This window comes from Pan troglodytes, chromosome 1 (genome assembly GCF_028858775.2).
Source record: "Pan troglodytes isolate AG18354 chromosome 1, NHGRI_mPanTro3-v2.0_pri, whole genome shotgun sequence".
In the NCBI taxonomy this organism is placed as follows: Eukaryota; Metazoa; Chordata; class Mammalia; order Primates; family Hominidae; genus Pan; species Pan troglodytes.
This window is the reverse complement of record NC_072398.2, coordinates 127555445-128708877: the sequence shown is the minus strand read 5'-3', so window position 1 is coordinate 128708877 and position 1153433 is coordinate 127555445. Positions and strand designations below refer to the sequence as shown.

The following is a 1153433-nucleotide window of genomic DNA, read 5'->3' as shown; positions in this document are numbered from 1 at the left end:
TGCCCTGAATTGTACAAGGTATATGACTTCTCCTAATCCTGCAGACTGAAGTCAGCTTTCTTTGGGCATATGATTTGCAGAGGCTCATGTATGCCATCTTCTTCTAAAAGGCATGGGGTACATACAGTGATGAGGGCATGCGTGGACTAACTGGGGGGGGGGGGATTCACAGCCGATGCATCCTGAAAGGTTTATGATGGAGTCCATAAGACGATTAGTAGAAACTGTGGCCCTTTAAAGTGGAGTGAGGAAAACATGCAGCTCCTGTGCAGTATCTCACATGGTTGGGTGTTCAATACACTCTTACTTTTCCTTGTAGGAGTTATTATGGGCTGAAGGGCTCTCTCTTGGCATTCAGCTGTGCCACCTTTGGGGAGAGTGGTGATGTGTATAATTTTTTTTCTTTTTTTGAGATGGAGTTTCACTTTTGTCTCCCAGGCTGTAGTGCAATGGCACAATCTTAGCTCACTGCAATCTCCATCCCGCCGGGTTCAAGCGATTCTCCAGCCTTGCCTCCTGAGTATCTGGGATTACAGGCATGCACCACCAGGCTTAGCTAATTTTTTTTAATTATACTTTAAGTTTTAGGGTACATGTGCACAACGTGCAGGTTAGTTACATATGTGTACATGTGCCATGTTGGTGTGCTGAACCCAGTAACTCGTCATTTGACATTAGGTTTATCTCCAAATGCTATCTCTCCTCCCACCCCACAACAGGCCCTGGTGTGTGATGTTCCCCTTCCTGTGTCCAGGTGTTCTCATTGTTCAATTCCCATCTATGAGTGAGAACATGCAGTGTTTGGTTTTTTGTCCTTGTGATAGTTTGCTGAGAATGATGGTTTCCAGCTTCATCCATGTCCCTACAAAGGACATGAACTCATCATTTTTTATGGATGCATTGTATTCCATGGTGTATATGTGCCATATTTTCTTAATCCAGTCTATCATTGTTGCACATTTGGGTTGGTTCCAAGTCTTTGCTATTGGGAATAGTGCCGCAAGAAACATACGTGTGCATGTGTCTTTATAGCAGCATGATTTATAGTCCTTTGGGTATATACCCAGTAATGGGATGGCTGGGTCAAATGGTATTTCTAGTTCTAGATCCCTGAGGAATTGCCACCTGACTTCCACAATGGTTGAACTAGTTTACAGTCCCACCAACAGTGTAAAAGTGTTCCCATTTCTTCACATCCTCTCCAGCACCTGTTGTTTCCTGACTTTTTAATGATTGCCATTCTAACTGGTGTGAGATGGTATCTCATTGTGGTTTTGATTTGCATTTCTCTGATGGCCAGTGATGATGAGTATTTTTTCATGTGTCTGTTGGCTGCATAAATGTCTTCTTTTGAGAAGTGTCTGTTCATATCCTTCACCCACTTGTTGATGGGGTTGTTTTTTTCTTGTAAATTTGTTGGAGTTCATTGTAGATTCTGGATATTAGCCTTTTGTCAGATGAGTAGATTGCAAAAATTTTCTCCCATTCTGTAGGCTGCCTGTTCACTCTGATGGTAGTTTCTTTGGCTGTGCAGAAGCTCTTTAGTTTAATTAGATCCCATTTGTCAATTTTGGCTTTTGTTGCCATTGCTTTTCGTGTTTTAGACATGAAGTCCTTGTCCATGCCTATGTCCTGAATGGTATTGCCTAGGTTTTCTTCTAGGGTTTTTATGGTTTTAGGTATAACATTTAAGTCTTTAATCCAGCTTGAATTAATTTTTGTATAAGGTGTAAAGAAGGGATCCAGTTTCAGCTTTCTACATATGGCTAGCCAGTTTTCCCAGCACCGTTTATTAAATAAGGAATGGTTCCCCCATTTCTTGTTTTTGTCAGGTTTGTCAAAGATCAGATGGTTGTAGATATGCAGCATTATTTCTGAGGGCTCTGTTCTGTTCCATTGGTCTATTTTTTTTTTTTAAGTAGAGACAGGGTCTCATCATATTAGCCAGGTTGGTCTCAATCTCCTGACCTCAGGTGATCCACCTGCCTCAGCCTCTCAAAGTGCTGAGATTACAGGCCTGAGCCACCATGCCCAGCTTGTTTTTCTTTCTTTTTAATCTATCTGTTTTTAGATATTTTTGTTCCAACCAAGTGCTGGGATCTATCTGGTGGATTCCCCAAATGCACTCTCATCCATGCTAGGTTCTGTGGACAAATGAGAGTTGAAAACTCCTGTTTTACTATCTTGTTAATGTCACTCTGAGTATAGTGATAAATAACTTTGTGGCAAGGACCAATATGAAAGTCATTTTTCTCATTTTGGTAAAAAATTAATTGCTTTATTTTTTTTCAAATGAAATATTTTTAAAATAGTGTTCACTATAGGTACCGTTTTTCTCTTTTAAGTACATAACATTGATAGTAGAGTCTGTGAGGAAGGGATATTTGCATTAAATTAAAGATAAGTCAGTTGCAATATCTAGACATAAGGTGAGTAGATTACATTGGCATTTCCTTGCCAAACTGTAACTTTCAGGCTAGCAGGAAAAACATTTGTTCTCCATTATATATGCTAAATTTCTGTCACACAGTAGGTCCTCAATAAATCTTTGTTGAATGCTTTTATCCCTAGTCGAATTCCTTGATGCTTTGTCAGACCCCATTTTAAGCTAAATCTACTTGATATGCAGAACTTTGCTCGTGAAAGTTCTCATGATTCTGGAACCCATCTAAAGTGACAGCCCCTTGCAATTTATTTGAGTCTCGTAATTTGTGTCCAAAAGAGTAATAAGCCTTAGCCCAAAGGTAACTGAATAGGAAAATGTCATTCTCTATAATAGCACTATTATTCAAATTATAAGCTATTTGTTCTATTAATCCTGTTTATACTCATCCCATTCTGTAGAGTTAATTAAATTGGATGATCAATTAACTTAGGATTTCCTCTAATGAATCAGAGGGCAAGAATTCCTGGGAAAGACTTCTATAAGCCTAATTTTTGCTATCAGTAATATGGACTTCTACCATACAAGAATACAAGATAATTGGGAGTATTCACTGTCCATAGTGTCCATGTTGTTAAAATGTATTGAAATTACAATTACAATGTGTTAGATAAATGTATGTTATTACGCTAAAACTGGTGGGGTCTTTCTGTACAATGTTAATAATTTGACAATATTATACCTCTGGTACAGCTTTCTGGGATTTTGTCCAAGAATATGAATTAGCCCTAATTCTATACATATTAAATCCTTATGTGTCTTGTATTAAATAGATGGTTTTTTGAATTTAATAACATCAAAACTTCTTTATTATATGTGCTACATATTTTAGGTAATTACATTTTGAAATTGGCATTAGATCTATTTCATGTTCAATATTTGTGGAATTAAGAAGATTTATGTAATGTGATCCACTTGTCTAAAGATATTTCCTGAATTTAAAAGGGCAACTCTTCAATATCATTTATTATTACATTTTTATAAGATTAAACTTTATTCCATTGGAGAGGCAGAGGACACAATTCATCTTCCATCTTAAACAACAATATTAACTTTTAATCAACAGTCACACTTCAGTAGCCTATGCTAAAAGAGATTAAAAATTATGATTTTCATCCTCAGTGAAATTTTTATCCTTCAAATAACTGTTCTCCCATTCAGTTGCAAAATTATACTAGTTAAATGACTGTCCCAATTATAATAGCAATAATAATGTGCTAGATACTGTTCAGAGTACTTTATAGTAATGTTTGTTTATAACAACATATAAGGTAGGTACAGTCATTATTGCCACTTTCTGGTGTAGAAACATAGATAAAGAGATATTAAGAAACACATTCAAGGTCACAGAGCTAGGAAGGTTAAAACTCTAATTCAAACTTTGTGTCCAGTTTCTAGTTGTATTATATCATTGTGCTACCTTTTGAGATTCCCAAAATCTGGAATGAAGAATTGATGAGAATGGATAAGTCAGAGACAGTAATAAATTTTGCTTGCCCCCAATTGGAATAGAGAATTTATAGACCACAAATCACACTGCATTTGGAAGAGGATCTCACTCAGAATACATGTATTGGTTTCCTAAGGTTGCAGCAAGAAGTTACCATAAACTTGGTAGACTAAAACAACAGAAATTTTTCTCTTGTAATTCCTGAGGCCAGAAGTTCAAAATCATAATGTTAGCAGGGTTACCTTTTAAAGCCACAAGGGGAGATTGCTTTGGGGACTCCTCCAGTTCCTGGTATTTTCAGGTATTCCTTGGCTGTGGCAGCAAAACTCCCATCTCTCCCTTTTTCTTCACATGGCTTTCTTTCCTGTGTCTCCTCTGTTTACATGTCATCTTCCCTTTTCTTTCTTATAATCTCAATTCTAGTCGCTTAACTTAATTATATCAGCAAGGTAACTTTTCCCAATAAAGTCACCTTCGTAGGTTCCAGGGATGAGGTATTAGACATATCTTTTTGAGGCCATTATTCAAAAAGACACAGTACATATTTCTAGATCATAGATTAAAGAAGACTTGCCTTACTTGACCAATCTTTGGGCAATTGGAGGATAGTATTTATTTAATATAAAACAAAATAAATCCGGGTTAAATCATCAAAAATAATTTTTCAAAGAAAATTTAGTTGAAATCAGAAGCTATTTAAGTATGTTTACAAAATAGTAGAATTACCTATGTTTAAAATAAAATTTAGACAGATGAAGGCTTAACACAAAGCCTCCTAGAAATAAAATAATCTTAGGGTTTTTTTAACAAAAATATAAAAGGGGGTTGGTAAGATACCGCTTTTAACAAACCATTTTTCATTTAACGAATAAGTCCTTTCTTCCCAGAAGCTACACTTTAGAAAGAAGTTGGGCTGACAAAACCTGAAAAAAAAATCTTCCTAATATTCACAAAGGAATCTCACTGTTGAGTATATATCCATGCTTCTATGCCTATTGCAGCACTATTCAGAATAGCCAATATATGGAGCTAAGCATTCATCAGTGGATGAATGGATAAAGCAAATGTGGAACGTATACACAATGAAATATTTTTTAGCCACACAAGGAATAAAATTCTATCATTTGCAATAAACTAGACAGGACTGTAGAACCTTATGTTAAGTGAAATAAACCGGGTACAGAAAGACAAATATTGCATGTTCTTGCTCATATGTGGAAGCTAAAACACACTGATCTCATGGATACAGAGAGAAGAATAATGGTTACCAGAAGGTGTGAAGGGTTGATAGGGATAAAGAAGAATAGTGAATGGGTATAAAAAGCACAGTTAGATAAAAGAAGTAAGATCTAGGGTTCAGTGACACAACAGGGTGACTATACTTAATGATAATTTATTTTATATATAATATGTATATTATATATAATATTTATATATAGTATATAATATGTATATTATATAATATTTTAAATAGCATATAATATGTATATTATATATAATCTTTTATATATAGTATATCATATGTGTATTATATATTATATAATTATATAATAATTATATAATAATATAAAATATATAATAGATAATATAAATTATATATTTTTGAAATATAGATTATATATAATATATATTGCAGCGAGCTGAGATATAATATATAATATATTATCTATACTATATAATATATATTATATATACTCTATATTATATATGTATATATTATATAATATATACATATATAATGTGTATGTATTATATATAATAAATTATCTGATATAATATAATATACAATGTATATTATATATACATATACAATATATTTCAAAATAGCAAAACGAATGGATCTTCCTCCTACCTCCCTCCTGATCTTTAGAGCTGGTGGAGCACTGTCTCCCAACTAACCAAGGGAGCAGGCTGGGGCACCCAGCAATGACACATGCAGGCCAGTTCCAGCTTGCACAACTGTCTTTAGCTGCAAGTCTTGCCACTGAGAGAAAGCCTGTGTTTGGCAACTCTCCTCCTACTCCAGCCCTGCAATGGGAGAGAGCCTCATTTCAGAGCCTACTGCTAGGGCACTCTCCACACTGCTTAAATCTGGCTGTGGGCTCATCCTTCATTTCAGAGCAAGTGCTCCAATCTCTGGCCTGAGATTAAAATGCCTGTTATGGCAGCCACTGCCAGGCCATCAAATAATGTGTCTAAACTTTCAAAATGGTGTCAGCTATGGGCTTGTGACCAGAAAGGCTGGGGCCCTCTGAACCAGCATGGGCAAGAAGCTGTGAGGAGTGTGTTCCACTCATGTCTTGGTCTCACCACGGTCCATAGCATGGCAGTGGGCATTATTCTAGGTATGTCCATTAGAGCCTGGCTTCTCCTTCTCTCCTTGGCTAGGTGGCAGTTGCAGCTGCATTAGGACAAACTCAGATGGAAGATGGGGCACAGCTCAGCATTAAACTCTGTAGCTTTTACCTCACCTACTCCTCCCATCCTCTTCAAGTATTTGGTCTTTCAATTATACTCTCTCTTTTATTTTTTAACCATTTGTCCTACTGATGTTGTTTTCAATGAAGTAGCCTGAAAAAAGGGAAAAGGGCAATGGAAGACAATGCAGTACTATAATAATTATTTTCAAATGAGAAAGTCATGGACATGTATGCCTATGTATGTGTGTATATACACAAACATAACCAGCATGTATGAATGTATCCATTATATTTATATATATAATTGTGTATGATATATACATAGGTAGGTATAAATATATATGTATAAATCCACATACTTATCCATGACTTCCCCATTTGAAAATAAATACTACATTTTCTTCCAGTTGTCTTTTCCCTTTGTTCAGGCTACTTCTAGGAAAAAATAACACACAGGCAAATACACACACACTCACACAGAAACACAGTAAATGTTAAAATAATGAAAATGAAAAATTTGAGATCACTACATATATTCTAACATATTTATGTGTGTGAGTATATATATACACAATCATCTTTAATTTTTTATTTTCACCATTTTTACATGTTACAGTTTCAATTTCTTTGCTTCCTCTCTGTTATCCAATCCAACTTCTTCATATTCCTCTGCATATTGCTTCTTAATTGTTTTGTTGTCTGTAGTCTCTTTTTCTGCAACTCCAATGCACATTTCTTAGACCACTTAATTTTGTCTCACAGGTCTCTAAGACTGTATTCCTTTATTTGTTATTACTGTAGGTCTATTTTTTCTTGTTCTTCATATTGAGTGACTTCTATAGTTTTATCAACAACTCTTCATATGTTTTTTATTTCTAAAATGTTTTTTAGCCAATCTAGTAAATTTTGTATTTTCAGCACTAGAAGTTTTAGCATTATAAATTTCAGGTCAGTTATTATGTATTATCTATGCTATTTTTTTATCTGTCCCTATACTACATAGTTCAGAGGTCGGTCTGAGGACCAAGAAGAGTTTGTATTTAGAATGTTGGAGAAAGTCAGGGAGAGGGAGAGAAAGAAGATAAACCAGGAAGCTCTCCAGGTGTATTTTCCTACATGCAATTTTCTATTGCAGCTTCTGCCTGCTTTTCTACATTCTCTAGTGCTTTTAGATATTTGAATGTTATAATGTTTTAGAGTATTATATTAAAATTGTACTGAATTTTATAACAATTGCATTAAATTGTATTAAATGTTAATACACATTAAAAAGTACAACAGAATATACAGCTTGATGAATTCTTCAAATTAAAAACAACATTGAATTAAGAAACAAAATATAAACTTCCCAAAATTCCCATGTGTCTTCTTACAGACTCACCACAATCTGTTAATGAGTCTTCTAAAACTTTTTAAAAATCCAATATATTTTACTCCTTTTATACTTTATATAAATAAAATTGTATAGTATATTGTTTCATTTCTGACCACTTTGGCATATGTTTATGTTTGTGAGATTCATCTATAATGTTGCATATGATTGTAGATTATTCATTCTTGCCATAATATTTCATTTCCTTATATGAATATCCCAAAATGTGGATTTTTCTGGTATTTTTTTTTATTTTAGGATATTATGAAACATTCTGCTTGAAATATTCCTATACAAATTATTTCGTAAATGTACATCAGAATTTGGGGATAATGTATATCTGGATGTGGAATTGCTGATCCAAGGTTATGTATACAACTTTATGTGATAATATAAAGCAGTTTTTAAAAGTAGTTTTACCACTTAGTACGCCCATTAGCAATATGTTAGTTGTTCTACATTCACCACAACTTGGTGCTAATAGTCTTTTAAAACCCAGCTGGAAGTAGGTTATTATTGGCTTTTGGTGTAATTTGCATTTCTCTGATGACTAATAAAATTGAATACTTTTTAATATGTATATTGGTCATATGGATATTTTTTCTTGTCAAACTCCATTCAAGCTTTTTGATAATTATTTTGTGAAGATACTATCTGGTTGGCTTCTATGATGTGGGAGGAAGAACTTTGAAGATGTCCTCTAATGATTCTTGCTTACTGATTGTTCAATCAAACAAATATTGGTGCTTAAGTGAAGGGGCTATGAGGTTGTAATTGATACTAGTGGTGGCCTTTAAATTACTGAGACTACCCTGGATTATCCAGGTGGGCCCAATTAAATATTTAAGAGCAGAAGAGGAAGGCAGATGGGTCAGAAATATGTTATGGAAGAAGAAAGACAGAAGAGAGTTGGCACAAAGGAAGTTCAGAGAGATTACAAACATAGAATTTGATGCACCATTACTGACTCTGATGTGTCAGGGCCCACATGCAAGGATGAGAGAGAGGCTCCTAGCAAATAAGGGCACCCCTAAGCTTTCAGAGTGACATGAATTTAAGACCTCAGTCCTACAACCGAAAGGAACTTGATTCTGCCACAACTTGAATGAACTTGATTCTTCCCAGACTCTACTAATACCAGTACAGCATTTGACACTGATTTCAGTTTTGGGAAACACTTGACAAAGAAACCAGATGAACCAACCTGGACTTCTTACCTTTGGAACTGTGATATAATACATTTGTGTTGCTTTAAAGCACTAGGAATATGATAATTTACTATGGTAACAAGAGAAAACTAATACACATGGTTTCTGTTTGGAAATTAGCTGTCAATTTTATTGATGCTCAATTGAGGGTACTTTATCATTTTATCTAACTGGGTCTAAGATTTTCTTTTCATTTTTTTCAACCACTTTACTGTAGTGGACCTGGATGTGTTTTTTTTTATTTATCTGGTTTACTATTTGCAATATTTTGTTGAAAAATAAACATTGTTTATCATAGGATGCTGTTAGGAAAATAAAAAATATATATATGGCATAGATTGGGAGAAGTAGTTGAAAAATATATTTGTCAAAAAATTATATCCAAAGTAGGTTAACTAATTCTCACATTTGAATGAATTGCTCACAAAAGAAAATATACTAATTGCTAACAACACATTGACAGTTAACTAACTTTATTGATCATGAAATCAAAACCATAATGAGATATTACTTCACACCCACTTGAATGGCTAAAATAAAAAAGATTTAAACATGATAAGTGTTAGCAAGGCTGTGCAGCAACTACAACTCTTACATATTGCTTCTGGTAATGTACAATAGTATAGCCACTTTGCAAAGACTCTGGCTAGTTCTCATAAAATTAAACATGGAATTGACATATGAACCAGCAATCTCTCTCATGTATTTCCCCAAGAGAAGTGAAAATCATATGTCCATAAAAAGTGGCATATAAATATTTATAACAACTTTATAGATAATAGTCCTAAAAAAAAGCAACCCAAAGGCCCATTAACTGTTGAACAGATAACAAATCACCATCTATTCTTATAAAGGAATATTATTTAAAAATAAATATATACAAATGACTGAAGGATGCAACAATATGCATAAATCTGAAAGCATAATACTAGGTTTATTAGTCTGTTCTCATGCTACTATGAAGAAACACCTGAGACTAGTTAATTTATAAAGAAAAGAAGTTTAATTGACTTACAGTTCCGCAGGGCTGGGGAAGCCTCTGGAAACTTACAATTATAGTGGAAGGCACCTCTTCACAGGGCAGCAGGAGAGACAGTAAGTGCAAGCTGGGGAAACACCAGATGCTCACAAAACCATCAGGTATCATGAGACTCACTCACTATCACAGGAACAGCATGGGAGAAACCAACTCCATGATCCAGTCACTTCTCACTGGCTCCCTCCCTTGACACGTTGGAATTACGGGAACTACAATTTGTGTGAGGGCACAGCCAAACCGTATCACTATGTGACAGAAGTCAAGCAAAGATAATTAAAATGTGTGAGTATATTTAGATGATATTTTGGAAAAGGCAGAAGTATAGTGACAGAAACCATATATATGATTGAGTTGGAGGAGGAGAACAGCTCAGAGGAGAGCAGCTCAAAGGAGTTAAAAGGTATTTTGGGGTTGTATCTGTCCTATATTTTGATTATGGTGCTGGTTATATTCTTGTACTTAATACATTTTATACTTACAAAGGGTGATTTTTATCATATATAAAGTGTACCTCAGTAAAATTATTTTCAATTATGCAACAATCTATAATGCTTAAAAGAATGAGATGTTGATTAACAAGTGAAATAGATGAGTCAAAAAATATATAAAATACAAGTCAGCAAAAGTTGCTAGTATATATTAAGTCTTTGGTATAAGGGCAATGTAAGCATTCACAGAACAAGGATTCAATGACTTGATTTAGGCAAACTGATTGCTAGTAACCAGAAAAATACTCAATTCATATAATCACCAAACATAATACCTAAAAGCAAATTAAATGTGGATTAAGTAAATGTAAATGGAATCAAAATGTGAAAATTAAAAAAAGTAGTAAACATATATTTAATTTTTTGATTTGATTTATTTGAAATGAAAATATTTTATGCAAAGAATATTAGAACAGGCTGGGCATGATGGCTCACGCCTATAATCCCAGTACTTTGGGAGGCCAAGGTGGGAGGATTAGTTGAGTCCAGGAGTTTGAGACCAGGCTGGGCAACACCATGAAAATGTATCTCTACAAAAATACAAAAAATATTAGCTGGTGTGGTGGCACGCACCTGTAGGCCCAACTACATGGGAGGCTGAAGTGGAAGGATCACTTGAGTCTGAGAGGCAGAGGCTGCAGTGAGCTGGGATCATGCCACTGCACTCCAGCCTGGGTGACAGAGGACAGAATGAGACTATGTCTCAAATATATATATATATATATATATATATATATATGAACAAATATATATATGAACAAATGTTACAATATGTAATTAATGCTGTACATATTTACTGAGTTAAGACAGAATTCCTGGGAATATATTTTCACAAAACTTAACAGGATTCTTAATCACAATAGTTAAAGGCTATTGCAAACTGAATAGCAGCATGAAACTATTGCTAAGAAATCTAAGGAGAGAAAATTGATTAAAAATTTACAAAGAACAAATGTTTAAACCATGGAAATAATTAAGAATTGCAAATAAACATAGGGAATCCAACTTTACTTCAACAAAATTATTAATATGATCAAATATTGAATGAAAAAGTTGTGTCATCAATATTATGTCTGCTATGTAAAACAATAATTATTCATAAATTTAACATTCAATTTGATTTGTTACCTTTTTATTATATTTTAAAAATATCTGTGTTGAAGTTTACTGCAATAATAATGTACTGTTTTTTATCAGTAAATCTATATATTTAGCTAAATGTTATAACTTTTTCATTTTATTCCTGGGTTAAACGAAATTTAAAAAAATCTATTTAAAAAGTTACAGGCTTTTCTATAACTTTCAGTGAGTAAATAAATTAATATATTATTTAGTGAGAATGAGATCAGATGAGCAGACTTTCTGTTCTTGGCTGAGCTCACTCATTTATTTGTGATCATCTGTGAGTGAATTAGGCGGGCAAATGTGATGATTTTGGCTGGGCTGTCTCATATGTTGAGGATCCTGTTGTTTTGGGGCTGATTTAGAATGACTTCAGCTTGGACAGTTGGGTTTGCCTCCATCTGTTTTCTCATTCTCCAACTGGCTTGTGCAGGCTTGTTTTTTGGTGATAGCAAGATTTTGAAAGAGAAAACAAGAGCATGAAAAGACTCTTAAGGCATAGTCTATCATATTATGACTTCTACCACATAGATAGAAAAGAGAGTCCACATAAAATTCTTTAATTTGAGGATTACATTAAGATCCTATAGGCATAATTGAATTCCGAGTAGAATCTGAAATTAATCAACTTACCCTTAATCTATATTTGTATTCTGTTTCAATAGCAATATTCTATTTATATTGTACTGGCCAGAGTAAATCACATGGATCTCATAGTTTCAAGGGAGGGGTAATATATGTCACAACTTGATATAAGGAGCTAAGCTACAAACTTAGCTCACAAAGTGAAGCAGGTGTGGATATAGGTAGAAAGTTAGAAACAGATTTTAAAATCTAGCTAACAAAAATTTTAGTGTCTCCAGGAAAGTTGCTACTAGGTCTTTGGGAGGGTAATATATGCACTAAGCCCAATATGTGTACTAGGCAAACATAATAACTTTTGAAGTGGAATAACGTAGTGAGTTCTAGTGTTAAACTGTTTAGATCCCAGTCCTGGTTCTACTACTTACTAAGTAAGCACTTTTGACAAAGTTATGTATTCTATCTATCCTGCATTGGTCAATCTTTTAAATGGGGCTAATTTTAAAACATACCACAGAACTTCACCTTGTTCAAACAAGCAAAGCACGTAGGACACTACTGGGAACATAATAGCCTTCTAGTATATTTTAGCTATTATTGATCAATAAACAGGATCATAAATATTAGGTCAATGGTAATTTGATTAAATTCAGATAATGCATGGAATTTATCGTGCCAATAAGGCTCTTAATGTAACATATCAAATTAAAGAATGGTATCTGGACCTTATTTTCTCCCTTTATTAATATACTCTTTCTTGAGGATCTCAACCAGTGCTGTGGCTTTATACCGAATGATGCCAGTGACTCAAATATTGTGCATCCAACCTCGACAATGGCAGTGTATATAACAAGTGTATTAATGTTAATGGCTGCAAGATTAATTCTCCAACCACCTCCACCTTTCAGCCCATCATGTTTCCTTTTTAATCTCTTTCAAAAGCATTGAATTATTCAAGTTAAAACCCTAGCAATTATATTTGTTTCTTCTTTTTACTCTCACTTTCTAAGTCCAATCCTAGGTAAGTCTTATTTACTTGAACACCAGAGTGTAGTCCTTGATTTTCCTTCCTCTCTCTATCCCCATTGAAATAATTTTATAATAAACCAATATTTTACCTAAAGTCTTTACTTCTGTAATAGTTTCTCTTGCGTGTATGCATTCACTCTTGCACTTCTATACTTTCTTTTCCTGCAGCTAAAATAATCTTTTATAATATGAACCAGATCATCTTACTTCCCTACACATAATCTTCCAGTAACTTCTCATAGAGCTTGGAATTAAATTCAAATACTTACCATGGCCTCTGAATATGTGTCCCAAAAAGAAAAGACTTTAGTACACAAAAATCTCCAGCCTCACCTGTTGCCTTCTTTCCCTGGCCCACTGAGCTTCACCTAGCCTCCTCCTCTATGAACTCCCACTCTTCCAAGCTACCCCTAATTAAGTGTTTTCAAATATTATTCCCTTTATCTGGAATAATTTTTGCCCAGATTATTTAATGGATAGTTTCTTCCTGTTATTCTGTTCTCTCCTCAATGTTATTTTTTCAGAAGATTTTTTACCTAACTGTCCATCTAAAGCAACCTTACCTCATCCCAAACTACTTTCTATCATATCACCATTTTATGTGTGGCTTTTATTTCCATCTGAATTTACTTTATGCACATAATTGCTTATTTTCTGCCTACTCCCCACATTTTTGAGGTATTTTGTTTAACAACTGTACTTCCAGAATTTTGGTAGTGTCTAGAACGTAGATGTTTTACAAATGATGCCTGAGCCAGATCTATCAGAAAACAATGTCAAATCTTTCAGACACTGAATCTAAAATGTCTCCAAAGTGTAAAAATCACAGTTCAAAAAAATCTATAATTATTTGCATTTGGAAAATAATATCCTAATAAACTGATATAAACTGATTTAATTAGTTGTTTAAACATATCTCATAATTGTAACATATACAAAATAATATCTAAAGTCCATTAACATAGCATTACCAAAACAAGTACTGTTTTGACAGTGTGAAAAATAAATAGAAAATGGTTAAGTATGATATATTTACACATTTGATTGATGCTGTATTTCCTAAAACGTCTAATCTTTAAAGGCCATAGAGAAATGACAAAAAATGCCCTAATAACAAATTTATATTAAGTGATTTCAATAGATGTGTTTGCAGCTGTAATAACTGATCACAGAAGACAATTCGATTTCAACATTTTTTTCAGATAAATCAGCAGTAAATCTGCATTAAAATGAGCATATTTCTTTCAAAATGACCTGGTAAATATTTTCTTCAGGTGTTTCAACAAACATTATGAATTAATCTTTTCAAACTAATTAATATTGAGAGAAATTTTAAAATGTTGACTGGTAGAAAATGAAAATTTGATCTTTCAAAGGGGCTATTTTATTTCTTCCATGAGAAAATTATGTTTTAAAAATAAGCTTTCAAACTTTTATTCATTTAACATTATACATAAACTTAATAAGTTTAAGATAAAAAGCATGTATTGAAGTATTAATAATTGGAATATATGACTAAAATTGATTAATATTTTCAATCTATGTCACCCAAATGAATTTTGTTTAATTAAAGTTTCTTGACATTCTTATTTCTATTTATACAAATATATTTCTTTATACAGTTAAAATAAGAGCGAGCCTATAAATAAATGAACACATGATTAATTGCTTTTTAATAAAAGTGCTAAAACAATTTAATGGGGAAATATTTTTTTTTACAAGAAATGGACCTGAAACAACTGGATATCCACCTGTCGAATAAATGAATTTGAACCCTGCCTCACATTACACACACACACACACACACACACACACTTCTGTTAAAATGAGATAGACCTAAAAGCAAGCTGAAACTATAAACATATTTAATGGAAATGGCATAAGATACATATTCACCATCTTGTGCTAAGGAAAAGACTTTTAGTATATAAAAATCAGTAGTCATAAAAGTAAAAGTGAAATAAAAGTTAATAATAATTCTTGGCAGCTTGTATAAATTATAAAGGATTTATTTAAAGGCATTGACTTGATATCTCAGACCTCATTTTGTGTAAGGAAAAACTTCTCAGTCAATGGCTTTTCTAATTTGGTATTTAAATTTTGCTCTGCGGTATTAAAGAAAAACTGTGATTAAGGTATCTTTGTAGAATAATTTTTGTAAAACTGTATCTTTTGTGCTGTATAAAAATTATGTAATACTTTTGAACATATAAATTCTAGAAACTGTGGGTAGATTATATAAATTTGAGATATATAATTGGTATCAGGAATTTTGGGAACTCATGTGCATTTGGAAATTTAACTGTATAAATTGATAGCTTCATAAACCTAAGAAAAAAGAATCCTCTGCAAAATGATTATTGAATATATGTCAGATCATGTTACTCTTTGCACAAAACCTACCAATGGCTTTCTCTTTTACTCAGGGTAAAAGTCGAAGTCCTTACAATGATCTATATACAGCCTGTCTGATTGCTCCCTGCCTCACTCACCACTCTCATCTTGCTCCCTCTTCTCTCTCTTTCTCACTACTTCTCATGTTTATTAAACTTGCTGAGCTCGGACAAGTGAGCTTATACTCAGGTTTATATTCAAGTGTCACTTTTTTAAAGAAGATTTCCTTGCCTATCCTAAAATTGAAGCAAATACAGTGAAATATTTCAGCAACTACCTGTGATTTTTTTATGATACACATGTGAACATATCCTTCAAATAACTTTCATAAGTCTGCAATTTTTCAAGATTATTTGCCAGACTTTAGGAATGTGTTGATTTTATTTAAAAATTCCAATAATTTTTAATGTTCTACCTTGTTTGCCATAAAATAAATGCTTTTAAATTCAAATTATATCACCATAATTCACTTTCCACGTAATGCTTTGCCAATGCAGTTTTCAGGATAAAATTTATTTATCTGTGGAATTGTTTTCATTCAACATTCATTCATATGCCCATTTCTCCTTAAAATGGCACACTAGTGAAATATAGAGTTGTCCTGATATACCCAACCATGTCTCCTGTCCTATGACATTGTGCACAATTCCATATTAATTCATTATTCATTACTTTAGAGAATCAGATAAATCTATGCTGCAGGTGACTGTCTCAATTATTTCTTAATTTTATGTTAAAGCAGTACAATTTTTTAATATTTCTCAGTAACTGACACATATTGAAGACATTTTATAAGATAATTTGTTATAATTATTTGACATCTTTGAAATTACAATAAAGACAGATTTTCTTGGAAAAAAATCATCTCATTCCACTTGGAATTAAAAAGGTGACATATTGATTTCATCTGCAAAGGCTTCATTGCTATTAGTGAAGCAAGTGATGTTTAAAGTAAAAGTCACAGAGAATGCCACTGGAGTGCTAACAGGTTAGTATTAAAAATAAATCACCTTACACCTGAAAGCAATGAGCTGTTAAAATGATAAAGAATATTAAACAACATAGTCTAATTATAACTTTCAGATGGCAAAATCTTAATTAAAGTTTTAGAATACATAAATGAATCAGTTAAATGACAATGAACAATATTGTACACATTAAGGGACAGTGCCAAAATTAATAATGAAAATCACATTATCTCTATATATTCAGCACTCGTTACTTTGTTCCATATATATACCATACATTTTGATGAAATTAATTAATCAATTAAGCATCTGTGCTTCATAATCCCTACAGCAATCATCCTCATCAGAAAAATCACTATTTTTTTTCTTCTTTTAAAGCCCTATGTTTATTTTCTGACTTTTTATAAATATAAGTAAAATAGATATGGCCATTCTTTTTTATAGTAGTATTTGTTCCTGGTTTCTCTTTTAACATCAAATCAAAACAAAATAAGCTGTATGAAGGAAGGTTTACTAAGATTTAGTTATTTTAAGTTATATAATTCTATATTAGTATTTCTATTTATACCTGCAGATTTACCTTCTAGCACTTGGAGCTTCATCTAGAGTAGAAAATGAAGAATGACAATGTGCCAAAAACTTTTAGACATTCTTTTTTATTTTAATTTTTTATTTATGTTATTATTATTATTATTATTATTATTATTATTATTATTTTTTGAGACAGAGTTTCCCTCTTGTTGTCCAGGCTGGAGTGCAATGGTGTTATCTTGGCTCACTGCAACCTCTGCCTCCCTGGTTCAAGCAATTCCCCTGCCTCAGCCTTCCGAGTAGCTGAGATTACAGGCATGTGCCACCACGCCCAGCTATTTTGTATTTTTAGTAGAGACAGGGTTTCTCCATGTTGGTCAGGCTGGTCTCGAACTCCTGACCTCAGGTGATCCATCTGCCTTAGCATCCCAAAGTGTTGGGATTACAGGCATGAGCCACCTCGCCCGGCCTAGACATTCTTATAACATGCTGTCCAAATGTAACTAAATTACTAAGCAATCACTTGACAAAGGAAAACTGACTGCAAATTTAGACAATATTTCCCCCCATATAAACAGTTTTTCAACCACTACCACTACCAAAAGCATAGACTCAGAAAAAAAATAGATGAGACTAATGTCAAAATAAGGGGCATTCAATAAGTGGTAAAGCGAATGCCATCGATACCTGCCTCATTGCTTGCACACTCTGCAAATGCCTGCTGACACAATCCCATTCTCTCTATTCTTCATTCATACAGCATGCCAGAAGTAATCAGGGATGTGTCACCAAAGATTATAAATTTGAGATAGCTCTTTCTAAAGAAATATTATGTAATCTTTAAGAGAATCTATTTCAATAATTAATATTAAATACATTAAATACATAGATACAGAAGAAAGCAGTAATTTTAAAAATTGATTCAATAGAATTTTATTGACAAAGCATAGAGAGGTAAAAAAAAGATGTGCAAAAAGATAAAATATACAAAGAAGAAAGCCAGCAAAACAGCTATTTATAAGAATGATTAAATGAAAAAAACATGAAAGCCTACAAGAAGTAATTACTTAAAGAATTGGAGAAGAAAATTTTTCTAACCTAAAAACTGTCCAAAATTACCACATATTGTCAACCAACATTTATAAACACAGCTATATTACAGTTTATTTTTTCAGATTGAAAGTGAAACTTCTATAACCAGACAATAGAAGCCAAAAATAACATGCAATTTTCCCTCCCTGCACACACCAAAACTTTAGGTTGGCATCCAATTTCTCCTACATAAGCAAAAGTAACAGAATAAATAACCTATGACTATTACTTTTCTTGTCCCCAAACACCAAAGAGGGGTCATATGTAAAAATTCTGGGAAAGTTTACTAGTCTCAACCCTCTGGTGATTTCTAATGAATTTCCCTTTATTTACAAATGCTAACATTACAACACCATCGTCGCTTTGTATCATTGTTACTATTGCAAAGTAAATATATCCTTCAGGAGAGCAGAAAATCAGTATAACAGATGACGATTAGGGCCTATCCCAGAACTATATATCTGCAGTAATTGCAAAAAATATATATATGTATAATATATATTAGTATATATATAATAACTGGATAACTGTATATATATACAGTTATGCTACTATAAATTTGTGAAAGAAACAGACACAATGGTCTAGAAAGTATTATATTTCTGGAAAATAAAAATGTCAAATATTCTAGCATTCTGATAAATAAATCACATAAAGAACTCAGGTATGAGGAATGCTAAGTATAAAAGAAATGGTGGTGAATATCAAAACCAGCAAAATGTAGAGTTAATATTTAAACCCTTCATTGTAGTGTGATAATTAATGCATATGTTAAGTTACACAGTTTATTTAAAGTAATGTACATAACTTTTAAAAGCAAATTAATTATGGAAATATGCATCTAAAATTACACAGCTTTCCAAAAATATGTATGGTGTTAAAGACAGAAAGTAACATATGCTTTTATATTATTATTTTATTCTAGACAATGAAGAAAACATTTGGTTTCAAAGACACACTTAATACTAGAATGAAGAAATTATAAAATATCCAAATCACAATTAAAAGAACAAGTAGAAAAATGAAAATCTAAACAATATAGCAAAATATATAACAAATCTAGTAAGAAAGTAGCAAAAATAGTATGAAATGAGATGAGCAAATTAAAATCAAAGTATGTCCTCCAGCTCTAAAACTCACTACCATGGTCAAATAGAGCAATTTTCATAAAGACATAAATATTTTAATATTAAAATTTTAACATAATTTCATATTAAGTCAAAGGAAAAGTTCATACACTCTACTGGATACCAAAATACGCATTTATAACAATTTTTCAATTAGCAAAAAAAAAATATTTAAATATGATGTATTATTTCATTTTCACACTGCTATAAAGAACTGCCGAAGACCCTTCCTTTATAAAAGAAAAAGGTTTAATTGACTCACAGTTCAGCATGGCTGGGAAGGCCTCAGGAAACTTGTAATCATGGCAGAAGGTGAAGGAAAAGCAGGCAGTTTCTTCAAAGGCGACAGGAAGGAGAAGTGCTGAGCAAAGGGAGAAGAATCTCTTAAAATAATATCAGATTTTGTTCACTCTGATGGTAGTTTCTTTTGCTGTGCAGAAGTTGTTTAGTTTAATTAGATCCCATTTGTCAATTTTGGCTTTTGTTGCCATTGCTTTTGGTGTTTTAGACATGAAGTCCTTGCCCATGCCTATGTCTTGAATGGTATTGCCTAGGTTTTCTTCTAGGGATTTTATGGTTTTAGGTATAACATTTAAGTCTTTAATCCATCTTGAATTAATTTTTGTATAAGGTGTTAGGAAGGGATCCAGTTTCAGCTTTCTACATATGGCTAGCGAGTTTTCCCAGCACCATTTGTTAAATAGGGAATCATTTCCCCATTTCTTTTTGTTGTCAGGTTTGTCAAAGATCAGATAGTTGTAGATACGTGGTATTATTTCTGAGGGCTCTGTTCTGTTCCATTAGTCTATATCTCTGTTTTGGTACCAGTACCATGCTGTTTTGGTTACTGTAGCCTTGTAGTATAGTTTGAATTCAGGTAACGTGATGCCTCCAACTTTGTTCTTTTGGCTTAGGATTGTCTTGGCAATGTGGGCTCTTTTTTGGTTCCATATGAACTTTAAAGTAGGTTTTTCCAATTCTGTGAAGAAAGTCATTGGTAGCTTGATGGGGATGGCATTGAATCTATAAATTACCTTGGGCAGTATGGCCATTTTCACGATATTGATTCTTCCTATCCATGAGCATGGAAAGTTCTTCCATTTGTTCGTGTCCTCTTTTATTTCATTGAGCAGTGGTTTGTAGTTGTCCTTGAAGAGGTCCTTCACATCCCTTGTAAGTTGGATTCCTAGGTATTTTATTCTCTTTGAAGCAATTGTGAATGGGAGTTCACTCATGATTTGGCTCTCTGTTTGTCTGTTATTGGTGTATAAGAATGCTTGAATGAGAGAAAATCTTTGCAATCTACTCATCTGACAAAGGGCTAATATCCAGAATCTACAAAGAACTCAAACAAATTTACAAGAAAAAAACAACCCCATCAAAAAGTGGGTGAAGGATATGAACAGACACTTCTCAAAAGAAGACATTTATGCAGGCAACAGACACATGAAAAAATACTCATCATCACTGGCCATCAGAGAAATGCAAATCAAAACCACAATGAGATACCATCTCACACCAGTTAGAATGGCAGTCATTAAAAAGTCAGGAAACAACAGGTGCTGGAGAGGATGTGGAGAAATAGGAACACTTTTACACTGTTGGTGGGACTGTAAACTAGTTCAACCATTGTGGAAGACAGTGTGGTGATTCCTCAAGGATCTAGAACTAGAAATACCATTTGACCCAGCCATCCCATTACTGGGTATATACCCAAAGGAATATAAATCATGCTGCTATAAAGACACATGCACACATATGTTTGTTGTGGCACTACTCAAAATAGCAAAGACTTGGAACCAACTCAAATTTCCAACAATGATAGACTGGATTAAGAAAATGTGGCACATATACACCATGGAATACCATGCAGCCATGAAAAAGGATGAGTTCATGTCCTCTGTAGGGACATGGATGAAGCTGGAAACCATCATTCTGAGCAAACTATCTCAAGGACAAAAACCTAAACACCGCATGTTCTCACTCATAGGTGGGAATTGAACAATGAGAACATTTGGACACAGGAAGGGGAACATCACACACCAGGGCCTGTTGTGGGGTAGGGGGAGTGGGGAGGGATAGCATTAGGAGATATACCTAATGTAAATGACAAGTTAATGGGTGCAGCACACCAACATGGCACATGTATACATATGTAACAAACCTGCATGTTGTGCACATGTACCCTAGAACTTAAAGTATAATAAAAATATATATATATATATTAAAAAATCAGATTTTGTGACAACTCACTCACCATCATGAGAAATGCATGTGGTAAGCTGCTCCCATGATCCAATTACCTCTGGTCTCTCCCTTGACAGGTGAGGATTACCAGGATTATAATTCATGATGAAATTTGGGGTGGGGACACAAAGCCTAACCATATTATATGATTAAAACAACTATTTTGAAATCATTAGCATTGATATGTTTGAATAAATCAAATTGAAACTAGATCCCATCTATAGCTATATAATATAGGAAGAAGTAGTCCTTTCTACACATCAAAAAATAATCATTGATTGGCTTAAACCAATCCAAATACACTTATATTACTGTTGAAAAATTGTGGAATTAGAGACCATGCAAAGGACCAAAGGTTAAAATGCAGTAAATCAAATAAATGGCTATGTTTTTCTTTCTACACATATAAGGGGATCTTACAGTTTTATTGGCTAGTTTGATTTTGTTAAATATTAATAATATCTACTTTTACTCTCAAAGCATTACAATTTAAAAAATAAAATACACGAATTCCCTTTTTAACTATACCAAATTATCATAAATCAATATTTGAAAGGTATAAATTCATACAGGCAAGGAAAATGGAGAGAAGAAAACAGATGACAAGTTTAGAAAGACGGAAAGTAAAAATAGCAAGTAAATTACTTAGCAGAACAGAAAATGCAAATATGTAAATGCCCTCAGACAGAAATATGAGTGAAAACTAGGTAAGTTTCCCTATAGGACACAAAAGCCCAAGGGATGTAAAGTACCAGGTACCAGGGAAACAGAAGGGAATTGGGGTTGACAAATGGTATAGAATTTGTCATAACATAGACAAATTAGAATTTGGTATAACGTAAAGTTAGACCAACAAATTCCCTCCTCCCTTTCACTTGGGAAGTGACTATTTCTACTCCTTACAAAATACAGGAGTGTTATTCTCTGGAAAACTTCAGAGCCTCTGGACCAGCACACCTGAAAAACAGGAGGAAACACCTAAGGTATCTGGCCAAAAATGTTGGGATTAAGAAAAATTATTGAACAGCTACACACCTCTTTCTATCTTACTTCTCCCATCTTACTCCCTGTATAATGCATTGAGACTAGGTTTGAAGGATTCTTCTCTGAAGAAATTGAGAAAACTTAATATGGGGAACAAAGAAAACCGCTAAACATGCTATTATTTATATGCTTATAGAAATAGGATAAGAAATAATGGAACACAAGCAGTAATAATCAAGAACAAATGTTTTTGAAAATATATGTATAAATACATATACATACATAAATTAAATATAATTATATGAATTAATGTATATGAGTAACATGAGATTTGAAATATTAGTTGCAGACAATTAGAAAAGAGAATAAATTAAAAAGACAATAATGAGAGAAAAAAGATAACTTTATAAAAGAAAAGAAATAATCCAAGAGTTAATAATAAGGTAATAGAGAATATTAAGAGAGCCTCCTTTAAGAAATAATCCAAAAACAAAAATTTGTAACTGAATTTTATAAAAATTAAGAAGAAATAAAAAATGTTTACATTAAAAAATATAAATAGAAAGGAAAGAACACAAAAAGTCATTATGATGAAATATATAAGACCAGAAATAATAACAAATTACATATTGAAGAGTTTGAGGGAAGTCTCCAGAACCACTCTCACTTCTGACACCAATTACAAATCTGGGAGTCCGCAAGATGAGCCTTGGGTTTGCTTAATCTATGGAGGTACTCATATAACTCACAGAATGCTGATATAGTAATGGTTAGTTTACAACGTGGAATGAATACAGATAAAAATTAGACAAGTGAAGCAGATACATGGAGCAGAGTCCAAAGTGTTCACAAATAGCCTTTGCCTCTCAGTGGAGTTGTGGACAGCGCTAACTCCTTTAAGGCAACAATGTGGGAATATATCCATGAAGTATTGTTAACCAGGGAAGCTCACCCAACTTTTGGTATGCAGAACTTTTGTAGGGATTTGGTTATGAAGAAATGGTTCAGTTCACCTGCCTGGCTGACATTAGTGTCCAACCCTTCTGGACGTCGAGTTAATATTGCATGAGGGTAAGATCTCACTGAAAATCACAATGCTAGGATAGACCATCTGATGTGGCCCAAGTCCCCAGGCCTACAATGACATCTTGTCAGGCAGAACATTCCAAGGGCTTAGAGATTACTTCCCAGAAGCTGATGGCAAAGGCCAGACCTCTCTTTGGTCAAAGTTAATTCTGTATTGTACATATATCAACAGCTTTTTAAGAAAATAACAGGCCATATAGAAAGAAGCAAAAATAAAAAAAGACATTTGAATATTAAATTCAGTACAACAATGTCTTCAAAATAAGAGAAAATAATTATTTTTTAGACAACAATTTCAGCATAATACCAACAATTTGTGAGGATAGATTAAAGATGTGTAGAGTTATAAAACTTCAAATATTTTTTATCATGCAGTTTTTGTTGGGAAGCTACTCAAAATTGTTACAAGAATAAGACAGATAATTAAATGAAGGAAGAGGAACAGTATAATTTCCAGGAATTAGGATATGGGACATGGGAGAGCACCAAAGATAAATGCTAAGGAGGTAGAACAAGATGGCAGAATAGAAGGCTCCACTGACAGTCCCCCAACCCCCATGAGGACACCAATTTAACAACTACCAACACAGAAAAAAAAAAAAAAAAACCTTCACAAGAACCAAAAATCAGGTGAGCACCATAGTATCTAGTGTTAACTTTGTATCACTGAAAAAGGCACAGAAAAGATGGAAAAAACAGTCTTGAATCACCTATGCCATCCTTCTCCCACCACCTGGCAGGGGCAATATGGTACAGAGAGAATCTCTGAGCAATGGGTGAGAACAGAAACGATGTGAAGCAATGATGTCAGCACTGTCCTGACAGAGCCATCAGACCAAACTCAGCTGGCACTTAGACACAGAGGAAGTGTTTAAACCAGCGTTAGCCAGAGGGTAATTGCCAGTCCCAGCACTTGGAACTTGAGTTTCTGCAAAACTTATCGCCGAAGGTAATGGGTAATGGAGCCCTGGGTCTCTAAGAAAACATGAAAGGCAGCCTAGGTCATTAGGATCGCAACTCTTAGGTGAGTCCTAGTGCTAAACTGGGCCAGAGACAGTGGACTTGTGGGGCACATGACCTACTGAGAAACCAGCTGGGTGGCTAAGGGAGTACTTGCATCAACCCTCCCGTAACCTCAGGCTGCACAACTCCTGGATACAAATAGAGACCACTTTATTCTGCTTGAGAAGAAGAAAGGAAAGAGTGGGGAGGACTTTATCTGGCATCTTGATTATCAGCTCAGCCACAGCAGGATAGGGTACTAGTCAGAGCCATAAGGCCTCCATTCCAGGCCCTATCTCCCAGATGACATTTCTAGATGCACCCTCTGCCAGAAGGGAACCAGCTTTCTAGAATGGAAGGACCTAGTCTGGAAACATTCATGACCTGCTAACTGAGGAGACCTTGGTCCTTGAATAACTAGCAGTGATGCCCAAGTACTACATTGAGGGCCTTGGATAAGCCTCTGAAACTTGCTGGCATCAAGTGAGACTCAGCACATTACTGGCTGTGCTGGCTATGGGGTGAAACTTCTGCTTGAGAAAAGAAGAGGGAAAAGTAAAGGGGCTTTGTCTTTCACCTTAGGTACCAGGACATCTACAGGGGGGTAGAACACCAAGTGGGCTCTTGGGGTCCCTGATTCCAGGACTTGACACTTGGATATCTTCTCTGGACCAGCACTGGGCCAGAAGAAAGCCTGCTTCCCTGGATGGTGAGTCCTGGCCAGGCAGTATTCACCACAAGCTGACTTAAGAGCCCTTGGACACTAAGATAACAGTAGTGGTACTCTGGCAGTACTCCTCATGGCCTGTATGGTGGTTGCTATGGGATGAGGCTCCTCTGCCTTTGTAAAGGGTAGGAGAGAGTGGGAAAGACTGCATCTTGCGGTTTGAGTGCCAGCTCAGTCACACTACAATAGAACACCAGGTAGACAGACTTATAAGATCTTGACCCTAGTCTCTGACTCCTAGAAAGCATCTTTGGACCCACTTAGGGGTAGGGAAAGTCACTGCCCTGAAGGGAAGGATACAGGCCTGGCTAGCTTTGCTACCTTCTGATAAATGACCAGGGACCAATCCTGTAGAAACAGAAATATGTGACTTTTCAAACAGAGAATTCAAAATAGCTGTGTTAAGGAAACTCAAAGAAACTCAAGGTAACACATAAAAGGAATTCAGAATTCTATCAGATAAATTTAACAAAAAGACTAATATCATTAAAAAGCATCAAGCAGAAATTCTGGAGATAAAAAATGCAATTGGCATGCTGAAGAATACATCAGCATGTTTTAATAACAGAACTGACCAATCAGAAGAAATAATTAGAGAGCTTGAAGACAGGCTATTTGAAAATACAAAGCCAGAGAAGAGAAAAGAAAAAAAGAATAAGAAACTAAAGAAAGCCTATAGGATCTAGGCTCTACCCTCGAAAGGACAAATCTAAGAATTATTGACCTTAAAAAGGAGGTAAAGAAAAAGATATAAAAAGTTTATTCAAAGGGAAAAATAACAGAAAACTTCCCAAACCTAGAGAAAGATATCAATATTAAAGTACAAGATAGTTATAGATCACCAAGCATATTTAACCAGAAGAATACTACATCAAGGCATCTAAAAATTAAACTCTCAAAGATCAAGGATTTAAAAAAAGGATCCTAGAAGCAGTAAGAGGGGAAAAAAAAATCTCTGGCAGCAGACTTTTCAGTGGAAACCGTACAGACCAGAAGAGACTGCCATGACATATTTAAAGTGCTAAAAAACAAAACAAAATGAAACAAAGGAACACTTTTACCCTTGAATAGTATATCCAGCAATAATAATCTTCAAACATAAAAGAGAAATGAAGACTTTCCCAGACAAAAAACAAACAAACAAAAAATACTGAGGGACTTCGTCAACACCAGACCTGCCTTACAAGATATTCTAAAGGGAGTACTTCAATCATAAAGAATATAATATTAATGAATAAAAAGCAATCACATGAAGGTACAAAACTCATTGCATGCCTGTATCAAAATATCTCATATATTTTATAAACATATAGACCTACTATGTACCCACAAAAATTAAAAATTTTTAAAAAGATAAATATCAGTATATTGTCAGTGTGTCTTAGTAATTTATGCAGATGACATTTATAGGATAAATTGCTTTGTAATTTTTTTCAGGAATATAAATAATAAAGCTAGGCAAGGCTGAAGACATACTTAAATGTTTTGTAAGACAATCTGTAAGCATCCACAAACTTGTTAAAGAATCTCTAAATAACAATAAAAGGTATCATTTTAATGCCTTTATTAAAAGTGCATCGGCATTAAAGAAAGCACTAAAGTCCAAAAGCATTAAAGAAAATAATCTTTCCAAACATTGATGCTTACAAAAACTATTTATTTATTTATCTGTCACTTGTGTTAGAAAATGAAAATAAATGCAGAAGGGATTTTGCTTTTAGGCAAGTGGAAGTAGCTTACAGGAGGCCAATGAACCTACTGAGAAAACTACAAAAAGATAAGGAAATATAGAAATTATCTCTTCAAAGGCATTGCCGAGATTATATGACATAAAAAATAGATGGGCCATGAATCTGAAGAGGGAAGAGCCATGCAGAGGTGAACTGACAGTAGACAATTTCCCCTGGGGAACTTTTTTTCTCTAGGTACAAAACAGGAGAATGAGAACCCAGGTATCTTCAATGCAGAATTTACCAAAACAAAGGTTATTCCCAGAATTACAAAGAAAACAGCAAAGGCTTTAATAGTCTCCAGCAGAGTTTGGACATACAAAACTGTAAACTTGGGAGAACTAAAACCTATGTGTTTTTTTTTCTATTGGTATGTTTTCTGATTTTGATGTTAAATAGAGTAGATGCCTAACACGGAGCAGAAAACATCTTAAAGCAGAATGGATTTCCCAGTTGGCTTGTGGTGCTAAAACGATAAAAATTGATGTTAAAGTCCTCACAGGGGAAGGACTTTGGGTGACCACTGAGACCATAATTCTTTCTAAAGCCATGGAGAGCCAAATCTTGGGAGTAGAATCTTCTAAAAGGTAGAATGGGTTTACTACTATTCTGAGCTTGACTCAGCTCAGACCATGTTTAAATTAAAGTAATTCACTCCCGTGTCTCTCTCTGCTTAGTAGAAAAATGATTAACTCTGTCTGGGAAAGAATAAAATCATCTGGAGCCTATGCAATGGGAATAATATTTCATGTTTTAAAAGAGATTAGTCCACATTCCAAGATACTGGACTATATGACGTAAAATCCAAGAAAAGAGTAAATGTAAAAAGATTAGAAACAACCCAGATATGAGATTTATCCAACAATAACTTTTAAATAATTGTGACTAATGTGTTCAAAAAACAGAAAAAACGATACATAAAATAAGCCAAAAATAAATAATTATGGCAATTTAGCTTTTGTTTCAGGCTGCTTGGTTATCAGAGGTTGTTGACAAAATTCATGTCCTTGCAGTTGCTGGACTGAGGGCTTCTGCTTTGCTTTTTCTCAAGTCATCATAAGGTCCTAGAGGCTGCTTTCTGTTCTTACCACATGAACACTTAAAGATGGAAACTTTATTACATCTCACCTCTTTAAAGCCAACAAAAAACCAACTCCTGGATTCATCGATCTTTTGAGTGGTTTGTTATGTCTTGATTTCCTTCAATTCAGCTCTTTTTTTGGTTATTTCTTGTCTCCTACTACCTTTGGGACTTGTTTGCTCTTGGTTCTCTAGTTCTTTTAGTTGTGATTTTAGGTTGTTAAATAAATTAAATGAGTTCTACAAAGGAACAAAGGAGTGTTTCAAAACAAAATTTTGATAAATGTATTTTAAAGGTCAAATTGACATTTGTTTTTGATTTATGAATTGGTCAGCATCCCATTTATAAAAGTTTTGGGGGGCCATGGTAGTGCAGTAGAGTTTTTAAGGTTGTTTGAGCAGAAACAAGAAAACAGCACAATGCAAATAGACAGATTGGTTAATATCAGCTTACTTCAGGTCACTTTCTTTATAAAGGTTATAACAGGTGGGACTTTCTTATGCTACTAGCTCAGGTTTACTGGGCCCTGTTTGGTTGCTGTGAAGCTTCTGGTTTTTGAAAAAACTGGCGTGTTTTGGGTTTTTTTCTATAATTTTAAATTCCAGTTTGATTACATGGCACTTAACATGTATGACTCAATTTTGGTTTGGTCTGTTATGCCTAATGCAGAAGCTCAGTCCAAAACAACGGCCTCTTATAAATTTTAGATCACAGAAGAGAATGGGAGTTGCCAGGAAGAGGGATTACACATACAGAAATGTGATACTGAGAGTGACAACCCATTGCCTTTGCCATATGCCATATTCTAGTTAAGAGCAAGACACTGGTTTAGCCAACACACAAGGGGGGATTACACACACATCAGGAGACAAAAATTAGACTTTAGAGTCTATCTTCCACACATAGAAGTAACGTAATTATACATAATGTACCTTTAATAATGTCTTTTTGTAAAAAATAACACTATCATATAAATACACACACACGCATACACACGCAAACCTTATGGGTGATCTATCTTTCTTTTTTACAACATAAAAAGGTGGCATACATAAATAGTACATTGTATGAGAGAGATAGACTTGATGGGTTGTCAAAAGTCAGCAAATGCAGCAATAATAATTTCTGCAAAAATCTTGATAATTTACACTGCTCCAACAAACTTTTCAGCATATTTCTATTTAATAACAGGAAACACACTGATGCTTCACTCATTGCTTTATGTGAATTTCTATGTTATGACCCTTGAAATGAAAGAAATACTTCACAACTTAAAACTACAATGTAGAAACATAAGAGCCTGCTTGATTTTTCCACTTGTTGCTCACTCTAAATCAGGAATTTAGAAAATTTTAAAGAAACCTTGTTCACTGAACCAAATGTTCACTTTCACATCAAGAAAAGTGAGAGTTTCTTATGAGTTAGCGTATTTATTCATGTACAATGTTCTCAGATGCCAGTTTTAAATAGATGTCTTGCCATGTAACATAGTATTTTTGAATAAGTACTTTAGAGTGTACTTAAACAAATTCCACTAAAGGAAGCTCATCATTTAGTTATTTATTTTATCTAAGCTCAACTACTTCACAAAGAAGCTCTGACCTGAAATAAACAGTGTTCTAATTGTTAAAATGTATATACACATTTGGCCTTCAAAAGATCAATATTACTTTCTGGCTTTCTTACTCTCATTACTCTATTTAGAAAAATTTGACAATGTTGATATTAATCTCACAAACTTTCTATTCATTTAAGATCATGGATCACCAGCTTTACTTGTTTTATTTTACAAATGTATTTGCAGCTTCAAACAAGCAGAAACATCCTTGAACGTTCTATTGCTTCTAACCCTAAACTATAATTCTAGCAAAAGTTCTAATTGTAGTTAAGTAAGAGTAAATAATGAACGCTTGAAGGTATTAAGTTTGTGGTCACTTTTCTTGTTTCATCAAGTAGCAAAGCTTTGGTTATGACCTGCATTTAATAGAGATTTATTCTGGATTTCTTAGAGTCAAAGCTAGAAGAAAGGGCCTATAGCTCAGGATAAAGAAAATCAACATTTGACCTAAGATATTGATATTTTGAGTGTACAAAATCAGTCTTGTTTTGAAAGAGAATAACTCTCAGTTTTCTAGAAAACTAACCAAATAGGAATAAAAATAAATATTTTCTATACTTGATAAGATAATTATGGCAATGTTTATTCATGCAATGAATAAACATTTCTACTTTAAAACCTATGCATTTTGCAATTCTGAGTTATATATTGTTCTTCGAAGATTTGAGAAAATTTTTAGGGGGCTAAGAAACCTAAGTATGATGATTTCTTTGTGGAGCGAGATTGGGAGGTCCCAAGATTCTATTACAAGTTTGAACAGTAGGTAAATTACCTTTCTGCTGTACATTGTTACTGCATACTTTTGTGTTTATAGAAATACCTGTTTCTATTATTCATCTTTCCACTTTTGCTTGTGTATCTGACTCTTGAAATATATCATTGTGTCTGCTTTATTACCTTCAGAAGCGATACAAATAGTCATTCATCAAATACCATTTAGCAAGTGATATGCTTTTGTGCTCTGCTTAACCTGAATTGACTTTAAAGGTTAATTTTTAATTCCAGTCAGAATAGATGGCATAGACTTATTCCTCTTTGATTCTCTTCACTAGACACAACTATAAACCTCAGAAATAACTCAAGAGAAAACTAATAAAGAATGCTGAAATGCTATAAAAGCACTTCAGCGATAGATCTGGAAGACAAGATGCCTAGAGCTTACCAGGCAAAACCACAGAGAGAAGAATATTTTACATTCAGAGGACTCAGTTTAGTACTAACTATCACATGCTACTGACCCATTGAGTACTAATCAGGGGGAAATAGTTAAAATACTTTGAAAGTGCTGCTTATCTCAACAGAGTAAACAGACAGCTTACAGAATGAGAGAAAATACTTACAAACTATGCATCCAACAAAGGTCTAATATCCAGAATCTATAAGAAACTTTAAAAAACATCAGAAAACCCCAAAAAATCCTATTAATAAGTAGGCAAAATATATAAACAGATGCTCCTCAAATAAGACATACAAGCATCCAACAAACATATGAAAAATGTTCCATATTGATATTATCAGAGATACATAAATCAAAACACAATGAGATATTTCCTATCAGCCAAAATGGCAATTATTAAAAAGTCAATAAACTATGTATGCTTGTAAAGCTGTGGAAAAAAAGGAACACTTATATAATGTAATGTGGTAGGAATGTAAATTTGTTTTCATTGTGGAAAGCAGTTTGGAGATTCCTCAAATAAGTTAGAACTACCATTCCACCCAGCATCCCATTACTGAGTATATATCCAAAGGAAAGCAAATCATTCTACCAAGAAGATACATGCACTTGCATATTAATTGCAGCACTATTCACAATAGCAAAGACATGGAATCAACTAGGTGCCCATCAACAGGGGATTGGAGAAAGAAAATGTGATACATATATACCAATGAATACTATGCAGCCATATAAAAGAATAAAATGATGTCCCTTGCAACAACATGGAAGCAGCTGGAGGCCATTATCCTAAGATAATTAACACAGGAACAGAAAACCAAATACCACATGTTCTAACTTATAAGTGGGAGCTGAACATTGGATAGTCATGGACATAAAGATATCAACAATAGAAACTGCAGACTACTAGAGGGGGATGAGAAGGAGAGGTCAGGGGTTCAAAACTAACCATTGGGTACTATACTCAGTACCTGGGTGATAGGATTATTTGTACCCCAAAATTCAGCATCACACAATATATCCAGATAACAAACTTGCATATGTAACCCCTGAGTCTAAAATAAAAGTTGAAAATTAGAAAGAAAGAAAGAAAGGAAGAAGGAAGGAAGGAAGGAAATAAGGAATGCTGTTTAGTTGTAAGGGAAAAAACCCTAGAGTAAATACAATTCAATTTTGCTCAACAAAAGAAAGAAATAAATGAATTAAACTTGTTTCCAAATAACCATATCTCAGAACAAATGTAAAAAACCTAAAAATATCCAGCATTCTGGTGGTAAAATTCACGATGTCTAGTAGTCAATCAAAAACTAACTAGGCATGAAAATAAGTGGAAAAATGCAACCTATAATGATGGGGGGAAGGAATAATAATTCAATCAAAACTTACCCAGAAATTGGGTAGATGATAACAAGGATATTAATTAAAACTATGATTATAACTGTGTCTTATAACTATGACTGCTTAGGCCATCATAATAAAATTCCATAGACTGGGTGGCTTAAATAGCAAAAAAATATTTTCTCACAGTTCTTGAAGCTGGTACTTCAATAACAGGGTGACAGCACACTTGTTTTCTGGTGAAGGCTCTCTTTCTGGGTTGCAGATGGCTGCCTTCTTGCTATGTCCTCATATGTCATTTCCTCATTGTGTGTGTGTGTGTGTGTGTGTGTGTGTGTGTGTGTTTGTAGAAAGAGCTCTCGTCTTTTTTCCTCCTCCTAAAAGGACAAAAATCCTGTGAAATCATGACCGTGTCCTTGAAACCTTATTTAATCTTAATTACTTCCAAAATAACTCTATTTTCAAATATAGTCACATTAGGGGTTAGGCCTATAAAATATGCATTTTGGAGTGACACATTTCAGTTCTTAGCTGATTATCTTTCAAATATCCAAGAAGCTATAATAAAGAGTTAACCTGTTACATTAAGACATGAAAGATATCAAAAAAGAACCTAAATTAAACTTTAAGAGAGAAAAACACATAATGCCTAAGATGAAAAATATACCAGACAGGATTGACATCAGATTAGGTATTGCAGAAGGAAAACTTAGCAACTTCAAGACATCAGAATAGAAATTGTAAAATGAAACACAGAAAGAAAATGATAGAAAAAAATAAACAGGGTATCAATGGACTGTTAATAGTAACCAAATACACACACACGTACACGTGTGTGTGTATATATATATCATACATAAGATATATTATATATGTGTATATATGATATGTGTGTATATATGTATATATACACACACATTATACATATCATATATCATATATACACACTTTATATATATCATCTATTATATACACACACGTGTGTATATATATACATATATTGTGTGTGTATATACATATGCACATATATACATATATATCGTGTGTGTATGTATATATATATCATGTGTGTTTGTGTATATATATATACACACACAGACACACACACAAATATATAGTCCGTGAAAGTAAAGGGAGGTACAAAAACATTTGAAGAAATATGCTGAAAGTTTTCACCATTTGATAAAAATTACAAATTCACAGACCTAAGAAGGTCAATTAAATTGAAATACAAAAAACATAAGGGCAACTACAATAAGGCACATTCTACTTAAACTGCTCAAAGTTAATGATTTAAAAAGAAAATATATAGATGAGACAGATAAAATGTAAATTAATTACAGGTAAATAGAGATAAGGATAACAGCAGATTTCTCATAGAAAACAATGTCATCTAACAGAGAGTAGAACAAAATCTTTAAGGCACTGTGAGAAGAAAATAAAGTGGAATAAAAAAACTTTTCAGATGTGCAGGCTTAAAGAGTTCATGACCATCAGACCTACAGTATAAGAAATGTTAACTAAAACTTTTCAATATGAAGAAAATTATACCAGATCAAACTGAGAGAGAAGAAAATAAAAAACTTGTCAGGCAGGTGGTTAGGGTAGGTCCTTGGCAAAATTCCTCCAAACAAAGAACAGGCTGAAAATCAAAATGCAGGCCCCAGATAAGAAAGAGCCCATGTCCTTGAATGGAAACACTTAGTATTTGAACTCAGATGAACAAATTCCACCCTTTCTTGGATACATTTATCTCTCCTTGGCACACCTTAACCTTTTACCTTTCACCTACTGATCTTTTACTTTTCACATTTTACATATGCCTATCTTTCTATAATCGGTGCTGGCTAAGGCTTCATTTACATATGGTGAATTATTACTTCAGCCCCTGATTGGTCCTGGGCCAAGTTCCCAGGCCTAGCATTCACCTCGGCCTCCAATTGGTTCTTCACATTCTCATACCTCTTTCTTAGTGGTGGTTTTTCCAAAATGGCCTGCAGACCAGTCAGCACATTCCTCCTTTTTTCAGTCCATAAAAACCCCTGACTCAGCCTCATAGTTGACACCCTTCTTTTGGGCCCCCTTTCCGCTGTGGAGAGATTTCCTCTTTTGCTTATTAAACTTTTGCTCCAAACTCACCCTTGGTGTCATTCTCCTTATTTTCCTTGATCGTGAGACAATGAACTCTAGGTAATACTTCAGACAATGAGGCTGCTTCAAAACTGTATCTACACGAACTAATAAAGAGGACTGAAAATGTCTAATGACTTGGTTATATATGAGAGTATGATTTTTTTTTAAATAGTGGCATCTCTTCAATATGATTTTAAAGCAAAAATAAATAGGGTGATGTATATGTTCATTATCTTGACAATGGTGATGGTTTCACAGGTTTATACATAACTCTAAATTTATCAAATTATACAATTTAATAATGTGCCATGTACTCTATGTTAATTATTGATCAATAAATTTATTTAAAATGGCAAAACTATATTTTCAGCAAATGAATAGATATTATTTCCTTTATCATTAAATGTTTAAAAATTATAGCATAACATATTAATTACTCATAGTATGGCTCTAGTTATTGCTAACAAAAAGCTGTTAATTGACATTTTTAAGTTTAAGTGATTTGTTTAGAAGAAAATATATGACATAAATATTTTAAATTCACTTTTAGCAAGTGAATTAAATCTTCAGAATAAAATACCATCAGACACAGAACAGATGAGTTCTATTACTTTCTTTGGTACTAATACAAAACAAATATGATTTTTCTCAAGCAATGCTATTTAATTAAGTTCTGTAACCATAGTTCCCTTTTGTTATTAAATTCACTCCTTTGCTCATTAGTTCTGAACTTCATTTTTTAAATGATTTTAATAAAGAAGTCAGTACATCTTAAAATTACATAGAATTCTCTGTAAGATTAACATGTCTAACCTAATCATACTTTAAAAACTTACATTTAGGCCAGTCACGGTGGCTCACACCTGTAATTCCAGCACTTTGGGAGGCCGAGGCAGGTAGATCACCTGAGGTCAGCAGTTTGAGACCAGCCTGACCAACATGGTGAAACCCCATCTTTACTAAAAATACAAAAACTAGCTGAGCATGGCGGCAGGTGCCTGTAATCCCAGCTACTCAGAAGGCTGAGGGAGGAGAATTGCTTGAACCCGGGAGGCAGAGGTTTCAGTGAGCTGAGACTGCACCGTTGCACTCCAGCCTGGGCAACAAGAGTGAAACTCCTTCTCAAAACAAGCAAACAAACAAACAAACAAATCCTTACATTTACTATTGTTTAAAATTTATACTATAAATTAATCAACCAGCCATTAAATATATTGAAGATAAGCTATGCTGTTTGAAATATTACTGGGACTAATATTTGATGGATATCAAATATCAGTGCTATAATATAAATAATATTTAGGAAATGCTCACAATTTACAACATTTATATGTATGCACTTGGATTTCTAAAGATAAAATTTCATTAAAATTCCAAATTTTTGAAATAGATATGTAAATATGTAACTAAAGTCACTATACTTTAATTTAAAATGTATTTTTTGTAAATAAACTCTATAAAGACCAAAAAGCTTTAGAAACAAAGTACTAGATCAAACTATACTAAAGACTTTTGAGAAGTTCAATAAACTAACAAAATATAAAAAAAGCTAAGACAAAAAAGAGGTACAAATAAAACAAAACATTAAATAATACATTATTATAAATGAGAAAGACCATAGTCTTACTCATAATTTATATATATAATTATATATAAAATAATTAAAAATAAATTTTCAGTATTTTACTTTTAATTATTTTAATTAAAAATGTACAATAATATATTTCTAATTAAAATAATGTATACATATATGTTGTGGGAAGTCAGGGACCCCAAACTAAGGGACCGGCTGAAGCCGCAGCAGAAGAACATAAATTGTGAAGATTTCATGGACATGTATTAGTTCCCCAAATTAATACTTTTATAATTTCTTACGCCTGTCTTTACTGCAATCTCTCACAATAAATTGTGAAGATTTCATGGATATTTATCACTTCCCCAATCAATACTCTTATAATTTCCTATGCGTCTTTACTTTAATCTCTTAATCCCATCATCTTCGTAAGCTGAGGATGTATGTTGCCTCAGAACCTTGTAATGATTGCGTTAACTGCACAAATTGTAAAACAGGTGTGTTTGAACAATATGAAATCTGGGCATCCTAAAAAGGAACAGGGTAACAGCAATTTGCAGGGAACAAGGGAGATAACCATAAAGTCTGACTGCCTGCGGGGCTGGGCAGAACAGAGTCATATTTCTCTTCTTGCAGAAAGCAAGTAGGAGAAATATCGCTGAATTCTTTTCCCAGCAAGGAATAACCCTGGGAAAGGAATGCATTCCCAGGGGGAGGTCTCCAAATGGCCACTCTGGAAGTGTCTGTCTTATGCAGTTGAAAATAAGGGATGAAATATTCCCTGGTCTCCTGCAGCACCCTCAGGCTTGCTAGGATTAGGAAATTCCAGCCTGGCCAATTCTAGTCAAACCGGTTGTCTACTCTCAAACCCTGTTTCCTATTAAGATGTTTATCAATGACAATGCATGCGTGCCCAGTGGGACATGGAACCTCCTCAGTAATTCTAATTTCACCCTGGCCTTGTGATCTTGCTCTGCCTCTCTGCCCTTGTAATCTTTTATTGCCCTTTCAAGCATGTGATCTTTGTGACTTACTCCCTGTTTGTACCCTCCCCACCTTTTCAAATCCCTAATAAAAACTTGCTTGTTTTGCAGCTCAAGGGGCATCACGGAACCTGCCAATATGTGATGTCACACCTGGAGGCCCAGCTGTAAAATTTCTCTCTTTGTACTCTTTCTCTTTATTTCTCAGACCAGCCAACACTTAGGGAAAACAGAAAGGAACCTACATTGACATATTGGGGGCTGGTTCCCCCGATACATATATGTATGTATTATATATGTATTATTTTAATTTAAAAATTATCTAAAATTCTTCCTAAAATATATTAATGTCTTTGCTAATTTTATAATGTTCTGAGAAAACTGTTTGAAGAGGATGTGAAAAAAGCAAATAGACTAATAAAATACTAGCAATTTGACCCCATCTTCACATTAGAAGACATTGCTCTGCAACTAAGATTTAGTAAATAGATGGCAAATCTGGATTAGTTTGCTGGGACTGCTGTAACAAAGTAACAGAAACCAGATGGTTTAACCCAACAGAAATTTATTATCTCACAGTTTTGGAAGCTTAGAAGTCCAAACTCAAGGTGTTGGCAAGGCCAAGCTCCTTCTAAATCCTCTAGGTTAGGATCACTCTTTTCTTCATTTAGCTTCCGGTAGTGAAAACATCCTCATAAAGTTAATATAATCCATTGCCAGGTGTTTTTGACAAAAGTATAAGTGTAGAATAGAGTTATGGCTTGGCATTAACTTTTAACCAGCCTGCCCTTTGGTTCACTTCCTTACAGTTGCTTTTTGCCCATAAGTCAAGTAGACCAGGTCACAAGGCACTAACTTCCCTTAATTGTTCCCACAGAAAACATCTTTTACGTTGAGAAACCTCAAGCTTTCCATTTAAGATGCTTCTCAGATCTCACATTCCAGCAAAACTACCATTGCCAACTAGTCTGAGAGCTCCCACTGAGGAAATGACTCAAGTGAAGAATGCAGTTTCCACATGACCCCAATAAGAGTGTAACTTTACCCCCTTATTCTGAGCAATCAGTGAACCCAGTCTTCCAGCCCTTTGCCTGCCACAATTCCCTTATAGGCTCTAGCCTAGAACCCCTCAGGGAGACGGGTTTAAGAGTACTTCTTACCTCTTCGTCCATTAGGCTGCCTGATGATTATTAAACTCTTTTCCTGTTGTAACTCCTGCTGTTTCAGTACCTTGGTCTGTTACCACACAGCAGGTAAATGAGACTGGTGATCCAGTAATAGTAGCTCCAGGCTGGGCGCGGTGGCTCACGCCTGTAATCCCAGCACTTTGGGAGGCGGAGGAGGGTGGATCACAATGTCAGGAGATCGAGACCATCCTGGCTAACATGGTGAAACCCCATCTCTACTAAAAATACAAAAAAAAAAAAAATTAGCCGTGCACAGTTGTGAGTGCCTGTAGTCCCAGCTCCTAGGGAGGCTGAGGCAGGAGAATGCCATGAACCCGGGAGGTGGAGCTTGCCATGAGCCAGTGAGCCGAGATCACGACACTGCACTCTAGCCTGGGCAACAGAGCCAGACTCCATCTCAAAAAAAAAAAAATAGTAGCTCCAGACATTTCTTGGGTAGTAGCAACACAACTTTAGTTTCAGCTTCATCTTCATATTCCTATCTTTCCTATGTGTCTCTTCTCTTCTTGTAAGAACACCAGTCATATTGACTTAAGGGCCACCCTACTCCTATATGACCTCATCTTAATTAATAACATCTAAAAATATCCTATTTCCAAATATGGTTAAATTCTGAGATACTAGGGTTTAGGACTTCAACATATTCTGTTGGGGGAAAACTCAACCCAAAACACCTTCCCATACACAAAATGCATGGGTCTGTTGATCAGCAGTGGAAAATGATTGGTTACTACTATCACATGAAATAACCCACTGAAGTTACTTTTGCTTCCCATTTGTTATGTTTGATGGATTGTGTATGTTTTATGGCAAAGAAAGAAAACAATTTAATACTGTCAATAGCTCCATGATGTAGGCGCAGATATTATTCCTAGTTTAAAGAGGGTAAAACAGAGGCACAGAAAACTTCAGTAAATTGTTCAAGGCCACATAGTTAGAAGGTGCTAGGACCAGGATTGTAACAAAATAGGTTCTTTATAAATCAATGTACAGGTCCCAGAAATTAATTCTCAGACCTCTGTGTAAAACTTATGCTAGTTAAAAGTATTTCAAACTGGATTTACTGACAACCTTATTCAGGATATCAGTAAACAGACTGTTATAGAACAGAAGGTCACCATGACCTGGGCTGGAATAACAATATATATTTTCTTTGCATCCCCTAGGGATGGTGTTCTGTGTTGCATGCACACCTTAGGCGCCTGTATCTTTTGAACTATTATTACTAAGTCTGTGAGACCATTTTCCTTGTTTGTATATAAACTTAGAAATTAGCTCAGTGATCACAGGTGAATAGCAACGTGCTAAGCAAAAGAAGAATAAAATATGATATAAGGAATTAGCTTTGTTGGTAAACGTTGTTACTTAAATATTCACCTCTGCTTGAAGCTATTTTTTAGACAGTCTGTGATTTTTTTTTTCTGCAAGTGTGAATTTTAAATCTCGGTTTGACACATATTTGCATACACACACATGCACATACCTCACACACTTTATAGCTCTGATCTGGTAACCAAACTGAGGCTTCTTTGAAAACCATATTTCTTTCTGAATCACACTGAGACAGGTTAATGCCTCTGTTCCATGACTGCGGCTGTGCCAGGATGATGGATGATATAATGTGCAGGCGTCCAACTGCAAAGAGCCACTGAGCCTTGGTGTGAATTTAGGTGTTGATGAAAGATGAGCTCTTGCTTAAAAGAACATATGTTGTTCATGAAACCTCCAGAGAAACTATTAAAAATGCACTATTCATTTTAAGAGAGGTTTAATTACTGGTTAGACAGCATAAAGCAGTATTCCTGTAATCTTCCTGTTGCAGTAATGCTGTGAATGATTGGAGTGTGAAATATTCTGTATATGACTTCAGAAAACTGGGAGTTAGTAGGAATAACGATAACAGCCTCATCAATGTGTCATTAGAAAAAACTCAATTGGGAGGCCTGGCATAATGTGAAGGCTACTTTATTTAATATTGCTATTTGACGTTTAAGAAAGTCACAAATATCATGTTGGGCACCTAACATTATTTTTTAGAATGCAAAGACTGTGTAAATACATAGTAATTGGGAACAGTGAAACATTTTAACTTCTTATTGCTACCTTGAGATTAAACGTGAGGTGAGCAGTATAGGTAAGATTTGCTGGTGCTAGTTATAGAATTAGCTTTTGTGTTCAATCGAATGCCAGTCAGCTGGAAAAAAATGTACTAGGTTCCATTGAAATAGAGTAGTCCAATTGGTGGAAATTATGCTGGAGGAGTTATTTAACTTTAGTGAAACAACCCAAGAATTGACAGACATTACCAAAAAAGGAGAATTCCCATGTTTCTTTTCCTCTATATCATAATCTGATTTGAGAAATATCATTAATTTAATTACAAATTGCAAAGAAAATTAATTCAACATATTCATATTTACAAAGTTTTTGTGATTAACAATGACATACATTTATCTTTGCATTATCATGTTTTTATTGCTTTAGGGCTTGAATCTAACCATTCTGTGAATTTAGATGATAAAGATTATCTTACATCACCAATAGCCATTTGAACTTGGGTGTAGTATCACACTGTCATGTTGCTTTGTATTATCCATGCTTACAATTTTGACCTCCACATCTTTAGACTTTATAGAATAAGTTTTAAAATATTTAACATTCTTAAAGTTTAGTTTGCATTTGGTATTGAAATGGACTACTTTAGTCACTATTTTTTGTTATGTTTCCTTACATAAATCTGGTAGAATTGTGTATTGTATTATATTGTATTGTTAATAGAAAGACAATTTCAGATAGTTACCAGTATTAAAATTGGATTCCTTAATGAACATAAAAATGAAAAAAAAAACCCTATTAATATATTCCTTGAGTATTCAGTTTAGTTATCATTTTGGTGATGTTATTTCACATTTATTTTTGAATTAGCTACATGTTTTGGATTTGACATACTTTCAGTCTAGCTGACATGTTTTTATCAGAATGTTGATGTACCCGAAGGAGTAACCCAGTTTTAATTGTTGTTTTAATTTAGACAGAAAATCTGATTACTTTTTTGAATTGTGTCAGTTCTGGACTGTCTGAGGGGACGGCTGTTACTCAACCTGAAGCATTTTTCCTATTCAAAGCTTGATGAGTGATTCCCCTACAAAGTCATTGTCTTGTGGCTTCGAAGTTTTTTTTAAATGTAAATATTTCCTGCAAATTTAAGACTACAAGCTTATATCACTCATTTGTATTGTCTGATATTGATTTTCAGCTCTTGATTTGAGGATATGGTTGGGCAAAAAAAGAAGAGTAAAAATTAAACCACAGTGCTTGGGGTAGAGCAAGTATCAGTTATGGATAGGTAAGGGGGGAGTAAATAAGGAGCTAGGGACTTATAAAAAACTTTTAATTAATTAATTTGCCAGTTTAGATTCTGTAAAGCTGGCTCATAGGAACACCTGAAGCAGAATCACAGATTCTTAAGTAAAGAAAACAAAGGTAAATTGCATTGCTTTTGGTATTACGGAGATTTACTAGTACATCCTAAGCTGCTCTTATATAAAAAATAGAAAGTGGATTTGGAAATGAGTTTTAAATTTAATTTTTGTCATTTTTTTGTGACTGAATGAGTAATTTAAGCTTTGATTTTCATCTCTATAAAATGAAGAGGATAATATTAGCTGTATAATAGAATGGTTTTGAGGGTTTAATGATAGAATCTATTATAAAGAGACTAGAATGTTGCCTTGCAGAGAACAAGCCTAGAGGAAAGTGGAAGCAAGTGGAAAGAAAAAGTATAGATGCTGTATTCCAACCTTGAAGTTTCATATAGTAAAGATCAAGTGCAGGTAAGGAGCATGGTTGGGTGAGTGACTGCATCATGTTGCTTATTCATATAGCAGAGAACCTACTACGTGTGTCACCAGCTTGAGGGAATAGATTCTTCTGCCATATACCGGTTTAAGAACAAGATTCCTGCCTCTTCTCCTTACTTTATTCTCAGATGTAGACTCATTAGATGTAGACTCCAGACTTGCTTTTATATCAACATTTTTTCTCATTTAATTTCTTTTTTATGTTTGTATTTTTAAGAGTGTTTAGAACATCAACTTTGCTGCTCAAAATATCAATTAATAAATTCAAGTGTTTCCTGCAGATGTAAAAAACAAGCTTAAAACACTACATAAAATTCTATTAGCATCATTTTCAAAATCTAAGTTGGATTCACTTGCAACTTTTATTTAAGATATATATATATGACACATTTAAAGTTTTAACATAAAAATATACACTGTAATAATTATTTAAGTATGATTCTAGAACTCAATTTACAAAATAACTTCAATCTTGAAAAATAACTACTTTTCAAAATCTTTTCCCTACTGTTTACTTATGTAATTGGTTTTAGTTCTGTCTATCACTAATCTCCATTAGGATAATATTCAAGTTCTCTGTTTATCATTTTTGAATTCCAAGTGTTATAAATATGCATGCATGCACACAGAACTACTACATAATATTAAAAATAACTAGGTGTAATCCAAGGACATGTTACCAAAATCCTTAAGTAAACACATTTTCAGAAAGTTTAAAAGAGTGTTTTTTTTTGTAAATTAACAGTATTGATAATACTCATGCTTTTTCTTTACTAGTTTTTTTTTATTTTTATTTTGTAAATATGTGGTCTAAACCCAAAAGAAAACAGCATGGTTTCAGCTCACATGTTTCTACAGTAGGGTAACTCACTTTGCTAGCCCTAAATTCTGCTGATTCACTCTAATTACAAAACTACCAATAAACCAGAAAATCCACTTTTTTATTATAATTTAAGTTTTAGGGAACATGTACACAACGTGCAGGTTTGTTACATATATAGATGTGCCATGTTGATGGGCTGCATCTGTTAACTCGACATTTACATTAGCTGTATTTCCTAATGCTATCCATCCCCCCTACCCCCTACCCCCATCCCATGACAGGGCCTGGTGTGGGATGTTCCCCACCCTGTGTCCAAGTGTTCTCATTGTTCAATTCCCACCTATGAGTGAGAACACACGGTATTTGGTTTTCTGTCCTTGTGATAGTTTGCTGAGAACGATGGTTGCCAGCTTCATCCATGTCCCTACAAAGGACATGAACTCATCATTTTTTATGGCTGCATAGTATTCCATGGTGTATATGTGCCACATTTTCTTAATCCAGTCTATCACTGATGGACATTTGGGTTGCTTCCAAGTCTTTGCTATTGTGAATAGTGCCACAACAAACATACGTGTGCATGTGTCTTTATAGCAGCATGATTTATATTCCTTTGGGTATATACCCAGTAATGGGATAGCTGGGTCAAATGGTATTTCTAGTTCTAGATCCTTGAGGATCTAGAGTGCCACACTGACTTTCACAATGGTTGAACTAGTTTACAGTCCCACCAACAGTGTAAAAGTGTTCCTATTTCTCCACATCCTCTCCAGCACCTGTTGTTTCCTGACTTTTTAATGACTGCCATTCTAACTAGTGTGAGATGGTATGTCATTGTGGTTTTGATTTGCATTTCTCTGATGGCCAGTGATGATGAGCATTTTTTCATGTGTCTGTTGGCTGCACAAATGTCTTCTTTTGAGAAGTGTCTGTTCATATACTTCACCCACTTTTTGATGGGGTGGTTTGATTTTTTCTTGTAAATTTGTTTAAGTTCATTGTAGATTCTGGATATTAGCCCTTTGTCAGATGGGTAGATTGTAAAAATTTCCTCCCATTCTATAGGTTGCCTGTTCACTCTGATAGTAGTTCCTTTTGCTGTGCAGAAGCTCTTTAGTTTAATTAGATCCCATTTGTCAATTTTGGCTTTTGTTGCCGTCCTTTTGGTGTTTTAGTCATGAAGTCCTTGCCCATGCCTATGTCCTGGATGGTATTGCCTAGGTTTTCTTCTAGGGTTTTTATGGTTTTAGGTCCAACATGTAAGTCTTTAATCCATCTTGAATTAATTTTTGTATAAGGTTTAAGGAAGGGAATCCAGTTTCAGCTTTCTATATATGGCTAGCCAGTTTTCCCAGCACCATTTATTAAATAGGGAATCCTTTCCCCATTTATTGTTTTTGTCAGGTTTGTCAAAGATCAGATGGTCGTAGATATGTGGTATTATTTCTGAGGGCTCTGTTCTGTTCCATTGGTCTATATCTCTGTTTTGGCATCAGTACCAAGTGCTTTGGTTACTGTAGCCTTGTAGTATAGTTTGAAGTCAGGTAGTGTGATGCCTCCAGCTTTGTTCTTTTGGCTTAGGATTGACTTGGCGATGCAGGCTCTTTTTTGGTTCCATATGAACTTTAAAGTAGGTTTTTCCAATTCTGTGAAGAAAGTCATTGGTAGCTTGATGGGGATGGCATTGAATCTATAAATTACCTTGGGCAGTATGGCCATTTTCATGATGTTGATTCTTCCTACCCATGAGCATGGAATGTTCTTCCATTTGTTTGTGTCCTCTTATTTCGTTGAGCAGTGGTTTGTAGTTGTCCTTGAAGAGGTCCTTCACATCCCTTGTAAGTTGGATTCCTAGGTGTTTTATTCTCTCTGAAGCAATTGTGAGTGGGAGTTCACTCCTGATTTGGCTCTCTGTTTGTCTGTTATTGGTGTATAGGAATTCTTGTGATTTTTGCACATTGATTTTGTATCCTGAGACTTTGCTGAAGTTGCCTATCAGCTTAAGGAGATTTTGGGCTGAGACAATGGGGTTTTCTAAATATGCAATCATGTCATCTGCAAACAGGGACAATTTGACTTCCTCTTTTCATAACTGAATACCCTTTATTTCTTTCTCCTACCTGATTGTCCTGGCCAGAACTTCCAACACTATGTTGAATAGGAGTGGTGAGAGAAGGCATCCCTGTCTTGTGCCAGTTTTCCAAGGTAATGCTTCCAGTTTTTGCCCATTCAGTATGATATTGGCTGTGGGTTTGTCATAAATAGCTCTTATTATTTTGAGATACATCCCATCAATACCTAGTTTATTGAGTTTTCGGGATGAAGGGCTGTTGAATTTTGTTGAAGGCCTTTTCTGTGTCTACTGAGATAATCATGTGGTTTTTGTCTATGGTTCTGTTTATATGATGGATTACATTTATTTATTTGCATATGTTTAACCAGCCTTGCATCCCAGGGATGAAGCCAACTTGAACACGGTGGATAAGCTTTTTTTTGATGTGCTGCTGGATTCAGTTTGCCAGTATTTTATTGAGGATTTTTGCATCAATGTTCATTAGGGATATTGGCCTAAAATTCTCTTTTTTTGTTGTGTCTCTGCCAGGCTATGGTATCAGGATGATTCTGGCCTCATAAAGTGAGTTAGGGTGGATTCCCTCTTTTTCTATTGAGTGGAATAGTTTCAGAAGGAATGGTACCAGCTCCTCTTTGTACCTCTGGTAGAAGTCGGCTGTGAATCCGTCTGGTCCTGGACTTTTTTTGGTTGGTAGGCTATTAATTATTGCCCCAATTTCAGAGCCTGTTATTGGTCTATTCAGAGATTCAACTTCTTCCTGGTTTAGTCTTGGGAGGGTGTATGTGTCCAGGAATGTATCCATTTCTTCTACATTTTCTAGTTTATTTGCAGAGAGGTATTTATAGTATTCTCTGATGGTAGTTTGTATTTCTGTGGGATCCGTGGTGATATCCCCTTTATCATTTTCTTTTGCGTCTATTTGATTCTTCTCTGTTTTCTTCTTTATTAGTCTTGCTAGCAGTCTATCAATTTTGTTGATCTTTTCAAAAAACCAGCTCCTGGATTCATTTATTTTTTGAAGGGTTTTTTATGTCTCTATCTCCTTCAGTTCTGCTCTGATCTAAGTTATTTCCTGCCTTCTGCTAGCTTTTGAATGTGTTTGCTCTTGTTTCTCTAGTTCTTTTAATTGTGATGTTAGGGTGTCGATTTTAGATCCTTCCTGCTTTCTCTTTTGGGCATTTAAAGAGTCAAGACCCATCAGTGTGCTGTATTCAGGAGACCCATATCACATGCAGAGACACACATAGGCTCAAAATAAAGGGATGGAGGAAGATCTACCAACCAAATGGAAAACAAAAAAAAGCAGGGGTTGCAATCCTAGTCTCTGATAAAACAGACTTTAAACCAACAAAGATCAAACGAGACAAAGAAGGCCATTACATAATGATAAAGGGATCAATTTAACAAGAAGAGCTAACTATCCTAAATATACATGCACCCAATACAGGAGCACCCAGATTCATAAAGCAAGTCCTTAGAGACCTAGAAAGAGACTTAGACTCCCAAACAATAATAATGGGAGACTTTAACACCCCACTGTCTATATTAGACAGATCAACAAAACAGAAAGTTAACAAGGATATCCAGGAATTGAACTCAGCTCTGCACCAAGCGGATCTAATACACATCTACAGAACTCTCCACCCCAAATCAACAGCATATACATTCTTCTCAGCACCACATCACACTTATTCTAAAATTGACCACATAGTTGGAAGTAAAGCACTCCTCAGCAAATGTAAAAAATGGAAATTATAACAAACTGTCTCTCAGACTACAGTGCAATCAAACTAGAACTCAAGATTAAGAAACTCACTCAAAACCACTCAACTACATGGAAACTGAACAACTTGCTCCTGAATGACAACTGGGTACATAACGAAATGAAGGCAGAAATAAGGATGTTCTTTGAAACCAATCAGAAAAAAGACACCACATACCAGAATCTCTGGGACACATTTAAAGCAGTGTGTAGAGGAAAATTTATGGAAAATCCACTTTTAAACATGTGGAAATTAATTGGCATGTTGCACTTGGTAAGAGTCAACTTTATTCAAAGCTTGTTCTCTTCAACTTGCCTCTTCCACCAATTTGTTTTGCTTTAGAAAATTTCCTATGCTTCTCTTCCAGATAGGGCAGAAGGTAAAGTCCATGCCATTATACAAGAAGGTTTTAAATTTATGGGAGTTTCAATTTACTTCTACATAAAATGTAAACATAATTCTGATTTCTCAAGATTACTGTAAAATTGTTTAAATAAAATCATTTATGAGAAAGCATAATATAAAATATTATATTAGTTTGCTCAGGCTGCCAAAAAAAAAAATACTGCAGACTAGGTGATAAAACAACAGAAATTTATTTTCTCCCAGTTCTAGAGGGTAGAAAACCATGACTCAGCTTCTGGCCAATTTGGTTTCTGGAAAAGGCTCTTCTCCTGGCTTGCAAATGGCTGTCTTCCTGTGTCCTCACATGGTCTTTCCTTGGTGTATGTTTGTGGAGAGAGAGAAAAACAGGCTTTTTTTTTCTCTTATAGGGATGAATCAGATTGGGTCAGGGGCCCTATCCTTCTACCCCATTTACTTTCTTAGAGATCTCATTTCCAACTATGGCCACACTGGAGGTCAGGGCTTCAATACATGATTTTGGAGGTAATAAAGAGTCAGTTCTTAACATTTTACCCTACCCTCACAAATTTATGTTCTTCTGACTTGCAAGATATATATATTCTATCTTAACAGTCCAAACATCTTATCTCATGATAGCATCAACTCTAAAGTTCAAAGTCTAATCTGACTAGTATGGAAATCAGATATGAGTGAGACTAAAGGTAAGATTTATCCTGAGGTAAAATTACTCTCCAGATGTGAACCTGTAAAACCAGAAAAGTTGTGTGCTTCAAAAATATAATGGTGGGACAAGCATAGGATAGATATTTCTATCCTCAAAAGAAGAAGTTAGAAGAAAGGACTGACAGATTCCAAGAAGTTCAAAAAATAGCAAGGCAAATATCATTAGAATTTAAAGCTTGAGAATAGCCTTTGGTTCAATGATCTGCCCACGTGGCCCTCTGGGGTGGCAGAGAACTACAGTTCTGTGGGGTAAGCCCTGCCCTAACAGCTCTCTGTGGTGGTCCCACTCCTGCAGCACTCTTCAGTGGCCTTCAGGCCTGTGGAAGCCAAAGAGATGGCTTCATCCTCCAAAGGTAAAGAGGAAGAAGTTTTGCTTCTTGGGCCTGTAGTGGGAGTGGTAACCCTGATGGCCTCTGCATCACCTTTAGGGGTAGTTCCTCTTGTCTTTAATGATAATGCATATCTGCAGCCTGTCTTCATTCTATCTCATTTTCTCTGTTTTATTTAGTCCCAGCTGGCAGTGTTTCTGCTGGTATAATCACATATTTATTCCTGGCTTTTGTTGAGATGGGAGTAGTACGTACATGGTTAAATAACATACTGATCTTTTTATCAATGATTATTTAGCTACATTCTTAGCAATCAGGCTGGTTCTCTTTATGCTGCCTACAAGAGACTCACTTCACCTGTAAAAAACACAAAGACTAAAAATGAAAGGGTTGAAAAGGGTATTGTATGAAAACAAACCAAAAGCAAACAGGAGTGCCTATACTTATGTGAAAACAAACCAAAAGAAAACAGGAGTACCTATGCTTATGTTAGATAACATAGACATTAAGTCAAAAACTGTAAAGAATGTCATTATGTAATGATAAAAGGATCTGTTCATTACGAAGATACAGCAACTGTAAATATATATGCATCCAATGCCAAAGCACTCAAATATATAAAACAAGTATTATTAGGTCTAAAATACAAGATACTGCAATATGATAGTATCTTATAATACTTAATAATAGAAGGAGACTTTAGTACTTCACTTTCAAAAATGGACAGATCATCCAGACAGAAAATCAACAACAAAAAATGCAGAAATACACTACACTCTAGACCAAGTGGACCTAAATGATATACAATAACTTTTCATCCAACAACTACAGAATACACATTTTTCTCAACTACAAATGAAACATTCTCCAGGTCATATCATCTGTAGGGCACACAAAAATTTAACAAATTTATGAAGATTAAGATTATATCAAGTTTATAATTTTTACCACAATAGTACAAAACCAGAAATCAATGACAGCAGAAACTTCAGAAACTTTAAAAATAAATGGAAATTAAAAAACATGCTCCCAAATAACCAATGGGTCAAAGACAAAATTTAAAAAATCAATAATTTTGTTCAGACAAATGAAAATTTAAAATAAAACATGAAAACTTAAAAGATACAGCAAAAATGTTTCCAATAGAAGTTTATACCAACAAATACTTACATCAAAAAAGTAGAAAAATCTCAAATAAACAAACTAACATTGCACTTCAGGAACTAGAATAACAAAAACAAATTAATCCAAAATTAGTGGAAGAAAAAAATAATAAATATCAGAGAAAAAGTAAACAAAATAGAGAATAAAAATATCCAAATCATCAACAATGCAGAGTTGGTTTTTTGAAAAGTTAAACAAATTCGACAATCTTTTAGCTAAACTTTAAAAAATTAACTCAAATAAATAAAGCCAAGGATGATAAAAGAGATGTTATCACTGACACTAAAGAAACAGAATCACAAGACACTATTATGAACAATTATATGCTGAGAAATTAGATAATCTAGAAGGAATGGAAGGATTCCTAGACATATACAAGTTACAGAGATTGACCTATGAAGAAATAGATAATCTAAACAGATCATTAATCAATTATGACATTGCATCAGTAATAAAAAAATTTCCCATGAAAGAAAGATCCAGGAACTGATGGTTTCACAACTGAATTCTACCAATCATTTAAAGAATAACTAACACAAATTCTTTTGAAACTATTCCAGAAAGTCAAAGAAAAAATAATTCCAATCTTATTTTATGAAGATAGCATTATCCTGATATCAAAACCCTACAAAGACACACACACACACGCGCACAAACACACATATACACACGACTGTTATTCTTAATAAACACAGATGCAAAATTCCTCAACAAAATACAAGCAAACCAAATTCAAAAGTACATTAAAAAAATCATTCACCATAATCAAGTGAGATTGATGCCAAGGATACAAGGATGGTTTAGCATAAGCAAATCAATAAATATGGTACATGCCATTGGCAGAAAGAAAATTAAAAAACATATAATCATTTCAATAGACATGGAAAAGTTATTTGACAGTATTCATCATCTTTTCATGATAAAAAAAAGTCTCATCAAAATAGGTATAGAAAGTATGTTCAACACACAAAAAAGATTACAAATGATAAATCGACAGCTAACATCATTCTAAATGGGGTAAAGTTAAAAGTTTTTTCTCTATGATCTGAAACAAAACAGGAATGTTTACTTTTACCACTTCCATTCATCACAGTACTGGAAGTCCTAGCTACAGCAATGAGTCAAGAGAAGGAAATAAAAAGCAGTCAAATTGAAAAAGAGAAAATCGAATTGTCCCTGTTTGCAAATGACATGAATTTATATACAGCCAAGTCTATAGACCTACCAAAAAACTATTCAAACTAGTAAAAAAACTTAGTAAAGTTGCAGGATACAAAATGAATATACAAAAATCAGTAGCGTTTCCATATGTCAATAATGTACTCTCTGGATAGGCATGGTGTCTCACACCTGTAATCCAAGCACTTTGGGATGCCAAGACAGGCAGATCACCTGAGGTCAGGAGTTCGAGACCAGCCTGGCCACCATAGTGAAACCATGTCCCTACTAAAAATACATAAATCAGCTGGGCATGGTGGCAGGCACCTGTAATTCCAGCTACTTGGGAGGCTGAAGCAGGAGAATTGCTTGAACTCAGGAGGTGAAGGTTGCAGTGAGTCAAAACCATGCCACTGCACTCCAGCCTGGGCAACAGAGAGAAACGCTGTCTCAAAAAAAAAAAAAAAAAGTACTATCTGAAAAAGAAATCTAGAAATCAATTCCATTTACAAAGGATAGAATAATAAAACACCCAGGAATACATTTAACCAAGGAAGTAAAAGATCTCTAAAATAAAATCTATGAAAGAAAGGGATGAAGACTCAAATAAATGGAAAGATATTTTATTTTTATGGATTGGAGGAAATAATATTGTTAAAATATCCATACTAGCCAAAGCAATCCAGTCAAAGATATTCTTCACAGACATTTAAAAAATCCTGAAATTTATATGTAACCACAAAATATCCTAATATCCAAAGCAATCATAAGACAAAAAAAAAAAAAAAAAAAAGAAAGAAAGGCTGGAGGCCTCAAACTAACTCACTTTGAAATATACTACAAAGATATAATAACCAAAAATAGCTTGGTACTGGCATGAAAACAAACACATAGACAAATAAAAGAAAATAGAGAGTGCAGAAATAAATCTACACATCTACAGTATACTGATTTTTGACAAAGATGCCAGAAACACATATTGGGGAAAGGGCAGTCTCTTTAATAAATGGTGCTAGAAAAATTGAATATTCACATGTAGAAGAAGAAAGCTAGGCCCCTATTACTCATCACATACAAAAGTAAAGTCAAAATAGATTAAAGAAAGTAAATTAAAGTAAGAGAAGAAACTATGAAACTACTAGAAGAAAACATAGTGGAAATGCTTCATGACATTGGACTGGGGAAAAAAGGCCTTGAAAGCACAGGCAATGTAAGCAAAAATAGACAAATGTGATGACATCAAACTAAAAAGCTTCTGCATAGAAAGGGCAACAGTCAACACAGTGAAGAGACAACATACAGGATGGGAGAAAATATTTGCAAACTATATGTTTAACAAGGAGTTAATATCTAGAATATATAAGAAATGTAAACAACTCAATAACAAATAACAAATTGTACCATTAAAAATCGAGCAAAAGACCTGAATAGACATTTATCAAAAGAAGACATATAAAAGGACAACAGTTATATGGAAAAATGCTCAATATTTCTAATCATGATAGAAATGCACATAGAAACAACGAGATATTACTTTACTCCAGTTAGAATGGCTATTATCAAAAAGACAAATGATAACAAGTGTTGGCAAGGATGCAGAGAAAAGGAAACCCTTATACACTGTTGGTAGGAATACAAATTATTATATCCACTATAAAAAACATTATGGAGGATCCTCATAAACTAAGAATAGAACTATCATACAATCCAGTAATTCCAATACTGTTTCCAGAGGAAATAATATTGGTATGTCCCCTCCCTGTGTCCATGTGTTCTCATTGTTCAATTCCCACTAACGAGTGAGAACATGCGGTGTTTGGTTTTCTGTTCCTGTGCTATTTTGCTGAGGATGATGGTTTCCAGCTTCATCCATGTCCCTGCAAAGGGGGCCTGTCGGAGGGGTGTAGGGGGAAAGGGAAGGGAGAGCATTAGGACAAATGCCTAATGCATATGGGGCTTAAAACCGAGTTGATGGGTTGATAGGTGCAGCAAACCACCATGGCCCGTGTATGTCTATTTAACAAACCTGCACATACAGCACATGTATCCCAGAACTTAAAGTAAATTAAAAAAAAAAATTGGTACGCCAAAGAGATATCTTCACTCCCATATTCATCACAGCATATTCACAATATCCAAGATATTGAATTAACCCAGGTGTTTAACAACTAATGAATAAAGAAAATGTGACATATATACAAAATGAAATATTATACAGCCATAAAAGGGAATAAAATCCTGCCATTTGTGACAACATGGATGAGCCTAGAGGACATTTTTTTAAAGGAAATAAGTCAGACACAGAAAGACAAATACTGCATATTCTCATTCATATTCAGAATATAAAAAATTTGATCTCGTAGGAAGAGAGATTACAATAGTGGTTACTAAGGACTGGGGAAGAGGAGATGCGGTGACTATGGGAAATGGGTACAAAGTTACAATTAAAAAGGAAGATTCAGTTCTGGTTCCCTACTGTACAGTAAGGTAACTGTAATCAACAATAACATTGTATATCTCAGAATAGCTAGAAAAGAGGGTTTTGTTTGTTTCTACCATAAAGAAGTAATGGATATCCAAAGTACTTTGACTGGATAATTACACAGTGTATACATATATCACAACATCACATTATCTTCATAAATATGCACGAATGTCTCAATTAAAAATAAACATAATAAAATATACAACAAAATAACACATGCGTTGATTAACACATCATAGAGTACAATAAAAACACAAAGGAATCATTGGTCATTTCTTTTTATTGGGAAAAGTTTTTAGGGAAATCTGAATAGATATAGTGATTGGGGAAGGAAAGGGAAGAGATTCCATGCACAAGGAGCAGATTAGCAATTCATTCAGGTATGAAACAACAGTCTGCTTTTAATAGAATCCTGTGTAGTTTATTTTGACTTGGGGGATTCGAGTGCAGTTGCGCTAAGAAATAAATGTAGTCAGATAGTACAGGCTTTTGTCAGAAAGATTCCTTGAGCAAAACTATTTTAACTTGGATTATTACAATTATCTTCTAAAGAAATCTTTGTATACCTACACACTGTAAATAACTAAAGCATGAAAAAAAAACTAAACTAGTACTTTCAAGGGAAAATAATTCCTTACAAATGAAAATAAACATATATATTTAGGTATCTAGACTTTAAAGAAAGTCAGGATCTAGTCTTGTACCACAAAATTGTATTTTTGATCTGATGTAAGCTAATTTACAAACTTCATTTTCATTCTTAGGATGCAAATAAATAAAAGTTGAATTGTCTTAATCATCACATTAGTGGCCTTATTTTGATTCCTTTACTTGCTCATATGTGAACGTGACAATCTTTGCTTTTGCCAGACCCATCCAATTGCTAGGGTTTAGACCTATTAAATTATTATTTTCTTCCCATTTCCTCTACGTTAGAAGCACACTTGCATATGGCTAATTCTCCAAGTATGAAACATTCAAAGCAGGGATTGATCTGTTAACTATTATTTACTGTTAAAACACTATTGAAGGTTTAGAAAAATATTAGAAAAGTTAAGAGATTAAAGCATTCTCCTCACAAGCTATGTTGACCAATACAAAGTTCTTTTGATTCATGACCCTGAGCAAAAAGAGTATCGTTATATAAACCCTAAATGTTAATATGGGTCAGTTTTGAATATCCTATCAAAAAACTGATTTCACCAATAACAGATATGTTCAAGCAAGTTCAAGCTTTCTGGTCTTTAATGTGAGAATAATTTAATATACTTATTTAATAAAGGACTCTTATCCAGAATACATAAACAACTGGTATAGTGATAAGAAGAAGACGGTTAACCCAGTACAAACATAAATCAAAAATTAAACAAACACATCACAAGAAAGGATGATAAAATTAAACCAGTTTGCCATAGAGATATCTATATGCCCTTGTTCATTGCACCATTATTCACAATATCTAAGAAATGAAAGCAATATAGGTGTCCATCATCAGATGAATGGAAACAAAAAAATGTTTATACACAATGAAATACATTCAGCCTTAAAAAGAGAAATCCTGACAATTGCAACAACATGGATGAACGTGTAGGACATTATGCTAAGTGAAATAAACTAGGTAGAGAAAGAAAGCACAGCATGATCTCACTTATATGTGGAATCTAAAAAACTAGAATTCATAAAAGTAGGGAGTAGATGGTGGTTACCAGAAGCTCTGGTATGGGAGAACAGGAGACATTGGTCAAAGGATGCAGTTTCAGTTAGATAGCAGAAATAAGTTCTGGAGAGCTATTGTACAGCATGTTAACTATTGTTAATAATAATACATTGTATATTCGAAAATTGCTAAAAGAGTAGATTTTAAAGTTTACGCCATGTAGAAAATAATAAGTATGTAAGGTGATAAGCAGCTTGATAGAATCATTCTACAATGTATGTAGCTACATATTTCAATACATCATATTATATACCATAAATATGTACAAAAATATAATTTAAAAATTAAGACAAATTATTTTATTTTATTATTTATTTTATTTCATTTTGAGACGGAGTCTTGCTCTTGTTGCCCAGGCTGGAGTGCAATATCGCGACCTCAGCTCACTGCAACATTTGCCTCCTGAGTTCAAGAGATTCTCCTGACTCAGCCTCCCAAGTAGCTGGGATTACAGGCACCCACCACCAGGCCTGGCTACTTTTTGCATTTTCAGTAGAGACGGGGTTTCACCATGTTAGCCAGTCTGGTCTTGAACTCCGACCTCAGGTGATTCACCCATCTCGGCCTCCCAAAATGCTGGGATTAGAAGCATGAGCCACTGCACACATCCTAATACAAATAATTTAAAAGATTATTTGATATTTCAAAACTGATTTAATATTAAAAGTAAGTTGATATATCTAATAGGTCCTTGATATGAAATTATATCCCCTCTAAATAAAAGACTATTTTTCTGTGCCTCAATAATTACATGAGCTTTGCATGCTTTTATATGAAATATCTTCTGTCATTATTGTGTCATCCTGGTGGTGGACTAGCATGTTGAATTCTAAAGTGGTGAAAAAATTAGAGTCCCTGTAGACCCAATTTTTTTACAGGACCAGCACATTGGCTCAATTATGTGAAAAGACTGTAACGGTATATTGTTGTTGCTTAGTGGAACAAAGTACTAGCCTTCTCTGTTTATTGATTTTCAGAAAAATAGCACGTACCAATTCAATAGTTGCATTCCTAATGCCAGGAGATGTGCTGATTTTCTTTTCCAAAGAAAACTAAACCTAGAATAGCAGCTGTAATGTGAGTCATCACCTGATTAAGGCTTTAATAATTCATTGTCATTGTGCTGAATCAATCAATCTTCAGTAATTGTAAAACTGGCAAGTAAATGAAGATTTGATAAGACTCACCCACTGTTAATATTTCATCTTTGATGATGGTATTTAACTTTATAATTACTTCAGGTATGTTGTATTGTTTTGTTTTTTTCTTTGACAGAGAAAGATAATTTCGTGAGCTTTTCTTGAACAGTATAGCCCTTCCTTTGGGAGTCAAGTTACCAATGTAATTGATTTTCCTGCCATTAAACTCTGGAACTGAGGAAAGTTCTGTTCTCACCGACCTACCATGAAGCAAATTTGATAAAAATAAATACTGCATTTATGTCTTGGCACTCTACTTCTCATTTTGATGCGTAGAAGTGATGTTATGTTTCTCCAGGAAAATATATAAACCTAGATCCAGAGCATAATAACTTCCAGATTGTCTGAGACTCTCCGTTTTCTATCGCATAGTTACTTTGGTGAATGATACAAAGGAGACACATTTAGGAAGAGCTAGAACAGCAATTTACATGATGAACTTATAATGTTTGCAGGGGTTTTCCTCAAGAGAAAAGCCTCTATTTCTTTGAAGGATCTTTGATGTGAATTGACTATGGCCTGGTTGTATGACTGACATTGGCTCTGTATCCTGGGGCTCAGATCTTGCTTCTATTTGCCTTGAGAACCTCTTTTTTTTTTTTTTTTTTTAACTTTGCTGGCCTCCTTATCTATTTTGGTCCTTAAAAATGTCGTGAATACATAGCTACTATCAGGATTCCTGTTGGTGAACCCATTTTGATTGTCATTTCCTTCCAATATAGTAATACAAAACTTGCCTTTAAAATTGTGCTGCTCCTTTCCCTCTGCAACAAACTACATGTGGATATATGCTTCGGAATCTTGGGATCCATTTCAATTGCAACACCCTATTAAACATTTTCAGACTTCCAAAAACATCCAAACTACATAGCATTTTAAAGACACAGGTCCTCACTTTAGTGTTTATTTCTTAGTGCCTTAATAAAAGAAGTATCTCCTGTTTTTTTTTTTAATTCTGGGATAATATTTAAGGGGTATGAATGATATCTCATAATATCAATCTATGTTTCTATCTCCCTACTTTTGATTTATTCTCATACATTATAAGAAATTATTTCGTATATCTCACTTTCATTTATCACAGGACACAATTGACTATGGATTTCAGCTAACCAACTAAGCAAACAATTACAAATACCCCAGCTGCTCAACCTGGTAAATTGAATCCGGAAACTCTAGTAACTAGCATCTATATTATAACTTCAACCGAGTTAAACTTCTGTTCTTCTCTTATTAATCTAGAAAATATATGTGTTTCCCATGTATATTCACAACATTTTTGTGAATATAAATTGCCCCTTACATAACTTTAAGAAAGTTTTTGCTCCTAGCATTTACATTGTAATTTCACAATTGGTCAGGTTTGTACTGGAGAAAAGGAAAAGTGTTTGAAGTTGGGAAGTAGGGTGGCATAGTTTTTCTTGCAAAGTAACTCTCACCAATAAGTAATTATGGAGTCTTCAAGCAATTTGAAATAGGCTTATCACACATAATAGGGGAATCTGCTTCGATCTTCAAGAGAGGTCCAGTGATTGGGAATTCAGTAAAAAGTGACTCACCTTTCACATTTTCTCATAAGTAACCAAGTTTTCAGGTTTCAACTTTTCCAATTGTTGTCTTTAACATTCACATTAAAGACATGGCAGGGGAATGAATTCAACAGACTTCATAATTTAGCCACTTAAAAGAATACAGTTTCACTTCATTTTGTAAGCAATGAGGGACTGTTGTACCTTAGTAACCAAAAGACACTGGATTTCAGTCCATCCTTTGAATGTATCAAGCCATTCACCTTCTGCACTTCATGCTTTCTAGAGTACTTGTTATTTATTTCTTTCATTCTCTCCCATAGCAATGACTAGTTCACACATCAACCACTTAGCTTCAACAGATACTTCACTCCAGTGAGCCAGGTAATAATTTGAATACTAATATATTAATAACTTTTATATAGCATTATTTCTGTGTTTGATATTGTTCTAAGTTCTTGACATATATTAACTCATATGAGCTTTACAATTTCCATTGAATTGGTTATTCTTCCCATTTTACAGTGAAGAAATTGAAGTGCTGATCAGTAAATTAACTTGTTCATGGTGCACAGCTAGTAAGTGGATCCAAAATCTGTGTTTTTAATCCACAGAATCTGTCACCCAAGCCTTGAGTAATGCTTTATATTGATTTCAAATTTCTGGGTTAGGTGTATCTTAGGTTGTGTGTATTTATCCCATTGCAAGTGAGGGAGGATAAATAAATACCTGGGGATCTCAGCTTCTCTAGTGTCTCTATCTTCCACTAAGACTCATAAAGTGAGTTAATTTCTCAATATGGTACAGGAATTCAGATGCTAGGTAGCTCCCCAAATCGCTAATTATTTCCATGATGACTGACATTAACATCCATAATGTATTCAAATATTATTATTTGAGAAAGGTACCTTAGAACAATTTTTGACAAAAAATTTTAAACAAGTATTTTGGATGCAGACTAATTAAACATAGCCAAATCTTTGACATTATATCTAAGAAATTCATGATTACCAGAACACTTACACTAAATATTCAGATTCATTCAAATACTTGATCACATTTGCATAAAATTATGTGAAAAATTGGCAAACATTAATGTTTAATTAGAACATCTCTTAAATTATTGTATATCATATAATTTCCTCATAGACAAATATTCATTTTCTGTTTTTAATATAGCCATGATATTGTTAAATTGCTAATGGTTAGAATATAAAGTTCTTAGGAAGTTAGAAAACATGAGTGTAAAGTTTTGAATAACTTTAAGGTCAATCCTAGAAAATAATGCATTGAGATAATTATTTTGTTATTGTCAGATATGCAAAACAATTTTATGTGTAATTTCTTTTGGGGACTACTATACTTCTGTGCATTAAAAATATGACTGTATTTTGGAAATTGTATTGAATAATCTTTCTATACCTCTATCTGTCTGAAGAATATATTATTTCAATTTTATAAAGTAATCATGTATTTTTAGTCATCATTATCTAAAGTAAGGTATGAATAAGCATTTATTTTGAGGCATATACTTTAACATTTTCAAAAATAGAGACATGTACAAGTTAGTTTTATTCAAAGTTTTCAGCTTTGAAACACCACAGCTTATTTCCAGGAATATTGCATATGGCATGCTAATATCATTCTTCACCCACGTTATACATAAGAGACCAGAATGTGATATTGTCATCTCACATGGAAAAATCTGCTGTGATCAGTTCCTGAAGCTTGCTGTGATCCTCCCTTAGGAAAGTAGAAAAATCTTTTTGAAACACTTTATTCTACAATCAATGAAAATTAGGTGAAGCTACAGAAGCCAGAAATTACTCTAAGATTAGACAATTATTTAAGAGGACCAATTGTCTTTGGTCTTCTTCTGAAGGGTCTGACTACCCTCCTCCAAAGAATTCATCTACTAATTTGTGGAGCCCTGAAACAAACTTACATTAATGCAAAACCTACTACTCCAAATGGTGTTATCACTTAATCATCATGTATATGGAGTAGATAGTATTGATCAGAGCGAATACATGATATAGAAAAATGGTAAATGAATAAGATCTAATAGAAACCAGAGGTTAAAATTAGTACATTTCAGAAATATTGTGAAAGAATAAGAGAGAGGTCTTTCAGATAGAAAGAAGCAAAACAAGATTAAGCATACCTGTGGATTTGTTTGAATAACATAAACCTCAAGAGCAATAATAGCCAAGATTACAGAAGGTCAAAGCCAGTTACTCAAGTAATCTTCTCCAATTTGGCTTAGTAATAATGCACTTATATTGAGATAACATTATAATAACAAATATTACATGCAAACAAACTATAGTAATTATGTAGTCTAATTAGGTCTATTATGGAAGTGTCTGTGGAGGTGTTTGACAGATTTATGCTACAGACAGAAAACGAGGTCACGACAAGAAATATGATACGTACAAAGGGCTGAAGAGGTTTTAAGAACTTCTGGTTTGTGTATCTCTCAAACGTTTGGTTGAATTCAGTATTAAACAACAAGGTAGGTATCACAATAGCTATATTGAATTGCCTGTTCTTACAATATTACTGCTGTTAGGAACAAAACACCACACACTGAGATAACTGATTTAGGAGGGAAAAATGTTAATCTTCCTAATGTCCTGTAAAGAATGTAGAATTTATAATAATCTAGGCACCCTGCTGTTAACATTACATTCAAAATGCCTTTTCCACAGGCAGTTTGAAAGAATAGAAGAGAAAGTCAGTATTACGTTATAAATAGCAATAATTTTATAGTGGCACAACTTCGTATCTACCTGACATTGGATTCATAAAGTTTTCCATTCTGTAGGAGGATAAAATGCCTATATTCAGATTTTTTAAAAATAAAGAGGGTACTCTAGAAGGATGCTGTGGAAACAGCATTATTTAAGTCTCTCCAAATTCTCAAATGAAAATGGACAGAACAACTAGAAAAAAAAAACCATGAAACACATTTACAACAAAACTAAGAAACAATGTTGTAAGGCAGATACACCTGACAGCGATAACTGAAGTATACCCCGTGAATGACTCTCTATGGTAGATGCACTTGAGTGTATGTTTGGAGTTAGCAGCTAAGGAATCTGATAGTAGCCACCTTGGAGATTCATTCCTCAACTATGAGGAACATCTAAACCCCTGTCCCTTCTGGTGTAATGTGTACCATACAGGCTATCTAAGTTCTTTGGGGGTAGATGAAGGTTGCCAGGTGTAGGTTGTTAGGGTGAGGGTGCTAAGTGAACATACCAAATAAACTGTATGTATTTTGAAAGCAGTTGCTGTTCTCCTACCCAGCCCACCACCACTGGGCTATAAGTTTCTCCTGTCCATCCTGCCACTCCTGGACCATCTCTGTATGTAATGTTCTGGCTAATAAAATCCTATGTCTTGTTTGCTGGCTCCAGACCTCCTCTTTAGCCTCTTGAACCTAGTACCATCCCTGTTGAGGTTAATAGGGGTCAAGCACAACAAATGTATCCATACAAACCTTCCAAAATAAGCAGATGGATATAAATCTCCAACAGCCACATAATTACATGATATCAGTATAATGTGGGAGGAAGAAAGAAGCAAATGGCAGCAAGTGTTGGATCTGAAGAAAGAAAGTTTTCAAAGTAGCCAACAGGGGTTCACTGGAAAGCACAGAAGGCTAATTTGAAAATGGAAGCTAAAATTGGGAGCAGTTCCCTCCTTAATATGGACAAGGTAAGAGGACTGCAACAAGAAGGATTAGAACTTCATGTTCTCAAGGAAATAGCTTGATTGCCATTTAAATATATGATACAGGCATGAAGCAATGGTCTCTATCATTAATTTAATTAACTATTCATGAGAATAGATCAAATAATTTCCATTATCCTAATTGGGTTGGTTGAATTATATAGGTAGAGTACAGATAGTGAACATTATGTTAGATAGTTACTTAAAAGTACTAGTCTGTCAAGATGGGTTCTAATTTAATTCTAGACTAAAAACCAGTAAGAAAATCCTTAAATGGTATCTTCAAGTTAACACATCCAAAATATTGTCAAATATGTCATCAAAATAAGTTGTATGAATAAATCATGCTATATTGTTAGAACATAATTTAGCTGTATATCAGCAGAGTTAAGAAATGCCAATTCTATAACATTCCAAGATACAGCAACAATTCAGTGACCAATTTGCTATTTTTCTGTTTATATTTGGCCTAAATGGATCAGCCAAGCATCAGAATGTATTAAGCAGCATGCCAAAAGAAAAAACCCACAAAAACAAAAAACAAACAAAAAACAGACTTACACACGCACTTGGAAATCACAGAACTGAATATGTTCTCATGTTTTGATAATTTTTATGGAAGATTATAACAACAAAAAATAGTCATACTAGCACATAATGTGCCTCTATTTATTTATTCTCACATACCAACCTACACAATTTTTGGACTGATGCGAGTACTAAAGAAGTCATGATCTGGATACAACAAAACATTTGTCGTATCTTCCACACTTTTCTAAAAAATGTAATACAAATTTTGGCCGGGCACAGTGGCTCACGCCTGTAATCCCAGCACTTTGAAAGGCTGAGGTTGGTGGATGACTTGAAGTCAGAATTTGGAGACTAGCCTGACCAACAAGGGGAAACCCCTTCTCTACCTAAAATACAAAAATTAGCTGGGCATGGTGGCACATGCCTGTAGTCCTAGCTACTCGGAAGGCTGAGGCAGGAGGATTGCTTGAGCTAGGAAGTCGGAGGTTGTAGTAAGCCAGGAGCATGCCACTGAACTCCAGTCTAGGCAACAGGAGAGAAACCCTACCAAAAAAATAAATAAATAAAAAAGTTATGAAAATTTTGACTTAATTTTGGCCAAGAGTAGCCATTATTATATTACCTCCTGAAATGGTTTTCCTCAAGTCATATGCATTAAAGCATCTATAATCTTTATAAGTTATAAAGAACTTTGCTGAATAAATAAAAGTATTAGGTAGATGTTACTGTTGATAAGAAATTGGAACATATTCAATAAAATAGCTAATGCAATGGTCAATCAGGAATATATATTAAATGTAAACCAGATAGATATTAAAAAGGAAATACTGCAAGTACAGTGGTAAACAAAGAAATCTTTACCTTTTTGAGCTTACATTTAGCTGGATGAGATAGAGAAAATAAAAATATACACGTTGGCCAGAGAAGATTACCCTGAAAGGTGACATTTGACCGGAGTTCTGAGTAAAGCAGTCTCACAAAAATAGTCGATGGAAGAGAATATAAGGCAAAAGAATCATAAGAACAAATTACCAAAGTCAGGTTCATGACTGGGATTTTCCAGGTTTTGGAAAGAGGCCAGTGTGGCTGCAGCATGATGAGCAAAGGAAAACTGATTGGTAGCCGAAGCCAAATCACATAGGGCTTGGTAAGCTTTAGTAAATACTTTGGATTATACTCTTCAAAGCCATTAAACAGGGAACACTGAACATTTCAGCAGGAAATAATACAACTTGGTTTATATTTTTTAATGTCTCTTTGTTTTGTAAAAATTAATTTCAAGAGAAGGGCCAAGTTTAGAAACAAAGGGACAGATTAACAAACTACTGCAGGGGTGTCCTATCTTTTGGCTTCCCTGGGCCACATTAGAAGAGGAAGAATTGTGTTTGGCCACACATAAAATACACTAACACTAACAATGGATGATGAGCTAAAAAATTGCAAAAAAAATCTCATAATGTTTTTAAAAACTTTACATATTTGTGTTGGGCCGCATTTAAAGCCATCCTGGGCTGCATGCAGCCCGCAGGCCACAGGTTCGACAAGCTTGAACTACTGAAATGGTCCGGATGAGAGGATATGATGGCTTAAACTAGGCTGATAAGACAGAGGTAATAAAAGGTGGCTGAATTCTGGGTTTATTTTGAAAGTATAGTCTAAAGCATTTGCTGTTTAAGTGGCAGTTCAGTGTGAGAAAAAAAACTGAAGATCATTCTAAAGACTTTTGCCCTGAGTAACTCTGTAAATGAGAGTATTATTGATTGAGTTGAAAAACATTAGGGTAAGATCATGGTTTGGGGGAAGAAAGAAAAAATTCAGCTTAGGACAGATATTCTTTGAGGTGTCTATTTGACATTCAAGTAGCATATGTAAAGGGATTATTTCGGTTTTTAACACTGAGGTTCAGAAATAAATGATTGCTGAAGATATACTTGGAGGAGGCATCAGTATATATTGGTGCTCAAAACCATGAGACAAGATTATGCTATCCAAGTATTTAGAGAAGTAGAAATTATGGAGGGAACTGGTGGAAATATGCATGTCCAGAGGAAGAATGGCCAGGAAAAGAGACTGAACACATTTTTAAGAATGAAAGATACTGGAAATGTGTACTATCCAGAAAGTGTATCAAGAAAAAAATGATTTATGGTTTCAAGTATAGTTAGGAAACCAGCAAGATAATGATTAAGAACTAGTCATTGGGTTTTGAAGCCTGGAGGTTTTCAGTGGAGGTTATCAGTTTTATTTTGGTGGAGTATTAGGAATGAAAGATGAATTGGCATAGGTTGGAAAGACAGTGGGAGATGAGGAATAGAGTGGTATAAAAGTTCTCTTTAAGAAGGTATCTGAAAGGTGTAAGCAATGACAAAGGATACTTTTTGAAGAAGCAAGATCATATAACATGATTTACGCTAATGTGAAAGATCCCACAGAAAGGAGAAAAATTGTGTGTCTAGAGTGAAAGCAATTGCATGGGCAAAGCCCTTTATTAGGTGATAGTAGATGGCTTGTTATAGCTATTTTGTTACATCTCTAAAAGGTCGTTTATCTACTCAGACAAATAACCTCATTTTTCTCCTTTTTCTTTATATCATTTAAGTGCCTTTACTGCTCCTTTCCATTTCTTTGATCTCTAAATATTAGAAGGCTTCAGAATTGTGTCTCTTGATGTCTCTAATTCACACCCTTAATGAATTTATGTAATCTCATAAGCCAAACAAGAGATTTATATATTTAAGTAGCTATACAACATTTACACTTCTATATTTAATATGCATCTATAAAGTTAACGTCTTAATACTAACTTATGATCTGCTCATAAGCCTGTTGTTTCACAAAATTTCCCACCTCAGAGTAGGACGAGTCCATCCTTCCAGAATCTCCTACATAAAGAATTTACACTTTTCTTTCGTTCACACTTAGATTCTGTTTCTTCTACACATTTTATTGATTTTGACATTAAAATATTTTCAGAATCTATGTATGGGCAATTTTACTGCAGTTAATTCTCAATATTTGCAATCCTTATGTTTATGAAGTCACTGTGAAACTGAATCACCAAGAACACTGAACCATTGCTCCTAGAAGGAGGAGAGGGTGAGGTTCCTGCAAATTTCTAGTCATGAAATTTTCATCATCTGATCAATACATAATTTTGTTTTATGTGTGTTTCTGTTAGAAGAAAACTCACCTAACGGATAATATTGATCATTCACCCTGAACTCACAGCCAGCAGTATTACAAGTCATGTTTTCTCTGTGAGGCACATCTCAGTCTACTTGTGCTTAGCAACACCAGACAGCACATCAGCACTATTTCTGGGACCATTTTTAATAGTGAAATCACTACCAAAAAAAGCATAACAAAGTAAAAACCATGGCACAAAATAGATTGTGAAAAAACATTTGTGTGCTGTATGTTAGCTGTCAAGCAGTGCCTTATTTGACTTTGTCTGAGAAAGTGTGTGTGTCAGATGACCCAAGATTTTTGTCACTCTGCACCTGCCATGAATGACTGACAACACACTGTATTGATTTTGGAGTTACAAATAAATTTTAGGAAGTAGGCAAATTTGTAAACACAGAATCTACAAATAATGACGATCAATTGTACTAATATTTTCTATAATTTTTTTCTACTTTGTTTTTCCTTGTAGCAATCACTACTAGGTATACTATATGGTTTCCTTATTTTTTTCTTTTTGTTTATAATTTGTTTCAACATGAGAACACAGAGTTTTAAAGGTTTGCATATGCTGAATCCTCATCCTCTAGAGTAGAAACTGGCACATGAGAAGAACCTAATAAATGTTTATAAAATAAAAGGGAATTTGAGACATATATCTATAAATAAATGGTTATACAAATGAGTCAATGATATAAAAATTATTGAAAATTATCTTTTAAGAGTTTGTTTATATGGTTTAAAATTCAAGAAGTACAAAGTAATATACCACGAAAAGCCTCCCTGTGCTATGAATGAAATGCCAACTTTATCATATTTTACAATTTCACATAAAAGTGAGTCTAAACAAAGCAAATTAAGAAAATATTCCAGAAAGGAAGAGATTCAATGAAATTATAGGCATTTGAACATAATAAAGTTCTTTGTGAAAAAAATGACCCCAACAAAAGATGAAAATACCGAAAAGATTAGAACTAAGAGTGTCTTTGCAGTACTCAGGAGAGGCGTGAAAAAGTAAAATAGAATAATTACATAAAATAAAAGCAGTGCTCTTCTGGTAGCAGCTTGTATTGTCTAGGGAGAACTAATGGTTAGATTTTTAGTAATTATGTGAGCTGGTTTTCAAACACAGTCATTATTGCAAATTAAACTATGTATTTGCAATTGAATAAACTGTGTTAAAATTACATTAAAACAGATTTTATTGTTTCTTTCTGGTGAGAAGATGATTTGTGTACTGTACAATGAAGCTTGTTAAGGCAAAAAGACTCAATCAGATAATCCAGCTATTACCTCTTTACTCTTCTTCCTTCACCTGCCTCACATCAGAGTTTCCTACCAGGAAAAAGCATGCTATATAAAAAAAGAGTATATGATTTATTAAACTCCTGAGAAGGGAAGGGCTAACTCAGCAGGTCTTGGTTGCTCAAACTTTGCACATTCCAAAGAAATGTTTGTCTTCAGTGTTGTCCCTTGGATAATCTCCAGGACAAGTATCAGAACTTTTGATATATTTTGCCTGATATGACTGTTTTTGTATGCCTGAAGTCTTGAACTGCTGAGTTATATTTCTTCAAACCAAGGAACCCATTTAACAGCCTATAGTGTCTAACAATGAGCAAAAAGACATTACATTAAATGGACATATCATGATTCATATTAGCCTCACAGTAACATGTTTTGTGTAAAATGGGGGAAGATAAAAGAATGAAGGACTGGCTTACACACTTTCATGAGTGTGAGGGGCAGCAGGGGGGAGTTCCTCTCTAGATAGATCCCTCTGCTTTTGTTGGGGAGGTAACTGGCTAAGAAGGTGTGATAGATAAATAGATGTGTCAGCTTGGCTAGGCCATAGTACCCACATCTTAATCTGTTCAGGCTCCTCTAACAAAATACTGTAGACTAGGTAGCTTGCAACAGAAATGAATTTATCACTGTTCTGGGGGCTGGGAAGTCGAAGATCAACGCACCAGCAGACTCAGTGCCTGGTGGAGGATCATTTCCTGATTCATAGAGAGTGCCTTTTCCCTGTGTCATCACATAGCAGAAGGAGCAAATGAGCTCCCCTGGGCTTATTTTATAAAGGCATTAATCCCACTATTGAGGGCTCTATCTTCATAACCTAATCACCTCCCCAAAGACCATACCTTCTAATATCATCACCTTGGAGGTTAAGGTTTTGACCTATAAATTTAGGGGAAACACAAGTCTTCTCACCATAGCAGCAGATATTTTGTCAAACATTATTCTATATATTTCTGTGAAAATATTTTTTTGGATGAGATTGTCATTCAAATCAGTAGACAGTGAGTAAAGCAGATTGAGCTCCATAATGTGGGTGGGCTTCATCCAATTCACTGAATACTTTATTTTAAAAAAAGACTGACCTTCCCCTAGGAAGAGGGGATTCTGCCAGCAGATGACCTTCAGTTCAAGCACAAACTGAATCTCTTCCCTGGGCCTCCATCCTGCTGCCCTCCCTGACAGATTTGGAACTTGCCAGTGTTCACAATCATGAACCAGTTTCTTACTAATAAATCTCTCCTTTCGTAAAAAAATATATATGTATAGATGTGTGTGCACACATATATAAATATATACAGATGTATATGTATATCCGTGTGTGTGTGTGTGTGTGTGTGTGTGTGTATCCTATTGGTTCTGTTTCTTTGGAGTACTCTGAACAGTACACCAGGGATAAGAGATAATACAGGTATAAATATACAATTCTTCCCTACATCATGTTTATTTTTTCCAATATGATGCCATAGGCCTACGACCAGGGCTACAGCTGTGGGTGTCAGAAGTAGGGATAATTTCGAAATAAGTAACTGTATCATTTTAATTCTTTGTACCAGAATTACAAAGAGCCTGGTTTTATGGAATATGCCTTCATCTGTCTGGCAAAATTTAGGTTGACAGTGAATAGTGAATGCAGCTGTATTGCCTGGTGGTTGGGATAAACCACTAGTTTTATGCCTATATAACATGACTCTACATGAATGGGAATATATTGTAGAAGAAACTTTGGGTAGACTGGTATTGCTGCCAGCATTTTGAACCAGCTTAGTGACTTACCATAACATCCTTTCCAAATTTGGAAAACGTGGAGTTAAAATCAATGACAAATTGTGAAAAAGAGAGATAATAGCTGAGGGTAAAGGAAGAAATATATCAGTTATAAAACAAGGGAGACTGATGCACCAAGAGAGAGTCAGAATAAAAGAATGATGTTATCTTTTAATACAATTATACCATATAACCTAAAGGATGAAGCCATATGTTTACTAAGAACAATCCTGCTTTTGGAACCTGACAAAGTCAAACAGAAGCCTATAAACCTGATTTACCTTGAACTCTGAGATACTTTAGTCACATAATATGATCATGAGTTGCACCAATTATTAATAACTGAGTGTAACTCTAGAAATGTTCTAGTATCTTTTCTCTCTTACTTTTCAGATTGTATCTACTAAAAAAGGCATCATTTGGGAAGAAATTTCCAGGAACTACTCTCTACTGGTCTGTTGAATCATGAAGTGCACAGCTCTCATCAGAATGATTACCGTGTAGCTATAAACCTCAATGACCAAATGCTTAGAAACATCCCTGGTCATAATGAATGAAATATGCCAGTGGCATTCCCAACATGCCACAATGTGCTATGCACACATATACATCACTCTTATTTTTAGTCTTAAACAGAATAGAAAAAAAAACACAATGAATTTCTCATGGGAATAAAGCAATAGGTATCGCATAGTGAATTCAAATTTTCCTGGAGAATATCCCTAGCCTGAGAGGTAAAAGGCTGTGTAGAGTAGTATAGCATACTCAGACTATATTAAATGTAGGTGTGACACATCTAACTCTATTATATGGAACCCAACATTTTTGGATACAAAATATGTCTTTTAACTGCATTCAAGCCACTAGGACATAATGGCAACAGTACTCATGGTGGATTAAACATTATCCCACAAGACAGAAAACAGTTTCAGGGGAAATAAATACTAGTCTAGATATTATGGCACAAGCTCAATTTGCTTTTAGTTAGAAATGACATTCAGAGGGAATAAAAATATTTATTAACTGGAATTAACAGATTAGACTAAATTATCTTCTAGAAGGAAGGCAAGGCACAAAGATGGGAATTGGCCTGGAAAGATGATGGGACTTCAGTGAAGTGGATCAGGCTGATTCAACCAATACTGATGGATGATGCTAGGTTGTACCTTTGGGAAAGGGCTTGTACCCTAAGCCCCTAAGCAGGGCTTCTTGACTACTGTGATACCAAAAAAGCCATGGGGCAATGGCTCTTCATCTTAGCTGCTGAGAATCAAAGGTCATATTTTTTAGGAATCATGCATCTCCAAATTTATGGAAGTTCTCTGAAGACACTTGTTATTCACATTAATGCACTATGACTGTCATTGCCTGGAGAATAGGTCAAAATAAGATGTATTCTATAACTATAATATGGTAAACAAGGATAGCAACTGTTCTGAACACCCATGTTCTCTCATAAGTGGGAGATGGGCCCTGCTATATAGCAGTGCACAATGGAAACTAGTTTCAGTACAAGCCTTTGAACTAAGACAGGGAGGGTGGCTTTATCCCCAACTGACTTGGAATCTAGAAATAACCAAATCAGGGTTAACTGTAATAACTACTACTCATAAAAATATATGGTATTTGGACAAAGGCTCATTCTGTGGGAAGGCATAGCAAAAATTTATATGATCCTTACTGATTTGTTCTATAATAAAATTAAATTGTGCTATGATCATACTACAGTATGGTATAACACTGGCATTGTTGATAAGATTCAACTACCTATGTAAATAAGATATGCTACTACTGATACTATTGATCAAATGGTGTTGAGAAGCATGTTCCCTTGCAACTCCTCTGGAAGGGGACACCTGAAAGCATGAGCCTGGTTTCTCCTGGATTTCATTCACACAATGTGCTGTTTCATTTTACTAATTTTAATCTGTAACAAGAAACTATAATAAATTTCAAGTTTGAGTATAACAGCTCTTTTGAGCCCTGTGAGTTCTAGCAAACTATTGAGCCTCAGCGTGATCTTAGGGATCCCAGACACAGATCCCTTTCCTGCCTTTTTAACCTCTGCAAGTGGGTTTCTCAAATGCTGGTTTAACAATGCTTTCCAGGTGTGGTCCTACTCTCTAGATATCTGCAATTAAAAGGTAGTCCTTGAGGACTATTAAAACTACCTGTATAGAAGTCCTTATCCTCTAGTTTTGAAGTGATAGCTCTATGTCTATGTCTATCTCTATCTCTATGTCTATCTCTATCTCTATGTCTATCTCTATCTCATCTCTATCTATCTCTATCTCAAATCTATTATCTCTAACTCTATCCCTAGCTCTACCTCTACCTCTATCTCTAGCTGTAACTCTAACCCCTTTATCTGTATCTCTATCTATTTCTGTCTCTATCATATCTCTCTGAATACATCCATCTACACTCTTATAAAGGGAAAAAATGAATGTATACAGATAGATATATTAAGTAGATATAGATATATAATTATAGACAAAGATCTATTGCAGTTTCTCCCTCTTTGGCCCAGATTTTGCTTTACTTTTTTTTAAGTGATGGCTAACTTCTGTTTTCTGATTTTAGCCCTTGTTTTGTTGAAAACTAATTTTTTTCCTGTTTTCTATTTCATCTATTTTTTATTTTTGTTATGTTCATTGTACATCAAAGGGTAGATACCTTTATTTCTTGATTTTTACTAGATATTCCTAATTTTTTCTAACATACAAGAGTATAAAATGCTTTAGATTGAACCATTTTCAAGGAACAATACCAGACACCAGTCTTTAGTAAATTTCTGCTATTACTACTTTTTCATTTATTTTATTCAGCTACACACACATATATATAACTTTATATGAAATAATTCTCAATTCTTTTGAAAAGATAATGAATAGATCCAGTTTCAGCTTTCTACATAGGGCTAGCCAGTTTTCCCAGCACCATTGATTAAATAGGGAATCCTTTCCCCATTGCTTGTTTTTCTCAGGTTTGTCAAAGATCAGACAGTTGTAGATATGCGGCATTATTTCTGAGGGCTCTGTTCTGTTCCATTAGTCTATATCTCTGTTTTGGTACCAGTACCATGCTGTTTGGGTTACTGTAGCCTTGTAGTATAGTTTGAAGTCAGGTAGCGTGATGCCTCCAGCTTTGTTCTTTTGGCTTAGGATTGACTTGGCAATGGAGGCTCTTTCTCAGTTCCATATGAAATTTAAAGTAGTTTTTTCCAATTCTGTGAAGAAAGACATTGGTAGCTTGATGGGGATGGCATTGAATCTATAAATTACCTTGGGCAGTATGGCCATTTTCACAATATTGATTCTTCCTACCCATAAGCATGCAAAGCTGAAACTGGATCCCTTTCTTACACCTTACACAAAAATTAATTCAAGATGGATTAAAGACTTAACATGTTAGACCTAAAACCATAAAAACCCTAGAAGAAAACCTAGGCAATACCATTCAGGACATAGGCATGGGCAAGGACTTCATGTCTAAAACACCAAAAGCAATGGCAACAGAAGCCAAAATTGACAAATGGGATCTAATTAAACTAAACAGCTTCTGCACAGCAAAAGAAACTACCATCAGAGTGAACAAGCAACCTACAGAATGGGAGAAAATTTTTGCAACCTACTCATCTGACAAAGGGCTAATATCCAGAATCTACAAAGAACTCAAACAAATTTACAAGAGAAAAACAAACAACCCCATCAAAAAGTCGGCAAAGGATATGAACAGACACTTCTCAAAAGAAGACATTTATGCAGCCAAAAGACACATGAAAAAATGCTCACCATTTTTTGGCCATCAGAGAAATGCAAATCAAAACCACAATGAGATACCATCTCACACCAGTTAGAATGGCGATCATTAAAAAGTCAGGAAACAACAGGTGCTGGAGAGGATGTGAAGAAATAGGAACACTTTTACACTGTTCGTGGGACTGTAAACTAGTTCAACCATTGTGAAAGTCAATGTGGCGATTCCTCAGGGATCTAGAACTAGAAATACCATTTGACCCAGCCATCCCATTACTGGGTATATACCCAAAGGACTGTAAATCATGCTGCTATAAAGACACATGCACATGTATGTTTATTGAGGCACTATTCACAATAGCAAAGACTTGGAACCAACCCAAATGTCCAACAATGATAGACTGGATTAAGAAAATGTGGCACATATACACCATGGAATACTATGCAGCCATAAAAATGATGAGTTCATGTCCTCTGTAGGGACATGGATGAAGCTGGAAACCATCATTCTGAGCAAACTATCACAAGGAGAAAAAACCAAATACTGCATGTTCTCACTCATAGGTGGGAATTGAACAATGAGAACACATGGACACAGGAAGGGGACCATCACACACTGGGGCCTGTTGTGGGGTGGGGGGAGGGGGGAGAGATAGCATTGGGAGATATACCTAATGCTAAATGAGGAGTTGATGGGTGCAGCACACCAACATGGCACATGTATACATATGCAACAAACCTGCATGTTGTACACATGTACCCTAAAACTTAAAATATAATAATAAAAAAATAAATAAAAAAAGAAAAGATAATGAATAATTTACATAAAAAGAACGTGAATAATTATTTGCATGATTTCATAAAAGACATCTTACAGCAGTTACTGTACTAGTCTGCTCTCATTCTGCTATGAAGACATATCTGAGACTGGGTAATTTATAAAGAAAAGAGATTTATTGAGAGGTCAAGGTGGGCAGATCACGAGGTCAAGAGATCGAGACCATCCTGGCCAACATGGTGAAACCCCGTCTCTACTAAAAATACAAAAATCAGCCAGGCATGGTGGTGGGTGCTTGTAATACCAGCTACTCAGGAGCCTGAGGCAGGAGAATCACTTGAACCTAGGAGGCAGAAGTTGCAGTGAACTGAGATCGCGCCACTGTACTTCAGCCTGGTCAACAGAGCGAGACTCCCTCTCAAAAAGAAAAAAAAAAGAGGTTTAATTGACCCACAGTTCCACATGGCTGGGGAGGCCTTAGGAAACTTACAATCATAATGGAAGGCACCTTTTCACAGGGTGGCAGGACAGAGAAAGAAAGCTGAGTGAAGTGGGAAACTCCTTATAAAATCATCAGGTCTCATGAGAACTTACTATCATGAGAACTGTATAGGGGAAACCTCCCCCATGATTATATTATCTCCACCTGGTCCCACCTTTGACATGGGATTATTACAATTAAAGGTGAGATTTGGGTGGGGACACAGAGCCAAACCATATCAGTTACTAAAAAGCACATCATGAAATGGTGTTCTATAATAAATTATTAAATTGATTAGTAAGCATAATCATTATATATTTTATAGTGTTGCAAGCTTTAAAACATGTTTGTCATATTTCATACAATTTTAGGATAATGATAAAATAGTGACACTATCTGACATATGCTGGTTGTATTAGTCCATTCTCACACTGCTATAAAGAACTACGTGAGACTGGGTAATTTATGAAGAAAAGTGGTTTAATTGACTCACAGTTCCACATGGCTGGAAGGCCTCAGGAAACGTATAATCCTGGCAGAAGGTGAAAGGAAAGTGTGTATGTCATCACATGTCACAGCAGGAGGAAGACAGAGAGAACGGTAAAGTGCCACATACTTATCAAACAACCAGATATCTGAAAACTTACTCACTATCATGAGAACAGAGGGAAGGGGGAAGTCCACCTCCACGATTCAATCGCCTTCCACCGGGCCCCTCCTCCAACACATGGGGATTGCAATTTGAGATGAGATTTGAGTGAGGACAAAGAATTAAACCATATCACTCCATGTCTGGTTCCTCCCATATCTCATGTCCTTTTCACATTTTGAGACAAATCATGCCTTCCCAACAGTCCCCCAAAGTCTTAACTTATTCTAGCATTAACTCAAAAGTCTGCATTCAATATCTCATTATAGACAAGGCTAGTCCCTTCTGCCTATCAGTCTGCAAATTAAAAATAAGTTATTTCCAAGATACAATGGAGGAACAGGAATGAGGGAAATGCTTTTATTCCAAAAGAGATAAATTGACAAAAACTAAGGGGCTCCAGGACAAATACAAGTACAAAATCCAGAAGGGCGGTCGTTAAATCTTAAAGCTACAAAATAATATCTTTTGACTCCAAGTCTCACATCCAGGGAATGCTGATGCAAAGGGTGGGCCCCCAAGGCCTTGGGCAGCTCCTCCCCTGTGGCTCTTCAGGGTACAGCTCCTGTGGCTACTTTCATGGGCTGGTTGAATGCCTGTGGCTTTTCCAGGTGCATGGTACAATCTGTTGGTGGATCTACCATGCTGGTGTCTGCAGGATGGTGGCCCTCTTCTCACAGCTCCACTAGGCAGTGCCCCAGTGGGAACTCTGTGTAGAAGCTCCAACCTCATATTTCCCCTTTGCACTGCCCCAGTAGAGGTTCTCCATGAGGGCTCTACCCCTGCAGCAGACTTTTGCCTGGGCATCCAGGTGTTTTCCATATATCCTCTGAAATTTAGGCAGAGGCTCCCAAATTCTTGCCTTCTGCACACCAACAGGCTCAACACCATGTGGAAGCCACTAAGGCTTGGGTCTTGAACCCTCTGAAGCAATGGCCCAAGATATACTTCAACCCCTTTTACCCATGGCTAGAGCTAGAGGTGCTGGGACATAGGATGCCACGTCCCAAGGCCACACAGAACATTTTTCCCCTCTAGGCCTCTGGGCTTGTGATGAGTGGGGCTGCTTTGAAGATCTCTGAAATGCCCTGGAGACATTTTCACCATTGTCTTGAATATTAACATTTGCTCCTCTTCACTTAAGCAAATTTACACAACAGGCTTGAATTCCTCCCCAGCTAATGGGATATTCTTTTCTACCACATGGTCAGGCTGCAAATTTTCCAAAATTTTATGCTCTCTCTTTGAAACATAAATTTTGATTTCAGACCATCTTTTTCTTCACATATATGAGCATACACTATTAGAAAAAGCCAGGTTACATCTTGAATGATTTGCTTCTTAGACATTTCTTTCACAAAATACTCTAAATCATATCTCTCAAGTTCAAAGTTTCATAGATCTCTAGAGCAGGGGCAAAATGCTGTCAGTCTCTTTGCTAAAGTATAGCAAAAGTAATCATTACTCCAGTTCCCAGTAAGTTCCTCATCTCCACTTGAGACCACCTCAGCCTGGACTTTATTGTTCATATCACTATCAGTACTTTGGTCACAAGCATTCAACAAGTTCTAGAAAGTTTCAAACTTTCACTAGTCTTCCTGTATTCTTCTGAACTTCCAAACTGTTCTGACCTCTGACCATTACCCAGTTTCAAGGTCACTTCCACATTTTCAGGTATCTTTATAGCAATGCCCCACTTTCTCAATACTAATTTTCTGTATTACTCCATTCTCACATTGCTGTAAAGAACTAACTGAGACTGGATAACTTATGAAGAAAAGAAGTTTAATTGACTCACAGTTGTGCATGGTTGGTCAGGCTTCAGGAAACTTATAGTCAACGGTGGGAGGTGAAAGGAAAGCAAGCATATCTTCACATGTCAAAGCAGGAGGAAGAGAGAGAAGAAGGAAGCACCACATACTTATCAAACAACCAGACCTTGTGGGAACTCACTCACTATCACAAGAACAGCAAGAGGAAAGTCTATCTTCATGATTCAATACCTCCCACAAGGCCCCTCCTCTGACATATGGAGATTAAAATTTGAGATGAGATTTGGGTGGGGACACAGAGCCAAACCATATGATTATTTGTTCAAAAAGTATTATTGAATTCAGATATTTTAAATGATAACTCACAAAAGTACTGAAGAACTGATGAATACTGAATTATTAGATTTCATGTCAATTTGAAGCAAATCAATTTTATTTTGAACAGATGTAATATACATTAAACACAAAAATGTACAGATTATCTTAAATATATTAAGGAAATCAGAAATGTTATGTGCAAGTTTCTTAGGTAAAATTATTAGGTAAAAAGTCATTTCCCCTAAAGATAAAATGAAAATTCAAATAACTAATTCTCAGCCATGTTTGCTGAAATGTATTTAATGCAAGTACAAAGCATAAAAGTGCGTAATTTTCTTTCTAAATATTTTGATTCAAATTAGAGCAAGTTTCAGTCAGTTGAACAACTGGTAACTTTGTTTGGTCCTCCTGCTCTAAACTGCTAATGTCCCTATTCTCTGCATATTAGGAGTTAAAAAAGTAAATAAGATAAACATAAGTCATATTTCTAGGGACTGAAATATAGCAATAAAAATTTCTCTATTAAAATTCATGCAAATATGTTATGAAATGGAAATTTTAAAATGGTTTGAGAAAACTCATTATATATAATTAATTAGCTTGAGGAAAACAGCATGTTTTCTCACTGCCCTATTAAGTTGGATTCCCCAGCAAGCAGACTCCGAGTTAGAGATTAGTATGTAAGAAATTAATTAGTGAGTGCCTTGCAGATCAACACCTATGAGAAAAAAAAGGAGGGATTAACATGTGTGCTACTGGAAAGGAAGGAAATAGAATAGGACATTGGAAAAATTAAACTGTGATGCAGCTTCAATGGTTGTTCCAGTCAACCCTACAGGGGTTCTGAAGTTAGGATAACTTGGGTAAAGAGACTAGGCTTTTAAATCCCCTTATCAATGAGTCATTGGATTTGAGCTATGAAAAATTATTTAAAGAACTGGCATCTTACAAAAATTAGCCAGGCATGGTGGTACATGCCTGTAATCCCAGCTACCTGGGAGACCGAGGCATGAGAATCACTTGAACCTGAAAGATGGAGGTTTCAGTGAGCTGCAATCACATTACTGCACTCCAGCCTGGGTGACAGAGCAAGACTCTTGTCTCAAAACAAACAAGCAAATTTACAAACAAAATGACTGGCTTCTCATTGATACCCCGACAATGCTGAACTTCACCTGAGGCCTGTGCGCCTGTCAAATAGCTACAGTTAAGAAATCTTCACACACCTTGTGTTCCCAGAAGGGGCTTAATGCAATAAAACAGTCTTTCACATGTGACTTGGGTAAGACTTGTAGATGTTATTCTTGTTTACTATGATTAGCCTAGACACAGTCCTTCTAAATTTATATTTCTTGTCTTATAAATGATCAACTGAGCTTTTTCTCTCCACCAATCAATCTGAATAAAATATGTGCTAACTTGACCTATCCAAATTTTAGTCAGGGTCTTCTCCTTTCCCAAGTCTCCTGAAATTGAAACCACCCTTTAGCATGCAGAACCATCCTTCCTTAATGCTCTCCCAAGAAATGGCCAACCTCACAGAAATAAAACATTCTCTGATTTATTGTCTGATCATATGATCACTCCACATACCCAGTTCTTTTTAGCTTTGTTTACTCTTCCTACAATAGAAAGGTCATTTCTGCCTTACTTTCGAGACATTTACAGATCTTATGCTTGAAGCATTCTCTTTTGTGAAGTAGTTCTAGTTTCCCTATTCCAACAGGGTTCTTCTATACCTCTCTTTTTTTGGAAATAGTCTTTTAGAACAAAGTCTACCTTTACTTATGTCTGAGTTTATTATCTGACTTCTGTTAGCAGCACCAAAACTCACAACAACTGGGAAAATCTTTTGCTTCTGAAAAGAATCTGAGTGGCATATCTTAGCATCCACCATATCTACTCAATTATATTACTTTCAAAGGAAATAAAATTATTTTTTAAAGTAGATGTTTTGAAAAGTCAAGTGAAGTTTTGTGTTGGCCAAATCATTATGAATTCCCTTTAAAATTGGAGAAAATGTGCATTGAAAAAAAAGAAAATGAGAAAAGTTATTGACAGTGGACAAAAAATTGAGAAAATTATAAATAAGAGAAAAAGAATTTTCAGTTAAGCATCAGAGATTAACCACAGTTGATTGTCTCTACCTTTTACAAAATTTAAAATAAAAATATTTTCAAACAGAAAATTTATAAAGAAAAATTTTTTTCTTCACTTCAAATTTTCTGTGTCTAGGCTGAGGAATGAGAGATAACACTAAATCAATTAAATTAAAAATTTGATTAATATTTTGGACTTGATGGTCTAATTACTGATGCAAGTTTGGGTTTGAAAAATCATGTGGGCATGCAAAAGTAGATTGAAAAAGCATGTTCCTAGTAGAGTGAATCCAGGAATAAAGGGAGTTTGCTTATGTTACACAAAGTTTAAAGGAATTGTTTAGAGGAACATAAAGTTACATTTTGAGGATGAGTTTTGAGGCTTTTTTACATTTTTTATTTGTAATTGAAAAAAATTAAAAATTGCAAACAAGTCAAATGTATGATGAATAAGTTGCAGCACATTGATGCAATTGTAATACTATTGTCTTAGTCCATTTTTTGTTGCTATAACATATATAAGTCCATTCTTGCATTGCTATAAGAAAATACCTGAGACTGGGTAATTTATATTTTTATATATATATATATATATATATATATATATATATATATATATATATACATACATAAAGAGGTTTAATTGGCTCATGGTTCTGCAGCCTGTACAGAAAACATAGCAGCTTCTGCTTCTAGGGAGGCCTCAGGAAACGTATAATCATGGCAGAAGGGGAAGCAGGCATGTCTTACAGGGCAGGAGCAGGAGGAAGTTAGGAGGAGGTGCCACACACTTTTAAACAACCAGGTATCATGAAAACTCTATTATGAAAACTGCACCAAAGCAGGGAAATCTGTCCCCATGAACAAGTCACCTCCCACAAGCCCCAACTCCAACATCGTGGATTACAGCTGAACATTACATTTGGGTGGGGATACACAAATCCAAACCATATCAACATAATACTTGAAATTAGGTGATTTGTAAAGAACAGAAATTTATTTCTTATAGTTCTGTGGGCTAAGTCCCATAGAACCCACATCTGGTGAGCACCTTCTTGCAGCATCATCCAATGGAAAAAGAAGAAGGGCAAGGGAGAATGCACATGAGAGAATAAATGGAATTGAACTCATCCTTTTACCAGAAACCCACTCCTGTGATAACTAACAAACTCCTGTGATAATAATATTAATTAACTTATGAGGGCAGAGCCCTCATTATCTAATTACCTCTTAGCAGTCTCACTTCTCCACACTGTTGCATTGGAGATTAAGTTACCATCACATGAAGTCTGGGGAACATATTCAAACTATAGCAATTATATAGCAATGAATATAAATGAATCATAAATACACATATAAACATCATAGCATTTAGGAGAAAACTGTAATAGCAGAAGAATACATTCATATTGTACAATTTATAAAATATTTAATTCTATGTAAAATTAAACAATATGATGTTTGGAAGTATATAATATACATACAGTAAACCTATAAAAGAATTAGGTGAAATTTCTAGATAGTGGTTACATATGAATTGACTAATGGTTGATACAAAGACGAAATGCAGGGTTTTCAAGTGTTGGTAATAGACTCTTAAACTGGTGATTTGTATATTTGTGTTCATTAGTTTTTAACCTATTAAAATTATTTATATTTTATAATATATAAATATTCCACTAAAAAAATAGAAAGAAGTAAAATAAAGAATTTAGCTGTGAAGTCAATGTACTGGTTTTGCTCAGGTCCAACACATTTACTTATACAAATAAAATGGGTAAAGAAGAATCTCATTTGTTCCTGACTGTAACTGTCATTCATTTGATGACATAATATAATTAATACTTAATAGCACATTTAATGCTTTTTAAATTTAAGAATATATTTACTTTGCATGGAAAAGCTTACATATATATTTAAAAAATGAATTCGGTTAAAAAATCTTATTCTTTAAAAGATAACATTTTATGATTGAAAACTCATATTACACTAATCTTCTGTTAATATAAGTTGTAGAATACTTAGTTATGTTGCATTTCATTGTATCCTAAAGTGTTGCTATTTTCTTCTTCCATTGCTCACTTAATTATTCCCAGGAAGATGTGGAAAAGAAGATAAAACTCAGAATTCATTAAATTTAAAAAGTAATAATAAATCTATCATTACTGTTTAATCCCAAACCAGAAAATAATTTGGACACTTCTCTTATTTGGAAAGGGAAAAATATATTTCTGAATTGTTACCAGGCTTCTATTTGGAACTACATAACACTTGCAATGATTTCTATGTCACTGCAGTTTTGAAAATCATTCCCACAGATGTTGATCCCTACTTTTACAGTCATTTAAACCAAACTATATCTTTCTAATTTGCATATGCTGTCAACAAGCTGTGCTTTAGTGTAAATCCTTGCCAGAGATTTTCCACCAGTAAATGGGGCAATTGGGATGGGGTTTTATTTTGAATGACAGTGTAACCCAAGAGCTTCACTAATTACACTGTAATATAAAATAAATCTTTAATATACTATCTTAAAGAATTAATACAGTATAAAGGAAAATGACTTTAAGGAAGACAACTTCATTTCATTCTGTGAGGCTCTGAAATCTGATGTGCAATAAGCAGGCAGACAAACCATTAGAGAGCAAGTAGGAATGACATTCAAGCAAGCACTTCCACAGCCTCATCAAAAATGTGCTGAAATGACAATAGTGAATGTGTATCAGAAGTTTAATTTAGTCTCCTAAGTGACCTTGATTATTTGATTGTGTGGTATTTGACAGAGTGTTTTTAAGTATATTTATGAATGCCTAAAGCAGAATATAGAAAAAGGAATACTCTTCAAACAGCTACCCTGAAGATTTCTTGGATTAGAAAGGAAAAAAAAGATCAGTTCAGATCATTAATAATTCAACATCGTTATGATTTTAAAATCCCCTACAGTGAAAATCTTGACTTATTTTTTTTTAGAAAATTATTATTAGGGAAAGCCCTAAGGCATTAGTGAAATGTTTATAAGGACTGTTTATTTCATTTGTATTAAAATTGTACCCTTCCAGTATGCTCCACCTAATTTGCCTGGCAAATCCAGACTGTCCAGTACCTGCATGTAGTAGATACATCTGTTACCGGTTTTTTTCTTATTTGCTGCCACACTGCTGGTTTTCTGATGCACACTAAGTGATGAGATAAAAACTAACTGTATATAACTTATACAAAAATCTTTTAATTTTTGAAATATTTTTTCTATTAATAAAACCATATCACCTAAATATTTTAATAATTTATTTTCAACATTTTTAATAAGAATAAACCTCATGTAAAAAACTCACAATACCACAGATTTTTCATATTAAAAATTATGAGTACATCTCTTTCATTTATACCTCGAGTCTCTGAAAACAGGTGTTATCCTTTTTAATATACATATAATGGATATCATATAATAGAGTCTGCACCAATGTTTGAATATTCAGTTGTTTGTGTGCATTCTATATATGTGCATATAGAAAATTGGAAAAATATCCTTAAATTGATATCCATGAACTTAGCTATGGATTAAAGCATCTTTGATGAACAGAAAAGATTCTATACCTAGATGAAGCACACTATCTAGTGACAGCTCAGACAAATAAATTTAAAACTATGAATAGAGTGTGTTAAGTATTGTAATATGAACAAACATAGGGTGTTATGTGAAATAAGTGGGAATTTAACCCAGTCTTGAGGAATGAGTATAGATATCCCACAAGATAAACTGTTTACACTGAGCTCTGCAAAGATAATTATAATTAAATCCAGCAGTATTATATGACTGTGGGCTTGACAGCAGGATATGTTTATTATGGGAATGAACTTCTGGAAAGAGAGAATGTGTATGTTTAAGCATGCTAAAGTCATAAGAAATAATTTTGTATGTGAGAACCCTACTAACATTTAATAATATGTAATTTTATTTATGGGTAAATTTATAAATTGTCTTAGTCTTCTCTGTGCAGCTATAACAGAATATCTGAGACTGGGTAATTTATAATGAATATAAATTTTTTGGCTCATTTTGGAGAATGGGAAGTACAAGATCAAGAAGGGCCTTCTTGTTATATCATCCCATGTGAAATGGCAAACAGAGGGCAAGAGACAGCAAGAGATCCAAATTGCAGCCTCAGGCCCTTTTACAATAGCCATTAATACATTCATGAGAGTTCCACCCTTATGAGCTAAACACTTCCCATCAGGGTCCACCTCCCAACATTGTTGCATTGGGGATTTAGTTTCCAACACATGCTTTTTGGGAGACACATCCAAACTATGGCATTCTGTCTCTGGCCTCAAAATTCATGTAGTTCTCAAATGTAAAATGCATTCATTTCATCTCGAGACACTGAAAGTCTTAACTGTGATGGTTCCAGCACTACCTCAAAAGTCAGAAGTTTGAAGTCTCATCTTATATCAGATATGGGTGAAACTCAAGGCTCACATCACAGTGAAGAAAATTCCTCTCCAGCTGTAAGCCTATGAAATTAAACAAGTTAGCTATTTAGAAAATAACTATGTTGGACCAGGTGTAGAATAGACATTTTCATTCCAAAAGGGAAAAAAAGAAAGAAGTAAGAGTTTCCCCGTAACTACAAAACCCAACAGGAAAAGCAAAACTAACTCTTAAAGCTCCAGAATAATCTTCCTTGACTCCATGTCTGGCCTTCTGGGCATACTGGGGTTGGGGCTAGGCCCCCAAAGACTCAGGCAGCCCCACCCCTACGCTTTGCTGAAGTCAGTCCATGCAGCTCTGAAAGGTTGAAATATTGTTCCTGCAACTTTCTTTGGTTAGAGTTACACACTGGTAGCTCTACAATTCTGAGGTCTTGGAGGTGGCCTCACTCCCATAGCTTCACTAGTATAACCCTAGTGAGGAGTCACTGACATGGCTCTGCCACTGTGATAATTCTCTCTCTGAGACAACCTTGAAAATCTAGGTGGGGAAATATATGCCTCCACAGCTCTTACATTCTTCCATCTTTCAGAATTAGCCCCATGTCAACACTGTTAAGGTTTACTGCTTAAATCTTCTGGAATGGTGGCCCCAGCCATATTGGGCTGGCTTGAGTCATCGCTGTGGTGGCCAAAGAGCACAAAATGCTCAAAGCATTGACTTGAGGCAGCACAGAGCAGCCAATGCTGGGGTGCTGTGGGCACCTCTCTGGAAAACTTTGTCAAGATCCTAGCTTGCCTTAAACATCTCTGAAATGCTTTTGACGTAATTCTCCCTTTGTTTGGTTGAATAGAACATAGCTTTCATCATATTATCCATATTAATCTCTTTAACAAATGGTGTCTTAGAAACACATTTTGCATTTTCTCCTGAGTATGTATTTTTAATCTTTACTTGACCAGTCTGAGAGTTTTCCCAACATTTTCACTTTGTTTTCTTTTTACTTATAAAGTCTGTCTTTAAGTAATTTCTCTCCTCTTGAATGTTACTAAACATGCCTAAACAAAGCCGCACAGTACCCTGAGCACTTTACTGATTAGAAATTTCTTTCTCCAGAAATCCTAGTTTATTACTCCTAAAATCTGTCTTTCATAAAGTCCTGGAGCATTTACACAATTCAGCCAAGCCCTCTGCAACAAAAAAGGCCTTTATTATAGGTTCCAGAAATATATTTCTGTTTTCCATCTGAGGTCTCATTTTCTACCAGCATTCTGATTATGACAACTTACGTAATTTATAAGTTTCAGACTGCCTAAAGCTCTTCTTCTGAGCTCTCACCAGAATTGCCCTTAATGCTTTGTTTACAACAATTTAGACATTTTTCTAGCCTGCTCCTCCAATTATTCCAGGCACTACCCATTACCCACTTCCAAAGCCACTTCTACATTTTCAGGTATTTGTTGTAAAAATAGCCCAACTTTTTGGTACCAATTTTCTGTCTTTGTCCATTTTTTGTTGCTATAACAGAATATCTAAGATTGTATAATTTACAATAAACAGAAATTTATTGGCTCATGATTTTGGTGGCTTGTGAGTTCAAGATCAAAAGGCTGGCATCTGGTAAGGGCCTTCTTGATATGTCATTCTATGGTGGAAGGTCAAAAGGAGAGTGAAATAAAGCAAGAGATCAAACTGGAAGCCTCAGGTTATTTTATAATTGACATTAATCCATTCATGAGGACTCCACTCTCATGATTTAAATATGTCCCATTAGGTTTCTCCTCCCAACAATATTGCATTAAGAGTTGTTTCCAACACATGTTTTATGGAGAGTACAGTCAAATGACAGCACACACCTAAAAAAAGTATAGTGCATTACTCAAATTCAGTAATTAAATATGGATGTAAATTAGTATACAGTAAGGGAGGACAGGCTAAGGAGGTGACTTTTAACCTGAAGCTCATACAGATATAAAAGACTTTAGGTCGTGTTTCTTCATCTAAAACTTGCTGGTAGCTCTTTTCACTTTTATCCTCTGCTGTGCTACTTTGTATAACTGTAGTTTTTCCTCCCAGATGATAAGCCTTCTGAGGGTACAACCTGTATTTACATTTTTTTTTCTGGCCTTTCTGCCCAGCTCAATGCAGCATAAGGATACATGTGAATAAGTAGGTGATTGCTTATAGGCAAGTGCTTAGGGCATGTTTTTAATGAGATATTTCATATATTAAAATAAAGCTTATAAAATACATTTTCAAATAAAGCAGTTCCATTTTAAATTTCTAAATGTTTTGATAATAAATATTAGAAAGCTACTATTCTATGTTTTTTCATTGTTTTTGTCATTTAATCCCAAGTTCTGCCTAATTTTAAAGGATGAAGCATATAGCAACAGCACATCAGTGATAAATATTTCCAATACAATTTGCTTCCACATTAGATATTAGAATCTCTTTTACAGACACTTAATTTGGTACAATCCTCAGGCAAGTCTGGGCTCACAGCAATGACAGAGGTTCCGATTTGTTTTCCTGAGTCATCTACCCTTCCATCTCTGTATATTTTAGGACATAGGGCTTATAGCTGTGAGGAAGTAATCTAAATCTTTTGAAATACTCCTCTTATCTGTCAACATTCAGGGTATACACACAAATGGAAAACCACAAATAATCACATATATCACAAAGTAATGCATAAACTGACAGTTTTGTAAAAATTGGTATTTAAGCAACCTTCAAATGAGGATCATGATGATTTCATTATATCCCTAGATCAGTATACACTCTTGACCTCCATGAGTAGGTGATACATTTTTTATTTGCCTTATAAACACTTCATTATGCAAAATAAAATTAGAATTCTTAAGTGTAAGCTATATGAATCCTTTAAAAATATATTAATGTATTTTGAAAATTTTTAATAAATAATTGGAATTTTCCAAATTAAAAGCTATTGAAAAACAATTTAAAAGCTTTTGAAAGCAAAAGCAATTCTGGATTGTCTTTAAAAACACAGAAGTGGTGTTTTTAAAGTTAGAATATCTTCAAATGCTTTTATTGTATACAACTAACTGCAATTTTAAGTTACCTCAAGTTTTTCCACATTTTACTTAGCTTTTTAAATCACAAATAAAATATAAAAAAGCTGGCAGTAGAATGTTATAGAAAACAAACTTCCAGGAATTGCCCAGGAAATAGTAAAGAGTCAGTCTAATTTCTCACAACTCAGTATAATAAATATTGATGTTATGGATGCTAACATGAGATTACCAAACTTCAGTCAATAAATATCTATTGCTCGAGTGCACTGTACATACTAAAGAGAATATTTTTATTTCCAGCAGTAAGCAACTCCTGAACTTAACTGGCTTAGGGACCTCTTCTATGAGCATTGCAGAAACCTGCAAACATGTCTATCATAATACCTACTATACTGCATTTGATTATGTTTTTCTTTATTCATTTCCTTCTTGTCTGAAAGCTCCTTGAAGTGATAATAGAGTTTTATTACGTTTTTTTTAATCTATAGTGCCCAGATAGTTTTAATCTATAGTGCCTAGACAATGAGAGCTCAGGAAATGTTTGCTGCAGACATAGAGGAATGAATTTTAAAAATCACATTTAGATATATACACTAAGAAAATTTGATTTATAGAATATTCCTGTGTTTCATAGAAAAAGGTATTTTATTAGTCTCTTATTTATCTGGCAATGTAATGTCATACTTTATTTCCCATCTTTGTATTAAGACTTTATCAACATAAAACCCTTAACAAAGATTTTGTTGCAACTGGAAATTTACTTGGTATTTTCTAAAATTTAAGTCAATGTATCACACCTTGAAGTCATACAATATCATAAGAAAATTTTAATGATAGATAATGCTTTTAATTACTATAGTCACTTTCAACATGACATTGATGATATTTTTATTTGCTTGTCTTCTGAATCTAAAGTATGACCTAATAGTATGCCTCTGGATAGTTAAAAATACAACAAAGAGGAAATAAATGACTAAAAGTGATGATAATATTTTTAGTCATGTATTATTATTTTAAGGAATGCATTTGATATTTATATATACCTGTTCATTACTGAATAAATAAATAAACTATAATTTATTATTTATTATTACCAAGGTAATACACCTTTGTTATAAAAAATGCTGAGCAATAATAAGAAGAAAAAGTTTACTTACAGTCCCCTGAAAAAAAGATACCCAGTGGCAAACATGGTAATTTTTCTTTCCCTCCTTTATCCATGTAAAGTTTTACATGGTTAAAGTCATAAGACATATATTTTAAAATAAAGCAAATATGTTCTGGTAATAATTTGTTCCTTCAGCAAATATTTTTTGGCACCTACTATGTGCTATGTACTCTTCTGGGTACTTGGGAAATATCAACGAACAAAATAGAAAATATTATTGCCCATGTGCATCTAAAGCTCTGGGACCTACAAATATAAATAAAAATAAATAAGGAAATTGCATAGTATGTTAGAATATTCTATCAAAAACGAAAGCAGGGAAAGAGAATAGGAGATCAAGGAAGGAGTCTAAGATATAAATATAGTCAGATAAAACATGACTGAGAAGGCTAGTTTTGAAAATGGCTCTGAAGTAAGTAATAGAATGAATCCCAGAGAAATTTAGAGTAGAAGACCAATGACTGTGATGAAACAAAAACAGAAAGTTATTGTGGTTGAAGCAGAGGAAACATGGGAGATTATACTGAAAATAAAATACAGTGAGACTGTATTAATCCACTCTCATGCTGCTAATGAAGACATACCTGAGAACGCCTAATTTATAAAGAGGAGGAGGTTTAATAGACTCACAGTTTCACATGGCTGGGAAAGCCTCACAATCACAGGGGAAGGTGAAGGAGGAGCAAAGGCATATTTGACAAGGCAGCAAGCAAGAGAGCATGAGCAAAAGGGAAAAAGTCCCTTATAAAACCATCAGATCTTGTGAGAACTCACTCACTATCATGAGAACAGTGTGATGGTAACTGCCTCCATGATGAAATTACTTCCCACTGGATCCCTCCCATGACACATGGAGATCATGGGAACTACAGATAAAGATGAGATTTGGGTGGGGACATAACCAAATTATATCCTTCTACCTCTGGCCCCTCCCAAATCTTATGTCCTCACATATTAAAACACAATCATGCCCTTCCAACAGGCCCCCAAAGTTTTACCTCATTTTAGCATTACCTCATAAGTACAAGTCCAAAGTCTCACCTGAGACAAGGCGAGTCCTTTTTGCCAATGAGCCTGTAAAATTAAAAAAAAAAAAGTTAGTTACTTCCTAGATACAATGGAGGTACAACCATTGGGTAAATACACCCATTAACAATGGGAGAAATTGGCCAAAACAAAGGGTCTTCAGGCCCCATGCAAATTCGAAATCTAACAAGGCAGTAATTAAATTTTAAAGCTCCAAAACAATCTCCTTTGACTCCCTGTCTCACATCCAGGTCATGTGATACAAGAAGTGGGCTCTCACAGGCTTGAGCAGCTCTGCCCCTGTGGCTTTGCAAGGCACAGCCCCTCTCCCAGCTGCTTTCACAGGCTAGCATTGAGTGTCTGCGGCTTTTTGAGGCACATGGGGCAAGCTGTTGGTGGATCTACCATTCTGGGATCTGGAGGATGGTGGCCCTCTTATAGCTCCACTAGGTGGCACCCCAGTAGGGACTCTGTGTGAGGGCTCCAACCAAGTCCACAAACTGCAAAAAGCAGCAAGTCTCTGGGCACAGGCCATGAAACCATATTTTTCCTCCTGGGCCTCCTGGCTTGTGATGGGAGAGTTGAAGACCTATGAGATGCTCTGGAGACATTTTCCCCATTGTCTTAATAATTAACATTTGGATCCTCATTACTTATGCAAATGTTTGCAGCCAGCTTGAATTTCTCATCAGAAAAAAGACTGTTCTTTTCTATCATATCATCAGGCTGCAAATGTTCTGAACTTTTATGCTTTGCTTCCTTTGTTTTTAAATTATACTTTATGTTCTGGGACACATGTGCAGAACATGCAGGTTTGTTACATAGGTATACATGTGCCATGGTGGTTTGCTTCACCCATCAACCCATCATCTACGTTAGGTATTTCTTCTAATGCTATCCCTCTACATGCTCCCTACCCCCAGACAGGCCCCAGTATGTGATGTTCCCATCCCTGTGTCCATATGTTCTTATTGTTCAACTCCCATTTATGACTGAGAACATGTGGTGTTTGTTTTTCTGTTCCTGTGTTAGTTTGCTGAGAATGATGGTTTCCAGCTTCATCCATGTTCCTGAAAAGGACATGAACTCATTCTTTTTTTATGGCTGCATACTATTCCACGGTGTATATGGGCCACATTTTCTGTATCCAGTCTAACATTGATGGGCATTTGGGTTGGTTCCAAGTCTTTGCTATTGTGAATAGTGCAGCAATAAACATATGTGTTCATGTGTCTTTATAGTAGAATTATTTATAATCCTTTGGGTATATACCCAGTAATGGGATTGCTGGGTCAAATTGTATTTTTGTTTCTAAATCCTTGAGGTATTGCCACACTGTCCTCCACAATGGTTGAACTAATTTATGCTTTCACCAACAGTGTAAAAGCATTCCTATTTCTCCACATCCTCTCCAGCATCTGTGGTTTCCTTTTTAATGATCACCATTCTAACTGGTGTGAAACGGTATCTCATTGTGGTTTTTATTTCCATTTCTCTAATGACTAGTGATGATGAGCTTTTTTCATATGTTTCTTGGCTGCATAAATGTCTTCTTTTGAAAAGTATCTGTTCATATCCATTGCCCACTTTCTGATGGGGTTGTTTTTTTCTTGCAAATTTGTTTAAGTTCCTTGTAGATTCTAGATATTAGCCCTTCGTCAGATGGATAGATGGCAAAAATTTTCTCCCATTCTCTAAGTTGCCTGTTCACTCTGTTGATAGTTTTTTTTTCTGTGCAGAAACTCTTTAGTTTCATTAGATCCCATTTGTCAATTTTGGCTTTTGTTGCCATTGCTTTTGGTGTTTTAGTCATGAAGTCTTTGCCCATGCCTACCTGACTTTAAACTATACTACAAGGCTACAGTAACCAAAACAGCATGGTACTGGAACCAAAACAGAGATATAGACCAATGGAACAGAACAGAGGCCTCAGAAATAACACCACACATCTATAGCCATTTGATCTTTGACAAACCTGACAAAAACAAGCACTGGGGAAAGTATTCCCTATTTAATAAATGGTGTTGGGAAAACTGCTTAGCCATATGCAGAAAACTGAAACTAGACCCCTTCCTTACACCTTATACAAAAATTAACTCAAAATGGATTAAAGATTTAAACATAAGTCCTAAAACCATAAAAGCCATAGAAGAAAACCTAGGCAATACCATTCTGCTTCCCTTTTAAAGATAAGTTCCAATTTCAAACCATATATTTGTGAATGAATAAAACTGAATGTTTTTAGGAGCACCTAAGTCACCTCTTGAAGGTTTTGCTGCTTAGAATTTTTTTCTGCCAGATACCCTAAATCATCTCTCCCAAGTTCAAATTTCCACAGATCTCTAGGGCAGGGGAAAAATACTGCCAGTCTCTTTGCTAAGCCATAGCAAGAATCACCTATACTCCAGTTTCCAATAACTTCCATATTTGCAAGACCACCTCAGTCTGAACTTCACTGTCCATATCACCATCAGCATTTTGGTCAAAGCCATTCAACAAGTTTCTAGGAATTTCCAAACTTTCCCAGATCTTCCTATCTTCCTGTCTTCTTCTGAGCTCCCCAAATTGTTTCAATCTCTGCCTGTTACCCAGTTCCAAAGTTGCTTTCACATTTGCGAGGTGTCTTTACAGCCGTTCTTCACTACCTGGTACCAAGTATCTGTATTAGTCTGTTGTCATGCTGCTAACAAAAAACATACTCAAGACTGGCTAATTTATAATGAAAAAGAGGTCTGATGGACCTACAGTTGCACATGGCTGGGGAGGCCTCACAATCATGGTGGAAGGCAAATGAGGAGCAAAGGCAGTTCTTACATAACAGCAGGCAAGAAAGCATGATAAAATAGAAAAAGTCTATTTTCTAAAATAGAAAAAGTTATAAAACCATCAGATCTTGTGAGAACTCACACACTATCATGAGAACAGCATGAGGATAGCTGCCCCCATGATGAAATTACCTTCCACTGGGTCCCTCCCATAACATGTGGGGATTATGGGAACTACAATTCAAGATGAGATTTGTGTGGGGATACAACCAAATCATATCAGACAAGAATGGTAGCAAAAAGTTCAGGTAGGTGGCCATAAAAATAATCCAGGTGAGAAATTATTGATGGGGACAGGAGGCAGAAAAATTCTGGGCAGAATAATGCAGGTACCCAGCAAGGGTCCCACCCTCAAGCCTAGAACCATGGCCCAAAGTGAGAACATGCATTCCTGTTTTCCTGTTCAAATGTTGCCTTTTCCAAAACCACCCTTAACCCACCCCACAGTTGCAGGAAGTCAGGGACCCCAAACGGAGGGCCCGGCTGGAGCTGCAGCAGAGGAATATAAATTATGAAGATTTCATTTTAATATGGACACATATCCATTCCCAAAATTAATACTTTTATAATTTCTTACACCTGTCTTTACTGCAATCTCTGAACATAAATTGTGAAGATCTCATGGACATTTATCACTTCTCTAATAATACTCTTACTATTATGGACGTGCAAGTAGGAGAGAGATCGCTGAATTCTTTTCCCAGCAGGGAATATTAATAATTAATACCCTGGGGAAGGAATGCATTCCTCAGGGGAAGTCTATAAATGGCTGCTCTGGGAGTGTCTGCCTTATATGGTTGAGATAAGGACTGAAATAAGCCCTGGTCTCCTGCAGTACCCTCAGGCTTCTTAGGGTGGGGAAAAGATCCCACCCTGGTAAATCTGAGGTCAGACCGGTTCTCTGCTCTCGAACCCTGTTTTCTGTTGTTTAAGATGTTTATCAATACAATACATTCACAGCTGAACATAGACCCTCATCAGTAATTCTAATTTTGCCCTTTGCCTTGTGATCTTTATTGCCCTTTAAAGCATGTGATCTTTGTGACCTACTCCCTGTTCATACACCCCCTCCCCTTTTAAAGTCCTTCATAAAAATCTGCTGGTTTTGCGGCTCAGGTGGACATCACGGACCTACTGATATGTGATGTCCCCCCGGAGGCCCAGCTGTAAAATTCCTTTCTTTGTACCCTTTCTCTTTATTTCTCAGATGGGCCAACACTTTGGGAAAATAAAAAGAACCTATGTTGAAATATTGGGGGTGGGTTCCCCCAATACCCCACCCCCATTCTGTGCTCACACAAACCCCAAGCTCTGCCAGCAGAGCAGGAGAGGAGGAGAAGAGGAGAAGCAGCTAGACATTGGAGACTATGATTTGACATTGGAGAGAAGCAGCTTGATGTTAGAGGAATGGTTTGATGGTATTGCTTCAGAGAGGAGTTCGTCCAGACCCCCGGGGAAGATCACCTGCGTATTCCACATCTTTTCCAGCACCGCTTCTGGCTGAGAGCCACCTTTATCAGCAATAAAATCCTCTGCATTCATTAACTTTTCCTGGATGCCAAACAAGAGCTCAGGTGCCATGGGTACAGATCCTAAAGGCTGCCACACTAACCCTCTGCTCCTGCTGATGGCAAGCAACCACCTCATGCAAAAAGGCAGAGGGCCCAATGAACTGTTTAATACTTAAGCTGTCCACAGATGGGAAAGTTAAAGAGCACTGTAAAACATTCTTTGGGGCTTCAAGGGTCATGGGTACTCCCTGCTTGATGCTGCCATGGGGCCCGCACAGAGTTTTGCTTCTGTCAGCATCCAAAAGCACTTGCCCTGGCTCCTGCACCCATGCACCTGTGTACTCTCTCTCGTGAGAGGTTGAGGGCAATGGGTTGTAATCGGTGGAGTTTTGCTCTTTTGCAGGTGCCTAAGCAACCAGCTAGCTCCATCACCCACACTCCAGTTCCCCACTCACCAAGGGGTCGGATAAATTTCCCACTTTATTATGTTTGTTTAAGTCAGAGGGGAAGCTGTGACAGTGGAAAGAACTAGTTGAATTCTGGATATATTTTGAAGATATAACTAGTAGAAAGCATTCACATTAAAAATAAGGTATGATCATGATAACCATATAGGATCACACTAAGATTTTGTCCCAAGTAACTAGAAAGATGAATTTGTCCTCACTGTAATGGGAATGATAAGAGGGTTCATCAATTTGGGAAAAAAGTTCAGGTCACCAGTTCAAATATATTAATATAAGTTGTTTAATAGGAATTCACACATATCTTTATGTACTCAGGTGAACATATAAATTGGGAACTGTGGAGAGAGGTTAAGACTTCAGACTGAAATGTAGGAGTCCTTCACATGGGTGAGACTGGCAGAATTCTCCCAAGGAAGTAGTGCAGATAGGGAAGAGCTGTCCAGAGACTGAGCATAAAAGCTCACCCATGTTAGGAGATGGTAGTATACAAAAAAGAAGGCTAAACAAAAGTGTCAAGGAAAAGTGGAATAAAATCTAGCTCTTTTGAAAGCCAAGTGAAGAAAGAGAACAGAGTGATCAACTATATCAAGCACTACTGAAGGGTCAGATTAGATGAGGCCTGAGAAGTGAGCCTAGGTTTTAGAAACATGGATGTATCGGTTAGCAATAATAATTGTGGTTATGTTTAAGTAATAGGGATTAAAACCTAATTATAAGAAGTTTAAGGGAATATATAGGAAAAATAATAGGAGATAATATGAGATATTTATTTAATTTTAGTAGATAAAGTTTTGTTGTCAAGGGAAGCAAAGGAATGAATGAAAGGTGGTGAAAAATGTGAGTGTAAGCCTTTCTCTTTGTATATTTAAATAAAACTGTTGAATAGAAAAAAGTCAGCTTCTATTTTTTTTTTGATATGGAGTCTCACACTGTCACCCAGGCTGGAGTGCAGTGGCATAATCTCAGCTCACTGCATCTTCCACCTCCTGGGTTCAAGCAATTCTCCTGCCTCAGCCTCCCCAGTAGCTGGGACTACAGGCACATGCCACCATGCCCTGCTAATGTTTTGTATTTTTAGCGGAGATGGGGTTTCATTGTGTTAGCCATGACGGTCTCGATCTCCTGACCTCATGATCTACCTCCATCTCCGAAAGTGCTGGGATTAAAGGCATTAGCCACCGCGCCAGGCCAAAAGTTAGCCTCTTAGATCCTGATGGAAATGATCCAGTAGAGGGAAAAGTTATGATCCAGGAAAGTAAAGTGATAATGACAGAGGAACTGACCTTGAATAAATAAGTAAGCACTTAGTACACAAGGAGAGAGCTTGGCCTTTAACGACAGCAAAGACAGTTCATCTTTGCTAACAGAAGTGAATACAGAAGGATACAACCATTGGTAAGTGTGCTGATATGGTGAGTGGAGCTTGAGATTTTCTCCTGATTGCTATTTCTTTTTTAGATGAAGTTGATATAATATAAAAGAAATCATCTTAAACAATTCAGTGGCATTTAGTAAATTTAATTTGGTGCAATAATCACCTCTACTTGGGAACCCTAACTAATACAACACCTAATACTATGGATATGATAAAAAAAAAAAAAGAATAACAAATGTTGGCACAGTAGGCTGTCTACAAGCTTGAGGAGCAAGGAGAGCCAGTCCAAGTCTCAAACATCGGACTTGAAGTCTGATGTTTGAGGGGAGGAAGTATCCAGCACGGGAGAAAGATGTAGGCTGAGAGGCTAGGCCAGTCTTGCATTTTCATGTTTTTCTGCCTGCTTTATATTTGTTGGCAGCTGATTAGATTGTGCTCACCAGATTAAGGGTGAGTCTGCTTTCCCAAGCTCATTGATTCAAATGTTAATTTCCTTTGGCAACACTCTCACAGACACACCCAGGAACAATACTTTGCATCCTTCAATCCAATCAAGTTGACACTCAGTATTAACCATCACAAGTCCAGCCCTTGCCAACTTGAACCCATGCACATCTCCTGAGATCATACATGATGTTCAAGTAAAGACAATAATGAGGTCATAATTATGCATAACATAATACAACTATCCTTTGTACAACCGGAAACATACCAATCCCCAACCCAAATACTATTACATAAAGTTAACAATGCTTAAATGCTGATATGAAGTCAATAAATCTATGTCACATGATAAAGGAAAATAGAAGATATTTTCTTAGTACAAGGGTATACATGCATAAACATGTTTTTAACAAAAGAAGGAGGAAATACCCATTACAGTTACAGTCCTCTTTCTACAGCTGGTCATGTAGTCGTAGCTGGTATCGATGACTACCTTCTTCTACTACCCATTCTGTATTCCCTTCACCTTCAGCAAGCATCTCAGCAGGTCCTGCTGGCGGAGCGACCCAAGCCTTCATTCGTGAGGGGTCTGGGCCATTTGTAGTCCTGCCTGGATGGGGCTGTTGTACTTTCCCATTGACCTTAATAACAGAGCATGGTAATACTAAGAAATGCCCTAATGGATCTCCTGTATTCCATGCATACTCTTCCTTAACTCCATATGGAGTAATAGACTGATTTCATCTTGATAGTCTGGGTCAATCACCCCAGACAACACTGTAACTCTCTCCGTGGCTTGTTGACTTAAAGGTAGGGGGAGCCCAAAGTGTCCAGGTGGCAATCTGGTGGCAATTGCTGGCCATTAATCTACTTTGAATTAACTTTTGTATATAGTGTGAGGTAGAGGTCAAAGTACATTGTTTTGCCTTTGGACATCCAATATTCCCAGAACCATATGTTGAAGATACAATTATTTCCTCATTGAATGGTCTTGCAACCTTTGTTCAAAATCAGTTGGCAACAGATGTATAGTTTTACTTCTGACTCTTAATTTCTTTCTACTCTTCTAATATATTTATTCTTATGCCAGTATCACATTGTTTTGATAACTACAGTTTTGTAGTAAGTTTTAAGATCGAGAAATTTGAGTCCTTCAGATTTACTATTTTTTGAAGTAATTTTGACTATTTGGATTCCAACTGGAATTACAGATTACCTTTTCCATTTCTGCACAAAATGTCATGGATATGTTAATTAAGATTACACTGAATGTGTAGATCATTTTGGACAATATTGCTACTTAACATTAAGTCTTCCAATTTATGAACAAGAGATGCCTTTCAATTTATTTAAATCTTCTCCAATTTCTGTCAGCAATGTTTTATAATTTCTAGTCTACAACTTTTTCAATTTCTTTATTAAATTTATTCTTTTGTATGTTATTACTTGGAATTGTTGGACTTGAATTTATTTTCTTAATTGCCTTTTTAGATAGCTCATTGTTGGTATATGAAAATATAACTGATTTTTGAGTTGTCTGCAATTTTGCTAAATTTCTTTAACTCGTAATATTTTTGTGGATTGTTTGAGGTTTTCTATGTACAAGATCATGTCTTCTGTGAATATAGCTTGAATTCTATTTATCCAATCTGGATGTCTTTTATTTCTTATTCTTGCCTAATTAGGCTCACAGAATTTCCAGTACAATAAATAACAGTGAGAAAATAGTGTTTTTGTCTTATTCGTGATTCCATGGGGAAAAATGTTGTCTTTTACCCATGAGTATGATGCTACCTGTGAGTTTTTCATAAATATTCTTTATTATATTGCAAAAGTTTCCTTCTACAGGGTTTCTATACATCTTATATACATACACTTGTATGTAACTACATATATACACATATATAGAAACATACATACATGTTTCTACATACTTCTATACATACACAGAGTATATAAGTATATATACATGTATACATATAGATACACACATATATATACATACATATGTATGTATATGGGTGTATATATGTACATACGTAGGGTTGTGTGTGTATATATATACCCCTGTACTTATATTAATGTCTCTGTCTATATCTATACAGTATTCTATATAATTTTGCTTACCATAGAATTCTTGGTTGACAGCTGATATTTTTCCCCCATCACTTTAAAAAATGTTTTTCTACTTCCTCTAACCTCTGTCATTTCTGATAAGAAATTTGTTGTTAATCTTACTGTGCATCTTTTGTATATTGTAAGTTGCCTCTCTCACTACTTTCAAGATTTTTTGTCCTTGGCTTTTGAACATTATATTACAATGTATCTTGGTGCAGGTCTCCTTTTGTTTATCCTCCTGAGTTTCACTGAACTCTTGAATTTGCGGATTTGTGTGTTTTATTAAATTTGGAAGCTTTTGATTATTATTGATTTAAACATTCTCTCTTCTTCTTTCTTTTTTTTTTCTTTGGGGATTCTTACTGGTACATTGATAATATTACACAGGTCTCAGGCTCTGTTAATTTTTTCTTCCTTCTTTTTTTTCCCTGTTCCTCTGACTGGATCATTTTAATTGGTATATCTTCAAGTTTACTGATTCTTTCTTCTACCTGCTTAAAAATACTATTAAAACTCTGCAGTTGGTTTTTCATTTCAGTTACTGTACTTCTCAGCTCTCAATTTTTTGCCTGGTTAGTTTTATAATTTCAATCTCTTTATTGATATTCTCTATTGGATTCATATGTCAATCTCCTGGCTTCTTTTAGCTGTTTGACAATCATTTCTCTTTAGTTCTTTGAGCATATTTAAGATAGTTCATTTGAAGTCTTTGTCTAGGAAGTACAAAAGTTGTGCTTTCTCAGGGACAGTTTTTCTTCTGAAAATAGCCCGCACTCTCTTTTCCCTTTGCATGCTTCATAATTTTCTTGTTCTTGTTGAAAACGAACTATTTTGAATGTCATAATTGGTAACTCTGGAAATCTAATGCTTGCCTCTCCTCAGATTTGTCTTCATCAATTGCTAATAGGCTGTAGTTGTTTGTTTAGTCAGACTTGTAAACTATTTCTTGTAATAAAGTCTGAGTTCTTTATAATTTGTGTTATCTGAAGTCTCTGGTTCTGTAGTTACGTTCAGCTAGTGTTTTGACAGACATTTTCTTGAATGCCTGAAGCCAAAAGAGAAGAGAGAAAGGAAACAGAAAAAGAGAGAAGCCTCCTTATGCATAGCTTTGCCTTAGTCTTCTTTTTCCCTTACACTGAGCCTAGAGATCAGCCAGAGGTAAAAGCTAGGAAGTTCTTAGGTCTTTTCTGCATATGTCCTGTCCTGGGTACATGTGTGGTTTTTTAAATTCCCCAGTATACATGAGTGCTTTCTAATGCCCTAATTTTTCCAAGAAACTGTATCCTTGGCCTGTCTTCTTAGGCTTTTGATGCTCTGTTTTATTATTTGATGACAATCCTTTGTTCCTGGTTACTGAATTTTTTTTTTTCACTTTAAGTTTTTGAGTAATGTTCTCTGCTTTTCTCTGCCATAATTGAGTTCTGAGTTAGATGAAACAAAGACAAGTATGTGTCAGAACTTCAGGGAGCCCACAGACAAATACTCTTCTTTGCAAATAAGATCTGTTCTTATTCCTCCAGACTAGGATCGAGGGTGTCCTACTTGGAACACAAGCTGCTCTCTTTAACACCACTGATGAGTGGGGAAAGAGCAAGTCAAAATGCCACAAAGCTTTCTTACTCTTTCTTAGGTTGTCTTTTCCTTGATACAACATACGCTTGATTTTTCCCTATTTCTGTGGAGAGATGGGCCCATGGAGATGCCTACTTGCCATTTCCTCAGCCATTCACCTGTTTCTATATTTTCAGAGTAAGATGAAGTGATGAAGATTTAAAGCTAGGATCTGAAATGTGTAAAATGGAAACCTGGAAGAATTAAAGAGTCAATATATGGGAAAACAGTATAATTGTCTGAAGCCATTGAAAAGTTCTTAGGCTTATTGTCACACTTTTAGAGTAAAATCAGTCAGTATGATAGTATTATACTGTGCTGTTTTACAGTCACATGCATTATGCATGGGGTGGGCAGAGAGAGATTTGAAAAGGGCCTGGGGTTCTGATAAAATGAGTACAATTAAGCAAGTGAGAGTTAAGGAGTTTAATGTTGCATCCAACATCCACAGTTTAATGGTGACTGTAATGAATGAAGTTTCACTAACTTTAAGTTAGGTGAAGAAGGGAGTACATGAGAGGTCAGTGACAGAGTAAAACCATTCAGGACAGTCAATACTATGACCCACAGGACGTCCAGTGGGGTCATAGTATTGTTGGATTCAGGCTTCAAGTCAGAGAAACCTGGAAAGATTGAGGGCGACTGGTGGGTGTGATGTTTGAAACAGAGATTATGGAGGGGGTAAAGTCATTAATAACATCATTTTGTTACTTGAACAATAGGCTACAGACTCTAAACTGCCTATACACATATTTTTAACGTCATAATAATACCACCTTTCCTCCCATCTGTTTCCAATGATTCAGTCTTATGGCTATTTTTTACTTCCTTGAATACATCAAATTTATTTTAGTTTCATACACCCTTACCCTTACCTTATCTTCAACATAGAGCACCCTGCGGTCAAATCATTAAATGGTTAGCTCAAAGGTGATCACAAACAAGTTTTCTCTGACCATCCAATTTAAAGGTGTCTCTGCCACTTAATTATTCTTCTTACACAGATAAACACATACATACACACACACACATCTCTATGTCTCTCTGATTTACAGACATAACCTGATTTGATTGTTTTTCACTTTATTTCAATTTGAGGATACAGTATTCTTTAAATTGAAAGATTATGGCAACTCTGTGTCCAGCAATTCTATTAGATCATTATTCCAAAAGCATGTCCTCATTTTATTTTTCTGTGTCACATTTTGGTAATTATCACAATATTTCAACCTTTTTAGTTATTATTATTATCTGTCATAGTGATCTATGATCAGTGATCATTGATGTTACTGTTATGATTGTTTTGGAGAAACACAAACTGTGCCATATAAGATGGTGAACTTAATTGATAAATGTTGTGTGTGTTCTGACTCTTCCACTAACTGGCTATTTCCCCATTTCTCTCTCTCACATCAGATCTCTCTATACCCTGAGACAAAACAATTTTGAAATTAGGTCACCTAATCACCTTACGATGGTCTCTAAGTGCTTAAGAGAAAGAAATAGTCATACATAATTCACTTTAAATAAAAAGTTAGAAATGATTAAGCTTACTGAGGAAGATATGTTGAAAGTCAAAGTAGGCTGAAATCTAGGTCTACTGTGCCTAAGACACAGCCAAGCTATTAATGCAAAGGAAACATAAGAAATATTCTTGAAGGAAAGTGAAGTGCTACTTCAGTGAAAACACAAATGATAATATATCAAAACAGCTTTGTTGCTGATATGGACATTTTTCATGATCTGGATAGAAGATCAAACTAACACAACATTATCTTAAACCAAAATCAAATCTAGAGGAAGATCCTAACTCTCTTCAATTCTATAAAGGCCAAAAGAAGTCATGAAGCTACAGAAGAAAAGTCTGAAGCTTCCAGGGGTTGGTTCATGTGTTTTGGGGAAAGAAGCCATCTCCATCATGTAAAAGTGCAAGGTGGAGCAGCAAGTCCTCAACCAGAGAAAAGATGATGTCTCATCAAAGGCTCAGGTGAGTATTAGTATTTTTTAACAATACAAAATAGCTAGTGGGGAAAAGTCAATGCCAGGTTTAAAACTTCCAGGGACAAGCTGATTCTCTTCTGAGGGGCTAATTCAACTGGTGACTTTAAGGTGAAGCCAATGCTCATGTACTATTATGAAAATCTTAAGGCCCTTGTGAATTACTAAAACTACTCTGCCTGTGTTCTGTAAATGCAACAGGAAATCTGAAAGACAGCATGTCTGTTTACAGTGTGCTTTATGTTCTCACTCATAGGTGGGAATTGAACAATGGAAACACATGGACACAGGAAGGGGAACATCACACACCGGGGCCTGTTGTGGGGTTGGGGGAGGGGGGAGGGATAGCATTAGGAGATATACCTAATGTTAAATGATGAGTTAATGGGTGCAGCACAACAACATAGCACATGTATACATATGTAACTAACCTGCACGTTGTGCACATGTACCCTAAAACTTAAAGTATAATAATAAAAAATAATAAATATGTTAAGCCCACTGTTCAGAACTACTAGCCAGAAAAAAAAAAAGATTTCTTTCATTTCATTCTTTGATCATTGACATTGCACCTGGTCACTTGAAAGCTCTGAGGAAGATGTACAAAGAGATTGATACTGTTTTCATGCCTGCTAACATAACAGCCATTCTTCAGCCCATGGTTAAAAAAATATAAATTTTATGCTTTTTATTTAGGAAATACATTTTGTAAGTCTGTAGCTGCCATAGATAGCAATTCCTTTGATGGATATAGGCAAAGTAAATTGAAAATCTCTTTAAAAGATTTACCACTGTAGATGCCTTTAACAGTATCTGTGACTTGGCCAGGCATGGTGGCTCATGCCTGTAATCCCAGCACTTATGTGGGTGGATCATCTGAGGCCAGGAGTTTGTGAGCAGCCTGACCAATATATAGTGAAACACAGTCTCTACTAAAAATACAAAAATTATCTGGTTGTAGTGGCACACACCTGTAGTCCTAGCTACTTCGGAAGCTGAGGAGGAGAATCGTTTGAACCCAGGAGGCAGAGGTTGTAGTGAGCCGAGATCATTCCACTGAACTTCAGCCTGGGTGACAGAGCTAGACTCTGTCAAAAAATAAAAAAATAAAAAGCGACTTATGGGAGAATGTCAAAATAGTAACATTAACAGGAGTTGGGAGGAAGTTGATACCAACCCTCATGGACGACTTCAAGGGGTTTAAGACTTCAGTAAACACAATAACTGCAGATATGGAGGAAATAGCAAGAGAACTAGAATTAGAAGTGGAGGTGAAGATGTGAGATGTGACTGAATTGCTGAAATCTCATGGTAAAACTTGAACAGATGAGGAGTTGCTTTTTATGGATAAGGAAAGACAGTGTATTCTTGAAATCTGCACTTGGTGAAGATGCTATGAAAATTGTTGAAGTGAAAGTAAAGGATTTAGAATATTTCATAACTTATTTGATGAAGCAGCCACAGGTTTTAAAAAGATGAACTTCAATTTTAAAAGTTCTACTGTGAGTAAAATCTTATCAAACAGCATCATGTGCTACAGAAAAACCTTTCGTGAAAGGAAGTGTCAGACAATGTAGCAAACTTCATTACTGTCTTATCCTAAGAAATCTCCACAGCCACCTCAACTTTCAGCAAACACCTCCCTGATCAGTCAGCAGCCATCGGCACTGAGGTATGAGCCTCCACCAGCCAAAAGATTGTCTCTCCCTGAAGGCTCAGATGATTGTTAGCACTTTTTAGCAAAAATGTACTTTCAATTAAAGTATGTAAGTTTTTTTAAGACATAATGCTATTGCATATTTAATAAACTACTAGTAAAGTGTAAACATAACTTTTATATGCACTGGGAAATTTAAAAAATTGTTGTGACTCACTTTATTGTAATATTTGTTTTACTGTGGTGGTCTGGAACTGAACCTACATTATCTTTGAGTTATGTGTATACTTTCTTTGAAGCACTTACAATGATCAAACTTTATCTAGAACATTTGTTTATTAACAATTTTCTGTATTTCTTTCTATATACTTTCCTAAAATAATGTTCATTTCAATTAGCAAAAGTCCTGAGTTCTCTATGCATAGCAAATAAAGCAGTAAGAATAAATGGAAAAATAAAAGAATGCAAATGTTTGAATACATTTATAATTATTTTGTACTGCTTGTAGAATTGCTGCCTTTTAAATGCGCTCAAGTTTTCGTAATTGAGCTGATAGCTAGGATAAATTTGTAGCTTTTTTTAAATAAAAGTGTTTAAGTACTTTTAGAATTCATATACTTATTTTTTAGAATCTTTTAGAATTCATATACTTATTTTTCCTTCTAAAAAGAAAACATTTATTATTTTAAAATATTACCCTGATCATTGCCTTTTGATATGTTTGTTTTAGGAAAAAAAGAGAAAGTCTTTTATAGACATTATTCACAGAGATAGATGAGTTTGAAAGTACATTTTTATTGCCCACTTTAACTTAATGGGTTCTAGCACACAGAATAAAATAGAGTTTACACTGTGTCATTTACATTAGCATTAAATTGGTAAGGCTCACAGGACTCTCATCTGATGAGTTTGCTTGCCAATATAAAAAATGATCTTTGGATTATGTTTGACCCCTTACTGATCGTGCCTAGATGAAAATTCACCCTTTCAAACTAATAAAATCTCATGGTATTGACATTAATGTCTGATCTGAAATGATAATGAGGGCTACAAAATATCTTCTAAAAAATCTTTAGTTTTCATTCAAACTTGGTAAATGTTGGATCACATTGCCCACTACTCAATTTATTATAGTTGCTTTCTAATGCAGATTCTTATTTTGTCTGAATTCAAGCCACGTTTGCATTAACTATGGCTGTATGACAAACCCCCTTATTAAAAAATTTCTAGTTTATTATTCTATATCTCATTTAAAAATATTACAATTATCAATACCAGTCTATAACTACAATCCATATAAATATGTAAAAAAGTTTAGCCAATAAAACTTACAGAATCATAAAATCTTAGAATTAGAAGAATATTTTGGTTAAGATTTTTAAAATTATATCAAGTGAGTGAAGTGATAAAACACTGTAGAGCAAACCAATTCAATTTATGACCATAAACTTCTTTTGCAAATTTGTTGAATACATTTGAAATGTGATCCTTGCATTATTGCTTTTATGTTAGATCTTTGTGTTATGATTATTTTATTACATATTGACTTATATAAATAGACTATTTCAAGAGGAAATGTTATATGTAGTCCATGAGAGCTTTTTAAAAAACTATGAATTCATGTGAAAAATGATAACGATAGGTTCTGACTGCATTTAAGAAGCTATAAGAGACTGAGTGGAAGAAGCCATGTCTGTCAAATGAATGGGTTGAAAAAAGGGGCTAGTGCACAGTACATTAAATAAAATAATCAGAATTCAATAAAGTCATAGGTGTTGAGCAGGCACTGTTAATACAAAGACAGATATGTTGTTTTTCATAATTCAGTCTAGTTGGAGAGAAAGGAATATGAATAGAAAATTAAAATGCAGTGTTAGTCTTCTGGTACAAGATGGCAGACTGGTTACATGAAAGTACTTATTCTAGCTCCTGAGACCATATTCAAATGAGAGCAAATGTACTGTGTTTTAAAATACAAAGTCTTTATTCTGAGACAATGAGGGGGCAGCATCACAGGATAAAATGTTTCTATGCAATTTGACAGAATTAAAAAGAAAACACTGTAACTCTATTACAAAGATTTTCTTGAATTTAACATATACATTCCTGTTATTATTATGAAAATATTAGTCACATCTGATTCACATACTTTTTATATTCATTGAGAGTAATTTAATTGCTCCAAAAGATCTGTCTATGAAGAACAACTATCTTTTTAAATACCCAAAACTAATTTAGCAATTCTCTTTTAGATTTTTCTCATGATGAGCCTCCAGCTCCCATTGCCTGATCTACCCACTTCCAGTTGGGAAAAGCAGTTCCCAAGGCTTAGCCTAAACATAAAAATAGTATAACTGTAAGCCTGAAAAAGTCACTATAAGAAGCTAAGGTAAATATATGAATGCTATAATTAATATCCTAGATAAATGAGTATGTTGCATCTATGTAAAAGAATGGGATACCTTGGGGAAAAATAAAGTATAATAAAGAACTTTCATATATATATACACATATATATATATAATATATATACACACACATATATATGTGTGTGTGTATATATATATATATATCCCAAAGCAGATAGTATACAAGTTAGAAAAAAGTTAAAGTTGTCATTCAGAAAGTTGAACAAAACACAAAGATATGAAAATGTGATAGGAAGAAAAGGTTAAACATCAATCCCCAAAGTAAAATACTAAATAGAGTTATACATAAAAGAGGGATAGAGATAAAAGAGGGAATGGGTAGGGAAAAGTTAGCAGAGGTATTACAAAAAAAATCCAGAAATGAAAATGCTCATCATGCATTCACTTTGTGAAAAATAATGCATATTTAGACACATTATTGTAAAATTTCAAAATATCAAAAATAAGAGAACATCCTAAAAACTTTCAGAGGAGAAACAAAACAGATCAGCTACAACCAAGAATCAGATCACCATCAGACTTATTAACAATAATAATTAGTAGTAGGAAGCAAAGATGAAAGGCCATCAAATGACATGGAAAAAATTATTTCATAGTTTTATTCTGAGCCGAGCTAGAAAATTGAATGAGTCTTTTATGAGAACAAAATAAATATATTTCAGATAATCTAAACTCGAAAATTTTAATTCTTCTCTATCCTTTTTTTTTAAGTCACTTAAACATACACACTAGCAAAAAATGTAAATAAAATGAACAGAAAGAAGTGACATCTGGAAAACATCCAGATTCATCCATGAATCTATCTAGTTGAGGAATAACATTCTGTACAAGCATGACATTTTTGTAGAGGCTCAAGATCCAATCAATTAGGATTGTAAAACAGAAGGAAAGGACACTCAGAAAGGAAATCTCTTGTAAGTATTAAGTATAAATGGTAAAATTCCTTCAAAAAATGAGGACACGGTAAAGAAAAGTGGTGAAATAAATAAAAAGAATATGTTCTGCTATGATTATAGTAACATTCTGTTTGAGATATACAGGGTTCTGATATTTTCTCTATAAAGAAGGAAATATAAAAATTGTATACTACTTTTTTATTGAAAAATACGTAGACTAAAACAATTTATATATGAATTATAAGAATTTACGAATAGGTAAATAATGAAATATAAATGTAACCACCATTGACAAAATCAAGTTGCAGATAACTAAAGCGGCTGAGAGACACATTGATTAAGGAGATGGCGAGGACATTTGAGTGACTAATGGTCTCATCTTATAAAATTAGAAGATTAGAGGTATGGTCTATGGTTGATGGATGAAAGAACAATTCCAGCATGCCATGTGAAACTTCAGGGGAAATCAGCGGAGTTATCAAGAGTAATGTTACAAATTGGTTTTCCCAAAACAGTACCATCCAGTTAGCACACTCTTTTACTCTCAGATGTATACAAGTTTAGAAAACAAATAATGTGATACTTTAGTTATAAATAAACTGAGAAAAATAGGAAAGTAAATGGCATGATTTGGTATAAAAATTATTAGTCATAAAAGAAATTTAAGTAGACACTAGGAAACAGAAAACAGAGAGTTATATATGGAGAATAACAGTGTGGCTAATTTGTTGGAAAGGGGTGCTTTTTATTTCATTATAAACCTTTTTTTCCTATTTTATTTTTAACTGGTGTAATTTTTACTTAAAAAAATAAAAATATATTATGGTAATTGTCAAGGATATATAACAAATGGAACTCTTAAACACTATCAGTAGAAGTGTGAAATGGTAAAACCACTTTGGAAAATGCTTGTTTAATTTCTACTAAAGCTGAATAAAAATATATCTTATTTCCCAGAAATTTCACCCTTAAATATGGAACACAGCAAAAATCATTACGGAAAAATGAGAAGTATATTTATAGGAGCATTTTTGCAATGTCCCAAAACTCAGGACAACCAAAATCCATTAATTTCAGATTAGAAAATATATTAAGACTTATTCATTTTATCAAACAGTATACAGCAAGAGAAGGACCATTCTAGAACTACAGGTAATAGCATCGATTAATATCAAAAAAATATTGAGTAAAAAATATGTAAAAACAAAAGATTAGGTAATCTATTATGCCCTTTCATAGTTCAAACAGGCAAAACAAATCTATAGTGTTAGGCATCAGAATACTGTTACTTTCATAGAGAATGCAATAGTGATCAGAAAGAGAAAAAAGGCATGTTTTTGCAGTGCTATTAATATTTTATTTGTATAAGATTTACCTAAATGTTTTCATGATGTGATGATCATGTAATGATTTGCATATTTTTTGTACATATGTTAAATGCCAATAAAATATGTCTAAAATATAGTAATTTTTACATAAAAGGATGAACAAAGTTTCTGAGTCAGATAATAACTATCTGCCTAGAATAATGTTTGGTGAATAACAAGTAAAATTGTTACAAGAGGAAAATAAAGGAAAGAATGCGAATCTAAATAGTGAATCATATTCAATGACAGATCATTGAGAATAAACTACCCTTAAGGCTTCAGTAGCTAAATTCTGATTATAAGACAGATGACTTGAAAAAAAAAGTAAAAGCACTTTAACTGGGAGTTTGTCCAGAAAATATTTAATTTGATATATTTATTATTTACTTACTTTTATTAATTTTGGGGATATGGAGTAAAACCAGAGATTTGGGACTTCAAACTCTTTGGAAGTGTATCATATCTAGCCTGGAATGTATTACTGTCAATTCAGAGTGAGTGTTCGCTATTAGCCCTTCAATGGGTCAGAAGTCTGTGGGGAATGAAGTTCAGACAGTCTTTGCTCCATTTTCCACTAGCCTAATGAAGTGAGTGATAGGCTCTGAAAAGGAGATCAGTTGATTGATTTCTTGGCAAGTAGCCACAATGAACTCCTCATTAAAGAGTCTTGATCTTTCCTAAAGTGAAGTGATCTGAATTTTTAGACTGACCACTTACAAGTACTCTGATCATGGGTTTCCCACAACTGATGTGTCTCTGTTTTCTCCCTTGGTGGCTTATAATTACAAGATGCATATGTTTGAGTTTCCTAAAAGGGGCAGTTTTCTCCCAAATAAGTTTAACATGCAATATTGTATTAGCATAGTAATCACTCCAGAATATTCTATGCACAGATCATTCATGAATTTTAGGATGTTAGAAAGAAAATCCAGTGATGAACCATGTGAATTTAAAAAAAATAGCAAAGGTTAATTCTTAACTTTTCTTAACCAATTCTTAAACAATTAGTGGTGTTTTGATTATTTATCCCCTACACTGTACTACAGTCAAATTCCATCTAAGTGACATCTGAAGGAACACAAAGGACTGTAAATGAGCATTTCTTAAGACTTTTATAAGCCATATGGCCAATGCCTTCTTATGTGTGGTTTAATCTGGTAACCATAAATACTTTCAATCTCATGTTCTAACAATAGTAAAATTATTTTTCTATAATGTCTTATTTTCTGATAGTATAGTCCCCTTTTCCCAACTCCTCTCCTTCTGCTAATAGATAACACTTGTGAAGGAGAAGAGAGGTCAAGATGCATTTATATAAGTTGTAGGTGTTTGCATTTTACTGATTCCTACATATCTACTTCCTTGTCACTGAGAGAATTGAATGATTTATTCTTTTTCAACACAATCTCCTCTACCAAATAATGCAGTTTCACTGTGGTTGGAACCAATTCTTCCCCAAGATTCACTAGCCCTATGGAAACTTCTCCTATAAGTTTTAATGAAGCTTGACCTTCTCTTTTATCTTCTGTACTAAACTATTTTGTAGTACTGCCAGAGTCAGTTTAATAACAGGTGAGTTTCACCCCTAGGCTGATTGTATTTCAGCAGAGGTTGAAGTGATTTCTGTATGTCAGGTTGTTAAGTCTGTAAAAAGCTATGTGATCTTTCAAAATGAAAGTCAGTACATCAAGGCAATATAGTTCTCTTTTGTCTTTTTATGAACCCCTTTACATCTTTTTCTGGACAGCTCTGAAATACAAAAATGACTGCTTTCCCTATCCCCACACACTCATGAATGGCCAACAAATATGCAAATACAAAAATTGTCAAAATAAAATACTCTTGTCTTAAGCTTTGCAACCTTTCCAAGGAACTTCATAGTTTAGTGCTTCCATATGAACTTATGGGGGATTATTAAACTGCTATTTCAATGCTTTAAAATAAATTCACAGTTAGCAATGTTCTTGAGGTCTCATTCTAACTTGTTTCTACAACATCCACCAAAATTCAAGATACTTTTATTATGTTAGCAGATATATAAATTTTATTTAGAATATTTTCTTATATCTGAAGAATTTATAATTCCTATTTCCAGAAATCTACTTAATATAAAGTAGCACTTCAAAAATGTTTGTAGTGCTATTTAAAAAAACCCTTTTTCTATAATATTTTATATTTAAATTTATAATACAGTTTCACTCATTTATTTTATATTTATTAAATACAAGCTATGTGCCTACTATATAATATGTTAAAGGGTTGAAAAAATAAACTATTAAGGTACCTTGGAGTGATAATACTTTCTGGTTTTGTTTAATTATTTTTTCAGATTGCACTATTCTTAAAATGAATAAGAGATCGATGTGCAATATATGTGTATGTGATAAAATATTTCAATCTTTAAAGCCAAATCTATGAATATTGATTGATTGTCAGACTTTCTAGGTTATGAATCTGTACTTCAGAATAGCTTAATAACCTTCCATATTATTAAAAGTTACATTTGGTTTCCAGAATGCATTGCTCTTCTTTCCTATGAAAGTTGAGTTGTTTGTCATCTTTATAACTGAATTATTGCAGTAGTTCCCTAAAATATTTTCCTAACTCTTTTCTTTGAACCCCGGTCTAATGGACAGCATTAGAGTTGGTAAACCAGATGTTTTTCTCAAACATCTACCTTTCTTGCTCACAGTGCTGAACTCAAAGTGGCCAAACTTCTGCTAAATAGTCCTTTCCATAGTTGATCTTGTGAACAAATAGCAAAAAGTTGGCCTACCAGATTCTCTTTTCCCAGTATATTGAATTTTGAATGTAAAGACTTGGAAGCTAAATTACTTGAATGACAGTGTTAATATAGAAAGTAATATCTATTAACTCTCACAGTTGAGTTCTTCACAAATATCCTTAATGTCTTACTTCTCAAGGCTTAGTTTTTCAGATCACCCTTGGATACTCCAATATTTAGCCAGTGTATCATTTTGCTTGATTTAGAGGGAGTTGATTTAGTAGATCAAAAAAAAAATAAAAAATAAAACCCATTTACTCAGATGTAGTCTCCTAATACTGCCATTAGAGTGATCTGATGCTAGTATTTCTCAACCAAGTATTTCTCATATACTTCAAATATGCTTGGATGACTGTTTTCAAAATACACATTTCTTGATTCTATCTTCGGAGATTCTGGTTCAGTAAATGAGGAGAGAGACATTATTCTAATGTGCACACTCTAAAATATAATTTTGATCATGTCACTCATTGCTTGTGGTTTTCAATAATAGCCACAAATCTTTGCAGCCCCTCTCTTTAAGAGGTAGATCTTTCTCCCCCTAAGCTATATCTTGCCTGGCATTGGAACTTGCTTTGACCAATAGATGACAATGTGACAATTCTGAACCTAGGTTTCAAGAAGTCTTGTAATATCAAATCTCTCTGTTCTGGGAAACTTACCAGCACCATGAGAATCAATCAGGCTAGTGTGCTAGGTAATTGGCTCCCTGACCTGATTATCCCAGACAACCAACACCACAAACAGAGCGACTTGGTGGACCAGCAGTCAATGCAGACATAAATAAGCTCTTCTGAGACTAGATGAAGAATCCACAAAACTGAACTCAGATCAAACTGCTGACTCATAGAATCTAGGCTAACAGAAAACAAATAAAAATGGTTGTGGTTTTAAGACATTATGGTTTGGGATATTTTATTACACAGTAGTTATTAAATAGCAATTGTTAAACTACTTAAATAATTTTTTATCATTATATACAGTGATAAAAATTAAGCTCTTTAACACAAAGTCTCCTCATTTTTTTCTTTAATTCCTTTTTATTTTTTCTAACTCCATTTCCCCAAATATTGACTGGTGCTTCCTTTATTCTCTAGTAATATCAGGTTGCTCATAATATGGAATGACATTTATACCTGATGTTTTTCATTTCCAACATTAAGTGGCTGAATTTTAAACATTATTTAGGCTCATTGTTTTTTCATCCAGAATGCCTTCCTTAAAATATGAAGTTAAATTGCATGGCCATGATCAATTCTCTCTTATCATCTTTTCATGTGACCACTTACTGCATTAAATTATAATTACTTTTATGGATTAGAATCACCAATTAGACTGTAGCTACTTAAGGACAGTAGTCATATTTATTAATCTTTGTGCTTGGAACAAAATGAATCATGATAAATATTTGTTAAGTAAAACTGTTAATGAATTTGGTAATCTATAATCTAAGATCGGTAATTTAGGGGAACTAAAGGAATACATTTTGTACTTTTTGCGCCACTACCGTAGTCTAGGAAGTGTCATAGTAAATTTGCATGACACTTTTAGTGATGCGCTACAAGTCCAACTACATAAAAATACAAAAAAATTGTGAAAAAATATAGCATACAGCTGACGGAAAGGGATCGAGGGAAGCAGTATGAAAGAATAGGAAAAGAAGAGATGATAAATAGAATGAGAAAGAAAATATGTAAACTATTGAAATATTTGTAAAATGTATATAAATGCAAAAAAAATTATATTTATAGAATAAACTCCACTTTCTCCAAGTTATTCCTTATTGCAACCTATTTGCATCCTGAGAACCAGTGAGGCTACAATGGACATGACAAATAAATGAACTATATTTTAGTTTATTCTATGAATTAGGTGAAAAAAAATACAAACCATTATTGGAATTACTGATTTCCTATTCTCATCACTTGAAAGCCCTAATATAAAACTGGCCTAGTTTAATTGATGGCTTTTTTCAACTACAAATGGAGCAAATCTATTAACAACTAATGCTTTACTTTTATACATGCACCATAAGGTTTGTGACTAAATATTGTTGAAATAATGAAAAACAGCCACTTGATGTAAACAAAAAATAGTAGTTCACAGAGTGATACGTAAATTCACCTTCTAGTGTTCTACCTAGTAATCATTATATTTTGGCAGAGTCTCTTAAAATCAGTACTGTTTTCAAGTTGATGCTGCTTCATCCTCAGTAGTTTCGCGTCTTTTGTTCTTTATGTGGTGGGAGACATGACCATGGCTCTGATTGTAAATATTGCTATACATTTAGATAAGGTACAGATTCATCAAAATCTTCTGGGAAATGTAAACGTATTGCCTAGAGTTTTTTTTAGCTCATTGTTGAAAGGACTTACTGAAAAATAAAAGTGTTATCAATACAAAATTTGAGTATATACCTACACAACGTAACAAGCAGCAAAGCCATGTTACATAAAATACTCAAGCAGTTCTCCGCATATTGTATGGCAGGACTACTTATTTTCTTTTTCTCCTACGTGTTTCACATGCATGTATACTGTTATTTCTGACAACCGTGACATATCAGCTTAATGCATCTCATGGGTCAAGGTGTGTTAAAGTATCACCAATTAATGTACCAAGAGGCTAGCAGGAGCAGCAACATTGAATATTTCTCCACCGTAGTAGAGTCCTGAAGGACTTAGCTCTTCCTAGCTAGGTAAGTCCCAGGAAACTTCCCAGGGAGCCTACATGCTAACCTTAAGAGTGATGTAAGTTAACTTGAATCTGGAAAGGGTGAATAAAAGACAGTTTATTGATTATCAATGTTCAGCCATGTTAAAGTGAGAATTATATTTTCTTCATATTTATCATACACACAGATAGATAAGATCATGGTAAAAGCTGAAAGCACCAAATAGAAGTCTACTCAGCCCTTTTTGGCTAATTTTATTGCTGTTCCTATTACTATGACTACCACCACTATTACTCATAATTAATGATAAAGCTAGAATAGAAGCTGAATTGAAAGACATGTTGGGCCAATATCTCTATTCTAAGGCTACTTCCGAAATATTGTTATATATGGTCATAGTGTACATAGGTTAAACCATTTTTAAGCATCAATTTCTAACAATAATATTGGTAAAATATAGGAATGAAGTATAACATTTATTGATTTATTTTTTAAATCTATTTCCTGTATACTCTATTATGAATTCTGAAAGTATAAAAATTCCCTAGAAAAGGCAATTCAAATAAACATATTGGCACTAAATTACTTTAAATATTCATTCATTCTCTGGCGCTGAGGTATGAACAAGACATCAGACCAGTTGAACTGCTGATTTTAAGACTAATTTCATATATATGTTCTACTATAAATTGTAATTATATAAAATTATAATAAATTTTCATCCTTAAATTAATATTTTTCCAATAGTTCACAAATTATTTTTTCACTCAGTGACTAAGAGTTACAATGAGAAAAGTAAGTTACAGAATCTTATGTTTTTCAAGGGATGAGAATTTAAGAATATTTTTCCTAAGGTATAGAATGTGAATTTGCCATTTAAACAATACATAATTTCGGAATGGTTATTTTACTTATAATCATTGAAGTTTTTAATAGTCTTTTCTCTTGAATTAAATGCTGTTATTGTATGTTTGGCATCTAAATGTTCCAGATTTTTTTAGCTCATATAAACCAGTTTTCCCTACAAGCAGTGTCTTCAAACCGACATCATCATTTTGTTCCTGGCCAGTCACTGAGTATATAATACTGTATATTTTATTGAATCTTGTTTTATTAATCTCTGAAATTAAAATAGAAATGAATGGAAGTACTTTTTAATCCTGCTGTTATGTAGATTAGGCATATTTCTCCAGTAATTTAACACCTAAAGTGCACATTTAATGACAATTCAAATATATGTATTTACCAAACTATAGCTGATAGTGTGAACTCTGTTTACACACATCAATAAATATTTAAATTGAGATATATATAACCTTTGGTGTTTTGAATTGGAATACCACTAATTCTAACAATGATTTAAAGTAAGTTTAAATTTTTTCTTATGAGGATAATCTTTTAATGTAGTGTTTATGGAAAAGTTTCAATTATGTGAGGAGTGCAGTATGTTACAGTAGGACCATTAGTATATTAATTTGCACCATACACAGATAATTTGTTTTCAAATGCAAATCTTTTCAATGCTTTTATAAGTCATAAAGCCCTAACTAAATATGCATCCATCCTTTGGAGACGGCCTACGTGAGAATGCATGAACTATCTTTGTCAATTGATCTCCCTACCTCTCTTCCCGCTCTTCTTGAGGACAGAATGTCATGGGTTGTGTTTTTTAAACTGAAAAGCAATAATGATAAAAGTAACTATCTAATGATCACTAAGTTTGGAAATATATAACCCTTTTTAAAAATGATTTATTTATTTATTATTTTATTTTTTTGAGACAGAGTCTCACTCCCGTGGCCCAGGCTGGAGAGCAGTGGTGTGATCATGGCTCACTGCAGCCTCAATTTCCTGGGCTCAGGTGATCCTTCCACCACCCTCAGCCTCCCAAGTAGTTGAGACTATAGGCGCGTACTACACAACAGTTTAATTTTTTGTATTTTTTGTAGAGGCGGGTTTTCACGTCCTGGCCTCAAACACCGGGGCTCAAGTAATCTGCTCTCCCAGCCTCCCAAAGTGCTGGGATTACCGGCATGAGCCACCTTACTCTGACAGCCATTTCTTCTTAAAAGAAAATATTTACAACATGCCTGCAAATAATACTACTACTTAAATTGCCTTTAAAATCTGTATATGAAATTTAACTAATCAGCTTCGTGTTCTACAGCATGAACTTGCTCATAAATGTATTTACAAGGCACTAGAAAAGGGTCCTACAAAAGTTTAAACAATTTCCAAAAAACCTGGATGGGAAGCTTATTATTAGTCAGGAAACTAAATTCTAGGTAGATTTTGGGGGCAAAGTGAGGAGAGGGACTGGGGAATATATTTTGAAGAGGATAAGAAAGAATGTTGAATTAGTCGCAGTATTTTCTAATAAAAATAGACCTATGTGGGAAAATGCAAGCAAATGATAAAGGAGATAAGATTCAAATAATGCCTCTACAACTAATTGGCTGTGTGACTTTAAATATGAATTTCATGGCTCCAGAAGTCAGTTCCCTAGTATTTTCTCTGTAAAGAAATGGCACTTGATTTACATCTAAACTCCTTGCTAGCCCAATATTCTCAGATTCTGTGAAGCAAACAACTGTTCTTACTGCATAATCTTTAACACTTCTACATTTTGAGATTTATCAACTGCTCTTTTTGTTAATTTTTCTGAATAAATTCATAATGTTACCAAATATCTAAGGCTTAGATTAGATCTATAGCCCCAAAAACAATATGAGAAAATTTTAATTCTCTGCCTGGAGTTTTATAATGAAGATACCATCAAATTATCATACCAATAAGTCTTTTGTTAAATAAAAAATGTTTTGACATCTCTGTAAAAAGCCTTCTCATGTTTTAGGTTTTCTAGTACGGCAATCTCTCTTTAGATTTCGGACCCAAGACTGCTTGTTCGTGTTGTGGTCTCAGCAATGCATCAAGATGTAACAGTTTCTTGTCTGAGATAAAACCTGGAGTTCTTTGTCCCACCTCTAAGAGGATTAAGGAGTGCAGATACCAAGTTGAGGTTAGAGCGAAAGTTTAATAAGCGAAAGAAGAAAGCTCTCTGCCAACAGAGCGGGGTGCCCAAATGGGGTGCCCCCTATGAGTCTGGGGTCCAGGGTTTTTGTGGACTGCAAAGGGGAAGGAATGGGCTTAGTCCACGAGCTGTCTTGGAGAACGTGTGACTCAGCTTGGCCTCGGACCAATCAAAGGCTGAAGTGATGCTTCCTAGAGGCCCGACTTACAGTCCAAAACAAGGAAAGTAGACTGCCCACCAGAACCCACCAGAGCCCTCTGTGCCCATGCCCACCAAAGGAGAAGAAACTTTTTCCTGGGAGCCCGCTGATTATTCAAAGGACAAAAGCATTTCTATGCAAGGTCTTGTTCCTTTATCTGAGTGAGCTGGAGGTTTGTGCAAGTTTTTATCCAAATAGGCTGAAGGTTTTTCTATCTGTGCAACCCTGGGCATGTCTCCGGGCACAAAACCCTGTGCTAGCTCCCTTTGACATTTTCAAAAATAAATTGACTCGTGAAAACTTTAATGTAGTTGATTGAGCACAGATCTGAAGACTAAAATAAAATTGCCTAGTTTTATAGTGTCGACTACTCTTTTTCTCTATTTCTTCATATGAAAAACAGGAAGAATAGTGAGACCTACTTTGTATTGTCGGTAATGTTGCTATGGAGTAGCAATAATGTTTATAAAATTTTACACACAACTACTAATGAAGAAAGTAATAAATAAGTTATCTTTGTAAGTCATCTTTGTAATCCAAGAATAATCTTGGATATAAAAATTAGGTTACAGAGCTCAAATTTTTTGATATTACAATTCTGGGTAAGCAGTGAAAAAATGGTCAGAAATTAAAATCAAGAAGTCTAGTATATTTATTTTATTTTATTGTTTCTTTTTTTTCAAGATGGAGTCTCACTCTGTCACCCAGGCTGGAGTGAAGTGGTGTGACCTCAGCTCACTGCAACCTTCACCTCCCAGGTTCTAGTGATTCTCCTGCCTCAGCCTCCCGAGTAGCTGGGACTACAGGCGTGGGCCACCATGCCTGGTTCATTTTTGTATTTTTAATAGAGGCGGGGTTTCACTATGTTAGCATATTTTATTTTTTTTATAGTATATACTAAGATGTTATGTCCAAGAACCTCAAATCTATAGTGCCTCAAACAAAAGAAAATTTTACATCTCTTAAATATCAAATTTTAATAGTGAGCGACCTGGGGCTGGTAGACATCTCATGAGGACATCCAGGGAATGCTGCTTTCTATGTTGAAAATGATTCCTCATCTCTGAGGGCTTATCCTCCTCCACATGGTTGAAGCTGACTCACCAGCACTACATCTGCATTTCTTCCTACTTAGTGGAGAAATTAAGGCATGAGAGGGCAAATTCATTCCTCTTTAAGATTGTAATCTAGCAGCTGAAGCTATTATTTCCACTAATATAGCAATGGCTAGAGTTTAGGGAAAGCTTGGATAGATTACTTCTAGCCAGGAAATCCAATAGCAGAGTAATAGATTCTGCTGCTAAAATGAGCAAGGGGAAATCAGATATAGAAGGACAATTAGAAATATCTGTTAAAATGATTATTTCTCAGTAATGTTCACCCTAATGGTAAATGATATAAGCAGGATCCGAGACCTGTTTGTTCTTAGGATATTTTTGGAGAAAAGGGCATATGTTGATTCACAGTTCCTACTAATGGCTAAGGCATGTTTTCACATTAGTTCACTCTAAATATATATATATATATATATATATATATACACATATATATATACATATATATATATATATATATATAATTAAACAGGCTGCTGACCAAGCCTTGTGCCAAGTTATTGATACTCAAGAATAATCACATGTAATCAATGTTTTTGAGTATGGTGACTTTGCGTAGCTAAACTTATTTTGTGGGAGACATGAATAGAAACAAATACTGCAATTATAATACAAAATTATAAGTGCTCTAAGGGGTGTGAGTGAGAAGAGGGTGGGAGAAGAAAAGCCTTCACCATAGGGTAGTTATTTGAACTAAATGTCAAATCATGGTATTATAATGTGTTCATTAGAAGAAAACATACCAAAAAAAAAAAAGGAAATGGAAATAGAAATACTAAAGTCATAGTGGTATCAAAGAGTGTGATGCTTTTTAGGACACTGTTGCTTTAGCTATGTTTGAAACAGTGAATATACAAAACCAAGTGATAAATATAGCTGGGATAAGAATATGAACGGACTAAATTATCACTGTAAATAATTTGGACTTGATGCAGACATTTTAAAACTATTGGATATCTTTAAGCAGAGTTTCCTCATAATTCAGGCTTCACTTTAGAAATAAAACTCTGATAGAATTGAAGATAGACTGATAATAAAAGATAAGAGAAGAATCTGGCCAACTAAAATGTGGCGGCAACAATACCAGGTCAGACATGGTGATCATCTCAGTGGAGTGAAGAGGAGAAAAATAAAAAAGGACATTCTAAGAACTAGAATTTAGGGACTAATTCAATTCAGTGCTGGGAAGTTGGGGGTTTTCATCATTTACTATTACCTAAAATGTTGAGCTTTGCTATATGATAAAGGGATGCCATTGCATAGGATCAAAAAAAGAAAAAAAAAAAAACAAGGGGACAGTCAACACTCTACTCAAGGTTTTTACATAGTATATCCATAATGAAGGTAAAAAGGTGTTATTTAAGCTAGCAAATAATTCTATTTTTATTATTGAACTGTAGCTGTAGCTTTAATTCATTTACTAATGTATAGTGATTTTTTTTCTGTTCTGCAATATAACCTATCCTTATAGTCACACATATAATAAATAAGATCAGCATGCTAGCCTATGTCAAGTGGTAGGGAAGGAGGAGATAGGCTTCTATGTTTTATTATGGTGAGTTTAGGTAAGTTAAGACTTGTATTCTTTATCCTTAATATCTCAGAGTAGCAGTTACATAAAAAGCATTTGTCTAGTCCTATTAAGCATTATTAGAGAATAAAAACTATTTATATATTTGAGGAAAAAGTGTTTTCTTTGTTTATCATAATGTTATTTGAATGTCACAACGCATTAACGGAAGCTCTAAATGTCTGGAATGGGAGAAACTTGGTTTATATTTTTTAGCTATGTGCTCTGCTAAGCACCCAGATAATTTTCAGAAATGTTCCCCAAAGCCAAGAAAAGTCAGGGAAAAAAAAATAGAAAAGAGTGAGGGAGGGCAGGAGAAAAGAAACGAAGAATTGCTGGGGGTGAGAGGAAATAGAAGGGACTCGTAATTTGGACAAGTTAGCCCACGGTAATGAAGAGTAATTGCTGAACAGGGTACTTTCTCTGTAATTTGATTTGCTCGTACCTTATTATAAGCTATACTTTTGTGTCTGGCTGCATTTGAGTATTTACTTTAACTCAGTAATTTTTTTAGGAGTAAGCTTAATTCAATAGATTTTGAGAGCATTCACTTATTAATGTCTTCAAATCTTATTAAAGAGTTTTACTTCATGCCAATTTCAAATTTAAATCCTTTTATAGGAAGAGATTCAAAAAGTAATTATCTATTTCAATTATTTCCTTGGGATATAATTGTTAAAATAGTGAAATATAACAAATTTTCTTATGGGAGTTGGTTAAGCTGTATTGAAACAAAGCTAAATGGTCATTATGATTTTTCAATTCTGGTTAATTCTCATTGTTAAGAAAATGCACGGTTTTCATTGACTTCAGGGAGGAAATTTTGACTAAATTTTCTCTGTACTAAATTGAAGACTCCTGAAAGGCAATCTGGCAGAGTAAGTGTATTAGTCTGTTCTCACTCTGTTATGAAGAAATACCCGAGAATGGGTAATTTATAAAGGAAAGAAGTTTAATTGACTCACAGTTCCGCATTGCTAGGGTGGCCTCGGGAAACTTATAATCATGGTGGAAGGCAAAGCAGAAGCAGGCACTTCCTTCACAGGGCGGCAAGACGGAGAGAGTTCCGGTAGGGGAAATGCCAGACACTTATAAAACCATCAGATCTCGTGAGAACTCACTCAACGTCACGAGAACATAAAGGGGGAAACCGTTCCCATGATCCAATTGCTTCCACCTGGTCCCACCCTTGACACCTGGAGATTATTTCAATTCAAGGTGGGATTTTGATGGTGAAACTGAGCCAAACCACGTCTGTGAGCCAAGATATCTACATTCATCATCAAAATGGGACCTTCGGAATTTCCTCAGTGAGGTTACTAACCCTAGCCATGCATATCCACGCCATACCACACTGACAAGATTCACTAAGGTCTGTCATAAGGAAGGCATCCAAATTGAATAGCATTTTATAACTGAGGAGCACTAGAGAGAAAAGGTGTGATCATAGCATAAGATTTGTTCTGCTTCACCCCAGAAGTCCACAAATGGGAAAAATGAGGGCAGCTTTAATTTGCTAGAAAAAAGCAACACCTGTATTTTGAGTATATATCAAACCCTGAGGATTAAAGTTCTTGTTTCAGCTCTCCATCTAATGGATTATAGTATACAAAGTTCAGCTTTTTCGGTTACTGCTTTTAAAGTTTTCTAATATGATTAATAGCTTTAACAAAAAGGTATCTCTTAAGTGTGCAATATAGTTGCTTTCTCTCACATAGACAGTCTTGTTTGGAAACAATTTCTTTTGATGTAGTTCTAAAGAAATATTTACCTTTAACAGGAACACTAGATATTTTTTCAATGCAGAAGCTATTTTTCTGTTATAAAGAGAGCAATAATCTGTAGTATAAAGAATTAAAATTTAAAACTAACTACTGTATTGAATGAAGACTTTGATTTATACCTAATAAATTTTAGAAAGTTTTAAAAGCTAATTTTATAAATTATTTTAGTCAATTTAAGGGATATTCATTATGATAGAATGGTTTCTATGCACCTTCCCTGGTCTTGTATAAATACTAGAAGTGTTTGCAAGATAGAAAAATTATTTATCCCTTACAGACATATACATAATATAACTGTGTGTGTATATGTATGTCTCTCTATATCTATATCTATACATAGATATAGAGATTTTTGTATCTATTTTATATATTATATATATTTTATATCTACATAGATTTCATATAGATATTTATATAGATATTTTATATAGATATATATAGAGAGAGAAAGAAATAATTGCTGAGGGGATTATTATGTTTAACATTTAAGCATAATACACTTAGTAATACTCCCTTATCTGCAGTTTTGCTTTCTGCAGTTTTCATTACTTACAGTCAACTGTGGTCTGAAAATACATGTAATATGATATTTTGATAAAGAAAGAGTGATCACATTCACATTATACTATATTATTATATTGTTCTATTTTATTATTAGTTACTGTTTTTATCTCTTACTGTACCTAATTTATAAGTTTAACTTTATCATAGGTATGTATGTATATATATGTATATATACACATATATATACACATATATGTATATATACACATATATATGTATATATGTATATACACATATATGTATATATACACATATATATGTATATATGTATATACACATATATGTATATATACACATATGTGTATATGTATATATACACATATGTGTATATATGTACATATACACATATGTGTATATATGTACATATATACATATGTGTACATATGTACATATATACATATGTGTACATATGTACATATACACATATGTGTACATATGTACATATATGTACATATGTACATATACACATATGTGTACATATGTACATATATACATATGTGTACATATGTACATATATACATATGTGTACATATGTACATATATACATATGTGTATATATGTATATGTGTGTATATGTATATATGTACATATGTGCATATATGTATATATACACATATATGTATATATACACATATATGTGTATATACACATATATGTGTATATATTCATATATGTATATACACATATACATATGTGTATATACATACACATATATACATATATGTGTATATATATGTATATATATACACATATATATACACATATATATGTGTATATATATGTGTATATATATATACACACATATATATACACATATATATGTGTATATATAAGATTTGGTACTACCTGTGGTTTCTGCCATCCACTGCAGTTCTTGGAATGTATCCCCCATGGATATATATATATATATATATATATGGCAACATTGTATACATATGTGTATCTGTGTGTGTGTGTGTGTGTGTGTGTGTGTAGAACTACATAATGTATACAGCTAAGACCCCATTTCCATAATACTTTCTGGATATTCTTTTGCTGAGCTGAGGATCTCTCATATTCACTATCCTTGTATCTCTTGAATGTGGCTTTTAACGTCGTGCAGTATCTTTTCCTAATATTGTGTGGGCTAGCTTTAAGAACTAAGTCCTGGTCTTCTTTACCTTTGCAGCCCCAGAGCCCCCTCACAATGCTTGCTACTTACTAAGTCCTAAATTACAGCTACTTTAATATATGAATATATAAAGAATGCATGAATAGGTATATAAATGCCATTTGAATCGTTTTATTTTGTGTGTGCATCTAATGAAACATTTTTGTACCACCTAGGCTAAAATACATAGATATATATGAATAAAGGAGAAATAAACATAAGTATACAAATAGTTTAATTTTGTTTTTATTTTTTAGAGATGGGGTCTCGCTTCATCACCTAGACTTGAGTTCGGTGGCACAATCATAGCTCACTGCAGCCTCAAACTCCTGGGCTCAAGGGATCTTTTTGCCTCAGCATCCCAAGTAGCTGGGACTACAGGAATGCACAACCATGCCTATTTTAAAACTTTGTAGAGTTAGAGTCATGCAATATTGCCCAGGCTGGTCTGGAACTCAATGGCTTCAAGCAATCCTCCCCACTCTGCCTTCAGAGTCTCTGGAATTACAGGTGCGACCACTCTACCCAGCCCTTACATTGGCTTATAAAATGTCTATAACCAGAAAGTAGACTTTTTTTTTCTTTTTCTTTTTTTTTTTTTTTTTGGCAGAGACACACTCTGTCACCCAGGTTGGAGTTCAGTGGCGCAATCTCAGCTCACTGCAACCTCTGCTTCTCGGGTTCAAGCAATTCTCTGCCTCAGCCTCTCGAGTAGCTGGGATTACAGGTGCCCGTCACCATGCCCGGCTAATTTTTGTATTTTTAGTAGAGATAGGGTTTCACCACCTTGGCCAGGCTTGTCTTGAACTCCTGACTTTGTGATCCACCCACCTCGCTTCACAAAGTGCTGGGATTACAGGCGTGAGCACCACGCCAAGACAGTAAAATATTTTATTAAGTTATTTTTTAGTTATCAAGTTTTTAAGAATGCATTAAGAGTTATAAGAAAATCTTTTTATATTTAATCTTACATATACCGATCACTCTATTCTGCGTTAATATTTCAGCTTTCTAAAAAGGCTATCCTGTGGTAGAATAATTTTAGGTAAGCGTGCCAAGACCATTCAATAAGGAAAGGACAGTCTTTTCATCAAACGGTCTCAAAAGAAATATGAGTCTCAAAAATATATATATATATTTATGTTCATAGAAACTTCATTTGTAATAGCTAAAAGGTGGAAGCAACCCAGTGTCCATAGGCAGATGAATAGATAAGCAAAATATGATTTATACATGCAATGGAATAGTATTAAGTCTTAAAACATAAGATTACAACATAGGTGACCTTTGAGAACATTATACTAAGTGAAATAAACCAGTCACAAAAGGCAAATTCTGTACGATTCCACTTATATCAGACACCTAAAATAGACAAATTCATAAAGACAAAAAATGTAATGGTAGTTGTCAGGGGCTGGAGGGAGGGAAAAATCAGGGTTTATTATTTAATAAGTCTAGAGTTTCAGTTTTGCAAGTTTAAAGGAGATCTGGAGAAGGATGTTGGTGAAGGTCACACAATATGAATATATTTCATACCACTAAGCTCCATACATAAAATGGCAATTTTATTTATTTATTTATTTATTTTTTTGAGATAGAGTCTCCCTCTGTCACCCAGGCTGGAGTGCAGTGGCGCGATCTCGGCTCACTGCAAGCTCCGCCTCCCGGGTTCACACCATTCTCCTGCCTCAGCCTCCCAAGCAGCTGTGACTGCAGGCGCCAGCCACCACGACTGGCTAATTTTTTGTATTTTTAGTAGAGACGTGGTTTCACCATGTTAGCCAGGATGGTCTCAATCTCCTGACCTCGTGATCCGCCTGCCTCAGCCTCCCAAAGGTAATTTTTATATTATGAGTATTTTATCACAATAAAAATTGGAGAGAAAGGACTACACTATGTTTTTGGAAAATATTGTTAGAGGTTTGAGATCTACTTTTTGTTTTTGGAATAAATTTGCTTGTTAGTCAAATTTTGGCATGATACTGTCCAATCCTTTTCTTCATTGATATATAATGAAGAATATAGCATGCTGAGAATAGCATTGCATGATAAAAATGTACTGGCTTAGAAGGCAGAAAATGTGTGTGTTCTTTCTGAATGACTCAAGCAGGTCATTTAGGATCTCTGACTCTACTAGTTGAATAGTGATAGATTTGAACTTGAATTAACTTTAGCACTTCCTTTCTGATGTATGTTACTAGATTGTTTCTAAATAGTTGACTAGAATGCTAAATCTGAGATAGTTAAGAGATATATTCAGAAAAGAATAAATTAACAGGAAGCAGTGAGTAGACCTGTCACTTCCTTATGCAAATTTGCAACTCAATTTATTTCCAGCTTACACAGAAACCAATACACAGGAAATGTTCTCATGTGTGAAAGGCTAGATCCAATAAAAGGAAAAGAGGAGACATGAATTCTCTCTGTACTTTTTAGCCTAGTCCTTTTTGCCCTTAACTGTAATGCCTGTACATCTTAAATGTTATTCTGCCCCAGGGCTTATACCACTGAGTTGAAATTCACTGGACAGAGAAAGTTGTTACGTTGAGTTCTAACTAAAACAAGATTTTACTGGTTTACTTGGCAGATCTATTCATCCTTTGCTTACTTTAAAATTTGAGGAAAAAAAGGAAAGATTGCTTAGTTTAACAATGTAATATGTTAATCTGTGATTCAGTGTACACCCAATCATTGTGCATTTTCTTTCATTTATTTAAACATTACATTATCTTTTCAGTAAATTAGCTTTTAATTTCTCAAATTCACACATGAATACTCCTTAAAGAAGGTTTGTTATGTTGGCTCATTGACTCTTTGATTCTGGTAATCACTGCAAATGAAGGCTTTGCAACATCTCTCTTTCTGACACTACCTTTCTTCCTGCAGCTAAAGACAGAAACATGGTATAATCCACATGCATTTTTGGGCCTTTATATTTTTTTAGAATATTAACCATTTTCCCAGTTCCTTCTCTAGCTTAAACTTTTGTAACTGGGCATTTATCTAGAATTTGAAAGTAAGTAATGTGTACGTACAAACACATGTATGTACAATATATCTAGATATATTATAAAACACACACGTGTAGAGATTCTTTACGTATACACATACCATCCATACGTATGATAAATGATGGCTTGTAATTTGATAGTGAGAGATAAAAGATTTTTATTTTATTTTATTTTATAGTATTTTAATCAATTGATTGTACAAGACATTCGCCAAAGCTCTTGACTCCATCCATTCTGCCCCATCTTAGTTTTCCTATTTTCCATATACATCTATATGATTTTACGTGGTACACCGTTGTGTGTTTACTTTATACATTTAATATTCAGTAGAAGTTTGTCAGAATATGGTATGGTACCATCAAGAGCTGTATTTATTTTATCAAATCCATTTTTTCTTTAATCTTTGAACAGTATTTAATTCAGTAAGAGCTCACTAACGCTATGAACAGAGCTAAGAACTGAGACAATTACATTGAAAAGGGAAGTCAATTATGTAAATACAATAGTCCACCCTTATCTACAGGGAATACATTCCCAGTGGAAGCCTGAAACTGTGGATACTGAATGCTATTTACACTATGTATTTTCCTATACAAACATACCTATGATAACATTTAATTTATAAATTAGGCACAGTAAGAGATTAATAATAAGTAATAAAAGTAAACAATTACAGCAATGTAGTGTAATAAAATTTATGTGAATATGGTCTCTCTTTCTCCCTCTCTCAGAATATTCTGTACTGTATTCAACTATTTTCAGACTTCTGTTGATGACAGGTAATTGAAATCACAAAAAGCAAATGCAAATAAGGGGGCCTACCATATTTTCAGAATGGGTCTAATGGTACAGAAGTAATTATCTGAGGTATTCATAGAAAAGATACAATGTCAAACTCTGTTCAGCCAAATAAAAAAAACTGTTTTACTTTGAAAAATTTTAGAAAATGTAACACATAAAATATTTCACTAAAACAAAACAATGAATTCCTTGAGGTATTTCTCAGGAGGCAGAGAGAGAGAATGAACAGAAGAAAAATTGTACAGTCTCTAATACACCAACAGTTGTATACATTGTTTTATACAAAGTTAGTAATTACATAAAATTAAAATTTTTATTTATAGAGTCTTCGTTATCAATAAAGATAAAATTAATGAAAATAATCCATATATTGTGCCTATTGTGATGCTATCATATATAGGTTTATCTCTGACATATTTAATAAGAATAAATTATTTCAGTTAATATTGTTTATTAAAAGTTTGAGCAATGTACATTGCATTTTTCTTATATAATAGTAAATAAAATTTACCATTTTTAGTGCTAAACTATTCCTTTATAGTTGATTATTTTAATGCTGTACTTCAGACTCGATATTTAAGAATAAAGAATCTAAACTCATTTTATGTTATATTCTGTCAGGTGGAATGCTTTTGGATAGCATTTTTGTATTTCTAAAATACAGTAATAGTAATTCATCCTAATAATAATAATTTGAGATATTGCAGTGTCTAAAATTTCTTCTAAACCATCACAAACAGATTAATGTTTGGTATGACTTTAGTATTAAACACATTGTATTATCTTGTAATTCTTGAGAACTTGTGATTACATATATAAAAAATTATTATTAGTGCATTTGTTTAGTAGGACTGCCAAAACAAAATACGGCAGACTGAGTGGGTTAAGCAACATAAATTTATTTCTTAGAGTTCTAAAAGCATAAATTCCAAGACCAAGGTGTCAGGAAGTTGCTTTACTTCTGAGATCTGTCTCTCTTTTGGCTAGCAGATGGCAGCCTTCCAGCTGCATTGCCACATGGTCTCTGCTCTGGGTGTTTATACTACTAGTGTCTCTGTTTCTTCGTCTGTCCTCTTCCTCTAAGAAAACCAGTCAGTCTGGATTAGAGCCTATGCTAAAGGTCTCATTCTAATATATTTACCTTGGAGATATCAAAAGTTCATTTCAGACTACCACAGTAAAGTGAATATCACAATAAAGTGAGTCACAAAAATTTTGGTTCTTACATGCATACAAAAGTTATGTCTACACAATACTGTAGTCGATTGTGTGCAATAGCATTATGTCTTTAAAAAGTATATACCTTAATTTAAAAATATGTTATCATTTAAAAAATGCTAACAATTATCTGAGCTTCCAGAGAGCTGTAATCTTTTTGCTGGTGGAGGGTCTTACTGCATGTTGATCAGGGGGATAGTTGCTGAAGGGTAAGGTGGCTATGACAATTTCTTAAAAAAAGACAACAATGAAATTGGCTGCATCAATTTTGTTCTTCTTTTGCAAGATTTTTCTGTAACATGTCATGCTGTTTGATAGCATTTTACACACAGCAGAGCTTCTTTCAAAATTAGGGTTGATCCTCTCAAACCCTGCTGCTACTTTATCAACTAAGTTTATGTAATACTATACATTTTTGTTGTCCTTTCAACAGTGTACTCACCATCTTTATCACGAGGAGATTCCATCTCAGAAATCACTTTATTTGCTCACACATAAGAAGCAACTCCTCACCCATTAAAATTTTATCATGAAATTGCAGCAACTCAGTCACAGTTCAGGCTCCACTATTAATTCTGGTTTTCTTGCTGTTTTGACAACATCTGCAGTTACTTCTTCCACTGAAATTTTGAACCCCTCAAAGTCATCAATGACAGTTGGAATCAACTTCCTCCAAATTTCTGTTAATATTGATATTTTGACTTCTTCCTATGAATCAAAAATATTCTTAATTTCATCTATAATGGTGAATCTTTTCCAGAAGGTTTTCAGTTTACTGTGCACAGATACAGCAGAGGAATGATTATGGCAGCTTTAGCTTTAAAATATGTATTTAAATAATCAGACTTGAAAGTGAAAATGATTCTTGATCTGCTGAATGCAGATCTGCTGAATGCATGTTGTGCTGGTAAGCATGAAAACAACATTAATCTCCTTGCACAATTCCACCAGAGCCTTTGGGTGACTAGCTGCAGTGTCAATAAGCAGTAATATTTTGAAGTGAATCTTTTTTTATGAGCAATAGGTCTCAACACTGGGCTTAAAATCTTCGGTAAGCCTTAAAATGTTCAGTAAACCTTGCTGTAAAAAGATGTGCTGTCATCCAGGCTTTGTTGTGCCATCTTTAGAGGACAGGCAGAATAGGTTTTGCATAGTTTTTTTTTTTTTTTTGGAGACGGAGTCTCACTCTGTCACCCAGGCTAGAGTGCAGTGGCACGATCTTGGCTTACTGCAAGCTCCGCCTCCTGGGTTCACGCCATTCTCCTGCCTCAGCCTCCCAAGTAGCCTCCCAAGTAGCTGGAACTACAGGCCCCTGCCATCACGGCTAATTTTTTTCTATTTTTTAGTAGAGACGGGGTTTCACTGTGTTAGCCAGGATGGTCTGGATCTCCTGATCTCGTGATCTGCCCACCTGGGCCTCCCAAAGTGCTGGGATTACAGGTGTGAGCCACTACGCCCGGTAACTGGTCTAATTTTAATACTGTTGTGCTTCAGGGAATAGAAAAGAGAGACCCATGGAGAGAGATCTTAGGAAAGCCTGATCAGTAGAGCAATCAGAACACACACAACAATTATGGATTAAGTTGGTGTTTTATACGGGTATGGATTATGGTACCCCAAGACAATTACTATAGTAACACCAAAGATCACTGATCACACATCACTATAACAAATATAATAAGCATGAAAAAAACTTAAACTATTACAAGAATTACCGAAATGTCACACAGAGACATGCAGTGAGCACATGTTATTGGAAAAATGGCACCAATAGACGTACTTGACTTATGTTTGCTACAAACCTTCAATTTGTAAAAAAATGCAATTATCTGTGAAATGCAATAAAGTGAAATGCAATAAAACAAAACAAAGTATGCCTAAATCTCCTTAAAGGCCCTATTCTGAAGACAGTCACATTCTGAGGTACTGTGGATTAGGGCTTCAACGAAATATAACTTCAGAAAAACATAATTCAGCTCATAACATGTAGGTAGAATATTTTACATTATATAATTTATATGTATTTATATTATATATTATATATAAATTTATATATACTATGCAGATATATATATTTATATTATATATTTTATACAAATTTATATATACTATGCAGATATATACTTATATATTATATATAAATTTATATATACTATGCAGATATATAAATTTATATTATTTATTTATATAATGATAAATTTATAAAAAATACATTTATAAATGTTATATATATGAATCATTTAATATATATGAACTTATAGGTAGTTAGAATAAAATATATGACCTACCTATAGATGACCTATATACTAGGTCATTTCATTTTATTATTAAGATAAATAAAATTATTTTCTTGTTGTATATTTCCATAATTTAAGGAATTTAAGAGATATGTTACTATCATTAGACACTACGCCTATATTTTTATGATTCAAAATAGCAGAACTACCTGATTTCGAGTATGCTTGCTTAAATCTTAATTTCATTTCTAAAAATTATATGGACACAGAATAAAATACAAAGAAAATCTGATTATATCATATTGTTGCTTTTTCTAATGTCAATATTTATATATCATCTCAGAAGCTTAAGGTGTAACAGTTTTAAGCCAAATAAAAGACATTTTTAGTGACTATTTTTGAATATTGTTGCATGACTGCACATACCGTCCACACAATGCTGAGGGTAAACATGTTTTCTCTGGTCTTGCTGATACTAGCAATTACGTACTACCTTGAACAAGTTCCAAATAAGATGTTTGGCTTAACGAACTCCATACTTCAGCAAATCTTTTTATTATTAGGTATCACCATACACTTGAATATTCTATTTAATCTTTCCATGGACTTTAAGATGAGAAAAAATAATTCGGCAGTACTTAAGGACCTACTTTTTAAAAACTATATCTAAGAACAAGAGATTTAGAACAGCTTATTCCTATAGTCTGCCAAAGTAATATTTTAAATGGAAAAACTTACTTTAAAAAAAGCATTTCATTTTTAGTTTTAGTCCATTTGTCCAGTCTTTTCTGTTTATTGAGTACTAGTGAATAAAGTGGAAATTTATCATACTGAAAAATATAAACATTACTAATATTTATATTTGTATCACAAAACAATGGAGATCCCATAGCCACCACATACCAGGACTTTTTTCCACATTTGTTTTGTTATGATAAAAAATAACAGTTGAAATTCCTAATTTCCTGGACCAGGCAATGAAACAATGGAGATATACATAAAACCTACAGAGAAACATAACATTCTGAGTATTCTATAAATATGTATTTGTGGTTTGGGATAACATTTTTAGTTATAAAATTATAAATATGCAAAAATTACTGGGACTGAATCAACCTGAGAAAAAATAAAGATGATGGGTTTTTTCATGTCACTTCACCACATAGACGTTGAGTGTTTTAGGGGCTTTTTCACTCCTTTATTTTCTCACTCCTTTGATGATATCTGTAAACCTCATGTTTATAAAGATTACCTGTATTTTGATGACTCCATACTTATATCTCCATCCTGGACCTTCATTTCAAACTCTGTTTACCTATATACAGTTGCCCACCTAACATCCATGCCTAATAGATAGATTAAATTTGACTTACTTAACTTGTCTCCTTATCTTTTATCCCAAACCTTTCTTTCCCCTATTCTTTCTTAACTCAGAAAATTTCACTGCCATTCACCCAATGACTCATATCCAAAATCTAACCACATCTTCCAAAAAGATCAATGAATAAAGCCAAATAGTAAACTATTTTAAGCAACACTATCATTGTATGTTTAGCTTTATTAAATAATTTTGTGGATTAATAAAAAAGAATAATTCATTACTTTTTGTCTGTAAACTACCTTATATTGTTAATTTCAAGACATACAAATCTGAACTGTTTTGTCTCCTACAGCATGGCAACCATATTGATTTTCAATAATTTAGTGATACAATGCAGAAATGAAATCGATGTCATATTTTGTGGGTTTAGTTGTGCCCTCAAGAAAGACATACTGAAGTCTTACTCACTAGTACCCATGAATATGAACTTATCTGGAAATAGGATCTTTGTAGATGTAGTCAAGATGAGGTCATACTGGATTAAAATGGATCTTACTCAAATAACTGGTATTCTTATAAGAAAATAAGAACGGTCATTTATAAAATTTAGAGTGGAAAGAACTGAAGCATATGAAAACATAGACAGAGATGGGAATTATATGTCTACAATGCCAAGAACTGTTGGAAGAACTATATGGGAATTACATGTCTACAATGCCAGGAACTGTCCCCTAGAAGGAACCAACATTGCAAAGACCTTGATTTTGGACTTGCAGCTTCTAGAACTTTGAGACAATACATTATCATTATATAAAACCACTCAGTCTATGGTACTTTGTTACAACAGCTCCAGGACACTAATACAGATTTTGATATTGGATAATAACATGTTGCTGTAACAAATATCTAAAAATGTTCAGGTGGCTTTGGAAGTTGGTACTGAGTAGAGGTTGGAGGAGTTTTGAGACATATAATAGAAAAAGCCTGCCTGCCTTGAAGATATTATTGGTAGAAAATGGATATTAAAGGTGCTCTAAAGTGAGGTATCAGATGGAAATAAGGAACATGATACTGAACACTAGAGGAAAGGTGATCCTTGTTATAAAGTGCAGAAAACTTGGGCTAATTATGTTCTACCATTGAGTAAAAAGTAGAACTTGGAGCAATGAACTTGGATATTTAGCTAAATAGATTTTGAGGCAATATATAGAAGTTGCAATCTTGTTCCTTCTTGCACCTTATAGTAGAATACTTAAAAAGGAGGTAAGCTTGGAAAAAAACTGCCAAACAAAAATGAATCAGCACTTGATGATTTGGAAAATTCTGAGCATGTCTAGAGCCAAGAGTGTGGCTAGACAACCTTTTGGTGAAAAGGTCAGGTGTGTGACTCATCTATCCAATCAACCATGTCATCTAAAGCAAGGATTAGAGATAGGGTTATCCAGGTAGGCTTCATGGAAAATGTTCATATCTAATGTTCATATCTAATTGGGTGCCCCCTTAGCATCCAGGGAAAACCAACAAAGTTTTTAGTACTTTTATTCCAACAGAAATTCTAACAGCCTGGACCAAAACAGACAGAGTTAGGAAGAAATGAAGGAAGAGTGATTCCAAGAGCAGCACCAAAGGGTTAGAGGTCAAAGAAGCTGGGGGGCTACTGTTGCCACAGAGGGTAGAAAGGGCAGGTCACTGAGCAACAGAGGATTGCTCTCAGGCCTTAAAACCTTGTTGAACTGCTCTGCTTTATTAAAAACTTGCTTTTGACTATCAATCAATTTATTCTTTATTTTTTCTCTTTTTCTTAATTGAAATGTGCTATGGTCTAATGTTTGTGTTTCCCCAAAATTCATATGTTGAAATCCTAATCCTCAAGATGATGGGAATAGGAGGCAGGGTCTTGGGAAGTGATTAGATTATGATAACAGAGCCATGAATGGAATTAGTGACCCCAAAGAGCTCTTCCATCATTTGAGAACACAGTGAGAAGGTAGCAACTATACACCAGAAAATGGGCCCTCACTAGACTCTGAATCTGTTATCACCTTGATCTTAACCTTTCCAGCCCCCACAACTGTGAGAATAAACTTAGAAACTATTGTTTATAAGTTACCCAGGTTATAGCATTTTATTACAGCAGCCCAAAGAGACTGAAACAGAATATCTATCCTATGTTAGCCCCACCATTTTATTTTGGAAGGAGAAACTGTGTTGTTTGGTTTCATAGGTCTATAGATGGAGGAGAATTTTGATCCAAAATTGTCTATACTTAGAATCTTATTTATATTTGATTTAGATTATTTAGATCATGAGATTGAGACTTTCTGAACTGACAGCTAGATAAGATTTGGGACTTAAGAGTTAGTGGTAGAATAAACTGATACTTTTGAGGATGTTCTGATGGGGTGAATGAATTTTTCACATATGATAGACAAGAGTTATTATAAGGCAGACAATGGACTGTTGTGGATTAAATATTATTGCTCTACATATAGACTTGGAATGTAACAGTTATGGGTTAAATTGCATCCCCCAAAATGATATGTTCAAGTCCTAACCCTGGGTATTTATGAATGTGACCTTATTTGGAAATAAGATCATTGGAGAACTAACCAAATTAAGATGAGGTCATACTTGATAAGCATGGGGATTAATCTAATGACTGGTGCCCTTATAAGAAGAGGTAAAGAGATACAGAGAGAAAGACCCAGGGAAGTCACCATATGATGACAGAGGCAGAGATTGGAGTGGTGTATTGACAAGCCAAGGAACAGAAAGAATTGCCAGCAACACCAGAAGCTAAGAGACATGGAAGAGATTCTTTTCAAGAGTCGTTTGAAAGAGCATGGACCTATTGACACCTTGATTTTGCACCTCTATCTTCCAGAACTGTGACAGAATAAATTTCTGTTGCATTAAGACACCCAGTTTGTGGTCATTTGTTAAAACAGGCCTAGGAAATTAATACAATGAGTTTATTTGGAAATAGGATCTTTGCAGATATAAATAGTTAAGAGGTTATACTGGATTAGGGTGGGCACTAATCTAATGATTGGTGCTCTTATAAGCAGAGAAAACCGATACAGAGATATAGACAAAGGGAAGACAGTCACATGAAAATAGAGGCTGAGGGTGGAGTTATGCTGCTGTTAACCAAGGAATGCCAAAAATTGCCCACAAATACCACAAGATAGGAGGAGGATCAGAGAAAGCAAGGCCTCGATAACACCTCAAGTTGAGATTTTTTAGACTCCAGAACTGTGAAACAATCAATTTTTTTTGTCTTATTTTAAGGCTCGCTGATTGTGGTAGTTTGTGATGGAAGCCCTAGGAAACTGTTACACCATATTACTTACCTGAATTTACCTCACATTGTCCTCCATATCATTTGTATTGCTACAACTACACTGGTCTCCTTGCTGCTCCAAGGACAGATAAATCATGTTTCTGCCTTAGAGTGTTTGCATTTGCTATGCCTTCCTCTGTACCATTCCTTCCAAAGATATATAAATGCTCACTTCCTCACTATTCCAGGTCTTTCTCAAATAGCCCATTCTTAATGAGTTCTTACCTGAGCACCCAAAAGCAAGCTGTTTCTAAACTTTTATCTCCCTTTCAACATTTTCTAAACTATTTATAACTATCTAATATACTATGTATTTTACCACTTTATCTTGTAATGCCATTTTCTACAACTACAGTGTAATCTGCTTCCACGCAAGGAATTTTTTCTCCTGTTTTGTTAAAATCCTTACTATATAATGTTTTCTAAATGGAGATTTATTGAATAAATAAATAAATTGTTCAATAAAACTGTATTAGATGACTTAAAATATGGCTTTTCTGATACAAAGACACTAATATTGAAGATGTATGTAAGAAGTTTTAACTATCTCATTGAGTTATTGAGCAGGCTAAATGACATAGTATGTGTAAATTCTATAATAATCACTCAAAATATGATGGCTATTTTCATTAGAATACAAGCTTGAAGATAGTAAGTTTTATAAATGTGTGGGCCACTCAGCAATGCTTAGAACTTGACCTGCTTTATAGCAGATTCTTCATAAATATTTGTTGAATTAATATTGGCTCTTACATAAATGAAAACAAGTATTAACATGCCAAAGTGAACAGCTTTTAGAAGTATTTCAAAATCATTGAAAACTTTTAAGAAGAGAAATGGCATAATACACCCCAAGTGTTGGCAATAAGTTTTTATGATCATTGTGTGACTGTGGATTGTAGGAGCCATGAATGAAACAGGAAGATCCATTAGGAAATTGATAGAGTAGTCCAAGTGAAAATTATGGGATTCAATTGAGGAAGCATATATGGAGAGAAATGGAAAAAAAAAGTTTTAATATTTAGGGATAATAGACAAAGAATTATATGTGGGGTAAAAGAGAGAAATATTTCTCCATAAAAAGAAATCCAATTTTTATGGCTTGAGAAACTGGGGTCATTATTTGCAAAAGACTGGGATATGGAGAAATTAGATGTGGCAAACCGATTTGAATTTTTGATATCTCAAGTTTGAGATACGTGTGGGGCATCTCATTGAACATATCAAGAAAGAAGCTGGATAGGAAGGCCTAGATCTCATGCCTGTAATCCCAGCACTTTGGGAGGCTGAGGTGGGCAGATCATTTGAGGTCAGGAGTTCCAGACCAGCCTGGCCAACATGGTAAAACCCCATCTCTACTAAAAATACAAAAATTAGCCAGGCATGGTGGCACGTGCCTGTAATTCCAGCTACTCTGGAAATTGAGGTGAGAGAATTGCTTGAACCTGTGAGGTGGAGGTTGCAGTGAGCCGAGATCACACCACTACACTCCAGACTGTATGACAGAGTGAGATTTCATCTCAAGAAAAGGGAAGGAAGGAAGGAAGGGAAGGAGGGAGGGAGGGAGGGAGTGGAGGGGAGGGGAGGGAGGAAGGAAGGAAGGAGATAGGAAGGTCTAGAGCTCAGAAGCGAGTCTTGAAGTGGGGATCAAATTTGTGAGACTGTGACATATATATAATTTCTAAAGCCAAGACAATGAAGAAAGAGTAGTGAAAGTTTAGGAACTCAAGGTGTCAGAAAGGCATGGAATTAGAGTCAAAAGTAATGCACAAGAGAAAGCTAGAATTGTGGGGGAAACCAGAAGCATACTCTTGTGGAAGTCAGAAGTCTGAAAAGAACAGTGTCAGGAGCCAACTAACTTTTTAACTCCTCTTTTATTATGAGAATGAGCAATGGGAATCACCATAAAGCCACACCTAATTGCTCGTTGCATATTTGTTACCTGCTTGTCATTTTTTTTCCCAGAAATAATGTCTTTCCTGGGCCATCAACCTTGAGTCCACATTCTCAATGCAGCCATGACAATTCAAGAGCCCTGCCTGGTCTTAACAACACATTCTGTCTAATTTAATTTTCTGTCTCCCACTACAATTCCTTCAAACTTTTCAGTTGTCCCCTACAAAGTCTTTAATTTATATTCTAATTCTCCTGATGTTTCTTTGTGCTGTATACATTTGAACTTAAAAAAAAAAAAAGAGGAAATGAGTACAAAAAAGAGAGAAGATCGGTTCAAATGATAAAATAAAGCTGTTTGATTTATCTCATGAGGCATTTAATTGTGTTTTTGGTCATTGTACATGGCGATTCACATCCTAATACACAGCTTGAAACAACTATATTAGATGTGTTATTTTAAGTGTTTTTATAGAAAGTAAAGAATAGCTTTTGATTCACATGATAAATTGTGCACATAAATGCCTTCCAGTTGTTAATATGTAGACCATTGGTTTTGTAGAAGAACTGCAAATAAATTAATAAACATATTTTGAAAACTTTTTACAGAAGTAAACTGCAGCATAATGGTTTTTATTTATGGGACATTGGCTAATTTAGTTGATTGACTGATGGAAACTCTGTAAGGAATAACAAAGTTCTGCCTTACAGACAGCCCTAGAGATTTTTTTTTTTTGTAATATATTTCAGAGAAACATTGTGTTTTAACCAGTTTTGAACTCTGCTTTTTCTCTTGTAAGCAATGAATGTGCTAAAGGATGAATTTCCTTAGAAATTATTTGCAATGAAATGTTTTGTGACTTCAGGTAAAGGCCAATTCTAACAATGATTTAACTCCTCTGGCAGAGTTTATCAAAACTCTCTCTTCAAGTGCCCAAGGGCAAAGAAATAAGAATTCACATGCCTAGAAATTCTGGAAACACTGACATTCACAAAAATTCTTTGGAGGTTGTGTTTTATCAGAAAATGTAAGCAGTTTAAAATTTTTATTATATAATGTATGTTTGCTTTATTATGGTGTGGTATTTTTCTTTTTCTACACAATTTCAGTAAAATCTGTGCTTAAAAATGTGCAGTATTTGTAACAGAGGGCCCTCTGTACTCCTGGAACATCCTCATATAGGCCCTGAAACATCCATTTGTGAAAATTAAAGAAACATTTGATAAAGAATAATTAACAAAGTAGAGAAAAAACAGAAAATCAGAAAGAAGATTATTCCAAAAGATATTACAACAGGAAAACTGGACACTGTCATCTGATTTAAGACCTCTTGAATTTTTGGGTATATTCCTATGATTTCCTTTAAGCCTCTATTCCTCAGTTTTTTACTGTCTTTTACATTTATGTATGATGTAAAAGTGCCCTTGTGTTTGACTTTTATTGGATTAAAATATACATATATCCAATATAAGGTTAAGTTTTTTGAATGCATGTCCCATGGAATTCCATTCAAATTAAAGGATTTTTTTTTAATGTTATAAGATTCCATGATGCAGAACACAACAGAGGACCAAAATGTGTGTGGGGAAGATCAAAGCTAAGTGCATGTGGAGGGAGATGTTGAGAAGAAAACCAATTTCGTTGCAGAATCCTTTCTTGCATTCTAGGAACCGATGAGGAACAAATGCTCAAAGTCTCACTCCTGAGAAGGTAGAATTTCTCATTTCCCAGACATTTAAATAGGCCCTATGTAAAAAAAAAAAAAAAAAAGAAAAAAAAAAGAAAAAAATTCTAGAGCCTTCCTGGCTTCATTTCTTCAGAGAATAAAACCTCCATCTTCTAATATTGTGAGAATATTTTGTCTTCTGTTATGCTCTGCATCATATAATCTTATACCATTAAAAAAATTTCTTTAATAAGATTTCAAGGGACAAGTACTCAAAAACCTTAAGCTTATATTGGACATTTGTGTATTTTAAGCCAATAAAAGTCAAACGCAAGGTCACTTTTACATTATACATAAATTTAAAATAGAGTGAAAAACTGAGGAATTACCAATATGCATCAGAGGGTGTTGGTAACCTGCTGGAGAGGTCTAAGATGTATTTTATTGTTGTTGTTGTTTTGTTTTTATTTTTTTTTTGATTTGTTGGTTTTGGTTTTGGGATAAACTCTCTCTCTTTCTCTCTCTCTCTCTTTTCTATTATTCACTCTCAGTCTAATTTCAGTGACTTTCCAAGATTTTTCAGGAGTAAACTGATAAACTAAAATTTTGCAGGAGGTTTTACATCTGATTAGTAGGAATTTTAAAAAGAGAGAGAAAATAATACACGAGAGACAAAATTGCCAAAAAAAATTTAACAAAATCTCCCAGTGTTGCAGGACATGAAATAGTCCAAACCACTGGAAAAAAAATTCCACATCAGGGTACACCATGAGAAAATTTTAAAATATCAGGGTTAAAGAAAATAAACTAAAAGCTTTCACAGAAGGAAAACAATAGATAATACAAATAACCTAGAAAAAAGATGGAACTAGAGTTGACAAAAGTAACATGAGAAACAATAGAAACATTTAACACTGTCATAACAAATTTCTGAGAAAAAAACTATTTATAACAATCATGCAATCAGCCAAATTTTCAAACAAGTATGAGGATAAAACAGACATTTCACAGACACAATCTCTCAAGATTTACCTCCCATGTATTTCTTTGCAGAAATATATTGAAACATGGGTCCTAGAAATAAAGAATGAAGTAAGCCACTGAAGAAGAGGACACAGGATTGAGAAAACATATTCTACAAAGAACATCAATAGAAAGACATCCTGGATGCTATTAACTAAGATTTCCAGAGTGAGAGACAATCAGCAGCCTTGATAACAGGATGTTCAGATTGAAGGAGAACAGAGGGACAATGGGGAAAGTCTTCAAAGGAGTAGAGAAATGGAAAATTCCTTAATATCTTTGCCCATGGGGGAAATCAAGTAAAAAGGGGTTCTATGAGTCTTGCAGATCATGTATCTTTTAATTAGATACATGTATTACTTTGATAAAAGTAAATATTATTTTCAGTATGATATTACTTTTAAAAAGTCAGATATAAAGTGAGAAAATTACATTTGCCTTTTTAAATGAAATTTTTGTTTTAGAATAGTTTTAGATTTATAGAATAAATCATCAGATAGTACAGAGAGTTCACATAAACTCCTCACTCAGATTCTCCTGTTAACTTCTTACAATAATATGGTGCCTTTATCACAATTAAGGAAACCATGTGAATACATAAGTTCCATACTTTATTCAGATTTCTTTAGTTTTTACCTATCTTCTTTTCTGTACTAGGATTTCATCTAGGATACCTCATTAAGTTGATTCACAATGTCTCCTTAGGCTTCTCTTGGCTGTGACAGTTTTCTCAGACTTTCCTTGCTTTAAATGATTTTGACAATTTTGAGGAATAGATTGTAGAATGCCCCTTAATTTGGATTTGTCTCATGTTTTTTATGATGATGCTGGGGTTATCCAGAGGAAGGCTGCAGAGGTAAAGTACCATTCTCATCAAGTGGTATCAAGGTTACATACTATCAACGTGACTTATCACTGTTACTGTTTATCTTGATCACCTGACTGAGGTAATGTTTTTCACGTTTCTCCAATGTAAAATTACTCATCTGTCCCCTTTTGCATTCTCTGTAAGGAAGTCACTATATGCATCACATACATCAAGCACATAAACTTATGCTCCATTTCCTTGACGGCAAAGCAACTCCATGAATTATTTGGAAATCTTCTGCACAGGAAATTTGTCTATTCTCTCCCATTTATTTATTTATTTATTTAATCATGTATTTATATCATATGGAATCATGGATATTTGTATTTTGGCTAAGACACAAATTGTTCCAGTTTTATATTTTGGCTCAAATTGTTCCACCTTTGGCCACTGAAAGATCTTTTAGTTTACTCCTGTGTCTCTTTGGTATACTCCCATCAATGTGTTTTGTTTTGAGTTTTCTGAAGCACTTTTTTTTATCACCTGGCATGAAAAAAATGTTCCAATCTCATGGTATGCATTTCTTGCCCCAGCCCTAAAATCAAGCATTTCTTTAAGAAGGTCTGGAGAATGGTATTAGAAGCCAGGCCAGGATGCCAGGTACATGTTTGCATTTTCATTGTACTTTCCCGTCAAATGGAAATGAAGAAAGATAACGTTAAAAAAAATCGAGAAAAAAACGTCAGTACAAATAAGACTTTATAGAATCTTAAAATTATTATATCTGACTTTCTGAAATGTTGCAGAGAGGAATATTTGTTAAGTTTTAATTATTAAACATTAATTCACTGAAAGTTAGGTTGTGCTCTGTAGCAGCACCTCCCCACTATCTTGCATGTTTTTGGATCTTAAAACAATTATTTTAATGTTGCAGTTTTGAAAATATATGTAATTAATCAATAGGACATTGCTAGTTTTTCTCCTTTACAGGTTTACAGTTGAGTCATTAAATTAATTACTTTATAACTGTTTTCTTCTTCTGCCTTTCCAGAAATATAATGAAGTAACTCCCATTGGAGTTAGAACTTGCCTGGATATTTGTCTTTGCTGAGCTAATTGACCACCCACCACAAATGCTCTGTAGAAGATCTCTCTTTTCTTGTCCATCAGTCTTTCTAGAAATATATTTGGTTCTTAGAGTACAGAAGTTTTATTCATAGAGGATATTTTGAGAAAATAAAACTCTCTTGATTTAAGATCCCAAAATCATGTTTACTTGTACACAAAGCCACATAATAAATAACTGTAAAAATAGGTAGAGAATACTATTGCTTTTAATTACACATTATGATTTTTTACCCTTTCTAACATTCACATTACTTCAATTGCATCTTTACTCTAGTCCATGCTTCTTTTAAATATTCTTTAGTTCATTCCTCTCCATTCCTCAAGTAATGGATCTCTAATACTTCACTTTTTTCAATTTCACTCTTTCATCTTGCCTGTTTCTTAGAAAAGTCAGACACTAAATAGGATATGATATTCTTAAAAGTTCTTCTTCCCTTCCAAATTTTTCTAAGTACAAGTCTATTCTCACTCAGGAATGTGTATTATAAGCCGAGTACTGTGCCAAGCTCTTGCAATATGAGATAAATAAGACAAACCCCGCCTTCTAGGAGATCACCATCTAAAGTGTTCATGAATCTAAATCTTTCAGGATATTATTAATGCAAAAGCACCTTATATTTTTGAGGATTATTCCTCATTAATAATTTCTCTCTCTGTTACATATTCAAAAATCTCTCTCCACTGGACTCTTCTCCTTGGCTTATGACCATAGTAAGGACCGTTTAAGGACTTAAGGATAAAGTGCCTAGTAAAAGAGCACAGTTTTTTAAGAGAACGTTAGATAGTTTAAATGACTGAAAGCTACAGTGCTTATAGGAAGATAGTAGAAATTAATTTTGGAAATATAGGTGGAATTAGAACATAAAAAGTCATCCATGCCTTGTAAGATATCCAGGAATGGACAGGAGGAAGAAATTGAAACACATGACTAGCTTAATGTTTTTCAGTGATTAGGCACTGAGTTTTCCTACTGGCTTTTTTTCTCGAAACTCTGTCAGGTACAACTAAGAATAGATTCTGACTTTATATTTACAGCTGAAACACGGTTCATTAATAATAGGTAAAGCTGAAGAACTGCAAAATTATTTGAGTAGGGAAGCATGTGAGTTATTTTTTGCCTCTAATGTCCTTGTACATTGCTTAAAATCTGGTGATTATGGATAAAGACAAGTTGGTTTTAATGCAGAGACTGAGTCAATATGAAAGAAGCTTCAAGTACTAGTTTTAACTAGAAGGGCTTGTCCTGTTCCAGTGCCATTTGATATTACCATGTGCTTTTTGTTCTTCTCTACAAATTAGAGTCTGTAATACTCATTTCCAATTTTAGTTGCTGTTAACAGACGGGTCTTTCCACACTATCTGTTGATTTTCTGTTGAGAATGTAGAGGCTTCTCTCATTCATAAAACTTCCAGAAGCCCTGTTGCCTTGCTTTTACACAGGTTTGATCCTTCATGGTCTGGTAAAGGAGGTGATTTTGTCCACTTGCTCATATTTTGGAGTTTATGAAACAGCCTGTCATTTGCTTTGTTTGTCTGTGCTATCGGTTTATTTTTAATTTTTCTATTATAGTTATTCTGCTTCTGTGCATAGACTTGGCTACCATAAAATCTATCTACTGCTACTGTTGTTTTCCCAAATTTTTGTAATTTTATTTAACAATAATTATAATACTAAATCATTTTAACTTGTGGTCACAAAATATAAAACATTTTCAACTGATATTAAAGAAACTGGATTTTTTGCTTGAATATTTGTAATGACATGCACTTGTTATTGTACTAAAGAGATAGGTAAACAGATAATAATATTCCAAATTTTTATTATAAAATTTTTATAATAGCATTAAAATGTTACCTCAGTCTACTCTGAAGTAGAATGAATCAGTATCACTCTGAATGTTTTAATTTTGGAAGACTTAATCTTAACTCTATCATTAATATTCCTGCTAGGAAGTGTAATACATAGTAGTGGGTTGAACGGTGTCCCTCCCCCGACAAAAGGAACTTTCATTCAGAAACCGTGACTATGGCATTGTGTTGGAATAGTTTATTTGCAGACGTAAGTAAGAATCTGAAAATGACATTAACCTGAATTAGTTTGGACCTTAAATCCAGTGATAAGAGGTCTTATAAGAGAAGAAAAGAGGAAATCTCACAGAAGGAAAGTCAATGAAAAGATAAAGGCAGTGATTAGAGTAATGCATCTGTGAATTAAGAAAGGCCAAGGGCTATGGGAAGCTACTGAAAGCTAGGAGACAGGCATAAAATGCACTGTCCCTCAGAGAAATAACCACCCTTATCTACACTGTGATCTTATATTTCTAGCCTACAGAACTATATGATAATAAATTTTGTTGTTTTAAGCCACTTCATTTATGGTAATTTATTATGGTAGCCCTAGAAAATTAATACATGCCCTATCAAATGTCAGATATTTTTGTTTCTAAATATATTTAAATTAATTAAAATATACTTTTAGCAAATGAATTGAACAAGGATACTCTTCATGAGACATCTATATATATATATTTTTTTGTTATACTTTAAGTTATTTTCCTCTTTAAATTTCTACTCATTTTCTTTCTTTCTTCTCAAAATTCTTTAGCCCTTAAGTTTTTATTTGGAGTGCTGTATTTTCCAAGTAGATATACATCTAGCATTTATATCTTTTAACTTAATATGTGCACAACGTGCAGGTTTTTTACATATGTATACATGTGCCATGTTGGTTTGCTGCACCCATTACACTTGGACACAGGGCGGGGAACATCACACACCGGGGACATCCATATACATTTTTTTTAAATATACCCTAGAAACATATCTCATTTCTTAGATAACATTTTATTCATTATAACGTTATAGCTAATGTTATAATGTTGTCATATTTATGAATAGACAAGTAATATTAATGAAGAAGAAAGACCAATGCAATTATTTTTTAAAAATTAATGCCTATATGTCAATGTTCTTCTCTATCCCAAATACTGCCCACATGCCAAATAGAAAGAATACTAAGCAAAAACAGAATATATAGGAAAAGTCAATTTTAGATTCTATTTATACATAAAAATACCGGCTAGGTAAATAATCTAGGTGGGCTGGGCACGGTGGCTCATGCCTGTAATCCCAGCTCTTTGAGAGGCTGAGGCAGGCAGATCACCTGAGGTTGGGAGTTCGAGACCAGCCTGACCAACATGGAGAAACCCTGTCTCTACTAAAAATACAAAATTAGCTCAACATGGTGGCGCATGCCTGTAATCCCAGCTACTCAAGAAGGCTGAGGCAGGAGAATTGCTTGAACCTGGGAGGCAGAGGTTGTGGTGAGCCAAGATCATGCCATTGCACTCCAGCCTGGGCAGCAAGAGAGAAACTCTGTCCCAAAATGAACAAATAAATAAATAAATAAATAAATAAAATCTAGGTAATCATCTAGGTAAAGCTATTTACCTCTCTTAACGTTAGTTTATTTGTCTATAAAATTAGAATAAAAATTATTTCCAAACTACCTGAAATTATTTATTTATACAAAAGTGTTTGGTCACTTTTTTGGGGGGGTCATAAATTCTAGATAATTTACTTAAAATTGGACATTTCAAATAATATAAATTTGTTACTACTAAGTAGATTTTGTCATTTCTGTACTAAAATAGTCAGTACTTTGTGGAATATTACCCACAAGTTTTTTTCTAATTAACTATATACACATAATACATAGATACTAGAGGAATACAAAATGTGCAAGCATGTATTCTAGTAGTTTAGAGTGTTTGAACAGTCATAAGTAAAGTTACATGAAAATTACATATCAAGGCAAAGTATGTAGTTTCTGAAAAATATAGGTACTTGTGACTTAAAGAACTCTTGAAGGTGGCATAAGATAATGTGTATGAAATTCCAACAGTTATATCTATGTCTTTGCAGAATATCAGGGTATTGGTTCTCTACTTTCATGCTAAAAATGCAAATTACCTACAACTAGTTGGGACTCATCGTGCGCCTTCTAACTACATAAATTATTAGGTGCTTGATAGACTTTCATGAGAGAAGAAAGGTGAAATCTAAAAATAAATTGCTATATAAAAAAGCCTAGGTATAGCAAAAGCAAAGACTTGGAATTTCTGATTTAGATTTTCACTGCTGAATGATACTGTTCTTTGGAACAATGATCTCAGCACATCCACTGGCATTGTCTTGGAATAGTTTATTTGCAGATGTAATTAAGAATCTGAAAATGACATTAACCTGAATTAGTTTGGACCTTACATCCAATGACAAGATTTCTCATAAGAGAAGAAAAGAGGAATTCTCACAGAAGGAAAGGCAATGAGAAGATAAAGCTTGCAGCTGGAGCAGCGTTTGCCGCATTTATTTTCCTTCTTTAAATTTCTACTCATTTTCTTTCTTTCTTTCTTCTCAAAATTCTCTAGCCCTTAAGTTTTTATTTGGAATGTTGTATTTTCCAAGTAGATATACATCTAACATTTATTTCTTTTAACTTAATATTTTTCCCAGCTTTATTGTAATTCATTTATTTCAGTATCTCCTTGAAAACATCCACTTGTATACATTACTGAGTATTTGACAGCACCTGTTTCTCTGTTTGTAAATGTCAAATCTTTGTTTCTTTTATACATAAGTTAAATCAAATTTTAAAGTCACAGATACAGCTTAGTTTTAGCAGAACAGTATGCTGTAATGTAATTATTTCTTTAGTATTTATCAATTATCTATTGGTATTGAATTGTCAGTCTCTATTGTCTCCTAATTCTTAATTTATTTGTAATGAAATAAGGCTTTAGTTTGTTCTTTTTGAAATAATTTAATAATTGGTCCAATTAAAGATTATATATATGTGGTAGTAAGGAGAAAGAGAGAGTAAAAGAGAGACAGGAGAGACATATTAAACACAAACCAAACGTAATGGCATTTTCATTTCTCTTACCCTAAATATTAGCAGTGCTTTATCTGAGCACAAAAAGCATTTGCGATTCAGATGAAAACATATGCTTTGTGAGCAAAATATATACATTGATTATATAAACATAATTTGCTAAAATTATAAAAACACACAGATATGCTTCTCTTTGAAGCATATCTCTGGTTTTTGCCTTCATGCTGAAAAAGATCATGATTTAATGACACATGAAATGCGCAACAATGTTATGTCATTAAGAAGGCAACAACACAATTTTGTTGTTAAGAAAGAGGCTTGCTAATAGTGGGAATGCAGCCATATAATTCTAATGAAAAAACAGTGTAAGAAGGAAAAGCTTCTACTGCCTAAGAAGTTTTGGGAAAGTACAAAACAGAATACAACTACTTTAAATGGAAATGGAAATAAAATCTTTCAGAGACTTAAAGAATAGACTTTGGATTGACTGTGTGATCTGGTAAGTTAGCATTGAAGATGGTTCTTAGAAATTGGGTAAGGCTCTGCTGAATAGAGAAATGGAGAAAAATTCTTCATGGTAGTTTCACCAAGAAAGACAGAAAAGTTGCAGATATATTGTATGAATAGTAATTACAACAAATATTTAAGCTGTACTTAGTGTGTTCTAAGTACTGCTTTTACACATATTAACTAATTTAATTCTTACAACAACCTTCTCCAATTGATACAAGTATTACCGTCATTTTTCAGATGATGACCATGAGGCAGAGAGCTTGAATAACTGAGACTAAATTCAATAAAACTAGCAAGGGATGGATCTAGAATTTGGACTTAGAAAGCCTGGCTCCAAATCCTAACCATTATGCTATCCCACCTCCTTAAGGCAGAACTGTAATGTGACTAGATTCTAGGGTAAGAATGGAAACATGTATTTTGAATGCTGTCATTGTGTCACTGTGCACTGGATAATATTGGCAAACTTTGGCAATAAATATTAACATACCTTCCCACTCAACCATTGTTTGCTTAACACAGCATACTACAAAACCACTCCCAATAAATCAGAACTGTCTGGAGGTGGAAAATTATGTTATATGCCTGCTAGAACACTAATTATCTCTCAGTATAAGAATAAAATGGAAGGATTAAGAGCTGCAGAGTGAAAGAATAACAATATATTTTTGTGATAATCTAAACTAAGAAGAACAAAACAAAACAAAATGGGACCAAATTAAGGCAATTTCTGTGAATTAGAAAAATAAATAATGGAGGAATTTCACAGTTAGATTAGAACCTCTTAGTAGGCAGGAACTGAACCTTGCACCTGCACTATATGCCTTTCTCACAGATAAATATCTGTATTGTTATTGGAATCTAAATATTCCACTGAGATTAATTTGGTCCAAGCATGATAGTCTATCCCAAGAAAAAAAAGGAGCCTTAGTATTTTATACAGATGGAAAACATGATATGGAATATGTGAGAAAGGGTGGAAATTGACGAGGAGAAAAATGACTCTGTCTTTTAAAAACAGTTGGTTTAAATAGTCTGCCCTGCACATAACCTATCCAGTATTTTCAGAGAAGAACAGAGATAAGGAAACTCAAACTCTATATAGAGTTAGAGCAACAGTTTTACCAGCTAAACCATCTGTTCTATTTCATTTATCCACAAATGCTGTGACTGGAGATGCTTGGGGTAGATGAATTAGGAGGGTGTAAGCTAGGAACTTTGGATCAGGGGAGAAAACATTTTTGCCTTGTCCCTTCTAGTTCTTCACATTACACAGAATCTTTGCACAGAAGCTGTACAATTCTCTCAGTGCTATAATTTCAAGTCCTCTAATAAGTACATAATAGATGTTTTTAACAATATGGCTAAATTTTGAAACCGCTTTGTATATTTCTAGTTGCTTCATTTGATTTCACAATTTGAGTCTTAAATGTTTGGTGAAGACATATTCTAGATGCTTTTTTAGTTGAATGTGATATGATTTTCTATACCCATACACATATCTTTAATTTTTTTTTACATTTGAATTAGTGTCTAATGAACTCTGTGAGTCAATAGTGCAAGATAAAGTAATGTAGTTCAGTGTTTAAGAATTTGAAAAAAAAAGAAAAAAGAATTTGGATTATGGAGTAAGAAAAAGCAAGAATTGTATCAAGATTTACCTCCTTATGAGGGAAGCCTCATTGGGAAACAAAATTCAACATAGTTGTTTCACATAAAAGGACGTGAAAAAAGATATCACTTGTAAAGTGTGGGCAGGTTTAAAGAGCACAAACAGTAAGGGATGTCGAAGCATCCAAGACTGGCAACTGCAGTAAGCCATTCATTTCTATGGGAGCTGGAGAACAGAAGGAGGAGGAAAAAGAGAAGAAGCTCTAGAAGGAGAAGGAGGATGTGGAGGAGAGGCCAATTGGAAAAAAACTGTAGAATCTGGAGGAGAGTCCAACTGGTAAAAACTCTAATTTACCAGTTGCTTCCACTGATGAAACTTAACCAAAGGGAAGCAGTAAGTGAGATGCATTCCACAGGAGTCAATTCTTAAGGCAAAGAACAGACTAGAAAAAGTTTCGAACTGGTATGGGTAGAGAAAAGCAAACTGATAATAATCATTCCACAATCCTGTACTCCCTGAATGAGCCTCAGATACCACATCTACAAAACAGGTGCAATATAATTCCTATATACCAGACTTGTGATGATTAAATACAATTAACATAACGGATACAGAGACTATTCATGTTAACCATACAATAGAGCTGATCGGAAGCTTCTAACTGAAGATAGCAACTTGATTTTCCTATTTTTTCTTTCTCATACCTAGGATCCTACTAAAATTATTGCAAGAAATAAAAATGCTATTAAGTCATAAGCACAAAGAGAAAAGGTCAGGGTTCATTACTTGACTACAGATTTTAACAAATTTTTGCAACATAGGTTGACAAGTGGTAACTGATTTAGCTGAGACAAATCTTTAATGAGTTGATAGAGTCATATGTTAAGTATAGGTCTCAAAATAGGGGGGTCTTTTGAAAGACTGGAACCATCAAACCAGAACATTCTTGCTCTCAAAATGACACTGAGTACATGCATGTCTCTGAGACAAGACAAGGAACAAGAGGTTTATTCTCAGGAGAATTGAATGAGATACACTTAGAACTAACAATAGCAGATAAGATAATTTGAGTGATTGGGAAGAAGGAAATCTTTTTTTAAATGCCAGCAGTTCACATGACTCTATCCTGTAGTTTGGATGTTGAATTAGGAACTAAGCAAGAGAGAGGAGTACTCATCTCAAAACCAAATAAAACAAAAAACAAAACAAACAAAAAACATGCCAGAGAAAATAACTATAAACTGATACTTAACTTCCTTTAATGATTTACTTCCATACTGAAACTTTAATGAAATGATTTTCTCCCAATCATCCAATCATCCTAACATGTAGTTTAAGAAACAACAAAGAGATATATGAACACTTTGTAATATGTTTTTCCCTACCCAAAAGTGGCCAGACGGTTGAAAGGAAAATAAATAAATAAATAAATACATCCAAAAGTTAGCAACTCTTGTGAAATCAACACAAGAATGTTGAAAACTCAAAATCCCAGAGTACCTGTTTTCTGTCAAATTGAGAGGTGAAGCTGGCTGGGCTTCTGGTTCGGGTGGGGAATTGGACAACTTTTCTGTCTAGTAAAGGGTTGTAAATGCACCAATCAGTGCTTTGTGTCTAGCTAAAAGTTTGTAAATGCACCAATCAGCACTCTGTAAAAATGGACCAATCAGCACTCTGTAAAATGGACCAATCAGTGCTCTGTAAAATGGACCACTCCGCTGGATGTGGGAGGGGCAAATAAGGGAATAAAAGCAGGCTACTCAAGCCAGCAGCAGCAACTATCTAAGGTCCCCTTGCCCTGTGTGGAAGCATTGTTCTTTTGGTCTTCCCAATAAATCTTGCTGCTGGTCACTCTTTGGATCTGCAATACGTTTATGAGCTGTAACACTCATGGTGAGGGTCTGCAGCTTCATTCCTGAAGTCAGCAAGACCACGAACCCACTGAGAGGAACAAACAACTCCGGATGTGCCACCTTTAAGAGCTGTAACACTCACTGTGAAGGTCTGTGGCTTCACTTCTGAAGTCAGCAAGACCATGACTCCACCGGAAGGAGTAAACTCTGGACACATCTGAACTTCTGAAGGAACAAACTCCGGACACACCATTTTAAGAACTGTAACACTCACCGTGAGAGTCCGCAGCTTCGTTCTTGAAGTCAGCTAGGTCAAGAACCCACCGGAAGGAACCAATTCCAGACATAAAATGACCACATCACCTTTCCAGCCATGGTCCAAAACCAGGCTTAGCCAAAGATAGCTTAAATGACAGAAGTAGATTTCAGTGTGTGGAAACGAACTTCACTGTGTAAAAGGAGTGTGTTGTAACCCAATGCAAGGAAGCTAAAATTTATGATAAAACATTTCAAGTGCTGACAGACAAAAGAGCCAGTATAGAGAAAAACGTTATCAACCTGATAGAGATAAAACACACTACAAGAATTTCATAATTCAGTCACAAGTATTAATAGCAGAATAGACTAAGGGGATTAGATAATTTCAGAGCTTCAAGGCTGGTTTTCTGAAATAAAAAAGGCAGACAAGAATAGAGAAAAAAGGTATGAACAAAACCTCTGAGAAATATAAAATTATGTAAAGAGATGGAATCTATGATTAGGGTACCTGAAAGAGATGGGAAGAATGGAGCCAATTTGAAAACCATATTTCGGGATATCATCCAGGAGAATTTCCATAACCTAGCTACAGGGGCCAACCTTCAAATTCGGGAAATGCAGAGAACCCCCGTAAGATACCCCATGAAAAGATCATTCCTAGCACATAATCATCAGATTCCCCAAGGTCAAAATGAAATAAAATTCTCTTCAAGGCAGCTTGAGAGAAAGACCAGGTTACCTACAAAGGAAAGCCCATCAGACTAACAGCATTCTCAGTGGAAATTCTATGAGCCAAAAGAGATTGGGGGCCAATATTCAACATTTAAAGAAAAGAAATTCCAGCCCAGAATTTGATATCCATCCATACAAAGCTTCATAATAGACAAAGAAATAAGATCCTATTCAGAGAAGCAAATGCTGAGGGAATTCATTAACACCAGATGTGCCTTACAAGAGTTCCCAAAGAAAGCACTAAATATGGAAAGAAAAAACTAACAGCCACTATAAAACACACTGAAGTACACAGACCTGTGACACTATAGAATTGTGACACTATAGAGCAACCACATAAACAAGTCTACAAAATAACTAGCTAACATCATGATGACAGAAAAAAAATATACATACTGCTACTAATCTTAAATGTAAACAGGCTAAATGCCCTGAGTAAAAGACACAGAGTGGCAAGTTGGATGAAAAAACAAGACCCACTGGTATGCTGTATTCAAGTCAGCCATCTCACATGCAATGACACACATAGGCTCAAAATAAAGGAATGTAGAAAAATTTACCAAGCAAACAGAAAAGAAAAAAAGCAGGGGTTGCAATCCTAGTTTCTGACAAAACAGAATTTAAATAAACAAAGGTCAAAAAAGACAAAGAAGGGCCTTACCTAACGGTAAAGGGTTCAATTCAACAAGAAGAGCTAACTATCCTAAATATATATGCACCCAATATAGGAGCACCCAGATTTATAAAGCAAGTTCTTGAAGACTTTCAAAGAGACATAGACTCACACACAATAGTGGGAGACTTTAACACCCACTGACAATATTAAACAGATCTAAACTAAGCCCTAGATCAAGTGGCCCTGATAGAAATCTGTAGATCTCTCCACCCAAAACCAACAGAATATACATTCTTCTGATAGCCACGTGGCACTTATTCTAAAACTAATCATATAATTGAAAGTAAAACACTGCTCATCAAATGCAAAATAACTGAATCATAATAGTCTCTTGGACCACAGCACAATCAAATTAGAAATCAGGATTAAGAAACTCACTCAAAACCATAAAATTACATGAAAATTGAATAATCTGGTTCTAAATGACTTTTGGATAAATAATGAAATTAAAGCATAAATCAACAAGTTATTTGACACTAATGAGAACAAAAATACACCATACCAGAATCTCTGGGATATACCTAAGGCAGTGTTAAGAGGGAAATTTATAGTTCTAAATACCCACCTAAAAAATTAGAAAAATCTCAAGTTAACAACTTAACATCAAAACTAAAAGAACAAGAGAACCAAGAGCAAACAAATACCAAAGCTAGCAGAAGACAAGAAATAACCAAAATCAGAGCTGAACTGAAAAAGATAGAGATACAAAAAAACCATTCAAAATATCAATGAATTCAGGAGCTTTTTTTTTTGAAAAAAATAATAAAATAGGCTGCCAGCTAAACTAATAAAGAAGAAAAGAGATAAGATTCAAATAAACACAATCAGAAATGATAAGGTGGATATCACCACTGATCCACAGAAATCTAAACAAGCATTAGATTATTTTATGAACACCTTTATACATATAAACTAGACAAACATTCTATGCAGAAAAATTCCAAGTAATTTATGTAGACAAATGTATATAAATATTTATATGTATCTCATCACTCCTTAAGTAATCCTTCTGTGTTTTTTTTTCATAACATGAATCAACCCCTTTCATATTATACATTTGTTTGCTACCTGTTTCTCTGTTTAAAATGCAAGCTCAATGTCTGGCATGTAGAAAAAGACTGACAAGTATTAATTTAATTTATGAATTATTTATCTTGTAACAATGCCCAAATTTTTTTCAAAAGAGTTTATAGTAGAGTTTACCATTCAGTAAAAGTATGTACAGTCATAAATGGCTCTATATATAGAAAACTTATGCAGAGAGAGTATGGATAGATGTTTTATGTTTATTTACTTTTTTATGAGAAGGCACTGAAATCCTCAGATTGGGCCAAAGTTTGAGCTGGTTTTTTTTTTTTTTTTTCCAGTATGTTAAAAAAGTGCTATTGGCAGTAAAAGTAGTCTGGTTAGGTAATGTATTAACAGTATCCTAGAGTCCCAAGATGGGTCTAAAAGAAATTGCAAAATTATATTCTCTTGCAATTGAAGAAGTAAAGAGCGTTTCTAAAATTATTTGAGGAGAGGAAGAGCCAAGATGGCTTTATAGACGCAGCCAAAAAGAGTTTTTCCTACCAAGAGAGGCCACACCATCAAGCAGACTGGCAAATTCCAAACAGATTTTCAGAAAAAAAGGCATTGAGTAAACACAGGGAGAACACAGACCCTGAGGCTGAAAGGGGAGAAAGCTGGGAACCCTGTGCAGGATTGCCAAGCAGCAGGATTTGTTTCTGGCCCTGAGTGGCCCCTAGGGAAAGGGTTAGTGAAATAAGCATACATCAGCCCATTCTCACCCCATACTTCTGGGATCCTAGCTATGGGAGACCCTACAAAGCCTATGGATGTTTGACTTTACAGAGAGAAGTACCTGGAGAATTGGTAGAAAGATAACTCCAGTCTTTGTGGATTTCAGAGGGTATGTCATGGGAATGGCTGCAGTGGAACACGGCCATGGGTGCCCATTCCCCAAAGTTCTCCATGCCTTTCTAAATGGCTTTAGACTTTGTTAGCTGCCAAACCTGGAGAGAGAAGGGTTGTCTTGCTGAGAGAAAGGTACAGTTTGATTTGAATGTCTTCCTGTCCACCAGCTTCTTCCAGGGTGCCAGCTGAATGCACGCACTTGCTGCACAACTTCAGCTGCCCCAGAGAAATGCTTGCCAGTGGCCACCACAATGGCTGTTTTTCTGGTAGCCATCATTTTCCCATTGAAGCTCTTCTGCCGATGGACACCCACTGGTGTGCACTCACCTATAGCTTACCCATGTTGCCCCATTGGTGTGCATGCATGCAGGTACTCACTGGTGTGTATGCATGCAGGAACCCATTGGTGTGCATCCATGCAGGAACCCACCACCACTCAACTGGTACACACTTGCCAATGAACCTCTCACCATTTCACCAGTGTGCACTAACCTGCAGCAACTATTCAAGAATATAAAAGCAAAAAGCCCCATTAAAAGGACAGTAACTTCAAAGATTAAAGGAACATCAGCCCACACAGATCAGAAAGAATCAGCACAATAATTCTGGCAACTCTAAAAGCCAGAGTATCTTCTTAATTCCAAATGACAACACAAGCCCAGCAATGTTTATTCACAAGATTAAAATGGCCAAAATGATAGACATAAAATTCATAATTTTGATGGCAAGGAAGCTCAATGAGATATAGGAGAATTGCTTGGATTGAAACCCAATCCAAGAAAAGCAATAAAACAACCCAAGAGTTGAAAGATTAAATAGCCATTGTAAGAAAGAACCAAATTGAACTTGTAGAAATGAAAAATTCACTACAAGATTTTTATAATGCAATTGGAAGCATTATTAACAGAATAGACAAAGTTGAGAAAAAAATCTCAGAACTTGATGAATTCACCTTCAAATCAACAGAGAAAAACAAGAAAAGAATTTTTAAGAATGAACAAAACAACCATGAAATAGGGGACTATGTAAAGAAATTAAACCTATGATGCATTTGCATACCTGAAAGAGATGGAGAGACAACGAGCAACTTGGAAGACATATTTGAGGATATGTTGTTCACAAACATTTTCCCAACCTACCTAAAGAGGTCAACATGCAAATTCAGAAAATTCAGACAACATCTGCAAGATATTATACAAAACAATCATTCCCAAGACACACAGTCATCAGACTTGCCAAAGTCAACATAAAAAAAAAATCTTAAAGGCAGCTAGATAGAAAGGGCAGGTTATGTACATAGGGAACCCCATCAGGCTAATAGCAGACTTTCAACAGAAACCTTACCAGCCAGAAGAGATTGGGAGCTTATCTAGAGCATCTTTAAAGAAAGAAAATTCCAAGCAAGAGTTTCATATCCAAGCCAACTAAGCTTTATAAACAAAGGAGAAATAAAATCTTTTTCAGACAACCAAATGCTAAGGGAATTCATTACCACCAGATCTATTCTACAGGAGATCCTTAAGGAAGTGCTAAACATGAAAATGAAAGACTGATACCTGCCACCACAGTACACAGCCCACTGTCAATATAAAGCAACTATCTAATCAAGTCTACATAACAACCAGCTAACAACATGATGAAAGGATCAAATCTTCACCTATCAATATTGACTCTGAATGTAAACAGGCTAAAAGCCCCACTTAAAGGACACTGAGTGGCAAGTTGGATAAAGAAAGATTCGATTGTATGCTGTCTTCAAGAGACCCATTTCACATGCAATGACAACTATAAGCTCAAAGTAAAGGGATGGAGAAAGATCTGTTCAGAAAAAAAAAAAAAATTTAAAGGAAAAATGGGCCGGGCATGGTGGCTCACGCCTATAATCCCAGCACTTTTGGAGGCCAAGGTGGGCAGATCATGAGATCAGGAGATCGAGACCATCCTGGCTAACACGGTGAAACCCCATCTCTACTAAAAAAATACAAAAAAAAAAATTAGCCTGCCGTGGTGGCAGGTGCCTGTAGTCCCAGCTACTCAGGAGGCTGAGGCAGGAGAACGGCATGAACCCAGAAGGCGGAGCTTGCAGTGAGCAGAGATGGTGCCACTACACTCCAGCCTTGGCGACAGAGTGAGACTCCGTCTCAAAAAAAAAAAAAAAAAAAAAAAAGGAAGTTGCTATTCTTATTCCAGACAAAACCGATTTTAAACCAACAATGGTTAAAAAGTTCAAAGAAGGGCATTACATAATGATAATGGGTTCAATTCAACAAGAAGACTTAACTATTCTAAATATATATACACCCTTGTGGAGCAACCAGAATCATAAAACAAGTTCTTAGAGACCTACCTACAAAGAGACTTAGATAACCACATAATAATACTGGGAGACTTCAACACCTTACTCATAATGTTAGATCATTGAGGCAGAAAACCAACAAAGATATTCAGGACCTAAATTTGACACTTGACCAAACAGAACTAACAGATATCTAAAGAATACTCTACCCAGCAAAAACAGGATATGCATTCTTCTCATCTGCACAAGGCACATGCTCTAAGATCGACCACATGCTCAGCCATAAAGCAATTCTCAACCAATTTTAAAAAGCCCAAATCATACCAACCACACTCTTTGACCACATAACATTGAAAATAAAAATCAATACCAAGAAGAGCACTCAAAGCCACATGATAGAATGGAAATTAAACATCTTGCTTGGGAATGACTTTTGGGTAAAGAACGAAATTAAGGCAGAAATAAAAAAAAATATTTGAAACTGATGAAAACAAAGAAACAACATCCCAGTATCTATGGGATACAGGTAAAGTAGGCTTGTATTAAAAAAAGCAACTTTTAAGTTCAGGGGTACATGTGCAAGAATGCACAGCTGTTACATAGGTAAACATGTGGCATGGGGGTTTGTTGTAAAGATTATTTTATTACCCAGGTAGTAAGCCTCTTAGTATCCACTAGTTATTTTTCCTGATCTTCTTTCTCCTCCAACCCTCGGCTCTCCAGTAGACCTCAGTGTGGGTTGTTCCCCTCTATGTATCCATGTGTTGTTATCATCATTTACCTCCCACTTATAACAGAGAAAATGCTGTATTCAATTTTCTGTTTTGGTATTAGTTTGATGAGGATAATTGTCTCCAGCTTCATCCATGTCACTGCAAAGAACATAATCTTATTCTTTTATATTACTGCATACTATTTCATGGTGTATATGTACAACTTTTTTTTTTTTTTTTTTGAAACAGTCTCGCTCTGTCACCCAGGCTGGCGTGCAGTGGCATGATTTCGGCTCACTGCAACCTCCGCCTCCTGGGTTCACACCATTCTCCTCCCTCAGCCTCTCGAGTAGCTGGGACTACAGGCACCCACCATCAAACCTGGCTATTTTTTTTTTTGTATTTTTAATAGAGACGGGGTTTCACCATGTTAGCCAGATGTTCTCGATCTCCTGACCTCATGATCCATCCACCTCGGCCTCCCAAAGTGCTGGGATTACAGGCGTGAGCCACCATGCCCGGCTGTACCACATTTTTTAAATCAAGTCTATCTTTGATGAGCAAATAGGTTGATTCCATGTCTTTGCTATAATGAATAGTGCTGCAATGAACATATTCATGTGTGTTTCTTTATAATAGAATGATTTCTATTCCTTTGGGTGTATACCCAGTAAAGGGATTGCTGGGTTGAATTGTACTTCTGTCTCTAGATCTTTGAGAAATCACCACACTGTCTTCTAACATGGCTGAACTAATTTGCACTCCCATTAACTGTGTCAAAATGTTCCTTTTTTTTTTTTTTTTTTTGTTCACAACCTTGCTTGCATCTGGTATTTTTTGACTTTTTAATAATACCCATTCTGACTGGTGTGGGATGGTACCCAATTGTGGTTTTGATTTGCTTTTTTAACAGTAATATTGAGAGTTTATTTTTATATGATTACTAGCCACATGTATGTCCTCTTTAAAAAGTGTTTGTTTGTGTCCTTTGCCCACTTTTTAATGGAGTTGTTTGTCTTGTTCTTGTAAATTTGTTTAAATCCCATATAGATGCTGGGCATTAGACCTTTGTCAGATTCACAGTTTGCAAAATTTTTCACCCATTCTGTAGGTTGTGTGTTTACTCAGTTGATAGTTTATTTTGCTGTGCAGAAGCTGTTTAGTTTAATTACATCTGATTCATCAATTTTTACTTTCATTGCAATTGCTTCTGACATCTTTGTCATGAAATCTTTGCCTTTGCCTATGTCCTGAATGGTATTGCCTAGATTTTCTTCTAGCATTTTTAAAGTTTTGGGTTTTATATTTAAGTCTTTAATTTCATCTTGAGTAGATTTTTGTATGTAATGTAAGGAAGGGGTACAGTTTCAATTTTCTGATTATGGTTAGCCTGTTATCCCAGCACAATTTATTGAGTAGAGAATCCTTTCCCTATTGCTTATTTTTGTCAGATTTGTTGGAGATTCGATAGTTGTAGGTGTGTGTTCTTATTTCAGGTTCTCCATTCTGGTTCATTGGTTTATGTGTCAGTTCTTCTACCAGTGATCATGCTGTTTTGGTTACTGCAGACCTGTAGCATAGTTTGAAGTTAGGTAGCATGATGCCTCCAAATTTGTTCTTTTTGCTTAGGATTGCCTAGGCTATTCAGGTTCTCTTTTGATTCCATATGAATTTCAAAATAGTTTTTCTAGTTCTGTGAAGAATGTCAGTGGTAGTTTAATGGGAATAGGATTGAATCTGTAAATTGCTTTGGGCAGTATGGCCATTTTCACAATATTGATTTTTCCTGCCCACGAGCATGAAATTTCTTTGAGCAGGGGTTTGTAGTTCTCCTTGTAGAGGTGCTTCACTTCCCTTGTTAGTTGTATTCCTTAATATTTTATTCTTTTTGTGGCAATTGTGAATGGATGTTCATTTGTAATTTGACTCTCAGCTGGACTGCTGTTTGTGTACAGGAATGCTAGCATTTTTGCACTTTGATTTTTCATCCTAAGACTTTACTGAAGTTGCGTTTGCTTATCAGCTTAAGAAGCTTTTGGGCTGAGATGATGAGGTTTTCTAGACATAGGCTTATGTCATCTGCAAACAGGGATAATTTGACTTCCTCTCTTTCTATTTGAGTGCCCTTTGTTTCCTTCTCTTGCCTGATTGACATGGCCACAACTTCCAATACTATGTTGAATAGTTGAGAAAGGGCATCCTTGCCTTGTGCCAGTTATCAAGGGAAATGCTTCCAACTTTTGCCTATTTAATAGGGATATTGACTGTGTGTTTGTCATAGATGGCTCATTATTTTCAGGTATGTTTCTTCAATACCTAGTTGAGAGTTTTTAACATGAAGTGATGTTGAATTTTATCGAAAGCCTTTTCTGCATCTACTAAGATAATCATGTGTTTTTTGCCTTTTTGCCTTTAGTTCTGTTTATGTGATGAATCACATTTATTGATTTGTGTATGTTGAACCAACCTTGCATCTCAGGGATGAAGCCTACTTGGTCATGGTGGATAAGCTTTTTGATGTGCTGCTGAATTTGGTTTTCCAGTATTTTGTTGCAGATTTTTGCATTGATTATGAAAGATATTGGCCTGAAATTTTTGTTACCTCTTACAGGTTTTGGTATGATAATGATGCTGGCTTGATAGAATGAGTTAAGTAAGAGTCCCTCTTTTTTAATTTTTTGAAATAGTTTCAGTGGGAATGGTACCAGCTCTTCTTTGTGCATGTGGTAGAATTTAGCTGTGCATCTGTCTGGTCCTGGGCATTTTGGTTGGTAGGATATTTATTACTGCCTCAATTTCAGAACTCATTATTGATCTGTTCAGGTATTCAATTACTTCCTGTTTTTGTGTTGGGAGGATGTGTGTCCAGGAATTTATGCGTTTCTTATAGAGTTACCAGTTTACATCTATAGAAGTGTTTATAATATTCTGTGATTGTTATTTGTATTTCTATGGGGTCAGTGGTAATAGCCACCTTTTCATTTTTTATTGTGTTTATTAGAATCAACAGTTTTTAAAATTAGTCTGGCTAGTGTTCTATTTTATTATTATTTTTAAAAAAACAGCTTCTGGATTCAATGATCTTTTGAATGGCTTTTCATGTCCCTATCTTCTTTAGTTCCATTTTGATCTTGGCTATTTCTTGTCTTCTACTGCCTTTGAGGTTTGTTTGTTCTTGGTTCTCTAGTTCTTTTAGTGGGACTGTTAGGTTGTTAACTTGATTTCTTCCAAGATTTTTGATGTGGGCATTTAGTGTTATAAATTTCCCTCTTAACACTGCCTTAGATATGTGCCAGAGATTCTGATATATTGTATCTGTTCTCATTAGTTTCAAAAAACTTCTGGATTTCTGCTTTAATTTCATTATTCACCCAAAAGTCATTCAAGAGCAGGGTATTCAATTTCCATGTAGTTTTATGGTTTTCAGTGAGTTTCTTCATCTTGAGTTTTAATTTGATTGTGCTGTGGTCTGAGACTGCTATTATTTCAGTTCTTTTGCATTTGTTGAGGAGCATTTTACTCTCAATTATGCAATCAATTTTAGAGTAAGTGCCTTGTGGTTATATGAAGAACATACAGTCTTTTGTTTTGAGGTGGAGAGCTCTGTAGATACTTAACAGGTTCATTTGATCCAAGGCTTAGTTCAGGTCCTGAATATTTTTGTTAAATTTCTTTCTTGATGATCTGTTTAATATTGTCAGTGGGGTGTTAAAGTCTCCCACTATTAATATGTGGCAGGCAAAGTCTCTATTAAGGTCTCTAAAAACTTGCTTTATGAACCTGGGTGCTTCTATATTGGGTGCATATATTTATTTAGGATAGTTATTCTTGTTGAATTGAATCCCTTACTGTTATGTAATTCCCTTCTTTGTCTTTTTTGATCTTTATTGGTTTAATATCTGTTTTGTCAGAAGTTAGGATTGCAACCCCTGCTTTTTTCTGTTTTATGTTTTCTCAGTAAATTTTCCTTCATCTGTCTATTTTGAATCTATGTGTATCTTTGTAGTTAGATGGGTCTCATGAAGAGAGCATACCAATGAGTCTTGGTTCTTGGTTCTTTGTCCAGCTTGCCACTTTGTGTCTTTTAGTTGGGGCATTTACCTCATTCACATTTACAGTTAGTATTGTTATGTGTGGATTTGATCCTGTCATCATGATGCTAGTTGGTTATTTTGCAGACTTGTTTACGTGGTTGCTTTATAGTGTCATTGGTCTGTGTAGTTTCGTGTGTTTTTGTAGTGACTGGTAACAGCTTTTCCTTTTCATAGTTAGTTTTTCCTTCAAGAGCTCTTGTAAGGCACATCTGGTGGTCATGAATTTCCTTAACATTTGCTTTCCTAAAAAGGATTTTACTTCTCCTTTGCTTATGAAGCTTAGTATGACCAGATAAGAAATTCTGGATTGGATTTGTTTTTTCTTTAATAATATTGAATATTGGCCCCCAATATATTCTGCTATACAGGGTTTCCCGAGAGGTCTGCTGTTAGTCTAATGGGTTTCCTTAGGTAGGTGAGCTGGCCTTTCTCTCTGGCTGCCCTTAACATTTTTCTGCCTTGGAAAATCTGATGTTTATGTGTCTTGGGGAAGATCTTCTCATGGAGTATCTTGTGGGGGTTTTCTGCATTTCTGAATTTGAATGTTGGCATCTCTAGCTCGGCTGGGAAAGTTTTCCTGCGTCGTATACTGAAATATGTTTCCCAAATTGGTTCCATTCTCCGTATCTTTTTCAGGTACCCCAATCAGCTGTAGATTCAGTCTTTTTACATAATCCCATATTTCTCAGAGGTTTTGTTCCTATTTTATTCTTTTTTCTCTGTTCTTGTTTGTCTGTCTTACTTCAGAAAGCTGGTCTTCAAGCTCTGAAATTCCTTTCTCCACCTAGTCTATTCTACTATGAATACTTGCGATTCACTGTGAAGTTCTTGTGTGTTTTTCGGCTCTATAAGGTCAGCTATGCTCTTCTCTATACTGGCTATTTTATCTTCAGCTCCTGCATTGTTTTATCATGATTTTTAGCTTCCTTGCATTGGGTTCCAACATGCTTATTTAGCTCTGCAAAATTTGTTTTATACACATTATAAAGTTTACTTCTGTCATTTCAGCCATCTCAACCTAAGCCTAGTTCTAAACCTTTGCTGGTAGGTGTTGTCATTTGGAGGAAAGAGCACACTCTGCCTTTTGAGTTTTCAGAATTTTTGTGCTGATCCTTTCTCATCTTTGTGGGCTTATCTACTTTTGGTCTTTGAGGTTGCTGACCTTTGGATGTGATTTGGGTTTTTTATTTTCCCTATTAATAGTCTGGTCACTGTTCCATAGTGCTGCTTCAATTTGCCAGGGGTCCATTCCAGACCCTAGTCACCTCAGATTTTCCAGTACACAGAATTATCACCAGTGAAGGCTGTGAGACAGCACAGATGGCAGACTACCCCTTCCTCTGGGAACTTCATCCCAGGGGGATACAAACCTGTTGTCAGCCTGAATACACCTGTAGGAGGTAGCTGGGGCCCCCACGTGGGAGGTCTCACCCAGTGAGAAGGAATTGATCAGGGTCCCACTTAAAGAAGCAGTCTGGTCACGTTTTGCTAGAGCAGCTGTGCTGTGCTGGTGGATCCCTTCCACGCCTGGTTTGTTGAAACTCTCCTAAGCCTGCAGGCTTATAAGTGAGAACATTGAGTGCCAAACCACTTCTTACAATTACTACACGTGCATCTCTTCAACTAAAGTATTGTGGAAAGCATATACATAAGATTCCCAGAAGTAAGGGAAAGAAACAAAAACTATTAATATTCTTTCTTCTTTACTCTTCTTCTCTGTAGAAAACTGTTTCCTCATAAAACTGAATTACTTATCTTTTGGGAAAGACACAATAAAGTTACCTCTCAGAAGTCTTAAATATTCATGGAGTAATTCATATGACTAATGTAATAATTTATAATTATTTTTAGCAATGATTTTTTCTGAATAGTAAATTTATTCAACAATCTCAAGCCCTGTTTATATACATATGAAGTGAAATTGTCTTCTAAATATTCCCAAAGGAATGGTTTGGACAGATGCATGAAAATAAGAAAGACATATGGGAGATGTGTGGAGAGGAGGGAGGGTAAGCCTTTCTATATGAGTAACCTGTTACCTATACATTTAACCTCAGGGCTGCATGTGTAGGTTTTAAAATCACATAAAAACTTGTCAATTCAATTAGATTATACAAATATTCATTGTGGTAAAACAATGTCCTAGTAATATGTTTAAATAAATATGATATAGCTCTTATATTCAATTAGCTTATGATTTTAATTGGGACCGCTATGAATGTACCAGTGGTATATTATTAGGAAAAATAAGTTAAGCACCATTAAATATGATGGATGTATCATGGTGGTTCAAAGTAGTGTGAGATCATATATGGCTGATTATATATGGTTGATGGTTAGAAAGTTTTAAGATATTTTATATGTTGCCATTCTGAAGATCAATTCCATCTCTGTTGGGACTAACTATATATATTGAAGTACAGTTGACTCTTGAACAACATGGGTTCGAATGACACTGGTCCACTTGTATGTGAATTTTATTCTGTCTCTACCACTCCTGAAAGAGCAAAGCAACTGCTCTTCTTCCTCTTCCTCTTCAGCTTACTCAATGTGAAGACAAGGATAAAAACCTTTATGATGATCCACTTCCACTTAATGAATAGTAAATATATTTACTCTTCCTTGTGATTTTCTTAATAACCTTTTTTCTTTATTGTAAAAATACTGTATACTGTAAGAATACTGTATATGATACATAATACATATACAAAATATGTGTTAATCAACTCTTTTTGTTATTGGTAAGGCTTCATGTCAACCGTATGCTATTAGTAGTGAAGTTTTGGGGGAGTCAAAAATAATACTTAGATTTTTCTTTTTTTAATTTATTATTATTATACTTTAAGTTTTAGGGTACATGTGCACAATGTGCAGGTTAGTTACATATGTATACATGTGCCATGCTCGTCATCTAGCATTAGGTATATCTCCCAATGCTATCCCTCCCCCCTCCCCCCACCCCACAACAGTCCCCAGAGTGTGATGTTCCCCTTCCTGTGTCCATGTGTTCTCACTGTTCAATTCCCAACTATGAATGAGAATATGCGGTGTTTGGTTTTTTGTTCTTGCGATAGTTTACTGAGAATGATGATTTCCAATTTCATCCATGTCCCTACAAAGGACATGAACTCATCATTTTTTATGGCTGCATAGTATTCCATGGTGTATATGTGCCACATTTTCTTAATCCAGTCTATCATTGTTGGACATTTGGGTTGGTTCCAAGTCTTTGCTATTTAAAGTTTTTTTTTTTTTTTTTTTAATCAATGTTGACCAGGTTGGCCTTGAACATGTAGCCTTGCCTCCCTGAGTGCCAGGGCAACCAGTTTGAGCCGCGGAGGCTCCCAATACTTAGATTTTTCAACTCCACAGGAGGTTGGCATTTCTAAGCTTCACGTTGTTTAAAGGTCATGTGCTGCCAAAAACAACAAATGTTATGGAAATTGGTAAGTTTTAATATGTAAATTTATTCATATTTTTCTAAATATTGTTTCTTACAGTGATCAGTGCATTGGTTGCCCTTGCCTTAGTCTTTCCTTCTTCTGGCTTGATCCCATGAAAGCCAGATGTACATCTCTGTGCTTACACCTCTGCATCACAGGAGAGGAAGCCCAAAATATGAATACGGCAGCTGATATATGTTGCCCCTTTCCTCTCCTGAGAGAGGGACATATCTCCATACTACAAATTCTCCCTGGAAGGAGAAGAGAAAAACCCCTGGCTTCCTACCATTGAAATGTAAACAGATAAATGTCTAAAAGAGGATGATAAGTGTCTCTGGCTTTACATATTCTGGACCGTCTTCAAGGTTCCTAGTTTTATTCTCCTTTTAGAGACAAACTCATAATTCCAGATACACAAATCTCTTCAGAGTTGTCAATACCTCTTCAGTCATCTTTTAATTTCCAGGGTTTGTCCATTAACCAAAGTTCCAGTGAAATTTACTAATAAAGACTTAACCATGCAGAGACATAAAAAAGATTTCCTGTAAAATCATCAAGCTCTGAGATGAAAGAAAACAGCATAAATTTTTTCCTTAGTGATTAAATGATAGTTGAGTAGTATCAGATATCTTCAGGCCACTCATTTTATAAATAAATCTGGGACAAAAGAGAAAAAAATAATCCCATCACATTCTCCCAGTCTTTATCATGGGATCATTCAGTCTTCTCTACTTACCATTAATAGTTGGAAATTCTTAAAGTGAATTTTAGTTTCTTTTTTGAACAATTATTTTTACTTTATAATTAATAAATAATAATTTTATATATTCATAGGGTGCAGTGTGATGTTTTGATATAATGCTTGCAATGTAGAATGATTAAATCAGGCTAATCAACAAATTCATCACTTCACATATTTATTATTTTTTGTTGTGGTGAAATAAATGTAAAATCTACTCTTTTAGAAATTTTGAAACATACAAGGCATTATTATTTATTGCAGTCACCATTTTGTACCATAGATTACTGAAGCTTATTCCTCTTTGACATTTTTTTTTTTTTGACAGTATCACTCTGTTGCCCAGGCTGGAGTACAGTGGCACAATCATGGCTCACCGCCGCCTGGACCTCCTGAGCTCAAGTCATCTTCCCACCTCAGCATCCCACATAGCTAGGACTACAGGTGTGCACCACCAGACCCAAACAATGTATTTTTGTTTTTGCAGAGATGGGGTCTCATTATATTGCCCAGGCTAGTCTCAAACTCCTGGGTTCCCAGCTCAGCCTCCCAAAGTGCTGGGATTACAAGTCTGAGCCACTGTGCCTGGTCTTATTCCTCTTTGTCTAATTGAAACTTTGTATGCTTTGATTAACATTTTCTTCCCCTTTCCTCCAGGATCTTGTTACCATCATTCTACTCTTGACTTCTATGCGTTCAATTGCTTTAGATTGCACATATAAGTGAGAACATGCAGTATTTGCCTTCCTGTGTCCGGCTTATTTCACATAGCAGAATGTACTCTAGGTTTATCCATTTTGTCCTAAATGACAGAATTTCCTTCCTTTTGAAGGCTGAACAGTATTCCACTGTATATAAGTATAACATGTTTTTTAAATCCATTAATCTGAAGATGGACACCTAGGCTCTATTCATTTCTTAGCTATTGTAAATAATGCTGCAATGAAAGTGAGAGTACAGGCTCTCTGCATACTACATACAGTCTCTTCTGCATACTAGTTTCAATTCCTTTGGATATACATCCAGAAATAAGATTACTGGATCATACAGCAATCCTATGTTTAGTTCTCTGAAGAATATTCATACTGTTTTCCATAGTGGCTGTATTAATTACATTGCCACCAATAGCACACAAGGGTTCTCTTTCCTATATATCCTGGCCAGCACTTGCTATCTTAGCCTCTTTTGTTTTCTCATTCAAAATTATTTCCCTAGGCTGCCTCACACACACTTATTTCTTAAATTAGACCCATACAATTGATAAAATTGTATCTTCAAACTAGAGCTCTTTTTGACAACCAGATTAATAAATACAACTACTTATTTGATAAACTTGGAATACCTATAAGATCCTGAAACTCAACAAGCCCATTACTAAAACAATGATCATTAACCAAAAAGTGGTGTTTTCCATGACTGTTCTTTCAGTGATTAACATCACTACGAACAAACAAGTTCATACTTCTGTGTTCAGTTGAATTCAGATGACTTGCTACCCTAGGTAAGCCAGAAACAAACAAGCGATCTGAATATGTCCCTCCTCTTTATCTTCACATCTAAGCCAGAACCAAATTCTCTAAATGCTTTTCTTCTAAATTTATCTCAAATCTTTCTGTTTCTTTCTAATGCCAAAAGAATTAGGTTGGTGCAAAAGTAATTCCAGTTTTTGCCATGACTTTCAATGTATAACTTGAGCTGCTATCAATTCTTGCCTGAATTAGAGGAAAGTGATTACTTTGGCCAAAATATCTTGCACCAAATCCACTGGCTCCTGAATACAGTGCACACTTATTTCTCTAGTCTCACTCTGTAAATCACTATGATCTGTAGACAGTGCCCTGTCAATGGAGTACCATTATCTTGCCTTCTTTTGGCTAATGATAGAACCATTAGATTTCCACTCAGTTGTCAAAATCTCAGAAAGGCCTGCCCTCACATCCTTGATCAGGTCAAATCTTCCTGCTTTAAGTAATCATGTATAATGTGCCTCTTCTTCTAAAGAGTTATTATAGCTGTAATTTTACATTTATATGTATGATATTTGATTAAAGAAGGCAGAGATGATATCTGTTTTTGCTCAATTATGGTGATTGGCTCAGAGAAGCTGCTTATATATTTTGGTTGAATGAATTAAAGCCTCCTTCTGACTTCACTCTAGTAGCTGTTTTATAATGAGTGATTTGACTACCATCAAAGCCTTATGCAAGTTAAGGTCCTTGGTTGTGTCAAAACTAAAATCAGATCAAAGTTAGAAAAATGTTATAGTTTATTATGCATGCAAAAGAACAGTTCACAAACTGGAAGATTTCAAACCAGAAATGCGAAACAGCTCTTCTCTCAGCAGTTTTAGTGCAGCTTATAAAGCATAAATGAAGAAGTACATGGATCTTCACTGTGACTGGCTATTATAAACATATATTCCTTTTAGGGAAAGTACAGCTGTCTATGCTGATTTGTCTGTAGCTGACTGGTTTAATTTCACTGAATTATGCTGACAAAGACAAAAAGCTTACATTTCATGTTTTGTTTATTGTAAAAGCTAGTGTTTCAGGGAAATCAGGATAACAATTTTTGGCTACAAGGCTATGGACCATTGGACTCGAGGTAGCTAAAGTGTAGCCTCAATTTTTATGTGCTTATTTGCTTGTTTGTATGTTAACATTTGGAGAAAATGAAACTGATTCCATCTGAAAGACAGGAAAGGGAGCTGCAACCAGCTAATAAAACAATCAGTGTCTTGTCTTGTCATGCACACAGTGCTGCCATCAGCCCTGCTAACATTGAACTACCGCTACTGCGGGCACCACTGGACTCTTAACTGCACTGCCTGCTGAGTAAATAATCTTCAAATGTATGGCTTTTTATTCCTGGTGAGAGCATCATACTGAGAGAAACAGTGCTTCAGCTGCCAGAGAGGAGAAAGGAGGAATATATAGAAACATCCAAACTTCATAGTAGGTCTCCTGCAAAGACCCACACACTGGGCACCCCTCTCAAGAGGAAAAAAGTCTGGGGGCTGAGCAGCTCAACGTGTCAGCAAAAGTCTATGATGAGGCTTTAACTCGAAATTCTCCTGTATTTTCTCAAACCTCCCAAATGCTCCAAAATACAACTATTTTGAAACAGTACGTGAAGGTAGTTTTGTGTTTCTGTTGTTTGTTTCATCAGTTTGTTCACTACCATATTGTGAGAACTTAAAACGGTACCTAAAAGATATGCACTCAATAAATATTTGTTGAATGGATATTACTTATTAAATATTTTTAAGTGACCTTTTTACCAGTGATTACTATATGTAAGACACAGTTATAAATCTATTTTATAAGACATATTATAAATGTCTTAAATATATTAAATCAATTAATTGTCACCATTGTCATAAGAGGCAGGTGTAATAACTATCCCCATCTTAAAAATGATAAAACCTGAGAGCAGGGAGATAAAGTAACTTTCCCGAGGTCACACAATAGTGATCAGCGGAGCCTGAATTTTAATTCAGACAGATTGTCAAAATTTCTATGTAACTACCATGCCAGGTAGAGTAAAACAATGATTCTAAATTTGGCAAGACTTTTTTTATTCCTGTTAAAAATGGATTGGTTGGTTGATTGATTGGAGATCCAAATATAGTATGCCAACACAGCAACATAATGTTTCTAAAACTCACTTCTCAGAACATTTCAATAGCTCAACATTTCCTAGTAATATCTTAAACCCTTAGTCTAGCTTGCAGGACTTTCAATGATCTTATACTAGTTTCCAGTGTCTGGCACACTATTTACCATGGATGGTAACTTCTCCTTTCATCCCTGTTATTACTTTTATTGTGCACTCCACCTTCATATGCACCCTTATATTCAGTCATTCTTTGAACTTACGTATTTCTAGGAAATCCCAAGAAGTTTGAATGCCACATACTGTGTTTGGCAGCAGAAACAGCAAATACATTTTATAGGGTCCTAGTGATTCAGCTGCTTTTAGGAATGTGGCTCTCACACTGACCACATGGTGACACTTTTCCCATATATAAGTGAGCACCTGATGAACCCACATGTTGCATAGTACATCATTCTTTCTCCTGAGTGCTGTACAGAATAGAGTCCAATAACTGGTTTAGATACGCATCTAATACTCACAGAATAAACATCATTCATTGAGGCTAGTGTCAGGTATTCCTTATGCTGGAATGAGAACACACAATTCAATGTGAAACATAAAGATAAGTAGAGGCAGATACAGACAACACAGGAACACTTTAAGAAGGGCCCAAATCACATATCCCTATCCCTACACACCAATTATTGAAACTCCTGACTTTGATCAGTTAAATCTGTAACAGAGAATTGTTAAGACTCAGCATACGCAGCACAAAGCAGCACAAGGGAATAGTGCTCAAAGTGCAAGCCCAACATGAGCTGATGAGCATCGTAGCCAGCCAGCAGCAGTTCAAGGTGTGTGCTCTCAAGAAGGCAGCAGAACCAGTTAGCAGGCCAAAGCAAGAGAAGAAAGTAGTAGTCATCACCTAGACATCTTGCTGACAGCAACAATTGCTAGGGTTCATCCCATTTTTGTGGCAGATTGCACACCATGCTTTTTTTCTTGAAGTTCCCTACTATCCCTCATATATGCCCATCAAAATCCAAGTTTCAATTAGCATTTCATGGAATCTTTGCTGGTTCCAATGGGTGAATAATGTTCATTTCACTGGAGTAGCACAATACTTTGTTTATGGCACTAATAGAACAGTAATAATGTTTTATAAAAAGGTAGTTATTGCCCTGATTGTGCTGGATGTTCCTTTTAAGTAGACTAGGCAGCTATACATATTTTATAAATATCATTATGACTCTTGATGGATATCCCGCTCTTATTAAATAGGTCTCAATAACATTTGCAAAATTAAACTCATGGCCATTTTACAGATTGGATTAGCAAGTTTGTTTGTTTTGGTATTTTTAAATGAATAATGACTAGGGTAATGCCATGTAGACTCTATTAAAAATATTGACATTGATTATTAGAAATAAAAAGAATAGTCTAGATCCATGATTTGCCAAGACTTTCTTATAGTTTCTGGATTCATTTTAAAAAAAGAAAAAAATATTAAAGCCTATTTTTTGAACCACGAGAAAGCTAACCTTTGTAAAGGTAGCAAGATTTTGACATAGGCAATCTTTTATTTTTAGCTTTCTGCCTCTGGGAATGACAAAAAGCACACACTTCTTCCAGTGAAGCAAGGTTTTGAAACTTGCTCCTTGGAAAAAGTCAGAAGGCTGAGCTCTATTCTCAGCTCTGCTACTAAGTGGTTGACTTACCTGAGGCAATGAGGCTAACCTGACTGTGCCTTACTTTTAGTCTCTGGGAGAAAAGAGATTGGTTAGCAGTCTCTTAAATTTTCATTAAAGTTGTATGAACAAATGAGAAAGATCTATGAAGGACTTTGAATTGCTAAGAGAATGATTATTTATAAACATAAACCACTGTCATTATGTTCGAGCATGGCTTCAAGCTGGTAATGTTCAACTTCTATACTGCATCGTGTGATGATGACAAATCATGGGACCCTTGAGCGGATGACCTACTATACATAAACACTAAGTTCTTACTCTAACTTCATAACAAAAGAAAACAGTTTGATGTATACTCGTCACACATAGTTAGGACCACTTTATTATACAATTTTTCATTTCATTGAACAAATAAGGAATTAAATATGCTACATTTCAATCCTGTAGCTTTACACAGTAATCCCTCTATAAGAACCCTGGTGCTTTACAGCTTTCACATATCTTTCTAAAACACGTTAAGTGGATATTCATGAGTCTGGAGTATTTTATCACTTGAACATGGAATCAGACTGGAATCAAGGGGAACTTTGAAAGCATTTAAGCTATGATTATAATTAAACCGCCTCCACTAAACCTATAACATAGCAGGCAATAATGCATAAAACAGAAATAAAGCAGCTTCTAACATAAGCAGGCAACATTTTAAGTCAGTATCTTCAAATTTCCACACAAATTCATCTTTACAGAAAATCTTCACTTAATTATCTTATTAAAAATAGTAACAGCTTCATCTTCTCCATCTCTCTATACCTGTTTTACCTCACTTCATTTTTCCTTTGTCACCCTGACTACCCCTGATATCATGTGTGTTGTGCTTGTTTTCTCCTCCAAAATGCAAAATCCCTGAGAATAAAGACTGGGACATTTTGTTCTCTTTACTGCTGTATTCCAGAGCCTATAAAGCATGTAGAAGGTGCTTAATAAATGTTGGTAGGATTGATGATTTTCTGTTTCTAATCCCCCTAATTGTCCAAAACATATCTTAAAGTATAGTTGAAATACAGTTGTTATGCATTATAAGTGGTAAATCATAAACACTAATCATAGGAAATACTTTATATGGTTATTTCAATTCTAAAATACTTAATAAGCCATTATATGAATTTAATAAGACTACATATTATAGAAAAAACATTTTGAAACTCAATACACATCTCAGGCCAGCTGACTGAAAGCAAGAGACATTTGTATGATTTTGCTACCCTTAACCCATTTCAACTGGAGCAGTTATGCTTATAATTATCCTGTTTAAAGGTAAGTTTCATTTGATCAAAGGGTTTTCTGGCTTTAGAAAGTTTGAAACTACACATATGAAGCTAGTATAAGATAGAAAATTATTTTTTATGACTGTAATTAAGTTAAACATAAAAATGCTTATTTTTCAAAAGATACATTCAGTATTGTTCCAAGATTTAAAAATAGAGTACCTATTAAATAATGAAAGATATTACTTTTGCCTTTAAGAGTTTATTATGTGGTTGTATGTTGAAAAGTCAAAATTAATATACATAAAATATCAAAAGCAATGCAAAACATAATTGTATTGAATACAAAATTTAATGAGCTGCATATATTATATGACTTTGAGGATGAGAAATATTAAAGATGGTAGACAAAGAAAAATGAACAAGGAAAATTATACATGATGTTTTAGTCATTTATGGTCTGAATTAAATGATGACAATGAGGTTAAAGGTGATGGAAAAATAGATGTTTCAAATGAAGAAAACCTGAAAAGCTTAAACTATGTTTGAAATACTTTCTTTAATAAATGTTAAAAAATCAACTAATTTTTAAGATAATAATTGATATGGATGTGTTAAGATTATTTTGTACTGAAAATAAATTATATTGTCTGGAAAAATATGTAAAATTCATAATTTTTTCTATGATACTGAACAAGTAAGATCCCTTTATATTTTCTGATCCATTAGACTGCCAAATTTGACATTTTACAGTTATGCACTATAATAGTTTTTTATTTTTCATTTGTAAATTATAAATAAAATTATGACCAAAAATGTGTGACCAAGATTAATTTCTGGACTTTAAATGTGCTTCAGTATGATGAACATAATCAAAGTATCATGAAGGAGAAAAAATGCAATGCTAATTATATATATGATTTTAAGCTGACAAAACCTTTACTAGATCTAACATAAATGCATGCAAACAATATTTAAAATAGATTATTACGTAGACTAAAGACTGCAGGTGAACATGCCTAAAGAAATATAAACACAGTACACATTTTTAAAAGTTAGGAAAATGTCTATCACTCTCAATTTCCTATTCCTAAATTAAAATTTTATGTATTGGATCAGATTTCTTATACATTTCTAGGGGCATAAATTCTTCTGATTTTATTTTTAAACCTTTTCCTCTAAACCAGTAGCTAAAAGCTTTGTGTGTGTGTGTGTGTGTGCGTGTGTGTGTGCAAGAGAGACAGAGAGAACAAGTACACATACATATACACATACCTATATAAAAATATATGTGCACATATACACATACCTTTAATTAATAAATAATATTTGAATCACCAAATAAATGTTAAGCTTAAGACACTAAAAACATAAATTGTTAGTTTTCTCTATGTTCATTCAACTGGTGGCTTGGCAAAATGTTATCGTATTAGGGTGTTACCTTGTCTGTAAGAGTAGAAACTAAGAACAGGGCTCCTTTTCAAAAAGTTTCCTTGAGAAGATAACTCAGGGAATAGGAATGAAGAACAGAGGGAATGAAGCAGAGAAAGTAAAGCCAATAGAGAAATGAGTTACTGAGTTTGCCACCCATACTTAATTGGGTATTTTATCTCCAGGAACTTCTGAGAAGCCTTAGTGTGTGTGTGCGTGTGTGTGTGTGTGTGTGTGTATATATATATATATAATAACTCTCTGCCAATGGGAAGAAAGGAGAAAGCACTTGTCCCTCAGCTTCCGTAGTTATTGGTCAAGGGTTGCCCTATAGGAGTAACCATTCCACACAAGCTACACATGAAGGAATGGCGAAATGGTTCCCATGGGTAACTCAAAGGTTAGCCCCAAGGTAAGAAGCCAGACATCGTTGAAGCTATATTTAGCAAAGCACATTGATTGCACCTGAGCAAAAGTGGCAGAAGTCTGTTTAAAATTATTTGTTATAGCAGTGACTAAAATAACAACAAAGGAAAAGAATCTGAAGAAAGCAGCACACACACAACAGGTATCCAATACAGTTTACTTTTTGCATCATTCAGATTTACTCATGCCTTCTGTGAAATCCAATATATCACCAGGGGTGGCAAGGCACATTATTTGTTTACAAAGATACAAGACAGTTTGCAAAACAAGCAACAATCTATGCTCCAGTCACCCACCTTGAGGACATAACTGCTATTCATCACCTCTCTCCTTTATCACTAATTCTAGATTTCATTTGTGCTTTGTTAGAATTTTGGCTAGTCAAGGCTGACTGCTTTGTGACATGACCCATGTCACTCTCCCCAAAGAGTTTGAGACTTTGGTTAACTTGCTCTTGTTGCAATGTGGTTGCTAAAATTGTCCGGTTGCCGCTATCATCAGTCAGGGAAGTACTCCAGGGAACAGGCCAAGTGAACTCCACACACATACCCAGTCTCATTTTATAGTCACAAGAGTAACTTTTCATGCTTATCACGACAATTATCAATTACTTATACACATAAAATAATTGTTTTGGTTTGGTTTTATTTTTGCACTGAGCCACTGGACCAAGATTTTTAATCAAATGGAGCCTATAGTTTTGAAGCAAAAATCTGCACATGGGTTAGCAGGAATGATAGAGAAAAGGCCTAATCATACATTCCCCTTTGGCTCTTGGCTCAATGTCCTATAGATTTTGGTAATATATGACCATATATTAGCTATTGATTCAGCTCATATATCTCCATCCTAGAGGTCAGCACCCCTGCCTATAGGTTATTAAGTTTTAGCTGAACATTACCAGTCTATACCACCATGTTTTTAAGTCCAGTTCCTGATTCTTCTGGATTCCATCATCATTCATCTATATTGAACCTTCTTTGCTGAAATATGAAGTTCAACCTGAGGCAATTTTATATGGTATATCACAGCAATACACAGGGCATGTGTAAGCCCTTAAATAAAAGTGCCAACACCAGTACTGTGGCAATGGAGGGCAAACTCACAACTGTATTAGCTATAAAGGAAAAATCTCTAGAAGGAGTCAGATATAATCTCCTTACCTTAAAGAAGCAGGATAGTCATTCTGAATGATGGTGCTTCTCAGAATCAGTCTCTGCTGCTCAGTGGTTGGACACTGAGTAGTTGGAGTAGTTTGACAGTCTAGATGAGACTACTGGGCCCATGTAAAGCCTCCATCACTGCGGCCACGGCCACAACTTTCATAGGCCCATCATGCAATCACCGGTGTGACCAAAGAAGGAGGGTGCATCACCCTTTCCACTTTTCTCTTGAGTGCTGCCTTTGTGGTTTGATGGATGCAATTTTATGGGTAAAAATATTGAAACTCTGCAATACCTATAGATGCCTCTTTCCAGATGTCTCTTTCCCAGAATTTGCTTGCCCTCATTCATGGGTTTTTTTTTTTTTTTGCCCCTGAAAAACCCAGTCAATGTATTCAGCATTAGCCATACTCCAGAGCAGTTCTTAATCCCTATGAATTTAGTAATAAATATATTGTTCACAGTTGTGCTGGCAGCAGTTTCTTTTCACACTGTCCTTTAGGACCACTCCTAACTAAAGTTCAGCAGACATCTGTTTTTAGCTAGCCATAGAATATGGCCATCTAGGAAGCTGGCCAGGTGGAGAAAAGTTCCAATAAATCATAGGTATGAGTTGGAGAGATGTTAATACAGCATGAATAAACGTCACAAAAGTTCAGGCCACCTAATCATGTAATTTTACACACAGCGTCTTGAACTACTCAAGTCCAATTCTCATCATGCCATTTCCACTGAACAACGAATTCCTTCTTTGTTCTTGTGGCTTTTTGCAGTAGATAAAGTAATACCCTACTCAACATGGTAAATGCAGGTCCCACGTTTAGGAACTCAGTCTACTAATACCCACTAGCACACCAGGGGTCTGTCACAGATGGCATTGCCTTTCTCTATAACCTTCCTGGAACTCTGCTATTGGGATTACCAGAGACATATGTACACAGCATCTTTTACAATTGTGATATCTCTGACACCATCAGTTTCCTGGAAGGTATGGCACAGAGAGAAGACATCTTGTACTGAAACCTAAACTTTCTACAGAGGCCTCTTTTACTCTGGGTCCCACTTTTTAGTTACATGATAAGTAGGTTGAAAGAGTATCCCTTAGTTTGGCGTAACCTATCTCCAAAATCTAAGGCTCACCAAAAGCTTTCTTATGATAGAGAGTGCAACACATGGCGACTTTGTTCTTACCACATGCCCCAGACTGTTTTACTTCAAACAATCCACACTTTGGTCCATATATAGGCATCTAATCTGTCTACTAATTTCTGTTTACCAAGTCCAATTAACATGTTTTCATTACTTGAATGTACCAAAGTGATGAAGAATCCTGTGAGAGCTGAACATATATATCTCCAGGGCAATAAAGTGAATTTACATTCCTGTTCTTCCCATATCAAAAGCAAAACATTTTTTGATCATCTTTAACAGTTAGTAACATGTTTAAGTAAGTTGATTTTTAGTAAAGTACCCTATGAAAGCTCTCCCCTTCAAGAATGTGTTAGCTATTTTGAGGTCTTTTCTACATATATAAATATTACAATAAACTTGAAAAGTGTCTCACAAAATACTTTGGATTTTTGTTTGGAAATGCTTTCATCTTGTACTATATTTGAATAGAATTGATATATTTTTAGTATTTCCTCTTCACATTCGTGAATATTTAGGTTTCCATAAACGTCTTTCAAAAATTTTTCTAATTATGTGCAGTAGGTCTGGAAAATATGTTAGGCTTATTCCTGCACACCTTAAATTTTATTATTTATTATAAATAATATTTTAAGATGTATTTAAATTTATAACTGCATATATTGATACATATATTTGGAGTTGAATATGTAATACTGACTTTAAATCTGTATCACCTGCAAATCAGTTTGTTTCTTTGCAATCCTTATGCACCTTTAATTTTTTTTTTGTCTTACTCTACTGGCTAGTATCTATTGTACAATGTTGAATAAAAGCAGTGGCACCCTATACTGTTGACTCGTTTATTTTAAAGAATCGCATATATTTTTCTTTTTCTCAAATAACTCTGAGCCATGAAAATTTAGGGTAGAATTTGTAGCTTCAAGCCACATGACAAAAGACAGTTACCAAGGAAAATAATTCTATACTGTTAATTATATGCCAAGAAGTGTAAAAGTGCCTTTTACATATATTTTCATTAATCTTTATTAAAATATAAGGTAGAAATATTTATTAGGTTCATTTTATAGAATGGTAAAGAGAATATTGTCTAAATTATATAGCTAGTAAGTAGTTGAGCAGGGCTTAATAATTGGGTAGTTTGTCTTTCGAATTCATATTTTTAACTTCATTATGTTGCACTAGAAATTTATCAGGAGGCCTGGTGTGGTGGCTCACGCCTGTAATCCCAGCACTTCGGGAGGCCGAGGTAGGCGGATCACGAGGTCAGGAGATCAAGACCATCCTGGCTAACACGGTGAAACCCCGTCTCTACTAAAAATACAAAAAAAATTAGCCGGGCAGGGTGGCGGGTGCCTGTAGTCCCAGCTACCAGGGAGGCTGAGGCAAGAGAATGGCGTGAACCTGGGAGGCGGAGCTTGCAGTGAGCCGAGATCACGCCACTGCCCTCCAGCCTGGGCGACAGAGCGAGACTCCGTCTCAAAAAAAAAGAAAGAAAGTAATCAGGAATTCAGTTCTTCTTTATCTGTGAAAATCCAAATTATAAATATTTTCCCTGACTTTATTTTTCAGACATCTAGCTATGACTTCTCTTTCGATCTCTCTTTTTTTTTCCTTCCTTCCTTCATTTGTCGCTCCCTCTCTCCCTCTCTCTCTTTTTCTCTTTCTCTCTTTTTCTCTCTTTCTCTCTTTTTCTATTTCTTCTTATTTTAATAAAGTGAAACAGCACAGTATTTTCAGAAGAAAATTAGCACATATATAAATGCACATATTTCACTTGTACAAATTTCATATATATCAAGGCATTTGCTTAAGATTTTAAAGAACCAGATGTTTTATGACCTGTAAATAGTGAGTTTTGCCTCTAAAGCTATTTTTTAATGTGTTTGGTTCCAACTTGGCCTCTAATATATCTACATGTGCTTTTTGGAAAAAAAATCAATCTACTAGCACTAAATTTTTCAAACTTCAATCTGATAAGCACAAATTCAATCATCAAATGTTCTCTGGGAGCTCTTACCCAAGAGTCATAGTTGCACATGGTTGCACACTGTGATGGAAGAATGCACCACTGGCTAGAACTGGCTCAAACTGATATTTAATCATTCTTTTTATGCTCTGAGTGGCATATAATTTTACAAATAAATAAATAAAACACCAAGTTGGAAGCAAATTCTAAAATGTTCAAGATTCAAATACTTAGCACAAAAGTGTTCATAATAAAAAACACATTATCAACAACTTCTCAAGGACTTCCTTTAGGTAGAGATTGGTTCTCACTACTAAACACGTAATATGATATCTGCACCTGCAGAATGCATCAGCATTACCTTAAAGTGAAATTGGAATAAAGGTGAGGAAATATAGCATAATTTTTAAATTGCTATGTATGTAATACATTCTGGACCACATCTTTATGGTGGAGGGAAGAGAGAGGATGATATAAAGGAGATGATTATTCCTGGAATTTATATTTGATTATTACAGTTATGTTTTTCCTTGAGCAAGTTCTGAGAGCACTGATGAACAATGAAAATCTTTAATGGAGTATCTTTTAAAAAGGATAAAAACTTGGATAATTTTGAGATACAGTGCAAAGACTGAAACCAGTTTCACAAATACTCAGTTCAAATCTCAGCAATCCCACTTAATATATTGTCTGCATGATTTCAGAAAATGTTCTAAGCACTCTGAGACTCAGGCTTCTTATTTATAAAGTGGGGAAAATTCTATTTGCCTTCAGAATATTCTGAATATGGTTTATAATATTGCAAATACCTCAAATATCTGCAAGGTTGTATGGCTATTAGCCGTAGATTTTAATACTCTGGAGCAACAGCACATTAAGTAGCAATAGTAGACATTCAAAATCACATTATTATTTTAGAGTGAATAAAGCAATGTAGTAGTAAGAATTAAAAGATGTCATTTATATGAAATTATTGTATAAATTTCTAAATAATAATAGAAATGTTTGCAATCGAAATGTTTGTTATAGGGAGATAGTTTGGAAGAGTGGATTAAAACCATACATTCTCAAATTTGGCTCCTAAGACATAACTAGTGTTCAGTAACTGCATGACTGAGCAAGTTATTCTAATTCTCTAAGCCTCCATTTACTCCATTTAATCATCTGTGTAGCAGGGAAAAAATAGTGTCTACATCACAAGGTTGTTGTAAATATTAAATACTTATAATGGCTCCTGGTACAAAGCAAGTATGGTATAAAGTTTTACTAACTTTGGTTGAAGACTCACATTTGCAAAGGATTTATTAAATTCAAGAGAACTTGTATATAATTTACTTTACTTACCCTTTTAAGTAAAAGTACATTCTTTGGGGATAATACTCAAATAATACATAATATATGATATATATATGTGTGTGTGTGTGTGTGTGTGTGTGTGTGTCTGTATTTGACTTTATTTTTAATGGATATATCATAGTTGTACATATTTGGGTGTTACACGTACTATTTTGATATGTGTATACAATGTATAATGATGAAATAAGGGTAATTAGGATATGCATCACCTCAAACATTTATCTTTTCTTTGTGTTGGGAACATTACAATTCTTCTAGCTGCTTTTAAATATACAATAAATTTTTACTAACTTTAATTTTCCTACTGTAGTGTTGAATACTAGAACATATTTATGCCATCTAAGTATATTTTTGTACCCAGTAACCAACTTCTCTTTATCCTCCCTTCCTCTCACAGACTCTGGTAGCCACCATTCTACTCTCTGCCTCCATGATATCTACTTTTTTTAGCTCCCACATATGAGTGACAGCATGAGATATTTGTCTTTCTGAGCTTATCTCATTTCACTTAACATGATGTCCTCCAGTTCCATCAATGTTGCTGCAAAGGACAGAATTTTATTTTTTTTATAGCTGAATAAAATTAAATTTTGTATATATACTGTGGGTTCTTTATCCATTCATTTATTGATGGACACTTAGTTCAATTCCATATTTTGACTATTGTGAATAGTGCTGCAATACACATGGGAGAGCAACTGTCTATAATATATTGATTTCCTTTCTTTTGGATATATACCCAGGAATGGGATTTCTGGATCACATGGTAGTTCTACTTTTAGTCTTTTGAGAAAACTCTACACTGTTTTCCATAGTAGCTCTTTTACTTACATTCCCACCAAAAGTATAAGAGCATTGCTATTTCTTCTTCACATCCTTGCCAGCATTTATCATTTAAAAAAAAATCTTTTTGACAATAGCCATTCTAACTGAGATAAGATGATATCACATTGTGGTTTAGATTTGCATTTCCCTGATGATAAATAATGTTGAGCATTTTTCCATTTACTTGTTGGCTATTCGTATGCATTCATTTGAGAAATGTCTGTTTATGTCCCTTGCCTGTTTTTTAACTGGGTTATTTGGTTGTTTTGCTATTGAGTTGCCTGAGTTCCTTTTATATTCTGTTTATTAATCTCTTTTCAAATAGGTAGTTTCTAATATTTTCTCCTATCCTCTAGGTTGTCTCTTCACTTTGCTAATTGTTTCGTTTTTGTTCAGAAGCTTTTCAACTTGATGAAACCCTATTTGTCTATTTTCGCTTTTTTCGTTTGTGCTTTTGAGAACTTACCCCAAAAATCTTTGCCAAGATCAATGTCCTGTAGTGTTTTCTCAATGTTTACTTCTAGTAGTTTTCTAGGAGTATGCCTTTTTTTGGGGGGTGGGGGGGACGGAGTCTCGGTCTGTCGCCCTGGCTGGAGTGCAGTGGCGCCATCTCGGCTCACTGCAAGCTCTGCCTCCCGGGTTCACGCATTCTCCTGCCTCAGCCTCCCTAATAGCTGGGACTACAGGCGCCCACCACCACGCCCAGCTAATTTTTTTTTTTTGTATTTTTAGTAGAGACGGGGTTTCACCGTGTTAGCCAGGATGGTCTTAATCGCCTGACCTCGTGATCCGCCTACCTCGGCCTCCCAAAGTGCTGGGATTACAGGCGTGAGCCACCGCACCCGGCCTAGGATTATGTCTTACATTAAAATCTTTAATTGATTTTAGTTGATTTTTAATACAGTGAAAAATATGGATCTAGTTTCATTCTTTTCCATAGGAGTATCCAGTTGTCCTATCACCATTTATTAAAGAGGCTGTCCTTTCTCCAAGGTATGTTGTTGGCACCTTTGTCAAAAATAAGTTTACTGTAAGTGCATAGATATATTTCTGGGTTCTCTATTCTATTTCATTAGTTTATTCTTTTTTTCTTATTCCAGTACCATGTGATTTTAACTACTATAGCTTTGTAGTGTAATTTCAAATCAGATGGTGTGATACCTCCAGCTTTGTTCTTTTTGCTCAGGATTACTTTAGCTGTGTGAGATCTTATGTGGTTCTTTACAAATTTTAAGATTTTATTTTAAATTTCTGTGAAGAATGTCATTGGTATTTTGATAGGGATTGCATTGAATCTGGAGGTAGCTTTGGGGAGTATAAACATTTTAACAGTATTAATTCTTTAAATCTTTGAACAAAGGATATTTTTCCATTTTGTGTGTGTGTCCCCTTAAATTATTTTCATCAGTGTTTTCTAGTATTTTCTTATAAATATATTTTACTTCTTTAGCCATACTTATTTCTAAGTATTTTTGTAATTATTGTAATTGGGATTTCTTTCTTGATTCTTTTTCATATAGATTGCTGTTAGTATATAGGACTGGTACTTATTTTTGTTTGTTGATTTTGTATCCTGTAACTTTACTGAATTTATCAGTTTTAATTTTTTGTGTATTAGTTTTTTATATATGGTATATTTTTAAGTTAATAAGGTGTGATTACTTCAAATTTTGTATCTCTCTGAATTTTTCAATCGTAAAAGAAACGTTTGTTTATTATAAAATGAAACAGAGAGCCAAATCATGAGTGGACTCCCATTCACAATTGCTTCAAAGAGAATAAAATACCTAGGAATCCAACTTATAAGGGACGTCAAGGACCTCTTCAAGGAGAACTACAAACCACTGCTCAATGAAATAAAAGAGGATACAAACAAATGGAAGAACAGTCCATGCTCATGGGTAGGAAGAATCAATATCATGAAAATGGCCATACTGCCCAAGGTAATTTATAGATTCAATGCCATCCCCATCAAGCTACCAATGACTTTCTTCACAGAATTGGAAAAAACTACTTTAAAGTTCATATGGAACCAAAAAAGAGCCCGCATTGCCAAGTCAATCCTAAGCCAAAAGAACAAACCTGGAGGCATCATGCTACCTGACTTCAAACTGTACTACAAGGCTACAGTAAACAAAACAGCATGCTACTGGTACCAAAACAGAGATATAGATCAATGGAACAGAACAGAGCCCTCAGAAATAACGCTGCATATCTACAACTATCTGATCTTTGACAAACCTGACAAAAACAAGCAATGGGAAAAGGATTCCCTATTTCATAAATGGTGCTGGGAAAACTGGCTAACCATATGTAGAAAGCTGAAACTGGATCCCTTCCTTACACCTTATACAAAAATTAATTCAAGATGGATTAAAGACTTAAACGTTAGACCTAAAACCATAAAAACCCTAGAAGAAAACCTAGGCATTACCATTCAGGACATAGGCATGGGCAAGGACTTCATGTCTAAAACACCAAAAGCAATGGCAACAAAAGCCAAAATTGACAAATGGGATCTAATTAAACTAAAGAGCTTCTCCACAGCAAAAGAAACTACCATCAGAGTGAACAGGCAACCTACAAAATGGAAGAAAATTTTTGCAACCTACTCATCTGACAAAGGGCTAATATCCAGAATCTACAATGAACACAAACAAATTTACAAGAAAAAAACAAACAACCCTATCAAAAAGTGGGCAAAGGATATGAACAGACACTTCTCAAAAGAAGACATTTATGCAGCCAAAAGACACATAAAAAATGCTCATCATCACTGGCCACCAGAGAAACGCAAATCAAAACCACAATGAGATACCATCTCACACCAGTTAGAATGGCAATCATTAAAAAGTCAGGAAACAGCAGGTGCTGGAGAGGATGTGGAGAAATAGAAACACTTTTACACTGTTGGTGGGAATGTAAACTAGTTCAACCCTTGTGGAAGTCAGTGTGGTGATTCCTCAGGGATCTAGAACTAGAAATAACATTTGACCCAGCCATCCCATTACTGGGTATATACCCAAGGGACTCTAAATCATGCTGCTATAAAGACACATGCACACGTATGTTTCTTGCGGCACTATTCACAATAGCAAAGACTTGGAACCAACCCAAATGTCCAACAATGAGAGACTGGATTAAGAAAATGTGGCACATATACACCGTGGAATACTATGCAGCCATAAAAAAGGATGAGTTCATGTCCTTTGTAGGGACATGGATGAAATTGGAAATCATCATTCACAGTAAACTATCGCAAGGACAAAAAACCAAACACCACGTGTTCTCACTCATAGATGGGAATTGAACAATGAGAACACATGGACACAGGAAGGGGTACATCACACTCTGGGGACTGTTGTCGGGTGGGGGGAGGGGGAGGGATAGCATTAGGATATATATCTAATGCTAAATGACCAGTTAATGGGTGCAGCACACCAGCATGGCACATGTATACATGTGTAACTAACCTGCACATTGTGCACATGTACCCTAAAACTTAAAGTATAATAATTATAAAAACATAAAATAAAATAAAATGATAAGGTAGTATAAACATAAGAAGAAAAGGCCAAAGAAAGCACTATAGTGCCAACATTTTAAGGAAATCAATAAATTGGAGATAATAATCACATTCTTTTTCAGTGTGTGTTATTTACAATTGCTTATTTTTTAATTATTAACTAATGACATAATTCAAAGTTTGATATAAATTGTTCGCAAATTGCTAGAGTCACTGTTGTAGGGAATTTTTAAGGTAATTTGATTAAACTACTATAAAAAAATTAATCTTTCTACAATTTCCTGACAAACTTCCTACAAGGAAATCTTATTATTATATGTTAATCACTATTGTTACTGGAATGTTATTTCATATATTTATCCAATTTCATCAACATTTCATTTTCTTGTGTTCTTACCTCTGCTTTTTGTAGTAATTCAAACTGCCCACTGTGTATTTTGTTTCACGGGTTCCTAAATTGGCAGGCAACAGGCACTTATGAGCCTGAATAGAAAAGGAGGAATACACGCCTCTGGACAAAGGGTGGGACATCTTAGACACAGTAACAAGGTACGTCAGGAGGTGCTCCTTTGGCTATGCTGGCAATTTGCTGAATTTGGCTGAAATGAGAGGAGTCCTTTCCTTGGGGACTACAATGGCAGGTAAATGAACCTACAAGACATAGATGACAGACAAGGGTTGGCTTCTTAAGTGCAGCTGGAGTGGCACACATTTGTAAGCAGATAGCATGCAGATGCTGCTGTCTTACTTGGATATACTACTGGAGATGGTGTCATTCTAGTTGCTTTCTGGGGAGTATATTGAGACCCAAAGCCTTGGACTGAGCTGAGAAATGCATTATTTAAAAGATGAAATTAAGGAAGTTTATATTCCTCCTTTTCTCAATACTTCAAAGGAAGTGGCTATCCTACTGAAGGAATGCTACAAACCAAGAGACGTGTGCTGGGCCCTGCTCACAGAAGCTTTTCACCAGGATGCCAATCAGAGAGAAGAAAAGAACCCAAACTCCTAGAGAAGATGAACTGGAGGGGAGGACCCTGGAGAAGAGGACTGTTGCCCTCTAGAGAAAAGAGCAACATGGTGTCACCACAATTGGGACTGGGAAAATTTACCCTCTTTTTGCCTGGCGTCCACCACAAGGCAATAAGAACAAAACAGACAAAATGATTAAGAAGGAGAAACCAACTCTCCCTTGGAGGAGAAAACATGCATCTTCTCTCTCACCCTGAGACCCAGTCTGTCCTTAAGGATCTAGCCCAAGAACAAAATGAGAAAAGATCTGGGTACTTGTTAACACATCTTGCTGCATGTGAGTACAACAACAATCACCAAGTTTTATAGGTAGCTAATGACATGCACCAGAACTATCATATCAGTCTGCTGACTAAAGAGATGGAACAAATCAAAAAGTCATTTCTGTTTCTAATCTATTCTACCTCCATTAGGTGAATAGACTGGCTGTGAATACTTTTGAAATCCTAGTTTGTGCCCCATCTTATATGGAATTCTGGGTTATGAAAATGCTTTGTCACTGGCTCCATCTAAGCCCTACAAAACAAAATACAGTTTAGATTATAAAGCAACATAGAACCATGGATGGATTGTTATATAAATGTGGCAAAATAATGGCCTCTGAACATTGGCCACTAGGTTGTTTATTTCTTCACTGCAGGCTGCAACCCATTAGCTCAAGAGCCTGCCAGTGCCAAACACAAATATTTACACATCCAGTTATTTTTAAAACAGCCCAAACAAGCTAATTTTTAGCTAGTTAGAGCCTGCTTATTTTGAATACTTTGTAAAACGTCATGCCACATCTGCCAGCAATAGATAAGCCATATGCCATAAAGACCCCCAAACCACTGCTGCCCTCTGGATGTGGCTGAGTCACATCATCTGGATACATAAGTCCCATCTTTGATACCCCTTCCCCCTAGGAAAATTCCCAGCCCTCCTCCCTTTCTGTAGCAACCCCACTTAAGCCTCTGAATAGACTTATGTTCTGTCATAAGAGATCCCCCCTCCCATCCCACATAAAATACAAACCTGTCAAAGAGTGATGAAATAAACTGCCATGTCATGGTCATATCTTTTCCTTGATCAAGCCCCAAATTTCTCAAACCTCTCATGAATGTGCCATGCACATACTAATTTAAAGAAAGCTAGAGTGCCCCTATTAATATAAGATGATGTAGACTTCAGAATATGGAATTTTATTAATAATATAGAGGGACATTACATTATAAAAAAAGTAGTTTTCCAAGAATAACTTAAAAATCCTAAAAACATATGTACTTACATGCTGAGCTTCAAAAATATATGAAGCAAATCTAATAGAATACAAAGGAAAAAGGAAATCTCCATAATCAAGTTGAGACTTCAACCTTCATCTTTCAGTAATTGATCAAATGAATAGACAGAAAATTGGTAAGATATGAAAAGTCTGTCTACCTATCTAACTACCAGACCTGAAAAACCTATCTATAAACTTGACTCTAATTCGTACATCACTCCACTTAACAACAGAATAAGATTTCTTATCAAGTATACATGAAATATGCACTAAAATTGACCATATTCTGGGCCACAAAACAAATCTTAAACAATTTAAAGGAATAGATATCATACAAAGGGCATCCTCAGATAACTATAGATTAAACCAAAATCAGCGACATAAAGGCATCTGTCATATCCCCTTAGACATTTAGCAATTAATCAACAAATCCCTATGTAGTGCCTACACCTAAGAAAAAGTCTCAAAGGATACTGCTTTTGTGATTATGCTAAATGAAAAAAAAACATATCAAGGTTTATGGGATGCAACTAAAGTGGAGTTCAGAAAGAAAATTATAACATTAAGTGCTTATATTAGAATACCATAATGGTCTTTAAATTGTTCATGCACCTGCCTACATTTAATTATCAACATAGGACTCATGATTTTCTAAATAGGATTAGATTGTATTATATCTCTGCCTTTCTGTCTTATGCAGAATAAAATCCTAAAAGTTTATCACAGCCTTCAAGGCTCAATATGATATGGCCACACGGTACTTTTCTGACCTCACTTTCTCCCACCTGTGTCTACTGTTCCAGTAATGTTAGCCTCCTTGTGCTTTCTCAAAAATACTCCTGCCTCCACTTCTTTGCAATAATTTCTTCCTCTGACAGTTAACACTCTGCTTTTTATAGACACATAAGTGAGTCTCTCCCTTCATTAAGTTCTCTCAGCCTCTCTTTATTAGAGAGACTTCTTCAACTACCCTGTATAAAATACCACTCCCTCTACCTTGGGTAACTGCAATGATACATCAAACATACTTGATATGTAAGTGCCTCAAACACAACAGACATTTATATTTTGTTCACTCTATGATGACCATGCCAGTTTAACACTCCTCCACATCTTTGCTCAGAGTATTAGGCTGAGTGGAACCATGACACCATTTTCAATATGTGGTTTCTAAGCTTACTGGGGTCCTCTCCATCCTTGCTAGTGAAAAGATAAAAAGAGGATGAAAACAACAAGAGTATGGTAGGCTTTAGTTTTGTTCACTTTTTTAAGGGCTAGAAGATTGCATACATAATTTCTGCTCACTCTTTAGCGAATGTAACCGAGCCACATGATTATATTTTACTTCATAAGAGGTTGACTTTGACAGCCTCAAATCTATGTTCCCAAGCAAAAGATTATAATGTAATTTTGGAGAGAATTTAAGTCTTTGAGCTCCCATTAAATTGTGCCTTAAATTTTTTAGTCTGGAGCTTACTAGATCCTTCTGTTAGTAAGTGCATTTTTTTCTTTCTTGTTTCTCTAGCCTGAATAGAGTGCAAGCATCATGAGAACAGGTACTCTGGGGTATTTTTCTCTTCTGTTGAACAAATAGTCGTAAATGCCTTGTAGTTTTACATTTAGATACTGAAATAGACTTATAAATGGAATCTTTCACAATAAAATTATGAATATATTGAATGGAAGTGAAGATAATTTGTAACATTAAAGATTTATTAAAATCGTCTTGAAAACATAAGGTAGATAAAGAAATTATTTTTAATTCTGGGCAATTTACCACCCCCCACACACATATATATGCATATAATTTTTATTGATTATTACTAAGCATTTAAAACAAGAGTCATAGCTCTTTATCCAACATTAGGATTCTACACATACTTGCTGCTATTTACTCTGAAATACCCACAACCATTAGAAATAATTCTAAAGTATATAAACCACAATTAAAGTCATTACAATGCCTTCTGTAGTAAAATTTGGCTTTTGAAAAGTGAAAATCGTTCTGCAAAACTCTCCATATTGCAGTAGAAAAACTAAGTATCATTTACATTTGACAGCAACTAAATGTAACACAGGCATGAAAAAAATGGAGAAATATAAATTATAAGAAGTCAATTGCATAGAGAATTTTTAAAAATATATTTGGTATTATTTGTATCATAGGGAATATGGTAGTTGCCTTCACAAGTCTAACCAGATAGAAAAATAAAATTCCAAGTTTCAGAAAGCCTAGCCATTGGCAGGTAGCCAAAATATGTAACATCAAGAGGTTGGTATGGAATGGACACCATGAATAAAGGACAGTAGGGCCCCACACTGAGAAACTTCAGTAATGTCTAGCTGCTGTCTTTCCTAGTGGCATTAAAAATAAATATATTTCTTGATGGAAAGTGTCCTGCTTGTGTAGGAAAGTAATGATTACATATTTATTTTACTGCTGTTACCACTAAAATCATATCCTCTCTTATATAATAATATTTATCTGATTTAGGAAATAGGCTCCAAAGAAAATTGAGGTCTCCTTAACAGGAAAAGAGAACATAGAGTTGAAATAGAATTGCATTTAAAATGTGCATATTGGCCAGGCGCGGTGGCTCACGCCTGTAATCTCAGCACTTTGGGAGACCGAGGCGGGCAGATCACGAGGTCAAGAGATTGAGACCATCCTGGCTAACATGCTGAAAACCCGTCTACTAAAAATACAGAAAAATGAGCCGGGCGTGGTGGCGGGCGCCTGTGGTCCCAGCTACTCGGGAGGCTGAGGCAGGAGAATGGCGTGAACCCAGGAGGCGGAGCTTGCAGTGAGCCGAGATCGCGCCATGGCACTCCAGCCTGGGCAACAAGAGCAAGACTTCGTCTCAAAACAAACAAACAAACAAACAAAAAAAAAAAGTGCATATAATGTTTTTTCTTGTCAAAAGAAGGAACTTACAGGAACATATATAATTATCAAACTTTTGTATATGTTCAAAATTATTAAACTTTAAATTATTAAACATGTACAATTATTAAACTTTAAATTTTAAAGTTTAAATTTTATATTTATATTTTATTTAATAAGATCCTAACAACAAAACATTTTTCCTCAAATTTATGTCATGTATTTAGACTCAAAATGGATCTGTATTCATATCACCTGTTTTTTATGATTACAGACTTAGTCTTCCTGTTCCAGTTGATTACACACGGAAATCTACTGTTTTAGGCACTTTTTAAAATATATCTATTTAATTTCTGGGATACATGTGCAGAATGTGCAGGTTTGTTACATAAGTATACACATGCCATGGTGGTTTGCTGCACCCATCATCCCGTCATCTACATTAGGCATTTCTCCTAATGCTATCCCTCCCCTAGCCCCCCCAACCCCCTGACAGACCCGTGTGTGATGTTCCCCTTCCTGTGTCCATGTGTTCTCATTGTCAGTTCCCACCTATGAGTGAGAACATGCAGTGTTTGGTTTTCTGTTCTTATGATAGTTTACTGAGAATAATGGTTTCCAGCTTCATCCATGTTCCTGCAAAGGACATGAACTCATCCTTTTTTATGGCTGCCTAGTATTCCACGATATATATGTGCCACATTTTCTCTATCCAGCTTATCATTGGTGGACATTTGGACTGGTTCCAAGACTGCTATTGTGAACAGTGCAGCAAAAAAAATATGTGTGCATGTGTCTTTATAGTAGAATGATTTATAATCCTTTGTGTATATACCCAGTAATGGGATTGCTGTGTCAAATGGTATTTCTGGTTTAGATCCTTGAGGACTTGCCACGCTGTCTTCCACAATGGTTGAACTAATTTATACTCCAACCAACAGCGTAAAAGCATTTCTATTTCTCCGCATCTGTTGTTTCCTGACTTTTTAATGATCACCATTCTAACTGGCATGAGATGGTATCTCATTGTGGTTTTGATCTGCATTTCTCTAATGACCAGTGATGATGAGCATTTTTTCATATGTTTGTTGACTGCATGAATGTCTTCTTTTGAGAAGTGTCTGTTCACATCCTTCGCCCACTTCTTGATGGGGTGGTTTGTTTTTCTCTTGTAAATTTGTTTAAGTTATTTGTAGATTCTGGATATTAGCCCTTTGTCAAATGGATAGACGGCAAAATTTTTCTCCCATTCTGTAGGTTGCCTGTTCACTCTGATGATAGTTTCTTTTGCCGTGCAGAAGCTCTTTAGTTTAATTAGATCCCATTTGTCAAGTTTGGCTTTTGTTGCCATTGCTTTTGGTGTTTTAGTCATGAAGTCTTTGCCAATACCTATGTCCTGAATGGTATTGCCTAGGTTTTCTTCTAGGGATTTTATGGTTTTAGGTCTTACACTTAAGTTTTTAATACATCTTGAGTTAATTTTTGTATAAGGTGTAAGGAAGGGGTCCAGTTTCAGTTTTCTGTATATGGCTAGCCACTTTTCCCAACACCATTTATTAAATAGGGAGTCCTTTCCTCATTGCTTGCTTTTGTCAGGTTTTTCAAAGATCAGATGGTTGTAGATGTGTGGTATTATTTATGAGGCCTCCGTTCTGTTCCATTGGCCTGTATATCCATTTTGATACTAGTACCATGTGGTTTTGGTTACTGTAGCCTTGTAGTATAGTTTGAAGTCAGGTAGCGTGATGCCTCCAGCTTTGTCCTTTTTGTTTAGGATTCTCTTGGCTATGTGGGCTCCTTTTTGGTTCCATATGAAATTTAAAGTAGTTTTGTCTAATTCTGTGAAGAAACTCAATGGTAGCTTGATGAGCATAGCATTGAATCTATAAATTACTTTGGGCAGTATGGCCATTTTTATGATATTGATTCTTCCTATCCATGAGCATGGAATGTTTTTCCATTTATTTGTGTCCTCTCTTATTTCCTTGAGCAGTGGTTTGTAGTTCTTCTTGAAGAGGTCCTTCACATCCCTTGTAAGTTGTATTCCTAGGTATTTTATTCTCTTTGTGAAATTATGAATGGGAGTTCACTTATGATTTGGCTCTCTGTTTATCTATTATTGGTGTATGTGAATGCTCGTGATTTTTGCACATTGATTTTGTGTCCTGAGACTTTGCTGAAGTCGCCTATCAGCTTAAGAATTTTTTGGGCTGAGAAGATGGGGTTTTCTAAATATACAATCATGTCATCTGCAAATAGAGACAATTTGACTTCCTCTCTTCCTATTTGAATGCCTTTTATATCTTTCTCTTGTGTTTCAGGCACTTTTTTTTGCATTAGTTACCTAAGGGGTTCTGTAACAAATCACCACAAATGTGGTGGCTTAAAACTACACACATTTGTTCTCTTATACTCTAGAGATAAGAAACCTGAAATCAGTTGCATTGAGCTAAAATCAAAATGTCAGCAGGACCACACTCTCTCCAGAGGCTCTCGGGAAGTATGCTTCCTTCTCATTTTCAGATTCTGAAGTTGCATCACTTGCATTCCTTGGCTCATGACTTCTCGCACCTAGCCAGCAGAGTCTCACCTCTCTCTGACTCTGCTCCCCTCTGCCTCATCTGCTTCTGTCTACTTCAGCCATGTGACCTTCTTATCTGTTTCAAATCTGTCTTTGCCTTTGTCTTATAAGGACATCTGTGATTGCATTCAATGTCTACCTGAATGATACAGAAAAATCGACCCATCTCAAGATCCTTAGCTTAATCATATCTGGTTAAGTCTCTCTTTGCCATTTAAGGTAACATTCACAGGTTCCAGAGACTAGGACCTGGAGACCTTTGAGCGTTATTATTTAGCCTTCCACATGGTTAAGGATACTTTAAGAATTATTAGTCAATGATCAACAGAACTGTAAGTTAAATTTGACCCAATTCTTCAATTCTTGTAGCAATATTAATTTATTTAGTCTGAGATTACCAAAATTAAATTTTTCTTGAAACTCAGAGAAAATTATAAATTTGATTTGTCTATTTTCCAAAGATGTCTATTTATCTCAAATGATACTTAAGTATCCTGAACTTTATGTCTTGAAATTTTAATACCTAGAACTAATCCATCCTTATGGGGAAAAAGTGTGTTAATATTTTGCTTTTACAGTACAGAAATCAATTTGGCATCTTAGCTACATTTAGTAACCAAGGAGTAAAATGAGACTTGATAAAAACACTACCAGCTTTCCCTTCTATATGATTAAGAGAACTTTTTTTTTGGAGTCTGTTTATATTGCCTTTTAAAATTAAATAGCATTTTCAATTTGTGCAGGAAGAAACTGCTGCCAGAAAGATGAACATCTGCAAAAGTTTTAGAAACTGTATATGATTTTTTTCACATTCTATAAAGGTTTTTAGGACTGATAAGAAAATAATAAATATGGTGGTACCTGAGTCACCTAGGTTAGCACAAATGTATATTTTGAGTTTCCAAAGAAATATTTGATCACCTCATGCTGACTTAATATCTTTCAGGGTAATCACTGGCATGTTTTAATTAGCAATCAGGAGAGAAATTTACAAAATTAATATGAAATTATGTTAAACCTAAATCAAAACACTACCAGCTATATAATTACACATAGATACACCACATAATAGGTGAAAATATGAAGCAGAAATTGACATGCATGGGATCAAAAACATTAAACCTCCTGGTTTACTGTGCCTTGTATCATCTGGGTATTATATCTGTAATAGTGGTTTGTATTGTGGTGAGCATTGTGTAACAAAGTGAATTGCTGCAGCAGAGTACCTTGCTGTAGAACATAGACAAATAGCACTCTTTTTAATTTAAAAACAAACTTTCTTACCTTCCAAGAGCTTATTAAAATCTCAATAGGGCAATAATAGCAAATCATATTACCTAGAAAAGAACATACATAAATTTTATTTCACAAAATTATCTCCGCTTTTCTAAAGTAATCTGAGAATACATGGTATTATTTCATCTCATTATCCATTCCTTTTATAGAAAATTGGAGATCTGGAGTCACAAGTTTTCTTGTTCAGTCTCTCTACTCTATTTATAAGAAATGTGTATGTGGTAATAACATTTTGATAAAAGTCCAACATACAGAAAATTCTGGAGAAAATACATTTTCACAGTTAATCATCAAATGAAATAAAATCGTTCCTAAGGCAAAATAGTAGGGAAAAAATATAGATTTTACACATATTATTGGGATTTTAGTACAAACTTTTTCATTTAGGAGTTATTTCAACCTTGGAAAACAGAAAGGCACAATTGTGTTCGTGTTATGGCTACCTGTGCCACAAGCAACAGTTATTGGAGACAATTTGTTTTTGTTCATTCATTCATTTAATACATTTTTAAAATATTCATTAAGTTACTTCTATGAACCAAGAATTGTTCTAGAAACTGAAAATACCTCAGTGGAAAAAAAAAATATATATATATATATATACACACACACACACACACACAAGGGGACCTAGAACTCATATTCTATCCTGTGTGTGAGAGTGTAGAAAACAAAAAATAACTAATAAAGAAAATAAATATGTAAGATATGTAGCATTTTAGAAAGTAATAACTTTTATTTTGTTATTAACTTTTATGGAGGAAAATACAGCAGAACAAGGAGACGGAGATAATAGAAAACTCGAGAAGGAAGGAGTACTGCCTTATTTAAACAGCGGAATAAGAAGATCTTATGGAAATAAAATTTTACAAAGTCTTATAGAAACAAAAGAGCAATGCTTATAGATATCCAATGGAAGAGCATTCTAAGACTCTCAGGCAGAGGATGAATAAAATTTGCAAGGCGAGAATAAAATTTAATCAGGTTGAAGTTACAAGAAAGTGAGAAAGGTGAGAAAGAATTGAAGATACGTGTTAGGGAGTGGTTACAATGTTGGACTATGGAACTTTTCTCAATAAGGAGGGAGTTAAGTCAATGATGAGGCTTTAAGATTATTGGATTGGAAGTCCATTGTGGTTGAAAGACTGCTGGAGTCTTGTACCTGACAGGGTTAGCTATAAGAAAGAATGTGCTGAACTGGTAAGGGGATCATTGAAATTGAGTACATGGAAGGGTTAAAGATATTGATAACAGCAGGATCTAGGGATATGTTCAGTGGGTAACTGGCTAAAATAGGTATGAAGACAAGAATAAGGACAAGAATAGGACGAGAATATTGGAGGAAAGAAGTTCAAAGAAACATGAGCCAAGATGTTGGTGTGGCCCTCAATATGAATACAGGAATCTCAGAAATGAAGATTGTTGTAATGTTATAGAATATGATACTAAGACAGGAGATAAAACTGTGGATAGAAAAGAGAGATGACCTGGATGTGCACAGATCACTAAAAAGAATTGGCAGTAGTTACATAGTTGTATGAGCAAAATTTCAGTGCTTGGAGTATTTGCGGAAGAGGAAGAGAGGACAGTTTGGAAGTGGAAATGTAAGAGACGTTTGAACCAGAGCTACTCCATCTTGAATAGGTGGTGATTAAAATAAGGCCGAGATATACTGGGCTGCATTCCCAGAAGGATAGGCATTCTAAATCACAGGATAAGGTAGGAGATCAGCACAAGACATAGGTCACAAAGACCTTGCTGATAAAACAGCATGTGGTAAATAAGTGGCCAAATCGCACTAAAACTAAGAGGGCGACGGAAGTGACTTGTCGTGGTCTTCGCTACTCATTATACATGAATTATAATACATTAGCATGTGAAAAGACACTCTGACCAGAGCCATGACAGTTTACAGATGCCATGACAACATCTGGAAGTTACCCTATTTGGTCTAAAAAAGGGGAGGAACCCTCAGTTCCTTGAATTGTCCACCCGTTTCCTGGAAAACTCACAAATAATCCACCCCTTGTTTAGCATATAATCCAGAAATAACCATAAAAATAGCCAACAAGCAGCCCTTGGGTCTGCTCTGCCTATGGAGTAGCCATTCTTTATTTCTTTCCTTTCTTAATAAACTTACTTTCACTTTACTCTATGGACTCGCCCTGAATTCCTTCTTGTGCAAGAGCCAAGAGTCCTCTCTTGGGGTCTGGATCACCCTTTCTGGTATCAGAACTGTGAAGCAAGAAAGACCCCTTGCTTGCATCTAGGTTCATGATTACAGGATAAAAAATTACCCACTCTTTAAAAAGGACAAGAAAATTAGTATCTCAGAAGATATTAAAGTTTTGGCTGGTTCAAGAGAGTAAATGCTTAGAGAAGGGGATGAGGATATGGGGCTTTCTGCTGTTGTCCAATTGTTTTTTTCTTAAAATAATTGTTTTTCAACGGGGGAAGGGAAATTTCCATAAATGAGGAGTAGGTAAGATGGGGACAGAAGAAAGGATGGAAGGAGACAAGTGGAAATTGAAAGGCAAGATATGAGACAGTACCCTAGGAATGTGTGGATTCTTCTGGTGAGTGATAGAATTAGGAATGAAGGAGATCATAAGATCATTGATGCTAGTTTTTAAAACAGATAGTATTGGCCTGGCTCTGAGTGTTATAGGTAGAAAGGGATAGGTGTCTAAGGCTTTTTACTTCTTTTAGAAGGGCTGTGAGAATAACACTGTAACAGTATATGTGGGGCTCCATCTAGTCCACTAGAGATAGATGTTTGTAGATCTGAAAAAAAAAATTATAGTCTACTATGAGTACACAGACACTCTCTCATTGGTAAATACTTCTTATTGGTGGAGGCACTTCCTAAAGTAGTAAACAATCACAGCAATGAGACAGACATGTGCATAATAACATGAATAAGTACTAAAATTAGAGAAGCTCATGAAAATAGTAATAGAATAAATAAATAATACATTTCTATAAATTAAAAATATATACCTACAAAACAACAATAGAGAGAAATAAATATAGGAGAAATTTGTTCATGACTTTGAGGTGAAGGAGTGCAAGAAATGCTACACCAAACTGTGCCCCTTTGGTATGCTGATTAATTCAAACTGAAAGCACTCCGAGAACAGCAAATTTGGGAAAAGGGAGGGAGGCTTCTCTGAATTTTCCTTATTTACCTAAAGATAGATTCTCGAAAAGGACCACAATTGTCATAAGTCCCCTCCCTGGGAGTCTCATCAACCAGGGAAGATTAACTCCTATCACAGAAGCAGAGTCTGGAGGTCAGCAGCAGGACCAGAAAGACTGTCATAGATCATTACTTGATCTTCTGAGGGCTCATTCATCTTTCCAAAAAATCTTTTTCTCTCCTCTAAGTTGCCTGCTTCTACTATCCCTTTCCTATGAAGTGGGTGTACAGGTTTCAAGATCTTACTGGGTTTTGGGGGTATTTGCCTTTCTTTCCTGAGATTCCTTCATGCACATAATATATTTTTATACTTTTTCTCCTGTTAATTTGCCTGATGACTGTTTATTTCAGCCTCAGTTATCAAACCCTCAGAAAGAGTCTTCCCTTTCCTATAGAAGTCAACAAAGAGAGGTTAAACATGACATAAAAGGCAAAAAACATAAAAGAAAACAATAAAGTAGACTTTATCAAAATGGAAATCTCTACTTTTAAAACAATATTGACAGGAAAATAAAAAATCAAGCCAATTTATTGGCAATACACACACGTGAAATAGGACTTGCATACAGGAAAAATAAAGAGCTACTACATCTCGATAAGAAGTAATTAATTTAAAAATGGACAAAAAACTTGAATGAAAATGTTACATAAGAAGATATATGAATAACCAATAAGTACATAAAAGATGAGCAACATTAAAGTCACTGTGTAAATGCAAATTAAAAACAAGTAAGATATCACTACATACCTACTTAAATGTCTAAAATTAACCTCCCAAAGAGTCTGACATATCAATGTGTAATATGGTTCAACTATTTTAGAAACTGTTGATATTTTCCTAGAAAGTTAAAATATACTTACTATATGACACATGAATAATACCCTTAGATACTTACCTGGAAGAAATGAAAACAAATGCCCACATTACAACTTTACATAAATGTTCATGTAAAGAGCTTTATTCATATTACTTATAATCTGGGGAACACTCAGCATGTGAATGGATAAACACACTTGGCATACACAGAACGAAACACTACTTGGTAGTAAAAAGTGAAAACAAAAATAAAAATAAAAACAAAAGTCTCCTAATATATACAAGGCAAATGAATCTTAAAAGCATTGTTGATCAAAAGGAGCCATACATAAAAATGTATATACAATATTATTCCATTTATAGGATATTCTAGAACAGGTAAAACTAATATATAGTGAGTGAAAACAGATCCATGTTGCCCCGAATAAGAGGCAGAAATATTTTCTGGAAAGGGCAGAAGGAACTTTCTGTATTAAATAAAATATTCTATATCTTGATTATTGTGGCAATTATACATTTTATAAAAATTCATTTAACTGTACACTTAGTTACTTCATTTTTACTGTAACTAAATTACACCATGATGTAGTTTATTTTTAAAACCTGAAAACCTCAGAATAGAAAAAACAAACATAAACAAAATATACTTAAAAATGAGAAAAATGTAACATCGAAAATGACTAATATTTGTTAATGTATAAAATCTCACTAAAAATTGTAAAGAGAAAATCTAACAAGGAGAAAATGTGAGTCAAGGACAGCGAATGGATAATTCACACACACACACGTGTGGGGGTAAATTAGGATGATATTTACACATTTTAAAATCGTTCATCTTCACTCATAATTAGAAAAATGTATGCTGAGTACTTTTTCTTAGAGATATACCTACATACAGGCAAAATAATATGTACAACATGATTATTCTTAAAATTAATCACAATACAGCCAGGCGCAGTGCCTCACACCTGTAATCCCAGCACTTTGGGAGGCTGAAGCAGGCGGCTCACTTGAGGCCAGGAGTTCGAGACCAGCCTGGCCAACATGGTAAAACCCTGTCTCTACTAAAAACAGAAAAATTAGCCTGGTGTGGTGGTGTGCACCTCTAGTCCCACCTACCTGGGAGGCCTAGGCATGAGAATCACTTAAACCCAGGAGGTGGCGGTTGCAGTGAGCTGAGATTGTGCCACTGCACTCCAGCCTGAGCAACAGAGTGAGACTCTGTCTCAAAAAAAAAAAAACCAAATAAATAAAATAAATCAGAATACAATATAGGAAATTAAAACTCATCAATAAAGCATTAGCTATATAAATTTTGGAACACCCACAAAACATTCAAACAAAATCAGGAACCCCCATGCTAAACTGAAAAGATTTCTAAAAGGTACAAGACATGAATAAAAGAAAGGTGATAGTGTGTCCGGAATTGGTGGGTTCTTGGTCTCACTGACTTCAAGAATGAAGCCGCAGACCCTCCCTGTGAGTGTTACAGCTCCTAAGGTGGCGCCTCTGGAGTTTGTTCCTTATGATGTTAAGATGTGCTCGGAGTTTCTTCCTTCTGGTGGGTTCATGGTCTCGCTGGCTCAGGAGTGAAGCTGCAGACCTTGGCGGTGAGTGTTACAGCTCTTAGGGCGGCGCGTCTGGAGTTGTTCGTTCCTGCCGGTGGGTTCGTGGTCTCGCTAGCTTCAGCAGTGAAGCTGCAGACCTTCGGGGTGAGTGTTACAGCTCATAAAGACAGTGTGGACCCAAAGAGTGAGCAGCAGCAGGATTTATTGCAAAGAACGAAAGAACAAAGCTTCCACAGTGTGGAAGGGGACCCTAGCGGGTTGCCACTGCTAGCTCGGCAGCCTGCTTTTATTCTCTTATCTGGCCCCACCCACATCCTGCTGATTGGTAGAGCCCAGTGGTCTGTTTTGACAGGGCGCTGACTGGTGCGTTTACAATCCCTGAGCTAGACACAAAGGTTCTCCACGTCCCCACCAGATTAGCTAGATAGAGAGTGTGGACACAAAGGTTCTCCAAGGCCCCACCAGAGTAGCTAGATACAGTGTCGATTGGTGCATTCACAAACCCTGAGCTAGACACAGGGTGCTGATTGGTGTGTTTACAAACCTTGAGCTAGATACAGAGTGCCAATTGGTGTATTTACAATCCTTGAGCTAGACATAAAGTTTCTCCAAGGCCCCACCAGAGTAGCTAGATACAGAGTGTCGACTGGTGCATTCACAAACCCAGAGCTAGACACAGGGTAGTGACTGCTATGTTTACAAACCTTGAGCTAGATACAGAATGCCGATTGGTGTATTTACAATCCCTGAGCTAGACATAAAGGTTCTCCACATCCTCACCAGACTCAGGAGCCCAGCTGGCTTCACCCAGTGGGTTCTGCGCCCGGGCTGCAGGTGGAGCTACCTGCCAGTCCCGCGCCATGTGCCGGCACTCCTCAGCCCTTTGGATGGTCGATGGGACTGGGCGCCGTGGAGCAGGGGGCGGCGCTCGTCGGGGAGGCTCGGGCCGCACAGGAGCCCACGGACGGGGTGGGAGGCTCAGGCATGGCGGGCTGCAGATCCCAAGCCGTGCCCCGCGGGAAGGCAGCTAAGGCCCGGCGAGAAATTGAGCGCAGCGCCGGTGGGCCGGCACTGCTGGGGCACCCAGTACACCCTCCGCAGCCGCTGGCCCGGGTGCTAAGCCCCTCATTGCCTGGGGCTGGCAGGGCCGGCCGGCTGCTCCGAGTGCAGGACCCGCCAAGCCCACGCCCAACCCGGAACTACAGCTGGCTCGCAAGCGCCGCATGCAGCCCCGGTTCCCGCTGGCGCCTCTCCCTCCACACCTCCCCGCAAGCTGAGGGAGCCGGCTCCGGCCTTGGCCAGCCCATAAAGGGGCTCCCACAGTGCAGCGGTGGGCTGAAGGGCTCCTCAAGTGCCGCTAAAGTGGGAGCCCAGGCAGAGGAGGCGCCGAGAGCGAGCGAGGGCTCTGAGGACTGCCAGCACGCTGTCACCTCTCAATAGCAAGAGGGGACAGATAAATTCCTTGGTAGAACGGGACAGTGCCGGGTAAAACCCAAACTTCAAGCCACAGACAGTCTGAAACCTGAAAACTGACCTACCAGTTTTGGGTGGAGCCCGTCACCGGAGTAAGAGCTTCTTTACTTCCTGGATGCCTTTTAGCCAATCAAATGGTGCTTTTTCCAGACCTGCCCAAGGACCAATCAGCATGCACGCCTCCATTCTGAGCACGTATAAACCCTGGACTCAGCCTCACAGATGGCTGCTACCTGCTTTCCGGCCTCCTCTCCCACGGAGGGCTGCCCACTTTGGGTCCCCTCTTCTTGTCCAGAGCTTTTCTGTTACTCAGTAGAATTCTTCTCCGCCGGGCGCGGTGGCTCACGACTGTAATCTCAGTATTTTGGGAGGCCGAGGTGGGTGGATCACTTCAGGTCAGGAGTTCGAGACCAGCCTGACCAACATGGTGAAACCCCGCCTCTACTAAAAATAATAATAATAAAAAAAACAAACAAACAAAAACTAGCAGGTCGTGATGGTGGCAGCCTGTAATCCCAGCTATTCGGGAGGTTGAGGAAGGAGAATGACTTGAACCTGGAAGGCGGAGGTTGCAGTGAGCCGAGATAGCACCACCGCACTCCAGCCTGGGCGACAGAGTGGGACTCCGTCTCAAAAAAAAAAAAAAAAAAAAAATCCTCTTGGTCGCAGGACAAGAACCTGGCACCTGGAACTGCGGATATGAAAAGAACTGTAACCTGTGTTCCTCCTCGCAGAGCTATGGGAGAAAAGATCACTGGGCACCACACACCCCTATTCACGGAGAAGGCGGCAAGACCTGAGCTGTGGCATGCCCTTTTCACCAAGTTGCAGGCGAGAGAACGAACGAGACCTGTAACATTTTACAGGGGCTCAGACCTCCAGACTCCCTGAACGAAAACTGTAACACTCCTTGGGGCTCCGCAGTTTCTGCCATCTCCAAGTTTTCAGGCATTGCAGGCTCCCTATAGTCCAGACACTGACGCCGGAGGTGGAAGCTTATCTCGGCATATCCCGTACCAGCCATGGGATGAGCACAGAGCCTTGGCGGGTGCAGGATCCCGGTGAGTAGCATGAGCCCAGAGCAGCCTGCTGGGCCCAGTGGGAGAAGCGAGCCCAGCAGGCCCAAGTGAAGCTCAGACAGAGTCACTGCCAGCCATGGAGATTTCTGGCTGGCAAAGCGGCACCGAAAGACTCCTATGTCAATGATACACTATAGTGTGCATATAGCCCTATCGTGTTCAGATGAAAAGACTGGGGACATGATAAATACAGATAAACTGTTCACAGTGTAGCTGTTTTACACTTTTCATTTTTGAGTTACGTCTTTGTTTAACCACTTTTTAGAATTATATATATATATATAAATTTAAGTTTTTAATTGTCACTATGACAAAATTTTTCTATTTGAATTTATTTACTTGTACAAGTAGACACAATTACTTGTACTGCATCTCACATCTTATTTTACTAAAGGATTTACACTATATATTTGACATTTAACAAAGATTTTCTCACCTCCTCCATTTAACTAAGATGTTGCATTCATGAATCTAATTTATATATGTATTTTGGTTTTTCATAGACTGCAGGAGTATTTTTAACACAGATTGTTGGTAATGTGTGCAGCCAATTTAACAACAATATCATAAGAGTCAGTATAACACATAGTTGTGAAAAATCATAATTTTATTCCATTATTAAGTAATTGAAAAATAAAAACAAGATCAACAAATATTGGGTACAAATACAATCCAAGACAATAAAATATGTTAAATAAACACTATTTTATTAATAGTATGAAGACTTCTCTGCCTATATTGTTACTGATCGTTTCCTCTGTTTACAAATGATCTTATTATTCTAAAATATTGTGGAAACCACATGCTAAGACTCCAATAATCAACTAAAAATATAAATGGGTATTTTCTCATTGGTATCAATCTACATTTGGAAGCCAGTGTTCTTTATTCATAGCAAATACTTCCCTTTCAGTCCAGCATTTTAGTATTTGGGGTTTTAAATCCATCTTATGTGGTACATTTTGGACAGGCCATTTGTAACAATTAAAGATTATTGAGGAGTTGTCAACAAGCATGACTATATTTATATGTGTATTTTTTTAAAAAAAATTATATATATGTATCTCCTTAAAAATATTAACCAAGTTAGTGTTCATCAATCATCTTTGCTAAAGATATGTTTGTGTCACATAAGAAAAGTCATTAAAATTTACAAATTAATTACCCATAACATAAATTTACATTGTGTCCCAGCTGGCATGATAAACAGCATTTTCAACTAATCTCTTACTAATTTTTTTTTTTTAGTATCTGTAATGGTAAGATTTACTAAGTGTTACTGACTTAAAACAGGTCAGTGTTGCCTGCTACTGTATATTTTCTATCACAGTGAGGAAGAATGATCTACAACATAGCAGTCTCCAGAAATCAACGCAGAAGCCTATAAATTTCTTCATTGGCTTCTAAAACACAATTAATTTGTTCATATTTTCCTAGCAGCAATTAGCAGCAGGCAAGAGTTTTAATGAAATAAAGTTGTGATTCCCACAGGGACTATTTATAATGCACATTACAAACCAACAAGAGCTTCAAACTATTTACATTAAGAATTGATTAATAACAAAGCCATTAAGCTACGTATGAGATTACATATTGTGCCTATTTAAGGGATACTGCTAATTAAGTAATCATAATCATTTGCATGTGCCATATCTAATTAACTTTTTATAACTCTTTAAGTTTTTCCTTTAGGACCAATAGCATTCAAGTAGCATTAGCAAAAGGAACATTTAAGCCATTTCTTAGAATATTGTTTTCCAATAAAGTTGATTTCTTTGAAAACACTTAAGGAGTATAATCAGAGTAAGAGGCTTTTCATGCCAATTACCATGAGCTGCACCGCGTTTGCTATTGGGGGAATGAAGTAACATTACATTAGGGTTAAGTAGGACTTTAAAATGTTTTTATGTAAATTAAGTTTAGAAAGTAGCCTTAAAACTTCTGAAAAAGTTTGACACTAGAGTTTCAGTGCCCAAAAATATTATAGTGATCTGTTTTTTTTTAATCTGTATAATTTAGAGGATGCTTTATTTGCATCCAGGAAGATACCTAAAAATTTTTTTATCTTGGATGTAAGTGAAGGCTTAATGAACTTATCTTCTTCAATATCCGCCTCATAAAAAATAGCTTCAAAATAGTTCCAGCTTTACAAATTAATTTGAAAGAATTATTTCATCACCAAAGAATAGCTTCTAAAATTCACTTAGTTTTTAGCAGCTTTAAAATTTCATAAGTTATTAGTTCTTAAATGTATTAATAATATAATATTTTACACTGAATTACATAATCAGCATAATTTTCACCATAAATTAGTGTTTTGTTCTCTTCTAACTGCACTCCTGGATTGAATTGCCTGTAATTTTACTAACAATATACCAAAAATTCAATTATAATACCTGTGACAAGCCATTAAATGTTAACTATGCTCCAAGTACTACGTTATGCCTTATCACAGATCATTATGACTAATGCAAATATTATGTAAAATAAGTTTTGCTGCCATAATTTTGCAGACAAAAAAATCGAGAGTAAAATGTAAGATAATCAAGTCAAAGTACTAGCAAATGGCAAAGCCAGGATACCAACCGAGATTTGTATAGATCCAAAGGAAATCTTACCATCTACATCAAACGTGGTTAATCAGAGGCTTCTTAGCAGCCATCATTTTCCTATTTATTGAAAGACTGAAGATTCCTTTGAATACCTTCCTATTAATACCAGATCTTATTATATGAATGTTGTGGCCTACTAAAAATGTCCATAAAACTGTTTGGCACTCATTTCAAACCTGACTGGGCTTTATTTTGACCAAGAGAAATAGCAGAAGTCATGCTGTACTAGTTCCCAGCACCATATCTTATCTTTTGGAATATATCTTTGGAAGTTGAGGGCTGATATACAACAATTCTGGGTACCTCAAGACCAGCATACTGGAAAGGTCATAAGCAGATATGCCATCTGATAGAAGAAAAACAAGCCCATTTACATTTTTAAAAGTTTTGTTGAGCATTCAGTGATTTATTAAGTGATTGGATCAGCATCTGACCAAAAGGGGCTAACACTCTGCTGAGACAGGCAAGAGAGGAAACATTGATACAGTATTTTCAGAAGCAAGACAGAAAACAATTTTTATTGGTTAGAGTGGAAAGTGTCTAGTTAGAGGTTCGTTGGTCTCTGATTGGTGCAGTTTCTAGTTTCAATTCCGTTTTACATTGGGCTTTGTCTTGTTCATGTAGGAATTTTTTTTTTTTTTTTGAGACGGAGTCTCTCTCTGTCGCCCAGGCTGGAGTGCAGTGGCGCGATCTCAGCTCACTGCAAGCTCTGCCTCCCAGGTTCACGCCATTCTCCTGCCTCAGCCTCCCAAGTAGCTTGGACTACAGGCGCCCGCCGCCACGCCCGGCTAATTTTTTCGTATTTTTTAGTACAGACGGGGTGTCACCGTGTTAGCCAGGGTGGTCTCGATCTCCTGACCTCGTGATGTGCCCGCCTCGGCCTCCCAAGGTGCTGGGATTACAGGGGTGAGCCACCGCGCCCGGCGTCATGTAGGAATTTAATGTGCCATTGCCACTCTAGTCTAATGGCCTCACAGTTAGAATTTTGTTTTAACATGTATAAAAGTTCCAAATGAGCCCAGGCTTTCCACTAGTAATGCTTCAGAAAATGATTGAAGCTATTTTGGATCCTCTAGACTAGCTCATCTGCATGTTGAATTCCAGCGATTAGTTTCGATCCGAATCAAATGGAGATGAAAAACCACCTTGGCTAAGCTCTGTCCAAATTCTTGACTTACACAATTGTGAGATATGAACTGCACTTGATTTAGCTAAGGAAGGAGATCCTGGACCTGAAGTTTGAGCTGACGCCATGGTAGCATGATACTTTTGAAGGAATCTGACTGGAGTGAGTTTACTTTGTGGGGGAGAGGAGAGCTGATTACTCAAAAAATCTAATAAAGGATCTTATTAGGAATTCTTGTTTTTGTCATTCCAGAATGACTCAGCTTTGATATTAGAGCTGTCACCATAGTCCCACAACAACAAAGGGTAATAAAGATCCACTAGGAAACTTATTTTTATTTTTCATTTCTGTCGATGTGTGTTTGTAATACATCCAAACTCACGGCAAATGCTCACATTTGTAGACTTCAATTGCAAAATACTCTTGAGTTTTGCTGGAGGGTGTAGTAAGACAAAAAGAATACAGAGGAAGAAAAATTAAACAAAAATATTTTATCTCATATACAGAGATATATTTTCCACATTTTGTGATGAGCTTCTGCATTTATTTTTAATAATAAGGCAATTTTCATTAAATTATGTCATTCATGCCCAAAATATAGTCACAGGCACGGTTTTGAGAAGTAAGTATCTAGAAATAGCTTGCTCTTCATAATTTTGTAGTTCTATTTACATAAGACCTTCAACAAAGAAAATTAATATTTATCATTTGATTTTAATTTCTATATGGAAAACACATTCAGTAATATGCAAGTCCTATTCATTTTAGAACAAAATTAATATTGAATACTTGATATAAAAATATTTTCAGCATTGGAAGTATTTATTCATTTTTAAACAATATAAAATTTTTTATTGGCATTGCTTTTGCAGACTTTAAATTTTATAAGTATAAAATGTGCAAAAAATTTAAAATAAATCTGGGGAAGCTATGAATATTAGAATTTCTATGTGTACTAAAATATATAGAATATCAGTTGTAATGAGTCAAAGTCAAAGTGATTAAGTACAAATGGTACAAACCATAAAACTGCTCATTATCACTATGCTACTTCCAACCCAAACTTTTCATATCTTTTGATCTGCTTTGAATTTTCTATTTCTATGTAATTTGTGAAATTGTGATTTCTGATTGCTGAATTTCCATTAGATACATATTCAGCACATAATTATTTAATTTTGAAATAATTCTACAAAATATACTAAAATAAGTGGAGACATAATTATGTATGTGTTGAGGGTTGAAAGTCATATTTTCATCAAGTCAAAAGTAAACTGCCTTTGGTAAAACACCTACAGTTACAATAGGTTAGGTGAGTAGGTTTGGCAATTAATTTTTTAAACTTTCTCCTGATATGATGACAGACCATGTTCCTATACAAACTCCAGAAAGAAGAGCTAAACTTAGGGGAAAAAATCTGTTAGAAAATATGATTCTGTAGAAAACAGTAACTGATGAGATTATGTAGATTATCTATGGCAAGCTTTAAGAATTTGTTTTACTACATTTTCTAGAAATACCCAATAATAATTCCCTAGTAGAGAAGCAGATTCGAGGAGACCTATGTTGTCTGTCATTGTTGAAAAATATTTCAGAGGTCATATTGCTATTGTGATGGTGGTTGGTTTTGTTTTGTATAGCATACAATAATTTAAAGTTATGTACTTTACACAGGCATTTTGTTTTTAAATAAATTACAAGTGTGTCTTATTTATGGAATAAGTACACTTCTTGAAATTTTCATACTAAACAATTGGATTTTTTCATTTAAAACTTATTTTGGATATTCCAGAAAATATTACTGTTTACATAAATTCTGTTTTATAGATTGGTAATATTTATACACTTATTTTTTACTGAATGTTGTGCTAATGATTCCATCATTTCCTCTATGCCTTAAATTTCTAGTTTCAGGAACATTTTTAGAGTATTAATCTCCATCTCATTTTATGTCATTCTTTTGATGTGCCTTAAGCTCTGGAAGCTAAAGCAATACATTTTTAGTGAGTTGATCCATAGCCTAGTTATCAACTTGTGAATAATAAGTTAGGCACTTGTATCACTCTCCATTATTTTCCTTAGCTATTTCAATCAGCCCTACATGCTGATGACTCCCAAATCAGATTTCCAACTCCTATTTCCCTCCTGATATTCAGACTTTTATTTACAACTGGCTCCTATACATCTTCACTGGAATGTCTTAAAGCAACCTCGAATTTAACATACTCAATATCAAACTCATTTTGTCACCCACATACTACGTCTTGCTCTACTTTTACATGTTCTCTTTCTCTCCATGCCCACCAAGAGTGATTATTTTATAAGCATTTCTTCCCGACTAGCTGACAGCCTTTTATCTTACTGCCCCAGTTGATTCTTAATTGCCATTAAAGTTGTATACTTGTACACCACACCCTTTAGTCACCATTGAATAACTGTTCCTAAGCAAGCTTGTGTCTCTAAGGATACATAACTCTTTGGAATGTCTAGTCATTTTTCCTTCCAGGGAATGCCTAAGCATCATTTAATATTCAACTTATGTTTAATATCAGTGCAGCATCCCTAAAAGAGGGCAAAATTACTTACTTATTCCATGGTATTCTTAGAAGATTTAATAAATGTCATCTGTAAAATGCATTTCACATTTAGACAGTTTCAAAAGCAAAGCTTATTTTCACTATAGCTATTACAAATATGGACTTTCAAATCAAACAAATTTGGGTGTAAATCATGACTGTCTCATGTGCTTGCCCTTTGGAAAGGTATTTAACATTTCTGAACACTTTAGTTTTCTGCTGTTCTATACTAATGGTATCTATCTAAAAGACTATTTTTAGAATTAAATAAGATAAAATGTACAAACAGTAAAGATAGTGTCCATCAGCAAGTAAGGGCTCAAAATTGATTCCATGAATTGTATTATAATTATTTTTGTTTTATATAAACCTTCTAAAGAAATACACTATTTTCTGCTATTGACTATGTCACAATTTGAAGCACATTGCTTGACATGTAATATGAGACACTATAAATCTATGTTCAATGAGTAACCATCATGGAGCTTGGACTATAAAGTTAAAAGTGTTAGTTACAACTCATCGATAGAAACACACTTTTTCATAATAACTTGAAAACATTGAGTGGTGTGTTTTAATGTTATTCCCACTACAAATAGGAAAAATGAAATTTTGAAAGCCTTCTTAAGTCATGATTGAATGTATGAATTTTATATTTATACAGAGTGCTATTAATAAAAATATTTTGGAAGACAAGAATTCTCACGTAAAGTAGAAGAAAAATTCCCCATCTCTGAGTTGAATATGATAAAATATTTTTCAAGAATTAGTTATTTTTCTTCTAGAAATGCCTACAATATTATATTTTGGCATCTCAACAAATTTGCTTTCCACAAAATACACCTATAACTTCTGTAGAAGAAATAGAACAAAACATTTTTAGAAGATTGTTATTGCATTGACTTTGGTTACATGTTTTATCTAAAATAGCTGTTTTTAAACTGCAGCACTGCGGCTGAACTGTAAATTACCTTGTTCTCCTGTGAGAAAATCCCACCATTTTATTCATAATTCATTTCTTTATGCAAACTAAAGAGAAACCTTGGGATATAATAGAATTGCCTTAGAGAAAATTTATAGTATAGGTGTGTAGTTGATCAATATCCTACAGGTACAGCACTGTGAAAGACATCATTTTACTCCTTCAGGTGTGAATAGTGTCCCATGGGTGGGGCAATACACATAAAAATGAGAGATATTTTTATTAATGGTATGTTTTTTTACACTTTGAAGTGGTAACAATATAAAATAGTATTTGTTTAGATGCTGGCATATGTTGGACAGAACAACTTACTGTGAAAGTATAGGGAATCATAAAGTACCAGTTTCAAGAAACAGTTTAAATTCTATTATTTCAGATGATCCACTCTACAGTTTGTCTGAGTCAACAGGGGATGGCTTTTATAACACTGTGGAGTGAAGGAGAAGTTTTAAGGTGGCCTTTTTGCATTATATGAGGATGTCATACCTATTATTAAAGAACATATCAATTCATTGTTAGAAAATTATAATCATTGTCACCATAGTCATCATCATCATCATCATAATGGGAGCACTTATATTCCACTTTACTCCTCTGGGCATTGTATAATTAGGTTAAAAGTTAAACATTATTGGCGAATGTACTATCTAGACTTTAATCTCTACATTGAAAGATATTCAATGGTGATCTACTTATCTATCCATCTATCTGTATTTTTATTTTTTAATTAAGCAATCTATGTTCAGGTATTTTATGATAAAAAGAATTATATCAATCTAAGGGACCCACACATAAAAAATTTTAATCAGATGTTCTGGAGGTAATACAATGAACTTATTACTATGTAAGTAATAAGATTTACAATCCCACTTTTATGATGTCTATGTCTGATTTACATAATAGACTATTAAAGAAGTTTGGGCCACACTGAACAATACGAAAGCCATTAGTCCACAAGTGGCTATTGAGCATTTCAAATTGCATGGTCTGATTTATAATGTGCAGAAAGTGTATGCACACTGGATTTTGTAACCTAGTGCAAAAAATAGAATGTAAATATGCTCCTAATAATTGCATATTGATTACTTATTAAAATGATAAGACTTGGCTAAATGATTAAAATAAACATATTAAAAGTAATTAGGCTGAAGTGGGTGGATCACGAGGCCAGGAGATCGAGACCATTCTGACTAACAGATGAAACCCCGTCTCTACTAAAAATACAAAAAATTAGCCGGGTGTGATGGTGGGCTCCGGTAGTCCCAGCTACTCGGGAGGCTAAGGCAGGAGAATGGCGTGAACCTGGGAGGCGGAGCTTGCAGTGAGCCTAGATCGCGCCACTGCACTCCGGCCTGGGCGACAGAGCGAGACTCTGTCTCAAAAAAAAAAAAAGTAATTTTACATTTTTTAAAACTTAGTTTGACTGCTAGAAAATTTAGGTCTGTACGTTACTCACATTACGGTTATACTGAACAACTTTGAGTTAAAGTGTTTGAAATTCACGTAGATAGGGGCAGGTGAATTTCAAAGAAAAATGGAGGAGAATTGGTAAAAGACATATTAAATTAAATCTATGCCTTTAAATGATATCCACTGTGTGAAAGCTACCTTAAGATTAGACCTAATGGAGTTATTTGATACTGTTATTTGCGATAAAATAGAAATGACAGGCACATTTAAAAGGGGAAACTGTTTCAAATAAAGCCATGTATCCAGGCTGTGGAATTCTCCCTTGTGCTAACATACTGCTTTTGTGTACAAGTTTCCAAACTTATTTGGAAAACCGAGCTTCTAAAATAAATAAGCGTTCTTTATGGCCAAATTATGTTGATAAATTGATTGTAGAATTCATTAATATTCTGCCTCTAAAAAGTGTCAGGAAATGAGATACAGATTAAGAACAGATGAATAGTGAGAACTGTTATCTTTGTTTTTCACAAATTCTTTATTTCCAGGCTATTTTCCCATATCTGTTTATATATGTGGTTGTAATGAGAATTTATGACATATTGAGTGTTCTGTTTCTAATTTTCAAGCTATATCACATATTTTCATATGCAGACTTAAGACACATATTGCATATTGCATTGTCAGTTGTTTGTAGCAGGATGAAATTAGCCATATTAATTCATTTTCTTGGCCCCAAGTAAAATTGTATATGTTCTTATTTCTGTACTTTTCATTTCTTACTTAAAAATTTTAAACTAAATAATAAAAACCTAAAATTTTTCATAATACAGAATTCTAAAAATACTTCTTTAAATATTATTGTATTTTATTGGATTGAACACAATAGCATTTACAATGTAACATAATATACAGTCATTAAAGATTATAAACTGTGCAAATATTTATTATTCAATTATCAAGAATATGATTGTTATCAGTAGAACAACAAGTTATGAATTAAGAGTTTTAAAAAATAATTTGTTGGCATATCTAGAATTTATCAAATTAGCTACTTCAACTATGAGAGCATATCACATGCCTGTCTTTTTTTTTTTTCTTCTTTTGAGACAGGGTCTGACTCTGTCACTCAGGCTGAGGTGCAGTGGCATGATCTCGGCTCATTGCAACCTCTACCTCCCAGGCTAAAGTGATGCTCCCACCTCAGCCTCTCAAGTAGCTGGGACTACAGGTGTGCACCACCACATGGGGCTAATTTTTGTATTTTTTGTAGAGACCGGGTTTTGTCATTTTGCCGAGGCTGATCTTTAACTGCTGAGCTCAAATAATTGGCCCACCTTGGCCTCCCAAATTGCTGGGATTACAGGCGTGAGCCACCACACTTGGTCCCACATGCCAATCTTAAGTCACACAATCACTGTTTTATCCAGCTAAGTAGGTGAAAAAAAGAAACATTGTAAGGCATTTTAAGGGAAACAAATTGCAGTGAACTTTCTCATCTAAGGCATATCCTAGATAAAAATTGTAAAATAAACAAACGTGTTTTCTTTAAACCTCTTTTGATCTCTTGTAGAAAATCTTCATCTAAAAGGATTCTCAGCTTTGGTTGCACATTGCAACCTACTGGGAAGGACTAACACAGAAAGCCCCCTTGAGATGAGGCTTTACCTGAGATGAATTCAGTTAACATCTGATAAGGAAGGGGAGCAAACATCTGTATTGTTCAAAAGTCCCGTAGGTGGTTTTAATGAGGAACCAGCTAGAGAATCCCTAATAAAGTCAACCAGAAGTCTCATATGCCCTCTCATTTTCTCACTATCCTGTTACTGAAACCTAAATTCTCTTCATTTGGAACACGACATAATCTGCACTTTGCCTTACTGATTTCTCACTGCTAAATGTCACTCCTAATTTGTTCTATATTTTCAAAGCCTCATTAAATTATTGGCCTGCTAATTACATATCTCAATTCATGATAAAGCACTAATGGTTGAAAGTGATTTAATGTGTGCTATCATTCTAATTAATGAATTTGCTTTATAACCTACTATTTAACACACCTAAAGCATGAATGGTGAATAAAATAGGAATTTTAGTTCTAATAGACCTATATAGAAATACCTTAACTCTGCTGGGGCATTGAGCATTCCTTAAGTAGTTCTACATAAGAATGGTTTTAATAGGAGCTAGCTATCCTGTTTCCATTATTAACACAAAACCATGAAGAAATGGAAGGAGATTGTAGGATAAAAATGAGGTGAGAATAGTTAAGTGGAATATCATAAGGAGGTAAGTAACTGAGAATTAAGGTAATGTAATAATGAATCTATACTTGTGACTATGGATATTTTCAAACTATACTACTGCTTTATTTTAAACCCTTTTTGATTGCCTGTTCCACGAATAGCACTGTGGTGGATAAAGTTACACAAAATACGTAGTCTCCTTTCTCTTTTCTACTTTTTGTGGAAAAATAAGAAATTTTAAAATAATCATATAAATTTATAAGATGGCAATGCTAGAAAAGTCAGACATACTACATGATAATAGATTAAATAAATGCTATTCAGTTCATTAAGTTGATAGAATTATGCATTCACAAAAAAAATCACCCCTGAATTTGGATAAATGCATAGAAAGTATCACTCCCATGAAAGAAAAATTAATTATAAAAATAAATGAAATGAATGTTTTTACAGAATTTTCTTAAAGCTATTCCATTACACAAAGTAGAATTTTATGATGCCAATTTAACTGTCATTAGAAAGACTATATTTTAAAAGTTAACTAATACATGTCAGGAAGAATGATTGTCTCTTTTAAGGGGAATTGTTGATAAATGATATAATGACAGAGGTTTTTGCTCACAGCTAAGAATGATTAGAAAAGGAGGTATGAATATAATTAACTTAATAGTATGTTTCTCTTAGTGCTAAGGATAGGTTGGCCATTAACTGTATTCTAATATATATTAGAAATTACATACTTGAAATAGAGAAGGATACAGCAGGGTTTTATATATTTAAGGCAATTTTATGTAAGATAAGACCATTTTTTTTTCTGGCAATTCCTAATTCATCAAATTGCTTTCACCAAGAAAAATGTTCTGTTGTATAAAACAATACGTCTCCAATATCTGTTAGGTATCACACATTTTGCATTCTTTTATGTATCACATAACTGTGGATACTGTTTTTTTCATATATACAAATAATGAGACTTGATCAGACTAACAAGTACACTTATATTGTTCAGCTTATGTAGAACTTTACCTTGTTTTTTTCTTTTCCCCTAATAGACAGCTATTCATTGAAATAAAATAGACAAAGTTAATCTCTTTCAGACCACACATTTAGTACCAAGATATATTATAAGGAATAACTAGATTTAAGTCCACATATTAAAAACAATATTTTATCAGTCTTCTTAATATAGAACCTAACAACAAAAGTAACTGCATGAGAATAAAGTTAATATGAACTGAGTTTAGAGATACTGATATGCAAAATTTTCTTGAGAAGTGAAATAGTGATTTAATCAAGAAAGTGGGCCCAAGGTTAAAGTTGCTAGTTTCAAATACTGGCTCAGTCAACTTATCTGTGCCTCGATTTCTTTCTTTTTTTTTTTTTTTTGAGACAGAGTCTTCCCCTGTCGCTTGGGTTGGAATGCAATGGCACTATCTCTGCTCACTGCAACCTCCACCTCCCAGGTTCAAGCGATTCTCCTGCCTCAGCATCCCGAGTTGCTGGGATTACAGGCACACGCCACCACGCCCGGCTAATTTTTTGTATCTTTGGTAGAGATGAGGTTTCACCATGTTGGCCAGGCTGCTCTTGATCTGTCCGCCTCAACCTCCCAAAGTGTTGGGATTACAGGTGTTAGCCACCACACCTGGCCCTGTGCCTCAATTTCTTCAGCCATAAAATGGGAATTTTATCATATTTACCTCACTAGTTTGTTAGAAGGGAAGGAGTTGATTAGATAAGCCAATGTAAATATAATCCTCAAGAACTGCCTAGGGTGCAGTAAGCAAAAAATAGATACTAACAATTATTATTACCTAATGAATATGTGAAGCTACATATGTTTTTATTTTATCTGGAGCTATATATAAACACATGCAGTTATAGTTTCAATTGACAATCTTCTTTTCACAAGGATTTACAAAGAGTTTAACGTTTAGAATTCCCAGGATTTTTGTCATGGCCTATAATAAGACAGTCACACAATTTTGTTAGCTCAATTTGAATCACTTTACCTTAACCTACTCTATTGATCTGATATTGTCTGTTGCTTTGTGTCATAATGTCTCTGTCTCTCTAGATAAACTGGCTGTTAGCCTTTGACAGTCATGTTACTACAACTTATGTGATGTCTAATTCATGAACCTAAATGTTTATTGGCTGATATTATCACATCTACTCTGTGCTAATCCTTACACATACCCAGTTGGATATGAATATGCTCATTTTGTAGATGGGAGAACTGGACCTTTAATGTTAAATGACTCCATATCACACAGTTTTTTACATGTCTAAGGAAGTCAGAATTCAAACTTAGACAGACATATACAACCCCAAAGGCTTTGCCCTGTTGCCTTCATTGTCCCAGGATTTCTCTTGATGCCTTAATTCCCAACCTCACTGTTCTTAGTTTGTTCTCTCTCCCAATAGATGGTGACTGGCAAAAAGAGAGCTTGTGCAGGGCAACTCCCATTTTTAAAACCCCCAAATTTTGTGAGACCTATTCACTATCATGAGAACAGCACTGGAAAGACCCACCCCATAATTCAATAATCTCCCACCAGGTCCCTCCCACAACACGTGTTAATTATGGAAGCTACAAGAGGAGATTTGGGTGGGGACACAGAGCCAAACCATATCATTCTGCCCCTGGCCCCTCCCAAATCTCGTATCTTCACATTTCAAAACCAGTCATGCCTTCCCAACAGTCCACCAAAGTCTCAACTCATTTCAGAATTAACCCGAAAGTCCACAGTCCAAAGTCTCATCTGAGACAAGGCAAGTCCCTTCTGCCTATGACCATGTAAAATCAAAAGCAGGTTAGTTACTTCCTAGATATATTGTGGGTACAGGCATTGGGTAAATACAGCCATTCCAAATGGGAGAAATTCGCCAAAACAAAGGGGCTACAGACCCTATGCAAGTCCAAAATCCAGCAGGGCCGTCAAATCTTAAAGTTCCAAAATGATCTCCTTTGACACCATGTCTTGCATCTGGATCACATCGATGCAAGGATTGGGTTGCCATGGTCTTGGGCAGCTCCACCCCTGTGGCTTTGCAGGGTAAACCCTCCCTCTTGGCTGTTTTCACGGGTTGACATTGAGTGTCTGTGGCTTTCCCAGGCTCACGGTGCAAGCTGTTGGTGGATCTACCATTCTGGGTTCTGGAGTACAGTGGCCTTCTTCTCACAGCTCCACTAGGTGGTGCCCCAGTAGGGACTGTGTGGGGGGGCTCTGACCCCACATTTCCATTCTGCACTGCCCTAGCAGAGGTTCTCCATGAGGGCCTTGCCCTTGCAGCAAATGCGTGGGCATCCAGGCATATCCATATATCTTCTGAAATCTAGGGGGAGGCTCCCAAACCTCGATTATTGACTTCTGTGTGCCTGCAAGTTCAACACCATGTGGAAGCTGCCAAGTCTTGGGGCTTCTACCCTCTGAAGCAACAGCTCGGGCTATACCTTGGCCCCTTTTGGTCATGGGTGGAGCAGTTGGGATACAGGGCACTAAGTCCCTAGACTGCACACAAGACAGGGACACAGGGCCTGGCCCACAAAACCGTTTTTCTTCCTTAGCCTCTGGGTCTGTGATGGGAGGGGTGGCTCTGAAGCCTCTGATATGTCCTGGATACATGTTCCCCATTGGGGAAAATGGGGCTTACAAATGGTAATCCCCAAAATGGGGATTTAGCATTTGGGTCCTGATTACCTATGCAAATTTCTGGAAATTTTCTGAACGTTTATGCACTGCTTCGCTTTTAAAACTGAATGTTTGTAACAGCACCGAAGTCACATCTTGAATGCTTTGCTGGTTAGAAATTTCTTCCACCAGATACCCTTAATCATCTCTCTCAAATTCAAAGTTCCATAAATATCTAGGTCAAGGGCAAAATGTTGCCATTCAACAAGTCTCTAGGGAGTTCCAAACTTTCCCACATTTTCTTGTCTTCTTCTGAGCCCTGTAAACTGTTCCAACCTCTGCCTGTTATCCAGTTCCAAAGTAGCTTCCACAATTTCTGGTATCTTTTCAGCAGCACCCCACTACCAGTACCAATTTACTGTATTAGTCCATTTTAACGATGCTGACAAAGACATACCCAAGACCGGGCAATTTACAAAAAAAAAATGATAAGTTTAATTGGATTTACAGTTCTATGTGGCTGGGGAAGCCTCAGGATCATGGTGGAATGCAAAGAGGAGCAAGTCACATCATACAAGGATGGCAGCAGGCAAAAAGAGAGCTTATGCAGGGCAGCTTCTGTTTTTAAAATCATCAGATCCCCGAGATCCATTCACTGTCATGAGAAAAGCATGGGAAAGACTTGCCCCCATAATTCAGTAATCTCTCACCAGGTCCATCCCACAACACTTGGGAATTGTGAGAGCTATAAGAGATTTGGTGGGGGACAAAGAACCAAACCATATCAAGGAGTGAGTATAATTTTTAATGTGAATATAACAATGTTATAAAGTCCAAGTAACTTAATTTAAAATAAACTGTTGAGTTCAGGGGAACAAATGCTTCATCATGTCTATTAAATGTTTACCTTAATGTAACCTCCAGATATGGCATGTTCATAGTTGTATTCCCCCTCAACAACTAAGACATTGTCTTTCTCAATAAATGAAACTTCAGTAAAAATTGTCAGAGCAGGTCTGCCCCTCCCACAGTAAAAGAATGCTACTGCGCATACTTGCACTCAAATTATTTTTTTATCTATTGGTATCACTTAAGACTAGTGACTTTCACAATAGCTGCTTCTCTCGTTAGGGAAAATATTGGCAATTGTGAAGCCATATCCTTAGCCCACAGTAACGAGATGTCAAGCCTGAAAGAACTGCAACTCATTTACTTGTCTAGACCTTCTAAATTTTAAATTTCAGTTGAGCAAGATCACTAAATATTTAAAATTGAGATGTTTTATTTCTTTGTGAAATTGATTTTACAGAACCATTTATAAATCTTTAGGCTACACAGAAATTATTTAAAATATTTTTATATTTATTCTAATTAATTAAGTAAATAACATGTAAATAAATGTGTATTCATTGAATAACTTCTTTTGGACAGATAATAATGCTACTCACCACCTTATATAATTCCATATTGTAAGAAGCTTCAGGGACATGGATTTTTCTGTTTTCAGGACCTGAAATATATTCCTACATAGAGTAAATGGTAAGTTTAATCAGAAGATTATGTGATTAATATAGCTAATTTTGTTTTATCTTTTGGATGATGTAACCTGTCCCTGGCAAGTGTGAAAAATGACAGTATATATTGTACAGTGGTATTGCCCTGAAGCTTTATCTTTTTCTACTCATTTTTCTTTAATCATAATTTTCTTCATGGAGTCAGAGCCTAAGGCAGCAGTAAATTCTCCAGTAATTGTGCTATTCTACCACTTCAAAGCCATGAGAGTAAAGCTCTGAGATGTCAATATAGAATTTATCAAACATTTGATAAATAGCAAAAGTTGCATCAGGAGTCTAAAGAGTAAATAAATAGGGGGATTGGCAAACACTATGATGCCGACTCTCACGAGCATGCAGAAACACTCAGGCTACTTTTAGCCAGAGAGTACGGGAAATGCTGGCCCTGCATTCTGCTGGCATAGCTGAAGACAAATTTACCATCTTTTTACCATTTTTCTGTCAATGTTTTAATACAAGCTGGTATGGCCTGAGGAAAGGGTCTCCCACAGAAAGTGTGTACTTCTAACCTAAAAATCGAATGACTTTATTTATTATACCGTCAAACATAAACTCTTTAGAAAACCTCTTAGTACGCTTAACAATGTAATTAGATGTTTCTTAAGTATTTGTTCACCTTTATTTTTAGCTACCTTGTAAATACATCTTGCTCTTTTAATCCATAAATCAGTATTTTATCTATTCATGTATTTATTTAATCAATAATTATTAAATTTATAAGATAATGAGTATAAAGAGTGTGCCCATATCTATATATAAAGGTATGTTCTGCTAACATTATATATAGCATCCAGCTATATGTAATATATAGCATCTATATATAAAGGTTTGCAGCAGCATTCCTCTTCTCAGTTGTTATTTAGAAAGAAACAGAGGACTGATTGATAGTAATCTCAAAGCCCAAATTAAATTAATTTTACTTTTGTGCTAATGAGCTGTAATAAAGGAAGAGTCTAGGAAATGCCAATGTGTTTAATTCATAAATTTTATAGTGTTGTGACTAACAATGCATTTTAGTGTAAACAACTTAAGAAAAATTGAAGTGAAAAGTCATTAAAATGTTATTCTGGGAAGACACTAATAACAAAATATTATCTATGTTACATTGAACTACAGTGTTAACCAGAACTCACCTTTCCACCAAGTTAGGCAATACTGTTCCATTATATGAAGATGCAAAAATCTTCATGTTGAGATATTTACAACAAATTCAGAAAAATGGAAAACATCAATTGGCCTCAAGGTAATAGGCCAGATTAGTTCAAAGTAAGAAAGGACCAACTGAGTGGAGTAATCACTCATAGGAACAGCTAGGAAATTTTAAAAAACAGCATAGTGCTTTGCAACTCATGATGAGCTGCATTACAATGACATCATTTGGAAGCACGCAAAATATTAACACTTCTCCCCACTAAATCAGAACGAATTTTTATCAGGATTAACAAGCAACTTGCATGCACATTACAGTTTGAGAAACACTGTTATTAAGACAGAGATTGTTAGTCAACATCCCAGCAAGAACAGGTGGAACACTCACAAAACGTAATTGGGGAAACATTATTAAAGGGACTTGTTACAAGCTGAATTGTGTGACATCCCTCTTCCAGATTCAGATTAGTCAATGCTAGAGCATCAGATTAGTTGATGCTCTAATTCCCAGGATCTCAGAATGTAGCTGTATTTGCAATAGGGTCTTTAAAAGGTAATTAAATTAAAATGAGGTTATCAGGGTGGGTCTTATTCCAATATGACTGGAAACCATACAGGAAGAGGAAATCTGAACACCAGTGGTTACAGAGGGAAGATCATGTAAAGACAAAGACATAGGGAGAAGACAGCCATCTGCAAGCCAAGGAGAGGCTTCAGAATAAACCAACCAACACTGCTACCACCTTAATCTCAGACTTCTAGCCTCTCAAATTGTGAGAAAATAAATTTCTCTTCTTTGAGCCACTCAGTCTGTGGTGCAGAGAGCTATGATCAATTCTAGGCCTGAAGGCAGTTGTAACTATAGGAAAAGTGCCCCTCTAGAAGCTGTCATCTTAAAAAGTTGAATGCAGTTACCAATAAATAGCAGGCTGGCAGGAAGGGAGCATGGAGAATAAATACCCAGACCACTTACTACTTTCTACTTCCGTCTTTCAATTTTCTAGTTTCTCCTGCTGGCTAAATCTAATTGGCAACCAGAGGGTAAGTGTGTGCTCATGATGCAGTTTGTGTAAGTCAGTCTTCCAGGGGGACACAAAAAATAGAATGAATGCTGATGGGGAGTAGATTGGAATGACAAATAGAAATTGTTCAGCAGAGTTACTTATCTTTCTTTCCTTCTTTTCCCTTTTGGTAACTGTTCCTCATTTTTAGAGTAGCAATACCTGCAGCTACAAGACTGTTTTCCTAATACCTCTTGCATCTTTATCTATCTGTAAGTGACAGCACGTTAACTTCTTTTTTTCAATATGAATTGAAATTGTTAAGTGAGACTTCAAGACATGCTCCCTAAAAGAGGTATAGCTAGCTGAAAAGTGTCTTTTGCTCACTCTCCCTCCCTTCTTGCTGATGACTGTAATGCAGGTGTGAAGTTTGACATTCTTAGAGCCATCTTGGATCCTGGAGTGCCCTTGCAGTTGGAAGTCAGTGCTAAGGGCAGATGCATGGAAAGGATTGGGTCTTTGAAATGTGAAACACCATAAAATCCAAGCAGTAACTATATAATGAATTTTATGTATTTAAGTCACTGTGACTTTGTTTTATATTATATTGAAGAAGTCCATAGTATGCCACCTCCAAATATGTTACCTTAGCAGAAAGATTATTTTGAGCTGAAAGCAACTGAGAACCAACAGATGCAAAAAGAACTGCCTGCCTTCTTCTTCTCTGCATAAAGGCAGAGCATAATTTGCTGTTGAGGAAGGTGCTTTCTCAATACCAGGAAGAGAAGAATAACTCTAATCATCAAAAACAAGGAATCAACATCACAATGAGTTTGCATGAAACCATCAGGTTGGTACAAAAGTAACTGTGGGTTTTGCCATTAAAAATAATGGCTATTATTAAAAGTAGTGGTGAAAACTGCAATTACTTTTGCTCCAACCTAAGATAAACCAGCCCTTATCTTCCATTAGTTCCCTCATATGTTTCCTTATCAATTCCTCAAAATTTACTGTACCTTCTTTCCTTTGTTGTAAAGGTAGATAAGGCCCCCCAGTGTAACCACTTCTTTGAGTTTTACTTCTTTTCTGTGAACTCCCATGCATGCAAATATTAATAAAAATTGTGTGGCTTTTCTTCTGTTAACCTGTCTTTTGTCAGTTTAGTTCCCTGGAAGCCTAGGAGGGGAAAGGAAGAGTTTTCCTTCTTTAGCAAATTAAAGATGGACCTAATTCAAACTGATACAGAAAGATGAGGTACAAGTACTGAAGAAGCCTCAGCAAAAATAAATATGTTAATTTATTTATTTATTTATTTATTTTTAGAGATAGGGTCTCACTCTGTTGCCCAGGCTGGAGTGCAGTGGCATGATTATAGCTCACTGCAGCCTTAAACTCCTGGGCTTGAGCAATCCTCCTGCCTCTGCCTCTTGAATACCTGGCACACACCACCATGCCTGGCTAATTTTTAGTATCAACAAGGTCTCGCTGTGTCACCCAGGTTAGTCTCAAACTTCTGACCTCAAGCAATCCTCCCACTTCAGTCTCTCAAAGGGAGCCACTGAACTCAGCCTGAATATGTTAAGTTTCATGAAACAGATATGTCTTAGAAGATTTTCTGAGGTAAATCCCCATAATCAGTGCCTTCTGTGTGATCCTGCTGAAATCACAGGGTTGTTCTAAGTCTCAAGTTTCCCTTGGTAAAATTAGTTTAATAATAACATACTGGTACACTCAGAGAATTATCCTGAAAATATATATGAAAGCACTTGACAAGTAAAATTTAAAGAATATGAGACTAAGAATCAGAATTTAGGGATCTAGACCTATCTCCTCAACTAACTGGAATTAGTCTTTTGTTTTGTTTTGTTTTTAATTTTTGTTGTGGGAATATTCAAATATATACAAATGTAAAGAGAATAGTATAAAGAACTCCCATATACTCATCAATCAGCTCCAAAAATTGTCAGTATTTTAGGGTACTTTTCTCCCCTACACTTCATTACAAGAATTTCAAGCATCAGAAAACTTGGAAGATTGTACAGTAGAAACCCATATACTATACACACCTCCTATATTCTCACATTAATGTTTACTCTGCCTGACTTAATCTGTATCTGACCATCCATTCATCCCTCTCTCCATCCATCAATTTGCTTTGTATTAATATATCCATTTCAAAGTAAATTGCAGACAGCAGTACACTTCCCCTTAAGTACTCCTGCATGCATATGAATGACTAGAGTTCCATATTTGTTTACAGTTCTCTTTGTGTTTTTGAGGTGAAATTTATATACAATGAAATGCACAAATTTAAAGTATATGTTCTATGAATTCTGACAAATGTATAGGTTTGCATGACTCAAAGCCATTATTCTAACATCTTTAAAAATATTTTTAATTGGTTGGAGACCTTCAAAACAAATTCTTTTCATGGATTTATTGTATTTTAGAGTTGGAGTTTTTTGGTAAGGTTTTCTCTTTTTCAATTTGTATCTCTGAAGGGCAGAAATACCAATTATATATTATAGGCTACCCATCTATACACATCCTCAGCCTTCTTAGTCTTTTGAAGGAAAGCTAATTTTTTTTTTTTTTTTTTTTGAGTCGCAGTTTCACTCTGTCACCCAGGCTGGAATGCAGTGGCGTGATCTCTGCTCACTGCAACCTCTGCCTCCTGGGTTCAAGCGATTCTCTCATCTCAGCCTCCCAAGTATCTGAGATTACAGGCACGAGCCACGATGCCCAGATAATTTTTGTATTTTTTGGTAGAGATGGGGTTTGAGCATGTTGGCCAGGCTGGTCTCGAACCCCTGACCTCAAGTGATTCACTCGCCTTGGCCTCCCAAAGTATTGGGATTACAGGCATGCACCACTGTACCTGGCCATCTTTTTGGTTGGTGGTGTTCTCTATCATAGCCTAAGCTAGATTACTTTAAATTAATAAATAATTTAAAAATATTTTGGGTCTTACGAAATTTTGGAAATTATATGTTATTATTTTTCCATCATTAAAGATAATGGCAAAGATTTAAATTCAATCTATAAACTTTAATATCCATATATTAATAAAATCTAGCTACATTAAAGAATAGTGAATATTTTGTGATGTTAAATTTACATTAAATAGGCTGTTTTGAAATTGGTTTCTACTATATCTGCATCTGGTTCTCAATGCCTACTAAAAACAAGTTTCTTTTTATATATTATTGATATCCCTTATAGGCCACTAAGTTTTTGGGAGTTGTAACATGATTCTGAGGAGGTATAGATGGAAGTTAGAGAGTACTGACCATGTGAGAATAGAACAACAACCTCCTCTTTGAGGGTAACTTTTTTTTTTTCACGAGCTGTCATTCAGAATATTTTTTGTCATGATAAAAAATCATTATTAAAATGGCATTTTATTCTATGTTATGCACTGTGCTAGATACATGAAATATATTTTGATTGACTATAAAAACTCAAGTGTGTTATCTCCTTAAAATGTGTGTTGGGAGGGTTGTATAGTATTAAAAATAGAGAAGGAAGTACTGAGAACACAGTTCAGTGAACTATAATGAAAGGATGGGGCAGCAAATTAACACTGATTTCTAGAAGAGAAAATTCCCAATTATGCCTCAGTGGAAGAAATAGTTGTCAGGAATAATATGATGCCTCTAATTATAAAAAGTCATTAAGAAGGGAGATTACATCAATATCTGTGTACATTAAAAAGTGTTGGTATGATACAAAAACAATCACAAGATTAGATGATAAGTGATAATTCATCATTGTGTTTAGGAATCATAAGAGTGAAGCTTCTGATAATGCTCTACTGAATTATATTTTGTTCACAATTGAGTTAAATATTTTAAACTCAATTTATAAATCAAATTCACTTATCAAATATTTCTTATTCAGATAATTGGTTAACTTGTTGAGGATAAAAATGTCAAACCTAAATTGGTTATTCTAATAATTTCATTGATATTTTACCGTGTATTACCATGTATTCATAGCTTTTTGTTTATTATAACATTGAAAATAAGATAAGTGAATCAAACGATAAGCAGTAACTCCAGGGTAAAAGAAATGTGTTATTGTTATACTCTTCTCCCAGTAAAAAGGTGGTTTTTGCAAACTTCTCCCAGGAAATAGGGCACTAAAATGCTTAAATTTTGTTTCTCCTTTCTTCTTTCCTAGTTCACATAATATTTTTGAACCAAAATAAAAGGAAGGATTCTCAAAAAATTAACAAATTGAATTACCATATGATCTGGCAATCTTACTTCTGGGTATTTAAAATAATTAAAATCAGTATCTCAAGGAGATAGTAGCACTCCCATGTACATTGCAACACTATTAACCATAGCTAAAATGTGGAAACAACCTGAATGTTCATTGACAGGTAAATGAATAAAGAAAATGTGGTACCATGCAGTGGAATATTATCTGAGCTTATTTTTATTCTCTGTTCTCTTCCGTGATTTTCTATCTGCTGTGTTTCCTCTCCACTGGAGAGGATTTGATAAACCAGCAGCATGTATTCATTTCTTTACTTCGATTGAAAGATTTTAAAATCTTGAAACTTGAGTGTGGAAGAGATTCACATTATCCAGTACAATTTCCAGGAGCATTTTCAAATCCCCTCTTACAATATATATGATAATTTGTCGTCCAACCATTAGTTATACTCTATTTACATGGTACTTTAATTTTCAATATTTTTTGTTCTTTCAAGATTAATTTTTAAAGCAGTTTTAGATTTAAAGTAAAATTGAGCAAAAGGTACAAATATTTCCCATTTAGTCCCTCTTCCTACACATGCATAGCTTCCTGCAATCTACTGAATCTTTATGTCTAACCCCTGAACTCATATGTTAAAATGGTAACCCCCAAGGGGATGGTATTAGGAGGCTGGGCCTTTGGAAGATGGTTAGGTTGCGAGAGCCAAGCTCTCATTAATGAAATTAGTGCCCTTATAAAAGAAACCACAGAGAGGTCCCCTGCTTCTTCCACCATGTGAGCAAAATGATAGTCATCTATGAATCAAGAAGTGAGAAATACATTTCTGTTTGTAAGTCACCTAGTATATGACACTGTCTTTCAGCAATTGAAATGGACTAAGACACCCACTTCATTAGAAACATTCCCCACAAGAGTGGTCCATTTTTTGCAATTGCTAAACCTACATTGGTACACTGGAATCACCCAAAGTTCATAGTTTACATAAGGGCTCATTGTTAATGTTGTACATTTCATGGATTTGAACAAATGTGTAATGACATGTATCCATAAGTACAGTGTTATACAAAGTATTTTCACTGCCCCCAAAATCCTCTGTGCTCTGCCTACTCAACACTCTTCCATCTCAAAATCCTTGGCAACCACTGTACTTTTTACTGTTTATATAGCTTTGTCTTTTCCAGAATGCCATATAGCTGGACTCATACAAAATTTAACTGCTTTGGTTAGAATGTCCCCTCCAAAGCTCATCTAAAAATGTAATTGCCATTGTGACTATTATGAGGTGATAATTTTAAAAGGTGAGAAGGTCATTCGAATTCTGCCTGCATGCCTTCATTAATGCCTTCATGGAAAGAGTGGGTTAGTTATCACAGGAGTGAGTTTTGGATGAAAAAAAAGTTTGTCCATTATACTCTCTTGTTCTCACACATGCTCTCTTGCTCTTTTCACCATGGGGTAATACAGCATGAAGGCCCTTGCCAAATGCTAGCACCTTGATATTGGACTTCCCAACCTTTAGAACCAGAAGAAATACATTTATTTATACATTACCCTGCCTGTAGTATTCTGTTAGAAGAAAGTGGAATATGATAAAAAATTGGTAACAAGGAGTGGGGCTGTTGCTATAACAAATACCTGAAAATGTGGAAGCAGCTTTGGAACTGGGTAGTGGGTAGAGACTGGAAGAATTTGGAGGAGCAGGCTAGAGAAAGCCTAGATTGCCATGAATGGAGCATTAGGGCCACTTCTGGTGAGGGTTCAGAAAAAGAGAAGAAATACAGGAAAAGTCTAGAACTTCTTAGAGATTACTTAAGTAGTGACCAGAATGTTGGTAGAAATATGGATGGTAAAGATCATCCTGATTAGTTCTCAGACAGAAATGAAGAACAAGACATTGGAAACTGGAATAAAGGCCATCCTTGTTATAAAGTGGCAAAGAACTTGGCTGAATTGTGTTCTTGCCCAAGGACTTTATGGACTGCAGAACATAAGAGCAATGAACTATGATATCTAGCAGAAGAAATGTCTAAGGAACAAAGCATTTAGGCAGTTGTATGGCTACTTTTAACTACATATGGTAATATATTAGAAGGAATAAATGACTTAACAGTGGAATTTATGGTTAAAAAAGAAATAGTAGAGGTTTGGAAAATTTACATCATGACCATGTAAAATGTAAAACAGTGAGATTTGGAGAGCAAACCAAGGGTGTGGCCAAGCGCCCATTTGCTAAGGAGATTAGTAGAGACAGAAAGGATCAAAACAATAGTAGAATAATCCTAGAGGTGTTTCAGAGATCTTTAAGGCTACCTCTCCATCACAGGCCCTTAGCTCTAGCAGGGCAGAATGGTTTCCGGGGCCAGGCCCAGGGCATGGATTCACTGTCCACAGCTGGCTCAGGACTCTCCTCACCACATTACAGCACAGGGCTGTTTGGCCACCTCACTACATTTCAAGCAGACTCAAGTGCAACTGGACATGTTACTCTGGAAGACATAAGCTGTAAGTCTTGGTGGCATTCATGTGGAGATAATTCTGCAGGATTACAGAATGCAAAATGTTTGGATGCATAGCTTCCTCCTAAATCCTGTGGAATTTCCTTGGTGATTGGAACATCTTATGTTTTAATGGAAGGACTCTTAACAGGCTTCTGGATGGAAGCTGGTCACCAAAAAACAATTAGACGCTTAGACTTTATATTTCCACACCCTATCCTTTGGGGACGGGAGAAGAGCTGGAGATTGTGCTATGAATCAATTATTTCTATGTTATAAAGCCTACAAAAATTTCCAAAGTATGGGATTCAGAGGGCTTCTGGGTCAGTGAACAGATCCACATGGTGGAAGGTTAAAGCACCCCAACTCCACATAACAGAAATTCCTGTGCTGGGAACTCTTCAGGCCAAATTCTATGTGTCCTTTCCCCTCGTTGTTTATTTGCATTCCTTATATTCTTTAATATGTTGGTAAGCGTTAAGTAAATATTTCTCTGAGTTTTGTGAACTATTATAGCAAATTGTGAACCTAAGGAGTGAATTATGGGAATTCCTGATTTGTAGCCAAGTTGGACAGAATATTAGTAACTTGAAGACCCACTATTTACAACTGACACCTGAAGGTGTGCTGGGAGGCAATCTTGATGAACTGAGTTCTTAACCTGTGGGATCTCTGCTAACTCCAGGAGGTTAGTGTTAGAATTGCATAAAATTGGAGAACAGCCAGTTGGTGTTTTCAGAGACTTGGAGAATTGCTTGGTGTGTAAAATACACACATTTGGTATCAGAAACGTGTAAGTGTAGGAAAAATGTTCGTTTTCCTTTTTTAGCAAGAATCTTGCTAAGTCATTTTTAGAAAAAAGCCTCTTGCCCTTTACATTGGATCAACCTGCATTGCCTTCCACATGAGTACTGGTAAGTCATTTTAAAATAATTTCTCTACCTTTGATGTCTTTTTAAAGTAATTTTCCACTGACAACCCTCCCCCACCAATCACCACTGTCAATCTGCTCCTTGTCTATAAATATCCCCTTTTCCTTTCTGTTTTTGGAGTTGAGCCGTGTCACTCTCCCTCACTGCGATAGTCTTGACACCTGTTGCAATAATCCCAAATAGTCTTTCTTACCATTTAACAAACATTGAATTTTTTTAACTGTAAGCACTGATAATTTATTTCTATAGTTTTGCCTGTTACAGAGAGTTCTATAAATTGAATTCTACAATATTCAGTCTTTTAAATCTGGGTATTTTAACTAGCAAATGCAATAGAGATTTATTCATGTTATTGCTTGTATGAACAGTTCATTACTTGTATTGCTGAGTACTATTCCATTGAACAGATATACTAGTTATTGTTTGTTCATTCTCCAGTAGAAGGACATATGACTTAATTGTTGGTTTTGGTAGTTATTAGCAAAGCTGCTATAAATATTGGCATTCTAGGTTTTATCCATCTAAAATAGCCTTTGCAAAATGCTTGGTAATGAGAGAAATCTAACACGATTGACTCCATCTTGCTTCCCACCTCACAGGCTACATTATTGTTTGTTTTGTTTTGTTTTATTTTGTTTTGTTTCTTATTCTAGTCCAGAGACCAAGATAACTATGAAAGGAGTTTATAGTTAAAATTTGAGGCAAAGAAAACTGACTCCCGTCCTTGCTTGGAGATTGGAGCCTCATTCATAAAACAAGGTTAGAATTATGACAGGGATCTGGACTTTGCTGAAAACAGGCATAAACAATAAACTGTCTTTACTTGCTTAGCTTGCTTTTCTCTAGTGCCTACTACTTGAGCGTCATGTGATGAAAGATCACAAGATTTATAACTTCCCCAACCGCTCCTATAGATAACATCACTATAGTGAAATGTAAAGAACTGGTCTTTAAGATTTTTTCAGATTTAGCATTTCAGCAGACCAAGAGATACCACTTGGACTTGTGACTTCCCTCCCCTAGGAAGTGACTCAGTTGTGTGAAGACAGTTCTGATACCCCCGTGATTTTATCCCTGACCCAACCAACCTGCATTTCTCATTCCCTAGCCCCTTGCCCACCAAATCACTCTTAAAAAACCTAGCCTTCAAATTCTTGGAGAGGAGGATTTGAGAACCATCTCCTGTTCTTCTTGCTTACCTGACCCTGTAAACTCTTTCCCTGCTGCAACACCTGCTATTCTCAGTGTATAGGATTTTTTCAGGGTAGCAGGCAAGAGGAGCCTGGTTGAACAATTACACATCTTGGGTAAATACCTAGGGGCACAATGTTTTGTCATATAGTAACTGTATATCTAACTTTTTAGAAAATTACCAAAATGTCTTCAGAGTAGTTGTACCATGTTATATTCCCACCAGAAATCTATGGTAGGCTTAGTTGCTTCACATCCTCCCCTGAATCTGGTGTTCACAGTTTACTATTCCAATAGATGTGGAATAAAGCTTATTGTGTTTTTAATTTCCATTTTCCTAGCAACAAATAGTGCTGAGTACCTTTTTCTGTGCTTACTTATGACCAGCATATATTCTTTGATAAAGTGTCTGTTTAAAATTTTTCTGTATTTTTTAAACTGGTGTTTTAATTTTAAAAAATTTCATTTTTAAGATGTCTTTATATATTCTAGATAAAAATTCACACAAAATATTTTTTTTGCCAATATTTTACCCGTCTGTTGCATGTATTTTTATTCTTTTAACCAACTTTTTTGATGACAGGATTTCTTTTAATATTGGGAAAATTTGATTTAACTTTTATAATGAACAATGTTTTTGATGTAATATATGTAGGAATCCTTTCCTAACCTAAGGTCATAAGGATTTTCTTCTATGTTTTCTGCTAGAAATTTTCAAGTTCTCTGTTTTACATGGAGATCTATGGCACATCTTTTTTGTTTTTTTGATTTTTTTTGAGATGGAGTCTTGCTCTGTCACAGCCTGGAGTGCAGTGGCATGATCTTGGCTCACTGCAACCTCCACCTCCCAAGTTTAAGCAATTCTCCTGTCTCAGCCTCCCGAGTAGCTGGGACTACAGGCACCCACCACCATGCTCGGCTAATTTTTGTATTTTTACCAGAGATGGGGTTTCACCATATTGGTCAGGCTGCTCTCTAACTCCTGACCTCAGGCCCACCTTGGCCTACCAAAGTGCTGGGATTACAGGCGTGAGCCACTGCGCCCCGTTTATGGCATATCTTAAGTGAATTTTTGTATATAGTGCAAGTTATGGATTAAGATTCATTTCTGAAAGCACTTGTAGGGGAGGGGAAAACTTTTTCTCTACCCTCTTAGATTCTGTAGCTCAGTCCTACTAATTAAACTGATAAAACATAGATTAACAGTAGAAAAAGCATACAAATTTTATTTGATTTAATATTTTTACATGCATGGGGAGTTCATAGAAAAGAAGTGAAAACCCAAAAGGGGGATAAATTGGTGATCAATGAAAAGAGCTATCAAAGGAAGAGCAGTTGTATATGGAGACATGACTAGACAATGAAAAGGGCCTTGGCTCCTCAGGTTAGTAAACTGTGTAAAGGTGACTAGGAAACATATGATACATAAAGGTTGTTTAACAAGGTTGCTGCTTTCCTATTAACGAAGAGGGTAACACATTTACAAATGGAAATTCAACTCAACTTCACCAAGAGAAAATTATTCCACATTTTTAAGCAAAAAGAGGAAGGGCAGTGAGTTCTTCCTGTGTCTAATGCTTCTCAATTGCCTTTGGCTCAAAATAATCCTTAAGCCAAAGTGGCATATTTTAGGGTGGGCATTTTCTAATCTTCTTCACGTCCTTAAACACAACCTTGGAACTGTTTTTCTTTAGTGCTGAATGTATGAGTCTACTTTTTTTTAAATATGGGATTTATGAATTTTTTAATAAAGTTATATATACATATACACAAATAAAAATATACATTCTAGGCAATTACAAATACACATAACAAGAAATAAGATAACAATAATCTATTATTTGATTAGAGAATAACCATTGTGAGCATTTGGTTTTGGGCTCTCATTAAATTTTTTTTTAAATACTGAGTCATATATTAATTCTTTATAAATATTATGTTCTGCATCCCATACACTGTTTTAACCTGCCTTTTCACCCAACAATATATTATGAATGTGTTTCAATAACTAATGTTCTTACTACCTTCATTATTAATTATTTACAAAATACCTAGCAAAAGTATTCACTCTTTTATGATTCCATATCATATGGAATATACTTATTTTTCTTACTTAATTTCATTTTAGCCAGTAATATAATTATTCACATATTTGATTCTAAGATTATATCTAAGCTCTTTGAAAACAAAGACTGCAAATTTTCAACTTTATATCTCACAATGCTCAGCTGAAAAAATTAATTGTGACTTCAACTTAAAGGTGGAATTAAAGATAATCTTCTTTTAACCCTGTACTAAAGTCTCACTAGAACCTTATTCTTAAAGAATAAAGATCACAAGGAAGTTTGTTATTAAAACACCAAAGAAAAGTGGGTTTTTGTCCTGCATTCCAAATTAGACTTTCTTAATCTAGTCCAGTGTTTATAGAAAACTGAACTAACCTCAGAAAATTTAAATAATTTATCCAGGCTATTTGAGTGGTTATTAATCTAACATTCATTGGAATTAATGAAGAATAGCAATAATTGTGTGCAAATTCTTTTCTTAATATACATATTTTTCTAATGAAGTTCTACACACACACACACAGACACATACACAAACACACAATCTAAAAACTCAAAATGCTTACAGAACCACTAATCAGTGTTATCCTTAAAATTTTTTAATTAAGAGGTTAGACTATTGATTAAGATATTCTGTGCTGTAGAGATATTTGTTGTTTTTGTTTCCTTGTTTATTTTTTTTCCTCAAATGTTTCATGTTGATAAAGAATGTCTCTGGATAGAAGCAAATAATATCAAATCTTGCCATTTTTATTTTAAGTTTGATAATATTGTCTGAACTGCTTATTCCGCGGAACTGTTTGTTTAATGTACAAATTGTGTGTATATACTTATATTTCTTAATTTTATTTTACCCAGTAATTTAATTATTTATTCACAAATTTGATTAGAAGATTAAATTGTAAGCTCTTTGAAAACAAAGACTATACTTACTTTTAGTTTGTGGTGGAATAAGCAGTTTAGATAATTTTAAGTAATTGGGTTAAAAACATACTTAAGGGTTAAATGTTACATGCAAATATCTAATTATGTCTCTATGCTCCTCTGAAAAGAAATATGTCTTCCTGTGCTTGCACGAGTTCTCAAATTATTCCTGTATCCTACTGATGCAAAAGAATTTGTCTGGCATCTCTTGTGACTAAGATTACATCAGGTTATCTGTGGCACAAAGGACTGGATCCTGCAAAAATTCCTTTATGTCTTATCATTTTAAAGCACTTTGGTCTGTGCAGAAATATATATTATGTAACAATGATTTCATTAAAGGTAGAATATAAATATAAATTTTAAAATTCAATGTTTCCAGAGACTTTGAACTAGGCTACCTGAATACTTAAATTTTGAATTACTTAAAGTTATCTTGTTACTTCACTTATATAATAGAGAAATATAGCACTTGTGGTTAATCATGTTATTATGAAAGTCCTCAGAAATTATCTAGGTCAATATTCCTTAACCACCAGAAGAGTCATAAATTTCTTTGAGTATCTGAAGAATGATGAAACCTAATATTTATATTAAGTAACCATAAAAATTTTTTATTATATGCCAACAAGCTAGTTACTTAGGTAAAGGCTTGATCTCTGCACCTCAAATTCCTCATCAATAAAATGAGATAATTGAATTAAATAAAATTTAGTGTCCTATTCCTTTGAATAATTCATGCTTATAAATAATATAGTTTATAAATTGATAAAATATCAGAAAATCTAAAAATGTAATACAAATGAAGCAAATTTTCAAAAAATAAATATGTAAGCACCAGAAAATAAATACGTTCCCAATTTACAATTGTCAAATCACTATATTGACCTTTGAAAAAGAGTTAAAAAGAAACCCTTGTATTCAAGGAATTTCAAACCTAATAAGCAAAGCATTGCACAAACATATAAAAATTAATATAAAGATGCAAGAATTAAAGATATTTAAGAACAATTACACAACTAACAACAAGCATTCCTTACCTGATAATGAACTAAAATTTTGTTGGTGCTATGGTTTGGGATAAAGACAGTTTTACCATGTGTTAAAGACAAAGAAGAATGTTTAGGGGAATGCTAAGTGGTATGAAAGACATAAATAGAAATAATATTTTATGGAAATTTAAGCATTTGAAGATGTATGCTGTCAGAAGTGATCTTAAAGGCTCCACCTCGCGTTATAATTCAGTTTTCCTATCCCTATCAGGTCCCATAGCTGCTTTTAAGGTAGAGGAAAATTTGAAAATTGTTTGGAATTCAGAGCCTCACTTAAACTAGATCAATGCAATTCCACCTCCAAATGTTCTAGGACTTAGACATGTTTAGGTTCCAATACAGGTATTGTTCTTTGGAAGGAGTCCTAATATTCAAAGGGTTCACATCATTAGATCATTAGACCATTTTTTTTTAGTTTCTCCAAGGTTGTAGTATTAGAAGTAGGAATTATATTTATTGGTTTATTTACTTTTAACATGTATGGAAGTGGGATAATTTTTTATAGATTTAATTTTCTTGATTAATTTGTGAATTCAAATACCAAATGGCAAATTTTATTATATTCTTATGGCTTAGGACTTTAATATTAAAATGCTGAAATTTATCTGAGCCTGTGCCCCTGGAAAACAACTATGGTTGAGAAACCTTGTGACATGGTTTGGCTGTGTCCCCACCCAAATCTCATCTTGAATTGTAGTTCCCATAATCCCCGTGTGTTATGGGAGGGGCCTGGTGGCAGATAATTGAATCATGGGGCAGGTTTCCCCCGTGGTATTCTCCTGATAGTAAGTTCTCCTGAGGTCTGATGGTTTTATCAGGGGCTTCCCCTTTTGCTTGACTCACATTCTTCTCCTTCCCGTTGCCATGTGACGAAGGACATGTTTGCTTCCCCTTCTGCCATAATTGTAAGTTTCCTGAGGCCTCCCCACTCCTGTGAGACTGTGAGTCAGTTAAACCTTTCCTTTATAAGGTATTTCTTCATACCAGCATGAGAATGGACTAATGCACCTTGCCACCATTTTGTGTCCTAATAAATAAGTTATTGCAAAGAACCAATTTTCCCTATTTGATTTAGATAATACTTGCAAATGACTGGCTTATTTACCTATAAAAATCCATACATAGACACTTGATATTCTTGTTCTGTGTCATATGTTATTGGCTGAATTCTTTGTTCATCCTGATAAATCTGGACAAAATGTCCTCTAACTGTAACTAGCCCAAGTTTCATGCAGATTTCTCTCCTTCCTCCACACTGAACTTTAGCTACTTTGGTTATTGTTGTTGTTTTTAATTGCATATATTTAAGGCTTACAGTATGACATTTTGATATACATATACATAAAAGAATCCAAGTAGCTTAAATAATCTTGAGAAAGAAAAAAATTGGAGGCATCACACTTCCTGACTTCAAATTATATTACAAAGCTACATTAATCAAAACAATACCGAATTAGGATAAAAATAGACACACAGACAAGTGGAACAGGATACAGAGCCCAGAAATACATCCAAGCACATATGGTCAACTAATATTCAACAGAGCCACTAACAACACACAATAGAGTAAAGATAATCTCTTCAATAAATGGTGTTGGAAAAACTGAATGTCCACATTTAAAGAATGAAATGTGTCCACTCTTAATTTTAAGGAGGCATCGGGAGCTTCAGTAGCCTTTGGAGTGTAGAACAAACCCCATTTTTTGCTGGCCATCCTATTACACCATCTCCTCATCCTATTCCCCTATACCCTGTTTTTCCAGCATTACTTTCTTTACCTTTTCTGTCTACCCCTTGAGATACTTGTAAATCTTGCTATCAGAGCATTCTCGCCATTATAATTGTTCATCTTTATTGTAATCATCTTTTGGAATAAATTTATCCTGACCTAAATCCAGACTCATTTTAAAAAATGCATATAAGGTTTTCTGTCCATTTTACTAGATTTTCTAAATCAAATGAATTTTATGTTTAACAGGTAAAGATATTTATTATGGCTTTTACATTTTGAAGAAGAAACATCATAATAGTATTTTGGTGTCATGAACAAGGTGACTTAATCTGAACTTAGAAGCAAGGATAAGATTGAGGTGACCAAAATAGATTTAATGTTAACTCAGCTTGACTAAACTTTAGATAGGTTCCTTTCTGACTCTACACCCTGACCTCCCTTTTTATAGAGCATTTTCTTTAGAAAACTTGGTTTGTAAATTCTGTTTCTGCCCCTTTGAAATAATATAAATTTATTTTAAAAGTCTTTTGCCCATATTAAAACCCAGGAATGTCTTCCTCAAGGACCCAGAGGCCATCTCTTATATATTTCTTCCCTCTTAGGGGACATACCAGTATGTTATTGAATAGCTCAGTTTCAGATATGTGACTTTTTCTTTCTTTCTTTTTTTTTTTTTTAAAATGGATTCTCACACTTTTGCCCAGGCTAGAATGCGGTGGCACAATCTCGGCTCACTGCAAGCTCTGCCTCCCGGGTTCACGCCATTCTCCTGCCTCAGCCTCTCCGAGTAGCTGGGACTACAGGCACCCGCCACCAGGCCCAGCTAAACTTTTGTATTTTTAGTAGAGACGAGGGTGAATTTTTAAGACTGTATGTCTGCTTTGTTGTGAAATAAAATGTGCTCCACTAACCATCTTCAATACCAAATAAGGCTACTTTCGAATTATTCTCAACCATTATAATATCACAAAGGGTATAACAAAAAGCAGGTCTAGATTATCTATTTCAGTGATACAATGACCCTTTTGCCCCAAATTTATATTCCTACCATTTATTTTATAAGTGCTCTCAGATTCAGTGCATTCAAATATTTATATTTTCCCTGACAATACAGGTGACCCCAAATGACTCTATCTGTATTTCTGAGAGGGTTTTTCAATCTTCACTAGCTTTTATATTATCTTCAGGGAGACTTTTTATTGATATGTGCAGCTACAGTAATACAAATGGGATTGCTCTTTTCTAAACCTTTGAAACTTGTAGCCAACAAATATACATAATAGCAAAATTGCAGGCATGGCTGCATCTTACAGAAACACACATTTTTTCAAATAAACTACACTGCTATATACGGTTGCTCCTATGGGTTATAGTCTCCTTGAATGATCATCATTTATACATTGAAATATTTGCTCTGAGCTTATATTTGTTGAAGAATGAATTTCTGCAGTTACTTTTGTCTCTTTAAGAAGTAGTAGAGTTGTCCAGACAAATAGAAATGTTGAGTTACATCTGTTAAAAATCAGTGTGATATAATTGAAAGAACATCGTGGGTTGTACAATTCTAGGTACAAAATTCAACTCTGACAATAGCTATGTGACTTTCAGCAAAACAGCCTGATGTTCAGTTTCTTTATCTTTAAAATAGCTTTTATTTTATTTGAGTTACTGAGGAATATCTCAGAGTTTCTACAAGAGGTAAGTGATATGACCTTTAGAGAACTAACTACAGAGTCTGCTCCCAAAGAACCTCTTTTCTTCTCCCTCCATATTTCTTTAAAAGAAACTTTTAACTCTGATGCTAAGGAATCCTGATTTGCAAACAGAATTAGACTGGTGTTTTCTCAATGACTGGGTCTGAGGATATCTTTAATACAAGACTGAACTTAAGGGCCTAAGCTAGGTACAGACTGTGGTTCAGAATGCTCTGTTGTATTATGTAAGTTAAAATAGCCAAATAGCTTCTCTAACAAGTTGATCATGAAATGTCAGTAGTTAAAGAAAATGGAAATTTATTTATCACCCTGGAAAAGTAAATGGAAGCTCTGCTCTGTGCAGCCATCCATGACTCAGGCTAATAGAGTCTCTCGTCATATTCAATCTGTGGCTTCTAAACTCACCCAAGTGATCAATATCCAGCCAGTAGATGGGAAAGATAAAGTGGTGAATGACAGAATTAAAGGTTTATTCAGCCTGGAAGTGTTCATCATAACATATGCCCATACACCTCTGCCCCACTCAGAAGCAAAAGTGGATGGGAAATGTAGTCACATCATGGAAGCCATTGCCAACCAACAACTTTACTCCATGGAAAAGGAACATAAATCATGGCTAGAGCACTACATACTTATTACCCACCTAAAACTATTGAAAATTGTTGCAGAAAACCTGAGTGTACCCTATTATGTAGGAGTGACTGAATAGTATCTTTGATTGAAACTCATCCTAGTCTAAGAGAACAGTGAGGAGCATTGTATTGGTCAAGGAGGAATTATTATTATTAAAAGAAAGAGTGATTTTGAGTCTAGCTTGTTACAAACTGTTTGTTAAATTTTACCTCCATCATTCAAACCTGAAAAAATTAAAACCCATGGACGGGTTCATTTAAAAGAGAGCCATAATTGCAGCAGTAAATGAATAAATCAAATACACAGATGTATAAATACATGCAACATCATGAAATATTCATGTGAGTCCAAGAGCACCAAACAAACCTACTTTGTAAAACAAAATTGCCAATTAAATGGATGTTTGCTAATCTAATTTATAAGTAGGTACTTTTGTCCCTTTCATAATTTTGATTTATTTAATATGAAACTAAATAGCTTAAGTAACTGAATTGCCCAAGGCAAATGGCTATTTGTAGGTATGCTTTTATAATATACTGTCCTTATATTTACAATTTTTATTGTTTATATTTTGTCTGTAGAAAACAGCAATTCCTTGATCTCAACAAGAGAGCTAGAAGCCATATGTTAATTATTGGTCCTTCTAAAATCCTAGCTCTGATCTCTGACTTGACCTTGAACACATATATCTGTCTCTTTACTCGATATCTTCATTAGACGTTTTACTGGTATCCCAAACTCAACATATGCTATATCCAGCACAGTGAAACTCCAAACTGTGCCATGCTGCACTCCACACAGTCTCTCAACCCTCAATCCCAATAATCCATTCATCTTCTTTAAGGTCTTAGCAAACTGTGGAAGGATAGAATATGTACCTTAAAGTCTGCCACTTTGGCATAAGAATTATTTTGAGTTAAAGGCAGCTGACAAACAGCAGACTCAAGAAAGGTGCTCTGACTACACCCTTTCTTCCTGAAAGCAAGAAATAAAACTCCCCTTTGAAAGACGCCCTCCCTCTCCCAAGAGGAAAATAATATTACCAACAGAATGGGAAAATCAAGGCTGAGAGAAATCTGTACAAACAAATATTGTTAAAATAACCTTTATCTTCCTTTAGCCTCCCTGTATATTTTAGGTACTTTTACAATTATTCCTCTTTGTTCATCCTAGTACATAAGCACATAGGCCAAAGTGCTTTTTAGATCTTCTTTTTTTCCTGTGAAGGCTCTCATTTACATGTAAATATTAAAATTGTGTGTTATTTCCTGTTAGCTTGTTTTATGTTGATTTAATTCTCAAGCCCAGCCAGAGACCCTAAGAGGCTAGAAGAAAAGTTTTGCCTTTCCAACACTGTTTCTCCCTCTTTACTCATACTGTTGTTATCCCATATCAAAATATTATTATCTTTAAAATTAACTAGTATGTATGGTGTTTTTTTCTGCTTTCCACTCTCGCCCTCTCTAAATCAGTGTTCATCTTTGCCCAAATCGTGTCAAAGATATCTGAACCAATTGGATTAATACAACTGTATTAATCTGATTATGTCATATTCTGCTGTTTTCGTTAAACCTGTTCATTGATCTTCAGTGTTTATAGTATGAGGTTCAACCTTTTTAGCAAGCCAAACAATGATTTACATTTTCAAGCCTCTGTTTATCTTTTCAAACTTATCTTCAGGTAATTAGCAATATGAACAATTATAATAGGTATTGTCTACCAAAATCACATTTTCCTCAGTCCGTATTTCAAGCAGTGAACTTGGAAATGTTACATGATCTTTTATGGGAGAAAATTTTATAGTGTAATTATTCATATCAGTAAAATTGAGAAGATGATATTTATTCAAGAAAGTATATCACATAGGCCATCATAGTCTAAGAGAATGGTTCAATGAAAGAATAGACACTAGTGAAAATTATGGATATAATTTGATTTCATTTATATTTTGAACAGAGGATAGGAAAAAAATAAGAGAAAAACATTATGAGTAAGCAAATTTGATGTACAAAAGAGTGTATATTAATGAATAGCACCCAAAATGGCAAACTCTGAAATTCAGGAATTAATAACTGTGTGCCTATTTCTCCACATCCTCTCCAGCACCTGTTGTTTCCTGACTTTTTAATGATTGCCATTCTAACTGGGGTGAGATGATATCTCATAGTGGTTTTGATTTGCATTTCTCTGATGGCCAGTGATGATGAGCATTTTTTCATGTGTTTTTTGGCTGCATAAATGTCTTCTTTTGAGAAGTGCCTGTTCATGTCCTTCGCCCACTTTTTGATGGGGTTGTTTGTTTTTTTCTTGTAAATTTGTTTGAGTTCACTGTAGATTCTGGATATTAGCCCTTTGTCAGATGAGTAGGTTGCGAAAATTTTCTCCCATGTTGTAGGTTGCCTATTCACTCTGATGGTAGTTTCTTTTGCTGTGCAGAAGCTCTTTAGTTTAATTAGATCCCATTTGTCAATTTTGTCTTTTGTTGCCATTGCTTTTGGTGTTTTGGACATGAAGTCCTTGCCCACGCCTATGTCCTGAATGGTAATGCCTAGGTTTTCTTCTAGGGTTTTTATGGTTTTAGGTCTAACGTTTAAATCTTTAATCCATCTTGAATTGATTTTTGTATAAGGTGTAAGGAAGGGATCCAGTTTCAGCTTTCTACATATGGCTAGCCAGTTTTCCCAGCACCATTTATGAAATAGGGAATCCTTTCCCCATTGCTTGTTTTTCTCAGGTTTGTCAAAGATCAGATAGTTGTAGGTAAGCGGAACACTTTTACACTGTTGGTGGGACTGTAAACTAGTTCAACCATTGTGGAAGTCAGTGTGGCGATTCCTCAGGGATCTAGAACTAGAAATACCATTTGACCCAGCCATCCCATTACTGGGTATATACCCAAATGACTATAAATCATGCTGCTATAAAGACACATGCACACGTATGTTTATTGCGGCATTATTCACAATAGCAAAGACTTGGAACCAACCCAAATGTCCAACAATGATAGACTGGATTAAGAAAATGTGGCACATATACACCATGGAATACTATGCAGCCATAAAAAATGATGAGTTCATATCCTTTGTAGGGACATGGATGAAATTGGAAACCATCATTCTCAGTAAACTATCGCAAGAACAAAAAACCAAACACCGCATATTCTCACTCATAGGTGGGAATTGAACAATGAGATCACATGGACACAGGAAGGGGAATATCATACTCTGGGGACTGTGGTGGGGAGGGGGGAGGGGGAGGGATAGCATTGGGAGATATACCTAATGCTAGATGACGAGTTAGTGGGTGCAGCGCACCAGCATGGCACATGTATACATATGTAACTAACCTGCACAATGTGCACATGTACCCTAAAACTTAAAGTATAATAAAAAAAATTAAAAAAAAAAAAAAAAAAAAAAAAAAAAAAGAAGCCACGGCCATGACCACTAATTAAAAAAAAAAAAAAAAAAAAAAAAAAAAAAAAAAAAAAAAAAATAACTGTGTGCCTTCATTAATTTAAATGATGCCCCTATTTCCAATAGAAACATAAGCAGTGGTCTTCCTGCATTTGTAGGAAAAAAGTGGCCTTAGTTTCTTATGAATTTTCTCCCTGAAATGACGTCATTGCTACATCTGCATGCAAGCAAGTGAAGCCAGGTGTTATCAAATTGACTTTTAATAGATATGCAATGATCTGAGCTTCTTCACCAGTCATTGGCCATATACATCTATATTTGTGATGCTGAACTTCCATGTGTGTATCTTTAATTTTAAAGATGAGATTTACAAAAAAAAAATTTGGCAAGATTGCTGGACAAACCTAGTAAAATAATATTTGTCAAAACTTTGAAATGTTTTACAGCATGGTAGATGTTAGCATCATCAGTATGATGAAGTCATTATTCCTATCACAAAAGTATTTAATTGCCTCTCAAAGTAGAGAAATACAATATGTTATGTTTTGACATTATGGAAAAATTTAAAATAATGTTACTGCCAGTCTTTTCTCACTGTGGCATGGCAGCCATTTGCCATGGTAGACATTGCAGTATAAAAAGTAGAGTCATTTCTTTGAGTACACTAGCATAGTGATTTTTCCAAAATATTTCCAGATAGACTTTGCCATCTATAGATAACATATTTTAAGAGAAAAATAGTAAAACAAATATAGAGATATAATTTTAATTGAGAAATAAAGAGTAGGACATCTTGGCTATCTGTAACAATTGGCAGGTTGTTATTGCTTGACTTGGAAATTATTGAATCAATTTACAACTCAGGTTGTATTTCCAAGGACAGTAGAAATCTGTAGGGATTTAAAAAAAAAAACTGCAATAAATTATGCTTATTCTACGAAAACTTAGTTAGAGGTTTTTATCTAAAATCTATTGTTTTGCCAGTTTGTCATTAGGTTTTATCTCGATTTAAAAGCTAAATGAAATTACATTTTAGCATCCTAAAATGTAATTCTACCATCCCCTGTAAGATACAGAGTAGCACCCTAAATCTAGAAAATTAAGGCAAATAACAAAGATTTCAAGACTATTTTTCAGATTTTATCAACTTTGTAAATTTCTTTAAATAGTTAACAAACTGGTATTGAAAACACTATTCATTAGTTCATTTTTTATTACAACCCACTCTCGAGATTCATCCTACTCCAAACAAAATATCATTATACATTGCTGATACATGTCTCATCTATATTTTGCATTTTGCATGTAACTCTTTGTATGACTGCCATTACAGGATGAACTTGTGATGGTGTGCAATACATCCTAGGTACCAGGCCATCTATTTCTTGTCTAAGAAAACAGGAAACTTTTTCTAAGTTTGTTGCAATAATTATGAAACCCCAGCATGGAACATCACAATACTTCACGATGGGCCCAAGAATCTGCAGTTCAGCTAGTTTTCTCTGAACGTTTCTACATCCGCATGGAGATTTAATCTTTCTTTATTCCATATTTCCCCTACCTTTATGTATGCAGTGTCAACTGTACTGCACTTATCTATATGAATATGGCTTCTCTAATGGACTATGAGATATTTGAGGGAAAAAGCCATTTTATTCATATGGACTATTTGAAGAATAGCCAACACAGACTATGATACAAAGAATATTTGGTGAAAGGTAGAATAAACTTACACAAATATAAATGTGTAAAGAATGACTAGAAATTTGAGGGTAACAGTACCAAAATATTGCAGAAATTGTAATGAGAATAGTATATTTATGATATTATAAGCAAAACACACTATATTCTATTAGAAAATCTACATTGGGAAAATAGTGGAAAATATGCTTGGAATGATAAGCAGTATTAGATAAGATTGGGAAGAGCTTTGAATGCAAATCTGAAGAATTTTAACTTCAACCTATGCAGAAAGAACCTATTAATATTTATTGAAGGGAAAATAATAGCTGGAAAATAATATTATAAAAATATCTAATATGGCAAAATATATGTAGCATGGTAGTGGGGGTTTAATTGAATAGTAAAGAAAACTGTTAGAAGCCATTGTCATACCCAGGAATAAAGGGAAGACAGAATAGTGATATCATCAACTCTGGTGTTGTTTATTCCATATGTACAGTTATATTTAGAGATAAAGTATGTCTGTAAACTTTACATGTACATTTGGAAGAGGTAAATCAGTTGCAGAAACAATTTAAAATTATTTTTCTCAGGTTTTTATGGTTGTAGGTCTAACGTTTAAGTCTTTAATCCATCTTGAATTAATTTTTGTATAAGGTGTAAGGAAGGGATCCAGTTTCAGCTTTCTACATATTGCTAGCCAGTTTTCCCAGCACCATTTATTAAATAGGGAATCCTTTCCCCATTGCTTATTTTTCTCAGGTTTGTCAAATATCAGATAGTTGTAGATATGTGGCGTTATTTCTGAGGGCTCTGCTCTGTTCCATTGATCTATATGTCTGTTTTGGTACCAGTACCATGCTGTTTTGGTTACTGTAGCCTTGTAGTATAGTTTGAAGTCAGGTAGTGTGATGCCTCCAGCTTTGTTACTTTGGCTTAGGATTGACTTGGCGATGCAGGCTTTTTTGGTTCCATATGAACTTTAAAGTAGTTTTTTCCAATTCTGTGAAGAAAGTCATTGGTAGCTTGATGGGGATGGCATTGAATCTGTAAATTACCTTGGGCAGTATGGCCATTTTCACAATATCGATTCTTCCTACCCATGAGCATGGAATGTTCTTCCATTTGTTTGTATACTCTTTCATTTCATTGAGCAGTGGTTTGTAGTTCTCCTTGAAAAGGTCCTTCACGTCACTTGTAAGTTGGATTCCTAGGTATTTTATTCTCTTTGAAGCAATTGTGAATGGGAGTTCACTCATGATTTGGCTATTTGTCTGTTATTGGTGTATAAGAATGCTTGTGATTTTTGTACATTGATTTTGTATCCTGAGACTTTGATGAAGTTGCTTATCAGCTTAAGGAGATTTGGGGCTGGGACAATGGGGTTTTCTAGATATACAGTCATGTTGTCTGCAAATAGGGACAATTTAACATCCTCTTTTCCTAATTGAATACCTTTATTTCCTTCTCTTCCCTAATTACCCTGCATTACCATTCAGGACATAGGCATGGGCAAGGACTTCATTTCTAAAACACCAAAAGCAATGGCAACAAAAGACAAAATTGACAAATGGGATCTAATTAAACTAAAGAGCTTCTGCACAGCAAAAGAAACTACCATCAGAGTGAACAGGCAACCTACAAAATGGGAGAAAATTTTCACAACCTACTCATCTGACAAAGGGCTAATATCCAGAATCTACAATGAACTCAAACAAATTTACAAGAAAAAAAAAAAAGAACCCCATCAAAAAGTGGGCGAAGGACATGAGCAGACACTTCTCAGAAGAAGACATTTATGCAGCCAAAAAACACATGAAAAAATGCTCACCATCATTGGCCATCAGAGAAATGCAAATCAAAACCACAATGAGATACCATCTCACACCAGTTAGAATGGCGATCATTAAAGAGTCAGGAAACAACAGGTGCTGGAGAGGATGTGGAGAAATAGGAACACTTTTACACTGTTGGTGGGACTGTAAACTAGTTCAACCATTGTGGAAGTCAGCGTGGTGATTCCTCAGGGATCTAGAACTGGAAATACCATTTGACCCAGCCATCCCATTACTGGGTATATACCCAAAGGACTATAAATGCTGCTGCTATAAAGAAACATGCACACATATGTTTATTGCGGCACTATTCACAATAGCAAAGACTTGGAACCAACCCACATGTCCATCAGTGATAGACTGGATTAAGAAAATGTGGCACATATACACCATGGAATACTATGCAGCCATAAAAAATGATGAGTTCATGTCCTTTGTGGGGACATGGATGAAATTGGAAATCATCATTCTCAGTAAACTATCACAAGAACAAAAAACCAAACACTGCATATTCTCACTCATAGGTGGGAACTGAACAGTGAGAACAGATGGGCACAGGAAGGGTAACATCACATTCTGGGAACTGTTGTGGGGTGCGGGGAGGGGGGAGGGATAGCATTAGGAGATACACCTAATGCTAAATGACGAGTTAATGGGTGCAGCACACCAGCATGGCACATGTATACATATGTAACTAACCTGCACATTGTGCACATGTACCTTAAAACATAAAGTATAATAATAATAAAATAAAAATAAAAAAATAAAATAAAATAAAATTATTTTTAAATTAATCATCTTTTCTGTTTGAAAACTTACTTTAACATAAGATAGTGACATTTAGATCATGGCTACAAAATTTTATTCTAATATATTTTCTAAACTTTTGGGGCCAAAAGTATATATATCATAAGAGCACATGAAATAAAATACTATCAACTTTTAAAGAATGAAAAGATGAAAAATTCTGGTTAATTTGCAAATTTAAAAAACTTGAAGGCTCTTGAAGGATTGGAAATATTAAACAGTAACATTAGGATTATTTTCACTATTTACCTTATGTACAATAATTATGAAAACATGAAAAAAACTTGTTAAAGTATGTTATTTAAGGAGAAAAAAGATAATAATCACTCATAGATTTGGGAAGTTGACAGTAAAGTAAAAAATAAAGTTTTCATTTATTTTTTTAAGTTGATGGATTTGAATATCATGCAATTGTTTATTTTAGAAAGAATGTGAATACTTTCAGAGTGGTTAGAGGGGCTGTCTGCTTTGTTCATATCCCAAAAGTTATAAAGTTTATAGATAAATGTGTGAAAGAACTTACAGTTCACAAAGAGACTAAAGATGTCAATCAAAAATAAGGTAGATAAGTTCTATGACACCCCTCCACTCTAGAGGAGATGAGAGCAGATAGTTGCAGAAACAAATGAATGAGTTTTAATAAGGGAAATAAATTTTTCTTTTATATAAAAGGAATTGAGGCTTTTATTTATTTTTTATTTTTATTTTTTGTCAGAGTTTCACTGTTGCCGTCCAGGCTGTATTGGAATGGTGAGATCTCAGCTCACTGCAACCTCCGCCTCCTGGGTTCAAGCGATTCTCCTGCCTCACTTCCGGAGTAGCTGGGATTACAGGCGACCGCTACCATGCCCAGCTAATTTTTGTATTTTTAGTAGGGACAGGGTTTCACCATGTTGGCCAGGCCGTTCTCAAACTCCTGACCTCAGGTGATCCACCAGCCTCAGGCTCCCAAAGTGCTAGGATTACAGGTGTGCGCCACTGCAACCAGCCTAAGGCACTCTTAATAGCATTGGGTGTGTTATGTTGAGATAATTAAATAAGTAATTGTACTCATGCATTGCTTAATGATGATCACTATATTCAGAGAAATACGTTTTTATGCAATTTTGTCACTGTGCAAACATCATGGATTGTACTTAACATCTAGATAGTGTAGCCTACTACACACCTGGGCTGTATGGTATTACTGTTCCTAGGCTACAAACTTGTATAGCATGTTACTGTACTAAATAATGTAGGCAATTGCAATACAATGGCAAGTGTTTGTGTATCTAAACATATCTAAACATTAAAAAAGCTACATCTCAAGGTATCCAGAGAGATGCAACCAATAGAATATATGTATATATAAAAGTGCATTTATTAGGGAGAATTGGCTCATAAAATTACAAGTCAAATTCCTGTGATAGGTCATCTGCAAGCTAGGGAAAGAGAAAAGCCTGGAGTGGCTCAGTCTGAGTCCAAAAGCCTCCAAACCAAGGAAGCAAACGATGTAGCCCTCAGTCTGAAGCTGAAGGCCTGAGAGCCCTCGGGAGGCTGCTGGTGCAAGTCCCAGAGTCCAAAGGCCGAAGAACCTGGTGTCTGATGTTCAAGGGCAGGAGAAACAGAAGCAAAGTGTCCAGCAAGAGAAGAGAGAGAATGAGTGGGAAGACTCAGTAAGCTGCTTCTCCCACTTCTGCCTGCTTTTTTCTACCCATGCTGGCAACTGATTGGATGGTGCCCACCAATCTTGGGGGTGAGTCTTCTTCCTGTCCCAGTCCGCTGAATCAAATGCCAATCTCCTCGGGCAGCACCCTCATAGACAATCTCAGAAACAATGTTTCACCAGCTACCTAGGTATCCCTCAATCCAGTCAAGTTGACACCGAATATTAACCATGACAATCAGGAATTGAGTGGGGAATGAATGCAATGGCCTGGGACATCACTTTGCACTACTATAGACTTTATAAACACTGTACATTTAGGCTTCACTAAATTTATTAAAAAATTAAATAATTTTGCTGCATCTTATAATGGCTACAGTGTCACTAAACAATGGAAAGTTTTCAGTTCCATTACAATATAGGACCACTGTCAATAATGTATGGCGTCTGACTGTATATGACAACAAAATATGTGACAGACCAAGAGAAAAGATAAGAGTTACACAGAAGTACTTGTTTGAAAACATTTCAGACATGGAGAAAGTATCCTGATTTGAAACGTTGGGTGTGGAACAGATTCATATGTGTTGTAATATTAACTGACTTAATTGGAAGGAATCTGGAATTGAGGTCAAAGAGTTAAGAGGCCAAGAAATTAATGGTATGGCATCATATATCAAATTACAGAAAATTATAATTCCTGTGAGCAACTATTCTTTTACCTTTTTAAGCTATTTTGGTAAATAAGATATTTTATCAGAGCTAAAAATTACTTTAAATATTACTTGGCCATACATACGAATCAGATTGGCCTCTTATAGACTTTTTCGGAGGTCAGGGGTACAAATTTCCTGCCAAGATGGGCATAACTCATGGATCTAAGGATATAGAATTCCCTGACTGAAGAAGGACAGAGACAACCTCCTAAGAGTTTAAGTCTTTAATGGTAGAACAGATATGCAGATTGAGTGGTATACAACACTAAAAAATCTGACAACATACTCGAGAGAGAAAGGCTTTGAATACCTGCTGATAAAGTCAGTTTTGTCATCCAGATTTGGCCTCTTCGTTGGGATTTTTATCCCAACTGGAATAATTATTATTCATTGAACCAGAATATCCATAATTAATATTTAATAAATATTTATAGTAAAAATTTTATATTACCATTCCTTTTACCAAATGAATTGAGATTATAATACTTAAATAATCAAATAGAAACTGAAGAAAGAGAAAACATGCAAAGGTTTATTTAGAAGAAAACTAGCATTTATTAGTACATTTTAACAGTATCTGATTTTAAGGCTCTTCATTTTTTGCACATTACTTAAAAAGATTCTGGAAGTTTATTTATCATCATTTAAAAAAGATTTTTATTGGTTTTAAAATGACAGATATCATTCATTGAAAGCAATGTGTGTCCTTAGGTTGCACTGTACGATGGTTACCTTTAAAATAATGTATTTCTTGAAAAGTATGTATATATGAGAAACGTAGATAGAGATGTACGTGTACATATATTTGTTAGTTTTTCTGTTTATCTATCTAGAAATTCATGCCGTAATATTTCACTACAATAAGAAGAGTAGAAATAAAATCAATTTTTGAAGCTTTCAACATGGAAGTGGGTTCATTAGGTGGAAGCATACCATACTGAATGAGAGACTATTGACACACAGATTCCTGGTTCATAATGACACACGAGGACATTTATGAATGGTTGGAACAGAAGTTCCTTCAGGTGAACACACTGAACTAAATTTTCAACTAGAAAAGTATTTACCTGTGCAGAAGCTCTTTAATTTAATTAGATCTCACTTGTCAATTTTTGCTTTTGTTGCAATTGCTTTTGGCACCTTTGCCATGAAATTTTTACCAGTGCCTTTGTCCTAAATAGTATTGCCTAGGTTGTCTTTGAGGGTTCTTATAGTTGTGAGTTTTACATTTAACTCTTTAATCCATCGTGAATTAATTTTTGGACATAGTGTAAGGAGGGGGTCCAAGTTGTAATCTTCTGCATATGGCTAGCCAGTTATCCCACATCATTTATTGAATAGGGAGTCCTTTCCCTGTTGCTTTTTTTTTTTTTTTTGTCAATTTTGTCAAAGACCAGATAATTGTAGATGTGTGATCTTATTTCTGCATTCTCTCTTCTGTCCGTTGGCCTATGTGTCTGTTTTTGTACCACTACTGTGCTGTTTTGGTTACTTTAGCCCTGTAGTATAGTTTGAAGTTGGGTAGTGTAATGCCTCCAGCTTTGTTCTGTTTGCTTAGGATTGCCTTGGCTATTTGGGCTCTTTTTTGGGTCCTCATGAATTTTAAAATAGGATTTTCTAGTTCTGTGAAGAATCTCAGTGGTAGTTTAATAGGAACAGCAATAAATCTATACGTTGCTTTGGGCATTATGGCCATTTTAATAATATTGAATCTTCCTATCCATGAGCGTGGAATGTGTTCTCATTTGTTTTGTAGTTCTCTTTGTATAGGTCATTTACCTCCCTAACTGTATTCCTAGATATTTTATTCTTCGTGAAGCAAGTGTGAATTGTATTTCATTCCTGATGTGACTCTGAGCTTGCTTGTTCTTGGTTTATAGGAATGTCAGCTAGCTATTTTTGCACATTGATTTCATATCCTGAGACTGCTTAAGTTGTTTATCAGCTTAAGAAGCTTTTGGACTAAACCTATGGGGTTTTCTATATACAAGATCATGTCATCTGCAAACAGGGATATTTTGACTTTCTCTCTTCCTAGTTGGATGCCCTTTATTTGTTCAGAGTAAACAACATGCAGAATGGGAGAAATTTTCTGCAAACTATGTATCAAACAAAGGTATAAGGTCCAGCATCTATAAAGAACTTAAACAAAGTTACAGGAGTAAAAGCAAACGACCTTGTTAAAAAGTGGGCAAAGGAGATGAAGAGACACTTTTTAAAAAAGACATACATGAGGCCAACAATCATATGAAAAAAAGCTCAACAACATCACTGATCATTAAAGAAACACAAGTCAAAACCACAATGAGACACCATCTCACACCAGTCACAATGGCTACTTCTAAAATATCAAAAAATAACAGATGCTGGTGAGGTCGTAGAGAAAAGGGAACACTTCTTTTGGTGAGAATGTAGATCAGCTCAGCTATTGTGGAAGACAGTGTGGTGATTCCTCAAAGACCTAGAGACAGAAATACCATTTGACCCAGCAATCCCATTACTGGCTATATACTCAAAGGAATAGAAATCATTCTATTATTAAGATACATGCACACGTATGTTCATTGCAGTATTATTCACAATAGTAAAGACATGGAATCAACCTAAATGCTCACCAATGATAGATTGTATAAAGAAAATGTGGTATATATACACCATAGAATACTATGGATCCATGAAAAGAATGAGATCAAGTTCTTTGCAGGGACATAGAGGGAGGTGGAGGCCATTATTCTTAACAAACAAACACAGGAACAGAAAACCAAATACATGTTCTCACTTATAAGTGGGAGCTAAATGATGAGAACACATAGACACATAGAGGGGAACAATACACACTGGGGCCTACTGGAGGGTCAAAGGTCGGGGGAGGGAGAGAATCCGGAAAAATAACTAATGGGTACTAAGCATAATACTTGGGTAATGAAATAATCTGTACAATAAATCCCCATTGTACAAGTTTATCTATGTAACAAACTGCACATGTAACCCTTAACTTAAAATAAAAGTAAAAAAAAGAAGGAAAATATTGAGCCTGGGTCATGCAATCTGGAGAATACAAGTTATGAGTGAAAGATCTGCAACTATAAGAGACAGAATTATCCAGGAGTCAGAATTTGGGGCATACAAAATGAGTACTAAATGAAACTCTCCAAGACATAGAGGAGTGGTTAAATGATAGGATAAAGAAAATAAAAGCCCCAAATCAGGAAGTCAAATAGATGAAGAAAATGTTAGTTATTTAGAGACATGATGTAAGTTTTGGTCTTTGAGACAAGGGCCAAGAGCATCTCTATCTGAAGTATGGATTAGTGATTGAAATAATAGGTTCTGAAGTGAGACATTCAGAGTTTGAATTCTGACTCCTGGGTGACTTAATTAACTTCTCTGTCATGCCTCAAGGGGTTGCTGAGAGAATTAAATAAAATAATTTGTGCATATTAAATATTTTTAAATATCTATTATTACTATTATTGTTAACTGCCTCATCTTGTTTTTAATAGGAAATCTCTTGGTGGAGCTCAGATAAAGAGTAAGACTTTTAATTGTAACCTTTCTCAAAGTAACTGACTTCATAATATTTCTCCCTATTTCTTTTCACACAATTTTCTTCCTGAAGAAATGGAAGGAGCACTGGACTAGAAAACTAAATGAAAGCTTGCCCTCTAAACTATCTGAATGACTAACCTTGAACTTGAAGGCTGTGATTCTTTGATTACATTTAAGACAGACAAAATTGACCCAAGTCTCAGATTCTTATAGGTTAACCTCTTCTGGAAAGTTTCTCAAATAAGACAGAGAATTGCTTTTCAAAGATCTCTGCTAGATTTTTCCTGCCAGTAACATTTAAAATACATATCGCTGGCAGCAGCTAAATGAGAAAAACATTGAAAATATATGGTATTAAGATAGTCATTATTCTAAGAACCTCATTTATCTGAAACCACATTATCTGAAAACCTCTGCAAAAATGAATTATGCATTTATCTTAAAACAACAACAGAAAAGGTTTTTGTCACACTACGGCGTACAATTTTTAAGATAATCTTCCATAGTATTTTTTTCTGTGTGACTATGGAGATCAATAACATCAGAAAATAGAAGAGTTTGGCATGCAAATTAATTTTTAAAACTAATATGGATGAAATAATTATATGAGTATAATTATATGATGTTGCATTCTTTCTTCATGGAGTGACATTTGATGAAATGAGTGCTACAGTAATTAAATTTGTCAGCACTGTCAAAAACAAGAGTAAATAACTCTGAATTTGGCAGTGTTTGGCTGTATTTTTTTGGATAGCCACCTTTAAGCTTACTTTATTTTTTTCTTTTTCCTTTCTTCTTCTCTCTCCTTCCTCTCTCTTTCTTTTTATTGATTTTCAACTATAAATCTCACTTTCAATTTCTAGTTAAATTAGATCTAATGTACAATTACATTAATTGTCCTAGTTTACATGGATTGGATTGGAGTCTTTTGGAAATAATATGTTATGCTCAAAAGAAGCTATAAAAATTTAAATTCCTGTGAAGAAAAATCAAATCAGGTTTTCTTTATTAACACCCTTCAATATGCAACATATTGATAGCTGTCTATCTTTGTATCTCTGTAGCATTGTTTGTACCTATCATTTTGGAATATATTGTAAAGCCTTCTAAAATGACCACAGATGCCACAAGTTGTAAGACGATTATTTTACTTGGATCTATAAGTTCTAAACACTGAGTATGTAATCTCATAATTTTTGCTTATTTAATGAAAATATAGTCAGCTAACAGATTTGTGAATTTCCAGTACAACTCAAAATTTGGGAAAAGCTATTTCAAACTGTTCAGTAAAATACGTAATTAATAGTAGTTCTTATTTATTGGCAAATTATATGAGCAAGAAATAGCAGAATAATGAATACAAAAGCATATTTGATAAGCTAACCACAGCTACTGACCTCCCAGCTGGCGCTGATTTTTATAGCGCCTATTCCTGGGAAAATGAAATGAGATTTGGGTCAATAAGCTTCCTGAATTCTTTGGAGGCATATATGATAAAGGGACACATGTGCCTTCTCTTTAAAATAGTTTTTTAATTTAATTTAATTTTATTTTATTATTATTATACTTTAAGTTTTAGGGTACATGTGCACAATGTGCAGGTTAGTTACATATGTATACATGTGCCATGCTGGTGTGCTGCACCCATTAACTCGTCATTTAGCATTAGGTATATCTCCTAAAGCTATCACTCCCCCCTCCCCGCACCCCACAACAGTCCCCAGAGTGTGATGTTTCCCTTCCTGTGTCCATGTGTTCTCATTGTTCAATTCCCACCTATGAGTGAGAATATGCGGTGTTTGGTTTTTTGTTCTTGCGATAGTTTACTGAGAATGATGATTTCCAATTTCATCCATGTCCCTACAAAGCATTTATTACAAAATATTTTCCAATGTGTGAGTTTTAGAAATGAAGTAATGAGATGCTAGTATGGGATCATAATTTTGCCTGCTGAAATAGAGATGGAAATTACTGCTAAGAGCAAGGAAAAGCAAGGAAATTGCTACTTCTGAAGTTACCTTTTGCCTTATGTTTTTCTAGAAGCAAAATTAATGTAAAGGTGAAGAAGAAAATAGATATGACTTAAAAAGCCATTGTCCTCGCTCTGAGCAAGCTTAACCTGTTCATCGCAGTTCTTCCAATCTCCAGTCTTTTACCAGAAGGGATGCTACAATTTGAAATATTACAGTTGCCACTGAGAAAGGATTCTATATAAAAAAGTCATTGATTAAATCCACAAATTGGCTGGGCGTGGTGGCTCATGCCTGTAATTCCAGCATTTTGGGAGGCCAAGGCGGATGGATCATATTAAGTCAGAAGTCTGAGACTAGTCTGGCTAACATGGTGAAACTCATCTCTACTAAAAATACAAAAATTAGCCAGGCGTCATGGTGCACACCTGTAGTTCCAGCCACTTGGGAGGCTGAGGCACAAGAATCACTTGAACTCATGAGGCAGAGGTTGCAGATAGCTGAGATTGTGCCACTGCACTCCAGCTTGGGGGAGAGTGAGATCCTGTCTCAAAAAAAAAAAAAAAAAAAAATCCACAAATCTACTTATATAGCCAAGGATCTCTCTCACACACGCCATTGGTAAGTCATGCCTCCTGAGGTTCACACTCATTTGGCCTTTCTCTTTTAAACAATTTTATCCCTTCCCTTGTGGGTTCAATGATACCCTCTGGAGCCCAGATGTCCCTATTTCTCAGTGGTTTTTACATAAGAATCAATGAATTGAGATAGGTTGATTCTCTATTGCAATAGCATCATTGTTGTTCCTTTGCATCTATCAGGATCACCACAGAAAATAACAGACACAATAGAGGAAAAGTAGTCCTGTAGTAAAGCTAACCAAGATTTGCCATAATATAGCTTTAAAATACTAAAAGAGGCCAGGAGCAGTGGCTCACAATTGTAATCCCAGCACTTTGGTAGGCCTAGGCATGAGGATCGCTTGATTCCAGGAGTTTGAGACCAGCCTGGGCAACACTGTGAAATCCCACTTCCCCAAAAATGAAAAAAATTAGCTGGGCATAGTGGTGCACACCTGTTGTCCCAGTGACTAGAGAGGCTGAGGTAGGAGGATTACTTGAGCCTGGGAAATCGAGGCTGCAATGAGCCGTAATTGCACCACTACACTTCAGTCTGGGTGACAAAGTGAGGCTATCACAAATAAATAAATAAATACTAAAAGATCCAGCTGATGCACAAGCAACTGAATTGCCTTCTGAAACTAATTCTGCACTTTTTAAAAGGAAGAATTGACATTTAGATCATCAGCAATTTAAGATATATAAAGTCCAGTATTCAATAAAAGTACTAGATATCCAAAGAAGTAAAATAATGTAAATCATAACTGCAAGAAAAATCAGTCAATAAAAATTGGCACATAAATGATTATGATGAAATCAGTAGAAATTGCTTATGCTAGAGAATGTAAAAGTAAACATAGACAAAATGAGCCGAGTTAAAAATAGGGTAAAAAGAATAAATGAAATTCCAAGAGCTGAAAGGAACCGTATCATAACAACAAACTAAAGATGAGTGAAAATGAAGACATAGCGATAGAAACTATCCAAAATAGAGATAAAAATAATCTTAAAACAACAAATGCGCTCTCATTGACCTGTAAAACTATATCAAGTGCAGTAATATATATGTAATGGAACAGCAAAATAAGAGTATTATAGAAATATTTGAGGAAATAATTATCAAATGTTTTCCAGTTTTTTTATCAGAATTACACATTCACAGTTCCAAGAAACAAACCAAAAAAAAGAAAAAGAAAAGGAAAAAAAACTTTGAGCAAGAGAAACAAAATCAAAGCCCTAACAAGTATATCAAAATCAAATTATTCAAAACCAATAATAGACAACATTTAAAATAATAAGAATTTTTAAAGAGAAGAAATGTAAGGCATAATGTAATACAGATACAGACTTCTTCTTAGAAACAATACAAACAAGACAACAATAGAATGAAATTTTAAAATTGAGGAAAGAAAAAAAACATCAGCCTATATATAGATAAAATATTTTTTTTTAAAAAAAAGAAAGTTTTTTTTTGGAAAAGCAAAAGTTTTGGGAATTTACCCCACTGCAAACTATAAAAAAATTAAAGCAATTTTGAAAAAACTGAAACAAAGAATAAATCAAATGGAAACATGAATTTACATTTAAAAAGGACAACAAATGATAAAAATGAAAAATATATATTATTCAAATTATTTAAACAATTGAATGTTTAAAACAAAAGTAATAATGAAGTATTGTGAAGAATATAGCACAAATAGTAGTAAAGTGTATGACAACAACAAGACAAAAGATGAGAGAAGGTAAGTGAATGTGTACTTTTGTATATTTTTCACAGTATAGATAAAGTGCTATATCACTGTGAAAAAGTCAATTTTGATAGGCTAGACATAAATATTTTAAACCTAGGTTAAATACACTCACACACACACACACACACAAATAAGGTCTAACTAATAATTAAATAGAGGACATGAAATGTAATTAGATTCAATTAAAAATGTTTAATTTATCTAAATATAGAAGGTAGTAAATGGGAATAAAACAGGAGAAATAAAATATGGGAGAAAGGGAAAATAAATAGCAATATTGTAGATGTATCCAAAATACATTGATAATAGAGTAAATACACATGATTACTCCAAATAAAACACATATCGTCAGAATGAATAAAAGCGTAAGACAAAACCAAATGCTTCCTATAAGAAATACTCTTTAAATAAAAAGACTCAGGTAGATGGAAAGTGAAAGGATGAAAAATATGTATTAGTCAAATACTAATCATAAGAAAGCTGGAGTGGTAATTATGATAGCAGACAGAATAGATTTCAGAACAAAAAATATTATCAGAAATAAAGATGGACTTTTTAATGAAAAAATAGCCTATGTATAAATAAAACATAAAAATACTAAATGTTTATGTACCAACAAATTCAAAATACATGAAACAAAAAGTGATAGAACTCACAAATGACAGTTTGGTTTGAATTTCAACACTCTTCTCAGAAAATGAGATCATGGGTAGACAAAAAATCAGTATGATACAGAAGAATCTAACGCTGCAGTCAACAAACAACCTATTCGACATATATATAAGACTCGACTCCACAGTGACACTTCTGTGTCATTTTCAAGTCCATGTGGCACATTCACAAAGATGGGACATAAAACGACTCTCAATAAAGTTTAAAACATTAACATCATATAGAATATATGTTCTAACTGAAATGGAACTAAATTATAAATAAGCAAAATAAAACAATTGGAAAATCCCCAAATATTTGAAAATTAGCAATACATTAATGGGACATTATCTCTATTCTCTCTAAATTGATTTAGACATTCAACACAAGCCCAATCAAAAGCTGATTGGAATTTTGTTTTTGGTAGAAATTGGCAAGTCGATTTTAAAATTTATTTGGAAATGGAAATGATCTAGAACAGCCAAAAACAATTTTAAACACTATTTAATAGTTAATTTTCAGCTACTTTAAATTGTACAGTGTGGTACTGGTGTAAAGGTAAACATGTAAAGAAATGTACAAATCAATGAAATAAACTAGAGCATCAAAAAATAATGTGTGTTTGTGCGTGTGTGTGTGTGTGTGTGTGTGTGTGTGTGTGTGGTTTTCACAGTGCCAAATAAATTCAAATAAAATCATGATATTTTCTTTAAATGATGATGACAAAACTGAATATCCATATGAGAAAAATGAACCTCAAAATGATCGACTTCACACCATATACAAAGATTATTTTTAAAAGAATATTATACCTAAATAAAAAGTTCAAGCTGTAGGCTTTCTAGAAGAAAATATAAAGGCAAATTATTGCCATATTGGTTTTATCAGGAATTTTTCAGATCAGAATTAAGCAAAATTCAAAATAAAAAATGAATAAGAATATCAATATTGAAAAATTTCTAATCACCAAAGATAACATTAAAATGTGTAGACAATCACAGACTGGAAGAAAATGTTTTCCGTTTTAATATTTTCATTTTCATTTTCTATTTGACGAATACTTAGTATCCAAAATATGCAAAGACCGTATAATTTCATAATAAGAGAAATTGACCATTAAAAGTTTGGCAAAAGGTTTGAACAGACATTTAAAAAAAGAAGATAGCCAAAAGTAGGTGAAAAACAGTCAGCATCATGAGTTTTCATGAAAACAAAACTGAAAATCGCAATTAGATACTGTTAAACATCCACAATACTGAGTGCTGGGAAGTATGTGTAGGAACTGAAACTCGCATACATTGTTGATGAAACCGCAAAATGGTAAACCATTTGGGAATACAATTTGGCAGTTCTTATAAGGTTAAAAATACATTTAATATATGACTCAGGAGACATTTACTGCATACATTTACTATATTTATTTAATAAAAAAAATCAGACAAAATATTTGTGTAAGTCTTATAGTAGCTATATTCATAAAAACCCTAGGCTAGAAACAATTTGGATATTCATCAACAAATGAATGCATAAACAGATTGTGTCTTATCTGTGAAATAAAATACTAAAAGGAGCCAATTATATACACACAGAAAAATAGATGAATTTCTGATATATTCTGCTGAACAAAAGAAAGCCAGACCCAAAAGAGTCCTGTGTCTGTTAAAACATGCCTGCAAAAGCTTTGACACTCCTATCACAAGGTTAGAGTCAAATTTTAGCCATCTGCCAGCCTCAACTACCAGACAAGAGAGGAAGAGAACATTCTGATGATTCCAGATTCCAGAGGATCTTCAAGTCTTCCCAGATGTGGTCAAATAGAGCTCTGCCCAAATTCGTTAGTGATATAAATAATTGTTATTGTTGTATGTTATTGACATTTGAGATGGCTTGTTATGCAAAAATAGATATCAGAATGTATGTTTTCACTTACATGAATTCTAGAAAAGTTTGCAAGGACTGTTGTGAGCAAACTTAAGGAATTATCTTGAGATGTTAGAAATATTCTATATCTTGATTATGATTGTGGTTATATAGTTCTACAGATTTGTCCAAATACTAATTTTAAAAATATCTCTGATCTTAAATTCAGATATATATTTTTTACTAGTTTCTGGCTTTTCAATCTGGCGTCTCACTCAGTTTTTTCTCACTTGCTTACCCTTCTCTTGAATGTTATTGAGACATTCATTCCTATGCCTTCTTAATCTTTGGAATATAAATGAATGAATGAACAAGTAAATAAACTCTTGCACAAACAAGTACTTCTATTCACAACTGGAATCAATTTCAGTCCCAATTTCTGGCATAATTTCTTTTACAGAGGAAATGTTTCTATCACTGGCACTTTTGTACCAGATGTTCTTTGGCTTTGGCCAGGGCATGCCTTTGTCTTTATGCTACCATACATGTTTCTGTATTGTCTATTAGTCATAATTTTAGGATGACCAATCAACATAGTTTGTTTGAGCCTGAAGGCTTTTCCTGGACATAGGACTTCTAATTCTAAAACCTGAAATTTCTAGGAAGACCGGGGCATTTGTTCACCTTAATTTGTTCAAATTGGAAGTTGACCATTCATAGCCGTGGTTCTGGATTCCTTGCCTCAGGTCTTTCCAGAAATTGTATCTGATTATATTTTATTTCCTATTCCTGACTAATGATTGTAGTTCTCATTCTTAAAGTTACACTTTCTCCCACATAGTTTGTAGTTACCATTTTATGCTACTAACTATTTTCTAAGCACTTGTCTTGCCCCCCCTACTCACTCATTCATTTCCAATTCTGACTTAGGAAACATCACATCCTGTTCAAATTGACTATGAGACTCTTAAACCTTGTACCACCATTGAAGCTGGTCATCCTATATTGAATGAAAACTGAGCCATTTCAAACTCTGGATCCATTTGTCTGCCTCTATGTCAGTTCCTGCTATCACAAATATCAATATTCTGTCCACACCCTGTTACTTGGTCCTGTTCTGCCTTCCCAACCACCTTCACCCTAATATCTCTCAGATCTGCTTGCCAACTCTATGACTGGTTTCACTTGGCTCTCATCTTCCCTACCACATTTTTTTTTTAGCGTACCTTAAATGTAATAAAACAATGTTACCCTTGTTCTTTCCACTCCAGTACACATCCTTCAAGAGCATATGTTTCTGGACTGTACTGCCCAGTGTATCTGGACTCTTTTGGGGGTGAGATGCTGCTTTTTTTTTCTTCAAATATTTCTGTTGTTCCTGATGCTACTGACACACAGACTGCTACCCAGAATGTATGTCCTCCTTTGCTTCCCTCCCTCAATGCAGCTTATCATATGCATATCAAATCAGTACATAAATATGTTTCAATGTAAAAATGACATCTTTCAGAATAGCTTCTGAATTTAAAAGTTAGCTATTTTATAGCAAAGTCAATTTATAAATCAGGGTATAATTAAAATTTAAAGATATATCAGTAGTTATTTATTGAATACTTATTATGTGGCAGGCATAGTTGTTAATGTATACACATATATATGTGTATGCATACACACATATATATACACATATATACATACATATATACATATATATACACACATATATACATATATATACACATATATATATGAGGCCACTTGAGTCCTACAAATGTTAAGTACATTTCTAATGTTACACAGCAGTTAGTGAAATAAAGTAAATTTAAAATCAATGCAATCTAACTCTAAAGTCCCTGCTATCAAATATTTTTAAATATTACACTTTTCCACCTCATAGATAATTTACACAAATGGAGATTTCGAGTAAAGAAAACTGGCACAGGTTTTGACTAAAGTAACTTACTGAAAGGAAGGAAAAAGTAAATTTTATCCAAAGTTTAAGTTTTCCACAAGCTGGTAGTGGAGCCAGAATGCAAACTCAAATTCCATGTCCTTTTCATGCTTTATTTACCTCAAATATAAAAAGGAGATTATACTAGAATTTTCCTAATAAGGTAATGTTGAAATCTATGAGAGAAAAATGTGTGTATGTGCCTATATATATACACATACATATACATACACATATATATGTATGTATATATACATATATGAGAGATAATGTGCGTATGTGCATACATATACACATACGTATGTATACACATATATGTATGTGTATATATGTATATATGTATGTGTATATATGTATATATGCATGTGTATATGTGTGTGTGTGTGTATATATATGTATGAGTTAAATAAAGTATAAGGATCGAATAGAAAAGACATGGAATTTGAGTTTGCGTTCTGGCTCTACTACCAACTTGTGAAAATTAAACTTGGGTAAGATTTACTTTTTCCTTCCTTTCAGTAACTTACTTTAGTCAAAACCTGTGCCAGTTTTCTTTGCTCGAAACCTCCATTTGTGTAAATTATCTATGAGGTGGAAAGTGTAATATTTAAAAATATTTGATAGCAGGGACTTTAGAGTTAGATTGCATTGATTTTAAATTCACGTTATTTCACTAACTGCTATGAAATATTAGGAAATTACTTAACATTTGTAGGGTTCAAATGGTCTCATCAATTAAACAGAATTGAATTGAGAAATTCTTGTGAGGACTAAATAAATATTTACACACACACACATATATATATATACACACACATAATATATGTATATATGCATGTGGTGTGTGTCTGTGTGTGTGTGTGTATGTGAATACCACTATTCTTCCAGACTCTCAACCAGTGCATAAGAACTAGTAGAATTTTAATAATAAGCTATATGTAGCTTGGTCAATTGACTGTACACTACTTATTTTGAAGTATTTTTGAAAAGCATTTAAATTGCTCACTATAAACAAAAAATCTTACAAGTAAACCAAATTATTAATTTTAGAAAATATTTCTTACAGAACTCATTTTAATTTTTGTTTTGAAATTATATTAAACTTATTATGTGTAAGAAACAGTAAGCGACATGACAACTGTACAAATGATTCATATATAATCCCTAAATTCTATTAACCTAAATAATAGAACATTCCTTATCATCTTACTTTTTACCAGGTATAGACCTTAAAATTAACAGTACTTTAAATTGAAATACAGAGAGATTAAGTAATTTTCACAAGTTCACATGACAATTAGGGATAAAATGACTTCAAATTCAGGCAATTTAATTTCAGAGTTCACTGCTTCCCAGCCCACCTTCAAGTATCTCAAGGTCTAATTTTGATTTGCACTGTTCTATATATAATATTTTATAATATTCATTTTTAAAATGGACACAGTCTCATGGCATTGACAATCCAAGGTCATGGGATTTATTCACGTTGTGTTCTAATTGAACAAACAACTGATATTCTAAAATGAAAGGCCTTTATCTTGTTGTTGTTAAAGAAAATTCAGAAATCATTTCAGAGTCTTAATTTGCCAGCTTTGATATAATCCACTAAGGGTGATTCAATGTGTTGGATCTAAGGGATATCCCAATAACCATGGAGACATGGTTAAAATCTCACATTGGGATTTCCCACTGATGAAAGGGGACAGTCTTTTCTGACCTAAATCTCTTGTGTCTTGGCAGCCTAGAGGCTTGTCCTTGGGAATTTAAAAATATAACATTAAATTAATTTTCTATCTCTTCCCCAGTAGTCACTCATACATGTTTAATGTTTTCTTGTATACTTAAGACATTTTATTAAAATTAAATTTAGTAGAAGTAAATTTATTTTATAATTCACCTGACTTTCTCCTATAATACCACTGACAGTGTTTTCAATTATAAGCATCATCTTTGTTAGCAGAGAATTTATTGAAACTTCAAAAAAAATGAAAATTAAGATTATTACAAAGATTTAAAATTCTAAGTATTGTTTCTTCATTGTCTATTTCTCTAATTCTGAAATTTAGTCACATTTTAATGATACTATAGAATCATTTAAGGTGGCAGAAATAATTTACTCGTAACCTAGAATCTACAGGACACATGTAGACATAACCTTAGTCCTGAAATCAAAATCTTATGTGGCTTCAATCACAAGAATGTAAATAAATCTGCCTGTATTGTAGATTGGAAGGAAGGAATAATATTCACAATTAGGTGAGTAAAGAAGCAACTTTTCAAATGATGCTTTTGAGCTTTGAAAAAATAAATCTCAAAGCATCACACTGTAACAAGAAGAATATGGCCAGGCGTGGTGGCTCATGCCTGTAATCCCAGCACTCTGGGAGGCCGAGGTGGGTGGATCACCTGAGGTCAAGAGTTTGAGACCAGCCTGGCCAACATGGCGAAACTCCGTCTCTACTAAAAAATACAAAAATTAGCTGGGCATGGTGGCAGGTGCCTGTAATCCCACTACTCCGGAGGCTGAGGCAGGAGAATCGCTTGAACCCTGGAGGTGGAGGTTGCAGTGAGCCGAGATTGTGCCATTGCACTCTAGCCTGGGAGACAGAGCAAGACTCCACCTCAAAAAAAAAAAAAAAGGTATCTATTTCAATGTGCTGCATTTTATCTGTTAATAATGAAAAAGAATGCTGAGGTTCCTTAGTGTATTATTTCCATAGTATAGTTACAGGTTTGGGACAAAGAAGACTTTATTTATATATAAGAAAGGTAGCATGAACTCATTTAGATACTCTGTTTAGAGGAAAGGTTAAGTTATTTTAGCAAAGGTCGTGGTAATATTGAGAGCCTTAAAAAGAAAAATGTGCTGAATTTGTGAAATTATTAAGTATGGTATTTTATATTCTGACTTAAAGCCAGGTAAAAAGATGTGGCTGTGGTAGTACAGGAGTATATTTTAAAACCAGTCAGGAGTCTAGGGAATGATAAAATTTGCTTTGCTAAGAGATCTGACTTAAGAGAAATAGAGGTCACTGTCAAGCAGATGTTTTAATTAATTAACAACCATTTTATATAAGAAAGGACTCCAGACTTTAGAATATATGTGCTTAGACTTCTTTCGGGAATTCCACACTTTCCCTATTGCACAGCAAATTAGTCACAAAATTCTAATAACACTATCTTTGCAATATAGTTTGAGTTTTATCTTTAAATCCTATTAGCTTCTTTAAATCCTTCTAAAATATTCTGAACCACAGAAAGTAATATGAGGAATATTAAATACTTAAGACAGGTGAGTAACTTTATTAGAGACTATTTACCTTGTCATATCAGTACACAATGCTTCAACAATCTTCTTATAATGAAATCTAACCTCCCTACAGTAGGAGTTTAACCCAATTTCAACAGTTTTTTTCCAATCAAGGGCTTGTACAGTTTCTTTTCAAGAAAAAAGTGAAGTAATATGATCCACTAGCTCTTTCTCATAATATAATTCTGGAGATGTCATAGAAAGTTTGGCGATATTTGGGGAAGAATTTTATACTGGTGATTCATTTATCTTTCTTGCACTGCCATTGGCAGATCATTACCTAACCACCTACCAATAAAAGGTGGTGGGGGGAAGGGGGGAGAGAGAGAGAGACAGAGAGACAGAGAGACAGAGAGAGAGAGAGAGAGAGAGAGAGAGAGAGAGAGAGAGAGAGACTGTTCTGGGCAAGCAGGACAGCAGCACTAATCAGCTGGAATCAGAGATCAGACAACAAGTAGATTCCACAACAAGTCTCTCCCTTAGCTCTCCATTCACAGTTTGTCTGCTTGGTGATTACAAGCACACATTATCATTCTTACATAAAAGCAATATCCAGTGAGGAGGAATATGAAGATTTCTAAACTCGATGTGAAAGATACAATCCAATCGTGACCTAAGGTTTACCACCAGCCCTTCCTCTTCCCCTACAAATTGCAAACACCATCCTAGAAGACTATGGGTTCACAGAAAACATAAGTAAATATCCAAGGAGCACATAAAAGGCTATATTATGAATCTGACAAAAATTCTGTAACAGATAAAGTAGAATGCATAGTCCATATACTAAGTAGTAAAGTTATATCAAGTTGCTCAATTTTTTTAACTTTTTTCTAATTTTTTTTATTGTCAGGTTTTATTAAGAAATAACTTATATAAGTTAAAATTTATCAATTTTATATTTACAAATTGATAAGTTTTGGCAAATGTACACAGTGAGGAGCCACCAACATAATCAAGATAGAAAACATCTCCATCAACCTGAAAATATTCCTTCTTGTTACTTTGTAGTGAATCTCCTTTCCTCACCCAGCCCTTGTCAGCCACTGATCTGATTCTGTCCCTGTAGTTTTGCTTTTCTAGATATCATATTTTAAAATAAACTGTATTTATTTTCTTCTGACCTCTATCATCACGTAGCATAATGCTATTATTATATTCATTGATATTGTTGCATAAATCAGTTGCATGGCTTGCTGAATACTATCTGACCATATGAATATACCACAATTTATCTGTTCATCATTTGATATACATTTAGTTCTAACTTAAATTTCTAACTGTTCATTGCTAGCCTATAACAAAACATTTAATTTTAATATATTCACCTTTTATTCTGAGACCTCGCTAAACTCATATAATTGTTCTGGTGACTTTTTGGGTTAGTATTTTAGGATTTCCTACAGACAATTCATGTAGTCAATGCATGAAGACAACTTTGTTTCTTTTTTTCCTTTCAATTCTATAAACAATCTATTGTTCTTTTCTTTGCTATATTGCACTTTCTAGTATAATAGTGTCATATAAACTATGTATTGGCCCTATTACACTGCCATATCATACTTGTTTAGTAAAAGTTGAATGAAAGTGGCAAGTTGTATACGTTCTTGAATTGTTTGTGATTTTATAAAGAAATCATTATCATTTACAGTAAAGAATAATGTTAAATGCAGGTTTCCGATATTCCCTTTACCAGTTTCAAGTTCCTTTCTATTCCCAGTGTAATGAGGATTATCCACAATGAATGTTAATTTAGTCAAATGGCTTTTTTCATCTGTTGAGGTACTCATTGATTTTTTTTTTTTTTTAGTCTGTGACTATGGTGAATTACATTAATTGTTTTCTGAAGTTTGAACCATTCTAATCCCTTTACTATGCAGCACTTAGTTATGAAGTAGCACCCATTTTATACATACATGTGATTAATTTCCTAATATTTTATTAAACAGTTTTGGTCTGTGTTTATGAAGGCTACTGGTCTGCAATTTTCTTTTAATATAGCAGATTGCTGCTTTGCTTTGTTTTGTTTCTTTTTTTTTTCAAAAATGTGATCTCACTATGTTGTCCAGCCTGGCCTCAAGAGATTCCCCTGCCTCAGCCTCCCCAGTAGCTAGGAGTAGAGGCATAAGCCACTGTGTGCCCAGCTCAGATCTTGTTAGTAAGGCAATGCTGTCCTCATAAGTATAGGTTGAGATGTATTTCTTCCTTAGAGATCTCTCTCTCTCTCTCTCTCTCTCTCTCTCTATATATATATATACACACACACACATATATATGTATGAGGAGTTATATATATCTATGTAGGAGGAGATATATATATGTATGAGTTATATATATATATAGTATGAAGATTATATATATATCTATCTATCTCCTGATATATATATATATCTCCTGATATATATATATATCTCCTGATATATATATATCTCCTGATATATATATATATCTCCTGATATATATATATATATCTCCTGATATATATATATATCTCCTGAGATATATATATATATCTCCTGATATATATATATATATATATATATATCTCAGGAGGCTTTATGTAACCCTTTTCTAAAGATTGATAGATATTGAGCTGCTTACCCAACAAGATTTACTAAGAGTGTTTTTAAGCTGCTTTATCTGCGAAAAACTGTCAAGTTGAATGATTTCCTTGCTGTCAGTGAATCTCTTCTTCTTTACATTGATCATTAAGCTTTTATTCTTTACTGTCTCTGTAAAGTACTTCATGGTCAACTGCATGTCTTTTGTCAACCCATAGCAAAAGCATTGGTTATGGTTTTGGGTCTCTGTCTCCAAGACATATATTGACATACATAAATATTAGGTTGAAAGAATTTTCTTTATATTTATAATTTCATATTTTTATATGAGATTTTTTCATCATTCAGAATAATGACAAAGAATTGATTGACAAATACTGCATGAATTACAAAAATTTGTTTCACAGCATTTCTATGTCATTAATTTTAATGTTTTGCCACTATAGATTAGCATAGCACAGTATCTTAAAATATCCAAACTTGGTTAATTACAAGCATGTTCAAAGAATATTATGTAGTGAAAAATTCCTTCTACATTTTTATTCTTTTTCCCAAGGGTAAGCCCTGAAGCCTTTGCTGTAAACTTTTCCAGCTTTGGGTAAGGTAATTTTTTTTTATGAGTCATGTGGCATCTTAATGTGTGGAACAATTTTCTCCAGAAAGTAGGATTTCTACAGAATAGTGCTAAGAAAAAACAAATAGAACATTTAAAAATATGTTGAAACTGCTATAAGTCTACATTTTAAGAAAGGTAGAAATCTAGTTCAATTCTCAAGTTAATGTTTTAAACAACTAACAAAGATTAATTTAGGATAGTAATCAAGAATCTGTCATCATGACTAAAAGTAGAAATAAACTGGCAAAGTAAAAAACCTATTATTGCACCTTTAATAATTCGGATATCCATTTCCATATACCTTGGTTCTTTCCATAATTCTAATACCCCAAAAGAATTTTGTAGAGTGCCTTATATTTTATCAGACTAGCAAATATCCTTAGCAAAAATCACAGATAAATAGCAATGTCCGTTCTTATTCAACAAAGACAATTTACTTCCATAAAATTACTTGAGATGTATTGTTCAGTAAGTCAACTACATTCACAGCATGCAAAAAAGGTAGACTTTAATACTGATAAATTAGCAGAATGTATTGCTCTTAATCCTAATAAACCAAGGTAAAAGTAAGAGTGATCGTCCTATATTCTATTTCATTGCCAGGCAGCAGTTAAAGCTTTAGCACTCCAGAATCCTCATAAACAGGCTGGGACATTTGAAAAAAAAAAAAAAAAGCAAACAAACAGCCAAACAATGTAAAGATGTAAAGATATGAACAATATGTACATTCATATGTATTTACTCAATGACAGGCAAAGTCAAGCCAACAAAGTAACAAAATGTATCATAGTTACCTTTACAGATAATAATACAATATGTAGAATTTATTTTTAAAACTTCACAAGGATTGAGGAAAGTGTCTGTTTTTCATTAACTATAGAAATAATGGATACAATTCTCCATTTGAACTACCTAAAACTACCAACCAACTGAATATATGAGCTTTCCTCTACATTAATATTACATAGCTGTGAAGGCATTCCTCTCTCTATATATTTAAGCAATATAGTACCTCTTTTAACAATATAGCATACTTGAATCATTGGAGTTCTTGAAAGAAGTATATTCATTTTTAATGGATATGATATATAAAATACATAGATCATTGCATTATTTCCACTTTAAAGAGAGTTCACCATTGTAAGTGGTTTCTCTACCATATTATAGAGAGTGACAGTGATACAGTGTGGATTTGACTCTAGTTTTTTTAACTCTCAGTCTAATATTTTTACCATTATACCTCCATTTTGAGAGGAAAATAAGTCATGAAAACATTTCCATGAGCCATTTGCCAAAATGCACACACTGAGTAAAAAGTTCATAGTGTGACATAAACTTACTTTAGGAATCCATGCTCTCACATCCAAATGAGTTGCTTAATATTTAACTGTGGCAGAAATAAACTTTAAATACAGCTAAATGCTTCTTCTTAAATGATGTATTGACTCAGAACACTCGCAACATATCCTCAAGGCTCTCCAGTGTATGGTAAAGGGACTTCAAAAATTATGTAGCAAGGCCAGTCTTGGTGGCTCATGCCTTTAATATCAGCACTTTGAGAAGCCAAGGTGGGATGATTGCTTGAGACCAAGAGTTAGAGATTAGCCTGAGCAACATAGCAAGTCCTCCTCTCTACAAAAAGTTAAAAAGATTAGCCAGGTGTGGTGGCACGTGCCTGTGGTCCTGGCTACTTGTGAGGCTGAGCTGGGAGGATCTCCTGAGCCCAGGAGGTGGAGAATGAAGTGAGCTGTGACTGTGCCACTGCACTCCAGCCTGGATGACAGAGGGAGGCCTTGTCTCTAAAAAAATAAGTGAATGAATGAAAGAATAAGTAAATATCTTTAAAAATTATTTAACAGGGGAAAAATCACAATTCAAGGAAATAATTCTTGTAGGTTACATGCTCTATGAGTTTGCTTTCAAATACATTAATAGACTTTGTAAACTAAGTAGAACTTTCTTTATTTAAAATTATTTTTCAAGTATTATTTAGGATAGACATAAAGGTTCTTTTAAACTTAACACAGTTTCAAGATGGCTTATTTTATACATTCTTTCTAAATTCTGAATTAAATTCAAAAATGACACCATGGAAATATGAATATGTCTATTGGATTATGCCTTACTGTAGAATCATATAATTAATTATCTGGGATGGACTTGAGTATGTTTGTTCATGCCCTCTGTATTTGTGCAAAAGTATAGATTCTTTAATTGCATTATTCTCTCCTATTTTTTTCTCTACCATTACATCCTCTGTTTCCTTTTCTGATTCTTCCTTCTCTATCTTTCCCACATTTTTGCAAGGCTCCTCCTCAACTCCCTTTATCATACCTTGGCATTCTCATCCAGTGACATAATTTTCACTACTATTTATTTGTTGGTTATTGCAAAACTATGTATTCCAGCCTAGAACTTTATCCCTGAATGTTAGACTCACATCCCCTGTAAAACATATTTGCCAGATGCCTCACAAATATCTCAAACTTTATTTGTCTCAAATTATTTTATTTCCTTTCTAACCAAACCACTTCTTTGTATTTTCTTTCAAGCTTGAAGTCCAACTTCCAAATCAATTCCTCCCTTATACGTTCACAAACAACATACATGCTGCTGATTTTATCACCTTAATACCTCAAGTCATTTTACCTTTCTCTCTGAAAAATCTTTATTTTTCTGTTTTCATTATTTTCTCTTCTTTTTTGGTCATTTATTTAGTTTAAGCCTGCTTTGCAAATTCTGATTGCTTTCAGAAATTGAGAATTAACAAACATAACTCCGGTGGATATTGTATTCCTCCTAAGGGATAAAGAGAAGAGAGAGGACAGTCATGTTACATTAATTGAATTCTCTTCATACGGAAGGGATATCAAAAAATGAAAAGAATTGTTCTTTCATAAGTTCTGAATTGTAAGTTTCAGAACTTATCATTATGATACAGGAGGAGTAATGTTATGATGTATATATAAATCTTCATTTTAGTGATTTTAGTGTGAACTGCATTCTTTTTACAGCACTGTCAGATGTTCATCAACCTTATACCACTAAGAGTGGCCTAAATGTCAAAATTAAACATTTTTTATCAGAATTATTAACTTGGAAAATAAAGATTTTTTTTCAAAATTTGTTATGTTTCAAAGAAAGCTTGCATTATAAACAAAAAGTGTGCTTTTGATACAATTGGGAGAGTAATAGAACATTTTATTTTATTCAGTCCATGAGTCGCTGAAATAAAGAAAAGGGAAATGTTTGCCAAGTACATTTGCTTTGTGAAAACTACAGTAACGTTACTTTTCCTGAGTAATTTGATATTATAAAGAATGTATCATCAGAAATGATATAAAAATCAATAATTTAGTGGTAACTGTGGATGTGTTACACTCAGCAAGAGAGCAATTTCCATTGTCAAAAATAAATATAAAAATAAAGTTGTTTTGTGAGAATAAAAAATTATCTGAATAACTGCTTAAAATTGGTTTTTTTTTTTGTTCATTCAATCAATGTTTATTGAGCCTATCTTTTATGACAGGTACTAAGACTGATGCTTGGGATTGTAAAATAAGTAATCATTGTTTCTTATCTGTGAAAAATTCTGTTTATATTATGTAGTCTATTAAGTATATTGTGACATTTTAATTAATTTAGGAAAAGTTAAAATGCAATTGCATTAGAATTTGTAATTGTGATAATGGTAAGAGTAAATTAAAGACATAAGTATTTTATGGAAGTAGAAATAATTATCAATAATATTGTGTAAAGGCAAAAAGTTGAGATAATATGAAGGGTAAATGTTCAGACATTCATCAGAAGACAAATCTACCTAGAAAAATAACTACTGGACTGTCAACATTATTCTAAAGTCAGATTTCATGTCTATGTATCCACTAGAATATGGAATTTCTAACCAAAGACATATTGGAGTCTAACTAATAGATATATTTTATAAAGATCAGATAAAGAGATTGCCATGTTTTTGAATGTCTGTGTCCCCTACCAAATTCATATTGAAACTGAATCTCCAGTGCAATAGTAATAAGAGTTAGGGCCTTGAGGAGGTCGTAAGGGCTCCTTCCTCATCAATGAGATTAAGGTCCTTATAAAAGAGACTTCATACAGTGACTCTTTTCTCCCTTTTGCACTTCTACCATGTGAAGACACAGTGTTCTCCCCTCAAATCCCCTGCAGATGACACAGCAACAAGGTGCCACATTGGAAGCACAGACCAGGCCTTCACCAGACACTGAACCTGATAGTACATTGACCTTGAACTTTTCAGCCTCCAGAACTGCGAGAAATAAACTTTTCTTTTTTATAAACTACCCAGTCCATGGTATTTTTTATTATAGCAGCACAAACAAAACTAAGACAGATATAAGAGGACATAGAACAGAAAACCAACCAAAGATAATAATTGAGAAGCTGTTTTTTAAAATCCCATTTTCATGGCTTTTACTTGTATAATGATAATAAGTGCAAAATATTTAAGGCATCCTTGAGCTCTATTATAATCCTCAGCTGTTTCAGATTGAGGACGTTGTATCGTATTCCTATTTTACTCCATGGTGGGGAGAGTCATCTTGAGCTTAGACACCAAACATAAATAATTTTATTGCCTTCTGTATTTCCATAGTGTCTTGAAATGCACAGAACATAGCACTCAGATGAACGAGACGTGATTAGTAAGTAAAATGACAGAAAGCATTTTATAGAATAAATAGAAGGTAAAAAATCTCTGTAGAAATGAGTTGACAAAGATTTGTTGCAATTACATAGAGCTTGATGCTTAAAGCAGTTATTGACAAACATCAAATTCAAACACTTAGCATCATGTAAATATAGTCATTAAAATGTCCTATTATTCAAAAATGTAGTCTTAGAGGGAGCAATCAATAATAAGACACAGACAAGAGGATTGGTAAAACCAAGGAGAAATAGCAAACGAAGTTTTGTGATAAAGAAAACTATGGGAGTGCATAGTTGAATAGTGTATTTTAGTTTTGTCCTTGTAATTTGTTTTACTTGTTAATTCAAAAAATATTTATTAATGACAATTATGTTGAAATTGGAAACTAAGCAAAATACCATCTTGAAGAAAATGTCAGTAGAGTAGAAACCAAATATAATCACATTCAAAGACTTGTAAATAAATCAAATAATTATACAAATACATAATAACAAACTATGATTGAACTATGAAACAAAAGTACAGGTATTATGAGAGAAGATTATAGAGGATCTAATTTTTGGAGGGTCCTCAAAAAATGCCAATAAGAGGAAACAATGAGGCAAAGATAAGTATTATTTGGTGGGAGTTTATAGGGGATTATATTGAAACTTGGGAAATAGAGTGCCAGTTTAAAAAAAATCTTAATAGTCATTTAAATTATTGGATACTTCTGTTTCTCAAATATAATAAGTATCCCCTTAGACATTTTTAGCAGAAAACTGCCATGTTCAAATTCATGTCTTACATTAGTTATTACTTCTAGTTGGAGAATGAATTAGATGGAAGCAAGAGTGAAAGTAGATAGAGCAATTCAAGACTGCACATATATGAGATGATGGTAACTTTTAAAATTTAATGGCAGTGGTGTAGAACCAAAGTGGATGAAGTAAGATTTTTCTCTAGTAGAGTAACAAGGATTTGTGATGGATTTGTGAGGGAAGAGAAGAAAAACTTGAGAATGACTCCTGGCTCTCTAGATTGAGCAAGCAATGATGTTTTTGACAGTTATTGCAGTTAGGAACAAAGAAAAAGCATTTTGGAGTAGGGAGAGTTGTTGAAGATTGATCACAATGGTCTGACACTTTATTTAAATTACAAGAAAAACAATCAATATAGTAATATTCAGTAGGTGGTAAGGTGCACATGCTTGGCAAGATGTGCCAAGGTATAAAGAATTGCAGGAATTGATGATGTATAGTAAGGAGACTCAAGACTAAACACAGAGAAAGTTCCATAAACTTGGGTAAGAAAGAGACCAAAGAAGATTTCAGTAAGGCCCAATATAAGAATCAGGATGAAAACTAGGAAAGTATGATTTCACAGAAAGAAACATTTCTTATATATTTTCTTAAATGTATCAGCAACATTTGACGCAGTTACCTATTCTTTCCTGAAAGGACCTTTACAAAGGTAGGAGGAGATAGGATTAAGCCTACATGTTGGAGGTGCTGGTCTTTAAGAGAATGAAGCACTAATTGATTGATAGTAGGCAAAATGAATGTGTGCTAATGGATGTGTCAGTGTAGACTCAGAAGTGAGAAGATAAATCATGGAATAGCATCTATTTTGCCTGTCAGACATCAATCCAGCAATGAAACTTCTTTGAGGAGTGACTTGTTTCCCAAGGGGAAATAAAATAGGGCTGTACACCTTCTCTCTGACATCAGGGACATGTAACTATATTTTGTATGGTAATTTCATTACCATACACCCCTGGCTATATTCATGATCCACATCTATAAAAGCCATGATATTTTGCTGGTTTTAAAGAAAAATGTACAATTTACCCACCAAGTTTGGCAGCAATCCATGGCCAGTCAAACTTTCTGTTCCAATATCCAGTCACTGTTACTTCCCATTTGCTTTCTTGCCTTCCCTTCTGATTTGCTAAAGTAGCTACAGTAGTTCCTTCATGCTACAGTAGCTCAAAGTCTGGACACAATGTCCTTTTGTCTTGGGCATCTCTAATCTTCTTCCATGGGGAAGGAGATCAGGATTTGACAAATCTCACCTATCACCCTAGACTATGAGGTCTCAGGAGGCCAGCATCTTCAAAAATCTAACAATAAATCAATCCAGAGGAAAATAACTGTAGACCTATTCATCAAAGTTTTAACTATGTTAATTGCAGTTTTCAAAAGCCATTAATCAGAGTCTAAGATTCAAGGTCTGTGACTGTTCATTAGTGGAGAAATGCATTAAACATGTATCTGATATAAACAACCTAGAATTACTTTCTCTTCTATTCACTTGCTACTTAATACAAACAAGCATGGTGATTTGAATTCAGTGCTGTCAATATATAGAAATTAATAAATACGTCCTTTTCTATAAATCCATCATTTAATTTCCACAAAAATCTATGAGAAAAGTTTTGCTTATCATCCTCTTTTATAGATTAGCAAATTGAGGAACTGAAGAGTTAAGTCAGTTGGCCAAAGAGTGGTTTTAAACTTGATGCACCCCAAGGCAGCAACCTGATACATCAACATATGTTCAGATACTAGAATACTAGCAGTAAGTTCTTGTATGTTGAGGATAAAATAATGAGGTAGCTGAATTTAGTAAATCATCAGTTTTTACCAGATAATAGTCCTTCACCAGGTGCAATTTGAAAAAAAAGACCTTTATCTCTGCATCATCAATTATTGATGGCCACCAGGAGGGTGCTTATATTTGAATTATAGCATGTCAGATTTATTTTCTAAGTGGTAGAAAACTGTACATTTTAATTAAGTTTAAAGTGCCCACCAGGAACTATAATATTATATGAGACATGACCAATAGCGTGTTAAGAAATATGGCATTCGGCCACAGTGGCCACTTTTATAGCTACTTGAGAAAAAAAGGTTGAACAGCATTATGTTGTAATATATTTCTCATTGGGTTATAGATTAATCTCATTTTTGCATATGCCTTTTAAAAATTATAACGGGCAATAGGATGGATGTGTCTACTACAAACATATTTAGATTAAGTGAATAAGAATATTACATAATTAGTGATAATGAATCTCACTAATGATGATTTTATTTGAAGCTAATATTTTAACAGAACAAATTTTGCATAATTTTATTTGTTTGCTTAGTTCAATTTTCTAACTCAAATATGTGTATGTTCTGAGTTCCATTCACACGTTAAGGAAATAAATGTTGAAAATGTATTATGCACACGTTATAATATCAAGGTTTAAGAATTTAGGTTCACCTGACTCCAGAAGATCAAAATACTTTCCTTTTCTAAGTAAATTTTGTGGGACATTTGAAACACTCTTAGTATTTTGGACAGAGAAATCAGACCATTTGAAACAATGAATTTTGAATTATTCAGTTATCACTTAGTGGCCTTTTCATTTAATCATTTGTTTCTGGTTATTTGTTTATTGATTCAATCCATAAATCATCACTGAAACAAACAGAAACTAGGTACGCTGCCTTTGCCCTGAATAAAGTTAGCTGTTTTTTTGTTTTGTTTTGTTTTGTTTTGAGAGGGTGGTGTAAACCAGATATCTAAATTAAATATTTTCAATCAAATAAGATAAGTACTTATATATGTAAATACGAAAAAAGGGATGCTTCAAAGAAAGAAAAATCAACTCCATCTTGAACCTTGGAAGTTCAAAGGAGGTATCATAGAGTCAATACTTGATCTGAGTATTAAATAATGAACAGGAGTTCAGCATTCAGTCAAGTATGAGTGTACAATAACATGCAAATGATTGTAGGAAATCTCACAAATAGTTCAATTTAGTTTAAAAAATATGTATTGAATGATTTAATTTATACATGTTTATTGAATTATAATTATCAGAGAATTCAGAGAAAAAAAGTTCTTACCTTTAACAAATTCAATCTAGAAAGTTGACCAAATAAGTAAACACATAATTTAAAATAATGTGGAAAATTTACAGCCTTAGGAGTATGCATAACATAAAGATATAATACTGAGGAAAGAATAATAAATTATTCATATGGCAGGGGCAACAGAAGGTTACTGAAGGATGAAGACGGATCTCCCCTATAGCAAGGAGAGAGTGTTCCAGAAAAGTAAGTAGGAAAATTACCCAGAATAGAAACAGATGGGCATGTACAGACCATGAATCATCCCAAATTGCTGGAACACAATGTTTAAGGGAAAGGTAGAGAAAGACAAAGAGAATATGGTATAAAGATGTAAGTGCTTACTAAGGAACTTTGAATCACTAGCAATCAGGAGTCTCTAAATTTGAATGTGACCAACAAGGATTATACAAGATTATTCACTGGAATGCCCGTAGAAAAATGGATTCTGATTATTTGTATCTCATCTTATTTTCTATTTTGTATATGTTTTATAACTTCTACAACATAGTAAGCCATGTATATAATTTATAAAGAAGTGAATACGAATATCTTGAGAGGAGGTGAAGACCATGGTTATAGATGGTGGAGAGCCACACAAAAGCAGAAGGTGATAAAGTCAGATATTTGCTTCAGAAAGATGATAAACAATTAAGGACAGCGAAAGATAGATTGGTTAGCAAACTAGTAGAATAATGCAGGAGATCTAGTAAGGGCTTAAAATAATTTGTTTTTAATAGAGTTAGAAACAAAGCATCAGAACCAAGACACAAATAAAAGAAAAATGTAACACTCCTTGGTTGATTGGATAACTAGCTCATTTGTTGACCAAATATTAGGGGTTAGATATCATGCTGCATGCTTCAAATGCCTTACTTAATCCTCATAGCAATGATTGGGTTGTCATTCTTATTTTACTTATGAGAGAAAAACAAAGCTTAGGGAAGTTAAAAAATTAATAAAAAGGTACATGTGGGAAGAAAGTAAAGTTAGTAAGCCTCAGGAAGACACTGATAACCACTTGCCTCTGAAGAAAAAATTAGGATGGGGGATGGGGTGGAGAAGCAGAAAATTGGTTGAGAGGACAGGAGTTAGAAATGATGATTTATCCAAAGATTTTAATTTGATATTTCAAAGGTGACATTTGTAGTAATGAAGTACATTCTCCAATTGATAAAAATTTTCACCTATGACGTAGTGATTTCAAATGCACTGAACAATCCAGAATGCTTTAAAAATTCTATTAAGTGTACCTTACCAACAATTATAAATTCTATACTGATTATGTCATATAGAACTGTAAAAGAATCAAGATCTTCATCAGACATCAATAATTTTTCAGCAACAGTTGAAGAGTCTGAATGAAAAATCTACATTGTGAAGCGCAATACCAATTCAAGCAAATATTTAGAACACAAAACTGCAATAATATAATAAATTCAAATTTGAGGGGAGCTTTAAGAATTCATTATAAATTTAAATTAATGAAAATATAACATAGTCTTCCAAACTAATCCGATGTTATTTTCCAGAAGAATGCTTCAGTTTTTCTAATTGTTGAACAAGATTTGGCAGAATAATGGAGTTATTTCTATTTACTCATTATCCTAGATTTGTTCCTTTAGCATTCATGAAAAATTATTTGAAAGTATTCTGAGGTTAGGAAGACCACCCTAATAAATTCAGCAATCACTGTCTTTTTTTCTTCCTCAAGTAGGTATAATTTTTAAGTTAGGTAAGACTCTAGAGATGCTACCCGTGGCATTTCTTAGAGAAGTGAGTTAATGCTATTCAGAGACCTAAAAATCACCTTCCTCCTGATTATTTTGGAGCTTTTGGGCTCTTTGATGTTTCTATCTTCTTTGAAGGGGATGGCTGCTGCCGGACAGAGATATGCAGATGTGGCAAGCCTGAAGGACTCAAATCACACTCAAGGGAAGCTGAACAAGATAGCTTTCCTTCAAAATGTTTTGTGGTTTTTAATGAGATTTTAGGAAACACCCACAGTATTGATTGAGGCAAAGGTATAGAACTGCAGAATCCTGTAGTTGCTGTATATGTGCTCTGAAAAAGAAAAAAAGAAGCCTATTTAGTTTTCTAGAGATCACTAGCAGTTAGGGTAAACTCTGACAAATAAATGCAACCACAAATACACACACACACACACACAAACACACACACACACACACTTCCTACATGTGTATGCACCTCACTGCTCAGTCATTCTATACCTAAGGGCAGAAGAAATTTAATGAACCCTATATTTCACCCAATGATATGTTTATCCCAGAGGATGAAGATTACAGAGGATAAGAAAGGTCACTATCTTTTTGTTTCATATATATTAAAGGTAAAATTGAATTCCATTAAGCATAGTGTGGGCATATTTATCATAACAGCAACAATGTTCATATTTATAATTCTCTATTTGTTCTCAGTTAATGCTTCCTAGTTAGAATGACATAGTACAGGCCAGGCGTGGAGCCTCACACTTGTAATGCCAGCATTTTAGGAGGCAAAGGCCGGCTGATACCTGAGGTCAGGAGTTCGAGACCAGCCTAGCCAATATGGTCAAAAACTGTCTGTGCTAAAAATATAAAAATTAGCCAGGTGGGGTGGTGTGCTCCTACAGTCCCAGCTGCTAGGTAGGCTGACGCAGGAGAATTGCTTGAACCTGGAAGGTGGAGGTTACAATGAGCCGAGATCTTGCCACTGCACTCTAGCCTGGGTGACAGAGCAAAACTCTGTCTCAAAAAAACAAACAAACAAAAAACAAAACAAAACAAAACAAAAATATAGTCCAATTTTTTTCTTTAAACTAATAGGTTATGCTTATTCCCAGAATATTATCAATTTGCATTCTTCTTTACACTTTTTTAGAATATTATTTTACTTGATTAAATATTCAGTAATTTGAAAATTGTCCTGAACTCACCAATAGTAAATAATTCCTATTAGTGTAGTAAAATTATAAATAATAAACATTTGCTTTTTAACCCATATATAAAAAAGTTTGTTATTTGTAAATTAGAATTATCTTTAAAGTTTTGTTGTTTGTTGTATTATGATTAGTGGTTGAAATATTGTTAATACTGAGAATAAATAGGTCAAAATGGTCCAATTCAATTAGTTCAGATATATTTCTAAATGTTTATTTTCTTATAATAATAAAACACAGTTTCTTGTTTATCTTATTATAGGTAAACATTCATTGTATAAATCACATCAACTGTGATTAGACAGATTTTTTCCAATTTTTTCTTGGGATAATTTCTAAATACAGTAAATCATTTCAGTTATTTACTAAGTCAGGATAAATAAATGAAGAGAACTATTCCCCAGTAATGAAATGCCTGTAAACAAGACAATTTTCTTTCACTTCTATGTTCAATCGCAACTGTAAATAATATATTGTGTTGACTGTGGTTAAGTTTAAAACAGAAACTTGTAAAATTCACTGCATAGAATGTACATAAAAGGCTATGAAGTGCACCAATCTGGATCTGTATGCTATTCTTAGTTTTTCTACACAATCCTATTCACTTATTCACTTTTCACCTCTCTGTCTTTTCTAACCATCTACGAAATTCTAAATGACTAATTAGGTATTAACACTTTGCCTTAAACCAGAGCCTACAAAGTTGAATGTAGAAGGGTACATAGTAGATTTTTGGGCATATTTTAGCCTTATCTTTTGCTTTGCTTTCTTTTAAAGGAGTCTCTGGTGAGAACTGCATGAAACAAATATTCACAAGTCTTATAAACCGCTTTAATATATGTCTTCTTCTGCATTTGTAAAAACATTTGTAAGGAAAACAAGACACTGTCATATTTCTGTGTTTGTGCACAAACATTGTGACTGTATCCTTTAGTCCTCCTGTTAGCAGCATTAGATTTAAACAATTTTATTGAATCAAATTCAAAAGACACTTTCTGGGGCTGATAAAAAGAACAGTAGAGAAGTTGTAAAATAAGCAAGATAAGGCAAAAATTTTTATGGGATGGTGATCATAATGTTGTGCAAGCCTGCATCACAGGCATTATACCCATTTCTCCTCTGGCACATTCAGTGAGCTGTGATCTGCCTTGTTGCTTCTAAATGCTATTTTCTTAGTGAGGCTATAGCACTAGATTGGCCACTAAATTTGACAGAAAACAGTCCTCAATAGGCCCTGTCTCTCACACTTGTTTTTTCCGAATATATTCTGTAGCATATCCAGTCAGAAATTATGCAAAATCTTGCAAAGTATAGAGTGGTTGGTTTGGTTTTTGATGCCTTAGACAGAAAAATATTGATTGAAATAGTAGTAGCATCAACCCAATCCAGAAATCTACCTCCACCAGTATTTATGAGGATTTCTCAAGTTTTTATGAAAAGATCAGAGTCATTGTTGTGAATTATCAAATCAATATAACAGTAGGAAGGGGTTTTATATGTAAAGGATGTTTTCAGTGCAACTTTATACACTTGTCTAAGAATAACTGTAAGATGTACACAGCACAATTCTAATTTAAATATTTAGTTTCTTCTCTCAGAACGGCTTCTAATCTGATCTGTTCTGGATGTCTCTCATCCTATGCTCTCTTTCTTATTCCACTTCGGTTTGAACTGGCAAAACCCTGATAACGTTTTATTTAAGTCTTGATGATTTTTGAGAGATTTTAACATGTTTCTGTGGAGGCATTTCCCCCTCAAACAATCTCTAAAAAGCTGGCTACCTCCCTCTTTTATTGTTACATGCTATCAGTCTAGGGTTCTTGGGATAAAAGACACAGAAAACAGCTTTAGCAAGCTTAAGGAGTTGCTCCCAGAGACAATAGAAACTGTGAAAGGCATTTTATTGCTCTCATTTTCTGACTTGGCTTGAAGAAAAACCAGATCCCGATTAGACTCAAAGAAACAAACAAAAAACATAAACCAGAATTTTTGTGGAGACGATTATACTCTGACCTACCTATGAATGAAAGTGTCATCTTAACTATTTAGCCTACTAGATGCAGGACTGTTTCTAGCTTGCCTGGATTGTGGATGCTCTTGAGATTTTCACTGCCCCATCCAGTGGCAATAGAAGTAAGAAAGACAAACATGAATTTCACGTCAGGCCTTGCAGAGAAGAAAGTTGATTGTTTAAATATACATTTTGCATTTTAAAACTTCAGTTTTGTGGGTGTTTTGCTGAGTAACTGTGGAGAAGCTGTGCTCATTTAAACAGTGTCATGGCTGTCTATGCAATAGGCTGTATATAAGACCCCTTTTCCTCCAAGTATAACTTTGTTTGTTCAAATGCTCTCAGATGTAAAGCTGTCTTCATCAACTTTAACCCCTGTGAAATGATTTCAGCTAGCTTCCTTTCTCCATTTCCAATCATACATATCTTTATTTACTGAATGTGTCTGGCAACCTGTTAATGCCACAAGCATGAAAAAAAAATACGTGATGATACCTAGCTACAATGAAATCAGAATTTAATTATGTAAATAAACATAAAAATAATTTCATGTCACTGTGGCTATCTCAGTGATAAGGGTCTCATCTTATTTATGTTTAGCCAATTCACAGAAGCGCTTTGTATTCCATTCGTTATTAAATAAATATATTTAATTAAAAATACAGCTTCATGACTACTGAAATAGAAATACATATTCAGCATTATTGGAGCATTGAAGAGGAACCAATGAGTTGCCTATGAGTTTCAGGATAGTTTTCACATTTAAATTGAGAGATGAAGAGACATGTAAAATAATAATTCTACACATGGGGAAATAATGAAACACTGGGTTGAGAGCACAGTTGTGTCCTAAGTTACTAGATCAAATGACACTTCAAGGCAGCAATTTTGACATTATGCCATAAATATGTTACCTGTCAGAAAACATGAGAAGAATCTTGGCCAGCTGGTAAGCCAATTCTTAATTAATGAAAGACGACCTAGTGATCTCTGATACTCAACAATTGATTAGATTTTTGATATGATACTGCAGTGGGTGAGAGAAAATTGAGTGGAGATGCTTAGAATAAAACACTATAGTTGTTATTTTGTAGCAAGTTGAGTAGAAAATTAACCACTTTATCTGTGATTTCACATTTTTAAAAGTTTAGATTTTGAAAATATTTAATATGTACTTGTTCTTATCCACAGTTTATAATAATACACATAAACCCTTAATAAATTCATGTTAGTTTATAATGTTTCAGCCCCTTTCTTGAATACGACTTCTAAAAGTTAAGGAGAATGTTAAGGAAAAATGATGATTTTTTTAAAAAATTAAGCCTTATAAACATGGATTATGGTTTGGAGGTCACAATTTTTTATTAATAAGCGAAGAAAGGTTTCTATTTATCTAAGTCATACATCCTAAATCTCAGGGTAAAAATTTGCCTTAGTAACAAAAAATACTACTAACAAAATGTTATTAATTTATAATAGTTAATATATAATTAATAACAATAATAATAATTTGAAGGTTTATAAAATCCTTAAAATACCTGATTTTTAGGGTTTAGTTTACCAGCTCTAGCTAGCAAAAGGAGATTGCATAAAAAAAGGCATTATTATCCATAAGGGAAAACATTAAACGGAAGAGGACAGTAGAAAAATAAGGATTTAACCAATTTGTGTCTAAAATTGTTTAGAGGTGCCCATTACATTCAATTTTAACTACAAGTAAAATTTACAGTAGCTATTTCTTGAATAGATAAACATCCCACTCAAAACAATATAAGACTAGGTGTGTATCAAAAACCAATGAGAAGTCAGGCCTCACTCGTCTTACTGGATGTAATTTTAATTCAATCACCTTGTTGGAATGACAGTTATATAGCTCACAATAGGTTTGAAATTATGTAAATTATGTAACTGGTAGGCACATTTATGAGATTCTCACTTCCTTAGCAATTTTAGAATTATGCAGACTGATTCGTGGTAATTGTTATATTCCACAGGGTTGCACAAAATCCCCTGGTTAATTTGTAGGACAACACTGGGAGTGCATGGGATGAACAGTGGGCCTGGCAGCACTAATACCTGCTTATGATGGGAGAGCACAGGCAGTTGCTGGGGAAATGCTAGATGAAACAATACTCTTTTACATTTATTTTATTTGTTTAATGCCATTCTACTTTTTTTTTTTCAGAAAACACTTAAAATAGTGTAAACACATGCATTTACATCAGAAGGCTTTTTAAAAATAAATGAATAATCCTAGAAGTTAGGATCAGGAAAATTAATATGTTAGTCCATGGCCATGTTATGGCATAAATTTGGCTCTGAGTTTTTGGCATTCAGTGCAAAAAAGACTATGTTTACTTATGTGTTGCAACATTTTCATAATATTTTAATGCTATTTTTATCAGGAGTAGTAAAAACATTCCTTACACTAGTACTTGATATGCATATTTCTTGTACGAGAAAAACACTGTGAAATGTTGTGAAGATTCTCAAAATCCTTACAGTTTCAACAAAAGAGGTTAATCAATAAAGGTATACCAGTAGATTGCTTACATAGGTGGTCTGATACTAGTGTTTAAGAAAGCACCATCTAAAATAGTAGACAATTCAATAGCACGTAGTTTAGAGAATATGCCCAATTCACTACAAAGTTTTACTAGGCATATAGTCACTAAAGGGAAATATGCTTTGTCACTCTATTTTTGCCTTAATTTTAAAAATAGCAGCTATGGAAAATAAATTGAGTTATGATTCGATTTCCATCATAAAAATATTGTATGGGACTCAAATAAATGCATATGCAAATATTGTTGATCTTACTCTAATAGATTAGCAACATTAATTTTTCTATGCACTGTGCAAACCCACATATCTTCCAGCCAAGAGGCCAAAATTTTTCCATGTAAGTGTTTAGATCATTATTTGTGCATTCATTCATTCATTCATTTTATAAATATTTCTGAGTGTTTGCTAAGTGACAGTCATTGTTCTTAGTGCTTGGAATATAACCATGGACAAAACAGATAAATTTCTCGACCCCCATGGATCTTACATTCTAGCAAGGGGAAATAGTCAATAAACAATAAGTAAAATTATAAGCATGAGAACATTTTTTATGAATACTATGAGAAAAAAACAGAAAAAGTATGTCAGGCCATTCTTGCATTGCTCTAAAGAAATACCTGAAACTGAGTAATTTACAAAGAAAAGTTTAATTGGCTCATGGTTCTGCAGGCTTTATAGGAAGGATGTTGCTTGCATTTATTGGGCTTCTAGCGAGATCTCAGGAAGCTTGCAATTATGGCAGAAGGCGAAAGAGGAGCCGGCACGTCACATGGCTGAGAGTTGGGGAGGAGTTACCACACACTTTTAAAGGACCAGATATTGCAAGAACTCACTATCTCAAAGACAGCATGAAACCATGAGGGATTAGCCCCCATGATTCAAACAACTCCCACCACGCCCCACATCCAACTTTGGGGATTACAATTCAACATGTTATTTGGGCATGGACAAATACTCAAATTATGTCATAGAGCAAGGTCAGAGGGGAGTTGCAATTTCAAATAGAGTGGTCAGAGCGGGTCTCACACTGAGGACTAGAAGGTAAAGGAGTGCATTCTGGTGAAGAACATTCAATGTAGAGAAAACAGAAAGTGACAAGGCCCTAATGTAAATATGCCTGTGGTATTTAAAGAACAGCTATAGGACTGTGCGTGGAATTGAGAAGATCTCAGAGTAGTATGTCTCAACACTGCACAGGACATACTTATGCTTCAAAAAGTTTATCTGATATTCAAACTTTATTGAAACTAAGCATATGTCTTTAAATTTACTGGGGTGTAAAACCTCTATCTAGGGTATGTCAAGGGGAATTAAAGTTTAAAGAATACTACTCTAGGCCGGTCGCGGTGGCTCATGCCTGTAATCCCAGCACTTTGGGAGGCCGAGGCAGCTGGATCACGAGGTCAAGAGATCAAGACCATCCTGGCCAACATGGTGAGACTCCGCCTCTACTACAAATACAAAAATTAGATGGGCGCGGTGGCAGGCAACTGTAGTCCCAGCTACTTGGGAGGCTGAGGCAAGAGAATCGCTTGAACCCAGGAGGTGGAAGTTGCAGTGAGCGAGATAGCACCACTGCACTTCAGCCTGGCAACAGAGCGAGACTCTGTCTCGAAAACAAACAAACAAAAAAAGAATATTACTCTAAATATATGAGTACCTACTTTTATTTAGGTAAATATCTTATAAATTATGTTATTAATTGTAGCATACAACATGACAGTACATACAGAAATAAAAATATACAACCTCTCAGGTTGCATATTTCCTTTAAACTAATAGGTTATGTTTATTCCTGGAAAATTATCAATTTGCATTCTTCTTTACACTCTTTTAGAATATTAGAATCAGAATTAGAATATTATTTTACTTGACTAAATATTCAGTAATTTGAAAATTGAATATCTGGCTTTTAATACTTCTGTAAGATGCCTTGCCTAGTTTTATTTTTCTGAAATAGCTAATTAGTCCGTAGGAAAAAATACATTTTAGCCAGAATGTGTAAGCTAGGTGGCAAAAAAATTCTTGCATGATTTAGTCATAACATTAAATAAAATAAGCAATACAAATTAATTTTAAAATTTCTGTTGCAAAGGAAAAATACCCTAAATTACAATAAAAACCTATCAAGGTTTAAAAAAGGGAAAGTGATTTTATAAGAAGTGTAATTAGTATTGAAAGGAATTGTAATTTTGAAGTAGGCTTATATTTATATAAAATAGTAAAATATAATATTTAAAGTATCATATTTTTAACATGAGTCACTAGGTCATTAAGTTGAGCATTTGACCACAAGTACATTTTTAACACGTGTCATAAGACATGGGTTTATATAACAGTATATAAATTTCTATTTATGAAAAATGGTATCAATCCAAATGCCATTACTCCCTGAAGTTGTAACTATAACTGGGTCAAATTTCCATTAATTAGTTCGTAGTTTAAAAACGCAAAACTTTCTTGTTAATATGCTTTTTCATTCTGCCTTCTTTGTTCCTGTTACCAGGCATACTTTCCTTCCATTTTATCCTGCAATTTGATTTGTAAAACTCCATTTATTCAAGAGCATTTAAAATAAAAAGAAAACAAAAAAAATTATCCCCAAATGCATTTCAGAGCAAAGCACATTCAAGAGGAATTTACAGCATCATAAACTTTGTAAGGGTTACCTTTCTAGAAATAGCCATTTGCCACTAGGTACATTTTAGAGTTGCTCACTGTATAATTGCACCTCATGAATGGAGTTAAACAGAGGATAAAATTCACCCCACATTCAATAACTGACCTGTGAACTAGTAGTTACAAAGTATATATCTGTTAAAAAAAACTTATACCCAGAATATATAAAGAACTCTTACAACTCAACAATAAAACTGAAAACAACTCAATAAATCATCAAAGTGTCTTTGATGTGTTACTTTATCGAAGAAGAGACATAGATGGCAAATAAGCACAAGAAGCAATGTTCAACATCCTGTTTACGGAAAAGAAAATCAAAATTACAACTAGGTATCCTACGCCCTTGTAAAAATGGTTAAAAATTATAAACAAAACAACTAAAAGACTACAACATTCTGGCAAGGAAGCAGAGCAACTGAAAGAGTACCTTATACATGCTGATGAAATGCAAAATAGTACAGCCACTTCAAACAATTTCTTGGCAGTTTCTCATAAATTTAAACATATGCTTTACCATATGACCTACTATCTCAAGGCAAAAGGAACTGTATGTCCACACAAATGTTTATATAGCAGCTTTACATAGAAGAGCCAAAAACTGAAAATAAGTCAAATGTTTATTAACTGATAAATGGCAAATTGTTATATTTTAGCACAATAAAATACTATTCAGCAATAAAAGGGAACGAATTTCTAATACAAGCATCATGCTTGGTGAACGAATCCAGACACAAAAGATTACATCCTGTATGAGCACCTTATATGACATTCTGGAAAAGGCAAATCTATAAAAATAGGAATCAGCTGAATAATTATTGTGGACTGGGAGTGGGGAGAGAGATTTTGTGTCCGGAAGTTATTCATTCTGGTGAGTTCTTGGTCTTGCTGACTTCAAGAATGAAGCCGCGGACCTTTGTGGTGAGTGTTACAACTATTAAAGATGGTGTGTCTGGAGTTGCTTCCTTCACATATTCAGATATGTCCAGAGCTTCTTCCTTCTGTTGGGTTCGTGGTCTCGCTGACTTCAGGAGTGAAGCTGCAGACCCTCACGGTGAGTGTTACAGCTCAAAAAGGTAGTGCGGACCCAAAGAGTGAGCAGCAGCAAGATTTATTGTGAAGAGCAAAAGAACAAAGCTTCCACAGCATGGAAGGGGAACCAAGTGGGTTGCTGCTGCTGGCTTGGGTAGCCAGCTTTTATTCCCTTATTTGTCCCCACCCATGTCCTGCTGATTGGTCCATTTTACAGAGTGCTGATTGCTGCGTTTACAACCCTTTAGCTAGACACAGAGCACTGATTGGTGCATTTTTACAGAATGCTGATTGATGTATTTACAATCCTTTAGCTAGACACAGAGTGCTGATTAGTGGGTTTTTACAGAGTGCTGATTGGTGCATTTACAATCCTTTAGCTAGACACAGAGCACTGATTGGTGCATTTACAATCCTTTAGCTAGAAACAGAGCACTGATTGGTGCATTTACAGTCCTCTATCTAGACAGAAAAGTTCTCCAAGTCCTTGCTCAACCCAGTAAGTCCAGCTGGCTTCATCTCTCAATCTCCCCTCTAAACAGGACACCACAACTGCTGTTGGGAATTGGGTGATGAGCACTCTAGCTACTTCCTGCTGAATAGGGGTGAAAAGGGGGCCCTGCAGTTGTAGTGTCCTCCAGATGGGAATTCTTCAGGCCAGTCAAAGAGCCAGCAGGTCAGTCCAGGGGTCCTCGGTAGAATTGTTAGTTGAGCTCATTTAGGGTTCCATTTGTAAGACCATCTGTAGCTTGATGGCCTCGATCCTAGAGGAAACAAATTTTACAAGGGGGTTAAAAATACAGGGCCCGAAGGCGAGTAATAGCAAAATGGCTATCACAGGACCTAGAAAGGGGAGAAGCCATGTTGGCCAACTCCAGAGGTTGGTATAAGAATTTGAAAGGCATTGTCTGATTTCAGAAGACTTTTCCTGTAAATGCTGGGCAGTGTCTCGTACTATCCTTTACTGGTTAGCGTAAAAGCAACACTCTTCCCCTAAGAAAATGCAAAGTCCTCCTTTCTCAGCAGTGAGGATATCTAGGCCTTGGCGGTTTTGGAGAGTCACCGCTGCAAAAGAATCTATTTGGGATTGTAGAGCAAGGACAGATTTCGTTATTTCTTGCAAACTGTCTGAGAGGCAGATATAGGTTGAAGTTCCACATAAGAAGAATAAGCCTTGGCTGGGTAGACAGAAATTTACCCTGGCTTTTAAAGGAATAGGGTACATTGTTTTTTCTTTATTACTTCTATCGCTCTCTTTTTTCCTCTCTGACTCCCTCTTTGTCTCTTCCTCTCTTTCCTTCTCTCTTTGACTTTCTGTCTCTCTGTCACTTCCTCAGTCTCTCTCTGACTCCTTTGTCTGTCTCTTTCTCTCTGACTTTTTGTCTCTTTCTCTCTTTCTGTCTCTCTCTTTTACTTTGTCTTTTTGTCTCTTTCTCTCTGACTCCCTCTTTGTCTCTATCTCTTCCTCTCTCTCTCTCTCTGACTTCCTGTCTCTTTCTCTCTTTCCTTTCTGCTGATCTTTCCCTGCTTCTGCCAGCTGCTTATGCTGCTGTTCTCCCCTCTCCTTCTCCTTTTGATGGCTTTGGTAGTGTAAGACTGTCACCTCTTTGGGTTTTTGCACTGCATGCAATAACTTCATGGTTTCCTTGTAACATATCATGGGGGTTTCCCCAGAGGTTAGGAACTCCCTTTCTTTTCATATTGCAGCATGGGCATGTAGGATTAGATAAGCATACTTGCTATCTGTATACACATTTATTCTTCTTCTCTTTCCCGGTTCTAAGGCTCAGGTAAGTGCTACTAGTTCTGCTAACTGGGAGCTGGTCCCTGGGGAAGAGGCTTGCTTCCAAGTACTGTTACTAACTATGGCATAACCTGCCCTTCGTATCCCATTCTCCACAAATGAACTTTCATCAGTATATAGGTTAAGGTCAGGATTAGCTAAGGGGACTTCTAAGAGATCCTCTCAGGCCGCATAAGTCTGGACTATAATTTGTCGGCAGTCATGCTCGATTGGTTCCCCATCCTCTGGGAGAAAAATGGCAGGGTTGAGGGCCACACATGTGCGTATTTGAAGTACTGGTCCCTCAAGGAGTAGCACCTGGTATCTAAGCAGGTGGCTGTCTGATAGCCATAAACTTCCTTTGGTGCCTAGTATGCCATTTACGTCATGAGTAGTTCAGACGGTGAGATCCTTTCCTTGTATTATTTTGATAGCCTCTGACACTAAGAAAGCCACTGCTGCAACTACCTGTAAACAGTGAGGCCAGCCTTTTGCTACTATATCAATTTCCTTACTTAGGTATGCCACTGGTTGTGGGGTTATCCCATGAATCTGAGTAAGGACCCCAAGAGCTATTCCTGCTCTCTCTGTGATATATAAAGAGAAATTTTGTCCTGTGGGAAGGCTTAAGGCTGGAGCTTGAGTCTGTTCCCTTCAATGTCCAGACTTCAGGGTTGATTCCCTCCTCAAGCATGGGACAACGAATGGGTAATTTGTTCCCCATATTCATGTAGTTAATAGCTCCAGCTTTGGCTAATATGTCCCTCCCTAATAACGGTATGGGACTTTCAGTCATAACAAGAAAGGCATGTGAAAAGAGCAAAGTCTCCCAATTACAACTGAGGAGGTGGGAGAAATACCTGGTTACAGGCTGTCCCAGGATTCCTCTGATGGTAACAGACCTTGAGGACAGCTGTCAGGGACAGGAGATTAACACTGAGAAAGCCACACCAGTGTCCAGGAGGAAGTCAATTTCCTGGCCTTCAATGGTTAAACGTACCCAGGGCTCAGTGAGGGTGATGACATGAGCTGGTGCTTGCCCTGGGCACCCTCAATCCTATTGTTGGATAATCTGCTTGGGGGCTTCTGGCCCAGAGAAGCTTTGTCCTCTGGGGCAATGCATCTTCCGGTGATTGCCTTGGCATAGTGGACATGGGCAAGGGAGCAGCTTGTTTCTCATTGGACAATCTTTTTTAAAGTGTCCTTGCAAACCACACTGATAACAAGCCCTACCGGGTGATTGGCCTCCTCCGTTTTCTGTCCTTTCTGACCTACCAAGGTTTGTTTGTCTGAGGGCCATGACTAAGGCTGCAGCCTTTCTCTGCTCTCATTTTTCCTTTCCAGCCTGTTACTCTTGGTCCCTATTATAGAACACTGAGGTTGCCAGGTTTAATAATGCCTCCAGATTTTTTTCAGGGCCCAGGGCTCACTTTTGGAGCTTTTTCCTGATATCTGCGGCTGATTGGGTAATAAACTTATCTTTTAGCATCAATTGACCCTCCAGGGAGTCAGGTGACAGGGGAGTATATTTTCTTAAGGTCTCCTATAGCCATTCTAGGAAGGCAGAAGGAGTTTCTTCCTTTCCCTGGGTTATGGTGGACATCATTGAATAATTCATGGGCTTTTTCCTAATTCTCCTTAGTCTTTCTAGAACACACGTCAACAGATGTTTGTGACTCCAGTCCCCATGATCTGAGTTGAGGTCCCAGTGGGGATCCCTAGTGGGGATGGCTTGCTGACCAGTAGGGAATTTGTCCCTTTCTTTGGGGACAAGTGAATTCTGTCATTCACTTGACTAAGATACCAGGCTCTCTCCAAACTCCTGGGCTGCAGCTAAAGCTGCATTCTTTTCATTAAAGGCCAGGGTTTGATCTAACAATAGCATGACATCTCTCCAAGTGAGATAGAAGGTTTACCCTAGATCCTGTAGGGCATCTATATACCTATCAGGATCATCAGAAAGCTTCCCCAGGTCTGCCTTGATCTGCTTTAAATCAGAGAGGGAGAAGGGGACATGTACCCAGGTTGGGCCAAATTCTCCTCCCCCTAGAGCTTGAAGTGGACATAACTGATAGCCTGGGGGGTAGGGAGGGTTGTGGTCCTTTGGAGATTTCTTTGTTTCCTTCTGGGCAGGGGAGAGTAGAGGAGGCTTATCATTAATAGGAAGGGGAGCTATAGGGAGGCTAGGATATGGGGGTAAGCTGAGACGTCCTCCTGTGGGATGTAAATTGCAAGCTTTGCATAGTTGTGGGTTCTCCTTCAATGAAAAGAAAACTTGGACATAAGGTATTTCACTCCATTTGCCTTCCTTCTTACAGAAAAGGTCAAGCTGCAGGATAGTATTGTAATTTATACTTCCCTCAGGTGACCATTTTTCCCCATCAGAGAGAGATTATTGGGGCCAAGCCATAGTGCAGAAAAAAAATAAGCCACTTCTTTTTCAGGGTTTGTGGGTCAAATTGGTCCCAATGGCTTAGGATGCATTTCAAGGGTGAGTCTGTTGATGCCTGAGTGTTTGCCATCTGAAAGACAAAACCACCCACGATTTTGGTTTGCTTGTCCCCCCACCACCACCCAAGAACTCGCAACAGTCCTTGGACCCTGCTGGTCTGAATAGTTGTGCTCTCTGATGTAGCAGCATAAACACCTCTTGCCCAAGAACCTGCAGCATTCCCTGGACCCTGTTGATCGGAATAGTTGCACTCACTGATGCAGCAGCAGAAACTCTAGTTTTCCTCCTAGACCACAAGGAGGACCAAGGAAGGTCAGATTTAGTAGCCCTTACTGATGCATTCTTGAAAACCTGCACCCTTGCCTGTCCTCCTAGATCACAAAGAGGACTGAGAAAAATCAGATTTAGTAGCCCTTACCGACGCATTCTCGATAACCTGTTAGAGTCCTAAGCATTCTCCTGTTAGTATTGGGACTTTACCCCTGTCCTATAAAGATGTTATGCCCCAAATATGAAGTGGAATGCCATATCCTGAGGGAGGGAAGGGATCTCCAGGGTCGGAAGAGTGACACCTTTTGTCCTCACTTGAATAGGAAGGATAACATTTCTGAAGCTCCCCATATCCTAGCTTCAGGAATAGCCTTTGTTAGGCCTGCTTGTCTGAGGAGGGATACTAAAAGGATAGTTGGTCTGCCCACCCGACAGGGCTTTGGGCAAAAATTAAGTCTTTCTGATGAGGGAGGCAAGGTGCCTAAAGAAGGGAATAAAGTCCTGAAGTTTATACTAGGAATCATTCCTATTGGATAAACTAAAAAAGCACCAGAGGCAGGGAATGGTTTTTAGAAGCGGGACTAGCCTCAGAGAAGAGAGGCAAGAGGAAGTTTGTCTGACAGGCATTAGGACCCAGGAAGCAAGGGTCAGGATAGATAGGATAGATGGGTGAGTCTCGCTTGGGTGACATGACTTTGAGAGCTCCGATCATGGCCTCAGGGACAACCAACTTGTTGTCAGGACCCCGGAGCTGAATGGCTTTCCTCTCTGTTGATCCTCGGCTCAGCCTAGAAGTACAGGAAAAGCGGAAGCTGGTTCTAGGCAAACCAACGGTCCCAACTCCAAAGAGTCGGGGGTTGTTAGAGAGCCCTTTCCCAGTAAGCCTGACACCCGTGTCTTTAGTCCGGTGGCCGTACTAGTCGCTTTTAACTGGCTGACAGGTGCTGGTATTTAGCCCCCAAATTCTAAGGAAAAGTAGGACAGAATAGCAAGCGAAAGGGGTCTGATGGTACTCACCGCTTGGCCATAGGTGATAGTCCCTTAGTGGTCACCAAGAGGTGCCCAGTTCTTGGTCTCGATGACTTCAAAAGGAAGCCATGGACCTTCACGGTGAGTGTTACAGCTCTTAAAGATGGTGTGTCAGGAGTTTGTTCCTTCAGATGTTCAGATGTGTCCAGAGTTTCTTCCTTCTGGTGGGTTCGTGGTCTCGCTGACTTCAGGCGTGAAGCCGCAGACCTTCGTGGTGAGTGTTACAGCTCATAAAGGTAGTGCAAACCCTAAAAGATGTGACAGAAAGGAAATTAAGGAAAACCTAATGAAAATTTCCATGGTTTACAGGTAATAAATTGTTAATTCTTCTCAAACTGATCTCGATCCAGTATAATCCCTGTTAAAATCCCAGCAAGTTGTTTTTTGTTTTGTTTTTCTGTGTGTGTGGGAAAATGGTAGGTGGATTCACAAGGTGATTCTAAAATTTATAAGAAAATGAGAAATTTAAGAAGTGTAGAAATTTCTGAAGACAATAAAGGACAACTCAGGGGAAACTGCATTTGCAAATATTAAGAATTATTATATATCTGCAGTAAATCACAGTATTCTCTTCAAGCTAGTACAGAATACTTTTTAAAAAATTGGGAATCAAGGAAATGTCCATACATATATGGTCAACTGACTATAAAATAGATGTAAGTATAATGTATTTGGGAAATTATGGTTCTGTCAGCAAACAAATACTGGCTCAATGGGTATGTGTATGTATGTATGAAAAAAAATCCATCTTGACCACTACCTCACACAATACAACAAATAATTTCAAGATGGTTTATAGATCTAATGAGAAAGTTAAAACCAAGTGCCTACATAAGAAAACACTGGAAAATATCTTTATATATATACAGATTCTTCAACATGCTGTAATAAGCACAAACAGCGAACACATTGACAAATGACACAAAAAGTATGATGCTCTATTCATTAAAAGGCATCATTAAGAAAGTAAAAAGGCAAGACACTGAAGATTTGTATGGATAAATTCCATAAATAAATGAGAAAAATAAAAACAAATCAACTGATAATGGAAAATCCAAATAAGGGTGAAAATGATACAACATATTGCTGAGCATGATTAATGGCTTACAAAATGCAAATTATAATCCAAAAGTGATGAAAGAAATTTACCAACCTGGATTAAATTAGAAACACTGCACCAAGCATTAGCAATAATATAGAGCAACTAGAATTCTTATAACTTGCTGGTGGGTGTGTAAATTGGTGCACACAATTTGTATCTCTTGTTGCTATTAACAACAAGAAGACTCAAATACCAAAGGAAGTCAAAGATGGGACAACTCTATTTTAATTTAGCAGAAAAAGACCTTAGGGTAAGTATTCCTTAAAGTGTCTAATACCTTTATCTGACTACAACAACTCATGTAAGTAAGAGTAACTAAAATATATATCTAGAAGTTATATACACACTGATTTGGCCAAAAACCCTAAAAAGTATTAAATATACGTATATTTAGTTAGTAAAAACAAACCCCTGTGTATTGCTAACTACTTCTGTAAAATTTACTCTTTAGTAGAAATTCATGTTCAAGAGTCTTCAATCATGTAACGAAACTGAAAGCTATTAAAATTATTCTGCCAACGGCTCTTCTGGCAATAACTTAAAATACCTTGGCTGACACTGCAGAGTTAGAGACAGCCATGTGTTATCCATATATAAAACGAAGAAATTGTCTCAACAGTTTGTGAATCATATGGAGGTTTTACTAGGCTCTTTCCTAAGGCCACAAATAGTAATCAGTTTGGCTTTGTGTAATATATTCTCCAAGCATGCCTAGAGGCAAGTTAGTACTTTATTTTTATGAGGCTCCAAAGGTTATACATCAAATGATTGGTAGGCAGGTTCTTCAATTCTGATAAACAGATCTCAGGAGAAAACCAAAAACATGATTAGAGAAAATACCAGGCTAGGTGGGCATAATCATGACAACTAGGAAATGATCCTTCATCACAATGACCTTCACTTCATTGAAGTAAAGGCAAAAAAAATGTATTTGCTATGATTTCATTAACTTTCTTTTATAAAGTGTATCTCTAAAATTATGATCGTATAGTCGAGGATTTGCATGCTGGCGGAGGAAAAAAATCTTTGAACTGAGTACCTAAAAATAATAAAAATTTCACTCTTTATACACCTCATGTAGCAACCAATAGATATCTTTTACTATTTAAAGAAGTCTATTAAATACAATAGTGGTAAACTCATCTCATCCTATTTACCCTCACTAAAATAGAAGGCAAGAAATCAACATTATATATAAATCACTGTGAAGCAAGCCCCTGGGACCATTTCTAAAATATTTTTCTAAATTGGATGGAGTTATAAATTATTAACTTTATTCTGCTGCATCTTGGTGGAGGCAGATAGAGGATAACATTGTACTTAAGAAATCATATTTAACACAAAATGCAAAATAATACATGGATATTATCTGTGGTTAGAGACCAATGAAAGATAAATTTGTGTATTCAGCATTTCTGTTGTGAAATCATCTATGAAGTAATAGCAGAAGTGACCAGAAAATTGAGAATAATAAAAGGACTAAATTGAAGCATTTCATGACAGAAGGACAAGACTGACTATTGTAAATGATGTAAACAATTCATTATTATTAATAGAAATTCAAAGAATACATCACTCAAAAGTCTTTCATATAAAATCTTAAAAGTACTCCGTAACAAGTAAGAGACTATACCTTCAGGTATTTTGGGATTTGACATGTGTATATTAAACATAATTTTATGATGTAATTCTATTTGCAGGTAAGTTAAGATGGAAAAGCAATTTTGCTTATGTAATTTACATATTATATAATTGTTTACAAAAAAAATTATTCATTATTTGGAATTATACTGAAAGTATTTGGTGCTTAGAAGCTTTTTATAGTGAGGTCATCACCCCTCCTAGGTTAAGACAATAAGCTGTTCTATCTCCTATTTTATTGATATATTACTTTCATAAACCAAGCTTTAATATTAATAGACCTGGGAATAATAGTTGTATATCTATATTTTTTCCAATTAAAAAGTCTATTGTAAAATAAAAATTAAAATGAGATACCAATTTCATATAGCAGGCTGAAACAGTATTTTTAAATGCAATAACTAGTGAAAGGGAGAAAAAATAGGTGCTGTCAGACACTTCTGGTTGAAAGGTAAGTGATATAGTTTAGATGCTTGTCCCCTCCAAATCCCACATTGAAAAGTGATCCTTGGTGTTGAAGGTGGGGCCTGTTGGGAGTTGTTTGGGTGATGGGGAAGGATACCTCATGAATGGCTTGGTATCATCCCTAGAGTAAAGAGTTCTCACTCTATTAGTTCACATGAGAACTGGTTGTTAAAAAGAGTGTGGCACCTCCCATTTCTCTCTTGCTACCCCTCTTACCATGTGACATGCTGGCTCCCCTTGCCTCCCACCAGGAGTAAGTGCTTCCTGAGGCCCTCCCCAGGGGCAGATGCTGGCACCATGCTTCTTGTACAGCCTGCAGAACTGAGAGTAAAATAAACCTCTTTTCTTTATAAATTACGCAGTCTCAAATATTTATTTATAGTAACGTAGACTAATACATTAAGCTCATATAATTATTATAAAGAAAAATTTGGTAATACGTACCTAAAGAATTAAGAATAAATATGTTAAGACTGAATATATCAAAAAATTATTTGAAGAGAAACTTTAAGTTGAACAAAACTATATAAGACAGGATACTGATAGAGGTGTTTTCTTGTGTGTGTTATTTAAAAAAAAGAAGTCAATCTAAACTTCAAAAAGCTAAACAAGAAATGCCATATTTATATACTAGGATAAAAAATGACATATAATATTGTAAGATAATATTTAGCGTTGTGAAAGTCTTTTGAAAATAAAAGATAAGTAAGAGTGTGCAATTAGAATAAAGAAGAAAAATTGATTTATCTTCAAGAGATTCTCATTAAAAAATTAATAAAACTTAATAGCTGTGACCATTGTCATCATCATCATCAATGTAATAAAACTCAGCAACCTAGGAAAAAAAACATTGTTCTTAACCTGATGAAGGGTATTTAAAAAATAACAGCTACAGGAAAAATCATAATTAATGGTGAAATGTTGGAAGCTTTCCTCTGTCTTAAGGAAATAATACAATAATGACAACTTTTGCACTTCTTTTTATTATTACATTGATCATTCTAGCCAGGAAAAGAAGAAAAAAAAGTGGGTAATTTGAGGAAGAACATCAAAAGGACCTAAATTAAGTGAGAGATATACAATATTAATGAATTGAAGTGATTGGTATTTTAAAGACAACACTCTCTAAATTGACCAATAGATTTGTTTCACTACCGCTCAAAATTCCAACTTTTTTTTCAGGGAAAATTACTATATATATATATGTATATATGTGTGTATATATATATGTGTATATATGTATATATGTGTATGTATGTGTGTATATATATGTGTATATATGTATATACGTGTGTGTGTGTGTGTGTGTGTATATATATAGTGTCAAAAGTAGGAAAAATAATCCGGAATAAGGGCAAATTAGGAATTTTTTTCAACCACATATCAAGACTATCATAATATAGTAATTAATACAGCATGATATTATTTAAAATAGTGGCAAATAGAACACACTAGAGAGTCCAGAAAAGGGTCCCGCATACATGGATAATTGCTTATACCTAAGGTACAACTCTAGAATTAGAAAGGACATACTTTTAAAACATGAGGAAACAATTGAATAAAATGGGGAAAAGGCATCTTAATCCCTCCCTCACATCTGTTTAAATGATTACCAAAATAAGCTTCTAAACAAGAATATGAAATAATATGTTTATGATATGGTAAAAAAGGTTTCCTCTTCAAGTAATTAAAAACATGCATTATAAAGTAAATAAAGGTTAAACTACATTATATTAAAACTATAGACTTCCCACCAATAATAGAAACAATTAAGAGAATAAAAGAGAAAGGAGGAGATATTGGTAATGCATATAACTACCAAGCTCTCAAATCTAGAACATAAAGCAAACTCTAAGACATAATAAGCAACCAAATAGAAAAATGCACAGTGGACTTTAAGAAGCACTCTACACAAAAGAGGATAACCTAGTATGTTTTAAGAATGCACGAAGACTTTTAAAAATTTATTTGCATATTTAAAGTTTACACACGTCATGATTTCAATGTAATAAAAAATAATAATAAGCCATTCACAGCTCTGAGACACATGGTCTCTTCTATATCCCAAGCAAGTCCCTAAATGGAGGTAGAGCATGTGTTCCTATTTTACACACTCTCATATGAGAGATAAGTGGTTAAGGAGGATTAGAAACCCAACCAGGCCTACCGGGGTGCTGGATAGACACAGAACATTTCTAAGGGAATGCCACGAGAGAAAAATTACAAGTCTATACAAAAATTTTTATTTTAACACTTAGAATCAATATTCATTCCAACAGCTTTACCAGCCTTGGCCAACCCAATAAGTTACACACTCAGGTACTTGGAAGGTTGTTGCACAGCTCCTTAACTGAGCAAGTCAGGGCAAAGTTGTCCAGCAAGGAGTAAATTAAAATAAAAATGTGATCAACTCTACTCACCAAAGAATTGCTAAAATTCAAAAGAATAAAAACACCAAGTGTCAAGGATACCATTAAGCAACTGGAAATCTCATTGCTACTGTTGTGAATTTAAAATTGTAAAAGCACTTTCAAATAATATTTGGCATTATTTCATAAAGTAAATAAATGCAAATCGTATGACCTAGAAATGCTAATTCTAAAAACATACTCGATAGAAATTTAAATATATATGGTGATATGGTTTGGCTATGTCCCCACCCAAATCTCATATTAAATTCCACGTGTTGTGGGAGGGACCCAGTGGGAGGTAATTGAATCATAGGGGCAGGTTTTCTCAGCTGTTCTCGTGATTGTGAATAAGTCTCACAAGATCTGATGGTTTTACAAAGAAGAGTTACCCTGCACAGGTTCTCTCTCTGTGCCTGCCGCCATCCACATAAGATGTGACTTGTTCTTCCTTGCCTTCTGCCATGATTGTGAGGCTTCCCCAGCCATGTGGAACTCTAAGTCCAATTAAACCTCTTTATTTTGTAAATTGCCCAGTCTTGACTATGTCTTTATCAGCAGTGTGAAAACAGACTAATACTTATGGACCAAGATATATGTATAGAATCCTCATAGCAGCTTTAGCTTAATTGCTAAAAATCTACAAACAACCAAATAATTCATGTATGCTATAACATATAAACAGTTTTATTTATATAATGAAATATTCTGAAGCAATGAAAATATACAAACTTCTGCTGCATGAAACAATGTGGATGAATCTTACAAACATAATGTTAAGCAAAAGACAGAAACACAAAATACTACATGCCATGCGATTCTATTTATGTAAAGTTTAAAAATAGGCAAAATTAATCTGATATATTAGCAATTTGAATGGGTTAGGTTTCAGGAAAGGGAGAGAAGTGATTAGGACAGCTCCTAGGGGAGTTTTCTGGCATTAATTTCATGTTTATTGCTCTGGATGCAGATGAACAGTTGTGTTAATTTAGTAATAATTAATCAAACTTTTATATTTTAATTTGTATGATTTTCTGTAAGTATTAATACTTTAATAAAAATATTTATTTATAAAACAAAATTCAAAGTTGTTTTCCATGTCTCAGACTACATTCATGCTTAAGATCACAAGGTATGAAAATTTGCAGAAAACAAATATTCAGCAACAGGTGAAATGTTTTGTTTGCCTGTTAACTTACTTGAAATGCTGGTAGACAGTTGTTTTTATTTAAATAGCAACAGCAAAAAAAAAATGAAAAAAAGTGTTTTTAACCATTAAACCCTAACAAAGCGTTTACAGATACAATATGCTCTCCTTCACGTAGATCTTGCCCTGATTTAAGATAAACAGGGAATACCAATAGTTGATAAAACCTATTTGTTTTTCATGAGGGGGAACATCCTTTTATCTACCTATGAAAACATATGTATTATTAAAATTACATTTATATATTCAGAGAATTGGGGAAATAATCTTAAAATGTATTCTTAAAGGCATCTTTGTACTGGATTTATGGTCTGTTTGCAGACATGGCCACTATGCATGGTAGGGGGATAACGACTGGCCAATAGAAAAGTAAGACTTTTTTACATTCCACGTGTAATTGAGGTCATGCAGTATTTTTCTTTCTGTGTTTGGCTTATTGCACTTAGCTAACGTTCTCTAAGTTCATTCATATTGTTGCAAATGGCAATATATTCTTTTAAGACTGAATAATATTCCAATGTGTATATGTACCACATTTTTAAAAATTCATTTATCCTTTGGTGGACACCTAATGTTTCTATATCTTGACTACTGTGAATAATGCTGCAATAAACATTGGAGTGCACATACCTCTCAAAGGTGCTGATTATATTTTCTTTGGGTATAGACTCATTAGAGAGATTCCTGGGTCATATGGTAGTTCTATTTATAATTTTTTGTTAAACCTTCATATTGTTTTCCATGATGGCTGCAACATTCGCATATACGTATACGCACACACACACACATTATATACACATATACATATACATCAGAATATCATATTGTACAACTTAAATACAATTAAAATGAATAAATATGTTTAAAAATAAAAGTAAGGCAACCAAGAACTGTGTCTGAAGCTAGAAATAAAATTAGCTTTCAGAGGAGTGAACTAAATTTAGATTTTACTGAGGCAGTCTTAGGTCTTTGAGAATCAGCTCCTGTGGGAATTCGTGACAAGAACCAGACAATGATCAGTATCTCTACCCTTGATGTGTATCACCGTGAGCCTTTTACAAGAACAGAGTATGCCAGAGAATCAGGAAAACAATGCAAAAAGACAGTAGGGAAATTAAGAAGCTGCAGTTCTGTAGATAATGAGGATAGACATTTTGCGTAAATCATATCCATCTACAGATTTAAGAAAGTATGTCTACTGTTGCTGCTTTCTTTAGTCAAGTGAATCAAGGATTGGGAGTATCTGAAATATTAGGTTAAAGGCTTTCAAATCCTGGAGACAAGTTGGGCATTTAGTCAAGTATTAATCTAATCTTTGTGATTAAGGCCTTAAACATATTAATTTTTAGAAAAATTATTTATTTTATTTTACTTTTCTTAAGTTCTTGAAGCATAAATAAATTGAGAGTAAGAACATGTTCTTTGCAATTCTTGCAATGTTTCTTTGGTTAAATAAATAGTTCCCAGAATATGAAAAAAGGGGTTTTATTTTTCTAATAGAACTTGAAGTGAGAATATAATCATCCAACTTTTACAAAATCTATGGTTGTGGTAGTTCCCATTGGGACATTGAGTTTTAAAAATACGGATTATATTAGCTTTTCTAATTGATTATTAATGATAAAAGCAAGCTGACTGAAAAGTAAATGCCACAGTGCCTTCATTTAAATTCTCCTAGAGTTAGAAATTTATCACTGATAATTTGGATTCTTTTTTATTACAGGTGAAAATAGAATTATATCCACAAATTATGGGTTTCTACCACTTATATGTTTTTCCAACACAGTAAAATGTATTTGGATATATTGGCTTGCTTTATTTTGTGTCTCATTAAACAAGTCACTTTTTTCTTAGCAAAGATTTATCATTTCTGAAAGTCACCCAGGTACTTAAGTCATAAGCTCAAAGCAGTTTTAAAAATGTAGCTAAACATAGACTATGACCTTTTAGATGGTGAAAAGACTTATTTTTGAGCCATATGGTCAGCCTCAGGCTTAAGACATTAAAATTGAGGCTGGAGGGAGTTCAAACGATGACACTGATTAGTGCATATGTCCCCACACTGGATGCACCGAAGACATCAGGAAAATCTTTTATGACAACTTGTCAGTTGTCATTAATACAATCCACGGAAAAGAAAAGGAATCATTCTTGGAGATGTCAATGCCTGAGTTTGTTAGAACTACATTAATTTGCATGAAGTTATTTGAGATACAATTTTCAACAAGATTTAGAGAACTGAAGAACTGAACAATCCATAGTTTTAGGGGTGTTTCTGAATGGTTTATCACAAATATACCTGAATTATTGCATTGCTCTCCCTTGATATTAAGTTTCAATTTCTGGGATGTTTTCATAAGGCAAAAATGAACGGAACTACTCAATCCTTGTCATTGTATACATAATAAATTTCTAGATAGTAATTTACCAAACTTATTCAATTGATCAATTTTTAGAAAGGTACATTTTCCCCAGATGTAAGACCATTTAATAATAGTCATTTTACCCTCTGATTCTCATATCGTAAGGCAGAGTTCATCAAATTTTTCCTCAAAATACTGTTTGCTTTTTTCAAGTGAAAAGCATGCTTATATGGATAGAGAATGGCCAATCGATGTGACAGCTTGTAAAATGTAGTATTCACCATTTATTTTTCCATGATTTAGAGTTAGAATCATGATGCAAATTTCCTAACACTATTGCTTCCTGTATTACCCCCCAGGCTTGAAGCACCAGAACAGTCTCGAAGACAAACTGGCAGGAAGAAGAATATCAAATATACATCATATTTTCTGTTTGTAGTATGAAAACAAATATCCTTAGGAAGTCTTCTATAGTTTCCTTATTTTAAAGATCATATCACAGTAATAAAATATTTTTCAGGATACCATGTACTTTTTGTTTTATCCATTATTATGTTTGTCAACATCCATCTTCAAAAGCAAGATAACATGATTTTTTCCAGATTATAAAAGAATTTTTGAAATGCACTTTGAAAACCTACTTTGTACAGGATGATTGCTTAATGTTAGGGAAGGCCTAGCCTTCCTCTTTACTGGTACATGCCTGCTCTACAGGCAATGCAGTTGGGTATGCTAACAATATCATGTCCAAAAGGGTATTATGACACTACAAATTAGCATTGATAATGTAATATTATGTTACATTGACGATGAATACCAATTAAGAAAATGGAATATAAAAAATATACAGAGTAGGCTTTTTTAAAGGGAAGAAATAAATCATAAAAGATACACATTAACTTTTCAGAAGCATTGAATAATAGAAGGAAATGGATTAATTTTGGTAGATGAGAAGTAAAGTACATTAGATCAGTGATCTCGGGCAACATTGTAAAAATGCAAATGAGATAATGAGTACTGCTCAAAATTTGTCTTCTTCCAATGACAATGGTTGGGTGAGCCAAGGCACAGTTTGAAGCTAGCTATGAGTTAGCTGAGAACATGTACTACTGCTGGTTTCTCAATTTAGGAGCTACTTATACAATTTTAAAGTGAAAAGCTATATATAAATAGTAATTAGAGGCAGAGCTAAAGATAGTATAGCTAGTTTTATCTTGGGTAAAAGACCTAAGGAACTTTTGAAAGGGCATATGTAGCAGACAAAGAGTGAGATCTTGGTTTTTACAGAAAAAGATTTAACTGAGCCTGCATATCAAGATAGTTTTGAATATTTTACAGCTTTCATGTTTTCCAATGAGTTAGTGATTGTCATTGTAAAATGATAAATTTATGGTAATCCATATTGCCTCACTTCTATCTCAGACCCACACAACATACAAGGAAATCTTAAGGGTACAGTATTAAGTTGATATACACTAATGCTAATCTGCCCTCACTTTTTCCTAATATCCAAATCTATTTACTGATCTCCCTCAGGTTATTCCAACCTCATAGAGTTCCTTTTGAGCTCACAATAAATTAGCCTTAAATCTAGTCATGCTAAATTAATCAATATTTTTATAATAACCCAGAGTAGATATAGTTGTACTAAGTGACTCTGCCTTCCGAACTAGAGAAAGACACTTAACCTAAATGATACATCAAGAGATGCCTGTGACTTTGCAGTTTAAATTTTCAGGTCTCAGGTTAAACTAGTCTCTTGAATGGAGGAGGTATAAAACCCAGAAGCCATGGCATAGGAATCATCTGTATTTCCAGAAGGCCAGTGAATAATCCCCCTGCTTCCTCTGCTCAGCTTCTAACCAGTTGAGAGATGGATAAAAGAGACAGTTAAGTGGAAATCAAAATATAAATTGTTATACTTATAAAACTCTAGATTAGAGAACAAGACCTTGTCTTGGCACAACTATAGTATTTTCAATATGACACACTGCTGCAAGAGGTTTTCTAATGCTTAACAGTACAGCACTGAAAACCAAAGGTCTCTCCATGAAAACACAGTCCTTTTACTTTACATAGGCATATCCTCATGCCTCTGACCAAAACTTTCAAACTCATCAAGGAGTTGTTGTCCCACACTTCTGTACCTACTACGGGTAAGTAATAAGAAAAAGTGCAAGAATATTACTCTAATCATGCGTACTTCACAAGGAGGTATATGTCAGGAGTAGAGTACAGGCTGGTTCATAGAAAAGAATGAATAAAGAGAATATTCATAAAATTAGTTGGTACCCAGATTCCTCAATGAAAACTGAATTAGTCTCCTTTTCCACCTGCCTCATCTAATCAAGCAGCCATCATTTTTTAAAGTTCATTTCCTCTTTATTTAAATTCAAAATTGTGGATCTATTTTTAATATTGTTTTATCTTGTCCTTTCTAAACAAATCGGTAATCCTACCATACCTACTTTTACCAAAAGAAACATTTCTAATTTCTTTTCTCTCCCCATTGCTACTTTCTCCATCACTTATAATCAAGTCAGCATTTTCAGAAGTATTCTGAGGAACACTGCACTTTTAGAGTCTCTTCAAAGAAATGAGGGCTTCCTATGATTAAATATATTTTAGAAATGCCACATGCCTTGCCCCATTTTAGAGATTTAACATACTCATTAGCAGAGATATCTTCCAATAAAGAAACCTCTTTGACTTGTTTAATCCAAAATTCCCAGTCTTATCTCAACATAGCAACTTAAAAAAAAACCTCTTATAACCTCTAGAAACTAGTGTTTTGTGAAATACACTTTGAGAAACGCTTTTCCAAGATATTTTAATCAGTTTTTAACTATCCTGGCCTCAAAGGCAGTCATGCCAAATTAATCAATACCTTTTGTGACATAAGTGCTATGTTTAAAAACATTCCATGCATCTTCACTGCCTCTTGGACAAAAATCAGTTCAAACTACTCAGGGCAATATTTAAAGTCAAGTGCTATCTTCACCAGTCTTTTTTTCTAGAGAAAAAATTCTACTCTTTCCCCAAAGAAAGTCTTCTTCATATTAAACTAAAGTTAAATATGTTCTCTCACTCCTACAAAGGACAATTAATCTAAGTTCTCTAAGCCTCAGTTTCCTTAAATCCTACTTCATAACTGAAATGACATAGCAAGCATTTCCTGACTCATACTCGCTTATCTGAGCTCTGAAGTGCATTAACTGCTGTGAATTTATTCTACCCTGTCTTTATGTTTTGTTTTGTTCATTAGGCTCAGAGTAAATATAATGTAGTGATTAAGAACCTGGGGTCCATATCTAAGCCAAGATCACTTAATAGACATGTGATTTAAAGCTAATTACTTATTCTCTATGTTCCTCTTTCCCTCATATGTAAAATTCAAATAAATAACTGGTTGGCAGGATTTTTACAAGTACTAAGTGAGAGTATATATGGTAATAGAGGTTTTTAATATGTAGCTATTATGATTAATATTAGAGTGCAAATTCCTTTATATCAGTATCCAGTTATTATGCTTATTTGTAGTGTCCCCATTTTACATACAAGAATTTTGCCTATGGGAAGTATTGATGAAATAATTTATGAAATCAAAATAGACTTTCAAGGGGCCATAGGGGCCATAGAATTTAGAATGTTTATTTTATAAATTGAACATGTAATTTACTTACCTAGTATCACATAACTGGTCGGTAGTACATCCAGGAGTATGCATCGGGGTCAAGACCTATAAGATCCAGCTTTTAATTGATTTTACACAGAAAAAAAAAAACTGGCAAGCTACAGCTGCCTGAATAGTTTATTTCAAAGAAAGCACCATTCATGAAGTATATGATGAAATGCAACAATGGTCCCCAAATTTTTCTCCTTCTGGTGTCCACATTCCTTTACTGTATAACATTGTGTGGTCTCCCATACTCACCTATGCCTTGACCATATGACTTGCTTTTAACACTTGTGAATGGCGTTTTTCCTCTTTTCAAGCTCTTGCAACTCCCTGAGAAACATGTAAAAATGTTCAGACTAGGCTTTTGAGATATGAGAGACTGCAAAAAGCAGACATGAGATGCCTCAGACCCTCAGACCAACCAGCCCCAAGCCAACATGTCAACTGACCACAGGCTGGTGAGTGAGTCAAGTCAAGTTTAGCAGAAGTCTTCATCATCTGAGTCCAACCCAAATTTCAGAACCACAGAATCGTGAGGTAAATAAAAGGTGCTTTTAAGCTACTAAGTTTTTGGGTGGTGTATTACACAGAAAAAAAAATGAACCAACAAAATTAATTTGTAGATTCATTATTAATTAAATGTTATATGAAAAAAGGCAGATATTAAGCCCCCTCACTTCATGTGTCCCCTCATGCACAAGAAGACAGTACTTACTTTCCTCTAAACAAAACAATTATTCAATTAATAAGAAGTATCATAGACTCTGAAAGCATAAAAATTTTAATATGTTTGTCCTTAACACTTGTCAGTTCTGTAGCTGTTATGTCAGAATGACTTTTCTCTTTTGGAGGCTGAGTTTCTTTGTTGGTGTTCTTTGGTCACTGCTAGCTTTTCAGCTTAGCAATTGATCCTGGCACATCCTATTCTTCGAAGGATGTATTCTGTGACATAAAATACACTTTTGACAATGCTCATGAACAAATAAAAGTGGTAATCAAAAGGCAACTAGAATATTTAAATAAGATGATTATATGTTGTAACACTGTAGCTAGATGTCAAAGAAAAAAGTTAGCATTTTTCCCTCCCTATAAGTGATGTAAAATTTCTTACACCCACGTTATTGCCTAAAGTAATAGGTTGGTGCAAAAGTAAATGTGGTTTTTGTCACTACTTTCAATGGCAAAACACAATTACTTTTGCATCAACAGAATAGCAGAAAACCATCACTAGTTTACACAGACATTAGATAGACTTTCATAGTGTTCTTGGTAGCAGAGGCAAAGCAATTTGGTATGGAACATATGGGTGATTATTTGATTTTTCCATTTTACTAAGATGTCCATGAAATGCTGAGAAACACTTCATTGGAATTGGTGTGGTGTTGATAAATGTTTACCAGTATTTCTTAATTTCAGTATTTAAATTATTCTTAAAGTACATATGTCACAAGTGGTGTGTAATCCATATTTTGTATGTTGTTACAAACGCATATATATTTGGAAGATAAATATTTCTTTTTTTATTAATTTTAGACATTTTATTCTTTCTCCATAATATTCGTTAAACTATACATAAACATGTACAGTGATACTTTTCTAAGTAAACTTTTGTCTTATTATACTATGGATCCAATGAAAGTACATCATTTATCTTTGATGGTGGGTGGAGTTTGTGAAGCCATGCTAAGAAGCTCTGTCAGCCCCGCAGCAGCTATAGCATTGGATAATAGAGATTGATGCACCAAGATAGACAGAAAAATAAATAGGCAAAAATTTAAAGACGGAGTAATTTTTAGCTTATAAGTAAGCAGTTGAAAACAAAATATATGCATATACCAGAGATAAACTATACAACAGATTTCAATTATACAAGCAGTCATGATGTAGAAAGGTACAGTAACCAAAGCAAATGGGTAAACAAACTTCAGAGAAGCATGGTGGGACCAGGCAATTCTCCAGTGAAGAACACTCAGGCCAGGTCAACAAATGAATATGTATGACATACTAGTGGCAAGATGGTGTTGATTCAGAGGCAACTGTTTGTCTATTTTAAAACTTGTATTTGATATTGCTTTAAATTATACGTTTCTTCAGGAATAGAACCTAATCTTCAAGTTGCAGCTATTATAGAATAATTATTGGATATGATCCTGTAAATTTGAGCTATATTTGGGCTTATGGAACAGAATATGAAATAGAAATAGAGAAGTAAATTAACAAGAATATTTTGTCAGCCAGTCAATACTTCTTTGTGAAGAGCCTATTACGTACAGGGTCATAACCTCATTGACTGTGGCAGAAGTCTATTGTAGACAATCTATAACAGGACATGAATAAGTTAGACATAGTAATAAACTTTTAAACTTTTTTTAAGCTTTCACAGCTTATGTAGTTATTTTACATACTTAGCTCATTATTTCCCCATATATAATTATACACATTATATTGCTATTAATAAATTAATTTTTCTAGTTTTGTAGACCTATTCAATATTGACCACTAAACATTTTAATTAGTATTTCTTTGTTCATAAATTGCATATGAACAACTATTAACCTTGTAACATTTTTTCACCATTTGTGGAAACCAAGAACCTAAATGCCAATAGATTCATTCTACTCTCACAAGCTGAGAAAGGATTCTGAATGTAAAGTTGAGTATTTAAATTATTTTTGAAGTACATACATCAGAAGTGGTACATAATCCATAATGGACTAAGCATGTAAAATAGCTACTATGCAACATTATTTTACACCTCCCCTCTCAATCTCTCTCTCTGTTTCTATATATAAGCAATAAGGGTTCTTGGATAAACTTTAAAAAAATATATTTAGTCTTTGACCCTCGTTCTTGACACAGAGCTTCTAAGAACTTGTAATTTCCTAAATGATAGGAACATCTGACACAGAGCTGCTAAATCTACTGGAATTTATTGGGCAATAGAAGCATCCTTTGTTCTAATGAAACAACTCATAGTGGGCTCCTGGATGGGGACTGGTCATCAGAAAGACCAACCCAGGATTAGAAGCTTGGAAATTTTAGCCCCATTCCCCATTCTCTGAAGAGGGCAGAGGGGCTAGAAATGGAGTCAATTAATTATGTTTATGCAATTAAGCCTCTATACAAATTCCTGAACTGTAAGGTTTGGGGAGCTTCCAGGTTGGCAAATGCCAGGAGAGTGACATGCTCCAACTCCATGAAGACAGAAGCTCCTACACTCAGGCTCCTTCCGGACCTCCTCCTATGCCTCTATTCATTTGGCTGTTCAACTATAGCATTTATCATACCCTGTTAACACAATAAACATTAACATATGTGTTTTCTGAATTCTGTGAGCCATTCTGCCAAATTAATAGAACCTGAGGAGAGGGTCATGGGAACCGTGATTTATAGCTGGCAGTTAGAAGAGTAGATAGCCACCTACTACTTATGATTGGCATCTGAAGTGGGGGGCAATCTTGTAGAACTGAGCTTAACCTGTGGGATCGATCTGAATCTAATTTCAAGTAGTAGTGTCAGAATTGATTTGAATTATAGGATAGCCAGTTAGCATCTTCTGAAGAATTGCTTAGTGTGTGGCAAAAACTCCCTACCCATCTGCTATGAGAAGTGAAATGTTCTTTCTTGTACTGAATGTTGAGTGGTGTGTGAAAGCAAAAATATAAAAGTAAAAAATAAATCTCATACAGTTATAAAGCCAAAAGAAGACAAGGGAAAGAAATTAAATCAAATTGATTCAATATTTGCTTCCCTATATTGACTGTAAGTCTTAAATAAAGATATTTGGTTATGTCATCAGGATAGTACACCGGCAAACACAAAGTTAAATAAAACCATATCAGATGGTAGAGAATGTAGTCAGCATGGCGATTGGTTAACCAGAACACTCTAATTCAAGGAAAATAATGAAACCCCACCTAGTATAAAAATTAATTTGAGGGGTACAGAATACATCAGAGCTATTTTAGTTTAGACTCATCTAAGTTCACTCACCTGAAATTTGAATGTCCTTATTTTTCCACTACAAAACTGAAGAGTTCTAATTGTAGGTCAAGGTTGATTGGTGGAAGACACTTGGCAGCTGTTGATGTAACTATAAAATGGAATTAAGCTTAGTTTTTTTCATCTTGCTAATGATGTATGTATGTGATGCCAACTATTTAGCAATATTAGTTAATCAGGGAATCCATTGTGAATGATTAGAGATACATTACAAATGTAATTGTAATGCACGCTCAAGGCTACCATTCCTTTTTTTTTCTAATGAGTTAATGTGTTTAAAGGGATGATGATGTTAAGCTACAGTTGTTTTAACTTTCAAAGAAAAGAGCTTTCAATTAATATAATCACAGACTCTCCTTGAAAATCTCATTATCTTTTATGGGGAACGAAGGAACTATGTTTTGCCCTGCAATTAAATTTTCAATATAGTAATGACAAATGTGTTATAAGAAATTACCAGGTGGTCATGGAAAAAGGCTTTGTTTTATTATAGCTGATTCAAAATTTGTTCACATGGGAGGAACAGGAGATGCAGTAGAAAAACAAACTTCCTTATACATTATGGATAAGCTAGAATATGACATTCAAAAGAGTGATAATTTGACTGTTTTACCCAAATAAACTACCATGAATGCCTAGAGAAAAAAAGAGAATATTTTAGCTTCTTGCGCTCAATTCAAATAGATAAAGACTGCATTACTCTGTAAATTGAATTGCATCTGAGATATAAAGCTGGGGTTTTGGTTTTGTTTCATTTTGTTTGTTTGTTTTAGAGGCAGAGTCTTACTCTGTCACCCAGGCTGGAAGGCGGTGGTGCCATCATTAGTTCACTGCAGCCTTGAACTCCTGGGCTTAAGTGATCCTTCCTACCTCAGCCTCCTGAGTAGCTGGGACTACAGGTGTGTGCCACCATGACCAGCTGACTTTTCATTTATTTTTTTGTGGAGACGAGATCTCACCTTGTTGCCTAGGCTGGTCACCAACTCCCAGGGTCAAGCGATCCTCCTGCTTTGGCCTCCCAGAGTGCTGGTATTACAGGCATAAGCCACAGTGCCTGGCCTATAAAACTGTTTTAGCGAAATACCTAAGCTTTTTAAAATTTTCTATATCATCAGTAAATCAGGTCATAGATATCTGTCAAGGCCTGACTTGCATTTAGTCTAGTCTGCTAATGTCAAACTTGTGAGTTTTTTTTCATCTTTGGGATTACCTTTCAACGATCCTTTGCTGTAGAAAAGCTACCTGAAAAAAATAGAAATAAACATTATCTATCTTGTCTGAACAAGTGATTATTAATTAAGCAAAATGATATTTAAGCTGCTTTATAAATGATACGTCAAAGCCTTTGTATGGAAGGTAGATCTTATTTTCACAATGACCTTCCATTGAATTTTGATGCTACTTTTGTCAGAAAAGGACACACCAGGAGAATATTTTATCTTCATTATTTGTCTTCATTACCATCATCATGACAATCATCTAAAGCATTTGTCATCATCATGGTCTAAAAGCATTTATACTCATTGCTCATCAGTATATACTGCTTAAGCATTGTTATAAAAACATAATAAAGTTGTTATTTCACTATCATCCATTCTAAGAGTTGAAATTCACATTTGGCTTCAAAGCGTAGTAAATTCGGATAATAATCTTGAAAGGAAACTGGAGAACAAAATATTAGATATTAATATATACAAAATATGTTTTCACTCAGGCAATTTACCTGTTCATATAGGTATGAATAAAATCAGTATTTCTACATTTTAATAATAACAGTCAGAGGAAACAATGTATTCTATCAAACTTTTAACATTTCTGGAAGTATGATTCATGTAATTGATAATTGTATCTAATCTAATTTCTGCCTGAAAAGTTATGTGGAAAATCATTGGTGATTTTATTTTTATAATTGTTTTGTATTTTACAAGGTATACAATAATTATATATATTGCATAATATATGTAAAATGTATTTTCCATTATCTATATATATGTATATATTTTTTAAAATAGTGTCTCCTCTGACAACTAGTCTAGAGCACAGTGGCACAATCAAAACTCACTGCAGCCTCAACCTCCCAGGTTCAAGCTATCCTCCCACCTCGGCCTCTCAAGTACCTGGAACCATAGACATGTGTCACCAAGCCTGGCTAAATTTTTATTTTTTGCAGAGACAGGGGTCTCACTATGTTGCCCAGGCTGATTTATTATAGTTTAACTGAAAATTCCAATAAAGTGATAAAATTCAGGACTTCTATACCTGAGAAAGAAATATATTTGGCTTAATATGGTAATTATAGATGTATTACTCATATGCCTGAATGACATAAACAAGCCAGGCAAATATGGGTTATATAGGGTTACCAAGTTCTTTTTCTTTTTCTGTAAAGGCAATGATGCCAAAGGATAGCAAACATTATTCACTGTATCTATTAACTGGAGCCCAGAGTGGACTTAGAAAACCATGAATTCCCAGGGATGCAAAAAAGCAGAATGGTCATTCACTGTCATATTGAGCTCACTTCCTGGGAAGTATTTACATGATTGGAGGGATTTTTCATCATTCCTATAAGTGATAAAATCCTGCCTCACAATAGGAAGCCAGGATCTCAGAAACTATGGAAATTTGAAAGGTTAAGATCCACTCAGTTAATAAGCAAACAGAATGCCTCAATTATTTTTACTTTAGAAATTCAAATTGGACAAGTTTTATAACAGCAACAAATTGTTAAATATTACTATATAGTTTGAAATAAAGAAGAAAAATTGTGAGCTGAATAAGAGTTCTCAGAGGCATGAAGAGCCGACTCAGTGAAGCATTGAACAATGAGATAATAATTAACATAGCTAGATAAACATTTAAAATTAAAAATTTTAAATTGTTTTCTGATACAATATTTAATAAAATACATTATTCTTATAGCATTAGTCATCTTGAAAGGCACTTGGGTATTCTTATTTTTTATTCTAACATGAATATATTAGACAGCTAGACATGAGCAGGAGGGAAAGCACCTGAAAAAAGGAGGTCTGTAAATCTCACACCCCACAGACCATCCAAAACGTGCATGCTAGATATGACCAGAGAAAGGGGGACGTACCTATGCAGAAAGAAACGCCCCGTAAGATGCGCTAGTAACTATTCACTTGGTAGTTAAACTAACAGAATGTAGCCAGCTCACGCTGATAAGAAGAGAAGAGGACAAAGGAGAAATTCCTAAGAGATACACAGGTGCAGTAAGTATAGATTTGAGCACTATTCAACCTTCCTGTGGTGGCAGTAATTAGCAATGTAGCCATTAGACAGAATTCATATCCATTAGACAGAATTCATATCCAGTTTCATTCTCCTACATGTGGCTAGCCAATTACCTCAGCAACATTTGTTGAAAAGGGTGTCCTTTCCCCATTTTATGTTTTTGTTTGCTTTGTCGAAGATCAGCTGGGTGTAAGCACTTGGGTTTATTTCTGGGTTCTCTATTACATTACATTGGTCTATGTGCCTATTCTCATACCAGTACCATGCTACTTTGGTGACTATGGCCTTATAGTATAGTTTGAAATCAAGTAATGTGATACCTCCAGATTTGTTATTTTTGCTTAGTCTTGCTTTGGCTATATGGGCTCTTTTTTGGTTCCATATGAATTTTAGAAAAATTTTTTTTAATTCTGTGAAGAATGATGGTGGTATTTTGATGGGTATTGCATTGAATTTGTAGATTGCTTTTGGCAGTACGGTCATTTTCACAATATTGATTTTACCCATCTATGAGTATGGGATGTGTTTCCACTTGTTTGTGTCGTCTATGATTTCTTTCAGCAGTCTTTTGTGAAGCTGAATCCTCATCTCTCACCTTATGCAACAGACAACTCAATGGATCAAGGATTTAAATCTAAGACCTGAAACTATAAATATTCTGGAAGATAACATTGGAAAAACCCTTCTAAACATTGGCATAGGCAAGGATTTCATGACCAAGAACCCAAAAGCAAATGCAATTAAAACAAAGATAAATAGCCGGGACTTAATTCAGCTAAACAGCTTTTGCATGGCAAAAGGAACAGTCAGCAGAGTAAATAGATAATCAACAGAGTGGGAGAAAATCTTCACAATCTATACATCCAACAAAGGACTAATATCTAGAATATACAAGGAACTCAAGCAAATCAGTAAGAAGGAAACAATTCCATCAAAAAGTGGGCTAAGGACATGAATAGACGATTCTCAAAAGAAGATACACAAATGGCCAACAAACATATGAAAAAATGCTCAACATCACTGATGTCAGGGAAATGCAAATCAAAACCACAATGGGATACCACCTTACTCCTGCCAGAATGGCTATAATCAAAAAAATAAAAAAATAATAGATGTTGGCATGGATGTGGTGATCAGGGAACACTTCTACACTACTGATGAGAATGTAAATTAGTACAGACACTATGGAAAACAGTGTGGTTATTCTGCACAACAGTGTGGAGATTCCTTAAAGATCTAAAAGTAAAACTACCATTTGACCCAGCAATCCCACTACTGGGTATCTTCCCAGAGGAAAAGAAGTCATTATACAGAAAAACATATTTACACTTGCATGTTTATAGCAGCACAGTTTGCAAAAGCAAAATCATGGAACCAACCCAAATGCTCATCAATCAACGAGTGGATAAGAAACCTGCGATATATGTATATATATCGCAGGTTTCTTATATATCATATATATCACATACATATGATATATATGATATATCATATATGTCACATATATGGTATATATATCATATATATGATATATATGTGTATCATATACACACACACACACAATGGAATATTATTCAGCCTTAAAAAGGAATGAATTAACAGCATTTGCAGCGACCTGGATTAGATTGGAGACTATTATTCTTAGTGAAGCAACTCAGGAATGGAAAGCCAAACACTGTATGTTCTCACTGATATGTGGGAGCTAAGCTATGAGGATGCAAAGGCCTAAGAATGATACAGTGGAATTCGGGGACTTGGGGGAAAGGTCGGGGGGATAAAAGACTACAAGTAGTGTGCAGTGTATACTGCTCGGGTGATGAGTGCACCAAATCTCACAAAGCACCACTAAAGAACTTACTCATATAACCAATACCACCTGTACCCCAATAGCCTATGGAAAAAAAGATAGAATTCATATTCAACACTGTACCCACACGTGTTTTTGATGTTTGCTCTGTTTTCAAACTGTTTTTTATTTTGATTTTGCTTTTTAGTATTGCTTGTAAATTTTTTTAACAGTTTGACATGATTTATTGGGTTAAAGGAATTGCTATCAGTAGATCTTTAATAACGTGGTAGTAAGATGTGATAGTTAGATGTGGAGAGAGAAGCATTTTACAATTCTATGAATAGTTCTCAGTTTTATTGAGCCTATACCACCGGACTGTGAACTTCACATGTAAATCTCATTTTTTTCTCCCTTCAATGGGACAAGATAGCTAGAGTGGGCTGGATTTGGATATTTCCTTTTCTCCACATGCTAGAGACGAGTGGAGTTGAGTATTTTCTTTCCCTTCATGTTAGACTTTGATAAAACCTCAGCAGTTTAGGGTCTGGTTAAATAGCTTCTACTGAGGTCAGACCTTGTTAAGAAAAACAGAATGCTCTGGCATGTTTCAAAATGATTTTTTTTCTTCTCCCCTTCTAGAAGCAGCAGGGGATATTTTTTCAATATGAATTGTGAGAATCTGGTCTGTTGATAAGACTCACAAAAGTGTGGAGCTTCAAAATATCTGGGTCACCTTTGAATTTTTAATCTCTCAGGTTTGTTTTTGCTAAGCCTCCAGCAATTAATCCATCATAGTTCAGGTTTTCTTACCTCAATGTTGGTTCCCCGTGTTGCTTTTGCTTGTGGGTTTCCGCTCCAGCAAGCTGCAGTTCTCTGCATTCACCTGTTGGGCTCTCCAATATTAGGAGCAGCAGATAGCTCTGTGACTCCACCTTTTTGTTGGATCTAAGAAGAGTTTTATTTTATTTCATTTCATTTATTTTATTTTATTTTATTTTTATTTTATTTTACTTTATTGTTTTAGACGGAGTTTCTCTCTTGTTGCCCAGGCTGGAGTGCAATGGCGGGCTCTCCGCACGTCGCAACCTCTGCCCCCCGGTTTCAAGCGATTCTCCTGCCTCTGCTTCCCAAGTAACTGGGATTACAGGCATGCACCACCAAGCCCGGCTAATTTTTTGTATTTTTAGTAGAGACAGGGTTTCTCCATGTTGGTCAGGCTGGTCTAGAACTCCCCACCTCAGGTGATCCACCCGCCTCAGCCTCCCAAAGTGCTGAAATTACAGGCGTGAGGCACCACTCCTGGCCAACATTTTTTGTTTGTTTTGTTTTAGACGGAGTTTCATTCTTGTTGCCCAGGCTGGAGTGCAATGGCGCGACCTCGGCTCACTGCAACCTCCGCCTACCAGGTTCAAGCGATTCTCCTGCCTCAGCCTCCCAAGTAGCTGGAATTACAGGCACCCGCCACCAGGCCCAGCTAATTTTTTGTGTTTTTAGTAGACACGGGGTTTCACTATGTTGGCCATGCTGCTCTCGAACCCCTGACCTCGTGATCCACCTGCCTCGGCCTCCCAAAGTGCTGGAATTACAGGCGTGAGCCACTGCGCCCGACCTGAGTTGTTAATTTTTAAGTGGTTTGTCATTTTACTTGATGTAAAGATGGAGCGGTGACTTCTAGCTTTTTACATGCCAGACAGGAAATTGGAAGAGCACCATGCAAAAATTTTAAAACTTGAATTAGTGATACACTGGTAGCCTACCTCCTCTGTTTTATACACTACCCTTTTCTTGATTAGCTTAATCATGGAGCCATTATGATCAGATGTACAATCTCCATCACATATACTCAACACCAACTATAATATTTGCAGTTAATATTTATCTGTCCACTGAATAATTCAAATAATTTTACATAAAAGAAATCTAATGAAAATACAACTAAATGTTGGGAAACTACATAGATATGTGAGTAAATTTTGCTAAATCATGATGCCAATAATGTCAAGTCATAGATTTCACCTAGGAAGTGTATATATATATATATATATATATACACACACACACACACATATATATACACATATATACACACATATATACATGTATATATACACGTATATATACACGTATATATACATATATACGTGTATATATACGTGTATATATACGTGTATATATACGTGTATATATACATATATACATGTATATATACACGTATATATACATGTATATATATACATATATACACATATATATACACATATACACATATACACATATATACATATATACACACATATATACATGTATATATATGTATATATATACACGTATATATATACATATATACACATATATATACACACACACATATATATATGCCTATGGAGATATTTCCATTTTAAAAACATTACAGAGAGATACAAAAATATATTTTATTTTGCTATATAACTATACAAGAAAAAGAGAAGAAATCTAAAATATCTACTTTTTGCCGGTTGTTATTTTAGGTAATTCTTATACTACTCTCTTTAAATTTTGACATATAATAGATTTCCATTTTGTATGTATTTATGATACACTACAGTTTATTTACTTTTCTAAATTAGTTTCATGAAAAATATATATGAGGTAGTGAGGAAATGAAGCACTATTTTCTCCATCTCATATACTTAATTTCTGACAGTTTTTTATTATGCCAGAACTGTTACAGGAAACAGGTCCTGATCCAGACCCCAAGAGAGGGTTCTTGGATCTGGTACAAGAAGGCATTCAGGGTGAGTCCGCAGTGCAAAGTGAAAGCAAGTTTATTAACAAAGTAAAGGAATAAAAGAATGGCTACTTCATAGTCAGAGCAGCCCTGAGGGCTGCTGGTTGCCCCTTTTAATGGTTATTTCTCGGTGATATGCTAAACAAGCGGTGGATTTTTCATGCCTCCCCTTTTTATAGACCATATATGTTAACTTCCTGAGGTTGCCACGGCATTTGTAAACTCACGGCGCTGGTGAGAGTGTAGCAGTGAGGACGACCAGAAGTCACTCTCGTCGCCATTTTGGTTTTGGTGGAGTTTGGCAGGCTCCTTCACTTCAACCTGTTTTATCAGAAAGGTCTTTATGACCTGTATTTTGTGCTGACCTCCTATCTTATCCTGTGACTTAGAATGCCTTAACCATCTGGGAATGCAGCTCAGTAGGTTTCGGCTTCATTTTACCCAGCTCCTATTTAAAATGGAGTTGCTCTGGTTCACGTGCCTCTGACAGATCCTTAATCTAATACTATTCCTGTCATGGCCAAATTGGGGATGAACGAAACGGTAAATAATAAGCAAAGAGAAATAACAATTATTTGGATATACTATAGGAGAAAAAATAAATTCACGAATGTTAATTGCCTCTTTTATTCTTTTTGCTGAGATTACCAATGTTGTGTTTGTTGTATATATTTTCAACATTTTATTTAATGTTTTTGCATTACTTTTATAATATTTTATTTTTTGATTTTTAAAAATTTGAAATCTTGCAAAATAAAAGATTTTAAAAAATACACCTCAAAATGTATAAATCACATACCTTCTTTCGAGGTAAATACTTGTTTGCAGAATAAAAAGCAATATAATAACATTAAAAGGTTTTGGAAAATGGAGAAAAAATGGTTCAGAATTTTACCAATTTCACAATCATAGTTTTCATTTGGGTAAAGTCCAGGCTGATCATATATTTTTGCACTCGCGCATGCGTGTTTGTCTTTGTGTGTGGGGGGTGTGTAGTTATTATTTCCATTATAACTTTATAAGCTATTATTTTCATATAACATCATAGTATCAGTTTTTGTTTTCATTTTTACCCTATATTCTCTTATTTTCCTAAAATCTATCTTCTTTTAAAAAATAGTGACCATTTAGGTCAAATGTTTCTTTTTTAAAACCCAAAGTAGTATCATTTTATTATATAACCAATAAACTATTGCATATAAAAAGATGGGATATACTTTTGCAAAAGTTCCCAAACCACTTGCTTTTGATCAAACAGTGCAAAGTTCTATCAAAGCTGCATATTTGATTCAGAAATGTACTATGAAGTCTTCAGTAGACATGGGCCTCAGGTAAATTTTAGCTCTCCTGAACCATGGGCCAAAAAAGAGCTCATGCCCTTCTGCCAGCCACTAGCTCTCAGTTGTCTGGAACACAAGGTAAGAGCAGGTGCCAGAGCCCATCAGTCACTGCAGGGGTGCTGTGCAGCATGCATTTGCCTTTCAAAGTGTCTTTCTTTGATCTGTCAGAGCACCAGAGGAGATCTCAGCAGGAGCTAGGCATCTGGTCAACCTTGTCAGCTTTCTCCCAAACTCTTGATTACAAATGCCAGAGAGGGAAAAACGGATTCAAAAAGAAAGTCTTCAGTGAAATAGTTAAATATCCTTTTATTTCCAGTTTCTGTGGGGCAGGTGGAGGCAGGTGAAGTAACTAGGTGTTGACTAAATAAAAAGAACAAGAGACAAGGGCTTTAAAAAGTTGAGATGGGCTGGGCCTGGTGGCTCATGTCTGTAATCCCAGCACTTTGGGAGGCTGAGGCAGGTGGATCACGAGGTCAGAAGATCGAGACCATCCTGGCCAACATGGTGAAACCTTCTCTCTACTAAAAATACAAAAATCAGCTGGGCGTGGTGGTGCATGTTTGTAAGTCCAGATACTCAGGAGGCTGAGGGAGGAGAGTCACTTGAACTACGGAGTCGAAGCTTCCAGTGAGCCGAGATCGTGCCACTGCACTCCAGCCTGGCAAGAAAGCTTAAATAAATAAATAAATAAACAAATAGTTGAGATGCATGTAGACGCAAATTTCACCCTCCTTATTGATCCAGTCACTGATTTAAAACTCCTGTTGGACCATCATCCAAGGATGCTGGCCTAAAGATAGCTATTCCCGAATGTTCCAGATAAATATGAGATAATGCCAACATAGACCCCAAAATCCACTATGTGTAATTAGTGTCAAGTTGTCATCCGGGAGTAGCCAACACAGCTGTTTTCCAGCTAAAGGAATTCATGCTCCAGGAATTCCAGAACAAACGCAAAGGGTCTGGACTGGATGAAATACTCAATCTTAGGCAACTGAAAGTGATTGCTTATGGCTGTTGGATTTAGTGAATGAAATCCATGATCACAGTCTTCATTGTGTCAGGAGCTCTCTATGCACTGATCATCCTTTAGCCACAGAACTTAGAATATTACCTGACATTATCTGATAGGTACTAAGATGAGTAAAGGAATGATTGATACTGACCCTGAGTTTTTTCCACAACCTGTCCCTCAGCCCTCTGTTGTTTTTTGTTTATAATTACTATTAAACACTATTATAATTATTATAAGTTGTTTATTTTCTATTTGTATTTCATCTTGTTTAAGTATTTAATGGCCTTTATTTGCTTAACTTCATTTCTTTTATTTTATTTTATTTTATTTTTTTCTGAGACGGAGTTTCCCTCTTGTTGCCCAGGCTGGAGTGCAATGGTGTGATCTTGGCTCACTGCACCCTCCGCCTTCTGGGTTCAAGCCATTCTCCTGCCTCAGCCTCTGGAGTAGCTGGGATTACAGGCACACACCACCATGCCTGGCTAATTTTTGTATTTTTAGTAGGGATGGGGTTTAATCATGTTGGCCAGGCTGCTCTCAAACTCCTGACCTCAGGTGATCCACCCACCTTGGCCTCTCAAAGTGCTGGGGTTAAAGGCATGAGCCACTGCGCCTGGTCTGCTGAACCTCATTTCTTAGGGAAAAACAATGCAAACTCTTTATTTAATTTTAACTCAATATTCACATCATTTATTTTAAAATTAATTGTAATAAGGGTAATGTTCTTTATTTTTTTATGTGATGCACATTTGATTGCCTTTCTATCATTTCATAAATACATGCTGACTACTTAGGGAGAGATTGAGTCACCTCTTAAAGATGTTACCAGGTACATTAATCACTACTTGCTTTTTAACCTTCATTTTACTTCTTGTTTGTAACTGATTTTCATTACTTAAAATTCCAGTAGTGTTTTCTTCCAAGGTGCTTTTCTCTAAGGACATATAAAAATTGCCTACGTGAAATATTTTGACAAGTTATTTTGAAAATACAATTAAGAGCCAAGAAATGGATTAATATTTATGGAATCATTCAGTTATATAAATTATGTTTAGTGTAGTCTATTGTCAAAATAGATTTTTCTGCAATAAAAAAGATAAAAGTTGACTCGTTAAAGAAGATTTTCCAGAAAATTCTACTTCACAGGATTTTAATGTTCACAAAATTTTAATGTTCAAATTGAACCTGATTTGGAGCACTTAGGGTGATATAACACATTTAAAAAACAAAATATTTGTCTTAGTAAATAAGGGTTTTTATAATTTTCTCTAGATATAGGTCAATGTACTATATAGAAATGGAGTGTAGTCTTTCATGCATTGTTTCTAAATTTCATTATCTTAAAATTTTAAAATTTGACTTTTTCCCTTAATTTAGTGAGTTGCCAACAGTTCTAACTTGCATCTATCTTCCCTCATCCTGGAGCTCTTGATCCTCTTATACTGCTCTATGTTTTCTTTTTTCAGTCACACTTATCACTTCCTAATATTTAACAAAACTTATTTTATATTTTATTCATTACTGTCTTATTCTTCCTTTTAGAGTTGGTTATTTGAAGCCAGTGATGTGTGTATGTGTGCATGCATGCGTGTGTGTATATTTGTGTTTTCACTAATTACTGTATCCAGAGCACTTGGAGATCCTTCTGGCACTCAGAAACATATATTTGACAAATAAGTATTTGTTAAAAGAATGATTTTTAGACAGTGACTAAAGTAAAACTAATAATCTTATCTGTTTTTATAGGATGAAATGTTTCAGTGTGAAGGAAGGATCATTATAAATTTGCCACGTACAAAGCACAACTTAAGTTATATATCAAAACACCTTAGCTTTTTATTTATTTTTTTGTTGCCATTTCAACAATTGCATTTTAAATCTCATTCAAGTTTGCAATACAATTCCACCTATGGACCATGTTTCCAAATATGTGTGTTTATGTATGAATAGAAAGGAAACTGGTAGTTGTGTTATATAACAAAATCAATACCTTAGGTAACTCATCAGTCTCATTACTGGATATATACCCAAAAGAAAATAAACTGTTCTACTAAAAAGACACATGCACTTGTGTGTTCATTGCAGCACTATTTATAATAGCAAGGAAACGGAATAAACCTAGGTGCCATATACACCATGGAATACCACAAAGCCATAAAAACTGAAATCATGTCCATTGCAGGAACATGGATGCAGCTAGAGGCCACAATCCTTAGCATATAGTCTTATCTCATCCCTATTACTTTTGTAAAACTGAGTTATTTCATTGAGCAGTGGTTTGTAGTTCTCCTTGAAGAGGTCCTTCACGTCCCTTGTAAGTTGGATTCCTAGGTATTTTATTTTCTTTGAAGCAATTGTGAATGGGAGTTCACTCATGATTTGGCTCTCTGTTTGTCTGTTATTGGTGTATAAGAATGCTATCCTGAGACTTTGCTGAAGTTGCTTATCAGCTTAAGGAGATTTTGGGCTGAGACAATGGGGTTTTCTAAATATACAATCATGTCATCTGCAAACAGGGACAATTTGACTTCCTCTTTTCCTAATTGAATAACCTTTATTTCCTTCTCCTGCCTAATTGCCCTGGCCAGAACTTCCAACACTATGTTGAATAGGAGTGGTGAGAGAGGGCATCCCTGTCTTGTGCCAGTTTTCAAAGGGAATGCTTCCAGTTTTTGGCCATTCAGTATGATATTGGCTGTGGGTTTGTCATAGATAGCTCTTATTATTTTGAGATACGAACAAATGGAAGAACATTCCATGCTCATGGGTAGGAAGAATCAATATCATGAAAATGGCCATACTGCCCAAGGTAATTTATAGATTCAATGCCATCCCCATCAAGCTACCAATGACTTTCTTCACAGAATTGGAAAAAACTACTTTAAAGTTCATATGGAACCAAAAAAGAGCCCACATCACCAAGTCAATCCTAAGCCAAAAGAACAAAGCTGGAGGCATCATGCTACCTGACTTAAAAGCTATACTACAAGGCTACAGTAACCAAAACATCATGGTACTGATACCAAAACAGAGATATAGATCAATGGGACAGAACAGAGCCCTCAGAAATAACACCACATATCTACAACTATCTGACCTTTGACAAACCTGAGAAAAACAAGCAACGGGGAAAGGATTCCCTATTTAATAAATGGTGCCGGGAAAACAGGCTAGCCATATGTAGAAAGCTGAAAATGGATCCCTTCCTTACACCTAATACAAAAATTAATTCAAGATGGATTAAAGACTTAAATGTTGGACCTAAAGTCATAAAAACCCTAGAAGAAAACCTAGGCATTACCATTCAGGACATAGGCATGGGCAAGGACTTCATGTCTAAAACACCAAAAGCAATGGCAACAAAAGCCAAAATTGACAAATGGGATCTAATTAAACTAAACAGCTTCTGCACAGCAAAAGAAACTACCATCAGAGTGAACAGGCAACCTACAAAATGGAAGAAAATTTTTGCAACCTACTTATCTGACAAAAGGCTAATATCCAGAATCTACAATGAACACAAACAGATTTACAAGAAAAAAACAAACAACCCCATCAAAAAGTCGGCCAAGGATATGAACAGACACTTCTCAAAAGAAGACATTTATGCAGCCAAAAGACACATAAAAAATGCTCATCATCACTGGCCACCAGAGAAATGCAAATGAAAACCACAATGAGATACCATCTCACACCAGTTAGAATGGCAATCATTAAAAAGTCAGGAAACAACAGGTGCTGGAGAGGATGTGGAGAAATAGAAACACTTTTACACTGTTGGTGGGACTGCAAACTAGTTCAACCCTTGTGGAAGTCAGTGTGGCGATTCCTCAGGGATCTAGAACTAGAAATACCATTTGACCCAGCAATCCCATTACTGGGTATATATCCAAAGGAGTATAAATCATGCTGCTAAAAAGACACATGCACACGTATGTTTATTGCGGCACTATTCACAGTAGCAAAGACTTGGAACCAACCCAAATGTCCAACAATGATAGACTGGATTAAGAAAATGTGGCACATATACACCATGGAATACTATGCAGCCATAAAAAATGATGAGTTCATGTCCTTTGTAGGGACATGGATGAAATTGGAAATCATCATTCTCAGTAAACTATCGCAAGGACAAAAACCAAACACCGCATGTTCTCACTCACAGATGGGAATTGAAAATGAGAACACATGGACACAGGAAGGGGAACATCACACTCTGGGGACTGTTGTGGGGTAGGGGGAGCGGGGAGGGATAGCATTAGGAGATATACCTAATGCTAAATGATGACTTAATGGGTGCAGCACACCAGCATGGCACATGTATACATATGTAACTAACCTGCACATTGTGCACATGTACCCTAAAACTTAAAGTAGAATAATAATAAAATAAAATTTAAAAAAAGAAAAAAAAAACTGAGTCATGTAGTAAATAAGGACAGACAAAAATAAATAAAATTTACATATTTTGTGTATAAAACATTCATTTAGTTTTATTGTTTCACTATGAATACAGATTTCTGTGTTTTGGGTGGCATATGTATCATTTATGTCATAGAAATAAATTATGATTTACAGATTTTACAAGGTCATTCTGCAATTCAAAACTGAAATTTGTTATTTCTTATAGAATTTTTTCAATACTTTGAATTTATACATATTTACAAATGATAGATACAGCTTACTAATAACTCCATATCAGAAATTAGTAGAGAACAAATGGCTTTTTAATAGATTTTTTTCTTAAAAGTTGCATCATCTTTTTGTTAAGATAATTGTAAGAGTGTTTTGGCATTATTTATTCCATCTATGTAAATCCATAGAAAAACATTAATGTGCAGCGAGTGTTAAGAAAAACAAAGTAACTCTTGTCTTTAATCATATAGTCAATTTTATCCAATTAAAAGTCATAAAAGGTGCCTAATGAATATCTAAAAAAATGAAATAAAAATTACTTTCACAAATAAAAAAGTCTACCTAGACTATATATTTAGTTTATTTGTCAATAAATAAATAAATAAAAACCAACTTGCCCTGGGCTTTTCTGCCTTTTTGATAAGGAGGTGGTTTAGCTGTCTTAATGATATGCATTCATTTTTATTACAAATTTATAGACAGAATAATGATGAGAATAGACTGTGAGTCATCATTTAACATCCCAGAATTGTTTATTCTTAACAAGAGAAAAAGAATATGTAATTGAGAGGCGGGAGTCTGCACTTATGGTTATTTGTGAATCATTTCTGCTTGAACTTTCATCTGAAAAATTGTGCATTCTCTGAAAAATAAGCCAAAACCAAGACAAGAAATAAGAGGGCCCTAGTTTAGGAAATCAGGAAAAGGTCAAGAGAGGCAGATAATGAAGGAATGATAGAGACAGAATTTTTAAAAAGTGCTGTAGAAAAAAGTAGAAAATATATCACTCAGATGTACCAATGACATTAAGTTATACATCTCAGTATTGAATCTCCATGTGACTGATTCTTGTTCAGCCTACTTTGTCACTGACATTATGAAGCATTATATAAGAAATAACCACTATATAGCCTGGAACGTCCATTAAACATTTGTATTTTATAAAAATTTTGCCTGATCATAATTAAATCTTGCATAAACTCAAAACAAATGAAAAGAATGCTTGCTTGAGAATTTGTTTTAGTCCATTCTTATGCTGCTAATAGACATACCTAAGACTTGGTAACTTAAAGGAAAGAGATTTAATTGACTCGCAATTCCACAGGGCTTGGGAGGTCTCAAGAAACTTACAATCGTGACAGAAGGGGAGGAATATGTCCTTCTTCACATGATGGCTGCAAGGAGAGATAAATGGGAGCTGAGTGAAGAGGTAAGCCCCTTATAAAACCATCAGATCTCATAAGAACTTACTGTCATGAGAATAGCATGGGGGAAACTGCCCCCATGATTCAATCACCACCCACTGGGTTCCTCCCAGGACAAATAGGGATTATGGGAACTAGAATTTGAGATGAGATTTGGGTGGGGACACAACCAAACCATATCATTCGACCTTGGCCCCTCCCAAATCTCATGTCCTCACATTTCAAACCACAATCATGCCCTTCCAACAGTCCTTCAATGTCTTAACTCATTCTAGCATTAACTCAAAAGTCCAGAGTCCAAAGTCTCATCTGAGACAAGAAAAGTTCCTTCCACCTATGAGCCTGTAAAATCAAAAGCAAATTAGTTAATTCCTAGATACAATGGGGGTAAAGGCATTGGGTAAAGACACCCATTTCAAGTGGGAGAAACTAGCAAAAACAAAGGGGCTACCGGCCTGATGCAAATCTGAAATCCAAGGAGGCAGTACTTAAATATTAAAGCTCCAAAACAATGTCCTTTGCCTCCATGTCTCACCTTCAGTTCATGCTGATACAAGAGGTGGGCTACCTCAGCCTTGGACAGCTCCACCCTTGTGGCTTTGCAGGGTACAGCCGCCCTCCCGGCTGCTTTCACAGGCTGGCATTGAGTGTCTGTGGCTTTTGCAGGTACACAATGCAAGCTGTTGGTGGATCTACCATTCTGGGGTCTGGAAGGTGGTGGCCCTCTTCTCACAGTTCCACAAGGCAGTGTCCTAGTAGGGAATCTGTGTGGGGACTTCAACCTCACATTTTTCTTCCACACTTTCCTAGCAGAGGTTCCCCATGAGGGCTCTGCTCCTGCAGCAAACTTCTGCCTGGACATCCAGGTGTTTCCATACATCCTGTTAAACCAAGGCAGAGGTTCCCAAACCTCAATTCTTGACTTCTGTGCACCCTCAGGCCTAACACCACATGTAAGACACCAAGGCTTGGGGCTTACACCCTCTGAAACAATGGCCTGAGCTGTACATTGGCCCCTTCAAGCCACAGCTGGTGTTGAAGCAGCTAGGATGCAAGGCCTCATGTCCCAAAGGTTGCATGGAGCAAGGGGACCTAGGCCTGGCTCAGGAAATTATTTTTCTCTCCTAGGCCTCCAGGCCTGTGATGGGAGGGGCTACTGTGAAGGTCTCTGATATGCCCTGGAAACATGTCAGATATATTTTTCCCATTTTATTGGTGATTAACATTTGGCTCCTTGTTACTTAAACAAATGTCTGCAGCCTGCTTGAATTTCTCCCCAGGAAATGAAGTTTTTTTTCTATGGCATCGTCAGGCTGCAAATTTTCCAAACTTTTATGCTCTCCTTCCTCTTGAATGCTTTGCCACTTAGAAATTTCTTCCACCAGATACTCTCAGTTATCTCTCTCAAGTTCAAAGATCCATGGATCTCTGGGGCAAAATCTTGTCAGTCTCTTTGGATAGCAAGAGTAACCTTTACTCCAGTTTCCAAATTTCTCATCTCCATCTGAAACCACCTCAGCCTTGATTTCATTATCAGCAATTTGGTAAAAACCATTCAACAGATCTCTAAGAATTTCCAAACTTTCCCACATCCTCCCATCTTCTGAGCCCTCCAAGTCTCTAAAGAGTTCCAAACTTTCCCATATTTTTCTTCCTTCTTCTAAGCCCTCCAAAGTGTTCCAACCTCTGCCTGTTACCCAGTTCTAAAGTCACTTCCACATTTTCAGGTATCTTTACAGAAGCGCCCCACTCTCTGTGGTATCAGATTACTGTATTAGTCCATTCCATGCTGCTAATAAAGACATATCCAAGACTGGGTAACTTATAAAGGAGAAATGTTTGATTGGCTCACAGTTCCACAGGGCTGGGGAGGTCTCAGGAAACTTCCAATCATGGCAGATGGGGAAGCAAACATGTTCTTCTTCACATGGTGGCAGCAAGGAGAGAAAAATGAAAGCCAAGTGAAAGGGGAAGCCCCTTATATAGAACCATCAGATCTCATGAAAACTTACTCACTATCTCGAGAATAGCATGGGGGAAATCCCTCCTATGATTCAATTACCTCTCACTGGGTCCCTCCCACAACACATGGGGATTACGGGAATTACAATTCCAGATGAGATTTGGGTGGGGACACAGCCAAACCATATCAGTATTTCTCCTGATTTGAAGACATTTTGATCATTCATTATCTCATCAAAAATTTTTTGTATCTTTAAAATGTTTTTGTAGCTTTTGCAGTAAACTATTTTAAATGTATTTTGGATTTCTTCTGAGTAGCATTACTTCTAGCTCATTTGCTGTGTACTATTTTATCTGTAAATTATCTGCTAGAAAGTACACAAATTAAATTGTGGAGCCTTTTAGGATTGTCAGATCATTTCCTTTCCCACATATTACTTCTGGCTAAATGTAATGGTCTGCCACAATCCAAAGATAATGTTGAACACTTTACTAGAGAGGAAATTGAAATGTATGGCTCAATTTCAACAGACCTAAATAGTGTAATTATTCAATCACGTATTCGAATGCTAGCTGCCTCTCAGGTCCCTTTTCTCTTCTTGCTTTAGAAAAATAGTTCATTTTGACAAACAATGCACTCAACTTACAGACAAAACTTTCCAGACTCTCTTGCAATGAAAAATGGCCACATTACTAAGCTTTGGATAAAGAAATATAATTAGGAGTGTTGTATCAGGCTTCAGGAAAAATGTTTAATGGGAGGAGCATGAAGCTCTTGAGTAATGTCAAACCTTCTTAGACTATGAGTTTATCCTGAGGATAGGAGCTAGCCCTAGGTATCTGATAACTTTCTTGAGTTGCCACATCAGCGAGGGAATGATTACATTCAGGATTATTTTAAAAGAATAAAATCTTGTATGTGTAAGCCATTGCAAAACAATGTATATTTAAGTCACTGTTAATACAGTTCTGAGATTGCTACTCAGAGAACTTGAATTGATTGCCTCCAGGAATACCTTACGTATAAGGTATTTACTAGTAGAACTAGTAGCTACTAATGTAGACCATAATTCACTTTCCCAATTATATATGCAAAAATGTATTCAATTTGTGAGTATAAGGAAGTCAGCTGACATTTTTAAGAACCTTGAAACATGATGTGTATAACCTTTGATTCAAAGACCTCTCAACTCTATGTGCTATTTAAAAAGCACAAATCTATCTTTATTATACAACATGTGAAAAAGGAATAAAGACTTAAGACATTTCACTATATATATATATTTTTTTAATTGATATAGAGTCTCACTCTGTCGCCCATGCTGGAGTGTGGTGGCACAATCTCTGCTCAATGCAATCTCCGACTCCCACGTTCAAGTGATTCTCCTGCCTCAGCCTCCTGAGTAGATGGGATTACAGGAACGCACAATGATGATCAGCTAATGTTTGTAATATTTTTAGTATAGATGGGGTTTCATCATGTTGGCCAGGCTGGTCTCAAACTCCTGACCTCAAGTGATCTGCTCGCCTTGGTCTCCCAAACTGCTGGGATTACAGGTGTGGGCCACCATGCCCAGCTTCTTCTTTATTTATCTAATGGAAAATTCACTGGGGAATGTCAATCATCAAGTCTTATTAAAAAACTATTTATACAAAGCCTGTTATCTCATTTGAACCTCAAAGACAATAGGGGAATCATTTATTAATTTAGCTATTAATATGAAATTAAGACCAGATTTCAAACAGATATAAATGAGCTCTTATGTTAAATTTAATTTCCTGAACTTTAAAAACAGTTCTGAATACATTGAGGGATGTGTCATTAAGTGGATACTTTCTCTGTAGTTTGGTCCAAATTTATATTCCAATAATTAATTTTGTAGTGTAGAAAAAGGAGATTCGAGTGGGAAAAAATATGAGTTTAGTCCTATACATTCTGAGTTCTATGTGACTACAGGATTTTGAAGGTGATAAGGAGGCAATTGACTAAACAGATCTAAAGCCTGGAGTGAGGACAAAGACTACCACAGAGATTTGCTAGTCATTAGCATATAGATGAGAATGGTTGCTTCTACACCAGCTAGCTGCAAAGTTGAAAAAGCAATTGGCCAAGAAAGACATCATGGAGTTGTAAGATGAGGATATGTCCATAAAGGAATATCTGAATGGGTAAGAGAGAACAAGGAGAGTTGGGTCACCCAAGGCAAGAGAGAAGAACCTTTCTAGAAAGGTGTAGTTGGCAGTTTTAAACATGCCAGGAAAATCAAGTAGCCCAAGGCCCAAGAAAAATCTACTGGATCTGAGAAAATAGAAGCTATAGGGAAAACATTTTGTTTGAAAAAAGATGAAGATTCAAAAGGGTTGACGATTGAATGGAAGACAAAAAAGTAGAGATATGTGGTTGATTCTGTCTCTTTGGAGTAATGTCACTTTTAAGTTTTTATTTCTAACTCTAATAATTAATATTTCTTGTTCTACTAACTACTATCTTCAGGGTAATAAAGTAGTTATATCCACATATTTTCACCTCTCCTTTACTATGAAATGACTACTTGTACATTTTCATCATTTAGCTGGAAATTGTCTTTGAATTTTTGATAGAAATGTGCATTATCCTATCATACTCTATTTAGATTCCCCTTTAGAAGTGACTTATTTCCTCCAGCTGCTAGAAGTGTTGCAAGTAGACAGTTTTTAGCTGCTGAACTCCTATCTGGATTGCCTGGCTGAAGAGAGCCACCTGATCTAAAGCTATTTCTTCCTGGGACATCCAGCATTAAATGACTAATCATCAAAGGATATAGAGTCTAGGCTTGTTCACCTGAGTTAGGGCAACTTTGAAAGATGATCCCCATTTCTGATCTCCTCATATAATCAGTGGAGGCTTCTTTTCAGATGGTGTTACAGGTCAACCTTTCTCTCTGCCTTAATCCTGCTTCCCCCACCCCCAACACCCTTCCACAAGAGTTGACTCTAGGTATCTTCCCCAATAAACCAAAAATATGCTACTCATGACAGAGACTGCTTCCTAAAAAATAAGTCAAACTGCAAAAATATTCTTTATCAGATTATTTGCTTCTCATTTATTTATAGTTTCTTAAATAAATCTCCTCTTACTTTTTTATTTTTTCATATAAGCTCCTTGATGATTCTTGAACTATACTAGCAGACTGAAGCTAGACTCAGCTTTCTGTCAAGGAGAAGTTCTGAGGTTGTGAGTTTTCACATGAAATCAATAGGAATTGATGGAAGGGACTCAATATTTGCCTCCTGCCACTCATAGGCTTAACATATACATATTTCTGACACATGGGAATTTTCTATTTCCTTTTTCATGACAAGTATATATTTAATTTATTTCAATAACATTTCATTCTGTATTTTTATATTAGGACACAAGATTCTTCATTATTTCAGTCAACCCTGTTTCTCAAACCAGAAGTCCCAAATACTAGTACAGTCCTCCTCAGTCTATTTTCTATGCAAGAACACACACACACACACACACACACACACACACACACACACCCCAACCACTCAATAGATTATCTATATGAAAATATTTTTCTGTATGATTGTAATTTTTATTAATACTATTTTGAATAGCTATAGAACATCTCTTTGTCTCAGGACAAATTCCCTAGAAGCAGATCCTGTGGCAGGATATGTGTGCAAGTGATTTATTAAAGCGTGCTCCCAAAGGAAATTGGTGAAAAGTGAAATACGTAATATTGTTTGACCTGCCCAAAGCAAGAGAGTTGGGTTTTCAAATTCACTCACAAGTCAGTCACTGATTAAGGCCACCCAGAGGGACATAAGCTCTCAAACTCCTAAATACTGCCAGCTCTCAGTAGTACAAGAACATTCCCCTAAAGAAAGTTACAGATGCAAGCCTACAAAGAAAGCACACAGAAGTAGGTAGTATGGCTTATAGAAGCAATGAAAGGATCTGAGTGCATCTGGCACCAATAATGTCTGCTCTGCTTATTTTATTATCATATAAATCTCTATATAAAGTACATTATCAAATATATACAGATATACTAAGATAGAGCTCATGTTTTCTAACTAAAGAGACTTTTAGAGCTCTTCAGATGAACATGAGAATTAAGGATTCTTACCTGAAGGATACAAATTACAAAACTGTAATGGTAAATTTAACAACATTAACATGTTCTATAAATATGATTCCTTGTCTCTCCTAAAAGATGGAAGTAAGGGGGAGGTAAGATGAAATACAGAATATTCTGAGAATGAGATTACAGCAGTTATATATACATAGATACATAAGAATTTCAGGTCTTGTATGTAAACAGTGCTGAAGGAGGAGGATAAGATGAGCACTGTGGTTGCTTTGACTTCTCTGGAGGTTTGTAGAAAAGTGAAGGTAGAGATATCAGAAAGAAAATGGTAGGTTGATCGATCTATGACTGATCAGTGGTATGCAGGCTTTGCTCAGAGTTCAAAAGCAAAGGTGAGTAGTTACTTTGATATCCCTGCTGAGGTAACTAAAGTCCATATCCAACTGCCCAAGTAATTGAAATTGCAGAATGAGATTCTTGATTTCTCATCACTTAAAGAAACCAACAGTTATTTATGTTGCCACATAGTACTTTTTATTTATTCAGAATTTTAAACTAATATGGTTATCATTACACACACACACACACACACACACACATATACACACTAACTTGATACTTTAATGAAGTTTAAAATAACATATAATATTGGAACATTACCCCTGGAATTTGTGATTTATGCTTGTTCTGGGAAAATGTTTTAAATAATTATTTCTTTATTTATTTTGTCTTGAAAAAGATGACTGGTTAGATTTTTATTCAATGTCTTCTAATATGGACTAATGAAAGATCTGGCGTGGGATCTGGCCAGCAGCCTGCAATGCAACTGGGCTCTCTCTTTGTTCCCAGGCAGATCAGCAGGTCGAGAAATAATAGACAAACACAAGATAGTGAAAGCTGGGTCCAGGGGGGTCACCGCCTTCTGGTCCTGTGGTGCCGCCAGTGCACTGGATATACCAGCATTTATTATTAAGTTTAGTGAGGGTGGGGGTAGGTTAGTGAGGGATTTACGGTCATTTGATTATGAGGTGAGATGGTCACAAGGGGATGAAGTAATTCTTTAACATAACATCTGTATGCAGTAGTACAGTACACAGAGATAAGAATTTACAATATAGTGTGTGCATCAGTAATTTCTAACAGAGCCTTAAAACAGAAACACAGTCTTTCCATAATCTATGATTAGCAAGATATTAATCAGCAGTAACAGTTGCAGCAAAAGCTGGTTACAAACAATCCATAGAAACAGGACGTGAAGCTAGACAACCAGTTAGACCAGAAATTCTCAGAAGGGAGTATGCTTTAATGCTAAAGAGGCCTAGAAGAGCCATGGCAAGATGAGGGCGTTTATAGCCCTATCTTATCCATATGGACAGGCGCCCTCATGTGTCCGTTTATAGGCTCTCCACAAGGGTCACATTCCATTCCCAGAACAATGAACATCTGCTTTTCTGGGATAGGAATCTTGGTGATGTGAAACCTCCCTGACTGCATGTCCATTTATAGGCTCTCTGCAGGAGGAAGCACATCATGAGCTGTTGGCTCATTCTGGCATTCCAACCTGGCATTGTCTTTACACAATCCTGCATGCAATTTTGTATTTACAATAATCAGGAGCATTTCATCTTTTATTCTGTAGCAATAGTTTCAGGGGGTCTCCTTACAAAATATAAAATATTTTCCTATACAATTCAACATAATGATGTAATCTAAATTGAGTTGAACATATTAAATGTCCTAAATAGCACATGTTTCAAAGAAAAATTTTAACTTTATACTTTAGTCTTTTCTTTCATAGAAATATGTGTTTTTGCAAATAGGTTAAATACAATAGAACATGAAAATTCTAATCTTATTTGCCAATCCCTAGGTTCCTGAGAATCAGCTCCTAAATAGTAAGAAATAAAAGATCATTCCTTTTAAAATTATGTGAGCATTTAAAATAATATTCATGTTTTAAAACTATATAATTAAGAAAAGTCTGACTTGATTTTTAAGATAAACTCCTACCAAAACCTTCTTTCCAAGGTCTCTCAAAATTACATTATAGTAAACTGTAAATCATATTTAAACTCTTAAGAAATCTCAAAACAGATTTTATCTGAATCTTTGAGGTAATTTCATAAAGCTGCAGTGCCCCCTGGTTGCTATTTTATCCACCATTTCTGGTCAGCCTCTGTCTGATACCACTCTATGAAATATTCTTAAGCCTGCATATCAAAGAGGCTTCTAGAAATCAAACATGTTCCATTGAAATGAACCAATCTGGGATATAAATATTTTAAAACTTGGCAATAGTCTAACCATTGTAACATTATAGCTGGAAACTGGTAATTTATTGCATTCTTATTTTTACTTTTTGTTTTTTGTTTTTGTATTTAAGTTAGTTGGCTTTAAGTTTTGGGTTTCATCTGAAAAGTAGTGTTTCCCCATTAGTTATAATTTCCATACTGAATAATATGGATTATCATAAATTTTAGACACAATGAAAATGCTAATAATTTTCAGAATAATTAAAGTTTTTTTGTTTTGTTTTGTTTTGTTTTTTACTTTGAACATCTGTCTATATCCCTAGAAGACAAGAAAGATAAATATCACAAGTAAGGACTGATGATATGAGAAAATTTACCACTTTTTTAAAGTTGTGCATTAACAGTTGTATTGCTAACACAAATAATAAAATAATATAACTGATTAAGTAATATTATTAATTAAACAAATAAAAAGCACACCCTTAATATGAATAAATTAATTAACTGATTTTAAAATTAATAGGGTTAACTATAAAGGTTATTGGAAAATGTGTTAATAAATCAATATTTTCCACAAAGATAGAATAAAAATATCAGATAAGTTATAACATTCAGTTTTCATATTAAACAAAGTAGTCCATTTATTAACATCTCAAATATGAAACATAGGGTAAGAATAATTTCAGTAAACCTTAAGAAAACAAAAAAATGAAGGATCCAGTCAATGTTAAAACTATTTTCCCTATTATCTCAAAAATAGATTAGTTTCAAAAACAGAATTCAATCAATGACAGACAAAAATGGACTGTGGATCACTGTGTCAGGGACACCTACTTGAAACTTGAAATGTTCCTTTAGGAAAGTATGCACCTAATTAAATCAATATTAATGATATATTTTATTTTTTATTATAAATCATAACAAAAAATGTGCCAAGGTTATGAAAACAACTCACTATTCAACACCATTTTTTAGGTCCTTAGTAACTTTAATATTAGTTTCAACAACAAATTCTACAAAGAATATTTACCGCTAAAAAAATCACCACACTTTCATTTAAAAAACCAGCAAACCAAAATCCTAGTTAATAGGCTATTTTCTAATTTAATAATTTATACTACTGGGGCTGGTAAATCCTTTATTGAAAAACCTAAAACTAATCAAAACTCACCTTGAAGACATTGATTAGGAATATTAATGATAACACCAAACTTATGTTATAGTTTAGCAGATACAAAGTAAAAAATTCTGAAGTGAAATTATTAAATACAAATGAAATGCTTTACTAAAAATCTACACACTGTGTATAGTTTAAAGAAGGTTAAATTAAATTTTATAAACAAATTTCACTATGTGCATTTAGAAGATTAAAAAAGAAATCTTCCTACTTGAAGCATCAATTAATTAATATTCAAACCCTATTCCTGAATGTTGTATTTTCCTCCAGGGTTTCCTTAGGATGAAAAGGCAGTTGTTATACAAAAATGCTAACAAAGTGTTATGATAAACCCATCTGTGGGAATTCCTCAGTTGCTAGTACAAGAACAATTAGAAGAACTCATGTGAGCAGCTCTGCATCATTTCTTGGCTTCGACAAGCAGCAATGCGTACAACATTTCAACAATATCCTCAGAGGGAGTAATTTCAGAAACAACTGGGAAATACTCACCAAAGATGAAAGTCTGGCAGGAAAGTATTCCAACTCAGGAACTTGCTGCTCATAATTTGAGGCATGAAACATTTTTAGGAATTGTTTAACACTATAGCATCAATAAGCCTTTAAAAAAGGGGAATGAGTAATGCCTTCATCATGACATTTATTGTTTCCAATTAATGTATTATTCTTGTTTAAATCATGTTATTTATTTTGAAATACACACATAGAATAAGAGAAGAAAAAATGTAAGTTTTTTTTTTCCCGTAAAAATCCAACTCAAGTCGTGAAACAAGACTGTAAAGCATAGTGGTATGGTTAGAAACAAAGGATGATGGAAGTATAAAGGAAAAAATGAAGTGAAAAAGAATGCTTTTTATTAATCTGAATTATTCTGCTGATTTTTTAAACTATCAATAGATTTGCTCATAAAGTCCTGCCCCAAATGTCTCTGCTCCAGAATTTGCAACTTAACTAACATCAGGAAAATCATCATCATGATCATAAGGTGAAAATAATTTCATTTCACAGTGTGCAGTAATATATTTCATAGAAGATGAAATACAGGGTCAGCTTTATATTTTATCATGAAGAGAAAGATTCATAGACTCATAGAATTTTAGATTGAAGGTCAAAGTCAGCATTAATGAGTAAGACTGGAGGTGTTAAAATGAGCTCTGAAGTGACCAAGAATATTATGCTTGCCAATTTTTTCATCTCAGTTTTTAAAAACAATCTGATAATAAAGCCAACCTGTCAACTAATATCCCATAAACGTCAAGCTCAGTAGATAATACTAATTCACCTGAGCCCATCTATTTAGGCCAAGAGCATGCTCGACTCTCTTGATGCATAATAACTCAGACCTCTTAGTCAATAACCAATATTCTAGATAAGGAAATAGAAAAATTAAAAAAAGTTATTATCTTTCCGTGTCATGTTTTGTGTGACTGGCTTCCTGAAATGTTCTATTTGAAATGGTATATTTGTTTTTCATTTGAAAGTTCATTTACACAAAATTGCATCCACTATTTGTAATTTTCATTTTAATGATAACCTCTTCTATATTTATGCATTTCTCTTTGTCCTCTGTACCATCTCTCTCTGATCTTTTTTGACAGTGGATTAAGGTAGCCCACATTCTTGTTAACAGCAATAAGTGCTAAAGACACCTGAGGGCAGCTTCCTCCGTAAAGAGGAAAACTGTCCTAACGCTTCAAATTGAAGTGAGAGAAAACTTAGATAATTCCTCTGCAATCCAACCAAGGTAGAACTGACTGACTCATCTTAGTGTTTGCTTAGAGTACTATATTATTATCATTTCAGTTAAGATAGCATTCTTAAAGATTCGCTGAATCCAATATCTCTAAATGGCACTCATGCCTGTAAAATGTAATTTTATCTCTGGATATTAACTTAGTTTAATTTATTTCCCATAGCTTGTGGTCAGTAAAGGAAATATGTGTATTGCAATTTAGGTTTATAAGTACTTTGAATCAAATTCAATCTCACAAAACTATTATAAGAACATACCAGTCAGATGGTGAATAGTTCACACAATTATTTTCAGTATCATCTGATATTTCAGTATCTTCATTAAATCAAATGGAATTTTAGTTTATCGTATATTCATCAGTTTTACTATTTAAACAACAAAAATTCAAACCTTTAATTAAAGAGCACAGAAGAAAAAACAACATGACTTTGGCTTAGGTTAGGGGTTCTGTTTTTGTGTTCAGAAGTTCATTCTGGGGCTCCACTGTAAAATGCAAGAGCTAGGCAGTGGTCTTTTCAATCTGTGGGGCAAAAAATTAAGAGCATTTAGCAACTGTTTAGCTGATATCTGGGCAGAGGAGTGGGAAGAATTTGCTATGGAGATTATCACCTTTCCAAATACTTAATATATAGCACAACACTACAGAAAAAGGAAAATCATGACACTAAAAATACTGATGTTTTGCTTTATTTTATAGTGAGCTTTGCTGTGACTTAACACTGCCAACTCAAAGGTAGAATAATGTATCAATATACGTTAACCAGTTTTGGAAATATGTAATGTCACACATTATTATAATAGCTAATGCTAATAATTTTTAAAAGCTTGTTTTTGGAGAGATGTCATTATATTCTAGGAAGATATGAATAATTAATTTTGCCCACTTATGTTTCAAAGTTTATTTTAGAAGATTACTTGGTTACAGGTAAATATTGTTTTATATCTCATTTTACTTGTTAAATGATGGCTTTTTCAATGGTGAAGAAAATAGTCAACAGTCAATTGTGCTTCTTAGGGAAGAATAAGTTTAGATGAATCAGATTGCTCTACAGGTAGAAAAACAAGGTGTACTCATACAGTTAAGATGCAAAGGTGTATATAAAAAGTTTAAAGAAAATTAGGAAAGGAGATAACACTAGTTAGAAGTTATTAAGGATATTTTTGAGGAGGGTGAGAGGGACTAAATTTTACCCAAAGTTTTAAAATAATTTTTCAGAGTGCAATTTCTAAATGTGAGTTAAATGGACTAGCCTGCATTATATACAGTTCATCTGTCAATGGGCTAAAAATTCTGAAGCTATTTTATGTATATTCTAAAATTAAGAAAGTAAATAAGTACTTTTTGGATATGAGAGCCAGGATTCTCAAAATTATAGAACAGAATTGCAAATGTGGAAAGGAAAAACAGGTCAGAATTAATATGATCCAGTTCGATATAAATTAGAGGGATCATATGAACATATGGTTAGATATATAATATCCCATGCTAATAAAAGAGAAGATGATAAATGGTTGAAAGATGATCCTAGAATATTGTGGTGGCAAAAAATTAAAAAGTACTCAAAAAGTGATGAAAACATGTCAAAAGGACAGGAAAGCCAGACTGAAGAGGATCCCATTGCACCCACAAAATTATTTTTGTTGGTCAAATCTGGTGAATATGAGCAACAATAATAATTATAGTGACATATTATAATCCATAGAATAGGATTAGTGTGTATTAATTTGTAATCAATCTACAAATAAATGGATATGGAGAATGTTTTGCAGAAAACATGATAAAAATAAAACAAAATATTATTTGGAGGCCACAAAAGCAGTAATTGTTCAGACAACAATCATCAATGGATGCCACTATTAATGATATAATGATAAAAGAATGATAAAAATAGAATATTTGCGTAGTTTTTAAGTATCTTTCCGCAAGATGCTTATTAGTAATTTTACATTGGAGACAGAAGACAGACACCAAATTAAGGAAGTCATCACATTTAATATTACCAGTAATGGAGCAACATAGTGCACCTTCTGACATGTTGTGGTTGAAAGAACACTGCAACATTCTGTGGCCCTCCTGGCAAATATGCCTAACCTGAATCTCATTACAAAGAAAATCAGACAACTCGGAATTATGGGGAAATCTACAAAATAATTGCCCTGAACTCTTCAAAAGTGTAAGGTCACAAAGAAATGTAGGGGGAATATTCTAGATTAAATGAGACTAAAGAGACAAGACAACTAAAGCAATATGTGGTACTGGATTGGATCACAGAATAACTGGTGGCATTTTAATGAGGCTTATAGGTTATATAATATTAATAAGTCACTGTTAATTTTCTGAAATTTTATAATTTTGCTGAGATTATGTACTACAATGTTCTGGGATTTTTTTTAGGAAATTACACCGAAGTATGTAGTGTTAAATGTCTTTGCAACTTACTCCTGAAATTAAAAAAAATTGATGTCCGCAGAGTTAGAGAATGAGTGATGAAACCAGTGTGGTGCCCTTAGCAAATCTAGGTGAACAGAATTTGTGCATGATTTCTGTTATTTTTATAAGTTGAAATTAGTTTCTAAAATAAATTCCAATCTTGGAAGAGTGGACTGGATTGGGTCATATTCTCTTGGCAGGGTCAGGGAGTGGCAGGAAAGGCCTGGATTGACAGGCTCTCCAGTGCTACAGAAACGGGGAAGGAGTAATCTCTGATGGAACACACGAGGGCATTTATCAAGGAGTCAGGCAAGTGATATCTGTCAGGTCAAAGAGCAGATGTCCCCCACAGAGAGAGTTTCTTCATTTTAGTTATTCGATAAACATTTGCAAGATAAACTTGTAGACAAGATAAATAAATAAATAAATGTATGGACCACATATATATAGTTATAGTTTATTAAAAAAAGAGTTGTAAAGAGTACTGATTTTTAGAGTTTTTATGTAAATTTAGCTTAAATTAAGGTGAAGATTTTTTTGCTGTGACAGAAAACTCTGAGTTTGACATAGGGCTGTTCAAACATTTTTATTGTGATTTTTGTGTCAAGAATAATGGTGTGGCTACTGCAGTTCTTGCTGACAAAGTTTCGGTTGAGATAGCTAATATCTTTGATGACATAAACTTAAAAGGATTAGAAGACTGAACTATCGGACAAAAATATAAAGGCTATGATAATAGAGATAAATATAATTATTGTTTTTAGGTTCAAAATAAATATTAAATAAGTACAGAAACAAGGATACCCACAAGGTCCTGATAAAAAGAGACTGAGAGAAGGAGAAGAGGTTTGAAGAGGCTAAATATCCACACAGCTTCCTTTAAAATCCCTGCCCAAGATACAATCCATTTCTCTTTCTCTTATGTATATTCACGCCCTCCTGCATGACGGAAATAGCTCAGGAGAAGACTAAGGCCCATCTGATTTACAGACAAGAGAGTACTTTATTCACCTTAGCCTTTCTACCCACATCATGGAAACAGGGTGTTTCAGAATAGCTCTGTTTGCAACTGAGCTCAGTAGGGGCAAACATATCTTGCAGGTCTACTTTCTCTTCACCTTTCATGGACTGATGATTTAAGAGCTTCTATCGCACCGGCTATCAAAGCAGGGGTATATATATTTGGATGAACATAACAAAATAGAAAAAAAGTTTATATAATTTCTTCTCTTCCCATATTATTCCTTTACCTTAGCCCAGCATCTCCAAGGCCCACGAATATTTCTGAAGCAAGCAAGGGTGAATGTGTGGCAAACATCAGAGTAAGTACCCTCCAGACATTAGTTTTTAGAAATTATTGATGAGCAGATTCAGCTCTCAGCAGGAATATTGGGATGATTAAGAAACACCCCTCTCCACAACCCAATCAGATGGACTGAGGTGTCTCTCAGAAGAGTGAAAGAGTAAGCCTATGAATGTGACCTTCAAACTAAAATCAGAAACAAATGTCTTTGTGAAACTCATCTCTAAACTCATCTTTTGGTTCTGAACTCTACTGCTTAGCATTAAAAGAGTTAATGGGTGCAGCACACCAACATGGCACATGTATACATATGTAACAAACCTGCATGTTGTGCACATGTACCCTAGAACTTAAAGTATAATAATAAAAAATAAATAAAATAAAATAGTGCCTGAATAAATCTGACAACATACTGATTAGAACTATGTATACTCATCCTTGTAACTAAAGACTCACATTTCTTAAAGTCACATAATTCTAAAGAAAACAATCAGATTATGTATTTTTCATCTAGGAGGTGTAATAGCATCTTCATGGGAGAGTCCAAACTAACATGACACTCCACAAGTTTCTTAAAATAAAAGATGAGGTAAATAAAAGATTATGTGGCTTGAAAATAAGCAATGATTGCAGAACTTTTGAGCTGAAACTGGATATTCAATAAAATTCAATGTAACTGAATTTCCATATTTCTCTGGTTGGATCTTCACATAGGCACCCAATGATGTGATGAAAATGTTATGCACACACTCACACACACAGTGTTAGTATCAGATAATTCCATACAAAGGAAATCTTTGCCTTATCACACTAAAAGCAGACATCTAACCTGCTGCACCAGGCCTCTTTAAAGGCAGAAAATTCTGCTCCAGGCTACAGCTACTGGAAATAGTCCCAAGGTTCCTGCTAATAGCAGATTTTAGCAGAAAGCCTCTATTGGCATATTGTAACCATTTGGGAATTATGTTAGTATTTCTTCTTATCATATTTTTTCTTCAATGTCGATTTTAACAGATGAAACTTATATTAATACACACACACATATATGTGCGTATATCTATACGTGTGTGTGTGTTATAGGTGTGTATGTATGTGGATGCGTATGTATATGTGTATGTGTATATATATGTGTGTGTATATATATATACACACACACACACACACACACACGCACACGCACACGCACAAAGTCTCATCCTGCCAGGCAGTGCCTTTTTCCAACCTAGTGTTTATTTGATATTCAAATTAGATGAAAAGAAGGGGAGAAGTCTCTCTAACGCCCTAGCCCATATGGACCAGAGTATGTATTTCTAATTTGTGGAAGTGGAGATCTGTTAGACCCCAAGCATTCTGGCAAACATTCGCTGATCTCCAAACCTGCAAGCATCCTGGTAAATGATTATTAGTTGTTATTTCAAACTTTTTCTCTGCTAAATCATAGGCCATATTGTTTTATATTTCCTTAAATGTTGATATAATTCATCCTCATCTTTTCTTAGTTCTCCTTGTTTCCAAATTTAGTCAGAACCACAGATTCTCACAGCCTCCTTCTCCCTCTCTCACTAGTGAAATGTCAAAAGTGGGAGAATATGAGTCACTAAAAGTAAACATTTAAGAGCTTGGCAAATCAATTTTCTATTTTTTTTTTTTGCAAAGTTATGTTTCAACTGGAGTATTACTTACAGATAATAGCACTGTGGAGCTCTTCTGTTGAAAATCAATAGTGCAACATATTTGGTGACCATCTACATGACTCCAACCAAACATCAACAGAGATGGAACATGGGGCATTGTAGGAAGATATTTTCCTAAATGAAAAAAATGGGACAGAAGATAATTAATGCCAATGCAATCATTCTGTTTTCTGCTGTAAGCTTGTCAGGTTCCTAAAAGTTTATTTCTCTAAATATTCAGATACTCTGATTCAGTTTAAAGGTACAAAGGTAATTGATACTGCAGATTGCTATTCAATAAGTAAGTTGAAAATCTATCACCTGACCACTTAAAGGCATTAACATTTTCTAAAAATTTAAGAAATAAATGCCTAATTTTGACCAAAGAGAGCTCATATTTATAAGCATAATTTTTACACATCTCAATCTTTGAAACTCATTTTTGTACCTTGGAGCTAATTATTGGAAATAAAATGAATGCGTATAAGAAGGCAGACAACATTTTAACCAGATTCAATACAAAAGTCTGCTCAAATACATTAAAAATTGTTCCAACCCAAGAAAATACATCTAGAAAATGAGGTAAGCAAAATTATGGTGAGAAAGAGTTATTTCTGGAATTATGTAACAATATGCTCTTGTTTTGCTTGTAAATAAAAGATAACATAGTACAGTTGACGCTTGTTTAAACTTTGCACACAAATATGCAAGATGCCAACTGGATTCAATTTATCCTGTCCTAATTTGAATTAACTTGACGGGTCTTTTGACACATGCTGAACAGACTAATTGTTGCTTATTTGGGTGCACTGAATCAGTGAACAGTGCAATCAGAATCCAGGCAGATGTTCATAGTTTCTTTGATTGCCTGGAGCCTAAGGTTGGAAAAGAAGAAGGAGAATCAGTTTGCTGATTTACTTTTGTTAGTATCTGTCAAGGCACAGTCTGCATTACAAATACAACAGTTAAAATAGGCAGACTCTGCTAAAGAGTTGTGAAGAATCGATAGGAATACTAATTATAATTTTTTATCTTTTGACACATTTGAACTTGTATAGTTCCTGTAATCAGGTTTTGGCAGGGGTAAAATTGCCGCAACACATTTGTCTTGTTCTTCCCTTATTTTTTTCAATATTATAATCTGTTTTAATGTTGGTATTAATTTATTATGATCTGTTTCAAGAATACAGAAAGCTGTAGGGTAATAAAAAGGCAATAAAAAGCTACCACCCTTACTGTCCACTTTGTCAAATTTTGTATTATGCATTATTTACTCTGTTTTTTTTAAAAAAAAAACTGGAATATTACAATTCCATTGAATCCTCCAGTGAATGAGTGGGAGAGATAAATAGAGGTTAATAAATTCCATAAATTCTTTAAATTATTGTTACATAATTACATGTGTTCTCAAGAGTAGAATTGGGTACATCAATTAGAAAAATTTAACAACCGATCATATCAAAAGAGTAAAAGAAATCTAGAGTTAAGTAGCTCAGAGGTCGTAAAGTTACTTCTTAAAATTGTCGGGGATCCATTTTCTCACATATTTCTGGTTTGTTTATGTTTTCTATTCTATGATTTTGTGTTCTGCATGTCTTGTGTATTTTTGTATTGGATAGTCCATTACTTTATTTCAAATTGGCATGCAAAAATTCTTTACACATTTAGGATACCAAACTTTTGTTGGTTTAATCTGTTGAAAATATCTTTTTACAGCCAATCACTGTTTTTCACATGTAAGTCCTTGCTGAAGAGACATTTTTTACTTTTAATGTCGTAGATTTTAATAATCATTTTCTTTTACTGCTGTGTTTTTCAGTCTTTCTTTAAACAAAAATATTTTTGGCCAAAAAATATTTCCAAATCAGAGGTCTTATATATTTTCTTCTAAATGTTTCAAAGTTTGTTTTTCATCATTATAGTTTTTCGTACACTGAGAATTGATACTATGTATGAGATGTGATTTCAATTTTTCTTTGAATAGAAATAATAAATTATCTCATCACAATTTTGTCACTATTTCTCTTAACATAGTCTTTTTGCCTTCCTTTCTATCCTTCTCTCCTCAATTTCTTATTAGATATATGTGAGGTCTTCTCATTATTTTTCTACATATCTATTACTTTTATAAATTTTTCTACTCATTTTGCCTGTCTCTTCTTTAGTCAGTGTAATATTATTCTATGAAAATACCCAAGAAACCAACAATCAGATTAACATATAGAACAGTACTAGCACCCAGGAAGCTCCCTACTTCCCATTCTCCGTTCACCCCCATCTCCCACTGAGTAATCACTATGCTTAGTTCTATCACCAATGGTGAACTTTATATCAGTTGATATGCACTCTTTTATGTTTGACATATTAGAGATGAGTGAGATTCATCGATGTTTCTGCATGTAGCAACAAGTTGTTTACTTGTTTTCAAATATTCCATTAATGAGTGTACCGAATTTATTTATTAATTCTACAACATATGCCCTCCCTACAAGTTTGAAAATATTACATTGTTGCTATGAACATTCTTGTACATACATTTTAGTGTACATAGGTATGTGTTTCTGGTAGTTATATATCTAGGATGGGAATTGTGAAATGTTAGCATATCAATTAAAACCATCTTCCAAAGTAGTTTTACTAATTTACAATTCTATCAACAGTATATTACTCTTAACTAACAACTGATATTGTGGAATTTTTAAGATTATATAAGCTATTGTAGGGAGTATTCAAAAGTATCTTATCATACTTTTCATTTTCATTTCATTAATAGTAAATAAAATTGGTCACCTTTTCATATAATGGGTTATCTGCATATCTATTAAAATGCCTGTTTAAAATCTATAAAGAGGGCCAGGCGTGGTGAATCATGCCTGTAATCTCAGCACTTTGGGAGGCCGAGGCAGGTGGATCACCTAAGGCCAGGCATTTGAAACCAGCCTGGCCAACTTGGTGAAACCTCGTCTCTACTCAAAAATACAAAAGTTAGCCGGATGTGGTGGCGGGTGCCTGTAATCCCAGCTACTCGGGAGGCTGAGTCAGGAGAATCGCTTGAACCCGGGAGGTGGAGGTTGCAGTGAGCTGACATTGCTCCATTGCGCTCCAGCCTGGAGCCTGGACAACAAGAGTGAAACTCCGCCTCAAAAAAAAGAAAAAAATCTATAAAGAAATCAAATTTGAGCTTCTGTTTTTTCCTTATTAGTTTAGAAGAGACATGTATATCTTCTGAATGAGTAGTGTGTCAGATATTGCACATATCTTCTCCCCACTCTGAGATGTGCCTTTCAATTTCTTAATAATATCTTTATTAGGCAAACTTTCCTATTTCTTAATAAAGTCCAATTTATCAATATTTTTGCTAATGGTTTGAGCCTTTTACCATGTTTAAGAAATTTTTGCTTGCTCCAAGCCTATGGAGATATTCTCTAATGTTATATTTTAAGAGCCGGAGTTCATTTTTATTTAAAATTTGAGGCAAGGACCAAGATTCAATTTTTCCAATACAGTCATTCCTCAGCACTAGTAGGGGATTGGTTCCAGGAATCCCCACAGATACTAAAAACCAAAGATGCTCAAGTCCTTATATAAAATGGGTTAGTGTTTACATATAACCTGCGCACATCCTCCCATATACTTTAAATTATCTCTAGATTATTTATGATAATCTCATATTAGATTATAATATCAAATACAATGTCAATGCTATATAAATAGTTGTTATACTATACTGTTTTTTAATTTGTATTGTTTTTATTGTTTTATTTCTATTTTTATTGTTTTTATCCCAAATATTTTTTATTAGCTGTTAGATGAATTCTCAGGTTCAAAACCTCCAGATATGGAGGGTAGACTACACTGCAGTCAGTTGATCTGAAAAAGTATAAAAAGACTATACTTTTTCCCCTGAATTGTAGTGACTTCTTTCATAACTCAAGTAATTGTATATGTGTGAATCTGTTCCTGTACTCTGTACGCTATTCTATTAATCTATTTGCCTACCCTTGTACAGCACCACAGGATGTTTACAGGCTCATCATGGGAAAAACACTCAACTGACTCTCATCAAATTACTGAATGTTTCCAGCTTTAACAATACAATCCATTAGGGTTCACTGGACCACCCTGGTTGGGGCAGTGAGCACTTGGGGAAGGGGATTGCCAAGGGTGTTAACTAGTGGCTGGCAGGAGGAGAAAGCTGGCAGTCAGTGGGCTGTGTGTGTGTGTGCATTTCAAGTTACAGAGTAGGTCCATGTGGGGGCATCTGAGGATCTGCACGTGCCCCAGCAGTATTCTCATGATAAAGATGGCACAGACTTCAACAGCAAATTAAAAGCCATCAGTGACAAGTAGAAAAGGTATGATATTTTAGTACCTATAATGACAATTTTTCCTTCTTTTTGAACATGGAATCTTGCATTTTCATTTTGAACTGGACTCCATGAATTATATACACTGCCCTGGTCTTTGACAGACATACAATTCATTTGTATCAATTTCAATGAAATCAAATTGTCAATCTATTTTTTAAAATATTGACATATTATTAACAATTGCCAATATGCCAATTATGTTTTTAATATCTTTAGGGCATATAGTGGTGTCATATTTTATTTCTTTTTTTTTATACTTTAAGTTTTAGGGTACATGTGCACAACATGCAGGTTAGTTACATATGTATACCTGTGCCATGTTGGTGTGCTGCACCCATTAACCTATCATTTAACATTAGGTATATCTCCTAATGCTATCCCTCCCCACTTCCCCCACTCCACAACAGGCCCCAGAGTGTGATGTTCCCCTTCCTGTGTCCATGTGTTCAATTCCCACCTATGAGTGAGAACATGCGGTGTTTGGTTTTTTGTCCTTGTGATAGTTTGCTGAGAATGATGGTTGCCAGCTTCATCCATGTCCCTACAAAGGACATGAACTCATCAATTTTTATGGCTGCATAGTATTCCATGGTGTATATGTGCCACATTTTCTTAATCCAGTCTATCATTGTTGGACATTTGGGTTGGTTCCAAGTCTTTGCTATTGTGAATAGTGCCACAATAAACATACATGTGCATGTGTCTTTATACCAGCATGATTTATAACCCTTTGGGTATATACCCAGTAATGGGATTGCTGGGTCAAACGGTATTTTTAGTTCTAGATCCCTCAGATATTGCCACACTGACGTCCACAATGGTTGAACTAGTTTACATTCCCACCAACAGTGTAAAATTGTTCCTATTTCTCCACATCCTCTCCAGCACCAGTTGTTTCCTGACTTTTTAATGATCGCCATTCTAATTGGTGTGAGATGGTATCTCATTGTGGTTTTGATTTGCATTTCTCTGATGGCCAGTGATGGTGAGCATTTTTTCATGTGTCTTTTGGCTGCATAAATGTCTTCTTTTGAGAAGTGTCTGTTCATATCCTTCACTCACTTTTTGATGGGGTTGTTTGTTTTTTTCTTGTACATTTGTTTGAGTTCATTGTAGATTCTGGATATTAGCCCTTTGTCAGATGAGTAGGTTGCAAAAATTTTCTCCCATTCTGTAGGTTGCTTGTTCACTCTGATGGTAGTTTCTTTTGCTGTGCAGAAGCTCTTTAGTTCAATTAGATCCCATTTGTCAATTTTGGCTTTTGTTGCCATTGCTTTTGGTGTTTTAGATATGAAGTCCTTGCCCATGCCTATGTCCTGAATGGTATTGCCTAGGTTTTTTTCTGTGGTTTTTATGGTTTTAGGTCTAACATTTAGGTCTTTAATCCATCTTGAATTAATCTTTGTATAAGGTGTAAGGAAGGGGTCCAGTTTCAGCTTTCTACATATGGCTAGCCAGTTTTCCCAGCACCGTTTATTAAACAGGGAATCCTTTCCCCGTTGCTTGTTTTTATCAGGTTTGTCAAAGATCAGATGGTTGTAGATATGCGGCATTATTTCTGAGGGCTCTGTTGGGTTCCATTGATCTATATCTCTGTTTTGGTACCAGTACCATGCTGTTTTGGTTATGGTAGTCTTATAGTATAGTTTGAAGTCAGGTAGTGTGATGCCTCCAGGTTTGTTCTTTTGGCTTAGGATTGACTTGGCGATGCAGGCCCTTTTTTGGTTCCATATGAACTTTAAAGTAGCTTTTTCCAATTCTGTGAAGAAAGGCATTGGTAGCTTGATGGGGATGGCATTGAATCTATAAATTACCTTGTGCAGTATGGCCATTTTCATGATATAAATTCTTCCTACCCATGAGTATAGAATGTTCTACCATTTGTTTGTATCCTCTTTTATTTCATTGAGCAGTGGTTTGTAGTTCTCCTTGAAGAGGTCCTTCACATCCCTTGTAAGTTGGATTCCTAGGTATTTTATTCTCTTTGAAGCAATTGTGAATGGGAGTTCACTCATGATTTGGCTCTCTGTTTGTCTGTTATTGGTGTATAAGAATGCTTGTGATTTTTGCACATTGATTTTGTATCCTGAGACTTTGCTGAAGTTGCCTATCAGCTTAAGGAGATTTTGGGCTGAGACGATGGGGTTTTCTAGATATACGATCATGTCATCTGCAAACAGGGACAATTTGACTTCCTCTTTTCCTAATTGAATACCTTTTAGTTCCTTCTCCTGCCTGACTGCCCTGGCCAGAACTTCCAACACTATGTTGAATAGGAGTGGTGAGAGAGGGCATCCCTGTCTTGTGCCAGTTTTTAAAGGGAATGCTTCCAGTTTTCACCCAGGCAGTATGATATTGGCTGTGGGTTTGTCATAGATAGCTCTTATTATTTTGATATACGTCCCATCCATAGGTAATTTATTGAGAGTTTTTAGCATGAAGAGTTGTTGAATTTTGTCAAAGGCCTTTTCTTCATCAATTGAGATAATCATATGGTTTTTGTCATTGGTTCTGTTTATATGCTGGATTACGTTTATTGTTTTGCATATGTTCAACCAGCCTTCCATCCCAGGGATGAAGTCCACTTGATCATGGTGGATAAGCTTTTTGATGTGCTGCTGGATTCGGTTTGCCAGTATTTTATTGAGGATTTTTGCATAGATGTTCATCAGGGATATTGGTCTAAAATTCTCTTTTTTGTTGTGTCTCTTCCAGGCTTTGGTATCAGGATGATGCTGGCCTCATAAAATGAGTTAGGGAGGATTCCCTCTTTTTCAATTGATTGGAATAGTTTCAGAAGGAATGGTACCAGATCCTTCTTGTACCTCTGGTAGAATTCTGCAGTGAATCCATCTGGTCCTGGACTTTTTTTGGTTGGTATGCTATTAATTATTGCCTCAATTTCAGAGCCTTTTATTGGTGTATTCAGAGATTCAACTTCTTCCTGGTTTAGTCTTGGGAGGGTGTATGTGTCGAGGAATTTATCCATTTCTTCTAGGTTTTCTAGTTTATTTGCATAGAGGTATTTATAGTATTCTCTGATGGTAGTTTGTATTTCTGTGGGATCGGTGGTGATATCCCCTTTATCATTTTTATTGCATCTATTTTCTTCTTTATTAGTCTTGCTAGCATTCTATCAATTTTGTTGATCTGTTCAAAAAAACAGCTCCTGGATTCAGGTTTTTTGTGAAGGGTTTTTTGTGTCTCTATTTCCTTCAGTTCTTCTCTGATCTTAGTTATTTCTTCTCTTCTGCTAGCCTTTGAATGTGTTTGCTCTTGCTTCTCTAATTCTTTTAATTGTGATATTAGGGTGTCAATTTTAGATCTTTCCTGCTTTCTCTTGTGGGCATTTAGTGCTATAAATTTCCCTCTACACACTGCTTTGAATGTATCCCAGAGATTCTGGTATGTTGTGTCTTTGTTCTCGTTGGTTTCAAAGAACATCTTTATTTCTGCCTTCATTTCGTTATGTACCCAGTTGTTATTCAGGAGCAGTTTGTTCAGTTTCCATGTAGTTGAGCGGTTTTGAGTGAGTTTCTTAATCCTGAGTTGTAGTTTGATTGCACTGTGGTCTGAGAGACACTTTGTTATAATTTCTGTTCTTTTACATTTGTTGAGGAGTGCTTTACTTCCAACTATGTGGTCAATTTTGGAATAAGTGCCATGTGGTGCTGAGAAGAATGTATATTCTGTTGATTTGGGGTGGAGAGTTCTGTAGATGTCTCTTAGGTCAAGACCCATCAGTGTGCTGTATTCAGGAAACCCATCTCACATGCAGAGACACACATAGGCTCAATATAAAGGGATGGAGGAAGATTTACCAAGCAAATGGAAAACAGAAAATGGCAGGGGTTGCAATCCTAGGCTCTGATAAAACAGACTTTAAACCAACAAAGATGAAAAGAGACAAAGAAGGCCATTACACAATGGTAAAAATATCAATTCAACAAGAGGAGCTAACTATCCTAAATATATATGCACCCAATACAGGAGCACCCAGATTCATAAAGCAAGTCCTTAGAGACGTAGAAAGACAGTTAGACTCCCACACAATAATAATGGGAGACTTTAACACCCCACTGTGAACATTAGACATATCAACAAGACAGAAAGTTAACAAAGGTATCCAGGAATTGAACTCAGCTCTGCACCAAGCAGACCTAATATTTTATTTCTTATATTTTTTTCTCATCCGATCTTCAAGGCTTATTTGAATTTTTATTGTTCCTTTCAAAGTACAATTATAGTGATTCCAAATTATTGAGATGATTCTGAGACATGATATCATAGCTACTACTTATTAAAAATTTACTCATGGTACTTGGTCATGTTTATAAACACAAATCATTTTAAGTGTTTTAGTAACAAAGGAAAAGATAGTTTTAGAACCACCCCATTATACACTTAGACCAATAATTTAGATTTTATCACATGATGATAATGAATTGATGTAAGTATGATTTTGCCTGGAACTTGACAGATCTTTTAGTTACCACTTGGCATGTCTCTCAATCAGCATTTTTATTCCAACACTTTTTCATATTGGTAAATCTCAGCAACTAATCTCGTTATCTCTCTGCTTCTGCTTCTTATTTCAATCTCATTCTTTTATATTCCAATTTCAAAATTATGTGAGTAAAGATCATTTGGGCCTTGTAAAAACAGACTAATATTGTTCAGAATCCTCGGCTTTAGGGCACATAGACTGCCTCTTATGTATTAGCTGGCTTGAGTCAAATGCCCACTTCTAATCCAATCAGTTGTGATTGCGACGGTCATCATAAGGAATGCATCAGCCATCTGAAGAATTAACTGACACTAGAACATTGCATGTAAATGAATTTCTTTATGAGGATATGAGTGCTACTCAATGTTATCAATTTGGTAAGATATATCCTTAAATCTGGATATAAGCAACAGGAAGATGTATAAAAAATACATAAATAGAAGGTACCATGGTATAGATAGCATCTAGGAAACTCATCAGTGCTTATCCATTAACAATTCCCAATAAGATGTTGCAATTGGTAGGCACAAATAATCCTGTCTATAACTTAACAAGATTTTATGGTGATTTTTTCCCCACAACCAAAGCCTATTCCATTTTTTCCTTTCATTCTTGGGAATCAACACCCTGATTACAGTTTACTTCTCAGCCATCTGACAGTCAGAAGATAATATCCTTGATAGCAGACACAGCTAATACAGTCTTTGAAAATGTATGTTCATCTACCCAATTAAATTATTTTTTGAGATAGATCATACACACAAAAACACATAAAATCACGTATAACTTATACAAGTAATTATCAAGCAAATACCTGTGTAACAGTCATGCACAATAAGAAACAGATATTGCCAACACCTCAAGACACTCCTTTCTGCCCATCCCTAATCAGTGTTTCCTCTTATTTCTCTAGAAGTAAATGCTCTCCTGACTTCTGAATAAACATCGTATAGTTTTTTATTATTGTTTTACTGTTTAACTGCATCTTTAAACAATATCCCTTACGTCTCTTTGTAGATATGTCTATATACATAAATATAGTTCATATATACGTCAAAAATATATAAAGTTATAGTGTATTTACTCCTTTAATTTTTTTTACTATGGTAAATTACTTATGTTTAGGATAAATCCACAATGTGTGAAGGTGTTGTTAGTTCACTTTATTAATTTATATTATTTTCTAGCATTTTTATTCATTATATTAATGTTCAAATTAGCTATACCAATTTTATATTACCACCAGCAGAGTATGAATGTTTCACATCTTTGCCAATACTTGGGACGATCAGAGACTCAAATGTTTATTTTATAAAATTATTAATCAAGTTACTGTATTGTATTGTTGCTTCAATTTCATGTTCCTGAAAATATTTCTCCTATTATCAGTCCTATACAAGTCGGTATGAGGTTTCTCTCCATATGTTGATTAAGAGGTTCAAGTGGCTAAGTTATCCTCTCTAGGGTCTTGTCATTTTTTGTACCTGGTCTGCAAAAAAAAAAAAAAAAAAAAAGACAAAGAATATGTGCTGAAACTAACATATTTTCTGAAATTTAGGTCATAAGTGACATGCATTAATTTTGCTCATATTCCTTAGCTTAGACATGTTCAGAGCCACACCTAAATGTAGAAAAGTTGGAGAATATAACCTGTGTTCCAGAAGGAAGACTAAATAGATTTTATGTGACCGGATAGCAATTTTGCTATAATTATCTCAAAACTATTTATTGTAAAAAGTTTGTTCTTTACCAGTGGTTAGCACTGCCTCTTCAGACTTATATAAAGTATTCATAGATGCACAGGTCTGTCTCCGCATTCTTTCTTATGTTCAATTTGTATTTTTCTCTATGCCTTGAGCCAAATTACATTATGCTATATATTATACTACAATTATGGTGTGATAGCTACTAGGAGAAATTCTCCTATTAATAATTATGAATATATTCAGTAAGTTTTCCTATTCATAAATACAGTGCTGCATAAACTTACATAATTTATATAATTTTGGGTAGATATTGCTAATATATATGTACAAAATAGGTTGAGATTTACTACAAAATCAATATCAGAAAATATCAAGATAATAAAAATAATAAGGTTGTTGGTGTGGTGTTTCATTAACATTTAGGTAAAATATCTAACCATATTCAAATCTCTGTCTCTTTGTTCTTTGAGAGGGCTCTTCACACTATTAATTGTCTTTTTAAAAAAAATCTGTTAAGTCTCTGCTGTTACAAGACCAACAGTCCAATAACAGAACAATACACTGAGACAGCAGGATGTATTTGTCTATTAGTCTTTTCCTACATTGCTATAAACATATTACTGGAGACTGGGTAATTTATAAAGGAATAAGGTTTATTGAAGATGAGATTTGGGTGGGGACACAGACAAACCACATCAACAGGGTTTGAGGCAGAGTAAGAATTTAACCATCCCAGGATGGCCATGCAAGGAGATGGGAGGAAACCCTCAAATTCATCTCCCCAAGGAGTTCTGGGCTGGGGCTTTTAAGGGGTTCCTGGATGGTGAGGAGCTGGAAAATTGGGCTTTTTGTTGTTGATTGGTCAGTTTAAGGAGGATGAAATCATCAGGATGTGGAAACTAGTTTTGTTTTGTTTTTTGTTTTTTGGTGAGTCAGTTCACGGGGTTTTTATTTGTTTGATTTTTGTTTTGTTTTTGTTTGTTTGAGATGGAGTCTCACTCTGTCGCACAGACTGGAGTGCAGTGGAACCATCTTAGCTCACTGCAACCTCTGCCTCCTGCATTCAAGCGATTCTTCTGCCTCAGCCTCCAGAGTAGCTGGGATTACAGGTGCACGCCACCACACCCAGCTACTTTTTGTATTTTTAATAGAGAGGGGTTTCATTTTGTTGGTCAGGCTGGTCTCGAACTCCTAACCTCAAGTGATCTGTCTGCCTCGGCCTTCCAAAGTGTTGGGATTACAGGCTTGAGCCACCGCGCTAGCCCCCAAGAGCAGGTGATATCAGTACTTTCCCTGATATGCAAGACCTTAAAGAATATCTCAAATGGAAGACTTAATGTGTCATAATGTTCAAGTTGTTATCTCTAAGAGCAGTTAAGGGGAACTATAATCTTCTGACAGTGTGTATGTGATTCAGGGGCAATAGGTAGCAAACAGCTATGAGGAAGCAGGTCAGAGAGCAAGATGACCCAACGATTAACGCTGAATGTGCTGAAAGCTTGGTTTATTTTTGTTTCTCCCACTCTCCTTTTTCCTGATTAATTTTATACAGTTTACAAGAATGGTTTTACTTCTTTTATATTTTAAGATCATTGCATTAAGTGAAATTTCATAGAAATATATAGTATGCCTTGGATTTTTCATTCATTTTGATTTGCTTTTTTTTAAATGCAACATTTAATTAATTTACTTTTGCTATAATGAGAAATGTATTTATATTCTGTGTTATTTCTGTTATTTCTTCTGATCTATTTTACATTTGTTTTTCTCCCTTCTCTTGGGCTATTTTTCCTCAATTCTGTCTTTTTTCCTCTCTACTAACATGGAAGTTACATATTATATTTTTATTTCTTAGGATTATCCAAGAAATTAACAAATCTCACTCATCTAACAATAAAAATTGTTCTATTCTTTTTTTAAATGTTTTTGTCAGGTTTTGATATCAAGGTTATTCTGGCCTCAATAAGCATGTTGGCACATATAATGTTTCCTATGTTTTCTTAAAGCCTCAGTGTAATAGTTTCTTAAATGTTTAAGAGTATTCAGCACCTAAAAATATCTGATTCTTGAGGTTTTGTTTGTTTTTATTTTTAAGGTAAGTTTTAATAAAATTTTTAAAATAAGTAACTAGATATGGGGCTATTCGGGTTTTTATTTATGTCTGCATTTGTAAAATGTTTTTTGAAAAATTTCTTGTTTTCATAAGTTGGTAAATTCATAGTACAAAATTGCTCATTGTATTCCCTTGAAGTCTTTTGAATTTCTGCAAAATATTTAATAATAATTCCATTAATTTTTAATATTGATAATTTCTCTTTTTATTTTGCTAGTGTTTTAAAATTTGTATTAACCTATTCAAAGAAACAAATTTTGAAATTGTTAATTTCTCTCACTTTTTGCCTATTTTCTGTTTAGTTGATTCACACCATTATCTTTATTGTGTCCTTCCTTCTACTTATTTTGGGTTAAATTATCTCTTCTTTTCTTAAAGTAGAAACTTAGATAATTAATTTCAATGAATTTTCTTTTCTAATCTAGGTATTTAAAACTACAAATTTCCTTACATATCATGTATTCCTGGAATAAACTCTACTTGGTAATAATATGTTATCTATTTTAAATATCATTAGATTTATTCTGTTAATATATTTTAGTACTAATCTATTTTCATGATAGATATAGACCCCTAGTGTTTTTTCCTTGTAATATCTTGTTGTTTTTTTTTTACTTAAAGCTTCAACAATTCTGAGAGGATATTATGAACAAATTTGTGCTACTAAATTTGATAATTCAAAAAAACTAAATTTATTGATAAATGCATTCTACAAAAACTGGCATAAGAAAATAATCAAAATCTCAGCAAGCTTAATCCTATTAGAGGAAATAAATAGAAAATTACAATCCTTCCAACAAATGAGATATGTAAGTAATGTATTCTAAACATTTAGAAAAAAATCATAACAATGTTATACTTTAGTTGCTATTCATGGAACTTCATGTGATCCCTTAAGTTTATTGTTGACTAGAAAAGGTTGTGCAAAAGTAAAAATAACATAGTTTTTTCCATAGCACTAAATCAAAATTTGTTCATTTCTCTCTTTTAAAAAAATATTTCCATAGGTTTTTAGGTAACAGGTGGTATTCGGTTACATGAGTTAGATTTTGGTGCACCCAAAACCCGAGCAGTATACACTGAACCCAATTTGTAGTCTTTTATTCCTCACCCTCTTCCCACTTTTGCCCCTGGATCTCCAAAGTCCGTTGTATCATTCTTATGCTTTTATATCCTCATAGCTTAGCTCCCACATATGACTGAGAACATATAATGTTTGGTTTTCCATTCCTGAATCACTTCACTTAGAATAATAGACTCCAACCCTATCCAGATTGCTGTGAATGCCGTTAAGTCATTTCTTTTTATGGCTGAGTAGTATTCCGTCATATACATATACCACAGTTTCTTTATCCACTCATTGATTCATGGGCATTTGGGCTGGTTCCACATTTTTGCAATTTCGAATTGTGCTACTATAAAAATGTATTTGCAAGTACCTTTTTCATATAATGACTTATTTTCCCCTGGGTAGATACCCAGTAGTGGGACTGCTGGATCAAATGTTAGTTCTTCTTTTAGTTCTTTAAGGAATCTCTACACTCTTTTCCACAGTGGTTGTACTAGTTTACATTTCCACAAGCAGTGTAGAAGTGTTCCCTTTTCACCACATCCATGCCAATATCTATTTTTTTTTATTTTTTGATTATGGCCATTCTTGTGAGAGTAAGGTGGTATTACATTGTGGTTTTGATTTGCATTTCCCTGATCATTAGTGAAGTTGAACATTTTTTCATATGTTTGTTGGCCATTTGTATACATTCTTTTGAGAATCATCTATTCATGTCCTTAGCCCACTTTTTGATGAGATTGCTTCTTTTTTTCTTGTTAATTTGTTTTAGTTTATTGTAGATTCTGGATATTAGTTCTTTGTTGGATGTATAGATTGTGAAAATTTTCTCCCACTCTGTGGATTGTCTGTTTACTCTTGTGACTGTTCTTTTTGCCAGGCAAAAGCATTTTAGTTTAATGAAGTACCACATATTTATTTTTGTTTTTATTGCATTTGCTTTTGGGTTTTTGGTCATGAAATCTTTGCCTTAGCCAATGTCGAGAAGTGTTTTTCCAATGTCATCTTCTAGAATTGTTGTAGTTTCAGGTCTTAGATGTAAGTCCTTGATCCATCTTGAGTTGATTTTTGTATAAGATTAGAGATGAGAATCCAGTTCCTTTCTCCTACATATGGTCTGCCAATTATCCCAGCACCATTTGTTGAATATGGTCTCCTTTCCCCATTTTATGTTTTTGTTTGCTTTGTTGAAGATCAGTTGGTGGTAAATATTTGGGTTTATTTCTAGGTTCTCTACTCTGTTCCATTGGTCTATGTGCCTATTTTTATACCAGTACCACGCTGTTTTGGTGACTATAGCCTTACAGTATAGTTTGAAATCAGCTAATGTCATGCCTCCAAATTTGTTCTTTTTACTTAGCCTTACATTGGCTATCGGATTCTTTTTTTGTTCCATGTGAATTTTAGGATTGTTTTCTCTAGTTCAGTGAAGAATAATGGTGCTCTTTTGATGGGAATTGCATTGAAATTGTAGATTGCTCTTGGCACTATAATCATTTTTCACAATATTGATTCTACCAATCTGTGAGCATGGGATGTGTTTCTATTTGTTTGTGTCATCTATGATTTCTTTCAGAAGTGTTATGTAGTTTTCCTTGTAGAGGTCTTTCACCTCCTTGGTTAGGTATATTCCTAAGTGTTTTATTTTATTTTATTTTTTACAGCTACTGTAAAAGGGGTTTTGTTCTTGATTTGATTAACAGGTTGGTCACTGTTGGTGTATAGCAGATCTACTGATCTGTGTACATTCATTTTCTATCTGGAAACTTTGCTGAATTTGTTTATCAGTCCTAGGAGCTTTTTGGAGGAGTCTTTAGGATTTTCTAGGTGCACGATCATATCATCAGCAAACAGTGACAGTTTGACTTCCTTTTTATTGATTCACCTTTATTTCTTTCTATTTTGTTTTGTATTTTTCTGAGAGTCACCCTTATGACTTAGACTTCACTTAAAGGGTATTTTTAGTCCTGTGTAGAACTGGAACCTAGAATGCACTAGCAATCTAGAAGTTTCGTATATCATTGTTTATGTACCTCAAAAACTGAGAAGAGGGGTAAAAGGAAGACGTCCTCCCCTCCAATAGTCCAGCAGTGTATGTAGGGTTGTTCTTTCCAACATAGGAAATATTAAGTGATAAAGTATTTTTTAAAGATGTGATTACACCAATTATCCATACATATGCTGGAATCCTTAGCATATGATTTCAAGAAAGACTTATGCCTCTATAACTCTTTTTGTAGCTACTTTTACCATAATAATTATAACTAATGTGCAACATCAAATCTCAGCTGCTTCTACAAAGTATACTTGTGTACACAGTAATTACAAATTAAACTAAACCTACCAAATGAGCACATGAAAAACTCATTATGTACTTAATTTTGCAAATGCTAGTTAATCATTTTTCCATAAAATTAGGCAATATCTGTTGCTAAAAAACAAAACGGGGAAATTAAAATATGAAGTTATATACTTTCCAACAAGTAGAATTTCTAACTGTGATTGCCTAACGTTTAGAAAAAGGTTATAGTCATTCGAAATAATTGTTTTCTGTCTCTTCATATCTTGGATGTCATCAGAAGATTTTAACTCTGTTTGCACTATTATCACTGTATTGCAAATACAGTTTTATGCCACATAATAACAGTTCAGCCAATGACAGACTCCATATGTGACATTTGTCCCATAAGATCATAATACTGTATTTTTACTGTACTTTTGTGTTTAGATACACAAATACTTACCATTGTTTTACAATTGTCTACAGGATTCAGTAAAATAACATACTGTACAGGTTTGCAGCTTAAAGGAATAGGCCATATTATATAGTTTTGGTGTGTAGTCTATACCATCTAAGATTTTATAAGTATATACAATGGTGAAATTAATGCTTTTTTTCAAAAAGTAACTATGTTGTTAAGCCACACATGACTATACTAGATTACCTAATTATCACCTCAATAAACTGTATCAAACTCCATTAAATTAGAGACCACTTTTTTGCTCACGATTAGGCCACCCTATCTTCCACAATTGTTTTGTTCAGCACTGACAAAAAGTGTTATGGAATGAACTGCATCCCTTTAAAACATACATGTTTAAGCTCTAATCTCTAACACCTCAAAGTGTGACTGTCTTTTACAATAGGGCCTTCAAAGAGGTGATTAATTCAAAATGAGGTTATTAAAGTGGGCCCAAATCCAATCTACTTGATGTCCTTATAAAAAAAAAAAAGAAATTTGAGTACACAGAGAGATAACAGGGATGTGGACAGAGGAAAGACTATGTAAGGACGCAGAGAGAAGGTGGTCATCTACAAGCCAACAGAAGAGGTCTCAGAAGAAACCAAACCTGTGGACACTGATTTCAGATACTGAGACCTTGAGTTAAGCCTCCAGAACTATGAGAAAATAAGTTTATGTTGTTTAAGCCACCTAGTCTGTGGTATTTTATTATGACAACCCTAGCAAACTAATACAGTGAGTTCTAAGTAAGAGTGTTGTATGCATGGGCAGTTGCAGACACAAAAGGAGCTAGTGAATAGTGTCTTGAAAGCTTAGGAACCCTTGTCCAGCCAGTGAAATGGACCGAAGGCATTGGAGAGAGAGAAAACTGCTTCCAAAGGCAGTTAGATTTTATTCACTTATTCAACAAATACTTAATTAACCTATTGTACAGTCTAGGCTGTTGTGATACAATGAGGCGCAAAAACATATATGGCTCCAGCTCTCATACAACTTATAATTTATGGAGAAAGGCATTTAGGAAAACATTAGGAAATAAATCATTGCAAAACTGTGTTCCTATAAGTTGAAATAAATGTAGAAAGCAAAATAAATAAATGCATATAACAGAGAATTAATGCCTTCTCCTCAGCTGAGTTCTTAAAAAATTCTATTTTGTCTCTACTACTGACATTATTTCTTACTTTAAAAAATTTATTGGTTGTCCTAGGATTTAAAATATACATCTTTAATAAGTCACTCTTTACTTATAAATAACATTATACTCTTGATTTGTAGAGTAAACTGCTCAGAACTGAATATAGCAATTATTCCCTTCCATCCTTGTGGCACCGTGGTCATATATTTTACTTTAACAGATGCTTTAAATATATATTACACTGTGGGCTGGGCATGGTGGCTCATGCCTGTAATTCCAGCACTTTGTGAGGCTGAGGAGAGCAGATCACCTGAGGTCAGGAGTTCAAGAACAGCCTGGACAACATGGTAAAACACTGTCTCTGCTAAAAATACAAAAATTAGTCAGGCGTGGTGACATTTGCCTATAATCTTAGCTACTCTGGAGGCTGAGGCAGGAGAATTGCTTGAACCTGGGAGGCAGAGGTTGCAGTGAGCTGAGATCATGTCACTGCACTCAAGCCTGGGCAACAGAATGAGACTTCACCTCAAAAAAATTTATATATATAACATTATGTTTATATATTATATCATATATGTTACAAAATCTCAATATTTTGCTTTATAAAGGGTTACTTTATACCCTGGAGTTGTAGCGTGCCTAGTCTCAGTTACTCAGGAGGCAGAGCCCAGGAATTTGAAGCTCTAGTGAGCTGATTACACTGCTGTATTCCAGCCTAGGCAACAGAGCTATAGCCTATCTCATAAAGTACAATAAAATAAAATAGGTATTTTAGAGCAATTAAATTTTAAAAGAAACTGGATTTTATGCTTGTCTTTATTTACTTTATATCCATCAATTTTTCTTATTTCTTGTATATCCAAGTTTCTGTCTGGCATCATCTTCTTTCTGCCTGAAGAAATTCCCTAATGCCTCTGTAGTGCAGGACTACTGGCTAGTAAATCATCACAGGTTATGTGTGTGTGTAAGTAGCTATTTCTCCTTCACTTTGAAAACTAAGGGATATAGAATGTTTTCTGCAGGTTTGTTTTTGTTTTGTTTCAGTGCTTCAAAGACACCAAACTACTGTGTCCTGGTTTGCATAATTTCAGATGAGATTTCTGTTGCAATTCTTCTCTTTGATCATCTCAATGATTTGTATCTTTTTTTTGTAGCTGCCTGTACATTTTTATCATTTTCATTTATTTTCAACAGTTTGAATATGATAGGCCTATGTGTATGTCTAATATCTTTCACTAGTTTTGGAAAAATTGCAGCCATTATTCTCTTAAATATTTGTTCTCCCCATTCTTCCTCTCTTTATTTTCTTGAATTCTAAGAATACATTTATTAGACCATTTGATATTGTCCCGCTGCCTTTGGATCCTCTGTTCTATTTTCTCACTTTTTAAAAAAAACCTATCTTCAAGCTCACTGAATCTTTAAATTGTTCTGTTGAGTTTACAAAAGAGCCTGTTGAAGTCATTTCTGATATTTGTCACTACTTTTTATTTGTTTCTAGCATTCTCATTTGTTTCTTTCTTATATATTCCATTTCCCTGCTAAAATTACTCATCTAAAATTGCACAGTCCACTTTTTCTATTAGGACCTTTATTATATGTATTATATGTATTTTAACGTTCTACTTAGAGCTTTCCAACATCAGTGTCATATACCTGCTTGGTTCTGTTGATTATTTTTGTGTCTTGGCACAAACAGCTGGCAGTGTTTTTGTATTTCTTGTTTTTTATGAATCTTGTAATATTTTACTGAAGGAAGCCCGACATCTCATATATGACAGTAGAAACAGAACTAAATAACTTGCTTGTGGGACTTGTAGGGGGTGAGTTAGAAATAATCGCCATGCCTCTACTTCTGATAGATCTTCTGCTAGTATGAGGCCAGGAGTTGCACTTGGTTAGGATTATTTTGTTGCTACTGTTACCCTCAGCACAGCAGAGCTATCAAATTCCAATAGTGATAACATATATACGTTAAGGGATGGTTTTATCATCTCTGCATCACTCTTAGCTTTAGATCCTTGCTGTGTGCCTTAGAAAGGTTTATTCTCCAGGGTTTTGTTCTTATGCTGGTCTTCTTCTAAGAGTTTTATTCTGATACCTGATACTCATTAATTTTTAATCTGGTGGCAGAGTGTAGAAGGGACATTCTCTGCTGTTCCTATTAAGCCCTAGTCATAAGTAGACACTGTGTCCCTAGGTCTCACTAGTTTGGCCTGCTCAGTGTCTTTACCTGCACTCCAACTGTAGCACTGTTCCACCTCATATTCCTCCTTCACCCATAGGGGTTCCTTCACCGGTTTTCACCAATGCCATAAATTTCACAATGTTCATTGTGTTCTCCCAAAGTTAATTCTGTAGAGCAAGCAGTGAAGAAGTATCTGAATGCCTCCTCTCACACTGTTAAAGCTTTGGTCTTTGGATTTGGAAACATCTCTTGTTGCACATTCATGTTGTGTTGTGGGCCATTCTTGTTTCTGTTGCTCTTTTCAGATCCTCCCTTCAATAAACTGCTATCCTGCTGCCCGTCCTTTCTTTGCTCCTTCTCTGGTATTGAATTCCACCTACTGTTTTTCCAACTCAAGTAGAAGATTCCTTTTCTAATGATATTATCTCAGATGGAAAAAAATCCAATTATTAGAACATGAATTATTGTTAATAAATGTGATTTATATTTTATTTATATTTATCACATCAGACATCAGGCTCTGTTTTATTCTACTCTCATGTGCACAGTTACAAACCTCAATTTTGTCAATAATTTTAACACCTGCAGCTACCTGTATGTTTTAAAAATAAGTATTTTTAAATTACGACTTTGACTCTCAAGATATTGACGTCTGCGGTTGCCCCCCCCCCTTTTTTTTAATTTGAAGTCTAACCCATCTGTTCTTCAACTGGCTCCAGAGTTTGCAGAACATGATGATACCCTAGTACTTTGAAAATGAAGGAAAAGAAATCTTACTCTTCCTCCCACCAAAATCATTTTTCTCTACTAATTAAAACATCTGGTGTAATAGAGTCATCAAATACTTAATAAACAAATTGCAAATTTTGTCTAAAACTCTCCTCTACCTGCCTCTGTTTGAAGTACACTCTATTTTAATTCATACCTATTTTCTACATTGCAATAGTTTTTCCTTAAAGTCATTGCTCATTGTTGTATCACTAGCCATTTTACTGTTTTACAGTATCCTTATGTTTAATGATATTACCTCAATTTTTCCAAATCAGAGTATTAGAAAACTTTAAAAGGAAAAATTTAGAATAACAAAAATTATGTCGTATAAAATTTTAAATTCATTCCAAAAGTTTGTATAAAACAACCTTTATGTGACTTACAAGTGGTCCTGTTCCTTATACAAACTCATATAAAAGCCCAATCAGATTTAGCACATTACAATTCTGCAAGCACTTCATTTGGTGCAAAACGTCAAAATTTGAATGAAATGAAATACGGTTGGCTGACAACCTTCAATTTTGCGTCTTTGTAATGGAAGGATCACCATATAGATAAAAGACTATGATCATTCATAAAAAGATTAGTTATTAGAAAACAACCACACTTAACAAAATTGTTTTTCCCTACTTCATTTTAAAAGATTTTTTGTATACTATAATTTTCTTAGTTATGCAACATATCTGCATCATCTTACTAAAAATATTGACATATATACAGTTTCTCAAACAGTAAATATAGCAAATTTCAATTGTAAATCCATAAAGTCATCTTTTTGTTAGAAAATGTGGAAGGTAGTCTATTTGGATCTCAGTAATTCAGAAGCCTCAGGAGCTGTGATCTTGTGATGAAAATATGAATGAAAAATTGATTTCAATGCTTTTAACATTTTTTTGGTTTTTAATTGATATACCGTAGTTGTACATATTTTTGGATATATGTGACATTTTGATACATGTGTAAAATGTATAATGAGAAAACTGAGGGTTGGGATATCCATCATCTCAAATATTTATCTTTCCTTTGTGTTGGGAATATTACAATTTTTCTCTTCTAGCTATTTTGAAATGTGCAGTAAATTATTTTTAACTATAATTTTATTACTATACTATCAAATACTAAAATTCATTTTTTCTATTAAACATTTTTTTATATCCAGTAATCATCTTTTCTTTCAGAATTAAGGGAAAACTGCTTGATAATCACTGTTCAGATATTGTTCACATTATATTGACCTGCCAATATTTTCTTCTCCTCTTTAGTGGATCACTACTCTTTCTTAACAAATCATCTATTGCTATTTTATGCTATAAAAGAAAAGTGATTTAAAATAAGCCATTTAATGCAAATACTTTAATTTTATCAGCCTGAATTCTCAGCAATTGAATTTCTAAGTTGACTCACCCTAGATATATGGCTTATCTCATTATCACAAACTGAGCAGCTTAAATTAACATACGTTTACTACCTCACAATGCCAGTGGTTCAGAAGTCTAAGCATAACTTAACTAGATCTTCCGCTTAGGGTCTCATGTGCTGCAATTAAGGTGATAAGTAGACTGCATCCTTATCTGGAGGACTGACTAGGAAGACTCTACTTTCAAGTTCATTCAAATTGGAAGAATTCATTTCCTTGCAGTTCTGTGAGTGTAGTCCTGTCTCATAAGCAGTTTGCTACATACTTGTTTGCTTCTTAAAGAGCAGCAGAAGAATCTCTTGCTTGCCAGTCTGCTAAAATGAAATTTTATATAATATAAGGTAATCATGGGAGACACATCTTACCATCTTTGCCATATAAAGTGTCCAATCAAGTGAGTGATATCCTATTACTTTTGCCATATTGTAACATTTACAAGCAAAACAGAGGCTACTGCCACACACACAAAGGATGGGATTATACTTACATAACACCAGGGGTGAAGGTAAAGGGGACTCAGAATTCTCACTGCCATATTTCTCTATTGTTCCATAAATTTATTCTATATAGGTCAGATCCACCTACCAATTTTTAGGATGAATATAAAAAATATATTATCTTATATTGCACTAGTAGAAAAGCTATGCTTCCAGCTTAAATAACCCATGAAATTTCTAAATTCATATTTTGCCCCATTTTATCTCAGTACAGGTTCATAAACTATGAAGCCTAAAGGCCAAAGCCTTTCTCTACAAGAAAATCAGTTTAGCAAGGCTATTTTTTTTTTTAAGTTCTAACTTTTAAACTTTAACTTATAGCAAGTCTCTTTCTTGTCCAATTTTCCATAAGAGTTTAATGAAGAAAAAACTTTTACAATAGAATCCCCTCCATTACTGAAAAGGGCATTTATTTGATTCCCCTTGGTTTAAAGTACCTAGAGAGGAATTCTTTCCAGTGATTTATGTTATCTTGGAAGGCAGAACTACTTTGGTAGAAGCGTCATTTTGCTTTCCTAATTTCTCCTTTATCCTCTTTACTCTATCCACACTGAATCTCTCAACTGAGGAAGAGAAGCAGGATCCAGGTCATCTTCCAGGGATTTTTTACCTTAATGATTGTACATTCTTGGCTAATATATTTAACTATCAGCATTTTCTTATGTCATAATATGTAAGATTGGTTGTGGTAATCAAGAGAGGGGTCTGCCTCCAGTCTCTGTCACCCCAGTAAGACTTACAATTACTCTGTCCATTAACAGCAGAGCAAAACAAGGCCTTTTGTTTGTTTTTTGTTTTGATTTGTTTTGTTTTTTTGAGATGGAATCTCGCTCTGTAGCCAGGGCTGGAGTGCAGTGGCGCCATCAGAGCTCACTGCAAGCTCCGCCTCCAGGGTTCACGCCATTCTCCTGTCTCAGCCTCCCCAGTAGCTAGGACTACAGGCGCCCGCCACCACACCTGGCTAATTTTTTATATTTTTAGTAGAGACGGGGTTTCACCGTGTTAGCCAGGATGGTCTCGATTTCCTGACCTCATGATCTGCCTGCCTCGGCATCCCAAAGTGCTGGGATCACAGGCATGAGTCACTGCACCTGGCCAAATAAGGCCTTTCTTTTCCCTCCCTTTGTAGGATTCCTATGGGTTTGGCAAAGATCTCACTCTATTTACTATATTATCTTCACTTTCATTCTGCTGCCAGAATGCCCTGGGCAACAATGACCCAGTGACAGACAGGTAAAAGTGGAGCTCCTTGGTTTGTTCTAATTATCTCAATATTTTTACCATAAATTTGACAACATGCTCTCTCAACACTGTTTCATCCCAGATTTCCAGCTCCAGGCCTTTAAACAAGATCTTACAGAAAGACTCTGCTCTCCTAGTATCCCAACTTGTGAGCTGTTTTCTCTTTTCCACAGATAAACATTTTCTGCACTTCTAATTAAAATGCTTGTGTTAAAATTCCTTCAAGAAAAAGTGAAATCTTTTCCTCCAATGTCAGGAAGCTTTTCAGGAAGTCACAAGTACACAGCCATATTGAAAAAGTGAGAAAGAGATTGAGCGACATCAGACACGAAGAGAAAAGTGGTAGTTCTGGTGTTAGCTGAGTTTCAAAAATATATTGTATGGTAAGTTTATGTAAATATTTATGATACTCAAAATTACACAGGATTTGTGGAGCCAGAGTTAAAGAACATGGTTTGCAAAGGGGCAAAAAAAAATTGTTTTGAGATGATAGACATGTTCTATATCTTGATTGGGGTGGAGATTACATAGGTTTATTTATCTCAAGCTCATGAAGCTTTACATTTAAATTGAATAATTTTATTGTTTGCATATTGTACCTAATCAAAATTGATTAAGCAATGTTATTTATAGTTTGTAGTTATTATCTATGCTTGTAAACAAATGTACACCCATATGTACAAGGAACTTAGGAAGAGACATAGGAAGATGGGATATGAATATTTCTGTATAGCTTATCATTTCTCTGTTGTATGAAGTGATAGTAATATGTGTTAAATTTGGAGTACATAAGTATCTTATTTTCAGTATTATGCTTTTTATCAAAAATTTGAAATTTTAATTTTAAAATTTTTTATTGTACTAAAAATGTAGATACATATACAGCTGTAGGAAAAAATAAAGTGAAAGCCTGCATACCCTTTAACTAGTTTTCGCAAATAGTATCAGTTTGGAAAATCATAGCTCAACATTACAAGCAGGATATTAACATTAAAGCAGTCTAGATACATAACATTGCCATCACCAGGGTCAGTCATGTTTCTCTTTCATAGGCACATAAAATTTCTTCCCACTCTCATTCCTTACTTAATTCCTGGCAATCACTGACCTATATTATATTATTACAAGTCTGATATATAAATGGAGACATATAGTGTATAAACTCTGAAACTGATTTTTTTTCACTCAGCATAATTATCTGAATATTTATCCAGGTTGTTTTGTTTATCATAATAGTATTCCAGGGTGTGTAAGTATTACAGTTTGTTTAAACATTTACCCATTGAAGGACATCTGAGTTGTTTGCAGTGTTTGCCTATCATGAAAACATCTTCTATAAACATTAGTCTTCAGGTTTTTGTGTGAAAACAAGTCTTAAGTATTCTGGAATAAACACCTAGGTATGCAGTTTCTGGGTTTTATGGTAGTTGCATGTTTAATTTTTGTTTGAGAAACTGACAAACTGTTTTCCAGAGTGACTGTGAAATTTTACCTTCACACCAATAATGTATGAGTCATTCAGTTACTGTGATTTCTTACCAGTATTTGGTGCCGTTATTTTATTTTATTTTTCATTTTGATGAGTATGTAGTAATAGCTCATTATGGTGTGTATTTGCATTTCACCAATGGCTAACAGTGTTGACACAGTATAAGTGCTCATTTTCACATGCATAACATCTGCAGTGAAATATCTCTTCATGTATTTTGCCATTTTTGAATTGGATTGTTCATTTTATCACTATTGAGTTTTGAGAGTGCTTTATGTATCCTAGATACTAGTCTTTGTTGAACATATGACTTGTCTCTTTATTCTCCCACTTTGTGACTTGTCTTTTCATTCTTTTTATGAGATTTTTCACAGATCAAAGGTTTTTAACTTTTATAAAATATACTTGTTCTTTTTTTATTTTTAAAAATTGTTTAATTATGGCTACATAATAGTTGTATATATTTATGGGACACATGTACAATTTTGATAGGATATGTAATGATCAATGCAAAGTAATTGGGGCCAGGTGTGGTGCTCATGCCTATAATCTTAGCACTTTGGGAGACTGAGGCAGGCAGTTCACTTGAGCCAAGGAATTTGAGACCAGCCTGGGCAATATGGCGAGAGCCCATCTCTACAAAAAATGTAAAAATTAACCAGGTGTCATGGTGTTCATCTATAGTCCCAGCTACTTGGGAGGCTGAGAGATGGGAGGATCACTTAAAACTTGAAGGTCAAGGCTGTAGTGAGCCAAGTCTCACCACTGTACTCCAGCCCGGGCAACAGAGTGAGACTCTGTCTCAAAAAACAAACAAAAAAATCAGAGCAATGGGGATATACACATTTCAAGCATTTATCTTTTTTGTATTAGAATATTCCAATTTCACCATTTTAGTTATTTTGAAATATACAAAATTATTTTTAATGATAGTCACCTTATTGTGCTACCAATATTGTTAGCTAGTAAATTATTGTTACTGTTGGATACAATGAGTTCTAGACTTCTCTTCAAAGAATCAGTATGTCAGTATGTTCAGTTCTTTGTCCTCTATTTTAAAGTTTAACTTCCTCGAAGTTTCAGTAAACAGCCAGTTTTAATCAGTAGTTCGCATCTGTTCCCCTGGGCATCTCCTCCGTCCTGACTCATCCCAGTCATCTGTTTTGAACTGAGCCACCCCTGGTCACCTGCTCTGACCTAAGTCACCTTTAGTTACCTGTTCCTAACTGTCTTTCCCGCCAAACTATTCACCCCACCACTCTGGCTCATACCCCTGTCCTCTTTAAAATATCCAATTGGAATTAGCTTAGACTGTGTGGTCCAACCCTAGCCAATAAGGAAATGACCCTATGATGCAGGAATATGAACCCCTTCCCCTCCTTTGCTCAGGTGTGCTCTCACCATTACTCCATTCATGAGTCACACCCTTCTATAGAAGTAAAAATTGATGGGAGGGGGTTCCAAGATGGCTGAATAGGAACAGCTCCAGTCTAAAGTTCCCAGCGTGAGCGGTGCAGAAGACGGGTGATTTCTGCATTTCCAACTGAGGTACCGGGTTCATTTCACTGGGTCTTGTCGGACAGTGGGTGCAGGATGGTGGGTGCAGTGCACCGAGCGTGAGCCAAAGCAGGGCGAGGCATTGCCTCACCTGGGAAGTGCAAGGGGTCAGGGAATTCCCTTTCATAGCCAAGCAAATCTGTGACAGACAGCACCTGGAAAATCAGGTCACTCGCACCCTAATATTGTGCTTTTCCAGTGGTCTTAGCAAATGGCAAACCAGATTATATCCTGCACTTGGCTTGGATGGTCCCACGCCCATGAAGCCTTGCTCATTGCTAGAACTGCAGTCTGAGATCGAACTGCAAGGCTGCAGGGAGGCTGGGGGAGGGGCGCCCGCCATTGCTGAGGCTTGAGTAGGTAAACAAAGTGGCCAGGAAGCTCGAACTCGGTGGAGCCCAACGCAGCTCAAGGAGGCCTGCCTGCCTCTGTAGACTCCACCTCTGGAGGCAGGGCATAGCCAAACAAAAGGCAGCAGAAACCTCTGCAGACTTAAAGGTCACTGTCTGACAGCTTTGAAGAGACTAGTGGTTCTCCCAGCATGGAGTTTGAGATCTGAGAACGGAAAGACTGCCTCCTCAAGTGGGTCCCTGATCCCTGAGTAGCCTAACTGGGAGGCACCCCCCAGTAGGTGCAGACCGACACCTCACATGGCCAGGTACCCCTCTGACATGAAACCTCCAGAGGAATGATCAGACAGCAACATTTGCTGTTCAGCAATATTCACTGTTCTGCAGCCTCCGCTGCTGATACCCAGGCAAACAGGGTCTGGAGTGCACCTCCAGCAAACTCCAACAGACTTGCAGCTGAGGGTCCTGACTGATAGAAGGAAAACTAACATACAGAAAGGACATCCACATCAAAAACCCATCTGTGCGTCACCATCATCAAAGACCAAAGGTAGATAAAACCACAAAGATGGGGGAAAAACAGAACAGAAAAACTGAAAATTCTAAAAATCAGAGCATCTCTCCTCCTCCAAAGGAATGAAACTCCTCACCAGCAATGGAAGAAAGCTGGATGGAGAATGACTTTGACAAGTTGAGAGAAGAAGGCTTCAGATGACCAAACTTCTCCGAGCTAAAGGAGGAAGTTCGAACCCATGGCAAAGAAGTTAAAAACCTTGAAAAAAGAATAGACAAATGGCTAACTAAAATAACCAATGCAGAGAAGTCCTTAAAGGACCTGATGGAGCTGAAAAACATGGAACAAGAACTATGTGATGAATGCACAAGCTTCAGTAGCCTATTCGATCAACTAGAAGAAAGAGTTTCAGTGATTGAAGATCAAATGAATGAAATGAAGTGAGAAGAGAAGTTTAGAGAAAAAAGAATGAAAAGAAACAAACGAAGCCTCCAAGAAATATGGGACTAAGTGAAAAGACCAAATCTATGTCTGATTGGTGTACCTGAAAGTGATGGGGAGAATGGAACCAAGTAGGAAAACACTCTGCAGGATATTACCCAGGAGAACTTCCCCAACCTAGCAAGGGAGGCAAACATTCAAATTCAGGAAACACAGAGAACACCACAAAAATACTCCTTGAGAAGAGCAACTCCAAGACACATAATTGTCAGATTCACCAAAGTTGAAATGAAGGAAAAAATGTTAAGGGCAGCCAGAGAGAAAGATCAGGTTACCCACAAAGGGAAGCCCATCAGACTAACAGCTGATCTCTCAGCAGAAGCTCCACAAACGGGGAGAGAATGGGGGCCAATATTCAACATTCTTAAAGAAAAGAATTTTCAACCCAGAATTTCATATCCAGCCAAAATAAGCTTCATAAGTGAAGGAGAAATAAAATACTTTACAGACAGGCAAATGCTGAGACATTTTTGACACCACCACACCTGCCCTACAAGAGCTCCTGAAGGAAGCACTAAACATGGAAAGGAACAACTGGTATAAGCCACTGCAAAAACATGCCAAATTGTAAAGACCATCGATGCTAGGAAGAAACTGCATCAACTAATGAGCAAAATAACCAGTTAACATCATAATGACAGGATCAAATTCACACATAACAATATTAACCTTAAATGTAAATGGGCTAAATGCTCCAATTAAAAGACACACACTGGCAAATTGCATAAAGAGTCAAGACCCATCAGTGTGCTGTATTGAGGAAACCCATCTCACGTGCAGAGACACACATAGGCTCAAAATAAAGGGATGGAGGAAGATCTACCAACCAAATGGAAATCAAAAAAAGGCAGGGGTTGCAATCCTAGTCTCTGATAAAACAGACTTTAAACCAACAAAGATCAAAAGAGACAAAGAAGGCCATTACATAATGGTAAAGGGATCAATTCAACAAGAAGAGCTAAGTATCCTAAATATATATGCACCCAATACAGGAGCAGCCACATTCATAAAGCAAGTCCTTAGAGACCTAGACAGAGACTTAGACTCCCACACAATAATAATGGGAGACTTTAACACCCCACTGTCAACATTAGACAAATCAATGGGACAGAAAGTTAACAAGGATATCCAGGAATTGAATTCAGCTCTGCATCAAGCACACCTAATAGACATTTATAGAACTCTCCACCCCAAATCAACAGAATATACATTCTTCTCAGCACCACACTGCACTTATTCCAAAATTGACCACATAGTTGGAAGTAAAGCACTCCTCAGCAAATGTAAAAGAACAGAAATGATAACAAACTGTCCTTCAGACCACAGTGCAATCGTGCAATCAAACTACAACTCAGGATTAAGAAACTCACTCAAAACCACTCAACAACATGGAAGCTGAACAACCTGCTCCTGACTGAATATTGGGTAAATAACAAAATGAAGGCAGAAATAAAGATGTTCTTTGAAACCAATGAGAACAAAGACACAACATACCAGAATCTCTGGGACACATTTAAAGCAGCGTGTAGACGGAAATTTATAGCACTAAATGCCACAAGAGAAAGCAGGAAAGAGATAAAATTGACACCCTAACATCACAATTAAAAGAACTAGAGAAGCAAGAGCAAACACATTCAAAAGCTAGCAGAAGGCAAGAAATAACTAAGATCAGAGCTGAACTGAAGGAGATAGAGACACAAAAAAAAACCTTCAAAAAAATCAAGGAATCCAGGAGCTGGTTTTTTGAAAAGATCAACAAAATTCATAGACTGCTAGCAAGAGTAATAAAGAAGAAAAGAGAGAAGAATCAAAAAGATGCAATAAAACATGATAAAGGGCATACCACCACCGATCCCACAGAAATACAAACTAACATCAGAAAATACGATAAACACCTCTATGCAAATAAACTAGAAAATCTAGAAGAAATGGATAAATTCCTCGACACATACACCCTCCCAAGACTAAACCAGGAAGAAGTTGAATCTCTGAATACACCAATAACAGGCTCTGAAATTGAGGCAATAATTAATAGCTTACCAACCAAAAAAAGTCCAGGACCAGATGGATTCACAGCCGAATTCTACCAGAGGTAAAAGGAGAAGCTGGTACCATTCCTTCTGAAACTATTCCAATCAATAGAAAAAGAGGGAATCCTCCCTAACTCATTTTATGAGGCCAGCATCATCCTGATACCAAAGCCTGGCAGAGACACAACCAAAAAAGAGAATTTCAGACCAATATCCCTGATGAACATCAATGCGAAAATTCTCAATAAAATACTGGCAAACTGAATCCAGCAGCACATCAAAAAGCTTATCCACCATGATCAAGTGGGCTTCATCCCTGGGATGCAAGGCTGGTTCAACATATGCAAATAAATAAACATAATCCAGCATATAAACAGAACCAAAGACAAAAACCATATGATTATCTCAATAGATGCAGAAAAGGCCTTTGATAGAATGCAACAGCCCTTCATGCTAAAAACTCTCAATAAATTAGGTATTGATGGGACATATCTCAAAATAATAAAAGCAATCTATGACAAACCCACAGCCAATATCATACTGAATGGGCGAAAACTGGAAGCATTCCCTTTAAAAACTGGCACAAGACAGGGATGCCCTCTCTCACCACTCCTATTCAACATAGTGTTGGAAGTTCTGGCGAGGGCAATCAGGCAGGAGAAGGAAATAAAGGGTATTCAATTAGGAAAAGAGGAATTCAAATTGTCCCTGTTTGCAGATGACATGATTGTATTCTAGAAAACCACATCGTTTCAGCCCAAAATCTCCTTAAGCTGATAGGCAACTTCAGCAAAGTCTCAGGATACAAAATCAATGTGCAAAAATCACAAACATTCTTATACACCAATAACAGACATACAGAGAGCCAAATCATGAGTGAACTCCCATTCACAATTGCTTCAAAGAGAATAAAATACCTAGGAATCCAACTTACAAGGGACGTGAAGGACCTCTTCAAGGAGAACTACAAACCACTGCTCAACGAAATAAAAGAGGATACAAACAAATGGAAGAACATTTCATACTCATGGATACTTAGAATCAATATCATGAAAATGGCCATACTGCCCAAGGTAATTTATAGATTCAATGCCATCCCCATCAAGTTACCAAGGGCTTTCTTCACAGAATTGGAAAAAATTACTTTAAAGTTCATATGGAACCAAAAAAGAGCCCGCATTGCCAAGTCAATCTTAAGCCAAAAGAACAAAGATGGAGGCATCACGCTACCTGACATCAAACTACACTACAAGGCTACAGTAACCAAAACAGCATGGTACTGATACTAAAACACAGATATAGACCAATGGAACAGAACAGAGCCCTCAGAATTAATACCACACATCTACAACTATCTGATCTTTGAGAAACCTGACAAAAACAAGAAATGGGGAAAGGATTCCCTATTCAACAAATGTTGCTGGGAAAACAGACTAGCCGTACGTGAAAAGCTGAAACTGGATGCCTTCCTTACACCTTATACAAAAATTAACTCAAGATGGATTAAAGAGTTAAATATTAGACCTAAAACCATAAAAACCCTAGAAGAAAACCTAGGCAATACCATTCAGGACATAGGCATGGGCAAGGATTTCATATCTAAAACACCAAAAGCAATGACAACAAAAGCCAAAATTGACAAATGGGATCTAATTAAACTAAAGAGATTCTGCACAGCAAAACAAACTACTATCAGAGTGAACAGGCAACCTACAGAATGGGAGAAAATTTTTGCAACCTACTCATCTGACAAAGGGCTAATATTTAGAATCTACAAAGAACTCAAACAAATTTACAAAGAAAAAAACAAACAACGCCATCAAAAAGTGAGTGAAGGATATGAACAGACACTTCTCAAAAGAAGACATTTATGCAGCCAAAAGACACATGAAAAAATGCTCACCATCACTGGCCATCATAGAAATGCAAATCAAAACCATAATGAGATATCATCTCACACCAGTTAGAATGGCAATCATTAAAAAGTCAGGAAACAACAGGTGCTGGAGAGAATGTGGAGAAATAGGAACACTTTTACATGGTTGGTGGGACTGTGAACTAGTTCAACCATTGTGGAAGACAGTGTGGAAATTCGTCAGGGATCTAGAACTAGAAATACCATTTGACCCAGCAATCCCATTACTGGGTATATACCCAAAGGATTATAAATCCTGCTGCTATAAAGACACATGCACACGTGTATTTATTGCAGCACTACTCACAATAGCAAAGACTTGCAATCAACCCAAATGTCCAACAATGATAGACTGGATTAAGAAAATGTGGCACATGTACACCATGGAATACTATGCAGCCATAAAAAATGATGAGTTCATGTCCTTTGTAGGGACATGGATGAAACTGGAAGCCATCATTCTCAGCAAACTATCGCAAGGACAAAAAACCAAACACCACATGTTCTCACTCATAGGTGGGAATTGAACAATGAGAACACTTGGACACAGGAAGGGGAACATCACACACCAGGGCTTGTGGTGGGGTGGGGTGAGGGAGGAGGAATAGCATTAGGAGATATACCTAATGTAAATGACAAGTTAATTGGTGCAGCACACCAACATGGCACATGTATACATATGTAGCAAACCTGCATGTTGTGCACATGTACCCTAGAACTTAAAGTATAATAAAAAATATATATATATAAAAATTTAAAAAGAAAATAAATACTAATTAAAAAAAGAAGTAAAAATTGCCTTGCTGAAAAATTTTGTGTTTGAGTGCTATTTCTTTGCAGCACTGAGGAACAAGCATTTTACTTCTAACAATCGAGGAGCAAGCATTTTGTTTCTAACATTACCAGTAATGACTAATTGTAGCCAGTAAATTTTTGTTAACTACAGTAACCTTATTGTCCTACCAAACCCTAGGTCTTATTTCTTCTATCTAATTGTATTTCTGTAGCCATTAAACATCCCATTTGAATCCTTTCTTCCTCATTAAACTTCCCAGCCTCTCGTAACCATCATTCTATTTCCATGAGTTTATTTATTTAGCTTCCATATATGAGTGAGTGCAGGCAATATTTGTTTTTATGTCTGGCTTACTCCACTTAACATAATGTCCTCCAGTACCATCTACGTTGTTGCACATGACATGACAGGATTTAATTATTTTTAAAGCTAAATAATATTCCATTGTGTATATATGTATCACCATTTATTTATCCATTCACCTGTTAATAGGCTTTAGGTTGATTCAATATTTTGGGTATTGTGAACAGTGTAGCAATAAACATGGGAGTGCAGGTATCTCTGTAGGGGGCCAAAGGCCTGTGGGTCATGACCAACTCAGCATTCTGCTGGAGGCTATATGATCAAACAGCAAACTGTTTATCATGAATGCAGGATGTGGGAAAATTCACGACTGCTCCTGCCGCCAGAAGGTATGCTGAGTGCAATCACTCCCTGGTGCCATGTTCCTTGATGTTATCTACTGGAACATCTGGAGACTACTGTTCAGAGAATGCAGTCATGCAAGCCTGCACCAAATCAAGCAGCTGACTGACAACCACTCCCTTCTCCCTATCTCCTTTACTCAATAAATACAAAGGGAGCTAAAATCTCAGGGCCCATGTTCACTAGAAACAAGGAACCCCCTGACCCCTTCTTCCAAACATATTCTTTTGTCTTTATGTTTATTCCTGCACTCGTCCCCCTTTGTTCAGTCCAACAGGGATTGGGGCTGCATCAAAGTGGTGCCTGAACAGGGACTTCAAGGACGCGAATGAAGAAGGTCCGCTGGAGCAGAGGAAGTGAAACTGACAAGATGAACGGGGACCTCGGGAGGAGTCTGCCAACAGCAGATATAAGGACAGTGCCCTAAAGAAGTACTGTTCAGTGCCCTAAAGAGGTACTGGGAATGATATAAGGTCAGTGCTGGAAAGAAGTACTGGGAACGAGAAGTTTTCTGAATCAGGGTAACATGGGGCATAATTAGTCTGTTGAAGAAAAACATTATGTGCAGTTGCTTAAAGTTCTGTTGAGACAGTCTGGAACTCAGGTTAATTTGCAGACACTAACCAAGCTTCTGCAGGAGGTTATTATGCATAACCCATGGTTTCCACAGACAGGAAGTTTTGATGTGGAAAATTAGGACAGAGCAAGAGAAGGATTAAAATGGCCTCATCAAAAAGGTCTTAAAGTTGATCCTTCTGTTTCCTCCACTTGGAGTTTAGTTTGTACTGTCCTTCTGCCATTGTCTCCTTCTTATTCTGCTGGACAGCAGGAGTCATGTTCTGAGCCTAAAAATCTGAAAGAATCTGCTGTTAAACAGCACCAATTGAAAATAAAAATAAAAAAAAACAGAAAAGGGAGAATAAAAATTGGCCTATACCTCCCCCTCCAATAGCAGAAACATCTGTACCGCCTCCTTTGGTAGCAAAAATAGGGACACCAATACAAAGAATTTTAGGCTCTGCTGCCATAGCTGGAGAGCCCTTAGGATGTTGTGCTTTTCCTATTTCCGTAAGGCCTGATCCAAATAATCCACAGCAGTATACTTATAAACACACCTCATTAGAGTTTAAGTTATTGAAGAGATTAAAAGCTAGTATAGTTAATAGTGGAGTAAAGAGTCCATTCACTTTAGAATTGCTAGAATCTGTGTTTGGTGATATGTGCCTTCTACCCTTTGATGTAAAACATTTGCTCAAACTTGTTTGTCTGCTAGTGCATATCTGACATGGAATTTAAATTGACAAGAAATGTGTGCAGACCAGGCTGGACAGAATTGTGCTGCCAGACAGGAAGACATTACAGAGGATATGCTGTTAGGTAATGGCCCTTATTCAGACCTAGAACATCAAATGACAATCCCAAATGCTGCTTATCAGCATTGTGCACAGGCTGCTAAATGTGCCCGGGCCACAATTCCAGAAGAGGGAGTTCCAGGACAATCCTTTGTATGTATCATGCAAGGGTCATAGGAGCCCTATGCATATTTTCTCACAAGATTACAAGAGGCAGTGAAGCTTCAGATTCCTCATACCATTCATGCAGAAATGCTAACCTTAACTTTAGCTTTTGAGAATGCAAACGTGGATTGTAAATGTGCACTGGCACCAATGAGGTGTACAAAAAACTTAGAAAATTTTCTCAGAGCTTGTCAGGATGTAGGAACTGAGCTTCATCACTCTGCAATGTTAGTGCAAGCAATGACTAATTTAGCAGTTGACAAATCTAAAAAGAGCCAAGGGTCAAATTCTAAAATGGGAAAATGTTATAACTGGGGAAAAACTGGACATTTAAAAAGGAATGCCACCAGATCTGAGGACAGCAAGGATTTTATAATGTAGTTCCTCCACCCCGCAGCAGAAAAAAATGCCAGGACTCTGTCCTCGCTGTAACAAACGAAATCACTGGGCTAATCAATGCTGCTCAAAATTTCATCAAAATAGCACCCCCCTGTCGGGAAATGAGAAGGGGGCCTGGACTCAGGCCCCACAAACAATGAGGGCATTCCCAGTCCAGGCCACAACCCTGTTTCAGGATTGGGTCCCAGGAGAAACATTGATTCCCTCACCCCAGGAACACCAGGAAGTGCAAGACTAGATCTCCTAATCAGAGAAAGAATTACATTAGTTGGAGGAGACAAACCTACCAAAGTTCCCACTGGCATTTGCGGACCTTTACCAGCAGGACTAATTTCAGGCAAAAGCCCCTTAACTTGCAAGACATTACTGTAGTCCCAGTAGTAGCTGACTCTGATTATGAAGGAGAAATTCATGTAGCTTTAATGTCACAAAATCTTTAGGTTTTTGGACTGGAAGAATATATTGCTCAACTATTGCTTATTCCCTGCAAATTACACCCTTCTCCATGAAAGGAGAAATGAGGAAATAAAGAGTTTGGAGCACAACTACATGAGAAATCTATATATCCCAACTCATAGCCTCTAATAGACCCATCTGTGTAGTATGAATTAAAGGATGTGAAGAAATAGGAATGCTTTTACACTGTTGGTGGGACTGTAAACTAGTTCAACCATTGTGGAAGTTAGTGTGGTGATTCCTCAGGGATCTTGAACTAGAAATACCATTTGACCCAGCAATCCCATTACTGGGTATATACCCAAAGGATTATAAACCATGCTGCTATAAAGACACATGCACACGTATGTTTATTGCGGCACTATTCATGATAGCAAAGACTTGGAACCAAGCCAAATGTCCAGCAATGATAGACTGGATTAAGAAAATGTGGAACATATACATCATGGAATACTATGCAGCCATAAAAAAGGATGAGTTCATGTCCTTTGTAGGGATATGGATGAAGCTGGAAACCATCATTCTCAGAAAACTGTCACAAGGACAGAAAACCAAACACTGCATGTTCTCACTCATAGGTGGGAATTGAACAATGAGAACACATGGACAGAGGAAGGGGAACATCACACACCGGGGCTTGTGGTGGGGTGGGGGGAGGGGGGAGGGATAGCATTAGGAGATATACCTGATGTTAAATGATGAGTTGATGGGTGCAGCACACCAACATGGCACATGTATATATATGTAACTAACCTGCATGTTGTGCACATGTACCCTAAAACTTAAAGTATAATAAAAAAAAATCTGTAGTTTAATAGCATTGTGCCTATGGTAGTTTCTCAGAGGTAAGTGCATTGGTTATGTAAGATGTTAACATAGGGGAAACTGAATGAAGGGTATATGGAAACTCTCTGTACGATTTTTTTCAAATCTTCCTAACACGATCTTAAAATAAAAATTAAAAAAAGAATTAAAGGAAAGAAATTTTATGGGCTTATGGACACAGGAGCTGATGTGTCAGTAATATCCTGTAAGGACTGGTCCCCCAGCATGGTCTCTCAGACTAACCTCCACATCCTTAGTGGGAGTAGGAGCAGTTCAAAGTGTTCAATAGAGTGCTGAGATTTTACCTTGTCTTGGTCCGGATGGATAATCATGTACTTTCTAGCCTTATGTTGCAAATATAAGTACAGCATGGGATATGAGACTTACAAATAAAAACTTTGATAACCCAGGATTTAAAATGTTGAAGACATGGGATATTAGAGTGGAAAAGGTTTAGGGAAATTCCTACAAGGAAACTCTAACCTGGTATCAATACCTGGAAAGACAGGTTAAACCATGCAAGGAGATTCTTCATTAAATTCCCCATGGCAATTAAGCAAAGAGGCCAAAGCAGAGTTACAGCTTATAGAGCAGATGTTTCAATAACGACATTCCTCATGGCTACAGCCACACCAACCTTTGCTTTAGTTTGTTCTTCCTATCCCCCGCTCTCCAACAGGACTTCTAGGCCAATGCTTAGACAAATCTGTAACAGTAATAGAGTGGCTCTTTCTACCTAATCAAACAGTCAAAACCTTGCAAGTCTATCTTTCTTTAATTACACAAATTGTGACAATAGATAAGCATAGGTCAAAGATGCTTATGGGATAGGATCCAGACAAAATTATTGTTCCCTTAGACACTTAGCAACAGGCCACAGCTTGGGAAATGTCAATTGCATGGCAAATCACTTTTGCAAACTTCTTGGGAATAATAGACAACCACTAACCCTCAGACAAAATTTTGCAGTTTTATAAAGTCCATTCTTTAATTCTTCCTGTGATTACTCATCACAAGCCTATTTCAGGTGGCCAGACTTATTTTACTGATGGCTCTTCCAAAGGTCATGCAGTTATTTATGGACCTAAACATACTCAAACAATAATGACTTCTGGGGTTTCAGCTCAGAGTTAATTGTAGTCATTCAGGTTTTATAGCTCATAGCTTTAGATCCTATCAACATTGTCTGTGATTCAGATGATTTTTTTTAAATGTAGCCAGTCGCATAGAAACTGCTACAATTAAATGTACCCTAGAAACAGAACTGTTTGTTTCTAAGACTTCAACAAGCTATTCCCTCTTACATAGCTCCTTTTCATATTTCTCATATTCACTCTCACACACAACTTCCTGGACCACTATCTCTAGGTAATAGAGCAGATAAATTGATTGGATCTGTGTTTCAGCAAGCTCAAGCCTCTCATGCGCTACTGCACCAAAATATTTCTGCTCTTACTCGCATGTTACACTTGTTTTGCAGCCAAGCTAGGTCTATAATACAAGCCTCTCCTACTTGCCAGCAAGTCCCTGGAGCCACACCTGTAGAAGGCTGTAACCCACAAGATTTGGCTCCAAATGAAATCTGGAAAATGGATATTACACATATCGCAGCCTTTGGCAAGCTTAGCTATGTTCATGTGACTATGGACAGTTATTCTCATATGCTGCATGATACATGCCAAACAGCTGAGACAGCTGGTCATGTACAGCAACATCGTCTGTCATCATTTGCTCACATGGGGATTCCTAAACAATTAAAAACTGACAATGGACCTGCTTATACTAGTTAGTTTTTTCAAAATTTCTTACAGCTTTGGGCTATAACCCATAAAACAGGAATTCCTTATAATCCTAGAGGACAAGGCATTATAGAGCGGGCACATCAAACATTAAAACGTATGTTGAATAAACAGAAAGGAGGAATAGGAGACCATTTACCACCTCAAACAAAACTATATTTAGCCTTATTTACTTTAATTTTTTTGACTCCTGATACGGATGGTAAGACTCCAGCAGAAAGACATTGGAAAGTGTTAGAGGAAAAGAAAAATGTTTATCCAAAAATGTATGGAAATCCCCAGAAGAAGGATAATGGAAAGGTCTGGTGGATTTATTAACGTGGGGATGAGGGTATGCTTGTTTTTACAGGAGATGGACAAACTGTGTGGGTGCCCTCAAGGTTCATGCGACCATGGGAGACTGGAGGAACCCTGGGTGGCCAACCATGGGCCTAGTCCCTCTTGTACAAGCCATGAGCCAGCTGAGCCTAAGTGCAAAGACAGAGAGAAGGCCAATTGGAGTCACGATGACATCAATCACCATAAGCTGGGGGCAACTCAAGAAAACCAACAGAAAGCTGAGAAACTACTGGAGCAACAAGGCCAAACAAAAACCCCTGATTCCATGTTCTTGGCCATGTTAGCCACAATGTCCTGTGCAGTATGTTTTCCCTGTGCAGAGGCAAAAGCATATTGGGCATATGTTCTCAATCCCCCAGTAGTATGAACTGTACTTTGGAGTGACACTCCCCCGAGATCTATCATGATCAGGGAGCGTGGACTCCAGGACCCCTAACTCCCCCTGACACAGAACAGTTAGACTCTCAGAACAATGTCATTAATTATACCGCCCCACAAGAAGGACTTCCCTTGACACTACAAAGATGTCACTCAACCATAGCTGTCTTTATAATTCAAGCTCAAGAATGGTTGAGTCGCTATGGAAAAGTCATGTACCTATTAAGTCTTGGTTGTATTAATGTGATTGGTATGCTAACCAACCATTCCCAGTCCAATCGCCCCAATTGTGCTGACTACATGGAATGGATTCCCTTCGATAGTTTCTACCCTGCTCCATGGAACCAGTGTCTTGGCCCACTGGCTAGAAAACAATCTATGTTAACTGGAGACATTGTGGATTGGCGACCTAAAGGTCAACTATATGGAAAAGATGAAAATCAGAAATCATGGCACAAACTTCACTGGCATTAGTGGCAAACTTTTAATGCTGCTTCTTTATACTACACCGGGATCCAATCCCAGTCTGCTGCCCAGATTGCTTGGCAAAAGCAGGCTTTAGCCCACCTCTTCCTCAGTGGCATTATCTAGGGAGGAAAGGACCAGTCCAAGAGACACTATGGAAGGCAGCACTCCCATTTATGAATGGCAGCATCTAGGTTGGGATACTATGCAATAATAGCAATAGTAAGCAACACAGTCTTAACCTTACATTTGTAAAGAATATCACCACTCAATTTATGATTTTTGTTTTTAATCCTTATGTCTTTTTGGCAGATAAGAAGGACCAGCTCCAGGTAAACAATACCCAATTGAACTGTAAATCTTGCCAGTTATATCACTGCATTAATCATAGCACATTGCAGACACATAATATCTCTACTTAATAATTTTGGGTTGCATCCCTGGGCTATGGATTCCAATTAATCTGTCCAAGCCTTAGGCTGCCACCCCTGCTTTGCACTTCGTGAAACTACTTCTAACTCAGCCTTCTCATCATGCCCGTAGAGCCTTAGGCATGATAATATTTGCTGTTGTTTCCTTGGTCACACTAATAACTTCTGTTGTGATGTCCTCTGTAGCTTTGCATAGTTCTGTTCAAACGGCTCAGTACATAGAGAACTGGACACATACAGCCAACCAAGTGTGGCTACTTCAGAATAAAATTAACACTGAGTTACAAACTGAAGTGGCTGTGTTGAAATCCACAGTTCTAGGGTTAGAAGAACAAGTATAAATCTTACAATTGCAACAGCAATTGTGCTGTTATTTTAATCACACTCATATTTGTGTAACCAACTTAGAATATAACCAAAGTGAGTATCCATGGGACCTTGTGAAAGCCCATTTGCAGGGAGCTTTCACACCCAACATCACCTTTGATACTGGCAAATTACAAAACAGAATTCCTTATTTAAGTAAGCAAACTCAAGAGTTTCAGCCTTCTTTAGAAGACTGGATAGAATTCCAGCAAGGCCTGAAGAACCTTAATCCTTGGACCTACATAAAGCACCACATTAACATCTCATATGCAGTTCTTGGAATAATGTTATTTTGTCTCTGTTTTCTGTTTGTAGTCTGTAAAATCAGATGGACTGCCAATCAGAAAATGAGAGCTGTCCAGCCTGGCCTTACATTCATTCAATTAATACATAAACAGAAAGGGGGAAATGTAAGGATCCAAAGGCATATGGGTCATGACTAACTCATCATTCCACTGGAGGCAATATGATCAAACAGCAAAATGTTTATCATTAATGCAGGGTGTAGGCAAACTCATGACTATTCCTGCCGCCAGAACGTATGCTGAGTGCAATCACTCCCTGGAGCCATGTTCCTTGAGGTTATCTACTGGAACATCTGGAGACTACTGTTCAGAAAATGCAGCCATGCAAGCCCGCACTGAATCAAGCAGCTGTCTGACAACCACCCCCTTCTCCCCTTCTCCTTTACTCAATAAACACGAAGGGAGCAAAAAGCTCAGGGCCCTTGTTCACTAGAAGCAAGGAGCCCCCTGACCTCTTCTTCCAAATATACTATTTTATCTTTATCTTTATTCCCACATTCGTCCCTCTTTGTTCAGTGCAACAGGGATTGGGGCTGCATCATATCTCTTTAATATACTGATTGCTTTTCTTTTGGATATATACCAGCAGTGGGATTGGTGGATTATAAGGTAATTCTATTTTTAGCTTTTTGAGGAATCTCTTTACTGTTCTCTATAGTAAGATACATTCCTACCAACAGTATATAAGGGTTCCTCATTCTCCACATCTTCACCAGCATCTGTTATTACCTGTCCCTCAGATAAAATCCAGTTTAACTGGGGTGAGATGATATCTTACTGTAGTTTTGATTTGCATTTCTCTGATGATTAGTAATGTTGAGGACTTTTTAATATACTGGTTGGTCACTTGTATATCTTCCCTTAATAAATGTTTATTCAAACCCACTTCAAATTATACTACAAAGCTATATGAGTCATAACAGCATGGTAGCATAAAAATAGACACATGAACAGAATAGAGAACCCAGAATTATATGCATTTACAGTTAACTTATTTTGTGACAAAAGTGCCAAGAAGGCCAGGTGCAGTGGCTGACACCTGTAATCACAGCACTTTGGAAGGCCAACGTGGGCAGATCACAAGTTTAGGAGTTTGAGGCCAGCCTGACCAACATGGTGAAACCCTGTTTCTACTAAAAAAATACAAAAATGCTGGGCATTGTGGTACGTGCCTATAATCCCAGCTACTCAGGAGGCTGAGGCAGGAGAATAGCTTGAACCCGGGAGGTGAAGGTTGCAGTGAGCTGAGATTGGACCATTGCACTCCAGTCTGGGTGACAGAGTGAGACGCTGTCAAAAAAAAAAAAAAGTCCAAGAAAATACACTGGGGAAAGGACAGTCTCTTCAAATTTTTCTGGGATTGCTGACTATCCATATGCATAAGAATGAAACTAGAATCCTATCTCATGCCATATACAAAGGTCAAAGCAAAAGGAATTAAAGAGTTAAATCCAAGGATTGAAACTAAGAAAACACTAGATGAAAACTTTGTAGAAACACTACAGGACATTGGTCTTTGTGAAGATTTCTTGAATAAGATCTCAAAAGCTCATGCAACCAAAGCAAAAATGGACAAATGAAATTACATTAAGTGAAAAAGCTTCTACATAGCATAGGAAAAAAAAAAGCAAAGAGACAGCTCACAAAATGGAAGAAAATATTTGCAAACCATCCATCTTATAAAGGATTAATAATCAGAATATATAAGAAGTTCAAACAACTGAATGGGAAAAAAAATCCCAATTTAAAAATGGGCAAAATTTTTCTTTTATGGATCATGCTGCTTTTGGAATCATGTTTAATAACTTGATGTCCAGCCTCAGATTTCAAAGATAATCTTCCATCACATTGTTTCTAGACCTGCTGTGGGCCTGAAGGGAACCCAGTGGTCTGAAAGGTGAGTCCCAGGCCAAGTACAATTCACCACAAGCTGACTGAAGAGTCCTTGGGCCTTAGGGGAATATTGGCAGTAGTCTCACAGTACTCTCTGTGGGTCTGTGGCAGCAGTGGCTAAGGGGTTAGGCTCCTCTGCCTTTCAAAAGGGGAGGAAAGTGTGGGAAGGACTCTGTCTTGTGGTTTTAGTGCCAGCTCAGCCATAGTATAATAGAACATCAAGGACCTCTTCAGTACCTTGGGGAGCTCACTGCCCTAAAGGGAAGGACACCGTCTTGGCTGGCTTTACCACCTGGGAAGATTGTAGAGCCCTAGGGCCTTAAATAAACGTAGGCAGTAACCAGAAAGTGGTTACAGCAGGCCTTGGCCAAGGCCTTGGCCAAGACCTTGGCCAAGACCCAGTGCTGTGCTGGCTTTAGATCTAACGAAGTGAAATTCTAGTGCTGGTGGCCACATGGATGCTTGTGTTACTCTAGCCCCAGCTTCAGGTGGCTCAGAACACAGAGAGAGAGGCTCTGTTTGGGGAAAAGTAAGAGAAGAGAACAAAGGTCTTTGCCTGGTAATCCACATAATTCTTCTGGGTCTTTTTCAAGGCCATCAAGGCAGGACTTCTATGAGTTTGCAAGAACCACAGCATTACTAAGCATAAGGTAAACCCTAAAACAGATATAGCTTAGGTTACAACTCTCAAGTCAATCTGAATATCTGAAAAGCCTTCCCAAGAATGACAAATACAGAGAAACCCAGACAGAGAAGAATACAATAAATGTCTAACTCTTCAATGGTAACACAGAGACAAACATCTGTAAGTATCAAGACCATCAAGGGAAACAGGGCTTCACCAAATGGACTAAATGAGGCACCAGGGGGAGAAGCTGAGATATGTAACCTTTCATACAGAGATTTCAAAATAGCTCTTTTGAGGAAATTCAGAGAAATTCAAAATAACACACAGAAAGAATGTAGAATTAAATCAGACAAATTTAACAAGAAATTGAAGTAATTAAAAATAATCAAGTAGATATTCTGTGGCTGAAAAATGCAATTGGGATACTAAAGAATGTATCAGTCTTTTAATAGCAGAACTGATCAAGCAGAAGAAAGAATTAGTGAGTTTGATGACAGGCTATTTGAAAATACAGTATCAGAGGAGATAAAATAAAAAGATTAAAAATGAAGCACATCTACAGCATAGAAAATGCCTTAAAACAGCAAATCTTAGAGTTATTGGTGTTAAAGAGGTGGTAGACAGATAGGGGTAGAAAGTTTATTCAAAGGGATAATAAGAGAGAACTTCCCAAACCTAGAAAAAGATATCAATATTTAAGTACAAATAGGTTGTAGAACACCAAGCAGATTTACCCCAAAGAAGACAACCTCAAGGCATTTGATAATCAAACTCCCAAAGGTCAAAGATTAAAAAAGGATCCAAGAAGCAGCAAGAGAATGGAGATCCAATATTTCTGGCACCAGTTTCTCCATAGAAGAAAACCTAACAGGCCACGAAAGAGTGGCATGACATATTTAAAGTGCTAAAGGAAAAAAAATAAAAGCTTACCCTTGAATAATATATCAGGCAAAAGTATGCTTCAAACATGAAGGAGAAACAAAAGGTGAGAAACATGAAGGAAAAACAAAAGGTGAGAGATTTAATTAACACCAGACCTATTCTACAAGATATTCTCAAGAGAGTACTTCAATCAGAAAGAAAAGGACATTAATGAGCTATAAAGAAATCATCTGAAGCTACAAAACTCACTGCTAATAGTAAGCATGCAGAAAAATACAGAATATTATAACACTGTAATTGTAGTGTGTAAACTACTCTTATCTTAAAAAGAAAGTCTAAAAGATGAACCATTCTAAAATAATAACTACAACAACTTTTCAAGACATAGACCATAAAATAAGATATAAATAGAAACAACAAAAAGTGAAAAAAATGAAGGATAAAATTAAGGCGTAGAGCCTATTAGTTTTCTTCTTGCTTGTTTGTATGTTTGTTAGTATATGCAAAATATTTTCAGTTGTAATCAACTTAAAATATGTGTTATAAGATAGTATTTGCAATCCTCGTTTTAACCTCTAACCAAAAAACATATAGCAGGTACATAAAAAAATAAAAAGCATGAAACTAAATCATATCACCAGAGAAAATCACCTTTACTAAAAGACAGAAAGAAAAGAAAGGAGGAAGAGAAGATCAGAAAATGAATAATAAAATGACAGGAATAAGTTCTTACTTATCAATAAAATGGCGGGAATAAGTTCTTACTTATCAATAATAAAAGTTCTTACTTATTAAGTTTATTATTAATACACTTAATAATAATTTAATAACTTAAATGTAAATGGACTAAACTCACCAATCAAAAGACATAGTGTGACTGAATGGATTAAAAAAAAGACCCAATAATCTGTTGCCTACAATAAATATACTTCATCTATTAAGGCACACATAGACTGAAAATAAGATGAAAAAAGATATTCCATACCAATGTAAACCATAAAAGAGCAGTAATAGTTACACTTATGTCAGAGAAAGTGGATTTCAAGGCAAAAAGTAAAAGAAAAGGAAAAGAAGGTCACTGTATGATGTAGTTTGGATGTGTGTCCCCACTCAAATCTCATATTGAAATGTAATGCCTAATATTGGAGGTGGGGCCTGGTGGGAGGTGAGTGGATCACGGGGGCAGATTTCTCATGAATGGTTTAGCACCATTTCTCTCGGTACTCTCTTGGCAATAGAGAGTGAGTTCTCTTGAGATCTGGTCATTTCGAAGTGTGTAGCATGAGACGTCTCCCCTTGCTCTCTTGCACCTGCTCTGGCCATGTGACATGCCTGCTTCCTCTTTGCATTTGCCATGATTGTAAGTTTCTTAAGGCCTCTCCAGAAGCCAAGCAGATGTCAGTATCATGCTTCCTATACAGCTTGCAAAGTCGTTAGCCCACTAACCCTCCATTCTGTATAAATTACCCAGTCTCAGGTATTTCTCTATAGCAATGCAAGAATGGCCTAATACAGTATATAATGATAAAGAGGTTAATTAAGCAATAAGATAACAACAATTATAAATATATATGCACCCAACACTGGAGCACCCAGATATATAAAGCAAATATTATCAGAGCTGAAGAGAGAGATAGGCCCCAATATCATGATAGCTGGAGACTTCAACACCCCACTTTCTACAACGGACATACTTTCCAACAGAAAATCAACAAAAAAAAATCGGATTTAATCTTCACTATAGACCAAATAAACCTGATATTTACAAAACATTTCATCCAATGGCTGCAGAATACACATTCTTTTCCTCAACATATGGATCATTCTCAAGGATAGACCATATGTTAGGTCACAAAGCAAGTCATAAAACATTCAAAAAATTAAATAATAGCGAACATCTACACTGACCACATTGAAAATCAATAACAAGAAGAATTTTGGAAACTATACAAATACTTAGAAGTTATACAACATGGTTCTGGATGACCAGTGGGTCATTGAAGAAATTAAGAAAGAAATTGAAAAGTTTCTTGAAACAAATGATTATGAAAATGCAACAAACCAAAACCTATGAGATACAGCAAAAATAGTACTAAGAGGAGTTTATACCCACAAGTGCCTACATCAAAAAAGAAAAAAAAAAAACTTCAAAGAAACAATCGACTTATGTGTCTAAAAGAACTAGAAAAGCAAGAGGAAACCAAACCAGAATTAGTAGAAGAAAAGGCATAATTAAGATCAGAGCAAAAATAAACAAAATTGAAGAAAAACAATACAAAAGGTAAATGAAACAAAAAGTTCGTTTATTTGAAAATTTAAACAAAATAGACAAACCTTTAGCCAGACTAAGGAAAAAAATAGAGAAGATTCAAATAAATAAAACCTGAGATGAAAAAGGAGACATTAGACATTACAACCGATACTGCAGAAGTTCAAAGGATCATTAGTGAATACTATGAACAACTATATGCCAATAAATTGGGAAAAAAATTAGAAGAAATGGACAAATTGCTATACACATACAACCTACTAAGATAGAACCAGGAAGAAATCTAAATTCTGAACAGATCGATAACAAGTAACAAGATCAAAGCCATAATACAAAATTTCCCACTAAAGAAAAGCCTGGGTCCCAGTGACTTCACTTCTGAATTCCACCAAATACCTAACTAATAACATCCTACTCAAACTATTCCAAAAAACAAAGGAGAATAGAATACTTTCAAACTCATTCTGTGAGGCCCTGACACCAAAACCAAAAACACATGAAAAAAAAAAAGAAAAGAAAACTACAGGCCAATATCCATGATGAATATTGATGCAAAAATCTTCAACAAAATACTAGCAAACCAAATCAAATTAAACAATATATTAAAAATACTATTCATTATGACCAAGTAGAATTTATTTCTGGGATGCAAGGATTCTTCACCATATGCAAATCATCAGTGTGATACATCATATCAACAGAATGAAGGACAAAAACAATATGATCACTTCAATTGATGTTGAAAGAGCATTTAATAAAATTCAACATATTTTTATGATTAAAAACTCTCAAAAAACTGGATATAGAAAAAATATATCTCAGCATAATAAAAGCCACGTATGACAGACCCACAACTAGTATTAAACTGAATGGGGAAAAACTGGAACCCCTTTCTCTAAAATCTGGAACATGACAAGGATTCCAACTTTCACCACTGTTACTTGACATACACTGGAAATACTAGCTAGAGAAATCAGATGAGAGAAATTAATAGAAAGCATTCAAATTGGAAAGGAAGAAGTCAAATTATCCTTGCTTGCAGGGATATATTTGGAAAAACCTTGACTCCATAAAAGAACTGTTAGAACTAATAAACAAGTTGAGTAGTTGTGGGATACAAAATCAACATTCCAAAAATCAGTTGCATTTCTATAAGCCAATAGTGAACAATCTTGAAAAGAAATAAAAAAAGCAATCCCATTCACAATAGCCACATATAAAATTAAATACTTAGTAATTAACCAAAAAAGTAAAAGATCCCTATAATAAAAACTATAAAACATTGATGAAAGAAATTGAAAAGGACACCAAAAAATAAAAAGATATTCCATGTTTATGGATTTCAAGAATCAATATTATTAAAATGTTCATGCTATCCAAAGCATTCTACAGATTCAGTGCAGTCCCTCTCAAAATGCCAGTGATATTCTTCACAGAAACAGAAAAAAAAATTCTAAAATTTATATGGAAACACTAAAGACCCAAAATAGACAAAAGTCTTCTAAGCACACAGAAAAAGAAAACTATAGGTATCACATTACCTGACTTCAAATTATACTACAGAGCTATAGTAACCAAAACAGTATGGTACTGGCATAAAAACAGACACATAAACCAAAAGAATAGAGAATCCAGAAACAAATCCACATGCCTACAGTTAACTCATCTTCAACAAAGTTTCCAACAATGTACATACAATGGAAAAAATACAGTCTCTTTAATAAATGGTACTGGGAAAACTGAATATTTCTATGTAGAAGAATGAAACTAGAACTCTACCTCTTTCTGTATGCAAAAATCAAATTAAAATGGATAAAAGGCTTAAATCTAAGAACCCAAACTGTATAACTACTATCAGAATACATGGGGGAAACTCTCCAGGACATTGTCCTGGGCAAACATTTCTTGCCCAGTACCTCACAAGCACAGGTAACCAAAGCAAAAATGGACAAATGGGATCACATCAAGTTAAAGAAGACTCTGTACAGCAAGGAGAAACAGTCAACAAAGTGATGAGACAACCCACGGAAGGAGATAAAATATTTGCAAACTACCCATCTCACAAGGGATTAATAAACCAAATATATAAGGAGCTCAAACTCCATACAGAAAATTTAATAGATTTTAAAAATCAGTAAAATATTTAAATATGTATTTCTCAAAAGAAGACATACAAATGACAAACAAGCATATGAAAAGACATACAACATCACTGATCATCAGAGAAATGTAAATCAAAACAATGAGATATCATCTTATTCCAGTTAAAATGGCTTATATCCAAAAGACAGGCAACAAATGCTGGCAAAGATGTGGGGAAAAAGGAACCCTCAAACACTGTTGGTGGGAATGTAAATTAGTACTACCACTATGGAGAACAGTTTGGAGGTTCCTCAAAAAAAAATCTAAAAATAGGACTACCATAGGATCCAGCAATTTCACTGCTTTGCTTACACCAAAAAGAAAGGAAACCAGTATCTTGAACAGACATCTGCACTTCCATGTTTGTTGTAGCACTGTTCACAATAGCTAAGATTTGGAAGCAACCTAGGTGTCCATCACAGATAAAGGGATAAAGAAATTGTAGTACTTATACACAATGGAATACTGTTCAGCCATAAAAATGATTGAAATCCCGTCATTTGCAACAAGATGATTGGAACTGGAGGTCATTATGCTAAGTAAAATAAGCCAGGCACAGAAAGACAAACATTGCATGTTATCACTTATTTGTGGGATCTAAAATTCAAAACAATTGAACTTATAGAGAGTATAAAGATGGTTATCAGAGACTAGGAAGAATAGTGAGGTGATGATGGGGTGGTGGAGATGGTAACAGATAGAAAAAAAAATAGTTAAAAAGAATGAATAAGACCTAGTATTTAATATCACATTAGGGTGACCATAGTCAACAATAATTTAATTATTGGTTTTAAAATAAGTAAAAGAGTATAATTGGATTATTTGTAACACAAAAGATAAATGCTTGGAGGGGATGGATACCCCCTTTTTACATGATGTGATTATTATGCATTGTATGCTTGTAATCAAAGCTTTCAGGTATTTCATAGATATAGAAGCCTACTATATACCCACCAAAATTAAAATTTTAAAAAATGAAAACATAAATATAAAGATAAGTTCCTTTCTTTTTTCTTAAGTTTTACAGTTTTACATTTCATATTTTAGTCAATCATCCAGGAGGAGTTAATTTTGTATAAGATATGAGATGTAGCACAAGTTTTATTTATTTATTTGCAATTGTTTCAGCATCATATGCTGAAAAGGCTATCTTCCTCCATTGGATTACTTTTGTGCCTTTATCAGAAATTTATTGGGCAAATTTGTGTCTATTTCTGAGTTCTCTATTCTTTTCCATTGATCTATTTGTCTAGTCTCCCAATACCACACACAGTGTTGATTACTATAGTGAAAAATGTCTTGCAATCAGAAAGAGCAGTTGTCCCACTTTATTCTTATTTTTTTCAAAATTATTTTAGCTATTCTAGTGGCTTTGGCTTTCAATACACATTTTAGAGTGATCTTGTACACACCTGCAAAAAATCTTGCTTGGATTTTTACAGGAACTCAATTAAACTTATATATCAATTTTTGAGAATTGAGAACTTTATTGATACTTCAATACATGACTACAGTATTTCTCTTCATTTTTATAAATAACCTTTGATTTTTTTTCATCAGTGTTGTGTAGTTTTCAGCTTACAAGTCCTGTACAGGTTTTGTTATGTTTACACATGAATATTTTATTTTTAGCAGTTATAAATGGTACTGTATTTTCAATTCTGATGTCTATGTGTTTATTGCTAGTATACAGCAATAGATTGCTGTTATGTTAATCTTGCATCCTTCAACCATGTTGAATGCATTTATTAGTTTGACATTTTTTACTTTTTATTTTTGTAGATGCCTTTGGAATTTCTACACAGACAACCATCTTATCTGCAAATAGGAATGGTTTTATTTCTCCCTTTACAATCTCTGTATTTTTGTACCTCTGTATTCTCTCTTCTTGTAAGGACTCCAGCCATATTGGATAAGAGTCCACCTTAATCATGTATAAACTCAACTTAACTTGAATTCATCTGCAAAGACAATATTTCCAAATAAAAGCACATTCTGAGGTTCCAAGTGGACATAACTATTTGGGAGACACTATTTGTTCTGTAACACTTGGGTTTTCTTTCTGCCTCATATATTCCAAATTTGGAGTTGAAGAAGCTGGCAACCCAGAAATGCCAACAGACATGGACATAAAAAGTCCAAAGAAAAGTTTATTCGCTCTACGTACAGGGCCAGAAAAGGAGGAGCCTAGCAAGGCCAAAAATTTTTACATAGTAACTGCACTACTCCAACTGAAAACAGGTGGTGTCACCTTATTGACATCAAGAAAGACTCAGTGAGGATCACACACTTCCATCCTTGTGAGGCTGTAACAAAGCTCCCTACATCCCTGCAAGGATGATAGCAGACATAGCCACTGAAGATGCTGGGACTTTCATTTCCACTGTTGGCAGTGAGCTCTTCCCTGTGTTATCAATAGAAACCAATGGGAAGCCTAAACTTCTGCCCCTAATTGGCAGGAAAGTAACAAGGCATCCCCTTGTCTCTACTGGAGTGGTGGCAGAGGCCCATTAGGAAGTCAGGACTTTTACCCTTGCCCAGGAGTAATCAGGTCACTCCCACTGTGGTATTAATGGAGACTTGGTGGGGGAAGCCAAACCCCATCCCTGTAGTAAGGCCCCACACTTGACTGATCTGCCTTTTTCTTTTGACTTTTCAGAAGAGTTTTAAAAGACTTTCTTGTTTATCTAACTTCCTCTCCAACACGTTCAATAAATCTTTAAAGGGGATTTAGTAAAAAATAAAATGTAGTGAATTGAATGTAACATCCTTTCTAGATCAGCACAGGTGGTTGTGTGGGGCATGGTTCCAGTCCAAGGGCACAATCCTCAGAGCCCTTGAAGCTCAGTGTTTCAGAGTCTAGGAGCAGTCAGTTTATATACTATGCTGTTGTCTGTGTTCTTATGTTCTTGGACAGCCCAGCCCTCCAGGATGATGGTAAGGACAGAGAGAGTAGTCTGAGAAGTTGTCTCTACATTCTTCAAACCCTTACACAGGAACCCAGGAGAGTGAGCATCTCTCTGCTTTATTTCAGGGCTGAGCTCCAGATTTCAGAGGTTTCTTTATAAACATCAGTAATTTTTTGAGTTTGACAAGATCACAGCGGTGCCATGAAGCCATCTGAAGCATCGAGGCTCAGGTTACCTCTTTGGCATGTAAGTCAGATGTTCTTCATGATGTTGTTCTTTGCCTCTGACACAAATTCTTTCCACATTCCTCTTCAGATATTCAATGTGGAGCTATCTCAACCAGGGATGAGCCATCCTCAAATTATTAATGACTTCATTTGCAAAATATGTTTTCTTTATGATGCCATTGTATAAGATCAAACCAGAGAGGAGATCCTAAATACAGGCGAGCTTTGATAAAGATTTTACTTTGACAGCATCTTCACTTGGTTCGTGACTGCCTTCGCTATTCTGGTTGAAAGAGTGTAAGCCATCCCATAATATAGCCTGTTTTACCTTTTTTGTTATTTCAATTACTTCTCATGAGATCTGACTCCGTTTCCACAATAACTGGCTGATCTGCCCAATTTCTACTGGATTTATTAATATATCATAATTTCTGCTTTTCTCTTGGAAAACAAATTTCTTCTCTGATCAATATTTCTTAATATTTATCCTCTTTTGCTGCTTTTGTTAAAAATATTTGTCCTCTGTTTTAGGGCTCAAATGCCTACAAGGACCAATGAAACTGGAGCAAACCAAATATAAGCAAAACAACAGCGAGTGCAAGAGGACACAGCAAATTAGAGAATGCATGCCCCTATCTAACAGATGCGGTGGGCACTTTTCATTTTATCAGATTCTCCAAATTTTCAAGAGAAGCCAGAAATTCAGGCTTTTAGAGGTTAGCATCTAATTAAAAAGTTAAAAAAATAAAAGGTGTATGTGACCACACAACATAGGTCTGAGTGCCAGATTTGGCTCTTTGGTCACCAATTAAAGACTTCTATTACACTACAATCTCTTTAATGATTTCTACAAAGGGTTCTAGGGGTTTTCATGCAAATAATTCTCCCGTGGCTCATAGTAATATCCCTTAGCGGCTTTGGAAATCAGAACAATTTAGGCCAACTTATGGTGGAATCATGTCTCATGTAGTTTTTCAGCTCCATCTGGCAAACAGCTCCCCCTGGCTCAAATAATCATTGTCCAGCTGACTGCTGGAAGTAGGGCAGGACTCCCTCAAAGAGTAGGACATGGGATATCTGCCCAAATCACTCTGTCTTGGGAATGAGTCTGTCTATACTGAATAGTTTATTATGCCTCAAGTTGGTATATTGCTGTGCAGCTGCCTCTGCAGTGGCAGCTGAATGCATCTGTCACACAGAATCTGCAGACATTAATACTATTGTTATATTAGGCACTGGGATTTTATTTCCCTCAATACTTTATTTCATTGAACAATATTGAATTTTCTTCTGCCAAAGTTGAGTTGTGAGACTAAATCGTCAGCAGATGTTTTAAATTGTTCTGTTGATGATAGCTTGTTTCTCTTTCTGGTATTGTTTTATCTCTGAAGTACTGCTTTGGGTTTTCAATTTTAGTGGACAGATCTGTGCTTCTCACTGCAGAACTTTAAGCAAGTCTCTAAGGCATGTCTTACTATTTTATATCTTGTTCTTAATGTGTCAGGCCAGGTTGGGCAGCAGCCTGCAGGAGCTGCAGTCTGTTTAACAGAATGTTTCAGAACTACACTACAGAACTTTTTGGTGTGGTGAGAGGAAGAGGAAAACATTCTCACAGCAATACTCCAAAAAAAAAAAAAAAGGAAATTCTACTCAGACTTTTTGTCTGCCAAGATTTTTTCCACTAGATTCATAATGTAATCATTATGTTCCCTTTCTTCATGCACTTTCTCTCTCTCACTGCCATTCAGATGGAAATTTTCTACATAACTTGGGGGTCTCAAAGATCATTTACCCACAGACACCCTCCTGGGCTACTAATGAACGTTAGAGCCACTGAGATAAATTACCTCATGTCCTTCTGAGAGGTGACAACGTGCTAGCAGCCCTCCCTCGCTCTCAGCGCCTCCTCGGCATGGGCGTTCACTCTGGCCATGCTCAAGGAGCTCTTCAGCCCGCCACTGCGCTGAGGGGGCCACTCTCTGGGCAGGCCTAGGTCGGAACCTGCTCCCTCTGCTTGCGGGGAGGTGTGGCGGGAGAGACGCAGGCAGGAACCGGGGCTGCGCGCAGCGCTCGGGCCAGCGCCAGTTCCGGGTGGTCACGGGCTCAGCGGGCCCCGCACTCGGAGCAGCCGGCTGACGCCAACGGCCCCGGGCAGTGACCGGCTTAGCACCTGGGCCAGCAGCTGTAGAGGGTGCGCCGGGTCACTCAGCACTGCCGGCCCGCCCGCGCAGCGCTGGAATTCTCGCGGGGCCTCAGCCACCCCTCCATGGGGCAGGGCTCAGGACCTGCAGCCCGCCATGCTCGAGCTCCCCCCACCCTTCATGGGCTCCGGCGCTGACCGAGCCTCCCCCATGGGCGCCGCCCCCTGCTCCAGGGCGCCCGGTCCCATGAACTGCCCAAGGCTGAGGAGTGTGGACGCGCGGTGCGGGACTGGCGGGCAGCTCAGCCCCCCCCACAGCATGCAGGATCTACTAGGTGAAGCCAGCTGGGCTCCTGAGTGATGTGGGGACATGGAGAACTTTTATGTCTAGCTAGAGGTTTGTAAACACACCAATCAGTGCTCTGTGTCTAGCTCAGGGATTGCACCAATCAGTACTCTGTGACTAGCTAAAGGTTTGTATACCCACCAATCAGTGCTCTGTGTCTAGCTAATCTAGTGGGGACTTGGAGAACTTTTACGTCTAGCTGGAGGATTGTAAATACACCAATCAGCACTCTGCGTCTAGCTCAGGGATTGTAAACACACCAATCAGCACCCTGTCAAAATGGACCAATCAGCTCTCTGTAAAATGGACCCATCAGCAGGATGTGGGTGGGGCCAGATAAGGGAAAAAAAGGAGGCTGCCCCAGCCAGCAGTGGAGACCTGCTCGGGTACTCTTACACTCTGTGGAAGCTTTGTTCTTTCACTCTTCACAGTAAATCTGCTGCTGTTCACTCTTTTGGTCTGCACCGCCTTTATGAGCTGTAACACTCACCACGAAGGTCTGCAGCTTCACTCCTGAAGCCAGCAAGACCGCAAGCCCACCGGGAGGGACGAACAACTCCGGATGGGAGGAATGAACATCTTCCGACGTGCCGCCTTAAGAGCTAAAACACTCACCATGAAGTTCTGCAGCTTCACTCCTGAAGCCAGCAAGACCACAAGCCCACCGGGACGGATGAACAACTCCTAATGGGAGGAATGAACAGCTTCCGACATGCCGCCTTAAGAGCTATAACACTCACCATGAAGGTCTGCACCTTCACTCCTGAAGGCAGTGAGACCACGAACCCACTGGAAGGAAGAAACTCTGAACACATCCGAACATCAGAAGGAACACACTCTGGACACACCATCTTTAAGAACTGTAACACTCACTGCAAGGGTCCGCTGCTTCATTCTTGAAGTCAGTGAGACCAAGAACCCACCAATTCCAGACACAGAATTCAACTGTAAATCTGTCTTATCTTATCCTGGGACTTTTTTGCTTGGTAGACTATTTATTACTGCCACAATCTCAGAACTTGTATTGGTATATTCAGGGATTCAACCTCTTCTTGGTTCAGCTGTGGGAGGGAGGGTACGTGTCCAGAAATTTATCCATTTCTTCTAGATTTTCTAGTTTGTGTTGATAGAGGTGTTTATAGTATTCTCTGATGGTTGTTTGTATTTCTGTGGGGTCGATGGTGATATCCCTCTTATTTCTGATTGTGTTTACTTGACTCTTCTTTCTTTTCTTCATTAGTCTAGCTATCAATCTATCAATTTTATTATTTTTTTCAAAAAAACTACTTCTATATTCATTGATTTTTTTTAATGATTTTCCATGTCTCTATCTGCTTCAGTTCAGCTCTGATTTTGGTTATTTCTTGTCTTCTGCTAGCTTTGGGATTTGTTTGTTCTTGGTTCTCTAGTTCTTTTAGTTGTGATGTTAGGTTGTTAACTTGAGATCTTTCTAGCTTTTTGATGTGGGCATTTAGTTCTATAGATTTCCTCCTTAACACTGTCTTTGCTGCGTCCCAGAGGTTCTGTTACATTGTATCTTTATTCTCATTAGTTTCAAAGAACTTCTTGATTTCTGCCTTAATTTTATTGTTTATCCAAAAGTCATTCAGGAGCAGGTTGCTCGATTTCCAGATAATTGTGTGGTTTTGAGTGAATTTCTTAATCTTGAGTTCTAATTTGATTGCTCTGTGGTCTGAGAGACTGCTTGTTATTATTTCAGTTCTTTTGCATTTGCTCAGGGTGTTTTACTTATAGTTATGTGATCAATTTTACAGTAAGTTACATGTGTCAATGAGAAGAATGTATATTTTGCTGTTTTGGGGGTAGAGAGTTCTGCAGATATCTGTCAGGTCCACTTGATCCAGAGCTGAGTTCAAGTCCTAAATATCTTTGTTAATTTTCTGTCTTAATTATCTAATATTGACAGTGGGGTGTTAAAATCTCCCACTATTCTTGTGTGGGGGTCTAAGTCTCTTTGTAGGTCTCTAAGAACTTCCTTCATGCATCTGGGTGCTTCTCTGTTGGGTGTATTTAAGTTTAGGATATTTAGGTCGTCTTGTGGAATTAAACCCTTTACCATTATTTAACGCCCTTGTTTGTCTTTATTTTCATCTTTGGTGGTTTAAAGTCTGTTATTTCAGAAACTAGGATTGCAATCCTTGCATTTTTCTGTTTTTCAATTGCTTGGAAAATTTTCCTCTATTCCCTTATTTTCAGCCTATGTGTGTCTTTGCATGTGTGATTGGTTTCTTGAAGACAGCACATCGATGGGTCTTGGTGCTCTATTCAGCTTGCCATTCTCTGTCTTTTAATTGGGGGATTTAGCCCATTTACACTTAAGGTTAGTATTGTTATGTGTGAATTTGATCCTGTCATCATGAGGTTAGCTTGTTACTTTGTAACAGAGTGGGGTCACACTATCACTCACCACTTCCCTTGGCTTGGGGTGGCAGTTCCTTGGGCTCTGTGCCACTCCTGGGTGGTTTGTCACCCCCCTCCTTTTCTTTATTCTCCATGGGTCAAGTTGTTCACCTAGTTATTCCAAATGCAAGAACATAGATATTTCCATTGAAGGTGCTGAATTCACTCACCCCTTTTCATTTCTCTTTGTGAGTGCTGTGCACTGCAGCTGCTTCTAATCAGCCGTTTTGTTCCTACATCTGGCTTATCTTTGAAGTCTCAAAGGTGAGGAATAGGTCTGTCTCATTCACCACTGGATATCCAAAAAAAGAAGTAAAAGAACATATGTCTTAGCTGCATCCATACACTTTTGTACACTCTTACTCTTATTTTTAATCTCATATACTTCACTAACATTTAGCACCTGTTCGTCAATCACCATTTTATAGTTGCACAGAGCAAAACAATCCACTTTACTCTCGAAATTCAGTAATTGTTAGTCACCTTTTTCTTTCCTGCTGCATGTGTTTCCTCTCCTCATATCCAAGAAATAACAATAGGGAACATAACTAGTTTACCTGTTACTAGCTTAATTTTGAGTGATACACACTGAAAGCAAAATCTCGTGTTATGCATTTGGAATGTGAGATCCAAAAATTCTAAGTTCCTAGCAATTTAATAAAATTCTCTCTTTTCTAAGAATGTAGGGTTATTGCTTAATACTAATGTGTCTTTTATCTACTCAAACAATATTTACTTAATACCTAGTTTTCTAGGCCTGCTGTAACAAAGTACCACAAACTGAGGCACTTATACAACAGAAACTTGTGTTCTCACACTTCTAGAAGGTGGAAGTTGACAATCAAGATATAGACAGGCTTAGTTAATTCTGAGAGCTGTGGGAGGAGGATCTGTTCCAGGCCTCTCTCCTGGTTTGTAAATGAATGTCTTCTTCCTGTGTCTCTTCACATAGTTTTCCCTCTATGTGTATCTGCCTCTGTGTCCAAAGTTCGTTTTCATAAGGACTTCAGTCATAATGGATTAGGGCTCACAATTATTACTTTGTTTTAACTTGATTATCTCTTTAAAGACCTTGTGTCCAAATAAAATACATATGAGATACTGGGATTAAGACTTGGATGTGTGAATTTTTGTAGGATACAACTCAACCCATAACATACCTATTATATAATTAGAAGTGATTTTTAAGCTGTGAGGGATACACATTTGTACTCTTTTTGGGTAGACTAAACTAACACTCATTAAAGAGCAGTATATGACATAAACAACTATGCAACCAAGGGCTGAAATTAAGTAGACCTCATGTTTGTCTGTAGGAGTTCAAAAATAAAAATAGCAATATGCATTGGAGTAATCAGAAAACATTTGAGGCTTTAATAAAAATAAAAGTTTAATAGAAATAAAGTTGAATAATAAAAATAGAATTTGGGTAAGTATAAAAAAGAAAAAAAGCATTTAAGTTAGAGGATATGGGTAAGAGCACAGAACCAAAATGGAAGGCATATTCATGTCAGAGTGAATAGATGCTCTGACTCAGGGAGGAGAAACACATTGAGGAGAAACAGAAAAGATTTAAAAAAATAAAGCTTAGGCCAGATAGAAGCAGTTTTTGGATATTAAATATGTAAAAATTTTTTGAGTATGAGATTGACAAAGATTATGATAGAATCCAGATATCATCACAATCTTTCAGTCCTTCCAATATTCGTGCATTTTGCAATGGAACTTTTCAGCTCCTCCCATTCAGAGGTAGAGACTATTATTTCTTTTCTTCTAGTGAATATGATGGCCTGTGACTTGTCTTTCCAATAGAAAGTCTGCTAATTAACAGTGAAGCAGTTTTGACCCTTATCCTCAAATGAATGGCTGTGTACATGTCTCATCATCTTTCTCTCTCTCCCTTTCTCTCTTTTCCCATTGTGATACCATTTGAAGAGATGTGGTCTAGCCTGCTGCCATGTGAAGGAAACCCACACAGGCAAGGGCATTCTTTATTTTTGGCCTCTAGTTGATCAACCAATTGCCAGCAAACACATGAACAAGCTGAACCAAGGTCAGCTAGCCTGGTTCAGGCCAGAACAGTCTCCCATCCAGCACAAAGACTTCATATTTAAACCACAAAGTTTTTCAATTGTTTGTTAGGCAGCATTATTGTGGTAGAAGAGAAAACAAACTAACATTTTGTTACAATAGGTAGATAGGCATGAGAAGAGAGCAAGAGAAGGCTCCTCCCAAAACCACCCCTCCACCTCACCAGCCACACACACACCAGGAATGTCAGTGGACCATTTGGTGATGGTCAGGAAGTTGTTAAACTGTCTCTCTAAAGTAATAATTAGTCCCAGCTGGTGCCAGGGAAAGGCAGTCTCCCAATAGATTAAAAAAAGCTGAAACTTTATCAGCAGTTTCCCAGTAAGAGCTCAGGAATTGGGCAAGTTGGCTCAAGCATGTGCACTAAGAGGCAAAAGGTTGAAGTTTAACTGGTCTATGATCTTCCTCTAGGAATGGTAACTGATAAGGGAAGAACGCTTCAAGTGAGTATGCACAGAACTCCAGTAAACAAATTGTGCATGTGGCCCCTCCCAAGTGCTAATAGGCCACTGTGTATGTGGATAGCCCACCTCAAGGGAAGAATCAGGCAAGAAGGGACACAAGACCTCAGAAGCATACCAACATATAAAACCCTAAGTCAAGGGTCAAACTGTGCACAAGTCACCCACTTGTCCTTCTTCCAAGTGTACTTTACTTCTTTTCAGTCCTACTCTAAAGTTTGTTTTTAAACTTTCACTCATGCTCTAAAAGTTGCCTTGATCTCTCCTTCTGCTTTCTGCCCCTCAGTCAAATTATTTTTTTCTGAGGAGACAAGAATTGAAGTTGCTGCAGACCCCTATGGATTTGCTGCCAGTGACAATCTGAATAATTGAAGGAAAATAGATCGGACAGCAATAGTGGTGTTCATTGAAATATTTGTGAGCCTATTTGGAAGTGAAGGTAGATGATTACAATAAGGAAGAATATATAGGAAATTGATTTAAGAATGAACTCAGAGTAGAATACTAATAATTTAGTTTTACAATGAAAGAGTCATAAAAATATGAAGAGAAAACTGAAAAACCTTGCAAATAAAGGATTATAAATCATGCTGGTATAAAGACACAGGCACACATATGTTTATTGTGGCACTATTCACAATAGCAAAGACTTGGAACCAACCCAAACGTCCATCAATGATAGACTGGATTAAGAAAATGTGGCACATATACACCATGGAATACTATGCAGCCACAAAAAAGGATGAGTTCATGTCCTTTGTAGGGACATGGATGAAGCTGGAAACCATCATTCTCAGCAAACTATCGCAAGGACAAAAAACCAAACACCACATGTTCTCACTCATAGGTGGGAATTGAACAATGAGAACACCTGGACACAGGAAGGGGAACATCACACACCAGAGCCTGTCGTGGGGTGGGGGGAGGGGGGAGAGACGGCATTAGGAGATATACCTAATGTAAATGACGAGTTAATGGGTGCAGCACACCAACATGGCACATGTATACATATGTAACGAACTTGCATGTTGTGCACATGTACCCTAGAACTTAGAGTATAAAAAAACAAACAAACAAAAAACAAAAACAAAACAAAACAAAGAAACTAGGGGAACATACAATCATCTGAGCAGTGATCAGCATACCAACACATCTTTTCTTTCTCTTGTGCTATTGATCGTCTCATTATCTACCTCTGCCTCCTTCCTGTCCTTTTCACTCATTCTTCCCTCCATATGTCTCTCTGTTCCCTTTTGTGCATATTTGTGTGTGTGTGTGTGTGTGTGTGTGTGTGTGTGTACATTTTTTGGCTCCCTCCTCCATTTCTATCTCTTCTTTTACATCTCTCTCTTTATTCCTCAAAGTCTTCATGTTCATTATTTTTGTTGTCCTCTTCTCTATTTCTCCATTTCCCATCATGCTTTCCTCCAACTCCCATCTCTCACCTACTATGTCCTCCATATGTGGATCTTTGTAAATGCCCCTCTCCTTAAATGGTCAATAGCCTTAGCTATATTAATTAATAAAAAACAGACATGTGAGCCAAGCTACAATGATAATACCCCAATATACAGGTCCTAGTCTACATGCATGCATACACTCCCATGACCATAGATTTTGGCTCAAGGTAACTGATTGGCATTCCAGGAAGGTCTGAACTGATCACAATCTTATAGGCCATAGGATGACGACTTTGCTGTTTGCTGGAGAGAAGCTCATAGTGCTCTGTCAGCACCATCGTGGCATACGTTATATCATTGTAGCACTCATATTTTCTTCAACTGAGTCTGATGCGGCAACCTGTCCCCATATTGCTCAGAGTCCAGTCAGATAGTCTCATGACTATCATTGCACACCTCATTTATGCCATCCATTCCATGCTTACTTACTACTAAGGTTCAAGACATCATATGACCTTCTCAGAACCCATGATATAGCCCACCTTATCAGATTAATGACATTTTCAGCTTCCAGCCAGCAAATAAATAGTGCCACTGGCCAGATTTTCCTCGCTGACTCACTGTGCAGTTTACAGCATGTGTGATGAATGCTGCTGCTACTCTTGCACTGATCCAGCTTTTCCAGGAGCTGCCTTCAGAGGCCAGGGAATAAAACCTGGAAAAGTGGGGAGAGTTAATATTCAACGGGGTAAATGTTGACTTATGAGAGATAGGAGATGGAAAGGAGCTGGTGAATAAATTCTCTTCCACTTCTAGTAATTATTCTGAGGTCCTAGGTTTTCATAAAGTCTTGTTTGAGAAATGCTGCTTGACAAGAAATCAGCTGTACTTTATGATGATGCTCTGGCCAATTTGGCCATTTGCTTTTCTTTCTTTCCTCCCATGCTACCTTTTCCTTCACTATTACTTTTCTGGGTTTGCAAGCACCCTAAAATATTTGCTTCAGACTTGGTCTTCCAGGGAAATAATACTAAAACTTTTTTCCAAAGTTGCAATTACTAACATCTATGGTGGTCATAAAACCAAGTCAGGCCACTTGAAGTGTAGCCACACTATTTTTTATTGATATATAACATTTATACATACATAGTTGATACATGTGATTTTTTTTGTTATATGCATAGAATGTGTAATGGTTCAAGGCGGGGCATTTAGGGTATCCATCACCTTGAGTATTTACCATGTATATGTGTTGAACACATTTCAAGTCTTTGAAATATACAACACTTTCTTGTTTACTATAGTCTCCCTACTCTGCTATTTAACTTTAAAATGTACTTCTTCTATCTAACTTTATGTTTCTACCCATTATCCAACCTCTCTTAATTCCCTCCTACCTCTCATAATTCCCTCCCAACCCACATTCTTCCCTGTCTCTGGTATCTTTTACTCTGCCCTCTATCTTCATGAGATGAACTTTCTTCACTCTCACATATAATAAGAATATTAAATATTTGTCTTTCTGTTTCTGCTGATTTCACTTAACACAATAACCTCCAGTTCTATACATGTTGCTGAAAATGACAGAATTTCATTGTTTTATTGTGGATAGATAGCATTCCATTGTGTATATATACCACATTTTCCTATATTCCATTGTGTATATATTCCATTGTGTATATATACCACATTTTCATTTATCTATTGAAGGGCACTTAGGTTCATTTTATATCTTTGTTATTGTGAACAGTGCTGCAATAAACATAGAATTGCAAGTAAAAAAAAAGATGGGGAAAATTAAGAAATTATTTGGCTTTTTGTCAAGTATTATAGCTAACTTCTTGCAACTTTCTTTTAAAATAATTCTAAAGTGATTTTTATGGCACAAATAAGCAATTTTTTTAACCCATTCTTTTCATCAGTTTGTTAAAATATACTTAGTCATTTGTGGTGCAAAGAATGGGAAGTTTGAAAAACATTTCTATAAAATGTGTGGTCACTTTTGAAACTTTCAGAAAAAATAAAAAGGCTTTGCTTTGAATGATTAAAATATGAACAACAAAGCAGCTTGGATTTTTGATAAGAACTTGCATTAAGATGACTTTGGTCTTTCAGTTAGTAACATTTTCTACATGCTCCAGTTCCATGGCATATCAAGGACAAAGTCAAATTGAACATTTTCCTGTCTTGCTCCTTGGCTTTCTGCCAGACTCATAGTGCTTCATTATACCTATCCTCTATTTTAAACTAAATCCTTCCCACAGTTGTTTTACAGGATGTGCCATCTGAGCAGGGAAGGATCTTATAAAATGAGTGTAAGAGGCACACCCATATATATAAAAACTATGAAAATATGGATAAATATTCCAAGGATAATTTTTGTTTTACTTTGTTAGGGGACCAAGAATAAGATAAATTTTGAATATTTGAGTAAGTTAATGGTCATGGGTATATGTTTGTTAATAATAGGAGAATAGGCCGGGTGCAGTAGCTCATGCCTGTAATCCCAGCACTTTGGGAGGCTGAGGTAGGTGTATCACTAGGTCAAGAGATCTAGACCCTCCTGGCCAACATAGTGAAACCCCGTCTCTACTAAAAATACAAAAATTAGCTGGGTGTGGCGGTGCGTTCCTGTAGACCCAGCTACTCCGGAGGCTGAGGCAGGAGAATCGCTTGAACCTGGAGACAGAGGTTGCAGTGATCCGAGATTGTGCCACTGCACTCCAGCCTGGCAACAAGAGTGAAACTCGGTCTCAAAAAAAAAAAAAAGGAGAATAGTAATCTTAGGTCGTTTTAATACAATTCTCATCAGTAATCAAGTAATTTTCTTTTAGGTCTATATTAACCATTAAAACAGAATACATTAATTTTAGGTAGAAATTAGTGAGTGAAGAAGAAAAGAGAAAATATAAATGGTATCTGCCTTTTCTCCCTTGGGCTCTTTAGTTGTGATTCTTCAAAGATCTGTACATCTGCACATCCGTTTTCCTTTTGTTACACAAATGTGTTACTTAAAGACAACGTGGAGACTTCAGTAATACTAATGCTTCTGATTACAAGGCATATAATTTTGATACAGATCTGCATTACTGTGAATGATACTTGCTGGGAAGGCTTGCACAGTAACTGATGCAGTATATGATACTAACCTACCACTGAGCCTGCCTCCAGCTACTCTATTTGAATGAAGTTAACTACAATTAGCCTAAAGAGCCTCTGCTTTTAGTTTTTTATTTAATGATTCATCTCTTCTTTTGTGTTACAAATGAAAATTTAATATAGAAATAACTAATTTCCATGACAAGGCTTGGGTATTTGTGTAGCTTGTTCCTAGTGACTTCAAATGATTAAAATAACCAAATACAAAAAGAAGCAACATTTGTCTTCATTATATGCAAAATTACTTATGAAACTAATGTTTCCTAGACTTAGATTTTTTTCACTTAGAAGTACATTACTAATAGCATCCCATGTCATTAAATTTACTAAACTTGATTTTTTAACAACTTTATTATTCAAGCTGCAGATGTACCTAACCTTTTCATAAACCAATTTATTAATAGCAAATATGTATATTCTTTTCATTTTTAACTGATATTGGATAGAACATTGCAATGAACATATTTTAGGTAAAATCTATCTACATGCAATAGGGTCATACAATTCAACTAGCATCACAATGCCAACTTACATTGTACTTAGACATAGGAGACCAGAGTGAACCAACTTGGACAGAGGCAGAATAGGAAGGAATGTAACTCAGGTGGCCTTATTCAACAATATAATGTGTTTGACATCTATTCCATTGACCAGTGTTTTCTAGATTAAATAACTGATCACTTTAATGAGTACAACTAATATTTTCTGAAATAAAATACAATACCATAAAATGGAATATTACATACCAGGATGAATCACAATTAATATATTTTCAAAATGTTATTTCAGTTTTGGGTGGAGTGCCTATAGATAAGAGAACAAGAGAGAAGGAGTGGTTGTGAAATGAATGTTTTACACATGGTAAAATAGAATAAGTGAAAGTCAGTGTGGTAGGTGATAGGAAGCCAATGAGGAATTTTCTATATGGGAGAGAACTGTGTATGGAGCTTAGATTTGGAAATAAAGAAAGTAAAAAATCACATAGCAAGGCTTTTAAAATTGTGTAGTGAATAATCATTACTACCCAAACTTGGGCAGTGGTGTAACTGCCGAATGGATTCTTCTCACCAGCTGCCTGGATAGAGCTGATTTAACAAGACAGGGGAATTGGCAATAAAGAAAGTTTAATACATGTAGAGCTGGCTAAAAGGGAGACCAGAGTTTTATTATTACTCAGATCAGCCTTTCCAAAAATTTGGAGGCTAGAGTTTTTCTAAGATAGTTTGGCAGGCAGAGGGCTAGGGTATGAGTCCTGCTGATTGGTTGAAAATGCAATCATAGTGGTGTGGAAATGGTCGTTGAGTGCTGAGTCCCTTCAGGGTGAGTGTCACAGAGATGTCACTGGCCCTCTTGGGACCATCTGGTCAGAAACGCAAAAGCCTGAAAACACATCACAAAAGGTCAGTCTTAGGTTCTACAGTAGTAATGTTATTTACAGAAGGAATTAGAGAATTTGCAAATCTTGTGACCTCCAGAATAATGGCTGGTAATCATTTTATTATGCCTGTATCTTGGGCAGATATCAGGCCCTTCTCACCCTCCTAATCTGGTGATCTTTCATTAGTTTTACAAAGGTGGTTTAGTTTTGGAAAGAGCTATTATTTAGACTAACTTCCTTCCAAAGTTTGCTTGGCTATTGCCCAGGAATGGCCAAAGGCAATTTGGAGGCTAAAGGCAAGATGGAGTTGGCTAGGTCAGATTTCTTTCACTGTTATAATTTTCTCACTCTTATTTTCGCAAAGGTGATTTCAGTGGTAATGAAGATAAAGAGGAAGGAAGAGGTCTGAAAGATACGTAAGAATAATTGACAGAAATGGATGACTGGTTTGAAAGAACAGCAAGCAACCGATAATTACTCCAGATGTCTTTGGCCCAGGCAAAAGAGTGGATGGTGGTGCCATTAAGTGAGATAAGGAGCACAGGAAGGGGGAGCAGATTTTGACATGATAAATTGTCATCTCTGAAAATATGCATATTGGATTAGGTAAATATTTTATTTGTGATGTCAAAAACTTTCAAAAGAGTTCAGAAGATAATTTAAATTGCAGTAGATTGAAAAGTAAATCTTGTGTAAAAAAGGTAGAGGCTAGGTGCAGTGACTCACACCTATAATCCCAGTACTTTGGGAGGCCAAGGCAGGAAGATTACTTGAGGACAGAATTTCAAGACCAGTCATTGTCAACATGGCAAGACTCCCATCTCTACTAAAAACAAAAAAAATGTTATTGGCTATAATGCTCTGATCTTTTTCGAACTAGATATTATTATTCCTATAAATAATTCATAATTATGTCCAAGGCTTACAGTTTATTTAGCTATTCCTTGTGTGCCAATATTTACTTAGGAAAATTTTAACATTAGCAGACAAAAGTATATAACTAAATTTTAGCAATTAATAACTCTATAAATGCACCTCTTCTACGGTTGATAATGTACACAAACTTTTATTTATATGAGGCAATCAACTGGCCCAAAACATTGTAAGTATCTATTGTTTAAGTAATTGGAAGTTATTTTCATATGTAATTTCTACAATAGTATATGACTTACAATAGAAGATACAAAGTCAAGCAATAGAGTTATGCCAGATATCATTTATTTCATTGCGACTTGTTGACTTTTCAGATTTTAGTAAAAATAAGATTTCTATATTGTTATAAGTTCTTAAAGGCTGGGCAACTATTTTAAGATGTGTCTGGTGAATGACCCTGAAATATTTGTAAATTATTTAAAAAGTATTTAAAAAAATTGATTTATGGCCAGGCACGGTGGCTCATGCCTGTAATCCCGGCACTTTGGGAGGCCGAGGCAGATGGAACAACTGAAGTCGGGAGTTTGAGACCAGCCTGACCAACGTGGAGACACCCTGTCTCCACTAAAAATACAAAATTAACCATGTGTGCTGGCACATGCCTGTAATCCCATCTTCTTAGGAGGCTGAGGCAGGAGAATCGCTCGAACCTGGGAGACTGGGGTTGCAGTGAGCCGAGATCACACCATTGCACAACAGCCTGGGCAACTAGAGATAAACTCCATCTCAAAAAAAAAAAAAGATTTATACTTGTTTCTTCGTTTTAAATAATCCATGTCTTATTACCATAATACAAATCTGCTTTATCATCCACTGAAACATCTTCAACAATCTCTTGGCACTTAGTCTTCATTATCTGACTTATCTCACAGATTCATTCAACATGGATAGAATGTCTACTAGGTAGATCCTGAAAAATCTGCCAACATTGTCATTCTCAACACGACTTCCATTGTGACTTTGTCCTACGTAAGAACTAACATTCATTCTTCATTGTATGTTGCATAATATGCAGACTCTTTTGTGTGAATTTAAGCCATTATAACCCAACCCTAAATACAGACCTTGGCAATCCATCACCTGTGTTGTTTCACTGACTGCTGTTTCATCAAAGTTCTTGTCCTTTTCATATGCTATCCCTGCTTATGCTTCTGGAATACTTTCATGGATTTTCTATTTAAAGTGATCTTCTTTTTCTCCTTCACACACACTCATCTAAACCCTACAAACACTTGGGGACCTACCATCATCTTTACGATGTACACCTATAAACTGGCTGTTATTCCTTTCCCAGGTCTGTGAATCTCTGTATAGTCAGAAACTTGATAATAAACTTTTCTTTTAGATGGGATGGATGCATCTCTTCCATTAGGCTATTAATAAGGATATAGTATAGACAACTTATAACATAATTCCTTTGTGAACTTGACTTCTTTTTATTAGAAACCTGGACACATCACAATGCTAAATCATATAATTGATCATTGATTAATTGATGAATAAATGACGACCATATTTTCTGGCATTGACATTCCATTATTCCATGATTCAAAACCCACTGAATATATTTTTAGAAAATATTTACTTAAAAATTGTGAGAGACTTTCAAGAATTTAATCCAAAATCTACAATGAAACCTCAATTTGCCCTAGTCATATCCCTTTTTTACTTTTAGTTAAACAGATAATACTTTAAGAGTTGGTGTTTTTTTTTTTATTCTTATTTATTTCACTAGTGTATTAGTCCATTTTCATACTGCTATGAAGAAACACAAAAGACTCGGTAATTTATTTAAAAAAAAAAAACAAGTTTAAAGGACTCACAGTTCCATATGGCTGTGGAGGCCTCACAATGATGGTGGAAAGCAAAGGAGGAGCAAAGGCACATCTTACATGATGGCAGACAAAAAAATGTGTGCAGGGGAACTGTCTTTTATAAAACCATCAGATCTCATGAGGCTTATTTACTATTATGCGAATAGCAGGGGAAAAACCCTCCCGCATGATTCAATACCTCTCACCAGGTTCCTCTCACAACATGTGAGGATTATGGGAACTATAATTTAAGATGAGATTTGGGTGGGGACATAGCCAAACAATACCATTCTGTCCTTTCCCGTTCCCAAATCTCATGTTCTCACATTTCAAAACCAATCATGTCTTCCCAAATGTCCTCCAAAATCTTAGCTTGTTTCAGCACTAACTCAAAAGTCTATAATCCAAAATCTCATCTGAGAATAAGCAAGTCAGTTCCACCTATGAGCCTGTAAAATCAAACACAAGTGAGTTACTTCCTAGATTCACTGGAGTACAAGAATTGAGTAAATATACTAATTCCAAATGGGAGAAATAAGCCAAAACGAAGGGGACATAGGCCCCATGCAACTCTGAATTCTAGCAGGGCAGCCAAATCTTAAAGCTCCAAAATTATCTCCTTTGACGCTATGTCTCACATCCAGGTCACGGTGATGCAAGTGGTGGGTTCTCATGTTCTTGGGAAGCTCCACCCCCTGACTTTGCAGGGTACAGCTCCTCTCCTGGCTTCTTTCACGGGCTGGTGTTGAGTTGCTGTGGCTTTTCTAGGCACACAGTGTAAGCCGTCAGTGGATCTATCATGCTGGGGTCTGGGGATGGTGGCCATCTTCTCAGCTCCACTAGGAAGTTCCCCAGTGGTGACTCTGAGTGGGAGCTCCTACCCCATATTTCCCTTCTGCAGTGCCCTAGCAGAAGTTCTCCGTGAGGGCTTTGACCTTGCAACACACCTTTGCCTAGATATCCAGACATTTCCAAACGTCCTCTCAAATCTGGGCAAAGGTTCCCAAACCTTAATTCTTGACTTCTGTGCAGCCACAGGCCCAACACCACATGTAAGCTGCCGAGGCTTGGGGCTTGCACCCTCTGAAGTAATGGCGTGAGGTATACAATGACCCCTTTTAGCCATGGCTGGGATGCAAGGCACCAAGTCCCAAGACTGCACAAAGAAGCAAGGCCAACGGCCCTGCCCACGAAACCATTCTTTCCTTCTACACCTCCAAGCCTGTGATAGGAGGGGCTCTTGTGAAAACCTCTGACATTCCCTGGAGACATTTTTCCCATTGTCTTGGTGATTGATTGATATTTGGCTCCTTGTTACTTATGTGGATTTCTGGAGCAAATTTGAATTTCTCCTGAGATAAATAGGTTTTTCTTTTTTATCATATTATCAGGTGTAAAATTTTCTGGACTTTTATGCTGTGCTTCCCTTTTAAATATAAGTTTCAAATCCATACCATATATTTGTGAATGAATAAAACTGAATGCTTTTAAAAACACCCAAGTCACCTCTTGAACACTTTGCTGCTTAGAAATTTTTTCCACCAGATATCCTAAATCATCTCTCTCAAGTTCAAAGTCCCACAGATCTCTAGGGCAGGGGCAAAAGGCAGCCAGTCTCTGCTAAAGCAAAGCAAGAATCACCTTTGCTTCAGTTCCCAATAAGTTCCTCATCTCCATCTGAGACCACCTGTCTGGACTTCATTGTTCATATCACTATCAGCATTTTGGTCAAAACCATTCAACAAGTCTCTATGAAGCTTCAAACTTTCACACATCTTCCGGTCTTCTTCTGAGCCCTCCAAACTGTTCCAATCTCTGACTGTTACCCAGTTCTAAAGTCACTTCCACATTTTTGGGCATCTTAATAGCAAGCAGTACCCCACTCTACTAGTACCAATTTACTATATTAGTCCTTTCTTACACTGCTAATAAAGACATACCTGACACTGGGTAATTTATAAAGGAAATAGGCTTAATTTACTCACAGTTCAGCATGGCTGGAGAGGCCTCAGGAAACTTACAATCATGGTGGAATGGGAAGCAATGACATCCTTCTTTATGTGGTGACAGGAGAGACAAGTGCAAGGCAACTGCTCTTTATAAAACCATCAGATCTCATGAGACTTATTCACTACACAAGAACAGCTCTGGAAAACCCACCACCATGATTCAGTTACCTCCAACCAGGTCCCTCCCGCAACATGTTGGGATTATGGGAACTACAATTCAAGATAAGATTTGGGTGGAGACACAGCCAAACCATGTCAAGTATTGATGTTAAAACATCAAAACTGTGAAGACAACTAGATAGTAATGTTATCTAACAAATGAGCTTAGTTTCTTTCTACATAGATAAGAAACATCAAAGTTACATAAAAATTACATGAAAACTTTCAGAGTCTTGAAAATACTTTTACCTATTGAATGGTAGCTATGGGAACAATTTTTTATTTAGTGGCTTAAACTATTTATTTACTATGTCTTATTTTTATTTTGTTTTATTTTATTTCCCAGAAATAGGTAAGATACAAAAACCTGTGTTGTTAAGGAATTGGTTGCACAGACCTTTGAACCACAGTGACTGGAGGGATCTGTAAGTAGTGGATTTGTTTTATTTAATTCAAAGTCTGGACATCCCACATAGGGTTGAGCAAAGAAGTTTTCATCATTTCATGTGAATCTTCCTTTGGGCCCCAGAAATAATCATTTCAGTCTATGAGCAGAAAAACAGCCAAATATTTTAGTTACACCATGCACCCTAATATGGGGGTGAATTAAGTCAGTCAACTCAATAGCTTATACTGTGTTATCACTGGAATGAGACCTGCTACTGAGATGTAAGGTTTGCTTTTTAGATTCCACAAAAAGGAAATCATCACATTGTGGGAAGAAAGGCTACTTAATTATTTCTGCATAGACATATAGAGGTAATTTTAGAATAGGAATCAGGGTGTATTAGTTCATCTTCCTGGTGCTGACGAAAACCTACTCGAGACTGAGCAATGTAAGAAAAAGGTGTAATTGGACTTACAGTTCCATGTGATTGGGAAAGCCTCACAATCATGGAAGAGGGCAAGGAGGAGCAAGTCATATTTTACGTAGATGGTGGCAGGCAAAAAATAAGAGAGCTTGTGCAGGGGAATGCCTCTTTTTAAAATTATCAACTCTCATGAGACTTATTCACTGTCACAAGAACAGCATGGAAATGACTTGCCTCATGATTCAATTACCTCCCACCAGGTCCCTCCCGCAACATGTGGGAAGTCAAAATGAGATTTGGGTTGGGACACAGCCATACCTCATCATTCCACCACTGGCCCCTCCCAAATCTCATGGCCTCTCATTTCAAAACCAATCATGCCTTCCCAACAGTCTCCCAAAGTCTTAACTCATTCCAGCATTAACCCAAAAGTCCACAGTCCAAAGTTCCATCTGAGAATAGGCAAGTCCCTCCTTGCTAAGAGTCCGTAAAATCAAAAGCAAGTTAGTTACTTCCTAGATACAGTAAGAGTACAGGCATTTGGTAAATGCAGCCATTCCGGCCAGGTGTGGGGGCTTACGCACTCTGGGAGGCTGAGATGGGCGGATCACAAGGTCAGGAGTTCGAGAATAGACTGGCCAATATGGTAAAACCCAGTCTCTACTAAAAATACAAAAATTAGCCAGGCGTAGTGGTGGGCACCTGTAGTTCCAGCTACTTGGGAGGCTGAGGCAGGAGAATCACTTGAACCCAGGAGGTGGAGGTTGCAGTGAGCTGAGATCACACCACTGCACTCCAGCCTGGGTGATGGAGCAAGACTCCATCTCAAAAAAATAAATAAAATAAATAAATACAAAATACAGCCATTTCAAATGGGAAAAATTGGCCAAACAAAGGGGCTATAGGCCCCATGCAAGTCTGAAATCCAGCAGGGCAGTCAAATCTTAAAGATCCAAAATGATCTCCTTTGACTCCATGTCTCACATCCAGGTCACACTGATGCAAGAGGTGGGCTCCCATGGTCTTGAGAAGCTCCGACTCTATGGCTTTGTAGAGTATAGCCCTCCTCCTGACTTCTTTCACAGGCTGGCATCGAGTGTCTGCAGTTTTTCCAAGCACACAGTGCAAGTTGTCGGTGGATCTACCATTCTGGGGTTTGGAGGACAGTGGCCCTTTTCTCATAGCTCCACTAGGTGGTTCCCCAGTAGGGACTCTGTGTGGGGGACTCTGACCCCATATTCCCTTTCTGCACTTCCCTAGCAAAGGTTCTCCATGAAGGTCCCACCCCTGCAGCAAACTTCTGCCTGAGCATCCAGGAGTTCCCATACGTCTTCTGAAATCTAGGCAGACATTCCCAAACCTCAATTCTTGACTTCTGTGCACTCACAGGCTCAACACCACATAGAAGCTGTCAAGGCTTGGGGCGTGCACCCTCTGAAGCCAAGGCCCAATCTCTACATTGACCCCTTTCAGCCACAGCTGGAGCTGCTGGTTCACAGAGCACCAAGTCCCTAAGCTGCACACAGCATGGCAACCCTGGGCCTGGCCCACAAAACCATTTCTCCTGCTCTGCCTCTGGGCCTGTGATGGGAGTGGCTGCCATGAAGATCTTTGACATGGCCTGGATACATGGAGACATTTCCCCATTGTTTTGGGGATTGACATTCCTCTCCTTGTTACTTATGCAAATTTCTGCAGCTGGAATTTCTCCTCAGAAAAAGGGATTTTATTTTTTATCACATTGTCAGGCTGCAAATTTCCTGAATTTTTATGCTATGCTTCCCTTATAAAACGGAATGCTTTTAACAGCACCCAGGTTACATCCTGAATGCTAGTTGCTTAGAAATTTCTTCTGCCACATACCCTGAATCATCTCTCTCAAGTTCAAAGTTCCATAAATCTCTAGGGTAGGGGCAAAATGCCACCAGTCTATTTGCTAAAACATAACAAGAGTCACCTTTGCTTCAGTTCCCAACAAGTTCCTCATTTCCATCTGAGACCATATCAGCATTTTGGTCAAAGCCATTCAACAAGTCTCTAGGAAATTTCAAACTTTCCCACAATTTCCTGTCTTCTGAGCCCCTCAAACTGTTCCAACTTCTGCCTTTACCTAGTTCCAAAGCTGCTTCCACATTTTCAGGTATCATTTCATCCCACTTCACTGGTATCAAGGTATTGTATTAGTCTGTTTTCATGATGCTGATAGAGACCTACCCTAGACTGACCAATTTACAAAAGAAAGAGGTTTAATTGGACTTACAGTTCAATTAAAATGGGCTTTAATTGGCTTGGAAAGCCTCACAATCATGGTGGAAGGCAGGAGGAACAAGTCACATCTTACATGGATGGTGGCAGGCAAAAAATGAGAGAGCTTGTTCAGGGGAATGCCTCTTTTTAAAACCATCAGATCTCACGAGACTTACTCACTGTCACAAGAACAGCATTTGAATGACTTGCCCCCATCATTCAATTGTCTCCCACCGGGTTCTCACACAACAAGGGGGAATTCAAGATGAGATTTGGATGGGGACACAGCCAAACCATATCCCCATGGTTTTGTTTATCTCATACCTATAGTATTATAGACAGAACTACCATTATAATGTTATTGTAAAATAAGTCACAGTTACTATAGCATGAAACATTTCTGAAATTATTTCACGTTGTGGTTTTAGGAAAGAGTTAACCATGGATTTGTAAATTTTTTTAATATTGTTTCTTTTTTAACCCTGAACCATCTCCTTCTAAATATTGGCAGTTGGATTTATTAGATGAATACTGAATGAGGATTCTGCATGGGTTGCTATGTACAGCTTACTGAACTTGGAATGGTTTAAGTGAGATATGTTTCTTTAAAAAAATTTTCTGTAAATAATTCTGCAATCTATGGATCTCCTGGCTGCAGCTGTACTGAGCAATGGTTAATCATACAGCCAGTACAGGGATATGAAACTAGCAAAGTACCAAAGTTGAGAGACCCCCAAGACCTATTAAAATCATCCTCTGGCAAGTAAAACACATTTTGGTATATATAGAAAAAGAAGATTTGATAAGCTATGTCCGGTGAATTCAGACTTGCTGGATTTAAAATGCCTTAGGCTGCTGCTCTTTTTTGGTATCTTTTGCAAATCATTTGTAAAGCTTGCATGTAACTCTCTTTGATGATTTGGGTCTCTGTGATCATGCAATTTGTATAGTATTTACTTTGTTAAAATGAAATCTTTATAAAAATTATATGATATTGGGTAGCACAGGTGTTAATAGCTACATATCAGAAAGGGACTTATACTATGGTGATAATAGCAGCACAAAGAAATCTAGAGCAGCAGCAATTTCTTTATAGCTGATATATGCCAGATATTGTGTTAGGTAACTCATATGTTTTACAGTTATCCAGTATGAAGCCATCTATTTAACATGAAAATCATAAAGCTTAAGCTCCAGGACACTTCTTTTGCATGAGCTCCATTTAAGACCCTGAGAGGTCTCCTAGAAATATGTTTACATGGTCATATTATTAGTAAAATTTGCCAGAGTAACATTGACCATGATTAGTTAAGAACATTGTTTTACCACTGCAACTACTCTTTGTGATTTTGCCTTTTGTTAGGTAGAGTGGAAGGGGCCAGCAAGGAGAAAATTCAAATATAGATTCATTTATTTGGGGTTTGTATACTATATTTACATGATGGGGTATAATTATACAACCTGTCATTATTTTAAGTATATTAATGCCAGCAATCCTAGTGTAAATGGCTTTCTGGAATAACCCTGTCATCCACTGATATAGTTGGGATATGTGTCCACACTCAAATCTTATATTGAATTGTAATCCGCAGTGTTGGAGCTGGGACCTAGTGTGATGTAATTGGACCTGGGGGTGGATCCTTCATGAAGAGTTTACCAGCATCCTCTTGGGCTGTTTTTGTGATAGTAAATTCTCATGAGATATAGTTATTTAAAAGTGTATAGCACCTCCCCTCTCACTCTCTTTTGCACCTATTCCAGCCATGTGAGACGCCTCACTCTCACTTTGCTTTCTGCCATGATTGGAAGCTTCCTGAGGCTTCCCCAGAAGTAGAAACTGCTATTCTTCCTGTACAGCCTGCAGAACCATGAGCCAATTAAACCTATTTTCTTTATAAATTACTCAGTTTCATGTATTTCTTTATAGCAATGGAAGAATGAACTAATGATATGTTATGATGACCACAAAGAAGACTGAGTTTGTACCATGGCATACATGTGTTTTATGGTGCCCAGAACATAAAATCTATAGGCAGTGGAGGAGAAACAAGATTTGAAATAAACAGAATCAGAAGCTAGTCTGTGGAAATTTCTCACAAATTTTGTAGTGCATATGAAATATATGTAATAGAGATTTTCCTAAATTTTTAAATAATCTAAAAATTTTATAATACTTACCAATAACAAGACATGAAACAGAAATATTTCTAAGGTATCAATAAGAAACATTTTTTCACCTTGCATATTAGAGTATCTTACTCTATAGGAAGTTAAATTATGAAATCTCTTATAAAGAGGCACTCAAAGAGACTGCAGCCAAAAATATATTAAAAAATCACAGAAGTGTTTCAGAAAGAAAAAAACATTGTTTTCCCAGATTTCCTGTTTTTTTGTGTGTTAACTTTTTAATAAAAATAATAATTTGTTGTAATATCTTTACTCATTATAGTCACTTCTGTACCTTGTGTTTGTAGTTTTATTTCTTAAAGAAAGTTAGATCAAATTTCATGTGCACTAAGTCCATGATTTACCCTGCCTTCAAGGTCAATACTATTCTTTGTATTTTTCATATGAATAACATACCTGCTGGGGCCAGGATTAAAATGTCATCTAACAGGTTTTTTTCTATTCTGGTGAGCTTTATTTTGTCTAGATTACATCAATCATAAGGGAGAGAAAAAAGTCTGATGTCCTGAAGAAGACTATATCCATACATGGAAAGAATATAAAAGCATAGACATTCCATTATCTATTCATTCTATTGAGTGCCAAATTAAAGTTTATTTGGTTTAAATGGATAACACTGCATCCCTGATGCAGGCTAATATGCAAAATATTCTGTTATTGCTATACTTTCATTATGTAAAATATTTAATTACAAAAATATCTCTGAAATTTTGAGTATAAACTACCTTTATTTTATAAATTTAGTATTACCATGTTCTTTTCACTATCTTATGCATGTGGGGGATTTAGACAACTTATCTCTGAATGGTAATATGTTTGTTCAGAAGTGTAAAACTATTCTAATCTGGATGGTCAAGAAGGAATCAAAAGCTTTATCTGAAATTGAGAATAATTTGGAACCTATTTAAGAAAGAAAATGACCAATCCAGGTAGCCAAGACTTGAGTTTATTTATTGGATTCATATCTCCCTTCTTTAAAGGACATTTACAAACTCGATTTCAAAAATAAAAGAAATTCTTTATGACAAATTTCACTTTTTAATTTCAATATTACAGGTATGTTCTTTTGTGATAAATTATCAGTTGAAACTGTTCCAGTGAAATCTGGTATCAATTAATTTAACACTTTATATAAGAAATAATAAAACATTTATTTTCAAGTCTTACATATATTACTTAAAATAGATACAAAATTCAGTTTTTAATTTTTAAATTGTATTGCTATTTCAAGCTACCTTAAAGTAAATACCTTAGTGGAAAAAAAAGTTTAGATTTTCCTGAATGACTTAAAACAAATACTCTTAATAACAGTCCACCATATGTTATTTATTTAGCAATTAGGTAGGTCAAATGATTTATAAAATTATCTTGAAAGGAAAAAAGTAATATTTGTTGGGCAAGTAAAATAATTTTTGAGACTGTTATAATATGCAACTTAGAATCAAATTCAAGAACTTGATTGATAAGAAAATCTAACATTGCACAAATTCATAAATAATTGCTTAATTTCCATCTTTAATATTAACCTGCATTATTGAAGCACACTGAAAACAATGAGATGATAAGGTAGAAAAAAAATTATACATATGATTGCTTGACGGAAGCATTGATTTGTTAATATACTTTCTTACACACATTTCCCTGTCCAAAAATATAAACTTGCTTGTTTTCCATATATACAAGTATCCTGTGAAATCCTGGATTCTGAGAAGAAAAAGTTTGAGGTATAGCCTTGAATAAAGCATCAAAATGCATAATATTTTTGGCTGAAATTCAGCAAAATGACTGTCGGCAGAGAAGAGTTGATCAGAGTGTGCTTCCAAAAGTCTTCCAGATTTTTGCCCTCTGAGAATTTTGTTGGCGACATCAAATAATTGAACTCTTCAACATCAATATATACAAAGGCATTTTATTATTAACCAAAGAAAGGGACTTAGAGTCATCAGAAATTACAACTTTATTTTTTCATAATACATATATTTATTGCCATCAGAGTTCTGCAATTCTCATAAAATTAGAGTCAGATGGAATTTAGGGACACGTGCAAGTTTTGGAAATGGACACAGATAACAGTATAGAACTGTACACAAAATAATTACAATTTATTAAACACACTGTTTTAGTACATCCTGGATGGATGAGAATGAGCACCATATTTTTTATGAATATATATTTTTCTTTTTTTTGTTTTCTACAGCACCAAAGAAATTCAAACAGGAAAAGGAGAGTTGAGAATTGGGAATCAAGAATCAGCCCTGTTTCCATCTTAGCCACACCAACTTATATCTTTATGATTTTCAAAGCTTTTGCCATGTGATTCTGCCCCCACAAGGGCATTGGTATTTCCTAAATGGCACCTGTATATGCAGCGTTGTTTTCTATACCATCCTTATTCAAAACTTGCATGTGGCACAAAATGGGTTGGTGGCACCAAGGTATATTTTCTGTTGATTTGATATGTTCTTTGTCTTAATCTTAGCCAAGAAAACAAACAGGACCAACTTCAAATCCAAACTTCTGATTCTGATCACCAAAGTCATTGATCATGACATCAACAATAGGTACTTGGTCAATTTTTGGTGTATTGATTTCAATGACAGTCTTTTCATAGCCTTTTCTGGACTGTAAAATAAAGCAGAAATAAAAAGTTATACAATATTTTAATATTTTTAAATGCATCTTATTTTTTCTTGGGCTTCTGAGTGGAGGTAAGAAGCTGAGAGAGAAGAGAATAGAAAAACAAATTTTCTATTATCTATGTAATAATTCTTATCACTGATACAGTTCTAAATTTTGAATAGTGATTAGTACATCTAATATTTAGCTGTAATTACTTAACTATGATAGTGCTATATATTTTGTAATTAAAAAGAGTCTTGCGTTAATAAATACAATTTAATATGAAAATTGATGTTGGTATTGAATCCTCATATATATATATATATATATATATATATATATATTCTTTTTCTTTTCTTTCTTTTTTTTTTTTTTGTTGAGATGAAGTCTTGCTCTGTTGCTCAGGCTGGAGAGCAGTGATCTCACTGCAACTTCTGCCTCCTGGTTTCAAGCCATTCTCCTGCCTCAGTCTCCTGAGTAGCTGGACCTACTGGCATGTGCCACCATGCCTGGCTAATTTTTGTATTTTTAGTAGATGAGGTTTCACTTTGTTGGCCAGGCTGGTCTTGAACTCCTGACCTCAGGTGATCTGCCCACCACGGCCGCCCAAAGTTCTGGGATTACAGGGGTAAGACACCACACCCAACCCCTCCAGTATAAATAATACATCTTTACCATTATAATTAAGATATACATAGTCAAATTCTCTTACAGAAAAAGTTGAATACAGGTTCAGAACTATAACACACAAGGTCAAATGTCAAAAAAATTTCTTCTGCTATATGTTAATTTTATGAATATTTAACAATAAACTATATTGGAAAAGCTTTTCCCAACTCTTGCTCCATTCATTTGCTTTATTCTCTCTTCTTCATTTTACTTGCACTCCACTCATTTTGATGAAAACATGAACTTACTTATTTACAATTGTGACTTCTCTTCAGTCATCAATACTCAGCTAAAGCAATGAACTTTTTAGGGCACCTATTTATTATTTTCTTATATAAAATCTTATGTGTGTGAACAAGGTAGTTCTATAAGATAGAGATAACAATAATGATACTGGATCTCAAACTGATATAGTACAAATTAACAAGCTTCTTATAAACAAAATATAGGGATAAAAATTATTGATATTATAAATGGTATAATGGTGATTCCTTTATCTGTCATTTTAAAATCACCAATAAGGAGGCAAATGAAATAAGTTTTTTTATTTTCTTTTTCATTTTAGGAATAACTAGCTGTGATATGATTCAAATGTCAGAATAAAATAACATATAATCCAAGATTACCTTCTGTTATGCCTTTAAAAATGTTTCAGAGTGTCTATGTGCATAACTGTGTGTGTGTGTTAACATTACTGGTTTCTCACATACCATAGTTTAACATGTCAAGATTAAGCATCAAATGTTAATAACAACTGACGTCCATTTCATGAGAAAAATCTGGCTAAGGACCAACTGAAACGGTGACATGCTGCCTATCATCTCTGTGAAGGGAGACAAGCAGAACTTATACTCACCGCACAGCCATCATACAGTGCTTTGATGAAAGGGTTATTGTCATAGGACATCTCCTCATCATTTGATCCCAGGAACCGAAGTGCTTTGTCATAACTTCCTGATGACACATCATACCAGGCTGCTGACTGATGACAGTGGTAGGTGAAATTTTGCCGAGCAGAGGCAGTCAGAAGTTTCAGGAATGTCATTTGCACCATATTGATGGAATTTCCTTCAACATCTAAGTATGAAAGCTAGGAATAAAGGAATAAAAAGACACCTAATGACTCTTTTCCTCTTTTATGCTACAAAGAATTAAATCACTGCAGACAGTGAACTGTGATGCCAGAAGAATGTAGATGAATCAAAAGACCCACCTTAACCTAATGAAAAAAAGTGTACATTGAGGGTCAGAAGACCCAGAGACAAGATTTTATGAATTGTATCCCACTTAAGTTACTGTAGCCACTGCTTATCTTTGAAAAAACCACTTTATCTCTAAGTCTTAGTTTCCTAAACAGTAAACACTATAAAAAATGCTTTAGTTTCCAAGAAATGTTTCAATATATTTCTGTATCTTTTTGAAAAAAAATTGGTAAAATAATGGAACAATGAAAACCAAGGAATCTCAGAATAATGCAAAGATTAGCTGGTTTTATGTTGTTTGATTTTGACTATTCCTTTCAAACATTTCAAAATGTATCAACTTTACCCAAATCTGTAAACATGTTCCTACACTTTTCATTTTGGGGCTATAGTCCTCAAAGGTTATTAATATTTTCAGAAATGCCTGTTTATCTATTTTTAGATGATGTGTGTATTCAACATTGTATTGCCAGCAGCAGGCATAATGTGCAAGACAAGACAAGTTAATATTTGTTGAGTCAATACTTATTCTGAAATTATAGCAGGAAAATAGTCTCAGTTGTAATTTATTAGCAACTGTCTCATATCATCTTTATAAATTGTCTTATTTTTGGTAATAAAAATATCTGAGTTCAGCTGTAACATATACACTTAAATTTGAAAAAAAAAAGGTTAAGATGTTCACCTAGATTATAGATTAGGTCAATGTAAAGGCAGTTATTTGTTACTTTCTTCCTTAAAACAGATTTTACTTAGTTCTTACTGAATAGTAGGTCAGATCATGAGTATTCTTGGGGGTTGAAGAAAAAAGTCTACTGGGAAAATTCAATCCACACACATAGAGTTCTATCTGTACATATTTTTAAACTTATACAAAGATAATAATGTACTATGGATATTTAATATGCAACTTGAAGACTGTAATAGAGAATTATAACTCCAGTGGAGAGTGTCAATAAAAGTGGTTAATATGCATGAGTTTGTATAGAAATAATAACTGTATAAATAATCATAAATGGAAAATAATAGCTTTTCAAAGAAAATTAAACAACTGAATAATTATCTGGATAACTGGAAAACACTTTAAATTCAATAACTTCTAAATAAAATACTTTAAACACATATATGATTAAACACCTTTTAAAGATTAATTTAATTCTGACATCTAATCTTAAAATATCTTTAGAAAATTATTGAAATGAACTGGTAATTGTATGGAAATCTTTAAATTTGTGCCAGAACAATCAGAAAAAGTTGCACATTCCAACTTATTGATATGAAGAATAAAGAAGGAATTAGGTTTCAAGCAGACAGAAAGTGAAATAATAGGAAGATATTAAGTAGATATTATATTCTTTATACCTGATATTTCTAACATAATCAATTTTTATGATGTCTATCTCAGGTACTTAATAAATTGTATGCATGATTTGATCCTTGTTTTCCATAAATTTAGCATATTTCCATTTACTTTTATACAAAAATGTTAGGTTGCTTTAAGATACCACAATGGTCTAAGAGATATTAAGTGGAACAAACTAGAGACCACAGGGAATCCTCATTTAGCATAATTTAGACTTTCACTGTTAAAGTCCAGAAATACATAATCAGAATGTCACTTCTTGAGTTCGTGAAAAATCGTTTCATGTTGAGGTAATAACATACCAGTTTTCCCCTTTTAAATTCACTAAACCAACTTCCTGGTTTCTCCTTTGGCCATGATGAAATTCTTACCTGTTGCAAAGGAACAGAAAAGTTAGTGAGTAGGTGAAAATTTACAATATAAACAGTATTTTTATATACATATAATTCATTTTCAGTAAGACTAAGAAAATAAAGAGGCTTAAAATCGTTTTAAAATGACACAAATTAGATTATACAAAATGAGACAAAGAGAAAAATTTGAGATAGATCCTGTACATTCTATGTAGTGAAGATTGAGTCATTTCCTTTTTGTTGTCTTTATCAGCTCTAAAGGAAAAGGGGAAAGACAACCTGGTATAGGCATACTAAGGGTTATAGGGGACATTGGTGGAACACTCAGAAACCCTTTGCAAAGAAAATCCTCAAAATGTCAGTCAGCTTCATCAAGCAAGGCAGGTACCATCTTCACTCCATAGCCAAGGAACATGTTTGAAAGTATTTAGCCAGTAGCTAAGGAGAGATACTGTGTGAAAGGCACTGATTGGAAACAACCTGAATTACTCCCTGCTGGTTAGAATATTTAGAATCTTATAGATCTGCATTTATTGTTCTGCTTTGTGAAGAACAGCAAAGGGTATATAAGTCTTCACAATAGGGAACTCGAGTTATCTGTGTAAGAAACATTTTCTGTTTTTCCACATTTCTCTGGAGGCTAGGGGAGCTTTACTGTGCTTCATTACATGCCAAGTAGGGTTGGAAGATGGAAGTTGTTTTTTCTCCTGCCCTTACTACCCACTCTTTACTCAGAAACTTAACTTTTCTCCCAAAACCATTAGTCACACATAAAGCTACTTGTTTTGCCTTAAGGAGTTTCTGTGCCTCTACTGTCCACACCATTTACTAGGAAGAATGAGATTTATTACATGAATATCAATAAAGACAAAATGTCCACTTATAAAATGTTTGGAGAATATAGTTATGCTCGTGAACAAACTTTCTTTACATTAATGATTTGCATTTAGCTTTGAAGACAGAACTCAGTATACTGGTAGTAATGTTAGGTAAAAATTAAAGAATTTGTTTAAAGAAACTAAATATTTAAAAATATGTAAGTGCAGAAAAGACTTGTATATACAAGTTTAATTCTTTATAAAATTAGATATTTTGGGTGTAATATGCAGCTGTGAGGTCTCTGATGTGGTAATTGGGCAGAAGAACACTTTAGTGGCACTAAAATTCAGCTGTGCTGTGTCATGGAAATCCATAGAATTTTAGCGAGCAAGCAGGTGCAGAAAGAATACATCTGGGTAAAAAATAAAGAAGAGAAGTATTTGTTAACTCTGTGCATCAATTTGGTGCTTATTCATGTTTATGCAAATGAAGTACTCTAATTATTTTGTAAGAAAAGCAGATAAATGAAAATATGACAGTATAATTTTCCTGTTTAGTTCAATATTGCAAAACATGGCAGGAACTGTCAACATTCACCACCAAAACAGATTGGTACTTACTCCCTCAGATTTTTTGTCTGGATAAATGCAAGTCTCACCACCAGATGTGAAATTACAGTAAACTTTGAAGGAATCTCCTGAGCAACCTTGGTTAGGATCAATCCAATATTCACCTAGAAGGTAGCAAAAAATATGTCATAAAAAATTCATTGACATCATTGTTGAATGCATTAGATATCAAATTTTGTTAGAAAGAGAAATAAGGAAAATATATATTAATAGATCTTTTGCCTTTTAAGCTTTTGGGCATATTGGGGTACGTTTCTTAATAAAGAGTGATACTTTCTCTTGTCTGCCTCAAAGCTTTGCAAATGCCCCATATATTCTACCTGGAATACCTTTTTAAAATTCTTTTCATGCCTATCACTTTTTGGTTTCAACTTAAATATCATCTCCTCAAATATTAACATTCCATTTATCCCTGTGTAATAAATTGCATGCATATTGAAATAAGATATACTTGACTCCAAATCTCATAAGTATTATTTACTACTTAAGTAATCTGAGTAGTGTAATCAATATATTTTCTTCCTAGTTTCTTCATTTGTAACAATGGAGGTGATATCGTATCTACTTAGCCTCAGAGACCATACCTCTGCCTTATTTTATAAAAAAAAAAAACTTCTTGCAATAAATGTACTCTGTCTTTGAAGGGGGGTCCTAAGAAGGACTACTTTATATATTTTAATGCAGCCTGCTATTAATGCCATTGCTGAAATATTGCAGAACACACTTTATTATGTGAATAATCATCACCATTCATTTGGTGTTATGTGAGTAAGCATGGAAAATAGTGGGAGTAACAAAGTTATTCTTTAGATAACAGACAATATGGCTTTAGTTAACAAGAGTTACTAGGAGCCAAAAGTGATATACATATAAACATTACTTTGCTTCCTTCTATTGGGGCTCAAAAAATGATACCCCAACGTGAAAGCTTCTGAATCAGTTTTTCTGTGACCTCTGCCCTCCTGTCTCTCATCCCTCATTCTCCCTTGAGGCAAGTCATGGAAATTAGAATCCCTCCTCCCCAAAGTGGATCATAGAAACCAGAACCCCTTTTTTGCAAAGCCAGCTATAAAACCTAAACATATTACTCTAACTGTTATAGTAGGTAGTCAGTCAGACATAAACAGGGCAGGAGAGCCCCGCCAACCCCACCAGGAATGTCAGGCGACCATCAGATGAAGGTCAGGCAGTTGTTAAACTGTCTCGCTAAAACAATTGGTTGCAGCTGGTGCCAGGGAATGGCCGTCTCCCTTTCCCTCAGAGAAAACACCTGAAACTGGTGACCAGCAGCTTCTTTATACGATCTCAGGAGGTGGGCTACTGGGCTCAAGCATGTGCACTAAGATGCAAATGGTTGGAGTTTAACTGGTAAACAATCTTCCTCTGGGAACACTAAACTGGTAAGGGTAAAACGCCTCAAGTGAGCATGAGCACAACTCCAGGAAACAAAATGTGTGTGTGGCCCCTCCCAAGTGCTGGCAGCCCACTGCCCTTGTGGACAGCCCACCCCAAGGGAAGAATCAGGCGAGAAGAGATGCAAACCTCAGAAGCATGCCAATGTAGAAAACCCCAAGTCAAAGGTCAAACCATGCACTTGAAGCCCTCCAGTCGCCCGCTTCACCCTCTTCCAAGTGTACTTTACTTTCTTTCATTTCTGTTCTAAAACTTTTTAATAAACTGTCACTCCTACAACCCTTAGTATACCATATGGATTTGCCACTGCTAACATAACCTTCACCCACCTTTCTGTGTAACAGCTGGCCATAAAGAAATTAAAACTCTTATTCCAGAGGGGTTCTACCCCGTACCTGGGAGGATGGAATACTACAACACAGGCCAGGGAGTATCTGAACAGAAGGCCTTACTAGGTTTCCCTACTCAGATTAGTATCATTAGCTCATACCCTTTTTTTGTCCAATATTATATTGCATTTCTACACAGCTGTCCCTGCCTTATCGAACCTAAGCATAAAATCAGACAGCTTCCTCTGTATCTTTTGAGCTTGAATCTGAAGGCTCCTATGTTATGTTGAACTATAATCAAATACATTTTTAATACTTTTCTCTTGTTAACCTTTTTTTTTTTTATAGGGGTGGCAGCTTTGACCTTTATACTGAGAAGGAAAGGAATCGAATTCTTTCTACCTTTATACTTCCAACTGTTTTTCATGCTGCCACTTCATTTCAAATATTTGAATTATATAAGTCCACTGGTTATGAACTTTTAATATTTTAAAAGCTCAAATTGCTTATCTTGGTGCTGGAACTCTAAACAATGCAATATCAACCTGCTTTATCTTCTGCTACTACTTGTATATAAACAGGAAAAGTATTCTAATAGTCGCATAACTTTTATATCTTTAACAAAAACATCTATATTTTTTCAGATTATACCATTAATATAATCATGTCTGAAACAAATTAGAATTCCCAGGAAAAAAATACAAGGAAATAAAAAAAAAAATCATCTAAGATTTTACCAAGTAGAGATAACCACTGTGAACCTTTGATGTATCTTACATGGTTTTTAGGAGTATATAACATTGAATTATCTAAATCATCTAAATCCTTTGCTTAAATAATACCAGTTAAAAGTAAATCTCCTTATAAATCACTAAATTAAATGTATATTTTTCAGATAAACATATTATAAACATAAAGATGTTAGATACCAGTTTGTATAGGAACGCTAATAATTACCTGTGTTTTACCTTTAACAGGCTATGCTTGTTTAAGATAAGAAGATCTTTGTGACATCCTTTTTTTTATGCTGGCTGTTTCTGAACTACATTGAACTTTTCTATCTGCATTGAGTTACTTAGATCACAGTTATAACTGACATTATATGACTGGTAGTGCAAAACAGTATTTTCTACAGAGTAAAGGGGAGACAAAATAGTTCAACATGCAGTGGGAAATTTAAAAATCAGATGAAGATCTGCCCCTTGCTACTTTAATAATTGTAAGAGTTTAGTCAACTAACTTAGCAACCTGAAACTTTCTTTCTCTGACCAATAGGTATATAAAGGTTTTGTCAAAGAGTTGGTATGATGAATTATCCTAATTGTTATTAGTAAGTAAGCTATTCACAGCTGTTTGGAATATCTGTGGATCAATTAAAGATACATTTTTGCCCCAAGCTATCCCAGTTCTTAATATTCTGTTCACCAAATCATTGCCAAACTGATAGATCAAATATACATCAGTTATGCTATTTACACATATCCATATTATTCATATTAATCTAAAATAATAATCATATTAATGTAAGTATTCACATTAACATGAAGTTAGTAATCATACTACAATATACACATGTGTGTATACACAGTATCCATTCTGTGATAGTTATTACAAGCAAAGTACATTTGTGTTAGCTGTAATCATCCAAAAATGATCTTGTCATAATTTAATAAAATCCCATTTAACAGACAAGGATTTTCCAAAGCAAATCTTGATTTATGCAGTATAAATGATTTTTTCTGTCTAGAAGATAATTAATAACTGTTTCATTTTATTTAGAGACTGTATTAAACATTTAACTAGAATGAATGAGCTGCCAATGCACCTCAGAAACTCAGGGGCTCGGTACATTTGCTTTGTCATGTATTATTTACATACCATCTGGGAAGTCAGGATGGCTGAGTTGCAGGTCTTTACAAGTTCGGGCTGGATTGGTCTGAGTACCCATTGGAAATTTCATATGCTCGATGTCTTGTTTCAGGGAATTGAGGGAACCAAATATTTCTTCCATTCCATCCGAGTAATCAAGAATATTATCATCTGCATCTGCTTGCATGCCTTCAGTATGTCTTCTCGTTTTTTTGGAGGACAAGATTGGTAAAGGCTGAATGACTTCACCAGGTGGACCCTGTAAAGAAGATAATGTGAGAGCAATTGTTTCATAAAGTGGAATATTCTGCAGATATTAATTATTACTGGTTATGTTTTTGTTATAAGAAATTAGTTGGTTTAGCTTTTCATTAGCTACAAAATTTATGCTATAGGATAAGTTTATAAATATATAAACATCATAGATTCTTCTATGATGAACTTGGTGGAGATATTGAGGTAGGTGAATAAGTTAGATGATTTCTCACCCTTTATCTATATAATAATATAGCACAGATTTGTGTAGATATGTTACATATGTTAGTCTCTTGTTTATTAATTAGTCATCATTTATATGCCCTAACTCCACAAGTAGATTGTAAAGTCTCTGAGGATTAGAACAGCACTTTAAAGCTATTGCGCTATCTAATCAACTGTCTATTATATTTGATGATAATTTATATTATAAAACATTAAACTTTAAGAAATATGTACACATTAGTTTGCTTCAGATATGTGTGACTTAAATCATTATAAATTAACAAACTTAAAATCAATGCAACCAGACTTGAATTTACATTACGAGCAGAGCTATATCAAATAGTTATCATATTGTCATGGGTTGAATTGTATCCCACAAAAATTTGTAATGTTGAAGTCCTAATTCTCAGTATCTCAGAATGTAATCCCATTTGGAAATATAGTCACTGAAAATATAATTAAGATAACATCACTAGAGTGGGCCCTAATCCAATATAAGTGATATTCTTATAAAAAGGAGAAATTTAAACACAGATACACCCAAAGAGGGAAGATAATGTGAAGAGACACAGGGGAAAGACAGCCACCACAAGCCAAGAAGAGAAGTGCAGAGCAGACCCTTCCGCCATGGACCTCAGAAGGAACCAACACTGTCGACACCTTGTTCTAGGACTTCTAGCCTCCAACACTGGGAGACAATACATTTTTGTGGTTTGAGCCACCGACTCTGTGGTACTTTGCTATGGTAGCCCTAGAAAACTAGTATACATATAGTTGGAAAGATTTTAGCTCAAGAAAGAAGAATAACATTTCTTTCCCATGGACCTATATTTTAATTCTACCATTTAATTAGTTATGTGAAGCCTAGAACATTTTAGTATTAATAAAGTGGTAGCTATTACTATTGTTTTTATTAGTATCTTTATAATGCACTAGGAAAAAATGTAAAGCATCTGAATTTTTGTCATTATTCCTAGAGTCAAGTAAAAATGTATCTTTATGGCATAAAATAAGTTGGTTTCATTAATGTGACAAAATAGTATATGATTCTCCTGAAAAATTAATAAAAACAAGACTATAATATACAATTAAGGTATTTATATTTGAAGAGTGAAATCAATTAAAATTTAAGTCTTGGCATGTAGACTTGATTACTTAAATGATATAATGTTTCCTATAAAATCAGCACTTTTGACAGAATGTGCTTCTTGTCTGTCTTATAAATTCAGAGAAATCATTGGCAGCTTCCAGATGCGAACTGTCAGAACATCACTCTTGTTAACATGTACTTACTGGAGGCCCAGGAGGCCCTGGAAGACCACTGTCACCTTTCTGGCCAGCGGGTCCCTGTTAGAAAGAAGAGAGAGGACATAAATAAAGAAGAGGCAATTAAATAGGTTTCAATGCAAAATTAAATTGTCAAAGGGAAAACTACTTACAGTAGAGCCTTTGTTACCCTTTGGGCCTTGAGGACCCTACAAAATGCAAATGCAAAAGCACAGATAAAAATCTGGAGCATTTGTATCTCTTTGTTATATTTGTAACTTAACCCTACCTTATAAGGTTATTTTGTCTTGTACTTACTGGTAAGCCTGGAGGACCAGGTGGACCTAAGGGACCAGCAGGACCAGGAATTCCCTAGAGAGAGAATCAGCCAATTTAAATGGATTTTCTCAGCTATTTCATTTTCATGTTTTCATAACTTTTCAATATTTCCATAACAGCATACACTGTAAAATTTAGAGAATGCAAAAATATTTATGAATGGCTTAAACATTTTTCCATGGTGAATCTAAAAAATAACTTGTGCAAAATAATCAGAATTTTTCCTATGTTGCTACAATATCAATGAGGTTTTTGTTCTCAATCTATATGTGTTTATGTGTATATTCCTTTATCCCTCAGAATATGATTTACAGGTGATGGGAATTTAGTACATGTTTGTTTAAATAATACTCAACTGTAATTTTTATGGTTTCTAACTTAAATATTTTAAAATTTATTTACTCTAGGGTTGAACAAAAATATCTTTTTAAGAACATTACTGACTTAAACAAATTAGAATTAAGACACTCTCAATTGTTTCTTTGATCATACTTAAAGGACTGTGTGTGTGTGTGTGTGTGTGTGTGTGTATTATTGGAAATGAGTAGAAAAAATAACCTATATTTTTACTCACCCCGTCCCCTTTTGCTCCTGGAGATCCTTGAGTTCCAGGGAGCCCTCGGTCACCTTTTTCCCCTTGTTCTCCTGGAGGACCAATCAGGCCAATTAAACCAGGATGTCCCTTTGAAAGGCAGAGAAAAAAAATAATAACATGTACATTACTATCTTCATAAAATTTTAGTTATAAAATATTTGCACATTAAATTTCTAAAGCATAAAAATGAACAATGCTGATAAAACAACATTAAAATACCCTTCTGAATGAAATAAACAGTTAAGAATCTCCTTCTCATCACCTAACTGGATCTTTTACTGCTTATTTTAAGTGAGGGCTTTATTAAGCATTGGAAATATTACAAAACAAAATGCTTTCTAAAAATATCATTTTAAGTGTTCCATTTGAGGAATCTCTAAACCAATAATGATCTCCTATAATATAAGTTGAATAAATAACAGAAAACTCATTATTTTAATAGGCATCTCATTTAATATGAAATAATTTCTATTCTTCAGAGACTCTGCAGTCTTTAAAAGGCATTTGAAGATTTAAAAGTAATCCAAACAATAATAATACCATTTTTAAAAAGGCTAATTTCTCTAAGTACTTGGTGCAACTCAGCATAAATTCTAGTACATCAAATTAGTATTTGAAAGATATTTCTAGTTTAAAATTTTTATTTTCACATTTAAAAACATAAAAATAGATATTTTGTTATTCAGTCTGTTTATTTTCTGAATAGTTATTTTAGTATAACCATATGCTTTGTACATATGGTTGCTATAATGGAACCTTGAGAAGATATAGCACTGAATTCCAGCACATTTTTCACTATTTGCATATTTTCTCCCCTCTACATACATCTGGGAAGCTAAGGATTGAAGCTTTTTTCAGGGTTAGAATGAAGATATTGTTTGAAATTTTCTTTTGAATTATTTTAATCTGCAAAAGCAGGGCTATTAGTATATAAAAGCATATTCTTTTATTAATAACACATTCTTTTATTCTCACCTTTTCACCCTTGGAGCCAGGGTCACCTTTGAGACCAGGTAAGCCAGGAGGTCCCTAAATAATAACAAAAAAAAAACCCAAAAACTAAAACAGAGTAGGTATGAATTAGAGAATCCTATAACTAGTCACAGACCTAGTTTGGTTTTGAAAATATGGAGTTGAAAATAGTAATGATTAATGTTGCTTTATTTTTAAGGCTTCTAAGTAAATTTATATATTTAAAACACTATGGTTTAATTTGTAACCATAATATTGATGATTTTGATTAAATGAATGTAAAGTTAGAAATAGAATATGGTTATATGGCTTTTCAATTAAGAATAATGTGTCAATTTTTAAGTACACTAGTTTTAGAAGGGATTTCCAAATTATATATCCAGTTCTCAAACATTTTTATGTTACACGAATTTAAAAGTTTATGATATTTTTAGTAACATTTTTGAAAAAACTCAATAAACTTTTGAACAGTCAATAGATCTTTGATAACCACAGGAAAAAAATAGACAAAATTTTAATACACTGTTTGGTTTGTATTTAAATAACAACCTCTATTTGTATATGTTAGAATGGTTGCCTAATAATATTCTATAGAATAAGAAGATAATTCCTATATTACTAAATTAAAACATGGAACTCTGTAATTCTTCTAGGCCATGGCCAATTTTCTGAATTCTGATTTCAATTCTTATTCTTTGTTCTCTTGAAATCAGATGTCCTTCACTATGATTACTGGAGAGAGACATATACTAAGAATACTTAATAATCCCAATAAAATATTGCATGTATATTATTCATGAAGAAATTAGAGATCATGACTATTAATTTCTCTAAGCTAAAGTATAAGACGTTACAAACTACATCAAGATGGTACTTTCAGCTGTAATTTCTAAATTGCACCTCATATCTAAATGATTTATGAAATTAATAAAGAAATTTATTTTTATATAAATATACTTCTATTTCAATAATTTAACATTTTTAATAGTCCCAGACTAAGACATTTATCCTTTTAACTTATATTCTATTATGGCATGACTTTAGCAACCAACTCTGTCCTGCCCCCCGCCCAAGGAAATTTTCATACCGATGACTTTCGAACAAACTGTTTTATCTATAAATTGTTATACTCTAGGCCAGGTACAATGGCTCACACCTGTAATCCTAGCAATTTGAGAGCCTGAGGTGGGAGGACCGCTTGAACCTAGGAATTTGCAACCAGCCTGGGTAACACAGTGAGACATTTTGTCTACAAAAAAAAAAAAAAAAAGCAAAAACTAGAATAATTGGTGGTGTGCACCTGCTGTCCCAGCTACTTGAGAGGCTAAGGCAGGAGGGTCACTTGAACCCATGAGTTTGAGGCTTTGGTGAGCTAAGATCACACCACTGCACTCCTGCATGGGTGACAGAGGAACACCCTGTCGCTAGAAAAAGTAAAAAAAACAAAACACAAAAACACACCACACTAACAAGCCAAATTGTTGTACTACAATTTTGAAGACAACACAAAATACAGTCCTTGTGAAATTATACAAGTGAAACTACGCAGGCAACAGATGCTGTTGGAAATGAAACTGATGCTAAAAAAGTGATTTATATGTGACTCATGAAATTAGGGCCACGATAACCTAGATATGTCACTATGTCACTACTGCTTGCCGCAAGTCCTAAGGCACCAAGCAACAAAAGCAAACTGTTCATATGGTTTCTCTATGAATTAGAATTATTTTGAGAGAATTCAATTAGCTCAATTATAATTTCAGTAATAATTTTCATCATGGCTCTATGACAGCAAATTGTTTTAACTTTTTACCAAAGTACATCATGAGTCACCACTATTGTATCTTCTACAAGGCTACCATGAGTAATATTTTCCTCTATCTGGAAACACTATTTCTTCAGTGTAAAAAAAGCACATTATATCCTGGTCCATAATTTTTGTGAATTTAAAGCCTTAAGAACTATGGATCTGATCCAAGCAGTATGATGTACTAGGAAAAGTAGGGGTTCAGAATAGATAAGGTCTGGCATAGATACCAAACTCTCTTCCTAGCTATTTAAATTAATTGGACAAATAGAGCTTCAGTTTTCTCATCTACAAGCTGGGGACTACAATTCCTATCTCATAGAGCTGCTGCATGAATGAGGATGGGCCCTCCCTGTTCTTTAGTTTCTGAAGCCTGCTTCTCAAACCAAAACTGTGAATATCAGGAAAGAGCAAGAATAGTGTTAATATAAATTAGCCCTTGTGTAACAATGGTATTTTAGACTATTATTAGGTATATTTATGTTTTTTAATTCATAACTGAATTTGGAATTCTCTAAGTATTAAAGTGGACAATTTCCCTATATTATTCAATTAACAACAGACAAAAGTTATTTTCATACAAGCACATGCAGTTTTAAGTGTAGATATGCTTAATAATAATCTTCTAATAAGGAGAAAATTACTAATCCTCAGAGTCAAATTTATATGAATTTAGTTACATTCTCTTTTGTATAAGAATAAACAATCATCCCGCCCTGTTAAATCTCAGACAAAAAGACCACAGTGAAATTGTCAAATTCACTTTCAAGTATATAGTTATCTCCCCATTACTGGGGCTTCGCTCTCCATAGTAAAAATTGTATAAACAGTGAAGCATAATATAAATTTGAATTATTATCACTAGTTTTAGATATGCTGCAGATAAATACCTGTCAACTTTCTCATCCCATTCTAATAGAAAAAGCTAAAATGGCAAGAAAAGAACTACTAGTGATTCTAATTGCTCAAGCTTAGTGAAAAATATATTAGACATTATTTGTGTTTTAAATGCATTAAAAATCCTTTCCATAAATATTATTCATGAAGTTGAAGATAATGAATATTAATTTATCTAAGCTAATAATCTCTCGTAACATTATAAACTACATCTAAAGATGAATTTGACAAAATCAGTTTTTATTTTCATCAGCTGGAAATAGAAATTGGTATGATATTGAGAGCAGTTATAAATAACCCTCTGAACCTGAAACAGATCAAAAACATCAACTCTGCATATAAAAATGTTATTCTAACTATACATATTTTCTATTTTTCTCTTTCGGATATTGTAAATTGAAAACCCCCAGGGAAATACATAATTCATAAGTAATAAAGTAAAAAGGAAAACAGGGATGATACATTCTTAAGTGTCTAGAATACACAAGCAAACATTTTCCCCTGCAGTATTATGCTTTCTGGAATATTTGCTTTGATCTGCATTTCAAAACTCTAGTTCATTGAAATTTAAAGAAACTGCAGATCCTACACTTTATTTAAAATATAAAATTGTGGAATAATATTTAATCTGGTGAAAAGCAAATGCTTTTTTATTTAAACCTTTTTAATCATTGTGGAATGTTACCAATATCACCCTTGTCTACAGATAACTTAAATGTAGCATTAAAGAAATAAACTCTAATTCAGTATCCCATCCTATCTTTTAAGTTTTTATTGTTTAAAAACTAATGCGATCAGATATTTTATTTAACATTTTGTTATCAAAAGCAGAAATGTGTGATAATACTAAATAATCTTGTTTGAACATAAATGCTAAATAATTTTTCAGCTGCATTAAAACAAATAGAGTTTTAAAAGAATACGAAACAAAACAAAATAAAACCTTAAAGCTAAGACAGATGTTAATTCTGACTTCAAAAAATCAAATACATTTTAGTTTTAAAAGTGACTAAATCATTTTAATTTTGACTTTGTATCAGAGGGTAGAATTTAGACATCTTCATTCTTCTCTTTAAAACACTCAATTGGCCAGGTTTGGTGGCTCACGCCTGTAATCCCAGCACTTTGGGAGACAGAGGTGGATGGATCGCTTGAGCCCTGGAGTCCAAGAGCAGCCTGGGCAACTGTCAAAAACCTATCTGTACTAAAAATGCCAAAAATTAGCCTGGTGCAGTGGCACAAACCTGTAGCCCCAGCTAACCGAGAGGCTGAGGCGGGAGGATCGCCTAAGCCTAGAAGGACAAGGTTGTAGTGACTCGTGATTGTGCCACTGCACTCCAGCCCCGGTGATAGAGTGAGACTCTGTCTCAATAAATAAATAAATACTGAAACATTCAGTCTTATTCCCATTTAATGTTGGTTGACTACTAAAATAGTAGTATAATTCAACCAATACAAAATTCTAATGAAAATTTTAAAAATCCTTTAAGAAACCCTAATAAAATTATATTATACCGACTGTAGCAGAGTCCCACTTAAAAAAACAAACTCCAATAGAGTTATTTATATAGGCTGATCATCATCCTTAGCTTTTGATTAGCTTCCATATGTGCTATTTATCTTTTTTATTTTTGAAACAGAGTCTCACTCAGTCATCCAGGCTGGAGTGCAATGGTGTGATCTTGGCTCACTGCAACCTCCGCTTCCCAGGTTCAAGCTATTCTCCCACCTCAGCCTCCCGAGTAGCTGGGATTACAGGCATGAACCACCATGCCCAACCCTTATGTGCTATTTGTCAATCTTCAGTTCCATACGGTGATCTAAGTATACATTTGTAGTGTGTGTGTGTGTGTGTGTGTACACCTATACACATATACAAATGTAAATATAAGTTGAATTCATGTTTACAAACAAGTTTTTTACCATGTGAAATATGTACTTTTTCAAGTAAAAAATAAATACTATATCACATCTGACTCTAGCAGAGCTGATAACATAGTGTGGGCAGACACCAAGCAGAAATCATTTTAAGAGTTTAAAAAATCAGTTTGTTTTACTCTACCCCAAAGAATTTCATATCCAGAAACTTCCTATAAAATTGTTAAACTTATCTATGTGTGTAATGGATGCTCTGTTAGATATTTCAATTGTCTAAGTAGGTAGCTGCCAATCTGGAGAGATGAAAGTAGGTAAGTTGTACTTACTGTACAGCTAGGTTGTATTTAAAAGGTGGGGAAAAGGGGAATGTCTTGGTAGCTTTATCTCACCAGTAGAAACAATACAGTAGGTAGTTACAGGCAGCTTCTAGAAGGGGAAAAGAGACCCAATAGGTACTTGTGGAACTCCAGTGATAAGCAAATTGAAGCCTGTGTAGATGTGGATATGGATGTGAATATATGTTATAATGAGGAAAAAATTCATCATGGATAAAGTATTATTATTATAGCTTTCACACAGATTAATTTCAGAGATTAATAGAAACCTCTATGAATTTCCAAATCTTGTTAATCTCACAGCCACTGTGTTATCCACACTTACACCTCTCTGTTCCTTCTTTAATAATCATATCATATTTCTAAACAGGGAAGGGTCCCTAGAGGAAATTACATTTAAATGGTCCAACTCTGTGTATATCTAGTATCCTCTGCTTGAGTCTATCACAGTACTTAACATGTTAACACTCTAACTTTTGTAAATATAATTGTACTTGTTGATCTCTTCCATTTGCTTTAATAGTCAACAACTTGCATAAGGTTTATTGATGACACACATGCATGAATGAGGTCAAATTTAGTTACTTTCCACTAAGAATATAAAAATTGATTGGTTTTCAACATATTTATCATTTCATTCATTTAATGATTCTTGATTTGGTGCTACTAGTGCTAATTGGTGATATACAAGTGATTTACAAGCAATTCATTTAATTAACTTAAGAACCCCATGGGGTAGAAGATATCCATATCCCAATTTAACTCATTTAAACTTTAGAAATATCACTGGATAGAGGCTAGCAATATTCCCATTTTATAAATGAAGAACTTAAAGCCAAAAAAAAAAAAAAGATAATGTTCCTAAAGTCATCCACCAAGTAAGTGGTAGTGATTGTTTCTGAACCCAGGAGTTTGGCTCTAGAGTCGATAACCTTAACTAGTAACCATAATAAGTTACTTCTCATTCTGATTTAAAAATTACCTACTAAAATAGATCTTTCTTAGTTGAGTTGAAAGGCTCATTAAATTGCCATAAATGGCATTTTGAAGATGATTTATCTGCCCATCCTCACCTCATGAAGACCAAGTAGCATTTTCATTGAGATTACATATCACAAGTCAAGACTAATTAAAGCTATGAAAAAAACTACACATTATATTCACATCATAAGTACTCGCCATAAAACAAGCAGTCAGAATGGAATGTGCCCATGCAGCCCAATTCTGATGTTTATCATTCCACTTTACCTAAAGGATTTGGAAATTATTCTGTCCTCTTGCACTGTAAACTCACATTTATTTAAAAGACAAAAATACAAAAGTTTGTATGCCAAATCAGGTGGTATGTCAGAAGGTTTTATTTTTAATATTAGCTGAAGGAAATCTCCAGCATGGCGCTTTTTATTTCATCTGCAGAAAGGTCAAAATATTTACTGGAAAATCTGAAATAACAAGAAAAAATCTCTGGCAAATTTTAGAGTGACATTAAGGCAAGGTATTTTTTCCTTCCAGGCTCTGACTCTGGGCAGTTATGAGTTTATCATATCTAAGGAGAATATTCATAAGTAATGGTACAGATGTGGAGCTGCTCCTGCTTCAGCCGGGGCCCTTTTCCTAAGCTGATGAGATAATAGGCAGAACTGATCATCTCCTGTTTGAAATCTGCCAAAATTTGATAACTTTTATCTAGTTACTAAATAAGTGATCTTTAAATTCTTCAGTGAAAGTTTAAATAATCTCTTTAAAACTTATGAAATATTTGGTAGGTATGCTTTGCATACCAAAGATGCTGTGGCATCTTTGTTAAAAGGAATAACCAAAATTTTTCCTGAGTGAATTGTGAATCCCAGTTGTGATGGCTTTGTGCGTATGTTTCTATCTCTGAGATAATTAATATCTTTATGATAAAAGGCATTTGAATAAATTTTAAAATATCATATAGAAGGACTTAACTAATACCACACATACGTGTGCTATATGTATGATTTGCCATTTTGATTAATCACTCCACACTTAACTATTACTGCATAATGACACTCAAAAATCTCTACCATATCTCCCAATGCTATCCCTCCCCCCTCCCCCCACCCCACAACAGTCCCCAGAGTGTGATATTCCCCTTCCTGTGTCCATGTGATCTCATTGTTCAATTCCCACCTATGAGTGAGAATATGCGGTGTTTGGTTTTTTGTTCTTGCGATAGTTTACTGAGAATGATGTTTTCCAATTTCATCCATGCACATGTACCCTAAAACTTAAAGTATAATTTAAAAATACAATAAAATAAAATTAAAAAATAATAAAAGAAAGAAAGAAAGAAAGAAAAATCTCTACCATAAGAAATACATATTATATATATATATAGCAACTAAGTTACCTAGTAAGGAATTATTTTAAAGGGCAAGTCTTTTATTCTCACTTTTTGCCCAAATTTGTATCAAGTATAGCCTCGGATCCTATAATAAACTCCACCTATGAATAGTATCCCAGTCAACAAAATACTTTATTGCATTTCTCAAGCATGTTGTTTGCACACAGACTTAATGATAGTGACCAAGCTTCAGTGTTACAGTAGCCATATCTTTTTTCACTGAGTTTTATTGTTTTATGTTTCAGCCTGTATGACTCATGAAGAGAACAATTTGTTTGGTCAAAGAATCACTCTATGCCGGTGCCAGCATACTTTTTAAAGTGAAATGCCAGGAAAATAAGTGTAACTGCAAGCGTTTTAGGGAACTATACAGACTAGGAAAAACACTGGCTGGATCATTAGTGGCATTTCATTCAGAGTGGAAATATTTTTTTTCATCCAAAGTGCATAAGAAAGAAACAAATCTTCTGATCAAGTGGTTTATTTTCCATATACCTATCAGTTAGGATTACTTTCCTCTAAGACAAAATAATATACTTCTTGGACTATTAGAAAAAATACAAACCTATTTATAAACTAAAATGTCAAAAATTCTAGCTAATAAACAATTTTGTTTTAGAAATTCTCACTTTTTAAATGACTGAAAAGATCTTACTCACCATAGGACCAGGTGGTCCATCTTGGCCTGCAGCTCCAGGGAGACCTTGTTCTCCCTAGAGAAAATAAAAATGATTGATTTTTAAAATTAATAAAATAATACATATTTATTTATTTATTTTAAATTTTAGAAAAACAATAAGAAAACAAAGGAAATATCACCCTTCAGTTCCGCCATACGGAGGACATCTACAAATATTGTAAATAATTTTGTGTCTTTACTATGTGTATATGTCTATATTCAAATACACACCTATATATATATATATATATATACATAGGTATATATATAAACATTTCACATAACTGAAATTTTAAAATTTGGTTTCTATTTTCTTTTTATAAGTTAGTGTTTCACCATGAACTTATTAAATAAATGATATACTTAAATATATGAAGAGTATCTTTTTTACATTATATTTACAGAATTCCCACAAAATTATCCACATGATAACTTATGAAATAATGCTAACATAGGCACCTTCATTCAAAATTTTTTTAAAATAAAAATGTTATTTTCAAAATGGCATCTTTTTAACACAGATGCTCACCACAGGACCAGGGATGCCCCGAAGACCTTCTGGACCAGGCTTTCCTGCAGGTCCCTGAGGACCGACTGGGCCGGTTTTTCCAGGAGGACCTTCTGCACCTGCTTCCCCCTGTTAGAAAGTAAAATATGGGAGCACATTAGTGATGAGAAAATACTTTTATTATTTTATTAAATGTACTGAAAAAAGTTGATCAGTTTATGCATGAAATTTTCAAATATAATACCTTATATATATAATATATATTATATATATAATGTATATATTATTTTTTTTTACCTTAGCACCTTTTTCACCTTGTCTTCCCTCTGCACCTGCAGCTCCAGGAGGACCCTATAGACATAAGATTTATTGTAAAATATGTATCACATATAAAAGTAATGTTAATGAGCACTTGTTTACAAACACTAAACTTTAGTTTGTAACAGATGAATAAATTGTAGTTTTCTATCACTATTTGGTTTAAAACATAATAACGAAAATCAAAACCCATTTTATGTACAAACTTCCTCTTAGAATACTGAAAAACAGCACAAATTAAGTATACTACAATCACTTCACATCAATATAAGAAAGCAGTAAAAATAAAGTTTTTAAAGAAATGCTGATGAATTAAAATCGCCACCCTGAGAGTGTTAAATACTGATATATCATTTATGTTTATTATTAGAAATTAATTTAATATATCTACTTGTATTCTACTTTTATTCTCATATGTGTTTTAAGAATGGCCCCTTCCTTAATCTTAGAACATGTATATGTTCATGCATTCTTACAGGATCACATAACAACTAAAGAAACACAATATTTTAAATTATGATGGTCAACAGACACAGTATTTTCATTTTTGAGAACTATGCAATTCACATAAATAGGTAAAATGAAAGCAAATATCACTTTTTAAATCCTAATATTAGAAGTAAAATTGAAAAAAAATTACACTTTAGATGCCATCCAAAAGCATAAGTACAGAATGACAGAAAAAGAAACTTAATGATCTCTAAGAAACTGCTTTTCATTTTTTTCCCTCAGACTGTCTTGTTTTTCCATTCATTTACTTTAATTTTCATAATAAATTGTGCTCAAAATCATTAACTGAGATTGGGGTTGGTGGTTGCAGAGAGTAGTCATGGTGGTGTTAATTGGTGAGAATAAGGTGAGGCAGGAGGGTGACTGCTCCTTTTCAGATGCCATATTAATATTTTAATGGTGAATATATCCCAGCCTTTTATATCGTATTTTAAACTGAGTATCAATAGTGGTGGATGATGAGAGGTTGCTTGGAGGGTACAACGTGCATTGCTTCAGTGATGGATGCACTGAAGGCCCAGACTTCATCACAATGTAATATCAGTATAGCAAAATTGCACGTGTACCCCATGAATTTACACACAAAGTAAAGATGAATAAAATGAGTATCAAGCACTTCAATTCCATGAACTCATTTTATCTCAGAAAGAGTCAATGATGACATCATTAGTAATGATTTTCTCAATATCATTCCTATAACTATCTATTATTAGACATTCATTGTACCTCAACCCAAAGATAAAAAATGTATAAATTCTATGGGTAATCTCTTGAGGTGGAATCAATATGCTAATAATAATATATACATTACAACTTCAAAGGACATCTTTCAAATTTCATATTTAAGCAAAAGGAATTCTGTGTTGAGCCATGAATTTCAAATTTGTTCTATTGTTAAAATGTTGAGCCAGAAATTATTTTGGTGTGATCTTTAAATTAAATAATAACATATGCAAAGTAGATACAACAATAATAATGATTATTATTTGGGAAATAGAAATAATGACATTCAATGAAATAATAGCTTTTCCTTATTCAATGACAGTTTTTCCTTAAACTAGTAACATAATGATATGTGGGCTTAACCTGAAAAGATTGCATTTACAAACATAAAGTTTATAGTAGAAAAGATATATCAATACATGGCTTTTAAAAAAGCAAGCCATCTATTGTCTAAAATCGGAAGGAAAATATCACCTTTACTTCAAAGGAGAAAGAAAATCAGTATTAGAAGAGCCCAGAGAATTTTAACATAACTAAATGACAATACAGCAACTAAATTGTGATTAAAATAAAGGGCTTCTTGTCCCTAAATAATTTCTTCCTTCTGTGAACAAATATCTGTCATAGTAAAAATTTTATTAAATGACTTTGTTCTGTTCTTTTTCTCGTTTTTCCCAATTTTATTTATTCCTCATATGTTTTCCAGATGACAAAAAAATAAGAAAAATGACGACAAAAGCAGATATACTTTTCCTGAGAGAGTAGTAAGCCAAGTGGGACTTAATAGAAGGTGTTAAGGTCATGAGGGCTCATGAATTGATTAATAATAAATATAAAAGGGCTGAGGCAGCCAGGCACAGCAGCTCATTCCTGTAATCCCAGCATTTTGGGAGACCAAGGCAGGCGGATCGCCTCAGGTCAGGTGTTCGAGACCAGCTGGGCCAACACAGTGAAACCCGTCTCTACTAAAAATACAAAAAATTAGCTGGGCGTGGTGGTGGGCACCTGTAATCCCAGCTACTCGGGAGGCTGAGGCAGGAGAATCGCTTGAACCCGGGAGGCAGAAGTTGCAGTGAGCCGAGATTGCACCATTGTGCTCCAGCCTGGGAAATAAAAGCAAAACTCCGTCTAAAAAAAAAAAGAACTGAGGCTGTGAATTTGATGTCTTGCTCTTTCAAGTCTGCTCCTTGTCCTTCCACCATGGTATGACACTGCAACAAGGCCCATGCAAAATGTGGCCACTCAATCTTGGATGTCCCATCCTTCAGCCAATAAATCTGTGCTTATTATACATTACAGAGTCTGTGTTATTCTGTTATAGTAGTACAAAACAAAGACAATGCCTACGGACAAATTGTTGTCCCAATAATTTATTCCTCATATGTTTGCATAAACGAAGGGGCAGAAACTTAATCTGGTGAGCTCTTGCTGCACTTTCATGAAGTAATGAGTGTTCTTATTGAAAAATACCTCATAAAAACATAACACACTAAAATAGGGCCTAGTTAATTCTCCACCAGTAGTTATTGTGATAACAGATTTTTCTACTCAAGAGAACTATTCTTCATATAAAGCATCAAATATAATCTTCTTTCCACTATTCAAGTTTTACAGTATGATTCTGTAATTTAATCATTTTTCCACTCATGTCACAAACATTTAAATATCCCTTATATTCCAGAATGTGTTATACATATAAATAACATGTAAAATCAAATCCCTAAGAAATTCACAGAATTTAGTCACAAACACAGATACAAAAATTAACAAATAGAACACTAAAATAAACAAAGATGAGATCAGTGTACAAAATAGGTACAATGATCCAGTTTGGCAGTATAGAGGATTTTCCTAAAAACCTAGACTCTGATCTGAATCTTACAGTGTGAGTTGATGAGAGAGGGATGGCTTCTTCTAACACTTTACCTTCTGATCACTCACGTGCATGCTTAAAGGAATAAGAATGGAAAGTACATGATAGTCTTTATGGACCTGCTAAGAGTTCACTTAGGCCAGTAGCTAAGCATCTATGCATTTGTCTTGCTATGAGGCAGAATATTAGGGTGCATGAGTATGTGGTGACTTGAGAGTTAGGGAGGAAAAAAGAGAATTGGAAAAAGGCAGAGACTTGGCATATGGAGATCTTGATTTTTTAATATTAGCAAAATAAACTGCCAAATTTAGTATACAATTAGCTATTTGGATAAACAGACATTTTTGAACATGTTAAATGAACAAGAATTTTTGTTTCCTCACTTTAAAAAATTAGAACAATTTTCCCAAAAGTATTAAAAACATTAATATTTAAAATAGTTTAAAAATAAATAAATTTGATTCAAAATTTTTAGAACCTTTAATACTCCTCTTGAACTATGAATCTCCTAGAAAGGTATATAATCTCTGCAGTGGTTCTCAAATTAAATGCAGACCTTGTTTTCATAATGACCTTACTTGGAAGGCACAGTTTTGTACCACACAGAAATTTTAAGTGGATTTATAATTTATTTTATTATTACAATGTACTTTCTATCTATACATTTATATTAGAATTTTTCAAAGGATTTTGTAAAAGAAAATGTCTGAATTTGAAATTTGAATTAATACTATATATATTATAATACTTTATATGTGTGTGCATATATATATACACACACATAGTACATGCATATACAAGGTACACACACATATATATACTATATTATATATGATGTGTGTGTGCATAATAAGTTAAAACTTCATCTGTCATTATAACCAGTTAATAACAACAGTTACCATTTTAATTTTTTATTGTGAACTTCCCTTTGGCAATATGAGCCGAATTCAAATTTCCATTTAATATGTGCATTTTCAGGTTATAATGCTTAAATTATTTTGGTCAGCTCTAGATTTTTTTTTCAGTAAAAGGACATGGAACTAGCTAAAATGATAACTTTAGTATTAAAAGTCCATGGCTTATTGAAACAAGCTGTACAAATCTTCCAGTCCCTTAAGGAAATATACATTCATTCTCAAGTATTACAAATGCATGACAGAAAGTACATGTACTATGAATGATAATGTAATTCTCCTACTTGATTAATAACCATTAGAATTTTCTTTCTCAGTATCACTGCCACTTACAACATTGTGATCAATATTCTGTTAGGAAGTTTTATTATCATTCATGCGTAAGATTCAATCACAGAAAAAAAGTGGTAATACTTTTGAACACATTTCTTGTCATTGCTACTTCCGCCATAAGATATTATAGAAAAAAATTGTGACTTTTTTATTGTTTCCACAGTGGGAAAGTAAGGATCTGAGAAATGCCAATTTCCACAAAATATATACAAACTTAATTTAAGATTAACATTTCTAGATGGACTAAAGGGAAACAGACTGTAAGGCAAATCTGCATTTAACCAAAGCACGAGCCTGTAGAACAGATATTACCTTACTGCATAGAAATATGCTCTTGCTATTTTCACAAAAGTGGTATTAAATTGATTGCTGCATCAGATATTGAACTCAAAGGTTTGTGGTGACAGTATTCTCAAATCAGTTTCAATTCATAGAATTCACTCTGCATTATACCCTTCTATGATTAGATGTTTGTGTTCACCTGTGGTATAGACAAAGTGACCTCACATATGTACAGTGTATAAACAGAGTGATCTCACTTATGTACAGTACTTTCTTCTTTTCGACACAGGGTCTCACTCAGTTGCTCAGGCTGGACAGCAGTGGCACTATCTTGGCCCACTGCAGCCTCGAACTCCTGGGCTCAAGCTATTCTCCCACCTCAGCCTCAGAGTACCTAGGACTACAGGCTCATGTCATCATACCTGACTAATTTTTGTATTTTTTTGTAGAGACAGGGTTTCACCATGTTGCCCAGGCTGATCTCCTACTCCTGAGCTCAAGTGATCCTCTTGCTTCAGCCTCTCAAAGTGCTGGGATCTTGAATTAAATTTTGTATAAGGTGTAAGGAAGGGATCCAGTTTTAGCTTTCTATATATGGCTAGCCAGTTTTACCAAAAATTAATTCAAGATGGATTAAAGACTTAAATGTTAGACCTAAAACCATAAAAACCCTAGAAGAAAACCTAGGCAATACCATTCAGGACACAGGCATGGGCAAGGACTTCATGTCTAAAACACCAAAAGCAATGGCAACAAAAGCCAAAATTGACAAATGGGATCTAATTAAACTAAACAGCTTCTGCACAGCAAAAGAAACTACCATCAGAGTGAACAGGCAACCTACAGAATGGGAGAAAATTTTTGCAACCTACTCATCTGACAAAGGGCTAATATCCAGAATCTACAATGAACTCAAACAAATTTACAAGAAAAAAACAAACAACCCCATCAAAAAGTGGGTGAAGGATATGAACAGACACTTCTCAAAAGAAGACATTTATGCAGCCAAAAGACACATGAAAAAATGCTCATCATCACTGGCCATCAGAGAAATGCAAATCAAAACCACAATGAGATACCATCTCACACCAGTTAGAATGGTGATCATTAAAAAGTCAGGAAACAACAGGTGCTGGAGAGGATGTGGAGAAATAGGAACATTTTTACACTGTTGGTGGGACTGTAAACTAGTTCAACCATTGTGGAAGTCAGTGTGGCAATTCCTCAGGGATCTAGAACTAGAAATACCATTTGACCCAGCCATCCCATTACTGGGTATATACCCAAAGGATTATAAATCATGCTGCTATAGACACATGCACACGTATGTTTATAGCAGCACTATTCACAATAGCAAAGACTTGGAACCAACCTAAATGTCTGACAATGATAGACTGGATTAAGAAAATGTGGTACATATACACCATGGAATACTATGCAGCCATAAAAAATGATGAGTTCGTGTCCTTTGTAGGGACATGGATGAAACTGGAAACCATCATTCTCAGCAAACTGTCACAAGGACAAAAAACCAAACACCGCATGTTCTCACTCATAGGTGGGAATTGAACAATGAGAACACATGGATACAGGAAGGGGAACATCACACACCAGGGACTGTTGTGGGGTGGGGGGAGGGGGGAGGGATGGCATTAGGAGATATACCTAATGCTAAATGATGACTTACTGGGTGCAGCACACCAACATGGCACATGTATACATATGTAACAAACCTACAGGTTGTGCACATGTACCCTAAAACTTAAAGTTTAATAATAATAAAATAAAAATTTTAAAAAAAGGAAAGAGAGAGAAAGGAAGAAAGGAAGAAAAGAAGGAGGGAGGGAGGAAGGAAAATTAGTGGTGCCTTTATTTGTACCCTGAGTTGCTAAAGCACCCATATAAGTTAAAAAAAAAAAAAGGGCTGGGATCGTGGGTGTGACCAAATACCTCTTTCTGAGTTGACTCATAGTTTAATAACTTTATTATTTCTTAAACTGGTCTTAAATATCTACTGTTTGACAAATCCATTTTATTAAAATATACATGAAGTTGTCATGAGTTTAAATGCTTCTATTTTTGGTAATTGTTCTCATAGGAAATTCTTTACCATATATGTCACATGAATTTGCACCAAGGGATAACCAATTTATATTAGTATTACAAATATAAATTTCCTTAAAATCACAATATACTATACTCTGAAAGTGCAGTTAATTAATATTCTATATCCTTTTTGTATGTGTATCACCCAGTTAGTTCAGTATTGGTCACCGCTGAACTCAAACAACAAAGCAAAATCAACAATAAACAAAACTAACTTTACCATGAATTTATTGCTAACGAGCTATCATTTCATGTATACAGCTAGGATATTAGAAGAAAATATTTTACTCCTTATTTTATATTTTATTTAATAATAGGTTTATTTAGTTTATAAATGATACTACAATTTGAAACCCTTATTCAATGCTTAATAATAACATCCATTGTTTGAGATTCTGATAGATTCAGGCATTAGGCTTTGTGCTTTAAATATACATTTTCTTAATTTAGTCCTCACTTCAGTATTGTAAATTAGTTATTATGACCGCTTTTTAAATGAGAAAACTGAGACTCAAATAAATTAACTTATCCCAAGTCACATTTTTAGGTAGCAAGGATTTGAAACAAGTTCTGTCTGATTCTGATGCAACAGCATTCTGGTCTCTACTTTTTAGTGAAATTAAGATAAAAGGAGTGTCAGTTTATAGGTTGCAAATAATGTTAGTAAGTAATTTGGGCTTCAGTTTTTGGGTTTACTTTTGGTTTTCTTGAGAGAGGGTCTCCCTCTGTTGTTCAGATTGGAGTACAGTAGAACAATCATGACTCACTGCAGCCTGGACCTCTCGGGCTCATGCAATCCTCCCACCTCAGCCTCCCAAGTAGCTGGGACTACAGGCATGCGCCACCACACCTCGGTAATTTTTAAAAGTTTTTGTGAAGATGAGGGTCTCACTATGTTGTCTCAAAGTCCTGGGCTTAAGCAATACTCCTGCCTAAGTCTCTGAAAGTGCTGGGATTACAGGTGTCAGCCACTGCACTTGACCTGTGTTTCCATTTTTTTTCTTTTTTTTCTTTTTTTTCAAGCTAAGCCACCTATTTGTTTATGTTGAGGTAGAGTTATTGACTAAATTAACTAGTGCTGTAGGCTGTAAATTAATGGTGCAAACATTAATTGCTAGTGTTAAATCAGAACAAATCATAGTTTTGGTAATAAGATTGTTGACATAAGAGTAATTTTTCACACCATTAAAATATATTTTACTCTGGTGAAGAAAATAGATTATTATGTAAAACAGAAAGAAGCAATTAAGCATGCCAGTTTATCCAAACCTAATATAGAAAACAATTTAACATATCGTGTTAAATGGTTTTCAGTTTCAATTTATTGTTGCCATATTTTAAAAGAGAAAACCCTGCATATTATGCTCAATCGGGCTGACCTAAGGTTGATTTTTCTATTATATGAAAATGAATGTGAATAGCTTTGTAAGCAATGCATAGTCACCACCGTTCTCATGTTATTATTAATTCATGAATACAAAGCCTTCTAATTTTGTTTACAAAGTGACTAGAATGGATTAAAATAGCTCATCATCTTTCTATAAATTGTAATTTAAAAAGAGAGGATAGAACAGTGCTAAAATTTTTATGAGGTTATTTAAAAATAATTTATCAAAAATCAAAGGGAACTCAACTAATGTACTATCTCATAATGTTAAAGAACATATGCTAGAATGACTCAATATTATATTATTGTAGGCTTTCAACCTAAATGCACTACATAATACAGTATCATTAATTTAGAAGTTTCCTACATACCACTCGTAACAATTGCAATCCACTTTTTTTCCACAGAAGTAACTACCATCCTAAATTTTTGTTAATCATTGGCTTATGTTTCTTTATCATGTTTACCACTTATGTTAAAATGCTAAACATATCTGTAACAGTTCTGCATATTATATAAATGAAATAATGTAATATATATTTTCCAGTTCAACATTATATACACATACACACACAACACATACATATACACATACACATATTTATTCTGCTTAATGTTTAATATTAGATTTTGAGATTCATCTATGTTATGCATGCATCTGTAGTGCATTTATTTTATTACCATACAAAATTTTAGTTTATTAATATACTTCAATTAACTTATATTGTCTACAGTTATTATTAACAAGGATAACAAAACATTATTCCTTGAGTCTTTTGGTGGATATGTGCAAAATGTCATCTAGGATATGTGCTAAGAAATGGAATTACCAGATGACAGAAAAAGTTCATGTTAGATTCTATTAGGTAACATAGAACTATTTCCCTAAAGTGGCAGTACCCAGTAACTCAAAACAGCCGTGCATAATAATCTTCACTGTTTTTTGAAAACATTCTTCCCAATACTTGGTTTGTCAGAGTACATTTTTGTTAATTGGTGTATGTGATATAGTATCTCAATGTAATTTCTGGTACACACTTTCCTGATTTCTACAAATATTTTTTCTTGTTTCATGGGGTATTTGTGTCAAATACTTTTTAATGCCTTTGGCATATTTTTTTCTATTGTTTTTTCTTGCTATTATAATTTGTAAGAAATACTTAGATATTCTAACAAATTATTCTATGCATGTTTCCTGTATGTTACAAATATTTTCTCCTAATCGGATCTTTTTGTTCCAATGTCTTCTAAGTGTTTTTGGATAAATAGGAAATTTTAATGGTCATATATTTGATACATCAATCTATTCCTTTCTGATTACACCTGTGTGATCAGAATTTATGACTGGAGGTCAAAAAATTACCCTCAAATAATTTTTGGTAAAATATTTCAAAGTTTACCTTTGACATTTATGATTATAAATCAATTAGAACTGAATTCTGTTAAATGAGCTAGATGAGGTATATTTAATCTTTTTCCGTATAGAAAATCATTTCTCCCAGCAGAATTTTTTCAATAGTCTATCCACTTTCCATTGATGTGTAATGTCCAATTTGTTACAAATAAGGTTTACATATGCCCTTAGGTATTTTCTGGTCTTTTTCTTCAACGAGACCATTGCCTATATATCTATATAAAAAATCAAGTATAACTTTGCAAGTAAATTATCTTAATTTCTTATTTTTTACCCACCTCATAAATCCACTTAACCATAATTTTATTTTTTTTAAGGATTTTTAAATACATTTTAATCAGGGGAGTTAACAATGTTGTCTAGTTAGAAATATTGGCAGGAATGAGAGTAACATAATTTTTCTATTTTCTAATTGTATTTGGCATTTATATCTAAAGAAAAATTTACCCATTGCTTACAATTTCACAATATCATGTAATCTTTAATTTTGGATGAAAAATAATTATTGATTATTGCTATAATATGGATATTTCTCCCCTCCAAACCTCATGTTGAAATTTGATTCCAAATCTTGGCGGTAGAGCCCAATAGGAGGTGTCTGAGTCATGGGGATGGATTTCTTATGAATAGATTAATACCTTTCCAGGATGGGTGTCAGTGGCTTCTCACTTTGTTAGTTCCTGAGAGAGCTGGTTGTTAAAAAGTGCCTGGCACCTCTGCTGCCCCTTCTTGCTTCCTCTGTCACCTTGTTATCGCTGCACACACCCCCTCTGCTTCTCCTTCCAGCATGAGTGGGAGCAGCCTGAGGCCCTCACCAGAAGCAGATGTTGACATCATGCTTCCTGTAGAGCCTGCAGAACTGTGAGCTAGATAAACCTCTTTTCTTTATAAATTACCCAGCCTCAGGTATTCGTTTATAGCAACACTAAATGTACTAAAAAAGGATGCTTCATGTTCTTGAAGGAACAAATAACAAAATTTTTTGTACATTATATTTTCATTAATATACTACTATATTTTATTATAACTGATTATTTCTAATATATGAAAATGCATCCTTCATTATAAGAGACAGGAATTAAGAATCAGCAATTAACTCATGTTTTAAAATTATATCTCCTTTAACTAGAAATTGCAGAGGTCCAACTCAGATGTAAATGAATAAGAATGTAAATACATGGACTTTCTCTTACTCAAAACTACTTCGGTGTTGTAGAGCAAATATATAATATAAATCTGAATATGTATTGACTTTTCTATGATATTTTCTCAATTCCAGAATTGGGGGGAGGTCTTCCTAGAAGTCTGAGTTACTCACTAAAATTATAATTGTCGATCATTATCCATTCCAAAGTAATAAACACAAATATATTTTTAAAATGTTATAATAAAGAATAAAAATTTGCTGCATTATATTATCATGATTTTAAAATTAGTAAATATGACTGAAAATATTTTGAAAGTTTATATCAATAGCGTCAACATTATTATGTCAAAATAGCTTCATACAACAGTTTAATAGTTTTAACATATAATATTTTTATGTGATAGTTATAGGTTTATATATAAGTTTTGGGTCATATTATTATACTAAAAGGCTCATGAGATTTACTGGTTCACACATATATGTCTCTTTTTTATGTTTGCATTAATACTCTTTAATAGGTTATTTTATTCTATTACTTAAAAAAATTTTCAAAAATATTCAGTTGTTTTCAAAATGAATAATTCATGTGACCCACCACTGAATGGCTAAAGAAACAAATACATTCTATAACTCTGTTACCATGTTAAGATAATTCATCTCAAATATCGAACGATAATTACTTAAATTTATTGAAAAATATAAATATGTACTTTTTTGACATATTTTAAAATGAAACTAGACTAGATAGCACTTGCTGAGAGTTTGACTTGAGTAATGAAATGAGCTGAGAAGCTGCCAATATATAATAGAATATTTAAAATCAATTTTGATATAGTCTCTCTTTTTCTAGCTGCTACCACATTTTGAAGCAAGGTTTAATTTCCTTGCTTATATTAAAAGCATCATACTTTATACTTGTATGATGATTATCCCTGTGCTCAGAAGTGTTTAATAACTATGCCATAACTCAGTGCTAACACAGCAACAGTTATGAGGTGATTTTTTTGTGTGTGTGTTACATGATTTATCTTATGTTCAACCCAACCCTAGGGTAGGTGTTAGGTCCTCTGAGAAACAGAAAATACACAATTTGCCCAACGTAATACAGGTAATAACTGGTGAAGCTGGGTTGAAAGCCAGCTATTGTGACTGCATTGTTCTACTAACCACATTATATAGCATCCCACCATCTGAGGCCAGAAAAAAGAAAAAAAATGATTTCCTGTTGTTCCAAGAAGTATTTCAACTCATTCTCAAGGATGTTTTTTATAGTTATTCTTCCAAAAGGTCTGAAATAGTATAATAGACAGCTGCACATCACAGTTTTATGAGCAGCTGGACTTAAAGCAGAAAGAGGCAATGGATATCAAAAATCATGTACACTTTCCAATTACTTTCTAAGAATAATAGCCCCATGGTTGTTTGGGGATAAATCTATTGACACTGAGACCATGCTTTGGGGTTGTAGACACAATAATAATAATAAAAGAAAATGTAAGAAAATGTACTTGGCCAATGAAGAGCAAATTGTTTTCAGAGACAAGTTTTATTATAAATTAAATATATTTTTGGCAAAGAGAAATGTTTGTAAATATTGATTCAAATTTGTATTGCTGAGAGACAAAAGTAAAACCCATTCACATTCTATGTTTAATGTGAAGATATTCAGTGTGAAAAATTCCCCTGAAATAAAGATACCATTAGAAAACAGCAGTGGCCCTAATTGCCCTGTGACTTTGGATTACTGAAGAGGGAGTCAGCCTCATAAATATATTTTGATGTTTATCACATATTTTACTCATGTGCCGGTTTGAAAATAGACTGCAGGTGGTACAGAAGAACACGCTAAAGTGAGATAGCTGCTGTAAGAGGCAGGTCTGCAGAGATTGCTTTATTATGAAAAGAATGCATCAATGAGAAAAGGACAGGAAAGTAAATCTCCTAGGGTCTACTGTGGCCAATATTGTCAGCAATATCTATTTATTTATATTTTGCTATAGCACATCATTAAAATACTGTTTCCGAGTCAGAGAAGTTTGACAGTGTAAAGCAATTTAACATTATATACTGATTCCTGAGCTCATTTCAGCTCATTTCTTTGATGCATTCAGGTTTTTACAATGTTTTAAGCTAGCACTGGACTTTTGACAGCTCATCCCCATGTATTACAATAGGAGTTAATGTTCAGGATACCACCAAAGTCTTTTATAATAATCTACTACATTTGTACAAAGGGGAGCTCTAAGCACAGAGGAGTGGAAAGCTCTTTAAGTAGAAGTTGTTTTTCTCATTTTTATTGTGACAGTGAAATAGTTAGAATATGTTCTATTTTAGTTATTATTTGGCATATTTAAAAATTGTTTTTAGGATTTATGATATTTCTCATTATTCTTATAACATGCTGCCTGCAGCTTACACACATTATATAAATTTATCCATGGTGACTAATGAGCATATGTTTCAAATAAAGAATTAAAGAAACTTACTCGTTTTCCAGGAGGACCTGGTGGGCCAGCCTCACCAGATGGGCCAGGAGGACCCTATAAAATGTGAAAAAATACCTTTAACAAAATTGGATATTATTTTGTGGCCCACATAAATTTTCAAAATCTGGATGGAAACCAACCCTCTTTCTTCATTTCCACATGTCAATATTTCCTGGAAAATCTCAGCCCTATTTCAGATACCTAAACTCCCTCTAGATATTTATAGTTAGAGCTGGTAAATTTATATGATAAAATTATTTATAGTTAGAACAAAGTGAATCAAATTCTCTTTATTTAAAACTGTGTCCTATTAAAAAGTGCTAATTTATATCTGGCAAGCATTAAACAGGCATGCTAATTAATATAATCATATGGTTAATAATTCTGCTCATATCACATAAATATGTGAAAACATAATACTATTACTTTTAAATTTATTTTTGTACAACACTAACATTCTATGCCAAGTTGTATATAACATACTGATATGGTTTGGCTGTGTCCCTACCCAAATCTCATCTTGAATTGTAGTTCCTATAATCCCCATGTATCCTGAAAGGGACCCAGTGGGAGGTAATTGAGTGATGGGGGTGGTTACTCACATTCTGTTCTTGTGATAGTGAATGAGTTCTCACAAGATCTGATGGTTTAATAAGTGGCTTTTCACCCTTCACTTTGCATTCCTCTCTCCTACTGCCTTGTGAAGAAGGACATGCTTGCTTCGCCTTCCACCATATTGTAAGTTTCCTGAGGCCTTCCCAGCCATGCAGAGTTGTGAGTCAATTAAACCTCTTTCCATTATAAATTACCCATTCTTGTGTACCTCACAGCAGTATGAGAATGGACTAATACGCATGCTGAGATATGATCCACAGGTCTGTCTATGCAGAATAAGCCTGTATCTGTGATAGCAAAGCATCTAGTGGGAATGGCCCCAGAGACAAAATTGTGTTGAGGGACCATTGTCTTTGGCTCCTAAAGTGAGTTCCCTCCCTTACTTTCTCCCTAAATAACTAAATGTGGTCAAAGTACACTCCTGTATCATTCACAAGTTTTTTTAAAAAGGCCTATACTATGTTGAGAGTTCATTTAGGTTCACAGTTAAAATAATTCATGCTAATGATGGGATAATAACTTTTGCTAATGATTGGAAATAACTTTGCTTTTAGTATTATTAGTGATTTTAATTTTTTAACACAATGGATAGATAACTGAATTTGATATATTGTGACAACCTTATTAGTATGATATGATTACACTTTTTATTATAAATACTGTTTATTAATTTACATCAAATAAGAAGCACTCCATGTAAGATTGACTTTTAATGGGAATTCAAAAATTTTTTTGATAATTCTTTCAAAAAAGTGCATATACATAGAGCTATGTTTTTCAAAGGCTGATTACTTCTAATTATCTCATTAAAATGCCTTGAGACTATGTAAAAACTTAAAAATAAATTAGTGCATTTACTCACCGGTTGACCAGGATCTCCATCTTCACCCTTGTCACCACCAACACCATCTTGACCCTGTAAGAGGCAATAAAATATGAAGCAAGATATATCTCAGTATCAATAAATCACACTACTTATCAGGAAAAAAGTATGTTAGGCCATCTCTTGAGAAAAATTATCAGATGGACAAGTAAAATCATTATATTCTTTTAACCTTTTTTTAAAAATATTGTGGTACCTCTCACTCTCCGCACAAAATTTTGTAAAACTGCTACTATTAATATATCAGACTTAAAATCCAGCATGCTCTTTATATAAGGAAGAAAGAAGATGTCATTAGTATACAATGTCAGTGAATCCTTTCACCATGAACAAATACGGTACAGTTTGAAATAGGATTTGCATTATAGAAGAGAAACAGAAAAGCAAAGATCCTGTAACTTTGAAATAACAATAATGATGCTACTCAGATAACTTGTTTTTACAACCCATCAAAGTCTAGGAATCTAATCCAACTGTTGTACCTATGTTGCATGAAGAGCTTAATCACTTAATGTTGGTGCAATAGTCTCCAACTATATGGATTTTCCTGCATTTGCAATTACTTTTTATGTTTTCTTTTTCTTTCTGTTTTTGGGAGTTCACTTAGGTTATTAGATTTTTTCTTTATTAACAATACAGAAATTGGAAACATTCCTACCAAAATAATTTCTTAATTTTTCCCTGATACTTACTGCAGGGCCAGGTTCCCCAGGAGGACCAGGATCTCCAGGAAAACCAACAGGACCCTAGAATGACGTTTTGAAAGAAAAAGAAATAAATGAAAAATAAATTTTTATAAAGTTATGACATTCTGGAGGTGAAGAGGTTAAAGTCATGACAAAATCTGCTGAGAATATTTCTCTTCTCCTGCCAAAAAATTTCTAAAGAATTAATTCAATTGAGAATGCTTATGAATATATGAAATGATGAAAAGTCAGATTTACCAACTATGTTCCAGAGTCTCAGGATTTCAAATCTTTCTAAGAAAAGCTCCAAGGTGAGTTTGGCATAAATGCCACATTAGAGGGGACCAAACTCACTTACCGGGTTACCCTTAGGGCCATCATCACCTGGTGGCCCCTTGGCACCAGGAGGTCCAGCAGCTCCAGGTGGACCAGCTTCCCCTTTCTCTCCTCTTTCTCCTTTGGGACCCTAAACAATGTTAAAAAAAAAAAAAAAAGAAGAAGGAAAGAAGAGTTATCTTACAAGTTTTGCATAAAAGTTTATTAACCTTGGCACACTGGGCCAGACAATATTTTTTTTTAGACGGAGTCTCACTTTGTCGCCAAGTTGGAGTGTAGTGGCACAATCTCAGCTCACTGCAACCTCTGCCTCCCAGGTTCAAGCGATTCTCCTGCCTCAGCCTCCCAAGTAGCTGGGACTACAGGCACACGCCACCAGGCCCAGCTAATTTTTGTACTTTTTAGTAGAGACGGGGTTTTACCACGTTGGGCCGGACAATTTTTGCTGTAGGGAGCTGTTCTCTGCCCTTTAAGAAGTCCAATGGTATCCCTGGCCTTTACTAACTGGATACCAACCCTCCACGTTTGAAGACCAAAAGTGTCTCCAGATATTGTCAAATATTTCCTGGTGGGCAAATTTAATCGCGGTTTAAACTAATTAGAATAATATAGTCCTAAAACAATTGATACATGTTTATTTAAGGCAGCAGGACTTCTTTGTTTGTTCCTTTTATGGACAGTTCATCAAAGGGAATGTATACAGTAAACAGCCCATAGTTTTAATGTTCTAACTTCAGCAAATATGATATTTTTTCAATTTGTTTATGAATCCACATATGTAGAGATATCCAAAGTTATTAAACAAGGCTTTGTATTTGTGATTTTCCTTAATGAGTTGGGAAGGGAAAGTAAAATTCGAACCACAGCTAAGAGTTAAGTTACATGTTTGTAATGCTGTAAAAGAAATTCCCAAACCAATAATACACTATGTTAACAATAACACAGTACTTACGCCTACACCTGCTTCCCCAGGAGGCCCTGGGTTCCCTGCTTCTCCAGGTTCACCCTATATAGAGAAGATCAAATTAGTATTAGAATACAGAGATGATCTTTTACATTTGTAAAATTCAAATGTTATCATATCATTTTAGATTAGCCCCTTTTAAATATTATTTAAAAGGCATTGAAAAGCTTTAATAACAAAAATAAATTTTTCTATCAGTGACTCCAGTGCTTTTATTTCTCAGGTGAGTAGACAGAAATATGCAGGCTTGATGCTGTAGTTGTCACTGGTTGGTTAATAGTTGGCATATTAATCCAGATTACCACAAAACCATCATAACAGATATATGCATGTTTCCTAAAATATTATGTATTTGCACTGTGTCAATATTCATATTACAATAAAGTTTATTGAGTGAACACTTTCAAATTGTTGTTTGCTAAAATGTAAATTTATTTATCTTAACTACAACAAATCAACAGATGACTTGCTGGTACATATGTTGATATTTTAGAGGATTTGTTTAGTAGGAATCTAAAGAACTTAGAGGAAAGACAATAATTATAATATATGTAAAGGTACTTAGACATTAATTAAAATTGCTCCATTTGAGTATACACATAAATGTGATAGCCTTTATTATCTCCCTGTTTAGATATGAATGGCTTTTTTTCTAGCCCAGTGGACTAATAAATCAATCTCTGTAACTAGTAGGGTTTAGCTATGAAAGTCTGTTGCTAATGCCCCACAATTCAAAATGCACAAAAATAGAACATCTTGTTCAAGTAATCATTTAAGTAACACAGTACATTCATTTACCATGTTTCCACTCAAAATCAGTCACACTAGTGGTCTCAGCAATTGTGAGGTGGCAATTGTTCTTTTAAATTGAAAAAGAAGTGAGGCCTAAATTTCCCTTACTTTTTAACTCTAATATTTCCGATATTCCTGACACAAATCCACTGCTCTTAAATAAATGTGTCATATTCCATACAAACATAATTTCAGGGCAGAGACTATTTTGTGTACATAGTTTCTTACTCTGAGAATATACAAATATTTTAAATTCTTAAATTACCCACTTAATGGTGGAGACATCAAGTACTTTTCAAGAGTTTATTATAAGTAGTGTGATGTGTAAATTATTTCATCTCTCAAGATGAACAGCAAATACTTCCAGAATTTTTGCATAACTCTTACAAAAAAAATTGCATTTATATTATTTATAAAGAGAGGTATCATTCATCTATCTCAGTATAATGTAATGATATGTTAGTGATATTTCCAAGAGCTGATATTCATATCTTAAAAATGAAACAAGTAGTTTGGCATTGAAATCAATTGTAAAATGTCCATATTAAAATATTTATTTAGAAATATGATAAGTCTATTGAGCATGTACATTGAACATGTCATTTTTCATATAATTAGAAAAAAAACCTAAAATTCACATGAAACCAAAAAAAGAGTCTTATTGCCAAAGCAATCTTAAGCAAAAAGAACAAAACTGGAGGCATCACACTATCTGACTTCAAATTCAACTACAAGGCTGTAGTAAGTAAAAAAGCATATTTACAGCAAACTAATCTTTGACAAAGTTGACAAAAACAAAAAGGAGAAGATCCTCTTTTCAATAAATGGTGCTGAGAAATCTGATTTGCCTTAAGCAGAAGAATTAAACTAGACTCCTATCTCTTACCATATACAAAAATCAACTCAAGAAGGATTCAATAATTTAAACATAAGACCTGAAACTATAAAAATACTAAAAGAAAACATAGGGAAAACTCTTCTGGACATTGGTCTAGGCAAATAATTCATGACTAAGACCTCAAAAGCACAGGCAAAAGAAACCCCCAACTAGACAAATGAGATTTAATTAAACTAAAAAGCTTCTGCACAGCAAAAGAAATAACCAAAATGTTTTCTTATGTACCACATTAATTCATGGTAACATCACAGAAAGTTAGAACTGCAGAAGAAATAGTTGAAATACTTCGTAGTAACCCTCTATATGTTTTGTTGTTCTCTTTTCGTTCTTATCAACTATAAAGTTAAATTTATGGATATTGTGAAAAGATTATTTTCTTTTTATTAAATGAGTGAAATGATATGTAGTAAAAAGATAGGTTTAAATAATCTTAGAATTTATGTATGTGCTTTCTAATGATAAATGCTTGAGGTGATAAAAAATTTAAAATATCTTCTGCTTCAAAAAAACTATGAGCTTTTTACTACAAAGTTTCTTCATTTTTAGAATAATATATTAATATTCATTTGTCCAAAATATATGAAAACTACCATTTAGTATGTTAGATCCAAGTGTGCACAATGTAAAATGACAATTAGTTAAAATGAAATGTAAAATTTATCTAAAATGTTTCATTTAAAAGGAAGGTGGGACAAAATCACAAATCAATAAATCATTGCAACAAGACTAATGTTATATAAATTAAGTCTATATTCCTAATACCACAATGCTACAAACTATTCATTCTGAAGAATAATAATTAATATAAGTTTTATGATAGAGCACTGATATATGAAGGAGATGTTAGATTATGAAGTCATCATTACTTATCGTGTAACTATTTACCTCATTATATAAAGCACTTGTTTAGGTACATCTCTTTTCAGAAAGAACAACAAATTACTCTGTATGTACAAAGTTATAAAATATGTATAAACCTTAAGAAAATATCCTGACATATTTCCAAGTATTGATAAAATTAGTGAAGTGCTAAAGTTATTTATAGCAATTTTACAGTACATGAAGAACAGGTTAAATATATTTAGACAAAATGCAACGTGACTAAAAGATACTGGTTTTTTAATTCTTCATTGTCAGTGACTGGAAATAAATTTTCCAATATAGAAATGGGTATACATTCAGCCAGAATCAAAGCTGATGTTAGAAATTTGTAATCTATTAGAAATTATACTATCCTTGATTAAAAAACAACATCAACAACAACAAACAAACAAAAAAACAAACAAACAAAAAAACGAAGGTTAGAATTCTGCTTCTATCATGCTGTCACATAAAAAAAATCAAAAGAAAGGAGCAAAATTAAAACTGTTTTTTAGTGTAACTCATTTTGACTGGGATTGATTCAAAATGATTCAGATTGACTGAATTATTCTCATAAGAGTCAAAGTTGGCAAAGTGTTACTATAATATACATAGGCTTTAAATTAAATGGAAACAATGTGGAAGGAAGTTTCTCAGAACTAAACATCTGGCATTCATGCCTATTTTCAAGAGTAGCACTGAAATAATGACAACTTTCCCTCTGCATTCAAACTCTTTAGGAAACAAGATAAGCCGATAAAAGCTAATAATCCTAGAGACTAGCTCCCACAACAATTGAGTCAGCATTAGAGCCAAAAGGAGATGATGCAAAGAGAAGAGGAAAAGGTGTGTGCCTTGGTGCCTTTTGTCTAACGTGATGATATCCTCAGAGACAAGTGCTCTCCCATAGGAGACTAAGCAAGATGAAAAATGTTTTCTAGGACAACTGAATGGAATGAAAAATGTGTTTTCAGTTTCAACACCAACTACTGGAACAGTTTCAACACACAACTTTAAATTTAAGAATATATTAAAGAAGGCAGTCAATCAAAGAATGCAGTAAGAATTATCTAATGAGTTAAAAATTATCTTAATCAAATAACGATTATAATCAAAATACTAGAATACAGGTGTCAAGCTGAAGTAGATACCAAAATATAATAACATAATCTAATCTTACTACATTTTCCTGAGAATTAAATGCTTTAATTAAAAGAAATAAATTTAAATATAATATAAAATACACAAAAAAACTTGAGACCAAGAAAGGAAATCATTTTTAAGAATAGAGTAAGTCTACACTGCAGATATCTTTTAACAAGTAGCATATTAAGGAATTTTTTAGTGTTTTCACTGCATAATATATGATGTTATAAATATAATTCTTCCCTTTCTGAAAATTGGTAGTTATTTTTTAAAGCAAGCAAATATCAATGATAATTTTCTTGAAAATTCTATTAAGAAGTGAGCATGAATGCATAAATAAGAAATCAATGAATCATTTTGACATTTTTATAAAAGGAAGAGCAGACTTTTAAATGAAATCATGTTCACAAGAAAAAAAAAAAGCTATTCTGATCCCAGATATTGTGGTTCATGCCAAATATTTTGACAAGTGACAAGGATAGGTCAGAGTATTAGTAATGAAAATATAACTCAAAATATAACAAAATGAATGATTCATTCCTTTGTGGCTTGCAGGATTCCTTTTTCCCTTTAAGTCAGTTACATCAACCAATCTCTTCTATTTTGAGTACTATTACTAGACATTCATGGACTGCAGTGTATCCTAGCTTAGTTACTTTCTAAGGAAAATCTTTGATGAAATTACAGGAATCCTCTAGGGCTCAGCTTTCTCAGCTTATAAATGTGGATATTAACGACACCGTAATTGTGAGGTTCCTGCTTAAAGAAAATAATACCTGCACTCATTCAATAAAATAATTGGCAACCAAAACATAATATTGCAAAATCATTTTAACTTTAATTTTTGCAACTACTAGATGACATGTGAATCATATAACTATGTAAAAGGCTTAGAAACACACATACTAGAAGCACTTAAACTACTACCCAATATTATTACAGTTCTTAATTCATGCAGTTTCAAACTGTGTGTCACTAACATATTTACCTTTTCTCCAACACCACCAACTGAACCAACAGACCCTGGGGGTCCTTGTGGTCCCTGCAGTGTAGAAAAAGGAATGTAATTATCCATATTCTTATTAAAATAATGCATTCGTAAACATATGTCTAGTTGTTCTCAAAGAAGAGAAGTAGATGCATGAGTATTCTTAGTCATTTAAAGAATGAGACTAAATGATGCTTAATAGAATTGTCAAATGTGTTGGAAAGCAAATAATTGAATGTATTACACTGATTTTCAAATTCACTATAATTTTGAAGATAAAGCAGGAGACTTTCAAGCTCTGGTTGATTCCTGAAACATAATTTCAATCTCTTTGCCAATAGAATAGTCAGATTGGTTTTAGGCGGTGATTTTGTAGTGAATCAAAATTATGACCCTGGTTAAGAATTACATAATCCAGGCAAGAAACAAACCCCTTATAACATCTTTTAGCTTTTAAATTACCTAAGAAGAATGAAAATCTAAAAACTCTTTTAATTCCTCTCTTTCTAGTCTATTTTTACTCAGTTCTGGCCTGCCAGAATTAAAGCAGATATTAAATAATGAAGAAAATGAAGACCAGAGACATGAAGGAAACATAGACTTCTTCATTGTGAAAAGTTGGCCAGAAGGAAAAATATCATCAAAGCCATGGATCCATTAATGGTAACAGTAAGATAAATATGGCATTATATTTCAAAATCTTATAACATTAAAATAATTTTTAAGCTTGGAGAATATCATCTTTATACAATTAAGAGAAAACATTTTACATGATAAAGGCTGCACCTATCACGCACATATTGCTGTAACATTATATAGTCTGAAAATACAAAATGCAAAGCTTTTACATGAAAGCCACTGTTAACAAGTGCATAAGAGTTATCATATGCAAGGCACAGTCTAAGTATGTTGGTTTGAACAATGTAGTAATTTTAATATATACAACATTATAACATTTCTCAGTCACCAGTAAATATCTATTGAATGGAAAATGTGTACCTTTGTTACATTTTCCATGATTTGTTCACTATAAATTCCATTTATTTCATTGTATAATAAAGTGGAGTGAACAGGTGACCCTTGAGTTCTTAACCACTTAATATTAAACAATAGTTTAATATTGTTATAACTCACAAAGAGCATCTGCCATAAAATAACAATACCTATATAACTTCAAAATAATTAACATATATTTCAGAGTTCTTACATCAGCTCCATTGGGACCTTGAGGGCCTCTTGGGCCTGGAGGACCAGGTGGCCCCTGTAAGAGAGAAATATTGAGGTTTACAAAGACCAAATTCAAATGTGTTTCCAACATTTTCATTTTATGACTGAAAAATCTAAAAGAAGTTTAAGCTTGCAAAAACTATAGTTAGTGAAGCATATCAGGGTTATAAGTCATCCTTCATGGATACAACATCATGTTAGCAAATGAGCCTTTACACATAGCTATGAGGAAATTAGGATTTCAAGATAAACAATTTGATTAGAAAATGGGCCAAGAAAGCCTATTGCTACTGTCTGGTATAATGTGTTCACAATATAACTAGATATATTTCATGCTAGAATATGTTACAACATAAAGAGAATGTAAAGTTGGAAAAATAAATGGTGCTTGAATAGATTTAGAATTCATTAACTCAATAGAAGTATTTTTTGTTGATAGGTATTTTTAGCTTTTTCTATGTCAACTCTTAGGTTCTATATGCTAGAATTAGAAATAAGAATAATTATTTAATTTCATCATAAAACAAAGATTTTCTCTCCTGACAGTGCAGTAAAATTAACTTGGAAAACTTTTTATAAAATACTGATTCCAGAAACTCCTATCTCAAAGTTGTGATTAAAATAGTCTACAGCGAATTTGTTTTTCACTGTACATTAGTACATTTCACTGGACATTAGTATTTTTAAAAGATCTCAGTTTATTCTAATGCCATGGTTGAAAAGCTTTTCTGTTATTATCTACTACCGTGTAATCAGGAAGAATATATCAATGATTCATGGAACGATGGTAACCATATCTGGAAAGGAACTTGCTATGTATCTGTTACTGCTTGGAAGTATTAACCAGTTATTTGAATCAGAAAAGTGGTTTTTTTTTTGAGACGGAGTCTTGCTCTGTCGCCCAGGCTGGAGTGCAGTGGCGCGATCTCGGCTCACTGCAAGCTCCGCCTCCTGGGTTCACGCCATTCTCCTGTCTCAGCCTCCCGAGTAGCTGGGACTACAGGCACACGCCACCATGCCTGGCTAATTTTGTTTTGTATTTTTAGTAGAGACGGGGTTTCACCGTGTTAGCCAGGATGGTCTCGATCTCCTGACATCGTGATCCGCCCGCCTCGGCCTCCCAAAGTGCTGGGATTACAGGCGTGAGCCACCGCGCCCGGCCAGCAAAGTTTTTTATGCATTTCTTATATCTAGGTTTATTAATGATGATACGGATCATTTCAAAGAATATAATAGATTTGAGTGTAATTCCTAAGGAGAATAAAACCTAACAGACAAGTGTTAAAATTTCAAAATGTGTATTTTGAAGGAAGTGAAAATTGGGGGCAATGTTGAAGGAAAGGGCCACTTAAGACATGCAGTCATCACATTTCATTATGGATTTCAATGACCTTTGCTAATTATTTTCTTATCTAAGGTAGTGCTTCATAAACAATTATATGCATTTCAAATTTTCAGTTCAGGTCTTAGAGAGCCAGAATCAATAAATGCAAATAATTATAAGTCATAGCATTCTAATTAAGACAGAATTATTAAATTAAGAATTTGTTTCAAAGTAGTTAATTTTTGATTCTGTATAAATTGCTAATTATCTAAATCTTGAGTCAATATTACCTATTCTCTACCTGCTCCAAATCAAAATCCAGAGCTAAAGACTAATATATAACTAAATCATGTCAGTTGCTTATATACACCTCAATAATATATACATAGTAATGAAAGAACACATAATACTTTACAAACCAGTGACTGCCATGCATATGACACATACCCATCAAACACCAAAAATAAAAACTTACCATGGGACCAACATCCCCATTTTCACCTTTTTCACCAGGTGGGCCTGGCAGACCCTAAGAAAATATAATAGAAAAATAATAAAAGTCACTCATGTCTTTAAAAAAAAAGTTTGGTCAATTTCTAAGATAAAATCAAGTATAAAGTTCAATAAGTACATGGAAATTAAGATTCAGATACTAACATTTGTTAAAATACCTACTATGCAAATGTTGACCACATGTGATAAAATCTTACACCTACATTTACAAATAAAATTTATGTTTTGCATAATATTATATTGTTTATTTTTAGTTATAATAACTAAATATTAATTTGATCTGGGAATTTATGAACACCCAACCATTTGCTCAGTCCTGTACAAATAATATATAGAACTTCCCTGGTACAGATTTCTGGAATCTTTTGACCCAAAATATTTTAGTATATGAGGTTTTTATAGTTAGGTACCAGTCTGGTAAAATAAATATTCCAATACATTTCAAAGGTTATAAATATCTTCTGAATTTTTGACCTGTTAATTCAATTTCTGAATCTTACAAATCAATGAGCCCATGAAACCTACTATATTATACTTTTAAAAATTCTTTCAGGCCGGGCGCAGTGGCTCACGGCTGTAATCCCAGCACTTTGGGAGGCTGAGGCGGGCGGATCACGAGGTCAGGAGATCGAGACCATCCTGGCTAACACCGGTGAAACCCCGTCTCTACTAAAAATACAAAAAAAAAAAAAAAAAAAATTAGCCGGGCGTGGTGGCAGGCGACTGTAGTCACAGCTACTCGGGAGGCTGAGGCAGGAGAATGGTGTGAACTCCGGAGGTGGAGCTTGCAGTGAACCAAGATCGTGCCACTGCACTCCAACCTGGGTGACAGAGCAAGACTCCGTCTCCAAAAAACAAAAAAATTCTTTCAAATCTATTTCCATTGTATTCAATTGCACTGTAACTGCTATTTAGGAAAAGCTCTGTGTTACAGTATAAAGGAAGACAGAAAGATTGCACTCAAATTTCATCTGTCTATGTCTTCACCGAAAAATTATTTTAGTTCTTGACTACTTATTTAATCTTCCCAAAAATTATTCCATGAAGATTATTATTTCCTCTTTCATGTCACAACAATACTTTGTACATACTTCAATTGTACATTTATAAATTTTCTTATGTCACTTTTGTGTATATTTACAGTCATGAACTACTCTGGGGCATGCATTCATCAGTGATCTTTTAGGTGTTAACTGTTTAGGAACTAGCAGAGGAGCAATCAAAAATTAAAATGTTTGTTGAATGAATGAACTCTAAGAAAATAAACTAATAAGGATAGCTACATTCAATAAAATGTTTCTTGCTAACAGTAGCTATGATACTGAAAATCCTGTCAGTCCAAAAGTTTAATCTTAGAAAAAAGAACTAAAGAAATTCAGTTACATAAAGTAGTGGAATGTTATGTGACTATTAATGTGATACTAATACTCTAAACATGAATAATATATACAACAAATAAAAAATACAAATGAATATGCATAAGTTTAACTGTAAAATATGTAGGTAGAATAGGTATGCTAATTATCAGACAAATAGCAAACATAGTAATCGTTTCTAATATTGTAGGATTATGGATTTTTTTCATTTTTTCGTGTTTTTAGTGTATAATTATTTATATATTAATACATCTTATATATGCTATACATAATTAATTTTTAATGTTTGCATAATATTTTAGATGTAATCTATTTTAGACATAAAAATACAATGTAAAAGCTCTAAATAACTGCTAGTACTTTCGTGACATTACTGACTTCTTGACACTGCATTGTAATTGCTGAATATTATTTGACTGTGAGCCACTGTGAAAAATGTATTTTACTTAATGCTCCCTAACCATGCGCATGTAAAGTAGCTGAAACATGAGTTTCAAAAAAGCAGTACTTAGCCTTTTGCATAGATGATAGCTTTTGATATTTTCATTCTATTTTACCTTATCCTGTTCTATTTCATTTTTTCAATGCTGGTAATGATCCACAAAATTTTTTTTATAACCTACTATATCCACATGACTTTCAGTTTGTAAAGAAGGAACTTTACTGAATATATTTATATATTTGTTTAATTGTGGCATATATTCATTTTTATGAGGAAATCTTAGTTACTAATTTGTAACAAAAAATATGTACCAGAATTTCATTTTTTTCTCAAATGTCAGTAAGATGTCTAAGAAAAGAGACTGCTATATATACTTCCCAAACTGTTACCATCATCTGATGACTGTTTCTAGAATTATAAGTGAAGTTTCTGGAAGAAAAAGACAGGTAGTATTTCTCAGATCTTATGGACCTAAAAATTACTTGTAGGTGACTGCAAAAAATTTTAGGTTCTAAATCAGTCAATTTCAGAAATTCAAAATCTGAATTTGATGAAACACATAAACTTAAATTCTTAAACATGCATGTATATTTTAACACAGTTTAAATAAATATTTCACTTTAACACCATTTTCTTAAATAGCATACACTGCAACTTAAACATAATTAAGTTTCCAAAAACACCATAAATTTAAAATTACATTCCTTATTTTTTGTCCAGGTTTTCACACCCTTTTAGGATAGAGTGCATCTAATTTAGTATCCCCAAATTAAAAGGTATGTCAATATTAATTCACAGTTTTTTTATTACAAACCCAGTTGTGCATTTTCATCTTTTTAATGCATATAATTATTCCAATTAGTTCAATAAAAATATCCCGATAGAAAAAAATTTATTTATTTTTAATTCAGTTAGATCATAGTTTGTATTGATTAAGACAAAAAATTATTATTATTACAATTAGTGGAGACACAATGAGTCAAAATCTCTTGTTGCATGGAACTAAACACTCTGAAAAGCACTCTAGGGTTAATCCGTTCTCATGAAATGTCCTACCTTTCTCCAAAGAGGTAATTTGCATGGAGAGATTCTGTTTTAAGGTCTGTCAATTTTAAATCATTGCCACTTAAATGATGAGTTGAAAAATGAAGTTAGGCCAAGAATGCACACTCTCTCTCACTCCATATATGTGTGTGTGTGTATATCCTTCATATGCAGATGACAGTAAACATCAAATTGAAAAATCAAGACATGTAACCTGAATATTAGATTATTTTATTTATGTCTATTATAATTGCTAATATCTATTCTGCCATGAAGACTCAATTAAAGGAGGCAGATGCAATTGTGAACATGTTAATTACATTAGCATCATTCAGTTTCCTGATTTACAGAAGTAGCTGTGGGAAAATGCAATCACTTTTTTTAATGAATTGATTTCTTGAGTCACCCTCATCAAAGAGCACATTTCTTACTTCGTGGAAATGAAGATGATGTTTATTGAATATTTTATAAATATAATCTACAAGACACCTACTTTAATCATGAGAACTGTTTCTAAATTACAGTTTTATAGGATTCAGAGTAGTCAAATAAAAAAAAGAAAATGAATATTAATGTACCCATTGACAATCTAATTTTAATGCCTTGTTTTCAAATATGTATGCTTCTCACACATATTGATATGTGGTACTTATGACTGTTTATGTATAATTGTCTAACAAGTATAACCTAAACATGACAAATATGAAAGTGAAGTTTTTGCACTCTCCAAGTTTAAAAAGAATTATTTTGACCTTAAAAGGAGATAAATAAAAAATCTTGTTATCTGATAAATATTTATTAAGTGTTTTAACAGTAATAATTCATTATATTGTGTTCATGATGCAATTTGTGTAATTATGCACATAAGCTATTTAATATCAAAACAGTAATTTTATAATCATATTTATAAAAATATACAAATTTTTTATATAAATTCAATTTACATAGGCTTTTCTACAAGTTCACAAATTTCTAGGTTCAGTGAACTAGATGACTTAATTTACCATTTCTAATACAAATAATATACCATAAGTTACCCTCATGTGGGACCTCAATATCATTTAAGACAAAATGCTATAATCTTTCTGTGGATCACTAGGAAGAGACAGAAAAAGCAAGTGGAAGAAAAAAGCTCAACGTTTCCAAGGTTTGTAGGAAGCAGTGAACATCAAGTGGAAGGTAAAAAAACAACCCAGAATACGGCCAGGCGCAGTGGCTCACGCCTGTAATCCCAGCACTTTGGGAGGCTGAGGTGGGCGGATGACGAGGTCAGGAGATCGAGACCATCCTGGCTAACACGGTGAAACCCCGTCTCCGGAGAATGGCATGAACCTGGGAAGCGGAGCTTGCAGTGAGCCGAGAGCATGCCACTGCACTCCAGCCTGGGTGACAGCGTAAGACTCCGTCTCAAAAAAACAAAAAAAAACAAAAACCCAGAATAGAAGGTATCTGTTCTGGAACATGTTGTTTAAGAGTCCAATTTTAAGATATATTTGAACAGAGGCTGTAGTGTTCTACAATTTAATATTTATTTTCCTGGATATGTTTCATAAAATTCAAATTACAATTTTAAAATGATAATAATCGATCTTAAATGATCGACTGTTAATTTATTTTACCTATTAGTTGTTTAACATATGCTGTTGGCAGTTGCTTTTGGCAGGATCCCATTTCTCAAAATGCTTTCAATTTTTTTAGCCATCTTGAAAGTAAAGAGTCATAGGTCGAGTTTCTCCAGGGAAAGGAAGCGAAAGTGTCTCCAGATCCGCCGCTGTCTGCCTGGGACTTCATGTTCCTCCTATTGCTATCAATCTGAAGTACTAACTTATCTTGTTATGAGTCCTATGAAAGGACCCTTCTAATATCTTACTTTTTTAAAATTATACTTTAAGTTTTAGGGTACATGTGCACATTGTGCAGGTTAGTTACATATGTATACATGTGCCATGCTGGTGTGCTGCACCCACTAACTCCTCATCTAGCATTAGGTATATCTCCCAATGCTATCCCTCCCCCCTCCCCCCACCCCACCACAGTCCCCAGAGTGTGATATTCCCCTTCCTGTGTCCATGTGATCTCATTGTTCAATTCCCACCTATGAGTGAGAATATGCGGTGTTTGGTTTTTTGTTCTTGCGATAGTTTACTGAGAATGATGATTTCCAATTTCATCCATGTCCCTACAAAGGACATGAACTCATCATTTTTTATGGCTGCATAGCATTCCATGGTGTATATGTGCCACATTTTATTAATCTAGTCTATCATTGTTGGACATTTGGGTTGGTTCCAAGTCATTGCTGTTGTCAATAGTGCTACAATAAACATACGTGTGCATGTACAGCAGCATGATATATAATCCTTTGCATATATACCCAGTAATGGGATGGCTGGGTCAAATGGTATTTCTTGTTCTAGATCCCTGAGGAATTGCCACACTGACTTCCACAATGGTTGAACTAGTTTACAGTCCCACCAACAGTGTAAAAGTGTTCCTATTTCTCCACATCCTCTCCAGCACCTGTTGTTTCCTGACTTTTTAATGACTGCCATTCTAACTGGTGTGAGATGGTGTCTCATTGTGGTTTTGATTTGCATTTCTCTGACGGCCAGTGATGATGAGCATTTTTTCATGTGTTTTTTGGCTGCATAGATGTCTTCTTTTGAGAAGTGTCTGTTCATGTCCTTCGCCCACTTTTTGATGGGGTTGTTTTTTTTTTCTTGTAAATTTGTTTGACTTCATTGTAGATTCTGGATATTAGCCCTTTGTCAGATGAGTAGGTGGTGAAAATTTTCTCCCATTTTGTAGGTTGCCTGTTCACTCTGATGGTAGTTTCTTTTGCTGTGCAGAAGCTCTTTAGTTTAATTAGATCCCATTTGTCAATTTTGGCTTTTGTTGCCATTGCTTTTGGTGTTTTAGACATGAAGTCCTTGCCCATGCCTATGTCCTGAATGGTAATGCCTAGGTTTTCTTCTAGGGTTTTTATGGTTTTAGGTCTAACGTTTAAGTCTTTAATCCATCTTGAATTGATTTTTGTATAAGGTGTAAGGAAGGGATCCAGTTTCAGCTTTCTACATATGGCTAGCCAGTTCTCCCAGCACCATTTATTAAATAGGGCATCCTTTCCCCATTGCTTGTTTTTCTCAGGTTTGTCAAAGAACAGATAGTTGTAGATATGCAGCATTATTTCTGAGGGCTCTGTTCTGTTCCATTGATCTATATCTCTGTTTTGGTACCAGTACCATGCTGTTTTGGTTACTGTAGCCTTGTAGTATAGTTTGAAGTCAGGTAGTGTAATGCCTCCAGCTTTGTTTTTTTGGCTTAGGATTGACTTGGCGATGTGGGCTCTTTTTTGGTTCCATATGAACTTTAAAGTAGTTTTCTCCAATTCTGTGAAGAAAGGCATTGGTAGCTTGATGGGGATGGCATTGAATCTGTAAATTACCTTGGGCAGTATGGCCATTTTCACGATACTGATTCTTCCTACCCATGAGCATGGAATGTTCTTCCATTTGTTTGTATCCTCTTTTATTTCATTGAGCAGTGGTTTGTGTTTCTCCTTGAAGAGGTCCTTCACATCCCTTGTAAGTTGGATTCCTAGGTATTTTATTCTCTTTGAAGCAATTGTGAATGGGAGTTCACTCATGATTTGGCTCTCTGTTTGTCTGTTGTTGGTGTATAAGAATGCTTGTGATTTTAGTACATTGATTTTGTATCCTGAGACTTTGCTAAAGTTGCTTATCAGCTTAAGGAGATTTTGGGCTGAGACAATGGGGTTTTCTAGATATACAATCATGTCATCTGCAAACAGGGACAATTTGACTTCATCTTTCCTAATTGAATACCCTTTATTTCCTTCTCCTGCCTAATTGCCCTGGCCAGAACTTTCAACACTATGTTGAATAGGAGTGGTGAGAGAGGGCATCCCTGTCTTGTGCCCGTTTCAAAGTATTTCAAAGAGAATACTTCCAGTTTTTGCCCATTCAGTATGATATTGGCTGTGGGTTTGTCATAGATAGCTCTTATTATTTTGAAATACGTCCCATCAATACCTAATTTATTGAGAGTTTTTAGCATGAAGCGTTGTTGAATTTTGTCAAAGGCTTTTTCTGCATCTATTGAGATAATCATGTGGTTTTTGTCTTTGGCTCTGTTTATATGCTGGATTACATTTATTGATTTGTGTATATTGAACCAGCCTTGCATCCCAGGGACGAAACCCACTTCATCATGGTGGATAAGCTTTTTGATGTGCTGCTGGATTCGGTTTGCCAGTATTTTATTGAGGATTTTTGCATCAATGTTCATCAAGGATATTGGTCTAAAATTCTCTTTTTTGGTTGTGTCTCTGCCCGGCTTTAGTATCAGAATGATGCTGGCCTCATAAAATGAGTTAGGGAGGATTCCCTCTTTTTCTGTTGATTGGAATAGTTTCAGAAGGAATGGTACCAGTTCCTCCTTGTACCTCTGGTAGAATTCGGCTGTGAATCCATCTGGTCCTGGACTATTTTTGGTTGGTAAGCTATTGATTATTGCCACAATTTCAGCTCCTGTTATTGGTCTATTAAGAGATTCAACTTCTTCCTGGTTTAGTCTTGGGAGAGTGTATGTGTCAAGGAATTTATCCATTTCTTCTAGATTTTCTAGTTTATTTCCGTAGAGGTGTTTGCAGTATTCTCTGATGGTAGTTTGTATTTCTGTGGGATCGGTGGTGGTATGCCCTTTATCATTCTTTATTGCATCTATTTGATTCTTCTCTTTTTTTTCTTTATTAGTCTTGCTAAGGGTCTATCAATTTTGTTGATCCTTTCAAAAAACCAGCTCCTGGATTCATTAATTTTTTGAAGGGTTTTTTGTGTCTCTATTTCCTTCAGTTCTGCTCTGATTTTAGTTATTTCTTGCCTTCTGCTAGCTTTTGGATGTGTTTGCTCTTGCTTTTCTAGTTCTTTTAATTGTGATGTTAGGGTGTCAATTTTGGATCTTTCCTGCTTTCTCTTGTGGGCATTTAGTGCTATAAATTTCCCTCTACCCACTGCTTTGAATGCGTCCCAGAGATTCTGGTATATTGTGTCTTTGTTCTCATTGGTTTCAAAGAACATCTTTATTTCTGCCTTCATTTCGTTATGTACCCAGTAGTCATTCAGGAGCAGGTTGTTCAGTTTCCATGTAGTTGAGCGGTCTTGAGTGAGATTCTTAATCCTGAGTTCTAGTTTGATTGCACTGTGGTCTGAGAGATAGTTTGTTATAATCTCTGTTCTTATACATTTGCTGAGGAGAGCTTTACTTCCAACTATGTGGTCAATTTTGGAATAGGTGTGTTGTGGGGCTGAAAAAAATGTATATTCTGTTGATTTGGGGTAGAGAGTTCTGTAGATGTCTATTAGGTCCACTTGGTGCAGAGCTGAGTTCAATTCCTGGGTATCCTTGTTGACTTTCTGTCTCATTGATCTGTCTAATGTTGACAGTGGGGTGTTAAAGTCTCCCATTATTAATGTGTGGGAGTCTAAGTCTCTTTGTAGGTCACTCAGGACTTGCTTTATGAATCTTGGTGCTCCTGTATTGGGTGCATATATATTTAGGATAGTTAGCTCTTGTTGTTGAATTGATCCCTTTACCATTATGTAATGGCCTTCTTTGTCTCTTTTGATCTTTGTTGGTTTAAAGTCTGTTTTATCAGAGACTAGGATTGCAACCCCTGCCCTTTTTTGTTTTCCATTTGCTTGGTAGATCTTCCTCCATCCTTTTATTTTGAGCCTATGTGTGTGTCTGCATGTGAGATGGGTTTCCTGAATACAGCACACTGATAGGTCTTGACTCTTTATCCAATTTGCCAGTCTGTGTCTTTTAATTGGAGCATTTAGCCCATTTACATTTAAAGTTAATATTGTTATGTGTGAATTTGATCCTGTCATTACGATGTTAGCTGGTTATTTTGCTAGTTAGTTGATGCAGTTTCTTCCTAGTCTCGATGATCTTTACATTTTGGCATGATTTTGCAGTGGCTGGTACCGGTTGTTCCTTTCCATGTTTAGCACTGCCTTCAGGAGCTCTTTTAGGGCAGGCCTGGTGGTGACAAAATCTTTCAGCATTTGCTTTTCTGTAAAGTGTTTTATTTCTCCTTCACTTATGAAGCTTAGTTTGGCTGGATATGAAATTCTGGGTTGAAAATTCTTTCCTTTAAGAATGTTGAATATTGGCCCCCACTCTCTTCTGGCTTGTAGGGTTTCTGCTGAGAGATCGGCTGTTATTCTGATGGGCTTCCCTTTGAGGGTAACCCGACCTTTCTCTCTGGCTGCCCTTAAAATTTTTTCCTTCATTTCAACTTTGGTGAATCTGACAATTATGTGTCTTGGAGTTGCTCTTCTCGAGGAGTATTTTTGTGGCATTCTCTGTATTTCCTGAATCTGAACATTGGCCTGCCTTGCTAGATTGGGGAAGTTCTCCTGGATAATATCCTGCAGAGTGTTTTCCAACTTGGTTCCATTCTCCCTATCACTTTCAGGTACACCAATCGGACGTAGATTTGGTCTTTTCACATAGTCCCATATTTCTTGGAGGCTTTGCTCATTTCTTTTTATTCTTTTTTCTCTAAACTTCCCTTCTCGCTTCATTTCATTCATTTCATCTTCCCTCGCTGATACCCTTTCTTCCAGTTGATCGCATCGGCTCCTGAGGCTTCTGCATTCTTCACGTAGTTCTCGAGCCTTGGTTTTCAGCTCCATCAGCTCCTTTAAGCACTTCCCTGTATTGGTTATTCTAGTTATACATTCTTCTAAATTTTTTCAAAGTTTTCAACTTCTTTGCCTTTGGTTTGAATGTCCTCCCTTAGCTCAGAGTAATTTGATCGTCTGAAGCCTTCTTCTCTCAGCTCATCAAAGTCATTCTCCATCCAGCTTTGTTCCGTTGGTGGTGAGGAACTGCGTTCCTTTGGAGGAGGACAGCCACTCTGCTTTTTAGAGTTTCCAGTTTTTCTGTTCTGTTTTTCCCCCATCTTTGTGGTTTTATCTACTTTTGGTCTTTGATGATGGTGATGTACAGATGGGTTTTTGGTGTGGATGTCCTTTCTGTTTGTTAGTTTTCCTTCTAACAGACAGGACCCTCAGCTGCAGGTCTGTTGGAATACCCTGCCGTGTGAGGTGTCAGTGTGCCCCTGCTGGGGGGTGCCTCCCAGTTAGGCTGCTCGGGGGTCAGGGGTCAGGGACCCACTTGAGGAGGCAGTCTGCCTGTTCTCAGATCTCCAGCTGCGTGCTGGGAGAACCACTGCTCTCTTCAAAGCTTTCAGACAGGGACATTTAAGTCTGCAGAGGTTACTGTTGTCTTGTTTGTCTGTGCTCTGCCCCCCAGAGGTGGAGCCTACAGAGGCAGGCAGGCCTCCTTGAGCTGTGGTGAGCTCCACCCAGCTGGAGCTTCCTGGCTGCTTTGTTTACCTAAGCAAGCCTGGGCAATGGCGGGCGCCCCTCCCCCAGCCTCGCTGCCGCCTTGCAGTTTGATCTCAGACTGCTGTGCTAGCAATCAGCGAGACTCCGTGGGCGTAGGACCCTCTGAGCCAGGTGCTGGATATAATCTCGTGGTTCGCCGTTTTTTAAGCCGGTCGGAAAAGTGCAGTATTCCGGTGGGAGTGACCCGATTTTCCAGGTGAGTCCGTCACCCCTTTTCTTTGACTCAGAAAGGGAACTCCCTGACCCCTTGTGCTTCCCAAGTGAGGCAATGCCTGGCCCTGCTTCGGCTCGCACACGGTGCGCGCACCCACTGACCTGCGCCCACTGTCTGGCCCTCCCTAGTGAGATGAACCCGGTACCTCAGATGGAAATGCAGAAATCACCCGTATTCTGCGTCGCTCATGCTGGGAGCTGTAGACCGGAGCTGTTCCTATTCGGCCATCTTGGCTCCTCCTATCTTACTTTTAAGTATCAGACTTAGGCAAGGTTGTAATTCATTTTCCAAACAAAATGGGAGTGAAGAAAGGAAGTGTAATAATTAAGGTGGGTTTAAAAATACTCCAGAATCAGGAGCGAGGGCTGATACATGTTCAGGAGAATTAATCATACATGATAAAATGATTTCAAGTTCAGCTGCTCATTTAAAAATAAAATGATCTTTATGGATAAACATTGTACCCAAGTTCTTATGTAGAAAAAAAGAAAAAAATACTTTGTTTTACATCCACCAGAAAACCTGGTGAGAAGTAGGTAGAAATGATGGAGTAAACAATGACAGGATCATCTTACCTGAAGACCTATTGGACCAGGAGGTCCAGGGAAGCCTCTGGCACCCTCATCACCTTTTTGCCCAAACATCCCCTGCTGTCCTCTAGGACCTGGTTCACCATCACCTCCCTAGAGAAGAGAAAGAAACATTATCACAAACTGGAAAAAATCATTACGATATGAGTCATTAAAAAATGTGGCCATTTCTAATTTAATCAAAGCAGATGTATTTAAGAATAGCCAAGTAAAAAGTAGACTAAATGCCCATTATCTGCTCCAATATACTATTGTTTGTTTTGCTTATTTTCTTTGCTTCTGGATCATAACTGATTTTGATTTGATCCTGTATACCAAGTGAAGTAAAAGCTGTCTAATAACGGAAATAATTTTCTGAATTATTATCTATTAAGGAATTCTCAACAAATTACTTACTTTCAAATGAAGTTACAATATGTTTTGTTTCTAAGAATCAGCACGGCTAGCTATATTTGATAATTTAAATTTTATTTAATGTCAAACATACAAACAAAACTTATTACCCCACAAAATTGACTGGTTATGGGACAGTATACAAATTTAATCAGGGAGCTGTAAGGATTTAGATTTGCTGAACAATGTGGAATACTCACAGCAATTCCAGGGGCACCAACTGGTCCTTGAAGACCTGGGGGACCGGGAGGGCCCTGCAGTGAGATAAAAATAAGTAATTTTTAAAGTGAAGCCAGAAGAGCCTCAGCCATACGAAACAGAACATTTAGCCTACCAAGATCAAACACTTCTGCACTCCTTTGGAAAAAAAGAAGCATCACATAGAATTATTTTGCATTTACTGCAATCATTATTTATTTTACTCCTTGAGACTCAAGCTTTCACATTTGAAATCAATTTTAAGTTGACATTTGTTGAAAACACTCTCATTTGTAATGTTGTGAATCTTCAAGATAGATTTCTATGCTATCAGACATCAAGTTGTAAGATTCGCATTTGAAAATTTTCAAAGTATCAGATTTCTTTAATGAGATAAATATGATTAGGAAAGGGCCCATGAAAAATTGTCTATATACTGTCTTCTGAGTGAATATCAGAATTCTGAGGGTTCTATACAGATAGAATGTAGTAATATATGAAAATTTGGAATTTTCACATATGCGTACACATGTAAACTAATTGTTATATATTAAGTACACCAGGACCTCTTATTTTGAGCAATAGTTTTCAAAAGACATTATGAGTCTTACATGAATAGATATTTCTTCATTGTCTCATTTTCTTACATTAGTAACGGGTCAGGCAATATAAAAGGTTCAGGCATTAAAGAAATAAAACTGTCATTGAACTGTATTGTTCTGTATTGTAACTACTACTTGTGGGGGAACTGTTAAAGCAAGATTTTGAAAAGCTGGTTCATGGGCCATTGGGAGTTCTTGATATGCTTTTAGGATTCTTCTGCTAGTTCATAACTCTTCTCATAACAACAGTAAGGCATTTTTTGTCCTTTAACTATATAGACTTTTGCACTAATGATGTAAAATCCGTGGTGAATAAAGTTGCTGGTAACTTAGCGCTTATCATGTTGGTAGCTACCATTTGTAATAGCATTTATTGTATTTTACCACGATATACTTTCAATCAACACAAAAATGGCTGTTCCATCTAAGAATGTCATGGATGTAATTGTATTGATGAGGCTTTGAAAGTTATTAATATTATTAAATATTGACCTTGAATATGTGTCTTTTCATATTCATTTGACAAATTGAAGACATACGTAAAGTATGTTTGCCTCATACTGAAGTACAGTGCTTGTCTCAAAAAAAAAAAAAAGCCCTACAAACATTTGGATTATAGTTTGAAATGCTGGCTGAACTTTTACATGGAACACTAACTTTTAAATGGAACGCTATTTTTACTTGAAAGAGCGGCTGACAGAAAAACTATGATTTTTTAGTTATAAATAATAAATGTGATTATAAATAATCGGTTATAAATAATAACTGTGATTATAAATAATAAGTATGATTTTGGCAGATGTTATTCAATATAAAGGAAGCCTTGGATTTCAAAGAAAACAACTGACAGTATTTACTGTCAATAACATTCAAACTTTAAAGCAAAAATTAGAATTTTGGAAATGTCTTATCTGCCATTGCAGGCTTTATATCTTCCCAATCTGAAAGTATTTTCCTATGATATTAATATTGCATAAAGAATTGTGTCAACACTTTGAGGACCTTACCCAGGAAATCAATAATTTCCAAATTATCAATGAAGGATGTTACAAAATTATGTATGAAACATAGTCATCAACGTGCAAGATAGAGCAGTGGAATATAATGTAATAGCACAAAAAGCTCACTGTTTTTGTTTCAAATTCTGTTGTGCAATTGACCCTTAAGAAAAACTACCACTTATAAAATTTCTATGTAAAATCAAAGAATATTCAAAATTATCTGAAAAGGTACTGAAAATGCTCCTCCCTTTTATAACTACATAATTTATGTGAGCCTAGATTTTCTTCATGCTTTCAACCAAAAAAACATGTCACCACAGGCTGAACTAGATATGAGAATATAGCTTCTTCTATTAAGCTAGACAAAACAAATGTAACAATGCTACTCTTGGGACTATATATTTTTATTTGCAAAAATATAGCTAGTTTTTATTAAAAGTGCTTTGGGCTTATTATTCTTAATTATAAATAAATCAATACATAAATATTTTAAATATATCAGCTTTCATTCATATGATAGTAACCCACATAGACAAAAGCTTTTTGGGCTCCTAAAAACCTTTCCGAGTATGCAAGGGTCCTAAGGCAAAAATATTTGAGATTTGCTGGCCCATATAATGGCCATGCAGTCATTTTAGCATTGCTTTTAAGGAGTAAATAAAACTTTTAAAAATGTGGCTTCTGTCGAGTGTATAAGGTAGTCTAATTAAATCAATAGTATTTATTTATAATTACGAAATCTAAATGGAATCTAAAGTAATTTACTGCTGTCGTCTGGATATGGTTTGTCCCCACTAAAACTCATGTTAAAATTTAATTCCCAGTGTTGGGGGTGGGGCCTAAATGGAGGTGTTTGGGTTCTTAAGGTGGATCCATCAGGAATAGCTGCATAGTGATTGAGTTCTTGCTCTGGGGAGATTGAATTGTTTCTTGAAGGAATGAATGAGTTCCCGTGAAAGAGGGTTGTTTTAAAGTCAGCACTCCTGTAGGGTTTGGTCCCTCTTTGTTCAGGCCCGGTTCCCCTTTGACCTTCTCTGTCATGTTTTGACACCGTACAAAAGCCCTCACCATAAGCCAAGCAGATGCCAGCCCCAGGCTTCTTTGTACAACCTGCTGAACTGTAAGCCAAGTAACCCTATTTTCCTTGTAAATTATCCAGCCTCGGGTATTCATTTATAGCAACACAAAACAGACTAAGGCAGATACCAAAATACATTTTGTAAATGTATAGTCAATACTAACTGCATCAAACATATGCAGCTGGTTTTCTGTACACAATTTCTTGTCATAATTTTACAGCATGGATCCGGAGTATCAGTGCTATCACCTGTTTGTTGGTGTTTTGTTTTACTGCATATAAAAATGAATTATGCATTAAATACTACAATTATTACTGCAAGCTTTTTCTCTTTTCATTCTAGAGTTTTCTTTTTAGTTAGAAAAAGTCATCTCATAGGACTATGGTAACTCTTCAGTTTGGGATTCCATCAATTCTAATAAAAATCTTCTTTCAGTTATGTGTTAATGTAGGCAGTAAGTCCAACCCTAAAAGCATCAGACTGATGGATCACAAAATAGAACCAGACTGGTCTGTTAGAATCAAATTGCTGGGGATAATGTATAAACTTCCATACTAGGTGAAAAAAAAAACTTGAAGGACATATCTCTGTACTCCCCCAATTTATGTTTCTATCAGAGAGCAAATATATGAACACTTAAAGGGAAAAAAAAGTGAAAATAAAGAACTTAGAAAATAATGTCCACAGATATTCTTTAGAGAGTATAAATTAGTAAGGAAGTGCTGAAGCATGTGACAGTATCATCATCTAATATATTTTATTTAAGAAGTAGGAACATGTTTAAATACATAATTTAAAGAGAATATATACTGGTAGTGACCAAAGAAAAACATCATAAAGACAAGAGTGAACACACCATTTGAATGAACAACCAAAATTATATTGAAGTTTTATGATTTAAATGAAAAATTTTAAAATAAGTATTTATAACATATGGGAATGAGTGACCAATTTGTATACATGTAGAACATAGTAATACTGTTAATTTTGGTAAATATATGTATACAAAATTTCTCATAATCATACAAAAAAGACTATTTCATTATGTTACTCTTTCATGTGCTATAGCAGAGTTATAAATAATGGCCTTACAATCATCATACTTTACTTAATCACAGAAATAGAAAACTTCACAAATATATAAAATTATAGAATTATATAACTGCAGAGGTAATGTAGTATTGGTATTATAAGTATTGGCTAGGAAAGTAAGTAGTACTATATAAAAATATCAATGGTAAACAGTAAAAGTTGTTAAATAAATAATGTTCTCTCAATAAGAAGTAGGAAACTCACATTTTCTCCCTTGTCACCCTTGCTGCCTTTTTGTCCTGGCTCACCAATTTCACCCTGAAATTGAAAGATTTGACTTAGAGTTTATCTCTAACATGCTATTGCATTGTCTTAATTATCATCAAACGGTTAAATTTTATCTTTAATATAATTACATGCTAGTGTGTAATGTCACTGTTTAAAATGGAAAATCTTGGGTTCCCACTGCTTCTAGCTTTCTAATATTGACTAACATGTTAACAGACAAGTCTATTTAACTTCAAAGTATACTACAACTGAATTTATAATTCAAAAATCAATTTTGTCTCAAATATTACCTGTATAAACTGATAATGGAAATACACTGATTTATAAAATCTATAATTACACATTAATCAAAAATTACTTTACCAGCTAGGTTCTGGGTCGTGCACCTGTAATCCCAGGTTTTGGGAGGTTGAGGTGAAAGGTTGGGCCCAGGAGTTTAAGATCAGCCTAGGAAGCATAGTGAGACCCTGTCCTACAAATAAATGTTTTAAAAAAGTTAGCTGCACATGGTGAGGCATGCTTGTGGTCTCAGCTACTTGGGAAGCTGAGGTGGGAGGATCGCTCAAGTCCAGGAGTTTGAGGCTGCAGTGAGCCCTGTTGCACCACTGCACTCCAGCCTGGGCGACAAAGCAAGACTCTATCTCTCAAAAAAGTAACAAATAAAAATAAAAACAAAATAACGGAAAAAATTCTTTTCTGCTAATTTTACAAATGCTAAAATGATGCACATTATCAGAGTGCTGGTTTAAAATTTTTTAAATAATATTTTATAATGATATATTCAATTGAAACATTTAACACACAGCCATACATTTGGAATTAGGAGCTTAGAGTCTGTACTCACATGTTGGTAAATGATAACAGGATTATGAAGTAAATATGTAGCTCATTCTTAAGTCTTATTGTACAATATCCAAGACATGAGGACTAACCATATACATGTAATTAATTTTTTTATTTTATATTCATTTCAGAAGGATATTCTTAAAAATAAATAAATTTTGGCATCTACTAGTTTTTCTCACTACCACTGTTCTTTTAATTGAGTTTTCTGTTTATGTATCACATACTATTTTATGGAACAGATACTAATTCTGAACCTCTTAAATAAAACTTTTGAGCATATGAAAATGTGTGTGAAACTTTGAAAAAGGTAACCTTTCACCTGGCGCCTAATCATAAAGATTAGAATTATCTAGAATTCTTGACAAAAATTAAGCTTTTTCACAGGATCTACTAACACGAACAATGAATACCAACCTTGTCTCCGTCTTCCCCAGGGGAGCCGGCAGGACCAGCTGGCCCTGGGAGACCAACAGGACCTTGAACTCCATCTCTCCCTGCAGGCCCTTGGGGACCTTTTTCTCCCTGTATTGAATATCCAAAGATCATTAATTTTACAGTTTTGAAGTGCAGCTACAAGAGTAATAATCTAGCTTCTATATTTGACAAGGATATTGTTTAATGTTTTTTAGAAAAACATTTTAAAGAATAAATGATACATGTTCCCTACCTTCATCTGTGACTAAGAATACTATTTTTTTAAATCACTTATAAATCTTAGGCTATGATACACAAAAATAATTAGGACCCAACTTAGAATTTTTCTTTCAAACATGCAATTATTGTATATTGACAAATCAGATTCCTTACATTTGCAAAACTTTGCTGAGCCTCTACTCCCCTTCCTTAGTGCCACTGGCATAGCTGTGCAATGGGTATTAGGCTTTAGAAATCAAAAAATGCAGTTGCTCATATGTCCAACTTTGCCATATGCTTTATATGTTTCATATATAACTTTCTTATTTTTAAGTGTTTGTTTTGGTTCTCCTGGTTTTTGAAAATGGCATTATTTTCATGTTTAAATTTACCTATACTGTGTAATTTTTTAAAAAGTGCCTTGATAATGAACTCAACTTCTGTTTCCGATAAAATATATTTTCGTAGTTTAAAATAAATTATTTTCTAAAAGTCAAAATTTCATCAGTTTTGCACAAGATAATATTCTTGATTGCATTCAGAGGTCCTTTCTGTCCTTCTGTTATACAAGCTGGGAATCTACAAGACATTAGGTTTTGCCTTTTCATTACCCCACTTTCCCTCACTTCCCTTAAAATCTCCTGCTCCTTTAAAATGACTTAGTTTTAGACATTTTATCTCCTAATTATCTCTTGAATATATTGACTTTATCTCCATCACTGACATCTTATTCTATAATACTGGTATCCTTGTTCTGAGCTACTGAAAAAAACCTCCTGCCTTTCCCCATATGTATTCTTACTTCCTTCCAATCTATTCATCACACTGCATCCAGAAAGCCAATCAGATCATGTTACCTACATTCTTAGGTCAATTTACTTGTTTACTTTTCCTCAGATAAAGACTTCATGGCTTAGGGCAGCCTACCATGATCTAGCTCCTGCTACCTGCCCAAACACATCTAGCCTCACCTAACCTTTGCTCTCTGCATTCCAACCCTTCTAGACATTTTTCTCAGTCCCTTAAATCTGATGCCATGTCCATTCCTGTGACATTGCCTGAGCACATTTTGTTCCTCTGGCCTGGAATGCCCCTATGAGAACTCTTTGCACAGTTAATTCCTTCTCATCTTTTACATCTCACCATCAATGCCTTGTCCAAGGAAAGTCCCCAATTCTAGCAGGTCTCTCTACTATAATCTGACATACACTATTACATTCCATTCATATGAGTAACCTGAGTTTGCCATTATATATGTATTTAGTGATTCTTTGCATATTATCAAATTGCCCTATCAGATAATAAACTATGTGAGGGTAGGAATTGCATCTGATTTTGCATTCTATTTTATATCTCTGGCCTGTGGACCAGAGTAGTCACTTAAGGAACTGTTGCTACATTACTTAATTAATGACAACAAAAGTAACAACATTAATAAGGCAAAATTAAATTGTTAACTAATTTATTACTTGCCTGGGTTTCATATGTTCTTGTTTTTCAAAAGGATGCCATAATTATTATAAGAAGGATGCCCCTGATGTCACTCTGGAGACCTTTTATCTTCTTCAAATAAATATGATATTTCAAATCTATCAATACTCATAGGATGTGCTGTGCTATTCACAGCAAACTTCACTATATTAAATACAATAGTTGATTCAGATAGTTCCCCTTAATTTGAATTCCCTTGCTAGCCTTAAACTCTAAAAGTCAATCCTTTTGTATAAGGTTTCCTGTAAATAAGGCAGATATATTCTCTTCTGCCTTCATTATATACACATAATCTCTAGCCAGGAATCACTTGCCATTCATTTCTTCTGACCCTGGTCTGTGTGATGTTGGGAGAAATTCAACAGATCTACAGCACTCTAAATTTATATTAGCCATTTATAATTCCTCAAGGATGACATAACTCTTCCTCCATTATGTATCTCTTGGCCCACAATCTGCACAACTACTGGAAACATTCATCTCTCCTTGTAACCGTTCTTTATTTCACCACTTCTAACATTCCATTTACGTTAATAACTAAATCTTTCCTTAAAAAATGATAGAATTAGCTAAACATCCCCATGTCTTTCGTTTGATTTGGCATGGTCTTATATTTAACCTATACTCACACCCACAACTTTTATTACAATTCACAAAATCCATCACTCCTTCCTCAAAAGCTCATTTGTGTATTCATTCTCAGTTTATTATTTCATCCTTTTTTATGGCACTCTGGTTCACACACTGATGGTAATGATAATACTACTACTAATAGTAATGATTATTCTGAACACTTCTCACAACTTATCACAATTCTGAAAAATGATTTAGAACTATAATTTTATCTAGTCCTCACAAAATACTGTGATTATCTTCTTTTCAGAGATGGCCATCTTCTTTTCAGAGTTGAGAAAACAGAGGTTTTGATTTTAAATAACTTAACCAAAATCATGAACTAAATAAATGATAGGGGTAGCTCCCAACCCACTTCTGGTTGTCTTCAAGCAGGCAACTTGAGTCTACTCTCATTTCCTTAACTCCTTAACTTTTCCACTGACTATTTTCTTATTATTGATAAAGTAGATAAATATATGCACCACATAATAATAATAATGAGGCAACGCATTCAATCTTATTAGTACTTCCACCTATGGCTCATTTTTCTATGGGTTCCATGCCCTGCTTGAGGTGATTTACATGTCCCTACTCCACTCCTCTATAGTCCATTTTTTTTTCTTTTTGAATCAATTTAGAATTAATCTAAAGGTATAAATACCCAGCAGGTAAAATCCCAGTCTCTTTATTTCTTTGTCTTTCGGATTTCAGTATTCTCGATCTTTTACAACATCCCACAAAAGGGAACTCGTTTATGTCTTGTTCTGTTTGATGGCATGCCTCTGGAGATACACACACACACACACACACACACACACACACACACACACAAACAAAAAACCTCATGGACTATTTTTCTCTCTTATTAGATGCTTTCAGAACTTATACCCATTATAATTCTCCATTAAGACTTGAGTCCAGGCTTCTGTTTTCTCTCAACACTACATCACGTGGTAATCCAAAAATATGCTTTTAAACGTCACTCTTATTTTAAATGACTCCCAGACTTACAATTCTGGCACTGATTATTTTCTCTGCAATTATACACACATACATGCTAGAAATTGTAAATAAGTATTTGAAGAGTATTTTTCCTAAAATTTCAAACTGCTATTGCCTAATTCAGTTATAGTTAGTGCATTGACTTCACTGTGTTTTAGATCTAGCTCTTCCCCCCAATTTCGACAACTGTCCCCAAATAGATGCATAGTTAAAATCACTTCTTCTCTGTAATCTTTGCATCCAGTAACTAATAGTTTTCATTAGAATCAGTTTCCCTATCAAAACTTTCTATCAATGAAATTAAGTTGGAGAAGGTTTTAGCCCCTTTCTTCTTACCTGCTTTCCAGACCCACCTCCTAGAGTTTCTAATCTAACTGATTAATATAGGGATGCTAATTAGGACATTTCTCCATTCTAGGAAGCAGTGTTGATGGGTAGGTAGACCAACGGCTTGTCTTCCACAGGTCACATCTTGTCTTTCTTTTAATGCAAGTGTAAACCTGCTGATAACTGCATAACATTTTTATAAGATAAGCTGCTCAGCAGAGGTAAGATCTAAAATTTATATTTGAAAAGAGGAAGAAGTAAAGGCTAGATATAACATTTTGCCCAATATTTTCATCAGTTTTTATTAAACCTCTGAGTGGATATCTATAACTCCTTTCACTGAACACTCTTATTACCCACTTTATGTTACTGTCCCTAAGCAGACAGCTCCTTCAAAAGTATAATGCTAACAATACAGTGCCTACCCCTTAGTTATTCTAAATAGCTAATTTTGGCTAATAGAAAATGGAATGAACATGCTGGAGTTGTTGTCCTTGGCTGGGATAACTGAAAGAGAATGGGGAAGCAAGGCATTCCCTTTTCCCTTCTCTAGTTATGATATCACTAATTACCAACAAAACTCAGGCCTGAATCCTGGCTCTTACAAAGGCTAATGTCAATAATTTTTCATCTGTCTCACCTAATTAATTTCTTATCGGTTTCAATGTTTTTTGATATTCTGATCTTTATTTCAATAACTTACTTATTCTTCATAAATCTAAGGTTTTTATCCACTTTAAAATCTACCATTCAATATATTATCTTCACAGAAATATTAACTTATCTAATTAGTATATTCTCAATTTGTATACAAAGCAATTTATGTCTATTTTCTCTGTATGCATTATTTAGTGTATTGTGCAAAATATGTGTTCCCTATATTTTTTAATTAATTTGTATTAAAGGAACTGAATCTATTTTCTATCTTCTCCTAGTAGACAGTACACTATAAAATATATTTTCTCAGCATATTACAAGTGCTTTTTCTGTCACCTAAAAGTTCTATCCACAGGTGGCATGGCCCATTCCAACATTCTAACTCTTTCTGAAAGGTAATGGATTACAGAAAACATTTTTTTTTTTTTTTTGCTACAGTTTGAATGTGTCACCAAAAAAACATCTTTTGGAAACTTAATTCCCAATGCCACAGTGTGGGGGAGTAGGGCCTAATGAAAGCCGATTAGGCCATGAGGGCAAAATGAAATTAATTAATGCCGTTATTGCATTAGTGGGTTCATTAAAACAAAGGGAATTTGTTTTCTTTTTACTCTCTCTCTCTCTCTCTCTCTCTCTAGCCCTGTCTTTCTCCATCTACCATGGGATGATGTGCCAAGAAGTTATTTACCAGATGTGGCCCCACTATCTTGGACTTTCCATCCACCAGCACCATGAGCCAATATATTTTTGTTCATTATAAATTACCCAGTCTGTGGTATTCTGTTATAACTGCACAAAATGGTCTCAAACAGAAATATTGGAATAATATCACAGAATAATTAGAGAAAATGCATAGACAATGAAAGCAAATCAACTTGATAAAACTGAAGTCTTAGTGATAGAGGAGTATTTTTGAATATAAGCTTAAGCTTAATTTTATATATCAATACTTACCAGTATACAAAAATATTCAACTTATATTTTTGTGTATCAGAGCCAATACTTTTTATCTACATTTACTGAAACAGTTTGTGTTTTAATCTTGTAGGAAGAGAGAATCATTTTTCAAAAATACAATCATATCAAAAGCAGGAAAAAAAATAGAGAAGAAATCTTAACAAAGAAACCTAAACATAATGAGTGGAATAGTCCATAGTCATGTAAATATAAACTGAGTATATACCCAAAGGACTATAAATCATGCTGCCATAAAGACACATGCACACGTATGTTTATTGCGGCACTATTCACAATAGCAAAGACTTGGAACCAACCCAAATGTCCAACAATGATAGACTGGATTAAGAAAATGTGGCACATATACACCATGGAATACTATGCAGCCATAAAAAATGATGAGTTCATGTTCTTTGCAGGGACATGGATGAAACTGGAAATCATCATTCTCAGTAAACTATCGCAAGGACAAAAAACCAAACACCACATGTTCTCACTCATAGATGGGAACTGAACAATGAGAACACATGGACACAGGAAGGGGAACATGACACTCTGGGGACTGTTGTGGGGTGGGGGGAGGGGGGAGGGATAGCATTAGGAGATATACCTAATGCTAAATGACGAGTTAATGGGTGCAGCACACCAGCATGGCACATGTATACATATGTAACTAACGTGCACATTGTGGACATGTACCCTAAAACTTAAAGTATAATAAACCCCCCCAAAAAATGTTAAAATCCAATAGATATTAGATGAAATAATTAGTGAGATGTTCCCCGTCTCACTCACTGGCGATCGGAGCTCAGATTACATGAGAAGGGCAGCTACTTTCTATGAGTCTTATTTACAGACTATGGAAATGCTTGAAATTGAATTTGTATTACAAGAGGTGTAAAAAGTTCACACTTTTCTAATGTAAAGCAGCAAGGTATAGCTTCAATAAAAAACTCACAACTTTTTTTTTTTTAAAAAAGCAAAATGAAAAGCCTTTTACATTAATAATATCCAACTCCCTCACAGGTATTACGGTTTCATAAAGTGTGGGAAAATGTCATCTCATTTAATTGAATTTGAAATTTTCTCTATTATACATATACGAGCCAGGGTATTTACATGTCAGACACATATGCAGAGAGAATACGGTGGTGTATGAAAAGCTAATATTATTGAATAAAAAGTTATAACGTGTACAGGGTAGCAGCATAATATATTTTCTCCTAGACATTACTTACAGGAGCGCCTTTCTCTCCAGCTGGACCAGGAGGACCCTGAGGTCCCGGGCGCCCTGGTAAACCAATTGGGCCAGCTGTACCTGCTGACCCACGTTCTCCTGGTGAGCCCTAGTACACAGGAAAAGAAGTATTTTGTTATTAAAGAAAGTAATACTGGCTTAAGAATCACTTATTTAACAATAGCTTCTTACAGTCTAGTAAATTATGTTAAAGAAACATTTAGAGTTTAGATAATTTTAAGATCCCAAAGAGAAACAGTTGAATCCACTATTTGAGAGACTAATTTCCAGCCCCAATATTAAGCATAGATGTTGATGTTAGAAAATATTGATGAGATGAAAAAATACTTCAAAATTAGATGTATTTAATATTTATTTAATGTTATCTGTTTCCATTTAAGTGTTCATAATTGTGCACAATGCTTTATAAAAAATATATCTAATAACCTCCTACATAAATTTCTCCCTGTATTATAATGAATTGGCAGAATACAATCCCTAAACTAGTGTTTCTTGAAGTTATTTCTAGGCTTTTTTTCAAATGTGCTGAACCAAGGTTTCAAAATAAAAAAAATGGGTTCAGAAATTCTTTGCATTAGGATACACACAAAATTTTTTACAAAATAACATTTGATAATCACTATCCTAAAGTTTGGATGTTTTCCCAAAGGATAAGCTATTAAATTCAACTTAGAGTTCTATAGGACCACTGGGTCTTATGAACACTGATGAGATCATTTGAATCTGATTAGGTTTTTAAATTTTTTTTAACTGAGTTTCAAAAAAGATGTAATGCTTTTAACTAGTTTGCTTTTTTAAAAAACCTCATATATATAGATTTTAGAAAATAATCACACAGATACTGCTTTTATAGTAATTATCTGTACCAACAATTTAAGAAAACATTATTAAAACAAGAATAAAAGAAATGCAAACATACATACTAAGTATTGTAAAGCTCAAGTATAATCTATTTCTACTTCCAATTTTAGTTACTAAAAGATAACAAAAAATTGTCTTTGGATTCTCAGAGGGGTGATTAAATTACAATTTATCTTTTTATTTTATGTTTAAACTAAATGTAAAATATTAGAAAATATAATTGTTAGTATTTTTTCTTAATAATTAACATACTTAGATAATAACATCATCATTTCAAAACTCAGAGAGAAAATTATTTATAAAAGCTGGAAAATATATTACTTTATGTTTTCTACTATTATACTACAATATATTAGAAATCATTTTATTACACAAATTTACATTATTGACTTTGTTCTAATTTGTATTTTTATTAACCAAGAAACTAATTACATGTGATAAAAATGGTAACTATACCAACAACTTGTATTAACATAATGCGTTACAATTCACAAATCAGTTTAACTTTCATCTTATTTTATTCTCACAACAATTCCAGGTAGTTTATAGAGCTGTTGTAGCATCTGTTTTAAAAATGAAGAATCTCTGGTTCAAAGAAGTTAACCGTCCTTCCTGTAATCATATAACTAGTTAAGAGAACCCTGAGCTTGGACTCTACTCTGATTTCTTGACAAAGCCACCCATTGGTTCTTTCTAATGAGGACATCGATGTTTGTAATTATTGGGTATCTTAAAGTTAGGTGATAGAAATAATTTGGAGAGACATTGCCAAAAATATAGTTAAGGAAATTGTGAAATTTGAGCGTTATATAAACAAAAGTGGCATTTTTGAGCTGTGAGTAAGTATATATTCAAAAACTAATCTAGGGAATATTCTTATATTGCATAATAAATGAGTTGTATGTAAACTCTATTTTTACCAATGAAGTATTCCAAATACTAAAGAGGAGGCTATAGTTATAAGAGAAAGTTGCAGTTAGTACTTTTTAGATAATAAATATATACTCTTTCATCAATGTATTTTTTAATTTAATAATATTAAAATATTTTATGAATAAAATAGTCAACCACAAGTTGTATTACTGTTAACCAGGTAACAGACTCCTGTTGAATGATTATAGAAGTCAATGCAGTAGAAAAAATAATAGAATCCTCCTACTGTTGCACATTCAAAATGAGCAACCCTAAGAGTAAAAAGAACACAAATATTTGCCTCTAATTCTTTGAGAGGGAGGTCAGGAAGGAAGAAAAAAGTATAGGAGATGGATAAGAAGAAGAGCAAGAAGAGCAAGGTCTATGAATTGAGAGGAATGCAAAGGTGTCCCTTGAATTACTAAAAAGAGAGGAAAGAAAAAAGTCAGCAATAAAAGTGCTCCTTTTTTGGTAACAGAAACACATCAACAGAAGACAACACATGATGCAACTAGGGTTATTCTATTCAAGTTAAAATTAATACCACTAAACATAAATCTCCACTAATCTGAAACACTGATTTATTGAGGATCAATGTACATATAAGGTGACTATATTACAATTTTGTTTAGTATTTCACTTCTAACCCTCACAAAATGATTGCTATCCATTAGTTTTATCAAATCTAGAATAAGCATTCAATTTAACTTCTTCAGTATTTTATTTGTAATTGGCTATACAAAAACAGGTGCGATTTTAATTTGTCGGGCCATAAAATTTTTCTCTCTTTAATCCTGTTTAAACCCTAACTGTTCAAATAATACCCTAGGAAGATATCACATTAGGCTATGGCGAAGTTGATGGGTACTAGACTAGAATGAAAAAAGGGGAGAATCAACAAAAGTTTGAAGTCCATTTTAAGAGAATTAACTGACTTACAATTATTATACCTACTAATTAACAATTATTGTGCTAAGTGCTTTGCATATGCAATATAATTTTATTGCCGTATGACTTGTATATTTTTAAGTTAAAAACCATGGACTCAAGTTCTGTGTGCCCTAATTCACTACCAAGTATTTTCTACAATGCTTAGCAGTTTATAAATGGTGAAAACAAAATTTCCTTGACTCATTGTACCCATACAACTCATGGGTACAATGAATTGTGCTAAATTTTAATAAATGGAAGAAATATAGCCACTTAAGAGCCACTTCTACCAGAACAAGCTCATTTTGGTTGAACATTGTGTAAAACAAACAAAGAAAAAACTTAAAGGAATTGATGAAAATGCTTGTTTCCTTTATCCAAATAATCATTCTCCATCATTCATTTAGTTCATTTGACCTTTGCTACACAATTCATTAGAATCTCTGCTCTTGGCCGGGCACTGTGTCTCACGCCTGTAATCTCAGCACTTTGGGAGGCCAAGGTGCGCAGATTGCTTGAGGCCAGGAGTTCAAGACCTGGACAACATGGTGAAACCCCCTCTCTAATAAAAATACAAAAATTATCTGGGTGTAGTGGCATGCACCTGTAGTCAGCTACTCAGGACAGGAGGGTCACCTGAGCCCAGGGAGGTCAAGGCTGCAGTGAGCTGTGATTATACTGCTGCACTCCAGCCTAGGTGACAGAGCAGGACTCTGTCTCGAAAGAAAAAAAAAAATCTCTGCTCTTTGTCATATTGTTTATAAGTTTATTTGAAATTTTCAACAACAAAGGACTGTTTTCAGTTTTGGTATTTTTTCAACACATTTCACTGGAGACACCATGGTACTTTTTCATCTGCCTTCACTCCTTATTTCAGAGTTCACCTATGCTGAACTCTGAAATAGTGTGGGTTAATGCATCTTTTTGAGAATATATTTATCCTCAGTCATACTAGAAAATATTCAACTCACATTCTTAGACTTTTTTTTTTTTACTTTATATCTTAGCATTCTACTTTGAGCATTATTTTCTCCTAAAATATTACATCTCTCACTGTCTCTCTAACACAATATGTCCAATTTTCACTTCTGAATATTTGGTCACACTTATCTTCTGACATGGAAAGTCTTTGGTCTTTTCCTATACTACTAAAATTCCAGCCTCTTTTTTTTGACCCAGGTCAATAACCATCTGATATGGTTAGGCTTTGTGTCCCCACCCAAATCTCATCTTGCTTTATAACCTCCATAATCCTCATTATCCCCACCTGTCAAGGGAGAGATTAAGTGAAGACAATGGAATCATGAGGTCAGTTTCCCCCATGCTGTTCTCCTGACAATGAGTGAGTTCTTATGCGATCTGATGGTTTATAAGGGGCTCTTCCCCCTTTGCTCGGCACTTCTTCCTGCTTACTTGTGAGGAAGGTGCCTTGCTTCCCCTTTGCCTTCCACCATGATTGTAAGTTTCCCGAGGCTTCCCCAGCCATGCTGTACTGTGAGTCAATTAAACCTCTTTCCTTTATAAATTATCTAGTCTCGGGCAGTTCTTTATAGCAGCACGAAAATGGACTGATATACCATCTTACCAAAAAATTGTATTTTCCTGAGAATTAGAAGCATGAAATCCTTCAAAGTATTTCTTATACACTTTCTTATAGAACCTTGGTTTTCTACCATTATTTTTGGAGTGAATTAATGCAGCACTTGGCACTACATTCTGAGTAGTAAATATCTCCATGTCTCTTAATTCATATTAACAAACAATAATATATTGACTGTATGCATTAAATAACTATAATGCATTTGTGTTTTTATTATGTATGCAAACATGTTGAACATGTTAAAAATTTAGGCGTCACGCCGGGCGTGGTGGCTCACACCTGTAATCCCAGCACTTTGGGAGGCCAAGGCGGGCGGATCACGAGGTCAGGAGATTGAGACCATCCTGGCTAACACAGTGAAACCCTGTCTCTACTAAATACAATAAATTAGCTGGGCGTGGTGGCGTCTCTACTAAAAACACAAAAAATTAGCCGGGTGTGGTGGCAGGTGGTAGGTGGTAGTCCCAGCTACTCGGGAGGCTGAGGCAGGAGAATAGCATGAACCCCGGAGGTGGAGCTTGCAGTGAGCCGATATCGCGCCACTGCACTCCAGAGCCTGGGCAACGGAGCCAGACTCTGTCTTAAAAAAATAAAATAAAATAAAATAAAATAAAAATTAGGCTTCAAATGTACACACATGTAATCAAGAGAAATTTTTCAAATTTGCAGGAAAATTGCAATTGAATGTATATTTTCCCGGTAAGAAATGGTTTCAAAATGAAAGAAAATAAATATTACCTTAACTGGATGCATTATGATTGACATGTTATATGAAAATAAGCCATGGCTTTTACTTATGAAAATAATGCTTATTAAATTTATACCGAAGTATGTTTATTATTTAAAATTAATTGAAATATTTTAATAATTATTTTAACGTATATCAAGAAGAGACAGAATGCTGATTTGACTCTATGGCAATATGTGTAGTTTGTAGGTACTGTATACTATTTTTTTTTGAGATGGAGTCTTGCTCTGTCACCAGGCTGAAGTACAGTGGTGCGATCTTGGCTCACTGCAACCTCCACCTCCCAGGTTCAAACGATTCTCTTGCCTTAGCCTTCTGAGTAGCAGAGACTACAGGCACCCGCCACCACGTCCAGGTAATTTTTGTATTTTTAGTAGAGACAGGGTTTCACCATGTTGGCCAGGATGGTCTCGATCTCTTGACCTCGTGATCCACCTGTCTTGGCCTCCCAAAGTGCTAGTATTACAGGCGTGAGCCACCGTGCCCAGCCAGATACTGTATACTATTTTTTATTTAAAAGCTTAACTGTTTTAATTTCTCCCTTGGAGCATTCATAAGCTTAAATTTCAGATTGTCATCTTGCTTGTGGAAGCTGCATTAAAATTAGTGTCGAGAATATATTACTTTTCTGTAGTTAAAATATTGCTCATGATCTTGTCACAGCTCATAAACTTTGAAACAACAGATGAAAACAAGAGGAGACTTTTGGAATGTATATCCATGCCCTAAAGTACAACTGCAATTTCTTTTTCTATTAGTTACTTCAAACACTCTCAAAGCCTAGATGTTTGTAATAACAGCATGCTCTGCTATAATTTTATTTTATATATCTATAAATGAAAAGTGAAAATCTCTGATGGTACCTACCCATTAAGCAAATGACATAGCAAACTTGCAAATCTTATTTAAATATTCTCATGCCAACTTTAAAAGAATAAGCCTATGAATCCTTTAATCTCAACAGAATCACTGGAGAAGTTATGTTTTTTAAGCAAAAATCTAAGCCCAATATGAAAAGAAGGTCCCATTTAGACATTCAACTAAAAACTCCATGTTCAACACTAATGAGAATCTATTCTCTTGGGACACTTGATTGTGAATATGAAATGTATTATGGCAGGAAGCAGCCCTTGAGAAACTCACATTGTGTATATACTTTTTTTGTTTGCATAAAGAGTAGGCATATATAGTGAGACATTTTTGTATTGCTGTATAGCTGGCTAAAGAACAAGGGACTTTATAATTGTCAGATAAATAAACTATTATATCTAAACTGAATGATTGTCTTTAAGCATAGGTAAAATAGATAATGATCAACTTCACAAAGGTAGAGGTTTTTGATTTTTCTTTTTTTTTTCTTTTTTCATTGATCTCCAGCAGTTTGAGTAGTTACTGGCACATAGTATGCCATAAATAAGTGTGTCAATTAAGTGTATGATCTTTCCCTCTCTAGCACTGGAACCACGAGCTTTCTGATCTGGAGCAAACTCTCTATGGGCCACTTTTGTTGCCATAGATGGAGAGAAATAGTTTGTCATCAGGTTTTTGTGATGTTTACTATGATACATCTAAAGTTATTTGAACAATGCCTGTCATAATAGAGACAGAAATAGTTTGTCATCAGGTTTTTGTCATGTTTAATATAAATAAAGTTCTTTGAACAATGCCTGTCAAAAAGTATAAATGTAATAGATGTTAGAGGACTGTAAGTGAACAGTTATATATTCCAAAAATAGATATAAAATCTCAAATAATTGTAGAAGTAAAATTTTACAGAAAAGTAAACTAAGATCCAGAAAATTGTATGGCATATTTAATACATTAATAGATGAATATCAAAACAACAGGTATAAAATACCCTGTTAAAAGAAGGGTAGGGCTTTTTCCTCATAATATGGCATTGTTAATCCTAACTTTTAACTATTTGTATACTTGTCTCTCTGCAAGAAGGATAGATATTTTATACATTGAAAGTGCTTAGCTAGAAAGAACTCAAAGGAGGGACTAAAAATTATAGCAATATTATTTGCTTAATATGTGATTTAAATGACAATAAAAACATGTTTCCCAAAGGCAATCATATCTGTTTAATTTCATGAATTACAATGACCATAATATCATAAGTGTTCTGTTATTTCGGTACTAAATATTAACAACTATGGAAAACATGCCATTTTTCTCTTGTTTTGAACTGAAAAGTGAACATTTACATGTTTTTAAAAAGGAAGAATTTACCTTTCTCTACTTAGTTACCTTTCTTTACTTGTGTATTAGCTTTATCCCCTTCTGCAGCCCTTCCCCTAAATCCTGCTGCACCTTCATCTAAAACTTACAATGATAATGAAACAAGAAGCAATAGCATTGGTCTATATTCCTGGAGCAATGGGAATAGAAAGTATTTCCCTAATCCCTCACACAGATGAGAACACCAAAATAAATGTTTTATCAGTTATTTTCACTGGATGTTTCATATTCTGAGGAGCATTTGTAAAGTAAATGAAAGTGATAGACAAATCACCTCATCAGCATTCAGTTAAGATGCAGCCCACTAGAGAGAAAAATAGAAGCATAAACACATAAAGCGCTTACGAACCAGAGCTATACAACTAGAGGGCAAAAGCACGTCTGCTCTGTCTTTTTAAAAAGTTGACCTTCAGCCAGGCACCTTGGCTCACGCCTGTAATCCCAACACTTTGGGAGGCTGAAGCGGGTGGATCACCTGAGGTCAGAAGCCTGAGACCAGACTGGCCAACATAGTGAAACCCCATTTCTACTAAAAATACAAAAATTATCCGGGTTGGTGGTGGGTGCCTGCAATCCCAGCTACTCAGGAGGCTGAGACAGGAGAATCACTTGAACCTAGGAGGCGGAGGTTGCAGTGAGGCGAGATTGCGTCACTGCATTCCAGCCTGGGCGACAAGAGCGAAACTTCCTCTTGAAATAAAAAAAAAAAAAAAAGAAGTTGACCTTCATGTCAAAACTATGAAGTACTTTCACTCTCTACATGACATACATTTTAGATTACGTGAACTAAAAATTCAGATGAACTATCAAGAATTATCAGAATTTAAAGCATAGACTCTGATGATCAAAGTCAAATCAAATACCTCAGATTTTGATCACTGGTCCCCATCACTATTGCTACATTTATCTCATCCCTAGTTGGATGTAATCATAGTCCACTAAGGTCTACCGGGGTCACAATGGAGAAAATGGGCTTTATCTTAAAATGTATAGAATCTGACTTGGCATGTCGGTACATGACATCCTTTTAAACCTTGGTTATTCCCTTGCTTGAAGAATAAGTAAAAGCCAAGGAAAAGAAGGTTCTCAGAAATAGGATGAAGAAAAAAAAATAAGAGGAATAGGAATTATGATAGGAAGAGAATGTGAACTCTTAGAGAAGCAATGAGAAGAAGAAGACGAAATAATAAATAAAGAGGAAAATAAAGTCAGAATCATGGGGGGATGGTCACATAATAGGAGTCACAGGAAAACAGTAAAGACCGCTATACCGCACAATTTTAAATACTGGACATATATCCTGTACCAGCTATCTGGCTCCTCTCATATACTTTCTGCATGTTAACTTCCACAACTCCTAGGGATAAAATATACATGTGATTGTAAAGATAGAAGGCTTTTACAAAACATACTACTATATTTGTTTTAATCTCATTTTTAGATAAATAACTGTTGTTAATGAGATTGTTCTCTACCATAAAGAATATCTGGAGGAGAGATTATTTAGGGAAAATATATTTTCCCTAAATATTATTTTCCTTGATTTTGTTTTATAAAAATATATGCAGTAGGTGAAAGCTGAGAATTTGTTGCATGATATATTTACATATATCTGTTTACATACATAGAAAACATTTACCCAGTTTATGTTCATCATGCAGAAAAATGCTGCACTGCCTTTCTCTCTTGATGTTCAGTCTCTTGCTACTTTCTGTCTTGTGTGTGCATCAAGACATCCATTTAGTAACTACATCCCCTGAGATCAGAAGACATGCCCTGGATTTGATTGGCATCTGTTACCAGTTCTTGGATACAACATCACGTATACAGGGAACACTTGGTTTTCCTAGACTTTAAAATCCCAACGTCACAGCACCCTATTGGTATAATTTTGTCATAAGTGATAGCACGACAGAACGTTCCTCAGTATACAATAACTCCCAGGACCAAAACCTTTAGATAACCCTAACCTTGAAATACTAGTTCTTTACTAAGAGGACAAAAAGTGATGAGCAGTTCAAGACTAAATTTAGCACACAAAAAGGCTGCTTTTCATAGATCAAACTGGTTTTTATTTACAGCTTCAATTCAAACATAATTTCCTTAGGCAAAAAACATTGTTCTCACCTTTGTGTTTTCTGTTCTTTTAGTATATTCTTATTATTTACTATGTTATTTTATCTGCTCTTTGTCCTCCTCAGTAAACCATAAGCTCTTTGCAGGAAGGTCCATTTTATGAATCAATATAACTTCAGTTTAATAGATTGTCTGATATTTTCTGGTATTTATTTCTTTATGGTACTTTCACAGAAAAAGACTTATAGCAGCTTAAATAGTATGCATAAAATATTAGACAATATAAATTTTAAAATAGGTAAGCAAGGAAAACAGGTAAGCAAATAACTTTTTATTGAAGTAAAATGGAGCCAGTAGTAGTAGTAAACTAAAAATGCATACCAAGACCAAGGATTTTTCTAACTGTAGGTTATGCTCCATGAGTAGGTTATGAGGTAAATTTCATAGGTCTTGCCCAGTATTTAAAAATATGAACTATAACAAAATATAATAGAAAATATTAAAGTATATCATAGGTACTTTTGATAGTAAGTTGTGTTCAAAAAGTTTTTACAATAGTTATCAAACATTATCTTCTGTACCGTCTCTATTTTGACTCCATTATTTCTGTAAGCCAAAGTGAAAAGAATTCTAAGTTTTGTAATTCAAATTGACTAAAAAAAAAACCAAGTCAGTTAATATTTAAAAAAATTTTTAATATTCTATAAAAAGCATACTTGAAAAAAAGAAATTGCAAATATTTTTAAAGCTATGGTTAGCAAGAGATTTCTTCCAAGGATATTCATAAAGATGACCCTGTATAAAGCAATATCCCATATCTTCAAACAGATTTTTTTAGTTTATTTGTTTTACAAATAAAGTTTCTCTAAATATAAGTCAATGACATACACCTAGACCTACCTGAGTACAGTAAATCCACTTCTATGGAGTGTCATAATAACGACCTATGCTTCAGACTAAATGGATTATAAATAAAGAGAATAGATACTAAATATACTTATAAATGAATAGATAGAACACTTGAATGGATACATTAGAATTAAATATTATATTTGTTCTTTTTGCAGATTAGAGTCATATAGTAAGGATATAGTGCATAAGCTACATAATTGGGACACATACAAACTTTGCAAATATCACTGTGAGCAATAAGGTTAGCTGATTAAAGCTCTGCTTAGGACTTTTAATTTTAGTTCATCAGTATCCTGTGCAATGAGGGAATTTATTATTTCCCTAGCAATCCAGAAATACACAGCACAACTACATTCCTTATGAATTGCATTATAGGTGAAAGAAACTAAGAGTTCAATGGCATTCTGACAAACATCTTGTCATTAAAAAATCAACCTGTATATTAGTTTAATCAGTTTCATCTTCGATTCATTCAAAATAAGCAATAGTTATAGAGAATATGTAGTAATATTAAAGCCTAGGTAGTTGAAATACTAACTCTTCTCACTCTCTTTTGACAAAATTGTTCACAGAGATTTAGAAGGGTCAAGATGACTTGAAAATGAGTTTATGTAAAGTGCTATCATGGATATTTGCCCAGATAATTTGGGCAAGCTCTATACTTCTTCAAGCCTCAGATCTTTTGTCTTTAAATATGGAATGGTAAAATAGAAAAAAAAATCTACCATTCCAAGTTGCAAGAATAAGAATAACAGATATAAAATACCTAGCATAAGAGTTGAAAGAATAAACTCTCAATATTACTTCATTTCCCTTTTCTATTTCCTTTAGACTTCACATTCTCTTCCTCAGAACTCATCACTTTGCTTTGCTTTTTCCTTAATACAAATAACCGCTGAATACTCATCACTCTGTTTCTGTGAATTCCTGTCTTGCACTTACCATTATTTGGTCAATATTCTAAAGGTAAAGTTAACATAAGATTGATATAAACTCAGACATATACATTATAAAATGAATTTTTAGAAGATGTTCTTATGCCTTTATTCCTTATGACTCAGAATTTTATCATTTCTCACCAACTGATCAAATACTTCCCCTTTAATATTTTGCCATCACCTTTTCTATTAACATTGCAAAGCAGAACTTGTTACCTTTTAAAGAAATCCCTACTCCTGATTCTTTTTTTTTCAATATTAATTGCAAGGGAAACTCATAGTAAGTTTTGAACCTCAAAAAATAAGAATTGACATTATTAATTTTCTAGATAAATTATACTTCACATCTAGAAAACCATCCAGTTTTTGTTTTATCTGTCATTTGGAATAAAAAAATTCAAAATCAAATTTTATGTGATGTAATCACTTTAAATGGAGTAAACTAAGGCTCGCTCAGCACTTGTTATGAACTGAGTCATCATCATGCACTGCTTCACTAGATTCTGCAGCAATTAAAATAATAGTGTTAGGAACTAATAAATGTGTATGGTGTCTTCCTTTTAGTGAATCCTTTTCCAACAACTTTAAGGAATAATTTTAATTGGTTGATGTTTGCATATTTGATTTGTGAATATAAGAATGGTTATTAATTTCAAATAAACACAGTGAGCATCTATCAAGCATAACTATTAGCAAAGTATAAAATCCTTTGTAATTTTTTGTTACTGCCAAGAGGTTTTAAAAGTTTTTGTGTGTGCATATTTCTGGTTTTTGTTTGTTGTTGCTCTTGATGAGGTAAAATTGCTCTAGGCATGGAAGGCATCACCAAACTGTCATTCTCTCAAGGACATAAGCTTGAGGTCATTGTTCAGTTTTCATTTGTCCTCACTGCCCACATCAAATCTTAGTCATAAATCCTACTACCTCGCCCCCTCCGTGTTTGCTACATCTGCAATGTCCTTGGATTCCACATTGCCCAAGTCATCGGCTCACTCCAATGTTGACATTGGTCACTGGACTTTTGTGATCTATTCTCTCCTATCTCTGTTATATATTAAACATTAATGACAGATTTGTTTTCTTAAAACTTCAATTTGTTTACTCCACTTGTTCTGTACATTTCAAATATTCAAATGACTACATCTTGCAATTTCAGAGCTTCAGTAATTATATGTTGTATTAGTGATTTAGTTTTTTATTATGTAAAATAGCAGAGTGCTTAGATGCTAGCAAGAATTCAACAAATGTTAGTCCATCTCCCAAATTTTGTCCCACTTGGGCAAAAACAGATACTAATTAAACATCACATCTCTTTCCTAATATTTTCTTGCTCTTCAACGATTTTGTAATCTTCTGCACTCTGTGAAGCCAAGTTCAAGGGTCACCTTTTCCACATGGCCCTTCCCCTTATTTATATTCTCTTTCTACCTCCCTCATAGAATTAACATTTATTGTTTGTATGTCATTAGGCATTTAATCACCAACCAACTTACAGTGCTATTTAGTCTTTGGTGTATTTCTTTTCAAAATTGTTTATCCTATTTTATCTCAAAGAATATCTACTGTGATGTTCAGTTGCATAAAACAAAGTAAGTAATAATTGTCAAATACACAGTTGAAGCCAAATAAATAAAAGTACATTTAATGTTATTCTACATGTAACTATACATATTTCAATTAACATTTTGAAAATTGTATCCCCTGGACATAGTATGCAGCCTACAAATACACTGGTTTCAACTGTTCCCAACCCCTGAGAGAGCTTCAGTGCTTGGTTCCTAAAAAATAACTTAAAACAATTTAATCCTTGTAGTCACAGCTCAGATGATTAGTTCAGTGTGCATTTTTCTTAAAACATCATTTATTCCTAGAAGATATCTTTAGAATCTGAAGGTCTGGTTAAATGGATTGCATTTTACTGAAATTTTAGAAGATTCTATATCTAAATAAGAACTTTTGTCTTATTAAGTTGTTGTTGCTGCTAATGCTACTGTCACTAACTTTTGAGGACATTAGAAAATGTTCATAATTTTATGAACTCCAGTGGAAGTCTAATACAGTTATCAAAATATATTTTCTTTAAAAAATATCTTTGCCACATTTCCATAATTATGTCAATGGTTGTTATATGATGTGAGTGAAGTAAAGAGTAAGTATCATGTGAATCAATCTGAAAAATGATATACTTGTTGTATTCCCAGTATTAAGTAATGCTATATAAAATTTATTCCAATATTAGGTATTCATAATAATTCAAATGGGTAAGTGTGAGATGATTACTGTGCTTCAGGCACCGTATTGTGAGTAACCAAAATAATACTGGTAACTCACAGCCTAATGCGAGAGACAGCCAACTATATTCCAATGTAATTTCTAAAAATGGAGACATAATAAAGGTCACTGGGTGTGTGTGTGGGGGGGAATTTTTACAAATACATGAAATGGAGGCAAATTATCCAAAGATGACTTTATAGAGATTTAACATTTAAGAGTTATCTTTATGGTTGGGTAGGATCTTTGTCAAGTAGAGAAAGAAAAACTGGAGTTTCCTGGAGGAAGGGGAAAGGTGTACAGTATACTCTTCTCAAAATAGAAAAGGTCATGGTTTTGAGAAGCAAGACAACATTCAATGCATTAAGTTGGGTAGAATTAAAAGGGAGGCATGAAGGGAAAAAAAAAGGACTATAGCAATTGGGGTTGAACTATGAAGATGACTTGCTGGCTAGGATAAGGAGCTTGGTTTCCAAAGGCAGTGTGGTACTATAGGATGGGTATGATAGAGGAATGCCATAGTTAAGGATGTATGTTAAACTAGTATTCTATAGGTGAAACTGACTGAAGAGGATAAGAAAATGAATCAAAAGATAAGATGTTATTAGTCAAAGAGAAAGGAAGAGGAAAGAGTCTGAACAAAATGGTGGTGGTAGAAATGAAGAAAGCGGAAAAATTAGTAAAATATTTTGGAAGCAGAACTAATGAATATTGTGTGAAAGGAAGTTGAGAGGGCCTTTAAGGCAACTTTCAGCTTTTTAGATTGGTGAAATAAGAAAATGAGAAGACACTAAATATGGCAGTTTGGCTGTTATAGTGAAATTTCAGTGTACAGATAAGAATAAAGGTGAATTTATTAAAAAATGAAGCATACATTCAATTGTTTTCTGAGGGATTGATATGTATCTCAAGAAAAAAAATGAGGTAAAAATCTGATATTTACTAATTTGCCAATTATTTCATAATGTTTTGATTAAATAAAGCAATATGCATAATATATAAGATTGTGCTTATGGGTTTTATGCTTTTATGCTTATGTTTTTTGTATCATTGACAAATTCAAGTCTCATCAAGTACTTATAAACAAATTAAATGTTTTATAATAAATGAATGATAGAATATAATTTATAAGAAATCAAATCTTATTTTATAACTACTTTTAAAATAATAGATGTAAATGAAGTAAAAATTACAAACTACAGCCTCTCCAGGCATTCCGTGACTATGAGCTTCTATTACTCATAATGAGGATTTATTTCCTTGGGAACCGTAAGAAGCAAGATATCTCCTTTTACCTCCTGACAGAAGCAGAAGCAAATATTTCCAATCATCCAAACCCTTCTGTTTCTGCATTCATTAGTGCATGCAATTAGTGGGAACTAGGCATTGACTGATTTGATTGACATGTGTTTATTTTCTCTCCCACACACTGTGGAATCACAGCATGAGAGTAATGAAAGAAGAGCTGTAATTCGCAACCATGATTGTCTGGCTATTTATTATCATCATACTTACAACTGGACCTGGTGGGCCCTGGGGACCTTCCCCTCCTTTCAGTCCAGGTGCACCCTGGGAAAAGTGAAAAAATAAAGAAAATGAATCTATATGAATTGAATACCAATAGGAGGAGATATCTGATTAGTAAAATAAGGATGTCAGGTAATGTTTATAGACATAACTACATATATACACATATGTAATGATAATCAAATACATATGTTTACATATCTTCCCTTAATTATTCATCACTTTTTAAGTTCTGAGAAAAAATGCTTCTAATAAACAATTGGAATCACTTGCTTTATCTATATAGATATTGATTATACCTGAGCTCCAGGAAGACCTCTTTCCCCTGGGAAACCACGTAATCCTGCTGGTCCATCTTTCCCTGAGATACCTTGAGGACCTGGATCACCCTAAAGAATATAATAAACATCGTCAAGACAGATTAATTTCTACACATCTTTCTACAAACAAAATTGTGATTACCTCTAAACTACTGTAAGTAAAATTTGAATATTATTTAATGATGAGAATATTGGGTGGAATGCCATATGCATTAAAATGAACTACCCACTACCTACATTTAACGTTACATGTATATTAAAGATTTTATGGTCAATGGAGCTAACAGTCTTATGAAAATGTTGAGCAATATCTTGGAGTACAATAAACGCACATTAAATATTTTCCTAACACATCTTCTGACATTCATTTAAATGGAATCTGTAGACAAGTGGTGAGTATAGTTAAACATAAATTAAAGTTTTGGGCCAAAAAAAGTTTTCTGAAGCATGTTGTACCTTTGCACCTTCTTTTCCTGCAGCACCAGGAAGACCTTGCTCACCAGGAGGGCCAGGAGGGCCAGGATGCCCACGTTCCCCTATTGGACCAGTCTCACCGGTTGGTCCCTAAATTAGATAAGCAAAATCACTTTAGATTGTTCTTTTATTTTTGGCAAAGATAACACAAACTCAAAAACAATATTATTACATTTACAAAAGTTTATCCTCCTCACTTATTCTCATGATGTCCTACAAAACACTTCACATAAAGCACTGAAAGTAGCATATCAAGTAAGAGTCTAAAAAGATTTTATATAATCTTGGTTAGAATCTGAGTGTAAAAGGAAAGTACACAAATAAAGTCCAAAAAGATGTTTTCTTTGCTTAATACAATAATTTCTGCAGAGTGTGGCCAGTCCAAGTATTATTAAAACTATGATTTTTAATTACAGTTTTATCCCATTCCTTCTTTTCATATGAGGTGTCAAATCAGCTTAGTAGTAAAGAGGCATAGAAACCACATTGGTAGCCACTCAATGAATCACTGCTTGAAAATAAACTTAGGGCCTTGAGAACCCAAAAAGCCAGTGGTTCTCCCTGGAATTTCCATGGACTGAAAATTTCTCTACTATTAATCTATATTCATTTGACAAAGTCTAGGGAATGTGGCATGGGATCCTGAAGGCAGTGAGTATGGGTCAGCAGTTCCTCTCGGCCAAAGGCTGTAACAAATGGTCAGCTGCCTTAAATTGCAGCAAATGCCAAAGTGAACAATATCAGGTCATTTACGTGTCCCCTGAGTGGTGCTGTTTTGTGGTGCTTGAGTATAGCAGGCTTTCATGTATAAATAGAGGATGGTGATCAGTTGCTCTCTATCTTCATAAAAAGCAAAATGAAGGGTTTAAGTTAAACAAAGAGAAAATTTTTAGATGCTAAGGTTGTTAAACAGGAGAATGTGTTCCTGCACTTGCTTATGAAGTATAAATATTTTTTTCCTAAAAATGCAAAGTATTCTTAACTATTTATCTTGGATAAGGTATATACCTGTCCCAATTTGGGTATACATTTCTAGGTTTAAATTTCTTTAATTATATAATTGCTGTAATTTCTCAACTTAACATTAATGTGTAAACATTTATCCAAAACATGATGTTTTCTTAACTATCTGAACACCAGAATTTGAACAGTAAGCAATACAGAATTAACCATAATTGAACAGCTATCACCGAGACAAAAATGATCAGAGATTCACATAACTGTTTAAAGAAAAGGGTGCATATTCAGTATTGCAATCTATATTATTCCCATTAAACCAAATCTTTTGCCTTCACATGAAAGTATGGCTACATTTAAAATAGGCTGTTGGATTTTTTTCTCTTAAAAAGGACCAATAAAAAATGTAATTCAATGAAGGTGCATCTTCAGTAAAACACCAGTATTTTTATGCCTTCATGTAAAGAGGGGAACGAAAAAAGAACACAAGTCTCAGAAGTTTTAGATGACCACATTGAACAGAATTGTATTTTTGAAAGATGTGAGGTCTTAAAATATTTAGTTACATTCCATGATGTTTATATTTTAGTTAAGAGTCTAATTCCATTTCTGTTTATGGATATTAAGTATAATAGGAATAATTTTTCTAGTTAAATTTTCTCACAGAAAATAGTTATAAAGTTGTTTTAAACAGGAAAAATGAAAGTATTTTTGGAGGAAGCTTTCTAATTACTGAGAAAGTATATATAATGTTTTAACTAAAACTGATAAGCAGTTAAAAAGAAGCCTTCAGCACAAGTAAGTAGTCATGTTTACACACTCTATAAAATAACACCGCATTTCCCTTGCCTCAGGGTTAACCTCTGAAATAAAATAATCAATAAATCCAATGAGTCTTCATTTTTGCTTCTGTTATACATATTCCTAAAAACAAGATGCAGTTTTGTTGTTTCTCTAGGGGTGTGTGTGTGTGTGTGTGTGTGTGTATGTGTTTGGATGTGCATGTGTGTGTCCGTGTGCGCATGTGTGTGTGTATGTGTGTGAGTTACAGTGTTGAGAACTATTTAGAGACAGAGAAAAGACTAAACCAATTAAATAATTAAAATACGTATTCACCTGCTTTTGCTCCTTTGTTATAATTTGGTATTAGCAGGGGCTAAATTCCAGTCCAGAAACTAAATGTGTTCTGCCCATTCAATATGCTTTGCCAGGGAAGAAAAACATTATTTTCTATTACCATGAATTACTCTTTGTAGTTATTTTATACTATAACTCAGGATACTGCACCAATTTTTGAGACTTCTTCTGCCACCTATCTTGAAATAAATACTTGTCTTTTCCACTATTTTGTATATCCTCAAAGATAATTAATATTTTATTTCTGATATTCATTATTATTAAGGCAAAAATCTTAAGAAACACCTAATATGTTACAAATATTAAAATTTTAGAATGTATATTTCTAAATCTAATTTATACTCAAAACCATGAAGTCATTTTATAATTCTAGAAAAAGATAATGGCCCACCTATTTACAAAGAACTTTGTATTTTTATTAGTAGATGGTGTCATAGTCAGGCTTTAGTGTTAAATTCAGTGTGAACTTTCTGATTTACTTTCATTTATTTTATTCTTCTCTTTTATTCTTACAGGCAATTGAAAAGTTGCTTTAGTTAGGTAATAGTTTGTTGGTTTCATTTGATGTACGAAAGCTGCATATATTTAAATACAATCTGAAATAAAAAATACATCATTTTGAATCATAATAAATTTAGAAGATTTTACACAACTTAAGAAGGTTAAAATGTAAACAAAAAATAAATCTTGCTTGGGAAATAAAGCAAAGGAACATACCTGTGGTCCAACCACTCCCCCTGGCCCAGGAGGGCCGGTCTTGCCTTGAAATCCCTAAGGAGGCAAAGTATTATTTGTAAAAGCTACATATAACACAAAGCATAAATCAAAATTCTATGAGATAGCTGAATAAGTCACATTAAAAGAAAGTCACCTATTGACTAAAAATATTTATTTTCAAATGCTTAAATATGTTTAATATGTTAAACTTATTTCAGTTTTCATTAAAATTCAAAATTTGCCATTTCAATATTTCACATGGTAGGGCAATAATTACCTTTAATAAATGAAGCTAGAGTAAAAATATGTTCTTAGCCCCATTCCACTAGGTCAAACAACATACAGAATTTTAACCCAGTAATGTTTATGGATGAAGTAAATGATGATTTAGACATTCTTTGAAACAGTTTACTGATTGTTTATACAAAGGTAAATTCACAGCCTGTGATATTAATACATTTCTCTCTATTGTATTCCAAAAATCTCATAAAACAAGATGTAAAAATAGATCTACTAAAATAATGCTTTGCATAGTTAGTAATTATTTTAGCATTTATCAATATTCTTTCTTGTAAGAAACTCAGGAGATATAGTCATAAATGCATTTTGAAAATAATTCAGTCATTAAAATATCATCTGGTTGATTTGAGCAGAATATACTCACTAAATAAAACTTCTGGGCATATATTCTGGTATTTATTTTTCTCTAGGCTGTGGGTTATTCATTCCACATAATTGTGTTAAGATAGGTAAATTTCTTACTCATGAGAGTTAAGTTACTTTTAACAGCTGGAGAAGTAGATAGAAAATATTGGGAGAAGTTTCGAAAGAACTGAATATTTTATTCCCTACAACATCTGGTCAGACTGAAAATAATAAGATTAGAAAAAAAATGGGTAGGAACTAGCAGTCTCACGTTAGTATCACAATGTTCCCAATAACTATGAATGAATTATTTACAATAATAAAATTGTATAAGTAGGTAAAGAAAAGAGTCTGTAATTATTGCAATTGATGCTACAGGGAAAGAAAATAGAGTTCTTCTATTTTAAAAATCTATTAATTCAGACTTTCAGGGTTCTGTTTGAGCTATCATTATGAATAGCAAAAGCAATCATTTCTGGGGGGAAATGTCATAAAATTTATTTAGCATTTTATAAGCATATTAGTCGCTTAATTTTTTCATCAACTAGTTGGTTTGGAAATCTGTTATCAGATTTACATACACACATACACAGATACCTAAACACATATATACATGTGTGCACATATGTATGTGTGTCCCTGGATTATCTCAACAACCTCCATCACCACAATTGCCATCTCTATGCTGATGAACTCCTCCACTCCCAACTATTTATAAACCTCTAATCAGTATGAGCCCTAAAACTCTCTCAGTAAGTGCCTACTAGAAATTTCCAATTGTATATCATGCTCTCTCTTCAACATTCCTAACATGGAACTTGCTGAATGTATCTTCTCCTTTGATTTTCCTTCTATGTTCTTCCCCTTTTTAATGGCGCGTCTTCAGATTCCAGACTTTTCTTCAGTGCCCATGCTTAATCAGTTATTTTATCTGAATGTGTCACCTGAGAAGGTCCCTCAAATACAGCTTCTTCTCTCTTATCCTAGTAGACCTGTCTTATTCAAACTATAATCACCTCTTTCCTTCACCATTGTTGAGTTTTTCAAATAAGGTTTACTAACTTGTTTACATTAGGCAGAATCATCACCCACAAAACCAAACATAACAAATTCTTCTTCTTCTTCTTTTTTTTTTTTTTTGACACGGAGTCTCACTCTGTCGCCCAGGCTAGAGTGCAGTGGCGCGATCTCGGCTCACTGCAAGCTCCGCCTCCCAGGTTCACGCCATTCTCCTGCTTCAGCCTCCAGAGTAGCTGGGACTACAGGCGCCCGCCACCATGCCCAGCTAATTTTTTGTAGTTTTAGTAGAGACGGGGTTTCACCGTGTTAGACAGGATGGTCTCGATCTCCTGAATTCGTGATCCGCCCGCCTCGACCTCCCAAAGTGCTGGGATTACAGGCGTGAGCCACCACGCCCAGCCAATAAATTCATTTTTAAACATATAGATGACAAAGTTCTAGCCAATAGGGGCCCAGTATGCAAATTCAGTTACTTCCTTTGCTTTGATAATGTATCCTAAATTCTAGCCATGCTGATCTTCCTACCTTTTTCTGAATAGCCACACACCATATATTTGTATGACCTGTTTCCTCTGTTTGGGTTATTCTTCCTCCAATTTTTAATCATTAAATTCAACAGGAAGATATAAAGGCAATTCCAAACTTTTTAAAAAAGTCTTATAAAGCATTTTGTCTTACTAACTGTGAGAGCAAGAATCACACACAAAATATTGCAATAATAATTAAATGTAATAGATTAAAAATCAATACTTAACTGCAGAAAGTCTTGACAACATTACAACATAGACTTGCACTCATACATCCTAAGGGGAGAGAGGAAGTCTTGGCTGCTAGCGCATTTGTGTGAGTGATGGATTTGGGAAAGCTGGAAGACAGCATTGCCCATATGTCTGCTCATTCAATCCATTCAGAGTGTTTGCAAGTATCTAATACATTTGATCGTGGGGATCTTACAAACAAACTACACAGGAAAACTTTTACAGCTCACAACAAGTTGTGCTTGTTCAATATTGTCATGTAATAAGACTACACTTGCCACTTAAATTCAGAATAGCTAGTCAAATTATGTTTTTCAAAGTTGCTGAAAATGGAAATTAATTGGACATATTCATGGGTAGTTTGAAAAATATGCTGTTACAATCCAACAGAAATGTGATTCCTATTCTGATAATCTTTAAAAGACTAAGCCAATTTTAGGACCAATACAGCATTTGGCACTATGTTTCTGAGACAAATTTGGGTCATTTCAATATAATAGAAACCATTTCTGAAGCCGTTTAAGGCCACCAGGAAAAACTGGGAATAGTTTCTATTATACTGAAACAACCCAAATGAATGTAAGATGTCAGAACAAACATTTAATTAATGGATTTCTGACTGGAGACAAATCTCAAATATAATTCAAAAATTTCTCCATTTAAATAAGATAATAAATATATGGCAAAGAATGCCCACTCTAGATTGTGACTCCTGTACAAGGTAATCCTTTGAATCTGGGTCAGCAGAGAACAAAGTGAGAAAGAAAGCTTTGAGGCTATAGGATGATTCACTATTCCCTTAAAGTGGATGTGAAATCGGGAATATAATTTTTTCAGAAGTAATCCTGGTTTTTATCTGTGAAAAGCTACAAAACAGAAACATTCATTCTAGAAACATTATGCTATTTTTCTTCTATGTTTAAATCTCAATGTTATATGTGATATAATTATTTTCGTTAGAAGTGGAAGCTCCAGATTAAATCATAGACATAAAGGACTTTATAACAGTAATTCTCTAGGTATCCTTTCCCCACAAGACATTTTGGAATATTCTATAGTTATTCCCAGAAAGTTATACAATGACTTCATTAAAAATGATTTGGCTGAAAGATTTGAATGATAATGCATTTGCAAATTGAGTGTTGACTCTCCTTTAGAAAGTTTATTTCTGCTCCTCATACAGATATCCTTCCCAAGAGGATATCCAAACAGTTTTTTCTTTGGTCTCACTAAATCATATTTCAATTATGCTTTTGAAATCCAAGACTCCAAAGTTTCTCATCTGGCTAAAACTAAGAAATGGTGAAACTAAGAATTGCCACATGGTAAGCAAGGCAAAATTGGGTGGCTGCTGACAGATTGTTTCCTCCATAGCAGAAAAATCATATTTTTTTCAGATTTCAGATTTATTATAGTACATTGCTATGCAACTCCAATATGTATTCAGGGTGCCCCCTACCCTAACATGATTTTCAACCACATAGTCAAAGGTAGTCTGCATTTGTGGTTTCCTTGAGAAGTCTGGATAAAAGTAATCATTGGTGAGAAGCAAGAATTGATTCCATGGAAATATGCCAATCCATGATGATTTCTGATTAGAATGACAATCCACTGGGATAGCCAGATGTCTGATTTTGAAAGGGGCAAAATAAATAAACTCACCAGGATTCTTAAACCATCATTGAGCTGCCAGTTTCCTCTCTGCCCAAATTGTTATACACATGGTAAGTTGTTCAGTCAATTTGTTTACTGTTATATTCTTTATAGGTTTTAAGTAAAATTTAGTGACCGTTTTTGATTTACTTTTTCCTATTTCACATGGAAAGATGCTTTTAACATAGTTCCCAACCAGTTATAGCCGATGGGTCCAATATCAGCAAGTATTTAATCCCTTAGTTCTAGATAAAAGAATGTGGTATTATGATCATGGCTATTCGTAATCTGTTGCCTTTAGAGTGGAGAGATGATGGGTTTGAGTGGAATGTATCTATAAACAGTCTTCAGTGAAAAGAGTGAGAGGGAAAATCTTGAGGAGATGTCCAAAAAATAATGGTGTCTTCTCCATCAGCTCATCCTTAAAATGCTGCTATTGACAATAAGAACAATCATATCAACTAACATCCTATTTCCTGAAGTATATTTCTTGTATCTATTTTTGTATTTATATATATATATATATTTCAATAAAAGGCTTAATGGAATTAATTTTTCCATTTTTCTCAACCTAGTAATTGAAATGTTCATAGTAAAGTAGCTTTCTATGTATGAACTGATGAGGTGCTAGAGATGGAAATTTTTAATAAGAGTAACAAGGTCACTTACAGTCTCCCCACGTTGCCCAGGGTGTCCTGGCAGCCCGTCCTTCCCAGGTGGTCCCTGAAATTACAAATATTAAATACCACATGTCATAAATATTTAATTATTTTATAGTCTAAATGTGACATGTTAGAAAATTTTCTTTTCTTTTTATATTTCCATTAGCTATTTTACTTTGCTCTTCTGTTGATTTTATATATGATAATATGCACATATATCTCTTCAATATAATTCTGTAGCTATAGCTGAAACCAAAATAAAATAGTTGAACTCTTTTCTGAATATTTTACATTTAAATATATTTCATTTGCATTAATCATTTGTAAAATAATATTTTCAAAGGTTTGTATTTTCGTTTTTGTGAAAAATATTACTTCTTTAGCACTTCACAAATGAGTATTTCCCCCTTTTTGGTGATTTGTTCCTAATTCAATTCCCGGTGCATCAAAACTTGGATAACAGAGAGAAATAGTGCCCTCTAGTGGTAATCCGAGCTTCTAACTGACAAGAAGGCAAAAGAAGGCCGGGCAGGGTGGCTGACACCTGTAATCCCAGCACTTTGGGAGGTCGAGGCGGGAGGATCAAGAGGTCAGAGGATCAAGACCATTCTGACCAACATGCTGAAACCCCGTCTCTACTAAAAAACAAAAAAGTAGCCGGGCGTGGTGGCACACGCCTGTAGTCGCACCTACTCGGGAGGCTGAGGCAGGGGAATCCCTTGAACCTGGGAGGCGGAGGTTGCAGTGAGCTGAGATGGCGCCACTGCACTCCGAGCGAGACCGTCTCAAAAAACAAAAAACAAAACAAAACAAACGAACGAAAAAACCAAGAATGCAAAATAAATACAAACTCATAAAAAATGGCATTTTATCTCTCAAATTTTTTCAAGTAAAGGAAACAATATGTTATACTCAATTCTAGAAGTCATCAGGACAAATTTTTCCCAGTAGATTTTCTTAAATGTCCTCTTGGAAGCATAATGTTTGTGAAGTACCACAGAGCAAATCTGCTGCTATCACTTTGTATAAAGGATGCTGTCTTTGTCATGGCTTAAGAAGTAAATGAAGCAATTAACTACAAACTAAGTGAACAACTCTGTGAGGGTCCTGTATTTTAAATACTTAGTAGAAAGAAACTGCTTCTTTAGACTGCCTTATGGATTATTCATTCTACTCAGTAACCATTACGTATCAAGTTCAAATTTCAAAACATGGTCAACGGGTAGAGATAAAAATACCATCACCCTTCTAGATGAATGAAGAGAAATGATTCTTTTAATAATGATATTTTAAATTATAACAGGTACACCTCTCATTGTATGTTAATTATTTAAATAAAATTGTTTTTGAACATCTATTTTTAATATATGTTCTTATAGAGTGCGTATGAAAAACAGGCTTTGTTCCAAAATATCATTTTCTCAAATAGCTTTCTTCCAACTGAGGGAGACTTTTTCCAGGTTGGCTAGCTACTTCAGGAGAAAGGTTCTTGGTGGTGCCAGGACCATCTTTGCTCCCTTAAGTCATCTGTATTGACATCCTGGGTGCCCTGTAAATTAACAACTCTAATTAAAATCTGTTATGCTACTTCGCAACATCATGGCTTGCTCAGTGACTTATTCAGGTTTTCCAGGGCTACTACTGCCATCCTCTTCTTCAAAAAACAAAACTGGAGTGTTTTTAACCAAGGACCCAAAACATTCTTGGATGTCATTTAACCATGGCTTCTTTAAAAAACATATATTACATACCCATGTATCAGTTACTAGGTGTATACTAATGCTAAGACTTAGTTTTGCCCTCAGTTTGGAGGTGACATACAGAAATAAGCATTTAGTTGATTGGTAGTAGACTTCATTGAGGTCCAGTTTTACAAAATAGCAAATAAAACAATTTCTGTGCCTTATCACTGGTTTGATAAATTTGGCAATAAACTTGCTTTCAATTCTGGGCAATAATAAAAGTTTTATAGAGAGGATGACAGCTGAAGGATATCAATTATGTCTGGCTTTTTTTTCCACCATACTAAAGTGCTTCTTAAATGATGTACTTTGCCACTAATACAAGACTTACTTTTTTTTAACAAAGCTGTAAATATAAGATTAAATATCTCATATTTGCTGACATAGATAACACATTCATTGCAAAATATTATAATACTTTAAAATAGCGATCTTAGATGTAAGCGATCACATCCTGGGAAGAATGCAACATAATATTTAATGGCTTTCCTAGATAGACTGAGGGAGTAGTGTTAATATACTGCATTAAGAATTGGTGTCATTATCATTTTTCTTGATTTAAGTATGTACTTCTAATATCAAGCAATTAGCCCTAAATAAATATAAAGGCCACAAACTATTAACCAATGAAATAAGCAGACTAATTACCAAATAATTTCACGGTATCTATGTAAAAGTAATAATTTTTTCATCAAAATAGGCTTCCCAGGCTTCCCCTTTGATCCAGCTGGTACAGGACAGAGAGAACAAATTCATCTAAATGAGGGTATGCAGATTTGCCGAGAAAATCTGTGAAAGCTTGTAGGTAATTGTTTAAGGATGTTTTCTCACTTCTCATTGGCACTGAGTTTTGACTTTTTCTATTCTAAATAGAATGTTTCTCATACTAGTCATGCTATAATTCTTAATCATTTCAAGTTAATGGGTTTTTTAAATGGATGGCTGCATATTCCCAAAATATGCCGATATGGGCATTATATTAACAGAATCTGAAGGGAATATTTAGATCCATATATATATATATATGTCTGTGTGAATATACATCATATATATATATAAAATTTTTTCCTGCTATGATGAAGGAGATGAACCAATTAATTTACAGGAAGAGGTTTTTTCTATCTCTCTACCCCAACTTCTTCTTTCTATATCAAACAGATGAAGTCAATTCTGTCCCAAACTGCATAAAACTGCATACTAGAGAAATGGGGTATTTTTATTTCATGCTCTAATGTTTCACTTGTTAGAGAAACATAGTATAAAAATCACTTTGTTTATCAGTGAAAGAAATACTCCTTCTTGTCTCTCCTACTAGAATGCATGCTTCTCAAGTGTAGGCATTTATTATGCTTCTGATACCTCTTAAAGACAAAATGCATGCACGATCAATGGCTCAAAACATGTTGAAAGATACATAACACAATGGGCTGAAAAAGTCTGATAAAAAATGAGTCAAATGGGTTTCTTTGACAATGAAACAATATTACATGAGCCAAGCAGTTCTCAACAATACATACAAACATAAATGGTACAATACTGAGGTTATATATGTCACTAAACTTTATGTTCCTAAACAATAATCTAACATACAGCTTAAAATAATTATAAGAATGTTTATAAAAATATACATACAGTGACTTTTGAAACTGTTTTCATTTCTCTGTGAAACTTTGCAGAGTCTTCATGTTACATTTGGAGCAAAACTGACATAGTAGGTAAGCATTATATGCAGGTAGTACCAAAGTTACTTTATATTTAACACTAGCCATACGTATCGATTTTTCTATAACCTTGTAATACAGATAACAATACTTTCCTAATATCTTTGCAGTAATAATGCAAAACTCTTCAGTGGTAAAATAATAATTTAAGCAGGGTCTAAAATTATTGTAAAAAGTTAAGGATTGTCTTAATATTTGATGTTTAATTATTTCAAAATAAATAATTCACCAATATGATTTGTGTGCACATTAAAGTATGGGTAGTATTGTTCATATGGACTAGCACAGAAGTTCACACACTTTAACATGCATCAGAACTGTCTAGAGGGTGTTTTAAAATATAGACTTAACCCCTGCCCCTCTCCAGAATTGTGATTTGGTCAGTGAAACATTTCTAACAATATCCCAAGAGCTGTGGATGCTGCTGGGCCAGGGACTACATTTGAGAACCACTGTCCTAGACAGGTGGGTAAGCTGACTCCCACTCTCTTAAAGAAACTGAGGAGGTTGCAAAACAAACAAACAAACAAAAACAAAAAAGACCCCAGTATGTTCTATGTCCCCACAAATATTTAAATATGAAAACAAAGTATTTCAATTAACTTTATGAAGATGCTTGATGAACATTCAAGTGTTGCTCTAAACACATTTCATAAAAGGGATAAGATTTAATGAGAATTCTCATTACATTTTCTAAAAAGAAGGGATTATAGAGACAGATATAATATTAATATAAATAAATTTTAGCATGACTTAAGTAATATCACAATGTTGGAGGGATTTAGGAAGTGATATTTGAAGAAGGTTATTTTGATGATGGAAGATAAAGATAAATTCTAATATACCAAATATTTAAGAGTTGATAACAACTTGTAATGTCATCAATTATATTCATTGCAGTAAAGGAGCAGCTGAGAGAATGATATTCATGTTTTTCTAGTCTTCGGTATACTGTCAAAAAATACTTAATGAGAGATGTTGAAATTATATTCAGAAATGATCTATGAACCTTATAAATTAAAAATGTCTACTTTCTTTGACATCAATTGTAATTTTACAGAGATTTTATCAATATTATATCTAACAAATATATAAATGTAAGCTGTGACTCTCAAAAATGTAAAAATATCAAAAGAAGAAAGAGAAAGAGAAGCTCTGACACTTACAGGAGGGCCTTTTGGTCCAGGGAATCCAACTGGACCCTGAGGTCCTTGAGGACCCTGGAAATAAAAAGCAGTGGGGAGAAGTTAACAATATGCCTTAGAAGATGCGTCTTTATACTTTGAGGTTTATTTACATAGATAAAATACAATGTATCATACAGCTTCTTCATCACAGTGACAGAACTATGGTAATACAACACGATAGTAAGTGCTAATCTAAAAGTAAAATGGATACATTTTCACACTATTTCTACTCAAAACTACACATCACATCAATGTTACCTCAGGAACACTAAATATTTAGAATTCATATCAATTAAAAGTGAATAGAACATGTAAGTATTGAGAAGTTCTGCAGTGTCTTTACTTTTAACATTGGCTAGAAACATTCATACAAGGAAGATATTTTGATTCAATTCAATTCCACAGCCCCGCTAAAAAAAAAAAAAAACTGTTTTAAAACTTATTCTATCACTGTTCTGTATCTAGCCGTATATACTAAAACTAAAAGAGAAAGTATGTGACTATCTCAAAAAGACCATAGAAGATGCCTTTATTCTCCATATCTAAAATATATTTATTTTGGATGATGTCAATATATTTTTTACTCATGTATAAATTTCTTTTGTAGATAAGGTAAAAATAACTTTATTGTGTAGATATTAACGTTCAGTCCAAATAAAAATTATAATATCATTCTTGGCTTGATTTTTAATTAACTATATTATTCATCTCTCAAATTTACCTATTTTTAAAAAGTGCATAAAGTCCCATTACAGTGACTCCATTGTTGGCAGAAAAAGTAATTGGTAAGAGATAATCCTTTATATACCCAGAACGTAATAGTTACATTTATTTAAGAAGATTTATGAAATATAACATAAATAAAATGTCTTAAGTAATACATTTAGGGTAGGATTTATGTATTTTTCTAATCAAAAATAGAGTTTACTGAAGTTGGCCTTCAATAGAATTTACTCTTTCTATTTATCAATCTAGCCTTCCCAAGAAAAATCTCATTACCATTCATAAGCCAATGTTAGTTCAGAAATCATCACAAGTTTTTACTATTAACCAGCATCTTATATTAAAAAAGTAACTTCAAAGTTATATATAAAGTTAACAAAAATAGATTTCACATGAAACTACCAAAACTACTGGGCAAATCTTAGGAACTTACAAAATTTTAAACTCTTATTAAACTATGAAACTATGATTCCTAAATAAAAATCCATTTTAAGTACAAATTTTTAAAAATAGTATTCTTTTGGTTATGTAGCAAACTATTTTCTTGATTTCTTAAAATGTCATGTTTTTGCTTCCTAAAATTTTGCTGCCTTTCAAATGCAATTTTAATTTAAAATCTTTTAAGAAAGAAACATTCCAAAAATCATTACTTTAAAATAAAAATGAAAAATTTAGTCTTTATAAGATTTCACAGAAAACGTTGGCTTTTTTCTTTTTTTTTTTGAGACAGAGTCTTGCTCTGTTGCCCAGGCTGGAGTGCAGTGGTGCGATCTCGGCTCACTGCAACCTCCGCCTCCTGGGTTCAAGCAATTCTCCTGCTTCAGCCTCCTGAGTAGCTGGGATTACAGGCACCCACCACCATGCCCAGCTAATTTTTGTGCTTTTAGTAGAGGCAGGGTTTCACCATGTTGGCCAGGCTGGTCTCGAACTCCTGACCTCAGGTAATCTGCCCGCCTCCGCCTCCCAAAGTGCTGGGATTACAGGTGTGAGCCATCGCACCTGGCTGGCATATTCTTTTCCTAATAATCAAAATAGTTTCCAGGTGGGATTTTAAGAAATCCATAATGACTCAGTGTACAGATGGTGTTGAAACCAGATGACTAGATAAAATATCCAGTGCCTAAATTTGAGCTTTAAATAATGAATAATTTTAATATGTCCTAAATATCATGAGACATAGTTGTGACAAAAATGACTTATTCTTTATATAAAATTCAAATTTATCTAGGTGTCTTGGTTCTGTTGTTCCATTTTTGTTTTGTTTTCACTTAATTTGGTAACCTTAGACCTAACTAAAAGATATATTTAACCTTTAATAACCAGCATCCATGATCTGCAAATTATGATTATGAGGGATTACATTTAATTTGTAGAATACTTTAATAAAAGTTTATGTATACATATATATGCATGCCATGTATAACTATATAGTTAAATATAAATATAATGATCATGAGAGAGTCCTTTGAAATGGGCAAAAATAGTTATTTCATTTTCCAATCCAATGGTACTACAGAACTAATTCCCTGAACTTTCCCCAACTCATATATTTTGAAGAAAATATTTTATGGCATTACTTTTGCCATTTTTCAACTGTGTGCTCAAGACGTGAACTAAATAGTTTAAGATAATTAAAAATTCTTGGCAGAAAATGAAGGCATACTTGGGATGAAATGTCTCATCAACCACAAGGAACATAGGAAATATGTTCTTCCTGTATAGACATTGAAAACATATATGAATATTTATTGAAAATGAAGCCACCTAGATTACTAAAACAACAAAACAAAACAAAAATTCCCAAGAGGTACTTGTCTCACTCTCAAAGTGTTCTGAAAAGTAATCATACTGTTGGATGACAGTATTGTTGTTTTTCAAATTAAAATGCAGTATCAGCAAAAGCATATTCACTTGTAAGGAAATATTATTGATCATAACAATTTTGGAAGACAAAACCAAATGCATGAGAGAATCAGTGGTGCTCTAAAAACAAAACTCACAGTTGTGCTAATTTTTGTTAAATTGTTCTACTCCATTTAATTATTTAGCCATTTTAATTAATTTAAATGTCCCTTATTAAAATGACTGACCATAAAATACTTCAAATGAATGTATTATTTATGAGCTCAAAATTTACAGGATAGACTTAATTTGGGAACAGTTCATCAAGAGTGAGAAACATTTAGCGGAAAATTAATTAAATATGAGCAAAAGACTTAACACAACTCTAATTAATAATGTTTATTCTTGTGTGTTATCTACTCCCATTTTCGTCACAAATAAAAACTCAAGTTTTGCTCATTGCTCCTACTCAAATAAAAAATTATTCATTTTCAATTTTAGGTTATGCACTGCAAGGTATTTCTGTCTTGTGTAAAATGCCTATTTATACATTTCAAATAATAATATACAAAAATATATTAACCTGACTCCATAATACTGAAAATTATTATAGAATATGAAGAAATGATTCTAATTTTTTAAAGGAATACAGATTATAATACTTAAACTTATATCAGGAGGATTGCTTTTTTAAAAATCTGGCTACAAAAATGTTATATTTTGCCAAAAAATCCAAACAAAGGGCATGCTTGTTCATATGTATTTGGCTACATCTTACATCAATTAAAAATCAATTTACTAAATAGCTATTCTATTTACTGGAATAGATGTTTTATCTTGAGTTGAATGTATATTGATTCTGGCTTAATGGCTACTAGTAGCTTGTTTTTTACCAGCATAATTTTGCTGCCAGCTCTGTGAACAAAATGAGTATCAATATGGAAAGCAAGCTGAGTGGAGAAGAGGGCAAAGATGTTTCAAGCGTATTGAAAATTTTAAAAATATCTATTTTTGTCTTGACTATAAGAGTGATATCTTAGTCCAGTTACACACATTTTTCTCATTTCTATAACAAAATTAGTAGAACATATTGATTAAGCTTTTTTATTGGTGAAGAGGAATAAATTAAAAAATAAGCATTTTTAAATTCAGACTAGATTTTGCGGATAAACATGCACATGTATTAGCAGACATACATCTTTTCTCTGAAATCTAAATACCTGCAGAAATACTAATTTTCATTTTATATTATGTGGCTGTATCATACGTACTCTTTCACCTGGAGGGCCAGGAGGGCCATCGCCACCTGAAGTGCCCTGGCACCAAGAAAAGAAAAGAAAAATCAGTTTGAATTCTTTCTCATAGCATCTGCCTGGAAAAAAAATCTACAGTAACATCCAAACAGAAAAAGTGCAGGTGATACCTTTGGCCCAGGTTTCCCAGTGGGACCTCTTGCACCTCTTGAACCTCGAGGACCCTGCGGATGAGAACAAAAGATGAACCCGAACTAATGCCAGGCAAATCCAAAGACACTAAATCAATTTTTATTTTTGAAAAATAAATTATCTTGATACACTAAATTCAATATGAAAAATGTACATCATTTTAAATCAAGGCACCTACCGTTGGACCACGCTGACCCCGAGGGCCTGGTTTGCCAGCTACTCCCTAGCAAAGACAGTTCAATTTCAATATGCAGTATATCACAGTAAATTATGAGTCTGGTGCTGAGACTGAGTAGTCATGCAAGAACATCATTCATTCATTCATTCATTCATTCATTTGTATTCATTTAGAGACAGACTTGCTATGCTGCCCAGGCTGGCCTGGAACTCCAGGATTCAAGCAATCCTCCACCTGAGCCTCACAAATATCTGGGAATACAGGCACACACCACTATGTCCAGCTAAGAACACTTATATACATAGTTCAAAACATATTTATATATCATACCCGTGCACCTTTCTCTCCATTGGCACCTGGAAACCCAGGGAATCCAGTGGAACCCTACAATAATAAAAGTAAATAATGAATAAACATGGCAATTAACATTTTCAGTTACAAGATGTAATTTATTTTGGAACAGAGTGATTTTCACACAGCTGTTAATATTTAAATCAAATATATAAATTTTAAGATATCATCGAAGTAATTGAAAATGAACTTACAATGACATCTGAAATCCTGGAAGCATTGAAAGCACAAATTGATAAAACATTTTAGTTTTTAACCTTCTGAGTAAATGAATTAATCAAGTATTATTTCATCTCTTGTTATAAAACAGTAATTATAGGACATTTTATAGAAAATGTATTGCAATGTAAAATTCTTTGTATTTGCTTCAACTCTAAAGAAAAATCCTATTTTCACAAACAGGAATAGTCAAATATTTAAATAGGAATTTTAGAAAATGTTTTTCCTGAATTAATATTATCATATGTCTATAGTTACCACTTTTGAGTTGAGTATTTTTACACTTTTAAAACTGGATCAATTCATAGACTAAAAACCTTCCTCCACTTTTTCGATTTGGTATTTGAATACAACTATATCTAGCTGAAAGTCTATTTCAGGCACCCAAGCATTAAAATTCTGTTTTTTAGAATTCTGAAGACATAATTTTGAGATTTATGTTACTTATGCATCAGCTAAATGCATCAGCTAAGTAAGTTTGGTACATTACTTATGCTCATCAAGTATAGATTTTTCTTCTGCAAAGTGAGGGCAGTAATACACAGCTTACAGGTAATTTGAAATTTGTGGGACTGAAAAAAAGAATGCTTGGTATAAAAATAATAATAATGTATAATTAATAATTATTTTAAAATGAAATAAGTTTATAAAAACACTATTTCATTTACAAGTGGCCACATTTTACAGATGGAATACAATATAATCCCCAATAACCAAATTTCCCATATGATCTTGCACATATATCTAAATTTTTATCTTCTCATTTAGTTGATCATGATTGTGATTAGCTTCCCTCATCACTGTATCATAAAATAGAGAAGATTAGTGTTCACATCCTTGCTGCTCAACTTGTTAATTATGAGACCCTGAAAAGGAAGGAGTGGAGAGTTTTCCTGTTTAGATCACTGTATGGATTAAGTGCAATAATACGTAAAATGTCTAGCCTCTGTGAGAATACTAGACATCAAATTTTACAAACTTCCCCATATATTAAGGGAAATATAACAAAGCCTTGTTTGACTTGAATACACTCCTTTCTTTTTTTAATCCACTCACTTGCATTGAAATACCCCTAAAAATAATGTTTCTCCAAGTGATACATGGCTCCTCTGTATCAGAATAATCTAGAGTAGTTGCTAAAAATATGGATTGCTAAGGCACACTCCACATCTACTGAAACTGAAACAGACTCTCTGGCAGTGAGGTCCAGGAATCTGCATTTTTACCAACCTCTCAGGGTCACATGTACTGTGAAATCTTAGAAGTCTTGAAGCTGTATTCTCAGGCATGTACAGTTGGAATAGCCAGGTGTAGAGTATTACCTACTCACAGGAGGTAACTATTTGGCCCTATTCCCAATTTGAAAGTAGTGAATATTACACACTTATCAGGAAGGTAAGATGCTAGCAATTTGTATTTCCTACATGATGCTATTAAAGCAGGTCAATAAAATTGTATGTGATGCCCTATGGCAGCTGACAGTCAAAATAATAACCTGAAGGATGCACTGCTAAGCTGTTTTTTATAACGTGTTTTCCTGTATGTTTCAATACATGCCTATACAGCTAACTTGTGATCAACCTGAGAACAATTATTAGGATGTGTAATATTTACGTACTGGGGAAAAAAATCTCTGCTCATTACATTTTGAAGAGCTTTCAAAATCTCTTTTGTTTCTCTACACAGAATCAGTTAGCTACGTCTAGCACAGTATTACTATCTGACTATTACAGGAATTGGACAAATGATTATAATACAGTATGAAAATAAAAATTTTGAGGGGGGGAAAAATATTCAGTTCTGTCCTGACTAGAAGAGATAACTAAGCATATTTATAGATACTTCATTTAAGCAAAGAGATATTATGCACCAATTTTGTTTTTCATAAATGTATATACTTACATAGAGTTTCTACTCTAGGAAATTGATAGAAAACACAGAAAAATGACCAACTCACCAATTAATCAGTTGAATATATGGAAATGTTATTTTTTGCTTCCCATATAAGGAATTATCACCAAAATATATAATTTCTATGAAACAGTATTACCCGTTTTTATATGGAAACACACAAAGGCCATAAAGTCAAAGATTAATTGTGAAATTGGCTCGGTCAATAAATGTGAAACTAAAAATGTGAAATTTTTAAAATGCTGTCTGAAATATAAAGGTATCCTACCTTAAAATAGATTTTATTTTAGAAACAGCTATCATTTTATAGCACATGTGGTGCTACATCTTTTTAATACCTTTATGGTTTATATTGCTACTAAGAAATTAATAAGATGTCAAATTACAGGCCTTAATCTGCTTGAAAGAGACTGGTAAAGGCATTTCATTTTAGTGAAAAAAAAAATTAAATTTATTCAAAATTTATCAGCTTACACATAGGAAAAAATATGAAGCTATCTTTCATCTTTGATGTCCCAGTCAGTTTTTCATTTTAGAACAGAGAAACTTAAAAGCTTTTTGATCATAGAAATAATAAATGAGTTATGAAGAGAAGCAATATGAAGAAATAAAGAATAAAATTCCAGACATTTCGGTAAAAGGATTAAAAAATGTTGGATACCCCTAGGAGGAAACATTTCTGTTTAGTTATTCTGTTGCATCTTGTTAATAAAAACAATTCAAAGATTATTGATCAGAGAACTTAGGAAAAAAACAGGATTTTAAATAAATTCATAAAATAAAATTCTACTCATTCATGTAATATTGTGACAGATTCCTATGTTTTTAAATCAAAACAAAACAATTGCAATTTAACTTAATAAATAGATCAAGAATGCGTGAAGTGATGTAAGGATAGCTTGAGGTCCTGGATTATGCAGTGAATGGCTTCTTTTACTGATAATATTTGTGAAAATGCTTGACATTTGAAAGGAAGCTAACTGGGAGACAGAGCAGTATATTAGAGATAATATTTAAATGATAAAAAGTATTAATCAGTGTCCTGAGTACAGCCAGAAAATATTTAAATTATGCCTGTATTATTTTTAAATCACAGATGCCATAAATCTTATTTTAGAAGGGTTCAAAAGCATTATATTTATCCCCTGCTACTCAAGGAAGTATTTTTGGGGAAACTCAATGAAAAAATTGTAAGACAAAGCTGTATAGCAAGCCTAAGACAGTGTTATCACGTGGCAATGAGGGAACACAATGACATGCAGTTTACATATTCAGGGAAAAGGATATTTTTGTCTCCCATAATTACATGTGAAACTTATGAATAGACACACATTTAAGAATGTTACAGAAACAGGATTTGCCATACCTATTGTTTCTGTTATGCCTGAATGGGTCAAACTCAATAAACTGATAGATTGATATAATCTCATGTACATATAACTAAAAGAATGATATAACTGAAACTATCCCGCACTTCTCTGTCTCCCTCCTGTATCATAACCATTCTGTAATTAATAATCAACATTTATATATTAATTCACTTAACAAGCTTAATTTAACTACTGAATGCATCAAGTGCATCCTTAACAAAGTTTTATGATAGGTTTGAGAAAAATTAGTACACCGAGGTAAATATGCATTTTGAAAACCATATTTTTTATGCTTAAAATATGTATACGTCAAATAGCCAAAAATGAGATTTGAGTGATACAGCAAATTGAATGGTGGCTCCTGAAAATTTATATCCATATACAAATCTATGGAATCTGTGAATGTTACCTTACTTGGAAAAGAAAAAAAAGTCTTGCCAAATGCTATTAAATTAAGGAAATGGGATCCTCCTGGATTGCCTAGGTGGTCCCTAAATCCAATGGCGAGTGTTCTTACAAGAGACAGAAGAGAATAAGACACACAGAAAAAAGGCCAGTTAAGAAGGGAACAGAGATTGGAGTCATGAAGTCACAAGCCAAGGAATGCCTGGGGCCACCAGAAGCTGGGAGAGGCAAGGACAGATTATTTACTAGAAACTCTAGGAGGGAGCACGGCCCTATGACACCATGATTTCATACTTCTGTCCTCCAGAACTGTGAGGCAGTGAATTTCTGTTGTTTTAAGTTAATAAGTTTGTGGAGATTTGTCATAGCAACCCTGGAAAAAAAATACTCATGGAAATGAGGGTAATAGACAGTGTGAAAGGTGTATTAATTAAAAAAAATCAAGTGGTAATTTAAACCCTTAGGATAATAGAAAGGAAATCAAAAGCCATTATGCATCAAATGTCTTCCATGTTAAAACTTCCAGATATACTAGGATAGTTCTTGTTCCAATTACAAAGAATTACCGATTATGCCTTCGTTTCATGATTTCTTCTCCTAAAATACTGCAATCCATAATCACCTAAGCTCTTTGAGCTCCCTGCACTCCAGGCGTCCACACACTCTATGATTTTCCTTGTGAAATTATTTTTAAGTACTCATCATAATATAGAGATGTTACAAATTGTAAGGTAATCATAAGTGATTAATATTATCTTCATGAAATGTTAATAAACTATAAATATCAAGCTGTTTTACCTTTGGACCTTGTCTTCCTGGATATCCTGGTAATCCTGGAACTCCAAGTTTTCCCTACAGTTAAAATATATAATAATCAAAGTAATATTTTAAGTTGAATTAAGTTTATATAATGATTTCAATATTTTTAAAATATTAGAATCACATATTGTACACTCAAAAGGAAGATCTGCAGATTTTTGTCATTATTTACCTTCATTATGTTTCTTCATGTGAATAAGAAAATTGTTGCTTTGAACATATTTCTAATGTTATGATGTTGCCTAACTTAACCTTTATTATATAAGTGATAGTGCCTTCTTTAGGTACATGAACCCTGAGGTTTTAAAGAGAACTCTACAATTCTTTGTGAATTCTAAAGCCTGGTTAAAAATACTCCTAAGGTTTTTCAACATTAAATACTGTTTTAAATTAGTTGATGTAACTGGCACAATATTTAGATTTTATCACTCCAACTAGAGTAAATCTTTTTGATAAAGTTATTTCATTTACCCCAGTCTAAATATAAAACAAGGGATCATGAGTTACTTAACTTTTCTCAATGAGTAAGTAAACCTAGATATGCCAAGAAATTCAGAATTAAATTTTAAGACAAATTTCTTCTTTCACTCTAACATGTTGAAATATCTGGACTAATAAATGTAATATGTGTTGACAGCTTTAGCTAATAATGATGGTTTTTGTGGAGTGTTTATTCCTCCAAGCAGGTAACTGAATATACTATTTTGTTCCAGTGCAATAAGGTTACCTTTCAATCTGAAAGTGCTAAAACAAAATTTAAGTTATAATGAAGTCCAACAATGTGTAACAAATACAAGATGGTTTCAAATATTACCCTAAACAATTTACTTCCCTATGATTTCTATCTGAACAAAACATTAATTAAAAAAAACACAGGTAAAAAGATAAAAAAAGAATTGAATAAAATATGTATGTGGAATTTTACTGTGCATCCATTTCCCTAATAAGATACTTACAAAAGCACACTTCATTTATAAAATATTATTTACTAATGTCTTAAACATTAGAAAGCATAATGTATCATTATTTTCAATGTACATTGAACAACTAAAAATGGAAAATAAACACAAGTTCAAATTTGTATGTGCATTGATAAAAGATGAACAGAAGCTTATAAATAAAAATAAGTATTTTACTGGATGAAATAAGGCAAAAAATTAAGAACATGGTTTATGACCTTGTTAGTACAGATTGAACTAAAAAGTTGTCCAGGTCATGATCAGCATTGCATAGATAAGTAGTCTTCAGATGGAAAATATCAAACAAACCCTAAGAAGCATACTTATAATGATGTCCCCTTGGATACATTAAGTTTTCACAGCTTGTTTTATACCATCAATTTCAGGATAAGTAAAATTATCTAATTCTGATCACAAGTATTTGTTTTCTTTGGTAATTACCACATTAGAATGTACGTATATACTCTAATTCATTTTAGAGTCATTTTAAAATAAATTCTGGCGGAAAGTTTGTATTTTCAATAGGATGATAGGCAACTTCAATAAACTAACATATACTAATGAAATGTTAAAGAAGAAAAGAACTGTGGGGTAGTTTAAGCTCCTGATTTATCACAATAGCTTGTGTGACTGTTTACACATGATAGAGCCTAAGAAGACAGGAAGGTCCCAGGATACCCTCTTAACCACTGGCATTGAGCATTTTAAAGGAAAGGGTTTAAACGCCCCATAAGGCCTTGTTTTCCCCTGATCTTTTTCTTTTGCTGCCAAATCACTATAACATTGTTCATTAATTTACAATTAGCAATGTTTTTTCAAAGTGTGAAACTGTAGAAGTTTCAAAGTATGAAACCCAATAAGAACTGTCACATTAGATGATTCATAAGGACATGAGGAATTTTCTTTTTGACTATTCACACTCTCTATCTAATACCTATATCATATATTTTCTTTCTGAGATAGAATGGTGGGGGCTTCTATTTGTAATTTTCTTAAATAGCATTATTGCGGCACTATTCACAATAGCAAAGACTTGGAACCAACCCAAATGTCCATCAATGATAGACTGGATTAAGAAAATGTAGCACATATATGCCATGGAATACTATGCAGCCATAAAAAATGATGAGTTCATGTCCTTTGTAGGGACATGGATGAAGCTGGAAACCATCATTCTCAGCAAACTATCGCAAGGACAAAAAACCAAACACTGCATGTTCTCACTCACAGGTGGGAATTGAACAATGAGAACACATGGACACAGGAAGGGGAACGTCACACACCAGGGCCTGTTGTGGGGTGGGGGGATGGGGGAGGGATAGCATTAGGAGATATACCTAATGTAAATGAAGAGTTAATGGGTGCAGCACACCAACATGGCACATGTATACATATGTAACTAACCTGCACGTTGTGCATTGAAGTATAGTAAAAAATAAAATAAAATAAATTATGGAATGTTTGTTGTAGAAAATATAGACATATACATATAGAAAAGGAAACATTTGAATTATACCAGCAAGAGATTACTGATGTTTTGCTTTAGTGTATATAATGTAATAACACTTGTCATAGACAGTTCTTGCTTGTCATCATAGACAAATGTTATTACATTATAACATGAAGTCACATTTCAATGTTGCCTAATATTATATTGAAATATAAATGTAATGGTTGCAAATCTTTTTGACATAACACATAATGCCCCGTGTCTCTCAAACAATGAATATGATAATTATCTGGGGATGTTTTAAAACATATTGATATTGTGTCAAGCCCAGATTAAAATTAAAATCTCTTGAAGTTGGGCCTGAATACCAGTATTTTTTAATAGACTTATTATGTGAAATGCATGTTTAAGTGGAAAAAATAAAAGATGATTCTACTTGGTCTAAAACCTTAAGTAGACCCTCGTTCATTGATTCTTTCATCCTTTAATCACACATCCTTTAATTCTCAACATCTAATGTGGAAGAACTCTAAGAGTAGCTGATTCCACATGGCCGAGGAGGGCATAGAAGACTAGAAAATAAGGAGAAGTGACAAAAGAAGTGTTCATCTCATAATGATACCTCTTAGGAGTATTTAATAGGAATTTAACAGAATTCCCTATTTAATATAGACATATACATGTAGGATATATATATATATATATATATATATATATGTATATGTATATATATGAAAGAAAAGGAATCATTTTAATTCTATCCATAAGAGATTATATTTTGCTTTAGTGTATATAATGTGATAACACTTGTCATAGACATTTCTTGCTTTTTTTTTAAAATTTAACTTCATAGTACATTATAGAAAATTTAAGGTATCACTAAATACTTTCTGGAGGCAAATTTTAATGTTGCCTAATATTACACTGAAACATAAATGTAATGGTTGCAAATTTAAAATGATAATGAAACATTTTATCTTTAATGTAGTAAGAACTCAATTTCTGACACCAGTTATTGAAAGAAATTTAAATGATAATGAAACATCAGCTGCAAGAGTACCAGTGAATTTAAAGTCATTTACCAACCTTTTCTCCTGCTTGACCTGAAGGACCTGGGTCTCCAGTTGGGCCTGCTCGACCTTTGGGTCCTTCAGGGCCATCTTCCCCTCTTGGGCCAATTTGACCAACTTCTCCCTGAGGCACAGAATAACAACATTCTTATGAGTGAAACGTCCTTTACAAAAATTGTAACAGGGAAAAAATTATGACAGTGAAAGAGATCTGATATAATAAACTCCATCTTGCCTTTTACCTTCAAACTGCCCTTGATCGTTCCTGGGCATGGAGAAAGCTAACATTGGGAGAAATGTACTTTATAGTTTAAATGATGATAGTCCTTCCCCAAAAAAATCTGCCTTTATAAAAACTAATACAAAGCCACAAGGTTAGAATTATGAGAGGGGTGTGAATTCCACTAAAATGTAGTCATAGTAAAAAATTACCAGCCGTTGTTCCGAAAGTTACAATGTTTATAACTTCCCCAATTGCTCCTGTAAATAACATCACTACGTAGAACATAAGATTGGCCTTTTGAGATGTCTTTTCACACTTTTGCATTTCTGACAACCAGCTGACTCCACTCAGACCCATGATTCGTGATTTAACTGGCCTCATGGTCCCCAGCCAGAAGCTGAATCAGCACACAAGGACCATTTTCCATACCCCTATGATTGCATCCTCAACCAAGCAGCAGTTCTCATTTCCTAGCCTCCTGCTCACCAAACTATCTTTAAAAAACCCTATCCTCCAAATTTTTGTGGAGGCTAATTTGAGTAATAATAAAACTCTAGTCTCCTATTCAGCTAACTGTATGCATAGAGAAAGAGTTTGCAATTCCCCTGCCTGGATAAATAGGCCCTGTCTGGGCAGCAGGCAAGATAAACCCATCAGGCAGTTACAAAAATATATTTGGAGATTGAAAGGCATAAATTACAGTCTATTGAAAGTCAGAGTTTTCAACTTTGGTGTGTTTACTCATGTTTTTGTTCATGAAAAAGAGGCTTGAAAGTGTTTGACTTAATCAATCTTTTCATATTTAATAAACAACTGAATACAGTCTGATATTTGAAAATCTACAAAAGCTGAATCATATCATATATGACATTAAATTGCTTTTAATGCATCTGTGTTATAGAGAGAGGGAAAAATAATAATAAAGATTGGTCAGCAGCTTTGGAAATTACTGTTTGGAACACAAGAAAAATATCTCTCTTTTGTACTTGGCTTTTATCTTTAACGTTTAAGAACTTGTGTATGGATGTTATTGCCCCCAATCCTGCATGCAGACTTCATTTGAATTTTAGGAAAAGAAATATTTTCTATAGAATGCTTCTTTATTCAGATGTATTAGGTACTAGCATATTACTTAAAAATAAATCTTCCCAATAAAGCATTTAATTTGCTTTAGATAACTAATATTTCTGTTTGTTTTCTATAATGTATTACTAGAAAAAACTACTATTTTTACATTCAAAAATTGAACACCACCATATAATGAAAATTTATGAAAGTTACAGACGTATGCTTTCCAGGCAGCATAGCTCATTATATATGAACAAAATTTAGAGCAAACTTTTCAAATTACTTCTAGTAATTTGATCATAACTTTCTAATGTCCTGTGGATAAATACTAACACGTGTGTGTGCATGTGTGTGTGTGTGTGTGCACATGCATGCTCATGTTTATTATGGAACCTATGGAAATATAACATCTAACAGACAATTGATACTACACTATCTCCACAAAAATTAAAATCCCTAAATCTTAGTATAAAAACTTAAATGAGTAAAGAGTTAGGTAGTACAAACATTTTATTTATCATATGCTTACTATATTTAAAGATAAGCAAAGGAAAAAATATATATATATTAAATTTCGTGTACTGTTGTACATTTTCTCTGTACTTACTCTGTCACCTTTTAGACCCATGTCACCTTTGAATCCTGGAAAACCATCTTCACCCTAAAACATTACAAAAGGAATTAAATAGGAGTTTAATCAGTCCTTTGGAGTAACCTAAAATATTGCTATAAAAATTTATGTGCTGATAACGAGGGAAAATTATTTTTGAGAAATGTGCATGGTAGTTGTGAAACTTCCTCCTCCCTTTTCCAACTCCAGCCACAGATTCTGATCCCCAATATCATCTCATATTTTCACATTTATTGGCTATAAATTACCCTAGGACATTTTTCACAAATATGTTCATTAAATCTTATTTTATGAGGGAAATAACCATTCTCCCATAACAACATGTATTCTATACTGGTTAAACAAATAAAAAGTAAATATTTAGCCAGGTGTGGTGGTTCACACCTGTAATCCCCACACTTTGGTAGGCGGAGGCGGGCAGATTATTCGAGCCCAGGAGTTTGAGGCCAACCTGGGCCACATGGCAAAACCCATCTCTACAAAAAATACAAAAATTAGCCAGGTGTGTGGGTGCATGACTGTAATCTCAGCCACTAAAAAAGCTGAGGTGGGAGGATCGCTTAAGCCCAGGAGGTCAAGGCTGCAGTGAGCCGTGATTTTGCTACTGTACTCAAGCCTGGTGACAGAGCAAGAACTTCTCCCCCCAACAACAACAACAAGAACAACAACAAAAGGAAACACTTAATTATCATTTTAACTTTGTATTACAAGAGCTCTGGAGTAGCAAACAGAATGAATAAAATGATTTTCCCTTAATTTACTAATTTATGCCTATAAATTTTATATTGTTTTTTTTTTAAATCATGTCCATTAGATAAATGCCTTCTAGCTCAATGGGTTCTGTATCTTACAATCTTCTTTCAGGTAAAATTAATTATATAAAATAGGAATTAATAATATCCTTTACAGGTAGAATTGCTAATTGTAGCACTATACACACAGAGCAACAATGGTGAAAACGAAGTCATTTAATGAAGAGAGGAACGATTTGGGCTATGGAAATATTTTCTATCATTCTTATTGAAACCTAGATTTTTAAGTAAGTTGCATAAACAACCTTACTATCTCTTAAGTTCAAGAAAAAAATTAAATTACTAAGAAATAGTCATTCATGTATTCAATAAAATTAATTGAGCAATTACTCATTCAAAGTGCTGTGGAGTATTTTGAGGTTTTTGTTTTACCAGTAAAATCTAAAAGTGGGCCAGGCACAGTGGCTCATGCCTGTAATCCCAGCAGTTTGGGAGGCGGAGGCAGGTGGATCATCTGAGGTAAGGAGTTCGAGACCAGCCTGTACAACATGGTGAAACCCTGTCTCTACTAAAAATAGAAAAAATAGCCAGGCATGGTTGTGGGTGCCTATCATCCCAGCTACTCGGGAGGCTGAGGCAGGAGAATTGCTTGAACCTAGGAGGTAGAGGTTGCAGCGAACCAAGATCACTCCGCTGCACTCCAGGCTTGGCAACAGAGGGAGACTCCATCTCAAAAACAAAACAAAACAAAACAAACAAACAACTGAAAGTGGGACATTTGCAGTTATTTTGGTACAGATGAAGTAGAAAGGGTGTCTGGAGAAGAATACCAAAATAATGATAATGATGATGATGTATGGTGCTTGTGGAGGGGGTGGTGAGGCAGGAGGTTAATAGGGAGGGTTTGATGGAGGGGTTTTTATTTCAGTTGGTAGAAATGAATTTGATTTGATAATTTCAGAAAAGAACATTTTGGGCTGTGTATGAAAACAAAGCTAGGAAGGATAGGCACAAATGCTTCCACATCTCGCTGCCAAAATGATCTCTTTAAAATACAAAACTGGTCACATCAATTTTTACTTTAAAATATCCTAATGTTATCAAATTGCTAATAATATAAGGCACTTCCCTTCACCACGTGATCTAGCCCTTCTTCACTTCTTCAGTCTTTTGTCTTGAACTCCTCCTAAAATTAACCTCTCCATCTTGCGGCCTTCACTGAATAATTATTATTGCAACAGTATGCCGTCCTGCATTTTCTAGATCATAGGTTGTTTTCCTTCCGCTAAATGGCCGAAAACAAGAATCCTGCCTAATTAACCTGTGAGTCTCCAGTGTCAAACATGTTTTGGACCTTCAGTAACCACAGTGTTCAATAAACATTTACTAAATGCCTCAGTGTGAGTTTAGCAAGGTATATTAAAGTCCAGAAAATACCAAATACTGGGTACTTGTGAATATGAGACCTAACCCTGGAAAGAGATTCAAACTGTTATCTTGCATACTCAAAGAACTCTAGCATGCCAGGGATTTTTTTTTTTCAAGAGAAAGTCATGCCATTTTCACCATCCTGCCCAGGATGCTCTCTGTACTGAATGTGACTGGGCAATGGCAGAGGCTTAAGAGCTGAAAATGACCACTGAACTTGCTATTGACAACTGTCTTCATTACTCCTCCCTAGAGAAAAACATAATTACACAGCTGCCATGCTTAGTTTAAAGAACACTGTACTCTATGTCTAAAAATCACTTATAGACTCTGACTATAGACAGAGTTTTATTTTTAAATTATTTTTAAAGTGAGAATTCAGTCTACAGGGAGGCTATTTTTCTCATGTTTTAGTTTTCAGCATATTCACATTTAAAAAACAATTAGATGATTTAATTAGGTATTTCCTTATAACAAATGTCATTTTTTAGCAAGTGACATATCAAGTTATTAAGATTTCTAGTATTAAAATTATCAGATGAAGAAAAAAAGAAGAAAACATAGTTTTAGAAGATGTATAAAAGTGGAATTCATCTATGCCACCTAATTTATTGAGCTGTGTTTCTCCAGACTTAAGAGACAAATCTAAGGCTAAAAAAGAGAGAATTTTAATCATAATTAGAGTACTAACTTGCTATATCACCTTTGGTTAACAATTAACATTATTATATATAAAATATTTTCCATTTTCTTCTATCTCTTATGAGATAAATGATTAATTATCTTGCATACTCAGAAAAATGAAATAAATAAGGTATATTAAAAACTCATCAGGGCTTAATCTTTCACAGAGTTTGAAAATATGGAGACTTCTTACCATTAAAAATTCTACAAACATTTATACAAAGTTTCTCTAAATCTATAATTTAGAAAACTAAATTGTAATCTATAATAAAACATAATTTACTACTTGATTGGTATATTAGATAGAATAAAAGGCATAGCTGAAAAATATCTTTAAATTTTTTTAGGGAATTTTCTTTATTTTACAGACTTCAAATGAGGCTCAGAAAAAGTAACTAGAAAAACTAAAATAATAACCCAAAAGTTTTGGTTCCCAATTTAAAATTTTACTTATTTTCCTCTATATATACTTGCATCTTCTGAGACCATACACCCTAAAAACAATGAGCAATTGTTAATAAGCTTTCCTATATACAAAAAAAATGTATGTTATTTTTTTTTCCTGTATGGCTTTGTCCTCATATATATCTAGTCATTTATAATTTTATTTGCCTCTGTCACTTTACAACTCTCCTAGCAAGTTTCAGCAGTTAACAACATCCCCACCCCAGTCAGGCAATTTTCTTTTAAACACTGCCTAGCCCCTCTAAAAATCCTTGATGGATACTAATTCCAGAGAAAAACATTTGCATTGTTACTTACATTTCTTAACAAGAAAAATTCTAAACAGAGACATTATTTTTCATATAGGCAACCTACAAATTACATGTTAAACCCTACCTGACTCACCACTGTGCTCTTTTGTCAACTCAGTGAGACACTATACAGTCTTCTCTTGGTATCTAGGGGTGATTGGTTCCAGGACCCTAACCCAACTTCCTATATCGAAATCTGTGGATGCTCCAGTTCTTGATATAAAAGGCTATAGAATTTATTTATAGCCTATCCACATCCTCCTCCTTTATACTTTAAATCACCTCTAGAATACTGATAATACCTAACAAAATCTAAATGCTATATAAATAGTTGTTATTTTTTTATTTGTATTATTGTATATTGTTGTACTATAATTTTTTTGACAGGGTCTCAGTCTGTCACCCTGGCTGGAGTACAGTAGCTTAATCATGGCTTATTGCAGCCTTGACCTCCTGAGCTCAAGCAACTCTCCCTCCTTAGCCTCCCAAGTAGCTGGGACCACAGGTGCGCATCACAGTACCTGGCTAATTTTAAAAGTATTTTGTAGAGATGAGGTCTCACTACTTTGCCCAGGCTGGTCTTGAACTACTGGGCTCAAACAATTCTACTGCCTTAGCCACCCAAAGTGTTGGGATTGTAGGCATGTGCCACTGTGCCCAGTCATATTATAATTTTTTAATTTAATTTTTTGTTTTTCTAGTATCTTTGATCTATGGTTTATTGAATCCATGGATGCAGAACCCATAGGGAGAGCCAACTGGTACTCCAAAGTTCATCTAGGTGATCAGGATGAACTGAGATTACTGTTAAGTAGGTGAGCTAATGCGAAATGCATGGCCTTTTTCATGCAATAAATCTGACAACATAGTTGTTTACTTTTAGTATATAACAGTAGCTTTTTTCAGATAAAGTATAATGGATATAATAAATTCATCCCTTTTTGTTATCCATTCCCTATTGGTATCAAATCCACACATAAGTCTTTTGATAATATTGTAACTATAAAAATAAATGACTGTCCTTGAAAAAATATTAGCATGTGATATAATTTGGATATTTACCCACCCAAATCTCATGTTGAAACGTAATCCCCAATGTTGAAAGTGGAACCTGGTGGGGGGTGATATGATCATGGGGGTGGATTTCTCATGAATGGTTTAGCACCATCTCCTTGATGCTGTCCTCCTGATAGTGAGTGCGTTCTCAGGAGATTTGATTGTTTAAAAGCATGTGGCACCTTCTTCACCCCCTCCTGCTCCTGCTCCCAGCACATAGGATGCCCATGCCCTCTTTGCCTTCCACTGGAAGCTTCCTGAGGCCTTCCAAGAAGCAGATGCCACTATGCTTCCTGTACAGCCTGCACAACCATAAGCCAATTAAACTTCTTTTTTATAAATTACCCAGTCTCAGGTATTTCTTATAGCAGTGCAAGGACAGTCTAATAGAGTATGTTCTTATGAGTATGATATTAACAATAGTTAATATCCATGTATATCTTACCAAACCTACCAATATTTATGCTATGCAACTATGTGTTGTTTTAACTTTGTATGAAATTTTGTAGTAAGAATTAATTCAATACTGATTCTGAGTGTATTAGTCCGCTTTTACATTGCTATAAAGATACTACCTGAGACTGCGTAATTTATAAGGGAAAGAGGTTTAATTGACTCACAGTTCTGCATGGCTGGGGAATCCTCAAGAAACTTACAATCATGGTAGAAGGCAAAGGAGAAACAAGTACCTTCTTTACAAGGTGGAGGAGAAAAAGAAAGAGAGAAAGGGGAAGTACCAGGCACTTATCAAACAACCAGATCTTGTTAAGAACACACTCACTATCAGGAGAACATCATGAGGGAAACCGCCCCCATGATCTCATCACCTCCTACCATGTGCCTCCCTGGACAGGTGGGAATTACAATTTGGATTAGAATTCAAGATGAGATTTGGGTGGGCATACAGCTAAACTCTATCACTGAGTAATGTCATTCCCTTTGCATTTCATCATAATCTTTGAAGGATTTGGGGCTCTGCAGGCCTGCTAAATGTATCCTTGAAAAAAATCTGAATGTCATGTTCTTCAGCAAAAGCCAATTACCTATAAATGCCCTATAAAAGATGCCATATGCATTCATAGTTTTAGGTACATTTTTTCATTCACTTCTGTCTGGTTGTAATTTTTATCTCTCTCATTAACACTATTGATTTGTGTGTAATACTATATAGAAAGACTTCCTCTTTCCCCAATTGATTTAGTGTACTTCTAACTTTCCTGTTTTGTGCTGAATTTGTTTAAACATTTTGGGGATTTCAGTAGGGAAAAAAGGAATAAATATTCATATGTTATGCATCTAACTAGATAACATGTAAATCCTGCAGCAAATCCATTCGTAAGGCCAACCCTATGATTAACAAAACTTAAGCACATGTAAAAAAAAAAAAAAGAAAAAGGATGCAGAATTAATTCTCTTAGGTAACATAATTTAGTTTCTGTTCTGGTATTTAACCCTTATCACAAGATATAAGACATTGTTTTTAAGTTGTGAGGATAAAGAATACAAAATTATACTAGCATTGTGTAGTATGTAGTAATCACTCATATATTCAAGAAATAAAATGTCTGTTGAATAAATTTAAATGCTAACATAATACACAGAAATTAATACCACCTAAACAATTAAATTTTACCTTTTCACCTTTAGATCCCTTGAGACCTCTGACACCATCTGCTCCCTGTGGAATAAATTAGAAGTATTAAGTGAATATAATATTTCACATTGAAAGTAAATAATGTGAAAACGATTTAACGTTACCTTTACTCCCCGGGGGCCCGGGTAGCCAATAGGACCTTGTGGACCAGGAGGACCCTGAAATAGATGAATTACCACTTATACGTGTAATAAATTGAAAGTGCTACTCATTTACATACTATAATTTTACCAACTAATCTACAAGGATATGGTTTTTTTCTACTGCTAATATTTGATAAAGACTTTTTGGTAGTTTACTCTTTATTTCTAGAAACAGATATGATGAGAAAAACATGTAACTAGCACTACTCACTCCAAATTTATTATGTCATATATTCATACTAAAAATACAATATTGAAATGGACTAATAAGGCAAATCTTACAAGCATGTAAAATAATGTAAACAATTCAAAAATTAATAACTAGATTTTTAACCTAAAATATGCTATACTAATGTCTATAAAAGACAGTTATTGAAAAACTAACAAGATTGATAATTTCAAATAGAAAATTATAAATTAGTAGCATTCACTTCATCAAGAATATAATCAAAATTATATATCTTCCAAAAGCTGTTTTTTTCTCTAGTCTACCTAGATAAAATGTTCTATCAATCACAATTTATAATTTCCTCAGTAATGCTGAAATTTTAATGCTGTTTTAAAATAATTAAAAACAACTGTAAACAAAATGATCCTACCCCTGCTACTGTAATCTAAAGTACTAACATTGAATATGCACATATTACATTTCACTTTGATATTTTAATAGCCATTGGTCTTAATTTAACATTTAATTAGATAATGGTTACCAGAAAGTAATAAGTAATAATAAAATTGGGGTTACATAAGCAGTTCAGTAATATTGAGTAATTCTTGCCCAATTTCATTGTTTATATTATTACCATTTACTCCATATATAATACACATGAAAAATATGCACGTATTCCTAGCCATAGGAATATTTTTTAAAAAGAGAGAACATAGTCTAATTTCTAAAATTACTGATATAAAATTAAAAGTAGCCTAAGATATCTTTTTTATACCCAAAATAACTATATGAACGTGATTTATATATATGAGATGACCAAATTAAGGCATTTTCTCTTGGAAATTTATTAATAGGACATTTAAATGGATACTTTGGAACCTACCAGAGCCCCCTTTTCTCCAGACTGGCCTTCTTTCCCAGGATGACCCTATATTTAGCAAAAACATACACTGATAAGATGTAATATAAACATAGTTGATAATACTACGAAAGTATTTCTTTTGTTATTAAATCTACTAAGATCTTACTCTTTTAAGTTTCAAAAACATTGAACACTTTTGCATCAGTGTGTATGGCTTTAAATAAATTGGAAACTATGGCATTTGGAAGTAAACATGACAAGCTTATATTTGATGGATGTAAGTTTCTTCAAATACATAATGCATTTGAGAGAGCTTAGAAAAAGCACATAAAATAATACATATCATTCATTAACAATTCAACCCCAGCCTCATTTAAAGCCTTACATAAAGGTATTTAAATCTGCCTTATATTTAGCAAATTAATCAAATGATCATACATGCACCTTCAAAGGGGCACTAAGACATGTGGATGAGACATCTGAAAATACAGCGAGATCATAAATGCTAACAGTGTTAATAATCAACTTATTGAGATTCAGTAAATAAAAATGTATAGCCACATCACAATTATACTCAATAACAAGGAAAGGTAGGATGAGAAATCTTATATCCTAGTACTACAAAATCTGCATATGTAGTTTAAAGAGGAAAAGAATCTGTAAATAACAAATGTTTTAATATAATAACTGTAGAGATTACATAATTTCATTGTTTATTACTATTTAAAGGGAAATAATAAATATTACTATATTTCTAGAAAAGAAAGAAATCTGTGAAGGCTGAGATATTTTCATGAAAGATGTCTGAGAAAATTTATGAATGGTGAGGAACTTCACCTGGACTCATAGAAACAGATACTTTGAAAAGGAGGAGAAGATGGAAGGGCTTTCTAGGAGAGGAAACAGCTTGGGAAAGGTAAGGTGATAGAAAATTTAGATCATGCAAGAAAATGTGAGTGGACCTGCTTACCTGGAGCTAATGGTAAAGGAGGAAATGAAAAACAGTATGAGATTCTGGGGAGGTTCTGGCTTAGAGTGCCAAATGAGTTTCTACAAAAGCCACCGTGAGCTCATTAAAGATTTTGCAATATGGAAGTGATACGATAAAAGGTATTTTAGAGAGATCAATGTTTAATTACTGGCTCAATTTATTTTTATTACTAACCTCATATAATCATTTCTAAAACACATGTAAAATCTATTTTTAAAGATAATGTAAAGAAATTTTAATGACCAGGTAGCTGTTACTTACAGGAGGCCCATCAGCACCAGGAAGTCCAGCAAGTCCTGGTTTTCCTTGTGGTCCCTTATAGAGAAAAAAAAATATTAAAAAGATAAAAATAATTTTAAGAAGCTTTAACTTGTACATATACTATGAATGAAATTCTTATCCTGAGTCACTGGCTTCAATTCATAAGTAATAACCATTTAAATAACTTTTAAATATATTATTTGGAGGAAATGCCATGTAAAGATAAATTAAAACTAAATTTAACATGTCAAAGGTATGCTAGGTTTTAGCCTGCTTATAATCTTAGATAGGTCTTTTTTTAAATTAGCAAATTAGTTTTTGAATACCACAATAAACTGAAGTTTAGAGAACAAAAAGGAAAGCAATATAGGCCAGAAATATATTGATTCATATCATTAAAGAGGTAAAGATTGTATTATTTCCCTCAATAATATTAGTAAGTACTAATTCAAAAAATTACATAGTAACATTGATGAAACACCATTATTAAAATATTTTGTGCAATGTTATGGTATGATAGTTATTCATAGGAAATGAAGGAAAGTAAATCGATTTTAATGTAAAAAGAACATATCCTAATAGGTACCCAATAAGATAATAATAAAGTAATAATTCAACAGATTAATCCCTGTTTAACCACACAGAGTTTCAAATCACATTGAACATGACCATTTCTAAATTTGGAACATGGTAAGAATCACTACTACAAGAATCGGACCTTTTCTTGGGAGAAAAGTAGACATTCTTCTAAGAATATTAAATTTATCAAGTTCCCAGAGCCCAGGTCATCGTTACTGACACATCAAGTTATTGTCCAGGATTCAGAATCAATGAGAAGGTCAAGGACATATCAGCAAGCCTAAATGCTGGACATATTTTTGGGCTTTTTCCATTCTCAGGGAGTAAAGTACAATCATTGTATTCATATTGCCTGCCATTGCAGTTTACAAGAAAATTTCAACCAAATCAGCATAGAACAAAAATGAATTAAAAGTAACCTTTAAATTGAAAAGTTAAGATTTTTTAACCAAATGTGGCAGCGTTGCAATCTGGATGAACTTAGGTTCCTATCCACGTCTTCAAAGTTCCTCCCTTTAACTAATATTTATTTTGTGTCTTGTTATTTTATACTGGACTCAGAGAGTTATGTAACATCAATTGCTACTAAGCAATTAATATATGAGTGAACTCAGAAATTAAATCACAGGAAATATTTAGGAGATATCACAATTTATCATAGGATGTATTTGGTATATTTATCAAAAATGTCAGAAAAAATATAATATATTATCTATTTTAGTTAATTAACTTAAATTTTATGAAATATTTTTACCAAAAATAAAAGCACAGGCTATGATAAGTTAGTACAAAAAATTGCTCTTGGATGGTAAAAACATATGACATTAGTTAAATTGTATTAAAATGTTAAATTATACCATGATACAATTAAACATTACTATTTACCAAATTTTCGAAGCGAAGGCTCTTGAGCCAGAATAAATAAATCATAGTTATCATTAAAAGCAAAAGTAATAGCTTCTACTTTTTAATATAGATGTAATACAACATTTATATTGTAAATACATTATCATTAAAAAGTGTTTTCCTCATATTTTTGAGTACCTTTCTCCTTTTGATGGTAAGAGATTGATTTTGAACCTACAGGCTGGATATATTCAGATCAGAGGCAGAAGCAGTATTACATAAAACAGCTCTCTTCTTACCACCAGAAATGCAGTAAACTAGATTATACATTTTATCTGGCTTGGCACAGGTAATTCAGATATAACAACTTTTCCTAAGAGCAAATTCCTCTTAATAATCTAGTACATACATGATAAAATCATGGTAGAAAATTTAATAGGTGCATGTGTCAAGTGCAATACAAAATAAATATAGTATATTTTTAATGCACTAATCTAAAATATGAGTGACCCAGATTAAACTCCCTGATCTAAATATTAAAAATAACCTTTAGAACCTAACATAACTAATAGGACATTTTCCAATAGTGCTGTGCAGCTATGTCTAAAACATCCACAGAAAAAAGTACTTTCAAAACCACTTAAATCTGATATGTCTTCTCTTACAACTCAATATTAAGATAAATAATCCAATTAGAATATTAACCAAAAGAGTTTAACAGCTATTTTATCAAAGAAGTTATAGAAATGGCCAATAAGCACGTGAAAAGATGTTCAACAAAAGTAGTGATTAGGAAAATGCAAATTACAACCACAATGAGATAACATTTCACACCAACGAGAATGATCGTAATCAAGAAGACAGACAATAACAAGCATTAGTGAGAATGTGCAGAAATGACTATCCTCATACATGGTTACTTGGAAGGGAAAATGGTACAATCGATATGGAAAAGAGTGGAATTCACAACATATTGAATATAAGTTTACCATAACACAAGAATTCTGCTTCTAAGTATATACCAAAAAGAAATGATAACACATCTATACAAAGACTTGTATGCAATTATTCACTACATCACCGGTATGGAGAATAGCGAAAAAGTATAAACTACACCTATTCTATCAACTGCCAAGTAAAAGTAAACAGAACCTGGTATACCCAATCAATGGAATACTATGAGAACAAAATAAGGAGCAAAGTACTAATATATGTATGCTACAGCATGGATGAACCTAAAATGAAAGAAGTCAGACATAAAGGTCACCTACACATTCATATGATTAAATCATAAATTTATTCATAAGTTTCATTCATATGAAATATTCAGAAAACTCAAATCTACAGAGACAGAAAGCAAATTAATTGTTAGCTAGGTCTGAGGGGGTGGAAACATGGACTGAATATTAACACGAGGATTATTTCCGGAGTGGTATAAGTATTTCGAAACTTAGATTGCAGCACATCTGTAAATTTAGTAAACAATAATTCACTTGTACACTTAAAACAAGGGAATATTTATAGTATTTAAATTACACTTCAATAAAGCTATTAGTTTTTTTAAATTAATATGTTTGTAGAAATCAACAAAAATAATGGAAGAAAAAAGGTGTTGGAAAGAGCCAGCTAGAAATGTGCTATGACTACAGGGGACAAAATATTACTCAAGGAATCTCATAGTGGAGATCAGGGAAAAAGACGTGTTTAATTATAGATTTATTCTTGTTTGGATCCAGACATTGAGTTATTAACAAGAACATCATTTGCCATTCATATATGAGATATGATGGCAATGACAACTTCACAACTTTCCTTTCATCATGTCTTCCTACAAATCTTTTGTCACAAGCAAACTTAATTACTTTTTTTGTAAAATAATGAGAAAGAAAAGGAGACCTAAAATAAAGAGAAAATATTCACTCATACCGGTATGTTCCTGAAATTAATATAGCTGAGAATGCCACATTTGGAAGCTGTTTAAATGGTAACTGAAGTTTTATCATTCTCAGTTTAAGAACACATGAATGAAATCTCCCCACACTATATTTCCATGTCAACTCCAGATTAATTCCTTATGTGCTGAGCTATCTAGATATCTTAACAAAAACAGAAGGCAGACCTTATACCTGCCTAAGATTGCTAAAACAAACATGTTCACCAGGCTTTACGAGAACAACAGAGTAACTTACTTTTTCACCAGGAGGACCAATTGGGCCTTGTGGACCAGGAAGACCCTATTTTAAAAGAATTTATTTCATATATCAGATATCAAATCACAGTAATATGCTTTTAAAACAGCAAATTATTAGCTCACTATAGTACATAGTGAGTTATAAGAATCTGTATATATTCCCATACACCCCAAGGAATTTTAGAACACGATGAGGAGTTTTACACAAGCTGCTCTTTTTTTGCAAAGGGACTATAATGCGATCCTATTCAGAACCCTCCTGCAGGTGGCTATTAGTCCTGGCATTCCCTAAACATTGAATGAGTCATTTTTCCCTGGGAAGAGAGGGGCTTCTGCAAGTTTGCTCAAATTTTTTTAAAAAAAGAAAAGTATGTATTTTCCTACATTTACATTTTAAATATTGCTAGGACTACATAGAAAATTGTGAGACTGTTGATTTTCTTATAGAAAGATAGCATCTTCCCCCCATTATTTCAAAGGAGCTGCAGTGGCTTAGACTTACCTGAGGTCCTGGATTCCCTTGTTGACCTGGAGGCCCAGGCTCCCCTTGGGGACCCTGCCAGAGGAAAATATAAAAACTTTTTAATGGGCTATATTACACAATAGATTTTTCTTCTTCTCAATTGGAAAATACCTCTACCCACCCTCAAACAGTTTTCCCTCATGAGATTCTGGAAAATATTTCAAAATATTAATGCAAGCTGTATCTAATATACTTAGCAAAATGTAATAAATCATTATATTTTAGATTTAACAACAAAAAATGGTTTCTTAGGGCTTATATTTAAATATGAGTTATTTTATCACTATTTGCTACATACCATGTTCCCTTTTGGTCCTGGGGGGCCATCTACACCTGCCATACCCTGCAATGAAGAAAAAGTATTTATGGTTGTTTATATGTTTTGATGCTAAAATAGAAAATCAAAAAGACTAATCTAATAGCATGATACTCACTACCCTAAGCGACTAAAAATCATTTTAGGATTTAATGGAAACGAAGAAGAGACAAGACCTATACTTTCTTTTCCATGTCCACATTGGAGACAATCTAGCAACATTTTCCTCTGCATGCTGGGGATGTATCATGAAAACACTAAGATAGATAATCAAAAGGAAGATAGAAGGAAAGGAGGGAATGATGAGTTAAAGTGAAAGGCAGCAACAATAGATCTTCAAATATAACAAGGCAATAAACTCTTGGCTCTCTACTGAGGGCTTTTATGGCCTCTAAAAGGTTGGCAACAAGCTTTCCCTAGAAAATCTTCAATGTTTCCAGCAATACATACAGGCTGCCCTGGAGCTCCTGGAGTTCCCCTTGGACCCAGCAAACCTCGTGGGCCCTAGGAGAAAAAGAAAAAGCACGCCTTTATAAAAAAAAAAAAAATGTCCTAATAACATGCCTCTTTCAATGAAGAAATCCTAAGGTTATTTTTAGAATAAAAATATTTGGACATCTTTTATTAACACACTGAAAGTGATGTCCATAACATAAATATCTAGTGTTTATACTGATCCAAAAGCCAGAATAAATAACAGTTTTTAGTACAGAAACTGTGTTTCTTTGATTCTATAATATTACATATGAATCACTTGGGGAATTTTTAAAATAGGAAACAGTTTAATATTTTCAATAAGACACTTTTGTGTCATTTTTTGATTTCAATGACAGCATTGAACATTATTATTCAATCAGATATACTACATAAATAGAAGAGTCCTGATTCTCATTTATTGTACATTTAGGTAAATTTCATCTTAAGACAGCATTCACTGAGGAAGGAAAACGATCATCTGTGTAACTATATATGCAGATTACAGAAATCATTTTTTGAGGTTTCTTAAATTATTATTATTCACACTTGATTTCTCCTCTTCTTTTTCCCCCTCCTGCACCTGCTCACCTTCTTTTCCTTCTTTAGAAAAGCCAATAAAATAATCTAATTTCTCTCCCATTTGCTTGAACTTACTTGACAAGGATCTAAAATGTGGCACAAGGTAGAATGCAGCAATTTAAAACCAAAATTAGGAGGCCTATTTCCAGTTTAGTTATTTTGTTAGCTAGCTTCAAGTAAACCTTCCCAGATCAGTTTCCTCATTTGTAATATTTGGTGGAGAAAAGTGATATAATCCATATGTCTGGTATATTCCAAGTGACATATTATTTTTTTTCTTCTGGTAATAGGATTCATTTCTTCTCAGTACATAAATTTCGGAGCTATTGATGACAGCACAAAAAACAAAACAAAGAAACAGCAACAAAAACTAGGTAAGGTAACTTTTTTGGCTGGAAATGTTACATTCCACAGATTTTTCCCTCAATTGTCTAAGATTTTCTCTGTAACAAAAGGAGCTCTATATATCCTTTTTAATTTTTTTCGCATGGCAATTATCTGGTTAGCTTAGCTAAGACTGCAATGTTTACCTGGGTTTATCATTGTTTTTGTATGTGTAACACCAGTCACTAGTCATAAAAACTAGAAATATTACTTAAAAATAAAAAGTAAGTTGCTTACAGCTTCACCTGGAAGACCTCTTGGTCCAATTTCTCCATCTTCTCCCTGTCATTGACAAAATGAATGAGAGTATAGAACATTTGGACAATGTATCATTTCAACATGATTTTGTTTTATTATGTTTTAATTTTAAATATTTCTTAAAGAAAAGAAAAGAAGTATTAACATACCCTCATTCCATCATCACCAGGAGGACCTGGAGGACCTTGAGGTCCTCGTTCACCCTGTTAAATCAATACAAATAAGATTAGCATATGGAAAGAAGTAGAATGTTTACAAGTCTATCAGGTAGCTATCCAAACCAAATAAAACAGGACATTTGGCAGGGAAAATATATGCTTTATTTACCCTCCTCAAAAAATTTTGCAGATAAATCATAATTTAACAACTTTAACTGGCTTTACATGTTAGTATGCTAATAATATTTTATAATTATAATATTTTCTCTCAATTTTCAATACAAAAGTTATGTAAAATAAGTATCTTAAATCGTTTTCAGACATTTAATTATTTTAAGCTAAATTATTCAGAAACTTATTTTGCTGATGATTGTATTAAATATGGATATATTTTGGTGATTTTGACTTAAATATTTTCTACTTCTAAGTAATTTATATTAAATCAGCATAACTCAGGTGACTAAAGAAATCTGGTATTTTTTAAATGGATACAATTATGTCTTGATCTTAACATGTTAGACACATATTATATGTTCTGTCAGACATTCATAGGGTTTTCTTTCCTTTTACTATTTTTTTCTTCTCCAATTTACTTAAAGCTTATCTTATTCTCATTATTAATGCTGTTAAAGAAAGATGTGAAGATCTAAAGCTGATCTTTTTCTGAGAGATTGTCTGCATAGTTTCCTACTAAAATTATCTACTGGAATACTGTTCAGAATCATGGTTTCTTTAGCCTTCACAAATTACAAGTTCTTGCCTTGTACTGAAAGTTTTTACCATCACCAAAAATAATATAGTGCCTAGTATATTACTGTATTAATGACAAACCACCTACAGATGTCTTCTTTTGAGTATATGTCCACAGGCAAAAAGCAATGAAAAGGTTGAAGGAATTATTAAAAAATTAGAGGTAAAATTAAATGTCCACATTGCTCTTCTGTTTATGTGATATTTTCCAGGTACATGTATATAAAGATTCTGATTCAATTTATGTTTGCATAAAAGGAATATTATAATTTCTAAAAATATTCAAAGAACTTACACTGATACCACATGTGTAATTTTACCTATTTTCCTTCTAGTATCTATTAGATTATTAAGTGGATTCACAAACGTTAAAATTAATTTTTCTTCTTTTTCTGATTTTGCAAATTGTTATCAATTCTAAAATATTTTATAACATTCCCTGAAAAAAAAGGAATAGATGTATCTTACCCTGTGACCTTTGTCACCTGGCAGACCCGGAAGTCCATCAAACCCTCGATCTCCCTGTAAAACCATCATCATCATCATCATCATCATCATCATCATCATCATCATCACAATTCCAGTCTAGATATGTACTGCAATTTAAATGCGAAATATTCTCTCAGATTCAGAAAATGGATTTTTAAATATAAAATTTTCCAGAGTGAACTGACACACAGGATGTGAATATAAAAGTATGTGAGCTCCTGACCTTTGCCCCAGGTTCTCCTGGCATTCCTCTTCCTCCATCTGCACCTGGACGACCCTAATAATGCCAACAGCATGATTAAGCAAAGTGACTTTTATTACTAGCAAGGAAGTAAAATAAATAAATAAATAAATAAATAAAACTAATGATCATGGCAGATGCCTTCAAAATGCACAATGAAAATAAGCCATACCCTTTTTCCAGGTTTTCCCGTTGGACCAGGGGGACCCTGGACGCCTCGAGGGCCCTATATCAAGACATCATAATTAAACCATATTATAGAATTCTTGATCAATAAACTCAATAGCATCAAGAGAGATGGTTTCAGAAACTAATATCCTCTTAGCGTTACCTTAATCATTCAAACACAAGAAAATTATTTCCATGTAAAAGTTCAGATAAAGCAGAAGACAAAAGGTTCATATCAAATAAATACCTATTTTTTCTAAATGGCTCCATTTTTTTTTTTTTTTTTTTTTGAGACGGAGTCTAGCTCTGTCGCCTAGGCTAGAGCCCAGTGGTGCGATCCCGGCTCACTGCAAGCTCTGCCTCCCAGGTTCACGCCATTCTCCTGCCTCAGCCTCCCAAGTAGCTGGGACTACAGGTGCCCGCCACCACGCCCCGCTAATTTTTTGTATTTTTAGTAGAGACGGGGTTTCACCAGCATGGTCTTGGTCTCCTGACCTTGTGATCCACCCATCTCGGCCTCCCAAAATGCTGGGATTACAGGCGTGGGCCACCGCGCCCGGCCCTTATCACTTATTAATTATATATGTAGACATGAGGTTACATTTAAATAAAAGAAATAATTACACATTTTATTCCCCAAACCTTGGGGTTTTACATTTCCCTTGATGGAACACACTCTTAACTATCCATTCCATTTCTCTTCTCTTTCCAATCCCCTTTCTTTCACTTTCTCTCATTTGTTGGATGTTCTTTACTAGATATTTCTCCTTTCATTGCGCTTATAATGTTGGATTGTAATGGTCTTTTCTCATGTTTGAATCTCCCATTTAGATTGTGAACTGCTAAAGTTTTTAACCTATTTTTCCCCACTATACTCCTAAAATTTAGCACAGTGCCTGGTACACATCTCTTTTAATCAGCTGCAAAATTTTGGAGGACAATTTGGCAATCCCTGAAGCAAATTATTGACTGGCACCATACTATGTCAGATTAAAGGTTTAAAATTCTCATTATCTTTTTCTTCAGTAGCAGTACACCATAATGTGTCAATATATACTTTTCGTGGGGATCGATATACATGTTTTAAAATAAAAGTATACAGCTAAAAATAGGTCAAATGTAGTTTCACTATAAATATTACATAGGCCTTCATATTTAACTAACTACATATACTATTTAAAGTTAATTGAAACAATATGCATATAATAAACATGGTAGAAAAAAATGAAACCCAAATTTGAAAATATAAATAATTTTTATAATCACTGTGAAATGTTCATTCTAGAAATATAAAATTAAGACTGTCTAAAGACCCAGCGCGGTGAATCATTCCTATAATCCTAGCACTTTCGGAGGCCCAGGAGGGCAGACTGCTTGAGCTCAGGAGTTTGAGACCAGACTGGGCAACATGGTGAAACCCCAACTCTAGAAAAAATGCAAAAAAATTTGCCGGGCATGCTGGCACATGCCTGTAGTCCCAGCTACTTGGGAGGCTAAAGTAGGAGGATCCTTTGAACCCAGGAGGCAGAGGTTGCAGTGAGCCAAGATCATGCCACTGCACACTCCAGCCTGGGCAACAGAGCAGAGCGAGACTCTGTCTCAAAAAAAAAAAAAACAAAAAAGATTGTCTACAGGTTAAAGAGTATGTAGCTTTGTAATGAGAAGACTGTACTCTGAACTCCAGTCCGAAGGCATGGGCCAACAATAACAGTACAATTTTTTTTTTTTTTTTAGTTTTTAATGAAAATAATCCTTCCTTTGATAACACATTTCTCTTTTTGGATTAAAGGAGTCAAGGAAAACTAAAATCCAAAATAATTACTGCAATATGTTTTCAGCTTCATCTATTTTATAAAAAGAAAGTGTTGAGCAAAAAGTTCACAAACTTTGGGAAAAAATAAACTCCCTACATTTTCATATAGTCTAGTATCAGTATTTTTACATGATTCCCAGTTAAGCTGCATTTTCCATCCTTTTAATGGCAAAGTTAACCCAACATAAAAAAGAAGGCTACTATATCTTGAATCACCCAAATATCGTAATCAGTTTTCTCTGAATTTTTAATTTCAAAATAAACCCTCATATATCAATGGAATACTACTCAGGAACAAAAAAAATTAACTATTGATGCATTCTCGAAGGAATTATGCTGTATCAAAGAAGCCAGTCAAGAATAAAAAGTCAAATTTTTATTTTTTACCTGAGGACCTGGATCACCACTCTCACCTTTGGCCCCAGATGAACCAGGCCCCCCCTATAGAGAAAAAGTGAAGATATTTCACTTAATTTAGCAATTTCATAACTACTTTTATCCTGCCAATTGCACCTGAAATAATTAAACATTATTCAAAATATATTTAATCATATTAGCCTTAACTTATTAATTAACACAGTAAAATTTTCCAGCACTTGCATTGAAATATATCTCTTCTCAATATACTGATTACATTCCAATTTGTGAGCAATAAAGGTCTATATTTTATGTAGCAGTACACAGAAGCTAACCTCATGAAATCACATTGAAATTGTCTTTTGTGTGTGCACTATCAGAACTCATATGATGACACACAAAGCATTATTTATGACTACACTGTGATGTAGTAGTAGAGTAACCCATTATTACCAAATCAGATATACATGTAATCCATTTATACTGTAAGGATTTGACAAAGTCAAGTCCTTGACAAAATGTTACTGCTTTTATATTCAGATTTTTTTAGACTCTGAATTGTATAATAATAAAATGGCAAGAACCTGGTGTTATTGATACTATTATAATTGCCGTGAAATAGTGTTAACACATTTTTCCCAGGTTGGTTTGTTTTTTCCCATGAGAATAAGTCTGTATAACAAACATCTCTTAAATACATTTACATAATTAAGAAGGTGACCAGGCATGGTGGCTCACGCCTGTAATCCCAGCACTTTGGGAGGCCAAGGCAGTTAGATCACCTGAGGTCAGGAGTTCGAGACCAGCCTGGCCAATATAGTGAAACTCCGTCTCTACTAAAAATACAAAAATTGGCCGGGCATGGCATCGGGTGCCTGTAATCCCAGCTACTCAGGAGGCTGAGACAGAAGAATTGCTTGAAACGGAGAGGCAGAGCTTGCAGAGAGCCAAGATAGCACCACTGCATTCCAGCCTGGGTGACAAGAGCAAAACTCCATCTCAAAAAATAAATAAATAAAAATAACTAAAATGTAAACGGTGTAACAACAACCTGGCATGTGTACTAAAATAAATAAACAAAACATAAAATTGTTTTATAAACAAGTTGTGAGATTTAAAATTAAACACTAGGCAACACATATCCCCAAAAAACTTCAGAACATTAAAAATAAACATGGTGATTATAGCTACTTCATGCTGAAATACTGTGTGTTCTAAAAGATTCTAATTTATTTAAATCCATACACATTCCATTAAATACTACATCGTATAAAGTATGACAGAGATTTAAATTATGCTAAATCTGAAAAATGGTAGCAATTTATAGTCTCCTGGTGACTCCAAAGTAAAAGAAATATTAACGATGCCCACAAAATACAAAAAGTCAAGTAACATGAATTTTCTAATCTTTAAAATTAAGAGAATAATGACTTTGAAACTTCCAATGAAGAATTATTGCAAATAAACTTCTACAAGAGAAAAACTGGGGTTCTACATTAAATCAGATTATTAATCACTGAATTGAATGCAATTATGCAATTATAGAACGGACTATTTTTAATTAATCGACTGTATTACATTCTCTGTATATAAGCACTACCTACTCAACAGATTATAATTATTTTGCTCCAACATTTATTCTAAAAAATGTCACACAGTCATTGACTATAAAATAATAGGGAAAAAACAGATTTTCTACACTTCCTGCATGTTTTATGATACAGTCCTCCATTTGTCTATAAAGATAACTAGATGTAAACAATTGGTTAAAATAATTTTTCATAGGAAAAATGTACAGATGTCAAAATATCGATGTAGACTTTCTTTTCTAAATCTTAATCTAGTGAATACTTTTTTAGACTATAGAATTAAGAGATATTTGGAAGACTAATAATGTTTTGATGCAAACATCAAATTTGCATGTTTTGAAATGGCAAAAAGAAACAATATGATTTTTTTCTCTCAATACCTACCTTCAATAATTAAGGAAGCTAAAACTTTCATATCAAAGTGATAAGTAGATAAAATTAATTAATTTTGCCTATGACTTTGAGAATGTGTTTATGGTTGTCAATATTTTCTCTTTGTCCAACAGTCTCTGGAAAATTGGCTGGCTCTTAATGGTTGTTTAATGAAAATAAGAACTGCTAATATAATGTGCCTCACTTGTTTTTGCTCATTGCTGCCGTTAGCCACTATGAATCCATTTCCTTGTGTTTTTCAAGATAATAAATGAAATTTATTTGAATAATAGAGTTTTAGATATCCTAGGACTGATATTTGTAATTTCTTTTTTTTTTTGAGACGGAGTCTAGCTCTTTCGCCAAGGCTGGAGTGCAGTGGCGCAATCTCAGCTCACAGCAACCTCCACATCCCGGGTTCAAGCTATTCTCCTGCCTCAGCCTCCCGAGTAGCTGGGATTACAGGCATGTGCCACCACACCTGGCAAATTTTCTATTTTTAGTAGAAACGGGGTTTCTCCATGTTGGTCAGGCTGCTCTCGAACTCCCAACCTTAGGTGATCCGCCCGCCTTGGCCTCCCAAAGTGCTGGGATTACAGGTGCGAGCCATCGCGCCCAGCCTGGTATTTGTAAATTAAATCAAATATGGCACTGTTTCTCAAATATCTTTGGCCATAGGAATCAACCTGGTGCACGTATTAAAATTACAGTCGCTGGTTCCAATCCTGAATCTACAACATTAGAGTCTTAAGTTCAGAGTCCCAGAAAGTTTTATTTTTAATAAAATACCTAGGTTAATTCTTCTGATTCGAAATTTTATAATACACTAACATACTACTTACTTTCCTGTTATGTAAATTTGAGTCATTAACAAATAATTAAAAATTAACTCTATTTCATTGGTTAAGTGATATAGAATCTGCCATATTACTGTATTTTGGAAAAGCAAAGCATGATAAAATACATGATAAACATTTAATAATGTGTTAAATTATATAATTTAAATTCTATGAAACATATTATCAGAATATGTGTTCCCCGTGAGCTTATATGATTGAATGTATATTCCTGCAAAATATATATAAAATTTTATGACTAAATTATGGTAAATATAAATATAAGAAATCTACATAATAAAATCTTCGATAAAATACATGAAGAAAAACTATTATCCTAATATAGTCAGTAAAACAGACTAAATAATTAGAAGACAAAGTACTTGATTTAAATTTGAATACAATAGTTTTGCTGCAAGTGTCTACTATGTACAATACAGACAAGATTTTAACTTTCAGAATAATACATTCTGTAAATAGATTTATTTTCATAAAATATTTTGAAAGTCTATGAGAGCATATGAAAGCATAGCAGAAAAAAATTTATACAAAAAAAATTTAAAATATAAATTATTTATCCATCTATTCTAAAATTAATGAGAATCCTGGTTTAAATCCTGTGAACTGCTACACCGCTTAACATTAGTATATTCTAGTGTATTTGAAGATTCTTTAGACAAAAATATTTGAAATATCTTAGCTTGCTATCACGCTAGTGAGAAAAAAATAACACTTTGTTATTTCCAAGAATTTCTACAAGAGAAAATACTCTCTCTAATAGTTGAAGCACCTTGTGGAATACTGAGGCAACCTGCAGTTTAAAAAGTATCTTGCTTGCCCTAAGATTGTGTCATAATTTTCATTGGCCTCAAATAAATTTTTCTTTTTTAACAAACATTTTGTTTAATATAAAATTAAGTCTCAAGGATTTAATGTAAAACATAATTTTGGAAGCTGAATATTAGGCAAATGAATGATACTTATAGTTTAAGAAATTAATAGTTGGATATGACTCAATTACATTTGTAATTTTATTTATTCAATTTAAAATTTTTTTACTGAGACCTTTTGATCAAAATGTACTGAAAACTGAATTGAGAAGGGTTTTTTTTAATGGAAACAACAGCAAGCATGAAAACATACCCTATTGTCACCAACCATAGATATGCACAATCCCTGGAAGAAGTTGCACAGGGAACTGCTAATTTGAAAATTTTAACATATATTATCTTTGTTGGGGTAACCTACCACAGGACCTGGTCTTCCAGTTAGACCCATTGGGCCAGGTGGGCCTCTCAGAGCAATCTAGAAAACAAAATATATCAAATTCAGTAATATTCTCCTGGAAGAGCACATTAAAGTACAATATGAATTTGCACAAGCTGCCCTTAAGTAATACATGATCAACACAGATTTAATAGCTACATGCTAGAAAGAGTGTCAGGTTACTGAAGAACTGCAAATTTCTAGAATGACAAAAGAGGTAAATATCAGACATTTTAAAAACTTTTTAACATATAAAATCTTGTAATATATATTGCTATGACTTAATCAAAAATAAAAGTTAAACTAGATTTTAGAACAACTAATATCTGCTAATTTACTATTCTGAATTTACTCAAGAATAATGCATAGCCTTTTTCTCTTAAATGTGTAGGCACAATTTGAGAGGCTTTAAATAAAATTCTTTTAGCAATATTTTAGGAAAAATTATGATAACCAAAGCCAGACACCATAAAACAAAACTGGTCAGGAAGTGTTATGATAATATGTGCCTTTTAACAAATCTCAGATATAATGCTAGAGAGAAGAATGTTTTATTTTGTATAATCATACGCATAATAAACTGATTACATGCACTATTGTTACACTGAATATTAGAAATGTGAAATTAGCATACTTGAAAAGCGGAAACACATACAGTACAACAGATAAAAATTTGATAGATGTTAAATTAGTATTGTGTGCTACTTTTGAATATTAGAGAGCTCAACAGATGAACACTTAGATTTATCACAAAGATATCAAAAATAATACCACAACAGAAATAAATGCAAAATCATATTAGAAAAGTGCACAAGATGAAAACAGTAGGATCTCCAAAGTCACTACTGACTCACCATGAGATTTTTGACAATATACTTCTTAATCCTTGAGATTAAATATCTGAAAAATTGAATTATAATGCTTGCTACCTATTTTTCAAGTAGGTTAAGAGGACTAATAAAATGAGGAATTCAATGACCTCATAAAATATTTAAGTTCAAATAATTACCTTAAAATCGTTCAAAAGAATATATTTTATAAAATAAGTTATAGAAATCTTTAGTAAATTATTTTAAATAATTTTAGATTTGCATTATGCCAAAATCTAATAAACAAATATTTTAATTTTTCATTATCTTTAAACATGATACAATCAAATAATGATATATTTTCAGATTAATAGACTTAGGAAAGACATAAACAAATATTGAGGATGAATTACAATTTTTACTCATGTTTTCAGATATTTTTATACATGCTGCATAAATTCATCATGATGCATAAAAATTTTATCACAGAAGTGATTTATATTGGTTAGAAAGTGGGTAACCATATCCATACCAACCAAAAATCCTTTATTTCCTTCTTCCTTAAAAAGAAAACCAATACTATGAAGAAAAATGTTATATGAATTCCAGTTCCTTCCTGGTCTATCCTTTTGATTTTCTTGTGTATATTCTAATTTCAATGAAACTAATTTAAAAACATAAATGTAATTCTATATTTTATAAGTCTACAAGTAGTGGAAGCTTTAAACTAAAAAACATAAATTGAAATTTTAAAAATACAACAGATTATAAAGATTAGGGTTGGTAAGAAATTTGAAGGTTTCTTTGTTATATATGATGTCCAAAAAATTTAATTTTCTGTGTTATCCATGATACGTTAAATAATCCAGAAAATTAAGAACAAATGTATTTCAAATTTTATTCTCTTAATTATAACCAATCATTGACTTATAAGTTAGCAGAGTAAAACTGGATGTGAAAGATAAGGTGCACTAGGTGTAAATATATCAATACTCTTGGGAAAAAAAATAGAAATCTTGCGTGTTATGGTGGGAGACTGCTAGAATTATATAATGGCAACATTGCATTGGTCAACTACCTAACTATAATTTTCAATTAATAAACATTACTACTAGAAAAACAAATATAATTTTAGCAGTTTTCCAAGTAAGTTTAATACACTATTCAGAAGTAAATATTCTATTAATAATGGTAGCGTCTTCCGTATGTACACACATATATACTTGACACAGAGTGAGTCATCTTGTGGGAATGCAAGTTTATCCTTTCTTACCCGAGCCTGCTGAAGAATAGCTTGAGCCTGAGCTTCCTGAGCAGAGATGGTTGGTCCTTTGGAACCATCACCACCATAACGGAACTTGGAAGAGATAACATTAAGAAATTCAAAATTAGCTTTGTCAAACATGTTGAATTATGTGCTTTGATCATTAGATAAAAACCACCTATTAAAATGGTGGGATTTTACAAAATTACACAGTAACTCCATAATGAATCATGAGATCTAGTTTGTTTTGGTTTTGCTCTTTCCATTTCTTCTGGAAGTTCTTTACACTACGGTTACCATTTGTAGAAGAAGAAACTAGAAACTCTGTTTCAATTTTAAATGCTATAATTTCTTTACCTCTGGAATAAACCATTGTGACTTTTTTTTAAGCACAAATGCTACCCATTTTATTGATTCATTTGTATAAAATTCCAAATATACCAAGTTCAGTGACAGTTACAGCTCAATCTCTATTTTGTTTGTCAAAATTTTTGGAATATCCATTAATACACAGGAAATTTTCCTTGTGATTTATTTATTTTGTTCACCCATTCTTAAGTACTTATGTTATAAAACAGATCTTCTGTAATATTCCTCTATAAAATTTGCTCCATTTTAACTCAAAATGCAGTAGGAGTCAATTTTTCATTCTAAGTAATTATTTCTTGAAACTTTGTTCATTACATTGAAATTGATAAATAAAATATGCATTTTTTTCCCAAAACACCAGGGCAACAAAAACTTTACAAAGGAATCTTACAGTAAAGCAAGTAATTTTTGAGCAATGAATAATAACACTACAAATAAATACTATTTATGACTATATAGATAATAGATGGTAAATAGTATATTAATGTTATGTTAAATAACATATGAAAAACATGTTAATAATGTGACTCAGGATAAACCACAATTGGAAATATTCTTAAAAACTCTGTTGCTAAGAGTGTAATCAAATAATGAATTCTTAGTTTTAATGCAGAGATTGATACTTACCATAATTTTGTTTTGTAAAATTTCCCTGAATTTCCAAATGCTGCTTAATTTCAAGTATTTCTACCTTGTACAATGGTTTTTAGTTGATTGCTCTTCAATATGGTTCAACAATACACTTCAGAAAAAAGATGACAAGATATCAAGTCATCTCTATAACATAAAAAAGAACATACCGGTAACATCAACATAGTACCAGGAGGACCAGGTAAACCATCAGCCCCTGGTAAGCCAGGACGTCCTGGGGGGCCCTAGAAAAATAAATGAAATAACCAAAATAAATAAATATCAAAATAATATTTACTAGAACTAGAATAACTTATAACAGAAGTCTACTTTATCTAATTTGCATTTGCCCTTTCCACCTTATTTAGTCTGTTTTTAGTAAGTATACCTAGACAGAATTCTATTCTGTTGCACTGGTTTTAGATGATTTTAATAATGTTCGGTTATTAATATATAATCCAATTAAGCTATAAATTTTGCTCAAACTTTGTTCACAGCCTAAAACTGTGTAAGATGAAGAGTTCACATATATTTTAAGGGAAAGTAATGTGAGAAAAACAAGTGGTACAAGCCTGGTTCTTACAGTTAGATAAAAACAGATTTAAGTAAATAATGAAAGTTTTATTTAAAAATTACTAGGTTTAAGGTATATTTTAGTATTCTTTAACAGATACATAAATAGTATTTATTTAGTAGAATACTTAACTACATACTATATTTTAATAGACAATAGATACTATCTTCAAGAGAGATACTTTTTAACATAGATAATGACTAATTTTAGCATGTTAATGTTAATCATAGATAATCACTAATTTATTTTAAATGTTTACTGATTAAATATACTCAGTGTATGTATGTGTGCATGCATACATACATGTACATTTAGAAGTTTAGATGTGACTATGCTGTCCAGAAATCCAAGATATGGATATGAATATAGAAAATATTAAATATGTAATATATACATCTGTTCATAAGTATGTGACTCATAGATATAAGGTATATGTCCATAAGCTTTCAATATAAGGAGACATTTCTACATAGCCATGTCATACTTGGCAGGGAAGCAAGTAAATTCAAAAATTAATAAATAACTAGATACAAAATGCTATAACTCAAAGCGCCCAACCAATATATAAAAAAATGCAGCAGCACTTTTCAAATGTGAATTTCTCATAAAAAGTTAACTCCTAGGAAAGTGTTAACATTGATTCTAGATTGGCAAAATTATATTTTATTTATAATATTATTTCAATAGATTCTCTACAAGTTTCAAGGAACTGTTAAAGTAAGTTCAAATAATGGCTTCTATAAAGAAATATTTTTTTAAAATCCTAACAAATCTAGCTTGAATGGTATAATTTCCTATTACTAAAATATTTCCTACATTTTTAGATCATTTATATGTCTCTATTTATAAGGCACAGTGTAAAGAGATGAATTTGTCACCTGATATAGAGTTTAAGGTGAGTAAATTACAGAATATAAAAAGGTCTTATGAAAATATGGTGGGATTTAAAAATATTAACTAAAATGACTATTACAAATAAATGTCTCCAAGAAACTGGACATATCAAATTAAGTAAGCAGAGCATGTAAGAACTAACTTTATGAACTTTATTTTAAATAAAAAGTTTCATAATGTTTGCATAATACACTTCTTATGTCCTCTGACCTTAAATAGCTGTCACTCAGTCCAGAATTTCTGAAATAGTTAAAAATCTTCCTTCATTAAATTTAAATTAAAAAGTTTTTACATTATTTAAATTGTAATTATATGAAAAGTAGAAGTTATTTGCATCTCTGATCCTCTAAAGAACAAAAGAAAAAAAGTAGAAAGTTATTGGCTACTCAAGGATGTGGGGAAAAAAGGGAAGGTTATTTTATGAGAAGAGTTTGGAGAGACTTAACACAAAGGAGATATTTCAGTATGTAACCCAGGGTTTGATCTTCAAAGTAGAATTTAGATTTATTAACTTATTCTGTCAGCATCCAAATAAATATAAATGGAAATATCTGGAAAATATGACTGGAATTCAAATTTGAAGACCAGAATCCCGAATGTAATGAGTTCATATCAATATGGATATTGGGTGAAATAAAAGTTTGCTTACTAATTATGCCATAGATAAATGCACATTGTTTTCCTCACTTCAAAATAATATTTAAAATGTTAACTAAAATGTTGTGCAGCACTGAATTCATGCTGCCTTTACCCCTCCCACACGCAGTAAGATAACATGTTATACTTGTAGAATACATTTTAATTATTTAAGTCTGTATGACATGCATTTGTAATGAGATATCATGTCCATTCACTTACCCTATCGCCAGGGTCACCAGGGGGTCCAGTGGGGCCTTGTAGACCTGGAGGACCCATAATACCCTATAGAGAAACACACCATATCTTAATCAGATTCCTAATCTCATTCATATTTAGATGAATTCACTCTAGTCCTATCGAAGAGTTCGTTTATATTTTATAAATATACACTAGAGTTCTAAACAGTTGCCCTATTTATCTTCCTGTGAAAAGACAACATATAGAAACCAATTTGTAGCTAGTTCAGCTGCTCTCAGGGTGGAGGCAAACATTTCAAGGAAAAACAGGAAAGAAGAATATGCGAATGTAAAGTCTCTAAGGTCATATTTGGTCCCAGTTCTAACTGAAGAAATGGAACACTCATAAAATTAGATCTCAAAAATTTGATAGCCAAGTTGAACATGTAGAAATCATTTAGGTTGGAGGCAATTATGTTTCCTTTTATGGGTAAACATATTTAAATGCATCAGTATCATATATTATTTTAGATGACAAGAGTTTAATTAATTCCACAAAAGACAGAGGATTTTTTACAAGGTCTTATCAGTGCAATCACCTGAGAATAAACACACTGAGTAACATCAGCCTTATCAGGATACCACAATGGAATCTGATAATTACTCTACACAGAGGTATAGATAAGGCAGCTGCAGTCTACCTAGAAGTTGAGATTCCATTTGTTGAGATGTAATTATACCTCTGCAATGAAAATAAGAATGACTTTTTTTACTTTCATATATTTCAGTAGAAAGACGAAAATGAGTTTAGAAGGTGCAGAGGTATCTAAGCCACAAAAATATTTAAAACAAAATTTAAAGAGTATTACTTGGATAGACAAATCAGAAGGCAGTTCAAAGGCACCAGCTCCCCTGAACAAATGTTTTTCTCTATAATTCAATATTCTAATTAGTCTAAAATGTTCTCATTAATTAATAGAAATCTTATATATGATTACTTTAAATAGACAAAAATAATCTTAAAACATTTACATACTGCAGGTCCTGCTGGTCCTGGTGGTCCTTCGACAAGCATACCCTATAACAAGACAAGAGAACATCTCTACCAGGGAAATATGACCCCCAACCTCTTAATTACATGAATATAAGAGAACACTATATCATTGCATATTAAATAGTGAATTATCTATTCTTGCCACTTAAATTAATTACAAATGTTTTTGCACAGGGAAGGAAAGAAATTCAAAATTATAGAAGATATAGACTGTGCCCTCAGAGAATGTGTGAATTGAGTGGAGTGGAAATGAATATTTAGATGAATAATATTATAAAGGAGAATATGCTAAGTGCTCCCAGGAAGAGTACAGACAAAACAATCTACCAAGGTTTTTTATTTTTTGTTTTTCGTTTGTTTGTAGCCCACAGAATAATACCTGGCATAAAACAGAAACTTAGTAAATATTTGCTGTGTAAATGAAAGAATGGAAAATAAGCACTTTAATTCAGGGAAATTACAGAAAAATCCAGGCAAAAGGAAAATGAATAAATATGATATAAGCTCTTTATAAGCAAAGGAATAAAGAGCTATTCAGAATAAGAACTCAGTTCTAAAACATTTATGATTCCACTCCATCTTTGGACTGCTGAAAAGCTATAATGTCATTTAAAAAGGGGGTTAAAACTTTTTATAATAAGGACTGATTCTCTGAAAAAAATATTTTCAACATTTTTTGTGAGCATGTTGCATGATTTTGGAGTAATGAGTAGATGGCCAACAAGGTCCTTAAAATTGTCTCTTTTTATTCTTTATCATTTTTCTTTCTCTGTTTTTTTTTTTGAAATTTTTATGTCCTTACAATTTCTGAAATGATTTTCGTGTTGTTCTACCTTCAGTTCTAATACATTAGTTTTTCTGAATTGTTTATTAGCAGGAAACGATGGCAAAACTGCTTCCAAGTAAGAATCTGTTTCTTAGCAATATTATTAGTAATAATATTGATATGAATTTTAAAGGATTAATTTGGAGTGAATTAGAGGTTCTTCTGTAGATGAAAAGGAAGTAAAAAATATCATATGACACAATTTGGATATGTAACAAATATATATGTTATATATTTCAAATAATGTGAAGTCATAGAGATTAGAGAAAAATATCATTGGATTGGAAAGTAGGAAAGCTAAAAGTCCTATTATATCGCATTGATCAAACATTTGATACCTCAGGAAAATTACTTAAGTCCTTTAGATCTCTGGTTCTTTAGTTTTAAAATGAGAGAATTAGACAAGACAAATTTCAGCTACTTTCAAATTCTGAATTTCTGCAGCTCTATAATGTTTTGTTTTATTGAAATTCTCCTTTCTAGACAAGACCTTATTAACTTACTTATTTGTGGTGAATTGCAAACATCTGGACATCAAGATTATCATTGGTAAAACACGAACATACATAACAATTTAACGTAATCGTGGCTCATAAGCAATTTTACCAATCTTTAAAGTGCATTCACACCACTACTTACAGGCTCAACCACTGCTGGTTCTCCTTTCTGTCCTTTCTCTCCATATGCACCATGGCCATTTATCTGTTGAATGAAATATTCAAAACAGCCTAAATGTCTGTAAGACTATTTCTTTCTTTCTTTCTTTTCTTCTTCTTTTTTTCTTCTTTCTTTTTTGGAGACAGAGTCTCCCTCTGTTGCCCAGGTTAGAGTGCAGTGGCTCGATCTCCGCTCACTGCAAGCTCGCCTGCCGGGTTCACGCCATTCTCCTGCCTCAGCCTCCCGAGTAGCTGAGACTACAGGCGCCCGCCACCACACCTAGCTAATTTTTTTTTTTTTTTTTTTTTTTTTTTTTTTGTATTTTTAGTAGAGATGGGTTTTCGCCGTGTTGCCCAAGCTGGTTTAGAACGCCTGAGCTCAGGTAATCCGCCCGCCTCTGCCTCCCAAAGTGCTAGGATGACAGGTGTGAACCAAAGCACCCGGCCAGCCATTTGTTTTTAAAAAGATAATTTAGTAAACTAAACACATTTAAAACAACCTATTAAAATATATTTTTAAATATGAAGACCTATTGAAGGCTTAAATATGGCAAAAATTAAAAGAGAGGCATAAGAAGCATTAATACTGAATCTTAAAATGAGATTAAACGATCGCCTCTTATAAACATGTTTTATAATGACATCTATAGATGTCAGTTATTATTCCCAGGCATTAAGAAATGTCATCAAATTAAATTTAAAAAATAGTCTAAAAATCAGAAATAAAAAATCAGACTTGCTACTTGGAATAAAAACAACTACGGTTTAATTTTATCAATGACAAAATTTCTGATGCAATTCTATTCAAGATTTTACTTTCAAATAATGACTCCAAAAGTACGGCCAAAGATACAACTGCTGAAGATTCCCATGTGAAAGAATCTAACAAGGTGTCCTAGTGGTAATAGGCATTCATAATTTACATAAAAATTCAACCTGCATTTTAAACCTGAAAAGACATTAAGATGGACATGGACATAAAAATATCTCATAAATAAGACATACAATGACACAGTGCGTAGTATCAACTTACGCTTGTTTCTGTAATATCAGTTTCTGCTGGTACACCTGGACCAAATTCTTCATTGGGGGGGCTTGTTGGTTTATCTTCATATTCTTTATATTCATAAAAATCATATTCGCCTAAATCTCCATCTACCAGAAGATCAGAGTCCCTGCCGTCTATTTCTTTGTTTTCATATAGTGTATCCTCAGAATTTTTCCTCTGGGAATCATAATCCTCTCCCGTTAGATATTCTTCAGTAAATATTTCTTCAACTGGATTTGGCTATTAATTTAAATTGCAAGGAATTGAGGAACATGAAGTTTATTGTTAGTAAAGCAAGGTAAGCATTTAAATTACAATTTGATGGCGTGTGATGGGATGCGATTTTGTTACTACTCAAGCAACTCTAAACACCTGGAAAGTAGGCTTTCAGTATCATTGAAAGAAATATATTTGTACATTGCTATGTACAAAGAGATATTGCTTTCAAAGCACTTTCTCCAATAAACTGCAAATATTCACATGGAATTAACATGTGTATTTGCTTGTTCCATTGGAAAAAACATGTTAGTCAATTTCATATTTACTTCACAGTTTAAGATTTGAACAATAAAAAAGGTATGGAGTTAAAGCTTTGCTTAATGTTTTTTTCTTTCTTTCTTTCTTTTTTTTTTTTTGAGAGGGATGGAGTTTCACTCTTGTTGTGCAAGGGTGCAATCTTGGTTCACAGCAATCTCCACCTCCTGGGTTCAAGAGATTCTCCTGCCTCAGCCTCCCGAGTAGCTAGGATTACAGGCATGCACCACCATGCCTGGGTAATTTTGTATATTTGGTAGAGATGGGTTTTCTCCATGTTGATCAGGCTGGTCTCGAACTCCCGACCTGAGGTGATCCACCCACCTTGGTCTCCCAAAGTGTTGGGATTACAGGCGTGAGCCACCACACCCTGGCAGCTTTGCCTAATTTTTAAATCTTACAGAACATCATTATGAAATACATTTGCTAAAAGGATAAGCCATATAAGTTTGAGTCTCATCCCATAAATAAAATAATAATATACCAATATCAGTATAAATAGAGATGTATCATTACAATGATTATGCAGAGTATCTCATATGTAGGGAAGTAGTATTACACCAAAGAGTTCTTTAAAGCAAATAAAATAAATGATAGCTAGCAACATTTAAGACAATGAAATATAAAATATCACTGTACAATTCTCAAGAAGAGTAAGGAATAAATATTAATTAATACTTAAAAGTAAGAATTATGTCAATAATACTTCCTCAGAGACATAGATAAAAACTGATACCTTTTTTTCTCATAATTCCTTACTAGTAGAATAAACCTGAATCCGACTTATCATGTGAATATTTGGTTTTATTATGATCATGATGAGGCTCAAATTAAATAACTTATCTTGTTACTTTTTATTTTTTGAGATGGGGTCTCAATCTGTCACCCGGGCTGGAGTCGAGTGGTACAATCATACCTCACTGCAGCCTGGGACTCCTGGGCTTACATGATCGTCCTGCCTCAGCCTCCTGGGTAGCTGGGACTACAGGCATGCACCAGCATGCCCAGCTTATTCATTGATTGATTTATTTGTAAACACAGGATCTTATTGTATTGCCTAGGCTTATCTTGCCAATTTGTAAATTTCATTTTTAAGTAACTCATTTTCTATTCCATAGTAAATCTAGATGATAGAGTAATATTAGATAATAGTATTACACAATCTTGTGAATGAAAATATGTAGATAAATGATGAGTAATTTTTCACTAAAATTAAATGTCCAATAACCATAATTTTTTTTGGATTCTTAGATAAGGAGTATATGCTCTCTACAGAGACTGCATAATATCTATGGTGAGAATATTGCTATAATCATAGCTCTGAACTAAAATGCTGGATGAATTTGGTTAGGTAAATGGACATCTTGAATCAAAATACTCATTTTTTTGAAAATTATTAATTTCATCTAAAAGAAAGTTAAAATCCATTCTCACCCTAAACATTTATTATTCTCAATTTTGTGTTTTCACATAAATCTATTTGCCTAATTGAGAGACATTTTACATAAATTTTCCTAAAACTAAATTACATTTCTTATATTCATTTCCTGATAAAATTATACCAAAATGTATATCAGATATTTAACAAAGTTAAACTGAATTGTATGTTGTATTCTTCATGATCAGAATGCATGTGAAATATGAATTTCAGGAAGATTAATTTTTACCTACATGTACTTAAATATTTTCATAGAAAATAATGGAAAGATTAAAATATATTAGTTTAATAAGAATTAATATCACATTCCTAACAACTTTGAAAATGTAAATAGTTATTTAAGTCCACTAAGACTACATTTTCTCAAAATGCTTGCTGTCATAAAATGCATGATTATTCATCAGAGGGAGTAAAATTCTAATTGTATCCTTTGATGATACAATTTTCACTTTAGAGGATTCTTCTCACAGAAGAAACATGTTGTGAATACCCTTAGTCACAACATGTTGAAAAGCTTGCTCAATTCCAGGAGCAATTAAGAAAATAATAGCGGCCAATTCAGTTTGATCAATTTAGCATCTGCATGAAGCAAAGAGTCATGCAAAACCTGAATTGGCATTGATTTCAGATGAACTGCTTTTAGTAACAGTGAACCATTGCTATTGTTTCTCTTACTTTAGTAAAAGAATAAAAACATCAGATGTTTGAGAAATTATAGATTCTTCCAGAGTGAAGTATATCAAAATAAATTACATATTTAAAAAGTGGGACTGTGATTTAATACTGTCTATACGTATTACCTCATTTGTCCCAGAAACACGCCTAGGAGCTTCTGTCTGGTAACTTTCCATTGTTCCATAGTTGTATTCTTGAAAATCATCAACGATATTTGCCTAATGGTAAATTCAGAAGAGAATTAGTAAACATGTAAGGTGATCCCAAATGTATGGAAATCGTGATTTAATTGGGCTACAGTATTAGCCAAGTGAGTATTTATCTAGTTGGGTTAAGACTATGACTCATGATCAGAGATCTTCCAGCTTATCTAGGATAGATCTTGATTGCTTTTTCTTTGCTACCTTTACCCCTAGTTTGGCTTTTGCTGATGCTTGATAACTTTTCTTCTTCTTGGATGAAAATTTTTCAGATTTGGGGGGTGTAAACTTTTTGGATTTTTCCTTTGAGTTAGTAGCCACTGTCCTCGTCTTCTTTTTGAAATTGGATTTCTTTTTCTGTAAAATGTGGTGAAAGATGGAATGGAAAACATAAATAAACGAGGAGGGAAATATAGAGCATAGATGAAAGGAAGGCTAAGCAAAAGTGAAATGGACATCATTCTTCAAAACGGCTACTGTCAAATAAAAATCACAGTTATTGGTTCAGAGAAATAAGATGAATGAAAGGTTTATGGTAAGTTTGAGGAACAGTCAACATAAGGAACCACAGGATGACGAACAGCAGGACACCACATACACAGGCACTGCTTTGTTTTTACCTCCGTCTGTGCTATTGTCTCCTCAGTTACAGTGGGTCCCTCTGTTATACTTTCAGCCTCTTTATACTCTGCTTCCCCATACTCATAGTCATATTCGATTATATCCTCTGGTGCATACTACATTGCAAAGGAAAAAATATCAGGCAATTGTGTTAGTGGCAAAATACTATTCACAAAGTGAGAACCATCTTAACTTTTACATAGTGTAAATGTTAAGAGATAAGAAATTAATGTTATTGATGAGTTATTTTTGTATTACATAGAAGTATTATACTGTCTTATACAGAGTATAATAACATAGGAGTGACAAAGCACATTTCCTAGGAGCAGAATAGTGGTTAGTATCACGAGAAAACAAAAAATTTGGAATAATAATTCAAACTCTTAATTATGGAATGTTAATTGAAACACAGTAATTATGTACTTGGACATAGATGTCAAATATTCATTAATTTTGATTTGTAAAAATTGCTATGCAATGTTTCTCTATAAGAGCTCTACAGTAATTTCAATGAGAATTTTAAATTAAGCTACATATCTAAAAATAAAAATGTAGAGAGTAGTCTTCCTAAGTATGAAAGGATTTTCATATCTATTGAGAGATGGGAAAGAGGGGAGGAGGGAAAGGGAATACAAAGAATATGAAATAAGTATATACTGTATTTGAAATACTGTAACCAATGGGAAAATAAAATCTAAAATGTATTAAGAAATTCCTAATTTCCTTTAGACTTTCCTAAGATCAAAAAGAGCACAAAATCCTTGTGAGACATTAAAAGATTCAAAATTAGATGTGCTGATAATTAATACATAATTTTAAAATTTAAAATTACTGCCTTTTTCTCTATTGAAAAAAGGCATAACACTTAGCTTTCTTAAAATACTTATAATAAATTCACACTGGAAATAGTATTTTATACTAATTTCTTCTGTATTAAAAGCTTTTAAGGAGAGATATGTTTCTTAATAGAGGGAGTTAAAAGACAATTGTACATATTAAATAATGAGCAAAATAATGTGCTCAAATCCAAAGCTCAATATCTTTATAAAAATTTTAATTTTCAATCAAGAATATAGATATTATTAAACATAAGTTAAATTCAGTTTTTAATAAAAATAAATACACTAAGTCATATGTAGCATAAAAAGCAGTAAACTCAACAAGTTAAAACTCTAAAATATATATATATATATATGCATGCATGCCAGGGGCAATTTATATATAATTGCCTAGGGCAAACATATATGATAATACATATAATATGTATACTTAATATATATTTTCCAGGGGCAATCTACACATAATTCCTTAAGTAGTGTATTTGATACAATTCCAATTATGTCTCAACTGGATCTCTCTTTGCATTTTAACCATTCCCTTTTAATCTTCCAGCAAAAGAACTGTTGACCACAAATGTTTTAGAAAATTGTGATCACAGTGCCTTCTAATAATAAGCTCTAGTAGCTTAAGAAGAGTTATGAATTACAAAAACAATAAGTAAACGCATAAAGGGCCAATTTTAAACCTGGACAACTTAAATGTATTTTAATTGAAATCTGCTATTCAAGGATATATACAGACCTGTACCAAAGTAGTCAATTTTATATCATGTTTTTCTCTTATAGGACAAATTATCTTCTAACTTTCATAATTCTGTCCTTTATTTAAACTCTCCAAATGTTGACTAACCAGGCTGGTTATGAAATAATGGAGGAAATAACATGTTAACTGCCCTAGACACTAAAGCATATCTTTCTGTTTTTTGTTTGTTTGTTTTTTGTTTTGTTTTGTTTTTGAGATGGAGTCTCGCTCTGTCGCCCAGGCTGGAGTGCAAGTGGCATGATCTCGGCTCACTGCAACATCCACCTCCCGGGTTCAAGCGATTCTCTTGCCTCAGCCTCCCGAGTAGCTAGGATTACAGGCGCCTGACACCATGCCCGGCTAACTTTTTTTAACATTTTTAGTAGAGAGAGGGTTTCACCAAGTTGGCCAGGCTGCTCTTGAACTCCTGACCTCAGGTGATCCGCCCGCTTCGGCCTCCCAAATTGTTGGGATTACAGGCGTGAGTCACTGCGCCCAGCCGGCACATCTTTCTTTTAGAGCTTATTCACTCCTGGTTCTCCTTTATCTGCACAGCTTCCTCCGTGTGGTGGTCATGAATATACTCAAGACATTGCTTAGTATATATCGCAATATATATATACATTGCTACGTAAAGCCTCATAACATATTTTTGGAGATAATTCTCTCCCCTCATTATGGAATTCTAAGGATGGCTTGAGACAAGTAGAGAAAAAAGAACTAGTTATAATCAATCAGACAAATATATGCAAAAAGACAGGCAGTAATGGAATAATTTCAACTTTGTCGGTATTCTAACAGAAATTAGAGTAGGTTAGGAGAAAGGATCTTCCAGAGATGTCATAATGTTTGTTCTTACATAATTTGTAAGAAAACTGGTGACATCAGTAAAAACCTGTGCATCTAATGAATGTATGATACATATTAAGTGAAAAGATAATATATTTTGAAAAGCTAATGGTTTTGTAAATTCCTTTATAAAAGATTGTCACTTCATTTTCTGTTTTCATCCTTTTTTAAGAAAGAATATCAAAAGGAATCATATAGATTTAACATCTAATTTTTTATAAGATAGGAAGATAATTTCACTTGATAAGAAAATCCCAACTCCATCATAATTTTAATATTAGCTTGTCACCTATTTAAATGGCACTGTGTAGGTTCAAATAAAATTAAAATGTGATGATATTATGATTAAATTAAAATCTGTCTACATTATAGATCTCTTTCTCCATGGTGATGGTTGTAAAGTTATGTCAAGCATATAACAATATGAATCTTAAGAATAGATTAGGATATGCTACTTAGAGGATACTAAGTAGACAAAATTATAAGCTGAAAAAAGCATATAGGTTGACTTATAAAATAAATTGACATATTTATTGATCCAAATTAGAATAATAAACATGCAATGCCAGAAGTTTATTAGTGAACAATTAAGTAATATAAAGTACATGTATGGCTGATGCTCCATATTGCACTTTATGTTCTTTATTCATTGGCAACCAACATTGCATTATTAATTTATATAGGTAGAACTTCTGAAGATGAATTATTAATATGCGTTTTTATCATATAATGACATATTAATGGATATAGTTTAAAATTAATATAAGCACTACTTACTAATTCAATTAAATAGTTTTTGATGCTGGTATAGATGTTTATCTTATTATTGAAGGATCAACATAATTTAGAGTTAGAGAAAAAAGGGAAAGCTAATTCTTTCTTAAAGAAAAAACTTTTTCATTATGACTTACTCAATCTAAAAAAAGGTAAAAATGCTATATATTATTGCATTACCCAACCAGATTGTCATGCAGTTTCTACTGTAACAATGTGCTGTTTTTCTCATCAAATGCTTCTAGTAAAACCAAGTTTGACATCTCAACAGAATGTTAAATATACATGTCAACAACTAAAATAGTAAATGGCAAGTTCATTTTTAAATGAACTTAAGAAGATGGATACAAATTACCCTGATAAAATAACAGCTTACCTGACATAATAGCATTACAACATGGGAACAAAACACCTCAAAGTGATATATTAAGAATGCAAACCTCCCTTCTTCCAAAACTCAGAGCCATATCTGTTGCTAAAAAGAATAAAATGCCTTATCTTTCTTTATAAAGGAGCAAAACAGATCTCATCAACCTTGAAAATATACAGTAAATGCTATAAATTTTAATATTAAGTCAGCACATAACCTCTAACATATAAAAACACTAAACCTGATAATTATTTTATCTATCACTTCAGAATTCACAGAAAACATATTTGGTGAATCATGAGAGAATAAAAAGAATGAAGTACATGATAACTGTGAAACAGGTAAATAAAATATCCCAGTAATTTATCTTTACACTCTCATATTTGCCTTCCTGTTAGGTTCTTAAAATTTTTACCCTGTTTTTTAAACAAAAACTAACATTAAGTCATGGAAAATATCAGTGCAACAGAATTCATTATTAAACTTTAAAAAGTAAAGTAGTGTCAAAAACATACTTCTAGCATTGAAAGTGAAAAATCCAACCTGAATTCACATGCAGAGCTAACAATAAGATAAAAGATTTTGACCCATTGTAAACAGTAAAACTCAAATGGTGGCACCTAATAGTACATTTAAAAGGGAAGAAAAATACTACCTGATTCATTTTTAGAACAGTTTTGATATTTTCAAATTTCTACTTCCTTTTTAAAACTCTAAGTCTTAAAAATTCAAAATCCAAAAAAAAAAAATCCAAAAATATAGTTTTGCTCCCAACTGAGGCTTAAATTCCTTCCATTTCACATGCTTTTAAATTTTCCTATGAGAAAATTTTTTTTTAAAAACCCTCTAATTGTTCAACACAGCCTGAAAACTTTAAGATAGTTCTAATGTCACTTTCTCATTTGTATGCATTGCCAAAGGCCTAGGGAGATGGCATGTACACCAGAAAATATGTTACTCTATCTTGAGGCTGTTAATTATTTAAATGCTAATGGTCGAAATATCGCTATTAGATATTATCTTCTTCTCACCCCCTCCAAAATGGAATATGTGCATATACACAGTATACAAGTGAAGCACCACTATTGCTAATAAATTTATGTAATAAAATGCTTAAACAGCAAGAAAACAAGTAGCAAATATATTCAAGTCACTTTTTCCTGGAAATACTACAACACAATTAAAATACAAAGCATAGTTTAATTAAAATGGAATAAATAAGTGTAAGTTCAAAAACTGCACTGCTATGTCCATATCACTGAAATACGAAGACCTTCTCTGGTCTTGTGCTCCTCACCTCATCTATCTGAGGTTCCTGAGCTTGAGCAGCCTTGGGTGCTGAAGAGTCACAGTCTGGACTATAATGCTCACAGTAGTCATATGCTGCCTTGGGATCACCTGTGATCAAAAACTGCTGGATGTCCCCCTGGGAAAAAAAACAAAAACAAAAACAAACAGACACAGATTCAGTTAGCATATTAAAGTACACATATACCAAAGCGAGATGTGGTTTATTTTTAAATATTTGAAGAAGAAAAATGACCTACTTATATTTCAATGTTAAGAAGAGTCTTACAGGATTGAAAGAGAAACACCTATTTTACAAATCGGCTGCAAATATTAGGCTGTTATTCTATGTTATCTTCTGGCTCAGGAAATCTATACTACATTCATTCATTTTTCAAAACTCAATTTTACTCCATTGGTAATTTATACTGCATGGTAAAGAACAAATAAAATGTGAGCAAAAGGCTAATATTAAAAGTACACATTTTAAAAACTGTGCATATATAAAGACAGTAACGTAATAGTAATACTAAATAAGTAAAAAGCTCAATAGGCTTAAAAGGAATTATTGTTAGGAAATTTATATGAAATTTTTAGAGTAAATATATAGATCCAACTATTATGTTCTGTTAGAAAAATTAGTATCAAAAGAAATCCCTACCTACAAAGATGAATGAGAAATGAAGACACTAGAAAAATCCAAATTAAAAATAAAAAAAGCATGAGTTTGATGCATTTATATTAAGAAAAAAAGGAGTTCCTAAGGATACATTAAACATCACCTATCAATAAATTTGTATGATTTCAATAAAATCAAAACATTAGTAATATTTAATAATAGAATTACCTAAAGAGTTTTAATTTCAAGAGCTTTTGGAAACTGTGCTAACAGGAGAAAAATCCAAATATTCTGCTCTTGACGTAATGTGACTACTTCCATCTGGACTTTATTTCATCATGAAACTAATTTAATATAAATCTGTGTGTCATGACCATATTAATTCAGAATTACACTCAGGCCTAGAGTAATATCTGGGCTGATAGCCATTTAACTTGAGCATTCAATTCCCTGTAAGTTTGAGCACATAAATCTGATTCATAAAACTCCCAACTCCATATTTAATAACTTAAAAGTCATTCTAGCTTTCTTTGCATCTTATCAACAGGGATTATTTAGAACTTGATAAAAATATGGAAATTAAATTACAAAAATCTTTAAAAATTAAAGAATGTGGAAATAATTCATTCTACATTTATACCACAATATTTATTTTTTTATTAACAGATACTTACTGAGAAAGTATTATACACAAAATATTGAACCTGTGGGTGTAGAAACACATATTTGATATAATCTTTGCACTTTGGAGAGTGTAAGTTAGTGGTTAAGAATATTTAAACTATAGCATAAGGTGGAATAAAATTAATAACTTGAAAAGATATAACCAAATAGTGTGAGAAGTGCCAAGAAAGGAATAAGTTAATTAGTTAATTAGAATTGAGTATAAGTTATTTAATCAGAATTAAGATGTTTAATCCTAGCAGGCAATTTCTTAGTAAATACTGTGGTTACTACCTGTGGTGTGGTTGGCACTTATTTTTATTTGTATCATTCTTTCTTCTGTCTAAAACTGTGTTCATTCTCACCCTTAGAATTAGGATTTATTTTTAAGGTTCAAAAATTTATATTTCTATGCTTACATTTCTCTTCTTTAAAAATAAGTTATTGAGCTGTTCACACTATTCACATATAAAATCAGTTATAATGGATTTAATTAATTCAAATATAAAATCCATTCTTTTAAAATTTACAATACAGTGGGCTTAGTACAGTCACAGCCTTGTCCAACCATCACTACTAATTGCAGAAAAATTTCATGACACCTAAAAGTTACCCTGCAACCAGTGTCAGTCACTCTCTATCCTTCCCTTTTCCCGGCCCCTTGTAAAATTTGGGCATTTCACCTAAATTCAACCATACAACATGTGGCCTTTTTCAATTGGCTTCTTTCATTTATCATAATGTCTTCAAGATTGATCCACGTTGTACCATGTGTTAGTACTTCATTCTTCTTTTCAAGTAACATTCCCTTTTATGGACATGCCGCAGTTTATCTATTTATCAGTTTCTGGAAATTTGAGTTGTTTTCATTTATTATTTTGCTATTTGTTTTCTACGTTTTCTGCCTTTGTATTAATATTACGTTATTCTTCCATTACTGCCTTTTTTTGCGTTGAATAGATATTTACTATTTTAAAATTTTACTTCTCTTATGTTTTTACTATAGCCTCATAGGTTTTGTTAGTGGTTACTCGTAGAATTATTATTACTTTATTACAACCTTTTTCAAATTAATACTAACTTCATGTCAATCCTACACAAAAATGTGATCTTATGTAGCTCTAATCCCTCCTCCCACCTTGTAGCTATTATTGTTGTATAAATTACATCTTTATATACTATGAGCCTATCAACACAGTTTTATAATTATTGTTTTATGCAATTTTGTTTTTAATCTAAAAAGAGAAGTATTAGAAACAAGAACAATCTTTTATATTTACCTTTCCCAGATAACTGTACCAGTGTTCTTTATTTGAGTTAGTGTCCAGTAATCTTCCATTTCAATCTAAGAGACTTTATATTTCTTGAAAGGGAACTTTATTAGTGAACATTCTTTTAAATATGGGAATGTCTTAATTTTTCTTTGTTTTAAGAGATGGTGTCTTATTATGTTGCCCAAAGCTGGTATTGAAATCCTGGACTCCAGCTATCTTCCGACTTCAGCCTCCTAATTAGCTGGGTCTATAAGAGCATGCCACTGCACCTGGCTGTTTCCTTTGCGTTTGAGAGTCAGTTTTGCTGGCTATAAAATTTTTTGATGAAGTCTTTCCCCCTTCCCCCCAGAACTATGAATATGTTACCCTACTACTTCATGCCCTCCACAGTATATGGTAGGGAATCAGCTATTAATCTAAATGAGAATCGTTTATATGTTATCAGTCACTTCACTCTTGAAGTTTTGAAGATTCTCTCACAGTCTTTGTTTTTTGATGTTTGATTATGATGTATCTGGATGTAGATTTTACAAGTTTATCAGATTAAGTTGTTGAGAGTCTTGACCGTGTAGATTAAGGTGTTTCATCAACTTTGAGAAGTGTTCAGTCATTACTTTGTTAAATATGTTTTCTGCCCTTACTCTTTCTGGGACTCCTACTATGCCTATTTTGGAATGTTCGGTGGTGTCCCGCACTGAGGCTGTCAACTTTTTTTAAAGTGTTTTTTTTCCCTTTATTCTCATTGTAGATAATATCAACTGATTTATCTTCAAGTACACTGATTCTTTATTTTGTCAGCTCAAATTCTTTGTTGAACTTCTCTAGTCAATTTTTCATTGTATATTATACTTTTCAACTACAGTACTACAATTTAGTATTTTTAGTAGTATATATCTTTATTGCTACTTTCTATTTGGTAAGACAACATTATCATACTTGCTGTTAGTTATTTAGTCATCTTTTTAATGTTTTTTTTAACATATCCATAATTGTTCATTTAATGTCTTTGTTGGGGAAGTCCAGTGTCTGTGCTTCTTCAAGGACAGATCCTCTTAACTGTTTTGCTTTGCTTTTTACTTTGTATGGCACATAATTTTCATTTTTTTTTTCTGTCTCATGATGTTGAAGTATTTTTGTTGAAAGTTGAACATATTAAATAACAACCCTGAAATCAGATACTATCCTCCCCTTCCGCCAGGCCTACTGTTATTTTTCTTTGTAGTTGTTGGTGCTTGTTCATTTAGTGATTTCCTTGAAGTAATTCTGTAAGTAAGTAGTCTTTGCTGCCTGTGGCCAACGAGGTCTCTGTTTGGTTAGGTTAATGATGAGTAAATGATTAGAGTGAGATTTCCTTAAATCTTGGAATTGAATGGAACCAATTAGTATCCCAAGAGCCTTTCTGTGTTCCTTGGCAAACACTTTCAACACTCCTACAGTTTACAACACTGTCTTAGCTCTCACTTTTTGCTAGGTAGATCCTCAAAGTCAACCATATTTGAAATAGCAGGGCCTTCTCCTCAGGTCTTTCCTGGACAGTCACACAGGTATCCTACATGATCAGATTAATGTTTGAGCCTTTCAAGTCTCCTTATGGGCATCTCATTTTAAATCTTCTTTTTAGTGTTTTAACCTGATCCCCTTTTGATCCATATTTTGACATTTAAATTCTTATTGCCAACTACCTGTTAATCTTCATCTAGAATGTCTCATTATCAACACAAAAATGAGCAACATTACATCACAAAAATGACTCAAAAACACACATCCACTAATAAAAATTGTGCTGACATAAATGAAATATTATGTTTATTCATCTTCATGATAAATTTTGTGGACTTCAGAAATATCTCCACTGATATCTCAGATTGTGCTATATTTATGCAAGTTTTTTACTCATTTTATTTAATCGTTTTTAATTCATTCACTCTCTCAAATAGTGCTTTAAAAATACATGTAATATGCTATTATGTCCTAGTAACACCCAAATAAGGAAACATCTTCTTTAATTTATGATGAAGCATAACATAAAGCAAAAGTAGAAAATATTCATCTAGACAACCATATTTAAAATCATCATAAGTATTATTCGTACTTCTAAACTTGAAAATATTTATTTTTACATGTCATGAGATAATATAAATAACTAATAAAATTAGTTTCTGAGTTTTTTTGTAAATTATTTTTAAGTAGGAGCATCTCTAATATTGTCTAATACCTACTAATTTTAAATAGACGCATAGCAAATAAATACAAGTTCTTAAAATATACTGATAGTATTTCTCAAATTCCAACTGAACAATTCAGAACACTGAGTAACCATACCTGAATTGTTATAAATGAAAAATAGCAAAGAGAAATTTGAATACAAAATTATTAATATTTAAAACAAATAAGGAGGCACTATTGAGTACATGACAATATGACTGAGTAATGGAATCACTGAGGGTTTTGATTAGAAACTCTGCTTCCTAAATTTTCTCCTAGCTTTGCCATTAACTACTTGGAATTGTGCATCACTTAATTTATCATTTGTAAAATGAATGCACTGAGAGATAATAGCTAAGTTCCTTTCCAGGGATAGAAATTCTAGAATGCCATACTTAATCATATACAAATTATAATGAATCAAGTGAATCTCTTGCTGAAAAACAAAAAAGTTGCTATCGTATATATATATATGATACTTATGTATATAAATATATATTATATATAATATAAATATATATCTATATATGCATCATGTATGTTTATAGTACTTTTAAATAATATATATTTTTAAGTAATGCTGGTTTAAGTAATTACTATTCTATTTACAGTCCTAACTTGACTAAATGGAATCCTGCCAACTTTTCCAATACAAATTCCTATTTCAGGTGTTTAATAGTCATAAAATATACTAGAAAGAAACTGGAAAAATTCAATAAAAAACTTACAGTCCTATTTTTCCCAGAAGGCATTTTACAGTGTTTTATGTTAATCATATGACATGTTTTAAGACACTCTGTAAACAAGTGCATTGTTACAGATTGAATGAACTATAAATATTTAGATTCAATAGTGCCATAAAAATTTTCACAGCTAAAAAAGGTAAAGTTATTAAGTAAAACTGGCATCTTTAGCATACAAGGCATCCTCCTCCTTTAATGGTCCACAAAACCAAGATTAAGGTACAGTTGATGCAATTACTTTGTGATCTCCAGCTGTGTCAACTGGGTTTATACTATAGTGTTTGCCTATAGACAGTATGGGTGTAGAGTGAAAGCAAATAAAATGTAAGAAAACTATATAGAAACTGTCTACACGGATGATGTTCTTGTGAATGTCACATGCATTGCAAAAGGATCTCACTATTTTTTAATCAAAATCAAATTATATAAGTAATAGCATACTTTTAAAACCAAACAAATAATGCACATATGCTAACTTTTTTTGTTCATTTTTTACTTTGGTTTGCATATATATAATTTTATTTATATATATATATATAAAGTCTATATAAGGCATAGCTGTTTCAATTTTCTGTGCTATGAATGTAATTACATAATGGTCTATGAAATACACACGTAAAGATACATTTAGATTTTGTGTGTGTGTGTGTGTGTGTGTGTGTAAAGAATCACATTTATTGGAAAAGTATGGTAAATAATATTGGTCTAATGTCTTAAGGTCACATGTCAATGTGTTAGTGTTAAGGATCTGAATTTCAGATTGAACTCCTTGTCTTATGTGAAGCCAACCAGTGATTGGTTTATGTTAGTTCTCAGCCTGAGCATCCACTGAATTGCACAGCAAAGCAGCTGCCTCTAGAGAATGAGCAATGAAAAACCAGCCTGTGATACTGTCTTGTTCAATTCCATCTGATTGAATAATGTGACTTGTAGATGGATTACGTGTTTGGAACTTAATAGGATCACAAAAAAGGCAGAAGAAATTTAGATATAACTAAAATAGTTAACGCAGATGTTGAATCAGTGCTCAATTATAACTGAAAAATGATCTTCTCTCTTAAATTTTAATCTAACAACTGGTGACTGCACAATTCCACAAGGCTTTCAATTCTACTCTGAATCTCGCAAGATCTAAACTTTTAATATTAACATTTAAAGTTTTTTATTCTAAGAGAGCAATTTTTTGTAAGATCTGGAAAATAACACTGTAACCATTGACTATATACCTTATTAAACTACAGAAATATCTAAGATTAGATATTTCATCTCCCTAAATGCAAGAGTAAATCACACAGCTATAATTTTGTTCCATAAACTAGATTCCAAATTTCCTATAGTTCATTCTTGTCTCCATTAACTTGCAACATACAGGTATCTCAATGAGAATGAACATTTTTATGAAACGGTTCTTGGAAAAATCTTGATTTGTTACAAGCAAATGGGAATTAGCCTAATGAAGGGGATGGAGGTAAAATAGCATTAAACATAAAAAGCATCTTAAACAAAACTTTTGAGGGATGAAACTGTATGACGAATTCAGAGACGTAGGTCAGGTGTAGTGGCTCACACCAGTAATACTAGCACTTTGGGAGGCTGAGGTGGGTGGATCACCTGAGGTCAGGACTTCAAAGCCAGCCTGACCAACATGGTGAAACCCTTTCTCCACCAAAAAAAAATACGAAAGTTAGCCGGGCATGGTGGCGCATGCTTGTAGTCCTAGCTACTTGGGAGGCTGAGTCAGGAAAATTGCTTGAACCCGGGAGGTGGAGGTTACAGTGAGCCAAGATCGCGCCACTGCCACTGCACTCAGCCTGCCCGACAAAGCCAGACTCTTTCTCCAAAAAGAGAGAGAGTGAGAGAGAGAGAGAAGTATATATAATGCAGCACATTAGAGGGAAGGACTTATATGGTGATGATAAACAGTGAGGGTAAAGAGTAGATATTTATTTTTAAGTTAGGAACCAATTTAAGAAAAGCCTTACATGTGAACTGAAACTCAAAAGATGTCATTTGAGTGTCATTTGAGGACTCTGATCAATGAAATAGATTGATCAATGTTGTATTTTTAAAAAATCACTTTGACAGCAAAAGGGAGGATAATTTGGAAGCAGCCAGTTTGGAGTCAGATAAATCAATTAGGAGTTGATTTCAATAAAAGTGTTGAGAATTGAAGCCAAGTCAGCCATACTAGGCATGGAGTAGATGGAACAGACAGTACATATATTAGTAAAAAATATATGTGTGAGATTTGGAAACTGACTGGATGCTGATGATGGAGTGAGACGAGAATGATAAGGAAAGATGGAGCAAAGTGTTACAGAGGAACGTAGAGCAATTCTGCAGTTTCTCAAGTAAGCAATGGTAGGATGGCAAAGCCATTTACTCAAATAGAACTACAATAAAAGGAAAAAATTGGAGGATCAATCTCTTAAGTCTAAGAAGTAGAACAATAACTAACAGTCATTTCTGGAGTAAGTTCAGTTTATCACTTAAGAAAGTAACTTTTATTTACTTTTGAACTGTATCTCTCCTATACCTGCAGACTATCAGATTGCATCATTGAAACCAAACCAAGTTTCAAGAATCAGTAATAATTGGCAGAAAATTTCCCTTTGATATGACAGTCCGTACTTCTTTCTGTAGCAATCTTATACCTATTTTTTTCATTGTTTATCAAGAACAGGATGAGCTTGCCCAGACTGAGTGCTAAGGGTTAAATTGTGTCCCCTCGAATTTGTATGTTGAAATCCTAATTCCCAGTACCTCACATTGTGACTGTATTTGGAGACAGGGTCTTTAAGAAGGTAATTAAGGTTAAACGAAGCCACTAGTATGGTCCTGATTCAATCTGACTGGTCTCCTTTAAGAAAGGAGTAAGACACAAACACACACAGAGGAAAGACCATGTAAAGACACAGGGAGAAGACAACCATTTCCAAGCCAAGGCAAGAACCCTCGGACAGAAGAAAACGACTCTGTCAACACCTGGATCTTGGACTGGTAGCCTCCAGAACTTTGAAGAAATAAGTTTCTGTTATTTAAGCCACTGAGGCTGTGGCAATTTATTATGGCAGCCCTAAAAAACTAATATAAATCAGTTAATACTAGGGTTTTTTTTTTAATTCATCTGAAGTTCTGTCTTTGTAACAGAGCAAAGGTCATTTCAATTGAAAAAAAATACAAAATGGATATTTGTTTATTTATAACAAAAGTAATAACTGACTATATCCAGGGTCCGGTATTAAGTAGATGCTGTAGAAATATTGGCTGATTTAATTTGGCAAGTAGCTAGAATACAGGGTAATCAGAAGTTAAACACTTGACAGTATCATCATCATAGACACCCCTCAGCCCACTGGAGAAAATAGAAAATAAGAAATGTAAAAAAGCATCATTCCAACTACAAATAAAGAATTTAAAGAGGACAAATTTTTAAGAAATATCCATAAAATAGTCTTATTTTTAAAATACATTTTATTGTGCTAGTAAAAGATTAAAATAATTTTGTTTGTATCATTAATTCCATCTTAATAAAGTTATATTGTAATCCTACTTCATGTCAACAATAGAAAACAAAAAATGCTAGAAAAACATACCCCTAATATTTGAACTATGTGTGTATACATTTATATATATTCCAATTATATATATTATATATAGACAGAGTTCAAATATATAGTTCAAAAAGTACCTATTCTGATATTAATCTCAAAATATATATTAAAGTATATGTTCTGATAATCTCAGATTATATACTTTTTTGTATTCTTTGTTTCATTTTATCAGTTTATGTTAACGTGAATCAAGACTAAACATGTTTAGTTCCTTGTTGATTTAAGGAAACTCTTATGTAAAAATTTAAATTACAATTCTAAAAAATACTTAGAGATGATTCTCAGATTACAAAAGGATTCTTCATATCAATGTTTCTTTAAATAATTAACATTTAAAATGTTACCACAGTTTGATCCCCCTCCCAAAATAAATTCATCTGATACATTTAAAAACATTTGTTGTCCAAAATAATATGATTGAAATTAACATTTAAAATACTAAAGAGGATTTTAAAACAAAACGAAAATCATTTTGAGACCTCTTTTTAAAAAATCAATTTGAGAAAAATTATTCATATGTAAGGAAACAAGTATGTAATATTTTTATTTTTCTTTAACTTTTATCATACATTTTACATAATATATTCAAAACATATAATTTCAATTTGTATTTAACATAAAAGCTATTAATTATTATTCCTACCATGTTTTTGAAAGATTATGTATATTTTACATTTAGAGCACATCTCAATTTGAATGCTAATTATTAATGATAAATTCTTAATCAGTATTTATTTTTAATGTGCTTTTTAATTTTTATATTTTTATTTTGAATTGACACATAATGATTAACTTTTATTTTAACACTTAGACTCAAAAGACAAGTTCATATAATTAATATCATTGTGAAGGTCAAATATGGCCTTTGCATTAGGTAGTACTTTCACTGCCTGTTTCACAAAGTTAGCATTAGAATTTGACATTTACATTTTATTTCATAGTATTTAACTTGGCAGTAAATTTTAGATTTATTTTTAAAGTAATTGTTATTTTTGGAATATGAAAGAAATTATAGACTATTTTCACTATTTCATAAAGAGTTAACAGTTGAACTGACACGTTTATTCCTCCAACACAATACCAGATATTTGGGTATCAGCTTTTTACATATCAATTTTTAGCATCATCCTTTTTTTTTTTGGTGCCTGTTCTAAGTCCCTCAGAGAAAATACCTGTCAGAGAATAAAAATAAATAATTGGTAATTGCATTTCTATATATTTATTATTTTAATTTTATATAAAGTGGTACTATCCCAGAAATAACAGGTCTTTTTAAAATAGTCCCTTATTTTTGCTCTGTTGCAATCCTCTATAACAATGAATGATACATTCATTCTTTAGAGAATTGAAGTCTCTTTAAACCTAAATCAGCTACTTTATAAAGTACGTAATTCGGAGAGGACTTTTAAAGTATGCATATGTATAATATAATCAGCACACCTTTTATTTTTTTTAAATTCTGAAAACAAAAATTATGTTTTAGTGTCAAATGTGAAAACCTGTTTCCTCTACAAAATATAGTCAGTTTGTGCCTTGAACATGCAATATCCGTTGAACAGTAAACGATGGATGGCTTGCTCAAAATTGAAAGCTAGAATTCCCTACTGATATGGGTATATTTTGGAAAAACTGTATTTTGGTTGAAGGCAAAAACAATCTGTTATACAACATTGTTGTATAACAATATAGGTTTGTTATTTTAGGAAAAGCTATATTTTTTCCCAAAACAAAATGTTTTCTTTTGTATGTATTATAACAAGTTAATAGGCTAAGATATATTATAAATAAGATAGTACTTATATTTCTCCTATAACTTTTAATTCTAACTTGTACAAGGATTTTAACAGCCAGGTTACTTTGAGAATATTTGTCTTTGACTGTTTACCAATCATTCATCTATCAATTAATTCAATAAATATTTATGGAGGCAAAGTATCATGCCGACACTATGAATAGGAGGAAAGTAAACCTCTTTTCAAATACTTATAGTCTGGTTATTCAGATTATTATACACAAATAAATAAGATATGAGACACATATTTCTTTACTACCTGCTATATTCCAATTATGAAGATATAAGAAATTTGAAATAACTTTCACCTGAGAAAATTAGAGGATTTATCTAGAATTTCCTGGCATAATTTATGTGAAAGTGGTCAGTTTTTCTTTTAAATAAAGGAATACCTGTTATTCTCTGTTGGCACCCCAATTCCTATTACTAACATTTCTGTCTCTTACTCTGTGCCTGCAAGAATCTGACCCCTAAAGTCTGCATCACCAGACTCTCCCACAGGTTGGTTTCCGGGACAGACATGGAAGCTACAACCAGGAGTTTGGAAGTTGGGAAGGGAAAAAGGTTGGCATCGTTTACCCCCATACTTTCCTAGCTTGTCACAGTAGTCTGGGACCCTTATCACTACTGACACTGCTAGAAAGTACTTCTACAGAACTACAGCTCCTCACTGAGCACTGTACCAGTATTTATGCCCCTTGCCCCTTTAGTCCTCAGGAAGGTAATGCTAATTACTAGATTTCCCAGCCTCGCTGCTCAAACTTCTGAAACTACCTGAGGAGAGTTCTGTTTTATGTGGGAACTCAGAGTGAACCCAAAAGAATATGAGAAGTTGGGGAAACACCATCTACTTGAAGACCTAAAATAGAAATTGGTATCATGTATATAAATATATATATATGAAATACATCATATATATGAAATAGATCATATATGTGAAATATATATGATCTATATGAAATAGATCATATATATGAAATATATATGATGTATATGAAATAGATCATATATATGAAATATATATGATGTATATGAAATAGATCATATATATGAAATATATATGATGTATATGAAATAGATCATATATATGAAATATATATGATGTATATGAAATAGATCATATATGTGAAATATATATGATGTATATGAAATAGATCATATATGTGAAATATATATGATGTATATGAAATAGATCATATATGTGAAATATATATGATGTATATGAAATAGATCATATATGTGAAATATATATGATGTATATGAAATAGATCATATATGTGAAATATATATGATGTATATGAAATAGATCATATATGTGAAATATATATGATGTATATGAAATAGATCATATATGTGAAATATATATGATGTATATGAAATACATCATATATGTGAAATATATATGATGTATATGAAATACATCATATATGTGAAATATATATGATGTATATGAAATACATCATATATGTGAAATATATATGATGTATATGAAATACATCATATATGTGAAATATATATGATGTATATGAAATACATCATATATGTGAAATATATATGATGTATATGAAATACATCATATATGTGAAATATATATGATATATTAAATACATCATATATGTGAAATATATATGATATATATTAAATACATCATATATGTGAAATATATATGATATATATTAAATACATCATATATGTGAAATATATATGATATATATTAAATACATCATATATGTGAAATATATATGATATATATTAAATACATCATATATGTGAAATATATATGATATATATTAAATACATCATATATGTGAAATATATATGATATATATTAAATACATCATATATGTGAAATATATATGATATATATTAAATACATCATATATGTGAAATATATATGATATATCTTAAATACATCATATATGTGAAATATATATGATATATCTTAAATACATCATATATGTGAAATATATATGATATATCTTAAATACATCATATATGTGAAATATATATGATATATCTTAAATACATCATATATGTGAAATATATATGATATATCTTAAATACATCATATATGTGAAATATATATGATATATATTAAATACATCATATATGTGAAATATATATGATATATATTAAATACATCATATATAGGAAATATATATGATATATATTAAATACATCATATATAGGAAATATATATGATATATATTAAATACATCATATATAGGAAATATATATGATATATATTAAATACATCATATATAGGAAATATATATGATATATATTAAATACATCATATATAGGAAATATATATGATATATATTAAATACATCATATATATGAAATATATATAATACATGAAATACATCATATATATGAAATATATAATGAATACATGAAATACATCATATATATGAAATATATATAATGTATATATGAAATACATCATATATATGAAATATATATTTTATATGTATATCTGGATGACCAACCAGTAAGTTTAAGGATTTGAATAACCAGTATGTGTGTCACATGTCAGGAAGGTATAGCATCTCTACAAGACAATAAAAGGTATAGTTTACAGCCTGGGCTCCTTACTTAACCAGTCAATCTATTTTGTTCAATTAAATTCACTGAAATATAAACTTCATGAGAGCAGGAACTTTTCAGTTTTGTTGTCAGAGATTTTCACAATTCCTGGACTAGGCCTTCTCATAGTGAGTACTCAATAAATGATCAATAAATGGATCTCCTGGCCAATAATTTATTCACCATTGAAAGACTTTATTTCAACACCTGTAAATGAAGAATACTATTACTTGTATTTCCTCAGAAATTCTAAACACAACTAATATAGATTTAAGCTGTTTATAAACTGTAAAGTATATACAAATATAAGATATTTTATTCCAGTATTTGGAGTCAATTAAAGGAAAACAAACCTTTAAGTGGCAGACTTCTAGTTATAATTTTTCTAAAAATAAGTTCCAGTTTCAGGAGTCTTAAAGTCATTATTCTATAAATCAAACACATGAGGAAAAATGTAATAGAAAGAAAATAAAAATACATTTAGGTAAGTAGCCTAGTATGTGCCAGTGTAAAATAAATAGCCTAACAACATTCTATAATATTTTCATAAGATAGCCCCTAGACCCTAAAACTTCTGCTCACATTTGATATTAGAGCTTTCAGGAAAAGCCTGGTGGCTCTGGGCAGAGTTTTTGATTGCATATACAAGGCTGAAATTAAATCTTAAATGTGGCATAAAATTCTTAAGAAGTAACTACCATAATCAGAAGATTAATTGAAAACCTATGCTTCCTGTCTACTTAGAATTCTGAATTTGCCAAGGCATTAACTCTTACCAGTTTTTTTTTTTTCCAAACACCCCATACAGTTAATGATTTTTTTTTTCTCAACTGTTTTCTGTGGTAAAGGAAAGTTGCCAAAATGCTTAGAATTTTAGTGTAATTGAAAAATGCATCAGAGATTGCATTTGAACCATAATTCAAAGGAAAAAATGAGGGAAACCATATAATCACAGACATAACTACTTCCCACACAGCCCTTATATTGCGCTGAATCCCAAAACTAACTTAAGAAACCAGCTTTAAGAAAATTAGCAGTGTCTTATATTACTTGAATGTACTTCTAATTCAACATCTGCTTACCAAGTACTACAGAAAATGCCAAAAGTTGGATAAAACACTACGAAAAAACTGTACATTTATCTTATACTTTCTATGTTATCAATGTTAAACAAGGATTCTTACTAAAGCATAACTACCAATATGGCTCTATTGCATCAAATAAATTTAATTAATTAAAAGGTTACAAAAAGGTAACAGATCTTGCTTCCCACTTCCTTGTCTGCTATAGATGACCTATACCCTTTGAATTAATAAGTGCTAGAAAATATATTTATTCATTCACTAAAAAATACTAGTATTACATGTCAGGTACTATTTTAGATTTTGTGGACACAGCAAAAAGCTCCTGCATTCTAGGAGCTTATATTCCAGAGGGAGAAACAAAATAAGAATAATGTAGTATGCCAGAAAGGAATAAATGCTGTAAAGAACATAAAGTAATAAAGGATAGGGAATATATGTCAGAAAGTAGGATACTCTATTATAAAGTGCAATCATGGAAAGTTTCACTGATTAAGAGACACTGAGACAGAGACACTTGAGGAACTGAGGAAATAAAAAATGCTATATCTAAGAGAGAGCTTTCCAGGCAGAAGGACTAATGAATGTCCAGGCCCCATGGCACAAGCAGCCCCAAGGCAAGAGATTAATTAATATATTCAAGTGAGGGACACCTTGTGAACCAACAATCCACAGGTAGCAACATGGAGAGGAGACACTGATAAACTCTAACAGGAGAGGCAGAGGGTGTGGTATGGGTCACATAAGGTCCTGCAGACTATTGGAATAACTTTACAAATGAAATAAAATGCTACTGGAAGATTATGAGCAAAGAGGTGGCACACTTCATTCATTCATTTGTTCTTTTGGCCAGGTGCTACTTGAAAGAAATAGACTTGCTTTTGGCCGGGCGCGGTGGCTCACGCCTGTAATCCCAGCACTTTGGGAGGCCGAGGCGGGCGGATCACGAGGTCAGGAGATCGAGACCATCCTGGCTAACACGGTGAAACCCCGTCTCTACTAAAAATACAAAAAATTAGCCGGGCGTGGTAGCGGGCGCCTGTAGTCCCAGCTACCCGGGAGGCTGAGGCAGGAGAATGGCGTGAACCCGGGAGGCGGAGCTTGCAGTGAGCCGAGATTGCGCCACTGCACTCCAGCCTGGGCGACAGAGCGAGACTCCGTCTCAAAAAAAAAAAAAAAAGAAAAGAAATAGACTTGCTTTTCTAGTTATGCTGCTTAGAGAACAGATGAAATGGCAAAAGCAGAAAGATCAATTAAAAGGCTCTTGCAATTATCCAAGGAACAAGTAATAATGATAGTTATAATAATAGACAATACTTAGTTGGCACTCACTATATACCTGCCACTCTTCTAAGAACTATATACAGTCAAACCATAAACAGAAATAGAGTAGTTTATGCTTTAAAAACATCAAGGTCTTAAAAAACTTACTTAAAAAATAATTTAAATAATATATCAATATTCTTTTTTAAATTTTATTATTATTATACTTTCAGTTTTAGGGTACCTGTGCACAACGTGCAGGTTTGTTACGTATGTAGACGTGTGCCATATTGGTGTGCTGCACCCACTAACTCCTCATTTAGCATTAGGTATATCTCCTAATGCTATCCCTTCCCCCTCCCCCCACCCCACAACAGTCCCCGGTGTGTGACGTTCCCCTTCCAGTGTGCATGTGTTCTTATTGTTCAATTCCCACCTGAGTGAGAAAATGCAGTGTTTGGTTTTTTGTCCTTGTGACAGTTTGCTGAGAACGATGGTTTCCAGCTTCATCCATGTCCCTACAAAGGACATGAACTCATCATTTTTTATGGCTGCATAGTATTCCACGGTGTATATGTGCCACATTTTCTTAATCCAGTCTATCGTTGTTGGACATTTGGGTTGGTTCCAAGTCTTTGCTATTGTGAATAGTGCTGCAATAAACATACGTGTGCATGTGTCTTTATAGCAGCATGATTTATAATCCTTTAGGTATACACCCAGTAATGGGATGGCTGGGTCAAATGGTATTTCTAGTTCTAGATCCCTGAGGAACTGCCACACTGACTTCCACAATGGTTGAACTAGTTTACAGTCCCACCAACAGTGTAAAAGTGTTCCTATTTCTCCACATCCTCTCCAGCACCTGTTGTTTCCTGACTTTTTAATGATTGCCATTCTAACTGGTGTGAGATGGTATCTCATTGTGGTTTTGATTTGCATTTCTCTGATGGCCAGTGATGATGAGCATTTTTTCATGTGTTTTTTGGCTGCATAAATGCTTGTTTTGAAAAGTGTCTGTTCATATCCTTTGCCCACTTTTTGATGGGGTTGTTAGTTTTTTTCTTGTAAATTTGTTTGAGTTCATTGGAGATTCTGGATATTAGCCCTTTCTCAGATGAGTAGGTTGCGAAAATTTTCTCCCATTCTGTAGGTTGCCTGTTCACTCTGATGGTAGTTTCTTTTGCTGTGCAGAAGCTCTTTAGTTTAATTAGATCCCATTTGTCAATTTTGGCTTTTGTTGCCATTGCTTTTGGTGTTTTAGACATGAAGTCCTTGCCCGTGCCTATGTCCTGAATGGTAATGCCTAGGTTTTCTTCTAGGGTTTTTACGGTTTTAGGTCGAACGTTTAAGTCTTTAATCCATCTTGAATTGATTTTTGTATAAGGTGTAAGGAAGGGATCCAGTTTCAGCTTTCTACATATGGCTAGCCAGTTTTCCCAGCACCATTTATTAAATAGGGAATCCTTTCCCCATTGCTTGTTTTTGTCAGGTTTGTCAAAGATCAGATAGCTGTAGATATGCAGCATTATTTCTGAGGGCTTTGTTCTGTTCCATTGGTCTATATCTCTGTTTTGGTACAAGTACCATGTTGTTTTGGTTACTGTAGCCTTGTAGTATAGTTTGAAGTCAGGTAGTGTGATGCCTCCAGCTTTGTTCTTTTGGCTTAGGATTGACTTGGCGATGCGGGCTCTTTTTTGGTTCCATATGAACTTTAAAGTAGTTTTCTTCCAATTCTGTGAAGAAAGTCATTGGTAGCCTGATGGGGACGGCATTGAATCTGTAAATTACCTTGGGCAGTATGGCCAATTTCACGATATTGATTCTTCCTACCCATGAGCATGGAATGTTCTTCCATTTGTTTGTATCCTCTTTTATTTCACTGAGCAGTGGTTTGTAGTTGTCCTTGAAGAGGTCCTTCACATCCCTTGTAAGTTGGATTCCTAGGTATTTCATTCTCTTTGTAAAAATTGTGAATGGGAATTCACTCATGATTTGGCTCTCTGTTTGTCTGTTATTGGTGTATAAGAATGTTTGTGATTTTTGCACATTGATTTTGTATCCTGAGACTTTGCTGAGGTTGCTTATCAGCTTAAGGAGATTTTGGGCTGAGACGATGGGGTTTTCTGGATATACAATCATGTCATCTGCAAACAGGGACAATTTGACTTCCTCTTTTCCTAATTGAATACCCTTTATTTCCTTCTCCTGCCTGATTGCCCTAGGCATCACTTCCAATGCTATGTTGAATAGGAGTGGTGAGAGAGGGCATCCCTGTCTTGTGCCAGTTCTCAAAGGGAATGCTTCCAGTTTTTGCCCATTCAGTATGATATTGGCTGTGGGTTTGTCATAGATAGCTCTTATTATTTTGAGATATGACCCATCAATACCTAATTTATTGAGAGTATTTAGCATGAAGGGTTGTTGAATTTTGTCAAAGGCCTTTTCTGCATCTATTGAGATAATCATGTAGTTTTTGTCTTTGGTTCTGTTTATATGCTGGATTACTTTTATTGATTTGCATATGTTGAACCAGCCTTGCATCCCAGGGATGAAGCCCACTTGATCATGGTGGATAAGCTTTTTGATGTGCTGCTGGATTCGGTTTGCCAGTATTTTATTGAGGATTTTTGCATCAGTGTTCATCAAGGATATTGGTCTAAAATTCTCATTTTTGATTGTGTCTCTGCCAGGCTTTGGTATCAGGATGATGCTGGCCTCATAAAATGAGTTAGGGAGGATTCCCTCTTTTTCTATTGATTGGAATAGTTTCAGAAGGAATGGTACCAGCTCCTCCTTGTACCTCTGGTAGAATTTGGCTGTGAATCCATCTGGTCCTGGACTTTTTTTGGTTGTTAAGCTATTGATTATTGCCTTAATTTCAGAGCCTTTATTGGTCTATTCAGAGATTCAACTTCTTCCTGGTTAATTCTTGGGAGGATGTATGTGTCGAGGAATTTATCCGTTTCTTCTAGATTTTCTAGTTTATTCGCATAGAGGTGTTTATAGTATTTTCTGATGGTAGTTTGTATTTCTGTGGGATCAGTGGTGATATCCCCTTTATCATTTTTTATTGCGTCTATTTGATTCTTCTCTCTTTTCTTCTTTATTAGTCTTGCTAGCAGTCTATCTATTTTGTTGATCTTTTCAGAAAACCAGCTCCTGGACTCACTGATTTTTTGAAGGGTTTTGTGTGTCTCTATTTCCTTCAGTTCTGCTCTAATCTTAGTTATTTCTTGCTTTATGCTAGCTTTTGAATGTGTTTGCTCTTGCTTCTCTAGTTCTTTTAATTGTGATGTTAGGGTGTCAATTTTGGATCTTTCCTGCTTTCTCTTGTGGGCATTTAGTGCTATAAATTTCCCTCTACACACTGCTTTGAATGTGTCCTAGAGATTCTGGTATGTTGTGTCTTTTTTCTTGTTGGTTTCTAAGAATATCTTTATTTCTGCCTTCATTTCGTTATGTACCCAGTAGTCATTCAGGAGCAGGTTGTTCAGTTTCCATGTAGTTGAGCGGTTTTGAGTGAGTTTCTTAATCCTGAGTTCTAGTTTGATTGCACTGTGGTCTGAGAGACAGTTTGTTATAATTTCTGTTCTTTTACATTTGCTGAGGAGTGCTTTACTTCCAAATATGTGGTCAATTTTGGAATAGGTGTGGTGTGGTGCTGAGAAGAATGTATATGCTGTTGATTTGGGGTGGAGAGTTCTGCAGATGTCTATTAGGTCCACTTGGTGCAGAGCTGAGTTCAATTCCTGGGTATCCTTGTTAACTTTCTGTCTCGTTGATCTGTCTAATGTTGACAGTGGGGTGTTAAAGTCTCCCATTATTATTGTGTGGGAGTCTAAGTCTCTTTGTAGTCACTAAGGACTTCCTTTATGAATCTGGGTGCTCCTGTATTGGGTGCATATGTACTTAGGATAGTTAGCTCTTCTTGTTGAATTGATCCCTTTACCATTATGTAATGGCCTTCTTTGTCTCTTTTGATCTTTGTTGGCTTAAAGTCTGTTTTATCAGAGACTAGCATTGCAACCCCTGCCTTTTTCTGTTTTCGATTTGCTTGGTAGATCTTCCTCCATCCCTTTATTTTGAGCCTATGTGTATCTCTGCAGGTGAGATGGGTTTCCTGAATACAGCACACTGATGGGTCATGACTCTTTATCCAATTTTCCAGTTTGTGTCTTTTAATTGGAGCATTTAGCCCATTTACATTCAAAGGTAATATCGTTAAGTGTTAATTTGATCCTGCCATTATGATGTCAGCTGGCTATTTTGCTCATTAGTTGATGCAGTTTCTTCCTAGCCTTGATGGTCTTTACAATTTGGCATGTTTTTGCAGTGGCTGATACCGATTTTTCCTTTACATGTTTAGTGCTTCCTTCAGGAGCTCTTGTAGGGCAGGCCTGGTGGTGACAAAATCTCTCAGCATTTGCTTGTCTGTAAAGTATTTTATTTCTCCTTCACTTATGAAGCTTTGTTTCACTGGAAATGAAATTCTGGGTTGAAAATTCTTTTCTTTAAGAATGTTGAATATTGGCCCCCACTCTCTTCTGGCTTGTAGAGTTTCTGCTGAGAGATCAGCTGTTAATCTGATGGGCTTCCCTTTGTGGGTAACCCGACCTTTCTCTCTGGCTGCCTTTAACATTTTTTCCTTCATTTCAACTTTGGTGAAGCTGACAATTATGTTTCTTGGAGTTGCTCTTCTCAAGGACTATCTTTGTCGGGTTCTCTGTATTTCCTAAATTTGAATGTTGGCCCTGCCTTGCTAGATTGGGGAAGTTCTCCTGGATAATATCCTGCAGAGTGTTTTCCAACTTGGTTCCATTCTCCCCGTCACTTTCAGGTACACCAGTCAGACGTAGATTTGGTCTTTTCACATAGTCCCATATTTCTTGGAGGCTTTGTTCATTTCTTTTTATTCTTTTTTCTCTAAACTTCTCTTCTCATTTCATTTCATTCATTTCATCTTCCATCACTGATACCCTTTCTTCCAGTTGATCGCATCAGCTACTGAGGATTCTGCATTCATCACGTAGTTCTCGTGCCTTGGTTTTCAGTTCCATCAGGTCCTTTAAGGACTTCTCTGCATTGGTTATTCTAGTTATCCATTCGTCTAATTTTTTTTCAAAGTTTTTAACTTCTTTGCCATTGGTTCGAACTTCCTCCTGTGGCTCGGAGTAGTTTGATCGTCTGAAGCCTTCTTCTCTCAACTCGTCAAAGTCATTCTGCATCCAGCTTTTTTCCATTGCTGGTGAGGAGCTGTGTTCCTTTGGAGGAGGAGAGGTCCTCTGATTTTTAGAGTTTCCAGTTTTTCTGCTCTGTTTTTTCCCCATCTTTGTGGTTTCATCTACCTTTGGTCTTTGATGATGGTGACGTACAGATGGGTTTTTGGTGTGGATGTCCTTCCTGTTTGTTAGTTTTCCTTCCAACAGACAGGTCCGTCAGCTGCAGGTCTGTTGGAGTTTGCTAGAGGTCCACTCCAGACCCTGTTTGCCTGGGTATCAGCAGCAGTGGCTGCAGAACAGTGGATATTGGTGAACCACAAATGCTGCGGCCTGATTGTTCCTCTGGAAGTTTTGTCTCAGAGGAGTACCTGGCCCTGTGAGGTGTCATTCCGCCCCTACTGGGGGATGCCTCTCAGTTAGGCTACTCGGGGGTCAGGGACCCACTTGAGGAGGCAGTCTGCCCATTCTCAGATCTCAAGCTGCGTGCTGGATGAACCATTACTCTCTTCAAAGCTGTCAGACAGGGACATTTAAGTCTGCAGAGGTTACTGCTGTCTTTTTGTTTGTCTGTGCCCTGCCCCCAGAGGTGGAGCCTACAGAGGCAGGCAGGCCTCCTTGAGCTGTGGTGGTCTACACCCAGTTTGAGCTTCCTGGCCGCTTTGTTTACCTAATCACGTCTTGGCAGTGGCGGGTGCCCCTCCCCCAGCCTGGCTGCCACCTTGCAGTTTGATCTCAGACTGCTGTGCTAGCAATCAGTGAGACTCCGTGGGCACGTAGGACCCTCTGAGCCATGTGCGGGATATAATCTCCTGGTGTGCCATTTTTTAAGCCCATTGGGAAAGCACAGTATTAGGGTGGGAGTGACCCGATTTTCCAGGTGCCATCTGTCACCCCTTTCTTTGACTAGGAAAGGGAATTCCCTGACCCCTTGTGCTTCCCGGGTAAGGTGATGCCTCGCCCTGCTTCGGCTCATGCATGGTGCACTGCACCCACTGTCCTGCACCCACTGTCTGGCACACCCCAGTGAGATGAACCCGGTACCTCAGTTGGAAATGCAGAAATCACCTGTCTTCTGCGTCGCTCACGCTGGGAGCTGTAGACTGGAGCTGTTCCCATTCGGCCATCTTGGCTCCTCCCTATATCAATATTCTTATTACACTTCTTTTAGCTAATAACAATCTCACATTAACTGTGTGTTTACTATAAAACTCAAGAAGTATAGAAAAGATGGTGAAATGATTCTTTGGCTCAGGATAGTCCCACAGCCTTTTACTAGTTTAAAGCATGGTTTAAAACACATAGTTCATAAGTAATATGAAAGATAGTTAAAGTCCTCTACATTCAGCTCAAATTTAAACAGTTTGTATATGTAAAAAGTAAATATCACCTATTTGTTACCTATGTGCTAAAGGCCAAAAATATTAAGTTCCTCCCTCCCATTACCTCTCATATCCTAACAGTCCCCAAGACCTACCAGTTCTATTCCATATTGAAAATAAGACCCTTTTCTCCATTTATTCTGCTATGGCCTTGTCTCTACTCTAAGTACCTTTTATTTGAACCAATATTCAACAATTCATGTTTTCTTTTTTTTAAGTCAGATTCTTCCAATTCTAAACTAGCTCCTTCACTGTCACAAAAAGAATTCTAAAAAAACCTTAATGTTTAATTCCTCTACTTAAGGAATGTTCTCATAGCCTATAGTTTAAAGTTCAACCACCTTAGTATGGTATAAAAGACAAATGGGCTTTTACACACTTACCCAGGTCTCCTCCCAAATACCCCCAAACCACATTACATTTCTCAGAACTGCTGGGCTTATTACAAATGTTCATCTTTTACATGTGTTCTCACCTTTAAATGTCCTTTTATTTTTATTACTCTGGGTTTAGTTATTATTCCCCCCTTGAATATTTTTATGTCTTTATTATGTAACACAAGTCTTTTATTACAACTATGTTTCTATATCCCTTACTTAAGCACAACAATTGACACATAATGTTTATTTTATTTCAACAGAGAATAATCAACTTAAGTGAACACCTAGCTTTTGAATAACATATGCTATCGTACAGCTTTCCCAATCCTTTATTCTCCCTGATACTTCTAACAAAGCCTTAGCCATTTCTGGGTAAAGCATTCATTCATGCATTTACTAATCTTTATTAACTATAAACACCATGACAAACTTTGGGATTGATGTTGCTCCTGGCATGGTAAAGTAATGGAATATAAAAATCCAGCACTCAAGAAATACGTAGTCCAATAAGGAAGCTGTATATTAATAGGTAATTCTAAAACAACCTGGTAATTACAGACAAACAAGAATGCAAATGTAAGATGATTTCTTCTTTGAAAAGTTAATAAAGTACTGCAGGCTAATAATAGACCTTAAAAGGGGGAAATAAAACTAAGGTCATCAATACAGAGACAATATTTGTAAAATAGGAAACATAAAATGTATGAAACACTATCGTGCATTGCCGGCAGTAGCTAATCCAATGATGCACTAATCAGCAAAACAGAAATCCAAATTAAACAGGGCAATGTCCCTTTTAGAGGACAAGTAGCATCCTATATAAACAGTGGTACTTTGGATCTCTATAGAGCTCAGAAATCTAAATTTGCCTTAAATGCGTCATTGAGTTTCTTGAAACAGTTTTAGCCACAAATCCTACTAAATATAAAATTATAACAAAAGGCCAATAAAGTCCCAAATTATGGGACTTTATTTGCATATCACAATACAATGGTGCTGATCTGATTCCAGATGGTGTGACTGGCAACAGGATACCTTGAGGCTGTTGTATAGTAAAGTACAGTAGCATCTAGAAAGGAGAACTGAGAAAATCCGTTTCAAATTCAGCCCTACAGAATCACTGAAGCTTGGTCATACATAATGTGGCACATTTTTGTTTGTTGTTTTTCACTACACTTGACAGACAAATTCAGTGTGCAGCAATAAAGAATGTAATTATACACCAAACAGCCAAAAACAGATGTGCTTTTGAGTCTTAGCTAAGGATAACTCTCAAAAAAGAATTACATCAAAGTCGTGGCTCTGTCTACTCTTATACAAGTGGTCAGTAGTGGAACTTAAATATCTCCTAAAAAGAAAAATCAAAAGAGAAAAATTTTTATGTGGAATCTCAATTTGGTAAATAATTGATTATTAACACAGTCTAATAAAATCTAACAAATGCTAAACTTATTGCCATAAAAACATCTTACGTTTTAAATACTGCTAAAAGATACTATCATGTAAATACATTTGACTATTTCTTCACGAAAACTATAAAACCTCCTTTTAGAAAGAACAACTGCACATATTGTTCTATATTAAAAAAATTCAACATGTTTGTGAATGCAGTGAGGCTTTATATTAGTTTTGTTACAAAACTCTAATTTACCTGGGTGTGTGGTATCCCCTGAGATTTTCACACTAATGTGCATTGAATTTGTGTGTCACACTGAATTTGGACTTGGATTGTTTTTGAATATCAAGTCTACCACATTTTTACCTAATGTTTGTTGTCCACAGTTTATTTCTGTTAAAATTGTACATTAATTTCTGATTTCAGAAAGTAATTTTGTTGTTTTAATACATTATACAAAAAATGAATCATGAAACAGATTCCAGACAATATTTTCAATAATTAAAAAGCCACAGCTACACTGCGAAATGCACATGCAAACCAAAGATCTACAGACAAGAATTAAACTTAACACCCATAAGTAAACTCAAAGTTTCCTTGCTTTTCTCTTTTGCTGACTCTGTGCTACTCTAACAAGAGTAAGTGATAAAGTACCACGTTCGAATGGCATTTTGCTTTTGCCTTCAGGTATTGAAGACTTCTTTAAAATAATAAACTATAAACCTGAGTCTTTTACAAAGCCAAATGTGGCTCCTATGTTAACCATATCTGTGTTTTTCACTTAAATTCAGCAATAATAAATGAAAAAAGGGTGTTTTGTTGTTGTTGTTGTTTTTTCTAAAAAAAAGAAGAAAAAAAAAAGCCCACAGGTCAGGCACGGTGGCTCATGCCTGTAATCTCAGCACTTTGGGAGGCCGAGGTGGATGGATTGCCTGAGGTCGGGAGTTCGAGACCAGCCTGGCCAACATGGTAAAACCTTGTCTCTACTAAAATTACAAAATTAGCCAGGCATGGTGGTGCATGCCTGTAATCCCAGATACTCTGGACTATGAGGCAGGAGAATCACTTGAACATGGGAGGCAGAGGTTGCAGTGAGCCAAGATCATGCCATTGCACTCCGGCCTGGGCAACAAAAGTGAAACTCTGTCTCAAAAAAAATTAAAAAGAAAAAAAGCAAACACTCATAAAACACTCAATACTGCAACACACAGATTAAAGTATTTAACAAACATTAATTTAATTTCCAAACGGCTCTATGGGATGCATAGCACTGTTATTCCATTTTACAGATGAGGAAGAAAACAGGGAGACTGGATATCTTGTCTGTAATCTCAGAGCTGGTTAATTTCCAAAACTAAAATTCAAGCCAGGGCTGTCTGACTCCAGAGTCAACATTGTTAATTACCATGTGTGTGATTGTAAAATGCAAATACTTAAATTATCATCATTTCATCATTATTATAATCTTTTTCATTCAACCATACCTGTACTTGTTAGATACTGTATGATACCTTTACCTTCATCTTTTATTTCTCAATTAAACAATAAATATTATGTTATCATCTGTGCCTACTCACATCCAACATTCTGCTTGTTAAGTTCATATTTTATGGAAGACCTTCTACACATTTACAAAGATAGTATTTAGAGAAATAATTAGTGAACACACCTTTATATTTTAAAATCCAGATAGAAAACATAGGTTAATTTTTTTAAATAGTGATAGCTTATTTTGTTTTCTTTCTTAATTAAAGAAGTTCCACAGAGAAGACAGAGCAAGGAGGATTCAGACTTAACTGTGAGATAATAGAATTGTACCAATTTTAGGGATTTGGAAGATGAGGCAAGAACAAGTACCATGCTTATCTCTTTAATGGTATACATTAAGCTTGTCCAACCCATGAACCACGTCCACATGAGGCCCAGGAGGCTTTGAATGTGGCCCAAAACAAATTCATAAACTTTCTTAAAATACTAGCTTTCATTAGTCTTAGTGTATTTTATGTGTGCCCCAAGACAATTCTTCTCTTCCAATGTGGCCCAGGAAAGCCAAAAGATTGGACACCTCTGGTATATATTTTTCATAAGAAATGAACACTTTTCAAACGTTCGTATCTTGGGAAAGCCAATACTCCTATGACTGTGTAAGCCCGCTACAGCCCAACTCTCTTGCTGTTGAAAACTATAAACTCTGAACAAAATGCAATAAACAACTAGCTGACAATTCTGTAAATTATGCAGATTATAGGAGAGAGTCAAAATTTGGGGAAATTAGCCTACAGGTATAACTTACTTGTGTTTTATTTTGTTTTGTTTTTGTTTTTGTTTCATATTTTATCAAGGTTTTGTCCCAAGGGTGGAATCCAGTAGCTGAGCAGAACAACTGTTGTCTGCCTAAAACTTTGAAAGAAACCCTGTGTTTTTGGACATAGGAACTAGGGGAAAAATGCAGGTTAGAAAGTGTACGGGAATCTGAGATGAGAAAAATGAAGAGGGGAATTGCCTAATTTTTGTATGAACCATAAAAACCTCAGGCTATCTCCAGAACTAAGCATGTGTAACAGACCCAAACCAATTGAGGAAAAACTTAAGGAATTGAACTGAAATTAAAACTACCTATATGAGTCTCCTAATAGCTTCTGAATTTATGTTATGTGAGAGAGAAAATACCAATATTCTGACAGTTAAAACTTCCAAGAGGTAAAAACACCAAGGAGACTCAGTCATGGGGGAATCCTGCACTTTTGTGAGTTTTACTTGGAAGAGCTCTATAAGGCCTGTAAGTGAATATCATAAAGACTTCCTCTCATGCTTCTGGAAGTGGGAGGAGAAAAGGAATCATGTTGAAAACACCAGAACATTCTGTTCTTATTAAAAAAAGCATGCCCTCAGAGTAACCTGCTGGGATTTCATCATAGTTTAACCTAACTTGAGAAAGGGAAATACAAGCATAACTTGAAGATATCGCATGTTCAGTTCCAGACCACCACAATAAAGAAAATATTGCCAAGATTTTTTTCAGTTTCTCAGTACATATAAAAGTTATGTTTACACTATTCTGTTGTCTATTAAATGTACAAAAGCATTCAGTGTAAAATAAATGTATGTACCTTAATATAAAAATACCTTATTGCTAAAAAATACTAACGATTATTTGAACCGTCAGCAAACTGTAATATTTTTGCTGGTGGAGGGTCTCACCTCTGTGTCTATAACTGCTTAGGGTGGTGGTTGCTGAGGTTTGAGGTGGCTGTATCAATTTCTTAAAATAAGGCAATGATGAAGTTTGCCACATCAATTGACTCTTCCTTTCATAAAAGATTTCTCTGTAGCATGTGATGCTTTTTGATAGCATTTTACCCACAGTAGAACTTCTTCCAAAACTGGAGTATTTTCAAACTCTGTTGCTGCTTTATCAACTAACTTTATATAATATTCTAAATCCTTTGATGTCATTTAACAATATTCACAACCTCTTCACCAGAAGCAGATTCCATCTCAGAAAAAAACACTTCATTTCCTTATCCATAAGAAGCAACTCATCTGTTCAAGTTTTATCATGAGGTTACAGCAGTTCAGTTACATCCTTGAGCTCCACTTCCAATTCTAGTTCTCTTGCTATTTCTGCCGCATCGGCAGTGACTTCCCTACTGACATCCTGAATGCTTCAAACTCATTTTGAAACAAACTTCTCCTCCCATGAATCACAAATGTTCTTATTGACATCTGGAATGGTGAATCTTTTCTAGAAAGTTTCTAATTTACTGTGTCCAGATTCATCATAGGAATCACTATCTATGGCAGCCATAGCATTATGAAAAGTATTTCTTAAATAGGAAGGCTTGAAAGTTTAAATTACTATTGATCCATGGGCTATTGATGTTGTGTTAGCAAGCATAAAAACAACATTAATCTCCTTATACATCTACATCAGAGATCTTGGGTGACCAGGTTTGTTGTCAATGAGCAGTAATATTTTGAAAAGAATCTTTTTTTTTTTCTCAGCAGTAGGTCACAACAGTAGGCTTAAAATATTCAGTAAACCATGATGCAAATGAATGTGCTGTCATTCAGACTTTATGGTTCCATTTATAGAGTACAGCAGGATTGATTTAGTATAATTCTTAAGGGTCCCAGGATTTTTAAAATGGTAAGTGAGCACTGGCTTCAACTTAAAGTAGCCAGCTGCATTATACCCTAACAAGAGAGTTTGAAGCTGTCCTTTGAAGCTTTAAAGCCAGGCATTGATTTCTGTTCTCTAGGAACATCTTAGATGGTATCTTCTTCCAACAGAAGGCTGTTTTGTTTACATTGGAAATCTGTTGTTTAGTGTAGCAGCTTCCAACAATTTACCTTAGCTAGATCTTCTGGATAATTGTCTACAGCTTCTATATCAGCACTTGCTGTTTCACATTGCACTTTATGTTGTGAAGACAACTTATTTCCTTAAACATCATGAACTGGCTTCTGCTAGATTTGATCTTTTCTTCTGAAGCTTCCTCACTTCTCTGAGCTTTCACAGAATTGAAGAGAGTTAAGGCCTTGTTCTGGATTAAGCTGCGGCATAAGAGAATGTTGTGGCTGGTTTGATCTTCTATCAGACTACTCAAACTTTCTCCATATCAGCAATAAGACTGTTTTGCTTCCTTACCATTCATATGTTCACTAGAGTAGTACTTTTAATTTTTTAAAAAATATTTTCCTTTGCATTCATAACTCTTGCATTCACAGGGCACAAAAGGCCTGGCCTTTGGCTTATCTCAGCTTTCAACATTCCTTCCTCACTAAGCTTAATCATTTCTAGCTTTTGATCTCAAGTGACTCTTGAACACTTGAACCTGTGACTCTTCCTTTCCCTTGAACACACATAGGTCATTGTGGGGTTACTAAATGACCTAAGTTCAATATTGCTGTGTCTCAGGCAATAGAGAGCCTCAAGGAGGAGAGAATTTGAGAATAGCTGGTCAGTTGAGCCAGTTGAGCAGTCAGAACACACAAAACATTTATCACTTAAGTTTACCATCTTATTGTGTACATTATTATTATATATAAGATGGTATATGCTCATTTCATGTCTCTGTAACTTATTTTGGTAATTCTCATGACATTTCAAATCTTTTCATTGTTATAACTGCTATGGTGATCTGTGATCAGGGATCTTTAATGTTACAGTTGTAATTGTTTTGGGGTCTCATAAACCATACTTATAATAATAATAAAAAGTTTAAAATATTGTGAGAATTATTGAAATGTGACACAGTCATGATGTGAGCACATGCTGCTGGAAAAAATGATGCCAAGAGACTTGCTTGATTCAAGGTTGCCACAAACTTTCAATTTGTAACAAGAGCAATATCCACAAAGCATAAAGAAAAGCATGATATAACAATGTATGTTGTGCCTAACTGCAGTGCAGCATTATCCTTCAGTGTGAAAGAAAGGAAATTCCCTACTACTGCTCCCTCTGGTCTTCCATGTGGAAGAAGGAAAATAACCCCAGCCACCTTCAGCCATCCTGTTCCACCTAAGGTCATGGGGTGAGGGACTGTGAAGCACTGATAAAATTCACAGTCCAGGGCTCAGGCTCACCAAAATCTGAGACCTAATCATAGAATGAGTCCTTGCCGTTTCACCTTACCAACACATAGCTAAGGGCTTATTAAAAAAAAAAAAAAACAACATAGTTTCTTTTACCCAGTGCATCATGTTCACCTTTCAACACAAAATTAAAAGGCATACTGCAAGGAAAAGAAACTACAGTTTAAAGAGACTGAATAAGCATCAAACCAGAGTCAGATATGGCAGAAAGGTTGGAATTATCATTCTAGGAATTTTTCAAACTATGATTCCCGTGCTAAGAACTTTAATAAAAAAGTAGACAACAGGCAGGAACAGAATGGCTAATGTAAGCAGAAAGATGATAACTGTAACAAAGAATCAAAAATAAATGCTGTAGATAAAAAACACCATAATTGAAATGAAGCATACATTTGATGGGCTCATTAGTAAATTAGACACTGCTAAGGAAAGAATCTGAGTTTGAGGAGGTGATAATCAAAACTTCCAAAACTAAAAGCAAAGAGAAAAAAAGCTGGGAAATACAAAACTAAACAGGATATCTAAAAGCTTTGGGACAACAACAAAATATGTAATTACACACAATAGGAATACAAGAAGAAAGAGAGAAAAGAATAGAACCAACATTTGAAGCAATAGTGACTGAGAATTTGCCCAAATTAATGTCAGACATCAAACCAAAATTCCAGAAGTATAATATTCAAATATCAGACCAAAAATCTGGGAATATCATTTTCAAATATCAGAAAATCTAAGATAAATTTAAAAATATTAAAAGAACCCAGAGGGGGAAAAAACCAACTTACCTATATAAGCGAAGATAAGAATTACATCTGACTTCTCAGAAATCATACAAGAAAGAGAGACTAAAGTGAAATATATAGTGTTGAGAGAAAAATACCACCAAACTAGAATTCTGTACGCTGAGAAATCATTCTTCAAAAGTGAAGGAGAAATATAGACTTTCTCAGACAAACAAAAATTGAGGAATTTGTTGCCAGTAGGCCTGCCTTGCAAGCAATGTTAAAATAAGCTTTTCAGAAATAATAAAAATTATATAAGTGAGAAGCTTAAATCTACATAAACTATTCAGAGAATGAATAAATGAAGGTAAAATATTTTTATTATTATTAATTGATCTAAGGTATAAGAGTTTTTTCAAAATAATAATAGCAATAATGGATTTCACTGCATATATGCTTATGTATAAGTAAAATGAATGATTGCAATGACAGAAAAGGCAGGAGAGAGGAATTTGAAATATTTTATAAGATACTTGCTTGCATTACTCATAAATCAGTATAGTGTTATTTAAAAGTTGACTTGGAATAGGTGTAAGTTCATATTTAAAAACCTAGCTAGGTGAGGCAGCACATGCATTTAATCCCAGCATTTTGGGAGGCCAAGGCTGGTGGATTTATTGAACCCAGGAGTTTGAGACAAGCCTGGGCAACACAGTGAGACCCTATCTCTACAAAAAAATAGAAAAGAATCAGCCAGGCATGGTGGTACTGGAAGGATCACCTGAGCCCAGGGCAATAAAAGGAACATAATAACATATATGGTGAATATTATTCTAACTATATATATAATTGCCTTAAATATGAATGATTTAAATACACTCATTAAAGACAGGTTGTCAGAGTGGATCAAAAAAAAAAACCAAGGCTCAATTACATGTTGTCTACAAGAGACACACTTTAAATATAAAAACACATACAAAGTAAAAGGAAGGGTATAAAGGTATAACATTCTAAAACTAATAAAAAGAAAACAGGAGTAGCTAAATTAATTTCACACAGTGCAAACTTTGGAGCAGGGAAAATTATTAGAGATAAAGTGAGGCATTACATGATAATAAGGGTAAAAAGGTCAGTACACCAAAAAGACATAAATCTTTAACGCATATGCACCTAACAAAATACATGAAGCAAAATCTAATAGATATGGAAGGAAAAATAGATGAATCCACTATTACATTTAAATGGTAAACACCATTCTAACAGAAATAAAAAGATACAGCAGGCAGAAATTAGTAAGGACAAAGTTGAACTAAAAACACTATTAATCAAAAAAGATAATTTTCATATATATACTCCTATAACCAATAACAGCAGATTACTTATCATTCTAAAGTTCACATGGACATTCCCCAAGACATACTACATTCATGGCCAAAAAGAAAACTCTTAAAAATTTGAACAAATATACATAATCCAATAACTGCTCTCAAACCGTAACAGAAAGATAACTGGGAAATCCCAAAATAATTGGAAATGTGAAAACATACTTCTAACTAATACATGGATTGAAGACAAAATCTCAGGAATAATTTAAAAATATTATAAACAAAATAAAAATCAAAATATAACTTTTCTTTGAGGGAAATCTATAGCATTGAATGAATATATTAGAAAAGAGGAAAGATCTAAAATCAACTGTCTAAGCTTCTATCCTAAGAATCTAAACAAAAAAGAGGAAAATAAATCTGAAATAAACAGAACAAAAGAAAATTAAATTACACCAGAAGTAATAAAACAGACAGCAGAAAGTCACCATAGAATTAGCATCCAAACCAAAACCTGATTCTTTCAGAATGTTAATAAAATTTATAAGCCTCTAGCTAAGCCAACTAAGTAAGAGATAAGTTACAAATTATTATTGGCAGGAAAAAGAGGAGATATCACCACAGATCCCATGGACATTAAAAGGATGATAAAAGAATATTATGAAAAACTCTGTGCCCACAAATTTGATAAATTAGATGAAATAAATCAATTCCTTGGTAGATCCAATCTGTAAAAACTCATAAATAAAGAATTAGAAAATCTGAAAAGGTATATGTCCAATAAGAAGATTGAATCAAAAATTAATAAACTTTCTAAAGAGAAAGCATCAGAACAAGATGGGTTCACTGTTGAAGTCTATCAAACATTTAAGGAAAAAGATATACCAATTCTCTGCAACCTTTTTCAGAATATAGAAGCGAAAGGAATATTACTAACTGATCTTATGAGGTCACATCACCCTAATATCAAAACCAGGTGAAAACATTAAAAGAAAATAATACTACAGACCAATATCTCTCATGAACATAAATGCAAAAATCCTTAACAAAATATTATCAAATTGAATCCCAAGGTATATAAAATAAGTAAATGCCATAGTCAAGTGGAATTTATCCCAGGTATGCCAGGCTGTTTCAATATTTGAAAATAAATTACTATCACCATCAACAAGCTAAAGAAAAAATAAATTATCATATCATAGATGCAGGAAAGCATTTGACAAAATACAGCATTCATTCATGATTTTAAAACATGTTCTGAAAACTAGGAACAGAAGGAAATTTTCTCAAACTGATCAGAAAGAAGGCAAGGATGTCCTCTGTTAATATTGCGTTTCTACCTCAGACTGGGAGTCCTAGTTGATGCAGTAAGACAAGAAAAGGAAATAAAATGTATTCAGATGGGGAAGAGAAAAATTAAACTTTTCCACAGATTACATAATTGTCTAGGTAAAAAATCCAAAATAATTGACAAAAAAATTGGAAATAATAAATGATTGTTACAAGGTTGTGTATACAAGGTATATAAAACATCAATCATTTTCTTAAGAAGAATTTGAAATTTATCACTCAACACTATTTACATGAGCACTCAAAAAAGAAATACATAGGTATAAATGTAACAAAATAAATATAAGATCTATATGAAGAAAACTACAAAACTCTGATGAAGGATATCGAACAACTTTAAAAATAAAAATATTCTATGTTCATGGATAGAATGACTCAATACTGTCAAGATGTCAGTTCTCCTCAACTTGATCTATAGATTCAATACACTCACAATTAATTTCCCAGCATGTTATTTTGTGGATCTTTCCAAACATATTCCAAATTCATAAGAAGAAAAACATCCAGAATAGTCAATTAACTCAATATTAAAGGTAAAGAACAAAGACAGAGAACTGACATTATCTGACTTTAAGACTTAATATAATATTACAATAATGAATACAAGGTAGTATTGGAGGAACTGATAAGTAGATCAATGGAATAGAATAAAGATCCTAGAAAAAGATCCATATAAATATACTAAACTGATCTTTGACAAAAGGAGCAAATGAAATACAATGGAGCAATGATAATCTTTTCAACTAATAGTGCTGGAACAACTGGACAGCCACATGCAAAAAAATATCTAAATACAAACCTTAAATTGTTCAGAAAAATTAAGTCATAATGGTTCATAAATGTAAAACACAAAACCATGAAACTCCTAGAAGACAATATAGGAGAAAACCTAAATAATCTTGGGTATGGTGATGACTCTTCAGACACAACACCAAAGATATATTCCATGAAAGAATTTATTGATAATCTGGGCTTTATTAAAATTTAAAACTTCTATTCTGAAAAGACAATATCAAGAGAATCAGAAAATACACCACACAGCAGGTGCATGTGTTTGCAAAAGACATACCTGATAAAGGACTGTTATCCAAACATACAAAAAGTTCAATATTCAACAATAAAAAAGCTAACAATCTGACTTAAAAATGCACAAATATGTTGAACACCTCAACAAGGAAGATATACAGATGGAAAGTAAGCCTATGAAAATATGTTCAACATCATATGTCATTAGAGAATTGCAAATTAAAACAACAATGAGAAACCACAACATACCAAAAGAAAATAGGGCTGTTTTGGGGCAAATTCAAAACAGTGATGACAAAAACTCCTGGAAAAGTTGTGAAGCAAAAAAACTCTCGTTCCTTGCTGGCGGGAATCCAAAAGGGTTTATTTAGCAAGACAGTTTGGCAATTTCTCATAAAACAAAGCATATTCATACAACAATCACACTTCTTGGTATTTATCCAAATGATTTGAAAATTTATGCCTACATGAAAACTGCACATAATTATCTAGTAGCTTTATTCATAGTTTCCAAAATTTAGAAGCAACCAAGATGTCTTTTAGTAGGTAAACTGATAAATATGTACCACATCCGGCTGGTAGAATGTTATTCAGCAGTAAGAAGAAATGAGCCTACCAGTCATGAAAATACATAGAAGAGGGCCAGGCGCGGTGGCTCATGCCTGTAATCCCAGCACTTTGGGGGCTGAGGCGGGTGGATCACGAGGTCAGGAGATCAAGACCATCGTGGCTAACACGGTGAAAACCCGTCTTTACTAAAAACACAAAAAAATTTAGCCGGGCGTGGTGGTGGGTGCCTGTAGTCCCAGCTATTCGGGAGGCTGAGGCAGGAGAATGGTGTGAACCCGGGAGGCGGAGCTTGCAGTGAGCCTAGGTTGCGCCACTGCACTCAGCCTGGGAGACAGAGCCAGACTCCATCTCAAAAAAAAAGAAAAAAAGAAAAAAAAAAAAAGAGAATATATAGAAGAACCTTAAATGCATATTACTTGGCGAAAGGGGCTAATCTGAAAAGGCTGCATACTGTATGACTGCAACTATATACATCCTGGAAAAGTCAAAATTATAGAGGCAGTAAAAAAAAAAAAATTGCAACTTCCAGGGGTTAATCAGGGAGAGAAGGATGAATAGGTAGAGAAAGGAAGATTAGGTAGAGAAAGAAAGATTTTTAGTGCAGTAAAATTATTCTTTTAGGTACTAATATGGTGAGTACATGTCATTACATATTTGTCTACACTCTTAGAATGTACAACACCAAGAGTGAACATGTAAACTATAGACTTTGGGTGATAATGATGAGTCAATGTAGTTTCATCTGTTGTAATAAATTCCTACTCTCATATGGGATATTGATAATAGGGAAGGTTATATGTTGGGGTGGGGCAAAGAGTATATGGGAACTCCCCGTCCTTTCTGCTCAACTTTGCTGTGAACCTACACCTACTCTAAAATAAAGATTGTTTATTAACAACAACAGCAATTGGCCGGGCACGGTGGCTCACGCCTGTAATCCCAGCACTTTGGGAGGCCGAGGCAGGAGGATCACGAGGTCAGGAGACCAAGACCATCCCGGCTAACACGGTGAAACCCCGTCTCTACTAAAAATACAAAAAATTAGCCGGGCGTGTTGGCAGGCGCCTGTAGTCCCAGCTACTCAGGAGGCTGAGGCAGGAGAATGGCATGAACCCGGGAGACGGAGCTTGCAATGAGCCCAGATCGCGCCACTACACTCCAGCCTGGGCGACAGAAGAGCGAGACTCCGTCTCAAAAAAAAAAAAAAAAAAAAAAAAAAGAAGCAAACAAACGAACAAACAAACAAAAAAAAACAGCAACAAAGGCAATAAACAGATGCCAACCCTGAGATAGGGTGGACATTGAAACTCTCAGGAAGAGTTTTTAAAACAGCTATTATAACTCTCCTCCAAGAAGCAAGTGATACACTATTGAAAAGAATGAAAATATAAGAATATTTAGCAGCAAAGTAGCAACTTTAAAGAGTGAAGGCTTCCTAAATTTGTTGAAAAATATTCATTTACAGATGTAAGATGCTTAATAAACCCGAAACAGAATAAATTAAAACAAAATTATGACAATCTACTGAAGTCAATCTACTGAAAAGCAAACACGGAGGAAAAAAAATCTTAATAGCAGCTAAAGTGGTACATCAAGTACATGATAACAACAATGTGAATGTGAGTTGTGCATCAGAAAACACAGGGACCAGAGACAAAACATTTTTACAGTCCTAAAATAATAAAACTGTCAACCCAGAATTCTATGGTCAGTGAAAATATCCTTCTGTAATGAAGGCAAAAGAACAACATTCTCACATATAAGAAAACTAAGAGATACATCAGTAGCATATCTGTTGTATAAGAAATGTTAAAGAAAACTTTTTAGACTGATGGAAAAGTGTATCCTAGAAAAATATGGAGCTTCAGAAATAAAAGATAAACAGAAATAACAAATATTTACTTAGATATAAAATTGTATTTTTTTCTTAAAAGCTTTAAAATATTCGATTATTTAAAGCAAAAATAACATTTGGTGGTATGTTCAATATATACAGGTCTAATAAGTATGACAACTGTACCACAAAGATCAGTATGACAAGGAGATTGAAATGTTTCTGCATTACATACATACAATGATACAATATTAGCAAGAAATATATCATAACATTTTGGTACAAATTTTACAATTCTTATAAAAAGTATTTCTTAAATAAAAAAATAGCAAAAATCCAATAAGTAAAACAAAATGGAATACTACAAAATATTCAAATAAACCCTCAGCACCAAAAAAAAAAAAAAAGACTGGAGGCAGGAAAGGAAGAACAAAGAATCAGAAAACAGAGAGTACAAAGAAAATACAAATAATAAGATGCAGACTTAAATCCAGCCACATCAATAATAAATCAATGACATTTAGCATAACATTTAATGTAAATTATGTTATTAGTTTCATGACACCAATTAAAAGGCAGAAATTTATAGAGGGGATAAAAAAAGGCCCCCCAGTAACCTGACTCTAACAGGCACACTTTAACTATGCAGACACATAATTTGAAAATAAATGGACATAAAAATATATATAGCATTCAAATTGTAGGTTAACAAGAAAAGGAGTGGCCATTCTAATATCACATAAAGTAGACGTCAAGGCAAAAAATACTAGTGGAGATAGAGAGCTATTTCACAGTAAAAAGTGACAAGCAGAAAGATCTAACAATGATAAATGTGCACATGCCTGAGAATGCAATACATGCCGCAAAAAATGGCAAAATGAAAAGGAAGATACCCAATTACACAATTATGGTAGAAAATTTTAACACTCCTCAACAACTGATAGAACAAGTAGACAAAAAAATAAGAAATATAAGGAAAGATCTAAGTGACATTTATAAAAGTCTGCATCGAACAATTTCACAATGCACTTTCTTTTTAAGAGCATTATTACATTAACTGAGATAGACTATATGTTAGACCATATATCAAACCTCAATAAATCTAAATGGATTGAGATCATACCAAATTTATTCTCAGAAGACAACAGAATTAGACACCAATACCAATAAGCTCTCTAAGAAAAACTCAAGTATCTAGACATTAAACATCACTGTATAATTAGTGGGCTGGAAATAAAATAAAAAAAGAAATTGAAAATTATTTTAACTAAATAACCATCAAAAATGACATAGTAAAATTGTGTTACGCAGCTAAAACTGTGTTTAGAGAGAAATGTGTAATTTAAAATTTTTATACTGGGAAAAAAACAAATCTCGAAGTAATAACCCTATACTTTGAGAGGCTAGAGAAACAATTTTTCTTTTTCAAATCTATGATAGGAAAAAATAATTATGAAATAGAAAAGAGTCTGTTAAGAGTGACAATTAACAGAGCCTGAAACTGGTTTGTTGAGAATATCAACAAAAGTTTCAAGTACCTGTTCAAATTATTGATCTGGGGGGAAAATACAAATTATTAATATAAAGAATAAAAAGTAGTTTTCAGTAGAAATTTTAAAGATATTAAAATTTAAAATAATGAAATGCTACAAACAGCTTTATATGAACAAATCCAACAACTTAGTTGAACTAGAAAAATTTCTTGAAAAATAAAACTTAACATGATCAACACAAGAAGAAACAGAAAAACTGAATTAACCTGTATCGAGTAAAGAAATTGAATATGTTAAAACAATTCTAAAAAGAAAACTCAGGGCCCTGAAATTTTCACTGGTTAATTCTATCCAGTATTCAAGAAGGAAATAACATCAGTAATATAAGAAAGTTTTCAGAAAATAGATAAGGAGAGATCACTGCACAGATGAGTTTATGAAGCCAGTATAACCCTATCAAAACCTGACAAAGACATTATAAATACAGAGATTCATAGACTAGTATTCCTCATTAATATAGACTAAAACTTTTTAAAGATATTTTACAAAATGGAATTATATGTTACATTAATAAGATAACATACTACATGACTACAGTGGAATCTATACACCTTTAAGGAATGAAAAGTTATTTCTAAATATTTGAAAAATCAACCAATGTAATTCAACATACTAACAGGAAAAAAAACCCACATGATCATTTCAATAGGTGTAGAAAAAGCGTTTTATAAAATTTAGTACATGTTCTTGATAACAAATATTTAGGAAACTAAGACTAACAGTAAATTTCAAACTGATAAACAGCATCCAATGAAAACTTTCAGCCAACATCATACTTAATGCTGAAAGACTGAATTATTTTCCACATGAGGTCAGAAAAAAAAGTAAGAATACCTGCTTACACAAGATATATTCAATATATATAAAAGTTATATTCGATGTATATCCCATTCATTGCCGTAAGAAAAATAAGTAAAAAGCATAAAGATAGAAAACTTGCAAAATGGTCCCTACTTTCAGATTATATAACTTTTTACACTAAAAAAAAAACCCTGAACTAATAAATGAATTTAACAAGGCTATAGGATACAAGGTTAATATAAAAAATCGTGTTTTCTATATTAGGAAGAAAATATTCAAATATGACATTAGAAACAAATTCATTTACTCTAGCACTAAAAAAAAAAATACTTAGGAAAAAATTAAATAAAAGATGTCCAAGACATTTACCCTGAAAACTAGAAAACATTGTAAAAAAAAATTAAACAAGACCAAAATAAATGGAGTTATATTATGTACAGGAAATAGAAAACTCCATGATTTTTAAAAATTTCAATTGTCTTCATTATGATCTGTAGCTTAAATGAAATCCCCATTAAAACCACAACTTCTTGTAGAAGTTAATAAGCTTATTCTAACATGTGTGTAGAAATGAAAATGACCCAAAATTGCTACAGCAATGTTTTACAAAGAATAAAAAGTAGGAGTATTTACCCACCTGATTTAAAAATGTTTTCTAAAACTACAGTAATCAAGATATTATGGTAGTAGTAAAAAAAATGAATAAATAATAAGGTAGAGAGTTCAGTAATAGGTGCACTAATTGGTAGTCAATTAATTTCTGATTTAAAGACCAAGGCAATATAAATCATGAAAAGAAAGTCATTTCAGAAAAATATGCTGAATGAACTGGATATGATTATGTAGAAAACAGTGAACATTGACCTTTACCTTACATCATACACAAATATTAACTCAAAATGGGACATGACCCATGTGCAAATCCTGAAACAACAACATTCTGATACTAAAAATAGAAGAAAATCTTTGTGATCTTGGAGTAAAAGTTTCTTAGAACACAAAGAGTGTCAAACATAACAACAAAATTGATAAATTAAACTTTATCAAAATTAAAAGCATTTACACTTGGAAAGACACCAATAAGAAAACAACAAAAAAGGCAAGTCACATACTGGAAAAAAATATTTGCAAACATCTATCAGACAAAAAATCTTTATGCAGGATATAAACTCTTAAAACTCCTTAAACGAAAACAAACAGCTCAATTTTTTAAATGGGCAAAAAATTTGAAAAGACACCTCACAAAACAATATGCATAAATGGCCCACAAGAACCTGGCAAAATGCAGACATCATCAGTCAAGAGAGAAGTGCAAATTAAAACCACAATGTAACACTACAATGCGTCTAGTTAGAATGCCTAAAATGAAAAAGACTGAGCATATCAGAGGTTGGCAAGGATACATAATGACTGGAACTCTCATACACTGCTGAAGGGAGTATAAAATGGTTAATGCCACTTTGAAAAATAGTTTGATAATTTTCTTTTTTTTTATGTTAAGCATGAACCTACCAAATAACCCATGCATTCCACATCTAGGTATTCAACCAAACAAACCAAAATGTAGACATGAATGTTTATAGTGGCTTTATAGATGCCATAACCTGGAAGCAACACAAATGCCCACTAATAGGGAGAATGGATGAAAAAATTTTGGTGTAGCTATGTGTTAAAATCCTACTCAGCAAAATAATAATAATAATATTAAATATAATAAACATGGGTAAATCTTAAGATCATTATACTAAGTAAGAACTGAATTGTATGTAATATAAATAAGACAACATACTACATCACCAGTACAGTCTATAGACCTCTAAAGATTGAAAAGTTGTTTTTAAATATTTGAAAAACCAATCAACGTAATTCGACATACTATTAATAACAAGGGGAAAAAAACGAGTTAAAACAAGTTAAGTTAAAATGAGTGCACCCAGTATAATTCCATTTGTAAAAGTCCCAGAAAAGCTACAGTGATAAAAAGCTAATTCATGATTATCCGGGGTTAGGATGGAAGAAGGAATGAATTAAAAAAGATGATAAGGAATCTCTTGGGTGAGATGGCAATGTTTATTTTCTTGATTATGATGATGGTTTCACAGCTGTATACATACGTCACAACTGATCCAATGGTATACTTTTAATATTTGCAGTTTATTGTGATTCAATTGTAACTCAATAAATTTAGAAAAAAAATCACAAGGACCAAGAACTAAATGCATCCAGACTGGGTAAAGTGGATAAATGGAAAGGTTATCTCCATCTTATAACATTGTTCTATAGGAAAACCATGTCTACTAAAATTCAACTTTTAAGTGTGTATATTGGATAATATATGCATTAAAAAGATATATGGACACCATAAAGCAATAATCAAGCTCTTAATGGCTTTTGAGATGGCTTTAGTATTGGCCATCTCAAACGCCATCTCAAAAAAGTTTGCTAATCTTACTTTTTCAGGCCTTGTACAGTTATCAAATAGCATAGTTGTTATAAATTATTATTCATTGATTTCTCCACAGAAAATTGAATTCAAAATATTTTCTGAGGAGTTTGAAAAAATGCAAAATGTCCATCACAAAGCTTTTCTACTCAAATAGCCATCATATGTCATATTCTACTCATTGCTTCCACGAAATAAATAATCTCCCCAAAGATGGCTATTTGTTAAAAAATATGAAAGACCTGCAATAATCTGTTTTGATTATTTTAAAAAATTAGAAAACAGAAATAATGATGTTTTGAAAACTTGAGCAATGGCTATAACTTGCTATTTAATAAGGAAATTTTCCTGTTTAAAAGACTCCAAAAATAATTGTATTGACAATAAATACAAGCAATACAACTTTTCTAATTTAGTTTTCCTCACATCTTTGAATCTTATTTAGCAGGAAAAAAAAAATCAAGGCTGTTGATTTGTGTTGGTAGGACTTTTTTTTTTTTTTTTTTTTTTTTTTTTGCCTGCATGGAAATATTCATTCAATCAGACCACACTCCATTTATTAAGGTCTGTACTCAGGTGTTAACCTCTGTCTAGAGGGGACAAATGTATCTAATCTCTACAAGGTAATTTGTAAAATTGCAGTAGCCCAGAAAAGAAGTACTTCATTTAGAACACAGACAGACGGACCCATGAGGACTTTTAGCAGACAGACAGAGGGACCCACGAGGACTTCTGACTGACAGATGGGTCACTGTTAGTTGCCCATATCAAAAGTACTTGAAATGTCATGGTTGTAAAATCATAAGAAAAAGAAGTAATAATAATGTTTGTAAAACTACACATTAATGGATAATTAAGTTAACAACATACAACCACATTTATATTACATATGTGTGTTTGTATATATATATATTTATACTAGTATCTTAAAGACTGTACATATATCAGCTCATTTTTTTCTATAAATCCTTATGAGGAAGATTCTGTTATATTTCCCATTTGAAACTGATATAGAGTAATTATATAGAGAAGGTTGAATATTAAGCTATATGCTGGGATTCAAAATAGGATTTTTGTCATCCCCAAATCAATTCATATACTCACTCTGCTATGCTGAAATTATAAAATCTGAATTATGCTCTATATGCTCTTCTTGTGGTGAGCATATGATGAGCATAATATGTAAACTATAATTGTTCAAACTTTAAAATCATCTTCAGTTTTGCATTTATCTGTATAAAGTTGAATTCTAAAAAGTCATTAGATTGAAATTCAAATATGACCATGTTTAATAGTTTTACCATAGTAGTACCATTCTATTAATGTAGGGCAGTGTATACATGAAATTACATACACCAAACAAATCTGCAACTAAATCTGACTTATGCTATGTCTGAAAAAGTGACATTTCTAGTTTTCAGACTAATGAATCACTGGTATTATCATATTATCTTCATCGTCACAACTATTTATAAAACACTAACATAATATATAGACAGTACAATTTCTATCTCCTGTCATTTTTAGTTTAAATTCTATGTGTTTACTTGCAAAGATTCATAAGTATATAGGTATAATATAAACCAAAAATAAAAGGAAAAACATACTCGAATAAGTTTTTAAGAAAATAGATATTAACATCAGGTAGAATGAACTAATTTTACAAAATGGTGGAAATTTCTAAATTCGGACTAAACACCCATATATTTGAATTACTTATTTTCTTCATGCGCTATTTTCAAGTGGAAAGAGACCAAATTGTTTTTGAAATTTCATATATACATACAATAATATAATTTAGAAAGTAAGACCTGAATCTTATATCTGATGGCTGTTTGAGTATATGAATTAGATAAATACTAAATTTCATCCAATTCAAAGATTCCTACTCTACAGACTTCTAAATATTTTATTAAGTAAAAATTGTTTCCCCTTTAACTGGTCAAAGATTGTAAAAGATAAACTGAGAGAGTAAGTTCTTTATTCATTAACATTTTAAAAACTAACTACACTTAATAGTAAATAAATGTTTTATTTAAAACTTCATAGGGTTTCATGAAACTCTAGGATGCGAAGTAGCTTAATAAACTTATTTTTCACTACTCACTGTCATATTCACTAAGGGTTTCATTAAAGAATCCTTTCAACATTACTTTTCTTAATGTTTTAATAGCTTCTCCAACTAAAGAGCTGAAGTTACTCCAGGATTCAGAATGTGGGATATAGTTTTACAAAGTTAAGCATCAATTTTTAAAAAAGGAAAGAAATTCCACTGATACTGTGCTTTTGTCTTACACATTTATGTTCCTGGAAAATAAGGTGTGGGTTACAAAAATAAATTATAATTTATTCATAATTCACATGCAACTTACGTTTATGAATAGTTTTATTTTTAAAATAACGCTTTTCAAGATTAGAAATTATATTAATATTTATTTGCCTAATGAATAAATAATTGTTTATCATCATGTGCATGCAATCAGTGTTGGATATTGGGATATCTGAGAGTATATTACCATTATAAACTACCTGAATCAGTTTATTATTTACATAATCTAGCATGATATGATAGTTTAAAATATTTTATGTAGAATTAAAGGCTTTGGTACACACTAGTGGATAAAAGTCAGAAACGATAGCATCTCAAATAAATAACATGGAACTTTCACAAATGTTTATTATAATAATAATTTTAAATAAAACTACACTGTAGGATATATTTATAAGTACAGGAATGAAATAGTCTAGCTGATGCTCTGAATGAACATTGTTCTGTTTATAAAAATACATACTGTCTGTATGTTTGTATATATATATGTGTGTGTACACATCTGTGTATGTATAGTCACACATCAAAAAATACAGCAAATCTCCAGGTGAAACTATTAATTTGTAATATATTACACAGCTTTACTTTGTTACACCTTGACAAAGAAACGACTCAAATTGTTTAAAAACAATGACAAAAATAATAAATAATGTCTCGAGAGTGCATCCTTTAATGGTGTCAGAATTCAGGTCATTTGTTCTTTTAAAAAGTGACTAAATGAAAGTTAAAGCATAAGTTGTCATATCCAATGATTGGAGGACTAAAAGAATGTGATTATCATAATTAGTGAAATATAATTTGATGGAAATATCTTACCATGATCTTTACATTATTTTTTAAAGTGATTTAAACACTTAAAATTTATATTTTGCAATATGATCTCTATTTTACCTTAAAAAACATTCACAAAGAACAGAGGAAGGCAAAACATATGACTTGCGCATCTCTCTAAATTAACCTCCCATAGAATGAAATGAAGAAAATGTTCTTTTCTACAAAGAAAATAATACAAACTACTAAGAGTTAAGCCGTTTGTCCTTTCCAGGAGAATAGCATGTCTGTGTTCAAATCAACCAATCCCTGTAAATGTTTCCCAGGCGTTACGGTCACCATTGTCTGGTCATTCTCTTACTGAACAATAGAAAACATCACCACTATACTCACAGAGGAAGAAACTAGGTCACCCTTTAGAGTTTTCAACTTTGCTTTATAATGTATTGCTATAAAGCGATATTTTTACTGTTGTTAACCCAGTTCATCTGATTTGTCAATATTCAGCTTAGAGTTGGATTTATTTTTACCTCAAAAACTTCTTCATCCAAAATCCTTGTTCCAAAAACCGTGATTCCATTGGTATCAACAATTGCTCTCTCACTTCTATCAAGTGGTTTCGTGGTTTTCTTCTTACAATCAACAATCATTGTCACAGTTTTCTTCTCCACGCTGATTGCCACCCGATGCCACCTAAAAAAGACAAGTAATTCTTTTGTAAGCTTCAAAGAAACAGTGGTTGCCAAAGCAGTATTCACATAAAAATGCTGTGTATTTTAAATTATAAAAATGAGCTAAAATCATACAAAAAATGTAGGCTCATTTATTAAGCAGCCAGTTAACAGGTGACTACTTACTCGTTACCCAACAGTACTAGGTACCCAAAAGGACACAAGCAGCATAAAATGCACAGTAGAATTAGCTGTCTGTGCTGATAAGGAAGTGCCCATCCTTTGCTTCACTTTGTGTTGTAGTAACAAAAGCTTAATCTCACTGTGTCCTGATGAAGGTATTTGATAGAGATTAGGGTGGGATATGGGGTAAGTAATAGTTTCCAAGTACGTAAATGCTTTCTTCCAAAGTGGAATTCCATTTAAAAAAAATCCGCTCTAGTGATCCCCTGAGATTGACTGTAACAGGGTATGTCTACTAATTGAATGAGCGCTCCATCTAGAGCAAGTCAACGTCCTAATTGTAAAACACAATGTGCTTCTCTGTCTTTATTCACATTTATTTCAAGTGCTTTCATTATTTTTCCACTTTAATTTCAAGACAGTTATAGATCACTACTGTAGGCAGGATCCAAGACTGAGACACAGTATCTTTCCTTCTTTTCAGGGTTGGCAGATGTGGAAAACTGAAAGAAAACATAGTCAACGCATGTGTGGAATGAGACTCTCAATTCACTCTGCAGCTACTGCTCCAACTAATTCAGAGCAGTGATGACAGGCTTGGCTGGGGAGACATGGCCAGCCCTTTGGAAACGCACATTCCCTAACCATACTGTAAAATGGTGGGTTTTATTAACAATGTATGGTGCTAACATAAACCATTAAATGAAGCCCACTCAATTCTGCAAGCCAGACTGGTTTATATTTTATTTTTTTTCCCAATGAAAAGTGCTAGATTAATATTCCAGAAGTGTCTAGGACTAGATCCACAAAATAAAATACCCAAAAAGTTGCAGGAGCCTTCCTAAAATGTCTGTTTCATGTGACTTGGCATGGTGACCAAGTGTATTTCCATATACACTTAATCTTTGGTCTTTCCACTAGAACATTCAACTGGCATAGGTGTCTGCTTGGTTTGAATTGAGCAAAGATTTATATAAGGAGCTACTTAATATAGTGAGAGTAAAATTTACACATACTTCATGCCAAGAAATCTGGGTCTTCACTTAAGCCATTCCCAGTATTATAGGTATGTTCTTTTCATTAACAGAAAATAAAAACAATTTCAATAATTAAAACTGATTAGAACTCTAAACTTGCTATTTTTGTTTAATTAATGTAGGCTTTGATAATGATATGTCATAATCATGGTGTCATATATAATATTCAAAATACCAAATTAACATTTAGCCTTAGAGGCATTCTTAATTATTCTCTTTTTCTCATACTACACACTCCTATAGTCAGAAAATTCTATCAGTTCATATATTCAAAAGTATAAACAGAATCCAATATCTCTCAATTTAGTACAAGCTGCCATCTCTCACAGCTAGACTCCTAACTGGCCTCTGCTTCTACTCTTATGCATCCAGAGCCACCTTTTAAAAATCTAAGTCAGATCAAGGATCTGCATTCTTAAAAACTATCAAATACAATACTCACAGTAAAAGCTGAAGCCATTATTCTGCTTCACAGGAGGGTCCCCTATCCTTCTACGACCTCATGAGCTCAGACGCCCCCTGGACTCCCGGGATCCCAGCCACAAGGCTGCCTCTTTTTTGCCCCTTGCACATGTTCTTCACCCCGGCAGGATTGTTCTTTCTCCACATCCCTACATGGCTATTCTCTCACTTCCTTTGTGATTTTGCTCAATGCAACCTCACTCAAAAAAACATGAGTGAAACCTCATGTTTTACTTTGAGGATTCATTCATATTAAACTGTCCTATCTAAAATAGTACACTCTACATCTCTTACCTTGATTTATTTTCATTCAAAGAACTATCAGCACTTCGCATATTTAAGCTCCAGGAGTGGAGGAACTTCACCTGGGTTGTTCATTGCTACAACTGCTGTGCTCTACAGACTGCCAGCCAAGCGGTGGCTAATAGATAAATACTTATGGAATGAATGTTCACTCATGATGAATGTCATGATTGTTCTTTAAAAACATCAGAGTGTGCTTAAATACCAATATTTTTGCATCTAAATTATTATGTCAGTTGAGCTCAACAAGTATGTCACGTTTTAACTGTCTCAAGTAAAAGTATAGGACCTACGTAGCACACAGTAAGCATTTAATAAATTGTTATTGAAGGAATATACAAATGAAAAAAATTAATACTACTAGGTATTAATTGTATTCAACATATTATCAAGATAATATTTTACTACTGTGATATATGTAAATATAACTTCTGTTTGATAATTAAAAATATTTATTGAACATTCTCCATTTTTTATTTTTATTTTTTCATGTTTTACTTTAAGGATTCATTCATAGTAAACACTACCTGCTAGTTTTGAATAGGATGTGGGCTGGGCTGTAATAAATTGATGTTTTTGTTTTTGTTTTTTTTTCAGTTAGGAAAGCAGGATTAAGGAAAAATAAGGTGTGAATAATAAGATGAGTTCAAAATATTTTCTACATTTACCAAATATAGATTAAAATCTTAGCGTGGAGTTTGCTAACAGTCAAAAAAAGAAACACAATGTGCTATTATATCTAATTTGTTTATAGGATAATAATGTAAATTAGTTGTAAAAGCCTAAAGTTGTAAAGTCTCAGTAAAACTGAGACTTGAGAGTTTCTCTGTGGTCCTGACAAAAATATAATGAGTGTCAATGATCACTGCTACTTCCTTCTTATAGCTATAACCAAATGTGCTATTTTGGATAAAGCTGTTTTTAGAGGTCTGGATTCAGTGATAAAATACTGAGTAAATTTAATAAGCATTAATTTCTATTTAGCTGCTCCATAAGTGAAAGGAAACAACCACAATACATAATTCAGAATTCGACATGATTTGCAAAAGAGCGCAGTGCAAGCCTGACTTCCTGAGTTCAAACCCCATCTCTATCACTTTCCAACTATATGAACTTAGGCAAGTTACTTAAACTCTCTGAGCCTCAGTTCCCTTACCAGGAAAATTAGTTTGTTAACATTACTTTCTTAAAGGAATCAATAAAACTAAATGAGTTAACAATGTATAAAGACCTTAGTACATGGCACATATCAGCACTCTATAATGCTTCCTCTGATCTCCAATATTAATATTATTAGTAAAACGTAAGTCAAATTAGATCATTCTTCTGCTCAAAAAGCCTCCAGTAACTTCCTGTTTCTCTCAGAGTAGAATCCAAAGTGCTTACGACCTCCTACAATGTGTTATACCATCTGGCCTCCCTCTGCTTCTCCATCCTCATCATCCCACTCTTCTCCTGCCATGCTGGTGTCCTTGATGTTGCTTGGAACAAACTGGCCACACCCTGGAATCAGAGACTGTATTTGCTTCCTGCTTCTCCTGGAACACTAGGCTTTTAATGAACAGCATGGCATGCACTTCACCTTCTTTACATATCACTTTCTTAGTGGGATTTGGCTTGATCTCACTTCTTAAAACTACCCACCCCACTGCCACACCCTATCCTCTTTACTGCTCTCTTTTTCTTTCACACTTATTACCACCTGCTATACTACTTCTTAGTAATTTATTTTGAAAACATTGTTTATTGTTTCCCTGTACACACTATAAATTATGTCTTTATGTATTTTTTGCTCATTTATTTATCACCAGCCTCTAGAAAAACCTTATCACACTTCATAAATATTTGTTAAGTGACTGAATAAAAAAATGATTTTAGCATAGCTAAAACATTGTATTATTTTGTTACTTACTTCCCATCAGCGATGTTAACAGTTCTGAAGAGGGGATAGTCTTCTGGGGCAGGTTTTCCAGTGTGGTCTTCAAACAGAAAAACAGGTGATCTCCCAACCTCAACACCAATTTGCTGAATACCATGCTCATTATATATAGATAAAAGGAAAGACTGAATTCCTTTTTTTGGTTTTACTGTAAATAATATTGAAAAGTCTTCTGGGAAAGTTCCACCTGAGAAGAAAAGGCCAAAGAGTTAGAAATTTCCAATTTCCAATTTCTACTTTATTCCTAGATCACTGTAGTATTTTTGAAATTTCTACATGGCCTTTATAAATCAACTAACTTTGAATAGTAAACAGATTAATAAATAAATAGGGGTCCTCCATTAAGGTTTCTCTTCAATTTTTATCCAAGCTATAGTCAAACTTTAAAGCCACTCACTTGAAGTACTTAAAGCACAATGTTTATGTGAAATTAAATTTGGTTTAGGCAACAGGATTATGATACCAGTAAATATCAAACACATAACCACCACTCTTAAAACACTTATTTAAGTGCTAATTTTGGTGTAAAGTTTGTATTTTTTGTCTTTGTCTAGTCTGTAGCCATACATTCCCACTTTAAAGAGGCATTGTAATGACCCAATTTACAAACGTATTCTTTCTGTTGTTTCTTTAAAAGCTTAAGAGTTTTCGATTCGTTCTTAATATCAAACAATGCAGTTTCACTGCATATTGTTTCTTATTAAAGAAGCATATGTCATTATGAGCCAGAACAATTAGGTAATTGGCTAACTTGATTTTAAATTCAAGAAGGCAGACTCTTTTTCTTTCCTTCTCTCTCTCAATCATATGCCAAATATCTAGCATGCAGTCTGATCTACATTGGTCCTTACTAAGCATTTGTTATATAAATATATCGGTTAAACAATTACCCTAAGTATATCTCAAATAATTAAGTAATGAGTACTTATATTTTTATAAAACAGCATATATTAAGTTGTGGGTTTTATTTTTCAAAATAGTTTTACAAATATATCTTATTTGAGCCTCTTACTACTCTGGCATATAAATAAAGCAAGCATTATTATTTGAGAAATGAGATGCCTTTAGTTGAAAAGTTGTCTTTTTGCAAAACCATTGTGTATGTGCATGTGTAATCAACAATATCTAGCCTAATATCAAGGCCTTCCTTTTTCAATCCATTCATTCCAAATTCTATTACAGGCAGTAGTATATATCTATAAAAGAAATATGATTATGTCTGGCTTGGATTCAAGTTCAAACAATTGTAGGAGATCAGCAATTCTACCTCTAAGAATGTATGGGGAGAGGATGCTTATGTGTAAATGTATTGTACTTTCAAATCACCAAAGTACTATTTATAATAATAAAATTTTATAATAAGCTGCAATGATTGAAACTGATTAAATATAAATATGTATGTAATAGAATCGTATGCAGCCTCTTAATGTAGCAGAAAGATGTTTTATGAAGTGGAAATTGTTAAAACATATTACAAAAGAAAAAACAGCAAGAGGCATGAATACATTTTTATGCTATAAATGTAGGCATAGACTAGTTAAGTGGAAGACAGTACAGTATCTCAATTGAAAGTTCTGAATCTTGTCAGATCATTTGGCTCAAATCCCAGCCCTACCACATCCAAATAGGATTACATTTAACTAAAAAGCATTTACAAAGCAAAAGAAAAAATTAACAAAGTGAAGAGACAACCTTTAGAACAGGAGAAAATATTTGCAAACTATACATCTGATAAGGGGTTAATATTAAAAACATGTAAGGAACTCAAACAACTCAATAGAAAAAAACAAGTAATCCAATTAAAAATGGACAAGATGTCTGAATAAACATATCTCAAAGAAGACATACAAATGGCTAACGGGTATATGAAAAAAATGCTCAACATCGTTAATCATTAAGAATATGTAAATCAAAACTGCAATGAGCTATTACCCCACTCCAGTATGAATGGCAACTATCAAAAAGTCAAAAGATAAGTGTTGGTGCAGATGTAGAGAAAAAAGGAACTGTTTCATACTATTGGTGAAAATGTAAATTAATACAGCCATATAGAAAATAGTAAAAAATTTCCTCAAAAAATTAGAGCTAGTGCCATCAATCGCACTACTGAGTATACATACAAAGGAAATGAAATCAGTATGTCAAAGAGATAACTGCACTCCTATGTTATATTATCCATCAACCCTACTACTGGGTATATGTCCCAAGTAAATGACATCAGTATGTTGAAGGGATATCTGCAGTCCAATATTTATTGCAATATTATTCATAATAGCCAATATATGGAATCAACCCACCATCTCCTAGCTATGTGTTCTTGGCAAATAAAATCCTACTTGCCCTTCCCATCCACTGACTGGGCTAATAATTTAATCTGTCCCATGGAACTATTGTGGAAATTATATGAGACTGTATCATAAAGAAAGCAGTCAGATAATGTTGATTATATGGCTCTTATCACTTAAATATATAGTATTTAAAATTAATTATATAAAATTAATGATTTTAAGTAACTACCACAATGGAATGCAGAACACACTGACCCTGAGATAATGAGCCAAAGTATAAAAATTGTAACCTGTAATCTGAGTAGTTCTAAAGGTTTTTAATTGGTATATTTTTCTTTGTTTTCCTCTCTTCAAAATTCCCATCCCTTTTTCTATTAAGGATGCTTTAGGAAATGCAGCAGAGTGCACATAAATAGAAAAAGCAGCTTATCTTTTTACCTTTAATTTTGTTAATTCTATTTTTTAAATGTTTTATGGATTTAATAATCATTTTAACTTTTTTATTTTCAAAGTCAGAAAAAAAGTTCATTTTATTCTTTATATTTTCAGTTTGTTCTTGTTCACCACAAAGTATTGCAAAACAGAAAATATATTGGAAGAATCAGTGAACAATCAAAATAAATGTATTTCGATATATTTTAAAATGTCCTTCTATGAAAAGTGTACTGTGCTGTTTTGTAATGTTTTAACCCCTTGATTTATATTTGTTTTCTCTTGTTAGAAAACAGTTTCATATGAAGATAGGAAACTCAAATTTTCTCAAGCAGAGATAATATAGGATAATATGAAGAATTTAAATGATAAATTGCTGCTGAGAAGATCCCAAAGTGCCAGAAAGGACCATTTGATGACATATAAAATATATAGAGCAGAACAGACCTAGATTAAATATTGACTGCACATAACTTGGTCAAGTCAGAGAGCCTTTGTGAAATTCAGTTTCCTCCTCTGTTAAATAAGGATGAGAACACCCATCAATTGACCAATCAATAGATAACTGGTATGTATCAAATGGAGGCAAGCATAGTTAACAAGTTACCTGCTTTGAAAATATGAGGCTCGAAAATTGTCATTTCACCACTCAATTCCCTTTCTCCACATTATCATGATTTCTAGATAATTAGTGTTATTAGGTCAATTAGTGCTCTCATGGAAGGAAAAACAAATATTCAGCAAGTACTTTTCAGTACCATTATGAAAAACTGCCAGCTGATATTTTTAAAAAATCTCTAGTTTCAGGAGGGATAACTGTGAGATGTGACTAACTTTTCTTATATTTTAGATAAGAACGGCATGAAAAAATAATGCAAAATTATTTGCAAAGAAAAAGTATCTCTTTCAACAGAAACATTTACCTTAATGTTAGGAAAACATGCACTAAGCATGTTTAAATTCAAATGCCCATTAAATTAACTTATTAATTAGGGGGAAAGATTCCCTCCTATACCCCAGTCACGATGAATAAGCTCTACCTAATTACAAGTAGAAATAGGCTAGATATAAAATGTTGTCTCCATATATTATGTACAAATAAAGTAATGAAGTACTAAATGTTCAAATAAGAATATTTTCACAGAAATGTGATTGTGTTGAATTAAGACTGGCAATTATCAATTTTTTTGTTATTTTCATTACATTACTTTGGTGACCACAATGTATTTGGTGTCTGATATATGAAAGAATTGCATTTTACCATATAATTGGGCATTATCTAACCTGATAAAAATACAAATTAGTAAAGAAATACTAAAAGTAGTTTTAGTAGTAACAAAAGTGTAATAATTTTTAGTAATAATAACAATAATAATAATAAAGTGAACATACCTGGAAATAACTGTTTTGTTGGGGCACTGAGTTGTGCTTGCTTTGAAACTCTGTAAGCAGTATCTGAGCCTTTAGAATTCTTTCTGTTTGTGCAAAATCCCGTTGTTTTTGATATTCCCTCTGGAGAATTGTGAAAATCTAGTGCTTTTAGTACATCAACTGGAGCAGCTGAAAAATAAGCAAACAATAAAAAACCAGAGTTGAACAATGATCTGATATAACAATGAGTATTTTTAACACAGGATAGTATGTCATTTCATACTTTGAATCTCTTTATCACTTGCCATGCTTCCCTAACATTTAGGTGGGAGTTTGGGGAGTGGGGCAGCAGGTAGTAATATAAACCATAACAACATTCTCAAATTCAAAATATCTCAAATCTGGAATCAAATTATGGTTAAGCAACACAGAAGGGGTGTCTGTGTGTGTGTGTGTGTGTGTCTGTGTGTGTGTGTGTACATAGGCATATGTGCATCTGGAATTTAAAGTTTCCTATATATGATTTATAAACATTCATATGTATCTCAATTACAATTTATAAAATATTTAATAATTCCAAGTAATAACATTATGTAGAATTAAAGTGAAAGCCAGCATTTGTAAATATTTCATTTTCCAACAGTTACTAATAAACTACTCATAATCTAAACAGAGGTGATTTTGAAGATTCAAATGTACAATGGATGTTATATGTAAACTCTGTAAAATGTGCACCTACTTAGTCATTTTGTATACACAAGAGAAGTTGAAAGAAAGGTGTTAAAAAAGTAGGTAGCACAATACAATGCCTTTTCCAGTGCTTTCCTGAGTTAGTTATTTACAAATTATATACAGGTACTTATATATGCACACAAAGGTGTATGTATGTATCTATCTATATGTAATTTATCGATTTTTATTATCTCAACTTACCAGTCACTTCATGGATATTACTCCATACTTCATTATTTAGACTGAAAGTCCCTGGAGATGAGTAATTTAGTAATTGTGCCCCTCCACATTTTTTTTTGTAGGCTTAGGGTATGTAAAACTAGGCTACTTTTTAGTGGAAGCATAAATTTCCCAAATCTAATTCATTCCAGGTACTTGGTAGCTACTGTGACGTGGTCAATATAAAATATGTTTGGAACCTTAAACTTTCCTTTTGTAAGTATGACCCATTTGTATAAACAGCTTTATCAGGTTATAATTCACATACCATACAAAACACCCACTTAAAAGCAAACAGTGGTTTTTGGTACATTGTACTATTATTATTTTTAATTGTGATCAATACATATAACATTAAATTTGCCATTTTAGATTTTTTAAGTGTACAATTCAGTAGCATTAATTACACTCACAATATTGTACAACTATCATTATCTATTTCTGAACATTTTTCATCAACTCAAACTTCGTCACCATTATGCAATAACTCTTCACTCCTTCCACCTCCTACCCCCTGACAACCTCTTATATACTTTCTGTCTCTAGTTACTCATTCGATAATTTTCATTTAAGTAGACTCATACAGAAGTGCCATATGACCCAGCAATTCCACTCCCACATATATGCCTAAAATAATTGAAAGCTGGGACTCAATCAAATATTTGAACACCAATGTTCACTGCAGCATTATTCACAATAGCCAAAAGGTGGAAACAATCGAAGTTTCTTTCAACAGATGAATGGATTAACCAAAAGTATCCAGCCATAAAAAGGAAAGAAGTCTTGATACATGCTACAACACGGATCAACCTTCAAAACAGTACACTACATGAAATATGCCATTTAGAAAAAAAAAAAACACTTTATCTTTTTTAGATCTTCAAGTTGTCTGGTCCATAATTACATATATATTTAAGTCACTAAGCAAGTCAGGACATGAATAATGCAGTTCAAGTATTATCTTAAAAACAGACTTTAGAACCCATATTACTCAATGTACAGTAAGTCCTCACTTAATATCCTCGATAGGCTCTTGGAAACTTCGACATTGAGCAAATCAACTTTAATGAAACCAATTTGACCGTAGGCTCATTGATATAAACTAGAGTTAAGTTCCTACAGTCCATTTCTGATCACAAAAAACACCACCAAACTTCTAAATAAAGACTGAAAACACGTTTCATACTGAACATTGAACTAAATGTGAGCTACACATACATTTAAGAAAGATTAATGAAAAATGAAATAATTATTTATCCAATTTTTGGTGAATCAGTGAATGACGGTAGTCATAGCAGTGCTGGGTTAAATTAAGGTATAAACGTTTGAAAAGTGAAAATTGTAACAAGCATGTCCTCCCACCATGCAGTTCAGAATCAATCACAAATATGATGAGCTCTGAGTGCTTTTGTACTGCATTATTTATTATGTGCATTTGGATAATTATGGTAGAGTTTACAGATTTTTATTTGATAACAATTTGTATTCATTCATTCATTTGTTCATTCATTTCCAACCTGCTTATCCCAGTTCAGGGATCCAGATGGCCGGAGCCCAACCCAAACATTCAGGACCCAGGGCAGGAACCAGTCCTGGACAGGACACCATCTCATGGTAGGGCACATATACCCACTCAACCAGACTGGGACCATTTAGAGACAGCAATTCTCTGTACACAGTTTGGGGATGTGGAAGGAAACCAGAGTGCCCAGTGAAATCCCACGGAGGCATAGGGAGAACATGTAATCGCCACATAGTGGCCCTGACTGGGAACGGACTTTTTTTTTTTTCCTTATCAACATTATCACTGAACGAGTTGAACAAAACAACAGTATTTGAGGACCTGCTTGACTTATATTCTATTGGCTTCATACCTATATTCAAAAACAAGCAAAACATTCAGAGTAGACCATATGCTGGCCAAATATCATTCAGCATGCCTGAGATATAAAAATTATAATGATGTTCGAGAACATTTTTTTGCACTAGTCCTGCTTGCAATGGCTATGTTTTTAAGCCAGTAGGATATCTGTTTTATATGTGTTCTTTTCTCTTACCTCATAACTAAGAAAATGCTAATCATAATAACTGCCAGTGAGAGCCTAATATGTGCCAGTCTCTGGACTAAGTTCTTTACAGGGATTAACCCTCACAAACCATATGTTCTTATCCCTCCTGTGCAGATTGAGATTTGAGAACCAGAGAACAAACTAAGATTACTCTTAAGATCTGTGTAAATACCAACTCTATGCTCCTTCCACTTCACCACTCACCCTGCTATACCCCAAAATAAAAACTCTGCAAAAATAAACTTAAAACATACATATAATATGTTTATGTTATTTGGGCCAGCTAATTGATTCCTGATATTCATATTTATTTTAAACTAAACTCATTACTTGTTCTAGTATATAAATGACTCTGAAGAAGAATGTTCCTGAAAACCACAGCATTTTATCTGCTTAAATTATCTTATATTTTTGCTCTGAAGCCATTCTCCAAAGTAGAACTGAATAAAGACTTGAGGATAGACATGAACACATCTATGAAGGCTGTAATTTTTCTGAAAAGGAAAAAAAAATGCATCCCCACTGTCATAATCACAATTGGGCAGAGGTAAATAATACATAAAATGGACTGCAAAGTCTACAACGTATCTATTTTGTTTGATTGTTTGTTTGTTTGTTTTTGAGACGGAGTCTTGCTCTGTTGCCCAAGCTGGAGTGCAGTGGCGCGATCATGGCTCGCTGCAAGCCCCGCCTCCCAGGTTCATGCCACTCTCCTGCCTCAGCCTCCTGAGTAGCTGGGACTCCAGGCGCCCGCCACCACGCCCGGCTAATTTTTTGTCTTTTTAGTAGAGACGGGGTTTCACAGTGTTAGCCAGGATGGTCTCGATCTCCTGACTTCCTGATCCGCCCGCCTCGGCCTCCCAAAGTGCTGGGATTACAGGCGTGAGCCACCGCGCCCGGCAACAACGTTATCTTTTAACACCATGACCTTATCCAAGTGTTCACTCCTCAAAAAACAATACAAGTAGAGACATATAATAAAGGTATCAACCAAGCCTTTTTTTTTTCCCCAAAAAGGCATTTCAAGTTACAAAAAAGTAAAACTCCATTAATTAAGTCCTTAAGTTTATTTTATTTCAAGTGAACTAAATAATGAATTAAGCTACTTTGAAATTCTGCCTGTTATTTGATCTCATAATCCTCATAGATATTGCGTTTAATAAATTGTCATTAAATGGATTCTACTGTTTTATACGCATACATACATATATGTGGGAAAGCTATTCTTTATATTTTGCTAACTGCAACTGTTCAAAGATTAAAAGAAGTAATTTTATGGCTAAATATGATATATGAAAAAAGTAAAATGTCCATATTCAAAGCAATTCTTAAATGACCTTAATACTTTAATTATCTCTATGTTGCCAACTGCTGGCACAAACCATGTGTATGCAATTCAGATGTATCCAATTCAGCACAATGTTTTGTTCAATTATATTTTCCTGTCCTTTATTGCATACCTATAGGTTTATTAAACGGGAGAATAGAATATCAGAGCCCAATGTGCTACTAAAATAGCCACTTAACTGGGTTCCATACTTTTCCCCATCAATCTTCATTCCACCAGCTTGATTAAGCTTCCAAAAATCCATGTCTCATGTCACTCTGATGTTTAAATTCCTTCAAAGAACCCCACTGACTCTCAGATGATTTCCACATTCCTTGAATATACAACTTGGATATCTGGACACTCCCACTTATCCTACCACTCTAAGCTCACTGAATGTACAGTCTTAGCTCTCATGAGTCCCTCATTCTGTCCTCATTCAGTGTTCTACCATACTAAACTCAGTCTTTCCAGAATCCACCATGTTCTCTGGCTTGCTTCTGGGCCTTTATAAACCCTACTCTCTGTTTCAAACACTTAGCTCCACCTCACCTGAAGGATAAGAATATACCTGATAATGCATCTTCTGCAGAAAACATTCTCTGTCTCCCTAAGCTGGGTTAGATCTGCTAACCTCTATTATAGCACCTTTCATACTTTTTAAAAATTATTTGCCTTGTCTTTGCCAATTTTTGCAAACTAGTAAGGAACAGGTATACACACACAAACACACAGAGATTATGAAAATGTTGGTTGAATGTGAAACACGATAATGTGAAAATATATGGAAGGAACTTCCTCTGAAATCCTCAGGCTATCTAGTGTCGAAATTAAATTTTTTTAGGTCCTAATATGTACTTTTTATTGTATTCTATTGACCTCTTAAACACCACCACCCTTTCACTGATCAGTTTGATCCCAAGTCTTTGATCCTTTCTCCCTTGTTGCCTTCACCACCCATATAGATTACTGATGAAACATATCATAATACTTTGATTGTTTCATCTCTAATTCCTTCTCTAAGCTTCTTTGCACATTCCCATGACCAGTAGTGAACCGCATCATTACAGTGTTAAAGAGCAAGACTGCTTCTTAAGTCCACCTCTGCCTCTTAGCATCTGTGTGACTTGGACAGATTACTTAATTACTCTGGGCCTCCGTTCCTATATCAGTACAATGAGAATAACAAAAATATTTACTTCAAAGAGTTTTTTTGTCAGAACTAAACTGGTTTTTGTAACAATGCCTTCGAATGATGGTGGGGAAATCTGTGCCTGTGGGTATAGACCTCCCATAGACCTCCTTGCTGCCTATTTTTATATGGTACATGATATAAGAATAATTGTACATTTTAAATGTTGAAAAATAAAAGGACAATATTTTGTGACACAGGAAAACTATATGAAATTTCAGCTTTCATAAATAAAGTTTTTATTGGAACATAGTCACACCCATTCATTTATATATTGTCCATAGCTGCTTTTGTACTGCAACAGAGTTGCGTAGCTGCAACAGAGACTGTGTGCTTACAACAACTAAAATATCTACTACCTAGCCCTCTTAAGCTGAGTCCCTAGGGATAAATAGGAGTTCCTCAGTGAAGAAGAGAAGGAAAGAAACAGCAGATATGGTAGCACAGGTACAAAGAGAGTAAAGAGTTCAAGGAAACCAGCCATGCTTGCCCAAGGAGACATCAACACTGAGAAAATTTAGCTCTCCAGATTATCCCTGGATGCACCATGGCTGCTGAGGACCACTGGAGAAAAATCATATCTTCATCATGCATTCACTGCCACAAACTCCAAGAGCCATCTCCAATAAAAACTATCGACTCGCCCATCCTGACATTTATTACTAGAACTGGAATAATTTTCAGTTTCTAAAATGTACCTTGCTGTCTTTATCTGTAGATTTTTTCCAGTCCTTCCTCAATTGGTTAAGGACAGTTGACTTATTTTTCAATCCTGTCAATAGAATCATCTGAAGAGTTTATAAAACCTATGAATGCCTGGAACCCACCCCAGAACTAATAAACTAGAATGATTGGGTACAGACATCCATATTTTTTAAGTTTTCCAGATGAGTCTAATGTGCAGCCAGGGTTGAAACTTGGTGGCTTCAGACCTAGTCAAACTTTTAGTGTAAACCTAAGCATGCCTTATTCTAGGAGATTTATTCTTAGCTCATCCAAGAGGATGATGTGACCTCTTTATATGATCCCAGTGTCTTGTATTTCCCCTTAGATCACCCTACACTATTTTGTTTGCTTGCTTAATTATGTCTTTGGCTCTAGGCTGTATGCTCTCAGGCACAGCATCTGTCTAAATTATGGTCATGATTTTCTTGTTACATACTCACATCAGCTAATATTTCTCTCTCTCTGTTAAGCATGTAATTTATTGTTTAACATCTGCCTCCCTTGATACACTGTAAACCCTCTGACAGTGAACATCAGTGCTATTGATATTCACTATCAAATTGCAAAGACATAGCAGCTGAAGCACAGTAAATAATCAATGGAGAAATATTTAATGGATGAATAAATGAGTAGCCACAACCTGTCTCATAGTTGAAGCATTTTTCCTACCAGTTTGAGATGGGAAAGGAAGAGGATTGCAAGTGACCTTTACCAAGAACTTGAAGAGGTTTCCAAGTTTGTTTGTTGCCATTGTTTGATTCAGGTGTGGGAAGAATATAGGTGTGAAGCAGCGCGGTGGCCCACGCCTGTAATCTCAGCACTTTGGGAGGCCGAGGTGGGTGGATCACGAGGTCAGGAGTTCAAGTCCAGCCTGGCCAACATGGCGAAACCCTGTCTCTACTAAAAATACAAAAATTAGCCTGGCATGGTGGCATGCACCTGTAATCCCACCTACTCCAAAGGCTGAGGCAGGAGAATCTCTTGAACCTTGGAGGCAGAGGTTGCAGCGAGCCGAGATCACACCACTGCACTCCAGCCTGGGACAGAGCGAGGCTTTGTCTCAAAAATAAATAAATAAATAAATAAATAAATAAATAAATAAATAAATAAATAATAAAATAAAATAAAATAAGTAACAATAATAAAGTAGCCTTCCTAATGTAGATACTTTCCCAACTTCTTGAGAGTCACTTATTCTCAACCCGTACCTCACATCACAGACTATATGTGAGGCATACCATTATGGAACTAATAAAAATAAAATAATACAGAAGAAAGTTCTCAGCCATCTTCCACTCAGTCAAAAAACCAGTATTGCTACTATGAGCATGTGGTAGTGAGATGTAGGACTGACAAAAGAGAAAAGGATAGAAAATTGATTATTTCTTATAATTTTCCTACTACTAATATTCTGCTATATTTCAAAATCATGATGGCTCTTAAGAAAGAGTCTAAAAACTGGGACATGCCAAGCCTATAAACAACAATTGATAACTAGTTTCTACAGTAAGAACTGCCCAACAACTAATCCAAATTCAGTAGTTATTATTTCTATGACTTTGGATAAGCTATTTACCTCTCCAAGACTTAGTTTTCTCAATTTAGCCTCATTTTGAGAATTAAATGCTGTAAGGAATTTTAAACATAGAATGGTGTCTAATGCATAATACATATTCAATAAAAATATTATCTAAAATTATTATTCCATGAAAATGTCTACCTTTCTGAACATCTTTAATACCATCCACATTTCCCTAGAGCTATAATTAAATTGATTCCTGTTATCTGCTTCCTCAGACTACCTTGGGAAAGTTCTCTGCAGTTGAGTAGAATACTAAACAGTTTTGATCTCTAAATGTCCATTCAAAATCATCCATAAAAATTATGTACTGCTTAGCAATCTCTTCAGCATGTTCATATTGTATTCCAGATGCAAACAACTTCAGGAGGTTTCCTGGAATTTAGCTTAAGCAACCAAATAGATCTTAAATCTATATTTTCATGCTCAGCACTTCATTACCCCCTAGTAGTACAAACGGACATTAATACACTGATATCATTAGCATTTTTCTCTTTTCATTATTTTTTCTTTGCATTGCATAGAAATTGATATAACTATAGCTTAAACACAGCGGGCCTCATCTAAGCTATTTATTAAAGATTTAAAAATGTAATATTGTAGACCCTTTCCTCTGACACTGTTCTTTCATTTATTGTAAATACATATATTCCACATACCAACCATGAATTACATATGAATATAAAATATTAGAAAATTAAGCACATTGACTTAAATACTCCCATATTTGAAAAGATACAGAAGTTCACATTTAAATGATGATGCGACACAAATAATGCCAATAAAAATTACATAAACTTCCTACCCTCAGTAGAACCCTTTTTGGATGAAAATACCAGATGTTTGACTTGTATGCTACAATCTAATCTTTGTAGTCAACACAATTGCAAAATTAAAGAAATAAACTACTAAAATACATTAGTAAATTGTAAGATTATATATGAAGCCCTTACAGTTGTATAGTTTACATTAATTACTACAGGACATGGTAAGTGTTCCATAATACTATTTAGAGTTCAATTTTCCCCGAAGGGTTTTATAATCAACTAAGATGTATTGTCATTAATAATGCTCTGTTTACTTAATATATTTCTCCACATATACACTAATATACACACAAATACTATAAATAAACAAATGTTGGCATAAAATGGCTTAAGATTTTGATAGGCACCTTGAAAAAAACTGCGTATTTCATATTCAAACAGTGAAGAGCACCAAACTGAGAACGACATAAGAAAGACAATATATATCAGTAACCTGGAGTTTTAGGAATTTTAGAGTTAATTTCATCAAACCAAACACATAACAAGCCCATTAGTACTATCTTTTCAGAAAATAGAAATCCAGTGAACAAATGTAAATGTATTTTCTTACAATTCCAGGAAAATTCCAGTTTAAAACAAAATGAACTGCATAGTGAAATTCATAATTAGAAAGGTCAATAAAAATACATAGTAAAATATTCTGAAGTGTAATTAATGAAAAAGTGTGACTTCCAGCAAAATCAATTGTATCAGCATCCCATTGTTGCCTATTTATAATTCTAACCTATTTAGGGATTGAGAGAAATAGTTGACCCTTGAACAATACTAGTTTGAAATGTATAGGTCCAGTTATGTATGAATATGGTTCAATACATAAATTTAAAACACATTTTTGGAGATTTGTGACAATTTGAGAAACCTTCCAGAAGAACAAAGTAGGCTAAAAATATCAAAAACATCAAGAAAAAGTTAAGTATGTCATGAATGCACAAAATATATGTAGATACAAGTCTTTTATGGTTTACTACCATAAAATAGACACAAATAAAGTATAAAAAGTCAAAATTTGTCAAATCTTATGCACACAAACACAGATCATACATGGCACCATTACACATGGCACCATTCATAGTGGAGAGAAATGTAAACAAACGTAAAGATTCAGCAATAAATGAAAACTGCATAAGATTAAGTGTAGTGCATTCTGTACTACTGTAATCATTTGTTAGCCACCTCCTGTTGCTATTGTGGTGAACCCAAATGTGGCAAGTATCTGCTTAAATATCATTTCCACATGAGCAGTGGATCTCTCTAGTAAATTGCCTATCTCTGTAAAAAGTGATCTCTCACGTTTCTTGTGTGCTTTTCATCACATTTAGTGCGATATTGTAAACCTTGAAAAGCACCAGGGAACCTATCTGAAGTACCATTAATGTTTCACATACTCCCAAGAAGCAGAGAAAAGTCATGACACACACATACATACACACACAAAGTTGAATTGCTTGATATGTACTGTAGATTGAGATCTGCTGTGGTTGCCTGCCATTTCAAGATAAATGAGTCCAGCATAAGGATCATTGTTCCAAAAACAAACAAACAAACAAAACAGAAAAAGACAAAAGAAAAGAAAGGAAATCCATGAATCCATCACTGCATCTATGCCTGTAAGTGCAAAAGCCTTGAACTTTTGCAAAACATCTTTTTTAAAATCTTATATTGAAAATGCAGCTTTATGTGGGTGAGGGTGGCTATGAGAAAGCCATTATATAACTATGAAGTTCAATATGATTCAAGAAAAAGTGAAGTCATTATATGACAACTTAAAGCAAAAGCAAGGTGAAGAATCTAAAGCTGAAGAATTTAATGCCAAAAACGGTGGTTCAATAATTTTAGAAAGAGGTCTGCTTTAAAAATGTCAAGATAACAGGAGAAGCACCTTTCGTTGATGAACAGGCAGCAAACCATTTCCCAGATACCATTGGAAAAACCACTGAGGAGAAAGAATAGCTGCCTGAACATGTTTTTTCATGCCCGTGAAACAGCCCTATTTTGGAAAAAAAATCCACAAAGGATATTTATTAGTAAGAAAGAAAAGTGAGCACCAGGATTTAAGGTAAGAAGAAATAGGCAAATTCTACAGTTGTACAAATTCAGTCAGGTTTATGAGGAGGGCAGCCCGTATCTATAAAGTTGCTAACCCCAAGCCTTGAAGGGAAAAGATAAACAGGAATGCCTGTCTTTCGGTAGTACAACAAGAAGGCTTGGACAAGAACCCTTTTTCTGGAGTGGTTCTGTCAATATTTTGTCCTTGAAGTTGGAAAATACATTGCCAGTAATAAACTGCCTTTTAAAGTTCTTTTGATATTGGACAATGCCCCTGGCCACCCATAACCCCATGAATTCAATGACAAAGGTGTTCAAGTGGTCTACTTGTCCAAAGTACATCTCTAATTCAACCTCTGTGTCATGGGGTCATAAGGATCTTTAAGGCTCACTCACATGGTACTGTATGGAAAGCACTGTCAATGCTATGGAAGAGAACGCTGATGGAAAGAACATCATGAAAGTCTGGAAGGGTTACACCACTGAAGATGTCATCATTGTTACAGAGAAAGCCTTGAAAGCCATCAAGCCTGAAGCAATAAATTCCTCCTGAAGAAAACTGTGGCCATATGTTATCCATGGCTTCACAGGATTTGCAGCAGAGCCAATAAAGGAAATCAGGAAAGAGATTGTGGATATGGAAAAAAAAATGTGGAGGTGTGGGGGCAAAGGGTTTCAAGATATGGATCTTGGAAAAATTCAAGAGCTAATAGACACCACACAAGAGTAATTAGCAGAAGACAACTTGATGAGGATGAATGCTTCCAAACCAGTGTCAGAAGATGGGGAAGAAGAAATAGAAGAGGCAGTGTCAGAAAACAAATTGACATTAGACAATCTGGCAGAAGTGGTCTGATTATTCAAGACTGCGTTTGCCTTCTTTTATCACATAGACCCTTCTATGATATGGTAACTAAAATTAAAGCAAACAGTGGAGGAAGGATTGGTACCATATGAAAACATTTTTTAGAGATATGAAAAAGCAAAAAGTCAGACACCAATTACAATGTATATCCCTAAAGTTGCACAGGTGTGTCTGCGGCTCCTGCCTCCCCTTCCACTTCTTCTGCCTCTGCCATCCCTGAGAAAAGATCAGCCCCTTGTCTTCCTCCTCCTCCTCAACATGATGATGATGACGATAAGGAAAATCTTTATGATGATTCACTTACATTTAATGAATACTAAATATATTTTCTCATCCTTATGTTTCTTAAGAACATTTTCTGTTCTCTATTGTAAGAATACAGCATAAAATATATATAACATACAAAATATGTATTAATCAACTGTTTATTTTGTCAATAAGGCTTCCCATGAATGGTAGGCATTAGTAATTAAGTCTTGGGGGAGCCAAAAGTTATACATGGATTTTCAATGCACAGGGAGTTGGCTCCTCTTACCCTTATGTTGGTCAAAAGTCAACTCTACATAAAATACATGATTCTGAATTTATCTTCGATCAAGGGCAATACTACTTTCTAGGTAGCCATCACCATGGCTCTCTTAAACCAACAAAACAAAGTACAAAATGCCGTTACCATTTCTACACAGCTGTCATTTCTCAGAACACCTGAATTAACATGCATAGTGTCCATCAAATAAGAAAAAATGCTTTACTGTGTAGAATTTGGCTCTTATATTGACTATACTATGTATGTATGTTAATACTGCATAAAATGGAGTAACAAACTATGGGAATTATTGGATATAGATGACCTAGATGCTGCTAACATCTAAAAGCTTGAATAATTTAAGGCAACATTTATACTCTAAAATTATCTAATTTTACATTTTACATAGAAAATTAACACAAACTCAGTATCTTTAAATGCACCACCATTTTCTATATGAAAAATATTTGATTAGTACTAAGGAAAAAATGAATCAGAAAAAAGATTATGGGGAGGGTTGCAAAGGCCTGGAAAATAATATCAAATAAAAAGAAAGGCCTCAATAAGAAAATGATATTTGGGCAAAGTCTAGAAAGTCATAGGAAGCTCCTCTATCCTGCTATTCTTGCAGAACAGAATTCTAAGCAAAAGGAAAAACAAGTGCAAAGAACCCGAGACAATAGTTGGCCCAGAATGTTGAAGGAAATGCAAGGAGACAAATATGTCTCAACAAAGGGATCTTTTTTCAAAAAATTATCCCCCATACCCACTTCCTAATATTTTGGCTCTCTTTCCTGCTCAAGTCCCTTCATTTGTACATTGGATATTTTCTCATGTAAATTTGTGTAACAGAAAATATTGTTCAGTTTGGATAGAGAGCATGGAAAGTTAACAACAAAAAAAAGATAGCTGAACTTCAGATTGAAGAAATTTAGTTCTCTGTAAAGTTAAACTCTGTATTATATAAAAGCCAAAATCTTTCTATGTACTCTATGTGAACATGTGAATACTGCTATAAAAAAGATTGACTGCATGGACAAAACAAGAGTGAAAGAGTTGTGGTCAGAGAAGTAAAAGTGAGGATACACTGATAACAGGCTGTATAGGTCCTGTGGAATGTTCAGGAGACTGGATTTTATTCTAAATGAGATTTAAAAACCATTGGAAGGTTAGGGGAGAAGGATGACTTGAATCAACTTTTTTTTTTTTAGACCAGTTTTAGGTTTACAGAAAAATTCAGAGGAAGGTGCAGATAGTTTCCATTCATTTTATGCTTTCAGACCACTGGGTCTGCTGTGTTGAGAAGAAACTCTAGGCGCACTGGAGTGGAATCAGGAGGCAGTGAGGAAGTAACTGCAATTTTCCAGATATAAAATGTTGCTTTCTTAGACTGAGACAGAAAGTAAGGGTCAGATTCTACATATATTCTGAAAGCGGAGCAGATAGGAGTTGCTGATAGGTAGAAAAGGAGATAAGAGAGAAAATGAGTAAAGCTTAGTTCAAGATTTGTAGCTGGAACATCATGATTGATTGTGTTGCCATTAAGTGAGATGGAGAAGGCTGTGAGAAGAACAGGTTTCAGGAGAGGAGTTCTGCAATTCAGTTTTGGGTATACTAAATGTGAGATGACTTAATAAATACTGTTAGAAATCATTGAATAGGCAGTCAAGTATGCAAGTCTTAAGTTCAGGGTAAAGCAGGATAGAAATAAAACTTTAGGAGTTGACAGCCTACCAATGCTATCCAGAGCCACAATTAATCAATCAATGACATGATTACTTTAAAATTCTATTTGAATAATTTCCACTGAAAGAGAACTTTAAGACTTAAAAAAATGCTGACAATAAACAATTGGTCATCTCAAATAATCAAAATAGAGATCATGACCTCATATATTAATCCTAAGAAACAAAAATCATTGTTTGCAATTTTTGTTCTAAAAGCTGATATACTTTGGGTAATAACAAGAACAGTCACATAAGGTTTAGAAATGCTAAGTTATGTTTTTGTCTTATAGCAGATTTTATTTTAACATTTTTCTCATACTCCCTTATAAAGTGGAAGTTTACTTGTATATTTTGCAAGACTACATGACCATAGCTCCATATAAAGTGTGACTTAAATGTACTAATTACTGTTGAGAACCCCAGGTGACTTGACAGTAGGGTTGGCTATTCCAGAAAAAACAGCATGGCCCCAGTTCACTGACTGTCAGAGGATCCAATGGTAGGAATCAACTGGGACAACCTAGTTATGTGTTGATATCGAAGTATGCACTGACCCTGCTAACTTGGCAGTTTCCTTGTACTTTTTAATTAGTGACACGTTTCCATGCTATGCAGAAAAATCTATCTTTATGATCTTGTGTTATGTGTCCCCCGCCTTCTTCCCCAGCACCATCTCACGTTTTACCCCCACTGCTGCTTCTCCAGACATACTGCCATTTTCCAAGTCCTATCTTCAAGTCTCTTATGGTGTCATCCTCCCTTCATAAAGGCCTTCACATCACTTCCTGGAATGCTCTTTCCTCTTCACTTTAGTTAATTATTCAATGCTCGATTGGTACTTTCTCAGGGAAGTTTTCTTTGACTTTACTAAACTTCTGTTTTGTATTCTCCAGGAACCACACACCTCTCCTTCAAAGCATCTAGCATAGCTGTAGTTTTATATTTACTTGTACCACTATTTTATTAACTACTGTCTCCTCAAGTAGACCATAATCACTACGAGGCAGGATTGTAACTATCTTTGCCCACCAACTACCTTTAGCATATAATGAGCTTTTAACCTGTACTTGTCGAACGTGGCAATGAAATGAATGAATTAGTTTAGAATTCAGGAAGAGCATTTAATAGGGATTTAATAGATATTTGTTGAATAAGTAAATGAATGATTGCAGGTATTAATTAGCTTTTCACTCCATGAGAATAGAGATCGTCATATTGTCTGTGTAGCCACAGCACTTAACGCAGTGATTAACATAGAAGATAGTCATTTAACTTTTACAGTTATTGAACAGACTCAATCCTGAACTTTTTTATATCATAAAAGCTTGACCTGAAAGTGGAAAGCAAAAATGGCATCACAACTCTGAGTATGGTGAAGAAAAGAACAAAAACTAGTTGAGAGTATGACATTTTAAAAGTACAGCATTTCTAATTTACGAATAGCCAAGGCTGTTAAAAAAAAAGATGTGTTATAAAACTAAAATTATACTTCCAATATAACCATTTGACTTTAATACTGAGAAGAGCAATATTTATTGGCATTTAGTTTATTACATGCTCTGGAGAGAAGGATTAAAAGAAAGCATTTTCTATATTGTAATTAGTTGATCTCCTCAACTCAGTTATTGCAGAGCCACTACTGCTTAGCAATAGCATATTTATCAAATAATTTGTACATTATGATGAATAGCCTTTCACTCGACTTCCAGTGCCTAGTTATACAAGCCAGATACATTTCTATTTATTTATATATTGGTTTCCTGTTACAGAAGGTTTGTAAACCCCTGCTTCTGCATCAACATTATCTATGAAACTTTATAAAGCATCTATGCTTTGATGTCATACAAAATCTATTTCATCAAAATTTCCAGCGTTAGGATTGGAAATAATTATGATACTAAGCCACGGACCCCAGTCCTCTTGACTTTATTGAAAATATCTTGCTTATGAGTTCATTCATTCAAAAAATATTTACTGGCTATCTATTTTCCTCTAGATATGGTGACAGATGCCAGAAAGTTTTGCATCGGTGAAAAAGATGTATTTCCTGCTTTCATTATACCATCAAAAATATTTTGAGATAAGTATTTGAGTTTTGGATAAGTACAGTGTGCTTTATGTTATGCCAGGCTAACTACCCCAATCTTCAATGCTTGAAGAAAGTTATTTCTAGAGGGAGACAATATCTAAATCTCAAGCAAAGAGGATTTTTACTTTCAGAAATAACAAAGTGGGAGAGTGCTTAGGGTAGAGGTCATAGGTTGGCTTAGAACCAAAACAGAGACTGATAGTCTCAGGAAATCACAATAATATCAGCAGAAATTGGTTCAAGATACTTCCATAGACATTGAGAGTAGGTGATACACATAGCTATATATCACATCTCAGGCGGTTAGGTTATGGACAATCAAGTCATTAGCAATGTCAACAACGCCCTCACTTCATTCAGCAAAGTTTTACCAAATGCCTACTATGTGGTGGATTCTGTTCTAGATGCTTTCTGTTCTAGATGGATTCTGTTCTAGATGAAATAAAGCAGATAAACATACCTATACCAGTGATTTTAGTGTAACTAAAATATACCATGGATAGCAATATAGTATAAAAACTATGTAACTATATTCCAAAAGAATTTTACAACTATTGTCTATTAATCTTATTAAGCATTTTGAAGCTCTATATATTTCTTGTTTGGAGATGGTACTTCATAATATAATAATTCCAATATACATAAAACATATAATTTACTTTCTAACTTGAAGAATGAGTTTATTGAAATAAACATAAAGCACTTTATTTATACACACATGCACATGTACCCACACACATCCATACATTATATATATATGGATATATATATATATATATAATATATGGATAAACTGCTATTTCTAATAGCTAATAAGCAAAGTCAGACAACTAATCCCCAATAGCATACCAATCTGAGATGAAAGGTTCAATAATGAATATATGAGAGGACTATTTCCAATGATCGATTTTACAGATTGATATTATTCTCAGATTAAACTTTCTTGTTCACTAGTAGAAAAGTAAAATGATGATTTATGCTACTGTCAATACCACTACATATCTTAAGGTATTAACAAAACAAAGTTTTGGAGGTAATATAGTCACTCTGTAGCTACAAATATTCAGCGGCACCTTTGGAGAGAATGCAAAACTGTTTTCCATATGAAAAAGCTAGAGGTAAATTGAAATTTATTTACTTTTAGCAAATGAATTTAAAAAAGAGGAGTCACTACTCATGTCACTACCAACAGCATAATCTGAGGAGGTCCTCAAACTTTCAGTTCACACCATTCCAAGCTAACTCAATTTTAATCTTGTTCCAGTCTTCTGGGTAAAAAAAGAATATAATTAACCTAAATAGTTACTATATCAATGCTGTGTATTTTGTCACCATGGTAGACACTGGGGACACAAATAAAACTAGATCACAGTCACTACCCACCCAGGAACTCCTAGAAGAAGACTGACATAAGTGAGTAATTTTTAAAATAATGATGTTACATTCTCTCAGTTGATTACACTCTAAAAAAGCTTTTGGATAATCAAGTCTGACATTTTTTATGCTGAAGACAGTTAAGAGAACTTCCATACACCAATCCCCAAAAGTAGAATAAGTCCTGATGACCTTTGCAATGGATCCTGATTAGGACAAGCAATGATCTATAAGAGTTCTTTTACTTAATGAAACCAAGCCAACCACAACTGGAACTTTGAATACTAACAGATACATCTGTCAGCTTCTCCTTAAGTGAATCAAAGGAACAAAAGTAATATTTGATGGCTCCCAGAAACTCCCCTTTCAATCCTCCACTACCACTGAGGCTGAGGTTTGTCCATAAAATGGTAAGAGTAATATGGTCTCTACCACTGAACTTAAGTGCAGGCTGAAGAGTTATCTGGATTCTAACATCACCTTTTACCAGAACCTCTTTTTATTTCTCCTTGAAGGCAGTCAAGTTATTCACCCAATGACCTGGTATTTTCTGTGGTTTAGCTGCATGATGTGTACATTAATATTAGGCCCCAGGGCACCATAATCATAAGATAAGCCTAGGAGGCTGTGTAGAAGCATTAGAACACCCAGCAAAGTGAACATGGACAAATGGCCAAAAGCAAGGGCCTTGGAGAAAGCTTGGCAGCATTCAAATTCTGGGTCTACTACTTACTAGCTGTGTGACTTTAGGCAAAATCTTTCACTTCTCTGTTTTTCAGTTATCTCATGGGTAAAATCAGTATTTTGATATCAGCTTACTTCCAGGAAAACTGTCACAATTAAATAAGATTCTCTATGAAAGTGCATATGACAGAACCTTATACATACTGAGCATGTATTTGGTATTAGGGCTCACCTGGAGATATAAGGGAAAGTTTTCTGGAGCTATGATATTTTACTTAAATTTCGAAGTATAAAGTAGGAGAAGGTGTTTGCTGATGGAAGAGAATGAGATAGACATTCCAGGGAGAGTGTTCAAAGATAGGGGAGAACACAGGCAAGAGGTTTAACATCACTAAAGTGCAAGGTAAATGGAAATGGGCTTGGGGAGGTGGGAAATGGCTGGTCATGAGCCTGGACATAAAGTTATGCCACATCCTGAAGGGCACTCTAAGCCATTTAGACAACAAACTTATCCTAAAAGCCAGTGAAGTAATTGAAGATTCATTTGCATGCAAAAGGAAGAGTAACAGTCAGCAGTAGGTTGAGCTCCACTCTTAGACTCTAAAGACAGAAGTAAAGGAAAGACAGACACCACTTCAATATTTACATTTTTTCTTTCTGTGCAGAGCTATCTAAGAGCACCAAGTATGAAAATGCACTAGAGTTCTTATTAGCCAGCTACTGCTCTTTCTGGCAGTCATCCTTTCAGGAAGTCTATGTGAAAATCTGAGTGAGGAAGGAAAGCCAACTACCTCACACAGTCTAAGGTTCACTCCTTTAAGCCCGGATGTCAGTTTACCAGTCAAACAGAGGAAGGAAGCTTCCCTTGATACTCTGTGCGCTCAAGTTCTATGAATAGGGACCTTCATTTGCCTGTACAGTACAGAGCCATTCAAGAGCAATTAAATTTGGTTAAAATAAGAAAGAAATGCTTTTTAAGAAAAAAAAAAAGAAGGTTTGAGGGGACTGCAAAAGTTAATTGTGCTAAAGCACTTTTACACAGGTTTGTTTTAGTTCTCAATTGTCAAGTCGTATTTAAGCTGGTCTCTTACTCTGAAATATGATAACCTTTCCTTTCTCTAAGTTCTTTCTCCTAAATTAATAGCACTGTCTCTAATTCCATGCGCAGCAAGCAAAGAGTTTATTTTACCAGATAACAGTAGGTCTGGTGATCAGCCAATGTCTAAAGAACCACTAGCCAAGTCAGTAGTAGGCCAAAGACTGCAACTGATAAATAGATATGACTCACTAAATCACTTTAAAATTGTCTTTCATCTTTGCTACAAGCTAGTATTATTCATGTTGAGTTCTGACACAAGTGAACATATAAAAGAATACACTTACCTATATCAATAAAACCATATTAGGGTTTTGAAGGAAGGAGAAAGAAATACATTAGATGCATTCTCAAACTGAAAGTATTTTAAAATGGAAAAAAAAATACCTTTAGGTTTTGAATTAAATTGCAAGAGAATTTAGAAGGAATATGTCCTCATGTAGAAAGTGCATTAGTGTATACTGAAAGCTACACTGAAAACTGCATTGAAAGTTGACTCTTTAGTGAAAGAACTTAGGGAACATTGCAACTTTTTATAACATCAGCGTTTATCTCTCTTCTTTGCTAAGGAACAAAACTTGAATGGTCAAAAAAGAAAAAGTTTGGTTTCCTCTCACCACTCCCAACTCAGGTCACATTTCCCCAGTATTACATGAGGGAAGTGAAGGAGTAAAAGCAGAAATGCTGACCAACGCTCAGTCCCCACTTGCAGTTGCCTTGAATTCCTAATGATTACGCCAACCACGCTTGATTACTTCTCCAAAAATAAGGAGAAAATAAAAGTGTATCTAATAAAATTCTGGCTTTTAAATACCTAAACATAATCTTTAAAAATTGTATACAATGATGGAGATATCTCAGCATTTTTTAAACTCCATATTTACATAAATTGGTACAGTTAATTGTGAGTATAAAAACTCATGATAAATGCTTTCACAGTATAATCTTTAGGACCCTATGGTCATGTATTGCTTTTCCCTAAAAACAGAAAGACTCTTAATTTGGTGGGAATACTAGTTGAAGACTGGACTTCTAGAAATAAATTTTGAGATAGAAAATCAAAATTTTCCTCCCTTACATCCCTGCAATTTCACATGTGGTAATTAAATTTGTAATAGTTGTTGACAACACAACAGATATCATGGTAGCCTACTAAGAGTGACTACTTCCTATACATTAACTGCCCATTTATGCCTAAGCTAACAGATACTTATGTAATTTCAGATACTTTGACAATCCAAAATAAAAACCTTTATTAGAATTTGCACTACTACCTTCTCTCCTATTTTTTTCTTCAGTTTGCCACTTGTTTTAAAAAAAAAAACTGTTAAACAAACAACACACAAGTGTGTCATAATGATTATCTGACATTAATAAAAGTCATACTATATGTATACATAAAATATATGTCATCCAATCAATTGAAATTAACCTGAAAATATCAGAAATTTGCCATTTTTTATTTGAAATAAATATATAATTTTCTAAGCTTCTTAGAAATTCAAAGTTGGACCTAGTCTTCTATTAACAACTTTAGAGAGCATACAAAACTATGTTCTTAATCCAGCAATGAATAGAGTATTACGCCTTCTACTTTGATGTAATCTTATAAAATGACATAATTAAGAATACAAATGATCAAAAATTACCTTTCTTCAAAGGTAGTAAATACAGTATTTTAAAAATTCATTCTGTAACTATTTTCTATTTAAATTTCTTTATATAAGACATTTTCACTATATCTACCTTCTCACTAATCTAAACTCTAGCAAATATATGGTCTAATAATTTCAGACTTCGGAAATAAATATAGCGATAGTATATCGAATTCTTTCTCTTTTACTTCCTTGTAATTTCACATATGGTAATTAAATTTGTAATAGTTGTTGATTGCACAACAGATACCATGGTAGTCCATTGAGAGTGAGTACTTCCCATAAATTAAATGTCAATTTTTTCCTGAGCTAAAAGGTACTTACATTAGTTTCAGGTGTTTTGACAATCCAAAATAAAACTTTAATTCGAACTTGCACTACTAAGTTCTCTCCTTTCATTCCATTGTCTCAGACTTCTATTATTTAAAATTCTTTTGATCACCATTACAGATCTTCACTCTACTCAGAAAAACCTTGATTATTACAAGAATATTTTTATGAGGAAGAGTATTCAGCTGACAACTTTTTGTGTCTTAGTTTCCTCATTTATTGAGAAGGTAAGATTGATTAGCAATTTCTATAATTTCTAGTGCTAGCATTCTCTTTTAAAAATCTTATATAAACACCTTTTTTTAACCTTTTAAAAATTCAGCTTGTATTACACAGAGACTCTCAACCAAACTTGATTTAAATCCTTGTTATCATGAAATAGGCAGCATCTCACTAAATTAATCAGAGTGAAGAGAATTTATCCTAGGAAAAAGCAAATTTTTAGAAAAGAAAGGTGACTATTTATACAATTTTCTTAGCTAGAAAGCCAACCCATAAATTTGAAAAGAGATGTTTGCTTTGCTGTATTTTAAGGATAACTTAACATGAACAACCATGTGGTTCTATTTTAGTCACAAATTGAAGAAAATAAAAAACCGAAAAAATATTAATTTTTTACCAATTATGTTATGCAAATACATTTCTCACTTTGCTACTGCATAACTTTGTTTAAAACTATACAAATACCTTTTAGAGAATAACTTCTATAAAGTATCCCCTCAGTTAAGTATTAATTATGAAGCAAATTGTCACTTTAAGATATTAAGAAACTTAATTTCAAAACGAATGGACAACTAGGTAAAAGAATCTGTGCCACCTAAACTGAAGCTATGTGTGTAAAGCATGCAGAAAGGTGTTTCTCTTTAGTCTATATTCTTTCTCTATTATAGTCCTGATCAATTTTGAATTTAAAAAACAAATGGAAAGACATAATATTAATGAGTTTAGCAAACACTGCATTTCTTATCAGAAGCATATCTGAGTTTCTGATTTCTGATTAAGGAATCAAATGGACAAATTCGATCTCTTTGCATTGTTGGACTAGCACATACTCTGGAAGCCAGGACCATTTCACCTGCTGATCCTGGGCACTCAAAACTACACTTTTTCAGGGCTCACTATCGATTCCTGACAAGCTTCCAAAGTTCCAAGTTTGATCAGCCTTTTACAAGATACAGTATTGGCTTAACTGCCAAAGGTTAAATGTAATTTTAATTAGTAAAAAGTGATTCAATTAGATTTTTTTTTTTTTAGTGGTTGATTATAGCTAAGTCTAACTCTTACTTAAAACCCTTACATAAACTCATCTATCTTAAGATAATCATAGTGTGGTCACTATGAATTCCAGGTAAACCCCACCTCCTGTGAATAGTAAGTAATGGACTAACTGCCAAAGAATATCAATAAATCGCTGAGATACATCATTTACTTTAAAAATAAACATATATATGAAACATAAAATTGAAGTTAATGTAAATAAATACTTATAAAAATCACACTTAACCTTGTTATTCTAAATCACAGCAAGGATTGATTTTTAATGAGTATAATAAATATTTCCAAGTTATAGTTTGATTTTTCAAAGTAAAATAATATGACTAGGTATGAAGTCATAAATTTTCTTTAATCCATTCACTTTCAAGAAATTTCCCTATATTATTTTCTTTAGAGTCTAACTTTGTTTTGAACCCAGATGTTTAAAGGTTTTAATGTTTTAATTTTATATAAAAGTAGTATCTGTTTTAAATTATCTTTGTGCTTAATATCCAAATCTTATCACTGTACCTCAATGAAATCAATGTCATAGTATGATGCTGGGATATAATATCTTTATTTAGAAATTGGTATAAAATCTTACTTCAACCACAAATCTAAAGGTTATTATCAGAAGTGGACACTGGGTTTATTTTTCCCTTGTGTGGTGATTCAGGATTTGTAGCCAATGTTTTCTTTTTAAGCATTAATATACTATTATTCCCTTTTTGAAGTTAATTAAGGGATAAGAATGCCTACAAAAGTGGATTTATGTTAATATGTGGCCTCCCAGGAAAAATGAGCACTAAACAGCTTGATAAAACACATAACAAAATCTTAAAATATAAATATCTAAACTACCACTTAACTTTCAGGGCATTTCATCAAGAAGAAACCCAACAAAATCTAATCCTTATACTTTGCTATTTCTATCATTACTTGGCTTCATAAAAATAGGGAAAGTTGTTTTCCCACCATTTATTTGATGTGGTACTGGGATGCTGTTTAAAAGTGTTTCAGGTATGTTGCTAGACTGAAAATAGAAAATTTATGCATGAAAAGTACAGAAATTTGATATTAAAAAATATTCACATATCGCCACAGAAAGGCTCAATGTGGAAAATAAAAATAAATAGCTTCAGTAAAATAATCCCTGAATCCATGCAAAAGTGTCTCTCGGAGCTTGTATTTCATCCATCACCGAAGAAATTCTCAGTTCCTATAATTTTCAATAAATAGCTGCCATTACAATATTCTCATTTACATGCGTGTGTGACATGCTGAAAAAGAAATGGCATATCCATTTTTCCTTAATCAAGGGTCCTTTTCCAGTACCACTGTAGTTAAGAGGGACTTACAGAGGCCTCATGTCCCACGATAGACGCAGGAATTCTAAATAATAAACAAAACCAGCAGAGGGCAGAACTGCTGACAGAATTGACCAATCCAACCGGTGACCAGGTACCAAAAGTAAAATACAAACTTTTTGATGGATTTCACTTTCAAAGACACTCTTATCTATCCTTGAAAATGTGGAAATGAATGAATCAACATAATTAATCAACATAATAACTCCTTTCAAAATTCAAATATAGTCCTAATAGGACTTTCGCTGTATTTAGCAGGAAAAGTCACCCGAGGGAATAATCTAGCGCTGCCTGCTACTCGGGAAGCTGAAAGCCACTAAGCGTGTGGAAGGAATAACCTGGTCGCAGAGATCGGCCTCCGGGAGGGCTGACTCTCATTAGGGAGAGCTCAGATCTTGGCATCTAGACCCAGGGCCACACTCAAGTTTCTGCTAAAGCCTACGCATTTGGGCTTGACCATTTTTATCTCCCTTGACCCAACCTCGTCAGTCACCCTCCTTCCTATCCCCCAGCTTCTTTCTGCACTCCTCACAAAGCTTGCTTTCTACTCTAAGCTGTCTGGGCTCCCTGACCTCCAAAGGCTTTCGCCTGCCAGTCGATTCTAAGGCACCTAACGGACCGCTCCAGCCAGATGCCTCTTCGGGAAAGGGCGGGGGAAAGAGGGAGGGAGAAGGCGGAGGGGAGGAGTGAAGTCGCTCTCCCTCCGTGGGTACTGACAGGGTTGCAGACTTCCGAGCAGGTCTGGCCATTGAATATTTGGTGGTGCCACGTAGGAACTGTTCCTTACCTCTCCCCTCCCACCCTACCCACACCGCCTCCCCTTCCCTCCCAATCCCTAGTCCTCCGCCCCCACCCCATTTGCTTGGCGACTTTCATCATTCTCCAAGAGAACTGCACGTCCAACCTGCAAGAAGAAGCGGAGGGGTGGGGTGGGGGGAGTCACTGAAATTCAGGGGAAAGTGTTCTCCCTATCTTGAACCTATTCCTAATAATCTGCCAATTTTTGTCCACTTAAAATAGATTGACCCTCCCCCGCCCCCCAAACACACAGAGTGTTCCTAATCTTCTAGATTCAGCCCCCTGGTTTCTCTTATATCCCCAAAACTAAAACAGCCTGCTTCTCACTTGGTTGCAGACAAAGAACTTTATCAAGGTTCATTTTATACCCTTTATATTTTCTCCTCAGCTCACCCTTAAAAAGATATTCCCATTAGTTAGAATCTGAAGAAACCAGATGTGTTCCAAGGGCAGTCTAAAGACTGTGCCTCAAACAAAAGCTTTGTATAACTGCCCTTGTGTTCAAGGTAATATTTTTCCTCTTTTCAAAGAGGCTGGAAAGTGGTGAAGGGCATTTTCAGCAGGCTCTCCTCCTGACAGATCTTTTTTTCCTGCTACCTACCTCCTCTCCCTTTATTGTCCCGCCTACATTCATCTCTTTCTCCAGTTTCCAATTCCAACCTGGTAGCAGCTACAATCTGGATTGTATTTAAGGGAATTGCTTTTTTTTTTTTTTTTTCCTTGAAGAGCGGGGAGGAAGGGTAAAGTGGGGGGAGGGGCGCAGAAGCAGTAGGACCGACGGCAATCTCCCACCTCCCCAAATCCATTTTTTCTTACCTCCTCTGACCTCTCTAGCTTGGAAGAGGAAGGTCAATGCGAGGGTTGTTACGGTGAAATCCCAGAGCCACCGTTTCGTTTTCCACCTAGAGGACCACGGCTCCATCTCCGAACCCCGCACTCACAACTGTGAACTCAACCCACGAAATTGCGACTGCAGACCAACTTCGTCCTTTCCAAGGTATCGCCGGGGATGTTTGCTACACAGCCATTGGGGAGGGAGAGGGGGAAAAAGTCAAAGGGCTTTTTCTTCTAAATTTGGTGGTTTGCGTTCTTCGCGTTTCTAGCCCTTTCCTCTCCCTCTGAGTTGGCCCCACCGGCCGGGACCCTCCAGCCGCGACCCTCTGATCCTTCCTCTGCCGGGCCCTGCCTTCAGAATGAAGGCAGATGAGGGGCTTCCACCAACAAGCTGAGAGTACTGTGTGCCCCTAAAGGCTTCATGCCGTCAGTGGGCTGGACGAGTGGCTCCGGGCAGCCCCCTCCTCCGCCCACTCCCCTCCCTGCTCCCAGCTCCCCCACCCAGGGCGAAACTGACAAGCAGGCTGAGGGTCAGACCCAATCACACGCCTCTGGGGCGGCCCCAAGCCCGCCCCCGCCTCCCTCGGCCCAAGAATGAGGACTCCGAGCAGGCCCAGCCCACCAACCACCCCCCATCTCCCCACTCCTCTCCTGCCTCCTCGCCTACCAAATCCCCGAGAAAAAATGGGAGGGAGTTACGGGGGACGCGTGCTTGGCTCCAGCACTTTGGGAATGAAAGGAATTGCAGGAGAGCCCCAGAGCACACGGAGTTTTCAAGGAGCTTCTGTATTCAATAAAAACAGCTACTTGTCTACTTGCACCCGTCTGTTAGCCTCTCGCTGGTCGGCGGGAGAGGGGAGGGGTCCAGCGCCTGATCGGCCACACCGCTGGAGTCCTGGGCTGGCAGCGGTAACCTTATCCTTGTGCAAAAATCTGCTTCGTATGGCAGACGTGGAACCAGTGGACTCCTTGCGCTGCCTACTCTGAAAAGTGTTTTTATTTTTATTTTTTTAACCCAATAATTAGAAGAAAGGAATGAAGATGGAATGGAGGGACCCTAGAAGTTAAAACCTAGAGCATGTAGGGAAGTCCTCTTTGGAGATCTGAAACTGACAGGTTTATCTCTTAAACGTTTAAATTCAGCACTAGGTTCATTCAGTGGCTTTCCTCTTAAAAGAGTTGAACTGTACTCTGAGGGAGAAGGAGGAAAAAATTTATGGGAGCTGACATTAAGAGGGTGAGTAATTTAATTTTCCAGCTGATTCTGTTCTGATCCTGGATGAGGGGGTACTGAGGAGTGTGTAGAAAAGGCGAGGAAAGCAACTAGCAGAAATCTCCAAGAGGCTCGGCCCACAGCTCCTCATTAAGGGCCTGGCCCTGGCCCTCAGCCTCAGGAGCCAAAAACGTGGTCACTCCACAGTGAGAGTAATGAAGAGGGCAGGTTTCTAAATTCCCTCTCTACTTAACCCATCCTCAAAGTAATCCTCTTACACCTGGAATATAGATTCCCAAGTCACTTTTTCCACGTTAAAATCATTCCATTCTATTGACTCCTTTTTGTTCGTTAATAATTCCTAAGATGTTTCTCTCAAAGATTTTCTGGAACAGTGCCCATCAGGGTGCCAGCATACATTAGCCACTCAATAGAGATGGGTTGGATGAATGAACACATTTTTCTGTTGACAAAGACTAGAAGCATTGGCCAGGGCCTACTTTGAGTATTTAAGTCATTTAAATGCTTAAAGGCCCTCAACTAAGTTTACTGGGTACATATGTTCAATTCTACAGCTGCCACTAATCTTTAGGAACTCAGTTTTCTATTAGTCATCAAAATATGCCTCATGATCTATCAGATTATATCAAATCTCTTCATGCAGTTTAAAATTGGAAGAAAGGTGATCAAAGACTAGATCGAGCCCTTATAGGGGTATAACAGCATGAACAGAGACACATAAACTGAAGAAAGCAACTAGAAAATACCTTCAATATAAATATCACTCTCCATAACAAAGAACTACTCCCTTATCAAGAAGCTATCTCTTAGATCACAGGTAAAAAAATACTTGACATTTGTAATGCTGTTGGCAAAATGTTTGGGATGCCTCATATCAGCTGCAGAGAAATATCATCAACTAGTTCTTCAGATTACAACCTTAAACTGTTGGTTAAAATAATTTAATATCATATTGCATTTGAACCTGAAATGCACAATTACAAATTAAGACCCTTACAGTAAAAATATATGTATTTACCATCTTCATTATCCCTCATCGTCTCACAGATGGAAAATTTGTATATATTGGCTGTGTCCAAACTTGTGTACAAACTGATTTTTCTGTCGAATCTTCGGATATTTTAAAAATTACTTTTTACATCTTCTCTCAAATGTAAAATAGTGAAATGAATGCAAATTTAGAAATACGTATTTGTGAAGCTGCCAGAATTCTAAATCAATTCAATAGCCAGAGAGAGTTACGGTGCTTGTAGCAACATGTACAAATGGTGTTCCAAATTGTCTCTTAATAGCTCTCAAATTTATTGAGAGTTCTGGGGCCTGATACTGTTCTAGAAGGTGAGAAATGATGCAGTCAATCTAGCAGTCCCTACTTTCTGGTCACAACTCAGACCTTCTCACTGCTGTGAAAGGGTCCTTTCAGGCAAAGCATCTTGGGTGAATAGAGTTATTACCACCTTATGCTCTCTGTACTTTGTGGTCTGAATTCCTCTGGCCACTGCCCAGCTAGGCATAATCTGGGTCTCAATGAATGCCTCTAGAAGGAAACATAGCAAATTCATGGTGAGGAATAATTATATCTAAGCCCTGTAGCCTGTTGCTAGATGCCAGATCTAGAGCCTCCCTAGGAACCAGCCCATGGATTTACAGGAGATTAACTCAGTGAAAGAAAGGATAATACTACACAACAATGGGAGCAGGGGAAGGCCAGAAGAGAGGCACCTTAGCTAACTTCAACTTCACACAGGGGAACTTCCAATGGCATCATTTCCTGGGCCATCTTTCAACCAGTCCTTGCTAATTGTTTATGTGTAGATTCAAAATATAATAAAACAGGCAGTTTTCCTGACATAAGTCTTTAGTTTGAAGCACAATCGGTGATATTTTCCTATTTTGTCACATTTACAAATAATGATGTTTAAAGTAATTTTTTCAGCTTTGTAGAATTAGTTGTTATTGGCAAGATTTTCAAAAACAGGATTTGAAAAGTAGAGAAAAAATAGTAATTTTTCTGTAGCAGCATTTTAAATTAACCATTCGTCCATATTGGCTTGTCAGAGAAACTGAGATAATAATTTGACAATGGATTGGGAGGTCAAAGTAAGGAAACTTAAAGTTCTAAACAATCTTCAGAGCCCACAGAACTTTATGAAACATTGTAAAAAGCTCATAAACCATCCTTCACATCTTCACAAATCTCTAGGAATCAGGGGAGCTGGACTCAGAACCAGTGTTTGAAACATTAAGACCTCTACAACCAAAGGGAGACTGAAGACACCTTGACAATAGCTGGATGCCCCTAATACGAATAGTATTAAAATATTGACAGAACTCTATAACAATCCTTAAATTACTACAGCTAGAATTAGGGGAAAGAAGAAGTATATTAGGTAACATGATTTTATAAACAGTGCATCATCTTTTAAGTCACTTGGCATGTATTCCCTTTTTCTCATACTGATGTTTCATCCCCCTATTTTTGATATAGATAGATAGATAGATAGATATAAATTAGGTATTTTCTCTAAACGTTTTACTTTAATTAAAATTACATCATGAAATGTGATTTGTTGAATGAGAAATTATGGGGTGAGGGCTCTTGCACACACCAGAAATACTTAAAATGTTTAAAACAAAATTGCTTTTGCATGTAATCCCTCTCTTAATGTGCCTAAAGGTTTGCCTTTCTTGCCCTTTTCTGAACTTTAGGTCAATTATTTTGAGAAGGAAATGACTAAGCAGTCTGACATTCATTTTATAGTTTTTCTAATACATGAGTGGCTAGAAATTAGTCTCTGTTTAAAAGTAAAGTTAGTCTCTCTGACCTCACAGATGGGCCATTGTATTGTAGCGTGGTAGTGGAAGAGGGACAGAGAAATTTATTTCCATAGTCTAGCCTAGCTCACAAAAACCTTACAGTAAGGGTTGGGTAATTTTTGGCAACATTACTCTGAAATAACTTATAGAACATTAGGGGAATCCAAATTTAGCCCAATTTCCATTATACAACAATATCTTCAGATGAAGAAGATTTTTACCTTCTTCTGTTGGAGTGTTGAAAGAGACATCTCAGAGATGACAGATGTATCCTGTTTAAAAGGACCTAAAATAAAATTGGATCTAAATGAACACCAAACAAACAAGGAATATGGCCTTGTATGTTCATGTTATTTCTGTTAAAAATATATTTTAGTTAGCTATATTCACAGGAAGCTATTAGAGTTCCTTTTCATAATTGTCCAATCAAAGATAGAAGGGAGAAATAGAGAATGGAATAATTCAAGGTAAAAACTTAGATATATTTTGGACTTTTGTCAACATACCTTTACTCTCTGTATCTCTTTTTTTCTCAAATGAATGCATTTGGCATTTACTAAGCTCTTAGGGCATCCTGGGAATGTGTGTCAGCAAAAAATGTAACATGGCTTTTTACCAAGTTGTATAGGGCAGCAGGAATACCTCTATTATTAGAGGTAGAAGAATGGATTTTACATGTTTTAGTAAACTATTTTCTAAATGGTTAACTAAAGGAAGTACCACAACACTACTAATGTATAACCAAGATATTTTACTTTCTATAGTGTTCCAACTATCACTTGAGTAGTATTGACTTGATTCACATTGGTTATTCCTAACAAAATAAGTTTGCTGAAGGTAGAGATGTTAGCATCTTTAAAGGGATAATTTAAGAATTTATTCATAACAATTTCATAATTTTTTAAATTTAATTTTCATAGTTGAATGAGAATGTACCACTAATTTTCCTTTGACATTACTTTATAAATAACAAAAGGCAACAAGATACCAAATACATCATTACATTATTTCTAAAATAGGTAGGATCCTCTTTCTCACCTCTATCATTTCTTCACAGATTGATCCACCCCGATACCATTTGACAGTATTCTTGACTTGAAGTGAATATTATTTCTAGACATCGTACGTAATTGTTTTATGCCTCCACCATTCGCACCTAATCATTTAAGTCTGAAACCAAATGCATGTGCATCAAAAATCTGAAGACTCACACCAGATAGTTTTCTGAAACATATGCAATATTTCTGTTATTTTTATATGAGTCTTATACATTCCACAACAAATGCCAAATACAAGATTTAAGGCCGGCAAATATGGTTAAATATTGAAATAGATCTGATTTTTAAAACATCTGTATTAAATAACTTCAACTTAATTTGTTTTGCAGATTTTCAGTGTTTAATAACCCTCCCAATATTATGCTTTTTGCCAGTAGTGGTATGGTGAAATTATTGCACTTTCAAATGCTGGACAAACAATAGATACTATTTCAAAAGCTTTCACAGTCTAATTTACAAAGACTGGAAAATTACATATGAATATAAATGGTTGGGTTCCAAAAAAAAAAACATTTAGTATAAGAGTATTTTGTTAAAAACAAAATGCATTTTCCAGCATAGGAAAATTCCTTTTATTTAAAATACTTAATGGTTTTTTGTTAGTCTTCATAACATCTTCATGAGATAGGAATGTAGCAATTTTAATGATTTCATTTTAATGTTGAGGTCTGGGATACTTAAAGTTCAAACTAGGAATACCAAAACAGATTTTATATGTGAAAACATTTATATTTTTACACATCTGCTCTCATTATTAATTCTGCTCTTATAAATTATGCATTTTAGAATTTGATTTATATTTTTATAAGTTAAATATTAAAATGAATGAAATCTCTTTAAATCTCTTAAATAAATCTTAAAATTAAAAGATAATGCCATCGATTGTACCTAAAGCTTTCAAAATGTCGAGTTATATCTGTGGATGAATTTTTATGAATAAAAAAGATAAATAATAATGAGCAATTTTTATCCTGATGCCAAACCTCAGGTTTCTCTTTCTCTTAGGATTTTAAAATCATTTTATAGCTTTATATGCATTTCCAAAGATAAAATACTGCTGGAATTAACCCAAAGTCATGTTTTATTTTCCAAGAAGAAAAAGAAAAAAAAAGGAATTCAATGTGTTAAAGAGGTGAAATAAAATCATAATTATATCAATATTTTGTAAATACATGAACATCTTGAAAGCCGTAAGTACTAAGCAAGGACTTCTATTGCAAAGCATAACCCTCTAAATTGGAAAACATATCCAGTATTACATAACTGTTTTTGTATAACATAAATTCTTTGAGAGCAGAAATCCTCATTCTATACTATATTTTCAATGTCTTGGTTTCCCCTTCTTATTGTGCTCCATATGAATTTGGTAACATTTATCTTAGTTGCTCACTTTAATTTTCATTTAGATTTAAAACACAAAAGTGCCAATTAAAATGATTTTGTCCATCATTTTAAAGCATTAGATCTTCAGATATGAATTACTATGTACCTAAGACCCAAGCTTGGATTGAAACTCCAGGATGTTACTGATAATACCATGGGGCTTCTACCAATTTAGAAGGAAGACTAAACATCTATACCACCTGTGAAACTATCAAGACAAAGTTTGACATATTTCATGGGGTGGAGTTCATTGCAATATTTTACTAAGTCACAGTTGAAAACTTCAGGACCAATTCTGTTGATAGGATGTATTAAATTTAGGTCTCCTCCTCATCTCCACCATCTCATGAAAATAAGGATCCTGTATAGTTTGTGTGTAAACTTACATGAGCTCTGATATTGACAACCAAAAAGCACTACTTCCCGTGTTCTCCATTGTCTTTCCTTGTTATTTCTACACAATAATTCCGCAACAGGATATCTGAATACATTTTGATAAGTGGATAACAACAGAAAAAATATCAAGAAATTCAGTTTAGAATTTCAAATTTTGGAGTTACAAATAATAACTCAAAAGTGTATATTTTATATGTAAACATATTTATGTTGTAGTAAGAGTAAAAATAGTTATACTAAAAAGTCATATATATGCACGGATAGTGATTTCATAAATATTTGAATAGGACATTGTCCTAAATTCTAGAACCTTATATTCTAGCACAGGAAGAAAATATATTAATAAATCAATTACCTAAGAAATGTATTAATAAGTGAATTAATTACATAGGAAAAATCACTTTCTGTAAGAAATCGCTTGCAAATTGTGATTTCTTACAGAAGACGACTTTTAAAATAAAATCTACATTCTTCAGTACTGTCTTCAACAGATCTTTGAGATTATAACTTAAATAAAATTTAATTGGCCAGGCGTGGTGGCTCACCCCTGTAATCCCAGCATTTTGGGAGGCCAAGGCGGGTGGATCACAAAATCAGGAGATCAAGATCATCCTGGCTAACACGGTGAAACAGCATCTCTACTAAAAAATAAAAAAAACTAGCCAGGTGTGGTGGCGGGTGCTTGTAGTCCCAGCTACTTGGGAGGCTGAGGCAGGAGAATGGCATGAACCCAGGAGGTGGAGCTTGCAGTGAGCCGAGATCGCGCCACCACACTCCAGCCTGGGCGACAGAGTGAGACTCTGTCTCAAAAGAAAAAAAAATTAATCATGTGATGATAGAAAATATTTTAAACACACACACAGAAACACTTAACTAGATAACATAGATAAACACTTTACTGAAATGTAAACATTATCCAAAAATTTAATGATATATATTATAGTGTTGGGAACAAATGTATAGCACTTTTTTATTGTTTTTAAATAACATTTTAGTCTCTAACCACAGAACAGAAATGATACTTGTTATTTTTTAAAACCTGGTTCAGTCTTTACTCCAACCTACTTTGTAGCAATATTTCTGAGGAATATTCAGTATAAATGCCTTTGCTACTTTCTATTCTCATCATTTATAGATATTTTTATTCTATTTTTATTCCAAATCTATTGCCAAGACATTTTCCTGAATATTGTTGCCAGACAACATTATTGTTCAAAATCTTAGAGGTTAAAACGGGGATAAAAATATCAATGTTTTTTCAAGAAAACTAATCAACATGGGAGAAAATTGCACCTCTCAAGGGAAAATGCTAGGCATTGGTAGAAGAAAAAGATGAGCAGAAGGTATATGGAAACAGGAAAGAAAACACTCTTAGCAGTCTTTATAAGTGAGAAATATTGAAGGAAGGGAGTGCTGCTCTATGATTTGTTTTCTTAAGTATATCTATTTTCTTGCTTCAAGTAGAACCATTTAATTGCTTAGTAGTTTGGCCACTACAGAACTTGGGGTCTTCCTGCTGGAGACAGGTAACCTTGACTAAAACTATCTGGAGATGTACCATAAAATACAAAAACTCAGTTGGGGAGTGGGGGTCTATAAACAGCCAATGGATAACTATCACCCATCACAAAGGAATTACAGGTGAGAAATTGCCAGCATCTCAGTGTGTGTGTGTGTGTGTAACCAATAAAATTCTGTGTCATTTATCTAAGAAGCATGACACTCAGCACGTATGTTCTGGGTTTCTAACATTTAAAAAAATTCTCATAATTCTGTGGATTTTTTAGGCTGAGCTAAGTTGTCCTGCTGTTCACTGTGTGTCAGCCAGGATCATACAAGCACTTGAGCAATTGCATTGAACTTGGGGGAGATTGGCTAGTCCTGATACATAAAAGACAGGTACATTCACATGTCTAGTGGCTCAGCCGAGGTGGCTGGAAATGCTGGAAGTGCTGAACTCTGACTGAACCCATCTCTCTATTAGGCTAGTTTGGCTTGCTAAATGTTAGTTCAGGGCTGCAAGACAGTATAATCAGAAGCAGAAGCAGGAGACCTCTTTAATGCTAAGCTCAGAAGTAGTATAATCTCACTTCTGCAGCATTTCATAGGTCAAAACCAATAATGATGAAAACCCAGATTTAGTAGGAGGAAAAGAGTAATATACAATTACAGGCATGGCAAGAATTATCAGCAGCCTTTTTTTGGATATAATTTAACACAGCCTATGCAAAGTATACTTACCTCCTCATAATTCCCCCAAACTTCATTCAATTATGTCATCAGCCTCAAAGTACAGTGTCTCATGATTGAATAAGATCCAGATGTAGATGAGATGTGGAGGTACATCTCCTCTTAATCTAGAAATCTGTGAACTAAAATGACAAGTTATCTGTCATCCACAAAGGACAATCTCATTCGAAAAGGGAGGAACTGGAAGGCACAGAAATCACAGTCCATATAAGTTACGAAATTCAGCCTGATACTTTTGCCAGTTCTCTATGGGAGCTGGAGATTTTTTTTTGTTACAACCAAATTATGCTATCTTAGAGTTGTTTGATAATTTGTTATTCTTTACAGTTATTGGTTCAACCTTCTGGGTTCTGTATATGCCCTGTGAGATGAACTTCTTCCATAAGAAAAGGTCTGTGTTTATAGCTCAGTAGCTTTCAGAGCTTTCCTCCTATTCATAAATAGTTGAGACTTTTAATGGCCTTTTTTCATTTTGACCTATATTTGTGCCTTTTAATCAACTGATGTTACATTTGTTAATAAAATGTTCTTAAAACCTTTGTGGATTTCCTATAAATCTTATTGGAGTTCATTTGATTCACTCAAAGCCATATCCACAATTCTTCTAAGACAAACATTTACCTAATTTTGGCAATTCTACTTTCTGAAACCATGCCCTTAGGAAGTGTTTTGTTTAGCTGAGGGGTTATATAAAACATATCCTAAATGTTTATGAGATTTTCAGAAAGTTTTTTTACAGGTATAGCCTTGACTTTTTCTTGATTCACTCTGAGGTCCATGCAATTGGCTGAATTATTGATTTGATTTTTTCCTTGAGATCCTCTCTTATCTTGAAAATCTTTTTGCTGAAGCCATCTATGTTTCCTAGGCCATCTATATTTCCTCTGAATTCTGTTTGAAATAAAATAGTGTTTTAGTTAGTTTATGTCTCTCTTAAAATATACTGTTAAACAGAAAACAATGGAATCAAATGCCAGTATCAATATTCTAATGAAAATCTCATTAACCAATTTTGATATTGTGAAATACATATTTGTTCTTCATCTCCATTTCTTGGCACACACCTTCTAAAACCCTTGAAATCTCTTAAGTGATAAGTTCCTTTATATATGCTAATGAGATAACTGGTTGTGGGGACTAGGCTTCTTGATAGCCTCACAATGGGGGATAGTCAGCCAGGGAAAACATCCATGTCAGTAGAGGATTGGAACTTTTACTCTCATTCCCCAACCTCTGGAGAGGAAAGAAGAGTTGAAGATTGTGTTGATTGCCAGTGGACAATGACATAATCAATTATGACTTCTTCATTAAGCCTCCTTCATTTAGCCTCCATAAAAATTCAAAAGGACTGAGTTTGGGGAGCAGTGGAGCTTTCAGATAACCTCATTTAACTCAGGTGCCTAGAGAGTAGCACCCCAGATAGGAAATGGAAGCTCCATGCCTCTTGATGCATACCTTGCCTTGTGCATTTCTTCCTTCTGGCTGTTTATCTGTATCCTTTATAATATCCTTTATAATAAGTGGGTAAATTAAAGTGTTTTCCTGAGTTCTGTTGAGCCACTCTTGCAAATTAATCAAAACTGAGGAAGGGGCCATGGGAACCCCAATTTTTAGCTGTTTAACCAGAAGCATGGGTCATAGTTTTATGCTTGTGGTCAGCATCTACAGGTGAGGGGTACTCTTGTGGGACTGAGCCCTGAAGACTGGCTTCTTGGTTCATAGTTCAAAAATAATAATAAATAATAATAATTACATCTGAGTATGTCTACCTCATTCAAGAGGGTTAAACTCATCACTGACAGTGTCCAATTGTAGCTAAATATAAGGCTAAAAATCAACAAAAACTTAAAATTTGTTATGCCTCCCTATTAACTATTTTCAATTTCATTTCTCTCAACACTATGGCAATCTCCCACTTGAAACAAAACCAATTTTTTGGTGATTCTGGTTACATTTTAAACTTTTAATCTATTCAACTGCTCTGGAAGCTCTTTCAAACAGATTTAGTATTCTCTTTCTACATACTACCCAAAATATTTGCTTTTAAAAAAAGACTGAATTATAACCAATATTTGTTAAATGATGCAAAAAAAGAATTAAAGAGCCCATGTAGAGAAATCAATATTTATATAACAAATATTAGAATCATGAGCTGGGCACAGTGGCTGGTTCCGGTAATCCCAGCATTATAGGAGGCCGCGGTAGGGGGATCACTTGAGGCCAGCAGTTTGAGATAAGCCTGGCCAACATGGTGGAACCCAGGAAGCAGAGGTTGCAGTGAGCCGAGATCATCCCACTGCACTCCAGCCTGGGCAATGGAGCAAAACTCTGTCAAAAAAAAAATTCATGAAATTATTAATCTTCCACATATAATTAAACTATGATGACAATAAAACACAAAGAAAATTTTACGTTGGCCAATTTAGTACAACAAACAGATACTCTACTCTCTAACGTAGTTTTTGTTTTGTTTTGTTTTGTTTTTGAGATGGAGTTTCATTCTTGTTGCCCATGATGGAGTGCAATGGTGTAATCTCGGCTCACTGCAACCTCTGCCTCCCAGGTCCAAGTGATTCTTGTGCCTCAGCCTCCCAAGTAGCTGGCATTACCGGCATGCACCACCATGCCCAGCTAATTTTTGTATTTTTAGTAGAGACAGTTTTCACCATGTTGGTCAGCCTGGTCTCAAACTCCTGACCTCAAGTGATCCACCCGCCTTGGCCTCCCAAAGTGCTGGGTTTACAGACATCAGCCACTGTGCCCGGCTTCTAACGTGGCATTTTAAGAGTGATGCATAGCTGTATGATATAGATGTAACAATAGATCCATGTGATAGATCTATTCTAACATTAATAAGAAAAGTAGCGACAAGCTAAGCTTAGGAATGAGAACACTTTTTATTTGCAAATACAAGAGTCATGCATATGTATACAACTCCAAGTAGAACAGCAATAATATGGTTTAGAGAAAACTTTTTTTTTTTTTTTTTTTGAGTCGGAGTCTCACTCTGTCACCCAGGCTGGAGTGTAGTGGCATAATCTCAGCTCACTGCACCTCCGCCTCCCGGATTCAAGTGATTCTCCTGCCTCAGCCTCCTGAGTAGCTGGGGTTACAGGCACCTGCCACTACATCTGGCTAATTGTTGTATTTTTAGTAGAGATGGGGTTTCACTATGTTGGCTAGGCTGGTCTTGAATTCCTGACCTCAAGTGATCCACCCTCCTAAGCCTCCCAAAGTGCTGGGATTACAGGCGTGAGCCACCTTGCCCTGCCAGAAAACTGTTATTTTTTTACACCTATTAGATAGCAAAGTAAACCAAGTCACATTTTGGTTCTCTTGTAAAATATCCTGTAGACTATGTATCATTCAAATAAATTGAAGCCTGTGTCTCCTGCTTTTAAATAATGATCCTTGCAAACTAAAATCTTAAGTTATTGCAATTTTCAAAGCATGGTAAGTTAAGCATCTGTAGTGGGAAGAAAAACCTCCAATTTTGTCAAAGATGTTTAATTTCTAGTGATAATTATGTAATTACCAAAAGTTCAAGAAACCTCATATTTAAAAACTACGTTTGACATTTCAAATTTAATAGCTCAAGACAAAAACCCATAGAAGAATTAGAAGATGATAGCAAATAAGGCAGAGTAAACAGATCTAATGGCCTATCTCTCTAGAGAGAGATCAAAAAACCAAGCAGAACTGTTGGAATCAACTTTGTTAAAACTGAAAAATAAAGGTTTACAGAAACAGGAGAATGCTGAATCAAGAGAAAGGGAACATAAAAATTAAAAGAAGGATGTGTAGCATTTTTATTTGCATTTGCTTCATCTCCCACTGGCACAGCCTCTATTCCCAATGTGCCTGGCAGAGGGAGCAAAGCAGATCTCATTCTCAAAGAATGTTATCCTGTATGGGAGCTACTTGAAGGATTAATGAGAAGTGTTTGTCTTTATTTTATCTAACTCAGAACTCGCACAGCAGGCATTCCTCAAGCATATTGTAAGGTAAACAAATAAACAAACAAAGAAAATGAACAATAAAAAACTGCAGCTGCCTAGGGCAAAAAATTAAGGTTGAAGAAAATAAGAGTGCCCAAAGTCTGGAAGGAAAAGCTAAGGAAAGTGTTTCTTTGAATAATTATAACAATTTTAAGCAGCTCTATATTGTGGGGGAAATTTAGAAAGCAACAGCGTATAATTTGGGCAAAACATTTACTCAGAAAAAGACCAGAGAAGACCCAAATCATTTATCCCTGGCTGACATCTAGTCTTAGTGTTTGAAGGAAGGGAAGGCTAAGGTAGAGTTTTAAATGGGCTGGCTAAGCAATAAAAGAGTATCCCAGCACAGAAGAAATCTGCAAAGACTGGGATGACAATCTCTCTGGCTCCCTTTCCTTCTTCCTCTCTTTATTTCTCTCTGTCTCCTCTTGGTTTATCAGAAAGTCTTTGACAAAACACTAGCTGTACACAAACTAAAGAAACAGGGATTTAAGAGGCAAAACATAAAGAAGTTACAGACCTTTAAAAATAGTTTAGAAAAGACACTAAACAAATATCCCTGTCCAAATTCCAATGGCCTCTTTTGCAGAAATGGAAAGGTTGGTACTCAGATTTCACACAGAACTGCAAGGGGTTTTAAATAGCCAAAACAATATGGAGAAAGCAGTGTTGGAGGGCTCAAAATCTTCCCAACTTCAAAACTTGCTAATCAAAGCAGTGTGATATTAGACATATTGATCAATGGAATAAAATTGATCATCCAGAAATTGATCCATATATTTTATAAACAGTTAATTTTGACAAGGATGCCAAGATCATTCATTAGGGAAAAAGTACTATCTTCAACAAATGGTGCTGAAATGATTGGATACCCATGTGCAAAAGAATGAAATTGGATTCTTACCTCACATCATATGCTAACATTAACTTGAAATGGATCAAGTAAATATAACAGCTAAAATAATAAAAATTCTTAGAAGAAAACATAAGGGTAGGCTTCAGGATCTTGAATTTGCCAAGGCATTCTTAGGTATGGCACCAAAACCAGGAACAGCAAAACAAAAAATAAATAAATATGACTTTGTCAAAATAAAAAATTTTGTTTATCAAAAGATACATTATCAAGAAAGTGAAAAGACGACCTACAAAATGAGCAAAAATATCTGCAAATCATATATCTGATTGTCATCTAATATAGAATATATAAAGAGCTCTTACATTCAACAACAAAGATAAACAACCCAGTTTTCACCCATTTTGAATGGGCAACCCATTTTAAAACAACCAATTTAAAAATGGGCAAATAACTTGAGTATACAGTTCTCTTAAGAATAGGTACAAATGGCCAAGAAGAACAAACAAGTATGTCCAACATTATTGGCGTTCAGGGAAATGCAAATCAAAACTCTGATGAGGTGCCACTTCACAACCATTAGAATGGTGATAATTTTTATTTTTATTTTTATTTTTATTTTATTTTGAGACAGGATCTTGCTGTGTCAATCACACTGCAGTGGCACAATCATAACTCACTGCAGCTTCAACCTCCTGGGCTCAAGTTATCTTCCCACCTCAGCCTCCCAAGTAGCTGGGACTACAGGTGTGCCACCACACCTGGCTTTTTTTTTTTTTTAGTAGAGATAAGGTCTTGCTATGTTGCCCAGGCTGTCTCTATCTCCTGAACTCAAGCAATTCTTCCTCTTCAGCTTCCCAAAGTGTATGCCTGTCCAGATAATTTTTTTTAATGAAAACAACTAATATTGGCAGCAGTGTGAAGAAATGGGGAGCTTCTTTCTTAACTGGGGAGAATGTAAAATTTTTTAGCTGCTGTGGAGCTGGTTTCTAAAATAGTTGAACATAGAATTCACATATGAGCCAGTAATTTCACCCTCAAGGATATGCACAAAAGAATTGAAAGAAGTACTAAAAAAAACATGTATACATATATTCATAGCAGCAATATTCACAATAGCCAAAAGGTGAAAATAATCCAAATGTCTATCAACAGAGGAATGGATAAACAAATTGTGACACATACATAAAATAGAACATTATTCAACCATAAAATGGAATTAAATCCCAATATATTACGGTATGGATGAATATTGAATATATTATGCTAAGTTGAAAGAATCCAAACACAAAAGATTGCATGCTATGTGATTCATTTATATGAAGTATCTATAATAGTTAGGTCCATGGAGACAAAAAGCAAATGTGTTGGCAAGGGCTGGAGAGAGAGAGGAGTAAGAAGTAACTGCTTAATGAGTATGGGATGTTCTTTTGTGGCAAGGAAAATGTTTTATAGCTAGATAGATATGGTGATTGCACAACACTGTGATTGTACTAAATGCCACTGAATTGTTCATTTTAAAATAAATGATTGAATGTTATATGAATCTTCAATTTTTTAAAAGACTCTTACTATTGGGTACAACTTTTTTCTCACTTTGTAAAAATGGCTCAAATTTTTCTAGGAAAACATATGGCACAAAGACTAACATGTACTTATTTAACAGAAACTACTTTAAAAAAAACATAAAATATTGCCATAGATTTGGAGAAAAAAATAGACAAATTGCATAGTACCAGAGGTTTTCTGTTGAAAGAAAGAACAGATGTTTCTAACATGTCTCAGGTTATGATTTTGGTAGATGAACTGCCTCAATAATAAAACAGCAAGGATGAATTTTGTGGGTGTGGTCAATAAAAGCAAGATGTACTGGAAACAATTTAAAATACTCTTTAATAAAATAATGTTTATTAACAAAACAGTTTAACTGTTTTAGTGTGCCTGTTATGAAATCAATAAAGGAAAAGAAAGATTCTGAAGTTACAATCAGAAATATTATTATATGAAACATTCGTTTGCCAAATTATTCACAAAGAAACCATTGCAGTTAAGCAGTAGTAAATGAAAGGCACAAGGATGTCATCAATGAGAATAATGTTACTTTTTAAATATGTTTAAATATAGTGAACTATAATATACCATCTCTTCCTGTCCTTTGATTGCAATGTGTGCAAAACAAACATGTTGAATCATCCAAATATGGAGGGATAATAAAACAATAGGCCACCTGTTTTTATAAAGTTTTATTTGAACATACAAAAAATACACCTGATATGATATTTCATAAGATTGGAGGTATTAAAGTATTTAAGAGATTGATGAGCACAATTAAAATTATAATTTTCTGTTATCACGCACCCCAAATCATCTCAAATTTACTGAACTTTTTTGATGATAAGTAGTTTGTCATTACTGTTTAATCTAAGAAAATTTTTAATCAATTTTTACATATTGAAATATCCCTTCAAGGTAAAAAGGACATTTTAATAATGACTAAGAAAGCAATAGCTTTTTAATAGAAAGAAAGTTATACTATGGAGAGAGCATTTTGAAAACAGAATTTTGGAAATGTTTCTGCTATTATGCAATCTTAATGGCCCAAACTACATGTTACTTACAAAATTCTCATATTGCTATTCCCCTAAAAATGGAAAGCGATTTTTTAGCTATCTAAAATCTTCCAAATAAATATTTTTAGTGGATTGGAAATCATTTTTTAAAAAATACCAATCAAAACTTCCTAAAATTTTCAAGATCATTTCCAACTTTAAGAAAAACAATTAGGTCATGAAAGACTAAGAAATGACAATCGTGATTGATTATGGAGAGTAGATCTTGTCCACTTACAACAACTGAAATCAAGATAAATTAAATGTGGAGCAGTATCTTTGATGTTTCATATATCAATAAGTAAAGTCAAGATTTTCAAAAATAATGAACCAATTTCTACCACATATTTCTCACTGACAATATTGTCCATTTTTTATATTTTAGAGAACAAATGTCAATACCATAGGAAAGAAATTTACCATTAAGAAATAATAATAAGGTTTAATTTTATTATTTAGTCTATGTTTATCCATTTTTCCAGGTTTATTTTTGTATATATTTTAATATATTTAATGTAAAATACATGAATATATAGCATTAAGATTTATGTATTAATATTCGTGTGTATGTGTATACATACACACATTACTAGGTTTTTTTTTTGTATATATGCTACTATGACTCAGTAAATGTCAATTCCAAGTTGGTACCTTAGTTTAAAAGGGTATTCCATCACTCTCTTAGGCCAGCAACTTTTAGTGATGCAATATTTAGTAGAACTGGTGGATTCCACTGCCATATGTTTATTGCTAAGCCTCCTTTGTTGCTGAAAAGTGGATTTCTGTGTCTGATGTAATGTTATGCATACTGTGTTGGTAAATTAAATACTCTGTAATCTAGCTGAATCCATGTAGACAGGAAAGAATAACTTATACCTATGGATGTGATTTAATACAGTCAAGATGAATTGCTGCCACTCTGATGGTTTGTTATCAACTTACCACCAAGTGGCTGGTTGGTTTCTTTCAAAGATGGTTCTATATGAGAGACTCAGTGCTGGTCATGCTTTTGATTGAATACCATCAGTGGAAGTAATTTATCTGCTTTTTTTTTAGTGGGAGTCCACTGTTGGGCCCATACATAGCCTCAATTTCTGTCATCATGGTACTTCTATTATTAGGCTCATTGTGCCAGCACTGGGGTAGCCAATTATAGATGCTGGCTTTTGTCAACTGGCCAAATCATTTTGTCTAATTAGGTTAGTGTCTCTCTCACTGTGAATGTTCTCTTGAACATATTAACATGTAATACAAAGATCTTTAAACTGCATTCCTACACAAATGGCTCCAGATTCTTCAACTAAAGCTTTCTATGTAAGTCATACATTTTTTTTGCCACTACTGATATTCTAATACCATAAGGACTTCTGGTTACTATAGCTGAAACATCAGAGCTGCTTACTCCACAGCCTAGATGTACTGAAGAGCCCTATCCTGCTCTGAGCCCTATCCAAAGCTAGCAGCTTTTTTTTTTTTTTATCACCCAGTGAATAGACCAGGACAGCATTCATAAGTGTGGAATATACTGCCTCTAAAATTTGAAGAGACCTACCAAGTGTTATCTTTTCTTCTTAGTGGTGGAAGATATGACATGAAATGATTTTTCTTTTACTTTGGAGGAAATGTCCAGGCATGAAACAGGCAACTAGACCCATAAAATCTTTACTGATACAGCAGGCCCTGAATCTCCATATTTTTATCCCTCACCCTCTGTAGCACATATGACTTGTCAAGATCTCCAACATAGTTAACACTATGGTTACTCAGTTTAATATGGTGTTATCAATATAGTGGACAAATGCATAATTCTGCAGAATGGTCAGATTTTACAGCATCATCTGGCTGGCTATATTATGACAGAAGTTATGAGAGTTCATAAAGCCCTAGGTCTAGGCTGTAAATATATATTACTTTCTGTCCCAAATGAATTTGAAGGGTTCCTAATCCTCTTCCTGATAGGGATGGAAAAAATGAATTCACAAAATCAATGACTGCATACCGTGTATCTGAGGTTCACACTAATCTACTGTAACAAAAATGCCTATCTGAAACAGCAGTTGCAGCCTGAGTTTGTATCCTTCTCCAAGATCTAACTGCATGCTTTGGGACATCTACAACCACCTCAGCCCCACCACCAAGAGGCAATATTGCTTTTGTTTTATAATCTTGACTGTGAGGGTATTAGTTTCCTAGTCTTGGGCTTGACTTTTCCTACTATAATAGCTCTTGTACCACAGAATAAGGAACCTATATGGACGTTGTGCCAAGGATCAAGTATATCCATTACAATTACATGTTCAAGGATAGAGTAACTGGCTACCAGAGTGCTTTCAGGGGGATTCAGACCTGGGCCACATATCCATATACCACCTAGCTCCTATATACTCCCACTCTTAAAGGGGGGCAGGAGGAATCCACGACTTTGGTTTCCAAGGTATAAATATTTTAAATATTTTTGATATTTTATTTTCTCCATATGGTGCTGCATGGTTCTCCTCCTGGAGTCCTGATCTATTCATGAATTAATGAGATTTTAAGTCTGTGGATTGGTTTTATTCTGTAACCCAGCCAAGGAATTATTGAGAGGGCTGTTGTTAGTCTCGAGGTCATCATTCATCCGTCCTTGATTTTTGTTGTTGTTATAGATTGGGTAATAAACTTGTTGGAAACCCTTCTGTCTCGACTCTAGGGATGCTATATTTTATTAATCATCTCCATAGCTTTCTGCAGGCCAGACCTCTACTAGAAACTCCAACTATGCCACTTGTCACAAAATTGTACTCACCTTGCTTTTCATAGTTAGATACAACTACCTCCCCTCTATTATCTTCACATCTTACCAAACTGGTATTAAGGAACTCAGCTCAAAAACTATCTGTAATAGCATCTTTTGCTATCAGTACTGGACTATAGAAGACTGCCATCATTCAGTTACCATTCAGGACAAAGGCATGGGCAAATACTGCAATGATAAAGACACCAAAAGCAATTGCAACAAAAGCAAAAATTGGCATATGGGATCTAATTAAACTGAAGAGCTTCCGCACAGTAAAATAAACTATCAACAGAGTAAACAGAAAACCTACAGAATGGAAGAAAATTTTTGCAAACCATGCATCTGACAGAGTCTAATATAGAGCAGTTACGAGGCACTTAAGACAAAGTTACAATAAAACAACCAAACAGCCGCATTAAAAAGTGAGCAAAGGACATGAACAGACACTCCCAAAAGAAGACATACATGCAGCCAACAATCATTAAAAAAACTTAAAATCACTGATTAGAGAAATGCAAATAAAAATCACAATGAGATACCATCTCACACCAGTCAGAATGACTATTATTAAAAAGTCAAAAAATAACAGAAGGCTGGCAAGATTGTGGAGAAAAACAAATGCTTATACACTGTTGAAGAGGGCGAATTTGTTCAACTGTTGTGGAAGACAGTGTGGCAATTCCTCAAATACCAAAAGGCAGAAATACCATTTGACTCAGCAATCTCATTACTAGGTATATGCCCTCAAATAATATAAATCATTCTATTATAAAGACACATGCACACACGTATGTTCATTGCAGCACTATTCACAATAGCAAAGACATGGAATAAACCTAAACGCCCATCAATGATAGATTAGATAAAGAAAATATGGCACATATACACCAAAGCTATAAAAAAATGAGATTATGTCCTTTGAGAGAAGCTGCACATGGATGGAGCTGGAGGCCATTATCCTTAGCAAACTAACACAGGAACAGAAAACTGAATATTGCATGTTCTCACTTATAAGTGGAAGCTAGATGATAAGAACACCTGAACACATAGAGGGGCACAAAAATTCAAAGAAATGGTGTTGTTATGGGTCCTGGAAGCATGAAGAATGTAGTATTTTCCATATTAAGAAATTATGCTTTTCACTGGGGCCTGTTGAAGGGTGGAGGGTGGAAGGAGGAAGGGGATCAGGAAAAATAACTATTGGGTACTAGGCTTAATACCTGGCTGATTAAATAATCTGTACAACAACCCCCCATGACACAAGTTTACCTAGGTAGAAAATCTACACATGTACCCCTCAACTTAAAAGTTAAAAAAATAAATAAATTTTTGAAAGGAAGACTGCTATTGTTGAGCTTTTCAGCAATACCGATGCCCTTCTTAGCAGTATATTTCTTACTGCTTTGGTAAATGGAATGTCCCTTGTGTCTTTACATAGAACATGATTATCTGGTGTGTATTCCAGTCTCAGGCAGTATATCTATTTCAGTATTCCATTTCTCTGAGCCTTTTGGTACATTCTTGTACCGTCTTCCACAAAGACTAGATGTTCTAGCACTTCTATTTCACTTAATGTGGATGATATTTCTTCATGCTTCCAGGATCCACCCAGCACCATTTCTTTTAGTTTTTGCCAGGATTTGCAGGAATCTGAGGATTCACAATTATCTGGTATATTGAGTCAGTCATACCCATCCCATGTCTCATCACTTCTCGTTTTCTCAATCAGGGCCCTGTCTGGCATAACAGACTTTCCCAGATTGAGTATTCAACCTCCTCTGGAACTCTGCTGCTCTTGCAATTGTGGTTTTGATGCTCAGTTTTTTCTGCCATAAACTTGAAAGAGATAGTAGTATTTTATTTATTACTAAGGAGGCCTTCTGGCTTTTGTGCCTAATTGGTTAATGTGTGATTAATCATTTCACACTTAGACTTACTTTTGTTCCTAATACATCAATTATATCAGCAATAACCATCCAATTTCACAGTTCTTACATATCTTGAATATCTGATATACCTGAGATATTGCACCTGCCTGTGTATTTGCTTCCATCAGTTTCAAATTTCAGTTTATCACAAGTGAAAGTTTTAACAATTATATCTCTCATGCCAGAGATTGATCATGCCTTCCATACCACTAGTAATAAAGTACTCATTTCCAGATGACTATCTGATGATTCAACTCCAAAATCCCTTTTTAGTTTCCACTTCCTTGAACCACTTCTGATTTCAGCCTTCTTAAAGTTCCTAGGCAACAGATCGAAACAAATTTGCTTATACCATGTTTTTTGGAGACTACCTTCAGGATAGACACCTGTGGGAGAATGAAGGCCACGAGATTGGGCTGACAAAGTTGTTAAACTACTCTGCAACTGCAGTAAAGAACTCAGATGATTCTCCAGGGAGCTCTGGAGCTGGCTCAGACTTTGTGAACTGCCCAGAATTGACATAGTATGACATTTGCATCCCTTCGGTATCAATGTTATTGGATTCAGGTTGCCCACAGGAAGAAGAAATTCTTTTCTGGGTGTCAGAGAAATCATGCCAGCAAAGACCCTCAGAAATTGGCAGAAATCTTGCAAAGGGCATGCCATAAAGCCTCATTCTGGACCTGGGGTCTTAAAAATCCCTAATGATATATGAATTGTGTGTATATTACTTTTGGTGTTTGATTTCTCAGTTGTAATTAAGAGGATATATAATATTATTATTTTCCTTTAATTATTATTATTTTAGCAACTTCAAAGAAAAAAAATCTCAAAATAATGTCTCAAATAATACCAGCATTCCTTGAAACATGGTGACATTTGTTTTTTGACCTCCCATTAAAATAACCTATTCTAGTTTCTCCAAGTGTATATATCATAATACTTTTTGGCAAACCATAAAAAAACTTTATTAACAAATCAGATACTAATTCAGACTTGAGGTATGCAAAATAATTTAAAACTGAGAAATGTTACAAGTTTCTAAATATTGTCTTCCAGCATATTTTTTTTCTGCAGATAAAATAATGAATGCTTCAATGAATTTCAAGGTGATAGGCAGAGAAATTCAGTGTTAAGGATCATAATAGACCCCAGATACCTGCTTCCAATCTGTTATGTTCCAAAAACTGGATTTCTCTGGTTTCCAACATGCCTTCATAAAAACTGAATTCTTTTACAAAATATCAATTGCTCCAAAATTTGAGATAATCCCATTCAATTATTCTGACAACATTTGAAACTAAATACTTAATGGCTTAATGAGAATAAATTGTATATAAAGTATAATTTTTAATTCCTTCTTTTTGGTATATTTTCATATATGTCTTCATTTTTAGTGGAATTTCAGAGATTTTCTTATCAAATCTTGCTAATAATTTTTGAATATTCAATGTGTTTATTTTGATGCTTTATGTGCCCCACATATCATAATGCGTTTTCCTAAGATTTCTAAGAGGTAGTTACTATCCTATAGCATCCTCACTTTCTAGATGGTGAATAACACAGAGAGATTGAGAAATTTGTCTGAGACTATGTAGCTAAAACTAAGAAAATGCTGTTCCCTTGGTTATGCAAACGGCTGGCTAATTCTCAATTCTCATCTTGATGTCTCTGTTCAAATGTCACTTACTTCAAAAGAAATGTCCTGATCATTCTATCTACAGTAGAGTCCTACAATCTACTCCATAGAAATTATCATAATCTGTAATTATACTATTCACTTTTTCTTGACTTGCCTATTTTCTATCTTGTCAGATTGCAAGATTCATGAAAAGAAGAAACTTCCTGTCTTTTGCTATGTCATGACTGCCCATCATATAATAAGAGGCTCATTGAATATTTTATAAATGAATGAATAAATATTCCATTTTAGTCTCATTTGGAATAAGTCCCTAATATACTTAGTCAATTAAAACAAATTGTGTCTTTATATGAAAAAAAAAAATCCATAGGTTTTTGGGGAACGTGGTATTTGGTTACATGAGTAAGTTCTTTAGTGGTGATTTGTGAGATTTTGGTGCACCCATCACTCGAGCAGTATACACCGCACTCTATTTGTAGTCTTTTACCCCTCACACCCTTCCCACCCTTTTCCTCTGAGTCCCCCAAGTCCATTATGTCATTCTTACGCCTTTTCTTCTTCATAGCTTAGCTCCCACTTATGAGTGAGAACACATGATGTTTGGTTTTCCATTCCAGATTTACTTCACTTAGAATAATACTCTCCAATTTCATCCAGGTCACTGTGAATGCCATTAATTAATTCCTTTTTATGGCTGATTAGTATTCCATCATATATATACATATATATATGCATATATATATGTCTCTCTCACAGTTTGTTCATCCACTCATTGATTGATGGACATTTGGGTTGGTTCCATATTTTTGCAATTGCGAATTGTGCTGCTGTAAACAAGCATGCGAATCTTTTTCATATGATGACTTCTTTTCCTCTGGGTAAATACCCAGCAGTGGAATTGCTGGATTGAAGTTAGTTCTACTTTTATTTCTTTAAGGAATATCCACACTGTTTTCCATAGCGGCTGTATTAGTTTACATACCCACCAGCAGTGTAGAAGTGTCCCCTGTTCACTGCATCCATGCCAACATCTATGTTGTTGTTTTCTTTTGTTTTGTTTTCTTTTTTTTATTTTTTTTATTAGTTTTAGGGTATATGTGCACAACGTGCAGGTTAGTTACATATGTATACATGTGCCATGCTGGTGTGCTGCACCCAGTAACTCCTCATTTAACATTAGGTATATCTCCTAATGCTATCCCTCCCTCCTCCCCCCACCCCACAACAGGCCCTGGTGTGTGATGTTCCCCTTCCTGTGTCCACGTGTTCTCATTGTTCAATTCCCACCTATGAGTGAGAACATGCGGTGTTTGTTTTTTTGTCCTTGCAATAGTTTGCTGAGAATGATGGTTTCCAGCTTCAGACATGCCCCTACAAAGGACATGAACTCATCATTTTTTATGGCTGCATAGTATTCCATGGTGCATATGTGCCACATTTTCTTATCCAGTCTATCATTGTTGGACATTTGGGTTGGTTCCAGGTCTTTGCTATTGTGAATAGTGCTGCAAGAAACATACGTGTGCATGTGTCTTTACAGCAGCATGATTTATAATCCTTTAGGTATACACCCAGTAATGGGATGGCTGGGTCAAATGGTATTTCTAGTTCTAGATCCCTGAGGAACTACCACACTGACTTCCACAATGGTTGAACTAGTTTACAGTCCCACCAACAGTGTAAAAGTGTTCCTATTTCTCCACATCCTCTCCAGCACCTGTTGTTTCCTGACTTTTTAATGATTGCCATTCTAACTGGTGTGAGATGGTATCTCATTGTGGTTTTGATTTGCATTTCTCTGATGGCCAGTGATGATGAGCATTTTTTCATGTGTTTTTTGGCTGCATAAATGTCTTCTTTTGAGAATTGAACAACGCTTCATGCTAAAAACTCTCAATAAATTAGGTATTGATGGGACGTATCTCAAAATAATAAGAGCTATCTATGACAAACCCACAGCCAATATCATACTGAATGGGCAAAAACTGGAAGCATTCCCTTTGAAAACTGGCACAAGACAGGGATGCCCTCTCTCACTACTCCTATTCAACATAGTGTTGAAAGTTCTGGCCAGGGAAATCAGGCAGGAGAAGGAAATATAGGGTATTCAATTAGGAAAAGAGGAAGTCAAATTGTCCCTGTTTGCAGATGACATGATTGTATATCTAGAAAACCTTGTCCTCTCAGCCCAAAATCTCCTTAAGCTGATAAGCAACTTCAGCAAAGTCTCAGGATACAAAATCAATGTGCAAACATCACAAGCGTTCTTATACACCAATAACAGACAAACAGAGAGCCAAATCATGAGTGAACTCCCATTCACAATTGCTTCAAAGAGAATAAAATACCTAGGAATCCAACTTACAAGGGACATGAAGGACCTCTTCAAGGAGAACTACAACCACTGCTCAATGAAATAAAAGAGGATACAAACAAATGGAAGAACATTCCATGCTCATGGGTAGGAAGAATCAATATCATGAAAATGGCCATACTGCCCAAGGTAATTCATAGATTCAATGCCATCCCCACCAAGCTACCAATGACTTTCTTCATAGAATTGGAAAAAAATACTTTAAAGTTCATATGGAACCAAAAAAGGGCCCGCATTGCCAAGTCAATCCTAAGCCAAAAGAACAAAACTGGAGGCATCATGCTACCTGAATTCAAACTATACTACAAGGCTACAGTAACCAAAACAGCATGGTACTGGTACCAAAACAGAAATATAGACCAATGGAACAGAACAGAACCCTCAGAAATAATGCCGCATATATACAACTATCTGATCTTTGACAAACCTGACAAAAACAAGAAATGGGGAAAGGATTCCCTATTTAATAAATGGTGCTGGGAAAACTGGCTAGCCATATGTAGAAAGCTGAAACTGGATGCCTTCCTTACACCTTAGACAAAAATTAATTCAAGATGGATTAAAGACTTAAATGTTAGACCTAAAACCATAAAAACCACAGAAGAAAACCTAGGCAATACCATTCAGGACACAGGCATGGGCAAGGACTTCATGTCTAAAACACCAAAAGCAATGGCAACAAAAGCCAAAATTGACAAATGGGATCTAATTAAACTAAAGAGCTTCTGCACAGCAAAAGAAACTACCATCAGAGTGAACAGGCAACCTACAAAATGGGAGAAAATTTTTGCAACCTACTCATCTGACAAAGGGCTAATATCCAGAACCTACAATGAACTCCAACAAGTTTACAAGAAAAAAACAAACAACCCCATCAAAAAGTGGGTGAAGGATGTGAACAGATATCTCTCAAAAGAAGACATTTATGTTTTTTTTTTTTCATTATGGTCGTTCTTGCAGGAGTAAGTTGACATCACATATTGGTTTTTACTTGCATTTCCCTGATCATTAGTGATGTTGAGCATTTTTTCCTAAGTTTGTTGGCCATTTGTATATTCTTTTGAGAATTGTCTATTCATTTTCATAGCTCACTTTTTGATGGAATTGATTGTTTTCTTCTTACTGATTTGTTTGAGTTCGTTGTAGATTCTGGAAATTAGTTATTTGTCAAGTGTATAGATTGTGAAGATTTTCTCCCACTCTGTGGGTTGTCTGTTTACTCTGCCGACTGTTCCTTTTGCTGTGGAAAATCTCTATAGTTTAATTATGTCCCACCTGTTTATCTTTGTTTTTATTGCATTTGCTTTTGTGTTCTTGGTCATGAAATCCTTGCCTAAGCCAATGTCTAAAAGGGTTTTTCAAATGTTATCTTCTAGAATTTTATCTATTTCACGTCTTAGATTTAAGTCCTTAATCCAACTTGAGTTGGTTTTTGTATAAGGTGAGAGATGAGGATCCAGTTTCATTCTCCTACATGTGGCTAGCCACTTATCACAGCAACATTTAAAACAAATGTGTCTTGAATTTTTACTCCTTTATTCTTCCAGATAAATTTTGGTATCATTTTGCTCAAGTTTGCTTGAAATTATAGTAAATAAAACTAATTTAGTTTAAATTTTTGTTTTGCAAAATTTAGTTTTTAAAATCCAAGAACATGATATGTTTTTAATGTATTTTATTTTTTTCTAATTTTTAGGTGATTTTCTGTTTTTTTCATTGAGGCTTTTTTCATTCATCACCCCTTGCTCTTTATTGCCATCATTGACTAGTGGTAAGAGAAGCAGTAGTCGCACTCATGTGGTAGTATTAAAAGAAGAAGTAAGAGTAAAGTTGGATTAGGAATAAAAGTCATAAGTGCTGGAATTAGCATGGAAGCAGTAGGAGTTATTGCCATGTAATGGAATTTCCTCTTCCAATTTTTTTTCTTTTTTTGGAGGTTTATTTTATTTTATTTATTATACTTTATGTTCTAGGGTACATGTGCACAATGTACAGTTTTGTTACATAGGTATACATGTGCCATGTTAGTTTGCTGCACCCATTAACTTGTCATTTACATTAGGTTTTTCTCCTAATGCTATCACTTCCCCTACCCCCCACCCCATTACAGGCCCCGGGGTGTGATGTTCCCCACCCTGTGTCCAAGTGTTCTCATTGTTCAATTCCCACCTATGAGTGAGAGCATGCAGTGTTTGGTTTTCTGTCCTTGTTATAGTTTGTTCAGAATTATGGTTTCTAGCAGCATCCATGACCCTGCAAAGGACATGAACTCATCATTCTTTCTGGCTGCTTAGTATTCCATAGTGTATATGTGCCACATTTTCTTAATCCAGTCTACCATTGATGGACATTTGGGTTGGTTCCAAGTCTTTGCTATTGTGAATAGTGCCACAATAAACATACGTGTGCATGTGTCTTTATAGTAGCATGATTTATAATCCTTTGGGTATATACCCAGTAATGAGATGGCTGGGTCAAATGGCATTTCTAGTTATAGATCCTTGAGGAATTGCCACACTGTCTTCCACAATGGTTGAACAAGTTTACACTTCCACCAACCATGTAAAAGTGTTCCTATTTCTCCACATCCTCCCCAGCACCTGTTGTTTCCTGAGTTTTTAATGATCGTCATTCTAACTGGTGTGAGATGGTATCTAATTGTGGTTTTGATTTGCATTTCTCTGATGGCCAGTGATGATGAGCATTTTTTCATGTGTCTTTTGGCTGCATAAATGTCTTCTTTTGAGAAGTGTCTGTTCATATACTTCACCCACTTGTTGATGGGGTTGTTTTTTTCTTGTAAATTTGTTTAAGTTCTTTGTACATTCTGGATATTAGCCCTTTGTCAGATGGGTAGTTTGCAAAAATTTTCTCCCATTCTGTAGGTTGCCTGCTCACTCTGATGGTAGTTTCTTTTGCTGTGCAGAAGCTCTTTAGTTTAATTAGATCCTATTTGTCTATTTTGGCTTTTGTTGCCATTGCTTTTGGTGTTTTAGTTATGAAGTCCTTGCCCATGCCTATGTCCTGAATGGTATTGCCTAGGTTTTATTCTAGGGTTTTTATGGTTTTACATCTAACATTTAAGTTTTTAATCCATCTTGAATTAATTTTTGTCTAAGGTGTAAGGAAGGCATCCAGTTTCAGCTTTCTACATATGGCTAGCCAGTTTTCCCAGCACCATTTATTAAATAGGGAATCTTTTCACCATTTCTTGTTTTTGTCAGGTTTGTCAAAGATCAGATGGTTGTAGATGTGTGGTGTTATTTTTGAGGCCTCTGTTCTGTTCCATTGGTCTATATATCTGTTTTGGTACCAGTGCCATGCTATTTTGGTTACTGTAGCCTTGTAGTATAGTTTGAAGTCAGGTAGCATGATGCTTCCAGCTTTGTTCTTTTTGCGTAGGATTGTCTTGGCAATATAGGCTCTTTTTTGGTTCCATATGAACTTTAAGGTAGTTTTTTTTTTTTCCAATTCTATGGAGAAAGTCATTGGTAACTTGATGGGGATGGCAGTGAGTGTGTAAATTACCTTGGGCAGATAGCATTGAATGTTTAAATTACCTTGGGCAGTATGGCCATTTTCATGATATTGATTCTTCCTATCCATGAGCATGGAATGTTCTTCCATTTGTTTGCATCGCTTTTATTTCATTGAGCAGTGGTTTGTAGTTCTCCTTGAAGAGGTCCTTCACATCCCTTGTAAGTTAGATTCATACGTATTTTATTCTCTTTGTAGCAATTGTGAATGGGAGTTCACTCATGATTTGGCTCTCTGTTTGTCTGTTATTGGTGTATAGGAATGCTTGTGATTTTTGCACATTCTTTTGTCTCCTGAGACTTTGCCGAAGTTGCTTATCAGCTTAAGGAGATTTGGGGCTGAGACGATGGAGTTTCCTAAATATACAATCATGTCATCTGCAAACAGGGACAATTTGACTTCCTCTTTTCCTGATTGAATATCCTTTATTTCTTTCTCTTGCCTGATTGCCCTGATTAGTATTCATTAACAAAACAACAGTTGTTAACCTTCATCAATATAGAACTGTTTTATAAGTTTTAATGGGTTTTCAACTGATATCTTGGGTTTTATGAAGGTATGACATTGTTTCATCCTTTCCAAATCTGTAATTCTTCTTTCTGTTTGTGCTGGTTCTGGCATGTTTGCTTACAGATCCATTTCTTTGGCTGCTCTTTCTTTCATGTGGTAAATGACCCCTGTAGGCATCATTTTTCAAGCTCCTGTATTAAACAGCTTTTGGCTGGTATAGCCAATGATAGGTATTAGTAGAGCTTGAGAGATAAACTATAGGGAGACTCCAGTGTATCTTTTCTCCCCTCTCTGCTGGTACCCCTGGCATTAGAGACAGTACCATGAATGGCTGCCAATCTCTGGGATGCCTATTGAGCTTCACAGATCTTCCACCCTTACAAATTTAAAATTATACTGATTTTAATGTCAATATTGATATTGACAAATGAAGTTCCACCCATGCTAAGTTTACAAAAAAATTAAGTGAAATATGTAAATACTTAGGCGTGCATTGGGTGCCTCCGGTCCTGTTTAAAAACAGCCAAAATATAAAGCAAAACACTGCTTTAAGCGTCATAGGTGGTTCCTGTCAAATCACTCATGAATTGATTAAATTTTACTCAATATAAAGTTATTCAATCATGTCATAAATGCCTCAGAAATTATTAATACATGATTTAGACATTAAAGTTGAAGATTTTTATTCAAATTCTAAATATAAGTGACTAAACACCTTCTATAAGTAGAGAGTAAAGAGCTTATTGATGAATCCTAAGGCTTATTCTTATCTGGAAAGTAGAAAATCCACCAGCCAGGTTAGACAAAAAATACAGTGATAGCAAATGTAGGCAATTTTGTGATGTAGACAGTAAACAACACATGAGATACATCCTAGGAAAAAATGCATGCAAATTGTATATCTCTCATGCAATAAACATGTTAGATTTTCAGTTGAAAACTAAATATAGAAAACAAAAAAGCAAATGAAATGTTATAATAAAGAACTAAATGAAGATAAAGTTTAAGCGTCAAAAAAAAAAAAAAAAAATTCCAACTCCAAACTAACAGAATGTAAGAAATAACCAAAATCAGAGCTGAACTAATGGAGCTAGAGATATGAAAACTATATAAAAGATCAATGAATCCAGAAGCTTGTTTTTTGAAAAAATTAATAAGTGATAGACCACTAGCTAGACTAATAAAGAAGAAAGAGAAGATCCAAGTAAACACAATTAGAAATGACAAAGGGGACGTTACCCTTGACCCCAAAGAGATGCAAATAAATACCAGAGACTACTATGAAAATCTCTATGCCCACAAACTAGAAAATCAAGGAGAAATGGATAAATTCCTGGACACATACATCCTCCCAAGACTGAACCAGGAAGAAATTGAATCCCTGAAGAGGCCAATAATGAGCTCTGAAGTTGAATTAGTAATAAATAGACTACCAACCAAAAAACAAACAAACAAAAAAAGCCGACGACCAGGTGGATACACACCCAAATTCTACCAGATGAACAAAGAAGAGCTGGTACTATTCCTACTGAAGCTATTCAAAAAAATTGAAAAGGAGGGACTCCTCCCCATTTAATTCTATCTATGAGGCCAGCATCATCCTTAAAGCAAAACCTGGCAGAGACACAACAACAACAGAAAAAGAAAACTTCAGGCCAATAACCTCGAATGTAGATGCAAAAATCCTCAGCAAAATACTGAGAATGATGAAGTAGGATTTATCACTGGGATGCAAGTTTGGGTCAACATACACAAATCACTAAATGTGATTCGTCACTTACACAGAACTAAAGACAAAACCTACATGATTATCTCAGTAGATGCAGAAAAGGCTTTCAATAAAATTCAGCATTCCTTCATGTTAAAACTCCCAATAAACCAGGCATTGAAGGAGCATACTTCAAAATAATAACAACCTTTTATGACAAATCCACAGCCAACATCTTGCTGAATGGGCAAAAGCTGAAAGCATTCCCCTTGAAAACTGGAACAAGACAAGGATACCCACTCCCATCACTTCTATTCAATATAGTATTGAAAGTCCTGGCCAGAGCAATCAGGCAAAAGTAAGAAAATGAAAGGCATCCAAATAGGAAGAGAGAAAGTAAAACTATCTCTGCTTGCAGACAACATGATTTTATATTTAGAAAACCTCATAGTCTCAGCCCAAAAGCAACTTGAGCAAAATTTTGGGATACAGAATCTGTGTACAAAAATCAGTAGCATTCCTATACACTAACAGCACCCAAGTCTAGAGCCAAATCAGGGATGCAATCTCATTCACAATTGCCACAAAAAGAATAATGTACCTAGGAATACAGAAAACCAGGGAGGTGAAAGATCTCTATAATGAAAATTGCAAAAAACTGATCAAACAAATCAGTGATGACACAAACGAGTGAAAGAAGATTTCATGCTCATGGATAGGAAGAATTAATATCCTTAAAATGTCCATACTGCCTAAAGTAATCTATAGATTCAAAGCTCTTCCTATCAAACTACCAATGACATTCTTCACAGAACTACAAAAAAAAAAAAAAAAAACTATTCTAAAATTCATATGGAACCAAAAAAAGAGCACAAATAGCCAAGTCAATCCTAAGCAATGGTGTCACAGCTGTAGGAATCACATTGCCTGACTTCAAACTGAACTACAAGGCAACAGTAACCAAAACAGCATGGTACTGGTACAAAAACAGACACATAGACCAATGGAACAGAATGGAGAACCTTAAAATTAATCCACACACCTACAACCATCTGATCTTTGACAAAACTGATAAAAATAAGCAACAGGGAAAGAAGTTCTTATTCAATAAATGATGTGGGGATAACTGGCTAGCTATATGCAGGAGATTGAACCTGGTCCCTTTCTTTAAAACTTATGCAAAAATCAACTCCATATGGATCAACGGCTTAATTATAAAATATAATCCTATAAAAAATTGGAAGATAACCTAGGAAATACCATTTTGGACATAGGAACTGGCAAAGATTTCATGATGAAAATGCCAAAAGCAATTGCAACACAAATGAAAATGGACAAATGCAACCGAATTAAACTAAAGAGCTTCTGCACAGCAAAAGAAACTATCAGCAGAGTAAAATAGGCAACTTGAAGAATGGGAGAAAATATTTGCAAATTATGTATCTGACCAAGGTGTAATATCCTGAATCTACAAGGAACTTAAACAAACATACAAGCGATAAATAAACAACCCATTCAAAAGTAGACAAAGGGCATGAACAGAAACTTTTCCAAAGAAGACATACATGTGGTAAAGAAACATATGAAAAATGCTCAATATCACGAATCATTAGAGAAATGCAAATGGAAATCACAATTAGATGCCATCTTTCATGAGTCAGAATGACTATTAATAAAAAAGTCAAAAAATAACAGATGCTGATAAGGTTGTGGCAAAAAGGGAACACTTATACACTGCTGGCAGGAGTGCAAATGAATTCACTGCTTTACTCAATGGTAGACTTGATAAAGAAAATGTGGTACTTATACACCATGAAATACTATGCAGCCATACAAATCAATGAGATCATGTCCTTTACAGGAACATGGATGGAACTGTAGGCCATTATCCTTACCAAACTAACACAGGAAAAGAAGATCAAATACTGCATGTTCTTACTTATAAGTGAGAGCTAAATTGTGAGAAAGCATGGAGAAAGAAGTGAACAACAGACACTGGGGTATACTTGAGGGAGGAAGTTGAGAGGAGGGTGAGGCTGAGAAAGAAAAGAAAGCAACTGTCAGGTAAGATGCATAGTACCCAGGTAATAAAACAATCTGTACACCAAACCCCTGAGTCATGAGTTTACCTATATAACAAACCTGCAATATACCCTTGAACGTGAAATTAGTCAAAATATTTTAAAAAGTCATCTATTTCCTCTTGGGACTGTATATATCAAATAAATACATTAAATTTGTATTGTCAGTTATTAATATTTCCTCACAAATTTGGCAATACTTCTAGTGTACAGAGTAATGTTTGATTCCAAGTCTATTTCCCTATGCCAGAAACTACTTTGGCAATTATCAGAGTGATTTTCTGGGTTGCTGTAAGATATAGACACTGAAAAACTGAGTCTATTTTACTCAGTAAAATGCAGTTTTCTGAGGATGAAGTGGTTTATGGAATGATTTTATCAATGTTAATGATCCATTGTTCTCCACATTCACAAATTACAAAATAAGAAACTTCAATTTTGATATGATTTTACATAAACGTTGTAAAATACTGGAATACATCAAAATACATAAAATGTTTAATGACAATCATTAAACATTGGTTTAATAAATATATTTCAGAAATTATTTGGACATAGTATGGAAAGGAAGCAAATTAATACACAACATAGTCTTTCAGTGTATTTAAGTTATAATTTTACTTACTTTGTTTCCGTTTATTTTGTGCCATTATCTCAAAAAAGTATTGTTGAATGTTATAAATTCTTCATAACTATCTACCTGGCATTCAACAAACCATATCTATAATAAGAAATATTTCTCTTGAGAAGTTTACAGTTTTGCTGGTAAGATTGTTTCTTTTCTTAAGGAAAACAATAAAGATAAATTGTAATTTTGAAAACCAAGGTTTCTGGACACAATTTAGACTAAAGAAAAACAGAGTTAATTTGGTCTTCTTAATAAATCTACAGAGATGTGGTAGTAGGTTTTCCTCAGATATTTATCAAGTAAAGAATTGGGGTTATGATTTATACCTGAAAGAAGAAGAAGTGGTGGAGGCTTCAGCAACATAATGATAGGCAAAGAATGAGGTGATGTCAGGCAACATGATATTTCTTTGTGGTGGAACTGGTTAGGACCTTTAAAAAGACAAGGATGTCAGCTAGGCGTGGTGGTGCATGCCTATAGTCCCAACTACTTGGGAGGCTGAGGCAGGAAGATCCCTTGAGCCCAGGAGATGGAATCCAGCATGGGCAACACAGTGAGAACTTTTTCTCTTAAAAAAAAAAAAAAAAAAAAAAAAGAGAGAGATTTGCATTTCTCTGATGACAGTGATAATGAGCATTTTTTCACGTGTCTGTTGGCTGCACAAATGTCTTCCTTTGAAAAGTGTCTGTTCATATCCTTTGCCCATTTTTTGATGGGGTTGTTTGATTTGCACTTGTAGCCTAGAACTTAAAGTATAATGAGGGAGAGAGATAGAGAGAGAGAGAGCGAGGGAGAGAGAGAGAAAGAAGAAAAAGATGCCTAATAATTAATTTTTTAAAAAAGGAAGAAATATTACATTAAAAATTGCTGATCATAGCAGGCAATGAGGTGGTATGTGTTCTTGGAAAGAAAGCTGGAGAAAAGGAAAAAGCCACACAACTCGGAGTACTGATGAGAATATAGAGAACTTTAGAAAAGAGTTTGAGAGTGGGCTGCTTAGATACAAGAGGTATCCCATGTACACTCCCTCTCTGTCCAATAAAATATTTGCAGAGGGATATCCATATACATATTTGGAGGCCCTTCTCCATATGCAAGGAAGATGGCAGTACTTGTTTATGTTTTTGAATATTTAAATATAGGGTCACTCCTGGAAGACATGAGGACTTTGGATCATCAAGGCATCTTGATTAAGTTTGTTGAATACTAAGCTACAGATATGGTAATACAAGATAATTATATTATATATATATTTTATATATATGACATAAAGACTATTTTATAAAAGCTTTTTTCAACTACCTTGGGGAGGACACATGACTTGCAATTTGAATGAGGAGATAATAATGTGAGTATGCATGAAGGAATTCTGTCTCATCTAGATATACCAAGCGTATCAAACACGCTTTAAAATAATAAGTGACGTTAAAATCTACGTACAATTATATGTTAAATAAATAATACATTTCAGCTGAAAAGCTTAACATTTTATAAGAATATGAATACTTGGAATGGTTAAAACTCATCTAATCTTCCAGGAAAGAAGCAGAATGACATTTAATTTATAGGCTAGACAAATAACTCATTCAAAATCAAGCCTTTGAGAATCAGGCTGAGAAGCATAGCTTCTTGGATAATATTACCAAATGTGTGGAAAATTTAACTATATTTTTCAGAACAGTATCACTACTCCTTTTAAATGAAGAGATTTTAGAATATTTCCTTCATTCTTTTGGTGTAATTTGGGATCATCTTTTCCCTTTTGATCAGAGTACATCTCTAGGTTAATAACTGAAGTACTTCCTAACTGTACTTATACAGTGATATTATGTATTTTTCCCATATCTTTTGCCAGTGTTTGAAGGAGAAATGAAAAACAAGCTGTAAACTATGTTGGAGACATGTAGGATGGACATGGAGTTGATTACACGTGTACAATATGTTTTAGCTGAAGCTACCAATACCACAGTTGTCTTTTAATGAGATTGAGGAATAAAATTGTCCTCTCACATTTGCCTTGGAAAGTTCATACATGGATCTTGGAGTGAAAAGATTGAAAGATACTGATTTACAGGAATGGAGATAATAAAATTTAACTAAAAATAAGTATATTTTACTTTAAAATATATTTTACTTTAAAAAACCATAGATTTTTTTTTACTATTAATTCAGGCATTGAACAAATATTCATTGCAGACATACAACTATGTGCCACACATTACATTACCTCCTAGACTTAAAAAAGAAAAGAGGAAAACAAAATCTCTGTCAATAAATGTTCAGTTTTTTGATATCTAGTTTGGCAAATTAACTTTACCATATTCAGAAAAACTCTTGTCAAAATATGACACAGTGGAAAATATTATAAAGGCATAAACTGCAATGGAAAAATTATGTTATCTTAAAATTAAATGTATCCTGATGAATGGGCAAGCCTTAAAATTAATAAAGTAGAGTTGTTACAAAAACTATTGAATCTAAGCAGGCAAAAGGATATGGAAAATTCCACCTAGGATGAAGTGGGTCTAGAAATTCAGTTCCATTGCTTCAAGGATGAGTTATTATAGGACAGTCTAAATATGGCGGAAAAATTCTGATCATGAAACCAAACTAACTTCTTTCTTTGTGACAAATACTCTATTTCTGGAAAATATGCATTTCAAAGCACCATGAAAGGCTGAAATTATGAAAGAGGAATTCAAAAGTTTGAAAGCTCAGCTGGTCTGAGGTGAGGAAAAGAATGTGAGGTTTGAAACACCAAAGTCAAATACTCTAGGCATGAACTCTGGGAAATCAAAGACCATACCCTAGAACGACCCTTTTCAGGTTTAGGATGTACTAAATATTACTACTTATGATTGTTCAACTTAAATTTCATATCTGTTACTTTTTATTCACATCTTTTTCTACTATACAAAATCCATTTGGGTGAAAATATTTAGTTTGAAAAGACTTCATTATTTTTCAGTAAGGAAATGCATTACAACTGACTACTAACACTTGATCCTACTAAATATTAGCATAAGTATACTTACAAGAACATGATATACATTTTACAAATAAAAGCAACGATGGGCGCTAAACAGCATTTTAAAATATCATAGTCTTTTTGAACACTAAAACAAAATTATTCGTTGTTGGTATTTTGTTGAAATTTAAAAATATATATTTAATCACTTGTTTTCTACTAAGGTTTTAAAATGTGATAAATATATAAATGATCATAGAGAATTTTATTTGGAATTCTTAGCCTTGAGTTAGACAAATATTTTCAATTAACACAAGGGAGTCAAATCTTTTGCTTAACTTAAGTCAGTGTCATTAAAGCTATCATCTCTGTTAGAAAAAGAAATTAAAGTTAGCACATCTACAAGGCAATGAAGCTCGCCAAGTCCCTGTGTCTGCAGGCAGGCTGCCCAAACAAACAAAAAGTAAATAAATAAAATAATTAATGTCACTTTTAGCTATTTGTGCCGAAGCACAGTATTACTCTTTGGTTGAATGGTGCTAGTGGAAGGAGTTTGAAAACAGGAAATGGAAAGGGAAAAAAGAGGCTCTTTCATGAATTACTGAATCTCTAGACACCAAACTGCCTTAACCTCTGAATTCTCTGCTTGGAAAAATGCTTATTTACCTTTACTCTTGAAAACTAAAAACTATGCTACACATTAATAGTATGAGATAACTTAAAATGTAAAAGTTAGTTGTATATTTTTTAATAATTTTACCCTGTCACTGTTTGTCTCACCAGAGAATCTGAAGAAAATAAGCTCCTTATGAACAGTACCTCTAAAAGACGCTATTTTTCAAAGAGATGAAAAATAGTCTAATTTCATGTACAGATAATAGGTCTCCATTAGTAGAAAACTACATTTTTGGTTTCTAATGTCCATGAAATTTCTTAAATTATTATTTTTTTTTTAGTTTCAAAGTCCTTAAAGGGAAGGAAAAGTGCATTTTTTAAGTGTGTGAGCTGTTTTTAATTTTTCCAGCCTACTTTAGTTGACTGCAAGCATGAAAGAAAACCAAAAAACTATTTCACACTAAATGTACTTTAGGAAGGGAGTGGTGTTAGTGGTTAGAGTGTGGGCCTCATAGCTCAATTTCTTGAGTTCTATTTTGGGTTTCATGCCTGGCAAATCCTGTGGTTTTGTGATAGTTGCTTATATGGTCATATATGGGCTTGCCTATCTGAGGATTGGGTGTTGGGAGTTCTCTCCACTTCTAAGAAGTGGTGTTAAGTAGAGTCTTGCATTAAATTCCTTACCCAACTAGAACTAAGATTGTATTTCAAACTTGTCACCTGACCCCACTTCTTGAGATACAATTCTTAAAATATTTTATTTCCAGATGTCTACTCACAATGTTCTCTTGTACTTAATATGTGCAATAATGACTAGATATTGAAATTATACATGTTCTCCCATATTCAGACTGTACCTCATTTTATCCTAATTACTAAATTTCATTTGGTTGTGAAGAATAGGAATGTCTTCTGGCCAACTTAGACCACAAATACATTTGCTTGAAAGGGTCATCAGTATTTCACCGAATCCCAAGACATATTAATCAGCCAAGCACTAGGAAACATGGGAATTAGGCTAGTTTCTGGTCCTTAGCAGAAAGAATTCACAAATTGTTCCACTGGGTTAACGTCAGTAGTATGATTGTGCATCTACGATTCCACATGCTCTTTTGTCTCAATTTCATGCTATAAATTCCCAGGTAAGTACTATGATAGGTCTGAAACTATGAAGAGTCTCATCTCTGGATTAGTTATTTGAGGTGTAGGATTGAGATTATTTTCTTTAGCAGAATAACTGATATAGTAGCCATATATGGGTAACAGGAAAGACAATTCTCAAAAGTGAGTCTTGGAGACCAACCTATAGGTCTCCATTATACTCACCATTTATCTACTCATTCAACAAATCTACAGGCTTCTTATAACCTACTAGATACTATGATAAGGACTTAGAAAAATGCCTGGTCTATTTGTGCAAGAAGGTAAATAGCTATACATTGTACAACTACTCTAAGACAAGTATGAAAAAATAATTATATGAGATGAAAAAGTATAAAAGGGGGAACAATTAACTCCCTAAAAAGAGCATGGAAATTATACTGGATAAAAAGTATTATACTGGAAATTATACTGGATACAATTATGTAGGTTGCAAGTTTGTTTCTGTTTTTTTCTACTGGAAAGAATTACCTCAGGTTGCAAGTTACAAAAAACCAAACTAAACAAAGGAAGGTAGCTTTTTTTTCTTAATAACATAGTAAGAATTCCAAAGGTATTTGGCTATTCACATTAGGTCTGCAGTTCTGTGAATGATGTCAAGATCTTTTCCTTATAATCACAAGAAGTCTGAAGGAACTCGCTCTATAAAAGAGCTAAATCTATTTTTGTTGTTGTTGTTATTTTGTTTTATGTTTTTTCTTTTGTATTTTTAAATAAAGAAGGCAAAACCTGGAAATTGTTTATTTCTCACGTCCACGGATCAATTATAAATGTAAAGGAGGCTTTAATAAGAAAAGGTGTGTATTTGGTTTCCTTGAGACTTTAGAAGCCATATCACTGATAACCCATACACTAAGGGACTACGGAAACCCTTCTACAACCTTGCAGGGAGTTTGGCTGTTCTTCCTGCATCCTCTGCTAACTTTCCAAGTTGTATTCACATAGTGTTATGCTAACATTACACATTTCTTTGCAGAACCTCCTCTCCTTCATATTCTTTACATTGTGCTCTTATGAAGTCTATTTTATGATATAAGAACTCCCCTTCATCCTCAACCTCTTCATAGAATGTCCTCTTCTTTTTCCCTGACTGAAAATAAGTTTCCATACCTTAGGACCAAAAGGTGAGGTTAACTTCCTATTTGTTTCTCAACCACTGCTTAGGGATTATTACTTCTCCATCCTTACATAAAACTCATACACATTTCAGGCATTAGACTTTTTAGCAACTTGGTTTTCTAACTCTCCTCCTTGTTTTACTGCTACACACCCTGAATACCAAATATTTCACAATTAATTTAGGATTTCTCTCTCCACTTTACTCTCTGCCTTCATCTTAGAGGATTGTAATATCCAAATAAACAGCTGATCTAAAATACTGCTCTCAGTTTTCAGTTTTTCCTCTTCTTTGGTAGTATAATAACTATCATAATTAATATATAGTGTTATATAATAATATATAGCATATGTTATCATGTTATTTTAATGAAGTATAAATATTATATTAGCCTTGGCACAGTGGCTCATGGCTGTAATCACAACACTTTGAGAGGCAGAGGCAGGAGGAAACTTAAGCCCAGGAGTTCAAGAACAGCCTATACAATACAGCAAGACCCTGTGTGTACAAAAACTAAAAAAATTTAGCTGAGTATGGTGACATGCTCCTATAGTCCAAGCTACTTAGGAGGCTGAGGCAGGAGCATCACTGGAGCCCAGGAGATCAAGACTACAGTGGGCCATGCTTGTGCCACTGCAGTCCAACCTGGACAACAGAGTGAGAACCTGCCTCAAAATAAATTTTTAAAAATATTATAGTAATACTAAACTCACAAATTTGTCATGAATAGAAAAAAATATAATAAATATATCCAGCACTGCACCTGCTACATAGGCAAAAATAAATCTTATTACTTTTTTTCAATCTCTAGAGACTAAATTCATGGCTAGATCCTTGATCTTCTCAATGTTCAAACTGCTCACTTTTTGAAATGTTAACTTTAAACATCTCAACTACTAGCTTCTATTTTTTGTCTCTTCCTTAAAGCTATTCTTCCTATAGTTTATTTTACTTCACACCAACCTTGATTCCCTAGATCATCTTATTTTGTGTCCATTAATCCTTTCTTGTTCAATGCAATACTCCCTTTTCTAGCTTAAATTTCATAGTTCTTTATCTGAACCACCGTCTCACCACTATTCTCAACACTATCACTCAATTAGCTTTTTTTGTAACATTCTAGAAAAGACCCAACCACAGATTAATACAAGAGTCTAGCCTCTTCCATTTCTATAACAACTTTAATTCTGAAATTAATAAAGCTACCCAGCTTTCTTCTGAATTGCATTACCTCATATCTTGGTCCATTACTTTCCTTTTTATCATTGTGTGTATCTATATTTAAAATGGGTTTCTTTTAGACGACATATAGTTGGGCATTATTTTTTTTCACTCCAAAAATCTCTGTCTTTTAACTGGTAAAGCTCATCGACATTCAAAATGGTGATTAATGTAGGTGGAATAATATCTTCTGTATATGTTATGGTTTTCTTTGTTGCCCTTCTTTGTTTCTATTTTTTACACTCATTTCCTGCCTTTTGTGGTTTTAATAGAGCATTTTATAACATTCCATTATCTCTCCAGTCTCAGCATATCAATTAAACTTTATTTTTTACTTTTTAAAGTGAAAAACAAAAAAATGAAAAATATTACCCTGGAGTTTACAATAGACATTTACAGCTAAAGAGAATCTACTTTCAAAAAACACCATACGGTTTCATATGTAGTGCAAGTACAAATATTCCAAATTCCTCCTTTTCAACCCTTGTGTCATTGCTGTCATTTGTATACATTGACATTGTATAATCATTGAAAACATTGTTGCTATTAATATTATTATTGTGAACACTGTTATCTATTAGATCAATTAAGAATTTTAAAAAGTTTCATTTTACCTTCACTTATTCCTTCTCTAATTCTCTTCCTCTCTTTATGTAGAAATATTTCTTCCCTATTATTCTTATCCCTGAAGAACTTTTTAAAATTTTCTGGCAAGATAAGTCTACTCATAACAAATTCCCTCAATGTTTGTCTCAGAAAGATTTCATCTCTCCTTAACTTTTGAAGGATAATTCCACAGAATACAGAATTCTAGGTGGATTTTTTTGTTGTTTGTTTTTGTCTCTCAACATTTTAAATATTTTGCTCTCTTCTCTTCTTGCTTACATGATTAGCAGAAGTCAGATGTTATTCTCATTGTTGACTCCCTATACCTAATGCTTTGTTTTCTCTTTCTTCTTTCAAGACTTATTTACTTTAGATTTTCTGTGCTTTGCATATGATATGCCTAGGTGTAGTCTTACTTTTGCTGTTGTCGTTGTTTCTGTTTTTGTTGGTTTGTTTTTATCCTGCTCAGTGTTCTCTGAGCATTCTCAACCTGCAGTTTGGTATCTAACATTGTTTTGGGGACAATTATTTGGGGACAATCAGTTATTATTGCTTCCAATTACTAATTTTATAAATTTTATGTTGTCAGATATAGGATTTCCATATATATTTATTCTTGAGATTTGATTTGTGACACAGTGATTTTGAAACAGTGTAACCATTTGGGGTTGTGTTTAAAATGTATTAAGCAATAAGATATTATCATTAGTTGGGGGCAAATTATTCCCTCACAGCTGTAGTGACTAAGTGTCCCGGTTTGTCTGTGACTGTCCTGTTTTTAGTATTAAACATCTCATATCCCTGAAACTCTTCCAGTCACAATACAATAGTTGATCACTGTACCACTTCCAAGATAAGGCACTCTTGGGGATGCTCTACCCAATGTCCCATGGATCTACGTTTCCCTAGTAGGAACAGACACTTTCTCTCTAAATATCTCTCATCTCCAGTACTGTCCTGTAAACTCTAATGTCACGTTCTCTGTGGGCTGTCAGCTTTTTCTTCTCAACTTAGTGGGTCTTCCTCATTCTACCTGGCTTTACACTTTCATGGCATTGCTCAGAAAAACTCTCCCAGCAATTATAAGAAACAATAATAACTCATATTTCATTTGTTTTTCACTTTTCGGCGATCACTATCCTTTCTTGCCTGATGCTTTATGTCTTAAAACTTTTGCCTCATGTATTTTTTTAAGTTTTTAATTGTTTCAGGTAGTAGAGTAGATTGAATCATTGTTACACTATCTATATTGGAAGCAGAAATCACTCTATTGACTTTTAAAACTATCTATCTTTAAAAGGCTTGTTCACATTGACTTTCACCATCAAACATAGTAAAATTATATCTTCAAGAATAATTTCAAATGTAAATATTCCTATTTGTACTAATTCTATCAATTAGCTTTTATAAACTCCTCAAAATACCATTCGATGATGCCATTCAGGCAGCATCAGCACTAGTGTGAAGCAAGGCAATCATCTAGAGTGCAAAATTTAATGAGGCATTCATTCTCCGGGTCATTTAAGTGCACAACCTTGAGGATTCATGCCTTTTTAAGACTGAGTCTGTGAGAAACAGATTCTCTCATTATTTCTTAATATATAAATACAAGTCAAATGCTTATTCATTGGAAGTCCTGAAAGTCTTATGGAGCCACATTCAGATTCCATGTAGTTTTATGTTATTAAAGTGCACATTGGTTATATATTTATTTTTCCAAAATTGTGACCTGGAAAAGTGGAGAAATGTGTTTTATGTACTTTCCACAAGTCTGAATTAAGATACTTTTTGTCCAGAGTCTGAAGATTGTTGATTCTTGTTGTCATTATTGTTTTTGGTACTGGATATTTATTTAAGCATGTGATCAGAGAATGAAGAGAATAGATTTAATAGTTGGTATAGGCAGGTTTATCTCCTACTTTATTCAAAGTGTAGGGATGCTTGGTGTGATGTAACTTGAAATGAACTGTACATTTTCTATACACTGAGTATGGTAGATAATGGTAATTGTACATTTAGACCACAGTCTAGTACAATAAATAGCTCTGAAACTTTGGGTAAGAGCCTCTAAAAGAAGCTACTTCTGGGAGAAATCCCCTGTATTGGAAGTCTTGAATTTTTTTCCTGTTATTTCAAAGGCTTCAGAGATAACTGGTGAAATGTCAAAACTCAAAAACTTGTGCTATACAGGATTAGAGAGGACCTTCCAAATATTCTGAAGCAAGAGCCATATAATTAGTGTCACTTTCATGAGATCGGAATTGGTGTGTCAACATGGAATATTAATACTTTTTGGCAATCAAATAATTTCTACTCTAAGCAATATATTCACCTGGGCACTGGGTACTTTCAAATGTTCAAAAGACACTACTGATGTCTTTATGGGGCTTACAGTCTGTTAGAGAAAACAGATCTCTTGAAAATATGACATAATAAATGTAAGTGCTACACAAGAGATGTAGCTATTGTGACAGCTAAAAATGGAAACATTTCCACTTGCCAGGGTAAGTGTCCCTAGGAAGTGATACTCAAATGAATGGAATTCAGAGTCTGAATCATCAACGCAAAAAGAACAAGGAAGAATATTTCTGAAAGGGAGATCAACACACAGATGGAGGGAGAAAAAAAGTAGAAAAGACTGAAAGAAGACTGGTGTATCTTGACTGAGAGAGAATGAGGAGGCACAAGGGCAATAAGACTTTGGAGATAACTTAGGGATAAATTATGTGAAAGCCTCTTGGTCAAGTTATTACACCAGCAATGAGAACCCAACAAAATATTTTAGACAGAATATAACAATTATCATACTTATATTTCAAAATCTTTGCCTTGGATATAGTATGGAGAACAGTTTGGAGTTGCATCAGAGTGGTGTTTGGAGACCATTTAAGGAGCAATTGAAGTATCCATTGCAGAGATAATGTGACCCTAAAGATAAAGGGTGGTAAAAATGGAAATAAATGAATAGATTCAAGAGATGTTTTGAAGGCAAAATTGACAGTTTTAACTCTGTAAGTTAGTGAAGCTGTTGATAGAAGAATCACACATATAATTTAAACTCTGTGCAGTGAATCTTTGTGGGAATACGTATTTACCAGAATATCTTAATTTCAGTACTTCATGGAGAATGGAAGATTTTAGATATATAACCTGGGACCAATATGGAGTGTAGCCCAGACAGAATTCACATGTAATTTGAGAGATACGTCAAAAAATACATGGAAAGAGGTAGAGGTAGATAAAAAGATGAGGTAAGGAGATTTTGTGATATAGGTTTTTTTTAATAACATAAAAAGCAGGAAATTTAAATTAAAAAGATTCAGAATCAAGTTCTTACTGTTATCACATTCTGGCTCTAAGATTTGGGCAGACCACCTAATACCTGGATCTTAACTCAGAGATACTGTGGGCAGAGACTCAGAACAAGATAATGTAATTAAAAATAAATTTAACCAAGGAGGTGTAAGATCTGTACTCTGGAAACTATAAGATATTGATTAAAGACATTGAAGAAAATACAAATAAATAGAATGATAGCTTGTGTTCATTATTAACATTGTAATATAATTAATATTATAAAAATGGCCATTCCACTCAAAAAGAACTATAGACTCCATGCAATCCTTATCAAAATCCCAATGGCATTCTTCAGAGAAATAAGAAAAAAATTCCAAAATTTGTATTGAATCAGGAAAGATTCAAGGTAGCCAAAGCAATCTTGAGAAAGAAGAACAAATCTGGAGTAATCACACTTTCTAATTTCAAAGTGCATTACAATGCTACAGTAATCAAGCTAGTGTGGTACTTGCATAAAAACAGACACATAGACCATTGCAATAGAATGAACAACTCAGAAATAAACTCAGGCATATATGGTCAACTAATATTTGACAAGAGTGTCAACAATACAGAAAATGGGGACATGATAATCTCTTCAATAAATGGTGTTGGGAAATTGGCTATCTTCATTAAAATAAATAAAATTAGATGGCTATTGTACATCACTCATAAAAATTAACTTGAAATAGATTAAACTTAAATGCAAGCTCTGAAACTATAAAAGCAGGGGAAAAGAACATAAGGTAAAAGGTTTTGGCAATGCTCTTTGCAATGACCTTTTGGATACAACACCAAAAGCACAAGAAACAAAAGCAAAAATAAGTAAGTGGGACTATATCAAGTTAAAGCTTCTGCAAGGCAAAGAAACAATCAACTAAATGAAAAGAAAATAAATTTTACCTCACTGTTATAGAGTAAATAAAATATCTGTGATATGGTTTGGCTTTGTGTCCCCATCTAAATCTCATCTCAAACTGTAGTCCTTTCTCAACACCTCGATTACAATTAGAGATGAGATTTGGGAGGGACACAAAGCCAAACCACATCACAGATATTTTGAGAGATGGGAGGTGATTGGGTCATGGGGGCTGTTTCCCCCATGCAGTTCTCATGATGGTTAGAGAGTTATCGTGAGATCTGATGGTTTTATAAGTGTTTGGCAAGTTCCTCCTTCACTCACACTTCTCCCTTCTGCTGGCTTGTGAAGAAGGCACCTGCTTCCCTTTCACCTTCCAACATGATTGTAAATTTCCTGAAGCCTCCCCAGCCATGTGGAACTGTGAGTCAATTAAACCTCTTTCATTTATAAATTACCTAATCTCAGGTATTTCTTCATAGCAGTGTGAGAACAGACTAATACAATCTGCAAGCCATATGTCCAATAAGGTTTTAATATCCAGAATATGTAAGAAACTCATACAACTCAATAGCAAAAATTAGTCAAACAAACAAATATCAAAAACAAATAATTCAACTAAAAATGGGAGAAAGCGCTTGAATAGACATTTATCCAAAATAAGTATACAAACGACCAACATGTACATGAAAAAGATGCTCAACTAATCACCAGGAAATGTTATTCAAACCCAGAATGAATTATTACTTCACACCTGTTAGGATGACTGCTATGAAAAAGTTAAGATATAACAAATTTGGCAAAGAGATAGAGAAAAGGGAACGCTTGTATACTATGAACAAGGTGGTGATGCAAATTGATACAGTTGTTATGGAAAACAGTATGGAGTTTCCTCAAAAAATTATAAATAGAACTACCGTATAACCCAACAATCTCACTTCTGGATATATATCTGAAGGAACAAAATCAATAGTTTGAAGAGATATGTGCACTCCCATGTTCGTTGCAGCATTACTCACAATAGACAAGACATGGAAACTACTTAAGTGTTCACTGACAGATGAATGAAAAAATTGTGGTGTGCATATATGTGTGTGTATGTATGTGTGTGTATACATATGTGTGTGGGTGTGCATATATAGATCAATTAAATATTTTAATATTGTAATTATGGCCCTTTAAAAATTTTAGAAAAAAAGACATTTGTGTCACCAGTTCTCCACAGCAAAAGAAACAAGTTTTTTTGTTGTTATTATCTCTAGAAAAGAAAGAACAAGTTAAGATAAAATAATTAAATACCACAGAGCCATTTGTGTTAGGTTTGTAGTTACAAACATACCTTGGAACTTGAGAGGGTAGAAAAATGCTAATAATGTCTCAGAACATAGACCTCATGCTTGTAGAAACTTTTTATTATTCCGTGCATTCTTTTTTTTTTTAGACGGACTTTCGCTTTTGTGGCCCAGGCTGGAGTGCAGTGGCGCAATCTCGGCTCACGGCAACCTCCGCCACCCGGGGTTCAGCGATTCTCCTGCCTCAGCGTCCCGAGTAGCTGGGATTACAGGCATGCACTACCAAGCCCAGCTAATTTTGTATTTTTTGTAGAGATGGGGTTTCTCCATGTTGGTCAGGATGGTCTGGAACTCCGCACCTCAGGTGATCCGCCTGCCTCGGCCTCCCAAAGTGCTGGAATTACAGGCATGAGCCACCGCGCCGGGCCTAATCTGTGCATTCTATTGAAAATTTATTTAAATTAGAGTGAAGGAATAAAATAGACATCCACCTACAAAGAAAAAAACAAACAGAGTAGATATAACAAACATTTCATATCAATAAAATTCTAGAAGCCAGAAAATGGTTGGAAAGTGATACTTTCATTTAGAAGATGGTAAAAAAATAAAATCTAAGTGTTCAGAGAGCAAGCCAACAAGTAAGACCTTCATGTCAAAGAATCCACTAAGTCTTAGTACTTAGAGACACCAGGTACCTCTGGAAAATAAACATTAATAAATTTTGAAGTTTATAAGAAATATGTAGATCCTCTAAGCCTTTCCTCTGAAAAAACAGACACATTTTCTGGCGACCTCTGGCAAAAGAATATGGAAAGACTGAATAAGACAAATGGTATTTAGGGATAAAAAAGAATGGGCATGAAACACGGTTCTTAAGAAAAATAGTGGAAAATAGTAAATTTTAATATTAAAGTCCCTTATACCTCTGGATTCTCAATATTTCTAATTGCATTGCTTTGTGCCAAATGAGGCACAAGAAAATGAAGATCTTCTGTCTACTGTTATTGCTATGAGCAATAAAATGTCCTTTTTTCTTGGATCCTCTAGTCTTGTGTTTTCTGCCAACATTCATGAAAATGAGGCATGTTAACGTGTTAGCTTGCAATTAGGGCAAAATATCAGCCCCTTCATAATTCTTAATGGTCACATATTTACAAATCAGAAAACAAGGCTCACAAGGTTAGGTGATATGTTCAAGGTCACATAACTAACAGAGCATAAGGTCAGATATGAACCTGCCTATATGACTCCAACTTCACCAACAGATATGTTATTTGAGTTAACTATTTGATAAGCGAGACATCTTAGTAAAAAGGATTTAGTGATGGGGGAAGTTATCTGTGTAACACATTCACATAGGATATATCAGGCCTTCATTGGCATGGTTATTAAGAATTATCTATAAATACTTCGGAAGAAGAAGATTTACCTTCCCTTAAAGCAAGCAAAACTCTAAGGATGGTCTTCTTAAAAATCTGCAATGGACCCTGGAACAGTAAACTTTTCCTGAGTGTTATTATAATATATTCCTTCTTTTGAAAGATTTCTGGATGACATTAATTATAACAATGAGGTATTAAAGTAATGTGATGTCCAAGAACGCTACTCTTTATTATCCTTAACTTCAAAACAAGAGTGGCAAGTGTTTAGTCCAACAGAAAATAAAAATCAAACTGGAAAAACCACAAAGTGATTTCAAACACATGAAGCTGCTGCTACTGCTGAATAATGGTTAGCCCTGACCAACATCTCTCTTTCCCACTTCTTCTGATTGCCTTCCAACTACAGGAACCTCAGGAATTAACTCTAGGCAAACAAAGCCCTGGACGTGTGATAATAATCTTTGCCACAAAATACATGAGCTAGTCTGGAAAACCTCACCTTCAGAAGAGGACTTTCATTTTTGTTAATGCATTGCAAACTTTTTCTGAGATGCCTGAGCTGAGTAGAACTCAATGAAGTTGTATGGTGGGTAACAATAAGAAGAGATACATAATAGTTCCTGGAAAATCTAGAAAAACACTTTCTTCCCAATAGTCTTTTCATTCTTTAAAGCTCCTATTACAGTGCTAAAAAAAAAAAAGGATGTTCCACTATTAAAAAAAAGTTATTGTTAAAAATTCAAATTTGTCTTGGTACCCAAAGATTCCCTAATGTCTTTGGACTTCTCAAGGGAGTCCAGCAGCCTCCAGAGGCTGGGAGGAGCAGAGTAACATACTCTTATGCTTATTTCTCCTCAACAATGGTCTCAGCTTCCAAATCTATTTCTCTAGGCATTTAAGTATCAAGGTATGTTATTAGTGACAGACTCAAGATTCAAATCCAATACACCTTAACCCCAAAATTGCAATATTTCTATTTCTTATTTTTAAATTAAATAAGCAGTAATTGGGCTGAGGCTGTCTCTATACTTTGAGTTCCCATAGGGAAAATAACAACAACAACAAACCAACAATAAAAGCTCTGTAACTAACTTATTATGTAAACACATCAAAACCTAACTTAGGAGGATATATATATATATATTATATATATATAAATTATATATATAAATTATATATATATATAAATTATATATATATGTATAAATTAGCTAGGTTTTCAATCACAGACAGGTAAGCTTCATCCAATCATAGACAACAAACTGATCAGATCATAACCAAATAAGGTAAATGCCTCATCACACCACACCCAAATAAGGCAAATGCCCAGCTTTAGCCAATCAGGTGATTGCTCTACTCTGCCTGATGTCTGGCTTGTAAAAGTTCTCTGCTCATGCTTCTGGGTAGAGCTCACTAAACTTCTGGTTCTGAGTGCTGCTAGATTTATGAATTGTTCTTTGCTAAAATAAACTGTGTTAAATTTAATTTGTGTAAGGTTTTTAACATTATGCTGTCTTCCCACTGGAAAATGCCTCAATGGAAGATAGAGACAAGGATCCACTAAAATGGCAATAAACAGCACCAAAACTCAAATTTGCCTTATTTTAGAATTTTCCATAGTGATTTCATATAGCCCTCAAAACTCAAAAGAATAATAAAAAATAAACAGAAGTCACAGATTATTCAGGAGCAAACTAAGGCCATATCAAAAACTTCAATATGATATTTTTAGCTAAAGTCTTCTTCAATTAATTTTTCTTACAGGAAAAGCACTGTGGAAGTGAATGTAAGAATTATGCTTATCAATATGCATAAGCATGTAAGCGTCAAAGTATTTGATGCTGAAGTTTAGTGCCCAGAAAAGTGCTGGTCATTTAGCAAATTACTGATTGATAAAAGTTAAATATGTGAATAAATGAATGAGTGATTAAACTAATTTTTGTTTCTGTCTTCAACTTCAGCTAATCCTATGTCTAAACTCATTCACACCACATTTTCTGAACTAACCCAGATCATATCTGGAAGTTTATTAGAAGCTTCATCTTCATTAGTAGGTAGAGTCTAGAATTAATCTTGAGCCCCTGTCTAGGTGCTCTACAAGCCTGTGATTTGCTTTTAAGCTCTCCTGAACCATCTAAGCAGCACATTTCTACTTTAGCCTCCATTGCATAAATCAGGTCCATATGAGTAAGTTCCTTCTAGGATCAGAGATCCACCTTAATGAGTGAACTTTTGATCTTCATTCTAACCCCATCTTCTTGCCACAGAGGCTCATACTCATACTTTGTTCTAGCAACTGATTGGCTTGTTATCTTGCTAGGGATATCAACTACCACACCTTACTCATCATACGAAACCTATTAGATATTATGCAGTGTTTTATATTACTTAATGTATTTAAAGTTTTCCCTAGATAATACCTTCTTCAAAAGCAATGATTTTCTTGTTTTGTTTAATCCATTTGTTGAATACTACGCTAGGGCTATAATATATATTCAATAAATGCTTGTTCATCGACTAAACATTTTTTGTTCTAGCAATTTTTCTCTGACATGCAATATGATAGAGCATTAATTTTTCTGTTCAGTAATGATTCAGATTAATCATTATTATTTTGAATTATTTTATTCTACTGACACATAATAAATGCACATATTTTCAAGACAAAGGTGATAATTTAATACATTCATGTATTAGTAAAGATCAAATCAGTGTAATTGTGACATCTGTGGCCTTAAATGTTTGTCCTTTCTTTACATTAGAAAACTTCAAGTTATTCTCTTCCAGCTAATTGAAATTAGTATTTCTAATTTTAAGCTATGTTTTCTAAAAGCTATTATAATTTTATTTAGTCCTATATCCACTGCTCATAATATTATTTTCTCAGCATTCCCATCAATGACACTCATTTTAAACTTTCAACAGGCAATTTTAGTTTACATTAAGTAGTCTTAATAAAGTTTTGAATAAAGCAATCAATATTATCAATGTGCTCAGCAAAAAAGAATAAAGAATATAATTTTAGAAGTACTTATCTGAATTAATAAATTTTAGATAGCTATCATTTAGAAGACAAAATCAACAAATACTTATTCAACATCTTTGCCTTGTACATTGTTAGATCCTGGGAAGGAGATAAATAAGTTAAAGGAAATTATTTCTGCCTCTGCGGAGCTAAGGAACCATGTGAGTAACATGTATATCTAAGTTTAAAATAACAATTATCTGTACACCAATTCGAGGTTCAGATAAACAAGAGATCAGTGTAGGTTAGAGGGTATAAAAGAACCTCCTCTGGACATGAGAATTAACCCTAAGCCTTTTGAGGTGGATATAAATAGAGTGGAGGAAATTAACCATGTGGAGCAAGAACACTAGCACATATATAAGGAATAGAAAGATGGCTATTTTCTTAAGACAAAAAAGATATAAAGCTGAAAAGGAATCTTGGTACAGACTGCAGTGCAGTAAAAATGATGTTAAAGCACTATTTTCTCTATTGAATGTGCATTTTAAAAGAGAGAGAGAGAAAGAAATCTGAAATTAGCAATAAGAGGATACTGTACTTACTGGACATATAAGGCACCTCCTAAAAGGTCTATTTTATTAGTTGAGAATTCAGCAGGAAATAGGTGGCTCATTCACAGGATGTAGTTGAAGAGCATTTAATGAAGGAACTATTTACAGGATTGTGGGGGTTTAAGGAATCCACAAGGGCTGGTGAATCACCCAGAGAGTAGCAACAGTGGGAAGCTGCTACCATCTTAGGCTTGATGTGGTAAGGGGAGAGAATGCTATTAACAGGAACCCAGAGAGAAACAGAGCATTGGAAGAGGATCTCCAGATGGAAGCCACAAATGGACCTACTGAAAAGCTATTGCCTAGCAAGGGCTAGGGTATGGTCAATAGACCACTTCTCCTTTTCATTGCGTCTATTTGTTAACCCAGTGGTTCATAATGGGGATATCTTTGGGAGTGTCTGGAGACATTTCTAATTGCTACAACTGGAGGAATGAGAGCATTGGCATCTGGTGGATTGAGGACAGAGGTGCTGATAAATATCCTGCAATGCACAGAATAAACCACCTCTCACCCCCCACCACTCGACAAATAATTATTCAGCTGAAAATGTCAATAGTGTCCAGGTTGAGAGATTTGGTTGAATTAACCAAATCTAATTGGAAGCCAAAGGAAAAGGGGACTAAATGATATAGCCCATTGGCATCAGCCTTTTGGGAAAAAATTAGTGGACAGAAGGGCAGAATAAAGCTCTGAAAGTTGATGTCAAAATAAAAAATAACAAGGACAGGATCAGTTTTTTCTATATATTTTCAAAATGATCAACTAGTTTGATGATAATTTAGTAAAAATATACAATTAAAAATATTTGCTATTGAAAGTAATATGCCATTTGTTGCAACATCTTATAAGTTAGCAGGTCAATTTGAAAAGAGGAGAATTAAGTTAAACAGTCTTAATGCCATAATCAGGGCAAAGTAAGAGGAAAACATCATTAAATATAATTGTTCCTTTAGTAAATGGGTCAATAGTTTATGGAATTGTTTCAATTTAGAAAATACATTTAAGGCCGGGCGTAGTGGGTCATGCCTGTAATCCCAGCACTTTGGGAGGCCGAGGCAGGCAGATCACCTGAGGTCGGGAGTTCGAGACCAGCCTGACCAACGTGACCAACATTGAGAAACCCTGTCTCTGCTAAAAATAAAAAATTAGCTGGGCATGGTGGTGCATGCCTGTAATCCCAACTACTCCGGAGGCTAAGGCAGAAGAATTGCTTGAACCTGGGAGGCGGAGGTTGCGGTGAGCCAAGATTGCACCATTGCACTCCAGCCAGAGCAACAACAGCAAAACTCTTCCTCAAAAAAAAAAAAAAGAAAAAAGAAAAAAAATTAACTTATTTAAATAATAAATTTTAAAAAGCCAATATTTAAATATTTGTTTTTACATTTCAACATTTAAACATTGATTTTAAATATTTAATTTTACATTGAGAATAAATGTACACTTGATTTTTTTCTTCAAATACAATATTTGTTTAAATACAAAGGAAAAAATATATGTAGGAATATGAAATTCGATTTCCCACCAAATGAGAATGGCTTATAGCAGCACCAGAAGAGGGCCTTTACTTTCTAGTTTTTAATAACAATATGGTCCTGAAATCCTTTCTTACCAATCACTTAACTAAAAATTGTATCATGGTCTTTTTTTATGAAGTTTTATTTTTTTTAGATTGTGTTCAAGTGACCCAAAAATGAAATAAAATATCATCAATTATCTTTATTTTTACAACAAATATTTGGAAATTGAGTGGCTGCATGAATCATTAATCAAGAGCTTTCATTTATTTGTAGATATTAGAATTATGTGGATACAGTCATTGTGTCATTGAAATGTTGCTGGAGTTAGTTTTAACTAGTATACACAGAAGTAATAACATCATTTCCAAGATTGCATTTTAAAATTTAGGACAGAAGCTCAGTTCTCCGCTGGAAGATGATTGTAGCAAAATGCAACTTTTCCAACAAGAGAACTGTCGTGTCACTAAAAAAAAGAGTTTCACTAGTCTACACCAATAACTATATAACACATACACAGTTCAGACTGCTTTGTGGTCAGTAATTTTTCACATATATTTAAGTTTCAGAAGGTTGATTGTATTTGACTGTGCCTTCACCTCGACTCCTCTGATAACTGAAGCAGGTGGTGCTGAGCCCAGCAATTCAATCATTACAGCCCTGAAATGATTCATCTTATACCCTCAAAACAAGTCCTTCTAGCTTCTCAATTATGGTTTGCCATGTGTGAATGCAGACTCTATGAATGACTAGTGACTACATAATTTAGGTGCAAAAGAATAACCATTACGGCATTTAGATCCTTATCATTATGTTGCATTTCCTGTGCTTATTTCACAGTAGCTGAGAGGCCTGCTCTTATAACAGCTCATCCAAATAAAACCTTGAAAGATATCAATCACAAAACCTAAATGTTTGGTTTTGTGTATGTGGAGATTTTGTTTTTGTTTTTTTTTTTAGTTCTGGGATACGTGCAGAATGTGCAGGTTTATTACGTAGGTATACATGTGTCATAGTGGTTTGCAGCACCTATCAACCTGTCATCTAGGTTTTAAGCCCCATATATATTAGGTATTTGTCCTAATGCTATCCCTCTGCTTGCCCCCTACACGCCAACAGTCCCCGGTGTGTGATGTTTCCCTCCCTGTGTCCATGCGTTCAACTCCAATTTATGAGTGAGAACATGCAATGTTTAGCTTTCTGTTCCTGAGTTAGCTTCCTGAGAATGATGGTTTCCAGCTTCATCCATGTCCCTGTAAATGACACTAACTTATTTATTTATTTATTTATTTATTTATTTATTTATTTATTTGAGATGGAGTTTCGCTCTTGTTGCACAGGCTAGAGTGCAATGGCAAGATCTCGGCTCACCACAATCTCTGCCTCCTGGGTTCAAGGGATTCTCCTGCCTCAGTCTCCCAAGTAGCTGGGATTACAGGCATGCACCACCACACACGGGTAATTTTGTATTTTTAGTAGAGACACAATTTCTCCATGTTGGTCAGACTGGTCTCAAACTCCCGACCTCAGGTGATCTGCCCGCCTCAGGCTCCCAAAGTGCTGGGATTATAGGCGGGCTACATAGTATTCCATGGTGTATATGTGCCACATTTCCTTTATCCAGTCTATCATTGATGGGCATTTGGGTTGATTCCAAATCTTTGCTATTGTAAATAGTGCTGCAATAAACATATGTGTGCATCTGTCTTTATAGTAGAAAGATTTATAATCCTTTGTGTATATACCAAGTAATGGGATTGCTGGGTCAAACGGTATTTCTGGTTCTAGATCCTTGAAGAATCACCATACTGCCTTTCACAATGGTTAAACTAATTTAAACTCCCACCAACAGTGTAAAAGTGTTTCTATTTCTCCACACCCTAGCCAGCATCTGTTGTTTCCTGACTTTTAATGATGGCCATTCTAATTGGCGTGAGATGGTATCTCATTGTGGTTTTGATATGCATTTCTCTAATGACCAGTGATGATGAGCCTTTTTTTTTTTTTCATATGTTTGTTGGCCACGTAAATGTCTTCTTTTGAGAAATGTCTGTTCATATCCTTTGCCCACTTTTTGAATGGGTTGTTTTTTTCTTGTAAATTTGTTTAAATTCCTTGTAGATTCTGGATATTAGCCCTTTGTCAGATGGATAGATTGCAAACATTTTCTCCCATTCTGTAGGTTACCTGTTCATTTTGATGATAATTTCTTTTGCTATGCAGAAGCTTTTTAGTTTAATTAGATCCCATTTGTCAATTTTTGGTTTTTTTGCAATTGCTTTTGGTGTTTTAGTCATGGAGTCTTTGCCCATACCTATGTCCTGAATGGTATAGCCTAGGTTTTCTTCTAGAGTTTTTATGGTTTTAGGTTTTATGTGTAAATCTTTAATCCATCTTGAATTAATTTTTTTATATGGTGTAAGGAAGGGGTCCAGTTTCTGTTTTCTGCATATGGGTAGCCAGTTTTCCCAACACCATTTATTAAATAAGGAATCTTTTCCCCATTGCTTATTTTTGTCAGGTTTGTTGAAGATCAGATGGTTGTAGATGTGTGGTGTTCTGAGGCCTCTGTTCTTTTCCATTTATCTATATAACTGTTTTGGTACTAGTACCATGCTATTTTGGTTACTGTAGCCTTGTAGTATAGTTTGAAGTCAGGTAGTGTGATGCCTCCAGCTTTGTTCTTTTTGCTTAGGATTGTCTTGGCTATACAGGCTGTTTTTTGGTTCCATATGAAATTTAAGTAGTTTTTTTCTCATTCTGTGAAGAAAGTCAATGGTAGTTTGATGGGAATAGCATTGAATCTATAAATTATTTTGGTTAGTATAGGCATTTTCACTATATTGATTCTTCCTATCCATGCGAATGCAATTTTTTTTCCATTTGTTTGTGTCCTTTCTTATTTCCTTAAGCAGTGGTTTGTAGTTCTCCTTGAAGATGCCCTTCATGTTCCTTGTAACTTGTATTCCTAGGTATTTTATACTATTTGTAGCTATTGTGAATGGGATTTCACTCATAATTTGGCCCTCTGCTTGTCTATTATTGGTGTATAAGAACCCTTATGAGTTTTGCACATTGATTTTGTATCCTGAGACTTTGATGAAGTTGCTTATCAGCTTCAGGAGTTTTTGGGCTGAGATGATGGGGTTTTCTAAATATACAATCATTTCATCTGTAAACAGAGACAATTTGACTTCCCCTCTTCCTATTTGAATACGCTGTATTTATTTCTCTCGACTGATTGCCCTGGCCAGAACTTCCAATACTATGTTGAATAGGAGTGGTGAGACAGGCCATCCTTGTCTTGTTCCAGTTTTCAAAGAAAATGCTTCCAGCTTCTGCCTATTCAATATGATATTGGCTATGGGTTTGTCATGAATAGCTCTTACTATTTTGAGATATGTTCCTTCAATAATTAGTTTACTGAGAGTTTTTAGCATGAAGGGGTGTTGAATTTTATCAAAGGCCTTTTCTGCTTGCATTAGGTAATCATGTGGTTTTTTCAAATTGGTTCTGTTTATGTGATGGATTACATTTATTGCTTTATATATATGAACCAGTGTTGCATCCCAGGGATGAAGCTGGGTTGATAGTAGTGGATAAGCTTTTTGATATGGATTCGGTTTGCTCATATTTTATTGAGGGTTTTCGCATCGATGTTCATCAGGGATATTGACCAGAAATTTTCTTTTCTTGCTGTGTCTCTGACAGGTTTTGGTATCAGGATGAGGCTGGTCTCAGAACATGAGTCAGGAAGGAGTCCCTCTTTTTCTATATTTTGGAATAGTTGCAGAAGGAATGGTACCAGCTCCTCTTTGTACCTCTGGTAGAATTCAGCTGTGAATCCATCTGGTCCTGGGCTTTTTTTTAGTTAGTAGACTATTAATTGCTGCCTCAATTTCAGAACTTGTTATTGGTCTATTCAGGGATTCGACTTCTCCCTGGTTTAATTTTGGAAGGGTATATGTGTCCAGGAATGTATCCGTTTCTTCTAGATTGTCTAGTTTATTTTCATAGAATTTCTGTGGGATCAGTGGTGATATCCCGTTTATCGTTTTTATACTGTGTCTATTTGATTCTTCTCCCTTTTCTTCTTTATTAGTCTGGCTAGCAGTCTATATATTTTGTTGATTTTTTTTAAAAAAACAGCTCCTGGATTCATTGATTTTTTGAACGCTTTTTCATGTCTCTATCTCCTTCAGTTTTGCTCTGATTTAGTTATTTCTTGTCTTCTGCTAGCTTTTGAATTTGTTTGCTCTTGCTTCACTAGTTCTTTTATTTGTGATTTTAGGATGTCAATATTTAGATCTTTCCTGCTTTCTGATGTGGGCATTTAGTGCTATAAATTTCCCTCTTAACACTGCTTTAGCTGTGTCTCAGATATTCTGGTATGTTGTCTCTTTGTTCTCATTGGTTTCGAAGAACTTCTTTATTTCTGCCTTAATTTCATTATTTACCCAGTGGTCATTCAAGAGCCTATTGTTCAGTTTCCATGTAGTTGTGCAGTTTTGAGTGAGTTTCTTAATCCTGAGTTCTAATTAGATTGTACTGTGGTCTGAGAGACTTATGATTTCCGTTCTTTCGCAATTGCCGAGGAATGTTTTACTTCCGATTTTAGAATAAGTGATATGTGGTGCTGTGAATAATGTATATTCTGTTGATTTGGGGTGTAGAGTTCTGTAGATGTCTATTAGGTCTGCTTGGTCCAGAGCTGAGTTCAAGTACTGAATATCCTTGTTAATTTTCTGTCTCGTTGATCTGTCTAGTATTGAAAGTGGGGTGTTAAAATCTCCCATTATTATTATGTGGGAGTTTAAGTCTGTTCATAGGTCTCTAAGAACCTGTTTTATAAATCTTGGTGCTCCTGTATTGGGTGCATATATATTTAGGATAGTTAGCTCTTCTTGTTGCATTGATCCCTTTACCATTATGTAATGCCCTGTTTTGTCTTTTTAAATCTTTGTCAGTTTAAAATCTGTTTTAGCAGAGACTAGAATTGCAACCTCTGCTTTTTTTTGCTTTCCATTTGCTTGGTAAATATTCCTCCATCCCTTTATTTTGAGCCTATGTGCATCTTTGCACATGAGATGGGTCTCCTGAAGTGTGTGGAGATTTTTTTAAAGTTTATTAGAAATCCTTAGCTTTCTGCAAGTTACATATAGATACATATTACCTATTGTATATATTACAATATATATTGCTTTTATTGAGAAATATATTTTTGTGTTAAGTATGGTTTAAATATGTACACAATTGTGTTAAATTGTGTTAAATATGTGTTAAATATTCTGGCCATGTGCTCTGCTTTTACAAAAAGCACATCCCCAAAAGTACATGGAATATATTGTAATATATACAATCATGAATTAGACAAAATGGGTTTTTAATGTCTTCACACTACACTGGCAGGCTGCTCATTTCCCCTCTGCCCCATATGCCCCTATATGCCAGATGAAATCTTTTTGCTTGTATACCACATAAAAACATTCCCACAGGGCCTTTCTCCTCCTAAAATCACAAATATCAATGGGTTTTAAGTATTTCATATAGTTTCCTTTTGATTATATATTTTCCTTTTTTGCAGCAGTTGTTTGAAGTTAATGCCTAAGCCAATACAAGAAATTAAGGAATAATTCATTCAAAAGGAATGCTACTATGTGTTTGGTGCTGACATAAGCACTGGTAATACAGGAGAAAAAAAAAAGTAAGAAGAGCCCTTGACCTTATACTGCTTACATTCTAAAAGTTTAGCAGTAAGACAATGAATAAATGAAATAGGTAATTTAAACAATTATACCCACATACACATAATAATGAGTTGAAGTTTTAGTTGGATTGATCAGTGAAGGCCTTGCTGAGAAGGTAATAATGGAGTAAGTGCTCAAAGCAGATGAGGTAGCAAACCTTTGAAACATCTATGGAAAGCAAATATTGAGCAGAGGAAAACAGCATGTGTAAAAGCCCTAAAGTGTGAGCACTACTGGCAGCATAGAAAGAAGGCCGGTGCAAATAAAAAGGAATGAGCCAAGAAAAGAGCAAATGACTCTGAGAGAGAACAGGATCTATATTGGGTGCAATTACATGTTGGGTCTTAAAACGTTTTTAAATATTATTGATAACTCTTCTACCATCCTGCTATTAGAAAGCAGCATGGTGTCTGTGTGTGGGGGGGGGGGGTTGGGGATTATGTGTGTGCTAAGAATGATAACATAGCAGGTGTAGTTGTGTGCTCCTGTAATGCCAGCTACTTGGGAAGCTGAGCTGGGAGGATTGCTAGAGCCCAGAAGATTGAAGCTGCATTGATCTGTGATCACACCACTGCACTCTAGCCTCAGCGACAGAGCAAGATCTTGCTTCAAAAAAAAAAAGAAATAAAAAACTATATATATGTGTGTGTGTGTATATATATATACACACACACATATATATACACATATATATACATATATGTGTATATATATATACATATATATATATATAGCCTGAACATACTGATGGCTCTAAAATTTCCTATATCCCAGTCTCCTCCCAGCTGAAAACATAATCCTTAACTACTTTTTCTCCTTCCCAATGCTTTTCTTTGTATTTTTAATAACACATATATGTGTCCCATAATAATATGTAGCTTAATTTACTTGTGTTGTAATTTTATTTAAATCACATCTGAAAGTTTGCATTCTCTGCATCTTTTTTTACTTTACATTTTATAAGATGCAGTTCTTGACATGTGTAGATGAGGCTCATTTATTTTCATTGCTGTTTTGTATCATAATGCGTAACTCTACCACATTGTATTTATTATTTCCCAGGTTGACATACATTTGGGTTGTTTCCAATGCCTTAGTATTATAAACAATTCTATATTCTTGTACATGTCTCCTGGAACATATTGCAAGAGGATTTCTATGGTTTATATCTGGAACTGATATCGTTTGAATGTATGATATGTACATGTTCGATTTTACAAAATCATGACACATTGTTTTTTAAGTCAGTGTTATGAATTACACTCCACCAATAATGTACATGAATTCTTGTTGGTCACATATTTGTGAATATATAATATTAGCTCATCTTTCAATTTGATCCCATGCTAGTAAGTGTAAAATGATATCTGTTGTGGTTTAATTTTGGAATTCTATGGTTATGTTTATTGGACCTGTGTGGTCTCTTCTATGTAAGCACCATTTCTATTTTCTCTTTTTGGGAGTTTCCTGTATTTTGTCATATTGATTTGTACGTTTCCTTTATAAATTCTGAATATTAAGCCCTTGTTGGTTATATGTTTTGATGTTGTCTCCTCCTAGGTTACGTTATGTCTGTCTTTTTCCCTTAATATTTAAAAGTTTCTGAAAAAAACGTGATTATAGTCCTTTTTAGTTGCCCAAGAATATTTATATTTGATACAATAATACTAGAGGGATGTTATTATTGTAACATTTTATGGCATTTTTAAGGGAGAAAAAGAATCACTCACAAGGCAAAAGACACAAAGTCAGTCAGCTTTGTTTGTAAAATCCAAATTACCTTCTAGGAAATGCTTTTTATTTATTTATTTTTTATGTTATTTATTTATTTATTTATTTTTGACAGGGTCTTACTCTGTTGCCCAGGCTGGAGTACAGTGGTGTGATCACAGCTCACTGCACCCTTGACTTCCCAGGCTGAAGCAATCCTCTCATCTCAGCCTCTTGAGTAGCTGGACTACAGGCACACACCACCACCACCACCACACTTGGCTAACATTTTAAATTTTGTTGTAGCAACGGGTTCTCCCTATATTGTCCAGGCTGGTGTTGAACTCCTGGGCTCAAGCAATCCTCCCACCTCAGCCGTCCAAAATGCTGGGATTATAGGCGTGAGCCACCATGCCTGGCTCAGACATGCTTTTGATAGTGGTTTAGAACGCACCATTTTTAGAGCACTTGCTTTTAGTATAAATATATCTTCTTGTTTGAAGGCTGGATCCAACTAGTTTATTTCTTGGAATATTCAACACATTAACTGAATCTGTTGACTAGATTTTGAATTAAGGTGTCCTTTTGGCACTTCCACAAGTAAAATCAATAATTTTGCATGGAACCAAAATACCTTACAAATCAGTGAAATCTATAGTTACAGGTATAATACAAAACTCAAACAGCATAATTTTAATGATCACTTTATCTATGTCAGAACTATGAAAGTAAGCCCCAAGCTTTATTTTTTGTTTTATAAAATATGGTGAAAACTGGATCATTGTTCATTCCAAGTAACCTCTAAAAGTTCATTATTTAATGTAGGATTTCAGTGCAAAATGAATAAAGACTACGTATAAACTAGGTTGACTGATGCAATACAAGGAATCACTTTTTCTTCCAACTTCTGATTTTAATAAAAAATGGATAAAAGGAGCAATGAAACATCTTTGCATTATGAAAATATTATTTTAAACTGAAAATGTGGAATTGTACATTATAACTTAGCACTCGATGCCAAAGTTTATTATGTATTCTGAATCAAACAAAAAAGTTTGAGAATTCACACAATAGAACAATCTCAGAGTTCACATTTTGTAATAAAACTCTCTATTTTGTGTTTGCAATTGTTTATGTGGCTCCTTCATATGGTCAGCAGCTGGAAGTTATGCAACATCACAACCATGAAATGTTCTACATAATTTCCAATGCTCTCCTTATGCAAAATTGTAACAGTAGCCGAGTTATGAATTTAAGCTGTAGATAAATAGCACATTTTAATGCATTCTGAGAGAAATGCCCTAAGGTTTCTACAACAATACTAAAAGAACTGAGGTATTCCCATGGGCTCTAAAACTTAATGATGGAAAGTCCACCGGTTGGTGCAAAAACACGTGGAGTGGAAAGAGGTTGTAGAGAAAAATATGTATTTTTTGCAATAGACCTGAGGTTGTCTCAGTTCTTCCTCTTACTAGCTGTGGAATTTATTTTTGTCTTCAAAGTGGAACAGTTAATGCCAGTCTAGTTTAGATTGCAGTAATAAACAACCCATAAACCTTACAGGCTTAAAAAAAGAAAGTTTGTTTTTCCCTCAGGGTACTTGTTTGTCATGAGTTGGCTGGGGCTTTCCATACTATCTTCTCACTCTGTGACATAGCTTGATAGAGAAATCATTTTATCAAAAGTTGTAATGAGCTGCAGCAGAGGGGAAGATGTCCCATAAGTAAATACTTCAGTCCAGAAGTGAAACACGTCATTTCCACTTACAGAGCATTCACCAGCACTCATCATGTGACACCACCTCAACCTTGGTGGCATGTAAAAAAGCATTCTTACCATGCTTCTGGAAACCAGAGATTCAAAAATCCTGGATGTAGCATGAAAGACTATCAAAGGGTTTTTGAGAATTTACTAGTAATCTACATAAGTTTTTAGCATAGTGTTTATAAAATATGGTAAATATCTGGAAACATTCTTCATTAAGTGTTTTATTGAGCATACAATATTGATATTAGCAAACAAGAGAGATAAACATCACTATGAGGTGAATTTTTTAATGCTTACTTTATAGTTCATGTTATGTTAATTGTCTTTGGTGAATTTTTTTTTTTAATGTAGAAGTCCTTTTTCATTTTTACATATTCAAAATGGCATTACCATGACTTGTTCTAATTATCCGACTGGCATGAGTTAGAAAGTTAGTTAGAAATTCAAAAGACTTATGAGTTTACAGACACTCTGGATATTTCTCAGATTTATTAAATCTGTCAGGAAAACAATGTCATATAACAGTTTTAATAAATTATTTGATTGAAGAGTATCAAACAATAAATTTTATCCAATCTTTTAAAATTTTTTGAAATAACTAGACCCTAAAATTAATTTTCTTTCTCCAGGATATGCAATTGTTTGCTGGTGGAAGGGGAGAGTGGCCTCCTCCAGATCCTCTTACTTTATTGTTGGTGGGAGAAACAGAATGACCACAAACATTTTTTGGTTCTAAAAAGTTCTAAGCCTTCTAGAATGTTCCACACAGCAATAGTATATGTAGTATTGGATTGGTGCAAAAGTAATTGTGGTTTTTGCCATTATTTTCAATAGTAAAACCTGCAATTACCTTTGCACCAACCTAATATTATAGTTTTTATAATGATCATATAATATTTTCTGCTATATTTCGAAATTTTTACAAGATTATTAAAAGCATTGTTTAATTCCATTCATATTCACTGATTATTTGCCTTGAGGAAAAAAAATCATATGTGCATATCAGAAAATAAAAGTCTTGCAAGAAGACCTGACAGATTGTGTGTTCTACTGTTGACCTCTAGCCAAATGAATGGCTCATAATTGACAAAAGGCAATCAATCATATACTATCTAGAAGGTATTTTGGATATAGGTCTGTATTATCATAAATCAAATATTATATGCCAATTGGAAGTTAGTAACTTTTCTCATGAGTATAATTAATTGGCTTCCTAAAATTACATCCTAAAACTATTAAAAAAAAACAGAACAAGAGAAAAGTTAACATAACTTTCTAAGACACTTTATTTAGAGCCAAATAATAGCAGTAGCTTCTTGCTAAGAAAAAGGGATTCTACAACCATAACCATATTTGATACTTACATAAATTAGATTTTCTTACCACTCACCTAAACCATACATATCTTTGTAATCTTAAATAAAAACTGTAAACAAAAAATACTAAAATATTTTACTGAATTTCTTACTTTATAATTCTATACTTTATAGATTAAGAAGCTAATAGCAAAAATCCTAGTGAATTTTAAGATATATATATATAATATATGTATACACAGATATATGTAGAATATGTATACACACAGATACATACATATAGTATATCTATACTATATGGTATATATAGTATATATAGTATATCTATACTATATAGTATATATAGTATATTATATAATATACTATATTATATAATATACTATATTATATATAATATATAGTATATATACTATATTATATATACTATATTATATATAATATACTATATACTATATTATATATACTATAGTATATATAATATATATTATATATACTATAGTATATATACTATATAGCATATATCTAGTATATAGATATACTATATATAGTATATACAGTATAGTATATATACTATATATAGTATATACAGTATATTATATATACTATATATAGTATATATAGTATATCTATATACTAGATATATGCTATATATTATATATATAATATATAATATATATATAATATATAATATATATATATATATTTCCCAGGATCACAGACTGATTCTTAATCCCTCTTGAGAGATGAAGCTGGGTGATATGAGCTGAGAATAAGTACGGACAGATTGACTCTATGATGGAAACTCTTAACCACCTACTTTATCGTGCTTCTTTAGAAACTAGGAAATCAACATGTATCAGGAAGTGAATGAATTTTTGTCATGAAGCAAGTGACTCTCTACTATCCTGAATTTGAAACTTAAGATTTCTTAGCATCTTCTTGTTATAAAACAGATTCATACAGTATAGTAATAATAATCTAAACTAAGTTTAAAAAGAAAGCCAATAACCCATAGCTAACATCATACTTAATAGTGAAAGAGTGAATGCATCACCTCCAAAACCAAGAGTGAGGCAAGGATGTCAGCTCGCATCACTCTTATTTAACCTAGTTCTAGAATTCCTAGGCAGTTAATGAAGAAAAAAATAAAAAGGAAATAAAAGGTATTCCAATAAGAAAGGAAATAATAAAACGTTCCCTATTTGCAGAAGATATTGTAGTCTACATAGAAAATTCCAAGAAATCTTCAAATAAACAAAACACAAACAAAAATCTCTTAGAACTAATAATGAGTTTAGTAAGGCCACATGAAACAAGATTAATATTAAAAAATCAATCATATTTCTATATAATAAAAATAAACACAGGGAAAACAAAATCGAAAGCAATTTATTTTATAATTACTCAAAAAATGAAATAGATATTACATCTAACAAAACACGTGCAGTATTGGTATGCTGAAAATTACAAAACACTGACAAAAGAAAACAAAGAAGATATAACTATATAAAGAGATATATGGTTTTATGATTTAGAAAAGACAATACAATAAAGATGTTGATACTTACCCCAAATTAACTTATATGTATAATGCAGCTTCTTTCAAAATCTGAACGATGTGTTTTGTAGATATTAATAAGCTTATTCTAATATTTCTATGCAAAGACAAGAGAACTAGAATAGCTAAAGCAATTTTGAAAAAAAAACAAAAACGAACAAAGTAGTATGGATCTCTACTCAACTTTAAAGTTTACTATATGGCTACAGAAATCAGACAGAGTGGCACTAAAAAAATAATATATACATAGACCAATAGAGCTGAATACAGGAAATAGAAATAGACACACAGAAATACAAATTTTAAGAGTTCTTAAACATTATACCAGAAGCACAAGTCATAAAAGAAAATGATTGATAAATTAAACTTAAAATGAAAAGATCACATTAAAAAGATAAAAAATACAAGCTAGCATTAGAGAACATATTTTCAAACCATATATCTGAAAAACAGCTTCATATCAGGTATAAGGACCTTTTAAAACGTCACACACACACATACACACACACACACACACATACACTTCAATTAGAAAATGGGCAAAAGATATTTAACTAACATTTCACCAAAGAGAACATATAGATAGCAATAAGCACATAAAAAACGTTCAACAACATGTACCGTTAGGTGAAAGCAAATTAAAACCACAATGAGAATGATGGGGGGGAGGGGGGAGGGATAGCATTAGGAGATATACCTAATGCTAAACGATGAGTTAATGGGTGCAGCACACCAACATGGCACATGTATACATACGTAACAAACCTGCACATTGTGCACATGTACCCTAAAACTTAAAGTATAATAATAAAAAAAATCCAAAAAAAAGAGTTAAAAAAACCCCACCACAATGAGATATTACAACACAAATATTAGATTAGTTAAGAAAAAAACTTGTGACAATACCGAATCTGGTGAGAATATGGAAAAACCGAATTACTCAGAAATTGCTGGTGGGAATATAAATGGCACAGCCACACTGGAAAATAACTTGGGAATTTTCATTTCCTTTTTTTTTTCTCTTTCTTTCTTTTTTTAAGAGGTAGGGTCTTGCTATGTTTTCTATGCTAAACTCAAACTATTGGGCTCAAGTGATCTTCTCACATTTCCAATGGCTGACCATACAGGTTCATTCCAGAGCCTAGCTTTGGAAATTTTCTTGAAAAACTATATACTGATGATGCATCCCAACAGTCCCATTCCTAGACATTTGTCCCAGAGCAATGAAACTTATATCTGCACCAAAATGTACACACAAGCACTTATAGCAGTTTTAGTTGAAATAACCCAAAATTGCAAATAACCCTAATATCTTTCAAACTGTGGTGCACCCATGCCATGAAATACTACTCAGTAATAAAAATAAAAATGAATGAACGATTAACATACTCAGAAAACACAGATGAATCTTAAGGAAATTATTTTGAGGAAAAGTGTCAACTTCAACACATTATATACTGTATGATTTAACTTATATAGCATTTTCAAAATAATAAAACTGTAAGGAGGACAATCAGATTAGTGTCGAAAGAGGGGAGAAGGGCTGTAATTCTGAAAAGGTAGTTTGAGGGAAATTTTTGTGGCAACTAAATAGCTTCATATTTTAATATTAGTGGTAGTTACATAATTCTACATATTTAATTGACATGTATAAAACTATACATACGAAAAAAATAGAGTGCATGTAAAACTGATAAAATCTGAATAAGGTCTGAGTATTGTACCAATGAAAATTTTTTCTGGTTTTAGTACTCTATTGCAGTTAGGTTAGATATTACCATTTGGGGAAATGTGAAGGGTACGTGGGACTTCTATTTTTGGATCTTCCATTGAATTTATAATTATTTTAAAAGAAAAACAAAAAAAAAAAACCACTAATGAGAAAAAAATTTACAAGTACCAGTACCAAGACAAACTCAATAAGGCCAAGATAGAAGTATACAAGACTCATGCCAGACAGTGTAGGCTGGCTAGAGGTGAATAGGGAATGTGACTCCAGGATACTTTGATACCAATGCAAAGAGAATAATATGAATAAGTATAATGCTTATAGCATCATAAGGTTAAATAAGCTATGTAAAACAAAATAACAATTCTGAGGCTAGACATAAATTTGTTCTCTTGAAAAAGAAGTCAGATCTACAGCGTACATTCAGTAATAAACGTAATATCAACTCAGCAAATATAAGAAACTTCAAATAAGTATTCATTTGGAGTGTCATTCTTAATAATGATACTTACTATACAAAAAGCATATATTTAATTTCCTTTAGATGTTCTTATATTTCACAAAGGGTTTATGAATAAATTGTCTCATTAATCCTATTAAAATTTGCAAGATGCCTTTAGAATGCACACTGCAGAGGAAATCCGGGTTCCTACATTTAGTAAATGGAAAAAATAGTAACCCATATTTTCTGGCCCTAACTTCACTACCCTTCTATTATATCTGGCTCCTAAAGGCATTCCATAGCTTTGCAATGAATATTTTCATTGTAATAAAAGTGAAATTATTCACAGTAAATACTTGCAATGAATAATTTGCAATTCTTTACAATGAATATTTTTACTTTTACACATTCTTTGGGTTTGACCTGTAATGTTTAGTTTGCAAAAATATTAACTCTACACAGAAAAAGCGTTATCTTTAATTCTTTAATGGAACCTAGAGTGAATTACTTTGTAACCAAAGAATGCTCACATATGAGAAACTTTATACATTTGTACATCTGCATCTGCATTTTTAAATCCCCAATAGTCCCAGGGTATAGTGTAACATTTTATTTTATGCAAGTAAAACAATTTCTATAAAGCATAAAATTGAGCAACTTATGTTATTCTGCTTAAATGAATGCATATGAGGGAACAACAGGTGTGATCATAGCCAGTCACACCAAGGCAGAGAAAAAACATGAGTAAAATATTTAGAAAAATGTTATCAATTCTAAAGCTATTCTTGTCACATGTTGTATCAAATTAATGTAGATAATAGAATATATTATTATATGAAGCCAATTAATTATTCATTAAAATATGGAATGAGTTAAATCGATGAGACATATTTTTGCATGAATAACAGAAAGGAAAATACAGTGGCCAAGAAAATGCTCTTCCTTAGATTAGTTACTTCCCCTCGGTTGCTCTGTTTGAGTTCCTGCATGACAGTTGACATTTTTTATCTTCACACATTACAGTCTTAAACCTATCCCCTTTGAGAGGGTTTAGCAGAGTCAAACGTCACTGTTACAAAATAAGGAGATAATTGTTCTTCAACTATGGTTTGGATAAATGTCAAGGCAACCTATCACCAACCTTAAAAACTCGAATGCAGGACGTCTTCAAAAAGGTCCACTCACATGGTATAAAAGACGATCTGCAGCATTTGATGAGTAAAAGAATATTTCAGCCTGAAGAATTTTTTTTTCTATTTATACATTCCACAGTATGAATTTAATTAAGATGTAAAAATGCAATGACTCTTAAAATTTCAAGATTCACTAAGCCCAAAGAATTGTAAATGTATCACTATGTGAATGTTTTATTTGTTTTAATCCCCAGGCCATTCTGCTGCTCTCCAAATGACTAGTTAATGAATGTCACCAAACATATGCATTCACAGTTTATCTGTATATAACAATGATCTAGTTCATAACAGAACCAAGTACTGAAAATGATTCAAACATTTAAAATAAATAATAAAGGAGAATTACAAAGTAGAGCTGGTGGATAAAGATTACTAGCCGAGATTCAGGCCACAGAAGTTAAGGTCACTCATACATTCTTCAGTTTATGGAAAGCAGGATTAGTAGCTTGAGAACATGGAGAAAAAAATATCCGGGTTTGTGTCACTGACATTTTCTTGCCATAAACATGGATTGGTCATCTTGCATCTCCAATTCTCAATTTCCTCAGCTATAAAAGCAGATAGTAAATAAGATTACTTTCGTAGTCGTGCCATGAGATTTATTGGCGCTATATATATATATATATACACACACACACATATATACATATATACACATATATACATATACACACATATATACACATATACACATATATACATATATACACATATACATATATACACATATATACATATATATACACATATATACACAGAGTTTTATAAAATACCTACCACAAAATAATTAACTACTCAGTAAATCTTAGCTATTTTGAATCCTGCATACTTCCCAGGAAAATAGGGAAATATGATTCCCTATAGAAAATGAATACCCTCTGGTTAGTCTACCCCTGTTGACAAGCACTTAATCAGATGACTTTTGGGAAAAAATAATTGAGGAGGAGAAAGCATTGATGATTTTATTCAGCAACTAACCTGTTCATATGCAAACGCAAGTTTATTCTTTCCAAAATGTATGTTTATGGTTATACAGCTACAGCATCAATTTTTTTTTCCTGTAAATTTGTGGTCAGTGGGTGGAACTGAACATAGTATAAGGAGTTAATGTTGACTTTGCTAGACAATAACATGGATGAAATTGGAAATCATCATTCTCAGTAAACTATCGCAAGAACAAAAAAACAAACACCGCATATTCTCAGTCATAGGTGGGAAATGAACAATGAGATCACATAGACACAGGAAGGGGAATATCACACTCTGGGGACTGTGGTGGGGTGGGAGGAGGGGGGAGGGATAGCATTGGGAGATATACCTAATGCTAGATGATGAGTTAGTGGGTGCAGCGCACCAGCATGGCACATGTATACATATGTAACTAACCTGCACAATGTGCACATGTACCCTAAAACTTAAAGTATAAGAAAAAATAAATAAATAAATAAATTAATTAATTAATTTAAAAAAAAATCATTTGAGGCCTAGTCATATTGTGAAAATTGGTGCATGCTTTTTGAAGAAAATTTGAAGTGCATAAGGAAGGTAACTGGATTCATTCAATGTAGTTTGTGGCCTGCTATTTTTTCTTAACTTGACATTTTTTTTCAATGAGTATTTGCCCATGTCATTAAATTATCAACCAAATTTTGATTTTTATGGCTGCATAATTAATATAATGAATTCTAAAACTATTTACAAGTTGCTTAGCCTCTTTGAATCTTAGTTTCCTTGTCTGCAGCATAGTGATGATAAAAATAGCTACCCCAAAGACTTATTGTGAAGAATAAATGAAGCAATCCTTGTGAAAAAGCAGTTGGTGAGCTGGAATGCACTATACAAATGTTAGTTATTAATTCTAGTAAACCAGTAAGAAGAAGGGGGAAAAAAGTGACACGTTGGATGGCAAAAAATAAATTTAAAAAACTTTGCCATTTGCTATTTTATATCTTTATGACACATTTATACTTCAAAAGAACTGAGCTGCATAATTTTTTTTCCTCATGAGTTGATTTTATTTCCATAGAATTAGAGCAAACCCTCCAAAAAAGATGGAAGTTAAGAGAAAAGTCACAGGATACAAATATGCAAAGAATAAGAAAGAAATTGAAATATTTACTTCAAAGTGTGTCTCTTTTATGAGAATTAAAACAATATTAAATTAGATTTATTGAAAAATTTAAAAATATTTAGACTTATAGTTAATTTCTTTAATGCTTTTGAGTTGTATTTTGCTTTAGAGAGCATAAAAAAGCAGGAGCTAGCTTTCTTCCTACTCTTACTCCTGAATTTCTTTGTCTTTTTTTAAATTCAGTGTTGAAAAATATTTATATTTATTTGGGGGGAATTATTTTCTAAATATTCTTCTAAAAAGAGTCTGTTATTCAAAAAAAACTCTTCATATTTCCTGTTATAGTAAATTATAGAAAGAAAACACAAGGATGCTTTTTGGCCTACTACTTCTTGGGGGGTTATGCTTCAAAATGTTTATTGATGTGTATCACTATCTGCTTTATCCTGGTAACTTACTATATGATTAAAAACAATCCTTTCTACCAAAAGCTAATCATATGTATGTACTGAACTGAATAATAGAAGGCCCGAGTTTTAGGCACAATTCTGCTACTAATCTGGGCAATAATTAATATGGCAAGCTACTTAATCTTCTCAGCATCGGTTTCTACTTTTTTTTTTGATAAATTAGATAATGGTTCACTCTGACATTTTTCTAAATATCATAAAAATACTTTTTCTAATTGTACAATATATATATCCTATATTATATTATTTAAGTATAGCAGGTATTTGCTTATAAAGCAAGTCAGATTCCTTCCCATGTATACAAGGCTGTTTTGCCGTACTCTAATTTAAAACAGATTTTATAACAAGGTCTTTCTTCCCTCTCTCTCTTTCTCCACCTCAAGTATACATCATTTTTTTTGTTGTTGTGATTTATGTCATCCTCTTGAACTGTTCTAAATCTTGCCTGTGTTTCTTTCATCACCCTTCTTTCTTTTTTCAATAATTCTTTTTTAAAAATAGAAAATATATTAAAATTATAAGCTAGAATTAGCTTCATTGACTAAAATTGCATTTTTTCTTATGATGACTACTTTTATAAACCCTACATTTCTCTGTAGATCTCAAAAGAGATCTCAAGATATTCCTATAAATTTTATCATGGTGAAAAATAAAAAAATAAAGTTTTTCCCACTTTTCTGAATATTTTAGAAGAGAAAATTAAAGGATAACATACCAACAGAGAAAACGATGTTCTGAACATCACATCATTTACATTTCATTAGGGGAAATACGACTTACAGAAGGCAAATGCTTAGCAAACAATAAAATCCCACACACAGTTGATGAGTCAATAAATATTTATAGAGTGGCTAATAGGTAGCTAACCAACGGCTCAACTGTGTGGTCCAGATGAGGACTGTAGGAGTTTAGAGCAGATAAAACCCATGTGATCCACTATGCTTCCAAAGATTTTTGTTTTAAACATTATGAGCTCCTGTGAAGAATGTTTGGTATGTTGGCCAGGGATCAAATCAGTCAACTGCTTTGAAGAGAGCTATGCCTCCAAAATGCATTCTGTAATAAAGACAGTGAACCCAGGATGGAGCAAAAATAGAGATAATGAGGCTAATTAAATGAGACCTCACTTACTGTCGGAATGAGTACTTGCACACCAAGAACTTTCCTAAGGAGAAAAATGCGAGCCTGTTTGATTTAAAAAGCATCGGAAGAAGCATAGCATTTGAGCATTTGAGCTCAGCTTTAATAACTTCTTCAGAGATACAAATCACTATGATAATTTAGTTTTACAACATTCTTTTGTATCTATTTCAAAATATTTTAATTAATATGTTTATTATATATATTTAAATTAAATGTGTTGTAGTTATTTTTTGGACAATGACACCCTTAAAATAACTATGAGAGTTGAGATTTGGCCCACCCATTGTTTTATTTGTAGCTCTTGGCAATTGGTGGGCGCGCGCACACACACACACACACACACACACACACACACACAAAGCTACTTCTGGGGTGGTAATAGAATTAATTAATCTTGGAGTGCTTTAGAATTCATTTTAGCCGTAACAGATTTGTTGAGTGTTGTTGAAGAAGCAATCGCTGATTTTCTATTTCAATCACTGAGTGGAAAATTGCTCCCATTGTTCTTATTCCTTATCCTTCAAGGTTATTTGTGCTGTACAAAAAACAGCAGTAGCAACATTTATACAGACCAAGAGATTCCTTAAGGATCCATCTTCTACCCTCTGATTCAAAACTTCCTCCCCCTACCTGTATCTTCTTGTTTCTATCCAGGGTCCTTATGCATGAATTCTTCTCTTTCTTTCTCTTGAAGTTGAAAAATAACTTTGATATTCATTTCAGATGTTGGTTTTGGTTTTACTTCTGAATATTGTACCTTGGATCAACCATTTTGTTGACCTGTATTATGGCACCAGGCAAAACCAGTTAAGCACCTCTTCCCCACCCGCACTTCCTCCACAGCCCAAGAAAAGACAGCTCAGGACTTCAGCTTGTGTAAAATAACAGAGAGAATCTGACAGGTGTGTTCCAGGACTGCGATTTACCTAGGAATGCCCCATAGACCCTGAAGGGGAGAAGAAAAAACTCTTTCCCTTTTATTCCTGTGATCTAACAGCTATATGTAGTCTCCAAAGAAGTGTTCGCAAATAGTAATGTTGTAGCACGTCCCCATTTAAATATATATATAAAATATACATATTTATACAAATATGTATTTATATATAATTATATACACTATATAATATGTATTTACATATAATTATATACGCTATATAATGTGTATTTACATATAATTATATACGCTATATAATGTGTATTTACATATAATTATATACGCTATATAATGTGTATTTACATATAATTATATACGCTATATAATGTGTATTTACATATAATTATATACGCTATATAATGTGTATTTACATATAATTATATACGCTATATAATGTATATTTACATATAATTATATACGCTATATAATGTATATTTACATATAATTATATGTACTATATAATGTATATTTACATATAATTATATGTGCTATATAATGTATATTTACATATAATTATATGTGCTATATAATGTATATTTACATATAATTATATGTGCTATATAATGTATATTTACATATAATTATATGTGCTATATAATGTATATTTACATATAATTATATGTGCTATATAATGTATATTTACATATAATTATATGTGCTATATAATGTATATTTACATATAATTATATATACTACATAATGTATATTTACATATAATTATGTATACTATATAATGTATATTTACATATAATTATGTATGCTATATAATGTATATTTACATATAATTATGTATGCTATATAATGTATATTTACATACAATTATGTATACTATATAATGTATATTTACATACAATTATATATACTATATAATGTATATTTATATACAATTATATATACTATATAATGTATATTTATATACAATTATATATACTATACAATGTATATTTATATATAATTATATATACTATACAATGTATATTTATATATAATTATATATACTATACAATGTATATTTATATATAATTATATATACTATACAATGTATATTTATATATAATTATATATACTATACAATGTATATTTATATATAATTATATATACTATACAATGTATATTTATATATAATTATATATACTATATAATATATAATATATACTATACAATATATATTTATATATAATTATATATACTATACAATATATATTTATATATAATTATATATACTATACAATATATATTTATATATAATTATATATACTATACAATATATATTTATTTATAATTATATGTACTATGTAAGATATATTTATATATAATTATATGTACTATGTAAGATATATTTATATATTATATGTACTATATAAGATATATTTATATATTATATGTACTATATAAGATATATTTATATATTATATGTACTATATAAGATATATTTATATATTATATGTACTATATAAGATATATTTATATATTATATGTACTATATAATATATATTTATATATTATATGTACTATATAATATATATTTATATATTATATGTACTATATAATATATATTTATATATTATATGTACTATATAATATATATTTATATATTATATGTACTATATTATATATTTGTATATTATATGTACTATATAATATATGTTTATATATTATATGTACTATATAATATATGTTTATATATTATATGTACTATATAATATATGTTTATATATTATATGTACTATATAATATATGTTTATATATTATATGTACTATATAATATATATTTATATATTATATGTACTATATAATATATATTTATATATTATATGTACTATATAATATATATTTATATATTATATGTACTATATAATATATATTTATATATTATATGTACTATATAATATATATTTATATATTATATGTACTATATAATATATATTTATATATTATATGTACTATGTAATATATATTTATATATTATATGTACTATGTAATATATATTTATATATTATATGTACTATGTAATATATATTTATATATTATATGTACTATGTAATATATATTTATATATAATTATATATACTATGTAATATATATTTATATATGATCGTATATACTATATAATATATATTTATATATGATCGTATATACTATATAATATATATTTATATATGATCGTATATACTATATAATATATATTTATATATGATCGTATATACTATATAATATATATTTATATATAATTGTATATACTATATAATATATATTTATATAATTATATATACTATATTATATATTTATATATAATTATATATACTATATAATATATATTTATATATAATTATATATACTATATAATATATATTTATATATAATTATATATACTATATAATATATATTTATATATTATATAAACTATATAATATATATTTATATATTATATAAACTATATAATATATATTTATATATTATATAAACTATATAATATATATTTATATATTATATAAACTATATAATTTATATATTATATAAACTATATAATATATATTTATATATTATATAAACTATATAATTTATATTTATATATTATATAAACTATATAATATATATTATATATATATATTTATATGTAATTATATATACTATATAATATATATTTATATGTAATTATATATACTATCTAATATATATTTATATGTAATCATATATACTATCTAATATATATTTATATGTAATCATATATACTATCTAATATATATTTATATGTAATTATGTATACTATCTAATATATATTTATATATAATTATAGGTACTATATAATATATATTTATATATAATTATAGGTACTATATAATATATATTTATATGTAATTATATGTACTATATAATATATGTTTATATATAATTATATATACTATATAATATATGTTTATATATAATTATATATACTATATATGTTTATATATAATTACATATACTATATAATATGTTTATATATAATTATATATACTATATAATATATGTTTATATATAATTATATATACTATATAATATATATTAAATTATGTATATTGTATATTTATATATTATATATATTATTTTATATATTATATAAAATTGACAAATAATCCCTATCAAATATTTGTAAAAGTTTCTGGTTTGTATTAATTTAAAAATTCACTTATAATAATTTTAATATATTTTATTACATATTTTGCTGAAATCTTGAGGCTAGTTTAGAGAAAAACTATTTTTAATTAATTGCATTTACCTTTACACCTCTGCATTTCCTCGCAACAAATATTTGGTGCTTGCTTGCTATGTTGTTTACAAGCCATATCTTTTCTTGCCTCTTGATTTCTGGACAATACACCTCAGTAAAACAGCAAAATGTATAAAAATCCTATTATATCCTATTAGTGTCTTGTTTCCTTTATAAGAAAATTATGCAAAACTATAATTCAAACAATAATTCAAATTTTTAGCTTGGTTTATTCCTCCTGGTTTCAAAATTCATCAAATACTTGTTTTCCATTCTTTTCACAATAAAAAAGCAAGATTTAAAATACTCGTAATTATAATTATTGATAGATTTTTTATTCTGGTATTTTGAAAACATTTTCATTTTCTAATATCCTTTAATTATAAATTTAGATCAATGAAAGAAGAGAAATTCTTACTAAAATCATCGTTTGCCTTAGAAAAGGCTACATGAAACTGTCTGCTATTCTCAACTCTTATCTCCCTAGCATCCTCATGGGTAGGGATACCATAAGAAAGGCTCCTAGCTGAAAATCAATGGCTGATTCACTCTTTTCTGAGTTCTAGAAAATATATTTCTGAGAGGCTACTGAGACGTCAAACTTAATAGATCCCAAATTGCACTCATTATCTTTCAACTCTGAGCATCTGTTTCCTCAAGTTTTGCTTATTCTATAACCCTTCTCTTTTAAAACTACTGTATACTATCTATTAGAAAGCCCTTGATTATCTTTGACTCCCATCATAATTGTTTTTTTCTTCAACATCAAATCAATACTAAAAGCTGTCAATTCAATCTCAAAGTTATTCCTTAAAACTGACTTTTCCTATCACTCTGTACCGGTGTCGTCTTACTGAAACTTACCTATGTCTCACTTAGATTATTATAATGCTTTAGCCATGAGACTTTCCTTCAACCTTCTATCTTTCATGCAACTATTAGAATAATCTTCTTATAAAGTAGATCTTCATTTAATTATTTAGTCACTTGGCTACTCTTTCATTTTTATTCAACAAATATTTGTATAACAACTTCTATGAGCTTAAATTTAATATTGCTTTCCTTTTAAGGATGCCTATTAGCAAATGTGAGTCATATTCATAGTTGACCTACTGCAAATGTGTAAATTCACTCACAAATGCAATTGTGGGCTAACTTCATTTATATACGGTTCCTTATTTTCTTTTTCTATTTGCTCTCATTATTGTCTTGTATTATGCATAATTTATATAATCATGATTAAGTTATGCCATAAGATGAACCCTATATAAAGTCATCCATGCACATATCCAAACCTCATCCTACTGGCTTCAAAAATCTTCATGGGATCTTCATCAACTTTAAGATAAGTTATAAGCACCTTGGTATTGATACATTATCTGGCCCCTACAATTCTTCAGCCTTAAATCTCAAGTTCTTGAGTGAAATCAAGAACACTGATATCACCTGTAATCCCAGCACTTTGGGAGGCTGAGGCAGGCAGATCACTGGAGGTCAGGAGTTTGAGACCAGCCTGGCCAACATGGCAAAACCATGTCTCTACTAAAAATACAAAAATTAGCCAGGTGTGGTGGCTGGTGTTGTAATCCTAGCTGCTAGGGAGGCTGAGGCAGGAGAATCACTTGAACCCGGAAGGTGGAGGTTGCAGTGAGCCAAGATCACCATCACATCACTGCACTCAAGCCTGGGTGACACACACACACACACACACACACACACACACACACACACACACACACACAAATATCCAAGGATTTATAAAATAAATCATAGCTTTTCAACTTGGCACATCTTTATATTTATGTTGATATTTTCAAACACGCTCCACTCTGACAACCACAATAATTTTATAACATGCAAGCAAGAATTCTTTATATAAAAGTTATAGGGTAAGTTTGAAAATATGTTCTATGCCACATTTTTTTTCTGAATATCTCGACTCTGCAATTACTTCACATCAAGAATACCTCACTAACATATCCCCCTGTAAAACCAAAAACAAGAAGTCAGCTACAAACGAAGACCCTGCACAAAGCCCTGGCCCTGTGAAAACACCCAGAAAAGAAGTCAAATGACTGCACTCAACACACATTGCAGTTAAAGGAACACCTACATGCAGAGATGAGAAAGAACCACCACACGAACTCTAGCAACTCAAATAGCTAGAGTGTCTTATGTCCTCCAAATGATTGTATTGTGTCTTCAACAAGGGTTCTTAACCAGGCTGAGTTGGCCAAAATGACAAAAATATTATTCAGAATATGGATAAAAATGAAGATAATGAAATTCATGGGAATGGCAAAACTCATTTCATGGAAATTAAGAATCACAATAAAAAAATACAGGAGCTGACAGATGAAATAGCCAGTATAAAAAAAGAACCTAACTGACCTAATAGAGCTGAAAAACACACTACAAGACTTTCACAGTGCAATTGCAGGTATTAACAACAGAATAGAGGAAGTTGAGAAAAGAACCTCAGAACTTGAAGACTGGCTACCTGAAATAAGACAATCAGACAAAAATAAAGGAAAAAGAAAAAAACGAATGAAGAAAAACTCTGAGAAACATGTGTTCATGTAAAGAGGCCAAACTTACAAACCATTTGCATCTCTAAAAGGGACAGGGAGAAAGCAAACAACTTGGAAAACATATTTCAGGATATCATCTGTGAAAACTTCTCCAACTTTGCTAGAAAGGCCAGCAGTCAAAATCAGGAAATTTGGGAAGCCCCTAGAAGATTCTACACAAGAAGATCATCTCCAAGACATAATCATCAGCTAGAGGGAAAGGGCAGGTCATTTACAATGAGAACCCCATCAGGTTAACAGCAGACCTCTCAGCAGAAACCCTGCAAACCAGAAGAGATTGAGGTCCTATACTCAACACTCTTAAAGAAAATGAAAAAAAAATTTCTTCAACCAAGAGTTTCATATCCATAAGTGCCAAAGGAAAGGTTAAAAAAATAGAAATAATTTTATATCCAGCCAAACTAAGCTTCCTAAGCAAAGGAGAAATAAGATGCTTTTCATATAAGCAACATTGAGGGAGTTCATTATCACCAGACCCAACTGACAAGAGATCTTGTAAGAATATGGAAAGAAAAGACCGTTATCAGACAATACAAAAACACACTTAACTACACAGACCAGTGACACTATAAAACAACTACACAAATAAGCTGGCATAATAGCAAGATACCAACACAGTGACATGATCAGATACACACATATTGATACTAGCCTTGAAGGTAAATGGGCTAACTGCCCCATTTAAAAGGCTCAGAGTGGCAAGCTGAAGAAAAAAGCAAGACCCAAAGGTATGCTCTCTTTAAGAGACCTATCTCACATGCAATGACACCCATAGGCACAGAATAAAAGGATAGAGAAAAATCTACCAAGCAAATGGAAATCAGAAAAAAGAAATAGTTGCAACCCTAATTTCAAACAAAACATACTTTAAACCAACAAAGATCAAAAAAGGCAAAGAAGGGCATTGCAAAATGGTTAAATTCAATAAGACTTCATTATTCTAACTATATAATGCTCTCAACACATGAGCACCCAGATTCATAAAGCAAGTTCTGAGAGACCTATAAAGAGACTTAGTCTCCCACACAATAAGAGTGGGAAACTTCAACACTCTACTGATAGTATTAGACAGATCATTGAAACAGAAAATTAATAAAGATGTTCAGGACCTGAACTCAACATGAACCAAAGGGATCTGATAGATCTCTACAGAACTCTCCACCCAAAACCAACAGCATATACATTCTTCTAATCCTCACATGGCACATATTCTAAAATTGACCACACAATCGGACATAAAACAATCACCAGCAAACGCAAAAGAACTGAAGTCATACCAAACACAATTGCTTAAGTGAGAGTATTTCTCAACCATGCAGATTGTAAGAATCACCTAGGGCATTTGTTAACATCATGTTGGGAGGCAGAGACAAGAGAATTACTTGAGCCCAGAAGTTTGACACCAGCCTGGGCAATATAGTGAGACTCCATTTTTATAAATAATAATAACAATAATAATAAATTATCTGCATGTGGTAGCATGAGCCTGCATGGGAGCATAAGGTGGGAAGATCACTTGAGCTCGGGATGTAGAGGCTGCAGTGAGCCGTGATCACACCCCTGCACTCCAGCCTGGGTAACAAAGACCTTGTTTCAGAAAACAAAACAAAACAAAACACAAACAAAAGTTATGGATTCTCAGGACTATTTAAAGAAAGATACTGATTCATATATCTGAGGTGAGTTCATGAAATCTGTATTTTGCGAAGTGACATAGATTATTTTTATAATCAAGAAAACTTGAGAAACACTTGTTAAAGTTTCTGAGAATTCTGCAGTAAAGAAACCTTTTTACTTTTATTTAACTCAACCTTTGTCAAACATATTTAGTTATGTATATCCTTTTTATCTGACATCTAATTCTTCTTAAAAAACACTTTAATAAATGCTGGTTTATATTATTTCCCTGACATGATTTTTTCCCAATCTAGAAAAATTCCTGGACATCCTTCACCACCCAGCTTAAAGCAGCTTTCTCCATTATATCTCCAACAGAGTCCTAGTGTCATCATTATAGCATTTATCTAATCAAAATTATATTATTATTTTAGCAAGTTGATTTCTTTCCCCTAGTTTCTGACTTGAAGGAAAGGAACATGCCTGAGTCATCAATTTTTCATATAGACACATACTTTACATAATGAATGCATAAGAATGAATAAATTTATGAATAACTCCATAAATGGCTGGCAAGATATCATTAGGCCTTCTAGAATAATTGTGGACTAATTATTGCAATATAATCAGAATCGCTGGAATAGTCAGATTCCAATTTTGTTCTTTTTTTTGTGTGTGAGATGGAGATTCACTCTTGCCACCCAGGCTGGAGTGCAAAGGCATGATCTTGACTCACTGCAACCTCTGCCTCCTGGGTTCAAGCAATTCTCCCACGTCAGCCTCTTGAGTAACTAGGATTACAGGCGGGCACCACCACACCCTGCTAATTTTTGTGTTTTTAGCAGAGATGAGGTTTCACCGTGTTGGCCAGGCTGGTCTTGAACTCCTGAACTAAGGTGATCCACCCTCCATAGCCTCCCAAATTGCTGTCATTACAGGTGTGAGCCACCACGATAGGCCCCCAATTTTGTTCTTTATACCAACATCATGTATGACTACAGCATATGTTAATTAAAAATAATCTTCACATGTAATCTTAGAAAAAATATTCTCATGTTTATGAACCATCACCACTAACCATATCGAATATTTTTTCTATTTTTTTCACTTTGATCAACTTTTTCTGTAATGCTTTATCACTGGGAAGCAGCAACAGAATCAACACTTTCTTCCATTCTTTTTTAGGAAATTGACCACATTCCTTTTGAATTTATACCTTAAGTATACTTATAGCTTTCATAACAGAGAAGGAAACACCTATGAAGTATTTGCTTAGACAGATGTTTTATATAAAGTACAGAAAACTGAGTTCAATATATAATCACTCTAATAGTTTCTTAAGGATCTTATATGAACTTGAATATGGGCCCAGTACTTTTAAAAATTTTAATCTTCAGTTTGTTTTCATATTCTTATATACACATTTACTGAATACCTCTTAGCACAACTGAAGAAAAAAAAGACCACTGAATACCTCTTAGCACAACTGAAGAAAAAACAGACCTAAAAATGAACATTAATTAAAATGCTGTGAAAATTCTTAGCAAAAGAAGAAAACTACAATGTGTCATGAAATCAAATATTTATTCTTGTGGGGTCTGTTTTTCCATTATAATTTCCGCAAAGTTAACCCCCAAAATATGCAAGTATAATTTTGTCTTTTCTAGTCTGCAGACATTTACTTTAATAACCTATTGTTAAATTTTCAATTTAAAAGATATTTCTAGAAAAAAATGCAGTCTGATCAGTGAATGTGGTCAACTGTACTGATGTTCATGAAAATAATTCTGTTGAAGTTTGAAGACTTTTTAAAATTAATTCCAGAATTTTCTTTTGAGAAATTAATACTTAACTCTGCCACATGGATTCTTAAAAATGCCACATTATCCTTTAACCCAATGTGTGAATATGTTATCAATAGTACATGCATTAATAACTTCGTGAAACATAATGCTATTTCTCAAAATTACTATATTATCTGATTTTGAGTGAAAAGGCAGTCTTATCTGTTTTTATCTTGAAGAATTCAGATTACAACAGAGCTTTCCATGTAGAAAACAACAAACCATTTGATTTAGCTATCTGTATGCCTCATTTAACTTTTCACTAAGTCACCTATATGAAACATATGGTATTCAACAGAAGAGTTATTCTGATTATGATGAAGAAAATAAATAATGAGTTGAAAGGTTTAAATGGTTAAAAAAGGCAAGAGTTAAGACGCTAAATCTAGAGGATAAACAGCAAAGATCTCTGGATTATTTTCAAATAGCCCAAGGGATTCTTCCGACTAGAAATTCAGAGTATTGGTTCAAACAAAATGAGACTTATTTGTATAGCTTTTTTTTTTTTTTTTTTTTTTTTTTTTTTTAAGACAGAGTCTCGCTCTGTTGCCAGGCTGGAGGGCAGTGGCACGATCTTGCCTCATTGCCACCTCCGACTCCCTGGTTCAAGCTATTATCCTGCCTCAGCCTCCCGAACAGCTGGAATTGCAGGCAAGCGCCACCACCTCCAGCTAATTTTTGTATTTTTAGTAGAGACGGGGTTTCACCCTTTTGGCCAGGGTGGTCTCGATCTCCTGACTTCGTGATCCGCTCGCCTAGACCTCCCGAAGTGCTGGGAATACAGGCATGAGCCACTGCGCCCAGTCTTGTATATCTTTAATACTATTGCATTTGTGATATGCCGCTTATGAGCAATGGAAGTCAACACCTACACAAAGAAGCCACAGACAAAGAAAGAAAAAAGTCGCATTCCATTATACAAATACATGTCTTATTGGTATGGTTCCTATAGCAGTGTGAGTACACACTGAAGGAAGCTTGCAGAGATCTGTGCCCCCACATCCTCTCCTGTTATTTTTTAACTGGTGCAGGGAGCCACCTGCCAGTGGCTGCAAGGTTATGGGAAGTCACTGGTGGTATTTACATCAGCATACTTTAGGTGGCTAAATCTCTGATTCCAGCTCCTATTCCTCTATTACCCAAGACAGGTGTGGTCAGTTTCCTTTGGTTTTGATTCATTGGTTCTTATTTATGAAAAACTCCCTGGTGTTTTCTCCAAAGAAAGGATAGAAATTCAGTGACATTTTAGCTATTTAATTTGTTAAGTGGCATGCGATGTCACAGCAAATTATATTATTGGATTCCTGAACTCCCTAGTTCCTTTTCTTCAGATTATTTTACTTTAACCCTAGACTCTGTGGAATAAAATTATTATGTATTTTACACTAGTACCTGGATACACTCATACAAACACATATTACATGCTCTGTTAAGCATACTATAAATTGTCTCCTGAGAAACCATAAGAAACATTTTCTTGATATTTACTATTCAAGAATAATTCACATAAATTAAATGTAACTTTGAGTTTCAACTTATTTTTGAGTGAGCTTTTAAAAAACACCCTGAGATTTACTAATTTCTGCAAACATTTTATTAATGGTGGTTAGAAACTTAAGGTATTGTCCTTTTTTACTAATTGTTTTTCTATTTCCATGTCTTTATACTTTGCCTCTGTGCTTTTTCTATGGTCTTTGTTAATACTCTAAGTGCGTCATCTAATTTGAAACAGACTTGCTGCTGTTTTCAACTATATTCAGTTTGTGGGTTAAATATATGAGATAGAAATAACTGTTCAAAATGTGAATTTCTAAGGCTAGACATTCCAATTAGGCCTTTGCACTCAGGAATTTGAGTGAATCTGGGCAGAATTATAAGCCTGAGTTATTTTAAAGTAATAATAAATGGGTGGGAATCCCAAATTTAGAAATTCATCTATTTTATTTACGCGAAAGGTTGTGTTTGAAGAAGAGTGGACTTGGAGGCTTTGTGATTAAATGAACCCATGCACAAATAGTTTCCGTGTATGACGTGAAGGCCAGACACACTAAAAGTTAGTGATGCAGAAGGAAATGTGGCTCAACTTCCTCCTTCCTTAACCAGCTGCTAGTCTCTGGTGTTAGACACTTTATTTTAATTGGGAAGGAAATTGGAAATTAAAGTGAATGAACACACATGTTTGTTGAAATAAGACTCTGAAACAGAACGTATATGCTGTGGTTAATAATAGCAAAACACTAATAGGTTTATAATTCCTGACCAGACAAACTCATATTTCTTATCTGAAAAGCCTAGTTGGAATGACTCATACCAGTGACCCTGAAGGCACAGTGATGGACGTAGACAGAAGAATGTCTTCCACATGCTTTCACTATGGTGGAGGTTTCAGGTGACAGATTAATACAGTTGGCCACCTTCATAATTTGGGTGTAGCACCACAAGAGATAGGCTCTTCACAAGTCTAAGTCTATCACTTAAGGTGAAACAATGGTCAAATAACAAAATTGAATTCGTGTGGTAACAAGAAGTCAAGGAAGCACATTCAGTAGCATATGTATACATTCTAAACAGTAGCAAAGACAAGAATATACAGTGGAATAACCAAATAAGCTACAGTGTAAAAAATGATCTAAAGCCATTTCTTCCACTGCTGCAAAGAACAAATTAGTTTTTAGGAAACATGAAATAAATGGCAATGCTATAGTTACATGTTCTCTAACATCAGGACAAACAAATATCTAAATGATGCTTCTCAAATCTAATTTATGTGATAATACCCGGAATAATAATACACTGCAGTATGAAGCAAATCTGGGCCACTCAGGCTTATGTTATTCTACTTCAGAGAAACAAGAGAGTTTAAGGTCAAATGTTTGGCCTAATAAATCAGTCTATATTTCAAACTATATGCTGTGTGTGTTTTCAACCAAAGAAGTTAGCCTTACTAAATTTAGATTCCTGGGGTAAGAAAGGGTAGACTGGCTAACCCTGTCTCAGCTCTTCTCTTTTCCTCAGATGTAGAGACATTAAGTAATATGCCCAAGCTTACACAGAGATGTGAGGATCTAGCAGGAGAATTCAGGATACTTACTCCAAAATCTATATTCTTCTCCCATCACACTTTTTCTTAAAGTTGTGATTCAATTCCAATTCAGCACTGACTAAACTAATGTAAGTCGCATCCTCTTTAGGGCTCCCCCATTAGTCCCTCAACCATCACTAGACCATGGATGGGCCAAATTATTAAATTTACTTATGATTGGCCTCAAAAGCCCTATGTTGGCATGTTGGCAGTCTGAAGTCTGGTTTTAAATTCTATGAATTTACTTATTCCCACAATTATAGCCTATTAAATCTACTATGATCCATAAAATCAAAGTGAACAAGCCATCATATCTACTCTCAAAGAGTTCACAGACTAAGACTTTAAAATAAACTATTAAAATTAGTTACCTTAATATAAAAACTATTTACAGAAATGGTAAGATAATATCCCAAATAAAACTAATGCTTAATGTAAAGCAGAAAAAGAGTAGTCAGTGAAGACCAATGCAAAGACGTCTTCAGAAGAGTGTGGAGACGAAGACTGGGTCAGCTGCCACTCTCCGTGTTTCCCTTTCTCTATCTATAAAATAGAAGTCTGTGAAAACTTAGTGGATATGTCACATCCATGTGTTAATATAGACCCAATGCCTTACAAAGAGATCAATACTATATTTTTAGTTATTCCTGTTCTATAAAATAATGTCCACATGATAACAGATTATTATACAATATTATTATTACACAATAATTGGGAAATTGTATTTAGAAAAATACCTAGACCCTTGCCATAAATTTTATGTTAGCAAACGGAACAACCACCCTGTCAATATATTATTTTAAAAATTACTTGTGTGTATAAATATAAAATCAAGACTATTCCTAAATGGCTATCTGTATTTTTTTTCTTAAATAGACCACTATTAAGAGATCCTGAATTTTCAAGGAATTTTGTCCTATAGCTCTGAATTCCCCTTCCTAGTGTTGTAGAAACTCGAATACTGTACATGTTACTGGGATGTATATCTGGTCATAGTACCTGGTATTCTCCTCATTTATCTTTCCACTGTTTCTAGATAGCCAATGGCTCTGTGCAATGAAAGAGGGATATTGTAGATTTGGATTCTATTCCCATTTCTGTTAATAACTTGGCTAAAATCCTGGACAATCCCTGATTCAGGTCTAATATTTATACAATAAGCAATAGCTGAAAGTGAGGTGCCATGTTGGACAGTAAGAGTTTAAAAACTGATAAGCTGTGTTATTGTCACTTAATAAGTTGGCAGTATAGCAGGAGAGAAAATATTAGCGTAACAATAATATGATCTATATATTAAATGTGATAAAAGCTATATACATAAAATGTTATGATAACTTTTTAGGGGAAATATGACTTTAAGTGGCAGATACCTTAAAAAGTAGAAAATAGGAATACTTCTCTTCATTGCCAAAATACATTACTGAATTCTTTTAGTGATGATAGAGTTGTAGGTAGTGCTATAGAAAGTAGAATACGATTGTTATTTTTAATTGCAATAACTCTATAGAACTGTAGAGATTGCTATAAAATTTATTGTTCTTTAAGCTTTTAGGAAGTACTGAGCAATGAATGTTAGATATCATGAAATAGTGTTGATTTCATAGGCATTTAAATATGTACTCTCCTGTATACCTTAGTATTTCACATTTACCAACCTATAATTTTTGACCAAAGTATACATATTTTCAAATTACAGCTTATAAAATAACACTTCACCTATTTATGACAAAATTATGATACTCCAACTAACTATAACCTAGACCAAATTTCTATGCCATTTTTGCCCCTTGAAAATAAGGCAGCTACCTTTTCAGCCCTGAATGCATACTTTCTTTTAAAGCTATAAAGCTTCTGTATTAATAGAATCCCAAACATTCCATAGTGCTGGCTCAACATGCTTAAATATGAGTTCAGAAAGCCCAATTTGATCTAAACTGTTTACTCTGATTTTCAGCAGGGGATACTGAACAAGGGGCCACAGTTCAGTTCTTGAAACTGTGGTCCAGTTAAGGAACCACAGTGAGGTTAACTGGCAACTTTCAGAATGCCAGAGAGACAGGGCAAAGGGTTGTTCCTGACATTTTTCACATGACTTTCTAAACAAAATGCTTCTATTAGAGTTTTTGAAAGGGGGTTTTAGCAGTTACAGAGTAAGATTCATGGGTGAGGAGTTTGCTATTAACATGGTGGAGAAATGCATTTGGGGAGAGGATCATGAATGAGAAGGAAAAAGAAGAAAGTGGGACAGAGATAAGAAGGGGATAGACTAGTGAAAAATGACGAATAACATTTTTTAATCAAAGTTTCTTGCTTGAGAGTTTGTACAAAAATCCAGAAGCACCCTGTTAATAAAATAGGCTTTTTAAGATAGAAAAGAAAAAATACGTCATTAACCAAAATATTGAATTTTACCTAAGAAAGTAACAATCTTTTATTTCAATATGAAAAGCTGCCACATTTAAAAAATAGGACAAGAGAACATTTGGTTAGCACAACACTAGTCTCTGGAAAAACTGCTCTCTTAATTATCCTTCAATAATACTTACTTTTCATAGATTAGCAAATACTTTGAGTTGAAAATTTCGTAAGAATTTAATTGTGTTTTCTGGGTTCCTCCCTTATGGAAACTGTGTATCTGTCTCACTCACCACAAGGGAAGTTTCATTAGAAAAGATCCTGTACTTAATACACTTTGGATACCCTGACATTTAGCACAATATCCAGTACATATCATGGATATATGTCATTAAGTTGGATGCATGAAATTGAAATGTCCATACTGGAACAGATGTTTTTTTCTATGCAAAAGCCACCAATAATGAACATGAAAATCAACACCTTGTCTGAAACGCAGAGGAGTCACAGCTTAAACATAGCCCTCTGAGGCGTTTTCTGAACAATGTCTTTCTTTGCATTTATATTACCAGTCATGATATTCAGCTTGAAAAAAATCACAATGGAAACGTTCCTTGCTAATTCAACCGTGGAAAGAAAACTTGGCAATTGAGCTTTGGAAAGCAGAGGCTCTTTTATCTACCTGATCAATATAGTATCATCAGTTGACAGACTTATTCCCACATGGTTATTAACTTACTCAAGCAAATGAAAATTTCATGAATATCTAGCAGTCATGGCAAGATGTTAACAGAGTTTGACAAAGAGATTTAAAATGTATTATGTACAAGTTTCTTATTTCTTATTACAAACTGTTTTTGCTTTACTGACATGAACTGCAGAAATTGTCATGGTTTTTTTCTCTTGTCTGTTTAAATCAGTAACCACTACAAAATAGCTTATTGCTTCCAGGTTTGCCAACTTTGATAAGGTGAAAATATTTACTTGGCATAAACAGGGTGAAGAAGAATGAGCATCTTTATACTGTATTTGTCTAGAAATAGAATTGCTCAAACAGGCCAAAAATGAATTTAGAATCATATCATAAACTGTTCTATACTAAATTATTAATAGTTAAAGTTTATCTTTTGATGTCTCTGGTATAGGAAGGAAGTGGATATTTGTCATTTTAAAGTAAATATAAGATACATGTTTAGTCAAGTCTAATCAAGACAAAGAAGTATTATTTCCTACATTATTTTGCTTTTCTTTCCCTTGGTTTCTTTCTTTCTCTTTTCTTTCTTTCTTTCTTTCTTTTTTTTCTCTTTCTTCCTTCCTTCCTTCCTTATTTCCTTCCTTCCTTTTTCTTTCTTTTTTCTTTCTTTCTTTTTTTTTTTTTTTTTTTTGAGACAGGGTCTTACCCCGTCACCCAGAGTGGAGTGCAGTGGCACAATCTCGGCTCACTGCTGCAGCCTCCACCTCTCAGGCTCAAGAGATTTTCCTGCCTCCACCTCCCAAGTAGCTGGGATTACAGACATGTGCCATGTAATGCCATACTGCCAGGCTAATTTTATTTTGTGTTTTGTGTAGAGACGGGGTTTCACCATGTTTGTCAGGCTGGTCTCGAACGCCTGATCTCAAATGACCCATCTGCTTCGGCCTCCCAAAATGCTGGGGTTACAGGTGTGAGCCACCACACCCGGCTCCCTTGGTTTCTTATGTTTGTGCACAGTCTTCGAGACAGGCAAGGTTGAAGGGTTGAGGATAGAGCAAAGGAATCAGGGTTTGAATACATTTAAACAAACATGCAGTGAAAGCATCCAATGTGGATAAGCACAGGAGACATAGCTTTGAATAAAAATCAACCCCATTGTCTACCGTTTAAAATGAAAACAAATATTTTCTGTCAAATGTTCTAGCTTCAGATTTTCATATTATCTCTTATAGACCAATGTAATTAAGATCAAGGAGATAATGAGCCTTCAACATGGATATAGCATCTCTGCAATTGATAGCTTCTAGTTACTAGCAATCCTTGTCCAATAGAAGAGCTTTACAAACTAAAACTAAGGTTGTGGCATTGGGTTCCTGAATCTAATAGAGATTCTACAAACAAATAATAGCAACATCTTTTATAAGAAACTGAGATTTGAGTTAAATTTCTAGAAGTACATACCTCTATTTATTGAATGGAAAACAAACTAAACTAATAAAGTGTGTCCATTATTGTTTTTAGAAGAGCAAGTAATCATGTACTCCTAAAGGTAGCTCTGCTATAATTGGTATTTACAACATTTTTACATGTTTACTTCTAATGTTATAGCCATTTATTGTGTAATTAGATACAATCTATAATGATTTTTTAATATTTCCTAAGCGAACAAGCTCTTTATTATTCTCCTCATGATCTTTGCTTCCTGTGTTTACACCTTTGTATGATCTCCTCTCCTGTAGTGTGCACAAAACCTGGCTGCTTCTAATCCACTGAATCAGCAAAGTTTATGGACTGCCACTCTTGTGATTACCTCACTATATGGAAGACTCTGTCTTGATAGTAGACTCACCCTGGAGACTCTCTTGCTTCCTTGATGAAATATGGGACTATGCAGGAAACGCTTATGTGGCCAGGAACTTAGGTGGTTTCTAGGAACTGCGGGAGGCCTCCAGTTGCTGAGGAGGAGGTTCTAGCTGACAATCAGAAAAAAGCCTAAGATTGCAGACCCACAACCACAAGGAAATGAATTCTGCAAGCAACATGAATAAGCCTGGAAGTAGATTCTTCCCTTGAAACCTCCAAATGAAATTCCAGATTGCAGTCTTGTGAAATCCTCTGAAGACTCAGCTAAGCTGTGTCTGGACTATTGACTCACAGAAATGTTGAGATAATAAATGTGTGTTGTTTTAAGCTGCCAAATTTGTAGTAATTTGATATGTATCTATAGATAACTAATTAACCAACTATTCTGCAATAACTTTCTTAAAGTCTAAGTAAGTAATTTCTATAGATGAGGCAATAATTTATTTTTATATTCAACAGATATTTATTTAGTGACAATACTGTTCCAGTTACTAGGGACATGAGCACAAAAGACAAAAATTCATAAGCTCTAATGGGGGACATATTAATGATATTTAAAATTGTCATAGAATAATTACATAAGTACAAGTGTAAATAATTACATAATTACAAGTATTAAGTGAACAACAAATGATCAGCCCGCTTCAGGGTAATGAGAAGAAAGCTCTCTCACTGGTGTGCCAGTGGGTGTTTAACAATGGGCTCTTGGCAGCAGGGAGGGAAGTGAGTCCCCATGTGTTGCATTTGCTTTTTTCTCTGGCATAACTACCCAACAATGGTCAATTTTAAGATACTAATATGATATTACTAATGTAATATCATTGAACACAGAGTTGGGAAGAAATGAACACAATCAACTTTTACAACTTGGTGCAGACAGGCCCGCACACCACTAGGTTTCTCCAAATATGCAACAGTGAAACTGAGTGCAGACAGATGACTCTAACTCAACTAACAACAATGGGAATGAAAAGCTTTCCAGAAGAGCAGCCAAAATATCAAAGGTCTTGAACCCAGAAGAGTTTGCTTGTTTGAAGAACCAAAAGAAGAAAAATGTGACTGAAACTTAAAGGCTAAAGGAACAGAAATTCCAAAGGGGAAAATAGCAAATCAGGAAGGTGGTCAGACCGTATTCTAAGCTCTGGGAATACAAGAATAAACCAAAGATACAAAGTTCCTTCCTCAAGGTGCTCCCAGGCTCCTTATGTAATGTTAATAATTTTAGAGTTTGGTCTAATAGCAAAGGGAAACCATTGAATTATTACTGTCAAGAAAATAGTTTATATTTTTTAAAAATGACTCTGGATAAATTGATTTTTAAAAGTATATGACTGTGGGGGAAAACAGTTCAGAGAATATTATTCATCTATCAATTCCTTTATCTATGAAATAAAAATAATAACACTACCTTCATCATGATTGTTTTGAGAATAATTTAAAAAATACAAACTGTCTAGAAAGGTGGTTAGAACACAGTAAGTACTCAAGAAATTTTAAGAACTTTTTTTTCTCCTTCTATATTCCCTTCTTTTTAATTATTGCTACAATTAAAAGAAGTATAGGGAGGGATTTTGTTGCAGAGATGCAAATCTGAAAGTGGTCATCATATGTCTACTATGATTTCAAACATCATATGGTGTTTGAACACACAGCAGACAATAGTGCTAGGGAGTTGATGGTAAAAAAAAAAAAAAAAAAAAAAAAAAAAAAAAAGAAGAGAAAGAGGACCCAGATCAAAGCCATGTGGAGCCCCAAAATTTAAAGTTTGACTATAAGTGAAAAAACCTCTTCCTTTGGCAGAAAACTCATGTCATAAAGTCTGGGAATGAAAGGTTCTGTCTGCAGAACTATGTTGAGCTCACACCTGGATTACAGAACTCATTTCTAAGGTCATCATTATTAGAAGTATGTAGAAAAACTGGATAGAGTTCAGGGAAAAGTAATGAGAATGCTTAAAGACTTGAGGTTGATGGATTTATGAGAAAAGATTAAAAACCAGAACGTGTTTCAACATAGGCTATGGGGAGATGGGTATAATTAACCTTCTACAGTTTTAAAAGGATGGTAAACATTGAGGGCAAAATATCTTCCTAAGATTGAAAAAAGAAAAAGAAAAAATTATTAGTCTATTAACCCAAATAGTAGAAGAGGAGACCCTGAGATTGAGAACATTTATTTTGTGGAGTTTTATAGAATGTTTCCATGACTAAATATCACACACATATATAATGAAAAAAATCTCTGGAAGTCTTTAACTTCTAGATAAAATAAAATCTTCACCAGTGCAGAGATTAGGATCTTTTTAGTTGATGTATCACCAATATCTGGAGCAATGCCTGACATAGAGAAATTGCTTAATGAATATACACAAAGTTTTTAAAAAAGAAAACAATATCCTTAAGCTTTAAATCTAAAGGCTGCTACTAGCGTCAGGAATAAGTCTATGATTGATCTATGGATAATAAATGCAACCAAATGGAGGTAAGTTCAACTGTGGATCATAATATTCTCAAGCTCCAACTCACTTATTTTAGCAGACATTCTGTAGAGAAAAAATTAGATTAGATTTTTTTTTTTTTTTTTTTTTTTTGTGACAGAGTCTTGCTCTGTTGCCCAGGCTGGAGTGCGGTGGCGCGATCTCCGCTAACTGCAACCTCCGCCTCCCGGGTTCAAGTGATTCTCCTGCCTCAGCCTCCCGAGTAGCTGGAACTACAGGCACGTGCCACCACGCCTGGCTATTAGCGTTATTTTTGTATTTTTTAGTAGAGATGGGGTTTCACTATTTTAGCCAGGATGGTCTCGATCTCCTGACCTTGTGATCCACCCGCGTCGGCCTCCCAAAGTGCTGGGATTAAAGAATTTTAAGTTCATATCCTAATCGCTTAATATTATCAAATATTAACTTTCCAAATATTAATAAAATATTATAATATCTCACAGACATTTAGGGTCAAAACAAAGAGAAAAATTCAATAAAATAATTAAAAGCAATTTCTTCCTTTAAAATAGCAGCCACTTGAACTAATGTTCAAGTGTTATAATGTTGGTTTTTGATGGAAGAAACTATAAGAAAAAACAAATATCAAATATTTGCTTCCAGCTTTAAGAAATTAGCTTTTTTTAAGTTAATATCTTAATTTACCTTTCTTGCTATTGTCATTTCAATAAAATATAAATTCTGTTAAATTAACAAAATTTTCAAAGTTGTCATAGGTTCTATATACTTGAAACCATTTGATTTTAGAGAATGGACTTCATAGGATTACAGATCATTTTACAATAAAAAAATTCTATAGATGGTAAAGATTATGGGCATTCTGATAATACCAGTAATAAATAAAAGCTTAAAAGCCATACTCATAGCAGTGATAATAGCACAAATTTTGTAGAAATAGATAGGTTAGCCTGTGCGGTTTCTTTCTAATAACCAGAAATAACAAGGACAGCATCTTTTGTGAATTTGTCACTGAAAATGCCTTATAAATGTGAAAGTATGAGTCATCTTGTATTAATGCACTGAATTATGTGCTAATGTCAAAAATGCCAGAATCACAATTAGTAAGTCAGTGATAAAATAGAAAAAGCAATAATGCTGATTTTAGGAAAATGCTGTCAAAAATTAGATGTACCACTTTGGACTAATTTGCACAATAGGACATCAGACAAGAGAGAACTCTTCAGAGGAGTAGCCCCAGAAGTCTGCATTGGAGATCCAGACAAGATTGCCAATGTACAGGGCGAGGATATGTGTTTAGCAGAGATCTGATCCAGGGCTAAGAATTAGGTGGTAATACCAAAGATTATGTGGCACCAGGAGACATTGAAGATCTTGCCCTCCCAGAGTGGAGAGATGTTGCTGAGCATCATGGGCATTCAGTCAGGAACCTAGAAATAGTCTTCATCTTTGGACTAAGGAAACACTCTAGAGTAGGATACACATTTTAATACTAAGCGCAAAAGTGAAATAACAATAACCTACCAAAGACGAAAATAAAGCTTGTTACAGTCAGGAAATCCACAGTAACTTAATTGCCAACCAGCATAAAAATGAACACCCATTAAAAGAAAACAACATAATCTAGTTGTCCAACAATGTATAATCTACAATGGCCAACCTGCAATAAAATAATTAGTAGACATACAATGAGGCAGAAAGATATTTTTTCTTAATGAAGAAAAAAAAGTCAATAGCATTAGACTAGGAGATGAGAAAGGTGTTGGAATTAGCAGACCAAAATGCCAAAAAATTATCTTATAAATATGTACTTAAATATGTTTATATATGATATATCAGTATCATTCTTAATAGTAAGAACCTGAAACTTCATGTGCAACAACAAGAAAATGTATAAATAAACTGTTATGTGTCCACAAAATGCAATATCACTCAGCAATACAATAAAATAACAATGTAACACACAGAAAAATAAAATCATTTTTGAAACCTTATATTGAGTGAAAGAAACTAGATTTTAAAAGAGTACATACTAGAGCATTCCATTTATATGAAATTCAAAAACAAACAAAACTAATCTTTAGTTATATAAATTGAAATCTTTTCTTTTTTTTTTAAGTAAGGGATCAGAATTGACTAAAAGGGGACATAAAGGAACTTTTTGTGGTCATACAAATATTCTGAATCTTACCTGGGGTATTGCTAAAAGAGTAACAGTGGTGTGGTTGAGTTATCTCATGTTGGCTTATGAAAGCTGATTATTAAAGATTCAGAAATTTTGTGAGCTGCTTGTTAAGCCATTGATAACTTGAAATCAGATATAGTGAGAGTTGTACCTGAAAGCAGGTAAACACTACAAATCAAGGGTTTACTTCCTTCTTTATTCAGTTTTATTTCTTTTAGAGAGCTTATTTACAAGCATACCACTTGATTAGTGTATGAATTTATAAAATTTATTGGATACTTAAAACCTGTTTTCCTCATTGTAGATTTTATTATTGAAGGTTTGATATGCATATTTTCAGAACTCTACTTTCATCTAAGAAAATTTGGCTCAGTTTCTGTTTCTTTAAAATATATCTATATGCTTAAATACTTTGGTTCGGTATACATTTTATTTTGTGTGTATATTGTGTTTGTTTTGTTTTAACAAAAATGGATTCTACTATACGGTGGTATTATACTACATGTACTCTGAAATCACACCAGTTGGACTTGAATCTCAGCATCATATCTTACTAGCTTTAATATCTCATGTAATTTATCTTACTTCTCTAAGTTTTAGTTCTCTCTTCTGTAACTTATAGATAAAAATACCATCTACTTCAGGTTGTTATGGAAACCAAATAGCATAATAAATGTACAGGGTTTAAATCAGGTTCCATAACACGTTTATCATCCCAAAATTTTAGTTCATGTACATATACCACCTGATAACTTTCTTTTAACAATTATTAATATATCCTAGGTATTAATCATACTGTTATATATTTTATGTGCATAGAACAAAGCCTAATTATAGAAATTCAATAAATATTTATGAAATAAATAAATTATTGCTAAAATTAGAGCTCCTAAAATTCAATAGAAAACCTGTATTTTAATTATATAATTTATAGATATTTTAGCAATATAAGCTCTTTCACTTTTCACTTATTCATGCATCCTTTGTTTTTCTCCTATTATATTTGCTTGCAGTCATTCTGATAAGTAAACATTAAAATAAATTTAGACCTCGTATCATATATATATATAACTGCTAAGCAGAAAAGAATAGTATCATGATTTTTAAAATATATATTATGACTATAATCCCCATATGCATATGGTATAATGCAGTTAATATAAGTTGCCTAGATATACAAGTTGTCTCATAAGACAGTAATTTTTTTTTTATTAATCAAGAAAGATTCTTTTGGTAGTACTAAACTAGAAAATGGCTTCTGTCTTTCCACAAATCAAAGTTTTAAAAAAATCTCTCTCACCCTTATCCTAAAAAAGGCACTGCTGCATAATATGAATGCAAGCCCACCTGCAAATCATATGCAGGTGGGAAAAGAGTTGATATAACTGATATGTGTTACGATGTAGCACATAACTCACTTTGTAGCATCCAAATGAAAGGAAAGCTGTATCAACTATTTTCCCACCTGCATATTATTTCTTTCCTTACAGATTAAGTATTATAACAGCCCAAGGAGACTTGCCTAGAGTTTGAAAATGCAATTGAGGGAGACAGACTCTTTAGAAACTTTAATTTTTATGCCAGATATTTTAAATTTTCTCTTCCAGATCTGTAGTTTACCTTTTCCTACCCTCCTCTGTGCTTTGGGAGACTGATTATGGAACTAGCTGGATAAATTTTCTTGCATTCTTGCAGCTTTAAATTAAACCAGGGGATGAACTAACAAAAAATTGGAGGGTATAAGGAAAGTGCTGGGTTCCTGTGGGTCAGCTGCATGTGTCTACTAAGGTTATAGTCTTGTAAATCATTCCTTTCTTACAGCTACAGTTACTGCTTCTTACTGTTACAGTTGCTGCTTCTCCTTATGTCTTCGTGACTAGGAATAGCAAAAGTTCTTCACTGTCAATATTGCAGGGTGCTTTAACATCCTGGCTGATAATCCCTTAACACTGCCTCCTATTTGAAAATGGTCCCTTAATTAAACTCTCTTTAGTTACCTCTTCTAAGAATACTATTTCTTTTCTGTGGGAATCCTGACTGATACAATTGCAGACGGGAAGACAATTTGTGGCAGTTTATTAATCATCTTTGTTGCAAATATATACACAGGACAAATCAGAGAAAAATACATGTAGGCGTGGTTAGTAGAAGGCAAACTAATAAGTGAAATAAAATTATGGTAAAATTAGTATACACACTGTAGCTGGTACAGAAAGTGCTCACGTAGTCTTACAAAAATGCTTAAGTAGGCCAGGCACGGTAGCTCACGCCTGTAATCCCAGCACTTTGGGAGGCCAAGGCAGGAGGATCACGAGGTCAGGAGATCGAGACCATCCTGGCTAATATAGTGAAACCCCATATCTACTAAAAATACAAAAAATTAGCCGGGCATGGTGGTGGGCACCTGTAGTCTCAGCTACTGGGGAGGCTGAGGCAGGAGAATGGCATGAATCCAGGAGGCAGAGCTTGCAGTGAGCCGAGATCTCGCCACTGCACTCCAGCCTGGGCGACAGAGCGAGACTCCATCTCAAAAAAAAAAAAAAAAGCTTAAGTAAATAACGTTAGATTCATATCATTATTATATCAATTTTTTAAATAAAAACATTAAATCATATGATTTATGCACATGTAATACCTACATACTAGGTAAACAATATACAGCACACCATTCATGCTGTAATGTATGTTCAATTTCTTTATCTGATGTGAGGTTCTTTAAAATTTCATAGTCTGTTATTCTCAATAGAGCAGCCAAAGAGTTATCCTTTTATAAGTAAGCCAGATCATATCACTTACCTACTCTAAACCTTATGTCCTCACATCTAATTAGCAGTAATAGTCAAAGACCAGAGAACCAAAGTCCTAATTTCTCTGATTCTTGTTATTGCTCTTACTTCATCTCCTACTATCACCCTCCCTCATTCTGCTCCATCCACAAGTAACCAACATGCTAGCCAATACAACAGAAATGCTTCATCCACAGGATTTGGAGTTTTGCTCCCTACCTGGGATAGTCTTCCTCCAAAGAGCTGTATAGCTCTCACCCTCACATCTACTTCAAGTCTTATGCGAAATGTTAACTTTTAGTTGAGGCTTTCCCAGACTACCCTGTTTAAATTTTCAAAACCTCTTCTCATGGTAGTCACCTCTAATACCCTCTCCTGGTTTTCTCCTGAGCACCCACCATCATTGAATATACTATGCATTTTACTTTAAACAGCTGTTGCTTGGTGCTTCCCCTCTACCAGAACATAGGTTCTACAAAGATTAATATTTTCATTTATTTTATTTACTAGTGCATTTTCAGCACTCAGCACAGTCAGTGCCTGTCACATTCATTCATTGTTAATGAACAGGTATTTCTGTAAGATCAACTGATTTTTAAGTCAAAATTGTGGTACTCATTATAGATTGGTACCTAAGTAGCACTTTTCTTATTCAAAAGTGCTACTAATTATAAAAGAGCCTATTTTCAGTAATTTGACTTTTTGATTATTACTTATTATGCAAATGATCCTAGGTTCCAGACAATAATATTAATATATGCCTGCTGAAGAAAATTTGTAAATGTCAAAAGTATAAAGATAAATTTTTATTACATAAGTATATAAATATTATAAATATTTTAATGGCTTCAAAACATCCAATCTAATATACAATCATTTCCAAGTGATCCTCTTGTTCTACTTTCTTATTATTATGATAAATAATGTGATTTATTTAGATTAAAATGAGGTTAGGTTTAAAAATCCTGTAATTATGTTGTCATGGAGTAAGAGAATGAAATAATTATATGATACTTCAAAATAATATATTGAAATAAAAATTGTGTTTTTCTAAATGGACACGAAGCACCACAAACAAAAAATGGCCCTTTGTTGTGCCAAAACACATTATATGGTCACTGTATTTTTATAACCATGAAACATCCCAGAAAAACAATTTAGACAGGTGAGCCTAACAGCAGTTTAGCCAAGTGGAGACTAACTTTAAGAGTGATTGAATGTGAAAGGAGGGAGATAGACTTCTGGAATGTTAAAAATATGAGAAACACTAACAAAGCCTGAATGGATATAAGAGAAAATAATCAAAAAGTAAATGATATTAGGAAGTCTATAACTGATTATAGTCTGTGGTGAAAAAATAACATGTTAGTTAAAAGAAAGATGTTACACAAAAGCATTCCTGTATATAGTCCTGCATTTTCTCATTACAAACAATTTTTCAAAGAAGTACAATACTTGTTCACTGCTGTGTCCTCAGAATCTTGGAAGAGTCATGGTGTATTAGAATAAACAATAATTAATTTTGAAATGACCGATTCTATGTATGTAATAAATATATAAACACTGGTTTATAAATAATTTCTATTAATGCTCTACTCACCTCCCAGACAAAACATTTACAGCTATGCCAGATGGAGAAATATGAAATATTAGAGAAAACTAATTTTATTTTCTTGCAATTAAGCTTTATAAACAAAATGGTAAATATCCACATAGAAACGGACAATGAAAATCAAGAATCAGATTGTTGATTTCTACAATTTGAGTTAAATGAAGACTTGTTCAGCTTTCATGTTATGTACTTGTATAAATGCAGCCATGGCTGATAATAAAATAATTTTAAATTGCTTTGAGAAATATGTCAGTGATTTCTATAAAACTGATTGTAGATTTGGTCTCTGCTTTACTGTCAAAGAGTTATTTATTATGAATGCAGTTTGCATAGCAGTACTTTACATTTTTCTCCTAAATTTTTTAATAAATTGAAATGTATTTATCATGTTGAACAATCCCTAAAGTTTCTTACTTTGACACTTGTAAATTCATTGTTATTTGTTTAGTGATTCAAAAGGTTATTTTTTTCTCACTGGACCATTACAGTTAAAATATTTATTAAATATCAAATATATTTATATAAAATGCTTTAAATATTTTCAAACAAGTTGAGTATAAAAAAATCTATATTTATTTAATAAATTTTGTTTTAGACTTGCTTGGTATAAGACACATAGGTGGTTTTAGAAATAACAAATGTCATAAAATGAGTTTACAATTAATTACTTTATCAAGCCAACTAGAATAACTCCAAGCCACCAGGCAATTATAAAATTAGTTCCTGTAAATTATCATCATTCTGACATTAATTAAATAACCATGAGTGGTATCACTTTAATTCAGATCTCAGTGATTTACATAAGGAGGCAACTTACAATGAAGATACTCATGTTAAAACCACTGAAAGATAACTTTTAAAAAAGAAACCAAGACCAAAATCTACACTTATGTAGTTACCGTAACTGAGTATGAAATTTAGGTTTTATCTTTCAGAAATTATGGGAAAAATGTAAAAATTAAGGATGTGGGAGGCCAAAGAAAGGAAAATGAGGCTAGTTGGTTTAAGACAGGAAAACAGGATCAAAGGATAGTAATACATTAATATTTAGAATTATTAAAATTATTTTTAAAATTATTTTAACCCACTTTACTACACTTACTATTCAAACCAAGGTATATATTATTGTTCCTATTTTATATGAGGGAACAGAGGCTTAGAGAAGTTAAGAGATCACAACATTGCCTAATTGTAAGTAGCATGACTGAGACCAAGAAACAGATTCATTTTTTTAAACTTCAAGCCCAGTTCTCTCTTTTTTTTATTCTACAATGTAGGATCTGATATTAGTTTCAATTCAATATTATTTAAAACATAGAAAACTTAGTTACAGTCTATAATTTTTCCTAGTGAGGTTATATTATTTTATTTTTTAAATTATTATACTTTAGGCTTAGAATAGCACAATGAAAGAGAAACCAAAAAATGACTCTCTTATCCTAGAACTATTGAATTTAGACTCAAGCAAGGACCAGTTACAGAGCAAGACACCAGTCAGCTGGTAAAATCTGCAGTTTCCAGAAAAGATAACAACAATTTCTTCCCAACCTTGAAACACTTTGTTCTGGCAAGACTGAATTGCTCTTGAAGGATTCTTTTCTGCCTGAGACTGTGTCTCTGAGAAGTCCACTTCTATTCCTCCTTATTTATTCTAACAGAAAGCTGTTGCACCAGTTTCACAGAAAATGGAAGACAGAAGAGTCACTCAGGACTGCTAGAAGGCCCTTTCTATTAAAAACTTTGAAGTGACTTTTTTTTTTTTTTTTTTTTGAGACGGAATCTCGCTCTGTCGCCCACGCTGGAGTGCAGCGGCACAGTGGCGTGATCTCGGCTCACTGCAAGCCCCGCCTCCCGGGTTCACGCCATTCTCCTGCCTCAGCCTCCCAAGCAGCTGGGACTACAGGCGCCCACCACCACGCCTGGCTAATTTATTTATTTATTTATTTATTTTTAGTAGAGATGGGGTTTCACCATGTTAGCCAGGATGGTCTCCATCTCTTGAACTCCTGATCCGCCTGCCTCGGCCTCCCAAAGTGTTGGGATTACAGGCATGAGCCACGGCGCCCGGCTTGAACTGACATCTCTTAAAGATTACCTTGTGGGCCTAGGGACTGTATAAGTAGTTTGCTATACATGTGGTAAGTGAGTGAAGAGAAGTGAAACATATGCTCGTCTTTCTAAATATATGCGTGTGTGTGTGTGTGTGTGTGCATTCTCATTGGACCATTATAGTTCAAACATTTCTTACATATTTTATTTATTTATATGAAATGCTGTAAATATTTTGAAACATTACATATGTCATATTTATATGCACACATATAATATACATATATATGATGAAACAAATAATAAATTTCTTGAAGCCAAATTTGTATCTTGGCATCCTGGAATTTTCCTGGCTTTCCCTCTGAGATGACAGAGCCACACTAAGTCCTCTTCCCAACATTTGCACTGTGTTCAATGCTTCATTGTGTGGTCTAAGGAGAACCGGGGTAGAGATGTCTCAAGGGTATATATCTTTAATGTTAGTTGACACTAAAGCCTCATCACAGATGGTTAAAAGGGAAATTGTTTAAAAATAAATCCTTGGGCTAGCAGAAGATGATTCCATTGCAAATAGTAAAATTTAGATGACCCGATCCTATTACTAGCTAGGAGTAGTAGGCCCAGCTGCAGCTACAAGGATGATAGACCACAAATATGGGAGGCAGAGAGCAACAGAGCCAGTTTAGGCTGAGCACACATTGTTAAAGTGAACATTTTTGCTTACCTTGGCTGAGTGCAATGTAAGTACTTATGAAAACCCAAAATAAAGCTTTCTGCTCTTATGAGCCTTTGTCTATGCCTATACCATGGACTTGGCAGGGTGTTTCTGTGACCATAAGAGTTTGCTGTTAGGCCTAAGAACCGCCTCCTCCCGCACCCCCCACAACCACGTAAAAATTAAAGCAACATCTCATCATGTAATACTGTTCTTTAGATTGTACTTAATAGGGCCTTTGTGTTGACCTAAAAATGTCCACTTTAAATTCCCACCCATTAAAGCTTTTTGGCATCATACTAAATTTGGTTACGATTTAAACAAATAGTGAAACAATAAACACTAAAAAGCTTTAAAGTTTCCATTCTAAATCAGGTGGACCTTTAATTTTCATTAGCTAATTGCTGTTTTTTAATGATTATTCAACGTTAGGTTTGTATTTCTATTTTCTTAGAAATTTTGACATGTCTCAAGAAACAAAAACTATATTGTTCTAAGGCAATTGTAGAAATCAACATAATTTCATAAGATAATTTTATTCTCCTACTCCAAGTAAGATGAGAAAATAGCAACAATATTAGAGACACTGTGAATGCTCCAGTTTCAATATAATTTTAATATAAAAAGATTTTATCTTGTATATATTTACTGCTTGCAAACTGTTAATTAACTTAGGAATAAATACATTTGATTTAAATGTTTCTTTACAGACTTTTCCATGTTTGTGAGATTTTAATCCATTTTTAATGACTTATTTTTACATTAATGGCAATTATCGGTCGATTAACTCAATAGACATGATTCATAAAACATTTTTGAAAACTAGTTTACAGATGGTGATGCTTAACTTAAATATTAGATTACTTAGCAAAAACAGTTTTTAAAAACATAATGGATTATTTCTCCCAACAATTTAAACAAACGTGATTTTAGTCTATCAAATAATTTTCTATGATTTTTTTTCATATTCCATAAAACTTACCATTTTGAAGTGTACAATTTAGTGGTTTTAGTACATTCACAAGATTGTGCAACCATTGCTGCTATCTAATAAAGAATATTTTTATCACTTGAAAAATAAACCTCATATCCAACAACAGTCACCCCAGTCTCCCCACACTCCAGCTCCTGGCACCCACTAATCTACTTCTTGTCTTTATGGATTTGGCTACTCTGGATATTTCATGTAAATGAAATTCTACAATATGTTGCCTTTTGTGTTTGGTTTCTTCCAATTAATATAATGTGCTATCACTTCATTCCTTTTTATGGATGAATATTTTCTTGCATGGATACATCACACTTTTGTTTATCCATTCATTCATTGATAAATATTTGGGTTGTTTCTGTTTTTATAAATATTTACTTACACATTTTTGTTTGGACTTGTGTTTTTAATTCTCTTGTGTATATACTTAACAGTCAAAGTTCTGTGTCATATGGAAACTCCACGTTTTAAATTTTCAAAGAACTGCCAATCTATTTTCTAAAGGGGCTGTAGATGCTATATTACCACCAGCATCAGTGTTTCAGTTTCTTCAGCTCTTTGTCAACACTTGTTATTTTCCATTTTTTGATGCTAGCCATTTGATTACATTTTTACCTTCATTACTTTTGATGAAGAAATGGTAAAATTTGCATATGGCAAGAAGGGAGAAGTCAAAAATGACTCTAATGTAAGTGACTGGAAGAAAGAGTGGTCTTGTTATTATTAAAAGAAGAGTCAAATGGTATTTCTAGTTCTAGATCCCTGAGGAATCGCCACACTGACTTCCACAATGGTTGAACTAGTTTACAGTCCCACCAACAGTGTAAAAGTGTTCCTATTTCTCCACATCCTCTCCAGCACCTGTTTCCTGACTTTTTAATGATTGCCATTCTAACTGGTGTGAGATGATATCTCATAGTGGTTTTGATTTGCATTTCTCTGATGGCCAGTGATGATGAGCATTTTTTCATGTGTTTTTTGGCTGCATAAATGTCTTCTTTTGAGAAGTGTCTGTTCATGTCCTTCGCCCACTTTTTGATGGGGTTGTTTGTTTTTTTCTTGTAAATTTGTTTGAGTTCATTGTAGATTCTGGATATTAGCCCTTTGTCAGATGAGTAGGTTGCGAAAATTTTCTCCCATGTTGTAGGTTGCCTGTTCACTCTGATGGTAGTTTCTTTTGCTGTGCAGAAGCTCTTTAGTTTAATTAGATCCCATTTGTCAATTTTGGCTTTTGTTGCCATTGCTTTTGGTATTTTGGACATGAAGTCCTTGCCCACGCCTATGTCCTGAGTGGTAATGCCTAGGTTTTCTTCTAGGGTTTTTATGGTTTTAGGTCTAACGTTTAAATCTTTAATCCATCTTGAATTGATTTTTGTCTAAGGTGTAAGGAAGGGATCCAATTTCAGCTTTCTACATATGGCTAGCCAGTTTTCCCAGCACCATTTATTAAATAGGGAATACCATTTGACCCAGCCATCCCATTACTGGGTATATACCCAAATGACTATAAATCATGCTGCTATAAAGACACATGCACACGTATGTTTATTGCGGCATTATTCACAATAGCAAAGACTTGGAACCAACCCAAATGTCCAACAATGATAGACTGGATTAAGAAAATGTGGCACATATACACCATGGAATACTATGCAGCCATAAAAAATGATGAGTTCATGTCCTTTGTAGGGACATGGATGAAATTGGAAACCATCATTCTCAGTAAACTATCGCAAGAACAAAAAACCAAACACCGCATATTCTCACTTATAGGTGGGAACTGAACAATGAGATCACATGGACACAGGAAGGGGAATATCACACTCTGGGGACTGTGGTGGGGAGGGGGGAGGGGGGAGGGATAGCATTGGGAGATATACCTAATGCTAGATGACGAGTTAGTGGGTGCAGCGCACCAGCATGGCACATGTATACATATGTAACTAACCTGCACAATGTGCACATGTACCCTAAAACTTAAAGTATAATTTAAAAAAAAAAAAAAAGAAGAGCAGCCAGCAAATACGATTTGGGAGAGGAAACTCATTATGAGACTACAGAAGACAGTTCATCATTTACAAGAGCAGGATGAGAGCTTAGAAATGAAATCAGAGTTTATCATGAGTGGCTTTCAGTAGTGGTAGAATTAAAGCAGGGATTTCTGGAGTCATTGGTCTGGGTTTGTACCCAGTCTCCAACATTTACTGTCTGTATGACCTTCAGCATCTGACATAACCTCTTTGGTCTACAGCTTCACCATTGCTAAAATGAGTATGATAATGGTGTGTGTGTCAAAAGATTGCTGTGATAATTAAGTTAGAATAATACATGTAAAGTGATTTATAATGTGTCTGTTGCATAATAAATGTTAGCTATTATTAAAGTGATCACATAATTTATTCTCTAAAGCAGAGCACTTTCACTCTCAAGTATGTCCTGTTTTAGACATCAAATAAGCATTCTCTCAGCCAACTGGGATGTGTGGTCTCTTTTTCTATTATTATTGTGAACTTTTGATGCTTTCATTCAGCCTGAAACAACCTTGGCAGAATGCTAAGAGAAATTAAATGAAGAATACTATGGTATTCCTCTTGCTTCAGCCAAAGTCTTGAAACAGATAAAGAAAATTACTAAAATAGGAACGTTTTTCTTATTTATTAGGTTGTTAATAAACTACTATAATGATAGAAATCATCATGATTAGAAATTATTTGTCTTGAATCTTAATTCTACAATCTTACTATGTCTATGTTTTGCTACATTTTTCTCTGCAACTTAGTTTTTTCATCATGAGTCTTATCACTGTTGTAAGGATTAAATGAGACAGCATATGCAAAAGATTATTTAAACTTAAAAAATCCCTGTAGAATATGTAGGTTGTTATTATAATAAACTGGATATAATTTTTGCTAATAAAAACTCTAAGGCTCTAAAACTACCAAAAATATTACTTTGTTTATTTAATCTATAATTTATGAATACCTTCTCTAGAAGTATAGGAGTAAGTTTATAGAGAGGTAGTGAACAAGACAGCATGGCTACTACAAAAAATGAGAAACTGATTAGTGTTGATGAGGATGTGGAGAAACTGGAATACTTCTGCACTGTCGGTGGTGATGCAAACGGTGCAGCAGGTGTGGAAAATAGTGTGGCACTTCCTCGAAAAATTAAGAATAGAATGAAATTACCATATCCAGCAATTCCACTTCTGAGTGTATGTCCAAAAAAATGAAGGCAGGATCTCAAAGAGGTATTTGCACATTCATGTTCATAGCAGTATTATTCACAATAGCTAAAAGGTGGAAACAGCCCATGTCCATTGATGGATAAAGGAACAAGCCAAATTTGATATATAACTACAATGGAATATTTGTTAAGCTTAAAAGGAAAGGAAATTCTGATACATGCTACAACATGGATGAACATTGAGGATATTAATCTAAGTGAAATAAGTCTGTCACAAAAGACAAATATTGTATAATTCAATTTACAGGAGTTATCAAAAGTAATCCAATTATTAGACACAAAGGTAGAATGGTAGTTGCCAGGGACTGAAGGAAGGGGACAATGGGGAATTATTGTTATGTGTGTAGAGTTTCAGTTTTGCAAGATATAAAGAGTTCTGAAGATGGATGGTGATGATGCAAATAATATGAATGTACTTAATACCCCTGAAATACACTTAATAATAGCTAAGATGTTACATTGTTATCTACGGTTTATCACAATTTTTTAAGTTGGAAAAAAAGTGAACAATAAATTAGAAGCTTTGATGTTTCTTTCCAACTCTGTAACTTACCTACTTAATTACAGCAACAAAAATAAATGTTGGTTAATTTTCAGAAAAGTTGATCAGTTGCTAGATAGTGCTGACCAGGAGGGATTAAGACTGGGAACTGGTCTAGGACAGATGGTTAGAACCATGTTAGCAGTATGTAATCTCATTTACAGACAGGAGGCTGGTTTTTATAGAAAAGACATGGGTAGTTGTGACTGTGAGAGCAAAGGAAAAAATATCAATGTTGAAGATTAGATAAGACTAGACAGTTATATACATATATACATATATATATATACATATACATATATATATATAAAACCTATGAAGAATACATCAAAGATAATCATCCCTAATTAGCTGTGCCCAACAAAGTATTTGCTGCTGTAATTCTGAACAGCTATTTTTAAAATATTGTTTTTTCATTCATTATCTTACTTATTATACATATAATTAACAATTCACTTTTGTCAAATATAACACGTATTGAGTTCAGTGATCAAACTCTTGAGAAGCCAGTGTGTGTCCATTGCAAGTTTCGCAGGAGCAGATTTTGCTCATTTGTCCTTGTAACAGAGTCAAAACAAACAGATTTATTTAACCATTAAACAAATACAAAAATAGGTGACATTTGTTTAACATTTCTCATAATAAGAGCTGTAAGAATTTTTAAATTTTTCAACATAAAACAAATTTTAACATGAATGAAACAGATTGATGTATGCTCAGAAATTCAAACAAAATGTTATAACTATGATTTTTAAACACACTTTCCACCCACCAATATTACAATTTAGCCATCATATGCTTATTGGTTGTTGTCATATTTCATTGACTATGGTGATTATTTAAAAATCATTCTCAGTCAGCTAAACTTGGGAGAAAAGCATCTAATCATTTCATGTTACGAAAAAACCCACAAAGATGATCCCATGAGATTTCCAAGAAATGTCAACAACCTTTCTCCCTATCATTTTTATCAGGAAGGTGGTGTCGTTAGGGGCCTCCTGAGTCTGAAGGTGGGAAAGGAAGGAACTAATGTGTCCACTATAGTCTGTATCTCCAGATAAGTGAGAATATACCTACAACAACCGTGATTTTTTGAGTTTCTCTTATACTTCATAGGCCCAAGGGAAGCCCTGCTCTTCATAAATGTTTACATTATCATAGAAAATTCTACATTGCCTGTATAATAGCTGCCTTTACTGAAAGGCTGAAAATTATTTAAAATCATGCATAATCTTTAATATAAGTAGTAACTAATGTTAATCAGAGAAACTAGGAGTATTCACTCATAGAAGAGGCCAATCTGTTGGCACATCGTAACAACCAAACAAACTAAAAGAAAACAAACAACCACAACATCAACAGAAAACATGACATATACTGGAACTAGTACAGTGAAATTCTTCTTAGTTGATCCAAATAAAGATGTCACCAAGTGTCTTTTAGCATGTGAGCTTGCTGAGCATGTTTCTCTGATGTTTCACCTCAGTCATGCTCCAGCTGTGATGCAGTACTGTCAAATCGCCCTTTCCCCATTGCCCTTACACACCATTTACTGCATAGTTCTCTCTCTTCTGAATTCTCCCTCCACAAAATCTTTCATTCCTTCTCAAAGATATTAATCTGAGCCTACAACATTTATTCCTTAATTTCGTATGTATTAGTTGAACTGAAGTTGAGCTTTTCTCATTCATGCTTTGGCAATTTCTAGGACATATTTGGCCACATTCAGCTACAGTGATGGCTACCCAAACAACAAGATACATTCTGAGAAATATTGCTTTAGGTGATTTCATTGTTATGTGAACATCAAAGAGTGCCCTTACACAAATCTGGATGGCATAGCCTACTACAAACCTAGGTACATGGCCTATTGTTTCCAGACTACAAACCTGTGCAGCATGTTACAATACTGAATACTGTAGGCAACAGTAACACGATGGTAAGTATTTGTATATCGAAATATATCTAAATATATAAAAGATACAGTTGCCTATGTTTGTACCTAAACATAGAAAAGGTATTATAATCTTATGGGATCTCCATCATATATATAGCCTATTGTGGACTAAATAAAGGTTATACTGTGCATTACTGTATTTTTTCAATTCATTAATATACTATCAAATTGTAATAAGATAATTAGAAGTTTTTTTCAAAAATTAGTGCCGTTTGTTATAGAGAATGAAACTATCAAGAGATATATTTTAATAATAATATGCTCACCTGTGTTTGTGAAGAGTCTCAGCAGAAATTAGTAATAGTTACATGGTGCACTATATTGCCTAATAGATCTGTAAATGTGTAATAGATGCAAATAGGAAGAAACTTTAATAAAGCAGTATTTGGTATTGCTTATCTATTCTACCCACATTGAATGCCAGAACTTTAACTTCTAGTGCTCTGTTCTAAAATAATTTTTTATTTTATATTTCTCTAAAAACAAAATGAATAAAAATGCATTATGGAATAAACTGTATACACATTGCTTAACAGTTAAATATAATTCTCAGTTTTCTTGACTGCAATTGCAAAATATTTAAACATAAATCTTAATTGAACTTAGTTACATATTCTGTGATCTTAGAGGCTTTAACTTTTATAGAGATGTAGGAAATATAAAAACCAGAAGAGTTTCTCTTTCTTCCCATTTGCAGTGTCTGCAAAATGCAGATGTTATTTTTCTCTGTTCTTCCTAAACTTGCCTCATTTTTACACCTCTCAAGTATATGTCTCTTTCTCCATTTCTCTCTCTGGAGCATTAGAAAGGGATTTAATGATCTTGGCCTTTTAGAGGGAAAAGAACAGCTACCATTTTAACACATACTCGAGAAACTGTGTTTATGTGACATCATTTGAGTGATGGTAGTAATATCTGGGGTGGAATCAAAGAGACAAATACAAATACTTGGGACATGGCCTACTGCATGTTAAGCACTACAAAGTATTTATCACATTAAATAAATACAGTCGGGCTAGCCTTGTTGCATGCTGAGCCATGTAATTAGTTACAGCTTGCTGCTACCTTGAAGGTCTTCTAAGACAGTGAAAGAGATAAATATTGAGTAGAAATATATAGGAAAAAAGAAATCTTTGACAGTACAAGTCAAGATGAAGTGAGTCTCAAAATAAATTAGTTCACAGGACTAAATACAACTTGTAGGTAAAGGCCTGACACTGAGAACAGGTACCTATGTCGGGATTGGTAATTAGCAGATCATTGGTACCCTCTGGAGAATAGATCTATCGGATGGATAGAAGCAGATGCCAGAAACCAAGTCATTTGCTGCATGAGTTGATAGTGGACAAACAGAGGCAGCGAATATGGATTACTTTCCTCAAAAGTCAGCTCACAAAAGACAGATTAAAAGTTTATTACATTTAACAATGTTTGTCAGATTGAGATGACCTGAGCACAGTCAATGGTACAGGGAAAGTAGTCAAGGAAGAAAGATTGAAAATATAAGAGAAAGATTAGGTAATTGCTAGAACCAGGTTCTAATTAATGTAGAAAAGAAGAAGACTCATGCAGAAACTTTCACCTTGGAAATTAAATGAAGAAGGTCAAACATTTCTGAAGCTGGGAGCTAAAAGGAGAAAGAAATGAAGATAAATATTGTGATCAAATTAAAAAGAATATTTGGAGGGCCTAAGGTAGAAGATCTCCATCTCCCAGAACTGTGGGAGGAGAGAGTTCCACAAAGATAAAGGAGTGAGGAGAAAATAAAAGCCTTAGGATGAGCGAGAAACATTTTTATTAATTGCCATAGGGAATACAGCAAGCATATAATTAGGGATGAATATAAGTATTTCCAAGTAGCTATGAGACCTAGCTGAGACTGAGCTGAAGAAGATAGTTAGATATCATCCTGAGCGTCTCTTCCCCAGGTAAGTCCTCCTCGATCAAACTTCTGGTAGTTGTTTAATTATCCCTGCTGTATCTTCTCATTGTGTCCTGCCTTTGTATAATTTTTTTGGATTTGTTACTTCCTCTCTACAATGCAAGCCTCTGAAGCCTCCTTTTTATTCATTTGTATACATATATTCAAGATCTGCAACATAGAGGTTATCTAATATTTTTTGTTTTAATAAATGTATTTTATTTCCTGAAAGCACTATGTGTTTGAGTAGAGTCTACCCTAGTTGAATTTAATTGTAGTTAAAGCATCCTATTTCAACTCTAGCAAAGTCAGTTTGGTTATGACCAAACTAATAAACTATTTTTCCTCCTTCTGTCTTACATTTCCTCAAATGTTCCTCCTTCATCTGTCCTGCTCTTTACATATCATTTGTTTCTTTTCTGGGGGCTGTAATTACCTTTCCTTGAACATTGCAGCACTTCTTTTTTACTGATCCTTTGCAATCATCCTTAGATGCAATTCTGTTCTTGATGGGCATCCTATTCTGATTCCTTTCCTGCCCCATGTGATTTAAATTGCCCTGGAAGCTCTGCTCCAGGAATGGCATCCTGCTTGATTAGCTCTTCTACTGGATCAACACTGGGTCTGGCAACAAGGATAACAAATGAGTAAGGAACAAAACAATTAAATTATGCAGCTTATTAAAAGCCAAGAATTACCTGCTTTGGCACAGGAGAAAGCTTAGAAGGTGAAGTGGTCAAAGAGGTATATAAAGTTGGCTAGAAATTCAACAGATGTCAAAAGATAAGTGATCTTTTATAAGAATATAAGTGGAGGACCTAATTGTTACTCCCTTTGAACATTTACTGAACAACTACTATAATCAATGAGGAAATCGAATTTCAGATCAATGGAGAAGCTTCCAGTCTAGATTTGAAATTTTTACACTATTAAAAAAAGTTCAGTTCAATGTAGATTTATTGAAGATAAATTAAAATTTTACAACATTTGTTATTTTTGCATGATAGAAAACCTAGTATGTGTCAAGTAAGATGCTTTCTTTATTTTATCATTTTTAATTATGTACACAGAATCTATACAGATTACCTCTTCTGTGATCATTCAGAGATCCTTCTGTGATCAATTTTATTTTACAAGCTCTCGTCTAGTACTTGCTGTGTGTCAGCCACTCTTCTAAATGTTCTACCTAGATCAACTTGTTAAATCTTATGACAGCATTTGAATTTACCCTTTTTGGTAATTTATATGAGAATATTAAATAGTGACTCTCCTGGCACACATTGGTTAATAATTTGAGTTAAACTAAACATGTTATGAAAAAACACATTTAAGTGGTAATCAAATGCTACCAGGGTGGATACATCAATATTTACCTTAAGTAGAGTTTTTGAATCGCTCTTGGCACAAAATCTAGACATCTAAATAGATTCACTCATTCATTTCTTCATGCATACATATATACCTTTACTCATTCAATAAACTTCTACTGAGTGCTGTATAAAAGCAATATTTGATTATAAAAGAAGATTGGATATTGTATTCATATTCAAGGATTTTATAAACTAGAGAGGTATGTTGTGCAAACAATTCAAATAAGAAAGCAAATATTGACATACAATACATGAAAGCTTAAAAAAAATAAGCTTCATAATAAACATAAAAACAAAGCCCAGGGTAGATTGTGTAAGACTATGGAGAAGACAGCCTTTAAGCCGAATATGTGTTTTTTTGGTGATGGAAGTCCTTACTAACAAACAAGCCAAAGGTGTAGAAATATGGATGGACTTCAGCTGGATCAAGCTTTACCTGGGCTAAAGTGATATGTTAACAATTGTTAGGGAAAAACCATTTACAAAACTATCGAGAAAATGCAGCTTCTCCAGTAAAAGGAAATTTTGTCTACTGGTTTCCAGAGCAAAATAATCTACTGGTCCTACATTTTTTGTTTGTTTTACTGTTTCTGAACTTTGATTGCTGTAAGAACTAGAAATATCTTTCATCTCCAGCTGGCAGTAAAGCTATACCCCATTTTCCAAGTTGGATTTCTATAATCCTTCTTAATGAGTCTACCATAGCTCACTCTCTGGGGCCTCCAACTGGACCAGAAAATAATCCTTAGCCAAAGGAGCAGCAGAACACCATGGTCTCTTCATCCTGATGCAATGCTCCTTTCAATTGTTGCTTCTTGATTTTTTTCCCAAGTAAGAGCTATTTTGAAAGAATAAAAGATGAGCCTTGAAAACTCATGAACCTTGTTTTCTTCTGTCAGAATAAAAATAATACTTTGTTCCCAGGGTTGTAAAAAAATGAGAGGTCCCACAATATTTGTCTGTTATAATCAGGAAACAGCAATCATAGTTTTACAGATGATATCATATAATCTCTTCTTAGACTAAAGGAATATTTGTGGGTCTCAATTATGAGAACTACTAATGAATGAATTATTGAATGAGGAAGTGGTAAATGATCAGCTGGATTGCAAGTTCTGAAACTTTGTAACATCTGCTGCTTTTATAACAGTAACATATGAACCAGAACTTTCTTCTCTGCTTTCAGGAATGTTGTTAATCTTGCATTCCATACAGGCAAGTCTGGTATTAACAAAATTACAAAATAGACTGAAAGTGTCATCTAAATAAATATCTCATGAAAATCTAGTTAAAATAGATAACCATCACTTAATTTTAAGAAAAGACAGTTGTTGAATATGTTTGAATTTACCATAATTGAATGAACTTCCATATAGTTAATGGCAGTAGAAGAAGTGAATTCACATGTTCATTGAGTATAATTATATTTTTTCTTATTGAGGCCTTCAATAAATGCCTGTTGTCAAATTATGCCATTGGTAGTGCCTATAGTAGCTAAATGGGTGCAGAAAAAAGGTTAGAAATATTAGATAAAAGCTGGACATTGGTGTGTACGTGAAATTTTGTCCTGGAGTAGTAGAATGTCTGGCTTCTGATTTTTCAAGCACTTTGTGTTGCTTTTACATCTGTGTTAATACTGAAATTATGTAGAAACCATGGGTGTTCATGGTGATTTGAAACAATAAAAAAGCAAGTTATAAAGGAGAGGTTTTGACATTTTTATGCATTAGACAAAATGTAAAAGATAAATGTTCCAAAGCTCACTTCAGCAATGTCACAAACTCAGGCAATCTCACACTTTAAATCAAGCCTGGGAAAGTTCAAGTTATTTACTAAAGCGTAACAAAACAAGCAAAATAAACCAAATAATGCTGAATTTCACAGGAAATCCCCAAGACCAAAATGACACTAATTAAATTAAAGGTGGTGCATGAATGGTCAACTGACAAGGAATCTTTCGGTGGACACAAAATTACAGTTTTAAGTCACACCCTTCATAGTTTTTGAAATTTCAAACATACTCATACAGACACAGCATATTAGCTGGAGCCAAACTGAATAGGCACATCTTGGGTGTTTTAAATCAATATCTAAAACAATTTCAAAGTTTTATTATGACAATTCCCTCTTAACAAAAAAAGTGTTCCCCTGATTGGTTTTGTTTTGTATGTGTTAAATTTGATGAGCTTATATTCTTCAAATTTATTATCAGCAATTACACAGTAGTCCATTAAATATGTAAGAGTCAGACCAAATTAAATTTTTAAAGGCTACTTAGTTACTAATCAATACAATATTTTATACATCATTCTTATACCATTTGGGTAAAAATGATGGAGAAGAGAATAATTCAAAAAGAAAGAAAGGAAGGAAAAAAGAGATGGATGGGGGAAGGAAGGAAGAAGAAAGGGAGGAAAACAAAAAACAGGAGTGTACCAGAGCATTCTGAGATCTTTATGACAAGTGTCACATTAGTCCTGTATTATAAGGCCTGGTAATGATTTTTCAGGTACTCTGTATGTGGTAAAGCAATAAACCAGGGGTAGAATTGAGATTCAGAAGGAATATTACATTTTTATTAGACAATTACAATATTTTGGTGACCGTCAACTGAGCTCCCGTTTTAATGTTTGGTAATTCTTTACCTTATAAATCTTGGTAGAGGTAAAAGATCATCTCCCTTTAGAAAAGCTAAAAATTCTGGCTTTCCTAGCTAGGGAATAGCCATGTGACCCAAGCTTCACGAATCAGAAGCACTCAATTTAGGCTTAACTTTGGACCATGGAACAGTCTCTCTCTCTCTCTCTCTGTCTTTCTAGTGGTTGCAGTAGCAATTTCTGCAAAACCAAGTTCTCCATGCAGAAGGTTTTGTGATTTATTTTTTAGTTGGGAGCTCACATTCCTTGGATCTTTGTGGGAATTCTTTGAGGCCTGGGTAAAGGATGTGTTTCTCTGAAAGGTTATAACACAGAGTGTTTCCAGAGGCACAGTCTCGGTCATAATAATGTGGGAACTGCCAAGAAATCAGTTTGACTAATCTGTTAAATAGTGCCTTAAATAGACTTGTATTTAAAGAGCCATTAGCATGTTTTATTGGCATTTGTCCTGCTGGTCAGTGATCCTTATTAAAGGTCTAGGATTAGGCTTGTTTAATAGCACTTCAGAGGTGGGAATGAAAAATATTAGGCAAGGGGGAACTATAGTTGCCATTATGCACTTTCTGATCTTTAATGGCATTTGTTGCCTAGCTGAAGCCCTTTCTCCCTTTGCTATACTTACAGATTTTTTTTCTAATTCAGCATGACTTTTCAAAATAAATTAATATGTAATTTCTAATGGACAATATTTTCACATTGATTATGTATCAGAAACCACAAATTTATGTTTCATCCACATTTGAGAAACACATTTTTTTTGTGAATATATGTAAGAATTTTGGGTATATACTTATGAATGAATTGCTGAGTCATATGCTATCTTACTGGAAAATGTTTCCAAAATGGTGGGTGTAACGATTTACACCCTGAGTACTGTATGATGTCCAGGACATGCCGCATCTTTGGCAACCTTAGACTTTTCAATCTTTTTCATTTTAATGATTGTGATTTTCATTTGCATTTCCTTGATGACTTATGAGGTTGATCACTCATATATTTATTGGCCTTTTGGGTAGCTTCATTTATAAAGTGCTTGTTCAGTTATTTGCCTAATTTTAATTGGATTCATTATATGTATGTTTCTATTTGGGGGTAGCTCTTTAGGTAATGGATACAAGTTCTCTGCTGATCATATATACTGCAGAAAATTTATATCTTGTGGTGAGCTGTTGATTAACAAAACTTTATCATTTTATTTTGCCAAAATGTTTGAAATATATTTTAAGGTTAGAGCTTTTGTATTTTTATCGAAGAAATCTTTGCTTACTGAAATATTAAAGATATTCTCTCACAATCTACCAACAATTGATTCTGTGTATAGGAGAGGTAAAGATTCATTTTATTCTGTATATACATTTAGTTAACTCAGGATCACTTTTTGAATAAAAACCCAACATGTCTACATTGCTTTTCAGTGCCACTCTTATCTTAAATCAAATACTGTTGTATGTGTGTTTCTATCCTTTCTGTTCTATTCTATTTGTATATTAATATATACTACAATGTCTTAATTTTTAGAGTATTGTACTAAATCTTGTATCTGTAACTATAAGAATTCTAATTTTGTTCTGTAAGATTTTCTTTGCATTTGAATATTCATTTTAGAATCACCTCAATTTTTGACAAACAGCTTGGTGGAATTTTGATGTGTATCGTATTGAATCTTTAGATCGATTTTTGTAGGATTTACATTATCATAAAACTAGGCTATTGGCATGTTAAATGTTGATTTTGTTGAGTTTTTAAATTTATCTCAAAAATGTTATAAAGTTTTTTGGTATAGAAGTCTTACATATCTTTTCTTAGAGTTATTTTTGTGTATTTTTTTCCTGAATCTATTGTAAATTAATTATATTTTAAAAATTTGTTTTCCAAATGGCTTGTCTCACTAAATAGAAATATGATTAATTTTCTATAGAGTTCTACAATTTAGTGATTTTGGTAGTTTCAGATATTAATTCTAATACTTTATCTAAATAACTTTTTGAATTTTAAATAACACAATCAAGTCATTTGCTAAAAACCAATATTAGAGTTTTTTGTCCTATACTTATACTTTTTATTTCTTTATCCTGCCTAAGTGCACTTTTTAGGACCTCCATTTCAAGGTTGATTAAAAGTGGTAGCAGCCAATATTTCTATATATTTTCTGATTTTAAAGATATGATTCAATGTCTAAACATTAAATATAATTTTGGTAAATTCTGTTTTCAGAATAAGATATTCCTTTCTAGTCCTAAATTATTAAGAGTTGTTAGAACAAAAAAGTGAATTGTGTTCAAATGTTTTTTCTACGTCTGTTAAGATACTCATATATTTTTCTTTATTAATGTGATAAAGTGATTGACTTTTAAAATGTTAATCCAACATTACATTATTATAATAAGCTGTACATTTTTATAATACATTATCATTTTATCAATATTGAATTCCATTTGTTAACATTTTGCTTAAGATTTTTGTGTCTGTATCAGAGAGATGAATTACTCAGTTTTGTAATATTTATATGAAGTTTAGTACCAAGATAATGTTGACTTATTAAAATTTGTTAGAAAGTGTTTGGTGTTTCTTCTTCTTCTTCTTCTTCTTCTTCTTCTTCTTCTTCTCCTTCCTTCCTTCCTAGGAGATTTTAGGTAAATTAAGTTACATAATATTTCAGTGTTTGAAAAATTTACCAGTGACGCCATCTGAGACTGAAGATTTTTGTTAGGTAGGTTTTTAGTTAGAATTATATTGCTTTGATGGATTTAATAGACACAATATTTTACTCATGTCCCTTACAGTAAAGTTTGCAGTTTGTAGACAATTGTTAACTTCATATAAATTTTCAAAATCATTCCATTCATTCAAATATGCTTCATAATATGCTTTCATTATCTATGTAATGCTAACAAGATTTGCAATGATGATAATTTCTCATTTATTTTGATTATTTATGTCTTTGTTTTGTCAGGGGTTTCTAATATGTATTAAGTGCTATAGTCTGGATATTTGTCCCAAAAAATCTCATGTTAAAATATGGTCCCAATGTTGGAGATGGGGACCTAATGCAAGGTATTTTGGTTTGGGGGTAGACACCTCATGAATAGATTAATTTCCTTCTTGAGAGGCAGATGGGGATGGGTGAGTGAGTGAGTCCTCTATTTATTCCCACAACAGCTGATTGTTAAAAAGAGTCTGGCACCTTCCTTCTCTCTCTTACTACTTCTCTCACTATGTGATCTCTGCACATGATTGTTCCACTTCGTCTTCTTCCATGAGTGGAAGCAGCCTGAAGCTCTCATCAGAAGCAGATGCTGGCTCCATGCTTCTTGTACAATCTGCAGAACCATGAGCAAAATAAATCTCTTTTCTTTATAATTTACTCAGACTCAGTTATTCCTTTATAGCAATACAAAATAGACTTAAACAATTGTTACTGAAGAGTGTGGTGTCACTACAAGGATATCTGAAAATGTGGAAGCAGTTCTGGAACTGGATAATGGGCAGAGGTTGGAAGAGTTTGGAGAGCTCAAAAGAAGTCAAATACACTAGGAAAAGTTTAGAACTTCTTAGATATTTGTTAAGTGGTTGTAACCAACATGCTGATAGAAAATTAGACATTAAGGGCCATGCTAACAAGGTTTCAGATGGAAAAGAGGATCTTATTGGGAATGGAGGCAAAGATCACCTATGTTATGCTTTAGCAAAGAATTTGGCTCCATTGTGTCCATTCCCTAAGGCTTGGTAGAAAGCCAAACCTAGGAGTGATGACCTAAGGGAATCTGGGCAGAAGAAATTTCTAATTAGTAAAGCATTAAGAAGTGGTGTGTCTGCTTTTAATAACTTATGATCAGATACAGCAGCAAAAGAGTGACCTAAAGATGGAAATTACAATTAAAGGGAAGCCCAGCATAAAAATTTGGAAAATTCACAGCCTGGCTGGTAGACAAGGAAAGAGTGTTTCCAGGAGGGGAATCTAAGGGTGCTATAGAACCACCACTTGCTAAAGAGATTTCTGTGACTCAAAGGGAGCCATATGCAAATACTCATAACAATGGGAAATAGGCACCAAAGGCATTTCAGAAATCTTAAATGCAAACCCTCCCTTCACAGTCCCAGAGGCCTAAGAGGACAATCGGTGCCCCTTTCTACCTCAGGATGCTGTTCACCACATCTTAGCCACCCTGGCTCCAGCAGGGGCTCATCAAGTTCCATGTACTGCTTGGACCACCAATCTGGAGAGAGCAAGTGGCAAATCTTTGCAGCTTCCATGTGGTGTTAAGTTTGTAGGCATTTAGAATGGAAGAGTGGAGTGGACTTATTGGCTTTCAACTAAATTTTAGAGGATGTATCAGAAATCCTGGGAGCCCATGGAGAAGTGTACAGCAAAGGCAGAGCTACAAGCGGAGAGCTTCTAGTAGGGCAGTGCCTCATAGAATTGTGGTAGCAGGGGCATTGACCTCCAGATTCAGAATGATACAGTCACTGGCAACATGCATCTTCAGGCTAGAGAAGCCACAAGCATTCAGCTTCAACCTATGAGAGCAATAAGTGGTCTGCACCCAGCAAAGCCATGAGGCCATGACACCCCTAGGCCTTAGGAGCCTACCCCTCCAACCAGTGTGACTAGGATGTGGGACATGAAGTCAAAGGGAATCATTCTAAAACTTTAAGAGTGAATGTCTGCCCTGCTGGTTTTTAGACTTGTGTGGGGCCTGTTACCCCTTTCTTTTGGAAAAGTTCTCCCTTTTAGGAAAGGAATGTGTACCCAATGATTATACAACCATGGTATCTTAGAAGTAAAAAATATCTAAGATTTTGATTTTACAGAGTCATAGCTAGAAGAAATGTATTATACCTTGAGTTTCAGATGAGACTTTGGACTTTGGACTTTTGAGACGATGCTGGAACAAGTTTAGACGTTTGAGATCTATAAGGATGGAATGATTATGTTTTGTATGTGAGAAAGACATAAGCTTTGGAGGGCCAGGGGAAGAATGCTACGGTTTGGATATTTGTTCCCCAAAATCTTCTTTTGAAATTGGATCCCCAATATTGGAGATAGAGGCCTGAGGGAGGTGTTTGAGTCATGGGAACAAACTCTTTATGAATAGACTAATGCCCTCCCTGGGCAGTGAATTCTTGCTCTATTAGTGCAAGAGCTGGTTGTTCAAAACCAAAAAAAAAAAAAAAAAAAAAAAAAAGGCCTGGCACCTCCCCCACCTTTTTGCTTCTTCTTTTGTCATGTAATCTCTGCAAATGGCAGTTCTGCTTTGCCTTCCTCCATGACTGGAAGCAGCCAGAGGCCCTCACCAGAAGCAGATGACAGGATAATGCTTCTTATACAGCCTGCAGAACAATGAGCCAAAGAAACCTCTTTTCTTTATAAATTTCTCAGACTCAGCTATTCCTTTATAGAAACAAAAAATAGACTAAGATGTTAGGTTAATTGAACACTTGTTAAAGAAGGTATTCTCTATAATATTAGTGCTTTGATATGTATTGCTACTTACTTTATGGTGCAGCATATCATTGACTTCAATACATATATATTCTATGTATACTCAAAAAGAATGCAAGCAATTATAATATATTTGAAACAGTCTAAAATATAGTCCAATTGTTATCTCAGTGTTATTTAAATCCTCAATATCCTTACTGATTTTGTGCCCACATGATTTACCAGTTACATAAAAATGTTTAAAATTTCTAATACTAATTGTATATTTATCTATTTCTCCTTTTAGCCCTATTTTTTTCACATATACTGAAGCCATAATTAGGTGTATGAGTGTTTATATTGTTATGCCATTATAGAAAATTGATATTTTCATTATTATGAACTGCTCCATTACTGCCAATGGTCACATTGAGCTTTCTATAAAATTAGAGCAACTTTATTTTGGTCAGTGTGCATGGCATATTTTTTCCTATCTTTTTATTTTCAATATTTTAAAGTTAATTAATATCTGTTTTGTAAGTCCAATTTAGGGAGTAGTACATACTCAGGGACTACTCTTACCTCCTTGTTTTCCAAGATGAGTTTGTTGCTTTTAAATAAAATGCCTCATTAAAAATAATTTTAAACAAGTACACATATGTACTAAAATGTTCAGTTAGGAATGGTGGCCCAACTAGAAGGAAGTAACCATACCCTTATAGATAATTGTGATAAGGACATACAGGACACATAGAAGAGAATCTGAAAAACAAAACAAAACACAGTGATACAAGAAGAGAGGCAATTGTATTGCAATATTTGACTAAAGATTTTGAAAACTTTCTTAGGTAGGAAGATTAAAAAATGGGAAATCAGTATCAGAACCTTACTATATATAGAACATTTTAAATTAGGTAGTTGTTTTCTTAATAACAAACTACATATAAATTTCATTCCATAGTGTTGGCATAGTCATTTACAAATAATCATTTCACTATCTTCATAAGTTAAATATTAATAAACCAAAGCAAATTGATGACGGCATGAGAGAAAAAAATCTAATGTAAGTAAGATTGAAAAACATTTTGACTGCATTCTGTAAGTTAAAGACAAAAAAAAAAGCTATACACAACTGCTATAAAACAATGTAATATGCACTTGCATTTATAAACTATGCAATGTTCTCACCATGTCTTGCACAGATGGAGAAAGCACAGCTTAGTTTTAGAGTGTGAGAAGCAGACTAAACTCTGGGAAAGTGAAGAAATTGCTTCAGAAAACTCAATTCGAAATTAAATGAGGAAAAAACGTATATACTGAATTTGGCAAATGCGACAAATGGTATCTGCAGACATTGTTTCAATAGAGGAGTGGGAAAAGCACACCTACAGTTGAGGAAGAGTATGTGAAAGTTGCAGAAGTGGAACCAATGAGATGAATCAAGAAGCTCAAGAAGCGTGACAATGAGATTAAAGAGAAAGGTGGTATAGAACTAGAGAGCAGCACAGAATCAAGGGAAATCTTTGGGTATTTTTCTTTCAATTGGGGGCTCAATTATATATATAAATATATGACATATATTTATATTATATATATTTGAATATATGATGTATATTTATATATAGATGTATTTATATATGGCATATATTTACATTAATATATATTTATTATGTATGCATGAAATATTTAACATATTTATATTATATATAATTTATAAATATAATTGTATAATGAGAAGAGTAAATTAATAGAATGATTAAGGGGAAGAAAGAAATAAACTGATGAAGCCAAGTAAAAACAAGGAGATAAGACACTGCTTTAGGCAGAAGGAGGAGGCAATTAAGAAAGGATGGATGTGGGGACTGTTTCTAAATCTTGAGGACAAATAAGGGAGGAAGTAGGAGGTAAGAAATTTCTCTCTGGATTGCCTCAATTTTCTTGGTGAGATAAGGGAAAAGGTCATCCACTGAAAGCAAAAATATAACAGAAATGAAGAATCCTGAAGGATGATGACAAAGGTTGGAAATACCTTTTGAGAAAATGGAAGTTTAAGCTGAATAAGGCCAAAGGCAAGAATTACTTTGCAATGTTAGAAGTCCAAGTGAAGTTGAAAATTAAAATTCTAAGGAAAGTAGCATTCTTCAAGATCATATGATTTCCCTCTCAGAATGTGAGAGTACCAAAAAGATAGACATTCGATAAAATGGATGTGGAAGAGAAAGAACAATGATATTGTTTATACATAAAAATTCATTGAAATATAGGCTTAGATTTGTTTACTTAGCAGTTAGTAAATATTATCTCAATATGCAAGGAAATAAGACAAAGTAAACAGTGAATAAATCACTTCAGGTTGATTACAGTCTGGATTGGGTGGATGCTGTTGACTATTGCAGTCTAGATTCTTGTACCCATAGTAACTATCAGATTCTTGAGCTCAGTATTTCTCAAACTTTGAGGAGCATACAGTACACCTGAGCATCATGTTAAAACACAAACCTGAATCTCAGTAGATCTGAGATAGGATCCAAGATTCTGAATTGCTATGAAACTTCCAGATACTGCTGCTGGTCTGTGGGCCATATTGCTTACAGAACTTCATGCTCCACAAGAATATATGGGTGAAAAGTAACACTTTTTTTTCAGTTAAATTACTGTTTTTCCCACCTATTAAATTATGTGATCTTTTTAACTCAAATTTCTTTCAATTATTAAGGACACATTATTTTCCTGTGGATATTTGTAATTAAGATATATGGCTCCTTATCAAAGGCAGCACTGACACAATCATATAGCCCACATGCTGTGTATAATCCCTGGTGGGTGGAGTACTTTTTCAGTATTCCTGGCAGAGAAGTTAGCTTCTGTCTCTTCCACCCTACCCTCTCCCAGGATACTAAATGGAATTAGGTTAAACAATTGCTCAGGGCCAAACCAATACAAAACTCATCATAGATTTATTCTGGCATACAAAAGATCAGTTTAATTTAAAAATTATTTGTATGACACTTTTTTTTCACACACTTGTGAAATGATAGAACAAATTTGGAAACTTCCTTAACACAGCAGCTCTGCAGCCATGGCCCCCATGCCTAACTAAACTAAGGCACAAAGATGCTGAAGTCCTTTCTATTTTATGTAGTACCTCTTAGGTCAATTGGAAAAGTTCCGATTGAATTGGTGGAGGTACTTCAGTTATATGCAATGTTCTGAAAGATTTCAAATTTCAGTGATTAGAGAGTGGGATAATCTACAACTTGCATTTTATCCTTACTTGGGTTAGGAAATTAAATTTCCAGCTGATTATGGTTTGTGAATATTAATATTTCACATAAAATGCACACCAACACATAGAGATAAAGGAAAGTGAGTTAAAATTTTTTTGTACTTCTTGATGAAAATAATCTTAGTGGAGAATTTGTTACAAAACAAATGGCAATTTCAGGAGGCATTCACATGCTTAACAAACATTTAATATCTTTTTAAAAAAAGAAATTTCAAATGAATAATTGTTTTATTGATTAGTTTATTTTACTCATTTTAAAATACAAAAGGAGGTAGACAGGCATTTAAAATAGAGGAACACCATTTTCGAAATTATTTACCTACAAATATTGCTTCAGATCTTAATAACAGTGGTTTATAGATCTGGTCTTATCAAATAACTACAACAAACAACTAAATAAGAATGCTTATTATTGTGTGTCTAGAACATATCAGGCACTTTACATATATTATTTTGTTGACTTATCTCAATAAAATTAAGTATATACTTAGAGTCAAGAAATGATGCCAATGTGTAGCAGCGTCAGAATTAAAACTTAGGTTTCCCTCAACCTAAAACTGATAAATATTTCACCTTATGACACCCCCATACAATAGAAATTATGTTCTAAACCCAAGTATTTAAATTCTGGTGTTTAAAGGGACCTTAAAATATGAGCTACTTAGAATATTTCTCCATTTTTGATACTGTAAAACTAGTATTTATTTATTAACTCATCATCATTAATCACTGCCTGAACATGCTGAGTTTTTCTACTATAACACATTCAACTTCTACCATTATATTTAAATAATGAGGGTTATGTTTTAAATTTTTTATCAATGTGGTCATTGTGATGTAGTTAACCAAAACGTAAGACCAAGTTATTGATGGCTCAATACTCTGATGACAGGGTAAAGTTTGCCGCAAAACTGTAGTTGGGGCAATAGAACACAGGATATGATGCATATACACATGAAATTCTGTCAACCACACTTTTCAGAAAAAAGATCCATAGAAAGTTGTCATAAAAGGAACATCCGGTGGTTTATTTGTAAGTTTCTGTCAAGCTATCCATTGAACTTATACTCTATAGTGAGAATAGTAAATCTAACAGATTTCTCATTCACTTGGGTTTAATATATATGTACATATGTCTGTACATATATGTACAGACATATGTACATACACATGTACATATATGTACATACATATGTACTTACACATGTACATATATGTACATACATATGTACACACATGTACATATATGTACATACATATGTACACACATATATGTACATATGTATGTACATATATGTATATATGTACATACATGCATATATATGTATATATACACATACATACATATATATGTATATATACACATACATACATATATATGTATATATACACACTATATATATGTATTTTTTGCAAAAGTGTTTAATTGTATTTTATACAAATTAGAAAAATGTATTTCCCTTTTAGGAGAGTATATTTTTTGGGGTAAAATAGTAAAGTACAGAAATGAATATTCTAAGGTACTTAATGCTTTGAGATACTTAAATTAGCGGTCCCATAAAACAAGCAACTTAATCAGCCAGAATCAATTTGAATAAACTTGCCTAAAACAAAAATTATTTTTGCCATACAATGCAAGAAACTATTTTTAATCATTTATAAATATAATATTAAGTATTATGAATTTTATTTTTATTTAAAGTCTTTTATATATTTTTTCATTCACACATAATTTTAGTAACATTCATTTATAGAAGCAAAATTATTGACAAAGTTATTTAATTAAAATTCTTGTATTCTTGTATTCCAAAATTATATTTGTCAAACCATAACTTTTACTTTCCTTTTGAAAAGCAATATCCAATATGTATCTATTTAGTTACTTTGGTCACCTTAAATTCCAATTATACCATGGTGCTTCATAGAACTATCTGTGTACAACTCTGGATTGTCGAAGTATTATATCAATTCATCATTGTTCTTTTTCTAATTTAGCTTTTTGTTTAGTGAACATGTCTTTAAAGCTTTGTTAAATATTAGGGTAGCCCCATAAATTATATGTTCGTGATTATTAAACAAACTCAGATCTTGATTACTGATAAAGAATATTAATTGCTCAGCTACCTATCTGCATCAGTTTTGGATATCCATGCTGATTTTGTGTAGGGAAAATAGAAAGTAGCAAATAATCTACTTTATTGGAATTGGGAAACCTTCTGAGACAAGAAGAGCATGAGGATCTACCCCTGAGCCAAACAGGAATCTATATCTGGAAAGTCCAGTTCATATAGTCTGCAAAAATAAACATAGGAGAAAAATAAGTAAATAAAAACAAATCAAAAGAGAATCAAGCAACAAAACAACAACCACAGTAAAAAAAAAAACACCTAAAGATTCTGTGTCCAAAAAATGTAACCAGACTTGCTAGCGAATTAGCATCTGCAATAATAGGAATAGAAATTCTTGATGAAAGAATGTCCTAAGAGCCATGGGATTAAGGTCTTTTGAGATAGGATCCAGCTTCTTAGACCTACCTTACTGGCAAACCACTCAAAGAAAGCCCTTATGCTGCAAACAGAGGCATCAACTTCAGACAGGAAACAAGCATATATTTCTTTTTTCATACCTGGTAAAACATATAAACAAAAAGATAAATCAAAGACAGGAAGTAGACATGCACATCTTACTCTCCAGACTTAGTATAAGCCTCTAAGACAGTATTCCAGTTGGGTTCCTCACAACAAGATCTGTGCACACCCTCCCTCATAGGCCAGCCAGCACAGAATTGCTTCTGATGTCTTAGGGCCCTGTCTTCTTTCAGCTAGCACATTTCCTACCTTGGCTGAATATAACAGCTATAGGTTTGGATTGCTGCCCACAGGATACCAATAGCCCTTGTATACAAGAATGAGAAGAAAGATTATTTCTCTTGCACTGCTGACAGATGGAGAAGAAAAGGGTTAGTAAAAACATAACAATTTGAAAATGATTTTAAGCTGAAATTTTTGCTTTTCTATTCTTAACTTAATATAAGACTTCAGACAAAAATTTATTGAATGTATAACTGTGCTAGTTATAGATTTTAGGTACAGAGAATTCAGCAGTAAAAAACAGAGGCAAATCTCTGTTTTCATAATACTTACATTCTGCTCATCTTGTCTTGCTGTAGGCTTGCTTTATACAAGGATGTCGCTATCTTTTTTTTAAAGATTAACTGAGATATATTTTACATACCATACAATTTGCCCATGTAAAGTGGTCAATTTAATAGTGTTTAGTATATTCACAGTGGTGGGGATCATCAGAACCTCATTTTAGAGCATTTTTGTCACCCTCAAAAGCAAACTGGCCAGGCACAGTGGCTCATGCCTGTAAATCCCAGCACTTTGGGAGTCCAAGATGGGAGGATCACCTGAGGTCAGGAGTTCGAAACCAGCCTGGCCAGCATGGTGAAACCCCCTCTCTACTAAAAATACAAAAATTAGCTGGGCATGGTGGTGGGCTCCTGTAATCCCAGCTACTTGGGACGCTGAGGCAGGAGAATCACTTGAACCTGGGAGGCGGAGGTTGCAGTGAGCCGAGATTACATCACTGCACTCCAGCCTGGGCAACAGAGTGAGACTCGGTCTCAAACAAAACAAAACAAAACAAAAAAACAAAAGAAAACTCACACCCAATACAGGTACTCCTCTCTCCATCCTCCTAGTTCAAGGCAACCAGTAATATAATTTTTGTAATGTATGTATATATAGGTATGCTAATTTTGTACTTTTTATATAAATGGAATCATCTAATATGTAATCCTTTTGTTCTTTAACTAACCATAATGTTTTTAAGATGTATCCATATTGTAGCATGAATCAGTACTTCATTCCTCTTTGAGGATATCTGCTTGCTTGTACAGTTAATTTAAAGTGAGATCTGTCCTAGTTTATGCCTTTTTTAGACTTTCCCATACTCTGTAGAAAATTTCACTTTTAATTGAGAATAAACTTTGAATGAGATGGTTTAATTATAGAACTAGAAAATACTGGGAGAGCATCTAGTCAACTTACAGGCTATATAAAGCAAACAAATAAGAATTATTGTGATCACAACATAATGCCTGTTTAATATTATTTTTATAAAAGTATTGCAAAAAAATTACCCATAAAATTATATACCCTATAATTTTCACTAGTGTCTTCTCTATCTCTCAATTTAATGTACCATCCATTATATAAAATTTTAAAAAGATATCAGCCAGTAAAATCATATCTATCATAAATATCTATCCAACTATTTTTCTAGACTGCCTGAAGTCTTACAGAATATATCTTTTTTAAAAAATCACAATGAAGAGTGCTTGAGATTTTAATGTTGGAAAACAAGATGAAAATTTTGCAGTCTTTTCAGAATTTACAAATAAGCTCTTTGGCTTCTAGATGAAATAAATATAGCAGAGTACATGTCATCTAAACAGCACCCACCACAGTTTTTTTGAAAGTATTCAGTCTCCACTTAAGCTTACATTCCTCAAGTAAAAAGATCCATTTAAACAATTATATATCAAATGACTTGGAAGTTTCTAACGAAATGCCGTTACATTTTCTTGAACTTTATTTAACTCTTATCCTGAGGTTTTCTTATGGTACTCATATTTATTTTATATTTTAATTTCTGTATGACTTCTGGTGTTGTAGCATTTTACTTTCAATTAATGTTTCCGGACTAAAACCTCTCTTCTCTTTTTCCCAACAATATCAACAAGTAGACTCCTTAGGTATTATGAGTTATGTTTAAATGTTCCTTTCTGTAATTACTGTAATATAAGTGCAGGTGCCATGCTCAGAGTTTGTATTTCAAAATTATACCTACCTTTCCAGAGTAGGTGTCTGCCTCAACGTGTACTCAGAATTATTTACGTAGTATTCATTTTAACTGACTTCCTATTTCATCACTGATGGTAGAACTTGAGGAGTTTTAGGAATTCCATTTAAACATTTAGTCCCATTTGACATATGTAAATAGTGCAGGAATCTCTTACCGATTTACAAAACTTGAATATAGCTATTATTTAGCTTGGTTCTTTTCCTATATTTAATACACTTTTCCTATATTTAATACACTCTTAAATCCTAATTTATATTTTATTAAAATATAATTTATATTAACTTATATTTTAAGATCTATTTTCATCAGTCCTTAAGGTCCATATTAAGGTATATATTAAGAACAAGAAAAGTTGATGTGGTAGAGAGAGGTAAACAGTAAAATATTATCTCAGAGAGCCACTTGAGAAAAATGTCTCAGGAAGAAACTTGAATGCATGTTTCAAAAGAAGTAAGTGCCTCTTAATTGCAGCAAGGATTCCCAATCTCTATGACCTTACCTCCAGTTTTTCTCTAGCCTTCTAATCAAGGCTGCAAGATCCTGCACAACTGCTCAGGCTTAAGCCATAATGGAGAAAGAACACAAATGCCTAGACCAAGTAAGATTTCTGGTGCTGAAAGTTTGGACAGGCTCTGATCTATAGAAAATGTGTATTTTATGCCAGAAACATTTTCATATTGAGTCCAGCTAAAAGCAGCACATAACAATTAAATAACTTTTGGTTGGCAAGCTGGGGATAAATCTAGGATTGTTTGTTAGGATTCTAAAGTTATCTTTTAAGCTTTCCTTGAGTGTCACCTCCTTGCCTCCAGGAGTGCAATGTGAACATTTGGGACTTACTTGTGGTTCTCAGTTTAATGACATTCTTAGTGTTCTCTCTCCATAGTTCTCAAACCTAAGTCCTTCCTCAGCTTCTTTAGAAGTTTCTACAAAGACCCCATAGGCTCTGTGACCTCATAACTACAAGTTATAATTTTATAATACATAGATTGGATTTCCATGGTTCTTATTTTATCTTTTTTAAATCACAGGACAATAATTATATTTATATTGGTTTCTTTCAGTAACTGTGTATTAATCTTTTAGACACCTATGATTTTATAGGACTATATTTATAGGAATATTTATAGAAATATGTAGAAATAGGAAATATAGAACTAAAAGGAACAACTCTGAAGCATCAGATGCTAAACAAGATGGGTGATATAGTTTGACTGTGTCCCCGTTCATATATCCACTTGAATTGTATCTCCCAGAATTCCCACATGTTGTGGGAGGAACCCAGGGGGACGTAATTGAATCATGGGGGCTGGTCTTTCCAATGCTATTCTTGTGATAGTGAGTAAGTCTCACGAGATCTGACGATTTTATAAGGCGGAGTTTCCCTGCACAAGTGCTCTCTTTGCCTGCTGCAATCCATGTAAGATGTGATTTGCTCCTCCTTGCCTTCCACCATGATTGTGAGGCTTCCCTGGCCAAGTGAAAGAGGTTCATTACACCTCTTTCTTGTATAAATTGTCCAGCCTCTGGTATGTCTTTGTCAGCAGCATGAAAACAGACTAATTCAGTAAATTGCTACTAGTAGAGTCAGACATTGCTGAGAAGATACCCAAAAATATGGAAGTGACTTTGGAACTGGGTAACAGGCAGAGGTTGGAGCAGTTTGGAGGGCTCAAAAGGAGACAGGAAAATGTGGAAAAGTTTGGAACTTCCTAGAGGCTTGTTGAATGTCTTTCACAAAAATGCTGATAGTGATATGAACAATAAGGTCCAGGCTGAGGTGGTCTCAGATGGAGATGAGGAACTTGGGAAGTGGAGGAAAGGTGACTCTCGTTATGTTTTAGCAAAGAGACTGGGAACATTTCACCCCTGGTGTAGAGATCTGTGGAACTTTGAACTTGAGAGAGATGATTTAGGATATCTGGCAGAAGAAATTTCTAAGCAGCAAAGTAATCTATATGACTTGGGTGCTGTTAAAGGCATTCAGTTTCATAAGGGAAACGGAGCAGCATAAAAGTTCAAAAAAATTTACAGCCTGACAATGCGATAGAAAAGAAAATCTCATTTTCTCAGGAGAAATTCAAGCCAGTTGCAGAAATGTGTGTAAGTAATGAGGAGCTAAATGTTAATCCCCAAGACGATGGGGAAAATGTCTCCAGGGCATGGCAGAGGTCTTCATGGCAACCCCTGCAATAACAGGCCCAGAGCCTAGGAGGAAAAAATGGTTTCATGGGCCAGGCCTAGGGTCCCTGTGCTGTGTTCAGGCCTTCGGGTGCACAGAAGTCAAGAATAATTGAGGGGAATATTCACCTAGATTTCAGAGGATGTATGGAAAATGCCTGGATGCACGCAGAAGTTTGCTGCAGGGGCGGAGCTTCCAGGGAGAACTTGTGCTAGGGCAGTGCAGAAGGGAAATGTGGGGTCAGTGCACCCACACAGAGTTCCTACTGGGGCACCACCTAGTGGAGCTGTGAGAAGAGGGCCACCAACCTCCAGACCCCAGAATGTTAGATCCACTGACAGCTTGCACTGTGTGCCTGGAAAAGCTGCATTCAACACCAGCCCATGAAAGCAGCTGGGAGGGAGGCTGTACCCTGCAATGCCACAGAGGCAGAGCTACCCAGGGCCATGGGAACCCACCTCTGGCATCAGCATGACCCAGATGCAAGACATAGAGTCAAAGGAGATCATTTTGGAGCTTTAAGATTTGACTGTCCTGCTGGATTTCAGACTTGCATGGGGCCAGTAGCCCCTTTGTTTTGGCCAGTTTCTCTCATTTGGAATGGCTGTATTTACCCAAAGCCTGTACCCGCATTGTTTCTAGGAAGTAATTAACTTGCTTTTTATTTCACAGGCTCATAGGTAGAAGGGACTTGCCTTGCCTCAGATAAGACTTTGGACTGTGGACTTTTGTGTTAATGCTGAAATGAGTTAAGAGTTTGGGGGACTGTTGGGAAGGCATGATTGGTTTTGAAATGTGAGGACAAGAGATTTGGAGGGGACAGAGGCAGAGTGATATGGTTTGGCTGTGTCTCCATACTTGAATACTTGAATTGTATCTCCCAGAATTCCCACGTTATGGGAGGGACCCCGGGGGAGGTAATTGAATCATGGGGGCCAGTCTTTCCCATGCTATTCTCATGATAGTGAATAAGTCTCATGAGATCGGATGGGTTTATCAAGGGTTACTGCTTTTGCTTCTTCCTCATTTTTCTCTTGCTGCCACCATGTAAGATGTGCCTTTCACCTCCTGCCATGATTCTGAGGCCTCCCCAGCCACATACAACTGTAAGTCCAATTAAACTTTTTTTGTTCCCAGTTTCAGATGTGTCTTTATCAGTAGCGTGAAAATGAAATAATAAAATGGGTGATACGTAAGGTGGTCACACATCTTGGTTTGCATGTTTTCCTACAGTGATTATCAATAGCATAACCTTTCTGTCTTAGTCTATTTTTGTGTTGCTATAAAGGAACACTTGAGGATGGATAATTTATAAAGAAAAAAAGTTTATTTGACTCACAGTTCTGCAGGTTGTACAAGAAGTGTGGTGCTGCCATCTGCCTCTGGTGAGGCCCTCAGCTGTTCTTCCTCATAGCTGAAGGTGAATCACATGGAGTGAGAGAGAGAAGGGGGAAAGGTATCAGGCTCTATTTAACAATTAGTTCTTGTGGGAACTAATAGAGTAAGAAATCACTCATTACTTTGAGCACTACACAAAGCCATTCATGAGGGATTTGCCTCCATGACTCAAACACCTCTCATTAGGCTGTCAACTCCAACATGGAGAATCAAATTTCAACAAGATTTGGAGGGATCAAACAAGTCATATCCAAACTATAGCACTTTTATACCCAAAAACGTTCTGATCTGAACAAGTTATATGGTTAACCATATGTATTTATGCATTTGTCTCCCCCAACATTCTATAGCTTAGCTGTGCATAGGCACTTTTTTGTTGTTTTTCCTTTTGTGGGACTTCATTGATTTGAGCTGTAGGCACCATACAATGTCATTGAGTGCTGATGGGTAATGATCTTCATTTACAAGCATTCAAAATCACAGAGTATATTAACTCCCTCTCTACCACTATCCCTAGGCTTTCCCTAGAAAGTACCTCTTTTTAAAACAACTGTATTGATATATAATTGAAATATAAAATGTGTATATGTTTAACTTGTACGATGTGATGCTTTGATATCATATACATTATGAAGTAATTACCATAATCAAGTTAATTGACGTATCCATTACCTCTACATAGTTGCTATTTTGTGTGTGTCTGTATATGTGTTGTATGTGTCTGTTGAGAAGATTTAAAGATCTATCTTCTTAACAAATTTCAAATATACACTACAGTATTTTAACTATCATCACCATGGCAAGGTACTCTTAAACACTATACAAATAGATCTCCATGTCAGGTCAATAGTGAAAAGTATTTTGTTTGCTTTCATAAAATCCATTACTTCCTTTTCCTGACAGTTCTACTCTAAGTTTCCTTTGGAATAAAAAATGCAACCTTTCCCTTCTCTCAGTCAAATGGTCCCAGCTCCAAGAGCCCCCTGATTGGAATAAACCAATACGAGATTGTCTTAGGAGTGACCCAGAGCCAATCAGAGCCAATGAGATGTGGTAAGTCATCTGTGGGATTTTTGGGAAAGAGAAGTCTTCTGTATTTTTTTGTATTGGTCATTGTGATAATGTAAGCCCAGAGCAACTGGAAGTCTGACAATGGAGACACAACAGAGGATGGAGTCCAAAGAGATGCATCAAAAAACAGCATTTGAGCCCTGTAGCCAACCAACATTTTAAATAATATGAAGTAATAGATTAATTTTGGTTTAATCTAGTAGATCTCAATTGCAGGTAATTTTGTCCTCCAGGGAATATTGGGACATCCTTGGAGACATTTTTTACTTTCACAACTGAGGATGTGAGTGGGGGTCAGTGAAGGAGGTTGTTATTTGTATCTAGTGGGTAATGATCAGGGATGCTGGTAAAATTCCTGCAGTGCCCAGGACAGGCCCACACAACAAAGAATTACTTGGCCTAAAATGAATGTCAATAGTGCTGAGGCTGAGAAATTCCAGTTTAGACCACTTTGAGCTAAATTATCTGTCATTTACAAAATTAAAGATCCTACATAATACAAAGGCTCTCTGTGGAGAAAAGTCCCATCTGCAAATCATTGACTCCATTAACTTTTTAGATTAAAAAATAGTAAGTCAAATCACATCAATCCTGTGCTCTAAAACACCCAGTGGCTTCCCATCCCCTCAGTATAAAATCTAAAATACTTGTTATTGCCTATATCAGGAATTGGCAAACTTGTTCTGTAAAAGGCTTGATATTAAATATGTTCTACAGCAACAAACAAACTTTGTTCTTGTAGCGTGAAAACAGCTGTAAATAATGCAAAAACGAGGGAACAGGCTGTATTCTGATACAACTTTATAAATGTTGAAATTTGAATTTCATGCAGTTTCCATATGTCACAAAGTATTGTTTTACTTTTTATATTTTATCCCAAACATTTAAAATTGAAAAAGCTCTTTGAACTCAGAAGCCATATAGAAACAGCTGGTGGGTCAAACGTGGGCCACAGACTGTAGTTTGGTAACTCCTGATTTGCATGATCTGCACTTTCCTCCATAGATTTCATTCACTTTACCACATTTGCTCTCTTCAAGGACCACCATTTACTCTGCCCTCTTTGCTGTTCCTTGCACATACCATCACAATGCCTTTGAACAAGCTATGCTTTTCACCTAGAATGTGCTTTCTCCTAATCTTTGAATAGCTAGCTCCCTTCACCTTTTAAAGTAAGTCTTCTCTTATTATCACATCTGAAACCATGACCCCTATCCTCATACAGTGCTTTCTTTCTCCTTTAGTGCTCATCACCAGTGGAGCCACGGGACCACATACTATGTTTCATTGGTTTCTTTCCTACCTCCTCTCAATAGAACGTAAGCTTCATGAGAGAAGATACTTTCTATTTCTTTCACTGCTGCATCCAGAACAATGCCTGGCATAAAATATGTACTCCATAAGAATTTTTTTTTGCAAAAATTCCTATTGATTTTGGCCTTCATCTCAAATAACATTTTGAGGCTCTACATGATTGGGAGCTGGTTGTTGATTTTGCTCCCTTCAGTTTCTTTAACCGCTAATATTTTGTACATTGTTCCATAACATGACTGTTGCATAAATCTCCTCTCTGCTAATGGTGAGACTCTTCAATCTAGCTGAGCTGCATTCAGTATCATTTTAACCATTAATAAACTTCCATAACTCTGAAGCTAAGGTGATCCTCCTTGTGTATTATAAGAGAACGGTGGTGCCCCAGCCTGCTCCCCTTACTGTGTCTGCTGGGTTAGCTTTTAGATGCTCACAGCTGCACTACATTTTTCAGAAACTTTCCCTCAGCCAATGGGAATCATCTTGGTAAGAAAATTATGCCTAAGAAAGTTGCCCACAGCCAATAATTATTATTAGTAACTAGTAGGAAATAAATAGAATAGGTTAGGCCTTTTGCCTCAGGGAGATGATTCTAAGGTGCAGTTTAAGCTTTATAGCCCTTCTTCTCTGGCTCAGGCCAGGAAGTCTTTTTCTAAGATCATATCTTTGTTAATCCCCTTTGCTTTCCTATACTGCTTCACTCTCTCTACTCAGATTTTTTTCTGATGAGTACCCCCTAGTAAACCATATACACCCAAATTTTCATCTCCAGTTCTGCTTCCAGGAAATTTTTCCTAATTTACTAAATATATCAACTCTTACACAATGTCCAGAATAAATAGGTGCACCCAAATCTATTCTAACCAACTCAAAATCATAGCATTATTATACGATTGGATATAAAAACCTCAGTTTTAGAGCACAAAGTAAGATGCATTCCATCTACTGATAACTTTCTTCTGGAATGTAGCAGCAGCAAAGGTTGATTAAATTATCAAATGAATTATTTTCTGTTTATCAATATGCAGCCTGTGCTCCCATTAACAGATTTGACTGCTCAAATGAATGCATATTTAAAATTCAGTTTAATAATATAGATGCAGATGTTTATATACAAAAAATATTTTTATATATGAGTATGTAATATACACACTTTGTTTTCTGAAAGGCTGCAAAAGCAATAACACCCCTGGAGTCATAAGCACACCTATTCACTAGACCTTAGTTTCTAATATCATTCTCTGATTAAATGAATGAGGGCTTCTAATGAAGCCCTTAGAAATGACTGATTCTAAGACTGAAGACAAGATGAGCCTGAACCATTTTGTAGTGCAGGAGGTAAAATTACAACAATAAAAACAAAAACCCACGAACAATGGTGGGGGTATATCTAATTTGTGCATAAGCCAACTGAAGGACTGCCAAAGGGCCAAAGATGGAACAACTTGAACAATGAAGTAAATAATATTATATTGGATTAGAACCCAAAGAATATAAATCTTTGAACTCATACTGATATAAAATGAGAGAGAATAGACAAATATCCTCTGCAGAAGAATTTCAAATATATTATATAGATACTTCATACTCAAGGTGGTGGAGCATAACTTCTACCTCTTAAGTGTCGGATACGCATAGTGACTTCCTTCCAAATGCACAATACGGTAAAAGAGAAAAAATAAGTTTGCATGGAGAAAGCTGGCAAATTCCACCTCAGCCAGATGATCAAGGCTAACACCAACATTGATGCCATGTTGATAGTATGTTAACTTCATGTGATACCATGAGAATGATGCTTATTCTCTGTGGTCTTCCTCCCCAAAAGCCCTTAACTCCAGTCACATGAGAAAAACATCAGAAAAATCCCAATTAAGGGAGAGTCTACAAAGTATCTGACTCTTCAAAGCTGTCAAAGACATGAAAATGAAGAAAGTCTGATAGACTGTCACAGCCAATAGGAGTCTAAGACATAACAACCAAATGTAATGTATCCTGATTAAATTGTAAAACAGAAAAAGACCATTAGGTCAAGCCTAAAGATAGATGAGTAAAATGTAGATTATAATTAATAATCACGTATCAATTTTGATTTATTAATTGTGACATACAGACAATGTTAAAATCAAGTTATTTATAGAAGAAACTTGGTGTGGGGCACACAGAAATCCTCTGTACTATCTTCACCACCTTTATATAAGTCTAAAATTATATAAATAAAAATTATTTAAAACCTAAAATTTTTTTTTTTTTTGAAACGGAGTCTCGCTGTGTCTCCCAGGTTGGAGTGCAGTGGCGCGATCTCGGCTCACTGCAAGCTCCGCCTCCCAGGTTCATGCCATTCTCCTGCCTCAGCCTCCCAAGTAGCTGGGACTACAGGCGCCCGCCAACACGCCCGGCTAATTTTTTGTATTTTTAGTAGAAACGGGGTTTCACCGTGTTAGCCAAGATGGTCTCGATCTCCTGACCTCGTGATCCGCCCGTCTCGGCCTCCCAAAGTGCTAGGATTACAGGCGTGAGCCACCGCGCCCGGCCAATTTTTAATTTAGAATTACAACCTTACGATTTTAATGTTCAAGGATTTTTAAGTTCAAGAGAATGCTTAATTCACATTAGAATATTATGAATATCATTTTGATTATTACTGAAGGAAACCACTTTGAAACTTCCAAAAGAATATTAATATTTTATATGCCCAAAGACTTTAAAGTTAGAATACTTTGGCATTAGCAATATTCAAAGAATTTTCATCAAAATGAAATTATTACTGTTTTCAACAATGCTTTGGCAGTATTTTTTATAATATGTATCATGTTTGGTTAAGAACTGCAATATTTATAATGACATTACAACAAATTCATAACATTCTATGACTGTAGAAGCTTTTCATTGATTTTTAACTTACTTAACCTAAGAATTTTATGTATTTTATAGGGAATAGAATTTGGTGGAATGAGCACTAATGTTTCTTTGGCATTTGTGCTCCACTGTGCATTAACTACTTAGGGTCTCATATTTGTCATCCAGTTCCTTCCCACCACACTCTAAGAAACCCATAGTTTAACTAATTTGAGAGACAGAGAGACTCACTGACTGTAATGCAGCCCCACTGAAACATCAGTAACTGAGAAAAAGCAGAGCCTTCATCTATGATACTCACTCTTTTATCCCCAGAACCCAGAACAATGACTGGAGAATAGAGGATCCTCATCAAATAAGTATTGAATAAATGTGTGAGAATATATAACTTTATCTAATATAACACAATTACTCAGAATAAAATCCAACGTTATTACTGCTGCTTACCAGGCCCTATCATGAACTCATCTCATGGCAGGTGGACAGTACGCTTCCCTGAAGGAGAAGCCTTAAAGGAAAGATATCTGCCAAGAGTCCATAACCACCAAATGCAGGGTACTGAACATAGTGGGTATCAAATCCTTGAATTTTCAATGAGTTTATCAATGGGCCACAAATAAAAGAGAAATTTAGGCAAATTGGGAAAAGGGTTTAGATTTTCTTCAATTTCACTTTCATGAGTAAATTACTTTGCTCAGAGGAATTATGTAAATGAAAGCTCTGATTAGATAATATATGCAAACTTCTATTTTTCAGGAGTTGATCTGATTCATTTATTGCATCCTTTTCCTATTTACCAGATTGTATAGTTTTTATGCTGTCTGTAACACAGGAAAAAAATAGTAAAGCACCATGCTATCAAGTGACTACATTTATAAATAGCTTAAAGGGAAACATAAAAATAGAAACCCTAATGCAGACATATGTTGAAGCAATGCTATGTAATTACCAATGGATACAAAGAAGAGACAGCTTCTCTGACATACATTAAGCCATAAAAACTGCGTTGTCTCTGGAAATTCCATTTTATTATGCAATATATTTCTAGGGAAAGTGGGAAGTAGATAAATATAGAGTCTACATATGAGTGCTGTATAAATGGAATTTGCATTACGGTGAAATCATTGCTTTAGCACTTTTCTACTTTAAAAAAATCATAAAACAAATATATAGCATCTAAAGTTATTTTTAAAACTTCTGAAATTTATTTTTATCTTTGAGTTTAATCTCTTCTAAAGGCCATTTAAATAAGTACATGAGAATATAATTCATTGCTCTACAAATGCTAAGCTAATTTATTGTCAATGACAGTGGTATTTTTAATTTTTTTAGAAGTAATAATATTTATAAATTATTCAGATAATAACTTATTTTTCAACTCACATCAAGGTTGAGTGTGTAAGCTAGACATCCAACTGAAAGGATTAATCTAAGCCAAAATAGATATTTTAATGCTTAAACCTTTCATGATTTTTTTTGAGGAAGGCAGGGGGTATATCCTTCTTTACAATTGTTTGCACCTGCCAAAGGAAATTTTCTTCACTGATCTTTCTGGATTAAAAGCCAATATGGTCAGTCCCTAGATTCCTATATTTTTGCCTCCTTTTATTAAAGTTAATCCAAGGACTAGAATTAATGAAGATGGTTCTACATGCTGCTATCCTGCCCAGCTAACTTCACATTGTTGGTGACAGAAAGCGCAGAATGCAAGAAGCAAAATCTTCAAGACTGTCATGCCCATGGATATTAAACAGACATTTGTTTCATGCCTGTTATTTTGTCCCCATCAACTCACAAATAAATTCTAGTGGCATCCAAAGGAAAACTTTTTTGCTTTTGGTTGGCTGAAAATGGAGAAGGCATTTTTGGACAAATAATATAACCCACAATCTTGAAAAGAAAAATAGTTGATAGACCAGATGGCTGAACTTGCATCCGCAAAACTCAAAAGAATAGAGAGGTGTACTGAATTCAGCTAAAAGGCATCTCATAGTGCTAAACATTGCAGGAAGAGGCAGAGAGGGATGTGCTTAGCAGCCATCTATTTACACACATACTGAGAAGCTCTTCTTCTGTACCAGGCACTGCATTAGGGCTGGAGACATCGGAGATTCCATAATCTTATAGAGTTCATATTCTAGTGGGGAAAATGTAGGAAAATGACTAACAACAGTTAGTTAACAGCACTTGAGAATAACAGTAAGAGAGGCAATAGTAATGTCAGAAATAATAACTGCCATTTTACAATGTCTGCCTTGTCAAGCATTGTGTCATATTTTCAATCTTATTGATCTCACATCAAACATTGGACATAATTATGTACGAATGAGACAGGGACATAAAAAAGGTTAAATAGTTTACCAAATATGTGGAAAGTAGTCAGTGGTGGTGTCAGGGTTTGTATCTTGGTCTGTTTGTCTAAAACCCAGGCCTTTTTACTTTCTTACGTTGCCTTTCAAAAATAGCCAACAATTTAAGGTGGAAGATAAACCCCTTCCTAAAAAAGAAAAACATAATTTTCTCTTCTAGAAATACAATATCTAGAGGCAGGATGACATTTATACACTATGAGACTTAATAGCATTGTGGTTAATAGCAAAAATTCTGTAGTCAGACATTCTGAGCTCTAGCTCCACCACTAACTAGCTGTTCCATCATAGGCCAATTACTTACCCCTTCTTTGCCTCTTTTTTTCTCATCTGTAAAAGGGACTATAACAGTACTTCCTTCTTTGGCTCCTTATGAACATTAATTGATACATGTATAGTGCTGATAGCAGTGCCTAACTACAAGCAATGAACTAAGGTTAACTATTATTGTTATATCTGTACTTTCTGGACTGAAAGGAACAGACTGAAGTGGACACCTAACTTTTAAGAAAGTCTGTTAATAATCCCATCTCTCTCCAAAAATTTTAGTTTCCCATATTCCTATGTTTCTTCCACTCCCAATAAATATTGGTTATTCATCTATATGTCCCTTTCTCCTTCATTTCAGTGGCTTCTGTATACTTTTTAATCTTCCATTCTTATTCTCCTCCCATTATATTCTTTAATATAATATAAATCTTATATTTTCACTCTTTCTTTTTCTTATGTCTCCATTTCAAACTTGAAGTGAAATTCCATTTCAAAGTTGAGTTATAATTTATACTATAATTTTTACATAATTTTTTCTTACATTGACCCTACTCTACAACTCCTGCTGATCAATAAGTATTTTATAATGTTACTTTTCCCCCTTTTCTGAGATTCTAGTGCAGTATTTAATGCGGCATTTTGCACACAGGCAAACGATGCACATTTGTTGATTAGGTGAATGAGACTTTTCTGCCAACATTTTGCAAATTTACATCCCCTATTGAAAGTGAAGAAGACTAGGATTGTCCTTGTTTCCTACCTTATTTTTCTGTGTGTCTTTCAATTTACTTTTGGATTCAGCCTTTTTCTGTAAGAGCCTTAGTGTATTGTATTATGTTATGTCATATCATACTGTATGTTCTCTCTTTTCAGAAAACATTTACTTTGATTTGTATGAACCATTTCCACCTGCAAATATCTCCTTTTTAACTGCCCTTTGGATGCATTACAAATGAACATGAACATTTTCCAAACTTTACGCCAGTGCCAAGGTGGAGTGGGTTCTTCTGACCACTACATTGTTATAAACAAAACTCACACCGTAATTTTCCCTGAAATTACATCACAGGATTTTACATCCAAAGCATGAACATCTTTGGATAAAAGAGGCCACCAGAAGTGAAAATAGATGTAGGAAAATTATATATTTTACTTTGTAAGGTTTATATTCAGCACATTTTGAGCCAACGTCTACCCCTTAGATGTAGTCACACATTTCTATGGATCTTTAATGGTTGGGTATCCAAGCACAAAACACTTTGAAACAATTAATTTATAATGAAAACCCTTTGAAATTCCATAGAAATGAACAATTCTTAATTCAAATGCAATCAGCCTATGATAATTTTACTTTCAAGGTGGAATAAAAGTATATTTAATATACCATCTAGGTGATTTACACTACTACAAGGAAAATATCTTCCTCCAAAATCAACATCAAAATCTTCTATATAAATAAAGCCATTCTTAAGTGTCAGCTTAAATATGCCACTCTATGAGTATTAACTATCATCTCAATGCTATCCCAGGAAAGCCATGAGGTGAAAACAAACAAACAAACAAAAAACCAGCAGAATCTCCCGAATTTGTCTCCTGGTTTGATACTTGAAGCATGGCTCTCAGAACAGAAGCAGAAGCATCTGTTTTGGACAAGCACTTCTCAAACTTGAGTATGCTTACGATTTAACCTTGAATCAAAAGGGGTGGGGTGAGGCTGAAATTTTATTTTTCTAATAAGCTTCCAGGTGGTACTAAGGCTGCTACCCCGTGGTCCGCACTTTGATTAGCAAAGGTTCTAGAAATCAAGAGTACCTACTGGTTATGTTGTACCTTAACATCCTACCCATAATTATATTATTTCATGACAGTACAAACTTCAATAAGTATATCTACCAAGTACTTTGAAAATAGCAAATATTTATTGAACACACATTTATGAAATAAAATTTGAAAGTAAAAACTTTTTATAAAAGGAAAGAGTTAAATAACTGATAAAACTTTCTGAAGCGTAAAAGTCTCTGTGGAAAAAGTCAGAGAAATGTTATGAGACTATTGAAAGGAAATATATGTATTCACTGAAAAATAACACTCATGTTGAGGCCATGATTTAATTTAGTGTTTCACTTGATAGCCACATCCTGCTGATGATTAAATTTTTTAAATAAATTTTGAAGAGTTTGAAAAGAAACACTTGCTTTTAATTGTGTATGAGCAGTCTAAGTTCTCTTTTTCATAAGGGAAAAATAGGAAAATCAAGATTCTGGCAGTTATTAAATTGTCATAAATTTTGAAATGTCTATCTTAGTACATTAAGAAAGTGCAATTGTTTTGACAGTTCTATTCCCTACTCTGAATAAAATAGTTGTTTTTACTACCTGATTGATTTAATATCTGGGAGGTGTGACATATCCTGCTGGGCAACATTTTAGAAAATGAGATGTCATTGTGTCAATAAAATATCTGTAGCACATGCATAAGAATGACATTTTAGTGCTTTTAGAGCTGCAAGAGTCCCTGGAAATCGTGTGGTACATTTTCTTCATTTTAGGAAGGAAAACAATAAAAGATCCAATAAAGCAAGGTGGTTTATTCAGAGTCCCACCCAGCTAGTTAGTAGCAGAGCTAAGACTAAATTCCCAATCTCTTGATTCCTAGGGTGTTTGTTTTTTCTTTTTGCCATAACAGTTTGGATTTTCAAATTGTTTACTTGTGCTCAGCTTTTCAAAAGCCCAGAAAATAATAACGATGATAATAATAAATGCGTGCAACTTAGTAAAAACCCACAGCAGAATAATTAATTTGCTCAATTTTTGTTGTTTCTGTTTAAATGAGATTAAAAATATTTATGAAAATAATACATTGACTGTAAAAAGAAATAATTCTGATGGCAAGTTATCAAATAAAGAATGATATATTCATTTGAAGGAACTTTTCTTTAAAAATTAGACACATAGGACTCAAGTTGAAAGATGAAATCTGAAATTCAGTACATATATTTGAAATATAATAATTATTTTCCTTGTTTTGAGTGTCATAGTTAAAATAATGTTCACATTATGACCAATCTGGACCCTCATCTCCCTCTCATAGCAAGAAATTCAGTCTTTCCTCAATATCTCAAGCTGTTCATAAGGACCCCAACCTTACTTGCCCTAGCTTGTTGAATTTGTCCTATTCTTTAATGGCCTGCTAGCATGGTCAGAAACTGCGAACTCAGGTGGACTTCATTAAGTCAAGTTTATGCAATGGTTGGCGTTCTCACAGCCTTTCTTTGTGGGTCAACGTTCTCCGGTTCAGAAATCACTCCCTTGGCTAAAGTTTAGAGCCATTCAGATATCTGGTGCAAGGCCATAAGCAACAGAAATTGCCACAAAGCTGAACTTCTGTGTTAGACAGAAATAAATGAAAGCCCAGAAGTCAAGTTGGCCATAAGACCAACTTTTTTAATGCAGATGCTCATTCTTTGGAGAAGGATTCCTCCCTGTATTAGGTTCATTTACGAGGTCCCACAACAAAAAGAAATGCCTCGAGCCTTAACTATGATAGCTTTTAAAGAACAGATTTTTAAATTTGCTTGCTTTGCAGTTTTTCAAGCTCACCTACAATCACAGGTCTGAGTATTTTTCAGCATAAATCATTTATTGTGCTCAAATGCAACCCTCCCTAAGACAATGTCAGGTGCAAGTGACCAGTCCAGAATGTTTCTTTCATACTAGACAGTGTCTTATGGACATGGGGCCTGATGATCTTGCCTGCTGGCAAACCTCAATGGGCCCCATCCTGGTATTCAAGGTATTTTAATAATTCTCAGTCTCAGGAAGAAAGGCTATGGTTCTACTTTGCATAAAATGGGAAGTTTTTTTGGCTCTTTGGCAAAATTTTGGCTGCAAATACTCTTGACAGAGGGGTACTGCCTAAAACCATACACTACCAGCATGTGAACTCTAGGCTCCTGATGTTCCCAAGCATCCTGACATACCCTTTTCAAAAAAGGATAAATATATTTTCTTTACATCTGTCTTTATAACTGAAGGAATGGGAAAATCTGTTTCAATAGTGAAAAGATGTATATTTGAACAAATTGCATTATTACTAGCTTTTACATATCAGTACCAAATCTCAAAAAAAATAATTTAACATTTCATGCTCACTGAAAATAGATGCAGACAAGAATATGGCTATAGATAATTCCTTAGAATGCTAAAAATACATTTGAATGATCCATAAGCCGAAGGAGTCCAATATATAGCAAAGATGAATATATGACTGTTATAAAGTAGATTTTTTGTGTCCTTAAATGATGATTGACTGATTCATACATTTAAAAAAGGTTTTTAAGCATGTACCCTATAATATAAAATTTTTAAATTAAACTTCTCTATGTGTATATTTTAAGCTATTTATAATTATTTAAGTTTTTCTAAATATTTTAAATTCTTATTATTTTCTTTATGCAATTTAGGAAAGCCAGGCTCATTGACTTTGTGTAATAAAGCAGAATATTTTATCCAATGATTATATGCAAAAAAAAATATATCTGGCATCAGGCTAGTAACACCTTTAACCAAAGACTTCAGACCTTAGAAAACTGGGCTGTTATTCATGATATTACTCATAAAGTAAGTATTTATTGAGTATCAATTATTGATGAGCTCTGATTGAATTGCTGCTATACAACATTGAGTAGACACATGCAGGTATTTAAACTGAAGTTCAGATACTCAGGAACGGCTCTAGACCTCATTGAATTATATATCTCAGTGTTCTGTAGGACTTGCAGTATGTCTTATGCAATTTTAAAACTAATCATAAATATTCAACAACTTTGTATGGATTTTTATTTGTTCATTTTTCTCCAAAAATGCTATTATAGTTATATCTGGCAGGAGCATAATTAAGTAGGCAAATATTAGAGATAATTTAAAAGAAATTTTGAACAATATTTAGGGAACCAAAACATCATTTTAATAAGTTTAAACTTTACCATCTATCAAATAAGGAAACTCATTTCTTTACATGAGTTAAGCAAATGGCCTTATATTCACAATGGCTAAGAGGAAGTTCCAACTAGAGTTAGAAAAAATTGTTAGAAGTTTATAACATACAAGAGGAATGCTGATTAGGGCCTGATCTGGGTGATAATGGAAGAGATAAACAAAAAGTAATGGATATGAAAGATCTTCTCGCTTAGATCCACATTCCTTTTAGCTCCCCTGCTCAGCTCTGGAAGGCAGAGGACTGACCCTTACAGGCACCAATTCCTGAACTCCTATGTCACTGGACTCCCAACTGTGCTAAATCAACAGAGGCTAAACGTCTTTCCTCTTGCACTGGCGTCTCCAACAGGAGCCGCTTGTCTTTTATGGCTCCAGCCTCCACTGAACAATCCTGTTGTGATGCCAGCTTCTGCCTGGGAACTCAGTCCTGAGCTACCATAACTCTGCCTTCTCCCTTTGTCCTCTGGTCTAGAAATGAAAGTAACTTCCTGTTGCTCTTAATCTCTAGGTTCCCTCACTCTCTGGTTGGCTTCTCTGCATTTTCCATTAGCTATATGATGAATTTCCTGCTTTGAATGCCCTCTATTTTTAAGACTATGAATGACGAATGATGTTTTTCTTTGTTTCCTGAATGAATTCTGACTGATAACATATACAATATACTTAGTGTTTCTGGATTAATAAGTTGCTGGTTTAAGGAGGTATACATTTAAATCAAGAATTCAAATATTTAAATATTGCAGCTGTTTTTAACAGAATGTATCTGTGTTCTTGATTTAAATGTATACTTCCATAAACCAGCAAACTATCGCAAGGACAAAAAACCAAACACCGCATGTTCTCACTCATAGGTGGGAATTGAACAGTGAGAACATATTGACACAGGAAGGGGATCATCACACACCAGGGCCTGTTGTGGGGTGGAGGGAGGGGGGAGGGATAGCATTAGGAGATATACCTGATGTTAAATGGTGAGTTAATGGGTGCAGCACACCAACATGGCACATGTATACATATGTAACAAACCTGCATTCTGTGCACATGTACCCTAAAACTTAAAGTATAATAAAAAAAAAAACAGCTGCAAGTGTATTATTCCAGGGTTTGTACATCGGATTCTCTTGCCCCTGGCTCTTCTGGCCAAGAAACAAAAACCCATTCCTGGTAGCTTGATCCACAAAATTTGTGGGAGGCAGGATGGTTAATTTAAAAGAAAAATAGGAAGTTCAGAAATAAAGCTAACAACTTGAAACTGTAACATCATGTATTCATTTCTTAGGGCTGCTGTAACACAGTGCCACAAACCGATTGGCTTGGAACAACAGAAAAGTATTCTCATAGTTCTAGATGCAAGAAGTCTGAAGTCAAGGTGTTGGCAGGGCCACACTTCCTCTGGATTCTTCGAAGGAGAATCTACTCCACTGCTGTCTCCCAGCTTCTGATGGTGGCTGGCAGTTGTCGGTGTTCCTTCACTTGTAGAGGCATCACTCCAATCTCTGCCTCTTTCTTTCAGTGGTAGTCGCTCTGGGTATCTCAGTGTGCAAATTTCCTTCTTCTTATAGAGGTATCAGTTATTGGACTAGAACCCACCCAAAACCAGTATGACCTCATCTTAACCTGATTACATCTGCAAAAACCTTATTTCCAAATAAGGTCACATTCTGGGATCCAGTGGAATGAATGTGGGGGAGGACACAATTCGCCCAATACACACTAGAAACTAAGGTGTGTATTAAACTAAACTACATTTGCATTGCAACGAATCCCAGTAATTGAAGGTAATCTGAGACAGTCTTTTCCATGAAGCCTAATATGACAAATACAATTGATGTAGTTTGGCTCTGTGTCCCCACCCAAATCTCATGTTGAATTGTAATCCCCACGTGCTGATGGTGGGGCCCGGTGGGAGGTGATTGGATCATGGGGGTGGTTTCTAATGGTTTAGCACCATCCCCCTAATGCTGTCTCATGAAAAAAGCTCTCAGGAGATCTGGTTGTTTCAAAGTGTGTGGCACTTTCCCCCACATGCTCTCTGTCCCTCCTGTCACCATGTGAAGAATGTCCTTGTTTCCCCTTCACTTTCCACCATGATGGTAAATTTCCTGAGACCTCCAAGCTGTGCTTTCTGTTAAGCCTATGGAGCTGTGAGTTAACTAAATCTCCTTTCTTCATAAATTACCCAGCCTCAGGTAGTTCTTTATAGCAGTGTGCAAATGGACTAATACAACAATTGTAAATAGTACACTTAGTCAATCAGCTGAAAGTTATTTGTTGAAAATTTCAATAGTGTAATCAGGTACTAGGTATTAAAGTGCATTTTGGATATTGAACGTGGTCCCTATATTTAAAAATAAAAGGTATCAATGAAGCGTTCAGAGAACAAAAAGTGTTTATCTTAGATATAATATTTATCTTATACTTATCTACTGTGAAGCTTGGGGTTATAAATATTAAATGAAATTTTTAAATTTCCACTTAATCTAGTTTCAAATTCCTTATATCAAATAGTCTATAAGTACCTCTGAAACGGACAACAGAGTAAAATTCTCTTAATGTTTGTCTTTCTGAAGAGTATCTGTTCTCACTTTAAAGTAACACTGATTTCTTCCCAAAGTTGCCTTTGGTTTTCAAAAATGGCTTAGATAACTGTACTAAATATTGTAAGTGTGCTTAGCCTCTTAATCTCTGAACAGTATTTCATTCTTGATGTTATTATTTTAAACAAAATGAAGAAAATATTTTAAAATACATTAAAATGTTTCAAGTAATCTAGAATTAAATCTTCATGTTAATATCTTAAAGTAACTTAAAGCTGTTAAAATTGTGTAGTTTCTAAGTTTTTTGCTCAAATTTTCCTTTTAACATAAGTATGCTCATTTATAATTACAAACATTTTTGACATTATCTATCCATCCTTACATGATAAGAGTTGTAAAAAGTGCAATAGTAAAACTATACTGGTCTGTCCTCAACCTCTGTTATTTTATTTATCGCTTTAAAAATACATATTCCAATAATTAGTTTGAAAAAGCAGTGATTACTCTGAACATCTGTATTTGGATTTATACATCCAGAGATAAACACTTTTTGTTTTTCTGAGCACTTTTTTTCTGGGCAACCTCAAGGTTACTTTAAGAGAGGGAAATTTGGACACAGAAAAAAAGACACACAGGAGTGAAATCTATGTGAAGACAGAGGCAGAGATTGGAGTGATTTATCTACAAGACAAGAAATGCCAGAACATAGAAAAGGCAAGGAAGGATTTTTCCCTAAAGCCTTTGGAGGAAGCATGACCCTGCCAACACCTTGATTTTGGACTTCTAGCTTCCAAAACTGTTGAAAAAAATAAATTTCTATTGTTTTAAAGTCATCCACTGTACTGCAGTCTTAGCACACTAATGCACACTCCCAGGTATTTACACAGGAGGAAAAAAGCCATATGTGCACACAAAGCCTGGAGCACAAATGTGCTTAGCAGCTTTATTTGTAATATCCAAAAACTGGAAACAAGAGCAATGTCTACTAATATGCAAATAGATAACAATTTTTGTTATAACCACACAATAGAATACTACTCAGAAATAAAAGAATAAATAAACTATTGAGACATCCAATATCAATGATCTTAAAATAATTATGCTGAGTGTAAAAAGCTAGAAATTAAAGAGTACATACTATATGGTCCCATTTACATAAAATTCTGTACGATCCAAAATCATCTATCATGATAGAAAGCAGATCAATTGTAGCCTAGGGATGCACGGGGAGTGTGGGGAGGGATAGGAGGAAATAATACAAAGGGACATGAATAAATTTTTGTGAGTGATGAAAAAAGTTCATTATCTTGATTTGTGGTGATGGTTTCATGGCTGTATACATATGTCAGAACTCATTAAATTATACACTTTAAAATGTGCTGTTTATTGTATATCAATTATATTTCAATAAAGCTGAAAAAATTGAATTCACTGGGATGAATGCCATGAGAAAGAAAAACCCTGAGATATTTTGGGGATGTGCTGGGCAGGCACCTAATCCAGGCTAATGCTTGGAGGCATAAAAACGATACTTAAAGAAGACACTGCAATTTAACATTAAAGGAAGAACAAAAGTTTTCTGGAAAAGTGGAACTTGTTAGTTGAGAGGGCATCGTACTATGAGGAAGCAAAATGTACATAGACACAGGGGCAGATAACTTTGGAAGCCTTCCACAATATAAAATACTTCATGAAGGCTGAAGACGCCTGACAGGAGAGAGGTGGGGGGAGATGAAATTAAAGGGGGAAGCAAGAAGGATCTGCAACTGAGACCTACATTCCATTTTAATAAGCTTAAATTTTCTCTTGAAAACTATGGGGAGCTTCTGAGTGCACTTAAACATGACATACCCTCTCTATACTACTTCTTTAAAACAGTTCTGAATAGAGAACTTCAAAGAACTGGCTTACTAGTCAGACATAATACAGGCATTTCTGAGAAATAAATTTCAAAAAATTCTGTCACCAATTATAATTCAATTTCATTTATTCTTACCACAGTTCTTTGAAATAATTGCCTTTGTTTATAGAACATTCCACTGTAGACTTGGAGTCATTCTTTCAGTAATATAAACATTAGCTGCTATCACATTACAAAGAATGATTTTTTTGTAATTTAGAAGAATTCTCTGTAGTCCGGTTTTTAAAGTAAAGACACTATTCCTTTTTATTTTAAATCTTAAATGCCTCTTGCAATATTACAAACCTCCTACCTTTTAGTCTCAACCAGAAGAAAACACTAGAATAGTATAGAAGAATAATGGTTTTTATAACCCATTATATTCACAATCATGCTAATCTCTCCCTCTACCTGTCCCACCCTATTATATTTAATGCTAATAACTGTTGTATGTCCTTCCTTATCCACAAAAATATGCAAACAAATATACTTGTACCTAGAGGATTCTGGTACTGTTCCCAGTTATAAAAAATATGTTATACATATATATGCAACTTGTATTTCTCACTTAGCAATACATCATGGACATTGCTCTGGGATATGTTTCTGCTTTTAAAATTTAAAAATACATAAAATATCCATATCCTGTTTTATGTAAGAATTATATGCAGTCCTGGCTTTTAAATAGTTAAATCTGAAGACTCTCCCCAGATGTGGCACTTTTTTATTACATGCAACGCCAGCTAACTTCATATGGGAAAGTCCAAACTAAATCTCTATTTCGGATATTCTGAAAACAATGTCCCTTCCATCTTGCAAATATTCTATTGAAAATAATGTTTCCATAAACCAGATGAGCTAATTCTTGGTGGTGCTTCCTCAAACTCTTAAGCTCTTCCAGACCACCCCTTCCTAATTTCAAGAAAGAAAATTCCTTTAGTTTATATTCTTATAAATGGCAGGGCCTGAATTTCCTTTGTATTAGCTTTAGCTCCCTGTAAAGTGACAGAAAGATAGAGAATTTTATGAAGAAATCTTACTGGGGAACTGTATTAGAATATATACATATAAATAGGTCTTGAGGGAGAGACTCTAGGAGATGTTCCATAGTGTCTACTACTTGACCAATTATAGAATAATAAATCACAAATTAAGGTTTATTTTGCTCTTTAGCCAATCATGTTAGACTGCTGAAAAGAAGCTTCTGTTTAGTCTTTGGACAAAAATATAAATGAGTGGGCACATGCATGTGTGTAAATATGTGTTATAATGCATCTACTGAAATGTCCTTCTTAAAACAGATAGGTCATCCAAGCCAGTCCAGATTTAGAGATCATTTAGTATCATTAGAAATGAAACTGCCAAAGTATGAGTAATGGTAATGGAACATCACTGCTGAATTGGAATAAATAAAATTCACACAATTATAAATCCTTTATTTTATGAGGCATTTTTACTTTGAGATTCTTCATGAATCTGAAAAACAAGAGGAATAGTTTCCAGTTGAGAATAGATTTGACCACATTTCTTTCCTTACTAGAGCTAAGAATCTGTGTTAGCCATGCTGTTACGGTTTGAAGGAACAATGAAGCACTTCAGGTAACTCAAATAATGGAAGTTATAGTACAGGGATATATGTAGAAATATGACAAACAAATATTTCAGCCATGGGTAGAGGCTTCACAGAACCCAAGAAAAGCTCAACAACTAGGCCTGTTGAGAAAAGTAATTACAGTATAGTAACGATATACGATATATGGTAAATATAGTGTAATTAGTCCTACCACGAAAAAAAAAAAAAAAGAAAGAAAGAAAGAAAAGAAAAATCATTCAGGTTGAAGGTCAAGATTCATTACAGTTTTTGCACAACCTCTTGAAATTCCTTCAAGCACAGGAGTTGGCTTTATATCTAACATAGTATCACATGTTGGTGACTCAGCTTCTCTCTCCTTCTTTCTGATTTTTTTAAAATCTGTGCTTTGACTCTGTTCTTATGACCAATTTGATGACTTTCCCCTATCTCACTCTAAGCTCCATTTTGCATTCTAAAGATTGGTTGGGTGATCACCATTATTTTTCTTTGAACACACAGTCTTGGAATCATGCAGCCTCATGTATTAGTGAACAGATTAGATTCTACTGTACGGGTGGCCATATCTGCTCCAAATTGCTAGGGTCAGAATTATAATAGCATAATTAAGACATGGTCACATATGTCAACAGAACTACCTAAAGATATTTTATCAGCAGGGGCATATGGTGAGAGCAATTTTAGTTAAGGGGGACAAGAAGTAATAGATGCCTAGTGTCATGTGTATAGGGAAATGCGTAATTACATTTTTGTATTTGAAAATGAGATTCTCATGTATAAGCTACTACTTAAAGGCATGGATCTGTTAGCACACACACGGGAACACATGCCCACATGCATGCTGCAATACATCTGAATAGGCTTTACAATTCATTTACCATCTTCAATTATTTTGATTTCAAGATGAGAAGCCTATAGGGAATGAATAACAAGTATTAGAGGAAAATAATCAGAATATTATTGAATGAAACTAGTAGCAAATTTTAACTAGAAGAAAGCAGTTATTAGCAGTGACATAATAGATACGTTGCCAAGATAAATAATTCTAGTTTGGACTTAAGAAAAAATTAGTTCTAAGCACCCATCTTAATAGAGACAAACAATATGTAGACCAGTTCTTATTATAGGCAAATTTTTAAAGTTTAGAAAATAATTATCTACACATTTGTTAATTATGCGATCTTTAGGAAGCTTATACAGCAAACTTTTAATGGCACATTTTTATGTTTAATCGATACAATCTCAGCAAATAATAAACTGTTTATATTGATGTGTCTCTACAGTTCACGGAGCTCTTTCATTTGTCTTTCATGAAAACACTGAGATAAAGTCAGGGCAGAGCATGCACAGAGACTTTGTAGTTTCATCTTTAAGTCCACTATTCTTGAAACTAATGAAGTGTTCAATAAATGTTTGGTAAATTGATGATAATAAAGAAAGAATTTAGTAAAGTCATATGAGTGGTAAAACCAGAAATGAAGCTTGTGTTTTCAAACATATGCTTTCTACCTTATTACTTTTCCCTATTCTAAATGCTCATAATAATCCCTAATTATAATTCGTAATGGATTTTATAGTAAAATGTTAGAGCAGAATTTAAGCAAATTAGATATTATAGTATTAAAAAAGATGTTTTACATGAATCAGTTTATGAATATGATATTTAAATGTACCTAAATGTAGTTCAATTGAAACTCCCTATTAGTAGTAAATTATCAAGTGGGATTAAAATGACAGATACAGACACTAGCTGCATTTTTTAATATGGCCATAATCGCATTCTATTTCACATGAGCCTCCAATTCAGGTGGTAGCTCTGCAGTGGAAAAACTGATTTTATTATAGGAAGGCCTCAGGGTAGAAAAGCAATGTGCATTCAAAAACTGACGTCTTTTTAAGTAAAAGAAACATTAAAAACACCATCATATTAAACAATGTTTCTAAAGGTAAATAATGCATTTGAAGGAACAGTTTGTTTATGTTTTTTACTCTCGGATTTGTATTATTTTAAAAAAAGAGGATCACATATTATTGTTTCATAGTTAAAAATTGTAAAGAACTCATGAAAAGTCCATAGGTGGTTTAAATACAAATGCCTTGTCAGTGTTTCTTAAAGTGTGGCCCAGGTATTTCCACCAGAATCACAGCAATATCTTGCTAATATGAATATTCTTGGGCCCCACCACAACCCTATTAGTTTAGAATGTCTGGGAATGGGGTGAAGAAATCTGAATTATAGACAAATTATCCAGAGGATCCTTATATATGCCAAATTTAAGCCTGGTTGATTTTTCAGACACCTGTTTTACCTTCTCCAAATGTGAGATTGAAGATATTTCCTCTGCTAGAGCCAACCTCTTAGGGGACAAAATCAATGAGGCTAGAGAAAATCTTATAACATCACCTGTACACAAGTACTTATATGCTACCACAAAAATCATTGACCAATGTGTTTTACATATACAACAGTGCATCCCTACTTCTCTCAACTGGAAATTTCTTAGCAGTTAATAAGCTATTTTTGGAGAAACAAATTTTAGAAGAGTCAACTTCTTTTTATTTTTAAAATATCTAAAACAAATTGAAATATATTGGACATTTTTGAAAAGTGGCTGTCTCACCAAATTGTTCATTACTTCTAAGTCTATCTATATCAGAAGAAGTAAACACATAAGTATTATTGACTATAAAACAAAAAAGGTAAATCACAGTTACATATATTACAAAATAACTTTCAATGTAATGATAAAGATATGCAGAAAGCAATTTAGAAAATAGTATATAATTTTCTGAATTGTGTAAATATAAAGTAGATGATGGATTTTCAAAAATGTTATTGTTATGTGATATAGTGATGAGGGAATATAACTTTAAGCATTATATCTGTATTTTATTTACCAAATTTTCCACAATAAGCATGTAATGCCTTTGAGATAAAATATGTTATTTTTATAAGTTATTTTGTATGCAATAGTAATAAAAGTCTAATTCCCTAATTAATTTTGCATTATAGATCCACTCAGTCATTATTTTTTAAAAATGTACTGAGCCCCAGTTTTTATGATTAGTTCTTGAATGGAGCAGTGAATAAGATAGCCATAGCTTACAGTCTAGTGGGAGAATATGGCAATTAAAAAAGCAACTAAGATTGTCTCTGATAGATGACATAAGAGAAGATGTCCAGGAACATAAAAATACTGAACCTAGGCAGAAAGAATTAAGGAATGCCTAATTCCCGATTGTGTGTGTCTGTGTTATTTAAGAGGGATTGAATGTGTATGAATAAGTACGAGGGGGCAGGATATAAAAGCCAGTAATGTAATCAAGGCCTAGATAATGAAGAATCTTTCAAACCATGCTGATATACTTGAATTCTTTCTAAGTACAATAAGAATCAATTAAAAAGTATTAATTCTTAAAAAAAAAGGCAAGACCAGATTTGTATTTTTAAAAAGGAGTGCAACTCTGATATAAAAATTAACTGGAGAAGGCAAGACAACAGTTAATGAGACTAGGGTTAGGAAACTGTTGTACTGTAGTATTCAGGTGAAAGGCCATGGTAGCTGAGACTAACATCCCAGCAAAGAAAATTATGAATGAGAGTGGCACGATTTGCTAATTATTTCCATTTGAGAATAAAGGAAAGTGAATAGTTAGAATTATGTCTTTATTTCTGACTTTGGAAACTGAATAGATGCTAATGTTATTTAGAGAGGTGGACAACAAAGAAGAAAGAGTCATTTGGTCGGTAGAGGAGTGAGGGGAAGGTGAAAAGTTCAGTTTGGAACATTTTAACTATGAGATATTCAAGTGGAAATGCCCAGAAGGCATTGGGACATATGTGTCTGGGCTAGAGCTTTGATAGTAGAGGCATCATGATATCAGATGATGATTGAAACCACATAAATTGATTCAATCTTCTACGAAAGTACATACAGGGCAATGGAGAAAGCCTAAAAGACAACTCTGAGATGCCTAATAACCCACTCAGAGAAATCTTTAAAGGAAACTGAGACAGAAAATCATAGACATAGGAAATAAATGTGACAAGCATGTTGATGTAAAATAAATTAATTGAATAAAGAAATGGTTAAATTGTTAGATATTGCTGTAAGGTAAATACAAATAAGAAAGTAAAGTATGCATTACTTTCATCTATAATAAAGTCATTTCTTAAGTTCATGAAAACATTTTTAGTCATAAAATAAGTTACATGATGTAGTCACTTGCTAAGAAATAGAAGATTGTTCTGGGTCAAGGAATAAGTAAAACATTATGGAAAAGGAGTTTAAATTATACTTTCAAAAAGCATAGCTGTGTAGGAGAAGAGAACTATAAGGCATCAAAGTGTGTATGTGTGTGTGCATGTGTGTGCATGATTTTTTTTTAATAGGAGATTCTTCAGTTGCTTGAATGCCTAAAGAACCTGTGCAAAGCGAGATTTAAAACACAGATATGAAAAAGAATAGCCGAATTATAAATTATTTTCCTGTAGTGTTGAAATGTAACTTAAAAGATTAAAATTAAGCTAGGGAAAGTAATTGTTATTACAGAATATATAAGAGGAGGCTAAATTCAGAGTGACAGTGTTTGTACAATCAGAAGCGGAAAAAACTCTATTGTCAGAATTAATGCCTATGCACAAGTAGTTGTATCTGTCACAGAAACCTTGAGGAATTGGGGGCAGGGAGGTAGATGATTGATTTAGGCAACCAAAATTATATAAAAAAAAAGAAAGAAAAAAAACTCGCCCATCCTCCCACAGGCAATATAGTTTACTTCCAATCAATGACTGATCTACAGAAATAGCAAAACTAATACAATGGTTTCCATAAATTTTTAAATCCCTTTCTCTCACCTTCTTATTGGTCATTATAATCACAGGTAATGTTAAAACAAAAATATGTGTCCTTAACCTCCCTTCATTTTTCACCTCTTTTCCTGATAAAACCTCCTTGGCTAACGTCCCTTAGAATTTTTTCTAATTTCCTTTAGGCTTGTTCATACTGTGGTTTTGCTAATAAATAGTGCATTCACCAACCTACAACACAGCAGCAAATTCAGAAAAATGTGGACTTCTTCTTGAATGTAAAAAAATATACATACGACTTTCACTATGAAGTGAACAATAAAAGAAACTTGGCAAGCCTGTTATTGCTAAAACAGTAGTTGTAAATATAAAAGACAAAATTTAATCAACTCTAATCCTTGAAATTTGTATTTGGTTCATTAATTAGTATGCATACATGAAAAATTACACTTATTATCAAGGTGTGTTTATTTGATTTTAAGAAGATAAAAGCTATAAATATGTTATCTTTGTAAAAACTACAAATACATTATCATCGTATCAGTGAAAGAAAGAAAAGAAGTTACAATATGGCCAATTAAAATGTCTTTTTTTTTTTTTCTACAACAATCTCAAGCACTGCAATTAGACCTGGAGAAAGAAAGAAAACAAGAAACAAACAAACAAACTTTCTAAACCTGCTTCAGAAAACTTAAATAAATAAAAATAATTAATCCTTTTGAGGTTTAGAGTCATATTTTCCCAGAGTGATTTCTTTTTGGAAGCAATCGGCATGCTGAAACTACCAAAATAGTCCCAACAAGTTAAATTTATTTTATGTATTTTTAATATTGTATAATTTATTTTGTCTTTTCCCATTACTTCTTTAAAAAACTTTTTTTGTAAAATATGCAATCCTGTTTCATAGCTTAAGACAAGCCTTGGAACTAGAAAAAAGATCCTTTTGGATCTTTCTCTTTTTAATATCGTTCTTTTAGAGAGTAAATTAACAGAGCCATAATTCTATCTTTGGGTAGTTTTGATCTTTATTCATAAATTACTTCTGCATGCAAAGCTTTGGTCAGACTACTAGAGTCTCAGCTTCATTAGGGCAAGAACTGTTGTCTGTTGGGTCCCCTGTTTTATCCCAAGAGCATAAAAGAGGGCTTGGCAAAGAGTAGAGAACAATAACATTTGTTTAAATGAATGAATTTGCTTTATTAACTAATGGTTAAAGTAACTGAAGCCTTAAGTTTAATTTTACAAATTGAAAAAAAATTAAAATGAAGGTAAATAAACTTTTAAAATGCCCCCCAAAATGGGGAGTTAATACTTGAACCCATGTCTCCCGAAACTAACTTGTGAGCTCTGACCTTATAAAATAGGCATTTTAGCTAAGATGGCACAATCTACCTACATTATCTTATTTAACCCCAATAATATTCTGTGAGGTAGGTCTTCTTATTCTTATTTTTTTAAGATGAGAAAATTAACATCTAGAGATGACACACCTCAGAAAATGATTATCTTGGAAATCACATTCAGGTCTATCAAACTCCAAAACCTGCAGTTTGTTATTGGTGTATAAGAATGCTTGTGATTTTTGCACATTGATTTTGTATCCTGAGACTTTGCTGAAGTTGCTTATCAGCATAAGGAGATTTTGGGCTGAGACGATGGGGTTTTCTAAATATACAATCATGGCATCTGCAAACAGGGACAATTTAACTTCCTCTTTTCCTAACTGAATACCCTTTATTTCTTTCTCCTGCCTGATTGCCCTGGCCAGAACTTCCAACACTATGTTGAATAGGAGTGGTGAGAGAGGGCATCCCTGTCTTGTGCCAGTTTTCAAAGGGAATGCTTCCAGTTTTTGCCCATTCAGTATGATATTGGCTGTGGGTTTGTCATAAATAGTTCTTATTATTTTGAGAACGTCCCATCAATACATATTTATTGAGAGTTTTTAGCATGAAGGGCTGTTGAATTTTGTCAAAGGCCTTTTCTGCATCTATTGAGATAATCATGTGGTTTTTGTCTTTGGTTCTGTTTATATGATGGATTACGTTTATTGATTTCCATATGTTGAACCAGCCTTGCATCCCAGGGATGAAGCCCACTTGATCATGGTGTATAAGCTTTTTGATGTGCTGCTGGATTCGGTTTGCCAGTATTTTATGGAGGATCTTTGCATCAATGACAGCCAAATCATGAATTAAATCCCATTCACAATTGTTTCAAAGAGAATAAAATACCTAGGAATCCAACTTACAAGGGATGTGAAGGACGTCTTCATGGAGAACTACAAACCACTGCTCAATGAAATAAAAGAGGACACAAACAAATGGAAGAACATTCCATGCTCATGGATAGGAGAATCAATATCGTGAAAATGGCCATACTGCCCAAGGTAATTTATAGATTCACTGCCATCCCCATCAAGCTACCAATGACTTTCTTCACAGAATTGAAAAAAACTACTTTAAAGTTCATATAGAACCAAAAATAGCCCACATTGTCAAGACAATCCTAAGACAAAAGATCAAAGCTGGAGGCATCATGCTACCTGACTTCGAACTATACTACAAGGCTACAGTAACCAAAACAGCATAGTACTAGTACCAAAACAGAGATTAAGACCAATGGAACAGAACAGAGCCATCAGAAATAATACCACACATCTACAACCATTTGATCTTTGACAAACCTGACAAAAACAAGAAATGGGGAAAGGATTCCCTATTTAACAAATGGTGCTGGGAAAACTGGCTAGCCATATGTAGAAAGCTGAAATTGGATCCCTTCCTTACACCTTATACAAAAATTAATTCAAGATGGATTAAAGACCTAAATGTTAGACCTAAAACCACAAAAACCCTAGAAGAAAACCTAGGCAATACCATTCAGGACATAGGCATGGGCAAGGACTTCATGTCTAAAACACCAAAAGCAATGGCAACAAAAGCCAAAATTGACAAATAGGATCTAATTAAACTAAAGAGCTACTGCACAGCAAAAGAAACTACCATCAGAGTGAACAGGAAACCTACAGAATGGGAGAAAATTTTTGCAATCTACTCGTCTGAAAAAGGGCTAATATCCAGAATCTACAAAGAACTCAGACAAATTTATAAGAAAAAAACAAACAACCCCATCAACATGTGGGCAAAGGATATGAAGCCCACAGACACATGAAAAAATGCTCACCATCACTGACCATCAGAGAAATGCAAATCAAAACCACAGTGAGATACCATCTCATACCAGTTAGAATGGCGATCATTAAAAAGTCAGGAAACAACAGGTGCTGTAGAGGATGTGGAGAAATAGGAACACTTCTACAGGGTTAGTGGGACTCTAAACTAGTTCAACCATTGTGGAAGATAGTGTGGCGATTCCTCAAGGATCTAGAACTAGAAATACCATTTGAACCAGCCATCCCATTACTGGGTATATATCCAAAGGATTATAAATCATGCTGCTGTAAAGACACATGCACACGTATGTTTATTGTGGCACTATTCACAATAGCAAAGACTTGGATCCAACCCAAATGTCCAACAATGATAGACTGGATTAAGAAAGTGTGGCACATATACACCATGGAATACTATGCAGCAATAAAAAATGATGAGTTCATGTCCTTTGTAGGGACATGGATGAAGTTGGAAACCATCATTCTCAGTAAACTATGGCAAGAACAGAAAACCAAACACCGCATGTTCTCACTCATAGGTGGGAATTGAACAATGAGAACACTTGGACACAGAAAGGGGAACATCACACACCGGGGCCTGTTGTGGGGTGGGGGCAGGGGGGAGGGATAGCATTAGGAGATATACCTAATGTTTAATGACGAGTTAATGGGTGCAGCACACCAACATGGCATGTGTATACATATGTAACAAACCTGCACGTTGTGCACATGTACCCTAAAACTTAAAGTATAGAAAAAAAAACCCCTGCAATTTGAGGTGTGTTTGAATGATTTGGTCTTTTGGTTTCAGAGTGAAAATATCTTGCTCTTGGGGGCACTCATCCCATTTACCTTCTATCTTCCTAATTTGGTGAACGGTATTACACTGCCCACTATTTAGTTCTAATCCATCTAGTCCAGCTTATGTCTGACATTAGTTTTGGGTTGAAGGTTCTTAAGTTCTGGTGATGTAATAAAAATATGTCAACTTTTTTAATAACATGTAGTCCTCTATGCTATTTCTTATCTTCTTTTTGAATTATGAAGATAGTATTGAAGAAGACTAAAAACAGACATTTTGCTGCTTATTGTGACATTTTGCTGCTTATTGCCAGTAAGAATTATGTGACTGACTTTCCAGCTGTTACCTCCTGACATCTTAAATGTTGATGTCTTTCCAGCTTTATTTTTTCCTAGGAGGAAAATAAAATTATAAGGCAGAAAAGAGACTTTTAAAAGGAGCCTATCACAGAACATATCAACTGAACACCACCTACATTTGAGCAGAAGCCAAAAAATAAGGCGAATGCCACATTACTCATCATCCACCCACAAGGGTTGTGTCATTTGAAACCCACCCCCAGGGGAGTGGGTCCTATTGTATGGTGGACTTGAAAAGTGGCTACACTCTTCTGTCCCTTTATTGGAAGGAAGGCTTTGGCATGTGGGCACTCCTTTATCTAAGATAATCACTGGAATTTTTGTTTGTTGGTACTTTGTCTTTCCACACTTGCACTTAGCCTGACTTCCTCAATGACTGCAGCATTCCAGTGGAGAGAAGAAAGCTTTACCAGAAATAGAAGTAAACAAAGGGGATTTGAACAATTTAGTCCACTTAATGTTGAACTATTAAATTTGTAGGATTAATTACATCATTAAAGAAAGGAAAATAGCATTTTTCAACATGGAGTAGATGAGACAAAATATACTGTTTCCCTCTGCTTGATAGAATGGTTCATAATTTTTTCACATTTATGACTGCAGAGAAGTTTCCTAGGCTTTATGGATGGGGTATATAAAGAACTTTGGAAGGTTTTTATACCTCAGAAATGTGCTTGTTGGGGTTTGGCTTACTGGGGAGAGGCAGAATTCTGGAGATGTTTAAGAGCTCTGAGTACTGCTTGCTTTCATTCTCCTTTGGCTGAATGTTGCCTTTTTTATACAAGATACAATTTCATTTTTGAGGTTAACTTGCATTTTTCCTGCATTCCATGTTTTGGTAACCTTATATGGGAAGAATTGAAAAAATAATACATAAAGTAAAGAAATCTCAATAATGCTATTAATTTAGTACTCTGAAATAGTATGGATTATTCATAGGAAAAATTATATTAAAATAAGTTCTCAAGAATCTCCGCATTGAATTATTATTTCAAGAACAAGATGGTATAATTGACATTAATATTTTTCCCTCCCTCCCCAAAGCCCTTTAAAATGCTAATACATCTACACTGAAACAACAGTTATTGAGAATCATTCTTTTTATTATACTATTTTTTTTCTCAAAGCATAGCCAGGAGAAGGCTGCATGGGAATCCCTCTCTCTTGAAGATCAGGAGGGGAATTCACAGAGCTGGCTGGTGTGGATAACAGAAAGGAGTATTGTTTCCTTATTTAGGATAATTAACTAAAGGGTTGTGATGGTTAATAATGGGTGTCAACTTGATTGGATTGAAAGATACAAAGTATTGATGCTGGGTGTGTCTGTCAGGGTTTTGGCAAACATTAACATTTGAGTCAGTGGGGCTGGGAAAGGCAGACCCACTCTTACTATGTGTGGGCACAATAATCAGCTTCCAGCACAGCTAGAATATAAGCAGACAGAAAAATGCGAAAAGAGAGACTGGCCTAGCCTCCCAGCCTACATCTTTCTCCTGTGCTGGATGTTTCCTGCCTTCAAATGTTTGACTCTAAATTCTTCAGTTTTTGGAACTCAAACTGGTTCTCCTTGCTCCTCGGTCTGCAGAAAACCTATTGTGGAACCTTGTGATTGATCGTGTGAGTTAATACTTAATAAACTTAATATAAAAAAATATATATATATATTCCATTAGTTCTTTCCCTCTAGAGAACCCTGACTAATACAGATATTTTGGTACTGGGAGTGGTTTCAGAGGAACGGAATATTAAGGATGAAGTTCTTTAGTTTGTTTTGGGGTTTCTGGAGTTGGCTGTTTAATATGATTAGACTGAAAAATGCTAAGGATTCTACTTCTAATAGTATGGAGAACACTGATAGTCCTTGGTGTGAACTGTTTAAAGCATTATGGAAAATAAATGCATTTGACTCCTGAGTCATTGCTCATGAGAAGCAAGGAGATCAGTGAGTCTACACATAATACCTTTGACCATATGTGGAGAAACAAGGAACATAATGAAGCTGGTTGTTTGCTCCTAAGTTCAGTGGACAAAGTGATGAAAGAAAATGATGAACTCAGGGATTTTTTTCTCCCGGCTGCAGAAGAAGATACTGAGCCTCAAATCTGCTCAGATTGCTCTGAGTGAGAATCTTATCTCCTGTAGAGAAAGAGCTGAATTGTGGAAAAACAGACACAAGCTCTTATCATGTGAGTGGCTGACCTGCAACAAAAGGTACATGCACAACCTTACCAGGTATCTACTGTTAAAGTGAGGGCATTGATTGGAAAAGAATGGGACCCTGCAACTTGGACTGGGGAAGTGTGGGAGGACCCTGATGAAGCTGGGGACACTGAATTTGTAAACTCTGATAAACCTTTTTTGCCAGAAGAAACAGCTTCCCCATCCCCAGTAGTGGCAACATTCCCTCCCTGACCCACACTGCCATCAGCCTTTCCACCTTTGCCAGAGGAGTTAGACCCTGCACTACCTGAGATAACAGTGATGGCTTCTGCTGAGGCAGTTGCCAGGCAAGATAATGTTGATTCTCCTCAGGAGCCACCCCCAACACCCCTATTTGCTTCTAGACCTATAACTAGGCTAAAGTCCCAGTGAGCTCCTAGTGGTGAGGTTGAGAGTGTGACCCATGAGGAGGTGTTCTGCACTCAAAAGGAACTGCTTGAATTTCCTAATTCACATAAACAGAAATCTGGAGAACAAGCATGGGAATGGATATTAAGGGTGTGGGATAATGGTGGAAGGAACGTAGAGTTGGATCAGTCTGAATTTATTGATTTGGGCCCACTAAGTAGGGACTCTGCATTTAATGTTGAAGCTCGGGGAGTTAAAAAAAGGTTCTAATAGTTTATTTGCTTGGTTACCTGAAATACGGATTAAAAGATGGCTCACTGTGAGTGAGCCGGAAATGCGTGATCTCCCTTGGTTTAATGTAGAGGAAGAGATTCAGAGGCTTACGGAGATTGGGAGGGTGGAGTGGATTAGTCACTTTAGACCTACTCATCCCAGCTGGGAGGGTCCAGAAGGTATATCCTTGACCAGTGCCTTGCAAAATAGATTTGTGGGGGCAGCACCTGCATCTCTGAAGAGCCCTGTAATTGCTCTTTTCTGTATGTCAGATACAACAATAGTCACTCAACTACAAAATTTAAATACAATGGGAATAATTGGATCCTTTCCTGGCAAGTGCCAAGTGGCAGCAATCAACCATCAAAGGCAAGGTGGTATAGCTACTGTAATGGACAGCAGAGGCAAAGCAGCAATCAGAATAGTCTGACTCTTGTAGCGCTCTGGCATTGGCTAATCATGGTGTTCCTAGAAGTGAAATTTATAAGAAGTCTACTGCATTCCTAATTAATTTATATAAGCAGAAAACTTCTAGGTTGTATGGACAAAAGACTAATTTGAATTATAAAACCAGAGAGTCACAGCCCCTCAATCAATTTCCAGACTTGAGCCAGTTTACAGACCCAGAACCCCTTGAATGAAGGGGAGCCCAGGTCTCCTTGAGGAAGGACCTCACTATATTACAGACAATTTATGCAGTGAATCTTTCTCCCAACCTTCCCCAAGAAGCTCTCGGCCTTTTACCGGGGTTAACTATGCAATGGGGAAAGGGAAATGATCAGACATATTGGGGATACTGGACACTGGCTCTGAGCTGACGTTGATTCCAGAAGACCCAAAACATCATTGTGGTTAAAGTAGGGGCTTATGGAGATCAGGTAATTAATGGAGTTTTAGCTCAGGTCTGACTTACAGTGGGTCCAGTGGGTCCCAGGACTCATCCTGTGATCATTTCCTCAGTGCCAGAATGCATAATTGGCGTAGATAAAATTAGTAGCTGGCAGAATACCTACATTGGCTCCCCAACTGGAATGGTGAGGGCTATTACGGTTGAAAAGGCCAAATGGAAGCCCATAGGGCTGCCTCTACCTAAAAAAATAGTAAACCAAAAACAATATCACATCCCTGGAGGGATTGCAGAGATTAATGTCACCATCAAGGACTTGAAAGACTGGGGTGGTGATTCCAGCCACTTCCCTGTTCAACTCTCCCATTTGGCCTGTGCAGAAGACAGATAGATCTTGGAGAATGACAATGGATTATCATAAGCTTAACCAAGTGGTTACTCCAATTGCAGCTGCTATACCAGATGTGGCCTCATTGCTTGAGCAAATTAACACATCTCCTGGTACCTGGTGTGCAGCCATATACTTGGCAAATGATTTTTTCTCCATTCCTGTCCATAAGGCCCACCAGAAGCAATTTGCCTTCAGCTCACAAGGCCAGCAATATACCTTTACTGTCCTACCTCAGGGGTATATCAACTCTCTGGCTTTGTGTCATAACCTTATTTGGAGAGACCTCGATCACTTTTCACTTCCGCAAGATATCACACTGGTCCATTACATTGATGACATTATGCTGATTGGATCCAGTGAGCAAGAAGTAGCAAACACATTGGACTTATTGGTGAGACATTTGCATACCAGAGGATGGGAAATAAATCTGACTAAAATTCAGGGACCTTCTACCTCAGTAAAATTTCTAGGGGTCCAGTGGTGTAGGAACTGTTGAGATATTCCTTCTAAGGTTAAGAATAAGTTGCTGCATTTGGCCCCTCCTACAACCAAGAAAGAGGAACACCTAGTGGGCCTATTTGGATTTTGGAAGCAACTCATTCCTCATTTGTGTGTGTTACTCCAGTCCATTTATTAAGTGACCCGAAAGGTTCCCAGTTTTGAGTGGGGTCCAGAATAGGAGAAGGCTGTGCAACAGATCCAGGCTGCTGTTGAAGCTGCTCTGCCACTTGGGCCACATGAACCAGCAGATCCAATGGTGTTTGAGGTGTCAGGTGATAGATAGGGATGCTGTTTGGAGCCTTTTGCAGGCCCCCACAGGATTTTGACCTCTAGGATTTTGGAACAGGGCCCTGCCATCTTCTGCCTATAACTACTCCCCTTTTGAGAGACAGCTCTTGGCCTTCTACTCAGCTTTGGTGGAAACTGAACGTTTGACTATGCTATGGGTCATCCAGTCACCATGCAACCTGAATTGCCTATCATGAACTGGGAGCTTTCTCACCTATCTAGCCATAAAGTGGGTCATGCACAGCAGCATTCCATCATCAAATGGAAGTGGTATATACGTGATCAGGTTCGAGTAGGTCCTGAAGGAACAAGTAAGTTACATGAGGAAGTGGTTCAAATGTCCATGGTCTCCTTTCCTGCCAACCTGCCTTCTCTCCCCAACCCCAGCCTGCACCAGTGGCCTCATGGGGTGTTCCCTATGATCAATTGACAGGGAAAGAGAAAACTAGGGCCTGGTTCACAGATGATTCTGCATGATATTCAGACACCACCTGGTAGTGGACAGCTGCAGCACTACAGCCCCTTTCTAAGATAGGCCTGAATGACAGTGATGAAGGGAAATCTTTCCAGTGGGCAGAACTTCAAGCAGTGCACCTGGTTGTGCACTTTGCCTGGAAGGAGAAATGGCCAGATGTGTGATTATATACTGATTAATGGGCTATAGCCAATGGTTTGGCTGGATGTTCTGGGACTTGGAAGAAGCATGATTGGAAAATTGGTGGCAAAGAAATTTGGGGAAGAGGCATGTGGATGGACCTCTCTGAGTGGTCAAAAACTGTGAAGATATTTGTATCCCATGTGAGTGCTCATGAATGGGTGACCTCAGCAGAAGAGGATTTTAATAATCAAGTGGATGGAATGACCTGTTCTGTGGACACCACTCAGCTCTTTCCCCAGCCACCCCTGTCATCGCCCAATAGACCCCTGAACACAGTGGCCATGGTGGCAGGGATGGAGGTTATGCATGGGCTCAGCAACGTGGACTTCCACTCACCAAGGCTGACCAAATATGGCCGCTGCTGAGTGCCTAATTTGTCAGCAGCAAAGACCAACACTGAGCCCTTGATATGGCACCATTCCTCGGGGAGACCAGCCAACTACCTGGTGGCAGATTTATCATATTGGACCTCTTCCATCACGGAAAGAGCAGAGGTTTGTCCTCACTGGAATAGACACTTACAACTTATATGGGTTTGCCTATCCTGCATGCAATGCTTCTGCCAAGACTGCTATCCAAGGATTCACAGAATGCCTTATTCACTGTCATGGTATTCCACACAGCATTGGCTCTGACAAAGGCACTCACTTTGTGTCTAAAGAAGTGGAGCAATGGGCTCATGCTCATGGAATCCATTGGTCTTACCATGTTTCCCAGCATCCTGAAGCAGCTGGATTGATAGAATGGTGGAATGGCCTTTTGAAGTCACAATTACAACACCAACCAGATGGCAATACTTTGCAGGGCCGGGGCAAATTTCTCCAGAAGGCCATGTATGTTCTGAATCAGCGTCCACTATATGATGCTGTTTCTCCTATAGCCAGGGTTCATGGGTCCAAGAATCAAGGGGTGAAAGTGAAAGTGGCACCACTCACCATCATCCCTAGTGATCAAGTAGCAAAATTTTTGCTTCCTGTTCCCGCGACATTACATTCTGTTGGCCTAAATGTCTTAGTTCCAGAGGGAGGAACGCTGCCACCAACAGACACAACAAGGATTCCATTAAACTAGAAGGTAAGATTGTCACCTGGACACTTTAGGCTCCTCCTACCTTTAAGTCAACAGGCTAAGAAGGGAGTTACAGTGTTGGCTGGGGCGATTGACCTGGACAATCAAGATGAAATCAGTCTGCTACTCCAGAATGGAGGTAAGAAAGAGTATGCATGGAGTACAGGAGATCCATTAGGGTGTCCCTTAGTATTACCATGCCCTGTGATTAAGGTCAATGGGAAATTACAACCCCCCAATCCAGGCAGAACTACAAATGGCCCAGACCCTTCAGTAATGAAGGTTTGGGTTACCCCACCAGGAAAAAAACCCACGACCTACTGAGGTGCTTGCCAAAGGAAAAGGGAATACAGAATGGGTAGTAGAAAGTAATCATCAATATCGGCTATGATCACATGACCAGCTGCAGAAATGAGGACTGTAATGGTCATGAATATTTCCTCCTTCTTTTGTTAAAAACATGCTTGCGCATGTATACACTTGTACTGAGAAAATATCTTCATTTTATATCCTTTCTCCTTTTTCATGTGATGTAAGATTTATTGAGTTCATATCAGCGTTTAAGTATTGTTAACTTTATGTAACAGTATTTGGGTTGGGGATTGACACGTTCCCAGTTGTAGGAAGGATAGTTGTATTATGTTAGACGTAATTATCACCTTATTATTGTCTTTATTTAAAGATTATGTATGATCTCAGGAGATGTGTATGGGTTCAAGTTGACAAGGTTGGATTTGTGATGGTTAATACTGAGTGTCAACTTGATTGTATTAAATGATACAAAGTATTGATCCTGGGTGTGTCTGTGAGGGTGTTGCCAAAGGAGATTAACATTTGAGTCAGTGGGCTGGAAAAGGCAGATGCACCCTTAATATGGGTGGGCACAATCTAATCAGCTGCCAACCTGGCTAGAATGTAAGCAGGCAGAAAAATGTGAAAACAGAGACTGGCCTAGCCTCCCAGCCTACATCTTTCTTCCACGCTGGATCCTTCCTGCCCTTGAACATCAGACTCCAAGTTCTTCAGCTTTGGAACTCAAACTGACTCTCCTTCTTCCTCAGCCTGCATATGGCCTGTTGTGGGACCTTGTGATCTGTGAGTTAAAACTTAATAAACTCCCCTTTATATATGTGTGTGTGTGTGTGTGTGTGTGTGTGTGTGTGTGTGTGTATTCCGTTAGTTCTGTCCCTGTGAACCCTGACTAATACAGTTGTTTACAAAACAAATAAGACAATCCCTTTCTTTCGAAGATTTTCCTGTCTCTAGGGAAAGGGACAGATACAAGGAAATGCAGATTTTGAGGTAATTCAAACTACCACAAAGGGTCCTGAAAGAAGGAAAGAGATAGGAGAATTCTAACAATGCCCTCCTTAATCCTTACTTTCAAATAAGTGTGACCTTGAGCTAGTATGCCCTTTCCCTAAACAAGGCCGGAAAGAAAGTCTTGCCTATTAATAATACTCATACTTACAAAAAGCTCAGAGTTCAGTGTTCTCATTCAGTGTGTGTGTGTGTGTGTGTGTGTGTATGTGTTTGGCGAGGGACATGTATTTGTAACTTATTCAATAAACAAATATTTGTTAAGTGTCTACCATATCAGATTTCTAGATACTTGAAATATGGTAGTGGATAATGCAATGTTTCTGCCCTCAGGGACCTTAACTTTTACATCCTAGTAGGGAAATTGCCTTGAACGAATATAGCCAATGATATATTCTAATTACATATAGCCAAGTGAAAGAAATAAAAATAAAGCAGGAGAGAGGGCCTACAGATGAAATAGTGTTGTAGTGACAAATAGTGAGGTCAGGAAAAGCCTCTTGAGGAGGTGACATTGAACAGAAACCTAAAGGAAAGAGGAGAGCCATGCAGAGGAATTACTTTCTAGTCAAAGGGAACTGCTAGAGCAACATCTCTGGAGCAAGAATGGGATCAATGCATACAAGAAGTGGGAAGAAAGCCAATAAGCAAGAAGTCAGTGAAAGGTACAACTACACAGGAAACATAAAAATGTCCTATTCTGAGCAACATCATTCATTCATTAGGTAAAAATGTGAATAATCAACTAAGGATTAAGAGAATCTCGACAAAACTAAAATCATGAAATTGAAAGGCCAGGATAGAGCACATTTAAACCCTGATGGAAAAAGGAGTATTATAAGGAATATTTGGAAAAACTATTTTTTTAAGTTTCACATTTGAGATACATATTACTATCTCAAAAAATAAGAATACGCAACTAAAAATAGAGAGATGAAGATATTAGAAATGACACTGTTAAAATATTGGTTTTAACTTTTATACATATAATTGTAGTATCCTTTTTAATAAAATACAAATTCAAGGATTTCCAGAAGCTAATTAGAGTGCACTGATCTGAGCAAAAAACATTAGGTTTCAAAGCAATGGGTTTCAAAGGAAGATGAGAGCATCAGACATTGTTTTTCTTCTCTGTTGAGTTGATAGGTTTTCAGGTACATGACCATCACACACTCAATTAAGAACATGATCAGCAATTTGTTTTCCATATTTAAAATCCTAGTTCTTAGTTTTATTCCAGTGAATCAAATGCTGTATTTGGAAATGAAAGTGACAGTGTTCAAATGTGAGTATTCAGATTCACTCTGAGCACACACCTTGAGCAGGGAGTAGACTTTAACAAAGTTACCAGAAAGAAGTATCTCCTTTTTAAGTAAAAAGTTATGATAATTCTGGGAGAAAACCAGGTATGACCATTCTAGGGAAAAACCAGGTATGACAACAGGTATTGCTGAAATTAATATTTCTTATTAAAATTATTCTTGAAGACTACCCGCAGACTTTTCTTGCTCATTCATTCTTGGGTGCCTTTGATTTCTTTTATTTTTTTCTCTGATTAGCCTTATTTTACCACACCTTCAAAAACTAGGGCAAATTTTATGTCTTGTGTCTCTCCCAGACCACTTTCTTTTTTAAAAAAATAATGCCAAGAATTGTGATTGAGGTCATGAATTTGTTCATTTTGTAATATGTTATTGGGTTAGGACTTACACACATATGGGGTAGGCAGGAACTACTTACTGGCCACATTGTTGAAATTCTGCAATAAAAATGTATGCTATTGGAGTAAACATTACTTCTTTCAGGCAGGTCAAATAAAGTGCAAATAACACTGTATAATCTAATGTGTTAAATCTTTCACAACTTCCTGCCACTATCTGATCAGATTGTTTTCCTTAATAATGGTAAAGACAATTAAAATACCCACACAAGTTTTTTTGTCTTTTTTGTTTTATTTTGTTTTTGTTCTTGTTTTTTTGACCGGGTCTCACTCTGTTGCCCAGGCAGGAGTGCAGCGACGCCGTCATGATTCACTGCACACTTGACCTGCTAGGCTCAAGCAATTCTCCCATCTTAACCTCCCGAGTAGCTAGAACTACAGGAGCAAGCCACCACACCCAGCTAATTTGTTTTAACCTTTTGTAGAGATCAGGTCTCACTATGTTGCCCAGGCTAGTCTTGAACTGCTAGGCTCAAGTGATCCTCTAGCCTCAGCCTGGCTGGGATTGTGGCATGAGCCACTGGGCCCAGCAGAAATATCCATACAATCCTAAGGTATGTTTTAGCCTGGGACAATTTAAGGATGAGGACTAGAAAGAAAAAACTGTTAACTAATAGATAAAGTACAGAAAGAGTTTATACAAGTACAACCACCTGCAATAACATTTTTCAAGTGTGAATCTTTGTGTATGATAGACAACCTTACAGTTGCCTATAATTTTCCTGGCTTACAAATAGCCATCTTCTGGTTGTCCTCACAAAGCCTTTCCTCTGTGCTCACAAAGAGAGAGAGAGAGAGAGAGGACAAGCTCTCTGGTGTCTCTTTTTACGACACTAATACTATTGGGTCAGTGACCCACTGTCATGACCTCACTTAATCTTAATTACTTCTGTAAAGGCCCAGTCTCCAATTATAGTTACATTGAGGTTTAGGGTTTCAACATGTGAATTTTGGGGGAAACAAATCTTTCAGCCTGCAATACTATGTAAGTGTTGAGCAAGACTCTGGAAATCCTAATATTCATTGAACAAAGTGTTCATTTAACAAATGTTTAATTCTGCCCAAGGCTTTTAGTTTATTTTACCGTTATGGAAAAAAGTGAGGTAGAGAAGATTTTATGGTTACGTCTCTCACACTTACTAGCATTTAAAATAATTTAGAGCATTTGGAGAATACAATGACTAATCCTAAAGTAATAAACCTGAAAAAAAGGATGTGGACTAATAATGAAACTAAATGTAGATTCAATAGGCTGTGTCTTGTTATTTTTATATCAATCTATTTTGGCTACAGATTCAATCAATTTCAACTATTTCTTAAACTTGGTTTCTAATGAAAAATATCAAGTAGAGAGCTTTCTTCACTTCGTCATGATGGTTAAATTAATTACTAGCTGCCAAGCATATATATATAATTAGCTGCCATGCACACACACATCTATATAAATTACATCCTAAATATATATGTAATATATGATATAATTTATACATGATGTAATATATATATACACAATGTATATTTATATATAAATACATATTTTATATATAATATTTAACTTACTGTTCATATACAGTAAATATACTGTTATTGTACATTTATATATTATGTATGTATAAAATATTTCACTTACCTTTCTTCATTGAGTTTTTTCTAGGGCATGAGAAAGACGATATTCCAAACCTTAGTTCTCCACTAATTGTGCATGACATAGCAGCAATCCAGAATTCCTCATGAGTCCCACTGTAAAACACAGAGATGTCTGAGAGTTGAGAGACAATTGGTCCACCATGGAGCCTCTATATTGACAGACAAGATTACCTTATAATAGAAACAGCTAAGCCAATAGAAAATAAAACTGAATTCAGAGTGCCTGCCACACTAGCAAAACCCAAGGTAAGGCCAAGTTTACTGCTAAGTGTTTCTTCTTCACAGAACATAATTTCACCAACTCAGATTTCAACATCAGATGCTAGAAAGACAGTCAGTAACCACTAAGCCAATGAGAATGCAGAAGATAGAACAAGAACTAACAAAAACTAGGAGAATAGCCCCTGATTCTGAGGCCCCTCTCCTTTTACCTCCAAAACTCATAAGCTTCTCTCGATACTCAAATACATCTTGACTAGGAAAAATGTTAGAATTAATTCATTTAATCTTCACAAGAACCCTAGGGAGTAACTATAGTTGTATTTCCTATATCAAGATGGGAAAATAGAAGTTCAAAGGGATTAACTTGACTATCTTCATGCAGCAAATAAATGTTAAAAGGTTTCAGCTTGTTCAAAAATAGCACTGAATTTTCTTATTTCATTTCTATATTTGCTCCACCTTTCAGAAGAGATTACTATGTATCTCTAGCATATGAAATTACTGGATTAATTTTAATCCAGAAATTTATAAAACTATGTTTAATTATTCTTAAAGAAGAATATTTCCAGAGGCATTAAGTTCAAAGTACATGTTAAGGAATAAGTTGTTAAGGCTTACACTAAAATAAAAACATTCTAGGACATGTGAAAATGTTGTGCTGTTTAATGTCCTTCCACTGGAAAATAATTTAATTTTTAAAAACTTAAAAAAAATTAGGGAGTGGATACATAGCAAAATGTCAGATAGAAGCCTAGAAAAAATAATTTTAGTATTTAACATTTTCAAAGCAGTCTCTCTCTTTTTTGTCTTTAAAGGGAGAGAATATGTGAATTATTCATAATAGATTATTTATTATCTATTTATTACTTGTTTTAACTTTTATTTTTTAATTAATTTTATCCACTAGCCATGTTGTCAACATATCTTGGAAAAATTGCTTAAAACTAATTCCTTTTATGTGACGATAATAAAAATTCCTCAGATTCTTTCTTTTCTTTCTTTCTCTCTCTCTTTTTTTTTTTTTTTTTTTTGAGACCAAGTCTCGCTCTGTCCCCCAGACTGGCATGATCTTGGCTCACTGCAACCTCTCCCTCCCGGATTCCCCTGCCTCAGCCTCCAGAGTAGCTGGGACTACAAGCAAGCGCCACCACACCCGGCTAATTTTTATTTTTTATTTTTTATTTTTATTTTTTTTTATTTTTAGTAGAGACGGGTTTCCCCATATTGGCTAAGCTGATCTCAATCTCCTGACCTCCCAAAGTGCCGGGATTACAGGCATGAGCCATTGCGCCAGGCCAAATTCATCAGTTTCATGGCACCCCTGCTGAAATTTCCATGGTATTTTAAAATATATCCTGTTTTGTTCCTGGAGAAAAATATAATCAAGCTTGTTTTTCATGGATTTTATTTAGTAATAATCAGTTACTAATTTCCCCAAATTATATATAAGTCTAACTGCTCTAATTTACTATTAATGCCTTACTTAAGTATCACCAACTGCTATGGCATTTTACATATGTCCAATAGGTCAACCTCTTAAATAGCTCAATGTTCTTCTACAAATATAGTTGCTTTTAGCTGCATTTGCTTTCTTTAAGGTTTAGACTTGCAGAACTTAAGGCAACATCAGGAAAATGAGTTTTCAGAAAAATTTTGAGTAAAGTGTCAGGCCAAACAAAAATCCTTAAAGACAAGCTCTTCTAGCTTCCATATATACAAAGGTGTTTGGAAAACTGGAAAAGATTTCTTTGGAACCAAGGTAAGGAAGTAGAACCTTAAGAACAATAACATTTTCCAAACCTTAAATAATGTAATTTAATTCCATTCAAAGGAGAGTGGTAGCTGCAGGATAATTAATGATAGTAAATGAAAATATCTGGTAATATTTTAATATAAACTAAGAAATTTACCTAGAAAAATAACAAAACTAAAAAGTAAAGTTTAAGCAGAATGCAATAAAAGCAATGCTTTACAACTAGAGTCAACATCAAAGAAAAGAAAAATAACATCTTTTCCTATTTCAAATATAATGTAAAGGTTTATCAGATATTAACTGGTAGCATGACTTCTGCTAATTCAAAGTAATGGGTGACTTGTTTTAACCGAAGAGAGATACATTATGTATATATAAAATAGTAGAGTTGAAATATACCTTTTTTATTTTATTATTTTTTAATTATACTTTAAGTTCTGGGGTACATGTGCAGAACATGCAGTTTTGCTGCATAGGTATACACGTGCCATAGTGGTTTGCTGCACCCATCAACCCATCACCTACATTAGGTATTTCTCTTAATGTTATCCCTCCCCTAACCCCCACCCCCCGACGGGCCCCAGTGCGTGATGTTCCCCTCCCTATGTCCACATGTTCTCATTGTGCAACTCCCACTTATAAGTGAGAACATGCGGTGGTCAGTTTTCTGTTCTTGTGGTGGTTTGCTGAGAATGATGGTTTTCAGATTCATCCATGTCCCTGCAAAGGACATGAACGCATCCTTTATTATGGCTGCATAATATTCCATGGTGCATATGTGCCACATTTTCTTTATCCAGTCTATTATTGATGGATATTTGAGTTGATTCCAAGTCTTTGCTCTTGTGAATAGTGCTGCAATAAACATATGCATGCATGTGTCTTTATAGTAGAATGATTTATAATCCTTTGAGTATATACCCAGTAATGGGATGGCTGGGTCAAATGGTATTTCTAGTTCTAGATCCTTGAGGAATCACCACACTGTCTTCCACAATGGTTGAACTAATTTTCACTCCCACTAACAGTGAAAAAACATCCCTATTTCTCCACATCCTCTCCAGCATCTGTTGTTTCCTGACTCTTTAATGATCGTCATTCTAACTGGTGTGAGATGGTATCACATTGTGATTTTGATTTGCATTTCTCTAGTGACCAGTGATGATGAGCATTTTTTCATATGGCTGTTGGCTGCATAAATGTCTTCTTTTGAGGAGAGTCTGTTCATATCCTTTGCCCACTTTTTGATTTTTTTTCTTGTAAATTTGTTTAAGTTCTTTGTAGATTCTGGATATTAGCCCTTTGTCAGATGGATAGATTGCAAAAATTGTCTCCCATTCTTTATGTTGCCTGTTCATGCTGATGATAGTTTCTTTTGCTGTGCAGAAGTTATTTGGTTTAATTAGATTCCATTTGTGAATTTGGGCTCTTGTTGTCATTGCTTTTAGTGTTTTAGACATGAAGTCTTTGCCCATGCCTATGTCTTGAATGGTATTGCCCAGGTTTTCTTCTAGGATTTTTATGATCCTACGTCTTAAGTTTAAGTCTTTGATCCATCTTGAGTTGATATTTGTATAAGGTGTAAGGAAGGGGTCCAGTTTCAGTTTTCTGCATATGGCTAGCCAGTTTTCCCAACACCATTTATTAAATAGGGAATCCTTTCCCCATTTCTTGTTTTTGTCAGCTTTGTCAAAGATCAGATGGTTGTAGATGTGTGGTGTTATTTCTGAGGCCTCTGTTCTGCTCCATTGGTCTATATATCTGTTTTGGTACCAGTACCATGCTGTTTTGGTTACTGTAGCCTTGTAGTATAGTTTAAAGTCAGGGAGCATGATGCCTCCAGCTTTGCTCTTCTTGCCCAGGATATGAGCAAATTGAAGTCTAGAGTTATTAACATATCAATACATATTCAAAACATCACATTTTAGGCTTGCAGGCTGTTGGACTATCTTCATTCAGTGACTTTCTATAGGTATTTGTTCTTGCAGAACCTGTGCTCCAACTAGGGCATCAGACAAATAATTATAACAAAATGACAAAAATATTATGATAGAGGTACCTTTTAGAACATGAAATAGGGAATTATTTCTAGATGGGAGACAAGGAAGTCTTTAAAAAATTGTTATTTTGGCCTGGCACGGTGGCTTACACCTGTAATCCCAGCACTCTGGGAGGCTGAGGCAGGTGGATTATCTGAGGTCAGAAGTTTGAGACAAGCCTGGCCAACATGGTGAAACCCCATCTCTACTAAAAATACAAAAATTAGCTGAAAATTCTGATCCCCAGAATTTTCCCTCAGGTAAGTATTCTAGTCACCCAGCATTCTGTTTAACTGATAACTTAATTCTTTGTTATCCTAAATCCTTATGAAAATTTGTGGTCCTTTTAATAGCAACATGAAGGGGACTCAGGAAAGAAAAGGACAGCCACTGTGCAAAGGCAGCAGCCTTTTAGAAGAATGGGCAGACCACCTGGAATCATCATTCATTTGGCTACCCTGCTTTTCTGGGAATTTGGGGGAAGACTTACAAATAGAATCCTACACAATATACTAAGCTTGGAGCCAGTCAGAAAGATACCAGTCTATTTAAACACACTTTTACTTACTTTCTGTTCCTTCACTCATATAAGTTCCTGTATTTGTAGTATCATTATATTTAAACCTTTATAATGTATGTCCTCTATGCAATACTGAAAGACAGATAGAAGTCAAAACCCCAGAGGTTGAATGTCTGAAATGGCTTATTTGAAAAGAGACTGATTTTTTTCATACTGAATCAGCATATATTTATTAAATATTTTTGCACCAGGACTTGTTCAAGGTTCTTAATAGCCATTATTGCTCTCCTAAATATTATATTTTACTAATAGATGGTAAATTAGGAAAATGCCCCAAAGTTCATAGTCCTACAGGATCATCGGTGCCACCCAGTGTCATAGACTAAATGCCTCGCAGTACAACCTCACTTCTCCAGCATAGCTCTTTTTTTGAAGAAACTCCTTCAAAAATTTTGACGAATACTTCCAAGAATCTGTGAGCCTCTGCCTATTTACACTAACCCAACTTATTCTTGGATAATAGAAAAAGCACGGTCTTACACTAGGGTAAAATTTGTCTTATAATAAGTGAACACCAAGATGCAGACCTCTTCCCTGGTGCAAAATTCTTTATAAAGGCAGCTCTAGTTGTACAGTAGTCTGAGTTTCTTGACACCATGAATGCCTTAGCTCACTAACGTGTCAGTCTTTCAAAATCTTACATAAACTACCTGTTTATTTTGGAGTTTCCTCCACTGCTTTACGCTTCTTAAGGCAGGAATTGTGTCTTATTTACCTGTGTGTTACTGTGTCCCAGCAGTGTGATTAGCACAAAACAGCTGTTCAGCAGTATTTGTTTCAGTAATTTGTGGCAACTATTACAAATAATGTGCCACTATTATAAAACAATCATCAATATTACTTATAATAACGAAAGATTATAATCAATCTCGATATTCACTCAACAGACTGTTACATAGTCATTCAAAAGAGATGTGTGTATATATATGCATACATAGGTATATACATATATATATCTTTTAAAATATATATCTCTCTGTACATAAAATTTAATATATTTTTTATAAAAATACTGTGATACACATTGCATTTTAAATATTACTCTAAAAGTATAAATTTTTTAAAGACTGGTCATCAAGTTACAGGCCAGAAAAAGTAATATTTTTGTTGGTTATCTTTAGGTAGTGAGATAATGGAAGATTTTTTTTTACTTTTCATTATCTGATTCTTCATTTTGCATTTTTTCTTTAATATCTATACTTTTTAAACAATGAGAATATGAAGAAATGATTTACAGATGCTTTCCTTTTAATGCCAAAATGTATTGCATAAGTTTTTATTTATTTATTTATTTTACAGCCTGGTGTCATTGATTTATTAATGCCAGTTTATTTAACCTATCTTTAACTTAAGCTATAAAAATAGAGATACAAGGGAAAGGGGAAAATAGAAGTGGTAGAAAAGGCATTTACAATGTATAAGTACTAGTGCCTCACTTAAACAAAATCAAGTGCTCTTCAAATATTTAGCTAATTAACTAATTTGAATAGTGTTCTCAGAAACATAAAAATAAAGAAAAGAATTTTAATTCTTTGTAAAAATGTACTCTGCCATTATATATTAGAGCCTCACACTTACAATATTTTAAATGTTTTTACTTTCTCCCATTTTTTTTTTGCTTGAGCTTTTGTAGATTTGATATTATGCCAAGAGGAACATCTCCCAGCTGAAAAAATAGGATTCTTCTTAGTTCGTTGGAGCATTGAAGTGTCTGCTGAAAATAATTTGAAAATAATTTACAGTTTTGGCCCAAACACTAAATAAGATTTTTTTTTTTTGAGCACTTGCCAATTCCTCTGTACCTGGTTAATCACTTTTTGGAAGACATAGCATTTCATTAATGGTTTCCCATTGCCCTTGGAATACATAAATCAGAGAAAGATTAATTCAATTCTTAAATTTTTTGGCATGCATATAAAGAAATTAAGCTATGGGTGGGATCATTATTATTATTGCACTCTATATCATTCTGGAATGGGAAATCACTCTAAATATGTAATCACTAGAATCTCCTATTTTGACTTTCAGCCTTAAAAATGGTTCTATTCTATAATATATAATCAGTCACATGGTTTCAAAAGCAGGTTTAGCTAAAAAAATTTAAAGTTTGCCAGAAGTACATCTGGAAATAATGTTAGAGGCATGAATTTCTATGTGCAGAATCTTATAAGAGAGGTATATTTTCAAATGAAAAAGCATACCTTTAATCTATTGCTGTTCAATTTAAGAATCAATTCTAAGTTTTCAATGTTCAGTAACAATTTAATATCCATTGTAACTTTGGGGGAGGAAAGTATTGCCATTGCATAATCAAGTTAATTACAGTGATGGATCTTGGATTTCATTTCTTGGTACTATCCAGTTAAGAAAGAGCTAAATGCAGAATGTCAGTTTATGGAAATCATGTACATAACAGTCTGAGGTTTCCTGGTATGTTCCTACTGTAGCCAGTTGAAATGCTTCCATTCCTCCCTTGAGTGTAATGAGAGAACACTTTTTGAGCTTTGAGGCTTCAAATGAAAACCTCTTCAGTTGTATCTTTAAAAACAACTATCAAATAACTCTTTGGTATGTTCCATTTTTTATTTTCTACTCAGAATTTTTCCTTTCCTTATATCTTTTTTATTTAGTTTGGCATTCTGCCCAATATCTCTCTCCTCAGCTGGTACCAATTTGACTCCTGGGTTCTCCAGAACATTATGTGCTTCTATAAGCCAGCTGGCCACAAGTCTGATTTTTGACAATTTACTGACCTAATCAGCTGCTATTTGTGCTGCTCAAAATATGCAGGCTCTCCCTCATCTAGACATTACATATTGAGGATACTTTTATTTTTTTTCTGGTGGGCATATTTTTTCTGATTATTGAGAGAAATCCCTGATATTCTCACTCATTGATGATTCAAAGCATAACATTCTGTTCTGGTTGCTGAACAAAATAAATACAGTAAAGAGTTGGGGACAGAACTGAATAAGAGCCATGAACTCTACCTATCACTTAAACATTACGTTCATCCACCTTTGCCAAATTGCCTCCTATCAGAAAGGAAGAGGTCTTCTTTCTCCAAAGCTTTCTCCTAATCAATCAACTCCATATTCTCTTGCCTATAACCTTAACATTTCTCTCTCAATTATAGTTTCCTCTCTAATGTTAGTGTTCATTCTTCTGAATAATAATTATTATTAACTTGATATTGTTAAGTGTCTTCCAGTTAAAAAAAGAACCTTTCCTTGATGCCACATCTCCATCCAAATAATAGCTAATTTTCTCTTCCTCACAGTACAGCATTTTAGAAGAGTCACCTAAAATCACTCCACTGAGTTATGTTTATTTTTTTTTAAGGTGGCACATGCATTTTATTTTAAGTTTTCTGAGATAGGAAATATTGAATTGGAGATTATTCATATTTTAGGAAAGTAGTGAATGGAGCCAATTGAAAATAAAAATCTTTTTTTAGCATAAATTCAGGTTAGTGATTAGAAACTCGAGATTTTGCAGCCCATTACCTAATCATAGACTATTACTACTTACAAAAAAATTCTCACGTGTAAATCGTCCCTTTTCCTTTGTAAAAGCTTGATCAGGTATTTTGCTTATGTCTCAGACTGTCATGGGGCCAAGAGGGGCTGGAAGCAGTGGATGCTTTTATTTCAATTGATTGCTTTTTGACCCTTTCCTAAGCGACAGGAGGAGTTTCATTCTTTCCGCCTCAATTATCTTCTCACTGATTCTTTAAACAAGTGGACCATCTCTTGGTTAGGTAAATCTACAGAAAATAAATGAAGAGTATGTGCTGACCTTAAACAAATTAAGTATTTTTTAAAAAAACTTTTTATTATAGAGATCCAAATTTATCCGAAGATAATTACCTACCCTAATAGTAATCAATACCTGGTCAATCAGACCCTATTCACATCTACATCCACTTAGCACCTCCCTCCACCCCATATATTTAAATCCCGGGTATCATATCAGTTTATCTATAAACATTTCAGTATGTATTTCAGAAAATGACTCTTTGTATAAAAAACAAGGCTACAATAGCATTATCATACCTAAAAATTAATTCTTGATTAATAAACCTTTGTTAGCATCAAATGTCCGATCGGTGTAAAAAAATTTACTGGAACATTTTCATGCTGATTAAATGTAGATTAATACTAGGCCCTGAAACTTACATAGTTTTATGATATGCCATAAATAATTACCTTTGCATTTTTTTAGTGTAAGCATACTTTATTTTAGCCAGAGATATATTTGTGCTAAAATTATAAAATTATTATACATATTGATAATACTACACTTATAAAAACTCTCAATAGACTTAAAAAAACTTTTAATTTGCTATCTCTAATTTTTCTTTTTTTCCTTTTATATATATATTTATTATACTTTAAGTTCTATCTAGGGTACATGTGCACAATGTGCAGATTTGTTACATATGTATACATGTGCGATGTTGGTGTGCTGCACCCATTAACTCGTCATTTACATTAGATATATCTCCTAATGCTATCCCTCTCCCCTTCCCCTACCCCACAACAGGCCCTGGTGTGTGATGTTCCCCTTCCTGTGTCCAAGTGTTCTCATTGTTCGATTCCCACCTATGAGTGAGAACATACGGTGTTTGGCTTTTTGTCCTTCTGATAGTTTGCTGAGAATGATGGTTTCCAGCTTCATCCATGTCCCTACAAAGGACATGAACTCATCATTTTTTATGGCTGCATAGTATTCCATGGTATATATGTGCCACATTTTCTTAATCCAGTCTATCATTGTTGGACATTTGGGTTGGTTCCAAGTCTTTGCTGTTGTCAATAGTGCCACAATAAACATACGTGTGCATGTATAGCAGCATGATTTATAATCCTTTGCATATATACCCAGTAATGGGATGGCTGGGTCAAATGGTATTTCTAGTTCTAGATCCCTGAGGAATCACCACACTGTCTTCCACAATGGTTGAACTAGTTGACAGTCCCACCAACTGTGTAAAAGTGTTCCTATTTCTCCACATCCTCTACAGCACCTGTTGTTTCCTGACTTTTTAATGATCGCCATTCTAACTGGTGTGAGATGGTATCTCATTGTGGTTTTGATTTGCATTTCTCTGATGGCCAGTGATGATGAGCATTTTTTCATTTGTCTGTTGGCTGCATAAATGTCCTCTTTTGAGAAGTGTCTGTTCATATCCTTTGCCCACTTGATGAGGTTGTTTTTTTTCTTGTAAATTTGTTTGAGTTCTTTGTAGATTCTGGATACTAGCTCTTTGTCAGATGAGTAGATGGCAAAAATTTTCTCCCATTCTGTAGGTTGCCTGTTCACTCTGATGGTAGTTTCTTTTGCTGTGCAGGAGTTCTTTAGTTTAATTAGATCCCATTTGTCAATTTTGGGTTTTGCTGCCATTGCTTTTGGTGTTTTAGACATGAAGTCCTTGTCCATGCCTATGTCCTGAATGGTACTGCCTAGGTTTTCTTCTAGGGTTTTTATGGTTTTAGGTCTAACATTTAACTCTTTAATCCAGCTTGAATTAATTTTTGTATAAGGTATAAGGAAGGGATCCAGTTTCAGTTTTCTACATATGGCTAGCCAGTTTTCTAAGCACCATTCGTTAAATAGGGAATCCTTTCCCCATTTCTTGTTTTTGTCAGGTTTGTCAAAGATCAGATAGTTGTAGATGTGTGGTATTATTTCTGAGGGCTCTGTTCTGTTCTATTGGTCTATATCTCTGTTTTGGTACCAGTACCATGCTGTTTTGGTTACTGTAGCCTTGTAGTATAGTTTGAAGTCAGGGAGCATGATGCCTCCAGCTTTGTTCTTTTGGCTTAGGATTGACTTGGCAATGTGGGCTCTTTTTTGGTTCCATATGAATTTCAAAGTAGTTTTTTCCAATTCCATGAAGAAAGTCATTGGTAGCTTGATGGGGATGGCAATGAATCTGTAAATGACCTTGGGCAGTATGGTCATTTTCATGATATTGATTCTTCCTATCCATGAGCATGGAATGTTCTTCCATTTGTTTGTATCCTCTTTTATTTCATTGAGCAGTGGTTTGTAGTTCTCCTTGAAGAGGTCCTTCATATCCCTTGTAAGTTGGATTCCTAGGTATTTTATTCTCTTTGAAGCAATCTTTAAGTTACTTCTCAACCACCAGGTTGGAATGCTTTCAGCTACCAAAAAAAAATTAAAAATTAATCTAACAATAAGGGTTTTTATTACCTCATCTAAAATAAGCCTATGACTGGGTGGTTCCAGAACTGGTAATTCTGGTGACCTAGAAATATCAGGACTCTGGCTCCACTTCTCCGTGTTTCTCCTTGCTTTTTTTTCACAGGCATAAGAAGCTTTCTGCAGTTGCAAGCATGAGGACCCTATAGATCAGTGTTCAAAGATGAAGGAAGGAGCAAGACTTATCTACAGAAAACTCTTTTGATCAAGGGAGAAAATCTTTCCCAGAGGGCCCTAGCACAATTCCCATTACATTTAATTGATAAAAACTTGATACATAGTCTACCCTGAATCAATCGTCAAAAAAAGAAACTAAAATAATCCCAATCCTATTTTTCGAATACCTTTAATAGCTTACCTGACATTTTTGCCTGAGTGTCCCAAAAGCCCATCAAATTTAACATATGCAAAAGCTGAACCCATTGTTTTATACCTTGATTTCTCTGTTTGTTCTCTATCTCAATATGTGACACCTGCATTTACTCATTTCCTGAGATAAAATTTGTACCTCACTACCCGCATTCAATCAGACAAAAAATTGTAAAGATTCTAGGTTGTTAATAATTTTTCAATCTGTCCAGTTCTTTTCATGCCTATGTCATTAACTTGGTGTAGGCAAATATTCTCTCTTGGTTGGATTACTACTCCTTGCCAGATTGGTTTCCTGCTTTTCATCTTGGCTTTTATTTCTTTTCTTTTCTTTTTTCAGATGGATTCTCGCTCTGTCGCCCAGGCTGGAATGCAGTGGTGCAATTTCGGCACACTGCAACCTCAGCCTCCCAGGTTCATAGGATTCTCCTGCCTCAGCCTCCAGAGTAGCTGGGACTATAGGTGTGTGCCACCATGTCCGGCTAATTTTTGTATTTTTTTAGTAGAGACAGGGTTTCACCATATTGGCCAGACTGGATTCAAACTCCTGACCTCAGGTGATCCGCCCGCCTTGGCCTACCAAAGTGCTGGGATTACAGGCGTGAGCCACCGTCCCAGGCTCTTGGCCCTTTTATATACATTTTCCATATTCCCAGAGGGATTCTTTTAAAAAGCAAGGAGGATCTTGTGATATTCACCTTCATAAAGTAATTCAATGGCTCCTGGTAGCCTTATAAATGAAGTCCAAACCTTAGCAGGTATATGAGGCTTCTCATAATTTGTCCACTGGCGAGATCTCCACCCCATCTTTCTCCTTATCTGACTCCAGTCACACCAAATTACCTGGAATTCTCCAATGCCCAGTGCTCTCCTTCTTAACTATAGGCCTTTACTAATCTCAGCTTCTTTGTTGAGAATGATTTCCAGATTCCCACCACAACCCCACTCACAACTCCACTAGACCTGGCTGACTCTTCCTTCAAGAACTCAGTTCAGAATACTTTTTAAGTTCTCCCTACCTGTTCCCAATATATTAATAGTTTATGTGCCTATTATCTGTGTTCTCACCATCATAACACTTTACAAAACATTTTATATTGTCATTACCTACTTAATGTTCGAAGTGGGGCCTGGTGGGAGGTGATTGGATTATGGGGACAGTTTTTTCATGGTTTAGCACCATCTCCTTGGTGCTGATCTTATGATAGTGAGTGAGTTCTTATGAAATCTGGTCGTTTAGAAGTATGTGGCACCTCCCTGCTCTCTCTCTCTCTCGCTCCTACTTTAGCCACGTAATACCATCCTGCTTCTCCTTTGCCTTCTGCCATGATTGTAAGTTTCCTGAAGCCTCCCCGGAAGCTGAGCAGATAGGCAGCATCATGCTTTCTGTATAGCCTGCAGAACTGTGAGCCAATTAAACCTCTTTTCCTTATAAATTATCCAGTCTCAGGTATTTCCTTACAGCAATGTGAAAATGGACTAATACATCATCAGTACTGTCTGTTCAAATAATACATGCCATAAGTTTAATATTCACTATATAAATTTTCACACTTTTAATTATCCTAAACATTCTTTTGTCAAGGTTTGAACTATCTGTACTAATATTTGTTGCCATATCAAATCTCAACTCTGAACCAGGCATTTGTGCTAGATCTTTTATTTGTATGGTCTAATTTAATCATTAATACCACCTTGGAAGAAAGTTACTGTCATTCCTATATCACATTGTGTATCATCCTATATAAGAAAGCAAGGGTCTCTGAGATTAAATGTAACATAAAATGCAAAGCTACGTTAGACTGCAAGTATCAGAAACGCCAACAGAAAATGAAGAAAACTAAGCCTCTTGCCGTTCATCTTCAGCCTGGCTTCACTGAGCAATATAATGCTATATTAGCTCTGGAATTCACATCTTCCCGTTTTAAGCTCAGTGGGTAATTTGAAAACCTGGGTACACAAAACCCTATATAATCTTCTCTTTTCTGGCCACAACTCTGCAGAAGCAATTGTCTCCTTGTGATGAAGGAAGTACATACCATGAGGTCCTTGATTATTACCTGCCACCTTTCCTCTGATTGTTAGTTTGAATAGTAGCATTGCCATCCCGCAAAGCCTCAGATTTCCAGTCCCTCAACCATCATAAATAGCAGACCCTAACCAAAATGGACGTTTTAAGAAAAATTATATTCTCTTGTCTCCCTTCTTCCGGATAGACTAGTTGCAACCAAGCTTTTCTGTTTCTTATAGATCCTTACTAAGTGAAAAATACAGCCAACGTATTCCAGCATTCTAAATTTTTTCTATGAAATCGTAGTTCCTCTAGCCTCACTCAATTCATTGTCTAAATGCCGCAACCCATCAAACAGTATTCTATTTAACTGTTTTACTACTGCGAGTAAGACTTGCCAGTCTCCCAACCCAGTACACAGGGCACTTAGCCACTGTATACACTATTTCCACTAATCCAATTTAAAAATTTTAGAAACTATTACTCCTAACATTTCCATATTCTGACATCAAAATTATTAGAAGTACTGAATATAAAAACCAACCTCAAACGGCTTAAGTGAAAAAGAAATGTATTAATGTGTATAACTGATAATACTAAAATAGGGCATTCCTCTGGCACAGATGAACATTAGGCACAAATAACATCATTAGCACTCACTTTTACACTTTCTTCCGGCCATGTCTTCTCTGAACAGGCTTCAGTGGCAGATGGTATCGTGGCAACGAGGTTGCTGCTGCCCCACTAAATGTGGAATCTCTCAGGAAGAGCCTGGAGATGGGACACCACTTCTGCTCTAGCATTTCAAGAAAAACCTCATCGCCCTTACTTGCCTTGATTATGTCTCATGCCCACGCCTTCGCCAAATGTTGGAATCTGAAGCATCATGATGGAACAGTTAACTTTGGGCATGTTCATTTACTCTGAGCCAGAGACAGGGTACATAATTCAAGTGTGTGGGAAGACAGTAAGGGAGAGATTAAAAAAAAAAAAAAGTGAAGTTGAAGATTGTTTAGTCCTTTTGGGCTAATATAGCAAAATACCATAAACTGAGTATCTTATAAATAACATAAGTTTATTTTTCACAGTTCTAGAGGCTGAGAAGTCCAAGATCAAGGCACCAGCAGATCCAGAGTCTGATGAACACCCACTTTCTCATAGATGGTACCTTCTTCCTGTGTCTTCACATGGTGGAAGAGAGAAACAAGCTTCTTTGGGCATTTTTCTTTTTAAAGGCACTAATCCCATTCACGAGGGCAGAGCCTCCCAAAGGCCTCATCTCTTAATACCATCACATTAGGGATTAGGATTTAACATATGAATTTTGAAAACATTCAGACCACAGCAAGGTCTTTGACTAAAAAGGAGAGGTAATGAGATGAAAGAGTAATAACAGAGGGCCACTACATTAAGGTTGAATAGCTAGCATGTAGCTAGAATATAATTTGATCCTACATAAGTCTTTAAGTATACACTATACTGTATCCCTAAATCCAATATTAAAAGTTTTTTATAACTAAATCAATTATCTAATTTCCTATATCATTTATAATTTGAAGATTTTCATTTTTCCAGAGAAGCACCTGAAAACTGTGTTCAATGTATTATATTATATTATGTATGTAATTTTTATTATTGACACTTTTGGGTGGTTATTAACAACAATAAGATAAAATATATTTTCAACTTATTCTTGTGCCTGTCCTCTTCAAGAAATAGAATCTTCATACTTGTTAGCACACTTTAAAGGGGAAAATTTAAAGACGGAGCACATAAATCTGTAATTGCCCACACAATTCTAAAGGAATAAAATGTATCAAAATAGAAAAAAATCTTGATTTTGGCATAAAGTTTCCCTAATTAAACCAAAGAGGTGCATAATAAAAAGGAAAAAAAAACTAGTTTTTTTACAGTTTGAAAAGAAAGCAGAAGCAATATGAGTCAGACTACAGAATGAGCATGGACAGGAAAATTGTCAAAATGGACACTAACATATGTCCTGGAGAACTGAGCCCTAAGGTGTACATTGACATTTAATGGTACAGCAACAAGAAGTTATTTTTTTTTTGGAATTATAAATAGGAATGAGGAAGAATAAGCTGAAAATTGGATGAACACTTAAGTTCAACCATTCTTGAAGGTAGGACTGGTGGCATATAAGAAGCTTAGGGGGTCAGGTAATAGGCATTATTATAATTTGAAAAGTATGAGCAACATAGCTACTTTCATCAATTCACTTAAGACTCCTTTTGAGAAAAAAAAAAGCCTTTAGTTTGCATCATTTCTTTATTAGATGAGAAAATACCTTGAAATTAAACTAAACCTGAAATGATTTTGGATACAACCATTGTGAATATGCAGAATTTTAGAAAAGTTGGAAACTCTAAAAATTGCGAAAGCATTCTGAATCTGTTTAAGCTCTCTATAAAGTTCCTTGATTCGTGGAGTACAAGAATTAATTAAATAAGCTATATACGCAACCAGAGGGACAACTATTCTCTAAATCTCTAAGCAGAACAAATATTTATATAATTATGTACAGTTTTCAGGGCCTCATCAAGATCCTCAATATGACAAATGACATATTTTGTTGTGTTGAAAATTTCTGATTTAAGATATTGTTTCTGCTTAATTGAAGCATTTCATGTTTACATTATAAATATTTTAGTTTTATATGAAAGGGAATTTTCTAAACATTTTAGGACTGGCTTTATAATTTATAGCATCTGAGAAACTTCATATATTTCTCTTTAATGTAGCTACATAATTGAAAATTACCTTTAGTGAATGTCATATTAATAATAAACAACATTTGATAAGAGACAATGATAAATTACTTCAAGCAGGTTGGATTCTGCTCTCACTTTATATCCCTCCTCTGACTGCCCACTCAACACTGAGGACAGAGGTACACACATAGACAGAGCTAAGTTAATTTTTGTTAGATATAGTTTAGCAATTCAAAACAAATGGAAAAACAGCCATTGCATGCCTCCAGATTTTGCCTTCATGATTTCAACTCATAATTTTCTATGCAATGTTATTTGTTCCAGATAGCATAGTTATATTGTATGGTACATATAATGCAGCATAGGTAATCAAAATTATATATTAAGCTTAATTCATTCAACAAATACCTATTGAGCTTCTGTTAGATGTCAGACAATATTTGAGAACTAGAAATACATTAGTAAACAAAGCATGGATTTTGCACTCAGAACATGAGGAGATAAGAGTGAAGAAATCTCTTAATACAGTGTGTTAGATGCTAGACTTTTTGTACGTTTTTCTAATTTCTTGTTAAATTTGTCTTTTTAAAACACAGGAAGAAAAATAGTATAGATTTCAATAGATATAAAATGGCTCAATTTAGGCTTCCATTTGTGTGAATTAGTAATTTTAGGATAGAATCTTTCTCTTAATCTAAAAAAATTTCCACATATTTATTATAATAATGCCTATAGTATTGTTTTACCAAAAATATAGATTACGTAACCATAATAATCATTCCTTCATTTAACCAATGAATGTTGGTATTGTTGTATGCATTAACATCATTTTATCTATACATCTTTAGTACTGCTATTGTTACTATATAACTTTTTTGAAACCTGTGTAAACCCCAAAATGTATATATTACAATTTCTTACAAATGTAATTGTGGAATTGGCATAGAGCACATATCATCTGTTTTGCTGCAGTTAATTCACAAAATATGAAGCAAATTCTGGTACAGGGTTATTGAGAAGACCACAGAATCGCAAGTCGGAAGTTCTGTATTTAAAGCTTTCCTAGACTGTTTTTTTTTTTTTTAACTTTTCACAGTCACTTTAAATCTCTCAACCTCACTTTCTCATCTATAAGATGGAGAGAATATATTTGCATTATTTGTATGGATTGCTTAGAGCATCAGTTAGAAAACATTTTTGAATGCACATACTTTATGTTATCTAAAACTCTGTGCAAATCATGACTATTAAATTATTGCAGTTTTATGTTGATTTCATTAACTTATTAGGTTTAGTAACTTATTTCATTTATATAGTTCCTTTCTATGAAAAATAAAACATTTTACAACATGAACCATAAATAATAGCAATAACTTTGTAATTACTGAGAAGATTATTAAGAGGAATAAAAAATAAATAAGGCACTATCTTAAAAAGTTATTATGTCACATTTTATATTGGAAAAAGTGTGCTCTATAGTCAAAAAAAAGGAGAAAAAGACACTTTTTTTTCTGTATATTTTCCTCTAAGATATATTGCTAATATTCTCAGGAAGGAGACAAGTCCAACATTGAGAAGCCGATGTCTTAGAACCCACTGTCTTAATTCAACTTTCTTTCTCCTGAGAGTGTTATGGGTTGTGGGAGAAATATCAGCTATTTGGAACTTTCTACACATAGGCTTTTTATTCATTCATTCATTCTGCAAATATTTATTGAGCATCTTCTATATGCCCACATTCTAACCAGCAAATACAAAGATTAATAAGTCATGGTTCCTGCCACCAAGTAGCTCACAGTCTATCAGAAAAAAAAGTTAATAAATGTATTATTTTTAAGGTGTTTTTCTGACTACTATCTACAACACCCTTTTAAGTAAAGTACTGCTCTAAGGACTATCAGGACAGAGAGGCAACTCTATTCAGACTAGAGGCAAGGTAAATGCTATTAAAAGAGCAGTAAGAGTTAATAATACACAAGCATACACAAGCATACACATGCACAAACATACCACTCATAAGCCCACGTTCAGTATGGGTGTATGTTTCAAAAGCAGGAAATGCACTGTAGAGGCAAAACCTCATGCTCATGAAACTTTTAAGTCTTTTCAATGGCTTAGATCAGTTCTATAAAATATGTGATATCTGGAAGACAAAATAAAATATACAAGTATAATTAAATAATGCTGAATAAATATTTCTCCTTCTAATAAGTTTTGTGAATGTATTGGAAAAATTTTTAATGCATCCTCAGAAGTATTTTGGAAACCAAATAAATCATTGAAATGCCTAAATAATCAAATCAAAGGCTATTTTCCTTAACTTCTTTTTTCTGGTTTAGGTCTCAGAATTCTGGTAATTTTTATCTTGGTGAATTATCCATGTTTTTAACTCTCTAATAACTTGAATAAAGCTGTAAAGGACAGCTTGGGTAGGTGTTTGCCTGTGCTTGCAGAAAAGATTGTTGTTTGGGTATTTGTTTTGGAAAGAAGAGGTTGAACACTTCTCAGAGAACCAACAAATCAGCTGCTTAGTAATTTTAATCTTGAACTTTTGGAAATGATTCCAACCTTTTTATAACGGTTTCAGTAAAGATTTCTTACTAAGATTCTGCCTAACAATGCTCTTCAGTCAGGTATGTTGGACATTGCTGTGAATACTGGGAAACAACCCAAGAAGAATAAATTATAACTTTAAAATCTAAGCCAAAATACACACCCATTTAAAATACTTCTCTGTAATGTTTGGCTCATGTGAAGAAGATGTATACTTTTAATTCACTGGAAGTATAGCTGAATAACACTTTTAGATTATTTTCTGATTAATTCTCATTTCCAGGTAAGGAATAACGAAAGTATAGTGGTTTATCTCGGTACCTGCTTTTTCATGTACCTCTCCCAAACACTTCCTTCCACCTGCCTTTGACATCATAAACCTAGGTTCTTAGCCTGAGGCCTCTCATTCTTAATCCTTGAATTCCCATATCATATGGTAGTCCATTGTCTTAGGTTGGATTCCCTTGATGCACACTCTGACAGAATTCCATATGAAAAAAAAATCTGTATCTATCTATCTATCTATCTATCTATCTATCAATCATCTATCTATCTATCTATCTCTATATCTACCTACCTACTAGGGAAATGAGAAGAAAATGAGGCCATGTAACAGTGCAATATCAAGTAAGTCCTATGGAAGATATCTTTGGCTCAATCCTGCAGTGGAACTCTGCAAACACCCTAGATCAATCACACCTCACAGTTGTCCTTACCAGAAGATAGAATATTAAGACCCATCTCTCAGTTGTTTTAAGTGCTGTCTCTAGGGGACAGTAATTCCCAGTCACTGATGATTATCAGGGAGCATAGGTAGTGGTGGTTCTAACATCCTAAGGATAGTCCTTAAGAATGAGACACTAATGCTAACTGGTGGGAAGGAAAACCCACTGGGAGCCTGTGTGCATGAAAATAGTCCAGGGATACTAGGGTATATGGGTGGTGTTTTTATAGAAGTAACCAAGTATTGTCAAGTATTTAAAAACACACTTTAGATACCAGACAATCAGGATCAATTTCGGCAATTGTCACTAATTAACTGAGCAATATTGGACATTAGGTTATATTGTCAGGTTTCTTCTGATGTAAGCCAGCATGATAAAAAGCCAAAATGAGCCCATTTTAGCCAAATAAATGAAAATTTATCTGTTCATATAGTTAAATCACCGCCTTAGCTAAGGGTAGAGTTTTGCCTTAAGGATCAGAGGAATCAGGGCTCTGATACTAACCAGTACTAACCAGCAATGCTTTTCTCTAACATCTCTTCTTTGTGTGCCAGATTCATTTTCTTCCATGTAGTAGTAGGCAATATTGCCTCTATCAACTCTTGATTTTAAGCCTCACAATTTCACCCACATTTGCTCATGGTTTCAATTTTAAATGGCAGTAAAGAAAGAACTTTACTTGGCTAGATTTGATTTTTTAAAAAAAAACTTACCTCTTCTATAATCACTGTGGCCAGAGAAAGAGTTATTGCATTTACACGGACATGCAACCATCTTAGAGAGATACTTGTGGACATGAAAGTGAGGTCATGTAATATTAGAGAAGTTCTTATTTGGATAATATGGTTAGAAAGGGTAAAGTATAATTCTCCCGAAGTAAGAAGGTCAGATCTCAGAAAAAACAAAGTAAACTGAGCAAAGCAAATAATACATTTCTATGTCATCTGAGCTTTAGTTTACTAATTAATAAAATGCAGTCCAAAATATTTATTACATTCACTTAACAATTTTTTTTCAAGTATTACATATGATAATATCATCAAAATTGCTTTACAAATTATGAAGTTTAGCTAGTAAGTATTAAATGCCACTCACATAGGATATTGAAACTTCTCTCAGTCCCGTTCATCTACAATGTTTTTATATTACCAATAAGTACTAAAAGGTTAACTAAGAATTAGGCAAGAACCTAGAGTCTTCTATCCTATACTTTAGTAAACAAAACTTAGGTTTAGTTTCCGTGACAAGTTTGGAGCCGTAAATCTTGGTAGCATCCAGCTTTATTTTTAAGACAGGTGTATCATTCATATGGAAACAGGAAGAAGTCGATGGTTTTCTCACCATTATTTTTATAAATGCTATTAGGCATGTTATCTTAACAATTAGAAATATCATTAGGGCATCAACATATCAGCTGTCATAGGGATTTCCTTGAAAAAAGCAATCTCCAGGAAGCATATAAAAAATGTCCATCTTTTGCAAAACAAAACATAACATAACAAAAGGGAAAAAAGAAATAAAATAAGATGCCATTTGGACTATTAATTTCCATACTGCCTCAAGTTACTCAAACCAAAAACCTTTCCTAATACCATCAGTCCCAAAATTTGGTTCAACAGCATTCACAGACTTTACTCAAGGTTTGCTCTGACCTAGCTACTAGTGATTATTCAATACAGAGGGATACATTAAGAGAAAATTCTAAATCTTAAGGGTATCATAGTGAAATGAAGAGGTAAAATTCTCCCGTTCAATCTGCCGTTGTCCTCCTTATTTCTACTATGCCCTTTCCCCTGTGCTCCAGATCTTACCTCATTATGCTTATATTACGGCATTAGTCTTGTAATTGGTCTTTATGTATCCAGTGTTTCCGTCAATCTAACACCAGTCACACTAATTTTTCTAAAACAATTTTTTTACTATATTATTTCTCTTAAGAAAAAAATAAACATCTATGGCTCTAAAGTTTTAAAACAATAATGTTTATTTACTTACAGAATTTTAGAGCTATAGGGATGCTTAAAGTGTTTGCCCTAAATTCAACTCAATTTGGGATAACTTTTTTTCATGAATCAGGCTAACACTTAATAAGCTAACAAAAACATTTTATTTAAAGTCCTGGATACTAGACAAAAGTTATGGGATTGTCAGCATCTTTATGTTGTAGCATTGATTAGCAAAAGTAAAATTTTGAACAATCATAGAAATGTGAATGAGAAACACAAATAAAATTTGGTGTATATGAGTAAAGAATAGAAAACTGAAGGCTGGAAGATCAGTTAGGAGGCTTAAACAACTATCTAGGCAAGATTTCATAATAGTTGAAATTTGAATGATGGCAGTGAAAATGGAAAGTAAAGTGCAGATGCAAAAGACATTATGAAAGATAAATTGTCAGAACTTAATGACTGGGCCAAGTGAGAGGGATATGTGAAAACTATCTTGAGGTTTTGGCTCTGAGAGAATGGTGGTACATACTACAACCAGAATAAGAAAAATCAAATGGAGAAGTAAATTTGTTAAAGTTTCTTGACAAGAAATGATGTGCTCTGTTTTCAAAACATTAAATATTCCTGAACTTGGCATTTGTTGTTCTACACCATTACCGTTTACCTGGTAAGAGCAAGTACATTTTTCTTTGGGAAACCACTGCTCCTTCATCCTTACCTGACCCCTCCCCCAACTATAAGGATAGATCACCAGTCTTCCAAGGAAAGCATTGCATTTCCTTGGGCCCAGTGATTAATTCAGAGCAAACATGACCCAGTTGGAGGCAATATTACAAAATGAGGTTTTGCTCAAACAGTTGGGAAACAAAGCACTTTTTCTATTGATTCACCAGCAGTTAGTATGGTGTGGTTGGTAAAAATGAAGGCATTCAACAAAAGGTAATGCCAAAAATGGATTGAGCCTGGTTCCTGATGACATCCTTTGAAACCCTAATTCAAGTCTCCTTCCAGATTTTCAGAACATGAGAGAACACATTCCCTTTGGACTTAAATAATTTGGGTGGAGATGCTTGTCTGACAACTAAAAAAGCCACAACGCTTGCTTTACAAAAGCATTTACAAAAATTAAATTTCTTACTTTAAAAACAAATCAGGAAGACAGAAAAAAAAGAAAGAAAATAGCTTCCTAGAAAGCTACAATCTTATTATATATGAAAAATATATATTTGCCCATTTTTAAAAAGGCAAACATCTGTTGAGATTTTTCTTTTAATTTCTTTCTGATCTTTCCAAGTACATGTCATACTTCTGTGGGCATGTGCAGATGCTAAACTATATCATTACATTTATTTTATATTGTAATCTTCCTCTGAATCCATAGCAAGTCTGTCTTTGACATGTGTTCTCTTACAGGCCCACAAATTACTACTGGAATGGTAATAGTATATTCCCTCTTTGGGCAGTTTCGGCATTTCCTAAGAGGACCATATCTTCATTTGTGTCTTGTCTTTTCCATTAGAACTCCAGGGAATAAAACACCAGAATCAAGAGCAGGAAAATGAATGCTTGAGTAACTGGCATCATCAGTACATATGGTACACTTCATTTGATACTTTCTTTAAAAAGTGAAACCAAAGTCTACATTTTTGACAAAAATAACCGGCTGTTATTTTCAGTTGATCTTTTATTTTTTTTTAATACAGGCATTCTTTTAACTAATTCTCTACTTTTTTGCCTAAGTAAATCATTTGCTTGATATTTAATGTGTGTGTGCATACACATTGCTTAAGGACAAAGATACCATTCTGAGAAATGCATCATTCGGTGATTTTGTCTCTGTGAACATTATAGAGTGTACTTAAACAAACACAGATAGTGTAGTCTACTGTACACCCAGGCTATACTGCATAACCTATTGTTCCTAGGCTACAATCCTGTACAGCATGTTACTGTACTGAAAACTGTAGGCCATTATAACACAATGGTAAGTATTTGTATAGTTAAACATGTCTGGGCACGCATGGTGGCTCATGCGCCTAATCCCAGCACTTTGGGAGGCCAATGCGGGCAAATCATGTGTTCAGGAGTTCCAGACCATCCTGGCTGACATGGTGAAACCCTGTCTCTACTGAAAATATACAAAATTAGCTGGGCGTGGTGGCTGGCCCCTGTAATCCCAGCTACTTGGGAGGCTGAGGCAGGGGAATCTCTTGAACCCGGGAGGCAGTGGTTGCAGTGAGCTGAGATCACGCCATTGCACGCCAGCCCAGGCGACAGTGCAAGACTCCATCTCAAAAAAAAAAAAAAAAATCTATATTAGGCTGTTCTTGTTTTGCTATAAGGGAATATCTGAAGCTGAGTAATTAACAACAACAACAAAAAATAGATTTAACTGACTCTTGGTTCTGCAAGCTTTCCAGGAAGCGTGGTGTTGGCATTTGCTTTTGGTGAGGCCTCAGGAATCTTCCAATCATGGCAGAAGCAATGGGGAGTCAGCATGTCACATGTGACAGTGGGAGCAACAGAGAGAGAAGAGACTGAACCAGATCTTGTATGAACTAAGAGAACTAACTTACCACCAAAGGGATGGTGCTAAACCGTTCATGAGGGATCTGCCCCCATGATCCAATCACCTCCCACCAGACCCCTCCTTCAACATTGGCAATCACATTTCAACATGATATTTGAAGGGACAAGCATTCAAACTGTATCAATATCTAAACATAAAAAGATATAGCCCAAATATGGTATTGTAATGTTATAGGATCACCATAATACATGCAGTCCATCATTGACCAAAATGTTGTCATGTGGGACACGACCATATATCCTAGAATAGATTATTAATGAAGAAAAATATGTATAAAGAAAGGCTTCTGTTTATATATACATACCAAAAATTATAATACTACAATTATATATGAATATTTTATACAAAAGCAGATTTCCTTGTTCATAGAATTATATTTTGCCAATAAAAAAATGGCAATAAATATACCTTTGTTATTTCTCAGCACAATTATCTTTCTTGTCTTTTCTTCAGTGCAAAATTGCACTCAATATTTCATTATCTGGGAAGACTCAATCGGGAAACAAGTATTTCTTAAGCCCTAGTTATGTTTTTTCAGCATTACAAGGAATTCAGAGTAAGTATGTAATGAAATCTCTTTATCAGAGTTCAAAATCTAGTAATAGAAAGTAAATGGCAGAATTGAGGAGGCAATGCTAAGCTGAAGGAAAGGCACTGGATTGCTTGCTTGGCAAGTATACAAGCTGAAACAGCCAAGATGAAGACCGGCAACTTTTAAAACTTTCCCACTAACGTGGGACACTCAGGATGTGTAAAACAGAATTTCTGATCTTTCCTCTAATGACCCCACCCCCAACAAAATCTGCCTTTATTCCCACTTTTGCCACCTCAATTACTGACTGCTCATCATTCCTTTGCTCATACCAAAACTCTTAGGTCCGTCTTCAAGTCCATTAATTCTCTCACATCTACATCTATTCTGAAAAGAAATCCTGTTAGATCCACCTCTGAATTATCTTCAGACTGATTACTTCCCACTCTCACCACTCTTTGGTTCCTACCACGTCTTTCATGTGTTACTGAAGTCACTTCCTAACTGGTCATTATGCTTCTGCCCTGTTCCTTTACAGTCTCTTCTTAAGACAGTAGACAGTGTTATCTTTTTACAACATGCCTGGTAATGTCACTTCTCTGCTCAGCATAAGTAAAAGTCTCCATGAGGGTCTACAATGCTCTGCAAGCCCTGCTACCTCTCTGACCTCTCCTGCGTTTTACTGTCCCCCTTTTCGCAGTGGCCTTTTTGCTGCTACTCAAACATGTTAGTTAATAGCCACCTTAGGAACTATATTCTGGCTCTTCTCTTTGCCAGGAAAGTTCCCCAACTCTATGACTATTTTCAAGTCTTTGCCAAATTATAATTTTTAAAAAATAAACCACACACTGATGATCCATTTAAAATTGCAACCTCAGATATTTTCAATCAATCTTCGCTGTACACTCTATTTTTCCATAGCACTTGTCACTTTCTTAGTAATGTTAAATGATCCATTTGTTTATTCTATTTATTGACGGTCTCTGCCTGTTCTAACATATAAGCTCCACACAGGCAGAAGTCCTTGTCTGTTTTGTTCACTAATTTGTTCCAAGAACCTGGAACAGATGCTCGATACATATTTTTGGAATTAAATAAATGAATATGGCACAATGCCTACAGAAGATAAGGGATAAATAATTTGGAGCCAAATTGTCTTACTTATCATTTAAATCTATTTTTGATCATTTCACAACGTTTTATTTAGTCAATACAGCAACATCATACAGTGGATAATATTATCATCTCATTTTACACATGAGGAAATTAAAATATGTAATTAATTAACTAAGGTACTGAAACAAATTTCCCGAAGTCACTTAAGTGATAGGTGATAAGCTCAGAATTTGCATTCATGTTACCTGAGGCCAGAGCCAAGAATTTTTAATACTCTGCTATGTGGACTTTAATGACCTGCTTTGCCTTTGGGGCAGGTCAATCATGTACATTCTATGAGCTTTTTTTCTCTCACCAGTTAAGCAGGGATACTAATCCCTCTCACACATCATTGTGGTAAGTGACAGAAATATTTGTAAGTGTCTAGTAAATAATAGGCAATCATTAACTGAAAATAATATGCATGTCCTTCCCACATTATGCTTACAATATGAGATGTTTTACATAAGCACAATCCTTATAGGATGTGTCTCTGCCTTTAAAAGACATCTGAGAATTAGGTCAGGGGTACTGTAAAGGTCTAAGAAACATGCCCATCCTTCTTTAGTTTAGACTTGAGTCTAGAAAGTCAAAATTACTTCTCAAAGCACAAACTAATGCTCTAGCTGATAAAGAATGGTCCATCTTCCAGTGTGTCCCTTTTATGCATATTTCGTTACTGAGACTGCCAGGGCCACAGATCTTAGGGAAGATTCAATGACTTAGAGGACATCACAAGCCCTGATAGGGCCAGAAGTTCCAAGTCTCCACTTTGCCACTTATCCACCGAATATTCTTGAACATGTCACCTCTCTGTGCATGACAGACTGTAAATGACTTTTAGATGGCTAATCCTCTGATAGTGCTGACTCTGTGCCAGGCACTTTCCTGTGTTTTAGCTCCTTTGAACATACAAACAACTGTCAGATTAGAAAAAAGAGAAACCAATGAGGGTAAGTTTCACCAAAAATGACCATAAGAAAGAACTAGGTCTTAAGCTAACTCCTGAAGGACAGAAAATATATCTGCTTTGGATGTCTGCTTTGGATAAACAGATAAAAGCATTCCCAAAGCAATGACAGCAGAAATCCGTGATTAATAAACACACATTAAGTGCAGGGTGTCAGGTACCTGCTAATGCTGTGAGCATTCCAAACACACAAATAAGGCATGATTCTTACTGGAAAGCAGTTTATAAATTTCACAGTCCAGATAGAAATACAGACAAGAAGACATTTAATCATTATGAGGGGCCAACTATAACAAATATTATAAAAGAAACTCCACAAAATACATGAAATCAGGAGAAAACAGATTAATATTTTGTGAGACATTAGAGATTGTTTTATAGAACAGATGATATACAAACGAGAGATAAGCAAAATTTTGATTAATAGGAAAAATTTTAAGGACATTCCAAGCAGAAATGTATGGTTGGTTCTATGAAAGAGCAAATAACTCAGAGACAGAAATGCATGTAGAACACATAGAAAAAAATGAAGAGTGTGTGCAAAAATATAGAGTTTCAATAGTATTATTTTAAGTCAAGTTAATTTACTTGGAAGTCTCATTTTAACGAAAAAAGATAAATGGTGAAAAAAATCCTCCTAGCAGTTCAGGCAGCTAGTCCTACTTTACAAATATCATTTTTTTTTTGGTCAAATATTGTCTTTGTATATATGGAAGCATCTAGAGGGGAAACCCAAGACCTTGCTGAAATTTTCTTTATCTTCTCTCTTTCTCTAAATTGGCACATCATTAGTACTTCACTTTTAAGGAAACACACCTAGACATATTGATTCCACAGTAAAGCAAATTTATTCTTAAAGGACTAAGGTAAATACTATGGCTTTAATCAACTAAGAAAACATATCCAACTTCCCCCTGCCCAGCAAGTGCATTTGAGGCAGTGTAAGGTCTAAGTTTGAGCAGATGGATTTCAGTGCAAGTAATTACAAGCTGCAACATAATTTCCTTAAAACTACACACATACTAGACAAATACTTATTTGTGGTTATAGAGTGGGTAAAGTTACTATAAAAATAGTAGCACACCTTATAATACTGCCATATGCCATAATTTACCTTTGCCATATCTGAAGTGTCATATCTTGTTCCAGACTTAATATTTAGTAACTAACAATTTAATGTACAAATCTCTAGCCTAAGCAACAGAATAATTAGTACAGGAGGGTCCCCCTTTTTACACACCAAAAATATATTCGACCATGCAAAATGCCTGAGGATTATATAGAAAAGGAAGGGAAGGGATCTTTAGTTATAAAAAATAAAGGGCAATTTTCAAATAACTTATGAATTAAGGAGTAAACAATGTAGACATGCAGAAGAGTAATAATAGATCATAAATGGCAATAGACTTCTCTTATTAAAGTAAATGTCATGAAAATATCTTCAATTTGATGTTCACATGTCCTCTGAAAATAGAATTAAAGCCAATTATTGAAAAAATGCAGTGAAAGCCATCATACATTACATCCATTACAAGTGAATGAAATAACAGAATATGGTCAATCATTTGTGACTTATTCTTATGAAAAAAATCAACTTTGGGGCAATTTCTCATCTATTATTTCACCATCCAAAACAAACTTATTAAACAAAAACAACAATAAAACAGAAACTATCAACGAAAACATTTTCCTATGTTGATATAATTTGTTGTGCTGGTGGGGTTCATTAAATGAACCAGAGTCTCCCAAATATTCAGCTATTTTTTGGTAATTTCTTGAGAGTATTCCAATCCATTTGAGCTATTTATTTGAACCCACTGGACACCAGTTTACCACAGAGCAAAGAATAGGGTCCAGAATTCAGTTCACTTCAAAATATTAGAGGTCATAAGACTGTCCTGGGGTAAAAGCAATTCTTGGTGGTTTATATGAAATCTATCAGTTAAGTCAGCAAAGGGAATATTTTATGAGCTTTTCTAAACTATAGCACAACCTAAAAATGTGTGGGGAATCATAGATGAGATTCACAACTTAGATAATATAAATCAGTACACACACAATCTATTCCCATTATTTCCTTAGTTTTTATTGTTTCACATTTTATCATTCTAGTCAAAAGCTAGAAAAGGAAAATGCAAAACTTACCTCCTATCACAAAATCTATCATCAAAGATATTATGCATGGAGAAAAAAAAAACACCCCAGAATGTTTTAAAATGGACCATGAGTAACACTGACACAAACCATTTCAGGAAGTTAGTAGAGTTAAAACTTCGTTGCCATGAATTGAAGATGAGAGTTGAGGAGACATAGCCAACAAATGTACACAAATTCTCAGCAAGCATTACTGTAAAGCACAGACAATGGGGTAACAGCTAGATTTGGGAAGGCAGAGATTCAAGAAGGGAACTATCCATTCTCCAAATCTGGATTGAAAAGAGATTTGGCATCAATATAAATGAAACTTAAAGATATGGAAGCAACTATTTGATCAAGCTTAAATCTAAAATCATCTCTTTTCACTGTGAACTAAAATATCATTTATTGTAAGTTGGAGAGGCAGTTAAACATGGTGGATGGGACACAGAAATATAATATATCTTCCATATGAAAATTCACTAAAATTATTACAAAGGAATGAAAATCTGTTAATAAAAAGGCAAATAGAATGAAAAAATAAAACAGCAGACAAGTAATTAAAGAAACAACTTTATCATAGGAAACATTAGGCAGGATTCTCAGAATGATGGTGAATAAAAATACAAGGACAATAGTTGTGCATAGTTTTAGAGATCAGTCCAGGTGGAATCAGGAGGGATAAAGTTTCCAGAAGTGATGATAATGTAGATTAAAGAAAAGTAGGTACATACAGTTAAATAGATGATTGATAGACAGATAGATAGACAGATAGATGCACTGAGAGATTATTTAATGTGTTTGATGATTTGATCATTAGTTTTATGATTCTTTCCGAGTTGGAGGAAAATTACCAGTTAATACAAAGACACTTAAGCAAATGCAATAATGAAAGAATTACTAATTCTAGGAAAACTAAAAGCTACTCAAAGAAAAAATGTCACTATTGTTCATCATGTGGTTTAGTTTTCACAATATTTACATACAGTTATGTAAACACTGAATACTTATTTCAGCAAAAAATTAATACATTATATTGGGAGTATTGTGGAGGGGAAGTGTGTGTGTGTGTGTGTGTGTGTGTGTGTGTGTGCATGTGTGCACCCATGTATCATACAGAGAGAGAGAGAAACCGTGTTTTAAAAACACATCAGATTGTACTGGAAAGCTAACTACTCATCTTTACAATAGGAAATCTCTAGATGTCACCAATTTAAGTATTAAGAAATAGCAGCAAAATATATTTATTTAGAATCAGTAGATGGAGACTAGTTTCTAGCCAAAAGTTAAAAGCAGTCTTTTTGGATTGCAACTTGGGGTTGGGCAGTGGCCAGAGCAAGGTACTCCTATTTTCATCATAAGACTTTAGCTACAATCTGACTTATTAAACCATGTAAGTACATTAATTGAAACAATAATGTAATTTTAAAAAGAGTGAAGAAGAGGTTTCAAAGCTTTAGAGGAGAATACTTAGGGTTTTAAAGAGTTTTTAAGGATTAGAAAAATAAGAAAATACTTACAAAATGGAAAAACACTACCCTGTTAGTTCTTAAAAATGGTCTTAATGTATATTTCCAACCATACTGACCACAGCTTCAAAAGGGTTCCTTAATATCCAAACATGCATACCTGCGTAACAAACCTACATGTTCCACACATGTATCCCAGAACTTAAAGTAAAATTAAAAAACAAACAAACAAACAAATAAACCATTTACTCTGCCCAAAGATGCCCTCAGTCACTAGCATAAAATCATTCCTTCTCCATCTCCATCTGTCAAATTTCTGACAGTCACTCAAATCCTATCTTAATGCCACTTCATTTATTCCCCATCCTCAACCATTTAGAATATTTTACCATTGTGATGTCCACTGAACATTTCCCTCCCTTACTACATTTATTTAACCTCATTTTATATTCTTTTGCAAATTCATCTCATTCTAAGTCACTTAAATCGTGAGTCTGTTATTCATTTTGCATAGCTTGCATTAACTGACAAACCATTTGAACACATATTAGTCACTTCATGGCTGTGTTAAATAAAATTGAAATTTGAGATGCAATCCTTCTCTGTTTTTAAAAGAAGTATCATGACCTTGCCTTTGTTTTTATCATCACTAGTTTTAATTATTTAGACTAATACTACTGCTATGTATGACTACTACAGGTAACTTGGCTAAGAAACAAAATGAAATAGAGGATCTAAGTGTTTACATTTGGATATTTAATCTTAAAGTTCTTTTCATCAGAGATTTGGAGGTAATTAACATTTTATTTTGTTTCAAAATTGCATGTATAAGCACATGATGATGGCATATAATAGCCATGAGTTTGACCACAAATCACCAATTATAGGTTCTTATGGTTATAAATTTTTTGGGAAAACAATAAAAAGCAGACTGTAGCAATTGTTAAAATTAAGAATACTGTCTATGGAAATAATAATAAAAATCATTTAAAATAAAATAATTATTTGTTTTAACACCTGTATTCCCAGCACTTTGGGAGGCTGAGGTGGGTGGATGACGAGCTCAGGAGATTGAGACAATCCTGGATAACATGGTGAAACCCCGTCTCTACTAAAAACACAAAAATTAGCCAGGCGTGGTGGCGGGCGCCTGTAGCCCCGGCTACTAGGGAGGCTAAAGCAGGAGAATTGCTTGAACCCGGGAGGCGGAGGTTGCAGTGAGACGAGATGGCGCCACTGCACTCCAGCCTGGGCAACAGAGATAGACTCCGTCTCAAAAAATAATAATAATTATTATTATTATTTGTTTTAACCAATAATGACAATAATTTCTTCTTAATTATTAGATATATTAATTTCTATTACTTAAAGTGACTAATTTGAGTTATAATGCCATATCAGAAAAAAAGACAATTAATTATTGGGCACTTAGAATATTCCAGGTGACATCTAAGGTGTTTATATTAATTATCTTACATAATTCTCAGAGAAACAATAGCAACAGATAGACATTAATAGTATACACATAGCACTAACTATGTGCTAAACCCTCATCTAAGAGCTTTTCACACATACTAAGGCATCAAGCATCACAACAACTGTATGAACTGGGAACAATTATTATTTTCATTTTACAGTTGAAGAAATTATACCACAGACAGGAAATAATTTCCTTATGGTCATATAGCTCAAAAATTTAATACCAAGATTGAAATCCAGAATCTATGCATTAACAGCTATATTTAATAAGTGTTCTTAGCACTGTTATAATATAATATTTTTAGCTTTTAAAAATATTTTACTGAAACATAACATTATACAGAAAAGGGTGCAAATCATAAATACACTGCCGGATATAATTAAGAAAGACATGAAAAGATAGGAAAGAGGAAAACAAAAGGTAATATTTTATATTTTAAGTCTGTGTTTTTTCTACAATAATTTGTATGATTTACCCTATGTTTACACATTTCCGTATCTATCGTCAGAAGCTTTAAGAAATTTAAATCCAATGCTCCTTTGTTCGGCCTTTTATATAAATTAGAAGGCAATATATTCTCAAACACAGACTTGTTTATTCTTCGGCTAGTGTTCTTGCATTGGATAAAGTATACTTTTATAAGTATAATCCCACAATTCCTTTTTTAAAGTAATCTGTGATTTTTTAACTAAATATTATCTGTTCTGCACTACGTGTTTTGCTGTGCAAGTAGGCAGTTGCCATGTGCAACTTCAATGGATTCTTTTTGATGCCCCAAAATAAATCAAATTATACAGCAAGCAGGGATATCACTAAAGTCTATGTAAATAAAGATATAAAAAATTAAATGTAACCTGTCATTTTCCTTGTGACTATTGAAAGTAAAACCATTCATGTTGTTCCAAATAAAACTCCTGAGGGTCACAGTTTTTTTCTGAGAGGGTGGTAACTAAGAATGAACACTTTTTAGCAGGGAGAGAAAAGGCCTTTTGAAGACCTGATCAGGCTTATTCCCCATGATTCCTCTTTGCTTTACCATGTCCCAGACCTGCTCAGAAAGATTACAGAACTTTCTTTCATCAATCCATTCACTGCTGAGAGTAACTTCAAAGTGAATTGTCACAATAGCATGCAGTAGTCTGTAAGTATATAAAGCATAACATGGAAGTTGCTCAGTGTGCGGCTTAAATAAGTTTTCAAACACAGAAGGTCAAATGCATAGTACCTCAAAGAGTTTTTGTTCTGTATTTTTTTACTAATCATAATATTATCTCTCAGAAAACCGGTTTTCAGGATTTTGGGGACTTACTTCTATAAATTTATGCTTATCTCCTGCAATTTCCAATCTGCCACCAACGTTTCTGGTAAATCCATTCTTCATCAGCTCAATTTAGGATTTTTGCAATACTATCTCAATGAGTCTTTCTGCCTCAAAATTTTCTTCTCTTTGGTGCATTCTATACAAGACTAATAAATCAATCTTCTGAAATCTACAAAGTGTATAATAGAGTCTTTGCTCAAAAAACTTCAGTTGTTTCCCAATGTCCAGAATGAACATTTTGAATACAATTTGAATACATCCATATTCTTTATCTTGAGAGGGGAAATTTGCCTGCTCGCCTAAAACAATCCTCCATTCTTGTTAAACTGGTCAATATACCATCCTCTGTTCCACTTCACCCCACACCCCCAAAACCTGCAAACTTTGATAATTTATCAAATGATTTAAATCTCATTAATTCTTTCAAGACTACTTCAAGTGTCATTTCTTACTGAACTTTTCTAAGAATGCCAGACATCAAAAATATTTTTATCCTCAGACATGTTGAAGGTTATTCCTTCTATTGCCCACTTATATGGTACCTAACAAATGTTGCTTTATACTGTCAATTGTATTTTTTATTTATGTTTTGTATATCTAAATAACTTAAAAATTCTTTCACAAAATGGTCTATGTCTTACATGTTGTTATATCCTCAGCACACATCCCCAGAATTGAATTACTAAATGATAATTTAATAATGTTAATGATTATAATTGGTTTTCATTTAGTCTGTTTCTCATCCTTATAAAGGTGTTTAAGCCAAAGATGAAAACTATCCATTAGGAAAGTTTTAGAGTGAACCCATCATTATGTAGAGATTGACCAGATGACATCTAACATCTATATTTCATCTAATAACCCATAATATTTCAAAATAATAAATCTAAGCTTCATACATGCTATATAACTTATCTTGTGCAATTTATTCAGTTAGAAAATGTGGGCGAAGGATATGAACAGACACTTCTCAAAAGAAGACATTTATGCGGCCAACCAACATATGAAAAAAAGCTCATTGTCACTGGTCATTAGAGAAATGCAAATCAAAACCACAGTGAGATACCTTCTCACACCAGTTAGAATGGCAATCATTAAAAAATCAGGAAACACCAGATGCTAGAGAGGATGTGCAGAAATAGGCATGCTTTTCCACTGTTGATGGGAGTGTAAATTAGTTCAACCATTGTAGAAGACAGTGTAGCGATTCCTCAAGGATCCAGAACCAGAAATACTATTTGACCCAGCAATCCCATTACTGGGTATATACCCAAAAGATTATAAATCATTCTACTATAAAAATACATGCACATGTATGTTTCTTGCAGCACTATTCACAATAACAAAGACTCGGAACCAACCCAAATGTCCATCAATGATAGACTGAATAAAGAAAATGTGGCACATATACATCATGGAATACTATGCAGCCATAAAAAAGGATGAGTTCATGTCCTTTGCTGGGACATGGATGAAACTGGAATCCATCATTCCCAGAAAACTAACACAGGAACAGAAAACCAAACACTGCCATGTTCTCACTCATAAGTGGGAGTTGAACAATGAGAACACATGGACACAGGGAGGGGAACATCACACACTGGGGCCTGTTTTGGGTAGGTGGCTAGGGAAGGGATAGCATTAGGAGAAATACCTAATGTAGATGACAGGTTGATGTGTGCAGCAAACCACCATGGCATGTGTATACCTATGAAACCAACCTGCACGTTCTGCACATGTATCCCAGAACTTAAAGTATAATAATAACAAAAAAATGTTCAGCCACTTCAATGAGTAAGCACAATAGAAAGAAGTGTAAGTCCAAATCACCAAGGAACTTGTAGTCTTAGTGGAGACACAAGCTATACACACAAAAAAATCTCCTCAATTAACAATAGCAATAATTTGGTAAGAAGTTTAACATGATGAAGAAACAAAAAGGCACTTAGCTATTCCTTGAAATTTTCTAATTCACTGAACATTACATCTTCATGGAAATAATGTTCCTGTCTATGAATTTGTTTTTTTATTTTTATGACCAGTATCTAACAATCTGTGAGCTTCCTTAAATAAATATTTCCATATCAATGAGATTTCTAACATTTATCATTATATTTCCTACTGGAACCATCATATCTCAATATCTTAAACACTGTACTAATACAAATATTCATTAACCTAAAATCTTGCATTTTTCTCTTATTCTTAAGATAAAACACAACATTTTCATTAGTCTTATCACTTCAAATTTTGCTATTTTAACTTTATTGATTATTACTGTTCAAATAATGGAAATTAATCTTTATTTCACTTGATTAATACATAAAATATTATATGAGTCCAGGTTGAATGAAATCATGTATTTTATAGCAACAAGGATGAAGCTGGAGGCCATTATCTTAAGTGAACTAACGTAGGAACAGAAAATCAAATACCATATATTCTCAGTTGTAAGTGGAAGCTAAACATTGAGTACTCGTGTATTTGAGAGTGGGGCTAGGAGGAGAGAGAGGATGGAAAAACCACCTATCACGTACTGTGCTTATTACCTGGGTAACAAAATAATCTGTACACCAAACTCCTATGACAAGCAATTTACCTGTATAACAAACCTGCACATGTACCTCTGAACCTAAAATAAAAGCAAACAAAATTATACCCTAGTAACATAGTTTTAAAAAAAGGGAGGGGGCTCAAGTTTTTTATTTGGTGGTAATATTTCAAATATTTCGAATGTCTTTCCTTCCATGCAGCCTAAAATGGCCTACTTCTTAGTGGATTTACATTCATATTTAGATAATTCTTAAAAATGCAACATAATATTGAGATCAACTGCCATCACTGACGACATGTAATTGATTATGAATGTTTCATTTTATTTTTGTTTTGTTTGTGTGACTTGGTAAGCAAGGATTTGAAATATGAAATAAATACATTACCTTCTAAAGTAAAAGCTATGTTAAAAATATATGTTCTCAAGCTAATCTAGAGAAAAGATTTAATTCCCATTTTGGAAAACAAAAACTGAGGCTCAGAAAGAGGGGAAGCACGTTTATGTTAGTGTCTATCTTTTCTATACTTAGGAGTTGGTGAATAAATATTTATGAGATGAAACAAAAGGGAAACAAGTAAAAAAAAACTAAAGATAAAAAAGTAATGGAAAGGAAAAGCAAGAGGAAGGAAAGAAAGGAGGAAAGAAGGAAAAAAAGCAAGTAGGATGTTTACTAATAAGGTAATGGTAGTTACTAAAAAACAGATACGTTTCAGAATCTCAGTAGCTTACACAATAGAAAGAAGTCTATTTTTCTCTCATGTAAAAAGTCCCAAATAGATGTTCTTGATCAGCGAGAGGCTCTTCCTAGAGCTGATTCAAGAACACAGGCATTTTCCATGTAGTTCCTACCATCCTCAGCAAGTGGCTTCTGTGGGGAAGAGCATGAGGACAGTTTTCATGACACACTCCTGGATGTGGTACACATCACTTTGACCACATTTCAACAGGTTCAGTAAACAGCTATCCAGGATCTGCCATAGGAAGGATGGAAGAACAGAAATGAAATGAAGGAAAGGGAAAGAAAGAAAAAAGCCAACTTACCCAAAGACACACAGTTGATAGGCAACAGGTAAGATTTGAACCTACACCTCTTGGATTCCCTTCATAACCCAAAGATTAGCTACAGTGTAGTTTGCTTCTTTTGAAAGCATCAGAAACAGTATGGGAAGATGACTGTTTAAAGAAAATAGTTGTTTATCCCTGAATAAATGATAACAAACTCATCAATTTTCCATCTTTTTATTGCGGTAGTTGACATTATATATTTTATTTCAAATTCAATATTGGAATTAATAAATTTTGATTAAAATAACCAAGCATATGTCTACCTCAAAAATAATCCAAAGAGCACTGAGTAGCATTCTCTTGTTCTGTTAGGTGCTGACTCATACTCAAATAAGTAGTTGTCATATTTTTGACTGCATTTTTTAAAATCATGGGATGTAGGTTACATAACACTTAACACATATTTATTTAGGATGAAATGTAACTTTAAAAATAAAAAGAGTGATTGGACATATGATGATCCTTAATCAAACCAAGGTATGTAGAATTTGAAGTCAGTTTTGAGCTTCAGATAATGAGTTTCCTATTTTATATGTTGCTCTATAATAGTAGAAATAGAGTTGTTTTTTGTATCTGGGTCAAATATGACTAGAAGACCCACTGAGGCTGAAACAGAAACAATTTTTTTAAGTTAGAATGAAAGAAAAGGAGTACCCCAAAACTCAAGTTTAACAACTCAGTTTGTAAAAGTAAAGATTCCTCTAGCAATAAATTTCAAGATAATTGTCAAACATTTTCCCTTTTAGACAAATATTGAGTACATTAACAATGGCATGTTTATTTAGAAAACTGTTAGATCAATACAGCTCTTTATATAACACTAAAAGAATTTTTTACTAAATTCAATTACATGCCTTATGAGAAGATAAAACATTACACTTCTATTCATTTTTTAAGGTAGACAACAATAAGATCACCTCTGTAACTTTTTGAGACTTATTTATAAAATATTTCTATAAAAATCTCATGATTGTATTATCTCAAATGGTATACTGTAAAAATCATTGCCCTATGCTGTGAAATAAATGTTGCAATTTCTCATACTAAATTAATATCATCTTAATATGAATGGATATGTTAACTGAAAAAATATGGATTAACCACTAAATGGATAAAGTCAGTCTTCTTTCTTTTGCCATTCTTTCTACCTTCTATTCTGTTCAAATCATTCTCTATTTCTTTGATCTGTCTTTTCTACCAGTAAAAATATTGCATATAGACTTCAAACAAAAATGTTGCACAAACACACATTTGTGGAAGCATGATCCTGCAGCTAAACATTTTATATGCCTCTGAAATACTGACTGAAAAATTAGGATTAACCCATACCACAAAAGAGAAAAAGAGCCAAAATGGTAATTATTTTAACGTCAGAAAATAAAGTTGGTCATGATTATTACTGGAACACATTTAAAAGTGTGAGAGGAGATAAAAACATTGTAACAATTAAAAATAACTGTGGGGATTTAAAAAGAATATTAGTATACCATTATCATAATCAGATGTCAGAATAATATTTGGTCATATAATATACACCATTTTTATTATCAATAAAGTTCAAAAGATTATGAAGATCAGAAAATTTGCTTAAGTAATTAAATTTGCTAAAAAGGACCAGTTTCACTCTAACTTATTTGTAATACTAAAGTGAATCTTTTTAGGGAAGTTTTCAGAATGTCTAAAGAAAGTAATTTTGTTTTTGAGATGTACAGTTAGCTGCCTGACACTAATATGTAAATATGCTGCCTAAATTGTCATGTTATATATATTGCCTTGTGCATAAAAAATGTCCGCTACCATTTCTTTCAGTGCATCTATTTTCATTCTTATTGAAGACGATCACTTCTTATAAGCAATCACCCTCGTCCTCAGAAGCTTATGATCTAACAGTCTAACAGGGGAAAGAGAGAGGGAGAGATAAAGAGAGAGATGAAAGGAGAAAGAGGGATGGAGAGAGAAAGGAATGGAGGGAGAGGGAGAAAAGATGATAGCATAAGGACATATAATAACAGAGGTTAAAAATTATTATTTTATAAATTAAAAGGAAGTAGCAATAAAATGACAATTTTAATAGACATATAGGCAAAATAAGCTATATAATTTGTGAGCTCCACTTTAAAATAAAAATACAGGGTCGTTTGTGCAAAAACTCTTAAGAATTTCTAGAAGCAGTGGTACTTTAAACCAAGCTTGGGACTTTTCTGAGCAGGAGCCCTGTGCGACTGCACAAGTCATGCATACATTCATGAAGTCAGCCCTGTACATAGGACAGACATTTGTTGATAATCCTATATATTTTCATGAATCATACTATAGTAATTATTCATCCAGACCTCATTCTCCTTCTGGATCCACAGTTTGTGAGAGTATCTATCCCAGTGGATCACTCTCTGGGTATTATGGCCAAGCACTAACAGACTGTAGTTTATCAGTTTGGGCAGAAAACAAATAATTAAAATTTAATAAGGAATCTCAGGTGTATTTGTTTAAATGGACTATATATGTCCCATTTATGCATATATATGTATAATTATAAATATAAATATATATAGTTTGAAAAACATTTTTTCTAGCAAATTATGTTAGCAACTTTTTACAAAGAATAAAACAAGCAGTATTTATACACAGTTGGAATAATTTTGAATGGTCTTTTTATTTTATTTTTTGTAGAGATGGGGGTCTCATTATGTTGCCCAGGCTAGTCTCAAACTCCTGGGCTCAAGCCATCCTCCCACCTAGGCCTCTCAAAGTGAGTGCTTTAACTTATAGTCTCTCAGCTTTTATTTGTCTCATTTCAAAAATATATTGATTTCTATTACATGTATTACTTAAAAAAAGAAATCAACAATTTAGACCAGGCTTTAATACCACATTTACTGAAAGATTTCCATATCATTGAAATCACTGGTGCTCTTTCTTTCCTCTAAACTGCTTAATCATTTGTTGCCTGCACACAGCATATTCTGCCTTCTATCACAATTATTGTCTTTTCTAGAATGTACACTCCTAGAAGCCATGAAACATGCCTTAAGTGTTTTCTTAAAAGTCACAACCCCTAATGAGGTGTTTTAAGATGGTAGCAGCTCTGTATAGGTTTCTTGAGTGGACAATCCAATAAAAGTTTGGTTTAAAATGTTGTGTACTGTTTTTGTAAGGAAGATCAAGAAGATCAAATATAATTGTCAGTATACAGATAGCTTGTTGTGGTTGGGATACGATGAAAAATGATTACTTTTGTTCAAAAAGATCAAATTTAGTTTGGCTTTCTAGAAATGCCAAACTGCAAAAATTAAAGTATTGCATTTCTCCCAATCTTTTTATATATCCTTAAGCTTTACTTTCAAATTATTTCTGCAGCAGAAGAAAAAGTAAGAAATGTTCTGTAATTATAGTAATTTATACAGAGCATTTTGGTAAACAGAAGATCAACTTAAAATTAAACATTACTAATGTTTGCTTACATTTATATTTGCACATCCCATAATTTAATAATTTTAATATTTTATATTATTTTGTTATTCTTACCTTTAAAAACAAGTATTTGACCTTCAATTTAGAGAATAAGAAAAAAGCAAGCAACCAATGCATAGTCTTTCTGAATACACATTTTGAAATGGATATAAAATCATAGTTCAATGATTCTATAAGTATTAATTTGTTCATTTATTCTTTCCTCCCTTCCTCTTGTCTTCTCTATTTCCTTTCTTTCTTATTTCTATTCTTACATATTGATTTAATCCAAATGACATTAATTAAATCTGTACAAGGTAGACATCTGTGAAGGGAGGGGCAGTGGAAGAGGATAATATTCACACAAGGAGTTATTGTTGGCAGCCTGGCATGGAATATCAGAGCCTGAAAGAGTTTCAGAGCACAACTAAATGGGGATGGTGAGGGTGGAAGGAGAATGGAGTGGCAATGATGGCAATGGAAGTTTGGTTGCACATAGTGAGGCTTGATCATATATGTGTACTGTAAAAATAGAAAGCTAGGTGTAACATTGTTGAAAAAAGAAGTTACAAATAAGAACGAGGAAATAACTACAATATACTGTGCTGCTATTGGATTGAAATTAGTATACTATTGTAAACTCACGGTTTTTAATGCACAGAGATAGATGTAGAAATATAGATGTATATGTATGGTGTGTGTGTGAGCATACATTCATATATTTTTCTAGCACTAAGAGGGTCTGAGAGCTACTAAATTACTATAGTAATGAACACAATTAGTGTCTATATCTTAGTTTCTAAATATCTTTCTCCATTAAAAGGAACCAAGACTCCTTGGATAAGTGGCTGATTCCAGAGGTATAGCAGATAAAGTATAAGGTAAGTGACAAAATTTGTGTCGGGCCAGAAGGAAATGCTTATATAATGAGGGGAATATCAAAAGGACACAAATGCCACCTTGAAAGTGCTTCTATTGGCCAAAATCTGAGACAATTTGAGCATTTGCATAATTCATTATAGTAACAGGATATAACCTATTAGGTAAAACTATGCTAAAACATGCTAATATAGATGATAGGTTATTAGATTATTATATAGAGAGAGGAAGGTGGGGGAAGAAATGAGAAGAGAAAGCTTTGAAAGCTTTTTCTTATGGAAGAATGACAACTAATAGATATAGAAGAAATAATGAAGTTATTGGGACAGCTAATAAAATTGAATTACATTTATGGATTAAATTATAGTAATCTTAATTTGCTGATATTAATGCTAATTTTCTGATATAGTTGTTTTTTTTACATAGAGAATTTCCTAATTCTTAAACTATGTATAAAATGATCGTAGTGATGAGCATCATGTCAACAATTTATACTTAAATAATTCAGGATTTTAAAAAAATGTCCTTTGTGTTCTTCCTGTAATTTAACTGTAATTTATGTCAAAATTAAAAATTAAAAAATCAGTTTAAAATACCAAAAGTGAAAGGCTTTTCGCCTCAAAATCCATCTGGATTCCAAGGTAGCCATCTTTGAAAAATTATAATTTTCAGTACAAAGAAGGGTATTCTCACTGATCGAAGTGTTAATATGTCAGATACATGAAATATCATACATGTTTGATTTAGAAGCATTAGAACCTAGAATTCACTGTGTACCTGGTTGTTCAAATAATATGAATGATTTAGGCTGTTGTTAAATAAACAATTTGTGAATTTAACCATCACAAAAGTCAAGTGAATCACAAACATCTGATAACCAAGCCATCTGCCTGATTTGGTCATGGAGTTGCTAACTAACTAAAATTTATTTGATTTTACAGTCATCTTTATTCTTTAATTAGTTCAGTCATATAGCAATTGTCTGTTCTGTCAGACAAACTAGAAGTGTGAATCAATCACAAAATCTTCCACCTTCTCATTGTATCTTAGACTCTATATTGAATTCATTCCTTATTTATTGAATGGCTACTATATTCTTGATCATTTTCTAAGAACTGAAAATGTTAAAATAAATAAGGAATCTGCTTTCAAAGAGGTTATGGTTCCGCTGGGGAGACAAGTTTTACACAGATACCAAAAAAGTTTTGTCTACAGTTTTGTTCAGGAATTATGGATATAGCAGAAGTTCCAGTTTGATTCTATAATTTAGGATGTTTTAGCACTTTAATAGAACTGCTACAAAGAGACAAAAGGAATCAATTTCTGAGAGGGTCTTGGGAGTTGCCTAAGAAATATGAGAATGGATTTAATCTGTTTTGGGGGGAGTTTTTATTTTGCTCTAATGTTTGAGTTCTTGGTGGGAAGAAGGAAAGAAAGAAATAATATATAATATGGGTTTATCTAAATTTAGAATCCCACAGTATACCCAGGTACTCATGTCTGTGCTATAGGGAGACAAAGGCTACAAGAAGATGCCAAGTGTGCTAATTTCATGTTGCTCGGTGGTCATGGGGACACAAGCAAGATGCACAAAAAAGTGGCACAACATGAGAGAGAGGAACCATCTTTCTTTTGTTGTTGTTGTTGTTGTTAAAAACAGCTAGGCTTTGATACATCCAAAATTCCTCACTCATAGTGCTTCTTTTCACTTTAACAGTTTGCTCTTTTCAACGTCATCAGGAGGCAGAACCCTTGAGATAGTCAGTGACGTTGTGATTTCATTCTCAATAGCCACGATGATGAGGTACCATGTTCAAGTGTTTTTGAGAGCAGGCCAGAATAAAAGAACACGAAAAGACTAACCTGAGATCACTTATATAGCCCACGAGAATTAAAGCTGGAATGGAGCCAGGAAATCCTTCATTTTTCAATTGGGGGCATTGAAAGTTTTAAATGATGAGTTATTAATCGTAGTAGGATATTACCATAAATTACATATATATATGTGTGTGTGTGTGTATGTGTGTCTATATATATGTATGTGTGTGTGCTTGTGTGTATATCTGTGTTTATGTATCTACAATAGTTGAAAATAGTCTATAATCAGGACATTTTTCCTGTTATAAGCTCCATCTGAAGATAAGCTACATGTGCACTTAGGGGTGTGTGTGCGTGTGTGTGTGAATGTGTTTTCCACAATACTATTTGTAAAGCCAGTCTCCAATTCTTGATTCAGTTTGACTACATAGGTATGTCCATACTTCTTCTATTGCAATTATTGATAGATAAATATTTCAGTTACAGTTTCTTAGTTTATGTATTGATACAACCACGTCTGTTCTACAAATTGACGACATCCTTTTCTTAAAGTTCCCTAAAATGATTTATCTACTATGATTTTTTTTCCTTTTTTTATTTTTTATTTTTGTGGGTAAATGTTAGTTGTATATATTTATGGGATACATGAGATGTTTTGATACAGGCATGCAAAGTGAAATAAGCACACCATGGAGAAGGGAGTATCCATCCCCTCAAGCATTTGTCCTTTGAGTTATACTTTTTATTTTAAAATGCAAAATTTAAGTTATTATTGACTATAATCACCCTGTTGTGCTATCAAATAGTATATCTTATTCATTCTTTCTATTCTTTTATACCCACTAACCATTGCCAGCTCCTCCCCAGCCCCCTACTATCCTTTCCAGCCTATTGTAACCATCCTCCTACTCTCTATGTCCACGAGTTCAATTGTTTTCAGTTTTAGTTCACACAAATAAGGGAGAACATGTGATGTTTGTCTTTCTGTGCCTGGCTTACTTCACTTAACATAATGCTCTCCAGTTCCATCCATGTTGTTGCAAATGACTGGACCTCCTTAATTTTTCTGGCTGTATAGTACTCCATTGTGTACATGCACTACATTTTCTATATCCATTCATCTGTTGATAGACATTTAGGTTGCTTCCAATCTCAGCTATTGTAAACAGTGCTCATAGAAAGGTAGATATCCCTTCAATATACTGATTTACTTTGTTTCGGATATATAGCCAGCAGTGGGTTTGCTGGATCATATGGTAGCTCTACTTTTAGTTTTTTGAGGAACCTCCAAACTGTTTTTCCATAGTGGTTGTAATAAATTACATTACCACCAATAGTGTACAAGGGTTCCCTTTTCTCCCCATCCTCACCAGCATTTCTTATTACCTGTCTTTTGGATATAAGTCATTTTAACTGGGGTGAGATGATTCTTTGTTGCCGTTTTCATTTTCATTTCTCTGATGATCAGTGATGTGGAGCACCTTTTTATATGCCTGCGTGCCATTTCTATGTCTTCTTTTGTGAAATGTCTTTTCAAATCTTTTGGCCATTTTTTGATCAGATTATTAGATTTTTTTCTATAGAGTTGTTTGAGCTCCTTATATATTCTGGTTATTAATTCCTTGTCCGATGGGTACTTTGCAAATATTTTCTCCCATTGTGTAGGTTTTATCTTTACTTTGTTGATCATATCCATTGCTGTACAGAAGTTTTAACTTGATGTGATCTCACTTGTCCATTTTTGCTTTGGATGCCTGTGCTGTGGGGTATTGCTCAATAAATTTTTGCCCAGGCCAATGTCCTGGAGAGTTTCCCTAACATTTTCTTGCAGTAGTTTAATGGACTGAAGTCATAGACTTAAGTCTTTAATCCATTTTGATTTCATTTTTGTATATTGGGAGAGGCAGGGGTCTAATTTCATTATTTTGCATATGTATATCCCATTTTCCCAGTACCATTTACTAAAGAGACTATTTTCTCCCCAGTGTATGTTCTTGACAACTTTATCAAAAATAAGTTCACTGCAGGTGTGTGAATTTGTTTCCAGGTTCTCCGTTCTGTTCCATTGGTCTATGTGCCTGTTTTTATGCCAATACCATGTTGTTTGGGTTACTATAGCATTGTAGTATAATTTGAAGTCAGGTAATATGATTCCTCCAGTTTTGTTCTTCTTGTTTAAGATAGCTTTAGCTATTCTGAGTCTTTTGTGATTCTATATAAATTTTAGAATTAAGAATATCATGATGTTTTGATGGAAATAGCAGTAAATCTGTAGATTGCCTAACAATATTGATTCTTCCAATCCATGAACGTGGAACTTTTTTATATTTATTTTGCTATCCTCTTCAATTTCTTTCATCAGTTTTTATATTTTTATTATAGAGAACTTTTACTTCTTTGGTCAATTTTTAGGTATTTAATTTTATATGTGGCTGTTGTAAATGGGGTTACTTTTTTATTTTTCACATTGTTCACTATTGGCATATAGAAATGCTTCTGATTTTTGTGTGTTGATATCATATTCTGCAGCTTTAATGAATTTACTCATCAGTTCTAATAGTTTTCTTGTGGAGTCTTTAGGTTGTTTTCAAATATAAGATCATTTTATCTGTAAATAAGGATAATTTGACTTCTTCCTTTTCTATTTGGATGCCCCTCATTTCTTTCTCTTATCTGATTGCTTGATAGGACTTCCAGTTCTATGTTGAGTAACAGTGGTGACAATGGGCATTCTTCTTGTTTTCCAGATCTCAGAGGAAAGGCTTTCAGTTTTTCCTCATAAAGTATGATACTAGCTGTGGGTCTGTCATATATAGCTTTTATTATGTTGAGGTATGGCCTACAAAACAATATCTGATTTATATCGATGTGTACATCACACATCGATGTACATGTGATGTGTCTTTGTATGGTTTTGGTGTCGAGGTGATACTGGCCTCTTCGAATGAGTTTGGAAGCCTTTTCTCCTCCTCTATCTTTGAGAATAATTTTAATAGGACTGGTATTAGTTCTTCGTAAAATGCTTGGTACAATTCAGTAGTGAAGCCATCAGATCCTGGGTTTTTCTTTACTAGGAGACTTTTTGTTACTGCTTCAATCTTGTTACTTGTTATTAGTCTGTTCAGGTTTTAGATTTCTTCATTCAATCTTGGTACATTGTATGTATCTAGAAATCTGTCCATTTTTCGAGATTTTCCAATTTGTTGGCATATAGTTGCTCATAGTAGCTTCTAATGGTCATTTGAATTTCTATGGTATCAGTTGTAATGTCTTCTTTTCTGATTGTATTTATTTGGATCTTTTCTCTTTTTTTCTTAGTCTGGCTAAAGGTTTGTCAATTTTGTTTAACTTTTTTTAAAAAAAACTGTTTCATTGATCTTTTGTATTTTTTAATTTTAATTTTCATGTATTTCTACTCTGATCTTTACGTTGCTTTTCTTCTACTAATTTTGGGTTCAGTTTGCTATTGCTTTTCTAGTTCTTCAAGACATCATCAGACTGTTAGTTGAAGTTTTTTCTCTTTTTTGATGTAGGCACTCATAGCTATAAACTTTCCTCTTATTACTTCTTTTGCTGTATCCCATAGATTTTGGTATGTTGCGTTTACATTATCATTTGTTTCAAGAAATATTTCAATTTCCTTCTTAATCTTCATGTACCAGCAGTCATTAAGGAGCATATTGTTTAATTTCCATGTATTTGTATAGTTTCCAAAAATCCCTTTGTTATTAATTTCTAGTTTTATTCTATTTTGGTCAGAAAAGATGCTTGATATTATATCAATTTTTGTGAATGTTTTAAGACTTGTTCGTTACCTAGCATATTGTCTATTCTTGAGAATGATCCATTTGCTGCGGAGAAGAATGGATATTCTGGAGCCTTTGGATGAAATGTTTTGTAAATAAATATTAGTGCATTTGTTCTAGACTGCAGATTAAGTCTATTGTTTCTTTGTTAATTTTCTGTCTGGAATATCTGTCCCATGCTGAAAGTGGGGTATTGAAATCTCCAGCCACTATCTCTCTTTATCTCTAGCAATATTTCCTTTATGTATCTGTGTCCTCCAGTGTTGGGCGCATATACATTTAAAATTGTTATAACCTCTTGCTGAATTGACCCTTTTATCATTAGATAGTGACCTTCTTTGTCTCCTCTTACAGTTTTTGTCTTGAAATCTTCCATTTTGTTCTTTGTTTTCTGATGTTTTGCAGTCTTATCTTCATTTACATTTTCCTTCCTGTCTTCCTCTAGTGAAGGTAATTTTCTCTGGTGCTATGATTTAGTTTCTCGCTTGTTAACTTCAACACCTTAACTTCATCTCCCTGCTTTTTAATTTTTTGTTGTTTCTATTTCTATTTTATTTTACTGACTACATCTTGAAAAGTTGTTGTCATTATTTTCGATTGGTTCATCATTTAGTCTCTCTACTTAGGATAAGAATAGTTGACACACCACAGTTACGATGCTACAATATTCTGTGATTTTCTGTGTATTTACAATTAGCAGTAAGTTTTGTATCTTCAGGTAATCATTTATTGCCCATTAATGTCCTTTTGTTTCTGACTGAAATACTCCCTTTAGCATGTTTTTTAGGATGGGTCTGGTATTGATGAAGTTCCTCAGCTTTTGTTTGTCGAGGAAAGTCTTTCTTTCTTTTTTTTTTTTTTTTTTTTTTGAGACAGAGTCTCGCTCTGTCGCCCAGGCTGGAGTGCAGGATCACGATCTCGGCTCACTGCAAGCTCCGCCTCCCGGCTTCATGCCATTCTTCAGCCTCAGCCTCCCGAGTAGCTGGGACTAGAGGCACCCACCACCACGCCTGGCTAATTTTATTTTATTTTATTTTTTTGTATTTTTAGTAGAGATGGGGTTTCACTGTGTTAACGAGGATGGTCTCGATCTCCTGACCTCATGATCTGCCCACCTTGGCCTCCCAAAGTGCTGGGATTACAAGTGTGGGCCACCGCTCCCAGCCTTATTTCTCTTTCATGGAATATTTTTTCTGGATATACTATTCCAGGGAAAAAATATATTTTTCCTTCAGCACTTTAAATATGTTATGCCACTGTCTCCTAGCCTGTAAAGTTTCCACTGAAAAGTCTGCTGCCAGACGTACTGGACCTCCATTGTATGTTATTTGTTTCTTATCTCTTGTTGCTTTTAGGGTCCCTTCTTTATTCTTGACTTTTGGGAGTTTGGTTATTAAATGTCTTGAGGTAGTCTTTGGGTTAAATCTGCTTGGTGTCCTATAACCTTCTTGTACTTGATATTGATATCTTTCTCTAGGTTTGGGGAGTTCTCTGCTATTATCCCTTTGAATAAACTTTCACCCCTATCCCTTTCTCTACCTCCTCTTTAAGACCAATAACTCAGATTTGCTCCTTTGAGGCTATTTTCTAGATCTGGTAGGCATGCTTCATTGTTTTTTATTCTTTTTTTCTTTTGTCTCCTCTGACTATGTATTTTCAAATAGGCTGTCTTCAAGTTCACCAACTCTTTCTTCTGCTTGATCCATTCTTCTATTAAAGGATTCTGATGCATTCTTCAGTATGCCAATTGCATTTTTCAGCTCCAGAATATCGGCTTGATTCTTTTTAATTATTTCAATCTCTTAGTTAAATTTATCTGATAGAATTCTGCATTCCTTCTCTGTGTTATCTTGAATTTCTTGGCTTTCCCCAACACAGCCATTTTGAATTCTTTGTCTGAAAGGACACATATCTCTGTTTCTCCAGGATTGGTCCCTGGTGGCTTATTTAGTTCATTTGGTGAGGTCATGTTTTCCTGGAAGATGTTGGTGCTAGTAGGTGTTCTTTGGGGTCTGAGCATTGATGAGTTAAGTATTTATTATAATCTTTAGTGTCTGGCTTTATTTATAGCCATCCTTCTTGGAAAGGCTTTCCAGATATTTGAAAGGACCTGGGTATTGTGATCTAAGTTGTATCTGCTTTAGGGGGCATCCCAAGCCCAGCAATGCTATCCTTCTGGCAGATTTGTAGAGTTACTGCCTAGGTAGTCTTAGAGAAGATCAAGGAGAATTTTCTGGGTTACCAGACATGAAGCCAACACAGCTCTGGGTCTTGCCCAAGGCCTGCTGTCACCAATCCTTGGCTAATGCCCATGTTTGCTCAAGGCCTCAAGGCCCTTGGGCTCTACAATTAGCAGGTGGCAAAGCCAGTAAGGCTGATGTCCTTTCCTTCAATGTGGCAAGGCCCCCCAGGCCCTGGGTGGGTCCAAAGATGCCATCTGAGAGTCAAGATCTAGAGTCAAAAACCTCAGAAATCTACCCGGTATTCTATTGTATTGTTGCTGAGCTGGCACTTAAACCACAAGGCATAGTCCTTCCCACCCTTCCTTCCCCTTTCCAAAGGCAGACGAGGCTCACCCCATAGTCACCATCACCCCAGGCCACGAAGAGTACTGCCAGACTACTGCTGATGTTCCCTTAAGGCCCAAGCACTCTTAAATCAGCTTGTCAAGAATGCTACCTGGCCTGGGACTCACCCTTCAGAGCAGTGAGGTTCCCTCTGGCCCAGAGCAGGTCTGGTAATGCTGTCCAAGGGTCAAGTCATGGAATTGGGGACCACAAGAGCCCACTTGGTGCTCTAATCTCCTGTGGCCATGCTGGTACCTAACATGCAAGACAAAGTTATCTTTGCTTTTCCCTTTGTTTACTCAAGCAGAAGAAATTTTGCCCTGTAGCCACAATAGCTGATAATGTGCTGAGTCTCACTTGAAGCAAGCAAGTCTCAGAGGCTTACCCAAGGAACTCAGTGTAGTACCTGCGTATTGCCATTGGTTATTCAGAGCCCAAGGGTTTTTAAGTTATCAAATGGTGAATGCTGCCAGGACTGGGTCCTTTCCTTCAAGGCATCAGGTTCCCTTCTGGCCCAGGGTGTTTCTAGAAATATCTCTGAGCTAGGGCCTAGAATGGGGGCCTCCTGACTCTGACTGGTGCCCTATACTGCTGTGGCTGAGCTGGTATCCTAGATGCAAGACAAAGTCTTCACTTACCCTCTCCTGTCAAGTGGAAGGAATGGTGTCTTTTGGAGCCATGAACTGTCTAGTTTGGGACTAGGGGAGGGTGATGCCAGCTGGTGTCTCGGTATGTGGCTCTCCTGTTCCCCTGCCAGTCCCGCCCATTGTCTCTGGACCTAATTCAGCACTAGGACTCACGTAAGAGTTTCAGTCCTTACGGCCTAGACTGCCCTTCAGTTTTACTTGGAGACAGAGTGCTGTAGCTCTCAGTGGTGAGGTTTACAGGCATCTCAGTTCAGATGCTGAGATCTGCAATTCCCCTCTGGCTAGGGCTGGTTTAAATGATCCCTCTGTGGGCAGGTGAGTTTGATCAGGTTTTCCTTTCTGCTCCAACAGAACAGCACTGTGTTCAGTGCTTCGCTGTTGCTGTGTTCTCCATCCACCAAGGCCCAGATTTGCTCTCTGAACCAGGTAGCTGCTGCTGGGGGTGGGAGATGAGTGTTGTTGGTGATTCAGAACTGTTTTTTCTATCCAGTTTCTCTTTCAGTGATATGAAGTTAAAACCAGATACTTTGAGTGCTCCCCTGATTTTTGGTTCTTATGAGGGTGTTTTTTTTCTTTGTAGATGATTGTTTACTTGGTGTCCTGGCCAGGGATAACAATGGGTGGAACCTTTTATTTTGCCATCTTGATCCACCTCCTTCCAAAAATGTAAAAACCACCTTCTTCATATTTCAAAAGAATATTTTGAAGAATCCTATTGGCAGATATAGAAAATAATGCATTATGACTAAATATTAAATTCCTTAATACAAAAATACTAAATTTTAATGTTCTATTTAATGGGAGCAAAATTTTCCCTGATTTGTCAAGAAAATGCATTAGTCTAGTGATTAGAGTGAACATAACACAATGATTCAATGAAGTACAAACTCTTATCAGTTGCAGTGTGTCCGTGGTTTTCATAGTTTGCATTTGACAACTTTTCTGCTACAAACATATGCCAAATTAATGGTTTTATAGCCTTTTACTTGAATCCTGATCAAAGAAAACAATCTGATCTTGTTTTCTTAGCTTGAACTGTCATTAGTGTTTCACATATTAAAAAAATGAAAATTGGGGGCCTTGGAAGCCATCATGAAAGTAACAAGTGAGGTTCAAAGCACTCATCTACTTTACTTCAATGAACATATTCTTCTGAGCTTAGTACCTTGGCATTTATTATTAAAAATTTACAAGCTGAAAGGTATTGAGGACTCTGCTAATATCTTAGAAATACTGATACTGTATTTTATACTCTTTATCACACTAAATTCATATGCCACTAAAGAGTCTAGTGGTCTATAATTGATATATTTTACTATGAGAAAAGCATTTTTCGAGATTCTGTGCAAGCTGCATAAAACAGACTTCCTTGAAATATCTGAGTTGTTTTTCAGCTCAAGTGAGGTAAAGAAATTATATTACCCAGTAAAAAATACTTTTAAATATTCCAATTTACCTATATGAATAAAGCACAGCATTTTTGTATAGGGTACATCACCAAGCCATGTCTGCCTCAATAGCTTCATCTCTTCACTTACGCGGCACACTTCAGAGCTGAAAAACAACCCTCTGTTTCTCATCTCACACTTTTCTTCATCCAAATTTGTTCTTTTCCTTAACCAACTTCTGTTTATGTTTCAAGTCTCACTGACCTTAAGGGTCTTCTTATCATGGACCCTTCCCTGACCCCAAACTAATCCTTCCACCTATCAGAAAGACCTGTCTCTATATCTGTTCCCTGCATTACATCACGCCATTCCCCTCCCCCACCACCTCTGCCCCTGCAAAATGTATCCCTGTCATTGAATTCATAGCCCTGTGTTGAATTTTTCTTGTCATTCTGTATTTCTCTTTAGTCTGTAAACTATTCAGTGTCAAGGATTATATACTATTCAGTTTTGTATCCCATACAGAGATTCAGTCATTTAGTAGAGTTTCCCTAAAAGTTTGTTTAATTTAAATTACCTCAGGAAAGCTGTTTGCTATGATAAATAATGGAGGAATTATTTTTTAAACTATATCAAAGACTGGTAAACTAAGTGTTAATAGGATTATGTTTTGACTATGACAAACTAGATTTCATACTCTTTAATGTGAAATTTACTAAGTCAAGTGTTAATCTTGCCCACTGTTTATTGAAGGACAACTCCCATTCTACTCCAGTCTACATGGTTCAAGTAAATTTGACCCAATCTCTTGGCTCACAGGTTGAATACAAGATCTAGGTCTCTCTAATTGGGGTATTCCATCCTGTTCCACACCCTGGTCTCAATTACTCATTGATTCAGGAATGGGCAGTGGGTCAAGATAGCTCAATCAAACTTTTCCTAAGATTTCAGTTGTAAGTATGAGACAAAAGGCTTTCTTACACTAGTACAACAAGCTGTAAATTATTTGAGGCTAAAGGATTGTGTAAGCCCAAAATTTTCAAGGAGTATTTCTACGGCTACATAGATACCTGACAATGTAACTGACCCAGAGGACACTACAAACAGGATAGAGACTGAGTATTCCATATCAAACAACACATACAACCCCGTGATCTCTACTGACTAGACTAGGTGGAAATCTGTCTTATGGGCAATCTAAAGTAGATAAATTTCAGATGGCATACAAGGGAGAGGTCTCTGGCCAAACAGCCTAGCCAGTAATCAACTCTTTTTCAGAATTTTAATTAAAAAATAAAAACAGATAAACACAAACCATTATAATAGCTAGGGCTGCAAGGATGCACACAAAGGGTCCAGGAGGCAAGAGGAGTTATGGCAAGCCAGGAAAAAACATAAACAGAAGCTAAGCAGTAAATAAAAGGTATTCAAAGCGTGAAGAGAGGCCATTTGCAAAAAAGAAGAAAAGTGAGAACAAAACAATTGTTAACAGTGATAAAGTATTTATACTATGCCCACGCTCTCTTCTAATTATTTTAAGAAGATTATCTCATTTGATATTATATCATATTGCTAATATTCTTCTAAATTTCCTGCATTCATTTATTTGCTTAATAATTTAATGCATTATTATTGAGCTCATTCTGAGACCATAGAGATAATAAAGGGGGAAAATGATAAAAGGTCTTTGATATCTTGGAGCTTATGCCTAGTCATCCTATATTAATAAAGTCTAACACACTACCAGGTATAGTAAACTATTAACTGGTGAAGAGATATTGAATAAAGTAAAAAGGGAAGACATTTGACCACGTGCCAGAGCTTCAAGAAGTGTGCTCATCTCTTTGACATAGTTTTTTTTTTTTTTGAGACAGAGTCTCACTCTGTTGCCCAGGCTGGAGTGCAGTGGTGCGATCTCTGCTGACTGCAAGCTCTGCCTCCCAGGTTCACGCCATTCTCCTGCCTCAGCCTCCCGAGTAGCTGGGACTACAGGCTCCCGCTACCAAGCTTGGCTAATCTTTGTATTTTTAGTAGAGACAGGGTTTCAGCATGTTCGTCAGGCTGGTCTCGAACTCCTGACCTTGTGATCCGCCCGCCTTGGCCTCCCAAAGTGCTGGGATTACAGGCATGAGCCACCGTGCCTGGCCTGACATAATTTTTCTCCGTTAAGTCACACAGCTTCACTATGAGGAATGAAACAGACATACGTGCAGGTTTTCTAATACATCTTTTAATTCTGAGTAGAGAAAACCTAAAATGACTTTTTGTGTGTGTGTAAAACTGGCTCAGGATAGAGTGAAAACGAAATGGCAATTTAAGAGAATATTTCCATCACTGTAAGTTTATGGTAGACTGATATATAATATATAAACTAAAATATTATATATATATTTTAGACTGAGATACTTGAGTAAAACTTTGGCATTGCCTTTAACAGAGGTTATATAAATGAATTTAGTGAATTAGGAAAAAAGACTAATTATTAGGTGTGAAAATCATTTTATGTTGCTTATAATGTTTGAAATTAATTTTTTCTATCATTCAATACTTCTGATTTTCTGAGAATAGCCTTTCGATTTTAACCAGTTTATAAAAATAACAAATTACTCTTCATTTTCAGTAGTTTAGATTTCCATTTACAATTTGAGTCTGATAGACTATAAATTGACTGTGATAGACTTAGGTCACAGTTAAAAAGTTATCTTCTTCAGGTTCAGTAATTTATTTACTAACAGTTATGAATATTTGTACACTCAGAGTGTTATTTCAAAACTTTTAGGCAGTAAACTAAATCTTCTAATACATTCAGTTAAATGATTGTTTAACTAACGATGATTATTTACTTTTTATTTAACTAGGTGTTATTTGACATTTATTATAGTATAAATTACACAAAACATCATAATTTGGTGAGGAGATTAAAGATAGCAAGATACATTCAAATCTTCATTAGACATAAATATACTACCAGAACAGTTTGTCATTTTGTTTAAATAATGTCTTTGTCTATAGATGTATTACATATTTATCTGACTTAGGGCAACTGACACCTTTAAACATAGAAGAAGGCTTTCTTATTTTAATAGTAAGAAAAGTAGAAGGATTTGCAGTTCTTACAAAGGAAAGTTTTAAGGAAATGTAAAATAGAGAAATACATATGGTAGAAGTGATTTCATCAATAAATGCAATAGCTCCACTAAATTAATATGTTTTACAAACTTCCATGCACACTAGAAAAAATCTCATTCCAAGCCAAAGTTGCATTAAAATAATTATTACATTTAATCATGCATTTAGATTTTCACGGAATAAGACACGGATTTTGTAAAGAAAGTGTGGATTTGTGGATCTCTCTCTCCTATACTCTGTTGATACTTTCTATATAGTTCTATTATATTCTACAATTATAACACACTAGTAAAAATAAGCAACTAAATTTACCTTACCTGTATGTCAATGCTGCACAAATTTGTTCCTTGCCATTGACTAGACATGTATCATGACATGAAAACACTCCAAAATACTTTAGGGTATCTGTTTTGAAGGCACTATTTTCCTAAAACATAAAATGCACATTTCCTCTGAAAGAACTATTTGTATCATTTTTTTTTTTCTGGAATCCATTTCTTTCCATGTTGAAACAGGTTCTAAAATGTAGTACTTTAGAACCATATGGGAACTTATTTTGTCAGAATTATTCATTTATCAGTACTTCTTTGGGGCAAGAATTATTTAATAAATGTGCTAATTTTGAATACTATTTCATGTCTAAACATCTGCAAGCCAATGGGTCCAGGTAACTCCCAAGACCCATAACACCTATTCAAATCTATTTTTTTGCATGCTATTTGTTGATTTGCCTATGTAAGTTTGTCATTAATTTCCAGTGTCAGCTTTCATAAATTAGCACAGCCCTCCAAGATTCTAGACTCCTACCTTTGTTCAACCTCTCTACATAGACCTAGTTTTTGCGTAGCAAGTGTCATGTTAACACTGGATACCTATCAATGTGTGAACAGTAGAGGTGAATAATGACTTCGAGATAATTAAACTATTTTTTTCTGTTCTTTTACCCCCAACAGATTCTCACCTATAGTTGTCAACTCTGGGAAAGACCAGACATATTGAAAAGTACAAATAGCCCATAATCACCCTGACTGTTGTGATCAAAGCCTATGAGCAAACACCACACAAAAATAACACAGTGCTAGCCATATATGTAATTTAAATGTTCTCACCACTAAAAATAAGTTGTTGTGGCGATGGATATGTTAATTAGCTTTGTTGAATCTTTCTACAATGTATACATAGATCAAAACATCACATTGTATCCCATAAATATACAATTAAAATTTATCAATTAAATAAATTAAAAATGAATATATCATCATCACATTTAAACAAGTAAAAGCAAGTGAAATTATTTTCGATAATACATTTATGTAATTCAAATATATACAATATTATCATTAGCATTTCAACATAAATTCATATTTTAAAAAACAATGAGATATTTTGCATTCTTTTTTTACTAAGTCTTTGAAATCTGGGGTATACTTTACCCCTACAGAACATCTTAATTCATATCAGCCGCATTTGAAAGACATGAGCTAGTGACTACCCAGTCAAACAGTTTAGGCCTAAACCTTTAGATTTACTTGTTATAAGTTTGGGAGAAGGAGGATAAGAGAGCTGAATTTCCCCCAAGAATAAAAGACCTTCCCAAGCAGAGTTACCGAGGACGCAGCACAGCCCTAGAGAGGGAATAATTGTAGATGGGATTATAAATAGATTTGTATGAAAGAATGTAGAAATTGAAAAAAGAGCCCTGTGTTCTCTGTTCATAGCCCAAGAGAAGCCAATAGAACTTCTGAAACTGAAAGGGCCTTTTAGGCAAGGAACAGGAAAATCTCTCAGCTTCTCTATGTCAATCAAAGACCAGCTACGTGCACTATCTTCACAACACCTAATTATAGGGCATATCTTCTTTTCCTGAACCTTAGCACAAGTTTTGTAATTGGGGCGATGGCAGGATTGATATGGCTAACACTTATAACGACTGAATTTATTTTTCCAATATTCCAGCAGAATGAGCCTTGATTAGAAATTACACTGAAATGCATAACTTATAAAATATTTTTATAGTCTTCTATTAATATTTATTATATATGTGAATTACTTGTTTGTTCAGCACGTCAAATAACACTGAAAGTTATGGAATGGTTAAAATTCCTGGGAATGTTACACAATATAAATTTATATTTTTTGTCACTTTATCTCAACCTGAAATTCGGAAAATTTTTCCTCAGGCTATTTCTGGAAGCTCCTGGGGATAACTCATTAATATTATCAACTACCACATTTTTCTTTCTCATTTCTTCTATCCTCCTCTATTTTTCTTTAAAAACAAAGTTTCTGCATGCATCTGGTTGGCAGTATAACATGATAGCAAGCATAGGCTCTGGAGTCAAATTGCACTAGTACAACACACATCTTTACTGCTTTGAAACTGTATGGCCTTTCAGATCAAGTGTTTAACCTAAGTTTTCAGTTTTCTCATCTGCAATGGTCAGTTAAAAAGAGTTCTCCATAAACAAGTTGTGGTAAAGATTAAGTGAGATGATGAATTTGAAATTGCTTACAACAGTGATTGACAATTAATATGTGCTTAATAAATTATAGCTAGTCTTATTAGACCTGCTCATCAAAGATGTTAATGCCAATATTGTGGTATAGATCTGAAGGAATGGAGATCCCTCTGCGAAGCTCCAAAATCATTATTCCCTGTTGCCTGCCCAATCTTTCTTCACCAAAACAGCCAGAAATTATTACCTTACTGAGTCAATCTAAGATGTCTTTCATTCTAAGACACACTGCCAACTTAACAATGACACAATAATTTTTATCACATAAAATATTTTAAATAATTATTCATAAAGGCTTTTGAACTTTAGATGTAGATTTTTATCATGTATTTTACTTGTGCCCACATAAAATAAATGTGAAAAGCAAAATCGATGGGTTAAGGTATTTTTAAGACTTTTTCACATTTGAAGTTCCACTCTTTCTGTTTTGTTTTTAAGTTAAGGTGAAATTCACATAACATAAAATTGACAATTTAAAATTTACATTTTGTATTTTAACCATGTTATACAATCCTCACCTCTGTGAAGTCCCAAAATGCTGTCTTCATCCCTAAGATAGCACCCAGACCCATTAAACAGTCACTATCCATTCCGACCACCTCATGTTCCTGCTTCCCACCTCTATGGATTTATCTATAATATGTGACCTTTGGCGACCGGCTTTGAGACTGGCTTCTTTACTTGGCAAAATGTTTTTGAGGGTCATTCACATTGTTGCGTGTACTAATGCTTCATTTCTTTTTACGGCTGAATAATATTCCATTGCATAGTCCTCATCTTTTCAATTAGTTTTCAACTGAGGCATGGATGTCTCAATTTTCCCATAAGAACATCATTATCTGTATCTTCAGGACCACTGTTCATGCAACATTACATAATGAACCCTCAACTATTGTCCCTAGGATGCTCCTCCAAGCAACTGACACACATTCTGCAAGCTTTGATATTCATTCCTTGGCAATCACAACAATTTCACAATCGCTCTGTGATCTATTCTGTAAATAATATCCTGATTTCAAAACTGTTAAATGTTTTTTTAAGTACATAGTATAATCAGCAAAATATGGTATTTTATATATAGCCATATAAAGAGATAAACATACATACAAACATAAACACACGTATAACATGTGTATTCTATATCATAGTATAAAACATATTTCTTACTGTGGATTCAAGTTAAAGTGAAAGTCCTTTCTGACCCTAGTTTCTCTTCCCTTAGAATAAACTCAAACATCATTTTATGCTAGCTATTCTTCAAAAATTTGGGACCTACATATCTAGCTACACTTTACGCAGCCATGAGTGTATACATTTTAATGAGAATATCTGTTAAGGCATCAAACTTCAATCTAATGCTATATATATTTTCTAATTTGCCTCATCCATTTTGTTTTGTGTTTCTGCTTTCTTAAATTAGCTTCCAAATTAAACATAGATATCTCTATTAAATAATTTGGAACACCAGGCAGAATAGAATTATCTTTCAGATCTTGGTAAAAACAAAAACAAAAAAAATGATTAAAATACTGTGCACATAGAAATTTAAATAAACCAAATATATGAAACTTTGACTATTTCTTTGAAAATCTGTTTTCCAATAAAATTCTTGTATATTTCATTTAAAATAATTAGAAATAAATCCTAGTATACAAAATAGCAACCAAGAAAGAATACTGAAGTAATATAGTTCAGTAGCTTCAATTTACAAATGAAAACCTGAGTTCCAATGATAAGAAGTGCCTCACCAAAAAACCAAAATTAATATGTAGCTGTCATAACTAGAACATTGATGACCTGACCTTTACTTCTATCCATTAAGCTTCAAAAATTCTGATACTTAATTTAAAATTCTTTTTTACTAATATACTGTAATTTTGAAGATTATTATCATATAAACCTAACAAAAATTCCAAAAATCTAAATAACTGAAATATTATTCATAATTTGTCTAATCTATTGTATTTATATTACTCTTCATACCGTTTACTTTTTTCAAATATAATTATCAAATTAAAATGGAATTTCAAAGCTTAATAATGATGGCTAATGTATCACATTGTAAAAAGAAACAAATCAGGTTGCTTAAACACGAGCTTTAAGTCTCATGATAAAATATCTGACCTGAAAAATACATGATTTCTCTGCTCCCTTCCCCACAGGTCTTTCTGGTCTGAAGTGTTGAAATGGGTGTGATACTTTATTTATTTTATTCAAATGAAAATAAAGCATTAAGCTTAATGTTTCTCTCACTTGCTATTTTATATTATTTTATATTTTACTTTGAATATGATTCCTATCACAGTTTATTTTTCTCTTTTTTTCAACCTTTACTCCTGTTTTCACAAATTGGGCTAAATTATTTCATTACAAGTCCTAAATGGAATCATACAAATTTAGCCATCTCCAAACATTTGCTACATGCAGCTGGACTCGTGTAGCCCAGACTAGCTTTTAAGAACCCACACACACATGCACACATACAAACAGGTCAAACCGAAATGAATGGAGCTATTCATGGAAGTAGAGAAGGAGCTATGCAAACTTTGAAAGAACTGTTGTACCATGTATACATATTCTACCACATTTACAGTCTTTATTTGTGGAGTGCAAATCTTTCTGTCCAAAGGTTTACTGCATTTAGACTCTTATTCATTATTCACAATTTCATATTCATTTTATTTTCTGGGAAATGATAGTAGTTTGAATATTTAGCTTGCCCTCCATATGAAAATAAACATCATGGTTAGCACACTCCCAGGCAAGGCTAAAAGCAGCAATTGAGAGAGTTAAAACTGACAGTTGAATTCATAATTCATTCATTTAAATATATGGTTTTGAGACTTTAAACTGGGCCAGGTATTTCTTTCCTGCAAAAATTCATTTGTTGACAATATTTTGGAATTTTTGTAGAATAGAGAGGTCTGTCATATGCTATGGTATAACAATTCTACAAAATTCTGAACAACTTTTTTTCCTAAAAGGATGGACAAATTCAGATGTGTGTTATCAAATTACTTTAAAACCTGAAGTAACATTTTAAAAGGGGTTCCTTATTTAAATATACATGTGTGACACTTGAATTGGTTTATAATTATTTGTTATTTAAAAAAAAGGAAATGGAAATATTAGTCTGGGGTCTTTTCCCTAAATTTAACTTTATTTTGTTTATCATTCTCTGTTTTTCTTTCTTCATTCCAACCAAGTGATTATTTAACCCTTAGTAAAACAAGTAAATAATTCAGGTACGCTGAATTTTAAAATTTAGAGCTAAATACCTCCAAGGGACTCATGGCTTCCCCTACAGACACTTTTTGTACCTTTCCAAAGATCCTGTGTTCATGGCCATTTGCAATAGTTTCACTTACATAAATGCCAATTACTGTTCGTTTTGGACAGTTTTTTTTTTTTTAAGCAAATTTTATCTCAATAATATAATTAGTAAAACATGCTGAATTTTCAACCATTAATTTTTTGAGTATTTACAACTGTCTTGAAATACAAGTAAATTTCTCTGAGAGGATAATATTCAACAGTACAAAGAAATAAAAATGGTTGGGTTGTTTTGAAACCACAAGCATTTTGTATGATTAGAGAGGCCTTGGTACAGTTTCATAAACTATTTTATTTTTCACATAGCCAAGAGATGATTTATTCCTTTTTTCTTCTAGAACACAAAAACATTACAATCAATTTTCATGTTAGGTTTCTAAAGTAATGACAAATGGCCTGTTCTAGGTTATTTCCACCTCTTCCTCTGGGACTCCAAGTACACGTAACTTAGGCCGCCTAATATTTGTCCCAGGCCATCGTGGCTTTACTTATTTTAAAGTCTATTTTTTTCTTCACCTTGGACAGTCTCTACTGAATTTTGTTTATGCTTTTTGTTTTAGCTTTTGTTTTCATTTTTGTACTGTCCAGTATGTTTTTAGCTCACTCATTGTTTTTTCTTGCTGTTTTTTAGTTTTGTTTTGTTTTGTTTCATTTTAGGTATTGTTTTTCTTTCAGTTCCAAAATTTCCTTTTGATTCTTTTGTAGATTCCATTTATTTACTGATATTCCTCATCTTTTTCACTCATATTTCCACCTTTCCCTTAAATCCTTAAGAAATGTTGTATAACTGTTTATCAAGTCCTTGTCTGTTAATTCCAACATCTCTGTCATTGTGACTTTCAGTATTCAGCCACTCAAGGAGGCATTGTAGGGTGTTGTCTTTGGAGATCTCTCCTCTCTTACCTCACAAATTCCAGCTGCTCAGCAGCTCTGAAATGCAATCTCTGCCTCAGTGAGACCTCTGTCCTTTACTTGGGCTCCACCTCCATGTATCATGGTTTGAAAAATTGTTTCCAGACAAAAACCATATATGCATGGCCTGTGTCTTTTTCTTCTCTAAAAGATCAAAATACTAGTTTGCCTGTTTTCCAATGTCTATAAATAGTTGCTTAACATAGATTATTCAGTTTATAGTTTATGGTGGGAGTCTAATGATATAACAATTATCATGTCAGCTTGGAGTGGAAGCCCAGAAATTTTAATTTTAATAGATACTGCCAGTTTACTTTCCTGAAGAATAAAGCAATTCATAACCCTATGAGTAATGTATAAGAGTACCCATTTTTCTGAAAACTATCTAGCCATAGATCATTTGTCCTTTTAATTTTATGTTTTGTGGTGTCACTTTATTCAAATTTACATTTCCCTAAAAACTCAAACATCTTTCTGTTGACTACACATTTACTTTACTCTGTATTACATGTTCATATATGTACTTTGCTCATTTTCTATTTTTTGATGGATTTGTAGGATCCTCATTGCACTATAACAATTCCTTCAATCTTAGTTTGAATATTCCATTATCTTCAAATTGTCAAAATATATATTTAGTTTACAATACATAAAATTTTGCTTAATTGTATTCATGTGTATTTATTCACAAATTAATTATAATCAAAAACCATATACTGCATCTAACACTGTACATTATATTTAATCAATAAACTGTTAAGCAATTTCTTCTGGTTTGTTAGAGACCATTTTGAGGTAATTAATAATAATTTTAAAATAACTTTTCCACAGTAATACCATTTGATACAGTGAAGTGATGATTTAATATTAAGTCTACTACAGCTTCCAAAAGAACCCAGTGACACTCCCAAAAACTGGCTGAGCCACTTGGAAAAACTGACCATTCTATATAAACTAGTGTATTTGAAGTAGGTAGTTTTAATGGCCTGTGATTCACTCAGCTTACCATAGTATACAAGAGTTACCTATTTCTTTTAAAAGTATTTTGTTTAAACTGGAATGGAGGAGTAGAGCTTAAATTAATTAACATAAAAATCTGTCCAGATTCTGCCTTGTGGTAGGTATGAACTGAATAGTATGTCATGTTTCCATTATTTAGCTAAAATTTCTGTTTTTATTATTTGTCTGATTTCACAGTAAGCTGTAAAACTATTTATTGCCAAAAGTTACCTACCAAGTCGTAATGCCTCATATGGGACACATATCAAATCATTACTGTCAGGTATTTCAGTAATAATAAGTCAGTTGAGATTTAAATGTATGAGCCTTCTTTGATAGATTTATTAGATTAAGTCAAGCTGAGACAGCTAAAATTATGATAAAATAATAGAAAAGATAATTATACGATTCAATAAGCAAACTAAACTATAAAATCATCAACCATATAAAAATATATGTCTGGAGAGACATGCATGAAAATCAAAATCAAAAGGCTAAATATGACAGATGTGAAGCATTTTATTTCAACAAATACGTTAGAGCTAAAATGATAAAAAAAAAAAAACATGGTTCTTTCCTCAACACAGCCTGATGAAAGAGATAGATATATATATACCAATAACAAGAATATAATTGTATTTCTTTAGAATACACTTATCTAATTTCTATTTGTTGATTAGTGTTTTGGTTGGGTAGTGAAAGAGAATCAGCTTTAGCACTTTTCCTTGAAGAAACAGTTCTATGTGAAATTAATGTTTGATGTGTAATCCCTAAAAGAAGCATGGCCCAAGGCATGTCAAGGGAGAAGAAAAGGGAATAAGAGTAAAATTAAGTAAAATATGTGAATACTTAATCTGCATGCCATTGTTCCAATTGTACCATTGCCCAGCAAAATTATTTGAATGAATGTATTTACTCTTCACAAAAACTTTATTACAAAATTACTCTCCTAAATTGAGGAAGATAATACAGGTTTAAGGATATCCAGTGAATTATACAAGATTATCTAACTAATAACTAATAACACTGAGAGCCTGAGAACAGGACTCTTACAGAAGTGCTTTATTTAGGGCACACACAGGAGAAGAGGAAATGAGAGAGGCAGGATGTGGGAGAGACAATAATATCAACTTCAGTGGCACAGACCCTCCCTTCTTTCTGAGGGATCTTAAGCCCCAGGTACCCTTACCAGAGCTTGCTTGCTGTATTCATTTATTTACAGTGAAAACTAGAAAGAGATGCTGGGTGGATCATCTGAGTATCAAATGTATTTCTCCCTGCACCCATTATGTTGCAGGAATCTTACCTTCTCATGATAATCAAGTACGATTACTCCTGCCAGTAATAATTCCTTTTCTGTATCTTCTATTCTATCTGTGCCAGGAGCCCAAAGTCAACAGGTAGAAGCTATAGTTTTAAGTGTAGTGACACTCCTGCTCTGTACCTTAGTAAAAAGAAGTGTCCCCCTTCCAGTAACCAAATTTAAAACCACAAAGTTTATAGTTGCAGGGACAGGAAGCACAATTTCCCCAAAACACACGACCATGAGGTCCACTGGTTCTGATATGTATTGTACTTTCTAGAGGTACCAGTCCAATAGTGTTTGATACCTGTGTCAATAGTCACAGTAATTTGAAGACGAAAACACTGGATCAGTAAAAGGGATTTCAAAGGGGCATCAATCTCATCTACTACAGTCTTAGTTCTATTATAATTCTAGCCCCATTTTATCCCCTTTTATAGTGGAAATGAATATTGCAATTTTCCTGCCCCAAACTTCTCATTGTGTATTGAGAGTATAGTGGACAGATAAATTGTCTCTTTAATTCACAGGTCTTCAGAATGAGAGAAGATATGCCAAAGACTTTTTATCTATACCTGTTCCTGTTATGATGATGAAATCCTGGACTACTAGACTGAATCTGATACCAAAATTGGAAGAGTTTTTGGGTATCTTGGGAGAGGACATTTTGGTTGTGCTTGGATTGTGAACTCTTAGGGGCAAAAAAGTGAATTGCAGAGGAAGGCAGAATATCACAGGAACTATTCTTTGGTTATTTGGATGCATGGGTGTCCTGGGGTTTGTATCACACCTACCTTTTTTTTAATTTTTCAACAACTATCAAATCCATGAGCAGTCCAATCAATACTGAATAGTTCTGTTTCTTCAGGTCATCTGCAGTCTTATTCATTTTCTCCTTCATCATCTGTTTCTCTCTTCCTCTTTTCACCTTTCCTGCTTTCTTCCTCCTCTTCATCCGCATACTCATCTTAATCTTCTTCATTTAGTCCCTCTGGTAATTTCCCACCAAGCTTGGGACTTCACCCCAACAAAATTGTAAGTATTGTTAGGTTTTTATGTAAGACTCTTGCTGTAGCATGGGTAGTGTGATTGATGAGTCAACCGTCTGTGGCTACCAGTTACACCAAGAATGTAACAGTATTTTTATTTTCTGTACAACAAAAAAGCTTTGTAAATGAAATTTTAACATTTAAAAAAGTGAATTGTGGAAGACTAATCCTGTGGTGGTCTCTCAAAAAAAAAAAAAAAAACACACTTCATGGTATTCCTTGTTTAGTCCCTTCCCCCTGAATCTGGACTCCATGATTTTCTATTGCTCCCACCAATAGAATGTAGTAAAAATAACACTTTGCCAGTTTCATGCCTAAGCTTTAGACATTATAGCTTCTGCTTTTGATCTCACCCTGAGCTGTGATGTAAGTTCAGCCATCCAGCTGGAGAGACAATGTGGATCTTGAAGAAGGCAGGTGGAAAGAGCATGACCTTGAAATTACATGAAGTGGCCAGACGTAATGGCTCACGCCTGTAATCCCAACACCTTGGGAGGCAGAGGCAGGTGGATTACTTGAGGTCAGGAGTTTGAGACTAGCCTGGCCAACATGGTGAAACCCCATCTCTACTAAAAATAGAAAAAAAAAAAAAAATTAGCCAGGCGTGGTGGCAGGTGACTGTAATTCCAGCTGCTCGGGAGGCTGAGGCAGGAGAATCGCTTGAACCCAGGAAGTGGAGTTTGCAGTGAACCAAGATCACACCACTGCACTCCAGCCTGGGCGACAGAGTGAGACTCCATCACAAAACAAACAAACAAACCAGCAAACATACAAACAAACAAACAAAGAAATTACATGAAGGTGAACCAAGAAACTCAGCTGAAAGCACAGAGAGCCTAAACATATGACCCTGGATGCACAGTTCCAGAGAGTTCCAGCTTTTTAAGCCCTCCAGGCTGAGGCTAAGATATGTAAGATATGTCATGAGACGCACTTTGGACCTTCTAACCCTAGCAGATATCACACAGGGCAGAGACAAGCTCTTCCTGCTGTGCCATGTCTGAATTCCTGACCCACAAAACCATGCGTAAATAAGATGACTATTGTTTTAAGCCATTACATGTTGGGGTGATTTGTTACACAGCTATAGATATCCAGAAGAACTAGGAATTTTCTTTTCTTAAAAATGACAAGAAAGAAGTGAGCACGGTGAACGTTATGTACAATATAATAAAGCAGTTCAACCTCAACTGCCACTACTATGTTATAGTGTCATGTCGCTATTGTTTTTCACATTGAGCTCCAGGTACTGCATCCCAACTTCTGTGGCAATAATTTTTCTCTGTCATATTTTAAAAACTACAATAATGTGATAAAATGCATAAAATGTATTTCATTTTTTAACAAAATCATCTTTGCTGTAGAGAACTGAAAGCTAATTTTTAATTTTATTATTTTATTTTTTTCCTTTATGGATCCTCAAAATTCAACTTAAAGAAAGCTGATGGTTTAGAAATCTGTTTCCACTCAGGGATTCTAACTTGCATTTTGCAAAGCCTTGTGAGAATACATTTCCCTGGTCTGCATTCCAGTAGCCTTTTTATTTCCTGTAGCTGTGTCAAAAGCAGTAATAGCAACTTAAAAGAATAGAGCAGAGTAGCTTATAATATATATACCATATGGTTTCATAGTCTTATCCCTTCATTAACTTGGAAATTACTGTATATGATACTGTATTAGCCTGCTAATTACTATTCCTTGCATATGGCTAAGTTAATAGATATTAAATAATAAAACCTTATGTTTCATAATCTTCTTTGTTTTTGATATCTTAGCTACAAACATTCCTTAAAATCTACATGCTGAGGCAAGACAGGAGTTTTAATTTTATTGGCATATCTATATTTGCTGGAAAAACAGCACCTTTTATTTTTAACCACACTTCCTGTCATCTACAAAGCTTTAGCAGATATGGAAAAGTTGGATGAGTAATTTGAACACAATAATGTGGGCAGCAAATTGCCTGGTCAATTTGGTATTGAAACTACAATCCAGCATGAAAGCTTAGCTTTTTCTGAAATTATATTAGACATAGCATTTATCAAGTTAATACTCATTAACATAGTCAATAGCAGAGTTGAGTGTAAAATAAAATTCTTTCATAAATTTGAAAATAGAGTTCACAGTACAGAAGCCATTTCATAGCTAGTGGATTTATTTATTATTTTTAAGTGAAATTATTATATCAAAAAATATGAGACTACGAGAGTGAAGTTTTATAATTGCAAGATTATTAAGCATATGTGTAAAGGCAATCAAGCAGAATTGTTTTTTGCTAGATTGAGTTCTTCTATAATAGCACACTGTATTTACTATGCTAGCAAATTTTAGGGAGATCATGATAACAATTGTACACCCCAGAATGCAAAGTTGAGTATCATATTTTAAGTTAATTATTGTTTTTAATGATACAATTACAATGCCTTGAAAAAAGCGAGATCAAGACAATATAAATGGGTACTGATATGTAGTCTTTGAACTGAATCCTAAACATTAACATTAAAATACATGAAGAGAACAAAAACAATTTACAAAAGTCCTATGAGAGAGAGAGAAAAAAAATGTTCCTCCTAGTCTATTCTCTTATGCAGTCACTCAACAAAACACCATTTTTTTTTTTTTTTTTTTTTTGGAGACAGGGTCTTGCTCTGTCACCCAGGCCTAAGTGCAGTGATGGAAATCACAGTTCACTGCATCCTCGACTTCAGAGTTTCAAGCATTCCTCCCACCTCAGCCTCCTTAGTAGCTGGGACAACAAGTTTGTACCACCACACCCAGCCAACTTTTTTTTTATTTTTTGTAAGAAAATTTTAAAAAATGTTATGCTATGTTGTCTAGGTTGGTCTCAAACTGCTGGACTTAAGCATTCCTCCTGCCTTAGCCTCCCAAAGTGCTGGCATTACTGGCATGTGCCACTGTGCCTAGCAAACATAACACTTCTGACACTAGTTGTATAGGGATATTTCCACCAAGTAATTATTCTGTCAACACCAGCTGGACGTCCTGTAATTCAACTCAACTCCAACACTGCCTGGAGATAGGACTGGATTCCACATATTAAGGGATCAGTCCCACAAGACCACCCCCAACTTCAGATGTAATAGCAAGTAATAGGTTTTCACCTATACTTCTGACCAACCAGCTATAAATCAGGTTTCCCAATACCCCTCCTTGGGTTCAATTAACTTTCTGGAGAGGCTCAGAGAACTTAGGGGAATACAATTTACATTTACTGGTTTATTAATAAAGGATATAGATAAACAACAAGATAAAGGGATACATAGGGAAAGATCTGGAAGGATCTTGTAAAGGTGTGGCAGGCCATTCATCCAGCATACTGATGTGTTCGCCAACTCAGAAACTCTCTAAACTCCATAGTTCAGGGATTTTTATGGAGGCTTCATCACATAGGCATGATTAATGATCAGTTCCATTTCCAGCCCCTCTTTCTCTCCAAAGAATGGGAGGTGTGGCTGAAACATCCAAGCTCATAATCATGGCTTGGTCGATCTGGTAACCAGCACCATTCAGCACTCCGCCAAGAGTCACCTCATTAGAACAAAAGACACTCCTATCACCCAGGAAATTCCAAGGAACTTAGGACCTCTGTGTCAAGAACTGAGGTCCAAGACCAAATATTAGAATGAAGGATTCTCTTAGTACCTTACAAGGGCATCATTAAAAGCTCTGTCTTGGAAACTGGGGAATAGACCAAATACTGGAAGAAAAGATTCTCCTATTACTCCATCACTCAGGAAATTATAAGGGCTTTCAGAGCACTATACCAGAGACTCAGGACAGAAACCTATATATATATATCTTAATATTTCACAAGTTCAAAAGACTGAAGGGAATAAGCCATATACCAAAGTCCAGGGGCAAGTTCATCAACCAAAAAAGATGGGCTGAGGAATGTGGTCTAGATCTACACTACATCCTCTAAACTTGGACGAAAGACAATTATCAAAAAGTAAAGATTTTGCTTCATACTCAGAATGTGCCTGCATCTGGACATCAGAGACTGTTACCATGCTTTCTCTGAACAAATCAGGATCTGTTTCCCTTTTTGTACACGTGCTCTGGGTGTACAAAGTCAGTAAAAAGGTGAGATTCTTTATATCTTGAGGTGCACAGAAACCACAGAAAAAAATGCTTTAAGCAGGGAGACAAAAGCATTAGAGAAAATCTGAGGATGTAAAGGGTTTTAGCTAAGATAATGACCGGAGACCTAGCAATGTACACATCCTCTTTGCAATCATGGTTAATCCAAAGATTTTCTCAGCAATATATCCACAAATAATAATAGCGAATTATGTAGGAGGCACAGGTAAGTAACTGGGTTGGAGTGTGCCACGGATTCAAAGCTCAGGCAAAGAAATTCTTCACGTAATTCCCAAGCTTGCCACCTGTCAGCCACCAAGCCAGGCAGAATGGGCGTACTATAGCATGTAAGAGCAGAAAAAGAGAGAAAAAGAAAATTGAGCACCAATTGCTAAACCTTGGAGTGGCCTTCATTTGGGAAATAAAAAAGAGGGAAGAGACCAAGTTGGCTAGCTTGCCTGAGCAGCAGGGATGAGTCAATTTCTAATCTATCTGCAGAGAAGGAAAATATGGAAGACAATGCTATTCTCACGTGATTGTCTATGTTTTGACTCACAAATAACCTTGAACTCTAATAAATGTAATCTAATCAGTGGCATGAAGTCTCATGAACTGTATTTTCATTTTATCCTCCCTGGGGCAGGGGAGGGACCTTCACACAAAAGGAGAAAAATGTATAGACATTCAACAAATATAGAGTGTTTACTAAATTTTAGGCACAGTTCTTGGTAATAATACTGGATAAGATTTTGCCTACTTTCTTTTGGGAGAAGACAGACAATAAATATACAAATAAATATTTTTAAATAATTCTAATGAAGACAATGAAATCAAGATAATAAGGTAGGGAATGACTGAGGAGGAAACATTGCTTTAGCTAGAGTGATCAGGGGAAGTTGCTTGGAGGTGACAAAAACTACAAAACAAAACTGAGTTCAGAATGACAAGGAGACAGATCTGTGAAGATCAAGGGGGAAAGCATTTCACCTCTGAGGCTCTAAACTCAAGAAATAGAAAGGGAGCAAAAGTAGCTTTGGTAGAATGAACAAAAGGGAAATAGATTGAATGTGAGGTAGAGTCAGTGACAACTCCTGGGTTTTGGCTTAAGCAATTGTTATTTACTTAAATGAGAACAGTTAGGAAGGTCCTGACACTGTATTTGTGTCAGGACAAATCAATATTTGTTGTGACCTTTAAATACTACACATGTAAATAACTGTTCTTCCATCTTAAGTTATAATGTAGGTAAGGAATTCAACATTAAGCAAAGGAAAGAAGAAACTTTCAGTGTAGAAGAACCAGCTAGAAAAATCCATGATATGAACTCGTAATTGAGGTGGGATGTATGATGTCAACTTGCTGTCCACCTGGGGTTCTAAGAGAAAACCATGTAACAGCTTCTAGAACAAGGACATTGTAAGAGGATCTAAGTCATTCTTACATTGTGCAGATACTAGAATCTATTTCTCAGGATATATCTTTCTCTATTTAAGTCTAAATTTTTTTTTAAATGTGAAGATTTGTAGAAGTTTTGTAGCATAATGGAAAAGGAACCTTATTCTAAACATTCCAAATAAATATATATTTATTAAAATTATAGTAACCTATAGAAAATGAATATGATAGAAAATATCTACTCAGACCACTGAAAAATATGCAAAAGATATGCCTCTATGAAAGACATACTGAGTTTAATAAAGAAAAAATAGACAAAAAGTTAAAGTGGAATTGGCCAAAATAATGAAAGATGGAATTTAAAAATTAATAGGCAAATCAATATTCATATGAAGACCTAAAAAAGCAGAATTGATACTGCGGAAACCTAAATCAGTGGTTTTCTCCCTATGGGGTGGTGGTGGGGGGGGGCTATAAAAGAAAAGGTGCTATACAGGATAGATTACAGTTAATAGGCCTGAGAAATATGAACATATTTCACTCAGGCGAGAAATCTAAATAACTGAGATCAGGCAATAACCAAACCTTAAATAGAAAAATAATACTTGAGTAGAAATATTATTCAAGCCTATGAATCAAAAGAACTAGCTTAATGAACCCAGAAAACATAATGGAAAAAAAAAGGACTTAATATGAAGTGTTAGCACCTAGACACAAAGAGAGAGAAGGAAGAAAAGCTACCTATAAAAGAACAGAAGTTGGGCTGTCCTCAAATTTCTCTTCTACATAACTGAATGCCAGAGGACAACACAGAATGTCTACAGAATTTTAATGGAAAAACTGTGTGACCTGAAAATTCCACATCAATCAATTTATTGTTCTAATATTAAAGCAACAGAAGGCATTCCTAGGTTGTAAGGACTTGGAAAATATTGCAGCCAAATATTCTTCTGGAAAAAAAAAGAATCACCGATACAATTCAAATGATAAAAATATAAATCAAAATAAAAGTACTGGTGATGAGCACTAACACTACTTAAAAATATTAAATTAACACAATTTAATACGAATCCAAACAGCCTTCAGCAAAGTTGCTGAGCATCTACTCTTGTAAATATAGAGGAAATAAGTGAAAACAAAGCACACTGTCCTCCTTTGCTGGAGATGCATTATGTCAGATGAGAGAGCCGTTAAACACCAAAGAATGTCACATAGTGATCAGTACTATGAAAAACATAGAAGAGGGTCATGAAATAAAACATGGCTGCAATTTTAGATAGGGGGCTTCCAGGAGCCCTTTTTAAGGAGCAGGAAACTGACTGAAATGAGGGAATGAGGCTTTTAAAAGTCTTACAGAAGAGATTTTGGAAAGTGTCAAGTACCTGAGGTGAGAGTGAGCTTTTCATGGTTCCAGGAAGAACTGGGAGGCCACTGTGACAGAAACTCAGTGAGAGGGAGAGTGAAAGATGTTGTCAGTGGCAAACTACTGAGGGTCCACTTAATATTGGACAATTTACTCACATAGGAATTTGGATATTAATCTATGGCAGTTGGAAAACCAATGGAGAATTGTAAACAGGGGACTAATATTATCTAGCTTAGCTTTCAAAAGGATACCTTTGGAGTTACATAGGGAACAGATTATAAGGTCTTGGAAAGACATTAGAAAATTATTACAGTAATTGTCTCTATGATCTCATCTTAATAGCAAAGTATGAAGTGTCTTGCAGGAAGGTGAGACAAGGGCATTTTAAATTTTGTATTGTGCCTGATGAAGGCTAAATTTACTGTAGTCACATTTGTACTGCCCCTGTCCCTCCAAAGCAGCAGTAATCTTTCAGCTTCACACAAGGTATTTCCAGATCTCACAGTTTATCTAGAGAAGATAGAATGTTGAATTTTTTATGTGAAACTTATAAATTCAAGAAGAAATATATAGACCAGAGTTTTCATCAAAATTAATAAATACATAGAAATAAATAAGTAAATTTTTTAAAGGAATAGGTTTTACCTTTTGGCTATCAGTTGGCAAGTTCAGTTCTAAATAGTAAAAACCAGAAAATACCAGGAACATCAAGGAGATACAAAAATCAGAATTTGTCAAATAAAATTACGGAAGTAAGCCATAATATACTTGCATTAGTGAGGATTCTCTAGAGAGACAGAACCAATAAGGAATATATACATACTTTCCTATACCTTATAATAGATCTCTTTCTATGGAGATTTGTTATAGGGTATTGGCTCACATGATTACGGTGACTGAATCCCCATTATCTGCAAGCCAGAGACCGGAAAGATAGTGATGCAGTTCCAAGTCGTGAGAGTTGGAGATCCAGTAGTGTGGATTTCATTTTTAGTCTGAAGGCTTGAGAACTAGGAGTGCTGAGGACGGAAGGAAATTGAAGCTCCACCTGAAGCTTCAATTGAAGCAGTCAGGCAGAGAGAGAATTGAAATATCATCTGCCTTTGGTTTTATTCAAGCCCTCAACAGACTGGATGATATACACCCACTTTTGGGAGGGACATCTGCTTGGCTCAATTCACCAATTCAAACGCTAATCTCTTCTGGAAACAGTTTCACAGACAAACCAAGAAATAATGTTTAATCAGATATCTGGGCATCTTGTAGTCTAGTCAAATCAGCACATAAAATTAACCATCCGAATACTTTTCTACTTTTAACATAAATAAGGGCTTAAATTCCCTATTTCTAGAACAACTAACACATTGAGTCTTTTCACAAGTTTTTAAAAGTTTTTCTTTATAAAATGTGTCGGTTTTTCTTTATTATGCCCAGGTTGTCTTAAAAAATGAGGTAATGCTATGAGATTCACCACTGAGGTGAAATAGTAAAGATAAAAATATGGATAAAATTAATTTCAGTGCTTGTAAGGCCTCGGAATTCTACTATAAGTTACAAATTTTGCCAGGATCCATGAACATCAGGAGTAATGGTTCACTCATCAATGAACTGCTGGAAAAGATGATCCTGTACTTCAGGTTTCACAGAACTGAAGAAAAGGGATCTAAACCTTACTATAAACAAATAGCAGCAGCATAAGAAAATAATAACAGATAATCACCCAAGTGAAAGGTAAACGGTCTGGCGAACTAAGGGCTGTGGTCCCAGTTATATTTTCTGGTGGCCTTGAGAATGCCTTACCAGCACAGAAAGAAAATTTGAAGTTAACTGAGTTATAAGAATGAATATGAAATGTATTATAATTCTACATTCAAAAGGCTTTTTCTTCTCATCTGTTTAAGGCTGTGATAACCTGAATAATTTCTTACCAAAGAGAGAGAGATATATATATATATACATGTTTCTTTGGTAAGATATATATATATCATATATATAAGATATATGTATCTCATATATATCATAATCATATATATGAGATATATATATCATATATATCTCATATATATGATATATATGAGATATATATCATATATATGATATATATCATATATATCATATATATATGATATATATGATATATATATCATATATATGAGATAGATATATCATATATATGATATATATATCATATATATGAGATAGATATATCATATATATGATATATATGAGATAGATATATCATATATATGATATATATATGATATATCTATCTCATATATATGATATATATATGATATATCTATCTCATATATATCATATATAAGATATATATATCATATATATGAGATAGATATATATATCTATCTCATATATATGATATATATCTCATATATGATATATATGAGATATATATATCAATATATGATATATATGAGATATATATCATATATATGACATATAAGATATATATAAGATATATATAAGATATATATAAGATATGTATAAGATATATTAGATAAAGATATATATAAGATATATATAAGATATATAAGATCTATATGATATATATAAGATATACAAGATCTATATGATATATATAAGATATATATGATATATATGATATACATATAAGGTACATATGATATATATAAGATATATATGATATATATGATATACATATAAGGTGTATATGATATATATAAGATATATATATAAGATATATATGATATATATAAGATATATGTTATATATGATATATATAAGATATATATTATATATCATATATAAGATATATATTATATATCATATATAAGATATATATTATATATCATATATAAGATATATATTATATATCATATATAAGATATATATTATATATCATATATAAGATATATATGATATATCATATATAAGATATATATGATATATATAAGATATATGTGATATATATAAGATATATATAAGATATATATAAGACATATGATATATAAGACATATATAAGATATATATGATATATATGATATGTATGATATATATCAGATATATATCATATATATGATATTATCTGATATATATCATATATATGATATATATCAGATATATATCATATATATGATATATATCAGATATATATCATATATATGATATATATCAGATATATATCATATATATGATATATATGATATATATATCATATATATGATATATATATCATATATAAGATATATATCATATATAAGATATATATCATATATAAGATATATATCATATATAAGATATATCTATGATATATATGATATATATAAGATATATCTATGATATATATGATATATATATGATATATATGATATATATAAGATATATATAAGATATATATGATATATATGATATATATGATATATATAAGATATATATAAGATATATATGATATATAAGATATATACATGACATATATAAGACATATATGATATATGTTATATATAAGATATATATGATATATATAAGATATACATGATATATATGATATATATAAGATATATATGATATATGATATATATAAGATATATATGATATATGATATATATAAGATATATATGATATATATGATATATATAAGATATATATATGATATATGTAAGATATATATGATATATAAAAGATGATATATATGATATATATTTAAGATATATATGATATATATAAGATATATATGATATATATGATATATATGAGATATATATAAGATATAAATATAAGATATATATAATATGTATATGATATATATAAGATATAAATGATATAAATATGTATATGATATATATAAGATATATATGATATAAATATGTATATGATATATATAAGATATATATGATATATATAATATGTATATGATATATATAAGATATATATGATATATATCATATATATGATATATATGATATATATATAAGATATATATGATATATATCATATATAAGATATATATGTGATATATATGATATATATAAGATATATGTGATATATATGATATATAAATATATATAAGATATATATCATATATGTATAAGATATATATGATATATATTTCATATATATAAGATATATATGATATAAATATCATATATAATATATACACATCATATATATATAAGATATATACATCATATATATATGAGATATATATATATATCCTAATCCCCAGAACCTGTGAATATTTCTGGAATTACATACCAAAATGAAGGTGTTTGCAGGTGTAATGAAATAAAGAATCTTAAAAAAAGAAAAATATCCTGCATCATTTGGTGGGCCCAATGTGATCACGAGGTTCTTATAAGAAGGGGGCAAGAGGATAAGAGTCAAAGGAGATATGAAAACAGAAGCAGGGTTTGCAATCAAAGAGAAAGATTTGAGGATGCTGCACTGTTAGCTGGACAAATGGACAGCAGCTATGAGCTAAGGTGTAAATGACTTCTAGAAGCTGGAAAGCTCAATGAAATGGGCAAGCCCCTAGGGCCTCTGTATTTGTCATGGTTCTCTAGAAGGACAGAACTAATAGGAAAAATGTATATATAAAGGGGAGTTTATTAAGGAGTATTGAATCAGATCACTAGGTGAGGTCTCACAATAAGTTGCTCGCAAGTTGAGGATCAAGGAAGCCAGTAGGAGTCCCAAAACATCAAAAGTAAAAAAGCCAAAAGTACAGCCTTTATTCTGTGGCCAAAGGCCTGAGATACTCTGGCAAATCACTGGTGTATGTCTAAGAGTCCAAAAGCTGAAGAACTTGGAGTCCGATTTTCGAGAGCAAGAAGCATCTAGCACAAGAGAAAGATGAACGCCAGAAGACTCAGCGAGCCGCCTCCTTCCACTCTCTTCTGCCTGCTTTATTCTAGCCATATCGGCAGTTGATTAGATGGAGCCCACGCTGACTGAGGGTGGGTCTGCCTCTCCCAGTCTACTCACTCAAATGTTAACCTTCTTTGGCAGCACTCTCACAGGCAAATCCAGGAACAATACTTTGTATTGTTCAATCCAGTCCTTCAATCCAATCTGGTTGGCACTCAAAATTAACCATCATGGCCTCCAAAAAGAATGAAGTCCTCCCAATACCTTGTTTTTAGACTCTAAGACACATTTCAGAATTCTGATCTTGAAAACTGTAAGATGATACAATTGTGTTTATTAAGCCACTGAATTTATGGTAAGTTGTTATTCCAGCAGCAGAAAAGACATATAAAGCCAGCTTAAAGATTTTATTAATCTGGCAAATTTTAAGTTTATTTTCATGGTAACATTGGATGAACTGTAGGAAAACTTTGACATTTTTCATTTAGAAACAGAGTCAATGAAACGATTATAAACAATATAACTGCATTTATAAAACTCATGAATTCTATTTTTATTTAATTAAATTTATTTAACAAATCTTCTAGATTTAAGTTATAAATACATTACCTCTCTCTAAGTTGAATGTTTAATTCTTAAGTCCTACCATATGATGTTTTACTTCTTGATTGAGTTTGTTATTTACTGCTTAGTTCTCTCCTGACTCCTTTTCAAATTTTTCTATCTGGCACCTACAAAATTTTCAGGTACATTTAAGTGATGTTCAATTGGATTTGGGTACATTTTGTGTCTACTTTTGGCCCCAAGTTCATTGATGTTAAGGTCTTAGAAGTAATGTTGGAACGATCCCCTCTGCTATTTTGGAGGTGCTAAATTTTGTCACGTATTTTCAAAGAATAAACTCAGTACTCAAAATACCTGTCATGATGTGGCAAAGAGCTCTTTAAGTAGAATACCTGAATATATGGCTGAAAAGAATGACAAGATAATCATTGAAAAGTAGGACAAAGGCATAACCAATAAGAGCATCATGATGGGAAACAGTAGTCTGATAATAACAACTAGACCTTCCACTTTTGTGTATTGATGTGTAGTTTGAAGCCAAACATAGCATCAACTTTTTCATTACTCAGTCGGGAACTGGGAATTTGGAGTAACAAGCTGCTACAGAATGAATATTTTCACCACCAACTACATTCCAATTCATATTTTGAAATCCAGTTCTCAAGATGGCATTTTCAGGTGGGATATTTGAGACATGCTTAGATCATGAGGATGGAATGCTCATGAATAGAATTAGTGATATTATTAAAAGGATTCAGAGAACTCCCTTGCTCTATCTGCCATGTGAGAAAGATGGTCTGTGAACCAGGAAGCGGCCCTTCACCAGAAACTGAATGTGGAAACTCCTTGATCTTGGAGTTCCCAGCCTCCATACCTGTGAAAAATAAACTTCTGTTGTTCATAAGCCACCCAGTTTATGATATTTGTTATAGCAGCCCAAATAAACTAAGACAGAACCATTGACAACATCTGCTCTCCATTCTGGAGGATCAGTCTTGGCAGCAAAAAGGCACACCAATTAACTTAAAACTGTTGTGAAATCCAAATTCAAGCCCTTACTGCTGGCCTAGAAAATGAAAATAAGGATTCTAAAGCCACTGGACAAGAGGGAGATCATGTGTCTAAGGAAGAAAACTAAACTATAAAACTATAAAAACACAATTATAGAGTATCGCCAACACTAAATTTGAGCCACAGCCAACCTGCAATAAGAAATAATGGGCTTAACCACCCACCTACTTGAACTCTAAGTTATTATTAAAGTTGCTCTATATAAAAATATTCCAACTAAAGTTGAACCATTTCCATGAGTTATCAAATTTTTGGACTCTGTATTATATTTATTCTGCAATAATAATAATTTTTTTTTTTTTGAGACAGAATTTCGCTCTTGTTGCCCAAGCTGGAATGCAGCGACACGATCTCACAATCTCTACTCACTGCAAACTCCTCCTCCGGGGTTCAAGCTATTCTCCTGCCTCAGCCTCCTGAGTATCTTTGATTACAGGTGCATGCCACCACACCCAGCAAATTTTTGTATTTTTAGTAGCGCCAAGGTTTCACCATGCTGGCCAGGCTGGTCTTGAACTCCTGCCCTCAGGTGATCCACCAGCCTTGGCCTCTCAAAGTGCTGGGGTTACAGGCATAAGCCACCGCACCTGGCCGTCATGTATTCTTTAATTACAGAATAAATAAGTTCTTTTATTTAAAGAAATTAAAAATTTAAATTTAAAAATTTAAATGTTTAATTAAAATGTTAAATGACTTTAAATTTAAAATTTATTTCTTTAAATTTAGAGTCATTTTACCTGAAAATGTGTTTGGAAATTAAATGTAAATATTTTGAGCATATTGTTGGAAAATGCAACTAAGATATATTTTTTAAAAGTTTATACTCTTTCAAAATTTTCAGACCAGTAAGTATTCAAATAACTTTGATTTATTAACAATTATTATTATGAAATAACCAATAATGTTAATTAATATGAAACAACCCATATTATTATTATGAAATAACCTGCAGAAAAAGTGAGCAAGAGTAGCAATTCTTAGATAAATCTGACTTTAAGTCAAAAACAGTTTTAAAAAAGACAAAAGTCATATATAATGCTAAAGCTATCAATTTAGCATGAGTATATAACAATGCTAAATATATTCACCCAACACTGGAGCACCCAGATTCATAAAACAAATATTACTAGACCTAAAGAGAGAGACATACAGCAATGTAGTAACAGTAGAGGACTTCAACACCCCACTCACAGCATTATACAGATCATCTAGACAGAAAACCAACAAACAACAGACTTAAAATTGTACTTTAAATCAAATGGACCTAACAGACATTTACAGAACATCCTTCCCAACAACTGCAGAATATGCATTCTTTTCATAAGCTCATGGAATATTCCCAATGATAAAATGTATGTTAGACCACAGAACAATTCTCAACAAAGTTTTACAAATTGAGATAATATTGAGTGTCTTTTCCGACCACAATGAAAATCAATACCAAGAGAAACTTTGAAAACTCAAAAACAAACAAACAAAAATATGTAGAAATTAAACAACATGCTCCTGAATGACCATTGGGTTAATGAAGAAATTAAGATGAAAATTTAAAAATGTTTTGAAGTAAACGAAAATAGTAACACAGCATACTAAAACCTGTGGGATATAGCAAAACCAGTGGTAAAAAGAAAATTTATAACATTAAAAGCCTACATCAAAAAAGTAGAAAGATTACAAATTAGCAATGTGAAAGGGCACCACAAGGAACTAGAAAAGCAAAAACAAACCAAACCCCAAATTATCAGGATAAAAGAAATAACAAAGATCAGAGCAGAAATAAATGAAATACAGACCAAAAAAAAAGAAAAAAGGACCAACAAAATTAAAAGTTGGTTCTTCAAATAGATAAAGAAAATTGATAAACTGCTAGCTATACTAACAAAGAAGAGGGATGACCTAAATAAACAAAATCAGAGATAAAAAGGAGACATTGCAGCAAATATCACAGAAATACAAAAGATCACCAGAGACTATTATAAACAACTATATGTGCACAAACCAGAAAGCCAAGAGAAAATAAATAAATTCCTGGAAACATACAACCTCCCACGACTGAACCAGGAAGAAATAGAATACCTGAACAGACCAACAACCAACAATGAGATTAAATCAGTAATAAAAACATCTCCCAAGAAAGAAAAGCCCAGGACTAAATGAATTCACAACTGAATTCTACCAGATGTACAAAGAAGAACTAGTAGTAATCCTACTGAAACTGTTTCAAAAACTCAAGGAAGAGGGAATTCTCCCTAATCCATTCTATGAGGTCAGTACCACCTGATACCAAAGCCAGACAAGACAAAACCAGAAAAGGAAACTAAAGACCAATATTTCTGATAAATATAGATGCCAAAATGTTCAACAAAATATTGGCAAACCAAATACAGCAGCACAAGAAAAAAGATAATACACTATAATCAGGCAGGTTTTACACCAGGGAGGCAAGGTTGGTTCAACAGACACAAATCAATAAATGTGATACATCACCTAAACAGAATCAAGGACAAAATCACATGATCATCTCAATAAATGCATAAAAACATCCTTCATGATAAAAACCTCCCAATGAATTATGCTTAGAAGGAACATACCTCCAAATAATAAAGAACACATACAATAAATCCGCAGGTAACATTATACCCAATAGGAAAAAATTCAAAGCATTTTCTCTAAGAATTGGAACAAAACAAGGATGCCCATTTTCACCAGTCCCATTCAACATAGCACTGGAAATCCCAGCCAGAGTAATAGGCAAGAGAAATACATAAAAGGCATAAAAATTGAAAAATAGAAACTCAAACTATCCCTGTTTGCTGATGATAGGATCTTGTATACAGAATAACCTAAATACTCCACAGAAATCACTTAGATTTGATAAATGAACTTAGCAGTTTCAGGATACAAAGACAACACACAAAAACCAGTAGAATTTCTTTACACCAATAACAATCTAGCAGAGAAGGAAAACAAGAAGGCAATCTCATTTACGTAACTCCAAAAATTAAAATGACTAGGAATAAATTTAACCAAGGAAATGAAAGATCTCTACAGGGCGAACTAAAAAACACCAATGAAAGAAATCATAGATGACACTAACACAAAGGGAAAAACAGCCCATGCTCATGGATTGAAATAATTAATATTGTTAAAATTACCATGTTGTCCAAAACTATCTATAGATTCAGTGTGATCACAATGAAAATATCAGTGTCACATTTCACTGAATTAGGCTATAGTAGCCAAAACAGTATTGTACTGGTATAAAAATAGATAAATAGATCAATGGAACAAAAGAGAGAAGCCAAAACTAAAGCTGCATACCTACAGCCAACTGATTTTTGGCAAAGCTAAAAAGAATATACATTGGGAAAACATTCTTTTCAAAAAAGGAGTTGGGAAAATTAAATTTCCATATGCAGAAGAATAAAAGTAGATCCCTAACTCTCACCATATACAAAAATCAACTTAATATGGATTAAAGACTTAAACATAAGACCCAAAACTATAAATATACCAATAAAAATGTAGAAAAAACACTTCTAGACATTGATCTAGGCAAATAATTTATGACTAAGACCTCTAAAGCAGAGACCACAAAATAAAAAAAATAGACAAAATGGACTTAATTAAACTAAAAATCTACTATAAAGCAAAATCAATAATCAATAGAGTGCATAGACAACCTGCAGAACAGGAGAAAATATTTGCCAACTACTAATCCATCAGGGGACTAACATCCAGATAATTCAAGGAACTCAAGCTACTCAACAATAACAACAAAATACCCCCAAATGATCCCATTAAATTGTGGGCAAAGGATATGAACAAACATATTTAGAATAAGACACATAAATGGCCAACAGACATATTAAAAATGTTCAACATCAATACTCATCAGAAAAATGCAAACTAAAACCACAAAGTGATAGAATCTTACCTCAGTCAGTATGATGATAATTAAAAAAGAAATAAATAACTGATATGGGTAAGGATGTGAAGAAAAGAGAAGTAAATACACTGTTAGTGGGAATGTAAATTGGTGCAGCAACTATGGCAAGAGTATTAAGATATCATGAAGAACTAAAGTAGAACTATCATTAGATCCAGCAATCCCCCTATTGGGTATCTACTCAAAAGAAAATAAATCATTATATCAAAAAGATATCGGTAGTATGTTTATTGCAGTACTACTCATAATAACAAAGATGTGGAATCAACCTAAGTGTCCATCAATGAATGATTGGATTTTTAAAATGTGGTACGTATACATAATAAAATATTATTCTGCTATAAAAAAACAATAAAATTATGTCTTTTGCAACAACATGGATGAACCTAAAGGACATTATCTTAAGAGAAATAAGCCAGGCATGGAAAGTCAAATATCTCATGATCTCACTAGTAAGTGGGTGCTAAAAAACGTGTACACACAGATTTAGAGAGTGGAATGTTAGGCAATGGAGACACAGAGGGTTGGGGAGTCTAGGGATGGATGACGGGAAATTAGAGGGTATGATATAAATTATTTGGATAATGAATACCCTAAAATCCCTGATCTGACCATTATCCAATCTTTACATATAAAAAATTGCATATATACCTCATAAATTTGTTTTTAAAAAGTGTGAAATATAAGATGACTAAAGACTTTCTGGTGTGGAACTAAAAATTAATATAATATTCAACTAAATATTCAACTTAGTTAGAAAGATAATTTAAAAATAAACCCCAAGGAAATCATGAGTGTGTGAAAATGAGAAGAAAAAGGCTGGGCATGGTGGCTCACACCTGTAATCCCAGCATTTTGGGAGGCCGAGGCAGGGGGATCACCTGAGGTCGGGAGTTTGAGACCAGCCTGACCAACATGGAGAAACCCTGTCTCCACTGAAAATACAAAAAAAAAAAGAAAAAAGAAAAAAAGAATTAGCCGGGCATAGTGGCGCATGCCTGTAATCCCAGCTACTCGGAAGGCTGAGGCAGGAGAATGGTTTGAACCCGAGAGGGGAGGTTGCAGTGAGCCTAGATCATGCCATTGCACTGCAGCATGGGCAACAGGAGTGAAACTCCATCTCAAAAAAAAAAAAAAAAAAAAAAAAAAAGAAAGAAAGAAAAGAGAGAAAGAAAGAAAAAAAGAAAGAAAATGAGAAGAAAAAATAAATTAGTAAATTTTTAAAAAGCACAAATAAAAGCACGGTTTTTAAAATAATATAGACAAATGTTCTGAAAATCTCTTGCTATTTTGCTTAAAGTAACAAGAAAGAAAAAAGAATGATTATAAACAGGAATCTATGATGGGCTTTGCAACGCATTAACCACATCACTCTTCAAGGGAATACTCTTTATCCTGCCTTTGGGTGTGCTGTGAAAGGATGACTTTCAGCTGTCAACTCCTTCATAGACTCCTCTCCCAAGAGCATGTCCTTTCCTCACAGCCAAGGACTGATCAAGGTGAAGGTATAAAGTTCTGGCTATTCACTGTGGGATAACCAGAAGGTCCATTTCGGCTCAGAAGGACCTAATTAGGTCAGCTGAGGCTCTCAATCCAGTTAAAATATCTTGACTTCTGCCCTACTCTGCTTCTACCCCTGCCATCCACAGGTGTTGATGTCAAAAGCACTCTCTATAAACTTTTGAACACTAAACAAAAAAACACTAAAGGTTTCTGCCTCCCAGAAACCCCAACTTGTTTCAGAATTTATAACTTATATTCATGAGTTTTTTAAATAAAGAAGCATACTAGTTATCATTTCATGCTAATAAATATCAAAATACTGATTTTCAGGAAATATATTTATTACTAAATTCATTCATGTAGGAACAGGAAACTAATAAAATTATCAAATAATTACCCATCAACACCCCAAATCCTCCAGGACCAGTAGTTCGGTTCATTTTATTAGCATTTTTAGAAATATAAAATTTGTTAGAATAGACAAAAACAGGTTTGAAAACTACACAGTTCAACTTATGAAGCAAGTCATTCATATAAAGAATGAAAATATGGCAGACAAAAGAAAAATAGATCAGGGTCTCAAGACCCTGCCTATCAAGACCAGGAATATGCCTAATCAAGACCAGGAATTCCTGCCTAATCAAGACCAGGAATATGACACAAATCGAAGTGGAGTCCATGAACAACTGTAATGTGTAAGCCTTACATAAAAACAATAGTAAAAAAAAAAATAACAATAATAATAATATAGGAAAAATGAGGGGAAGTGATAACATTTAGAGACCCTGCTATATAAAATGCACGGTATGGCTGGGTGCAGTGGCTCATGCCTGTAATGCCAGCACTTTGGGAGGCCGAGGCAGGCAAATCATCTGAGGTCGGGAGTTCTAGACCAGGCTGACCAACATGGAGAAACCCTGCCTCTACTAAAAATGCAAAATTAGCTGGGTGTAGTAGCATATAACTGTAATCCCAGCTACTCGGGAGGCTGAGGTAGGAAAATCGCTTGAACCCAAGGGCAGAGGTTGCGGTGAGCCAAGAGCGCGCCATTGCACTCCAGCCTGGGCAACAAGAGCAAAACTCTGTCAAAAAAAAAAAGCACTGTTTAGGCACTTTTAATGTAGTAAATGAAAAATATACTAATATAATAATTTAAAGCAGCTGTTACTTTTATCTTGGTTTTACAGATGCCAAAATGGAGGGAGAAAATTTAAGTTAGTTTTGTAAAGTTATATAAACATTATTATTGAATTATATTTTTGAGCCCAGGCAGTCTGGCTCCAGAGCTTCCTACTTCTTGTTTCTTCAGTCTCACTGCATAAATATTTCAGTAAACACGTACACACATATATGCACGCTTAAGGCAGATCTTTCCTACCATGCCCACTTTAAACAATTATACTTAATGTATATTAAATATCCTAACAATATAATTTCAATCCAATCCAGTAATAAGTAATTTTAATTCAAACCAGTAATAATACAATTATCCTCCACTATAAACATGTATTTTTCCCTAAGAAATGAAGAATTTAAAATTAGTACTACTACTAGTAGTAAATCAATTGATGTAATCATCAGTAAGACAAAAGGCAGGAAGTGTCTCCAACTGTATCATATGAAAACTAGCAGTCATCAAATGGATAGAAGAAAGAACAAATAAATAGAACTCTAGTCCTGTTTTTCTCCCCTTAGGGTTGGAAAGACTTCTTAAGTAACACAACATCCCAGAATTCATTCAAGAAAAATTAACATGATTTGTCTATAATTATATATTAAAATTAATTTTATATTAGAATTAGTAATTATATATTAAAATTACATATTAAAGTCAAAAATGTCTATTTGGTAAAAGGCACCACATATAAAGTTAAAAGACAAAAAACAAAGATGAAAGATAAATATTTGCACTATATACAGAAAAGGATGAAAACATCTATGATACAGAAAGTAAATATGTATTATATTAAAACATAAATATAGCATATTATATATGTATTATATGTTACATGTACTATAACCTACATATACATATAATATAAATTTACAATGTAAGGAGTTTCTACAAAGTAGTAACAAAGCATCAAACAGCTAAACTTAGCCTGATTTCTCCAGAAAGCAAAGCTGAGGCAATAAAATACCCATGTACTCCTACTTTATTTGGTAGCATAGATAACTGAGAGTGAGAGGAATGTGACTAGCATATGCCCAAGCTATACTAATCACATACATTTGAGGAAACACCCCAATATAGTATTGTGACTCATCCAAGCATTCTTGCTGAAATGTTGAAGTCTGAAGCACAGGTGAGTATCCCAATGTCAAAAAGTTCTTCTTTTTCCAGCCTAAAAATCTACCCTCTTCTTTCAACCTTCTTAATATCCTTCCCCATGTGTTTTCCCTTGGTCCTTGCTGGCATATATTAACTAGTTCCTTCAACTTTTTTGTGTTTAAGCTATTTCTTCTGGAGCTTAGACTGTACTTTCCAACTCAGACTATGAAAACTGATCCTGGCACAATAAGGACTGGGAGGTGTAAGCATCATCTAATACAGCATCTGCTTTCAGACAAGGCCACAGCATAACCTCGAGGCAAGGAAAAGTCAGTTTCTTTTGGAAAGTGGGAGTGGGGAGGTACTTCTACTGACCTAGAAATTTCAGGGAAATTGATATGTTCAGTATTCTCAGGCCCTTTATTCAAACATCCCCATCTCAGGCCTAGGGTCTCTTCCTTATCTTGTCAGTGTCTGACTTTCACATAAGAGACTTTTGAAGCTGCACGTTCAATCTGTTTTGTGCCTCTGAAGCATTACAATTAGATGTTAAGGCTATTTTCAACACAGTCTCTCTTGCGCGCTCTCTCGTTCTCCATATATATATATCTGTATATGTGTGTATATATACGTATATGTGTATATATATGTATGTGTGTATATGTATATATATATATATACACATACATATACACACACAAGGAAGAGACCCTAGGCTCACATATAAGTATATGGAGAGAGAGAGAGACAGATTTCATATACTTTCATATACTTATATATATATATAAAAAATCCAGGATTGTATATATATTTATATATTATATATAATTATATGTTACATATATTTATATATTATATATAATTATGTATATTACATATATTTATACATTATGTATAATTATATATTATATATATGATTATATATGATATAATTATATAAGATATAATTATATATGATATAATTATATAAGATATAATTATATATGATATAATTATATAAGATATAATTATATATGATATAATTATATAAGATAATTATATCTGATATAATTATATCTGATATAATTATATATGATATAATTATATATGATATAATTATATCAGATATAATTATATATGATATAATTATATCTGATATAATTATATCAGATATAATTATATATGATATAATTATATCAGATATAATTATATATGATATAATTATATCAGATATAATTATATCTGATATAATTATATCTGATATAATTATATCATATATAATTATATCTGATATAATTATATAATTAAATAAAAAATAAAATAAATAAAATAAAAAATGAAAATAAATATATTTATATGTATTTATATATAAATTATATATAATATTTATATAGAATATATAATTATATATTCTATATAAATATATATTATATATTATATATTATATAATATATGAATATAATATATATATCATTATATAATAATTATGTAACATATATTTTACATATAATATATAAATATAATTATATATTATATAATAATTATATGATATATATTATATTATATATTGTATATTTATATGTTATATATATTTATATAATATATTGATATATTATATATATAATATATATTATTATATATATTCTATAATATATTGATATATTATATATATAATATATATATTATATATAATATTATATATTATATATAATATATCAATATATTACATATTTATAAAATATATCAATATATTACATATTTATAAAATATATCAATATATTATATATTTATATAATGTATCAATATATTATATATTTATAGAATATATTAATATATTATATGTATTTATAGAATGTATTAATATATTATATATATTTATCGAATGTATTAATATATTATATATATTTATCGAACGTATTAATATATCATATATATTTATCGAACGTATTAATATATCATATATATTTATCGAATGTATTAATATATATATTTATAGAATGTATTAATATAGTAATATATTTATAGAATGTATTAATATATTATATATATTTATAGAATATATTAATATATTCTATAGATTCATAGAATATATTAATATATTTATGTATTTATAGAATATATTAATATATTTATGTATTTATAGAATATAATAATATATTAATATATTTATGTATTTATAGAATATATTAATATATTTATATATTTATAGAATATATTAATATATTATATATATTTATAGAATATATTAATATATTTATGTATTTATAGAATATATTAATATATTTATGTATTTATAGAATATATTAATATATTAATATATTTATAGAATATATTAATATATTAATATATTTATAGAATATATTAATATATTAATATATTTATAGAATATATTAATATATTCTATATATTTATAGAATATATTAATATATTCTATATATTTATAGAATATATTAATATATTATATATATTTATAGAATATATTAATATATTATATATATTTATAGAATATATTAATATATTCTATATATTTATAGAATATATTGATATATTATATATATTTATAGAATATATTGATATATTATATATATTTATTTAATATATTGATATATGATATATTTATTTAATATATTGATATATGATATATTTATTTAATATATTGATATATGATATATAAATATATTATGTAAACATATAATTATATATTATATATTACATATAATTATATAATATATAATATATAATCATATATAATATATAATATATAATTATATTATATATAATTATATATTATATATTATATAGAATTATATTATGTATAGTTATATATTATATATAATTATATATTATATATGTTATATATATTATATATAACATACATAATATATAATTATATATAATATATAATATATAATATAATATGTAATAAAATAATATATATTAATATTATAATAATGTTATGTATAGTTATATATTATATATTATACATAATTATATATTATATATGTTTATATATAATATATAATTATATATTACATATGTTTATATATTATGTAAATTTATATATTATATATATTTATCTATTATGCATATCTATATTATATATTTATATATTATATATAATTATATATTATATATGTTTATATATTATGTGTAATTATATATTATGTATATTTATATATTATGCATATTTATATATTATGTAATATAATTATATATAATATAAACATATAAAATAATAAATATATAAATATAAATATAATATTATTATAGACATTACATTTATATATTATTTATATATATTTATTATTTTGTATATTAATAGATAATAGATTATATATTATATATAATTATTTATATCATATAAATATATATAATATATAACTATATATTATTTAAGTATATATAATATATATTATATATATTTATTATTTATATATTATATATAATATTATATAAAATATAATATTATATATAATATATAAAATATAATATTATATATAATATATTATATATAATATATATTATATATAATATATTATATATAATATATATTATATACTATATATATTTTATATATATAATATTTACATAATGTATATTATATATTTATTATTTATATATTATATATAATATTATATATAAAATATAATATATATAATATTATATTTTATATATAATATATAATATATAATACATAACATTATATATATTATATATAAAATATTATATATAATATTATGTATTATACATAATATATAATATTATATATAATATATATTTATACAATTATATAATCCAAATGGAGTGGCTCAAGAGAGAGAAAGATTTTATCATATAAGTTGTATATAAGATTTTATTTTATGATAAAAATCTCTTGTGTACCAAGGATTATAGAAGGATTATAGCCACTCCACTTGCCACCTACCTTGGGGTTCCTATTGCCTTTAGAATGATGAGTAATCTAGCCTCAAATCTCATTCTGAGGCCTCTGTTCTAGAGTCATTCTTGGTATTTATTTTTCGTTCTGTCTCACTCTTGTGAAAATTGTGCCTCGGGGGACTTTAACTTTCCCAGACTACTGGATTATACATACATGATTCCAAACAGATCTTGTGAGGTTGAAGCTAAGGGGCTCATCAAATAGGCATGAGTTGAGGAATCATCGCATTATTCCCGCATAACGCAGTCAGAGCTCATACGGAATTGGTCACCCCAGTAGTGTGTTGAACAACACAAATGTCCAAGGTCTCAGAATATGTTAGATGAAATGAATATGAAGTGGTACATAAATGGTATCTGCTCTACAACCAGGCAATTTACAGAAAATAACTGCAAAAATGGCCAATAAACATACCTTGTTATGTGCACAAGTTCACTATCAGGAAAGCATGTTGTAAAATAATAATGAGAAATTTATCATCCATCAGATTGGCAAACATTAAAAAGACTGATAATTTTTAGTTTCAATGTAAATTTATAAAAATGGTCTTCCCAGTGATAACTATTCCATGGCAACTAGAGCACAGAATCTATATCATAGCTGGCAACTTTGCAAAATTCTGCCGTTACACCTTTCTCTTACACATGAAACACAGTTCTCCTCAAGGAAGGGGATATGATTTAGCTCTGTGTCCTCACCCAAATTTCACCTCAAATTGTAATCCCTATGTGTCCGTGGAGAGTCCCGATGAGGTGAATGAATCATGGGGGTGGACTTCCTCCTTGCTGTTCTGGTGATAGTGAGTGAGTTCTCAGGAGATCTGGTTGTTTGAAAGTGTCTGGCACGTACCCCTTTGCTCTCTCTCTTTCCTGCTCCACCATTGTCAGACTTGCTTGCTTCCCTTTCACCTTCCACCATGACTTTAAGTTTCCTGAAGCCTCCTAGCCATGCTTCCTGTACAGCCTATGGAACTGTGAGTCAATTAAACCTCTTTTCTTCACAAATTACCCAGTCTCAAGTAGTTCTTTATGGCAATGTGAGAATGGACTAATACAGAAGGTAAATCCAGTTATCTTATCTAGCTCAAACTCCAAAACCTCATGCTCGGTACCACCCTTCTGGTTCAAATATCACTCTTTATAATCCAGTAAATTATAAATTAGAAAGACAAATTATTTGTCTTCTGCTCCACACCAAAAATAAAGTGCTGAGGCAGAGGCAGAATATCTGCATTAAAATCTCTCTTTTGGAAAGAAAAAGTGGGAATACCTAACTGAGAGTGACTCATAAAAGTAATGGAATTCTGCTGGTCAGGCATTGTGAGAAATCTTTCCTTGGGACTTTTCCAGTGCCCTCATGGATATTCTGCTTTCTGGGAGGAATTCTTTTATACATTGTTCAACCTAATGCCTTCCGAGTGGCTCTTCCCCATATATTATTTTCTCTGGAAAAATCTCAGTCAAAGCCTTTTTCATGTCAGACTCATAGTTTATCCAGCAATACAATTACAAAGATTAATGAACTTCTAATCAAGTTTCTTGTAGCCATTTTCATTTGTCAGTAACCTCATCAAAAACTATTTCTTGGACATAGTTCACATGCTGACTTTTTTCCTTGCTTTGTCATCTAAATGCCTCTTTTCAATTTGATTATAGCTACTGGCATCTGAAACAACAGACTTAGAGTGAAAGAAAACTCCTTAATATGATCTCTACCTCAAATATAAACCTATTTGTCTAACTGGAACAATTTAATGGGGTTTTATAGCACTACACTTTTTAAAAGTTTATTTTCAGTTATTTGGGGTTTCAAAAACAGAATGCTTTTCCAACTCTACAGAACAAAATTCTTGAATTTTCATAATTTTCTTTTATTTCTTCTCTTAAACCTCTTAATACCTGCCTTAGCTCATATCTTTTCTAGTACCTTGTTACACATAGCAAATAACAATACACTATAACTTTTTTGAGTTTTCTAATCTCTTTCCTTAGAGGTACAGGCTCTGTGGGTACCTGGCTTGTCTTGATGGTTAGAAAAGAAGGTAATTTGTTAAAGGTTTTGATTTCTTATAACAGGGTCTCTATATTTCTAACCTCCAACACCTGTTTTCTCCTTAACACAAAATGTTAAGCCAGTGTAACATATTTTTTGGTTTTGTTATAATAAGACTTGACTTCAAGGTACTAATATCTGTACTATTTGGGAAAAAACTAATGGTTGTAGCAAATAAACATATTAATTCATTGGTAGTTTATTTTTAACTCATAACAGGCTGAGACAAGTGCTCCTGGTCTGTCGTGGCTTTCTGCAACATAATGACCCATGACCCTAGCTCATCTCATCTTTTGACAGCACCATCTAGGTTTCAGTAGATGAAAAAGTAAAAGGTATGACAAAGCACACTAGCTTTTTAAAACCTATGTCTTGGAAGTAAAAACATCCATTTCATTTGCTTTTTATTGACGAGAACTCTTGACAATGCCATGATGTAAAGGGAACTGAGAAATTAAGTTATTTTGCTGGACAAAAATTTTCCATTAACAATTCCCTTAGAACTATGAATAGAATATAAATTCTATGAAATAGAAAGAGTAAAATGAATTGTATTGGTCAGGAAGCCAACTCTGCTATGGATGTCTTTGAACTTTAAAAAAATTTCATTCCCTGAAATCATGTCTTTTGCAGCAACATGGATGCAACTGGAAGCCATTACCCTAAGCAAACTAATGGAGGAACAGAAAACCAAATACTGCCCTTATAAGTGGGAGCTAAATATCAGGTACACAGGGACATAAAGATGGGAACAAGGGACACTGGGCACTGCAAGAGGGAGAGGAAGGGAGGGAGTGGGGCAAAGGCTGAAAAACTATCTTTTGGGTTTTAGGCTCACTACCTGGGTGACGAGTTCAATTGTATCCCAAGCCTCAGCATCACACAATATACACTTGTAACAAATGTGCACATGTACTCCCTGAATCTAAAATAAAAGTAGAAAAGAAAATTTGTTCTCTATCCAAAAGTTTTATTAAAGGAGGAAGCCATGTTTTATTTGTCTTTTCATTACCCTCCAGTCATTTACCTTGAATAAACAGCAGAAGATTTGAATAAACAATAAAGACTGAATTATTTATTTGATGCTGTATAGTAGGCTATGAGTATCTGTACACATACATAAACACATAATTTTTACTCTTGCCAACCATGCATTGTAGAGTATATGAACTAAGATAGTCAATAAAGGAAACAGTCTGTGGTGGTAGATAGGGAAAGGGCTTTGCAGCAAGATAGATCTGTTTTGAAGCCTAACTCAAACACTAAGCAAGTAGTAGGGACCTGGGCAAAATACTTAACATTTCTGAGTTGTTTTCTCATTTTTAAAGTGTGGGAATAATACCTAAATAGGGTAGAAAATTTTCACATTATAGCTAATGTATAAAGTTCTTAAAAGTGCTTGCTTTAGCATAAGTTTTTGAACCTGAAACATAGAAACATTAAACTAGAATAAAACATAAATATTTTCTAATTAATATGCATGCTTACCTAAGTAGAACTCTTTTAGTAGCTTACTGTGGCTTTTAAAAAATTAAACTGTAAGTGATGAATGGCCTACTTCTTGAATAACCTAAGAAACCGTAAAGTTTCCATCTGTTATTTCTAAGTTTATATTTAAGAGAATTCTGTATTTGCCAAGTCCAAATGTCAAAGTTTTAACATTGCCTTCCATCAGCCAAGTTTAACTAGGAAGGTAGAGAAAACATTTCTGCAGTCATCAGAGAAATGGTGATGCATAGCTTGGAATTATGTTGCTTTGAGCCAGTGAATATTCCTATACTTCTTCCTAAAAAAAAGAAAAGAGAAGAACAAAGAAAGAAAAAATAGAAAAGGAAAATCGTCATAGGAGACGATGTCTTTCATAGGAGAGACATGACCACTTAATGGGGAGGAGTTTTTACTAATTAGAGTTTTTTGCCAAATATCCTCAGTCATTATTACATTAGAACATTATTGAAGTCAAATAAGTTTATGAAATCAATTATACAAATATATGAAATTTTTATTTTTCCAACATTTTCTTATTTTGCAAAATTTCAAGTCTTCAGAAGTGTTGAGTAAGACAGTACAATACATACTCACATACCCTTTATTAGATGCACCTGTTTTTGATCCATTTAAAAGTAAAATGCAGATATCATAATCCATCACCCTAAATATTTCGACATGTATCTATTAAGAATAAGAACATTTTTCAGCACATGGGTAATACCATCACACTCGCGACATTTAGCATTGATTAATATTGTATAAAATAGTTCACATTCAAATTTCCCCATTGTCTCAATAGTTTTTATGGTCATTTTAACATTTATATGGGATCCAATCAAATATCACTTTGCATTTAAGTTATCAAGTCCCTTTACTCTCCTAGAACTGTCAACTCCTTTTCTTTTCCTCCTTCTTCCTCTCTTCCTTCTACTCCTTCTTTTTCTTTTTTTTCCCATGACATTGCCCTTTTTTTAAGTCTGGCCAAGTTATTCAGTAGATCATATTACATTCTAGAATTTTATAATTGTTTCTCCTTGATTATATACATATTAAATATTTTTTCAAAAATATTTTATAATAGGTATTATATACTTATATCATAACAAAGTAACAGAATTTGGCATGTCTTCCTATTATTGGTATGATGTTATGTATATACATATACATATTATATACATGTATGCATATGTACATATTATATACATATGCATATCATATACATATGTGCATATGTATATGACATTTATATGTCATATACATATATGTGTATATATATATAATAACATCATACCAATAATAGGAAAATCTGACAATTTTATATGTACGCCCACACACACTGTTTTTTTCGTAGTTCCTGGCTCATAACTTCCATAGCCCTTGTTACAACCTTCTGTTTTAATTTGGGTAGTTAGGCCTCAGGGGCAGGCTTTAGGAAATAGAATCACTCTGATCTTCTGCCTCCTTTTCACCTGCCTCAATGCAGGACTCCAGTTTTACCCAACCTCCCTGACTGTGGGTTTTAAGACCCTTTCCACAGAGGGTCCCTCCCTATGTCTTGGGGTAAAGAATGCTAACATCATTCAGCTTCCACCAAAATCCAAGAGGCTGGGTTCCTGGGCTTCCAGATAGCAGAAAATGAGGAGGTTCCTGGAGGGTGGCACACCCAGGGCGGGCAGGGAATTCCAGAACCCCAATTTGCAGCCAGTTGATCAGAAGTTCTGGAAGCCCAGACTAATTTCTGGGGTTTGGGGAACAGTCCTAGGGACTGACCTCTCAGCCTGCGGGATCTAACACTATCTCCAGATAGTGTTGCAATTGAATTGGAGGACAGCCAGCTGGTGTCTGCTACTTGGTGTGTGGGGGAAAATTCCCAGACATTTGCTCACATAAGTCTTCTATGTTGATGATTGCTGTGGTGGTATAAGAGCAGAAGAGAAACACAGTTTTAGAATTTTTCTCTAAATAATTGATGACATTACTTTTGAACGTGTGATTAAGGTCATGTTCATCAACTATCTCATTGCAAAGGACCCTCTTCTCTTCATAACTGACAAGAAATCTGTGGAGTAACATTTTGACACTGCATGAATATCTTATTCTCAAAATCTGTAATCCAATAATTTCAGTGTTTATTGGTAACCTTTGACTGAATCAATTATTACAATGATACTTGCAAATGGTAATTTTCTATCTCTATCATTCTTTCTACATTTATTAGTTGGCATTCTTCTATTAAGAAAAGTTAGCCATGCATGCTGGTTCATGCCTATAATTCCAGCATTTTGGGAGGCTGAGGCAGGAAATGGCTTGAACTCATAAGCTTGAGACCAGCCTGGGCAACAAAGAGAGAACCCGTCTCCACAAAAAAAGTTGAAAAATTATCTGTGTGTGGTGATGTGCATCTGTGGTCCAGGCTACCTAGGAAGCTGAGGTGGGAGGATCTCTTGAGCTTGGGAGACTGTGAGTACAGTGAGCTATGATTGTGCCATTGCACTCCAGCCTGGGCAATGGAGAAAGACTTTACCTCAAAAAAAAGAAAAGAGTAAAGAAAAAGAAAAAAACAAAGGCTTTTCTTCCCTCCTTCCTCCCTCTTATTTAAGCAACATAATGGATCCAGTAACAATTTTTCATTACATTTTAATCCATTGATGTAATTGTAATTTTGATGTTCAAAATATTTCATATTTGGTTAGAGGAAGTCCCTTCAAGTAGACTCATCTATTTTTTTATGCATTTCCATCAGTTTTTGAGAACTTCCTGCTTTTAAGTTTTATTTTGCAATCTGGTCCTAATTGAAAGATTTACAAAAATTCATATCACCACTTTTTTTGTCTATTGGAAATTTATTAAATTATTGAGACACAAATTAGAATAATTGCTAAGCTTAGAATAACTTGGGTTAAAGGCTGAATCTATGATACACTAACTGCACATTCATGGATAAGTAACCTACCCACTTTAACTATCAGACTCTAAAGTACGGATAAATATCATGCCTACCTCACTGAATTGTTTGGAAGATTAAGTAAGATAATACATGAACAGCATTAGCAGTGCCCAGTATGAAATACTTAATGTGTTAGCTATTCTAGAATTACATAATATTGTAAGCTATTGGGCAGTCAGTGGAATATTACAACTTTAGAAATACTTATCCTTTAATCTCCTTTATGAACTGAAGCTACCTATTTCGTATACCAGACTTTTCAATCAGTCTGTCCCCCCCAAAAAAATTTTATTATTCACTTAAAAATGATTGGATCACTAGAGCCTCACAGGTGACCTTTCAAATTTTGACTATGCAGTTTTCCATTTTATATTTCACATTATTTTACTAAAATTTGTATTTAATTGACAAGCAGCATTATCTATTTTTACCATCTGATGAAGCCTTGCTTCCACAGGAAAACTGGGTCAGTCAAAGCAACAATAGACTGGCTCATTGTCACAGTGGTTTGATTTCCTAAGAGCTAAATCTTGTGGGAATTTTGGAATGTCTCTTAGGAATGAACAAATATTTTGTTTCAAAATCAATATATATCACAGTCAGCTTTGTACAAACAGAAGGCATTGTATTTTGAGGATTCACATAGTGTCTCGCCCAATACTTAAAGCCATCTCCAATCAATTAAATGGATTTTTTTTTTTTTTTTGAGACAGAGTCTCACTCTGTTACCTAAGCTGGAGTACAATGGGGCAATCTTGGCTTACTGCAATCTCTGCCTCCCAGGTTCAAGCAATTTCCCTGCCTCAGCCTCCCAAGTAGCTGGGATTACAGGCATGTGCCATCACACCCAGCTAATTTTTATGTTTTTAGTAGACATGGCGTTTTGCCATGTTGGCCAGGCTGGTCTTGAACTCATGACCACAGGTGATCCACCTGTCTTGACCTCCCAAAGTGCTGGGATTACAGACGTGAGCCTGGCTGAAATAAATTTTTTTGTAAATGTCCACTGACGGTTCTATCTTTCTTAATTCCTGATCACCCAAGCCCACTTTAATTAAAGACTTCAGAAAGAAAAATAGGGCTATCGAAAAACTCTTATCAGGATAAGAATAATGGAATATTCAAGAAAAAGTGTCAAAGATTATCTTCAAATGAAGCTTATTTAGTTCTTAAACTATTCCATGATAGCTTTTGAGACTTGGGAAATAAGATAAAAATCTTTATTTCCAGTCTTTTCTGTAATGTCATATGTCTCATTTTAAATTATATTTAATGGACAATTATAGTCAAACAATTATGTGCATGGTTAGATATACTACTACTCCAAACACATATCAATAGCAATAAAGCATGGATCTGAAGTAAAAGCACAAAATGGTAACCTGGAAGAAAATTACAGGCCTAATGGCCTTCAAGGCTGGAAGCAGGCAGTGTTGCCCAATAGTTTGATAACTATGTGGTAATTAATATTTAAATTATCCATATGAAATGGAAGGCAAGAGTCAAAATCACTGCTTGAGGCAAGAGTTACTATGAGAATTCTCAGTCATACAAGAAGACGTTAAAAAGCTACTGAAACACTGCCTTGGGCTAGATTTTCAAGGGAATATTTGTACCTAGGGTAGTGAGCAAAAAAAGACGCACACTCATGACTCAGGAACTGAATCAACTACTCACTATTTATATGACCATTTCTTGGGGCTCCGCTATGTTACGGTAAGACAGGAGACTCAAACCAATGTTATACCAGGTGATGCTTCAGTAAGGTCACAAGGACAAGTATAGGAAAACACAAAACCCCCAAATCTTCTATATGGAGAGAAATAGAGGAAAGTTAACAGAAAACAAATATGAAACTAAAAATCTTTCATTTCCCATGGATTACCAAACCAAAATATAAAATTTTCATTAGATATAAAAATTAAATGCCAAGAAAGGTAACCAAGAAAGTTAGCAAAGTGTCAACCCATTCCAGATGAAAAGAATGTGGGTAACACTCCAAAGGAGACTTCTCAAAAGCATGTCTAGGTTGGTCAGAGAAGTAAAGAAATAACATTTATTAAAAACAATTTAAAAAGCAGTAAATATAAAACAAAATAGAGAATATAAAAAAGAACCAACAAAAATGTTGAAAATGAAATCTATTTTCTGAAAAAAAGCTCAATAGTTAGAATAAATTTTATATAATCAAGATAAAATTTAATTTAAAAATTAGTCTAAAAATATTTACCAACATTTTCAACATAGAGAAATAAAGAGCAACTATGGGAATTGTAAGATTGATTAAGAAAAATTAAATTATTTAATATTAATTCAATGAAAATCTGATGGAGAAACAATTGTATTTTAAAGAAATAATGACAGAATACTTTCCACAACCACAAAATACCCAAGTCCTCAGATTGTAGTAAAAGTTAATCACTAAAAACATTAAATTATGCTGAATATAAACTAATGAAAGTTTCATAAAACTGCAATCAAAGTGAAAGGGAAGATACAAGTTTATCACAGAGAAAATGTATTTCCCACAAATAACTATTATGCTGAACACAAAATATCCAGAAAAAAACATAAGCCACTAAGTATTTTATTTTATTTATTTTGCATTTTAATTATAGAGACAGAGTCTCTGCTCTGTTGCCCTGACTGGAGTGCAGTGGCATAATCATAGCTTCCTGCAGCCCTAAACTCCTGATCAAGGGATCCTCCCAACTTAGCCTCTGGAGTTTCTAGGACTACAGATGTGGTCTACCATGCCTGTCTAATTTATTTTCTATTTTTTGGCCTCAAAAAATAGAAAATATTGAGTCTGGTCTCAAACTCCTGAGCTCAATCAATCCTCCCACCTCAGCCACCCAAAGTGCTGGGATTACAGGCATGAACCACCACACCTGGCCCTTCTAAGCATTTTGTATCCAGCTAAAATCAACCATGAAATGTGTGGGCAAAATGAAGATTCTTAATAAACAGACAAATGAAAACTACAGTTTTCTAAAACCTTTAGATACTCACTAAAAGAAGAAATGAATATTTGCCAAATGCAATAAACTATGTGCATTTTAAAATAATTTTATATTTTTATTGTAATAAAATATACATAAAATAAAATTCTTCATTTTGACCATTTTTAGGTGTAATGTTCTGTGGCATTAAGTATGTTCACATTGTAGGACAACTATCACTGCCATCCATCTCCAGAACACATTTCATCTTAGAAAACTGAAATTCTGTACCTATTAACAGTAACTCCCCACTCCTTTTCTCCCAGCCCCTGGAAACCATCATTCTACTTTCTCTATAAATTTGATTACTATAGGTACTTCATATAAATTGAATCACACAGCATTTTTCTTTTGTGAGTGGCATTATACATTGTTAGGTGTGATTACATTAGAATTGAAATAACCTGTTTAGTGAAAGACACTGGAAACAAAGTTTAACTCAGATATCAATGCTTATAAATAAGGAAACCATGCAATTCCATTTGCCCAGTGTAGTTCTAGTTTTCTTCTCTTATCTGGACATAATTATTAAGGATGCACTCTTTCATTCTTAAAAATGTTTTGGTTTAAATAAGTGATTATGGTCACCTTAAATAAAACTTTCTGAAGTTGAATGTACAAATTTTATAAAGAATATTTTAAAGTCTACAAAAAAGGACTAACTATGTTAGAGGACAATGGTTAGTGACTATTGAACAAAGAACTCATTGAAGAGAAAAGCTATATAGCTAATCAACAACAAAAAGATGCTCAATCTCCTCAGAAATCAGGGATATGCAAATACAGTAACTGTTAAACACCATTTCACACAATTAAAATAGGAAAAAAATAAAATCTGACAACTGTGAATGCTGAAGATGTTCTGAAGAAACAAAAGCTCAACCTTACTTTTTATGTGTGTATATGGGTATAACCAATCTCAGGATAATTTTGTTATCTAATGTGCATAATCTTTTTTTTTTTTTACATTTTACTTGTTTTATTGGTATTTTTAAAAATAATGTGCCATGACTATAGTACGATTAATTTTGCAAATCTGTTTGATACAACTGACCTTCCATATTCTTTTTTTTTTAATACTTGAAGTTCTAGGGTACATGTGCACAATGTGCAGGTTTGTTACATATGTATACATGTGCCATGTTGGTGTGCTGCACCCATTAACTCATCATTTACATTAGGTATTTCTCCTAATGTTATCCCTCCCCACTTCCCACATCCCATGACAGGTCCCAGTGTGTGATGTTCCCCATCCTGTGTCCAAGTGTTCTCATTGTTCAATTCACATCTATGAGTGAGAACATGCGGTGTTTGTTTTACTAGTTCAACCATTGTGGAAGACAGTGTGGTGATTCCTCAAGGACCTAGAACTAGAAATACCATTTGACCCAGCCATCCCATTACTGGGTATATACCCAAAGGATTATAAATCATGCTGCTATAAACACACATGTACACATACGTTTATTGAGGCAATATTCACAATAGCAAAGACTTGGAACCAACCCAAATGTCCATCAATGATAGACTGGATTAAGAAAATGTGGCACATACACACTATGGAATACTACACAGCCATAAAAAAGGATGAATTCACGTCCTTTGTAGGGACATGGATGAAGCTAACATGTATAATCTTTCATTTAAAAATTCTATTTTGTCTAGGAGCCAAGATGGCCAAATAGGAACAGCTCCAGTCTACAGCTCCCAGTGTGAGCGACACAGAAGATGGGTGATTTCTGCATTTCCAACTGAGGTACTGGGTTCATCTCACTGGGGAGTGCTGGACATTGGGTGCAGGACAGTGAGTACAGTGCACCATGCGTGAGCCAAAGCAGGGCGAGTCATCGCCTCACCTGGGAAGCACAAGGGGTCAGGGAATTCCCTTTCCTAGTCAAAGAAAGGGGTGACAGATGGCACCTGGAAAATCAGGTCACTCCCACCCTAATACTGCACTTTTCCAATGGGCTTAACAAATGGCACACCAGGAGATTATATCCCGCACTTGGCTTGGTGGGTCCTACACCCACAGAGCCTCGCTCATTGCTAGCACAGCAGTCTGAGATCAAACTGCAAGATGGCAGCGAGGCTGTGGGAGGGGCACCCTCCATTGCTGAGGCTTGAGTAGTTAAACAAAGCAGCCAGGAAGCTCGAACTGGGTGGAGCCCACCACAGATCAAGGAGGCCTACCTGCTTCTTTAGGCTCCACCACTGGGTGGAGGGCACAGACAAACAAGAGGCAGCAATAACCTCTGCAGACTTAAATGTCCCTGTCTGACAGCTTTGAAGAGAGTAGTGGTTCTCCCAGCATGCAGCTTGAGATCTGAGAATGGGCAGACTGCTCCTCAAGTGGGTCCCTGACACCCGAGTAGCCTAACTGGGAGGCACCCCCCAGTAGGGGTGGACTGACACCTCATACGGCCGGGTACTCCTCTGAGACAAAACTTCCAGAGGAACAATCAGGCAGCAGCATTTGCGGTTCAACAATATCTGCTGTTCTGCAGCCCCTGCTGCTGATACACAGGAAAACAGTGTCTGAGTGGACCTCCAGCAAACTCCAACAGACCTGCAGCTCAGGGTCCTGACTGTTAGAAGGAAAACTAACAAATAGAAAGGACATCCAACCAAAAGTCCATCTGTACGTCACCATCATCAAAGACCAAAGGTAGATGAAACCACAAAGATGGGGAAAAAACAGAGCAGAAAAACTAGAAACTCTAAAAATCAGAGTGCCTCTCCTCCACCAAAGGAATGCAGCTCCTCACCAGCAAAGGAACAAAGCTGGACAGAGAATGACTTTTACGAGTTGAGAGAAGACGGCTTCAGACGATCAAACTACTCCGAGCTAAAGGAGGAAGTTCGAACCAATGGCAAAGAAGTTAAAAACCTTGAAAAAAACTAGACGAATGGATAACTAGAATAACCAATGCAGAGAAGTCCTTAAAGGACCTGATGGAGCTGAAAACCACAGCAAAAGAACTACATGATGAATGCACAAGCCTCAGTAGCTGATGCAATCAACTGGAAGAAAGGGTATCAGTGATGGAAGATGAAATGAATGAAATGAAGTGAGAAGAGAAGTTTAGAGAAAAAAGAATAAAAAGAAATGAACAAAGCCTCCAAGAAATATGGGACTATGTGAAAAAGACCAAATCTACGTCTGATTAGTGTACCTGAAAGTGACGGGGAGAATGGAATCAAGTTGGAAAACACTCTGCAGGATACTATCCAGGAGAACTTCCCCAATCTAGCAAGGCAGGCCAACATTCAAATTCAGGAAATACAGAGAACCCCACAAAGATACTCCTCGAGAAGAGCAACTCCAAGACACATAATTGTCAGATTTACCAAAGTTGAAATGAAGGAAAAAATGTTAAGGGCAGCCAGAGAGAAAGGTCGGGTTACCCACAAAGGGAAACCCATCAGACTAACAGCTGATCTCTTGGCAGAAACTCTACAAGCCAGAAGAGACTGGGGGCCAATATTCAACATTCTTAAAGAAAAGAATTTTCAACCCAGAATTTCATATCCAGCCAAACTAAGCTTCATTAGTGAAGGAGAAATAAAACACTTTACAGACAAGCAAATGCTGAGAGATTTTGTCACCACCAGGCCTGCCCTAAAAGAGCTCTTGAAGGAAGCGCTAAACATGGAAAGGAGCAACCAGTACCAGCCACTGCAAAAACATGCCAAATTGTAAAGACCATCAAGGCTAGGAAGGAACTACAACAACTAACGAGCAAAACAACCAGCTAACATCAAAATGACAGGATCAAATTCACACATAACAAGACTAACCTTAAATGTAAATGGGCTAAATGCTCCAATTAAAAGACACAGACTGGCAAACTGGATAAAGAGTCAAGACGTATCTGTGTGCTGTATTCAGGAAACCCATCTCACATGCAGAGACACACATAGGCTCAAAATAAAGGGATGGAGGAAGATCTACCAAGCAAATGGAAAACAAAAAAAGGCAGGGGTTGCAATCCTAGTCTCTGATAAAACAGACTTTAAAGCAACAAAGATCAAAAGAGACAAAGAAGGCCATTACATAATGGGAAAGGGATCAATTCAACAAGAAGAACTAACTATCCTAAATATATATGCACCCAATAGAGGAGCACCCAGATTCATAAAGGAAGTCCTGAGTGACCTACAAAGAGACTTAGACTCCCACACAATAATAATGGGAGACTTTAACACACCACTGTCAACATTAGACAGACCAACGGGATAGAAAGTTAACAAGGATATCCAGGAACTGAACTCAGCTCTGCACCAAGCGTACCTAATAGACATCTACAGAACTCTCCACCCCAAATCAACAGAATATATATTCTTTTCAGCACCACACCACACCTATTCCAAAATTGACCACAGAGTTGGAAGTAAAGCACTCCTCAGCAAATGGAAAAGAACAGAAATTATAACAAACTGTCTCTCAGACCACAGTGCAATCAAACTAGAACTCAGGATTAACAAACTCACTCAAAACCGCTCAACTACATGGAAACTGAACAACCTGCTCCTGAATGACTACTGGGTACATAACAAAATGAAGGCAGAAATAAAGATGTTCTTTGAAACCAACGAGAACAAAGACACAACATACCAGAATCTCTGGGACACATTCAAAGCAGTACGTAGAGGGAAATTTATAGCACTAAAAGCCCACAAGAGAAAGCAGGAAAGATCTAAAATTGACACCCTAACATCACAATTAAAAGAACTAGAGAAGCAAGAGCAAACACATTCAAAAGCAAGCAGAAGGCAAGAAATAACTAAGATAAGAGCAGAACTGAAGGAAATAGAGACACAAAAAACCCTTCAAAAAATTAATGAATTCAGGAGCTGGTTTTTTGAAAAGATCAACAAAATCAATACACCACTAGCAAGACCAATAAAGAAGAAAAGAGAGAAGAATCAAATAGACGCAATAAAAAATGACAAAGGGGATATCATCACCGATCCCACAGAAATACAAACTACCATCAGAAAATACCATAAACACCTCTATGCAAATAAACTAGAATATCTAGAAGAAATGGATAAATTCCTCGACACATACACCCTCCCAAGACTAAACCAGGAAGAAGTTGAATCTCCAAGAAAACCAATTACAGGCTCTGAAATTGAGGCAATAATTAATAGCTTATCAACCAAAAAGAGTCCAGGGCAAGATGGATTCACAGCCAAATTCTACCAGAGGTACAAGGAGGACCTGGTACCATTCCTTATGAAACTATTCCAATCAATAGAAAAAGAGGGAATCCTCTCTAACTCATTTTATGAGGCCAGCATCATCCTGATACCAAAGCCTGGCAGAGACTCAACAAAACAAGAGAATTTTAGATGAATATCCTTGATGAAAATCGATGCAAAAATCCTCAATAAAATACTGGCAAACCGAATCCAGCAACACATCAAAAAGCTTATCCACCATGATCAAGTGGGCTTCATCCCTGGGATGCAAGGCTTGTTCAACATACACAAATCAATAAATGTAATCCAGCATATAAACAGAACCAAAGACAAAAACTACATGATTATCTCAATAGATGCAGAAAAGGCCTTTGACAAAATTCAACAACCTTCATGCTAAAAACTCTCAATAAATTAGATATTGATGGGACATATCTCAAAATAATAAGAGCTATCTATGACAAACCCACAGCCAATATCATGCTGAATGGACAAAAACTGGAAGCATTCCCTTTGAAAACCGGCACAAGACAGGGATGCCCTCTCTCACCACTCCTATTCAACATAGTGTTGGAAGTTCTGTCCAGGGCAATCAGGCAGGAGAAGGAAATAAAGGGCATTCAATTAGGAAAAGAGGGAGTCAAATTGTCCCTGTTTGCAGATGACATGATTGTATATCTAGAAAACCCCATCATTTCAGCCCAAAATCTCCTTAAGGTGATAAGCAACTTAAGCAAAGTCTCAGGATACAAAATAAATGTGCAAAAATCACAAGCATTCTTATACATCAATAACAGACAAACAGAGAGCCAAATCATGAGTGAGCTCCCATTCACAATTGCTTCTAAGAGAATAAAATACCTAGGATTCCAACTTACAAGGGATGTGAAGGATCTCTTCAAACCACTGCTCACTGAAATAAAAGAGGATACAAACAAATGAAGAACATTCCATGCTCATGGGTAGGAAGAATCAATATCATGAAAATGGCCATACTGCCCAAGGTAATTTATAGATTCAATGCCATCCCCATCAAGCTACCAATGACTTTCTTCACAGAATTGGAAAAAACTACTTTAAAGTTCATAGGGAACAAAAAAGGGGCCGCATTGCCAAGTCAATCCTAAGCCAAAAGAACACAGCTGGTGGCATCACACTACCTGACTTCAAACTATACTACAAGGCTACAGTAACCAAAACAGCATGGTACTGGTACCATAATAGAGATATAGACCAATGGAACAGAACAGAGCCCTCAGAAATAATGCTGCATATCTACAACTACCTGATCTTTGACAAACCTGACAAAAACAAGCAATGGGGAAAGGATTCCCTATTTAATAAATGGTGCTGGGAAAACTGGCTAGCCATATGTAGAAAGCTGAAACTGGATCCCTTCCTTACACCTTATACAAAAATTAATTCAAGGTGGAATAAAGACTTACGTGTTAGACCTAAAACCATAAAAACCCTAGAAGAAAACCTGGGCAATACCATTCAGGACATAGGCATGGGCAAGGACTTCATGTCTAAAACACCAAAAGCAATGGCAACAAAAGCCAAAATTGACAAATGGGATCTATTTACACTAAAGATCTTCTGCACAGCAAAAGAAACTACCATCAGAGTGAACAGGCAACCTACAGAATGGGAGAAAAATTTTACAACCTACGCATCTGACAAAGGGCTAATATTCAGAATCTACAATGAACTCAAACAAATTTACAAGAAAAAACAAACAACCCCATCAAAAAGTGGGTGAAGGATATGAACAGACACTTCTCAAAAGAAGACATTTATGCAGCCAAAAAAACACATGAAAAAATGCTCACCATCACTGGCCATCAGAGAAATGCAAATCAGAACCACAATGAGATATCATCTCACACCAGTTAGAATGGCGATCATTAAAAAGTCAGGAAACAACAGGTGCTGGAGAGGATGTGGAGAAATAGGAACACTTTTACACTGTTGGTGGGACTGTATCTAGTTCAACCATTGTGGAAGTCAGTGTGGCAATTCCTCAGGGATCTAGAACTAGAAATACCATTTGACCCAGCCATCCCATTACTGGGTATATACCCAAAGGATTATAAATCATGCTGCTATAAAGACACGTGCACACGTATGTTTATTGTGGCACTATTCACAATAGCAAAGACTTGGAACCAACCAAATGTCCATCAATGATAGACTGGATTAAGAAAATGTGGCACATATACACCATGGAATACTATGCAGCCATAAAAAAGGATGAGTTCATGTCCTTTGTAGGGACATGGATGAAGCTGGAAACCATTATTCTCAGCAAACTATCACAAGGACAAAAAACCAAACACCGCATGTTCTCACTCATAGGTGGGAATTGAACAATGAGAACACATGGACACAGGAAGGGGAACATCACACACCGGGGCCTGTTGTGGGGTGGGGGCAGGGGGGAGGGATAGAATTAGGAGATATACCTAATGCTAAATGACTAGTTAATGGGTGCGGCACACCAACATGGCACAGGTATACATATGTAACAAACCTGCACATTGTGCACATGTACCCTAAAACTTTAAGTATAATAATAAAATTTAAAAAAATAAAAAAATAAATAAAAATTCTATTTTTAGATACACTTCTTAGAGACACTCTTGCACATGTTCACGAAAGGTGTACAAAAAACTAAGCACAACAGTGTACAATAGCAATAATTTTAAACACCTCAATCATCAATGTTCATCAACAGAGAATGAATCAATACATTTTAGTATAATCATATCATTTAATATTATATAGTAATTACAGTTAGTTAATTAGAGCTGAAGTATTAGCAGATAAATGTCCTATCAACATAATCATATTAAGGGAGAAAGCACGTGATGAATAAAACAAATTACAGCATTACTTATATAAAGCTTGAAATCATATAAAATAATATTATATATTGTATGTGGTACACCCATATGTTGTTATGTATACAAATCCATGGGAAAGCCAGATATCAAATTTAATATAATACATAACCAAGGGATGTGGTAAGAGGAAAATTCAATCCTTAGAAATTTCAAGAAGTTTCAATTGTATCTCTAACATTTTATTTTATTTTTTTCTACCAAATTATGAGAAACAAATATAACAAAATGTTAAGGACCCGATAAAATTTATTATTCAGCCCACAGTCACGTTTTATATGTTTGTCTTTTTCTATATAATTGAAATATCTCATTCAAATTTTTAACATTAAAGATAACATAAATGCATAACCTCATGCCTAACCAAAATAGCATGTTTTTTTTTAAGTTTTATCTTTCCTTGCTATTTTTCTTTTTTTTTTTTTCAACTTTTAAGTATGGGACTACATGTAAAGGTCTGTTGTACATATTATTTCATCACCCAGGTATTAAGCCCAGAACCCAAGAGTTATGTTTTCTGCTCCTCTCCCTCCTCCAACCCTCCATCCTCAAGTAGATCCCAGTATTTGTTGTTCCCTTCTTTGTGTTCATGAGTTCTCATCATTTAGCTCACACTTATAAATGTGAATATGTTATTTGATTTTCTGTTTCTGTGTTAAGGGTTGCTGAGGATAATGGCCATCCATGTCCCTGCAAAGAACATGATCTTGTTCCTTTTTACAGCTGCATGGTATTCCATCTTGTGTATGTATTTTTTTTAATCCAATCTGTCATTGATGGGCATTTAGGTTGATTCCACATCTTTGCTACTGTGAATAGTGCTGCAATGAATATTTTCATGCATGTGTCTTTATGGTAAAACGTTTTATATTCCTCTGGGTACATACCCAGTAATGGGATTGCTGGGTTGAATGGTAGTTCTACTTTTAGCTCTTTGAGAATGTGCCACACTGCACAATGGTTGAACTAATTTACAGTCCCACCAACAGTGTATAAGTGTTCAATTTTCTGTGCAACCTCACCAGCACCTGTTACTTTTGGACTTTTTAATAATAGACATTCTGACTGATGTGAGATTATATCTCATTGTGGTTGTGGTTTACATTTCTCTAATAACCAATGATATTGAGCTTTTTTTTCCATACTCTTGTTGACTGCATGTATATTTTTTTGAAAAGTGTCTGCTCATGTCTGTTGCCCACATTTTTATAGGGTTGTTTTTCTGTTGTAGATTTGTTTCAGTTCTTTATAGATGCTGTATATTAGGCCTTTTTCAGATGCATAGTTTGCAAATATTTTTTCCCATTCTGTAGGCTGTCTGTTTATTCTGTTGATAGTTTCTTTGGGCAGAAGCTCTTCAGTTTAATTCCATCCCATCTGTCAATTTTTGCTTTTGTTGCATATTGCTTTTGCAATTTTTTGCCATGACATCTTTGCCCATTTCTATGTCCAAGATGGTATTGCTTAGGTTGTCTTCCAGGGTTTTTATAGTTTTGGGTTTCATATTTAAGTCTTTAATATATCTTGAGTTGATTTTTGTATATGATATAAAGAAGAGGTCCAGCTTCAATATTTTGCATATGGCTAGCCAGTTATCCCATCACTATTTGTTGAGTAGGGAATCCTTTCCCCATTTCTTTTTTTTGTGTAAGCTCTGTTGAAGATAAGATGGTTGTATGTGTGTGGACTTATTTCTGGTTCTCTACTCTGTTCCATTAGTCTACAGGCCTGTCTTTGTACCAGTGCCATGTTGTTTTGGTTATTGTAGCCCTGAAGTACAGGTTGAAGTCAAGTAACATGATTCTTCCAGCTTTCCTCTTTTTTCTTAGGATTGCCTTGGCCATTCAGGCTATTTTTGGTTCCATATGAATTTTAAACTGGATTTTTCTCCAATTCTGTGAAGAATGTCATTGATAGTTTGAGTCAACATAGTATTGAAAGTCCTAGCCAGAACAATCAGGCAAAAGATGAAAGAAAGGACATCCAAATAGGAAGAGAGAAAGTCAAACTATTCCTGTTTGCAGATGACATGATTCTGTATCTAGAAAACCCTGTAGTCTTGGCCCCAAAGCTCCTTCAGCTTATGAACAATTTCAGCAAAGTTTCAGGATACAAAACAAATGTTCAAAACTCACTGGCATTCCAGTACACCAAAAGCCAAGCCAAATAGCCAAATCAGGAAGACTATTCCAATTACAATTGCCACAAAAAGAATAGAATACTTAATAATACAGTCAACCAGAGAGGTGAAAGATCTCTATAATAAGAATTAAAACACCTTGCTTAAAGAAATCAGAGAAGACACAAACAAATGGCAAACTAATGGAAAAATATCCCAAGCTTATGGATAGAAGAGACTGGCATTATTAAAACGGCCATACTGCCCAAAGCACTTTATAGGGTCAATGCTATTCCTATCAAATTAACCTAAATCTCATCATTATTCTTAAAATAATCTTGATTTTGGAGAAAATATAAAAATGTAAACAAGCAGAAATTGCTTACTATATCCCTAAGAACTTTTCTGATATATGAGAAATTCCTCATATCTATCCTCCTGAAAATGGGACTCTGAATTCCAACAACTTTTCACAAATGTTTTTTAACAAAATCCATGTGCCAAGCACTGTTCTAGATGTTGAAGATACAGCGGTGAACAGACTACAAAACATTTTTTCTGTTGGCGCTTTTATTACAGAGATGAGAGGCAGATAATTAAAAAAATAGGTAAACTGGATGCTTGTTTGAAGATGCTTAGCATGAAGAAAAGTTAAGTAGGGTAATAATTCCAGAGTAATAGGTGTAATTTTAAGTAAGGTGCTCAGAAAACAACTCATTACAAAGTTGTGATCAGAGTGAAGATCTGGAAGAGATAAGGGAGCAAGCCATGCACACATCTGGGGTGTTGGGGCGAAGAAATGTCCCTGAGAAAAGGAGTAGCAAATGCCTCAAAAGACATCAAGGATGCCAGTGTGCCAGGAGCAGGGCAAGTAAGGGAGAAGAGGTAGGAGATGAGGGCAGATTGTGTGTGGAGCCTTACAGGCTGTTTAAGAATTTGAGCTTTAATTCTGAGTTAGATGAGAATTCTTTTGAGAATTTTGGGACATGAGATGACATTTTAAAAAGCTTACTCTGGCTGCTATCAAACTACAGGAGAGAAAGAATGGAAGCAGAGAGGCAAGTTAGGAAGCTATTGCCATACCCCAATGACAGATTATGGTGCCCTACATCCTGGTGAAATTTATGCTTGAAAATACATCTGAAAATCTTTTGTGAAATATTTGGAATTATGGGATCTTTGGTCCTCTATGTTATTTTTTGAACCAACACGTGGAATATAAAGTTAGAGTGAACCACACAGTAAGGAAAGACACATAATGCTGACACATAAATGGTGTGGTGTGCTATGGATAGGTATTTGAGTGTATGTATTAATGATTTGACCAGAGAAAAGCTAAATGACCACAGGGAACAATCCCTTCTTTCCTTCTTAATCTGAAATATTTGCAAAGAGTTCTGGAAAGTTTCGTAGATGTGCCATACAATGAAAACAAATTAAATGCTGAACTAAATGATTCTTTCTTCCCACCGTGTGATCTTTTTCCCTTCTTTCGGATATATTCATTTGTTTCTGACAAGATAATCACCACTGTTTTGTCAACCTTTATGAGATGGGTTAGGTTACTGGGAAAAAGTCCTAGGGTCTCTATAAGCGGAGAAAATGATCCCTCGTTGGCTAAGTGCTCATTGTACGGACCAAACAGTCTTACACCTTCTGAAAAGGCCTAAGGAAAGTTTTGTAAGTGTTTGGGAGTTGCTGTTTTTGAGCCAAATATCAAGTCACTTTGTGCTTGGACCTAGTTCTCTTTGTTCTCCCCTGTGGCAATAAAGAACAGAAATATGTGCAAGATGAGGTGGCTCCTGTGAGCCCAGAAAATGCCAATTTATATGAAACCTAAATCAAATACTTGCTGCCTTAGACCAAAAAAAAAAAAATCCAATTTTGAGGTCAGTAGACAGTAATCTGTGGAATTTGAGGAGATATATTACTCAGTATTATTAACATTTGAAATTTCTACTACTATACTAAATTCATATTTTATAAATTATTACAAATAACACTATATTCTATTTTACTTATGTCACTACTTACAAAATAATTTTCAAATGAACTATTTAATCATTACAAAGGTTTATTTATATCATTCTAGAAGGCTTAAAAAAACTTTGTTTCAATTACTAAGGAATATCTTAAATATGGTATTTTTAAGAATAATGCAAACATCTGAGGTTTTAATAAGTGACTATCATATCCAGATGATGGCCTATTGTTTCCAGTCTGATGCCTGTGAAGCTGCCAGTCATGAAGACTCCCTCCCACGCAGCAGGCAAGCAAAGGGCAAGCCTCCAGTGTGTTTATGAGTCTCATGCAGCCTGCTACCTACATGTTGATCAAGGCTGACAAAGAAAATCTGTCAGCCCTGGGTTACATTTCAAATAAAAGTTTTAAATACTATCTAAAATGCACATATTTTAATGCTTGCATTATTTACATTCTCACTCAAATTTTATTCTAGCATTAAAATGTATCTTTTATATACCCAAGATTTTGGAAGGGCCAATGTTTTTTAAATGTAAATCAAATTCTATGTGAAATAGAGCCAACAAATTTAAATCTCAGGAAAATATTTGACTCTATCAAAAATGCAACTTTCTATACTGTTTCAGATTTTTTTTCTTTTGAGATGATTGTCATTAAATAAAACTTACATTTGAGAAATTCATATTTTCATTTGAAATGTAATTTTACTTGTTTATATTTAATTATTTTAATATTTCTCTAAAAATTAAAAAGTATATAACACATCTTATATCCTCAGACTCAATCACTTATATGTGGCATGATCATGTCCTAATATCCCCAAGTTTCTATCACCGGGAAAAGAATCAGCCATCACCAACAAGTAAATAATTTTTACTTTAGTTTTCATCTAGAATCTGACCATTGAGTACACTGCACCAGGCTCTAACTAAGCTCATACCTATCACCCTTGCTATTATTCAATTGGTAGGTCTTCTGGTTTTCTCTTTCCACATATTTTCAACTTCGTATTGCTGTATGTTTCCTCTCTCCTTACCCATCCTACCACTGCACCCTTTCCTCATAGTCTTCTATACTTTTCCTTTTTAGAATTCTATTCTACCATAAAGATTCTCCTCTAGGTTTCCAATTCCTTCATAGAATGCTAGTTCATCTTACGTTTTCCAGACACAAATGCAGACAGAGGAGACAGATGTCAATATTTGGGACCTTGTATACAACGTTGATTTTACCTTCAGTTTGTCAACCTCAGTTTCAGTGATCTTCACTTCTATTCAATTTCAATCTCCTACTCCAGAAAACCTTTTGTCTTCTATAAGGATCAGCCTCTAAAATCTTGAGACTTAATAGGCTATTAAAAAAAACCATACCTTCTTTCTTTGTGTCTCTCTTATTTAAGTCATCTTCTCCAATTTCACTGAAACATCTTTTTTCTGTACCACTTATTTTCATCCCAACCTGTCAGGCTCTTTGATTTTCTTTCCTCCTGATGTAATATAGATGAAATAGTTTATTGTTTCAACCAGTCTTTCAATCCACTTCTTACACTAATTAAGAACTCCAAACCCTTGACTAATGTACACTCTATCTGATTGTATACACATCACTACAGAAAAATTGTGCATCTATATTTTTGCGATCAAAAAAGTTTAAAGTCTCCAAACTGAGAAGCACCAAACTGGGAAATGAGAAGTACCTTCCTCACTCCCATTTTCATTGCAATCCAATTCAAACTTCATTATTCTCAAACTGCCTATAGCACCGCCTTCTTCCCTCCGGCAAATGTCTACATTTCCCAATTTGTAAAAGAAAATAAGATCACTTTAGCAAAATTTCATCAATTTTCCTGATACCCCACAACCAGATTTAATTGCATCCATCTCTACTTTTAATTCTATCTCAAAGCAGGTTGTCCTGTTCCTGTCTAAGGTCTATCTTTATTCCTGTGATCTCCATCAATACTAACTGTTTTTATGTCATTAAATATTTTCCCTCATCTACATTCTTACAATCTGCAAATGTGCTGTCTCTCCCACCTTAACAAACAACAACAAATATGTTCTTTGTTTATAATCGCCTTCACTATTTTCCTTCTCAACACATTCACTTTCAAATCACTAACACACAAACACACACACATACACGCATTTATATACAGAGAGAGAGAAAGAAAGAAAAAATTTTAATTACTAAAATCTGAAACCTGGTTTTACTCCACTGAGATGGTTCTCTGCGTGGTCAACAATCCCTAGCTGGGAAATCTGATGTGTACTTTGCAATCACTTTACATGACCTGTTTGTAGTATTTGACTTTTTGATCTTTTCATCTTTGTGATTATTTTTATCTCTTGGTTTACATAAAACCACATATTTAGCCACATACTTATTCCTTCAACAAATATTGATGGAGAAGTTACTGTATGCTGCCTCTGTGCCGATTCAGAAGGTTATATTCTTGTCCCTATACCTGGAGTTCTGCCAATTTAATCCTGCCTTTCATGTAGAATTTGCCTCCTCCAATAAGACTTCTGACAAACTCAACCCTAAGTAATCTCTCCAGCCTCTATAATCGTATAAGGGTTACAGTATAAACTAACTCCTTTAGTATTTAATTATAAATACTTTGAATAGTTGAAGTATATCCTTTTTGGTCTTATGTCCTGAAGGAACTCACAATTGAGTTGAGAGTGCTTTCAAGGCAGTGACCACATGTTATGTTTTCTCTTTTCTTTTGCCTTTTAAGTGATAGAAAAATATTCAGTAAAACTATATTAATTTATCTTAATCTCCACATTCATGTTTCTCAATTATAAACTTCAAACGACACCAATTTAAACTTTCTTTCTCTAAACTTCTACCTATATGAATCAATGTGGCTACAGAACTATTATGCATTCAGGATATTTGTGCCTCTTCAGAATTTAAGGTCTTCAACCTGAGTTTGAACTGAGTCAAATTGCTCACTATAATATTTCATTTATATTCTCATTAAAAATTTGGAAGTATAAATAAAATTGATAATTGTATAATAAAATAGAATAAAATAAATTTCAGAGTAAGAGAACATTAAATGGCCAATTTCAATTAAAAAATTCCCTTTATCCCTCCATAAAGCAAAAGATCCCTTCAATTTCAAAATGTTAAAGAGTAGATAATACATTATTTTTAATAAAATTGATTCCAACACTTAGGAGAAATTCCAAAACATAAAACAACAAAAATACAGACCAACTGTATTCATGAATATTGATGTAAAAGTCCATAATGACATAATTTATTTTACTCTAGCTTAATTTTTATTTTAAGGTCAGGGGTACATGTGCAGGATGTGCAGGTTTGTTACACAGGTAAACATGCGACATGGGGGCTGTTGTACAGATTATTTTATCACCCAGGTATTAGACCTGGTATACAAAAGCTAACACAAGGTGGATTAAAAGACTTAAATGTAAAACCCAAAATTAGTTATTAGTTATTTCCTGATTGCCTCCCTCCTCCCACCCTCCAACCGCTGAGAGGCTCCCGTGTGTTGTTTCCCTCTATATGTCCATGTATTTTCATCATTTAGCTCCCACTTATAAATGAGAAGATGAGATATTTAGTTTTCTGTTTCCATGTTAGTTCGATGAGGAAAATGTCCTTCAGCTTCACCCATGTCCCTGGAAAGGACACAATCGTGTTCTTTTGTGGCTGCATAGTACTCCATGGTGTACATGTACCACGTTTTTTTTTTATTGAGTCTATCATCTTTGATGGGCATTTAGGTTGATTCCATGTCTTTGCTATTGTGAATAGTGCTTGAGGGAACATACACATGCATGTGTCTTTATAATAATAGAATGGTTTATAATCCTTTAGGTATATACTCAGTAATGGTATTGCTGGGTTGAATGGTATTTCTGTCTTTAGGTCTTTGAGAAATAGCCACACTGTTTTCCACAATGGTTGAACTAATTTACACTCCCCAAAACAGTGTATAAGCATTCCTTTTCCTCCACAACCTCGCCAGCATCTGTTTTGTTTTTTTAATAATGGTCATTCTGACTGGTGTGAGATGGTATCTCATTGTGGTTTTGATTTGTATTTCTCTAATGATGAGTGATGTTGAGATTTTCTTTCATATGCTTGTTGGCTGCATGTATGTCTTCTTTTGAGAAGTGTCTGTTCAGTCTTTTGCCCACTTTTTAATGGGGTTGTTTGTTTTTTTCTTGTAAATTTGTTTAAGTTCCTTATAGATGCTGGATATTAGACTTTTGTCAGATGCATAGTGTGCAAAAATTTTCTCCCATTCAGTAGGTTGTCTGTTTACTTCTTGTAAATTTGTTTAAGTTCCTTATAGATGCTGGATATTAGACTTTTGTCAGATGCATAGTGTGCAAAAATTTTCTCCCATTCAGTAGGTTGTCTGTTTACTCTGTTGATAGTTTCTTTTGCTATGCAGAAGCTATTTAGTTTAATTAGATCCCATTTGTCAATTTTTTGCTTTTGCTGCAATTGCTTTGGGTGTCATCATAAAATCTTTGCCTGTGCCTATGTCCTGAATGGTATTGCCTAGATTGTCTTCAAGGGTTTTCATAGTTTGGAGTTTTAAATTTAAGTCTTTAATCCATCTAGAGTTAATTTATGTATATGGTGTAAGGAAGAATTCCAGTTTCAGTTTTCTGCATATGGCTAGCCAGTTCTCCTAGCACCTTTTATTAAATAGGGAGTTGTTTCCCTATTGCTTGTTTTTGTCAGGTTTGTCAAAGATCAGATAGTTGTAGGTGTATGGTCTTATTTCTGTGTTCTCTATTCTGTTCCATTTGTCTATGTACCTGTTCTTGTACCAGTATCATGCTGTTTTGGTTACTGTAGCCATGTAGTTTAGTTTGAAGTCAGGTAGCATGATTCCTCCAACTTTGTTCTATTTGCTTAGGATTGCCTTGGCTATTTGGGCATTTTTTAGGTTCTATATAAATTTTAAATAGATTTTCCTAGTTCTGCACACATGTCAGTAGTAGTTTAATGGGAACAACATTGAGTCTATAAATTGCTTTGGGCAATATGGCCATTTAAATGATATTGATTCTCTCTATTCTTAAGTGTAGAGAGTGTTTTCCATTTGTGTTATCTCTGATTTCTTTTAGCTATGGTTTATAGTTCTCTTCATAGAGATCATTCACTTCCCTTGTTAGCTGTATTCCTAGGTATTTTATTCTTTTTGTGTCAGTTGTGAATGGGAGTTTGTTTGTGATTTAGCTCTTGGCTTGATGATTGTTGGTGTGTAAGAATGTTAGTTGGCACATTAATTTTGTATCCTGGGACTTTTGCAAAGTTGTTTATCAGCTTAAGAAGCTTTTGGGATAAGATGATGGGGTTTTCTAGTCCTAGGATCATGTAATCTACAAACAGGGATAGTTTGACTTCTTCTCTTCCTATTTGAATGCCCGATATTGCTTTCTCTTGCCTGATTGCTCTGGCCAGAACTTCCAATGTTATGTTGAATAGGAGTGGTGAAAATAGACATTCTTGTGTTGTGCCAGTTTTCAAGAGGAATGTTTCCAGCTTTTGCCCATTCAGTATGATGCTGGCTCTGGGTTTGCCATATATGGCTCATTATTTTGAGATATGTTCCTTAAATACCTAGTTTATTAAGAGTTTTTAATATGAAGGGATTCTGTGTTTTATCAGAAGACTCTTCTTCTGCATCTGTTGAAATAATCATGTCCTTTTCTTTTCTTTTTTTTTTTTTGGAAACAAAGCCTTGCTCCATTGCCCAGCCTGGAGTGCGGTGGCATAATCTCAGCTCACTGCAACCTCCACCTGCCATGTTCAAGTGATTCTCATGACTCAGACACCCGAGTAGCTTGGATTACAGGTGTGTGCCACCACATCTGGCTAATTTTTGTACTTTTAGCAGAGATGGGGTTTCACCATGTCGGCCAGGCTGGTCTCAAACTCCTAGCCTTATGTGATCTGCCATCCACAGCCTCCCAAGGTGCTGGGATTACAGGCATAAACTACCATCCCTGACTTTGTCTTTAGTTCTGTTTATGTGATGAACCACATTTTTTGTTTTGCCTATGAACCAAACTTGCATCTGATAGATGAAGCCTACTTGATCATGCTGGATAAGCTTTTTGATGCAATGCTGGATTTGGTTTGCCAGTATTTTTTTTGAGGATTTTTGCATTTGTGTTTGTCAAGGATATTGGCCTGAAGTTTTCTTTTTTTGTTGTGTCTCTTCCAAGTTTTGGTATCAGGATGATGTTTGCCTCAAAGAATGAGTTGTGGAGGAGTCCCACCTTTTCAATTTTTGAAATCATTTCAGTAGGAATGGTACCAGCTCTTCTTTGTACATCTGGTAGAATTCAGCTGTGAATCCTTCTGGTCCTGGGCTTTTTTTGGTTGGTAGGCTATTTATTACTGCTTCAATTTCAGAGATCATTGTTGGTATGCTTAGGGATTCAATTTTTTCCTTGTTCAGTCCTGGGAGGGTATATGTATCCAGGAATCTATCCACTTCTTCCAGATTTTTTAGCTTATGTGCATAGAGGTGTTTATAATATTCTCTGATGGTTGTTGGTATTTCTGTAGGGTCTGTGGAAATATATCCCTTATTATTTCTGATTTTGTTTATTTGAATCTTCTATCGTTTCTTCTTTACTAGTCTAGCTAGTGTTCTACCTATTTCATTATTTTTTTTTAAAAAAAAAACAGCTCCTGGATTTATTAATCTGTTGAATGATTTTTCCACCTCTCTATCTTCAGTTAAGCAGTAATTTTGGTTATTTCTTGTCTTTTGCTAGCTTTGGGATTTGTTTGCTCTTGGTTCTCTAGCTCTTTTAGATGTGATGTTAGATTTTTAATTTGAGATTTGTCTAGCTTTTTCATGTGGATATATGAATTTATATTTATATATGAATTTAGGAATATAAATTTCCCCCAAACACTGCCTTAGCTGTGTCCCAGAGATTCTGGTACATTTTATCATTTTTCTCATTAGTTTCAAAGAACTTCTTGATTTCTGCCTTAATTTCATTATTTACCCAAAAGTCATTCAGGAACAGGTTATTCAATTTTCACATAATTGTATGGTGTTGAGAGAATTTCTTAGTCTTGAGTTCTAATTTGATAGCACTGTGGTCTGAGAGGCTGTTTGTTATGATTTCAGTTCTTTTGCATTTTCCTAGGAGTGTTTTAATTCTGATTATGTGATCGATTTTAGAGTAAGTGTCATGTGGCGATGAGAAAAATGTATATTCTGTTGTTTTGGGGTGGAGAGTTTGTATATATCAATGAGGTCCAATTGATCAAGAGCTGAGTTCAGGTCCTAAATATCTGTGTTAATTTTGTACCTCAATGATCTGTCGAATATTGTCAGTGGGGTGTTGACGTCTCCCACTATTATCGTGTGGAGGGTCTAACTTTGAAGATCTCTTAAGAACTTGCTTTATGACTCTGGGTGCTCTTGTGTTGGGCACATTTATATTTAGGATACATAGCTCTTCTGGTTGTATTGAACATTTTATCATTATGTAATGCCCTTATTTGTCATTTTTGATCTTTGTTGGTTTAAAGGCTGTTTTGTTGGAAACTAGGATTCCAACCCATGCTTTTTTCTGTCTTCTATTTGCTTGGTAAATTTTCCTCCATCCCTTTATTTTGGGTCTATGTGTGTCTTTTCATGTGAGATGGGTCTTTTGAAGACAGCATACCAATGAATCTTGGTTCTTTATCCAGCTTGTCACTCCATGTCTTTTAATTGGGGCATTTAGCCTGTTTCCATTTAAGGATAGTATTGTTATGTATGGATTTGATCTTGTCATCATGATGCTACCTAGTTATTTTGCTGACTTGTTTATGTGGTTGCTTTATAGTGTCACTGGTCAGTGTGTTTTTGAAGTCAATGGTAGTAGTTTTTCCTTTCTATATTTAGTGCTTCCTTCAGGAGTTCTTGTAAGGCAGGTCTGGTGGTAATGAATTCCCTCGGCATTTGCTTATTTGAAAAGAATTTTGTTTTTCCTTCACGTACGAAGCTTAATTTGGCTGGATATGAAATTCTGGGTTAGAATTGCTTTTCTTTAAGAATGTTAAATATTTGCCCCCAATGTCTTCTGGCTTTTTGCATTTCCACTGAGAGGTCTGTTGTTAGCGTGATGAGCTTCTTTTGTAGATGACCTGGCCTTTCTCCCTGGATGCTATTAACACTTTTTCTTTCATATCAACTTTGCAGAATCTGAAGATTATGTGTCTTGGGGATGATCTTCTCAGAGTATCTTACTGGGGTTGTCTACATTTTCTGAGTTTGAATGTTGGCCTGTCTAGCAAGGTTGGGCAAGTTCTACAGAGTGATATCCTGAAATATGTTTTCCAAATTGGTACTCTTCTCCTCAGCTCTTTCAGGTACATCAATCAGTTGTAAATTTAAGATTTTACATACTCCCATATTTCTTGGAGGTTTTGTTCTTTCCTTTTTATTCTTTTTTCTCTATTCTTGTCTGCCTGTCTTATTTCAGAAAGACAGTCTTCATGCTCTGAGATTCCACTGTTTGATCTATTCTGCTATTAATACTTGCAATTGCATTATGAAATTCTTGTATTGTGTTTTGCAGCTCTATCAGGTTGATTATGTTTTTCTCTATCCTAGCTCTTTTGTCAGCTTCAGAAATGTTTTATCATGATTTTTATCTTCCTTGCAATAAGTTAGAATGTGCTTCTGTAGCTCAGGGAAGATCATCTTTATCCATATTCTGAGGTCTACTGTTATTTCAGCCATGTCAGCCTTAGTCTCATTCCAAACCCTTGCTGGAGAGGGATGTGGTCATTTGGAGGAGAGAGGGAACTCTGGCTTTTTGAGTTTTCCATGTTCTTTGTGCTGATTCTTTCTCATTTTTGTGGGCTTATCTACCTTCAATCTTTGAGGCTGCTGACCTTTACGTTGAGCGTTTTTTTGTTTGTTTGTTTTTGTTTTTGTTTTTGTTTTTCAGTCTGGCCACTTTTCTGTAGTGCTGGTGCAGTTTTCTGGGCATCCTCTTGAGTCCCGAGTCACCTCAGATTTTCTAGTACCTGAAGGTGTCATCAGTCAAAGCTGTGAAACAGCAAAGATGACAGCCTGCCCCTTCCTCTGGGAGTTCCATCCCAGGTGAATACAGAGCTGTTGCTAGCCTGAATGCACCTATAGGAGGGAGGAGGCTTGAGACCCTGGTTGGGATGTCTCACCCAGCCAAGTGGAACAGAATCAGGTACCTACTTAAATAAGCAGTTTAGCCTGCTTTTGTAGAGCAGCTGAGCTGTGCTGTGCTGTGCTGAGGTGCTGTTTCTACCCCTCATTGGTTTGGGCTTTCTAAAGCCTGGAGGCTGGAACTGCTAAGTTGCCAAAACAGCAAAGATGGCAGTCCACCCCTCCCTTTAGTAACTCAGTCCCAGAAAGTTTTCAAATCTCTATCAGCCAAAGAACATCAATGGGAGTGGCTGGAGGCCTTGGTTCAGAAGTACTGCCCAGTGATGAGGAACAGATCAGGGAACTGCTTAAGGAAGCAGTCTTCCCATGCTTTCATAGAGAAGTTGTGCCATGCTGGCATACCACTTCCATCCCCAGATGGTTTGGACTCTCCTAAGCCAAGAGGCTGAAATGGCTAAGTTTTCCAAACAGTAAAGATGGTGGCCCACCCCTCCTGAAATATTTTTGAAAGCCCCAGCATCATATTAAGAGAATTATGACCTAGTGGGATTTATTCCAGAAGTGCACAGATGAATCAATATTGAACATGGTGACAACTCCAAGAAAAAATATCCTATGATGGCTGCCTCCATAGATGCTAATGTAGCATTTCATAAAATTCAACAATCTTTTGGATTTTTTAAAAATCACACAATAATTTAGTCATAGATAAATACTTCCTTAACATAAGAATTGTATATTTTTCCTCCAAATCCAGCATCATGCTTAATAGAAAATACTAAAAGCAATGCCACTAAAATAAAAAGAAAACTCAAGATCTCAGTGATAACATCTTTAGCTAATAGTGTAACTGTGATATTTTGTGCATATATATATTCATAAATTTATGATTTAATTATAAATAGAAGCCTTTAGCAAAAGAAATATTCCTTCATCTAGTTTAACACTTTGGGGTCTGAATTTTATTTGTTTTATATTAAGATCACCACTCCTACTTTTTCTTTTAAATGTGTATTTTCATCATTTATTTCTGTTAGTCACTAAAATTATCCTGCTTAACATTCCCTTTTTGTGTCAGCCATAAACCAAAGCCACTGTAAGTATCATAGCAGTAAAAGGGTTAATTTAGCAATTAATTAGAAATTACACAAATGTTAGAGGAGCTAGAAAAGTGAAGTTCTGGAAATGGGGAATTGGAGATTCAGAGAAATAGGCACCTACCACACTGCCTAAAGTACAGACATGGGTGCGATGTCTGAATTTGTCAGAATATCCAAGAAGCCATGCACATCTGTCTACAAACATGGTCTGCACTGGGGATGTTTATAGAGTGACTAGAGAAAATGGCCTCCTGTGTGGGCTCTGCAGCCTCTGCCTGTGCATAACCATGGCCCTGATGGTGAACACTAAGTCAGTGTTGGTCAGCAGGTCAGGAGTTCGGGAGATACATTGACTCAAAGCAGTAGGAGGACAAGAATAGCTGAGGTCTACCAGGTAAGCTGCATTTGACCATTACCATGTCTGACCACCATGGTCTTCCGAAAGAAATGTCCTTGGCTTCCCTTCCACCCTCCAGACCTTGCAGGAATTCCTGCCTTTGACCACTTCTAACCAGGCACCATAGAATGAAGAGGAATCTGGGAAACAGTTTCCAGACTTAGACAGTAGCAGTAATATCAGTTTGACAACAGATAATTCAGTATTCCTTCATGTGATTTTGTATGCTTATTTATATACTACATAATTAAAATTTTAGAATGACATTGACTCACAGATATTTTAAATATGGCAATCAACAAACTTATTCTATTCTCCATGTTCTTTCTCTATTCTTCTCCTACTTTGTAAATGGTTGACATTTTCCCATTGTTAGGGCTTATTAAATTTATATTTGGTTTGTCCTCATCTCCACATTCCCTCTAGTCTTGGTTCTTAATAAGACATAGAGAGGAGGAAGGAATAAACCAGTTAGGCATGCAGTAAGTAAACCTCTTTCAAAATAAGAACACCCTAAAAATCAAGCTGCAGCTCCAGATAAGAAAGAGCCCACATCCTTGAATGGAAATGCCTACTCTCTGAACCTAGATGAACAAATTCCACTCCTTTTTTGGACACATTTCCCTCTCCTGTGCACCTTTGTCTCATTTCACGTGCTTCCTCCCAACTGGTCCTTACCTTCCACCTATTTTATGTATACCTATCTTTCTGTGATTGGCCACAGGATGAATCTTCATTTGCAGAAAGTGTAATGTCACTCCAGCCCCTGACTGATTGGGGGCCAAGCCTTCATCTCTGCCTCCAATTGGTTCTTTTCACTATTGTGTCTCTTTCTGAGTGGTGCTTTCTTCAAAACAGCCCGCAGACCAGTGAGCACATTCCTACCCCTTCACAGTCCATAAAGACCCCAAATGTAGCCCCACAGCCAGCAACTCTCTTTCAGGTCCCCTCTCTTTGCTGAGACCTTTTCTGTCATTTAATAAATCTGACTCTGCCTTACTCTCTTGTGTCCATGTGCCTTATTCTTCTTGACCATGGGACAAGAACCCGGAGCTCACTGGTGGCAGGAGTAAAAGAGTTGTAATACTCCCTCCCTCTCACCAAACAACAACAGGAGTGTAAGTTGGAACAATGTGTTCCAAGTTCATTACTTTTACATTGCTTTCCAGTTGCCCCTTGTTTGATTAAGGTTCATCAGTCAACAGTTTGCTCAATAAGCACTTATGGGAGCAATAACTCCTGAATAAATTATATATTCAAAACAATTTATCTGTTGAATTTTCACTTGAAGTATAACTTGGTTGAACAGATAATTATTGGCTTACACATTTCACCCTGCCTATCATATAAATATCACTCTATTGTCCTGTGTTGCTGAATACTGCTCAAGAAAAACATGAGTTTGGATCAATTTGTTTTATTCTCTTTTACCTGACTTGATATTAGGCCTACCTTTGAAAAGCATTCTTTTTTTTATTTTTAAGAATCAATAACTTTATTAAGATGTACCTCAGTATTGACCATTGTGGTTTAAGTTGCCCTGGCATATGGTATGCCTTTTCAATAATACAAAACCAAGCCTTATTTTATTTCAGGAATGTTTGCTTTAATTATATGTTTCTATATTCTGTTCTATTATTCTGGCTTTCTTCTTGCTTAACTCCAATTATGTGTATTTTATTTCCTTTGCTTTTCTTCAGTATCTAACCATTCCCTTGACATTTTTTGAACTCCTCTGTATTTCCATGTTATTTTGGTAACTTTTCTCATTCGGTACTCCAGGTCTCTTCCTCTGTTATCCTCAATGTATACCTTGCCTTGTGCTTCTTCCATTTTTTTCTTCATTTCTGTGATATTTTTTGTTTCTTCTACTTTTTTCCTGTGTTCTGTCAACATACATTTCATTATCTCCTGTTTCCCTACCATATTTTCCCTAAAATCTTGTGTTTTCACTTTTAGGCCTTTCCTCATAGAAGTGATTATTTTTTTATTTGATTTTTCTAACTTTTTAGTTCATGATTAAATTTTTGGTTAGAAATTTCTCCTGTCCCTTTTCATTTTGTGAGTTGTTCTTTGAGGAAGTCTTTCCCATTATATTTCTTATAGTATTTTTTGTGTCAATGTTGGGCTAACTTTTACTTCCAACTATGGAATAAAATAGATTTTTCTTGTCTAGATATTGTAAGATTTTCCTTTAAGAAGTACAATTTCACCAATATTTTCTAACATATATCACCATTCATCCATTTTTCTCCTCTGTATATTTATTTTATTCATTTTGCCCCTTTTGTCATTTCAGGTTCTGTTTTGTCCTCTCCAGATCCCATGGTCCCTTGTTCATATTGGCCTTTCCTGAGATCTGCTGCTCCTGGGTCACTTTGCTCTTTCACTTCTGTGTGGCTTATTGTATTAGTCCATTTTCATGCTTCTGATAAAGATAGACCCAAGTCTGGGAAGAAAAAGAGGTTTAATGAACTTACAGTTCCACATGGCTGGGGAGGCCTCACAATCATGGCAGAAGGCAATGAGGAGCAAGTCACATCTTACATGGATAGCGGCAGGCAAAAAGAGAGCTTGTGCAGGGGAACTCCTCTTTTTAAAACAATCAGATCTCATGAGACTTATTCACTATCATGAGAAAAGCACAAGAAAGACCCACCGTCATGATTAAATGATTCAATTACTTCTCACTGGGTCACCCCCATGACATATGAGAATTGTCGGAGTTGAGATTCAAGATAAGATTTGGGTGGGGGCACAGCCAATCCATATCATTCCACTCTGGCCTCTCCCAAATCTTATGTCCTCACATTTCAAAACCAATCATGCCTTTCCAACAGTCCCCCAAAGCCTTAACTCATTTTAGTATTAACCCAAAAGTCCACAGCAAAGTCTCATCTGAGAAAAAGCAAGTCCCTTCTACTGATGAGCCTGTAAAATTAAAAAACAGTTAGTTATTTCCTAGATAAAACAGGGGTACATGCATTGGGTAAATACAGTCACTCCAAAAGAGATAAATTGGCCAAAACAAAGGGGCTACAGGCCCCTGCAAGTCCAAAATCTAGCAGCACAATCAAATCTTAAACTCCAAAATGATCTCCTTTGACTCCATGTCTCACATCTGGGTCATGCTGATGCAAGAGGTGGGTTCCCATGGTCTTGGGCAGCTCCACCTCTGTGGCTTTGCAGGGTACAGACTCCCTCCCAGCTTCTTTCATGGGCTGGTGTTGAGTGTCTGTGACTTTTCTAGGTACACGGTGCAAACTGTAGGTGGATCTACCATTCTGGGCTCTGGAGGATGGTGGCCCTCTTCTCACAACTCCACTAGGTGGTGCCACAGTAGTGATTCTGTGTGGGAGCCCTGACACCACATTTCCCTTCTGCACTGCCCTAGCAGAAGTTTTCCATGTAAGCCCCAACCCTGCAGCAAACTTCTGCCTGGACATCCAGACATTTCCGTACATCCTTTGAAATCTAGGTGGAGGTTCCCAAACCTTAATTCTTGACTTCTGTGCACCTGCAGGCTTAACACCACATGGAAACTGCCAAGGTTTGGGGCTTGCAGCCTTTGAAGCCACAGCCTGAGCTATACTTTGACTTCTTTTAGTCATGGCTGGAGCAGCTGGGATGCAGGGTATGAAGTCCCCAGACTGCACACAGCACGGGGACTCTAGGCCCGGCCCCTGAAACCATTTTTTTCTCTTAGGCCTCTGGACCTGTAATGAGAGGGGCTGCCATAAAGACCTCTGACATGCTCTGGAGACATTTTCCCCATTGTCTTGGGGACTGACATTCGGCTCTTCATTACTTATGCAAATTTCTGCAGCTAGCTTGAATTTCTCCTCTGAAAATGAGATTTTTTTTCTATCACATTGTCAGGCTGCAAGTTTTCCAAACTTTCGTGCTCTGTTTTCCTTTTAAAACTGAATGCCTTTAACAGCACCCAAGTCACATCTTGAATGCTTTGCTGCTTAGAAGTGTCTTCCACAAGATACCCTATATCATCTCTCTCAAGTTTAAAGTTCCAAATTTCTGGGGCAGAGGTAAAATGCCACCAGTCTCTTTGCTAAAACATAACAAGAAGTGTCATCTTTTTTCCAGTTCCCAACAAGTTCCTCAACTCCATCTGAGACCACCTAGCCTGGACCTTATTGTTAATATCACTATTAGCATTTTGGTCAAAGCCATTCAACAATTCTCTAAGAAGTTCTAAACTTTCTTACAATTTCTGTCTACTTTTGAACACTCCAAACTGTTCCAACCTCTGCTGTTGTGGGAAGTCAGGAACTCCAAATTGAAGAACCGGCTGAAGCCATGGCAGAAGAATGTGGATTGTGAAGATTTCATGGACATTTATTAGTTCCCCACTTTAATACTTTTATAATTTCTTATGCCTGTCTTTACTGCAATCTCGGAACATAAATTGTGAAGATTTCATGGACACTTATCACTTCCCCAATCAATACCCTTGTGATTTCCTATGCCTGTCTTTACTTTAATCTCTTAATCCTGTCATTTTCGTAAGCTGAGGAGGTTGTATGTCACCTCAGGACCCTGTGATGATTGCGTTAACTGCACAAATTGTTTGTAGAGCATATGTGTTTGAGAAATATGAAATCTGGGCACCTTGAAAAAAGAACAGGATAACAGCAATGTTCAGGGAACAAGAAAGATAACCTTAAACTCTGACCACCGGTGAGCCAGGTGGAACAGAGCCATATTTCTCTTCTTTCAAAAGCAAATAGGAGAAATATCACTGAATTCTTTTTCTCAGCAAGGAACATCCTTGAGAAAGAGAATGCATCCCTGAGGGTGGGCCTCTAAAATGGCCCCCTTGGGTGTGGCTGTCTTTTACGGTCGAGCTGCAGGGATGAAATAAGCCTCAGTCTCTCATAGTGCTCCCAGGCTTATTAGGAGGAGGAAATTCCCACCTAATAAATTTTGGTCAGACTGGTTGTCTGCTCTCAAACCCTGTCTCCTGATAAGATGTTATCAATGACAATGCATGCTGAAACTTCATTAGCAATTTTAATTTTGCCCCAGTCCTGTCGTCCTGTGAACTCGCCCTGCCTCCATTTGCCTTGTGGTATTCTACCACCTTGTGAATCACGTGATCTCTGTGACCCACACGCTATTCGTACACTCCCTCCCCTTTTGAAAATCACTAATAAAAACTTGCTGGTTTTACGGCTCAGGGGGCATCATGGAACCTACCGACATGTGATGTCTCCCCTGGACGCCCAGCTTTAAAATTTCTGTCTTTTGTACTCTGTCCCTTTATTTCTCAAACCAGCTGATGCTTAGGGAAAATAGAAAAGAACCTACATGAAATTGGGGGCAGGTTCCCCTGATAATCTGCCTGTTACCCAGTCCCAAAGTCGCTTCCACATTTTTGGGAATTTTTTCAGCAACACCCCACTCTACTGGTACCAATTTGCTGTATTAGTCCGTTTTCACACTGCTGATAAAGACATATTCCAGACTGGGAAGAAAAAGAGGTTTAATGGACTTACAGTTCCACATGGCTGGGGAGGCCTCACAATCATGGCAGAGGCAAGGAGGAGCAAGTCATGTCTTACATGAATGGTGGCAGGCAAAAACAGAGAGCTTGTGCAGGGGAGCTCCTCTTTCTAAAACCATCAGATAGGGTGAGACTTACTCACTATCATGAGAACAGCATAAGAAAGACCCACCCCTGTGATTCAATTACTTCCCATTTGGTCCCTCCCATGACATGTGGGATTTGTGGGAATTGTAATTTAAGATGAGATTTGGGTAAGGACACAGCCAAACCAGGTAACTCATACTACCTTTCAATTCATTCATTTTCTCTGCCAATTTTATTTGCCTTTAGCAGCCTTTGCACTTTAAAAATCTATGGGATATATTTGTTTTCTAGTTTCAATAGAAAAGGGAAGCAGTGTTTTTTTTTTTTAACTTGCCTTGTTGTTTCTATAACACACATAGTAGGAAAATGGAAAACATTTACTAGAAGTGAATAATTCTATTTTTACCTTTGAAAAGCAATAGTTTCAAAATAACCTGGCTTTATGTTCAGCAGCCAATTACATAATTTCCTTGCATACCATATGCTCCTTTCATTTCCAGAGTAGTTTCTTTCCTAATTTCTTCCTGATATATATCTTAGAAATCATCTTTTGTTCCACTGATTGGATTCTCCCTTCAGAGACACTGATTATATTTTACTGGTTTATCTCTTTTTGACATCTTTACCTTTTCAAGCTGAATGCACTGCATTGATCTCAGCTCTTCCTTTCATATCAGTATTTTAATTTGTATTGCTACTGATTTCTGTGCATTGCTATTTTTAATGGATGTATTTGGGCAATAATAATGTGTTTGCAGGCTCAATTTATTGTCTGGTGTATAATGGATGTTGTGGTGCACCACACACAGAGATGCTAATCTGCCATGAGTGTTAGCTGCTAGTGGCTCACAGCTTAATTTTTGTCTGAGGATTGCCCTGGGTCAAAAGGAACTTCCTCAACCAAAGTTTCATGCCTTCCCTCCAAAGGAACAGATCATATTAAATGACGGGCCTATGGGAGCCACACACAAGCCTGGCCTCCTTGCCACAATTCAAGACAACAACAGTTACTCCAATCCCAGAACACCCCATGGGATTGCCCTAGGTCCCTGTTGCGGCTTAACTTCTCCCTCTCCCCTACCTTGCTTCCATTACCTAATATGCATTGCTCTGAGTGTACTTGTGGCAGATTAAAGATGGCCACACATTCTTTGACACTCCTCCCACCCAGGGGTCGGATCTAAGTTTCTTCCCCTTTAACTTGGGCTAACCTATGACTACTTCGATGAGCAGACTGCAGTGGAAGGAACAATATAACAGTTTAGAGCTAATCTTTAAGAGGAGTTAGAACCTTAGGAATTCCTGGAATTATATGGAAAGAGAGAAGAGTCCAGATGAGTGTGACTTTCTAGTAAGCTCTCCCAACACATGAGATATGTGAGTGATCTGCAGATCAGTCCAGCTGCCAAGAGAATGTAACTCCAAGTGACCACAGTCAACTGCACATGGAATAAAATAATCACTTAGCCAAGCCGTACCTATATTCTGACCTACATGATTGTGGGATATAATAAAGCAGTTTTTTTAAGCCCACGTTTTTTTGTTATGCAGCAATAGATAACTCAAAACTGCATTGCTCACACTTAATCTATATTTCAGAGCCCGTATTTTAATAAATTAATTGATATGACAATTTATAGGGCAACCAATATGAGAAGTAATTCTAGGAAGCCGACTCAAAAATGGGTTTGCCAATGGTTTGTGTCACCATTGGCAGGTTAGCAATTAGGACATCATTATTTGTTGTTACGTGGAAAATTAATGGCTCCTGTTATACTATGTCACTGCCATTGATGAAACCTCAACTAGAGGTGAATTGGGATCAAATACTAGAGGAAGGGAATGCACTGGCAGATTCAGTGTCTTGAGTGTTTGAGAGATGCAGACATAATAGTAACTACTAGGACTGCAGATTCAGATGGGTATTGCTGAGTGACATTGATGCATTAGTGAAAGACAATAAAAGGCTTAAAGTGATTAATCACTAGAAGAATTGAGGGCCTTCTTGGCATCATATAAATAGTCTCTTATTTCCTATAGTTGGAATGCAGACAAATGTTGTGAGTGAGGCTTAGATTTTAATTCTAAGGATGGCAAAGTTGAAGAGAAGTTTGCATGGCTAGGGCGTTACGCTATGTTCAGGTCCTTGACTGGACAAAGTGGAACACTGAGATTTGACTGAACCAGCTGGGTTGACACTGTTGAATACATTGAATCTCCAGATTCTTCTGAAACCTCCTGAAGAAGTAGTTCATTCCTTCCAGTTAAAGGCTAGTGTCATCCTTATCAAAGATGGTATAGAAACACCGGAGCATGTGTCCCCAACTTCCCTTTTACCCACCAGATCAAAAATTTTGGCTAAGACAGACAGCCAAGAAAGTGCTGCACCTGCCAAGGGTAGAAGAGAATAAACCAATGTATACAGTGAATCCAAAGGTACTGGATCAAGGACAATAGAAAGTTGAATAAAACATAGCTTAATAAAATACGAACAATTTTCTGCGATACATGATAATCACCCTGGCAAGAACGGTGCTAACACACTGCTTAGATCGGGGTGCCCAACCCCCTGGGCCATGGACTCATACCAGTCCCTGGCCTGTTAGGAACAGAGACACACAGCAGGAGGTGAGCAGAAGGCAAATGAGCATTACCACCTGAGCTCCACCTCCTGCCACATCAGCGGAGGCATTAAATTCTCATAGGAGTGTGAACCCTATTGTGAATTGGACATGTGAGGGATCTCTCTTGGGCACTCCTTATGAGAATCTAACTAATGCCTCATTATCTCAGGTGAAATAGTTCCATCCCGAAACCATCCCCCACCCCGTCCGTGAAAAAATTGTCTTCCCCAAAACCAGTTCCTGGTGCCAAAAAGTTTGGGAACCGCTGCTCAGATTACCCTTGGAAGCCTGGAGAAAGTGACAGTCCACAGTAAAAGTGATGCAGAAATGCTGGAACTACTGTGGTAGATTGTAAAAGAAGGGATCAAAAAGCTAGAAGTGGGCATGTGATAGTTAATGAAATGCATGTGGTCAGAATTACTAAAATAATAAAAGTGCAAAGCTCAGTGGTAGCTGTTATCTACAACCAGGCTTGTTAAATGTTTGGAATCCTGTTAACAACAGAAAGGAGAGAACCCTGAAATAGTAGAGTCCAGGTGGTATTGACTAAAATTTAGAAGCACGATAAGCATATTCACTATAAAGAGCAGGAAAGTTTGAATGTAAGCCAGATGTTCTTAGAGACGAGATATGTAGATGGGCAGCCAAGAAGGATACTGCTATGTTTATACAAGCAGAAGAAAATAAAGATGGATGATCATGAGCCTGTGGAAACGTCTCTAGTAAAATGATCATGCCTTGCCCAGTTTCTGAAATGAGCCATTTTCTCAGGCCCAGAATCCCATTAATGTAGGAGAAGTCAGGCACCCGTGAGGAAAAATCCTTAAATACCTCTAAATGTATAGTAATGATTCCCACAGTGCATTCCCAAAAAGAACCTATGGCCATTTATTCACACAAACAAACAATGTAGAAAGAGAAAAGCTAATCAATTCACAAGAAATATTGAAGGACAGTGAGCAAAAAAACAAAAGTTGGAAGAGAAAACAAAATAGTGGAAATACATTTTAAAATATCAGTGATTATAGGAAATGCACAATGGATGTTATCAATAAAAGTCAAATTTTGTCACATTTAATTAAAAAGCTAAATCCATGTATATGCTGTTTATGAAAGCCACATCTAACACATAAGCACACTGAAAATTTAAAAGTAAAGAAGTAATAAAAAGATATACTGGGTACATATTAATAAAAATGAAGCTGGTGCAGCTATACTACTAGGCTGGTGCAAAACTAATTGCAGTTTTTGCCATTAATTTTAATTTTAATGGCAAAACCACAATTACTTTTGTATCAACCTAATAATATTAGGCAAATGAACATCAAGGTAAAAAGCATTGTTATGGATATAAAGGTAAACTTCATAACCATGAAGTTTTCAATGTATCAGGTAGAAACAAAAATTACAAACTTGAATATGTATACTAGATAAAATATACACAAAATGCATAAGGACAAAACTTAACAGAACTAACTATAAGGAGAAATAGTTGAACCGAATGTCAAAGTGAAAAATGTTAAAATATCTCTTTTCATAACTTGTATATTCAACAGAATAAAAAATAGAAAAGATAAAAAAAAAAAACAAGTTTGAAATAGTGGACATATATAGAATCCTGCGCCCAACAGTTAGACAAAACTCTGTTTTTAACCAAATTACAAAACTTGATAACAATCTGGCAAAGAAGATACTTTCAACATATTTTAAAAGATTCACAATACGTGTTTGCAAGGTAAAGTTGAAAACTACAAAAACAAACAAACAAACAAATATATTTGGAAACCAATAAGCATATTTCAATAAAACTCATGTGTCAAAGGAAAACTTAATAACAACTAGGCTACATATGTAACTTCATCAAGAAAGGAGATGCTACAGGTAAGCTCATTAAAAACAAAGGAGGCATAAAACTATAGATGCAATGGAAATTGAAAAGATTATAAAATTATGTAAATAAAAATATTCAAAAAATTGAAGTAATTTTTAGAAAATTACTCAAAAATAAATAGAAACCCTGAGTAGTTCTATGACCAGTATATTTATTGAGTGTGTAGTAAATCTGTTCACAAAGAAAGAAACCCCTAGAATTGAACCCTGCCAAATATAAAAGGAACATAAAACTGCCATCTTTCACAAACGTTTCCAGGCTCTACCGGTTTTTATCCTTGTCTGGGTAAATTACTTACCTGTCACTATTCTCATCTATAAAGTGGGATTATAATACTACTCACCTCATAAAGTGATTATGAGGATTAAATAACTTAGTGCTTGTAATGTGCTTTCAACAGAGTCTAGCATATATTAAGCACTTTGTAAGTTTTTCCTATCATTATTATCATAGAAAAATCTTAATACCAGTAAATGACAAGAATAGTATGGGAACAAAAATCATAAGCTAATTTCATCCATGAACATAGAGGCAAAAACTGTAAACAACGTATAGTGTAAATCTGTCATAACACCATTAGTGAAGTCTGAAAATCCAACTTAAAAATATTATGGCTTGCAGTATCGCAGTGAAAAGACCAGGGCAAGTGTGTTGGGAGTTCCTTTCCAGCTCTTGCTTATAATTTAATGCCATCTGGTGAGAGTTGTCCACTCTGGGCTATATATCAGTGGAAATGGATAGCACAAGTTAAATTTTCTTAAGACAGGTTTTTCATTGTTGATGCTCGTTAGACTTACTAATGCTGCATTTTATAATTCTTATGCACTAACTTGAACCCTAAGTACGAAAAATATAACTAACCTTTTTTCTCACATAATAAAAGTTAAATGTTCTTATTTCTTTCAATAACTTAACTTGAAAATATATCAAAGTTTGGTGAATTTCAATTGAACCTTAAATTGACTCTTGTCTAGAGAAAGTTGGTTATACTTTTAGAAAAAAATCTATAGCTCAATATGGAATGCCACTCTAGCACAAAATAACTGAAATCCTCTATAAATAAAGATAAAAACAATGTATATCTTTTCTTATTAGTGGTAAATGAAATTGGCAAAGCAATATTAGAAAAGCTTTGAGGTATATGTATTTTAAATTCTAATTAAATTTTACCAGATTGGCTGCAATTCACTAATAATAAATACATCATGTTAATCCTGTATGTTTTTAAACACTGGGCTGTTATCCACTTCCATTTTATTTTAACAACATGGAGTTCTAGATTTATTCCTGATCATTAAAAAATTATAATCACATCTATAAAAAGCATTTTATTTTAATATTTAATGTGCTTTTTTAAAGAACAATATGCATCAGACATCAAATAACTTTATTTTAAAAATAGAAATTTTCTATTAACTGGCAATAAATTCAACCAGCAGAACATTAAATCTGTTCATAGTTATATTTTGTTTTAAACATGGCAAAATATGTTTTCAATTTCAGCTGGTATGTTGGTTGGTGCTAGTACCTTCAATGCAATGACCAGTGTCATTATAATTTTATCTGTAATTTATTAGAGAAGACTTCATTTGTTCAGACTGTTGTATGGCAATAGGTCCAATCCGAACCATTTTAGTGACTCTAAAAGTAAATAAATGTCCCACTCAGTCTGTTACATTGGCTTATTTAAAATTAAAAATGAGTTCTTTGTCTTAAAATACCACTGATAATTTAGAAAGTATTATACTAATAAATGTTCCATTTGTCTACATCACAGTTTCAGCAATCAATTTTAATAACATGCGGACAAAAAACTTTGGTTTTCTAAATATATCCTATGTTTGCTAAATAATTATTTCTTAATATTTCATAGTGATTGGGTGCCAGTGACATAGGTGCAATTCTAAGAAAACATAGAATTACACGCAGTATCTAAGAAAGCATTTTTTAAATTAAAATTTTAAATAAAACAGACTTTAAGTATGTAAAAATTTATGGAGAATTCAGAATTTACAAGGATATCTGCTTGTAGCTGAGATTTTAAATGCAGTGAAAAATATTCGTTGTTAAATTTGGAAACTATAGTTTTCCAACAAAAAACTAGGAGAATAAGAACGATAAAAAAGTAAAATACCTAGTTATAAGAAAAGTATAAAATTAGAAGATAAGATTTATTCTTGCTATGACATTTCATTAATTGCACACTTGGTTTTATGGGAAGATAATGCCTAATTAACCTTTAAAATGATTATAATTTAATGTCTCTTTTTCTTCCAAGTCTTCGTCATTGTGTTTCAATTCAATTTTATTTTTTTAAGTATTAAATACAAATTAGTAAACTTTTATGCCCCGTAACTATATTAATTTCCCCAATATATAGCTCACTTCAAAACACATACTAACCGGTACTCAAATATTCAATCTCCACCTAACATCCATTGTTGTTCAATGGTTTTTGGTATTTAGAAAACAGACTATATTTTATAACGTCTGAGCTAATGACGGTCATTTTGACTTTTGAGACTATATTCAATGTTGGTAAAATTAGACAAGTAAACACAGGATCTGCACTAAAATGGGAAAGAGCACAAGAAATCACAATGTTTTGTAAATTGGAAAATTCAGGAATGAATAGCAGCCATATGAGCGGACTGGATGAAGCCAGAAGCTACTTAACTGCCTCTAAGGATGGGGGTTAGGGAAGGGGTTGAAGCACAGTCTGATGTTGAGGAGCAAAGAACATTTCAGGAAGATAATTACTAGATGGTTCTGAAGGCAGGGTTTCAGTTCTAACAGAACAAAGAGGATGATAGGCAGAAAGTCTGTATAAAAAGTCGCCAGAACTCTCAATCAGCTATCCTGTCCTACACAGCCATGTGAATACTCCTCTCCCTTCATACTTTCACATAATTGTGGATAAGCTCCTGACTTTCAGAAAACCTGTTGTTTATTCTCTGGTAAGTTTGAACTAGAGGTAATTTAAACTTGAGACAACAGGCTCAATGAAGACTGGGGACCTCTATTAAAACTAGCAGGACTCAGTGAAAGTTTGCCATTGGACAGTCAGCCCCCAGGCTCTTCTCTCTATGTGGCCCCCACTGCCACACTAGTACATGGAAAGATTCCTTTCTGAGGAAATTGGCCAAAGAGAAAATATCTTCAAACAATGACATATAGTCATTCTAAAAGAAAGAGATGAGTGCCTTCCCAGTCATTCATTTTACATTAAAGCTTACCACTCAATAAGTTCCATTCTGGAATCTCTCTCTCTCTCTCTCTCTCTCTCACACACACACACACACACGAGTTATCAATAAGTTTCTTGGTGCTCTATTCACAAATATGGACTGATAGCTGCTAAGACAGAAGCTTAAACAGAGATCAACATTTCAAGAAAATAAAGGAATTTAGAGAAAATAAAAACAATGAAGGGTAAGAATAAAATTTGAGCACAACTAAAATTAATATCCACAAAAATCGAAGATTTCATATTCATGCATTAAAAAGTTTTTCCTTAATAAAGAAAAATTTAGAGGAAAAGGCACTCTTAGAAACTAAAGTATCACTTTTTGGCATAAATAACTTTAGTAAAGAGATATCTTTTATTTCTGATGAAATCACTCCATAAGTTGAACAAAGACCAAAACATGTAAACTAGAAAGCTCCATTCATAAATGTAGTATTCCAATAATGGAAGCCTCAGAAAGATTAGAAAAATTAGAAAAAAAAAACACAAGTTTTTAACCAAATTATGTGATGACATTTTCTAGAACCAAAGTACATGGACTTTCAAATTGATTGCACCCAGAAAATACAATTAAAAATGTTCCAAATAATAGTAGTTTAGTATGAAATTTAGAATGTCTGAAAAGGTAAAAAATAAGATCTGAAAGTTTGTAAAGAGCATAAATAGGTGACATACAAGGGATCTGGAATAAGAATAGCATTGGACTTAATAATGACAGTGGATTCAGAAGGAGAATGAGCAAATGCTTTTAAAATTCTGACAAATTATTTTCTGTTGTATTAGTTAGGCTTTACCAGAGAAACAAAACAACATGTGTGTGTATGTGTGTCTGTGTGTATGTATGTACACATATATACATGTACATATATAAATATACACCCACATATTTCTCACTATACACACAATAGTAAAACTTGAACAATACAGAAGGAATAAAAGAACAACTGACTTTCCTTAGACATTCTAGAAAATGATTGCACTTTTTATACTATATCCATTTCACTTAAAAATAGAATTTCACATATGATTTTGTTATTATGTTATAAAACAATCTACAATTTTAAATCTGAGAGATTCTTTGGAAGTCACCAAATTTTAGAGTTTCCTAAACTAGGTTTAGGGATGTGGGTCAAATGTCTTGAACTCATGGAAAATTCATGACAGTTGTGACTATTAGGAGCATTTGTTCATTTTCTTAGAGAGAGGGTGCATGGCTTCGTTACTGAACATCAGTGAATCTCTCTGTGACCCCAAAAGAGGAAATTAAATTATCTTATTTTCTTCCTAAAATCACTGGGGTTCAGAGTAGCTTGAATACATAGAAAATGTTATAATTTACATAGATATTCTTACAAATTGCATGGATATCTTATATATAATATATATCATAAATTACATCTTATAATTACATAGATATTCTTATAAGACTGGAACAAGAGCTCAGGTTTCCTAACTCTAATACATTTTGATAAAGCATTCTTCAACTTAGGTTTCCTAATGCTAATTCCTTTTGAGTGTGAGATATTCTTTTGGCCAATAATATAGTATTGCACATTTCTCTTATATATTTAAATGATACCATTAAAAACATAAAGATAGGATTTTATAGCCCAATGGTCTCGATATCACAGTCCTTATTTTTCATTTGTCTTCTCTTGTTCTTTTTGTTATTTCCATGGTGATTAGGTTCAGGTGAGCTTCCCTGACTGGCAATACTTTGTATATATTGTTACACTCCGTGGCAAGGAGGAGATAACACCATTCATGACTTCATGGGAAGAGAATAAACAGAAGCTCCACATTTGGATCTCCCCCAGACTCTGTCTTGACCATCTCTTCCTTTGGCTAATTTTCTGTATCTTTTCTCTGTAATAAATGTAGCCATGAGTTCTGTGGGTATTTTCAGTGAATTATCAAACTAGATGGTTTTTCAAAACTCCTGACCTTGCAATTGATATCGCAAAAGGGGAAGTCTTGTGTCCCTCAGACTTTCTAGATTGGCTAGCACTGAATACTATGACAGCGTATTACTCTACCCTGGGTCTCTATCCTTTTAAAATTCATTCGTTATTGGATAAAAAGAAATGAAAGATACAATACTTTTGTCTCACAAAATTAAAAAGCAAGTGTTTCCAAATTATACTGTGCCTTATATTATCAGTTTCCTTCCGTATTACTTTTTTTGTAAGTCTAGATAAGACATTGTAGGAACTTCATAATTAATAATCAGTTATTTCATTTTCTTTTCTTTTTAAAATGTTGATTGTCTAGAAAGCTGCTTTCAGTATGACACAAACAAATGTTTTGAAACAAAACAGAAAAAAAAAAAGTGAGAAATGGGCTGGGCACGGTGGCTTACACCAGTAAACCCAGCACTTTTGGAGGCCTAGGCGGGTGGATTACCTGAGGTCAGGAGTTCAAGACCAGCCTGGCCAACATGGTGAAACCCCATCTGTACTAAAAATACAAAAAATTAGCCAGGCATGGTGGCAGACTTCTTTAATCCCAGCTACTCTGGAGGCTGAGACAGGAGAGTTGCTTGAATCCAGGAGGTGGAGGTTGCACTGAGCCGAGATTGCGCCATTGCACTGTAGCCTGGGCAACAAGAGTAAAACTCCGTCTCAAAAAAAAAAAAAAAAAAAAAAAAGTGGGAAATGAATACCACCATTTATCAACTTATACTTAATTGTTTTTTTAACAAACATTGGTTTGCTCATATATATAGAAGTAGGAGTGACAAATAATGAAAAAAATGTGCTATAGTAGATAAATTATAATGATGCTACATTGCTAATTACTGTAGCAATATTTCATTCTAATTTATAAATTTAAAAAATATCTCAAATACTCTGCAGTTGTAAGTAAATAATCAGTACCTCCATAAACACTGTGATAAACCTAAAAGTTGACCTTTCTAGGTTGGAATTCTTAATATGACATGGAATAATGTGTGTTCTTAGTCCAGACCAATGGGCTGCAGTAAAGGCCTTTACGAATAATAACATTTAAAGTTCTTCTCACAGAATGGAAAGAAAAATATGAGTGTTGACTCTGGCAGCTAACAGCATATGCTTAACCACTGATCTTTCAGTGAAGAGATAGACAGAATCATAACTGAACATATTGTATTAATCAAGACCATGATAGACAGAATCATAACTGAACATGCTGTACTAATCAAACCAACCATGTGTTCTTCACAGCTCTTTGCATGTGAAGTGCTTTGCCAAGAGGATCATTTCCCACAAACTGAACAAGGTAACTGCTGCCTACGTTTCAAGCTGCATAATACCTTTTTTCACAAACATAACTTTATACTTCTTTAAATTAAGAAGCTCATTATAGGGGAAGAAAACCATACACTTAATGTCTCAGAAAATGTTAAATGAAAAGGGCAACCCTTCAAATACTTATTGCAAATCCAAAAGATGTTAACTTTTATTCTACCAAATGGCTCAGGTAGGTAAGAGCATGTTGTTTGATATCATTGTTAGATGCTTAATCAATGCCATCATACAACTTGAGAAATACGTAGAGTTATATATTGTTAGAAGCTAAAGTCCAGCAAAAGATCACGTTCATCCTAAGTTTTGACAAAATGTATCCTGTGTAGATCTATTATACAAACAAAAGATGTCCTCGGATGGCTCCTGAATGCTAAAAAATGGAAATGGTTAGAGACATTATCGTCAACTGGCTGAAGCAGGCGCCTGACTAACTCCAAGACTGGGTCAGATAAGGTGATGCTTCCTTTGAGGAGCAGTGTTACTATGCACCCTACTGCTGCCATTTAAACAATCTTCACACAGTGACTTTCCCTGGAGGATGCTACTGAGGGTTCAAAAGGGGATGCAGGCTTCGTGTGGTCCCCTCCCACAGATTCAGTTGTTTGTGTAAAGCAGTTGCCTTGCCAAAGACCTCCCGCCCAAAGATTCTAATTTCCATTTATAAACATGGTTTCCAATTTTTTCAACGATCAAATATTTATAATATTAGAAAAATATGTTTAATCAAAGCACTCCATAGTTTAAATAAAAATAAGCATTTAAAATTATATCTCTGCATCATGTAATATGACCATTAATTAGCAATAATAAATTTCTTATTTCACTACTGTAATATATTCCAAAAAGTAGAATATTAAAGTATTAATAGAAAAAGAAACCTTACAGAGGCACAAAAATATTGAATAAAAAAATTCATTCAAAACAGAATCTCCATGTGTGTAATTAATTCATGGTTATATCACAAATAGAAATCAGATATTATTTGAATACTCATTCAAAGTATAGAAAGCTATAGAAAAAGGAACTCATGTCTCACAGTCTACAGTTGTTCATTCTCAAAGAACACAAATGTGGATTAAAAAGTTTGAATTCCTTATCTTTAAATTACATGCTGCAATCTTCTAAACATTTAATCACAAATAAATGAATCACCTATGAAATAGAAGTTTTATTTAAGTGTTATGTAATTTTTGGAAGTATGTTAAAATAATTCACTCTCTTGCCTTCAGACTTTACAGAAGACATAACTCACAAAGTAAACAAATATAATTAAGTAGCTAATTTAACTATCAGGACTAAATATATCAGATTCTACAAAAATATAGCTGTACCAAGACTACAGCTGATTCTACCAAATTAATCCTCTATTTGGTTAGTAACTCTCATTTTTCAGCCTCTCTTCACTCAAACACAATTTAACAAGGCGAGCATTTACTTGCTATATTGGAACACCAAAAAAAGTGGACACTATTATCTTTTTTCTCAAAGGATTTCCAATGCAGTTAGAAAAACCACCATACACTGAAGAATTATGGATTCATTCATTTTATAGTAATTAGTATTATGCAAATCTGAGTCACAATATTTAATAATGTTTTATTATACTGTTGACCTAAGGACAGACAATCATTGCAGTGCTAGAAACTAGCAGAGTTACTCAGAAGAGTAATGTACTATGTTAGGAAGCAGTATTGCCCATTCATTCATTTATTCAACAATGATTTATTGAGCATCAGTTTTGAACCAGATTATCTTCCAAGAACAGTAAAAAAAAAAATTATAAAATATAAAGTTTTATTCTTAAGGAAACTACATCTCAGACTTGGTTAGTTTTCTCCTTTGTCTTATATACACATATCTTCAACTTCTCCCTCCAGCACCTCTTCTCTGGGCAAACAGTCCAGTCTAGACTCATCATGGTACATGCCAAATTCTTCTGGCAATAATTTGTTAAGCATTATGCACATGGTCTATATTAGTCCATTTTCACACTGTTATAAATAAATAAATACCCAAGACTGAGTAATTTATAAAAGAAAGAGGTTTAATTGACTCATAGTTCCACATGGCTGGGGAGGCTTCAAAAAACTTACAATCATGGTGGAAGGCAAAGGGAAAGTAAGGCCCTTCTTCACATGGTGGCAGGAGAGAGAAGTGCAAGCACGAGGAAGTGCCACACTTTAAAACCATCAGCTATCCTGAGTTACTCAATATCCTGAGAACAGCATGGGGGAAACCACCCTCATGATCCAATCATCTCCAACCTGATCCCTCCCCTGACAGGTGGAGATTACAATTTGAGATGAGATTTGGGTGAGGACACAAAGCCAAATCATAGTCTAAATAAAGATAGTGAGTCCTTCTCTGGAATTGGTATTTCTACTTAATTGAATATAAAGTTCTATCAATTCAATTTAAAATATCCCAAGTAATACAACAGATGGGCCATAAATGATCATTAAATAGGCAAATTGTTAGTGCTAAGAAAATTTTAAGTAAATATAAATCTCTGTGATTTGTAGCTCAGAGAAAGGAATAGAGGAAAAATAAGTAATAAACAAACCTTAATAAATGAAGGATTTAATTTGTTAAATTAGTCATTTCATGAAGAAGAAATGATAGAACTTTATTAATCAACAGACTATTCCATTGGACTTATTTTTCATGTTAAGTAGGAAAAGAGGAACTGATTACAATTTTCAGGGAGCAAAAGAAAAAGTAAATTTTGAAGAACTTTGAGTTTCCACTGTCCATGCTGCTCCCTGTAGCTCTTGCAACAAGCTGTAAAGTACTCTGTGCTGTTTCACACACAACTTTCCTTTTCGTCTTTGAAATTAAGATTGAAAGCTCCATAAGGACATAAACCTGTCTGAGATAAACTTCCTAAAATAAATCTTGTTAATAGCTTTCATTAGGAAGTAAATGAGTACAAATAATAGTAAGTTCTCAGAGGCTATCAAAAGATTTTCAAAAATGCCAAATTCAGCCATAGACTAAATAGGAAGCAAATGGTAGGTCTTTGTTAACTTACGAAACAGCTAAATCATCTTAAGCCAAGGTAATTGAAATTTGTGTTAAACTCCTTATATACACTTATGTAATTTTAAAATGTCTTGTGTAATTTTAAATGTACTTTAATAACACCATCTTATGTATATTGTAGGTATTATCCCCAGTAAAAATTACTGAACATCATGTATCTTCAGCGTGTTCATCATGAGTCACACACAGTATCAAATGTTGAATGTAGATTCCAAAGGTCTACTGTAATCCAAAAAAATAAGAAGCAAATTTAATATATACCTCAAGCATCCCAAATTGCCAGAATTAATGAATAGATAATATAGCCTCTCCTTTCCTCTTTACTCTATATATGCATATCCTGAAGCTGCTCCTGAGTCAAGGGAAAACTTCTCCTAATAAAAGATGGCTATTTTCCAAAAAGCATGCAAGGCACCATGTTCCCTTGTTACAACCACTATTTATAGAGAATTTTATCTATAACAGAGATATACTGGGAAGACTTTTTGGTGAACTGTCAAATGCCCAAGAATTAAAATCAACACTCAATCAGAGTCAATGTTTCAAAGTTAAAATATAACCATCATAGAATGAACTTCTGCAATGTAAAAATAAATCTGAAATTCTATAAAGTAATTTAATTTTATTAGAAATTTATCATTAAAATACACTAGTCAAATTTAAAGTTTAACATAATTATGCAGCAACAAATTGCTCCTGTGTTCTCTCTCTTAAATATTTGCCACACAAAATAGAAACTCACTTTCAACTGAGATCAGTAAAGATTCAAGATCTTGTTTGTCTGACTCCTCCAAGAGGTCTGTATGTAGATACCTATGTAAGGTATGTCAGATTACATAACCATTATCAAGTCATTAAGCCTTTCTTGCTAATTAATATAAAGTACATTATGAATATAAAGAAACATACACTCTTTAACTCCTAGAAATAAAGGTTTCGGTTGATGGTGATGATGCAGTTTCAGCATGCAATCCTACAAACTGAAACTTTGCACATAGCTTCAAAAAATAGCATTTTAATATTTTAGATGCAGACTTTAAAAATTCATTTTTAACATAGTTATTAATTCTACTATTTGTAGGTATTTTCATATTAAAAAAAACAGCAGCCAATTCTCCATTCTTCTAATTCATCTGCTTAAGATATAAGGAATTCCCAAGTAGGATATTTGTCTTGAAACACCCATGACTAGGATAGAATTACATAATTCACAATTAAATATAAATGGTAAAAATTATTTTGCTCATTCCTGGGAACAATGAACATAGTGAATAATTCCAGAAAGATTAGAATTGCAATATGATAGCTCTGAAAAAAATCAGTGTAGCTTAAAATGCCCTTTACTGTACTTATTGTCATTGATATATAAGAATAGGTCCAGGGTGACCACACTTGCATCTGATGACCTTCTCACAGTGGCCATCAAATATCAAAGCAACAGTGGAAAATTGATATTTCTAGTCCAGATTATTTATCCAGGAACTTAAAGTTTTTAATGGAAAGAGACAGAATTATTTTGAGATGGGTCACATTAAAGTTCTGGCTCCAAAAAGAAGTCCCAGTGTCTCTGCTGGTAAGTTTTCTGGAGCTGTCCTGGTGTCAATCCTTCCTAAGATCTCTGAACCCATTAGGCATCAATATTATCTCAGTAAGGTCCATTTTGTTCTTGGCATCTGTTACTTATGACTAAAACTACCTCAGAAGTAAAGATTCTATTACGGTCATTGGCCTTCTATTACTCGCATTTAAGTATTTCTTATAATATTTAAATATGAAGTTGAATTTTTTCCGGTTATAAAAACTTGGAGGACACAACCAGTATATTTGCAAATTGCTCAATTTTAATACATGAACAAGTAAAAATTGTCTTATCAAGTTTATCTTAATAATAAGTGCTCCAAAATTCATCTGTGGTAGTAGTAGACATGATAATTATCTAGGAAAGGTGAAACTCTAGCAACAAATATTTCAAAACTTGTTTTGGAAGGTGAACTTTTAAAAGATTTTAAGATTACATATAGGACTTTGCAAGAATAGAAAATATTTCAAGGTTTTTGTAATAGAAACATTTTCTTGATAGAAAACCTCTTGGTTTTCAATACCTAAATTTCTGAGAATATACTTATTTCTCAGTACAAAGGTTTCGGTCAATGGTAATATAGGAAAAAATATATATTTTAATCTCCTACACTTCATAAAACACTTTCTTGAAAATGGTGTGCAGGAAAATATTCAAGTTGCAATAAAAATACACTTGACAGGCTGGCAGATTCAGGCATAGATACGGCTGATGATCAGTGCATCACAGTGTCATACGCAAGGCTACTGTACCATTATGTCTTATCCTCTACCATTCTTTCAGCATGACCTTCTTTTTGACTAGTGCTGTGCATTTAGTATCCACATTTTTGAGAAAGTGTTGGAGGAAATTTTAGAGAATTAAGCAATTTAAGTGAAAAAACTGACTTAAATAGAAGAAAAGGTTTTTCTGCATACAAAGCAGCTAATTGTTAACAACCATGTCAATTACTTTGAGATTAGAAGTCATGTTTTAACCAAATTAAATCCTAAACAAATAGTTCATTACTCTTACAAATGTTCATATTTCAGCTATACTCTAGGAAATTGGTTGGGTTCTTAGGGTTTCTGTGTAATGTAGATAGATTTTTTCTAAAAGAATGGCGACAAGCTCTTGCTGGTATCCTCAAAAAGTATATTTATTTGAAAAAACTGTTATCTTTCTGGAATTTAAATTATTCTACAGATAGTGGGGAAAAAAGTTTCAAAAGCATCCAGCATGAGACTGCATGTGATTCTTACTCATTATTTTCAATGCAAAGATTATAAATAAAGGTTAAAAGAGCATAGCAAAGCCAAAAGGGATTTATTCTAGATAGGCTGAAAAAGAAAGGTTTGGAATCAATTAAAATCATATAAAATTAGGTCAAATAAAGATCATATAATACAAAGAAGGCATTTTAAAAGTTAAACATCCATATATAATTTTTTGAAGCAGAAATCTTATGCCTAATTGTGTAAGAAGCATGCATTCTTAGTAAAGTCAGGGGTAAGACAATTGTTACCACTTTATTTTAAATTGTTTGAAAGGCACAATCAATGTAATTAAACAAGAAAATTAAGTGAGAAGCAAACTTTTTTTTATCTGCAGTGTTGGTTTGAATACTTAGAAACAAAAACAATTGAAATTAAAATGAGAATACCTGAAAATAGCATATTATAAAAATCAAAATCCTGCATTTACACAAATAATAACCATTTAGAAAGTATAACAAAAGGTGCCAGGTGTGGTGGCTCACGCCTGTAATCCCAGTACTTTGGGAGGCTGAGGTGGGCGGATCACAAGGTCAAGAGATCAAGACCATCTTGGCCAACATGGGGAAACCTTGTCTATACTAAAAACACAAAAATTAGCTTGGTGTGGTGGCATGCTAATAGTCTCAGCTACTCGGGAGGCTGAGGCAGGAGAATTGCTTGAACCCAGGAGGCGGAAGTCGCAGTGATCGGGCCACTGCACTCCAGCCTGCAACAGAGTGAGACTCTGTCTCAAAAAAAAAAAAAAAAAAAAAATGGAAAGAAAGAAATAAAAGACAGTATAACAAAAGGAAAGATTTTTTGCGTAAGTATAAAACATAATTTTTATATTTCTGAGTAAATCAATCTAAAAATCAATATAACTGTATGGAAGTAAACATTAAAATTCACTTAAGTATTGTAAATGATTTGAATAAATGAAAAATATACTGTTCTCTTGTATTGTCAAATTCAATATTGGAAAGATTCAATCCTTCAAAATTAACACATAAAATTAATATATTCTCAGTAAAAACACCAACATACACCTCAGAGTTCTTGTTCCTTTTCTATGCTTTATAAACAAAACAAGACAAAATAAATCTAAAGTTCACTTGGAAAAATCAACATGTAAAGTACTCCCTCCAAAATGTGAATATGTGATTAGTGAAGATTCTTCCAGTAACACATTAAAATATATTGTAAAGCTACTATAATAAAACAATGCAATTCAAGTCCAAGGACTGGTACAAATTCATAAATCAATACATTAGAATATATCATACAAAACAGGACTCTAGTGTACATGAGGATTTAGTATATGATGAAGTGGTCTCATATTACTCAGGACATTTAGGGTTATAAGTGAAAGAAACCCAACTCGAATTGGTTACTATGGTTTTAATGTTTGTGTCCCACCCAATCCGCCCCTAAATTCTTATGTTGAAACTTAATCACCAATGTGATGGCGTTAGGAGTTGGGGCCATTGAGAGGTAAGTCATGAGGGTGGGGCCCTCATAAATGGGATTAGTGACTGTTTTAGTCTGTTTTGCATTGCTCCAAAGAACACATGATGCTGGGTAATTTATAAAGAAAAAGGTTTATTTTGGCTCATCGTTCTGCAGACTGTACAAGAAGCATAGTGCTAGCAACTGTTTCTGGTGAGGGCCTCAGGAAGCTTTCAACCAGGTGGAAGGCAAATGGGAAGCAGAGGTGTTATGAGAGAGCAAGAGAGAAAGGAGGTGCCAGGCTCTTTTAAACAACTTCTCTCCCATGAACTAATAGAGTAAGAATTCACTCATCACCAAGGGGACAGCACCAAGCCATTCATGAAGAATATGCCCTCATAATCCAACACCTCATTAGGCCCCACTTCCTACATTGAGAGTCACATTTCAACATGAGATTTGGAGAGGACAAAGATCCAATGATACCAGTAATCCCCAGGGAGGTGTGTTGATCCTCCCAGTAAGTGAGGACACAGCTAGAAGATGTCACATACAAACCAGAAAACAGGCTCTCACCAGACACTGAATCTGTTGGCACCTTAATCTTGGATTTTCCAGCCTCCAGATTTGTAAGAAATACACTTCAGCTGTTTATAATCTACCTAGTCAGTGACATTTTGTTATAGAAGCCCAAATGGACTAAGACATTGGTTTAAGTAAAAGGGGAACTTTATTGGCTAGTAAAGCCATACCACGCAAATGCAAGATTTACAGCTATATCAATGGATATCAGGAGTTATTTTATCTGTGACAATCTCTAGTGATTGTCATACTGCCTGGCAGAGAGAAAACAAGCAAAACCAATGTTAGTTGACTGAATGCACGGACTAAGGAGCAGCCTTGAATCCAGTATCAGGAATTGGGATGGAGAATGTAGTGATACATAAATGAAGTGGAACTTGATGCTCAGTCTCAGACAGTCATGAAACTAGAAGTAAAATTGTGTCCAAAATTTTTACTGCCACATAAGAAACACAAAATTGAGAGTGGAAGAGGAGAAAATATTAAATAAACTCTGGGTCAGACTTCGGGCATACAATTTGGGGGAAGGCGTGCAAGTATATACAGGTATGCGGGGTGAAGACTAGTTTATGAAGTGACAGAGAAAAGTACAGTTTGGAGGGTAAATTATATATATAAAAATAAAAAATAAAAAATATAGAAAATAAGTTAAAATGTCAAATGCATGTATTCGAAAGAGAAAATAGCTTATGTCTTCATAAGATAACTTTTAAAGAGATCTATTATTTACTAAATTCTTTCCATGTTCAAGAGAAATTTCTAAGAAATTTAGCAATCAAGAATCACTTAAACATATCAACTATGTTATCATCTTCATTTTATGGGTGAGAAACTGAAACTCAGAGAGGTAAGCAAGTTGTCTGAGATCACATAGTAAATAAGCTGAGATTCATGCTGTAGCCATCTGACTCCAGAGCCCATACACATAGACTCTACACTAAACCTAATGTGTATGAATAAATTTGAAATGAGAACTAAATGCATTATAAATATATATTAATTTTAAATGAATAGGTTATATGTATTTACATGTGTGCGTGTTTATCACATCACAACACTGCATAAAAGCTTTCATATTCTATTATTGTTTTATATCAAATTTAATCTTCTTTGAACTTGCACCTGCCTGGATGGTGAGAAATTCATTGTCACTCATTTTGAAGTCTCCTCGCCACAATAGATCCACAGGATAATATACAATTTCTGGACAAGTGTCACAATAGAAAAGCAGGGAATGTTCTTGGTCTATGCTCCAAGATTGTTGCCATCTTGACTATTGCTCCCTTGGCCACATTGATGCTAGTCTGAAATTCTGATAGCTACTGTCTATCTGGTAGGCCCTGAGGCTTCAGACTGACTGACAGTTACCTCTTAAATGCCTTTTTATTCATCGCAGACTCAGTCCTAGAAACTTTTATGACTGCTTTTAGGCTTTAGCATTCACAACTGCAAGAAAAATCTGCATGAAATATCTAACTTCCCTACTCACAAAGTAAATACCCCTTATGCTTTCTTGAAATCTTAGACAGCTACATCTGAAATGGTCTTCTTTGTAGTTGAGCAGTATGCTTTATAGTCTTGTGTTAGGTTCAGACTTCCCTTAGAAGTCTTCAGTTCTGTAGTGTATAGCCCAAGCTACTGCAAAATGGTGGATAAAGGATTGCCCAGATACCAAAGTATTGGGATATTAAGGATCTTGTGGAGGAGCACCCACATATAGATTAATGGAATACACAAAGCAACAATCAAGTCTTCAGTTGGTATATTAAGTCTCCATCTGCCCTAGCTGGCAGAGTCTGAAATTGGGTCACTAAAATCATCTCTTTCATGCCTGACTCCCTCTCTCCTGGAGTGAACAACCACTTCCCCCTCATTTTCTTCTCTAATGAGTTTTTAAAGTTGAAAACAGTTGAACAGTTGAAGGGAGGGGTTCAGCTTCCACCAGGCTGAGCTCACAGTGGAGAGTTTACTCAGAGCAGCCCCTCCCTTTGCCTGCTCATGCTGGGCCTGAGCCATACTCCCTGGGTCTATGGCTCCTCTGGCCAAAGCCAAGTCTCCAAAGCCTCTAGCGTCAGAGTCAACGTAGAAACTTTTAACCAACCCTCTGGATGGTACTTTAAAAACTGACCTGAAAAGAAGCTTATTCTAAACTACTGAGACATTCAGCCATGGCACTGAACACTTTTTGAGACTCAAATAGCCTCAGACTCAAGACTTTAACTCCATTTCATCATTGTTTGTATTTCAGGACCCCAGACGCCTTCCATTCTTCTAGCAGTGAATCTTCTCCAAATGGACTTCTCAATCAACCCAAAGTTTCATCCCCTTCAAAAAACAGAGTTCATGGGATTTATCCACTCACTGTCAGTGCAGTTTTCCCTTGTCTTAAAATTTCAGCCCATATTTAAATGATATTTAAGCTAGGAGGAATATGGAAGTTTCCATAAAATAAAACAGCGGTCTCCAACTCATTTGATCTGAATTTCTGTCAGAAATAATGGTTTTCATTATGACTCTTTATACAAATTTTTACGTATTTATAAGTGTATATAGGTATATAAAAATATATGTAACAAAAATAAAACAGTACAGAGTCCTATTCTATGTGATGCAATGAGATATTTTCATTTGATTTTTTTTAAATGCCTGTGGTGATTTCCCAGATTGATTTCATAACTCACTAAGGGGCCCCAAAAATAATTTGGAAAACACTCCTGAAGGACACTGAGGACATTGGCTAGTATGTATTCATCTCTCAGATGGAGATGATTAAGTCATTTTTGAAATTTGAAGTCTGAGAATTGGGACTTAAATATCTTCTTCCATGTTCCTTATTTCTCAATAGTCTCTTGGGAATAACAAAGTTATTTATTGAAAAAGGCTAACTTCTCTTCCCTTAATGAGCATTCTGCCAATCACTATATATCTGCTCCCAATTTTTAAAATATTTAATAAGCCCCATTCACACTAAATCTCGTATCAGATCACTGGTATTCCCCAAATCCACAGGGTTTTATGGGAGTTCCCACTATTCATTAATTCTCCAACATAGTAAAAGCCGTTATCTGAAAATTAACAACCCTCAATTCTAAGTATTTTAGTCTTCCTCATAAATATGTATTTCATAAAGTTTTATAATAGTACCCAAATTGTTTCATGTATAACTGATATTAATTTTACCCCCATAATATTCAAGTCTAAGGAATTTTATTTTGAGTCACCATGTTAAATCAAATATCCTCCAAGCTTCGAAATACTGACAATAATTTCAATTCAGTCAATATTGAGACTCTCTCATTAAACATTGAAAACTCCTGAGTTTATACAACGCCTAAAAAACAGTTCATCATGATTTTCTCCTTAGCCTTGCTCCTTTAGCTTCTCCCTGCTGCAATTGAGCAGTGAAGCTGACTACCTTTTAGGCACTGGTTTCCTCTGAGTTTAACCAAATTCAGATATTCATGCCATTCCAGTTCTCTGCACTGACCTTCATCTAAAAGCACACAGCAATCTTGTAATCCACTCCCATTTTGGGGCAATGTATGCCATCTGGACACAAGTTTCCATAGCAAACTGAAATGCCAAAGCTCCTTTTGTAAATCTCAGGTAACTTCAAACTCTTGGGCTAGTCACATCGGCTCCCACTAAAAAAGGACTTTCACTGCCTACCTCTCTGAAATAATCTTGCCTTTAAAAAATGTTGTTCATTTCCCTCTTGAATATATTACTTACTTGGGGGAACACCGACTTTAAAAAATATTAATATAATGAGGATTTCTGACTTTTAGGGAACAGGGAAGGTATGGAGAAAGAAGATGCTTTATTCTTCCTTGGTAAGAGTCTATAGCAGTAATGAAACCTGAGACACCAGTTCTGTGTCTGGGTGTGTATGTGTGTGTGTGTATGTGTGTGTGTGTGTGAGAGAGAGAGAGAAAATGAGGTGGAAAAAGAGATTCTTGTTACAAATTCACTGTAAGCACTTAAGACTACCCTCTTTTGCAGGTTAGGGGAAGGAAGCTTAATAAGGTAGCACTGGAAAAAGTTACACATACTCTTTGTAAGCACTTTACTTTCCATTTCTTTCATTAGAATAAATATGAGGTGAGATTATCATTTATTAATTTAATTTCTAAAATTGCATGCCCACTGAATAAACACAAGTTTGGAAAGAATAAAATAGAGCATATAAATTAATACCAGGAGAATAATTCTAAAATTATACTTTCTATTATCCCAGAGGGAAAGAATGTTTATATTTTTTAAGAACCATAAGCATTTGGGATTTAACCACCTTTGCATCCAGGAAACTTCAAAAGTAGGCTTAGTTTAGATTAGGACAACCACAACAATAAATAGGATGGCACTCAATCTTGTGTTTTCATCATGTTCAGGGAAAGCACAGTCCTGACAAGAGAAAGAATTGATGAGAAAATAGGAGAGTAGATAAGCAAATGAGTTCTTTTCCCCTCCTTGACTAAGCAGAAATATTACTACTGGTATCATATCTAATAGAGAAGTATTACATTTTCAATTTAGGGATGGTTATTGATTTTCTTTCCATGAATGGCATAGAGGTAGACTAAAATTGTTCTCAGTTGCATTATTATTCTTACTACCATGTGTGTAATAATGATGAAAATAAAATGTAGTCATAGAGTTTTCCTCATTTTATTGAACAAGGGAGAGAAAGAGAAAAGAAAAGAAAATTGAACATTCAGGAAACAGAAAATTAAAACTTTTCTTTTGTTTGCCCTAGCAATTCCAAGATCTAATTGACTCCATCTACATTTTTGGTTGTTTTTATTTTCATTTTTAAGGTTAGCTTTGTGGCGGTTTTTCCAAGTTTCAATTTCAGCTTAAGAATGCTCAGTATTTTAAAATTATCTGTTCCAAAAGTATTAAAAACACATTTGATTTTACTATGGATAACCAAATTTTTATGTATGTGTGTACACACACACAAACATGAATGAAGAAAAAAATGAAAGAAATGGAGAAAAAGTGGGGAGGAAGCTTATCTTAGAAGGTGAGTATTAAGAGGCACAATTATTCATATAAGAGTTTTAGTTCTTTTTTGAGTTTAAGTTTGCTAATTGTTTTTCTAAGTTATTTTGCAGTAATAAATAACCCCAACAATCTTAGTGGCAACAACCTTACAGCAACAATGGTTTGTTCTTGCACGTTACTCATCCTTCACTGTTCAGTTGTGGCTTTGCCTCATATTGTCTTCACTGCTGGACCAAGGTGTAAAGAACAGCCCTATTTTGATCTTATGAAAGAAGAAAAGCAATGTTGCAACCATGCAATGAATGCTCTACAGGCTTCCAGTGAGCAATGCTATACATCACTTTTACTCCTATTTCACTGGTCAGAGCTACTCATATGGCCAAAGCATGCTGTAAATAAGGCATGAATGAAGCAGGAGTAAGACTCTCTCTTAAGAGGGAGCATTGCACATCACATGGCAGTGGGCAGTGATGTATTCACTCTCTCCAAGTATAAGAGTAAGCAATTCGGAATAACAATGCCGTCTATCTCAGAGTCCTTGCCAACATCTTATTCCATATAAATTCTATATAAATTTTATTCTAGAATGACTTAGAATGGGACAACTTGGATCTTGCTTTACTCCATTAAAAACATACTGTTGGCTGGGCATGGTGGCTCATGCCTATAATCCCAGCACTTTGGGAGGCCGAGGTGGGCAGATCACTTGAGGCCAGGAGTTTGAGACCAGCCTGGCCAACATGGTGAAACCCCTTTTCTACTAAAAATACAAAAATTAGCTGGGCCTAGTGGCATGTGCCTGTAATACCAGCTACTTGGGAGGCTGAGGCAGGAGAATTGCTTGAACCCAGGAGGCGGAGATTGCAGTGAGGCAAGATGGGGCCACTGCACTCCAGCCTGGGTGACAGAGTATGATTCTGTCTCAAAAAACAAGCAAACAAACAAAAAGCATACTGTTGGGTTGGGTGTCTCTATTTTCTGTTTCCTTGTAACTCAATAAGAGAATAATAGAAAAGGAAAGGAAGATAATTCCAGTATCAAAAAGTTTCAGTTAGAGAACTTTCATTTAAAAACCAAAGACTATTTCTGCTTCCACTTTGCTATGAGTTGCTATAACTCATTGAATGAAATCTTCAATATTACATGCATAGGTAGATAATACAAAGCAGGTACATAACTCTCAGCCAAGTTGTTTTTCCTCTTTTCTTACTAGTTGAAGACGGTCCCCGGAAAATACCCCAGAGCACATATTAAACCAAGAGGGGCTCTGAGCTCCAATATCTTCTTTTTACCTAAAAAGAAGTGTTATTGGGTTTCCCTCAGATACTCCAGAGAGAAATAATCAATCATCACTAGTAATACCAATTGCTCTCACCTGCATCGATCACCAGCCGGGGGTAAGAGGAAGCAATTTTACCAGCACTCACTTCATTCCAGCCAAGGAGGTAAATGGAAATGAGAGAAAGTTCTTACCAATCTGCACATAGAAGTGTGGACATTTCTTCACTTTTAGGGGACATTCAGGTTCGGTTTTCCCTTTTTCTTCTGGAGGAGTAAGACCTAAATATAATTCAGGATGTGGAAGAAAGAAGAATGAGATTTCTCCTTGTATATGAAGAGAAGAAATATGAGGGTCATATGAGAATTGTAGTTATTGAGGCAGACTATAGACAAGTTGCCATGGCAATGACCCCTTGATTTTCGCCTTTTCCTAACTCTGTACTTCTCTGAACATATCTTTTCAGATTTTTTGTTCTTTTACCTATTTGCTTACAAGTATTGTGGTTGTGATAAGTAAAATTAATTTTATTTTTTTCTCTATGTTCTCAGTATAAAGACATAAATAAATAATATGCTAAGTCATTTGGTGATATTTGAGCTAGAAGTTTTTCAAGGAAAAATTTAAAAGTAATGAAGGCATTCATTTATACATATCTCTTGCCTATTCCAATTAATGGGACACTGAGAAGCAGCTTAAAGTACATGTTGTAAATAACATATATATCAATCCTGAAATAGACATATATAGCTTCAAGTATCTTACAGCATTTCAACAAACACAACACACAAACGATTACAATTTAAGGGGTTTCTAAATGTAGACTTTTCAAATTAACAATAAACTGCAATTTAATAATTTTGAACAATGAATGCAGCTTCTTAGGAATCCAGAAAAGCATTTATTCGGAATAAATAATTATGGTCCAATATATTAGACATGCTGTCTGCATCAAAACTATTATTTCATTGCAACTGTACTATTTGCTAATATGATAGGGCTTAATTCTATCTGAATTAAAGTATTATATACCCTTTCTACAACCCAATTTTTGGATGTCTAATTATATGGTGTATCTCTTCATGTGGCTCAATTTTTAGTTATCTTTATTTAAAATAAAATATATTTTATAAAAACAATACAAATCAATTTTTTGTTTTATATATTATATATAAGTATATAACAATAAATTACATAATTAATAAAAATATTTAATAACAATTATTAAATATTATTTCATAAATTTTAACTTTATAAACTTCTCTTAAGCTGTAAAACTGTACTCCCACTCAATAATGCAGTCATTTTGGTTAGGTACATTTATAATTGTACCTTTGGTTAGATAATGTCTAATTTCTTTGGATGAAAAATCTAAAACTTCAGGGTTTTTGCTGGAGGGTTCCAGGTTATTTAACATTGGTTCATTTCAACTGGATAAAATGTCAGTTCTCTAGGTTCCATTTTATCTCAAAATAATTAAAAAAATTTGTGGCAGTGATCTACATATTTTATAGCTTCCTTGAATAGTGAGAAAGTTTACCTTGAGACAAAAGAAGATGTAAATACAGAAGGAGTATAAGAAGCATGCTCTAGTCATTTCAGATTTAGATACTGCTTTTTGGAAAAAGAATATGGAAAACACAAGAGAAACAAGGCAAACTTTAAAAAATAACATTGCTTAACAGCATGTTTATATTTTACACATATAATATATAATGTGCTATAAAGAAAAGTAATCTTCCCAAATGTCAATGACCCTTAAAATTGTGCAAAGATTTGCTTTGCTTTGTTTACATTCTATTTTTCTTCTACACTGTTATTCTTTATCAGTATTTCCTCAATAAATTAAATTTTGTGCTCGTAATACTCTCATCATGCTACTATTGTTATAATTATTAACATGGTATCACCATGTTAGTGTGGGTAGATTCGTAACTGCCAAAAGGCTTTTGCACATGAAATACGATAGTCACTAGCACCTTTTGTACCTTTTATAATTTTTGTAAGCAATATTCTTTTAATTATTAAATAATTATTAATCTTAAAGCTAAAATGTGTACATTTCAACAAGTGATGTAGCAGCAATTAGATATCCGTCACCAAAATAAATACATCTTGAAATAAAACCTCCACTTTATAAAAATTCACTCAAAATGAATCAACAGTTTAATTGTAAGATATAATATTATAAAACTTTTAGACAATGAAGGAAAAAATCTTCTAGGTGGGAGATTAGGCAGAGTTCTTGGATGTGAACAAAACACAATCACTAAAAGAATAAAATAGATAAATTTGACCTAATTAAAGTTTTTTTCTCTACAAAAAAATTCTGTAGAGAATATGAAAGACAAGCTAAAACCCTGAAAAAATATTTGTAAACCATACTTAAAATATATAAAGTACTCCTTAACTAGTGAAAAAAAACTTTTAACTATCCAATTAGAAAGTGGCAAAAGACACGAGTAGACTTTTCACCAAAGACAATATACAGATGGCAAAAAGTACATAAAACGATGTTCAAAATCACTAGCCATTAGGGAAATACAAATTAAAACAACAATTGAATATCACTACGTATATAGTAAAACAGTTATAATTACACATAGTGATATTATCAAATTCTAATAAGGATACAAAGAAATTCTATCTTTTATAAATTGCTGCTGGGAGTGTAAAATGGTACAACTACTCTGGAAAATAGTTTGGCAGTTTTTTATAAAACCACATACACTTTTCAGAAGACCCAATAATTGCATATCTACACATTTATCTCAAAGCAATGAAAACTTTTCTTCACATAAGTGTTCATAGCAGCTTTATCAATAATAACCAAAAATTGGAAAAAAAAATTTCAACAGGGGACTGGTTGAAGTTACTATGGTACATGGATACAGTGGAATACTACTCAGTAACACAAAGAAACAAGCAAGTTATACATGCAAAAATTTTAATGACTCTGAAAAGCAATAATACAAGCCAATCTCAAAAGGTTACATATTCCAACTCTACTTATGTCTTTTGCATTCTTGAAATGACAAAATAAAATGTCTTGAAAATGAAAACATAGAAGTAAAATAGATTAGCAATTAACAGGAGCTAGTGATTGTGGGGGTGGAGTTGATGAGAAGATGCTTAGCACAAGAGAGCTTCTATGCAGTGATGAAACATTTCTGTGTATTAGTTATATGAATCTATATACACAATAAAATTGTGAAGAACTACACACACACACACACACACACACACACACACATTCACATATTGGTAAAATCTGAATAAGTTCTGTAGTCTAGTTAATGGGATTTTCCCAATGTCAATTTACTTGTTTTAAGATTATATTACAGTTGGGCAGGATATAAACATTCAGAGAAGCTGGGTGAACAGTAACAGGACTCTCTTTACTGTATTTTCAACTTCCTGTGAGTCTATAATTATTTCAAAATAAAAAGTTCAAAAGATGTAGAAGGTTAACAAATTAAATTGTCCCAAATATTTAAACCTGATAGAAATATTTAATCAAATGCTTACATTCATTAAGTTCTCAAATTTAGTATATCACATTATTTAAAATGTTAACATTTTAAACCCTACAAGAATCTGAACTTATCATGTCTGCTTAGTATAGAATAAGCTGAAAAAAGTGTGTGACCACCCTCACACCTAGAAAAAGTCAGATAACCTATGTAATCATAACTTTCCATGAACCTATGAGAGAATTAATGTTGCAGGGCAATCAAATAGCCCTAAATCTAAGATGACAGGCACTTTCAGGGAAAGACAGGACACAATTTTTGACTTACCTAGGGCAGTGATAGAAAGGAAATTGGGCTGGAGTTCAAAAGAGTAGGAAGAATTTCGCCAAACTTGTGACAAATTGCTGCTGAGTGTAGGACAGCATGAGAGTATAGAGCTGCCTAAAGCCAGAAACACAAAGGGAGTTTGCATCCATTGCCATGCTCTTCACACATCTCATCACGTATTCCGGTGTTGGTATCCCTCGTGCCAATCTGTGGGAGAAGAACAGCCAACACTGTAGAGCAAGAGTTTCACCTGGATCCCTCTTCCCTACAATACACAAGCCTAAACCACTGAGGGAAGAGCAGCAAATGATCTCTTTCATTGATATTACAGATGAAGACATCTTAATATTTTAGATGAATTATAGATGATGACATCTTTCCACATTTTAGGGAGGAAAGAACTGATTTTTTATCTACCTTTTGTGGGGCGGTAGGAAGGCCTCTGGGCTCAGACTATTTGAGATTCCTTACTGCTTAGGGCAGGACATGATCATTGAGAAAGACACAACCTCAAGAATCAAGGACACAAAGCCTACTTAAGACTAAACCAGGACAACAGAAAACACAAAAGTATAACCTTCTATCCCCACACTCACCCCTTTTGGGTAGGTTGTCAGGCTTATAAGCATAAAATAATAAGAACAAACCACTGGGAGAGGGACAAGAACATATACATATTCTGCATGTACAGAAAGCCTAAGGCTGGGAGTACTGTAGGAACACAGAAAAATCCTCCTGTAATTCAGCTCCCAATCCTCAAGCACAAGGTAACAGTGGAGCACCCACCTAAACCTGGAGGTGTAAAAAAAAAAAAAAAAAAAGAAACAAACCAGCTTCACTGCCAGCTAGATATACTCATAACCTTAATTCACTGTCCAGGAAAGATAGTTGTCACTTTTCAGGCATCAATAGTATTTCTCTCAGCCTCTGCATGCCAACACATGATGCCTGTGTATAAAATACACAGACACACACACACACACGTACATACCCATACAACACCCCCACCGCCAAACACATACGAAGGTTAAGATACAACTCAATAAGCAATCAACAAAACTAGAATTAGATTAGGCCCTGATGTTGGAATTACCAGTGAATTTTAAATAACAGTGTCTAAGATGTTAAAGGCTCTAGAGGAAAAGGTGGACATCTTTCATGAACAGATGAGGTATTTTGAAGAGATGAAAAGTATAAGAAAGAATAAAATAGTAATGCTAGAAAAAAATAGAAACATAGTAACAGAGCTGAGGAATGCCTTCAATGGGTCCATGAGTATGCTCAACATAGCTGAAGAAAATATTAGTAAAGGTCAAGATAGGTCAAAAAGGATAACCCAAACTAAGACACAAAAAGGAGAGAGAGAGAGAGAGAGAGAGAGAGAGAGAATGACAGAGAATCCAATGCGATGGGACAATATCAAACAGTCTAACAGATGTGTAATTGGGATACTAGAAAGAGAAGAAGGGCAAAGTATATTTTTAAATATTTAAAAAATATTTTAAGGAATAGTTGAATTTTTTATGTAATAAATTAGATCACAAAACCAAAAACTTGGGGAACAGGAATTAAGAAAAGAAAAAAAAATACTAGGTGCAACATATTAAAAGTGCCAAAAGCCAAAGAATAAAACAAGGCAGCCAGAAGAAAACGGCATATTATGTACAGAAGAACAATTATATGAAGTTCAAGCCAGGCACGGTAGCTCACACGTGTAATCCCAGCACTTTTGGAGGCCGAGGCCGGCGGATCATTTGAGTTCAAGACCAGCCTGGGCAACATGGTAAAACCCAGTCTCTACTAAAAATATAAAAATTAGCCGGTGGTAGTGACTCACATCTGTAATCCCAGCTACTCGGGAGGCTGAGGCAGGAGAATCGCTTGAGCCTGGGAGGTGGAGGTTGCAGTGAGCTGACATCAGGCCACTGCACTCCAGTCTGGGTGACAGAGTAAGACCCTGTCTCAAAAAAATAAAAACGAAAATAAAAGAAGAAATACAGCAGTCTTCTTGTTAGATAATATACAATCAACCAGAAGATAATGAATTGGTAACATTAAAGTGCTTTAAAAAAACTTTATAAGCCCAGAATTCTATTATCAATAAAAATATATTTAAAAATAAAGAAAAAAACTTTTTTTTTTCCAGAGAAAAATACTGCTTAGAGAACTTATGACCGATGAGTCTGTCTAATGAGACATATTTTTTAAAAATTCTGTCAGGAAAAAAAAAATACCCCATGGTTTCTAGGGCTTTGCAAAATAAATAAATAAATAAGTACCCCAAAGAGAAACTTAAATATAAGTAAATAAATGAAGAGCAATGACAATGAAAATTATACAAATGAAAGTTAAAATATATATATTTGATTTTTATTTTTAATTTCTCCAAAAGGTATTTGCACTTTCTAAGCAAAATTAGAGCCTTCGAATATGTGTTTATAGTATATGTGGAAAATAGAATATATGACAGCAAAGTTCAAAGGTGAGAGGGTGAAATTGGAAGCACATAAAAAATCTAAACTTCCAACTGAACAAACTGGCAAAATCCAAATGAAATATGCCTAAAGCTTGCTAAAAGAATTGAAACAATTAAGATACAAGTAAAAATAATTGAAATTGAAAATAGAAAATCAACAGAGGAAATTGATTTAAAAAAGTTATTTTATAAGATTGATAAAATTAATAAACTGCTAGCCAGATTGACCAAGACAAAACAGAGAAGAAGCAAATAGTAACTATCAAAAACGAAAGAGATGACATCACTATATATTCTATGAATACAGACCTGAGATAATTCTGCAAATTACAGATCTAGAGCTAATATTTTCAACATATACACATACACCTTATAACTTGCTAATAAGAAGGCAAACAGGTCCATTAAAAGTACACAAAATGTGTACAGTGACTTCACAAAAGAGCATATATAAATGATTAATAAGTACACTAAAAGATGCTCAATTTTATCATCAAAGAAATACAAACTAAAAGTGCAGGAAGATACCACTGCAAAATGACCAAAAAATTAGAATTAAAAAGGTCGATAGTGCCTGGGTGCTGTGGCTCATGCCTGTAATCCCAGCACTTTGGAGGGCCCAGGTGGGTGGATCACGAGGTCAGGAGTTCGAGACCAATGTGGTAAAACCCCGTCTCTACTAAAAATACAAAAATTAGCCAGGAGTGGTGGCCCATGCCTGTAATCCCAGCTACTCAGGAGGCTGAGGCTGGAGAATCACTTGAACCCGGGAGGTGGAGGTTACAGTGAGCCAAGATCGTGCCATTGCACTCCAGCCTGGTCAATAGGGCAAGACTCTGTCTCAAAAAAAAAAAAGGCTGATATCACTCAGTGTTGGTACACATGTGGAGCAGCTGGAACTCTCATACATTGGTGATCAGAATGCAAAATGGTAAAACCTACTTTGGAAAATTGTTGGGAACTTTCTTTAAAAGTTATACATAAACTTGCAATTTGACCATCAGTTCTGCTTTTATTTACCCTGTTGGGGGAAATTCACCCCTGATATTTCACGTAGGTTCTTTTCTATTTTCCCTAAGAGTCAGCCAGTCTGAGAAATAAACGGAAAGAGTACAAAAGAGAGAAATTTTAAAGCTGGGTGTCCAGGGGAGACATCACATGTCGGCAGGTTCCGTGATGCCCCCCAAGCCGTAAAACCAGCAAGTTTTTATTAGTGATTTTCAAAAGGGGAGGGAGTGTACAAATAGGGTATGGGTCAAGAGATCACATGCTTCACAAGGTAATAAAATATCACAAGGCAAATGGAGGCAGGGCAAGATGACAGGACCACAGGACCAGGGCAAAATTAAAATTGCTAATGAGGTTTCTGGCATGCATTGTCATTGATAACATCTTATCAGGAGACAGGGATTGAGAGCAGACAACCGGTCTGACTAAAATTTATTAGGCAGAAATTTCCTCATCCTAATAAGCCTGGGAGCACTACGGGAGACTGGGGCGTATTTCATCCCTTATCTATGATTGTAAAAGACAGCCGTCCCGAAAGTGGCCATTTCAGAGGCCTCCTCTTAGGGACGCATTCTCTTTCTCAATGATGTTCCTTGCTGAGAAAAAGAATTCAGCAATATTTCTCCTATTTGCTTTTGAAAGAAGAGAAATATGGCTCTGTTCTGCCTGGCCCACAGGCAGCCAGAGTTTAAGGTTATCTCCCTTTTTCCTTGAACATTGCTGTTATCCTGTTCTTTTTTCAAGGTGCCCAGATTTCATATTGTTTAAACAATTTGTGCAGTTAATGCAATTATCACAGGGTCCTGAGGTGACATTCATCCTCAGCTTACAAAAATGACAGGATTAAGAGATTAAAGACAGGCATAGGAAATCAGAAGGGTATTGATTGGGGAAGTGGTAAGTGTCCATGAAATCTTCACAATTTATGTTTAGAGATTGCAGTAAAGACAGGTGTAAGAAATTATAAAAGTATTAATTTGGGGAACTAATAAATTTCCATGAAATCTTCACAATTTATGTTCTTCTGCCATGGCTTCAGCCGGTCCCTCTGTTCGGGGTCCCTGACTTCCGGCAACATACCCAAGAGTAATGAAACCGTATGGTCCCACAAAGACTTTCTCATGAATATTCATTGCAGTTTTTATTAATAATTGTCCAATAATTGGATCAATCCAAATGTCCATCAATAGGCAAACAAGTAAATTAATGTATATCAATATGATTAAATACTATTTAGCAATATTAAGGAAGTACTTATATATATATATAACAACATGGATGAACATCAATCTTGTTAATAAGCTTTCCTGACACTCATCTGTACCCTTACAACTTTAAAAAAAATTTAATTTATAGGGAAGGTGAGAATGCTCACAGATAAGCCATGGTATAAGAAGATTCATGTTATAATCATCTAATATGGAAAACTTCCACCATGAAGAAAAGGATGCTCAGACCTTAAAACTTGTACCATGGATCCAAGGGTGGAAAAGTAGAGGAGCAGAGCAACTAAAGTCATTTCAATCTTTCAGTTTTCATGTGCTTGCCTCCCCTCCCATACACACACTAAATATGCCTATTTCCCTCTTCTAGGTACCTGGTGATAAATCAACTTTAATACAGGGAAGCAAGCTAGTATATTATGGAATGAACTGTTTATTTATTTATTAATTTATTTTTTTGAGACGGAGTCTTGCTCTGTCACCCAGGCTGGAGTGCAGTGGTGTGATCTTGGCTTACTACAACTTCCACCTCTCTGGTTCAAGCAATTCTCCTGTCTCAGCCTCCCGAGTAGCTGGGACTACAGGCGCGTGCCACCACACCCAGCTAATTTTTGTATTTTTAGTAGAGACGAGGTTTCACCATATTGGTCCGGCTGGTCTCGAACTCTTGACCTCAGGTGATCCACCCACCTCAGCCTCCCAAAGTGCTGGGATTACAGGCATGAGCCACTATGCCCAGCCTGAACTGTTTATAAAATACATAATACCTCCTCAAAGTCATTCTGCAATGGGTTAAAGGAGATATACCAATCAGAACCTCAATTGAGACATAGGGTATAGTGGAAAAGAGAGTCAATAGACAATTAGATCCAGTATTATGGAAGGCTCAAATATGAATCAGAAGAGTTTGATACTTTGATACAGGACTAGGGCTTCTCAAAATGTTCTGCCTAACTATCCTGAGTAGCAGAGAAGAACATAAATAAATATGCCTCAGTGTTCTCAAGGTATTATTGAAGCTGCTTGCCACTTGCCAAAATACTGAATGTTTTTGTGTTATTGTTAAAACTCAGGAGAAATTTGTGTGTTCATGATTAATACAAGATATTAGTATTATTTATCAAAGTATAAAACTTTCGCCTGTATATTAATGTGATGTTGACACTGTGTGAAAATTCCTGTGCTCATGTTGTGGCACTACAGCATGCCACATAGTTTCTCCTAAGGCATGCACACCACTGTTTCACAAGCATGACATAGGCAATAGCTGACACTTTCTACCTTTTTAAACAGAGGCGAAAGTGCACTTTTTGAAAGATTTACGTGAAAGATAATACCTCGAACTTTATTTTTTGGCAAAGAACTTTCATATTTGACCCTTGATTAACCTCTGGCAGTATGTCAGAAAAAAGTATATTCATGTCCATTTAAAAATAAATGAGAAAATTGAAACATAGAGAATTTAAATTGCACATGTAAAATCAGAGCCAAGAAAATAAAATATTTTCTGACTCTGAATCCAGTGCCAATTCTATAATCCCTACTCATCCTGAGCAGAAAATGGTATAAAACCAATTTATCTTGGATCACATTCAAATGAATTTAGTTGTACCACAATGACAAGCAGGCAGCTTTATAGGTCATCCTAACATAGACCACAAGGACAGTATTACATAAGTCTGCTAGTACAGTAAGCTTTCACATATTGAATTTGCTGGGCAATGTCTGTCCCTGACACAGGTGTGCTTTTTTTAAATACTGAAATGTTACCACTTGTACTTAAAAGAATGAAACTGACATGCTCAAATTTTCTAAAAAGAAAAAAAGCAAAGAAGGTAAAGGAAAGAGAAAAAGAAAAATGCCCACTCTATTGAAAGTAGTTAATATGCCAGGAAGACATTTTTCACAAACCATCTGGGGGTTCTCACAGCTATTTTCAAACTTTTTAGAAGTTCCATGACCAATTAATCTGAGGAATCAACTAGAAATGAGTAAGTTCTCACTTGCATTCTTGCTCTAAGGGATTACACTCTGGTTGACTTTGTGAGATACTGAACTGCTCTAGTTGCACTCACTGAATCTTATCCTCATTGCCACAAATTTCTGGCTCTTTCAAAGAGTCTACCTGCCCAGAACCATTAAAAAGGAGGTTTTTTTATTTTTACTATTGCTTTTAAAGTACACTTACTTCTTTGACTAGAGACAGAAGCTTTGAAGGTAGTTGTTGATAACAAACCTGTACCTGATGGGCAACCTGAACATTTGACTGAGTTTTCCACTTGGACTACCCCAAAAGCATTATCATACTAGTTTCTGGTTCCAATAAGGGCAGACTTCCTGGAGTATTCTGAATTGGATTCTCTTGGTCTACTGGGCACAGAAAATCCTGCCAAATTAGACCTGGATTCCTGGACTCCTAGTTTATAAAAAGCATAGAGTGGCTTCCTGGCTATCTATGACCTTCTTTCATATCCACTGATAGCAAAAGTTGCTTGTTTTCCTTTGATCTTATTAGCAAAATTCCCTTTGAAAAAAAACAGAAAAGGAGTAGAGATGATAATAAGAGAATGAGATAAGTAGGCTAACTTTGCAAGTAGCTCCCAAAAGGAATAAACAGGAATTTTCGCTTAAAAATATTTCTCAGGAATTCATATTTGTGTTTTGTCTGTTTTTTCTTAATAGGTTGGCAAAACTAGAAAGGTGAGCATTTAATCTTTCCTCTTATAGGACTTATAAATGCCGATTTATTTTTCACGTTTCTAGCATATGTGATTTCATTGATAAAAACCTACTAATCACGTTTAACTTTATATGTTTAGAGATACCATTCACAGCTTCTGTGAATAAAATTCATGGTAAAAAGCAAATGAGAAGTTATGTTAATGGCAACTTAGAAACATACTTTGAAAAGTGAATAGATATTTGTCAGGTTAAATTACAATAAAAAAGACTAGTTTAGTAGTTTGCATACTCCCAAATTTTGGAATCATCTGAGGATCTTAAAAAAAAAAAATACTGCTGCCTGAGTCCCACCCCCAAACATTCCTATTTAATTACTGTGGAGTGCAACTTGAGCACTGGGGTTATTGAACTCTCTTCAGTTAAATAGCTAGTCTAGTGGGATCCAAACTACATGAGAAATCTGAAGTCGAGTTAAAATCAGTCTCTTTTGCTTATTGACTGTAGTGTCTTGAGCAAGACAGTTGACTTCTCCAAAATTTTCTTCCTTATCTGTAAAAAATGGATATTTAGTAATACATTTTCTATATCTCTGATAGGGATTTTGTGAAGATTAAATGTGATATTGTTTGTCACCTTATAAAGTTTTTGTTTGATAAATGTTTGTCATATTTATCAAGTTAAATGTGAAGTGATATATAAACATCAGTTACATGTGTGTATATGTATGTATATGTATATATATGCATATGTACATATATAAACACATACATATACATATTTTCCAGACCTTCACATATTGTGAAGTTCAGATGAGATAATGCATGTAAATATGCTTTGAAGATTATAAAGGCATGCATAAATATAAGGTGTTGTTACTCCTATTGTTGATAAAACAAACTGTAGAAAATTCCATGAAGTACTTGACTAGTAAAAAACACAGGATTATAGCTATAGCATCTGTTTTAAGTTACTTCTTGGCCCTCATCTTCATCTCTACTTTGGCCCAAACTGTATTAGGTTGGTGCAAAAGTGGCTGTGATTTTTGCCATTAAAAGTAACAGCAAAAACTACAATTACTTTTGCACCAACCTTATAGTTTGAAGGACAGCATGCAGTCCCTCACAAATAATCAGGGAAAAGTCATTTTAAGAGAGAAGCGTTTTTTTGTTCCTTAGCTCCAGAGTTACACCTAGGAAAACATACCTCGGCTAGATTTCAGTGGCTCCTAAGACTGGCCATATGAGTAGGTGGTATGACCTGAGAAATACCAAGAGGTCCCACCTGCTAAATATATCTTTCCTTAGGGACATTCCTGGAATTCTCCTCATTAGAGACAAAGCAGAAAGTCGCTTTTAAAATGCACAGAGATGTTAGCATATCATGGATTAATGTAACAATTTGACTAGAGAATGAATTTTCAAAAGCTTGATATATTTACAAGGTGGAAAAAGAAATAGCTACATTCATCTTTGCTCTGACAGAAAGTTTTTAACTACCAGACAAAAATAACACTGTCTAAATTACTCGGTCTCCTTACCTGAAATCAGACAGGACATATTATTGGCTATTGTGACCCTATTACCTAATTTCTTACTACCTTGTCCAGATATCTTCAGGTGTCCAAGTTTGCTTCTCCATAGTAGGGTCTATAGTAAACTTCAGAGAGATTTCTTCCTGTTCTTAACAAACATTGATGAAGTTTGTGAGCTCCTTGTTTTTAACAGTTAGAGGAAGCATAAATTTGAGATTTTAACCCAAAAAATTGCAAATAGAGAGACATCCACCAATAGGTATACAAGCATATGCAATTAAAATTCCAAAATGAAGGGCATATTTTTGAGAGACAATTATTTGATATTAAAGGACTATCTTTTAAAATTATTTCTCATACTTGTGAATACCTTTTTTATATTCCATGTACTCTTGGGAAACAAGGGCAAGGATCCTATTTTTTTTTAGCTTTTCATCTTCACTCTCAAAATACTTGTCTCTGAAACTGCCTGAGAAAATTTAAATAGTTCGTCTTAGCCTAATTTAAATAGTAAGGATTTTTTTTTCTCTCTACCTAAATACATATGTATAATAGGCTCTTCCTGAAGACTACCTCCTGTACTTTTTCACCTCCTCAAAAGCTGGATTTATTCTAACTTCACTGCTACATTGGCTAACACTACCGTGCATTTATCACTCCTTTTCACCATTCACAGATTACTGTCCTCTCCAAAGCTTAGCCATGAATCTAGTGCTCCTCTAAGTAATAGATTTCTGCACCATGCACATCCTAACGTTCTTAAGGAGGTTTACCTCAAACCACATGGCATTTTTTGTTTTGCTTTTAATTTAGAAGGCATTTTACACTACCTTGGGTGTGCTGTTCTCCAGTTGTTCAAGATGCAGAGCAAGTTGCTCTACACAAGACCCTTATAATGCAGCAAATTCAGTGATGCTCAAAATGCTTCTGGCTGATCGGAGCCTATAGCAATCCACAATAAGAAAATCATACTGAAGTCCCACAAAGTTTTGAAGCAAACTTATTCTTTAGCAAATAACTACCTTTCCTTTGAAAAACGGTTCTTATGTTGTTATTAAAATATGCACAAGACTGAATGGCCAACCATGGGATAAATGACCATGTGATTTGCGCTGTCCATCAAAATTGGGTGTTCTATAATGAACCAGAGCCTAAAGTTGAGCATTGTCTAAAAGTCCTTTTTTATTAAGTAGAAGTTAGCTACATAGATCAGGTTAAAGCATAATGTATCCTCATGACCCAGGGAACTTCAGCTTTCTTCCTACTGTTGCCATCGTGAGAGGTAAAGTCATGATGATTAGATAACTCTGTAAATAAATGACATTAATTTCTACACATAAATTGGGTGAATTTTATAGCACAAAGAATATTGTGAAAAACAGCACAAAAATCTTCAATGCATGCAAATTTTACAAAATAATTTAAGTGTCCAGAAATCCCAGGGTGAGATGCAGAATGTTATAAACAAATCTATTAGTAAATGTATTACAAATATATGAACCAACCTTATTGAAAGGGAAAAGAGAAAAAGATACTGATGTAAGATTTTGGAAATCAATGGAGACTGGAGTAAAGTTTCTTTTCTTACAGGTAAAAAGAACCGTACCTAAGTGCTATACTCTAATTCATACAGTTATTCTCGATTGACATGCAGGTTAACAATTCTGAAACACAATACAGATATACTGAAATTGGACATTTAAGGAAATGTGTGGCAGATAGTAGGAGCCAAGTTTCTCACTGTTGGAGTAGAAGAGAAGCAAGAGAGTGGACCCACTGAAGTGGTCCATGTGGAAATGGAATAGAATTGGATACATCAGTATGCACTCTTCATTTGCTTAATGCAGACACATATAGATTTATAGATATGTAAACATACAAACATATATTGACTTGCTCTTTCAGTTGAGAGGGCATAGAAGTAATGGCACCCTATTAACAATGAGCACAACTAGCACGCAGATCTTTGGGTCTAATATCATTCTCTAATAAAAAAAACTTGGGATGCATGGAGAAATGGTTGAATCTAGAGCTGGGACATGAAATATACAAGATGAACACAGCATCTTGTTCTATCAAAAAGTAAAAAAGCATTTAAAGAAAAAAATATCCCAACGATGGGGGAATGACAAAGGGATGCATGAGCTAATTGAAGAACACCCAATGGCAAATTTGGGCAACAATGTGAAATATTATTGGATTACAAACCAAAGTAAAAATAACTATCCGTGAGTCAATTTTGATATAAAATGATTAAGCAAACACATAAATGAAAAACAGACAAATCTCTCATACAGAAGAATTACAAATATATTTTTAAATAGTTATTTTCTTAAGGAAGAGCCACGTAACTTCACACTCATTAAGTATGTGTTATATACACTGATTTATTCCACAAAGTGCAGTATGGAAAGGGAGAGAAAAAAATAAATTTACAGTGGATAAACCTGATAAACACTAGCTCAAGCCAGGTGGTCAATTAACATTATCAACAGTGATAAGTCATATTTGTGTATGTATCTTTACCACAGTGTACTACAAAGACAGGCATGTTACCTATGAGATCATCCTACCTAAAACACATTACCCCATGTGTAAACTTAAGAAAAACATCACAAAAATTCCAATTGAGGGACATTCTACAAAATATTTAACCAATATTTCTCAAACTACCTAGGTCATTAAAAATAAGGAAAGTCTGCTGAGCGTGATGGCTCGCGTCTATACTCCAAGCACTTGGGAAGCAAAGGTGGGCAGATTGCTTGAGCCCAGGAATACAAGGTCAGCCTTGGCAACATGGTGAAACCTCATCTCCACAAAAAAAAGAGCTGGCATAGTGGCACATGCCAGTGATCTCAGCTACTTGGGAGGCTGAGGTGGGAGGATCACTTGTCCCTGGAGGCAAAGGATGCAGTAAGCTGTGATTGTTCCACTGCACTCCAGCTAGGCAACAGAGGGATACTCTGTCTCAAAATAAAAATAAAGATAAAGTCTGAGAAACTATCAAAACTAACAGGCACATAAGGAGACATAAAACTAATGTAATGTGATATCCTAGATGTGATCCCGATTACTTTCTTTGAGCATTATGTGTAATTTCTTCTTTGATGAATATGTGCATGGTATTTTACATGTAAAATATTGATGGTATCTATTATACTAATTCTGCCATATTTGAGCATAATCTTCTATAAGGTACAATAGCCATTACTTGCCCTTTCAAGATTAAGGTCTAAATTAGGTATGCAGTTTCATTTTTTAAAATGTTTGTGTTTATCATATTTGAACTCCTTTAATAATTTTATTAAATGGTTCTTTTTTGTACAGACATATCTCAGAGATACCGCAGATTCAGTTTCAAACTGCTGCAAGACAATGGATATTGAATTAAATCAAGTCATATAAATTTTTTTTGTTTCTCAATGCATACAAAAGTCATGTTTACACTACAGCCTGTTAAGTGTGCAAAAGCATTATGTCTTAAAAATGATATACATACATTTATTGAAAGATACCTCATTGCTAAAAATTGCTAATGATCTGGTACAAAAACAGACACATAGACCAATGGAACAAAATGGAGAACTCAGAAATAAGACTGCACACCTACAATCATCTGATCTTTGAAAAACCTAAAAGACAAAACAAAACAAAACAAAAACCCAGCAATGGGGAAAGGATTCCCTGTTTAATAAATAGTGCTGGGAGAAATGGTTAGCCATATGCAGAAAATTAAAACTGGACCCCTTCCTTGCACCATATACAAAAACTAACCAAAGATGAATTAAAGACCTAAATGTAAAATCCAAAACTATAGAAACCCTAGAAGAAAATCAAGGCAATACCATTCAGGACATAGGCACAGGGAAAGATTTCATGATGAAAATACCAAAAGCAATTGCCACAAAACCAAAACTGGACAAATGGGATCTAATTAAACTAAGGAGCTTCTGCACAGCAAAAGAAACTATCATCAGAGTAAACAGACAACCTAGAGAATGGGAGAAAATTTTTACAATCTATTTATCAAAGGTCTAATATCCAGAGTCTACAATGAACTTAAGTTTACAAGACAAAGACAAACCCCATTAAAAAGTGGGCAATGGGCACGAACAGACACTTCTCAAAAGAAGACATACATGAGGCGAACAAACATGAAAAAAAGCACAACATCACTGATTATACGAGAAATGCAAACCAAAACCATAATGAGATAGCATCTCACACCAGTCAGAATGACTATTATTAAAAGTAAAAAAAACCACTGCTGAGGTTATGGAGAAAAAGGAACACTTTTACACTGTTGGTGGGAGTGTATATTAGTTCAACCATTGTGGAAGACAGTGTGGCAATTCCTCAGAACCCTAGAGGCAGAAATACTATTTGACCCAGCAATCTCATTACTGGGTATATACTGAAATGAATATAAATTATTCTATTATAAAGACACATGCATGTCTATATTCATTGCAGCACTATTCACAATAGCAAAGACATAGAGTCACCCCAAATGCCCATCAATGAGAGACTGGATAAAGAAAATGTGGTACATATACATCCATGGAATACTCTGCAGCCACAAAAACGAAGAAGATCATGTCCTTTGCAGGGACATGGATAAAGTTGGAAGTCATTATCGTCAGCAAAGTAAGGCAGGAACAGAAAACCAAACACTGCATGTTCTCACTTATAATTGGGAGCTGAATGATGATAACACATGGACCCATAGAGGGGAACAACAAACACTGGGGCCTGTTGGTTGGGTCTGGGGAGGGAGAGCATCAGGAAGAATAGCTAATGGATGCCAGGCTTAATGCCTAGGTGATGGGATGATCGGTGCAGTAAACCACTATAGCACACATTTACCTATGCAACAAACCTGCTCATCCTGCATATGTACCACTGAACTTAAAAGAAAAGATGAAGACAAAATTGCTAATAATTGTCAGGGCCTTCAGAGAGTCATAATCTATTTATTATTTATTTATTTATTGATATTTATATTTTATTTTGTTGAGATAGGTTCCAATCCAGGCCAGAGTGCAGTGGTGCAATCTCAGCTCATTGCAGCCTTACCTCCCAGGCTCAAAGGATCCTCCCACCTCAGCCTCTTGGGTAGCTGGGATTACAGGCACACGCCACCACACCCGGCTAATTTTTCGTATTTATTGTATGTATGTATATATGTATGTATGTATTTTTTTTTTTATTTATTTTGTAGAGACACGGTTTTGTCATGTTGTCCAAGTTGGCCTCAAACTCCTGGGCTCAAGCCAGAGAGTCATAATCGTTTCACTGCTGAGATATCTTACCTTGATGTTGATGGCTGCTGACTAATCAGGGTGGTGATTGCTGAAGGTTGGGGTAGCTGTGGCAATTTCTTAAAATAATATAACAAACAGTAAAGTTTACTCATCAACTGACTCTTCCTTTTATGAAAGATTTGTCTGTAACATGTGTTGCTGTTTGATGGCATTTTACCCATGATAGAACTTCTTTCAAATTAGAATCAATCCTCTCAAAGCCTGCTGCTGTGTTATGAACTAAATTTAGGTAATATTCTAAATTCTTGGTTTTCTTTTCAACAATATTCACAGCATTTTCACCAGGAATAGATTCCATGTGAAGAAACCACTTTCTTTTCTCATCCATAAGAAGTAACTGCTCATCCACTCAAGTTTTATCATTAGATTGCAGCAATTCTGTCACATCCTCAAGCTCCACTTCTAACTCTAGGTGTCTTCCTATTTCTACCACATCTACAGTTACTTCTTCCACTGAAGTCTTGAACTGCTTAGTCATCCATGATGGTTCTAATCAACTTCTTTCAAAGTCCTGTTAATGTGGATATTTTTACCTCCTCCCTGAATCATGAATGTTCTTAATGGCATCTAGAATGGTGAATTCTTTCCAGAAGGTTTTCAGTTTGCTTTGTCCAGACCCATCAGAGGAATCACTATCTATAGCAGCTATTTCTTTACTTTTTTTTCTTCCAGACAGGATCTTGCTGTTTCACCCAGGATGCAATGCAGTGGTGTGATCATAGCTCACTGCAGCAGCCTTGAGTTACTGAGCTCAAGTGATCTTCCCACCTCAGCCTCCTGAGTAGCTGAGACTCAAGGCACATGCAAGTATGTCCAGCTATTTTTTTTTAATTTTATTTTTAATAGAGATGAGATCTCACTATGTTGCGTAGGCTAGTCTCAAATTCCTGACCTCAATCAGTCCTCCCGTCTCAGCCTCCCAAAATGCTGGGATTACAGGCATGAGGTACCACACCTGGCCTCTTAAATCAAAATACTCAAAGGTCAAAATTAGTCCTTGATCCACTGGCTGCAGAATGAACATTTAGTTGGCAGGTATGAAAATAACATCGATCTTCTTGGACATCTCCATCAGAGCTCTTGGATGACCAGAAGCATTGTTAATAAGTAGTAATATTTTGAAATGAATCTTTTTTACTGAGCAGTATGTCTCAATAGTGGGCTTAAAATATTCAGGAAACCATGCTGTAAACAGATGTACTTTAATCCATGTTTTATTGTTCCATTTATAGTGTCCACACAGAGGTTGAATTAACATAATTCATAAGGGCCATAGGATTTTTGTAAATTAGGCAAATAAGCATTCAATTTAAAGTCACCAGCTGCCTAAGTCTTCAAGAAGAGAGTCATCTTGTCCTTTGAAGCTAGGCATTGATTTCTCCTATCTAGCTATGTAAGTCCTAGAAGGCATCTTCTTCCAGTAGATGGCTTTCTTGTGTTGTTTATTGTAGGCAGCTTCATCAGTGATATAGGCTAGATCTGGATAAATTGCTGCAGCTTCTACACCAGTACTTCCTGTTTCAGCTTACACTTTTATGTTATGAAGACAGCCTCTAACCTTAAACCTCATGAGCCAACCTCTGCTAGTTTCAGACTTTTCTTCTGCAGCTTCCTCACCTCTCTCAGTTGACACAGAATGAAAGAGAGTTACAGCCTTACTCTGGATTAGGTTTAGGTTTACAGGAATGTTGTGGCTGGTTTGATCTTCTATCCAAACCACGAAAACTTTTTCCATATCAACAATAGGCTGTTTTCCTTTCTTATTCACGTGTTCACTGGAGTAGCACTTTTAATTTCCTTTAATAACTATTTTTTTTTCCAGTAACCACTTGGTTAACTGTTTGGCACAAGAGGACTAGCTTTTGGCCTATCTCAGCTTTCAGCATTTATGCCTTTTTCACTAAGCTTAATCATTTCTAGCTTTTGATTTAAAGTGAGAGACATGTAATTATATGTAATTCTTCCTTTAATGTGAACAGTTATAGGCTATTGTATGATCATTAGTTGGACAAATTTCAATATTGTTTTGTCTTAGGGAATAGGGAGGCCCTAGGAGAGGGAGAAAGACAGGCGAACCATTGGTCTAGTGGAGAAGTCAGAACACAATACAAATTTATCCATCAAGTTGGCCATCTTATATGGGCCTGGTTCATGGTACCCCCAAAACAGTTACAGTAGTAACATTAAAGATCACTGATTATAGATTACTATAACAAACCTAACAATAACTTAAAATTTTGGAATATTGTGAGAATTACCAAAATGTGACACAGACATGAAGTGAGGGAGCACGTGCTGTTGGAAAAAGTGACACAGATAAACTTGCTTACTATAGAATTGTCACAAATCTTCAGTTTGTAAGAAAATGCAATATCTGTGCAGCACAATAAAGGGAGGCATGCCACCATATATTCCCTTGTGTATGAGTTTATTGAAACAAAGCATGTGATGTATTCCTCTTAAGTCTTATAATTTCTATAGTTTACGTTAAAATGGGTTTTATATAACAGCCTAATAGACTAATTTTTCAGTATTATTTATCTACCATGACTATAAAAAGAGCTATTTAGTCTTTAGCTAATATTTAGAATAGATATATAACTAGCTTTATAAGCCTTTTTTTCCCTGAAATATGTTGAATAAAGTAAACCCTGTATTTTACTTTTCTTAAATTTCTACATTTATTTAAATAAAAATGTTACCTAGCCAAGTACAACACCAGTTTGGTAAAGCTGAATTCCAGCAAAACATGAGCCAGTTCCACACATACAAATGAATGTGGCCTGGTAGATGAATGTGGCTAAGCTTTATTTTTCTCTTAACTACTAATTAAAGCAGTGTCTGTAAAACAAAACCTAAACTATGTGTTGGAAAAACTGAAGATTTCAACTCTATTGTTTTAGGAAAAAATATGCTCAAAATACCTTATTCCATTCTTAACAAGCATGAAGAATCTGGTCTCCAGACTGGCCTACATCACAAATTTATTTGCAAATATGAGATTCTTCCTGCTCTCTTTATGTACCATGCTAAATACAAAATAAGGTCTAATTTCTCTTTTTAGACTACAATCCACTTGAGGGCAAAGACCTCTTAAATTTCCCGGGACCCACAATCTGCACTTTTGTAATAATTGGAAACTACAATAAAAATCTCTTCTTGAGTTGCTGTGGTCATTTTCTAAATGGCCCCAGTTGTAGTCAAGACAACCTAATCAGATAGCTGGTGACCAAGTATTTTCAACCTTCTTCCAAAAAACAATTTGACCCAAGGCTATTCGATATAGTCTTTACACGGGAGAAGTCACAACACCAAAGACTTATGTTGTCACCCACAGTGAGGCTGAGGTTCGTTCTTTTCTAATTATTAATAGTTCTAATCACCCAATATTTCTCCAGACTTATTGAAATGCCCAAAAAGAATTTAAAAAATAAAATTGTAAATTAAGACTTCAAAAATATTTTACAATTATTCATTATCAGGACTAACAAGACGGTAGGAGGAGTCAGTAAAAATAACCAGCACTGATAGTTCCCAGGTACATATCATTAAACCAGCACTGATAGTTCCTAGGTACATAACATTAAAAAGTCCATGTGCATATTTTTGCCTGGCTGTTCCTTATAAATATTTTTAACAAGAATCTAACCCACTTCTAGTGCCTGCTAATTGTGAAATTATTAAATGATATGTTTGATATCACTTATCAAATAAAGGCATTGAAACAATGTAAATTCATCTTATCTTTGTGTTGATGGTTAGCTAGAACTGCATCATTCTTTCTTCCCCCTCAAAATGAATTTGTCATGTGTGCGGAGAAACAGTATGATATTGCATACTACATGAAAAACAATTGTCTGTGTAATAGGAGATGTTGACTCTTGCCATTTCTTTTTTACTGTCATTTGTGAGTCACTTAACCTTTAGGCTTCTCAATTTATCTATATTTAAAATAAAGGTGCTGTGATAAATGACTTCTAAGATGTGTATCAATTCTGAAGTTCTGGGCAACCATATGGAAAGATCATAGTAAACAGATTTTCTAATTAAGATAAAAGAATTCCAGAAGAAAGGAAAATGTCACCAAAAGCAAAATAAAAAATTACTGTATTTTTACAGGTAAACAATATTGTAAGGAAAAAAATCAATAAATAGAAAAGAATCAACCAGCATCTATTTTTGTTTTCATCTAAGATAAATATGAAGAAAATTGAATTTATTGAACTAAATAAAGAGCTTTCAACTCTATTATTTTATTTGAAATTTTTATTATTAAAGCTGTATTTTTTCTGGGATAGTGTGTTATATACAGTTAAGAAGATTCTAGTTTCCCTAGACAGGACTATAAGATCTTGGAGGACAGGTGCATATTTTCTTTTTTCTCTTTTATCATTTGAGTCACTTTTATGGAATAAGGCCACTGTCAATCTGTTTCTTTCCATTCACTCTGAATTGCTGGCACAAGCATGAAGCTTCTCTGTAATACTCCCAAATTTTAAACTGGTATAAAAAACTCCCTGCACAGAAACATCTGGTATAAACACTTGTGGGGCAGATTGGAGATTGTCTGGGACACCTCCCTGTCTTATCTGCCTCCTGTATCTAACACTTGTTTTCTGCATCACTTTGTGGGTTCCTTGGAGATCTCTAATCACTGAGGTCTTGTACCAACGGCTCCCTTGATGAGTGCAAAAACCTAGCTACTGGATAGTTTCTTATGATACATATCCTCATTGTCCGTATCTTTCTGTTGTGGTCTCTCCTCTTCCTTTTAGACAAGCATCTGATAATGGGTCTAAGACAACCCCTGCAGACTCCTTGTTGTAAGAGCCTACATCTGGAGCAGAGGAAACATTCAGCTTTAGTTTAATCTCAGTGAGAGTGCAGTTACCTTCTACCTGCATCCTCTGCTATGCTGCCACAAGCTGCTTCAGTCAAACTTTGCTGTTTTGATTTCTTACATGTAAATCAGACACCTGTCTCTATGTCCCCCAGGCTGTAAGGGGAACTTACCAAGTTGTACTTGTATTGTTCTTAATGTCTTTCTCATTTGACTTGTAAGTGGGAAAGCAATCCATTTCCATTCGTGAGGACCCATATTACCTTGGCAGTCTTTCCAACTCCCTACTTTCTAACTGAATTATTAACATTCTCTTATATAAACACTGACCTTTCCAAAGCTGATTTTTAGTAACTTCCTTTGTAATTAGTACTTGATTGTATTGTGGCTCTCTCTCTCAATGAAGGGAAGAAGGTGTACAGTCATCCCTTGGTATCAGCAGGGGCATTTGCTCCAGGAACCTTCCCCTCCACCAGAGATACCAAAATCTTTAGATGCTCAGGTCCATGATATAAAATGGCACTGTATTGGTATGTAACCCACACACATCCTCCCATACACTTAAATCATCTCTTGATTACTTACAATACCTAATGCAAAGAAAATCCAATGTAAACAGTTGTTATACTGTATTTTTATTTCTATTTTTATTGTTGTTGTTATTTTTTAGTTTTTTATTTAACTATTTATTTTTTGAATATTTTTGATCAATGGTTGTTTGAATCTGTGGATGTGAAACCCATGGATACAGAGGGCCAACTGAATATAGAGTATAAATATAAGAAGACAAATTTGTGCTATTGTGTTGGGGGCCCTACTGTTCACCAGCACTGTGACCATGATCAAGTTATTTAAACTTTCTGCATCTCAGTTTCTCCACCTGTAAAATACACTAAATAATACCATAAATCTCATGGAGTTATGAGAATTAAATTAATTATGTACACATTCTTACATGCAACCCTATACACGTCAGCATATATACCTGCCCAGTATGTATACACACTTACATATATTCTGTACTGTGTTTATGTATATATGTATATATGTATTCATGTTCACTAATAATATACTATATATAATTATTAGTATACAGTATATACAGACTTGTCACTTATTTTATCACTTATTTTATTCTCAGTCTATGTATGCCTTAATATTGAGACAAAATTCCCATTTTAAGGTGCAAAAGTGCATAAATAACAAAGTAAAATATAATAAATACATTTATATATAAAGTATAAGAAAAATTTATAAGTAAACTATGTATGTTGTGTATGTATATTTCACAAAAATGTCTGAAATGCATATAAACACCAATTTTGGGGCTAAAAAATCATCTTTTTGTCTAACAAAATAGAGTTCATAAGTTCCACTAAAAAGTGGTTGTCATTATTTTAATAATATTAATACTACACGTATATTGCAGTTAGTGTTCAAAATGTGTTCATTACCTGATTTGATTTATATCATCTAATTTGAAGCAAAAAGCATTTCACACTGCATTATTACACTTTTATTCATTTTTACATGTAAAGAAGCTGAAATTAAGAAACATTGTGAAACTTAGATAAGGTGACCAGCAAAAAAGATGAGGGAGCTAAAAATAAAACAATGCTCCAGCGAGTCCTTATTGAGTGATCTTTATATTACTCGACAGTCCTTTGGTACAAGAGCTGGTCAGTTTATTAGCTGTGATTGCACAGCATTTGTGAAATCTTTATAAGATATATAATTAGTATGTTGAACATGAAACTTGTAAGATAAGTTCAAATCACAATTCTGTTTTATCTCCAATACCCATTTAAAATTCATTAAGTTTGGCTAATCTTTCCTGCCCCTGGGTGGAAAATTGTTTAGATTTTATTACTTTCCAGGTTACTCTTAGGTAGTAAGTAGTTTATGACTCCTTAAGTCACAAAACACTATCTCAATTCAATAATTATAATATATACAATCAAAATTATTAATCAATGTTTCAATGGCCATTCAAATTATGACTTATTCCCAAAGCCAAGGCCTATAGTTGCCTTCCTCAACACAATGAGAATGGTTGGTTTTCATCTACGCTTTTCCTTTACATGTCTACCTCCTCCTTCACTGAGTAGCTGTTTTCTCAGAACACTCCAGGGTCAAAGTAAGCAGGAATGGTAAGAGAATGAAATGTTCTTGTCCTTGCTGATTGTGCCATATTCTCTGTGCCTGACATGAGGATCAAAGCTTATTCTCTTATGAGATGCTTTTGTGGATTGGATTTGGAAGTTTCCATAGCTGCGGCATTTCAGTCTCCTGGCTGGATGCTTCCAATTCAGCCCCAAAAAGGTTTCAGTGAGACCATCCAGGAGCTTTATATGTGTTTCCTGATATCGGAGGGTCTTGAAACTTGGAGTCAGACACTTGCCTAGTCTATTTAAAGGGTGAGAAAAGGAGAAAAGGGCTGACTATCTGCTTGGTGTAGAGCCAGGAGTATTGCTGCTGCTTTCAGACTGATATGGTCTGAAATTCAGGTCTATTTTAAGAGACAGTATAATAATGAGATCCTCACAAAGTACTTAGAATATCCATTTCTTTTTCTCTTATTTTCTATTTTTTTTCATTGGTTCATGTAGGATCAGAATGAAGGATGTTGGCTTTGACAGCATCACTGGTGAGAATTGCTAGAATTTAGGTATAAATAGAAAATGCCCTGGTTACAGTTAAAGATTGAAGTGACTGCATTGCCCACATTTACAACTAACTCTGATATGTGCCCGCTGAAGCAACAAGAGCAAGAAGAATCCAGATAGTAGCGTGCAGCAAACTGTAAACTGCCAAGGCTTTGGGGTACCATTAAATGTCCAGAAGTCTCAATGTGAGTTCAAATGAGGTTGTAGGAAAGCAGAGATAAATGATTCAATAAAACTAGCTTTGTTAGATTAACTGGCAGGAGACTTAGATATTTTCTTTTATGTATGTATGTATGTATGTATGTATGTATGTATGTATGTATGTATTTATTTATTTTTTGGAGACAGAGTCTTGCTCTGTCACCCAGGCTGGAGTGCAGTGGCACAATCTGGGCTCACTGCAACCTCCGCCCCCTGGTTTCAAACAATTCTCCTGCCTCAGCCTCCCAAGTAGCTGGCACTACAGGTGCACATCACCACGCCCGGCTAATTTTTTTTATGTTTGTGTATTTTAGTAGAAATGACGTCTCACCGTGTTGCCCAGGTTGGTCTCGAACTCCTGAGCTCAGGAAATCCACCCACCTCGGCCTCCCAAAGTGCTAGGATTACAGGCGTGAGCCACTGTGCCTGGCCAGATATTTTCTTTTGAATTTTATTCTTTGTAATAAGTATAGAAGGTATGACTTTCAGTTTCTAAAACTTAAGTGTGAAAAATTACTAACTGTATTTTATTATAAATATACTTAATTTATACTATATGCTCCCATTTTGCTGGGGAGTAGAAATAAACTTGGTCAATTTAGAGTAATCTCATTCATTTCAGTTACTAGTCTTCCTTACAAACACTGCAAGTAAGTCATGCACCTTGTAACAATGCTTCAGTCAGCAATGAACACATATATGTAGTGCTATAATATTATAATATTGTATTCTTACTGTACCTTTTCTATATTTAGATGTGTTTAGATACACTAATACTTACCACTGTGTTACAGTTGCCCAAGTGTTCAGTACAATAACATGTTGTGCAGTTTTGTAGCCTAGGATCAATAGGTTATACCATATAGCATAGGTCTATAGTAGGCTATACCATCTAGGTTTGTGTAATACACTATATGATGTTTGCACAATGATGAAATTGCCAAATTATGCATATCCCAGAATGAAACCCCATTTTTGAGCAACATATGATGTGTATAAGAGGGTATTATCACACAATTAGCAGGTTATATATGGTTCTCTGCAATCACTTCACACTAACTTCCAATGTGTCGTACATATTTTCTCCTGGTCCCTGTCATTGACCTATGCAGATTTCAGCTGCATCATCCTCCTCTTTAAAATAATTTCTCCGCCAGTCTGTTAGTTCTCTGTGCCATGTCCATGCTACCCTCAGCTCACCGGGAAAACATTCTGCTGCTCTGTAGGCTTTATTAATGGGACAAGAGATTCTGAGAAGCCATCTTAGGTCTATATGTCAGACCTCACCCATCTCTACTCTTTTGTTCTCCCTACATGGGGAGGGGACATGGCTGGAGACAGGGGAAGAGAAGGACAGTATAAAGCTTGACAAGTCTGTAAGCTCCACTAGGGAAACTAGTTGTCTTAATTCTAGAACCTCAAGCTTATGTATTTGTTGTATTGTTAATCATCAAACACAACCCAGGCATTGGGAAAACAAAGTATTTAAGAGCCCTTTTCAAATAATATATCGACATCTAAATACCCTTCTTCTGTTTCTTGTCCTCTCTCCAACCCAGGAAATTTTTCTTGGTGGATTTGAAAAAACTGGCTTTGATTGATAATAAGTTTAAGTGTTAGAAAGTGACTTTTTCCTTCTATCATTTATTGTGTATATGTGTGTGTTTCCAATTATTTACATTTACATATTTGCTTTTGAAACTTTAAAGTCTATACTTTAATTTTATTGTTGTTTTACTGTTTCATCTCTTTTCTTTTCTTTTTTTTTTTTTTGAAATAGAGTCTTCCTCTGTTGCCGAGGCTGGAGTGCAGTGGCGCGATCTCGGCTCACTGCCACCTCTGGCTCCCAGGTTCAAGCGATTCTCCTGGCTCAGCCTCTTGAGCAGCTGGGATTACAGGTGTGCACCACCACACCCGGCTAATGTTTCATCTCTTTCCTAGGACATAAGCTTAGAAAACCCTGCTTCCTTCCTGCTAGAACTGGGGTTAGTACTAGTGGATATTGGGGGTAGGGTAAAGAATACCATGTAGTAACCAAAAGAGGAAAAATGTATCAAAATGTTATACTGCTACAAAAAGATTAGGTAATTGTGTTTCTTAGAGAAGGCCTATATAATTCAATAATAGTTTCATAAATAGATTTGTATTTGCCTTTAAGGAAAAAGTAAGTGTTTTCTGAGTCTTCAGTAATATACATCTAAAATCAGTCTTCAAGTTAGGACTAAGCTAAATACTGGGTGCAACAACATTCTTGGAACAATTATCAGGATCGTTGGAAAGACTAAAAAAGGAATGATATAGTCACTTGCAGGAAGGTGTGTCTAATAAGCTTTGCCTATTTTATTAATGATAAATATCACAATTGGAACATTCTTTGGTTTTTTCATACATGAAACAGAGTACTAAAACCCAAAGTGTACCTTAATCACAGAGAGATCTGATCAAATAAAAGTTTCAAAAATAGCTGTGAATTTATTCTCAAAAGTTTAAGCTACAAAATACACCTGAGATTAATTGTAATTACAATAATCAATATGCTCAAATTCTTTCAAATTGGATATAGTCTATGTTTTTATAAAGAATTCCTTAAATTATCTTAGTATTTTAAATCTTTAAATCACTGAATTAAAATATAATTAGACCAAACTCAAATATATTAGAAGAGATGCAAGGTAAAATTATCATATTAGGTTGTATATTATATTTATTATATATGTGTGAGTTTTGTATATCTATTTGGTATTTTAATCTTGCATCTCTTTCAAAATTATTATATATATTTATATATGTATTTATATATTCACACACATATACATTAGTAGATGTTTATTTTATAGATTCTAATATCATGCCCTAATTAAACTTCTGTATTGCTCTTCTAGAACATGTAATATGAAGTAAAACTCAATTTCAGTGGTTCTGTACTCTGCTCTTTAGAAAATCTAGAAAAAAGAGTTGCAATGTAAGTCGAAGACAGAACATTGAAATTGATTCATATTTCACAGGGATCTGCAGAACTGTGGGTCTAGATTGCAGCTCTTAGCCACTAGCCAGCTTTGCCTGTATTTCCATGATAGGCTCTGTCTTCACTTTTTAAAATACTAACAGGCTTCTTGTGGGTGGGATCAAATGACTGCCCCTCTCCCTTCACCTGTGAAATTTCAGAGCCTATTTGAAAAGGGCCATTGTTTCCCAGGAATGCCAGTCCTAGTCCAGGAAAGAAAGTCTTCATTTCAACAGGAATTTGGAGCCTGCCTGAGAAGGGCCAGCCAGTTACTTGGTGAAAACTGAGGCAATTCATTCAAGTTCTGAACAGTTACTATCCTGGCCTTACTTGCTTACTTTCAACTCTTAAGCTTTATGACTAATATGTTTTTTCCCTTAAATTATAAATGGGTGTGTGTGTGTGCGCGCGTGTGTGTTTGTGTGTGTGTGTGCATATCTGTGCTTGCATGTCACAGCAGAGAGAAGTAAGTATGTATGAAGTGCGGCGTGTGCACAAGCAGTGAGCTGATGAAGAAAAACCTCTGTCCCCAAACAGTGAGCTGCTGCCATGAGCAGGACACATAGGTTCCTCTGTTCCAACTTCTGCCCCTACATTTACAGCACTAGAGTGCATTTATGTGAATAAGCTCATATGTTTAACAAGCATTTTGAAATAGGTTCCCAATAAAATATATTTGTACAAGAATACAAAACAAAGATACAGTACTTGTATTCAACACCTGGACAGAAGGCCCCTGTCTGAAGCACATTAAAAATAATTTCTAAAGTAAAATTAGGACTAGAAGCCAAAAGAATACATTGCTTTAGGAAGAAAAAAAGAAAAAATCACCTTGATACAGAGTCAAATCTTTCTTGTTTGAGTCTACATGTACTAGCAGTTTTACTATCTAAAGTTCTTACTGTTTAGAGTTCTCTCACATTTTCTGCAAAATGACTTGGAAATTCTCCAAGATTTGTTTATTATACTAACAAGATATTTAAGCTCACAGAATCCTTATTAAGAAAATCTACCTTTGCCCCTCAACAATTTCAAATCATCACCCGAACATTCAAACTGACTAACATGTAAAAATAAAAACCAAAAAATAAAAAATAAAAATGAAACAATGATAATGTCAATGAACTTGAAAGCAAAGCATTTCCACTTAATGTGTGTTTATTAACAGAGAAAGAAATAGTGACGCCAATACAGCTTCAGAATAGGACTTTGGAAATATTTTTTCAAGGCAAGGGCAAGCAGCCCTGAGTATGAAATGACATTATTACTAAATTCAACATCTAAAGATTTTGGAAAGCTTTTTTTATGATTCTGATATGTCACACATTTAATCTCTCATTTAAGAATAAAACACCATTAATTTGTGGTGAACTACCAAAGAATAATTTTCCAAAAAGAATAGTCAAAAATTAGAAAATAGAGTAAAACAGAGGTTAATCAACTCAAACGATGACTTTTTTCTTCTCTTGTCCTTCATCAGATGTTTCCTGTGATCCTGTGCAAAACCTGATGTTGTGACATTAGTAGTCGTTGGACTTGAGGATACATGGTGCACAAAAGGAAGCTTGTCCTTTTGGGACCTGGTTTTGAATTAGTTTCAGACGACAGAAAAATACGCTTTTGTGGCTGCTAAAGTTCAGGAATGAATTCTGGCAGTCTTACCCAATTCCCTAAAGCAGAGTCCACATTACCAACATCTAATTGGCAGGCTTTGCTTGTAACTCCCACTAGGGCCAGGGTAATGAATGGATTTAGTGAAGGTGTCCTGAGTCATCTGTACAGTGGCTGGTCTGGGCACTAAGGCTTTTCCTTATAACCTCCCCAGACATGTCACTCAAGGAGAAGAGAGAGAGGCTTATGTGCACACATAATGGGGACAAGACACAGCAGTTTTATTAAATTGTAGTCCCAAAGAGAATTGTTCTCCTTATTTGATCTAGAAAAGTAAAGAAGTCTTAGGAAAAAAAAAAACATATTCTTGTTGAATCACTTTATTCTTTAATTTCCATTTTATAAACTTTTATATTTGGCTTGAATATCCAGCTAACTATGGTTGAATGGGACTTCATCCAGGCCTACTCCAGATTATTCTTTAGGCAGGCAGGGAAGAAATTTGGACCATTTCTGTCTAGAAAAGCATCTAAGGGTTTACTTTTATTACTAAGTAACTTTTATTCCCTATGTCTGAGAGAGAGAGAAAGAGTTTGGTTACTCCTAGTTTCTTACATATCAATAGCATTAAATGTTTAATGTTGATTCATCATTATTATGTTAATTTTAAAAATCATTTATGCCAAATAGTTTGAATGTGGTATTACATCTCCTCTTCAGTAAAGTTCCACCAGTCTCCCAAATCCAGCAATCAAGATTGGACATTGACAACTTCAGTGCCAATAATAGGGCCTCTCTCAAATTAGGAGCATAGGAGAGAGGTTGAGAACAAGAATAAAATGGCAATCATGGAAAATTTAAAAAGTGATTTGTTGATGTTAAAGAAAACACTCTCACTTTCTACCAAGAGAATTTTGATGAAGTAGTATTGCTTATTTTCTTAACAAGCATTTTTAACACTGATTCCCCTTGAACTCATGTATGAGAGACATTGCTCTCTGAAAGTCACAGGGAATTGTATCTTTAGAGTATTTTCAAGCATTGCTATGTTCTTAAGCCCCCTTCATTTCCCAGAAGCAAAAATCAACACATATATGACACTCCAATTTTTTTAATGAATAAAAAGATAAAATAAAGTCTAAGGAACAAAATCCACATTGAAAAGTTAGGTGCTTTGAACTTTCTCATCACCTTACCAGTGTTTCCGCACGGGCAGTCTAAAAGACAACTCAGCAATGTCTGAATGGAACTGCAAACAATGGCTCCTTCACAAGTTGGTCTTTAATTGATTACGGCTGTGTTTATGGAAGCAGAAGAGAATTTACACAAAATGACAGATTCCCTTCATTCTGAGGGCGTTTTACTGGCATTCATGGTAAGGATGGTTTTTCTATTGAACAGTCTTCCTCTCTTTCCCTACCTATATCCACCTGGTTGCCATCTAACTGAAAAGGCTATAAGTTGATTACTTTATATCACTTTTTATTAGTGTTTTCTGCTCAGTTTTTTTTCTTTTTTAAATGGGTAAAATTCACACTTCCTAGGATACATCTCAAGTTCAGAGAATTCAAACAAGGTCTGGTTTCCCTTTGCTTGTCATAGATTCTTATATTAAATACTAGAGAAGATAATTAAATAGAAAAGTATTAAAACTCAATTCAGTAGGGTCTGTCTTCTGTCAATTTGCTTAAGGAACTATGGAGATTGGAAGTTTAGGAAATCATATGATTTGGCTAATTTATTCAGGTAGTAATATCTACTTTAATCATTTAACTATCTAAAAATATAATTTTAAAGCTGTGTTACATTTTTATGATGTCTTAGTGCCAGGTAGTGTTATAATTTTTCTACTAATTTGGAGCAGACAGAAATTAAAATTTAGCTATTTAACCTGTAATTGCAAAAAGCTTTTCATTTGTCTGTTAATAGTGACCTCTACAGGTCAATCATAACAATAGCATAGAATCCCTAGGTAGCTGCTCTAGACTCAAGATTTATTTAGTGAACAGTGGTATAATTGTACTATTAAATTTAAAATATCTTAGACCCTCAGTGCCAAACTATATTTTAAATTTTTAAGCTCAAGACAAGAATGTAATTGTCTTACATACATTTGTGGAGTCTAATTTCAAAACAAACTAATACTTGACAACGTCTTAGCTGATTTAGTCAGAGAATTAATACATTTTGAAGAAATAGCTTAGAAGCAGAAAACCCCAAAGTGTATGTAATGTTAATCTTTTTATAATGTAAAATTAAGAAGACAATATTATATTATAGATTCTTTTTCTGAAAAGTATGTGAATATGGAAAGTTGACATAAAAAAATTAATCTATCTTACCTCAGAGCTTTGACAGTATGTTTTTTCTTATTCACCAAGGAATTACTTTTAAAACAATACTACAAATGAGTAATTGTGGAACATTTGCATTTATAAGACTACATTGTACACTATTGTTTTCTTAATATGTGACTAATGCATGGTTTTTAAATGACAATGTACTTCGATAAGTCCACACAAGTTAAAGTATCCCGGTTTGAAATACTAAATTTGATAAGTTTACACAAATAAACTGAGAAATATTTCAATATTGCTACATGTAATTAAATTATATATTGGACTTTTATTCTAAAACTTTTTTACTCAAGTCAGCTAAAAAAATATTCAATTAAATAACTAAGCTTTCTAGTTTTAATGTTATTTTTCTCTAGTTAAACTGGATGTTCTAATGAACCCCTGAAAACTATAAATTCATACATCACATTGTTCTGACTCCAAACTCTTATTCTTTCATCTACTTCCTGTATTTTTGACTTCACTGAGCCATCGTGTTCACTGAAATCTCTATATTTTTCCTAGCCCTGGCACTCTCTTGTTAATACCTTACATTCCTTGACTCTATTCTATTTGTGCCACTAAGCTAGCAGAACTCCAACCCTCAATGTCTGCTTTTCTACCTTGGTAGGCCTATTCTCAGAAGGAGGAACTTGACAATATGAGAATATGATTAAGAAATACAAGTATTTCCCAGTAAAATGAGGCAGAATCTCTTGAAAATAACAAGATATGATTGAAATATATTTGGCTTTCTGAAGTTAATTTTAGTCAATATTAAATGAATTTTTGCTCTCCCATTTACTTGCTAAGACTCCCTCTAAGCCTCAATTTCCTCTTGTGTAAAATGAGCATAAAAATATCTATATCATAGAAAAATTAGTATGAGTGGATGCTTAATATTTGAAAAGCACTTGGAATAGTGCTTGGCACAGAGTAAGTGCTTTATATGTGTTAAAGAAACTGATTCTACTAAAATTCACACAACAGTAATGATTCAGAATTTTGAAAAATCTTGGAAGTACTCATTCTGTCTCATGTCTTTAAAAATGTTCTGCTTCTAATCTTGCCATTAAAAATGGAAACCTATTTTTATGCATGCCACATACATTTCACTATTATGTTATTAGCTCTGTAGTGCATTTTTCAATAGAATACTGAAAATGATATTTACTATATTTTTATTTTAAAATTATGTATAATCACCTCACATCCATTAGAATGGCTACTATTAAAACTAACAAAGAAAATAAAAAGAAAAACAAGTGTTGGCAAGCATGTAGAGAAATTGGAACTCTTGTGCATTCTGGTGGGAATGTAAAATTGTGCTGTGGCTATAGAAAATAGTGCGGAGATTCCTCAAAAAATTGAAAATAGAATTATCACATGATCCAGCAATCCTACTTCTGGGCACACGTCTAAAAGAATTAAATGCAAAATATCAAAGATATATTTGCATATTGTGTTTTGTATAGCAGTACTATTCACAATAGCCAAGAGGTGGAAGCAATCCAAATATCCACTGATAGATAAGTGAATAAAAAATGCGATATTTACACACACACACACAATGAGATATTATTCAGCTATAGAAAGGAAGGAAATCCTGTTACATACATGGAATGTATGTAACACATGGAATAACCTTGAGGACATTATACTAAGTGAAATAAGCTAGTTACAAAAACACAAATAATATATGATTCTAGTTATATGAAGTATCTAAAGTAATCCAATTTATAGATAAAGAAAGTAGAATGGTGGTTGCCAGCAGCTACAGGGAAAGGGAAGTGGGGAGTAGTTAATGGATATAGAGTTCCAATTATGCAAAATAATGATGTTCTGGAGATCTGTTGCACCACAGTGAGAATATACTTAGCACCTCTGAACTGTGCACTTAAAAATGGTTAAGATGGTACATTTCTGTATTTTTTTTACCAATATTAAAAATTTAAAAATTATGCAATATTTTAAGCATAAAGGAAATTTCCCAAAATAATATATTAAGCATCCCTGCGCACATCACATACATAAATATTACAAACTTAAGATTAGAGAAGTACTTCCTGGATCTTCTTGCCTGAATGTCATGAAGATCTGTATTCTGAATATAAGAACCTGTTATAAAAAAGTGTTTGGAGGGAGAGAGCAGATATATAAATATATAAATAATCTGATAAGGCTCAATTTAGCAGTAGATATAAGGTAGTCTAGATGATGAAAAGATGTTCTGAATTCAGATATTTTGTAGAGTGCATTCAGGTACATTGCAGAAGTGATAAAATTTTGTTTAATGATGTCACTTTTTCTATCCCCCAAACTCTCACCAAAAATGCCTAATTCTTTAGAATAAGTTCCATGAGAACAAAGCAAAAAGAATATCTGTAGGAAAATATTAAAGATAGCGTCACTTTATTTCAAAATCTCATGGCAGATTGCATACCTAATCCATCTATTTATCAATCTGACCAATTCTGACCTGGGATGATTGAAATACACACAGTAACACATTTAATTTATTTTTTAAATAAAGGTAGACTTATAGACAAACAGTAGGCAGAATCTGGTTGATTTGTTAGACAATGAAGATTGTGCTAATTAAATTAATGTTATTTTTCATATATTTAAAAAATAATTCAAAAATATTTAAGGAGTTTGATAAAATAATATTTTTTATAGAATATTAAATTAGCAATTATTATTCTGGCTCCTTTTGCTTAATTGTTCCTTCCTCGATTTATCTCTTTCCTCTCATATTTTACTATAAGCAGCAAAAAGAAACCAGGACACACTTTCCATACTTTTACAGAAATCTCTTCAGCTAAGTATTCAAGTTCATAACTTACGAGTTAACTTTCCACCCACTGACAGAATATAATTCAGCCAAGTTTTCTGCTACTTTATACCAAAGACTGCCTTTCTTCCTATGTCTAATAACATGTTCTTTATTTCCAGCTGAGTCCTCACCAAAATCTTTTTTAACATCCATATTTTTATCAATAGTCTTTTCAAGACAATCTAGGATTTTTCCATCATTCATTTCAAAAGTCTTCTAGGCTGTACACAGTACTCAATTCCAAAGACACCTCCACTTTTTTAGCATTTGTTACAGCAGCCTACTCTATACCCTACTGTCAGTATCAAAATCTGTATTAGTTTCTTAGAGTTGCCAAAATAAAATGGTTCTGAACAAGGATTTTCAAGGGACTCTGGACAACCTAGTACAGTAGGCATTAAATTGCCAAGGCATTTTTCATGTTATTAAAGTGGATTTTTAAAAAAATGAAGTGTTTATAATACACAATGGCAATTACATACTTTTGCAACTTATTAAACTTTCAGCTTATAATAAAAAGTTTAGAAGTCAACTTAGAATATGTGTGATACATAATTTTTCAAAATTATTTGGAGTTGCAGCACTTAGAATAAATACAATTATATAGTGCAAAAGCTTCTTTTTTTTTTTGGAAACTCGAGGAGGTTTTAATAAAATTACCATATGATACAGGACTTTAATATACCATTTTAGGATTCAGAACAAGTCAAAGGTACACAAGCATATATAGATATGAAAAGTTTTAGAATAATTAATGGGAAAATTAAGATGTATGTTTGTAACATGAAACTCTTAAAGTGTAACAACTTTTCCATATGATATTGATTGGTATTCAGTAGTTTGACCACACTGAGATTTGTCTGTCATCAATTTGATCCAATACACTTGAATGAAATAGAATGGGGATAGAAAAAGTCTAAAATAGTAAAAGGTGAAAGATTTATATGACTTGAAGAGAAACCAGAAACATATGAAAAAATGCTCAGCATCACTAATGATCAGGGAAATGCAAATCAAAACCACAAGGTGATACCACCTTAATCCTGCAAGAAGAGCCATAATCAAAATTCAAAAAATAATAGATGATGGCGTGATGCAGTGGACAGGGAACACTTCTATACTGCTGGTAGGAAGTACAGCCACTATGGATAGCAGTGTGGAGAGTCCTTAAAGAACTAAAAGTAGAACTACCATTTGATCCAGCAATCCCACTACTGGATATCTACCCAGAGGACAGTAAGTTGTTATCTGAAAAAGATACTTGCGCACACATGTTTATAGCAGCACAATTTGCAATTGCAAAAATGTGGAACCAACCCAAATGCCCATCAATCAACAAGTAGATAAAGAAACTAGTACATATATATATATATATATATGATGAAATAATAGCCATAAAAAGGAATAATACTCAGCCATATAAAGGAATGAACTAATGGCATTCACAGCAACCTGGATGAGATTGGAGACTATTATTTTAAGTGAAGTAACTCAGGAATGGAAAACATCATATGTTCTCACTCATAAGTGAGAGCTAAGCTCTGAGGGTACAAAAGCATAAGAATGACACAATGGACTTTGGGGGCTCAGGGGAAAAGGGTGGAAAGCAGGTGAGGGATAAAAGACTACAAATTGGATTTAGTGTATACTGCTCAGGTATTGTGTGCACCAAAATCTCACAAATTACCACTAAAGAAATTACACATATAAGCAAACACCACCTGTTCCCCAATAACCTATGGAAATAAAAAAAGAAAGAAAAAAAAGAAAAAGTCTAAAATAGATTTTATTCACAATGTAATGAAGTACAACTTACCTACTGTAACCAGTTTTATTTTTCTATATCCATACCTTGCAAAGGATATATGTTTCTTGTAGCTATGGAAGCATTCAGAGCTTTTCATAAAGTTTGATTTGACCCAACTGTCTTATAAGAACATCTTCTGTATAAGGAGATATTGTTACTGCTGCTAAAGCAGCGGTCCCCAACCTTTTTTGACACCAGGGACCAGTTTAGTGGAAGACCATTTTTCCATGAACCAAGTGTAGGGGGATGGTTTTGGGATGATTCAAGCACATTACATTTATTGTGTACTTTATTTCTATTATTATTATATTGTAATATGTAATGAAATAATTATACAACTCACTATAATATAGAATCAGTGGGATTCCTGAGCTTCTTTTCTTGCAACTAGATGGTCCCATCTGGGGGTGATAGAAGACAGTGACAGATCATCAGATCATCAGGCATTAGATTCTCATAAGGAGTGGGCAACCTAGATCCCTCGCATGCACAGTTCACTTTCTTTTTTTTTTTTTTTTCAGACAGAGTCTCACTCTGTTGCCCAGGCTGGAGTACAGTGGTGCAATCTCAGCTCACTGCAACCTCTGCCTCCCAAGTTCAAGCCATTCTCCTGCCTCAGTCTCCCGAGTAGCTGGGACTACAGGCTCACATCACCAGACTGGCGAATTTTTTTTATTTTTAGTAGAGATGGGGTTTTGCCATGTTGACCAGCCTGGTCTCCAACTCCTGGCCTCAAGTGTTCCATCTGCCCTGGCCTTCCAAAGTGCTGGGATTACAGGTGCAAGCCACCATGCCCAGCCTGCACAGTTTACAATAGGGTTCACACTCTTATGAGAATCTAATGCCATCACTGATCTGACAGAAAGTGGACTTCAAGTGGTAATGTGAGCTATGGGGAGGGGCTGTATATACCTATGAAGTTTTACCCACTCACCCACCACTCACTCACCTCCTGCTGTATGGCCCAGTTCCTAACAGGCCACAGACTGCTACTGGTCTGTGGCTTGGGGGTTGGGGACCCCGTGCTAATGGAATCATTTTTGGAACATAAGAAACCATATCTGAGTTGTCTTAAAAAAAAAAAAAAAACACTGCTGAGTTTTTATCAAGCAGTGGAAGTGGAGAAGGGTATTTCAGGCATAGGATATGGAATGAGCAAATGCATGTGGGCATGAGAGAGCATGGTTAATTGGAAGAAGAGCAAATGGTACAGTCTGACTGCAGCTTAGGCTACTCTGGGAGAATGTAGAATGTGGGACCCAGATTATAAAGGTGGATTAGGGAGATGGTGCTAGGTAGAGGGCAGAAGCAGCCTGGGAGGTCACTTACGAGGCCTAATAAAAGCCAATAGCTGTTCAGAAAGCTTTATTTTAAGAGTTAGTAGGGATGTAGAATCAATTAGATTTTGTGATGTGAAAATCAAGTGGGGAAAAATGTTCTAAAATTAACTCAAGATATATGAGTTGGGTAGCTATTGGCCCCAATGGAGATGAGAAAAGAAAAAGCATCTTTAACATTTTCAGGTTGTATGTTGTGTGTGTGTGTGTGTGTGTGTATTTGTGTGCATGTATGTCAGAGAAATAGAAAATGAGACTGACTCACCTTTTTTATTATGAGGCAACAGGTACATAGATATTCATGAAAAAAAGGGTTCATGTTGTTCCCAGTATTTTGACATTTATCATTAGAAATAATTTCTAAAAATCATCAAAACTTTGACAAGCTTCAGAATAACAATAAAATAGATAAATGAGGTAGACCTTCTAAAATGTGATACAAAGACATGGAAGCTTATTTATCCACCTCTTTCTAGAATATCATATTAAAGAAAAAACAATGGGCTTAAGGCTATGAAATTTGACTTCCAACCCACAACTCACTAGTTTTGTAACCTTCAGTGGGTCCAAGGCTCAGTTTTCGTAACAATATGTTTCTTCAGTCTCTAAAAACTCTGTAATGTTAATCTTTTCCTTGTGTTTTTTTCTGAACTAGACATTATTTTTCTCCATTTAAATTTTTAGAGCCTTACCCCATGTATTCTTAGGTGAATTCCTTTAAACCCGCAGTTGGAATTAGACATCTTTGAATACCCGCCTTCATTTTACTTCATTCTTCAACTGCAATAAATAGTAGAAAATAATGAATTACAATTGCTTTTTGTATAATATTTATACTCATACAATTTAAAAATATAATTTATTTTAATAGGTAGGTATACAAATTAATATATGCTTGATTTTTTCAATGTTGACAAAATTATGAATAATTATGTATTTTTTAATAACATGCAATATTCCATAAAACGTACAGTATTTATTATGCTATATCGGTAAACACATTTTTCTGGAGAATGTTATTTTTTAGAACTTTATTTTTTAAGCCTTTAATGTAGTGCTTGAATAAAGAGAAATACAGGATGATGAAGCTACAGGTGTGAACAGCCTTTAATTACTCCAATGTAAATTAAATTTATAGTTTTGAAAAAACCTAAAGGATTAATCTATGTTTAGTTCTAACACTTCAGAATTTCCATTTATTTCTTAATTTATAAAAAATTCTACTTAGGTTAGGCCAGGTGTGGTGGCTTATGCCTGTAATACCAGCCCTTTGGGAGGCCAAGGCGGGTAGGATCACTTGAGGTCAGGAGTTCGAGACCAGCCTGGCCAACATGGTGAACCCCCCCTCCATTCCTACTACAAATATAAAAATTAGCTGGTCGTGGTGTCACATACCTGTAATTCCAGTACTCAGGAGACTGAGGCAGGAGAATTGTTTGAACCCAGGAGGCAGAGGTTGCAGTGAGCTGAGATCCCACAGAAAGTGGACCTTAAGTGGTAATGTGAGCTATGGGGAGTGACTGTACATACAGATGAAGTTTTACCCACTCACCCACCACTCACCTCCCGCTTTGTGGCCACTGCACTCCAGCCTGAGCAATAGAGTGAGATTCTGTCGCAAAAAAAAAAGAAAAAAAGAAAAGAAAAATTCTACTTAGGTTAAGCACTCAAGAGTTTCCATAAAATTTTCATTTTTAATCCAACATTATTAAAATTATCAAATTTTTAATCAATTTCAGTTTATAAATAACATGAATTTTTACATTAATGATAGTGATAAGATGGATATATAGAATCCATAAGTAATCCAAAACCTTATTTCAACCAATGTCCTACTTTCCACGCTATTTATGAGTACTAACAAGAAATATTATAATTTCCTATATTGATATTTTTATGTTCTATTTCCTCTGACAAAGACTGAAAGAATTATGAATATCAAAAATTCAGGATAAGTTATGTCAAGTCAAATAATTTGTTTCCAGCTGTAAGGGATTATTAAATTTGTGGTTAAAACATTTAAAGTTTGAGTAAATTTTTTCCTTTTTGTTAAAGTTTCGACATCAGAGATAAATATCTGATTTGAATTCTTTGCACAGGTTACTTGATGTGGTAAATTCCACAAATGGCCACAGTTTTTTGCAATGCTTTCTATAAAAAAGTGAAGTGGTTTCTCTATCTCTTTAATTCAAGCATGGCTAGTGGTTTACTTTGGCTAGAAGAACATGCCAGAAGTACTATTCAGTAAGTTCCAAGAATGGACTTCAAGAAGCTTTGCAATTTCTTCTCTTGCTCCTGAAATTCTGACACCATCACATGAATGATCTCTTGACTAGTGTAGTGAAAGGTTGAAACAATGTCAGAAGCTTATCATTCCTGTTTTCCTCATAAAACCATCATAAAGGAGCCAGCCCCAGCCAGTATACAAAATGATCATAGACACTTGCGAAAGGTTTGTCAAGATTAGCCAAGTCTAGCCCAGACCAGAAGAACTGCCCAGTGGAGGCCAGCCTGGAATCATAAACAAAATACATAGAAATTTTAAGCTATTAACTTGTGGGGTAGTATGTTATGAAGCAAAGGCTAACTGATGAATTTGATAAAACTTTTATGTACTATAGATTTCATATTAAGAAAAATGTTGACATCTATAATGTTGATGATCTGTTCTGGAATATTGTAGAATCGAACTATTAATTGAATGACAAAATTCCAAAAATGGCTAGAAGAGTACCATCATAAAAATACATACCTGTATTTTTATCTGTATCTCTCATTTGTTGAATTTGGCCACAGTTAGTGTCAGTTATTGTGCTCCTGGGAATATGTCATTTCCTTTCTACATCTGTCTTTGCACATCCAGGTACTTATTGGGGTAAGTCTTCTTATCCTGTAGGACAAAGTTAATGACATAGACATGTAAAGGGGAAGTCAGGTGCGGCTGTAGGAAAGTAGTTGTATGAGACTAGAGATAAATTAAGCATTACTTTCCTATCACTCTGGTAATGGTCTCAAACCTCTGTGGGCCTTCTATTTCATGTGGTGTAGATTATAAAACATGGGACGGAAATTCTAACTTTATCCAGGCTCAGAAGAAAATAGTACTTGCTTATGCAGGGTGTACTGTTCTTACAAGCCATTTCTGAGATGGGAAACTATTAGGTCAGTGCAAAAGTGATTGTGGTTTTTGCTATTACTTTTAATGCAACAAAGTTCTACAACATCTAGTAAAATTAGAGCTTTGATATTAAATTATTCCCATGAATTTTCACAACCTGATTGTTTTGAGTGTGTTTATACTGCAGAAATTTCATCAATAACTTCATGTGATACAATTGATCCTTGGCCGGGGAGATACTGACTTCCGAGAGTACTGTTTTCCATAAGTACTGTCTTCTATTTTTAGCCTAAGTTAGGGTGGGATACCCTGAATTAAAAGTCATTGATGCATTAATGATATCACCTCATGTTTATCTGTTAGGTAATAGTCTTGAAAACATTTCCATTTAATTGTCACAAAAGTTCCGTTTTACCACTAGAAATTTATTCCTTCTTTCTTTTTTTCTCTTCCTTTCTTCTTTCCTTTCTCCCTCTCTTCCTTTTTTCTTCCTTCCTTCGACTCTTTCTTTTCTTTTCCTTTCTTTTTTCTTTTCTTTTTTCTTTCCTTATTTCCTTCCTTCTCTCTTTCTCTCTCTGTTCTTTCCTTTGTATCTTTCTCTCTTTCTTTCCCATTGCATTAGCCCATTTTCACACTGTTATAAAGACATACCCGAGACTGGATAATTTGTAAAGGAAAGAGGTTTAATTGACTCACAGTTCCACATGGCTGGAGAGGGCTCAGGAAACTTACAAACATGGCAGAAGGCAAAGGGGAAACAAGGACCTTCTTCACAAGGCAGCAGGAAAGAAAGAGGAAAGCCCAGGGCAAACTGCCATTTACAAAACCATCAGATCTCGTGAGAACTCACTCATTATCACCTGAACAGCATGGAGAAGACTGCCCCCATGATTCAATCACTTCATACCAGGTCCTTCCCTTGACGCATGGGGATTGATGGGATTACAGTTTAAGATGAGATTTGGGTGGGGACACAGCCAAACCATATCACCAATATTAGAAAAAAATGAGAAAGTAGAGCTAAAATACCTAGTTTATTAATTATACTGAATATGACCAAAATAAGCAAGAAACACTGAAAGACTGAAAGCTAATATGGAAAAAAAATCAGACAAATATTAACTAAAGTAATACGCATATTGCTATAGTAACTACAAAAAAAAGCCTTAAGGCAAAATATATATATATATCCCAGAAAAGGTCTGGTGGAGTGCACCTGTAGTGCCAGCTACTCGGGAGTCACAAGAATCGCTTGAGCCCTGGAGGCGGAGGTTGCAGTGAGCCGAGATCACGCCACTGCACTCCAGCTTGAGCTACAGAGTGAGATTCAGTCTCAAAAAAAAAAAAAAAATCACAAAATATATAGAAATTGTTGATAAATTCAAACACACTAAAAGAATAAAAAAGCTTTTATTTACAAATAGTCAACATAAAGACGGTGAAAAGTCAAGCCATAGGTAGAAAAATACACTTGTTGCATAAATTTGATGAAGTGTTTATTTGCAGAATATGTAACAACCACAGATGTTCCCCCAACTAGTGATAGTTCTACTTACATTTCAACTTTATGGTGGTGTGAAAGTGATACTCATTCAACAGAAACTATTTGAAATACCCATACAACTGTTATACTTTTCAATTTCAGTATAGTATTCAAAAATTACAGGAGATATTCAACACCTTATTATAAAATTAGCTTTGCGTTCAATGATTTTGCTCAACTGTAGGCTAAGTGTTCCTAGCACGTTTAAAGTAGGCTGTGCTAAGCAATAATGTTTGGTAAGTTAAGTGTATTAAATGCATTTTTAACATGATATTTTAAATTTACAATGGGTTTATCAGTATGTAATCAAATTGTAAGTTGAAGAGTATTGGTGTAAACATATTTTTTGCAAAAAAAAAAAATCCACTATGTGGGCAAAGATCTCAAAAACACATCAATAGGTAAACTAAAAAAGAAAAAAAAATGTAAAATTATGCTTGAAATTACAAGCAATCAGAGAAATGCAAATAAAAGCAAAACTGAGATACCACATAACAGACTGAAAAATATTAATCTAACTATATTGGCAAGGATGAAAAACAAAAGTGCTTTTCATGCAGTAATTGAGTTGCTACATTCCTACTTCTCTTTTTATAACTTTAAAACACTAAACAGTAATACAATCAACAAATGTTAGGCTGGATTCCCCAAAAAACAAGACTGAAAGAGGAATTAACATCTAGAAAGATTATTAGGAGAGTTCACTGTGTAACCACACCTGTGAATGGCTAAATAATGTTGGGCAGTGGAAGAAGTTGAATTATTATAAAGTAACAAAAGGCTTCAGTCCATCACCCAAAAAGCTCTGAAACAAGGATGTCACTTCTAAGTTGTACGGAATGTAGGCAAAGGGAGCTGTAACTTTTTTGTTTGTTTGTTTAGACAGGGTCTCTCTCTGTAGCCCAGGCTTGAGTGCAGTGGTTTGAATACCGCTCACTGCAGCCTCAACTTCCTGGGCTCAAGTTATCCTCCTGCCAAAGTCCCCCAAGTAGCTGAGACCCTAGGCACATGCCACAATGCCTGGCTAATTTTTATAATTATTTGTGGAGACGTGCTTTGCCATGTTGCCCAGGCTGGTCTCGAACTCCTGTGTTCAATCCATCCACCCGTGTCAGCCTCCCAAAGTGTTGGGATTATAGGCATGAGCCACTGCACCAACCGGGGAAGTGCCTTCTTGCTGGACACAAATCAGTCATTGGATGAAGGCTGCCCGTGCAGAGACAGCAAGGCAGATTCCTTGTTCTAAGGGAGATTTGGAGAGAAAGACTGAGCTATCAGAAACTAACACTGCTGGCATCTCTGTACTAAGAATCTTGGTACTGAAGGGGAAATCTGGGCAGTCTAATACAGCATTATTTACTACAGTCCACTTAAATCCCCTCAAATCCACTCCATATGTATAATAAGTTTACCCTATCTGGTAATATCTCCTCTAATATTCTAGGTGATCATTTTTTTAAGGAAAGTAAAAGAGAAATATTAATGGAAAAGCTTTAGCCCTATTACTACAGACAATGGTTACACTTTTTTTTTTCCTGCAAGTTTCTTGGTACAGGGAACCAGAAGTCATTGTGTAGTACCATAATAGAGTTCATTGAGTCTTATTTTGACCTCTGATGGAAGAATTCGCACTCTGTCAACTGGAATGTCTAAAGCCAAAGAGCCAAAGCTGTGAGAATAGAATGTACAAGTTCAAGTGCGTAGCTGAGAGTGATGATAAATCAAGCCACTCCTACTTTTACTCATTATTTTACTCATCACATTTTTTCACTCATATTTTAAGAATATACATTGTAGCCATAGATAACAAAGTATCAACTACTATAATTCATTTAGCATTTATTTATACTGTGTTCTGGAAAATGGCTATCCATCCTGGCAGAATTTATCTCCAACCTGGAGTCCCAGCTTCAAAATTCTGTTGCATCGCTTTTATTAGACTGGAAACTTTTGGATGAAGCATTGTGTAGACCCTATATGTAAGTGTCTACTACCATACCTATTTTGCTGTGAATAGTCTTCCACATTTTGATACAGCAATATGCAGAATCCTTTCTTGGTGATTAAACATTCTCTAAGGACTTGGAAAATCGTTTTGGAAAGCAGTAAGACTTGCACTTGATCTCCCCTAGTATTTTCGCTTTTATCTATATGCTAGGAATCAAGATAGAGCTCTAACAACTATTAAGTGTCTCCATTTAAAATTTATGTCAGCAACTAGAGAAATGACCACTCAGTGGGTCCATCAAATCAGTTAACCCACTGTGAAATGGACCTGGACCAAGATTCTATTTATGGGCCACCATAAACCCCAACTCTAACAGAGAATCAAGATAATGCTTTGGATACCTGGGTACCAATGTCAGTTCAGACAAAGAATCAAACCATCTTCAAAATGTTTGAATATTCCCCTTTCTTCAGTGTAATGATACCCTAATAAATAGCTGTAGGTCTCTTGGGGGAAAAAAAACCCTGAAGAATCTTTACTGTACATAATGGCTATAGTGTTTTCATTCATTGGGTTCCATGTATGAACACTTGCTCAGAACTAGAAACTGGACAAGAAATAGTGACTTTTGGCAGGTTTTAACCTCACTTTCCTGAAAATTCTTCTTTAATTTTTTATAATATAAATTGTGCAATACCCATTCTGAACACTGTACAATAAAGTGGAACTCATTTATTCAGTAGTTGAGAAGGAAGAGATCAGAATTCTGGGCGCTGAAACAACTAGAACTGTGGGCCAGGTTACCAGAAAGGGGACAGCCTAATAGAAAGGAAGCTTATGAGAATTCATGAGGATTACCTGCTGTTTTTTGGTCAGGAGCTAAATGGTAGAAGCAAAATGTGAGGCCCTACATAGCCTAGCAGAGATTGCCTCCTACACGTCTGAAAACTGAATGATGATGCCAGAGTACTGCAACAAACTGGAGTTATAATCCAGGTACAGTGGAGACACTTCACTGAGAATTTTGGTCAATTACTTGAGTTCTGCAAGGCTACATCTCATGAGCACTGATGCCCCATTACAGAAAGACCTATACCATAAAGATAAATAAATAAAACCATGCCTGAAACATACATAAAATTCACCAGTGATTTAACAGTTTTCCAGAACATATTTCAAAACCCTGTAAAGGAAGACCACTTAATCTAGACTTTCTGTTATGTACTGAACCACTCACAGTGTCTACTAAAATTATAAATTGCTATACCTGAAAGAAACAAGGGAGGGTAATCCACATGAAGAATGTAAAAAGCAGCCAATAAAAACAAACCCAAAGATAACCCAGATGTTGGAATTAGCAGACAAGGGCTTACAGGAGCTCTGTTCAAAGATTTAATGAAATACATGGTCATAGTGAGTGAGCAGGTTGGAGATTATGGATGCATATTGTAATCCCTAGAGAAGGCATTAAGAAAAAGAAGTATGAAGAGGAATAACTGAAAAACTGACTTAGTGAGTGAGCAGGTTGGAGTATGGGAATAGAAAATAAACAAATGGATATTCTAAAGCTGAAAAGTACTATATCTGAAATGAAAAAAATACTGTTTTGATTTAATAGCAAATAAGATATCACAGAATGAAGAGTTACTGGGGTAAATACATATCAAAATAAATTATTCAATCTGAAGATTGAATAGACAAAGGAGATTACAAATTAATAAACAGTGCCTTTGTGCCATGTGAACAAGTATCAAGCAGTTTACTAGGAATTTTAGAGGACAGGACAGATACAGCAAAAAACATATTTCAGAAAACCATCATCAAAAAGTTTCCCAAATTTGGTGTAAAAATCAAGTTAATATTCAAGAAGTCCAAGGAATCCAAAGAATAATAAATACAAACAGATCCACAGTATAACTCTTGTAGTCAAACCTCTGAAAAAAAGAGAAAAAACAAATATTTCAAAAGCACCCACAAACAAATATACAGGGAAAGAACAGTAAGAATTATTGCTGACTTTTTAGGAGAAAATCTGGCAGACAATGAAACATCTTTGAGGTGCTAATAGAAAAAAGAACTCAGAAGTCTATATTAAGTGATAATATCTCATGTAAATGAAGGCTTAATGTTAACATTTTCAAATAAACAAAAGCTGAGAAAATAAGTCACCAACAGATCTATTCTACAAGAATGATAAAGGGAGTTTTTGAGGTTTATGAGGAATGACACTACGTAGAAATCCATACAAGAATAAATGAAAAGCACCAGAAGTGCTAAATTGGTGGGTAAACATTAAAAGAAAAAAAATTATATTTGCTTCAAAACAGCATTTTAAAGTAGAAATAAGAACACTCTATTGTGATGTTTATTACATACATAGATTTAAAGTATATGATGACAATACTCAAAAGAATGGAGTGCAAATGGAATGTTACCGTTGTAAGGTTATTACACTTCATGTGAAGCAGCACAGTATTATATTAACTTGAAACAGACTATGTCAGATTAAGGATGCATATTGTAATCCCTAGAGACAGCATTAAGAAAAAGGAGTGCAAAACAGAATCACTGAAAAACTGACAGGAATTTAAAAAGTAATTTTTAAAAACTAGCTTACATGGTTGAGTTGGGTTCAAAGGTGAGGAGAGTGAGACAGAATTTGATGAACTGTAGTATAAGCAACTTAATTAAAGTAGAGGTGAGTAATTAAAACTATTTTGAGCTGATTTCTCCTTTTCATTGTTGCATTTTTACTCTTCAATATACTGTATTACCAGCTAATTTGTGAACTCTTTAACTCTGTTAGCTTTCTTTTCTTTTGGAGTTGTCAGCAGTGTCATATTATGAATGAAATAAGGCTTGATATGTAATATTTATGTTTGCCAAACATGAAGAGCTGAATCCTTGGTGCCAAGATGTTTGTCAAGAGCCAAGAAAGCATCTGTGTTAACAATTATGAGATGTAAGGCACAAAATGCCAAAAATCTATTAGAAGAAAAAAAAGATCGCTTGATGAAATCTCTGAAGAAAAATACCTGTGAATACAAGGCAAAGGATCCATTTGTAGGCCCACTCATTTGAAGCTCCTGATAACATTAACCCTATAATGGTTAATGGAAAGAGGCTGAACTTGAAGAAAGGCTGTGAAAGATGCTAGAATACAGATAGGATTTTAAACTTTTGAAAACATTTACTTACTGCAACTTGGCTTGAGATATTCTAACTATTTTGATGATGTCGTGGGGAATGGCTTATGTCAATAAATTTATATAAGACTCTGGAAGTCAAAGTAACCAACAGAATAATCCTGCTATGCTACTCAAGAATCTCAGAGAGACTATAATCCTGTAGAGAATCACCCTTAGAAGAGGAAAATAAAACCCTTACTGCAAGCCCCACACCTGAAAGTTTCCACACTTTGGACTAACATCCTTAATATTTCCCAAGTTCCCTTATGGTTCTTGAAACCATCCAGGGCCATCCAGGCATGCTAAGTCCAGACCAGGGTCCATGTGGACCACAGTCTCTGTTTTTCCCCTTTTGAGTGTTCTCCAAACCTCCATTCTGTGTGTGGTCTTGACCAAACGGTGTGAGTAGTCTGAGATTTTCAGCTATACTAACTATGCTTGAGCCCTGGTTCCTGGGCCATGGTTTAGCAAATGGCTCACTCCGGCTGGCCGAAGTAGTATTTCTGTAATGGTGTATTGTGAGATTGGCCCTAGAATCATACTCATATGATAATTTTTGATGACTCACTCATGTTGAACACAAGCCAAGATCAATGCTATTGGCTGTCATTGGTTTATCATCAAATCTTGGCCTTGAACTCTATGTATGGCTCTGTGCATGGGTTATCCTTTGTACATATTTTAACCACAGCATCAACTTTAGTCAACAATACAGAAGGGAGATGGGAGTAGCAGTTAACATTCTTTACTCTGTGAACCTCTGCCAATGGCACACAGAGTGGTCATCCCACCTTTCTGCAGACTCCACATTACATGTTATTTTCTACTGGTGCCCATTAGAAGGCTTTTGAAATGATAGCTCTGTGATGCTAATGGTCTCTTCCAATTGATGTTCTCTATTGTCTTTAATCTGTGTAGTAGTGTCATGTTCTTCTGGGTACATTTTAAGACTTGCCCGTTGAAGAACAGCCAGTGAGACAACTCTTCTTGCACTGCCAACAGGCCCCTTATCTTTTATCCCCACTGTTGGCAGTATATGTAGGCAGGGGTGCAGTCTGTATTGAAAGAGATTATCTCTTAGGAGTGCAGTCATTATTGCCTACGAGTTCAAGAGAAGACATCATTGAAAATAAGTTGTTCTAAGTTTATACTATTCAATTCCTAGTAGTAAATTTACTAAGAGCAGAAAAGTAATGACAATTTATGAAATTATAATTACATCACATGTTATCATTACATTTTCTGCTTGCTCTAAGACTTGCATGAGTATCATTACCAGTGAAATACTTTGAGAAAGGCATTGTAAGCCAGTATTCACAGCAGCATGATGGATGACATGGAACCATAAGAAATGACTAACCAGCATTAAATAAGTGGTATAAGAATTGCAGAGGTGAAAAGACCTGCATTGTTTTAATATTAATAGATTCCAAACAGCCATGTCATTGTCAGTAAGAAGTGTTGCTGCCTTTTTCTTGTAATGAGAGATATAAAATTATCCAAGAATTGCACTTTGACAATAAAGAACAAAAACAAATGGTTCCTCAATCTAAATGAGAAAGGATAGTGTCTAAACACTACGAGGAATCCTCTTGCACTGCTTGGCAATTGTAAAAATGTATGTGCTTCTTCTTTATTCACTGCTCTAAATCATCATCATCATGCCTTATAGGGACTCATGAATTTTGCAAATTTTTAAATCAAATTATTTATTTCAATCCCACCAAAAAATATTTTCCTGCTGTCCCATATATTCTAGCAGTGGCCCCACTTCTTGGAAAAGGCTGTGGCAGAGGATGGGCATGAGAAAGTGAGAGAAGAGTAGAATGAACAACTATTTTTGAGTGTCTGTACTAGATGTTTTATATTACCTACTCATTTAATTATCACAATTGCTTATAAAATAGACATGAATCTATTGCTTACTAAGAAACAGTACACAAAATGGTTAAACAATTTGTTCAACATCATACAACTAATAATGAACAGAACCAGATTTAAAATCCACATCTGTGTCACTGGGTAATTTTTCATTTATGATATACTAGGTAATGTTTAGAGCTAAGACAAATAATTTACTTCTATCAAGAAGAGTTTATTTCAACAAGATAATTGGTAGAACAAGAATCCAACATTAAAGACATTTCAGCAATAGTCTCTACAACTGTGTAATTTGTCCTTGTGATTTTCAAAGAGTCCTTTTAATCTTTCTTGGCATTCTTCCCTTTTTAAAAAAAACTCGTTAGCAATGTAAAGCAAACTTTAAAGTAGCAGAATCTAGCTCCCTAAGGAGGGAATATAACAATGACTTTACTTGTGACTTTGCTGCCTTCAGTGAGAATAGGTCCATTGAACACCAATTTAAAGAGTAGGGTTAATGTAGTTATAGGAAAACTCATCAAGGAAAATGCTGATCTTTAATTCTAACTGCTCAATTAAATAGAACAACTGAAAAAGACCCATCCTATTTGGTGTCCAGGTAAAAATAAATGTAGGCCGCAGAAATTTTTTTAAATTCCTGATTGCTTTTTCTATAATCTCCAAGTTGTTTACTTCGGGGCAAATAATCTTTTATTTTGGCCACTCATAACACAAAGAGATGACTGAGATGTAGATAACCCTAGTCACCAGACAGTGTTCTAAATGCTTGATATGTATATTATTTTATGTAATCTTTATATCTTTCTAATGAGAAAAATACTATTACTATTTTTATTGCCATTTTGTTGAAAAGAAAAGTGAGAATGAAAGTCTCTGTCACTTCTCTCAGGTCACACAACGTCTAATGGCAGAGTAGAATTTTAATCCAGCCAATCAGGCTTTAGAGCCTATCCTTTAATCACTACCCAATACAGCCTCTCCGTACAGTACAGTGGGGATGAGCACAGATTCTGGAGCCAGATATCCTGAATTCAAAATACAGCTTCACTACATACTAAGTATGTGACTTGGAGCTTAATTTCTCTCAGCCTCAGTTTCCTAATTTGCATAATGGAATGATATATTATACAGATCCTTACCAGGATTAAATTAGGTAGTCCATGTAGAGCACTTGGCTCAGTGCTCAATAATTGCAAGTATTCAATCATTATAAGCCATGATTATGGTAATGAAGTAGCTCTTCCCCTCTATTAGATAAGATGGGTGAGAAAGATTCAATGAGAGATAGCCTAATTCTTTTGTAACATAAGATGGACAGAGAAACAGCCAATATATGGGTATTTTAACATATAAATAATACATATCCTTAACCTTAGAGTTATGATTTTAAGAAAGATCTCAAAAATACTGTACTGTTCATTCATGGAAATTATAATGTTATGTTTTATCTAATTCAAGAAGCTATTGATAAGATGTCCCATTACCATTTATTATACAACATTAGCAAAATGCTCCCAATTACATTGTGATAAATGGCTTTTCGCTTATAATTTTATTGAAAACATCATTTTGTATTCAGACAGGTTTTTAACATATATCACATAAGAAAAATGTTAGTAAAACCATTTAATTCATTTATTAAAAACTTTGTTAATGTCGGACTCTATTGGTTTTCAAAACAATATTGCTCTCTGTCCTATCAAAATAATTGGTAAGGCAGCATTTCTTAAAAGAGTCTTGTATTCTAGTCTTCCAAGATTTTCTTTCAAGTTGCTGACACCCAATCTAAAAGTTGTGATGCAGGTGTTTTTTCTATTTTAGTAAGCTCATACTTTTATTTTTTCTCAATTCAATTACATTTTGTTAAAATTGTAGTAGCATCTGTTTGAAGACAACAGACTGTTAACAAATTGATGTTTCAATACTCTAACAGTTATCTTGTGTGATACATTAATATGGTCATAGCAGCCTCTTTATGCTTTCAAATTTGTTTTATCTACTTCAGTGGATTTGGCAATTTTTCCAGTTTCAAGTGCATCACTAAGTGTATAGTAACAATAGGTCTAGTTCCAACAACACATGTAACTTAATGAGGTGAGTAAAATATAAACTGCTATGCCAGGTTTAGATGTGTACAGGCACCGACTATTATGTCACAATTGAGACTTAGTTGACAATAGTTGTAAGATGCATATTAGCTTCAGATATATTAATATTTGGAAAAAATATTCAATTTGATGAAATGTGGTACCTTAATTTACTACATTGCTTATCTGATTATATAAACACATCTGTCACATCCTTCACTACCTTCACTATTGATAGCTTTGCATACTTAACAGGAACATATTTACATTCCCAAACTTCATGGAATAGAGATAGCTAGTATCCAGTCACTGTGGTATCAAGAGACATACTGTCTACTAACTCATATGCAAAGAATCAAAATACAAGCTTATGAGCTGTATTTAATCAAAAGTTGACCTTTTGTACGTCATATTTATATTCAGACCTCCTTCTAACATCCTACACCCATCAATGAACTTAATTGTTCTGTGTTTTGAAGAAATATAATATACCGTGAGAGTATGCCCAGTTCTTTCTGTATCTGTAAGGAAATAATAATAAGCCTTACATTAGAGGTTCAAGGTTGTATGGCAAATTTCAAAAACTGGGATCATTTAGTCATCAATCTTCTGCTCTTTCCTGTAAAGTCTGCTGAAAAGGCTTACACAAAGTTTAGAACTTGAATTCAATTGGATCTTTACATCTAAGTAATAATTTTTTGAAGAATGAACATTAAGATATGTATCCTCTTAAAATCTTCACATTTATATTGTTTGCTCCAATTGTTAAAGTTCTCCTTTAATATTATTTGTTTTCTGAATATGCTGCTACTTTAATACTATTTGTACTCTGAGTACACCACGCAGAAGCAATCAAAGGCAGTATAATTTTTCAAAGTAGCTACACGATTTACAGATAATAGAGGCTAGAGATTAAAGAACAAAAGGAACATCCTGATTAAAACTGAAATGTCAAATTTAAATCTTTAACAATCTTTCTTAACAAACTAAGTCATTCTCTGTTCTTAAACACAAGGAGACAAGCATTCTACAAGAATTTGGTCTATAATTACATTTTTAAGTACTTTTTTTATACTGATGTTTTATTTTGTCTCTGGTATTTATCTCTTCCAAGTATTTTAGCTTTCCCAAATATTTTAGAAATTAGAGTCTTTTAATATTTAAAACATTTTAGGTATTTCAAGGTACTTAAGAAATTAGAGGGAATATATGCAGTAAATCTCTGTTCATGCATTTATCGATGCATCTTAATATATTTATTAGACAGTATTTTGTTATAGGTTGTGAGAAATATAAAAATATATAATTCTAAATGTCTGTAGCAAGAAAACCCAAGAAGATGAACAGTGAAATTATATGGTGCAAAATATGATGAGATATAATTTTAAGATTGCTTTAAGATTTAAAAGACCTTTTCATGTATGTTGTGCTAGAACCATATCAGTTACAATTATGTTTGACTTTATAACAGAGATTCAGTTTCAATGACTGAAGACAGTGGTGGTTCATTTCTAACCTAGGCCTTCCAAGGACATTCTAGGGAACATCTTCATTTCTGTCAACCATAAGACAAAAAGGAGCACAGAGGATCACTTGTAGGAGGGTTTTATGAGCCAGACCTGGAAGGAACACAGATCACTTTCATATTCCACTGGCTAGAACTTAGTCACATGACCACTTTTAACTTCAATGAAAATGAGGAATGTCTGTCAGCTGAGAAGGAAGAAGAGGCTATGGTTTATGCTGGCACTTAGCAGTTATGTCACTTTTCCTTACAGGATTTTTGTGATCATTAAATGAATTAATACATATGAAGCACTTAAAAGACCATCGAGGATAGGAAGAAACTGCATCAACTAATGAGCAAAATAACCAACTAACATCATAACGACATGATCAAATTCACACATAACAATATTAACCTTAAATGTAAACGGGCTAAACGCTCCAATTAAAAGACACAGACTGGCAAACTGGATAAAGAGTCAAGACCCATCAGTGTGCTGTATTCAGGAAACCCATCTCACGTGCAGAGACACACATAGGCTCAAAATAAAAGGATGGAGGAAGATCTACCAAGCAAATGGAAAACAAAAAAAGGCAGAGGTTGCAATCCTAGTCTCTGATAAAACAGACTTTAAACCAACAAAGATCAAAAGAGACAAAGAAGGCCATTACATAATGGTAAAGGGATCAATTCAACAAGAAGAACTAAGTATCCTAAATATATATGCACCCAATACAGGAGCACCCACATTCATAAAGCAATCCTTAGTGACCTGCAAAGAGACTTAGACTCCCACAAAATAATAATGGGAGACTTTTACACACCACTGTCAACATTAGACAGATCAACGAGACAGAAAGTTAACAAGGAAATCTAGGAATTGAACTCAGCTCTGCACCAAGCGGACCTAATAGACATCTACAAAACTCTCCACCCCAAATCAACAGAATATACATTCTTTTCAGCACCACACCACACCTATTCCAAAATTGACCACACAGTTGGAAGTAAAACACTTCTCAGCAAATGTAAAAGAACAGAAATTACAACAAACTGTCTCTCAGACCACAGTGCAATCAAACTAGAACTCAGGATTAACAAACTCACTCAAAACTGCTCAACTACATGGAAACTGAACAACCTACTCCTGAATGACTACTGGGTACATAACAAAATGAAGGCAGAAATAAAGATGTTCTTTGAAACCAACGAGAACAAAGACACAACATACCAGAATCTCTGGGACACATTCAAAGCGGTGTGTAGAGGGAAATTTATAGCACTAAATGCCCTCAACAGAAAGCAGGAAAGATCTAAAATTGGTACCCTAACATCACAATTAAGAGAACTAGAGAAACAAGAGCAAACAGATTCAAAAGCTAGCAGAAGGCAAGAAATAACTAAGATCAGAGCAGAACTGAAAGAAATAGAGACACAAAAAACCCTTCAAAAATCAATGAATCCAGAAGCTGGTTTTTTGAAAAGATCAACAAAATTTATAGACTGCTAGCAAGACTAATAAAGAAGAAAAGAGAGAAGAATCAAATAGAAACAATAAAAAATGATAAACGGGACATCTCCACTGATCCCAAAGAAATAGAAACCACCATCAGAGAATATTATAAACACCTCTACGCAAATAAACTAGATAATCTAGAAGAAATGGATAAATTCCTCAACACATACACCCTCCCAAGACTAAAATGGAAGAAGTTGTATATCTGAACAGACCAATAACAGGCTCTGAAATTGAGGCAATAATTAATAGCTTACCAATCAAAAAAAGTCCAGGACCAGATGGATTCACAGCTGAATTCTACCAGAGGTACAAGGAGGAGCTGGTACCATTCTTTCTGAAACTATTCCAATCAATAGAAAAAGAGGGAATCCTCCCTAACTCATTTTATGAGGCCAGCATCATCCTGATACCAAAGCCGGGCAGAGACACAACAAAAAAAGAGAATTTTAGACCAATGTCCCTGATGAAGATCAATGCAAAAATCCTCAATAAAATTCTGGCAAACCGAATCCAGCAGCACATCAAAAAGCTTATCCACCATGATCAAGTGGGCTTCATCCCTGGGATGCAAGTCTGGTTTAACATATGGAAATCAATAAACGTAATCCAGCATATAAACAGAACCAAAGACAAAAACCACATGATTATCTCAATGGATGCAGAAAATGACTTTGACAATATTCAACAACCCGTCATGCTAAAAACTCTCAATAAATTAGGTATTGATGGGACATATCTCAAAATAATAAAAGCTATCTATGACAAACCCACAGCCAATATCATACTGAATGGGCAAGAACTGGAAGCATTCCCTTTGAAAACTGGCACAAGACAGGGATGCCCCCTCTCCTATTCAACATAGTGTTGGAAATTCTGGCCAGGGCAATCAGGCAGGAGAAGGAAATAAAGGGTATTCAATTAGGAAAAGAGGGAGTCAAATTGTCCCTGTTTGCAGATGACATGATTGTATATCTAGAAAACCCCATCATCTCAGCCCAAAATCTCCTTAAGCTGATAGGCAACTTCAGCAAAGTCTCAGGATACAAAATCAATGTGCAAAAATCATAGGCAGTCTTATACACCAATAACAGACAAACAGAGAGCCAAATCATGAGTGAACTCCCATTCACAATTGCTTCAATGAGAATAAAATACCTAGGAATCCAACGTATAAGGGATGTGAAGGACCTCTTCAAGGAGAACTACAAACCACTGCTCAATGAAATAAAAGAGGATACAAACAAATGGAAAAACATTCCATGCTCATGGGTAGGAAGAATCAATATCATGAAAATGGCCATACTGCCCAAGGTAATTTATAGATTCAATGCCATCCCCATCAAGCTACCAATGACTTTCTTCACAGAATTGGAAAAAACTACTTTAAAGTTCATATGGAACTAAAAAAGAGCCCGCATCACCACGTCAATCCTAAGCCAAAAGAACAAAACTGGAGGCATCATGTTACCTGACTTCAAACTATACTACAAGGCTACAGTAACCAAAACAGCATGGTACTGGTACCAAAAAGAGATATAGACCAATGGAACAGAACAGAGCCCTCAGAAATTATGCCGCATATCTACAACTATCTGATCTTTGACAAACCTGACAAAAACAAGAAATGGGGAAAGGATTCCCTATTTAATAAATGGTTCTGGGAAACCTGGCTAGCCATATGTAGAAAGCTGAAACTGGATCCCTTCCTTATACCTTATACAAAAATTAATTCAAGATGGATTAGAGACTTAAATGTTAGACCTAAAACCTTAAAAACCCTAGAAGAAAACCTAGGCAATACCATTCAGGACATAGGCATGTGCAAGGACTTCATGACTAAAACACCAAAAGCAATGGCAATAAAAGCCAAAATTGACAAATGGGATCTAATTAAACTAAAGAGCTTCTGCACAGCAAAAGCAACTACCATCAGTGTGAACAGGCAACCTACAGAACGGGAGAAAATTTTTGCAATCTGCTCATCTGACAAAGGGCTAATATCCAGAATCTACAATGAACTCAAACAAATTTACAAGAAAAAAACAACCCCATCAAAAAGTGGGCAAAGGACATGAACAGACACTTCTCAAAAGAAGACATTTATGCAGCCAAAAGACACATGAAAAAATGCTCATCATCACTGGCCATAAGAGAAATACAAATCAAAACCACAATGAGATACCATCTCACACCAGTTAGAATGGCGATCATTAAAAAGTCAGGAAACAGCAGGTGCTGGAGAGGATGTGGAGAAGTAGGAACACTTTTACACAGTCGGTGGGACTGTAAACTAGTTCAACCATTATGGAAGTCAGTGTGGCGATTCCTCAGGGATCTAGAACTAGAAATACCATTTGACCCAGCCATCCCATTACTGGGTGTATACCCAAAGGATTATAAATCATGCTGCTATAAAGACACATGCACACGTATGTTTATTGTGGCACTATTCACAATAGCAAAGACTTGGAACTAACCCAAATGTCCAACAATGATAGACTGGATTAAGAAAATGTGGCACATATACACCATGGAATACTATGCAGCCATAAAAAATGATGAGTTCATGTCCTTTGTAGGGACATGGATGAAATTGGAAACCATTATTCTCAGCAAACTATCACAAGGACAAAAAACCAAACACCGCATGTTCTCACTCATAGGTGGGAATTGAACAATGAGAACACATGGACACAGGAACGGGAACATCACTTGGGCCTGTTGTGGGGTGGGGGGAGTGGGGAGGGATAGCATTAGGAGATATACCTAATGCTAAATGATTAGTTAATGGGGGCAGCACATCAACATGGCACATGTATACATATGTAACAAACCTTCACGTTGTGCACATGTACCCTAAAACTTAAAGTATAATTAAAAAAAAGAAAAAATAATCCCTTATTAATAGTAAGTGCTCAATTAGTGTTTGTGATTATTATTTTCAATTATTTTCCCACACTCAATTCCAGTTAACTTAGAATAACTAAGTCTTATTAAAAGCATTTTAAAGACAAAGAGTATTTCCATATTTCTTTTGCTTCCCATGGTATTGTTGATCCATAATAGTCATTTAAAAAGATCTAGTTGATAGACACGTAAATTTAACTTTGTATCAAATATTCACAATTCCATTGTCCATATTGTTACATTATTGTCTACCTAGACTTTTAATTACCCAAACATAAAAAGGTGATGTCATATTGATGTTACATATAAACTTTATGACAAATTAGAAGATAAACATGAATTGATATTTGGTAGATTAAGCATTTTATTTATAACATGTACAATAGTAGTATTATTTCTTTCCACTCCCTGACATTTTGATATAACAATTTAGAAAAAAAATGCCAAAACTACTTTAATTAAGCTAGATAAAAAAGCGAAAAAGGAATTCATGAGAAAGTTTCCCTATTAAAGTGAATTTGCCATTGACAGCAAAGCACTAAAAAGCTCCATTTACTTAAATGTTTATCTTGTTAAATATTACCATCCTTGGAACTGGTGATTAAACAATTCTTCTAGGCGGTAGTTCAATATGGAAAGTAGTATAACTATATCTCATTTTGTCCTGCTAAAAAATACAGCATTATAAAGTTTACACATGGTACTCTGAAATCACAAACCATTAACTGTCTCAGCATGCTATTAAATGTTGCATTCTAATTCAAAATGTGTCTCTAATGATCTCCTAAATGAACTTATCTTAAGTAAATTAAATAGTAACTAAGAGCATTTGTTTGGTAAACACAATATGTCAAAGATATTTAATAGAAAGTAACATGTACAGCAATCACTAAATCAAAAAAAAACCACAGAGCTGAAGTTTTTGAAGCTATAAAAACTATACATAATTTTTGAAAGCTTAATTTTAAAGGACAAGTTATGACTTTTTGTTTTTTTGTTTTTTCTGAGACTGAGTCTTACTCTGTCACCCATGCTCGAGTGCGGTGGCGCAATCTTCGCTCACTGCAACCTCCACCTCCCAGGTTCAAGTAATTCTTCTGACTTAGCCTCCCTGGTAGCTGGGACTACAGGCGTGTGCCACCATGCCTGTCTAATTTTTGTATTTTTAGTAGAGACGGGATTTCGCCATGTTGGCCAGGATGGTCTTGATCTCTTGACCTCGTGATCCACCTGCCTCGGTCTTCCAAACTGCTGGGATTACAGGCGTGAGCCACCGCGCTCAGCCTAGCGATGACATTTTAAAAGTACCCTCACTATTGGTAAAATGGATAATAATTGATGTTGAACAAAAGTAAAGACAATCTGAGTAGGTTGATAAGTCTTATGTGTGATCAATGGTCTTCAGCCAAAGACCACCAGAAACACAATTATAGTTGAACAATTTAGGGTTATTACTTTTTGCAGTGAGAAAGAAGGGATAATATGGAGAATTATGGAACTTTGAAGGGGGTGTTACTAAAGACTTTGCTTAGGGGATTTGGAGGAGGGTCAAGCAGGAATGCCCTGGACTGGGTTCTGACAGAGGGCAGGGACAATTTTATGGTTGGGTATCTCAAAAAATCTAATCTATAGAAAAGGCAGAGTAAAGTGAGGCTATGGCTATAACTGTTAAAGAAGCAACCGTCAGCCGTATAGCTAGGAGAGGGAAGTGTTTGCTAACTTGCTTCTACATTGTTCATGTTTTGTGTTTAGACATGATTACAAAGTGGAACTCTTTTTGTTTTACTCCACCATGGTCACAGAGTAGACTTGTCTGATGCTTGTGTTCTGTAAAATTTTTCTGTGCTTAACAGAACACTAAGACTTAGCTGTGAATGTGGGGCCAGTGCATAGAAATACCAAAGCCTGGTTGACAGTACCGGGTCAGCTCCCAGATATCAAGGGCTAATTTTCCTTTCTTAGTATTGACTTATGAAATCAACTAATTGATTTTAATTGAGTAAACATATACATAGTGGCTTTGTTTTTACTGAATTTTATACTATATCTTCACTGCTATTGACACAGATGTGCTACTTAATAAGCAATATAGTTACAGGAAACTCAGTATTACTTTTCCTGTTTATTTTTTATTATAACTAATAATGAGATCTTAAAAAATCAGTTTTTGTAATATTGGATGGGCTTCCACTTTACACTTCGGATCATGTAGGGGGAATGTTATCATTAAAGTTAATAATCCAATAAGATCTAAAAGCACATATGGAGAAAATAAGGGTGAGGCGAGACATGGATTTTTGATTTGCTTCAAAGAATCAAGGTTTAGATAAAGTAAAAATAACAAAAAGGATATAGGGCAGAAATAATTAATGGCTAACATCTCTTAGCTCTACAAATCAATAATATTAACTAAAATTTGAGTGCTAACTATGGATCAAGTTGCTGACATGCAATAACCCATTTAGCTCTTTTAACAACAACATGAAATGAGTTCCAGCATTACCCTGTATTACAGATGAGGAAAAAGACAAGTTGCATAACTTACTGTAGGTCATCCAGGCTAATGTGTAACAGAAACAAATCTGTAATATGAAACCAAGTCTCTGTGACCTCAGAGCCAAGCCTTCAATCTTTATGCTAATGATTTTCCTTCTAAGGAGTTCCCACTAAGATCACCAATCATAGACTTTAAGATAATGAAGCATCAATATGCAGAGAGTATGCTGCCAGTCATTGATGAGGTAATTATTTTAGCCTAGATAGCACAGCACTACACTAGCATAACAAGTGTGAAGGCCATAAATAGTTTTCTGCTATAAAAGCCCAAGAGACTATCTACTGAGTTACCAGTCTGAAAGGACTCATCAAGTTATGTTTAGGCTATGTTAAGGTGATGGACTAAAGACAAATGATGCAACAAAAAATTAGTTTAATAGATCATGGTTAATTAGATCTTTCACAAAAATGTCTAGTACTTTTCATGATCTGCCTCTATTTCAAAGAGCAAAAGTCTAGTTAAAATAAAAGTACGAACCTAGATTTCTCTTCCTGGAGTTAAAATTAAATTTCAACAAGATTCATGTTCTCAGGACTATTATTTTTCATTTGTTCATTACTAGATCACAAGTAAAAATGATTAACAGAAGCAAAGTTGTAAAATGATATAATCCTTCCAGAAATTTGGAATACCTTGGCAAAATTCAAAAGCTTTACAAATCATACTGTGCTTACTTACTACATACTTTGAAAAATCTACCTCTCCTTCAAAAAAAGTAAAATATAAAATACAAACAAAAATTTTATTGATCTAAAGAAGTTCATCATACCAATATTTGTGTCATTGAAAACAGACCAAATGTGCAATATTAGAGGAATGGCTAAGTTAGTTATATAGCCAAATAATTTAATATGATGTAGTCATTTATAATTTGTCTTCTTTTCAGCTTTATTGAGATTTAATTGACCAATAATTATGGTATATATGTAAGAGGTACAGCTTGATGTTTTGATATATATGTATTAAATGTGTGTGTGTATGTGTGTGTGTGTGCATGTATATATATAATATATATTGCGAAATAATTACCTCAACCAAGTTGAGGTATTAGACATTACCTCTCTGTCTCTCTCTCTATATATATTTATATATATATATGCACACATATTGTGAAATAATTACCTCAATCAAGTTAAACACTTTTATCACCTCATATAGTTATCGTTTTCTCTTTTTTTGGTGAGAACATTTAAGATCTAGGAAATCTTTATATGTAAGTAACAAAAAAGTGTATATACACATGTGTGTATACACACATAACTACAAAATGCGTACAAAGACTAGAGAGTACAGCATTTTAATCATTAATATATAATTGAAAGTTTATATTATGTAAATTCTCCTTAAAACTCTCCTTTCCTTTTATTTTTAACAAGTATACTAGACATGTCTATAATTTCTTCTCCTAAACATTCATTTCTAAAATCTGCTATAACCACAGGTCCTAAAAGGACAGGCTTTATGACCTTGTCAACCACCTCCTTTTGTCCAACTATGGAAAATTCTCTGGCCCAAAGCCAGATTTACCATGGCAGCCCAGTGGTAAATCTGAGTCTTTCAAGAATTGAGCTGAGACAAAGAAATTTTAATCAATTACTAACAGGAATACATGCTGAGCAGTAGTAACTTAGAGTTGTTACTGGTGGTTCCAATGAATATCATATAAATGAGTAAGAAGACGGTGGGACAGAGAGAAAAACGGGGTTGCTAAGCAGAAGTTAGAAAACTAGAAAAAAGTCCTTGCCCATGCCTATGTCCTGAATGGTAATGCCTAGGTTTTCTTCTAGGGTTTTTATGGTTTTACGTCTAACGTTTAAATCTTTAATCCATCTTGAATTGATTTTTGTATAAGGTGTAAGGAAGGGATCCAGTTTCAGCTTTCTACATATGGCTAGCCAGTTTTCCCAGCACCATTTATTAAATAGGGAATCCTTTCCCCATTGCTTGTTTTTCTCAGGTTTGTCAAAGATCAGATAGTTGTAGGTAAGCGGCGTTATTTCTGAGGGCTCTGTTCTGTTCCATTGATCTATATTTCTGTTTTGGTACCAGTACCATGCTGTTTTGGTTACTGTAGCCTTGTAGTATAGTTTGAAGTCAGGTAGTGTGATGCCTCCAGCTTTGTTCTTTTGGCTTAGGATTGACTTGGCGATGCGGGCTCTCTTTTGGTTCCCTTCATGTCCAAAACACCAAAAGCAATGGCAACAAAAGACAAAATTGACAAATGGGATCTAATTAAACTAAAGAGCTTCTGCACAGCAAAAGAAACTACCATCAGAGTGAATAGGCAACCTACAACATGGGAGAAAATTTTCGCAACCTACTCATCTGACAAAGGGCTAATATCCAGAATCTACAGTGAACTCAAACAAATTTACAAGAAAAAAACAAACAACCCCATCAAAAAGTGGGCAAAGGACATGAACAGGCACTTCTCAAAAGAAGACATTTATGCAGCCAAAAAACACATGAAAAAATGCTCATCATCACTGGCCATCAGAGAAATGCAAATCAAAACCACTATGAGATATCATCTCACCCCAGTTAGAATGGCAATCATTAAAAAGTCAGGAAACAACAGGTGCTGGAGAGGATGTGGAGAAATAGGAACACTTTTACACTGTTGGTGGGACTGTAAACTAGTTCAACCATTGTGGAAGTCAGTGTGGCGATTCCTCAGGGATCTAGAACTAGAAATACCATTTGACCCAGCCATCCCATTACTGGGTATATACCCAAATGACTATAAATCATGCTGCTATAAAGACACATGCACATGTATGTTTATTGCGGCATTATTCACAATAGCAAAGACTTGGAACCAACCCAAATGTCCAACAATGATAGACTGGATTAAGAAAATGTGGCACATATACACCATGGAATACTATGCAGCCATAAAAAATGATGAGTTCATATCCTTTGTAGGGACATGGATGAAATTGGAAACCATCATTCTCAGTAAACTATCGCAAGAACAAAAAACCAAACACCGCATATTCTCACTCATAGGTGGGAATTGAACAATGAGATCACATGGACACAGGAAGGGGAATATCATACTCTGGGGGCTGTGGTGGGGAGGGGGGAGGGGGGAGGGATAGCATTGGGAGATATACCTAATGCTAGATGACGAGTTAGTGGGTGCAGCGCACCAGCATGGCACATGTATACATATGTAACTACCCTGCACAATGTGCACATGTACCCTAAAACTTAAAGTATAATAAAAAAATAAAATAAAATAAAATAAAATAAAAAACTGATATGTTAAGTAATTGCCCCCAAATTCAGGGCTGAATCTGGTTCAGCCCTTGTATCTTGACAAGTACCTGCTTTAAGTCACTTTGGCAATAAAATAACTGATAAATCCTCTGAAAAAAAAAAAAAAAAGAAAACTAGAAAAAAGATTTTAGAGTCCACAGGGCTCCTAGGAATCATAGTGGTTTCAGTTCTTGATATCCCAAATCCAGTCCTCATGAGAACCAACATTACTTATTCCGATTCTTTGGAACACTGAGACATCTGTGGCTTTGTAATAAACAACTCTTTTTCAGTTGGCATAGTTTACATAGGTTTTGGTACCTTAAAACAAAAATAATTGGACAGAAAAAAAACATATTACAGCACCTTAATATATACACCCCTTCATATAAAAACAAGGAATTAGGACAACCAGCCAGCAAAGTAGAAGCCTCAATTTCTACTTTGAGTCCTGATGTTAATGTGTTTTCTTTTATATAACTAGTTGAAGTTTCATTTAAAGGTAGAAGAATGAGTCAGAGTGATTTGCATGTTAATCATTATATACTGGAGTAGGGGAACTCAGAAAGATTCCAAACATTAGAAGGATTCAATACACTGAAGCTGGCTCTGTGCTGTAGGTGTCCACATGCAATAACTGGGGAAGAAACATTCCCCTAGGAGTTAAGGATAACCACCAGCTGACAGCAAGTATAGGAATAAAGACATCAGTTCTACAACTGTAAGGAACTAGATTCTGCCGACAACCTGAATAAGCTTGGGGGTGGTTTCTTCCTAGAGTTTCCCCTAACTGCCCAGCCAGCCAATACATTGATTCTGGCCTTGTGAAATCCAGAGCAGAGAAACCAGCTGAGCCATTCTTGACATCTGACTTATAGAATTGTGAAATAATAAATTTGTATTGTTTTAAACTACTAAATTTGTGATAATTTGTTCTAGTAGCAATAGAAAACTAATGTCTTCTTTTTATTTTATTATTATACTTTAAGTTTTAGGGTACATGTGCACAACGTGCAGGTTAGTTACATATGTATACATGTGCCATGCTGGTGTGCTGCACCCATTAACTCGTCATTTAGCATTAGGTATATCTCCTAAAGCTATCCCTCCCCCCTCCCTCCACCCCACAACACTCCCCAGAGTGTGATGTTCCCCTTCCTGTGTCCATGTGTTCTCATTGTTCAATTCCCACCTATGAGTGAGAATATGCGGTGTTTGGTTTTTTGTTCTTGCGATAGTTTACTGAGAATAATGATTTCCAATTTCATCCATGTCCCTACAAAGGACATGAACTCATCATTTTTATGACTGCATAGTATTCCATGGTGTATATGTGCCACATTTTCTTAATCCAGTCTATCATTGTTGGATGTTTGGGTTGGTTTCAAGTCTTTGCTATTGTGAATAATGCCGCAATAAACATACGTGTGCATGTGTCTTTATAGCAGCATGATTTATAGTCCTTTGGGTATATACCCAGTAATGGGATGGCTGGGTCAAATGGTATTTCTAGTTCTAGATCCCTGAGGAATCGCCACACTGACTTCCACAATGGTTGAACTAGTGTACAGCCCACCAACAGTGTAAAAGTGTTCCGATTTCTCCACATCCTCTCCAGCACCTGTTGTTTCCTGACTAAAAAAGGAAAGCCAAAAAAAAAAAAGAAATAAATAACACTGGTAAAGATAACTACATGGATAAATATAAAAACAATGTAATTATATTTTTATTTGCAACTTTTTATACCATCTAATTTTAAAGACTATTGCATGAAGCTGTAATTACAAATCTGTGTTGATGGGTATACTATGTATAAAGATGTAATCTTGATGACAATAACAGCATTGAAGAGGGGAAGGAAATGGAGTTATGTCAGAGTAAAATTTGTGTACACTCTTATAATTAAGGTTGGAAGTACAGTGGTAAGATGTTCTTTGTGATCCCTAGTTTAAAGTAACTTTAAAAACTAGTAAAATAAATGACAATAGAATTTTAAAAAAAAGAAAACTAATAAGTCATCTTAGACCATTCATCGCAAGCTGAACTTTCAGTTGACTGCAGCCTTTGAATATAAGGATCCAAACTATGCCTAGCTTAATTGATGATCCACAGAACTATTTGATATTTTCAGCTGCCAATATTCTATGTGGTTTGTTAGGCAGCAATAAATAATTGATACAGACAGGTACTAATAATTTGAGTTTGCAGTATTAAAATTGTAGAGCAAATGACATTGACTTTGGAATTGAGTTAAGGGTGGAGCCTTGAAAAGTAGAGATAAAACTATGGGTGAATGTTGAAAAATGGTAAGAAAATTGTTATAGGATTCTAGAAGTGGAAATCATGTGCCTACTTGATATATCTTGGTGAAAATATGTATAGTGAGAAGAGTACAATCAGATCCCGGGAAAACATTTTAAGGTGTGCATACAGAAAGAATCTATGAGTAAAGGATATTGACAGATAATGTTTGAGGAAGTAGATACGTAACCAGGAAAGAGTGATTTAAGCAAATCAAGTAGGGGCCAGAAATTTGTTTGTGAGAAATTTGACAATATGTACTCTAGGCTTTAAAAATATGTGTAACTTTACAGTGGAATTCTACCAGATCTATAAAGAAAAGTGGTTCTACTCCTACTGAAACTATTTCAAAAAATTGAAGAGAAAGGGCTTCTCCCTAACTTGTTCTATGAGGCCAGCGTCATTGTAATACCAAAACCTGGCACAGACACAACAAAAAGTAAAACTTCAGGCTAATACCCTTGATGAACACAACTGCAAAAATCCTCAACAAAATACTAGCAAGCCAAATCCAGCAGCAAATCAAAAAGCTAATCCACCATGATCAAATAGGTTTTATCTCTGGGATGCAAGGTTAGTTCAACATAAGTAAATCAATAAATGTGATTCATCACATAGAACTAAAAAAAAACCCCACATAATCATCTCATGAGATGTAGAAAAGGCTTTCAATAAAATTCAACATCCCTTCATGTTAAAAACCCTCAACAAACTAAGCACTGAAGGAACATACCTCAAAGTAATAAGAGTCATCTCTGACAAACCCACAACCATACTGAATGGGTAAAAGCTAGAAGCATTCCCCTTGAGACCTGGAACAAGGCAAGGATGTCTACCCCCACCACTCCTATTCAACCTAATTCTGGAAGTCCTAGCCAGACAATCAGCCAAAAGAAAAAAAAATACGAGGAATCCAAACAGGAGGAGAATAAGTCAAACTATCTCTGCAGATCATACGATTCTATGAGAATTTGGTAAGATTCTATATTATAGTCTCTGTCCAAAAGCTCCTAGATATGATAAACAACTTCAACAAAGTTTGAAGATATAAAATTAATGTACAAAAGTCAGTAACATTCCTACACACCAACAACATCCAAACTGAAAGCCAAATCAAGAACACGATCCCCTCACAATAGCCACAAAAAGAATAAAATACCTAATAATACAGCCAACCAGGGAGGTGAAAGATATCTACAAGGATAATTACAAACCAATGCTCAAATAAATCAGAAATAACCCAAACGAAAAAACATTACATGCTCATAGATATGAAGAATCAATATTGCTTAAATGGCCATATTTCACAAAGCAATCTACAGAATCAATGCTATTCCTATCAAACTACCAATGACATTCTTCACAGAATTAGAAAAAAAGTATTTAAAAATGTACATGAAACCAAAAAAGAGCCTAAATAGTCAAGGCAATCATAAGTAAAAAGAACAAAGCTGGAGGCATCATGTCACCCAGCTTTGAACTACACTACAAGGCTACAGTAACCAAAACACCATGGGACTGGTACAAAATCAGACCCATAGACCAATGGAACAGAATAGAGAGCCCACAAATAATGTCACGCACCTACAACCACCTGATCTTCAACAAAGTTGACAAAAACAAGAAATTAGAAAAGGACCCCCTATTCAATAAATGATGCTAGGATAACTGGCTAGCCATATGCAGAAGGTTGAAACTGGACCCGTTTATTACACCATGCACAAAAAAAAAAAACCCTCCAAATGGATTAAAGACTTAAATGTAAAACCTAAAACTAGGCTGGGCATGATGACTCATGCCTGCAATCCCAGCATTTTGGGAGGCCAAGGCAGGCGGATCACCTGAGGTCAGGAATTCGAGACCAGCCTGGCCAACAAGGAGAAACCTCATCTCTACTAAAAATATAAAAAAAATTAGCCGGGCATGGTGGTGGACACCTGTAATCCCAGGTACTCAGGAGGCTGAGGCAGGAGAATCGCTTGAACCCGGGAGGTAGATGTTGCAGTGAGCCGAGATCGCACCATTGCACTCCAACCTGGGCAACAAGAGCAAAACTTCGTCTTAAAAAAAAAAAAAATTCTAAAACTGAAAAAAACCCTGGAAGGTAATCTAGGAAATACCATTCCGGACACAGGCCCTAGCAAGGATTTCATGATAAAGATGCCAAAAGCAATTTCAACAAAAACAAAAATTGACAAATGGGACTTAATTAATCTAGAGAGCTTCTGCACAGTAAAAGAAACTATCAACAGAGTAAACAGTCTACTCTGTGAGAATGAGAGGGAATATTTGCAAACTATGCATGTGACAAAGGTCTAATATCCAGAATCTTTAAGGAACTTAAACAAATTAACAGGCAAAAAGCAAACAACCTCATTAAAAAGTGAGCAATGACATGAACAGACACTTTTCAAAAAAAGACATATGCCTGGCCAACAAGCATATGAAAAAATGCTCAACATCATGAATCATTAGAAAAATGGAAATCAAAACCACAATGAAGTATCATTTTACACCAGTAAGAATGACTATTACTAAAAAGTCAAAAAATAACAGATGCTGCCATGGTTGTGGAGAAAAGGGAACTCTTTTTTTTTTTTATAGTTTAAATTTCTGAAAACTTTATTTTCGAAAATAAGCAAGCATGAGAATGTAACAAAGAACACTATGTTGTTCCATTAAATCTGCAGGACACAAATTCATCTACTGTTGATATTTTATGGCATTTACTCTTATACACTGCTGTTAGGAATGTAAATTAATTCAGCCGTTCTGGAAAGCCTGTGGTGATTTCTCGAAGAACTCAAAACAGAATTACCATTCAACCCAGCAATCCCATTACTGAGTACATACCCAAAGGGATATAATCAACCTGTCATAAAGACACATGCATGCATATGTCCATCACAGCACTATTCATAATAGCAAAGACATGGAATTAACCTAAATGTCCATCAGTGCTAGACTGGATAAAGAAAATGTGGTACATATACTCCATGGAATATTATGCAGACATAAAAAGGAATGAGATCATTTCCTTTGCAGCAACATGGATGAACTTGGAGGCCATTATCCTAAGTTAACTAATTCAAGAATAGAAAATGAGATATCATATGTTCCCATTTATAGGTGGGAGCTAAACATTGAGCACAAAGAAGGGAAGAACAGACATTGGGGCCTACTTGAGAGTGGAGGGTAGGAGGAGGGAGAGGATCAAAAAACTACCTTTGAGGTACTATTCTTATTACCTGTGTGATAAAACAATCCATATACCAAACCCCTGTGACACACAATTTACCTATATAACAAACCTGCATATGTACCCATGAACCTAAAATAAACGTTAAAAAATAACTATGATAAAAAGCAAATGAAAATATGAGTAACTTTTGACTTAGAATTATACTTTTGGCAAATTATCCTCAGGAAAACCATAGCATTTTTAAAAATAGCCAAATAAAATTTCAAAAACAAACTAAAAATCCAATAATAGAGCTACTGGTTAAATACCTAACAGGAGAGCCATTCTGTGAAACTACCACATATTTATGATGGAATTTAGAATATGCTACCTCATATAGCACCTTGGTATTTGAGGGAACAGCAGAAGCAAGAGAGTCACTTGCACCCCTTCCCCCAATCTGCTCCTCTGCAACAGACTGCAAAACCTACCTGATCTTCCTCCAAAGTGAGTAATAAGGCCCTCATTCCAAAAGGATCCTCCCTGTACTTGGAGGAAAGAAATGTTCTTAATGTCTGAAGGCACAGAGATGCCAAGAAGAATCTGAACAAACATGTCCTGCTGTTTCCCCCAGTTTTTTACTAGATTATACCCTTTTGTCCTCCAATCATAGTTCCCCATGACTGACCATAAAATACACAGATTTTTCTTGTCTATTTGGGTCTTCATTCCAAAAGGCATGAATGTGATTTTAATGTCATGTAAAACTTACATTAAATAAATGTATATGCTTTTCTCTTGTTAATATGCCTAAAGGTCTCAACCATGTACCTGGCAATGGGTGAGGAAAAAAGATATTACTTTTCCAAATATGTGAGTGTGTGTGTGTGTGTGTGTATTGTGTGTGTGTGAATGTGTACCAGAAAAAAATTGAAAATATATACAGTAAAATGGTAATGGTAATCATCTGAATAGTAGGATGATTGTTGATTTTTACATTCTTCTTTATGTAAGTATTTTTCAAATTTTTCTGTTACAAATATATGTAAGCCATGAAGACATCTTCCTCCAAAAAGAGTGCTCAGAAATAACAAATAATATGGGGAATAAATAAAGAGAAAAAAGGAGTGTTCACTTTATTCACAACTTTAAAAAATCATTTCATTTTGAATTTGAGAGAATTACAGAGTTGACTAATGAGAGTACCCATTTCACAGGGAATGTCATAAAGACTTAAAAAAAATGGGCAGAAAGTTTGATAGTGCCTGATACATAGTAACAGAGTAGGCACCCAATCAATGAGCACCAGTTGAACATTTTAGGCGAGGATGACAATATCCACATTCTAGTGGGCAGGCTTTGGATTCCAGTTGCCGTCAGCATGTGCTTCAGCCTCTCTCAGTCTCAGTTTCCACATCTATAAATTAGGAATAGGAAATATCTAAATGTATTTTGTCAGACACCTAAGAATTAAATTTTATAATGTATACAAAGACCAATCCCTAAGGCTTGGCTTAGAAATATTTCTGGATGACTAAATAAAGTCTTGGAGAGAGCAAACCTGTACAGCCCTGACAAAAAGGGTGGTTGGGAGGTGAAGACATGAGTGTAGCTGGGGTACACAGAACTAAGGGAGATATTTTCAATACGGGAGAAATTGAATACATGCATTTATTTTTTGAAGAGAAGGAGACAGCAAAGAGCGAGAAAATGAAGCCAAGAAAAAATAGTAGTAATCTGTGAAACAATATCCTTGATGAAATGGGAGTGGATGGAATTTAAAGCATAAGAAAGGTATTTACCTAAGTCATCTTTCCCTGTGAGACAGGCGGTAAGGATGGGTATCAATATGGAAGACCCAAATATTTGGGAAAAGATTTTCATGGAGTATCTCATCTTGAGTAAGCTTCCACCTAAAACTCGAAGAATATTCATTTTTGACCCACACATTTATAAGTATCTGCTATCATTATTATTGTCATTTCCTGTTATCCATGGTATATTAGAAAAGCATCCACACCCTTTTAGAAAGCATCTTTCTAAAAGGAAACTTAGAAAGATACTTCATTAAGTAAAAAAAAAAAAAAAAAAAAGGAAAGAAAGAAAGAAGGTCTTTACTTGAGTAGTGCCTTATCCAAATACCTTACCCCAAAGTTATTTATACGTTCCAGCTACCTTCACAAAATTAAGCCTCAGTAATTTGAACTCCCACTTCATATAAATACTGGTTAACACAAGGTATGTGCTTGTTCCCTGAATACTTTGAATTAACATTTTGAACACGAATTTTTTTAACTTCCTTAAAAGAAACATTTTAAAGGTGTTTTTGGCAGGTGCTTTGGCTAGCTTCACTGAATCTATTCATTAATACAAGACAGCATTTTCCACTGGTTGCAGACAAAACTGAAGGTAAAACTTACTGGGTAAACATTCCTGTTTACTTGTTATGGTAAATTATTTTATTTATGGTTCAACTAGTTCACTATACACAATAGCTTTGTGTGATAAATTAATAAATAACACATAAGAGCCAGGATAGATGGCAGGTACTAAGTTAATGACAATATAACACTGTGAATTCTTAAAGTGAATTATAATCTAAGTATCTAGTAGCAATTATCATTTTCATCACAATCATCACTTTATTTTTATGTAGAATATAAGTTTCTTCTAGAAAATGCATATGAACATATTTCATATTTAGTAACTTTGGTATGCCCCCTATATATCAAGGTTCTCCAGAGAAGCAGAACCAATAAGATATGTATATGTTTGTGTGTGTGTGAGAGAGTGTGTGCGTGGTGTGTGTGTGTTGTAGATCAACATTCTGTTCAGGCCTTCAACTGATTGAATAAGGCCCATGTACATTACAAAGGGCAATCTGCTTTACTCAAAATCCACAGATTTAAACGTTGCTATTATGCAGAAACACTCTCACAAAAGCATCTGGAATAAGGTTTGATCATATATTTAGGCTATGTGGCCCAGCCTCTACAACCCTCCTTAAATGTAACCAATTTTAGTGCAACTTCAAAATTTGAAGTAGAATTATATCCACATATGAGAAAGAGCTGAGTGAAATAAGTCACTACCAGAAAAAAACAAGCAAAAACAATGGTCAAGTACCCATCCCTGTTTCAATCACTTCTGCTATGCCGAACAGATAAATCATGTGCAAGCCATGCTGCCCTGTCTGCCATTGATCTCAGCTTCAATCTCCAATGCCCACTCCTACTAGGAAAAGACACACAATATTAGTTCACCATCAGCCCTCAAAAATGCAGCAGATAGTATTCTATCATACATTTCTTCCGTCTTCTCCCCTCCCCTATTCTCTCCTTTCCTCTCCTCCTCTCCCTTCTTCTCATTTGTGGTCTCCAAACTCACTTTGCCTATGCCTGAGAGTGAAAAACCTTTGAATTGCTTGCCACCACTGGCTTTGGTGACAAATATTTGACATATAATGCCTTACACAGTTGGGAGTAGGGTAAAGACAACTAGCCTAGTCTGGCAAGGCAATAATAGTACCAAATTCATGACAATTCCTAGAGAGCAGAATTCAGACAGTAAAATTTATATTTTTTACTCAATGAACAAGTGCATTAACACACATATATTAATTTTATAATTTCTAAAAATATTTAATTAAAAAATTAGGCCACCTAATTAGAGTAATTCAAATGAACAGGATATATACCTTGCATTTTTATTACATACATTTTATATAGAGTATTAGCAATGGCTTAAACAAGGCAGACATTTATTCTCACATGAGTTAAAGGCCCAAGCTAATATGGTAGCTGTGCTATACAAAGTAATCAGAGTCAGCCTTCTTTTACCTAGTGTTTTGCTCATCTCGATTCTTAAATGGCTTACCACCACCTATCCAAATTCTAGCTAATAGTAAAAGGGTAAAAGAGGAAGAAGCAGCATTTTCCTTTCCTTTAAGGTATTACATACAAGTGGCAGAGATTATGTCTTCTGACATCCTGTTGTCCAGTACACAAATTCATTTAGCTTGAAGGGAAACTAGGAACCCTCTTCTTTAGTCCAGATGGCCTTGTGAGGAACTATGTGAAAAATGGAGAAAAGAGAAGACAGGACATATATATGCAGCAGTATTGACCACATATCTAAACTTTAGTTTAATAATTATGTAGATATATACATGTATGTATGTGTATGTGTGGATGTATACGTATGTAAATATTTAGAGGAAGAAGTAGGTAATGTTATCAGTTAAAATTAATTAAAATTATGGCCATCCATCTGTTAATATGGTGATGGTGATTTAATTTAACTCTGTGAATAAAGCATTCTGGAATCATTTTGATTATGACAATTTGCAAGCACTAGAAAATTTCTCTTTGGATACAAAATAAACTGCGATTTATTCATTAGTTACATGAATAAAAAATCTCTTCATAGATAAGTATCAGTTCTTGCCACAATCGTTCTTGTAACAAACCACCCTGCAACTGAGAGGCAAAAAATAACTACCATTGATTCTCCCTCATAAATGTGTGTGCTGACTAGAGGCTGGCTGATTTAGGCTGAGCTTGGCTCCAAATTACAGGTTAGATCCAAGTTCTCTTGGTTTGTTTTTCTTGGACCAGTGGGACTAATGGGCTACCCAGGACATGTTTTGCACATGAAAATAATAAGCCCAAGGGTAGGCTCAACTGCTACATTATTTTCAGGCTTTTACTTGTGACATGTTTGCTAATAGTCCATAGGCCATTGCAAGGCATACGTCCAAGTCCAAAATTAAGAGCTGAAATACCTCCTCTACCTTGACACATGACAAAGGTGTAGACATATGTTACTAGTATAAGGAAGTAAAAACTGGGACAAGTCAGTCAATTGACTATAAGATCTTATTGAATCATTTCAATGTGAATGTAATTTCACTTTGCATATTAGTACTGTAAATTAAGTAATTTATTTGATACTTATTTGGCTACTATGGTATCAAGGCACAGATATCTTTTCCAAAATTTTTGAGATATCTCCAGCTCTATAGAAGTCAGTCTGGTGAAAGATTATGACAAAGTAAAAAGCAATCTTAGTACATTGTGGTAAACTCAGTGATAAAGCTATGGAGATAACAATTACAAAGATATGAGAAGAGGCATCTATTCCAGCCTAGAAAAAAAGAAAGAAAATCCAGAAGGTTTTCTGAAAGATATGTTTTTAAAATGTCTATAATTTTTGCTGGGATGGGTCGGCTCCACACGTTTCTCATTCTTCTTCTGGAGCCAATAGCTGGCCAGGATTATTATTCTCATGGTGATGGCAAAGAGCTGGAGGGTAAGGCTGAATTCACAAAAACACATTGTGTCTTATCTTCTAAAATCTTACTAGCTAAAGCAAGTCACATGATTGAACTCAACATCAAAGGGTAATGAAGGAAGAGTATTTTTGTGTGTGTATGGGTGGAATTAAAAGATTACATGGCAAATGATTTCAGAGAGGGGTTAAAGCAAATAATTCAATCTACCATACAAGTGAAAAAATCACCAAAAACCTAATTTTCTATAAATATTGCTCTATTTATTTACATTTCCAGTATATATGCATATGTATATACATATATGTATATGTGTGTGTCATGTATACACAGGTTGAACAACCCTAATTCAAAAATTCAAAATCCCAAATGGTCCACAAATCAAAACTTTTGAGCGCCGACATGAGGCCACAAGTAAAAAACTTCACACTTGACCTCATGTGACATGTTACAGTCAAAACACAGGAACACTATACAAAGTTTATTCAGCATCCCCAAGGGAGCAAATACCCTCCCAACTCCCTTCAGCCATGATATATCTTTTCTGTGCATGCCCAGGTTTCCTCATGCATGCATGCCCACAAAGAGTAATAAAATGGGAGGTGCCAACAGCAGGTTCCCATGATGCTCCACGTGGGGCCAAGACTTACAAGCATTATTCACTGTGATCTTTTTTATATTTTTTAATTCTCTTCTAAGTGAAAATACTATTAAAATGTCAAAAAGACCTGTGGATACCCACATTGGTGGCAGTGACTAAAAAAAGAGGAAGCATTTATGTTTCTCTATAGCACAGAAAGTCAAGCTGTTAGAGAAATCAGACAGCGCTGTAAGTGTGAATTATCTTACAGAAGAGTATGGTATTGGAAGGACAACCACATATGACCTGAAGAGATAAAACAATGAATGTTTGAAGTTATGTGCTGAAAGTAGTGAACAGCAGCTAATAAAAAATAGAAAAGCACTGCATAAAGCTAAAAAATGAAGATTTCAGTTGTGTATTGAAACAGTGCATCTGTCAGTGTCACAGTGAACACAGGCCACTTAATGGTATGCTGATCAAGAAACAAGCAAAAATTTGTTACGATTACCTGAAAATTAACTGTGAATATTCAACAGGCTGGTTGAATAAATTTAAGAGAAGACATGACATTAAATTTTTAAAGATTTCTAGATATAAAGTATCTGTTGATCACAAAACAGCAAAGAAATTCAATTCATTGACAAGTTTGCCAAGGTCACTGCTGATGAAAATCTAATGCCAGAACATGTCCAAAATGCTCATGAAACATCCCTGTTTTAACATTATTACCCCAGAAAGATAGCGGCTACAAATGATGAGATGGCCCCTACAAAAATTAAGGATGCCAAAGACAGAATTACTGCTAGGATGTGCTAATGCAGCAGATATGCATACATGTAGACTTGCTGTGATAGGCAAAAGCTTTTGTCCTCACTGTTTTCAAGGAGTGAATTTCTTACCAGTCCATTATTATGCTAACAAAAATGCATAGATAACAGAAATATCTTTTCTGATTGGTTTCACAAACATTTTGTAATAGTGGCTCATGCTCACCGTAGGGATGCTGGATTAAATGGCAACTGCAAGATTTTGCTATTCCTTGACAATTGTTCTGCTCATCCTGCAGCTAAAATTTTCATCAGAAATAATGTTCATGTCATGTATTTTCTTTCAAACGTGACTTCATTAATTCAGCCATGACACCAGGGTCTACGTAGATCAATGAACAGTAAATGCAAAAGCACTTTCGTGAACAGCATGCTAGCAGCGGTGAACAGAGGGCTGGAAAAGTTTTTGATAGGCTTTAGCATGAAGGATGTCTTATATTCTGTTGCCAATGCTTGGAAAATAGTAACTAAAGACATAGTTGTGCATGCCTGGCACAACCTCTGGCCTGTGACTATGTTCAATGATGACCATGAACTAGGTGGTGACTTTGAAGTATTTCCATGTCAATTGAAAAAGAAAATCTAACTTCCTTACATACACACAAAAAAAATAGCATCAGAGTCTGACAGTAAGCTGGAAGAAGTGGATATTGAAGATATTCTGAACACTGATAATGCAGCTCTAATTGTTTATTGATTGACTGATGGTGAAGTAGCCAAAACGATTCTGAATCAAGGTGATCATGATAATAGTAACAATGAAGATAAGGTTGTTAACTCTACAGAAAAAGTGCCTACAGACATCATGATGAAAATGTATATGGGCTTGCTGAAGGACTAGAGAAGCATACAATCATAACAGAACAAGACATGATGTAAGTTTATAAAATAAAAGACGGATTTCTAAAGCAAAAAACATTGTTAATGAGGCAGATGTGTCTGAAGAAAAAGCCCTAATCCAAAAGACTCACTTCTTGGTCTCTCATCTGCTTCTAATACTTCTTCTCAACTTAAAAAAATACCATGTACAGTAACCTATTAATCAAAATGCAGAATTGTAGGTAGAGACTGAAAGCCTGCAGTTGTTTGTTCTTGCTGTTGTTTAATAGCTGATACAGGTATTCTGCTGATGCTACTGTGCTCCTTAGTTACCCTGAATACATTACTTTTTTTCTTACTGTATTAATGGTATGCCTTTATTTTTGACTATTAAGTATCTATGTGCAAGTAAGTGTAAGAAAATAATTGTTTATTGGTAGCATATAAATTCAGAGTCAAGGATGATGGTGATGGCAACCAACCACAGATTGTCCACATGGGTGACTGAGACAGTGACACCTTTGTTTTCTGATGGCTCAGTGTATACAGACTTTGTTTTATGCACAAAACTATTAAAAATATTGTATAAAATTGCTCTCAGGTATATGTATAAAGTGTATATGAAACATAAATAAATGTTATACTTAAACTTTGGTCCCATCCCCAAGAGGCTTCATTATGCATATAGAAATATTCCCAAATCAGAAAATATCTAAAATCTGAAACACTTCTGGCCTCGAACGTTTCAGATAAGAGATACTCAACTTGTATGCATGCTTGTGTATATTCATATGTATACGTAAATGTGATATATATATGTGTGTATATATAATGTGTGTATACATATGTGTGTGTATATGTGTGTGTATGTATATATAAATCTTATATATATATGTGTGTGTGTACGTATATATAAATCTTATATACTCCAAACCAGTGAGGTAGATATATGATGTATCTATAACAGTGTAAGAACGCAAGAGAAAAGAAATTAAGATAGCTCACTTTTATATTATTTACATTTTGCAGATGAGGTTTAGAGGAATAAAGTAAACTCTTAGGATCACAAACTAATAATAAGAGTTTTTTCTTACCCATTTATACTATCTGTAGCTTCATGTATTAACCATACACAATTATCTGTTTTTCTTTAATTATCAAATATTTTAAACAATAATCCTGATTTTTATACTAAATTATAATGCTAAATTCTTATACTAGATTATAATTGTTTTACTCATTTATTCAGTAGATATTAATTGAGCAGGTACAATGTGCAAGACCTTTTTTAAGGATGAGGACAAAGACATATATAAGGAAGACATGTTCCAATGCCTTCATGAATCTTCCAGCCTCATATGTTTAACAAACATTGACTGACTGAATGGCTTACTAATGAAAATGGGCCTGCCCATCATTCTCCTTCAAATTTCTATTTCTAGTGTTTGCTTGAAATCCACAAAACAGAGGTTTTTAGAATTGTTCATAAACTAAAGATATGAATTTAAATAAAGAACTAATGAAGTCACCTCTAAATAAATCAATCAGTAAGGATTCTTTTGATTGCAAGTGATAGGAAACTCAACAAAGTTGGAAGACAGAAAAAAAAAAAAAAAAGACACTGGCTATCATATGGGTAGAGTTATTCCCAGGACAGAAAGTAAACTTGACCAGAATAAATTTCCAGGCTCTACTCCCTTCAGAGACCCTGATCTTAGGCCATCTTCTCTCCTTTAGCAAAATGTCCTGCTACTTTCAAGATACTGGTCATTTCAAGTCCAGTGTTGAAGAGAGGATCTGTTTTGGCATTTTCACCACAGAAGCCCTGAAGTGTACTTTGATTGGATCAGCAGTCCTGCTCACTACCAGATCATAATTACTTCAAGCCAATATGAGTTTAGCCTTGAAATAGGGTGAGGTAACCCAGTTCAAACTTTGTGTTTGAGAAATGGTAAGATAGGGAGAAGTTCTACATATATGGGATAAGCTTTATTGCATTACTTTTTTTTTTACATTTATTTGCACTGCTCAGAGACTTTTACCAATTATTTCTTTTTCTTGCTAGGTTGTATTTTATATAGGATAAGCTGCTAGTTTGTTTAATTTTAGGTAACTGTGGTGTTACTGAATAACTGTACTGACCAAAATCTTTTATTTAGCAAATATTGACTAGATGCTAGCCTTCTATTGGTTAAGTATGCCATAAACATTACCAAGAATAGTGTAAGATACTGTTTTTGTTCTTAAGAAATAGCTATTCTCTGACTTAATTAAATACAATAAATAATCTAGCTAAGATTATCTAAAACTTGCTATCCAAAAGTAGTTAAAACTTTTTAAATCTTGACAGAAGCAGAAGAAAGCTTTAAGTTTGTGGGGTGTTTTTTCATTATTTTCTGAATGTAGAAATAATTTAATGAGCCTTCGGTTAAAAAAAATAAAGCAAAGATCCTAATTTGGGATTTAAAAATGTAAAAAGATGAAGAGTTACCTATTTTGTATAATGTTGTGAATAATTTCTTTACCGTGAGAGAAGTTGCATTAATGTTGCTTGCTTCTTTTATAAGAATAGATCTTAGCTAAATTTAGATTAAGACAATGTCTCTGAAAAGTATTCATTTTGCAGAGATAGGATATCTGTCTCCTTTGTCTGCCTATCCTTATTCAAAGAGTTACACACAGGAATAAATCAAAACAAGATACTAGATAAAGGTGAGAAGGTAAAATTTGAGCTTAAGCAAATGGAGAGATTCTTTAGGAGCAGGACTGAGGTTGCTGGAACCCAACCTGGATTATTCAGCTGTAATTCCCTCACAGGGTATTCTTCTATATTTGGGAAATTTACCAGTGTAGAACAATACTGTGTCCTAGTGGGTATACCCTGTTGGATATTCCCTGATGGTGCTTTCTAGAACAAGACCTATTCATATTAATAGGAGTCAAGGTGTTTCCAAAGGGTGTTCGAATTCCAACTGTCAGTCATCTTGGAAGGGAGGAGATTCATGATGGAAAGTAAGGATTTGGAATTGAGACTTGAACATCTAGGAAAATAAACTTTCTCAAAGGCATTCCTTTTTAAATAAGAAGCGAATTCTATAAGCAGAAACTAAAGAGAGAAGGGGCCAATAGGGTACCCATATAACACCAAAGAGGACTTAACTATAAACTCTGGGAGTATTCATCTCTAGTTTCAAGCTTTCTTCTTAAAAATGTATTGAAACTTTCTTCTATTATTCCCCGTCTTTAATACATTATTGTTAAAGGCTGAGGTAACGGAGAGAGAAAATTAAGGAATGAACCTACATCCATATTTGAAACACGATTGCCACACCCATCAAAAAGTGGTAGAGGAGGGGAATGTAAAGCAAGAAAAGTAGGGAACTAAGATGGTAATCAGCAACCCATACAAATTTGTAGGACATACAAGCATTTGGGGGTAACTTGGTGACATTTGAAGTGAAGACCATTTTGCAGACTAAGCCTTCTGAAATCATACAGAAGAGAAATTTAGATTACTTCTGAAGAAGTATAAACCCATAGGTAGATACAACAATATAATGTCACAGGAGGTACAGATACGTAGATGCACAGTGTTAGGCAGTGTCAGAATCCTACAAAACATGATTTGCAGAACAATGTATAATCACACAAAAAAGTTAACTAAACATTGCTAACCATTACAAACCAATATGAATGGTAATACTGAGTTCAATTTTTATAAATACATATTAATAATACAGGAAGAGAAAGGAGTAGAAGGAATTATACTAAGTTGTTAGAAGATTGTCAATAGTTGTTAGGGTTACATTTTTTTCTTTTGTGAATCAGTATAGTTTCAACAATAACTACATATTATCTTTTGATAACAGTAATGTATAATTTCAACAAAGTTATAATCATTATTTAAAAAGTGAGACAGTGACAAAATCTCAGAGATTTGTAGGATAGTATATAGTTGAAAAATGTACTTGGATAATGCCTTCTCATTATATTAGATTATGTCATTAATATCCTCTCAAGTTGGATATAAAATAAATTTATGAGTCAGATTTGAAAGGGAAGTTGGAAATGGGGTAGGAAAAATAAAGAGGAAGTAGAAGTCAATGCAAGTCTCATACAAGTCTTCCGTAATACAGGAAATCACTGTCAATGAATGTTTACTTTTACATTGAATCAATTAACCTGAGAGAGACTATCAGTATGTTTGAATCCTTACGTTGCTAATGGTAGCATCTCAGCTATGTTTGGGTTGACTTGGAAAAAAATCAATGCCAGAATAAATTAATATTCATTTTAAGACATTCTTAAAAAGTAGAATAAAGTAACAGATAATCACTTAAAATTTTTTACTTTAAGTTCTGGGATACATGTGCAGAATGTGCAGGTTTGTTAACTAGGTATATACGTGCCATGGTGGTTTGCTGTACCTATCAACCCGTCATCTAGGTTTTAAACCCCACATGCATTAGGTATTTGTCCTAATGCTCTTCCTCCCTTGCCTCCCACCCCTCGACAGGCCCCAGTGTGTGATGTTCCCCTCCCTGTGTCCATGTGTTCTCATTGTTCAACTCCCACTTATGAGTGAGAACATGCAGTGTTTGGTTTTCTATACCTGTGTTAGTTTGCTGAGAATGATGGTTTTCAGCTTCAATCATGTTCCCACAAAGGACATGAACTCATTATTTTTTATGGCTGCATAGTATCCCATGGTGTATATGTGCCACATTTTCTTTATCCAGTCTATCATTGATGGGCATTTGGGTTGGTTCCAAGTCTTCGCTATTGTAAATAGTGCTGCAATAAGCATACATGTACATGTGTCCTTATAGTAGAATGATTTATAATCCTTTGGTTATATACCCAGCAATGGGATTGCTAGGTCAAATGGTATTTCTGGTTCTATATCCTTGAGGAATTGCCACACTGTCTTAATGATTGAACTAGTTTACACTCCCAACAACAGTGTAAACGTGTTCCTATTTCTCCACATCGTCGCCAGCATCTGTTGTTTCCTGACTTTTTAATGATCACCATTCTAACTGGTGTGAGATGGTATCTCACTGTAGTTTTGATTTGCATTTCTCTAATGACCAGTGATGATGAGTTTCTTTTCATAGTTTCTTGGCCACATAAATGTCTTCTTTTGAGAAGTGTCTGTTCATATCATTCACCCACTTTTTGATGGGGTTGTTTTTTTTTTTCTTGTAAATTTAAGTTCCTTGTAGATTCTAGATATTAGACTTTTGTTAGGTGGATAGATCGCGAAATTTTCTTCCCATTCTGTAGGTTGCCTGTTCACTCTGATTATAGTTTCTTTTGTTGTGCAGAAGCTCCTTAGTGTAATTAGATCCTATTTGTCAATTTTAGCTTTTGTTGCCATTGCTTTTGGTGTTTTAGTCATGAAGTCTTTGCCCATGCCTATGTCCTGAATGGTATAGCCTAGGTTTTCCTCTAGGGCTTTTATGCTTTCAGGTTTTACCTTTAAGTCTTTAATCCAACTTGAGTTAATTTTTGTATAAGATGTAAAGAAGGGGTCCAGTTTCTGTTTTCTGCATATGGCTAGCCAGTTTTCCCAGCACCATTTATTAAACAGGGAATCCTTTCTCCATTGCTTGTTTTTGTCAGGTTTGCTGAAGATCAGATGGTTGTAGATGTGTGGTGTTATTTCTGAGGCCTCTGTTCTGTTCCATTGGTGTATATATCTATTTTGGTACCAGTACCATGCTGTTTTGGTAGCTGTGGCCTTGTAACATAGTTTGAAGTCAGGTAGCATGATGCCTACAGCTTTGTAGCACAGGGATCAATGCAATAAGAATAGCTAACTATTCTAAAAATATATGCACCCAATACAAGAGTACCCAGATTCATAAAATAAGTTCTTAGAGACCTACAAAGAGACTTAGACTCCCGCACAATAATAGTGGGAGAGTTTAACATTCCACTGTCAATATTAGGCAGATCAAGACAGAATATTGACAAGGATATTCAGGGCTGAACTCAGCTCTGGACCAATGGGCCTAATAGGCATCTACAGAGTTCTCCATCCCAGATCAACAGAATATACATTCTTCTCAGCACAACATAGCACTTATTCTAAAATTGACCTATAATTGAAAGTAAAACACTCCTCAGCAAATGCAAAATAATAGGAATCATAACAGTCTCTCAGACCACAGTGCAATCAAATTAGAACTCAGGATTAAGAAATTCACTCAAAATCGCACAACTACATGGAAAGTGAACAACCTGCTCCTGAACGACTACTGGGTAAATAACAAAATGAAGGCAAAAATAAAGAAGTTCTTTGAAACCAATGAGAACAAAGAGACAACATACCAGAATCTCTGGGACACAGCTAAAGCAGCGTTAAGAGGGAAATTTATAGCACTAAATGCCCACATCAGAAAATGGGAAGGATCTAAAATCAATGCCCTAACATCACAATTAAAGGAACTAGAGAAGCAAGAGCAAACAAATACAAAAGCTAGAAGAAAACAAGTAATAACTAAGATTAGAGCAGAACTGAAGGAGATAGAGACACAAAAACCCTTCAAAAAAATCATTGAATCCAGGAGTTGGTTTCTTGAAAAGATTAACAAAATAGACCGCTAGCAAGACTAATAAAGAAGAAAAGACAGAAGAATAAAATAGACACAATAAAAAATGATAAAGGAGATACCACCACTGATCCCACAGAAATACAAACTACAATCAGAGAATACCATAAACACCTCTACGCAAATAAAACTAGAAAGTCTAGAAGAAATGGATAAATTCCTGGACACATATACCCTCCCAAGACTAAACCAGGAAGAAGTCAAATCCCTGAATAGACCAATAACAGCTTCTGAAATTGATGCAGTAACGAATAGCCTACCAACCAAAAAATCCCAGGACCAGACAGATTCACAGTCAAATTCTACCAGAGGTACAAAGAGGAGCTGGTACCATTCCTTCTGAAACGATTCCAAACAATAGTAAAAGAGGGACTCCTCCCTAACCCATTTTATGAGGCCAGCATCATCCTGATATCAAAACCTGACAGCGACACAACAAAAAAAGAAAATTTCAGGACAATATTCATGATGAACATGGATGCGAAAATCCTCAGTAAAATACTGGCAGACCGAATCCAGTAGCACATCAAAAACTTATCCACCACGATCAAGTTGGCTTCATCCCTGGGATTGAAGCCTGGTTCAACATATGCAAATCAATAAACGTAATCCATCACATAAACAGAACCAATGACAAAAAACACATGATTATCTCAATAGATGCAGAAAAGGCCTTTGATAAAAGTCAACACTGTATCATGCTAAAAACTCTCAATAAACCAGGTATTGATGGAACATATCTCAAAATAGTAAGAGCTATTTATGACAAACCCATAGCCAATATCATACTGAATGAACAAAAGCCGGAATCATTCGCTTTGAAAACCGGCACAAGGCTAGGATGCCCTCTCTCACCACTCCTATTCAACATTGTATTGGAAGTTCTGTCCAGGGCAATCAGGAAACAGAAAGAAATAAAGAGTATTCAAATAGGAAGAGAGGAAGTCAAATTGTCTCTGTTTGCAGATGACAAAATTATATATTTAGAAAACCTCATTGTTGGCTGGGCACCGTAGCTCACGCCTGTAATCCCAGCACTTTGGGAGGCTTAGGTAGGTAGATCACGAGGTCAGGAGATCGAGACCATCCTGGCTAATATGGTGACACCCCGTCTCTACTAAAAACACAAAAAATTAGCCAGGCATGGTGGCACGTGCCTGTAGTCCCAGCTACTCAGGAGACTGAGGCAGGAAAATCGCTTGAACCTGGGAGGTGGAGGTTGCAGTGAGCCGAGATCATGCCACTGCACTCCAGCCTGGGCAACACAGCAAGATTCTGTCATAAAAAAAAAAAAAAAAAAAAAAAAAAAAAAAAAAAAAAAAAACTCAGCCTAAAACCTCCTTAAGCTGATAAGCAACTTCAGCAAAGTCTCAGGACACAAAATCAATGTGAAAAAATCACAAGCATTCCTATACACCAATAATAGACAAGCAGAGAGCCAAATCATGAGTGAACACCCATTCCTAATTACTACAAAGAGAATACAATACCTGGGAATACAACTTACAAGGGACATGAAGGACCTGTTCAAGGAGAAATACAAACCACTGCTCAAGGAAATAAGAGAGGACACAAACAAATGGAAAATAATTCCATGTTCCTGGATAGGAAGAGTCAATATAGTGAAAATGGCCATACTGCCCAAAGCAATTTATAGATTCAATGCTATTCCCATCAAGCTACCATTGACTTTCTTCACAGAATTCGAAAAAAAACCACTTAAATTTCATATGGAACCAAAAAAAAAGGGCCCGCACAGCCAAGTTAGTCACTTTTCGTAATAAGAAGACATACTAAAGTATGAATGTTTATATTCTGCCCAAAATTCTTATGTTGAAATCTTACCTCCCAAGGTGATAGATAATATTGGGAGATGTGGCCTTTGGGGTGGTGATTAAGTCATGAGTGGATTAATGGTCTTATGAAAGAGGCCCTAGAGAGCTGCCTTGACCCTCCTACCATGTGATGACATAGTGAGAAGGCATCATCTTTGAATCAGGTAATGGTGGAACTCAGCAGACACTGAGTCTGCTCGTGCCTCAATCTTGGACTTCTAAGGCTCCAGAACTGTGAGAAATAAATTTCTGTTGTTTATAAGCTACTAGTTCATGGTATTTTGTTATACCAGTCCAAATGGACTAAGACAAGAGGGAAAGAGGGAAAAAGTATTTTAGCAGTTGTAAGAAAAGTAACCACATTTCTTTCTTTTAACCTATAATATGACGCATCAAGGCACAGAAAAAAAGGATATTAAAAAATAGTTAATTTTTAGGTCTATTTTATTCAGTAGCTAACTTTCTAAAAGAAAATAATGATTCTTTCTAAATATTGCTGTACTAAAAACAATCAGCACCATATTAAAGGTACTATTATTTATATTTGTTTACATGCCCACAATTTTAATGTATTTTGGTAAATTTAACTTGCCAAAGCATATATATACATTTAACCAATTCTAAGAAATTTATATTTATGAAGATAATTGTAATAATTCAATAAGATGATCATTTACAGATTGATTATCTAATTTGTAGGTTCCTTAACACTTTTTGTTCCTTTACACCAGGAGCCTTTTGATAATTTTGCTAAACATAGGTGAAGTTGGACAGGTACAATAGCATTGAGCCTAACAGTTTCTTTTTCCAAGATGGTACATTGAGAGTTTAAAATAATCAAAAGGGACATATACTTCACATTGATATAGGGTGGCTAGTAATCAGAAAAAAAGACAAAGATCTTGCTCAAAAAGGGTAGCTTATGTCTTAGACAAAATGAAAATATATTTGGAACCAGCAGGTAAAAGGTATGATTTTGAAAGACTTGGGAAACATCTGTTGATAAAGAATACATTAAGAGACCTTTTTAAACATTGCTTTTTAAATAGAAACATGTGAATATACTAACAAAGGGTCAATGGCATGACAGTAATGCTAAAATGCATCACTATACAAAAGATGAGCTCCCCAGGAAGGTAGAGTACCTAATGAAATGAAAAAAAGAATAAAATATGGAAAATTATTATTGATAAGTAAATGTTTATCATCCTACCAGTCTACAAAAACACATACATGACATTTTCCCCTATTTAGGGGAACATTTTGCCTTGGCTGGGACAAACTTGCCATCTAGTGACAATGACTGGTAACTACAGAATATGAAAATAGGCCCAGTGCACCCAAACATACATGCATGCATGATCTCAAAACTGAAACCAGCTTTTAATAAAAAAGTTCAAAGAATATTTATAGAGTACACATTACAAACTGTGGCTTGAAGATAAAGTGATGGATAAAAATTAATATGGCTCCCAAAAGTTGAACGAAGAAGACAGATATTATTCAAATAATCACCAATTAAATGTTAAAATAACAAATATAACAACTTCTATAGCACTCTGTGCCACATTAATTAATGTAATACTCATAAGCCTATGAGATATACATATCATTATCTCTATTATATATTTGAACATTGAAAAAGACAGATTAAGTAACTTCTCCTAGGTCACATAACAGAGCAGGTATATAAATCTCAGATATTTTGCCTCTCAAATCTATGATTTAGCCACTTCTGAATATAAAACTAAAAGTGTAATAGTGTGGCAAACACAAGCAAGGTAAATACACGATTGGAAAACTTTCATTCATTCATTTATTCATCTGTTTATTCACTCATTCAACAACTACTTATTGCATACCTATAACGTGCCAGGTACTACTTTTGGCAGGTGAACAAAGTAGCAAACATGACAAAAACTCTTACCTCATAGAGCTTCTAACACACAAATGCACGTGCACACACACACACACATTAGTATATATTTCTGGGCTGTTATTTTACAAGAAATTAATAAGGCAAGGTTAAGTTATTAGTGTTGGTTAGGTGAGGAGAAATGCTATTTTCAGAGATGGCATGAAAGTCCTCTCTGAGGAAAGCACATCTGAATAAAAACTGAATAAACATGAGGGATATGAGCATCTGGAAGAGGAATGTTAGAGAGATAAAGGACATTTGAAAAGATTCGGTTTTTTATTTTATACCCCCACTCCCACTGCTGCAAGAATGACTAATGGGGGGTGCTCATGAAGCAGAGAAGTAGGACATAAGACGATAGAAGTACCAAGAAGGGCTTTATATGACAAGAGAAAGACTGTAGGTCTTATTCCAACTGTGATGGGAAGCCAATAAAAGGTTGCAAACAGGAAAGTAATCTGATGTAATTTATGTTTTTAAAAATCACATGAGTTAGTGTGAGGAAAATAGACTGTAGAGTGCCTAGAATAGAAGCAAGGAAACTAATCAAGAGGCTATTGGAACATTCCAGGTAAGAGAAAATGATGAAGACATATGATGAAATCTAAAAGTCAACCAAATCACATTTTCCAATAATTATAATAAAAGGGAAATTATATGTGTCATAACAAGCCAAAGAGTTTTCTGAAAATCAAATGAAAGGTCACATTTAGATGAGAATCAAGAAAATCATTAGGGGTGTGGCCTATGCAGCATATTTGAGTATAGAAAGACAAAAATATGTGGGTGTCTTTAAGAAAGTATAGTTTAGCTTCCACGTAGCATAAGGTGAATGTAAGGGTGAAACATAAAGAGTCAACTAAATGGAGGGACTTAAAGGATTCCGGAGATAAAAATTAGGCTCTGCTTTATTTTATTTCTTTTCTCTACTTTCTTAAGCAGCTTTCAGCCCTATAACAATTCAGTTACATGCTGGTTTTCATCTACTGTGATATATGTCTTTTTAATACCTTTGAGAGTGTTGGGCACAGAAAATGTTATTCAGGCATGACTAATAAATCTGCTCAAAGACCACCAGACTATGACACATCTATGGTCTGACAAAGGTAAGTTTATCATTTTGCAGCAGTAAAAAAAGACTACACAATTGATGGGGCATTTTGCCAAAACAGATGAAGGAAGAGCCAGCATTCTGATTCATTTAAGAGTAAGGTAGGGTTTAAATAAAATTTAAATGAACAGTTCTTTGATAGGCTGAAAGAATAGCCTGGCTGTATTAGCAGAAAGCCTGGACTAAGAAGTGGGTATAGGGTTCTGTTTCCTTGAAAACTACAAAGTTAAGATGACTGTGGAATCTTGTATCTGAAAAACATTATCTGAAGCTTTGCACCTGGGTGGAAAATTGAGGCTGCTTCTCTGCGTCAAAGTACCCACATAGCTTAGCTCTTCAGGCAATAGTGGGGTGTTCCTGTCTCACTAACATAATTTCAAAAAGCAAAATTTCTGACACTTTGTAATTTTTACAGAACAAAGTTTTTCAATGCTGTCACTGCAGTTAATTGACAAAAGAAATCATTTTGTACTTTTACACCACTATAGCTTTTAATATATTTTATTAAAGTTTAATTTTAATACCTTGGTTTTGATATGAGTCAGGAGTATCCCTCTCTTGTGGCTGAATAAGGCGGAGATCAGAGGTACTTAGAGAGTTAAGTGAGGGAGAAATTGTCATTTATTCAGGCCACTTGTAAGTTAGTCCTAAGAAGTTTGAGATTTCCTGGAAAATAATTGACATCTAGACCAGCAAATCACTGTAGGTGGTAGCTGGACTCTATGTGTATAGGGCCATACCCAAGAGGTTTATCTGTTGGGGTGAATGACTCAAAGGGGTTAGAGGCAGGAACTGAAGAAGAATCATAAGAGGTCAACCAGCAAGTATATTACTGATATCATGAGACTATATGGCATAAATGCTGCAGGGCCCTCAAAAGGACAACTAAGGTGACCCATATATTTGGTTGCCTGCCTTGATAGGACATCAACAGCAAAGAGAGAACTACTTTTCCCAGTGGATTCTAAAGCAGAAAGAAAAAGAGATGAAGAAAATGAAAGAAAAGACTACGTCACCTTCCCCACCATAGGTTCCCTGAGCTTAGAGAAGGGTGTATACTTAGAAGTGAGATTAGTATTAAAAACTGAACTGAAAGTGAATCTTAATTATAAATAATAGATTGTTTTTTAAATCAAAATAAATAGGAATGCTAAGGGTGATTACAGAGAAGGGAGATCCAATAAAGCATGTTGAAATTGTAAAATAGTTTGTTTTGTTTTCTGATTTTCTTTTGGTAGCCCCATTAGGTCCAGCTAATTCAACCTTTCAGCATCTGTATATAGATGCTTTTATTTCTATAAGATAGATTTGAAAAGCAGAATTACCGGATCAAAAAGTATGGTAACATTTATCCAAATAAATATGAAGATTTACTTTTCTAAATGCCTGTGACAAACATTTGCCCTCATGCACACACCTACATTAAATTTTATAGCTATGTATAATGTTTTCCAGTTTGAGAACTGAGAATTGGTATATTCTTGTGGGGTCTAATTGGCATTCCCATTACCAATAGTAAGGTTAAACACCTTTCCATATGTTAATGGGCCATTCAGGTTTCCTTTTTGTAAAATCACCTGTTTATGTTATTTAAACACATTTTTCTATTAATTTGTCTTTCTTTTTCCAATTTTTTGGTACCAGCTGTATTTTCTGACGTTTTTACGTGAGAAGATAATCTAGCATTGTCACATTACAGAAAAACAACTACTTATGACAGTACCATTTATCAGGTGAAACATTTTCTCTAGGCATCTTCTGAAATGTTTAGTACATTTTAATTTTTTGATTGACTAATGTATTAGTCTGTTTTCATGCTGCTGATAAAGACATACCTGATACTGGGAAGAAAAAGAGGTTTAATGGACTTACAGTTCCACATAGCTGGGGAGGCTCCACAATCATAGTGGAAAGCAAGGAGCAGGTCACATCTTACATGAATGGCAGTAGCCAAAGCGAGAGTGCTAGTGCAGGGAAACTTTTTTTAAAACCATCAGATCTCATGAGACTTATTCACTATCACAAGAACAGCATGGGAAAGACTCGCCTCCATGATTCCTTTACCTCCCACTGGGTTCCTCTCACAAAATGTGGGAATTGTGGGAGTTACAATTCAAGATGAGATTTGGGTGAGGACACAGACAAACCATATCAACTAATAAATACTTAAATGTATAGGTTTATATTAAGAAAAATAGCCTTCCAGGTTGCATACATTAAAAAAAATGTGCCATCCAAATGGATTCCAAATTGTAAATGGAGTTAAGAAAGTATTTTAGAACAGGAATATTTTTCGGGTGCTATTTCCCTATCTTCTCTAGATTCCATCCCAGAACAGAAGACATAAGCAAGCTATACCCCATAAGAAAAGGCTAATTACCCCTGCAATAGCCAAAAGTTCACATAAATCCTGCCTCTGTTCATTTGTTATTTAAAGGCAGAGACTAAGTCTACAAATAACTATGTGTGAGATCCACACATAATCTAATCTATCAATAAATAACAAAAATAATATTGACATTTTAACTTTCTGATCATTTTGCATAGAAATCTTTAGACAGGTTTCCTAAAGTCATCATGCAAACCACTGAATATGTAATCCCTGGTTGTCAGCAGTGTTTTTTATTTTCTTGATAATAACATTAATTTATTCACTGATAAATGTTTTAAAACATATGTCAAATATTCACTAATATATATTTTAACATTCAATGATCATTAATCTATTTGTAAGGTACTATGTTAATGCTTGGAAGATATACAGACGAATATAGAAATTCCTGTCTTCAAGGAGCTTATTAGTAATAATGAAATTATGTACACAATTATTTATAATAAAATATATTTATGATAACTTTTATAACAGAGGTGAAAAGTTCTACAATAACGAATGGGATGAAGACATGAATTCTACCTTGGGAAAAAAGAAAAGACTTTGATGATGTTTGTTTTAAGTTACTAAGTAATTGGATGGCTTATTACACAGTGACAACCAAAACACTGAAAAATCTAGTGTTCAGGTTTTTTGTTGTTGTTGTTGTTATTGTTGTTTTTGTTTCTTTGCAGTATGGGAAGAGAATAGAGGAGGCAGAGATGGTGTTGACTGACAATGAAGAATTTAATGAGAAAGTCATATTTAAGCATCTGAAGAAAGTCAGGGAGCTAAGCATGCAGATATCTGTAGGAACAGCATCCCTGAAAGAGAGAATGGTAGAGGCAAAGGTCTTAGTTATGGGTCTGAAGTGTTCAAGCACAGCCAGAAGGTCAGTGTATTTATAGCAGAGGGAAAGAAGAGGGGAAGAATAGATGAAGTCATAAAAATAATATACTGGAGGAGTTAGATCATGTAAATTCTCACAGATCAAAATAACTTCAGCATTTACTCTAAGTGAGGGGGAAAGCTACTGCAGAGTTTTGAAGATTTAACAGAATCACTCTAGCTGCTGTGATAAAAATATATTGAAGAAGCAATATATTTTTAATCATGTTAAAATGGACTTTGCATGGTAAAAACTAGTCCTAAGCTATCAATAGCTTTAAGAGAAAAAAGTTATTTACTACTTATGCAAAGTTTGGTGGGAGTGAAGTTATTCTGTAGGGGAGCTGTCATTGATGTGGTGAGTTGGTACTCTAGGCTATGTTTAGCTTGAGGTTCTATCACCTCAATATGTGGCCTACATGATCACTGTTTTCATACCCAATCTTCCATGCAATACTCTGGAATTGACACATGTTGCTTTCATTAACACCCCATCTACCAAAATGAATCACATAGTCCCAACTAACAACAAGAGAGTTGGGAAATGTAAAGGAATATATGAAATAATTGTTGAGTCTTACTGTGTCGTCCAGACAGAAAGGGCAAAAGTAGGAGACTAGCCATGAGGCTATGACAATATTCCAGATAGATCATGGCTGCTTGGACAAGGATGGTAGAAACAGTGGGAACAGTGAAAAATGGTCAAATTTTGAATATAATTTGAAGGTAAGATAAAGGGAATTTGCTGAATGTCAAGGCATGAGATATAAAAGATATAAAGGAGTCACAGGTAACTGAGATGGGAAAAACTGAAAGAAAAGTTTTGAATACTATCAAGAGCTCAGTTTTAGGCCTGTTAGTTTTGAGATGCTTATTACACAACATTGAGAAAATGTCAAGTAAGCAGTTCAATATATGGATTGGGAGTTTAGAGAAGAGGTTCAGGCTGAAGATATGATTTGGTAGTTATCAATGTGTGGTTCTTAAAGCCATAAAACTGAATGAGATGACTTGTCCAGTACAAGTAGGGCAAAATGAGAAAAGATTGAGCATGGGAAACTCCAGCCTTTGGAGGTCAAGGAGATGAAGAGCAATCAGCAAAAGAAACAAAGAGAGTGATCAGAATGATAGGAGAAAAACTTGGCAAGTTTGGTATTCAGCAAGCCAAATGAAGGAAGTTTGGTTTATTGGTTGTTTGTAGGGTGTTTTTTGTTTGACTGTTTTTAGAGCAGAGTAAACAACTGTGTTTGGTGAGCAATGCTTATAGATCAAGAAGGATAAGATCTAAGAAATTACCACTGGATTTAGCAATGTGTAGAGGTCACTGATGACCTCGAGAAGGGCAATTTCAGAAAAACAATTGGGATACAAATCTGATTGGAATATTCTAAACAGAATATGGGAGAAGAAAATTGGAGACAACAAATATAAACCACCATTTCCAAGAGTTCTGCTATTAACAGAAAGAAATGGAATGGTAGCCAAAGAGGAAAGTGGAAAGAAGAGAGTTTTTAAAAATTATTTTATTTGCTTTTGGCTTTTTTAAACAAAAGGGTAAATAATTGCATTTGCATACACTGATGAGAAAGGCTCAGTAAAGTACATGAGAAGGCAGGAGATTTACTTCCCAAGAGAGAGGTTAGCTTAACCAAGACTCACAGATACAGTTAGGATTAATAGGTATGGGAATCCTCTATAACTTGGTTCACTTTTTTTCCCCGAATGAGATTAAGAAGCAAGGTCACCATCTAAGAATGAAAGTGGGAAGGATTCAAGGTGACAGGAAATAGGAGAAAGCATGGAGTCAAAGATTTACTAGAGTAAGGCATGAGAGAAAGTGAGATCGAACAGTAGAAGAAGTGGTGTGTTTTGGAAACCAAGGGAAGATAGCGTCTCAACGAAGAAGTGGTCAAGTATGCCAAGCATTGCTGAGAAGCTAAAATGAGAACTGAAAAGGCCTATTAGATTTAGTAACTGGGAGGTAACTAGTGACCCTAAGAAGAACTACCTTGTGGACTGATGGGATCAGAAGTCAGGAGCACACTTTGGAGTGAATGGGAGATGAAGAAATAAGAATAATTATGTCTCTCTCTTTAGAAGCTTGGCTATGAAGGGTGAGGGGAATGCTTTTGGCTAGAAGCCAGGACAAATATTGGGATCAACCCTTCTCCCTATTGTAGTTCTCCAAAGCATGCCAGAGATAGGATCCAGCAGTTTTCCTGTCTTCATGTGGAAAAATGGGGAGTTTGGGGGTAAAAGGGAAGATGTAATAGGGAAGTACAAGTAGCCATGTGGTCAAGTGAGGAAAACTAGGGACATAAACCAAAGGAAGCAAAAAACGTAATTCTGTCTGAGAAGGTACTCAGTAACATGGAGGAACTGATGAAGATGAAAATTAACCCAAGAAAACCACCACATTAGCGGGGACCTCCATCAACACACAAAACCCCTGAGAATAAGAATGAGATAAAGAACCAACAATTGCTCAGTGAAGTCAGACACTCCCAAGCTCCACTACTTTTCCCACCTCCCATTCCCCAACAAAGAAAATCAAGACTGAAAATGAGTTAAATTCACAGTTCTCAAACTGTGCTAAGGTGCCCCAGGTACCCTTGCCACCTTATAGAGGTACTATAGGATATTTTAAATATTTGAGGGAAACATAGCAATACTCACTGTTTACCAGACACTACCTGAACTACCAGCTTGAGATGTTTCTCAATTTGAACATTAGATATTGTTTAATTCCTTTTAAGAATGTCATATCTTTGAAAAGCTGGGTTTTTGGCTGTTGCTCTCATATTAAACAAGTGCTTCTTGGAAAACCAGAGTGGAATAGGAAATAAGGTGGCATCAAGGGGTGCTAGAAAAAACTGCTGGGACAATAAAGGTACCAATAACTGAAAAAGTTTGGGAACTTCTGGGCTAGACAAAGAGGAGGGAATGAGAAAGGTACTTCTCAGATACGACCACACATACCTACACTCAGACACAGAAAAGATTAGAGTGTATTACATATTCCTGCAATCCTTTAGGTCAAGCCTGATATGAGGGGAGTGTAAGAAGAGACACCTTAATGGAGTTTGGACTTGACATCTCAAACCAACTGTACTGATAGCAACTGAAAGTGACTAGAAAATTATGACCTCTACCTGAGATATTGTCAAGGAAAGGATAAGGTAGATTTCATTGAGTACAACTAAAAGCAATTAAGTGGAGAGAAAATAAAATTCTGTCATGTAACTATTCCACTCAGTCATGATACCTGAATTACAGTAGATAATGACCATTAAACTCTGCCTGATAGCCCCTGTAGTAATTCCTAACCGTAAGAGGCAGTGGTAAATATAAAAGTGAATTCCTTCATGCATTCATTCATTGAATAGATATTTACAGAATGTGCACTATGTCTGGAACATTTTACTAAACATAAGAGTCACAGGGAGGATGTGACGGTCATTTTGCATGACACCTGTCACCAACTGATCCCAACAGTTGATTTGGCTGATCTGGCTAACTAGCTGGGTTCCCCTTCCTTCCTAACTGCCCCATATATGTCTCTTCCAAAGCTGCCCACTCGGCTGAGGAGGATGACTTACCCCCATAGAGGAGGATGATTTTTCTGTAAGGGCATACGTGTAGCAGTGCTCCCTTGATAGAAGCTCCAAACAAGTCTTCAAAGAACACACACACAAAAGCCGCTGAAGGATAGTGTTTAAAATAGCATGACCACTCCAATCGGTTTATAACACTACCCTATTTTTTCCAAAGCACTTATTATTCTCTGAAAAGAACTTTATTTACATATTTATTCTGTCTTGATTTTAGAAAGTAAGCATTGAGAGGGCAGGAATTGGTTGTCTTCTTCTTCTTCCTTGCCTCAACTTCTCAACATCTGCATGTCCCATGACTCCATTCTGGGCACAATTCTATCTATACCCTTTGTCATTCTTCAGATATAAATACCATATAGGTTGATGCCATACCTAGTGGTGACCTTTCCCAAGAATGCCAAACACACACATTCAACTTCCTACTTGAAACAGGGATACTGAATAGATACCTTAAACTTAATATATGTTCCTCTATTCCCAATGTCCCACTACAGTTTCTAACCTAGCTATACTTGGTCAATCTTCTCACATTCAGCAAATGGCATCATCATCTACAGATGGATAATATCTAGCTTAAGCCAAAAATCCAGAATTTATCCTTGCTTACTATTCTTCATCTGCAAGTTCCTATCAACTACTTCTAAAACATATCTCAATTCCAGTTCCTTCTCTACATGTCCACTTTCACCAAACTATTATGGTAGTGTTTTTCTCCAGACTTCTACAGTAGTCCAACTGGTCTTTCTGCTTCTGTTTTTTGCGTTGCAACCGGAGAAATTTTCATACCTAAACTTTGATTCTCTCCCCTCAACACACACCTACTTAAAGAATTTGTCAGTTTCTAAATGTTCTTCAAATAAAAAGGGCTCCTAACAAATCTACAGCGTCTACGTGGTCTGGCTCTACCTATCTGATATTTTGGTGGGTGTGTGGGGAAGGTTCTTCTCATGTTTGTCTTCTAGTTTTCATTAATATCTGTCTCTCTCCTTTTCCCCAACCAATGTGGGATGACAGCAGATTGCTGGTATACTGCTTACTGCTGTATCTCTAACATTTATTTAAGTGGCAAAAAGAACTGTAAGAGGAACTCTCGTTCTCCAGACTGTAGCAGCTACATCTAGCATAAAACCTCTCTTTAGAATCCTCAAGGCCCTCTCTGTATGGGGTGAGGGGTACATTCCTGACCCTCCGGGGATGATCCCTGCCTCACTCCATTCAGAATCTAGGCAGAACAGTGGATTAGAATGTAGACCCCAAGTCAGAACACCAAGGGTCAAAACTTAGTTCTTCTACTTTCTAGCTGTGTGATTTAACCTCTTTGTACATCAGTGTCCTCAGCTGTAAAATAGGGAGAAAAGTACCTACACCTACACACACACATACACACACACACACACACCCCTACACACACACACACGCAATAATTTATTTATTAGGTTACCTCTCCCTAGAGGCTGCCATTTCTGCGAAATGAACCCTGGCAGGGGCCTATCCGTCTGCTAAATGCCTACTGATTCAAGAAAAAAGTCTGAACTCTCAACGTTTTGCCCCTTAAACTGAGTTCTCCTCCCTACAATGGTGTCTAATGAGTTGACAGAATAACTGGCTAGCTTTATATTTTACCATCTAAATACTGTAAGAACATACCCGGTATTTCCACACCCAAGTTCTCCTCCTTGCTATTCAGGCCAATTCACTTTCCCAAGGCCAGGGATTAAGAGCCGCGCGGTCAGCTCCAGATAGCGCTCGCCGCCGTGCGCCCCGCCCCGCCGTGCGCCCCGCCCCGCCGTGCGCCCCGCCCCGCCGTGCGCCCCGCCCCGCCGTGCGCCCCGCCCCGCCGTGCGCCCCGCCCCGCCGTGCGCCCCGCCCCGCCGTGCGCCCCGCCCCGCCGTGCGCCCCGCCCCGCCGTGCGCCCCGCCCCGCCGTGCGCCCCGCCCCGCCCTGTGACGGTCCCAGCCCGCACATGCGCAGTCGTGAGTCCTCTTGTCCTTGAGCGTCAACCTTCTTTCCCTGAAGTGGCTGGGGTTCCTGTTTCCTTCTTTGATTGACAACTGGTGTTAACCCTCGCATATCTCTGGGCCAATTTTTGCTTGTAAGTGTTTCCGGAGACCGCGCCCTTCCCCGAAGAAAGAGTCTTCGAAGGGTTGCCGCTTTTCCGTGGCGCAGTTCTCGCGAGAAGGTGACTTTCTTTCTCGGTATTTCCTGGTTTCCAGAATCCTTAGCGCGAGGCGGAAAAAATATTTCTCCCAGCTTGTGTTGATGCCGCGATTTTGACTGAGACTTCTTCCCACGATTTCTGTTTTTGCTTCTCCAAGGAAAATGGCAGCTCCCGAGCAGCCGCTTGCGATATCAAGGGGATGCACGAGCTCCTCCTCGCTTTCCCCGCCTCGGGGCGACCGAACCCTTCTGGTCAGGCACCTGCCGGCTGAGCTTACTGCTGAGGAGAAAGAGGACTTGCTGAAGTACTTCGGGGCTCAGTCTGTGCGGGTCCTGTCAGATAAGGGGCGACTGGTAAGGGTGCGCCCCTCCGGAGTCTCCCGGGAAGGCATTTGGGAAGTGACCGGGGAGGGGGAGCGCTGACAAGAGTAAAATGGAAACGAGTGGGGAAGATGGACTTGTGTGATGAGAGCTCCCCCATCCTACCTCTTTTTTATCAAAATATCTGCTCTGCGAAGTGGAGTTTTAATCGGCTCGAGTCTGGATTAGTCATAGCACTGCAGAAAAGGGCAAGTGAGAACGACAAAGCAGAAGAATGGAAATTAGCTTAGTTATATTGAGTTTTCGGATCCATCCTGAGAGCCTCACAACTTTTTTGAATTTGGGGTTATTTCTCCTGGACTCAAGAGTATTCTTACAGATGTGCATCAAGGGATTTTTTAAAGTCCTACTTCATTTATAAGCCAATGTTAAATCGTTCATTAAAATAGAGGAGAAGCTACATTGGTGACTTGCGTAAATTAAATGCAGAGTTTCAACTAGAAAAAGAGGCTTTTCATGAAAATTTCCCGATGGCATCTTTTAGGGAACAATTTTTTAGGGCTGTTAAGAGTACCTGTGTAGGAATTTACACAATTACTTTGTTTTGCTTTATATCCAAAGATGTTTTAGATTTCTCTTCATTAAAATAGGAATAGCGATGGTGCAAGACTCAGTGGTTTTAAAGTTTCCCTAGGTGATTTTAATGTTAATGTGCAGCCCAAGTTGAGAGTTACTGAATTAGAAGAAAGACCAATTTTGATCAGTTTAAATGTCACTTATGCCCGCAAATTAAAAAAAAAATTATATATGGCTCAATTTAAGTACATCAGGTCATCGTGTATCAGATTAGACAAAATTAGAATGTGCGATATAATTATTAAAGTAATTTTTAATAAGCATTGACCAGAGCTCTTCCTTAGCATAGTGATTCTTTTACTGTTGATTTGTGTTTCTTTTCTGATGGTTTTTAAAATCCGTATAATTTATGTTTAAAAATAGACTTCTCCCATTGAACATTATTACAAAGATAAAGCACAAAGGAAATATGCACCTTGAAGAATGATTTCTCTGTTGATGAATGTTTTTAAACTACGCATTGTTATGTATAGAGGAAAGTTTAAAATCTTTAGATCTGCATAAATGAAGGAAATAAATTTTTAGTTAGTTAAAAGTGACCCTCTGTGTAGAACAGGTCTTTAAACTCTTGGTCTTTTGAACTATTTGCATGTGTAAAACGTGTGTCTTTATATGATAGAGGTTGCATAGCTTTCATCTCAAGTCTGACTCAAAAAGTATTGAAAACCACTGGACTGAAATTAGTAATCAGTTAAATGGTCTTGAGTTTTCATCCTTTCCCGTGATTTTATTAACATGTCACATTACTCCACTGGTAAAATGTCAGATTTCTTTGTGAGAAACTGAAATTATATTGGAAGTAATTTGTACCTTAACTCTGTTTCAGAAACATACAGCTTTTGCCACATTCCCTAATGAAAAAGCAGCTATAAAGGTATGACTTTTTCTTGACGATTAAAGTTGTCAACAGGATCCTTTTATACAATCTTGGTTCAGATAATGTTTAACTGTGGTTTTTAAGAAGCAAAAGCGTTTGTATTCCAACAGTTTCCCCAACAGACTACATTTGATTTGTCAGTTGGCAGATCTTGCCCAGTCCTTTAGTAGATTATCTATAAAGAAAAACTAACTGCATATGTAATTAAAATAACAATTTCTAAATGATTTAGATTGATAAATATCTCTGTGACTGTTACAAGGTAAGATGTTTCAGGTGTTAAAAGGAGAATATACATTTCTTTATAATGCCAGGGAATCATTCACAGGAGGTGATCTTTTAGCTAGAAGTCCAATGATTAATTGGATTTTTTCAGAAGGAAACAAGTGGAGATGGGCCTTCTGGGCTTGCAGAACACCAAATAAAGCTGTGAGATATTGGAAGTTATAAGTGGAGCAGGAGCTAAGGGTTGAGATGGAAATGGAACTTGAAAAATAGATTTGAGTCTGGGAGAGAGGTATTGAGTTTGGTTTAGTAGGTGGACACTTGATACTTTTGAGCTGGCTCATAATATGATCAGGCCTGTTAAAGATATCTGGTATAGTTCATATCATGGATTGGATGCGCAGAATTATTAGAGGTAGGAGACCAAATGGAAGGCTGTTATAATGGCCAAGGCAAGAATAACTATCTGAAGAAGACAGTAAGAAGACAAAGGGGGAAGTAAATATATATTCAATAGAGATCGAGTTTGTAGGTTTTATAATATAGGGGTTGAGAGAAAGAATAGTTCAGGATATTTAGATTGAGGATTGAGTTATTTGGGTTGTTATATTAGCTGACATGAGGATCCAGAGGACGTTTGCAAAGGCATATGATGAATTCACTTGTCATCTGTTAACTTGGAGGGGTCATTGGGCTACTTTTATGGAAATATTTAAAAATATTAGTGAGAGCTGAGGCAAGGTGAAGAATGGAAAGATTCTTCAACCATGTGAATAAATATGATTGCCCAAAGGATAATAAGCTAGGAGAGAAGAATGGGAAGGAGCAGTTAAAGTAGGAGAACTAGAAAGGAAATTATCACTGATGCAAAGAGAAGTGTGTTTTAAGAAGATGAAATCCTGTGATGATGCAAAATGAGGAATGAACACATCTATTAAAGTCTTTTTGCCATGAAACAATAGAAATGACCCAAATTCTCATCGGTAAAAGGAAGGGAAGCCTTAAATCACATTATATCCATATACTGGACTGCAACTGTCTGAGAATGATGTCAAATGGTATGTGTTAATATGGAATGATAGCCCAGATAGAGTACATGAATAAAGTTGCGAAACATTATGTATGATGTAACCTCAGATTTTTTGAAACTAATGGTATACATGTTAGCATATACACAGAAAAAATATGGCAGAACTATACACCAAAATGTTAAAAGCATCTTTCTCTGAGAGTAGGATTACAGAGGGCTTTCATATTATATTAATATGTACTTTTATAATGATAGGTAATTTTTTTTCAGAAAAAAAGTATTTTTAAAAATATAATACATTATAAATAAAGTATGGTAATGAAAAACGCATTGTTTTAGGGTCAAGAATAACTTGGAGGAGAGGACATGGAGCCAGTCATTGTCTTTGGAAATGTTTGTAGTGAAAGGAAGCAGTAAGAGGTTAATGGCAATATTGATAGGGCTTTTAGGCTAGAGAGCATTTGGCCTTATTGGAAAGTGATAGATTAAGAAAACAAAGGGAGAAATGTTCAAGAATAGAGTAAGTAGCCGAGTCAGGTAGGAGGAGTTAACATTAAAAATGAAAAACCTTAAATCTTTGAAAATAAGAACATATGTGATACCCATTTTGAGAAGAAGAAAGTTGGAGTAAGTCAGGTTAGATGACCTTCATTTCAGATAATCAAGGCTTCACTGACAGTAAAGAGGTCTAAAGTTCATTTAAGGTCTTGAAAATTATTGAAACATTTTAAAATTAACTTTGTATGATGATGTAAGGCAGGGATCCTCAAACCCTGGGACACGGACTGGTACCCAGCCACGGCCTGGTACCTAACCACCGCCTGTTAGAACCTGGGCCGCACAGCAGGAGGTGACTGGCAGGCTGAGGAAGCTTTATCTCTATTCAGGGCGACTCCGCCTGGCTGCCTGAGCTCCACCTCCAGTCAGATCAGCAGTGCCTTGGCCCCTGTTGTGAACTGCACATGCAAGGGATCTAGGTTGCGCTCTCAATGAGAATCTGACTAATGACTTATGATCCGAGATGAATCAGTTTCATCTCGAAACCATCTTCTCCCCACCCCCCACCCCGGCCTGTGGAAAAGTTGTCTTGCACAAAACCGGTCTCTGGTTAAGGCTTGTACTTTCACGTGTTCAAAAATGTTAAGTACCTACTATGTGCTAGATGCTGTTTTAGGTTTTGGGATTATATGTGAAGACAAAGATGATTATAGTTCATATTCTCAAAAGGGGAGACAGACAATAAATAATAAACTTTAATATTTTAGAAGATGATAAATGCTATGGAAAAAGGACAAGTAGAGCAATAAGATCAGGAGTGCTAAGTGGGGAGAGGTCAGGCTGTAGTTAGGGTTATATTTGAACAACAATTTGAAGGATGCGAAGGGAGTTAGCTAATGAAATTTCTGGGAGAAGTACCTTTGAATTAGAGGAACAGCTGGAACAGGGGCTCTAGGATGTGACCATGCCTGTCAGGTTGTTCAAGGAAGCCACTGTGACTGGAGCAGACATAGTGGGAGTGATCTGTGGGAGCAGGAGTGGGAGTGATCATTGGATTTGAAGTCAGAGAAGTCATAGAATCTATATTATGTAGATTATAGTAAGGAACTTAGATTGCTGTCAGTAAAATAGGAAGCCATTGGAGCAAGGGGGTGACCTTGATATTTCAAAGAATTGCTTTTGCTTTTGTGACTAGACTGAAGGGAGGGAAAGGTAGAAACGGAAATCCGTTAAAATATTGTGGTAATTCAGTCCAGAATTGATGGTTGCCTTGACCACAATGGTAGTGGTTAGCGGTGATTAGATTCTTTATATATTTTGAAGGTAGAAGCAAGGATTTCTTACTGTATTTATTCCAGTAGGTTTTGGGGGAACTGGTGGTGTTTAGTTACATGAATAAGTTCTTTAATCGTGATTTCTGAGATTTTGATGTACCTGTCACCCAAGCAATATACACTGTGCCCATTGTGAATTCTTTTATCCCTCACCCCCACTCCCAACACTTTCTCCTGAGTCCTCAAAGTCCATTGTATCATTCTTATGCCTTTGGGTCCTCATAGCTTAGCTCCTACTTAGGAGTGAGAACATACGATGTTTGGTTTTCCATTCCTGAGTTACTTCACTTAGAATAATGGTCTCCCATTCCATCTAGGTTGCTGCAAATGCCATTATTTTGTTCCTTTTTATGGCTGAGTAGTAGTCCATGTTATATATATGGAATATATATATATATATATATATATATATACCATAATTTCTTTATCCACTCATTGATTGATGGGCATTTGGGCTGGTTCCGTATGTTTGCAGTTGCAAATTGTGCTGCTATAAACATGCATGTGCAACTGTCTTTTTTGTATAATGACTTATTGTCTTCTGGGTAGATACTCAGTAGTGGGATTGCTGGATGAAATGGTAGGTCTACTTTTAGTTCTTTAAGGAATCTCCACACTATTTTTCATACTTACTGTACTAGTTTACATTCCCACCAGCAGTGTGAAAGTCACTTTCACCACATATTCTGCCAACATCTATTATGTTTTGATTTTTTCATTATGACCATTATTGCAGGAGTAAGGAGGTATTGCCTCATGATTTTGGTTTGTATTTCCATGATCATTAGTGATGTTGCGCAGTTGTTTGTTGGCCATTTGTGTATCTTATTTCGAGAATTGTCTATTCATGTCCTTAGCCCATGGGATTTTTTTTTTTCTTGCTGATTTATTTGGATTCCTCGTAGATTCTGGACATTAGTGTTTTTTTTGGATGTATAGATTGCAAATATTTTCTCCCGCTATGGGTTGTCTGTTTGTTGATTGTTTCTTTTGCTGTGCAGAAGCTTTTTAGTTTAATTAAGTCCCATCTATTTATCTTTGTTTTTGTTGCATTTGCTTTTGGGTTCTTAGTCATGACGTCTTTGCCTAAGCCAATGTCTAGAAGGGTTTTTCTGATGTTATCTTCTAGAATTTTTATGGTTTCAGGTCTTAGATTTAAGTCCTTGATCCATCTTGAGTTGATTTTTGTATAAGGTGAGAGATGAGGATCCAGTTTCATTCTTCTACATGCGACTTGCCAATTATCCCAGCACCATTTGTTGAATAAGGTGTCTTTTCCCTACTTTATGTTTTTGTTTGCTTTCTGGAAGATCAGTTTCCTGTAAGTATTTGGGTTTATTTCTGTGTTCTCTATTCTGTTCCATTGGTCTATGTGCCTATTTTTATACCAGTACCATGCTGTTTTGATGACTATGGCCTTATGGTATAGGCAAACAGGATTTCTTAATGACTTGGATATGGAATGTGGGAAAGAAGCATTAAGGATGATTACAAGATTTTTGACCTGAATAATTGGAATAATGGAGTTGCTATCAACTGAAATACAGATGGCTCCTGGTGGAGCACATTTGGGGCTGGGGGAAAGATTAAGTGGTCTAGCTTCTGAAATGTTGAATTTGAAATGTTTGTTAGATATCTATGGGGCGCTGTCCATTATTTGAATATGTGTTCCTTGACTTCAGGACAGAAGTCTGTGCTGAAATTATAAATTAGTGAATCATTAGCATACAGATTTAAAGTTCGGATGCTGGATTAAATCACCAAGATAATATGTTGAGAGAGAGAGGAAGACCAGGACAAGAGCTCTGGAGCATTCTAACATTAAGAACATGAGAGAAGGCACAAGTCAAAGAGATGGAGGAGTACAAACCAGCGAGCTAGGAAGAAAAGAATGTATGAAGTCTTGAAGCCAAGTGAATGACATGTATCAAGGAAGGAGTGATTAACTATATTAAATGCAACCAAGTGAAGACTAGGAGTTGATCATTGGCCCAACAATGCAAAATTTGTTGTCTATGATAAGCAGTCTCAGTAAACTTATTAAAGCATTAACCTGATTGAAATAGGTTTGAAACTGAATAGGCAGAAAGGAGTTATAGATAGAGGGTTTAGATAGCTTGTACAGAGTTTTACTGCAAAACTAATAATACAAATTTAGGATGGGAGAAATAGGAGCATGTTTTCATACTGATACGGATAATCCAGTAGAGGACAGTAAATTAACAGTATAAATAAGATCACCCTCCACACCCCTCACCACACACAATTCCAGAGCATAGCTAAGTAAAGACCCTTGAGGAGATGAGAGGATGGAATTTAGTATATAAGTTAAGCAGCTGGATTTAGATAGGCATGTGGATAGTTAATAGATGATAACAGACAGCATGCATATGCTGGTTGATGGGGAGTTATAGTGGGAGTCTGATATTCTCATGTCATCACTTCTGTTGTCTCAAAGTAGAAAACAAGGTGCTAAGCTAACGGAATACAAGAAAAGTATTGTGAGGTTAAGGAACAAGAAGAAAGTACAAAATACTCTCTTAGATACAGGTGGAAAAAATAGACTAAGATTGTAATAAGTAATTTTGTGGCATAATTAAAAATCACCCTGAGATTTCTGGTAGTTTTTATAAATTGAAAGTGAGGCCAGGGAAATTTGTTAGTTTGTTTTCTAGCCATTTTCAGCTGCCTGGGTATAAGCAGAGCTGGCATAAAGTGGGATTTAGCTAGATTTTTATTTTCCTAAGTTATAGGAAGTAGTCCTTTAATAAGTAATAAAGGCTTGATAGCCTGAGATTAAAAATAAATTAGGAAATAGTCAAGGAACTGTTTACAGCATTAGCAAAAAAAAAAAAAGTATAAAAATTGGTCTCTAACAAATCATTTTTGGTACAATTGTGAAATGTTTACTCTTGTTCTTTTAACTGAAGGCATTGACAAGACTCCATCAACTGAAACTTTTAGGTCATACTTTAGTCGTTGAATTTGCAAAAGAGCAAGATCGAGTTCACTCCCCATGTCCCACTTCAGGCTCTGAAAAAAAAAAAAGGTATGTAAATCATACATTTTTGTTACATTTTTAAAGTGTGTGTTTTTTTTAAGCAGTTATGCAGTTATTGTATTGTTTTCAGACTAGCAGGTAATTGGAAGAATAATGACAGATTTTTCCATTAAACCTAGTACAGTAAAACAGTATGTTTATTTTTGCTGCTAATTGTGCATTAGGAACCAGATTTAATATTACGGGCTAATCATTATGAAGTGGGAAGGGAGTGGGCTGAAATGAATTCATCTTCAACTTTCAATGGAGGGAAAATAACTAGTATGAAGTCTTTGTATCAGAGATATCACAGTGTCATGAAATCAAGACTGGCATTTTGTTTCCGGCTGTGACTCTTCGTAGTACAGCTTCACAAATTTGCTTTACACTAGTGGTTCTCAAAGTGTGGTCCCTAGATCAGCTGTATCATCTGTAAACTTGATCAAAATACAGAACCTTGAGCTTTAACCCAGTCTTACTGAATCAGAAACTTAACTGAGGGATGGAAGGGATGGGAAAATGTTGTAGAAGTCTATGAGTTTTAATAAACTCTCCAAGTGATTATGACACACATTAAAGACATTTGATTACCACTGTTTTATACCATGTAAACTTTAGTTTTATTTTTGTTCAGTGACAATTATGCCACTTCATAGTCTTGCTGTGAAGAGTATATGAAAATGTGTAGTGCTCAATGCAATAATAATACAGAAAGGATTCAGTGAAGGTTACTTTTAGTTAATTTTAGTTCCCTTCCCATTTATTGGTGTTCGCTTGAGAAATACTTGAAAGTTTTTTTTTTTTTTTTTAATGAAGCTGTTTTTATAATGACATGTTTGAAAAGGTAATTTATCTTTTCTGTGTGCAGTTTTTCACCCTTTGGAAAGATAAGATTAACTTTGATTCTGTATGTCCTAGGTCTGATGACCCTGTGGAAGATGATAAAGAAAAGAAAGAACTTGGTTATTTAACAGTAGAAAATGGAATTGCACCAAACCATGGGTTAGCGTTTTTGTTTGCTTTTCTTTTGCTTTTGTTCTGTGTTATATACAGATATACAGATATCTTACTGCTTTTTGCTTACTATATATTGTAATATACAGATATCTTATTGCTTATTGTATATTGTGTTATATACAGATATCATTGCAAATAAGATAATTTTAAAAACAAAGATATTTAATGTCATGCATATTTTTAATATGTTGAATAAACATTTTGAGTTATGAGTTTGTCACTGAATTCAGTGCAGAGAAAGCATCTATTAAGATGTTCAGAGCTACAAGATAAACCTCTGCCAAGAAATGCAGTAGCTTATTTTTCTTTTTAAATGTACTTTGGATCTTTTAGGAACAAGGTAAATCTAATAGTACTGTATCATTTGAGCAGTGTGTTTGTTATCAGGTTACCTAAAATGAGTTACTGATATGAAATTATGAAAACATAAGCATCTTAAATGTTTTTTGTTTTATAGGCTGACTTTTCCTTTAAATTCATGCCTCAAGTATATGTACCCACCACCTTCCAGCACAATCCTAGCAAACATTGTAAATGCCTTGGCAAGTGTGCCTAAGTTCTATGTACAGGTAAGTAGAATAAAACTTTTCCTAAAAGGACTTGTTGTATAGCTTGATACTTTATTTTTCATGCTGATTCTCATAAAAGTAATCAGACTAATTCTATACAGCCAGTGATACAGTATTTTAAATGTAATTAAATATTTTCTACTTTCAAGTAGAGACTTTTATAAGGTATCGTATAAGTGGATACTAATAAACAGAAGCTAGTTTGGGAAATGTAATTTGTGATAATTCTCTATTACTTTAGAATACATCATTAACATAGAGATTCTTAAAAGAAAAGTTATAGTAAACCCCTGAGCAAATGCTTAAAAATATTGGCAGTAATAACATATTTTTTTGAAGTACAAAGTATAGATGATGTTTATTTTTTAATGTATTTCTCTGTTTTATAATTTTACAATAATTGGGTTAAAGATATAAAATCATTTCAGTAGTTTTTATATTGCAAGAACGTTACATTCTTAGCGATGGGACTAATTGAACATGTAGAATTGACATTTTAGGAAGGTTAATCTGAGATATACTAATGCCTTGTTTTACCTTATGCAGAGATTATAAAGGCAAGAGATGGGCAGGTCTTCCTTTACACTCAATTAATAAATAGTATTATAGCAAAGTTTCTTAGTGCATAAAATACAAGATGTGAGTTGAATCATTTTATATGTGAATTTAAATGTCTTACCATTTTAAGGTCCTTCATCTTATGAATAAAATGAATTTGCCCACACCTTTTGGACCAATTACTGTGCGACCTCCCATGGTAAGAAAGCTCTTAGAATTTTCAAGTCAAAATTTCTCTTCCTGAATGGGATTATTGAGGCTGAATTATACAGGTGTTGTAGCAACCTCTGATGTACATTGAAAATAAGGAACGGGTATAAAGTAATATGATGATAATAGTAGAACTGAGAACTGTTAAGTGAGGAAAAGCCAGAATATGAAAGAAATGCCTTTGTCAATAAAGGCTATCATTTCATCCAGTGTTGTTAAGTTTTTTGAGCCAAAACATTGTGCCATCCTATAAGGTAGTTATATTTAACTAAATTACCTAAAGATTTCATAGTTCTGGTTTTGTCACAAATAGAGCTTTTTTTGCAAAAGACGAAAAAGGGGGCTGATATTTTTATTAGACTTGACTATGCAAATCTGTCAATAATTTAGAAGTAGGCTATACCTGCTCTTGAATAATTTTAGTTATTATTTTGCTGTAGTACTCCTAGTATATTTATGAATAATAGCAATGCAAAATTATTAATACTGTGAGTGTTCATATATGAATAGAAGAGAATGTGGTTTGGGATTTGTTGCTTTTCTAATGTATGTACTATTAATTTTAGGATTTGTTTTTTTTTTCTTTTTGTAACCCCAACACCAACTCAGTGCTTGATATATTACTGGAGAATTAGTTAAGGTTATACTAGCTGCTGTTAACAAATAAATTCTTAGTCATTTAATACAATAAAAGTTATTTTTGGTTATGTCAGATCCTTTCCAAAAGTAGAGCAGAGGGATATTTTGTTCTACTGAGCCACGAAAAACACCTGAATTGTTTCGACCATGTGCCTTCCCAGGTTGATGAAGACATTGCTACACAGTCTGCAGATCAGGAAGGAAGAATTGTATGTGGGAGTTTTTAATGGTCTCATTTCATTGGCTATAACTCAGTTACAAGGGGAAATATAACTGCAGAGGAGCTTTGAAAATTTAGTTCAGCTGAGGGTAAAGGAAGAAGAGACAAATTTTGTCATCAGCTAGTGATCTGCCATACAAGGTGTTCCCTTAATATGTGTAGAATGTGTTAAAAAAAAAAAAGACCATGTGTTAGAAATGAGAATGAAGTATTCAGATGGAGTTTGTTCTATAAATATTTTGGACTGCCATAGTATTTTTGTTTTATTCTTTTAATTAGTATGAAGACTATATGCCATTGCATGCACCTCTTCCACCCACATCTCCTCAGCCACCTGAGGAACCTCCTTTGCCAGACGAGGATGAGGAATTATCTAGTGAAGAATCAGAATATGAAAGCACTGATGATGAGGACCGACAGAGGTTTGTAACATGAAAAATTTGTTTAGTTTCCAAGAAACATAGAATGTAAGAAAGAGACTCTTGCTCTCCCTAGATTTTGTGTGTATAATACTTAATAATTTGGGGTGATTAGAATTTGTCCTCAGCCCCCCAACACCTCAGGCATATATAGCAGCTATAAATTAAGACCTGAGAATAGATAACAAGACCTAAGTGAAAATTTTTGGATTATGCATAATTTTTTAGATTGATGATTATGGTATTATAAAGTACGTTCGAGCCTTGTTATTTGTGGATTCCATATCTGAGAATTTGCCTACGTGCTAAAATTTATTTGTGACTTCAAAATCAATAATCGACGTGCTTTTTATTTATTATTATTATTATTATTATTTTTTTTGATACGGAGTTTCGCTCTTATTGCCCAGGCTGGAGTGCAATGGCACGATCTCAGCTCACCACAGCCTCCGCCTCCCAGGTTCAAGCAATTTTCCTGCCTCAGCTTCCCGAGTAGCTGGGATTACAGGCATGTGCCACCATGCTTGGATAAATTTTTGTATTTTTGGTAGAGACGGGGTTTCTCCATGTTGGTCAGGCTGGTCTCGAACTCCCAACCTCAGGTGATCCGCCTGCCTCAGCCTCCCAAAGTGCTGGGATTACAGGCATTAGCCACGTGCCCGGCCTTGATGTACTTTTTAAAGTTTTTTTGTGGAAATGGACATTGTACCATGTGGTGAAAAATTTGAGTCAGCCAACACACACATTCTGAGATGAAGTCAAATAAAGACACCCTCTGCCTTCTTGTTTCAGTTCTTATACTACAAACAAGTATCCTTTTCATAGTCTGTTCAGCACTACCTTTTTTCACATTTTTGAGTTTTTTTGTTGCGACTCTTGTGTTTAAAATGGCCCTTGAGCATGGTGTTGAAGTGCTCTTTAGTGTTCCTGAGCTCAAGAACGCTATGTCAAGCCTGATGGAGAAAATACATGGCTTTCCTTCAGGCCAGAGTTACGGTAGTATTGACTGTGAGTCAATGTTAATGAATCAACAGTGTATATTAAGTAAGGTGTTCTTAGACATAAACACATATCAAACAAGGTAATGTATTGATCAGATGACAAGATGTTGTAAACAAAGGCTTCCAAGAACCTAATGCTGAATTTTCCTAGGGACAGTGATTTAGTGTTTATGGTAACCTTAGAACATAACTTAGAACATAACATACATCGTCCATGTTCATGTTTTGACAGATGCTTATTCTTCTGGACTCTACTTACCTCAGAATAATTTCTAGAGTAATTCTTTAGGGTTTCATACAAAACTATTCATAGTAACTACTGCAGATGAATTATTCTTTTTATTGATAGTTCTTGACAATCTATGCATTTTATTTAAGGATTCTGACAAAGAATAGTACATTGTTAATAATGGTCATGTATATAATCCACAGCCTGGCTTAGAACAGGAATTGCCAAACTGTTTCTTTATAGGACCAAAGAGTAAATATTTTTGACTTTGAGAGTCATGTGGTCTCTGTTGTGGCTACTCAGTTCTACCCTTGTAGTAGGAAAGCATCCATAGATAGTACACCTAATGAGTTGGTGTGGTCTTATTCCAACTAGACTTTAATTACAAAAACAGGCAGCTAGCTGGATTTGGTCATTGAGCTGTAGTTTGTCAACCCCTGTCTGCAGGACTCTAATGGGAAAATGATCAAAATCTTAGGTGACTGTGCACGGAAGAAGTGGTATATAGGAGGTGTGAGTGGTTGGCATGAGGCAGAACCCAAGCAGACTCTGAGCAACATATACAAATAATTGCAATTTGACTGAGTCAGTGTCCACCCAAGTAGTGGTACAATGTGCAGTATATTCTCTTTCTAAGGGAAGAGTTAAAATCAAAGCATAGGTGGGGCTGAAACTATAAAATGGGAGTGAATACACTATCTGTCTTAAACAGAGACATTTAGGGAAGCTGGCAGTGCCTGATAGATGGTTACTTTAACTTGTTGAGTGTTAACTGTGGGCTAATTACTTAACCTCTGTGAACTTCACTTTCTTTATAAAAATAATGATAGTAATTAGAAATGCTACAGTAACCTGGCCAAACCCTTTTTTGTTTGTTTACTTAGGTTTCCATTAAAGGATGTAGTGAGGAATTCTGCCAGTAATTCATCTTGAGTCCTGAGAGAGAACATAGCCTTTGCGTGTACCAAGCTCTAGTTTCATGCTTCTCTCTTATCTTCAGGAAATGTAACAAGACCTAAACAAAAGAAAAATGGTACAGGTTGAGTATCTCTAAACTAAATCTGAAATCCAAAATGCTTCAGACTCTGTAATTTTTTGAGTACCAGTATGATACCACATATGGCTGGCTTAGTGACACCTTTGCTTGTTTTCTTTCTTTCTTTTTTCTTTTTAAGACAGGGTCTTACTCTTTTGCCCTAACTGGAGTGCAGTGGTGCAATCATGGCTTACTGCATATTCAACCTCCCGGGCTCAAGCAATCTGCCCGCATCAGTCCCAGTAGCTGGGACTACAGGCATGTGCTACCACACCTGGTTAATATTTTTCATATTTTTGTAGAGATAGGGTTTCACCATGTTGCACAGGCTGGTCTCAAAATCCTGGGCTCAAGTGACCCGCCCTCCTTGGCCTCCCAAAGTGCTGGGATTATAGGCGTGAGCCACCATGTCCAGCCAACACTTTTGCTTTCTGATGTTTCCATGTACACAAACTTTATTTCATGTACAAAATTATTAAGAATATTGTATAAAATTATCTTCAGTCTTTTGTGTATAAGTTGTATATGAAACTTAAATGAATTTCATGTTTAAATTTGTGTCTCATCCCCAAGAGATCTCACGTATATGCAAATATTACAAAACTGGTATACTTCTGGTTCCAGCCATTTTGGATAAGGGGTGCTCAACCTGTACTATTCATTTATTCAGCCAATAATTACTGAATATATGCCTAGCACTCTTGTAGAGGCTTGGTGTACTTCGGGTCAGCAATTTATAAATACAGACATATACTTTGAATAACTAAATTTTTTCATAAAGTTTTTGGTAAACCATGGTTTTTTAAAAGGGTTTAAATTACAGCATATGTTTTCATTTTTCCTCAGGGAAAAAAGGTTTAAAGCTTATTTGAACAATACCCTCCTTCCTCTCTTTTGTATTTTGTTGTGTGTGTATTTTACAAATATACAACCTTGAGAAGTAGAGCTGGGACTAGCGGTTTCCAAGTTCCTGCTCTGTAGATGATACAGAAATGCCTAGACAAGATCTATCTTTAATATTAAATATTCATACTCTTAATAGAGAAAAGCTATGTACAAGGTGTTGTCACTTCCTGAAACTACTTCAGAGCATAGTACAGTATTTGAAAACGGTTCTCAGGTAATTTAAGTTACCTTATTTATATAATGATTTGCAACAGTTCTGCACAAAATGCTTTTAAATGACATATTTCAGTCCAGGCTCTGTTTAATAATTAGAATATGAATAAAAATGATTTAAGAACATTAATATTATATCGATTTTATTATTGTATCTTGTTCAGCTGTTTGGCATGAAGTCCAGCCATTTTATTTGGGCAACTGCTTATGATGAAACATACATTTTAAAAATTGATAACATGTAATTAAGTCTATTTTTAATTTTTTCTAAGTAAGATGAAAGCTAAGCAAGGCAATTTAGTATTTGAGCTTTTATCAAATTGATTATCTCTTAATTGATGGTGTTCTATATACTTGATGTAAGTAAATCATTTTATAATTTAAATTATACACCAAAATACAAATTTAACTTTAATAGAAACAGTGTAAATAGCTATGCTTCTAGAAAGGAAATTTTGTTTATCATCCCTCTCCTCATTGTAGAATGAACAAATTAATGGAACTAGCAAATCTTCAGCCCAAAAGACCTAAAACAATAAAGCAGCGCCATGTGAGAAAAAAGAGAAAAATAAAGGATATGTTGAATACACCTTTGTGTCCTTCACACAGGTAATTTTATTTGAACTAAAAAATGAGGGTTGTCTGTATGTACTTTGTTTACTTGCTTAATTCACATCATTCTTCATTCTGGCATTTGTTTCCTGTCAGTGTTCTTGGTTTACATTGGCTTCCTAGTTGCCAAATTTACAAATATTCATAATTCTCTCACAGTTGACCACTACTCTTTTCTCTGTCGTAAGCCTTAAGGTATTTGCTTCCAGCTTCCTGTCTGCAGACTCAGAATATCTTATAGGCACTTAAGATATTGTTGAAAACAAAATTCATTTACTTTCCTTTTATCATTTCTTTTCTCTTTCTCCTCGTGCATTTACAGTTTTGTTAGTGACATTACTGTCACTAGTGTAATATATTAGTGAATAATGTCACTAATATAAACATCAGTGTGTTTATATACAGTTATTTAGTTTCTCTTAACTCCATCACCTGATATCAAACATTTTTTACTTAAAAAGTACCCAGCAGATAAAAATTCACATATCTTTACTTGGCACACAGGACCCACCCGAGTGCCTTTAAGTATTTATTGAGTGTATGGTAAGGTTTTCTGCTAAATATTGTGTGTAGTTTGAAGCATGCTTTTAAAGTTTAATGCTGTCTTTTCAAACAGTGAGTTAATAATCTTAAGTATAATAAGCCAAATGCACAGATGATTATTGCATTAGCAATTATAATACATGACATAGGAAATATAAACTAAGAACTAAAAGGTTGTGAGAAAAGAGAGGTCACAGCCAGTTGAGAAATTTGAAAAGGTTGTAAGAGAGAGGAGACATTTGAGCTGGCCCTTTAAGGAGGGGAGACAAAAATTAGGCAGGGAAACTGTATCCTATGTGAATGGAAGAATAAAAGGAAAGTTTCCAGAGGTAGGAAAATTTATTGAATAGGAATAGAAATGATGAAAGGGAAAGCTAGAAGGATGTGAAACCTCCCCTAAATGTTAGGCGATGGAGTTTGAATTTATTGAAGAAGCCATTGGAATGCCATTTATATTTTTAAAAATTAAGAATTCCTTTTGCACTACTTTATCTTGTAATAAACTTCCTAAAGAATTTGCAGATTTGGGATAAGGGTCAGACCGTAGTTATCCAAGAATGTTAGTAGATATACCTTACCTTTCCATTGTGTTTTGGACATTTTGTTATAGTCCAGAAGTTGCCAGTAAAATGATACTTGTTTTATACATGTTTGATTTGGAGTATTTTACCTTTTTTTCCCTTTGAATCTTTATAGTGACACTGAACAGTAGAAATTAATGTGAGCCACATTAAAATTGTATGAAAACATAATGTAAAATATCTTGATAACTTTTTGTATTGATTATATGCTGAAATAGTATTTTGGATATAATGAGAAATATTAATATGTTATATTATCAATATTTCATCTGTTTCTTTTCATGGTTTTAATGTGACTATTGACAATTTTAAGTCATCAAAGTCTAGTATTATATAGATATGTTTAAAATATCAAACATAGAATGCACTGTTTTGCATATTAATAAATATCCTGGGGTTTAGAATCAAGAGTCATCAAATCCCTTCTCTGTCGTTTACAGAATGACCTTATACAAATTATTGACCTCGCTGAACCTCAGTCTTTTTATGTGTAAACTAATAATTTAGTAGTACCTATATGAGAGCATTAAAGTTTATTAAACTAATAAGTCTAAGTCACTCACTTTATTGAATATCAAAAGTGTAGTGAGTCCTTTGTCAGTGTTAACTTTTAAAATTTAAAGTAAACTTGAAATAATATTTTACTCAGGATTTTATTTGCAATTACAAACTAATGCTATGATTGTTTTTAAATAGCAGTTTACATCCAGTGCTGTTACCTTCAGATGTATTTGACCAACCACAACCTGTAGGTAATAAAAGAATTGAATTCCATATATCTACCGACATGCCAGCTGCATTTAAGAAAGATTTAGAAAAGGAACAAAATTGTGAGGAAAAAAATCATGGTAAGGATATTCTAGTTATTTCACATGCTGAAATCAACTTATTGTGTTAGAATTAAGTTTTACATATAATGTTTCATATTTTAGTATTTGTCAACTTTATTTAAAATATGCAATTAGTGTTTCCCAAAATCATGGAATAATATCCGCTTTCAACTTTTTTATATAACAGAAATTGATGGTAAACGGTGAGATTGTCACTGTTACCCTTTGCTAATAATGACCTCTAGAATGAAATTTAGTGCTTTTTGCTGATGTTTACACTAAAAATATAATGGAGTTTCTTTTATTGACTTTTTCATTGCTTGTTTCATGCCGTGGCCTATGGTTTTATTCGTGTAACTATATTAATACTGGTTAGAAAACAAGCAATGTTACTATTTTGTGAGTTGTAGACTTAATGTAAAAAAATATATATATATATTTTAATCCAAAAGACATGGAAGATTGTTTGCCAAGAATACTATTCTTAAGTTTAAAACAAATGTATTGAAATTACAGGTTTTTTTTACTTGTTTTAACCATGAACTTGATGATATAATGGTGTTCTTTTGTTCTTTAAGTCTTTATTTTGAAATTTCTGAAATAATACAAGTTGATAGAAATGTAACCAAAACAAAGTAAAATTGTTAAAAAGTTAACACCTCAAACCTCACTCTCCTGTGTCCTACTACCTAAAGGCAAATACTGTTAGCAATTTGGTATGTGTATATACATAACGTGTGTGTGTGTGTGTCTGTGTGTGTGTATGTATGTATCCTTCCAGACCTTATCCTGTATATGTATGAACACATTTCACTCTTATTTTTTAAATGAACATAATGTTTTGACGGTATTTATCATTCACTCATTAATGACTTGTTGAAAGTTTGTTATCTAGCGGACTCCATGGACAAGTTTGCCATGGTCTCTTTTTTGAAGTTTACAATCTAGTTAGGGGTAGCTGACTATGTCAAAGCATAAACATATACTTTACATTTTTTGGCTGTATAATAGCCCTTAATATAATTTTGTCAATATTTTATCATGCCTTTTTCATAGAAGTTGAGGTTGTTTCCCTTCTTTTACTATTACAGAAAATACTGGAATATGTCTTTGCACATATATCTTTGAGCACTTGTGTGAATATAGGATAGAATTCTAGTAAGTATTGCAAACATAGTGAGTGAAAAACTGTGACTAGTTTTAATTCCTATCTTGGATGGTGAGTGAGAATGTAGTGCCTTTTCAGGTAGCTCCTTTTTAGTGTGTTTATTTAACATTTTTCTTTTTATAAATTTTTCTTATCTCATGGCTAGTCACCCTTTAACACAATTTTTTTTTTTACTATTTGGACCTTTATAGAAAATGTTTGTGCATGCCTCTTTTAGTATATTGAGAAACACCAAAGAATTTTAGTGCCAGAAGATATATTATTGAATATAAAATAGGAGGTGGGGACCCAAAAACTATTTTTAAAGGAGAGATTCTTAATGGTTAATGTTAATATTGAACTCTTAGATTTACCTGCTACTGAAGTTGATGCATCCAATATAGGATTTGGAAAAATCTTCCCCAAACCTAATTTGGACATCACAGAGGAGATTAAAGAAGACTCTGATGAAATGCCTTCAGAATGTATTTCTAGAAGGGAATTGGAAAAGGGCAGAATTTCTAGAGAAGGTAATGTCACGAAATAAACTAAGCACATATTCCATTTTATATATCTTTGACTCTATAGAAACAAAACAAATCTGTCATGCCATTTACCTTAATTTAAGGCACATACTTTAAAACATCTCTCCGATTAATGTTTGTAATCACTTCTTCTGTTTTTTTTAAATACTCATACTTTATAGTGAAGGGAACGTTCCTTTCCATACAGTGTTTCCAGTCTATATTTAGGAAAAAATTTTGTTTTCATTCCTAAAACTTTCATGTGGCATTTAAAATAAGTCAGTGTGTCCCACAAGTCTGGAGTTATATTTTCCAAATGCAGCTGATAGACTGTCACAAATACTGTGTCTGAGATACATACAAAGCGATTTAAAAAAAAATGGTGATTAGAAATACATGATTTTAGGATTTAATATCCTAACATGATAATTTTCTACTTCTCAAAGACTTTTACTGTTTTGGTACATTGTCAGAAAATATTTAGAGGCTTTAGATTGATGTGTAGCACATAATTTTTCCTACGGTAATGGGAAATAGACTTCTAGCTAGGATTTTTACACAAAACATCTATCCGATTTTCTAGAACAGATTACTGACATTAAATGAGAGGAGCTATACAAGGGTTCTTAGGCCATGGTTTGTCTGAGATGCCTGATACTGTGTTTACTTCATTCTTGCATTTAAATATGGAGGTGGCTGATGGTTTGGGAAATTCACTTTAAGCAAAATAACTACCCAAATCAATTAACATATATACTTTGCTCTTTTTTATAACATGACTCATCTTAACGGACCTTTAATAGTAGATATTTTATTGGACAAATTGTAGTTACTCTAGAAGTCTGAAATTTTTAAAACAAAAGTTATATATATATATAAAGTTTTTTATATAATCAATTCAGATTTTCAGTGAGTATATTTAAACCCATTTGTAATATTGTTACTAATTTTGTTACTAATTTTATGTAATATTGTTACTAATTAGTTCATATGAAAATGAACTAATTTTCATTTTATGTTAAAGTGAAAATTTTAACATTTTCATAAAGCTTATTTTGTCTATTTAACAATTAGGTTTCAAAATTGTAATTATCTTTAAAAACTTGCTTAAAATATTTTAATTTTATATCTTTGTTTTTTGTTTTTTAATAAGAAATGGAAACACTTTCAGTTTTCAGAAGTTATGAACCGGGTGAACCAAACTGTAGAATTTATGTAAAGAATTTAGCTAAACATGTTCAAGAAAAGGTAGGTATAAATTGATTTTTTTTCATGTAAATGAAAATAATTTGAAGGTTTTATAGTTGATGTGTTAAAGTCTGTTTGAAACTACCTTTAAGAATGTGGTTTTCTTACTGTGCTTCAGGGCATGACAAATTATTGTTTAGTATTTTCAGGTTAATTTTTTATTAAAATAATACTCTCATAGCTTGGGTTCTCTGGCAGTAAATACTGAGACAGAGTTTGGGGTATGTATTAATTTCCTAGGGCTAAGTGGCTGAAACAACAGAGATGTGTTGTCTCACAGTTCTGGAGGCAAACTGAAGTCAAAAGTGTGGCAGGATTGGTTCATTCTGAGGGCTTTGAGTGAAGGATCTGTTCTGTGCCTCTCCCATAGCTTCTGCTGGTATGCAGAAGCTGGCAAACTTTCACCTTCCTTGGCTTGTGGAAGCATCACCGCAATTTCTGCCTTTGTACATAGCATACTCCCTTTGTGAGTATCTGTCCAAATTTCCCCTTTTGAAAGGCCACCAGTCATATTACATTAAAGCCTACCTTAGTCCAGTATGACCTCTTCTACTGATGCATTGATGTATTTATTTATTTATTAACAGTTTTTTTCCCCTGGCTTTGTTATTTGTCTTTTTCTTATTGAAATCCTAGGACCTTAAATATATTTTTGGAAGATATGTTGACTTTTCATCAGAAACACAGCGGATCATGTAAGTGACAGTAAAATACAATCTTAAATTATATTTTGTTTTTATCTATTACAAATTTACCACTATTTTAATCCCATCATTTTCCTTTTAGAGATAAAAATTATATGAAAAAGTTGGTCTATTCTGTTGCACAACTAATCTTTTAGATGTCTAGAATAGGAGTTGGCAAACTTTTTCTGTAAATGGGCAGATAGTAAAAATTTAATATTTTTATTTTATTGCAGACCATACAGTGTCTGTTGGAATTACTCAGTTTTTTAGTTGTATTGTGAAGGCAGCCATGAAACCTGAATGAATATTCATGGCTGTGTTCTAATAAAACTCTTTACAGAAACAGGTCGGTGATAGATTCCGACCTTAATCTTCCCTCTAAATACATGGTTCTCAGACTTTAACATTGCATAAGAATCACCTGGAAAGCCTGGCAAAACAGTTTTCTGGGCCCACCTGCAGAGAGTCTGATTTTCTAGGTTTCATGGGTAGGACTCATGAATTTGTTTCTAAAAAGCTCCTGGATGATGCTGAAGCTTCTGATCCAAAGACTATGCTTTGAAAACCATTCTTTCAATGCATCATCCAGGAATATGAAGCAATGAGTCAAAACTTTTTAGATTCTTACTCTGATAGTAGATTGTCATCTTTTAAAAGAACTGCATTGAGCAAGGCTTCCAGTTTTGTGAAAGCAAAAGAGAGGGTTGTGATTTATAAATGTTATAAAAGCTAATGTGTTAGTCTGTTTTCACACTGCTGATAGACATACCCGAGAATGGGCAATTTACAAAGGAAAGAGGTTAAATGGAAAACTCACAGTTCCACCAGGGAAGCCTGGATCCAGGCATTTCCATATATCCTCTGAAATCCAGGTGGAGGCTCCCAAACCCCAGTTCTTGACATCTGTGCACTGGCAGGCTTATCACCATGTGGGAGCTGCCAAGGCTTGACGTTTGCATCCTCTGAAGCCACCACCCAAGCTCTTTGTTGGCCCTTTTCAGCCACAGCTGCTGTGGCTGGGACACAGAGCACCAAGTCCCTAGGCTGCACAAAGCACAGGGACCCTGGGCCCGGCCCACAAAATCACTTTTTCTTCCTAGTCCTCAGGTGATGGGAGAGGCTGCCATGAGACCTCTAACATGCCCTGGAGACATATTCCTCATTTTCTTGGGGATTAACATTGGGCTCATGATTACTTATGCAGATTTCTACAGCTGGCTTGAATTTCTCCTCTTTCTTCTCTTTCTTTTCTGTTGCATTGTCAGACTGCAAATTTTCCGAACTTTTATGCTGTGTTTCCTTTTAAAACTGAATGTCTTTAACAGCACCCAAGTCACCTCTTGAATGCTTTGCTGCTTAGAGATTTCTTCCGACAGATACCCTAAATCATCTCTCTCAAGTACAAAATTCCATAAATCTCTAGGTCAGGGGCAAAATGCCACCAGTCTCTTGGCCAAAACAAAGAGTTTGCTAAAACATAACAAGAGTCGCCTTTGCTCCAGTTCCCAACAAGTTCCACATCTCCATCTGAGACCACCTCAGCCTGTATTTCATTGTCCATATCATTATCAGCATTTTGGTCAAAGCCATTCAACAAGTCTAGCGAGTTCCAAACTTTCCCACATTTTCCTGTCTTCTTCTGAGCCCTCCAAACTGTTCCAATGTCTGCCTGTTACCCAGTTGCAAAGTTGCTTCCACATTTTTGGGTATCTTTTCAGCAGTATCCCACTTTACTGGTACCAATTTACGGTATTAGTCTGTTTTCACTCTGCTGATAAATACATACCTGAGACTGGGCAATTTACAAAGGAAAGAGGTTTAATGGAAAACTCAAAGTTCCACGAGGCCAGGGAAGCCTCACAATCGTGGCGGAAGGCAAGGAGGAGCAAGTCACATTTTATATGGCTGGCAGCAGGCAAAAAGAGAGCTCGTGCAGGCAAACTGCCATTATTTTAAAACCATCAAACCTTGTGAGACTCATGTACTATCATGAGAACACAGGAAAGACCCACCCCTATAATTCAATCACCTTTCACAGCGTTCCTCCCATGACACATGGGAATTGTAGGAGTTACAATTCAAATGAGATTTGGGGACACAGAGCCAAACCATATCAGCTAATGTTTGGAGTTAGAATTTCATTCTTTACAATACCGTATTTGTTAATTCCAAAGTATGAAAGACTCCCTGTCATATAAATTAAAAGTAAGAAGAAGTAGAAAAGGTAAGAGGCTTTTGAGTGCAGATAAAATAAAGAAGTGACTATAACTAAATTTTGTTTTAATCTTCAAGTGACACCAATACTTTACAAATCTTATCTGGCCTATGTATTTTTTTAGATAGGTATACACAAATGGAACCGTGTTTCACAATTCTCTATTTATATCCATTAGGGGCAAATACCTCTTCTTATCAGAATGCCAAAATATTTTTTTTCTGCTGGCCATGCAAAATGCTAGGTCTTTTTCTTTGTTGCCATCTTTGAGTCATGATTATAAGGAAAAAAAAATACTGCATTTTTTGATAGTTTTTTATGTATTACTTTGGTAGTCTCATAGACTAAATATTAGGTAATATTTCAGTTGCAAATTATAATCTGATTTTTCTAAGTAGCTTTTGACTATGATTTTCTCTCAAAAATTTCAAAAAATGGATACATGGAATAGTAGATCACTATATTAGGAATTTAAAAATTTGGTTTGTGTTTCTGACTTTAGATCTTAGCTATCTGCTTTGAAGAGTCACTCACTGTCTCTAGACATCACCTGTAAAATTATGGTTTTAATTAGATAATCATTGAGGTTCCTTTCTACTCCGAAGTTCTGTAATTGCTTATAACAATATAATGAACTCTAGGCCAGGTGTGGTGGTTCATGCCTGTAATCCTAGCACATTGGGAGGCCGAAGCGGGTGGGATCACTTGAGGTCAGGAGTTCAAGACCAGCCTGGCCTACATAGTGAAACCCCATCTCTACTAAAAATACAAAAATTAGCCAAGCATGGCGGTAGACGGCTGTAATCCCAGCTACCCGGGGGGCTGAGGCAGGAGAATCGCTTAAACCCAGGAGGTGGAGGTTGCTTTGAGCCAAGATCACACCACTGCACTCCAGCCTGGGCAATCAAGCAGGACTCTGTCTCAAAAATAATAATAATCATAATCATAATAATATAATGAATTCTATAATTGCTTATAACTGGCTGTTAATCCTTTCTATTTTTCCATTCTTGGTTATGTAGTAGTAGTTGTTTTTTTAATCACTTGAGCAGATAGTGCCAGATTGTAAGGAACTTAAAAAATTGAGATAAATAGTAATTTAAGAAGTTTGCAGCCAGTGCGGTGGTCCACGCCTGTAATCCCAGCACTTTGGGAGGCTGAGGCGGGCAGATCACGAGGTCACGAGGTCAGGAGATCGAGACCATCCTGACTAACACGGTGAAACCCCATCTCTACTAAAAATACAAAAAATTAGCCAGGCGTGGTGGCGGACAGCTGGAGCCCCAGCTACTCGGGAAGCTGAGGTAGGAGAATGGCGTGAACCTGGGAGGTGGAGCTTGCAGTGAGCCGAGATCATGCCACTGCACTCCAGCCTGGGTGACAGAGTGAGACTCTGTCTCAAAAAAAAAAAAAAAAAAAAAGAAGTTTGGTTTTCTAGTTGCTAATAGTATAATTTTTAAATCACATACTTTTATGATAGTTGAGAATAGTTAAAAGTATATCTTAAACAAATACTACCTACTTGTAGAATCAATTTTAGTGCAGAACATGAAATATATTTTTAGAAAACTGAATAATTGTCGTGCCTATCAAATAGTGTAGTCACTTTTATTTGAAATAGCAAAATGTTAGATTATTCAACACATTTTCATTCACATTGAAACTGACATTCTTTGAATCAAAACTGTTTCTTCCTTCTAGGTTTGATATACGTTTGATGAAAGAAGGTCGTATGAAAGGACAAGCTTTCATTGGACTTCCTAATGAAAAAGCAGCAGCAAAAGCCTTAAAGGAAGCTAATGGATATGTGCTTTTTGGAAAACCCATGGTGGTTGTATCCTTTAAATCCATCTATTTCAAAACTATATAATTTTTAGAAGGATATAACTGAAATTAATTTTCATGTTACCCTTTAGAAATTTCCACAGTTGGCATTCTAGCAGTAGATATTCATTCGTTACAATTAAACCCACCTTACTGAGTCAGATGACAGTGTTATTTAGATTTTTAATAAAAGAGCTTCAGCAGCATGAGGTTGTTCAATTTCAGCCAAGTTTAAATGTTTCACTTATGCAGCTCAAAAGTACATAGGCATGCTAAGAGACTAGAGTATCCAGAAGTACATTTGGAGTCATAAAAGAACTAATTCATTTTATCATTTTATTGTAATTTATATTTCTACATGAGAATTTTAATAACTAGAGTATATCATTGATTAACCATCTTGCTTTTAGTAGTCAGTGCAGTTTGCAAACTAGAAATCAGCAAGATAGGTAAAGAAGCAAAGGCCCAGGTATAAAAAATAATGACTGTAAAGGAAAAGTTAATTATTAATTTCCTCTCAAGTCATGGAGAGAGGCAGGAGGCACTCAAGGTAAATTAAAAAACCATACTCCCACCATACACTAGAAAGTTTTTGAGAATTATTTAGAAAAGATTACTTGCATATTCATGAAGGAAACCTTAATTTTAAATTATTAGCAGTTTGCTCGATCTGCTAGACCAAAACAAGATCCTAAGGAAGGAAAAAGAAAGTGTTAAAAATTAATAAAGGTAAGTGTGAATAAAACATAATAAAAAGACAAGACTAATTATTGAGATAAAATTAAGAATAAAAGTTTGACAAGGTAGTAATTCAGGTATCTCTCTTTTTTTTTTTTTTTTTAAGGAAATACCTATCTGTGCAGTTAAGTCCCATTAAACGTCAAAACTATAACTACAGATTAAAACCCATTTATATGTGAAAATTAAGTTTGGAGAATGAATCTTATAAGGGGAGTGTGCCTGTTAACTCTTTTTTTAACTTTTTCTGCCTATAGTAAAGCAATGGTTCTTAAACCCTAATATGTATCATATCACTTGGAGAGCCTAATAAAACACAGATTCGTAGGTTCCTTCCTTCCCTGAAAGAGTTGATTTGGTAGGTCTGATGTGGGGACCTAGGGAAACTGTTTATACCAGTTTTCCTTTTAATGAGGGGATTTCCAGGATGCCGGACATTTAGTGCTGAAATGGGGAATGTGTCTGGTAAGCCAAGACAGGTTGGTCACCCTTGTTGGCACCTGAAAATTTGCGAGATTAATGAGGTTTCAGATAATGATGAGGCATCTTATCCAGAGACCACAACTTGAAAACTCCTGGGATAAACACTTACAGATACATTTTCTAACTCTTAAAATTAACCTAAAGTAAATGTTAAAATAAAAGTTAAAAAAAAAAAGTCAAACTATCATTAAAAATAATTCTGGCTGAGCACGGTGGCTCACCCCTGTAATCTCAGCAATTTGGGAAGTGGAGGTGGGCGGATCACAAGGTCCAGAGATCAAGACCATCCTGGCCAACATGGTGAAACCGACTGTCTACTAAAAATACAAAAATTAGCTGGGTGTGGTGGCGCATACCTGTAGTCCCAGCTACGTGGGTGGCTGAGGCAGGAGAATCACCTGAACCTGCGAGGTGGAGGTTGCAGTGAGCCGAGATCAAGATCACGCCACTGCACTCCACACTGGCAACAGAGCAAGACTCCATCTCAAAAAAAAAAAAAAATCTACAGTGCTGAGTATATAAAATTATTAACACATTTCACAACAATATGTGTTTGTGGAGTTAAATATTTTTTGTCTTTAAAACAGGTAATTTTAGTGCATACTTAATTTGATGATTAAATATGGTAGAATTAAGCATTTTAAATGTTAATGTTTGTTACATTGTTCAAGAAATAAGTAGAAATATATTCCTTTGTTTTTTATTTAAATTTTTGTTCCTCTGTAAACTAAAAGAACACGAAGTAATTGGTCACAATTACTGGTGTTTAACTGCCAAATATGGGTAAATAAGGGAAAATTTTGTTTAATATTTAGTCCTTCTGAGATGGCTTGAATATTTGAATTTTGTTGTACGTCTATACTGGGTAGTCACAAGTCTTATAAACACTTTAGAGGAAAGATGGATTTCAGTCTGTATTTTTAAACATCATTTATTTTAAATCTGATGCTGAAAAATAAGAAAAAAATTAAACTGCATTCTGCTGTTCTTCTTTAGAAGCATTCCTGCGTAAATACTGCTGTAATACTGTCATGCAAAGTGTATCCTTTCTTGTCGTATCCTTTTTGGGGCAGTGTTTTTTTGGTTTTTTCCTAGAAATGTTTGTCCTTCCCCCACCTGTTGATCCAGGTTAAGGAATACTTTTTTACACTTTATTCAAATGAAATATTTCTAAAATTATTTGTATAGACTGAACAGATCTTTTATGTGTTTTTAGATTTGTTGTTGAATTTTCTGTGCTGTCCTTTATCTAATTTTTTGAGGGAAAGTTAGTGAATCAGGTCAACTTACTTAGAGAATGTGTTCATTTACTTTAACCCAGAATACAGTCTTGTTTCTTCTATTTGTATGTTTCCTAAACCTAATTCAATAACATATGCTTTCTGTTGTGTAATATATCTGGTTTAGGTATTTATAATGTGTTTAAAATTTGGGCAAAGGAAATGTTTTTCTTTTAAAAAGTACTTACATTGAAAATTAAGATGTCTGGATTACTATGTAAATTCTAGAGAGTAGCAGACCTCTCATCTGAAGTCTTAGTGAATCTCTTTTAACATAGATAGCAATAGAAGTATCTTTCTTCTTTCCCCTTTCTTTTTCTAAACAAGAGAAGAAAAGCGTAATAGAGGGGAGAACACATAATGCCCACTAAGGGTAGTGCATTAAGGAAAAACAGTCTTGGCAGGTATATAGGAATAGTGGTTTCCAGACTGGTTGATGACCGTAATCACCAAGAACAGTGGTTCTCAGTCTTGGCTGCACATTGCAGTGATCTGGAACTTAAATACTAATTTTAAAAGGGTGCAGTGGCTCATACCTGTAATCCCAGCACTTTGCAAGTCCGAGATGGGAGAATCACTTGAGCCCAGGAGTTTGAGACCATCCTGGGCAATGTAGGGAGACCCTGTCCCTACAAAAATACAAAAATTAGCCAAGTGTGGTGGCTTGCACCTCTCGTCTCAGCTACTTGGGATGCTAAGGCAGGAGGATTACTTGAGCCCCAGAGGTTGAGGTTGCAGTGAACCATGATCACACCACTGCATTCTAGCCTGGGTGACAGAGTGAGACCCTCTCCCTCCTAAAAAAATCCTTAAGAAATATATTGATGCTTGGTTCCTTTGGTCAGAATTTTGATTTAAGGTGTTGGGAGTGTAGCACAGATGTTGGAATAAACCTCTCAAACTGATTTTAATATACAAACAAGGTCGAGAACCACCAAGGAAGAGTTTTTATGCATAAAGATTCCTGTACTCTACCCTAGAACTAATACATCTGAATCTCTGGGAATGGAGTATAACAATCAGATTTGAAAAGGTTTCTTTAGTAATTTTAAGGACTGACCAGTTTAGACACTGCTTTGTTAGAGTAAAATGATTAGGTACCTAGTATCAACCTAGCCATCCAACCTTATATTAATAACTAGGAAAATAAAGCGTTGGAGCCTCTGTGTTTCTTTGTTGAAAAATCTGCTACTATTATTAGATCTGTGAAAACAATTGAAAATTCGGTTATTATCACCTTAAAAGTACAAAACCTATAGATATTGAAAATGTAATTATTTTTCTGTAGGCATAGTTAAAATGATTTTGTAAATGTTATAAATCAGTTTCTTTATAAACGGTTTATTTAGATAAATTTTGTTATACTGACATGATTCACTAATTTTCTAAATATAAATGGTTCAGCTCTTAGTTATTTTTAAACTAATGACCTGTGTTATACTTCCTATTTTTAATGGGCTTTTATGATGTTTTAGGTTTTTTTGAATCCCGTGTCCTTCAAGTGCTTTCTAACTTTGAGAGGAAGAAATTGACCACCTGGACTATGGAACTGTGCGTAACAGCTTTGAAAGTGTATTTAAAAATTAAATCTATATGCCTTTAAATCAGTGAATTGGAAACATATTACATGTATTTTAATGATTTTCCTCAAATATAATAAATTGTTTCCTTTCCAATAAAATACTGTTTGTATTTTTTCTTTATCTGGTTTAACACATCTAGGAAAACATAATATTATAAAAAAATATATAATTTGTAATATAATTTTTTTATGATTACAAATACTGCCTTTTAAAAATTCTTACCTGGATACCAAAGCACTTTCACATTTTTTTTATTGTAATCTTGTTTTTTGTAATTATTTTATATTTGTCTGGCTTTGAGTTTTACTGGGCTTTTGGTTTTTTGGAAATGGGGATTTATCCCAATTTAGAGATTTGTATCCTTGCTGTAATACAGTCTTCCATTTTTGTTCCCCCAAATCTTTCATCTGTCAGAACGTCACTCAAAGGTGAAAATATTTCCCACATAAAATTATTCTGTTCCTTTAATGAAATGAGTTTCAGCTGTATATACGTAGGAAAACATTCTTTTTTGTCAACTTGACGTTGACAAACTTGGTGGATGTCAGGAGTAAGGGTATTCAAGAGAATTTTGAAGAAGAATTTAATATAGTGAGTATCGAAGACAACTCTTAAAGAGTCTTGCATTCAAGGGGTTGTGAGAAATGGGTTGTTAATGGAGGGCAATGTAGTATCAAAAAGCTGTTTAAGATTGATGATATAGCAGGTTTGTATGCTAATCAGACTGATTCAGTAGAGAGAAAAAACATAATGCCGGAAAGAGAGGGATATTGCTGAAGCCATAGACCTGGTATACAAATAGAAGCGTTCGTTTTAAAGATAGGCACACAAACAGCTCATTAGTAACAGTAGGATGAAGGGCAGATTATGGAGTTCTGGATGTTGGTAGTTCAGTAAATAGGAGCATGTCAAATTTTTGTTATATTTTCTCAGAGAAATAGGAAACAAGGTCATAAAGAGGGAGGAAGTCGTGAAGGATTAAGGAAGGAAAAGGAGATGTAAAATGGGTATCCAGGAATGTAGGAAAGTAAACATACTCTTAGGCAATCTGTGGTTTATTTAAGTGGTATCAGTCAATGTGGTTTTGTGTTTTTCTCCAATTGAGTTCAGCATAGGTGCTATCACTGAAAAAGTACAGAATTCAATTTAACTAAAGTTGAGATTTCCCTAGGTGAATAAGACAGTGATGAGATGTTGTTACATTTAAGAGAAAGATAATAAAAGAGGGATATGGAAAGTAATCTGGGTTAAGGAGTGAAGTGAGAAAATAAAGAAGGTTGAGACTGGAAAATGGTATCATCAATTGTAGATTGCAGTGTGGTTGAAGATGCATTGGAGTTCTTGAGGTACAAACTAGATATTTGGGAGATTTAAATAAGAGTGGGGTGGCTGAAATTGAAATTAGAGTATAATAATATATAATAGTACTAAGTATAGTATAATAGTACTAAGTATAGTATACTGAGTATAGTATAATAGTACTAAGTATATAGTACTTAGTGATTATAAGTTTTAGGATGTGAGGATGGGAGTAGCATAGAGGCAAGTTGATGGAAGGAGATGAATTCAAGAAATTGGGAACCTAGGAGATTGAAAGCATTATCTAAATGAATTTTGAAATCTCAACAAGAACTGTGCTGAGTGCTTTTTGTAATTATTTTATCTTTACTACCCTGTGAGAAGACAGCACTTCCTTTTGTGAGTAATGGAAAGCTCTTTAATGTGTCAACTGTAAGATACTTTATTACATTTAATTATCTTTAGTAATGCATGCTAACAAATAATGACCTCAGTAGGATTATTCAGTAGATATGTGAGCTAACCCCCTGTGTCAGACACCTAAGAGGTACAACTGATGATTTTCAAGAAGAATAGAGTTCTCATCCCAAGTACTTAAGCTGCAAAATGTCCCACCCTATATTTTCTGAAAACAAACGGTATATAGAGCGTCCACATAAAAGCTAATAGGAAATCTTAAACAGCGTGCGCGTGCGCACGCGCGCGCACACACACACACACACACACACACACACACACACACAAAAAAAACATTGAAAAAGCATCAGGAAATATATACCCTGTACCCAACATGCACAAGGTCTAAGCAATGAAGAAAAAGCCAGGATATCAAGTAAGACTGGAACATCTATGACTAATATATAAAGACTTGAGGTGGTTGTATCTATTTAAAAGGTTATCAATTAGAAATTAAGAAAGAGGCCAGGTGCAGTGGCTCACGGCTGTAATCCCAGCACTTTGGGAGGCCAACGCAGGTGGATCAACGTGAGGTCAGGATTTTGAGACCAGCCTGGCCAACACGATGAGACCTCGTCTCTACTAAAAATACAAAAAAAATTGCTGGGCATGGTGGCTCATGCCTGTGGTCCCAGCTACTCGGGAAGCTGAGGCAGGAGAATCATTTGAACCCGAAGGTGGAGGTTGCAGTGAGCCGAGATTGGGCCACTGCACTCCAGCTTCAGTGATGGAGTTAGATTAAAAAATATATATATATATTTTACATGAGAAATTTTAATTTTTTGTAAATTATAAAATAGAACTTAATATGGTATTTGTATACCGTGATCTTTGAATATCCAAAATTTAAGAAGATGTGAGCAGTTTTATGAAACTTTTCAAAGCTTAGAAAAAGGTAACTACATAAAATTCCATTACATGTTATTTATGGGAACACTAGATGAAGTAAGTCACAAAAACATGCATAGAAATGATCATACAAACTTGGAAGAAATTGAATGTCTTGCTATCGAAGGAAAGGATGGAGGTGTAAGAGATTGAGGTTGAATGTGAGAAGCTCTATATATTGTATTTTTCTTTAAAAATATGTATTTAAACTCGCATTTCTTATTTTTCAAATGTTCACTCCAATGAAAATTCTTTTATTTTTCCTGTTACAGTTTTTATTTCTGATCTCATATATGCAATATACTATTGTTCATAAATATTAGTGATCCGCCCTGCAAATGAAATACTCCCATCCTGTTGAATTTGGGAATGTCCATGTGATTTGTTTTGGCTGTGAAATGTGAGCAGAAAGATTGTTTTACTTTGGGGAGTTCCCGATTGCTAAAGCATGTGTCAAAATGAAGTTTTTGTGACATTACAAAGGGACTAATAAGAGTGCCTTTGTTGATCCTAGTTGAACATGAGAAACTTGGTTATTGTAAGCCACTGAAAAATTTTAGTTTCTTTCATTACTGCAGAATAACCTATTCTGTCCTGATTGATACAGCCACAACATTTCCTTAAGCTCTTTGATTTTCATATTTCCATTAGGATGTAGAAAGTCAAGAGAAGAATAAATCATAGGATCAGAGAATATTAACAGTGAAAGAGACTATTGGAATGAATTTGTTCAATGGTGCAGACTTTGGGTTCTAAATAATCAGTAATATTTCAAAAAAAAGTATTAAAAGATATTTCAATATAAAACATGATGACATTTAACTTTGTAAACAACAACAACAAAAACCTACCATTGCTGGGCATAATTAGTCATGCTTGTAATCCCAACAACTTGGGAGGCTGAGGAGGGAGGACCACTTAAGCTCAGGAGTTTGAGGCTGCAGTGAACCGTGATTGCATCTCTGCACTCCAGCCTGGGTGACATAGGGAGACCCCAACTGAAAAAAAAAAAAAAAAAAAGCTGTCATAATACATTTTTCCTCTGTCTCTCTTCCCATCCTCCTTACCACTTAGTCTTAAATCTAATCTTATTAAACAAGATCTAAGGATAAGACAAGAGAAAGGATGGTTGCATCTATACTGAACATGTATTGAGTTTTTTCGTCATTATTTTCTAAACAACATAATATAACAAGTTTTGACATGGCATTTACGTTGCATTAGTTATTATAAGTAATCTGAGATGATGTAAAAGTTATATGCAAATACTACATTGTATATAAAAGACTCGAGCAGTTGTTGCTTTAAGTATCCATGGTGGGTCCTGGAACCAATTCCTCATGGATATGGAGGGACGAGGAACCACTGTAGTTAAACAAATAATCACTTTAAAACTTAAAACCTTTTGCATGGTGAATACAGTCGTGCACCGCATATATGATGGTGGTCCAGTTAAGTTTATTATGCCATATTTTTATCGGAAGTTTCCTATGTTTAAATATATTTAGGTACACAAGTACACTGTGTTACAGTTGCCTATAGTATTCAGTACAATAACATGCCTTACAGGTTTGTAGCCTAGGAGGAATAGGCTATGCCATCTACATTTATGGAAGTCCATTCTATGACATTTGCACAGTGGCTTAATTACCTAAGGGCTTTCTCTTCAGAACATACTCCTGTCATTAAGCAATGCATGACTGTAGTTGGACAAAAAATAATAATACAGGCATACCTTTGGCACTGTCCTAATTCATACCAGCATTCATGATTACTTAGATTTACACTGGGAAGCCTTCAAAAAGCAGTGATATATTAGGAAAATATATTTGCAATACATGACAAACGATAATAACATAAGAACTGGAAACATTCAATAAGAAAAATAATAAAAGCAAAAGAAGATGGAAAAAGGAAGCAAATTTCAAGAGAAAACTCAAAAGGCCAAAAAATGTGAAATGATGTTCAGTCTTGCTAGTAATTGGGAAAAGCACAAATCATTTTTAATCTATTAGGCAAAAATCAGAGCGATAATATTTTTGGTGGGAGTGTGACAAAAGGTACTATAATATATTGATACTAGAGAGTAAAAACTGACAGGTTTGTAAGGGCAATTTTGCATAATATGAAAATATAAAAATGTGCTTCAAGTTTCACTACGTTTAGTCTACAGAATTACCTATGTGTAAACATGTATACAGATGTTCATTATAACACTTCTTATAACAACAAAATATTTGGAAATGTTCATATTAACAAGTGCATACTATATGATCTTAGTCCAATTAGAATATTCTTTTTTATTTCAATCCTTTAAAAACTCAACTTCTGACTGTATATAGACAATTAAAAAAATAATGTGTTCTCCGTATGTGCATTTGGTCAGGTTAATTAAAACTTGTTGAAATCTGCCTGCTCTTAATAAGGTTGTTAAAACTCTCTCATAATTGTAGATTTCTCTATTATTGTACTGTCAATATTTTTGCTTTAGTAATTTTAAACATGTTATAAGGTGAGTAAACATATATTTGTTGAATTTCTAGTCAGAGAGTCAAACATTTTTAATTATAAATGTACAACCATTTTATTGTGGTATTAATTTTGCCTTAGATCTTTGTCCAATACTAATAAAGCCTCACTGTCTTTCCTTTGGTTAGAATTTACATCATTTATTTGGTTCTAGCTTTACCTTTACCTTTTTTCTATCTGTTTTTTAAAAATCTGTCTAAAAATGCATTTAGCAGAAACATTTAATCAATTTACATTGAATTTTTTTTACCCTATACCACAGGAATTAGGCACACTTTCTGTTTTGTTAATGATTAGCACTGATTATACCCATGCATATTCTCACAGTCCAAAGTTAATGCCTATGTCCATTGCCAAAGACAATAATGTGACCTTAGAATACTTGAACACTGTTTTATTCCAGTTTGCAGTCGTTTTTATTTTTGAAATTACTTCTGTATTTTTAATCCTCCAAGACATTATTTTTGCAGAATTTTTACTACTGTTAATCTTTTAAAAATTAATCAGATTAAGCAGAACTCAGATTTTAAAATATTTTCATATAATATTTTATTTGATTTTTCTAACAATCCAATGAAAGGGAATATAAGACTGATTAGTAGGTAAGAGCTCACTGTGGAGTTAGGCTTCTTGGCTTTGAAATTCAGTCCCAACATGTACTACAATTTGACCATTAATAAATCCCATTATTTAATTTTTTAGTGTTTCTTTCTCATTTTAAAAATGAGGATAATCATATTTCTATCATGTAGGGTATGCGTGTGTGATAAGTAAAAGTGATAATGCATAGAAATGGCACATAGTAACTATATGTTGTTAGTGGTTATTTTATTTTTATATTTATCAACAATATCTTCATTTTCTAATTGAGGACCTAGTATGAAATCCATAGACTTTAATTTTTTTCTAAGGTTCATACAGAAAAAAAATGTACATGGTGAAGCATCTAGTAGATGGTGATGCATGGAGTTAAATTTTTTTGTGTTTGTTTTGAGACGGAGTCTCATTCTTGTTGCCCAGGCTGGAGTGCAGTGGCGCAGTCTCGGCTCACTGCAACCTCCACCTCCTGGGTTCAAGCAATTCTCCTGCCTCTGCCTCCTAAGTAGCTGGGATTACAGGTGCCAGATACCATGCCCAGCTAATTTTTGTACTTTTAGTATGTTGGCCAGGCTGGTCTCAAAGAGTTAAATTTTTGATTTAGTGACACTGCTTACATTCTAGTCTCATTTAACTAATTTAACCCAGCCCTATGCCAATCGGGTCTTTAAGGTTATTTTATTTTATATGGTTATTTTATTTTTAAGGTTATTTTATTAAGATTATTTTATTCCCTATATGTTTATTTTCTATATATTCCCTATATATTGTTATAAATATAAATGGTTCAGGGAAAAGAAATAGTAGAGATTGCGAGAGGATATTGTAGAAAAAGGAAGGAAGACAGAAAGCAGACGAGATATAGTGTAGTAAGAAGAGGTGGCAGGGCAGCAAACTGAGCAGAGGAGAGAAGACAGTGGTTTGCTTAGGAAACAGGAGTGTGGTGATCAACCTGTTGTAATACTGGAGTTCAGAGAAGATTCCTTGTACAAATCTGATTTGGAGAATTGGAGTAGGACTCTAGGGCCACATATTGAAAGTAAGAGGTTATAGAAAATCTATAAGATTCTAAATTCAGCAATTTTTTTTCCAACTGAAGAAAAAGCAAAACCAGAACTGTGAGATTTTTATTTTATGATTGTAAAACACTCAACTGTGGGTTTGGGAGATTGCTGATTGAAAGAAGTTAATGTGGTAAGTTGTTTTAATGTTTTTTGAGTATTATGTAAGTCCTCCTCCAACTTTTTGTCTTGAAATAAGTGGTTTCTGTCACATGATTTGATATAGAGTTTCACAATCTATTTTCAGTTTGTTGACAAATCATGTTTCAGTGCTGTGCAGTACAAAATGTACTATTTATATTGAAAATGTGTCTTAGCCTTGGCTCAAAAGGTTTCTCTGATTTCAGAGATCTGTTAGGCAAACTTGATTATCTGTGCTTTCTTTTCTCTAACCTTTACATTGCAACTTATCCTGAGTTCAGGTTTATTTTCTTTCTTATTTTATTTTCAAAAGAAAAACAGAAAACTGTTGGGGGAAGGGCTGGTGGTTGAAGGTTTACTATTTTGAGAAAATTGTACCTAATTTATTGCAAAACTCAGAGGAATTAAGACTTTATTTTTTAGTAAGAGAAACAACTAACTTGATCAAGTTCATAAATGTGACATTAAAGTATTTCAGTTGTAATTTTTAATCACACTTAAATTACTTCCAAAGATATTTATAAGGCATCTAGGATAAGAACAACGAATGACATTAATAGATAACTTGTCTTTTTTTTTTGTCAATGTTAATTCATTTGCATGTTAAAAAACTATATCTGGTACAAATGTGAGGCTACTTTGGATAGGGGGAAAGAACTTGTAAATAACTGATAGTTATATAAGTAGAAAGGGAGCTCTAGAAAGACAAGTTATTTGGAAGTTGCTACTTTCTGCTTAACAATAGAGCTCTTTCATTTTATTTAAGTCAAGGCTTTGGTGTGATTTAAGTAGGCTTTGAGCTAAATGATTAAATTTATGGTACTTGATGTGTCAAGAGGGATACTGAGTTTACACTAGAGCCGTTTCCCTATAATGCCATTTATATTATGGATGTCAAATAAAATAAATACCTCATATATGATATTGATTGAAAAAATACTTTTGAGACCCTCAGAAACTGGCTAATTTTAAGTTAATTCTTGATACCGGATATATTTTATTTTTTATATGAGCCCAGATGAGAAGAGAGAATATGTTTTGACACTCCAAATATAAATCTTTAGTGACTATTGCTTTGTCGTCAGGATATTATCAAATGTCCTATTTCATATTCTTAGGGAATTCCCAAGATATGTCATTTGGCACATTATAGTAACCGTTAGAGCTTTAGAGTAAAGGGAAGTTTTCTCTTTGTAGAGCATTCTAGGAAGTACAAAATATGGGCAATAATGCCATATATTACTAATAACTGAATAGCTTCTCTAAGGATAACTCTTTTAGAATAGCTATTTCAGAAAGTAGATATAACAACTATTTTAAATCCTTATTTTTGTGTTTTTGATGCCAAAGATGCTAAGAATTGTTTGTGCAGATTTTTATTTCAGAAGACATAAATATACTTTAATTGTTTTAATGCTTCTCCTATGGGGTATATAGCTCTTCAGATTGCTTGTTTGAGGTGAAAATTAAGATCAAATGAGAAAATATATGATAATGCCTGACTCTTAGTAGAAGCTTATTATATGTGTGTCTAACTCTACCTTTCATGCAGTGCTAAATTCCCTAAATTATGTCTGCAAATTATCCCCTTTTTTTACCAACATTCCAAATGCATTGTGAAAAATGCTGATTTGCTATTACAAGAACAGAGTTCATTGATCTGGCATTGTTGAAAAGTATATTTCAAAACTACCATGGATCTGCCAGAAATCCTAAGCGAATAAGCAAGAAGAATAGTGTGAGGGAAGGAAGGAAAAAATTGCAGGTAGAAAATATTGGTGATTCTTTTTCATCTCTGTCCATTCCTTTACTGGAAATGAAAATACTTCTGAGAAGTAGAAAGTATTAGAAATTAAGAAGGGTAGAATGGGAAGACAGAATGGCCAAGTGTTAGTAGAGCGAAGGCGGAAAGACAGTATGAGTTGATAGGATTTTTAATAGGACCAGGTAAAAATATCAATACAAAAATAACATTATCAACCATATTGAGCTTTTACCATATCCATACATTGGGATAACAGCTTTATTTGCATTATTCATTTAATCACAATAACTCTATGAGGTAAATATTACTTTTTCTAGTTAATAGATACATTTAGAGAAGTTATTTTCCAGCATCACACAGGTTATAAATGGAAAAGTCAGGATTTATAGTTTGTCTTAACTCCTAATAATTACGTTTTCACATTTGGAACCTTGAGTCAAGCATGAAGTTCAAATGGTGCCCCTCTTCTCTGTCAACTCTTTACACCATCAGCCCTGTATCACTATCTAGTCAGTCTTCTATTTAAATTCTGATACTCACCCGTATCCAGTTAGTCTGTTGTACTCCCTGCAAATTTTCCTTCCCTATTTGTTTTTAAAAATCATCTCTGGTAATAAAACTCCCTTTGCTACTTAGAAGGCACCTCTTTATTCTCTCCTTCCTACTCCCTGTACCCCATCATTTATAAAGCTTGGTGACTTCATCCAATATCTTTTTTGGTATTTTGTCAGCCCTCAAGGGTACAACTCTCCAGGCCTGATAATTCAGCCAGTGTACACTGCCCTCTGTATAGTAGTTGCTTAGGGATAGCATCTGTTCTGTTCAGTGTCTGTGTTAAATCAGTTAAGTATTTTTTGTTCCATTTCTTAGACTGTCATTGCTTTGTTGAAAACTCCCAATTCTCTGCTTCTTTCTTCATATCTTTTTTAAATTGTTTTTATATACCCATTTGTTTTAAAAGTGGTACCTCTAATTCAATATGTCCCCATATTCATCGGTTTCTCTAAACCAAATCTGCCTTTAGATTGCACTATCAGTCATAAAGACATTGCCATTCTAATATTCACCCAAAGTTTAAATCACAGAGTCCCCATTTGACTCTTTATATTCTCTATTCTCTTATATCTGATTAACCACCATTTTCTGTACAGTCTCCACCAAGTCTGTTATATCTCCCCTCTCTGTTTTACATAAACATTTCCCCTCTATTCCAGGGGTATATGTTCCAAGACCCCCAGCAGGTGCCTGAAACCACAGATAGTACCAAGCCTTTTGCAGTCATCTCTCCAGTATCTGTGGGGGATTGGTTCCAGGACCTCCCATGGATACCAAAATCTACAGATGCTCAAGTGCCTTATATAAAATAGCATAGTATTTGCATATAACCAATGCACAGTAGAGATGTAATATCTACTGTAATATAAATGCTATGCAGATAGTTACATTGTTTAGGGAATAATGACAGAAAAGTCTATATGTTCAGTACAGATGCAACTATCCTTCTTTAAAAATATGTTCTTCCACAGTTGGTTGAATCTGGCAATGTGGAACCCATGGATATGGAGGGCTGACTATATACACCATGTTTTTTCCTGGCACATCACTCAACTACTATTAGCTGGCAAGTCAACTCACATTGTTGGAATGACTAGGGACAACTAGACTTCAAGTGATCTTTCATCCCAGGTAGGCTCACAACACAGTGTATGATCTCAGAGTTCCAAGAGATCAAACTCCCTTCTGCAAACCCCAGTCAAACTTTGCTTGTGTCTTGTTTGCTGATATCCCATAGGATAAAACAAATATCAAGCTAATTCCATAGTCTTTGTAGAGAGAGACTTTATATAGGTATGGATACTGGGAAGTGTCATTCATTGGATGCCCTTTAATATAACAATCTATCACACTTCCCTAATTTTCATTCTTACTGCTGTAATCCTAATTCAGATTTCTGTCACTGCTCTGCTTACTAATGTTCCTATCTCTTTGTTTTCTGGTCCATCTGATATAATTAAAAGTTTTTATTATTACTTTCCTGTTTAAAACAACCAAAAACCCTTCTGAGGTAAGTACTTTTTTCTTCTCCCTGATTTTGAGTGTCCCCAATATACCTTTCCAAATTTAACTGTCATGTCTCCCTCACACTTGACTTGTTTCTAAAACACTGTATTGACTTCTTGCCATTTTCCTTGCCTTCTACATGTTTTTCTTACTTAAAAGCAATTTTACCTATCTCTTTTCATTGATGTCAAACCCATTCTTCAAGTCAATTTTATCTCCCCTTATTCCCATCTGTCAGAAAGAACTTTTCCTACCAATTAAATCCTGAAGCACTTAATCGTAACCCTCTTAAAACTATGTTCATATCTTTCACTTTATTGTTTGTTTTTGTGTATGGACATATCCCTTCTCTAACTGAACATGACTTCTAGAACAGCTCTATCTAATACAAATAGAATGTAAATCATATATGTAATTTAATGTATTTTACTAACTGCATTAAAAGAAACCAAAAGACACTAGGGAAATTAATATTAATGGTAAATTCTGTTTAGCCTAATGTATCACAGTATGTTATTTCAACCTGTAAACATCATAAAAATATTTTTTTTTACTTTTTATTTTCACACTATCTGAGTGTGTTTTACACTTATTACTCATCTCTGTTGAAACCACATACATTTCAACTGGTTAGTAGCCAATTGTTTCTAGTGGCTACCATATTAGACATCACAACTCTAGAATTCTAGGAGAAACATTAGTGTAGTACAGAGAATGTTGACTTGCAATCAGACTTATTATCAAATCCTGTCTTTGTCACTTACCATATGAGCCTGGACAATTTACCCAGTCTGTCTGGGCCTTAGTTCCAACATGTGTACAACACTTTTGCTAGGATTAGAGTCAAGTTTATTGCACAATTTCTAATATAGAGTTCATTCATTTTTAGAAAATCAATGAGGACATAACCCATGTTATGCCAATGTTTTGCACAATACCTGGAACCTAGAGTTTTCATGTTATAGCCATTTATTGAGCACATAAGACAATGTCAATCATTTTACTAGGATTTGGAAATACTAGATATGAAGTCTAACTTCAAGAAGCTTGGTCCAGAATGACAGACAAGTAAATTATTAATTATAATATACTTACAAAAGAAGTCAAATATAGCTTAACGTCATATAAATTAAAAAGCTTTCATACAACAGAGGAGCTAACTATGCTTGAGAATATGAGGGTAAGCTTCATAAAGTTGTGGTTTCAACTTAATGTGGAAGGAAAAGTAGTTGCTTCCACACTAAGTTGGATGTGGAAGGGGATGATATGGGGAAAAAAACCACTAGGAAAGTCATGAAGGTATGACATTTCATATAAAATATGAGGAACTTCTAGTTTTGCAATGAAGAGAGTTCACAGGATTGGCTGGGGGGAAGGACCAAAGGGCAGCATCAGGATCGACAGTGGAATAGTTAAGATCCACAGCTCTCCTGATACCCTTCGTCAAAGCTGGTACTTCCTCATTTTGTCTCATGTTAAAAAATGGTATCATCCCCAAATACCTATATCTTTAATATTTTTCCTCATCCTTCAGCTCTAATCTATTCATAAATCTACTGCCTGTTTACCTCTGAAATATACCTTGTCTATGCCCTAGTCCAAGCCACTCACCTCTTTCCTGGACCACTGTAAAAGTCTTCTAACATCTACCCCTTTCCACTCTTATCCTCCTATAATCTGGTTTCTTCCCAGAAGCAAGGGTGATTTTCTTTTAAAGTTTATTAGTCTTTCAGTTCCCCATGTCACAGCCTTAACAGCTCTCTCTTTCTTCATGTTCTACAAGGTTCTACATGATCTGCCCTACCTCTCTGATCTCATCTCATTTTATCCCACCCTTTATCACATGTGCTCTAGCCACACTGATTTCTTTTTAATGTGTCTTATGTACTAGCTTTTTCCTTTCTTGGGACATTACTCTTGCTCTTTCCTCTATCTGTTGCTCTTTCTCTGATCTCTAAATGACTGGACACTTCTAATCCTTCAAATCACATCATAAAGTCACTCTTTTAAGGGATGTCTTCCCTTACCATCCAGTCTATAATACCCTGATGGAAAAGTCACTTTCTATTTTATGATTTTATACTAGTTCTTATTGCTATCTGAAATTATTTTTATCATCACTGTTAGTACTGTTGCTATTACTGTTATTTACTAATATATTTTATTTTCTTTCCACTAGAATGTAAGTTCTCTGAGAACAGAAACCTGTCTTTTTCATCATTGTCTCCTGAACATCACCTACAGTGCTTAGCAAAAAGCAGACACACACTTAACACTTGTTGAATGGATGGATGAAGTTTTTCCTACCTGTACTATTACTCTCTTTCATAGCATTTCACTTACATTACATTAAGAAGGAAAAATTACACAAATTTATTTATTTAGCATTTTGTCAGGTACAAGAAATATTTGCCTACAGGGAGAAAACCACCACCACCACCAATCCTACTACTATATGCACTATATTAAGCACATGAGTTGATCAAGGGGAAAAAAGTTAGTTTCTCCAATTCATGGGCTTTGAGATTTTAAACGTTTTCTTAAATCAATAATGGAGAAATTTAAACAACCAAAACTTTGAATTAAGGATGGGAAACAGGGCTGATTTTAAAAATGGAAATATCACATAATATGTCTGTTTGAAATGGAAACATGACAAAAATTTGAAAATAGTTAAATATTTTGAGAATTCAGTTGGCTTCAATTGTTATTTTCTATTAGTGACGGATATCACAAACAAAAGACAGTCCTTATTTATTTGTTATTAGGATTTATATATATACACACATATAAAGACTATATAGACTATATATATATATACTGCATTATATATATATGGAATATATATATGTTTGTGTATATATATATGTTTGTATGTATGTGTGTGTATATATATATGTTTGTTCTCATGCTGCTGTAAAGAAGTGTCCAAGACTGAGTAATATATAAAGGAAAAAGATTCAATCCACTCACAGTTCCACATGACTGAGGAAGCCTCAGGAAATGTACAATCATGGTGGAAGGGGAAGCAAACCCATCCTTCTTCACTTGATGGCAGGAAGGAGAAATTCTGAGCAAAAGGGGGAAAAGCCCCTTTTGCAACCATGAGGTCTTGGGAGAACTCACTCACTATCATGAAAACATCTGTATGGGATTACCGCCCCCATGATTCAATTTCAGTTACCTCCTACCAGGTCCCTCTCATAACACATGGGGGTTATGGGAACTACATTCAAGATGAGATTTGGGTGGGGACACAGCCAAACCATACATATATACATATATACACACACGCACACACAGAGTCTATATATACATACACACACACACACACATAAGGACTGTGTAGATATGTGTGTGTTTGTGTATATATATATATAAATACAGTCCTTATGTGTTTAAATATATATTTACTGTCCTTATTTATGTGGGTTTGTGTGTGTGTGTGTGTGTGTGTGTGTGTGTGTGTACACACTGCCAGAGGTTTGAAAAGGTTAAGATTTTATCAGTAAGAAAAAACCAGTCACCTCTGCCAGCCCATGCACCATGTTGTCCTGCCGCTCCGCTGTCCCATTCCTCCACCAGTCGCAATGGAAGAAGAGATTGCCGCACTGGTGATTGACAATGGCTCCAGCATGTGCAAAGCTGGCTTTGCTGGGGACGACAACCCCCAGCCATGTTTCCTTCCATCATCGGTGCCCCCGGCACCAGGGCATGATGGTGGGCATGGGCCAGAGGGACTCCTATGTGGGCTACATGGCTGAGAGCAAGCACAGCATCCTGACCCTGAAGTACCCCCATTAAGCATGGTATCATGACCAACTGGGATGACATAGAGAAGATCTGGCATCACACCTTCTACAAGGGACTGCACATGGCCTTGGAGGAGCACCTGGTGCTGCTGACCGAGGACCCCCTGAACCTCAAGGCCAACAGAGAGAAGATGACTCAGATCATGTTTGATACCTTCAACACCCTGGCCATGTACGTGGCCATCCAGGCTATGCTGTCCCTCTACACCTGTGGTTGCACACTGGCATTGTCATGGGCTCTGGAGATGGGGTCACCCACATGGTGCCCATCTATAAGGGCTACGCCCTCCCTGACACCATTCTGCATCTGGACCTGGCTGGCCAGGACCTGACCAACTACCTCATGAAGATCCTTACCAAGGTTGGCTATAGCTTCAGCACCACTGCCGAGCGGGAGATCAGACACTACGTCAAGGAGAAACTGTGCTATGTTGCCCTGGACTTTGAGCAGTAGATGGCCACTGCCACATCCTCCTCCTCCCTGGAGAAGAGATATGAGCTGCCTGATGGCCATGTCATCACCATCGGCAATGAGGTTGCGGTGTCCCGAGGCGCTGTTCCAGCCTTCCTTCCTGGACATGGAATCTTGCAGCATCCACCCAGACCATCTTCAACTCCATCATGAAGTGTGACGTGGACATCCGCAAAGACCTGTAGGCCAACACGGTGCTATCTGGTGGCAACATGTACCCAGGCATCACCGACAGGATGCAGAAGGAGATCACCACCCTGGCACCTAGCACCATGAAGATCAAGATGATCGCACCCCCAGAGCACAAGTACTCGCTGTGGATCAGCGGCTCCTTCCTGGCCTCACTGTCAGCCTTCCAGCAGATGTGGATTAGCAAGCAATAGTACAATGACTCGGCCCCCTCCATCGTCCACCGCAAATGCTTCTAAATGGACTGCGAGCAGATGGCTAGCAATTGTTTCATGGGTTAATTCAGAAGTAAAAATTTGCCCCTGGCAAATGCATACACCTCATGCTAGCCTCACCAAACTGGAATAAGCCTTAGAAAATAAGTTGTCTTTGAAGCTTGTATCTGATATCAGCACTGGATTGTAGAACTTGTTCCTGATTTTGACATTGTATTCAAGTTAACTGTTCCCCTTGGTATCTGTACATATCTTTGATTTCAGTCTTTAGTACATGTGGCTTGGTCACTTCATGGCTAAAAACATACTTGTGGAAGACAAGTCTGGCTTGGTGAGTCTGCATGGCCAGCAGTCTCTGATCTGTGCAGGGTATTAATGTGTCAGGACTGAGTGTTCTGGGATTTGTCTACAGGCTGGTAAGGGCTCCTTAACCAGTTGTTGCTGTCCTGTCGGTCTGTCAGGGTTGGAAAGTCCAAGCCATAGGACCCAGTTTCCTTTCTTAGCTTCTGTTGTCTGCCAGAACACCATGGGCTGTTACTTGCCTTGAGTTGGAAGCGGTTTGCATTTATACCTATAAATGTATTCATCCTTTTAATTTATGTAAAGTTTTTTTGTATGCAATTCTCGATCTTTAAAGAGATGACAACAAATTTTGGTTTTCTACTGTTACGTGAGAACATTAGGCCCCAGCAATATATCATTGTGTATGGAAAAATAAAAGTGCTGCCAGAACCAAAAAAACATTAATTTCTAAAAGGTCATTTAGATGATTTCCATGAGAGACTTTTTAATGTTCTTCACGTGTTAGGATTATTATTGATAATCCTTTTCAGATTATTAGTAAACAGTTTGCCCTCAAGTATTTATTCATGCTAATATTTACTTTGTAAAATGTGCTTCTTACAGGAATATAAATAGTTTCTGGAAAGGACACTGACAACTTCAAAGCAAAATGAAGTTCTTTCTGTTGCTTTTCACCATTGGGTTCTGCTGGGCTCAGTATTCCCCAAATACACAACAAGGACGGACATCTATTGTTCATCTGTTTGAATGGCGATGGGTTGATATTGCTCTTGAATGTGAGCGATATTTAGCTCCGAAGGGATTTGGAGGGGTTCAGGTGGGTATGATTCATAGTATCAATTGCAGAATTCACTGTGCTTGTAGTAAATAGTATTCTGATCTTATCCGTGAAGCTTAGGCAACATTTTACTTCACAGGTAAGTATTCTAAGTAAGAGTTTTCTGAGGAAAAAACAATGTAGTATTCTTGGCAACTTTATATTTTGTTTCTGAGATAATCTTTCTTCAACAAGAGCCCTCCAATGTGCTGTTAATATTTTCAAGAGATAGCTGCATATACCAAGATTCAATAATTTTTTTATATTATTGATTAGTTTCTAGAACATTCAATGATTTAGAGTAAGAATTTGGTAGTTATGAAGACTGTTTAATTTGTAGGTCTCTCCACCAAATGAAAATGTTGCAATTCACAACCCTTTCAGACCTTGGTGGGAAAGATACCAACCAGTTAGCTATAAATTATGCACAAGATCTGGAAATGAAGATGAATTTAGAAACATGGTGACTAGATGTAACAATGTTGGGGTAAGTGAATTCTAGTTTCCTTTAAAAATAACAGATAGGAAAATGATTTCTCTCTCTTCTTTCTTGCTCCTTTTCAGCAGAAAGTTTTCCATATTTTATTTTTTTAATTTTACTTCATACTTTAAAACTCAAAATTAACCGTTGCCTTATGTTCAGCTTTTGTAAATATTTGTGTATGTGCTCTCTATCTACTAAAGAAACAAGTTTAAAGCAGAATTTACTTCTAAAGCAAAACATCAAATTTTAACTTTTATACCTATCTATATTTCCTGGAAAGACTTTTCTGGTTAGGAGTTATAATTCCAGTTACAATATTTGCTATCATTTTTAGGTGACTTGTATCTCCATCCATAATTCCTGGGTTTTTCGTGGTGACTAGCTAGCTTCTCTATTTAATGAGGAGCATAATTTGAGACTAATAGCTCCCTTATTTGTCTTCAAAAGCTTAGTAGAGAGTACAGGCTTTCTCCTGGTGACCGACTGTAATTTCCAAAACAGTAACCTTTCCAGTCTCATCTGAGTTTTGTCTCCCCGAAATGGGCTTTTTGCATTTCCTCCTATTTATGGTAGTTTCTGGTTCTCTCAATTTACCATTACTATAAATATTTGACCAAGTGTCTAGAAGGCATGTAGGTGTTTAGTTCACATTACTTCTTCACAGTTGATTTTTGATCTTGTAGGAAAATAGTTATAAGATATCATGAAATATTTTGGAGTTTTATTAACATACTATAAACTTGAATCAATAATGCTTTAAATTTCTACCTCTCTGTAAGTCACACTGAAGTAGAAACTTTGCTTTCTAGGTTCGTATTTATGTGGATGCTGTAATTAATCATATGTCTGGTAATGCTGTGAGTGCAGGAACAAGCAGTACCTGTGGAAGTTACTTCAACCCTGGAAGTAGGGACTTTCCAGCAGTCCCATATTCTGGATGGGATTTTAATGATGGTAAATGTAAAACTGGAAGTGGAGATATCGAGAACTACAATGATGCTACTCAGGTAAATTTTTTTATGAGAGTCATCTGAATAAGGGGTGATATATGCCTTTTGTTGTAGACATGTAGCTAATTGAACTTCATTTTAAATACGAATTTAGATCTCTTAGGGACACAGGTTAAAAGGTTTGACTACTTTAAGAAACTCAAATCCATATTTAAAAACTTTTAAATATTGATTTAAGATTTTTAATCAATACACATTTGCCCACTTTTAAAAAGCTCCCAACCAATTAAAAAGCTCGTCGACTTTATTTCCTAAATTCTCTATTTTCTATTAGAAAATATTTCCAAGATACATCTATAGTAGAAAGTGAGCATCCCCAGCGCCCAATGCAAGGAAGTCACTATAGAATATCTCTTGAGGAATCATGGAATAAATGAATAATCAAATGGATTCTCAGGTGAAAAATGAGGTTTTATGAATCAATCATAACATTTTTACCTCAACAGGTCAGAGATTGTCGTCTGGTTGGTCTTCTTGATCTTGCACTGGAGAAAGATTATGTGCGTTCCAAGATTGCCAAATATATGAATCATCTCATTGACATTGGTGTTGCAGGGTTCAGACTTGATGCTTCCAAGCACATGTGGCCTGGAGACATAAAGGCAATTTTGGACAAACTGCATAATCTAAACAGTAACTGGTTCCCTGCAGGAAGTAAACCTTTCATTTACCAGGAGGTACATCAATACATATATGCATATAAAATATCATCTTATTCATTAGAAAATAATGGCAGATTTAATTAAAAATGCAATTTCTATAGGATAAGGACTGAGTCATTTATATAAAATGGTGTTCTTTAACCTCCTCTTCACATACAGCATATCTAATTCTTTATCACAACATGTTTTATGGAGGTACACAGAATGTAGGATACTGATAATAGTTATGTCTTAATTTTCTTTGGAAAATGAAATGAGTTAATATTTATCAAGAAATGTCAGTCAGATAGCAAATGTTGTATTAGTGTGAGCTGTTATTGATGTACGAGACTAAAAATTAGGTAAGTATTCTCACAGGACAACAGGTAACTTTGACATTATGTTTCTTTCAATATTGTAGTGTATTCTTTATCAAAAAAAGAATATAAGAATATTACCTGTTGAGATAATAAGAATAAGAAAACCATTTTGAGCATTATCATATAACAAATAGGACCAGGCGTGGTGGCTCGTGCATGTAATCTCAGCACTGTGGGAGGCCACGGCATGAGGAATGCTTGAGGCCGGGAGTTTGGGACCATCCTGGACAATATAGCAAGACCGTGTCTCTAAAAAACAAAACAAAACAAGAGAAAAACAAATAACAAATAGCTTAAAGCTATCTTTTATATAATATTAACTTATTGGTTAAAATGCTTTAAAGTCCTTATGCAAAATGTTACTTTTTCCTAATTTTCTACTAGGTAATTGATCTGGGTGGTGAGCCAATTAAAAGCAGTGACTACTTTGGAAATGGCCGGGTGACAGAATTCAAGTATGGTGCAAAACTTGGCACAGTTATTGGCAAGTGGAATGGAGAGAAGATGTCTTACTTAAAGTAAATAAATACAACTTTTCCCCTGAAGTATTTCATAGATTTATTAGTCATAGTACCCCAGTGTGAGTTATCTTCTGGAGCATTCTTATTCAGACAACTATCAAGGAGTCAATTGTTAATGATAAGTATTCTAGTGCCCTAAACTCTAATCAATCATCTTTTGTATTTAGAGTGTCTATCACAAGTGAGTATGCCTAGGAACGCTAAACATATCCTAGGAGTTTCCGTGTAAGTACAAGATGAATATACTGGATTTGACTGATGTTTGCATATAATCTTTTAAAGCCAGGTTATTATTAAAATGATCCTATCATTTATAAAGTATGTACAAAGTTTCCATACTGTAGAATTTACATATATGAATTAAAAATATAAAAATATTTATATTATAACAATACAGTATTGAAGCCTTATTTTAACCTAGTTTGACATTCCGTAAAATGTGATATGGATATTGATCCTTCTGGAGTGCCTCTAAATGATAATGTGCTGAAACCTCTGAAAGGACCTTTTTTAATAACAAAAATCTTATATTTGTAATATGAATATAAGTATTCCATACTTGTATATACGAATATAGACTACATATGTAGATTACACACGTGTGTGTATATGGTGTGTGTGTGTATATATATTTGAGTGTGTGTTTGTGTGTGTGTATGTATATATATATATATCTTACAGAATAACCATTTAATTAGAGAAAGAATTTAATCTTCAGATGCCATGCCATGCAGAAAGAGATGCACAGTTAAGTTACTCGCAAACTATTGTGAAATGATACATCAACATATATCTTATTTTTCAAAAATAGGAACTGGGGAGAAGGTTGGGGTTTCATGCCTTCTGACAGAGCACTTGTCTTTGTGGATAACCATGACAATCAACGAGGACATGGGGCTGGAGGAGCCTCTATTCTTACCTTCTGGGATGCTAGGTAGAAAACCAAGTTCTCTATTTTTTTAACACATCTTTTAATGATGGTAATGATATTCTGATATTCTATGATAATATAATTATGTAACTTTCAGGCTGTATAAAATGGCAGTTGGATTTATGCTTGCTCATCCTTATGGATTTACACGAGTAATGTCAAGCTACCGTTGGCCAAGACAGTTTCAAAATGGAAACGTAAGTTTTGAAATTGTTCAAACTATCCTTTTCTCAAGAAACAGAAGGCAATCTTGTTCTAACTTAATATGACGACTATTAATTATATATTTATTCAACAAATAATTGATTAGAAACCTGATATAGGGCTGCGATTTTAGTAATGCAGGTTATATTAAAGGAGTAAAATATATATTTTCCATTGACAAAGAGTATGCAAGCCTTTTCAGATATATGATAAACATCCCCCTAGCCCGCAGGAAAAAAAAAACCACTTAAAAATAAGAGCTAGGCACAGGGATTAAAATATATACTTCTAATAAGTACCTACCTCAGGGTTAATAGGAAGATTATACATGCCAACACTTTTAGAGAACTTAAAACATCATCTGCCCACAGTAAGAACAATATAAATGTTCGTTAAATATTTTTAAAAAGTTATATGGAATACAAAAAAATGATTCAGTTGAGCTGAGTTAAATAGGGAAAAGTATCTAATAAGAGGAAGGAAATTATATGTACTAAAGAATGGAAATTTAGAGACTATTCCAAGAAAGGTAAGAATGAGAAAAATATTTGGGAGTATGGTAAAGACATTTATCTGATGAGTAGTTTCAAAAAGGAACAGAGAAATAAGAGTGTACAGATATTTGGAAAGCTAGTAGAAGGTTTTCTTTAAACTGAAGGGTTCAGAAACAGCATCAGAGACTTCAGATCTAAAGCAGAAATTCCTCCTTCCTCTGAGTCACACAGATATCTAGCTAGCTTTTTTTAGATTCCTTTCAGTTTGAGAAGTCTGTTACTTTGTATAGCAACTGATTCTATTGTTAAACAGCTTTAATATTTAGGTGTACTTTTATATTGAGCCAACTTATCATAATTTCTACTAATTGGTCTTATTTCTGATGTTAAGGGTCACAGAGTATTTTTATTTTTTCTATCACTATAACTTTTTCACTTTCCAGGACTGCTGCATGCTAAAAACTCTTAGTTTTGTTCACTTTTCACCATATGACATGATTCTAAGGTCAACACTGAAAAACTTCCTAGGGTTACTCTGGTTTTTTTTAATTAAGATTTTTTAAAGTGCCAATCAGAAAAACATAATATTAAAACTGGTGTCAATTTATAAAAAATGTTCAGATGTATTGTTTTGTACAATTGTCTAAACAGAAGCATGATGGACTCTAATATTTATTGAGCACATGTCACGTTCAAGGCATTTTCACATATATTACTTAATTTTTATAGCAAAAAAAAATTCCCATTTTACAAATGAGGAAACTGAGACACAGAGAAATTATGTATGTTGATTAAATTTTCGTAGCTACTGTTAATAGAGCCTATGTTTTAATTCTGCTGTTTCTGGTACTAAAGCCCTTCCCATTTGAATGACATTGCATGGCTTACAGTGATGTTATGACCTGAGGAGTTCAACACCTATCTGGGCAAGCTAGCAAGACCTCGTCTTTGCTGAAAATTTTTAAAAAATTAGCTGGGTGTGGTGGTGCACACCAACAGTCTTAGCTCTTTGGGAGGCTGAGATGGGAGGATCGCTTGAGCCTGGGAGATCAAGGCTGCAGTGAGCTACGATCATGCCACTGTACTCCAGCCTGGGTGACAGAGCAAAGAAGCCTTTGCAGTTCCTTGGAATGAAAAGGAGAGGATAAAAATTTGTTACCTTTGTTTGAAATATGGCAAAAGAGAACCAGAGGATAGAGAGATGATGAAGACCCAGTAAAGGGCTATAAAAATTAATGAAGGCATTGGATTCTAGATAAAGTCACTGAATGCAGAGACACAAGTAACAGGATAGGTTGGGTTTGGTTTAAAGGAGAAGGAAGAGGTAAATATATATATGTTAAAATTTGGCTTTTCCCCCCCTAATTAAGGATGTTAATGATTGGGTTGGGCCACCAAATAATAATGGAGTAATTAAAGAAGTTACTATTAATCCAGACACTACTTGTGGCAATGACTGGGTCTGTGAACATCGATGGCGCCAAATAAGGTGAGAATATGTATTTAGACATGTCCTCTAATAGTAAACTTTCCATTGCATTTTATTTAAAACAGTTGAAGTTTAAGAATATCAACGTTTTATATGGCATTGTGTTTTTAGGAACATGGTTAATTTCCGCAATGTAGTGGATGGCCAGCCTTTTACAAACTGGTATGATAATGGGAGCAACCAAGTGGCTTTTGGGAGAGGAAACAGAGGATTCATTGTTTTCAACAATGATGACTGGTAAGTACATATCAATTAAAAATAATATTTTGTACCTGTATGCTCTTGGTTTATTCCTTTTTTTCTGTTCATTGACATTTATCATATCTGAAAAATCATGTAGTCAGTGGAGCAAGAAGACAATAGACATCAAAATTGGGCAGAAGTAAAAAGATGATGGCTGTTACTCCTTCATTCTCCTGTTTTATTAAGGGCTTTCTGTCGTAAGCAGAGTCCTTTCTGTGCACCCTTGCAATATCTTATGCATATATTGAATGCACATACATATGCTCACCTACACATGCCACAAAATACACAAGTAGTTAATATGAGGATTGTGAAATCATTAAAAGAACATGTCTTATATTCCTGTTTTTTTAATCATGGGAAAATGCTGCCTCAGTACTAATATATCTTTATTTCTAACTCTTTTTCTCAATGACTGCTCTATGTAGTTTTTTGGTATACTTTCTTCACTTCTCTGTCTCCTTGTGACAAATAATATTTTTAAAGCATATGCATAAATAATATGTATCTTGTGGTTAATGATTTGCTTCAGGAGATTTGAGTTTTAGTTCTGAAACTTCTCATTATTGGCCTTTCATCTGTGATTCTTATATCCTTTACTGAAGTATAAATGATTCCCTAACCTATAGCTCAGAAGACCTCCTTGCAAACTGTTGAATTGTCTCTGTCCAAGGCCAACTGATACTCATACTTAGCTCATTCTAGTATAAATTATATTTCACTGATGAAAAATAAATAAATACATAAATAGATAAATCTAGTTGATCTCTTTCCTACCAAAAAAGCCCATGTCTAGTTCTTTAATTTCTTTCTTTTGTGGATGAAAATACCAAAATAAATTTTTGTGAGAAAGCTTTATATTTCAAACTATCACTTCTTCATAGAAATGCTAGATTGTTTCTATGTGTGCCCCAAATTCTTTTTTACCTTATGGGGAAAAAAGGAGATTAAAAAAATAAAACCCTTTAAATTTTTAGAAGTAATTTGTATTAAGTTCAGTTGAGAACAAATTTGATTTTAACAAGCTAGCACTTTTATCAAAGTGTGACCATTCCTGCCAATCTTCAGTGATATTCTTCAACTTTGATTTTTTGGTAATATTTTCACTACGGACCAGGGAACTGCTACATTTTCTGTAAGGTTACTTTTGGTCCTAGAAAGCTATTTACAACTACTAGGGAGGCATGTGGGTTTTCTTCTTAATGAGACTTCACTGCTTAGGGTTCTACAACATAAAGTTATGCTGTTTATTTGTGTTAGCCTGTATTCTTGATTTTCAGTGTATTGAAGTTAAATCTGAAATTTTATTTTACAGGACATTTTCTTTAACTTTGCAAACTGGTCTTCCTGCTGGCACATACTGTGATGTCATTTCTGGAGATAAAATTAATGGCAATTGCACAGGCATTAAAATCTACGTTTCTGACGATGGCAAAGCTCATTTTTCTATTAGTAACTCTGCTGAAGATCCATTTGTTGCAATTCATGCTGAATCTAAATTATAAAATTTAAAATTAAATGCATATCCTCAAAACAATAGCCAAGTGTGTTTCTTTTCTTACATATACAGTAATACTTATATTTCATTAATTTTTAGTAAAAGCTCTAATTAGTAATCAACTTGTAAAATTCACAAAAAAACCAATAGTATTAAAATCCCACTTAATTATTGAATAAGTGTAAGATAATAATAGTCAGCAAGTTGTTATGCTTTAGAAGACTGACTTTAACCTATTTAAGCTATGAACTCAGAAAAGCATCTTAACCAATATGTTTGTTGCCATTAGCATCATTTACCGAGCTGTGTACCTTTAATTTCTGCCATTCTATAATCCTTCCAAGGAGTGTTTTTATCAGTTAGTTAGGGATAGCTGGTTTAATGTTGATTCCCATGCAAAGTTAGCCCGGTTGTATGCTTTTTATAATATGCAAGTACTTTTGGTGTTAATAAGGTTAAAAAATAGAAGAAACCTAAATTATACAATCTACAGTTATCAATTCTATTGAGCTCACTGGAATCTTCTCCTACTTTATAGACTTTCTTCTTTTTCATTTTTTTCCTAATTGCTTAGACTTGTTGTTTATGACTTTTTGTTCTTTTTCTTATTCTACAATCTGGATATTTATTTAGGGCTTTCATGACACCTTGTAGTCTGGGTTTTCTTCCCAATTCTCTACCTATTCATTCTTCTTCATCTTGACTTTACATATGGAATTCATTAGGGCTCTCATCTAGGTTTCCTTATAACTCTCAGTTGTTTTGTTTATGCTTAAATGAGAACATAGAGGCCATAACTCAGAAACTGTCTATTCTTTTCACCTATAAATTGTCCCTGCCACAAAGCAGATTCACTGTGCATTGGTACCACTTCGGCTCACTGCATCTTGGGCTGCAGTTTCTACTACTTAAGATTGAGTCCAGTGATTTAGAACATACACACAAAAAGTTGCATGAAGCAGGCTTATTGCTTATAGATAGGCATCGAGTGACACAGAAGCCCGGCGTTCAGGAGGAGCCAGCCTCCCAAGACTCAGACCATTTGCCCAGGGTGTTGAAGACTCATTTGCACGTGCCCTATTTGTACCACAGCTGAGGGACCCTTGAAAGAAGCCTGCCCCGTGTTTTATAACCCAGGCATCACATGATACACTGGGCTAAAGCACTTAAGGAAATGTTCTAAGAGACACAGTAAGAGAGTCTAAGACTTATCTCAGGATGTTGCATTCCCAGCTCATTCTACAGCTATTCTTGAGATGCACAAGTTATAGAGGAGGAAAACCTGGGTTACTCCAAGGCCACTTGGAGAGTTGTCCTGCATCTTCCTCTAGCATTTTCCTTTTTTTCTCCTATTATAATAAAGAAAGTACATGTCATTCTAAGAAAGGCCATTTTCTCTGCTTAAGTTAATGATACCATTCCATTTTTATCTTTTGGAGGACTTTAGATTATCCTCCCTCTTTTGATTTAGCAGTCTTTCCCTTTCTTCTGCATTAGTCATCCTAGATTACATGTATTACAGTCTTCCAATTAAAAACATCAATGACTGTCCTCAGATATTCTTCTGGGTATATTACTTTGCTCATTTCCTTGCTCCCTCTCCTAATTAAACATCTCTTTTTATCACACTGTCTCCACATCCTCAGCCTCGGTCATTATTCATCTCTCTACTGTCCAGTTTTCACCATTATCACTTCATTCAGTCTGCTCTTGTCAACATCATGAGTGACATTTATGTTACCAGTCCAATATATTTCTCTGTCCTCACCTTAAACCACTTCATAGCAGTATTAATGATGGTGGGTCACTTTCTCTTTCTATCTTCCTTTTTTCGTGTTATTCTACTCTCCTGGTTTCCTTCTGTCTCATTGATTGCTCTGTTTCAGGTTTTTGTTTTTTTTTATCTTAGGTGGATCATCTTATTCTGTTCCACCTAAGTCCTAACTTTTATCTATTTCTCTTCTTTATCTTCTCTTCTCTAGGTGATTGGAATCATTTCCATGGATTTTAAACAAATATTTTCTGTGGACACCTAGGTATCTTCAATTCAGAACTTGGACTTCAGCCTCATACTTCCATCAGATGCTTGTTATCACCACTTCCATGTTCCACAGACATCTCATAATTAACATATTTAAAATGGAACCCTCATTTTTTTTCCTTGCATAAACCTTTTACTACATTATTTTCTTACTGCTTAGAAACCCAGGATATTTTCTGATTTATCTCTCTTAGCTCAACAACTTTATCTCTTCATATAAACCTTAGCATGAACTATTAATTGTATCTTCAAAATATCTCTTCATTTATTGCACTTCTTTTGTATCTTCTATCACCCCTTTATCCAGGTCACAATTATCTGTTCTCTGCATTCCAAAACAACTCTGCAACTGGTCTCCTATTTCCATTATTTTACTGTCTCCCTTTATTTTACTAAAGACCACAACATTATATTCATACAATTTAAATCCAATTAAAATGTTAATGCTTAAAACTCTTAAATTTTTATTGCATTCAGAATAATTCTAACCACTCATGGTAGCCTACAGAATCACACCTTATCAGACATGAACCTCAGTTCTATTCTTTTCCCTTGACAATCCCATAGCCTTAGGTATTCTGTTCTTTCGTCATTTTATTAAATATGCCATGTATTTTTATTTTATGTTGTGGACTTTTTGTATGTTTTTCTTCACTCTTTTGGAATCCTCTTAACTGAGTTCTTAGCATGGTTGGCTCCTGTTTTTATAAGTACTCCCAAACACAGGAACTAGCATTACCATTTACTCAGTCCTGCAGTTCAGAAATCTGGGGCTTACGTTTGAAACCCTCTTCTCTTACATTTCCCAGAACAAATAAAGCACTGAATACTTTAGATTTTTGCATTCTATTTCTTCACTATATTATTTTCTCTTTCTACTTCTACTATCTAGTAATCCTTTTCTTCAATGACCAAAATCTATTTTACTTCCAGCAATATGGTGAAAAGACTATCAACTCTTAATTTAAAGCCAGACTTTATTGTTTATAACAAATGCATTGCAGAATGTAAACAGAGAATGTAATCACAAGCCAGGGGCTGGGAGCACTTCATATTAGTTTCTTAACATGTCAGAACCACATTCTTTCATTTTTATAAGAGAGTAACCAGAGAGCCACTTTAAGAATTTTTAGTGGTTAGCAGAGGAGTAGAGGAGAGTGCCCTTGATACACAGGTAGTGGTGAACATGTATCTTTACCCCCAGCAGGAGAGAAAAGATAAACATTAGAGACATAAGCTAGCAAGCTTCAAAAAGGATATTTGAAAGGGGTTTTGTAATGGGATATCAGTTTTTGTACAAGGGAATTTATTTGTACAAGAGGTTACAGAGCTTTTCTCGGAGAATAAAACATCAAGCCTGTCTATTACTTGAAATTTTAACTTTTAGAATAGCTTACGTGCACTTATGCTGATTATTGAGGGGTTGACTGCAGCATCAGCATCCACTTCAGTCCTTTCTCCAACCATTCCATTATCTACCATGCAATCAGAGTGATCTTTTCAAATCAGAAAACCACCACCACTTACCTTAGGATAAAAAGCCAAAATTCTTATCAGGACTTGTAACTCTGTGCTTGAAGTCTTACCTCACTCAATTCTCCTCTTTAATTTCTGATCTCTAACCATGATAATCTTTTAGTTACTGCAACTCAACAAGATCTTTTTAGTTCTTTAATTTCAATTCAAGAGACATTCTGCTCTTTCTGCTTGGAATGCTCTTTTCTTACCTCTTCTCCTAATTAACTCCTGTTCATCATTCAAATCTTAATTCAAATGCTGATCCTGCATGAATATTTATTCAGTATTAGGTCAAGTCCCCTGATGACTGTTAGCAATCTCTGTACTTCTTATCACTCAGCATAGTACTGTGGGAAATATCTGCATTGTTCTTTATTGAATCCTTAGTCTCAGGACATTATCCAGAATGTCTTACGAAGAGATCAATAATTATTTGTAAAATGAATTGAGATAATAATAAAAGAGAAAAATAAGAGAAACAAATGTATCTATTTTTGAGAAGGAGAACATCTTTAATGAAGATGTGGCCCTGGAATACAGATGTTTCTCTCATTTTTTTCCTATTTCTTCCCAAATTTAATTAATTTCTGGTTAACCCTGATTTCTCAGATCATAAAAATCATGGGGAAATCAACTACTTTGGCAATAACCCATCATGTTTTCAGGATTTGTAAGCCATAACAACAGTAAATTCTTTGGTGAGCTATACTCTCAGTAAGTAAATGAAGAATAATTCAAATATTATTGGGAAAATGATGCCACATTCATCTGAATATAATAAATGTGAAATTCATTTTACTATGTTCTTAGAACTTTGTAATACTAATTTATAATAGCAGTTTCATCCTTTAGATATTTCATTTTATCTACAGATCTAATTCTGCCTGTGAAATTACTGAGCTATTTCTCTATTCTTAGAAGAGAAAATAACTCTTTGTGATAAAAATCATTACTATGTATAATTAGACTTCCATTTACAAGTCAAACTGAACCAACGAACTTACAATCATAGAATGTGACTAGTCACAGGGAATGGTTGGGGCATTAGCTCAGTACCTGTCCAAAGTGAGCTCATTATTATGATTATTAGTATCACCATTATCAATCAGCTTCCACATAAAGTGTACCTAAATGCTAGATCTATGTGATAGCTTCCAAAATGACACTGATTTTTAATAATCCAAATCTTTAAAGAGATCACTTTCCATTTTAGAAAAATGAGATTTTTTTTTTTTGGAAAAGTTAGAAAAACCTCTAACCATTTTAACCAAGGGTTTTAGAACACTTTATTTTTATGAATATATCAAAGCAAATTCCTTCCTTATTTTGAAAGTGACTGGAAACAATTTCACGGTCTTACTAAGGGCTAGTTTAAGTGAGTCTCAATTTTTCTTCTGTTTTGTTTGCTCTTACAACTTTCCTCACACACACAAAGGGAGATATAAAAAAATCTAGATATAACAGATGCAACTTACAATTTTTTGGTAAGAAATCATAAAGTTTTAGAAAAAATCATTTAGGAGTGTCAATAAAAATGATATTTAAGAAAACAGTAGGAAAAGTGATATATTAAAAGACTTTTAAACACCTTTCACAAGAAATTGAACAGATGTGCAAATACACATTATACATTATCTATTTGCTCATTTTGTCCTGTCCTTAAACATAAACTTTGAAGATAAAAGAAAGAAGTGTGGCTCAGGGTCACTCATGTAATCTGTTTTTAGGCAGAAACAGGTGTGTTGAAAGGCTTTTAGGTAAAACAAACACCACTTAGACTTCAATAAAGTAGTATTTATTATTTTCCTATAATTGCAAATTTACCAAATGTAACTCACTATTTTTTCTTTAATATTTTCAAAGATATTTTTGAATAATTATTATATTTTCACAATCAATTCAGTAGACATTTTTGAAAAACTTATCTGAACCTAGTTTTCTCATCTGTGAAATGGAAACAATATATACTCTCTCAGTTTGTTGTGTCAAATGAGAAACCATATATGATATACTAACCACTGGTTCTGGCTAAATGCATACCTCCTCATCTTTTCAGTAAAGACATGACTGTTGGCCAGGCACGGTGGCTCACGCCTGTAATACCAGCATTTTGGGAGGCTGAGGTGGGCGAATCACTTGATGTCAGGAGTTCAAGACCAGCCGGACCAACATGGCAATACCCCATCTCTGCTAAAAATACTAAAATTAGCCGGGAGTGGTGGTACATGCTGGTAGTCCCAGTCCCAGCTACTCGGGAGGCTGAGGCAGGAGAATGGCTTGAATGGCGCTGGGAGATTGCAGTGAGCCAAGATCATGCCACTGCACTCCAGCCTTGGCAACAGAGTAAGACTCCATCCCAAAAAAAAAAAAAAAAAAAAAAGTAACTGTTATTCTCAGTACTTTGGGCCAGCACAGTACTGATACTCTCCTAAAATCTAACTCAAAGAGAAAAATCACAAAGCATTGGAATTGGAGCAGAAAGTAATGTATTCTTGTTTGACATCTTTCCACATTCAGTCTGTGTACTGTTAGCTGAAAGCTAGTTGACACAAAATGCTGTCTTAACTTTAGTGTTGTTTCTAATTTAGTTCTAGGTCATAAAATTTGTAGGAAAGTCTAATTCCAAAACTTTATCAACAGCTTTGTTATGCTCAGGTATTATGATCAGATATCTTATGTGTGCTCTGTGACCTCAAGCAAAGATTAAATAAATCTGTACATTACAGTGAAGACCCACATCAACCAATGCAACATACATTTATTTTTCGCAGCACTCTTAGGTGCTTTGAAACATGTAACCCATGTTTAAGTACAGAGGATAGCTGGCAAGGCAAAATATAACTATATGATGTGTTAATAAGTATACAGAGGAATAGTTAAAGTGATGCATAATAAAGTACGGAAATATGTTGTTTGATTTCAAAGGAAGGGGATAGTACATATGCTGAAATGGCCTGGGAAAGCTTAATGATAAGGAAGGTCTTGAGATGGGTAAGAGAGATTTGTAAGGAAGAGAAAGGAGGGAAATCTATTCCAAAAGAAGAAAAAGTATGACAAAAGCACAAAGGAATAAATGAGATGAATGGCAGAAAATAGATCAGTTAATCAGTGAGGCTAGAGAAGCACATTTATGGAATACTAGTGAAAAATATGATGAAAAGGTAGAATGTGACCAATAACAGAAGGATCCATTTTCTATCAAGACTTTCTTATTAGATTTGATATGTTCATACCAGCAATGTCATCTCTGAATATAAAAGATATCTGTACTTACACAACATAATTATATGTTATCACTGGGAAATTCTAGGAAGTAATTATCAGTCCCTTTATTAATATTACTATAGAATTAACTTATTCAGTTATAGGGTACACTATGTTTATAGTTTACTTCCTTCCTCCCCCAGCCTCCAGCTTTGTAATTTAAATGAAACTAAATTCCATCATAATTCACTCACTAACACATAGGACTGCCAACCTCTGAATGGCTTTAGATTTGCGTGAACCTGTATTTGTCAATGCTTGCTCCAGGCTTCTATTGGCATATGTCGAAATAATTGATTTTTATGACAACCTGCTTCCTGCTTACTGTTTTTTACCATAGGGAGGGAAAAAATAGAATTATCCCTTGATTTAGCTGTCAGTCAAATGACAACTCAAGCATGCTATAAAATTAAAGAAAGCCCCACATTCTACCAGGAACTGATGATTTTAGTGATACTGCTCTCTTTGTAGAAGAAATAAAGTATTTTCATATCTTATGATGAATATCACTATAATACATTAAAATATAGAATTGCATCCAGCAAAATATCCTGAAGTGGACAAAATATGCCCCTCCAAAATATGCCATTTTTGCACAATAATTTTTTTGAGCAGAAAGCAATTAGCTCACTGACTTTCACCTTTCTAAAAGCAAGACATAAATTTCAATTTGTAAAGACATCTCCCTCTAGTGTACTTGTAAGAAAACTACTCCATAGACAACTCTTAATAGCTGATGACTTATCTGCATAAGAAACTTTATTAAACAATCCTGATTTAGAATACATTTCTTCACCCACTTTCCCGTAACTTACCTCCTGCACCGAGCAGCCCTAAACTTCTTTTCTTTGGCTAGTCTAAGATATACACCCCAAATCCTAATTGCCTCTTTGCATCACATTTCTTTGTGAATTTCCATGTGTATGTACATAATTAATTGTTATTTTTCTTGTTAACTTGTCTGTGATCAGTTTAATTTGTAGGGTCCCAGACACTGAACCTAGGATGGAAGAGAAAAAGTGTTTCTGCTTTCCTATGGCTTAGGCAACCATGAATGGACAGGCAGGGCATCCCACTTGCTCCAGAGGCTGCAGCTCAATTGAGATCTGACAAAGCTGATGTGAAAACTTTACTGAACCAGATCCTGGAATTTTGCCTACAAAAATACAAATACAGAACTCTGTTTTTTCTTTTCCAAATTCAGATTTGCACGAGAATAAAATTATAAGAATTAGTTCTTTGGAATGTGATTCTGGTGAATTTTCTCCTGAGTATCATTGGTTATTGACCCTTTCACTCCCAGGGAGAGCCATTGCTTTCCTGTGTGTCTCATTTTGTGTCTTGAGTGCTTGGATTCGCTTTCTTCCTGGTGGCAGGGTCCACATTGTTGGGCTTGCTGTACAGGCAGTCAGTCATCAGATTGTATGCCCTGAGAATTTGTAGATGGTCAGATAGAGATGCAGGTTGCACTGTCTTGCTACTGGTGTTCTACCAACCCTCTCAGAGGGTTTGTCTAAATTTTTATTTCTTTTGGCTATTGCTGGGAGGAACTCCATATCATAAGGACTTCATTTTTGCACTCTCTTTGTGGATACCTCTTACGTTCTTGACTATCTACATTATTAAATATGTTTTTTCCCTCTCTTATTAATCTTTTATTTATTTAAAAGTGGTGGGTTCCCATGGCCTTGGGCATCTCTGCCTCTGTGGCTTTACAGGGTATAGCCTCATCCTGGCTGCTTTCCCTGGCTGGTGATGAGTGTCTGCAGCTTTTCCAGGTGCAGGGACAAGCTGTCGGGGAATCTACCATTCTGGGATCTGGAGGAAGGTGGCCCTCTTCTCACAGCTCCACTAGGTGGTGCCCCAGCAGGGATCCTGTGTGTGTGCTCTGACCCCATATTTCCCTTCTGTACTGACCTATCAGAGTTTCTCCATGAAGGCCCCGCCACTGCAGCAAACTTCTACCTGGACATCTGGGTGTTTCCATATATCCTGTGAAATCTAGGGGGAGGTTCCCAAACCTCAATTCTTGACTTTTGTGCACCTCCAGCTCAATAATACATGGAAAATGCCAAGGACTGGGGCTACCACCCTCTGAGGCAATAGCCTGAGCTGTTCCATGGCCCCTTTTAGCCATGGCTGAAGGGGCTGGGATGAGGAGCACCAAGTTGCTAGGCTGCACACAGCTCAGGGGTCCTATGCCCAGCTGAAGAAATCACTTTTTCCTCCCAGGCCTCTGGGCCTGTGATAGGAGAGTCGGCTGTGAAGACCCCTGACATGCCCTGGAGACATTTTCCCCATTGCCTTTGAGTTTAACATTTGGCTCCTCGTTACTTATTCAGATTTCTGCAGCTGGCTTGAATTTCTTCTCAGAAAAAGAGATTTGCCTTTTCAATCATATCAGGCTGCAAATTTTCCAAACTCTTATGCTCTGTTTCCCATTTTAAAACTGAATGCTTTAACAATATTCAAGTTACCTCTTGAATGCTTTGCTGCTTAGAAACTTCTTCTGCCAGATACACTAAATCATCTCCCTCAAGTTCAACAATTCACAAATCTCTAGGGTAGGGGCAAAATGCCACTAGTCTCTTTGCTAAAACATAAGAAGAGTCACCTTTGCTCCAGTTCCCAACAAGTTCCTCATCTTTATCTGAGACCACCTCAGCCTGGATTTTATATCATTATTGACATTTTACTCAAAGCCATTAACAAGTCTCTAGGGAGTTCCAAACCTTCCCACACTTTCCTGTATTCTTCTGAGACCTCCAAACTGTTCCAGTCTCTGTCTGTTACAGAGTCCCAAAGTCACTTACACATTTTTGTGTATCATTTTAGCAGCACTCCACTCCTGGTACCAATTTACCGTATTAGTCCATTTTCTTGCCGCTGATAAAGACATACCCAAGACTGGGAAATTTAGAAGAGAAAGAGATTTATTGGATTTACAGTTCCACGTGCCTGGGGAGGCCTCTCACAATTATGGCAGAAGGTAAAACGCATGTCTCACAGGGCAGTAGACAGGAGAACAGAGCTTGTGCAGAGAACATCCCCTTTTTTAAACCATCAGATCTTGTGAGATTATTAACTACCCTGAGAACAGAACAGCATGGGAAAACCTGCCACCATGGTTCAATTATCTCCCATTGGGTCCCTCCCAAAACATGTTGAAATTAAAATTGGGATTTGGGTGGGGACACAGCCAAACCACATCATTGGGGATGGAACTTTTTATTGTGAGTATGTCTGCACAAGTTACCTGTGTAGATTTTCTTGTCTTTGTGGCTGTGGGAATGTCTTAGTCAAACACCCCTATGCAAGTTTACTTATCTATGACTATAGTTTGATTTTTTAAGCTGTTCTTTTGTTTGAATGAATTCAACTGAGTACCCACCCTAACTGCCTGCCTGACTGGTTTGTTTATTTCTCCTCTCTCATTTTTACCCACGGGAGTGGAGAGCCTAACTGCTGTTAGCGAGGTGGGGTGATGCTCGCTACTTCCTGCTGGAAAGGGGCATTGTATGGGGAACAGCAACTAGGGTTCCTTCTGTGAGCTTTCTAAGGGTCCTTGGAAGAAATTCGTGTCCATGCATGGTTTCATTTGCATCAACATTTGTAGTTTGATAGACTTTAGGCAAGAAAAAAAAAATGGGTTATTAGAGGACATGTATAAAAATGAAACAAGGGGATAGGTAATGAAAGCTCAAATATCTCAAGGCTTCAGCCATGCCCAGATAAATAGTGGCTATAGTTATGCCTACTAAGATTTGGGTGCATGGGGCTTTGCTTTGGTTAACTTCCTTGGTTTTATTTTCCCAAACAAAGAAACCTCTGGGTTATGGGTACCCTGTATATTCCCATAAGCTGGTAGGATTTGCAGGATAATAGCCCAAAACTAGAATATTGATTCAGATTTTTGCACTACTTATTCCTTTTTTATTTTGAGTTGCAGCCAGAGATTGCTGGTTTGTTTACAGGAATAAGCAGAATTATTCTAAAATGTACGTGATATGGTTTGGCTTTGTCCCCACCCAAGTCTCTTCTCGAATTGTAGCTCCCACAATTCCCATGTGTTGTGGGAGGGATCTGTGCGAGATAATTGAATCATGATGAGTGTTTTTCCCCATACTGTTCTCATGATAGTGAATAAGTCTCAGGAGATCTGATGGTATTATAGGAGGAAATCCCTTTCATTTGGTTTTCATCCTCTTTCTTGTCTACTTCCAAGTTTTTGCCTTCCATCATGATTGTGAGGCCTCCCTAACCATGTGAAATTGTGAGTCCATTAAACATCCTTTTTAAAATAAATTACCCAGTGTCAGATGTGTCTTTGTTAGGAGCATGAGAACAGACTAATAGAGTAGGCAAAACTTAAAAACAACTAATGAGATTAGAATTTAATGACAAGTGTATGATAAGTTTTGAATCAAATTTTGCTCTCTCCAGTCCTCATTTTTGTTCAAAACAAATCATGATAGTCATTTTGTTAAAAACAAATTACGACTGAGTTGTTTGCAATGTAAACTTAGGCTCATACTTGGCTTGATTATTTGCATAATGTGCAGCAAAAATAATTATTTTTGCAGTCTTTTAAAATAAGCTTTGATGGAACTCTGTTCCACAAGAGATCTCAGATAGGACTTTTTTAAAGCCAATCCCAGCCATGAGTTTGTACCCTCAAATACCTATGAGTTGAGTGAATTCCTCTCTTCTTAATGTCACAAGAATATGTGGTTCCTGGGACTGTTATATAGTGACATTCTTTACTCATCACAGATTAGAAACCCTGTACACAGATTATGTAGACAAGGTAGGAGGCCACATTTCCCAATGGGCTTTTATTGGCTCTGTAAGTGAAGCTTGATTCCTCAAAGAGAAGCATATCCATCCAATCAAAGCCTTGGTAAAACAACCAGTTTCTCCAATTGTGTCATGTTGCAAAAGAAAATGAATTCTTACTGCACTGGTGCAAACAACAATATTGCCATAAGTTTAGAATATTCCCAAATAGTTTCCAAATTCTGGAGTAACTTGGCAGAGAGAAACAAATATGCTCCAAATTTTGTTCACCGGTGTATACCTTACTTAATTCTTAAAAGCTGTAGATAGCTTAAAAGAAAGGTTTCCTTAACTCTGAAGAACAAAACAAAGAACAGCAATGTTTTAAGCAAAAAGTAAAAAAAGATTATTTCAGACTTCTATTAGTTTAGTTCATGCAGTTAACTCCTGTCTGATATTCATAAACAGTTAAGATCTTTATGACTCTTGCATGATTTCTTTTATTCTCATGTCGTGATTTCCAAGGTTATCAGAAACCTGCATTTGAGAGCACATTGTAAAGTCCTACAGCTGATTGTAAAACATCTTTTGAAGAGGATTAAAACAAGACAACATTTATCTGTAGATAACATAGTGTTCAGGTTAGTTACAGTGAAAAACATGACTGGCAAAGATATTTCGTTATTTCTGTGGTTTGCAATAACTTAATATAATAATCCTAATTATGATCCATAGCATATTCTCAAGCATTAGAATTTTTAAAGTCCCATACAATTTTGGAACATGTATTAATATTATCACTAAAATATAACCTGAATAAGGTTAAACATAATTTTGTCAATCCCACTTACATGAACATGTCAAAAAATTCTGTTTACTTCTCTTCTGGATGCTTCAGGGCCCTTTGTAGCATACAAAAGGTAGGGTTCAGGAGAGACAATTTTGAATGTGAAGTTTGATTTTGGGATGCCTGTCAAATGTTACAGGTTTAAAACACTTGATAGTGTGAAATACAATTCCAGGTAACACATAAGTTACTTATTTTGGCAAAAGGATGACTCAGAAATTTTAAAACTAGGCAACATCCTTTACTCATTAAGAGGGAGGACTTCGCTTTCCAAACAGTTTGTCTCCTGTCTACTCTTTTCTCTCTTTGGCAGTCTCCCAACAAGGCAAACAAAATATTTCATTATTCTTCTCTATTACATGAAAAATCTGTACAAGGGAAAGAAAGCCAAATTTTACCCTTACATTGGTTTCAAAATAATCCTTTTTCATTGGCAAGGTTTATATTTTATGGCTTTTTATAATCTTTTATGACAAACACATTTTACTGTTCTTACACACCTTGCAGGTAAATTTATTTTTAGTTGTCTTATTTACATGTTTTAATGGTAAATCTTACCAATTTTAACGTTAATGTAAAACCTGGTAAGTTGTTTCAATTATGTACTAGATGCAGATAAAGTCTGATTTTTCCATCATATTTAGGGGCATGGTTAATTTCATATGTCCCCAGGCCTTACCAAGTTGTAAGGTAGGTAGCGTACAACCTTGAAACATTTAGCAAACCTGGTATCTAACTTACATGATTTAAACTTTCTATTTACATTTTGATGACATTTGCGTTGTACCAATTTCATCTTTAAAACAATTACTGTTTCTTAGAGGTTAAAGTCCCATAAACTAAAAGGCATTAGAGTTTTAACTTTCCTCTAAAATATTTGATTTAAGTGCTTATTTTTATTTAAGGCAATCAATTAGCGCTCATTACAGACATCACACACAACACATATATCACTACACAGGCAAACAGAAGAAGATCCAGTAGTTCTAAGATTTTTTCTTGTCCCATTTCCTAATTGAATTATTAGCTTTCCAGTGGAGCCGTTTAAGAGCAAGGATAGAAAACCATGAAGTTTCTAGGGCCTAATCAACTTGTATAGCTGTAAGACAAAAGCAGATTTTGAGTGGAATCTATCTATGAGCCTCTAAATTCTGGTATTCCATGAGGAAAACAGAGGTTTCTCCCAAAATGGAGTCCATCATGCCTTTTCTGTTTTTCCCAAGAAGTATCAGGCCAGCAAAAGTTATCTTGGGTTCATTAACAGTGGAAAGACAGAGTGGAGAAAACTTATTCAGTCAACACAAAAGTTCTTTTCAAGAAAAACACAATTCAAGAAGAGAAAAACATAAAGGCCTTTTAAATATACCTTTAACATGAATATCCACTTTTAATCAAGCTGAGCATTCTTTAAGAAAATCATTTGAAATATACTGTTATCTGACTTTAGCTAAATCAAGCAGGTAATATTTCTGGCTTTTGAACTTTACCAAAAGTAATATCACAGGTGAAACAACAACTCTTAATTAGGTTATAAGTTAACCACGAGTATACAAGATATTTTATAAGTGGTGGTAAGCAGCTTTTACCAGATCTAGAACCTTTAAAGTCAATTCAGAGAAAGGAAGATTTCAGAAAGGAAGTTAGAGTTGTTCATGGAGGAGGAAGAGAAGATTAAAAGTCACACAGCTATTAACTTGTAAGTATTCATTACCCAAACCAGGAACGAACCTGGGCCACCATTATAAAAAGGCAATGGCTAAAAAGAAGTACTGCCACATTGTTACAGGTTATGCTCAAGGACATAAAACAAGATGGAGACTTGCAGCAAAGTTTGTTACTAACCAGTTTACAGGGGTGACTTGAACAGTGAGCTTACAGAGTCCCAGGCCTGGATTCCGTTCCAAGGTACCCTCTCTCTGATTGTTTCTTGTATTTTCTCTCCTTTTTCTGAGACTCCTCCTAGTACCTGTTATGAAAGACTGGGGTGGCTACTCTTAGAAGGTTTTTTAAGGTGCCATCTGGTTCTGTAGCCTGTTTCTGTAGCTTCCTTCAAATATCAGGAGCTGCTTGAGTAAACCTGTCTTTCAAGATGAGCTGTCCCTCAATTGAATTACGAGATAGGGAAGCATGTTTTGCCAAAGTCTCTCTCAGCCTTTATAAAAAGGCTGAGGGATTTTCATCTGGGTTTTGATCTATCATGGATAGCTTAGAGTAGTTAACAGGTTTGGCTCTGGTCCCCTGTAAGACTTCTACCGTATACATCTGAAAGTGTTTTTATTTTTCAATCATCTATGGGCTTAGTAGGGTTCCAATTAGAGTTTTCAAGGGATACTGCCTCTTTTCCTACTGGGAATGGGGATTCTGCCTGTTTCTCACCCTCTTTCCCTTTTTGACTGGCTATAGGAAACATGCTGCTCATCTCTGATTTTTTCTGCTACCTGTAGGGCTGCCTGTCTCTCAACAGCAGTTAGGGTTTCAGAGTAACATAACATCCTTCTAGGAGAGTTTAAATACTTGAGTTATATCCTGGAAGGCCTCTATACATGAGAGAAGTTGGCACTTGCCCAGAGCGAACTTCAGGCTCTGAAGTCTAAAGAATAACTCAAGGGGAATGCAGGCTTGAAGATGGGGTGTTACCCATGCATAAAAAGAGGGGAGTAGAAGGTGTCCCTTAGTCTCCTTTCAACTTTTGAAGTGACCCAGGTTGAAGAGAAAGATTACAGGAGTGTCCCTCTTCTCTTTCCTCCCATCTCCTTTGGGTCCTGGCAACCATCATAGGTGCAGCCCATGGATGCAAGCATGAATTGCACCCATGTATCTGGAGGTGCTAGTTGGCAGGGGTAGTCATGCTTACTAGCACAATGCCTCATCTCACTGCCCTTCTGGGTTCCTAGGCCTCCCAGGAGATTGTACAGTAGATAAAGTTGGGTGAGACACTTTAACAGAGGGAGTGTTTTAACCCTATTCCTGCTTTCTCTAGCTATGGCCCTGGAAAAGCAGTGCATTCCCAGAAAATTTTCCCAATGCCTTTTAAACATAAAATCCCCTTTCTGATTAAATGCCAATGTTGTTGGAAGCAGAACAGGTGTCTCAAAAGAACATATGGATTTAATGGCTGTCCTCCTTCTGATGGGAACAGCACTGAGGCCAGAATTTGTCTCTCAAGGGTGGCTTCCTCCCAACTGTTGAATGCGGAGTTTTTTTCCCTATAAATGGGGCATAGAGTCTGCTTGCTGATAGAGGAACACAAAAGTGGAAGAAATCTGGGTATTAGAGGTTTTTGGCAAAGGGCCAACAAGACTCTATGCAGAAAAAAATCCTATCTCATGAGGTGGTGCTGTAGGTTTTGAAAATTTAGGTAAAATCTGTGACTCTAAATTTCTTCCAGGCAGAAGCTAGAAAGAGAGGTTTGAGGTTTAACAGACTGTCACTATATATGCCTCCCAGCAGTAGAAAATTAACTTGTCTCATTAATAAACTGTTCAAATTCATTTAGCAGTGGTGAGCTTTTACATGAAGGAAAAGCAACTAAAATGGAGAGGGATGAGGGTATTCACTCGGGATGAAATATCTTTTCATAGAGTACCATGAATGACTGTTATTGTGGGACAAAAAGCACTTACTGGGTGAAGGTTTAGACTGAAATCTTGAAATCCCCTGGTATTTTGAGTTTCTGCTTAGCCTTTCCAAAGGAACAAAATCAGATATGTATCTATCTCAGCGAGCAGAGGAGTGACTTTGAGTAGAATGGGAGGAAGGTTTGTCTTAGGCAGTTTCCCGCTTGAATTTTCCCTAGTGATTTCAGGGGCCCAGTATATTGTCCTTTCACACATCTGACAAGTAATTGATAACCAGAATTTCTAAGCAGCTCAAACAACTCTAGAGGAAACATATCTAATAGTTGGATCAAAAAGTGGGCAAAAGATTTAAATAGACATTTCTCAAAAGCAGACAGACATATGGCAAACAAGCAAATGAAAATGTGCTCAACATCATCGATCAGATAAATACAAATAATAACTACAATGAGATATTATCTCACCCCAGTTAAAATGGCTTTTATATAAAGACAGGCAATAAGGATTGCTGGTGAGAATGTGGAGTAAAGTGAACCATCATACACTTTTTATGGTTATGTAAATTAGTACAGCTGCTATGGAAAACAGTTTGGAGGTTCATCAAAAAACTAAAAATAGAGCTATGATGTGATCCAGGAATCCCACAGCTAGGTATATACCCAAAAGTAAGAAAATCAGTATATTGAAATGATATCTGCACTCCCATGTTTATTCCAGCCCTGTTCACAATAGCTAAGACTTGGAAACAACCTAAATATCCATCAACAGATGAATGAAGAAAATGTGGTACATACATACAATGGAGTACTCTTCAGCTATAAAAAAATGAGATCCTGTCATTTGCAACAACATAGATGGAACTGTACATTATTATGTGAAGTAAAATAAGCCAGGCCCAGAAAGACAAACATCACATGTTCTCATTTATTTGTGGGAGCTAGAAATACAAACAGTGGAACTCATGGTCATAAAGAGTAGAAAGATGGTTACTAGAGGCTGAGAAGGGTGGATGGGAAGCAAGTGGGAATGTTCAATGGGTATAGAAAACAGAAGAATGAAAAAGACCTAGTATTTGACAGCACAACAGGGTGACTATAGTCAATAACAACTTAATTGCGCATTTTAAAATAAATAAAAGAATATAATTAGATTGTAACATAAAGGATAAATGCTTGTGGTGATGGATAACCCATTTACCCTGATGTTATTATTACACATTGTCTGCCTGTATCAAAATATGACATATGCCCTGTAAGTTTATACACCTGCAATGTACCAACAATTAAAAATTTAAAAAGGTGTATCCTTCCCAGTGAACCAAAATATTTTACATTGATAATTTTTAAGTTATCATAGTGTGTTGGAATAATCACAGCTTTGGAAAGAAAAAAATTATAGATATAAACTTTCAAAGATGGCAGGAGATATAGATCTCTCTTTAGTGGATTAAAATATGCCATTTGTTATTAACATAACACTGAGAATTTTTAGCACAGGACATCTTCTGGAAATGATATGATTGTAGGAGTTATAGGAAAAAGCATTTTTTCATACTGTGATTACCTATGCTATGAGGAAAGGAGATATTTCCTCTATGATGTCTAATTTGGCATAATTATTGTTTTTAAACTATATTTAGATTTAATTAAGAGATACACAAACAAATTACTTTTAGTAGTAAGAAGATTTTTAAAAATTTTTTGTGTAAGATGACTATGTAGTAAAGAAGGTTACAAACTTACTTTTTAACGTAGAAAGATAATCTCACCTTCTTGCCCCATGGAAAATTGAAATGTTATGTGGAACCCAATGTAGAAAAACTCTCAGTGAGGTTTTCTGTCTTAAGTTTCAGTGGATTGAGGTGAGATCAATGCCTGTTCCACCTTTTTCCTCCCTGTCCTAGCAGGCTTGAAAACATTTATACAGCCATAAAATGTTGCCTTTAAATTCAAGTATAGAAAATAAAATTTTAAATGTGATATTTTTATATGTTTTATTTTAATATCTTACATGGGAAATGTTTTTGAAATGTTAAAAAATTAAAATTTTTAAAAGAGTACTGTGAAATAATCTAATCACATGTGGAAATTTTGTTACTATTTCTCCAAGCATTTTTTGTACATTTAATGAGTTGAATGTAACTCATAAGTAGTATAAAAATGTTTAATATTTAATTTTCTGCTGCAATAATGTTAAAAAACAACCTTAAATTCTCAGTAACGTTAAACAACATATTTTTTCTCCCAAATTTCCAGGTTATTTAAGGGCAGTTCTGCTTCATATTGCAGTTTGCCTGGGCTTTACTCCAGGCTGTGTGTTGGAGTTAGGTCTAATATATTGTATCCCTACACATCCCAGTTAGAAAGCCTAACAAATTTCTTTGTACTTCAGTCAGCTCGATTGTATTTGTCATTCAAAAGCCAAAGCATTTATCCTAACACCAATTGCTTCTTTTTTTTTTTAGATGGAGTTTCACTCTTGTTGCCCAGGCTGTGGTGCAATGGCACGATCCTGGCTCACTGCAATTTCCGCTTCCCGGGTTCAAGGGATTCTGAGATGGGGTTTCTTCATGTTGATCAGGCTGGTCTCAAACTCTCGACCTCAGTTGATACGTCTGCCTCAGGCTCCCAAAGTGCTGGGATTACAGGCGTAAGCCACTGCACCCAGCCTAACTGACTGCTTCTTTTGTTCTGTAGTCTTTTTCCAAAACTGTTTTTCTCTGTACTCACTTTCACCTTCTCTCACACATATATGTCCCTCATGTCCCTTTATGTCTCCAGGGTCTTCTATTTCCTTGTAATCTTAATTGTTCATCATATCCTGGACTCATGAGTAATTCATCTGTTATTCTCCCTGAAAGTGCAGCCTTGTTGAACAGAATGTGTTATTTAAACAGCAGCTTTGTTTCTCGAGTGAGGTATTAACTTCCAGATTTAAGTGAAAATGAGTTCCAAGTTTTATGTTTCATTGTGTGTCTAAGACTGACACCGTTTATTACTGTGGCACTTACAGCTTGCTTTCAATGTCTCCAAATTCTCTATCTGAAGGGCTGGGTACCATATCTCATGTCTGAACATATTCCTCAGAATCATGCAGTACCAGCTATGTTCCTTCTTTATATTATGGCTCCTGAGGTGCCTGTTAAGCAGCCAGGTGAAATTGCCTTTTAATCAGTATAGGAACAGTCTCTTTCCTGCTGATGCTAATGCTTTTTGTAAAAAGGTCATGCTGTATTGAAGTTCTTCTTTCAGGACAAAACCACTAATGGAACTCATCTACTTACTGATGGGTGGAAGCTCTTGGTATGCCAAAGTCTTGTTTTGTTTGTGAAGAATCTCTTTCCCTCAACAGTGATGTGCTACGTTAGGTCTCAAATCATTGTTGCATTTTAATCCAAATTTATGACAAAGATTTTCAGTTTGTATGCATAATTTCCTTCTCTGGCCTTAACCATCAGTCTGTGGACTTGCCAAGCAACAACAACAACAAGAACAACAAGTCTGAGGTCAAGAGACACTATTTAGATCTCAGAATCATTTGTTGTCCTTTATCCTTTGACAAAGTTTTGCCTTTCTTTCTTTATGAGATTTTTTTCCCTAATGGTTTCTCAATCTCTTGAGAAGAAGAAAGTTCTTGACTCTGGCAGTCTTTCTCATTAGTTGAATTATACCATCAGTACAGCTTGTGATCATGTCGAGAAATCCACCATGAAGAAATAAAACATTTCCGATTACATGGATTACGTTTCTTGGATTCTTATAGGCATTAAACTTACTTCTAGGATACAACCTCATCATTTTGTCTTATTCTCAGAACAAGAAATATATTACTATATACATTACAGTATATATATATATTGCAGTTTCCTTGCTATATATATATATATGTATGTATTATAGTAAACCCTGTAGGCAAGCAGGAACACTTCAGAAGTCTCAATGAATCCATCGTTAGCTGTTAGTAATGACAACACTGTTAGAATTATTTCAATAATCACACATTGTTATGGTCTGAATGTGCACCCCCAAATGTAATATGTTGAAATTTTAACACCTGAGGGCATAGTATTAGGAACTTGGGAGTGGAACTCTTTTTAGTGCTATTATGAATAAGATGCTTGCCTTTTCCAGCAAATGAGGACACAGCCACAAGCTACCCTCTAGGAACTAGGAAGTTAGTCTTCACCAGACACAAAATCTGCTTGATTTTGAATTTAGCCTCCCGAACTGTGGAAAATAAATTTCTGCTTTTATAAGCCACTCAATTTATGGTATTTGGTTATTGTATCCCAAACAGACTAAAACCCACACATTATTTACCTCCTTTTTGGACTGTCTGGGGTTGTTGCTTTAAACTTGCTTCAGTGCCTAAAACTGCTCCAAGCTCCCTGTCCTCCAGCACACACATATAAATAATTCTGCTGGAAACCGACATGTTTCACTCAGTCATCCAAATGTATTTATAATGTTGTCCAAATATATAGCACTTGTTACAATGTTTACATTTTAGACATATTTTGAGATATGTGCCTTAACAGAGTGCTGTGATTATTATTAATATTTAGTAACTTATCTTACCAGACCTAAACTCAAAGTTTTTCACAATGGCAATGCCTTATTTGGGACTTATTTGGGACTGAATGTATGAAGATCTTACACTGAGTCCAAATTGATTTCTCTGTTAGTCTCGCAATAACATTAAAGCCACAGAATTATCTGCTGTATATTTCTTGTCTTGTTGTAGCTGATATTCTACATATTAGGACAATTAGGACATTACTAATATCTATCAACCTTAGAATAAAATGTCATATTGAAATTGAAGAGGAATATTGGAACTTTGCTAAGAAAGAATGCTTTTCACACACAATGATATCTAAAATGGAGCCTCTGTTCCTGGAGGTATATTTTACAAAAATTCAGTGTTACTGTAGGAATTCTGTACACTTCTTTCTTAGACATTTGTATTCCATCAATGACAGTCCTCTCTGTATTTTAAACTAAATAGGATTTCTTTTTCCATCTTTCTGTTTGACAAGTATTCTTTTGCTGAAAATTTGCTATTCATGTTCTTTTAACTCATTAGAAAGAATATTTAGGGTCTTTAGTGACAAATGACATGGTATAAATGAAAAGAAAACACTGACATTGTAATTGAGAAATACTAATTAATTAGGAGAATATTAATTAAAAACATTGTTTAAATATTTCTTTGTTTTATTATTATTATACTTTAAGTTTTAGGTTACATGTGCACAATGTGCAGGTTAGTACATATGTATATATGTGCCATGCTGGTGTGCTGCACCCATTAACTCGTCATTTAGCATTAGGTATATCTCCTAATGCTAACCCTCTCCCCTCCCCCAACCCCACAACAGTCCCCAGAGTGTGATGTTCCCCTTCCTGTGTCCATGTGTTCTCATTGTTCAATTCCCATCTATGAGTGAGAATATGCGGTGTTTGGTTTTTTGTCCTTGCGATAGTTTACTGAGAATGATGATTTCCAATTTCATCCATGTCCCTACAAACGACATGAACTCATTCTTTTTTATGGCTGCATAGTATTCCATGGTGTATATGTGACACATTTTCTTAATCCAGTCTATCATTGTTGGACATTTGGGTTGGTTCCAAGTCTTTGCTATTGTGAATAGTGCCGCAATAAACATACGTGTGCATGTGTCTTTATAGCAGCATGATTTATAGTCCTTTGAGTATATACCCAGTAATGGGATGGCTGGGTCAAATAGTATTTCTAGTTCTAGATCCCTGACGAATTGCCACACTGACTTCCACAGTGGTTGAACTAGTTTACAGTCCCACCAACAGTGTAAAAGTGTTCCTATTTCTCCACATCCTCTCCAGCCTACAATGAACTCAAACAAATTTACAAGAAATAAACAAACAACCCCATCAAAAAGTGGGCAAAGGATATGAACAGACACTTCTCAAAAGAAGACATTTATGCAGCCAAAAGACACATGAAAAAATGCTCATCATCACTGGCCATCATAGAAATGCAAAACATTGTTTAAATATTTCTATCACAAATTGACAGCAGTACAATGCACACCACCAGCAATGTATAATTCTAGATATGAGAGGTAAAAAGATAAAACAGGTATTGCATTTTCTCCAGAAAACTTATCATTTAGTGGAAACTGGCCAATAATTTCTTAGGCCTTAGGATAATTTTACCTTTGATTCTCTAGTTAATCCAAAATATATAAAAATATTAACCAAAAGTATATATTTTTAAAATGCCTACATAATCTAATGCAGTATTTTTCGCTCTCTTCTTGAAGTGAATTAAATTCCTTATCACTGACCATCAAATTGAACTCCATTGATGATTCTTATTTAAAATAGTTAAAAGTGAATGTAAAGATCAGTTGTGGTTTTCCTTTTCTTACCCTCGATTTTACACTTATATTTGCCTGTGTCATTCATACACTTTTAGAATCCAAAACAATAACTAGAAATGTAATCGTTTGCTTTTCAAAAGCTTTTCGCATCTTTCCAAAGTTAATATAGAGTCTTACAAAACTTTTAGCTAATTCACAGAAAAATCAAACATATATAGTTGAAGCAATTTTTTTTTTTGTAGACTTCTTCAAACCACAGAAATTTCAGTTATGGCATGGTAGGTCTTTTGAAATGTTTCATTTTTTGTATTTGAAGATGCAGAGCAAAAGTATTTCCACTCCAACTCCCCTTTAATAAAAATAGAACGTAACAAAAAAATCAAAATCTATAGGAAAATAACCCCTTCGTCTATGTTAAAACTATGAGATTTCCAGCCCAAATAAGTTATAAGAACCAGTATAGAGGCCAGGCTCGGTGGCTCACGTCTGTAATCCCGGCACTTTTGGAGGCTGAGGCCGGAGGATCATGAGTTCAGGAGATCCAGACCATCCTGGCTAACATGGTGAAACCCTGTCTCTACTAAAAATACAAAACAAATTAGCCAGGCATGGTGGTGGGTGCCTGTAGTCCCAGCTACTCGGGAGGCTGAGGCAGGAGAATGGCCCATACCTGGGAGGCGGAGTTTGCAGTGAGTGGAGATTGCACCACTGCACTCCAGCCTGGGAGATAGAGTGACACTCCATCTCACAAAAAAAAAAAAAAAAAAAAAAAAAAAAAAAAAAAAAAGGACCAGTATAGAAATACTAATACAGTAAAAGGTGGACTTATATATAAAGAAAATAACCAACAGATTTTGTCTATGGCACAAACTTCTTAGAAATTTTGAGGTCTTTAGCCTTAAGGACCTAATCAAATATTTATTACTTTGAACAGTGAGCTACTGGGATATGCTGAGCTTTGAGCCTATGTACAAATCTAATTTTAGAAGTCAGGAACTGTTGTAAGCAATAGCAAAGAATATGTTTGATGATCAGCTTGGCAATTGTTGAACAAACTTCATTCAGCAGTGTGAGGACGTAATTAAAGCAGTTGACCTTCAATCTATTCACTCTCTTTATTGGCAAATGGCCGAGGAATAAGACTAGAAGGAAGATGAACTGGTTTAGTCTCTTTGTCAGCTGAACTTCTGGTGAAAGAGACTACTGATATTTTCTAGGACGAAGAGATCTTATCTCTGAAATACCCTTTGCAGGTTATTCCTGGCTGAAACAAATTCACAGATTCTTTCTTCTTGCTCAATTTTGCTGTTGATTCTTCATTTTACATTCTTTATTTCATTTATTTTTTTCTTTAACTCTAGAATTTTAGTTTGGGTTCTATTTTTTCAATCTGTCTGTGGAACTTCTCAATTGGTTTGTGTTTGGTTTTTTTTCAAGTTTTGGTTGAATTGCCTATTTATTCTCTTGTAACTAATTACTCTCCTTTAAAACAATTATTTGACATGAAAAACCGTGCAAAAATACAAAAATCTAAAAACTTCTTGACAAAGAATTCAAAGTAATTATTTTAAAGAATTTCTGTATTTGCAGCAAAAGTTTGCTATAGAGCAACATGAAAGCACAGAAAAGTATGAAACTCATTGATTAAGGTAAATATATAAAAATTACAGAACACTCTAATAGTGTAGTAGTGGTGTGTAAATCAGTTTTATTGCTAGTATGAAGGTTAAAATCCAAAATAATAATAATTATAGCTACAATAATTTGTTAATAGATATAGAATATTAAAAATATATAATGTGACACCAAATATATAAAATATAGTGGGCTGAGTTAAAGTATAGAGTTTTGAATATGATCAAACTTATCAGTTTAAAATAGTTTGCTCCAACTACAAGATAGTATGTATAAGCTTCATGCTATTCGGAAAGCAAAAACCCTATAGTAGATACCCAAAAGACAAAGAGAAATCAAAGCATGTCACTACAGAAAATCATAAAATCTCAAAGAACGACAGCAAGGGAGAAATAAAGGAACAAAAATATGTTAAAAGGCTGAAAAGCTATGAACAAAATGTCAATTGTATGTTCTTATCTATTAATAATTACCTTGAAGATAAATTCATTCTATTCTACATTCAAAAGACAGAGTGGCTGAATGGATTACAAAAGGAGACCCAACAATATACTGCCTACAAGAGACTCACTTCAGCTTCAAGGACACATATGGTGTGAATTTAGGGGATGAGAAAATTTGATATTCCATGCAAATTAAAACAAAAAACAACATGGATAACTATCCTTATATCAGGCAAAATATACCTTAAGATAAAACTCTAACAGGTGATAAAGATGGTCACTATATAATGATAAAGGGATGAGTTGATTAAAGGGATGAAACAATTATAAATAAATATGCACTTAACATTACAGCACTTGAAAATGTAATGCAAACATTAATATCTGGAGGGAGAGATACAGAGCAATCAATAATATTACAGATATAGGTAACCTTATTGACACTGTTGAAATTATCAATACTCCAATTACAACAATGGATAGATCATTTAGATAGACAATCTGTAAGGAAAAAAAAATTAGACTTGATCTGCACTTTAGACCAAACGGACCTAACAGATGTATGTTCACATTTCATCCACAGCTGGAGAACAGGTGTTCTTCTCAAGCTAACAAGAAACATCCTCTAAAATAGAGCATACTTGAAATCACAAAATGTCTTAATACATTTAAGAAGATTGAAATTGTATCAAGTATCTCTTTTGACCACAATGGTATACAACCAGAAATCAATTAACAGGAGGAAAACTGAAAAATTCAAAAATAAGTGAACATAACACAATTCTTAAAAACTGGTGGTTTAAAAAGGAAATGAAAAGGAAAATAAAGAAATCTTGATACAAAAATGAAAACACAATACACCAAAGCTTGTGGGATGCAGTAAGACAGTGCTAAGATGAAAATTTGAAATGACAAACACCTACATTAAAAAAAACAACAAATATTTCAAATAAACAATCTATCATTAAACCTCAAGGAACTAGAAAAAAAGAAGAGCAAACTAAGCCCAAAGTTAATAGAAGAAAGAAAATAAGAAAGATCAAAGCAAAATAAATAGAGAGTAGAAAAGTAATAGAAATTGAAAGACATTCTGTGTTCATCAATGTGAGAAATGAATATTGTCAAAATGCTATTACACAAAGCAATCTACAGATTCAATGTAATCCCCATCAAAAGTCCAATGGCATTTTTCCAGAAACAGAAATAAATCCTAAAATTTGTATGAAATTACAAAAGACTATAATTACCCAAAATGATCTTGAGCAAGATGAACAAAGTAGGAGGTACCACACTTCTCACTTTCAAGTTATATTACTAAACTACAGTAATATATATATATATATATATATATATATGCTTATATATATATGATACTGGTATGAAAACAGTCACATAGAAGAATGGAACAAAATAGAAAGCCTACACCAATATCGTCAAAGAATCTTCAATAACATGCCCAAAACACCTAATGGAGACAGGATAGTCTCTTCAATAAATAGCGTTGGAAATATTGGAGGCCCACATGCAAAAGAATGAAATTGGAGTGTTATGCTATGCACAGGAATAAATTGAAAATTGAAAAGGAATTTAAACATAGCATCTGAAACCAAAGAATCCCTAGAAGAAAACAGGGGAAATCCTCCATAACATTGACCTTGGCATGATATTTTGGCTATGAATCCCAACGTATAGACAAGATAAACAAAAATAAACACATACGACTACATCAAACTAAAAGATTGTGGCGCAGTAAATAAATAAATAAATAAATAAATAAATAAATAAAATAAAAAGTCACCCATGGAATGGTAGAATATACTTGAAAACAATATATCTGATAATGCATTAATATCTAAAACATATAAGAAACTCATAATCAGAAAAAAAATAACCTGATTAAAACATGAGCAAGAGACCTGAATAGACATTTTTTCAAAGGAAGATTTACATACGGCCAACACATGAATGAAGAGGTGCACAAAATCACTAAACATGAGGGAAATATAAACTGAAATCAAAATGAGATGTCACATTACATCTTTCAAAATAGCTAATATCAAAAAGGCAAAAGATAAATAGTGTTGACAAGAATGTGTTGAAAAGAGAACCCTTATAGAGTTTTGGTGGGAATGTAAATTGGTACAACCATTATGGAATACAGCATGCAGACTCCTCAAATAATTAAAGATGTACCATATGTTACAGAAATTATACTTTTAGGCATAAAATTATATACCTGTGGGTGTGTTGGCTCACACCTGTAATCCCAGCACTTTGAGAGGTGAGGGAGGCAGATTACCTGAGGTCAGGAGTTCACGACCAGAGTCGCCAACATGGCAAAACCGCATCTCTACTAAAAAACACAGAAATTAGCCCAGTGTGGTGGTTGGCACCTGTAATCCCAGCTACTTGGGAGGCTGTGGCAGGGAGAATTGCTTGAACTTGGGAGACAGAGGTTGCCAAGAGTCAAGATTGCATCACTGCACTCCAGCATGGGCATCAGAGTGAGACTCCATTTCAAAAAAAGGGTATATACCTTTTATATACTTTTCCTTTTATATACGATAGAAATAAAATCACTATCTTGAAGAGATATCTGCATTCCTGTGTTCATTGCAGCTTTATTCACAAAAACCAAAATATGGAAACAATCTAAGTGTTGATAGATGAGTAGGTATGTAAATTATGATATCTATCATCTATCTATTTATCTATGTATCTACAATGGAATAATATTCAGTATTAAAAAGAATGAAATTCTGCCATTTCCAACAAAATGAACGAGCCTAGAGGATATTATGCTAAGTGAAATAAGCCAGGCAGAGAATGAAAAATACTACAGGTACAACCATGAAAACTTGCCATTATAAGATGAATAAGTTATGGAGGTCTAATGCACAACAGGGTAAAAATAGTTAGTAATAATGTATGCTTTAAGTTCACTGAGTGTAGATCTTAACTATTACCCTTTCCCAACACATGATAACTATGTGAAGACATGAATATGTTAATTAGCTTGATTGTGAAAATCATTTTAAAATATACTTGATGGGTGCAGGGTGAGAGGAGAGTGAGGGTCAAAACACTACCTGCTGGGGACTACGCTCACTAGCTGGGTGATGAAATCATTTTTACACCAAACTCCAGCAACATGCAATTACCCATGTAACAAACCTGCCCATGTACCTCCTGAACCTAAAATAGAAGTTGAGAAAAGAAAAAAAAAAGATATCAATTTCCTATAAGGAGCTCCAGGTTTGTTCCAAACAGTAGCGAGACAAACAGATCAAGGATGAAATATATAAAAGAGTAGGCAAAACTTAAACAACATGTGTAAGGCAATCAATTCTATATAACTCAGCAACTCCTAGGGTTCTTATCAAATAAAATCACTGATGTGTCATAACTTCTAAACTAAAAACAACACAAATGCCCATTCACAGTAGAATGAATAAATAAATTACTTTTGCTTCCCGCAATGAATACCACACAGCAATTAAACAATGAACTGCTGCTACACAAAACATAGATGATTCTCACAAATTTCAACTGAGTGAAACAAGTCAGACTCAAAAGATTACATACAGCAAGTTTCCATTTATATGGAATTGAGGAGTAGGGAAATCCATCTTGATAGATTTCATGATAATGATGACCATTGGTGAGTAACTGGTTGAGAAAGTGCAAGAGCCAGGGGTGTGGGAGCTGGAAGTCGTCCATATCTTGCTTGATTTGGGTGGTGGTGATAGGGATATATACACTTATAAAAATTATAATGCTATATGCTTAAGATTTATGTATTTTACTCTTTGTAAGATATATATTAGTTGAAAAAATGCTTCAGTGTAAAGGAAACCAGTAAAAATATGCTACCTACAATTGTAGCTTTTGTTTATCAAAAAAGCATTTGAGTAGTCTATTGATTGGTAATTAGCAAGTTTATGTTAAGCAGCCTTGTCCTGAATACTTTTTAGTATGTACCATTAAGCATTTGCCTTTCTCAACTAGGACTAATTAAAAAAAACTCAAAACCTCACATTGTACACGTTGAATATATATAATTTTAATTTGTGAATTATACCACCATAAAACTAAAAATCTAATTAAGTTGAGTTTGAATACATTTTAGGGAAAATACGATAAAGAAAATTAGGAGCTTAAGAATATGCATAGATAAAAAATAAACTGTTGATAGAAATATTATTTATATATTATATATTATACATATTTATATATAATATATAAATAATAATATATATATAAATAATACTATATGTATTTCAGAAAATCATATAAAAAGCTGTGCTAAAATTTTCCAGAGAGAGTGTAAATAGTTCTCCTGTAGTGGATTAAAATGAGATTAGCATTGGAATACTAGTGTAATACAACAGATAGAGTCTGAAGTCAGATCTCAAAAATACAGTATATTTGCTAAGTAATGCGAGACAAGCTATTTAAAGTTTTTGGACCTAAATATCCAGTCTGTAAGTTTGTTGAAAAAAATAAATACGCTAATAGAGAACTTAACTTACAGGGAGTGCTAAATTATTACCTGTTACTGGAAAACATAATATCAGTGACATTAAAAGCTTGAGTGTTGTAGAACAATATTTTGAAATATCATTTTTTGAAGTTATATACATATTTATATTACTTTAATAATTTGCACAACATAGGAAGGAAAGCTTGCTTTGCACAGGCAACATTTTTGCCAAATAATCTTTAAATCATCATGAATTCTCAATTAGATTAACAATAATAAAATTTTATTGTAGAAGAATATTTTTTCATTAATATAGTTGTACACACACATAGGGTAAATGTAATATTTTGTTACTTGCCTAAGCTTTATAATGATCAAATCAAAGTAACCAGGGTGTCCATAATCTCAAGTATTTCCATATGTTAAGAACATTTCAAGTCCTTTAGCTATTTTGGAATATACAATATATTGCTGTTTATATGTAGTCACCTTACTCTGCTATGAAATATTAGAACATATGTCTTCCAAGTAATTGTATGTTTGGACCTATTAACAAACTTTTCTTTATTCCTCCCACCCAGAGAAACTTTCCAGCCTCTGGTATCTATCTATAATTCTATTTACCTCCATGAGATCAATAGTTTTAGTTTTCATGTAAGAATAAGGATATGTGATACTTGTTTTCCTGTGCCTGGCTTATTTCACCTAACACAATGACTTCCAGTTCCATCCATCTTGCTGTAAATGATAAAATTTCATTCTTTTTTATGGACAAAAAGTATTCTACTGTGTATATATATACCATGTTGTTTTTATTCATTCATCCATTGATGGCCAGAGGTTGATTTCATATCTTTGCTATTGTGAATATTGCAATAAATATGAGAGTGTGGTTATCTCTTTGATATACTCATTTATTTACCTTTGGATAAATAGCTAGTAATAAATAGCTTGCACCTCTGGTCTCAGCTACTTGGGAGACTAAAGCAAGGGGATCACTTGAGCCCCCGAGGTTGAGGTTGCAGTGAGCCATGATCACTCCACTGCATTCTAGCTTGGTTGACAGAGTGAGAACCTCTCCCTCCTAAAAAAATCCTTAAGAAATGTGTTGATGCCTGGTTCCCTTGGTCAGAATTTTCATTTGATGTGTTGAGAGTGTAGCACAGATGTTGGAATAAACCTCTCAAACTGATTTTAATGTGCAACCAAGTTTGAGAACCACCAAGGAAGAGTTTTTATGCATTAAGATTCCTATACTCTATCCTAGAACTAACTCAACTGAATCTCTGGGAATGGAGTATCAGAATCAGATTTGAAAAGGTTTCCTTAGTAATTCTAAGGACTGAGCAGTTTGGATACTGGTTTGTTAGAGTAAAATGGTTAGGTACCTAGTATCAACATAGGCACCCAACCTTATATTAATAACTAGGAAAATAAAGGGTTGGCGCCTCTGTGTTTCTTTGTTGAAAAATCTGATACTATTCTTAGTTCAATGAAAACAATTGAAAATTTGGTTATTATCACCTTAAAAGTACAAAACCTATAGATATTGAAAATGTAATTATTTTTCTATAGGCATAGTTGAAATGATTTTGTAAATGTTATAAATCAGTTTCGTTATAAGCAGTTCATTTACATAAATTTTGTTAAACTGACATGATTCACTAATTTTCTAAATATAAATGGTTCAGCTCTCAGTTATTTTTAAACTAATGACCTGTGTTATACTTACTATTTTTAATGGGCTTTTATGATGTTTTTAGGTTTCTTTGGATTCCCATGTCCTTCAAGTGCTTTGCAACTTTGAGAAGAAGAAATTGACCACCTGGACTATGGAACTGTGCATAACAGCTTTGAAAGTGTATTTAAAAATTAAATCCATACGCCTTTAAATCAGTAAGTTGGAAATATATTACATGTATTGTAAAGACTTTCCTCAGATATAATAAATTGTTTTCTTTCCAATGGAATAGTGTTTGCATTTTTTGTTTACCTGGTTTAAGATGTGCAGCAGAACATAACTAGATGATTACATAAATTTCTTTTTAAGGCAATTTTATAATATATTTTATTTATGATTATAAAAACTGCCTTTAAAAATTCTTACATGGATATCAATGCAGTTTCACATTTTTTTTATTGTAATCTTCTTTTTTATAATTATTTTATATTTGTCTGGCATTGAGTTTTATTGGGATTTTGGTTTTTTGGAAGTAGGGTATTTATCCCAATTTAGAAAATTTGTATCCTTGCCATAATACAGTCCTCCATTTTTGTACCCCCAAATCTTTCATCTGTCAGAACATCACTCAAAGGTGAAAATATTTCCCACATAAAATTATTCTGTTCCTTTAATGAAATGAGTTTCAGCTGTATATAAGTAGGAAAACTTTCTTTTATTCTATTTGATTCATTCTTATAGATATTTTCTTGAGGCTGTGATTACACCTTTACCTTAGAGGCACTGCCCAAAAAGACTCAGCTCTTCTGTAAAAATGCTGTTATGAATCATAGCTTCTTAACTTTTACAACATAGTGAGGTAGGGAAAGTAAGAACACTAGAGATAGGAATTAGAAGCATGGAGAAGTGAACCCTGGAGCATCCCAATGGTGAGATACCAAA

The 1153433-nt window shown here is 34.5% G+C and overlaps 5 protein-coding genes, 2 long non-coding RNA genes, 1 other non-coding gene and 1 pseudogene across 32 annotated transcripts in view; 6 read left to right on the top strand and 3 right to left on the bottom strand.

Annotated features, from left to right (window-relative positions):
• Positions 1–282280: 282280 nt before the first annotated feature.
• Positions 282281–291772, bottom strand: LOC129144135 (uncharacterized). The gene is made up of 3 exons (XR_008548311.2): positions 291668–291772; positions 288232–288491; positions 282281–283473 (listed from the first exon to the last, which is right to left on the bottom strand). It is a non-coding gene; the product is annotated as an uncharacterized LOC129144135 (long non-coding RNA).
• A 97030-nt stretch (positions 291773–388802) lies between these two features.
• On the top strand, positions 388803–395189 carry LOC129138584 (uncharacterized). Its single transcript, XM_054676172.1, has 5 exons — positions 388803–388928; positions 389243–389402; positions 391106–391187; positions 391589–392076; positions 392519–395189. The coding sequence occupies exons 1-5, from the start codon at positions 388803–388805 to the stop codon at positions 392602–392604; spliced, it is 942 nt and encodes a 313-aa protein (XP_054532147.1). The 3' UTR covers positions 392605–395189.
• A 19464-nt stretch (positions 395190–414653) lies between these two features.
• Positions 414654–646710, bottom strand: COL11A1 (collagen type XI alpha 1 chain). Of its 2 annotated transcripts, none has more exons than XM_001140143.6 (67): positions 646179–646710; positions 620902–621069; positions 616763–616976; positions 612725–612887; positions 567662–567790; positions 562790–562906; positions 562095–562187; positions 559308–559562; positions 558258–558320; positions 556775–556816; positions 555782–555844; positions 553626–553700; positions 552466–552549; positions 550366–550422; positions 546351–546404; positions 544155–544208; positions 543965–544018; positions 543721–543774; positions 542494–542547; positions 542324–542368; positions 541097–541150; positions 540629–540673; positions 540310–540363; positions 539806–539850; positions 536192–536245; positions 534961–535005; positions 533870–533923; positions 533745–533789; positions 527413–527466; positions 525531–525638; positions 522015–522068; positions 517291–517344; positions 516961–517005; positions 516761–516814; positions 516609–516653; positions 512752–512805; positions 508130–508183; positions 503385–503438; positions 500556–500663; positions 500079–500168; positions 499768–499821; positions 484741–484848; positions 478235–478342; positions 476951–477004; positions 472975–473028; positions 472367–472474; positions 461239–461292; positions 459420–459473; positions 458213–458266; positions 453516–453569; positions 452586–452693; positions 452234–452287; positions 451521–451574; positions 450044–450097; positions 436848–436901; positions 436572–436679; positions 436023–436076; positions 428079–428132; positions 427083–427190; positions 426488–426541; positions 426343–426378; positions 426197–426250; positions 424433–424682; positions 420804–420916; positions 419314–419382; positions 417303–417536; positions 414654–415780 (listed from the first exon to the last, which is right to left on the bottom strand). In XM_001140143.6, the coding sequence occupies exons 1-67, from the start codon at positions 646282–646284 to the stop codon at positions 415634–415636; spliced, it is 5421 nt and encodes a 1806-aa protein (XP_001140143.1). In that variant the 5' UTR covers positions 646285–646710; the 3' UTR covers positions 414654–415633. The 2 variants fall into 2 exon arrangements, with proteins under 2 accessions (XP_001140143.1, XP_001139974.1); XM_001139974.6 differs by lacking the exon at positions 562790–562906 and adding an exon at positions 562374–562526 and having other exon boundaries at positions 415095–415780; positions 646179–646375.
• LOC129144171 (uncharacterized) lies at positions 646274–881769 on the top strand. Its single transcript, XR_008548328.2, has 3 exons — positions 646274–646359; positions 858682–858739; positions 881686–881769. It is a non-coding gene; the product is annotated as an uncharacterized LOC129144171 (long non-coding RNA).
• Positions 881770–958229: 76460 nt separating this feature from the next.
• Positions 958230–1067709, bottom strand: LOC104001770 (uncharacterized). 2 transcript variants are annotated; one of them, XR_001707992.4, is made up of 8 exons: positions 1067577–1067709; positions 1011811–1011948; positions 1010622–1010670; positions 1009751–1009838; positions 974177–974383; positions 970571–970657; positions 959991–960061; positions 958230–959470 (listed from the first exon to the last, which is right to left on the bottom strand). It is a non-coding gene; the product is annotated as an uncharacterized LOC104001770 (transcript). The 2 variants fall into 2 exon arrangements; XR_010152974.1 differs by lacking the exon at positions 959991–960061.
• Positions 1067710–1067819: 110 nt separating this feature from the next.
• RNPC3 (RNA binding region (RNP1, RRM) containing 3) lies at positions 1067820–1097456 on the top strand. 16 transcript variants are annotated; one of them, XM_054685385.2, is made up of 16 exons: positions 1067820–1068108; positions 1068245–1068440; positions 1069870–1069917; positions 1075938–1076056; positions 1076966–1077049; positions 1077522–1077633; positions 1078322–1078390; positions 1079540–1079682; positions 1083548–1083673; positions 1085500–1085648; positions 1087182–1087307; positions 1088455–1088549; positions 1089186–1089244; positions 1093152–1093284; positions 1093932–1094003; positions 1095492–1097456. In XM_054685385.2, the coding sequence occupies exons 2-15, from the start codon at positions 1068249–1068251 to the stop codon at positions 1093989–1093991; spliced, it is 1515 nt and encodes a 504-aa protein (XP_054541360.1). In that variant the 5' UTR covers positions 1067820–1068108; positions 1068245–1068248; the 3' UTR covers positions 1093992–1094003; positions 1095492–1097456. The 16 variants fall into 16 exon arrangements, with proteins under 16 accessions (XP_054541360.1, XP_054541350.1, XP_063654929.1 ...); XM_054685375.2 differs by having other exon boundaries at positions 1087146–1087307; positions 1097251–1097456; XM_063798859.1 differs by having other exon boundaries at positions 1087146–1087307.
• Positions 1097191–1140402, top strand: AMY2B (amylase alpha 2B). 7 transcript variants are annotated; one of them, XM_063781657.1, is made up of 12 exons: positions 1097191–1097326; positions 1107621–1107780; positions 1113750–1113963; positions 1114304–1114450; positions 1115257–1115454; positions 1115904–1116134; positions 1116863–1116996; positions 1117811–1117933; positions 1118028–1118127; positions 1119999–1120117; positions 1120229–1120354; positions 1121676–1121897. In XM_063781657.1, the coding sequence occupies exons 3-12, from the start codon at positions 1113796–1113798 to the stop codon at positions 1121863–1121865; spliced, it is 1536 nt and encodes a 511-aa protein (XP_063637727.1). In that variant the 5' UTR covers positions 1097191–1097326; positions 1107621–1107780; positions 1113750–1113795; the 3' UTR covers positions 1121866–1121897.
• Positions 1111695–1112867, top strand: LOC104001764 (actin, cytoplasmic 2-like; annotated as a pseudogene).
• Positions 1140403–1152579: 12177 nt separating the features above from the next.
• Positions 1152580–1153433, top strand: part of AMY2A (amylase, alpha 2A (pancreatic)) — a 15399-nt gene continuing 14545 nt past the window's right edge. The window contains exon 1 of one of the 2 annotated variants that reach the window (XM_009426629.5): positions 1152580–1152650. The gene's annotated coding sequence lies outside the window, so the exon portion shown is untranslated. Of the gene's footprint in view, positions 1152707–1153433 lie in introns of both variants that reach the window. The other variant, XM_016929897.4, reaches the window with a different exon arrangement.

Excerpts from the sequence above, each read along its gene's own strand:
- LOC129138584 (XM_054676172.1), top strand. The coding sequence starts at position 388,803 with ATGATAGCAGACATAGCCACTGAAGATGCTGGGACTTTCATTTCCACT. Across the intron at positions 388,929-389,242 it reads TGCCCCTAATTGGCAGGAAA|ATCAGCACAGGTGGTTGTGT; the intron begins GTAACAAGGCAT and ends CATCCTTTCTAG. Across the intron at positions 391,188-391,588 it reads CTACAGAACTTTTTGGTGTG|GCCTAGGTCGGAACCTGCTC; the intron begins GTGAGAGGAAGA and ends CTCTCTGGGCAG.
- COL11A1 (XM_001139974.6), bottom strand. The coding sequence starts at position 646,284 with ATGGAGCCGTGGTCCTCTAGGTGGAAAACGAAACGGTGGCTCTGGGAT. Across the intron at positions 552,550-553,625 it reads GTACTATGTTGATGTTACCG|TTCCGTTATGGTGGTGATGG; the intron begins GTATGTTCTTTT and ends ATCTCTTCCAAG. Across the intron at positions 420,917-424,432 it reads CCATCCTGACTTCCCAGATG|GTGAATATTGGATTGATCCT; the intron begins GTATGTAAATAA and ends GCTACCTTCTAG.
- RNPC3 (XM_054685362.2), top strand. The coding sequence starts at position 1,068,249 with ATGGCAGCTCCCGAGCAGCCGCTTGCGATATCAAGGGGATGCACGAGC. Across the intron at positions 1,078,391-1,079,539 it reads TTACTGTGCGACCTCCCATG|TATGAAGACTATATGCCATT; the intron begins GTAAGAAAGCTC and ends TCTTTTAATTAG. Across the intron at positions 1,087,308-1,088,454 it reads GGGCAGAATTTCTAGAGAAG|AAATGGAAACACTTTCAGTT; the intron begins GTAATGTCACGA and ends TTTTTTAATAAG.
- AMY2B (XM_009426575.3), top strand. The coding sequence starts at position 1,113,796 with ATGAAGTTCTTTCTGTTGCTTTTCACCATTGGGTTCTGCTGGGCTCAG. Across the intron at positions 1,114,451-1,115,256 it reads CTAGATGTAACAATGTTGGG|GTTCGTATTTATGTGGATGC; the intron begins GTAAGTGAATTC and ends TTTGCTTTCTAG. Across the intron at positions 1,118,128-1,119,998 it reads GACAGTTTCAAAATGGAAAC|GATGTTAATGATTGGGTTGG; the intron begins GTAAGTTTTGAA and ends CCCCTAATTAAG.